The sequence below is a fragment of the Heterocephalus glaber genome, unplaced genomic scaffold, assembly GCF_053883595.1.
Source record: "Heterocephalus glaber isolate CG9 unplaced genomic scaffold, H.glaber_assembly_v1.0 deba00001002, whole genome shotgun sequence".
Lineage (NCBI taxonomy): Eukaryota > Metazoa > Chordata > Mammalia > Rodentia > Bathyergidae > Heterocephalus > Heterocephalus glaber.
This window is the reverse complement of record NW_028258178.1, coordinates 188088-1276336: the sequence shown is the minus strand read 5'-3', so window position 1 is coordinate 1276336 and position 1088249 is coordinate 188088. Positions and strand designations below refer to the sequence as shown.

At 45.6% G+C, this 1088249-nt stretch overlaps 37 protein-coding genes, 2 long non-coding RNA genes, 1 other non-coding gene and 5 pseudogenes across 142 annotated transcripts; 16 read left to right on the top strand and 29 right to left on the bottom strand.

Annotated features, from left to right (window-relative positions):
• Nucleotides 1-14847: 14847 nt before the first annotated feature.
• LOC147828599 (galectin-10-like) lies at nt 14848-28737 on the bottom strand. 2 transcript variants are annotated; one of them, XM_087209261.1, is made up of 4 exons: nt 28588-28737; nt 27464-27540; nt 26792-27002; nt 14848-15033 (listed from the first exon to the last, which is right to left on the bottom strand). In XM_087209261.1, the coding sequence occupies exons 1-4, from the start codon at nt 28600-28602 to the stop codon at nt 15031-15033; spliced, it is 306 nt and encodes a 101-aa protein (XP_087065387.1). In that variant the 5' UTR covers nt 28603-28737; the 3' UTR covers nt 14848-15030. The 2 variants fall into 2 exon arrangements, with proteins under 2 accessions (XP_087065387.1, XP_087065386.1); XM_087209260.1 differs by lacking the exon at nt 14848-15033 and adding an exon at nt 24263-24506 and having other exon boundaries at nt 28588-28706.
• Nucleotides 28738-35165: 6428 nt separating this feature from the next.
• On the top strand, nt 35166-55646 carry LOC147828598 (galectin-10-like). Of its 2 annotated transcripts, XM_087209264.1 has the most exons (5): nt 35166-35384; nt 36436-36512; nt 36974-37184; nt 54145-54358; nt 55570-55646. In XM_087209264.1, exons 1-5 carry the CDS (start codon nt 35370-35372, stop codon nt 55632-55634), a joined length of 582 nt encoding a protein of 193 aa, XP_087065390.1. In that variant the 5' UTR covers nt 35166-35369; the 3' UTR covers nt 55635-55646. The 2 variants fall into 2 exon arrangements, with proteins under 2 accessions (XP_087065390.1, XP_087065391.1); XM_087209265.1 differs by lacking the exons at nt 54145-54358; nt 55570-55646 and adding an exon at nt 39474-39717 and having other exon boundaries at nt 35194-35384.
• Nucleotides 55647-56097: 451 nt separating this feature from the next.
• On the top strand, nt 56098-58946 carry LOC147828597 (galectin-10-like). Its single transcript, XM_087209214.1, has 2 exons — nt 56098-56332; nt 58705-58946. The coding sequence occupies exons 1-2, from the start codon at nt 56105-56107 to the stop codon at nt 58843-58845; spliced, it is 369 nt and encodes a 122-aa protein (XP_087065340.1). The 5' UTR covers nt 56098-56104; the 3' UTR covers nt 58846-58946.
• Nucleotides 58947-83114: 24168 nt separating this feature from the next.
• On the bottom strand, nt 83115-99100 carry Dyrk1b (dual specificity tyrosine phosphorylation regulated kinase 1B). Of its 6 annotated transcripts, none has more exons than XM_087209262.1 (12): nt 98929-99100; nt 96714-96877; nt 95594-95713; nt 95300-95488; nt 94787-94934; nt 93718-94004; nt 92917-93063; nt 92693-92833; nt 92367-92402; nt 92087-92282; nt 91600-91706; nt 90769-91505 (listed from the first exon to the last, which is right to left on the bottom strand). In XM_087209262.1, the coding sequence occupies exons 2-12, from the start codon at nt 96774-96776 to the stop codon at nt 91134-91136; spliced, it is 1806 nt and encodes a 601-aa protein (XP_087065388.1). In that variant the 5' UTR covers nt 96777-96877; nt 98929-99100; the 3' UTR covers nt 90769-91133. The 6 variants fall into 6 exon arrangements, with proteins under 6 accessions (XP_004874218.2, XP_087065388.1, XP_021107338.2 ...); XM_021251679.2 differs by lacking the exon at nt 98929-99100 and adding an exon at nt 98134-98912; XM_004874161.3 differs by lacking the exon at nt 98929-99100 and adding an exon at nt 98134-98912 and having other exon boundaries at nt 83115-91505; nt 92087-92402.
• Nucleotides 99101-99359: 259 nt separating this feature from the next.
• Nucleotides 99360-110052, bottom strand: Fbl (fibrillarin rRNA 2'-O-methyltransferase). 2 transcript variants are annotated; one of them, XR_015450536.1, is made up of 10 exons: nt 109924-110052; nt 104456-104632; nt 104268-104366; nt 104086-104180; nt 102968-103138; nt 101902-102034; nt 101125-101204; nt 100789-100901; nt 99597-99742; nt 99360-99465 (listed from the first exon to the last, which is right to left on the bottom strand). XR_015450536.1 is itself a non-coding variant. In XM_004874163.4 (9 exons), exons 1-9 carry the CDS (start codon nt 109931-109933, stop codon nt 99441-99443), a joined length of 969 nt encoding a protein of 322 aa, XP_004874220.1. In that variant the 5' UTR covers nt 109934-110052; the 3' UTR covers nt 99360-99440. The 2 variants fall into 2 exon arrangements, 1 of the variants encoding a protein (XP_004874220.1); XM_004874163.4 differs by lacking the exon at nt 101125-101204.
• A 5011-nt stretch (nt 110053-115063) lies between these two features.
• On the bottom strand, nt 115064-150898 carry Fcgbp (Fc gamma binding protein). Of its 2 annotated transcripts, XM_087209258.1 has the most exons (21): nt 150875-150898; nt 150464-150520; nt 147827-149074; nt 145776-146125; nt 143634-144204; nt 141295-141899; nt 138050-138617; nt 133650-134242; nt 131881-132469; nt 131566-131765; nt 129906-130047; nt 127331-127668; nt 125903-126476; nt 125002-125618; nt 123512-124055; nt 121868-122439; nt 120863-121436; nt 119625-119824; nt 118731-119114; nt 115351-115622; nt 115064-115229 (listed from the first exon to the last, which is right to left on the bottom strand). In XM_087209258.1, exons 2-21 carry the CDS (start codon nt 150516-150518, stop codon nt 115220-115222), a joined length of 9006 nt encoding a protein of 3001 aa, XP_087065384.1. In that variant the 5' UTR covers nt 150519-150520; nt 150875-150898; the 3' UTR covers nt 115064-115219. The 2 variants fall into 2 exon arrangements, with proteins under 2 accessions (XP_087065384.1, XP_087065385.1); XM_087209259.1 differs by lacking the exon at nt 147827-149074 and having other exon boundaries at nt 150875-150891.
• On the top strand, nt 150731-161383 carry LOC106008606 (serine/arginine-rich splicing factor 12 pseudogene; annotated as a pseudogene).
• A 1435-nt stretch (nt 161384-162818) lies between these two features.
• On the top strand, nt 162819-170652 carry Psmc4 (proteasome 26S subunit, ATPase 4). The gene is made up of 11 exons (XM_004874168.3): nt 162819-163008; nt 163886-163984; nt 164090-164276; nt 165811-165957; nt 166041-166150; nt 166239-166332; nt 169359-169526; nt 169612-169688; nt 169822-169990; nt 170177-170232; nt 170404-170652. The coding sequence occupies exons 1-11, from the start codon at nt 162973-162975 to the stop codon at nt 170515-170517; spliced, it is 1257 nt and encodes a 418-aa protein (XP_004874225.1). The 5' UTR covers nt 162819-162972; the 3' UTR covers nt 170518-170652.
• Nucleotides 170653-178638: 7986 nt separating this feature from the next.
• Nucleotides 178639-178779, bottom strand: LOC147828596 (U4 spliceosomal RNA). The gene has a single exon (XR_015450537.1). It is a non-coding gene; the product is annotated as a U4 spliceosomal RNA (small nuclear RNA).
• A 4522-nt stretch (nt 178780-183301) lies between these two features.
• Nucleotides 183302-198082, bottom strand: LOC147828595 (large ribosomal subunit protein eL21 pseudogene; annotated as a pseudogene). Its single transcript, XR_015450534.1, has one exon. The product of XR_015450534.1 is annotated as a large ribosomal subunit protein eL21 pseudogene (transcript).
• Nucleotides 183302-236981, bottom strand: LOC110343847 (zinc finger protein 780A-like). 7 transcript variants are annotated; one of them, XM_021251711.2, is made up of 5 exons: nt 236947-236981; nt 231784-231842; nt 229749-229875; nt 228100-228198; nt 183302-215096 (listed from the first exon to the last, which is right to left on the bottom strand). In XM_021251711.2, exons 2-5 carry the CDS (start codon nt 231790-231792, stop codon nt 212923-212925), a joined length of 2409 nt encoding a protein of 802 aa, XP_021107370.1. In that variant the 5' UTR covers nt 231793-231842; nt 236947-236981; the 3' UTR covers nt 183302-212922. The 7 variants fall into 7 exon arrangements, with proteins under 7 accessions (XP_021107370.1, XP_012924513.1, XP_004874223.1 ...); XM_013069059.3 differs by having other exon boundaries at nt 236858-236966; XM_004874166.4 differs by having other exon boundaries at nt 228100-228195; nt 236858-236966.
• On the top strand, nt 233535-236117 carry LOC101716752 (mitochondrial transcription rescue factor 1 pseudogene; annotated as a pseudogene).
• A 2356-nt stretch (nt 236982-239337) lies between the features above and the next one.
• On the bottom strand, nt 239338-276571 carry LOC101713617 (vomeronasal type-1 receptor 1-like). Its single transcript, XM_087209256.1, has 3 exons — nt 276449-276571; nt 241866-241999; nt 239338-241443 (listed from the first exon to the last, which is right to left on the bottom strand). The coding sequence occupies exon 3, from the start codon at nt 241387-241389 to the stop codon at nt 240745-240747; it is 645 nt and encodes a 214-aa protein (XP_087065382.1). The 5' UTR covers nt 241390-241443; nt 241866-241999; nt 276449-276571; the 3' UTR covers nt 239338-240744.
• Nucleotides 275764-293423, top strand: Map3k10 (mitogen-activated protein kinase kinase kinase 10). Its single transcript, XM_004874170.3, has 10 exons — nt 275764-277023; nt 281454-281634; nt 285007-285155; nt 285626-285801; nt 286592-286838; nt 288927-289043; nt 290787-290961; nt 291045-291157; nt 291498-292175; nt 292827-293423. The coding sequence occupies exons 1-10, from the start codon at nt 276342-276344 to the stop codon at nt 293147-293149; spliced, it is 2841 nt and encodes a 946-aa protein (XP_004874227.1). The 5' UTR covers nt 275764-276341; the 3' UTR covers nt 293150-293423.
• Nucleotides 293424-293585: 162 nt separating this feature from the next.
• On the bottom strand, nt 293586-296099 carry Ttc9b (tetratricopeptide repeat domain 9B). Its single transcript, XM_004874171.4, has 3 exons — nt 295458-296099; nt 294699-294881; nt 293586-293788 (listed from the first exon to the last, which is right to left on the bottom strand). Exons 1-3 carry the CDS (start codon nt 295876-295878, stop codon nt 293679-293681), a joined length of 714 nt encoding a protein of 237 aa, XP_004874228.1. The 5' UTR covers nt 295879-296099; the 3' UTR covers nt 293586-293678.
• Nucleotides 296100-298220: 2121 nt separating this feature from the next.
• Ccnp (cyclin P) lies at nt 298221-305763 on the bottom strand. Its single transcript, XM_013069043.3, has 7 exons — nt 302117-305763; nt 301840-302037; nt 300417-300506; nt 300181-300336; nt 299272-299430; nt 299047-299198; nt 298221-298469 (listed from the first exon to the last, which is right to left on the bottom strand). The coding sequence occupies exons 1-7, from the start codon at nt 302120-302122 to the stop codon at nt 298304-298306; spliced, it is 927 nt and encodes a 308-aa protein (XP_012924497.1). The 5' UTR covers nt 302123-305763; the 3' UTR covers nt 298221-298303.
• A 134-nt stretch (nt 305764-305897) lies between these two features.
• On the bottom strand, nt 305898-361541 carry Akt2 (AKT serine/threonine kinase 2). Of its 10 annotated transcripts, none has more exons than XM_087209242.1 (14): nt 361385-361541; nt 339624-339753; nt 330626-330754; nt 328800-328911; nt 318796-318949; nt 318235-318366; nt 315839-315904; nt 314330-314398; nt 313043-313165; nt 311456-311584; nt 311079-311293; nt 310382-310469; nt 310167-310269; nt 305898-308622 (listed from the first exon to the last, which is right to left on the bottom strand). In XM_087209242.1, exons 2-14 carry the CDS (start codon nt 339667-339669, stop codon nt 308543-308545), a joined length of 1446 nt encoding a protein of 481 aa, XP_087065368.1. In that variant the 5' UTR covers nt 339670-339753; nt 361385-361541; the 3' UTR covers nt 305898-308542. The 10 variants fall into 10 exon arrangements, with proteins under 10 accessions (XP_087065368.1, XP_087065369.1, XP_087065372.1 ...); XM_087209243.1 differs by lacking the exon at nt 361385-361541 and adding an exon at nt 360782-360895; XM_087209246.1 differs by lacking the exon at nt 361385-361541 and adding an exon at nt 355444-355616.
• Nucleotides 361542-361580: 39 nt separating this feature from the next.
• Nucleotides 361581-369955, bottom strand: LOC147828594 (cytokine receptor common subunit gamma pseudogene; annotated as a pseudogene). Its single transcript, XR_015450527.1, has 2 exons — nt 369943-369955; nt 361581-369433 (listed from the first exon to the last, which is right to left on the bottom strand). The product of XR_015450527.1 is annotated as a cytokine receptor common subunit gamma pseudogene (transcript).
• Nucleotides 369956-374277: 4322 nt separating this feature from the next.
• CUNH19orf47 (chromosome unknown C19orf47 homolog) lies at nt 374278-395382 on the bottom strand. 9 transcript variants are annotated; one of them, XM_087209252.1, is made up of 11 exons: nt 395226-395381; nt 392223-392339; nt 390009-390060; nt 386522-386609; nt 386300-386414; nt 385612-385693; nt 383436-383573; nt 382510-382662; nt 380630-380700; nt 379741-380095; nt 374278-379085 (listed from the first exon to the last, which is right to left on the bottom strand). In XM_087209252.1, the coding sequence occupies exons 2-11, from the start codon at nt 392265-392267 to the stop codon at nt 378988-378990; spliced, it is 1197 nt and encodes a 398-aa protein (XP_087065378.1). In that variant the 5' UTR covers nt 392268-392339; nt 395226-395381; the 3' UTR covers nt 374278-378987. The 9 variants fall into 9 exon arrangements, with proteins under 9 accessions (XP_087065378.1, XP_021107344.2, XP_012924515.1 ...); XM_021251685.2 differs by having other exon boundaries at nt 382510-382659; XM_013069061.3 differs by having other exon boundaries at nt 374278-380095; nt 395226-395382.
• Nucleotides 395383-395458: 76 nt separating this feature from the next.
• Pld3 (phospholipase D family member 3) lies at nt 395459-416287 on the top strand. 4 transcript variants are annotated; one of them, XM_004874186.3, is made up of 13 exons: nt 395463-395647; nt 407434-407535; nt 408355-408446; nt 408551-408625; nt 408706-408848; nt 409300-409483; nt 411102-411222; nt 411299-411426; nt 412620-412820; nt 414098-414237; nt 415079-415244; nt 415606-415705; nt 415799-416287. In XM_004874186.3, the coding sequence occupies exons 3-13, from the start codon at nt 408420-408422 to the stop codon at nt 415984-415986; spliced, it is 1473 nt and encodes a 490-aa protein (XP_004874243.1). In that variant the 5' UTR covers nt 395463-395647; nt 407434-407535; nt 408355-408419; the 3' UTR covers nt 415987-416287. The 4 variants fall into 4 exon arrangements, with proteins under 4 accessions (XP_004874241.1, XP_004874243.1, XP_004874242.1 ...); XM_004874184.4 differs by lacking the exon at nt 407434-407535 and having other exon boundaries at nt 395459-395647; XM_004874185.4 differs by lacking the exons at nt 395463-395647; nt 407434-407535 and adding an exon at nt 407654-407785.
• A 279-nt stretch (nt 416288-416566) lies between these two features.
• On the bottom strand, nt 416567-424508 carry Hipk4 (homeodomain interacting protein kinase 4). Of its 2 annotated transcripts, none has more exons than XM_004874183.4 (4): nt 423548-424508; nt 419718-420074; nt 417734-418594; nt 416567-417415 (listed from the first exon to the last, which is right to left on the bottom strand). In XM_004874183.4, exons 1-4 carry the CDS (start codon nt 424010-424012, stop codon nt 417236-417238), a joined length of 1863 nt encoding a protein of 620 aa, XP_004874240.1. In that variant the 5' UTR covers nt 424013-424508; the 3' UTR covers nt 416567-417235. The 2 variants fall into 2 exon arrangements, with proteins under 2 accessions (XP_004874240.1, XP_021107341.1); XM_021251682.2 differs by having other exon boundaries at nt 419871-420074.
• Nucleotides 424509-427421: 2913 nt separating this feature from the next.
• On the bottom strand, nt 427422-441916 carry Prx (periaxin). 8 transcript variants are annotated; one of them, XM_013069071.3, is made up of 7 exons: nt 441743-441916; nt 437791-437834; nt 437610-437711; nt 437367-437492; nt 435360-435516; nt 431934-432130; nt 427422-431300 (listed from the first exon to the last, which is right to left on the bottom strand). In XM_013069071.3, the coding sequence occupies exons 4-7, from the start codon at nt 437391-437393 to the stop codon at nt 427587-427589; spliced, it is 4095 nt and encodes a 1364-aa protein (XP_012924525.1). In that variant the 5' UTR covers nt 437394-437492; nt 437610-437711; nt 437791-437834; nt 441743-441916; the 3' UTR covers nt 427422-427586. The 8 variants fall into 8 exon arrangements, with proteins under 8 accessions (XP_012924525.1, XP_012924524.1, XP_087065363.1 ...); XM_013069070.3 differs by having other exon boundaries at nt 437610-437708; XM_087209237.1 differs by lacking the exon at nt 441743-441916 and adding an exon at nt 441100-441199 and having other exon boundaries at nt 437610-437708.
• A 6374-nt stretch (nt 441917-448290) lies between these two features.
• Nucleotides 448291-451723, bottom strand: Sertad1 (SERTA domain containing 1). The gene is made up of 2 exons (XM_004874203.3): nt 451564-451723; nt 448291-449365 (listed from the first exon to the last, which is right to left on the bottom strand). The coding sequence occupies exon 2, from the start codon at nt 449360-449362 to the stop codon at nt 448640-448642; it is 723 nt and encodes a 240-aa protein (XP_004874260.1). The 5' UTR covers nt 449363-449365; nt 451564-451723; the 3' UTR covers nt 448291-448639.
• Nucleotides 451724-459553: 7830 nt separating this feature from the next.
• Sertad3 (SERTA domain containing 3) lies at nt 459554-463625 on the bottom strand. 2 transcript variants are annotated; one of them, XM_013069044.3, is made up of 2 exons: nt 463439-463625; nt 459554-460786 (listed from the first exon to the last, which is right to left on the bottom strand). In XM_013069044.3, exon 2 carries the CDS (start codon nt 460778-460780, stop codon nt 460178-460180), a length of 603 nt encoding a protein of 200 aa, XP_012924498.1. In that variant the 5' UTR covers nt 460781-460786; nt 463439-463625; the 3' UTR covers nt 459554-460177. The 2 variants fall into 2 exon arrangements, with proteins under 2 accessions (XP_012924498.1, XP_004874261.1); XM_004874204.4 differs by lacking the exon at nt 463439-463625 and adding an exon at nt 463166-463297.
• A 2594-nt stretch (nt 463626-466219) lies between these two features.
• Blvrb (biliverdin reductase B) lies at nt 466220-487017 on the bottom strand. 3 transcript variants are annotated; one of them, XM_021251694.2, is made up of 7 exons: nt 486694-487017; nt 477517-477681; nt 477291-477380; nt 472910-473038; nt 472246-472356; nt 472088-472152; nt 466220-466474 (listed from the first exon to the last, which is right to left on the bottom strand). In XM_021251694.2, exons 1-7 carry the CDS (start codon nt 486770-486772, stop codon nt 466442-466444), a joined length of 672 nt encoding a protein of 223 aa, XP_021107353.1. In that variant the 5' UTR covers nt 486773-487017; the 3' UTR covers nt 466220-466441. The 3 variants fall into 3 exon arrangements, with proteins under 3 accessions (XP_021107353.1, XP_087065362.1, XP_004874262.1); XM_087209236.1 differs by lacking the exon at nt 472088-472152; XM_004874205.4 differs by lacking the exons at nt 472088-472152; nt 472246-472356.
• A 1107-nt stretch (nt 487018-488124) lies between these two features.
• Sptbn4 (spectrin beta, non-erythrocytic 4) lies at nt 488125-563168 on the top strand. Of its 6 annotated transcripts, XM_021251699.2 has the most exons (38): nt 488125-488279; nt 488644-488797; nt 490271-490303; nt 490646-490831; nt 505349-505500; nt 506054-506227; nt 507692-507783; nt 508376-508456; nt 510097-510212; nt 511937-512049; nt 512139-512326; nt 512400-512517; nt 512772-512930; nt 513665-513967; nt 515143-515293; nt 518565-519510; nt 520868-521005; nt 521992-522742; nt 524030-524232; nt 528154-528244; nt 531632-531778; nt 533978-534241; nt 545771-545995; nt 547084-547173; nt 549578-549856; nt 549949-550079; nt 550918-551122; nt 551514-551894; nt 553323-553567; nt 554762-554900; nt 554984-555068; nt 555363-555559; nt 556211-556830; nt 557988-558060; nt 558553-558845; nt 559999-560172; nt 560317-560359; nt 562110-563168. In XM_021251699.2, the coding sequence occupies exons 4-38, from the start codon at nt 490660-490662 to the stop codon at nt 562266-562268; spliced, it is 7698 nt and encodes a 2565-aa protein (XP_021107358.1). In that variant the 5' UTR covers nt 488125-488279; nt 488644-488797; nt 490271-490303; nt 490646-490659; the 3' UTR covers nt 562269-563168. The 6 variants fall into 6 exon arrangements, with proteins under 6 accessions (XP_021107358.1, XP_021107359.1, XP_004874263.1 ...); XM_021251700.2 differs by lacking the exon at nt 490271-490303 and having other exon boundaries at nt 488644-488791; XM_004874206.4 differs by lacking the exon at nt 490271-490303.
• Nucleotides 563169-563351: 183 nt separating this feature from the next.
• On the top strand, nt 563352-576290 carry Shkbp1 (SH3KBP1 binding protein 1). Its single transcript, XM_004874210.3, has 18 exons — nt 563352-563670; nt 563900-563953; nt 564074-564119; nt 564218-564291; nt 564577-564635; nt 564891-564971; nt 566256-566417; nt 566513-566603; nt 566694-566884; nt 567552-567667; nt 568460-568547; nt 568647-568763; nt 571273-571443; nt 573412-573567; nt 573834-573930; nt 575244-575422; nt 575656-575770; nt 575869-576290. The coding sequence occupies exons 1-18, from the start codon at nt 563585-563587 to the stop codon at nt 576098-576100; spliced, it is 2115 nt and encodes a 704-aa protein (XP_004874267.1). The 5' UTR covers nt 563352-563584; the 3' UTR covers nt 576101-576290.
• A 1410-nt stretch (nt 576291-577700) lies between these two features.
• Nucleotides 577701-606872, top strand: Ltbp4 (latent transforming growth factor beta binding protein 4). 17 transcript variants are annotated; one of them, XM_087209231.1, is made up of 33 exons: nt 579484-579644; nt 581924-581982; nt 582115-582253; nt 582992-583101; nt 587721-587912; nt 588039-588286; nt 588363-588465; nt 588823-588897; nt 588992-589114; nt 589619-589783; nt 590432-590581; nt 590704-590823; nt 591499-591630; nt 591707-591832; nt 592703-592828; nt 593307-593549; nt 593789-593914; nt 594000-594119; nt 594966-595094; nt 595315-595440; nt 595692-595814; nt 596062-596193; nt 598728-598778; nt 598942-599067; nt 599877-600023; nt 600881-601147; nt 601421-601492; nt 602100-602228; nt 602424-602570; nt 603394-603546; nt 604415-604795; nt 605370-605522; nt 606466-606872. In XM_087209231.1, the coding sequence occupies exons 1-33, from the start codon at nt 579499-579501 to the stop codon at nt 606618-606620; spliced, it is 4794 nt and encodes a 1597-aa protein (XP_087065357.1). In that variant the 5' UTR covers nt 579484-579498; the 3' UTR covers nt 606621-606872. The 17 variants fall into 17 exon arrangements, with proteins under 17 accessions (XP_004874272.2, XP_004874273.2, XP_087065357.1 ...); XM_021251704.2 differs by having other exon boundaries at nt 598728-598859; XM_021251706.2 differs by having other exon boundaries at nt 591689-591832.
• Nucleotides 606873-609543: 2671 nt separating this feature from the next.
• Nucleotides 609544-610731, bottom strand: LOC110347389 (uncharacterized). Its single transcript, XR_002391998.2, has 3 exons — nt 610523-610731; nt 610255-610331; nt 609544-609781 (listed from the first exon to the last, which is right to left on the bottom strand). It is a non-coding gene; the product is annotated as an uncharacterized LOC110347389 (long non-coding RNA).
• A 3333-nt stretch (nt 610732-614064) lies between these two features.
• LOC147828593 (uncharacterized) lies at nt 614065-618460 on the bottom strand. The gene is made up of 2 exons (XR_015450533.1): nt 618155-618460; nt 614065-614533 (listed from the first exon to the last, which is right to left on the bottom strand). It is a non-coding gene; the product is annotated as an uncharacterized LOC147828593 (long non-coding RNA).
• Nucleotides 618461-629752: 11292 nt separating this feature from the next.
• Numbl (NUMB like endocytic adaptor protein) lies at nt 629753-657548 on the bottom strand. Of its 12 annotated transcripts, none has more exons than XM_021251721.2 (11): nt 656687-656822; nt 653384-653555; nt 653218-653302; nt 650329-650468; nt 648542-648616; nt 648377-648451; nt 646563-646703; nt 637108-637297; nt 634706-635011; nt 632392-632514; nt 629753-631152 (listed from the first exon to the last, which is right to left on the bottom strand). In XM_021251721.2, the coding sequence occupies exons 4-11, from the start codon at nt 650452-650454 to the stop codon at nt 630515-630517; spliced, it is 1674 nt and encodes a 557-aa protein (XP_021107380.1). In that variant the 5' UTR covers nt 650455-650468; nt 653218-653302; nt 653384-653555; nt 656687-656822; the 3' UTR covers nt 629753-630514. The 12 variants fall into 12 exon arrangements, with proteins under 12 accessions (XP_021107380.1, XP_087065348.1, XP_021107379.1 ...); XM_087209222.1 differs by having other exon boundaries at nt 653471-653555; XM_021251720.2 differs by having other exon boundaries at nt 653384-656477; nt 656687-656803.
• A 176-nt stretch (nt 657549-657724) lies between these two features.
• On the bottom strand, nt 657725-678197 carry Coq8b (coenzyme Q8B). Of its 4 annotated transcripts, none has more exons than XM_087209223.1 (15): nt 678126-678197; nt 677157-677261; nt 676912-677031; nt 676713-676779; nt 675090-675167; nt 671573-671695; nt 671348-671433; nt 669941-670081; nt 669771-669852; nt 669088-669181; nt 664132-664273; nt 663919-664026; nt 661409-661474; nt 658913-658999; nt 657725-658480 (listed from the first exon to the last, which is right to left on the bottom strand). In XM_087209223.1, the coding sequence occupies exons 2-15, from the start codon at nt 677256-677258 to the stop codon at nt 658178-658180; spliced, it is 1599 nt and encodes a 532-aa protein (XP_087065349.1). In that variant the 5' UTR covers nt 677259-677261; nt 678126-678197; the 3' UTR covers nt 657725-658177. The 4 variants fall into 4 exon arrangements, with proteins under 4 accessions (XP_087065349.1, XP_012924505.1, XP_012924506.1 ...); XM_013069051.3 differs by lacking the exon at nt 678126-678197 and adding an exon at nt 677650-677714; XM_013069052.3 differs by lacking the exon at nt 678126-678197 and adding an exon at nt 677616-677656.
• Nucleotides 678198-679452: 1255 nt separating this feature from the next.
• Nucleotides 679453-697773, top strand: Itpkc (inositol-trisphosphate 3-kinase C). The gene is made up of 7 exons (XM_004874225.4): nt 679453-680732; nt 685609-685708; nt 687719-687932; nt 689416-689620; nt 691822-691923; nt 693021-693092; nt 696301-697773. Exons 1-7 carry the CDS (start codon nt 679593-679595, stop codon nt 696502-696504), a joined length of 2037 nt encoding a protein of 678 aa, XP_004874282.2. The 5' UTR covers nt 679453-679592; the 3' UTR covers nt 696505-697773.
• Actmap (actin maturation protease) lies at nt 690245-704959 on the bottom strand. Of its 4 annotated transcripts, XM_087209226.1 has the most exons (9): nt 704623-704959; nt 703855-704287; nt 702703-702836; nt 701808-701892; nt 701290-701414; nt 700780-700909; nt 700620-700690; nt 699407-699662; nt 690245-693398 (listed from the first exon to the last, which is right to left on the bottom strand). In XM_087209226.1, the coding sequence occupies exons 2-9, from the start codon at nt 704163-704165 to the stop codon at nt 693254-693256; spliced, it is 1257 nt and encodes a 418-aa protein (XP_087065352.1). In that variant the 5' UTR covers nt 704166-704287; nt 704623-704959; the 3' UTR covers nt 690245-693253. The 4 variants fall into 4 exon arrangements, with proteins under 4 accessions (XP_087065352.1, XP_021107386.1, XP_004874281.1 ...); XM_021251727.2 differs by lacking the exon at nt 690245-693398 and having other exon boundaries at nt 698025-699662; XM_004874224.4 differs by lacking the exons at nt 690245-693398; nt 702703-702836 and having other exon boundaries at nt 698025-699662; nt 701808-701876.
• A 107-nt stretch (nt 704960-705066) lies between these two features.
• On the top strand, nt 705067-725412 carry Snrpa (small nuclear ribonucleoprotein polypeptide A). Of its 4 annotated transcripts, none has more exons than XM_004874221.4 (7): nt 705067-705252; nt 705714-705793; nt 710223-710395; nt 712898-713077; nt 715126-715299; nt 715768-715856; nt 721647-722024. In XM_004874221.4, the coding sequence occupies exons 2-7, from the start codon at nt 705721-705723 to the stop codon at nt 721804-721806; spliced, it is 849 nt and encodes a 282-aa protein (XP_004874278.1). In that variant the 5' UTR covers nt 705067-705252; nt 705714-705720; the 3' UTR covers nt 721807-722024. The 4 variants fall into 4 exon arrangements, 2 of the variants coding, with proteins under 2 accessions (XP_004874278.1, XP_021107390.1); XM_021251731.2 differs by having other exon boundaries at nt 705068-705252; nt 705633-705793; XR_002391992.2 differs by lacking the exon at nt 705067-705252 and adding an exon at nt 725260-725412 and having other exon boundaries at nt 705507-705793; nt 721647-721878.
• Nucleotides 725268-730343, top strand: Mia (MIA SH3 domain containing). 4 transcript variants are annotated; one of them, XM_021251733.2, is made up of 5 exons: nt 725283-725412; nt 728784-728855; nt 728932-729065; nt 729816-729926; nt 730255-730343. In XM_021251733.2, exons 1-5 carry the CDS (start codon nt 725409-725411, stop codon nt 730276-730278), a joined length of 345 nt encoding a protein of 114 aa, XP_021107392.1. In that variant the 5' UTR covers nt 725283-725408; the 3' UTR covers nt 730279-730343. The 4 variants fall into 4 exon arrangements, with proteins under 4 accessions (XP_087065356.1, XP_021107392.1, XP_087065355.1 ...); XM_087209229.1 differs by lacking the exon at nt 725283-725412 and adding an exon at nt 727959-728037; XM_087209230.1 differs by lacking the exon at nt 728784-728855 and having other exon boundaries at nt 725268-725412.
• A 202-nt stretch (nt 730344-730545) lies between these two features.
• Rab4b (RAB4B, member RAS oncogene family) lies at nt 730546-742659 on the top strand. Of its 3 annotated transcripts, XM_087209228.1 has the most exons (9): nt 730546-731072; nt 731185-731583; nt 732812-732892; nt 733138-733252; nt 734198-734260; nt 734347-734501; nt 735713-735808; nt 735899-736029; nt 739454-739818. In XM_087209228.1, exons 2-8 carry the CDS (start codon nt 731568-731570, stop codon nt 736012-736014), a joined length of 642 nt encoding a protein of 213 aa, XP_087065354.1. In that variant the 5' UTR covers nt 730546-731072; nt 731185-731567; the 3' UTR covers nt 736015-736029; nt 739454-739818. The 3 variants fall into 3 exon arrangements, with proteins under 3 accessions (XP_087065354.1, XP_004874292.1, XP_004874291.1); XM_004874235.4 differs by lacking the exon at nt 739454-739818 and adding an exon at nt 742389-742659 and having other exon boundaries at nt 730546-731583; XM_004874234.4 differs by lacking the exon at nt 739454-739818 and adding an exon at nt 737485-738111 and having other exon boundaries at nt 730546-731583.
• Egln2 (egl-9 family hypoxia inducible factor 2) lies at nt 742610-806711 on the top strand. 5 transcript variants are annotated; one of them, XR_015450530.1, is made up of 6 exons: nt 742610-743449; nt 748266-748385; nt 748762-748898; nt 759495-759604; nt 761707-761818; nt 804156-806711. XR_015450530.1 is itself a non-coding variant. In XM_004874230.4 (5 exons), the coding sequence occupies exons 1-5, from the start codon at nt 742610-742612 to the stop codon at nt 749537-749539; spliced, it is 1221 nt and encodes a 406-aa protein (XP_004874287.1). In that variant the 3' UTR covers nt 749540-750100. The 5 variants fall into 5 exon arrangements, 2 of the variants coding, with proteins under 2 accessions (XP_004874287.1, XP_087065351.1); XR_015450531.1 differs by lacking the exon at nt 761707-761818; XR_015450529.1 differs by lacking the exon at nt 804156-806711 and having other exon boundaries at nt 761707-765550.
• Nucleotides 755219-771824, bottom strand: Cyp2f1 (cytochrome P450 family 2 subfamily F member 1). The gene is given in 14 exon segments (XM_013069058.3): nt 755219-756161; nt 757269-757378; nt 757380-757405; nt 757833-757997; nt 758556-758690; nt 759089-759238; nt 759240-759275; nt 759550-759691; nt 759693-759708; nt 763188-763337; nt 766788-766842; nt 766844-766951; nt 767034-767215; nt 771661-771824. Coding segments are annotated over 14 exon segments (1611 nt in total). The 5' UTR covers nt 771815-771824; the 3' UTR covers nt 755219-755979.
• A 48484-nt stretch (nt 806712-855195) lies between the features above and the next one.
• LOC101706775 (cytochrome P450 2A3) lies at nt 855196-861953 on the top strand. 4 transcript variants are annotated; one of them, XM_004874236.3, is made up of 9 exons: nt 855197-855414; nt 855680-855842; nt 856710-856859; nt 857097-857257; nt 858344-858520; nt 859429-859582; nt 860016-860203; nt 860894-861035; nt 861531-861953. In XM_004874236.3, the coding sequence occupies exons 1-9, from the start codon at nt 855235-855237 to the stop codon at nt 861710-861712; spliced, it is 1497 nt and encodes a 498-aa protein (XP_004874293.1). In that variant the 5' UTR covers nt 855197-855234; the 3' UTR covers nt 861713-861953. The 4 variants fall into 4 exon arrangements, with proteins under 4 accessions (XP_087065344.1, XP_004874293.1, XP_087065345.1 ...); XM_004874237.3 differs by having other exon boundaries at nt 855198-855414; nt 859450-859582; XM_087209218.1 differs by lacking the exon at nt 860894-861035 and having other exon boundaries at nt 855196-855414.
• Nucleotides 861954-877664: 15711 nt separating this feature from the next.
• On the bottom strand, nt 877665-884569 carry LOC101707867 (cytochrome P450 2A3). Its single transcript, XM_004874240.4, has 9 exons — nt 884152-884569; nt 883728-883890; nt 882746-882895; nt 882231-882391; nt 881008-881184; nt 879862-880003; nt 879261-879448; nt 878637-878778; nt 877665-878114 (listed from the first exon to the last, which is right to left on the bottom strand). The coding sequence occupies exons 1-9, from the start codon at nt 884329-884331 to the stop codon at nt 877933-877935; spliced, it is 1485 nt and encodes a 494-aa protein (XP_004874297.1). The 5' UTR covers nt 884332-884569; the 3' UTR covers nt 877665-877932.
• Nucleotides 884570-927318: 42749 nt separating this feature from the next.
• LOC101708686 (cytochrome P450 2A3) lies at nt 927319-934148 on the bottom strand. Its single transcript, XM_004874245.4, has 9 exons — nt 933907-934148; nt 933492-933654; nt 932463-932612; nt 932068-932228; nt 931086-931262; nt 929864-930005; nt 929237-929424; nt 928755-928896; nt 927319-928200 (listed from the first exon to the last, which is right to left on the bottom strand). The coding sequence occupies exons 1-9, from the start codon at nt 934084-934086 to the stop codon at nt 928019-928021; spliced, it is 1485 nt and encodes a 494-aa protein (XP_004874302.1). The 5' UTR covers nt 934087-934148; the 3' UTR covers nt 927319-928018.
• A 6843-nt stretch (nt 934149-940991) lies between these two features.
• LOC101709986 (tRNA pseudouridine(38/39) synthase pseudogene) lies at nt 940992-942774 on the bottom strand (annotated as a pseudogene).
• A 34-nt stretch (nt 942775-942808) lies between these two features.
• On the bottom strand, nt 942809-960139 carry LOC101710356 (cytochrome P450 2G1). The gene is made up of 11 exons (XM_004874248.3): nt 959985-960139; nt 958669-958717; nt 955265-958027; nt 954435-954597; nt 952890-953039; nt 951343-951503; nt 950919-951095; nt 946316-946457; nt 944910-945097; nt 944665-944806; nt 942809-943361 (listed from the first exon to the last, which is right to left on the bottom strand). The coding sequence occupies exons 3-11, from the start codon at nt 955442-955444 to the stop codon at nt 943180-943182; spliced, it is 1485 nt and encodes a 494-aa protein (XP_004874305.1). The 5' UTR covers nt 955445-958027; nt 958669-958717; nt 959985-960139; the 3' UTR covers nt 942809-943179.
• A 29501-nt stretch (nt 960140-989640) lies between these two features.
• On the bottom strand, nt 989641-1017805 carry LOC101713256 (cytochrome P450 2B4). Of its 2 annotated transcripts, none has more exons than XM_087209215.1 (9): nt 1017596-1017805; nt 1007372-1007534; nt 1007079-1007228; nt 1005426-1005586; nt 1004738-1004914; nt 1003988-1004129; nt 1002551-1002738; nt 1002214-1002355; nt 989641-990080 (listed from the first exon to the last, which is right to left on the bottom strand). In XM_087209215.1, exons 1-9 carry the CDS (start codon nt 1017764-1017766, stop codon nt 989890-989892), a joined length of 1485 nt encoding a protein of 494 aa, XP_087065341.1. In that variant the 5' UTR covers nt 1017767-1017805; the 3' UTR covers nt 989641-989889. The 2 variants fall into 2 exon arrangements, with proteins under 2 accessions (XP_087065341.1, XP_087065342.1); XM_087209216.1 differs by having other exon boundaries at nt 989895-990080; nt 1002214-1002291.
• Between the last annotated feature and the right edge of the window lie 70444 nt (nt 1017806-1088249).

Genomic DNA, 1088249 nt, shown 5'->3' with positions numbered 1-1088249 from the left:
AGAATGCAAACTAGTACAACTGCTATGGAGATCAGTGTGGAGATTCCTCAAAAAAACGAAAACTAGAAATTCCATTTGAGCCAGATCTTCCCATTCTAGCTGTCTTCATGAAAGAGATAAAGTATCTTATTGCAGTGATATATGCATACCCGTATTTATAGCAGTACAATTTATATTAGCTAAATCTTGGAAACAGCCTACCTATAGACAGTCCATCAGTAGATGAATGGATAAAGAAAATGTGGTATGTATATACAATTGAGTACTACTCTGCCATAAAGAAGGATAAACTTGAGGCATTTGTAGGTAAATGGACGCACTTCAAGACCACAATACTAAGTGAAATAAATCATACATACAAGTTTAAATATTGCATGGTTTCTCTTATATGAGAAACTCAAAGTATAAAGAGCAAAATAAGATAGATAATAGGAAGTAGGGAGATCTTTTTCAAATGGAAATGGGGAATAAGAGATGGAGGGAGTGTAGAGGGAAGGAAAGGGAAAGAGATTTTAAAGGCAGTTGAAGAAAAAAATGGAAATAAAGCTTCTACAAATGGGAAGGGGAAAAAGGGTTGGAGGAAAAGCTGGGTGTGGTGGCAGATACCTGTAATCCCAGCACTCAGGAGGCTGAGGCAGGAGGATTGCTGCAAGTTTGAGGCCAGGCTGAGTTACATAGTGAATTCAAGGCCAGCCTGAACTACATAGGAAGACCCTGTCTCAAATTAAATAAATAAATAAATAAATAAATAAATAAATAAAAAAAATATAGAGTTGGAGGGAGCAGAGATGGATAGGAGGGGAAAGGAAAAAAAACACAGTTAAGGTGTTATGCACAGTACAAACTCCCCATGATAAATGTAATCATTATGTACTATAAAGTCACATTAATAAAACATTTTTAACAAGATCCTATCATTTCTTTTAAGCTTTCTGGGGTTTTCTCTATGCTGTTTAATTTAAATATTTTCTTTGTGTTATTGTTACATATAACTTATTAGTCAGCTTTGCATTACTGCAATGACATGCCTGAGGTAATTAACTTCCAGAGGGAAAGGTTTATTTAGCTTATGGTTCTGGAGTTACCAGTATAAAATTTGACAGCCTCATTACCTTAGGTCCCTGATTGAAGTATACCATGGTGGTTGAGGGAATCTGATAAAAATTCCTTAAGCACAGACGAGAGAGGGAGGGAGGGAGAGAGAGAAAGAGAGAGAGAGAGAGAGAGAGAGAGAAGAGAGATTGATTGACTATGAAAAAATGAATGAGAATGAGGCTGAGGGACCACTATTGTCTTTAAGGACATGTCTTCAACCTATTAAATTTAGAAGACTAGGAAACAAAATCCGTAGGGGAAGATTTGAAGGGTGTCATGCATAATCAAATCAAGACAAGCTATTCCATGAGTTGCAGTTCCAGCTGAAAATGGAAATTGTTGGAAAGCGTTATTGTCGGGTTTTCTAGAAGCTGACGCTAGGACTTGGGAACAAGTACAAGTAATCTATTTGGGAAAGGAAGAAGACACCACAAGGTGAAGGGGAAGTGTCACAAGAAAGGGATGGAGCCAGGAATGGTGCTCTAGCATGACAGCTGCTAAAGTGCATGGTGCTGAAGATTAACCCAGGTGTAAACTCTACTAGACAGTCTAAAACACTTGCTCAGAATTCTCTCACCAGAGGAATGAGAGACTTGGACTATTCGTTTAAGGTCACTCCTGGACAGTGTTAGTTCTTTGCCATTTTCAGGGCATACATGGGCAATGTGGCTTTCTAAACTTCCAGAAAAATAAGACACAGGTAAAGATATAATATTTTTATATATATGAGAGATACATAATATTATATATATTATATATTATTTGTAAGGAAATTACCATCCACCTTAATATGAAGTAGATGAGGCCATTGTCTGGAGTTTGTGAAAATGAAAATAAAGAGAAACTCTCCAAACAGCTTATTCCTCTGGGAGAAAAGAACAGGTAAAAGATTTTCAGAATTACTGAGTGTGGTCCTTCTGTGGAATGTTGATAAAAACTTAGTCTTTCTTGAGTCTTAACTCTATTGCATAAGAAATCATACTAGGAAAATCTGAAACAACAGAAATTTAGGCTTAGAAAATTCAAAGTGCATTCTGCTCATCATAGAGATACTGAGTTATGACTCATAAAAAGCATTATTGTTTTATGCTTGCTCCTTACTTGGAGTCATAGGCCAGACCCCCAATTCTTCAGATCCATGGACAGCACCACAGAAGAAACTCTGCTTTTGGGGCTGCCACTCCTATATCTTTCCAGGAACTCAAGCTAAGTAACGAAGCCCCCTTCGTCAATTGCTTCAGGAGGGAAACACTCCTGGAGAGAAGGAAAGATATGTTTCCCTGGTTTTTAGAAAAGATATGAACCAGTGATTGTTCTATAGCTTCTGTTGCCCCCTCTTAAAAGAAGCACATTTGGTATACTTCATCCTATGTCTGTTTCAGTTTTGTGTTGTTGGTGTGTATGGGTCAGGTAAGCTGACCTTTTAGAGAACACACTGAGATGAGCTGCACATGAGAATTTAAAGTCAGTTCACCTCATGAGTGCTGTGTCTGACTCAGACAGTAATTCCCTGGACTTCAATCCTAAACCAATTACAATAATTTCAAGAGTTTAAAAAAACAGTTCTTTCATTGGTGCATTTTAGGTATACAATGCGTTTACATTTATCATTGGGTGCTTGCACCTGTACATGATGCATCTTAGTTCTTATTTTTTTCCCCATTACCTGTGTGCCCTTCACCCCCACCACCCTTCCCTATTTACATAGATTTCATTTCCATTTTTTTCTTTTCTCATAATTTTTCCTTTCCCTTCTTTCCTTTCCCCTTCCCCTCCCAACACCCTGACACCTTTGGACCTTTTCCTATTTCAAATTATCAATTATTCATTTTAATCATTTTAATCCTTATTTACACTTTCAGTTTCTCACACTAGAGAAATTATTCGGTATTTACACATGCGTGTCCTATTTATTTCACTTAAGAGTACGGTCTCAATATTCATCCATTTAGCTATAAATGTCTGTAGTTTCTCGTTCTTTATGGCTGAGTAGTACTCCATTTTATAAAAAACCCACATCTTCTTTATCCAGTTTCCAGTTGATGGGCACTTGGGTTGTTTCCAAGCTTTAGCTATTACAAACTGTGCCGCTATAAACATGGGTGCACATATATCACTGTGGTACGATTCTTTTAATTCTTTTAGGAAGATACCTAGTAGGGGAATAGCTGGGTCAAATGAGACCTCTAGCCCTAGTTCTTTGAGGTATCTCCATATGGATTTCCACAATGGTTGTACCAGTCTGCACTCCCACCAACAATGGAAAAGGGTTCCTTTCTCCCCACACCCCCGCCAGCATTTGTTATTGGTTGATTTCTTGATAGCAGCCATTCTTTGTGGGGTGAGGTGGAATCTCAGTGTTGTTTTCATCCACATCTCTTGAATGACCAGTGATTTTGAACATTTTTTCATATATTTATTTGCTGCTTTTGGTTCTTCGTCTGAGAAATGTCTGTTCATTTCAGATGCCCATTTTTGAATTGGGTCTTAGAATTTGAGGGATCTGATTTTTTTCAGTTCTTTATATATTCTAGATAGTAGTCCTTTGTCTGAAGTACAGCTGCTAATTTTTTTTTCCCACATTGTAGGTTGTCTCTTAGCTCTGTTGGTTTCTCTTGCAGTGCAGAATCTTTTTAATAGGATGAAATCCCACTTGTTGATTCTTTGTGCTAGTTCCCGTGCTACTGAGGTTTTGTTCATGAAGTCTTTTCCTGTGCCAGTGTCTTCAAGAATTCTACCTACCTTGTCTTCCAGCAAGTTTAGTGTTTCTGTCTTAATATTTAGATCTTTAATCCACTTTGATCTTAGTTTAGTGCATGGTGATAGGTATGGGTCTAGTTTTAATCTTTGGCAGGTTGAAATCCAGTTTTTAAAAAAATTTATGTATTTATTTACTTTTTGAAATCCAGTTTCTCCAACACCATTTATTAAATAGGCCATCTTTCCTCCAATGAGGGCGGTTGGCTCCTTTGTTAAAGAGGAGGTGGCTGAGCATGTCTGGAGTTGTTTCTGCATCTTCTAATCTATTCCACTGATCTTCAGGTCTGTTTCTTTGCCAGTACCACGCTGTTTTTATCACGGTAGCTTTGTAGTATAGTTTCAAGTTGGGGATTGTGATACCCACAGCCATGTCTCTGTTGCCTAGAATTGCTTTTGCTATTCTAGGTCTCTTCTGCTTCCAAATGAATTTTTGGATTGTTTTCTCTAGTTCTGTGAAGTATATTGTTGGAATTTCAATCGGCATTGCATTAAATCTATATAGTAGTTTTGGAAGTATAGCCATTTTCCCTATATTGGTTCTTCCTACCCAGAAACAAGGGATGTCTTTCCATTTTCTCATATCCTCCTTGATCTCATTTATCAGAGTGCTGTAGTTTTCAGTGTAGAGGTCTTTTGCTTCGTTTGTTAGGTTGTTTCCTAGATATTTCATTTTTTTGGATGCTATTGTAAAAGGGATTATTTCCCAAATTTCTCTCTCAGTGAGTCTCCTATTTGTGTATAAGAAGGCTATAGTTTTTTGAGTATTGACCTTATATCCAGCTACTCTACTGAATCTGTCAATTAGGTCTAGAAGTCTTTTGGCCATGGTTTTCAGGTCTTCTATGTAAAGTATCATATCATCAGCAAATAACGACAGTTTCACTTCTTCCTTTCCTATCTTTATTCCTTTTGTTTCCTTCTCTTGTCTAATTGCTATGGCTAATGTTTCCAGAACTATATTGAACAGAAGTGGTGATAGTGAGCATCCTTTTCTTGTTCCTGATTTTAGCATGAAAGTTTTCAGTTTTTGACCATTTAGTATAATGTTGGCTGTAGGTTTTTCATGAATAGCCTTAATCAGGTTGAGATCAAGACCTTCTATTCCAATTTTCTATAGCATTTTTATCGTGAATGGGTGCTGGATTTTGTCAAATGCTCTTTCTGATTCTATTGAGATGATCATATGGTTGTTGTCCTTGACTCTGTTAATACAGTGTATTACATTTATTGATTTATGAATGTTGAGCCATCCTTGCATCCCTGGGATAAATCCAACTTGGTCAGGGTGTATGATCTTCTTGCTGACCCTCTGTATTCTGTTTGCCAGTATCTTGTTGAGGATTTTTGCATCTATGTTCATTAGGGAGATTGGCCTGTAGTTCTCTTTTTGGATTGGGTCTTTCCCTGGTTTTGGAATCAAAGTAACACTTGCTTCCAGGAATGAATTTGGAAGCCTTGCTTCCCTTTCAATTTCCTTGATGAACTTAAAGAGTAATGGCAATAGTTCTTCTTTAAATGTCTTGTAGAATTAAGCATTGAAGCCATCAGGACCTGGGCTTTTCTTTGTTGGTAAATTTTTTATTACATTTTCAATTTCACTCATCGTAATTGGGGTGTTTAGAATTTCTATATCTTCTCCATTTAACTTTGGCAATTCATATGTATCTAGGAATCTGTCCATTTCTTCTGTGTTTTCCATTTTATTAGAGTACAGGTTCTCAAAGTAGGTATTGATGATCCTCTGGACTTCTGCTGGGTCAGTTGTGACTTCCCCTTTTTTGTTCTTAATTGTATGGATTTGAGCCTTTTCTTTCCTTTTTTTGATAAGGTTGGCTAAAGGTTTATCGATTTTATTTTTTCAAAAAAAACCTCTTTGATTCATTAATTTTTTGTATCATTCTCTTAGTTTCCATTGCATTGATTTCTGCTCTGATCTTTATAATTTCCTTTCTTGTATGAGCTTTAGGTTTGTTATGCTCATCTTTTTCTGTGAGCTTGAGGTTCTGTAATAGGTTATTTATCTCAGTTTTCTGTTTTCCTAATATGGGCATTCACTGCTATGAATTTCCCATGTAGAACTGCTTTTATTGTGTCCCATAGATTCCTGTATGTTGTACTGGCATTATCATTTATTGTAGAAACTGTCTAATTTCTTCTTTAATTTCCTCTGTGACCCATTGGCTGTTCAGGAGGGTGTTATTCAATTTCCATGTGTTTGTGGGAGTTTTGTGGTTTCTTATGTTATTGACCTCCAATTTTATTGCGCTATGGTCTGATAATATACAGGGGTAACTTCAATTCTTTTACATTAACTTAGACATGTCCTATGAGCTAGCATGTGATCTATTTTGAAGAATGACCTGTGTATAGCCGAAAAGAAAGTTTATCCTGATTTTGTGGGGTGGAACACTCTGTAAACATCTATTAAGTCCATTTGTTCAATACCTTGGTTCAGTTCTAAAATTTTGTTGTTAATTTTTTGTCTAGATGATCTGTCTCTTTGTGATAGTGGGGTATTGAGGTCCCCCACTACAATTGTATTAGTGCTTATTTGAGTTTTCATGTCCATTAATATTTGTTTTGTACAGTTGGGGGCATTTGTGTTTGGTGCATATATGTTTATGATTGTCATCTCTTTCTCTTGGACTGTTCCCTTCACAAGGATGTAGTGGCCATCTTTGTCTCTCTTAATTAGTTTTGGTTTGAAATCTACTTTGTCTGCAAATAAGATTGCCACCCCTGCTTTGTTCTGGGTTCCTGTCACATGGAGAACTGTTTTCCATCCTTTTGCTTTCAGTCTATGAATTTCCTTTTGAGTTAGGTGTGTTTCTTGTATACAGCATATTGCTGGGTTTTGCTTCTTAATCCATTTTGTCAGTCTATTTCTTTTGATTGGTGATTTGGGGCCATTAACATTGATAGTTATAATTGAGAGATACTGACTCATCCTTGTCATGATGTTTTACTGTTGTTGGCTCTTTTATTTCTTATTTTCCCCCCTTTCGCTTTAGTGTCTTACCTTGCGTGGTGCCTTGTCTCTGCTGGGCCTCATGGAGTCGTGACCTTCATTGTCTTTTTCTAGGATACTGCTTAAAATTGTTTGGAGTGCTGGTTTGGTGCTGATGAAGTTTCTCAGATGTTCTTTGTCATGAAAGTATCTAATTTCCCCATCGGTTTTGAAAGATAATTTTGCCAGATACAACTGTCTACGTTGGAAGTTATTTTCTTTTAGGGCTTGAAATGCTTCACTCCAGGCTCTCCTTGATTTGAGGGTTTGTACTGAGAAATCTTCTGTGATTCTGATGGGCTTTCATTTGTAGGAGATTTGTTTCTTTTCTCTAACTGCCTATAGAATTTTGTTCTTCTGTTGGGTTTCCGGAATCTTGACTATTATATGTCTAGGTGTAGATTATTTTTGGTCACCGCTAGCTGGAGTTCTATATGCCTCACTTATCTATATGTCCAATTCTCTACCTCTGTCTGGGAAGCTTTCTGCTATTACTTCTGTGAACAGTTTTTTTATGTCAATTGTATTTTCTCCTGTTTTTTGTGGACTCCTAAGTGTCTTATGTTATTCTTCTTTGCATCATCTAGCAGCTGTTGGATTGATTTCTCATGGTCCCTTACTATCTTCAAGAAATCTCCGTTTTCATGGTCCTTAACCGCAATCCTGTCGTCTATATCTCATATTCTGTCTTCAGATTCTCTTAGTTTGCTCTGCATGCTTTCAATGGAGTTTTTAATCTCCTGAATATCTGTTTGAATCTGTTTCATGGACTCCATTTCTTTCTTATGTTGGGCGATCATGTTTTCCGTTTCTTTCTTATGCTGGGCATTCATGGCTTCCAGCATGTTTCTGATCTCATCTATTTTCTTATCTGTTTCTGCTCTAGAGCTTCTAATCATGTCTTTCACTCTGCTCACTATGTCTGTATTTATCTGGGAGATTATTTCTGTTTTGAATTTTTCTAGAGCCTCATGCATCTGCTTTGTGACTTGCTGTGGTATCAGTTCAGGGTGTCCAAGTGGTTGCTTATCAGAGTTTTCCACCTCATTTCCCCCAGAATTTCCTTTTTGTGGCGTGGAAGCCTGCGTTTATGCCTTGCTTAAGTATCTTCTCGTTTTTTTTGGTACTGTCCTTGGTTTAATTCCTGGGTTGATATTTCAGAATTGCTTAATGTAGGTATATTTGTTGCTTGTGTTTAACACCTTTGTGGAATGATTGCTATTCAGAGGTGTATTCCAGATGTAGCTTGTATTTGGGTTTTGCGACTCTAATGACTCTGAGGCTATTTTATTTTCCTTATACCAGGAAGGAAAACTAATTAGATCATTCACAACATGTTAGCCCAAATGACATATTCAGCAATACCATAACATCAAGCGCAGCTTAGAAAATGACAATTTGTGGTAGTTATTAATCTAGCACATTTAACTATGTGAGTTAAATTAAAATCGAGGACCAACCCAACCTAAGTTTATAAGGAATAAACTCTTCAATATAGCATCTTTCCCATTTGGGGTGGGGAATTAAAAGGAGTTGGGGAGGGAGGGACAGGGAGAAAGAACAGGTAAGATTAGCAGTGAGGCCAGAAGGCACAGGAAGATCATACAAACTCTAAGAAGTTGTTAAAGGCAAGAGAAAAAGGCAGAATGAAAGAACAAAGATGTGAATAGAATCATCTAACAGCAACAGGGAGGCTAGATACCGAATTTACTTTCCTTTAAACCTAATGGTAAGAGAAGGAAAAAGAGAAGAACGGAACAATAAGGGAGAAATCCGAATTCAGTGCAGAAAGGAACAAAGGGGGAGATGGGGGAGTAATGTGGGACAGTGAGAGAATGAGTGAGAGAGAAAAAGAAAAGATAAAAGAAAGAAAAGAAAGAAGAGTAAAAATTTGAAGAGTAAAAACAATTAAGAATTAAAAATAAGAGAAAAAAGTTGCTTTTTTTTTTTTTTTTTTTTGCAAATAGCAATAAAAATTATGGGCCTCCTTCAGGGTATGTCTCTGCTTTCACAGTACGCAGTGTAGGAATCCGCGTGCATATATGAGTCAATGAGTCTCAGCAAGGCAGCAGCAGACCAAGTTCGGTGGTCTGATGTGCCTTTATTGTAGGGATTCTGTTTACTTTTCCGCTGAGCTTCAGTTTTCATCGAGGAGCCTGAGAAGCCCTCTTTCTGTTACTAACTTCTGCTCTATCTTGTGGCGCTGGGGACCAGGGTCTTTCTAATCTCCTGTGCCTGTGTAGCGTGGGACCATGTAGCAGAAAAGCCAGAAGGCCAGGGGCGTGGCGGGGCTGGGGTGCGGACTGGCCCTTGGAGGCGCTCCCGCGGATAATCGGACTTCACCGTGGCGTGGGCGGGGCCCGGGACGGCCGCGGAGCTTCAAGCTGCTTGTCTCACCTGGCTGGTCGCGCTTGGAGCTGCCATGTTTAAACATAAGGGTTTATCAATATTTTTCTGAAGGTTTTGTTTCTAACATGGAGAATAAGGATCCCTGTGCGTTTCAACCATTCATAGAAGCTGGTTCATGTTACCAAACAAATATAAATTATGATGACTAATTATTAAATATTTAAGGAACTACCCCCAAATTCAAGGATCAACCTTGCAAATACCCCCTGAGCTTCTACAGGGTTCTTCCTACCATTCAACCTTCTTGTCCCCATCCCCTACCACTCTCTTGCCTTTCCTCTTTGCTTTCTTTAGAATTTTATCAGTTTTTACCTTTGCTTGCTGTGCTTCTCTTTATTTACTTATTTATTTTTGTTTGGCTTTTTGAGACAGGGTCTCACTATGTATTCCAGGATGGTCTTGAACTCACTATGTAGCTCAGGCTGGCCTCAAACTCAGGATGATCCTCCTGCCTCAGCCTCCTGAGTGCTGAGATTACAGGCATGTGCCACCATGCCTGGCATTACTTGCTTTGCTTTTTATTGGATTTCTTCTTTTGTGTCTTTTGCTTAAATTTGTAAATTTATGATTCATCCATATGGTTGAATGTAGTTATAGTTCCTTTATTTTCACTGCTCTATACTATTGATTTTTATGTATATACCAACTCATACATACAAATTTTACTCTTTAAAAAAATATGATATTGGGGATTAAACACAAGGTCTGTGTTGAGCTACACCAACAGCACTTTTTTGTTTCAAGTTTTATTTTGTACAGGGTCAAGTCATTATGTTGCCCAAGCTGTACTCAAACTTGTGGTCCTCTTGGCTCAACTACTTTCCAGGGTCCTAGGCTTACAGATGTGTACCATCATACCCTGCTTGAATTTTATTCATAATGAACTCTCAGTTATTTTTAGCAAGGTTCTATTTAACAGGTTACTTTCTAAGAAAAATTATCTAAATCTTCTGGGGATGATATTTTGTTTGAAGGAAAATTACCAGAAAGACCACACTCACTGAAATGTCTTGTAGGAGTGATTTAGCAAAATGGCCAGAGATTTATCAGGATGGCAGGGATGAAGAACCATGAAGGACTGAAGTTTTTACAGCATATGTAACGATCGGGAGTGTCCTGAAGTTTTTCCTAAGGGTCAGGAAGGATGTTCCAGAATTAGTGCCCAGGCTCCTGCGGTGGGATTGGAGGCAGGGATGGGCACTATAGGGGAAGAGTTGGCAATAAAGGATCTCATCACCCGTGTCTTTGGGTAGAGAAGAAGGAAGCTATAAAAAATGTCATCAGTAAGAAGTGACTATGTGTGTACTGATCAAATGGTTTGCTTTGAATCCATCTTTTTAAAATAAAAATGTAGGGCTGGGGATTTAGCTCAGTGGTTCCAGCGCCTACCTTGAAAGCACAAGGTCCCAAGTTCAATCCCTGGTACCAAAAGAAAAAAAAAAAGTAAAATAAAAATGTATTTTGTGGGTGTGAAACAGACGGTGAGAATTTGAATTGGTCCCTCTTATTATAGTATTGAAATTAAGTCTACTTAATTTATAAAGTCATGTTCATGCCCTGATTTTATATACTTGTACCTATCAATAAACATTGTGATACTTTAAAAATAAAATGAAATAAAATGTAATAATTGTATACATTAATGTAGTACAGCATGGTATTTCAACACATGCAAACATTATATTGGATTAAATCAGGTGATTAGCATTTCCATCTCCTTACCCTTTCTTTCTGCTTGGAATCTTTGAGCTCCTCTCTTCTAGTTGTTGATAAAGTTCAAAGGGTTTTGTGAACTATAATCACCCGACTCTGCCGAAAACATTAGAATTCATTCCTTCTGTTATTTCATATCACTTATTTAGCCTCTCCTTTTCTTTGTAACTAAACATCTCTCCTTAGAAATTAATATTTTTCATGTCTTGTCAGGTAAATGAAGGCAGATAAGGGACTATAATAACTGCTGGGATTGGCTTACTAATTCCTTTTAAAGTAAACAAAGGCCTCTTTTTAGAACTTCTTTCTATACTATTTTTCATGGCCTGCCAATTGAAGAGGGCAGGTAAGTACCTATTATATCTGCTGAGATTGGCTTACTAAGAACCTTTTAAGTAAATAAATGGCTTTCCTTGGAATTTCCGAAATATTCTCACAAACCAGCATAAATTAGGAAGTCCAAGATATCCAGACTTGAGTTTCTTCAGAACCTATTAATGGCTCTTCAGCCAGACATGTAACTAAAGCAAAAACAGATTTTCAGTTGGAATTAAGAGGTCAGCCAGAATCATAGAGAACTGAAAGCAATGAAGAGCATATGGCAGCTCCCCAGTGGACCTCTGAGCCCTCCTGTGGTTGTCTCCCCATTTCCAGGGTGCATACTCAGCAACATCAAGATCTCATGTTAGTTCTCTGACCTGTAGAATTAGTGCTGTTATAGTAGGAAAGTCCAAACAAAAGCCATCAGAGCTGCTCTTATGCATGAAAGAGGTAAGGAGAGAGCAAGAGGACATTCCTGCTGTGTTTGTAGCGGTTAACGCAAACATCAAGGACTTGAAAGATGTAAGGATAGTGATCCCTACCATATCTCCAGTTCACTTACCTGGTTGGCATATGTAGGGAACAATTAGATCTTGGAGAATGACAGTGGCATCTTCTAAGTTTCCCCAGATGGTGATTCCAATTGCATATGTGTACCAGGTATGGGTTCGTGGCTTGAGAAAATTACACAGCGGGCACATGATACACAGCTATTCATTTGGAGTGCGTGCGTGTGTGTGTGTGTGTGTGTGTGTGTGTTTCTTGGTACTCATTAGCAAAGGCTACCAGAAGAACTTTTCTCTCCCTTGACAGGGCGAGAAATATATCTCCACTGTCCTGCCTCAAAGTATGCCATTTCTCCAACTCTATTTCAAGTTTAGTCCACATAGACCTTGGTCATTTTTCCTTTCCAGAAGACACCAAGCTGGTCTTTTACACTGATGATATTATGCTCTTTAGACCTGGTGAACGAGAGGTGGTCACCACTGTAGATGACCTGGTAAAGGTGTTCCTGTTTTCTACTGTGAGAAGTAAATCCTACCCAAAATTCAGGGACTTTTCAGCGCAGTGTAGTTTCCAGGGTTCCAGTAGTTACAGCACGTATACATTGCTTCTAAGGTGAGGGACAAGTTCTTATGTCTGGCCTCTGCTTCCACCAATGGGGGGTGGTGATGGGGGACAACAGAATGCTGGGTAAGCAACTTTGGATATTGGAGGTCATGATTTGTGTATAAAAATACAACTGGATTTATACAATGATTTTGTGTCCTAAAACGTTATTGAATTTATTCTATTAGGTTTTGTTTGGCAGCCTGGGCTACATAATGAGTTCAAAGCCAGCCTAAATTCTGTCTCAGAAAAATTAGGAAACCAAAGCAAGTAGGATCTATTGGGAGGATTTAGGTCACTAGGTTTGTGCCCTTGAATGGGATTGTGGGGATGCTGCCCTCTTGATCTCTTTCCCTCTCAAACTTCCTCCTTGGTGACCTGAAGTGAGCAGCTGTGTTCCGCCATGTCTCACCACTATGATTTGCTGCCACAGACCCAAGGCAAAATAGTCCTTATTCACAGAGTGAATCCTCTAAACTGTGAACCAAAAATAGACCTTTCCTATTATTTTTAGCTTGATTATCTCAGGCAATTTTCACAGCAATGGACAGCTGACTAACATATTGGGTAAATAGAGCAGAGGAACACACTGAAGGGAGGCACATGTTGCCTCTGATATCCAAAGGTGCTTACTTGATATTACATCTTTTCTTTGATGGGAAGAAGAGCCAGATATAAGAACTTATTTTTTGTTTTGAAGCAATAGCTCAACATGCCCCATCTACTGGGCTCCTAGAAATTTCACCAAGGTGAGAAGCCCCTGAATATTTGTGGGTTTTATTTATTACCCTCTGAAACATAAACACATTAGCAAGTCACTTAAAGTAGTGATCACCTTCTCCTCTCCAGGTTTAAGGAACATAATATCATCAGTGTAAAAGACCAGCTCAGTGTCTTGTGGAAGGGAATAACCGAGGTCTATGTGGACAAAACTTTAAAAAGGGTTGGGGAATAGACATACTCCAAGGTAGGATGGTGAAAGTATGTTTTCAGCCACATCAGCAGAAAGCAGAGTGCTTCTTGTGGCCTTTGTAACAAGTACCAAGGAAACACACACACACACACACACACACACACATCAAATCAGATCAATAGCTATATACGATGTACTAGGTGTATGAAATTGCTCAAGCTATGAAATCACATATAGTACAGCAGCCTAAAGTGGAAACACCATCTCCCGAAACAAGGACAGTCCACTCTCATTCTCCTAGATCTCATTGTCCTTTACTCAGGCCAGCCAGGTGAGTGAATTGGCAATTGGATGGAAATGTGAATCTTTCCTGTCCTTGATGTCTGCCTTAATCTCTGGAAACCCTCCAGGGGTGCACTAGACCTCTACATTTTTACAGGTGGAAGCAGCTCTCTTGACTTTCATCAGGACTCTAGCCTTCATTTTCCAGGTCAGAGAGGGAACTGTGATTCTGCTGGTGCTGAGCGTGCACACTGAAACCAGTAGAAAATCAGAGGAAGTGTTCGGGAGTTCACTGTGAAGTTGCCACATGCTCTTCAGTACTCTGAGGTCCCTGTGATACCAGCTAAATCTTGAAACCCAATAGAAAATCTGATTTTGTTCTATTGGCTCCTTGGTTGTAGAGGCACAAATAAATTTTGAAGAAACTGGGATCCTGGATATTTGGAATTCCTGGTTAATGCTTGTTTCTGAGAATATGTCAGATAGAAGTTCCAAGGAAAAAACCATTTGTTTACTTCAAAGTACTTAGTAAACCAATATCAGCATATATGATAAGTATTTATTGACCAGCCCTTGGTTAATTGACAGGGTGTTAAAAATAGAAAGAAAAACCTTAGAAAAGAACTTTAATTTACAAAAGGAGAGGGGATAATTAGATAATACCAAATTACACAGAAGAGCCAAGTTCTGTGCAATTCATCAGAGTAGCAGGATTACAGTTCTCAAGGGCCCATGATATAATTTATGAACAAGTAGAAGAGAGGATTTCAAAGGCTCCAAACATACAAAAGGACAGAATATACAAATGCTAATCACCTGATTTTATTAGAGTGTGCTGCATGAACATGCTGAAATCCTGCACTGTACTCCATTAATGTGTACAATCACCACATTTTGATAAAATCCATGGATGGAAGGCAACCATTTGATCAAAGCACGCATTGTCACTTCTCACTGATGACAGTTTCCATAGCCCCCTTCTCCTCTACCCAAAGACATGGGGTGATGAGAGCCTCCTTTGCCACCCCTGCCCAGCCAGTGCCCATTACTGCTTCCGGTCCAAGTGCAGGAGGCTGGGTCTTGGTGTCAGAAGATCCTCCCTGAGTCCCACCCTCTCCCTGGGGTGTTCCCTTGAGACAACTTCAAGACAACTGCATTCATCAGAGATAGGAGAGTTGTTAGTTTTTGGAAGCATTTTGTTGCCTTGTTTTCTTGTGTTGAGAGAGAGAAAGAGAGCGAGAATGTGTGTGTGTCTTTATTTGTTTAGGGTTGAATATCAATTATAGTAGAAAGACTTTTTTTTTGTAGTATAGTGATCTCTTTAGGTAGTGTCTGCTTTCCAGCGAAGTGATCTTGGCTTTGTTTGCTTCTTGGCTTATCTACCTCTTGGACCTGTCCAGGTTAACAGGATCAGACCTGGTCACTGTAATGCAAGAGAATTCCTACCAGTTATAATAATGCCCACAGAGCCCACCACGCATCAGTCACCTTAGAAGTTGTTTCAACAATTTCACCCTTTTATAAATACTCCCTACAGACTAGTATTCTGATAATAAACACTGGGATGTGGAGGGCAACCGGTAAGGAAAAAGGAAGAGGAAAAGGAAAGGGATAAGGCAGTAGGAAGACAGAACAAGAAAGAAATATTGATAGGTTTAATCAGACAGGAGATCAGACTGTGTTGAAATTATACCTCTACTTGGCACCATCATGCCAGGTGTTTGGCAGTATATCACTAGATTCCTTCAAAAGCATACCCTGCTCTCCTCTCACTTTCTACCCACGGTTGTAATCAATAAATATTGGGTGTGCTTGGGGGCCTTTGTCTTTGTTGCCCAGAGCAGCACTAATGACCCCCAAGATACAGATTTTCCTCTAAGTCTTGTTTCTTGTCTTTATTTTTATTAGTTTTGTGTTCTAGTGACTCACAGGAGACCAGGACCCACTGTAGGGGGTCTCTGGTAATGTCCCCTTTCCCCTTCCCTATACGGAAGATAAGGGGATAGTAAAGAGAGGAAGAGAAAAGTAAAAAGGGAAAAAATGGCCCAAAAATGATGAAAAGAGAAGAAAAAAGAGCATAAAGTCAAAGTGCCGTTTATATTGCAGCCTAGTTCAGTTGAAGGTCTGCAAGCTGCCTCTCCACCCCATGAATGGCTTAATGGGCTTCTTGTGAGCACAGAGGCTTCTTGAAGTGGGTGGGTCTCTGTTCCTGCCTTCCAGCTTCAAGCAGTGGGTTGGATGTGGCTAACTAGGTCTCTGTCTCTGTCCCAAGATCCAACTATCCCAGTGAATGTGGGGTGGGTAGAGTGCAGTGGCCCAGCATGTGGTTCTTGGTCACCTTGTATCAGAGCTCTGTTGTTCTCCACTCTTTTCCCTGCAGGACAAATTTGCAGTTGACTCTTTTTCTCTTCCACTAGATTTCTGCCTAGTGTATGAGATGCTTTCTGACCTGAATATCACTCTGTCTCCTTCCGCCAATAGTCATTTTACAGTCACCATCCCCAGATTGTCATTCTCTAACTTGTGAAATTATCAATACACCACAGTCTTTGTCAGGAGATATTGGGGGCTCTCCTGCGGGCACACGTTGTCAGGCATGGACACCATCCATGATGGCTGATAAGAAGAGCACACTTGGAGTATGGGGAGGAAATTGTTGGGGAATTCTTGCTGAGTAGGTCTAGCCTCTACTTTGCAAGAGTCCTGCTGTTCCCAGAAGCTACTCACTCGTGGAGCCCCTGGGCTGCAGTTTCCTCAGCTCTCAGATTTAGGTTCCTAACCAGTCCTGCCTGTCCTAGATGCTGCTCACTTGTGCAGTTCCCAGGCTGAAGTCTCTCAGTGCTCAGATTTTGGTCCCTAATCTGAGTAGCGCACTTCTTTTCAAATTCCCAAAGGACTGCCTATGTCCATCATACACTGTTTAAATTTCTCTGCAGCCCTGGTTTTTGCCTATCTCACTTTCTGTGCTCCTCTTCCTGGTAGGAGGGTAGAGTGTCTGGAGCCCATTCTATCACCCAGGCCGCAGCAGAAATGCCAGCTTCCTCCCTCAGAGAGCCCAATCTTCTCCCTGATGGCAGTTATGCTGCACCTGGGGTGTAAGTGGTGCCTCAATCCAAGAGCCACGCTACTTCCCTTTCTGAGCCCCGCTCATACTGGATTTCAGTCCAGTGAGTTTCTCCTTCTGTTCACCTTCCCGTAGTTCATTTTCTCTAAAGCCCCTGCCTCAGTGTATTTGCTTTCCTCTGGTGTACGATTCTGACTCTCCCTTCTTTACCAACTCCACTTAGGCAGCCATCTCCTGCCTCCAGTTATTTATTTATCTATCTATCTATCTATCTATCTATCTATCTATCTATTTATCTATTTATTTATTTATTTATAGTTAGGGTTTCCCAGAGTTGCCCAGGCTGCCTTGAACACTGGATCCTCCTGCATCGGTCTCCCAGAGTGCTGGGATTACAGACATCCACCACCTCAACCAGTGCCACCTCAGCTTAGTCACTTTCTCCTCACTGACACACAATACCTGATATGCACAGGTATTAAAGCAGGAGAGGTTTGTTGTGGCTCAGCTTCAGCAGTCTCAGTCCACACAATCCTTGGGTGGTTCCAAGGGAAAAACAGTATGCTTGAAGGACCTGGTGGAGGAAAGCTGCTCACATCATGGTGTTTGGGAAGCAGGGAGTGAAGGTAGGAGCTGGAGAGGGAGATGCACTCTTCCGGGTCACAGCTCCAGTGATCACCTCTAACAAGGCCCCAGCTCCTCACAGCAAGTCAGCTATGAACTCATCAGTGGACTGCTGAGAACAGCGCTCCCGTGACCAGTCATCTCCTCAATCCCCGAGGCTCTACCAGATTGCCCCATTTTCAATAAGTGCAAATGGGCCGAGCACAAAAATATTTTTCAAATTGGATCAAAAAATAAATAAGCCCAACTATGTGGTATGGTATATACTCGCAACACACCAAACTCATGGGAATTATAAATTTTTTTAAAAGATAGAAAGTGATACACAGGCAAAAGAAAATAAAAAGAAACCACTATCCTAGGCCTGCCATGACACACAGATGTAGGGCAGAAGATTGAGAATTAATTGGTGTCTTTGTTACTTTTCTCTTGTTGCTGAGAGGAAATACCCCACACCCAAAGTTCGAGATGAGAAGGTTTATTTTTCTTAAAGTTTGTAGAGGTTTCAGTCCATAATTGGCTGCCCCCAGGCAGGGTGGCATGGCAGAGGGACATTGCAGAGGAGAAAGAGTTCATGGCACCCACACAATAGCAAAAGCAACAAGGGAAATTAACAATGTTTTTCTGCCCCTTTTATCTTATTCAGACTACTCACACCCTTAATCCTAGTGCCATTGAGCCTAACTCAGCATCCTGAATCAGTTCCACTATCACACACTCTTTTTTTAAAAAATTGAAATCCTTTTATTGGTACATTTTAGGTATACAACACATTTACATTTCTCACTGGGAACTTGTACCTTTACGTGATGCATCTAGGTTCTTATTTTTTCCCCATTCCTAGCCCTCCCTTCACCCCTTCCACCCTTCCCTGTTTACAAAGACTTTGTTTCCATTTTTTCCATTTCTCATCATTTTTCCTTTCCCTTCTTCCCTTTCCCCTGCCCCTCCCACTATCCCTACCCTTTTGGACCTTTTCTTCCTATTTTGCATTATCGATTATTCATTCTAACCATTGGTACATTTTAGGTATACAATATAATGACATTCATCACTGGAAATTTGCACCTTTACATAATCTCTCTTGGTTCTTATTTTTTACTCTTGCCCAGCCCTCCCTTCAACCCCTCCATTCCTCCCTATTTACAAAGATTTTTTTTTCCATTTTTCCATTTTCTCGTATTAATTCCATTCCCTTCTTTCCTTTCCCTTACCCCTCCTACTTCCCCTTCCCTTTTGCCCCTTTTCTGCCTATTTCACATTAGCTATTATACATTTTAGTCTTTATTTACACTTTCAGTTCCTCACACTAGAGAAACTATTCGGTATTTATACATGTGTCAGTATCACACATTCTTTTTTTTTTGGTACTGGAGATCAAACTCAAGACCTTGTGCTTGCGAGGCAGGCGGCGCAACCACTGAGCTAAATCCCCAGCCCAGTATCACACACTCTTGATCAAGCCTCCTCTGCAAAAGCCTAGAGGACATGAGGCCTTGGAGGGACATCTAGAAACAAAACATAACAGTTGCATTATTTTGAAGCAATTTTTCTTTTCCTGGTCACTAATTGCAATCTTATCTTCTATATCTGAAATTCTGTCCTCACATTGGCTCATTCTGCTGTGTAGACTTTCAATGGAGTTTTTCATGTCCTGGAAATCTATTTGCATCTGTTTTATGGATTCCATTTGTTTCTTATGTTGGGATTCCATCATGTTCCTCAGCTCCTCTCTAGATTTATTAATCATGTCTTGCACTAGGGGCACAATTTCTCCTGTTATCTGAGAAATTATTTCTGATTTCATTTTTTTCCAGATCCCCTTTTGTTGACAGTTCAGTGGGTCCGGGTGGTTGAGTATCAGAGTGTTCCATCTCATTTCCCTTTGGAGTTGCTGTAGGTGATCTGGAAGTCTGGTTCTGAGACTTATTTACGTGTTTTCTCATTTCGACTGGGGCGGGGGGCTGTTAGCGCCCACACGGATTACCTCCTCTGAGCGGGGTGAGGTGGGCCAGGGGCCGGGAGCAGCAGTAGGGATGGTGACCCAAAAGCCCTTTCCTGTGGGCTGGGAGCAGCGGGAGGGATGGTGGCCTGGAAGCCCCTTCCTCTGGGCCAGGAGCAGCGGGACAGAAGGTGGTGCAAAAGCCCTTTCCTGTGGGCTGGGACCAGCGGGAGGGATGGTGACCGGGAAGCCCCTTCCTCTGGACCAGGAGCAGTGGGACGATGGCTCAGAAGCCCTTACCTCTGGGCCGGGAACAGCGGGACTCAGTACCTTGGTCTGGTGGTCTGGTGTTCTCTGCGTCTTTGTAGTGTGGAACCAGGAGGCTGCCTGTCTGCAGCGGGGTGATTCGGTGTCTTCCGCGCGCAACTCAGGACCTCGGTAGGGCGTGGGCAGACCGGCCTGTCTGCAGCGGGGTGATTAGGCGTCTTCCATGCTACTCAGGACCTCGGTAGGGCGTGCATCACAGTTGCATTATTAAAAAAAAAAAACAAAACTTCTAGGAATCCTTGATGCCTGCCCCCAAGAACCAGGGCTGGGATTAGCCTTGGACAGGTCCACATGCAACTGGAATGCAGCATCCTTGAAGTACTGGGTTTCCCCTAGCCTTAGAGCGTTGAGAGAAAATGCCATTAACAGCCTGAGGAGATGATTTTTGGAGGGTCCTGCGCTCACTCCATTCACTAGAATGTGCAGGTTGCAGAAAGAGGATTCATAATAAATGAGGGGTCAGGATGGACAGGCCTGAAGGGGTATGAGGATGGTGAAGAGTATTAATGGGCCTCTGGTCCATCGGTGAATTAGAAGCTGATGAAATTAGCACTCTTGAGGTGTTCTCCAGGGATGTCTGGTCTATGCTGGAGAGAGTATCCAAGGCAGTCACATCACAAGAATGGAAGGGAAGTCTGTATCGTGTTGAGACACCCCTGGCCTCCAGAGGAAAAGAAGCCAAAGTCACCTTTGTCCCAAAGCGGCTTGTCCCAGAGGGTCTTCTCTCCTGACCTGCCAATTCAGGCTGTGCTAATGAGAAGACTAGGTGGACCATGTGGCTGGCCACGACCAGCAGGTGGTGTTAGTGACCTGGTTTGCCTTGTAGATGGCTAGGGATCCTTGAAGGTGCTGGAAGGGGGGCTCTAGGGCAATTTACAGAGAGATTCCTGAGGTCTCCTCTCTCTATTCCATCAACTTAGGCCCTGTTGACTTGAGAAATAAAGAGGAAGACCAGCTCCACTGGCCAGCAGAGAGTAAGGGAATGGTTTCCTCATGGACCAAGGTGGCCCATATGTTCTGGGAGGAAACTCCTGTGGTGCCAGGACTGCCTGGACAGGTCTTGAACTCCTTTCCCCTGGACCTCCCAGGACCTAGAAACAAGGATTCCATGTTGTGGAAATGGTCAGAAAAAGTGATGGGTGGTACAGAAGGCCAATAGTTCCAGTTCTTGAAGTCCCCCCACAATGCTTGAGGATCCCAAATAATCCATGGCCCTTAGATGGAGCCTTGTGCAGATCCGCATCTATTAATCTAGGTCCGTGGACTCTCTAGGCCCAATAAACAGGATAAGGGGGCAGATAGACAACTCTAGATCACCAAAAGTTCTTAACAGCTGCCAAACTTTATCTCCTCCCAGTGGTTCCTTTTGGACACTGCCAGGTGTTTTGTGTTGGTCTTTTGTTTGTTTGTTTTGTTTTATTTACCATTTTGGCATCAAACTTTTAAAAAGTATCGTTAGTTTTATTGGTACATTTTAGGTATACAATATAGTGACATTCATCATTGGGAATTTGCACCTTTACATATTCTATCTTGGTACTTATTTTTTTTTTCCCATTCCCCTGCTCTCCCTTCAACCTCTCCATCCCCCCCTATTTACAAAGACTTTGTCTCCAGTTGTTTCATTTTCTCGTATTAATTCCATTCCTTTCTTTTTTTCCCCCCAACCCTTCCCCCTTTCTCTTCCCCTTTATGCCTTTTCTTACCATTTCACATTATCTATTTTACTTTTTAGTCCTTATTTACACGTTCAGTTTCTCACACCTGAGAAGCTATTTGGTATTTACACATATATGTCCTATTTATTTCACTTAAGAGTATCGCCTCAATGTGCATCCATTTAGCTATAAATGTCTCTAATTTCTTGTTCTTTATGACTGAGTAAGTACTCCATTTTATAGAAAAACCATATTTTCTTTATCCAGTCTCCAGTTGATGGGCATTTCGGCTGTTTCCAAGTTTTAGCTCTCACAAACTATGTTGCTATGAACATGGGTGTACATATATCGCCGTGGTGTGCTTCTTTTAATTCTTTGGGGAAGATACCCAGCAGGGAAATAACTGGGTCAAATGAGACTTCCAATCCTAGTTCTTTGAGGTATCTCCATACTGATTTCCCTAGTGGTTGCACCAGTCTACATTCCCACCAGCAGTGGAGCAGGGTTCCTATTTTCCCACAGCCCTAACAGCATTTGTCATTGGTTGATTTCATGATAGCAGCCATTCTTTCTGGGGTGAGGTGGAATCTCAGTGTTTTTTTCATTTGCATCTCTTGAATGACCAGTGATGGTGAACATTTTTTCATATGTTTATTTGCTATTTCTTTTTTTTCCCTTAAATTCTTTTGTTGGTACCTTTTAGGTATACAACACAATTACATTTCTTCTTGTGACTATCTAACTCATTCAGGACCCCCATTCTGCATTACTATACTGTTTGTTTCATTTTGTTTGTTTCTTTGTGTGGTACCGGGAATGGAACCCAGAGGCACTCAACCACTGAACTACATCCCCTGCCTCTTTTTTATTTTGAGACAGAGTTTTCTTAAGTTGCCCAGGTGGAACTTGAACTTTCAATCTTCCTAGCCTAGGCTTCTAAAATGCTGTAATTACAGGTGTGCACCACTAAACCCAGCTCTGGTTTTGTTTTCATTAAGTGAAAGAATGCAGACTCAGGAAGAGAAGTATCACATATTCTCCCTACTATGTGAAATCTAAAAATATTACACGAAAATACGAAGGAGACTCTTATTAGATAAGGGGAAGGGGATAAAGAAGATGGGGCGAGAGTGTAAGAGGGGTAATGGGGGAATGGATTGATCTAAACATATTATCCAATATTTCTCGTATTAGTAGACTCATAAAATATATTTTAAATCAATAAACATGAAATCTTTAGTCATCTCTTTTTAACTGAACACAATAGAAAATGTCCTTCAACATTAAAATGCATAAATATGCGAATCACTGTGAATAAATTATTGTACAATAATTGAAGAAAAATTTGGAAATTGTAGAAAAAAGTGAAAATGGCTATGGATGACAGCTTACCTATGAAATCTAATAAAACAGAGCTAAACTGTAAGTATACAGATTTGCATGAAAGTATGAATTTAAAATAATTAAACTATTATGTCATCTCTGCACAGTTCTGAAAAATTTTCACTTGAAACCTATTCAATTTAAACAGGAGACATGATCAGATACATTGAGATATACAGAAAATATGCAATATCATTAGGAGTAAATGTATAGAAGATCACTAATAGTTACTAAAAACCAAAATGAGAGTTATGATACATTCATTACAAAAAAACTAAAAAGTCATAAGGTTACTAGTTATCTCCACCTCATATAAAATTTCAAGTACATTTTAATGAGGTATACACCTGACGTTTTCATGGAGCTGAAATTATTTCTATAATTGACTTTGGAGGCAACAGGGACAAGGACAGGTCAATCTTGAGAACAAGATGGGAAACCACCTCCCAGGGCACACGATATATTCCAAAGCCATAGTGGTCCAGACAGTGAGGTATTGGTGAAGAAAAGATGGACCAAAGTGGAGCCACACATAGAGACAACAGGAGTGTGACCGGGACATTGCAAAGAATGAACAGTGGGTACAGAAGTCAGCGAATACTGCTGGCATCATTGATATCTAAAAGAAATAAAACCAAGGTTCTAGTTCTGTTAGCAACTTTTTGTGATCTCGAGCTGTCTGGTGCAGTTGTCTTATTTGCTGGGTCTGGAGAGTCCATGGACCTAGGTAATAGATGGGGATCCACACAAGGCTCCACCTACAGGTTATGGGTTCTTTGGGGTCCTCAAGGATTGTGGCAGGATTTCAACAACCATAACTATTGACCTCCCTTTGTACCAGACATCCTTGTTTCCAGGGCCTGGAAGGACCAGGAGAAAGGGGTCCAAGACCTGTCCAGGCCAGTGCTGGCACCACAGCAGTTTCTTCCCAGCATGTATTCGAATGTTTGGTCCATGGGGGAACCACTCCCTCCTACCGGCTGCCAACGGAGCTGGTCTTCCTTTTTATTTCTCAAGCCAAGAGAGGTTAAAGTTGATGGAATACAGAGAAGAAACCTCAGGGACCTCTCTGTAGATTGCCCAAGAACCTTCCTGGAGCCTTCTTTCCACCACCCTCAGGGAAACCCAGCCATCCATAAGGGAAAACAGGTCACCACCACCACCTGCTGGGTGTGGTGAACCACATGGGTCCACCTAGTCTTCTCCCAGCAGCACAGGCTATATTGGTCAAGATAAGAGGTCTTCTGGGACAAAGCCTCTTTCCCATTGGAGGCCAGGGGCGTGTCGACACTATCCAGACTTCCCCTCCATTCTTGTGACGTGCTTGCCTTGGATACAAAGTTCCAGGCAGCCTGGGCAACTCAGTATGAGGGGGACACTGGCAGCCCCTTTCCAGTTTGAAAACTAGGGTGGAACTTAGGTGAGGCACCGAAATCTGAGCACTGACAGATGTAAGCCTGGAAACTGTACAAATGAGCAGCATGTGGGACTGGCAGGGCTGGATAGGAACCCATATCTGGGAGCTGGGAAAACTGCAGGCCAGGGGCTGCATGAGTGAGCAGTATCTGGGAGCAGCAGGACCCTGGGGAAAGAAGAGGCCAGACGCACCCAGAAATAGTTACTCAACTATTGGAAAACAAGAGCCAGATCCTGCTACGTTTGTAAAGTTTTAATGACCAAATGCATCCAAGAGGATGTGGCATCGTTGTCAGTGGGCTCTGGGAAGGCCATGATCATCCAGAGAGAGAAACCTCCTTTCACAATGGGGAGTCTGCTCACTACCCTTGCTTTATATCCACTGATTTCAGGAAGACATCTCTCCACACCTGTATCATCTCCACAGAGCTCAGTGGCAATCGATAGGCAAAGCTGTAACAATATTTGCCATTTACTGAAACCTACAAAGGGAAAATGGGTGAGAAATGTGAAACGAAGCCATAAAAGGGTTCACTCCTGCCTACTTCTCCCCTCCTGTGTCTACTTACATTCAGAAAACTCCTAACCACACCTCAGAACTCAATGGCCATGCCTCTGTGGGCAGGCTACCTTTTTTGACTCTTTCAGACAGTTACTCTTTTCTGTTTCCTTTCTTTCTCCATGCAGAAGTTCTACCACTCCATGTCACTCAGACTCTATTTTTACCCTAGCAGATGCCAATGGCCTGTGATTATGTCGTGAGTCTCGAATCCTTGTGTCTTGCTCGGAACCAGCCAGATACACATTGACCGAACGCGTAAGTTTCTGTCCCACAGAGCCGGACTACTGTTACTGCTGATGCCCCAGTTTCTTTTTGAGTACTCAGATTTGGACCCGTGGGAGGAAAGAATGGATCCTGAATGTTCTCAAAGAGATAGATGAGCACAGATGATTCAAACACTATGCTGTTATCATGAACAGCTAATTAGCACACAAAAAGATTTCCCGCCTTAACCTTCATAAAACGCCAGTGATGTTTCCTCCTGCTATGAGGTCACAAAATTGTGCATTTTGGGGGAGTGGTGGTTTTTGGAGACAGTGTTTCACTACATAGTTCAGGCTGGCCTTATGTCACAATGTAGCCCAGGCTGGCCTGGAACTTGTGGCAATCCTCCTGCCTCAGCCTCTTGAGTGCTGGGACCACAGGTGGGGGCCACTATGCCCAGCAAATCTGTGCATAAATATTTTACTGCTGAGGCTATGCTCTATGGATTTTTTAGGTGTTAATTTGTCAAATTAAAGCACGCACATTTCTCTGAAATAGTCCTCCAAAAAATGAAGACGATTGTGATGATGACAATGATGAGCTAATAGAAATATGATTAGTAGAAGAGCACAGTACAAGCAATAACCTAAATGTCCATCCATCCAGGGGCACGTTGAACCAGCTTTGGTAATTTGTATGGAAGATTGAGCGGTCATTAAACAATGAGGAAATGGATGGAATAGTTTCCAAAAGACATATGCTTTTAAAAAATGTATTGGAATATTAATTGATATATAACAATGTTGCATATTTGGGGGAACCATGTGATATTTCAACACATGCATACAATTTGTCATGATTAGACCATTAAAACATGGGCGTCACACAGATATTTATCATTTCTAGGTGTTAGGAGCATTCAAACTTTGCTCTAGTAGCGATTTTCAGATAGGAAGTTCATCGGCACCAGCCATAGTTATCTTACTGTGCTAGAAATCATCGATAGTCATTCTGCTGATCCAACTGTACCCTGTGGCCACTACCCATCCTCTGTCCACCCTCCTCTTCCCTTGCATCATTCCTAGGCTCTGGTAACCACTATTTACCTCTGTATTTGTTCATAAGATATATTCTTTGCCTACAAATACCAACTTTAGACGAAGAATGTGAACTTTATGAGCTGCAAACTTGTACAAACAATTTTAAAAAGGAAGGAGGTCAAGGTATGGGGGAAGGTAGAAAGGAAGGAAGGGAAAGGGAATGAGAAAAGGCATTAAGATGTGCTACGTACATGGACCAACTTCCCACAAGCCATGTAAATACTATGTCCTCTACATATGTACTGAGGGGCGAAAATAAGAAAAAAATTTAAAACAAACTCTATTTCTCAACGTGAGTTGTGCAGAGAAATGGATACAAGCGTTTTCTCAGAAAGCAAAGATGACAGTATACACACACAAACACAGACACACAAAGCTGCTGGAAGTGTAGATTATCTCAGGACAGAGAACAAGGAAGCAAGTAACAGCTATTAGGATGAGAAGGACTGAGGTTTAGGAGTGAGAGGAAGACTAGATTTTTGAGATTACTATAATCTTATTCAAATACCTTTTTAAACAGTGTACCTGCCTAAAAATTTCAATAAGGAGAGACATAGAACTGACTTGCCTGCTGCACAACTGCAAGGTCCCAAGTTCAATCCCTGGTAGGAAAAGAAAGAAAGAAAGGAAGGAAGGAAGGAAGGAAGGAAGGAAGGAAGGAAGGAAGGAAGAAAGAGGAGTTTCTGCAGGTCAGGGTGAATTGACAGTGTGAGCTGACTTCATACCCTGGTCTGATTTGGAGGAGACCCAAGGATGCAGCACAAGCAGATCTTCTCTGGGGTGAAAATCTGGGGCAGGAGAAGTTACAGAAGATGGATTCAAAAGGACTCTCCAGCCAGGAAGAGTTGAGTCCTCTGAGAGACTATGAAGCCCGCCTGGGCGTTCACCCTGGGAGACTCACCTGGTACTCATTTTCCAGTGCCGAGATGACCACTTCAAATGGCGTGTCTTCTTCAAAGGGCACATTGAAGGATTTATCCTCAGGTCCCCAGCCTTCATTCTGTAGACTGTTCATTATCACACATTTTCCAAAGCACACTTGGAAGGAGAAGGCGATGTTAGACTTCGCACTAGTGCCAGTGTGGAAATCCACCTGCATGCGTGGCTCCATCCTGAAGAGCAAAGCACACAACATGTTCATTATGTCCCTTCTTTCTTGTGACATGCACACTTAGAGCACAAATCCCTTCCCACATTGTCCTCATGATCTCTCCTGGGTGATAGGGAAGCCTTCTTCCTGTAGGGCTTGGTGGTGAGGTGCTGTGTCTTTATCCTGACACTAAAACTGAGCAGCAGTTGAGCCTGGCCTATGGATTGTGGATCCCCTGAGAAGTCTGTGTCCCTTGACACAGAACCACAGCCCCAACATGAATGGTCTCCTACCCAGAAATCAAGATCTGACCATAGCCCAGGAAATACCCCTGGTACTGAGGACATCTCCAGACCTGCTCCTAGGATGTGGCTCCAGCATGCTGATTACACATGTCAGGATAACTCTGACATGATGGGATCCCCTGAGTTGTGATAGCCTCACACCTCACCCACCCGCCTGCACACATGGTGCAGAACTCACCGGAAAGCATTGTTAGCTTTGCCTTGGATGGTCACTGTAGAACCCACAGGCAAGGACACATTGTGTGAGTTTGGGATCTGTTGGGGGATTGAGAGTGGAAGAGAGGTGTCAGGCCAGGGATGTGTGATCCTCCAAGCGAGGTTGGAGGCCAACAGATTAGAGGCAACAGGTTAGGGGCCAAAGGTCAAACTCCAGGGTCCTCCTTCTTTTGACCCCAGCACAGTTGGGGCCCCGTCTCCTTGATGAGGCTGAAGAGTTGCAGAAGAGTCAGGCTATCTGGGTTCACATCTTGATTTTGTAGTGATGTTGTAGATCCATTTCTTGAATGTGATCAGTTTCTCCAATACAAGAAGGATTTTTCAGAAATTCCTGGTTTGTAGAGTATTCTCAGGACCAGAAGACTGGAAAAGACCTCAAACCTTAATCCTAATTACTGACATGGAGAACGGTTTTACAAGGCTTACTTATTGGAAGGGAAAGGCCCCTTCTAGAACACCACTGCACAATAACTTTGTGACATCTGAAGTTGTTACCATGAGACCCGGGATGTTGCTCTGTGACAGAGCTCATGCTTAATATCTGCAAGGCCCTGGGTTCCATCCCTAGCAGGACACACACACACACACACACACACACACACTCACACACACACACACACGCACAGAATCCATCTCTATTGCAACTGAGTAACACACACTCCTGAACTCCTGTTAAGTGTGCTATGCACCATTAATCTGTGACCTGTCCAGTAGTACCCCTGTACACACTCACAGCCACAGTCCTGAAGAACAACTGTATAGCCTTTCTTCTACACTCATTCTCATAGTCACACATCCTGGTTAGCTGACCTCCTCCCAAGGATGCTGCATCATCTAAGTGGAGCTCACAGCTATATCAGCTTGACAATCCAGTGCTGATACAGGATTACCTTGGCCCTGCAGGAGCATGCCATCTCTATAAGGATCTCTCCCATCACATCCCCAGGGTCTCTCTGTTCCACACAAGCACCTCTGCCAGCAAAACATGTGCCATGGAAAGGCTCACATGTGCATCTCATAAAGGCTCACATCTTCCCCTTCTTTCATTTGAATGGGACCACTGGTCCTGGTACCACTTTAACCTACCGGCAATTTCGACATTGTTGTCTTCCTCTGCGTGGCTGTGACAAGTGGGGTCTTCTGTGAAACTCTCCTGGAGTCGCAGTATATAAATGGTCCCCAGAAGCCCTGCCCACTGGCTTTGCTCCTCTTTGCAAGCCACTCCCAGGAAGGTTTCCCAACAAGGTCAGGGTGGTTGGACTTCAGATGCAATCTCTTTTGTATTCATTAATTGTATTGCTACAATTTAGGAAAAAAAAATGCTGACAATACTTATTGAGAATTGGTACATTGACGTGATACACCTTGGTTCTTATTTTTTCCCCCTTGCCCTGCTCTCTGTTCAATCCCACCACCCCTCCCTATGTACAAAGACTTTGTTTGCATTTTTTCCTTTTCCCATAGGGTAGGGAAAAGGAAAGAAGGTAAAGGAATAAATACCATTTCTTAAGCATGCCTCTATTGTTTGCCTGGGTTGCTGATGGAAGAGAAATTTTAGATTCTGAGGAGAAAGGAGTGGGCAAGGAATCGGACTACAGGGGTGATGCAGTGAGGGGGTGAGCAGGTCTCACACCAAGCCCCATGCCACTGGCAGAGCCTTTGACCCACCAGGCAGATTTCAGCCATAAAGTGTACATTGTTTTCTTTTTGGGACCGGGAATCAAATTGGGACCTTGCGCTGGTGAGGCAGGCAGTGGAACCACCGAGCTAAATTTCCTGCCCCAAGTGTTCATTTTTTCACTGGTCCAATGTTCCAGGCGAGGTGGTATGGGAGTTAAGGCCCTTGGCCCTACAAGGAAATTTTTGTGGTAGAATATAGAAATTGACCCTCAGCAGGATCCACAGTAAAAATAGAGAACGACTTTGTAGCATGTCAGACCCACACTAAGCCCCCTGGCTTTGCTAACCTCAGTGGTCCCAGATGGTTTGCTCACACTGCTCTCTCCCGTGGCCTGGCTCTGACACACACTCCACTTCCTATCCCACAGTCCGTGTGCACACACATCTCAGGCACCCTGCCCAGCTTCTGATTTCTGGAGAAAGGTGTGTTCTGTGACTCATAGTCCTTCATTTGAGTGCTCCTTGTTTCCAGGCCTATCTGAGGATTAGTGCCTGTACAGGTGTGAGGACCTCAGGTAGCAAAGGCAAAGTGAATAATAACTTATAACAATGATACTTGAGTAAGATTTTATTCAGCCACAGGAGGCTGCTTAATGAATTACAGCACTCTGATTAAGAACTCACTTCCTTGAAGTGAAGACTATAGAATGATGTTGAAATATAATGGCAAGTTTAAAATATTTTTCTTTATTACATTGAGCATTGGGAGGATGCATGCTTAGCACCTGTGAGATCCTGGGTCCAATCCCCAGCGTGCACACAACAATCAATAAATATACATTTAAAAGTTATTGTTTAGTAGCATTATTTTGCCTCTGAAATGACATAAAAAATAATATCAACATGTTTCTATTTGGCAAAGAAGTTGTAATTTTAAAATATCCTGAACTATAGGACGTTTACAAATAAGAATTTATCAATACATGTCTAAAGGTTTTCTTTGTGACATGGAGATAACCAGGTGATAGAGGCCAAGCTCTCTCCCTCCCTTCTTTCTTTACTTTCTATCACTGTGCTTGACTGTGAATTTAAAAACACATTTATAGAAAAATTGGCTGACCTTACCAGCAAATGTACACTCTTGTGACTAATTATTGAAGGAACTCTCGTGGAGCGGCTCCAAGTTCAAGGAGCGACCCTGCTCACACCCTTAACTCCTCCAGGTTCCTCCACCACCACTCAACCTTCTTGCCATCATGAGCTACCAGACCCCTGCTTCTCTGCTTTGCTTCCCTTACCTTTTAACACTCATTTGACTTTTGCTCGAGTGTGTCTCTTACTGGGGATCTGCTTTTGTATGATGGGTCTGCTCACATTTGTAAAGTTATGATTCACCCTGTGCAGTTGTAGTTCCATCATTTTCTCTACTCTGTATTATTGAGTTTTATGTGTACAGCACCTGATACGTACCAATTGAACTGTCTTATCATGGAAATGGGGATCAACCCGAAGGCCTTTGCACTCAGGTACACACACAGCCCTTTTTGATGTTTTACATTGTACAAGGCCAAGTCTCCACATTTCCAAAGCTGGGCTCAAATACATGACCCTCTTCCATCAGCCACTTCCTAGAGTGCTAGGACCACAGGTTTGTGCAGCTCCATGTCCAGCTGCAATTTTATTCTTGTTGAACCTCCTGTCATTTCTGTCTAGGTGCTTTCTGAACTCATTGCTTTCTGAATAAGCCCGTCGAAGTCTTCTGGTAGTAGATGTTTCTTTCAGGGAAAGTTGCCAGAAAGACCATGGAATCATTGCAATGTAAAGCAAAAGTCTCCCTTTTTGCCTGTTGAGTGGGGATGAGAGGGCACAACGGCTGAAGAGGCTTATTAGCTTGGCAAGATGAGTCCAGCCTGGGATTTCTTTCTTTTTAAAATTTTAATATATATATTTATTGGTACATTTTAGGTATAAAAATACATTTACATTTATCATTGGGTGTTTGTACCGGAGCATGATTCATCTTAGTTTTTATTTTTTCTCCAATTACATGTTCACCCTTCACCCCCCCACCCTTCCCTATCTACACAGAGTTTGATTCCATTTTTTTTTCCTCATAATTTTTTTCTTTCCCTTCTTCCCTTTCCCCTTTCCCTTCCACCATCCCCAAGTGCTTGGACTTTTTCTTATTTCAAATTATCAATTATTCATTTTAATCATTTTCATCCTTATTTACACTTTCAATGTCTCACACTAGAGAAAGTATTCAGTATTTACACATGTGTGTCCTATTTATTTCACTTAAGAGTATGGCCTCAATGTGCATCCATTTAGCTATAAATGTCTCTAGTTTCTCATTCTTTATGGCTGAGTAGTACTCCATTTTATAAAAAAAAAACATCTTCTTTATCCAGTTTCCAGTCAATGGACACTTGGGCTGTTTCCAAGCTTTAGCAATTACAAATTGTGCCGATATAAACATAGGTGCACATATATAGCTATGGTATGATTCTTTTAATTCTTTGGGGAAGATTCCCAGTGGGGGAATAGCTGGGTCAAATGGGACCTGAAGTCCTAGTTCTTTGAGGTATCGCCATACTGATTTCCACAGTGGTTGAACCAATCTACGTTCCCACCAACAATGGAGAAGTGTTCCTTTCTCTCCACACCCCCGCCAGGATTTGTTATTGGTTGATTTCTTGATAGCAGCCATTCTTTGTGGGGTGAGGTGGAATCTCAGGGTTGTTTTCATCTGCATCTCTCGAATGGCCAGTGATGTTGAACATTTTTTCCTATATTTACTTGCTGATGAGTGACTACATACCATGTACCAGGTGTGCGAATTTGCTCAAGCCATGAAATCATATATGGTACAGCAGCCTCAACTGGAAACACCATCTCCTGAAACAAGGATGGTCCACTCTCATTCTCCTAGATCTCATTGTCTTGTTACTCAGGCCAGCCAGGTGAGTGAATGGGCACTTGGATGGGAATCACTCCCCCTGAATCTTTCCCGTCCTTCATGTCTGCCCTAATCTCTGCAAACCCTCCAGGGGTGAACTAGTGCTTGCCCTTTACCATTTAAAAGGGTGGAAGCAGCTCTGCAGACCTAAATCAAGACTTTCCAGAGAAAATAGCCTTAATTTTCCACATCAGAAAGGCAATGTGTGAGTGTGCTGGTGCTGAGCATGCACATTGGAAACCAATAGAAAACCAGGGGAAGGATTCAGGAGTACACAGTGAAGCTGCCACATGCTCTTCAGTACTCTGAGCTCCCTGTGATCCTAGCTAAACCCTGATCCCAACAGAACATCTGTTTTTGTTCTATTTACACCTTCACTGTATCGCCACGAATAAATTTAGAAGAAACTGCAAGTCAGGATATTCTGTACTTCCTAGTTCATACTGGTATATGGGAATATTTCAGATAGAAGTTCCAAGGAAAGACATTTGTTTACTTAGAAATGACTCAGTAAGCCAATATCAGCAGAGAAAATAGGAGTTTTTGTACCTGCCCCAGTGTAATTCACAGGGCATGAAAAACATCTCAGAAAGAAGTTTTGAGGAAAGACCTTTGTTTAGTTTACAAAGGCTGGAGGGAGTGTTAGTGAAAAGGTATGACATTAGGAGGGACAAGTCCTGTTGCATCTCAGGAGCCTGGGATGATTGCACTTCACAAGGACCCATGATGTGCCATACGAACTACCTGAAGAGAGGTCCTCAAAGCCTTCTAACATAAAGAGAGGATAGGAGATGGAAATGCGAACCACCCGAGTTTATCAGAGCGTGCTATGTGTGTGTGTTGAAATCCCAGGCTGGACTCATCTTGCCAAACTAATAAGCCTCTTCAGCCATTGTGTCCTCTCATCCCCACTCAACACGCAAAAAGGGAAACCTTTGCTTTACATTTCAATGAATCCGTGGTCTTTCTGGCAATTTTCCCTGAAAGAAACATCTATTACCAGAAGACTTCAACAAGCTTATTCAGAAAGCATTGAGTTTAGAAAGCACCTAGACAGAAACGACAGGAGGTTCAACAAGAATAAAATTGGAGCTGGATGTGGAGCTGCACAAACATGTGGTCCTGGCACTCTGGGAAGTGGCTGATGGAAGAGGCTCATGTGTTTGAGCCCAGCTTTGACAATGCGGAGACTTGGCCCTGTACAAGGTAAAATATCAAAAAGGGCTGTGGGTGTTGCTCAGTGCAAAGGCCTTGGGGTCAATCCCCATTTCCATCACAAGAAAGTACAGTGGGTATGTATCTGTTGGTGTATACATAAAACTCAGTAATACAGAGCAGAGAAAATGATGAAAGTACAACTGCACAGGACACTATAGGTCAATCATAACTTTACAAATGTGAGCAGACCCATCATACAAAAGCAGATCCCCAGTAAGAGACACACTCGAGCAAAAGTCAAATGAGTGTTAAAAGGTAAGGGAAGCAAAGCAGAGAAGCAGGGGTCTGGTAGCTCATGATGGCAAGAAGGTTGAGTGGTGGTGGAGGAACCTGGAGGAGTTAAGGGTGTGAGCAGGGTCGCTCCTTGAACTTGGAGCCGCTCCACGAGAGTTCCTTCAATAATTAGTCACAAGAGTGTACATTTGCTGGTAAGGTCAGCCAATTTTTCTATAAATGTGTTTTTAAATTCACAGTCAAGCACAGTGATAGAAAGTAAAGAAAGAAGGGAGGGAGAGAGCTTGGCCTCTATCACCTGGTTATCTCCATGTCACAAAGAAAACCTTTAGAAATGTATTGATAAATTCTTATTTGTAAACGTCCTATAGTTCAGGATATTTTAAAATTACAACTTCTTTGCCAAATAGAAACATGTTGATATTATTTTTTATGTCATTTCAGAGGCAAAATAATGCTACTAAACAATAACTTTTAAATGTATATTTATTGATTGTTGTGTGCACGCTGGGGATTGGACCCAGGATCTCACAGGTGCTAAGCATGCATCCTCCCAATGCTCAATGTAATAAAGAAAAATATTTTAAACTTGCCATTATATTTCAACATCATTCTATAGTCTTCACTTCAAGGAAGTGAGTTCTTAATCAGAGTGCTGTAATTCATTAAGCAGCCTCCTGTGGCTGAATAAAATCTTACTCAAGTATCATTGTTATAAGTTATTATTCACTTTGCCTTTGCTACCTGAGGTCCTCACACCTGTACAGGCACTAATCCTCAGATAGGCCTGGAAACAAGGAGCACTCAAATGAAGGACTATGAGTCACAGAACACACCTTTCTCCAGAAATCAGAAGCTGGGCAGGGTGCCTGAGATGTGTGTGCACACGGACTGTGGGATAGGAAGTGGAGTGTGTGTCAGAGCCAGGCCACGGGAGAGAGCAGTGTGAGCAAACCATCTGGGACCACTGAGGTTAGCAAAGCCAGGGGGCTTAGTGTGGGTCTGACATGCTACAAAGTCGTTCTCTATTTTTACTGTGGATCCTGCTGAGGGTCAATTTCTATATTCTACCACAAAAATTTCCTTGTAGGGCCAAGGGCCTTAACTCCCATACCACCTCGCCTGGAACATTGGACCAGTGAAAAAATGAACACTTGGGGCAGGAAATTTAGCTCGGTGGTTCCACTGCCTGCCTCACCAGCGCAAGGTCCCAATTTGATTCCCGGTCCCAAAAAGAAAACAATGTACACTTTATGGCTGAAATCTGCCTGGTGGGTCAAAGGCTCTGCCAGTGGCATGGGGCTTGGTGTGAGACCTGCTCACCCCCTCACTGCATCACCCCTGTAGTCCGATTCCTTGCCCACTCCTTTCTCCTCAGAATCTAAAATTTCTCTTCCATCAGCAACCCAGGCAAACAATAGAGGCATGCTTAAGAAATGGTATTTATTCCTTTACCTTCTTTCCTTTTCCCTACCCTATGGGAAAAGGAAAAAATGCAAACAAAGTCTTTGTACATAGGGAGGGGTGGTGGGATTGAACAGAGAGCAGGGCAAGGGGGAAAAAATAAGAACCAAGGTGTATCACGTCAATGTACCAATTCTCAATAAGTATTGTCAGCATTTTTTTTCCTAAATTGTAGCAATACAATTAATGAATACAAAAGAGATTGCATCTGAAGTCCAACCACCCTGACCTTGTTGGGAAACCTTCCTGGGAGTGGCTTGCAAAGAGGAGCAAAGCCAGTGGGCAGGGCTTCTGGGGACCATTTATATACTGCGACTCCAGGAGAGTTTCACAGAAGACCCCACTTGTCACAGCCACGCAGAGGAAGACAACAATGTCGAAATTGCCGGTAGGTTAAAGTGGTACCAGGACCAGTGGTCCCATTCAAATGAAAGAAGGGGAAGATGTGAGCCTTTATGAGATGCACATGTGAGCCTTTCCATGGCACATGTTTTGCTGGCAGAGGTGCTTGTGTGGAACAGAGAGACCCTGGGGATGTGATGGGAGAGATCCTTATAGAGATGGCATGCTCCTGCAGGGCCAAGGTAATCCTGTATCAGCACTGGATTGTCAAGCTGATATAGCTGTGAGCTCCACTTAGATGATGCAGCATCCTTGGGAGGAGGTCAGCTAACCAGGATGTGTGACTATGAGAATGAGTGTAGAAGAAAGGCTATACAGTTGTTCTTCAGGACTGTGGCTGTGAGTGTGTACAGGGGTACTACTGGACAGGTCACAGATTAATGGTGCATAGCACACTTAACAGGAGTTCAGGAGTGTGTGTTACTCAGTTGCAATAGAGATGGATTCTGTGCGTGTGTGTGTGTGTGTGTGTGTGTGTGTGTGTGTGTGTGTGTGTGTGTGTGTCCTGCTAGGGATGGAACCCAGGGCCTTGCAGATATTAAGCATGAGCTCTGTCACAGAGCAACATCCCGGGTCTCATGGTAACAACTTCAGATGTCACAAAGTTATTGTGCAGTGGTGTTCTAGAAGGGGCCTTTCCCTTCCAATAAGTAAGCCTTGTAAAACCGTTCTCCATGTCAGTAATTAGGATTAAGGTTTGAGGTCTTTTCCAGTCTTCTGGTCCTGAGAATACTCTACAAACCAGGAATTTCTGAAAAATCCTTCTTGTATTGGAGAAACTGATCACATTCAAGAAATGGATCTACAACATCACTACAAAATCAAGATGTGAACCCAGATAGCCTGACTCTTCTGCAACTCTTCAGCCTCATCAAGGAGACGGGGCCCCAACTGTGCTGGGGTCAAAAGAAGGAGGACCCTGGAGTTTGACCTTTGGCCCCTAACCTGTTGCCTCTAATCTGTTGGCCTCCAACCTCGCTTGGAGGATCACACATCCCTGGCCTGACACCTCTCTTCCACTCTCAATCCCCCAACAGATCCCAAACTCACACAATGTGTCCTTGCCTGTGGGTTCTACAGTGACCATCCAAGGCAAAGCTAACAATGCTTTCCGGTGAGTTCTGCACCATGTGTGCAGGCGGGTGGGTGAGGTGTGAGGCTATCACAACTCAGGGGATCCCATCATGTCAGAGTTATCCTGACATGTGTAATCAGCATGCTGGAGCCACATCCTAGGAGCAGGTCTGGAGATGTCCTCAGTACCAGGGGTATTTCCTGGGCTATGGTCAGATCTTGATTTCTGGGTAGGAGACCATTCATGTTGGGGCTGTGGTTCTGTGTCAAGGGACACAGACTTCTCAGGGGATCCACAATCCATAGGCCAGGCTCAACTGCTGCTCAGTTTTAGTGTCAGGATAAAGACACAGCACCTCACCACCAAGCCCTACAGGAAGAAGGCTTCCCTATCACCCAGGAGAGATCATGAGGACAATGTGGGAAGGGATTTGTGCTCTAAGTGTGCATGTCACAAGAAAGAAGGGACATAATGAACATGTTGTGTGCTTTGCTCTTCAGGATGGAGCCACGCATGCAGGTGGATTTCCACACTGGCACTAGTGCGAAGTCTAACATCGCCTTCTCCTTCCAAGTGTGCTTTGGAAAATGTGTGATAATGAACAGTCTACAGAATGAAGGCTGGGGACCTGAGGATAAATCCTTCAATGTGCCCTTTGAAGAAGACACGCCATTTGAAGTGGTCATCTCGGCACTGGAAAATGAGTACCAGGTGAGTCTCCCAGGGTGAACGCCCAGGCGGGCTTCATAGTCTCTCAGAGGACTCAACTCTTCCTGGCTGGAGAGTCCTTTTGAATCCATCTTCTGTAACTTCTCCTGCCCCAGATTTTCACCCCAGAGAAGATCTGCTTGTGCTGCATCCTTGGGTCTCCTCCAAATCAGACCAGGGTATGAAGTCAGCTCACACTGTCAATTCACCCTGACCTGCAGAAACTCCTCTTTCTTCCTTCCTTCCTTCCTTCCTTCCTTCCTTCCTTCCTTCCTTCCTTCCTTTCTTTCTTTCTTTTCCTACCAGGGATTGAACTTGGGACCTTGCAGTTGTGCAGCAGGCAAGTCAGTTCTATGTCTCTCCTTATTGAAATTTTTAGGCAGGTACACTGTTTAAAAAGGTATTTGAATAAGATTATAGTAATCTCAAAAATCTAGTCTTCCTCTCACTCCTAAACCTCAGTCCTTCTCATCCTAATAGCTGTTACTTGCTTCCTTGTTCTCTGTCCTGAGATAATCTACACTTCCAGCAGCTTTGTGTGTCTGTGTTTGTGTGTGTATACTGTCATCTTTGCTTTCTGAGAAAACGCTTGTATCCATTTCTCTGCACAACTCACGTTGAGAAATAGAGTTTGTTTTAAATTTTTTTCTTATTTTCGCCCCTCAGTACATATGTAGAGGACATAGTATTTACATGGCTTGTGGGAAGTTGGTCCATGTACGTAGCACATCTTAATGCCTTTTCTCATTCCCTTTCCCTTCCTTCCTTTCTACCTTCCCCCATACCTTGACCTCCTTCCTTTTTAAAATTGTTTGTACAAGTTTGCAGCTCATAAAGTTCACATTCTTCGTCTAAAGTTGGTATTTGTAGGCAAAGAATATATCTTATGAACAAATACAGAGGTAAATAGTGGTTACCAGAGCCTAGGAATGATGCAAGGGAAGAGGAGGGTGGACAGAGGATGGGTAGTGGCCACAGGGTACAGTTGGATCAGCAGAATGACTATCGATGATTTCTAGCACAGTAAGATAACTATGGCTGGTGCCGATGAACTTCCTATCTGAAAATCGCTACTAGAGCAAAGTTTGAATGCTCCTAACACCTAGAAATGATAAATATCTGTGTGACGCCCATGTTTTAATGGTCTAATCATGACAAATTGTATGCATGTGTTGAAATATCACATGGTTCCCCCAAATATGCAACATTGTTATATATCAATTAATATTCCAATACATTTTTTAAAAGCATATGTCTTTTGGAAACTATTCCATCCATTTCCTCATTGTTTAATGACCGCTCAATCTTCCATACAAATTACCAAAGCTGGTTCAACGTGCCCCTGGATGGATGGACATTTAGGTTATTGCTTGTACTGTGCTCTTCTACTAATCATATTTCTATTAGCTCATCATTGTCATCATCACAATCGTCTTCATTTTTTGGAGGACTATTTCAGAGAAATGTGCGTGCTTTAATTTGACAAATTAACACCTAAAAAATCCATAGAGCATAGCCTCAGCAGTAAAATATTTATGCACAGATTTGCTGGGCATAGTGGCCCCCACCTGTGGTCCCAGCACTCAAGAGGCTGAGGCAGGAGGATTGCCACAAGTTCCAGGCCAGCCTGGGCTACATTGTGACATAAGGCCAGCCTGAACTATGTAGTGAAACACTGTCTCCAAAAACCACCACTCCCCCAAAATGCACAATTTTGTGACCTCATAGCAGGAGGAAACATCACTGGCGTTTTATGAAGGTTAAGGCGGGAAATCTTTTTGTGTGCTAATTAGCTGTTCATGATAACAGCATAGTGTTTGAATCATCTGTGCTCATCTATCTCTTTGAGAACATTCAGGATCCATTCTTTCCTCCCACGGGTCCAAATCTGAGTACTCAAAAAGAAACTGGGGCATCAGCAGTAACAGTAGTCCGGCTCTGTGGGACAGAAACTTACGCGTTCGGTCAATGTGTATCTGGCTGGTTCCGAGCAAGACACAAGGATTCGAGACTCACGACATAATCACAGGCCATTGGCATCTGCTAGGGTAAAAATAGAGTCTGAGTGACATGGAGTGGTAGAACTTCTGCATGGAGAAAGAAAGGAAACAGAAAAGAGTAACTGTCTGAAAGAGTCAAAAAAGGTAGCCTGCCCACAGAGGCATGGCCATTGAGTTCTGAGGTGTGGTTAGGAGTTTTCTGAATGTAAGTAGACACAGGAGGGGAGAAGTAGGCAGGAGTGAACCCTTTTATGGCTTCGTTTCACATTTCTCACCCATTTTCCCTTTGTAGGTTTCAGTAAATGGCAAATATTGTTACAGCTTTGCCTATCGATTGCCACTGAGCTCTGTGGAGATGATACAGGTGTGGAGAGATGTCTTCCTGAAATCAGTGGATATAAAGCAAGGGTAGTGAGCAGACTCCCCATTGTGAAAGGAGGTTTCTCTCTCTGGATGATCATGGCCTTCCCAGAGCCCACTGACAACGATGCCACATCCTCTTGGATGCATTTGGTCATTAAAACTTTACAAACGTAGCAGGATCTGGCTCTTGTTTTCCAATAGTTGAGTAACTATTTCTGGGTGCGTCTGGCCTCTTCTTTCCCCAGGGTCCTGCTGCTCCCAGATACTGCTCACTCATGCAGCCCCTGGCCTGCAGTTTTCCCAGCTCCCAGATATGGGTTCCTATCCAGCCCTGCCAGTCCCACATGCTGCTCATTTGTACAGTTTCCAGGCTTACATCTGTCAGTGCTCAGATTTCGGTGCCTCACCTAAGTTCCACCCTAGTTTTCAAACTGGAAAGGGGCTGCCAGTGTCCCCCTCATACTGAGTTGCCCAGGCTGCCTGGAACTTTGTATCCAAGGCAAGCACGTCACAAGAATGGAGGGGAAGTCTGGATAGTGTCGACACGCCCCTGGCCTCCAATGGGAAAGAGGCTTTGTCCCAGAAGACCTCTTATCTTGACCAATATAGCCTGTGCTGCTGGGAGAAGACTAGGTGGACCCATGTGGTTCACCACACCCAGCAGGTGGTGGTGGTGACCTGTTTTCCCTTATGGATGGCTGGGTTTCCCTGAGGGTGGTGGAAAGAAGGCTCCAGGAAGGTTCTTGGGCAATCTACAGAGAGGTCCCTGAGGTTTCTTCTCTGTATTCCATCAACTTTAACCTCTCTTGGCTTGAGAAATAAAAAGGAAGACCAGCTCCGTTGGCAGCCGGTAGGAGGGAGTGGTTCCCCCATGGACCAAACATTCGAATACATGCTGGGAAGAAACTGCTGTGGTGCCAGCACTGGCCTGGACAGGTCTTGGACCCCTTTCTCCTGGTCCTTCCAGGCCCTGGAAACAAGGATGTCTGGTACAAAGGGAGGTCAATAGTTATGGTTGTTGAAATCCTGCCACAATCCTTGAGGACCCCAAAGAACCCATAACCTGTAGGTGGAGCCTTGTGTGGATCCCCATCTATTACCTAGGTCCATGGACTCTCCGGACCCAGCAAATAAGACAACTGCACCAGACAGCTCGAGATCACAAAAAGTTGCTAACAGAACTAGAACCTTGGTTTTATTTCTTTTAGATATCAATGATGCCAGCAGTATTCGCTGACTTCTGTACCCACTGTTCATTCTTTGCAATGTCCCGGTCACACTCCTGTTGTCTCTATGTGTGGCTCCACTTTGGTCCATCTTTTCTTCACCAATACCTCACTGTCTGGACCACTATGGCTTTGGAATATATCGTGTGCCCTGGGAGGTGGTTTCCCATCTTGTTCTCAAGATTGACCTGTCCTTGTCCCTGTTGCCTCCAAAGTCAATTATAGAAATAATTTCAGCTCCATGAAAACGTCAGGTGTATACCTCATTAAAATGTACTTGAAATTTTATATGAGGTGGAGATAACTAGTAACCTTATGACTTTTTAGTTTTTTTGTAATGAATGTATCATAACTCTCATTTTGGTTTTTAGTAACTATTAGTGATCTTCTATACATTTACTCCTAATGATATTGCATATTTTCTGTATATCTCAATGTATCTGATCATGTCTCCTGTTTAAATTGAATAGGTTTCAAGTGAAAATTTTTCAGAACTGTGCAGAGATGACATAATAGTTTAATTATTTTAAATTCATACTTTCATGCAAATCTGTATACTTACAGTTTAGCTCTGTTTTATTAGATTTCATAGGTAAGCTGTCATCCATAGCCATTTTCACTTTTTTCTACAATTTCCAAATTTTTCTTCAATTATTGTACAATAATTTATTCACAGTGATTCGCATATTTATGCATTTTAATGTTGAAGGACATTTTCTATTGTGTTCAGTTAAAAAGAGATGACTAAAGATTTCATGTTTATTGATTTAAAATATATTTTATGAGTCTACTAATACGAGAAATATTGGATAATATGTTTAGATCAATCCATTCCCCCATTACCCCTCTTACACTCTCGCCCCATCTTCTTTATCCCCTTCCCCTTATCTAATAAGAGTCTCCTTCGTATTTTCGTGTAATATTTTTAGATTTCACATAGTAGGGAGAATATGTGATACTTCTCTTCCTGAGTCTGCATTCTTTCACTTAATGAAAACAAAACCAGAGCTGGGTTTAGTGGTGCACACCTGTAATTACAGCATTTTAGAAGCCTAGGCTAGGAAGATTGAAAGTTCAAGTTCCACCTGGGCAACTTAAGAAAACTCTGTCTCAAAATAAAAAAGAGGCAGGGGATGTAGTTCAGTGGTTGAGTGCCTCTGGGTTCCATTCCCGGTACCACACAAAGAAACAAACAAAATGAAACAAACAGTATAGTAATGCAGAATGGGGGTCCTGAATGAGTTAGATAGTCACAAGAAGAAATGTAATTGTGTTGTATACCTAAAAGGTACCAACAAAAGAATTTAAGGGAAAAAAAAGAAATAGCAAATAAACATATGAAAAAATGTTCACCATCACTGGTCATTCAAGAGATGCAAATGAAAAAAACACTGAGATTCCACCTCACCCCAGAAAGAATGGCTGCTATCATGAAATCAACCAATGACAAATGCTGTTAGGGCTGTGGGAAAATAGGAACCCTGCTCCACTGCTGGTGGGAATGTAGACTGGTGCAACCACTAGGGAAATCAGTATGGAGATACCTCAAAGAACTAGGATTGGAAGTCTCATTTGACCCAGTTATTTCCCTGCTGGGTATCTTCCCCAAAGAATTAAAAGAAGCACACCACGGCGATATATGTACACCCATGTTCATAGCAACATAGTTTGTGAGAGCTAAAACTTGGAAACAGCCGAAATGCCCATCAACTGGAGACTGGATAAAGAAAATATGGTTTTTCTATAAGATGGAGTACTACTCAGTCATAAAGAAGTTCCTAAGGTGCTCTTTGTCATGAAAGTATCTTATTTCTCCATCAATTTTGAAAGATAGTTTTGCAGGGTACATCAATCTGGGTTGGAGCCTGTTTTCCTTTAGGGCTTGAAATATGTCACTCCAAGCTCTTCTTGCCTTGAGAGTTCACGTTGAGAAATCTACTGTGATTCTGATGGGCTTTCCTTTGTATGTGATTTGTTTCTTTTCTCTAACTGCTTGTAGAACTTTGTTCTTCTGTTGAGTGTCTGGAATATTACCAATTATATGCCTATGTGTAGATTTTTTTTGATCAAGGCTATTTGGAGTCTTATATGACTCACTTATCTGTATGTCAAGTTCTTTTTCCCTGCTTACGAAGTTTTCTGCTATCGCTTCTGTGAACAATTTCTTTTATGTTGCCTGCATTCTCTCCTGTTTCTTCATTGACTCTGATCAGTCTTGTGTTATTCTTCTTTGCATCATCTAGCAGCTGCTGGATTGATTTTTCATGGTCCTTTACTATTTTAAAGAAATTTTTCTTTTCCTGGTCACTAATTGCAATCTTATCTTCTATATCTGAAATTCTGTCCTCACATTGGCTCATTCTGCTGTGTCAACTTTCAGTGGAGTTTTTAATCTCCTGGAAATCTGTTTAATAGATTCCATTTGTTTCCTATGTTGGGATTCCATCATGTTCATCAGCTCCTCTATTTTTTTTTAATCTGGGTCCTCTCTAGATTTATTAATCTCATCTTGCACTATGGGCACAATCTCTGCTGTTTTCTGAGAAATTATTTCTGATTTCATTTTTTCCAGATCCTCTTTCATTGCGAGTTCAGGGAGTCCAGGTGATTGAGTATCAGATTGTTCCATCTCATTACCCTTTGGGGGTGGTTTAGGTGATCTGGAAGTCTGGTTTTGAGACTTGTTTATGTTTCTTCTCATTTCATCGGGCACAGTGGGGGGATGTGTGCTGCTGGCGCCCATGAGGCTCTCCTCCTTGGCACTGGGGGTGGTGGTACATTGGCCGGGAAGGTTCACCTCCTCTCCCCTGGGGGCCCAAATTAGCAATCTTGAGGTGTTCTCCAGGGATGTCTGGTCTATGCTGGACAGAGTCTCCAAGCAAGCACATCACAAGAACGGAAGGGAAGTCTCTATTGTGTTGAGACACCCCTGGCCTCCAGAGGGAAAGAAACTAAAGTCATTTCCAGCACCTTGTCCAAGAAGGTCTTCTCTCCTGACCTGCCAGTATAGGCTGTGCTAATGAGAAGACTAAGTGGACCATGTGGCTAGCCATGACCAGCAAGTGGTGTTAGTGTCCTGGTTTGGGGTAGAGATCCTTGAAGGTGCTGAAAAGAGGGCTATAGGGCAATTTACAGAGAGATTCCTGAGGTCTCCTCTCTCTATTCCATCAACTTAGGCCCTGTTGGCTTGAGAAATAAAGAGGAAGACCAGCTCCACTGGCCAGCAGAGAGTGAGGGAATGGTTTCCTCACGGACCAAGGTGGCCCATATGTGCTGGGAGGAAACTCCTGTGGTGCCAGGACTGCCTGGACAGGTCTTGGACTCCATTCCCCTGGACTTTCCAGGCCCTAGAAATAAGGATTCCGTGTTGTAGAAATGGTCAGCAACAGTGATGGGTGGTACAGAAGAAGGCCAATAGTTCCAGTTCTTGAAGTCCCCCCACAATGCTTGAGGATCCCAAATAATCCATGGGCCTTAGGTGGAACTTTGTTCAGATTCTCATCTATTACCTAGGTCCTTGGACTCTCTAGGCCCAATAAACAGGATAAGGGGGCAGATAGACAACTCTAGAGCACCAAAGGTTCTCAACAGCTGCCTTTTGTCTCCTCCCAGTGGTTCCTTTTGCACATTGCAGGTGTTTTGTTTTGTTTACTATTTTGGGCTCAAACTTTTGATCTTCCTGTCTCTGAGACTCTTCTAACCCCTTTTGGACCAGTGGTTATCAATTTTCAAAGGTGGCCAGAAGGAGTTAGTTAAGAATTTGTGTTGACCCTGAACCTAAAGGGCCCAAAGAAACAATCTTAGTCGCAGTGAAAGAAGAGTCCATGGACACTCATTTTGATCACATTCCCTGTTGTTTCTTCAAGCCTAGGACAAAGCAGCAGGTCAAGGTTAGAGTAAGTGTTTGGGAAGCTCAGAGCCTCTACATACCTCTGCCTGTCCCCATTTGTGTTGGCAAGTCCTCGTGAGCCTGTTCTCAATCTTTCAATGGGAGAGAAATGGAGCCTCTCACTCACTGCACAGTGTCAAGCACAAAATTTTCTTGAGGAACAGGCTTCTCTGGATAAGTAGACTTTGTACCTTGGAGGAATCAAACACCAGGATAAGTATTTGATTCTGACGCTCAGGAGATCCCAGGAAAGTGTTGGTTCTGACAGATAGAAGGATAGTAATCATGAAAACCAGACCTACTAAGATGGTGCGACTCACCTGGAAGCCAACTCACCTGTAAATATATATTTCCGGCTGTTTGGGTTTATATTTGGCCATTGTTGGCAGTGACAAAGAGCACAAGTAATCTAAGTTACTGGAATTTGAAGTCCTTCCCCCCCACAGTCTCCCCTCCCAGAAGCTAAGCCTCACCCAATACCAAGGCATTGGACAGAGCCCTGAAGCCAGAAGCATGAGGCATATGAGGCTTCCCAGGTGTTGATGACCTTAGGCACACGAGCTAACATCCACAGGAGAACAGTGGATTCTGGGAATAAGAATGGTTCTATCCCCATTGCATGTGAAATGGGTCAGTTGTTATATGTGTATGAGATTCCTGCTCTCATGTGGAATCCTAGTAGAGCCCTGGAGATCTGTCTTCTTTGGAAAGAGCATGAGGCCGACAAAGGATTCTCCTGGAGGAAGGCCTTCACAGTGCCATGGGCTGGAAGATGTCAAGGGCTCTTGTCAGCTCTTGAAATCAGGAGATAAACTCAGTTTCTAGAATTGGCTTTACCTGTACTGACAATGATCTCCAAGGGTAAAACCACCAACGTGAAGGAACAACATAGATGTGCAGAAACCATTCTTAACATATGGAGAATTGGGTCTAAGGCTGGATGAGTCTGGTGTGGGCAAGAGGCTGCTGGGCATGGGCATCTGTGGGATGAGGCACTGCAGCTCTGAGGCCAGGTGTCTTGTCCCAAACTTCATACTCATACAGCTTTCTTCCCTGGAGTCACTTCCAAAGGCAGTCTCTAAGCCGGGTTTGCTGGAGCACACCAAAGTTGGTAAAGAGGAGAGAGTTTGAATCTTGCACCAGAGGAAAGCAGATACAAGGCAGGGACTATAGAGAAAGTGAACTATGGGAAGGTAAACTGAAGGAGAAACTCACTGGACCAAAATCCAGTACAAGGGAGACTCAGAAGGGAAGTCCCTTGCTCTTGGATTGGGGCACCACTTACACCCCAGGTCCACCATAACTGACATGTGAGGAGAAGATTGGGCTCTCTGAGAGATGAAGCTGGTGTTTCTGCCATTCCCTGGCTGATAGAATGGGCTTGCAGGCACTCTACCCTCCCAACAGAAAGAAGAGCACAGCAAGTGAGGTAGTCACACACCAGGGCTTGAAAGAAACCGGAAGCAGGGGAGCAGTGTATAAGGGGACACTGGCAGCCCTTTGGAAATTTGAAAAGAAGAGTGCTACTCAGATTAGGGTCCGAAATCTGAGCACTGAGAGACTTCAGCCTGGGAACTGCACGAGTGAGCAGCATCTGGGACAGGCAAGGCTTGTTAGGAACCTAAATCTGAGAGCTGAGGAAACTGCAGCCTAAGGGCTGAATGAGTGAGTACCATCTGGGAGCAGCAGGACCCTGGGGAAAGAAGAGGCCAGACCCAGTCAGAAATAGTTACTCAGCCATTCCTTCCCCACACTTGAAGAGTGTTGGGCTTATGGGGCATTGGGCTGGTGTCTATACCAACAGGCTCCCACAGGTGAGCCCCTGGTATCCCCTAGGAAGGGCTGCTGAAAGCAGAGTTCCTTGGCGATTCACTAAGTTTACAAGTCAAGAATGACACTCTGGGAAAAGTGACTAAAAAGACTGAGTGGAAGGACAGAGACCAACACTCAAAACAGAAAGCATCCGGAGACAGGCTAAGCAGAAAGAAAAAAAGAATCAACTGCAGACTTGTCCTGCAGGGAAAGGGATGGAGTGCAACAGAGCCCTGGCAAAAGGTGACAGAGAACCAGGTGCTGGGCCACTTACACTGCACTCTATCCACCCCACATTCACTGGGATAGTTGGATCTTGGGACAGAGACAGAGACCTAGTTAGCCACACCCAGGCCACTGCTTGAAGCTGGAAGGCAGGCACAGAGACCCATCCACTTCAAGAAGCCTCCGTGCTCACAAGCGGACAATTAAGCCATCCATGGGGTGGAGAGGCAGCTTGCAGACCTTCAACTGAACTAGGCTGCAGTATAAATGGGACTGTGAGGACGCTTTTTGTCCTTTTTTTTTTCTCCTTCATCATTTTTGGGCCGCTTTTCTTCCCTGTTTTCTCCTCCCTCTCCTTTTTTCTTCTCTCTTCCTCTCTTTATTATCCCTTATCTCCCCTCATTTCATCTGGCATACATATAGGGGGTGCCTGTATATGTTAAAAAGAGAATAGGAAATTAACCAGTGCTTTAACTTAATAGTACCTTTCGTGGGCCTGCCAGAGTAACTCTTCCCAAAATTGTGCATCCAGGAGCCAAACACAAACTACCAACATATTCAAAGGTTCTGACAATCTCAGCTTTCCTCAATCTCTAATTACACTTCTCTCCCTCATATCCTTCCTCCTGCTCCCACAAACCTTCTCTCAAACACCCTCAACACTAGTCCTTTTTTCCAGCTATAAAAGTAATTTCAACACAGTCTGATCTCCTGTCTGATTTGAACCCATCAGTATATCTTTTCTTTCCCTCTCTTCCTACTGACTTACCCCTTTCCTTTTCCTCTTCCTTTTTCCTCACCCCTCTCCCTCCACATCCCAGCCTCTCTTATCAGCAGAATAGTACAGTCTGTAGGGGTATTGATGAAAGGGTGAAATTGTTAAAACAACTTTTAAGGTCCGTAACTGATGCATGGTGGGATCTTTGGACATTATCATAACTGGTAGGAATTTTCTGGCAATGCAGTGACCAGGTCTGAGCATTAAACTGGGTAGATAAAAGAGGTAAATAAACCAAGCAGCAAACAAGGCCAATATCACATCAGTGGAAAGCAAACACTAAAGGGATCTCCATACTACAAACAGAGCCTTTCTACTATAATTGATACTCAACCCTAAACACACTCACATACACACAGGAACAGGAGACACAAGAAAACAAGACAAGAAAATGCTGCCAAAAATTTCTAACTCTCCTATCTGATGAATGTAGTTGTCTTGAAGTTCTCTCAAGGGAACACCCCAGGGAGAGGGTGGGACTCAGGGAGGATCTTCTGACACCAAGGCCCAGCCTCCTGCACTTGGCCGGGAAGCAGTAATGGGCACTGGCTGGGCAGGGGTGGCAAAGGAGGCTCTCATCACCCCATGTCTTTGGGTAGAGGAGAAGGGGGCTATGGAAACTGTTATCAGTGGGAAGTGACAATGTGTGTTTTGGTCAAAAGGTTTGCCTTGCATCCATAGTTTTTATCAAAATGTGGTGATTGTACACATTAATGGAATACAGCCTGGGGTTTCAACACATGCACACAGCATGTTCTGATAAAATCAGGTGATCCACGTTTGCACCTCCTATCCTTTATGTTTGGAGCCTTTGTGCTTCTCTCTTTCAATTGTTCATAAAGTACATCATGCGTCCCTGTAAACTATAATCATACCACTCTGCTGAGGTACACTAGAACTTCTGCTTAGTTTGTAACCTCTTATCCAACCGCCATCACCACCCCTTTTAACTAAACAAAAGTCTTTCCTTAGAACTCCTTTCTGAGATATTTTTCTGCCTTTTCAACTGAGGGCAGGTAAATTCCTACTATATCTGCTGATTATTGGGTTACTAAATTCTCTTTAAGTAAACAAATGTCTTCCCTTGGAACTTCTAGTTGAAATATTCTCAGACACCAACATAACCAGGAAGTCCAAAATACATTGTAGCGGAGGCAGAGAGAGGAGCAAGACCACCCTTGCAGGCTTTGTGTAACCAAACGAAGAGTTTATTCACTGGAGAGCTCTCTGGCTATTTCCAACAATGGAGCCAGAGGCAAGCAGTGGAAGAGTAAAGCTTTTTAAAGTAGAGGTAGTTGTTGTTGGGGGAGGGAGGGTTACCAGGCTTTGATCCGAGTTTCCCCTCCTTAAAGGGCGGGATGGTATGGCCATGGACTGCAGTGCAGACTTTCTTGGACTTCCTGGAACTCTGCCAAGGCGGGAACTCTGGAAGGCTCTTCTTGCCTCCGAGAATTTGTCGCAAGGGCTTTTCCCGCCATGGCTAAGTTTCCCGCTGGGCGTGACGATCCTAATTCGCAGTTTCTTCAAAATTTATATGTGGCTCTACAACCAACGTGTGAATAGAACAAAAACAGATTATCTGTTAGGATAAGGGCTTAGCTAGGATCACAAGGAGCTCAAAGTACTGAAGAGCATGTGGCAGCTTCACAATGAACTCCAGAACCCTTTCCCTGGTTTTCTACTGGTTTCAGTGTGCATGCTCAGCACCAGCAGAATCACACGGTCGCTCTCTGACCTGGAAACTGAAGGCTATTTTCTCAGGGAAGTCCTGATGAAAGTCAGTAGAGCTGCTTCTACTTGTAAAAATGGTAAAGAGCAAGCACTAGTGCACCCCTGGAGGGTTCGCAGAGATTAGGGCAGACATCAAGGACTGGAAAGATTCAGGGGGAGTGATTCCCATCCAGCTGCCCATTCACTCACCTGCCTGGCCTGAGTAAAGAACAATGAGATCTAGGAGAATGAGAGTGGACCATCCTTGTTTCAGGAGATGGTGTTTCCAGTTGAGGCTGCTGTACCATATGTAATTTCATGGATTTGAGCAAATTCACACATGGTACATGCTGTAGTCACTGATCTGAAGAGTGTGTGTGTGCGTGTGTGATCTGAAGGGTGTGTGTGTGTGCGTGTGTGTTTTCTTGGTACTTGTTAAAGACCACAAAAAGAGCCAGGAATTTGGCTCAGTGGTGCCTCGGCCTGCCTCGCAAGTGCAAGGTCCTGAGTTCAATCCCTTGTACCAAAAACAAAAACAAAACAAACAAACAAAAACAAAAGACCACAAGAAGCACTTTGCTTTCTGCTGACATTCCTGACAACACACTGTCACCATCCTACCTCAGAGTATGTCAATTCTCCAACCCCTTTTAAAGTTTTGTCCACATAGAGCTTGGTTATTATTCCCTTGCACAAGACACCAAGCTGGTCTTTTACACTGATACTATTAAGGTCCTTAAACCTGGAAAGGAGAAGGTGATCACTTCTGTAAATGACTCGGGAAGGTGTTTATGTTTCAGAGTGTGGAAAATAAATCTCACAAACATTCTAGGGCTTTTCACCTTGGTGAAATTCTAGGAGCCCATGTTCAGGGACATGTTCAGATATTGCTTCAAAGGTGAAAGACAAGTTCTTACATCTGGCTCCTATTCTTACCAAAGAAAAGATGTGAAGTCAAGGAAGCACTTTTGGATATTGGAGGCAACTTGTGCCTCTCCTGAGTGTGTCCCTCTGGTCTATTTAACATTATGTTAGTCAGCTTCCATTGCTGTAAAAATTCCTGAGATAAGCTAAAAATAGGAAAGGTATATTTTGGTTCATAGCTTTAGAGGATTCACCCTGTGAATAATGACTCTCTTGCTTTGGGTCTGTGGCAGCAAATCATGGTGGTGAACACATGGTGGAACACACCTGCTCACTTCAGGTCAGCAAGGAGGGAGGGAGAGAGAGACAGAGAGAGACAGAGACACAGAAGCAGAGACAGAGGGACATAGAGAGAGACAGAGAATCTAAGGCCCCTGAAACAGATTCTGATCTCCTGCTCAGTGCTATACTGCAAGGTGAGAAGAAAACCTTTTTTTTTCCTTTTAACTACTAGATTTTGGAATGGCTTTTGTTTTTCTAAATTAAGTTTATTGGCACATTTTAGGCATACATAATGATCACATTTATCATAGGAAATTTGTACCTGTACATGGTATATCTTGGTTCTTATTTTTTTCCATTCCCTTTCCTTCCCTTTAACTCCTCCACCTCTTACTATTTACAAAAGCTTTGTTTCCATTTTTTCCTTTCCCTCTGCCCCTCCAATTCCCCTACTCATTTGAACATTTTCTTCCTTTTTTATGATACATATTATACATTTTGGTCCTCATTTACACTTTCAGTTTCTCACACCAGAAAAACAATGCACTATTTACACAAGTGTGTCCGATTTATTTCACCTAAGAGTATGGTCTCAAGGTGCATCCATTTACCTATAAATGTCTCAAGTTTATCCTTCTTTATGGCTGAGTAGTACTCCATTGTATTTTTTTAAAACCCACATCTTTTTATCCATTCATCCACTGATGGGTATTTAGGCTGTTTCCAAGATGTTGTTATTACAAATTCTACAGCTATAAACATGGGTGTGCATATGTTGCTGTGATGTGATGTTTTTAATCCTTTCAGGAAGATACCAAGGGGAATAGCTGGGTCAAATGGAACCACTAATATTAGTTTTTTCAGGAATGCAAGAAGAAAAACTTAAAAACCGAATTAAAGAGAGAAAGAAATGGGGAGCCAGGATGGCCAATGCTGAGCAAGCCCCAAAAGACCCTGGCTAGCCAAAGCTGCTGATATTTATTGGTGATATCATAGTTAAGTTAGGGTCATAGGGCTACGTGTAGTTTCTAGGAATACATTGCTGACACAGGCAAGGCTTGTAAGAGAAGAGACAAAGCATTCTTAATTTTGAGAACGGAATTTGGGAGCGAGTCACTCTGACCTCAGCTGCCATATTACCTAATCACATAGGCTTTGGTCTGAGTCACTTCTCAAAAAAAGCCAGTTGTGGGATTAACTCTTTACAGCCTGCACTGCTCACAGCCTGCTTTGGGCATAATCAGTGGAGGGGTCCCGCATTATGTGCCCGAGAAGACAGAACAGCATCCTCACAATCCCATTCAAGGGCACAAACCCAATGACCTAAAATCTCCCAGTAGATCCTACTTCCTTTTTTTATTTTGTTTTGTTTGTTTAGTTTTTTGATGCAGTGTCTTACTATGTAGTTCAGTCCTTGAATTTACCATGTAACCCAGCATGCTCTCAAATTTACAGCAATCCTCTTGCCTCATCCTCCCATGTGCCAGGATTACACCCATGTACCACCATGCCTGGCAAGACCCTACATTTTATAGGTTCCACCAGCTCCCGGTAGTTCCAAACTGAGGACCAGGCCCTTAACATGTTGACTTTGTAGGACATACCCATTGTATAATGTAGCACAAAATATTCTTAAATTTAAAAAGTTCATTTTGTGTGTGGCCTAGAACAAGAGAAGGCTTACTTGCAAAGAAATGACTAAAGTTTCTTTGTAAACTATATTTTATAGCCTGGTATGGTGGCATATGACTGTAATTCCAGCACTCAAGAGGTTGAGGCAGGATTTCTATTCTAGGTCTCTTCTGGTTCAAAATGAATTTTTGGATTGTTTTCTCTAGTTTTGTGAAATATACTGTTGGGATTTCAATTGGGATTGTATTGAATCTATATAGTGGTTTTGGAAGTATGGCCATTTTCACTATGTTGGTTCTTCCTGTCCAGGAACAGGGGATGTCTTTCCATTTTTTAATATCCTCTTTGATCTCTTTTTTTAGAGGACTGTAGTTTTCCATGTAGAGGTCTTTTGCTTCCTTTGTTAGATTGATTCCTAGATATTTCATTTTTTTGGATGCTATTGTGAAAGGAATTGTTTCCCTAATTTCTCTCTCAGTGACTCTGTTATTTGTGTACAAGAAGGCTATTGAGGGGCCAGGTTTTAGCTCAGTGGTTCCGCCACCTGCTTTGCAAGCACAGGGTCCTGAGTTTGATCCCCAGTACCAAAAATAAAGAAGAAGAAGGCTATTGATTTTTGAGTGTTGACCTGTATCCAGCTACTCTACCAAATTTGTCAATTAACTCTAGAAGTCTTTTGGTAGAGTTTTTTGGGTCTTCTATGTAGAGTATCATATCATCAGCAAATGATGACAGTTTAACTTCTTCCTTTCCTATCTTTATTCCTTTTATTTCTTTCTATTGTTTAACTGCTGTGGCTAATGTTTCCAGAACTATATTGAACAGGAGTGGTGGAGGAAGGATTTCTGTGAGTTCAAGGTCATCCTGGGCTACATAGTGAATTCAAGGCCAGCCTGAACTACATACCAAGACCATGTCTCAAAAAAAACCCCAAAATATATGTATATTTTATTACTGTCTATTAATGCTGCAAAATATTGGGTTTCAATATATATAATGTATTTTAACTATATCCACCCCATCACCCTCCCTCACTCATTTCTCCCATCCCCTTATTCCCTTCTTTTTGTCTAGTAATAGTCTCCCTCTACTTTCTTATTATTTTCTTAGTTTCACATATTAGGAAGAAGGGGTGGTACTTGACCTCCTGAGTCTGGGTTATTTCACTTAACAAAAATAAAAATAGAGCTGGGCGTGGTACTGCAATCTTCTAATCCCAGCTTTTTTGGATTCCGAGTTAGGAGAATCACAAGTTCAAGTCCCACCTCAACAATTTAGCAAAACTTGTCTCAAAATGAAAAATATTTAAAGACACTAGGGGTGTAGCTCAGTGGTAGAATGCCTCTGGGTTTGATTTTCAATATTATAAAAACAAACAAACAAATGACTGTGTAATTTAGGGTGAGGTTTTGGGGGAAAGCCACAAAGTCACTAAAGGATTTATGATGGGGACAAAGACACACCAAGATTGAGAAGAGGATGAGGGTTTTGAGTCACGAGTTTTCAATCTCTGAGAGGTCAAAGGTCTGAAACCAGCTACATAGGGCCACATGGGGAGGTCAATCATGGAGCCCAGCAATGACTCTGCAATGACTCTGGAGACCAACACTCCCGCAAGCTATTCTGGTTGGTAATATCCTGTGTGTAACACACAGTACTGATGCTTGCAAAGCAACACTATCCTGACTGGAAGGTGACAATGCAGTGCAGGTCACCGAAGATGGGCAGGGTCTGTGAGATGTGTGTGCACGTGGACTGTCAGAGTGGAAGGGAAGAGTGTCTAAGAGCCAAGCTATGTGACAGAACAGTCTTAGTAAATCTCACCTGGTAGCACTGACATTAGGAAAGCCAAGCAGCTTAGTGTGGGGCTGAGATGCCACAAAGATGGTCTCTATTTCTTTCGCTGAGTCCTGCTGAGAATCAATGTCAATATTCTTCCAGAATAATTTCCTTTAGGGCCAAGAGCCTTAGCCCCCATTTCCCCTTGCCTTTGCCATTGGAGAAGTCAGAAAAACGTACACTTTCTGAACAAATTCTGCCTGGTGGGCAAAAGGCTCAGCCAGAGGCATGGAGGCTCAGTTTGAGACCTGCTCACCCCCTCACTGCATCACCCCTTTTGTGCAATTCTCTTCCCACTCCTTCCTCCTTGGAATCTAAAATTTTTGTTGCATCATCAACACAGGCCAGCAATCCAGGCATGGTTAAAACTGAGATTGTATCTGACAAGCAAACACTCATCCTGGTAGGAAACCTTCCTGAGAGTGGCTTGGAAACAGGAATGCAGCCAAAGGGCAGGACTTCCAGGACACTTTATAAACTGCAACCCCAAGAGAGTTGCACAGAAGATCTACCTTGGCACAGCCACCCAGAGGAAGACAACAATGGTGGAATTGCAGGTGAGTTAAAATGGCACTGGATGAAAGAAGGGGAAGCTCTTATGAGATGCACATATGAGCATTTCCATGGCACATGTTTTGCTGGCAGAGGTGCTTGTGCGGAACAGAGAGACACTGGGGATGTGATGGGAGAGATCCTTATAGGGATGGCATGCTCCTGCAGGACCATGCTAATCCTGTATCAGCACTGGATTGTCAAGCTGATATAGCTGTGAGCTCCATTTAGATGATGCAGCATCCTTGGGAGGAGGTCAGCTAACCAGGAAGTGTGATTATGAGAATGAGTGTAGAAGAAAGGCTATACAGTTGTTCTTCAGGACTGTGGCTGTGAGTGTGTACAGGGGTACTACTGGAGCAGTTACTAAGAAATAGTGCATAGCATAGTTAGCAGGAGTTGGGGAGTGTGTATTATTCAGTTGCAACTCAGCTGGACTCTGTGTGTGGGAGTGTGTGCATGTGTGTGTGTGTGTGTGTGTGTGTTTGCTAGGGATGGAACCCAGCACCTTGCACATGCTAAGTACAAGCTCTATCAGTGAGATACATCCCCAGGTCTCATTTTAACAGGTTCAGATGCCACAAAGTTATTGTGGGGTACTATTCCAGAAAGTGCCTTCCCCTTCCAATAGGTCAGCCCAGTACAGACCTTCTACATGTCAGTAATAAGGATTAAGATTTTATTAGGGCCGGGGATTTAGCTCAGTGGTTTCGTCGCCTGCTGCGCAAGAGCAAGGACCCAAGTTTGATCCCCGGTACCCCCCCACAAAAAAAAGATTTTATATTGCTCCAAGTCCTCTGGTGCTGATAACACTCTAAAGAGTAGGATTTTTTTTTTTTTTTTTTTTTTTGGTACCAGGGATCAAACTTGTGTCCTTGTGCTTGCAAGACAGGCAGCGAAACCACTGAGCTAAATCCCCAGCCCAAGAGCAGGAATTTTTAAATGAATCCTTGCATTAGAGAAACTGATCACACTAAAGTAATGGATTTTCAATGTCACTACAAAATTTGAACACAGATAGCCTGGCTCTTCTGCCACTCTTCTGCCTCATCAAGGAGACTGGGGCCTGACTGTGGTGGGGTGGAAAGAAAGAAGAGCCAGAGTTTGACCTTTGGCCTCTAACCTATTGCCTCTAATCTGTTGGTCTCCCATCTCTCTTGGCGGATCACACCTACCTGGCCTGACATCTCTCATCCACTCTCAATCCCCACAATAGATCCCGTACTCACGGATTGTGTCCTTGCCTGTGGGTTCTACAGTGACGATCAGAGGCAAAGCTAACAACGCTTTCCGGTGAGTTCTGCATAGTGCATGAGTGGGGGTGCGTTAGAGATGAGGCTGTTACAGCTCAGGGGCTCCCGTCATGTCAGGGTGATGCTGATGTGTGTAATCAGCATGCTGGAGCCACACCCTAGGAGCAGGTCTGGAGATGCCCTCAGTACTAGGGGTATTTGCTGGGCTATGGTCAGATCTTGGTTCTGGGGTAGGAGACCACGCAGGTTGGGGTTGTGGCTCTATTTCAAGGGACACAGATTTCTCAGGGGATGCAAATCAATAGTCCTGGATCCAGAGCTGCTGCTCAGTGTTAGTGTTAGGGTAAAGACACAACACCTCACCACCAAGCCCTAAGGGACACAGATTTCAGTATCACCCAGGAAAGCCTTCCTTCCTTCCATCATTAGGACAATGTGGAAGGGATTTGTGCTGTGAGTGTGCATGTCTCAAGAAGGAAGGGACGTGTTCAACAAGCTATGTTCTTTGCTCTTCAGAAAGAGCCACAAATGCAAGTGGATTTCCACACTGGCACTAATGAGCAGTCTAACATCGCCTTCTCCTTCCAAGTGTACTTTGGCAAATTTGTGATAATGAACACTCTTCAGAATGAAGGCTGGGGAACTCATGAGAAATCCTTGAGTATGCCCTTTGAAGAAGACACACAATTTGAGCTGCACATCTTGGTACTGCAGAAGCACTACCAGGTGAGTCTCCCAGGCGGCCTTCATAGTCTCTCAGAGGGCTCAGCTCTCCCTGGCCTGGCCTCAAGAGTCCTTGTGGGTCCATCTTCTGTAACTTCTCCTGCCCCAAGTTTTCATCCCAGAGCAGGTCTGCTTGTCTGCATCCTGGGGTCTCCTCCAAATCTGACCAGGGTACGAACTTGGCTCACACTGCCATTTCCCTCCAGCATGGGTGAAGTCCTCTGTCTTCACCCACAACTGTCATTTCTGTGTCTGCTCTTATTGAACTTTTCAGGAGGCTACACAGTACAAAAATACATATGAATAAGATCGTATTAATCCTTCAAAAATCAAGTCTTCTTGTCACTCTTAAACCTCAATCCTTCTCACCATAACAGCTGTTACTTGTTTCTTTACTCTCTGTCCTGAGATAATCTACAATTACAGCAGCATTGTGTGTCTCTGTTTGTGTGTGCATGCTTTCATTCATTGCTTTTTTTTTTGGTACCGGGGATCGAACTCAGGACCTTGCGCTTGCGCAGCAGGCGCCAGAACCACTGAGCTAAATCTCCGCCGCATTCATTGCTTTTTGAACAAACAATTGTATCTTTTTCTCTATACAATACACCTTGAGAAGTAGAATTTATTTTAAAAGTTTTTATTATTTTAGTTTATCAGTACATGTGTATAGGACATAATGCTTACATTGCCTGTGAGAAGTTGGTCCATGTACATAGCACATTTTAATTTCTTTTGTCATCTCCTTTCCCTTCCTCCATCCCCCTCCTCTATCCCATCTTCTTCCCTTTTTTTTTTCTTTTTGCGCAAGTTTGCAGTACATAATGTTTACATTCCTTGTCTGGAGTTCGTATTTGTTGTCAAAAATAAATCTTAGGAACAAATAGTTGAATAGTGGTTACCAGAGCCTAGGAATGATGCAAGGGAAGAGGAGGGTGGACAGAGGATGGGTAGTGGCCACAGGGTACAGTTAGATAAGCAGAATGACTTTGAATGTTTTCTAGCACAGTAAGATAATTACAGCTGGTGACAATGAATTTCCTGTCTCAAAATGGCTAGCAGTTTGAATATTCTCAACATTCAGAAATGATACATATCTAAAGTGATGAACATCAATACCCTGATCATTACAAATTCTATACACGTATTGAAATATCACATGGCACTCCCAAATATGTAACATTGTTACATATCAACTAAAAAACAAATATAATTTTTAAAAGAATATGGCTTTTTGAAATGATTCCATCCATTGCCCTGTTCTTTAATGATCACAGTCTTCCAAAAGAGTTACAACTGGTTCAATTTGCCCCTTGATGGATAGACATTTAGGCTGTTTTTACTATTTTACTCTTCTAATGAACATGTCTCTATATAACTCATCATTATCATCATCCCAATTCCTTTACTTTTTGGAGTACTATTTTAAAGAATGGAATAGATGGGTCAAAACCTATGTGTGTTTTAAATTTGACAAATTAACACCTAAAAAATCTACACTGAATAGCCTCAGCAGTAAAGGAAATGCACAATTTTGTGCATGGTGGCACGTGACTGTAGTTGCACTACTTGGGAGGCTGAGGCAAGGATTGCCATATGTTGAAGGCCAGCTTGGGCTACACACTGAGTTCAAGACCAGCCTGAACTATATAGTGACAACCCTATCTAAAAATTTAAAATATGCACAATTTTGTGACCTCATTTCAGTAAACAAAATGATTGACATATTATAAAGATTAAGGTGGGAAGACTTTTCATGTGCTGCTTTTTTTTGTTTTGTACCAGGGATCAAATCTGAGACCTTTCGGTTGCAAGGCAGGCAGCAGAACTACTGAGCTAAATCCTGGCCCTCATGTGCTTCTTAACTGTTCACGATAATATCATAGTGTTTGAATCATCTGTGCTCATCTATCTCTTTGAGAACATTCAGGTTCCATTCTTCACCTCCACGAGTCCAAAACTGAGTACTCAAAAAAGAAACTGGAGCATCAGCAGCAATGGTAGTCAGGCTCTGTGGGACAGAATCTTGTGCATTCAGTCAGTGTGTATTGGGCTCTGACTGTGTGGCTGGTTCGAAGCAAAATACAAGGATTTGAGACTCCTGACATAGTCCCTGGCATTGGGATCTGCTAGGGTGGAAGAGAGACTGAGTAACATCAAGCAGTAGAACCTCACTGGAGGAAGAAAGGAAACAAAATAGAATGAGCAACTGTCTGAAAGGGTTAAAAAAAAAGGTAGCCTGGAAATAGAATCATAACCATTGGGTTCTGAGGTGTCATTAGGAGTTGTCTGAGTGCAAATAGAGGTGGTAGGGGAGAAGTAGGAAGGACTGCATGCTTGGCAGCATACTGCGTTTCTCACACACTTTCCCTTTGTAGGTTTCAGTAAATGGCAAACAGTGTTGCATCTTTGTCCATCGAATCCCAGTGAATTCTGTGCAGATGATACAGGTGTGGAGAGATGTCTCCCTGACCTCAGTGAATATCCAGGAGGGACCATACACACACTCCCCATTGTGAACGGTTTCTCTGTACATCACCGTGGTATACCCAATGCCCACGAACAATGATTCCACATTACCCTTTGGATGCAATTGGTCATTAAAACTTTACAAAACTTAGCAGGATCTGGCTCTTCTTTTATAGGGAAAGAAAAGAAATGGTCGTCACCAAGAGGCTTATGAGAATGAAAATTATGGGGGGGCGGGAGCGGGTAAGAGAATCCAAGTGGATAAATCTGGGCTGGTGTGTAGTTCAGTGGTACAGATATGACAGAGCATGCTGGAGTCCATGAGTTCAATCCCTGGCACCACAAAAATAAGCAGCAATGAAAAGAGAAGATAAATCTTTCTGCAACAGAAGAAATCAGATCATTGAAAAGTCCTTATTATATGCCAGCCCTCTGAACCAAGACTGTACCCAGTTTCGATTGCTAAACTGAAATGTTATGCACTCTCTATTGCCACACAGGGGTAGTTGGTGGCTTGTGGGAGAAGAATTTCCCTTGTAAGTTAATTAATTGCCTAAGGTGCTTAATTGTAGTAATACAAAGCTGACTAATACAATTATATATCACAAAATAAAATGGAAAAATGGAATCAAATTGGGCCTACAGAAAAGCCCAAAAACTCAAGAGTGACAATGAGCACCCATCTTAGCTCTTCCTGCAATGTGGGGAAAACTGGAGCATGCAGTGAAGAGTCTTCCTTGCTTCTCACCTATCCACCAGGTCCACCACAAATCCAGTTAATCATAGTTTTAATTTGCTACATTTTCTTCCAAAATGTCTTCATAAATTAAAAGACAAATATAAATTTGTTTCCCCAATTTTATACTGAAGGCACACACACACACACACACACACACACACACACACACACGCTCATCTCCTAGGGACCATTATTTAAATGTTAAAGGTTTTAATAATGTATTCCATTACAATTTATAGGTGCACCATAATATATTTAACCAGTTCTTTAGTGACAAATACTTGGGTTTTCCTTGTCTTTCCTTTCACAAAAAATATTACAATGAATGTCTTTGTACATTTGAAAGGTATGCAAGAAAGTCCACAGGATGAATTCCAATAATCAAAGAGTGCATGTACTTGTATTTTTAATAGATGTACTCAAATTTTTTATATACACATTACTAATTTGCACTTTTATCCACAGAATGTATGTGTGTCCATTGACTCACTGACTACCCAGTATACTGTAGTCTCAAATTTCTGGGATGTTGCCAATATAACAGGAAAAATTATTTCAGTTCAACCTCGGATGAACACCCTTTGATGAGTCTAATACCCATGGTGAAAGTTACCCAAAACTGCCCTCAATTTTCATACCAACTGCAAGTTCAGAACTGCCTAACATTCTCCATAGGTTCAATAACTAATAAGAAGCACTCTCAGAACTCACTGCACGCTGGTAGATTGTTATAATTTATCACAAGAAAAGGGTTCATGGGCCAGGGATTTAGCTCAGTGGTTTCGCCACCTGCTGCGCAAGTGCAAGGACCCGAGTTCGATCCCTGGTACCAAAAAAAAAAAAAAAGAAAGAAAAGGGTTCCTATTGAGCTTGCCCATGGGAAGAAGTCTACAGGCCAGAGTTCAGGAGGGAGCCACACTGGAGCTTCCATTTGTCCTCACCCCGCATCAGGAAAGAGTTGCTTTTCAAGCATCAGTGTTGTATGATACACACAGAAGAATGTCAACCAGCACAGCTCATGGCATCCAGAGTCTTTATTGGGTTCCATGACTGACTGCCCCATGTGACTCTAGGTGGCTGATTCCAGTCGCCAGCTCTTCAGAGACTGAAAACTCATGACCAAAGCCCTCATCCTCACCTCATTCCTGGTGTGGCTTCATCCCCACCCTAAATCTTCTTGTGACTATCGAACTCACTCAGGACCCTCATTCTACATGACTACATTGTTTGTTTTGTTTTGTTTGTTTCTTTGTGTGGTACTGGGGATGAAACCAGGGGCACTCTCCCACTGAACTACATCCCCTATCTATTTTATATTTTGAGACAGAGCTTTTGTAAGTTGCCCAGGTGGAACTTGAACTTTCAATCATCCTAACCCAGGCTCCCAAAGTACTATAATTACAGGTGTTCACCACCAAACCCAGCTCTGGTTTTGCTTTTGTTAAGTGAAAGAAGCCAGACTCAGAAGTATCACATATTCTCCCTACCATGTGAAATCTAAAAATATTACCTGAAAATAGGAAGGAGATTATTACTAGATAGCAGGAAGGGAATGAGAAAGATGGGGAGAGGGTGCAAGGGGGGTTAGGGGGAATGGATTGATCAAAATATATTATCCAATATTTCTTGTATTTATAGGCTATCATAAAATACGTTTTAAATCAATAACATTGAAAAGTTTGGTCATCTGTTTTCAATTGAACACAATAGAAAATGTCCTTCAACATTAAAATTCATAAATGAGCAAACCACTAAAAAGATAAATTATTGTATGATAATTGAAAGAAAAGTTGAAAATTGTAGAAAAAAGTGAAAATTGCTATTGATGACAACCTACCTATAAAATCTAATAAAACAGACAGCCAAACTATAAGTATACAAATTTCCATAAATCTATGAATATAAAATAATTAGACTAATATGTTATCTCTCTACAGTTCTAAGAAATTTTGATTTAAAATTTATTTAAACAGGAAACAGATGATGAGATACATTAGTTTAAATACAAAACCATGCATTATCATTAGGAATAAATGTATAAAACATCACTAATAGTTATTAAAAACCAAAATGAAAGGAGAGTTATGATACATTCATTACAAATAACTAAAAAGTCATAAGGTTACTAGTTATCTCCACTTCATATAAAATTTCAAGTACATTTTAATGATGTATACACTGAAGTTTTCATGGAGCTTAAATTACTTCTATAATTGACTTTGGAGGTAACAGGGACAAGGACAGATCAATCTTGAGAACAAGATGGGAAACCACCTCCCAGGGCACACGATATATTCCAAAGCCATAGTGGTCCAGACAGTGAGGTATTGGTGAAGAAAACATGGACCAACGTGGAGCCACACATACAGACAACAGGTGTGTGACCATGACACTGCAAAGGATGAACAGTGTGTACAGAAGTCAGGAAATGCTGCTGCCATCATTGATACCTAAATGGAATAAAGTCAAAGTTTGAATTACACAATAAACAAATAAACTCCTGAAAGTTCACAAACATATAGATATAAAACAATGTTTTAAAAAAAGAAACAAATGGCAATTTCTTGATACGCTTGAGGGAAGATGGAGATTATACAAATTCTTCACAAATTCTTCCAAACAGGAAATAGAGGGGAGGGAAACATTGTTGAGTCTTGACAGGATATTCCACTGCTTCTACACTTGTTATTTGAGACTCTAACTTCTTTTGAGTATCTGGTGAGGAATTTCAGTAGTTCTTCTCTTCTTACTTTAACCAACCAGAAACTTCGAGTTCCTGCACACTGAGTCATTCTGTTTGTGATGACAGTAGTTTGGAATTTCACTGCTCACATCACCAAATTCTCCTCCGTAACTTTGTAAAGTATTGAGGTTTGTTGTTTTTTTTTCCTATTTGCTGATCAGTTCCTTAAAGACTAGAATCTCAGCTCTTTCGTGGATAGTTTTTATCCGATCCTCCAATAACCATTTATTGCCAACACTACTTTTCAAGTCTGATCTATGAATGTTAAGAGTAGGTTTTGCACTCAGACAGGTCTAGTGTCTGTCCCTGCCACTTGCTTGGTTCTGTCACTACCTTGAACAATGAGAACTGCCACAAAATGGACACATGTGTGACAAAACAGAGTTGATTCAAAGGGTCACTACAGCTGCCAGAGCAAGACCTCAAGCCTGGTTCGTTAGCCCACAGAGCCCCCTTCCCCATAACAGGGAGTCAGTCTTTATTTGTCTGTCTGTCTGTTTGTTTGTTTGAGGCAAGGTCTTCTTTTGCTCTCCAAGCTGGCCTTGAGTTTACTATGTAGCTCAGCATAGCCTTGAATTCACAGTGATCCTCCTGCCTCAGCCTCCCAAGTGCTGGGATTACAGGCATGCACCACCACACCTGGCTTGGAGTCAGCCTTTAGAAGAGACTTCAGGGACGGAAACTGCATGAGGACGAAGTTTTGGACGAGACACCTGTCCACAGAGCTTCAGTGCCTCTTCCCAAAGATGCCCATGCCCAGCAGCCTCTTGGCCACACCAGACTCATCCAGCCTTAGAGCCAGTTCTCCAGATGTTAAGAATGGCTTCTGCACATCTATATTGTTCCTGCATGTGTTTGGTTTTTCCATTGGAGACGACCTGTCAGTACAGGTAAAGCCAATCCTACACTCTGATTTTATCTTCTGGATTTCAAGAGCTGACAAGAGCCCTTGACATCTTCAAGCCCATATTAAGCACTGACAAGACCTTTCTCCAGGAGAACCCTTTGCAGGCCTCATGCTCTCCCCAAAGAAGAGAGTTCCCAGGGCTCCTCTAGGATTCCACATGAGAGCAGGAATCCTCCCCCAAGAGCAACTGAGCCTTCTCTTCTGCCATGGGGATGGAACCATTCTTATTCCCAGCATCCACCATTCTCATGTGGATATTAGCTCATGTGCCTAAGATCATCAGCACCTAGGCAGCCTCACATGTGTCATGCTGCTGGCTTGTAGGCACTGCCTAATGACCTTCTTACTGGTTGAGGCTTAGCTCCAGGGTGGGGGTGGGGCTTCAAATTCCATCAATTTAAATTATTTGTGCTCTTTGTCACTGCCAATAATGGCCAAATAAAAGACCAAACATCCTAACTATATATTTACAGGTGAGTTGGCTTCCAGGTGAGTTGTACCATTTTAGTAGATCTGGTTTTCGTGACTATTGTCCTGCTATCTGTCAGAACCAACACCTTCCTAGGATCTCCTAAGCATCAGTATCAAACACCTTATCTTGGTGTTTGGTTCATCACGAAATACAAAGTCTACTTCCCCAAAAGAGCCTGTACCCCATGACAATTCCATACTTGACACAATGTAGTGAGAGGCTGCATTTCCCTCCCATTGAAAGTTTGAGAAAAGGTTGGCAAGGACTTGCCAATACAAAATGGGGACAGGCAGAAGTATTTACAGTCCCTCAGCTTCCCAACCACTTATTCCAACCTTAATCTCTCCTTTTTCCAAGGCTTACAGAATCAGCATGCAAAGCAATCAAAATGGGTGCCCATGGACTCTTCTTTCATTGTTGCTGAGATTGTTTCTCTGTGCTCTTTAGGGTAGGGCCAACCTAAATTCTTAACCACCTCCTCCTGGCCAGCTGTGGAAATTTATAAGCACTGATCCAAAATAAGTTAGAACCTCAGAGAAAGGAGGATCAAAAGTTTGAGCCAGGACTAGTAAAGGAGAGGAGAGGAGAGGAGGGGAGGGGAGAGGAGGGGAGGGGAGGGGAGGGGAGGGGAGGGGAGGGAAGACGCAAGACCTGCAGTGTGCAAAAGGAACCATTGGGAGGTGACAAAGGGCAGCTGTTAGGAACTTTTGGTGATCTCCAGTTGTCTGCTGAAGTTGTTCTGTTCACTGGGCCTAGAGAGTCTAAGGACCTAGGTAATAGATGGGAAGCTGGAGAAGGCTCCATCTAAGGGCTACGGGTTATTTAGGATTCTCAAAGATTCTGGAGGGACTTCAAGAACTATAACTATTTGCCTTTTTCTGTACCACCCATCACTGTTTCTAACCACTTCCACAATGTGACATCCCTGTTTCTAAGGCCTGGAAGGTTCAGGAGAAAGGAGTCCAAGACCTACCTGTCCAGGACAGTTCTGGTACCACAGGAGTTTCCTCTCAGCAGATATGGGCCTGTTTGGTCCAAGGGGGAACCATTCCCTCACTCCTGGCTGGCCTTCCTCTTCATTTCTCAAGTCAAGAGAGGCTAAGTTGATGGAATACAGAGAGGAGAGCTCAAGAACTTCTGTGTAAATTGCCCAAGAACCTTCCTGGAACCTTCCTTCCAGCACCTTCAAGGTTCTCTAGCTATCTACAAGTGAAACCAGGCCACTAGCACCACAAGCTGCTTGTGGCCAGCCACATGGGTCCACTTGGTCCCTCATTCGCACAGCCTATACTGGTCAAGATGGAGATCTTCTGGGACTAAGCTCCTTTCCCTCTGAGGGCAAGGGCATCTCAACACTATACTGTCTTCCCCTCTATTCTTGTGATGTGACTGTCTTGGATACTCTTCCCAGCATAGACCAGAAATACCTGGAGGAAGCCTCAAGATTGCTAACTTCATTGGCTCCTAATTCATCCATGGACAGAGACCAAATAATACTTTTTTTTTTGGTACTGGGGATCAAACTCGGAACCTTGTGTTTGTGAGGCAGGCGGTGGACCCACTGAGCTAAATCCCTGGCCCCCAATTAATACTCTTAACCATCCTCATACCCCTTCGGGCCTGTCCATTCTGACCCCTCATTCATTGTGAACCCTGTTTCTGCAGCCTGCATAGTCTGTGCAGTGGAGAGAGCCCAGGACCCTCCAGAAATCATCTCAGGCTGTTAATGGCATTTTTCCTCAACCCTCTAAGGCTAGGGGAAACCCAGTACTTCAAGGATGCTGCATTCCAGTTGCATGTGCACCTGTCCAAGGCTGATGCCAGCCCTGGTTCTTGGGGGGAAAACATGAAGGATTCCTACAGGTATTTTTTAAATAGGGCAAGTAATTCTCAATCTTCTCCCCTACCTCTGTGTGTCCCAGCAGCCCTGTGGTCATGTTCTCTTTTTGGTTTCCTTTGCCTGTGTATCACCTTCTATCCTTTAAAAAAAATTATAATTCACGTAAGTTTGCTATGTCTCTTGGTGTATACTATAGCACCTAGTTGGGCTCATTTATTTTTGATCCAATATGAAAGATATTTATGTGCTTGGCCCATTTGCACTTACTGAAAGTGTGGCATTATGGTTTAGGTCTGGCGTGTTCCTCCAGGGCCTCAGGGATTGAGGAGATGACTGGTCACAGGAGCTCTGCTCTCAGGAGTCCACTGATGAGTTCATAGCTGACTTGCTGTGAGGAGCTGGGGCCTTGTTAGAGGTGATCACTGGAGCTGTGACCCGGAAGAGTGCATCTCCCTCTCCAGCTCCTCCCTTCACTCTCTGCTTCCCAAACACCATGATGTGAGCAGCTTTCCTCCACCAGGTCCTTCAAGCATACTGTTTTTCCCTTGGAACCAGCCAAGGATTGCATGGACTGAGACCTCTGCAATGGAGGCAGGAGAAAACCGTCCTGCTTTAATACCTGTGAGTGTCAGTGAGGAGAAAGTGACTAAGCTGCGGTGGCACTGGGTGCGGTGGTGGATGTCTGGAATCCCAGCACTCTGGGAGACTGATGCAGGAGGATCCAAAGTTCCAGCCAGCTTGGGCAACTCAGTCAAATCCTATCTCAAAAATAAATAAATAAACAAACAAACAAACAAATAAGGCAGGGGAAATGACTGGCAAGGTGGAGGTAGCAAAGACGGAAGACTGAATCATGCACCAGAGGAAAGCAGGTACACTGAGGCAAGGGCTATAGAGAGAGTCAAGTATGGGAAGGTAAACAGAAGGAGAAACTCACTGGACCAAAATCCAGTAGGAGGAGGGGTCAGAAGGGGAAGTCGCACTCCTCTTGGACTGGGGAGCCACTTACTCCCCAGGTGCAGCATAACTGCCATCTGGGGAGAAGGCTGGGCTCTCTGAGGGAGGAAGCGGGATTTCAGCTGGGGCCTGGGTGGTAGAATGGGCTCCAGACACTCTACCCTCCCAGCTATAAGAGGAGCACAGCACGTGAGATATTCACAATTAGGGCTTCAGAGAAGCTGTTAGCAGGGGAGTGGTGTATAAAGGGACACTGGCAGTCCCTTAGGAATTGGAGAACAAGTGCGCTACTCAGGTTAGGGACCAAAATCTGAGCATTGAGAGACTTCAGCCTGGGAACTGCACAAGTGAGCAGCATCTGGGACAGGCAGGTTAGGAACCTAAACCTGAGTGCTGGGAAATCTGCAGCTCAGGGGTTACATGAGTGAGTAGCTTCTGGGCACAGCAGCACTCTGGGGACTGAACAGGCCAGACCCAGCCAGACATAGTTACTCAACCATCCCTTCCCCACACTCCAAGTGTGTTGTGCTTATGAGACCCCCTGGATGGTGTCTATGCCTGCTGATGGGTGCCCACAGGGGAGCCCCTAATATTGCCTGACAAAGACTGTGCAGTACTGATAATTTTACAAGTAAGAGAATGACACTGTGGGATGGTGACTGTAAAAAGACTGTGGGTGGAAGAACAGAGATCCACACTCAGGTCAGAAAGCATCTGACATGGTAGGAGGAAATATAGTGGAAGAAAAAAAGATTCAACTGCAGACTTGTCCTGCAGGGAAAAGAGTGGAGAACAACAGAGCCCTGGCAGAAGGTGACAGAGAACCAGATACTGGGCCACTGCACTCTGCCCACCCCAAGTTCACTGAAATAGTTGGATCTTGAGACAGAAACAGAGGCATAGTTGGCCACACCCAAGCCACTGCTTGAAGCTGGAAGGCAGGCACAGAGACCCATCCACTTCAAGAAGCCTCCGTGCTCACAAGCAGACAATTAAGCCATCCATGGGGTGGAGAGGCAGCTTGCAGACCTTCAACTGAACTCAGCTGCAGTATAAATGGGACTGTGAGGACGCTTTGACTTTGTGGGTTTTTTCTTACCTTATCATCATTTTCTTCCCTTTTTTCTCCATCTTTTTTCTTCTACATTCTTTTTACTCTCCCCTTATCTTCCCTCATTTCATCTAGCACATAGATATAGGAGCTGCCTGTATTGTGCAAAAGAGAATAAGAAATTAACCAGTGCTTTAACTTAATAGTACCTTTCGTGGGCCTGCCAGAGTAACTCTTCCCAAAATTGTGCATCCAGGAGCCAAACACAAACTACCAACATATTCAAAGGTTCTGACAATCTCAGCTTTCCTCAATCTCTAATTACACTTCTCTCCCTCATATCCTTCCTCCTGCTCCCACAAACCTTCTCTCAAACACCCTCAACACTAGTCCTTTTTTCCAGCTATAAAAGTAATTTCAACACAGTCTGATCTCCTGTCTGATTTGAACCCATCAGTATATCTTTTCTTTCCCTCTCTTCCTACTGACTTACCCCTTTCCTTTTCCTCTTCCTTTTTCCTCACCCCTCTCCCTCCACATCCCAGCCTCTCTTATCAGCAGAATAGTACAGTCTATAGAGGTAATGATGAAAGGGTGAAATTGTTAAAACAACTTTTAAGGTCCATGATTGATGCATGGTGGGATCTGTGGACATTATCATAACTGGTAGGAATTCTCTTGCAATACAGTGACCAGGTCTGAGCATTAAACTGGGCAGATCAAAGAGGTAAATAAACCAAGAAGCAAACAAAGCCAATATCACATCAGTGGAAAGCAAACACTAAAGGGATCTCCATACTACAAATAGAGCCTTTCTACTATAGTTGACACTCAACCCTAAACACACACGCGCGCGCGCGCGCACACACACACACACACACAGAAGAAACACAAGAAAACAAGGCAAGAAAATGCTTCCAAGAAATTCCCAACTCTCCCAAAGCAGATCTGAGAGGCATTGATGGGGAGGAACTCAATAACCAAATGGCTTACTTATATTAAATGATAAAAGAAGAAACAAAGAAACTTGGTGAGCTCAACGTTGATGAAACTAAACAAATAATGAACTTAACAAAAAAACTGATCAGTGAGTTTAAAGAAGATACAAATAAAAAAAACTAGCAGAGCTTATCAAAATGATTCAACACATGAATGCCAAATTTAGCAAAGACTTAATGTCCATGAAAAGGTACCAAACAGGAATCCTGGAGATAAACAAACTTCTATTGAAAGTATGGGCAGCAAAGTGACCAATGTGAGGAGAGTATGTTGGAAGGAGAAGATAGTGCATATGACCATATACTCAAAGATACCTTAAAAACAGCAAGAAAACATGGGAAACAATGGATCCAACAGCTACTAAATAACAAAAAGAATACTGTCCTAAGAGTACTGTAACTGAAGTTAGAGAAAAGTGAAAAGACAATACAAAGAGCACAAAAAACTTAGAAAACTTCCTAAATATGGGGAAAGAAGACCTCATACAATTAAGTGAGGGATACAGAAACTCAAATAGCCACGGCAAGAAAAAAATGTTTTATTTATACTCTTTTGAGAAATACACAATGTTCTGTGCATTAATTATTTTCCATATGAGAGAGATTGAGATGAAGTTTTTAAAAGATTTTGCTTTTCATTTTGTATCTTTCATTATTTAAAATCTTTTGCTATTTTGTCTTACTTTATTGGGGAGTAAAAGTTTTAAAACTTCTGGCTAGATCCGTTTTTGGACAGAACCATCTAACCCTCTTGGAACAAAGCTTCTGCCTTCTGGGAAAGTCATCAAAGTGACTCTTGAGTCACACAAATGTAAAGCAAGTTTATCCCTCAGTCCTTCAAAATCATGAAAGGAAAATATGCATAAAGGACAGAAACCTTCTGGGAGGAAAAGGATGGGCACCCAGACATGTTCACTGTGAGATGCAAAGGCTTTCGAATATTTCTGGTAAACTGGAGTGGCAAGATTACAGTCAGCTGTCATGGGAACGTTGAAGGATTTCCATAGGAAACCCATAAGGGTTAGAGGTGTGTGGTACAGTGGACTGAACGCAGTGCCTTTGGACTGAGCTACATTCCCAGCACTTTTTGTTGTTGTTTTTTTTGTTGTTTTGGTTTTTTTGGTTTTTTTGAGACAGGGTCTCATAAATCACTAAATTCCCCAGGTGGGGCTTGAATTTTTGATCCTCCTTCCTCAGCTTCCCTGAGTGCTGGGATTACAGGCATGTGCCACTACCACACCCAGGTATTTATTTTGGGTTCTGGAATCAGGTTATAAAATAGAGTAAGTGTTTTCAACTTTAAAGAGATTGTGAGGAGGAAAGCAAGTATACATAAATACCTTTTATTATATTAACATTATTTTTTGTTCTCTTTACCTGTTATGATTAATTCCCAGTTACTATCTGGAGTAACTTCCTTTGGCCAAGTCAGCTTTGTTCCAGTGTACTGTACTTCTTTTGTATTATTATTGGCAATTATATTACATTTGTATATAGATCCAGCCTATAGAGAGATATAGGCTCAACAATACTTATATAGCTCCAATAGTCCTAGGATAGTATTATACTATACTATCATGTAGTATAAAAATAGTATTGTATTACCAGATATATGTATATATATTATTTTATATCCTTCAATATTTAAAATCTTTTGCTATTTTAATTGTTTTACTTTATTTGGGGAGCACTTTTTCTAAGACAGGGTCTCACCAAATCACTAAGTTGCCCAGGCTGAGCTTGAATTTTTGATCCTCCTGCCTCAGCCTCCCAGAGTTGCGAGGATTATAAGCATGCACCACTACCACAACCAGATATAGATATATTAGTTGAGAAAAAAAGAGAGAAACTTGCATTTTACTGTCGTTTAGAAGTACCTAATTAACTTCAGCAATGATCTCATTCCCCTGGAGTCATTTGCTTTTGTCCAGAATTTCCCTTTGTATTTCTAGTAAGCTAGGCCTGGCAGCAACTTCTCTTGGTTTTTGTTTAGGTGGAAAAGTCTTTATGCTGCCTTTATTTTTGAAAGATAGCTTTGCTGGACATACAATTCTTGATTTTTTCCTTTGTATTTTGAATACGTTACTCCATTGCCGTAAAGCCTCCATTGTTTTCGTTGGGAAGTTAGTTGTTTGTCTTTTTTAAGAGGTGAGGTACTGGGCTGGGGATTTAGCTCAGTAGTTCCGCTGCCTGCCTCGAAAGTGCAAGGTCCTGAGTTTGATTCCTAGTACCAAAAAAAAAAAGAGAGAGACTGGAGAGAGAGGGGAGAGAGGGGAGAGAGGGGGGAGAGAGGAGAGAGAGAGAGAAGAGGTATTTTCTCTTTCTGCTTTCAAATTTTCCTCCTTTTCTTTTACTTTCAGGATTTAACTATGATGTATCTGTTTGTGATCACTTTCTCTTCATCCTATTTGGAGTTCATTAAGCTTCTTGAATAGGTATATTATAATTTTTCAATAAATTTGGGAATTTTTCAGCCATAATTTCTTAGAACAATCCTTCTGTATATTTCTCTCTCCTCTCCTGGTAACCCTGTTATGTGTACTTGTTTTACATAATGGCATCCCACATTTCTCTGGGGCTCTCTTCACTTTTCATCATTCTTTATTTCTCTCTGTTCTTTGGATTACATAATCTCTCTCTCCAAGTTTGCTAATTCTTTCTTCTGTCAGTTCAAATCTACTGTTAAGCTCCTCTAGTGAAGTTTTCATTCATTCAGTTGTACTTTTCTGCTCCAGATTTCCATTTCACTCTATTTTATGATGCCTCTTTGTTGAGATTTTTTATTTGATCATACTTTCCTCTTAACTTTTTAAAAAAATATGTTCCCTTTATTTTCACACATAAATATAAAGTGGCTACTTTGAAGACTGTCTTTTAAATGTGACACATGGTCACTCTCACAGGCAGTTTCTGTTGCCTGCTTTCTTGCCAGTATAGGGTTTTGTTCTGTTTGTAAGTAGGGATTGAATCCAGAGCCTTCACACTGAGCTATATTTCCAATCCTCTTTTTTTAATTTTTTATTTTGAGACAGGGTCTTCCTAAGTCAATAAATTGCCCAGGCTGGACTTGAACTTCCCATCCTCCTACCACAGCTTCCTAGTGCTGGGTTTACAGGTGTGTGCCACCGTACCTGGTGGAGTCGTACTTTCTAATTTCTTTCAGAACCCATACTACTCTTTTCCAACCAGTAATATCTAACATAGCATTCTGCAATTATAAAGAAGTTCTTTCACTACACTATCCAATGTATTATCCACTGTCCACATGTGGCTGTCGACCACTTGAAAGTAGCAGTGTAACTGAGCTGAACTTTAAATTTTATTTAATTTTGATTAATTTAAATAGCTGTATATGACTAATGGTTACCTTCGCAGACAATGCATTTCTAGGTCACATTCTGAGTACCCAGTTCCCTATGACTCCATACCCAAATATTCCTGAACCCCTGAACCTGCTTTCAGCAACTGTGCGGGTCTTTTTCCAGTCTATCTTTCAACTAACATTCAGGGAGGGTCATGCTGATGTGTGCACCCCAGGCCCAGAAGATGAGAAAGAGGTGATCTTGGGGAGATGAGTCGTGCTCCCACATGTAGACTTGGGTGTCCACATACATATGTGGATAACCCCTCAAGGATGCAGGACACAGGGGTGGAAAAGGATGGTTGTGAGCTACAGATTGGGAGTCTCTATTCGTACTTTTGGTTCGCCAATGTCAGAGATGGTTTTGACTACCAACGTTACATTTTTTATCTATGTATGTACACTGTATAATTTTTGACAAATTGCCAGGGATTTAGCTCAGTGCCACCACGCCTGCCTCAAAAGCACAAGGTCCTGAGTTCAACCCCCGGCACTGAAAAAAAGAAAAAAGAAAAGAAAAAAAATTTTTTGGACACATGACAGTATAGAAGTATAAATATATATATATATATTTCATTTTAAAAAATGATTCAAAAATTTTACTACTATTAGGATAAAATCAAAGATCTTTTCATGACATGTAGAACCTTGCTTCATCTATCTTCCACATGCCTCTCTGACCTGATCTCCTGCCATCCTTCCCCTTGCTCTTAGCTCCAGTCACATTGACCTTCTTGCTCCAGCAAGCAGGTCTAAGTTACACAGGAGTTTGTTGGAAGAGGTTTAATTGTCCCTACATGTAAAACTGTTTGTATTAGCAAAGCAAAGTAACACACGTGGTGAGGGTCGAGTGAGGACTGAATTGCACGGCCAGAGTGCCAGAAATGAAGTGGCAATTGCAGCTTCCTAGTGGTTAGGAAGAAAGGTATCTGCTTATATAATAAAGCTGGAGACTATTCTGAAGGCTGCCAAAAAAGGAACACTTGTGGTTGAAGGAACCATCAATCAGGTGCCCTGAACAGGTGCAGGCTGAGGCTACTCTCGGCAGAAAGCTGGGCTTAGAGCTCCAATTACCAGCCACAAGGAACCCAACTATGGAAGCTGATGCCAAAAGGGAGTGAGAGGAGGAGGCAGAGTCTTGAGTCAGTGGAAAGAGCAATTGCAGAGCATCTGAGGTGACCAAAGAATGATCCGAAAGGGAGCTGGAGATCACTAACAATAACACCTAACTCAGCAGTTCTCAACGTGGGGTGCCCTGGACCAGCAGTATCACCTTGACCACAAAGCTGAATGTAAATTATCAGGCTCTCCTTAGTGAGTATCAGAAACTCTGAGTGAAAGGGAGGACCCAGAAATCAATGTTTTAATAAGCCTTCCTGGCAACATCCAATGTCCAATAAAGTCTGACAACCATGGATCTAATTTTCATTGAGTGTGATTGCACAAGGAACTCTGTACCAAAGTCCTTGGTGTGACCCTGGCTACAAATGACAGAGAACTCAATTCAAACTGTCTTACCCCGAAAAAGATATGTATACGTTCATCTGACTGAAACGAGGAAGTCCACCTATAGGCACAGCTGGACCCAGAGACCAAGCATAATCAGTCTTTCTTTCCCCATCTCTCAGCTCTGCTTACCTTCCATCTTCCTTCTAAGGCAAGCTTCCTTTCACAAAGACCCCAGCAGCTCCAGCCTTAGATCTTAACATTTGGGAAAACACATCAGAAAGGAGTTCCCTGCCTATTATCCCAGCTGGGTCTCACTGGCCCAGTGTTGGCACTAGGCTCATTTCAGGAAAATTATATTGATCAGCAAAATGGAATATCTTCATTAGCCAGGCATAGGTTATGTTCTCAGCCCCAAAGAGGAAGAAGATGAGGCAGGCTAAATGCAAAGTACACAAACCAAGTGTGGGGAAGAGAATTGGGGTGCTGGAACCCAAAAAGGGAACGGGTGTTGGACAAGCCAATATAACCAATGTCCACTACACCATCCTCAAGGGACAGAACACTGTCCCTCAAGGGAAGGCAAAAATGTGTGCAAGTCATAAAACTCTCATTAGATGGGTCCAAGCAGAGATCACAGTCAAAGAGAAAACCCAGAGGTTAAGGTATTTTATTATTTCATTTATATAAAGAATTAGGCAAAGCCAGGCATACAGTGCACACCTGTAACCCAGAACTCAGCAAAGTGCAGGCAGGAGGATCACAAGTTTGAGCTCAGCTTGGGCAATTTAGTAACTCGATGAGACCCTGTCTCAAAAAAGCAAAACAAAACAAAAAACAAACAAAACTTACCTCAACACAACACACGCGCGCGTACACACACACACACACACACACACACACACACACACGGAATCAGGCCAAAAGTATCTATGGTGTTAGAAGTTAGCAGGTAGCGTAGTGATTACCTTTGGGGGAAAGGGGTGTATCCATTATTTATTGCTATACAACACACTTCAGCTAAATGACATAAAGCAATACTAATTTGTTACTAGTATTACTGTTGGAATTATCACTCCTGTTTCTAGGAGTTGAGTGGGCTCAGTCTGACAGTTTTCACTTGGTGTCTCCAGTGTGGTTATAGTCAGATGGTGGCCAGAGCTGCTGCTGCCCATGGAAAAAATATAGCATATACTTCTATTCTGGGAAAAGATCAAAGTTTAAAATTCAAAGTACAGTTTCTACTGCATTTGTATCCCTTTTACATTATTGTAAAGACGAAATATCATTTAAGTTGAAACATCTCAGTCATCTTGGTTATGGTCTCATAACATCTAAGTCAGAGAGTGTCCATAATATGCCACATGGGGGTAGGAGGTAGGTGGGAAGTTCTGGGGGCTATTAATGCTCGCTCTCCCTCTCTTTCTCTCTCTCTCACTGGGAATTGAACCTAGGGTCTTGTGCATGCTAGGTAAGCACTCTACCACTGAACTATATCCCCAGACCTTTTTATTTTTTATTTCAAGACAGGGTCTCACTAAGTTGCTAAGTCAGTCATCCTGTCTGCAATTCCAGGCATGCACCACCATATCAAGCTTAATGCTCCGTTTCTTAATCTGAGTGCTGCTTGCAACCAGTTGTGTAATCTCTGAACTATACCACCATGTCCTTTCTGGGGTCTCTTTACATACAGTTCCAGACTTCTTTTACCTTTCAACTCTTAGCTTTGCTGTTCTCTCCTTACAAAGCCGCAAATGACATCCTGCATTCTTTCCCTAGTGTCAGTTCTCTCAGCCTCACAGGGCCTGGTGACATCTCTATTATATTGCATGTCACCTTACCTTCAATTATCCTCCTTATTTGTGCATCCCCCACTCCAGGCCCCTTAGACTTTTGACCACATACCCCATTAGCAAAAAGCTTATAAGCACACATCCCCAGCATATGTATATGTGCGTTTACACATAAGTATATGTGTCATTTAAAACTTGTACCATACTGCCACGCATAATAAAAAACACATACTAAATTAGAAATGCTTAAAGGCAAGGTAAAAGTGGCTATAAATCAACTTTCTAATATTTTCCTACACCTTAAAGGTTTGGCTTGAAAACCCCTAGAGACACAGAAACCTCTTCATTACCATGAACACAAATTTCACATGGGCAAGCAATGACCTGTCTTGCTCACCTCAGTATCCCCAGCCACAAAACAGCACACAAAAATTTATCAACTGTACAGAAAACTTGTGATTTGTGCTCTTCACAGTATTATTATACTCCAGTAAGAAAGTTTACTTAAGAAAAAGAACAAAAAAAATGGAAATTTTTCACAGCTGTAGGACTTCAGAGAAAAAGTGACACATTGGAGAAGAAGCACGGAACTGAAGTCACCTTGGGCTGTCCCAGAAGAAGGTCAAGTGCAAGATGAAGGTTCCAGCCAGGAGCCCTGGAGAGAGGGAAGCAGGAAAGGAAGGGCTGGGTGTTAGGTCATTCTTGGTAATGCCTGGAGAAAGTTAATGTGAAGATTATCTGCTCATACTGCTCCTCCCAGCCAGAGATGGGTGGCCTTCCCTCCCCCTGAATCACAGTGAAGCTTAGTGACGTATGTGGCCAACCAGATACAGAGGAAGTGGTACTCTAGGACTTCTGAGGCTAGATCATGAGAAAAGATGGAGTTTGGACTGGGCTGTTTGGAGAGCTCGCTCTTGGAATATTCCATCAGGATTCAGCCACCACGCTGTGAGAAGCCCGGCCACATTGGGAGGCCATATGGGGGCACTCCAGCCCACAGCCCAAGGCCATGGGCAGCAGCAAGTGCTGACCAGGTGAGGGAGCCACCTTGAGGCCTTTTGGCTGACCACAGTCCTGACTGATCTCCAGCTCCAATGGTATCAGTGTTCCCTCAGCAAGAACCACCTAGATGAACCCAGTCATCCCACAGAGCCATGAAAGATCACTGTTGTTTAAGACACTACAATTTGGAGTGGTTTGTTGTGTAGAAGCAGGGAACCATGGGCTGCCTCCAATGGCTTCTGTAGGGTGAATACAGAAAATTTCTTTCAACCATAAATCTGTGACTGCAATCAATGTCAGAATTCCCTAAAAGTGACAGATGGATAGGGCAGGGTGACTGAATCCAGGAGGCATCAAAGTGTTGGCAAAACCAAGCATGATAACCTGTGGTCTCTTTTAGGGCTTCTCAGTAAAATGAGAACCTGAAATCAACCTCATGGGGATGTCATCATGATTCAGAATCACAGGGATTGACACATATTAAGAGCTCCTGAAAATGTTAGTCGTAACACAATTAGCATATAGGTCACCACCTAAGATGTATTTGCCTGCAGATAAAAGTATTCAAAAGGGCTTTAGTCAAAGGAAATTCATTATTTCACACAATGAGTACTTCATACTTCCCGGCTTGTCAAATTATTTAACTTAATCTATCTAAACCCTTAAAATTTTTAAATTATACTTCCATGAAAATTTTATCTAAATATATCAGAGTAGTGGAGCTGGAAGTGTTGCTCAGAGGTGCAAGGCCTGGATTTGAGCCCCAGCTTAATCAATCAATCAAATATATACAAATAGCAAGTATTCCCCAGGTACTGTTCTAGGAGCAAGAGACATAGAGAAGAAAGCAAAGTACCTTAGGTGGCTCAATGACATTATCCAAGACTAAGGTCCTTTTTCTTTTCTTCCCTGCCATTCTCAGCCACATCATCAGATGACATCTGTCCTTACCCTCACCTTCTTTCTTATAGTCCATACCCAGGGTCAGGAGAGGGAATGTATTCCATCCTTTTTTGTTTTAGTACTGGTATTGAGCCCAGAGTCTTTGCACTGAGCTACATTCCCACCCCTTTTTATTATGTTGAGACAGGATCACCAAATTGCCTAGGCTGAGACTGACCTTGCAATCGTCCTGCCTCAACCTCCCCAAGTTCTGGCATTACAAAAATGTGCCACTATGCCTGGCACTGGTCAATCTCTTTTAAATTAAACTTTATTGAGGTATAATTTACATGCAATGAAATATACCCATTTTAAAGTCCAGTATAATTAGATCCAAAAGGTCCTCTCACCACATACTATGTTACATTTGCCTGCTTTTTTTTAGTACATGATTGTAGTACATGTTTGTATTCCTTGTGGGAAATTTGCACATTACATAACACATCTTAATTGCTTTTGTTTTCACCCCCTTTCCCTTCCCTCCTTCCATCATCTCTTTATTCTCTTCCTTCCCTTTTTATTTTTTTTGGGGGGGGTACATTCCTTGTGTGGAGTTGGTACATGTACATAAAACATTTTAATTCCTTTTTTCATCCCCTTTCCCACCTTTCCCTCCATCTCTTTTTTTTTTTTGGTACCAGGGACTGAACTCGGGACCTTGCGCTTGCGAGGCAGGCAGCAGAACCACTGAGCTAAATCCCCGGCCCTCCCTCCATCTCTTGATCCTCTTACCATTTGAGAAATATCTCCATATTTTCTATTACCTATCTTTTATTTTGCTCTTTACATATACTTTGGCTTTCTAAGAAAAACCATGCAATATTTAACCTTGTGTATCTGATTTATTTCAAGTTTCATCATTTATTTTTGTATACTTAAGCTATGTTTCCTCTTGCTTGGTTTCAAACATTATTAGAATCATTCTATATGGAATCTTTTCCAATTGCTTTATTCACATTATGTTTGAGATTCATCTTTTTCTTATGCATCTGTAGTTCTTTCATTTTCTCTGCTGCATAATGTGGATATTCCACAATTTATTTAGCCCTTCCCCTTTTAACAGGCTTCAGGTTTGTTCCTAACTTCTTAAACCAGACAGTGGTGCTACTATGTGAACTCTTAAAATCTCAACGGGTCAAGTGCTTCTTCTTGACTGAGAGACTGGGAATAGAGATGTTGGGCATAAGTGACTCAAATCTTCAACTTGGTTGAATCATTTTAAAACATTATTCTATTTCCCCGAGGGTTGTACCAATGTGTAGGCCCATCAACAATGTAGATGTCCTGCTAATCACTATCACTGCCTACCTTAATTTTATTTATGTATTTATTTATACCAGAGATTGAACTTGGGTCCTTGTGCTTGTGAGGCAGGCGGCGGAACCACTGAGCTAAATCCCCGGCCCAACCTACCTTAATTTTAGCCAATTTGAGAGTGTAAAATAGAATTTCAGCCTAGCCTTTGTTCCTCTACATGTTCATTATTAAGGGCTAGTGTTTAGTCAGGTGCATGGGAACCAAAAGATAGAGGAAGAAAAAAAATTAAGAGAGTGATGGTATTGACTGTCATTGATAGGGCACAGTGGGCAGGGTGCAATGACAAAAGGAGGACTCTCTGGCGAGGGAACAGGTGGGAACATGCACTGGAGGGGCTGCTGAAGGCAAGAGAACACAGTGGATCCTTGCACAAGCCACCTGGAGGGAGAGGAAGCTAGTTTCTGTTTCCACTTCTGAATGTCTTATTCCTAATAAGCTGAAGTATCTTTTCATATCAAACTAATTATAAAGCTACTGAAGTAACAGCAATCTCAAAGGAAAAGACCAACAGACTATTTTTTAATGACTGTTTATTTAAAGCAATGTTCCTATGCAATTAAAAAAAAGAAAACAAGGGACATTTCTGACTGGGGAGGGGCTCTAACAAAATCCATGCTGTATTTAAAGTTGATATAAATGAACAATGAAAAAAAATCCCATTTCCATTCAGAAGTGTGTCACTGACAGAGGACAAATCTTGAGAGGGGGCTACAGGGTAGCTAGGGCAGGCAGAACAGCTCTACAAAGAGGGGGATGCGCACCATGGCAAGTCTACTACACCCAACAGAGTGACAGAAGTTGGAGACACTGCATTAAAAGCAGCGTGTGTCAAAACAAGACCTCAGAGATGGCGCCACGGGCCTGCTCTAGAGTTGTAAGATGTGCACGATCCACATCTTATCACTAATTCAGCTGACAATTATTTACTGACTCTTTGCTGGATTCTGGAGATAATTCGATGACCAGGAAAACTTTGTCCCCAACCTTATGATTTATCATCTAAAGGAGGAGACAGATGCAGTGATGCTGACACAGTTCAGACTGGGATAGGGGAAAGCAAGGAACTATGGAATCCCACATCAGGTGCCTAACCCACCCTGGGGAGGTCAACAGGGTTCCCTTAAGGAGGGGACTTTTTTTTTTTTTGGTACTGGGGATCGAACTCAGGACCTTGCACTTTGGAGCCCGGCGGCAGCACCACCGAGCTAAATCCCTGGCCCAGGAGGAAACATTTTAATTGAGACTGAATGATAACTAGAATTAGTTGTGGGAAGATGAGAGAAAAAAGTGGGCATGACACATGCTTGCTGGTGACAAGGAGTCTGAAGGGTCCTGGATCACCACGATCTAATAAAAATATCATATGAGCCATAAATGTGAGCTGCAAATTTAACTTTCAATTTTCTAGTAGCCACTTAAAAAAAAAGAAACAGTTGAAGTTAATTTTAATAATATATTTTATTTAACCCAAGATATCCAAAAATATTACCATATCAACATGTGACCAATATAAAAAATTTTTTGTACTGAGTCTTTCAAATCTGGTGGATATTTTACATTTAAAATACATCTCAGTTCACACTAGCCGCATTTCAAGTGCTCAAGAACCACAGGTGGCTAGTGGCTGCCGTTCTGATCAGCACAGCAAGACCCTTGCTACTCAACACACTGGCATCAATTGGGAGCTTATTAGAAATGCAGAATCTCAGGCCCCTTCCCAGAACCACTGAAGCAGAGCTTGCATTTTAACAAGGTCCCAGGGGATTTATATGCACATTAAAGATTGAAAAAAATGCGTCCAGTTTTGCTTAAAACACTTCTGTGCTTAAAATACTTTCTATTGCTCACATAGTAAATGCCCAGCTATTGAGCTTGGCATTTATTCATTCATCCATTCATTTATTTATTTATTCATTCATTCATGCAGCAGATGGCTCCTGAGCACCTACTCGGTGCAGGCCCTGTGCCCAGCGGTGCTGGGAACACAGCAGGGGCAGACAGACCCGCCCCAGAAGGCGCCCAGCAGGCAATTAGTAAACAAGTACCCAAGTCAGTGTTCTATTTTGACTGCAGCGGACACCACATGCTTAACGTGAAGTTACAGTGTGCAAGGAGTGTCGAGGGGGCCTGACCTGGCTTGAGTGGATAGGGATCCAGAAAATAACCCAAATAAGGGAAGAGGCCACAACCATGGCAAAAAGCCACAAGTAGATTAAATGTCCTACAGCGGAGGACAGTACTGCCAAGCAATCCCAGCCTGTCCACGGTCACTAAGAAGGCCCCAGAGCAGTGAGAAGAGCCTGGGGTATAAGGTTACAGGAAATGAGCCAGAGACAGAGCTGTAGTGACAATTTCACACATCCAGACTTGTCTGCATTTGGAAACTAGGAGAAAGGGAACAGAGAACCAGGATGGTGGTCAGCTGGCCATGAGGGGAGTGACAGGTCGAGGAATTATAGGTTACCTTCTACAAACATCCTTAAAAAAAACATAGCTGAATTTCCTTTAAGGCAGCAGGGGAGAAAGATGGGCAGGATATGGAAAAAACAAGAATGGCCATATGTTGTTGGTAACTTGTGCTGGATGACAGGTACCTGAGAGTTCATTAGATTATTTTTCTGTATGTTTGAAATTTTCCTAAAAACAAAATTAAAAGTGTCTTTCTTTACAAACAACTGGAGACATGGAAAAGGTTTTTAATTGCTGGAGAAGAAAGAATTTAAACCCCACCTAAAGGAAGAAATCACAAGATCAGAAGTATTAATTTCTCCTTTAGGAATAGAGTCAAGAGCCAGGTATGGTGGCACATGCCTGTAAGCCCAGCACTTAGGAGGCTGAGGCAAGAGGATCACCACAAGTGAGGCCAGCCTGGAATACACAGTGAGACCTTGTCTCAACAAACAAACAAACAACAACAAAAATGGAGTCCAGAATGAAAGTGGTTAATTGCACACATGATAGAACCAGGACTCCCGGGTTCAAATCTTGCCATGGACACTTCCTAACCATGATCCTGGAGCAAATAACTTAAATTCTGCCTCTCTGGAAAATTGGAGAAATAATAGTAGCTATCTCTTAGGGGCTGTGTCAAGGTTACAGAATTAGGGACGGGGATGGAGCTAAGTGGTAGTGTATACTTAGCACACCAGTACCAACAAAATCAGATGAGTGAATTAATGTATATAATGGACACAGCACAGGGCCCAAAACAAAGAGGGCATCTGGTAAATGTCAGCAGTTACTATTAAAGCATGTGCTCGCCAGACTTAAAACTGTAAGATAAAAAGCAGGGGCATTGATAATTCTTTGACATTGAACTCTCTGACCCCACAGCCACTAACACCAGATTAGGAGACAGGGACTTCCGTGATGCAACAGACTCTAGTAACCTTCCTTTCACATGCACAACTCTGCTGTTCCAAATGCTTGTGCGACACTATAGAGAGACTGTATACGTCATGTTCATGATAACTAAGAAAACTGATTACAGCAAACTCCCTCAAAAGGACACTTACAAGTGCTCTTAAAGGCTAATTCTGGGGCTAGGGATTTAGCTCAGTAGTTCCGCTGCCTGCCTCGCAAGCACAAGGACCCGAGTTCGATCCCCAGTACCAAAAAAAAAAAAAAAAAGCTAATTCTGGCTTATGGAGCACAGAGAAATATACTTCTGTTCTCTTCTGACTGCTGTAGAATTTTTAAAGTAATAAAGCAGTTCCTGAAAGTTTTTTCCTTTTAAACTAAACCACAATGCAACTTTTCTTATTAATTTTCTCCTCTACCAGGGGTTTACCTGGACTGAGAGAGGAGGGCTAGGAGGCCAGAGAGGAGGCCAGGCAGAGGACAGGGCTGGACAAGGCCAAGCAGTGGACAGAGAGCAGATGGCAGGGATGAGAGATGTCAGGAGTCCTGGGGGACACACCAAGAAGGTTGAATGGGCCAGGCTGGGTTGGAGATGGGGAGGGAGGCATTCAGGACGGCGGACACCTGTGCTCTCTTGGAGCCTGGAGTAGGGAGGACAGAAGGGCCACGTGAGACAGATGAGGAACTGACTGGATTTAGGACACGGTGCATGTTAGGGGTCCAAGAATGGGTCAGGGATGGGTTTCCATGAGGCCTCAGGACCTCCAAGACCTGGGCTCAGAGAAGAGGACAGGGCTAAGGTCAGAGAGTGGGTGACATCACACTGAGACAAGAAACACAGTATAAAAGAGAGTAGGATAGTGGTGATGGTGGTAAAATAACAGAGCTCCCACAAATAAGAAATCAGTGAAAATGCAGGAATTGCAGTGCAAAGAAGCAAAACCCAGGAGAAGTGTGTGGGGACAGCAGCACAAGCACATGAGGAGAAGGCAGAAGGGCCAGCACTGCCGAGTCCCACTAAGATGACCATGAAGAGGACCGCTACACAGCACACACCAAGCCAGGTTTCTCAGTCAGAGGAAGACGTTATAAGGATAGCAGGGGCGGGGTCAGATGAGAAAGAAGCCTCCAGTGCTGCACCAGTCTGATACCAGTATGAACTCATGCTTATTTCTTTTCATTATTATTATTTTTCATGGTACTGGGGATTGAACCCAGGGCTTCACATATGCTAGGCAAGTGCCCTACCACTGAGTGCTTTTTGTTCTGAAACAGGGCCTTGCTAAGTTGCTCAGGCTGTCCTCAAATGTGCAATCATCTGGTCTCCACCTCTCAAATAGCTGAGATTAAAGGCATGGGCCACCACACCTGGCTCATGCTTATTTTTACACACACACACACACACACAAATACAGAGATATATACACACATGGGTTTGTACTCATGCTCTGATTCCCCAGTTCTGCCAGCTGAAGATAAGAAACAGTGCCATTCCAGTAACAATGAGCATGCCTGTGCTTAGACCTTAGTTTCTAATACCATTCTCCAATAAAAGGAAAATCCAATATAAGCCAGGGATATCTATCTTGCTGTGCTAGAAGAAGGTGCTTAAGAAAAACAAAAAAGAACACAAGAACCAGGTGTGGTGGTGCACGCCTGTGATCCCCGTACTTGGGAGGCTGAGGCAGGAGGATGCTGTGAGTTCAAGGCCAACCTGGGCTACAGAGTGAGTTCAAGGCCAGCCTGAATTACACAGCAAGACTCTATCTCAAAAAACTAAACAAACAAAAAACATAAGAGCCAATCTGAAAGGGTCCTGATGACCAAAACTAAAACAACCTGGGGTGGGAGGGGGAGAGACTTACAATAACATTGGCTTATACCCAAAGAACATAATAAATATCCATGAGTCCATACTGATATCACTGTTTAAGTGAAACACATACAGAAAGGGAAAATATTCCATATAGAACTGAAAACAGTAAATGTAAACGCAAGAGGAAAATAGGAAGTTATTGTTAGAATACCACAGCAATAATTGCTACAGGAGATCCACTGATGAATGCTAAAATTAGTGAGTGAACCATTAAGGAGAAACAGGACATTTGCATAGCCTCAAAATCTCCTCCCCATATTAGTAACTACTGTGTGCAGTGGTTTGGATAAGGTTAGAAGGTGTCCCTCAAACGTCTGTGTGGAGGCTCGGTTCTCAGTGCAGTAATGTGAGAGGTGGTAAGCGGGCACTTAGTGGGGGTGATTAGGTCACTGGGAGCATCACCTCGGAAGGGACTAAGTAGTCCTGGAGGGATCCTCACTAGCTCCCATGTGAGTGGGTTACAGGCCCTGCCCACTCTCCAGCTTCCTGTCTCACCATGTGACTCCTGCCACGATGCCACTGCCATGAGGCCCTCACCAGAGGCCAAACAAATGGGGCCACCCAATCTTGGGATTTCAGCCTCCAAAACTGTGAACTAAATAAATCTCTTCTTTATACATGACCCAGCCTCAGATACAACAATTATAGCAATAGAAAACAGATTAATACACTGTAGTAGTTTTAACAAATGAAGACAAGTTCTTTTGATATTTTTCTCTCTAGGAACTGGAACTTAATACTCCTCCCTTTGAGTGTGGGCTGAATTTAGCAACTGACTTCCAATGAATAGAGGAAGGAAAAGGAAAAATAGTAATATTACAGTTGAGAAGCTTACAAAGCTTCACATTAGTGAAGGGATCAAAATTAATATCATCTCGGCGAGCATTCTTCCCAAAACCTTTAATTCCAATCTAACCTATAAAAAACATCAGACAAACCCAGTTGGAGGGAGTGTCTACAAAATACCTGACCAGTACTCCTCAAAACTGTCAAGGTAATGAAAAACAAGATAAGACTGAGACACTGTCACAGAGTGGAGGACACAAAGGAGACATGGTGAATAAATGCAACATGGTATCCTGGATTGGATCCTGGAACAGAAAGAGAACATTAGTGGAAAAACGAGAGAAATGTGAATCAAGTCTGGAGTTTAATAGAACACTAATCAGTGTTAGTTTCTCAACTTTGACAAACGTGTCATACCACAATTGTATAAGAGGCTGACAGTAGGGAAGCTGAGTGTAGGTAGATGGGAAGCCTTTGAAGCTTTTCTGCAAATCTAAAAAAAAATTTTTTTTTCTTTTAAAAAGGCTCAGAAAACATTTCTAGACTCTATTAACTTGGCTACCAGCAGTCACTGACTGCATTCCTAACTGCCCTTTATTTGACTCCTGACATCTCATCTCACATGTCCCCTCTTCCAGAAGTCTTTCCCGACACCTCAGACTGGCATCAGGTATCATCTCTGGGTTCCACAGCCCCCTGTGCTGCCCTATCCTGTCCCAAACCCTCTGCCCGGGCCTCCCCGTCCCTGTTGTGACTGCTGTCTGCTGCTGGACTGTGCACTCTGAGGGCAGAGGCTGACTCAATCATCTCTAAGTCCTGCTCAGTTGCAAACAACTCATCTCTGTGACCGCACTGCAAATACCTACAGGCAGGCAGAAGCTGGGCCTGGATCCCCTCAACCTGACCTTTGACCCTTCTCAGCCCAGAGCTCTCCTAGTGTCCTCTACAGCACTGACCCAATCCAGACACACCTGAGGCAACACAGATGGTCCATTCCACACATCTACCAAAACAGGTTCAGATCCCCTCACCCCGCTACACACACCCACTGTCAGAAACTCATTGTAACTATGAATATTTGGGGTGGCTGCCCAGTCTACCGTCCTTCACAGCATTCACACATCAGAGCAGGAACCTTCCAGCCATTCAGCTCCTGCATGGAAAGTTTGGAAGGAGGACCAAAGACCTATGGGGAACAAAACTGGACGGTCACACAGGCTCGGGGCAACAGTTCTCCCAGGGCCAGCAAGCAAAGCAGAGGCCACAGAGCCCAGGAGTGGAGGGGAAAGCCAAGGTCCTGATCCACGTTCTGTTATGTTCTCATGAGGCTCTTTTCCATTTCCTCCTGTCACTATTCCCAATCAATCCACTGTGGGCCCTGCATTCCAAATTTACCCAGGCTTCAACAACTCCATAACCCCCTGCCCAGCCTCCGTCTATGCACCGTCAGCTCTCACCAGGGTTGCAGCTCCCACCTCTTTCTGTGCCTCCCTGCTCTCATTCTCAAACTTCATTTCCATCCACTCTCTCTCCCTCAAGTGAGCTCATCCTGGGCTTTCACACCACCAACATGCCAACCACTTCCAAGCCCAGGCCTGACCGGAAGGCTAGGCTGGTACAAATAACCCTCACTTGCTCAGTGAGTTCCTCCATTAGTCTTCTCCATACAGTTACTAGCACTCCCTCCTTCTTCTGCTCAGGTTGCCCTTGACTACTCTTTCTCATCTCGCACCAACAGTCCCAGTCCTGTGAATTCTCCCTCAAATTATATCCAACATCTGACCGCATCTTCTGCTACCACCCTGGCTAAGCCCCCAGCATCGCTCAGCTGGACTATGGCAGTGGCCTCTCCACTGGAGTCCTACTAGCATCCACACTGCAACCAGAGGAAAGAACCTTAGATCACATCATTTCAGCCTAAATATTCTGATTGCTTCCCATCCCACTCAGCACCAGTGTCTAGTCCTTACCATGGCCTATCAGGCACCACGTAACCTTGCCCTGTCTCCTTCCCTCCCACATTGTTCATTCAGGCCTTTCTACCCCTCTAAAACACACCAAATATGCCCCAGGGCCTCTGAACATGCTGGGGTACCCCACCACCAACTAGAATGTCCTTTTCTCTCAAAATATTTGTACTTTGTACAAAATATTTGTACAAAAGGCTTCCTCCCTTTTGATCAGGTCTTCCACTAAGATTTTCCTCAAACACATCTCTAACCCCTCCACCCAAAATAACCCCACTTGTCACTCTCTATCACTCCAATCCCCAAATTTCGTAACTCTTTACACCAGTATTTATCTGTCACCTTGCCCACTACAATGTAGGCTTCATGAGGATAGGCCTTTTCAGTGTCTTGCTTGTTATTATAGCACTAGCACCTTAAACAGTGTTTGGCATGTAATAAGTACCCAATATCTGATGAATCAGAAAATAAATTAAGATGCGGGAGGGGGTGATATATATGGCAGAGCACTTGCCTAGCATGTGTAAGTTCCTTAGTTTCATCACCAACACCACACGCATGCACACACATGCACAAAAAGACAACATAGGATCAGTTAGGATGTTTAGGGTTCCAAGTAATAGGAAGCTCACACAGATATATGGAGTCCCTGCTGAGAAAGTCCAGGAGTAACTTGCTCGAGCTGAGGCCTGATCTGACACTCCATCAGTATCACCAAGGACCTGACGCCTTTTCATCTCTACTAGTCCTTCCAAGAAAATAGCCTACAGCAGTGAGTGCAAAATGCTAGTATTCACCTGGCTACCACTTCTGTAATAATTATGAAAACTCTAATGCTGATAATAGCTATTATATATTCTGGGTGTAGTATGGGCCAGGTACCTTGCTAGTACTTTATCAGCTCCATGCCTTCACTTTCTCATCTGTAGAATAGAAAAAATAACAGTGCTACTTAGAGTGGCTTTGAGAATTCAATGAGCTAATATAGAAAGTGGTAAGATCTCAAAAAATATTAACCTGTTTTTGTTAGCCACTGCTGCATAACAAATGACCCTAAAACACAGTACCATAAAATAGCAGCTAGTTATCTGCTTATGATTCTGCAGTCTGGGCAAGACTCAGCAGATGAGGGGCCTTCAGATGGCTTGTCTACTCCAGAGAATCAGGTGGCTGTTGGGTTAGGATACGAAAGATGGCATCACCCCCACACCTGGCACATCAGCTAAAGTAGAGGAATTTTTTGAAATACAGAATCCACTGTGTTCCCTTCTGGCATAATACTTAAAATTACTCTACAACTTCCTACTACACATGCAGCTAGGACCCAAACTCCTTACAGGAGTAACACAGTCTGACCTCTTGCTCCACCTCGGCCTCTAGGTTCTAAGTATCACACACTCTTCTCCCTTACTGGAGTAATGCCAACTCCTTGATGGCCTCAAAGCTCTTCCTTGGGTCCAGATTAGACTACCTATCAAGTGTTCACACAGCACCCTCTGCCTTTCTTTGTAATTTCACATTTGTGTAATTATTTGACCTTCTGAACCCTCACTGCTGAGACTGAGTTCTTTGGGGGCAAGAAAACTATTCTGGTCTCTGTTGTGTTCCCAACACCAAGCATAAAGCAGAGGCAGGATGAAGTATCTGTTAAACATCTTAGGCCCTCAGAAAAGTTTAAGGTGTACAGAAAGGGGATGGACAGAGTTCCCCATCATGCTGGAATCCAAATCTATGCTCTGAAATTGTTCATCTGATAAAACTAGTGAGCCCTCCTGTGCACCAAGCACTCCTAGGTATTGCAGATAAAGCACAAAGTAGACATAAAGCTGATGATCTCTGGCATAGGGGTAGGAGTAGAATAAACTAGTTAAATTGTATGGTATATTAACAGTGATATAATTAACAGAAGAAAAAAGTTCCAGAAGAAAAAGTCGATATGGATGTTAGTCCTATGATTTTAGAAAGATGCTCAGGAAAAATTTCCAGAAGAAAGTGACATCTGAGTGAAGGCCTAAAGCAGATGAAGGAAAGAATCTGACATTATCTGAAAGATGAGCATTCCAGGCAAATGGAACGGCAAGTGCAAAGGCACTGAGGCCAATGTGTCTGGAGCAGAGTAAGCAAGGATAGTTCACCTTGTCAGAGAGATAAGAAGAGCAGATTGTGCAAGGCCTTACAGACCATGGATAAGACTTTGGCTTTTCACTTGAATGAGATGGTGCTATGGAAGGGTACTGAGCACTGGAAGGATATGACCTGATGCAGGTGCTCATAGAGTCCCTCTAGCTTCCTATGAGGAACAGACTGTAGCAGGAGGGGTGGGAGCAAGAAGATCACTGAGGAGATTGCCATAGTAGTTCAGTGTGACCCAGATTACTGTGCAGATACTTCTAGATAAACAAAGAAGTATCTGATAGGCAGTCAGCCAGGAGCTCAGGGGTGAGATCCTGGGCTGGAAACAGAAATGCGAGGTTTATATTTCTGTGCCTATCCCAAATTCCTTACAAGACCTACATGATCTGGCCCCTGATGGTGTCTCTAGGCTCATTTTGCACTGTTAAGTCAAAAGTTCTTAAACACACACACACACACACACACACACACACACACACACCCTGAGCCTACTTTCCAGGGTAACTGTATGATCTTGGACAAGTTACTGAATCGCTTCGGCCCTCAGAATCCTCATTTACAAAAGAGAGATCACAATAGTACCTGCCTCCTAGTACTGTTCATTCAAAATATTTTTACTGAGGCAGAGGGAGTGTGACTCGGTGGTAAGCGCTTACCCTGCATGCACAAGGGCCTGGGTTTAATCCCTAGAACCACAAAACAAAAAAGAAAAAAAAACTTATGGAGAATCTAAGTGTCAGAGGGTGAGCACAGGAGCTATTCTTCCCCCCCTCTTCCTCCCCCTCCCACTCATCCTGTCAATTCACCCGCCTACTCCTGCACTCCCTAGCCTGGCCCTGCCCTAATTCACCCATAGCATCTCTTGCCTAGGAACCTGTTACAGCTGTCAGACCCTAGTTTCTTTTCAGTCAATCTACTTATTCTCATATCGCAGGAAACTGGGCAATGCCCTTTATCTTCCTGAAATCCTCTCATGGCTCCTCATTGCTTTCAGGACAAAGTCCAGCTCCCTAGACCAAGAAAATCTGCCACAACTGAATCTACTCAGAACTTTCAAAATGATCTCTAGAACCACCCAATCACCTCCAGCTCACAAAACACAGACCCTTTCCCATGCTGCTTTTGCGCATGCCGTTCTACCATACCATCCCCAATACATTTTTTTCGTTTTCCGATCTCAACTAAGATAGGTCCTACCTTTCCAGGAAGATCTCCCTACCCATGTTTTCTCTGGGTTCCCACGGCATCTCAAGTTCTCATTGGTCAACAGGTACAGATCCGTCGCCCACGTCCTAACCCGGACAGACTGGGCATTGGTACACCGCACAACGCAGCCACTTCAGGTTTCAGTGCCCACGAAGTTGCTCTGAAATTGCCCAAGTCTAACCTGTGCGCTCCGCCCTCTTAGCCCAAGTCCACCTTTCGTACACCCAGCAAAACTCGGCACCTAGGCAGCGCACAAAGCAAAACCACCCAATCATGGGCTCTCTACCTCTACCGACCCGCCTCCAACATCCGGCTTTCAGCTGCCCCCCACCGCTGATTTGCTTCCCGAGAACCCTCCCCCAAGCGTGTGAGCGAAGAGAATTCTGGTCTTTGTAGTTCTCCATGTATTTAAAAAAAAAAAAAAAAAAAAAAGGAAGTAAGGAGATTGCCATGTAGAACTCCATTTCCCAGGAACAGCCGCGCCCCAATGGGGAGATAACCTACCCTTTGAACCAGGCGATTCTTGATTGGCCCGTTGGGAGACAGAAATTTCCAAACTGCCATGGAAACAAGACCACTTACCTGGAACCCAGGGAGTATCTTTTTGCCTGAGCCTCTCAAAATGCTTTGCTCCGCAATTCCAAAGGATGGAACCAGACGTGTGGATTGTCTGTACCCACTGCCTGCCTGCTCCCAGATGGCACAAACAAGCCCTGCCAAGGGCACCCAACACCTACTGGATGCCTGCCTGGTAGGAGTTGCTCTTGTGCAGACTCCGGGAGCCCTGATTTATGAGGGCATAACATAGTGTTTCCCAGAGACAGGCCAGAAGGGGGAATTTACTCCTTCATGGTCTCAGTTTACCCTGAAAAAGGCAAATACGGTCCAGGACCCTATCCAGGATTCTTTAGCTCCAGGACTCCTGCAGCCCCATGCCTCTGTCAACAGCCGTAACTTCCCCAGAAGGGATGTATCAACACCAGAGCTCTTCTGGAACCCCCTTTCCCAAACCCTGCCCCACCATGCCTCTGAGGGTCGGGTGAGGGGACCAAGGCCCTGCAAACGCTCAGGCAGGCATGTGAGAAAGCTCTTTACTGGGGGGTACAGCGAGGAGGAGCAAGGCCATCTCCCCCTACCTGCCCCCACCCCCTCCTAGGGCCCTAGGGTAAGGGGAGTCTCCCCTCCACCGGACCACCACTGTCTTTGGTACAATAAATAGAAAACAAGGGGGGAGAGGGGGCCAAGGGTCCAGTCCTTAGTGGGGAGAGTGTGGCCAAACCCCTCTCCTTGACCCCCTGCCCTGGGCCCAATCAGTGCAGGCCTCACCCACCCCAGCTGGGTAGCAGCAATTCCAGTCAAGGGGAGAGATGAGGATGGGAGCCCAGGGCCCCCAGATGGGGAGGGGGTATGGCTTCAGGAGGGGACCCAGAGAGGGGGCAGGGTCATGAGCTGGCTGCTGTGCTCTGGGGTACACCACGGAGGCCCAAGCGAGCCCCCAGAGTGGCAGGGTCATCAGGGGGTGGGAGAGGTGGACGACCTCCTGTCATCCGAGTCCGGAGGGCTGAGGCAGCCGGGTGCTGGGGGGCAGGCGCTGGGTGAGGTGGGGAGCAGTCTGGAGGGCCGCCCACCAGGCTCACATCCATCAGCTCCGGGGGTGGTGATGAGGTTGGTGATGGGGGACGGCCAAGGCATCGGGATTGGGGGGGTAACTGGGCCCCAGTCCCCGGCAGTGATGAGGCAGAGGTAGGGGCTTGATGTGTCTTGTGAGGCACATCACCCCCTGCCCAGGGGCGCAGCAGCTGGGAGGGTGGGACCTAAAAAAGCAAAGGAGCAGTGGGTAAAGGAGACCCAGTCCTAAAACCCCAGGCTCCCCACCATACATCGTCAAAGCCCTCAAAGCCGTAGTACCTGGGGGCTGTTCATCTCACAGTCAGTGATGGGGGGCCCAGGGCCCCCGCAATATCGGTTGCTGTAGCGGTAGGTCCGGTTGTCACTGGAGGAGCCACTGGAGCCTCCTGAAAGTGTCAGGAAGAAGAAAAGTGGCCACAGATAAGAAGATGGGGTGGCTGGCGTTTAAAGTGGCTAAGTCTGGTTCACAGCCTGGCCCACATTTGTGCTCTGGAACCAAAGCACATTTGAAGGGCCCCGCCCAGTTTTGAAATACAAGTTGAGAGTTCAATTTTGGATGTCAGGTCAACTTTAGGGGTCTGAGCCCAGACAGAGTTTTAAGACATCATGTCAGGGCCACATGAGGCTCTCCTCCCACCTTATTTTGGAGTTCAGAATTAGGCTGTTTCAAATCTCCCATGTGAGGCCTAGGGACAAGATGCCCTAGGCTGAGCCAAACAGAGCTGCCCCCACCCTGCTGCACCCCATCTAGGCACTGGGCACCCACCAGAGCTGGAGATGGAGCTGGCGGTACTAGAGGAGGGACAGGTGTCGAGGGGTGTGGGTGAGGTGGAGGCACTGCTGCCTGCCGGGCCTGTGTTGGTGGCCTCGTCGGCAGTGCGGCGGAAGAAACCGTGCTGCAGAGCCCCCAAAGGGCTGATGCGGGCGGCAGGCTCATACTCCAGCATGCGCAGCACCAGGTCCTGGAAGCGGAGGTAGTCGGCGGGGCTGTGGCCCGGCTCCCCCGCCCGCCGGCCCCCGGGCCCGCCCGTCTGCACGCCCAGCACCTCCTGCAGCCGCCGTGTCCCAGGGCCCTGGTAATCCTGGCAGGGAGGGGGGGGAGGGGGGGCAAGAGAGTGGCCGTCAGTGGGCAGGAGGGGCAGGGAGACACACACAGGGAAACAGAGGCACAGGAAAGAAAGTGGAAAAAGAAGCTAAGAAGAGTTGTAGGGTGGGAAGGACAACTAGGGTGGGCAGGGAATAAAGGGACAGACAAAGGGAAGAGGAAGAAAGGGAAAGACACAGGGAGAGGTGGCAGGGCGAGAGGGAGCCCCAAGTGTGAAAGTGAGGGGTCACCCAAGGTGGGAGGAGTGGCATGGGGCAGGGGCCGCACCTTCCTGAGTTCCTTTGTCCGTCGTAGGGTCCAGCCACCCCCAGGCAGTCGCTCAAAGTACTTTCGAGCCTTGGGTGCCTGCTCCAGCATGGGGGCTGGTGGGATCCCCAGCACCTCCACGATGCGGCTCATCTGGTCCACCTGCGGGCAGGTGGTGGTCAGGGGCACCGGGCCAGCCAGGCTCCACCCCTCCACCTCCAGCACAGCCCTTCCTGGGGGCGCACCTCATTGGAGCCGCTGAACAGGGGCTCTCCCGTGTGCATCTCCACCAGGATGCAGCCCAGGGACCACATGTCAATGGCCAGGTCGTAGGGCGTGCCCAGGAGCACCTCAGGGGAGCGGTAGAAGCGGCTCTGGATATACTGGTAGATCTGGAATGAGGTCAAAAGTCAGGGGTCCCAGCCTCTCCTACTGGTCCCACTGGTACCCCAAAAGCTAAGAGGACCCATCTGAGGTCAAGACCCCTTCTCTCTAATGTGGAATTTCCACATTCTGACATCCTTAGCACTAACCCTCCTAAAGCTTCTGCCACTATCTTGTTCATCAGCCTGCGAAGTCTCTGCTAGGCTGGTCTAGCCCTAACTCCATCCCTAGCCCTGGCCTCCTATTGAACACCAGTCACAGGCTGGCAGTTCCCAAGGCTCTACACAAGTATCACTTTAATGTTCGCTCACAGGAAGCTGTGAAACTGAAGGCCTCTCCACCCCTAGCTTCAAGAGGACAGAAGAAACAACTTAGCAAAGGAGCACCCCAGGCTTGGACCCAAGCAACTTCACCTGCCCTCATCTGGAGCTTCAGAACAACCCTGCCCCATCAGGGTCACCTTTGCCCTCCCCAGTGGGCCTCTTCTCTACCTCCGTCATCCACTGGCCGGCCCTACTCTTCCCAATTGTACCACCAACATCCCATGTCAAGCGCTAACTCTCAGGCATCCGCCCTCATGGCCTGGCTGGCTCTGCCCTCACCTGGCCAAACCCACACCATGACTTTTTCCCACCCGCCCCCCACCCCAGTCTGATCCGCACCCTCTGGCCAAGCTGGCAGGAGCTGCCAAAGTCCACAATCTTGATGGCGCTGCGCTTAGGGTTGCAGAGCAGGATGTTCTCAGGCTTGAGGTCGCAGTGAATGATGCTGAGCTCAGGTGTGGCCAGAAAGAGCAGCGCTGTGCAGAGCTGCTGTGCCAGCTTCCGGGTCAGGTTCAGCGAGACGCCACGGAAGTGTGTATTGCGTAGGAGGTCATACAGGTTGTAGGACAGCAGCTCAAACACCAGGCACAGGTGGTTCCGGAACATGAAGTGCCGCTTCAGGTGCACTACAAGGCGAAAGACAGAAACATATGACAAAGAAACAGGTTCAGAGAAGGCCAGTAGTGGCCTGGAGTCACAAAGTTGTGAGTGCTTCTACCTCCTGCACACTGGCCAAAGTACGGCATGCCCCTGGGTACCTAATCACAGTGTTTCTACATGGTATCTATCTTGATTCACCCAAGAAGCTCTTTCAAGTCTGTCAAACCTTCTAATTAAACCAAAGAGAAGTTTCTGTTAGTTTCTAGATCTGTTAGCTAGTAGATGTTCAATACATTTCCACACTTCCTCGATCTTTTTTATCCTATGTTTAAAGACACTGATTTTCCAATTACAGTAAGGATGTAAACTTTCCTTTCAAAAAGAAAGAGGAATCAGTGTAAGAAAGGAGGAAGACTGGCACAGTTTTAAGAATCAAGGCTCAAGAGTCTACAACCTCATCAGTTATAGCTCTGCTGAGTACAAACTATCTCCTCACGCAAGCGACAACACTGGATGCCTGGGTTTCTTATCTCCACATGTAAGGATGTTATCTCCTCATAGGGGAAGTAATTCATATAAAGTGCCTGCAACAGAGCCTGGCTCTATAAGATCACCGTAAACTCTGACCAATGTAAACTCTGACCAATGTCAGGTGAATGGGCAAAAACCATGAAGGAATTGGGACAATCACTGAGGCAGGGAGGCACACAGAGAGCCCTGCCCTGAAGAAACGAGCTCCTCCAGGACTGAGGGTGACCATCCCTACCCCCAGGCCTTTGCACCAGGCACCCACCACCCCCAGCCTCACCTATGTAGTACTTCATCTCCGTGTCGTGCTGGTTCATCAGCTCTAGCAGCCGCAGCTCAATCTGGGCCTGGTTCAGGAATGCCTTTTTGTTCTTGATGATCTTGATGGCCACCAGCTCCTGGGTCTGATGATCATAGGCTTTCACCACCTGTTAAGGGTCAGGCATATCACCAGTGGAGGCAGGGGCAGTCCCTGCTCTTCTTCTTCTGGCAGGGAGACCCACCAATCACACTGTCACTAACACTATTAATGCACAGCTGTGTGCTCACCAACAGCCAGGCACTGGCATAAACATGGGATATGAAATAACACAATTCCCTTATGTGAAGAGTCATGTTACTTGTACTTTTACAGAAAAGGAAACTGAACCATAGTTCAGTGAAACTAAGTAATAAGGCTGGGAAGAGTGGTCAAGTACAGAACTTGAAGTCACTAAGCCCCTGGGTATATGGGCCAATGTTAGTGGGTGCCTGTACCCCTCAATCCCTGGACCAGATTGGTGGTTGTCCTCACCTGGCCAAAGGAGCCTTTGCCTATGAGAGAGTCAATTTCATAGCGCTCCAGCCAGCGCTCACCACTGCGCACAATGTAGTCATGGTTGTCATCATCATAACCGTGGTTCAGGACCTTCTTCTCCTTCTTGGTACTTGAGTCCTGGGGTGGTACCTGCTGGGCCCGCCGCTTCTTCTTCGCATAGTATACCTGCCCAGCCAGCCAACCAAGAGACAGGGACTGATGAGTGACCTGGGCCAGCAGCAAGACGCCCAGCACACAGCCCAGAACCCACCTCAGCCCAGCCCTGCCCACCTCATTGATGTGCTTGTAGGTCTTGATGAGGTCCACAGAGAGCTTGCGCAGCGGGGCTGAGGCTGCATCCCGGAAGGCCAGGGGCAGCCTCCCAGGCAGCAGTTGCACATCAGGCAATACCTGTGGGGCAGGGCAAGGGGCAAGAGGACAGGCCTTCACCTTTGGACCTCCAGAACTAAGTGGGCTGCCGGCATATCTAGACCACACACATTTATCTGGCCACTGACTGGCTCCCATATGAGAATATAAACTAGCCAAGGGCAAGAATGGAGGTCTTGTCCTTGTTTATTCCCAGTACCTTGGGCAGGGGTTGCCCCACAGTGACCACTCACTGGAGATCTCCCCTGCAAATGGACTGAATGATTTACCCTTGACTTTTCACCCAGACCCTGTATCGGGCTTTCCATAACCTTACCCATTTCTAACCTCCATATGGGAAACCTGGACTCTGTCCCTCAATCCTTCTACCTGAGACCATCTATTCTGGGAATTCTCCCTCTGAAATATCCCCAAGTCTATTTACCCTCACCCTTTGGGACATTCCCAACCCTCACCTCCAACTCTGAGCACCTCTGCCCAGTCCCCAAGGCACTTGGACTGGGATCTGGCACCCTGGACCTCCCACTGCATCTTACTCCAAGCTCTCCATTTCAGAGCCTTTCCACTTCTATCCTCTGAGCTCTTCATCCTATACCACCCTGGCCCTGTAGCCAAGACTTCAGACTCAACCTCCCTCCCCATCTTTCTGTCTGGATGTCCTTCTTGGTGAATACTTATTCAATGTTTGCTATGTGCTGGGCAACATTCTTAGCATTTTACATCTACTGTCTTTCATTAACCTGTTTAATCCTGACAATCACCCTCTGAAGGAGGTATCATCATTGGCCCCATTCACAGAACAGAAAACGAAAGTATGAAGAACTTAAGTAATTTAGCTATCACATCAGGATTTGAACCAAGGCTCTCCAAAGGGACTGCTTAAAACTTTTCTACTTCTATGGGGCTGGTGATGTCCCTTAGAGACTGTCGTATACAACCACAGTAGCTTTTGGCCCTGAGACTCTTCCATTTCCAGCCTCCTCCTACCCCTAGACAGGTGAGGAGCCAGCTGAATGCCTACCTGCATGTGCTCCTGGGGCACCGGGAAGCCAGAGAAGGGCCCATGGCCTGGTGGGACGGCCATGGTGGACTCAGAGGGCCGCAGGGGTGCGAGGCCTGGAGCGGGAGCCCGGCCGGGGGGCGCCTTCTCGCATCCTGTACCTCGGCTGCCACCGCCGCTGAGACCTGAGTAGGCAGGAGGTGTGAAAACAATATGCAACAAGGGATGTGTGGGACAGTGCCAGGCAGGGAAGATAGGCATGAGAAGTACAGAGGCAGGGTACAGAGGGAGACGACAAAGAGTGCAAAAGAGCAACAGGTAATAATGCAGAGGGGAGCACAGTGAAGGGACAGGCAGGTAGAGTGGCACAAGAGAGTCCCTCAACAAGTGATGACCAAATAAATGAATGCAGCAGCACAAACAACATGTAAAAGAGAGTGATTGGGAGTCAGTCAGACAGGGGTGGGAGGGATGGACATGGGCCATGACAGGAAAGGAAGACAGACACAAGTGATTGGGAAGAAGAAAAGAGAAGAAAGTAGTCTGGGCAGAATTCATTCTTTCTTCTTGTTTCTACTCCTGGCTCTTCCCAGGGGCCTTCACACAAGAGCCTATCCTCTTGTAGTCTTCTTGAACATCAGGATCTCCTCTGGCACCATAACGAACTCCCTCCACCCCAAGTCTACTCTTCCCAGTAGATTTTTCCCAGTTCACAGAGAACTCTGAGTTCACTCAAACCACATAAACTCTCTGGGATCCCCAGGTTACGGTAGAGTCCTCTGAGGCCCCTACAGCTGTATCAGGGTCCTCAAGACCTCCTGGCCACATCAAGGTTACCTGAGAATCTCTACATTAAGTCTTACTACTGTGGTTTTCTCAACCAGGGCACAGCTTTTCAAAGGACCCTCTCCATGTCACACCAAGTCCTCCTCCCTGGATCAGGTCTTCCCACACCAGGGACCATCCCTCCAGGTAGTCTCTATACTGTATTTCAGATTCTGTGCCATGTCAGGGATCTACCCCATATTCAAGGTCCTCTCCCAGCCAAAGGCCACTCCTCATAGAGGCAAAAGAGAGGTCTCTTTTCTTACAAGTTAGAGTGATCGTCCCTTTCTCCTCTACACTGGGTCCTTGTCCTCCCTTCTTCCAATATTCCTACTAGAGTCCTTTCTCCAGTTACCCCTCTATATACCGGGATCACTGCACAACTGCACCTATTCCTAGAAGGTCCCCCTAGCCTATCCCCAAATATCACATAGGGTTCTCTTCCCAGAGTGTCCGCTACAACAAAATTCTCTAAGTGCACCTCACCCGTGTCAGATCCCTTCAATCCCATGCCTTGCACTCCAGAACCCCACCTCCCTCGGAACTTGCCCCCAAAAGTACATCTTTCCAGGGGTCCTCCCACACTAGGAATGTCACTCCCAGCCCCACCCCCTACCCGGGTCAGGGCTGGTGCGGGGCCCACGAGGGGCTGGGGCGCGGTGGGGTCCCCAGTGATGTGGGCGAGCAGCCAGCATGGCGGTGGTGGTGGTGGTAAGGCAGCCGTCGGTTTCCTGCCCGGCCGGGGCGGCAAACCCCGCGGTGAGGACAAGGACAGGCAGCCGGGTGGGTGACAACAGCCGCGGGCGCCGCGCACCGCCGCCGCCAGGGGCGGGGAAAGGAGCGGACTAAGGTCAGCTCAGGGCACGCGGGGGAAGGGAAAGCAGGTGGACGGGGGAAGGGAGGGTTAACCCTCGCACAGCCGGCCCCGCCCTGCCCTGAGTGGCCACCCGCCCCCAGAGACCCGGGTGTCCCGCCCCCCCAACCTAGGAGGACTGCCCCGGCCGGTGAAGACCGGGCAGGCGGGGCCCAACTGAGAGTTTGGGAAGCCGCACCTCCCATGGCAACAACCGCTCCATTGGTCGTTGCTGCAAGGAACTCAGCCAATCACTACCCAGGGCAGCTGTTGCTAGGCGACGACGAAGCGGCCGGCGGAGCAAAGACCGAGCCCAAACAAAGGGCGGGAGTGGGGCCCAGCTACCCCCTCCCAACCTCCTTCTCTAGAGGGCTCCCTAAGGGCTCAGCCCCTTCCAGGAATCCGACTATGAATAGCCAGGCACAGCCCGCACCTGCCCGACACCCCCCTCTTCTCCCTCAGCCTCGTGCTAAGTCTCCGGGGACGCAGACAGGGCGGGTCCCGATCGCCCCTTCTCCCGGTGAACGAATGCCGCCCCGCCTATCGCCCAGTAATTACCTGAGGGCGCGGGTAAGGGGACTCAAAACTGCTCGGGGAGGCCGAGCTCAGACCTGCCCACGGGCGGAAGGTATCCGGCGGACGCGGCGTGCCAGGGCCCCGATTACCCAGTAATGCAACCAGAAAAATGGCGACCACAACAAACCGCCCCCCCTCCACCCGAGCTCCGCCCCTACCCTCCCATCCGCTCCCTTCACGTGACCAGAGTAACACTGCGCCTGCGCTCTCTGGATGCTTGCTGGCGCACACGCGAAGTGAGCTACCAATCGCGCCCAAATGCCGAAATCAGTTACCGCTGTGCAAGAGACAACTAGGAATGGAGCATGCGCTGCGTGCCCTGATAAAACTTTCAACCCCCACCAAGCAAAGATGACCAAGGGCGCCTGCGTCCTATTGCCTATGATGGTTACAGAACAATCAGTAAACAGAGCAAGGGATGAGTCTTTTAATAGAAAAATCACACGTGCAACAGTAGCAACACACATCTCTGGGAATCCTGACCGCATTGAGCTTCAGTTCTTCACCTTGGGAGGTGGCCTGTGAGTAAAAGACAGGAATGGGGAGGGAGGAGTGTCACAGTTGTCACCACTCTAGGAGTCCCCAGAACCACAGCACTCTGGATTGGGGCGGGAGGCTCTGTCTTGGTGGATTACTGGGCCCCTGCTCACCTGTACACACCCACGACCACAGCGTGGTCTCTCTCATATGGCTCTAGGGTCAGCTGTTCCTGGGGTTTCATGTTCTCCTGCTGCATCTTCTTCACTTCAGAAGCAAACACGGCCTCAGCTGAGGCTGTGGAGTCAATGCAGTTGGCCTACAGAAGAAAAAGGATTTGAGATCTGAAGCAAGCGCTGGGCTGTTTTCCTTTATGATGCTTTTTAAGCCAGAAGTATGTTCTCATCAGAAACTCAAGTGAAATCTAGGTTTTGGAAATGTGCCCAAAGACTTCATTACAGCTACTGTTGGTTTCTTCATGACAGCCCACCCTGTTTCCTCCAGGGTGTACTTTTATCTTGCTTTTTCCATTTTTACTTGGCTCAAGCTGACTCTGCACAGCCAGGTTCTCCCTCCCTATTCACCTTTTCAAATAGACTTTATCACCATTTAAAAAAAAAAAAAAGACTAAATTAGAAAAGTTTTTAATTCGAGGCCAGATGTCCTCTATTTATCAGTGTTTAAGTAGGGCTCAGTGGCGGCACACCTTAATCTCAGAACTTAGGGAGACTGAGGCAGGAAGACCTAAAATTTACCACCTAGGCAAGTTAGCAAGAAACTATCAAGGTGTAAGGAGCTTGTGTTCATTCCCCAGTACCAACAAACAAAATGAACAAAAACAAAAAACCCCACAACTTTACATTCAGCATTTTTTTTTCTGCTTGCTCTTAGTAGTAATGCAGCCAGGAACAGTAAAACAAACAGCAAAAAGCTACTATCACAGATGGTAGGTTTCACTGCCAAGGACCGAGTTTGATCCCCGGTATCAAAAAAAACAAACAAAAAACAAAACAAAAAAACCAGATGGTAAACCTAGTGAAAAGACCCATAGGAGTTCTCTGCATTTTAAATTATAACACATTTTGAAAATGCACCTAGTATTTATCCAGTATCTATTCTATGACAGGTTTTGTTCTTCACGTGTTGACTGATTTTTATATTAACTCTTAAAGATAATAGGACTAATATTTCTAATGTTACAAGCGAAGAAGCTGAGTCACAAAGGTTTAGTAACTTGCCCAAAGTCACACAGCTAGAATTCAAACTCAGATGGTCAGACTCAGCAATCATGCTCTTGACCACCCACACTCTCTTGCCTCCTTAAATCCAAAACATACCTCCCCAGGACACTCCCCAGGCCCCCACCTTAATGGAAATCACAAAGTGTCCTCCATTACGTAAGAAGGTGTGGGCATTCAAGGCCACAATCCGGGTTTGATCTGGCTGAGCCACGTCGGCAAAGATGACATCCACCATTGCTAAAGAGAGAGGGGAGCAGTTAAAAGCTGGATCCAAAGATCTTCCCAGACCCTCCCATGAGGCCTATGCTCCACCACCAGCAGGCTCCTGGGAGAGTCTCCCTGCTTCCACTCTCCCTACCCTCACTGCTCCCCCTCCCTCCATGGTGCCCCCCAAGATGGGTCCAAAGCCCACAGTCATAACATTCATTCACTCCTCTTGTAAACCATGGTTGCCACCTACTCTGTGGCCAGCCCTGGGCTGGGCGTGGGGGACATAGAGATGAGTCAGACCCGGACCCTGCCCTCGAGATGCTCCCGGGTCTGGGGGGGAGATAGACACGTCATCAAAAAGACAAGTAAAGGTGAGCAGTTAAAGGCAAGAGCGCGTGGAAGACTGTCAAATGAAAACAAGCTGCAGAGCAAGAGCGGGGGTGATGGCATGGAAAAAGCAAAGAAAAATGAGTGGAATGAAAAGTAATGTTTTTAAGGCAGTGTGATTTTCTTTTTTAAATGAAAAAGTAGTATAATGAAAACTGTAAAAATTGGGAAAAGCAGATAGCAAATGTTCTTACTAATTACCTCGGGGAAATTTATAAGGCTATTTTTCACTCTAGTTTTAAATTTAAAAAAAAAAAAACCAAAGTCATTAATATTCATAATAGGCCCCTCGGGGCCAGGCCATACTCAGTTTGTGCTAGAATGTCACCAAACAATAAGGGCCCCCTGAAAGAGGCGTTTTAAACAGAAGCCAAGGTAGTGTAAAAGGTACCATGTTTTGGAAGGAGGCAGGAAGTGCAGGGGACCTACGAAGCAGGGAGAAGAGCAAAGAAGTGGGCTTCCCAGACAGCTCCAGGCACCTGTAGCAGTTACCAAACACCACCTCACCTGGCTCCCCTCCCCGCTTTCCATTCCTGCAGACTCAAGAGGCCTGCACTTCCACACTAACGCCACTGATTCTTCCAGGAAACCTGGAGTGGCTTGTCCTACCTGCCCTGGGCCATCCCCCTAGACTCCTCACCGATGAGCATGCGGTATTTGTGCGGGTGTCGAGCATCCTCAATCACGGGAATAATGTTGGTCCTCTTCTTGGCCAAGTTGATAAGATCACGGCCAGAGCGGTGGGAGAACTCAACTGCGTAGACCAGACCATCCTAACATAGATCCGATGATAATGAACAATGAGACTGCTTCTCATGTATGGAGTGTATACTTCAGGCCCCTAGACTACACACAGCACCTCTTTAGACTCCCAAATCAAAAACATACCATTTAATGACTATTGTGATTGTGTCTACATTACAGATGAATAAACTGAGATATAAAGACATGAAGTCACTGACCAAGAGTTACTCTACAAGCAGCAAAACTACACAATCCAAATTTGCCTGATCTGAGGACCTGGGCTCCCAACAGAAGCACAGAGATGAAGTAACAAAGCTAAGTGTATTTGAAATGGGCAGGCATTCTCAGGAATTAACTTGTTTAATTTTCAGAAAACCCCATTCTGGTTAAACTGAGACTCAGGTAACTTGTTGAAAGCCACATCATTATAAAATGCTTACAAAATAGCCTGGAGTGTCTGACCACCAAATTAAACAGCCTATATATTCATGTAACAAGAAGTGGTAAAGTGAAACAGACAGGTACCAAGCACCCTCTACAGGAGAAACCTGTATAGCCACACAGAAATGCAGGCCCGGCCCAGAACTATGAAAACTACCAGTTCTTTCAAGTGAAACCAGAAGACCAGAATTTGGGAGTGTGACTTTTTTCTTTTTCTTGGACACAGGGTCTAACTTATGTTGCTCAGGCCTCGAATTTGCATCTTCTTGCCTCAGCCTCCTGGGTAAATGAAGTAATAGGCACATACCATTACACCCAGCTGGGGCTGTGAAATTTTTAAGAGGGGAACCAAACTGTCTACTCTCCCAGCTTTGGGTCCCACTAGTGTTGTTTTAACCACACCTCTTCCCTCAAGGCCTCAAGTTGTCCACTAACTCATAGGAACATGGTGTGGGGAAGGAGCCAGGCCCCCATTCCAGATTGCCAGAGAGGTGGCCCACCCCCCAACCCATCCAACTCACCAGGCCTACGATGTCGGAGACATGGGAGACTGTGGTGCCAGAGGCCGCTCCAAGGTACAGCACCTTGGCCCCAGGCTTGATGTGGATCTGGTCCACACCACCCAGGATCGCTGCAGCCAGTTTGGAGCGAAAGGGGTTCCAGGCTCGGTACTCAATTTTGTCATCTCCTTCCTAGGGCAGGAGAGATGGGGGCAGCGGTCAGTGCTAGGCTCTTCTGCAGGATCATCCTTAACCTTAGTCCCCTCAAAAGAAACACAGTGGCAGAATCATCATACAGGAACTGGACACGGGCACACACCAGTGACTACGACAGAGCTGCCCTTGTCCTCTCATAGATACTGCTGACTCAGAGACAAGAGGCAGCAAGAGACAGGAAATAGTAACATTAAGACCAGCACTCAGTCACCATCTCCTGTCCCCACACTTGCATGTGCTGCCCCTGTTCCAGGTACTAGGGACACCACAGTGAAGAAGAAAGATGCAGATCAGCCTTTGCAGACTAAGTGTGCACTAAAGTAACTAACAAATTGCAACCTGCCACAGTAGATGGGGACAGGTGCTGCAGAGACCAAGCCAGGAGAGTGGATGGAAAGCAGAGGGAGCAGGGCAAAGAACAGGTGAGAATGAAAGAGTGGCCAGGAAGCTGACTTCTGACTCAACCTGGAGGGGCAGAAGGAAAATAAACAGGAAGACCCCAAGCAGGCTGGTGGCTGAGCACAGAGGAAATGACACAATGATGGGCAGTAAAGGCTGCTTTTGACAGAAAGGATGACATGAGATGGCCCTGTCAGAAAGACCAGGTGACTCCTGACCAGAGACAGAAATGATGAGTAGGAACCAGCCCTGCGCCAAACCGGGAGAGGGGAGAACAAGACCAGTGTGGCTAGGGAGCACTTGGTCAGAAGGGGAGGAGAGGTCCATCAAGCCACAGTGAAAACTCAGGACCGTGAGGCAGTGCTGAGTCTCAGAAGACAGGAGGGTCGCACACGATCTGATTTATATACTAAGACGATCCCCCGGCTGTCACTTGTGGGTGCCATAGCAGGGGCAAGGAGACCAGACCACTGGTGACACGATCAGCTGGGGTCTGCTGGCTTGCACAGGGGACCAGGTCTCACCGAAATGGAGACTCTCTTCTCTCCATAAACAGACTCTCCAGGGACCAGATTCTTGGTGACAAGTGCATCTTCCTTTCCTCGACAAATGAAGACACCTGGTGAGGGAAGCAGAGCAGGCTGAGGATGCTGCAGTCCCACACCAGCCCTAACTTTGGAGCAGGTGCCTTGCTGTCCTCACTTACCCTCGTGCCGGTGAGGTTCCACCATCACATTCTTCCCTGACTGGTTTCCTCTTCTTCCTCCCCGGCCACGACCACGGTTGCCACCCTGGAAGCCCCCACCTACAAGAGATGGTGTGGTAGGAGGAGACCCCAACTCTTCCCTCACTGCACCCGGGAAGGCCCCCTCCATCTCCATCAACCTCATTTACCCCGTCCTCCTCCGCCACCACCTCCTCCTCCTCGGCCACCACGGCCTCTAAAGCCTCCACCGCCGCCGCGACCTCGGCCGCCACCAAAGCCTCCTCGGCCTCCACCACGGCCGCCACGACCTCCTCGGTCACCAAAGCCCCCTCGGCCGCCAAAGCCACCTCCACGGGGGCTGAAACCTGTGGCCGAAACAAAAACAGAAGTCAGAGCAATGACACTAAAACACTGAATAGCACTCACCCAGCAGTTGCACTCAGGTGAGAAACCAGAGAAGCACGTGACTGTGGGCACCAGAACACATGGCCAAGAATGTCCACAGCAGCTGAAAACACGTGTCCAGCAACAGAACGGACAAATAAAATGGAAAAGTCATAAGAACAACAAAGATGACCTTCAGTTATACACCACAGGTAGAGAAGTCTTGGAATGATAACGTTGGGCCGGGGATTTAGCTCAGTGGTGTCACCACCTGCTGCACGAGCACAAGGTCCCAAGTTCAATCCCCAGTACCAAAAAAAAAACCCCTGCAAAATGATAATGTTAAAGTGGAAAAAAGCAAGTTTCTACCAACCATATCCAAATGAAATCCTTTTTATGAAGTACAGCAACAACTAAAACTAAATAATGTTATGCTCTATTGATATATGTGGTGGCCCCACTGCCCAAAAAGAGGCAAGAGGAAGGTGAAACTCAGAATGCCGGTTACTGCTAGGGAAGGAGATGTTACGGGGTTAGCAAAAAGGCAGGATACGGAAATAGCTGCAGGTTACAACTGATATTCAACTGATTCATAGAACTCATTTGATGTCTAGTGAACCCTAGCCAAGCATGGCAGTGAACACCTATAATCCCAGCATCTGGGAGGCTGAGGTAGTAGGATCCCAAATTCCAGCCCAGCCTGGGCAACTTAATGAGACACTGTCTCAAAATTTAAAAGGGGGCTGAGGATGTAGCTCATTGTGAAGGCCCTAGGTTCAATCCCCAATTCTGTTCCCGCAAAAATTAGTGAGCCAGCCTTGTGTGTATGCATGCTCTGTGGCAACAGGGTCCTCTAGAGCCTGGAAACATCTTCCTGCCTTCTCACCTTCACCTTGCATCTGGAAGAAAAGTGCCAACCCCCGCAAAGAGCTCCCTGATGACTCATCTCTCCATTCCCAAGCCTGCAACATTCCTCCCTTTAATAGTACTGAAGACAAAAGTGTCATTTTCTTTCTCCTTTATTTTAGTTTTTCATTCTTTGAAATTGTAACATAACTGCTATTATTAACTTAATTTTTTTAATTGACAGTTTAATTTTTAAAACTCCCAGTCATGACCAAGAGTTGCTTACTTTTTATCAAGAGGGAAAAAAGGAGAAAAGACAAATTGTCCTTTTAAGGATGGGCAACAGTCTATAGGCAGTTTAAGGCTTGTCTATAAGGTAAAAAAGTTTAAAAAATAGACTCTGAGAGACTTTATTTTTGTCACTTCAGGACAGAGTAAATACTGTTCCCTGAGCACAAAACAATGTTAGAAGTAGACCAAATTCTTCCTGTACTAACAGATTCAATATTCAACTCTTCTATGGTGACTTCAAAAGCTCTGAAGTACTGTTCTAAAAAATTACATAAATTAGCCAGGAGTGGTGGCGCATGCCTGTAATCCCAGCTTCATGCCTGTAATCCCAGCACATGCCTGTAATCCCAGCACGTGGGAGGCTGAGGCAGGAGGATCACTGTGAGTCCAAGGACAGCCTAGGCTACATAGTGAGTTCAAGGCCAGCCTGGAACACATACTGAGACCCAGTTATTGAACCAGTTTCCACTTGATCTTAGCCAAAAGGCCGAGAAGCGATCATTGAACCAGTTTGAAAATCAGTGATTTAAAATTATCTCACTATGTAAATTATTCAATTATGCAACATAAACTTGCCAACATTTTTGTAAAGATACATCTTGTTCACACCCTATGCCATCTTCGTGAATTTAATGGTATTAAAGATGAAAATGTAATTTTTTCTCCTTTATTTTACTCTAGTCCTTTTCTTTCTTTAAAAATATAATTTAGTGGCCAGGGACATAGCTCGGCACCACCAGGGTCTGCCTGGCAAGCATGAGGCCCTGAGTTCAATTCTCAGTACTGAAAAAAAAAAGATAATTTAGTAGCGATTACTCTTTTTTTTTTTTTTTTTTTTTTTTTTGGTACCAGGGATCCAACTCGGGACCTTGCGCTTGCGAGGCAGCTGGCAGAACCACTGAGCTAAATCCGCAGCCCTAATTTAATTTCTTAAAAATTTCAAAACACTGTAAGCAAGAACTATTTACTACCTTTTATCTTCTACTCCCTCTACAGTCTACTTTCCACATAGCAAGCAGCTAACAGATGATGGGGATAAACTGGGGTTCAAACCTAGGGGCACACCACCACTGAGCTACATCCCTGGCCCTTTTTATTTTTTGAGACAGTCTCACTAAATTGCCCAGGTGGTACTCAAATTCCCAATCCCCTCTCAGTCTCTACTGGTGCCAGGATTATAGGTGTGAGCCACCACACCCAGCTTGGATGATCTTTTTAAAACAGCAGACCAGGGGGCCAGGGATTTAGCTCAGTGGTTCCCCGCCTGCCTCACAAGCTGCAAAGTCCTGAGTTCAATCTCCGGTACCAAAAAAAACAGATCAGGTCTCATCATCCCCTTGCCCAAATCCAAGTTTTCCACTGCATCCGAAATGAAATCAAAATGCCTTTCCCTGGGTTATAAAACTTTGTATCAGTGAGCCACACCTTGCTTAAACCCTAGAACCCAGAGATTCAGATTTAACTGTGCTGAGCATGGCAACTCTGGAGAGCTCCCCAGGGGATTCTAGAGCATAGCCCAAACTGAGAAAACCACCATGCCAAGGATCTGGCCCCCGACGACTTCCGGGATGGGCCCTGTGCTCTTCCCACCAAAGAAGGAACACAGGACAGCTTCTATAACCCTACCATTTGCTGTTCCCATCCATGCCTGGCTCCTGCACAAGAGTGGCACAGCTCCCCACTTCCCCTCTGCAGCCAGGTCTCTGACTCAGGAAGGCCTTTCTGGACACCCTATTTACCCTGCTTTACTTCTCTACATGGCAACCATCACACATGGCACTGTTAATATGGTCACAACAGAATCAAGTTCCGAATGCACAAGGATTTTAATTGTTTCTATCACCACCACATCCTTAGTGCCCTGCACAATATCCAACACAAAGTAAAAGCTCAATAAACATTAAATGAGTAACTGCCTGCTGGTGACTCTTAATTCCCCGGGTCCTGTTCAGAAGTCAGGTGATCAAGCGGTGACCAGGAGAGTCCTGGTCTCTCCCTTTATGTATTCCACACAAGGAGTTTGTTCATGACATGAAAGAGTAGAGAAGGTTCATAGGAGTCACCTTCCACCTCAGGGCTGTAAATACTAAATGACTTTATATACAAAAGTACTCCACATAATATACAGCTGGAACAGTTTGAATATTATTTAAACTCAGAAGAACAAGTCCCCTCAACCCCTACTTAGGGGAGAAGCCAATAGCTAGGCCTCTGACTCTCCAACCTGACAGATCAAAGACAGATCCACCTGGCAAGTGTGGGGCCCATGGGGTGCAGTAGGCTTAAATGTAAACTTTCAGTCCCAGATACTCAACAAATCTTAACCCATTTCAGAGCCTAGGGATCTTAGGAAAATGTACCAAGAAGACTCACTCTTCAAAAAAAAAAAAAAAAAAAATACACACATTTTTCTGGAAAGTTTGTGTGTGTCACAGACTCCCTGATTTATAATCTGTTCTTGTTCCACAACCTTCCCTATCTCCAAAATGTTGACTCCACCCTTCCAGCTACACATCCCAAACCTTTGGTTAGTCCTGGCTCCTTTCACACACACAACCTGCTGACTGTATTTTCAATATACATTCCCCCTGCTACCACCCTGATCCAACCAAGTCACATCATCTCCTAGGTTTCAGCAACAAATTCCTACTGATGTGTGCTTCCTTCCTTGCTCCCCTAAAGTTTACACACTGAAGCAAGAAGGATCCCCTTTAAAAGTGTCAACCACACTGCATCACACCCCTCCTCAATCTCACACAGGCTTCTTCTCACCAAGACTAAAATCTTTAGTGAAGAGCTGACTTCTAACGCTTTCTACAACTTCACATTTTAACATGCAGTGGAGAAAGGCTGGAAAAAGGCACATCCTCTATTCCTGGGGGAATCACAGTCCACAGGATGCCTGCAGGCATGTCAGGGTCTTAGAAGGATACACAGCTTAGTAGCCCCTACCCTTGTGCATGAGATTCCTCCAACACTGAAGAACCAGGACCTGCGGAGGGGAGTGTGGATTCATACTCCCCTGCAGATGACTCCTATCTCTCCACATACATGCACACCCACAAGAAGAAAACCTGCAGTAGGGAATCAGACTCTTGGCAACAGTGAAAAACTTCTCAAACAGTGGAGCAAGTTCTCACACAGAGGGAGGTAGGGGCTGGGAAGGCCTGATTTAGGAAGCTGTTAAACATCGGGTACAAGAACCCTAGCTTTGTTCCCCTTGAGAAAGATAAGAGTAACAGAGCCAGTACCATTATAAGTCAAACAGTGCTGTTTTCTTTTGAAAATATTATCTCATTTAATCCTTATCAGCTGCCATTTTATTGATCAGAAAATTGAGCCTCAGAGGTAAAGCCACTTTTTCAAGGTCACTCAGGAGGCTAAGAAGCTGAACCAGAAATGAAACACCGAACTGAACCCTTCTAATGTTAAAGCCAGGATTCGCATCATTCCACCATGAGGGGGTTGAGGTAGAGTCAACAGAATAACGGGAAATTTGAATGAAAGCCACTCAGGCCGTGTGATTACTCTCCCTCCATCCGCTAATGCCAGCCAGGCTCGTGATGTTTCTCTTACCACAGAATCGGGATTCCTAGGCCTCCACATCTCCATTCCATCTTCGAGGACCCACCCCCTCGGAAGTGCAGAGAGCGGGAAAGTGGGCCACGAAGGGCCGCACACTACAAAGCGGGGTTCCTCATCCAGCCTAGCTTCTCAGAACCAGCTCTCAGCCCCAAGATCAGGGATTCTCCGTCTCCGAGCCCAGGCAGATCCCCTAAACCCATGCTCAAGAGATCCAAGGCCCCAGATGCCTGGATCCAGACTCTGGGTCAGGAACTTCGAATGCCGCCCCTACCCAAATATCTAAAAACCGCCTGTTAGACCAGGACCCCCAATCCCAGGCTTAAGGCTCTGGACTCACGACCGTGACTCCGAATCCGGTCACAAACCTCTACACTTCCCCAGGTAAGGATCGATCCTCTGGCAGAGCTAGTACTCCCACCCTACGCAAGACCGGATCCCAGGCTCAGAGCCCCAGCACCCATGCCAAAGCCCCGCCCCTCCGACTCCGGCCTGGCACCCGGAATCCCCCTCGCCCCAGTTCCTGAGTTCAGACCCCAACCCCGGAATGCACCTGGCTTCATGGTTAGCGCTAAGTTGCGCTGCTCGTAGAGTCTGCAGCGTCCCTGACTCCACAAGTCCAGAGCTTTCGCACGTGGAAAGAAGCGCAGGCGCGCCAGTGACGTACGGCGCGTGACGCAACCACGTATCCCCGCCCCTTGGCTCTCCCGACGGCCGGGAGCTCCGCGAGCTGGCAGTGGGCGGGGATTCCCTAGACCCTGGAGGTTCAGCCCCTTCCACTCGCTGTCAGTGCGCCGAGCTTTGCCTGTGCGAAGGCTTCTACCGCAAACCTGCTTCCGGTTTCCTTCTAGTGGGTGCGAGCTGCAAATAAACTAGGGCTGCTACCCACCCTTCGTATTGGTTCTGCCCTTTGCCTCTCTTCCCCAGATGAGCTTTTGGCTGTCCATCCTTGTGGGTAGAGATGTGATGTTTTACACGTTGATTGTATTGGTGGGAGGAAAGCACTGGACTCGAACTTTCGATCCTCCTGCCTCAGCCTCCCAAAGTGCTGGGATTAACATACATATTAACACACATAATTAACATAGTGTGCCACTATGCCCAGCTAGGAGTAAACTTTATACAACTGACGGAGCAGAAGGAATCTGTCCACCTAAGGCTCCCTCTGCACCCAAAACACCTTCCTTCACCCATTTCCACCCTCAAAACAGGTGCACCTTTTCTTCAGAAAAGTTAATACCTTCACAAAACATGTACTATGCACTTTATAAGCACCAGGCACTGTTCTAGGCTCTGTGAATACAGCAGTAAACAAGACAAAAATCCCTACTTTCCTGGAGCTCATCTTTTAATTGAGGTATTGAATGTTAGAAGGCAGTAAGTGCTTTGGAGAAAGAGCAGGAAATGGACTCAGGGATTGGAGGGGAGAGGTGAATTTTTTATAGGGTGGTCAAGAAATGCATCAGGTGACTCTTAATCAAAGAGCTAAAAGAGGTGAGGAATGAGGCAAACACCGAAAGAATTCCAAGCAGGCAATATTGCAGGTGCAAAGGCCCTGAGGCAGAACAGATATGGAGGGTTGGAGAAACAGTGACCAGTGTGGTTGGGACAGAGTGAGCAGGGGAGAGAGTGACAGGACATGGGGGCTGGGAGGTAGGAAAAGCAGATTACACAAGGCCTTGTAGTCCTGGTGAAGACTGAATTTTACCATGGGTGAGATGGAACCGTGGAAGTGGCCTAAGCAGAGAAGGCCCATGATCTGACATGAAGTCCTTCCGGATGCACGTGGGACACAGACTGGGAGTAGGAGTGGGAACAGGAAGGCCAGGAAGTGGCCCACTGGAGTGGACCAGTGAGGAGGCAATGATGGACAAGATTAGAGCGAGCAGGGGTGTCGGGAGCAATGCTACATAATTTTGGGGAAAAATCATTTGATTAGGCCTAGTTCTCCTGCCTACAGGCCAGCTATGGCATTTTGAGACATAATTCCAGTTTGGCCCCGGTCACAACTGAAACCTCAATGATCCGGTGATGCTGTGATGCTCCAGGACAAGATTATACCAGCTGAAGACATCCTGGGAGGAACAAAAATCTTCATCTACTCAGTTCCTCATTGTTCTTGGATTGTTACATGTTGTTTACACGGATGTACTGAACTCTCTGTCCTGATGTACTGAATAAAAGGTGCGGCAAGCTCAGGGGCTTTTGTCTTTGCCGCCCAGAGCAGCATTGATCAGACCCAAAGGTCAGCTTCTTCTCAAAGTCTCATTTTTCTACCTTTCCTGTATAATTTAATTCACCTTGTGCTGCAGTGGCTCGCAGGAGACTAGGACTTACTGCAGAAGCTCTAGTAACATCCCCTTTCCTTGTTCCCTACACAGGGGCAGAGGGTGTGATGAAGAATGAGTAGATTCTGCATAAGCATGGAGAATTTTTCGCTTTGTAATATTAAAATATTAATATTCATCCATGTATTTCATCTGCAACTTAAAGCAGAAGTGCTACTATGAGAAATTACTGAAAACCTTCAGGCTACAAGTCTGTAGCCAAGATATGGAGTGTGTCCCTGTCACTGCTGTAACCCTCTGGCCTAGCACAGGCCTGGGGGAGCTCAGTAAATGGTTATTGGGTAAGTGGATGAACCAGTACTGTTTTGAGTTCTCTGTGAGGATATCCTAGCTGCACAATGCCATCAATTCACACAGGAACATTCCTGGATTGTGTTTAGACATTAGGATGAAGAATCTGTTTAAACTTTTAAAAGTATAGGATGAAGTGGTTGACTGTATTCTGGGTTTCTAGGAGCTGTGCAATAATTCAAATGAGTCTGATTCAGGATAAAATTACCTATTTCCTGTGGATTATACCATTGGCCTTCTTTTTTGTTTTTTTTTTCCTTTCAGTATTGGAGATTGAACCCAGGACACTACCGCTGAGCTACATCCCCATCCCTTTTTATTTTTTATTTCAAGACATGGTCTCGCTAAGTTGCCATCATTGGCCTTGAACATGTGATCCTCCTACCTCAGCCTCCTGAGTAGCTGAGATTACAGGCATGTGCCACCATACTGCACTAATTTTTTTCAGGGACAAAAATACTCAGAGTACAGTGTGAATTTGGGTTGCCGGCCCTATTTCTTGGAATCCTGGCAGCATCTTCTGGTTCTGAGGTATTTCATCTGCCAGCTTGCTCTGCAGACCTGAAATTGGCATTGTCAATGAGTACTCAGTGAGTGCCTGCTGTTCTTGTGCTGGAACACAATTAGGGTTGAAATAGACCCAGGCCTTGCCTCCTGCAGGTGCCAGTCCAGTGGAGGAGACAGACTGACCCACACCGTGGAGGTCCATAATGGTTGGGGCCAGGCTGAGGAAGGTGCAGGCAGACAGGGCAGGGCTGGGAAGCACTCGGGACTTTCCCTGACAGTGCACATCTCTTCAGTGCCCTCAGAAGCTTCCTTTTGACTTCCTGCCAACCACCATCTGCTCTCCCCTGAAGACACCGCCCTTCTGAGTAGACAGTTTACTCCTCTTCTGCCCCCTTGCCCACAGGATCTGCAAATGGGATAAGATCTTCCTTGCTCTCCGATCCCACTTCTAATACCTTCTTTCTGCCCCCTCCCTAAACCTCAAACTTTGAAGCTTACACAGTCACAAAGTAACAACCACTCCCATTTTTGTTGCCAGGTCTGTCAACTCTCAGCTCACTTCTGCTCTCTGTAATTTTAACTCTGGGGTCCCTGCTCCCCGCACTGCTTCTATCGTTATTCTCCGTGAATTCCAAATTCAAGTTGACTATCTTTTGACCATTCCTCTCCTCCAGTGGCCTTGACCTCCACCCAGCCTTTCCCTCCCATGGTCACACTTAGACCCAGTGCTGGAGACACAGGGGTGACTGTGATAATCCCAGAGGTCTCAGCCTGCTGGGAGAGAAAGACCCACATCCTGAGAGTGATAGCTCCAAAACTGCAGCCTCTACAGCATCTTGTGTTGCGGTTTATATCTAGATGACCCCCCTACAAAGCCTCATGCACTCACAGGCCGGGATTTGGGGAGGTGATTGGTTCATGGGGGATTAGTCCACTGATGAGTTTATAGCTAAATGTGGTGAATGTGATTTGGGAGGTGAAGCCTGGCTGACGGAGAAGGGCCACTGGGGACGAGACCTGGAAGAGCGTATCTCCCTCTCTTCCCTTGATAGCGCTCTGCTTCCACCGCTGTGTCATGAGCTGCCTCCTCTGCCATGCTACCCTGCCTTTGGCGCCAACAGACTGTGGATTGAAACCTCTACAAACTGTGAGCCAAAATAAACCTTTCCTCCTTAGAGTTGTGCATGTTGGGTATTGTGTCTCAGTGACCAGTAAGTAACAGACATCTCAGTTCCGTGCATCTCATTTTCTACCCTTCACCTTTTATGTCCCTACCTCAGTTTCTCTAAAACGAATGTTCCGATGAGCTGTCAGCCCCAACAATCCCCTAAGCTGACCACCCCTGCACCCATCCCTCACCCCTTCGTGACCACACTACCCTCACCCTCCAGCCAGACTCCCTACCCACCATTGTCACCACACCTTTGCTCACGTCTTCAAACTCTGACTCCACCTTTCTGCTTACTCTGTTCCAGCATCCTGGCAGCTGTTGTAGATGGTGAAAGACACATAACCACTCTGGCTGGTTTGTTAAAAAAAAACTCGAAAAAATTGTCTATACTTACTGTCTTCACTTTTCATTTTTCTCTTTAAATCAGATTTCCACCTGCATCACTCCACCAAAATGTCACTAATGACCTCCATGTTGCTAAAGCCAAATGGCACATTTTCTGTCCTCATCTTAATTATTATCATCAGCATCTGAAACTCTTTCCTGTTTAATTAATATGCTCTTTCATCTAGCTTTCAGCACCTCCTCTTATGGTCAGGATCTAAAATATCCCCCCAAAGCCTCATTGTGTTGAAGGGCTGATGGCCAGTGATGGGATTTGAGGAACTGAGTGGATTTGGGGGCCCTTGCCCTGCTTTCTGCTTCTGGATGCCAGGAGGTGGGCAGCTTTCTTTTGCCACGCCCTTCAGCCATGATGTTCCTGGCTTGGAGCCAGCCAACCATGGACTGGAGCCTCTGAAACCGTGAGCCAAGTAAATCCTTCCTCCTTTAAATTGTGTGTATCAGGTGTTTTGTCCTAGCAACAGAGATCTGACCCCCTATGGCAAACCTTTTAGGCCTTTCAGTGATAACAGCCCTCTGTGGCACACGTGCCATGGGGTCAGCACCACTGTCTATGTTCTCCTAGTGCCCTCTCTGTTCTATATTTTTATTTTTTTTACTGGATTAACACACTAAATCTTTATTCCAATTCTATGAGATAAACACTCATCATTAATTTCACTTTAAAGACAAGGAAACTAAATCAGAAATGTAGTAACTTGCTAGGATTATAAATGCTAAATCCATAATCAATAGCTTGCTCTCTGTCTCCATCTTCCATCTCTTCCCTTTATCCAAGCATTCGTCTTCTCATCCATCCATTCCTCTAATCCATTTCTGCACCTTCTTATTTCCCCAGGCCCCCTTTCCCCAATCCAACCACCTGTTTCTTCATGTTTCCTCCCTTACCCAATGAATATTCATCATGTGCCCAACACCTAGCTGTATGGGGAGGAAAATGGAGGATGAAAGGCATGAAACTAACACACTGGCATGCAGCTTGGCTTCAGATATTTATTCAATGCTGTCACATTCAGCCTCAGTGGCTCAGCAAAGGAGTAGAGCAGGGTAGGGGTACACAGTGCATCCTTCAACCATTGTAACCTCCAAGGTGTCAGGTCTTGAAGTCTTCACTCCTGGTGGATGACTGATCAGTTGTGGCTGCAAGAGACAGACAGCACCTCTTGAGGACTGAGCACCCACACACAATGCCCCGTTCCCGTGAGGATCCAGGTAGGTGCCCCTGCCCCAAGGAGCCTGGCTTCCACACCACATTCCTCACCATGGGGAGAAGTCTGGTGCTTTCCATTTCTCCATCACTGTTTCCCCCTGGGAATCATCCAAGTCATTAGTACGGTCTCCATCAAAGTTTCCACAGGCTCCACATAGCATGCCAGCATGGTCATCACCGACCATCACATCCAGATGCCCATCACTTCCCAGCCGCACTTGGACCCCTTCCTTCTGGTGGACTAGTATGGAACCATCAGAACCCCGTTTGACCGACACAGATGTTAGCACTTCAGCTGGGAGGCCCACTCGTAGACCATTCACCTGGTGGTAGGAAACAGGCAAAGAGGTGAGGCCCAGAGCTACAGAATAGCTGAGGTATTCCCAGCAAGGAGACTGTTATGGCTTGTATCTAGATGTCCTCCCAAAGCCTCATGTAGTCATAGGTAGGGGGTTTCAAAGGTGGCTGATGCTTGTGTTGATGGTATATGATGCTTCTGTTATGGATGTGATGCTGGGGTTAAGGGTGAGATGCTGGGATTAAGGGTGCCCCACCCTGGGTGCAGGTGGCACCACCCAAAAGCTAGGTAGCCTGGATGGAATATAAAGGAACAGAAAGAAGCTGCTTCGCTACTTTGCCGTTTTGCTCCCCTGTGCCTCCTCAGCTTTGCCATGGAATCTTTCTCCTCTTCCATTACCACCCTGCCTTGGAGTTAGCCAACTGCAGACTGAAACCTCTACAAACTTTAGGCTAAAAGAAACCTTTCCTCCTTTAACTTTGGGTGTCGAATATTTTGTCTCAGCGATGAGAAAAGTATCTAAGACAGAGACCCCCAAGCAGAATAATGAGTTCAAGGATCTGAAGCAAAGAAGCAGGTGCTGAAAGAGGTGAACACCTGGAGAGGTGCACTATGTGGGGGATGGATAGATAAGAAGACAGCTGGGCTGGGGATTTAGCTCAGTGATACTGTGCCCCTACCTCACAAGCACAAGGTCCTGAGTTCGATCCCTGGTACCAAAAAAAAAAAAAAAAGGAAGACAGCTGGAGATTTGGGTATCCACATAGTTTACTGTGGCAAGTATATTCCCATTGTGTGGCTACTCCCAAATAAACCTATTAATCTTTGGAGACTCTCTCTGTTATTTAGGTTAACAATAGATAGATGCATAGAGGAGGGAGGGAGAGAGAGAGAGAGACAGAGAGAGAGACAGAGAGAGAGGGTCAACATGCCAAGATCAGAGGAGAAAAGCCATTGTACTTGACAGATAAACAATCAAACCCCAGGCTCTTTTTTGGTCCTAGTTTTCAAAATAAAAGAACTCTTGAGTATGTCCTGTAAGTTACTGGCTCCCTAACAAAAATGACCTTATCCCTTAGTTTTGTGATGCTGTTTGCCTGAAGGTAAGTAATGATCTTAGCAAATATAATAATCATGTGAGAACATTTGTTTCTTTATTATAGACTACAGACTTAGTAAATATGTGTTTTCTTTAAATAACTGTTGTCTGTTTCAGTTGGTGAGTTAATCTTTCTAATGTTAGAGTCTCTCTGAAACTTCTTTGAAAGAGATGACCTCTTCTGTCCGAATACTTTCGTATCTGAGTCTTCCTCTGCCAGATGATTGGAGACACAGACAAATAGGAAAGATAGATACAGATTTTAGAAGACAGATGGGTAGCTGGCTGGAAGGAAGGAAGGGAGGGAGGGAAGAAGGGGGAAAAGGAAGGAAGAAAGGGAGGAAAAATAAAGAGAGGTGGAAAATAAATCCTGGAAGGAAGGGAAAGGGAAGGATGGATGCAGTGAAAGATAAGTGAAGACTCAGTGCATAGAAAGTCTTACCGGATGCAAGCTTTTCAAGTATAAGAACTGGCTTTGAGTCATCACTGTTACCTAGCACATAGTCTGGCACAGAAGGACCAGGGCTGAGTTTATTCATAAGGCCAAACTTTTCCTTTTATCCTCTTGCTGCCAGGCCCTGGTCCGGGTATTAGAAATAGGGGGAGTTGAGATGGTGACCTTGCTCATCCTTACATTCTAACGATGGAGAAAGGTGCCAAACCCCTTCTGGGAGATTCCTTCTGCAAATCTAAAATTTTGATACGTGCTAGGCAGAGGGTTCCTATGTGACCAGCTCCCAGTGAAAGCCCTGAGCACTGAGACGTGAATGAACTTCTGTGGTAGACAACATTTTATAGGGTTTTTGTTTTGGTTTGGTTGGTTTGGTTTTTTTCACTTGTTTGTTGTGATACTGAGGTTTGAACCTAAGGCCTTCACACTGAGCTATATCCCCAGCCCTTTTCTAGTTTTTGTAATTTGAGACAGACTCTTGCTAAGTTGCCCAGGCTGGGCTCAAATTTACAATCCTCCTTCTTTAGCCTCCCAAAGTACTGGGATTACAGGTGAGTGACACCACACATGGCTCATTTCACAGGTTTTGTCACAATTTACTATTGCTTGAGGAATTAAGCACATCCTATGTGATTCCACAAGAAGAGGATTCATGGCAGCTTGTGTCTGGATTCCTCTGGATTTTGCTTGACTCATCTTTCCCTAATGATGATTTTGCTTAGTATCTTTCATTGTAATAATTCTTAGTTTAAGTACAGCTGAGTCCTCCTTGTGAATCATGGAACATGGGAATGGTCTTGAGGAACCCTGACACATCAGGTGACCCCAGTCTGACCAATCACCACATTCCATCCCTAAGACCACAGTGATTGGTTCTAGCAGTGGGCATGTGATCCAAGCTAGCCCAGTGAGATAAGATCTTAGACCTTTGTTGGATCACTGTCTGCTAAGTAGATTAGCTGGTGGAGTGTAGGGCTGGGGGAGCTGGCAAGTTGTCTTTGGCTCTCTGAGAGAAAAGCTTGTCTAAGAATGAAGGTGATTTGGTGAAGAAGTCTAAAAGGTAGAGTACAAATTCCTGATAATTTTGCTAGTACAACTAGGTCCAGCCACTCCTGAGGCTGTATCTTTGGATTTTCTAATTCTGTGAGACAATTCATTTTTGCTTAAGGCAGTTTGAATTTTGTTTTCTGTCACTTGCAACCAATGGAGTCTTGATTAATACTAATATCAAAACTATTAAGTTACTTGAGTATGTTTTTGCTTCTCAACAACTTTTTAGCCATGATGGTGCACGCCTGTAATCTCAACATTCAGGAGGCTGAGGCAGGAGGATCTGGAGTTCAAAGCCAGCTATAGAGGGAGATCCAGTCTAAAACATAGACCCCCTTAAAAACAACAACAACAACTCAGCCAGAACAGAGTGGCTTAGTCTGAAATATTGAAATATTGAGACAAATACAAATCTGGGGCCAAACTGCAGAGATCTGGATAAAGGAAACAGCAAGGCAGCCAGGAATGTAGGACCCTGAAATATAAAGAACAAAAGCCCAAGGGGAGACATCTCCCACCATGTCCCAGCTTACCCACATGCCCTTGTTTGCAGTCACAGTCACTATCCCATCCTGGAAGAAGATGTGGACCGTGCTCACGGCCTTGACATTGTTCTGGCAGGGCTGGACATCCGCAACCACACGGTACCAGGGGATGTTCTCCTGTACTCCTGGGCAGCGAGACGAGAACTCATAGGTGCCAGCGGAGCCAACAGCATGGTGGGCACCATCGAAGGTGGTGAGGTTGGCACCCACAGAGAGGGAACAGAGCCCACTGGCAGCCCGGCAGACCCAGGATCCTTCCTGGAGATCACAGACTTGGCCTTCTGGGCAACTGGCAGCCTGGCACGTCAGGCCAATGCTTGAGGAACACGAACAGCACTCACTGCAGTCCGCACTTAGCTGGGTGGAGTTCACCTGTGTGCAGAAAGGGCCCAGGTTGGGGTGGCCTAAGGGACTGCAGCCGTGGCCATACCTCCAACCCTCTGTTTCATGCAATGTGTTTTTGTTTTGTTTTTTCTGGTACTGAGGACAGAACCCGGTGCTCTTTGCCATGAGCCGCATCCTCAGCTCTATTTAAATTTTTTATTTCAAGACAGAATCTTGCTAAGTTGCCCAGGCTGGGCTTGAACCCGTGATCTTTCTGCCTCAGCCTCCCAGAGTGCTGGGATTACAGGCATGCGCCACCTGCCAACACCTCGACTTCAACCCAGGGATCCTCATTTCTGAGCTCTTGTCTCTAGAACTGTGGGAAATACATTTCTCTCATTTTAAGGTACTGAGTCTGGGATGATTTGTTACAGCAGCCACAGGAAACTAACACAAAGAGGTTAACTCACTCCAAATCCCACAGCTGGGACATGGTGGTGCCTCCTTTATCCCCATCCTTGAGCCCTCATCCCTTCCACCTGAGCCGCCCATGCTCACCGGCAAGTATCTGCCGTTATGGGTGCATCCGCAGTCTTGGACAGGGACGCAAACACCCTCGGAAAGCAGGAACCGGTCATCACACTCACAGCCCTCAAAGCAGCGAGTTGTGCAGCCCGTGAAGCCGGAGAGAGCCACACAGGAGTCCTGGCAGGAGTGTGTGCAGATGGAGTAGTGGCTATGGGCTGGGCACTCCAGCGCTGCAGAGAGAGGGAGCAGGGTGGGGTCACACCTCTGCGGGACACTGAGCACCTAATGGGAACTACTCCACCCAGTGCTGAGGACAAAAGCTGCGAGACATCCCAAGCCCTGTCCTGCAGAGCTCACATCCAGCAGGACACACAGCGACAGCCCAAAATGACCGTGCTGCAGCTGGGGAAGAACAGACAGAGGTTCGGGCTGAGATGGGGAGGTTTGGGCAGGCGGCTGGAGGTGGGACAAAGAAAATCAGAGGGTACCGGGGATTTAGCTCAGTGGCACCATGCCTGCCTCGAAAGCACAAGGTCCTGAGTTCAATACCCGGTACTAGAAAAAAAAAAGAAAGAAAATCAGAGGGCTAAGCAGTTGGTGTGGCTGGTGTGGCTGCTCTAAGATAGGCACCAGGGTAGGGGAGAGAAAGATTAATTTGGATGACACACTGACTTCATTGAGGATTGCAGCAGGTATGAGGGACACTTAGGACACCCAGGGAAAAGTGTCCCCGAGGCCACTTGACTCTGAGACTAACATGCAGGAGACAGATCAAGGCTGCAGCTGGAGAGTGTCCACTGTGGCACTGGGGACAGATCTGAGTCCGTGGGGTGGGTGACAGGCCTGGGTGTGGGCCCTACCCTAAGGAGACTGAAGGAAACATGGCTCTGCTCTGGGACATGAGGGGCCATTGCCTTGCCCTGAAGAGTCTGAGGGAACATGTCCCTATTTGGGAGAGGTGAAGAAGAGGAAATCCTCAATTGGGGGTCTAACGGCCGTGGCCTTGTTGGGGAGAGGGTGGACATGATCAGCTACAGATGCAGGCTTCTGTGTGAGTCTCAATCTGCCCAACCCTTCTTGTCAGAAAGAGTTAAAAAGAGTCCTAGGAAGAAGAGAACATGAGGTGTGGGCCCTGAAGGAGTCTGGGAAGGGACTGGGAGAGGGCAGGAGGGAATGATGGGAGCACAGAGCACATGATGGGAGCAGCATCACAGGGAAGGACAGAGAAGGACGGAGTCAGGCATCCTCCAGAGCCCATGGACACTCACGGCAGAAGCTGTCTGTCCTCCAGGGCTTCACAGACCCACCAGCTGCCTGACAGGCGGCTGTGTAGGCTGCCAGGCTACGGCAGAGGAAGGCTTTGTCACCTTTTGCGGCACACTGGTCATACACACATTGGCGGAAGTATTCAGAGGGTTTCAACACATTGTGGCAGGTCGAGAAGGGGCCCTTCGGGTCCTGGAGCTGCCCACAGGCCTGGTTGCTCTCGTAGACGGCTGTCTCCTCTGCTAAACACACAGGGCATCCCTGGGGCCCACAGCCCTCGATACAGCCCTGGGAGGAGTCAGGCGCATGCCAGGCAGTTCCAAAGGCTTCCACACTGGGGGCCACATCACCATTGGGCAGGGTAAAGTCATCACTCCAATTGCCGTTAAAGTTTCCACAGAGGCCACAGATCCGCCCTTGGAAGGGGCTAGGGATGGATATGAGGACATGGGTGTCGCCATCAAAGAGAAGCCGCAGTCCCTTGGTTGTCTGCAGAACGATGTTTCGGCCTTCAGCAGTCACTTGCACACGGCCCACAGCCACAGGCAGAGTCACATCCTCACCGTCCACGGTGACCTGGATGGAAGGGCCAGAAGGTTTGGAAATCATGAGCCACAAGTAAGTCTGTCCCTTCCCCCACCCCACAGCATGAAACTGTGTCCTCAGATCCTCAGGACAGAGCTGTGTCTCCTTCAGTCTTGTTGGGGTGGGGCCCCGTTTCCTTCAAAATCCCCAGCATGGGGCCACGCCCTCTAGACTCCCAGGGTAGGGCCATTACCTCACACCCAGATCCTCCAGGCTGTGGCTGTGTAGACCTCTGGCCCATTAGGGTGAGGCTATGATCTTCAGAACCCCTGGGTGGACAAGGTTGTATCCCCCTCAGAACTCCCAGGTTTGGGCAATGTCCTCCTCAGACCGAGGGCAGGGGCCATGACTCCTTCAGAACCCTCTGCGTGGGCAGGGATGTGTTCCTCTCAAAAGCCCAGGGCAAGGTCACGTGCACCCACCTTCGGTCCTCCAGCCAGGCTCACAACCTGGTCAACCACAGTAACCAGCACCCTTTGAGGTTCTCCATCCTTGTTCTTCTCAAGCACGATGGAAAAGTCCTCTTCCCCAGGCTTTGGGTGGCAGACTTTGGCCAACACATAGGAGCATGAGCCATGCAGGTCATAGACACGTCCATCGAGAGTGATGTAGTGGATGCCCCCATTGGCCAGGCAGCGGCCACAGCCCGTGGGATGGCAGGCCTGAACGCCGTCCTCTGTCCGGCACTCTTCATGGGGGCCACAAGCCGCGCCCTCCTGGCAGGTGACCTGGCCACCTGGGCCACACTCACAGCGGCGCTCACACTCAGGGCCTGGGTAGAAGGCTGCACCCAGTAGGTAATAGCGGCCATCATGGAGGCAGCCACACTGGTCCACAGGCACACAAGTGCCACCACTGAGCACCAAGCCAGAATTACAGACACAGCCCTCTCGGCAAGTAGGCTCGCAGCCCTCGGGCTCGGAGAGGCTCGGGCAGCTGACAGGGCAGGAGTTACCGCAGAGCTCGTAGTGGCTGTTGACAGGGCACAGGAAGGCTGTGGGGAAGACAAAAGGGATGAGCCAGGCAGGTACAAGGGTGGGACACAGAGGGAGGCCCTGAGTAGGAAAGTCTGCCTGGGCTACCTTGCGTGTCTCTGGCAGGGTGTAGGAACCTGACCCGGAACACCGGATGGGGAGGTTCAGCATTGGATCTCAGGAATGTGTGTGTAGGGGGTTGAGCAACCAGGTCTGTGTTAGGGGTGTGTGTGTAGGGGGGTGCACAACCAGGTCTGGTGCACAACTAGGGTGTGTGTTATCCTGAGTGCTTCTGAAGATCGATGACTCTGCCTCATGAATGTAACCACATACTCCAGCCAGGATAGGCAGAACCTGAACCACTATGGGTATCTCTGAGTGTTACTGTCATGGGGGTGTTGGACCAGATATGGCGTGGAGTATCAATCTGCCTGAGAGTGCCTGGCTGTGGTATCTGATGTGACCTAGAGCATCCTCCAGTCTCCCTGACACAGTCCATTTCAGGGTGGGACTCTGACCATGTGGGTAATTGGCTGATGCTGATAGGAAGAGCTTGACCCAGGAGGTCTAATTAAAGAGAAATGCCCCATCCTATCTGACTATGAATCTGCTTTCATCTGCTTGGGGCTGTCTTTCTGATTCCATCTTGGTGACCAGTGTGTCTCAGGGTGTAATCTGACCAGATACCCCTGAAAGTAGATGGCCCATTCTGTGTGAGCAGGTACATCCCGATGTGTGGGAGAGTCCAGGAGCATCTGACGAGTGTAGCTCACTGACCGGGGGTTCCTTGCTGTTGACTTAGACAAGGTCAGCCACCAAGTCTACCTGACTCAGATATCTGAGTGTGTGACTCCCTCAGTGTGTACTGGACCAAGAGTTTGTGACCAGGTGTGTCTAATAGTCCCTCCCACTGCAGTACCTGGCCTGGTCCTTAGTGTGTGAATAACAAGGTGCTTTTCTGGCAGGAGATACAGGCTCAGGAGAAAGAGGATGGGCCCAAAGCTCTACAAAGGGAGGAATGCTCTTGTTTTAGAATCCTGGGAAAGGATGGTGCCCGCCCATCGTGAGGACCCTACACGAATCAGTACTCACGACAGAAGTCTAGCCGCCTCCACTCATCGAGTTGGGCCCCAGCAGCCTGGCAGGCTGCCACGTAGGCAGCCACTGCCGGACAGAGGCCTCCCAGATGGCCCTGGGCCTGGCAGGCATCCAGCAAACACCCCTTGAAGTAGTGTTCAGGTGAAACCAGGGTGTGGCAGGGTGCCAGTGGGCCGTCAGGGGCCGAAATCACGCCACAGGCATCAGGGCCGGCAAAGGACTCCTGCTCCTCCGGAGTGCAGGGGTCCGGACAAGGCCCCGGCACACACTCCTTGCAGTCCAGGGCGCCGCCCACCTGCCAGCCGCTGGGGTTCCCATCCACAGCAGTCAAGTCATCTGAGGGGTCCTTGTTGTAGTTACCACACAGGCCACAAAGGGCACCCGCATAAGCTGCTGGCACGTGCAGCTTCACGAAGCTGTTCCCGTCGAAAGACAGAGAGAGCCCGAAGTCGGTGGTCACCACCACATCACTGACGCTCAGGTATGCACGCAGGTTTGAGCCGAGGTTGAAAGGCAGCGCCACGAGCTCACCATCCACCTGTGGGCATGGGGAGGGCAATGGACAATAAGTGGTGTGGTTTGAATCCTGTCTCCATCACCTACTAGCTATGGGACCCTAAGCACATGACCTCTCCTCTTATAATACTGTAAGCATCTGTACACATAGTGTTTTTGGCCCTTAAACTACCCTTAAGCAGTTACTTTATGTCAACCCATTTTACAGAGGAATAAACCAAGGCTCAGGCAGTGGGTGGCTATTGTACCACGCATCGGACTCCTAAGACCAGCTTAATTATATCAACTTGATTGGCTTGGAAGCCACCTAGGGGATGGGTGGGGCACACTCTCGGTGCATCTGGGTAGGTCATGGAGCTATGACCTTGGGGTCTGTCTGGTCGCTGGTCCCCTCCTCTCTGGCACTGTTCCCCTGCACGGGTTCTAAACTAAGCATCTTTGCTCCCCCACACCCTTCCACCATGTCTCTGCCTTGAAGCCAGCTGACCATGGACTGAATTCCCTGAACCTGTGAGCCAAAATAAATCTCTCCTCCCTTAAATTATGGGTGTTGAATATTGAGTCTCAGCAACAGGACAGGTCCCTAATACGAGCCTATACTCTGAGAGCTTGTTTGGAGGTTCTAGCAGGGGGGCACAGCTACTCGCGTAGGCCTGACTGAGGAAATGGATTTCCTCTGTCAGGGGTGGTTGTTCTCTCCCACTGAGCGTGCAGCTCTGGGAGGGAAGCATATAGAGCGGTGAGGGAGAAAGGGACACCCGCCTAGCCAGCCAGATCAGCCAAACCAACCCTGGTGAGCAGTGAGGTGACAGGTGTCGCAGCCAGGTCGCCCTCACATCCACTATCTGAACCCCTCCACCATGCCTCTGCTAAGTTGTGGAAGGCCCTCTGGGGAATGGTTGACCCCTTGCTGTCTCAGGCAACCTCAGGACTGCGTGTGCATCCATCTGGCCCATTGCCCTCCTCACCTTTAGCCGCTGTGGCCAGAGGGCACTGAGGGTCAGGACATGGTTGTACACGTATAGAGTGACGGTGCGGGTGTAGCTGACTGCCTGGCTGCCCCGGTGTTCATTGGTGACGGTGACGGTGAAGTTCTCAGTGCCCTTGGGTGGTGTATCACAGGGTGCACTCAGCAGGTACTCACAAGTACCTTGGAAGTCGAATTGGCGCCCATCCAGGGTGATATAATGGGGGTCACCCCAGGCTTGGCACTCAGCTGTGCTAACTGGTTGGCAGCCATACTGGCCAGAAGGCAGCAAAGCACACTCTTCGCCTAGCCCACAGCTGGCAGGCGTGCAGACCAGCGAGCCACCTTGAGGCCCACAGCGGCACAGCTGAGAGCAGGTACCATCAGCCAAAAACTCGCTGCCAGCCTCATAGTAGGTGCCATTGGCCCAGCAGCCACAGCCTCCATTCAGGGGGACACAGAGCTCAGCACTCAACACGAAGCCCTCGTCACACTGGCAGCCCTCGATGCAGGGACCGTCACATACAGCTGGGGTCGTGGGGGCTGAGGGGGACGGGCAGCTGGCTGGGCAGCGTGGGCCACAGAGCTCATAGTGGCTGTTGTCAGGGCAGGGGATCTCTGTGGGTGAATGAAGAGACAGGAGGGAGAGAAAGAGAGATGAGGGTGGAGGTGGCATCTGGGGTCGGGGTGGGAGGGGACAGACAAACAGGGGCACTCGGGAAGAGATTAAGAGAAAGCAAGAGACACAGAGAGACAGAGAAACATACAGAGAGATCCAATCAAAGGGGCGATGGAGAGAGAGACTAAGACAGACAGAGAATCAAGAGGAGATGCAGAGATAGAGAACCAAGCAGAAAGGCCCAGAAGGACGAGCCAACCCGCCCCGCCCCTGCTCTGCTCACCACAGCCGGCCTGTGTCCTCCAGTCCTTGATGACGATCCCAGCGGCCTGGCAGGCAGCAGCGTAGGCAGCCAGCGCCTGGCAAAGCAGGTCCTGGGCCCCGCCACCCAAGCAGACATCCAGAACACAGCCCTTGAAGAAGCTTTCAGGTGGCACATGGGCATGGCAGGTGGCAAAGGGGCCCCCTGGGCCGGGCACCAGGGGTCCGCAGAAGCTGGGACCCTCATACTCTTGTTGTTGGTCCTCAGGGCATGTAGGGCAGGACCCCTGACATTCATCCCAGCAAAATGGGTCCCAACTTGGAACCCGCCAGCTGCCACCCCAGAGGGGTACTGAGGGAGCCAGTGTGCCGTTAGGGAAGACTTGGTCATTGCCGGGGTTTAGGTCCATGTTCCCACACAGCCCGCACACCGCACTATGGTAGCTACTGGGCAGCGTCACCTCCACCCGCCAATCCCAGTCATAGCTGACTTGAAGCCCGAAGTCAGCCACCAACACAGCCTTCCCTGGGCCGTGAGTCACCAAAATCTGCCCGTGGGCTACAGAGACAGGCAAGGCTGTCAGCATGCCGTTCACCTGGGGGAGAGGGAGGGAAACAGGCGTCACAGAGGTAGGGAGACCACAGCTCTGGCTCACTGCCTCCCTCGCTCCTCATCTCCCAGAGGCTGAGAGCTGCCAGGGTCTGCCTCCTAACTGACGGTTGTATAGTCATTTTACAAACATGGATGGCTGCTCTCAGCCAGGGCCTGGGGAATGAGACCGCACACTTGCTTTTTCTGGATCACTCTCTTGTCTCGATCTCCTTCCTCACTCTGCATGTGTCTCCCTCTCTCTTTGCCTGGGCCTGTCTCTCTTTCTGGAACTCAGTTCTCTGTATTTTCTCTCTGGTCGCTGTCTCTTCCTCCCTCCTCTCTTCTCATTCTCTGTGCACCTCTGTGCCTCACTCGCCGTCACTCACTGAGCGCCTTTCCTGTGCTGTGCCTCCCTCTGGCTCTGGAAGCAACTGTCAATTTTATTTCCTTCTCTCTCCCCATCTCCTTGACTCTCTCCATACCCTGGGCCTCTCACTTGTTCCCTTGCAAACACCGGGCCAGACTCCAGGCTGACCTGCTACCTGCATCACCTTGCTGTGGGGCAGGGTCTGCTACGATGCCTGTTTCACAAATGAGGACGCTGGGGCCCCTGAGTCGAATCGTTTGCCCCACATCACAGAGCTCCTAAGAAGGGCCTGGATTCAAATCCAGATCCGCACAAAAGCAAACACTGTTTCCTCCACTAGAGCCAAGGGCGGGCTTAGCCCCCACTAAGAGGTGGATAGTGTTGGTTTCCATCTCTACTTTACGGCAGTCCTGGGTGAAGAGAACTGCAGCTGTCAGGACCCCTCTTGCCCTGCTGGGGGGGGGGCTTGGGGTCCATCCTGTCCGACATACCCGGACTTTGCCGACCTCGTCCTTGTGGATGGAGATGTTGGTGCCAAGGGCAGACACGGTGACGCGGTTCACATAGGACACGGAGGGGTTGCCTCGGTTCTTGTTCTTGGTAGTAACAGTGAAGGGTGTCAGGCCCTCAGCACTGACCCCCGGGCAGCCCACCGCTGCCAGCACATAGTCGCAGGTGCCCTGGAAGTCAAACTCCCAGCCGTCGAAGGAATGGTAGTGGGGATCACCCCACAGCCAACACGTGACATCGTAGTTGGGCACGCACACGCCCTGGCCATTCTGCTCTTTGCATGTCTCCTGTGGCCGGCACGTCACACCGTGGCATGGATCTGGGGGGAGATGAAAGGGAACCTTGAGGGGTGCTCACAGTAAGGTTGGCCTCTACCCAGGTTCTGCCCCAGCCCGTACCAGGGGTACTGGCTATGAAAGTTACTAAGGTGAGACCAGAACTACCCAAGCCCCAGACCGCGCAGTTTACTGTGTCTAAGGCCAGGCCTGGGAGTCCCCCAAGTCTGACTCTCAGGCCCTGTGGTGGACAATGTCCACAGACGGGGTGTCTGAGACCCAAGTACCAGAGGTCCCTGCAGCCGAGACTCGGGACCTAGAGTCCTTTCTTCTGAAACCCAGACCCTGCGCTCTGCCATTTGAGACCCAAGTCCTGGGGTCCCTGGAGCCAAGACCCAGACTCCAGGGTTCCCTTGAGATCTCAACTCAGGTTGAGACCTGTGCCCCAGTCCTTGTGTCCGCTGGGGGTGCCCCTGCCTGAAACCCCAGCCTCAGATTCCCCCAGGCCTAAGACCCAGTCCCCTGGTCTCATGCCCAACCAGGTCCCACCTTTCATACCCTGGCCCTGGGATCCCCATCTAAGTCTCACAGCCTGGCGATCCTGCGGTGCCTAAGGATTTTTGCACCTACCCTTAGGGGTCTCCTCCCCTTCCCTTCCCTCTTTCTTCCTCCCTCTTTTCCTTCCTACTTTCTTCCCTGCTTTCCCTCCCTCCCTCTCTTCCTTCTTTTCTTCCTTTCTTCCTTTCTGTGGTACTGGGGATTGAACGCCGGGAGCACTGAGATATACCTCTAGCCCTTTGTATTTTTTATTTTGAAAAAGACTCACACTAAGTAGATAAATTGTCCATGCTGGGCCTCCTGTCTCAGCTTCCTGAGTAACTGGGATTACAGGTATGTGCCACCACTCCCAGCTAGGGGGTCTCATTTCTGAGGCCTTGTCCCAGAGGGCTCCTGTGTCCAAGACCCCACCTTTAGTCACTGTATCCATGACACTGTACCCTGTTTTCAGAATTCCCAGTGTCTAGGTAGCCGCCTTTAAACTTCCTTCTCTCTAACTCCCTGGCCAATAGCAACTCAGGGCCACTTGCTCCAAATCCACCCAGAGTTGAGCTTTGTCAGTAGAGAGCACTGGAGAGTCACCGCAGGAGGGAGGGCCTGCTGTGCTCTTGCAGCTTGTGCAGCAGTGGCCTGTGGGACACCTGCTTAGGGTCTCCAAGTTGGCTTCTCAGAATCACCCAGGTGTCCCAACTGGAGGCTTTCCACTGAGCTTTTCCAGCACCTAGTGGGGGTTTTCTTCCTGCCAGCTCCAGCCTGCACAACTCTGCTTCCCAGTGGGCTGTATGTAGCAGGACAGGGAGAGCTGAGTCAGCCCTGGGGTCCTTCCCATCTCTGCTTCCTGGTATTCCTCAGCGTTAACCATATCCTTTTGCTGTTAATCCCCCTTTAGTGGTAAATCATTCTTTTGTTTTGGCTGTAGTACTGGGGATTGATCCCAGGGCCTTGTACATGTTGAAAAAGTGCTCTACCACTGAGCTATATCCCCAGCCCAGAAATCATTCTCCCCATTAAACTTTCTCTACTCAAATGACTCCTGAATGAAGTCAGTCTCCTGAATGGACTCTGGACTCCCTGTTATTTGCCTCATGAGCCCTGAGGGTCTCAGCTCCTGCCCCTCAGTTCTGGAGGTTCTGTTCTTTAATTCTTGGAGGGGTCTCAGCCCTGGGATCCTCTGCCTGAGACCTTATGACTCTGCTTTCTGCCTCTGTCCCCCAGTGTCCCCTCCCTTCAGTGCTGGCATCAGAAGCCCTGAGCCTGATCTCACAAGCCAGTGGTCTGCAAACTATGGCACCACCAGTTGCCTATCTTTATAAATAAAGTTTTATTGGAGCCCCTTTCACCTACTTAGTCTACAGCTGCTTTCATGCACAAAGGCAGATTTGAGCGTTGTGATTGAGACCATGTAGGCTGCAAGCTGAATTATTTACCTTTCTGGAGAAATGCTCAGCCAGAAAAAAGGTTTCCTGTCCCTGCCTAATACAGAAAGCCTCTGGCATCTGCCTGGGAAACCTGGCTCTGGGGTCCCCACCACCTGATGCCCCATGAGGTCTTTGGCTCCCAGACTGGATGAGCTCTGCCCTTGGCTCAGAGAAACCCACCCCAGGCTCCGACACTTCCATCCTTAGCCCTCTGCACCTCCCACCACCAACCCACGTTGAAGTTGGCCTCCACGCTCCCTGTCCTCTGTCCCCAGCCACACCAGCCCAGCCCCACAGCCCGGCACCTTTGGTGATGCAGCTCAGGATGCCTCCTGAGAGCTCGCACACCTCCTCTGGGTTGCACCTGTGGTCCTGGCACACCATGCCTTTGCTCACATGGCACACACACTTCTGCTGGCAGTTGTCAATGAGTACCATCTCCTCTGGCTGTGGGGACAGAGGGCACAGCCATTAAGAACCCCTCAGTGGGAGCCGACTCTGGCATCTCTGAGTTCCAGGCACAGAGGGGTGTGGTGGACATAAAAGGGGCATCAGCAGGGTGGGCCCTTGGCTTTGGGCTGAAATCATTCATTTAATTGTTCATATCATTCATTTACTCTCATTCATTCCAAAATATCCACCAAACATCTGCTGTATAGGAGAACTGGTGAGAAGTAGTAATTACAATCAAGCTGCATGGGTTTGAACCCATTTCTGCTATTTCCAACTGCATAACTCTGGACAACATTACTTAGCCTCTTTACACCTCAGTTTCCTCTTCTGAGAGTTTCAGATAATGATGGCACCAACCTATGAAAGTGTAGCTCATTAACAGCGTGTGTGAAGCATAGATGAAAGGAAACGGGACCGACTTCAATAATCCAGACTGGAGGGGAAAGGGAGGCACAGATGAAATAGGATGAGAAAATGCTGATTATTTTTGGAGCGAAGTAATAAGTAGGTACATGGAGATTCATTCCACTGTTCTCTTGACTTCTGTACATTTGAGAATTTTCTTAATAAAAAGTCATATCTATGAGTATAGGTGTACACAGAAAGAATCATCCAGGCACGTATTTGCTGTTATTACTATTATTGTTCTTTGAGGAGAACAACAGAGAGAGTTCCTTACTTTGAAAAGCTCTTAGTCCTGAGCCAGGTATGGTGGCACATGCCTGTATCCCAGCACTCTTTGACGCTAAGGCAGGAGGATCACAAGTTCAATCCCAGCCTGACCTACTGAGCAATTTAGCAAGATCCTGTCTTAACATAAAAATAAAAACAAAACGGCTGGGGATATAGCTCAGTGTAAAGGCCCTGGGTTCAATCCCTAGTACTGAAAAAAAAGCAAGCATACTTTCAGTCCCTTGAGAGACAGACTTCAAACAAACACACTCAAGTTAAAGGACCAGGACTCTGGAAGAAGAGAAGAGGGAAGCAGGTATAACCGAGACAAATATCACCTTTGTGGTCAGGAAAGCCACCTTTCTGGGATACACAGCTAAACCTTTGCCAGGCACAGTGCTGTGCTTCTGTAATCTCAGCTACTTGGGAAGCTGAGGGCAGGAAGATTGCAAGTTTGAGGTCACCCTGGATAATTTAGCAAGACTCTGTCTCAAAAAACAAAAATGTTTTTAAGGGCTGGGCATGTCGCTCAGTGGTAGAGTCCTTGTCTAGCATGTCCAAAGCCTTGGGTTAAATCTCGTGGGGAGCCAGGGAAGGCTTAAAATTCAGGGCCCATGATCATATTTAGAAAGATCTTTCCCACTGCCATATGGAGGATGGACCACAGGAAGCAAAAGTAGGGGCTGAGAAAGGACATACTGGACCAAGGTGGGACCAGGGACAAGGTGGAGGGGCAGGTAGATGGGGAGATATTCAGCTGGACAATGCTCTGGGGCTGATGGCAGTGGAAGGGGTCCAGGATGCAGCCCCAGGTTCTGCCCCAGATGGCTGGGTTCCTACCTCATAGTAGGCACCATTGTGGTAGCAGCCGCATTCCTGGATGAGCACGCAAGCCTGCCCATTGTAGAGGAAGCCAGGGTCACACTCACAGCCCTCAGCACACCCATCTGGGCATTGCAGGGGGGCACTGAGAGCAGAGCAGCTCAGGGAGCAGACGTCGGCGCAGAGATCATAGTGGCTGTTGGGGAGGCACTCCATCGCTGCAGGAAAGGGGGATGCCGGTCAGAGCACGGGGGAGGGGGTACTGCTGGGTGCAAGGTCTCCTCCTGGGCCTCCACCTCCCTGCCTCCCTAGCCCTGTGTCCCCATCACTCACGGCAGAAAGATTCAGTCCTCCAGGGCTCCACGCGGCCTCCGGCTTCCTGGCAGATGCTCACGTAAGCGTGGATGTTGTCACAGAGGATGCTTATGTTCCCACCACCCAAGCAGAGATCAAAGACACAGTCTTTCAGGGAACCCTGGGGATTGATCAGCTCATGGCAGGCAGCCAGCGGCCCTGTAGGGCTGGTGAGGAACCCACAGAACTGCTCCTGCTGGTACTTCTCCTCCAGCTCAGCGCTGCACTTCTGTTTGCAGTCCTCCTCATCGGGGTTGCAGTCTGGCTTTGGCACACAGGGGGAGTTGGGCACTGGCTCCTCCCAGGAGTTGCCAAACTCATTGGGATTGGCTGCCAGTGAGCCGTCAGGCTTCTGGAAGTCATCTTTGGGGTCACCATTGTAGTCACCACACAGGCCACACATCTGCTTGTAGTAGTTGCCTGGAACAGTGACTCGCACATAGTACATGAGGTCATAGGTCACATGCAGGTCAAAGTCGGTCTTGATCACAGCATCTGAGCCATGCTGGAAGACACGGACCTGACCCCCAGCCAATTCCACAGGCAGCTTCTTGTCCACACCATTCACCTGGGAGGCAAGAGATGCTATGCTTCAGAGGGTAGACACTCTGAGAGGGGTGGGCCAGTCTCTCAAATGTCCCTGCCTGACACTAAAGGACTGTGTGACCCAGCCAACCATGGTGGCACATGCCTATAATCCCAGCACCCTGGGAGGCTGAGGCAGGAGGATCTCAAGTTTGAGCTCAGCTTGAGTGGCTTAGCAAGATCCTGTGTCAAAATTTAAAAAAAAAAATTTAAGGGCTAGGAAGGTAGCTCATTGCAAAGGCCTTGGATTCAATCCTCAATACCAAAGAAAGAAATTAATAGACAGTTTCAACCTTACAGGAAAGGTGAGGGCTCAGTGGGATGCAAAGAGAACAGCAGCTCCTGTGTGTCTGGAGCCTCCTGGATGTCAGGTGCTGTTCTAGGAGCTTGGGAGGTGTTGGGGACACATTCAACTGTGTGCCGCGAGCCCTGAACACTGAAGTCAGCTGTGTATCAGTCCTCACCACAATTGCTACAACAGCTACAATGGCTGCCCGCCTGCTTTTTAGCCGGATCTCTGGGGAGATCCTTCCAGTGTAAACTGAAACGCCAGTTTCCACGAGAAACCAAATTCTTTTTGATCAGAAAAGTACTGCAGAGTGCAGAGCCCAGCCCACCATCTCCCAGCACAGGATCCAAGGTTCAAATCCTTCCCTTGCAGTGTGTGTATGTATGTGTGTGTGGGAGTGGTAATGAGACACATCCTTCTTTAAAATAATTGCAGCGAGTCATGGTGCCTCCAGGCACCATTGCAAGGCTGAAGTGATGCTGTGGACACCAAGGGCTTAGCAGCCAACAGGGTCTGGGGACAGTGTGTAAATCCGTGACCGTTTTACTGTTGAGGCTATGGGAGCGATGAGGTCACCACTGGCTGTCCCTTGTCCCTCAGCCCTAAGTCTTCTGGATGTGTGGGAGACCTGAGAGCTAGATTTCGCAGGACCAGGTTGGGGTGGGGGGTGGGAGGGAGGGAGTGGACGGAGCGATGCTCAGAGGGACAGCCTGAGCCACACTGGAGTGGGTTCCAGGTCCCTGAGGCCTCCTCCCCCCTCAGCTGCTCCTCATGCCTCCGCAGGCTCCGAGGCTCTGTGCATCCCTCCTAGGCTCAGCGCTGCCCAATCCTCCTCACTCGGCAGATCGCCCTCCCCCCTGCCTCCCCCCCTCACCATGACTTTCCGCTTATTCTGCTCCAGCCGAAGGGTGTAGTTACCCACGATGACCGTGACCACCCTGGTGGCGCTGTAGCGTCCATTGCCCCAGGGCGCGTTCTCCTGCAGGACAGTGAACTGGGGCAGGCCGGGCCGTGTCCCACAGGTCTGAGCCAGCACGTACACACAGGTGCCCATGAAGTCGAAGCGCTGGCCGTCAAAGGTGGTGTAGTGGGGGTCTCCCGACGCTTGGCAGGTGGTAGCGCCCACGGGCACACAGCCCAGGATGCCATTGGATGGCCGGCAGGCCTCGTGTGGGCCGCAGCTGGAAGGCTGACAGGATACCAGGCCGCCCTCCTCGCAGTGGCAAAGGGAGTCACAGCCAGGCCCAGGGTAGAAGCTCTGGCCGGGAGGGTAGTAGGAGCCTTGGTGTACGCAGCCACAGGAAGCCAGCGGCACGCAGGACTCACCACTGAGGGCGAAGCCGTCGTCACACTCGCAGCCCTCGCGGCATTCTGAGTCACAGCCCCCGGACACCGGGAGGTCCCCGCAGGTTATCGGGCAGCCGTAGGAACAGGCCTCGTAGTGGCTGTGAGGAGGACAGCTCGGCGCTGCGGGGAGAGAGGCCGTTAACATCGGGAATTCTCACCCCAAGGTGACACAGTTGCTCCCCAACATTTACAAGTGCACACACACTCAGACACACAGCGAAGTGGCCGAGGTGCATAAGCCCCTCTGTTCAGCGAGGCCTGGGAAACTCCCTATGTTAGTTAATCTGACCCTGAGAATTAAGATTCTAGTCCCACCTAGGAAAGCACCTGGGACAGTGGTACAGGCCTGTAACCCCAGCCCTCTGGGAGGCTGAGGCAGGAGGATCACAAATTCAGACCAGCCTGGGCAATTTAGAGAAAACTTGTCTCAGAAAAATAAAACAAAAAAGGGCTGGGGATGCAGTTAGAGTGAAGGCCCCAGGTTCCATCCCAGGTATCATCAAAAACAAAAACAAAAATAGTGGAGATTTAGTTCCTTGGTCACAGCAGTTTCAAGTGCTCAAGAGCCACGGGTAATGGTGAGCACTCTGGACTCTGAATCAGGTGTCTGAATCCCACTGTCTGATGATGGTACAGATACTCTTCACTAAGGACCTATCTGCTCAACGATTGTTCAGATTTACAACCTACCATTCAGACTAATGACTGTTTTTTGTCTGTCTGTTTGTTTGTTTTTGAGACAGGGTCTCACTATACAGTTCAGGCTGGCCTTGAACTCACTGTGTAGCCCAGGCTGGCCTCAAACTCCCAGCGATCCTCCTGCCTCAGCCTCCCAAGTGCTGGGATTACAGATGTGCACCACCATGCCAAGCTAGTCATTTTTTTCGGTACATTTCTATACATCTTGTTGATAGAACCTCAACGTCTTTTTTGTACAGCACACCTTGTTTATACAGTATTGTGATTTTTGCTGATTGTACTGTATAGTACTGTAGTTGTATGCTCTTTTATACATTATAGTACTACATATAAGAGTTATGCAAATAAAGGCAAAGTCATCAAGTTGGAGTTTCCTTTGACCATTTCTTTGTTCTGAATCTTGTAATGTACATATGATATACAATTTCTCATTTAGCGACCAAATTCATTTAACAACCTAGTCAAGTCATGGCAATAGGACTCGGAGGAATGCCTGCAGCTTATTGTATTTTAGGTACATTCACAAAGCATGTCGTACAAATAAACACAGCACTCAGGAAAAGACAAATGTTTGAAGACATCAAAATATGTATTATTTCTATACCGGGGAAAAATAAGCTACCTGACATTTTTCAGATATTGAGGTTGCTTTTTTTTTGCCTCATCATCCAAAAAAATATATGGTTTGCCTGTGTTGATGCAGAGGGAGTGATTTGGACCTCAGCTTTATGAGACCTGTTGATCACATACGACACAGGCAGAACAGCTGAGCCAAAAGATCAGAAATGTTTATCAGTGCACCTCTTTTTATTGGGCTCCCTTCTAAGGACTATTTGCTTCCAGTCATTCCTCAGGTGGTAATAAAACTGATTCATTTGGAGTTAAATAAATTCCCAGATATAAACAAACTCTTTAGAAGTGATATTACCTTTGAAACTTTTTGATATGTAGAAATGTCTCATATCATATGGGTTTCTCAGGGGTTATATGTACACTCCCAAACCACAAGAAACAACTGAACAATCACCATTGTTATTCTTGGCTCTGTGATTGTTTTATGTGTTTAACTTTTATCTTACACTCCTGGCTAGTAAGTTCCTTTATTGCATACTTTATATGTCTTTCTATTCTCTAAGGTCATTACTGCAGAGGTGGACAGTTTCACTGTCAAGGATATTTGGCATTTCCTGTGATTTTTACCGAGTCAAACAGGTTCATGGTTCAGTGATGTCTTACTAGTAGTAGTTTAGTTTCACTGGTCCCTTGCAATGACCTGCAGATGCTCCTTCATTAATGAGCCAAAACTGCACATTCAAAGCACAGCTTCCAGCAACATCAACTGTGTGATCACTGTAACCTTGAACAATTCGTGGAAGCTGCTAAGATACCAGGAAAGGCCATGTGAAGAAATATAGGAATAGCTTTATTGATTTGCTAAAGATCATATCTGGATTGCATTTGTTTTGCAATCATTATACTGATGAGCACTTTCTATATCATTGTTATATCATAAGATATCCTAGATTTTTTTTTCAATACTGGGTATCGAATTCAGAACCTTGTGCTTGTCAAGCAGGAGCGGCACCACCGAGCTATATTCCCAGCCCCATGGATTTTCTAAATAATTTTTATCCCTGTCTTTTCTGACATGTGAGGGATTAACATTGCCTGAACCCAGATGATGTGACGATTTGTTGGTGGCTGCTGTGTTTTATTTTAAAGGTTATAGGAGAGCATGTGCTCTTAAGAAAATCAAAACAGGGCTAGGGATTTAGCTCAGTGGTTCCGGCGCCTGCCTTGCAAGCATAAGGTTCCGAGTTCGATCCCTGGTACCAAAAAAAAAAAAAAAGAAAATCAAAACAGTTTTATTGAACTATTTTGATAATGATATCTAAAACAGATATTTCTCGTTTAATGACCTATATGTTTAATGACTATTCAGACTTACAACCTGTCTTTCTTTTTTTGTACAGCTGTATACATCTTGTTGATAGAGGCCGTGTGTCTTTTTTTGGTACAGTTTACCTTGTCCATACAATACTGTGATTTTTGCTGATTGTACTGTATAATACTATAGTTTTATGTTCTGTTATGCATTACAGTACTGCATGGAAAAGTTATGCAAATAAAAGCAAAGCCATCAGGTTGGAGTTTCCTTTGACCATTTCTTTGTTCTGAATATTGTAATGTACGTACTATATACATTTCCTCATTTAGCCACCAATTCATTTAATGGCAACCAATTCATTTAAAGGCCTTGTCATGGGAATGGGACTCAGTCATTAAATAAGGAATGTCTATGTTAGTTTTGGCCCACAAAGCATTAGCAATGCAACGTCAGTCAGGCCTTTGAAAAGTGCATGTGTGCCACGCATAGGTCACACTATTGTAATCCCAGATTATTTGGGAGGCTGAGGCAGAAGGATCAAACTAAAAAATAAAGGGCCAGGGATTTAGCTCAGTGGTGCCTCTGACTGCCTTGCAAGCTCAAGGTCCTGAGTTCGATCCCCAGAACCAAAAAAAAAGCAACTAAAAAATAAAATGTCTTTGATAGCAAACAAAAATGTCTCCAGACCATTTCTACACCCTCATGGCGAACAAGGTTCTATCTCTCTTTCCGTGTGTGTGTGTGTGTGTGTGTGTGTGTGTGTGTGTATGTGTGTGCTGGGGATAGACCCAGGGTCTTGTGCACGGTAGGCAAGTGCTCTACCACTGAACCACATCCCCAGCCCTTTTTATTTTTCAGTGTGAGACAGCATCTCACTAAGTTGCAGCCTGGCCTCAAATTCTCCACCTTCCTGACTCAGCCTCCTGAATAGCTGGGATTGCAGAAAAGCAAGGTTCTCACACTGCCTCTACGGGGCCAAGCAGATGTTGTAAGTGGGCAAAGCAGGCCAAATGGGGACGGCGAAGTACTGGAGAGGGGATCACACTCCTTCTAAAAGCAGCACTGCTCATGGCAACCAATATGGGAATCAGACCTGGGCCACCAGGTGTACCCTGTCGTTACACAAATATTGACTGCAGGCGGTCTGTCTGTGACATCCTAGCTTTCATGATTCCAGGGATGTAACGAAAAGTTTCTAAACCTCTGTTTCTTCAACTGATAAATGGGTATAAGCACAGTCCCCACTTCATGCAGCCTTTGTAAGAACTAAACGATCAGTGATCCTATGTTAATGAAGAAACGTGAGTGTTCGCCCCCAAGTGGCCACTCTCGGTACTCACGGCAAAGCTCCTCACTCCTCCAGGGATGCACCGTGGCCCCCGCAGCCAGGCAGGCAGCAGTGTACGTGGCCAGTGAGTCACACAGCGGCCCAGACAGGCCGGGCAGCAGGCAGCGGTCGTAGACGCAGTTGCGCACCACACCCTGCGGGTCCAGCGTGGCGTGACAGTCCCGGAAGGGCCCGTTGGGGTCAGCAATGATCCCGCACTCCTCCTTGCTCTCCAGCTGCTCGGCCACCAGGGAGTCCAGCTTGGGACAGTCACCAGTGTCAGTTGCTCCACAGCCGGGCGTGGCCTCCTCCTGCCAGCTGTTCCCGAAGTCCAGGGCGTTGGCAGCTTGGCCTCCACCCCGCAGAGCCAGGTCATCCGCCGGGTCCCCGTTGAAGTTCCCGCACAGCCCACACAGGGCCTTGGCATAGCTGCCTGGCACCTTGGCGGTCACTAGGGCGTTCCAGTTGTAGGTGACAGTCAGGCCAAAATCTGTGCGCACAAAACCCTCGTTGCCCTGGCGGAACACCTGTACCTGCCCATCTGCGGCTTGGAAGGGCAGGTAATGAAGGATGCCATCCACCTAGGAGAGACGAGAGGGCCAGCTGGTCAGGACAGTCAGGGCTCCGGGGCTCCCCTCTCTCACTAGGCTCCAGCAACCTGGGCTTTGTTGTTTGTGTTTTGTTTTCTTTTGTTTCCTTTCACTACTTAGGATTAAGCCCAGGACCTTCACACTAGGCTACATCCCCAGGCCCCTTTTTTATTTTTTATTTTGAGACAGGATCTCACTAAGTCACTAAACTGCTCAGGCTGGGCTTGAATTGTGATTCTCCTGCCTCAGCCTCCCAGTGTGCTGGGATTTCAGACATCCCATGGCCTCTTTGATAGTTCTCAGACTCTTCCATGTGCAGTTGAGCCTCAGGCCTTTTATGTTTTGCCAAAACCACCATCCACCACTTTCCTCTGGCTAAGTCCATTTTATCCTTTCACCTTGGCTTAAACCCAAGCCCTCTCCTAGAAGGCCCTGTGTGATCTCGGCCCTGCTTATCTTTGTGCCTAATTACTGACCACATCACACACTCGGCTCCTTGCTATCTCCCTACATGCTTTCCCACCTCAGGACCTTGCTCTGGCAGCGACCTCTGTCTGGTGTAGCAGCCATCACTCTTTATCTGCCTACCTTATCTTTTAGGAGTCAGCTTTGGTTCAAATCCCTTACCGTGGTCTCAGAGGCCCTAGATCAGTGGTGGCAAACCTATGGCACACGTGCTGCAGCAGGCACACAGAGCCCTCCCTCTCTGTCAGCACATGAACAAGTCACCCCAGCAAGTGAGCATCAGATAACAGTTGTTTTTTCTAAACTAAAACCTCAGTATTCAAGTTTAATTGCAGTGTTGGCACTTTGGGATAAATGAGTGAGTTTTGGGTTATAGTCCAGGCACTCGGTCTCTAAAAGGTTTGCCGTCGTTGCCCTAGATGATCAGACTCCCATTATTCTCCAATTTAATTGTCCAGTACCCCTCCTCTCTGAAACTCCAGCCATGCCAGCATCTTGAATTTACCAGCAGCTCAGCCCAAATAAGGGGCCTTTGCACCTCCTGTACACCCTGCTTTCAATACTCCCACCCTATTCTACGTCACTATTCATTGCATTTCTGACTCCTCACCTGCCACCTGCTCTAGCCCATCTCCCAACTTCACTCTCTAAGCCTCCCCATCAGCCTTGTGCTGTTCTGTGCTCTTCCAGCTCAATCCAGCCTCAGTCTTTCCACCTCCTGTCCCCTCTGGCTAAGAGCCACTCCTCCTCCTCTGTTGGCCTCCTCCTCATCCTTTATGCTGGGATCAAAAGCCAGCTCGCTCCTGCCTTGCCCTACTTTGCTCTTCTTTCAATCCCTCCACTCCAGCCCACTGGCCTCCTTGGCATTCCTCAAACCCTTGAGCTTCTCCCTGCCTCCAGGACCTTTGCTCTTGCTACTCCTCCTTCCTTCGGTCTGCTTCTCTCCCTACTTGTTCCATCTCTTTCCTCAGGACGGGTAATAGATTACAATGGTTAAAACCAGGGACCCTGGAACCAGTCTGACTACAAATCCTTGCTCTGCAATCCTGGAACAGGTGATTTAACTTCTCTGTGCCTCAGTTTCTTCATCTAAGATGAACTACTTCACAGGGCTGTTGTGGAGATACAATGAATTCATATATGTTGAGAATTTAGTACACTGAAGTAACAACTCAGGTTGGTTATTATTATTCATGCCTCAAGTAAAATGTCATCTCAGAGAGGTGGGAACATAAATGCATATTAATAAATATGACTTCTGTTTATCTAGTACCTCTCTCACCAAACGCTGGGGCCTAAGGGGTGAGATTTCCCTCCCCCAGGGATGCTGTGGGGAAGAGGAGCTTAGGTAGGGTGGCTTTGGCATGGTGCCTGACACATGGAGAGTTCTTTCTCCCCATTTCTGGATCACCTGCCCAGAGCATGGGCCACTGCACCCTGCCAGGGCAGGAACCCCCAAAGTGCTCAATTACTATTAGTAGCTATTGTGCCCCTGCCCCAGCAACCCCAATTTTCCACTTCTCTCTTTTTGTTAAGAGAAAATCAGTGTTCCTGTACCTCCAATGTGTGGTGTTCCCTCTACCCAGAAACCAGGGGGCCGTGTCACCCCATCTATGAGGCCCAACCCCATCCAACTCTCAGAAGCTGGACATGCACCTCAATTATTCCCCAACATACTCATACCCACAGTTCCCTCGCCTCACATATGACGCGACATGTCTCCTGTCTGAAAATCCATCCTCCTCCTCTGGAAAATGCACAGATCTACAAGTCTGAAAGTTCATAGCAATAAAAACAGTAACAGCCAACACTGACTGAGCATTTGGTGGGTACTAGGGCCTCTTTGAAACACTGCATGGTCTTAACTCATCAAACCTCCACCATTAGCCTGTGAATGTAGTAGGAATCTGAACCCCCACTCTACCACTGAGCTACATCTCCAGCCCTTTCTTCTTTCTTTCTTTCTTTCTTTCTTTCTTTCTTTCTTTCTTTCTTTCTTTCTTTCTTTCTTTCTTTCCTACTGTGAGACAAGGTCTTGCTAAGTTGCATAGGCTGGGCTCAAACTTGTAATCCTCCTGCCTCGGCCTCCTGAGTCCCTGGGATTGCAGGGTCGCCACCTGGCCTGGCTCACAAGATCTTCGAACAGACCTCCATTCCCGACGCAGGGCCACTCATCTTGGACGGGGCGAGGGCAGTCGCTCACCAGCACTTTGCCCGGGTACTCCCGGCGCAGGGCCAGCTTCACACCGCGGGCCTCCACCCGCACGGCACGCGTGTAGCTCACGGTCTGGACGCCACGATGCTCATTCTCCACCAGCACGCGGAAGGTGGGCAGCTCTGCGTCCTGGCCACAGGAGCCCACCAGCAGGTAGGTGCAGGTGCCCATGAAGTCGAAGCGCCGGCCGTCGAAGCTGATGTAGTGCGGGTCCCCAGACGCCTGGCAGCTCGCGAAATTGTCGGGGTAGCAGCCCAGGAGGCCGTTCTCCACGCGGCAGCGCTCCCCCTGCGGGCAGCCCTGAGTGTTGCGGCAGGTCACCTTCTGGGTGGCGCCGTCGCAGGTGCAGCGCTGGCGGCACAGGTCGTCGCCCCACAGCTCCTGGCCGGGCGCCAGGGGGCGGCCCTCGTGGACGCAGCCGCAGGACGAGGCCGGCACGCAGGCGCCGCCGCTGGCCACGAAGCCGGACTGGCACACGCAGCCCTCGACGCACGGGTGGTCGGAGCAGTTGGACGGCACCGCCTCGGAGTTGCAGGTGGCCGGGCAGGGGGGCGCGCAGAGCTCGTAGCGGCTGTTGGCTGGGCAGGACATGGCTGCGGGGGGGGACGAGAGAGGGTCAGGGAGGGCAAGCCAGGACTCCCTGTGTCCTACCTAGAAAACCTGCTGCTCCCTTGTAAATGGGACCTCAGTTAGTGGCACTTCCACCCCGAGTCATCCCACAGGGTTGCGGTTGACCCTCCTCCAGCCCATTCCCATTCACAGGACAATCTGTCAGGAAAGGCTCTGAGCTCCATATTCGGAACTCACCCAGCATGTGCCCGGTCCAGCTGCCGGCCTGATTGGCCCCCACCACCTCTCTGCCCTTGTCTCCCTCACCCCTGCTCTGGCTCACTCAGCCGCAGCCACAGTGGACTCGTCCCTGGTTCTCAGACTCCTCCTTCCTCCGTGCGTTTGCACTAGCCATTTTCTCTGTCGGTACGACCCTTTCCTCAGAGTCACGGGCAAATGACTCTGATCTCTCTGTGCCTCAGTTTCCCCATCAATAAAGTGAGATGATATAGTGCAGACCTCACTGGGCTGTTGCGAGGATTACATGGATTAATGGATATAGAGCTGCTCCGTGAACATCATCGTCATATTTCGAGGTTTACCTGCTCCCCTTCCCCGGGATCTGGGTTCTACGGGGGTGGAGATCAAGTCTCCCCAATCCCTGCTGAATCAGCACCAAGGACAGGTCCTGGCGCACAGTGGAAATGAACGGATAGATGAATGAGCTCTCTGGTTCCTCTTTTAGGCCAGGAATTAGTGCCCTGGGGGTGGAGGGAGGCTTACTGAACACTGGGGACACCGCAGTGAGGCACTGGCCTAGACAAATTCAAAATAGCCTCAGTGTCTCCCTGAGATTGACTGCCCCTCTGAAGTAGGCCTCCTGCCTCCCCTCAGTCCTTCTGCCTCCTGAACATTTCTCTGGGAGCCTCACAAGGACAGGGCTGGATCTGTGCCAGCTCTACTGTGTCCTCAACATCACTGGCAGGGTACAGGGCCAGGTGAGGAGCCTAGAACGCCTGCTGAGTGAATGAGTGACTGACAAAGTAGATGGACATGTGGTGTCAGAGCTTGGGCTTTCTTCGGAGGGTGTTGGGGGACCGTGGGAGGGTGATAAGAAAAGAAAGAGACAGTCATGTTTCTATGTTGGAACTGTGCAGTCTGCCTTTCCTGCTAAGGAGATAGAAGTCACTTTTTCCTCTTTTTTTCTGGCAACCTCCAACCCCTACTCTGGGATTCCTTAGACACCCCCGCCCCTTTTAAGTACTGCAGACTGGACCCAGAGCCTTCACCCTGAGCTCCATCCCAGTCTTTTAAGACAATTGGGAGGGGGAGACAGAGTCTTGATAAGTCATTGAGTTGCCCAAGCTGGGCTTGAGCTTGCAGTCCTCCTGCCTCAGCCTCCTGGAGTACTGAAATTACATGGTGTGGTATAACATCTGAATGGACATCTCTTTTTCTAGGAAACCTCCCTGAAACCCCTTTTGGCTGCATCGGGAATCTTCTCTGCTGTGCTATACTCTCTTGAACTTTCTTCATCCCAAACCCAGCCCCTCTACCTATGTCTCCCTGCCCCATCACTGACTCTCTGTGCCTTGCACATCCCAGCCCCAACCACACCAAACTCACTGTTTAGTGATGTGTCTGCCCCACCCTCAGGCTCAATGTGGCAGAGCCCAGCACCAGGCTAACCCACAATAAGTGCTCAAGTATTTAGTATGGGCCATGGCTCCCTTGTCCCCTACAATGTGCTCCAGGCCCCCATCCCAGGAATTACTCACGGCATTTGGCTGGTGACCTCCAGTCCTCAACAGAGATGCCCAGCTCCACACAGGCCTGGGCATAGGCAGTGAGGCCACGACACAGGCTGAGCCGCTCCCCTCTGGTCACACACAGGTCATACACACAATCTTCCAGGAAAGGCCGGGGATTCAGAGATTCATGGCAGGCAGCGAAGGGACCTTTAGGCAGGGTCAGCATGCCACAGAGACGGCTGCCCTCGTAGTGCTGGGCCTGGCCTTTGGTGCAGGCAGGACAGCTGCTCTGGCAGCCATGACTGCACAAGTAGTCCCCATCATCCAGCCTCCAGCTACTGGCAAACTCATCGGGGCTGGCAGCCTGCTCCAGGTCAGGCATGAGGAAGTCGTCAGCAGGGTCACCATTATAGTTGCCACACAGCCCACACACCTGGTCTTGGAAGCTCTTGGGCAGGCTCACTGTCAGCTGGCAGTCCCAGTTGTAGGTGACCACCAGCCCGAAGGTCAGCTCCACCACAGCCTGTGTCCCTCTCTGGTACACACGCAGGCGGCCCTTGCTCAGGGAGGCTGGCAGGCGAGAGCGCTGGTTGTCGATCTGCAGAGTGGGTGGAGGTGGTCAGACCCCATGGGTTCTCACCTTGGGAGCCTCATTCCTCCCACTCCCCCTGCACCAGACACATCGGAGTTCCTTGTTATTGCCACCCTTCCAGCCCTGGGATCTTTCTGTTTGCTTGTTTGTTTGTTTGTTTGTTTGTTGTACTAGGGGTTGAATCCAGAGCCTTTTCACTGAGCCACATCCCCAGCGCTTTAAAAAAAATTTTTTTAAATTTTGAGACAGGTCTTGCTAAGTCTCTACGTTGCCCCCAGCTGGGCTTGAACTTGCAATCTTTCTGCCTCAGCCTTCTAGAGTGCCACAATTACATGCATGGGCCACCACCTCTGGATTAGCCTGGGAATCTTTGCCCTTGCACTTCCTGTTGTCCAATCTGTTCTTCCCTCAGCTGTGCACTAGCTCCCTCCCTCACCTCCTAAACAGTATTTGCTCAAGTGTCACCCACTCAGTGAGGCCATCCCTGCCCATCTCCCCCCACCCCATTTTTGAGACAGGGTCTCCCTATGTAGTTCAGGTTGGCCTTGAACTCACAGTGATCCTCCTGCCTCAGCCTCCTGAGTGCTGGGAATACAGGGTGTGCCACTACACCGGGTACCCATCCTATTTTAAATAGCAGCCCTTCCCTATTCTGCTGTGCATTCCTTTCTTCTGATAGCTTCAAAACCTGTCACATATAATTTGCAAACTTCTCACATCTATCATCTATCATCTATAACTCCACTAGAATGTCCCCATAGCATGTCAGCTCCACTAGGAATGGGGTTTTTGTCTGTTTTGGTCACTGTTTTATTTTGGCCTACGACAGTGTCTTGTAGAATAGCAGGTGCTCAATAAATGCAGGGTGTTGCCTGCGCTGGTGGCACTCACCTATAATCCTAGCAACCTGGAAACCTAAGGCAGGAGGGCGGCAAGTCTGAGCTCAGCCTGGGCAACTTAGAGACTTAATGAGACCCTGGTTGGTTTTTTTTTGGGGGGGGGGTTGTTTGTTAGTTTGTTTGGTACCGGGGATCGAACTCAGGTCCTTGCACTTTCGAGGTAGGCGATGGAATCACTGGGCTAAATCCCCTGCCCAATGAGACCCTGTTTTTAAAAATAAAAGGGCTAGGAGCATAGCTCTGTGCAAAGACCTTAGATTCAATCCCCAGTAATCCCCAGCAACTGAAGGGAGTGGGAGGAAGGGGGAAAGGGAACTGGGGGAGAGGAGGAGGGAAAGGAAAGAAGGAAGAGAGGAGATATTTCACATAGCGGGTGATTTGGTCAATTTAGAAATCCCTCACTGTTAGATAAATTTAGATAGCTTCCTTTTTATTTATTTTTTCCTTTTGCTATTACACAAGCTATGTTCTTATGGTTTTTTGTTGTTTTGTTTTGTTTTGGGGTCCCCCCAACCATCTCTCAATAGCCTTAACATTTCTGGACGCGGAATGGGAATGGTGGAGGAAAGGGCTTTAAGGTTCTAAGACGAATTACAAATCCCTCCGCCCACCCCGCCGCTGCTCTGCCCTCCCCGCTCCCGCTCCCCCTCCCGCTCCACTGCCAAGGCGGACACTCACCCGCGCAAAGCCAACTTCCCCGCGGGCCAGCGTCACCGAGTGGCTGTAGGCACGCACAGTCACCAGGCCCACGTAGGAGACGAGGCGGCTGCTCCGGCGCTCATTCTTGGCCTCCACGCTGAAGGCCGGCAGGGTCTCGTCCTTCCCGCACAGCTCGGCCATAGTGTAGGTGCAGGTGCCCATCATGTCATAGCGACGGCCGTCGAAGGTGGTGTAATGGGGGTCACCCTGGGCGCGGCAGACGGCCCTGGACTGCGTCACGCACCTGGTCTTGCCGCCCACCCCCTGGCAGTGCTCCCCGGCCTTGCACTGTACGCCTTGGCAGGAGGGCTCCGCGGTGGGCAGCGTGGCTGGGCAGGGAACAGAGCGTTAGAAATGCGCGGGGACGCAGGCCTGGGGCCCTCCCGCCCAGCCCAGCCAAGTGTGGGGGCTTCACTCACAACGGCTCACCTCGGAGATGGGGAAACAGCCTGGCTGTCACAAGGAGGGTGCTGTTCAGGACCCCCTGAAAACCCTAAGTTTTCTGATTCTCCAATTTACCACAGCTCAGCACAGAAAAACCAAAGGTAGTGAAGAAGCAGGACCAGTTATTAAAATGTTACTTTGAGCTTTTCTCTTCCTCTCCTTCCTTCCCTTCCCACCAGGGAGCACTGAGCTACATCTCTGTCCTTATTATTATATTTTTATTTTGAGACAAGGTCTCTCTAAATTACCCAGACTGGCCTGAAACTTACCATACACCTACCTCAGCCTCCTGAGTAGCTGGGATGACAGGTATGCACAGCCCCGCAACGCCCAGGTTTTGTTTTTTGTTTTTTGTTTTTTCCAGTAGCAGAGATTAAAACCAAGTCTCTACACTGAGCTATAGCCCCAGCCTCGTTTGTTTGTTTGTTCATTTGAATTTTGAAACAAAGTCTCCCTAAATTGCCCAGGGTGGGTTCAAACTTTCAATCCCCCTGCCTTCACCTCCCAGAGTGCTGGGATTTTTTTTTCTCTTTTTTTTTTAGAACAAAGTGGAAGACAGAGGCTGTTGAGCAAAATGGAAGCAACTGTGGACCAGGCTACCTGATCAGGAATCCTGGCCCAGGCAACTAGGAGGTGTCCTAGGCCTGGTCACCTGCCACACACCACATGAAGTAGTTTATACTTGTTAACTAGTTCCACCCCTACTATACCCCTGGGAAGGGAGTGCACTTATTGTTTCCCATTCTACAGATGTGGAAACCAAAGCCCAGAGAGCTGAAGTCACATGGCCAAGGTTACCAAAGCAGAGCTGGGATTTAAACCAGGCCACTGTGGCTGTGGCATCTGAGTTGTCACATACCACCTGCACTGGCTGGTGGCAGCTCCTCACTACTGAGTCTGAGGGCTCACCTAGGCTAGGTCCTGTTAACTACTTCAAAACTGAAGCACCTAAGGGCAGGGATTTAGCTCACTGGCACCACACCTGCCTTGCAAGCATAAGGTCCTGAGTTTGATCCCTGGTACTAGGGGGGAAAAAACCAAAACTGAAGCACCGAGGAGGAACCCTGGTTCACTGAGAGATAATCCCATCATGGTGGTCATCATTATTAGACTTTTAGAAATGAGTGTGGGCATTAAACTTCCTACATAGATGAGAAGTGGAGAGTAGCAGGTAGCAACAGGTATAGCTGTCTTAGTTGCTAAAATAACAAAGTATTTCCAAACTGGTTGTTAAGAAGCTGCTGACCTGACAGCTCCCCCTGCATCTTGGTACCCTGGCTGTCCCCTAGAGCCCCTTCCCAAACTCCCCACAAACCAGCCCACAAGGGCTGATCCCAGCATGGTGGGGACTTCCTACTGCAGAGCTCTGACTGGCATCTCATTTGACTGGTCCTACCTGCAGTCACTGGTTGCTAAACATTTAGACTATTGTCCCTGGTAGAAGGAGAAGGGCTGGAAAGACTTAAGGAAGGATGTCAGGGAGGATGAAAGTGAGGGGTGGACAGCCCTGCTGAGCAGGAAACCACAGAGAGACAGGTAGGAAGGAAAAGGGTCTCCAGGTGGACAGGGTGAGAGATCTCACTCACTCCGGCCGCAGGCAGATGCTGTCCCGTAGCCCACAGCCTTAGCCAGCCCGAAGGTGAGCAGCCCGAAGTTGGTAGCAGCCTCAGCCATGTGAATGGTGTCACCAGTGCCGAGATCCACTTCAGCATATGAGAACTCACTGCCTGGCACAGGTGTCCAGGTGATCTTGGCCCTCGGGGTGTACCCATCCATGGTCAGCCCACTGACAGCCTTTGTCTGGGCTACCATCAGGGCCACCCCCTCAGAGCCTGGCACACTCTTGATCACATAGGCAGGGCAGTAGGCTGCCACATCTGGGATCAGGACCAGGTAAGGGTCATAGGTCACTTCATTCTTTATGGCACCTGTGCCGAACAGCAGCACCTGGATGCCCACATCTGCATGTAGGTAGAGTGGCCGGGTTGGTCGAACCTCAAACTCAATTACATCACCCATCCGGAGCCCACGGGAGCCACTGGTACCCCCATGGTTGTAGGTCAGCTTCGTGGTCTGGCTGGCTACAACATAGGCCAGATCAAAGCGGGATTGGGAGGCCAGAGGGGGGACCACGTATTGGGTGCCCCAGGCAGATGTAGGTAGCAGCTGCTCCATCACGTGGTTGCAGGTTGTGTGCTTCTCAGCGCAGCTGTGGCCAGAGAGGACAGCCACAGGGTGGCTGGCTGTGACCTTTGACCCTGAGAGATCGGCTATGCTCTGTAGCTGGGCCACCTCATAGGGCTGCAGAGTCATACTTAGGACATTGCCAGCAGGGTAGAACTTGGCCTTGAATGTCACTGACCCCTTCAGGTTGATACTGACTGAGGCCCCTGCTGCACCAGCCACCACAGCAAACTCCTTGACGTTTTGGACTGAGATGCCAGGGGGTGTGAGCACAAAGTACTCAGTGCCCAGAGCCTGGACAGCCCGCAGCAGGGTCAGTTCAGCTGTGTTGGGCTTAGTATTTACTGCCTGCACAGTAATGGTATGGTCAGAGTGGACCACTACTGCTCTCTTGAAGGTATTGCTGCCAGTCATCTCAGCCTTGGCACTGATGTTGACCATGACCGACTCCCCGGGCCTCACTGTGACCTTCTTCAAAGTGCCATCTGCATGGCTGAGGATGGAGACCAAAGCAGGCTTCTCTGACAGACTGGAGATGAAGAGGTAGAGGTGGGGCGTGCTGTACCCAGGCTGGAAATTCTGCAGGAAAGCTGTGAGGAATTCCTGCCCCCCAGAGTTCCTGGGGTCCACTCGGGCCTCCTGGGTCAGCCCTTAAGAAAAGACAGTTGTGGGTCCACTTATCCAATCCTCCCCCTCAGAGAACCAACCCCTTCCCTGCATCTGGAAATATGGTGAAATAGCTACATTCCTCCTTCCTTGTTTCATTTCTTCTTATTCAACAGCATTCATCGACAAGCCTTTCTGGTTTTTGCTTTCCAAAAGCCTACTCACTGTGAAGAAGGCTCTCAAACTCAAAAGCTACCGGGGCCAAGTGAGTTATATAAATGTGAGAAATACTCAGTGGTGACTGTAGAGACGGCAACATGCATACACCACCTGAAGTGGATTGTTGCTTCTCTTTAGCTGGTTGGTATTAGGAAAGATCATGGACTTTAAAAAAAAGCTACATCTGAGGCAGTGTGATAGTACATGCCTGTTAGCCCAGCACTCACCCTGTCTCAAAATTTAAGAATTTTTAAAAGGGTGGAAGATGCAGCTCAATGCAAAGGCCCTGAGTTCAATCGCTAGTACCAAAAGTATTCAATTAAATTAAAATGCTATGTCTTCCCACCTGAATTTTTCTGTGAAATCTCCAACTCAAAATTGTTTTAAGCACCCTGGAGGCACGAACTGGGTGGATGTAACTGCCAGTGGATGATTTCTGTCTGAATAGGACTCAGGGCCTTGTGCAAAGGGGATAAAGGGAAGATGGCAATGGTGGGCGTATGGACAACATGTCTCCTAGGATTAGAGGGGAGCTGGGCTTCTATTCTCCCCAACTAGAGAGAGACAGGCAGGTGGGCAGGCAGACAAATAGCTCTCTGAAGTCTTCAGAAGCGTGTAGGATTAATAGATGACTACCTGAAAACTGAAGAACCCTTAAAGAATATTCCACTGTCCTATGGGGTCAGGGGATCAGGGACAACGCACATTTCTAAAGCTACCTAGATGGATGTTGACCTGGGACCACAGGGCTCTAATATCCCATCCATCCCCTGGTACTTGGGCTTTACCTAACACTCTAGTCTCATAAGCCTAGGTGAACTGGGGACAAAGCTCTAAGAATGACGTCAAGGAATTTCTCATCATCTCAGAACGAGCCTCAGAGCCTAAACCTTAGTTGAGTTGCAGAAAACCAAGAAAGTGGTAGTGCTTGTGCACTTGAAATCAAGGGTGAAAGGTTGTGGGTTTTGGGGTTTTTTTTTTAACCCGCTTCCCTCCAGGAGAGAGACAGAAACACAGAGACAGAGGCTGAGAGGGAATGGGTGAATTCCACTCTATTTTTTGCAGAATCTACAGTCCCCTCTCTCATCTCAGCTGGCCTGGGGGACACTGGGAGGTAGGTTTGTGGAAGGCACACAGACAGAGGGTGCTGTGCCTGACACGGAGAGTCTCCTAGATTGGAACAAGGCCACGGACGGGCGCTTGGTCTGACTTACCCCACAGGAGGGTTGTTCCGGCCCAGAGTGTCCACCAACTCCACAGGGAACCCATGCCTGCAGGAAAGAGAGAAATGGGGTCACAGGAGGCTGGTCTGTCAGTCCTGGTCTCAGGATGAGGGTCATGTGGACCACAGAGAGGCTGAAATGGGAAGCAAGTTAGCCAAATAGGGCAAGAAAGACCAGATCAAGGCCGTGTGTGTGTGTGTGTGTGTGTGTGTGTGTGTGTGTGTGTGTGTGTAGGGAAGATTGACTGTCCAGTGGGTCATGGGGTAAGGTGTTGAGGGCAGGATCAAGGGAATTGGATGTCCAGAGGGTCCCAGAGTGGGGTAGGATAAGGCAGTCTGGAGCCAGGAACTAAAGAAGGGAATTTGCTGTCCCACTCCCACAGGGGTCCCCAGCCCTTCTCACCTGCAGGTTCCTGGAGCTGTGGGGACAGCTTGAGGGCTGCACTATATAGTGGAGTTTCTTGGCCCTTCAGACCACACCCTGGGCCACCTGTCAGGCAGATTATGCCAACTTCCTGGAGGAGGCTGCTGCCCCCAGGCCAGGTGGGACAGGGAACCCCAAAGTCCAAGAAAGGGTGGAGGACATGTCTGAACCTCCCTTCTGAGAACAGCTGGTGGCTATGCCCCGGAAGCCTATGAGAAAACTCACTCCTGCAAGGGTGGTGTTCCTGAGGGAGACAGCTGGGCAGCAGCGTGCCAGGAGCCTGGGTCCCTGGGTGGGGGAATTGGGGAGGAGGTGGGAGGTAGCTTTAGTCATCTTTGCTGGGTTGCTGGCCAGATTCCTTCCTTTGACCCCTGCAAGGATCAACAGCAAGAGCCCATATCCGGGTCCTGGCTCCACCCAGTCCCCATGGGCTGACCTCTGGCCCCCAACTACCCATATCCTCTTTCTAGTCACCAGTGAGAGGTGGATGTTTGGGGCCCTGACCCAGGCCTGTAGTGTGGAATGTAATGTCTCCACCTCCCGACCAACAGGGCCTTCAGCTTCCTAATCTGGGAAGTGGGACCCCCCAGAGGCTGCCCCAAAACCTCTGTGGTCCCAGGCTGGGCTTATGGTGGGAACTGAGGCTGAAGCTGAGTGTGAAGAAGACCACAGGCCTGTTTCCTGGTTCCACAGAGCCATGTAGGTTTTACTTCACTTTCTGGAGAATTATTTGGTTTTGGATTTGGTTTTTATGGGTACCTTCCTGAAAAGACTGGCTGAATAGGTCTTGGTGATTCGGTGCCACTCCATCACCCCAGAATTGGCCTCAGATGAGACACAGGGCTTTCAGTGGCACATGAAGCAGAAGAACTAGCTGAGGGGCAAGGTGGGCTTTCTGGGAAGGGTCCTTGGGGACTACCTCGATCCATGGTCCACTGCACTCCTCCCTACCTTGGGATCATTGTTTGCTGAGGCGTCGCCACCAGAAGCAGCAGCTGCCAAGCCTGGGTGTCCTCTCAGTCAACACCCCAGCAGCTGCTGCTCCCAAGACTCCTCCTCTCTTATCACTGAGACCTGGACTTCAGGGCGGCCATGGTGGGTGGGGGCGTTTTGTTTCTCTCTGTGGCTCTGGCCACCCCAACACTCACCAGAGCAGGTTCCCAGAGGAAAAGATAAGGGCTTGGCATTAACTGAGACTTCAAGTCAGTGAGGAGTGAAGTAAACAAAAGGCTGGATGAAAGCCAGAAATAAGCAGGGGTGGGGGACCCATGGGGAGTGGGGACTGTGGGGGAGAGGGATGCCTGTGTCTTTGAGGGGTCTGAAGGTTGGGAGAGGGGACCTCTGGGTCCCCAGGGGAAAAAAGGACTGAGAGGAGAGGACATAGGGACTCCTGAGGAGGAAACGGTGATTACAAACCAAGATGTCAGAATCCTCTCTGCAGGTACGCCTCATGTGGTCTGAGACAGTTAGAGAAATAAGGGCTAGAGGGTGAAGAATTAGGGTGAGCTTTCAGTGGTGATTCTGGCCTTCAGTCTCCTCTCTAAGCCTTGAGGTCTCCCCTGCTTGAGAGAAGCCTTTGCTTTCAAAATCTGCCCTTGCTCTCCACAGAAATAGGATAGTGGGAGGAAATCTCGATTATCCTTTCTCACTCTGTATTTTAAAACCCCCTGAGACTTGGTCTTTCACTCCATTCAGTGCCCGAGGTGTGGGGGTGGGAGGGGAGAGAGGGAGGGAGAGAGAGAGAGAGAAACGTGAGAACAGGAGAACACACCCTGTGCCCTACCCTACAGAATATTTTCTCAGGGATCCCACTGGTGACCTGGAAAATAACCTCTGGGACATTTCCTTATGGTCACAGAAACCGCATTCATCTCACCACTGGCAGCTTCGCTTGAACTCAAACAAGTGTATTTGTGTTTCTGAGCCTTCCAGACTCGTCCAGAGTATGAGGGGGAGGATCTGATCCGAACTCATCACACTAGCCCAGACTCTAGGACCCTTTGGGCCCTCTGGACTTTACAGATACACGGCGCAGCTGCAGAGAATGTAGTGGCTCCAGCTAAATGCTAGTTTGGTGATGATTTCTAACTTCATTCCTCCATGCTCTGGATCCCATGATCTGACTTCTATATTCATAGAAATAGGTTGGGTTTTTTGGGACTAGGGATCAAACTCAGGACCTTGCGCTTGGGAGGCAGACACAATGCCACTGAGCTAAATCCCCGGCCCTCATAAAAATAGTTTTGCTAAACTTTCTAATAAGTAGTTATTTACCATGTAGTTCTAGCTCCTTCTCAGTAACATTTGACACTAACACTTACTTTTTGAAGTCGTCTGAAATCTTGGTTCTTGTGTTACTTTGGCCTGTTTCCTACAAGTAAGCCTTTAATACTGATAGTTCTCAAATTCTCTTTCTCTACTTTCTCTGATCCCCACTACCACCACCCCAGTACTAAGGTTGAATCCACTGCCTTCCAACTGAGCCATATCCCCAGGCCTCTCTTTCCTTTTTGTGAGATGGGGTCTCACTAAGTCCCTAAGTTGCCCAGGCTGGGCTTCAACTTGGAATCCTCCCACCCCAGCCTCCCACAGTGCTAGAATTACAGGTGTGCACCACCATGTCCAGCTTCTAATTACCTTTTGTTTCCTTGGTGATCTCTTCCATGTCCACCTATCCTGTGCCATAGAATATTTTAAAATTTTGTGCTGTCCAGTGGCGTAGACAACTGTACCATTGAGCTCACGTGGCTAGTGAGCATTTGAAATAGGAGCAATGTGCTGGAAGAACAGAACATTTAATTTAGTTAAATTTAAATGCCCTACCTGTATGTATTTTCCAGACAATATAAAATATAAGATTCTACAGCTCTTGGTAGCACAGGCCCCATTGGATCCTCTTCTCTAGCTGCCTGTCTATCTGCTCAACTACATACCCAATTATTTATCTTTTTTAATATCCCTAATCCATTTCTGTTGCCTTCTTTCAGGAAACCATTTGGATGTGACTCATGGGACTATTTTTAAAATATTTTATTGAAATAAAATACATATTATTGAATACACAAACCATAAATGTATACAGCTCATTACATTATATTAAAATGAACACACCCTGTAACCTTCACCCAGGTCAAGTCTTCAAAGAGAATATTCTAACATCCCAGAAAACCCTCTTCATGCTCCTTCTCAACCATTATTCATGCTCTACTTCCCACAGGTAGCCATTATTTTGGTTTCTAATACCAGATTATTTTGCTGGTTTTTGAACTCTGTGTAGATGGAACAATATGTCTGTATTGTTTGTCAACTGGCTTCTTTCTATCAATGGTATCCTTGTGTGTGTAACTATAGATCATTTTCATTGCTACTCAGTCGTATAAAAAAAACTACATACTTACCTATACATACTTATGCATCCTACTGTTGATGGACATTTAGATTATTTCCGTTCTGGGCTAAAACATTCTATTCTTTGGTGAACATGTGCACAATTTCTTTTTTTTTTCACAATCTCTTTTAAGATATTATGAAGTTCCTAATTGTAGATTTGCCAGGTTATTAGGCTCAGCTTTCGATGCTATCGCTCATGCTTCAAGGCTCATGTACCAATTTAAAGTCCTACAATCAATATATGACCATTTTAGCTGCTTCACAGCTGCACCAATACATTCTAGAAGTGCAGTGATTTAATTTGCATTTTCTTAATTATCAGTAAAGTTGAACACATTTCTATATTTTTGGACCATTTGAACATCCTTTTTATGATTTGTGATTTTAGCAATATAGTTATTCAACTCTCTTGCCCATTTTTTCTACCAAGTTGTGTGTCTTTCTCCTATTGATCTCTGTAAATTCTTTATACATATCTTCTGCTCCATTTTCTTTTTTTTTTCGTACCAGGGATCGAACTCGGGTCCTTGCGCTTGCGCAGCAGGCGGTGAAACCACTGAGCTACATCCCCGGGCCCTTTATACATATATTCTGAATACCACTGTTTGTTGGTTACATGTTTTACAAATATTTTCTCTCATTTTATGACTTTTCTTTTCACATTCTTAATGATGAAAAACTCCTTAATTTTAATGTAGTCCATTTTATGAGTCTGTATTGTTTTTGTGACTGGCTTCCTCTTATAATTATGTTGTTTTCTAAGTCAAGAACATTGTGTGTTTTTCTTTTTATTCAGATTTTATTGGATCTATTTTACCAGTATTTTGAAATCTTTTTCAGCATGTAGATTGTGTACATATTTTGTTAAACTTATACCCAAATATTTTATTTTTCCTTGATGCCATTATAATGGTATTTTGCTTTTAATTTTAGATTACATATTTTCATTGTTAATGTATAGAAATGCATTTTCTTGTGTATTGATCTTGTATTCTGCAAACTTGCTGAACTTATTAGGCCTAGGAAGTTTTAGTAGGTTCCATGAGATTTTTGTGCAGGTAATTATGTTGTCTAAAAGTAGGAACAGTTTTATTCCTTTCCAGTCAGTATATTTTTTATTTCTTGTTTTGGCCTTATTGAGCTTCCTAGAAGTTCTAGTACTCTGTTAAATAAGAGTGGTGAGAATAAACATCTTGCCTTATTCCCAAACCAGAAAACATTAGGTCTTTCACCGTTAAGTATGAGCTTGTTCCACTATGGTCAGAAACTATTTCCTAAATAATTTCTATTTGAATTTTGTTCTGATTTGATTATTACATAGCATATGATCTATCATGTAGTACTTGCCTTTCTGTAGCTGGATTATTTCACTTAACATAAAGACCTCCAGTTCCACTTACGTTGTTGTAAATGACAGGATTTCATTCTTTTTAGTGCTGGATCATACCACTGTGCATATATACCACATTTTATTTATCCATTCATCAGTTGATGAACACTTAGGTTGTTTCCATGAACATAGGATGTCTTTTCACTTTTATGTGTCCTTTTCAACTTTTTATCAATGTTTAATAATTTTTATACTGGATCTTTTGGCCCTTTGGTTAAATTTATTATTGGGTTGTTGTTGTTTGTTTGGTTTTTTTTTGGTAACTATTGAAAATGGACTTGGTCTCTTAATTTCTATTTCAGATAATTTGTTATTGATGTGTAGCAATGCTAGTGATTTTTGTATGTTGATTTTACATTCTGCAACTTTGATGTCATTTGTTAGTTTTAATAGTATTTTGGTGGAATCTTTGGGGGTTTTCCAAATATAAGTTCATGTCATCTACAGTGACAATTTGACTTCTCTTTTTTTTTTTTTTACTTCTTTTTCAATTTAGATGGATTTTCTTTCTTCCTCTTGCCTGATTTTGCTAGCTAGAATTTCCAGTACTATGTTGAATAAAAGTGGTGAAAGTGTGACATCTTGGTCCTGTTTCAGATCTTAGAGAGAAAGGCTTCTGCTTTCCCCCGCTGAATATGATGTCACCTGTTGGCTTATTATAAATTATTATGTTGGGGTACATTCCTTCTTTACTAATTTGTTCAGCATTCTTATCACAAAAAGATGTTGAATTTTTTCAAATGCCTTTTTGTCATCTATTGAGATGACCAGATGTTTTTTGTCCTTTATTCTGTTCATGTGGTGTATCATGTTTATTGATTTGCATATGTCAAACCATCCTTGCATTTTTGGGATGAATCCCACTTAATCATAGTGAATAATCTAACATGGCATTGGATTTGATTTGCTAGTATTTTTTAAATTTATTTAGTTTGCCAGCATTTTGTTGAGAATTTTTTGCATCTGCATTCATTACAGACATTGGCCTGAAATTTCCTTTCTCTCTCCTTCCTTTCCTCTGTCCCTTCCTTCTTTCCTCAATCCCTCCCTCCCTCTCTTTCTGTTGTTGTTACTGTGTTCTTATCTTGTTTTGGTATCAGGATAATGCTGGCCTTGTAGAATGTGTTAGGAAGAATTCCTTCCTCTTCGATTCTTTGAACTAATTTAAGAAGAACACATATTAGTTATACTTTAAGTGTCTGGGAGAACTCAGCAGTGAAGCCATCTGGTCCTGGCAGAATTTTATTATTGATTCAATCTTATTATTTGTTATTTGTCTGTACAAGTTTTATATTTCTTCATGATTCAATCTGGGTAGGATGTATATATCCAGGAGTTTGTCCATTTCTTCTAGGTCATCAAATTTGTTGTCATATAGTTATTCATAGTAATCTCTAAGGATCTTTTATGTTTCTGTGGTGTCAATCAGTTATAATGTTTCCCTTTTCATATCTGATTTCATTTATTTGAGTCTTTTCTCCTTTTCTTTTTCTTTTTTTTTTTTCAGTGCTGAAGATTGAACCTAGGGTCTTCATACTGAGTTACATCCCTAATCCTTTTTGGTTTTTTATTTTTTGAGACAAGGGCTCAGTATGTTACTATGTTGCTCAGTCTGACCTCAAACTTGCAATTTTCCTGCCTCAGTCCTCTTTTTTTAGTCTAGCTAAAGGTTTGTCAATTTTAACTATTTATGGTTCTTGAAGAAACCAAAGAGAAATGGGATTATGAGTCCACTTGTGCTACATGCTAAAATTTATACAACCATCTGCAGTTTATCAAGTATCAACCAAAACCCAAACAAATTAATACCAGCTTTACTTGTAATAGCCAAAGGCTGTCAATCAATAGAATGGAATACTACTCAACAATAAAAAGGAAACTGCTAATACAGAGTACAATGTGTACATCTCTATATAATTATGCTGAGTGAAAAAATACATGCTGTAGATTCTATATAACTATTTCTAAAATGAAGTTCCTAGATAGAAAAGAAAGAAGAGGTGAGAAAGGATATTAGGGGCCATAAAGCCACATTTGAGAGAATTAGATAGGTTGATTATCTTAATTGTGGTGATGGGTCCATGCATGTATGTATATGTATGTATGTATGTTCCAGTCCTTATCATTTCATCTATTTTTTTATTTCATCTATTTTTATAAAGGTATTATTTTAAATAGCTGAAAAAGTGAAATAGTTGATATATATATCAAACTATGTGCAGAATCTCTATGCTGAAAGGAATAAAACACTAAAGGAGGAAATCAAAGAAGGAAATTTTTATTTATGGTTATTATTTGTAAAAATTTCAAAAGGATACATTGATTTCTTATTGCCAGAAGGGCCACAGAGAACTTGGTGCTGATTTGACTGGGTTTGGCAGAAATAAAGACAAAGCTGTCAGATGTTGAGTCTAAAGCCTGGGTACTAGGAGGATGGGAGGTAGAGGGACAACTACAGATTTCATTTTATGTAATAGATTCTAAGCCTTGGGTAGAAATCTGGAATGCCTTTTGGGTACAAGATCTGAGACAGAATTGAGTTGTTCCTTCAGAGGAAAAAAGGGAAAGGTTTATTGCCTTTGTTTTCTCATTTTTATGGAAATAAAATACCAGCATCTTAAACAAAGAAGGCTGGAACTAGATCTGATTAATATTTATGGATTCCCCTCATAGAGCTGGCAATGAACATGAGGCACAAATCCTTTGTAACTTAATGGAAGAACCCCACCCCTATGTTGAGCCTCAATTTTCCCATTTTTAGAATAAAGAAAACAAACCTACCTCTGAGGATTGTTATGAAGATTCAGAGAACACAGTTTTTGGAACTTGCCTGGACAAAAAGTAGAAGCACAAATGCTGTCCTGTGTGATATCACACAATACACCCATTAGGTTGAAAGAAAAAAAAAGCTTTTCAAAAATAGACCATCTCAAGTGCATACACAACTGGTGGTAGTGTAAGTTAGTGGAGTTTGACAGTGTCTACTAAACCTAAACATGTATGTGCCCTATGACCAACAATTTCATTCAAATACATTCTTAAAAGAAATTAAGCTTCTGCACTGCAAGAGAAACCACCAACAGAGCTAAGAGACAACCTACACTGTGGGAAAAAATTTCTACCAGCTGTTCCTCAGACAAAGGTCTACTATCTAGAATATAAAAAGAACTAAAAAAAAAACCCAGACCCCCCCCCAAATTCAAAGACTCAATTCAAAAATAGGCATCTGAAATGAACAGATATTTCTCAGACAAACAAGTAAAAGGAGCAAATAAATATATGAAAAAATGTTCAACATCACTGGTCATTCAAGAGATGCAGATGAAAACAACACGGAGATTCCACCTCACCCCAGAAAGAATGGCTGCTAGCAAGAAATCAATAACAAATGCTGGCAGGGCTGTGGAGATAAAGGAATGCTTCTTCATTGTTGGTGGGAGTGCAGACTGGTGCAACCACTATGGGAATCAATATGGAAATACCTCAAAAAACTAGGATTAGAGGTCCCATTTGACCCAGCTATTCCTCTGCTGGGTATCTACCCAAAAGAATTAAGAGAATCATACCACACGGATATAGGTGCACCCATGTTTATAGCAGCACAGTTTAGAATAGCTAAAACTTGGAAACAGCCCAAGTGCCCATCAACTGGAGGCTGGATGAAGATGGCGGGGGGGGGGGGGGGTACCAGGGATCAAACTCAGGACCTTGCACTTGTGAGGCAGGCGGTGGAACCACTGAGCTAAATCCTAAGCCCCGAAGATGTGGTTTTTTTATAAAATGGAGTACTACTCAGCCATAAAGAGAAACTAGAGACATTTATAGCTAAATGGATGCACATTAAGGCCATGCTCTTAAATGAAATAAATAGGGCACACATGTGTAAATACTGAATAGTTTCTCTGGTGTGAGAAACTGAAAGGGTAAATAAGGATCCAAATGTATAATAGATAATGTGAATAGGAAGAAAAGGTGCAAAGGGAAAGGGGAAGTGGGAGGAGTAGGGGAAAGGAAAGAGGGGAATGGAATTAATGAGAAAATGACTCATTCTTTTTTGTGCGTGTGTGGTACCAGGGATCGAACTTAGGACCTTGCGCTTGTGAGGCAGGTGCTGTGCCAGAGCTAAATCCCTGGCCCAAGAAAATGAAAAAATGGAAGCAAAGTCTTTGTAAATAGGGAGGGGTGGAGGGGGTGAAGGGAGGGCAGGGGAATGGGGACAAAAATAAGAACCAAGATACATCATGTAAAGGTAGAAGTTTCCAATGATGAATATAACTGTTTTTTATACCTAAAATGCACCAGTAAACTTAATGGAAGAAAAAAAAAAGAAATCAATTTGTATATTTACCCAAAGAAATGTACTTGAAAATTCGTAGCACCAAGATAGTCCCAACTGGGAAATACCAGACTGAGATACACATAGTTACATAATGGAAAACATCCAGAAGTGAAAGACCTGTTTCTACACGCCACATGAATGAATCTCACAAACATAATCTTGGCTTTTTTGTATGTGGGTGTTTCATGTGTGGTGCTAAGGATTGAATCCAGGGACTTCACACTGAGCTACTTCCCCCGCCTTTATTATTAATATTATTATTATTTTATCTTGAGACCATCTTGCTAAGTTGCTAAATTTGCAATCAGCATCCCAGAGTGGTGGGACTGCAGGTGCGCACCACCACCTCCAGCTACAAACATGTTAAGAAAAAAAAAAAAAAACGCCAAGGGGCGGGGGTCGCACAGAGGGGCCGTCCGAGTTGCTGTTGCGGCGGCGACAGACTGAGCGGGACCCAAGGGTAGGTAAGGAGAGGCCACTTCTCGCAACACGAGGCTCCCCAACACCTCCCTGTCAGAAACGTCGCGGACGCCACCAGAAAATCTAAAGCAGCCCACAGTAGCTGGCAAGCACCCCCCAGTTTGAACAAACCTGTTAGCTAGAATCCGAGCATAAACCGAGCAGGCGAGACAAAAGGCACCTAAAGTTCAAGCATCAAGGAGTAAAGAGGGAGGGTGGACACAGATATAAAGACCTGGAAGAAGGGAAGTCTTTATCAAGCAAAAGACAAAGCCAACTTTGAAACTTTGGCTTTCCTATATTTACTTAGAGTTCCAGCGTCAAAGCCAAGTCTGATTTTGTTGGTTCTACATCTCCTATAAAACCCATCTTGCAAGTCTTAAAGAGTAAAGGTCAAGGTTCAAGATCAAGTGACATTGAGAACCAGGCCGAATGAAATCAAGCTGATCACAGGAGATCAAGAAGCCCCAGTCAAAGGAGAACTCCAAGTAGAAGTTCTTCATGAGAAGAAACAGGAGGTGTTCAGATAGACTTAAAAGAGTCTAGACACAGGCGATTCTCTTATAGCCAGTCTAAATCTCGTTCCAAATCACTACCAAGGCGGTTTACCTTAGCACGGCAGTCAAGAACTCCAGGAAGGAATTCTGGTTCTAGAGGATGGTCAAGGTCCAAATCCTTACCAAAAAGGTCCAAGTCAGTAGGAATATCACAGTCAAGTTCACCTCAAAAGCAGACTAGCTCAGGAACAAAATCAGGATCCCATGGAAGACATTCTGACTTCATAGCAAGATCCCCCTGTAAACCTCCCAAAGTGTATACCAATTCTGCAATTAAAGCACAAACAGCAAAACATTCTCATTTTTGGTCACATTCCAGATCTCGGAGTTATTGTCATAAAAACAGCTGGTGAACAACAGAAGAGCACTACATAGTCTTTAATATAAGTTATTATATCTCATTATATTAAATAAAAATGTCAAGGCTTACAAAAATTTGAGCTGATATTAGTTACTTTGGGCATGTGGAAGAAATAATACCTTTCTAGTTTTGTATTAATAAAGATTTGGTCTCAGTTTAAGGGCCCACACCACAAAAAAAAAAAAAAAAGCTGAACACACAGTACACACTGTTCAGGTATAAGGTGTGTGTCAAAAACACATAAAAGTTATCCCTGCTGTTAGTTGTCAGTGAAATGATAGCCTTAACAGGAAAGGAGGCAAAGGGAGAAAGGGGAATGTGGGATTTTGGAAGGGCTGCTAATACTTGGTTGCTTGACCTGGGTACTGGTTATACAAACGTGTTCAATTTGTGTAAATTATTTCAGCAATTCGTGTAAATTATTTTTGTCCTTCAATAAAAAGCTTACTTCAAAAGTTTACTTCGTGCCCCTGGTGTGAAGGGTGTAAGTGTATCTCCCTGAAGTTAGAAGCACAGGTTTTGGAGACAAAGCGATCTGAGTCCCAATCATGCTTGCCACTTTGACCTGTTGTGAATGTGGCACGTGGCTTCATGGTTGTTTCCTTCTCCCTAAAAGAGTACATAATACGTGCTAAGACTTGGACTGACTGTGCAGCTCAGTGGTAGAGCATATTCCTGGGATATCTGAGTTTCTGAGTTCCATCCCTAGCCCTGAAAGAAAAAGAAAAAAAGATTCAATGACATGATGCCTGTAAGGCTTAAGAGGCCCTCTTGTGTGACCCAACTCTTGGGAACCTGCTGCTTCATTTTCTTCAGCCCTGTTATACTTAATTCACCCTGGGCTCCTCATTCCCAGGATGGAGCCTGATTACAGTGTCACCTTTCAGTGGCACAGTCCTGGGAGGAGCTGCCCACATGAAGATCCCCTTAAAAATCCTCGTGTGGAACTCAGCCCAAGACTTCTCCAGCTCTGCCACTAAATGGTACATTTCCATCCTTTAGAAAATCCCTTAGACCTGGTGTGGTGGCCCAGGCCTGTAATTCTCAGCACTCTGTAAGGCAGAGGCAGAAGGACTGCAAGTTCAAACCCAGCCTGGGCAAATACGTTACTTAGCAAGATCCTATTTCAAAATTTTAAAAAATTTTAAAAGGCTGGGGATGTAGCTCCGTGCGAAGGCCTTGTCTCAATCCCCAGTACCAAGAAAGAAAAAGAAAACAAAGAGCAGTTGGCCTCCAGTCTCCCAGACATATCACACAAATTTTCCCTATAAAATTTTACTGTAACAGTAGCAACTCAGCCCCGCCACCTACTGGAGAGAAAGCCCCTGCAGGAGCAGCACAGGAGCGCTGCTGCGCACGCGCAGGTCTCTCAAGCAGCTCCCGCGCTCTCCGGGGACCCTGGGGGCGGAGCTTAGGCCAAAATCTTCCCTCCCCTTCATCCTATTCCTGCCCATCCAATCCGCTCTCCGTGGTGTTTTAAACTACATTTCCCAGGAACCTGTTGGACCAGGGGCTTCCGTTGGCGTCACCGGAAGTGGTGACTGTATCAGTCTGAGCTACACTGAGACCGGCTTGGTCACTATGGAGGAGATAGGCATCTTGGTGGAGAAGGCTCAGGTGCGGTGGGGACTTGGGCTTTTTACTCCGAGCTGGGCTTGGGGAGAGGGTGAAGCCAGGCCCAAGTGGGGGCCGAGTGATTTCGAGGATCCCAGCCCGGCTTGTGGTGATTTCGGAAGCCTCGGTAGAGGCCTGTTTGGGTGGCCAAGTGGTAGTAGAAGGGCGTTAAGACCCAGAAGGCGGAGCTGGGAAAGTGAGTGACGGTATAAACTGCCTGAGATTGATTGATTTGAATGTCATGCTGCGAGTGCTTAGAGACATCATTGGTCCGTTGGGATTGGATAGGATGGTGAGGGGTGTGTGCGATCCGGCTGTGTGGACCCGGGGCTAAGCGGCTAGGGGATTGATTGATCTTCGGCGTTTGGCTTGGGGCAGGGGAACAGTTACGGTAAGTATTATGTGTGACTTGTTTGAGTGATGTTGGGCCCATTGTGAGTTGGGAGTCTGTGAAGTGAGGGATCGTTTAGGGTAAACTGGGTAGTGAATGCTCGGACTCTGAAGGTGTAGCGACCTTAATAGCCTGTTTATAAGTGAGCCATGTGACATTAGGAATCTATTGAGCGAGTCTAGGGATGTTGAGTTTAGACTCTGGTAAGGAGTTGATGTAACGTTTAATCCTAGTCGATGGTTGGCTGTTGCTGGGGATATGTTATGAATAGCATTTAATACAAAAAATCGGTGTGGGAGAGAAGTTGACATAAAGGGCTTGTTTAGGGGCTCTGTGACATTAGAAGCCTGTTTAGGGAGTTCAGAAGGAACTGAATGATATCAGGAACCTGAAGAGGCTGGCTGAGTGATTGTGGTGATGTGGGGAGGGGGCTCTAAATGCTTCCATGAGGGGATTCTTTTCCAACTTGAGGTTTCCCCATTGATCTAGGATGAGATCCCAGCACTGTCTGTGTCCCGGCCCCAGACTGGCCTGTCCTTCCTGGGGCCAGAGCCTGAGGATCTGGAAGACCTGTACAGCCGCTACAAGGTACGTTCAAGCCCAACCAAGACCCCCACACAGGCCCACCATCTCATACTCTGCACCCCAGCTCAGCAAGGCCTGGAGCCATCCCTTCCCTCACTCTGCTCATAGAAGCTACAGCAAGAGCTGGAGTTCCTGGAGGTACAAGAGGAGTACATCAAGGATGAGCAAAAGAACCTGAAGAAGGAATTCCTCCACGCCCAGGAGGAGGTGAAGCGAATTCAGAGCATCCCACTGGTCATTGGGCAGTTTCTGGAGGCTGTGGATCAGAACACAGCCATCGTGGGCTCTACCACAGGTGAGTAGCTGGGTGGATGGGGACACTTCATTCATTCATCTGACCACTCAACACTGATTCCTGGCATTGCCAGGAACTAGGTCTGCCATGTCCTCTGAGGTTTTTTTTGCTTTGTTTTTCTGGTACTGGGGATTGAACCTATGGCCTTTGCACCAAGCTACATCCACAGCCTTTTATTTTTTTGAGATAAAGTCTTGCTAAGCTGCCCAGGTTGGGCTCAAACCTGCGATCCTCCTGCCTCATAATCCCAAAGTGCTGGGATTACAGGCATTTACCACCATGCCTAGCTCTTTAGCATATTTTGACTGATCCACAAGGGTTGGGGGGTTTTGCCTTGTGAATGTCTGTTTGTCTCTTATCACTGCATATGTGTGTTTGTGTGTACATGTAATCTTACATGTGTGATATACTCTGATGTTTTTTATTCTGTTCTAATCTGTTTTGATTTAAACAAAATTCTGGTGTTGCCTCTAAATTGATCCATGACCACTTCTGGGTTGGGACCTGCAGTTTGAACTACTGGGGTTACGTAGGAGTTTAGGCTCTGGTAAGGATTCAGTGGATGATAGCTGCTATTATTAACCTAGGTCCAGACCCTGCCCATCTGGTCATTGTTTCTTATCTGTCCTGGGCTCTGCTCTTCTGGACTAAGGCATGTTTGTGCAAAGGTTCTAGGCAAAGGTGTGTGACTGCTTGGAGTTAAATTGATGAGCTAGGAGGACATGAAGGGAAAGAAGTAGCCAGTATCCAGGGTGAGGCCTGTATTTGACCTGTAGGAATTGAGTGGGCAACGAGCTCTCACTGAAAATGCAGTGTGGTTGGAGGTGCAGGTCTGGAGGGAGATGGTGAGTGCAATCCAGAACATCACAGAGAATTGTTTCAGGGGCTGCTAGATAGTTGGGTCTGACAGTCAGGAGAAAGACTGCTGTGCATGATGAGCTTAAATGTAGGAGGGGGATTGGAGAGGTAAGACGGGAGGCTGGTGACTGGGAGGAGTCATGTAGAGACCTAGAAAGGAGCAGATGGGGTTGAATCAGGGTCCAGAGGGAGGAGAAGAGGAATGGTTGGAAAGAAAGTTGGGAGGCTGCATGGAAGGCTATAGTGACCAGTGGGCTGAGGGGGGAGTGGAGAAGGATCCAGGATGAGACTTGAGGCTCTAGCTGGGAACGGAGGTCAGCGGGTCTCCTTGAGACAGATCTAGGAGGGAGCAGTGCAGTTTGGGGGAAGACACCAACATCACAGTGGGACACAATAAGTGAGAGATATCCAGGGGACTTCCAGGGGAGGCATGCTTGACGTTCAGGGCTGGAGCTCAGGGGAAAGCTGGGGCTGTAGGCAGACAAGGAAGTTGGTGTGAGTGTCCAGGACTGACTGGGGGAGGCAAGACTAGGGGCCAAGAGGGGCCCGTCTGGGTCTGAGTGAGAGGTTTGGGGGCTTGGAGGGCAACTGTGAGATACAGGGAGTGGAGAAGGGGCAATCTCAAGGTTCTGACACTTCTCAGTTTCCCCTCTCCCTCCCTGTTTCCTTCCCAAAGGCTCCAACTATTATGTGCGCATTCTGAGTACCATAGATCGAGAACTGCTCAAGCCCAATGCCTCAGTAGCCCTACATAAGCACAGCAATGCCCTGGTGGATGTGCTTCCTCCCGAGGCCGACAGCAGCATCATGATGCTCACATCAGGTGAGGGGGGAAGCCGGGGACCTGCGGAACCTGAAGGGACCCCACGGGCCAGGCTTGGAGCCCCAGCTTTACTCTTCTACCAGACCAGAAGCCAGATGTGATGTACGCGGACATTGGGGGCATGGATATCCAGAAGCAGGAGGTGCGGGAGGCTGTGGAGCTCCCACTTACACACTTTGAGCTCTATAAGCAGGTGAGGTGGCACAGGTGGCAGGCCCACTGTGTCTGGGGTTGGTGACGGGACACCCTGGCTCATCATCCTTTCCGCACTTGGGCCTCAGATTGGCATTGATCCTCCTCGAGGGGTCCTCATGTACGGCCCACCTGGCTGCGGGAAGACCATGTTGGCAAAGGCTGTGGCACATCACACGACAGGTGAGGCTGTTGCTCCCTCCCCCATACACTGACCTTCTGGCCGCCTCACCTTGCTCCGTGCTTGCTCGCTCTCTCGGGGAAATGACAGCACAGTGACTGCAAACATGGGCTCTGGGGTCACAGCCCAGTTATGCCTCTTACTGGCTCTGCAATCCTGGACAGGTGGCTTTACCTTCTTATATCTCCATTTCCAAAGTAATTTCACAGGGTGATTGTGAGGAGTTCGTGGAATAATGCAGTGTTTTTCCTATGGTTGGTTTTTCCTCTGGTGGCCTGCTGTGAATTCACACTGGTGGCTGAGAGAAAGAGATGTTTGAAGGTAAAGTCTGGGAGGGGACAATCTCCAGGGAAGCAAGGAGGGCAATGGGATTGTCCAGGAAGATGTGGTTGATCCATCCTGTGTAGGCCACTCAGGAAGGGGATTCCAGGGGAAGCAAAGTGTCTTAGTTACTTTTCTCTCATTGCTGAGACAAACTATCCAAAGTTAAAGGGCCAAGTTTTATTTGGCTTTTGATTCGTAGAAGTTTCAGTCTGTAATCGGCTGGCTCCAAGGCAGGGTGGCAGAGGAGCAACAGTTCATGGGCTTGGAAGACAGCAAAAGCAACAAGAGTCCTTAACAGCATCTTTTTGCCCCTTTTATCTTATTCAGACTATGGGGATTAGGGTGGGTAGAACTCACACCCTTAATCCTAGCGCCCTCAGGCCTAGCCCCACCATGAATCAATCACACACTCTAGATTCAGCCACCTGTGACTACATGAGGCTTTGGGGGGACATCTAGACCCATAACACAGGGTATGAGGAGGCACATGGATGGGGAGAGGGCATTCAGGACAAGATAGTAAGACTGGAAGGTGGAAGGAACTGGAGGATCATGAGTAGGCTGACTGCAGATGCCGGGAGGGCAGGAACCTTGTGCTTTTGCCCTTTTCTGTTTCTGGTGCCCAGCCCTGGGACAGCTGTATTGGGGACTCAGAAAACATTCAGTGAATGCCTGGCTGAGGTAGGGACTGTGTTTTTCAAGGTACAAGAGGTGAGGCCGAAGAGATCATGAAAGGCTTGAATGTAATAGTCTCAAACTGTTCAATCATTTCAGTGGGTTGTAAGCCAGAAATTTGGAAAACTGAAATTAAAATAGATAATGGTAATGGTGAATAAAAGGGAGGATGCCAGACACCTGGAATATTCAGCCCTTTCAGGAAGTTGTGCATATGTACTTCAGTACTTGGACTGAGTTGGATATTTACTGATTATCTGCTGTGTGCTAAGGGTCCTAGTTACTAAGAATATGGCAGCAAACATATCTCTTCATTCCTGGAATTGACATCCTACTCGGGGGGAGACATATGTTGGAAGATGGTACAAGGGATATTTTAAGGGTCTTGGCAAGAGGATGACTGGCCATATAAGAGAGCAGAAATGAAGTCATAAAGCTTTATGTTGTGTTTCAAATCCAGGATATCAGCCAGTCACCTTTTTTTCTTCCTAATTTAGTTTTTTTTAACTTTTTTAAATAATTTCTGAAAACAATTTTAGAGAAAATTATTTCAGAGTTCCTGTGTACCCTTCACCCAGATTCCCTAATGTTACTGTCCTACATAATCATAGGTCAGTCATGAGACCTAGGAAATTAACATTGGTAAAGTAAATTGGAGATAAAACCCAGGGCCTTCATACTGAGCCCAGCCCTTTTATTTTTCATTTTGAGACAGATCTTACCACTAAGTGGCCTAGACTGGGTTCATACTTACCCTCCTCCTGCCTCAGCCTCTCAGAGTGCTGGGATTAACAGGCATGCACCACCACACCCAGCTTAGCCTTCTTCAGGTTTCACCAGTGACCTACTAGTGTCCTTGTTCTGTCTCCAGTTCCAGTCCAGACAAAACAAGCTTAGCTAAGTAGGAGCTGAGACTGAGAGACTCATGATTTTTTTCCGGGTGAATTAGGGGTGGTTCATCATTGGTGGACAGAGGGAAGCACAGAGAGTACAGAGGGTGGAGCGGCAGGAACAGTTGCCATGCAGGGCTAAGCTACCTGCCTATGGAGGAAGGTTAAGGTCCTAAGTGAGATAGGGACTCATCTTGTCAGGGTGGCAGTTGGGATTTTACTAAGTCAGTAGCTGAGACAAGTGCACATTCCAGGACAAGTGAGAGGAGTGGCAGAACCCAGAGGGGCCGAAAGATTGAGGGGACAAGGAGGGCAGAGGTAGGACTGAAGTGGTTGAGTGGAGAGGCTGACAGACATGCCCGTGTTAAAAGAGGCTCCAGAGATGGGCGTTCACACCTGCACAATAGCCAAGATGGTCGGGGTGCATTGAGGACAGGAACAGTCAGAAACCCTGACGTGAAGATACTGAATGAGGTCCCAGATGATGCAGGCACCAGGAAATGAGGACACTTTGGGCAAGTATGAAGACTGGGACAGGCTGCTGCTCCTGATCGGCCCACATGTATTGCCTGTGAGTCTCCCCGTTCTGTGGTGGAGCGCAAGGCCTGGGGCTGTTCTCCACACACCAGAGCCTCATCCATGTACTGAGAAACAAGTCCAAAGGGAGAGCCCAGCATAAAGCTATTTCAGCCCCATGGCTAGTTGCCAGTTAGAACAAAGGACAGGCCTGGGATCCCCGACTACTTCAAGGATATTGAAAAATGATTCATGTCTTCTTAGTGAATGGACAAAATATCTTTTACTGGGCTTGTATACATTCCAGAAACTTAGGTGTTCAGGTTTTACTTTTTTCTTCTTTAATATTTAATATCCTGATTATATATTAGGATATATATATATATATATATATATATATATGCAGGGTTCATGGTTTGGGCTGCTGGGTTGGCTGTGGGGCACACACAGATGGCTGATTCTGGCTGGATCTGGGACCGAACCCAGGCCTGAGAGAATGGCCCAGCTACTAAGAGTGGGTGTCAAGGGAAAAGGATGTCTCCAGCGATTCCCAGTTTCAGTTAAGGCAGAGGGGGTCCCCCAGGAGGCTTATCTCCATCTGACCCCTGTTTTCCCACTATCAGCTGCATTTATCCGGGTTGTGGGCTCAGAGTTTGTACAGAAGTACCTGGGCGAGGGCCCCCGCATGGTCCGAGATGTGTTCCGCCTGGCCAAGGAGAATGCACCTGCCATCATCTTCATAGACGAGATTGATGCCATTGCCACCAAGAGATTCGATGCCCAGACGGGAGGTGAGTGACGGCCAAACAGGCCTGGTCTTGGACAGGCTTTTCATTGTGCTATTTGCCATGGACTGACTGTGTTGCACACTCTCAGCTGACAGGGAGGTTCAGAGAATCCTTCTGGAGCTGCTAAATCAAATGGATGGATTTGACCAGAACGTCAACGTCAAGGTTTGTGGCTCAGGATGGGCAAGTGGAGTTGTACAGGAATCAGGGGAAGTTGGGGCTGGTTCATGAGGGGAGGATATCGTGACAGGAAAGTATAGGGAAAGCAGAGGTCTGAGCTGGCTGCTCCCAATGCCAGGTGATCATGGCCACGAACAGAGCAGATACGCTGGATCCAGCCCTGCTGCGACCGGGACGCCTGGACCGCAAAATCGAATTTCCTCTCCCTGACCGCCGCCAAAAGAGATTGATTTTCTCCACTATCACCAGCAAGATGAACCTCTCGGAGGAGGTTGACTTGGAAGACTGTATCCTGCTCTGCAAATAAGGGCAGGGGTCATGGCAGAGAATGGGGATTTCCCTTCCCCTCCACCTCTGCCACCACCATGACCCAGATTGGGGGGGGGGGGTAGTGACAGTGATGGCCCCAGGATGGCTCTGGCTCTAGGCATTCACCCCATCAGGGAATAGTGTCCTTAACTCATCTGCTGCAGATGTGGCCCGGCCAGATAAGATTTCAGGAGCTGACATCAACTCCATCTGTCAAGAGGTAAGCCACAGTTTCTTTCTGTTCCAAATAAGGATGTGTGAAGACCCTTCCCCTTCTCTGAGACCACTCAGCTGAAGTCCTGTTTCCCCCATTGCCTTCTTGGGATCATGAGCCCATCTCTTTCTTCCTTCACCATTGTTGAAGTAGATCTTAATTCTCATCCCTCAACAGAGTGGAATGTTGGCTGTCCGAGAGAACCGCTACATTGTCCTGGCCAAGGACTTTGAGAAAGCGTACAAGACTGTCATCAAGAAGGATGAGCAGGAGCATGAGTTTTATAAGTGACCCCCTCCATACACACCCCATACCCCACAGGGACTGAGGTTTCTCTTTACTTCCCCAGGTACCTGTCCCAAACCTAGTTCTCTTTTCACTTTACACAGGATTGGTTTACTTAATAAATGGACAAGATTGAATCCATTTCATTTCTTCTTAGATGTTTAACCACTTTGGAGAACCTGGGCCTTGAATAGGAGCAACTAGGTCCCTCCTGACCTGACAAATAAGTGGGTCAGGTACATGGCCTAGATTGCAGCTTGAAAGAGAAGCAAAGAAACAAAAATAAAATTTAAAAAATAAAAATAAATAAATAAAGGAAGCAAAGAATTCAAGCCAGATGAGTTCAGAACTGGGGAAAGGGGTGGAAAATGAACCTCAGACAGAAGTCTTTGACCACAAAATAAAGCCCTCTCCCGTTTCCTGCAGGTGCAATATTTGGGTTTTAGTGATCCTGCCTTCCTCACAGGAATATCGGACAGCCAGCCCCTCAGAGTCTCCCAGAGCAGGAGGAGGGGAGGAGGTTAAATACCTGGCTTCTGTGAATGTTTCTGGCTCTGCTCTGCATGGCCATGCTGGAACACAGACAGGTTCAGTCGCCTGATTAAGTTTCCCGAAATCTTCACAGACCTTCTAGTGCCCACCACTGTCTGTCTGCTCACGTGTTCTCTGTCCTTAGGCACATTGTGTCTCCATTGGGTGTACTGCTCTGCATCTAAAGAATGGTAACTTCTGGCTAAAAGAACATTTCCCAAGCAAATAAGGCTGTTCTTGAGTCACACGTGACTTCTAGCAAAATCCTTTTCTCTGGTTCCTTAATACTGGAGGCTTTCTCTTCATTGTGTCCTAGTGCCTACTGGGGCTCGATTTCTGCTTAAAGCCTTGCCCGCCTGTACCACCCATGAGCCTTCTGCCTCAATAACCATATGTGCAGTGAGGCTGGCTGTCCTGTATTCTATAATCATTGATTACCTAGTCCACTCAGCCACAGTTTAATGAGGCTTTCGACGCTCTGTGTGACCTGGCCCTAGCTCACCTCTCATTCTATCTCTGGGCTCATCTAAATCCTGCCAAGAGCTCCCAGCTTTGCAGGGCCCTGGAAGCACATGTTCTCTCTGGACCTTCACACATGCTGTTGCTTAGACTGCTCCAACTCCATCCATCTTTACTGGACCAATTCTACTCTCCTGACATCCTTACACCTCTCCCCGGGACAGCTTCCCAGTCGTCATGGTTTCCCCCACCCCACCATGAGGGAGTCCTTCCACTGGGCCCCCTAGCTCCTGTCCATGCCCTGCTTGGCAATGCTTATGTCCTCTTAGCCTTTCTTGTTCCCTCTCTAGAGTGAAATCTCTGGATTGGTCAGGGAATGTGGCCCAGTCATAGTTCAAGCACTGTCACCTCCACATGGTAGATATTCAGTGATGCTTTTTGAAAAAAAAATATATGTCAGTATATATTTGGAAGTAAGATGGGAAGAGGGCCTAAGAGATAACGGAGAATCCCAGGTCCTTGAAGGGAAAAGGGTGATCCCTCCATAGATAACCTGGAAGGCTGAACAACTCACCTTCTCCCCACCAAATCTCACTAAATGAGAGCAATGAGCTGTAAGAGTAAGGAGTAAACTGCAGGGACAAAGGAGAGAGGAGGGATGGTGGCAACACAGTTTTGGAAAGAAGTGGATGCTTGCTCAGCCGCTAAGCAGACCTGAGGAAACAGGAACCTGAGCTGAAAAGAAATGTGAGGAGAAATAAACAGGTTTCGCCTTCAGAGGGAGTGGGGAATCTGAGGTACCAGGTTCTGCAAGTGAGGGCTGTATACAGATCAGCCTTGGGGGCAGGCATTGCCACGACCTGAACAGAAGATACTTTTTGGAGTTGGCGTGGCCAGTTCCCATTTCCATCCTCCTGATGATACACCTTGTATTATATCCCTAATCTGCCAGAGTCCTCACAAGTAAAATGGGTACAGCCTCTTAAGTCTCAGGGACAGTGAAAGGTATCACTAAATCTCACACACAAAAATAGCATAGAGCTGTAGATAAGATAGAGGGAAAACTGAGGGTCCTTCCCACACTGTATGCTTCTCCTGAAGAAGCTTCCTGAGCCGTGTGACTAACTGTACCCCTAACAGGGTTATGATGTAGTTGTGCTTATTTTCCTGCTATTGAGTTATGTACTCAACACCTGTTCCCTGAAGTGCTGGGAGAGACTGATGTTCAAAAGTGAGTTAGTCTCTGTCCCTATTATCAAAGAGCTTGCAGAGGGAGGTGAATTAAGTAAATCATAGTTTTATATCTGTGTGTGTGTGTGTGTGTGTTTTAGGACAGTGTCTCTATGTTGCCCAGGCTGGTCTTGCACTCCTGGGCTCAAGTGTTCCTCCTACCTCAGCTTTCTGAATAGCTAGGACCACAGGTGTGTGCCACCATGCCTGGTTTTACATACATTTTTAGTGGCACAAAAGGCCTACTTTTTCTTGAAGAAGTTGCCATTTAACTGGGGTCTCTGAAAAATAAGAGATCTGGAAGATGATCAGGATAGAATGTTCTCTAGTGTTCAAACTCAAGTCATTTTTACATTTGCCTTGATTCATTCATCCAACTTAAAGTTTCTAAAGAATCTTTATAAGATGTGGAAGTCCTCTATCCATTCACATGTTTCACAGGCCCTTGCACCATTTCTTTTGGGTGAAATGGGACACTAGTCAGCAGTGGCCTTGTTTAATACATTTCTGGAAGTCCAGGGCCTTGGGAAGATCTCTTCATACTTCAGTAGTATGTCCTTTGGGTCCTCACTTCCCAGGGTCAGTACACATCTTAGATGAGATGACAGTGCACATAGTGCTAACTAGTTAAAAATGGCCCCATTGGGCCGGGGATTTAGCTCAGTGGTTTTGCCACCTGCTGCACAAGCGCAAGGACCCGAGTTCAATCTCCGGTACCAAAAAAAAAAAAAAAAATGGCCCCATTGATCAGCGTACCAAAGCACTAATGTGACATGTGACCACAAAGTTGCACAGATGCTGTTGTGATGGCCCAGATCACATCACAGCTATTGTAAAGATTCAAGCATTGCCTTCCATGTCAGTTTTGAAGGGAGGAGGAGGAATAACTTTCAACCAGATGCTGAATGCCCTGGTGATTTTATCATTTCCTTCATCACCCTCACAAATTATCCCTAAACACTATTTGGACATTTTGTCTTCGGGATCTCAAGGTGGATGTACTTTATTACAGGATAAGATACAAGCCCCACTCAGCACTGCACTCCTTGCTGAGGCAGGGACACATCAGGCAAGGGCAGTCTTGGAACCCAGAATCCTGCAAGGGAAAGCAAGGGGGCACAACTCCCAGGCCTAAGCTTGAGTCTGGGCTCCTCAGTGGCCCAGAACCTGCTTATATTTATTTTTATATACCCATATTGATAACTATGAGCTCATACATTACATCTAGTTTCATCTAATATCACAAAGTTCATTCTGGGTTTTTCTTTTTCAGTTTCTTTAATTCCCTGTTTTGAAGCCTGGACCCTTAAGGTGTTTATTTACTGGATCAATTTCCCTGTGACTAACAAACTCAAATCACTGTGGTTGCCCCTACCTGTGCATGTGCTGTCCTTACCCTACCTGGGTTTTGACACTCATCACTCTGCACACTCACACGAATATCCCCAACACCCAAGGCTGGGCAGCACTCATACCCAAACACCCTCTTCACCTGCCTGAACTCTAAAGTCCCGAGCAGGGCAGTCCTTTTCTGGACACTCCCCTTGCCTAGGTTAAGGTGACCCATCATGCTCTGGTCCACACCACCACTTGGAATGCCTCCCATTAAGGTCTGGACCCTATATCAAACCATCATCTGTGTGAAAGTCCTCCTTGCCCTGCCAATGCCTGAGTGGAAACTATGAGCCACTTTATGATTTTGAACTGAAGTTTTCAGAAAGGATAAAGTGTAAGTTTTCTAATGGACTAATTTGTATACTGTCTTGGACACATTTTTTCTTTCTTTCTTTCTTTCTTTTTTTTTTTTTTTTTGTACCTGGGACCGAACTCGGGACCTTGCACTTGTGAGGCAGGTGCCGGAACCACTGAGCTAAATCCCCGGCCCCTTGGACACATTTCTTATTTCCCTCACTACATCGTTTCATATCCAAATAATTATACACACACAGAGCTACTACCCAATTGAAGCCAGCAGCAAATCAATCCCGTAACCCTCACAGTGACACCAGGCCAGGTGCAAGGGGGCACCCACTCATTATAAAATACACATAGTGAAGCTAATCATGGTGGTACATACCTATAATTCTAGCACTCTAGGAGGCTGAGGCAGGAGATTCCCAAGTTTGAGCCCAGACTGGACAATTTAGCAAGACTTTGTTTCAAAAAGGGATGAAGCCAAGAGCAAAAATTCAATCACCAATACAAAAACAAACAAAAAATAGTCCCTCCTGTGTACCAGAAGCCACGACTGCCTAGGGAAGAAACGCACACAATTCCTCTTTATGGAGCTTGCACCTGGTCCCATACATTCTCAGCTTCAGGGTTGGTTTTTTTCTTTTGGAAGCAAAACATTTGTGGTACAGTTTAGATATACATAATGATAACACTCATTATAGGCAATTTGCACCTGTACATGATACATCCCGAATAAAAAAAAAAGAAGAAGAAAGAAAGAAAGGTTGTATGTATTATAACTGAACCTTGCGTTCTGGAAATTTAGCCGGGGCCGCCAACTCCTGCTCCTGCGCCTGCGCGGAGCCCAAGCTGCCCCGCTGTCAGCTACGGACTACATTTCCCAGAATCCACAAGGGTATCGCTCGCTTGGACGCTAAGAGCCCCTTCCGGTGCCTTGTTGCCAGTTCAAGCAACCTGGTGAGTTAGTCGCACCCTGGAAAGGAGTGGCGCTGGGTGAGGCGGAGCGGGACTTTTAGGGGTCGGAGTTGGATGGGGTTGTCTCCCAAAGTGAGGAATCCCGTGGCACCGAGATGGCGTTGTGACCCGAGCCTCAGGCCTGTGCGTGTGTGAGAGCCAAGAAGGGGGATTGTGTACCCAGTGTGAGTGTGCGAGCTCGAGTGACTGCTCTGTCGGAGCCAGGTTGGGCCTCCGTGACGGGGGCGGCTATTGTGAGGTCGAGATTGGTACTTGGTTCTTTGGTGTGTCACTGACCCGCTGCTCAAGGTTCCTGCCTCCATCAGGCTTTCTCCGTCACCTCCCCCTCACAGCGAGTCCCCAAGAGAGGAGTCACATATTGAGCCTTAGAATGAAGATTACCCGGAAGAAGGCACCTGGGTGTGGAGTGGGACTTTAGAGCCAGAAGTGTCCCTGAGAGTGACTACTGGGAAGGTCTGATGGGAAGTTCTCCCTTGGAGAAGCTGTGGAGCTGCTACATTTTTCAGACGAACAGCATCCCCATACCTCCAATCTAGGAATCTGCTGTAAATTCAGATTCCAGCCTCCTCACATCTAGTTTTGTGTGTGAGGTCAGGACTGATGTGGCCCTGGAGATTTTCTAGGTCCACCCGTGTTCTAAGAAAGGCCTCATGTCTCATGATGTCCTTCTTCCCCAGTCCTGTCATTCTCAAAAAAAAAAATTTTTAGTAAAATAAAAATAAAATATAAAAATTGTTGTGATCCATGCGAGTTTGTGGTTCTTCTTTGTTCATCAAATGCAAAACCATTTGTGTTTTTAGAACATGGGAACATTTGGTCTTCCTGAAATGCCTAGGGTTCTGTCCTTGACCTTTCTTCCCAGTAAATGATGGGCCATGCTGTGAATCCTTCCCCCTCTTTCTGGACCCCAAATACTCCCTTCTTACTTTTCAAATCATTTCCCTGCACTCATTTTTTTTTAATGATAGGGAAATTGATATCCTGGACTCTAATGTTAAAATTTTGTTTTATTGACATGAATGTTTAGGTACAATGACATTGTTGATCTCCAAAGACCCCAGTTTAAAAGTAAGGCAAGGTCAGAGATGGTTTGATTGCTCTTGAAGGAGTGGGAATGTGACTGGATGTCTGAGCATGGAAATCTGTGTCATCATGTGCAGGGATTTTCCCCAGGGAATGAATTGAGATTATTTATTGTTAAATTCTTACTTATTTATTTTTCTTTTGTGACACTGGGGATTGAACCTAGGGCCTCACACTGAACTATATCCCCAGGCCTTTTTATTTTTTATTTTGAGATAAGTTCTTACTAAGTCACTAAATTGCCTACCCTGGGCTCAAACTGGGAACCTTTGTGCCTCAGCCTTTTAGAGTACTGGGATTACAGCCATATCAACACACCTGGCTTGAAGTTTACACTTATAAAGATTTGGTTGTAAAAAAAAAACCCATATTCACAATGATGAGTAATATTTGAGGAAAGTATATTTTAGCACATGTGTGTGTGCACCTGCACGTTTTTATTTGTTCAGAGTAGAAATTGCATCAATTGATTTTGATCCTGATTCTGAAGACTAGAAATTGCATTGCCAATCAAAGGACACAGAGACCTCACTTTGGAGTTAGAAAAAATAATTCTACCTAGCCATAGGTTTCTTATGCCTCAGTGCATGTATGAAGAAGAAAGTGGCAAAGAGTGCTTCTAGCTTTAAAAACCTTCCAGGTATTCATAACTCAATTAAGCATTATTATTATGGCACAATTTACCTGATAAGATAGCCTTTCTGGATTACACATTCTTAGAGATTTTTAAGGTGGCATTCATAGGACATAGCAATACTTTCCCTTGTCCAGATGTTCTTTAAGGATCAATTATACAAACAACATTTTGTAGGACATATTTATAATAGTAGAAAACAAGGTCAGATTGTAATAGCTATGAATGTTCGTACAAATTTTTACATAGGGCAAGAGAACAAAATTGAACTTCATATTAATGAAGTTCTCTAGCCAGGTGTAGTGGTGCATGCCCATAATTACAGCACTTGTGAGGCTGAAGCAGGAGGATCACAGGTTTAAGGCCAGCCTGGGGTACATAGCACATTTGAGGCCAGCCTAAGGTACATAATGAGTCTCTGTCACAAAAAATGAATGCATACAGGCAGGCATGGTGGCATACACCTGTAATCACAGCACTGTGGAAGGCTAAGGCAAGAGGATTACAAGTTTGAGCCCACCCTGGGCAACTTAGTGACTTAATGAGAACCTGTCTCAAAGTAAAAAATGAAAAAGGAGCTGGGGATGTAGCTCAGTTGGAAAGTCCTGAGGTCAGTCCCCAGTAGCACAAATACATACATACATACATGCCTATATACAGTTCTCTAATACCTTATTAGATTTTTTTAGCTAGTATTATGTTGAATGATGATTTTTCTTCAGTAGCTTCAAGAACAAATGGAGATTTGTTGGTTATCTTTCTGATAATCTATTTTGCTAATATTATTGAATAAAAATAATTGCACCTTCCAGTCTCAGGTCTATCATTTTAAAATATTATTATAAAAGACTGTTATGACAGTCACATTTTACTGTGGAAAAAAGGAAACAGTAGAAGATGATTTTAGCTGGTGCTGTAGCTCAGTTGCAGAGTATTTGCCTAACATGTGCAAAGCGCATCCAATAAGTAAATAAATGGATGACATGCAATGCCCTTTATTTTAATAATACTACCTAACTTCTATTAAATAGTTTTATGTCATGAAGTGGTAGATAAGTTTTATCTCAGTCCTCATGACAACTCTGAGATTATGGGCAGAGCTTGTCTGTGGTTTACCGATTAACTGAAAAGTTAATAGCTGTCAGATCAAGATTCACACTGAAAGTCTGACAACAGAATCTGTTATTAGTGCCAACGTCATCCTTCCCATAGTTTTATATGTTCCTTTAATTTTACTGTTTGGGTCAGTAATTCATCATTATTTTTCTGCATTAATCAATAAGAGCCAATATAATCAATATTAATAATGCCTTAGTGTGTGTTGTAACTAATCTTGTTTAATTTGTTGCCTGCTCATATGTCTTTAGAGTTCCTAGCTAGCATTTCTTTAGCCACCACCATCAGGTTTTGGCCAAATTACATTTAACTCAGGTACACTTTATACCATCACAGTGCAAAAGGACTTTCTCTGAGGTTGGATGTATCATATATCTATATTCTCCAATATAACAGCTCTAAATTACATGTGTGTATTAAAAATCTGAAGTGTAGCTAGTGTGTCTGAGGAACTGAACTTTTAATGTAGCTGTAATTAATTTAATTAGCAATAATCATACCTCAGCTAAACCTCATTGGCTATGATACTGCCACTGCGCAAAGCTGTTTTGTTCTTTATGTGGCTGGTGGCTACTGTATTGGATGATGCAGCTTCATACTTTACAGTTATAAGGTAAGACAAGATTATTCAGCAGGAGTTGAAAGATACAGCTGAAAAGACAGTTTCAGAGCAAAATAAATTGTCAGAAACATATCCATCAGGAGTACCGTAAAGAAAGCTTGATTGTGGCTAGCGTCAGTGCACATAAAACATTATGCACTGCATATTAATGTACACAGGCATATATTTAAAAATAAATGTTGGAATGTAGAGCAGTGGTAGAGCATTTGCTTAGCATGCATGAGACCCAGGGTTCAATTCCCAGCACTGCAAAGGAAAGAAAGAAAGAAAGAAGGAAGGAAGGAAGAAAGAAAGAAAGAAAGAAAGAAAGAAAAGAAAGAAAGAAAAGAAAAAGTCAGAGTTGGTTTAGGTGTTAGGACCTAAAGGGAAAAAAGATACTCAATGAAAATGTCATCACTCTTTTTAGACTATTTTGAATTTTTTCTCCCAGTTCAAGAGAGGACTGTTTATAGAAGATCTTTCTCTTATAGAAATGAAATAAATACATATGGTTGTGTGTATATTTTTAGTGTTTTAAAATTTATGGACTATACTTAAAAAGATATTTCAGGTAGATCAAATATGCCATGTAGATCATCAATGTCAATATATGGGTATATACATTTCTGAACTTTTTTCTCTGTTTTGATTTCTGCCTATGTATCCTTACTTTGCATATATATGTGGATGTATATTTTATACAAATGTAAAAACTAATTTGTTTCCAACATGTTTTATATTTATACATTCCAGTTTTTAAACTGATTTTTCTATTTACAATGTATCCTGGCTATCTTCCACATCATTTAAATATTTTTTCTACAATTTAGTATGATATTTAATATCTACTTAATATTCTGTTACATATAGGATCTATAATTTACCTAACCAGTCATCTGGACTCAGAATTCTGCACTCTGCCATACCTGTGGACATCTTATTACACATTTACAATCATTTGCTTTAGACAGGTCCCAGAAGTAGGTTTGCATAGTTAAATTCTTTCACATACTTCTATATGCCCTGTTTTAAGGTTGTACAAATCTACAACATCTATAAAGTATTTTCCCCTTGATGTTGTTCATAGGGCAACATGTTTTTAAACCTTTTGATGTAATACTGATAGCGAGTTATTTAACAATATCTCCTTTAACTGTATTAAAATTTATTAGTTCAGTGGGTGATGTGTTATATTTAGTGAATTACTAGCTTGGATTTCACACAAAGAACAACACCTGGGCTTCAGGGGCAAAAGCTAGAGCTGAAAGAGAATTGGCTTTATATAAAATATACAGCTCTGGCTGGGCACAGTGGTACAATGCCTGTAATCCCAGCACTCTTAGATGCTGAGGCAAGAAGAGTGTAGGTTTGAGCCTAGCCTGAGCAATTTAGTGAGATCCTGTCTCAAAATAAAAAGTTAAAAAATGAGCTGGAGGTATAGTGTTCTGGAATCAGGGAAAGAAATGCACAGAGACACAGAATTTGGGTAAAATAACAAAGGTCTTTACTTGCTAGCAAGGCGGGACGCCAGAAACTGGTCTGGTCTGAGTCCTCCCCTGCGTTCTTTGTCCATCACCTTTTATACTTTTGTCAGTCATTATCTCATCCCTAGTGGTCTTTGTTAAGTAAATAAAGTTCCAATTCCTGGTTAATGGTTAGACACAGGTGGTTTCTGTCACTGATTACAACCGTAAACACATGACTGTTAAGGCACATATATCACAAGTTTGTTCAAGGATTCCCACTTCGTTTTTCAGAGCTAGGATGTTATCTATAGTGGAGCTACAGACCAAAGGAACTATATAACCTTCACTTTAAACAGCAGAAGTAACAGGCTAAGGCAAGCTTTTAAAGTGATACACTACCTATTTTGCTTCCACAACTACTTTAATAGCTAATCTACTAAATTTACTTTAAAACTTTTCCCTATCATTCCTCCCTTTGTCTACTTTGGGATAAATCTTCTATTCATAATATGTTAGTTCTAACTTATCTGTATTTCTTAATACTAGCATTTGATAGTGTTGAGCGGCAGCAATACACTACTGTGCAAATCTTGAGATCCATTGAAGAACACAAGGGCCAAAAATTAATACTAATATTATAACAAGAAGGGGACTCAGAGGAGGTCCTATCCAGGTTTTCCATCCTGCCCAAGTAAAATTAATCCCATAGGACAGCTCTCCTATACCAAATTCCTCACCAAGAGGCTTTTTTCGATCTTTCAGTTTGTCTAGTGATTCTTGTATTACACCAGATTCATTACGATAATAACAACATTCTTCACCAAGGAATAAACAACCCCCTCCTTTCTGGGCTGTTAGCAAATCAAGAGCATGCCTTACATCTGAGTCATTGAGCCAGACTTTTGTTTTTTCTTTACAATATGACTTTCACTTGAATATCCCCCACAGTCAAAAATTAGCCCAGGTCCCTCATAATGCTCCCTTGGGCAAACATCAAAGAATACAGTGAATGGATAGGCCTCTGATTCCCATTTTACCATTTTGAAAGTTACAAAATGTTCATTAAACTTTTCATCACTAGGCTTAAATACCTGCAGTTGGAAAACAAAGAAACTCACAGCAGTAGTAATCTGGCTTAGCACAAGAGTCCATGTTGCCTTTCCCAGTGAAGGACCCTTGTTAGCAACACAGACTCCATATTGCTGCTTGACCCACCTGTCTGCCCTTTAGATGAACTCAGAAGGAGGAAGCTTAGAAACCTCCTCCCCTTAGAGTCTCTTAGAAACAACAATTAATCAACTATTGTTTTACAAATGTTCTGACAGCAGGACATTCCGCTTCTGTACCTTTTGCTTGCTTTACTAGTTCTATCCCATAGGGAGGGCCTAGAAACTGTTGGCCTCAAAGGTGTATAAAACATGATTGTCAACCCCCAGTCGAGGCTCAAGTCCGATGTTCAGCTCAGGTCCCGGCCAGTAATAAACTCCTGTGTGTATTTAATATCGGTCTCTCGTTGGTTCTCTCTCACTGAATACAACACCCAGCACTCCCATTTTTCAGCTGTGTGTTGATTCATCAGCCTCCAGAGTGGTGAGAGCAGGGTTTGGTGTGTTGTCTCTTGGCTTTCAGTGTCTATTCTTGATTTGCTTCCCCTCTGCTTTGAGGAGACCTCACTCTCGAATCATGCCATGGAGCAAATGCATAGTGAGAGTCTGTATATATTTACCTTTTTACCCTTTGCCCATCGGAGTGCCTGTATGAGTGCCCAGAACTCAGCCCATTGTGCCGACCAGCCAAAAGCAAGGGGCCCTGGCTAGAATCACCTCATCCTTTGTGGTTACTGCATATCCAGCATGATGAACCCCATCTTCCATGAAGCTGCTCCCATCCGTGAACAGAACAAGGTCAGCATCAGACACGGGTGCCATTTGCAAGTCAGGGCGGCTGGAAAAGAGCTCATCAGTGACACTCAAGCAGTCATGATCAAGAGGGCCTGTCTCCATGGGCAAAAAGGTAGCAGGATTTAAAGTTTTTACAGGAATAAACCACAAGTGGGGTTTCTCACAGAGAAGGGCTTGATACTGAGAAATCCAATTATTTGAGAGCCAACGATGCTCCCTTTTGTTCAGCAGTTCTAGGACCACATGTAAAACCTGCACAGTCAGTTCCTGACCTAAAGTCAGCTTGTCTGCTTCTTGGATCAACAGAACTGAAGCTGCTAAGGCCCAGAGACAAGGAGGCCATCCTTTTGTTACTGGATCTAAATTCTTAGACAAATACTCCACCAGTGGATTCCATGGGCCTACTTCTTGGGTCAACACTCCAAGGGCCACATGGTTTTTGTCAGTCACATATAGAGTAAAAGGCCGCTTTACATCTGGTATGCCTAGGGCTGGGGCAGCTGCCTAAGTCAATTTTAATTTCTTTAAAGCTTCCTTCTGTTCTACAATCCAATGCAGATGACTCTCCTCTTGTCTCTTTAGGGCTTCATAAAGGAGTTTAGAGATTTCTGCAAAACCCAGAATCCAAATTTTACAGAAGCCTGCCTCCCCAACAAACTCACCTGTTTGTTTGGGGTTCAGGGATGGCACTAATAACCTTTCACTTCCGAGGCAATGCATGCCCTGTGTTATTTGAAATCCTAAATATTTAACATGCTTTAACAAGCATCATTGAATTGTTTATATGAAATCTTTCTATTTTTCTTTTTCATAGGCACTCATTCCCTCTTAGTCCTCTAAGTCCTCAACAGAAGCCTCCTGAGCCTCATCCTAACTGGCAGCATTTCCACAGTACTCTGATTTTCCAGACTCTGACCAGAGTCATAGCAGGGCTGCCTCTTTGGTTGGTCTCTCAAAACCTTTCCAAATTGATTCCTGAGGCTAATAAGCTTAAGCCACATGGCCAGGCAACATCACAGCAATGACACCCCCTACCCCTGCTAACAATTTCTGTCTTACTTTTCTCTCATTGCCAAGACAAAATACCCAAAACCCAAAGTTAAAAGGGGAAAGGTTTATTTGGCTTACAGTTTGTAGAGGTTCCCGTCCATAATTGACTGGCTCCAAGGCAAGGTGACAGAGGGGCAACAGTTCATGACAGCAGAAGACAGCAAATGCAACAAGAGACCTTCACAGCATCTTTATGCCCTTTTTTTTTTTTTTGGTACTGGGTTTTGAACTCGAGTTCTTGTGCTTGCACAGCAGGTGGTGAAACCACTGAGCTAAATCCCCGGCCCTCTTTATGCCCTTTTTATCCCATCAAGATTACCAGGATTAGGATGGTGCCAAACCAATCATTCACATGTACTGATTTATTAATCATACACCTTTAACCCCAGCATCACACATTCCAGATTCAGTCACCTCTGGAACATCCCATGCTGGTAGGGGAAAGGGTTTGTGTCACCAGGCTGAGGGATCTACACTGGAGTCAGGAAATGACACAGTGAAGATCACAGCTCTCCTGATGAGAACAGCAGCCATTTCCAGCAACAGTAAGGACCTGAGCTCCTCCAACAATGACAGAATGCCCAAATTAGAATCATAAAAACCACCTGCTGCAAGCATCTCCAAGAAAATCAACAGCCAAGGATCTTCCCCTTCAGTTCTTTTTATGCCATTGGCAAAAATCCTCAGGTGGATCTTCCATGCCCAGACCATGCTGATTCTGTTCAGCTGGGCATTCCAAGTTGACAATTAGTTAATACACCACACCATATGTAAAGAACTTAGAGCATAACTATGCTGACACATCAAATAGAGAATGTCAATAAAAATTATTCAAAAACGAACAAAATGGAAATTCTGAAGTTGAAAGTACAATAACTGAAATTTAAAGAGGATAAATGGCAGATTTGGAAACTTGAAAAGAGATGGATATTATTTATGCAATCTGACAAATGCAAAGAACAAAAGGCAGTAAATTAAAACAACTGAGAAGCTTGGAAGAAATCATCAAGCATACCAACATATAATAGGAGGGCCAGTAAGAGAGAGAGAGAGAGCAAGGAAGAAAAAATGTTTGAAAAAATAATGTAAGTAGGAGGTAGTTTTGTAGTAAAATACCTGTTTATCATGTGTGAGTATCTGGGTTCAATTCCCAGCAACAAAATCATAGTGATGATAATAATAATGGCCAAACCATTCCAAGGCTGATTACACACACACAAGTGCATGGACACACACACACACACATACTCACACACCCTTTTTCATATACTAAAATCTCAACTCCAATTAGAATAGGCTTTCTTATGAACATGAACTCAAATTGTGACAAAAGGAAGCACATCAGAGTCAAACTGTCCAGAACAAATAACAAAGAGAGTATCTTGCAAGCTGCAACAGAAAAATGACTTATAATAGATGCTCAACAAAAATATCAGCTTCTAGAACTGACCCCAGTGCCGAGGAAGAGGTGACCTTTCTGGGCTGCCTTACCACTGCCCCCAGCTCCCAGGAGCAGAGCCTCCCGGGTGCCAGCAGCACAGCCCCCCCACATTGAAATGAGAAGACATGTAAACAAGCCTCAAAACCAGACTTCTAGATCACCTAAAGCAACCCTAAAGGGAAATGAGATAAAACAATCTGATACTCAACCACTTGGACTCTCTGAACTGGCAACAAAAGGGGATCTGGAAAAAATGAAATCAGAAATAATTTATCAGATAACAGCAGAGATTGTGCCCATAGTGCAAGACATGATTAATAAATCTAGAGAGGACACAGATTAAAAAACAGAGGAGCTGAGGAACATGATGGAATCCCAACATAGGAAACAAATGGAGTCCATAAAACAGATGCAACAGATTTCTAGGAGATTAAAAACTGCATTGAAAGTCTACACAGCAGGGCTGAGGATGTAGCTCAGTGGCACACTATGACTGCCTGGCAAGCACAAGTTCCTGAGTTTGATCCCTGGTACCAAAAAAAGAGAAAGTTTATACAGCAGAATGAACCAATGTGAGGACAGTTTCAGATATAGAAGATAGGATTGTAATTAGTGACCAGGAAAAGAAAAATTTCTTTAAAATAGTAAGGGACCATGAGAAATCGATCCAGCAGCTGCTAGACGATGCAAAGAAGAATCAGAGTCAATGAAGAAACAGGAGAGTGCATTTCAGGCAACATAAAAAAACTGTTCACAGAACTGATGGCAGAAAACTTCCCAAGCAGGGGAAAGAAACTTGACATACAGATAAGTGAGGCATATAGGACTCCAAATACCCTTGACCAAAAAAAAAATCTACACATGGGCATATAATAGTTAAGATTCCAGAAACCCAACAGAAGAACAAAATTGTACAAGCAGTTAGAGAAAAGAAACAAATCACATACAAAGGAAAGCCCATCAGAATCACAGCAGACTTCTCAATGCAAACCCTCAAGGCAAGAAGACCATGGAATGACGTATTTCAACCCCTAAAGGAAAACAGCCTCCAACCCAGATTGATGTACCTTGCAAAACTATCTTTCAAAATTGATGGAGAAATAAGATACTTTCATGACAAAGAGCAACTTAGGAACTTCATGAATACCAAACCAGCACTCAAAAAAATTTTAGACAATATCCTAGGAAAAGACAATGAGGATCACAACTCCCGGAAGTCCAGCAGAATGAATCCACTGGGCACAACAAGAAATTAAATGCAAAGGGGGAGAATCCAACAAAAAGAAAAAGTTATGACAATGATAAGTCAATATATATCAGTTATAGCCATCAATGTTAATGGTCTCAATTCACAATCAAAAGACATAGACTGGCAGAATGGGTCAAGAAGCAAGATCTAACAATATGCTGCACACAAGAAACACACTTAATTCAAAAGAAACTCAGACTGAAAGTTAAAGAGTAGAAAACAATACTCCATGTGACAGGAACCCAAAAAAAAAGCAGGAGTAGCTATCCTCTTTGCAGATAAAGTGAATTTCAAACCAACACTGATTAACAGAGACAAAGAAGGACACTACATCCTTGTAAAGGGAACAATCCAAGAGAAAGAGATGACAATCACAAATATCTATGCATCAAACACTAGTGTGCCCAGCTTTATAAAACAAATATTAATGGACATGAAAAATCAAATAAGCACTAATACAATAGTAGTGGGGGACCTCAATACTCCACTGTCACAAATAGATAGATCAACTAGACAAAAAATAAGCAACAAAATACTAGAACTCAATCAAATTCTTGAACAAATGAACTCAACAGATGTTTACAGAGTGTTCTACCCCACAAAATCAGAATTCACATTCTTTTCTGCTGCACGAGTCATTGTCCAAAATAGACCACATGCTCGCTCATCAAACATGTTTAAGTAAGTGCAAAGGAAATGAAGTTATCCCCTGTATATTATCAGACCATAATGTGATGAAATTGGAGATCAAAAGCAAAAGGAACTGCAAGAATTTCATAAACACATGGAAATTGAACAACACACTTCTGAATAACCAGTGGGTTACAGAAGAAATTAAAGAAGAAATCAGACAGTTCCTACAATTAAATGGCAATGACAATACAACATCAGAATCTATGGGACACAATGAAAGCAATCTTATGAAGGAAATTCATAGCAGTGAAGACTCATATTAGGAAAACAGAGTGAGTCCAATTCAACAAACTGATGTTGAACCTCAACCTTTTAGAAAAAGAAGAGCAGGACAAATCCAAAGCTCATACAAGGGAGGAAATTATAAAGATCAGAGCAGAAATCAATGCAATGGAGACCAAGAGAACAATACAAAAAATCAAGCCAAGAATTGGTTCTTCAAAAGAATAAACAAGGGCCGGGGATATAGCTCAGTGGTTCTGCCGCCTGCCTTGCAAGCACAAGGGCCCGAATTTGATCCCCAGTACCAAAAAAAAAAAAAAAAGAATAAACAAAATTGACAAACCCTTAGCCAACCTTTTTTTTTTTTTTTTTTTTTTTTTTGTGGTACTGGGGATTGAACTCAGGACCTTGTGTTTACGAGGCAGGCGGTGGCACCATCGAGCTACATCCCTGGCCCTCCTTAGCCAACCTTATCAGAAAAAGGAAAGAAAAGGTCCAAAACCATGCAATTAGGAATGAAAAGGATGAAATTACAACGGATCTAGCAGAAATCCAGACGATTATCAATACCTACTTTGATAACCTATACACCAATATGATGGAAAACAGAAAAAATGGACAGATTCCTAGATACATATGAATTACCAAAGTTGAATGAAGAAGACTTAAAAATTCTAAACAACCCAGTATCAATCAATGAAATTGAAATCGTAATTAAAATCTTACCAACTAAGAAAAGCCTGGGTCCTGATGGCTTCACTGCCAAAATCTACAAGACATTTAGAGAGGAATTACTGCCACTACTGTTTTAACTCTTCAATGAAACTGAAAGGGAAGCAATACTCCCGAAATAATTCCTGGAATGATTCTATATAGAAGACCTCTATATAGAATCATTCCTCTATATAGAAGACCTCAAGAACTCCAGCAAAAGTCTTCTAGACTTAATAACCAAATTCAGTAAAGTAGCTGGATACAAGGTCAACATGCAAAAATCAATAGCTTTCCTCTACATGAACAACAGACTCACTGAGAAATAGGGCAAACAATTCCTTTCACAATAGCATCCAAAAACTGAAATACCTAGGAATCAATCTAACAAAAGAAATCAAAGGCCTCTTCTCTGAAAATTGTATCACTCTGAAAAGAGAGATTGAAGATAATATCAGAAAATGCAAAGACATCCCTTGCTCCTGAGTAGGAAAAGCCAACATAATGAAAATGGCTATACTTCCAATACTGCTATGTAGATTTAATGCAATGCCAATAGAAATCCCAGCAACATACTTCACAGAGCTCGAGAAAACGATCCAAAAGTTCGTTTGGAACAAGAAGCATAAGCAATTCTAGGCAACAGAGACATGGCAGGGGGTATCACAATCCCCAACTTGAAACTATACTACAAAGCTACTGTGATAAAAACAGCATGGTACTTGCAAAGAAACAGACCTGAGGACCAGTGGAACAGATTAGAAGATGCAGAAACAACTCCAGAGACATTCAGCCACCTTATCTTTGACAAAGGAGCCAAACACCCTCACTGGAGGAAAGATAGCCTCTTTAGTAAATAGTGCTGGAAAAATTGGGTTTCAACTTGCCAAAGATTAAAAGTAGACCTATATCTCTCACCATGCTCTAAACTAAAATAAAAATGGATTAAAGATCAAATATTAAAACAGAAATGCTGAACCAGCTGGAACAGAGGTTAGGTAGAACTCTTGAAGACATTGCTGTTGGAAAAGATTTTATGAACAAAACCTCAGTTGTCCACGAACTAGCACAAACAATTAACAAGTGGGATCTCTTCTTACTAAAAAGCTTCTGCACAGCAAGAGAAACCACCAGCAGTATGAAGAGACAACCTACAATGTGGGAAAAAATTTTCACCTGCTGTTCCTTAGACAAAGGTCTACTATCTAGAATATATAAAGAACTTAAAAAAATCAGACCTCCCAGATTTAAAGACCCAATCCAAAAATGGGCATCTGAAATGAACAGACATTTCTCAGACAAAGAAGTAGAAATAGCAAATAAACATATGAAAAAATGTTCAACATCACTGGTCATTTGAGAGATGCCAATGAAAACAACGCTGAGATTCCACCTCACCCCAGAGAGAATGGCTGCTATCATGAAATCAACCAATAACAAATGCTGGAGGGGCTGTGGGGAAAGAGGAACCCTGCTCCACTGCTGGTGGGAGTGTAGACTGGTGCAACCACTGTGGAAATTATTATGGAGACACCTCAAAGAACTAAGACTGGAAGTCCCATTTGACCTACCTATTCCCCTGCTGGGTATCTTTCCCAAAGAATTAAAAGAATCATACCACAGTGATATATGTGCACCCATGTTCATAGCAGCACAATTTGTAATAGCTAAAACTTGGAAGCAGCCCAAATGCCCATCAACTGGAGACTGGATAAAGAAAATGTGGGTTTTTTAAAAATATAAAATGAAGTACTACTCAGCCATAAAAAATGAGAAATTAGAGACATTTATAGCTAAATGGATGCACATTGAGGCAATACTCTTAAGTGAAATAAATAGGACACACAAGTGTAAATACCGAATAGTTTCTCTAGTGTGAGAAACTGAAAGTGTAAATAAGGACTAAAATGTATAATAGGTAATGTGAAATAGGAAGAAAAGGGGCAAAGGGGAAGGGGAAGTGCGAGTGGTAGGGGAAAGGAAAGAAGGGAATGGAATTAATATGAGAAAATTTAAAAATGGAAACAAAGTCTTTGTAAATAGGGAGGAATGGAGGGGTTGAAGGGAGGGCAGGGGAAAGGGGGAAAAAATAAGAATCAAGATAGATTATGTAAAGGTGCAAATTTCCAATGATGAATGTCATTATACTGTATACCTAAAATGTACCAATAAAATTTATTTTAAAAAAGGAAAAAAAAGAATATCAGCTTCTCATGAGAAAAAACTGAGACCAAAATGCAGTTGGTAACATTAAAAGCACTGAAGAAACAAACGGAGCCAACCAGGAATTATATACTCAGCACTCTGTCTCTCAAAATACAAGTGAAAAAAAGATACAAGTTAAAGACAAAATATTTGTTGCTATCAGACCTAATGCGGAATATTAAATCAGATTATTTTTTAAAATTTATTAAGATAATCTGGGCATGGTTCTATATGCCTATAATCCTGGATACTCAGGAGGCTGAGGCAGGAGTGTTCCAAGTTTGGGTCCAGCCTTGGAAACTCAACAAGATCCTGTTGCAAAATAGAATTTTAAAAGGGTTGGTGTATAGCTCAATGGTACTCCACTTGCCTAGCATGTGTGATACTGGGTTCAATCTCTAGTATCACAAAAGAAAACCTTCAAGCTAAAGGAAGGTAATGCCAGATGGTAACTTTATTCTATCATCAAGCATACCAACATGTAACAAGATGGACAGTAGATGAAAGAAAAGAAAAAATATTTTTAAAAACTGGGCTGGGGATTTAGCTCAGTGGTTTCGCTGCCTGCTGCACAAGCGCAAGGACCCGAGTTCGATCCCTGGTACCAAAAAAACCCCCAAAACAAACAAACAAAACTAATGCAAGCTGGGGTGTATACATCAAGGAGATAATGAGCACTGATTAAGGTTAGTACTTAGGCAATGTCTTACTTGTTACTTTCTTCTTGCTGGGACAAAATACCTGACATCCACAGGTTAAATGAGGAAAGTTTTATTTTATCTTCTAGTTTGTAGAAGTTTCAGTCCATAGTTGGATGATTCCAAGGCAGGGTGACATGGCAAAGGACATGGCAGAGGAGAAACAGTCCATGGCAGAGCAGGCAGCAACAGCAGCAATGAACCTTCCCTCCCTTTTTATTGCATTTGGGCTACAAGCCTATGGGTTGGTGCTACCCACATCCAGGGTGGGCTTCTGTCTTCAGTAAATCCATTCAGGCAAACCCAGAACTATACTAAATCAATTAATGGAGTAATCCAGCACACACACCCTTAACCCCAGTATCACACACCCATGATCCAGCCACTTCCCAAAGCTGCACCTAAGAGCACAGGAGACTTTGGGGGGACATCTAGACACAAGCCATAACTGGCAAGTAAAAACACAATATAAATATAGTTGTATTATTTTATTCTGACAGAAGACAGTGTGATAAAACAATGATTATAAAATTGTATTGATGAATTTGTAATAATAAAGGTAGAATTTTTGCCACTTTGTATTACAATAATAGCACAAAGGAGGGAGAGGAGAGCATCTATATGAGCCAAATTTTAATACACTATTAACAATTAGATTTTTGTTTTCATTTACATTTGCATCACAGGGAACTGAACCCAGGGCCTCACACATGCTAGGCAAGTGCTACACCACTGAGCTATGTCTCCAGAAACTTCCTTTTAAATTTTGAGGTAGGGTTTTGCTAAGATGCCCGGGCTGTCCCAGAACTTTCAACCCTCCTGCCTTGGCCTCTGGAGTAGCTGAAATTATAGGCACGTGCCACTATTCAACTAGATTTTTTTTTTTTGGTACCAGGGATTGAACTCAGGACCTTGCACTTGTAAGGCAGGTGGCGGCACCACTTAGCTAAATCCCCAGCCCTCAACTAGATTTTTTTAAGCTACAATAGATATTGTAATTCTTAGAGCAATGAGGAAGAACACTAAATTGTTTTTCAAGGTTAAAAAAAGAAAACTGGGGGCCAGGGATTTAGCTTAGTGGTTTTGCTGCCTGCTGTGCAAGCGCAAGGACCTGAGTTTAATCCCCAGGACCAAAAAAAAAAAAAAGTAAAAAAGAAACCTGGGATGTAGTTCAGTGGTAAAACAATTGCCAAGCTTGTACAAGGCCCTGGGTTTCATCTCCAGGGTCATACACACACACACACAAACACACACACACACACACATTAAAATGATATATTATATTATATTATATTAAATATATATTTTATATTATATTTATAATATTAAATAGAAATTTAACACAAAATAAGGCAATAAAACAGGGAGGAAAGAGGAAATTAAACAACATGAGACATAAAGAAAACAGAGAAAATATAGGCAAAGTGGAACCGTATCAACAGACAACAATAAGCTAAAAATTAAAGGATGGAAAAAAGAATAAAAAAACAAGTGACTAGACAGCAGGAGTGATTATACTAAATTAAATAAAATAGAATTTTTTTGAGGGGTTACCAAGGATCGAACTCAGGACCTTGCACTTGCGAGGCAGGCAACGGAACCACTGAGCTAAATCCCTGGCCCTAAAATAGAATTTTTAAAGTTACTATTATCAGGTGTGGTGGCATTTCATACTCTGAGAGGCTGAGACAGAAGGGTCACAAGCTGGAGCATAACCTTGGCAGTTTAACGACTTAGCAAGACCCTGTCTCAAAATAAAATATAAAAAATGCTGGGGATGTAGCTCACTGAGAAGGTCCTGGATTTAATCCCTAGAACTAAAATAAAAAAAAAAAGAGGTTACTAGTGACAAAGGGATATTTAATGATAAAAGGGTGAATGCCTCAGTAAAATACAATTATGTACAAATATGTCCCTAACAACAGAACACCATATATATAAGATGAAGTGAAAAACAAGGAAAATGGATAATTTAATAATAGAAGATGGAGATGTTAACACCCTATGCTCCATAACTGATATAATCAGGAAGGATGTAGAAGTTTTAAACACGATTAACTAATATTTATTCAACACATACCAATCTCTAAACAAACAATATATTAAATCAGTAAAGGCAAACATTTTAGAGCTTTCAATGATACAGCCTGTTGCAGCACACATGCCACAAGTTCATCAGCACTGTGCTAGACCATAAAACAACTAATAAATTTTTCTACATCCAAAGGAATATTTACTTGACAGAAATAAAAAGTATTATGACTGAAGAGAGAGAACACTGGTTAGTGAAGTCTAAAGCTCATACACTTTTAAAAAGCTGTTAAGTAGGGGGCTGGGGATTTAGCTCAGTGGTTTTGTCTCCTGCTGTGCAAGCACAAGGACCCAAGTTCCATCCCTGGTACCCCCCTCCTCCAAAAAAAAGCTGTTAAGCTGAGTGTGGTGGTGCATGTCTGTACAGAAATCCCAGCACTCTGGAGCTGAGGCAGGAGGATTGCCAGGAATCCCAGCACTCTGGAGCTGAGGCAGGAGGATTGCCAGGAGTTCAAGGCCAGCCTGGACTACGTAGTGAGTTAAAGGCTAGCCTGAACTACATAGCGAGACCCTGTCTCAAAAACAAAAAGCAAGTGGGCTGGGGATTTAGCTCAGTGGTTTCACCGCCTGCTGTGCAGGTGCGAGGACCCAAGTTCGATCCCCAGTACCAAAAAAAAAAAAAAACCACCAAGGACATAGCATCAAGCTATTCAATTGGGCTGGGGATTTAGCTTAGTGGTTCCACTGCCTGCCTCACAAGCGGAAGGACACGAGTTTGATCCCCGGTACCAAAAAAAAGCAAGCTGTCATGCTACAAACATCACAAAATGAAAAAATAAAATCAATGTTTTGGCCAGGGATTTAACTCAGGTTCCAGTGCCTGCGTTGCAAGCGCAAGGTCCTGAGTTCGATCCCCAGTACAAAAAAAAAAAGTTTTGATTATTAAACCAAGAACACTGCTAGAAAACTCCTTTTTTCTATTATCTAGCTTTCATTTTGCTTTTTATTTATATTTGAGTCTCATATAAGAGAAACCACGCAATATTTAAGCCTGTGTGTCTGATTTATTTCACTTAATATTATGGTCTCAAGGTGCATCTATTTTCATATTAATGACTCAAGTTTACCTGTCTTTATGGCGGAGTAGTACTCCATCGTGTATAAATACCACATTTTCTTTATCTAGCCATCTGTTGATGGACATATAGGCCACTTCCGAGATTTAGCTATGGTGTATTGTGCTGCTATGAACACAGGTATATAGGTAATCACTGTAATATGACTTCTTTAACTGTTTCAGGAAGACACCTAGAAGGGGAATGGCTGGGTCATTGGAATTTCTACACTTAGTTTTTTGAGGCATCTCCATATTGATTTCCATAGTGGTTGTACTAGTTTACATTCCCACCAACAATGTAGATGAGTTCCTTTTTCTTGGCAGCATTGGCAGTTTTTGTTATTATTTGATTTCTTGATAATAGCCATTCTTTCTGGTGTAAGATGGATTACTATTACTAGTAGTAGTGGTATTTTAATTTGGATTTCTCTAATGGCCAGTGATGTTAAACATTTTTTCAAATATTTTTTGTACTTCTGAGAAGTATCTATTCATTTCAGTGGCCTATTTTTTCATTGGGTATTTTGTTTTAGGGGGTCTAATTTTTTGTGTGTTTGTTTTGTTGTTGTTGTTTTGTTTTTGTACCTGGGATCGAACTCAGGACCTTGTGCTTGCAAGGCAGGCAGTGGCACCACTGAGCTAAATCCCCAGGCCTGCATTCTTTAGATATTCTACATATTAGTCCTCTGAGGAATAACTGGCAAATATTTTTCCATTCTGTAGGTTGTTCAGTCACTCTATTGGTTGTTTCCTTTACTATGCAGAAGATGTTAATTTGATATGATCCCATTTGTTGATGCTTCATATTATTTCTCATGCAACTGGGGGTCTGTTAGGAGGACCTTGCCTACATCTATTTTCAAGAGTTTTACTTATTTTGTCTTCCAGCAGATTATTTCTATTTTAGTACAGTGATGCCTCAATTCAAGAACTTAATTTGGGGCCAGGGATTTAGCTCAGTGGCACCATGCCTATCTCGCAAGTGCAAGGTCCTGAGTTCGATCCCCACTACCACAAAAACAAAGAACTTAATTTGTTTTATGATTTTAGGGAAGATTGTTGCATTTGTGTTTGTGTGGAGAAGATGGCCATGGTCGTATTTGTCACCAGATGTGAGTTTGCTAATGGAAGCAAACTTTTGCCAAATGCTTTTGTGAACTGCATTGTTTGCAAATAGAAGCATTCATAAACCAACGTATTACTGTATTTGGATCTTTGATCCATTTTTAGTTTAGTTTAGTACCTGGTGAGATATATGGGTCTAGATTCAATCTCCTGCATATGGATAGACAGTTTTCCCAGCACCATTCATTAAAGAGGCTATCTTTCCTCTAGCATAAGTTTTTGACTTCCTTGTCAAAGATCAAGTAACTAAATGTGCCTGGAGTTGTTTCTGCATCCTCTATTTTGTTGCATTTCCACATGTCTGTTTTGTTACCAATACCATGCTGCTTTTATCACTATAGCCTTGTAGTACAATTTGAAGTCTGAGATTGTGATTCCTCCAGCCTTGCTCTTGTTGCTCAGGATTACTTTGGCTATTCTAGGTCTCTTCTGGTTCCATATGAATTTTAGGATTGTTTTCTCTACTTATGTGAGGAATGCTATTGGTATTATTGGGATTTCATTAAATCTGTACATCTGTTTTGGAAGTATGGCCATTTTGACTGTATTGGTTCTGCCTATCCAGACACAAGGGATATCTTTCCATCTGATATTCACTTAGATTTCCTTTTCCAGAGTACTGTAGTTTTCATTGTAGAAGTCTTTAACTTCTTTGATTAGCTCAATTCCTAATAATTTAATTTTTCTTGATGCTATTGTGAAAGGTATTGTTTCCATAATTTCTTTCTGGGTGAGATTATTATTGGTATACAGGAATGGAATTGATTTTTGAGTGTTGACTTCATATCCTACTATACTACTGAATTTGGTTATTAATTCTGGGAGTCTTTTAGTAAATTTTTTTAGGTTTTCTATGTAGAGGATCATGTCATCTGCAAATAATGATAATTTGACTTCTTTCTTACACATAGTCCTTTTATTTCCTTCCCTTGCCTGATTGCTCTGATTAATGTTTCAAGAACTACAGTGGCACCTTGGTTTACAAACTTAATTTATTTTATGATTTTGGGGAAGATGGCTACATTTGTGTTTGTTTGGAGAAGATGGCCAGGGTCATGTTTGTCACCTAATGCAGAGTTTGAGAACAGAAGCAAAATTTTGCTCAACGCTTTTGTTTGTAAACCAAAATGTTTGCAAACAGAAGTGTTCGTGAACAAAATATTGTATATTGAACAGGAGTGGTGATAGTGGACATCCTTGTCTTGGTTGTGATTTTCAAGGGAAAGTGTTGTTTTTCCCCATTTAATATAGTATTAGCCATTGATTTGTTATAAATGGCTTTTATCAAGTTGAAATAAGGTCCTTCTAAATTTATTTTCTTGAGAGTTTTCTAAAAATCACGAATAGATGTTGGATTTGTCAAAGGCTTTTCTACATTGAGAATTGTGTGGTTTTTGTCCTTGCTTCTGTTTATGTAGTATATTTATTGATTTGCAAATGTTGAACCATCCCTGCATCTCTGGGATGAATCCTACTTGATCATGACGTATGATGTTTTGATGACTTGTTGCATTCTGTTTGCCGGTACCTTGTTGGAGATTTTTTGTATCTGTCTGTTTTCATTAAAGAGATTGGTCTGTCATTCTCCTTTTGGGTTGGGTCCTTACCTGGTTTTGGAATCAGGGTAATGACAGCTTCCAGGAATGACTTTGAGAGTGCTCCTTCCCTAATGATTTCCTAAAAGAGTTTGTAGAATTTGGCAGTGAATCCACCAGGACCTGGGCTTTTCTTGATTGGTATTTTCTTATTACATCTTCAATTTCATTACCTAATATTAGATTATTTGGGATTTTTATATCTTCTTGATTCAGCTTTAGTAGTTCCTATGTATCTAGGAATCTATTTCTTCTAAATTCTCTATTTTATTAGAGTACAGATTTTCAAAGTAGTAATTTCCAAAGTACTAATGATTTTCTGGATTTCAGCACAGTTCATTAAGATTTCACCTTTTGGGGCTGGGGATTTAGCTCAGTGGTTCCGGTGCCTGCCTCGAAAGCACAAGGTCCTGAGTTCGATCCCCAGTACCAAAAAAAAAAAAAGATTTCACCTTTTTCATTTCTAATTGCATGTATTTGGGTCTTTTTATTTCCAGTTTTGGTAAAATTGGCTAGGGGTTTGTCTATTTTGTTTATTCTTCAAAGAACCAGTTCTTCAAGTCATTGAAAAAAAAATATATATATATGCCTCCACTTCCTTAATTTCTGCTCTGATCCTTATAATTTCCTTCCTTGTACTAGCTTTGGAGTATTATTTTTTAAGGACCTTGAGGTGTATCATTAAGTTGCTTATTTGAGTTCACTCTGTTTTGTGATGTGGGCATCCACAGTTATAAAATTCCCTCTTAGAACTGTTTTTATTTTGTCTTATAAATTCTGGTATATTCTACTGGTATTATCATTTGATTCTATGAAATGTCTAATTTCTTCCTTGATTTCTTATGACACATTGATTTTTTTGAGTACTGTTTAGTTTCTATACATTTTTTTTTGCTTTTAAACTATTTAACTGAAATGCCATATACTGACTTCCATTTATTTTGATACATCTTGTCCCCAAGGTGATTTAGAGGATCTTCAAGCCAATATAAATGTTTCATAAATATTTGGCCATTTGAGTATACATCTGCACAGTACCTCACATCTTTCAGCAAGAAAAACACTAAAAAGTAAAGACCTGACACAATTAACTGAGTATAATGAGAATCTGCTCCAAATATTTGTTTCTCTGAGGTAAAGGCACCACACACCTGTTCAATTAAGAAAACCATCCTTACAACACAGGATGATTTTTTATTTTGAAGTAGGGATTAGGGCACTCCGCCGCTAATTAGATGCTGCGTGGCAGAGCTACATCCCCAGCTTATGCCATGAATTCATAGGGAATAGGTTCCAAGAAGTCAGGCTCCTTCCCATTGGTTTTCACAAAATGTGCTTCTCTGGGTGGGGCAGGCTGGTGCTTCAGTTGAACCCAGGTACCTTTCTCTTTGGCTTCTTTCTTTTTCTGATCATTTTCCTTGACCCGTTTCAGGAAGTTATCTCGACTCTTTGAGTGTTTAATATGCTCAATATGCACATTAATCCTCTTGGCAAGTATCTTGCCCTTAACTTGCTTGTTTACAATAATGCCAACAGTATGCTGGGTAACATTGTAGACTCTTCAGTTTTGCCATGGTAACATTTGTGTGGCATTCCTTTTTGAACAGTACACATTCCCTTGATGTCTACAATATCACCCTTTTTGTAGATTCGCATGCATGTGGCCAAAGGAACCCCATGTTTTCTAAAAGACCTAGAGAACATATACCGGGTTCCCCTCCTCTTTCCCTTTGTGTTCGTCATTTTGGCAAATTACTGAAAGATGGCGGTTCCGGCTGAAAGGAAGGAGGTGGGCCTGTGGGCTGCCCGCGGCACTGCCTGAAGGAAGCGCCAACTGGAATTGGCTTTTCTAAGCAAGGAAGTCGTCCCTGACAACCGAGAGACTCCCTAGGATACAGTACTATCCTCTGCTGCAAACGAGATAGAATCAGCCAATACAAGCTGACACTTGGAGTGTATCAGACAGCCCGGAAAGGGGCCTTCAAAGGCGTCAACAGGACGCCGACGTCCAGTTTCCATACATTTTAATAATTTCTGTGGTTAGCTCAGTGTCACCACGCCTGCCTCGGAACCACAAGGTCCTGAGTTTGATCCCCGGTACTGAAAATAATAAATTTTTGTGGTTGCTTTTGTCATTGATTTCTAGTTTCATTGCACTGTGATCTAATAATACACATTGTGTAATTCCAATTCTTTTGCATTTACTTAAGCTTGCTTTATGGGCTAGCATGTGGTTTATTTTGGAGAAAGTCCTGTGTTCTGCTGAGAAGAATGAGTATTCTGTGATTGTTGGGTGGAGCACTCTGTAGAGTGGGTTTAACTGATATTTCTTTGATTTTTTGTCTAGTTGATCTATTTGTGACAGGGACCCTGTCTCTAAAAAGAAAAAGAAAAAAACATCATCCCAGTACTATTCCCTTTCTAATTCGTGATGTCATAATTTTGTTATGCTTACTTTTTTTCTTAATCAGACTTACTGAAATATTTTTTAAATATACATGAAATCTTTTTTCCTGTTAATCTTCATTTTTGCTGTGTGTTGACTGCTTCCTTATATTGGTCTAAGGTATTGTTTATTTTAAAGCTTCTATACTTGAAGACTTAAAGTTTATCAATTGCTCATGTGCCAGGCACAGTATGGGCACTGGAGTTAAAATGCTGAATAAAAAGCAAGTTCTACTTGACACACTCTTGGCCTTTTACATACACTTAAGGGTACTACTAGTTTTGTACTGAATACAGCTTCAGCCACATCACCCAAGTTGAATAACATTGATACTTTAGTGGCATTCATTTCAGAGTCTGTTTCAATTCTTATTTTATATTTGACCCAAAGGTAAGCTACATGATCACAAATATTCAGAGAGGTGACAGTCTCTTTGCATAAATTACTTAACCACTACAAACTCAATCTTTACAATGAAGTTAAGGCAGCTACCATCTTACTCAAATGATCACAATTAACTTCACTAATAATGTGGTAGCTGGTACCTCAATGTTTTCTGGTATGTTACAATATGATAAAAACAACCTACAAATTACCCTTTTCCAATTATTTATTCTGAACTTAGTGGAATGTCTATACTGAATTTCCCTTTACAGAAAATTCAGTGATTAGGGGAAGGCAGAATCTGGAATGGATTCTCCTTACAAAACATAGATATAGCTGGGAGCTGTTGGGCACACCTATGATTCCAGCACTCTGGGAGGCTGAGGCAGGAGGTTTGCAATTTAAGAGCCCAGCCTGGGCAACTTAGTGACTTCATGAGATCCTGGCTTTAAAAAAAATTGCTGCCAGTGGAAACTGCATCACATTCCTGCTGGAACCGAAGAGCAGGAAAGGCTAAGTGACAACTGGCTGCCCACACACTGCTCCCCCTGGTTCCCAGATGAGCAACACAAAGGAAAGAAGGGCAAAAGGCACACAGCCTCTGCTCTGTCCATAGGCCACACAGCCAAACTGGTCACCATACATAGGTTGAGAAATCCTCTTTTTTGTTTTGCGTTTTGTTTTGTTGAGACAGGGTTTCACTATGCAGTGCAGGCTGGTCTTGAATGTACAGCAATTCTTTTATTAGCCTGCTGAGTGCTGGGATTACCAACATGCCCCACCAAGAAAATCCTCTTTTGCCAGTGCAATTTACCTCCTTGGCAGAAAGGAAACTTTGGGGAGTTTTTGTTTTGTTTTTTAGGTGTGTGGGGAGGGTTGCAAGACTGGGGATTTAACCCAGGGCTTTTGCACTGAGCTGCATCCCCAGGCTGTTTTTGTTTTGTTTTTTTTTGAGTCAGAGTCTTGCTCAATCACTAAGTTGCCCAGCCTGCGCTCAAATTTGTGATCCTCCTGCCTCAGCCTCTCAGGGTGCTTCGATTACAAACATATGTCACCATGCCTGGCTTTCTTTTTATTAAGACTTTTTTTGTTATACCTCTATGGTCTGAAGAAAATATAAATTTTTTTTCCTTTTCTTTCTCCCTTTTTTTGTACCAGGGATTGAACTCAGGTCGTTGCACTTGTGAGGCAGGCAGCAGAACCACTGAGCTAAACCCTTGGCCCTCTTTCTTCTTAATATTTAACTTTAACTATTCTTTTCTGTCTCCTACCCACCTCCTTTAAATCATTGATTGGACCTCTTCTCCTTTAAACTTTTTTCTTTTGGGCAGCATTGGGTATTGAAGCCAGGACCTTCACAATGAGCTACATTTCTAGCCTGCTTTTATTTTTTATTTTGAGACAAGGACTAAATGCTTGATGCTGGGCTTGAACTAGCAATGCTCCTGCCTTAGCCTCCCAGAGTACTGGCATTATAGGTGTGCAGCAATATAATTTTTTTTCCTTTTTTTTTTTTTCAGTACCGGGAATCAACTCAGGACTTTGTGCTTGCCAGGCAGGCACAGTGCCACTGAGCTACATCCCTAGCCCTCTTTTCTTCCTTTTTAAATCTCTAATTGAAACTTTTCTTCTCTCTCTTTTCTTCTAATTTTTCCCTTTTTAATTTCTAGGATTTTCTTGTACAGTATTTTTAATTTAAAAATTCTTATCTTTAATAATTTCTTAGTACCTTCTATGTTATTTTTGCCCCTCTCTTTTCTATTGTTATTGATGCTATGGAACAACTATTAGTTGTTTCTAGTTGGTTATTACTATGTCTCCATACTTGGGTCTGTTTATACATAGTGGTTGCCACTGCCACTTATTTCCTTCTGAGTATTGCTGGGGATAAATCCTAGCACCATATGCATGTTGGATGGATGTTTCTGTTGAGCAACATCCCCACACCAGTTGTGAAAAATTACATTGCAGTCCATCCACAACCTAGACTCACTCATAACTACAGAGGTTCTACCCTATATATGTACTTGCCTAACAATACCTGCCTGAAATTCCAGAGGGTCTCTCTTGAAAGACCTTTGCTCTGACTTAGGCTCTGACACAGCACACACACACTGACCCAAGACCTATTAATCATAGCCAAAGAAGCCATATAGAAACAAAACTAAGATATCCATTTAGAATTAAACCCAACACTACACACACTGATTTCCCTGGGTATATCATTAAGAGAAGGCTGCTCATTAAGGCACTCACATAAAAGTGAAAGTTTGATCACAAAAGATGTTTAAATCTCAACACAGAAACACAAGAAATATGAAAAAAATGAGACAACATGCAACCTTGGAAATAAATATCTCCCTAGAAACTAACTTTGAAGATGTCAAAGTAGATGAAATGCTAAGGAATTCAAATGATTAATTTTTTAAATGGTCAGTGAATCTAAAGATAATGTAGTCAAGCAACCGTGTGAATTAAGACAATGCAGAATATAAAAGTATAATAAAGACAGATTCTGAAAGAAAAGCTCAATAACTCAAAAATCTCAGTTAAAAGCCCTACCAGTGGATTAGATCACGTGGAAGAAAGAATATCAGAGCGTGATGACAAGGTGAAAAAACTATCAAAGTCAGTAATAAGAAACTATGAATAGGACAAATACAGTCTCTCATGTAACATTAAAAAAAGACCAAACTTGTGAATCATGGGTCTAGAAGGAGTTGACCTACAGGCTAATAATGGTATATAAAATCTTATTTATTGAAATGATAGCAGAAAATCCCCCCAAATCTTGAGAATATGCACATCCACATACTGGAGACATTTAGAATCTTAAATAAACATTACCAGAAAGTAATCTCTCCACAACATATTAGTTAAACTGCCAAAAGTACAGGACAAAAAATATCAAAAGCTCCAACAGAGAAGTGCACAGTCAAACCTATCAGAATAACGGATTTCTCAGCAGAAACTCTAAAGGCCAAAGGGGCAGGGAAAGATGTACTTGAAGTCCAAAATGAAAGTAACTTTCTACCTAGATTAGTACAGCCAGCAGAATCAAAGAAATATCACAAATTCGTTGGGGTTCTTTTGTCAGTTCAGAGAAAAATCGTAAGTTGGCAAAGTGCAGCTCTGCTAGTGGCTCCTGGCTTTGAGTGCCAATAGCCCTCAGCCCATAGGGTTATAGCTTTGGGCACTTATGCCACCAGTCAACACTGGTTAATGCCTGACACTGTTGGTCAGCAATGGTTGGTTGCTGGTCTCTGCCACTGCTGGCTAATGCCAGTTAATGCTGGAAATCATTAGTTAAATGCTGGTTTCGAGTTTGTCACTGATCTTTGTGGTGGGTGGTCTCTGGAGTTCTTCAGGGCTTACAGCCCCTAGTGTTTATATCTCTTTTTAAAGTGACTGTCCTGTCCATACTACTCAGGATAAGAATCCTGAGATTTACAGGACTATCAGAGTGAGGTTTTATTTGAACAGGACTTGTGCTGCATCACAGGAGGGTCACTGCACAAGAGTCCATTTAGACCAACCAGAGAAAATTAAGAAGAGTGCCATTTATCTGGCAGTAGCAGGGCTGTGATTGGCCCAAATCTGAGCCTGCTAATTGGTCCAGTCAAGTCTGATTGATGCAAATTAGTCTAAGTTTAAGTCTCCTGATTCAAACTTACTGAATGATCCAAATTCAATTCTGCTTAAAATTTAAGCACACTAGCCAAGTGTAGTGGTGCATGCCTGTCATCCCAGCACTCAGGAGGCTGAGGCAGGAGGATCACTAGGAATTTGAGACCAGCCTGGGCTACATAGCAAGACCCTCTTCTCAAAAAAACCAAACAAAGGGGCGGGGATTTAGCTCAGTAGTTCTGCCACGTGCCTCACAAGCACAAGGTCCCAAGTTCGATCCCTGGTACCAAAAAAAAAAAAAAAGAGGAAAAAATTTAAGCCCACTATGGTCAGGATAGTCATCTTCCAGAGCAGGTGCTAAGCATCCAGGATGGTTGCAGCTGTCATGGCAGCAGCTCAGCAGAACAGCCAGAGACACAGGCTGCTTGATTGACAGCTACCATATCTCCATGAAAAATGGGGAGATTCAGGGGCCAGGGATTTAGCCCAGTGGCACCATGCCTGCCTCACAACTGCTAGGTCCTGAGTTCAATCCCCAGTACCAAAAAATAAAAATAAAAATGGGGAGATCCAAGCCAGTAAATCTTCAGGAGGGCTGTGTTAACCATAGTTTACTAGGGCTTGGAGATGTTGGGGATGTTAATAATGGACCTAGATCCACTCTTGATCTCTGCCACTTTAAGAGTGGTTTCCTACTACTGCTTTAGAGAGGCGGCAGCAGCATCTGGGACAGTGTGACCAGGGGAAAGGCATGATTACTGACAGCTGAGCCATACAGTAACATGAAGAGAGGGAGGAAGAACAATGAGGCAAGTTGTATAAGTTTATCCTGAGAAGACTGATAGAGAGTGAAGGAAAGCAAGGGGAGGGGCATGGCAGTTGTCAATGCCAAACCATGCCCTATTCTGGCCATCACAAGAAAAAGAGGAAAGGCAGGTACTTGTCTGTCTCACAAAAAACTTCCAAGAAAGTCATAAACAAAAAGAATTCATGATCGCTAAACTAGCATTACAGAAGACACTCAAAGGACTCATACACCCAGATGAGGAAGTAAGATAAACACAACCACAAGAGCATGGGAAAGAACAGATCTCTTTTATGAGTAGATAAGCCAATGGGAAGGAGGAAAGAATCAAACAATTGTTTCAATAAACCACAAAACCTCTAAGATGAATAACAGAAAGAAATGAACATAGATTATTTTAATGAAATATTAGGAATTAGTATATGTCTTTCAGTAATAACCCTGAATGTAAATAGTCTGAATTCTCCAAATAATACTAGGTGATTGGATTAAATAACAAATCACAACTCTTTGTTGTCTTCAAGAAACTCAACTTACCAGCAAAGACATACACAGACTGAAAGTAAAAGGATGGAGACTGATATTCCAATTGAATGGAATGTGAAAGCAAGCAAGACTAGATATACTCATTGTCAACAAAATTGTTTCATGCCAAATTCAATCAAAAGGGATAAAAGAGGTCACTACAGATTGATAAAGGAAATAACCCATCAAGAAGATATAACAATTATAAATATGTATGCACCAAATATTGGAGCACCAAATTTTATAAAACAAACACTGCAGGACATAAGAGTCCTTAATATAATAATAGTGGGCAACTTAAATATCCTACTCATAGATAGATCAGCCAAACTTCCCCCAAAAAATCAACCAACAAGTATCAGTTACATTACACTATTAATCAAACAGACTTAACAGACATTTGCAGTTTTGCATCCAGCAGCTACAGAACACACATTCTTTTAATCAGCACAAGAAAGTTTCTCCAAAATTAGTCATGTTGTAGGCCATATACCAAGTCCTAACAAATACAAAAAATTTTAAAATAATTTCTTGCATGCTATCAGACCATATGGAATGAAACTAGCAATTAACTGCAAAAGAAAATACAGAAATTATATAAGTAAAGACTGAACAATATACTTTCCAATGAATAGTGGGGTCACTGAGGAAATCAGGTTGGATTAAAAAATTCCTAAAGTCAAACAAAAATGGAAACATAATGTACCAGAACCTATGAGACACAGACAAGAGGAAGTTTATAGCTTTGAATGCCTACATTAGAAAAACAAATCTCAAATAACCTAATGATACATTTTAAGGCATCAGAAAAACAAGAACTAAACCTCAAATCTGTAAAAGAAAGTTCAAAGCAGAAATAAATGAAGTAGAGAGTAGAACAATACAAAGGATCAATGAAACAAAGATAAACAGCCTCATGGAATATCTTGAAAAATTGTATGTCAATAATTTCAATAACAAATGAGTTTGAAGCACTAATAAAGTCTCCCAACAAAGAAAAGCCTAGACCAGATGGATTCACTGCTGAATATTACCACACTTTTAAAGGACACCAATGTTCCTTATACTATACCAGAAACAGAAAAAGGAACGTGTCCAAACTGATTGTACAAAGCCACTATTACCCAGCTACCAAAACCTAATAGCCATTTCCTAAAGAGGTCACAATACTAGTAATAAAGCTACCTACCATAAGCAATTTATAACCCTGAATACAGAAAACAAATTTTAAAAAGAAAGGAAGGAAAAGAAAATGAGAAAACATGGAAGCAAGATGCAGTCCATAACCCCTGACTCATCATCCAAGGCAAATCAAGGGGACATTGACATGGAAGAAATCAAAAGCCACACAGCTGAATTTTCTGAAGTGGTAGCAGTGGAAGTAACAAAACAGTAAGTCTCTTGACAAAAACAAAACAGAATAAAGAGATGATGACCATAATGAAGGAAATGATTAGTAAGTATAGAGTAGATACAGATTTTTTAAAAGAGGAGCTTAAAAAAGACATACAAAAAGCTTATAGCTGTGTACAAAGTTAGCTTTTGAATTACGTAGCCCTGTACCTTATAAATGTAAAATTTTGATTATATTTCATATGATTGCAGTAAAAAGTAAAGACATGCAAACCGTGAATGTCGAACATAGGAAAGAACTGGATTCCATAAAACCAACTCAAACAGAAATCCAGGAGATTAAAACTTCTACTGAAAGTATACACAACAGAGTCAACCAATGGGAAGATAGAATATCAGATCTAGAAAAGAAGGTTGTGATCAGTGATCATCAAATGAAAGACCTCTTTAAAATAGCAATGGACTACAAAAAAATCAACAGCTGCTAGATGATACAAAGAAAACTAATACAAGATTAATTGCAATCAATTAAGAATCAGAAAATAACACAAAGGGCATAAAAACCTGTTTAAATAAGTAATAGCAGAAAACTTTCCAAGCATAGAAAAAGAATTTTAGATACAGATAAGTGAAGTATATAGGACTCCAAATAGTCATGATCAGAAAAAAATTACATCAAGGCATATAATTGTCAAGATTCCAGAAATTCTACATAAGAACAGAATACTAAAAGCTGTTAGAGAAAAGAAACAAATCATCTATAAAAGAAAACCCATCAGAATCACAACAGACTTCTCAACATAAACCCTTAAGTCAGAGAGCATGTAGTGAAATATTTCAAGCCCCAAATGAAAACAACCTCAAATCCAGACTGACGTATCCCCACAAAATTATCTTTCAAAATTGATGGGAGAAATAAGATACTTCCATGATAAAGAACACCTGAAGAAATTCATGACCAGCAAACCAGCACTCCAAAAAAATTCTGAAGGATATTCTAGAAAAAGACAACAAAGACAATTCCAAGAATCCCAATAGAATGAATCCATTAGGAAAGGGAAGCAATTAAATAAAAGAAAAAGAAAGTGAACAACAGAAAAATAATATGGCAAGGATAAGGCAAAACATATCAGTTATAATCATCAATGTGAATGGTCTCAATTCACCAATCAAAAGAAACAGACTGCCAGAAGGATTCAAGAAACAAGGTCCAACAATATGCTGCATACAAGAAACATATTTAACTAAAAAATAAAATAATAGGGCCAGGAATTTAGCTCAGTGGTTCCACCACCTCCCTCGCAAGTTCAAGGTCTCAAGTTCAATCCCCAGTACCAAAAAAATAAATAATAGACTGAAAGTCAAAGAATGGAAAATAATACTCCATGGGACAAGAACTTGGAAAAAAGGAAGGGTAGCTATTCTATTTGTACACGAAATGGATTCCAAGCCAAGACTGATCAAAAGGAAAAGAAGATCACTATATACTACACTTGTTAAGGGAACAATCCAAGAGAAACAAATAACAATCATAAATATATATGCACCAAATACCAGTACAACCAACTATATAAGACAAACACTAATGGATATGAAAAATCAGATAAGCACTAATACAGTTGTAATGGGGGGACATCAGTACTCCACTGTCAAAAACACATGAACTAGACAGAAAATCAACAGAAACATCAAAGCTAAACCAAACCTGAACTAATGGACTTAGTAGATATCTACAGTGTTCCATCCAACAACAGTAGAATACACATTCTTCTCAGCAAAAGAAGACTCATGGGACTTTCTCCAAGACAGATCACATACTAGCTCACAGAGAACATGCTTAAATGCAGGGTAATCAAAATTATCCCACACATATTATCAGATCATAGTGCAATGAAGTTTGAAATCAATGGCAAAAGAAACCACAAAAACTACATGGACATATGGAAAGTAAATAACACCCTCCTGAACAACCAATGGGTCACAGATGAAATTAAAGAAGGAATTAGACAGTTTCTACAATTAAGCAATAATGCCAGTACAACATACCAGAACTTATGGGATGCAATGAAAGCAGTCCTATGAGGGAAATTTGTAACGGTGAATTCCACATCAGAAAAACAGAGCAAGCTCAAATAAATAACCTAATGTTGGACTTTAAGCTTCTAGAAAAAGAATAGCAAGTTAAATCCAAAGCACGTACAAGGAAAGAAATTGTAAAGATCAGAGCAGAAATTAATGCAATTAAGACTAAGAAACACTACAAAGACTCAATGAATTGAAGAGTTGGTTCTTTGAAAGATTAAATAAAATAAACCCTTAGCCAATCTTACCATAAAAAGGATAAAAAGACCCAAATCCACACAATTACAAAGGAAAAGGACAAAATCACAATGGATCCTGCAGAAATCCAGAAGATCAATACCTAGTTCGAGAACATGTATCCTAATAAGATAGAAAACTCAGAGGAAATGGACAGATTCCTAGATACATATTAACAAAGCTGAATCACGAAGATAAAAAATTCTAAACAATCCAATATCAGTCAATGAAACTGATTTTTAAAAAAACTACCAATGAAGAAAAGCCCTGATAGATCCAATGCTGAATTCTACAAGAAATTTAGGAGAAGAACTAATGCCACTACTCATCAAACTATTTAATGAAATTGAAAGGGAAGCAAACTCCCAAAGTCATTCCTGGAAGCAAGCATTACTATGATAGCAAAACCAGAGAAAGATCTAACCAAAAAAGAGAAACACAGGCCAATCGCCTTAATGAACATAGATGTAAGAATCTTCAATAAGATACTGGCAAACAGAATGCAGCAAAATATCAAAAAGATTATGCACCATGACCAGGTAGGATTCATCCCAGGGATACAAGGATGATTCAACATACACAAATCAATAAATGTAATACACCACATTAACAGAGCCAAGGACAAAAACCACACGATCATCTCAACAGATGCAGAAAAAGCATTTGACAAAGTCCAATTTGACAAAGTCCATTCATGATAATAAAAAAAAACAACCTAAAGAAAATTGGAATAGATCTTTCTCAATCTAATAAAAGCCATATATGACAAACCAACAGCCAGCATCATACTAAATGATCAAAAACTGAAAGCTTTCACTCTAAAATCAGAAACAAGACAAGGATGCCCAGTATCACCATTCCTGTTCAATACAGTTCTAGAACCATTAGCCAGAGCAATTAGACAAGAAAATGAAATGAAAGGAATAAAGATAGGAAAGGAAGAAATTAAATTATCATTATTTGCTGATGATATGATACTCTACATAGAAGACCCCCCAAAACTCCACCAAAAGACTCTTAGAATAACCAAATTCAGTAATGTAGCAGGATACAAAGTCAACACTCAAAAATCGATAGCATTCCTGTAACCAAATAACAAACTCACTAGGAGAAATTGGGAATATAACACCTTTCACAATATCATCAAGAAAAATGAAATACATAGGAATCAATTTAACAAAGGAAGTCAAAGACCTACACAGGGGTACTCTGGTTCACAAACTTAATTCTTTCTACAGTTCTGGTCACGAATTGGATGAGATCTGAATCAAATTCAATGGCTAGGATCAATGTTGACCTTATGGGGAAATCTGATTTAAAACTACAGTACTCTGGGAAAAGAGATCAAAGAGAATATCAGAAAATGGAAAGATACTGCCTGTTCTTGGACAGACAGAACTGATATAATGAAAATGGCCATACTTCCCAAACTGTTATACAGATTTAATGCATTCCCAATCAAAATACCAATAGCATACCTCACAGGACTAAAGAAAACAATCCTAAAATTCATATGGAATAAAAAGACACCTAGAATAGCAAAAGCAATTCTAGGCAACAAGGGCAAGGCAAGGGGCATCATAATCCTTGATTTGAAGTTATACTACAAAGCCACAGTAATAAAAACAGTATGGTACTGGCAAAAAGAAAAAAAGAGGAAATAAAGACCCAAGACTCAATGGAACAGAAGATACAGAAACAACACAGTTAGCTACCTTGTCTTTGACAGAGGGGCCAAACACCTCCACTGAAGAAAGACAGCCTCTTTAATAAATGGTGCTGAGAAAACTGACTTTCCACACAACAAAAATTGAAACTAGACCTATATCTCTCACCAAGCACTAAACAAAAATCAAAATGCATCAAGGATCTAAATATTAAAACAGAAAAACTTAATTTGCAGGAAGATAGAATAGGTAAAACTCTTGAAGACATAGGTGTAGTCAAAGACTTTATGAACAAAACCCCAATTACACAGTAAATATTACAAAGAACCAATAAATTGGGTCATATCACATTAAAAACCTTTTGCACAGAAAAAGACACCACCAACAACATGAAGAGATAACTCACAGAATGGGAAAACATTTTTTACCAGCTACTCCTTAAAGGACTAACATACAGACCCAATCCAGTCATGGGCATTGGAAATGAACAGACATTTCTCAGATGCAGTACAAACAGCAAATACATATATGAAAAATGCTTAACATCACTGGTCATTTGAGAAATGCAAGTTAAAACAACACTGAGATCCTATCTCACTCCAGAAAGAATGGCTATCATCAAGAAATCAAACAATAACAAATGCTGGCAAGGCTGTGGGGGAAAAGGCAGCCTTCTCCATTACTGGTGGGAATGTAAATTCATTCAACCACTATGGAAATCAGGATGGAGATTCTTCAAAAAACTAAAACTAGAGGTTCCATTTGACCCCTTCTAGATATACCACAGTGATATATGCATATTCATGTTTATAGCATCTTAATTTATAATAGCTAAATCCTGGAAACAGCCCATATGCCCATCAACAAATAAAGAAAATGTGGTATTTATCATGGAATACTACTCTGCCATAAAGGATAAACTTGAGTCATTTTTATGTAAATGGATGCACCTAAAGACCATAATCTTAAGTGAACTAAATCAGACACCCAAGTTTAAACATCACACTGTTTATCTGGTGTGAGAAACCCAAAGGGTAAATAAAGAACATAATGAAAGATAGATATTAGGAGGTAAGAAAAACATGTTCAAGTGGGGAGGAGAGGCCAGGGATTTAGCTCAGTGGCACTGAGGCTGCCTGACAAGCGCAAGGTCCTGAGTTCAATCCCTGATACCTAATAATAATAATAATAATAATAATAATAATAATAATAATAGGGAGGGGAGAGGGAAAAGGAAAAAAGGACAATGGAAGGAAAAAATGGAAACAAAGCTTTTGTAAGTAAGGAGGGGAAGGAGGATTGAAGGGAAGAGGAATAGGAATAGAAAAATTAAGATACATACAGTTACAAATTCCCTGATTAATGTGATCATTATGTATGACAAATATTGCTAATTTTAAAAATAAATTTTAAAAGAATTGGCAAATGGACCATATTAGCCAGCTTCTGCACAGTGAAGGAAACAATCAACAGAGTAACGGGACAGCCTACAGAATGGGAGAAAATCCTTGGCAAATGTTCTGATAGAATATCCAGAATATATAAAGAACTCAAAAAGATTAACACGAAAAGAACCTCAACAAATAAGCTGGACACTTCTCAAAAGTAGTACAAATGGCTAATACACATATTCTAAAATGCTCAACATCTTTAGCCATCACAGAGAGGAAAATAAAAACTATACTGAGGGCCAGGGATTTAGCTCAGTGGTTTCTCTGCCTGCTGCACAAGTGCAAGGACCTGAGTCTGATCCCCAGGACAAAAAAAAGAGACTATACTGAGATTCCATTTCCTCTAGTCAGAATGGCTATCACCTAGAAAACAAAATATACACAGTAGGGAGGACTGATATGGAATAGGGCAAGTCCACCCTGAACTATACAGTGAGACTCTGTCTCAAAAACCAAAATAAAACAAAAAACTGTATGGAAGTTCCTTAGAAGTAAAAATAGAACTATTTTATGATGCAGCTATATAACTCCTGGGTATATACCCAAAGGAATTAAAGTCAACATCCAAAAGAGATACCGCATATCCATATTTATCATAGCATCATTCCCTATAATCAAGGTCTACCATCAGCCTAAATGCCCATCAGTGGATTAAATGGATAAACACAACACACACACACACACACACACACACACACACACACACACAAATTCAACCATAAAGAATGAAATGTTATTTGCAGAAAAATGGATGGAACTAGAAATCATCATTTTAGGCAAAATAAGTCAAACTCAAAGGATGTTTTCACTCAAGGGGGACTATTAGGGAAAGGAAGAACAAGGGAGAGGGCAATAAAAAAGTGTAATATGGAGGTAGATACAATCAAAAGCATGTTATATGCATGTATCAAAGTCATAATGAAACCCAGTTTTGTACAATATGCATTTATAATAAACAGAAATTCATATATACCTATTCCCACAATTGTACTACCATTTTACAAACAGTTCAAAAAGAAAATAACCCTCCAGCTTAAATGTCACGCATGTAGTAGAATCGTAATGATAAAAGCTAATGTGCCTCAGGTAAAGCTTTTTAAACATTTCTTTCAATAATCTTTCTGTAGTTTGAGTATGCTGGATTGAGTAGTATTTGAAGGTTTTCCTAAATTTATGGAATTACCATATCTATTATAATTTCTGTCATGGGGATTAAGTTATAAACATGAGGGCTACACTGGCTATATTCCTCACATTTAAGGACTCTCTTATGTATCTATCCTTGTTTTTGTACTAAAGGGGCTTCTCACCCATATGAATACCCACACTGAGCAAATCCCAGGCCATGATGAAAGTTTTTCCCATGTTCTTTTATACACAGAATTCCTTGTCAATATGAATTCTCTGATGAGGAAATTTTTCATACAAAGGCTTCTCCACACTCTTTATATTCACAGGACTTCTGATGGTATGCATTTTCTGATGTCAACAAAGCAAACCATTGAAAGGTTTTCCCACATTCTTAATTCACAGGGTTCCAGACTTTCATGGATTCTGATAGACAATAAACACTTAAGTCTAAAGGCTTTCTCACATTCCTTATACATAGGGCTTCTCATCAGTATGCATTCTGTGATAGTCAGTAAGTCTGTGATGATATCTAAAAGCTTTCCCACATTCCTCACAAGTTTTTCACCAGTATCAATTTTCTGATGTTGAGGTTTGAACTACAATTAAACCCTTTCCCACATTCTCACTCCTATGGTTTCACACCAGCATGAATACTTTGATGCTGAACAAGGTTTGACAAGATTACAGGGTTTCCCACATTCTTCGCATTGTTTCTCACCTGTATAGGTGTTATTATGATGATTTAGTCTTTGTGGAAAGACTAAAAGTCTTCTTACACTCCTTACATTCAAAGAGCTTCTTTTGAACATGAATATTCTGATGTTGAGTAAGATCTGAACACTGTCAAGAGAATTTCCCTTTGCATTTATAGGGTTTCATATTAGTATAAATTCCCTGATGTTCAGTAAGTTAGTACTGATGCCTGAAGGAGTCTCACATTCCTTATATTCAAAGGGATTCTGATCAGTATGAATTTTCCAATGTCGAGAAAGTTGTAAGTGAAGTCTAAAAGTCTTCCCACATTCCTTGCATTTATAAGGTTTCTCACCAGTGTGAATTCTGTGATGTTCAACACATTGGTGATGATACTTAAAGCCCTGCCCACATTCCTTACATATAAAGGGCTTCTCACCAGAATGAATTTTCTGATGCTGACTAAGGTTTGAAGCACGATTAAAGCCTTTCCCGCACTCCCTGCATATATAGGGTTTTTCACCAGTATGAATTCTATGATGTTCAATAAGTCGGTGATGGTATCTAAATGCCTTCCCACATTCCTTACATACAAAGGATTTTTCACCAGTATGTGTCTTCTGATGTCGAGAAAGTTGTAGGTGAAGTCTAAAAGCCTTCCCACATTCTTTACATTCAAAGGGTTTCTCACCAGTGTGACTTCTGTGATGTTCAGTAAGTCGGTAATGATATCTAAATGCCTTCCCACATTCCTCACAAACAAAGGATTTCTCATCAGTATGAGTTTTCTGATGTCGAGAAAGTTGTAGGTGAAGTCTAAAAGCCTTCCCACATTCCTTACATACAAAAGGTTTCTCACCAGTGTGACTTCTGTGATGTTCAATAAGTCGGTAATGATATTTAAATTCCTTCCCACATTCCTTACATATAAAGGATTTCTCACCAGTATGTGTCTTCTGGTGTCGAGAAAGCTGTAGGTGAACTCTAAAAGCCTTCCCACATTCCTTGCATTCAAGAGGTTTCTCACCAGTATGACTTCTGTGATGTTCAATAAGACGGTAATGATATCTAAATGCCCTCCCACATTCCTTACATACAAAGGGTTTCTCACCAGTATGAGTCTTCTGATGCTGATTGAGGTTTGAACTACGATTAAAGCTTTTCCCACATTCCTTGCATTCATATGGTTTCATACCAGCATGAATATTCTGATGCTGAGAAAGATTTGAGCCACAACTGAATGTCTTCCCACATTCCTTACATTCAAATGGCTTCTTACCAGTATGAATGCTTTGATGTTGAACAAGCTGTGTCAGAAGAATAAAGACCTTCCCACATTCCTCACATTTATAAGTCTTCTCACCAGTATGAACTCTGTGATGTTCAACATATTGGTGATGATATTTAAAGCCCTCCCCACACTGCTTACATATAAAGGGCTTCTCACTGGAATGAATTTTCTGATGCTGGCTGAGGTTTGAACCACGATTAAAGCTTTTCCCACACTCCCGACATTTATAGGGTTTTTCACCAGTATGAATTCTGTGATGTTCAATAAGTAGGTAACGATATTTAAATTCCTTCCCACATTCCTTACATACAAAGGATTTCTCACCAGTATGAGTTTTCTGGTGTCGAAAAAGTTGTAGATGAAGTCTAAAAGCCTTCCCACATTCCTTACATTCAAAGGGTTTCTCACCAGTATGACTTCTGTGATGTTCAATAAGTCGGTAAGGAAATCTAAATGCCTTCCCACATTCCTTACATACGAAGGGTTTCTCGGCAGTATGAGTTTTCTGATGCTGACTGAGGTTTGAAGTATGATTAAAGCCTTTCCCACATTTCTTACATTCATATAGTTTCATACCAGTGTGAATATTCTGATGTTGAGCAAGATTTGAGCCACAACTGAAGGTCTTCCCACATTCCTTGCATTCAAAAGATTTCTCACCAGTGTGAAATTTCTGATGTTGAGTAAGTTGTATGCAAAGTCTAAAGGCCTTCCCACATTCCTTACATTCATAGGGTCTCTCTCCAGTATGAATACTCTGATGTTGAATAAGGTTTGAGTGATGACTAAAGGATTTCCCACATTTCTTACACAGTTTACCTGTACTGTGAGTAAGAATATACTTGGTATAAGTAGGCTTTTTTTTCTCATAGCTGAGTATCTTTTGATTGATATATCCTTCTTGATATCCATTTAGTCTCTCAAAATTGTGTTTTGAGTCACTTCTAAAACTGCAAGACTTAAGGCCAAGAGTGTTAATTTGCTTTATATCCTGTTTGGATAAATTTATTTCATAAATATAATTTTCTGGAGATATTTTCTCAGCTCCATAATCTGAATCCAAATCTGAAAGGGAAAAAAAGCAAACATATTTCATTTTCCTGTAACACATACACAAACAAAATCCATTACATAAATTACCTAACTACCTCTAAATGCTTTAAGGAATTGTAATAAGAACAAGGAGAGCACCAATAATGAAGAAAGTATATATAAGATGGTGATGTTCATACGAGTAAAACAGATTAACTTTGTGAAACTGAGATGTGAATTAAAATCATTTGGTAAGCTTGTAACAAATACTGAATTTCAAGGAACTCTGGCACACAGAATCAGAATTTTTAAGAGTAAATCCTGAGGCAGGTCTGTGCACGCCCTACCGAGGTCCTGAGTCACCCGGAAGACGCGAGTCGCCCCGCTGCAGACAGGCAGGTCTGCCCACACCCTACCGAGGTCCCCAGTCCCGCGGAACACGCCGAATCGGCCCGCTGCAGACGGGCAGGTCTGTACGCGCCCTGCCGAGGTCCTGAGTCCCACGGAAGACGCCGAATCACCCCGCTGCGGACAGGCAGGTCTGCCCACACCCTGCCGAGGTCCCCGGGCGCACGGAACACACGCCCAGTCAGCCCGCTGCAGACAGGCAGGTCTGTGCACCCCCTACAGAGGTCCTGAGTCACGCCGAAGATGCCCAGTCAGCCCGCTGCAGACAGGCAGGTCTGTGCACTCCCTGCCAAGGTCCTGAGTCATGCGGAGGACGCCGAGTCGCCCCACTGCAGACAGGCAGCCACCTGATTCTACATTACCAAGGCGAAGAGGTCACCAGACCACCAGACCAAGGTACTGAGTCCCACTGTTCCCGGCCCAGAGGTAGGGGCTTCTGAGCTGTTGTCCCACTGCTCCTGGTCCAGAGGAAGGGGCTTCCCAGTCACCATCCCTCCCACTGCTCCCAGCCCAGAGGAAAGGGCTTTTGGGCCACCTTCTGTCCCTCTGCTCCTGGCCCAGAGGAAGGGGCTTCCGGGCCACCATCCCTCCCATCGCTCCCGGCCCAGAGGGAGGGGCTTCTGAGCCACCATCCCACTGCTCCTGGTCCAGAGGAAGGGGTTTCCCGGCCACCATCCCTCCGGCTGCTCCCAGCCCACAGGAAAGGGCTTTTGGGTCACCATCCCTACTGCTGCTCCCAGCCCCTGTCCCACCTCACCCAGCTCAGAGGAGGTAATCCGTGCAGGCGCTAACAGACCCCCGCCCCACTCGAAATGAGAAAACACATAAATAAGTCTCAAAACCAGACTTCCAGATCACCTACAGCAACCCCAAAGGGAAATGAGATGGAACCCTCTGATACTCAACCACCTGGACCGACTGAACTGGCAACAAAAGGGGATCTGGAAAAAATGAAATCAGAAATAATTTCTCAGATAACAGGAGAAATTGTGCCCTTAGTGCAAGACATGATTTATAAATCTAGAGAGGAGCTGAGGAACATGATGGAATCCCAACATAGGAAACAAATGGAATCCATAAAACAGATGCAAATACATTTCCAGGACATGAAAAACTCCATTGAAAGTCTACACAGCAAATGAGTCAATGTGAGGACAGAATTTCAGATATAGAAGATAAGATTGCAATTAGTGACCAGGAAAAGAAAAATTGCTTCAAAATTATAAGGGAACATGAGAAATCAATCCAGCAGCTGCTAGATGATGCAAAAAAGAATAACATAAGACTGATTGGGCTCAATGAAGAAACAGGAGAGAGTGCAGATGACATAAAAAATCTCTTCACAGAAATAATGGCAGAAAACTTCCCAAGCAGGGGAAAAGAGCTTGACATACAGATAAGTGAGGCATATAGGACTCCAAATAGCCTTGATCAAAAAAAAAATCTACACATAGGCATATAATTGTTAAGATTCCAGAAACACAACAGAAGAACAAAGTTCTCCAAGCAGTCAGAGAAAAGAAACAAATCACACACAAAGGAAAGCCCATCAGAATTACAGCAGACTTCTCAACACAAACCATCAAGGCAAGAAGAGCTTGGAGTGACATATTCCAAGCCCCAAAAGAAAACAGCCTCCAACCCAGATTGATGTACCCTGCAAAACTATCTTCCAAAATTGATGGAGAAATAAGATACTTTCATGACAAAGAGCACCTTAGGAACTTCGTGAATACCAAACCAGTACTCCAAAGAATTTTACACAATAGCCTAGGAACAGACATGGAGGATCACAACCCCAGGAAGCAAAGCAGAATGAACCCATCTGGCATGACAAGAAACTAAATGTAAAAGGGGAGAACCCAACAAAAAGAAAAAGTCATGTAAATGACAAGTCAATACAGTTCAGTTATAACCATCAACGTTAATGGTCTCAATTCACCAGTCAAAAGAAATAGACTGGCAAAGGGGTCAAGAAGCAAATTCCAACAATATGCTGCATACAAGAAACACACTTCATTCAAAAGGAAACTCATAGACTGAAAGTTAAAGGGTGGAAAACAATACTGCCTGTGACAGGAACCCGAAAAAAAGCAGGAGTAGCTATCCTCTTGGCAGATCAAGTAGATTTCAAACCAACACTGATTAAGAGAGACGAAGAAGGACACTACATCCTTGTAAAGGGAACAATCCAAGAGGAAGAGATGACAATCATAAATATCTTTGCACCAAATACTAGTGCACCCAACTATAAAAATCAAATACTAACGGACATGAAAAGTCATATATGCACTAATACTATTGTAGTGGGGGACCTCAACACCCCACTGTCACAAATAGATAGATCAACTAGACTAAAAATAAGTAATGAAATACTAGAACTCAATCGAACTCTTGAACAAATGAATTTAACAGATGTTTACAGAGTCTTCCACCACACAAAATCAGAATACACATTCTTCTCAGCTGCACATGGGTCATTCTCAAAAATAGATCACATACTCACACACAGAACATGTTTAAGTAAGGGCAAAGGAATTGAAGTTATGCCCTGTATATTATCAGACCATAGTGCAATGAAATTGGAGATCCATAGCAAAAGAAACTCAAAAAATTTCATAAACACGTGGAAACTGAACAACACACTTCTGAATAATCAATGGGTCACAGAGGAAATTAAAGAAGAAATCAGACAGTTCCTTCAATTAAATGACAATGACAATACAACATATCGGAATCTATGGGACACAATGAAAGCAGTCTTACAAGGGAAATTCATAGCAGGGAATACACATATTAGGAAAACAGAACGAGCCCAATTAAATAACCTGATGCTGAACCTCAACCTTCTAGAAAAAGAAGAGCAAGACAACCCCAAAGCTCATACAAGGGAAGAAATTATAAAGATCAGAGGAGAAATCAATGCAATGGAGACTAAGAGAACGATACAAAAAATCAATGAAGCCAAGAGTTGGTTCTTTGAAAGAATCAACAAAATTGATAAACCTTTAGTCAACCTTGTCAGAAAAAGGAAAGAAAAGGCCCAAATCCATGCAATTAGGAATGAAAAGGGTGAAACTACAACAGACCCAGCAGAAATCCAGAGGATCATCAATACCTACTTCCAGAACCTATACGCCAATAAGATGGACAACACAGAAGAAATGGACAGATTCCTAGATACGTATGAATTACCAAAGTTGAATGAAGAAGACCTAAAAATTCTGAACAACCCAATATCAACCAACGAAATTGAAAACATAATTAAAAACTTATCACCTAAGAAAAGCCCAGGCCCTGATGGCTTCACTGCTGAATTCTACAAGACATTTACAGAGGAACTGCTGCCACTACTGTTTAAACTCTTCAATGAAATTGAAAGGGAAGCAATACTCCCAAATTCATTCCTGGAAGCAAGCATCACCTTGATCCCCAAAGCAGAGAAGGACCCAACTGAAAAAGAGAACTATAGGCCAGTCTCACTAATGAACATAGATGCAAAAATCCTTAATAAGATAATGGCAAACAGAATGCAGAAGATCATCAAGAAGATCATACACCCTGATCAAGTGGGATTCATCCCAGGGATGCAGGGATGGCTCAACATAAGCAAATTAATCAATGTAATACACTATATCAATAGAGCCAAGGACAAAAACCATATGATTATCTCCATAGACGCAGAACAAGCATTTGACAAAATCCAACATGCATTTATGATAAAAACCCTACAAAAAATTGGAATAGATGGTCTCTACCTCAAACTGATAGAAGTCATCTATGAAAAACCAACAGCCAATATCATACTAAATGGTCAAAAACTGAAATCCTTCACACTAAAATCAGGAACAAGACAAGGATGTCCACTATCACCACTCTTGTTCAATAGAGTTCTGGAAACATTAGCCATGGCAATTAGACAAGAGAAAGAAATAAAAGGAATAAAGATAGGAAATGAAGAAGTCAAATTGTCATTATTTGCACATGACATGATACTCTATAGAGAAGACCCCAAGAACTCCACCAAAAGTCTTCTAGACTTAATAACCAAATTCAGTCAAGTAGCTGGTTACAAGGTCAACACACAAAAATCAATAGCTTTCCTCTACACCAATGACAGACTCACTGAGAGAAATATAGGGCAAATAATTCCTTTCACAATAGCATCCAAAAAACTGAAATACCTAGGAATCATCCTAACGAAAGAAATCAAAGACCTCTTCTCTGAAAACTATGGCACTCTGAAAAGAGAGATTGAAGATGATATCAGAAAATGGACAGACATCCCCTGCTCCTGGGTAGGAAGGATTAATATAGTGAAAATGGCCATACTTCCAAAACTGCTATATAGATTTAATGCAATTCCAATTGAGATCCCAGCAGCATACTTCACAGACCTTGAGAAAATAATCCAAAAATTCATTTGGAGCAAGAAGAGACCCAGAATAGCAAAAGCAATTCTAGGTAACAGAGACATGGCAGGGGGTATCACAATCCCTAACCTGCAACTCTACTACAAAGCTACTGTGATAAAAACAGCATGGTACTAGCAAAGAAACAGGCTTGAGGACCAGTGGAACAGATTAGAAGATGCAGAAACAACTCAGACACACTCTGCCATCTCATCTTCGACAAAGGAGCCAAACACCCTCACTGGAGGAAAGATAGCCTCTTTAATAAATGGTGCTGGAAAAATTGGGCTTCAACTGGCCAAAGATTAAAACTGGACCTGTACCTCTCACCATGCACTAAACTAAAATCAAAATGGATTAAAGATCTAAATATTAAAATAGAAACTCTGAACCAGTTGGAACAGAGGTTAGGTAGAACCCTTGAAGACATCAGTGTAGGAAAAGATTTTATGAACAAAACCTCAGTTGCCTGTGAACTAGCACAAACAATCAACAAATGGGATCTCTTCTTATTAAAAAGCTTCTGCACAGCAAGAGAAACCACCAGCAGTGTGAAGAGACAACCCACAATGTGGGAAAAAATCTTCACCTGCTCTTCCTCAGACAAAGGTCTACTATCTCGAATCTATAAAGAACTTGAAAAGATCAGACCTCCCAAATTTAAAGACCCAATCCGAAAATGGGCATCTGAAATGAACAGACATTTCTCAGACAAAGAAGTAGAAATAGCAAATAAATACATGAAAAAATGTTCAACGTCACTTGTCATTCGAGAGATGCAAATGAAAACAACACTGAGATTCCACTTCACTCCAGAAAGAATGGCTGCTATCATGAAATCAACCAATAACAAATGCTGGCGGGGCTGTGGGGAAAGAGGAACCCTGCTCCACTGCTGGTGGGAGTGTAGACCGGTGCAACCACTGTGGAAATCAGTATGGAGATACCTCAAAGAACTAGGACTGGAAATCCCATTTGACCCCGCTATTCCACTGCTGGGGATCTTCCCCAAAGATTTAAAAGAATCATACCACAGTGATATATGTGCACCCATGTTCATAGCAGCGCAGTTTGTAATAGCTAAAACTTGGAAACAGCCCAAATGCCCATCAACTGGAGACTGGATAAAGAAAATGTGGTTTTTTTATAAAATGGAGTACTACTCAGCCATAAAAAATGAGAAATTAGAGACATTTATAGCTAAGTGGATGCACATCGAGGCAATACTCTTAAGTGAAATAAATAGGACACACATGTATAAATACCGAATAGTTTCTCTAGTGTGAGAAACGGAAAGTGTAAATAAGGACTAAATGTATAATAGGTCATGTGAAATAGGAAGAAAAGGGGCAAAGGGGAAGGAAGTGGGAGGGCTAAGGGAAAGGATAGAAGGGAATGGGATTAATATGAGAAAATGGAAAAACAGGAACAATATTTTTGTAAATACGGAGGGCTGGAGGGGTTGAAGTGAGGGCTGGGCAAGGGTGAAAAACAAGAACCAAGAGAGACTATGTAAAGGTGCAAATTTCCAATGATGAATGTCATTATATTGTATACCTAAAATGTACCAATTATTAGAATGAATAATTGATAATGTAAAATAGGAATAAAAGGTCCAAAGGGGTAGGGGTAGTGGGAGGCACAGGGGAAAGGAAAGAAGGGAAAGGAAAAAATGATGAGAAATGGAAAAAATGGAAATAAAGTCTTTGTAAATAGAGAAGGGTGGAGGGCGTGAAGGGAGGGCTAGGAATGGGGAAAAAATAAGAACCAAGATGCATTATATAAAGGTACAATTCCCAATGAGAAATGTAATTGTGTTGTATACCTACAATGTACCAATAAAAGAATTTAATACAAAAAAAAAAAAAAGAATAAATCCTGAGAAGCTATATGCTTGACATCACTAAAAGATGATTCTGACGCAGATTAAAGTTTAATGATTATACTAAAAACTTTTTGAATGGTTATCTTTACTAGCTCACACTGTTTCATTGTCCAGGAATCCTCGGAGCTGGGTCTTTGTAGAAAATATCCTACTCACCTTTTAAGTCTCAGTGTTTACAGAACAGTTGTATCCCCTGGACCCTATCTAAGCACATACTGTATCTATTCTTTATTTCTATTCCAGAGTCTCATTCCTTACCTTCATAAAGTTCTAAAAACTTAAGGCAAATAAAATAAATACTTAAAAGTACCAAAAGAAAACAATTACCTATATAGAGAAACAATGATTCAAGAGCTGAATGCTTCTCATCAGAGACTGTGAGGGCAGAGAAAGAAAATGGCACATTTTAAAGTGCTAAAAAAAATTTGAACTCAAAATTACATATCCTTTAAAAATACTGATCTGAAAAAAAAAAAAAAGAAAAAAAAATACTGATCTGAAATGAAGATGAAAAAAATTTTAGATAACTGAGAACAAAGAATTTGTTATCAACAGACCTATTCCTAAAATGCTTAATGAAGTTCTTCAGAGAAAGGGGAAATGATAACCAAAAAAAATCTGAAATGCCAGAAATAAAGAAAGAGCAAAAGAAATGGTAAATACCTGAGCTAAATATAATCGACCATCTTTTCTTCTTTTTTTTTTTGGTACCAGGGATCGAACTCAGGACCTTGCGCTTGCAAGGCAGATGGCGGAACCACTGAGCTAAATCCCAGCCCTACCATCTTTTCTTCTTGACTTCTGTAGAACATGTGTAAGTTGCAAGCAAAAACTATATGATGATGTGATGGGCTCCCCAATGTATGTAGATATAATACTACTAATGCAGCAATGTGAGACAACTGCCACATAAAGAGAACTGTATAGTAGTAGCTGATCATCACTGACTGAAAAAGGCAGGTTATAAAACAGCGTTTCAATGCAGGTTTTTTTGGTGGGGATTCTTTTGTTTTGTTTTGTTTTTTGTTATAGTGGAGATTAAAACAAGAGCCTTGTGCAAGCTGGGCAAGTGCTCTACCACTGAACTCCATCTCCACCCCTTTTTTATTTTGAGACAGGCTCTCCCTAAATTGCCCAGGCTGACCTTGTCCTTGCAATCCTCTTGCCTAAGCTTCCCAATTAGCTGGGATTACAGACATGCACCACTATGCTTGGTTTATAATCTTATTTGCTCAACAAAAACAAACAAACAAAAAAACTCTACCTTGTACATGTGTGTCCATTTGTGTGGGTGTAAGGGTATGGAAAAAAAGTGACAAAGTAGGATTACTAAGGGGAGTGACTGGGACAGTTAAATTTTTAATTTGTACAAGTCTCTGCTAATTTCCTATAAAGCATCTACATAATTGTCAATGATAATAAAGGGATATTAAAGATAACATGCCCATAATAAAATGTCCTCAAGGGCTGGGGATTTAGCTCAGTGGTTCCGGCGCCTGCCTCGCAAGCATAAGGTCCTGAGTTTGATCCCGGTACCAAAAAAAACCCAAAAAAACAAAATAAAATGGCTTCAAAATATGAAGTAAATAAACAACATTAGGAAATATAGATCCACGAACTAAGTGTGAAACATAAAATGAAATACTTTAGAAATGGAACCCCAGTTTAAGTAGAAAATTCATTTGTATTTTATATACACCTTACAAAGTTAGCAGGTGATTTTATGCAGTACTTTCACTGTACCTGTGGTTTTTTTTGTGATCCATCACTTAAGGTTAGGTGTGGAATTTCCTGCTTGTGGTGTCATAGCTATGACTCAAAAGTTTCTGACTTTGGAGCATTTCAAATTCAGATTTTCAAATAAGAGATGCTCAACCTGTAATATATTCTCTGATCATAATAAATTCATGCTAAAAGTCAGTATCATAGATTACACATTTGTTTGGAAATGGAAAACCATACACAGGTGAACAAAATTTTAATAATCTATACAAAGACAGGATATTAGGAGCTTCTTCACATAATACTCCTGTAAATTACATCCCTCGTGGAGTTTTCTGAGTCACAGCATGAGGGGGGAAGAAAGGTAAATCACACAAATTAAGAATGTTTGCCAGGCTTCTAGGCTTTAAGAAAATTGCTTGGACTTGGACTCTATTAAAAAAGAAGGGCCGGGGATTAGCTCAGTGGTGCCACCACCTGCCTCAAATGTGCAAGGTCCCGAGTTCAAACCCTGGTACCAAAAAAATAAAAATTAAAATTTAAAAAAAGAAGAAAAAGGCAGTCTTGCAGATTAAAAAGGACTAAAGAAACCTAACCACTTAATTTATGAACTTTGATTGGACACTTACCACCCCCCCCAAAAAAAATAACCAACTGTGAAAATTACCAGGCATGGTGGCACACACCTGTAATCCTAGCTATCTGAGAAGCTGAGGCAGAAGGATTGCAAGTTTGAAGTTAGCCTTAGCAACTCAGCAAGACCCTGCCTCAAAATTTTCAAATATATAAAAAAAGCGCTAGGGATATAGCCCAGGCCTCAGCATGTGTCAAGCCCTAGCTGCAATTCCTAGTATCAGAGAGAGAAAGAGAATATGAATATGAATAAATTTAAATAAAATTTTACTTTAGATGATACTCTTGAAATGGAAGTTTGCCTCAGTCAGTCAGCTCATGTCTGGTTGTCTCACTTGAGTGATGTTAGTGGCCATGAATGATGTTAGCAGTAATAAGGAAATGCATGCCAAAATATTTAGATATCTAGGTGTCACGACATCAGTGACTGATCATCACACTGTTCAGCATAAAAGGTCTAAAATATTTAGATATATACATAAATATAGCAAATATGGCAAAATATTAGCAAATCTAGATAATGGTTGTAAATGAAATTTAATAATTGTTCTTTATTCTTTAGATATCACTTTCAACATAAAAACCTGGGGAAATGAAAGGAAGTATGCCTGAGTCAAAGAAATAATTTTTAAAATTACAAAATATATTGGGAAAAAATAGGCAGTGATTGCTAATGGGCATGGTAATTCCTTTTGGGATGATGAAATGAATGTATACAAACCACTCAATTGTACACTGAAACTGGATGGATTTTATGGTATGTGAATGATCTCAAGTGTTACATTAAAAAAACACTACAAAATGTCATCAACATACACTCAAGGAACATTGTTCCCATAAGGCTTTACTTACGAACCAACAAAATAAAAAGTTAAAACAATCAAAGTAACTAGAGATGCTTGCTCTCATTCACACTGACTGTCACACACAATTAACATTAAGAGAGGATTTGTAAAAAGAGATTATAATATAGAATGGCTGTGTATTTTGAAGAATAGGGAGTGTAAAACTGAAAAGTGGGGAGAAAATGGGGAGAGCACATAGTCAAGAGTCACACTGGGCCGGGAATTTAGCTCAGTGGCACTGCACCTGCCTCACAAGCACAAGGTCCTGAGTTTGATCCCTGGTACCAAAAAAAAAAAAAAGTCACATAGTCGTGGTGGTACTGGCACTGTGATTCTTGGAATGTTTTGCACATTACATGGGATAAAACCAATAAGTAATTGTGGGATACTTTAATTGTGGTGTCCTCACTGTCACTGAGAACCAGGGACTTCAATCTGAGAAAAAGGCAGACACAGGTTGAATACAGAATAGATTAAGCAATCACCCGGTAATCCTGAAACTGAGTTGGAAAGATCACTGTGAAATCAGAAGTATTTTACCTTTTATAACAAACCTACATAAATGTCTTTCCTATCTCTGTCCACTGAAAATGTCTAAAAGCAATGACTTAATCAGGAGCAATAAGCATCTCTAGCACCCAGAAATACTATTTTCCATTAAATACCTGGAGAAATGTCTATTCCAATTTGGAGAAGAACATGTGTGAAATGGATTAGAAAAGATTGCCTTACAAAATAGCTAGGAATCCCTTTAGGACTACCAAGGTCATGTTATAAGAGTGCAGGAGCCACCCAGTGGCCCAGGATTAGATAATTGGAGCATCAGTAAAAATAACAAGAAGGGGAAACACTAACTGGGTGCTCTGGTGCATGCCTGTAATCCCAGCACTCTGGGAGGCTGAGGCAGGAGGATCACAAGTTGGAGCCTAGCATGGGCAACTTAGAGAAACCCTGTCTCAATATAAAGTAATCAAAAAGTGCTAAGGGGATAGCTTTGTGTGAGGTCCTGGGTTCAATCTCAGTACTGGAAAAAAAGAGAAAATAGAAGAGAAAACCAGAGAATAGAACAGAACAGAACAGAACAGCCAAATATTTTAATTCCATGTATTCATAACCATCCTAAAAAAAAAAAAGTCAACTTTGAATGAATGCTAGGAAACTGACTCATATTTTGAAAACAATAAGCAAAAGAAAAGAATCAAGTATTTATCTTGGCTTTTCTATATATCTTCATAATTGAATAACCAAGTAGCAAAGGGGGCCAAGTTTCTTTTCATAGCTACATTCTGGCTAATGAATAAAAAAATCCTAATGAGTTAGTGGCCATGAGAGGCAACAGTGGCTGCTAACATCATCTAAGTGAGACGACCAGACATGAGCCAACTGACTGAGGCAAACCACCACCACTTGAGAAAGTCTTCCAAAATAATAAACCCAAAGGCAGAGTCTGACCAAGCATCCAGACCCAAACTACTAATCTGCAGGAAAACAGAGAGAGAGGAACATGTATGTCACCTGTAACACAGGAATGCAATCAGCAAAACCCTGATGGTGAGATTAGAACAAATAATCCAATTTAACCAAGAAAAATTAATATTTTTTAAATTGAAGTGGAACCTAAAATTAAGATAATTAAAAGACATTTAGAACAGTAGACAAAATCAGATAACTTGGAGATGCTCACTTAAAACTCTAAAGAAATTTTCTAGCACAGAGGTAAAGGTGACTACAAAGAGGTGCGAGAGAGGCTTCCCAGTGTAGATGACTCCATCATGACCTGGTGGTTTAAAATGTGTACTTTAAAATAATTAATGATGTAATTGCTTGTTTTATGTAGTTTTCTGTACTTCTGTCAAACTTGCCCTAAAACTAACATATGAAAAATATGTTAAACATCCACCAGAATGTGAGTGCAATAACTCTTGAAAAACACTGCATATTCCTCACAATGACATTCCAAACCTTGTATGAACTGGTCCTGGCCTAACCTTCGGAACTCCTTTCATTGTTCCTTCACCTTCTGACTGCTCCCAATCACCTCCTCTTGGGGCTTTTGTGTTCCCACCAAGTCTGCTGCCCAGAATGCTCTCACCTGTATGCACAGCCTGAACTTCACTTCCTCTCTCAGTACAGGGTTCTCGATTCAAGACATGTTCCCTGACCCCAAAGCACTGCCACCCTTACTTCAGTACGCCTACATACTTGTCTCCATGACACAAGTTTTGGATATTACTTTTCTATTCGTTTGCTTATTTGTTTAATCTATGTCTTTTTTTTTTTTTTGGTACCAGGGATCGAACTCGGGACCTTGCACTTGCGAGGCAGGCACCGGAACCACTGAGCTAAATCCCCAGCCCTGTTTAATCTATGTCTTGCCAATTGCTGTTAAGTCCATGAGAGCATAGACTTTTATCAATCTTGCTCAATATCACTGTACTGATTTTTTTTTCTTTTTTTTTTTGTTGTTGCCAGAGATCAAACTCGGATCCTTCCGCTTGCGCAGCAGGCAGTGGAACCACTGAGCCAAATCCCCAGCCCAATATCACGGTACTGATGACAGTGCCAAGCACACCGCCTTGCTCAGAGTGGGCATGGGATAAATATTTGATGACTATATAGATATTTTTAGACAATGGTAGTATACATGGCAACCTAAATGCAAAAAGCAGAGCTGGCAAGCAGCTGGACTTAATATATATGTTAACAGTTAACATTGAGAATGAAAGAAGGCACTCACTCTACTAAAAGTAGAATATGAGAACAAAAATGTCGGGGGGGGGGGATTTAGCTCAGTGGTTTCGCTGCCTGCTGCACAAGCGCAAGGACCAGAGTTCGATCCCTGGTACCAAAAAAAAAAAAAAAATGGCTGGGGATTTAGCTCAGTGGCACCATGCCTGCCTCACAAACACAAGGTCCTGAGTTCAATCTCTGGTACCAAAAAAAAAAATAAAAAGAGGTGATTCATTAAAAAACAAAGTTCCTTTGATAGCTCCTGCTGTGAGCTTTACTTCCTTCTAGGTTTTAGGCACATTTTTTCAATAGGTCTTGAGTCTTTCTGAAGGAAGTTTGCCAAACCACATGAGCTGTCCAAGGCAATGCTGGCTTCTCCTGCCTGCCTTACTCCCACTCACCTGGATACTGCCTGCTTGTTTCCTTCCTCACACCTATCCAGGGCTCTTTCTCTTGCTCTAGTAAGGCAATCACTTCTGGCTTAGAAATGGTACTTCCTGCTGAAAAGAAAAGACATACAATATAGTTCTTTTCTTAAATATAAATTTATTTTTTAAAACTCTGAGCCTGGTTAAATTTATAATAGAAGTCAAAAGCCTTCAGAGACAGTGAAAGGACAGTGTAAAAGATCAGCTTAGATTAGAAAAATGACTTAGAGCTGAATGCAGTGGCACACACCTATAATCCCAGTTTTCTAGGAGACTGAGGCAGAAGAATTATAAATTCAACCCCAGTCTGGGCAATTTAGCAACCATCTTAGTTACTTTTTTGTCATCAACACAATACTCGATACCCACAACTTAAAGAAGGACAGGTTTATTTGGGCTCACAATTTTTAGAGGTTTCAGTCTACAGTTACCTGGCAGAAGGGCCCACCTGGGCAGAAGAAAACTGCTCATGTTATGTGGACCAGGAAGCAGAGAGTGAAAGGAGCCAGAAAGGGAGATAAACACTTCCAGGTCATGGCCCCAGGGACCCGCTTCTTCCAGCCAGACCCCATCTCCTAACAGCAAGTCAGCTGTATTGCCCCATAATCCAATCACCTTCTCCAAGCCGTGCCTATCAGTACGTAAGGCCTTTGAGAGACTTCCAGATCCAAACCACAACAGGCACTTAGCAAGATCCTATCTCAAGATAAAAAAGGGCTGGAGATGGAGCTTAATGTGAAGGACCTAGGTTCAATTATCAGTACTTTTAAAAAGAGAGAGAGAGAGAGACTCAGTTTCATTTATACTCATACAGGGTCTTGTCCTTTAAGAGGAAATGGAAATATTACTTAGGGGCTGAGATTGCCTAATTCAAGTCCTGCCCTGGCCCCCACAGCATGATAACCTTGGGCAAGTCACTTAAAACTCTGTCCTTCAGTTTTCCCATCTATAAAATAGTGATGATAATGATACCTATTTTATAGGGCTGATACTAAGATTAAATAAATATATTTAAAATACTCTCAATATTGTCTTATATATAGTACCACAAAGTTAAAAATTATGTTCATTACTGTTACTACTTTTGCCTCCTTAGGTTTTTCTCAGGATATTTAGTCAATGAAAAAGATATGCTTCGTGGCCTGAAACTTTCAACTACAAAGCATGCAAAGGGAATGTTTGTTAATGAAAACAGAATGTGTCCACTGTGAATAATAGAGGGTCTTATGATAGAAAAATTAAAGAAACTATTCCCCTTATAGGTATATCAGAAGGAACAGGGTAAAAGAGAATATCTATAGAAACTGTGAGATCAAACACAATATAAAACCTGGTTTCTTAGATGATAATCCAGCAATGAATGTCCAAGATTCAAACTCAGTCCTTCAATCATGAAAAACAGGGACAAATTACTGAGAGGACCAGCAAAAAGGAAGATTATTGCAGGTGGGCAAGAGGCAGGTGCTTCATGGAGGTGCCTGTTTTCAACCCAACAAATCTCAAACTATTCCATTGGGAAGAAGAAGGAATTCAGCTACCTCTTAAAGAGTCTAAAATTCACAACAAGGGAAGCTGATATTCCAGAGAACACATAATACACTGACTGGACCAGGTGACCTTACCTGCTGCAATGAGGTTGCGGTAGTTCTCCAACATCACATCTCTGTACAGGTCCCTCTGAGCAGGGTCCAGGCACTCCCACTCCTCCTGGCAGAAGTCAATGGCCACATCCCTGAAGGTCACTGACTCCTGAAACCACAAACACACGTGTTATAGTGAAATTGAAGGTGACTGTTTCAAGACAGAAGGAGAGGAGGTAAAGGACTAAACTGTAGGAAAGACACAAAATGGAAAGTTACAGGACACTTGCATGTTCTTGAAGAATCCTGATGCTACAGAATAACTCATGTAGCTTGTCTGGAACTGGATGGAACAATGTGAATTTCTCTACTAAATAATCACAGTGCCTGCTGCATACCTACTTCACAAATGTTTAGTAAATGTCTACATCACCTTTATTCTGTAAGTTATACCAACAATAAAAAAATATGACATATCATGTTTACAGCAGCACAGTTTGTAATACCTAAATCTTGGAAACAGCCCAAATGCCCATCAACTGATGGGTATAAAATGTGGGGTTTTTTTATACAATGGAGTACTACTCTGCCATAAAGAAGGATAAACTTGAGACATTTCTAGGTAAATGGAGGCCTGGAGACCATACTCTTAAGTGAAATAAATTGGACACATGTGTTGAAATATTGCATGGTTTCTCTGGTAAGAAAAACCAAAAGGGTAAATAAGGAACAAAATGTATAATAGATAATGGGAAATAGGAAGAAAATGTTCAAAGGGTAAGGGGAACTAAGCAGGGGAGAGGGGAGAAAGAAAAGGAAAAAGAAGAGAATAGAAGGAAAAAATAGAAACAAGGCTTTTGTAAATAAGGAGGGGAAGAGGGGTTGGAGGGGAGGAGAATGGGAAAAAGAAGAATTAAGATATATCATGTACAGGTACAAATTCCCTGTGATGAATGTTATCATTATGTATATCTAAAAGGTACTACTAAAATTAATTTGGGGGGTTCATTTTATTTTATTTATTTTTTTAATACAGCAAAACATTTATAGGTACATTTTAGGCACACAAAATGATAACACCCATCATAGGAAATTTGCATGTGTACATGGTACATCCCGCCTCTTTAATAAAATTAATTTTAAAAACATGATATATCCCCAACTTTTGTATAAAATATCTTTAAAAATTGAGAACGACTCTCAATCCTCAAGTTCATTATGATGTCAAATAATATCAAAAGGTTTTTTTCCTTGTTATTGCAGTGGTTTTTATAAACTGCCTAACATTCCACATAACTGTTATATTAGCTTTTTTGTTTTTATTTTCATATACCGGGGCCTGAACTCAAGGGCTTCACACTGAACTACATTCCAAGTCCCTTTTGATTTTGAGACAGTCTCACTAAGTTGCTAAATTGCCCAATCTGGGCTTGAATTTGTAATCTACCTGCCTCAGCCTCCCAGAGTACTGAGATTACAGGCATGCACTACCATGCCTGTCTTGACATATTAGATTTAACTACCATTTGTATTTATATGTTTAGGATAGTCAACATCTTTAAGGTATTTCTCCATTCTGGAATCTATAATCACCTCCCACTTACACCTTGGATGATGATCACTCTTGGTCCTCACTGAACATTTTCCTAAAAGCTTAATAAATAAAGCAGGTAACCTTATCACACACACAGACTGAGACTACTCGCTATTAAATCCTACCTCACAGACTGGAAGGCTCATATTTGGGGAGAAATTTCAAGGCTTTCCCAAGTGTGGTCAAACAAGACAACCATCTCAAACAACTTCTCAAACCCTAAAGCCCTGTTCTCCCGTGGGAGTGACTTTTCCTCTGCTCCAGTGTTTCCCTGACTGAGGGCCAAGCACAGAGTAGATGCTAAATGATGTGTTCAAAGAAAAGGCACAAAGAGGAAAAGCACTAAACTTCCAACTCCACTGTTAATGACACAAACTCGGCCACTGAAGCCTGGATCCTCAGGTAGCAAGCTTTGCGATAAATGATGAGTCCTCTACCTGAAAGTTATCAGATTTCTAGGGGAAGAGAAACAGACCAACTTACGTGGACCATGTTTTTAAAATTACAAAACTGGTTGATTAATCTTCTTTAGACTTCCTCTCCTGGAGAACAAAAGAGAAGGATTTATGTCTCAGTGCCCCCAAAACAATTTAAATCAATGTAACCATTTCATTCTCCACTTTTCTTACCTACCCCACCAACACATCTCTCTCCCACAGCTTCCACTTCCACATTCAAACACACACAAATTGGTAGCAGTCAGGAATCTGGCTAGATCCAACTCTCTCCTAACTCCCAGGGAACCTGCAGTACTGGCCATGAATGAAAAGCACAGGCAATTTTTACTGGAAGTTGCTACAAAATACCCCTATGGGAGGGATTCCAGCCAGTCTTCCACTCTGGGGATGCACAACCAGGTCCAGGCCTGGGCCCTAGATCTTATTCTGAACAGATCCTCCTGCTTCTGCACTGTAGAATGTTCAGCAACATTCCTGATCTCTACCCACCAGTTATAAACAGCGCACACACCTGTGTGAGAACCCCTGTTCTAAATCAATGGATCTTAACTCTCTTGGGTCATGGATACCTGTGATAATCTCATGAAATCATATACTTTCTCTCCCCACAAAACTCACATTTATCAATTTCAACAACACTTCAAATATAGAGATTTGTGGTCCCATAAATAGTCACGGGAACTCAGATTAAGAATTTCCGTCCTACATTCATAGAATAGACAAAAAAAAAAATCCTAAAATTCATACAGAGTTGCAAAAGAGCCCAAATAGCCACAGCAATCATCATCATCAACAACAACAAAAACAAAAACAAAGCTGAAAGCATCACCCTATCAGACGTAGGACCCAAAAATAAATCTATGCATCTACAGCCAACAGATGTGTGTGTGGTATTGGGGATTGAGTACAGAGCCTCATGCTTACTAACCAAGTGCTCTACCACTGAGCTACATCCCAGCTCAGCCAACTGATTTTTGACAAAAGTGCCAAGAATGTACAATTCAGAAAGGACAGCCTTTTCAATAAATAGTGGTAAGAAAACTGATTATCTCCATGTAGAATGAAATTAGACCCCCATCTCTTACCAGATACAAAAATCAACTCAAAATGGATTAAAGATTAAAATGTAAAACCTGAAACTAAAACTACTAGAAAAGGGGGAAAGGCTTCACAATATTGGATTGCACAATAATTTTTTACATATATAACTCCAAAAATACAAACAACAAAAGCAAAAGACATACGTGATTATATCAAACTAAAAATCTTCTGCACAGCAAAGGAAACAACACAGTGAAGAGTCAATTTACAAAATGAGAGAAAATCTTTGCAAACCATACATCTGACAAAGGATTACTATCCAAAACATCAATGTAGGAACTTTATAAGGAACTCAACTCAATAACAGGAAACTTCAATTTAAAAATAGGTAAAGACTTGAATAGACATCTTCCAAGAGGAGATATACATATGGCCAACAGGTATATGAAGAGACGCTTAACATCATCAATCATCAAAATCAGGCAGATACAAACGACAATAAGAAATCAACTCACACCTATTAGAATGGCTATTATCAGAAAGACAAAAGATAGCAAGTATTGATGAGGATGTGAGAAAAGACAACCTTTGCACATTACTGGTAGAAATGGTGGAAAACAGAATGTCAAAAATGTATCTGCAGGGCTGGGGATTTAGCTCAATGGTTTCGCCGCCTGCTGCGCAAGCGCAAGGGCCCGAGTTCGATCCCCGGTACCAAAAAAAAAAAAAAAAGTGTATCTGCATTCCCACCTTTATTCCAGGATTATCACCAAGATATGGAATCTCACCAGTGAATGGATGGTTAAAAAAAATATGGTACATATACACAAGGAATACTATTCATTCATAAAATGAGGAAATCCTATCATTTGCTACAACATGGATGAATCTAGCAGACATTATGTTAAGTGAAATAAGCCAAGCACAGAAAGAAAAATACCACATGATCGCACTCATATGTACAATCTAAAAAAGTCGATCTCATAGAAGCTGAGTAAAATGTTAAACAGGGGCTGAAGTGGTAGAGAAAGGGATTGGGGAGATGTTGGCCAAAGGATATAAAATTTCAGGTAGGAGGAATAAGTTTTAGAAATCTATTGTACAATATGGTGACTATAGTTAATGACACTACATTGTGTTCTTGAAAAATGTTAAGGGAGTGGATATTAAAAATAATTATGTGTGGGCCAGGGATTTAGCTCAGTGGTTTCGCCGCCTGCTGCGCAAGCACAAGGACCCGAGTTTGAGCCCCGGTACAAAAAAAACAAAACACAACTATGTGAGGAGGCAGAGCCCAGAGGTCTAGCAGGGGCCAAAGGAGCACAGAGTGATCGCCAGCATCACGCACAGGCGTCAAAGCATTGCTCTGTTTACAGTCTTAGGTTGGATGCACCATGGCTATGACCAGTGTCAGACTGTTCACCAGTATTTTTAAAAAGACAGAAGCCTGGATTGGACTCTGGGGTGTGCTTCAAGGGACTTCTTCACACAGGCTCTGTGCTTCCTGTAATCGATATTTATATTTTTCAAGTACCAAGTTAAAAGCATCAGATTATAAAACACTTTTCCATAATATCTTCTCTCTGAGATTCCCAGGGCTTTTAGTATCTCCAGAATATATTTTTCCATTTTTTATAAGACTCAAAAGTAATATAAGCTTTAAAAAGTCCTCTAAAAAGCTCAGCAAAAAGTAGGTGAAGAAGACCTTGACGAGGAGAGTGACTACAGTGAGAGAAGTGACCAGGAAGAGAAGCTTCAAGATGACCCCACAGTGGTCAAAGACTACAAGGACCTGGAGAAAGTGGTTCAGTCTTTTCGATTCGATGTTATCCTGAAGTCAGGCCTAGACATTAGGAGGAACCAAGTGGAAGATGCATTCTACACAGGTGATATCGGACTGAATGGGGAAAAATTATGGATGAAAAGCAGAACAGTAAAAGTAGGAGATACACTGGTCCTTGTCATTGGAGGACAGAGAAGCAGAAACAGAGGCAGTAATGCAGATTCTTCTGAAAAAGATGTTCGAAGAGAAGATGCAAGTGACAATTACTAAGTGGTGCTACGACGGTGGAAGAAGTTAAAGTTGCCAAAGAAGAGTACATCTAAATAAATGCATTACTTTTTACCTCTGAAGATGCTCTTTAATGGTGGGGGGAGGAGCCAACATAAAAAGACATTTTTATCAACATAAAATTCTCTTATCACTTGTAGAATCCACTGGAGGGGGAAAAAACTATGTGAGGTAATCCAGGAGCTAATTGGCTATAATTCCACAATTTATATATACTTCAAAACATCATGCTGTATAAAATAAATACATATAATTTTATCTGCAAATTTTAAAAACATAAAAAATGAAGAATTTCTGTCCCAGGTTAACTGAACATCCCATTCTTAATATACAAACAGCAATCACAATGAATTACTATCCCTAATGCTCCTCTTCTATAGAAAGTTGAGGGCCGGGGATTTAGCTCAGTGGTGCCAAGGCAAGTGCAAGATCCTGAGTTTGATCCCTGATACCGCAAAAAAAAAGAAAGTTGAGAGTAACCTAAACAGATCACACAAACTTATTAAACACAAGACTCCCAGCACCACTCTAAGGAGCTTTACAATATTAATTCATTCTAAAGTTTATTACAAAGCCAAAGGGGAGAACCAAGAATCCAACCAAGATAGTCTGGAACCACATCCCTGATTTAACCACAACACTGCCCTGCCTCTCACAGCCCACCCCCCAACCAAAAGCTGAAGATGCCCAGAATAGTGGCATTTGCCTGTAACTCCAGCACTCAGGAGGCTGAGGCAGGAGGATCATCACAAATTCAAGACCAGCCTGAACTACACTGCGAGCTCAAAAAACAAACAGACAAAAAAGAAGCCCAAAACACAACTGGAGCTGCCAAACCTCAGCAATATTGGGTGAGTATTACAAATTTCAACTAATGGACACCCTGGAAAATCCTGGCTCTTAATTCCAAATCTTGTGCTGTCACTTTCCCACTCCTGAAAGTCTTACAGGTGAACTGAAATCATTTAACCATCTCTCTTCTTCCTCAGCTTGGAAAAAAGAGGTCTGTAAAGACCAAAAGATATTTGGCATGTGCTTCTATCTAAATACTGGTCTCCTCCTTACCAAACCCAAGCCTGACTAAAGGTTTATTTTCATAGCATCCTACAAAAAGGATGCACAGGATGATGTGAAAGATCTGTCAAATGATTATGGGACTATGAAGTGGAAAGGCGACGGATAAAGAAGAGTTCACAATCATGGAGTATCAGTTTGCACATAGCCCTTCTTTACTGAAAATTTACTGAGATCTCCACATTCTAAAATCAAAACAGCATGGGGGGGGGGGTACCGGGGATCGAACTCGGGACTTTGCATTTGCGAGGCAGGCGGTGGAACCACTGAGCTAAATCCCCGGGCCTGCGAGCACTTCTTAAAGTATAAACTCACCCTTGATTTTTAGATGTGCAGCAATAATGCTCTCATTCTACTACAGGTCCTTCTTTTGGATAACCGCACGACGGGAGGAGGCAAGCATAAGGCCCCTTCTCGGCCTTTCTCGGAGCGCAGAGCAGACTAAGTCTGAAAGCATCTTCCATGGCCTCACCTTCCCTCCCTTCGCACAAAAGGGGACCGAAATAAAAGGAGTAGGGATCGGTCTGGGCACCCACAATGGCTGCTGGGGACAGGGCTGCACGAACGCTGTAGTTCACATGTAGCTGCCCTCCTGAGGGACTCTCAAAGGCACCTCCAACTCTCAAATTCCCATCCCGTGTCCGGTCTGTACCTTCTCGTGGAATGCTTCATTCTAAGCTCAGAATGTTACCCACACTGGAGCCGTTTCTCTGCTGCAGCCCGAGTGGCTGTGAGAGGAAACGAAAGAAGCAGAAGAAGCCGAGAGCCGGGCAGTGACACTCACAGCCATTACAAGAGCCCTCAGAGTCCACAGGCCTCTGCTCCGCACACAAGGCGCTCACGCACGCGCGCACCCCCCTCCTCATGATTATATAATCACCCTGGTCTGTTATCCGCACGCGGACGAACTCACCTGAAACTCCGGCTCTCTGGCAAAGGCCAGAGGTCCCTCCCTCCGACAAAGGCCAGAGGCCCCTCCCTCCGGCGACTTTTTCCTCTTACCTGAAGGCCTCGCCCTATACGTCATCGGTCCTCCACCCCCCCCAAAAACCGGAAGCACATTTGTTACCCCTGGCGCGGTGGCCACTGGGAAATAGAGTCCCACACTTGAAGAGCCACAGGAGCCAGGAGTCCCTCATCTCAGGTTTACCCCAGCATGTAATTTGGACCAAGCCCAGTGGTTTGTGAGAGTTCTAGCAGGGGCATGTAGGCTCGGTTGTTCTTGGGCGGTCTAGGTAATTTATTTTTCTCTATAGACTTCTAAAGAATACTCAGGGTAAAATCGTGTCAAGATGTAGCTGCTTTGACCTCTTTATCTCAAACCCCCAGAAGGATTCTCTGTGCTATATACATAGAATAAATTTGTAGAATGAACTAAAGAATTGATTGGTTTTACATTTGCTGAGAAAATATACTTTACAGGAGAGATTTCAGAGTCCACTATCCTTTTATTCTTCAAGAAGTTATTGCACCAAAATGAAATTACTCATGTCATACCAGGGGGGAAAAATGAAGCCAGGAGCTTCGTGAAGGTATAGCCAAAAACAGTGCCAACATTTTATTTGAAAAGTGAGGGGTGAAGGAATAAGGAGGAAACTAGCTCTGTAGAGCAAACGGCTAAACAAAGAGAGGAAAGGATAAAAACAAAAATAAAAGTGCACTCTGACGGAGAGTAGGCTACAGTGCGGAGTCAAGATAGTGGGCTCTTCCTGGGTCTGTGTCCTTATGACTCCTGGGAACTCGTGCAAAAAGTTCTGCACACAGAGCCGGGGATTTAGCTCAGAGGCACCGCGTCTGCCTCGCAAGCGCAAGGTCCCGAGTCCTATCCTGGGTACCAAAAAAAAAAAAAAAAAAGTTCTACATACAGGGCCCTGGAAATTATTTGGCGCCATCCTGAGATCTTGCAATTGACAGGTCCTGTTTATTTCCCCAACCAGCTTTGCCACACCCGGCCTCCTATATCATTACTACCTGTTTAACATTTTCTGCCACTCCCAACAGAATGTAAATGTCATAAGGACAGTTATATATTCCTATTTTATATATTACTATATCCAATATCACCTATAATAGTGGGGGCATATAGTAGTAAATCATTAAATATTCTTTTGTTTTGAAACGGGGTCTCGCTATGTAATTCAGACTGGCCTTTAACTCACTGTGTAGCCCAGGCTGGCCACAAACTTGTGGTGATCCTTCTCCCTCAGCTTCCTGGGTGCTGGGATCACAGGCATGCACCACTATACCTGGCTGAAATATTCTTTATAGAATGAATGAATGAACTACCTCCTCTCTTTACTAAGTGAAGTTTAGTTACTAGGTCTCAAGCCTATTTTCTTCACTCTCCAGTTTCCATTCTCTTAATTCATCCCTCCCTAAGGTCCTGTCACTAAACTGTGTTGTTGACAGTCAAAAGTATCTCTTGAAGCCCTCCATATGAGCACTATCCACACATACATGCGTGATCTATGGCCTGTGTGAGGAATATGCCTTAGAGACAATGAACTCCATGTGCTAAAAACACTATGCATCATTTTTACACCAAAACCACAGCTTAGCTCGTTTCTCAGTATCAAGAAATCCCACCATAACCCCTCAGATGCTCAAGGAAGGGGGACTTGTGAGTCACTATCCCCTCCAGAATTAAACAACTCTTTATGAAATAATTGCTGAGTTCAGTACGTATTTCCTACTAAAGAATTTATGAAGTTTATATCATCCTCTCCATGCTGATTTCTATCATCCTTATCACACTCATCCCACCCCGTTTATTTCAAATGTCTCCTAATTCATTTGTCCTTATGCTTGCTCAACCCAATAAACTATGCCTATTGTTTGTTAGGCAAATTGGATACTTTATTAAATGTCCCCTCTCTTAGTAAAATCCTTAAATTGCCTGAAATTACTGTTGAGATTTCCGGCAAAAATTCCTAACCTGATCTGTAACACCTGGCCAAGCTGTCACTGTACCTGAATTCTATAACCTCAGGTCCTGACCAGTTCTCTTACTGGTGGCAGACCAGGTACACAAGATTTCTTTCAATTCCTTTTTTTTTTTTTTTTTTTTTTTTGCACTGGGGATCAAACTTGGGTCCTTGCACTTTCAAGGCAGGTGGTGGAATCACTGAGCTAAATCCCCAGCCCCTCCTTTCAGTTCTTGATATGTTCCCATGTTACCAGGTTCTGGCGTCCTGGGGACTCCTTCTAGAGATTCTTTCTAGGTTCTCCTTGTCCTGAACAAATAATTGGGCAAAACAAGTAAGGGTAGCAAGGTAGCAAGGATTTACATTTATTAAAGGTGGGAAAAGAAACATGCTCTGCAGGGTGAGTGCAGGCCAATTAAAAGTAGGAAAAGAAGTGCACTCTGTAGTGTGAAAGCAGATCAGGTGAAAGACAGAGCACAGTAGCCAAGAGCCCAATGACACTATCTTTTGTATCCTGTACTTCTCGGGATGACATCAGATCTAAAATGATCTGTCCTCTTGAATGCTCACAAGAATTGAAGACATCATTCTCTGATTGGTCCCAGGTGTGGGGCTTTGGGAACTGTTTTGCTGTGCATTTCCTGGGCCGTCATTATTAATAGGTCACCCCCATTTTCCCTAATCTCCTGCCTCACCCTGTTCCTTCCTGTAGATCTTGTTGAAGCTTGCATTCCCATATGCCTAAAGTACCCACTATGGCTGGTTAACTTCTCCAAAATACTCAGGGAGCAATCTAAACTGCAGATACAGGGTGTTAAAAGAAAAGTACAAGTGCAATTTAAAGATCTTAATTGGCCTTTACTTGTGATTCTAGAGTTGGAAAATAGACTGAGTGCTCTGATGAACTGAGCAGACACATTAGACTCAGAAAAGGAAGCCAGATGTGGTGGCACACGCCTATCATCCCAGCACTCAGGAGGCGGAGGCAGGAGGATCACTCTAAGTTCAAGGCCTGCATGGGCTACATAGTGAGTTCAAGGCCAACATGAACTATGTAACTAGACCCTGTTTCAAGAAAATAATCAGAAAATGGCAGAGGAGAGCAGAAAGAGAACCAAGGGGGATTGATTGTTTCAAAGTTACTTTCCTTGTAAAGATTAGAGCAGAAGGGATTTCTTATCATACTGACTAAAATGGGCCTGTTTGGAAATTTGACTCTTATCTCTCACTCTCCTGATTTCTTAGACAGTCAGATAAACAATTTAGTTTTGGCTTGCTGATATGGAACTTTAGCATGACTCCATTTTGTTTTGATCTGTTGGGCCCAAGTGCAGGGGCTGAATCTGGAGCCAGTGACCTCCTAAACATTTTATTTAACAAAAGTCTTTAAACATACTGCCCTGAGCTCCTCATTGTGACAACCTGTGCAACTTCACAAGTTTGTATCATTGTTCCAATGATGTATAGATTTCCTACAGACTCTACTGTAGCAGGTACCTTCTCCCCTCAGCACTGTGTGTGGAATATGATTGGTTCAGAGAAGATACTTCACAGTGTGAGATGGACGGATGAGGGGATATTGGAGATGCTGCTCGAAGCTGGGGAAGTTCTCTGACTTCCTCAGCAGGAAGAACAGAAATGGAAGATAGAGATGTTGCTTTTTAAGAGCAAAAAGGGGCTGAAGGTTGGAAAACAAGATGTTAGAATCACACTGGTGTTCACAAGCCATGACTGTGGGTTGTCACAAAGAAAAATATAAGCTTCAAAAATGGAAGAGAGAATAAAATAAGACAAAAGTGCTCACAAATAGCAGGATAGATTTTGTGGCCCTGCTCTCTGGGGATATTTGAGGAGATTGTGTAGTGCTGTGAATATATCAGACTTGCTGTTTGTGCCTGTGAAGGAAAAGTATCATGGTTGCACCAGCCCATGTCATGAATCCCAAACAAATAATATCAATAGAGGAGAAAAAAAATAAACATACTGATTCTGTAATTGTATCAAAAAAAAGATGAGAGCAATATTTCAGATTTGAATTCACAGTATTATTTCTGCTATTTTTTTGGCCAGTCACTCTCAAGGGAACAATGATATTTACCAGCAAATGAAACACCCAACTCAGGATACAGGTAGAATTAATATGTTTTATGGATTTGGATTTGAGTTCTGACCATCTCACGTTTGTTAGGTTGATACTTAAGGCCTGGAGGCCACCTAGAAGACAGGTGGTACTGAGAGAATTTCCCCAGGCCACTCTGTGAAAATAAAAGACAAGTTTACATCCAACATCATCCAGGAAATACTGCAGCCCAAAGGCTGCCATTGTCTGAGGGATTTCTCCACAAAGAATCCACAATGTATTGGCCAATGCAAGATGGCTCATTATATGAGCGATTGGTCTCAGTCCATGTTTCCTGGTAAGGGAATAAATGTAAGGGAAAAGGAAGGAAGAATTCCCCGCCATCCCAATTCCAATCTGAGTAAGGATGGCTATCCCCATCACCACATCCACTGAAACCATTTCCTCAGGGACTAGGGTGTGGTGCTTGTGGTGCTTTTGTTCATATCCAAGAACCTGTAGAAAAACAGAAGAAACATGAATTTCTTTTGCTTTAGGTTTTGTTTGTTTGTTTGACACAGGGTCTCACTTTGTTGTTCAGGCTGGTCTTGAACTCACTAGGTAGCCTAGGCTGGCCTGAAACTCACAGCGATCCTCCTGCCTCAGCCTCTCAAGTGCTGGATTACAGACATGTGCCACCACACCCAGTACATAAATTTCTTGAAGTCAGATGAAATATAGTTTCACTGTTATTTCTGAAAATCCTATTCTACTGTCACACCTAAAAGTCTCACTATTAGAGTTTTTTTTCTCCTCATTACCTAGCATATCACCCATGGTAGTTTTAACTAAAATTACTTCATTATCCTATTTCTGTTGGAGAAAATTAATTTCCTCTAGGAGAAATATCAGAACTGGCCACGCATGGTGGTACACACCTGTAATTCCAGCACTCTGGGATCACAATTTGAGCCAGACTTGGCAACATAGTGATTACTGAGACCCTGTCTTTAAATAAAAAGGGACTAAAGATGTAGCTCAGTGTGAAGATCCTAGGCTGATGTCCAATATCCTAGAAAAAGAGAGAGAGAAAAGAAAAATAAATATGAGAGCCACGAAGAAATGGATCTTGTATATCTTGCTTTCAGTCCATATCTAGAGTCAAGAACAATATATTGCTAGTAGTCAGTTAATAAATATATTATCTGGGGGGCCGGGGATTTAGCTCAGTGGTGCCACCGCCTGCCTCAAAAGCACAAGGTCCCAAGTTCGATCCCCAGTACCAAAAAAGAAAAAAAATAAATAAAATTAAATTAAAAAATAAATATATTATCTGAAGAAAAGAATGAAAAATGGAGTCACTGTTTCCATATCAAAATTATTTCAAGATGTCCTTTACCTCAATAAATTTCTTTTCACGGAATGTAGATTCTCTATTTGATTGTTAAAAATATCTAGTGCATGCAGCTTGTTGTTGTGGTTGTTGTTGTTGTTGTTGTTTTGGTACCGGGGATCAAACTTGCGCTTGCACAGCAGGTGGCGAAACCACTGATCTAAATCCCTGGCCCAAGTGCATAAAGCTTAATGACTGTGTTATTCAAAACTGTATGTCCTTGCTTGATCTGGGGGTTTTGCTTTTGTATAAAATCTTGGCTTTCTGGGGAAAAAGATATTCAGTGTTTTGTGCTGTACTTGGATTCTATCAAACACTCTGTCAAACATTATCTTTTATAACCTAATACAACCTTTGAATCAGGGACTTAAACCAAAGCAAGCGATATGTTTTAATAACACAACACCAAGAAAGATATATTGGCCGGGGATTTAGCTCAGTGGTGCCACCACCTGCCTCGCAAGCACAAGGTCCTGAGTTTGATGCCCGGTACCAAAAAAAAAAAAAAGAAAGAAAGACAGATATATTCTAGGAATGCTCATGATTAACATGAGAATGAGAATTAGAAGCCATCTGATTTCTTCAGCAAATAAAAGATGAAGATGTCAGGCAGCACAATTATTCAGTATTTTTCTGACTTGATCAATAAAATGCCAGGAAAGAACTATCCCTCTTTGAGTGTAGAGGATTCTTCTAGATTGCATTCAAAAAGTATCAAAATATCATAGAAGTAAAAAGATAGTAATTTTCCCAAATATAACACAACTATGTAAAGTAGAATATGTTGCATATAAACACTTTGAAAAGTCTTAGGAATAAACCAGATCAGTTATGTGCTAGAAATATAAAAGTAAAACATTAAATACTAGAAAAGATATCTTGAATAGCTGGAATGGAACATCACATTCTCAGATGGGGAGATATAGTATGCGCTCAAGATTTGAAACTTCCTCAAATTCATTTGTAGGTTCAATTCAACATCAATCAAAACCATAAGAAAATTTGTTGGGAAACAGACAGCTTGTATCAAATTTTGCATATATTGAAAAAAAATCCACATCGTTTTCCCACTTTGTCAAAATTTTCAAGCATACAGAAACCAAGCCATTTTTTTATTTTCATAAAAATTTTCTTTATTCTCAGTGGCCAATGAGATATCCCAACCAACTTGTATTTTTTAAAACAATGATGATGGGCTGGGGATTTAGCTCAGCGGTGCCGACGCCTGCCTCACAACCACAAGGTCTTGCATTTAATCCTGAGTACAAAAAAAAGCCAATGATAATGAGTTGGATAAACCCAATTTCCCAAAAGAATACAACAATTAAAATAAGTGATACAGATAAAGAATAGTCAAATATAACCATGGTTCAGAAAAATTATACATAGGAAATTCAACAAATGAAAATATAACTTCAATATGAAGGACCAGAAAAACTGGTGAATGATTTGGGGAGTCTAAAGTTGGACTGCCAGAGCAAATTTACAGACACATTTCAGAGCAGAGAAGAAGATAGAGACACACACAGACAGACAGACAGACAGACAGAGAGACAGAACAGGAACCAGATAAAACAGAAACAGCAGTCACTACACAGTCAGCCAGGAGAGGTGCATGGCTAATAAGCCCTGTATGTGCTTGAGCAAAATGTATGGAGCAAAATGTATGTAATGCATGTACCCTGAGGTTCAGTTATTAACTCACTAAATCCTTGTCAGCATTGACCCTGTGCTGGCCACTGCCCTGATCTCTTGTATTTATTTTCTGAGATTTCATGGCCCTCTGCTCTGGAATTCAGTGTTCCAGTTCAGGTTCACATCAGGCTGGTATCTCATCTCAGAGTTCACCTCTCTGACCCACAGATGCTACTGCAAGGATGGGCTGAGCTGTGAGCATATCCACCAGTAAACATGCCTTCTCCTGTCATTAGGTCTGCTGTGCATTCCAAGGGGCATTACTTTGATTAGAAGATCAGACTCTATCTTGCTGTCATTAAAGGCAGTTGTTCCTAAAATCTCAGTCACTTAAATACACCCACAAAACAAGAATATATAGTCTCCATATCCCCTGGACTTTAATTTGCTCAATTATACCTCAGTGTTGTAGCAGCACTGTGTACCTAACACAGTGCTTTGATCTTATCTTACCCTTTGTACTGACTTGAAGGAGATCTAAGAGTCCTTTCTCCTTTTGAGTTTGAATAACAGCCTTAATGTGGTCTTTCTTGCTTTATGTCCTTTTTCCTAATGTAAAAGTGTTTTAATGCTTCTTGTTTGTATTAGGTAGCATGGGGATAAAATTTTAACTGGTTATTCTTGAATTGCTTTTACAATAAATCAATTTTATAATCTTTAAAAAAAAAAAGATCAGGGCCGGGGATTTAGCTCAGTGGTTCCGCCACTTGCCTTGCAAGTGCAAGGACCTGAGTTCAATCCCCGGTACAAAAAAAAAAATGATCAGACTCTACAATAACATGCCATTTCCTGGTGCACGGACTCCAATGAAATTTCAAACGAAGACTGGTGTGCTGGGGTAGTGCACACACAGTTCTTGGTATAAATGATTTACGAAGTTCAGTGTCACTCAGACAAGGTCCAGTGGAATAAAAAGACATTAATATTTACTTAAGATATTCTGTCCACCTAGTCTATAATTATCCCTATTAATATTCTCTTTTATCCCTATTTTTGAATTAACTTTGACCCATCCTGAAGGAAGCTCAGATTAAGAACAAATCAAAGAATAAAGATGAAAATTCGGATAAAACTAATGCAGGGAAAGAGCTGAGGAGAGCCCTGCAGGTGAGATGTTAAAAAAGGACTCTTCTGGGCTGGGGATTTAGCTCAGTGGTGCCCCCGCCTGCCCCGCAAGCACAATGACCCAAGTTTGATCCCCAGTACCAAAAAAAAAAAGAAGAAGAAGGGACTCTTCTATAAGCAGAGAACAACTCTTCACACCCAAGAAAAGCCCTTATGGTGACTCTTACATGTTCTTGTGAAAAAGCAAGTGGTTCAGACACTGTGTGGATCAGGCATGTCCAACCCATGAGCCGCCACCACATGTGGCCCTGGACAGCTGATAATGTGATCCCACAAGACCACAAATTGTTAACATTATTTTATGGTTTTTGGTGATGTTTTTTCATAACTCAATCGCGGTGCTCCAGCTGTGTAGGAAAGGGCATGGGGTACTGCTAACCCCACCTTCTGTGTCTGCCACACACAGCTTATGTTGCCCTCTCTTTTTTGTTATAATAAAAGTATTAAAAAAGAGAAAGTTTTACTATTTATACATTTTACACTGTATATTTGATATGAAGACCAAGACAATTCTTCCTCCCTCAGTGTGGCCCAGAAAGGACAAAAGGTTGGATCACCCGTGCCATAGATTTCCATCTCTGAATACTCACTCTTCTCTTTCCCAAACAATTTCTAAGTCTGAAATACATCTTCACTCACCTCTGTCCCTGGAACTTGTACCTGATGTTTACCAGGCTTATCATGGAAGAGAAAAGTGGACCCTCAGTGATAGGTTTTGTTTCCTTGACTTCATCTCTTTCTAGAGCGGTGATTATTACGTTATTTCTACCATCAAAGACAGCACCTGCCAGGAAAGTCTTGGGATATTTTTTCTCAGCACATTAATTATCCAAATTAATTGAGTGTTTACAGAGAATGTCCCAGGATGCTGCCAGAGGTAGATGAAGAAAGGTTTTTCTGCTCTCCCTACAGGATTGAGGTCTAATAATGATGAGGCCCAAAAACCTAAAGAGTTGAGGAGAAACAAACATAAGCTTCCCTGTATTCCAAACAGCTCGAGGGCTACATTTCCTAGAGAATTTTGGATCTCCAAAAACATGATAAATTCCACCTACTAACCACTTGGTAGAAAAAAGAGGTCTTCTAAAGACAAAGTGTGAGGAATATATAAATAAGGTAGCAGTGGTGCATATCTGTATTCCCAGGACTCTGGGGACCTGAGTAAGAGGATTGAAAATTCAGGTCTATCCTGGAAAACTGAGCAACTTAGTGAGACCCTGTCTCAAAATGAAAATAAAAGGGGGCAGGGCTGAGGATGCAACTCTGTGCAAAGGCCCTGGATTCAATCTCCAGCACCAAAAAAATAAAAAAAATTAAAGTGAGCTAGGCATGTTTCACACACCTGTAATCCCAGCACTGGTGGCTGAGGCAGGATGATTGCTGTGAGTTCAAGGCCAGCCTGGGCTACATACATAGTAAGTTCAAGCCTGAACTACATAGTGAAACCTTGTCTCAAAAAAAACAAAACAAAGGGCTGGGGATTTAGCTCAGTGGTTTTGCCACCTGCCTCACAAGCACAAGGTCCCAAGTTCGATCCCTGGTACCAAAAGAAAAAAAAAAAAGAAACCAGGGAGACCAAAAAGGCAGGCAGATAACATATTTAAAGCTACCCCCCAAAACAATTCAATCCAGAATTCTGTCTCCAGCAAAACTATCCTGTAAGAATGAAGGTTAAATTAAGATATTTCCACAAACACAAAAGCAAAGAGTGTTCACTACCAGGAGACTGCCTTGTAGGAAATGCTAAATAAAGGGAGTCCTTCAGGTTGAGATGAAAGGATACTAGATAGGAACTTCAAGCTTCGAGAAGAAATAAAGAACATGGTGAAGGTAAACACACAATCCAGTATTACTGCACCTTAGTCTTGTGACTCCGATTTTTTCCTGTGATTTGGAAGGCATATGCATAAAACAACTACAAATCCATGTTAATGAGATTTTAGTTTACAAAATGTAATTTATGAGAAAATATAAAGAGCAAAGGATAAAGATATGTAAGAACATAGTGTCTGTAAACTATTAAAAATAAGTTGGTGTCATTCAAATTCTCAAGCAACCAATGCATCAAAGAAGAAATCATAAAAAATTAGAAAACAGCTTAAGATGAATTAGAATAAAAATGCAACATACCAAAATTCATTGAATGCAGCAAAAAAATATTATTAGAGGGAAATTTACAGTTCTAAATGCCTATATTAGAAAGAAAAACTCTTGAATCAGCAGTCTAACTTTACATCCTTTTTTTTCCCCTCTGCAAACCAAACCAAACCAAACCAAACCAAACTCTACCCTAAGGAAGGAAATGGGAATGATTAAACCATAGGTAAAATAAAGAAAAAGAACACAACAGAGAAAATCAACAAAACTAAAATTGATTCTTGGAAAAGGTCAACAATGGATAAACCTATAGCTAGACTAAGAAAAAAGACAGAAAACTACAAGACCTGGTGACACAGGTTTGTAATCCCAGCACTTTGGGAGACTGAGGCCAGAGGATCAAAAGTTCTAGTTCAGCCTGGGCAACTTAGTAAGACTCTATCTCAAAAAATTAAAATTGAAAATGGCAGGCTAGGGGTGTAGTTCAGTGACACAGTGCCCACCTGGCAAGCTCGAGGTCCTGAGTTCAGTACCCAAAAAAAACATTGAAAATGGCATGGGGATGTAGTTCAGTGCAAAGGCTCTTATAGGGAACAGGGAAGGGAACATTACCAGAACTTCTGCTATGGGTCCTGGCCTTCTGTGAGCCACCACAGCACAAGGCAAAAGAATGAAGACAGGAAACTAGACTTAGAGTAAAGTTAAGTCTTGGGGCATGATTGGTGCTGCTGATGGCAGCAAAGACGAAGACCCCAAGTGCATGCAGTATTTATTGAATACAATTGTGGGAAGGAACAGAGAGCAGGGTATGCTTTAAAGACATCTAGTGAAATACTGCCAAATACCTGGCATGTTGGCACCAGTCAGGGCTGTAAGGGAGTAAGCACTGCTTATCTGGCTTGGATAGAGCAAACCAGTGCTGGAGCCAGGTGCAATTAGCAAGCAACCCAATCAGGTCAGTGAGAAGCCATAATTCAGGAGAAAGGATTTTAATTGGGGTCATGCTAACCTCAGCTGCATGTAACTCAGCAGAGCCCTGCCACTTCACAGACCAGGGCCTGGGTTTCTGTGGCAGCCATGGCGGGGCGGGGTGGGGCAGTGGGGGGCTTATACTCACCCAATACACCATCTGACATGCCCATTTGAGTCATGTAGGGCTTCAGTCTGACTCCTGATATAAAACAATATAGCCAAATTATGGAAAGCAAAAAGCAGGTGCCACTCATAGCCTGCTAGTTCTGGGCAGGGGTGTCTGCTACAGGCTCTAGATGCAAACTCCAGAGGAGAGAAGGAAGGAAGGAAGGAAGGAAGGAAGGAAGGAAGGAAGGAAGGAAGGAAGGAAGGAAGGCAGGCAGGCAGGCAGGCAGGCAGGCAGGCAAAGAAAGATCAAATTATGAAAATCAGAATGAGAGTGAGCACATTACTACTGATTTTACATAAATAAGAATTATAAGAGAATGTCATTAACATTTGTACACCAACAAATTGGATAACCTAGAGGAAACAGAAAAATTCCTGGAAACACATATTCCACCAAAACTGACACAAGAAGAAATAGAAAAATCAAAATAGTCTCATAACTATGTTAGTAGGGAGATTGAATCTAAAATTTTTTTGAGAGAAAGAGAGAAAGAAAGAAGAAAGAAAGAAAGAAAGAAAGAAAGAAAGAAAGAAAGAAAGAAAGAAAGAAAAAGAAACCCCCAACCAAGAAAAGCCCAGGACCAGATGGCTTCACCAGGGAATTCGACCAAACATTCAAAGAATTAACAACAACTCTCCTCAAAGTCTTCCAAAAATTGAAGAGGTGGAAGTACTCCTCACTCATTCTTTGAGGCCAGCATTACACAGAAGAATGTTTGGCTTATGGGTAGACAAAGTGTAAAATGTCCACTACCCATGCCTAGATAGACTTTTGTGATTCCTCAAATATTTGAGTGTTTTTTAGAAATGCATTCATATGTTCATAGTGTAATCAAAATTAAAGAATTTGAAGAAGCAAATTCATTCTAACATAGGGGTAGGTGGCACAGATAATTCATTCTTACATTCATTTCATTACTGTGCATCAGGCTCTATTCTAGTACTGGGGATTCGACAAGAGCAAAAAGGACAAAATCCCCTCCCCTTGTACTGGGTCAATGGGCAATAAGCAAAATAAACAGATAAATGATATTAGATGGTAATTAATGCAACAGAGAAAAGTAGGCCAAAGGAAGATGAGGAGCGTCAAGGTGAGGAGCAAGTTCAGAGGGGTGGTCAGGGACACCCTCACTGAGAAGGTGACAGTTGAGCAGAACCCACAGGGAATAGGAAGGACATCGGATCCCAGAGGAAGAGAGTTTCAGACAGAGTAGAAACAGTGTGGGTGTGGAGGACAAAGGGAGGTGAAGTCAAGAGTTAAAGGAGGGAGAGACCACACCAGGCCTGCCAGGATTGCCTCTGGCAATGCTCTCGGAAGGAGTGACAGCATTTCTCAGGTAATTTGGGTAAAAAGGTATAACCTCTCTCTGTGGAGAACCATCAGACAAACCAAAACTGGGGACAGACTATAAAATGCCTGATTGATACTTTTCAAAACTGTCCAAGTCATAAGAGACAAAAAAAGAAGAAACTGTTACAGTCTAGAGAAGACATCGTAAATAAATGCAATATGGGATCCTGGATACGATCCTGGAAGAGAAAAAATACCTGTCAGAAAAACTGTTAAAATTCAGTTGAGGATGGGGGTGGTGGCACATGTTTGTAATCCCAGCACTCAGGAGGCTGAAGCAGGAGGATTGCTATGAGTTTCAAGCCAGCCTGGGCAGTGAGTTCAAGGGCAGCCTGAACTACATAGTGAGACTCTGTCTCAAAGGATAAAAGAATTCAATTGAGGTTGGTAGTGGTTTTTGTTGCTGTTGAGGTGCTGGAGATTTAACCCAAGGCCTTCACACTGAGCTACATCTCGAGACCTTTTTTAAAAAAAAATTTTTTTTTTTGAGGCAGGGTCTCACTGAGTTGCTAAGTTGCTCAGGCTGGGATAGAACTTTCAGTCATCCTGCCTCAACCTCCCCAGAGTGCTGGTATTACAGGCATGCGCAACCATGCCATGCTTGGCACTTTATTAATAATAGGGAGACCTGGGATTTAGCTCAGTGGTGCCTCATCTGCCTCGAAAGCGCAAGGTCCCAAGTTCAATCCCTGGTACCCCCAAAAAACAAAAAAAAACCACAATAGGGTACCAGTGCTAATTCCTGGTTTTTTGTTTTTGTTTTTGTTTTTGTTTTTCTAATTCCTGGTTTTGATCACAATGCTATGGTACTAACATTAGGGGGAGGAGGATGAGGGACAATCGTGACCTCTGAGTCCTATTGGCACTTTTTCTGCAAGTGTAACATTATCCAGCATTGCAGCTTCCGTCTCACTCTGGGCTCACTTTCCCTGGGGAAGCCAGGCCACGCTCTGAGGACGCTATGGAGAAGACCACACTGCGCAGAACCGAGGCCTGCTGCCCACAGCCAGCACTGTCTTCCTGGTGTGTGAAAGCGCCACCCTGGAAGGGGATCCTCAGCCCCTTTCAACAAGCTCAAGATTGGAGCCCTGGCCCTCTCATAACTGGGACTGTATCCAACATCTTCGGTCCAGAACCATCTGGATAAGCTACTCTTGAATACCCGACCCACAAAAAGTGTATGAGATTATAATAAATGTTAACCACTTTGAGTCCCAAGATTTTCGGTTTTAAATCTGGAAAACTGCTGTTACAAAAAGTGGCCGCCAGATGGCGCCTAGGTTCCAAAGCTAGAAACACAGGTTGCCAATATAAATGGTTAAGTATCCTTAAATTCCTTTACAAAATTATTGCCCTCCCAATAAAAATATCATCATTTTGTTTCCAGAGCTAGACAATTTGATTATAAGGTTCATTTGGAAAGACAATAGGAAAATACAAGGGGAAATAAAGAAAAAAGCAGATGCCACTGCTGCTAATAAAGGGGGTAGTTCTACCACATTAAATTAAAAAGAATGTAAACAAGACTGGGGGTGTAGCTCCGTGGTAGAGCGCTTGTGTAGCACTCACAAGTCCCTTGGTTCAATCTTCAGAACTTCCAAAAAGCCTAATGCATATAAACAGTGTTTGTCATTGGTGCATGAATAAGCAGGCACGTCAAAGAAAGGATTAGAAAATTGAGCAGCAGAAACCATTGCTTATTTTAAAATTATAAAAACATGATCATACTGTAAGAGTTTTTTTGTTTAGGAATGGATTTTAGGGAAGATTTTTATTTAGTAGTGTTGGAACAACCATATAACCATGTGAGAAAAGAAAAGCTTGAATCCATTTCTGATGTGGTCCATCAGATTAAATCCTCACTGTGCCAAAGATTTTTTTTTTAAACTCACAAATAATAATACACTGTTGAATTTCCTTTTGGACTATAAGTTGATAAATTTTCCAAACTATTAACCAAGAGCCAGAAGCAACAAAAGAAACTTTTGAGCCAGGTGTGGTGGCACATGCCTGTAATCCCAACACTCAGGAGACTGAGGCAGGATGATCGCTCCAAGTTTAAGGCCAGCCTAGGCTACATAGTGAGTTCAAGGCCAGCCTGAACTACAGAGTGAGACACTGTCTCGACCACCCCCGCCCAAAGAAGCCTTTGTTAAGTAACCAAACAAAAATGAAAATCTTTTGCATTTTAAACAAAACAAAAACAAAAACAAAATAGTGCGAGGACATAAGGATCGAGGCCCAGTTGACCTTCCCTGTGGACAGTTTCCTCCTTTGGTAATGTGCCAGCGTGCTGCCTGCTACACTGCAAGGTCCAGAGACGAAGTCAACAACAGCTGAGCTCTAATTTAGAGAAATACTTACCTGGGTACACTTTGGAAATAATGAGAAACAGGTGAATTTTCCATTAATCTAATTGCTTGCTCCCTTGCCTAAGCTGAATAAAAGCGAGGTGAACCAAACACTCAGGGCTCTTGTCCACTAGAAGCAAGAGCCCCCGGCCCCTCTTTCAAAATTATCTCTGTGCCTTGTCTTTAATCTCCGTTTGCCCCCTCCAGTTCAGCATTCCTAGCAGGCTGGTTTCCTGCAAACCACCATACAAAAGCTAAAAACTACAATGGCAAAATGAGAAAAATATACAGCTTATGGCACAATTCCTAAAATATACACTACAAGGAGGTAAAACCTCCATAGCGACAAAGAAATGTGATACATCTGAGGTGGTAGATATGCCAATCCCCCAGTCTGACCTTCACACCCTGAACACAGGTACTGAAACCCTACACTGGGGCTGGGGAGGTAGCTCAGTGTTAGAGCACTTACCTGGCATGCAGGAGGCCCTGGGATCCACCCCCAGGGCTGGAAAATGAAAAAAATAGAAGGGAGAGAGAGAGAGCGCTAAATCCCTGGCCCCCAAATTCTATTCTTTTTAATATTATTTATTTATTTATTTATTTATTTAGGTACCAGGGATAGAACTCGGGTCTTTACGCTTGCAAGGCAGGCTGCGGAACCACTGAGCTAAATAATACCGGCCCGCAAATTCTATTCTTGACTTGGCTGTGGTTATAAGCAGTTCACCTTAAAATAACATAATTTGATTTGGGGCTGCATTTTAGGAATTCCTATTTTAAGATCTTCCTGTGTTTTTTTAAACAAAGAAATATAGTACTTAGCTTTTCAAAAAACAGATTTTTATTCCATTAATCAGTCTCTAATAAAAGAGAACCAAAGCTTTTGCTAGGGAAAAGTATCCACAAATGATGTACTGTAGGGGGCAAAAAATCACCACTTCCAAGAGCCCAAAGCAAACAAAATTATACAGATCTGGAAAGCTGGGTAGGTATATGGAGTTGTGTTTTCCTTTTCAGTGAGAAGGGCTGGTTGATGAAGTCTGACAGCCTTTGATAAGAAATTAACCAGACATCTCAGTAAGCATTATTTCTGTAAGGTTAAAATAAATTTCTGTATTTTTGCTTTCTGGCTTATGCTTGCTTTGAAGTCACTTGAAATTCAGCATTTCTTGAAATGTACATAGATCCTCTGCCAGAAGTTTTTCTTCTTCCTAACTTGTTAATAAACAGACTTAGGTCAAGAGGAAAATAATTCTCTATGTGGCACACACATGTTGGGAGTTTCTAATGTACCCTTGATATAGTTGGAATCTTTGTGTGCCCCACAGACCGATGTATTAAAGACTAGGTCTCCCACTTGGTGCTATCGGGTGGTAGTGAGGGCTTTAAGAGGAAGAGCCTAGTGGGAGATGCTAGGTGATTGGGGTGGCCTCCAAGGGGATTGTAGGACCCTAACTGGTCTGTTTCTCTCTTTTGGCTGCCTGGCTGACATGAGGTGAGCAGGTTGCTCCACCACACACTCCCTGTCATGATGGGCTGCCACATCACAGGGTCAAAGCAATGGGGGCCAACTGACCATGGACTGAACCTCCAAAGCCATAAGCCAAAAGGAACGTTTCCTACCGGGGATCCCTGCAGTGGGTTCCAATCTCCTGCTTGGTGTTACAGTGCAAGGTGAGAAGAAAGACATAGACACAGAGTTAAAGAGACAGATACACAGGGAACCAGGATGATCAGTGCTTGAGCAGTTAAAAGCTTGAACAAGCAAAGGCCCTGAGCACGCAGAGCCATCAATATTTATTGGTGACATCATAGTTAGATTGAGGTAAAGGGGCTACATGGAGTTGCTATGGATACATTGCTGATGCAGGCAAGGCTTGAATTAGGAACAGAACAGACAAAATATAGGTTATGGTTAATAATTAACCTTGTCTTTTTAGTAAAGAAGGTTTTAACTTTAGGAACAAAATTTGGGTAAGTCCCTCTACCTCAGGATGTAGGCTTCGGCCAAACTCACTTCTATAAACAAACCAATTGTGGGGTTAACTCTTTACAGCCTGCACAGCTTACAGCCTTCCTACACTACTATAGTCAACACAGCAGTCCCCTACAATTTCCTCCTGTTGAGTTGATTATCTCAGGTATTTGTTACAGCAAGGGAACAAAGACTAACACTCCCTAAAGGGAGCACTTAGTTATCCACTTGCAAGATAATAGTGGGATCAAATGTAGAGAATTTAGTTCACATGGCAGACAATGTTAGAGGCAAGGAGCATAATAAATTTAAGTTCAGATGGTATAGATTCAAATCCTAACTCCCTCATTTACTACTATAGTTGTGTGACCACTTGACCAAATAACTTACCCTCTCTGAGTCTATGACCATGCTCATAACACTCAGACAAGACAGATCCATAACATTTGCATTCCCCACTCCCCATCCCCACACTGGGAATTGAACCCAGGGCCTTCACACTGAGCCACATCCCCAGCCTTTTTTATTTTTTTTATTTTGAGACAGGATCTTGCTAAGTTACTAAGTTGCCCAGGCTGGACTTGAACTTGCACTCCTCCTGCCTCAGCCTCCTGGAGTGCTGAGATTACAGCCATGCACCACCACAACCAGCATATTTGCATTTTTCAACAAGTTCTTAGGTGTTCACATTACTGCTGGTGTGTTCTGCAGACCATACTTTGAGAACCACTGTTCTCATTATTATAGAAGTAGCAAGTGTGGGAAGAACTACCACTCTCAGTTGAAGGACAAAGGCTGTGAAGAGGGGGTGCTGGTTGGTGCCCATGTTTCATATGCAGCTGGTTTTGCAAGTTAGAAAACTACAAAGCAGATTCAGCTGCTCTCGCCACCTTCTTGAAGAAGGGTTGCTTGGGTAACACATGCCAACAGCAGGCAGACTGGAAGGAGAAAGGCTTCCTGCTCCCGTGACCAACCATCCTGGAAGGTTTCCAACACTCAGAACTCCCGAACCTACAAGTGGGAAAGCCCTGGGCAAACTGGGGCAACCTTCCTAGTTCCTCAGTCTCCTAGCAAATCTGCCTGCCAGAGTCTAAGAACCATGTGATATCGACCTAAGTGAAATGTGGCTTCCCCACCCCAGCACAATGTGCAGGACAGGAGGCTGCACTTGGAGCTTAGCGACAACAGCATCATAACCAATCTGACTCCTTCGGAGTTTCCTGGTTTTCTCCAGCCCATCCTGGGTGCTGCCATCAAGAGAAGCTTTAGATATAGGAAAGTAGGCGATTTTGATTCTTGCCAAAAATCTTTCAGTAGTCGCCTACCAGCCAACTGAGGTGAAATTTCAACTCATTTCTTTTTGTTTGTTTCTGCAGTCCTGGGATTACCCCTGGGGCCTTCACAATGAGCTACATTCACAGCCTTATTTTTATTTTTCTCAATTTCTAAAATTTTCAGGAATGCCTGTGTGTTAGTTACTTTTCTCTCATTGCTGAGATAAAATACCTGCCACCAAAGTTAAAAGGGAAGGAGTTTATTTGGCTTGCAGTTCATAGAGGTTTTAGTTCATAATCGGCTGGTTCCGAGGCTGGGATGGCAAATAAGCATCGCAGAGGAGAAACAACATGGCTCGCACAAGACAGCAAAGGGAAGGAGAGAAAATTAACAGTGTCTTCCTGCCCTTTTTACCTTATTCAGACTACTTAGAGCAAGAAGCACTCACACCCTTAATCCTAGTGCCCATGACCCTAACATTGCATCATGAATCAATTCGAACTTCACATATTCTAGATCCAGCCTATGACCACATGACTCTTTGGGGGGACATCTGGACCTACACCATAACAGCCTGTTTGCAGTAGGGAATGGTTACACTTATCATGGGGAGTCAGTAGACATACAGAACACATCTTAATTCTTTTTGCCTTCCCTTCTCCTCTTCCTCCCTTCTCCCTCCATCTTGCTAAGTTCCCCAGGTGAGACATGAACTTGGAATTCTCCTGCCTCAGCCTCACTCACAGAGGGATTACCAGCATTTACCACAGTGCCCAGGTGAAATTTCAACATGTTTTTCTTTTTTGTTGTTGTTGTTAATACATATTTTAAATACATAAGGAATATATTCATTGTAGAGAGTTAGAACATATATATATCACATTTCAGACCTTTTTATCTCCCCTTCCCCTCCTGCCATGTTAGCTCTTTACTGCAACACAAAAGGCTCTTCAAAGTTATCTCTGCTTACAGCCCAGACTCCTCTCCTGAGCTTTATGTTCCAGAAATATATAAATCTTTGGATTTCCTAAAGAAAATCGTATGCTCACATTTCTATGCTTTGAGTATACTAGTCCCTCATCTGGACAAAATGCACATAAGGCCTTTTCTTGGAGAAAATACACAGTCAGAGTATGTGCTTTCCTTTTAAGAAGGGAAGTAGTTTCCAACTGGTTAAATGTTAGCTGGGTTTGAAGGCCAGAGAAAATCTCAAAGCAAATGTATTTTTGAATTACACAGTATTTACTGTTCTAGAGTTGCTGACACCTAAGGAGAAAAAAAGAAAGAATACTTCCAGTGCTAATGAAACATGTGAGCTTTTCTTTCCTGTAAAGATATTCATAATTGAATTCTTCTTAAGGCTTTAAGCAGCTTTAACTGAATTCTATAAATGAAAAGTATACATTGTTTGGAAAACTAAAGGTGATTTATAAAATCAGATCAGATAATAAAAATGATTCTACAATACTTTACTAAGCTTTTTCTTAAATGTAAAGGCCATTAAAGCTGGTCATGAAGGCATGTGCCTACAATCCCAGCACTCTGGGAGGCTGAGGCAGGAGGATCACAAGTTTGAGCCCAGTGTCTTGAGACTCTGTCTCAAAATAAGAAATAAAAAAGGAATGGGGATGGGGCCGGGGATTTAGCTCAGTGGTTCCACTCCCTGCCTCAAAAGCGCAAGGTCCCAAGTTCGATTCCTGGTACCAAAAAAAAAAAAAAAAAAGGGATGGGGATGCAGCTCAGTGTGAAGGCTCTGAGTTCAATCCCCAGTACCACTAAATAAATAAATAGGCCATTAACCTTGTGTGATTATGTAATCAAGAGAATGATGTGGGTCTGTCTCTCTCTCAAGGCAGCTGGACATGATAGTATATGCCTGTAATCCCAGCACTTGCGAGGCTGAGGCAGAAGGATTGTCATGAGTTTGAGGTCAGCCTGGGATACATAGTGAGTTCAAGGCCAGCTGGGACTACATAGCGAGACCCTGTCTGGGAAAAAAAAAAAAAAAGAAGCAAAGCAAGACAGCCTCTGCTTTTGCAGTCAACTTCCCAGGCCTTGAGCTGCAGTCTTGCTAACCTCTTTCCTTCCCCAGTGCACGCAGTTACAAGCAGGGCCTTCCTCCGGGCCTCCTGGGGCTTTAATGCAGCAATGACTTGCGTGAGGTTTGTTCCCCAAGGATTCATGTGTTGGAAGCTTGGTCCTCAGTGCTGGAAAGAGGTGGTACCTTTAAGGGGAGGGGCTATGGAGAAGCCTCATCTTTGCGGGCATCAGCCTCAGAAGAGATGAAGTAGTTCTCAGGGGATCCCAGTTACTTTTCAACAGAGGGTTGTTTTTTTGGTTGGTTGGTTTTTGGTTTTGAGGTATTAAGGATTGAACCCAGGCCCTTGGCACTGAACTACTACCCTAGCCCATTTTTTAAGGGTTTTGTTTGGTTTGTTTTGTTTTGAGACAGGGTCTCACTAAGTTGCTAAGTTGCCCAGGCTGGATTTGAACTTGTGATTCTCCTGCCTCAGCTTCCCAGAGTGCTGAGATGACCAGGGTGCACCATCGTGCCCAGCCAAGAGGGTTGTTATAAAGGACTCTGTGAGTCCCACATTGGCTCCTGTCTCACATGTTCCACCAGTGTAGTGCCACCTACCATGAGCTCCTCACTAGAGCTGAGCCAGTGCTAGTGTCAGACCCTTGAATCTCCAGAACTTTGAGCTAAATAAACCTCTTTCCTTTATAAATCACTCAGCCTGGGGAACTTTATTATAGCAAGAGAAAACAGATTAAGACAGTTGTGATGGACAGCTCACCCTCTGAGGTCATGGCTCAGCAGCCTTACAGGAAGCTTAGAACTCTTGGGACCTAGCAGGAATGTGGTCCACGATGCCCGCGTGGCCAGCTTGAATTATTGTAAAAGGAGCTCACTGTCAGACCCTCCTTCCTTCTGCATTCCTTGGCAAGGACTGAGACTAAGGAAGAAGGAGCAGCCCCTGAGTGGCAAGATGGTCACTTTGCTACAAATGCACCTAAGCCTGTGTGCTAGTTAGCAAGGGCTGCTGTGTCAAAGCACCACAGACGGAGCGGCTTCAACAGCAGACATGTATTGCCTCATAGTCTGGGAGGCCTCAGAAGTCAAGGTGTGGCAGATTCCTTTGAGGGCTGTGAGGGAGGGATCTGCTCCAGGCCTCTCTCTTTGGCTTCCTGGTGACCCCTTTCTGCCTGTGTCTCTTCACATCCTCAGTGTCCAAACCCCTCTTATAAGGACATCCCATTAATGGGGTGGTGGTCTTTGTGGTGCACACCTGAAATCCCAGCACTTTGGGAGGCTGAAGCAGGAAGATCACAAGTTTGAGTCCAGATTGGGCAACTTATGACTTAATAAGACCCTGTCTCAAAATGAACACAATTTTTTTAAAAAGGTTTGGGATGTAGCTCAGTGTAAAAGCCCCAGGTTAAGTCCCCAGTACTACAAAAAAAAAATCATTGGATTAGGGCCTACACTAAATACTTCATTTTAACATAATACCTCTGTGTCTAAATTCTGAGGTACTGGGGGTTAGGGCTTCAACATACAAATTGGGCAGAGGGTGGGAGGGCACACAGTCCCACCCCAGTGGCCAGCTCGGCCATTCAGTTACCAGAGACATCAGTCACCCCCTACCATTGAGAGCTCTAGGTCTGCATCCCATGACCTCCCTGCTCTGGGCTCGGCTCTATGTGTGCAGTCCTGGATCCAGGCAGACACAGCTCTGGACGAACTCCCCGTCCCCTGGCAGAGGGAAAGGAGTCGCGGGCAGCTGGGATGCACGCACTTGGGTTTGCCTTTCACTGGCTGAGATGAGTCAGGGAGCCAGGTCTGCCATTAAGGGGGAAACTTTCAGAAAGGATAGCAACTCTGATGAACAATAATACAATCTGCCACACCTCGGAACCCCAATCCTGTTTCCACATATTACCATGATCCCTTCTCCAAACTTATTTTGAGTCTGGTGCCATTGAACGGTAGGACTTCCCCTGGCAGCCCCTGCGTGGATATCTAGACGCTCTTCTTTTATTCTTCACAGTCTGCGTCTTATGTAGTCCCTCCCCCTCCCTCACACCCATATCAGACCCCCCAGAACGTCCTAGAGACTAAATCTGTCACTTCTCTAAAACCCCATAGTAGCCACTCCCACTCAAGCCACCACCATCTCGAGCCTGCGCAGCCCCTGCAGAAGCATCCCATCCACCCAACAGCCGGGAGACAATACAGCACCCCCACCAAGGCGGGGTTGAAACCCCCAACCTTGCCTAGAAAGCTCTGCTTGCTGTCAGTCCAGCCACCGCTACTGCCCTCTTCACTCCTGACTGCAGCCACCAGGGCCTTCCTTAGCTTCTTAGTCGCTTCTCGGCTTCCCCCACACAGTACAGCTCTCTCCTTCCCACTCCTCTGCTTCGCCGGGTCTCACCTCCACACTGAGACCTTGCGATTGAGTTGGTTTGCAGCTCACGTGCTCCCACAGCGCCCTCTACTGCCACCTCTGAAACAGCCCAGGTGGGCCACGAGACTCCAAGCTGCACAAAGACAGGAGCTGTCTCCTTGACCTGCTGTCCCCGGTATCGTGACCCTGATCAGTAAATATTTGTTCAATGGAAAAATGAATCTGCTGTGTGAAGGCTGAGCAAACTTAATAAATTAATAATTTATTAACAGATGCAATGGTTTGTAATTAATAGATGATATCTATTCATAATTAAAGATGTGATAATTATTAATAATTATTAAATTAGCTTTCTAGATATCTTAGTCTTCTTGAGTTGCTATAAGAAAATATCTTAGGCTGGGTAATTTATAAACAATAGAAATGCATTGCTGGTGGTTCTGGAGGCTAAGAAATCCAACTTCAAGGTGCTAGTAGATCTGGTATCTGTTGAGGGCCTGTTCCTCATAGATGGTGCCTTCTATGTGTCCTCCCATGTGTAAGGCAACACTACTCTCTGGGGCCACTTATATATGTGCATGTATGTACTGGGGGTTAAACACAGCACTTCAGGGACTGGGGATTTAGCTCAGTGGTTCCGGTACTTGCCTCGCAAGTGCAAGGTTCCAAGTTCGATCCCTGGTACCAAAAAAAAAAACCAAACAAACACAGCTCTTCACACTGAACGACATCCTCAGCCCTTTTACTTTTTTTTTTGTACCAGGGATCGAACTCAGAACCTTGTGCTTGTGAGGCAGATGCAGTGCCACTGAGCCAAATCACCAGCAGCCCTTTTACATTTGAGACAAGATCTCACTAAGTTGCTAAACTGCCCAGACTGGGCTCAAATTGGGAGTCTCCGTGCTTCAGCCTCCCTGAGCATTGAGATTACAGGGGTGCACTGCCATGCTCAGTTTGGGACCCTTTTATAAGGGCATTAGTCCCATTCACCTGGGCAGGGGCCTCGTTGACACCAGAGTGATTAGGTCTCAACACAAGAATTTAGGGGAGGGACATAAACATTCAGGCCACAACACTGGCTCAATAAAGAGATGCAGAAGAGGTCTGGAAGGGGCAGGTCTGCAGACACGGTCCCGAGGTCGCCAGTCACGCGGAAAACACCAAATCAGCCTGTGCCCTGGCAGCAATCCACTGGACCCCCCCCCACCCGCTCCTTTGGCCTCTTCTTTGTACAGCCACCTGGTTCCACGCTACAAAGACGCAGAGGACACCAGACCACCAGACCACTGTACTGGAGCTAATCAAGTTCTCAGCATTTAAAGAATTCCTGCACAGAGGTAGGGGCTTCTGAGCCGCCATCCCACTGCTCCTGGTCCAGAGGAAGGGGCTTTTGGGCCACCATCCCTACCACCACTCCCGGCCCCTGGCCCACCTCTCCTAGCTCAGAGGAGGTGAGCCGCCCGGATGCCAACAGCACCCGTCCTGCCCCCCCCAGTCAAAATTAGGAAACATGTAAATAAGTCTCAAAACCAGACTTCCAAATCACCTACAGCAACCCCAAAGGGAAATGAGATGGAACACTCTGATACTCAACTACCTGGACCCACTGAACTGGAAACAAAAGGGGATCTGGAAAAAATGAAATCAGAAATAATTTCTCAGATAACAGGAGAAATTGTGCTCCTAGTGCAAGACATGATTAATAAATCTAGAGAGGAGCTCAGGAACATGATGGAATCCCAACATAGGAAACAAATGGAATCCATAAAACAGATGCAAATAGATTTCCAGGAGATGAAAAACTCCACTGAAAGTCTACATAGCAGAATGAGCCAATGTGAGGTCAGAATTTCAGATATAGAAGATAAGATTGCAATTAATGACCAGGAAAAGAAAAATTGCTTCAAAATTATAAGGGAACATGAGAAATCAATCCAGCAGCTGCTAGACGATGCAAAGAAGAATAACATAAGGCTGATTGGAGTCAATGAAGAAACAGGAGAGAGTGCAGATGACATAAAAAAAACTCTTTGCAGAAGTAATGGCAGAAAACTTCCCAAGCAGGGGAAAAGAACTTGACATACAGATAAGTGAGGCATAGAGGACTCCAAATAGCCTTGATCAAAAAGAAAATCTACACATAGGCATATAATTATTAAGACTCCAGAAACTCAACAGAAGAACAAAGTTCTACAAGCAGTTAGAGAAAAGAAACAAATCACATACAAAGGAAAGCCCATCAGAATCACAGCAGACTTCTCAACACAAACCATCAAGGCAAGAAGAGCTTGGAGTGACATATTCCAAGCCCTAAAAGAAAACAGTCTCCAACCCAGATTTATGTACCCTGCAAAACTATCTTTCAAAATTGATGGAGAAAAAAGATACTTTCATGACAAAGAGCACCTTAGGAACTTCGAGAATACCAAACCAGCACTCCAAAGAATTTTACACAATAGCCTAGGAACAGACATGGAGGATCACAACCCCAGGAAGCAAAGCAGAATGAACCCATCTGGCATGACAAGAAATTAAATGTAAAGGGGGAGAACCCAACAAAAAGAAAAAGTCATGGCAATGATAAGTCAATACGGTTCAGTTATAACCATCAACATTAATGGTCTCAATTCACCAATCAAAAGAAACAAACTGGCAGAATGGGTCAAGAAGCAAATTCCAACAATATGCTGCATACAAGAAACACACTTCATTCAAAAGGAAACTCATAGACTGAAAGTTAAAGGGTGGGAAACAATACTCCATGTGACAGGAACCCAAAAAAAAGCAGGAGTAGCTATCCTCTTGGCAGATCAAGTAGATTTCAAACCAACACTGATTAAGAGAGATGAAGAAGGACACTACATCCTTGTAAAGGGAACAATCCAAGAGGAAGAGATGACAATCATAAATATCTTTGCACCAAATACTAGTGCACCCAACTATAAAAATCAAATACTAACGGACATGAAAAGTCATATATGCACTAATACTATTGTAGTGGGGGACCTCAACACCCCACTGTCACAAATAGATAGATCAACTAGACTAAAAATAAGTAATGAAATACTAGAACTCAATCGAACTCTTGAACAAATGAATTTAACAGATGTTTACAGAGTCTTCCACCACACAAAATCAGAATACACATTCTTCTCAGCTGCACATGGGTCATTCTCAAAAATAGATCACATACTCACACACAGAACATGTTTAAGTAAGTGCAAAGGAATTGAAGTTATGCCCTGTATATTATCAGACCATAGTGCAATGAAATTGGAGATCCATAGCAAAAGAAACTCAAAAATTTCATAAACACGTGGAAATTGAACAACACACTTCTGAATAACCAATGGGTCACAGAGGAAATTAAAGAAGAAATCAGACAGTTCTTTCAATTAAATGACAATGACAATACAACATATCAGAATCTATGGGACACAATGAAAGCAGTCTTACAAGGGAAATTCATAGCAGTGAATATGCATATTAGGAAATCAGAAAGAGCCCAATTAAACAACCTGTTGCTGAACCTCAAGCTTCTAGAAAAAGGAGCAGAACAACCCCAAAGCTCATACAAGGGAGGAAATTATAAAGATCAGAGGAGAAATCAATGCAATGGAGACCAAGAGAATGATACAAAAAAATCAATGAAGCCAAGAGTTGGTTCTTTGAAAGAATCAACAAAATTGACAAATTAGCCTACCTTATCAGAAAAAGGAGCAGAACAACCCCAAAGCTCATACAAGGGAGGAAATTATAAAGATCAGAGGAGAAATCAATGCAATGGAGACTAAGAGAATGATACAAAAAATCAATGAAGCCAAGAGTTGGTTCTTTGAAAGAATCAACAAAATTGACAAATTAGCCTACCTTATCAGAAAAAGGAAAGAAAAGGCCCAAATCCATGCAATTAGGAATGAAAAGGGTGAAATTACAACAGACTCAGCAGAAATCCAGAGGATCATCAATACCTACTTCCAGAACCTATATGCCAATAAAATGGAAAACACAGAAGAAATGGACAGATTCCTAGATACACATGAATTACCAAAGTTGAATGAAGAAGACCTAAAAATTCTAAACAACCCAATATCAACCAACGAAATTGAAAACGTAATTAAAAACTTACCAACTAAGAAAAGCCAGGGCCCTGATGGCTTCACTGCTGAATTCTACAAGACATTTAGAGAGGAACTACAGTCACTACTGTTTAAACTCTTCAATGAAATTGAAAGGGAAATAATACTCCCAAATTCATTCCTGGAAGCAAGCATCACCTTGATCCCCAAAGCAGAGAAAGACTCAACCGAAAAGGAGAACTATAGGCCAATCTCACTAATGAACATAAATGCAAAAATCCTTAATAAGATACTGCCAAATAGAATGCAGAAGAACATCAAGAAGATCATACACCCTGATCAAGTGGGATTCACCCCAGGGATGCAGGGATGGCTCAACATAAGCAAATCAATCAATGTAATACACTATATCAATAGAGCCAAGGACAAAAACCATATGATTATCTCCATAGACGCAGAACAAGCATTTGACAAAATCCAACATGCATTTATGATAAAAACCCTACAAAAAATTGGAATAGATGGTCTCTACCTCAAACTGATAAAAGCCATTTATGAAAAACCAACAGCCAATATCATACTAAATGGTCAAAAACTGAAATCCTTCACACTAAAATCAGGAACAAGACAAGGATGTCCACTATCACCACTCTTGTTCAATATAGTTTTGGAAACATTAGCCACAGCAATTAGACAAGAGAAAGAAATAAAAGGAATAAAGATAGGAAATGAAGAAGTCAAATTGTCATTATTTTTTTAAAAAATTGTCATTATTTGCAGATGACATGATACTGTATATAGAAGACCCCAAGAACTCCACCAAAAGTCTTCTAGACTTAATAACCAAATTCAGTCAGGTAGCTGGTTACAAGGTCAACACACAAAAATCAATAGCTTTCCTCTAAAAGAATGACCGACTTGCTGAGAGAAAAATAGGGCAAATAATTCCTTTCACAATAGCATCCAAAAATCTGAAATACCTAGGAATCAACCTAACAAAAGAAAGCAAAGACCTCTTCTCTGAAAACTATAGCACTCTGAAAAGAGAGATTCAAGATGATATCAGAAAATGGACAGACATCCCCTGCTCCTGGGTAGGAAGGATTAATATAGTGAAAATGGCCATACTTCCAAAACTGCTATATAGATTCAATGCAATTCCAATTGAGATCCCAGCAGCATACTTCATGGACCTTGAGAAAACAATCCAAAAATTCATTTGGAACAAGAAGAGACCCAGAATAGCAAAAGCAATTCTAGGTAACAGAAACATGGCAGGGGGTATCACAATCCCCAACCTGAAACTATACTACAAAGCTACTGTGATTAAAACAGCATGGTACTGGCAAAGAAACAGACCTGAGGACCAGTGAAACAGATTAGAAGATGCAGAAACAATGCCAGACACACTCAGCCATCTTATCTTCAATAAAGGAGCCAAACACCCTCACTGGAGGAAAGATAGCCTCTTTAATAAATGGTGCTGGAAAAATTGGGTTTCAACTTGCCAAAGATTAAAACTAGACCTATATCTCTCACCATGCTCTAAACTAAAATCAAAATGGATTAAAGATCTAAATATTAAAATAGAAACTCTGAACCAGTTGGAACAGAGGTTAGGTAGAACTCTTGAAGACATTGGTGTAGGAAAAGATTTTATGAACAAAACCACAGTTGCCCTTGAACTAGCACAAACAATCAACAAGTGGGATCTCTTCTTATTAAAAAGCCTCTGCACAGCAAGAGAAACCACCAGCAGTGTGAAGAGACAACCCACAATGTGGGAAAAAATCTTCACCTGCTTTTCCTCAGACAAAGGTCTACTATCTTGAATCTATAAAGAACTTAAAAAGATCAGACCTCCCAAATTTAAAGACCCAATCTGAAAATGGGCATCTGAAATGAACAGGCATTTCTCAGACAAAGAACTAGAAATAGCAAATAAATACATGAAAGAATGTTCAACATCACTGGTCATTCGAGAGATGCAAATGAAAACAACACTGAGATTCCACCTCACACCAGAAAGAATGGCTGCTATCATGAAATCAACCAATAACAAATGCTGGTGGGGCTGTGGGGAAAGAAGAACCTTGCTCCACTCCTGGTGGGAGTGTAGACTGGTGCAAGCACTGTGGAAATCAGTATGGAGATACCTCAAAGAACTAGGACTGGAAGTCCCATTTGACTGCGCTATTCCACTGCTGGGGATCTTCCCCAAAGAATTAAAAGAATCATACCACAGTGATATATGTGCACCCATGTTCATAGCAGCACAGTTTGTGATAACTAAAACTTGGAAACAGCCCAAATGCCCATCAACTGGAGACTGGATCAAGAAAATGTGGTTTTTTAATAAAATGGAGTACTACTCAGCCATAAAAAATGAGAAATTAGAGACATTTATAGCTAAATGGAAAAACAGGAACAAAATCTTTGTAAATGGGGAGGAATGGAGGGGTTGAAGGGAGGGCTGGGCAAGGGTGAAAAATAAGATCCAAGAGAGACTATGTAAAGGTGCAAATTTCTAATGATGAATGTCATTATATTGTATACCTAAAATGTACCAATGATTAGAATGAATAATTGATAATGCAAAATAGGAAGAAAATGTCCAAGGGGGTAGGGGTAGTGGGAGGGGCAGGAGAAAAGAAAGAAGGGAAAGGAAAAATGGTGAGAAATGGAAAAAATGGAAAAGTCTTTGTAAACAGGGAAGGCTGGAGGAGGTGAAGGGAGGGCTAGGAATGGGGAAAAAATAAGAACCAAGATGCATCATGTAAAGGTACAAGTTCCCAATGAGAAATGTAATTGTGTTGTATACCTAAAATGTACCAATAAAAGAATTTTTTAAAAAAAAAAAAAGAAGAGGTCTGGAAGCCCAGACACCTGCACCACCCTTGGGTCACTGTTAGTCCCCAATCTACCTGACATCATTCCCTTCCTTCAATTCCCCCTGTGCTTCTAGATCTCATAAAATTCTGGGCCCCAGGCTGGGAGTGTAGTTCAGAGGCAGGACACTTGCCTAGCATGAGTGAGGCCCTGGTTTCCATCCCCAGCTCTGAGAGGGAAAAAAGTCTTGCTTCCCAATCCTACTGGGAGAAAGCAGTTTCATGCCTTCAAGTTTCTCCGCCCTCCCATCCTCCCCAGCTCCTGCTGTTTACAGCTCTCCCTGCCCTCCTCCTCCTTGGCACATCCCCGGCTCCTCAGTGCGATCCCATCCCAGGGTTCCCACACATCTCTTCCCAGGCATCTGCACTAGTCTGGCAACTCAGCAGATGAACACTGCCTGTCCTCAGACTTATTCCTGAGTGGAAGGACTTGAAACCCTCGGAAACGACACCCTGAAGAGGGAAGCATAGGGATGTGATGGGGACCACAAGCCAGGCCTGACTCACAGAGTCATCTACCAAGCCAGCCTGCACTTTGGGGGGATGTGGACAGCTTGGAAAGGTCTCCCTCCATCGTCCCTGTGTCAAATCCCATTTGCTCCCTCTGTGTCTGAAACTGTAGTGCTGGAGACTGTTTGTCTGCTTGCGCTGCGGTAATAAAGTACCACAGCCTGGCTGGCTCCAGTAACCACGATGGATTTTCTCACAGTTCTGAAGTCCAAGACCAAGGTGCTGCCAGGTTTGATCTCTCATGAGGGCTGTCTGTGGGACTTGCAGATGGCTGCCTTCTCGCTGTGTCCTCACATGCCCCCCCCCCACCCGGAGTCAAAGCCAGGTATTTGTGCAAGCCAAGCAAGTCCTCTATCACTGAGCTACACTCACAGCCCTAAGTTTCTTCTTTTATAAGAAACAAGTCAGAATGGATTAGGATGTGCCCTAGCAGTCTTATCGTAGGAACTCTTTAACGGCCGTCTCTAAACAGTCATGTTCTGAGGTGCTGAAGGTTAGGGCTTCACCCTATGAATGTGGAGGGGAAGGACATAGTTCAGCTTATAGTAGACATTCCCTTGTTTTAGGATATTACCCATGCCTTGGGGTTCTCTGCATGACAGGAATCATATTGGACAGATGAGTGAATGTGTTTGTTGTTCATGCAAGCTAGGAACAGGATACAGTTACTTTTTTTTTTTTTCTGGGGATCAAACTCTGGTCCTTACGCTTGTGCAGCAGGTGTTGGACCACTGAGCTAAATCCCTGGCCCATACAATTACGTTTTAAATGGCACAATTACTATATGTCAACTACCTTTCCAATTCAGTGACAGAGAAGGAAAGGGTGGGAGCCCGCACACCTTGGTCTTTTCTCTTGGCCAAGGTACTGTTGAAGGAAACACAGAACACCTTAAAGAGATCAGAAAGAGACAGAATGGGAGAATTCCAAATTGCAGGAATCAGACTCTCAAAACAGCCTCAGTCTTTGTGAAAGTAGAATGTGGGTGGAGGACCGGATGATGGAATTAGTAGAAAGCAGAATTTCCCTTCCAGCTTTGCTGGAACACTGCATAGTGCAGAGCCCTGAGCATTATGATGGGGAGATGGGTAGAAAATCAGATGTGCACAACTTGTTCAAGGAGCAGGCACTGCCCAGGATCTGCCAACAGGGGAGAATCCCAAAGGGAAAAGTCATCAGCCTCGGTTTTGCTTAGGATGAACCCTGTATCTGAGGATTCTGGGTGCCTGTCCATGCCATGTGACATACTGTTGTGGGACAATTGTGTTCAGTACATAACTATCAAGATGAAAATTCAGACACTGTCTTCATACATTACCTAGCAAGGACTAGTTGTAAATGCAGTGTGTGTGTGTGTGTGTGTGTGTGTGTGTGTGTGTGTGTGTGTGTGTGTGTGTCCTTGGGGGTTGAACCCAGGGTCTTCACATTGAGCTACATCCCCAAGCCTTGACCCTTTTTTTTTTTTTTAAGTTACCCAGGCTGGGCTCAAACTTATGATTCTACTGCGTTAGAATATACTTTCTTTAAAAACACACAGAACATTTATAAAACCAAACCAAAAACACCACATAATAGTCCAAAGAAGAAATCTTAACAAATTCCCAAGAACTGATATAGTTCAGAATATGTGCACTGAATAAAATTAGAAATCAACTGCAAGATAATCAAAGGAAAACTCATATCTAGATATTCAAAATGTATTTTTTAAATAACTTGAGGATTAGAGAAACTGAAATTACATAAATGAATGACAATAAAAGCACCATAGGCCAAAACCTGGGGTATATAGAATAACAAAATAAACACTAAAATGGAAAAAGGAACCAGGTAGGTTGACTCATGCTTGTAATCCCAGCACTCTGGGAGGCTGACGCAGGAGGATCACAAGTTCAACCCCAGCCTGGGCAACTTAGGGAGTAAATAAGACCCTAACTCAAAACAAAGAGGAGGTAGAGGGCTGGAGATGTAGCTCAGTGTGAAGGGCTCTGGGTTTAATCCCCAGTACTGAAAAAAAAAAAAACTGAAAAAAGGAATGAGTAACAAATGAAACAGAAATTAATTAAACACCCCTTCAAAAAATAAATGAAGGGCTGGGCATTTAGCTCAGTGGTTCCGCCACCTGCTTCACAAGCACAAAGTCCCGAATTCGATCCCCAGTACTAAAAAAAATGCACATAAAAAAATAAATGAAGAGGTTGTCAGTAAAGCAAAAAAAAGTTTTTTTTTTAAAGACGAATAAAAGTATAAATTCTTGCCAAGTTTAACTCAGAAAAATAAAACAAATATCAGAAAATAGACACGTGTTACTTAATGATGGGGATGGGCTCTGAGAATGGCATCATCACTCAGCGAGCTTGTGCTAATCTGACAGTGTGCACTGACCCACGCCAGTGTGGGGTGGCCTTCCACACTCCGAGGCTCGGTGGGGAGCTTGTTCCTCAACTGTGCCCCAGATAGGATGTCACTCTCCTGAACACAATTAAAACACAACAGTATTTGTATATCTCAGTAATGTAAGCACAGAAATGGTACAGTAAAATACAGTGTAAAAGGTTTCTGAACAGCGCAGCTGCATAAGGCATTTACCATGATGGCAGCCTTAGCTAGGATAGGCAGCTGCTCAGGGCATCTAGGAGCGTGAGGACCCCGCACAGCACCATACCCAGCTGGAGACTTTAAAACACAGTACACTCAGGCTACACTAAATTCAAAACAATATTTTTCTTTCTTCAATAATAAATTAACCTTAGCTTACCATAACTTTATACTTTCAAAATTCTTCAACTTTGTGACTCATAATAACACTTAGCTTAAGAAGTAAGCACATTTTACAGCTCTACAAAAATAGTCTTTGTCATTTGCTTTCTATTTCTCTTGTGTGTGTGCCTCCACATGCACACAGGAGCTGGAGACTGAAGCCTCCAAGGCCTTTGCGCTGACCTACCTCCTCAACCCTTTTTATTTAGTTTAATTTTGAGACAGTATCTCACTAAGTCACTAAGTTCCCCAGGTTGGGCTCAAACTTAAGATTCTCTTGCTTCATCTTTCCAGAGTGCTGGGATTATGGGTCTGTGCCATTATTTATCTTTGTTCCCCTTCAGTGTGCATTTTTTCTTTATTTTTTTAAAAATTTCTTTCTTGGCTGGGGATTTAGCTCAGTGGTTTCACGGCCTGCTACGCAACCGCAAGGACCAGAGTTCGATCCCTGGTACCAAAAAAAAAATTTCTTTCTTTTGGGGGGGTACTGGGGATCAAACTCAGGACCTTATGTTTGTGAAGCAGGCAGTGGCACCACTGAGCTAAATCCCTGGCCCAAACTTTTCTTTCTTTATATCCTATAGATATTTTAATTTTTTTACTTTTAAACTTTTGTATTAAAAGGCACACATTAACTTCAACCTACATAGGTCAGGATAATTGATATCTGTCTTCTGCCTCCACATCTTGCCCCACTGGAAGGTCTTCAGGACCCTAACAGGCATGGAACTGTCACCTTCTATGAGGACAATCCTGTCTTCTCAAGTCCCTCCTGAGGGACCTGCCTCAGGTTACCTTACAGCTAACTTTAAATTAAGTACACAGAAGTATACTCTAAAATAATGATTTTAAAAATAGTATAATATAGTAAATACATAAACCAAACCAGGCACAGTGGCACACATCTGTAACTCCAGCTACTCAGGAGACTGAGGTAGGAGGATGGCAAGTGTGAGGCCAGCCTGGGCAATGAGACACTGTCTCAAAATAAAAATAAATAAGGCTAGGGTGTGGCATGGTGGTAGAGCACCCCAGAGTTCAGTCTCCAGTACTGAAAAAAAAAAAAAGAAAGCATGAGCCAGTAATAGTCATTTATCATCATTACCAAGTATGATATACTGCACACAATTTTGTATGCTGTACTCGGATACAATCGGAAGACACGAATATGAGAGACACATTGGGCTGCGATGTCACTAGGGGACGGGAGTTTTCCAGTGGGACCATCATTGTTACGTGGTATGATGTAATTCAGAACGTGACTGTATAACTTCAGATAGAACTGACTTGTAAGAAATAATATGCATAGGGCCAGGGATTTAGCTCAGTGGTTCCACCACCTCCCCTGCAAGCACAAGGACCCAAGTTTGATCCCAAGTACCAAAAAAAAAAAAGAAAAATAATATGCATAAAGTTATGTCAGTAAGGGTAAAATAGGTATTTTTCTAAAAAATATAAATTACAAAAGTTTGTCCCAGGAGAAAGTAATAAAACCGAATAAGCCAGTATCCACAGATGTTAGAATTGTAGTCAGAAACTTATCAGAAAGGCAGTGGCATGGGTAATCTTAATTCTACCAAGTGGACAAAAACACATAACTCCAACATTTGTCAAAGATTCCAGATCGCAGGAAAAGGTACGTGATTCTCCAACCCACTGAGCAGGGCAGTACTGCCCTAATGCCCAAACTGGGCAAGCATAGCGTGAGAAAGAAAACCATTCCAATTCCAGTTTTTTTGTTTTTTGGGTTTTGTGGGTTTTTTGTACCGGGATTGAACTCAGGTGAGGTAGGGGCAGTGCCACTGAGCGAAAATCCCCGACCCAATTCCATCTTTTAAAACAAATGTAAAACACCACAAATTAAATATTATATCAAATCTGAGCCAGATGTGGTTGGTGCACACTCATAATCCCAGAACTCTGGGAGGCTGAGGCAGAAGGATTGCAAGTTTGAACCCAGCCTGGGCAACTCAGCAATGCAATAAGACCCTGTCTCGAAATAAAAAATAAAAAAGAGGTTGGGGATGTAGCTCAGTGTTAAGGCCCTGGGTTCAATACCCTATATGGAAAAAATAAAATAAAATCTGGTGCTGGTGAAAGTTTCACATTAACAAATTAAAAGCAGAAAACTAACCAGGCGTGGTGGTGCACACCTGTAATCCTAGCAAGTAGGAGGCTGAGGCAGGAGGATCACCATGAGTTCCAGGTCAGCCTGGGCTACATAGTGAGTTCAACATCAGCCTAAACTACATAGCAAGAGGGCTGGGGATTTAGCTCAGTGGTTCCGCCGCCTGCCCTGCAATCGTGAAGACCTGAGTTCGATCCCCAGTACCAAATAAATAAATAAATAAATAAACTACATAGCAAGACAATGTCTCAAAAAACAAAATAATAATAATAATAAAAGCAGAAAACTCATCAGGTCACATTAATAAATGCATAAAAAGGGCCAAGGATTTAGCTCAGTGGCACTGCACCTGCCTCACAAGTGCAAGGTCCTGAGTTCTAGCCCCGGTACCAAAAAATAAATAAATAAATAACATTTGACAAAATTCAACATGTTTTCAGCTCTTAGAAAATTAGTAATACAGCATAATAAATGAGATAAAGGACTTCTAAAAACCTACTGAAAATATCATACTTAATAGTGAAATCTTAGGATTATTCCTTTAAAAGTCTAGAGTAAGACAAGAACTGCCATTAATATCATTATCATTCAACACCGTATTGGAACTCCTAGCCAAAGGGGAAGAGCGGATCAGAGGTGAGATAAGGATTGGAAATGCTGAACAGTGATATTTTTTTTGCCAACATCTAACTAGAAAAGTGAGAAGTATCTGTGAAGCTATTCTAAACTGAGTAAGAATGAGTTCAACAAAGTAGTCAAATCCTAGATCAGCATTTTAAAAAGTCAACAGCATTAGAAAAAATTTTAAAATCTCAGTCATAAATAAGTAAAGCTGGGAGTGATGGTACAGTCCTGTAATTCCAGCACTCAGAAGGCTGAAGTAGGATTGCTACAAGTTCAAGTCCAGCCTGGGGTACATAGTTAGTTCCAAGCCAGTGGGGGTGGAGGTGGGGGATACGAAGGAAAGAAAAGAGGGAGGGAGGGAGGGAAGGAAGGAAGGGAGGGAGGAAGAAGTCTTAGTGAGAGACCTGAAAAAAGCATGTACAAAGTATCCTGGGAGGGCCGGGTGTAATGGTGCTCACCTGGTAACCCAGGTACTCCAGAGGTAGAGGCAGGAGAATAGCAGGTTTTAGTCCAGCCTAGGCAATTTTGTGAGACCTTGTCTCAGAATGAAAAATGAAAAGGGCTGGGGATATAGCTCAATGGTAAAGCTCCCAGGGTTTAATCTCTAGTACTGGAGGGAAAAAAAGTAGCAAAAGGAAATTATAGTCATGCCCAAGGATGAAAGACTTACTAGTGCTAAGATATAAGTTTTCCCAAAATTAATAACTTACTCATTACAATTACACTCAAAATCCAAAAGATTTTCATGGAACTGAGAAATTCCATTCCACTTCTCCCCATTCTCATTGTAGCATCCACCCAGGTTTAGAACCAAGCAAAGTCCCTTTCCTCACCCAAGTCCCCTGCTTGGGAACAACCTGTTCCACAGCCCACCTACTTAGTTGACATGAACCACTCCCTAAGGCTTTGTTAAACAGAGTAATGATGTCAAGCACAGTTGGCAATGTGCCATTGTCTCCAAGAAGTTAATCTTTTGAAGCAATGGGGGTAGGCAAGTTTTGTCAGAGCTGAAGGGGAAATCTTAGTAATAAAAGGAGATCTTCATAAGGGAAAAAACCTACAAACCCACAGAAGCGGCTCCCTTTAGATAAACGAGCTGGTTTGCTGGCTTAAGGACCACCATGCTTGCCTCCATGTAATACCACATGGCAAAGCTGCAAATGCAGATGAAGAAATTGCAACGAGACTTCTCCTATATCAAAATAGCAGATTAATCAAGATTATCCCCCCAAATCAAGAAGATTACACCTTGAGTCTCATTTTAAATTCTGATGAATATGGTCTTCATCAAAAGTTACTATCCCCACACCAGAATCTCCAAGAAGGCACAAAGCCCTTGCCTTTATTATTTATTTGCTGTACTAGGAGTTGAACTCAGGTCTCTCACATTGAGCTACACCCCAATCTCGTTTTTATTTTTAGACAGGGTCTCTTTAAATCGCCCAGGCTGGGCTGGAACTTGCAATCCTCCTGCTTCAGCCTCCTAGTGTCCTGGGATTACAGGTGTGCACCACCATGCCCAGCTAAACCCCTGCTTTTGCAGTGTTGCAAAGTATTGCTGACAGCATATGGCCGTAGAAATTTAATTTTGTTAGCAGTTCTATTAGGATGATTATTGTGTTTACAGTGCTCCTGCTATGAAGTTGGATACATTTTGAGCAATTGGTCCCTATTTTCCCCCATAGTGTTGTTATCCTACTGCACTTGGTTTACATCCCAGATATTTCAAGAATGTGTTTATCAGTTATAGGAGAAACACTTGTACTCAAAATGAAGTCAGGCCTCTCTTTTCCAACAAGCATCTCTTGATGCCCCTACCACCCTTTATCAGAGAGACCGGGGAATGACTTCCGTCTGAGAATAGTAGAACTTCCTGTGAAGCCTGTAGGGACTGTTCTCTGGAGTCTGGACAACAGACTCCATTGTAGTTCCTCTCTTCTTTTGTTTTATTTTGTTTTTTCGGTACCGGGGATCAAATTCAGTACCTTGCCGCTTGCAAGGCATGCGCGACACCACTGAGCTAAATCCCGGGCCCCAGTTCCTCTCTTCTTTCCTGACTCCCAGACCATTCAGAAGAGGCCAAGTGAAATCAAGGCCCAAAATTTTGCCATTCACAAGCTTACAGGTCTGGAACAAGTCTTTGAACCTCCACAAGACTCAATTTCTTCATTCTTTCAGTGAGAAGGAGGTGTTTTAATAATAGTGGTGCCTCCTGCCTGGAAAGCGTATGGTGTCTAGTTCGATCCCCAGTACCAAAAAAATAAAAAAAAATCGTGGTGATGGTGGTGAATTTTTAAAGCTCCCTTTGCCCTTTGCTTTGCTATCTATAGTTCTGTACCCTTGGCCAATGATATCGTGTGAGCAAACACCTGGCACAAATTGTATATTAAACCCCATCGAAATGGAAACTCATATTATGGGAGGAAGAAAGGTGGGTTTTCCAGAATGGAAGTTCTGATTGTGGAAGGGGGGGGGGGGGGGCGTGGCTGTGACATCCCCTAAGACAGTAAACACATCGGCTAGCCCTAGCTACACTGCACAGGCCAGGTCCCCCAGCTCGCTGGAGCCATCACCCTGAAGCCCGCGGTTTAGGGTTCTTCTCCCGCAGTGCCGGGTCCTGACGAAGGACTATATTTCCCGGCGTGCACCTCGGATCAGGGGTCCCCAGGGGACAGTCCGGCGCTGGGACCTTGTCTGGCTACATTCGAGGTTCCAGGCAGAAACCACCATTCACTCAGCTTCTATACTTCGCTTTGCTAAACGCGTCGATTCCCTCAGCCCTATCCTGGATTGCGGTCCCCGCGGGGCCAGAGGGAAGTGCTGGTCCCCTCCTCCAGACGCCTAGTCCACCGGGCGCTAAGGAGGGTCCGAGACGAGGTTTCTCTAATCGGAGGCCTCCTTCGACCCCGAGGGCTTCCCACTGCGGCCGAGGGGGCAGCTAGGCTAGCGGGCCGGATCGGGCCCGAGGCCACGCAGCCGGGGACTACAACTCCCAGGCGGCACCGCGGCAGCGGCGGCATTGGCGACGCGTCAGTCCAGCACTGCCGGCGGCCCCGGGAAGCGGCGCGGGCGGGGGTCAGGGGCTGGGGCCGACCGGGAGCCCAGTGCTGAGGATGGGGGCCGCCAAGGCGCCGCGTGCGTGAAGAGGTCGAGGGGCGCGCCACCCCGGCCTGGGGCGGCCGCCCCCGGGGTCCCGCCACCTCCGCCCCTCCCGGCGGTCGTGGCCCGGGGATGCGGAGCCGGGGGCCGCCGGTGGACCTGCGCGGGGTGAGAGGCGCGAGTAGGGGTGGCTACCTGCTGCCCTCGCCCTCGGCCCCCGCCGGCGGGCCCTGCGCGGCCAGACCCTCTTAGCGCCCTGACATTTGGGGTAGGGACAGGTGAACCTGCTGCCCCATTCCCGACCCGACCCTCCGGGACAGCCGACCCTGCCTTTTTAAGGTTTTGTGTTTTGGGGGTTTTTTTTTGCTCCAGCGGAGTCTCCCGCGGCCATGGCCCCCAGGAGCCGCCGAGGGCCCGCAGGGACCGCCCCCCATGCTGGCCGCCCGGGCCTGCCCTCTGGATCCCACGGGCAGCCTGCGTGAAGCGGCCTCCCGCAGCCCCCCGGCCCCTCCCCCATGGAGGAGGAGGAGGGGGCGGCGGCCAAGGAATGGGGCACGACCCCCGCGGGGCCCGTCTGGACCGCGGTGTTCGACTATGAGGCGGTCGGCGACGAGGAGCTGACCTTGCGGAGGGGCGACCGCGTCCAGGTGCTTTCCCAGGACTGTGCGGTGTCCGGCGATGAGGGCTGGTGGACCGGGCAGTTGCCCAGTGGCCGTGTGGGCGTCTTCCCCAGCAACTACGTGGCCCCCGCCGCGCCTGCCGCACCCGCTAGCCTCGGGCTGCCCCAGGAGATCCCCTTCCATGAGCTGCAGCTGGAAGAGATCATCGGTGTCGGGGGCTTTGGCAAGGTCTACCGGGCCCTGTGGCAAGGCGAGGAGGTAGCTGTCAAGGCCGCCCGGCTGGATCCTGAACGGGACCCAGCAGTGACCGCGGAGCAGGTGCGCCAGGAGGCCCGACTTTTTGGAGCCCTGCAACACCCCAACATCATTGCCCTGCGGGGCGCCTGCCTCGGCCCCCCTCACCTCTGCCTGGTGATGGAGTATGCCCGAGGAGGTGCCTTGAGCAGGGTGCTGGCAGGTCGCCGGGTACCCCCTCATGTGCTGGTCAACTGGGCTGTGCAGGTGGCCCGGGGCATGAACTACCTACACAATGATGCCCCAGTGCCCATCATTCATCGAGACCTCAAGTCCATCAACAGTAAGTGATGTCCTCTCCTCAAAACTTCCTTTCACAGAACCCTGCAAAGCCAAGTCTAGGTGGTGGGAACAGGGTCAGAGATACCAGATGGCGCTGTGCCTGGGGCAACAAGGGGCAGCTGTATACATTCAGGGCCAGGTGAGGCAGGCCTTGCCGCCATTAAGGGTGAAAAAGGAGGTTCAGAAAGGTAGAAAGACTGAACTGCCTCCCAAGCTATAGAGTCACAATAAATCCATAAATGTGTATCAATGGGCCGGGGATTTAGCTCAGTGGTTCCAGTGCCTGCCTCCCAAGCTCAAGGTCCTGAGTTCCATGCCCAGTACCAAATAAAAAGAAGTACACATAAATATGTATCAAGAACACTGTGAGAGTCCCAGCATTGACAGATACAGTGCCCACCCTCATGGTGCTAACCCTCCCATCATGAAACCAGAGTTCACCTAGAAGAGACAAAAAGGACCTAGTCTACCTGGAGTTAGGGTTTCTTGACCCTGGCCCTGTTGACATTTGTGGCTGGACATTGTTGGGGACTTTCCTGTGCCTTTTAGGTTGTGTAGCAGCATCTTTGTTCTGTGCCTACCCCCATCCCAAGCTAGGACAACCAAAAACATCTCCCAATGTGGCCATTTATCACCTGGAGGACAAAATTGTCTCTAGTTGAGAACCACTTCCTGGAGTCCTGCTAGGCCTCTGAGGCAAACTGGAAAAAGATGAGGAAAAAAAGAAAACACATATGGCTTCTATAAAAGCTTCCAGGCTGCTGGCCTGTCACTGGTTCTCCAAAGTTGGTTGGTTGGGACCAGGTAGAAGGGAAGGTCCCCCAGGATTCATATCTAGACCGAAGAGCGTCTTGGAGCATGAGCCAATGTTACTTGAACACCTATTATGTTAGTAACCCAACAGGGACTAAGACAACCATGGTTTCTACCCTGACAGTACCCAAAAACTAGACATTTCATTCATTCATTGCCCAGATGTTCTGGAGTGCTGTGTGCCAGACACTGTCCTGGAGACATAGCAAGGGGAAATCCTACCTTCATAGCTCTCCCAATCTTGCTCATCCCATCTCATTCTCTTCATTTTTTTTTATCTGTGTCTTCATTCTTTCACTTGCTATTTACAAGGCTGGATCACATGCTAAATGCAAGAGGGATCCACAGTAACTGAAGCCATCATGTTCTCTGCCCTCACGTGGTTCACACTCATGCCCAGAGTTGTGAGGGTTCTCCCTTGCCCTCAATCTGCACATCTCATCTGCTCCTGATTCCTGTCAGGCCTACAACTTCACTTTTGTTTGAACCCATCCAGCTGTTTTGTTGCCACAGCTTTACCAACTGCAACCACAAGCCCCTTGAGCAGAGAGACTGAGTCATCCTCACCTCCCAAGCCAGGCAGTCATACACTCAGCAGATAGCTACCAAGTGCCCGTAACATGTCCAGACCATGTCCAGGCAAGGGGACTAAACAAGACAGTTGCAGGTAGGTGGCCCCTGCTTTCATTGATGCCCACATTCCAGCTCCTCTTAGTGCTGGTGAATGGAGGTAGGACTGCCAGCATGCTCTTGGAGGCTAGGACTCCTATTTTTGTCTTTCCTCAACCCTGCTAATTCGCCACATGACCCATGCCCCGAGTTTTTCTGTCACCAGCACAACCTGGACAAAGGGTAGGTGGAGTTGTTTGTTTTGTACCAGGGATTGAACCCAGAGCCTTGACACTGAGCTACATCTCCAGCCCTTTTTATTTTTTACAGTGGTACCTTGATTCACGAACTTAATTCTTTCCATGATTCTGGTTACAAACTGAATTAGATGAGAATGGAATCAAATTTCCCCATAAGGTCAACATGGACCCGAACTATTGAATTTGATTTGGTTCTCATCCAAATCAGTTTGTGACCAAAACTGTGGAAAGAATTAAGTTTGTAAATCGAGGTGCCACTGTATTTTGAGACAAGGTCTCGCTAAGTTGCCCAGCCTGGGCTCAAACTTTTGATCCTCCTGCCTCAGCCTCCCAGTGTGCTGAGAGTACAGGTGTGCACCCAGCTTTCTCTGTCTCTTTTTTTTCTTTCTGGTCTTTTGGAAACAGGGTCTTACTGTGGAGCCCAGGTTGTTCTCAAATTTGCCATCCTCTTGCCTCAGCCTCTGGAGTGTTAGAATTTCAGGTTTCCACCCCTGGATTGGGTAGGACTCTTAAAGTCAGGGCTTCCTCCTGGTACAATGAGATTACTCCATGCCTAAGACAGACAACAAAGAAGCTTTATGGCACTGCTTTCCCATTCATCCTTTCCCAGTGAACTTCTATTCTGGTGCCTTGGTTCAATAATACTTTTTTTTTTTGAGACAGAGTCTTGCTATATAGTTCAGGTTGGCCTTGAACTCACTATGGAGCCCAGGCTGGCCTTGAATTCATGGTGATCCTCTGCCTCAGCCTCCCAAGTGCTGGGATTACAGGCATGCACCACCAGGCCTGGCATGGTTCAATAATTCTTAAGCATCTATTGTCCTCAGCTCTAGGATTACAGTAGTGAACAAAGCAAGATCCACTCCCCTATTATTGAATTTAGGTTCTAGGAAACAGGAATAGATAACAGGTAGGTAGGTAGATACATACATAGATAACAGAATTTCAGAGAGTACCAGGGGCTCACAAGGAAATAACATAGAGTAAGGGTACAGCAAATGGAGCTCTTTGGGTCAGGCGGTTAAGAAAAAAATTATTTGAGCAGAGACCCAAACCAAAAGGACCCCCAGCCTTACAAAGATCAGGGTAGGAACAAGACAGCAGGGCAGATATCCTGAGGTGGGAGTGAGTGTACCTCTGTGGAGAAACAGCAAGATCATGACAGCAGGAGTTGAAACAGGTGGGAGAAGCTAAGATCAGAAAGGTAGGCAGGGGCCAGACGACAAAGGACCTTGGGGGTCATGCTGAGGACCCTGGGTATTTTATTTGATGTAGTGGAAACCATTAGGTTTTAGGTAGTGGTGGACATGGTCAGATACAGATTTTTAAAGGAGAGTGTTGTAGGCCCAGCCTGGGAGATGCAGAAATGAAGTGTACGACCAGGGGTGTTCTCTTTGTCATATAGTTTCTCCATAAACAGGAGATATGGAGACCCAAGAAGGGAGGGTGTCTGGGAAGGTGAAGGTGTGTCAAACAGGTGTGGCAGTGAAGTTACCTCTTATTGTTGTTATGGCTGGGGAAGTAACCAGGGATATTAAAAGGTGAAGGTGGAGATATAAGGAACAATTTGTCAACCTCACATGCCAACAATAATCACATTTTATTATAACTATTACAGGACTTAGTGTCTCAGGCAATAAATCTGTACTATATAACCCTAAAGATAAATGCTGTCATCATCCCTGTTTAACAGAGGAGAGATAGTAGAAGAAGTAAAATAACATAGCAGCTAAGACACTGGGCTCTGACAACAGAAATAGTTCAGATCTTTGACCTGCCATTTCCTAGCCATGTGATCTCAGCCAAGTGACTTTTCTGAGCCTCTGTTTGCTAGCTAGTAAAAATAGGTCGCTTGTGAGTCTGTTCTTGTAAAAGACTTAGCTTCGTACAAATGCTAGCCATGGCTGTGATCATTGTTAGTAATAACCCAAGGCAGTAGGTGAGCTGGAGCCATTCAGTATGCTTGAGGAATGTATCAGTCAGATTTTTTCACAGTGATCCTGCGTAACAAACTGTCCTGAAAACTCAGTCTCTTAACATAACAATCATCTATCACTGCCAGTGCACTTGTAGGCCAGCTAGAGGTAAAGCAGTTTAGCTGGGCTCCACTGGAGAGGCGTTGCTCCAGTTCTCTCCATCTTCCTCTGACCAGCTGAGGCATGTTGTCACAGTGATGGCAGATACACCAGAGGCTCTTACAGGCTAGGCATGGAAGTGACACCCTGTCGTGTCCATCTCCTTCTTGGCCAAGGCAAATCATATGACAATCCCAGAGTCAAAACATGGGGAAACACATTCTGCCTTGGTAGTGGAAGGGCTGCAAAGTCACAGGGCAGAGTGGACACAGGAAGGGGTGGCATCAGGGCCCTGACTACAGGATACCACCAGGGTGAGAGACAAAAGGAAAACCACATTCTCCTTTCTGCCTATGGTTGGTAGTGCCCACTTCCAGGCTAGTTTGGAAGTCAAGGCCTAAAACAAAGAGAATCAAGGCCTTGGCCATTGGTTCATTCATCGAGTTCCCCAGAGTTCAAGTTGGAGTTGGGAGAGCAGAGGACTTGAGGGAGGCTTCCTCCCTACTCTGGGAGCCTGGGGCAGGGATTCAGCTAGCTGCATGGAGTTCCAGGCTGAAACAGCTACCACAGAGTGTGGCCACTAGAGGGGACAGAGCAGAGCAAAGGCCAGGATGCTCAGGTCTGCAGCCACACAGGTGTGGGTGACCCATCTTTCTCTCCCTCTCCACTCCCAGTCCTTATCCTGGAGGCCATCGAGAACCACAACCTTGCAGACACGGTGCTCAAGATCACAGACTTCGGGCTCGCCCGCGAGTGGCACAAGACCACCAAAATGAGCGCCGCTGGGACCTACGCCTGGATGGCCCCAGAGGTTATCCGTCTCTCCCTGTTCTCCAAAAGCAGTGATGTTTGGAGGTGCTGAGAGGCGGGGCCTGGGTGGCCTGAGGGAAGCAGGGAGGGAGGATGGGGGAGGGCAGATGGGAAGGATCACCCACTGAAGGCTGCTAGGTCAGGACCTGGCCAGAGGGGCCCCTGTTGGGCAGCACTGCCCAAGCTGCAAAGCAGTTAACTGCTCTGGTAGCTGGGGTGGGACTTGAACTAGAAGGAAAAGTTCAAAAGATGTAGAGATAGAACATGGGCTAGGGTGTGACTCCATGGTAGAGGACTAGCCTAGTGTGCACAAGGCCCAGGTGAAATAAATAGGAGGAGGAAAAGGATAAAGATAGGACAGGGATGTCAGCAGTAAAAGGCCCCTTAGACCACACCGTCTGTACATAGTGTCTGTTGGTCAAAGAGGAAATTAAAGCCTCTGGAGCCATCCATCCATCCATCCATTCATTTATCCACCTGCACTGCGTTCTAGGAGTACAACAGGAAAGAAAAATAGAGTTCCTTCCCTCAGGAAGAATTTGTTATTAAAATACACAAAAAACTAAAAGAAAAAAGCCAGTTTTAAGTTAAGAAAATTGTAACAATTTAAGAGACAGTAAGAAGTGTTAGATGTTGGACAGAGCTGGGAGGCAGAGAGCAGGCCCTGGAAGGGCTGAGGACTATCTGGGGGGCGGCTTCTCAGAGAAAGGACACTTTAGCTGAGTTCTGAATAATGAGCCAGCCACACCATTTGGGGCCCCAGAGGAGATGCAGAGGCGAGAACAAGTGTGGTATGTTCCAGAATCAGCCAGAAGCCCATGTGGCTGAGACAGAGCTGGCAGGAGCTGAGGTGGGACACGCCGTGTGGAGCTGCAGGGCCTACAGGAAAGGGAGCACCTTGGGGTTTCACTCTGAGTGCAGAAAAAGCCATTAGGGTTAGGGTTATGAATAGTTTATGAACATGATCTGATTTAGCATGGTAAAAGCTCCCTTGGCTATGTGGTGGAGAATGGATTTTAAAGGACAGGAGTGGCCACGGGTGGCCAGTCCAAAAGCCGTTTCCAGAGGCAGGGAGAGTTAATGGATAACCCAGCGCCTTTACTTGGTAGGAGCCAAACCCAGATCTCCCCTTGTGCTGTGACTTCTGTCCCAGCTGAGGCTCCAGGTTGTCTAAGGAACAAATTCATGAGCTTGGGTAAGAGGCCAACCAGACAGAATGTCTCAGCCTCCCCCTCGAGCAGATCAGCCCTTTGGAGCAGTTTTGGCTAGCTTTACATCAGGCATTCACTTATGTCACCAAATATCAATTTATGCTGCAAAGAAGAGAAACCCTAAAAGAAGACTGCAATTTTTTTTCTCATGGGATCAGGATATAGTGTCCCCAGCATCAAGAATTCAGGGTCTTGGGGCTGGGGATTTAGCTCAGTGGTTCCAGAGCCTTCCTCAAAAGCACAAGGACCCGAGTTTGATCCCCAGTACCAAAAAAAAAAGAATTCAGGCTCTAGGGCTGGGGATTTAACTCAGTGGCACCGCACCTGTCTTGAAAGCACAAGGTCCTGAGTTTGATCCCAGTACCAAGAAAAAAAGAATTCAGGCTTTTCCTGCCCCTACCCACACCAGGGGATTGAAACCAGGCCCTTGACACTGAGTTACATCCCTAACCTTTTTTGTTATTTGAGATGGTGTCTCACTAAATCGGTAAGTTGTCCAGCCTGGGCCTGAACTTGCTAATCTCCTGCCTCAGCCTCCCAGAGTGCTCACGTTATGGGGGTGCACCACCATGCCCACCCATGCTCACTGTATGTGGGGTTCCTCAATAGGATGTGCTTGATGTGGGGATTCTTTGTGAGATACTGCCCCCTACTTCTCAGCATAAGAAATACCCATTGCTCCCAGGCACCAGATGTCAGTGACACTACTCAGTCCATGTGACAATCATAACATGCCTACAGGTTTCCACGGACATGGGGCAATCATGCTACCTCCAGTTGAGAACCACTGTTAATGTTCCTCCACCTTGGAGGGCCTCGATTCCCAAGTTCACTTCATGATCCAAAATGGCTGCTCAAGCTCCAGGTTTTACACCCACATTCCAACCAGCAGGAAGGAGAAAAGAGGAAAAGGGCACCCCTTCTCTTCAAGGACACCTTGTGGGACTAGTTGCCCCCACGCACCCTCCTTCATCCCATTGGCCAGAAGTGCAGTTATATGGAAATACTTAGCTGTAAAGGAGGATGGGAAATAATTTCCAGCAAGATTCGCCCATCAGGAGTGCTGTCACTGGGGAGGAGGGGAAGGCTGTCAGCTGCATGAGGACAGCAGTTGTGTGTCTCTTCCTCCACTGCCTAGAACAGTACCTAGCACACATTGGTTACTTAATAAATTACATGAGTCCATGAATGGATATTGGGAGAGAATGGCGATGTAGCGCATGTTAGAAACTACACAAAATCGTAATCAGGATCCAGAAAGTTTGCTAGGGAAGATGCACGTGCAGGTGATGGTGGCACAGTGACACATACCTTGGGGTTGTGTATCCCCAAAGGGCACTCTGTGGGCAGCAGTCAGGCAGACCTGAGATCCAGTGGGGCTCTACCACTAGAGCTGTGTGGCCTCGGGCAATCAGCTTAACTTCTCTGAGCCTACACTACTCTTGGATAAAATGGGGGTCATACCAATGCCTTCTGCCTTGCAGGGCTGTTGTGAGGATTATCAAGAGTGCCTAGGACAGTGCCTGGCCTGGAGTAAGTGCCTTTAAGTGTCAAATAGTGTTAACTTGTTTTTAGAGGTAAGTACTGTGGGTTCTGTAGGAAAGTAGAGGAATGCCCTGTCACCAGCTTTGGAAGCTGTGGAATCCAGGAAGGCTTCTTGACAGAGGTCACAGCCTGAGTTGAGACTTAAAAGACAGTATTTTTTTTTCAGTACCAGGAATTGAACTCAGGGCCTTGCACTTGCCAGGCAGGTGTGGTGCCACTGAGCTACATCCCCAGTCCAAAGGTAGTATTCTTGATCCAGGAAACAGCATGTGCAAAGGCCAGAGGCAGGAAGAACAGGTCTTACCCAGCTATTCAGTGTGGCTGAAGATGAAGTTGGGGTTGGTTTAGGGCTGAGAGTGTTTAGAGGCCAGGCTGTAGGGGTCATCCAAGGTCATGGCTGAGAAGGGTGGATCTGCCCAGCAGGCTTGGGGGACCCATTGGAGGTTTTCAGGCAGGGGCTAAAGAAGATGGGGCAGAGCAAAGGGGAGACATCAGAGCCCACCCCCTGTCTGAGGCCAGGCCAGGCAGGTCAGTCACTTGCTTGGGCCCTAACAGCTAGGCTGGGTGAGGAGGCCCCAGTGGGACTGGTGGCAGAGCTGGGATGCAGGTGAGGATGAGGGAGGGGGCTGCAGCATCACCCCTTCCTCTCCCCCACCTGCAGCTTCGGGGTGCTGCTCTGGGAGCTGCTGACGGGTGAGGTCCCCTACCGTGAAATCGACGCCTTGGCCGTGGCATATGGTGTGGCTATGAACAAGCTGACACTGCCCATCCCCTCCACGTGCCCCGAGCCCTTTGCCCGCCTACTGGAGGGTGAGCCGGGGCCCTGTGGAAAGGGTAGGCTCAGCTTTGGGTGGCAGGGGCCCCGGGGCCCGTCCTCCCCCTTTACACCTGTCCATACCAGGGGGCCAAAGGGGTGAGGGAGAAGGCACTAGAACCCCATGGACCATGCACAGACTCCCTCACAGGTGCCCACAGTCTTGCACACCTGCTCTGGCCAGGCCCTAAGCACTCGAGGGCATCCTGTTAGGATTCACTGGTCTTAGGATTCCTGCCAGACCCTTGATTCCACCACCAACCCCACCATGGGGAGCAGGTCCCCAGATCTCAGCATTTCACTGTGTGAAATGTTGCCAAAAACTTCATTTTGAATTCCTTCCCTTTGGCTCCCTGGAAGATGTTTGTTCACAATCCCAGAACGCCTGCCTTCCTCCTCTAAGCATGCTGATTTCCCCAGAGCACAGCCCCAGACACCCCTTCCCCTGACTACCCTTCCACTCCAGAGTGCTGGGACCCTGACCCACATGGGCGGCCAGATTTCAGCAGCATCCTGAAGCGCCTTGAAGTCATCGAACAGTCAGCCCTGTTCCAGATGCCACTGGAGTCCTTCCACTCACTGCAGGAAGACTGGAAGCTGGAGATTCAACACATGTTCGATGACCTTCGGACCAAGGAGAAGGTGAAGGAGGGGTCAAGGTGGGAGGGTGGAGCAGGATCCCTGAGTTCTGATACCTTGGGCAGTTTTCCCTCCCTTCTCCTGAACCACAGCCTTTGGGTCCATGCAGGGTCTATTTGCATATTAAGAAAAGACAGCCAGGGTGGGGGATTTAGCTCAGTGGTTCCACTGCCTGCCTGCCTGCCTGCCTGCCTGCCTGCCTCCCTGCCTTGCAAGCCAAGCACAAGGTCCTGAGTTTGACACGCCCCCACCACCAAAAACAAAAAAGAAAAGAGAGCCAGCCAGGTGGGGTGGTGCGAGCCTATAATTCCAGGACTCTGAGGATCACTAGGAGTTCAAGGCCAGATTGGGCTATAAGTGAGTTCAAGGCCAGCCTGAACTGCATGCCAAAAGACCCAAAAAAAGGGCTCCTTTTGGTGGATTAATAAGAAAAAAGCCCCCTGTACTGAAGTACTTACGGGTAATACTGTGTGACGTCTGGGATTGGCTTTAAATATGACAGCAAAAAATGAGAAGCCAACCATTGGGGGTCCACACTTGTAATCCCAGTACTCAGGAAGCTGAGGTCTATTCTGGGAAACTGAGCAACTTAGGGAGATCTTGTCTCAAAGAAAAAGGAAGAGAAAGGGGTCCCATTTTTGGCCTAATGCAGGCCCCTGCCCTGGCACCCAGCTTGACTAGTAAAGTGTGAGTTGGAGTGTGAGCCCATAGCAAGATGTCCTTGTGTGCTTACCAAGGAGGCCCCGCAGTCCTGGGGCCCTTGCTAAGCCCACCCTGGCCTCCCCACCCCCAGGAGCTCCGAAGCCGGGAGGAGGAGCTTCTGCGAGCGGCGCAGGAACAGCGCTTCCAGGAGGAGCAGCTGCGGCGGCGGGAGCAGGAGCTGGCAGAGCGTGAGATGGACATCGTGGAACGCGAGCTGCACCTGCTCATGTGCCAGCTGAGCCAGGAGAAGCCCCGGGTCCGCAAACGCAAGGGCAACTTCAAGCGCAGCCGCCTGCTCAAGCTGCGGGAAGGCGGCAGCCACATCAGCCTGCCCTCGGGTACCACCTCTGCCTCCTGAGCACCCCCCAAGAGGCTACTGGGAGCACCCAACCCAGCCTTATCTTTATTTTCTTTTTAACGTGTGGGGTATGCGCACGCATGAGTGTCCATGCTGTTGGAGAGCGAAGCTCACTGAGCATGCTGGGCAAGCACTGTACCCCTGAGCCACACCTGCAGCCAGCCCCCTTTTAAATTATTTTATTGCTGAATATACAGAAAAAGACCCCCCAAACCCCACAACTGTATGGCTGAGTTACTCTGATCAGCCCCCCATGAGAGCAGAGTCCCTCATGGCGAGTCCAAGTGTTTTCCACATTCCCATCCAGGCACAGCCTCCTGCCACCTTTACCCCTGTTGACCCCTGGCTTCATTTTTAAGGCAGTCGTTTCTACTTTTTTTTTTTTTTTTTTTTTTGGTAGCAGGGATCAAACTCGGGTCCTTGCGCTTGCATAGCAGGCGGCGAAACCACTGAGCTAAATCCCCGGCCCATTTCTACTTTTATTTATAGATTTATCTCCCAGATGTTTTTTAAAAACATCCTTTAATCTTTTCTTTTCTTGCCAATAATTTGTCAAGGACCTGCATCAGTTGTCCTGTGGGATTTCCCAGTCAGGAAGTTGCTGCTTGCTCTCTTTCCCGTACTTTCTGACATGTCCTTCTGTCCCCTTAATTCCCTATGAAGTACTGTAAGGTTAGGCCAGGTGAAATTGCAGATATTCAGCCATTTTTACAGAAGTTTGACAGGGGTTACCTAAGTGGTGGACCTCAAGACTTCATCAGATTCAGGCTCAAGTTCAGGTTTGCTGTTTGTTTTTTGTAAAGACTGCTTTCCAGGTGATGTGTTCATCCATGAAAAGGCATCTGGAGTCTAGTTGATTCTCTTTGTGATGTTACAGCCCATAGAATCAGGCCTACAGCAGCACCAGCCAATGGAGACAGAGGCACCTGTATAACCTTAAACTTTGCGGGAGTCACATTAGGAAAGTAAAAACAAGCAGGTGACAGTAGCTGAAATATGTGTTATGTAGCCCAATGTGGCCATGCAATCTATACCAAAAACTTGTTAACAAAATATTTTACCTTCTCATTTTCATGCAAAATCTTTGAAATCCAGTATTTACAGCACATCTCAATCTGGGTGTAAACTGTTATCAAAAATATTTTATCTAGCCAAGCATGGTGGTACATGCCTATAATCCTAGCTGCTACTCAGGAAGCTAAGGCAAGAGGGTTGCAAGTTCACAGCCAGCATGCACAATTTAGTGAGACCCTGTCTCAAGAGGGTTGAGGATATAGCTCAGCATCAGCATTCCCTGGATTTGATCCATAGTTCCACAGGGGGGAGGGGGAGGAAGAGGGGGGAGAAAAGAAAAGAGGGCACTGGGGGTATAGCTCAGTGGTAGAGCATGCGAGAGGCCCTGGGGTTACAACACTGGAAAAAAATATTGTTTTAAGTGTTCATAAAATTGAGAATTGGAAAAAGTAGATTTGCCTACCCACGTTTTTCAAATATGCTTAAATGTCTCTAATAACCAAATGAAGTATCTGTTTAACTTAAGCTTACATTAATTATAATTACATAAGTAAAAGTTAAACTCCAATTCCTCAGTCTCACCAGCCACATGTCATTGTTCTACTGCCATATGCAGCTAATGGCCCCAGACAGACCTATACTCAGCAGTGACACATGATGCTTACACCCAGGGAGGACTCAGGAATTTTGGTGGGTTTTGTTTTTTGGGGTTTTTTTGAAACTGGGGGTTGAACTTAGGCCCTTTGCACTGAGCTACATACATAGCCCCTTTTTTCTATTTTTTATTTTGAGAGAGTTTTTCACTAAGTTGCTGAGTTGCCCAGGCTGGCTTGAATTTGTAATCTTCCTGCCTCAGACTCCCAGAGTGCTGGGATCACAGGCATGCAGATGTGTTTCTGCTGGCCGGTGTTGATGCTGCTAGTCTGGAGACCACACTTTGAGAACCACTGCATTAAGGAATGACGAATGTGCCATTCCCATACTGTCATTCTTCCTTTACTTCTACCATGGACCATGGAACCATTTGCTCAGAAAAGTCTCTTCCTTTTTCCAGGCTTTGAGCATAAGATCACGGTCCAGGCCTCTCCGACCCTAGACAAACGAAAAGGATCCGATGGTGCCAGCCCCCCTGCCAGCCCCAGCATCATCCCAAGGCTGAGGGCCATACGCCGTGAGTATCTCCAAGGTCTTTGTCAGTCAGCCAGTCAGCAAACATCTGAGAATATACTGGCCGAGGAATAAAACAGGCAAGGCCAGATAGGGAAACAGATAACAAAGTTAATAGGCAGGCTAACTTCCAGTAATGATCAGGGAAGGAACAAAAGGCTGGAGTAGTAGAGTCCATGTCTAGCATCCCTGAGGCTCCGGGTTCAGTCCCCAGCACTGGGGGGAAAAAAATGAGAGAGAAAGGGAGATGTTGGGGTGGGGAAAGGGGTGTAGCTTGGTGATAAAGCCCACACTTGTATGCAGGAGGCCCTGGACTCAATCCCCAACACCACAAAAAAAGAGAAAGAGAGATGTGTCAGGGTTCTTTGGAGAATGGAATCAATACAATATATAGAGATATATGTGAAGAGAATTATTATGAGGGCTTGGCTCATGTGATTACAGAGCCTGGGAAGTCCCACAATCTGCCATCTGCAAGCTAGAGGCCTGGGAAAGCTGCTGTACTTTAATCCAAGTCCCAAGGCCTGAGACCCAGCTGCTCTGATGTCCAAGGACAGAAGACAGATGGTCCCTGTCAAGCAGAGAGCAAGATCACCATCTTCCACCTCCTTGTTATGTCTAAGCCATCAAGGGATTGGGTGATGCCCACCCGTGGTGGTGAAGGTGATCATCGCCCTGGTCCACCTCCTCTTGATACTCCTCCTATTGAACCCAATGCCTTTGCACTGACCTGTATCCTCACCCTTTAAAAATTTTTTTTATTTTTATTTTTTGAGATACCTTATATAGTCCGGGGTGGCCTTGAACTCACTCTGTAGCCCAGGCTAACTTGCAGTGCTCCTCCTGCCTCAGCCTCCCAAGTGGTGGGATTTCACGCATGCACCATTATGCCCCAGCCCTTTTTTATTTTCTAAATTGTCCTGGCTGGGCCCAAATTTTCTATCCTCTGGCCTCACCATGTCCACCACGTCCAGCGGGGGCAATCCTTTACTTCCTTGCACAATGTAACACTTCCAGGAACTTCTTTTTTTTGGTACCGGGGATGGAATTCAGGTCCTTGCACTTTTGAGGCAGGCGGCGGAACCACTGAGCTAAATCCCCAGCCCCCCTGCCACTCCAGTTCTAATGGTTTTTATTTTAAACACCATCAGGAAGGGCCTATGGGGCTATGAGCCAGGCAGCGCTGTGATCAGATTTTCCTCTTCCCTCTGGCTGCTGTGAAGAAAACAAGGCAGGGCAGGCCAGGGAGACCAGGGGCCTCAGAAGGCAGAGATGGTTACAGTTGGGGCCACATGGTAGAGAGGCAGCTGCAGGAGTGTGCTTGTGTTTAAGGGCGCACAGCTGACTCCTGAGTCTGTCCCCCCACCATGTACCCCAGCGTCAGCCCCAGCTGTCACACTAGCAGGGGACACAGAGACAAATAACCATACATTGGTAGCCAGCACCAGTACATCCTGAGTGTGGTGGGAACAGAGAAGAGGACAAGTCTTTAGGGAACTGATAACTCGGGCTGGAAAGTTAGGGAACCACTGAAGACTTAGGTTGTGAGCTGGCTGAGGGAGTCATCCAGGAAGGGCGTATTGAGGGCAGGGAATGCCAAGTGCTGGAGCTGTGTCCTGATAGCAGGAGCTAGGGAGGGACAGGTCATGACTGAAATTGGAAAGACCCCCTTGACCCAAGGAGAGGGTGCCTCAGACTGGAGCTAATCCAGCCACTACCCAGTAACCAAGTGGCTTCTCTCACCCAGTGACTCCTGTGGACTGTGGTGGTGGCAGTAGCAGTGGCAGCAGCAGTGGTGGCAGTGGGACATGGGGCCGAAGTGGGCCCCCAAAGAAGGAAGAACTGGTTGGGGGCAAGAAGAAGGGCCGGACTTGGGGGCCCAGCTCCACTCTGCAGAAGGAGCGGGCTGGAGGAGAAGAGAGGTACTGGGGTGGTGCCCACCTGCCCCGTGCCTGCCCGCCCCCAGGGCAGCCACGGGGCTGACATCTCCCTTCGCTCCCTGCAGGCTCAAGGCCCTGGGGGAAGGAAGCAAACAGTGGTCCTCAAGTGCCCCCAACCTAGGCAAATCCCCCAAACACACCCCCATCGCCCCCGGCTTCGCCAGCCTCAATGAGATGGGTAAGAGGTTGTGGGTGCTTGTAGCCAGGAGGAGAGAGGAGAGGCTCTGGCCAAAGGGGAACATAACCCAGGGCAAAGGGGTGAGCCATTCCCGGGGCTGGGACAGGGACAGGATTTCACCTGGGCGGTGGGCAGGAGGCATTTCTGGAAAGGTGGATGGCTCGCCCCTGGGGTGGGGGTCATTCCCAGGACAAGAAGAAAGATTCAACAAAGATGCCAAGTGGCACTTGGGGATCTTGCTGTTGGAGGGGTCACTGGGTCAGTGCCTTGCCATCAAGTCCCTGAGGGCTGCGGGCCAGGGCCCAGACCTGCAGCCAGTGACACTCCTCTTCGGTTGCAGAGGAGTTCGCGGAGGTGGACGGAGGCAGCAGCGTGCCCCCTTCCCCGTACAGCACCGCGTCCTACCTCACGGTGCCGCTGCCCACCGAGCCCTCCCCGGGGGCGCAGGCGCTTTGGGAGCCAGCACCGGCCATGCCCTCCTCTCGGCTGGGCCACGGGCGGCGGCGCTGCGACCTTGCGCTGTTGGGCTGCGCCACGCTGCTGAGCGCCGTGGGCCTGGGCGCCGACGTGGCAGAGGCGCGGGCGGCCGACGGTGAGGAGCAGCGGCGCTGGCTGGACGGCCTCTTCTTTCCCCGCGCCGGCCGCTTCCCGCGGGGCCTCAGCCCACCTGGGCGCCTTCAGAGCCGCCGCGACGACGCGGGCCCTGGCCTGGGCCTGGCGCCCTCGGCCACCCTCGTGTCGCTCTCGTCGGTGTCTGACTGCAACTCCACTCGTTCGCTGCTGCGCTCTGACAGCGACGAGGCTGCGCCCTCCCCGCCTTCGCCATCCTCCGCGGCCTCCCCCAGCACCAACCCCCTGGTGGACCTGGAGCTCGAGAGTTTCAAGAAGGACCCCCGCCAGTCGCTCACGCCCACCCATGTCACAGCGACACGCGCTGTGAGCCGAGGACATCGGCGGACGCCATCAGACGGGGCGCTGGGGCAGCGGGGGCCGCCCGAGCCGGCGGGCCACGGCCCTGGTGAGTGAGCACCGCACATGCAGGGCAGAGCAGGGCAAGGCGACGAAACCTGCCCTTCTGCCCTGCCCCCGCTCAGCTTCCTGCCTAGCACCGGGAAGGGAGCAGCTGCGTCCCAACCCGAGGAGGAATTAGGGGTGGCAAACTAATACCTGCCAGCGCCTGGCGGGTGACTACAACTACAGCAACAGCTACAGCCAACTCTGCCCAGCCTTGCACTCTGTTCTCTTACAACCCCATAAGTGATTATGAGGGTAGGAATTGAGAACCCCCACCAGGCGCTGTGTGCTTGTTTTAGTTACTGTTTTACTTCAGCCTGTGCCAGGCATTGAGGTGCTGTTTGGTCCCCACTCAGAGACAGTGTCATGCCTGAACCCATCCCAGTGTAGCAGGGACAGGAGTTTGTCATAGAGGCACTAAAAGCCAACTCCAAAAGGCTAAGGGACAACCCAAGTCGCCCCCAGCTGAGTGAGCCACCGGGAGTGATGGGAACTAAGATCAAGGTCCAACTGCTGAGGGGCTGCAGGTGCCCTTGTCTTGCTGGAAAGTGGGCCAAGAGAACCCAGAAACTGCACTTTTCATGTAAATGTCCGTGGCTTTGAAATCCCACCCTTTGTCCCACCCTGCTCACCTTCTCTGCTCCTCTTTCCCCAGGCCCTCGAGACCCCCTGGACTTCCCTCGCCTGCCTGACCCCCAGGCCCTGTTCCCTACCCGCCGCCGGCCCCCTGACTTCCCTGGCCGCCCCACTACCCTGACCTTCGCCCCAAGACCCCGGCCGGCTGGCAGCCGCCCCCGCCTGGACCCCTGGAAACTGGTCTCCTTCGGCCGGACGTTCAGCATATCGCCTCCTAGCAGGCCAGACACTCCAGAGAGCCCAGGCCCCCCCAGTGTGCAGCCCACACTGCTGGACATGGACATGGAGGGGCAGAGCCAGGACAACACAGTGCCCCTGTGTGGGGCCCATGGCTCCCACTGAGGCCTGCCCACCACCACCCGCCTGGGCAGCCATGAATGTAGTGCCCCAGGCCCCACCCCGGCCTGCCATGCCCCAAGGCGCAGAGGCCCTGGGCAGAATGCTCACTATTTATTGGGGAAGGAGGGAGGGAGGGGATCTTAATTTATTCCTTTGTACCCCAGGGGTGGAGCCCTGTGCCCACCCTGCAGTGGGGGGAGGGTGGGCAGGGATACTCAGGGACAGGGCATCATGGGGGATTTGGCACAAAAGCATTAAAAGTAACCCCTGCCCCCTACCTCGCTTGGCTGTATCTTTCCCAAGTCAGCCCTGATGCTGGCTTGTCCCCCACGGGGAGACTCCTCTACCCCACAGGCCTCCCTGAGCTTCTAAGGGTCAAGGGATGAGACCCCATCTCATATCCCCTTGCTGGTCCCCACAAAAGCACCACACAAAGAGGTTATGGTCACCAGAGATGAAGGCTTTATCAGCAAACATGAGTGGAGGAAGTTCCATGGCGAGGCAGGAGGGTGGGAGCAGGTGGCCCCTTGCCTCAGCCCACCACATCCCGAGCCTGGGCCCCAGCCCCACTGTCTTCCCGATGGAGGCTGCAGCGGCTCATCTTCAGCTGGGTCAGCTGGATGTAGCGGAGGACATTGGTGTCTGCAGGGGAGGTGGGCAGGCCATCATCTGGGTGTCCTCAGGCTGCCTGTGACATCTGCAGCTACCCTGCGCCGTGCCAGCCCCAGTGGCTCCCCTCCCCATAGAGTGAATCGCCTCCCCTTCCCCAGATGCTCAGCTGCCACCAGCAGCCAAAGACATTTCACACCTTCATGGAGTGAACGTGCTGCGCCCTCTGCCAGGAGACCTCTGCGCAGACTCCTGCCGCGCTTCCACTCAGCCCCCAGTGACATCTGTGAGAAATCTGTTCTCACCAAACCTCTTCACAGAAGAGCTAATCTTGTCTCTGCTCCCACCTGCCCCATGTACCCGCTGTGACCCTTCTTTGCTCCTCCCCGGGACGTGATACAAAACCGAGTGCTAGGTCAGGCTGTGTGCCCGTGGACACACGAGTGCGCCTCATTATCTCCCAAAGAACATAGAACAACCCTTCAGCTCTGCCACCCAAATCTCAACACACACACACACACACATGCTCAGACGGCTTCCTGGTATCTGCCTTGGCTAGATGAGTGGGTGACTGAGAGGTGAATGAGTAGATGAGTGTGTGAAAGCTTAGTGAATGAATGGAGGAATGAGGGTAGGGGCTGGGTGTAATGGAGGCGAGGATGGGTGGATAGACCTGGAAGGGGCTGGACAGGGAGGATGAGTCAAGGACTAGATGAGAATTGTTGGGGTAGATGGAGGTGAGTGGACGTCTGCATGGTGACTGGAAGGGGTGAATGAATGGGGGGGTGATGTGTAAGGAATAGGTGGATGGGGCAAGACTATCCAGTGGGTGGCACAGCACTCCCTTAGGGCCGCTCTTGGAAGGAGGCCTCTACTCTGCCTGCTCCTCCCACCCTTGTTCCCTCCGCTCTAGCCCGTTCCGCTGTGCGGCCCCGCCCCTTACCTGTGGGCTCTCGGCTGCGGGCCTCCTGCAGGTAGCGCAGCGCGCGTGTGTAGTCACCCAGGTGGTAGAAAGCAATGCCGGCGCGGTAGGTGGCCTTGAAGTTGCCCTGCTGCTTCTCCAGCACCTTTAGACAGTACTCGCGCACGCGTTCGTAGTTCACCAGCTCCGACTGCAGTAGGCAAGCTACGGAGCGCAGGTACTCAGAGAGCCTGCCAGCACCCCTAAGACCCACGTGACCTCCAGGGGCCAGACCTCCGGATCGTTAGGGAACCTGGCACCTTCCCCACCACCGAAGCGATTACTCGGGCCACCAGGGGGCGCCAATGTGCTACCCCATCAGAATAGACTCAATCTGCGCCGCCGCTAGAGGGCGCAAAAGACACAGAGATGCTGTCTCAGCAAATAGACGGGAGGTTTCGGCAAGTAAGAATATTCAGGGCAATCACAGAGAATCATCCAGGGTAAGCCCTTCTCACTATAGGTTTGCTTGTGGCATGAGGTGGAAAGAATGACTCAAGAGCAGTGGGGTTCTGAAGGCCCATCCCAAAGTCCATTTCCTGCATCCCAGTGCCCTCCTTCCTGAGGCTCCTGGCCACCTGACTCAACCCTTTCCTTAATCAAGTTCCCTGACAGACACAACCCTGGCGCCTTCCGCCCCCAGTGTCCCCCCCGCGCCCCAGTCCCCAAGGGCTCTTGATTGCCCTTCACTCCCCACCTGTCTCACCCTCGTGCCCCTCTGCGCCCCCCGACGGCCCGTACCAGTGAGAGAGTCATAACATTCCACCTCCGTGCTCTCCACCAGGCGCCGCTGCTCCTCGCTGAGGTGGGCTGGCACCGGGCTGGTGGCAGGCCCGGGGGCGGGGGCGGGGGCGGGCAGGCCTCCAGGGCGGGCCCCCTGCGCCGCCTTCAGCTGCAGCAGTGCCCGGTGATACTTGCCGATGGCTTCCCGGAACTTCTTCTCTCGGTAGCAGCGCTGGCCCTCCGCCTTGAACGCCACGGCGGCCCGCAGGCTGCTGTCGAGCGCCGCAGCCAGGCCCCCCGACGGCTCTGGGGCAGGACCTGGCCGAGCCGAGCCATGGCGGGGGCCTGGGCCGGGCGGGGGGAGGGCGGGAGGCGGGCGCGGCGGAGGCTCCGGGGCAGCGCTGAGCATCAGCACCGGGGACAGCGCGCCGCGCTGCATTGTGGGAAACTCCTGCGGCCGCCGCTGCAGCTACTGCATCGCCCCCCGCGGGGCCGGTCCCCACCCTTTCTCCGCCCCCGCACCTCCGGCTGCCGATTCCGGCTGCCCCCTATGGGTCTAGAGAATCCCCTCCAGACTTTTCAAGCTCCCATTCCAATCAGCCCGGGCCCTAGCTCTCCAGCCGCCTCTCCCTTGTTCCCACTCCTCTTCCCCTCCCCACCCTCCTGCCTGCTCTCCCCCTCCACGTCCAAAGCTCCCGAAGATTTCTAGAAGAAAAGGATGAGCTTGAGGGAAAGAATTGGAAGATATCAACTTCGTAGAAAGGTGGTTTTCAGCCCACTGCCATTTGACATTTGGATAAGAATACAAGATATGGACTCAAGCTGCCCAGATTCAAACCTGTTCTTATAGTCTCACTAGATACCTGGGCAGTTCACTTACCCGACCTAGAACTCCACAGCCAGTAACATGGGTGACTTGGGAATATCGACTTGGGAATTCGTTCGTGTATTTATGCCACAAAACAACTTTGAACCAATACTTCCTCTGTGCCCAGCTCTCTTCTGGATGAGTCTGGGTCACAATAAAGACTGAGAGGCTTTTGGACTCTACCTTCGATGAGCCCTCCAATCCAGGGGGAAGACAGACCAGTGACCAAACAGTGACACCCCGAAGTGGGCTCGCCTGGGAAATACAGGCAGAGAGTTCTGGGTTAGGGACATGACAGGCTGTGAGGGCCTAATGGGGCCCTGTGCTAGGCTGAGGTGGGGAGTGATGGGTTCCAAGAGGAGGGTAACTCTACTACCAAGAGAGAAGTTTCTTGCCCTCACCAAGCTCACATCTTCAAGGGAAAGCCAATGGGGAAGCGCACAAGTCCCAAGGGACACTGCGGAGGAAGCAGCCCAATAATGAATGAATATTCAAAGAAAGAAACATGTGGGAGGCTTTGGAGACGAGAGGGAGATGAGGGTGAGTGAGGTGACTGCCCTTCGATCCTCCTCAGCTGCCTCCTTCACTGTGGGATCATGGCCAGATTCCTTGCTCCTGCTGCACTTTGACTTCCTTGCCTACCTCTGAGGGAGGTAGGAACTGAAGTATACTATATGAACCAAGCACTTAGCACAGGGCCTGGTGCTTTAATGGGTGATTTCATACCATCCATCAGACTCAGAGTTATTTGATCACAAAAGCCTGGCTCTGAGTCGGGATCTATATATAATCATTGAATAAGAAAGTAGTGAAGAGCTTTACTCCTTTCCCTACCCCCAAACCCAACCCTGACTTGAGTCTCGGCCACAAGCAGCAAGCCTGTGTCTCCAGACCCCATCCCCACCCCCACCTCCATGGCACATCCTCTCCTTGGAGGTTCCAAGTCAGGTCTGACTCAGCAGGCCAGAACCTGAACCCAGCACCTTCCATCCCAACAGCATCTGCATCTGAACCTTGTGCTTTGCCGGAAAGTGCTTTTGCAGAATGAGTCTCCCCCCCGCCCCTGGGTCTGACCTTGAAAACTCCTGGGTGGTTTGGAGGCTCAAATTCCTGAGTTTGAATTTTCTAGCAGTGCACTCACCTTTCTGTGCCTTGGGTGTGTTTGAATTATTTTTATTTCAAATTATTTTTAATGAAAAATACAGAAATCTATTGACTCATAACGAAAGTTTTTTACTAAATGACCTACTAAGTAGCAAGCTGAACAGGGGACAACTGTACCTCACAGTCCTGCTAGAGTGCCACACTAACCCTTCTGCAACAGCTGATAAATGTCACCCTTGTCCTAAGCCCTTCCCCATTTGTTAAATCACATCCTTACCACACCCCACGGCGAGGTCGGTGCTATGCTACACCTACTGACACGGGGGCACTTCAGGGACTAAGTAAATCCGACACCACTTATTAAACTCTTATTATCAGGGATCTCTCTTCACAGGGCCACACAGGTGACATGTTTGGCTTGTACAACCACTAAAAATATTGAATTAGTTGACAACATATAAACACTGAGATGTTACTGAAATTGAACATTTCCAGATTCACTTGAATAAAATGTGAAAAGTTGGCAACATCGAAGTAATATCCCCCATGCCTGAGGCGGACACTAGTTCTCCACAGTTCCCACCCCTTGCAGTTTCTTCCCAATGCTGAAGGAATCTCACTGCTAGTTTGAACAGCGCTGCGGAAGTCCGCCACTGCCCCCTCGAGGAGGAGTTCAGAATTTGCATCTTATCCTCCAGAAATCATTAAGGGACTTGGTAAGAACATCCAATCAGAAGGAAAGAGGCCTAAGAAGCGACCCATCAAAAGCGAGAGGTGAACGGAATCCAACCAACCAGGACAGAGAGCGCTCAGAATAAAAGAAACTCTTTTATTTCATTAGGGTAGGAGACGACACACAATGAGAACTTGTTTTCTGAGTGGCCCTCAGCGCTCACGGAGGCCCAGGCTGGGGGTGGCGGAGCAGGAGGGCGGCAGCGAGACTGGTGCCCTGGCGCTGGGGCCGCGCGTACTTGAGGAAGACTGCGGCGCGGCCTGGAGCGGGGCCCCGGAGGGCAGCACGGACCATGCACGGCTCCAGGGGGTCCAGCTCCGCGGGGCTGCGGCCAGGAGATGGAAAAAAGAAGGCAGGGAAGGGCCTGGAGGCTCAAGGCAGAGTAGACCCGTGGAATGGGGGGAGCTCGAGGACCTTCTGGAGGTCGTGCCTCGAGTGCACTGAGGGGGGCAGACACCCGATTCCCCCCCGGGGGGGGGGGGAGGCTGGGCTGGACCCTCGGGAAGGGAAGGCGTGGGACCGAGGACAGCAGACATCCACTCCATCCTGGAGTCCCGAACTGGGAGCAAAGATGATTCACCTGGCTATCCAGCGGTGCGGCTAACAGGGTTACTCTAGCAGCTAAAGGGACCCCCATCCGAAAAGAGTTATGGAACTGGGGAACTCATCCTCAAACCTGGAACACAGCCCTCGGAGCCTGGAATACCTCACCTTCCTTAAGAGTCCCCAAGTCCACACAGACATGGCCATCCTCTTACCCCTGTCTCCGGAAAGGCGAATGGGACCCTCTAGGCTAGGCAGACACCCCAAGAAATCAGGTCTAGGTGCCTCTCATCCTCCGAGATGGTCAAGTCGGCGACCAGGAAGGGCGGTTCCGTGAAGCAGCACACACCAGGCCGTACCTGTAAAGCGCCGGCTCCGGCCTGGAGTCCGCCCCGTCGAGCACACGGTGTGCCAGGCTCAGAGCCGCAGCTGCTCGACGACCAGGCTCCCATTCCGCAGCCTCAGCCTCCAGCAACGACAGCTCCAAGAAGTAGGTGGCCAGTAGCACCACCTGCCAGGACGGCAGGGTGAACCTCAGGCCACCCCCACCCCCCGCCCGCCTCCCGCGACCCCACCTCGCGCACCTGGGGGCGACTCCCGGCCAGCGCGGCCAGCAGGCCCAGGCAGAGCAACGGGCCGGGATGGTGCAGCCGGAAGTCCAGGCGGCTCAGGATGCGGCGCTCGGCTCGGAGCAGTTCCGCCCTCGAGAAGGAGCCGGCGCTCAGGAGGCAGAGGGAGGCGGGCTGCGGCGGGGGGGGCGGGGGGGGGGGGGGGGGGTAGCCTTAGACTCCCTACTCTAGAGAGCCTGGGGTTGACTCAGTGCAAATTCCTGGCCTCAGTTAACTATTACGTAAAGTGAGGGCTTTGACTTTTGTCTGGAAGTCGTGAGCAGCGTGGGCTCCACAGAAAGAATCCCTGGTGTGACCCACCGTTTATTCACTGTGTGACATGGGACGTTCATTAAATTCTCTGCCTCCATTTCGTCTTCATCCGCAAAACCGAGATAACATTACCCGCTTCTCAGGCAGCTCCAACAAGCGACTGAGTGTATGCACGTGCACGCTTCTACTGTGACTATTCCAGAATGAGCCCAAGCCCCAAAGGGGCAAATGTCATCCTCTCTCTGGGCCTGTCTCCCCCTCTGTTCCCTTCCGCCCTGCCCCACCCCTGTCCTGGGGATTTAACCCAGGGCTTTCGAACTGTGCTACATTTCCAGGCCTTTTTTATTTTTAATTTTGAAACAGGGTCTCGTTGAGTCGCTAAACTGCCTGAACTCGAGATCCTCCTGCCTCAGTCACCCAGAAAGGTGGGAGTACAGGCCTGCGCCACCAAGCCTGGCCTATTCCTCTGTTAAAGGGACACACTAGCACCCCCAGCTCAGATTTGTTGGGCTGCCAAGTAGGCGGTAAAGCACTTGGCACACAGTAGGAGTTTAATCCGAGACTGCAGCACGGGCTCCGGGCTCCGCCCTCCCGCCCTCACCCCGAAAGTACCTCGGGAAGCACACACTCTTCCATTTTGCACGCCAGGAACAGACAGGCCACGCCCAGCAGCTGCAGGCGGCGTAGGCGCACTCGGCCCGCGCGCAGGTAGGAATCGAGCAGGTGCACGGCCAGGTAAAGCGTGTCCCCCGCCAGGCCCAGGTACTCCTGGGGAGGGGTACGGGTGACCACCACCACCGGGATCCCAGGCGGCGACATAGGTGCTCCTCACTCTCCCCGGTACTTACGTGCACCTGGACCAGCCAGTCCACCACTAGGGCGCGCATCTCCGGAGTCACGGTGCGGGGCAGGGCCCTCCCGGGCAGCGCGCGGCACACCTGGGGGTGGGCAAGTACCGCCTCACTCTCCACACCTGTGCCTCGGTCCTCTCTTCAGCTCCAGCCCTGGGTGCAACAGCCTCCTCCCGACAGTTGGACGTCTCCCCAGTGCCACAGTCAAACTGGCCTCCAGCTGTGTTCTGCCTCCCTGTCGCCGGACCTCGGACTTTGTTCTGGATGCCTCCCTACCCACCTCTCCACTGTGTGGCCCCCTGGGCATCCCCTGGCTCTGGATTTCCAAATTCCACTCTTGTCACCAACCCTTGGCCCCTTCCCTTAGGAGCACCTGGTAGCAGTCTATGCAAAGAAAGGTCTAACCAAGGAACTCCCTAGTTTAAAAGTCTTCCATGGTCCCCAGTACCCTTAGCGGGAAATCCTAATTCCTCTCAGACGCTCTCAGGCCCTGTCCCTAATCCAATGTCACCACTTCCCTCTCACTTTACAGTCCACATTTCAGCCACACCAGTGCTAAGTTCATTCTTGCCCCAGAGCCTTTCTACTAAGCGTTCTCTCAACCTGAACCGATCCTTCCTTTGTTCTTCCACATGCTTTCTCATTCAGGTCTCTACTAAAATCTCCTTTTGATACTCTCCACTCCATCTCTCTGTGTCCCCTCATTTTATCTTCACTCTGTTACCCTGGGTCTCCCTCTGTTTGGTCTGTTTGCTCTTAGCGAGGGTACAGACTTCCGGGAGCACAAGTTAGTCTCAGGTCCCCAAAGAGACCCCAGCCCAGGAGAGGCACTGGCAGATGTGGGTCGTCAGCGTCTCTTGAGGCAGATGTCTGAGGACTACCATGGCCTAATTTTTGGCCTTTGTGACCTTCTGTAATAAAGGATATATCTGCTTGTCTCCCTAAAATGAAGACAGATACTTGTAGCAGCTCCAGGGCCTAAGACATGCTCAAGAGCCTGTTATATTGCTGTTTCTTAAAGGAATAAATATGAGGCACAAATACAAGGGACTGTGAAATACCAAAGGGAGAGCTCCAGACACCCTGGAATCCGTGGGAAATGGCATTTCACTGAGTAGGGGAAAATAGAAAAGCCCAGAAAGCTGGGCAGTGGCACAAGCCTGCAATCCCAGCACTCTGGAGGGCTGAGGCAGGAGGATTTCGAGTTTGAGCCCAGCCATGGCAACTCAGTGGCTTTGCAAGAGCTGGGGGTGTAGTTAGTGAATGGTCTGGGTTCAATCCCCAGTATGGTAGTAGCAGGAAGAAAGGTCTGGAAGATGCGGGTAGGGAAGGGAGCCAGCTGGCAATGGGAGAGGAAGGGCTTGCTGAGTGGCTGTTGGGCGAGCTGCTCCCCAGGGCTGGCACCAGGGTTGCCGCTCACCATGACCTCAGCGAAGATGTCCCCAGCATACTCTCGTTCTCCCTCCAACCCCAGCGCACTCAGAGCCTCCTCTAGCCCTGGCGGCGCGCAAGGCTGTGGGGGCCTCTCCCGGCGTCCAGGGGAGACACTCATGCCCGCCGCGACGCCGTCGGCGACTGAGGCGCTCGGAGACTTTGGGTTGAAGGAGGAAGAGGGACCCTGTAAGGGAGAGGGGCTGGGAGTCAGTGCCTGAAGAGAGACCCGAACCGGGCCGGGAGCGCCCTGGCCCGTCTCTCACCAGCATTCTCCAGCCCGGCGTCGTGCGCGAAGCCAGGACCCGACGCTTGCAGCAGGAGGGAGGGACGCACTCCGGGCGCTTTGAACGCGCCTGGGCGCATGCGCACTGAGCTCCCGCGCACCGCGCTGGCTTCGCCTGGGCAGGCGCAAATGCAAAGGTGAATGTTGCGCAAGCAGGCAGGTCGGCCCCCTCGCCTCCTCCCGGCCCCCTAAATCAGCCAAATTCTTGTCCTGGCGCCTAGAAGAGGCCTCTGTTTCACCTTTCTCAATCCTAACATAGGAGTTGTTTCAAAATTTAGCCAATAGGGTTGTCCTGAGGATTTTAGAAGACTGTGTTGTGTTCAGCATTTAATTGTATCAGAGCCTGACACAGTAAAATAAAAACCAAAAAGCTCAAGACGTCAGAGCTATAAATCATGTAACGAGTATTTAGGGCAGGCCCCTGTGCACTGGATCACTTACCTTGACCGAGCCCACAGTGACTGAGACAGTGACTGGGATAAATCACCAAGATCAGTCTGGACCAGCGCAGTGGCCTCGGGTTGTTCTCCCTGCTCCCAGCCCCAAGCCTGGTCCCCACGTGCAGGCGGAGGGGTCCAGTGCACACCTGAGTCAAGTCGCACCTTCCTCCCATCAGAACACCATCTGGGTTCCCATATCCTTTAAGGTGAAGGCCCTGGGCTGGTGCGGTGGATGCACATCTGTAATCCCAGCACTCTGGGAGGATGAGGTAGGAAGATCACTGGTTCAAGGCCAGCCCAGGCAACTTAGCAAGACCCTGTCTTAAATTTTTAAAAAGGGCTGGGAATATAGCTCAGTGCGAAGTTCTTGGTTCAGTTCCCGATTAAGGGGGGGTGGGGGGTGGTAATTGAAGGCCTAGGACGTCTTATGTGTCTCCGCCACACACACAAACCTGAGCTCCTCTACCCTGACCCCACCCTCTCCCCTCCATCACATGGCTTCCTAGCTCCTCCTTACCCACACCAGATACACTCCTACCCCCAAGACCTTTGCACTGGCTCTTCCTCTGCCTGCTACTGTATGCTCTTCCCGCAGATAGTTTCCTTCCCAACCCTCCTTTCAGGTATTTACTCAGATGTTACCCTCCCCACAGAAAGGCAATCTTTGTCCTAAGGATGTCCTGTTCTCATCTCTGCACTTACTCTGTCCTTAGCACTTAACGGCTTTGTAACCAAGCATGTATGACTGTCCCCCTCTTGACTTGAATGTGAGACCCATGAGGACAGAGCTTTTTGTCTTCTTCCTCCACTGCCTATAACAGAGGGTGGCATGGTAGATGTTCAATAAAGTTTGTTGAATGAATGACTGAATGGGGTAGACATAATTTAGAGACGTTGGTCCATGAGGGTCTTTGTGAGACAATGACACTTAAGATGAAACCTGAGAAAGTGCCAGGACTGCAGAGGGGATACTGTCCCAAGTGGAAGGAAATGAATGAGCAGAGGTCCAGAGGTAGGAAACACTTGGTATTTGCACTGAGAGGTCAGTGCAGCTGGAAAGGTGAGCAGAACGATGCTGGGCCAGTGGCTTCCTGTCAAGCTTACCTTGGCCCCAGATGCTTCTCTTACCTGGCTCCCATCTGTTCTCACCCTCACTCCACTGGAGAAACCCTGGTCTCTCTGGCCCCTACAGGGTAGAAACCTAACCTGCAAGGGATCAGCCATGGCCACTGCAGGGGCAGATGTCACCATGCACTGTCTGCCTCACAGGTTGACTGGGACAGGCGCGGGGCAGGGGGCAGTTGTCACTGGTGAAAATTCTGCCAAAAATAGCTTGAAGACACAGAGACACAGCAGGCAAGAAGTCCTGATGCAGGAACAACCTGCAAAGTAACTGTCCTGTGAGTTTCCTACCCGACAGCCAGATCCATTGTGAGCACCTGGGCTGAGCCCTTAGCCAAAAGGGTAGTTTTTAATATACAGATGTTACTTGTGTTAAGTAAAATGTGACTAAGGTCTGTAGAGGAGTATGGTGTAGGTGTTGGCTTTATGACCCTGGTAACTGGACCTCAGGTGTGGAAGACAGTATTGTTTCGGGATGGATAAATGTATATGAAGGCGGGGAGGAAAGGTGAAAGATATAAAACACTATGAAATGCAAATGTTGTCAATTAAGAAAATGTTATGAGGAACCTATGTGAAGGATTTTTTTTTCCCCCATACTGGGATGGAACCTAGGAACTTGTACATGCTAGGCAAGCACTTTGCCACTGAGCTACAGGCCCAGCCCCATTTTGTTATTTTTACACACAATTGTTGGGACTTGGGCCAGTAACTTAGCTCAGTGGTGGCGCCGCCTGCCTCGCAAGCGCAAAGTCCCAAGTTCGATCCCCAGTACCAAAACAAAAAACAAAACGCTGGGACTTACAGAAAGCTTCAAAGATAGTACAGTTCCCATCTATCCCACACTGTGCCCCCTACTAAGACCTGAGTGAGGCACATTTGTCAGAATTACAGAACCAATTCTGATCCACTGTCAAGTGAAGCCCAGGCCTACTCAGGCTTCTTGACCTTTGCCCTGCCTTTTCTGTCCCAGGATCCTATCCAGAGAACCACATTTAGTCCTCTCTCCTTGGTTTCTCTTGGCTCTGCCAGTGTCTGTCTTTCCTTTTTTTAATGACCTTGACGGTTTCAGGTCTTCTGTACAATGCTCCTCATCTGGGGTCTGCCTGGAGTCCCCTTTCCCTTGGCTAGACTGGGGCCAAGTATTCTGGGGAGGAAGACCACATAGGTCAAGTGCCACCCTAATGGCATCCAATCAGCAGTACATACTGTCAATGTGATTTACTGTTGATGTTGAACTTCACCCCCTGGCTGATGCATTTGTCAGGTCTCTCGAAAATGACTACTTCCACTTCTCCATTCTGTACTCTGGAGGAGCCCCCATCCTGCACACCCCACACCTGCTCTTCCCATTACCACTTTCCAGTACAAATTCATTTATTTCATACTTTGGGGAAAATCCTCCACTGCCATATTTTATTGCTTGTGTTTTTAGCCTTTGCCACTGGGAGCTCTTCTCCTTGGCTCCTGTGTCCCTCGGGCACAGCCCCACTGGTGGAGAGCTTTGTGGCTTCACACCCTGAGCACATGAGCCCCACCCCAGCCCTCCAGGGTCAAGCAGGTTGCCCTGTTGGGCACTACTAGATGCTCTAGGTCCACCGTAGTTATTTCCCACCCCAGCCTTAGAATCATCTTAGTGCCATTTCTGAAAGTTTCCTGCGAGTCTGCAGTTATTTCAAATTTTTAAATATGTGAATCACTATACTTTTTTGGAAAGCTATCTGACACATATTAAAATCCTGGGATGTAGGCCACAAATATGAAAGCACAAACGAAGATGGGTCCTTAAGGTTTATGACAGCACTGCTGGTAGCAGAAAACAGAAATAAAACCCTGAAACCCAAGTAAATGCCTAGGAAGGGGCAGCTGAGTCAGCACCGACCCCTCAGAGCTTTGGGGAACAGCTGGAAAGCTAGCAACAATCACCAGGAGCTCCTCAGAGTGCAGAGGTAAAGCTCAGGCAACCTCAGTGCTGTCAGTGGGGGCAGGCAGTACCTGGAAGGAAAGTGACGCAGAAAGGAGGGAGTAACCTTTTTAAGCCACCACAGAAGTGTGAACTTAAGGCCCTGGGGCCTGGGGTGATTTTCACTCTTTTTTATACATTTGCATTTCTACACACACACACACACACACACACACACACACACACACACACACCGTATGACATGTTTAAAATGGAAACCACAAAAGGCAGATCAATAAATTTTAATTGGTTGAATTTATTAAAACTCTTCACCTCAAACTAAGAAGCACCAGTACATCTAAGGATACATGTCCCACTAAGAGAAGCAGTGACCTGCCCATGCAGCTTGAGAGACTAAAAGCACGAGGTAGACAGGAATGTACCCACACCGGGAGATCTCAGTGAGCCACACTGTGATGGGAGAGCAAACTGTCCATATCCCTCTGGTCCCTTGGGCTGGGACCAGAGGGAAGAGCAAACAGCTTTTCTTTACAGGCCTCTGTGAATCCCTGCATACAGCACCCATTAGTAAATAAAGACAATAAGGTCCGTAAAAAGTTAGAAAAGCAGCCACCACCCGCAGCACAAGAGCCTTCACTGTGGATGTTGCAGATTCCATGAATTGGACTCAACTTTCCCTCGACTCTCACACTTAAAACTTCCAACCCTGGGCCTGTGAAGCCCTCACGCCCGGCAAGACCTGCAAAGGATTCAACTCTGCCAGGCTCTCTTCCTGATATGATCTCTGGGCCTGGGAGAGCATGAACCCACTGCGGCCAGATGGCTCGGCTCCGTGACCCAGGCAAGGAGATGGGGAGATGGAGAGATGGGGAGATGGGGAGATGGGGACATGGGGACATGAGGATGGCAGTCCCAACCTCCAGCTAAAGGGGCATGGTGGTCAGACCCACAGCTGGGAGCAGCCATAACCAAAGGCTCAAGTGCTCCTGGCTGATGGCAACCACAAATACCATCAACACACCACAGATTCGGGGACCTCAAGGCTCTGGTGTAGAGGGGGCTGCGGCAGTAAAGTCTCATTCTAGGGCTCAATGGCCACGTGAGAAGAGCCATGCCCTCTCGCTCAGCTCCAGGGCCTCACCACCACACACACCCTCATTAGGGGCCACCCAACCCGCCTGCCCCTCCACCTGGCTCCTCCAGCCTGAGCAGCATCTGTGACCCTGGAATGGTCTCTGGCCTAGGCCTGAGGAACCTTCCTGAACTCCCAGCAGTTTCCACCTCACAACCTCGCACTCTTCAGCCTGGGCCCAGACCCTGCCTGCCCACCTCCCCTGCTCCCTCCCCTTGGCTCAGCAGGGCCCTCAGAACAGAACAAGGGAGAGGCTGGACGGTGCTGGTGCCCCCGGTGGACTCCAGAACCATGGCAAGGCCAGGCAGGGGCTGGCGTAAGTGCAGGCTGGCCCTGTTCTCAAATGAGTGTCTTTATTGCTTGTACCGAACAAATACAGGGAATAAGGCCGGTGGGGAGTGGAAAGAGTTGTCAGATAAACCACATACACACACAGAAAGGAAAAAGGAGCCCCCAGACCCAAACCACCCCTACCCCCCACATGCCTTTCTGAGAACTGGGGAGGTGGGACAGGGAGATCAAAATCACAAAAACTAAATTCCAAACACCCCAAGACATTGAGGAGAGGGGGAGGGGGCAGGGCAGCAAGTGGGTCCAGGCGCCCACTCCCCCCCAACAGGATGAAGCACCCGGGCCAAGGTGGGGCCCGAGCCCACACACACCACACACACTCGAGGGCTTGGACACGCTGCCCTCACACACGTGCACACACAGCCATGTGTGTCTGCATCCCAGAAGCAGGGATGCCCACGACTCAGTCCACGGCACATACACATGTGCCCACAGCACAGATATAGACTCTCGCTCATGTTCACCTTAAGGCTTCGGAACGTGGGCCCTGGAGACCAGGAGGGAGTGAGGGGGCCTGAGACCCTGTTTTCAGAGGCTCCCCCATCCCAGTGCGTACCAGAGATGCCCACCCCACTCCCTCCTTGACTCGAGTCCACCGGGCCCAATACTGTCTCTGTGAGAGATGTGTAACAGTTGAGGCTGGTGGCCCTCTGCCCCAGACAGAAAGAAGGGGGGACCCTAGCCTCACCCTCCGAGGGGCTGGGACCAGGCTCGGGGTCCAGCGGGAGGTAAGGCCAGCTGGAAGCCCTGGTAAGGCACGGGGCTGGGCATGGGGCAGACAGGCTGCCCCCAAAGTTCTCCTGCCTCACCCACAGGTCAGGAGAGCAGCTGGGGGGTGAGGGGGAGGGCAAGCCCCCTTCCTGGTTCCCTACAACATAGGTCCAAGGAGTCCCAACCCCCTGGTCCCATAGCTTCCAAAGGCCCCCTGCCTGTCCCTGGACATTATTGCTTTTTTTGCCCCCAGTGGGGTGGCACTGGTGAACTGAGGCCCTTGAGCCAGGCGATAGGAAGCGGAAGGCCATGGACACTGTCTCCTGGGGCCGTCCGGAAGCAGCCTCCATCCAGAAGCAGCAGCGTAGGCAGCCGCCCATGGGTGCTCAGCCTGAAATCCAAGCCAGCCCCACAGCTCCACGTTTTGCCCCCACTGGGGCTGGTGTTGATTAAAAACCTGAATCTCTCCATCCTCCCAGTAGCCCATCCTGGGGCGGGAGGTGGACAGTCCTCCAACACTGGTCCGGACACAAAGGGGAGGCTGGTGGTGAAGGCTGTGAGAGCGCACTAGGGGAACAGGCAAGGACTGAAGGAGAGACTGGAAAATGGGAGGGGGTAAGGGATGGGAACACAAACCCAAAAAGGCAAAATAAAAAGTTTTTTTTAAAAAGCCACCCAGGCGGTGGACGGCGACCGTGGGTGTGTCCTGTGGTGATGGAAGGCTGCTCACTCACGGATGCTGGCCGAATAAGAGAACTGGGGGAAGTGCGTCCGCTGGTCCAGCTCCAGCGAGCCCAGGCTGTCATCTGTGGGGTCAGGTGGAGGTGGAATGGGGTGACTGGCCCGTAGAGGGCCAGGGCCACCCCACCAGACTCCCTAAAGAACCCCCCTTGGAAAGAGCTGCAATGGGACCATGGGACGAGCCCTCAGCCAGCAAGGACTTCCCATGAGAACGGGACAGGGAAGGCTCAGCAGCCTCTTTCCCGAAGGAGCCCCCCAACCACAGCCCGCCTCCCAGGCCAGCCTCAGGCAGGCTCGTTTGGGATGCTCTGCACGCCCACCCAGCCTCCGAGATGTCCCTTCTCTCTTCTCCTCCTCCCATCCCCATACCACCACCAGGGTCTAGCTTAGACTTCTCCAGCTGAGGGCCCTGCCCTGGCCTGCTCACTTCACTACTCCACCTTCCACACAGAGCCAAAGAACTTTCTCAGCCCTATCCCTTTGCACAAAACCCTTCCACAGCTTCCCATGGGAAAGATCCCACTCAGCCAGGCATGATGGCACATGCCTATAATCCTAACCCTCTAGGAAAATGTTCAAATGAGGAGGGGGGCCAAGAAAAAAAAGAGAATAGAAGGAAAAAAAGAAAGCTTTTGAAAATGAGGGAAGAGGGGTTGAAGGGAGGGGAGGGGAATGGGAAAAAAAAGCAAGATATATCATGTACAGGTACAAAGTCTCTATGATGAATGTTATCATTATGTATATCTAAAGTGTACCAATAAAAAAAATATATAAAGGAAAGAAGTAAGTTTTTAAAAAAATCCCAGCCCTCTGAAAGGTTGAGGAAGGAAGATAGCAAGTTCAGCCTGGACAATTTTATGACTCAATGAGACCCTGTCTCAAAAATAAAGGGCTGGGAGGGCCAGGGATTTAGCTCAGTGGTTCCGCTGCCTGCCTCGCAAGCATAAGGTCCTGAGTTCGATCCCCGGTACCAAAAAATAAAAATAAAGGGCTGGGGATTTAGCTCAGTGCAAAGAAAAAAAAGGTCCTCATTCCCCTTTGTGGCCCCCTGAGATCTTTTTTCCACTCTGACCCTACACCCTCTTTCCTGCTTCAGCCCCTCTGTCCTGACTGCAGCCTGTCCCCTGACTACAAAGATCTCCCTACACTGCACTCCCAGGAATTCATCCTGGCTGACATCCTGCTTCAGGCATTCCCTCTGCTCTTCCCCAGATTCCCGAGATCCTACACAAGCCCTGACCACTCTGGGCTGTTCCCCCAACCTGGACTGGGAGCTCCCCAAGGGCAGGGCCCAGGGCTGGTCTGGTCACTGCTGTTTCCAGCCCAGCTTGGGTGGGCTCACAGTAAGAACACAAGACAACTGGAGATTCAAAAAACCAATCTAGCCCCACAACTGGCATCTCCTGCCAGAGCTCTGTCCAGGGTCTGGAATGCGCTGTGGTGACCCTCCCCAGGCCCAACAGCAAATAGCCCTATAAGCAGGTCTTAGACAAACTTCCTAGATGCAGAGAGGATGCCTGGTAGGGTCCTCCTGGGGATCTGGGTCCACCGCAGACCCCACCGCTCCACCCCCAAGCCAGGCCCAGTGGCCTCGTGGCCCAACACTCACAGCGGTCCGGGGGTGTGATTGTGATGGACTGGGCAGTGAACTCATCATCAAAGTACCTCGTGTCAACCTCAGAAGTGACCTGAGGTTTGAAGGGCGGCAGCAGCTACAGAGGACAGGAGCACATGCTCAGGGACCCTGAGGACAGACCTCAAGCCAGGTCACCAGGGATCCACCAGGCCCCTGGAGCTCCTGCTGGGGCAGGGGAGGGGGCTCACCTTCTTTTGTACCACATCTTGCCAGTTGATGCTGAGGAAGAACCTGTGCTCCATGACCTCCTTGGCGTCACTGGGCCCCCCACCGAGCCTGGGCAGAGATAGCCATCAGCACCCACCACCCACAGCAGTCAGGATCTGGGCTTCTGGTGTGAAGGCTTGCGCCTGTGACATGCAGGCCCTGCACAGCCTTAAGGATTGTGTCCTGGCCACAAACCACCACTTCACAGCTGGGGGAGGAGGCTCAAGGGAGGGAGCTCACGGGCCCAGTGTCACAGCAGGGAGACAGTAATCAGGACCCATGTGTCATCGCTTCTTGGCCTTTTGGCTAAGATCAAGTGTAGGACCCATGTGGACTCGCAGCCTGCCCTCACCCTGAGTCCAGAAAGGGAGGTAACAGGGCAGGTTTGGAAAATGACTGATTCATATCCTGGCTCAGCTGCATATAGCTTAGGCCAGGCACAGTGATCCCCTGTACCTCAATGTCTCCATGAATCACCACAGTGTAGGCAGTGCCAAGGACTGGCCCGGAATGTGAAAGTATCCTCCAAGTGCCACCTGTAGGGACCACTGGGGGCCCACAAGGGACAACATGTACTTCGACCCCATGGGGAGTGTTCCTGTGGGTACTATGGCCTCCAGGCTGAGGGACAGTGGCAGCAAGGGCACTGAGCTGGATGGAGCAGACAGCAGCCCTCACCTCTGCTTGGGGTCCTTCTTCAGCAGCCCGGCCAGCAGGGACTTGGCCTCAGGGCCAAGTGTGCGAGGGAAACGGATTTCCTCCATGAGGATAAGCTCGAAGAGGCGCTCATGGTCCTGGTTGTAGAAGGGCAGGCGACCACACATCATCTCATACATGACCACGCCCAGTCCCCACCAGTCCACTGCACGGCCGTAGTCGTTGTCCTCCAGTACCTGAAGGGTGGGAGCAGTGAGTGGCCAGGCCCACGGGCAGGGGCAGCAGGGGGAGGTGTGAGGTCACAGCTGTGCCCTCTGAGGGCCCAAGAGAGGAAGGACGTGGGTCTGCGGGGCCCTCCGCCCTTGGCCTACATGTTCCTGTGCCCCAGCCCCAGGCACCTCAGGCGCCAGGTACTCCGGGGTCCCACAGAAGGTTTTCATGGTGGCCCCATCACTGATGCCCTCTTTGCACAGGCCAAAGTCAGTAATCTTGATGTGGCCATCTTTGTCCAGCATGAGGTTTTCCAGCTGCAGGAAAAGTCAGTATATGAGATACATGCCTCCCAGGGCTCCCTGTCACCCCAGCCCTTCCCTCTAAGGGGCTGTGGCCTGAGATGTTAGTTGTCATGCAAAGGGCTCCTGGGCATCAACTTCCCTGGGGCTAGAACAGCCACAGCGTGTGCAAGGGAATAGCACCGCCACCCTCTGGAGCTCAGAGGAAGGCCAGACCCAACACTACCCTGTCCTCTGGGCACCACCCAAGGGTGGATGGCAGAGCCAGGCCCTGCCCCAGCTGCTGTCCCCATTGTGGGCTACAATTTCTTAAAGTCTAGCACCACTAAGGGCACTATCCTTGTATCTCATTCTAAACGTTTTTCTTTTAATTATGAAACAGATACCAGGAAGAACAAAAAACATAAAACAAATGGACAATGTAGTATTCCCTTTGTGTAACTTCCACCAGGCCAAGAAATAACATCAGGAGATCCCTGAGACGTCTATGTGCTCCTTCCTAGTTATCAGACATCTCCCCACCTCAGAAGTAACTTAATTCCTTGCTTTTCTTTGCAGATTTTTTTCCTTTGTCATGCTGGGGATGGACCCAGGGCCTCCTGCATGCCAGGCAAATGCTCCACCACTGAGCCACATCCTCAGTCCTTTCTTTCTGTAAGTTTTTAACACTGACATGTGTATCTGTAAACACTGGATCCACCTCATCTGTTCTGGCTTTTCCCCGTAACACTATCCTATGAGGTCTGCCCATACTGCTGAGTAGCTGTGGTTTGTTCTCTTTTGGCTGCCTGGCATCCTCCATGGGAAAAACACACGTGTCTGGCCATGCTCTGGCAGGGACGTCTGGGCTTGTGTGAACAGTACTGCCCCAAGCAGTGTGCACACATGCCGAGGTAAGCACAGCTGTTCTGCTGTAGTGGACACTGCCTTGCTACCTTCTTTTTTTTTTTGGTACCGGGGGTTGAACTCAGGTCTTTGTGCTTGCAAGGCAGGCGGCAGAACCACTGAGCTAAATCCCCGGCCTGCCTTGCTACCTTCTAAAGGGTTTGTGCAGCCAGGTGTGGTGGCACACACCTGTAATCCCAACACTTAGGAGGCTGAGGCAGGAGGATCACCACGAGTTTGAGGCCAGCCTGAGTTACATAGTGAGTTTAGGGCCAGCCTGAACTACAAAGCAAAACCCTGTCATAGTATATGCCTTTATCCCAGCACTGGAGAAAGCTGGACACTGTGAGTCCCAGGCCAGCCTGGACTACATAGCTAGATCTTGTCTCAAAACACCCTAAAAATATTTTTAAAAAATATACAGCTTGTGCTAATAGACACTCCCACCAAAGCTGGGACTGCTCACAGGGGGTTTGGAAAAGTCCTTGCTGCGGAACCACAGGCTGACTCCTTGGTGTGAATCCCACAAGTGTGCCGCCTTGGACCCCACGTATGCTTGCACCCCCCTCACCCCAGCCACCTGCTCACCTTGATGTCTCGGTACACCACGTCCCGTGAGTGCAAGTACTCGAGAGCCGAGACAATCTCTGCACCATAAAACCGTGCCCGGTCCTCCGTGAAGACTCGTTCCCGGGACAGGTGGAAGAAGAGCTGCAGGGAGGGTGGGGAGGAGGTCACAGCCCTGCGCCCTTGGGCCCTGCGCCCCACCACCAGCTCTGTGACATGGCGCCATGGGAACTGAGTAAGGGACAGTGAGTTGAGAAGTGCTCATAGGAAGGAAGAAAAAAGGGCAGCGGATGAAGAGTGACAACAGCCAGTAAGTGCCAACAAGAGGCTCTGGGCGACAGGATGAAGGGACAGGTGAAGGAGGGAGTAACAGCAGGAAAGCAAGGAGAAACACAAGTCATGAGCAAGAGACAATAAACTGTGAGCAAGACCAAATCAAATGAAGCAAACAAATGAGCCAGTCCAGTAAGTCCATCTACATGCAGAGAAGACGGTGAGGGTCAAGTGGGTGACAAGGAGACAGGGGACATTTATCTATACAAGGAGGGGGAGGACCCAGGGACCAGAGGGCTGGCCGACTTTAACACTTGCGTGCTTTCTTCAGAGTCTCTAGGAACATCCTTCCGCCCAGTCACCTAAGTACCCCCACAGCCTCTCTCCACGCCTTTCTGGACCCGGTTTGGACCCTCCCTTCAACAACTTGTTCACTAGCTGTGTGATCCTGGCAAGCCTCTTAGCCTCCTGAGTCTCACTTCCTCCGCCTACGAAATAGAGATGATGCCACCTACTTCAGAGAGCAGGGCAGGGGGCTGGGACTTGTTATTCACTGTTAGGGCTGTGTCTAGATGTCCCCTCAAAACCTCATGTAGTCATAGGTGAGGCTTTTTCAGAGGTGGCTGGATCTACAGTGTGTGACACTGGGATTGATTCATGGTGCAATGCTAGGCTCAAGGGCACTAGGGTTACGGGTGTGAGTGGTACCTGCCCTAAATAGCCTGGATAAGATATAAGGGAAAGAGCTGTGGTTGTCCCTTGTTGCTCTGCTACCTTCTGCCCACTATGAACTGTTTCTCTTCTGCGATACTACCCTGCCTTGAAGCCAGACGATTATAGACTGAAACCTCTATAAACTGTGAGCTAAATAAACCTTTCCCCCTTTAACGTGGGATGTCGGGTATTTTGTCTCAGCAATGAGAGAAAAGTAACTAAGACATTCACTAAGCCTCCCTCCAGCCCTTCCATCGAAGGCAGCCCCCTAACCCCCACAAAGAGACACCAACTAAGTCAGGCCAGGTGGCTACTGCTCACCTCCCCGCCATTGGCATACTCCATCACGAAGCACAGGCGGTCATGGGTCTGGAAGGCATACTTCAGTGCCTGCAGAATGAGGGCAGGAGGGCACTGGGGTCAGACATAGGGAAGGAGAGGGCTCTGCCCGGATTCTCCACACAGACACCCCTACTCCCCACCCCAGCCAGGAGCCATGGGAGTGCAGCAGATGGGTTCAACTTCCAGGCACAGCTGGGGAGAAACCAGAACTATGACTTCTCTTTTTAACAGTAAAATATACTAAATGCTGTCTCCTGAGTGCATACACACACACACACACACACATGCTGTGGCTGGCTGTGGCAATCAATGGTTTAGAAACCGACTTCAAAGACAGGACAGACAAACTGTCAACCAACAAAGAGTAGTTTAGGGCTGGGGATTTAGCTCAGTGGTACTGCGCCTGCCTCGCAAGTGCAAGGTCCTGAGTTTGATCCCCAGTACAAAAAAAAACAAAGAGTAGTTTAGTTCCCAAACTGTGCTCTAGGGAGGAGTATTCTTCAGAGGCCCTCAGGAAACCCCTGTTACAGCTCTATAGTGCCTTGTACTACACCCTGAGGTGCACTGGTAGATCTCATCTGAACAAATGTTACAGCTTAATAGGATACCTGATCAGCAACTGAACTAAAGAAATGGCACATATAGCTGGGCCTGGTGGTGCACACCTGTAACCCCAGCAACTTGTTAGGCAGAGGCAAGAGGATCACAAGTTTGAGCCCAGGCTGGGCAGCTTAGCAAGTCTCAGAAAAAAAAAAATTAAAAGGACCAAGGATGTAGCTCAGTGCAAGGCTTTGGATTCAATCTCCAGTTAAAAAAAAAAAAAAGGCACATCAGCTACCCTCAATCTAGCCCATTGAGGTGATAGCCACCAGCCCTGATGGAGACAGCAGCCCAGCAGATACTCCAAAGAGGTAACCACCTGGCCTAAGTTGACAGGAGATACAAGAATAGCACATCATGGTACTTTAAAAATCAAAACAGGGCCAGAGATTTAACTCAGTGGTTTTGCCGCCTGCTGCACAAACACAAGGACCCAAGTTCAATCCTTAGTACCAAAAAAAAAAAAAAAAAAAATCAAAACAAAACAGGGCCAGGGATTTAGCTCAGTGGTTCCACACCTGCCTCACAAGTGCAAAGTCCTGAGTTCAATCCCCAGTACCAGAAAAAATTAATTAATTAAAATCAAAACAAAACAAAAATATCTTCCCACTTGGCCAAGGTGGGCTAAGCACCCCTCACTCACAGAGACAGCTCTCCTGGGGCTGTCCTGTCAGGTGATTTCTCGGGTCCCTTAAGGTGCCTACATGAACTCACCGTCTATGAAAACGATACCACCCCAGTGCTTGGTTCAGGCAATATGGGGAGGCAGTGGCAGCCTGCCTCATCCGCCTGACCTGTACCAAGGCTATGCTTTTTCCCCAAATTCTGCCCAAGTGTGCTGGCCTGAAGTGAAGGCCCCCACTGCCTGAGAAGGCAAGTGAGACTCACAGTGAGGAAGGGGTGCCTGGTGTTCTGGAGGACTCGACTCTCGGTGACTGTGTGGGCGACTTCATCCTGCAGACAGAGAGTGCGAGTAAGCAGCTGAGACAACACCATGTCTACCTACCTCACCACCAGTTTTAACAAGAAAGGGGAGCAAGAACTTGGGAAAATGCAATTCCATTATAAAAGCAAAAAGAATGACAAGAATATGATAGGGCCATTTGCAAGCTCTAACTAAATAATGAATCCAGACAACAGTAATCAGTGGCTTTCTTAAAAGCACAAGGTGAAAAGCCAATGCAGACTTTACGATGGAAGCATGAGGGCTGCGCCCCCTAAACCCAGGCCAACTATAACATCCTGCTATGATCTGGATCTTGAACATCCCCTAAAGCCTCATGTGTTGATGACTTGGTCTCTAGCCTGTGGTCCAATTGGTAGGTGCTGGAACTTTTAGGTGGTAGGGTCTGGTAGAAGCAAGGTAGGTCACTGGGAGTGTGTCTTCAAAGGGATACTGGGACAACTCCCCGTGCTTCCGACTGCCATGAGATGAACAGGTCTCTGCGAGCTCCCCACCATGATGTACTGTGTGTCTGCAAAGGTCTAAAGCAAAGGAGCTAAGCCTCATGGCTTGGAATCTCCAAAGCTATGAATCAAAATAAACCTTTTGTCCTTATGAGTTGCTTATCTCAGTTATTTTGTCACAATGATGCAAAGCTGGCTAGCATGCATTAGTACAGAGAAAACAAGCAGACATTATAAGACCCCTGAGACAGAGGATATAGGATTCGGCAGCTATAAAGTATTCTTGCCCAAAGAAGGAACTGGATCTAATCAAGGCCCTAGAGTAAACCAGTGCTTCTCAGGGTGTGGTCCTCACACAGGCTCCATCAGCAGGGCCTGGGAACTGGTAGAAATACAAATTTTGAGGCCCCACCCTAGCTCCACTGAGCAGAAACTGGGGGATGCGGTGGGGGACATCCCTGCCTCACAAGCCCTCTGGCTGACTTAAACACAAGGCCAACATCGGGTCCGACCAAGATCAGGCTCACCAGGAGAACTTCGAAACCAAAGCTAGCTGGACACTGGCTCTCCCTTGGGCACATCCATCTCCAGGGGACGTCTAAGTCATTTTTTATTATCACAACTGGTGAGTGCTGGTAAACCTCTTAGAATGCACAGGACAGCGCTGCCACCCCCCCCAATAAAGAATGATGTGGCCCAAAATATTAGTGGTACTGAGGCTCACAAGGCCTTAGACCAATTATATCAGGAACTAATAGTTTCTTTTGTTGGATATGATCACAATACTGTATATATTTTTAAATCTTCATCCATTAAGGCACATTTTTAATTAAGTATGGGTGAAATGATATGAATATATAAAATAGTCCTTTAAATACTCCACAATCAAAAAGGGAGGGGAGGACAGAGCTAATGAAATAAGACTGAATTGCTTTGACAGAATGATCGCTACATGGCAGTCCACTTTATTTTTCTTCTTAAAAATTTGTTTATATTTGAAATTTTCTACTGCAGAATCTTTAAATAAGGCAAAAAGATAGAATTCCACTTATGACCCAGCTTTCAACAGCCTCCCCAGGTCCTTTATCAAGGTAAGGAGCCTCCTTCAGGCCTTGACAGCACCTACTGTGTGAGGCCCATGCATTTTCCACAGCCAGAGGTGGAGTGTGGGATTCGGGCCAATTTCCCCCTGGGCTCGGGTTCTCCTTCTCTGACTGGGGACCGAGTCCCAGAGGACAGGGTAAATAAGGCTATAGCAGTGGAAGGCCGTGGTGACACTGTTCCAGCCCTACAAGAGATCCCAAGTAGTCTCCCACCAGATTGTGGTCCCTGTTAAATCAGGAGGGCAGGGGGGTAGCTCGGTGGTAAAGCACATGATTCACATGTACAAGGCTCTGGATTCCATCCCCAGCACCACACAAACAAGATAGGAGGTCACTGTTTTTGCAGTGAGCTGCACTAGGCCATAGCAGACCATACCAAACCAAAATGGAGTCACTCAAACTAAATGCCAAATAATCACAAGGAAACAAACAAGTAGCTAGACCCCAAAACAGAGCAGTTTTTCTCGAAAACAGGAAAGTCCAGTCTACCTGAGTCAGGGTGATAAGGAAGTCTCCTCTGCTTTAACTCCTGCAAAGGGTAACCTGAAGTAACCTGTTGTTAACCAATCAGCTTTTTTTCCCTTGTTGCCACCTTACAAAACCCACTGTCTGCCATTGTCCAGCAGAAGCTTTCATTCTGTTGTGTAGAATGGAGTCTGCCCCAATCCATGAATCACAAATAAAAGCCAATTAGATCTAAAACTAAATTTGTTGTCATTTTGTCTCCTGACAGCCCTGAGGAAGCAAGCGCATGGCAGTCCTCAGAGCACTCACCTTGGCAATGATGACTTCCTTCCGCAGGATCTTCATGGCATAGTAGCGGCCAGTGGCCTTTTCTCGCACTAGGATGACTTTGCCAAAGGTGCCCTTGCCGAGGAGTTTGAGATAATCAAAGTCATTCATGGTCTGTGGGGTGGAGACAGAGCAGGGTCAGTCAGTGCTGGCATTTGGCCCATGGGAGGAAGTTTTAACAAAGAAAGAAGAAAACCAAAGGACGCTGTTGCCCTGGCAGAGGCTCAAGTAGGAGGGAGCTCTGGGAAGCAACTGTCCTGAGCAGCCTGCAGACCCAGGCTCTCCCAGGCACAGGCCTTGGATGTGGGACCTTGGAGCTCTACATGTGAGGAGAGCTGGGTGTTCCCAATTTCTTAAGATGAAGCCACAGGAGTTCTACCCAGGGTGTCCCCTCAGCCCATGGCACAGAGTAGCCCCTGAGACAACCACCCCATCCCACAGGACACGGTGCAGTCTCCAGGATGAAGCCCTGCACACTTTGTATGGAACCAAGGGAGACAAGGCCAGCACAGCCCCAGCCTCTGCCAAACCCCCAGCACTTACCACTTTGGCCCGTGCCTTGCTGACTGCCACTTCCATCTCCTCAGCCGTGGAAGAGTCACTTGGGGAGCCACATTTGTAGTCCATGGGATCCTCACCAGGGACTCGCTGCTTGAGGCTGTTGGCGACCATCTGGATGGCCCGCATCCACTCCTCCCTGTGTGGAGACACACTTGAGTCCCTAGCCTCAGGACTGGGAGGGCTAAAGGTCACCTCCTCCAATGGGAGAGCAGATACCAAACCCCTTTGGGGGCTTTGGGGAGCACTGACTGAGCCAGGCAGAGCTAATGGGGCCTGACACTTTACAGGTAGGGGAAGTGGACCAAGAGAGGGATCATCCATCTCCCAGGAGTGGCCTGACAGGAGGGCCCCTTGAAGCCAGGCAGCTCTGAAATGATCAAAGAGGGGAGGTTGCTTTTGTTCACCATTGCCCCACCCTAGAATGAGGGAGGGCCAGGGCTCCTCTAACTCCTAAAGAACAAATAGCCAGTTCAAGTGTATAAGTCACTAATGTCTTATAAAGGAAAACCAAGAGTAAAAGAAAGTATCCAACAGCCAAAGCAGCTGAGATTCTCATAAGGCCAGAGCTGGCCAGCAGGACAGCCCCTGGAGGGGATGGATAGTCTGCCGGCCAGGCCCTGTGTACACCCAGGCAGAGCAGGGTTAAAACCTGCTGGGAAGGAATTTTTTAACACCTGCAAACTTTCTTTCTAGTTAAGTGCAAATGACCAGAGACAAAAAATACAGGGCCGGGGATAGAGCTCAGTGGTTCCGCTGCCCCCTGCCTTGCAAGCACAAGGTTCCGAGTTTGATCCCCAGTACCAAAAAATTAAAAAATTTAAAAATGCAGATTAAAGAAAAATATTAGGCTGAATGCCTATCCACATCCCCTCATTTCTGACTTATCAGTTAGTAGGTGGTTCAACCCAATGCACTTGAGTGCCTGTGTATTGTGTTTGTGTCTAAAAAAAACATGACTAGTGGGAAAAAGAAAATATGTTCACTAAGAATGAGACATTCAAAGAGCAAGTAAGCAGGCAACTTCCCAAATCTCAGTGATTGAAATAAGCCACAGTGAGTGCAGACAGTTCTGTCAGGAGCCAAGAGCAAGCCGAACCCTTCACATGCATCCTCCAGAACTGCCCTCACAGCAAGTGCTGCAGCTCTGGTGCTGCCCAGGCACCAAGGCCCCCTGCCCATGGTCCCCGGGGCACAAGTGGAGAGACTGGGCCTACAAGCCTGAGCTTCTGCCCAAGACCCCTTCCCTGGGTAGCAAGCAGGACCACTTTTATTCCCATCAGTCCTGCAGCACACATTTTTCCATGTTTTGACACTGGTGAACACAGTCACATCTTGGAGTCAGCAGTCTGTCATCATTTAATTGGGCACTGCTATCCCCTGGTATTATATAAAAGCATGTCTTCCAGATGGTGGCATCTTAGACGTAATGGAGCATGCCAGCCATGCTTCACGCAGGGTTCTTGTGGGATGGCGAGATCGCATGGGAAACATCTACACAGTGAGACTGCAGCTAAGAAAGAGGCAGGTCTGGGTGAGGACTGTCTAGAGATCTCACATGAAAAAAAGGAAGGTTCAGAATTGTGTGGAGTTCTGTACTATCGGAGTTAGAAAATAAAGACTTTCTGCTCACACATGCTCACATAAACACAAATATCCTGCCTGAGTAGTCAGGTCTCTGGAGCCCTGACCGTCTTCAGGGAGGGAAGGGGAACCCGGAGCCAGAGGACCAGAAGAGGCTTCTAAAAACCACAGAGCACGCACTCTTATTAACCACTCCCATACTGCCTCATTACAAAGGATGAAGCTGAGACACAGATTTAAAAAACAAACTCAAGAAAAAATACAGTAGTTGCCCAAGCCTCAGAGCCAGACTCACAAAAGGCCAATGGCCTCCCTGAGGGCAAGGCTGCTGCTGCTCAGCTCTGGGGTTTGCTGCACCAAGCAAGGACTAAGCTCAGCACCCCAGTAAAGCACAAGGGGTTCTGCCTTCTTCAGCTGGCCTCACTCACACATTTTTCTGTCCTGCTTTATAAGAGATAACATGAATATCACACCATGCTTCACAGGACAGATGCGATCAAGTGCTGACATACTGCCCCTCCCCACCATGCAGACTAGGTCGGCCCTGCAGGGCAGGGATTTGCATCTGCTTTGAATGTGGTGCACCCCCAGTACAGACGGGCACTCTGTAAGTATCTAGGTAATCACCAAGAGAGGCAGCCCTGGGGCACAGTGAGGCCAATGCTTGCTCAAGCAAGGCGGCTTGGCCTCTTTCCTCTCTGACCCGATGCCTCCAGCCAGTATTTCTCAACTGGCTTTAACCTGTACCTCCTTTGGAATAAGTTGCACCCTAAAACCCAATCCCTATATTAGTATTACTGTTTTCCAAAAAGGGGGGGGGGGGCTAGAAACACATCCCATGATATGCTTTATCAACCACAGCTGTCCTCTCTTAGAAAGTTTAAAATGTTAATTTCACTGGGCATAGTGGCACAATACCAGCACTTGGGAGGCTGAGGCAGGAGGATCACTGTGAGATTGAGGCCAGCCTGGGCTACATAGTAAGTTCAAGCCAATCGAAAACTACATAATCCTGCCTCAAAAAAACCAAAAATAAGTAAATAAATTCAATTAAATTAAATGTTTATTTTGGGGCCGGGATTTAGCTCAGTGGTTCTGCTGCCTGCCTTGCAAGTGTAAGGTCCAGAGTTTGATCCCCAGTACCCCCCAAAAATGTTGATTTTGAGTGTTAAGGTGGGGTAGATTGAAAAAGAAAATCACAGATCTCCTAAGAAAAATATGTATCTCTCACGTAGAGATTCTGAGGGACTGTCACCTGGGGTGGGGTCAGGAGCTGCCCCCCTGCCCCCTGCGTGCACAATGGGTGCTGGGCCAGACCCAGAAAGCTCTCACCTCATGGAAGATGTTTTGAGGACACAAGGAGGAAGGGGTCCCTTGGGCTCTCCTGCAGCCTGACCAGCCACATGTCCAGTTCCAAATGGACCAAGGTTGAATGGTTGCAGCACTCAGAATCCAGAGTAAAAGCAAAGGCCCCTGTCCAGGACATTCCTCAAGGGTTTGCAACACAGTGTCTGGGGCAGAGGGGAGATCCCACACAAAAGGGACCCCCAGTAGGAGACCGCCAGGGAAACCCACCCACTTCCTAGCCAAAAAGCAACTAGAGAAGTAACAGCAGTAAATGGCCAGCTCCACAGCCACTAGTTCATTTGATTCTCAAGAACATGGGGAGGAGATGCTGATGTGGATACTGAGGCACACAGAGGCAGAGTCATCCCTGGCAGTCACCCCACCAGACCAGGCAGAGCTGAGGCTCGTGCCTCAGACCACTCTGCCCCTCGCTGGCCCCATGCTACCTTTTCCTGTGCCAGTGGTCCAGAGGAGCTACAATTCCTAGACAAGGCTCAAGAGGATCAAGTGAGGATACTCTCAAGAAGGTTCAAGGAGCAAGGGACATCAGGCCATGGGGGCCAAGGCCAAAGTAGAAGGACATCACCCCTCAGAGCTGTGACATGGTGCACTTTCCGGACAGGACCTCCCCCAGAAAACACCACCACCACCACCACCACCACCACCACCACCACCGACGCCCACCATGCCTTTAATCCTCCCAACCCTCCAGGCAGCAGGTACTGTTAACGTCATTCTATAAACAGGAAGACTGAGACACAGGGAGGGTGACATTTGCCCACATACATAGCCAACAAGCAGAGGCCCAGGAATGTAAACCCAGATGTTCCTATGTCACCCAAGAGCCCTTCTTCTACTTGGGGTACTTTCCATGGCCTTCTCATCCCTCACTTGGGCTCTGGGGCCACAGGAGGGACATTTGGGCAAGGCCTAGCACACAGTACAGGCTGGGAGTCGGGAGTCAGGGCTGGGCCTTAGTTCCATTGCACACTGGCTTCCTGCCCCTGAGGGAGCCCAGCTTCCCCGGCCTCCCATATCATCCAGGGCTCAGTGTTGAGAGCAGACTCTGGAGCCAGTGGCCTGGGTAAAAACACAGCTCTGCCCTTTCCTAAAGCCGCACCAGGCAGGTCTGGCAGCACATGAGACACTGGATACAATGAACATAGAATGGCGCCTGGCACAAAGGAAGTCCCTCAAAGGGCTGTGAGGACACACACCGCCAGCCCACCAGTATCTGCTCAGTGCCTTCTACAAGTTAAGCCTTGGCCTGGACACTGAGGAGGCAGCGGAGAACAAATCTGAAAGGACAGTAGCTCCCCCTTAACCGTGGTTCTGCTTTCCACAGTCTCACCTGCAGTTAGTGGTGATACAAATATACTGAGTGGAAAATTCAAGAAACAACTTAGAAGTTTTAAGCTGGACATCACTCCTAGGGTTCTGATGAAATCTTGTGTAATCCTGCTCTGTCCTTGTATTATTAGTTGCTGATCTCTTACTGCACCTAATTTATAACTTTAACCTTATCACAGTATGTGCATGGTTAAAAACACAGTATACTCAGGGCTGAGTGCTATTTAGTTCCAAGCATCACTGGGGCTGGGAACACATGCCCTTTGGGTGAGGCAGGACTATGCAGCAAGGCAAGGACCAGAGGTAGGCAGGGAGGCTCTCTGAGGAGGGGCCACTCAACCCAGGCAGGACCTGAGAGATGTTACTAGAACATGGACCATCCTCAATGCCTGCAGCAGGCATCTGGCTGTGAAAATCAGTGAGACAGAATGATGGAGCCAGCTGCACAGACAGCTGGGGACGGAAAGGATCCAGGGAGAGAGAGCAACAAGGCAAAGCCCCAGGGGAAGAAGTCTGACGTGTCTGCAGATGGCACAGCAAGTGCCAGTATCATGGGGCCAGCCCAAGAGTGGAGAGGATGAGAGCAGAAAGAAGGACAGAGCCAGACTAGGACAGGAGGGAGTGTGCTCTGTGGGCTACCTAAGTTAGGGGTCCAGGTCTTGATCCTTAACACCACATGATGTGGCTAGAGGGTTACACAGGTGGCAACAGCACTGATTTCCGTGTCGAGGCAGTAGCTGCAGGCTGGGGCCACATCCTCCAGGTGAGGGATGCCAGTGACACAGGAGGTGAGAGAAACACACAGCAGCCTTGGGGGCCAACGGACTCCATGCTGCAGGCCCTGGAGGCTTCTGCTGCTCCCTCCCTCATCTTCACGGACAGCAGGGAGCTGAGTCCCAAGAAGGGACAGGGCAGGCAGCCACTCTGCTCCAGAGCCTGGGCTCACCCCTGTGCTGTCCACCGAGCAGGACCCAAAGTGCCTGATGAGAATGTTCAGTGAGGGGGATGACTGGGCTCTCCCCCACCTAACATGAGGAGTATGAACTGACTTGGTGGACTGTGGGGAGGGGCTCTCTCCCAACACATGGCCCCCCTGACCCAGAGGGGCGATTATGGCTAGAGGCATCTGGAGTCCCTCTCTGCTAACACACCTTCAGCCTGTGGGATAAAGTAAATCACTAGACCTATAACCCTTACATTGGGATCTGCCTCACAAATAATTGGTTTTAATGGTTCTTTTATTCATCCAACAAACATTCACTGACCACCTATTTGTTTCAGGCACAAAAAATAATAAATATAAAATACTACACTTGGTAGATAAGTGCATTAGGAAAAATGAAGCTGAGTAAGCGTAGACAGTCATGGTGGGCAGATGCTCTCAGATGCTCTGAGAAGGCTATGACAACTGAGCAAAGACCTTGAGAAATTAAGGAGACAGCCTTAGAAGCATCTGGGAAAGGGGGTCCTAGGCAAAGGGAACAGGAAACGCTAATGCCGAGGCAAGAGTATATTCAGCAAGTGTAAAGGGGCAGGACTTGAAAGACATGGCACATACCCTGCAGTTTACTCCAAGTGTGACCAAAAGTCACTTAGAGTTCTGAGCAAAGAAATTCCAACAAAAAAGATCACACTAATCTGATATGCTACTGAGCACTCCTGTCAAAGTTATAGATCTGAAAACTTTCTCCATAGAGGGCTGACAGCAAATTTTCAGGCTTTGTGGGCCACAGTTGCTGTCACAATATTACAGCAGCACAAAGCAGCTAGGGCCAACTCATAATAAATTGACGTGGAAGTTTTGCAACAGAAGTACCAAAGCAGAAGCAGGGTTGTATTTTGCCAACCATGCTGCAGACTGAACTCCTGGTTTATAGGAAAGATAAGCATGGGGCAACAGAGTAACAGTGCCAAAAGGCATTAAGATGACGTTCAGAATGTGAGACAGCCTGCACATCAACTAGCCTGGCTTGTCAAAAATATCCATGTCTGAGCAGAGACGGTAGAGGGGAGAAAAATAAAGGGCAGAATTAGATTAAAACAGGATGGGGCTGGCTGTGGTGGTGCATGCTTATAATTCCAGCTCTTGGGAGGCTGAGGCAGGAGGAATGCTGTGAGTTCAGCCTGGATACAGTGAGTTCAAGACCAACCTGAACTACATAATGAAAGCTTGTCTTAAAACAAACAAACAAAACAGGACAAAGAGTCGACCTGTACCTTGAATTAATCCTGATTTCAAAATCAACCCATTTTAAGGCCAGGCATGGTGGCATATGCCTCTAAACTCAGCATTTGGGAGACAGAGGTAAGAGGATCACAAATTCAAGGTCAGCCTGGGCACATTAATGACTTAGCAAGGCCCTGTATCAAAATAAAAAAGGCGCTAGGAATATAGCTCAATGAAAGGCTCTGGTTTCAATCACCATTATATAAAAAAACAAAATAGAAAACCAATTTGAATAAGGATCAAAATGTATAACTGATAATGTGAAATAGGAAGAAAGAGTCTAAAAGGATAGGGGAAATGGAAGATACAGAGGAAAGGAAAGAAGGGAAAAGAAAAATATGAGAAAAGGAAAAAATGGAAACAAAGCTTTTGTAAATAGGGACGGGTGGAGGGGTTGAAGGGAGGGCAGGGGAATGGGGAAAAACTAAGAACCAAGATATATCATGTAAAGGTACAAGATCCCAATGATGAATGTAACTGCATTATATACCTAAAATGTGCCAATAACTTAATGGAAAAAAAAATCAGCATACAAAAAAAAAAAAGAAAAGAAAACCATTTTGAATATAACTTGGGAAATCCAAGTATGGCATGGGTAGAGAGGAAATACATATTTGGATATGCATCCCTTACTCAAAATGCTTGAGACCAGGCATATTTCCAATCTCAGAGATTTTGGTTTTCAGGATATGTACATGGACTTTACCATATGATTGAGCATCTCTAATCCAAATATTTGAAACGCTTCAAAGTGACACTCAAAGTTTCATATTCTGGAGCACCTCAGATTTCAGATTAGAGACGCTCAACCTGTATCTCAGGGGTGACGCAAGAGAAAACCCTTATTCATAGCAGATGAGTAAAGTATGAACAAGTGGTCAAGATTCAGCACAAAAGAATAAAAATGAAAACAACAAAAGCCAGATGAGGCAAACATGGCAAAGGCTAAACTGCAGAATCGAGGTCCAGGGTACCTACAGGCTCCCATGTTACACCTTTCCTTCAACTTTTCTACATCTGAAACAAGCTGCCAGTTGGGTAGGGGCAGGAAGGGTTGCCGGGGAAGCAACCAGCAGCACAGCGAGGCGGGTGCTGAAGTGTCTAGGCAGTGTCCACCCCCACCGTGCCTCCCATCAGCCCTGCCACCCCGTCTCTCCCCAGGCTCAGGGCAGCCAGGAACCTCCAGTCCAGGTTGGGTGGGTGGGGCAGCAAGGACAGCATCAGCCAGCTGTGAGCAGAGTGGAGGGTCCTCCCCTTGCTGGATTCCTGGCTTCTACCTGCTCAGGTCTAGGGTCAGAAATCGGAGGTTTGCAGACCCTGGGGCTGACCCAGTGGTTTTCTCTCCAGAGGACAGCAAAAGGTGCTAAGAAAAGGAAAAAGGCAGGCGGACATTTCAGCCCCCAGTGTCTCAGTAATTGGAGCTTCCCCATATTGAACGGTACCAACTGTGCAAAAATGGAAAGTAGACCATCTCTCTCGCCTACTAAACCACTCTGGCGGCTCCCCACTGCTCCTTTTCCAGGCTTGTAAACCATGTGCCAGGTTTGCTAAATCAAGGGCTTCCTGTTTATCATTCCCCTGAATCTCTTACCAACACTGGGATAAACCCCAGTTTATTAAGTGCCTGCCAGGCCCTGCAGGGATCTCCATCTGGGGGCCAAAAACCCTGGCTGGGCTCTCCAGCCTCAAGCGCCTCCATTTCCCGTCTTCCAAGACTCCTGCCCCTGGACTCTCCGGTGACGCAGAACCCTCTGAGGTGCCTGGAACACACACTGTTTCCCCTCCAAACCTCCCTGTAGCTGCTTAGCCCTTTTTCTTGGGCCATGGCCAACTCCTAACCATCCTTCAAAACTCATTCCAACACCTAGGTCCTAGACACTTAGCAGTCTAGAGTTGCTTTCTCAGGTAGCCCATGTTTCGATCTCCAGTATTCAACTGACTCACACCTCAGCTGGCCCAAGATGGTAACTCTGTTCCCCTTGGCGGAGCAAGTGTACTTTTAACCTTGGGGAGATATGCAACGATAATTACAGTACAGACTGAGTATCTTGTGATATAGCGCTGTACAGGCTAGAAGCGCACTGTCCAACGGTAGCCACTAGCCACATGTATGGCTACTGAAACTGAATAAAATCAAAATTCCATCCTTCAGTCACCCTATTTCAAATGCTCAACAGGCACATGCAGCAATAGGCCCCTGAAGTAGACAATGCAGACCTAGAACATTCCTGATATGGCAGGAGCTGTCTTGGAGAGTCCTGTTTTAGGCTTCTCCAGGGGTTCAGCCGAACCCCTACCCTGCCAAAGAACTTGGGGAGTGTTTTTCAAACCAAGGTCCAAAAAAGATAAAGTGGGAGGAAAAACGTTTGCCACCCATTATAAAGGGTCAAGTTCAGATATAAGTAAGAAAAAGACGAACTACCCAATAAAAAAAGAGATGAACAATATAGACAGTTCAGGGGAAAAAGCCCCCAAGGCCCTTGAGGGTCAAACTCATCCAGAGAAAGACAAACCCCCTGCAATTCCCCTGCTCAGACTGGCAAAAATCCAAATGCTTGAAAACACTGGGCTGTGGGGCCAGTCACAGACAGGGCCTGACAGAAACATCCCTCAAATCTATAAATGCAGATTCCCGTGATCAGCACCCCTACAGCTAAGAGTTCCTCATCCAGACAGACCCACCTACACAGGAATCAAGGAGCTCCACTGTAGCACTGCCTGGAATGAGCCAAAGGCTGGGAACCTCCTCAGCCACCGACAAACTGCTAAGTAAACTGAGGGACACAAGTGTCCAGCTGTTAAAAAACCAAAACAAACATTGTGGTGACAGTGCAGCTCTCTACACATGGAGGCAGAAAGACTCCCCAAGATCCACTGTGAAGTGAGAGAGGCAGGTTCAGAACAGCATGGGTGTAACATGACCTTCAGGGTGCCAAGGACCCCATCTGCTCTTCGAGCACGCAAAACACAGTAGTTCACCGGGGAGGGAAGATGGACAGACGGGGAAGACATGGCAGTAAATGTCTGAGTCTTTTGTTTGTTCTGAGGAGCTGGGGGTGGGATCAAGGGCCTCACCTGCTAGGCAAGCCCTCTGCCACTAAGCCACACCCCTAGCTATGGTCTGATTTTTGAACCAGAAGAATTTCTGCCATTTCTTCCAATTATTAAATGATCTTTTTTAATACTCTTCTGAACCACTGCTTTGGAACCAAGAGATACTCATTAGGAACACAGCTTACTGACCCTCTGCAGATCACCAAGTAAAAGCTCTGCCTGTGACTCTGTTGTGCCCTCAAGTCTGCAAATACAGGGAGGCCTTTAGACCAAGAACCACAGCTCTTCTCAGCTCTAGCTGGAGAGACCCCACACTAGAAGAGCTGTGGACTATAGGGTACTGCGGGAATCTATCCATCTGCACCCCTCCCCCTCCCACCTGGCTTGGCCACTCTCAAAGGGCAGCCACATGGAGGCCCAGACTCACCTCTCATCTGGAGAGTCTACATGGAAGGTCCTCTCAATGACCGTGGTCCACTGCAGGCAGCGTATGACAAAGGTGTTAGGCCGTGGCCTCTCGGTCTTCATCAGCTGGCATTCTGCGGTGGGGGAAGAGACAGTTGGGGGAGGGGACAGGGCCAGCCCGCTGTCCACACTGCAAGTCCTAAGCCACTTCCAATGTCCCCAGCCCTATGCTAATGGTGCTCAGAGCCCTTGAGAGACCGAGAGGCCCCAACCTTGCCATCACAAGGCTCAAAATCCAGCATGCATGGAAGGCAACCAGACCACCAGACAATGACACCTCAGTCTTCAGGGCTGGGATGGTAAAAGCCAGAGGTGGCATCCAGCCCAGCCTGGGGCATCCCTGAGGAAGAGCCATCTCTGAACTGAGCCCTGAAGGCAAGGGAACTAAGTCAGTGAGGTGGGAGGGGCCCAACATATGCAGGAGATGGCCAGCCTTGCTCCAAGCAAGCAGGGAAGAACCAAGATGCAGAGGCCAGCCAGCAAGGCTTTGGAGGCCATGGGGAGGAAACTGAACTTTGTCCTTGGGGTAGCAGGAAGCCAAGGAAGGGACATGAAGAGCCCAAGACAAACCCCTCTGGCCGCCGTGGAGGGTGAGGGTGGAAGCCAGGAGCCAGGGAGGAGGCTGGGGCAGGAACCAGCTGGAGAGGACATGTTGAAGCAGAGCGGCGCATAGGCAGGGGCCAAGGGTGGGAGGAGAGGGGAGGAGAGGGGAGGAGAGGGGAGGAGAGGGGAGGAGAGGGGAGGAGAGGGGAGGAGAGGGGAGGAGAGGGGAGGAGAGGGGAGGAGAGGGGAGGAGAGGGGAGGAGAGGAGGAGAGGGGACTCTGGCCCTGGCCCAGGCCTCAGCCTTGGCCTCCAGCCTGAGGTCTAGGGCACAAGAGGACCGGTCCTGAGATGGAGATGGGGAGGGAAACTGGAAGGTCAATCTGGGACAGGGTGAGCATGAAGGACCCAGAGGACAAAATGTTCAAGAAGAAAGGAGAGAAAACATTCAAGAAGCTGCTGAAGAGAGACAGATAAAGTTCGAGACCCTGGGGTCTCACAGGTATGTCACGACCATCGGCACATGGAGGACCCAGGAGAAAACTTTCCACAGAACAGTGTAGGGACTACGGCTGGGATTCCAGAGACTCAGGATGGTGGCCTGGAGGGCTGAAGCTGGGGAGGAAGCTGTAGCAGGGACCCGGGGAGAAGAAGGTGGTGGCACTGAAGAAGGGCTGCCTATGAAGCATTCTTACCAGGTTTGATAACCAAGACATGGTGCCAATCAGGTCAGTTGGGAAGGAAGGAGGCAGGGGACAAGATGCCAAGGGCAGGATCGTGTTCTGCAAGGACCAGCCAAGGACTTTAGACTTGGGAAGCTGGTCCAGCTAAAAACAAATACCACTTAGAATACCACAGAGGGAACCAAGGACATGAGGTTAGCCCTGTGATCAGCTGAGCAGGAAGCCATGACCCTTCTAGGTTAGAAGGACAGAGGGAGGAGGCTGTCACCAGAGCAGGATGGAACCACAGGGCCAGGTGAAGCTGGAACCAGGACCAAGGCTGGCTGGGCAGAAACACCCTTGGCTTCTCACCTCTCATGCTCCATCTCCCACTGGGACAGCCCCACAGGGCCCAGCTGACAAAGAGGAACAGCATGGGAAGAGTGGGAAGTAGACAGGCGAGCAGACAGGCCCAGAAAGGAGCTCTAGGTCAAGAATGACTGAGTCACCCCAGGTTCCTCCAAGACCTCCCAGCTGTTCGTTTCTTGGGCTCTAGAACCCCGGCCTGCTGGCCCTGACACACACCTGCTACAGAAAAGTTGTTTAAGGGAGGTAAAGTCTGGTCAGGAGCCTCAGGTCTCTCCTTATACCCAATGAAGGAGCCATCACTCTTCAGCAGGAAGTACCGGGGCCTCCACGTCTTGATATATTCCCCTGAAATGAGGCAGGAGGGAGAGAAAGGTCAGGGCAATGTTGTCCCAGACAGCCCAGCAGGCAGCCCAGCACAACAGTGACTCCCAAGAGGCACCAAAGTGGGAGGAGAGTGGATTACAGTGTCTCCCGGGGACCTCTCAAGGTGGCCCTGCTGACACAGGCTTGGGCACTGTCCTAGCCCAAATGATCTGCGGGTCATGCCTGGTAGGAAGGTGCCTGCAACAATGCCCCAAGGCACCAGCCGGCTCAGTCTATGGCCAGAAGCAAGCTATCCTTGCCAGCATAGGACTGTCCTAGAGGAGGCACATGCCCTCTAGCCCTGTGAGGCCAAATCCCAAGCACTGATTATCATCAACACAGTGGTCCAGGTGGATCAAATGTCAAAGTACTGCTGTGCCAGGTGGGCTCTCTGAGCACTCCTCAACCCCTTCCATTTGCTCTGACCATAAATATCCCAGCACCCTGTATGGGACACGTACACACTCTACAAGGACGCACTCCGCAGAGGGCCGCTGTGTTAAAATGAGATGGTGAAACACATGTCCACACAAAAACTGACACACAAATGTCACAGCAGCATTTCTCATAACAGTCAGTGGAAACAACCCAATGTCCATCAGATAATGAATGGATAAACAAAACATGGTGGAACCACACAACAGAATATTATCTGGGCATAAGAAGGAAAGGAAGTACTGATAAATGTTACAGTGAGGATGAACCATACCTTAACGCTAAGTGCAAGAAGTCTCTTTCAAAGGACCACCAAGTACAGACACTCACTGACTTACAGTGATTTGACTTTCTATAATAGTGTGAAAGGGATATGCAGTCAAGAGAAAGTGTACTTCAAATTTTGAATTTTGATCTTTTCCAAGGCTAGCGGTATGCAGCAGGATGCTCTCATAATACCGGGCTCCCTGTCAGCCATGCTATCATGTGGGCACTGTTACTGTGTTGCTAAGCTATAATGTTCAGCAGGTTACATATACTACATGCATTTTCAAGTTAACAATATTTTTAATTTACGATGGGTTTGCCAGGATGTAACCCCATGTAAATCATGCCAGTTAATCTTTTTTTTTTTTTTTGGACACAGGGTCTCACTATGTAGTTCAGACCAGCCTTTAACTCACTATGTAGGCAAGGCTGACCAAGAACTCGAGGTGATCCTCCTGCCTCAGCCTCCCAAGTGTTGGGATTACAATGGTGACTCCCAGCCATGCAGTTAATCTTAACTGTCTATTTCACAGAATTAAGAGACTCCTGGAGAGGCAATTAGACCATGGTGACACTACACTCAGCAGTGGATTGAGCCACTGATGTTCATAGATGAATATGTCGACAAGGTGGAGCCCAGCTGAAGGTGGGTCATGGGGGGCAGGCCTTTGGAGGGGGGACCTCTCCATGGTACTCTTCCCCAGTGCTCGGCTTCCAGGCCAACGAGACACGAACAGCCTTACTTGTCCCATGCCCTTCTGCCATGATGGTCCTGCCCTGGTGCACACTGACCTCGGACTTCCAGAGAGCCCTATGAAGCCATGAGCCTCCTCCTGTAAGTTGCAGTGTCAGGTATTTTGTCCAGGGAACTGAAAAGCTGACCAATATGTAAGGCAAGCAGTGTATCTCTGTAGGAATCCACTTGGCATGCACAGTCTGGTGGAAGACTGGAGGACGACAGCCAACAGGAGGATGGCAGGGTTCTCTTTAGGATGGTAAACTGTCCTAAAATTGACAGCAGTGTTGGCTGCACAGCTCTGAATACATTGAGAGCTACTGCACTGTACACTTTACATGGCTGAATTGTAAAGCATGTGAATTGCATCTCAGTGATATGGCAACCTTGAAGCACTCAGAGAGAGCCCACCACACCACAGGCTCTCAGCAAATGCCCTTCATCACCAGCCCACAATGCAACCAGAGTATGCAGACCCCCTAATTCCCATGGCGCAGAGGTGGGCGGGAGGACAGGGTGGGCTCTGAGTTGTATTTGCTGTGTGGAACCCCCAGGTAAATCACTGTGCACGGTGGCCCATGCCTGTACTCTCTGCACTCTGGGAGGCTGAAGCAGGAGGATTGCCATGAGTTCAAGGCCAGGTGAACTACATAGCAAGACCCCGTCTAAAAAAAAAAAAAAAATCCACAAAATAATTACTAGAGGGCCGGGGATTCAGCTCAGTGGTGTCGCCGCCTGCTGCACAAAAGCAAGTACCTGAGTTCAATCCCCAGTATGAAAAAAAAAAAAAAAATTACTAGAGCTAATAAACCCAGAACAAAAAAATCAGTTGCAGGGCTGGGGATTTAGCTCAGTGGTTCTGTCACCTCCCTCGCAAGCGCAAGGACCCGAATTCGATCCCCAGCACCAAAAAAAAAAAAAAAATCAGTTGCCTTTTTTTTTTTTTTGATACTGGGGATTAAACTCAGGACCCTGTCCTTTTGAGGCAGGCATGGTGCCACTGAGCTAAATCCCCAGCACTCAGTTGCCTTTCTATATACACTAGCAACAAACAAACCAAAAAGGACATTAACAAAATAATTCCCCCTAAAATAGTAAAAATTTTTTAAAAAGGGGCAGGGATTTAGCTCAGTGGTTCCGCCGCCTGCCTCACAAGTGCAAGGACCCGAGTTCGATCCCCGGTACCAAAATAAATTAATTAATTAATTCAATTTACAGTAGCTTTCACAAAAATTAAATAGAAATAATTTAACCAAGGGGGTAAAAGACTTTCACACTGTAACACTTTGAGAAAATAGGTACAGTGCCACCTACCTGTGATCCCAGCAACTCAGCAGGCCGAGGCAGGAAGATCACAAGTTCAAGGCCAGTCTGGGCAATTTAGGCCCTGTTGGGGGGGGGGACCACCGCCCACTGCTCCAGGGCAGGGGACAAGCACGGCTGCCCTACCATGGGGAACAACTCTCTAGGATTTACAAACATATTAATAAAAAAATTATAGAGTATAAGGTTTAAACAAAGGAAAACATTATATTGGATACTCTTGGAAAGGGGGGAAAAGGAGCAGAGATAACTACCCTAAGCAAATCAGAGTAGGTGGTTCCAGAAAGAGGGAGAGCCTGAGGGCCTCTGTCCTCAGCCCTTTTGATTAGTGTGGCAGAAAGACCCTCCTCCCCTGAGTTTATTATATCCTGACTGGATACTTTAGGCCCTAGGGTCCCGCTCCAGGTACCATCGTCTACGAGCTTTGTTTTTTTTGTTGTTGTTGTTCTGTCAGAAGAATTTATGGGTTTAAGCAGATTTTACATACAAAGTTGAGTTAGCAATTTAAAGGGGAACAGTGAGAGACTCCAGCCTCAGCCTCCAAAGTGCTGAGATTACAGGCATGTGCCACCACATCCCAGCCAAGAGCTTTTATGTGGTCGCCTTTTGTCTCCTTTGTAAGGTAGGGAAAGATAGTTAGGCAAGCTTGGTTAGGGGCCTGTCTGGCTCATCAGCTTTTGTCTTGTTAATTGTTTCCTCAGTGAAGTTTTTACTCTGTTTTGGTCTGGAACAGCCAGAAAGCCTAATGAGTCTTCTCCCTGTTTATAGACTCCTTTTCCCTATACTATCAGAAAATAAAAACATCTGAGCATATAGCTCAATGGCAAGGTGCTTGCCTGGCATTGTGCATAAGGCCCTGGGTTCAAACTCCAACACTGGAAAAAAAATCAATGAAAGGAACTGAAAACCTAAATAAATGCAAAGATCCTGTGTTCATGAATTGGAAGATAGTATTGTCAGAATGGCAATACTGTCCAAAGAGATGTACAGATGCATGAAATTCCCATCAAAATTCCAATAGCCTTTTTACAGAAATGGGAAAGGCAATCCTCAAAAATCACATGGAATTACAAAGTTCCCTAAATTGGCAAAACAATATTCAAAAATAACACTGTTAAAAGACTCACACTTCCCAATTACAAAATTTGCTATGAAGCTATAGCAATCAAAACAGTCTGTTGTTTTTTTGGGTTTTTTTGGTACTAGGGATTGAACTCGGGTCCTTGCGCTTGCGCACCAGGCGGGCGGAACCACTGAGCTAAATCCCCCGGCCCAATCAAAACAGTCTGGTATGCCAGGAATTGGAAGTTCATGACTGTAATCCCAGCACTCTGGGAGGCTGAGGCAGGAGGGTCACAAGTTCAAGCCCAGTCTGGGCAATTTAGTGACTTAGTGAGATCCTGCCTCAAAGTTTAAAACACTTTAATAAGGACCAGGGATGCAGCTCAGTGTGAACAGCCTGGGTACACTGATACACCACTAATAAGTGTAGATAAGGATGTGGAGAAACTGAAACCCTGTGCATTTTTGGTGGGAATGTAAAAAGGTGCAGTCACCTTGAAAGAGTTTGGTGCTTCCTCAGTGAAATATAGAATAAACTGTAATAAATATGAGATATATGACTCACATATCTGCAGTCATGCATATTAGATTATAGATATGTTACACACACACACACACACACACACACACACACACACACACACACACACAGTTTGTTTTTTGAAACAGAGTCTCGCTATGTAGCCCAGGCTGGCTTCGAACTCACATCAATCCCCCTGCCCCAGCCTCCCAAACACTGTAATTACAGGCATGCACCACCACACCCAGCTTCTAAATATATATTATAAATACAGAATACACAACCCAGCAATTCTTGGGGGTGTGTGTGTGTGTGTGTGTGTGTGTGTGTGGTTTTCGAGACAGGGTCTCCCTGTGTAGTTCAGGCTGCCCTTGAACCCATGGCAATCCTCCTGATTCAGCTTTCCAAGTGCTGGGATTGCAGGAGTGCTCCACCACACCCAGCCAACAGCCCTAGATATTTACATGGAAGAACTGAAAGCAGGTATTCAAATACTGTACATTTTGTTTAGAGCTATATTACTCACAACAGCCAAAGGGTAAACCCCAAAGCACATCAAAGATGAATGGATAAATAAAATGTGATGCTATGCAATCAATTGTTTAGCTATAAAACAGAAGGAATTAGTGACACATGCTGTTACACAGAAGAATCTCACAACTATTATGTTAAATGAAATAAGCCAGACACAAAAGGCCACATGTTATATGATTCCATTCATATGAAGTGTCCAGAATAGGAAAATCCATAAATATGGAGAGCAAACTGGTGACTGCCAGATGCAGGGAGGAAGAGTACATGGAGACTAACTGCTTAATGGGTACAAAGTTTTCTTTTGGGGTGATGAAAACATTTTGGAATTAGACAGAAGTAGTGGTTACACAACATCGTGAATATACTACAGGCCACTGAGCTGTACAATTTTTTTTTTTTTTTTTGCTACCCGGGATCAAACTCAGGACCTTGCGCTTGCAAGGCAGTGGGCCGAAGCAGTGAGCTAAATCCCCAGCCCTGTACAATTTTCAATGGTTAATTTCACATTGTGTAAATTTCACTTCCATTTAAAAGACAAAAACAGAAAAACTTAGGAGCTGGGGATCTAGCTCAGTGGTTCTGACGACTGCCTTGCAAGCAAAAGATCCTGAGTTCGATCCCTGGTACCCAAAAAAACCCCCAAAAAACCAGAAAAACTCCTGTATGGAGTTACAAGTTAGGAGAGCAGTTACTGCTGGAGAGGGACATGGGCTTCAGGCAGCCACCTGGCTCTGTTCTTTCTTTGCGGAGGGGTACCAGGGATCGAACTCAGGACCTTGAGCTTTCGAGGCAGCACAGCACCACTGAGCTAAATCCCCAGCCCTTGGCTCTGTTTCTTTATGGGGACACCAGCACAGGGGTGGGTTAATGATGCACAGGGGTGGGTTAATGATCCAGGGATTTGTCTGTGGCGTTTTACACTTTGGTAACAAGAAAGGGAACCTAGAGAGAAAGGAAAGATAAGTCTCGTAGTCTTATCCCCACTCACGGTTGAGGAGACTGAGGCAAAGTCCCCTACCCAGAAGAGCCGATATGGCAGCCAAGCCCACACTCCTGGCCACCAGGTGTGCACCTCCACCGTGGCAGAAGAGGCCCCAGCAGAGCCCGGCAGAGGTGGACTCTCTACCACTGGCGTAGGTGTACAAAGACCCACACGGGGCACGAGGGACTCACTCAGTCGTACTCTGAGCACACGCCAGCTGAGCAGTCCGAGGGACTTAGGCTAACCTCAGCTCTGCCACCTGCTTGTGAAACTGTGGGCAATCACGCCGGATGCTGGTCTGTAAGACAGCAGCCACCCCACTGGCCATCTAGGAAAATCCAACACTGGCCCACCTGGGCCTGACAGAGTGGGCATTCAGCAAACCAGTGCAGCCATTACCCTAACCTGCAGAGGTGGGGTGGGATGGCACAGGTGCCAAGACAGCAGCAGGCAGCAGGCCCCACCCTACCTGGCCCACCTCTGCCAGCTGTGGCTCAGACCATGGGCACCAGGGAGGCCCAGGAGTACATGCACAAGCATAGGATGTGCAAACCAAGGCAGCTGTGTCCCAGCTGGGCTGTCCCGGCAAACAGGGACAAGCCTGTGGCCAGCTTATCTGGCCCTTGTAGCATAAACGAAGACAGTGAAGCCCAAGGAGGGGCTGAGACTCACCTCATGCCAACAGCTGAGTCTAGGCCAGATCGGAACTCTCCATCCCTCAACAGTTCTGCAGCTACCTCCAGGGCTCCTTGCACCTGAGCCCAGTGAGCCATGGGCCTTGGGAAACTCAAGCTGAGTAACAGGAGCCCAGGACACTGGTGTACCCTACCCATTCACAGCACAAACAATTCGTCACTCAACAATCATTTATTGAGCACCTACGATACATCAAGAACATGAGGGTAGCTGGGCATGGTGGCACATGCCTGTAACCCCAGCACTCAGGAGGCTAAGGCAGGAGGATCGCTGTGAACTGGAGGTTAGCCTGGGATACACAGTGAGTTCAAGAACAGCTTGAACTACACAGTGAGACCCAGACACACAAACGCACAAAAAAGGAATGTGAGAGGTTTTTTGGGGGGAGTGGGTGGTAATGGGGATAGCATCCAGGGCCTTACACATGCTAGGCAAGTGTTCTACCACTGAGCCATATCCTCAGCATCCCACCCCTTTTTGAGAAAGATTCCTGCTAAGCTGTACAAGCTGGCCTCAAATTTGTGATCCTCCTGCCTCAGTCTCCAAAGTAGCTGGGATTACAGGCATGTGCCACTGTGCTCACCTGCCAAGTACTTTTTGAGGTGCTAGGGACACCATAGTGAATGAACCAATGAAAATTCCTGACCTTGTGTTCCTGGCAATATCAGAGGCCTGGGCTGTTGTCCCATTTTACAGATGTGAAATCAAGATTCAGACAGGTGATACACCTTTGCCCACCATCACAATGATAGGGAGTGACAAAGCCAGGGTTTAGAACTTCGATGTCTTTCAAGGTTCAGAAAGCTCCTCTGAAAGCCCCAAACTCAAGGCTCAGGCTGGGGGGTGGGCCCAAGGTACCTTGAATACCACCTCCAGCTGGAGAAGGCAGCTGAAAGTGGGTCCCCTCTGCTTATTCTGACAGGGAGGCGTGACCCTGGGAGGGACATGCACACACAAAGACACACAATTTAGGATGGCTCCCCTGCTCCTGCCCACCCTCCACCATCACCAGACATGTATCTACCTGGTGCCACCTGCCCCTGCCAGAACACAAGTGGATGGGATGTCAGCTCCCTAGCACCTAGGATAGTGCCTGCCCACACAGGCTGCTCCGTGAGGGTCTACTGGATACTGCTGCCCCCAGGCCTGGCATCCCTCCTGCCCAGAGAGGAGGACCACCAAGGCCAGCCAGGGAAAATGCTCAGCATGTGCTTCTTAGCTGTCTCCCAGCTTCGCATGGTTCAACTGCCGTGAGGGGATAAGTGGCCTTGGGACTTGAAGCCTGGTCTCTTCCCTAGTCATGACTTCACTAGGCCTCAGCTTTCCATCAGTATAACTGAATCAGTCATATCCTAGTTCACAACATCCCAGGGCTTCCTACTGCTTGCAGTGAGAGCCAAGGTCCTCTCTGTTGCCCACAGGGCCCATTACAGCTGGATCGTGTCACTCCTCTGTCTCGCCCTTGCTCACTCCACTTCTGCCAGGCTGTTCCTAGAAAACATAGGCATGCTCCCACCCCAAAGCTTTTGTCCTCGCTGTTCCTCCCCAAGACACCCTTGCCCAGCTCCCCGTGTCTCTCTCAGGGCTCTGTTCGCTCACCTCCTCAGCCTGGCCTCCCCTGAGCAGCCCATCTCCCTCCAGCCCCTCACTCCTCATAGTTTCTACTTTTCCCAACAGCATTTATCACCACCTGAAGTCATATGTCTGCTTATTGTTTGTTCCCACCCCCTACTGGAATGTGAACTCCATGAGGGTGCCACTATGTCCCACAGCCTAGGGCAACATAGTCCATCACAGTGAATACTTGCTGAATGAATGTAGCATACTGGCTCCCCATGTTACCTCAGCATAATGGCTTGCCCCCTCTGAGCCTTGGTTCATTCCTTCATCTCTAAATGGGGCTATGAATGAGATTACAAATGCAGAGGCAGATCCCGGAGCCTGGCCGCTGGGCTCAGAGTGTCCAGCTAAGCCTGGAGACTCAGTCCAGACAGACTCACAGCTTCCTCCCAGACAACCCTGAAGGGCTCTGTGAAGTAGGCATCTGGTGGGGGCTGGGACACACTGGCTCTTTACCTGGTGCCTCTACGTCTCAGGGCACCAGATACAAGGAGAACTGCCCAGGTGTGGTGACACACAACAGTATTTCCAGCACATGGGAGGGAGGCTGAGGCAGGAGGAGTGCCTCAAGTTCAAGGCCAGCCTGAACCACAAAGCAAGACCCTGTCTAAAAAAAAAAGAATAAGAACTGAGTGAGAGAAGAGACCCAATGTGGTGGGCAAAAGCAGCCCCTTACCGCGCTTGTGGAGCCAGCCTTCTTTGATGACAGACACCTCATTCATGGTGGCAGTGTGACACACTGTCACCTACCTTGAGACAGCTCAGAACAGCCGGACATGCAGGAGGTGCTATAGACAGAGTATAGTCTGTAAGACAAGAGAGGAGCCTGTCAGAATAGGAGGGACCCCACCCTGGCCCCTTCCTTCAGGTAACCCAGCTCCACTCCACTAGCTCTAGCATCAGGCGGGTGTGGGTGTGTGTGGTGTGTGTGGTGTGTGTGGTGTGTGTGTGTGTGTGTCCTGGGGCAGACAAAGCTGGGTCCCCAGAGACCCCAATCTGGGGGAAGCAGAGCTGCCTAGCCTATAGGCGGCCAAGCCCTGCTCTCAGGCCCCTCCTTTCACCCTCCCTCTCAATCAAGGTAGCTGCAGGCCCACCCCTGAGTCACTCCCATGCCCCAGTGCTGAGGTAACCCTGGATGAATCAGACAGCCCTAGGCACTCAAGAGTGAGGGTGTGCTCAAAGCCACCAGCATCTGCCTGCCTACCCCCAATATGCATTCTCATTCTCTCATATTCTCTCTCTCTCCCTTTCCTCCCTCCTTTCTAAACCAAGGAGCCGCCAATCTGCTACCTTCAGCACCCCCAAACACATCCCACTCCTCCCCCGCTCCCAAATCCCCTCCTTGATGGGCCTGAAGTCACTCCTTCAGCTTCAGTTCCCTCCCTGCCTCCACCAGATGACTGAGGAAAGATAAGTGTCCCAGGCTTCAGGCTTCGGAATCCTGACAAGCAACCTACTGTGTATGTACTTGTCTGGGGCCTAGAAGCCAGTCCTGGGGGCTTGATCACGGCCCTGGTCCCTTCCCCAAGACCTCTGCTTCTGTCCTCAGGAACAAGCAGCCGACAGACCGACACACTGACAAACACCAAGGCGGCTGCTGCATCTCAGGTTCCCGGAGAAGGGAGAAGGGCGCAAGGCAGCTGCCAGCTAGGGCCCTACCTGGAGCCTGGGCCCTGGACTAGCGGAGTGGAGCCCCAGGCGCCTTTCGTCTTTCCCAGCCTGGGGTTATTTGCGGACAGCAGGTCAGGAGCTACGGTGGCCCCCAGAGAAATGGCAGCTGGCTCTAGGGACACCCTGGGCATCAGCTTTCTCTCGTGCCCCAGGGGAGCTGGTGGGCTGGACACACTACTGCCTGACATGTGACAGTGGCAGGCTGCCCAGGCCCTGAGCAGAAGGAAGGGAGGTAAATGGGAGGAAGCGGGAGAAAAGGCAAGATGGACAGCAACAGGGAAGTAAACAGAAGGGTAAGAAATCACATTTTGGACTCCAAGTTTTGCAAAGGCATGGAAAGACTAGGGGCCAGGAACAGCAATAAGGGGCCTCCCCTGCTAGCAGCCATGATACCGCCTACCCTAAACACACAAGACAGCTAGAGCCCTCAACCCTGAAATGCCTGTTAACGTGAGCCCCTAGTGTAACCACTTGGCTCTGGGCCACACCCCACACCCCTTCCCTCCCACCCTACAAAAGGCCGGGCCAGTAAAGTCTTGCTCTGCGTTTTCCCTGGGCTCCCCCTCAACTTTCTACCATTTGAGAGTTAAAGCGACCCTCAAATCTGACCATACCCTTCCCTGCTCGAAACCCGTCCATGGCTCCCCACTGTCCTTGGCAAAAAAGTCAAACTCCTCAGCTTAGCTGTCAAGGCCTTTTAGGACCCAGCCTCTTCTGCCCTTTGTTCCGGCTGCCTGCTGCTCACTCAGCCTGCACAACTCCCACCACCGCTCAGGCCTTGTCCCCGCAGCCTTCAGCTGGGCCTCCTAATGGCCTCTCCATACCCGGCCTTCTCCCTGGGCTCCCGCTCCTGACCCCCAACTCCACCTAAACCTGACCTTGTTCCTCTCTGTTCAAAAGCCTTCCATGGCTCCCAAGCGTGCGCAGACACAGAACAAAGTCCTTTCTATGCTGAGGAAGCCTTGTGTGTGCTGACCACGATGGTGCTCAAAACGCCTCTCCAGCCAGGGATTAGCTCAGTGGTTCTGCCGCATGCCTCGCAAGCACAAGGTCGCGAGTTCCATCCCCGATACCAAAATAAAAGTCAAAATGTTTTTAGGGCCAGGGATTTAGCTCAGTGATTCCACCACCTGCCTCGAAAGCACAAACACTCGAGTTCAATCCCTGGTACCAAAAAATAAATAAATAAAACGCCTCTCCAGTCCTGCCCCCCACCCTGCTCTCCACATTAGGCATCTGTCACTCAGGCCCTTCACCCTGACCTCCATCCTCTGTACCTTCCGTGCATTCTTCGCCCTCCTCCTGGAGGTCTCAGTGAACCAGTGCCTCCTCCAGGAAGCCCTCCAGTCTCAGGATCTCAGGCTGCACTGGGTGCTCTGTGCACCTCCCCGACAGCTCTCTCCACACCAATCAATGCATGGCCCTAACCCTGCTGAGCCCAGGGAATGACCAAGGTTCCCCAGACAGACAGCCTAGGACATTCTATCATGCCAACCATCTTCTCTGAGTGTCCTGAGCCGCAGACACTGTGCTGGGGGCTAGCGGCAGAGGCTCTGAAACTCACATTCTGGCGGGTAAGGCAGAATCACACACACACACAGGACTTCAGGTGGTTGAGAGGTGCTGCACGGTAAATAAAGTAAGGGGAAAGAGTGGTAGGAAATGCGGCGCTATGAGTTGCGGGACACACACACACACGCACACACACACACACACCACGGACATGAGCAGATACCCAGAGTAATCACCGGAGCGAGGGGTATAGAACCACAGGAAAAAGAATTTCAGGCTGGGAAACACAAACACAAAGGCCCTGAGAGGGAAGGAGCTGGGTTCTAATGAAGCCAGGGAAGAGCATGAAGGGTTTCCGGGCTGTGGCAGGGAGCTGGAGCCTGACACCACACTTTCCCCTGCTACAGGTTCAGTGGAGTCCAAAGCAAGGCAGTTGAAGTTGGGTGTGGTGGCACACACCTATAATCCCAGCACTAAGGAGGCTAATGCAGGAAGACTGCTCCAAATTTGAGGCCAGCCCAGGCTACATAGTGAGTTCAAGGCTAGCCTGAACTACATAAAAGCAGAAGGGCAGTCAAGGAAGGAACAGAACAGAGCCCCAGGATCCAACCTTAGGTCTCCCCTGCGCTCACTGGCCCAGCAGCATCGCCTCTTGAAGCCTTGCAGCACCAGGGTTATTGGCAGGACTTAAGTACCCACTGTGGGCACAGGGCTCAGCCCACTGCCTGGCGGCCAGTCAACAACCAAGCACATAGTTATCATTATTCGAAAGCTAAGGGAAGGCACTCAGGTGTGGCCGAGAGTAGTCAGGGTTCCAGAGTCCAAAAACCATGGCCAGCTGGGTGGCCTTGGGCAGGATGCCGGGCAGTCCCAACATCCCACCGGAGGGGCCATGACCTCGGACAGGTGAGGTCAGAGGCTCAGAGCAGGGAAGCCATTTACCTGGGTCTCCCAGCTGACAATGGTAGAGGCCCTGGCCCAGCTTGGCCTCCCAGAGCCACTTTTTATGGTCTCGTCTCAGCAAATGAAAAGTCGGCAGCAGCTCGGGCAAAAGCAGGGGGAGGAACTGGAAGATCCCCTGTCTGCCTGGATCCTGCCCCGTCCTCCCACTGAGGGTGGCGCCTCAGCCGAGGTGTCTGTGACGCAGCCCTGCAGTGATGAAATACCAGGCAGTGCAGCCAAGAGGATGGCCTGTCCATTGGGGAGCTGCAGGCTAAGGACACCAGGCGGGAAGACAGAGTCTGGCCTCGGGGTCCAGGGCCCCCACAGGCAGCACCTCTGGCAGCAGACAGAACCTGTCTGGCCCCATCCCCACTTGCTACTTCCTAGGGTGCCAGGCCTGAGTGGGCAAAGGGCCCGGGCTAGAGCTACAGCTACTGACCAGATGTGAGCCACTCAGGAGGCAAGGTGAAAAGAACAAGGACACTCAAAGGATTAAGGAACACAAGGGAAATGCAGATTAGAACCACCTGCTTAGCATAATACCTAGGATTTAAAAAAAAAATGGGTTGGCAAGACTGTGGAGCTATCAAAACTCCTATTCACAGGGCCATGGTGAGCTCAGTGGTTCCACCGCCTGCCTCAGAAGCACAAGGTCTGGAGTTTGATACACGGTAGCAAAAAAAAAAACAAAAAAAACTCCTATTCACTACTGGTAAGAGTGTTAGATAATTCAACCACTGTGGAAGACTGGCAGTAAGAATTAAAATTCATTATATGAAAAAAAAAATTCATTATATGCCTATCCCATGTCCCAGCAATCAATCCTACAGCGCCCAGAAGAAATTAACACATTTGTTTACCAAAAGCCACATACCAGAAGGTTCACAGAACAATACCCAGTGATTCCCAAACTGGTCACAGACCTGGAGCCCATCCATGAAAGAAAGGTAGAAGAAACTGGTAAATTCATACACAGAACAAAAAGTGAAAAGGCAATAAATAGGGCTGAACTGCTCATACACGCACAGGGAGGAAGCGGAAGAACATGAGACTGAGTGGAAGAAATCAGAAATGAAATGACACAGCAAGGATGAGTTCGCTCACAGAAGACCAAAACAGATGCTTTCCTTATGCATCAAACTATAAAAAAATCAAAGGAAACAAACAGCACAAAGGCAAGAGTGGTTATGTTTGGGAGTAATAGAGGGGCAGGATTTCTGGGAACAGACAATGTTCCACTATGGTCACACAGCTGTCTGCTGCCCTGCAGAAGATGTCTTTAAGGCATTTTTGGTATCTTATGAGAGGAGAAGCAGCTATGCAGAAGAACCCACGTTTGGGAGTTCAGATGACTTGGAGGATCCCAAATTGGGCCTTCCCCAGCCCAAAGCAGGGCTTCCCCCACTTGCCTCAGCTGGCGCCCCCTCCCAGGCATGGGATAAGGAGGAAGACAGCAGAGTCCAGGGGATCCGGGTTTCAGTCCTGGGCTCTGCTATTTCTTGGCCATGTCCACAGGCTAGTGACACCCTTGGGGCTCCTTCCTGTACACTGACCCACTGGAGAAGTGGCTCCCCCCAGGACAGAGCTGGGGGGAAGCTTCTGGCCCCACTGACACTCAGGGATCAGCTGGGGGTGAGAAGGGTCCTCAAGGAGGCTCCGCTGTACTGGTGAGGTTTGTTTTTAAATTTTTTTTTCAGTACCAGGAATCGACCTCAGGACCTTGCGTTTGCCAGGCAGGTGAGGCACCATTGAGCTAAATCCCTGGCCCTTTAGTTTTGTTTTGTTTTTTTTGTACCAGGGATCGAACTCGAGACCTTGCCCTTGTGAGGCAGGTGGTGGAACCACTGAGCGAAATCCCCGGCCTCCCTTTAGTTTTTTTGAAACAGAGTCTTGCTGTGTAGACCAGGCTGATCTTGAACTCATTGCAATCCTCCTGCCTGAGCCTTCCAAGTGTTGGAATTACAGGCATGTACCACCACATCCAGCTTATGGTGTATATTTGTTTTTTTGTTTTTTGGGTTTTTTTTGGTACCAAGGATCAAACTCGGGACCTTGCGCTTGCTTGCGAGGCAGGCGGCAGAACCACTGAGCTAAATCCCCAGCCCATGGTGAGGTACTTTTAAATAGCTGCTAAGGACCTGATTATCACTGACTAACCTATCCTTATGTCTCAAACAATCTATAGTACATTACTTTAAATTTTACTTGTGACATTTTAATTTCCATTTGTCTGGCCCATGGTATTTCTCATCGGTTTCCAAACTGACTCCCCCTCCCCCTAGAGCTGCGTCTCACAGCCTGGGTTCAAATCCCCAAGAGGTGATCTCCATGATGCTGCAGGGCCTGAAGTGGCAGCTCAAGAGCAGAGGGGAACAGGGCCGGGGATTTAGCCCAGTGGTTTCCCCGCCTGCTGCGCAAGTGCAAGGACCCAAGTTCGATCCCCGGTACCAAAAAAAAAAAAAAAAAAAAAAAGAGCAGAGGGGAACAGAGGAACCCTCAGATGACCATCTGCCCTCACTGGGCAGCCTAGGGAAGGAGCTAAGTGCATTCATCTGTATGACAAGAGTCACTGTGGTTCCTGCCACTTACAGTGTTGAGAGACTCAGCTGGAGCTTAGTGCTTGGTCCACACCCTCTTCCAGGTCAGGCTCTGTGACCACAAAATCAGACCCTCCCTCCTCCTCTAAATAAATGATCTTGTGCCGCATCACCCAGGACAAAAACCAAAGTCCTGAGAGGAGCCTATGAATCCCACCATCTATCTTCCCTTCGCTTCCCCAAAGGCACTCCGGCCCAGCGACCCTGCCTGTGCTGCTCCCACAGGGAGAGCAAGACCGGCTCTGTTCATGTGGCACTTTCTTTGAAAAAGCTTCCTTATCTCCCACCATACCCCGTTACCCCTTATTCTTCTCCATAAGACTTATCACCTCGGACATCATTGTATACTTCACTTGTTTATCGCTTATCTCAGCCCTGGGATGTCAGCATGGTGAAGGCAGAGACTCCTGCCTATTTTGAGCACTGCTAGACCCCCAAACCTCACAGAAGTGGGCATATCGTGGGCACTTAATAAAAATCTTGAGCCAGGGATTTAGCTCAGTGGTTCTGCCACCTGCCTCTGCCTCAAAAGCGCAAGGTCAAAATGAAAATCTTAGAAAGCGGGACGTGGTGGTGCACACCTGTAATCCCAGTACTTTGGGAGACTGAGACGAGATAGTCACAAGTTCACATGCAGCCTGGGCAACTTAGCAAGACTCTTGGGCTGGGGATTTAGCTCAGTGGTTCCGCTGCCTGCCTCGCAAGCGCAAGGTCCTGAATTTGATCCCTGGTACCAAAAAATAATAATAATAATGATAATAACTTAGCAAGACCCTATCTCAAACTTTTAAAAATGAAAAGAAAAAAATTTTTTTTCAGTTGGTTTTTGTAGGTCCGGGTCTCCCTATGTAGTTCAGACTGGCCTTGAACTCATTATGAAGCCCAGGCTGGTCTTGAACTCAGCAATCCCCCTGCCTCAGCCTCCCAAGTACTAGGATTACAGTCATGTGCCACCATGTCTGGTTTTTAAAAGACTGGGGATGTAGCTCAATGCTAAGCCCCTAGGTTCAATCCCCACTACCACCAAAAAAAAAAAAAAAAAATCTGTGAAATGAACGTGTGTGCAGTGAAAGCCTAGGCTCAGCAACAGCTCAAAATAAGTTCAATTCCTGTTCCTGCCTCTCACTGAGTCCTCACTCGCCTCCTCTCACTGACCTGGTTTCAATGCCAGACAGCACAGATGGGCTCAGGGAGGCAGCAGGAAGCAGACCTGCACTTTCTGGAGGTGGCACCAGGGGGCTGGGGCTCCTTCCTGGTACTGTTGAGCCTTGCTGAAGCAGCGGCAGAGAGCCTACAAGAGCCCGTCACCTCCTTTCTGACCTGGCCCTGCCACAGCTCCCCCAGGACAGTCTGCTCAGGAGGTAAATTCAAAGGCAGAAACCTGGCATTGACAAGTAGCATGCACTTATGGGAACTTGAGAGGAATTTGAAAGTAGAGGAAAGCCAACTCCCTCACTGGCCACTGGCCACTGACCGTCCTATAAACTGGTCCATGTTTTGTGTGGCCAATTTGGCAAAATTGATGAAACAGAAAATACACACGTGCCAGGGATTTAGCTCAGTAGTTTCCGCCGCCTGCTTTGCAAAGCTCAAGGACCCGAGTTCGATCCCTGGTACCAAAATGAAAATACACACATGCTTGGAGGAAATTTTCCTACAGAGAGCTGGGCCAGAGGACGGTTCTAAGGCAGGATCTCAACCTCGGCATTAGTGACGTCTGGGGCCTCGTCATTCCTGCTGTGTGGGGCTCTCCTCTGCCCCACAGGACGTTAAGCAGCATCTCTAGTCCCTATTCACTAAGCCAGTAACACAGTCTCCCCAAGTGTGGCCATCAAAAATGTCTTCAGACATTACCAATGTCACCTGAGACAGCAAACCCCCCCCCCCAGCGGACTATAATTGTTCTACAGGTACCACTACTAGAATAGGGAAAGTCTGAAAACAACCTAAATGCTCACAACAGGAGTCTGGTGCTACCAGTGATGGTTCATATGATGAACTACTAAGACAGCAAACAGCTGGGCAGCACTGCCGTGTGCCAAGCCCATTTAGTGCTTCACACCTACAAACCTGACCTGCACAGGAACACCATGAGGTAGGCATTCTCATCTCTTCAAAAATTGAGGCAAACAAGTGAAATGACTTGCCCCTACCCCCCGACCAGAAAGTACAGAGCAGGGATACAACCCTAAGTGGCCGGGCTTCACCATTGCACGGAGCCACACAGCCTTTAGAATTACAGAAACTGGATTCAGGTCCCTGCACCCCGATTTTCAGTGTCCTCAAGCCTCAGTGTCCTCTTCTGTACAATAGGGACAATGGCAATGCTTCCACCAGAAGCTCAGGAGGGGAGGTACCACAGCACCCAGCCTGAGAGGCTCCAGCCTCGGAGGCCATCCTGAGCACCTGGTGACAGAGGCCCACTGCCCAGCAGAACTTGCAGTGTGACCGCTTTGCTGAAACACAAACACACATACCACATCAACCGCATAGCTTCTACCATGTGCTCATTTTTTCACACACTGACATTACTGATTTGCTACTCAGCCCAAGCCTTGTGCATAAAATTCATCTACAGCATCCTTTTAGAAAAGTTAGTTATGGGATCAATAATGGACCTTATAGGGCACAGCGTCCTAGACTTCAGGGCACAAGGAGGTAGGCATTTAAATATCACATGCACAGAAGAACCAATCAGGGTGAAATATGCTAACAGAGGCCGAATCCCGAGTGCAGGAAGGCACTCAGGATGCAAGGTGCAAGGTGGCCTCAGGAGCCAAACACCAGACTTTCCACCTCAGCCCTGCTACTCGCTGTGGGACCCTGGGCGAGTCAACGGCCCTCTCCTCACCTCAGTTTCCTCATCCACACAGAGATTATAAGGGCACAGACCCCCAAGGCTGCTGGGGGACTGGACAGGTTAATCCACATCAGGTCCTTCCTGCAGAGCCTGACACAGCGGCAGCCTGGCTCTTAGCAGAGATCAGCACTTCCTCAGGAGAGTGGACACATGGGAACTTCACTTCCCACGCTGCACACTTCTCAACATGTGCATTTTTACCTATTCTGCCTCCTTGCTGAGAAGGTGGTGCTAACGAGGCTTCTTTCTCTTCATCACCACACCCCCCTCCACCTACCCCATCTGTTTCCTTGGAGCAGGTGGAACGGGGGCAGGATGAGGGTGTGGGCAGGCTGCAAAAGAAACTGGGACAAGAATAAGCATCAGAACAACTTTCTCTGTCTTCTCTGCTGCCCCCGGCACACACCTTCCCCCAAGTTGCCACCCAGGGCCTTACAGCACCTACAGAAATCATGTCAAACACACAAAGCATGTGGGGCACAGCCAGCAGGATCCTCCAAGCACAGCTCTGACCCTACTCAGGGCCTCAGGTACCCACAGAACACACCCAAGGCCGTTTGGGAGGCTGCCAGGGCCCTCCTGCCTCATCGTTCTTCTCATCCTTCTCACTCTGCAGCCTCATCAGTCAGGTGGCCCCAATATACACAATTCCCCCTTCTCCTGGTCCTTCCGAGGCTCTTTGCTCTCTTGCTTCAGGGCCTTTGCACATGCTATCACCCATCTGTATTTGCCCAATCTTCCTGACTGCCCTTCTCCCATACCAAGGGCAGACCCTTGTTGCTCAGCCTTCCCTGCCCCATTTGCTCATTCCACAAATATGTTACCGACTTTGTGTCAGCACTGCCCAAGCTGCCAAGGATGCAGCACTGACCAAATCAGAAACCCTGTTGTACAGGGTTGGGGAGACAAGTGGCAAAATAAATAAGCAACTTACACAGTATATCCAAGGTTGACAAATGTTAGGGAGAAAGCTGCATATGGAAGATTAGGTACATGCAAGGGGGGAAGGGGTTCCGATTTCATACAGGGTGGTCTCCAAAGTGCTCACCAAGGTGGTGACAACTGAACCAGCCTGGAAACAGACGAGATTCACAGGGAGACCTGGGGAAAGCGTTCCGGGCAGGCCAAGGGAGCAGAGCCTACGTGTATGCAAGGCTGCACCAGGAGAGGGGGAAGCCGGGAGTCAGTGAGCAAGGGTATGGCTCCCTCTGGGTGAGATGGGGAAGCATGGGGAGGGGTGGCTCAGGCAGGCAGGGGAGGACTCAAATCAACCATCTGCCCCAGGACCGTAGCACAGGTCCTCAATGAAGCACAGGCCACTTTACAGCCTTCTTATCCAGTTGTCATCAATGGAATAAGCCCGGTGCCCTGGCCTGACACCTACCACATACCTCAGTTGGGGACCACAGACCCACATGTAACAGATGAAGAAACAAAGGACAGTGAGGACTCTGAGCACCCACAGGGGACTGGACTCCCACCATGGCACCCCTGAGCCTTTCTGTTCCCTTTGCCTTTGCTCCCCAGGGACAGAGCCACAGCCCTTCTGACCTCACCTCCTCCCTCTGATCCTGGCCAGCGCTGTTACCATCCCGAGCCCTGCAGAGCTGAGCTGCCCCACCTCACATGCACACGCAACATGCACACAGCAGGACCCCTCCTGTGCACAGGCTGCTCTACATCATCACCATCTGCCTCCCTGAGGGGCCTCTGAGCTCTGAGACAGAGCCTGCTGGCCTGAGTCCCCACCTCATCCCAGGACACTGCAGGGCAAACACAAGGGCCTTAATCAAGGATCGAATGCAGTGTGATCAAAAAGTAGGACGGATGTTTAAAGGATCTTTATTACAGTAAAAGACACTGCCATTAGTCCCCCTAAGATTAATCCTCCTTACTTTGAACACACTTATCCCATCATTCTTGTCACTTTCTAAAGCAATTCTAGAAGTCCTCTTTCCTAAGTGTCTTTAGGTACATTGTTGTGGCTGCTTGGATGTCTCGAACCAATTCAAAACATTCACCTTCCATGGTCCCTTTGACTTAGGGGACGACCCAAAAGTCTCATAGTGCCAGACTGAGTGAATATGATAGATTAGGACATACCACTTTGACAGAAAGTGGCAGAAATGTTTTGAATCAATTCAGCACATGGAGGCAGCCAAGACAGCACAACTCAAGACAGTGATGAAAAAGGATTTCCAGAACTGCTTCAGAAAGTGGCAAGAATGCCAGGCGTGGTGGCACACACCTGCAATCGCAGGACTCAGGAGGCTGAGGCAGGAGGATCACTGCAGATTCAAGGCCAGCCTGGATTAAACAGTGGGTTCAAAGCCAGCCTGAACTACCGAGTGAGACCCTGTCTGAGAAAAAGGGTAAGGGGCAAGAATGATGGGAAAACTGTCTTCAAAGTGAAGGGGAGTATGGGGGGGCTTTAATGGCAATGTGTCTTTTACTATAATAAAAATCTTTATGTTTTAAAATTTAAACATTCACCATATTTCTCAATCACACCATGTACTCAGCAAGCGCTCAGGAAGTGCCAGCATCAAACTAAAGCGACAGCACCCAACATTCCTGAGAAGCAGGCGATACTTATAGACCAGAAGACCGGGCCCAAAGAAAGCCACACCAAGAGTGCGAGTGCGTGGAGGGTAGGCTATGCCTTGGCGGGTGGACATGTGTCACTGAGCATCACAACAGCAGCAAGAACAGTTGAGGAACAGCAATTTTACTTTTACTTAATTTTAATTCACTAAAACACAAATAGCCAAGTGTGGCCAGTAGTGCCAGAGTGAAGGTCCAGCTCTATAGACCCCTCACTGCTCCTTAAGTTTCCTAAGGCAAGAAGCAGTGGGTGTGATTCTCTTCAACCCCAGAGGGCAAAGGACTCTGGCCTGGCCACAAGAAGCTCCCTAGCTAAGCCCCTCTCTCCTGCACCCCAACCATGCTCGCACCACCAGAACTGAGCCAGAATTCACATCCAGTTCACCCCTCAAGTCAAGTCCAGTCCTGACTCCACCACTTCAAGGATGCACAGGGCACTCCTCCGAACTCCAGCTTCCTCAGCTGTAAAACAGGATTGAAGATCAAGGGACAAAGCATATGCTTGTGCTACCTCAAAAGATAATTTTTTGGACAACCCCTCAGTGTCATAGGGACCCGCTGATATGCTTTGTGCTCAGCTGGGGATAAGCCCAGTGCCTGGGGAAGGGCAGCAATTACACAAAGGCCAACTCTGAAGTCAAGGGCCATCCTGAGCCACCTTCAAGACCAGAGAAGTGGCTTATGTTAATATGGTCACTAGGTGCTTAGGAAAGAATCATCCAGGCAACTCCCAACAGGTTATTAACTTTCTGAAAATATCATCTAAATGAAACACAGCAAAAAAAGGTCTGCAGATGCTTTGCCTTGAGCCTCCGGACCTGTTTGAAAATCTGGGCCCTATGGGACTCAGACTCCAAAGCAAAGTGGGATCTGCTCCTTGCCCTCGCCCATCTCCCAGGCTACTACCTGCATAGAGCCAGCTCCAGGCCGCAGTGTCTCTCTACCCACCTTGCTATCCCTTCTCCTGCTAAAGCCCTGGCTCCCCATCACAGCTTGGGTCCTGGCCCTGCCACCCTCCTCTCTCCCACTCCCCCCTCCAGCCAAACTGGCTAGCTCCTTCGGCACCACAGCCGCCCATGTGCCCACCCTTCAGGCCTTGGGCAGGGGCCTGCACACTCCCTCCTCCAGAGCCTTCCTCACAGCCTGCTCAGGCTATCTTTCCTCAGCTGCCCTCCTTGCTAGGCCCAGTGCTGTTCTCTGGCATCCAGAACTACACATTCAATAAATACTTGGTGACTGAGTGGAATACATAAAGGACCAAAAACAACCCAGGGCTGGCTCCTGTGGCTATTTAGGAATCAGACCCCAAGGCAAGAGAGGAAGAGCCTTGGCCTCTGGGGAAAGGATGCTCAAGGCCAAGGCTGCTTGGCTATTATAGGTAGAGAGAAGCAGCCACAGCCTATCTGCAGATCAGGCCTCAAATGGAGGCATTTCCAGGATGACTGGGGCCTACTGTGTGCCAGCTCTGTCTAGAAGAGAAAGCCCCACAGGGAGTGTAGCATAGGGAGAATTCACTACAACACTCACGATGACCCCAGTAACAGCAGCCACAGTGTCTATCAGAAAAGTAAGACCAATCTTTCGCTGCCTGTGTGTGTGTGGTACTAGATACTGAACCAGAGCCTCACACATGGTAGGCAACTGCTCTATCACTGAGCTATACCCCCAGTCCTTTTTATTTTACTTTGAAATAGGGTCTCATTAAGTTGCCCAGTCTGATCTAGAACTTGCAATCCTCCTGCCTCAGCCTCTCCAGTAGCTAGAACTATAGACATGCGCCACCACATTCAGCATATGAATTTTGGAAGAGCTATCTTACAAAGGCAGCTTGATGGGCTGGGGATTTAGCTCAGTGGTTTCGCCTCCTGCTATGCAAGCGCAAGGACCAGAGTTTGATCCCTGGTACCAAAAAAAAAAAAAAAAAAAAAAAGTGCAAAGCCCTGAGTTCGATCCCCAGTACCAAAAAAAAAAAAAAACCACCTTTATTACAAAAGCAGTTTGACAGGGAAGGAAAAAAAAAAACTGAGATGTGCTTTGTACATGTACCAATTCCCCATAATGAATGTAATCATTATGTATGGCAAACATGTACTAATAAAAAGAAAATATTTGGGCCGGGGATTTAGCTCAGTGGTTCCGGCGCCTGCGTGCAAGCGCAAGGTCCTGAGTTCAATCCCCAGTACCAATAAATAAATAAATAAATAAATAAATAAATAAATAAAATATTTAGTCAGGTGTGGTGGTACAAGCCTGTAATCCCAGCAATCAGGAGGCTGAGGCAGGAGGATCACCATGCATTTGAGGTCAGCCTGGGCTTCATAGGGGGAGTTCAAGGCCAGCCTAGACTATATGGCATGACCCTGTCTCAAAAAATAAAAATAAAAATAAAAACAACAAAAAAGATTAATATCACCAGTCAGAAGACATGTAGACAACATGTACTTCCTGATATGATGTAATGAGAAAGATATTTCACCTATTTTTTCTTTAAAAAAAAACCAACCCTAGTAGGATATGCGGAAAAAACAGCAGACAAAACCAACTTGAGGGGTATTCCACAAAATAACAATTCAATAATATTCCAAACTCAGTGTCAAGAAATAAAGGAAACTGCTGGCCGGGGATTTAGCTCAGTGGTTCCTCCACCTGCCTCACAAGCCAAAGGTCCCGAGTTCAATCCCTGGTACAAAAAAAAAAAGAAATAAAGAGGTTTTTCTAGAGGTTTCCCTCCATGGCACTGGTTCCATATGGAGCATCCCAGGCCCCGTTAAAGACTCCCTTGGTGGTCCTGTAAAAAAAGAAATAAAGGAAACTGCCCCCAATCAGAGAGTCAAGTTAGACATGACAACCCAGTGCAATGGGGGATCCTAGATTAGATACTAAAACATACAAAGAATATTAATGAAAATAATCAGTGAAATCCAAATGAAGTCTTAATTCTAATTTTTTTTAAAAGGCAAGGGCTGGGGATTTAGCTCAGTGGTGCCGTGCCTGCCTGGCAAGTGCAAGGTCCTGAGTTCGATCCCCAGTACCACCAAAAAAAAAAAAAGAAAAAAAAAAATCCCGATGCAGCTGGGTTCAAGTTTCATGTCGGTCACTAATACTCTGACTTGAGGCAAATGTCATAGCCTCCCTGGGCCTCTGTTTTTTCGCTTATAAAATGAGGAGACTGCCCAGGCTCCCAGGCTCGAGGAGGACTAATGAGAGCAGATGCGTTCAGCTTTGGAGCAGTGCCCAGCAGAGAGGCTGCTTGGCTCACTGACCTCAAGAACAACACCGGCACGCCTATGATCCCAGCACTCTGGGGGGCTAAGGCAGGAGAACCCCAAATTGAAGCCCAGCCTAGACAACTTGGTGACTTACCAAAACCCTGTCTCAAAATTAAAAAGTAATCCAGGCGTGGTGGCACAAACCTGTGATCTCAGGATTCAGGAGGCTGAGGCAGGAGAATCACAAGCTTGAGGCCAGCCTGGGCTACACAGTGAGTTCAAAACCAGCCTGAACTACACAGCATGACCCTGGGTGTGGTGGCGCACGCCTGTGATCCCAGCATTTGGGAGGCTGAGGCAGGACTGCTGTGAGTTCAAGGCCAGCCTGAGCTACATAGTGAGTTAGGCCTGAACTGTTCAAAAAAACCAAGAGTAAACAAAAAAAGTAACAAAAATATTAAAAAATAAAAAAGGGCTGGAATGCAACTCAATGTAAAGGCTCTGGGTTCAATCTTCAGTACAAAAAAAAAGAAAAAAAAGACAGATGATAACAGTGGCATGCTATGTGCCTTTCTGTGCCTGTTCCCCATTTACAACACAGGGTGACAACACTGCCCACACTCCAGGCTGCATGCAGGTTTACAGTGCTAACACACACGGAGCACCTGAAACAGCTCAGCGCACAGCCCACCCAGCCAGGCACCGCAGCTAACCGGCCCCCTCTCCCAAGGCTCCAGCCTCAAACCCACTCTGCCAACTGACTGGAACAGGCTGGCATTCCCACAACACTCACTGCTCTGCTCTCAGGGGCCCAGCAAGCGCACCCTGACCACCTCCAGCAGCAGCAGTGGCAGCTCTAATGAATTGAGCACCTTCTCAGGATGAGGTCCTTCTGACACAGTCCCACCCGGTGGAACATTCTCATTTTCAGACTCCCCACTATCAGCCACCCCCCAGGCAATCCAATGGGGGAGGGGAGTCAATCCCCACCAGAGGATGAGGAGCCTGAAAGCAGGCTGGATGGAACAAGGAGCGGCAGCTGTCTGTTCAGAAGGGCCCACAAGGTGGCAAACCGAGTAAAGTTTGCATTTCTGGCCTCACCCTTAGGAACATCTGTGGAAGAGCTTCCTCAGCAGGGCGGCTGGACTGGAAGAACTTCCTTCAAGGACCTCTGACATGCAGTCTCCCCTTAGCTGGGCCTGGCTTGCTGTTCCTACTCAGTGTGCCCAGGGCAACCAGGCCCTGCTGTGGATGCCAAGTTGGCAGTGGGTCCTGCCCCAAGGGGACCAGACCGAGAACCCACCCTTCATCCCTCCCAAGCTCCCTCCCTCCCTCCTGGTCCTGCTCCCAGGCGTCTCCCCCAGCTGGGCCTCTCACTGCTTGGCTGGCTATCCAGAAGAGCCTGCCACGGAACCACCCCACCACACAGCCCAGAGGCCTGGTGGCTGAGGGCCTTCTGCTAAGAGCTCTGGGAAGCTGAAGAGAGGCCCAGAGAGGGGTGTCTCTGGGTCCTCCAGAGGTCTGAGATCTAATGCAGAAGACAGTCCCCACTGCCACATCCCAGGGGCTTTTGGAGACTCCAGGAGGTTTGCCCTGCTCTGAGGGGGCTCTGCTCCTTCCAGTATGGTACCCCAGTAGAAACCTTAAAAAAAAAAAACAAAAAAAAAACTTCCAGGACTCCTGCTTACTGTGCTAAGCCTTAGGGACAAAACTCATAGGTGTGGGCCGGGGATTTAGCTCAATGGTTTCGCCGCCTGCTGCACAAGTGCAAGGACCCAAGTTCGATCCCCGGTACAAAAAAAAAAGTCACCCTCACCTAGCACTACCATGAACCTTTGTGTACTGAGAAGACCCTGGTGCCCTACTACTCAGATTCATTACCTGGCTTCCACACTTCCAATTAGGGGAGTCCATGCAGGTTCAAGGGTCTCGCCACCATCAAGTGGGAATCACACCCAATCCTCCTGGGTCCGCAGGTCACCCAGGTCCTGTCACCGCTCCTTCATGGCACTCCAGGCCCTACCCATCTCATCTCCTTGGAGAGACCCTCCTTGATTATTCAGCTACCTTTTTTTCTCCTGGCCCGTCACCCTCCCTTCATAAATCCACAACCTGATAAGTGCCACAGAGCTGCTAGCCAGGCACCTGTCTTTGCTGGAGGTTAAGCCCACAAACTGGCCTTTCTAAACCTAAAGCTACGCCAAGCATACTGCAGGCCCACAAGCTGAGTGGAGAGCAGACTGCGGCAAAGAAGGTCTCTATCAGCGTGACTGGGGCTCCACACTGCTATCTGCCACCAGCTCAGCCAGCTCCACTGGGAAGGGATGGGCAGCAAAGTCAGCCCACAGAGCCCCCCACCACCTCCCTAAAGATAACAGCCATGGGCTCTGGGGAACAGAGTGTGAAAAGCACAGAAAAGCGGGGAGACCACTGGGCCTCTGCCAGCCATAAGGCAATGATTCTGCTTAAGGGGGAAGTGGGAGGCATGTGAAACTCCGTCCCCAGGCAGAAGCCTGAGAACTCAAGGCCACAGTGACTTTCTGACACCCAAAATCTGCCCAGGCTGCTCCTGCTGGAACTCCAAATGCCTCCTCTAGCAATCAACAAGGCTCTAAGGGACCAGGCTCTACCTCCCTCACCTGGCTCCCCTCACTTGCTCTGCCCAGCCACACAGGTCCCTGTACAGCCAGTCCCTGCACCTACCACCTCCAGCCTCCCTTCAGACCTTTGCACTGTGGGTCCACCAGCCAAAAGGCTGCTCCTTTCTCATCCTGCCCCCTCAGGATCACTTCAGGGGCCTTCTCTGCCATGGCATCTAAAGAAGCTCCCTGTCAACCCCTCACACCTGCTCTGCATTCACTGCCTAGTATCATTCAGAACCACTCCTTGCTTACCAGCATTTGCCTTTTTTTGAGTTGTTCTCCCCTCACCCCCATGAAGACAGGGACTTTGACAAGTGCACCCACATTCCCAGCACTTGATTCAATTAATGCATGTACATAGGAGGTGCTCAATGAATTGTGGCAGATGAATGAAATTCTTTTGCAGCTCCATAGTGCCTTCAGGATGAAACCCATACCTCCCACCTGGACCCAGCAGCCCCTACCCTCTGCTCACTTCCACCCTCTGCATCACCGAAGGGGCTCTGGAGGAGATTCAACAAAAGTACAAAGAGGAAAGGCAAGCACAGAACCTAACATCTAGAGAGGCTCCATAATGTCTACCTCGCCAGGCATGGTGACTCACATGTGTGATCCTGGCACTTGGGGAGGCTGAGGCAAGAGGATCGCCACAAATTCAAGGCCAGCCTAGACTCCGTAGTGAATGCAAAGCCAGCCTGGACTGCGTATCAACACCCTGTCTCAAAAAAAAAAAAAAAAACCAACAAAACAAAATAGGACTGGGGATTTGGCTCAGTGGCACCACACCTGCCTCACAAGCGCAAGGTCCTGAGTTCGATCCCCAGTACCACAAAAAATAAATACATAAATAAATAATGATGTCTACCTTGGAGGGGCCCAAAGAGCTACATGGGAGAGGGAGGGAGCCGAGAGCTACATTTGTCTGCTTTTACTTGATTGCACACCCCTTCTCCCATTTCCGCATCTGGAAAATGGAGGCACCATATATCAGCCTCACCTTCCTGACATCCTCTGACAAGATTCTGTAAAAGAAAGTCCTACCGGAAACAAGAATCACGATTGTAGGATATGCTGAGGGTGCACCCTGTCCACCCATCTCAAGCAGAGAAGAGGAAGTTGTTACTTCGGGCTTACAGTTCTGCCAGCAGTGTTCAGTGCTTTCCAAAGCAGCGCACTTAGCCTTCCCAACAACCTAGCAGGTGGGAATTATCATCACTCCCATGACTCGCTGATAAAAGGCAGTCGGGAGGGTTGAGGAGCCTGCTCAAGACCAGCAAGTAGCAGGGCTACTTAACCAGCATAGCCAGCAAGTACCAGGGCTGGATTTGAACTCCGTGCTGGAAATGGCTCTAGTGCATTAGAAACCAGGACATCAAATGTCTGGGTCCTAGCTGGGGCTTGGATCCCAGGACATCTGAGAGAACACAGGGTGGAGGATGATAAGCAAGGATGCCTTGATCCTGCAACATAACTGTAACTTCCACGGAGACTGCCATAGTGCCAGGTACCACTGGAGGAACTTGTGGATTAACTCACTGAATCTCCAGAACAGCCTGAAGTGGGTGCCATTCTCAGCCACAGTGCAGAGGTGAACACTGGGTCCTAAGGTCACACAGCCACAAGGTGAAAATGCCAGAACTCACGCTTGTGCCCATGTTTAAACGCAAGTTCCCAGTAGCCATGTCATCCCGTGTGTAGCTCTCTTGCTGTCTCATTCTTCTCCCAGCACACACATGACCAGGGCTAAAAGAAGTCCTAGCTCAATTCTGAGGAGACACCAAGTTTCCCCAGAAATGCTGGACAGGTAGGCAAAGCACTCACAGCAGCCCCAGGCTCAAGGATGAAGGGAAGGAGTCAAGGGGACAGAAACCCATTCCAGCCTGGGTCCTGGTGAGCCAAGAGTATATGTGGTATCAGGGCCTAATGGACCTAGATTCAAAGCCAGCCTGGCCTCTGAGGGTCTGCTAAGACCCAGGGGAAGTCAATTCCTCCTCCAAGCCTTAATATCTGACTGCAAAAAGACAAATACCAAAAAGATCCCCAAAACCAGGGCCGGACAGAGCATCCATTCAGAAACAAAAGCCACCTCCCCAGTCACCTGTTAACAAGGGGGCCACTCTGAGGCCAAAGTGGGCAAAGAGTTCACATCCTAGCTCTACCACTTCCAAACTTGGAGGAAATAATTTCACTTCACAGTGTCTTGGTTTCCTCATCTGTGAAAAGGGTATCATTCTCCTACCTCACTCATAGGACTCTATGAAGTAGGGAAAACCACAGGTGTGTTTTGAGGCTAAATGAAGTCAAATGTGCAAACAAACGTCCTGTCACATATCCAGCATGGGGTAAACGCTCAAGAAACACTGGCTATTTACTAACTCTGCAAATGATGCCTCTCTCTGCTTCAGTTTCCTCTTCTAAAAGGGAGATTATGACTATAGTGCCTGCCACTCTAGAATGTGTTCAGGAGGCTAACCTATGTGAAGCATCTTGAATGGTATGTGGCACAGAGAATGTACTCACTTAATGTCAGTCATCAGTTTCATGGCCATTGCTGCTGTTAACTCCATCAGGCAAACCCTCTAAATGGAGAGGACTGAAGGAATAAACCCCTAGTGGAGGAAAACCTTGGAGGCCCACTGCCTCAATGACTCAGGGGACCTTTCCCTCCAGGAACCATGACCCATGGAAGCCAGTCAGCTTGAAAACCACTCCCGCAGGCCAGGGATCACCATCTGCCCCCTGACCACATCACTGGCTCAGTCAGCTGGATCAATCAGGGACTTCAGGCAGCCCTCCTGAAAATCCAGACCCAGGGCAAGCCAAGGTTACAAGCTGGCCTAGGGAGCAGGGGCACCGACCACACACTTGGAGAGTTGGCCCCTTTGAGCACTTGCCAAATGACCACAATGAGAAACCAGATCTGCCAGGAATCTGACTGTTTCAAACTCTTCAAAACAGCCTTCCTCCGGGGCTGGGCCAGGCCTAGCCAGGGGCACCCTCCTCAAAGGCCCCTTGGCCTATACAGAGGGGAACAGCTGTGAAAACAGCTCTAGGCCTCACCTCCAGGCCAACTGTTATCACTCTGCTGGTAGGGAGCAGTAAACATGGCTGGCAGCTGTAACTAGGAGACACAAACAGCCTCTGGCCCTGATGAGCCTCGCGCTGTGGTCTGTGCGGGTGCCTGGACCCTTCATACCCACTGCCCACCAAGATCAGGGAAGGGCCTGAACTCTTGCTGCTTCTCTGGGAAGAGTGGACAAGGCTGAACAACAGTCCAATCAGAAGCCCTAATCACTCCAGGGCAAGCCTTTGTTGAGCCCCAAGAAATCTCCAAATGAGAAATGGGGTCTCAGAATCCTGATGAGTAAGATGCCCCTTGGCCCTGAGACAAGCTGCCCTTCCAAACATTCTTCCCTCCTAAGTCTTAGGCTGCAGGGCCAGGGCCACAGCTCCTCGGATGGAAGCCCAGTACTCCCCTCCCTCACAAGAGCCTAAGGCTCAGAAAATTTAAGTGACTCCCAAGACCTATCTTCTCCAACCCCGGAAGAAAAGAACTTGGCAAAGGATGTCCCACACACCTTAAATTAAATAATCTGAGAGGATTCTGGAGTCTCGAGCGGACGACTCGAGGGTTCAAAGCACACCAGTAAACATCAGTTCTCCCCAAAGTTATTAAAGTTCAATAAAGGGAGAGTTTCGCATAAACGCCCACTCTTACACATTAAATACAGGAAGCTGGAGCCCCTCCTCACTGCTCGGAGTCACAACCTTCCCGAAGTACGCCCCTAAATACCCACCTGAGCTTCTCTTGCCCCCTGAGCCCTGTCCCTCAAGAGATCATAAACATCACTGCCCTCCTTCCCTGACAGGGCGCTCCTCTACGTTTTCAGGATGGCTCCCCCCGTGTCTCGATGGTATAGCCCAGTCGGCCCCATCCCCGCCACATTTGGCACAGGCCCCTCTCCAGACGCCCCCAACCCTCTAAATACTAAATAACCCCTCTCTCAAAGCCCCAATATGGCACAGTCCTCTCCCCCTGAAACAGTGAGCCCCTCGATGGTTTAGTACTTGGACCCCAGGCACGATCTCCCCCACACCCATCCGGCGCTGGCCCCAGCCCCCTCAGGGGTTCGGTCCTCGCACGCCCGGGAAGCTCCCCACGCCACTCCAGAAGTACAGCCAGCCCGGGCCCCGGCCCCGGCCCCGGCCCCCCGGCCCCCCCGAATCTAGTGCCCCCGCCCCCGCGCGGCCACCCCCACTCAGTTCCGGAAGGGGGGGCTCAAGGACCGCGGTCCCCACCCGGCGGGCACCGGTGGTACGGCCCGGCGCGGCACCGCGGGGGGCCCGGGCGCGACCATCGCGGGGGGGGGGCTCCTAGGGACACGCGCTGGTGCACTCACCTGTCACCGTCTGCCGCTCAGACTCTCCGGCGGGGCTCTACCCCCGCCCATCGCCACGCTGCGCTTCTCCCGCTCCTTGTGTTTCCTGGCGGCGGCGGCGACGCCTTCTCGGAGCCAGGCCCAACGGCTCGCGCGGCGCGGCCCCCCCCGCCCCCTCCCCCCAGCCCCCGCTTACCGCCCCCTCCCACCCTCTGGCCGGAAATACCGCCTTCTCCCGCCACAAACAGGAAGTGACGCACAAAGAGCGAAGGAGCGGCTCGGAGGGCTCCAGAGCGCAAACACAAGAAAGGGAGGCGGTGGGCCTTCATGGCACCTGCGTACTAAATTAGGCAATTTGGGCCTGTGTAGGTAAAGGGCCTAATTTAGGAGCGAAATGAAAAAAAAAAAAAAAGGAGGTAAAGTTGCGCAGGCGCAGTATGACTCCGACGCCGCCTTTCCCTGGAGGCCAGCCACAGTGATTATTTCCCGGCAACCCCTAGTCCTTATTTACATACGCTTTGATCGTGAGGTCTGTATGCGATGTTGCGAGACTCTTAAAGGGCCCAGGAGCACGATTTGGAGAGGTTTGTATTTCACCGTGTCTGTAAGGGTTGAGCTCAGACTCTGAAGCCATACAACCCGATTTGAATTTCCTTGACTCCAAAATGTGTAACTTTTTAAAGGAGCAATTTGGGCCCACAAAAACCTTAAAATCACCCCACAAAGCTGGGCAGGGTGCCACACACCAGTAATGGCAGCCCTCTGGGAGACTGAGGCAGGAGAAGCAAGAGTTTGAGCCTATCCTGGGCAATTTAGTGACTTAGGGAGACGCTGTCTCAAAAAAAGAAGAATAAGATACAGCTTGGGCTAAAGGCCCTGGGTTCAATCCTCAGTACCAAAGGGCAGTGGGATAGAGTTTTACAGACCCTGGCCAGCCTATCAGCTAGTGAAGACAGCTGTGAAACATCTGGCTCCCACACCCTTTTTTCACATAGGTTGGGAGATGGATTATTACCTTCTAAACTTGGGTTTCAGTATGGCACAAAGTTTGGAAAATAGGCGTTGATGAATGAGGATAATGCCGGGCTGGGAGTTGAATCCTGGGTCTACCTTCATCTGGAAGAGGGATTCAAGCACATCCAGCTCAGGGCCAGGCCTTCGTTTCCCCAAAGGTAAGCCAGTCCTGGAACTAGCCATTAATTGATTTTCAACCAAGAATTCCCTTCTTTGTTCCAACTTTAGGGTCTTGCTCCATCAGTCAGTGTTGATAACTGACCAATGTCCTTTCACACACCTAACCGTTGAGTCTGTCACTGTCTGGTGACAAGTTTGTCTCTCCTGTGGACAGAGGGCCCCGGGAGAGAAGAAACCAGGACTGTCTCAATCATCACTGTGTACGCAGCACTAGGCTACAAAGGTCGCTCACAGAATGGACTCTTGTTTTAAGAATTAGCCATTCTGCCAGACAAGGTGCCCATCTGTAATCCCAGCACTACAGCAGCTGAGGCCAGAAGATTGCTGTGAAGCCAGCCTGAGCTACATAAGGAGTTCAAGGCCAGCCTGAACTAACTACATAGGGAGAGGTCCTCTCAAAAAAAAAAAAAAAAAACCCACAGGAAAACAAAAAAATTAGTCATTCTAGCTGAGTGTAGTGGCACACGCCTGTAATCATAGTACTCTGGGAGACTGAGGCAGGAGGGTCAAAATTTCAAGCCTTGCATAAGCAATTTAGTAATTTAGTTGAGAATCTATCTCTAAAAAAATTACAAAGGGCTGGGGATGTAGCTAGTGCAAAGGGGTTCAGTCGCCAGTTGGGGGGAAAAAGCAGAATTAACCCTTCGGAGATAGAAGAAATAAAAGATAGGTAGAAAGGAAATCATAACTAAAAATTGTATTTTGTAAGAAGACTGCAACTTCCAGGACTTAGCCGAAGTCCCCCAAGACAGCCCCATGCCAATTTTCCTTGGCTAAATTTACACCTCTTGCCTACCAGGCCCATCACTAGAAGGCCATAAATTGGCCCAATTAAGAAAGTTTTAAAAACAAATTGAGCAAATCCAGAAAAATGTACAAATCGCCTTTAAAAAGAGACATGTCCACTAACAGGCTGGTACCCTTATTGGGTGGGCATTTCTCCCCTAGCTTTTCACCCCAAGAAGAGTATAAATGGCTGGGGATTTAGCTCACTGGTTCCAGTCCCTGCCTCACAAGCGCAAGGTCCGGAGTTCCATCCCTGGTACCAAAAAAAAAAAAAAGTATAAAAAAGTATAAATGTACTCAGTTCCAGCTGTATGCATCTCATCCCCCTGAGCACCCCCACTCCCCTCTTTTTTTTTTTTTGGTACCAGGTATCAAACTCAAGACCCTGTGCTTGCAAGGCAAGCGTGGTGCTGCTGACCTAAATCCCCAGCCCACCCACTCCCCTCTTGAGTATGTGCTGTACTCTGTCTGTCTAATAAACTACCCCATCTCCTCAAATGTCCTGAAAATTCTTTCACTGTGACAGGAGTCAGTGAGCCAGCCACAGCGGGGTGGATTAACTTTGGGAATCGCACAGACCCAGCCCTGTGACACTTGTACTCTACACGCTACTGCTGCCTGTCCTTTCACTCGTTAGAGCCATTGAGTTACAGCCCATCCTGCTGCCTTTAGGTCCTCCCTAGGCTAACTGGGACCCCTGTTCCTCCTAGAGCACACCATGGATGAGCAAGCAGTCGGCCTGGCTATACACTAACTGCTTGGGGGCGCTGCTCATCAAGCCTAATGGCTTCCAAAAATGAAACAAAAGTATCAGATGCTATTTACCTTTATGTTTTGTTTTGGACTTTGGAGACAAGGTCTCAATATGCAATTCAAGCTGGCCTTGAACTCAATATGTACCCCAGCCTGGCCTGTGATCCTCCTGCCTCAGCCTCCTGGGTGCTGGGATTATAAACCTGTGCCACCATGCCTAGATTATTTACCCTTTTGTATGGTGCATTCTTGTATTTGTTTTCTTTTGAAAATTTTTTTAATTTTTTGGACTCTCGTATTCAATAGTCTTTCTTTGTCAATGCTGAAGCCCTCCTGAGCTGATTTTCTGACATGCTAACGGGTCCTGCCGTGCTGTTAGGAAAAGCTCTGGTTTCGGGGTGCCACCACTCACTGGCTTTGGAGATGGGTAGAGTCTAATCATGTTTTTCCTGTCTTTTTGTCAAAATGACTTCACTTCCCTCAGCATGCCTTTTCCTCATTGCAAAACAGTGTTAATAAAATTTATGTAGTAATTAACCAGGCACAGTGACACACAGCCTTGTAGCCCCAGCATGCTGAGGGACTGAGGCAGGAGGATTTGAAGTTCAGGCCAATCCTGGGCAATTCAGTGACTTACTGAGACCTTGTCTAAAAATAAGTGAATCAGGGCCAGGGATTTTGCTCAGTGGTTTCACCGCCTGCTGTGCAAGTGCAGGGACCTGAGTTCAATCCCCGGTACCAAAAACAAAGTGAATCAAAAATAACAATAAAAAAGTCGGGTGTGGTGATGCACACCTGATATCCCAGCCCTCCGGAGGCTGAGGCAGGAGGATGAGTTCGAGGCTGGCCTGGGCTACATAGTTCATGGTCAGCCTGAACTACATAGTGAGACCCTGTCTCAAGTAAACAAAAGAGCTGGTGATGTGATTCAGTGGGAAGGCCCAGGATTTAATCCCCAGTGACACAGGCACACACACAATTTATGTGGCAGTTGTTACAGGCAAGATCTGTGCTTAACACACTCCTACCAACATATCCTATTGCTGTCTGTAAATAAATTGAAGGTCAACTACAACAGCTGGACAATGGGGAGGGGCAAGATTTGAACCTAGGCAATTGGGTACAACAACCTGTGCTTTTAATGCACATCATGCTGGAAAATGGAAAGTATTGGCCTTACTTCTGATCCTCATGTTGCTTTGGCAAACCACTTAATTATTGTTGGGGGTCCGCAGTTTCTCAATTTCAACATCAAGAGTAATGGAGCAGAAAATTTTCTAAAATCAAAAATCATTCTCTTTCCTCTAATGTACTTTGTGAACTCCTGCTCACATGTACTTTTCTGGGGAGCTGGAGCAGTAACTTCTCTGAAATCTGCCCAAAGACCTCTTGATTTAGAACAAAAAGATGAAGCCTAGCATAGTAGTATATGCTTGCAATTCCAGCACTCTGAGGGGCTGAGACGGAAGGATTGCAAGTTCGAGCCCCACCTGGATAATTTAGTGACTTAGACCCTGGCTCAAAATAAAAAGGGGCTAGGGGTGGGGATTTAGCTCAGTGGTTCTGCCGCCTGCCTCGCAAGCGTAAGGTCCCGAGTTCAATCCCCAGTACCAAAAAAAATAATAATAAAAAAATAAAAAGGGGCTGGGCATGTGGCTCAGTGTGAAGGGCCTGTACCCAATACAGTGGGGGGGGAGGGAAAGGCAAAGGAACCTTTCCTAGGGAATGAAGAGGACATCTCCTCAAAGCCTCTTCAGAGGCTTTCCACAGAGAACAGAAATCAGGCCCCAGATTCCAAGTCAAACCTTCGCACAAAGGTCGGTTTCTCAGTAGTGCCTGGAAGCCTCATGGACCAGCCACAGGAATCTCCGAGCAGCCTCCTGCAGCAATGCTTCCACTCCATCCCTATAAGGCCTGGGTTCTAACTTTTGGTGGCAGTGGCCACTGGGGGAGAAACTTCTCTTCCACATGAGCAGTCTAGAGACACAGGCCTGGGCATGGTGGCACTACAATCCCAGTGCTTCTGGGAGGCTGTGGCAGGAGGACTGCAAGTGCAAGTCCCACCTGGGCAACTCAGTGACTCAGCGAGATGTCTAAAAAAATGTTTAAAAGGGTTGGGGATGTAGCTCAGTCCAAAGACCCTGGGTTCAACGCCCACTATCACAAAAAAAAAAAAAAAGAGAGAGAAAGAGACACAAGCAAGAGGAATGAAGATTCCCCCCTTTCTCATCCTCTCACAGAACAGTTCCAGGGTAGCAAGTCCATAGCATTGATCAAATTCTCAAAGAAGTCTGAAACGATTAAGAAAAAGGTTTTGGCTGGGCATGGTGGCACATGCCTGTAATCCCAGCACTCAGGAGGCTGAGGCAGGAGGATCACCACAAGTTCAAGGCCACCCTGGACTACATAGTAAAACCCTGTCTCAAAAACAAACAAAAAAAGAAAGATAAAGAAAGAGTTTTGTTTTTATTTAAAATATTTAAAAGGGCCCATACTATAACGAAATGTTGAAATAGGGCCTTGGGGGCCCAGGATTCAGCTCAGTGGCACTGCACCTGCCTCGAAAGCACAAGGACCCAAGTTCGATCCCCGATACCAAAAAAAAAAACGAAATAGGGCCAGGGATTTAGCTCAGTGGTGCCACGCTTGCCTCAAAAGCACAAGGTCCTGAATTCGATCCCTGGTACCAGAAAAAAAAATTCAAAATTAAAAAAAAAAAAGAATTGTTGAAATAGTATGATAGTATCTTCAATTCCCCAGCCAGAAGTCACTAAGCCTTCCCTAGATGCTACTGTGCTAGCAAGGTCCCTTTACAGCAATGTTCTGTGTTTGGCAGAAATAAGATAGGCCTTAGGGATTCTGTGAGTGTCAAACCCAATTTCCTTCATATAAAATACATTTCTCTTTCAAAAATTTTAATAGAAGACACCATGCACATTTGATTTCTAAATCCACCAGAGACTCCCAAAGTGCTAAAGTGGTTGTGTTAAGCTAGTGTACTTCTGTGTAGATCTTAAAATGGTGTTTTTTCTGGGCCAGGGATTTGGCTCAGTGGCACTGTGCCTGCCTCACAAGTGCAAGGTCCTGAGTTGGATCCCTGGTACTCCCCCAAAAAAGTTTTTTCTACTTTTTTTTGTTTGTGGTTTTTTGATTTTTTGTTTTGAGACAGGGTCTTATTACGTAGTTCATTCTGGCCTCGTTTGAGGCCCCTGACTGGCCTCAAACTCGCAGCAGTCTTCCTGCTTCAGCCTCTTGAGTGCTGGAATTACAGGTGAACACTACCATACCCAACTTTTTTTATTTTTAAATTTTTTTCTTGAGTGCTGGGATTATAGGCTTGCACCATCCCCTGGCTCTGCTCTTGATAAGACTGAGCAGTTTCCCAAATTCTCTATTCCCTCGTGTAAAAAAATACTTCAAGGCCGGGGATTTAGCTCAGTGGTTCCGGCACCTGCCTCAAAAGCGCAAGGTCCCAAGTTCGATCCCCGGCACGAAAAAAGAAAAAAAAATACTTCAAGTCTACGGCCATACCACCCTGAACGCACCTGATCGCATCTATATATATATATATAAATCAAAATATTTGCTTATTTGTTTCATTTTATACTACTAGTTTCTCTTCATTCATTGAAAAGAACATCTTGTGCTATTATCAGTTTCTTGTTTGTAAGAGTCTTTTTGTCTATGACTTGTACTCTGAGTAACGTTTTGGACATTCTTTTAAGATTATGGTACACTGTGTATTAACTATTGTTATTCTGTTTTGTTGTGAAATTGTTTTGTTTTTTCATAGAAGTAGAAGAGCACTTTTTATATTCTCTTTATTAATATCTGCAGTACTTGGATTACATTAAAAAGACTGAGCGCCTGCCTTGCCCAGCAACACAGCTGGCTTCCTGTCCTGCGTGGCGTCAGGCATTCTGTGGCCTCCAGGGCCCAGTGTAGCTCCCCCTGCCCAGCTTTCTAAATTATCTCCAGCCCCACATTCCAAACATGCTGACCTCTGCCTACCTTGGCCTGTGTACCCTTCTGGCTGGGCCCCTCATCCTCACCCCATCCCATCTTCGAATAATGGGCTCTTTCTCTTCCTCTTCCTCCTCCTCCTCTTCTTCTTTTTTAGAGACAAAGTCTTACTATGCAGTTCAGGCTGGCCTTGAACTCACTATCTAGCCCAGGCTGGACCTCAAACTCACGGCAATCCTCCTGCCTCAGCCTCCTGAGTGCTGGGATCACAGGCATGTACCACCATGCCCAGCCAAGACTTTGCTTTGGACACCACTGTCTTCTCAGCCTGCAGAACTATGCCTGGGTGCCTGGCACATAGTTGGGACTCGGGGATCAAAAAATATTTGCAAGCCAGGGATGATGGTTGCAGACTCTCAGCCAGTCCCTTAGACACACCACTTCAGGCTGAAAAGTTCCCATGGTATTCAGTGACCAGATCCTCTAGGTTCTTGAGGGTGGGAATTCGAGGCATCCAGCCAGCAATACACAAAGAAGAGGCTAATAATTCCATGGAGCCAACAGGGATAAGCATGGCTGTGGTTAGATTCTCCTTTGAAGTATTGCTTCCCCAGTGGACTGGGTAGCTCCATTCACTCCAATGGGGAGCACTTTCGAAGAGTGGGTTAAAGTGGCTCTGAACCTAGAATGTGTACAGTTTCTGCCCATCCACACTTGAAGGGAGAAGCTCTGTTTGTGATCCACTTGTTGTTCAGTCCAGGTGCTATCCCAGTCAGTCCGATACTGCACCAAAGACTGCAAACACCAGTTCAAGGAGTATCTGTTGCTCCAGCTCAGTTCTAGCTGGGATTCACTCAGTTTGTGAAGTGTTAGATTCTCCGGAGCCCAAGGGACCACCAGGTTCTGCAGTTTTAGCTTCTGTTCCATCTGCCTCCTGGGTTCTCCAGGGTCTAGCAGATGAACAACAAATGTTTCATAGAGACAGATCTCAATTTCTTGCAGCCAACAGCCAAAAATGATCTCTTTTGAGAACAGATAGTGACCACACTTGAGGACTTTATAATTGTCAGAGTTCTTGTACCCACATTGAAGAGTCAGGTTGGTAGGCTGGGGCTCAGAGCTGCTATTCCAAGTGCAGTTCATGTACTTGCCATTGAATACAAAGCACTGAACCTCTGGGAGGGGCAGGGTGGAAATGCTGAGAGACCCGGGGGTCTCAAGAGGTCAAAAAGGAATCAGCTGTGGTGTCATGGCGCTTGTTCTTTGTTCCCTGGGTGTAGTCTCTTTTTCTTTCTCTCTGGCTCTCTCCCTCTCCCTCCCTCTCTCCCTCTCCCCACCCCCTTCCCCCTTCCCCCTTTCCCTCTCCCTCTTTCTCTCTGACAAGGTTTCACTACATTGCTCAGGCTGGGCTCAAACTTGTGATCCCCCTGTCTCAGCCTCCCAGAGTACCAAGATTCCAGTAATGTGCCACCACACCCAGCAAAACTATTCCCTTCTTATGAGGGAGGCCGTGGCACCACTGAGCTAAATCCCCAGCAACTATTCCCTTCTTGATGTTGTAAAAAAACCCAGCTGGTATAAATATCTCAATATTTCTTTATGGAAGAGTATGTTTAAAGTATTTTACTATCTCTAAGCCACATAATTTTAACTTAGCATAAAACAGGGCTGTATTTCAAATCGACCCACACTAGAAAGTCCAGTGCTGTGGCTGAGGGTGGGCTTGGCCAGAGACATTTTTGGGAATGGATGGCATTCTGACTGTGACTGTTGGCCACAGACGCCCCTCTCTGGACCTGTTTACTTCTGCCATGTCAGTGAGCTGCCCCCAAAAGGAGAGGCCCAGGAGAGGGGCCTGGGGCTCCTCCTGCAGCCAGTCCTACCTGGTTCCTCCATGTTACACCTTGAAGCCCAAAACCTGACTCCCAATTCCCTGACAGAAGCCCAGTATCCTATAACCCTAAGTGTTATTAACTCCCTCTCATCCAACCTTCCAATCTGGGCCAATGCTCATTCCATCTCCTGTGGCTAATTTTGGATTTGGTGCCCCATGTAACTGCCCCTTCATTCAGTATCCCCTACTTGAGAACTGCCCCTTTGCCCTGTCCATGTTTCTCATATCCCCCAGTGTGGCGCTTCCTTTTTATAGGATTCTCTCTCTGTCCCTCTTTCCCTCCCTCGTACCACCTATCCTTTAATTGTTCCTGGAATCAATGAGAAATAAAGTTTCTGTTGATAATTTTTAAAAAGAGAGAGGGAGAGAGGGAAGAAAGGACCAGGGATGTAGCTCAGTGAGAAGGCCCTGGGTTCAATACCTGGGGCTGTAATTTGACAGCTACCCACTGGGTGATCTATTAACTATTCACACTATTGCCACAAGGTGGTGCTACATGAGCTGGCCATCCCTGCTGGAACCAGTCTTCCTAGAGCAGCAACTTGGGACACCTTAGTGCTGTTATTTTAACTTTCACTGTTTAAAAAGAAGTTCTTATATGACATCTAAACAGGAGATTTCAAGTTGGATTCTCAGCCAGAGGAAAAATAGCAATGATGAACATTATTGAGACAGTTGATGAAATTGCTACATGAATTGTGCATTAGAGAGCTGTTAAGAGTTTTTGTTTTGTTTCTCTGGCTCTGGGGACTGAACACAGGGCCTTCGACCTGAGCTGTATCCCCAGCCCTTCTTATTTTTAAATTTGAGGTAAGGTTTTACTAAGTCAATAATTGTCTAGGCTGGCCTCAAACTTGCAATCCTCCTGCCTCAGCCTCCCAGAGTGTTGGGACTTCAACTGTGTGCCCTCACCACCTGGCATCTATGTTAGATTTCTTGTTTTACTTTATTTGTTGTTGTTTGAGACAGGTCTTGCTATATAACCCAGCCTGCCCTAACTCACAAATATCCTCCTGCTTCAGCCTCCATACCCAGCTGTTTTTGTTTTGTTTTGAAAGGCTGGGGTTCAACCACCAAGCCGGGTGTTTGTTTGCTAGGCAAGTGCTCTACCACTCAGCCACATCCCTAGCCAAATTTCTTTTATTTTGAGGCAGGCTCTTGCTAAAGTGCCCAGGCTGGCCTCAAGCTCATGATCCTCTGCCTCAGCCTCCAGAGTGTTACAGCAAGTGCTATCACACCTGGCTGTGTAATTCAGAGGTGGTCTGAAACTCACCATGTAGCCCAGGCTGGTGTCAAACTCATGGTGATCCTCCTGCCTCAGCCTCCTGGGTGCTGGGATTACAGGTGTGCACTACCACACTCAGCTAATCAAAATTTTAAAAAGGAAATAATGTGGCTGCTGATTATGATATGATTGAATCAACTCATCAGTATCACTGGAGAAATCAGAATGCTCCTCAAACACACCAGTTATTCCGAGTATTCACTTTTAAATGCACACATGTTATAAACTCAGATTTATAAAAGGCAGGTACAGTCCCTTGAGCCCTGCAGTTTTACTCTCGGTACTTACCTTACGGATATGTTCACACATGAACAAAATAGTACGTGCACAAGAGGCACTGTTTATAATAGAAAAACACTGGGAAACCTACCCCGTAGTGTCCAGAGTAGGAGAATGGCTTAAATACATCATGGTGCGTCCATGTGAGGGAACACTATGAAGTTATTTTAAAAGGAAGCTCCTCCCGGGCATGGTGGGGCACACCTGTAATCCCAACACGAGGGAGGCTGAGGCAGGAGGATCGTAGCAAGTTTGAGGCAAGCCTGGGCTACATAGTGAGTTTGAGGCCAGCCTGAACTGCGTATCAAGACCCTGTCTCAACTAAATAAACAAACAAACAAATAAATAAATAAATAATAAAAGGAAGCTCTTGACTGGAGAATAGCCCAGCGGTAGAACATGTGCTTAGCATGTGCAAGGCTCTGGGTTTGATCACTAGCACCAAGGCAAAAACAAAAAAAGGGAAGTACTTTCCAATAAGAACACTGAGGGATGTTTAACATTATCAGGCACATAAATGCAAATCAAAACCACAATAATAGCTGGGTGCTATGGCACATGCCTGTAATCCCAGCAGTCTGGGAGGCTGTGGCAGGAGGATTACAAATGCAAGCCCAGTCTGGGCAATTTAGCAAGACCCTACTTCAAAATAAATAGGGCTCGGGGGGCCGGGGATCTAGCTCAGTGGTTTCGCCACCTGTTGCACAAGCACAAGAACCCAAGGACCCGAGTTCGATCCCCGGTACCAAAAATAAAAATAAATAGGGCTGGGGATGTAGCTTAGTGCAGTCTGTCTTCACTCCTCAGTGTTGGGGGTGGGTTGTCATAGGGTGGGGAGGTGGTAAAGCTCTGATATGGTGCATGTTAATGCTTGGATGGACTTTGAAAACATTGAGCTAAGTAACAGCCTGACAAGAAAGTTCACATAGATAAATAGATAAAGTACATGTGGCATTTATACACAATGGAGTACTATTCTGCCCTAAAAAGATAAACTTGAAGCATGTGTAGGTAAATAGATGCCCCTCAAGACCATAATGTTAGGTGAAATAAATCAAGACATACAAGTTCAAATATCACATGAGTTCTCTTACATGAGAAACCTGAAATAGAACTAAAGAGCAAAATAAAGGATAGAAAGTATGGAGATTTTTTTTTTCCAAATTTGAAAGGGAAGAAGAAATGGAGGGGGAGGAAGGAAAAAATATTTTTTAAAAGAATGAAGAAAAAATGGGAATAGAGGTTTTTTGAATGAGAGGGAGACAGGAGGGGAAGGGGACACAGAAGACTTAAGATGTGTTATGTATATGTACAAACTGCCCACAATAAATGTAATCATTATGTGCTGCAAACACGTACTAATAAAAATACAGAATAAAAATTTTTCTTTTTTTTTTTTTTTTTGGTATCAGGGATCAAACTTGGGTCCTTGCACTTGTGCAGCAGGCGGCGAAACCACTGAGCTAAATCCCCAGCGCCAGAATAAAAAATTTTCTAAAAAAAAGAGCACGCTACTGTGGCTCCCCTCAGGGTAGCTCACCCTGCTTTCTCCAAGGTGTTTGTTTATCTTGCTTTCTCTCTTTTACTCGGCCCAAGCTCACTCTGCAGAGCCGGTTTTTCCCACATTCTTCACTTTTACTTTCTTAAATAAACTTTGCCACTGCTTTTTGCTCATTTCGTTCAATACTTTGAGAAGAAAAAAAAGATCACATGTGATTCCATTTATATGAAATGTCCAGAAGAAGCAAATGTAGAGAGATGCAAAACACATTAATGATTGTCCAGGGCTGAGGGAAGGAGGCAAGGATGGAGGATGTGGGGAACAATGCCTTAGGGGTGCAGGATTTCTTTTTGGGTAAAAAAAAATGCTGTAAAATTGACCACAGTGACGATGCCCACTCTGAATAACTAAAAGCCACTGAATATGCACTGTATGTGGGGGAATCATCAGGTCTGTGAATTAGACTTCAACACAGTTGTTAAAAACTCTTAATTCCAGGGGCCAGAGATTTAGCTCAGTGGTTTCGCCATCTGCTGCGCAAGTACAAGGACGTGAGTTCGATCCCCGGTACCCCCCCCCCCCCCCCGCCGCCAAAAAAACTCTTGGTTCGATCCCTGGTACCAAAAAAACCAAAACAACAAAAACAAAAAACTCTTGATGAAAGAGCAAAGTGAACAACGATTATACTGCATTGTAAACCAACCGAGTGGGAAAATATAGTTATACTTGTAAATATAGCAAATATTTCTGGAAGGACTCATAAAATCCCAGGAACACTGATCTGATCTCCTTTGGAGAAGGGAACCTGGTGACTGACTCAGAACAGGAGAACTACTTTTTTTTCTTTGTTTTGTTTTTGAGACAAGGTCTCACTCTAGTTCAGGCTGGCCTTGAGCACACTATGTAGTCCAGGCTGGCCTCAAACTGGTGGCAATACTCCTGCCTCTGCCTCCTGAGTGCTGGAATTACAGGTATCCACCGCCATGCCCAGCAAGCATTATTTTGTAATTAAGAGACACAGGGCCAGGGATTTAGTTCAGTGGTGCCAATGCCTGCCTTGCAAGCACAAAGTCCTGAGTTCAATCCTCGGTACCCCACCCAAAAAAAGATACCTTCAAGAGCATGAAGAGTAACAATGAACACCCGTGGCTACCACCTGGCTTTCAAAGTCATTACTGGGGTGCCAGGCATTTAGCTCAGTGGTTCCGCCGCTGGCCTCGAAAGCACAAGGCCCTGAGTTCGATCTCCGGTACAAAAACAAAAAACAAAACAAAGTTTTACTGGAAATCTTCATGCGCCACTTTCCAGTCATGACACACCAGACCCCTTGAGGTAACCACTCGCCTGCATTTGGAGTTTACCATTCCCGTGCTTTTTACACATTTGCTATATTTTAAGGATCCCTCATTAATATGCATTATTTTGCGTATTTTAAAACTACACATATTCTTCTGCAGTTTTTTTTTCACTCAATGTTCTGGTTTATCATGTTGATAATGTGCAACTTTAGTTCATTTCTCCTGATGTACAATATTCCACAGCCAGTATACAGTATAATATACCCAATATCGATGTCCAATTTTCCAATGGTCACAATGCAACCTCTCATTCCACACGCCCTTCTCACCTTGAAACATGGACGTCCCACTCGCTGACAGGTGAAGTCTGTGACCTCTCCCTTGAGTGGGTCAGTGACAGTGGCAGTAGTGAACCAATGGGATCCCCAATGCTGTTAGAGGTTAGAGCCGGGCATGATGGTGCCCACCTCTATTCCCAGCACTCTGGAGGCTGAGGCAGGAGGATCGCTGCAAGTTCAAGGTCAGCCTGGGCTGTATAGTGAGTTCAAGGCCAGCCCGAACTGCTGTCTCCCACAGATGGGATCTTAGGGTTGTTTTCAGGTCTGTGCAGTTACACACAGCGCTTCTCTGAGCATGCTTGTGCACACTTGTGTGCGCATGCGCAAGAGTGTGTGTGTGTGTGTGTGGGTGTTGTGCATCCCAACGCGGGGAATGCTGGTATGGCGAGTATGCCAACTTCGACTTTTAGCAGTCACCACATTGTTTTCCAAAGTTGCTACAACTTATGTTCCGTTAGCAGTGTGTATATTCCACCAGCGACGGCACCAAAGCTCCCTGACCCTGGAGATATAAAGTATTTGCCAGTCTGAGTATAGAACGGTCCTACTATATACTTTCTTGAACCTTTGAATTTTGAACTGTTTGAATGAATTAATCCAATATAACCATGTAGACTAAATTAGAGCTTTTGTTTTAAAGATGCTTTATATATTGGAGTTCCATATTAAGATTTCGTTTTTTTATAAAGGAAGTGTTAGTCAAGTAACAAAATCCTCTTACCTCAATCTTAGTCTTTTCTTTTTTCCCCCATTGCTTGGAACCAGAACTCAGGGCCTCGAGAATGCAAAGTATGTGCTCTGAACTACACCCCCAACCCAAGACCTCCTACCTTGTTTCTCTCTCTCTGATTGGGGTGTGTGTGTGTGTTGATGGGGATTAAACCATGGCTATATCCCCAACCCCTCCTTTTTTTATTTTTCATTTTGAGACAGAATCTTGCTAAGTTGCTAACTTGCAACCCTCATGTCTCAGCCTCCCATGGTGGCATGTACCACCACACCTGGCCAAGATCTTGGTTTCTAATACTATTTTGCAAAAGGAACCAGGCTTCTTGAAGAAACAGCTGATTCTAGGACTGTGGAAATACACAAGATGAGCTGGAGATTCATGTAGTGTCAGAAGGGATGGATGTACTAAAAAACACACAGGGCATGATGGTGTAATCCTAGCACTCGGGAGGCTGAGGCAGGAGGATCACCATGAGTTCAAGGCCAGCCTGGACTACATAGTGAGGCCGTGTCTCAAAACAAAAAGATTTGACAACATAAATGTAATATGGTGTATCCTGGATGGGATCCCGGAACAGAAAGAGACATTAGATAAAATTAAGGCATTCTGAACAAACTGTGGACTTTAGTTAATACTAATGAGTCATATTGGTTCACTAATGGTAACAAGCATATACCAGGTGAGATGTTAATCATAGGGAAAATTGGGTGTGAGGTACATGGTAACTCTCTGTACTTCCTTTCTGTTGTTGCTGTTTTTTTTTTTTTTTGAACTTGCAGTGATCCTCCTGCCTCTGCCTCCCAAGTGCTGAGATTACAAGCATGCACCACCATGCCTGGCTTAAAAATAAAGAGGTTTTGATGGCGATTTTTCCCTGGACTGGACACTGAAACCAGAGCCTTGAATATGTCAGCCAAGAGCTCTACCACTGAGCTACATCCTCAGCCCCTTTTATTTTGAGATAAGGTCTCACTAAGTTTCCCAAGCTGCCCTCCAATTTACAATCCTCCTGCCTCAGCCTCCTGAGTAGCTGGGATTATAGGCATGCACCACAATGCCCACCAATTTTGTTGTTGGAGGTCTGTGGAGCTCCACTTTGGAGTTTGTAAAGCAGGCGATGGTCAGGATAGGAAAATGTGTGCTCCCTCTGGGACCCTGTGAGGACTTCATAGGTGAGTCTGGAGGGGGAACATTTACCCAATGGGCTCAGATCCCCAAAGGGAGGTTGGGGTTGCTTCGGCTCAGCTTCTGCCCCATCTCAGCACCATGGGCCTCAGGGCACTGGAGGGAGGAAGCTCAGGATTGGCCTGGCCCGACTGCCTGCCACAGGTACCACAGGTTCCCATCTTGTTTTAGCATCTACTGGTGTGAGCTACCGGAGGAGGTGACTCCACCCCAAGAGCACAGCCCACACAGAATGGCTCCACCAGGATGCCTCCGGTCAGCTCTGCTATGCACAGCACCAGCCCTGGGCTCTCTGTGGCTCCAGCACCTCATGCAGATGAGAATAAGAAGTTACCCTCAGGAACCAACAAGTCTGCTAGCTTAGCCAGGCATTTATTCAGTGCTTCCTGGTACCGAGGTGGTGGCCAAGGTTAGCTCTCAGCATCTCCTGGCCCGATTCCTCCACTGGTCTCCAAACAGGAATCCAACTGCTTCTTACTCCTTTTTGAAATGGACTAGTCACTGTTTAATGTCACCTAACAAATGCCAATGATCTTGGGGAGAGTCTAGTTCAGATCTGCTATTGTGCACTATCAGTATTTGCACTTAAAGGATGTCATTGGACAGGGCGTGGTGGCACAAGCCTCTAATCCCAGGACTCAAGAAGCTGAGGCAGGAGGATCACAAGTTCAAGTCCAGCCTGGGCAATTTAGCAAAGACCCTATCTCAAAAAATCCAGAAGCGGGCCGGGGATTTAGCTTAGTGGTTCTGCCGCCTGCCTCACAAGCGCAAGGACCCAAGTTTGATCCCCGGTACCAAAAAAAAAAAAAATCCAGAAGAAAGCCAGGCATGGTAGCACACACCTATAATCCCGGCACTAGGAAGGCTGAGGCAGGAAGATTGCCTCGAGTTCAAGGATAGCCTGAGCTACATAGTGAGTTCAAAGCCAACCTGAATTGTGTAGTGAGACCCTGTCTCAAGAAACAAAAACAAAAACAAAACAAAACCCAGAAGGAGGGAAGGAAGGACCATCAGTCATGAAGTTCTTTAAATTCACACTCAAATCAGTCCCACCTGTAAAGGTCATTCACTGCGGCACTACTTACAGTAGCAAGAGATCAGAGACAACCTGAATTTCCTTCAAAAAAGAGACTAGTTAGATACATGAGGCTGTTGATATCAGCTCACTTGTATGTGTGCACTGCTCCTTCTGCCACCTCACGCGCGTATGCATTACACACACATCTCTGGGAGCTTTATGCAGAAAGTGGCAGGATGGGCCATGACTCCAAGACCCCAGGCATCTTAAGGGTGAGAATGCCTCCTAGGAAAAGTCCATCAGGGGGGTCACCCATCAGTGGGGTGATGGTCACACACACATAGATAACTCCACAGAATCCAAAACCACTGTCCTAGGACCTGCCTCTCCCCGCCACCAAAGGGCCACAATTCAAATCTGCAAGGGAGGAGACACAGTGTAGGGGTTAAAGGATGAGAATCCTGGGGTCGCCACCCTGAGCTCAAGGCCGGTCCTGCCACACGCCAGCTGGGAAAGACCTTCAGCAGCTTATGCTCTTCTTGGAGCCTCTGTAAAGACAGAGCTTACCAGCCGCAGTAAGTGAGCTATGTATGTTTGTCTCATTGTAGTTCCTATACACAGCAAATCACCATGTGCTCTTTTTTTTTTTTTTTTTTTTTGGTACCGGGGATCAAACTTGGGTCCTTGTGCTTGTGCAGCAGGTGGCAAAACAACTCGAAACAACTGAGCTAAATCCCCGGCAATGTGCTCTTGAATACAGTAACTGTGACCCACCCAGTTAGCCCTTCTGGCTGTTAAAATCCAGCCGGGGATTTAGCTCAGTGGTTCCAGCACCTGCCGTGCAAGCGCAAGGTGCCAAGTTCCCTCTCCCAGCCCTGGACTACCCCTCCCACCACAGGCTCCCCAGCTTCTAGAACCAGCCACACCTATAGGAAGCCACTCCCAAACCTGTGGAGCCCCCTGGTGGGAAAGCCACCCACAGGCAGTGGCAGAAATAGGAATCCACCAGGTAGGGTAGTAACAGAACACTGCAGCTTGTTGGGGGAAGGGCCTCACTGAACTGTGATGGTGCCCATTACTGCCCTCAAAGTGGGGCCACACACGTGCAGGAGCCCAACCAACCTGGGGACAGGCTCATCATCCCCGGGAACCCCTGCCTGAACTGTGCTCGGTAAGGAACCAGACCTGTGGCTTACCCTGAAGGAGGGGAGGGAAACAGTTTGGAAATCACAAAAATATATTAAAACAGTTGTTGTCTTCTCTCTCCAAACTGGCCTCCCTTCCCACTCCAGCATTCACCACAGACTTTCAGAGAAAAAGATGCCCAAGGCAGGAAAATGGAGGTGCCCCAGCTGCAGCCCAAGACTTGGGGATCCCTCCAGCCTGGGAGTGGAGGGCAGCTAACAGTCTCTACAGGCTCGACGCCACCGCCGACGAGGGGGCTGCTGGGAGGCCGGAGGTGCAGGAGGGTCGGGCAGGACACAGCGGACAGTCAGGCCTTGCCACAGGGACAGAAAAAGAAGAGAAATGAACAGGGTGAAGAGAGGAAAGAGTGATGTTACAGCAGCAGGGGAGGGACAGAGGAGTGAGGGAAGCCAGGGTGTAGGGAGCCAGGAGCCCCCAGGAGACTACCCCTCTGTGGCTGGAGAACAGGAAGCTGAGGAGCTGGCAGCAGATGCTGCTAAGAGGGAGAAAGGGGGCTGGGGGAGAGGAGAAGGGCACTGGGCCCTTGGGATAGGGAGAAAGTGGGTTCTGCCAAGGCCACGGCCAAAGAGCAGAGAACAGAGGGCAGGAGAGAAGGGAAATTCCCAGAGCAGGCAAGACCAGGCCACAGCGACCACCCAGACCAGGAAAACTGGTGCATGCCCAGAGGGCTTGGGCCCAGCGCCAACACCCAGAGGAGACAAGCAGTGCCATCCAGAGCTGGCAGGGAGGTGAGCAGGCCCTCCAGGCAGACTCAGATGGAGCCAGGAGCAGGGGGGGGCCCGCACCCTGCCCTCATGTGAGCTAGAAGGTCCTGCGGCCCAGTCTTTTGAACACGCTCACGGTGCCCGCATGGTCCATCTGGGCACCGAGGCCCTCACTGGAGCTGCTCCCCCGGGGCCCCACCAGAGTCCTCTTAATGGTGACCTTGACCTCAGCCGAAGACTTACTCTTGGTGCTTGTGACCTGGCTGTCCTGGGCCTCGGGAACAAGGGCAGCCTTGCCCAGTCTTTGGATGATGCTGACTTTGGACAGGGACTCCGGCTTCCTCTCCAGCCCAGGGCGGGAAGAAAGGGCAAGACGCCGCAGAGTTGGGGCAGCAGCTGGTGTAGCCTTAGCTGAGCTTGTGGCCTTAGCTTTGACAGTCAGTGCTGGCTGGGGACTGGCCTTGGCTGTGCCCCGTCCTAGCTTCTTCAGAACACCAGCGTATTGCAGGACAGAGCTACTGCTCTCATTGTCACTGTCCCATGCCAGATCCTCATCCATCTCTGGGGTGGCCCCCAGACGGCTGAAAACTCCTGTGGGCTGTGAAGGGCAGAGACAGGACAGGGAGTCATTTAGTCGCTCAACACCCTGCCTCCTCTGTGCTGTGATGAGATCCTACACAGTGATAAGAGCCACAGTGAGGGCGTATCAGGCTGGGGGAATCCCGGCAAAGCCAAGTCACCTCACAGGGATGATGGACACCCTGCAATGTGGCCCAGAGGGGAGGCTTTGGAGCAAGCTGCTGAGGTCAGTTTAGGACAGAATGGGTGGGAGAAACCCAGCAGAAATCACAGACTGGGGCCAGGGCTGGAAATCAGGGAACGGTCAGGATGCAAGCCACTAGTATAAAGAAGGGAACCGAGAGGGCCGAGAATTTAGCTCAGTGGTTTCGCCACCTGTTGCTCATGGGCAAGCACAAGGACCCAAGTTCGATCTCTGGTACCAAAAAACAAAAAGGGAACCGAGGCCTGAAAGGTGGGGAGGCTGCGGGGGCAAAATGCAGAGGTGTCAGGAACAACACCGGGACAGACAAGCATTTGGGAGAACTGAGTCACCCCACTCTTCCCATCTCACCTTGCTCCCTGTAGTCGTGTCGGCCTTGGTCTCGGCGCCAAGGCGGTCAAACACGGATGTCCTGTGCAGACCTGGGAAGGAAGTGAGGCCATCAGGGAGCCCCGGCCAAGCAGCTCCTGGGGCCCAGCCTAGGCTGCGCACCCTGCAGACGCCAAGGGAGAGGACACCAGTCGGCGCTGCTACCGCAGGGACAGCCCGTGCCACGTCACACTCTGCATCTCCCTGCGTGCTGGTAACAACCTTCTCCCACAGCACCTAGCCAGTGTCACCTGTGGCACAGCTCAACTGACACCCAGAATTTCTTGAACCTCAGTACAAGCTCATGAAATGCGTGTGGGTAATGCTTACCCGCTGCTTTCACTTTTGGGGTCATGGGCCTCTGAGGGAATATGATGAATGGCAGTGAGTCCACTTTCTAAATCATAACCTCAGTTCTCCACCAACAGAATGTTCATGGTGTAGAAATACTATGGAAATAAATGGCCATTTAAAAAGAATGAACCCAGCACTCAGGAGGCTGAGGCAGGAGGATCGTGAATTTGAGGCCACCCTGGGCTACATAGTGAGTTCAAAGCCAGCCTGGAAGACACATGAAGATCTTGTCAAACAAACAAAAAAACCTACATGTGGTATTATAAGAAGATCTTTTTTTGTGGGGGGTACCAGGTCAAACTCGGGATCTTGCGCTTACAAGGCAGGCAGCGGAACCACGGAGCTACATCCCTGGCCCAAATCTTAATAAGAAAGCTAGAAGAAGGGCCAGGGATGTAGCTCAGTGCTCAGTGGTGCTTGCCTGAGTTCAATTCCTGGTACTGCAAAAAAAAAAAAAAAAGCGCTATACAACAAAAAGGACGTGGTTTTTTATACAATGAGTCACTACTCTGCCATAAAGAAGGATGAGCTTCAGAAATTTATAGGTAAATGGATGGACCCTGAGACCGTAAATGAAATAAATCGGATACACATGTTTAAATACGGCATTGTTTCTCTGGTGTGAGAAACTGAAAGTGGAGGTAAGGATTGAAATGTATAATGGATGTTGGGAAATGGGAAGAAAGTGTTCAAATGGGAAGGGGAACAAGGAAAGAGGGAGAGAGAAAGGAAGGAAGTGATAAGAAGTGAAAATGGAAAAAATGGAAACAAAGCTTTTGTACATAGGGGAGGGGTTGGGAGAATGGGATAAAATAGAATTTATTAATTAAAACAAAAACAAAAAAAGATATATCATATACAGGTACAAATTCCATAAGATGAATGTGAGCATTATGTATATCTCAAATGTACCAATAAAATTAATTTTTAAAAATTAATAAAAGAAAAAAAAAGCTATAAGATAATACCCATAGGATGACGTCACTTGTGTTTAAAAAAGAAAAATGCTGCACTGAAATGGTTGAAACAGCCATGGGACACAGGAATGAGGGGAAAGAGTATGTTTTTACTGCATATGTTTCGCACCATCTGCAAGTTTTTCCAGAACAAACACAATCTTTTAAGGCGATCCTGCTGTATGAAGCCCATCCCTACAGTAAAACTGTCACAGGCCCTGGGTTTATCCTAAAACTCAACCAGATTCCTCTGCCTTATAGCAGCGATACCCACTTGGGGGCACTCATGTGCTACAGGCAGGCTATCCCTGGCTCCTCACCCTCACCCCTGGGCAAGAGGTGCTGGGGAGCCCGGTTCCATGAGCCACAGGATGATAGGGCAGAGGTGATGTGCTGCCCTCCTCTACAGCCACTGTCACTGACCCCTGGGCCCAAGGCTCCCAAGTCTGCCATTAGATCTGCTCCTCAGCCACCACCTATAGGGCGTGCCCAACGCTGTGCAATGCAGCAAAGTGGAGATGCAGTCTGTCCAGCCCATGGCCTGTATGGTACCTTTGGCCGCCTGCTGCTGCTCGAGGATCTTGCGGGTCCGGGGGGTGGTGCCCTTGGGCATGTTGATGATGTATTTCCCCTCCATCTCAGCAGTGACCCGGCGCCGCTTGGTGGGAACCTCCAGGCTCTCCTCCTCCCTATGGGCCAAGGCTGCTGGGGAGGAAGGCACAGAATCAGTGCCCTCCGGAATGAGTGTTCTCCCAGGCAGGGCCAGACACCAGGCAAAAGACACAGCCCTAGAGCTATGTGGTCCCTTACCTGCCCAAATACCTCCATCACCACCTACTGGGCCACCAAGGCACTCAGAGGCCTGGCAGTGACTGGGCCACAGGTGCCAGAATCCCCAAGCTTTGTGGTTCATGCCAGACCTGGAAGCTGCTGGCTGGTAAGAAGGTTCCAGAGCACCATCCAGGTGCTGCTTTTACACCTGTGCTCCCTGGTGCTGTTTGTTTTGGTAATCAAGCTGTATATAGTACTTCCCATTTGGGCACTGTACATAAGTAAATTCCACTTCAATTTATAAAACAGGAATCCCTTCAAATGTGTCAAAGGGTAAAAACCTGTCTGGCTGCTACAGGAGGCCGCAGGTTCTTTACCACTGACCCCAGGCATCAGACACAGTGCCGGGCATCAGTTGGGGCACAGTGTACATCTGTGACAAAAGCCTGAGCCACTGAGCAGGATGTGTGAAGCACTTGTGCCTCAGCCTGCCTGACCAGTTTGCTGCTGTCCTTGCAGTTGGGGCATCACTGTCCCATTCTAGAGATGCAGAAGCAAGGCCCACAGATGTGACTCAAGTCCAAACACTTTGTGCACCTTGTGGCCTTCAAAGCACCTAGTGAGGACATGGGAGCATGACCCCCAAATACCTTCTGCCAACCCACGTTCACACCAGCTCCTCCCACCACCTGCCCAGGTCCTCTCACCAGAGCCCTTGGCACTCTTTGCTGCCATCTTGTTGGACACAGTAATTGAGATCTTGGAGGTACTGGTGTCTGGCCGCCTTGGTGGAGTGCCGGGTGGGGAATCTCGGTTCAGGCTGTTGGTGATCATTCGGGAGGCAGCTGCAAAAAGAAAGAGGAGAGGCCAGTTAGGCAGGCTCTGGACAGAAGGTCTGGTCCAGCAGTCCCAGGCCCAGGATGGAGAAGCCAAGCACTGGACTAAAGGAGGAAGGGGTGGCCAGCCTTGTAGATGCACTGTCCTCATGGTGCAGGGACATAGAGGGGTTTTCCTCTTTCGGGAACCAGCCCATCCCCTCTGACATTCTGAACCACACTATGCTTTCCTTTTCTACACAGTCCTTAGCACTGCTTGGCAGGAGACTGTATTTATTGGTTTACTGGTGGATTCCCCCACAGAATGCAAGCTCCATGAGGAAGCAGGGTTTGTTTACTGCTGAATCCTTAGTGCCTAAAACCATTACTGCCCCTTCACAGGCCCCCGACAAATGTTTACTGAAACAACGGGCACCATCATTGAAACCACCAGCATCCCCAGTAGGACCCACTGCAAACCAACCCTACAGACAAGGAAACCAAGCTGAGCAAAGTAGATCCAGCTCTAGTTGGACTGGCACAAGAGAGAAGTAGCCTCCCTCTGGGGATGGCAGGCATCTCTGGCAGCCAGGCTCCTGTGGAGAGGAGGGACGGCCCGGGGTGTGCAGGTGGGAGCTGTGAGCATGGTGACTGGAAGGCCAGTCTAGAGTGGGGGAGATGGGTCTTATCTCACAGTAGTTGCTGCTAACAGTGGAGTGTAGGCTTTCCAGGACTTGAGGAAGCCCTGAAGGGAAAGGGAAGGGAATAATCTTCATGCTGCCACTGCTGTCTATATTTGGATGCTAGCTGGTCTTAGTGTCCATCTGTGAAAGCCACTGTGTCCAATCCCCATTCTGTATAACTTGCAGGACTACTGTAGAAATGAGCCCTGATTTGTTCAGCTTTCCTGCATCCATGCCTTTGGGTCAACCCTGCCCACACACATTCTATAGGCCTAGCCACAACACTTGCTCTGGTCAGTTAGATAAGAGCAAATACTGCTGGGCATGGTGGCACACATCTGTAATCCTAGCACTCTGGGAGGCTATGACAGCAGAGTTTGGGGGTAGCAAGTTAAGCAGCAAAGGGTAACATGTGTATGTTAAATATTAGAATTTTTTTTTTTTGGTACTGGGGATTGAACTCAGGTCTTTGCACTTGCGAGGCAGATGGCAGAACCACTGAGCTAAATCCCCGGCCCTAGAACTTTATTTTTAAAAAATTTAAAATTTCACAAATTCATTTATTTATCAAAATTCATTTGAAGATGTAGTTCTATGCAAAGGCCCTGGGTTCAATCTCTAGTACCACACAAAGGAAGGAAGAAAAGGAGGAAAGAAGGGAGGGAAGAGAGAAAAAGAACAAGATTATTCAGGCTGGGACTGCAGCTCAGTGGTAGTGTGTACTTAGTGTATATGAGGTCCTGGTTCAATCTTGAGCACTATGAAAAATAAATAAATAAAGCAAAATAAAATTTATTTCCATATTGATCAGTTGATGAAACCACTGTAACTGGAGGCTTGCAGGAAGTGAACTCTTTACTTCTCTTAGGCCAGTGGTGGCGAACCTATGGCACACGTGATATTTGTTTTTCTTTTAAAACAAAAGATGCTGGACGGGATTTAGCTCAGTGGTGCCATGCCACCTCGAAAGCGCAAGGTCCTGAGTTCGATCCCAGGTACCAAAGAGAAAAAAAAAAACAACAAAAGATGTTAATGTACGGGTTGTCTTTTCTAAACTACAACCTCAGTATTCAGGTTTTAACTGCAGTGTTGGCACTTGGTGATAAATGAGTGGGGTCTGGGTTGTAGTTTGGGCACTCGTCTGTAAATGGTTTACTGTCACTGCCCTAGGAGCAGGGTTCTGTGTTTACTGGGTCAGACCACCATGAACGAGAGTGGTCTGAAAGAGGAGCACAGACTACCCAGTGTATTTTTCTCCCTACCAAGCAGAGCTCGAGGGCTCTGCTTGTACTTCTGCAAACGACAGGAGAGAAGGGATGACCAGGTATGTCCCCTTTAGTGACAGTGTAGGAAAGGGGAAAGAGGCCTGAAGAGACAGGACTCACCACTAGGGGCGCCACGACGTAGCTCAGCCAGGAGGGGGCTGGAGCTGCAGGGCACAGATTCAGTGGCAGCTTTGCACATGTCCTGTAAAACACAGGCACCTACGTTAGCACCACAAAGCCAGGGATGGAGAGCTGAGCCACACTCCAAGGACCAGAGTGCACCTGCTAGAGAAAAGATGTGAAAACATTTCGCACCTGACCAGGAGAAGGTGTCACACACACCCACACTGGGGAACATTCCACAAAATATTCAACCAGTATTCTTTAGAACTGTCAAGACTGGGCTGCGGGTGTGGCTCAGAGGTAGAGCACTTGCCTAGCCTGCCCCTAGCTCCTGGGGCAGAGGGGGTCCTAGAGAGAAATGCTAATTACCACGACAAAGATGAGAACCCGTAATAATCACAGGAACTACAAAGAGTCTTTACCAGGCCCTACTTTAGGAAGTATACACTGTGCTAGCTTAATATTCACACCTATCCAAGATGTTTGCCACCTGCTTTTCATAGGCAGAGAAATAAGGCTCAGAGAGGTTAAACAATGGACCCTCTGTCACACCGCAAGGACCAAACGAGCCTCAGGACTAAAGTCCACCTGCCTTTGCTGCCAGGCCTCCTGCTGGCTATGTGGCTACATCCCACCCCCAGCCCCATGCTAAAGCAGGGACACAGGGCATGGGCAGAGCACCCACCTGGCGGTGTACCACCTTGGCGTGCTTGAGGATGGCAATGATGTCACCCACCACGGTCACACCCAGTTCGTTCATGATTTCCTTGTTGAGATCCAGGAGCATGCTCTTCTGGATCCTGCAGGGGATGGGGAGCAGTGAGGCCCCAAGTGGGCCATGGTGGGCAGCGCTGCCAGCTCCCCACCTCCCCTGCCCAAGCTCAGCCAGGCCCAGGGGCCACCTCACCTGTTATCCACAAACATCACAGCGTAATTCACAGCAGGTCCTGGGGGAATGCCGGCTTCCTTAAAGAACTGGATCCACTCGGAAGTGGCTGGGGGTTAAACAGGGCTCGTTACTCACGTCAGTCTCCTTAGAGAATAGAGCAGCAAAACTGCAACAGCAGTGGCTCCCACGAATCCAATGCTCATTGCCCACCAGGCACCATGCTGAGTGCTGGGCACAGTGGATGGAATGAAGCCCTCCTGACCGGAGAATTAAGCCACATTGAGATTTCCTGATCTGCCAATGAGGAAACTGAGGCAGGGAGGGCTTAGCTGCAGGGCACAATGCTAACAAGGCACACAGTCCCCCAACCCTGAACCTCCTTAACCAGTTGCCAGTCTCCACTCTCCGCACAGCTCCGCCCCGCCCTGGAGCTCGGATGGGACTCCAAGCACCTGGCCAGTGACAGATGTTGTGAGGAAACTGAGGATCTGGGTTCTCTGCCCCAGTCCCCATCAGGAGGATCAGGATCATGATCACAGAGCGGCAGCACACCCCCTTCTACCACAGGAGCAGCCACTCGTCAGAGAGAGGCACTGGAGGTACTAGCCCGGGCTTTGGCGCTTGGGTTCAAATCCCAGCTCTGCCATTTCCTGTCTGAGGGGCTTTGGACAAGTTAAGGCTCAGTGCTTTGGTTTCCTCCTTTGAAAATGTGGGGTCACACTGTACATCTGACACCCAGCACAGGTCAGGTCCTGTCCCAGACAGTGGGGATGTCGTAGGGCACAAGATGAAGTCCCTGCCCTCACAGAGGTGATGGTTGAAAGTTAACAGCACCAATGCCCTTGGGTCCCCCTGCAGACTCAGTGAGAGGCCATCCTCCACCCATGTCAACTATTACTGCTGCTCTTACTACAGCATCACTCAACAGAACTAGGCAGGGGTGCAGCTCAGCGGTATGGCATATGCTAAGCACACAGGAGACTCTGGGTGTGACCCTCAGTACCACCACCACCAAAGCCACAGAGCCACAACAGACCCTCTGTGAGGCTTCACTGCTTCCATATTTCCTTCCTGGCCCTTTGGGTGCCACCCTCAAACTGACCAAGGTCTGTCAGGCCAGGTGTCAGATAGGAGCAGTGATTCCAAGTTGAACACTTTCTTTTCTTTTCCTTCCTTCTTTCTTTCTCTCTCTCTCTTTCTTCTTTCTTTCTTTCTTTTTTTTTTTTTTTTTTTGAGACAGGGTCTTGCTATGTACCCCAGGTTGGCCCTGAAGTCTCTATGTAGCCCAGGCTGGCCTCAAACTCATGGTGATCCTCCTGCCTCAGCCTCCTGAGTGCTGGGATTACAGGCATGCACCACCGCAGCCTGGTTCTTTTTCACATTTTCACATCTCTGAGGAGTGCCATGGCTTCACTGGCAACTTCTTTTAACCTTCTCATGGTACGTAACAGTCAGGACACCTAACAATCTATGCCATTTTAGAGTGGAAAAAATTTGGTGTTACTTTGCTAATTTTCCTTTTAAGAGAACTGAGACTCTGAGTTGAAAAACAGACACCCTCGGGATCTGACATTTTCCAGAAGGCACACAGGGTTCGGGCAAGGGCTCATGGGCCACACCTCTCCCACGAAGGCCCAGCCCAGCCAGCAGCCTGATCGCCTCCTCAGCCCTGGGAAAGGGGGGCCATTCCCCTCACTTACACAGATACTGCCCACCTGCTGAGCCACAGGGCCCTGTGTTCCGTTAGCCAAGAGCAAGCACCTCTAAGTACCAAGGAGCACCGCACAGCAAGTCTATTTCTAGGGTCTGCTCAGAACACGCAAATGTAGAGAGGCAGAAAGCTGCTAGAGGTCAGGAGGAAAGAGGGAGAAAATTCGGGGGTTGGACCTCTTCTTGGAGAGTGATAAAAATGTTCTGAAATGGATTGTGGTGATGGTTACATAACTGAATATAGAATGTAAAAACCATAGAATTGTACATTTTAAAAAATACATGTCAATGAGTTGTATCTCAATTAAAATGTGATTAAGGACAGAAAGAGCACCATATAGGTTCACGAAAAAGAAACAGAAAGTCATTGTCCAAGGACCTTGGAGAGGCTTTACAAGGTAAAGGCATGGGCCAGTTAAACTGTCATAAGCCACAGCCTGTTAAAATGTAGCCCCACAGGGCCAGGGATTTAGCTCAGTGCTTCTGCCACCTGCCTTGCAAGTGCAAGGTCCCAAGTTTGATCCCCAGTACCAAAAAAAAAATGTAGCCCCACTTCAGAAATGTTACATTGTGCAACAATGTGTCTTAGAATCAGCACACACCAAGAGGAAGCACATAGTAGTCTTCACTGATAACCCCAGCACTCTAGGAGGCTGAGGCAGGAGGATTGCCATGAGTTGAAGGCCAGCCTGAACTACACAGCAGGACCTTGTCTCAAAAACAAACAAACGGGGGGGGGGGGGGATTAAGCTCAGTGGTTTCCCTGCCTGCTGCGCAAGTGCAAGGACCTGAGTTCAATCCCCAGTACCAAAAAAAAAAAAAAAAAAAAAAAAGAAATAAAACATTTCCAACAAACTAGAACCCCCTGGCTTCCCTCTGTCCCCACTACTCCTCCCTTCCCAAGGGCAGTTACCACTTTCTAAAAGAATGGATTCGTTTTTCCTGCTTCTGTGTTGAATAGAAATAGAATCATAAAGGATATACTCAGATGTTTGCTTTTTAATTACTCATAACAATGCAAATATGTCTTACATACTCTTCTTCTTTTTTTTTTTTTTTTTTGGTACCGGGGATTGAACTCGGGTCCTTGTGCTTGTGCAGCAGGCGGCGAAACCACTGAGCTAAATCCTCGGCCCATCTTACATACTCTTATGTAAGTATAATAAATCTCAATATTTTTCAAAGCTGCCCACTAGTCTATGTACCTTGGCAATACCAAAATACACAGCATAGAGAGAATTGGTGATAAGGCTCATGACAATCACAACAGTTAGCCAGGCATGAGAGAAGCTGAGGCAGGAGGATCCCTGTGAGTTCAAGGCCAGCCTGGGCTACATAGTGAATTCAAGGCCAGCCTGAACTGCATAGGGAGATCCTGTCTCAAACAAAACAAATAAAAACAAAAACAAAACATAATCACAACAGTTAGCATTTGCTGAGAACTATGCCCAAGATCTGACATACAATAAACTCCTTCATCCCAGGAGGTAGTAATATTATCTCCATTTCACAGGTGAGTAAACCAAAGTTCTGAGAGGCCAGGTGGGAGATGTGCCAGACTTCACAACCCAAGTTCTTCAGGGCTATACTTCGCACTCAGCAGCCCCGGATCCAAAGAAGGGTAAGGCAGCTTGAGCAGGCCCTGCCCTGCCCCCAGCCTGGTCAGAGTACAGCTGCTCCTGCCAGTGCTGGCCACCCTCCCCCACCCCCTCCCCCCTGGGATGTCTCCTCTCTCTAAGGCCGCATGTCAGAGAGGGCAACAGGAAAGGGACCATGCAGGGAAGGCCAGACTCACCCATAGTCACTGAGACCATCGTCTCTCTGTCCTTGACCTTGCTCCCCAGAGCCTGGAAAAGAAAATGAAGGAAGAGGGCCCATGAGTGGCCACCACCAAGTGCTCGTGTCCCTTTCTGCTGTGGCCTCTCTGCCTACCAGAGGAGCATTCCTGGGCTAGGGGCTCACCACCCAGGAATAGCTGAGCAGCTGGCAGGTCGTCAGCCCAGAACAGGACTGCCACCACAGCTATCTCGCCTGCCTGGGATGAGGCCCAGGAGCAGGAAATGTTCAGTCCCAATCCCACACACCCTGAAAAGTCTAGCAGAACAGAAAAAAGACACCTCCTGCCCAAGACTTCCCCTATAAATAACCATTCATTCATTCATTCAGACAATATTTACTGAGAACCCACTACACGTGAGAACTTAGGGATCCTGAGGGAGCAAAAACATGGACCTAGTATGCAGTTGGGCACAGGGCAGGGGAAACAGAGGAAACACACAGAACAATTCACAATATAGTTAACAGTGGCAGAAGCCATCAGTGTTGTGGCACAAACACGAGGGACCTGGGTGGGGAGGGGCGCAATTTCCAATAGGGTGATTGGAGAACACCTAAAGTGACATGGAGAAGCCAGGCATGGTGAAGCTTCATAGGACTCTGTGAGGCTGAGGCAGGAGGATCACCAGTTGGAGCCCAGCATAGGCAACTTGGCAACTCCCTAAGACTCTGCCTCAAAATAAAAAAGGGCTGGTATGTAGCTCAGAGTAAAGGCCCTGAATTCAATTCCTGGAAGAAAAAAAAAATGGAAAGTGGCTTGTGGCATGTAGAGACCTGAAGAAGGGAATGCAGTGAGCAGAGGTTTAACAGAGGAAGGGTATCCCAAAAGGGGCAGCAAGTCCAGACCCCTGAGCCGGGAGCTCCCAGGCCTCGTGTGCTGGAAGGACCGTGCCTGCAGGAGGGACAGGGTGTGTGTCTGAGGAGTGGCTGCAGCACAGTGAGTGAGGAGAGGAGTGGGAGCAGGCGTAGCAGAGAAGTGCAGCACCTGATCAGAAGGGACTCCAGAGAAGAAAGGGAAAACCAGCTTTCACTTAGACTAGCAGATCTTAGAGACTGAAGACAAGTTAGTACCAATGGGGACTTTCTCTGGACATGAATAGCAATGTTGAAAAGGAACTAAAAGAAGCCAGGTGTGGGGGTGCACACCTGTAATTCCAGCGCTTGGGGGGTGGGGCTGAGGCAGGAGGATTGATACCAGTTTGAGGCCAGCTGGGCTACATAGGAGACCCTGTCTCAAAAATAAATTAAAAAATAAATCACAACAAAAGAACTAAAGGAAAGGAATCTCACACCCATCTCAATGGTATAACTGAGTATGCGGCACTGGCAAGTCACTTCACCAGTTGGACCTTGGTACCCCATCGATGAATCAGGATGGTACAGACATCACCTTGGCAGACTGCTGTGAGACCGAGGTGAGCTCCTGTGGATAAAGGCTCAGAGACAGCGCTTGGTGCCTACTAAGGAGACCCATCGCCCAGGCCTCCTGCCCAACACTCCCTCTCCACCAGGTTCTCTATCTGCCTCCCAGTGTTATTTTGTTTTGTTTCATTTTCTGAGACAGGCTCTACTGGTAGCTATGTTGCCCAGGCTGATCTCAAACTCCTAGGCTCAAGTGATCCTCCTGCCTGTCTCCCAAGTAGCTGGGACTCCAGATGCATACCACTGCACCTGGTCTGTCTCCCAGTTTTGACTCAGGATGCCTGGAATGCCTATTTCCTGTTGTCCTCTGGGCAAGCTCTCCTTCCTCTGCTTGGCTGTCACCTGCTTTGTGAACTTTCTCTAAGTCCCACTCTGAGCCTCTCTCCTCAACCCTGGGTATTTCTTTTGTCTTTGTCTGACTTCTGGTGATCTCTGAATGATAAGCGCCACCATACACATCACTTACCCTGCACTTGACACTCTAGGGTCCATTTTCCCTTCTGGATTTTACTGCTGGACAAACACAATATGGCAGGAATCTCTCAAAGAGCAGGGCATGGAGAGAGCTTTAAAAGGCAGACAGAACAACTTACACGCCAAGCACTAACTGCGCCAAGCCCAGAGCCAAGTGCCATGCTGACACCTGACAACAGCCTCATGAGGGATGACTATTATTAGCCCCATTTTAATCAATAAAAACCTGACCCAGTGAGTAACAGTCATTTGTCAAACGTCACATCTAGCAACTGACCTTACTAGGATTCAAAAACAAGTTCTCCTTGATTCCGATGCCCATGGAGTTGCTCCTATTGAGTGTTCATATCATGTCAGGAACTGAGTATACACACATCTCATCCTCACAGCCAGCCTGGGAAAAAAGTAAGTGAGGAAAAAAAAGTTAAAAAACAAATGAGGGTGGCAGGTCCAAGATCACACAGCAAGTGACAGCAGGGCCAGGACTTGAACTCAAGTCAGCCCAATAGCTATGGTTGATACTGATTGCAGGATTTCTATGATCCAGGCGCTGTGGTCTGCCACTGAAAGGTCTCACTTAATGCTTACCAGAATCCTTTAAGTGTTGGTATTCTCTCACTGCTGCAGAATTCTTACTGTACTCAATTTCTTCTACCATCTTTCTCTCTTTTTGAGACAGTTTCCTTAGGTAGTTCAAATTGGCTTTGAACTAGTAGTGATCCTCCTGCCAGCCAAGTGCAGGAATTACAGGTGTGGGCCACCACACCCAACTCCTTTCTCTACTATTTTATTTTGTTTTGTTTTGAGACAGGGTCTCAATATGTAGTCAGGCTGGCTTTGAACTACGTGGCCCAGGCTGGCCTCAAACTCCCAGTGATCCTCCTGCCTCAGCCTCCCAAGTGCTGAGATTACAGACCTGATGTCTACCATTTTAAAATTCCATCTCCTGCTGGGGATGTACCTCAATGGCACCATGCCTGCCTGGCAAGCACAAGGTCCTGAGTTTGATTCCTAGTACCAAAAAAATAAAATAAAAGTCCATCTCTAGAGGTAACGATTCTAAATAGTTGAAAATTTTTTTACTTTATTAAGCTTATTGGTACAAATTAAATATACATAATGATCACATTCATCATAGGGAATTTATACTTGTACATGATATATCTTGATTCTTTTTTATTTAAATAATCAAGATTAATAAAATAGCAATTTATTGAAAGTTTGGGCCCGGCCTAGGCAACCAAGCAATTTAGTGAGACCCTGTTTCAAAACTAAAAAATAAGGGTGGAGTGTGGTGGTACACATCTGTAGTCCAGCACTCAGGAGGCTGAGTCAGGACGGTCAATGCAAGTTCTAGGCCAATCTGGGCTACACAGTGAGTTCAAGGCCAGCTTGAACTGCATAGCAAGATCCTGTCTCAAAAAACCAAAGGGAAAAAAAAAAAGAAGTAACACCCTCTGGCTTCAAATACTCTTGTCCACACCACTGTTCTTGCCACTTTCTGAAGGTGTTGTGTAAAATTCCTCTTTCATATCTTTATGAGATGTGATAAAAAAAAAAAAAAAATACACTGGGCTGGGGATTTAGCTCAGTGGTTCCAGCGCCTGCCTCGCAAGCTCAAGGACCCAAGTTCGATCCCCGGTACCAAAAAAAAAAAAGAAAAAGAAAAAAATACACTGAATGCTGCTGCCAGGTACCATCCAGTGAAAAGCAGGCTTGTAAAAACACTGTGATGTGCTGGGCATGGTGGCACACACCTGTAAGCCCAGTACTCAGGAGGCTGAGGCAGGAGGATTGCCATTGAGTTTGAGGCCAGCCTGGGCTACATAGTAAGTTCAAGGCCAGCCTGAACTATATAGTGAAACCTTGTCTCAAAATTAAAACAAAAACACTGTGATTTGTCTTCATCCACCTTAATCACCAGATCTGGCACCATGCAACTTCTGGCTCTTCCCCAAAGTCAAAATGACTATGAAAGGTTAAACATTTTCTATCAATTCAGGACATCAAAGTGGCCACAACAGTACAATTAAGGACACTCATGAAAAAAGACTTTCAGAACTGCTTCAGAAAGTGGCAAGTGAGCCGGGGATTTAGCTCAGTGGTTTCGCCGCCTGCTCTGCAAGCGCAAGGATGAGAGTTCAATTCCCGGTACCAAAAAAGAAAGAAAGTGGCAAGAACCATGGGACAAATGTATTTGAATCAAGGAGGAGGGTATTAAGGAGGATTAATGGGAATATTCCTTTTACTAGAATAATTTTTTTTTTTTTTTTACTGAGACAGGGTCTCACTATGTAGCTCAGGCTGGCCTCCAACTCACAGCAATCCTCCTGCTTCAGCCTTCCAAGTGCTTGGCTTTCAGGCATGTGCCACCCACAGACGGCAATTTTGAAAAATTTCAACATACACTATATTTTTTATCATACCCCATATAGTTTATCCCTTTTCCAATTTCCTTTCATTTACTGTTTACAGTTTAATATATTCTTTTTGTTTCCACTGTATTCTGCTTAAGTTTTCCTTCTTCTCAAGGCAACCAATGTTAATTTTCCATTAGGACAGCAAAGCAAATTTTCCCACTCGAATAATCTGAGGAAAATGCACATTTTCAAAAAAAAGAAAAAATTATATTACAAGACTTGGCAAAACTCGACCAAACAGTAAGTGGCAGGATGTCGATTTCCCTGCTCGGGCTGTTTTTCCGATTGTTGTTCCCGAGCTTTCTCCCTTCTGTACTTCCTTGGAGTTGACGGCTACAATAATGACTCTCGGAGTTTTTAACATTTTAGTTCCAATCTGTTGAGCCCTTGCGCTGCTACAGGCTTTACGTGTATGCTGCATCAGAATCCTTTCATCGAACCTATTAGCCTTCACTGGAAATGGGGGGGGGGGGGGAACGGAGGTCCAGAAGGTGAAGGCACAGGCCACGGCCGTACGGTGCAGCTGACACCTGGACCCAAACCCACTGGCCTCCAAGCCCAACAATCTCACTCCCGGCTCAATCATCGTCAGTGCTAACAATAATGGTCCAGAAACGAGGTGAGCACTAGGTGAAGGTGCTGAGCTAGGGGCTGGGACGTGCACTTCTCATTCAACCCATAAAGCGCATACACAGTCGGAACCTGACCCCCATTCTACAGAGGAGAAAACTGAGGCTCAGAGAAAGAAATCGCTTGTCTAGACCCCCAGAGCGGAGCCCAGGCTGTAACTCCAGAGCCTCGGACACCATCCATCCCCACCGCAGCCAGCCCGGTTCCACCACCCCCAGCCCGAGCCTCACCTGGCCCACCGAGCCCGCGCCCATTCGCGCCGCCCACCACCCTCCAGACGGCGCCAACTGTCAGACACTCCTCCCTCGCCCCGGATCCCCGCCCCGGAAGTTCCGTCTCAACGCCGGAAGCCGGTGGAGCCCGCCCACGGCCGCTCTAGCCCACCCGGCAGCCCCCAGCGAAATTGCGACGGCGAGTCACGTGATAAAACGGGACGGGAGCGTCGTCCCCCTCCCCCCCCGCCTCACCAAAGGCGTTTCCTCCGCCCAGTGCGGGGCGAGAAGCGCAGCCAATGAGAAAGGCCCAGGCCTATCCCCCGCCTTCCCGCAGTCTAGCTGGAGTGCGCCTGCGCGCAGGTGTGGCAGGAAGGCGGGGCCAGAGCCTAGGCGTTGCGCTCAGGGCTGGTTCTGAAGGGGGAGACGCGGGAGTACAGGTACTGTGCGATCTGTGGGCGCCGCGTCTCGTCAGCCCTCCCTGTGTTGTTACCCTTTCGTCTCTAATGCGTCCGCCTCTTTTGTCGCCCTTGGTCCATTTTTGTCACTCATTCCTCCTCTTAAGTCATATACCGCTTGACCCGTCACCACCCCCCTTCTGTTGCCGACACCCTCATGTCTCCCTCGGCCCCTTAAAATCGCTTTGTTTCCCAGTAAACCCTCACTGCTACCATCTGTGCTGTCTCCCTTCTTTAAGTCGTCGCCGACTTATGTCGCCAGTACTCATCTTTGCTGCCATTTGTCCTTCGTGAAATCTTCACTGCTAAATCGTCCTCATAGCCCTCTTCGCACACCTATCGCCGCTTCTCCCCTTAGATCGTGCTCACACTCGCCGTTTGTCGTCATTGCCCCTTACGTCTCCGTCGCTGCCCTGTCACCATCGCTCCTCTCCTTAGACAGTCACCGTCCCTCCATGTCTCATGCCCACGTTTTCCCCATGAGAAGCCACGCAGTCTTGCAGCTGTTTTTCCTCCCACCAGGTCTCCGTCCTTTGCTGTGTCAGGTTTCACATACTCCCACTGATCAGGTACTAGAGCCCATGACCTGGGCTGTGTCAGCGCCCAGCTCCACCTCTAAACCTCTGGGTAACCTTGGCCACCTGAGCAAGCCTCTCCCAGCCAGCCCAGCTTCCTCATCTGTAAAATGCACTCAAGAACACCCACGTCTGGGATGAGTGTGAAGAAGCTGCTAATTTATTCTTGTCATGCGCTCAGCTTGACTTGACATTTGGGGCTAATATTGTTATTGAGCCTAGGACTCTCACCCTCCTCCAGTCTCCCCAGCCCCCACCTGCACTCATCATTCCCCTGGCATCACACTCCACATTGGCCCAACACTCTCACAGCAGTTACGCCACCCCACCATCTACACATTGCCAGCCCCTCTGCCACTAGCCGCACCTTAGTGACCCATTGGCTATTATGAAGCTTGCTCTGTAAACACTTAGTCCCTCTTTATCTTGTTGGATTGAGTCACACACACCCTCACCCCCTAAGTAAGAGCTACTGTGGGAGTCAAGGAGGGCTTGGAAGGGGAGGTCATAGGTCGTTTAGACTCAGATCTTCCTGAATTTCATTTGGTTTTTTTTGGGGGGGGGGCCACCGGGGATCGAACTCAGGTCCTTCTGCTTGTGAGGCAAGTGGTGGCACCACTGAGCTAAATCCCCGGGCCTCTTCCTGAATTTCTAGAATTGGGGGTACAGAGAGATGAGGCAGGGCCCCTACACTTCAGCCCCCACAAGTCCTGACTCCCTAGGTAGAGAGGTAAGTATCTTATTCACACAGCTTATTTTAGGCAGTGTGGTACAGTGGTTAGTGATGTGTGCCTGGAGGCTGGAACATTCGAGTTCCAGTCTTGGTTCTTAGTACTTAAAGAGCTGCAGGGCCTTGTGCATGTGGCTTAAGCTCCCTGTGCCTCACTTAGCACATCTCCAATATGGGAATGAAAACACAAATTATTCATTGAGCACATATTTCTTAAGCATGTACTATGTGCCCAGCATTGTACTAGGAACTGGGGACAAATCAATGAACAAAACAAAAATCCCTGGCCTCATAGGGTTTACATTCTAGTGGGGGTAAGAGACAATGAACAAACATTGTATGTAGGTAAGAAGATTATCTGATGTGTTAGAAGGGGGATCCATGGTCATGGTCGGTTGTGGTACTGGGCATTGAACACTGCCTTCATGCGCTAGCCAAGTATGCTCCCACCAAGCTGCACTCCTAGCCTGTAGTTTTAAGTAAGGGAGTCTAGGAAGGTTTTCTGAGAAGTGACAACTGAACAAAGACTTGCCGAAGAAGAAAGAGTGGCATGGCTATCTGGGGGAAGGGATTGTAGGCAGAGAAAACAAATGCAGAAGTTCAGCAGTTGGAGCATGCTTGGGATATTTAAAGAGGAGCAAGAAAATCGGTGAGGGTCAGGAGGAGACATGGAGCATTTTGTGGGGTCTTGTGAGCTGTGGAGAAGACTGGCCTTTCCTCTGAGTGAGGGAGCCACAGAGGATTTGGAGCAGAGGAGAGATGCAATCCAACGTGACATGAAGCCATCATGCCAACCTGTGGCAGCTCCAGAACTTCTACTGAGGATGGATTGGCAAGTGGCAGCCTTGTTGGAAAGAAAGCCAGAGCCCTCTTCACATTCCACACCTATATCCTTTACATTTACACAGTGCTGCAGAGAGCTCCAGCAGATTTGGAGAGATAGGGTGTTGCTGGGACTTTTGAGAGACCAAACCCAGCACTGGGGCAGCTGCTTTCAAAGAACTGTGGAGCTACCACTTTTAAACAGGGCAGGCAGCTGGCAAGGAGCATCTGTTCCTGGAACCCTGAGATACCCTGAGTTCAAATCCTGGCTCACCCTTTCCTGGCTGTGTCCCCTGGTACCAATAACTTAACCTCTCTGGGTTTGGGGGGTTTTTGTTTTGTTTTATATTGGCTTTTTGTGGTGCTAGGGATTGAACTAAGGGCTTTGCACATGCTAGACAAATGCTCTACTACTGAGCTTCATCCCTAGCCTGCATTAAATTTTGAAACGGGGTCTCTTAAGTTGTCCAGGCTGTCCTTAAATTCGAGATCCTCCCGCTTCAGCCTCCCAAATCACTGGATTACAGGCATGGACTGCTGTGCCCATCTGGTGTATTTTCTTATTTGCTATGAGATGGTTCAGCAGTATCCTGGAACAGAACTGAACTTGGGTTTCAGATTTCCATCCAAGCCACCAATGCCATGCAACCTGAACAGGTGATGCCCTTGAGCCCTGAGTCCTATCTGAAAAGCAAGAATAATGCTGCCAGCCCCAGACTCATCCTGTTGTTCTGTTTGAGCAAGGACATCACATTTTCACATTTTCAGTCATCATGCCACTGTCCCCCTCTCCTACTTTATTTTTCCCTAAGACATACACCATATATGTCACTCATTTATGGTCCCATCAGGACCATCTTTAGAGGGATGAGGGGCAGCAGTACTGGGGATTGAACCCAGGGCCTTCACACTGAACTGTGTATATCCCAAGCCCTTTTTTATTTTTTATTTTCAGTCACGGTCTCATTAAGTTGCCCAGACTGGGCTGGAATTTGCAGTCCTCTGCCTCGGCTTCCCAGAGTGCTTGGACTACAGGCATGCACCACTGTCCCCTGTGTTTTATGCTGTGTCCTCAGTTTCTAGACCAAGGCTTATCAGTGAGTAGCCAGTAAGTTTGGCTAAGTGGGTAGATGAATGAACTGGCCACTGAGCACCTGGTACTGGGGACACAGTGGTGACTGAAACAGACCAGCCCTGCCCTCCTGGGGCTCACAGCCCAGTGAGAAAGACAGACTCATCCCCAGGCAGTGACATCCCAGAGAGATTAGGGGCTGGGTTCAGAGTGGCACAGGCGGATGGGATGGGGGCAGTGGTGGGGGCGGGGGCAGGGGGGCGTGGTGATTGTGGGATGCCAGAGAAGGTGCCTAAACCAGCCTGGGGGTCCAGGGCTTCCTGGAGGAGGTGATGCAAAAGCTGAGAGGAATGAGCAGCATGGGAAGGAGGGAAAGGTGTGCTGCACAAGATCAGCTACTAGAGGTCTGGTGACAAATGTGTGACTTTGATTCAAGGAACTGAAAGATACTCACTGTGGCCAGATGTAAAGCACGATTAGAGGGTGAGCCGAAGAGTCATTGGCGGAGTTAGGAGGGTCTTGTGAGGCCTTGGGAGCACAGTGAGGAGCCGCAACATTGTTCTCAGGCCACTGGGGAGCCACAGAGGGTTTGAGCAGAAGAGGAACAAGTCAAATTCAGACTGGGCCAGGGGCTGGAAGGATTGAGTGAAAGCTGGGCATTGAGGGAGGTGGGGGGAGCCAGGTTGGAGCTGGGAGAGGGATGAGTGGAACAGATCCTCAGGAGGCCAGCTCGATGAGGTGTGGGGGGCAGGACAAGCCTGGGGCTGAAGGAATCAGGGAGGGCTTCCTGGAGAGGTGGCGGCCAGGCAGAGCCCTAAAGAATGGGTGGGAGAGCTGTCCCTGAAATGAGCTGGCTTAGGAGAGATGGTAAGGATAGTTTGGGACATGGTGGGTTGAGGGGTCCAGGGACAGCTCAGGGAGGTACCTAGAAAGCCACAGAAGCTCTGGAGCTGGGCTTCAGGGAAATGTGAGGTCTGGAGACAGGGCTTTGGGTCCAGAAGAGGAAACTGAAACTGCAATGGTGGGTGAGGGGCCACCTCACCTAGGACAGAGAGTGCACCTTGGCCAAGTATGGTGGTGCATGGCCACTATCCCAGGCACTTGGGAGGCTGAAGCAGGAGGATCATAAATTCAAGCCTAGTCTGGGCAACCTAGTAAGACCCTGTCTAAAAATTTTAAGTGGTAACACTCCCGTGTAATCCCAGCATGAGAGGCTGAGGCAGGAGGAGTGCTAAGAGTTTCAGGCCAGCCTGGGGTACATAGTGAATTGAAGGCCAGCCTGAACTGCATAGCAAGACCCTGTCTCAAAAAAACAAAACAAAAAATCTAAAGAGAGCTGGGGATATAACTGAGTACTCCCTGTGTTCAATCCCCAGTGCCACATACACACACACACACAGTCTGACTTTGTACTTTGGTCCTAAGGGCAGTGGGGAGCCACAGAAAGGTTTTGAGCAGGAGTGGGACCACTCAGAATTTTCAGTGCCAATTCAGAAGTACTTACCATTCATGGTACTGTTTTTCACTTAATTATTCTTCAGACTGATCAGCTTCACCCTAGGCATGCCACTTGCCTTAAGGGGGGCCTTTACAATAAAGGATCTATTGCTTAAGAAAAGAGCAGTTTAGGCCCCAAATTTAGCTCAGTGGTTCTGCTGCCTGCCTCGCAAGCCCAAGGACCCAAGTTCCATGCCCCCCATACAAAAAAAACAAAAGAGCAGTTTGCAAAACCAATGTTTTGTTGTTTTCTGTAGACTTGGCTTCAGAGTATTGCTTGTTCGTTCAAGAGGGTCTGCCCCATGAAGTGAAAATCAACTCCTTTAGACATGAAGACATTTCTGTTTTAAACTGTTTGTAAGTCCTGTTGATTTTGTTCTAAGATATTCCTTTTTTTTTTTTTTGGCAGTACCCGGGATCGAACTCAGGACCTTACGCTTGCGAGGCAGGCATGGTGCCACTGAGCTAAATCCCTGGTCCCTAGTCCTGTTGATTTTTTAAGTGTCTCCCGTGGTGTGCGTGCTTGGCCTGTCCCTCTGCCGTGACTCCCAGTCAGCTGAGCCACCTTGACCTGGACCCACACGCCCTCTTCAGCCCAAACTCCACTGTGAATCATCTGCACCTACCCCATCTGCTCTGGGCTTTCCACCCCCGCTGGTTATCTGTGGATAAAACAAGTGTCACTGGGTCCGGAGGGACATCTAAGAGCGTCTTTTCTCAAAGTTTTCAATTCTAACCCATGCATGGAGGCACACGCCTCTGCTCATAGCACTCCAGAGGCTGAGACAGGGAGGTCAGCAGTTCCAGCCTAGCCTGAGCATTTACCAAGTTACAGGAAAGCAAGACGTTGTCTCAAAAAAAACAAGGTGTGTGTGGCTCACACTTGTAGTCCCAGCACTCTGGGAGGCTGAGGCAGGAGAATCCCAAGTTCCAGCCCAACCTGGGCAACGAAGCAATTTAAAGAGACCCTATCTCAAAATAGAAAGCAAGGGTTGGGGATGTAGGTTAATGTAAAAGTTTCTGAGTTCAATCCCTAGTACCGCACACACACACAAGTTTCCCATTCTACTGCTCCATTTCTTTGGTTTCAGCAAACATTTACGGAGTGATTCCAGTGTGCTTGGGGTAGAGGAACAAGTTACATACAGACTTCAGCTATTTGAGGGGCGCATACTCATTTATGATACCATCTGTTATCTGCAACGTGTGGCTCTGGCTCTTGGGGTCACAGACACCGGTATCACCCACCAAGCAGCACATATCCAGGACTAGCTGAGCTGTCCTGGGTGGACACTCCCATCAGTCTCCCAGCAAACACGACATTTATCTCCCATTCCATCAGAGAAGGAGCCTTGTTAGGCAGGTCCCTAGAGCTGAGCCCCATGGGACTGGTCAGGGATCTTCAGCCCTCCAGAGGGCTGAGACCAACTGGGCTCAGAGAACCAAAGCCTCCCTCAGCAAGAAAAGTGACTGGTCAGGTTTGAACCCTCAACTCTCCAATCCAAAGAGCCACCGGTGGGGGAGGGATCAACTTCCCCACTGCCACCCTCAGGGCCTGTGACTCAGTGCCTGAGTTGTGAATCGAAAGCCCAGCAAGTTTTGCTTCCTCCTTTTCTGCGGGGTGCGGTGTCACACCACCCGGCATGCAGGGCCCAAACTTTGGGGCCTGGGGTATCCTGTGGGCAGGGGGGCCATGCTTCCTGCACCCCACATCCTCCCAGAAGCAGAGCAGTAGGACCAGCCTGGTTGGTGACACTGGAGCCCAGTTGGGGCCCTGGGGTGCTGGGGGCACAGGCACCCTGATGGTTGAAGAGGAATGCAGCACCACTGCTACGGCCCCACTTGAGCTCTGTGCTGCTCTGAAGCCCATCTGGGGGTTCGGGGACCAGATTCCTTCTCCAGCTCTGGGCACAACCCTCTGGGTCGGGGATCTGGGACACCGGGCCCCTCCAGTTGGGAATCTGAACCTTGCTATAATTTGATTCCTCGAACTTATTGCAGCTTTAAAAATTTAATAGCAGAGAAAGGCCTCCTATTTTGTCTGGGGGGGTGCCTTTGGAGGGGCTGCTGCTGTTAGGAGACTTGACAGGATTCACCAAGAGCCTCCTGCTGATCAGTGGCTATTCTATGTACTTTCTGGGTTTGTTTTAGGTGTTTTAATTTTTTAGTTTTTGTAGTGCTGGGGATGGAACCCAGTGCCTTGCGCCCTCGCTAGGTAAGTGCTCTGGTACTAAACTTGATCGGTAGAACATAATCCTACTGTCTTCTCAATCTCTAGCTCTGATTTTTGGTTTGGTTTTTTTCTTTTTTCACTTCCCAGACAAGTCTCACTGTGTAGCCCAGGCTGGCCTTGAACTATCTTCCTGCCTCAGCTTCCCAAGTGCTGGGATTACAGCCCAGTCCTTTCTATGTATCAGTTCCTTTAGTTCAGAGAAGTCATTTAGGTAGCTTGGTTTTTGTTTTTGTTTTTTTGAGACAGGGTCGTCCTATGTAGTTCAGGCTGGCCTTGAACTCACTATGTGGCCCAGGCTGGCCTTGAACTGGAACTCATAGGATCCTCTTGCCTCAGCCTCTCAGGTGCTGCAATCATGAGTGTGCACCACCATGCCTGGCTTAGATAGCTTTTAGACATCTCAATTTTTTACATGTTTAAAACTAAACTCCATAAGTGGGGTATGGTGGTGCATGTCTGCAGACCCAACATTATAGGAGGCTGAGGCTGGAAGATCTTGAGTTGGAGCCCATAACTTGGTAATGCCATGTCTCAAAATAAAAAGTAAAAAAGGACTGGGGATGTAGCTCAGTTTGAAGCCCCTGGGTTTAACCTGAAATACCTAAACTGCTGATCTTCCCCCCAAACTTGCTCCTCCCTCAGTCTCCCCAGACCAGCTAGTGCGCCTCATCTTTGCTTTTGCCCAGGCCCAAACGCTACAAGTCTTCCTGGACATCTTTCTTGTTCTCCAACCTCATCCAGTCTGGAAATCTCATCCACTCCACCTCCAGAATGAACCCAGAACCCATGCATTCTTCATCCTTCCTCCCTTGGCTGCCTTACCCTGCTCCCTGCACCCTTGTCTCCTCCCTGAGACTCACTAGTCTGTCCCCCCACCCTGGTCCCCCCATCCTGACCTCTTCCTAGGCTCCCCAGTCTGCTCCCCACACAGCCAGAGAAGCTGAGACCCTGTGTGTTGTTTTCAGTGCTGATACAAACTGGGCAGCTTGGGGACGGGGATTTAGCTCAGTGGTTCTGCCGCCTGCCTCACAAGCACAAGGTTCCAAGTTCGATCCACAGTAACCAAAAAAAAAAAAAAAAGTTTCAAACTGGGCAGTTTAAACCAGTAGAAATGAGTTCTGTCGCCGCCTTGGAGGTTGAAGTCTCCACCCAGGGTGTCTTCCTGAGAGCTGGGCTCTAGCCAGAGGTGTGAAGGCAATGCCATCCCTTGCCCTTCTGCTTCTGGCAGCTCCAGGCTGCCACCTCACTGGTCACACGGCCTTCTGTCTTCCCTGCTGCCTCTCCCGAGGACACTTGTCATTGGGGTTGAGCCCATACAGATAATGCAGGATGACCTCATCTCAAGATCCTAAATGTAATCACTTCTGATTTTTCCAAATAAGGTTACATACACAAGTTTCAGGAGTTTTGCCCATGTCAGACTTTTTTTTTTTGAGGCCACCATTAAACTCACCACAACACTCAAGATCACGTGCCCACTCTGTTGAGAACTCGCTGGAGCCCCTGACCTGCTCTGCAGGATCTGGCCTGGTCACCTCTGACTCAGCTCCTTGTCCCAATCCACCCCAATTCCATTACCCATGCTGGCCTTCTCCCACTTCCCATCCACACAAGGCAACTCCCGCCTCAGGGCCTTTGTACTGGCTGTACCCCTACCCACCAGGAGCCCGGGCCTGTGTAGCCTGCTCTCTCCCTTGAAGTTTTCCTCAGGTGTCCCCTTCTCAATAAAACCTCCTCTGATCTCCTTATTTAACATTGCAAACCATCCCACATCCCACATTCTCCATGGAGTGTGTTACCTTTTGTTGTTGTTGTTGTTGTTGTTGTTGTTGTTACCCGGCATCAAACTCGACCTTCTGCTTGTGAGTCAGGCAGTGGCACCACTGAGCTAAATCCCCAGCCCAAGTGTGTTACCTTTTATAGCCCCTCAGTATCTAGGGGATATTGGCCCCCAAGGACAGCACAACTCTCAGATGGTCGAGTCCCTTACATAAAATGGCGTTCTAGAGAGCCAGGTGCAATAGTATGCAATTGTAGTCCTAGCCTTTGTAAGGGTGAAATGGGAAGATTGCTTGAACCCAAGAATTCAAGACCACCCTGGGCAACACAGCAAGACCTCCTCTCAAAAACAACCAACCAACCAAGTGAAATTATATATTTTATATATATAGTGTCTTTTTTTTTTTTTTTTGCTTTTGCGGTACCAGGGATTGAACTCAGAACTTTGTGCTTGCCAGGCAGGCACGGTGCCACTGACCTAAATCCCGGGCATAAAATGGGGTTCTATTAGTATGTAACCTACATCTGTTCTCCCATATACTGTACTTCACATAATTTCTAAATGCTATGTAAATGGTTGTTATACTGTATCGTTTAGAGAATCATAACAGGAAAAAAGGTTGTACACGTTCAGTACAGACTGCAATTTTTTAAAATCTTTTCAGTGTGGTGTGGTGGCGCAAAGCTGTAATCCCCACACTCTGGAGGCTGAGGCAGGAGGATCACCAGGAGTTCCAGGCCAGCCCAGGCTACATAGTGAGTTCAAGGCCAGCCTGAACTACATACCGACACTCTGTCTCAAGAAACCAAAAATAAATGATATTTTCAAACTATAATTGGTTGAATTCACAGAAAGGGAGGGCAAGTATAATTTACCTATTGTTTATTCTGTGTCTTCCCTTGTGTCTGTCTTGTTCATAGTTGTACTCCCAGCACCTAAAACAACACCTGACACACAGTAGGTCCTCAGTAAATACAAGTGAAAGTAATGAACAGCCTTATGAAAAGTAGACACTTTTGTCACCATGCCCACTTTGCAGCTGGGAAAACTGAGGCAAAGAGGCTCTGTCACTTCTCCAAAGTCAAACAAAGGGTCACAGATGCTGAAGCTCAGATTTAAAGTCAGATATCTGGCTCCAGCACCCATCACAGTAAACTACTTTCAGCTTGTTGGCTTTTTGTTTGTTTTTGAGTGGTATTGGGAGTTGACCCCAGGGCTTTCAAACTGAGCTACCTCTCCAGCCCTTTTTATTTGTTAAAACAATGTCTCACCAATTTGCTACATTGTCCAGGGCTAGAGCTTTCCAATCCTCCTTCCTCCCAGAGCACTGCATGACCCAGCCCCACCACAGTGCCCACAATTTGAATAGCAAAAGGTCACTAACAATTTAAATAGTTGGGGGGGGGTTGCTATATTTTTGTGGGGAAGGGGTTGTTTTGTTTGGTTTGGTTGGGTACTGGGATCGAACTTGGGACCTTGTGCTTTCAAGGCAGGTGGTGGAACCACTGAGCTAAATCCCTGGCCCTATTTTTGTGCATTAATGGCCATCCCAGTTCTGCAGGCTCTACACTCCCTTTGTTGGGTTTTTATTCATCAGTTCCCCTAATTTTATATCACCTGCTGTTTCAACCCCCCCCCCCTTTTTGGTACTGGGGATCTAACTTGGGACCTTGTGCTTTGGAGGCAGGCGCCAGAACCACTGAGCTAAATCCCTGGCCCTGTTTTTTGTTTTTTGAGACAGGGTCTTGCTGTGCAGTCCAGGCTGGGCTTTAACTCACTATGCAGCCCTGAGTGGCCTCAAATTCCTGACGATCCTCTTGCCTCTGCCTTCCAAAAGTTGGGACTACAGGTGTGTGCCACCACACCTGGCTGGTGATGTGTGTTTATTATCCCACATCTGGGAGGCTAAGGCAGGAAGATCACAAGTTCAAGCCCAGCCTGGGCAATTTAGCAACTCAGTGAGACCTGTCTCAATTTTTTAAAAAGGGGGCTGGAAGATGCAGCTCACTAAGTGCCAAGGGCTTGGGTTTAATCTCCAATATAGCACAAAAACACAAAGCCAAAGGTTTCCTCCCATCCCCTCCCCCATCACATTCCTCTGGCCCCCTCCCTCTGAAAAGCCTTATCTTTGGTGTCTCCCAATCTCCTCAGCCTTAGATAAACTTGGGTGGTTGCCCTTTTTTACATAGTTATTTCTTAATCTGTGTTGAGATGGTTTCTATACGTCCCTGTAAGAAGCCTATATTTCAGTTTTTAAAAAGAAAATAAGAGGCCAGGGACTTAGCTCAGTGGTTCCAGAGCCTCCCTCAAAAGGGCAAGGTCCCGATCCCCATTACCAAAATAAAAAAGAAAAGAAAAACCAGGTGTGGTGGCTATGCCTATAACACACACACACACACACACACACACACCCGCACTTGGGAGGCTGAGGCAGGACGATCACTACGAGCTCAAGGCCATCCTGAATTACAAAGCAAGACCCTGTCTCAAATAGAAACAAAACAAAAAAATTTACAGTGACAGGGCCGGGGATTTAGCTCAGTGGTGCCTCCGCCTGCCACACAAGTGCAAGGTCCTGCGTTCCATCCCGGTACCAAAAAAAAAAAAAAAGCTTACAGTAACAAACAACCAGGACCCCCTTCCCCATCTCCACTACCTTGAAAGCAAACACTTCTGAATTCGGTAGCCTCTTTCAATAACGATCCTTTATGGAGGGATTCCTGTGGACTTCCTGTGTGTTTGGGGGTGAGGGTTAGGGGGAGAATATTGGAGGGTAGGGTAGGAAGTTTCTGATTTATTTCTCCAGCTGTGGCTGGAGATGGGATCCAGAAGGCTGGATCTCAAAACAAAGTTGTCTTAATCCCTATCAAAATATCAAATAATCCGGACAAACTCAACAGAAAACCTACCCTCTCCCCCATCCTTCTCTAACCATTCTATATCAAGGGCTGGGTCTTCTGATTTTGTTGCTTTGTCTCTCTATTGGTCAACTTTGATTCCCCCTTTTACTTTATAAACGTTTTAATTATTTTATTTATATATCTATATTCTTTGACTAGGTAATGCATGCCCATGGTACAAAAATTCTCAAGATTTGTAGACCAGAAAAGATGCGGGGTTCCTTTTTATCTGTGGCCTCGCTGGCCCTCATGGGCCCTGGGGTGAGTGTTACAAAGCCTATCCACCAGACATACTGTAAATTGCCCCCATCCCAGCCAGGCTGGTGGACGGTGTCTGGCGGACCCTGCCCCCCCTTCTCGCTGCGGTGAGCCGGGGCTGACGCGCACATGCGCAGACTCCCCGCTGCAATGGGCGGGGCTGGCGATGCCCCGCCTCCTCCCCTCCCACTCCTGTTCAGCCTGTCGGGGCAGAAGCTGGGGCCCCGCGGAGGTAGCAGCAGCCACCTGGCTTGTAAGGCTGAGGTCTTTCTTGGGGGAGGGTAGTTGAGGGGGAGAGGGGGTTGGGGGTGGTGAGGAGGGCCCCATAGTCCTGGGCTCTGCACCTGAGCTGCTGTGGTCTGGTGGCTACCCGATGTCGAGGGCATAGGAGCCACCTGGAAAGGGCTCCCTGAGTAGTCCCTGGGCTGAGAAAAACCGGGCACAAATATTCGAAGCTCCTCTGACTCCATCCAGGGCTGTCTGGGGGAATGTCTGGATTGGAGCTCAGGGGATGAATAAAGGAGGGTGCTCCTGGGGAGCAGCGTGGGCGCTCTAGGGGGGCAGGGTAGCCGCTAAAGGGAGGCAGGGTGATGGAGTGATGCGAAGAAAGCAGAGGCATTGGACCTCGAGGGATTTCGAAATCCCTGCTGACTAGCGAGCGACCAGCTTCCTCCTTTTGGGGTGGCAGGCACTGTGCCAAGTGCCCCCGTGATCTTGGGCAAGGAGACTCAGTGGACCCCATAAGTCCAAGGCCAGTCTGCCTTCTGTGATGTCCCTCAAAAGCCCAGAACACCCCACAAATGCCTGCTTTTGTTCCCCTAGTTCTGAGACCCTGATACACCCACCTTCCCACCTGGGCTCTTCGTCTCCTCCAGCTACCTGGCAAGATGAAGCCTAAACTGATGTACCAGGAGGTAGGTGGATGGGACAACAAGTGGGGTGGGTCTGGGTTCTGCGGAGGGTGGATGCCGCCGAACCACCCTGCTACTCCCCCATCTTCCCCGTCCCCATCTCCCAGTTGAAGGTGCCTGATGAGGAGCCGGCCAATGAGCTGCCCATGAATGAAATTGAGGCATGGAAGGCTGCAGAGAAGGTATGCACCCTCACTCCTTTAATCGTTTTGGGGAACGGTGGGGCTGCCCCCCTTGGCTGACCAACCCCTCCTCCCCACAGAAAGCCCGCTGGGTCCTGTTGGTCCTTATCCTGGCCGTGGTGGGCTTTGGTGCCCTGATGACTCAGCTGTTTCTATGGGAATACGGGGACTTGCATCTCTTTGGGCCCAACCAGCGCCCAGCCCCCTGCTATGATCCCTGCGAGTAAGTTGGGGGGAGCTGGGTGGTGGGGGAGGGTTGCCAGGCCAGGGACACTTAAACACTCACATGGAGCAGGGCCTACACTCAGCTGCACCCGGTGCAGTGATGAAGTGAGGAGGTTGCAAAGGCCCAAGTGTATGCCCGCCCCCCTTCCCCCTGCACAGTTTCTATGGCAGCCACAGCGTCATCTTCTCTGCAGGTCTGTGAACAAATAGGCATAGCATCTCCCATCCACATCTACGGATTGACACACAGACATCCACGCACATAATCTTCCTCCCACACTTCTAGACAGACAGTGGACACACACAAACACAGGATAATGAGGACAGGCATGCACACAGATATGCTCAGTTTTCCATCCACGTCCCTGGGCAGACAGGTGAGCACGCTCCCATCCCAGCTGGTCATCTCTAGGTCATCTATGTGGCTGACTCTGTCCCCACCCCCCCAGAGCAGTGCTGGTGGAGAGCATTCCTGAGGGCCTGGACTTTCCAAATGCCACCATGAGCAACCCCTCCACAAGCCAGGCCTGGCTGGGCCTGCTTGCCGGTGCTCACAGCAGCCTGGACATCGCCTCCTTCTACTGGACCCTCACCAACAATGACACTCACATGCAGGAGCCCTCTGCCCAGCAGGTACTTGGCAGCTTGGGCTCTGGCTGGCAACAGGGATGTCAGTGGGGGAGGGGGAAGTATAGTAGGGGGGATGAGGGGTTTCTTCTGCAACCCTGAGACAGGTGGGCATGTCTCATGTGGACAGTTAGACACAGGTGTTTGGAAGCAGCTGTCTTCACATGGCCTTCTGGACTGGGGGCATTTGTCATGATCATCTGGAGGCCTCAGAATGTCAGGGTACGGGTTTGGTTACAAGGGATTAGGCTAGCAGATGTCGCTTGCCCACAAGCTGCTCTGATCCTGTCACACAAAGAGGTAGAAGAGGAGTAAGTAGCAGTCCAGCCTCAAGTGCTCCCAGGATTGTGACCTTTGGCAAGTTGCTTCTCAGTTTCCCTACCTGTAAGAGGGGGACAGCATACACTGCCTGCCTAGCAGGGCTCTCGAGGACAGAATGGACTGGTTCACGCAAACTGACAGTGGTTGGTGTACAAGCAGCCCATTATAAGCATTTGCTGTTAATATATCCTGGCTATGGTTTACAGACAAATTTTAAAAACATAAAATTTCCAGGGCCGGGGATTTAGCTCAGTGGTTCTACTGCCTGCTTTGCAAGCGCAGGGACCCGAGTTTGATCCCCGGTACCAAAAAAAAAAAAAAACAAAACATAAAATTTCCATAGTTTTTTTTGTGTTTTGAGACAGGGTCTCGTGATGTAATTCAGGCTGGCCTTGCACTCACTATGTAACCCAGGCTGGCCTCAAACTTGTGGCTATCCTGCTGCCCCAGCATCAGAGTGCTGGGATTATAGGCCTGTGCCACTGCACATGGCTTCTCCATAGTTTAATAAGGAATGTTTCAGGCAGATAACTCCTACTATTGAAAAATATGGTGACTTTAAACCCAGCATGATGGCACACACCTGTAATCCCGGGACTTGGAAGGCTGAGGCAGGAGGATCACTCAGAGTTTGAGGCCAGCCTGGGCTACACAGTGAGTTCAAGGCCAGCCTGAACTACATAGTGAGACTGTCTCAAAAAAAAAAAATCCAAGCCAGGTGTGATGGTGCACTGAGGAGACTGAGGCAGGAAAATCACAAGTTCAAGGCCAGCCTGGGCAACTTTGCAAGATCCTGTCTCAGAATAAAAAATAAAGTAAAAAATAAAGGGGCTAGGGATATAGCTCAGTGGTAGAGCACTTGTCTAGCGGATGTAAGGTCCTGGGTTTCATCCCGTGTGTGTGTGTGTGTGTGTGTGCGCGCGCGTGCGCGCGCGTGTGTGTGTGTGCGCGTGCGCGTGTGTGTGTGTGTGTGTGTGTGTGTGTGTGTGTGTGTGTGTGTGTAGACCAGACTCCCACTAAAGTGGATCATAGCACAGGAGTAGAAGCCGATGGTCTGGTTCAAGTCTCCATTCACCACTGAGTTCTCCAGCTCAGTTTCCTCATCTGCATTATGGGAATTGTCATCAGCCCTTCCCTGTAGTGGTGAGAATTCAGTGAGTTCAGACACCAAGGGGACTGGTACACAGCAGGTGCCAGGGACCTGGTGGCTCCTATAGTTATCAAAGCCAAATCTTGAAAGAACCCCATTGGGGTGCCCCTAGCAGGCTGGCCCAGCCCCTCAGAATCTCTCTGTTGCCTGCAGGGCGAGGAGGTCCTCCACCAGCTGCAGACCCTGGCGCCTCGAGGTGTGAAGGTGCGCATCGCTGTGAGCAAGCCCAATGGGCCCCAGCCGCAGGCGGACCTGCAGGCCCTGCTGCAGAGCGGTGAGCTGGGGGCAGTGAGGGGAGTGCGCCCAGGGCTGCCCAAGCTGGCCCCTGACCACCACCCCATCGGCTGCAGGTGCCCAGGTCCGCATGGTGGACATGCAGAAGCTGACCCATGGCGTCCTGCACACCAAGTTCTGGGTGGTGGACCAGACCCATTTCTACCTGGGCAGTGCCAACATGGACTGGCGCTCCCTGACTCAGGTCTGCCTGCACCCTGACCCCCTTCCCTTCCAGGCCGCTTCATGGCCCACAGATTCCAGCTTCTCTCTCCAATCCCACCACTCTCTGGCCGTCTCTGCAGTCATTCTCTTCCCACTCCCTACCAAGCCATCCTAAACATCCCCCAGTCTAGCCCTCCATTGCTCTCCTCCTGCTCACGGAAGTCTGGGCATCCTCAGAGTAGTGCCAACTATGCATAAGGCATTCAAGGCCCCCACCACCAATGTGGGCTCCACTCTTCATTCCGTGAATGCCCGTCCTAAACCTAGTGCTGTCCTGGGTGACACTAGGAAAGTGGTGGTAATGGATAAACTTCATGGAAACCCAGTGCCCTGTGGAGCCTGGCCTGTTACCAGGCACTGACAGCCCAGAGGGGCTCAGGGATAGGATGGGGAAACTCTGTGAGCTTCGGAAGCCCAGAGGAGTCATCTGACCCACCCTGGGGTGTCAGGGCAGATTTCCCGAAGGAGATAACAACTGATCAGATACTAAAGGATTGGCAGGAGTGGGCACAAGAGAGGGAAGAGAACAGCTGAAGCTGAGGCACTGATGTGACTTTAAGAAATAGCAGGACATTAATTCACTAGTTTATTTCAACAAGTACTTCCCCAAACCCCTAGAATTACTGCTGATGCAGGGAGGCGCTGAGGATCCAGCTGTGATTGAGACATCCGTGGAGCCTATCCTTCCACCCAGTAGGGACACGGGTTTGTCAGCAGAGAGAATGAAGAGGGAAACCCAAGGGTACTGTGAGAGTTCAGGGGAATTCCTAGCACAGTCTGGGCAGTCCGGGGAGGCTGCCTGGAGGAGGAACATATTGGTCTAGATCTAAGAATAAGCAGGAGCCAGGCACAGTGGCCCACAACTGTAATCCCAGCTACTCAGGAACCTGAGGCAGGAAAATTCAAAAGTTCAAAGCCAGACTAGACAATTTTAATAAGACTCTGTTTTCAAATAAAATATTAAAAGGGCTGGGGAGGTAGCTCAGTGGTAGGGCATCACCTAGCGTGTGTGAGGCCCTGGGTTCATAAGTTGAAAGTTCTAGGACTCTAGCTCTTCAGAGTGGGGATGGAGGAAAGACTAAAGGACAGAGGGAAGTAGAACAAGGGATAAAAACTGACCTGGGGGTGTCCCTGTTGTCTGTGGGCACCAGACTCAGCCTGGCCCTCCTGCAGGTCAAGGAGCTGGGTGTGGTTATGTACAACTGCAGCTGCCTGGCTCAAGACCTCACCAAGATCTTTGAGGCTTATTGGTACCTGGGCCAGGCGGGCAGCTCCATCCCCTCAACCTGGCCCCGGCCTTATGACACCCGCTACAATCAAGAGACACCTATGGAGATCTGCCTCAATGGGACCCCCGCTCTGGCTTACCTGGCGGTGAGTGTGGGGGCAGTGGGCCTGCTATACCATAGATACACACAGCGCCCCCCAGCCCTGCCTGTTGAGTCAGGAGCCTAGGCTGTGTCTCACCCTCCCTAGACCTCATTTCCATCTGAAAATAGATATCCTAATATTTCCAGTAGCACAGTTCATGCATCCCAGACCCTTAGTGTTGTTCACAGGCATTTCTTTCCATTTAAATTAATTAAAATTAGCTGGGCGTGGTGGCACATACCTGTAATCCCAGCATTCAGGAGGCTGAGGCAGGAGGATCGCTGCAAGTTCCAGGCCAGCCTGGGCTATATAGCGAGACCTTGTCTCAAAAAAGCAAAAATATGGGGCCAGGATTTAGCTCAGTGGTTCCTGCACCTGCCTTGCAAGCACAATGTCCAGAGTTCGATCCTCGGTACCAAAAACCAAAACAAAACAAAAAAGCTAAAATAAAGAAAAATTTTTAAATAAATTAATTAAAATTAATATGGTGAACTATTCAGTTCCTTGGTTGTATCAGTTACATTTCAAGAGCTCAGTAGCCAGGCAGCAGCTCTTGTCTAGAGTGCTCAGGATCTACCGCAGAGCCAAGCCAATAATCCCAGCCCTGGGAGGCTGAAGCAGGAGGATAGCAAGTTTCAGCCTGCCTGGCAACTGAGCAATTTAGGGAGACACCACCTCAAAATAAAAAATAAAAAGTGGCTGAGGATGTAGTTCAGTGCACAGGCCCTCCATTGAGTCTCTAAAACTGCAAAATAACAAAATAAAATTCTGGGTGTGGTGGGGCACACCTATAATCTCAGCATTTGGGAGACTGAGGCAGGAAGATTACCACTTAGTTCAAGGTCAGCCTGAACTGCATAGCAAAATCCTGTCTCAAAAAAACCCTCAAATAAATAAATACATACAAACGGGCCTGGGCTCCACCACAGCATTCTTCTCTAGAATGCTTTTCACAGTGAGCCATAAAGCGTTTGCATTTCTAACAAGTTTCCAAGTCATATTCTTGCTGCTGGGTCAGTAACAACTCGGCATAAATTTTGGAATCAACCTGGGTCCAGTTCCTGGCTCCATTTATCAGCAGTGTGGCCTTAGGCAAATTGCTTATCTTCTGAACCTGTATCGTCCCCTGCAAAGTGGACATGGTGATTATCCTTCCCCATCACAGAGGCTAAGGATTCAGTGAAATCCACTGGGGCTGGCTCCTGGGGAGCTGTCAAACACAGGGTCCACTGACGATGCCTCTGGCAGGGGACTTGTCGTGACTGCTCCCTCCCCTCCAGAGTGCACCACCACCACTCTGTCCCAGTGGTCGCACCCCAGACCTGAAGGCTCTGCTCAATGTGGTGGACAACGCCCGGAGCTTCATCTACATCGCGGTCATGAACTACCTGCCCACCATGGAGTTCTCCCACCCACGCAGGTACTTCGGGGCACACACCAGGCTCAGGACAGGGGCCTCCTGCATGTAGAGGGGGCAACAGGGCTCTGAGAGCAGTCAGGGAAGCCAAAGCAAGGGTCAGACACAGGGGAAGCCTTGGAGACATGGGGCGGTGACAGGGTCTGGGTGTTTTGAGGTACGAGAAGCAGGCATTGGGGGAGATGGGAGAGGTTGGAAGTAATGAAGAAAAAGCTGAGAAAATTGGGGTTTGGGGCCAGGAATGGGGAGCTAGAGACCTAAAGTAGAGGGTGTAGGATGTGGGGTTTGGGAAGGTAGAGGTCACAGAATAGAAATGGGATGAAGGGTTTAGAGAAGGGGACTCGGAGTACAGGACTGGGAAAGCAGGGTTGGATTTGTGATCCGAGGTAAGAAGAGGGAGATTAGGTGAGCTGACTGAAGAAGGCAGTGTGGGGTCAGCAGGTGAACTGGGAAGACTGAGTGTGGTGGCACCTGCCTGTCATCCCAGCACACTGGGAGGCTGAAGTAGGAGGTTTGCAAGCTTGAGGCCAGCCTGGGCATCTTAGTTATTCCTGTCTCAAAATAAAAAATAAAGGCTAGGGATATGGCTCAGTGGGAAGGTTTCAACCCCAGTGCCACAGATAAAAGAGCATTGGGTTTTGCAGGGCAGGAAAGGGAACCAGGAACAGGAGATGAGGGGCCTAAAGGGGCAGAAGGAGGGACTGGGAGCCAACAGTGGGGTGCTTCTGAGGTTTGGGGGCTCTCAGAAGTTAACACAGGGGCCGAGCTTGGCTCCCCAAACCTGAGGACAAAGCCTGGGATACAGCCGCCCTCCTTCTGCACACCCACTCCGCCTCACCCCCAGGTTCTGGCCCTCCATCGATGACGGGCTGCGCCGGGCGGCCTATGAGCGGGGTGTCAAGGTGCGCCTGCTGATCAGCTGCTGGGGACACTCGGAGCCGTCCATGCGCTCCTTCCTGCTTTCCCTGGCTGCCCTGCGCGACAACCACACCCACATCGACATCCAGGTGGTAAGTGGTGCTGGGAACACAGCCCGGGTGGAGCTCATGTGTTAGCCAACAAGACCCACAGGGAGTCCTGCCATGATCGGGAAAAGTGGCCAGGACAGGGAGGCTCAGGCAGAGATTGGGGACCGATAGGAGGGCACAAAGGAATGACCTGTCCTAGCCTGAGGAGTCAAGGACAACTTTCTGGAAAAGGCAACATCCAAGATGAGAACTTCAGGGATGAATAGGAGCCATTCTAGGGAGCAAGTTTGCAATAGGGGCAACAAGCTCTTCCCTTCCGTCAGCGTTTACTGGGAACCCCTGCCCTGTGAACCAGCTACACCCCCAGCTGCATCTTGCACTTACCACCCTCTGTCTTTGGCAGAAACTCTTTGTGGTCCCTGCCGATGAGGCTCAGGCCCGGATCCCATACGCCCGTGTCAACCACAACAAGTACATGGTGACCGAACGTGCCACCTACATCGGTAAGTGTTCCAAGGGACAGAAGAAGGGAGGGTCCGGGCACCAGAGACTGGCCAACCCTGTGGGGCTGTCATTCTCCGTCCTCTCCTCCCCAGGGACCTCCAACTGGTCTGGCAACTACTTCACGGAGACAGCAGGCACCTCGCTGCTGGTGGCGCAGAATGGGCGTGGTGGGCTGCGCAGCCAGCTAGAGGCGGTTTTCCTGAGGGACTGGGACTCTCCATATAGCCACGACCTTGACGCCTCTGCTGACAGTGTGGGCAACGCCTGTCGGCTGCTCTGAGGCTCAATCCAGCGGACAGGCCTAGGCCTGTGAGGCCCCCATGGACCCGGAAAGGGTCCCGGTCCCTGTCCCTATGCCCCCGCTTCCGTCTGCCCCATTGTGGCTCTACAGGCTCTCCCCTTCGCTCCCACCTCTACCTCCACCCCACCGGCCTGATGCTATGGCCCCGGGACCTAGCAGAGCTGGGGGAGGGATCAGCCCCCAAAGAAGTGGGGTTGCATGCTGGGCCCAGACCCTTGGCCCACCCCCCTTTCCAGGGCAAAGAGGGCCCAAAATTATAATAAGTAAATAATTGTCTGTATAGCCTGTGCCTGACTGAGTGGTATGAGAGGGGGTGTAGGGTAGGTAACAGCTGGCATGGGCCTCTGGTGGGGATAGCTTAGTGTGCTGAGCCCTCATCATGTGACCAGTGTGGTTTGGTGTGTGCTAAGCATGCAGTGTGCAACCACATGGGCTGGCCCAGACTGAGCACGTGTGTAGCCAGCATGGGGTAGCATGTGCCACACACTAAGCATGCTCCAGGTGACCAGCATGAACTGGACCATGGCCATATCCCAAGGGTGGACCAGCATGTCTGAACCTTGGAGTGTGCACCTAACATGCATTTATGCCTGCCAGGTGGATGTACACTTAGCATGTCCCAGGCAAGGGCAAGTGCATGTCAGGTCTGTAACATTTAGGAAGGTCTGGTGATCAGTAAGACCTCAGCATTTGGCAAATTCAAATGACCTGGGGGTGGATTTGCAAGGTACCAAGCACTTAGCACATTTAGGAGATGGGTTAGTGTGCCAAGCACAGCCTTTCCCAGTGCCACATAGCCCAACCCCTAGCCTGAGCCAGTGGCCAGCTGGATACAGCATGGCAGAGCCAGGCCCTGGGTACCAGTCTGATGCCAACCCCTGGGTCAATCCAGGCCTCAATCAGTGAAGACAGGCAAGAGGCAGGACTGCTGAACAGTTCTTTATTGAAACAGGAGGAGGTAGCAGGACCAGGGTGAGCTCAGGCCAGCAGGGGACAGCCCTTTTCCTGCTGACCCTGCCAAGGGGGCCATGGGTCAGACTTCAGGGGCCTCCGGTTTCCTGGGGCGGGGGGGGGGGGGATGCACTGGAGGCAGGGGACATTCTGGATAACTGTCTTTCTATAAGAATAATTTGTAGATTTGGGGGATGGCTCTAAGGAACAGTTCAGGATGAGGGGATGCCACACCAAGCAGTGCAGCCCTCAGTCATGGGTAGGGGTGTGGTCACCATCAGTGATGTCCACCGACATGCTGCAGAAAGCTGGTGCCCCGGGGTGGAGCATGTGGTTGGAGGTGGCGGGGTGGGACCCCCTGAGCCCGCAGGCCCCTGATGCCTTCCAGGGTCCAGTCGGCCTCACTTAGCCATTCTCCAGGTCGGTAATTGGGGTTGAAGAGCTCAGGGCCTGACCTCTGTGGGGAGAAGAGGGACATCAACAAGAAAGTTCATGCTGGTCTTCTGTTTATGCCTTCCTGAAACCAGAGTGTGTATGGGACCTCCCCCAGGGCTCAGATGAAGGCAGGTTAAAATGGCTAGTGCCGTCCTGAGAGTTTGCATGTGCCGGGCCTGATCACCTCATGAGGGCCGATTAGTGTTCACTGAACCCTGTCGTGTTTGGACCCTGTGGCAGCTGCAGACATGCAGATGTGTGGGAGGCAAGGCCTGGTTATCTGTGCCCCCACGCTGGAGCGAGCTCTAGAGGAGGCCCTGACCTACCCCCGCCCACCCACCTGGTTTATCTCCTCATCCATGACTGTGTCCTTGATACTGGGCCCATCGCCCTCCTGCAGTGGGATGGCAGGTGGCTCAGCAGAGGCCCCTTGGCACTCTCCTTCCTCCCAGACGCTGCCCCAGCAGGGCCCGTCATCCTCTGGTGAAGCCTGGCTCAGCCAGATGAGGTTGCTGAAGTTGGAGTCAGACTTGGAGCCCGAGGGCAGCTTGCGGGTCTTGTGGCAGCCTACCAGGCAGCTACCATAGAAGGCCAGGATGGGCTCTGGGCCTGAGTTGGGGACCTGGCAGCCAGCAGTGGCTGCCTTGAGTGGGGTCAACATGTCGGAGATGGCGTCAGCCTGGGCCTCACCCCACAGCCCACACCCAGCCTCCTGCAGGCTCAGATCCCCCAGCTGGTCGATGGCCCTTTGCATGCCAGGTGTCTTTTCATCCCGAAAGAAGGGCCTGCCATTTTCCACAGCACCCCTGCCCACGGTGGCCTCTTCCTTCTCTGCCAAACGGTTGTAGGGTAGCCTGTCTTCAGCAGAGGCTGCAGCAGATAGGGGTGGCTTTCCCTCCACCTGCAATGACTGGCGGCAGCTCCGCAATGACAGCTGGTAGTAGCAGGTGCCCTCATGGGTGCTGCGCAGCTGCTGCATGGTCACAAAGGGGTGGCGCAGGGCTGCGCTGGGGCTGATGCGCTCATGCGACTCCCACGTCAGCATACGCTTGATCAGCTCCACCATGCTCTTCAGATCACCAAGCTCAGCCAGTGCCTCATGGTCTGGGAAGCTCAGCCGCCCTGCAGCCCTGCCGCAGTTCACTGTCTCAATCTGATCCAAGGACTTGAGCATGTACTTTCGGCGCTCCAGTGGGTGCACCTAGAGGAACATGGGTGGCAGCACCAGGTGGAGATATGTCCAGGCCCTGAGCCCCACATTCTCCTGCACTGGGACCCACATCTGAGCCCCCACTTGCAGCTCTGCTTGTGATCTGACTTGGAGCTGTCTTGCTGCTAGCAGGCCGCACCTGATCCCTCACACTAGACCTCTCGTCTAGTCCAGAGCTTTCCTGCTGCTGCAGGAAAGGTGCCCAGCTGTGCTGTTTGGTCCTATTACCTGACCCAAAGCCCTCACTGACCCAAGCCCCACGTCTCACCCCAGGCCTCTACTTGTGGGTCCAGCCCCTTCCAGAGGCTAGCAGGGGGGCTGCCCTAAAACCTTCAGTCTTCCGTGGAGTCAAATCCAGATCCTTCTTTTTTTTTTGGATCAAGGATCAAACTCAGGACCTTGTGCTTGCAAGGCAGGCAGCAGAACCACTGAGCTAAATCCCCGGCAGATCCTTCTTGCTGTTGTAGCCTCCATGCCTGATCCCAGCCCTCCTGGTCCCCCAAGGTCAGACCCAGGCCCTTCTTACCACACAAGTTTGATGACTCTAGCCATGGAGCTGTCAGAGAATCGCCGTAAACTTTCAGTCCCCCCTTTGGTGTCACCCAGACCCTTCCTGCTGTGAAAGTTTCCACACATGGCCCCAAACTTCCAGTCCCTACTGCTGTCTAACCCAGGTTCTCTTCCTGCACAGGGTTGATGACTGTAATCACAGAGGGAGCAGGTGGGCTGCCTTAAACTTCTAGTCACACCGAGGGTCTCACTCACATCCTCGTTTCTGTCGTGACTCTCACATCCAGCCCCCCACCCATGTCCTCTGCGGTCTGACTCAGATCTCCACTGTTGCACAAGTTGCTATGGCCAGATCTGAAGCCAACAGAGAAGCTGCCCTAATCTCGCTGGCATGCTTGCGCTATAACCCAGGTCCGTCCTGCTACAGCATCCCTTGACCTCTGACCCCCAGAGCTGATCCTCAGATTTCCAGTCACACCTTCGATCTCACCCGGAATTTTCTTGCAGTGACAACCCTCCCAGCTGAGCCCAAGCTTCTGGTCCTCCCTAAGGTCTAACATAGCAGCCCCCACACTGACTGCCCTCATCCTGCCCACCCCCCTACCTTGGTCTCGGCCAGGTAGTCAGCCAAGGACTTGAGCTGCCAGGGGTTGGCGGCGTCAGGGTGGGGGTTGCGCTTGAAGAAGCGATGGGCCTTGCGGGCAGCGTGCAGCAGGTGGGGCTTGGGCAGGCCCTGGGTCTCACAGATGTAGCGCACCTGGTCGTACTCGTTGTTGCCCGGGTAGAGGGGCCAGCCCAGGTGCAGCTCAGCCATGATGCATCCCAGGGACCACACGTCCACCTTCTCACAGAAGGGCAGCCCCAGCAGAATCTCAGGGGCCCGGTAGAAGCGGGATTGGATGTACGGCTCCTTCACGTAGCGCACCTCACTAAAAATGCTGGCTGACCCAAAGTCAATCACCTGAGGAGAGCAGGGGATAGGGACAAGGCCAGATAGGCAGTGGCGGGGCGGCCACAGCCAACCTGGGCCTCCTGGCACCTCTCACCTGCTGTGCTTCTGTATCTGTCATTTGCCTCTGCCTTTGGGCTGTCATCTCCTGTTCTCCCATGTGTGTCCCTATCTGTGTCTTCCAGCCGTTGTCCCTGGGTGGTGTCTGGCTCCCTCTGTCTCTGATTCTCTCCACTAGGTCTTGTGCCTCTGAGGGTTGAGACCTTTCTTTCTGTCTCTGAGACACTTGCTTAACAGCAAATCAGGTTTGGCTCCAGCCTCTTTTTTCCCTTTTCTCAGGACCTTCACACTAAGCTAAATCTCCTGCCCCCTTTTTGTTATTTTGAAACAGTCTTCCCAAACTACTCGGGCTGAGCTCAAACTTGCCATCCTCCTGCCTCAGCCTCCCAAAGTGCTGGGATTACAGGTGTAACAACCACATCCTGCTGGACTCTACCATCCAACAGACCCTGAATCTGCTCACTCTGTCTCCCACCCCACTTCCCCCCACACACTCACCCTCCCCTCATCACACGGGCCTCCTCATGCTTCCCCACACACACACACCTTCCCTGATCAGGGCTGTTCCCTCTGCCTGGAATGCTCTCCCTCCAGCTTTCATAAGCCTCCCTCCATCTCCTCCTTTAGGTCTTCACTCAGATGTCACCCCAGTGAGGCCTCCCTGGCTGTCCTGTCAAAAACAGCAGCCCCACCTTTTCTATCCCCCTTTCTAGCTCTGATTTTCACTATTGCTCATAACACTATTTTACACACTATATATTTTACTTTTTATCATTTTTCTGCCCAACTAAGGCTGCCAGTTCCAGTATGGCAGGGATTTTGTCTGATCTGTTCAATGGTGTGTCTTTGCTGGTCTAGAACAATGCCTGTAGCTGGGCATGGTGGTGCATGCCTGTAATCCCAGAACTTGGGAAGCTGAGGTAGGAGGATTGCTGCAAGTTCGAGGCCAGCCTGGACTACACCATGAGTTCAAAGCCAGTCTGAACTATATACTGAGACCCTGTCATGAAACAAAAACAGTGCCTGGAATGCAGGGGGCTCGGGAAGGATGGGGTGATAGAGGTAGGGAGGGAGGGATGGGCGGATGGATGAGTGGATGGATAGATGAAGAGATGGATGGATGGGTGGGCTTATATTCCTGTCATTCTTCCACTCTCTCACTTGTCTCTCTTTGCAACTGCCTCTTCCTAGCTTGAGTCTCATGCCTGATGCCTTTTGTCCTTTCATCTCTATGTCACCCTCTTTTGTCTTCATCACCAGGCACTGTCTGTGCCCTGTATGGCCCTAACTTTGTGACAGGCACTGGGCAATCACCTTGAACCAGTGTGAATTTCTCTCCATGCCTCTAAGGGGAGCTCTCTGCATTTTCATGCTGAACCTCCAAGACTTACCTTTTTTTCTAGGTTTCTTGTTGTTGTTGTTGTTGTTGTTGTTGTTTTAGTTTTTTGAGACAGGGTCTCTCTGTGTAGTCCAGGCTGGTCTTAAGTTCACTATGTAGTCCAGGCTGACCTCAAACTTGTGACTGTCCTCCTGCCTCAGCCTCCTGAGTGCTAGGATTACAGGCATGTGCCACCATGCCTGGCCAGACTTACTTTTTCTTGGCAAAGGTCTTGGTTTCCCCCTCTGAGTTTCTTTCTTTTTCATTCAACCTTTGTTTGTTTGTTGGTTGATTGGTTGGTAATGGGGATTTAACCTAGGGCCTTTGCACTGAGTTATATCTCCAAGCATTTTAAAATTTTTTGGGTCTCACTAAGTTGCTAAGTTGCCCAGACTGGGCTCCAACTTGCCTCAGCCTCTGCAAGTGCTGGCACTGGGGCACGCACCACCATGTCCAGCTCCTCACCTTCTGTTCGCAGAAGGCAGTATCATGCTATGGTTATTAATCTCGATTCTGAGCCCAGCCTGCTGGGGCCAGGACCCTGAGAGGTTGAGTGACTCTGGGCTTTGCGCCAATGCCTGTTCATCCACAAGCAGGATTGGTGTGCCAACACTGGCTAGCTGCTGGGTGTCCCCTGCTGGGTGTATGGAAGTCCCTCCTTCCCTGGGTCTCTGTCCTTCCGTCTCCGGGCAGAATGACCTGTCCTTTCCTGTCTGCGTCTCCCATACATTCACTGAGCACTGCCTCCAGCTTTGGTCTAGGAGGTGCCCAGGCCCAGGCCTGCTTTCAGGGCCCTCTGGGCTCAGAGCCATCACCAGAGAGTGACAAAGCCATAAACAGACAGAAGGGCCAGGCCTAGGATGGCAGAGGGTCAGGGTGGTGGGGTGGGGAGCAGAGGTGCCCCGGTGTGCTCAGCACAGGACAAGGCCAGGCACAGAGAGGCCTCTGGTGAATGTTGATGGACGAGGTAACAGTGACAAGTAATACTGCAGCCACACTTGCAGCTCTTCAGACCAATAGGCTTTTGAGCCCCTCGAGTCCTCCCCGCCTCTCGCCTACTTAGTGTCAGACTATCAGTGGATCCTGTGGTCTCTAGCTCCAAAAATCTACCCAGAGCCCACCCACAGCTCCTCCCATGCCCACACCATCCCTCTCTGTGTCCCCCTGTCCTGCCCACCCCCTGTAGCCTGCTTCCCTCACACAGGAAGTAGCCTGTGTACACCTGAGTCCGACCTTGTTCCTCTCCTCAGCATCTGTGGGTTCATCTCCCACAAAATAAAACCCAAGTCCCTGCTGTGTCTCTCAAGGTCCTGCAAAACGCCACCCATCACCTCCTTTTTTTTCTTTTCTTTTTTTTTTTTGTTGCCACAGGGTCTCACTATGCAGTTTAGGCTGAACTGAACTCACTGTGTAGCCCAGGCTGGCCTCAAACTCATGGCGATCCTCCAGCCTCAGCGTCCTGAGTGCTGGGATTACAGGTGTGCGCCACCACCTCCTTGATCTCATTTCCTCCCTCTGCACCTCATTCATTTGGCTTCAGCCTTACAGGCCCCTCCGTGATCCTCATGTACACATGCTGGGCACACCCTACCTCAGGGCCTTTGCACTGGCCATTCCTTCTCCCTGGATGCTTTTCCTCTGTATGTCTATTCAGCTCCCTCCCTCCTCAGGACTCCCTTCTAATGTCACCTTCTCAATGAGGCCTCCCAGGCCACCAGGTCTAAAGTTTCCCTCATCACCACTCCTACTCTGATCCACAGCCCACAGCCTTCTCCTCCTGGTTTATCTCCTCTCCTTCCCATTCCTGTGTCACCTCTCCCTCCTTTGTGACTCTGTCTCCCTTATAGAACACCAGCCCCACAAGGACAGGGCTGGACCAAAGAGCTGAGCTGAGAATGGAAGTGGATAGGGAGACCTCTGGGCCTGGAGGGAGACAGGGGAGACCTCAGGTCTGGAATGGGAGATGGGGAGCCGCAGCATGGGGAGGGGAGGGAGACCCCAGGGCCAGGAGGTGGGATAAGCACTGGGGGCGGGGCAGTGCCCTCACCTTGACCCTGAAGGGGCAGCGGGTTTGGTCCACCAGCATGATGTTCTCCGGCTTGAGGTCGGCATGGATGATCGCCAGCTCCTTGAGCCGTGCCAGGGCCCTGAGCACTTGCAGGGTGACTGTCCGGATGTGCCGGGCAGGGAGGGGTGCGAAATTGTTCTCCTTCTGGAACTCGAAGAGGTTTTGCTCCAGCAGCTCGAAGACCAGGTAGAACTTAAAGTCATCATGGAAGAACTCGAGGAAGCGGATGACATGGGCTTCCTCGGGGTCCAGACCCCGCATGCAGCGCAGCAGCTTCAGCTCGTTCTTGATGATGCGACTGCGGTACACATCATTCTTCAGGATCTTGATGGCCACCATCTCACCGGTGCTTCGCCGCCAGCCTTTGGCCACCTCCCCAAAGGTGCCCTTGCCCAGCACCTCGATGATATCGTAACAGTCCGTCTCCGTTTGGATGGTGGCCATGGTTCCCCTGCCACCAGATGCTGTCCTGCTGCAGCCCCCCAACCCACAGGCTCTGTCGCCGAGGCCTCCCACTCTGTGGCTGGCCCCGAGGGACCCCCAGCAGGGGAAAGAAAAGCACACCACACTCTTGCCTCTCCCTACGAGGTTGGCTCCCACGTCCCTGGCACCTCTCAGCCTCCTTGGCCACACGATGAGTCTGCCAGGGACTGTACCCCGCCCCCAAAGCCCTTCTGGCTTGGGACAAGGGGCTGCAGGCCACCCCGAATGGGTTCCAGTGGCACTGAGTGGCTCTGGTTCTGTTGTTGGAGACCAGAGCCCCAGCTGGAATGGGGGGTGGGGTGCCAAGCGGGGCCCCTCCCCCACCCAGTGGTGGAACCCTGGAGAGGCAGACAGGGGAAGGGAGGGCTGAGAGGGACTCTGATGGTGGACCTTGGATGTGCAGTATGGGAATGGGGACAGACCTACAGAAGGAAGTGAGGAAAGGCAGACTTTTCACTTTAAGGGAAAGTGCCTGTGTGTGTGTGCGTGTGTGCGTGTGTGTGTGTGTGTGTGTGTGTGTGTGTGTGTGTGTAGAAAACACCCACCCCAGCCTGTGGTTGCCATGGGGTAGATGTGGTAGGCAGATGACCCAGGTAGTAAAAGGTCCTGAATGCAAACTAAAGAGTTTGGCTTTTGTGCTATGGGAACTGGGGAGCCAAAGCAGGTGTTAACAGCAAGGGAGATCAAGGGCAGATCTGAGTATCAGAAAGTGTGAAGAGGGGTAACTTGGAGGGGGAAAGAGTGGAGGCTGCAGAAAGAAAGTCAAGGCAGGGCCCAAGTGACAGAGATTGGGAAAGGGTGAAGGAGGTGGCTGGATGGGACACTTGAAAGGCCAGGAGAACTGGCCATGGGGCTGACCAGGTTTCAGGGAAAGGAAGAACATATATAAGACAAGGCCCAGGGCTGTCTTATTCTGGTAAGAAAATGTTGAGGTAAGATTAAGGAATTAACATCAAAACATTTGAACATGTATGGAGTAGGAATTTTATGGAAGAGAAAATCAAGGTACAAAGAAGTTTTTTAAATGCCTAAGAAGATCGGGCCAGGGATTTACTCAGTGGTTCTACCACCTGCCCCGAAAGCACAAGGACCCAAGTTCGATCCTTGATATCAAAAAAAAAAAAAAAAATGGATAAATACTTAAGATCAGCCAAGGTGGTTAGGGTTAGGGTTAGGGTTAGGGTTGGGATCATCCTAGGACTCAGGAGGCTGAAGCAGGAGGATGGCCACAAGTTCAAGGCCAGCCTAGGCTACATAGCGAGTTCAAGGCTAGTCTGAACTACATAGTGAGACCCTGTCTCAAAAAATATATATAAATTTTAAAAATAAAATAAAATGCCTAAGTTTCCTGAATGCATATACATGTCTGTAATCCAGGTACTCAGGAGGATAGTAAGTGTGAAGCCAGTCTGGGCAACTTAGTAAAATCCTGTCTCAAACATAAAAAATAAAAAAGTCTGGGACAGACCAGAGATTTAGCTCAATATTACAGCACTCTGCCTAGCATGCACGAAGCCTAGAATCACACCAAAAAAAGAGCCTGGAGATGTGGCTCAGTGGTAGAGCACTTGGCTAGCATGTGAGCAGTGCTGGGTTCCATCTCCAGCACTGCCAAAAAAGAAAAGAAAAAGAAAGCCTGAGGTCACCCAGCTTGGTACCCGGGCTAGGCTCTGACCTTGCTGCCCGGTTCCAGAACCCCCTTGGAACCTCCACCCACACCTCCCAGTGCCCTAAAGATGTCCAGGGAGGCAGCAGAGGCCACTGGCTCACCAGGGCCCACAGGGGACAGTCTGGGAGTGGCTGGCACAGTGGAGGCCTGGAAGTCATGAAGGGAAGGTAAAGGCCCAGCAAGGGTGTGGGGTGTCCATGGGCCTGGGAGGGCCCCTGGGAGCCCATGGAGCGGGGAAGAAGAGTCAGTGTCAGAAAGACCAGAGTTTCCCTGAGAAGTAAGGACAAGGGTGACAGAGAAAACCTCAAGGCCAAGCCACAGAGGCTCCTGCCCCTGTAGGGGAAGCGGCACACACTGTGAGTGTAGATGACTCTTGCCTGTGTGGTGGGAACGGAGAGTGTTGGGGAGGCCGTGACCTGAGTAGGGGAGCTGGTAGGAGTAAGGGGGACCTATGCTCTCGTCCCCTGAGATAGCGGGGCAGGCATGGGAGCGTGGATGGGCCCAAGTCCAGTAGGACATTGCAGGAAGACGGAACTGGACAGGGTATCTTTAAAAACTTTTTTTTTTTGGTACCGGGGATACGCAGTAGGCAGCGAAACCACTGAGCTAAATCCCCAGTGTTGTTTTTTTGTTTTTTGTTTTTTTTTTAAACAAATAGCCCCAGAGACGGGATCAGAGCAGAGGGAGGAGGGGAACTGAGGCTCCAGCTCCACAACCCCTCCCCACCCACTCCTTTCTCCCTTGTATATTTATAGACATGCCAGGGAGGGGGGGCAAGGGGAGCTCCCTCAACACGGTGTGGGCCATCCAGGCTCCTTGTCCCCTCAGGACCCAGGTTCTTCTGTCCTTTGGGAAGGCTCTTTCCAAAAAGGTCCTTGAACAGGGTATCTTGTTGTTTTGTTTGTTTGGTTGCTTGGTTTTTTGAGATAGGGTCTCACTATGTAACCCAAACTGACCTTGAATTCATGGTGATCCTCCTGCCTCAGCCTCCCAAGTGCTGGGATTACAGGTGTGCACCACCACTTGTAGAAGACAGTAACTTCTTGTGTCGCAGAGACATGGGGGAATGCAGAGGTCTTGGTGGCAGGAGCTTAGGGATGGAGAGGGGGATGGATAACCTGTGGTCCCTAGGAACTGTCCCAACACTGACAGGTGTTGAGGACCCTGGGACGGAGTCCTAAGAGGAGGCCAAGCGTTTCTGACCTATGACTCCCAAGAAGGAACCAGGAAGCCCTTCCTGGGTGGGACTGGGATAGATGGGGCTGTGGAACCAGCCAGACAGGAAAGGAAAGGCAGGAGTACACAGGAGCCCTGGCAGAGGCCGGAGCTGGGGGAGCAATCATCCTGTGGAGAGTGGATCCCCGGGAGAGCAGAGCTCCCAGAAGAGGGGTCCACTGCTGTGCTGTGCTGGGGACCGCCCCCCAGTCCTCCTCAAAGACCTCTGGGAATTTGAAGGGCTAGGACAGAGCCCTCCCACCAAAGTCTACCCTGCCCAAAGGCCACCCACCCTGCCCTCTTCTCAGACCAGGAACCTGTTTCTCCTTCACATCAGTGCCTCCTGCACCCTCAAGCTCAGGCTCAGGTGACATCCTAGAACCTGTTCTTCAAGGACACCTTACTCTCCACCCCCCCAAACACATACACACATGCACACGCGCACACTCACTCATATACTTGAGGACAGAAAACAGAACACACGGCTCCCTCTGGATTATTTATTCACATGGGTTGGCACGGTACAGACACTCCTGCAGAGGAGAAAGGCAGGCCTCTTGGCCCTGCCCTGATCAGCTTTCCACCTCCCAGCCCTCTGAGGGTTAGTGCTCCTAATCTCAGCAGGAGAGGAGTCTCCACCTGCCCAGGGCTTCAGACGGCAGCTGCCTGGGCCCCGTCCATCCTGGTAGGGCCTGGAGCCCCCGTCTCTGAAAACCCCACACTGGGCAGCCGAACTCCGAAGCCACCCTCTTCTTGGTCCCCAGTCCGGGCCTTAGGGCTTAGGGCCACCCTGGGGAAGCGGAACTTGGGTGATTTCTCACCAACAGGAGATTTGGGGGATACCTCAGCCCCCTGCCCCCGAGAGGCCTTAGAAGGGGCTGCCAGGCTCACACGGGGCAAGCGGACCCTGACTCGCCCCCGGCGTTCCGAGGCCCCTTCCCCAGTGCCCTCTTCCTCTTCCCCCTCCCCCTTGGGGCTGGGGGAGCCTTCTCCAGGGACAGACTCGTTTTGGCCGAAGCCCACTCGGGGCAGCCTGAGCTTTGGGCTCTTGGCCTTCTCGCCCTCCTCACCCCCCTCCTTGGCCCGCACCAAGCCAAACCTAGGTAGCCGCACCTTCATCTTGTGTGCAGCCTCCCCATCACCCTCTGCCACCTGGTACTCGGCGTGGCTGCCCACAGCGGGTGGCGAGAGCTCCACATCAGGCAGTGAGAGGCGGAAGGTGCGCTCGGCCCCAAGGGACTGATCCTCTGCCCTCTCTGCCCCAGCCCCTGCCCCCAGGGTGGGTAACTTCAGCCTCAGCCCACCCTCACCTGCAGCCGCCTCACCTGCTTGCACCTCGTGGCTCAGCCCCACATCCAGCTCAAGCTGGGGCACGGTCACCATGGGCATCTTGAAGATGCCTTCACCCACCAGCAGCTCACCACCTGCTGCCTGGCTTCCAGGCCGAGACAGGCTTACCTGAGGCACCTGGACCCTGCAGCTACTGGTGCCCTCTGTAGAAGGCGCTGTGCCCTCAGCCTGCTGCCCCGGGGTGCCCATCCCCCCAAAGCTGGTCAGCTCCACCTGAGGCAGAGAGATCCCCAGTGGGGGCATCTTCAGCACCCCATCACGGCCCTCAGTGGCTTGCCTGGCTGAGAGCTGCACCCCGCTGGCGGCCACCACACCCTCTGTGCTCCCTTCCTCCTGGGCCGCCATTGTGACTAACTCCACCTCCGGGAGCTTCAGCTGCCCAGCTATGGACTCCAGCTTTTCTCCAGGGCTGACACGCCCACTCTGAACTTCTGCTTCCTTCCCTCGGGCCAGCCCAAAAGAGGGCATCTTCAGCTTGGGCATCCTCACTTTCCTGTCCCAGCCCCAGCCCTTGCCCTCCAACTCAGCTGCCCCCAGTGCTAGTTCTACCTCAGTGTCCCGGCCTCGGACCCCAAACTTTGGCAGAGCAAACTTGGGTGCCTTGAGCTTAACTTCAGGCCCCATCACCTCCGCTTTGCCTGAGGGCACAGCGGCATCCAGGCTGAGTTTTGGAATAGACAGATCAAGGGCGGGCAGCAGGCCTGCTTCCCCTTCCCCTTTGGCCTCAGTTTCTATCCCTACCAGAGCCTTGGGGAGTGAGATGGCAAACTTGGACACCTTCAGCTTAGTGGCTCGCCCAGCCCCCTCGGCCTCGGCCTTAGCCACCTTTGGCCCTGAGAGTCCAAACTTCGGCAGGGAGAATTTGGAGGAAGGCTTGACTTTCATCTCGGCCATCTCTAGCTGCCCTTCCTCACCTTCCACTGTAGGCAGCTGTGAAGTAACAATCTCAACCGAAGGCACATGGAAGGCCACTTCCCCAACACCTGCTGCCACCCTGGGACCCTCTGGCTGCTCCACCTTGCCTGCTTCTGCTGCTCGGACCTGTCCCTCCAGGCTGAGGGCTCCCGGCAGATCCAGCTCCACAGAGGGAAGAGTGAGAGAGGGGGCGCCCACACGAACCTCACCGCTGGCCCCTGGCTGCAGACAAGGAAGTGTCACTAACTTCCCTGAGACTTCACCACCTGCCTCTCCTGGCATGCCTGGAGACCCGACCCTGCCTAACTTGGGCATGGTTATCTTGGGCATCTTGAAGCCAAATTCTGTCCCCTCTGCCTGCTCTGCCCCAGCAGCTTTTAGCTGCACCTCTGGAGTTGCCAGCAGCTTCACCTCGGGTGCCTTGGGAAGATGCACATCTGGGACCTTTGGCACTTGTATTTCTGGCAGCCGAATCTCTGACACTCTTGGTAGCTGCACCTCTGGGAGGTGCACATCAGGCATAGCCATCTCAGGAACTTTAGGGAGTTTTATCTCCGGGAGCTTCATTTCAGGGAGTCTCACATTGGGGACTTTCATCTCTGACACCTTTGGAAGCTGCACCTCTGGCAGCCGAACCTCAGGCACAGCCATCTCTGGGACTTTGGGGAATTTCATCTCCGAGACTTTGGGCAGCTGCACTTCAGGCAGTAGAACCTCGGGCACAGCCATCTCCGACATCTTTGGGAGCTTCATCTCTGGGACTTTGGGCAGCTGCACCTCTGGCAGGTGCATGTCAGGCACTGCCATCTCAGGCACCTTTGGGAGCTTCATTTCGGGCAGTTTCATCTCAGGGAGCTTCATCTCTGGGACTTTTGGGAGCTGCACCTCTGGCAGGTGCATGTCAGGCACTGCCATCTCGGGCACCTTTGGGAGCTTCATTTCGGGCAGTTTCATCTCGGGGAGCTTCATCTCCGGGACTTTCGGGAGCTGCACCTCTGGCAGGTGCACTTCCGGCACAGCCATCTCAGGCACCTTTGGAAGCTTCATCTCTGACACTTTGGGGAGCTGCACCTCTGGAAGCTGCACATCTGGAAGGGCTGCCTCGGGCACTTTTGGGAGTTTGACCTCAGGGGCCTTCGGGAGCTTCACTTCAGGCCCTTTGGGCACCTTAACCTCAGGCCCCACTGCTCCAATGCCAAAGGAGGGCATCTTGATGGTGGGCAGCTTCAGCCTGCTCTCGGGAACAGCTTCAGGGGCAGAGGGCCGGGGCTCCAGGAGAGAAAGCCCAAAGGTGGGCATTCGAAGTCTGGGACCCTTTGCCCTGGCCTCGGGGCTGTCCTTGGTCACCTTGGCAGCAGCAACTTCCTTCCCTCGAGCCCCATATCGGGGAAAGCTGAGGTGGGGCATCTTCAGGGCCACCTCGGGCACCTCTCCTGGGACCTCTACCTCCTTGCCTGGCAAGGCCAGGTCCACCCCCACGGTGGGTGCTGCCACATCCAGGGTGGGCACCATCACCATGGCAGCACCTTCCCGGGTCTCCAGGCAAGGCAGTGTGGGCAGAGTGGGTAGTGAGGGCAAGGTGGGCAGCTCCACTTGGGGGACCTGGATCCCTATGGGTGGGGGCTCCACAGCAGGAGCTGCTGGGGCTCCTAACCCAAGGGTGGACAGATGGAGGTCAAAGCCACTGGGCCTCTCCACAGAGGGGGCCACCTTGGGGGCTGAGACCTGAGGGACACCCACCTCGGCACCTGGCAGCCGGGGCCCAACCAGCTCCACCTGAGGGGTTGTAAACTGAGCTCCCACCACCACCTCAGCCTCTGCTTTGGCCTTTCTGGGGGGAGGCGCGGCAGCAGCCAGCCTTGCTGCCTGGGCCTCTTCGGCCACTTCTCGCACACGCAACCGAGGCAGCTGGAGGCGCCGGTGGACAGGGGCAGCTGGGCCAGGACCCTTGACTGCCTCGGCTTTGAGGCCCCGATGCAGGCGGGAGAATTTGGGAAAGGAGAACTCGACGTCAATGGGGGCCAGGTCTGCAGGGGCCCCCAGGGCCCCAGGCACCACCACCATCTTCTTCTTCTTCACAGGGGACAGACTCTGGATATTCTGGGGAGAGAGGAGAGAGGCAGGAGGCGGTGGGATAGTGGGAGGCCAGGAGTGGCCAGAGAGAGCCCTGCATGGCATCGTACCAGGCTGGGGATATGCTGAGTAAAGTACCTTGACTGAAAGTACACCATCCCCACTTCCTGCCTGTCATCTTACTCCGGGAAGGGAAGGACACTCATTTAGAATCCCATGGGAATCAACAAGAGTGTAGGAACTGGGACCCTAAATGTCTAGGATCTCATCTAGGAATTCCCCCAACACTCTTATTGTAGAGATGAGACGAGACCCAAGGAGAGAAAGAAGGTTGTCCAGGGTCACACAGCAGTAACTGAGCAGCACTCAGGATGGGATCTGGCCTGCCTGGTTCCAAGTACCCCTAGTGACTCTGGATCCAATGGTGGGGCTGCCTCTCCAAGATGGGTGAGGGCCACAGTCTGGGATAGGTGGGTCCGCCTCCCCAGGAGAGGAGTTTAGGGGTGAAGAACAGGGGACACAGGGTGGGACTAGCATCGGGTTAGTGACAAGACAGAGGGCGAGGCTGGCCCGTGTGGTGGGTAGTGGGGCTCATGGTGCAGAGACGGGATCGCTGGGGCAGTCCGGGGCCGGGGCCAGGGCCGGGCTCAGCACGCGTACCAGCTTGGCCACCTTGGCCCGAGGGCCCTTCATCTCGTAGCCAGCCACAGTCCCGGGCCGCAGCGCCAGGTCCCCAGTGGGCACCGTGCGCTTCAGGCAGAAGGAGACCTTGTAAGGCTCGGCACATTGCAGCAGACGTAGTGCGTCCTCATACTTGAAGTTCTCAAAGAACACGCGTGCACTCAGCAGCTGGTCCCCTGCAGGAGATGCCAAGGTGGGCGGGGCGTGGGCATCTCCCGGCCCCGCCCACTTCCTTGGTGTGTGGGGGGTGCAGAGATCCCGCCCACCCCAGAGCAAAGGCCTGAGACAGGAAGTTCAAACTAATCAAGAACAAAGACCCCCCACACACACACACACACAAGGGCTGCGTATTTAGCTCAGTGGTTCTGCTGCCTGCCTCCCAAGCAGAAGGTCCCGAGTTTGATCCCCGGTACCAAAAAAAGAACAAAGCCCCTCCACGCATGAAGCCATGGAACCAATCCCTGCCACTCAGGCCACGCCAGTCGCCTTTCCACTGCCCTATCCCATCCCCACAGTGCAGATACTGACTTCATTTCCTTCACTGAGAGAACAGAAGCAGAAGTTAACTTCCACACACTCCCGCCCCATCTTTGTATCTCCCTGGTGGCGCTTCGCTCCAAGGTCCTAGGTATAAACTGTCCCCACACCGAGCTCAGTCAGTCCCTCACCACCTTCCCCAGGACACCCTCCAGCAACTCTCCCCTCTTCCGCATCACTAGCTACCCCTCTCTCCTGCATTACCCCAATGGCAGACAAACATGCTATTCTCTCTCTGGAAAGGTTATCCAGACCCCATCTCCTGCCCCATTTTATCTGTTCCCCTTGCAGGCAAAATGCACTGGCATAATTTCCACATCTCCAGTTACACTTTCCACCCCACCTCCGGGACGACACACACACACCTGAACTGCTCCTCTTAAGGTGCCAGCCAGTGACCCCCGGAGTAGCTAAGTTCAATAGCCAAGTCCCAGATTTCACCTGCTTGGACCACTCAGCATTTGCCCAACCTCACTCTCCTCCTTCACCACTTGCTACCCTTGGCTTCCAGTATGTGCCACACACCCCCTGGAACTTTTATTTTGTACTGGGAGTTGAATCCAGGGCATTCTCACTGAAATATATCTCCAGCCCTTTATTGGGGAGAGGGTGTTGTTTTGTTTTTTTTGAGAAAGGGTTTCGATATGCAGTTCAGGCTGGCCTTTGAACTCACTATATTGCTCAGGCTACCCTCAAACTCTAGGTGATCCTCCTGCCTCAGCCTCCCATGTGCTGGGATCACAGGCATGAACCACCAAACCCAGCTGCCAATACTTTTTATTTTCTATTTAGAGACAAGCCATCACTAAGTTTCTAAAATTGTCCAGGTTGGGCTTGAACTTTCCATTCCCCTGCCTCAGCCTCCCAGAGTGCTGGGATTACAGATGTGCACCACCACACTCAGCTTCTGAACTCTTACTGACACACAGATGCAGGGCTCAGGTCTTGGACTTGTCTCTGTATATACACAACATTCGCCATTTTGGAATTCTCAGGAAGCTCAACCAGACTGAGTAACTGAAGGGTCACAAATCTACTGACAACCACGCAGTGTTTCTTGGGCCCAGAACCCTCCCCTCCACTCTAGATTCATTAGGTATTCCTCAGTGAGGATTCCTGGGAGCCCTCTCAGGTATTACAACCTAGGAGTGCTCAAGTCCCATGTAGAAAACGGCATAACATTTGCACTTAACCGTGCATATCTTCCCGTATACTTTAAATCATCTCTAGGTTACTTATAATAGTTAATACTGCCTGAAGATCATGTAAATAGTTGTTACACTCTGTTGTTCAGGGACAAGAAGACAAATCTGGACATGTTCAGTATGAACGTAATTTTCTCCAAATATTTTCAGTCTTTGGTTGATGCTCAGATACAGAACCCAGATACACAGGGTGGACAGTGTATCAGCTGCCCCTCCGCATTCTCACCTGCACATCCAGCAGACAACTCTCACTCGAGAGAGCGCTGTTGCACACCTGAACTTCTTTCTCCAAATGAGCACCAGCTTCCGAGTGCCCCCCTTATAGGACTAGCAACTCCACCCTCGGGTCTTGAGCCCCTGGATGCATCCATGACCATACTTCTGTCTCTGTCATGGCCCACATCCAGTCCTGAAGGTTCCTCCATCAAAGTCTGCCCAGAATCTGAATCCTTTTCACCAACAACACTGAGTAGCCCCTTTGCTGGTCTCCCTGCTCCCAAGCCTGCCCCCTACAGTCTACCTTTAATGCAACAGTTCACCATGACCAATTCTTACTCTTCACAGAATAAAAAAGTCAAAAAGTCCTCACTATGGCCTATGAAGCCCTCCAAAAATCACTCCTCTTCCTACCTCTCTGACCTCATTACTCTCTTTTGTTCCTTTGTTTGTTTTTTGAGACAGTCTTGCTATGTAGTTCAGGCTGGCTTTGAACTCCCAGCAATCCTCCTGCCTCAGCCTCCCTGAGTGCTGGGATTACAGGCATACACTATGACGCTGGGCTTGACCTCTTGCTCTTCCTCACTCGATGTACTGCATACCCACTGTTTTTCATGGGGTGTCTACACTGGCTGTCCCTGCTGCCTAGAATGCTCTTCATACACCTTGTTCCCTTACCTCCTTCAGCCTTTCTACTCTTCCTACCCCACCCTATGTAAAAATGCAGCCTTAGCACATATGCCTATATAATTTACTAAATATTGTACTTATTTCTAATTTACTAGATTTTATACTTATTTTGCTTAAATATATCTCTCGCCACTAGACTGTAACCTCCCCCTACATGCAGGGACTGCTGTCTAGTTTGTTCACTGGTATAATCCAAGTCCTTCAATGTCTGAGAGGGAAGGTGCTTAATAGTAGGGGGCCGGGGATTTAGCGCCTGCCTCGCAAGCTCAAGGTCCTGAGTTTGATCCCCGGTACCAAAAAAAAAAAAAGTAGTTGCATGAATAAATCACATTAGGTTCATTCATGTTTCCTAAATCATCCCTTACTTACCAAACTCTCCTCCCCAACCCTCCAAACTGTTAACTCACCTCTTTTCTCCTGTCCCAACACACAAACATTAGCACTTACACAATTTACCTTGTGCTACTCCACTGTGCGCTGTTTTCAAATACTGACTCATTTAATCTACATAATGACCACATGAGATCAGTACTAGTTATTCTCATTGTCAGGATGAAGAAACTGAGGCACAGAAAGATCACAAACAGAAACTACTAATCCGAATCCAACAATGAAAACTCCAGAGCAAGTTCTGAAAAATCACAAAGCCAATAAAGCACCCGCCCCAGCCTTTAACCTCGCCTCCTGACTGTCGGACACGCCCCCATTCCTGACCCCACCCCTCAGGTCGGCTCCGCCCTCACCCGGCCCCACCCACCTTCCTGCAGGCTGAGGCTCCTGGCTGCTGGTGAGTCTTCGCGGAGCTCGCGCACGAAGATTCCCTCTTTGCCGCCACCCGCTACGTTGATCCCGCTGACCCCGGTGTGCGCCTCCGTCTCCACGATGATTTCCACCAACTCTGCTCTCCGCAGCTCCTGCGGAGGGTGGCGACGGGTCGCCATGGGGCTCCAGGACTGGATCTCGCCCAGAATCCGCCATCGCGCTTAAAAGTGTCTCTTACACAGGCCCTCGGGACACATGGTCCTCTGCGAGACCCAAGCAGGACGTCTGGGCCACTCATCCGGCCTCTCCCTTTTAAGCACGCGAGCGCGCGGGCGCCTCGCTCTCTAGGACCCGGGTTGGTTGTGGTTAAACAGCTCGGTGCGCTTGTGCTCCTCTCCCCAAGGCTGCAGTCGCGAGGGGCGGGGAGAGGCGGGACTGGGGTGGAGGCGGTGCCAGGGAATCTGGGGGCGGGACCATGTCCTGAGGCCCGGATGCTTGGGGAGGGCGGGTCTGGGAATTTGGAGCGGGACCCTAGACCACAGGCCGGAGGGGGTTGGAGTTCCAATAATCAAAAGGCAAGATCGAGTTATGGGGAGAATCCCCCTGCTGGGGATTGGATCCAGAGCCTTTGTACTTGAGCTCCATCCAGAGCCCTTTTTAAATTTTTGGGGGGTTTTGAGACAGGGTCTCTATGTAGCTCAGGCTGGCCTTGAACTCACTGTGTAGCCCAGGCTGGCTTTGAACTCAAAGCGATCCTCCTGCCTCAGCCTCCTGAGTGCTGGGATTATAGGCATGCACCACAACACCCAGTTTAAAATTTTTAAATTTTTGTTTTTAAAAGTTTTTTGAGACAGGGTTTCACCAGTCACTAAATTACCTAGGCTAGCTTTAACTTTTGATTCTACTGCCTCAGCCTCCCAGAGTCCTGGAATTACAAACATGTGCCACCACACCCAGCTTGGAGGGGGGTTAAAAATAGCAAAACAAGGGGTAATGTTGAGGATGGAACTCCTAGGAAAAGACTGGATCCTTAAGCCACAAGGGATGGAGGAATGGGGAGTGGGACTTGGCCCCTGCCCCCTTGAATGTGTGTGAGTGTGCTCTATTGTGGACTCTTATAACCCCAAGACCTGCATAACACCCACGGGAGAGGGAATCGGGTGGGGGTGCGTGGGTAATGAATGTGCACCAGCAGAAGTGGCATTCCTGGTATGTACTGTAAATGGTGCAGACTGGCCCCAGCCCAACAGTGCACTGTGGGATTCACATCGAGGCTTCCCAGAAGAGGAAGTGAGAAACCTGAGATCTGTCTAGGAATTCAAAGTGCTGTGTGTCTCTTGGGGGAGCACTTTGCCCTTTCTGGGCCCATTTCTCCACTGTAAAGTTAGGTATCCTGGGCATACTGGAAGGAGTCTGTGATTGTGGGCTGTGACCTGAAGAAGAGGACACTCTGTAGCCCAGGCTGGCCGTGAACTTGGTGATCCTCCTGTCTCAGCTTCCCAAGTGCTGGGATTACAAACATATACCACCAAGGGCCGGGGATTTAGCTCAATGGTTCTGCCACCTGCTTCGAAAGTGCAAGGACCCGAGCTTGATCCCCGGCACCAAAAAAAAGAAAAGAAAAGAAAAAAACCAAACATATATCACCAAGCCCGGTGTGGTGGCTCACGCCTGTAATCCCAGCACTCCGGAGGCAGAGACAGGAGGATTGCTCAGAGTTTGAGGCCAGCCTGAGCTACATAATGAGTTCTGGGCCAGCCTGAACTACAAAGTGAGACCCTGTCTCAAAAAAACAAACATATACCACTGTAGTAACTCCTACTCATGATCCAATGAATAGGCTGCTTTGAGTCTCTGTCCCATGCACTGTACTAAGCATTATACATATGTTAATTTTAATTTTTTCCCCTCAATATTTCTATTTCACAGATGGGGAAACAGAGGCACAGAGAAGCCAGGAAGAGTCTCCTTGCTGCTGTTGTCAGGGCCCAAGAGTACTTACCTCAGCACTCTGGCTCCTGGCCTCCATGGCTTTGCTCGGAGTCTCCTGAGCCCCAGGCTCCTGCTTCTGCTCTCCCTTCTACTGCAGGACCAGCTTCAGCTCTGCATGGAGCACCCGTCGCTGAGCCTGTGGGGTCAAGGATAGAGGCCTGAGACCAGGAGGGGCTGAGAAGTGGAGTCCAGGCTCCCCAGGGAGGTCAGGGTGGGCTTCAGGGAGAGAAAAGTGCCCCTGCTGCCCTCTCACCACTGCCTGGGCACAGGTACTCCCTCCAACCAGGAGCCCAGCCCCAGGTGCCACACAGCTGTCTGGAGGGCTCGTGCCCTTTCACTGAGGTCTTGCTGCCTGCTAGGGAGAGACAGGGCATGAGGCTCCAGGCTGGCCAGGGGTGGGCAGGGAGGGACCTGTGGCACCAGACAGCACTCACCTGAGGGTCACCTCCAGCTCGTTGGGCCTCCTGGGTCTGGGCCTCTGAGAGAAATAATGTGCACAGTATTAACCAGCTGACACCTACTAATGGCCTCCCAAGTGCCCGGCCCTCCTTGGGCTCTGCCAATTCCCTGGCCCTCTAGTGCAGGTAGGGAAAATGAGGTCCACAAGACAACTCAGGTGACACAGCTAGACCACCAGTGGTAAAGCCCAAACTGACTCCTAGGCCTGTCTGAAAGCAGAGCCCTGTGCCAACACTCTTGGTAAACTGAGGGTTCAAATTCTCTCGGAAGTAATGACAGCTGCTCCCACATCCTGCCTGCCTCCCCTCACTTCTTTCTCTACAGGGGGGGAAATCCCAGTGAGGTTCTGGGATTGCATGAGTTAACAAGTATAAAGTGGCAGGCAGTGGCAGGTGCTATAGTAGTACTTGCTGCTGTTATTACTAAGAACATCCTGTGGTCCTGACTTTGGGCCAAGTGCCCCACCAGTGTCATTCACTGGAACCTCAGAATACCCCTGTGAGGTCAGGCCTATTACGGAGCCCATTACAGAGGGGACACCTGAAACTGGGGGAAGGACAGTCACATCCCTGGAGTGACATAGCAGAGCCAGGATTTGAACTTGTCTCAAAGATCCAACGCTTTACTGGGTGCGGTGGCACACCCCTGTAATCCCAGCACTCTGGGAGGCTCAGCCAAGAGGATTGCAAGTTGAAGCCCAGCAACTTAGAGAGAGACCCTGTCTCAAAATTTAAAAAGGCTGGGGATGTAGCTCAGTTCAAAGGCCCTGGGTTCTATCCCCAGTACTACCCCCCAAAAAAGAAGTTCCAACTTGGAGCTGGGGATTTAGTTCAGTGGTTCTGCCACCTGCCTCAAAACCGCAAGGACCTGAGTTTGATCCCCGGTACCCCAGTACCAAAAAAAAAAAGTTTCAACTCCTTATATGGCTAGTAATAATAATAACAACCAATATTAATAACTGATGATAGCAGGGGCTGGGGATGTGCACACCCGTAAAGCACAAGGGAGGCTGAGGGAGGAGGATCACTGTGAGTTCAAGGCCAGCCTGAACTGCATAGCAAGAACCTGTCTCAAAACAAAATAAAATAAAAATGCAAAAAGAAAAAAAATAACTGATGATTATTGAATGTTTATTATCTGCTAATTCTTGTGCTAAGACTGTCACCTTCCACTTCACCACTAAAGACCTTGTCCCCTCAGAGAGGCCAAGAGAATTTGGTCCAGGTCACAAGCACAGGGAGAAGGACTCAGAGTCAGTCTGCAGGTGTCTCCTGCCGGACTCTGCTGGTAGCATGGAGATGGAGCCGGTGCCCACCCTGACTGTGGCCTTGTCCTCACGGCCCCACCTGGCATGCCAACCCGCCAACCTGTGGTGTACAGGGAAAGGTCAGGCCTCACGCGGCACATTCCCGCACACAATGGCCTGTCTGCTGGGCCCGGTCACATTCCACCCCTGCCCACCCACCCACCCGCAGCCACACAATGGCCCTTCATAGCCCGCCACTGGCCAGTGCAGAGGACACGGGGACCCCTCGACATCAGCTGCAAATGCTCCACTGGTGGGTCCCCCACGGTGTCCAAGAGGGCTCCCCTCTGGATCTCCTAGGGGATCTGGTTTCTGCGTCCATAACAAGACTCCTTAGGCTCCAGTGCCTCCAAGCAGGGTACAGACCTCTCCCAGCCTGGCTGCCCTGTTTGGGATGTTTCGTCTGAGCCAGGTCTTATGTTGCCACTCAGAGGCCTCAGAATCATCCTGGACATTGTGGCTGTCCAGAGATGGAAACTGAGGCTCAGAGAGGGGAAGTGACCCGTCCAGAGTCACAGGACCAGAAACAAGCAGAACAAACCCCACCCTGCCCCACCCCAGCACCCTTGACCTCCACTCTGTACCTAAATTCAGTTGGTGGTGCTGAGCCCAGGAGCCCCAAGGCACAGAACAGCTGGCACAGCAGCTGGTTGGGGCCGAGGGTGTTGTAAATGCAACTTCAGAGACACCTGGTTGATGCCAAGCCCTGCTGACTAGGATTCACAGGGCCCCATTTTGCTGATAAGTGAAGGAGTTAAGACAGATGTCACGGGAGAGCCCAGCTGTGGGAAGCTCACCAGGACTGTGGCACTACACAGCATCAGCAGGACAGCCTGGGCCTGGCTGGGCATGGCAGATATCGGGGAGGGTCTCTTGGGCCCCAAATCCCCACTCCAAGCTCAGGCAGCGAGTGTCACAGCCAGAGGCTGACAGGAAGCCCAGGGTGGGCAGGAGCAAGAGAGTCCTCCTTCCTTCTCCCTGCCTGGGACAGCTGCCCAGGCCAGGTTATATTTAGCCCAATGGTGCCCTTCCTCAGCTACAGACCCAGCTCCTCCTTGGGTGTGGGAGCTTCGGAAGGAAACCTACCCTCCAGGCACTCTCTGTTCCCAGCCCTGCCCAGCGAATGAGGAAGGAGGGGGCCGCATTGACATAAACCAGAGGAGACCTAATAGTGAGGAGACTTCCCCTGGTGAGTAAGGACCAGGCAGAACCCTACAGGTGCCAGCAGCTCTGCTCTTCTTTTTCTTTTTCTTTTTCTTTTCTGTATTAGGGACTGAACCCAGGGCCTTTGCACTAAGCTACACCTCCAGCCCTTTTAAAAATTTTTATTTTGAACCAGGCATGGTGGCATGCACCTGTAATCCCAGCACTCAGGAGGCTGAAGCAGGAGGATCATCTCAAGTTCCAGGCCAGCCTGGGCTACATAGTGAGTTCAAGTCCAGCCTGAATTACCTAGCGAGACCTTGTCTCAAAAATAAATACATAAATATTTTATTTTGAGCCAAGATGGGCTCAAATCTGTGATTCTCCTTCCTCAACCTCCCAAAGTACTGGGAATACAGGCATGTGACATCACACCCAGGTATCAGCTCATTTCTTGAGTGGTTACTGAGGCTCTGTCTGAGTACAAGTCTGAGCTTCCAGAATTCTCAGGCTCCCTATTTCTTGAGCACTTACTATATGTGCAGATCCTTCCCTGTCTCAGCTCATTAAATCCTCCCTGAGGCGGGTACCACCTAGATGTCCATTTTAGACAGGACTTGTGCCCTTCAGAGTGGCTGGAAGGGAGGGGTTGTCACCTGGGCCCTGGCCCTCAGCTAAGCTGAGACTGCTAGGAATCGGCTGAAGGCTTTGTCCTTCTGGCCTCTTCCTCGGTGGCCGCCTCCAACTTCACTTGGGAATCCTGCCCAGTCAGTCCCAGCTTCCTCAGCCACCTGGGGACCAGTGCCCTCAGTAATGGGAGTGGGGGGATTTGAACCTCATCTGAGGGCATCTGAAGGTGCAGCCTCTGGCTTCTCCAGCACTTCCTGAGTGTGTGCACTGGGCCACATCCTTCCCCTCTGGGCTCTCAGTTTCTTCATCTGTGAAATGGAGCCAATAAAACTGGCTTTGAAGATTTGTGAGACAATAGCAGGTACTTAGAATATTCTCAGTATAGAATAAATGTTCAGTTAATATACATATCTCACATAGTCTCATACCCAGTCTTTGTTCCCCAGTGTACTCCACTTTTCTTCCAACCAAGGGGGATCTTTGGGTAAGTGACAAAATTGAGCATCAGTACCACTTTCCTAGCTCCCTATTCCAGAGACAGAAAGCCTGTCCCAGCTCCTCCTAAGCACTAACTCAGTTACACTCACACCAGCCCTGTGAGGTGGTCTCTGTCAGCCCATTTTAGGGATAAGAAAGTAGAGGCACAAAGGTTGAATTATATTTCCCCAGGCTGCACAGTCAGAAAGAGGGGACACTGGGATTTGAACCCACAGCCTAGCTCCAAAACCTATGCCCCTCACTCACACACCACCCTGCCTCCAGAGCCCCAGGGACCCTCCCAGACCTGGGTCTCATTCCCAAGGCTTCTCAGCCTGGCCTGGGAGGGGACTGGCCAGCTGATCTCTTACCACACTGGGCCTCCAGACGCCACAGGAGCTCCTGGTCTGTCTGCTCAGCCTCAGCTCTAGGCTGGGGGGAAAAGGAATGAGGAGCGGAGGGAAGGGGAGACCCCTGCCATTGGCTGCCTCCGTGTGATGTCACCAGAGGTGGGTGGTGGGGAAACAAACATCCCCTTCTCCCAGCTATGGCCCTCTGAAAGGGGGTGGGGACCGGGGAACACAGCCTGTCCCTGGCCCGAGCCAAGACCTCCCCGGAGTCCTGCTGCAGGGAGTTACACGTGGCCATTCGACTTGGGGACTCAGCACCCCGCCCCCACCATTTCCTGCTCCTGCACTCAGGCCTGGCCTGCATGGTTTCTGGGGTCCTTGGGACAGACACCTTCCACACACATCCTTTAACTCAAGTCCCACCCTCTCTCTGGGCCTCAGTGTCTTCATCTCTAAAATGAAGATAGTAATTAAAATAGGCAAAAGCCAGGTGCAGTACAAGCCTGTAGTCCCAGCACTCAGGAGGCTGAGGCAGGATTGCCTCAAGTTTGAGACCAGCCTGGGCTACATAGTGAGTTCAAGGCCATCCTGGGCTACATAGCGAGACATTGTCTCAAAAAAAAAAGCTGAAAACAACACTGGCACATACTTCTATTCTGTATTGTTGTTGCTCACACAAATCATTAGAGGTCTGGCCAGTCTTCTCTTCAGGCTCTTGAACCCTTTTTAGTAAGATTTGGCATAATGGGGACTTGCATCTCTGTTTAGTGAAGTCACTGCTTGAGGGACACCTGCCATGTGCTGAAAGCCATACTGAGGACGAAGACCTCTTCTCTGCATCGAGGGGGGCTGATGCGGTCCAGTCTGCAGCCATGCAATCAGGAGGTTGTGCAGCTGGGCCCTGATGCTGGTTCTGATGGACCCCAAAGACCCTGCCACACTCCTCTGACCCTCCATTTCAGACAGCAAACTCAGAGAGGGTGAGTGGTTCACCGGAAGTCATACAGCAGGTTAATGGCAGCAGCTCAGATTTAAACCCAGGTCTGCCCAACTCCCAAACCAAGGACACCAGGCCTCTCTCTGATTCACAGGTCCGGGGCTCAACCCCAAGCCTGCCCCGACTCACCAGACCCCGAGGGGTGGCACAGGAAGCACAGATACACCCACATGTCCCTTGCACCCACCGGCTGCTTCCTTGGATGCCCGAGGCTCTCTGAGCCGGGACCAAGGCTGAGGCTGGGTGAGGCCCAGGGGGATCACCCCCGAAGTGCGTGTCAGCAGCTTCTGCCCCATTGTCCCTCCAGGCACCCACACCAGGCCTGTGGTGGGCACCCAGCCCCTCAAACAGGCCAGCCTGCCCCTCAGTGGGCCTGTGCCCATCCTGCACTGGGGGGCTGGGGCCTATTCTACAGGGCTCAGGGTCCAGGAGCAGGATGGTAGCAGCCCAACATGCTGGGTGCCTCCCCCTTCCTCTCTGAAATGCCCCCTGCCCACTCCCAGCCACCGGGGAAGGCAGGAATGTGCTGAGCTCGGGAAATGCCTCTCAGGGCTGGCAGCCACCAAGGGTGGGGTGTGGCCAGAGCCCAGCGGCACCCTCCACCTGAGAGGGCTGGGAGGGACGGTGGTTGGGCAGGAGATGGGCCTGAGACCCTCACCTCATAGAGGCTCTCTCCTTCATGGATCCTCTCAAACATGTTCCTTTACTCATTCACCAAACATTCACAATCCGATGCTGGGCCTCTGTTGGGCACTGGGGACATCAACAGCCCTCCATCCACCCAGTGGGCACCCAGGAAGGGTTCTGAGGGAGCTGACATCAGAAGTCAGACTGGAAGGCTGAGGAGAAGGGAGCTGGGGAAAAGGGGAGGGGAGGTGACCCAGAAGGGACAAAGCCAGGCAGTGAGGTTGTGATGAGGAACCCCAGGCAGAGAGGCCACCTTTTCCAGGGTGGCGCTTGAGCTGAGTGGGAAGGACCTATAGGAGGTGACACAGAGGCTCGGGCGGTACCTGATGAGAATGTTTCAAGCGGAGGGCAGGGAAAAAAGTGGTTAACTGAGAAAGTGGTTAACTGAGACATGTGGGGGAGCCAAGAAGAGGCCCAGGGTCAGCAGAACAGTGATGAGGGACGGAGGCTTTGTTCTGAGGGCCCTGGGCAGCTATGGGAGGGTCAATGCAGAGCACCATGCACCAGGCTAGAGGGGAAGAAAACCTGCTCTCTCTGCTCAAGGCCAAACAGAAAAGGGAGGGTGGGACTCACTGTCCTTCTCACGTCACAGGCAGCGAGGTCCTTGCTGGTTCCATCTGTAACAAGGCATTTAGTGGTATAGGGTTTTTTTGTTTTAGGGGTTTTGGCCATAATATGAGACTAGCCAGGCATGGTGCCACATGCCTGTAATCCCAACACTGGGGCAGCTGAGGCAGGAGGATCACCTGGGCTGTATACTGAGACCCTGTCACAAAAAAATAAAAACAAAAATGATGCTGAAGGGGGCCAGGGATTTAGCTCAGTGGTTCTGCTGCCTGCCTCACAAGTGCAAGGACCTGAGTTCAATTCCCAGTACTAAGCAAAAAAAATAAATAAAAATGATGCTAAAGGGCCGGGATGTAGCTCAGGGGCACCAAGCCTACCTGGCAAGCACAAGGTCCTGAGTTCAATTCCTGGTACCAAAAAAAAAAAAAGAAAGAAAAAAAAAATGATGTAAAAGTCCAGCATGGTGGTGCTTGTCTGTAATTCCAGATACTCAGGAAGGTAAGACAGGACTATTGCTTGAGCCCAGGAGTTCCATGCCAGCCTGGATGACATAAAGAGACTGTGTCTCCAAAAAAAAAATGCTAGGGCTGGGGATTTAGCTCAGTGGTTCCGCTGCCTGCCATGCAAGCGCAAGGACCCGAGTTCGATCCCTGGTACCAAAAAAAAAAAAAAAAAAAATGCTAGCTGTAGCTGTGTTTTCTTGTGGATGCCCTTAATCAGTTGAAGAAAGCTCTCTTTCCTGGTTTGCTCTCTGACTCGGGTTTTTTGGCTTGTTTGTTTATCAAGATTGAAATGTCTCAGTTTCTCTCTGTCCTCATCTCTGTCCCATCCTGTTCCTCTCTCTGCCTTGTTTTCTCTCACCCGAGGGGGTGTGGCCACAGGAAGCTGAGTTTAGAAGGTGGCACAGTGTCCTGGTTCCGGACAAGGCCACCTCAGTAAACACAGGACATCCTGCGGGGCTGGGGAAGGAGGCGGAAGCATCCCCCATTGCCTGCCCTCTCCAGACCCGGCCTGAGCCAACAGCAGCTTCTCCGGCTCTGCCCACTACTGGGCCCCAGGCAGTGCAGTCCAGGGAAACTGAGGTCTCCCTGGCCTGCAGCCTTGTGCTCATTCCTGTGACCTGACCCCAGGGCTGGCCATACTGTCCTCTGTCCCCTGCTTCGAGCCCAGCCTCCCCTTCCACCTTGGCTCATGGGGCTCTGTGGTTGGTGCCACCCTTGCTCCCCTGGTGTCTGTCCAGTGCAGGGTCCTCCAGGAGTCCTGTGGGGGAAGGAGGGGTCCCCCTGACAGCTGGCGCAGGTGGCAACCTACTGTCCCCTCCCTCCTTTCCTCACTTGCCCCTGTCCAGGGGCCTCCACAGTGTCCCTTCCCTACTCTTCCCTTCCCAGCTCCCCACCCCTGGGCTTCTGTACTTACTCTCCCCCATGCCCACCTGGCAGCAGAAGGGGTCCCTTTACCTTGAAGCTCTCTAGCATCTTGGCTCCAAAGACCCCATTCAGGGTCTTGTGTGCCCTGGCCCCCAGTGACTCCTCCAATCCCATTACCTTACAGCTTTTCTCTTCATTCCAGCCAAACTCAATAGTTTAAAGACTCCCAAAAACACTGTAGGGCCCTTGCACATGCTGTCCCCTCCCCCTACAAGAGCCCTGCAAATTGAACACTGCTACTGTTCCAGTTTACAGATTAGGACTCCAAAGCCCAGAGAAGTTAAGGACCTTGTCTGAAGGCACACAGCCCTAGAGTGGTAAAGCTAGGGTATAAACCTAGGCAGTCTGGCTTTCAAGCACAACCTCTTCTTGTTTAAGCATAACAGCTCACTGCTTCAACAGCATCTCAGAGGATTTTTCTTTCTCTCTCTGCTTGCTTGTTTCCTTTCTTTCTTCCTTTCTTTCTTTCTTTCTTTCTTTCTTTCTCAGAGGATTTTTCCTTTCTTTCTTTCTTTCCTTTCTTTCCTTCCTTCCCTCCTTCCTTCCTTCCTTCTTTCTTTCATACTGTTGATCAAACTCAGGATCTTGCACTTGCCAGGCAGGTGCAGTGTCATTGAGCCACATCCCCAACTGAATCACTATGTTTCTCCAACATATTTTTCCTTAGGCCTGCTTGTCCCCAGTTAGGTCCCGTTATAGAGGTTGTGCACTTCACACCGTCTCCATAGTTAAGAGGTATGTCCCAGGTGCCATCCATTTAGATGACACTTTCCCATTAGCTGGAGGTCAAGCACCTTGCGGAAAGGGCGTGTCTTTCGCACCAAAGTACCACATGGGCTACATAGGCCCTGGCTTACATCAGCTTGTGCCAGAGGACCTACTGGTCTCCCCAAGTCCAACCCCCATGGTTGTGCAGACTCTGGTGTGGGCTCCACCCCAGGAGACCATGCCTCCTCAGCCAGCAGATTCCAGGGCCCACACCATTCCAAGCTGAACTGCCAGCCTGGCTCAGCTGCTCCCTAAGTCCACAAAGCCTTTATGTCTTCCAGCTGTGACACCCCTGGCCCAGCTCCCCTCCCCCAGCATTCACGGGAACCCCACCACCAACACGCTTTTCCCTGACTGCTGGGAGAGCTGTGACCTGTTGCCCTTGGCGGGCTTTACCTCCCCGCCTATTTACTTATTTCTTTATGTGGTCCCGGTGGAGTGAAAGCAGGGGTTTTGTACTGCGCTACCTCCCCAGACCTTTTGGTTTTTTATTTTCAGATAGTTGCTTTCTAAATCACTATATTGTCCAGCCTGTGCTCAAACTTGCAATCCGCCTGCCTCAGCCTCCCAGAGTACTGGGATTACAGGCATGTGCCAGCCTCAAAGCCGGACTCCCTCTCTCCTTTTCTTCCTTTCCTCATTCAGCAAAAACTTGAGTACCTTTTTGAGCCTGGGCCTAGGTGAAAGGTTAAATCTGACCATGTCTCACTCATAGTAGATATCTGCATCTGCAGGTTCCACGTTGGCTCCTGGAGACATCAGAATCGTCCCCAAGCACTGGGTAACATGACCGCTGACCCTGGCCCACAGGACAGATGCCAGGCGGGGGCACCAGAGCCCTAGACCGGGCACCAGGGGGCGCTGCTGAGCTCCGCCCAGGCTCCGGAGGTCTCTGTCTCGGGCTCAGGCGCCCCGGTCCCTCAGTCTACGGATGGGACTAGTCGCCAGGGGTTGGCATCTGGCGCCTGGAAGGCTCTCAGCCTGGGCACCAGCTCCCCGCAGCCTTTTCCACCCGCCGTCCCGGCGCCCTCAGCACTTCCAGAAATGGGCACCACTTCCTCCGCGGCTCCAGGAAGCTCGCTCTGCCCACCCCTTCCCGGCCCCGGGCGCCGCGCCGGGCTCCCCGCCCCCCAACCCCAGCCGGCCACTGCTCCCGGGCTTCCTGCCCCGGGGAGGCTGCTCTGCCTCGGCCCGTCCGGCCCTCCGCCCCTCCCTTCCCCCACCGGCCACCTCCGCTGAGACACCCCCCCCCCACGCCGGGCACCCCGGGCTCTGCCCTGCCCCCACGGCCGCCAGGAAGGACGCAGCCGGGTCCCGTGCCAGGCCTGTGAGTGTCGCGCCCCGCCCAGCAGGCCAGGAATGCGGCTGGACGGCGGGGGCGGACGCAGACTCCGGCTCCGGCCAGGCCTATGCACAGGGCCCCAGGCAGGTGGCCCCGGCTTGCCTGGGCCTGGGTTTCTTCTAGAAGGAAACCCAGCTGCCTGCCCCTGACGGCCCTCTTAGCTCCAGCTACCAAACCAGGTGGCTTTATTTTGGAGATGGTCTCTAAGCTGCCTTATTCTTTGCTCCAGGACGCGTGTGAAGCCGAGAGTGGATTTTATTTTTAAAAACTGGCGGGTGTCTCCCTCTCTTTGATCATTGACCATCTTTCCAGAGTGCTTACTCTATGCTCCCTGGAGAAATTCTGTCCATCTCTGTTTTCATTTCTGGGCCATTCTGGAAGCTCCTTCTCCCTCTCCACAGGACACCCAGGCAAGGACTGGATTCATTTTTAAAAAGAGACCTGGGGAGTCGAGTCACATGCACACAGGCACTGTAAGGAAACCTGGCCGTGTGCTCTGGGGAGTGTAGGGCTAGTTGCCAGATGAACTATCTGCTTCTCAGGCCAATGAGGCAGTACATGGTCCATGATCTGAAACCCTCTCCTCCTGTAAGTCTGTTTTCTCACCTGTAAAGTGAGGATCTTCATCATCATCCCCATCTTTGTGGGGCTGTTACAGGATTAACTGGTTAAAACACAGCAAGCACTTAGAAGAGTGCCTGCTACACAGTCCAGGCTAAGTATTGGATGTTATATTTCACCCTGGCATTGGCCAAAGACAAACAAGCACACAGACCTGAAATTTTTCCAGAGTTGGTTTTAATTTCAAAAAACAGGTTGAGGTCTCTTCCCAAATCAGGAAAGGAATAGCCCCCACTGTGATGCCAGAGGATTCAGTCCAGCATGGGGCCTGGCCCAATCACATCCTAGCCATCAGGCCCTGTCATTCCATCACTAGGGGCCAATCCCAGATTCCTCCATGGCCCCTTCACAAGAGGATGGATGTGAAGTTGCCCAGAACTGGATTCTGTCTTTCCAAAGTGGCCAAGCCCCTGTCTCTGTGCTGGGGCAGCCGGCTGTCCTTTCCAAGGAGGGCTGGTCCAAACACCAGGCTCAGTTCAGATGCCAGACAACCATCCCAACCCTTGGGGTCAGCGCCCTTGCTCTGGAGGCCGCTCTAGCGCCTGTGTGCCCACCAGCACGTCCATGAGGTAGTCCAGCTCAGCCTCATCCAGCTCAGGAGCTCCCTCTTTGCCTGGCCCATCCTCAGGGCCAGGCTTGAGGCCCTCAGAGGCTGGCACCCAAAGTTCACTGTCATACATGGAGGTGTCAATGTCCTCAAACAGGCCCTCCAGCCCATCGTCCAGCAGACAGCCAGTGGCTGGGCCCAGCAGGTCCAAGGCACCCAGACTGGGTGGGGCTCCCCCAATTGGGCGGCCTGGTGGGCTCTCATCCGCCAGGGGTTGGGGGGCCTGGCTCAGACCCTCAATCTGGCTGAGGTCCTCGAGGAGACTGGCCATGGAGGCTGAGAGGATGGTGTCGGAGCTGGCCAACAGGTTATCAGCCACACTGGGGACTAAGGGTGGGCTGGGCACAGGTGGCAGGGTCACCGTGGGTGCCATGGACGCCTGGATGCGCCGAAGTGTGTTCACCACCAGCACCAGATGCCGCAGGTCTGGCTCACTCTGCCTCAGGCTGTGGTGGAGCTTGAGCACAGAGAGGTCAAAGAGGGAGCTGGAGGCCACATTTGGGGGTGCCTGTGTCACTGCTGGGTGGCCAGGATCCAGCCACCAGGCATCCACTTCTAGGGCTTCCTTCTCCTCCTCCTCCTCTTCCTCCTCCTCCCGCTTGCGCTTGAGACCCTTGCTTAGCATTGTCTGCAGAAAGGGAGAAGCCATACATTTATGGAAAGAAAATATTAAATTCCCACCCAGGCCTTGACAACTGCTGTCAGTATGATTTGGGGCAAGTCATTTAACCTCTCAGAGCCTAAATTTTCTAAGATAGGAAGGACGACATCTTCTTTATAAGTTGTTTTAAGTATTAAATGAAATAAAAAAGCACTTACAACAGTGCCTGGTACATGGCAATTACTCTTATTAATAAGAGTACTTTTTTTTTTTAGCTTTTTGAAACAGGGTCTCACTATGTAGTTCAAGGTGGCCTCAAACCCACGAAGATCTTTCTGCCTCAGCCCCCCAAATGCTGGGATTACAGATATGTACTACCACACTAGGCTATAAGTACTCTTAATAATATTATTGCTTGATGTGGTGATGCATGCCTGTAAAACCAGCAGTTGGGAGGCTGAGGCAGGAGGATTGTTCAAGGCCAGCCCGGGCTATATAGTGAGATCCCGTCTCAAAAAACTAAAAAATATTATTTCTTCAGTGAACCATCCAAAATGGCCAGTATTCAACCTTTTTCCTTTTAATTTACAAAAGCAGCTGTTCCATACAGATGTTTATTGAGGGTCCACTATACAGCAACAATGAACACAGGAAATGTGTCCAGGGATGGAAAGATACCAAAAGGTCCTGGAGATGGAGAGGGAAGGCTCCTCTAAGGAGGTGACACTGGATCTGTGAAACCTGGTGTGTGAGGTGTCAGCCATGAAGAACCAGGGGAAAAGCACTCCAGGAAGATGGAACAAAAACAATGACAAAGAAAGACCTAGAGCTGGCATGGTGACGCACACACTTGGGAGGCTGAGACAGGAGGATCATCTCAAGTTTGAGGCCAGCCTGAACTACAAAGTGAGACCTTGCTTCAAAAAAAAAAAAAAACATATAAGAGGGCCAGGGATTTAGCTCAGTGGTTCCTGCGCCTGCCCCGCAAGCACAAGGACTGGAGTTCGATCCCCAGTACCTAAAAAATAAAAATTAAAAAATAAATAAAACATATAAGAAAAGAAAAGAAAAAGAAAGACCTAGAAGGCTGGGGATTTAGCTCAATGGTTCTGCCACCTGCCTCGCAAGCCAAGGGCCCGAGTTCGATCCCCGGTACAAAAAAAAAAAAAAGACCTAGGGAGTGGAGAAGCCTGAACTGAAAAGGCCCAGTGTGGCTTGCGCAGAGTGTCACGCTAGGAGTCCCAGTGGGGGTGGGGCGCGGGCAGAAGGCTGCAGAGGCAGGGAGGTTGGGTTTTCAAGCGGCAGGGACAAACTGAGGGGTTTGAACAGAGAGGGGAGTGGTGATGTGAGCTTCTTAGGTTTGTAGTGGATTCCCCTCGGCTGCTTAGAGGATGGCTGGTGGCAGGGCTGGGGGCCACAGTGGAGCGGGAGTGCAGGCTGAGACCCAGTGGGAGGCTGCTGTCCTGCGACGCGCGACACTGATGGCCAGAGCAGAAGCTGGCAGTGGAAATGGAAGGAAGTTGATTCAGAACTTAGGCGGGAGACGGAGTGGTCAAGGTTTGCGGGGAAATCCTGATGGGCACTGGGGCCAGTCCCTGAGAGAAGTTTGAGGATCTACACTCTTCCCGCGGAGGAGAGGACCTAGAGCTTTGGAGCCCTGGTTCAATCTACTTTGGGGGGCCGGGAAGACCGCAGGGCCAGTTCCCGGGACGTTGCCTAGCAAGTCAGACCGTAAAAGCGATCCACTGCCCGCATCCAGAAGACCCGGGATCCGGAACCGCAGGAATTCAGCCCCCCGCCCCGGTCCTGGCGCCCCCTAGCGGCACCCCAGCCGGCTTTCCCCCGAGGATCACAGTCCCTCTGACCCCGGGATCCTTTACATAGCCCCACGTCCGGCCTAGGTTTCCTGCCTCCCGCCCGGAGCGGCTCAAGCCTAGACCCCATCAGGCCGCTCTGCTCTCCAGCCTCCTCTCGCTTCCGGAAGGCAGCGGCGGTGGCGGGGGCGGGTGAGTCACGCAGTCGGAGCCAAGGAGCAGGGGCCTCCGCCCCCTTCTCGGGCTGCAGCGTGATTCACCCGGCCCGGCCCGGGCGAGCGGCACGCAAAGGCCTGGAGCGTCTCGATACCGGGCAGCCCAGGCGATCCTCCAGCCTGACCCGAGGATCGAACACGGCAAGAACCCGACTGCCGGTACCCCTTTTCCCCCAAGGCCCCTTCATTTACATACCCAGCTCACTCGCTGCCAATCAGAACAAAGAAGTAGCCACCCACAGCCAATCAGGAAGCGGCAGGGGCAGCATCGCTCTGTAGCTCTCCCTCAACAACCGGCGCTTGGGTCGGGAAACGCAGCTCTGACTCCGGCGCACGACTCCAGACTGCTGACTACCCTTAGCCACGCCCACTCGCGTGGCTGCCCCGCCCTCCACTCTAGGGATTGGCCTTGGGCGGGGATGGGCGGAGCCTGGACGGGCTGATTTAAAGGGAGGGGAGGATGGCTTCCGGGCGCATGTCCTGGCAACTGCAGTAGTGAAGTGGGGAAGACTAGTGGCTGTTTGCCGTGTGGGACGGTGGTGGGTACGAGCTTTTTGGGTTTTCAAAGTACAGTCCCTGGATACCTGCCAAACACAGCAGTGGAGCTTCTTACATACTTAGCCTCAGCAGAGATTTACGCTCTAGGCCAGATAAACGTGGATTCAGATCCTCTCTTACCACTCACTCGATGTGACCTTGGAAAAACTCTGGAGCTAAACAGTGCTTGGGGCGCACGCCTGTAATGCCAGCATTTGAGAGGCAGAGGCAGGAGGATTGCCCCGAGTTTGAAGCCAGCCCAGGCTACTAGTGAGCTCAAGGTTAGCCTGAACTACAGAGCAAGACATTGTCTCAAAAACAAACAAACAACGCCGGAGCTTTCTCAGCCACACAAATTCTGTCCAGAGGGACTCTTCTCGCCTGCCACTGGAGGGTTAGGAAATTTAAGAGTAAGAGTGCATGCGTATACCAGGCAGCAAATGCTGGACAGTTGGACTCAGTTGTGGTTAAAGATGGGGGGTGAGGTGCGGGTGGGAAGTCACCGGGTCACATCTTGGGCTCCATTCCCTAAACAGCTGTGTGACCTTGGGGAAGTATTTTAATCCTTTAAAAGGAGGTGTGGCGGCACAAGCCTATAAGCCGGGCTACTCTCAAGGGTGGGGCAGGAGAATCGAAAGTTCAAAGCTAGCCTGGGCAAATTAGTGAGACTTGTCTCAAAATTTAACAAGGGTTCCAGGCCTGATGGTGCAGGCCTGTAATTCCAGCACTTGGGAGGCTGAGGGAAGAGGATTGCTGTGGGTTCAAGGCCAGCCTAGGCTACATACTGTGTTCAAGGCCAGCCTGAACTACATAGCAAGACCTTGTCTCAAAAAAAAAAAAAGAAAGAAAAGAAAAAGAAAGCAAGAAACAGAAAAGAAAAAAGATTAAATGAAACAATTTGTGCAAAATATTCAGGGTATGCCATGCGTGGTGGCGCATGTCTGTAATCCCAGCACTCCACAGGCTGAGGCAGGAGGATTGCTGAGAGTTTGAGGCCAGCCTGGGCTACATAGTGAGTTCAGGGACAGCCTGAACTACTAATTGAGACCAGTGTCTCAAACAAACAAACAAACAAACAAAAATTCAGGGTAATGTGCAATATATGCCTTTGTAACACCAGTCATGAGTGCTTAATTCAAAATGGGAAGATACCCTGGATGGTGCTAGAGGTAGATAAAACAGGAGTTTAATATGTTCTGATAAACTAGCAATGGAATTTACCTTCTTCAAGTAGATTTCTAACCCCAGAGCTATGGAAAGAACTGTTAGTTGCAAGTGAAGTTTCCGGCCAGAGCTCTCAAAAGTGCTCACTGTTGTGGTTGATTCAAGTAGAGACTATCAATGGATGCTCCAACCTTTGGGTGAGAAGTTAGTGGGGAGTGGGTCTTGACAGGCTCTAAGCATCACTGCAAAGGTTACTTGCTAACTGCAAAGCAGAAAATAAATATCTTTTTATGATGTGACATCACCAATGGTGGGACATCCTGCTATAATCTATTAGGGCATACACAACTTTCCCTGTAGTCTCCCTGTTCAGTTGCATAAACTGAATCTCATCAGGCTTCTAGAATCTAGACTCATCTGCCATCTTACAGAAAATAGGAACAATTTTTGTTTGTTTCTTTGGTTTTTTTGGTACCGGGGATCAAACTCAGGACCTTACACTCTAAATCCCCACCCTGTCTGTTGGGAGTTTTTTTGGGTTTTTGGTTTTTTTTTGGTACGAGGGATCGAACTCGGGACCCTGCACTTGCTCGGCAGGCGCTGGAACCACTGAGTTAAATCCCTGGCCCTTGTTTGTTTTTTTGAGACAGGGTTTCATTATTGCAGTTCAGGCTGGTCTTGAGCTCACTATATAGTCCACCCTGACCTGGAACAGGCAATGATCCTCCTGCCTCAGCCTCCTGAGTGCTGGGACTACAGGCATGCACCACCATCGAAGAGAAGAACAAATTAACACAGACAAACCCAAAATGTGGGACATCCTATAACACAACAGCACTATTCTGCCAGAAATTTGATGACAAGACAACACAAAAAGAGATGGGGAGGGGTTGATGTTTTTCTAGAATAAAAATTACTATATAATTTCTTCATTGCAACCAAGTTATCATGTGAACCTTCATGGGATCCTGATTTTTGAGGAAAGGAAAGCAACTATAAAAGATATATATATATATATATATTGGTACCAGGGATCCAACTCAGGTCCTTGTGCTTGCAAGGTAGGTGACAGAACCACTGAGCTAAATCCCCGGCCCTATAAAAGATATTTTTGCTGAGTGCAGTGGCACACACCTGTAGTTCTAGCTACTCAAGAGGCCAAAGTGGGAAGATCGAATGAGGTCAGGACTTTGAAGCCAGCAAAAGATACTCTTGTGTCAATTGATATTCTAGGAGAAATTTGAATATGCACTGGACTCAGATGGTGTGGAATTCTTTTTTTTTTGTTACTGGGGATTGAACTCGGGACCTCTCCCTTTCGAGGCAGGTGGCGGAATCACTGAGCTAAGTATCACTGAGCTAAATCCCCAGCCCATGGTATGGAATTCTTAATTCTGTGATATGTGAAATAGTGTTGTGGGGGTTTTTTGTTTGTTTGTTTGTTTGTTTTTTGGTACTGGGGATTGAACTTGGGTCCTTGTGCTTTTGAGGCAATCGGGAGAACCACTGAGCTAAATCCCCAGCCTCTTGTTTGTTTTTAGACAGGGTCTCATAATGTAGTCCAGACTGTCCTTGAATTCAATATGTAGCCCAAGCTGGCCTCAAACTCATGTCACTCCTCCTGCCTCAGCCTCCCAAGTGCTGGAATTACAGGTGTGTGACACCACACCTGGCTTAGTGTTGTGGTTGATACTTATTTATTTATTGTGCTGGGGATCCAACCCAAGACCTTCATACTGACCTACATCCTAGTTCTTAAATTTTTTGAGACAGGGTCTCACTAAGTCATTAAATTGCCCAGGCTGGGATTGACTTGTGATCCTCCTGTCTCAGCCTCCCAGAGTGTGGGGATTGCAAGTGTGTGCTACCACACTGAGGTTTTTCTTATGAGATGTCTTGATTAAGGTTGTAGCTCTAGTGGTGGAGCACTTGCCTAGCATGGATAGGATCCTGGGTTCAGTCTCCAGCAGGACTGGAAAGAAGGGCGGGGGTAGAGAGAGAAGGAGAGAGAAAATGAATATGAATTTCAAAGCTGAAGCAGGAGGATTGAAAGTTCGAGCCCAGTTGCTCAGCTTTAAAAATTAATAATGGGGGCTGGGGATTTAGCTCAGTGGTTCCGCCACCTGTCTCGAAAGCGCAAGGACCCGAGTTTGATCCCCGGTACCAAAGAAAAGTTAAACAGAAAAAATTAATAATGGGCCGAATATGTAGGTCAAGGAGAAGGCCCTGGACTCAGTCCTCAGAATGGAAGGGAGTGCTAATTTGAACCAGTCTCACTAGGCAAATGCACATAATCTCAGCTTCTCCAAGTGACTCCTACAAGTCACTTGATTAACATGCACTCACTGAACATTCATTATGGTTGGGTGCTGTGTAGACAACAGGGGTGCCGCACTGGATAGACCTCACATGGTCTCTCCTCTCATGTACATGGGGAAGGTGTGGAGAGAAAAGAAATTTGAGAGCTAATGTATCCATTGATCTGCAGACATTCACACAGAGCCCCTTCTGTGTCCCAGATATTCTTTTGGGGAACTTGTTCAGAGGTTCTAGCAGGGGAGTGCAGCTATTCCTATACCCTGGACCGAGGAAAGGGTCCTTCTCTATCCAGGGTGGTTGTTCTCTTCCACAGAGGGAGCTCAGGAGGGACAAACACCGAGGGATGAGGGAGGAAGGGGATACCTGCCTAGCCAGCCAGATCAGCCAAATCAACTGTGACGATCAATGGGGTGATAGATGTCGCAGTTAGATCACCCTCACATTCCAGATACTATTTTGGGGCACTGAAGATATATGGTAGTGAGATTATAGATCAAAATCCTTTGCTAGGTGTAGTAATGTAGGCCTGCAATCCTAGCACTAGGGAGGCTGAGGCAGGAGGATCACCAAGAGTTCAAGGCCAGCATGAGCTACACAACAAGACCCTGTCTTAAAAAAAAACAAACCTCTCCTGGTAGAAAATTGACAATAAAATTAAGAAAATTACAAAGTATTTTAGGAGCTCAGCAAAGAAAAAGAATAAAGGAAAGTGGGAGGGGACTAATAAAAAGATGTGCAACTGTGGGGAGGGAAGGGATTCTCTGAAGAGGTGACGTCTGAGCAGAGGCCTGATGAATGGAGTGAGGTAGCAAAAGGAGCAAGAATGTGAAAAGAGGCAGTCCAAGGGCCCTGAGGTGCCGTTGTCTTTGTCAAGGCCAGGTAGACTGAACTGGGAGCTGCTGGAGAGGAGACCAGAGAAGTATGCAGGCCTTCTAGATCATTCTGTGGACTTTCTCCCTCCAAAGTGAGAGGAGAAGCTCCTGGAAGATGAATAAATAAGAATGTCAATTTCTGCTTGTGTTCAGTGACTTGAAGAAAACAAAGATGGGATGATAGGCCTGGAGAGAGTACTTGTAGACAGGGTGGTCTCAGGGAGTCTCTGTGAGGCGGTGACACTGGAGCTGGGGGACCAGAAAGCGGAGAAGGAAAAAAACGGGGGGGAGAAGGAGCCAGGAATTCAAAGGCTGGGGGGAGGGCGAAAGAGAGAGGCTGAGCCTTGGGAAATGAAACCAGAAGCGAAGTCACCAGGCCGGGCCAGAGCGGGAGCCTCCGCCAGCCGGGGAGGGAGGGAGGAAGGGCGGCCAGGGGAGCGTTCCCTCGTCCCGCCCCGCCCCGCCCCGCCCCGCCCGGCCCCTGGGGAGGGAGGAGGCGCCAGGCCGGCTCCAGGCGGCCGCCGCCGCTGTCTCCCGCCGAGTGTGGCCGGCGGCCCAGGGTGGCGGGCGGCCGCCGGGGCGGGCAGGTGGGCAGGTGGGCGGGGCCAGCCTCGCGCCTCGCCCAGACAGCGGCCCATCCCCCACGGGCGGCGCGGGAGGGCGGGCTGGGGACTGGGGACCGTGGACTCTGCCCCGAGGGCCTCGGTTCCCTCTGCGGGACCGGGCTTTCCACTTCTTTAACAGGTGCGACGTTAGGGAAGGAGCTGGAAAGTGGGGGTGCCCTTCTAGGAGCTGGCTTCACGGGGGTACTAACCAGCTCCCCATTCCCCTTCTCTTGGCTATTTTAGGGAAGTCAGAGAGTTCTAAGAAAACGGTGAGTCAGGTCACATCCCTCCTCTGCAGAACACCCTCCCTCCCCCAGTGTGGCTTCCGGCTCACTGAGGGCAAAGCTAAAGTTGTCCGGAGGGACCCCCTCTAGACCCTGCAGGATGTGCCCCTCGCCTCTCCAGGCCTCATCTCCTGGTATCCTCCCCCAAACTTGCTATCTCTGCTCCAGCCAACCTGGGCTCCTCAGGGCCTTTGCACTGGCCGTTTGCGCTACCTGGGCTATTCCCAAGAGATCCACAGGGCTTGGCCCTTATGTCCTCCACGTCTTTCCCTAATGTCACCTCTGTGAAGCCTTCTCTAGCCGTCTCTTCTAAATAGCAAAACTCACTCCCATCACTTCCCAGCTTTGTCTCCAATCAATCATTTATCACCACCTGACTGTACATTTCAACTTCTTTTTTGTGGTAATTTTATTTTATTTATTTATTTTATTTATTGGTACGGGGATCGAACTCGGGTCCTTGTGCTTGTGCAGCAGGTGGCGAAACCACTGAGCTAAATCCCTGGCCCTTTTTGTGGTAATTTTAGTTTTGCCCCATGATCATACTTCATGAGAACGAGGTTTGTTTTTTGGAGACAGGGTCTCACTATGTAGTTCAAGCTGGCCTTGAACTCACCATGTAGCCCAGACCAGCTTTGAACTCATGGCGATCCTCCTGCCTCAGCCTCCTGAGTGCTGGGGTGACAGGTGTGCACCATCACGCCTGGTTTAAGAACAAGGCTTATTTGCTCACCTACTAGCACAGTGCTAGACCCACAGTGGGCACAAAGTTGTGTGAACCCTGTAGACACCCTTGGTATGCTCCATGGCCCCTCTTAGGCACCATGCACACCTAGCTCCCTGAGGCAGGTACAACTCCATCTAGGTCCCAGAGGCTGAGAGATGATGGCACTTGAGAAACAAACGGCAGGGAATGGAGCAGCAGGGCACAGCAGCGAGGGTGTGCATTGAAGGTGAGTTCAGAGATGGGGGACAGGGGTGGCCATTGTAAGGTCTGGAGTACATTTTTTCTAGCAAATAATTTTTGAGCACCTGCCTGTGCCCAGCATCACCCTAGGCACTGGGGGGTGGGGACAGCGGGGCAAAGCACACCACCCCTCTGCTCCATAAACGGGTAATAAGTAACCTGGGATTGAATGGGTGCTGCTAAGAAAATCAAACAGGATGTAATGGAGTTGTGGAGCCTCTGGGCACCATGAGCTAGGAAGGGAGGGACATGGATGGGGATTGAAGCTATGAGGGAAGCAGCCTCTGGGCAGACTTCACAGCAAATGCAAAGGCCCCAGAGAGGAAAGGACTTGAGTCCTAGGAGACCAGCAGGACTACAGTTGCATGGAGCAGAGTGGGAGCCAGAGCTGGGGAAGTTGTCAGGACCAAGGGTAAGTCAGGCCTTGGTGCAGTTTGAGTTTGGTTTTTTTCTGGTACTGGGGATTGAACTCTGGTCTTTGGGCTTGGGAGGCAGGTGGTGGAATCACTGAGCTAAATCCCCGGCCTGGAGTTTGTTTTTTGAGGCAGGGTGTCGCTATGCAGTTCAGGCTGGCCTTGAATTCACTATGGGGCCCAGGCTGGCCTCAAACTCATGGCAACCCTCCTGCCTCACGCTTCCCAAGTGCTGAGGTTACAGGTGTGTGGCACCACACCTGGTTTTGCAGTTGGAATTTTGAGTGGGATAAGAAATTGCTGGAGGGGCCAGTGTATGTTCTTACATGTGGCCTGCCCTCGCCCCATTGGATATACTTTCCTTTGCCCAAACTGCCTCTGTAGAGCCTGTTTCTTTTCCTACCGCTAATAAAACTTTGCCACCCTTAAAAAAAAAAAGAGGAAGATGTGATCCAACTGACATCCATCTTGGAATGCAAGTCTCTTTGTGCTTTTTCCCCAGGGCCTTTGTACAGAGCTACATCTCCATCCCCAGCCCTTTTTTGAGACAGTATCTCACTGGGCTTCAGACTCCCAGAGTGCTGGGATCACAGGCCTGCCCCACCATACTGGGGTTGAGAAAGGACTCTTCTTTTTCTGGCGTTTCTGAAACTTTTCTTGCTATGTGGTTCAGGCTGGCCTTAAACTCACTGTGTAGGTCCAGGGATGTAGCTCAGAGGTGCAGCGCCAGCCTGGAAAATGTGAGGCCCTGAGTTTGATTCTCGGTACCAAATAAAAAACAAAAACAAAAAAGGACTCACTGTAGTTGAGGCTGGAGGCAATCCTCCTGGCTCAGCCATCCAAGTGCTGGGATTACAGGTGTGTGCCACCACATCCGGCAGATAGGACTCCTCAATAACTGTCATGTACAGTGTTTAGTGTTTATATCTACCCCACCTTCAGCAGGGAAAGGGTACAGATGTCTAGGAAACTTACCAGGTCCCTCTCATTGCCCCAGTGAACATCAGCCACTTAGTGCAACAACACTCCTTCCAAAATACTTTTATTTAAAAAAAATTTACAAACAAAAGCCACCAAAAACCCTGCCTTTCTTTTAAATAATGCGGCATGGAGCAGTTTGGTTTCCACCCTATTGCACATGGTCCGGCCTGGTTATGAATCAGGAGGCTGCTGGGACTGAGGTCCTGCTGAGGAAGTGGGGTTCACCCTGTGGGGAGGAGACCAGCCCCTATCATTCCCTCAAGAGACAGGAGCCTGGGTTTCCAGAGCAACCTGGAAGCACACCCCTGTCAACCTCTGACAGGCCCAGCTTCAATCTTCCCTGAGGCCTCAGTGGTCACAAGGGGAGTGGGAACTGGAAGGAAAAGGCAGAAGAAACATGTGAGAACTCAGACTCCCAGAAAAGGAGCCCCTTTAAGGCATTTGGAACAGATAAATTATATCAGGAAGATCCACCTTCACAGAAGGCTGGGGTAACCAGACACACACATGCAAGACAGTTTGTGGAACCCTGAAATGGGAGGAAAGGAGGCCAGTCACTAGAGGCCCCACCAACACACACACACTCTCTCTCTCACACACACTCTTGAAAGCTTCATCTAGGATCTAGCCCATCACGGCTGATGTGAGGAAGGGCCCCTCCATCAGTTTCAGGACCCCAGAATGATTTCCATGATGTGATCGAGTTCATTCCACTCCCAGGACCCTGGGGCACAGAAAAGGCTATGTGGAGGCTCTGGGGGGCCCAGTGCAGGTTCCTTTTCCACAGCAGAAGTGTCAATGTCCAGAAAGAAGTCATCCAGGCTGGAGTCCCCCAGGTACCGGGAACTCAGAGCTTCTAAGAAGACTGGATCAGGCTGGGGCAGCACTTCATTCTGGAGACCTGGGGGAGCCACTGGATTCTGAGGTGGCTCTGTCTCATCCATGGAGGTCTCCAGCTCCCTGAGGATGGAGCCAATGGTGGCAGAAAGGGAGAAATCCTCCTCGCCCAAGAAGAGGGGTTCAGGAGGCAGGACAGGTGCTGGAGCCAGGTGTATGGAGGCCTGGAGTTGCTGCAGGGTGTTGTGGATAAGGACGTGTCGGCGGAGGCTAGGTGCTCGGGGACCCAGGCTGCGCTGCTGGACTTTGTCTAGGGAGATTCGGAGCAGGGCTTGCTGGCAGTTCCGAAGGCCTGCTGGACTCCAGTCCCACTTCCCATCTTCCTCCTCCTCCTCTTCCAAATCAGAGTGTTTCCTCTTCAACCCTCCCACCATGATGCCCTAGGAAGACAAGGGGGAAAGAAAGTGGGACATAGGGTCATTCACATCCCATTTTCTTTTTTTTGGTACCAGGGATCGAACTCGGGTCCTTGCACTAGCGAAGCAGGCGCTGGAACCACTGAGCTAAATCCCCAGCCCCACATCCCATTTTCCTAGACAAGGTTGTATAGCTGTGGGTGATCTTTAACTACAAGAACCTCTGTATATTCATCTATATAAAATGCAGATAGTCTGAATCCTACAGGCTGAGGAGGTGAGTAAATGTGTAATTAAGAAAACAAGATGCAGGGCTGGAGACTTAGTTCAATGATTCCCACACCTGCCTTGAAATCTTGAAAATCTCAAGATCTGAGTTCAATCCCCGGTACCCAAAAAAAAAAAAAAAAGGGAAAACAAGAGGCAGCCAGGTGTGGTGGTGCACACCTGTAGTCTCAGCACTCTGGGAGGCTGAGGTAGGAGGATCACAAGTTCAAACCCAGCCTGGGCAACTCAGTAACTTAGCAAGAGCCTGTCTCTAAATAAAAATAAAAAGAGGGCTGAGGATGTAGGTCAATGCCAAGGCCTTGGATTCAATCCTTAGTACCACAAAAAATAGAAGAAAAAAAAAAGATGTAAAATGTGAAGTTCTACGTTTGATCTTCAGCACTGAAAAAACAACAAAAGCAAGATGTGGAGTACATAGCTCGGCTTTTAAAGCCCTCTTTTTTGCCTTTTGTGGGCTCAAATAGTGAATTTACATCCATGAGACTCCACTTCATTTGCAAAGTAAAGATCTTAAGTCCCTCCTAGTCTTAAAACTGCTCTTCCATAAAACTCATTTCTTCAACCACATCACCCAAGAGACAGATCTGGAGTATAGAGACCTGGGCCAGAAGCAGGGATCCTGGGTTTGAATTCAGCTTTGGGCACTGCTCAGCTGTGTGGTCTTGACCAGTGACATGACATCACCTATCTGGGCCTGTTTCCTCATCTGTAAAATGGGGACTGTAAAAATACTTCGCACAGCATCGCCAAGGAGATGCCGCGTTTAACATCCACAGGGCACAGCACACAGCAAGTGCTTAATGAACAAGTTAATTGCCTTTTATTCATTCATTCAGTAGTTTTATTTATTGAGTGCCTAACATATTGGTGCCACTGGCGCCCTGTTAAGAGCGTTGAGTCGCTTCTTTACGAGGACCTTCTTTTCTTTCTTTTACAGAAAGGGTATTTCTGTCCATGCTCTCTTCTTTAACTGGGATAGCTCCCAAAAGCATGAAAGGGGCCTTCCTCATTCCTTCCATCCAAGCCTTCAGCTTCCCTCAAAGGGTGCCCCACAGGAAAACTTGCTAGAACTCAACTAACGCCAAGCCCCGCCTGACCCAACCATTTGTCAGAGTCTCACAGGCCCCGCCCTTCTCTGGGCCTCTGCATTTAGCACCCGGGAACGCCCTAATTTGGCCCTGGGGCTTCTGGGAAATGTGGACCTACAGCCGCAAACTACATGCACCTGCTTCGTGCAAGCACTACAATTCCCAGAGGGGCCCGCTCTCTAAACGCACAGAACTCCCCCGCCCTCTCTTAGAGCATGCGCACAGGGGGCCTAGATGGTGGGGGCAGGGAACACGGACGTTCAGCAGCCGGGCCCCTGCCGAGCCCCGCCCTCTGTTGCCTCCCGGGCCGCGGGTCTGAGCTCCACACCCGGAACACCCCTCCCCCACCTTACTCCAGCCCTAAATCTGCTTTCTCCCGGTTCCGTAAGAGCCCTGAAAATCTGAGATTCTTCCCCAAGTTGCCCTCGGGTCCACAGACCTAAGACCTAACATATCACTCAAGCCCGAACAACGTTCTCTCATCTTTCCCCGATGGGGAGACAAGGTATCTTTAATTAGGACCCTCCAAACTATTTTTCTTACTTTTAAATGCCATGGACTTCACTTCCAAACTCCCTGTCTGCCTCCAAGACCCGAACACTGAACTCTCCCCGCAGCCCCTCTCTACCGCGGCGTCTTGGAGTCAAAGATTCCTCGACTCTGCTTCTCTTGGTGTCTCCAAATGTACGGAATCCGCAACACTATGGAGCCCCGAATTCAGGCCGTCGGGAAGACTCAAATTGTTTTAATCTTCAGATTCCCTGCCCCAAAAGTTCCTTCGCGGGTTTCTCTCGCTTCTCCAAACGCCCCATTCTCAGCTTCAAGTTCCCTCCACTGGACTATCCCGCCTCTTCTAGCGTCCAAACCTCAGAATCTGCCTCCGGTCCTCAGAGTCCAAACCATCTACCGTCACCCTTAATCTGCGCCTCCACTCCCTCCCAGACCCTGCCTCCGCCAATCTCGGGGCACGCCTCCACCTCTCCCCTACCCAAGGTAAATCCCAAGACAGGTAGGTGGCCACTCCTACCTCAGCGGCCAGGTTGCAGCGACCACCTCCGGGAACGCCTGCAGAGTCGCGACCCACCGGGGCTGGGAAGGAACCTAACTCACCTCCCCAGGGCCTCTCGGTCTGGCCTCCAGCCACCCAGCTCCGCCCCGGAGCCGAGCTGCGGGCCGCGATTGGCTGGAGTCCTGGCCACTGCGGGGCGCCTATTGGCTGGGTGGAGCCATGGCCGGACGCCGGGCGCCTCGCGACCCGCCCTCTCCGCCCAACGCCCGGGACCATTTAAAGGATTCGGACCTGTTGGGGGCCGGGTTACGTCTGCAGGGTGGAGAGTGACGGCCGGTCTGTACCTCTTCCTTCGACTCAGTTACAATCCTCGTTCAGATTTCTTCAGGACTGCTTACTCCGTCCTCTTTATACCAGGCTTGGACCTCGCCGCGAAGCAAGACCCTCAGGCTTGCCCCTTTTCCCCCAACCACTCGGGGGTGAGCGGCTCTGAGGGTGACGCAGCTATAAAGGCTAGCCAATTGTTTGGCGCGGCCTGTGTTGCCTGGGCGACCGCAGCCCCGCCCCGCCCCCTTAAGGCTGGTCCCCTTGTTAATACTGAGGGTTAGTCAAGAGTTTGAAGTGACCCTTTTTGGGTCCCCCGACACCCCATTCTCCCACTCTTAGGGGGGATGGCCTTTGTCCAGACTCCTTACTTTTGCCCCAAAACCTTTAAAGATCTGGCCCGTCGTGCTCTCCTTGCTGTCTAATGGGTATTCACTTTTTCTAATTTTTTTTTTTTTGAGACAGAGTCAAGTTCAGGCTGGCCTTTAACTCGCTATTGAGCCTAGGCTGATCTCAAACTCTCGGTGATGCCCCTGCCTCAGCCTCCCCAGCGCTGGGATTACAGCCGTGCAGCACCATGCCCGGCTGTTTTTATTTTTTCTAAAATGACTCCACGTAGCCGGGTGTGGTGGTGCATATCTGTAATCCCATCACTCAGGAGGCTGGAGTACAAAGTGGATTTAAAGCTGGCTTGAACTATAAAGTGAGCCTGTCTCAGACAAAAACAAACACTCCAAAGCCCTACCCCCTCCCAAGGAACACCAAGATACTGTTTTCTTCAGTGTCTTATCCTCCGTGTCTAAAACATGGCCAGGTCCACAGCAAGTACTCAGAATTGAGAATGAACTGCCTCTGGGTCTTAAACTTATTTCCTCATCCTGAAAATGTTCCCTTAATTCCTAGGCTGCTCTACACAGGACTCTGTCTCCAAGGCCTTCCTTTTTCCGGAAACCCTTCCTGGGTTAGGATGCATTCTGGCCTCCTGTGGCTCTGGTGCCTCTCTTATACCCTCCAGGAGCAGTCACTTCTGGATTGTGGCCCCCTGAGGACAGGTTGTCTTACTCCACTATTGCTTGTTCTCAGAACACCTAGCACAGGGCTGGATGCTGAGCATATACTCAATGAAAGTTGGTGAAATGCTCAATGTGGCAGAGAAATAAAGAAGGCAGAGATAAAACACTGCTGGTGTTATGAAAGGCCACACCAGCAATGCCCAGCCTCAGCCCCATAAAATGTTCCCTAAGGGGAGGGGTGATGGCTTCTCCATCTACTGCTAGAAAGAGGAAGTTCCTGTTTTTGTTTTTTGTGTGTGTGCTGGGATGGTACCAAGGGCCTCAAACATGTTAGGCAAGTAAGTGTTCTACCACTGAGCAACACCCCAGCCAAGGATGGAGGAGGCTTAATGGAGTTTCTCTCTGGGTTTCTTCTAGATGCTTCTGTCCCCTTTCCCAAACTGTCCAGAGGGGTCCTCCCACCCCTTGGTGCTCCTCAAGGCCCCTGCCTTGATCTGGAACTCCCAGCTTTCACTTGTCTCCCTCTGATCGACCTTTACACAGTAGTCGAGGGAAGCTTTATAAAACACAAACCTGAGCTGGGTGAGGTGGCACAGAGTCTGGAATCCAAGCACCTGAGAGGCCAAGGGAGGAGGACTGAGTTCCAGATCAGCCTGGACTAGGGAGGCTTTGGAGATTTTTGTTTGTTGTAGTGAGACCCTGTCTCAAAACAACAACAATAAAATGCTGGGCATGGTTGCACACATGTGTAATCCCAACACTCTGGGAGGCTGAGGCAGGAGGATAGCAAATTTGAGCCCAGTCTGGGAAACTTAACAAGATCCCGTTTTAAAATAAAAAAGGGATTGGGGAAATAGCTCAGTGTGAAGGCTCTGGGTTCAAATCCCCAGTACCACCAAAAAGAAAGGAAAAAAAACATACACATAAAAACAAGCTATGTGCTTTCCAGCTTCCTGGCTTTTGTCCATGTTGTTTCTTCTGCCTAGAACACTATCCTGCCTTAGAACCTTCTCTTGGCTCATTCTTAATAAGCGAAGCTTCAGATTGAACATACACCCTTCTTCCACAAAGCTTTAGACCCCTCAGGCTGGGTCAGGTACCCTCTGTGTGCTACCACAGCCCTACCTGCTCTCCATATCAGAGCTCTGGCCATTCTGAGTTGTCACTCTCAGGGGTACCTCTCGGACTCTACTAAAGGCTCAGTTGCCAGCTAATGGACCTTTGGGGAAGCATTGGGATCATGAAGGGCTCTAACTTCAACAAGTACATTAATCCACGGGTGAGATCATGATTTGATAACCTTATGGGAGGTGATGGAAGTGGGAGGTGAGGCCCAGTTGAATGGATCATGGGGGTCTGACACTGGAAACTAAATCTGATCTGTGTCGTTCCCCCCGCCCCCTGCTTCCTAGCTGCCATGAAGTGGGGAGCTTTCCTCTGCCAGGTTTCTGCTTTGCCACCAAACTAGAGGCAATGAAGCCAGGTGACTATAGACTGAACCCTCTGAAACTGTGAACCAGAATAAACTTTCACTCCTCTAAATTGTTTTTCTCAGGTATTTTGTTCACAGGAGTGAGAAGGTGACTGACACACTTGGCCACCACTGGGCTCAAAGCACAGGGCTGGGCACAGAAGAGGATTCACTAAACTATTATTGAACAAATGAGTACCCAGAAAATCGTATGCAGACACTGAACTCCTCAAAGGCAGAGATGAAGAGTCACATGGTCAGGTGGTGTGTAAAAAAACTGAAGCTGGTAGCTCATGATTTATTGCTCCCTTCATTGTGCCTCCTTTTTCAGAATGCCATCCTCCCGGCCAGGGTGAGGGGCCTAGTCATACTGGTGGGAGGGGTAGGTGTTGTGCCCATTGTACTCATCGGTGGTCAGGCAGCGCAGCATGAAGTGGCCCAGGTCATGTTTGGAGATGACCCTTGAGGGCCCTTGTCCATCCAGGGTCACTGTGTAGGCCCCAGTGAGCGGCTGCTCCCCTGTGAGGTAAAGAGAAAGGGGACCGGTGAAACAGTATCCTTTCCCATCCCCCAACACATGGTCTCAGGGTACTTACCCAGGGGGCATAACAGCCAGGAAGGGGATGCCCACAGACCAGGGCTTGCTACACCCTTCATTAGTCTCCTCAGTATTGGGGACTGAGCCCAAGGCCTTTGCACTGCTACATCCCCAGCCCTTTCAACATTTAATTCATTTATTTTTGTGGTACTGATGATTGAACTGAGGGCCTTCACACTAAGCTATACCCTCAGCCCCTTTTTTAGTTTTATTTATTTATTTTAGCAGGGTCTCGCTATGTAGTTCAAACTAGTCTTAAACTCACTGTGTAGTTCAGGCTGGCCTTGAACTCCCTACGATCTTCCTGCCTCAGTCTCAGGGCTGGGATTATAGGCGTGAACCACCACACCTAGCCCTTTTGTATTTTTTATTTTGAGAAGGGCTTTGCTAATTCACCCAGGCTGGGTGTGCATTTGAAATCCTATTTCCTCAACCTTCCAGGCCTGTATTGTTATGGTACTTATCTAAAATGTACTCCCCTCCCTCGGGGCTAGGTGTGGCAGCAAAAATGTGTGATCCCAACTTTCTGGGAGGCTGAGTCAGGAGGATTGCAAATTCAAACCCAGGCAACCTGGGGATTTATGGAAACCCTATCTCAAAATAAAAAAATAAAAATGGGCTGGTGATGTAGCTTAGTGCAAAGGCTCTGAGTTCAATCCCCAGTATGGGCAAAAATAAGTAAGTTAAGTGGCCCCCAAAAGCTTATTGTGTTGAAGCCTCAGTTGCCATCAAATGGGCTTTTTGAAGGGTTTGGATCATGAGGCTGCTAATTTAATGGAAGAATCCACTGATGGGGTGGTAACTGGATGATCTTATCGAGAGGGGTGATGTAAACAGGAGATGGAGACAGTTGAAGGGAGATTGTGAGCAGTGAGTTTGGGATTTTATCTGATGCCTGGCCTCTTCCTCTCTCTGGACTCTCACTCTGCTTCCAGCAGCTTTGCTGCACCACACTCTTCTGCCCTGATAAAGTTTCTGTCTTGCCGCTGGCTTAGAAGCAATGAAGCCAAGTGACCATGGACTGCAGCCTCTGAAGCTATGAGCCCAAACAAAGCTTCCTCTTCTAAATTGTTTTTCTCAGGTATCTGACAGGATCACCTACAATGGGTCATTGCTCAGCACCCAGTAAGAGACAAAACACAAGAATCCCTTCCCTCAGGAGGCAGACACTCAGTAAGAAAAGGCAACTTCTGAGAAAGGAAAACAGAAAATATGTCAGAGGTGCAAAAGAAAGCAGAGGTTAGCCTGGGACCCACGATTAACCTATTTGACCAATAGGCAAACTGAGCTCACTGGTCACCTCCTGGGATTACAAAGGGTCATGGTCCAGGGGCAAAAGCTCGATTTATTATGGGTCCTTCCTTCTGGAACTTCTGGGAGGACTGAAGGGGAGGTCCCAAGTGTGGGTCCACATTTTCCAGGCAGTGGAAAGAGAGACATTCTTTTGATCCTGTGAAAAATGAGTTGGTATATCCTGTGGGTGTCTGTCTGTCTGTCTCTCTGTCCTTTCTTTTTGTTCATTCATTCTTTGCAGCTCTGGGCATGGAACCCAGGGCCTTATGCATGCTAGATAAACATTTTACCACTGAGCTACATCCCAGCCCTGACTAGGTCTTAGGAGGGACAGTGAACTGGCACAAGTTGGCTATTGAGAGGGCCATTGGTGGGTGCACTGCGACCATTAAAAATAGCTGAATGCAGTTTGTAATAACTAAAGTTTGGAAACAGCCCAAGTGTCCATCAGCTGGAAACTTGATAAAGAAAATGTGGTTTGTAAAGATAAAATGGAGTACTACTCAGCCATAAAGAATGACAAACTAGAGACATTTATAGCTAAATGGAGGCATATTGAGGCCACACTCTTTTTTTTTTTTTTTTTTTTTGGTACCGGGGATTGAACTCGGGTTCTTGCACTTTCACAGCAGGGAGTGAAACCACCGAGCCACTGAGCTAAATTCCCAGCCCTAGGCCGTACTCTTAAGTGAAATAAATAGGACACACATGTATAAATCCTGAATAGTTTCTCTGAAAGTGTAAATAAGGATTAAAATGATTAAAATAAATAATTAATTATTTGAAATTGGAAGAAAAGGTCCAAAGGGGTAGGGGAAGTGGGAGGGGAAGGGGAAAGGAAAGAAGGGAAAGGAAAAATTATAACAAAGGGAAAAAATGGAAACAAAGTCTTTGTAAATAGGGAAGGATGGAGGGGGTGAAGGGCACACAGGTAATGGGGAAAAAATAAGAACCAAGGTCCGGGGATTTAGCTCGGTGGTTTCTCTGCCTGCTGCACAAGCGCAAGGACCGGAGTTTGATCCCCGGTACCAAAAAAAAAAAATAATAATAAGAACCAAGATACGTCATGTACAGGTACAGGTACTCAATGATAAATGAAAATGTACTGTATACCTAAAATGTACCAATGAAAGAATTTAAGGAAAAAAGAAAGTGACCGACTAACTAAACTTGGGTGTCAAATGCAGTATCACTTGTGGGACTCTCTGGAATCACATGCAGTAAGGAACACATATTCAGCTGGGCCTCGTGGTATGCATACACCTGTAATCCCAGAACTCTGGGAGGCTGAGGCAGGAAGATCAAAAGTTTGAGCCCAGGTTGAGCAACTTAGCAAGACCCTGTCTCAAAAAAATCAACCAACCAACCAACAGCAACCAAAAACACTGGGGATGTAACTCAGTGTGAAGGTTCTGGGCTCAGTCCCCAGTAGGGGAGGGGAGAAGGCTAGGAACACACCCTTAGTCACATTCTGCTTTAAGAGATAACAAATACAGATAAGTTAAAAAAAAAAAAAGACACTAGAGCTAGGAACTGAGGGGTGCACCTGTAGTCCCAGCTACATTGGAGGCTGAGGCAGGAGGATCACTTGAGTCCAGGAGTTTGAGACCAGCCTGGGCAACATAGTAAGATCTCATTTCAAAGGACAGAAAAAGAAACTTGCCAGGCTGGGGATTTAGCTGAGTGGTTCCACTGCCTCCCTTGAAAGCACAAAGTTCCAAGTTTGATCCCCCGTACCAAAAAAGAAAGAGAGAAACTTGCCTTGGTTAATGTTATGAGAAACATTTAAAAAAAGACAAGAAGATTGTTTCAGATTAAAAGTGATATGCCAATTAAATGCAATGCATGATCCCCGACTGGATCACGATTTAGGGTGAAGGGATATTTTCTGACAACTGGAAAAATCTGAATCTGGAGAGGATACTGAATGACAAGGAAGAGAAAGACAATGCCAGTTTCCTTAGGTGTGACAGTGGCTCCTTTACAAGCATCTTTCTTCTTCAGAGATGGCTGTTGGGGAACTCAGGAGAGAATTGTGTCAACTGCAACTTACTCCTACGCAGCTCAGAAAAATATATATGCATATATGTTATATATGTATTTCAGAAATATGCACTATATATAAATATATCTATCTATCTATAAATATATCTATCTAAAGAAAGAAAAGAGAGAAAGTAAAAGAACAGGGCAAAATGCTAACCAGTGAACCTAGGCAAAGGGTTTGTTAGTATTCATCTACCTTTACTGTCTTGTTTGAAAGTTTTCCCATATACCAAACCAAAACCAAACTCGAAACCACAAAAACACAAAACAAACCCTTTAGAAAAATCTTTTAAAATACTATTCTGTGTTAAACTAATTTTCGGGTATGAAGCTGGTGGGGGGTGGGGGGGGGAGTGAAAAAAAATGGGCCAGGGATGTAGCGGAAGGTCCTGAGAGTTCAATCCTGGGTACAAAAGAAAAAGAAGAAGCAAGCTGAGGGGAAAAAAGAAAAAAGCAGAGCATGGTGGTGCACACCCATAATCCCAGCACTTGGAAGGCTGAGGCAGAAGGGTCACTGAGTTCAAGCCCAGCCTGATCTACATAGTGAGATCCTGTCTCAATTAAAAAAAGAAAGAAAAAAAAAAAAGAATCAGGAGAGTGACCCATTTAGAGATGAGGAAACTGCCTCTCCTGAGGTAAGGCCCTGGGCCAACCTCCTCAGGGTACTCAGGCTCAAATTTTCACCAGCAGCTTCTCTACCATGCACTTTCACTGCTGATTCAAAACAGGATTCAAACCAGGAGTGGTGTAATCCCAGCTCTAGGGAGGCTAATGCAAAGGGATTGCTATAGGTTTGGGGCCAGCCTGGGCTACTAGTGAGTTCAAGGCCAGTCTGAACTACATAGTGAGACCTTGTATCAAACAAAACAAGAACCCCCATAGGATTTTTTGGTCCAAATAGGGACCTAATACATCTCCCATGATTGAACCTAAATATGTATTTCTCTTCCTGTCTTTCTTTCTCAGGCTGGCCTTGAACTATGTAGTCCAGGCTGACCTTGAACTCACTGTGACCCTCCTGCCTCAGCCTCCTACATGCTGGGATTATAGGTGTGTGGCACCTCACCTGGCTAATTGGTGTTTTGGTTTTTTTGGTATCAGGGATCCGACCTTGCGCCTGAAGCTGGCAACCACTGAGCTAAATCCATGGCCCTTATCACTATCAATATTAATGTCTGACTTCTCCTCCACTAGACTTGACTTTAGGTTTTTTTTTTTTTTTGGTACTGGGGATGGAACCCGGGACCATGTGACCGTGTACTTTTGAGGCAGGCAGCAGAACCACTGGGTAAAGCCCGGCATCATCTCCTCCCCTAGAAGTGGAAATCTCCCAGGAGCAGTCCCTAGTGCTCACAGTGGCAGCCAGGCACATGACTCATATGCAGGAGACATTTGTTGAATGAATGAATCCATTCCTGTGTCTCACTCTGCATCCCTCTCAGTGTGGACCCCAGGCCAGGAGAAAAAAGAGGGTGCAGGTGTAGCTCCCTGGTTCCTTTTCTTCCACCACCACAGAGTGTGGTTCCCCATGTTCGTTCATCTGACAACTGCCGGCCACCCATGAGTGCCAGCCCTGGACCAAGCACTGGGGACACAGCTGTGCTAAGAACAAGACCAAAGCCCTGCCTTGACCCACCGGTGACCTAGCACCACAGATAGACAAAACTCTCGCCTCCAAAAGCTGATGTTCTTGGGCTGGGGATTTAACTCAGTGGTTCCACCACCTGCCTCACAAGCACAAGCTCCCAAATTCCATCCCTGGTACCAAAAAAAAAAAAAAAAAAAAAAAAAAAAAAGCTGACCTTCTTATAAGAAGACAAGGAGTAAGAACTTCTGAAAAAAATTTTTTTTTTTTTTTGGTGAGAGGATCTTTCTAAGTCACCTTAGCTAGGCTTGAACTTGTGATTCTCCTGTGTCAGCCCTCCACAGGCATGAGCCAGTATAGCCCACTTGAATTGTGTTTGTGTGTGGTGCTAGGATCCTAGAGCCTAGATCCTAGATCCTCATGGTGGCTTCTGATCAACAAAATATTATGAGTGTCTCAAAAAAAACACTTTTTTTTTTGGTACCAGGGATTGAACTCTGGTCCTTGTGCTTGCGCAGCAGGCAGCAAAACCACTGAGCTAAATCCCTTGCCCATTTTTTGTTGTTTTGATAGGGTCTCGCTATGCAGTTGAGGCTGGCCTTGAACTTACTAGGTAGTCCAGGTTGGCCTCGAACTTGCAGTGGTCCTCTTGCCTTAGCTTTCCGAGTGCTAGGACTATAGGCATGCACCAAAAATAAATTTTTTGAGACAGGCACAAAAGACAATGGCTCTCTCCCGGACTTATGCCCAGAAGCCCAGCTAGCCTACTTTGAGGAAGCCCCGCCACAAGGGGAAGCCATGTGCAGGTGTCCAGCCAATGGTCTGCATCCACCACGAGGCAGCCTTCTCCTGGACTCCATCCAGCTCCAGCCATCACACCTGCATGAAGAGCCCCTCCTCCACTGTAAGAGCCACCTGGTCCCCTCCCAGGACTCAGAGACAATCATAATAAACAGTAGTTGCTTCACAAGTCTACATTTCCAGCAGTTTGTTAAGCAGAGATATGAGCAGTGTGTTATAAAGCCAGGCTTGGTGGTACATGCCTGCAATCCCAGCATTTTGGGAGGCTGAGGCAGAAGGGTCTCAAATTGGAGCCCAGACTGGGTTACATAGTGAGATCTTGTCTTAGAATAAAAATTTTTAAAATATGGGGTGGGTAGGCTGGGGATGTGACTTAGTGCAAAGGCCCTGAATTCAGTTGCCAGTACCGTTAAGAAAAAAAAAGAGGGAGATCAAATAAAGCAGAGAAGGGTAGGAAATGTGTTTTTCAGGGTTTTGGGTTTTTTTTGAGGGGGCATTTGAATATGAACTGGAGACCCTTGATGTGCAGTGTTTGGAGTTTTAGGGTGGCCAGGGAAGGCCCCATAGATCTCTGCAGGGGGCAGGTGGGAACAGGCTGGTGACAGTGCTCCTGGCTCCCTGCCCCACTCACCTATGTGTGGTGGCATCACAGCCACGTACTTCAGGCCTGACTCCTGCAGCACCTTGTGCATCCGGATGTGGTCATCGGTCACGTCCTGCAGTCGTGGGGGCACCTTGGCTGGGCCCCATAGCAGGAAAGCTGAAAGGGGGACACAGGGCAGGGTCAATCTGGGTTGTCTTGTTTTGGTGCCAGGATGACACTCCGCCATGGCTCAGCACACCTTCAGGAAAGGGTCACCTCGGCCACACTGCTCAAATGCCCCCTCTCTCTCTTTCTCTCTGCAGTACTGGTGACTGAACCCAAGGCCTTCACACTGAGCTACATCCCCAGACCTTTTAATTTTTTGGAGACAAGCTTTCACTAAATTGCTCAGCAGGGGACTCAGATTTGCAATCTGCCCGCCTCAGCCTCCCAGAGTGCTGGGATTACAGCTGGCACCATTGCCATTGCACCTGGACTGTTATCAGACTTCTCATCCAGTCCAGTACTATCCACTATGGCCTCTTGCTCCTCCCTGGTCTCCTTGCCCCATCCATCTTGGCCAGACGGAGACTGTGACAGCTGAGTCAGGACCCAGCTGCAGGTCCAAATCTCGCTCAGGGTGAAAGCCACGTCCTCAGCATGGACAACCTCTTGGGTCTTGGGCCCCATGAGGCCAATTCTGCCAGCTCGAAGACATCCACTCAGCACCCTCCCTGCAGCTGCTCTGCACCAGCCCCACACCACCTCTGCAGCTGCAGGTCCCTCTGTCCCAGTGCAGCTCCCTCTCGTGGCTCCCTTCTTTTTCTGGCAGTTTGGTTTTTTTGTTTTTTGGGCATCGGGGATCAAACTCAGGACCTTGCGCTTGAGGCAGGTGCAGAACCACTGAACTAAATCCCTGACCCTTTTTCTGGCAGGGCAGTTTGATCAAGGGCTTCCCAGCAGTACAGCTTTCCCTGACCACCTTATTTAAAACTGCCACCCTCCTCCCGCAGCCTATACGATCATTGTTCCCCCTTGTTCCCCCGGCTTGTCTTTTCCCCCAGCACCTTCCCTACTCTCACACCGAAGTTTCCCCAGGTCCTAATCTATTACCTCCCTGCTCTAGGACCAGGTCAGCTCCACCTGTCTGATTCTCACCTCCATCTCCAGCCTTAGAAGAGTCTGGGACACTACAGGTGCTCACTATGTTTTTTTAAATGGTGGTACTAGGGATTAGACCTTGGTGCTTTGCCTTGAGCTATATCCCCAGCCCTTTTCTAATTTTTCCTTTTTCTGAGACAGGATCTCACTATGTAGTCCAGGCTGTCCTGGAACTTGCAGCGATCCTCCTGCCTCAGCCTCTTGAATGCTGGGATTACAGGCATGCGCCACCATACCCAGTACTCTTCTAATTAAAACAATTTTTTAAAAAAATCTTGATATGGCATTTTGCTAAATCTCTGAGTTTCCCAGGCTGGGCTCAAATTTTTCATCCTCCTATCTCAGCCTCCCAGAATTCTGGGATTTCAGGCATGTGCTACCACATTTGGTTTTTTCAAATTTTGAGACAGGTTCTCACTAAGTCACTAAATTGTCCAGGTGGGACTTGACTTTGTAATCTTCCTGTCCCAGCCTCTGAAGTGCTGGGATTAAAGGTGCACTGCCAGGCCCGACTAATTTTTTTTTTTGGTACCAGGGATTGAACTCCGGACCTTGTACTTTCGGGGCAGGCAGTGGAACCACTGAGCTAAATCCCTGGCCCCTGACTAAATATTATTTGGAGTTGTTTTTTACTTAGCACCTAGGATCAAACTCAGGACTTTGCGCTTGTCAGGCAGGTGTGGTGCCACTGAGCTAAATCCTCAGCCCTGACTAATTTTTTTTGAAGGCATCAGTAAGCCTTAGCCAAACTACATTCCCAGCTCACAACGATAGCACATTTACTGTGCTCCAACCGTGCTAAATGTTTAGGCACAGTTTGATGAGATAAGTGAGAGTGTGGGCCCTGTCTTGCCTCCAACTCTGGGCCAATCATTGGCCAACTGCCTGTTTCCTTGCGGGATGATATAAAATGGGGTTGGTGCTGGCTGGAGGTGTGGTAGAGAATGTGCTAGTATGCCTAATGTGCTAGTGTGCCTTGATTTCAGCACCTCCCAAAAAAAGTCACTATAACTGTCTCACTGATTTCCTGGGCAGCAGGGGCCCAACTTCTCTTCCTCATTTGGCCGAACAGCTGCCTCCGGCCTCCAGGTGGCAATTGCAAATCCAGTCTGTCACTTACCCTGGGTTTCTTTCTAACCCTTTGAGGCACCTCCTTCAAAAAACAATCCTAGGAGCCCGGGATTTAGCTCAGTGGTTCCAGCGCCTGCCTCAAAAGCTCAAGGTCCTGAGTTCAATCCTTGGTACCAAAAAAACCCAAAAAACAATCCTAGTCAGACATGGTGGCTCATGCCTGAATCTCAGCCCACTGGAAGGCAGAAGCAGAAGGATCACAAATTTGAGCCTAGCCTGGGTAACTTAGTGACTTATTGAGACCATCTCAAAATAGAAAATATGGATGTAGCTGTGGATGTAGGTCAGTGCAAAGGCCCTGGTTTCAGTCCACAGTATAGAAAATACAAAAAACAAAAAATATCTCCACCTTAATGGATAAACTCCAGGCTTCTCAGAGAACAAATATCTTTCTGATCTTTTACCTTGAAATTTGTGTACAGTAGGAATATCTGACACTAATAATTAGAGGCTAAAAGTGTCCTCTTTTTTTTTTTTATTGTGTTCTAGAAGAGAAAGTCCCTTTTTTAGGAATGACTGAAGGGGCCTGAGGTCTGTAACTCCACATCAAATAGTTTAGGAGGAGAAAAACAAAACCAAAAAATATTCATATATGTGGGCAGAGATAAACCAATTATAATACATATTAGCAGTTTTGGAATCAAGGTGGCAAGAATATAGGTGTTCATCCTACTACTCTTTCAATTTTCCTGCTTTGGATATTTTTCTAACAAGAAATTGGAAGCCAGAGGCAGACTGATTGCTGGAGTCCATTAGTATCAGATCAGCCTGGGCAACATAGCAGGAATTCGTCTCCAAAAAAAGAAAAACTAACAGCAGACCATTCTAAAATTTCAGGTTTGGGATTATTTTTCCATTTCACAGGTTGAGGGGGAAAAAAAGCACCAAATGATTTTCCTTCCTGCCCTCCAGCTAGCTCTGGCTTCCAGGTCTTTGCTGCTATGGTCTCTGCTCCCCAGAGAACCTTTATTCCTGCCCTACAGACTCCTCATGCCATTGCCTGTCCCAAGGGGGCAACCAGTGGGCGAACACAGCAGGGAGGAGCATGAGCCATGCAGACAGCCTGCTGCACTTGGCTCAGCAGTGTGGGCCCAGGAGAGAAGCCAGCTGGGCCCCCTGCTCCCTGAGCTATCCTGGGGGAAAAGAGTTATGCCAGGTGTGGTGGCACACATCTGTAACCCTAGCACTTGGGAGGCTGAGGCAGGAGGATCATTGTAAGCTCAAGGCCAGCCTGGGCTACATAGTGAGTTCAAGGCCAGCCTGAATGAACTACACAGTTAGACCGTCTCAAAAAAAACAACAACAAAAAACCCCAAACAGGAAACAAACAATCCCCCAAGTAAAAACAATAAAAAAGAATAAAAAATAAGAAGGCCAGGAATTTAGCTCGGTGGTGCCGTGCCTGCCTTGCAAGCGCAAGGTCCTGAGTTCAATCCCTGGTACCCAAAACAAAAGTAAAAATAGCTAGTACTTTCTAAACTACTATTTGTGGCCTGAGTATAAGTATTCAGAGGAGTTTTGTGAGGATTAACTGGCTCTTATTCAGGAAAACAGACAGGACCTAGCATCCAGTAAGTGCTCAATAAATGCTGTTCTCATGAATTGCTCTCTGTAGCCTTCTTTCTGGATCACTCAGTACTGCTGTTTTGTTTGCTTGTTTTGCAGTGCTGGGATGGAACCCAGAACCTTGCATGGGCTAGGCAAGTGCTCTGCCCCTGAGCTACAGCCCAGCCTGGCAGGACAACGATATGTTCCATGTCCATCTCTCCATAATTGGAGCTCCGGGTGGGTTGAGAGCTGGTGTGTAGCCACAGCGCCACCATTTTCTCTGTGAGGTTCCTCCTGGGCTTCTCTCTTCCTGGCCCTGATGCCCTTGCCTGTGCCTGCTCCATCCCACCCTGCTTAGCTTAGATGTCATTTTGATCACCGTCTGTGAGCCCTGTGACTGCACAGCCCACAGCCGTACTGGTCACCACTATGTCTTCAGCATCAGCCAGTAAGATTAAGGCACGTGACTGGTGTTCAATAAATGCATGGTGACTTGGAATGGCCCAAAGTCACCTTTCAGAGGTTCCTGGGCTACCTGTCCAGCACCCACCTCCCAGCTCAGCCCCATCTCCATGACCCCACCACCCACCCGAGGTGCAGGCCACGACCTTGTCCACTCCATGAGCCTTCATGGCTGTCACAATGTTCCGGGCGCCCTCGGACATCGCTGTAGTGGGACCTTAGAGGGGACAGAGAGTGGCTGTCACTGGTGGGAGGAGGTGGCGGCAGGGGTGGCAGGGGTGGGGCGGGGGGTGGACGTGGCGCTGGGGGCTGAGGTGTAGGGAGGGGCCGTGGGCAGAGGGGGGGCTCAGTACTGAGGTCATTGCCAGTGCCCAGAAGCACAATGACAGCGTCCTGCCCAGCCACAGTCTTGTCCACGTCGGCTGCCTGCCGTACGTCCCCCACTATCACGTGAGCTGGCTGGGGCCCCTCTGATGGCAGCCTGGAGGGGTCCCGTACCAGCACCGTCACTTCATAACCTGTGGGCAAAGAGAAGAGAGTAGGGTGAGCGGGTGTGCAGGTTGGCACTCTTAGGCCTCAGAGAACACCATGAATCCCCAAATCCATCCTCTAGGTCTCCTGTTCCAGGTCTGTCATCTTCAAACATTTTTGCTGGCAAATCGAGTTGTTAAAATAAGGCAACACATTCATACTCATCCACAACCTGAACTGGGCATGGTGGCGCAAGCCTGTAATTCCAGTACTTGGGAGGCTGAGGTAGGAGGATTGCAGTGAGTTCAAGGCCAGCCTGAACTACATAGTGAGACTCTGTCTTAACCCCCCCCCCCAACCTCCATGGAGGCCTCCTGGGGCTCCCCGTGCACCAGACAGCTCCAGCTTGTAGCAATAAAAGGATTTTAGTGCCTTGTCATTGCTCTGATTCCCATTTGTGGTTCAGAAGACTCAGGGACACAGCTGCCCAGAATTGGCCGCAGCTAGATCAGTTCCACCTTCTGCTGATAATGCTCCTTCTAGAAGCCCAGCCCTTCCTTAGTGGTCATCAAAGTATATGCCCCACCAAAACAATTTTGGATAACTGTTTCCTGACCCCAGCACACACTGTAAAGTTCTCTCCTGGCATGGAGGTGCACGCCTGTAATCCGAGAACTCCTGGCATCCTCCTGCCTCTGCCTCCCAGTGCTGGGATCACAGGCGTGCACCACCACACCCGGCTGATTTTTTTTTTTTTCTGAGACAGCTTGACATTGTGTAGTTCAGGCTGGCCTTGAACTCCCAATTCATCAACCTCAGCCTCGGGAGTGCTGGGATTATAGGCATGTGCCACCACGCCCAGCTGGTTTGTTTTTCAGTACTGGGGATTAAACTGAGGGAGCTCAGAGCCATATTCCAAGACCTTTTTTCGTTTTGAGACAGGGTCTCTCTAAATTGCTAAATTGCCTAGGTGGGGCTAGAACTTTTGATCTTCCTGCCTCAGCCTCTCAGAGCGCCGGGATTATAAGTGTGTGCTTCTCTTCTTCTTATAGTTTCTCTTCCTCTTTTTATAAGAGCACTAACTATGCTGGCTGTGGCAGCACACACCTGTAGTCTCTAAAGGTCTTTCTGAAAAATGATTGAGAGCTCCTTGGGGAAACTGCTGAGGGTGGTGCTGGGGCAGTGAAAGGAGACAGGGCTGAATGCTGCTGAGTGCCCAGTAAGGCAGTGCTTACTGAGGGCTGGGGTCAAAGTGATGCAGAAGCCACCAGAAGGGACTCCCACTGTGCAAATCAAGCAGAGTATTTTTTCTCTATTTTCTTTTTTAAGAAAATAGAGGCTGGGCCACAATCCTCCTGCTTTAGCCTCAAGTGTAGCAGGCATTAGAAAAAAAAAAAGGCAGAAACACAGGTGAGAAGCCAGGTATGGTGGTGGAAGCCTGTAGTCCCAGCACTCAGGAGGCTAAGGCAGGAGGATTACCATAATTTCTAGACAGCCTGGGCTACATGATGAGTTCAGGGCTAGCCTGGACTGCACAGCAAGACTCTGTCTCAAAAAACAAAAACAAAAACAAACCCCAACAACAAAAAAACCCTGGGACTGGAGATTTAGCTCAGTGGCACCATGCCTGCTTGCAAGCGCAAGGTCCTGAGTTCAATCCCCGGTACTGCAAAAAAAAAAAAGAAAAGAAAAAGAAAACCAAACTACTACCATCACCAAAAAACTACCGTATATGCTGGGTCTGGTGGCACACACCTATAGTCCCAGCCCTTCAAAAGATTAAACAGACCACAGTACATGACCCAGCAATTCCACTCTTAGATATAGGACCCAGAGAAACAAAAACATATTTTTATACAACCACTTGCACATGCACGTTTACAGTAGTGATATTCATATTAATATTCATCAGCTGCTTAATAGATAAATAAAATATGGTTTATCCAAACAGCACAGTTTCATTCGGCAAGAAAATAACATACTGATGGATGGTACAATACACGTGAACCTGCTGGGTGTGGCAGCACACACTTGAATCCCAGAACTCGGAAGGCTAAGGCAGGAAGATTGCTTTGAGTTCAAGGCCAGCCTGGGCTACATAGTAAGTTCAAGGCCAGCCTATATTACATAGCGAGACCCTATCTCAAAAAAAAAACAACATACATGAACTGGAGAATGTTTTGTTTTTTTTTTTTTGGCCAAGTGAAAGCAGCTAATCACAGAGAACCAACACTATATGATTCCATTAACAGATAATGTCCAGAATAGACAAATCCATACAATCAGGAAGTAGATAAGAGGTTACCTAAGGCTGGGGGAGGATTTGGGTGAAAAATGGGAGGGTGCATTCTAGAGGTTCCTCAAATTGATAGTTTAAATGGAGGAAATGTATAGTGTGTGAATTATAGCTTTAAAAAAGCAAATAAACATATGAAAAAATGTTCAGCATCACTGGACATTCGAGAGATGCAGATGAAAACAAAGCTGAGATTCCACCTCACTCCAGAAAGCATGGCTGCTATCAAGAAATCAACCAATGACAAATGCTGGTGGGGCTGTGGGGAAAGAGGAACCCTGCTCCACTGCTGGTGGGAGTGCAGACTGGTGCGACCACTGTGGAAATCAGTATGGAGATACCTCAAAGAACTAGGACTAGAGGTCCCATTTGACCCAGCTATTTCCTTACTGGGTATCTTCACAAAAGAATTAAAAGAATCATACCACAGTGATATATGTGCATCCATGTTCATAGCAGCACAGTTTGTAACAGCTAAAACTTGGAAACAGTCCAATCGCCCATCAGTTGGAAACTGGATAAAGAAAATGTGGGATTTTTGGGGTTTGTTTTTTTTACTAAAATGGAGTACTGGGCTGGGGATTTAGCTCAGTGGTGCCGGTGCCTGCCTCAAAAGCACAAGGTCCTGAGTTCCATCCCTGGGATGAAAAAAACAAAACTGTTATACAGCGGGGGATGGTGGCACACACTTGTAATCCCAGCACTCCAGAGACTGAGGCAGGAGGATTGCCTCAAGTTTGAGGCCACCCTGGGCTACATAGGGAGACCCTGTCTCAAACGAAACCAAACAAAAAAAGCTGTTATAAAAAATGCAGAAGTGGCCAGGCATGGTAGTGCCCATCTGCAATCTCAGACTCTGGGGAAGCTGAGGCGGAAAAATCACACATTCTAGTACAACCTGAGAAATTTAGCAACTTAGCCAGATCCTGTCTTATAATAAAAATTTTTTTTTTTTTGGTACCGGGGATCAAACTTGGGTCCTTGCGCTTGCACAGCAGGCGGCGAAACCACCGAGCTAAATCCCCAGCCCAAAATAAAAAATTTTTAAAGGGCTAGGGTTTAGTTTAGTGGGAAGACCATGGATTCAAACCCCAGTACTGCACACACACACACACACACACACACACACACACACACACACACACACGAGGTAAAGGTGAAACTAAGATAAATTAACCAAAAGGTAGGGTAGTGCCTGGCACAGAAATAAGCTCTACTTTGTTTGGTATTATTATGCCCTTTAATCATCTCACAATTTCCCATGCACCTCGAACAGCCTAAGGCTCCTTTCTGGTCCCTTCCCTGGGTCTTCCCTAGGTTCCTGGGCCCTGCCTGCCCCTCCAGTCCACATTCTCTATGGCAGCCAGAGCTTTCCAGTTAGACACTAAGTGGCTCCCTGCTCAGAGCCCCGCAGTGGAGCCCTCACCCCTCAGATAGCCTTCAGCGTCCCACCACCAGCTCCGGCTCCTCCTCCTCAGTGAGCCACATCTTCCTTGCCCTCTGCACTTCAGTTCCTCCAACACACCGAGCTGTTTCCTGCTGCCTGGCCTTTGCATGTGTTGTTCCTCTGACTGAAGCACTCATCATCCCCACCCAGTCACTTGTTCTTCCTCTGCCATGGTCTCCTACTGCTGACTTGCAGTAAACCAAGAGTCCCGAGAGCCCAGTATCTATGTCCTATTCACTGTCATCTCCCTCACCTTTCACAGACACCAAACCTCAGGCTTTCTTGTCCCGTGGACCTGGGTTCAGACTCTGGTCTTGCCACTTGCCAGCTGAGGAACCTCCTGAGACCTCTCCTTTGATTGCTTCAGCTTCCTCACCTCTGAAATAAGGATTGTAACACCTAGTGTCCCCATCCTCTGTGACTCCCTTTTATGAAGGCGTGACACCAAACCTGTGTTGCTCCTCACATGGGAGTTTACAGGGCACCTAGGTGGGCGTTGCCTAATTGCCACTGTATTGGTTAAAATGGATCCCAGTAAGTTGTGCATTCTTGGGCCGGGGATTTAGCTTAGTGGTTTCGCTGGCTGCTGCACAAGCGCAAGGACCCACAAGCGCAAGGACCCCAGTTCGATCCCTGGTACCAAAAAAAAAAAAAAGTTGTGCATTCTTTCCTTTCTTTCTCTCTCAATATGCCCCCTCCCCCAAGCTAGAGGCTCCATCTCTGAGAAGCTGGCTCTCACTTCAGCCACCAGTGTCTTGGGCTTCTCAGCCTCCAGAACCATGTGAAATAGGAGTCACCTACTGTCAGGTATTTGTCACAACAGACCAGATGGACTAAAATACCTGTTCTCAGGACAGTGAGCGCTCTGGCAGAGCACATCACAAGGGTCTTTGTTAGTGCTCCTATATCAGTGACGAGGGACAGCACTCATAAGGGTCCCCCACGCATCAAGCGCTGAGCACTTGAGTCTATGAATGGGCTGTTTTTCAAAAAATATTTTTAGAACTGGGCATGGTGGTGCACACTTGTAATCCCAGCACTCGGGAGGCTGAGGCAGGAGGATTGCTGCTAGCTCTAGGCCAGCCTGAACTGCATAGTGAGACTCCTGTTTAAAAACAAAACAAAACAACAAAAAAATTTTGAGCTCCCTAGTTCCACCCCTCCCCAAATTAACATAATTGACATTTAATTTTGTTTTGTTTTTGTTTTTTTTTCTGGTACAGAGATCAAACTTAGGACCTTGTGCTTAACAGGCAGGCAGGTGCCACTGAGCTAAATCCCCAGCCCTTGTTTTACTTTTTTTTTTTTGGTACTGGGAATCGAACTTGGGACCTTGTGCTTGTGAGACAGGCGCCAGAACCACTGAGCTAAATCCCAGGCTTTTGTTTTGCTTTTTGAGACAGGGTCTCACTGTGTAGTTGAAGTTGGGCTTGTACTCACTAAATAGCTCAGGCTGGCCTTGAACACCTGCTTCAGCCTCCTGAGTGCTAGGACAACAGGTATGCTACACCACACCCAATTTACAAAACTCAAATATTTCATCTTTGCTTTTGCTTCATTTTCCTCGATACTCTGTGCTGCTCTTCTTTTGTTTGTGGTTGTTTTTAAATTTTTTTTTGGTACTGGGGATCGAACTTGGGACCTTGTTCTTTTGAGGCAGGCATCGGAACCACTGAGCTAAATCCCCGGCCCTGCTCTTCTTTTGCTTGTTTATTTGGTACAGGGGATTGAATTCACGACCTTGCGCTTGCCAGGCAGGCCGAGTGCCACGGAGCTACAACCCCAGCCCTGTTTGTTTGGTTTTTTGAGACAGAATGTCAGTAAGTAATCTAGCCTGGCCTTGAATTCAATTATGTAACCCAGGAAGGTCTTGAACTCACAGTCTTCCTCCCTTAGTCTCTCCAGTGCTGAGATTATGGAATTATAGGTGTGAGTTACACCTGGCTCCCCCCCCCCCGCCCCCCGCCTCTCTCTGTATATGGCAGTAGTGGTGAAGCTGTGGCATGCGTGTCGCAACGGGCACACAGAGTTTTCTCTCTAACGGCATGCAAGCCAAGTCTCCCCAGCAGCCCAGCATCAGATAACAGTTGTTTTTCTAAACTACAACTTCAGTATTCAGGTTTAATTGCAGCATTGGCACTTTGCAATAAGTAAGTGGGATTTGGGTTGCAGTTTGGGCACTCAGTCTCTAAAATGTTCGCTATCACTGATACATAGCATGCATAATCACATACATTTTTATATTTACTTATACATACATGTAGAAATACACATAATTCCCTTCAACCATTCAAGAGTAAGTTGCAGAGTTTTTTTAAATTTTTATTTATTTATTTATTTATTTTGGTACCTGGGATCAAACTCAGGTCCTTGTGCTTATGCAGCAGGCAGCAAAACGACTGAGCCAAATCCCCTTCCCTGCAGAGTTTTTTTTTATATCAACCCTCAGTTGATAAAAGATTTTGCTGCCTAACCCTGTGTACGAAATACATATAAAATATAAAAATTTCCTAAAACCTATATTTAATATATGATGCATTTTGATAGTATTGTGACCAATTAAATATATTTCAGGACTCACTACGACCCAATTTGAGAAGCACAACAACTCTACAAGGTAACTATTGCTGAGAATGTAGCTCAGTGGTGCAGCATCTGCCTGGCAAGCATGAGCCCCTGAGCTCAATTCCTGGTACCAAAAAAACAAAACAAAACAAGGTAACAATTATTATCTTGCCAACTTTAAGGGTGCAGAAACTGAGGCAATTTTAGGTAATTGGGCTAGGGCCACAGCTAGTAGGTGGAGAAAATAAAATTTTTACCTAAATTGTATCTGATTCAGTCTGATCCTTAATATAATGTGAGGCTATAATCTGAATTCAGTCAGCCAGGGAGCACCAACCATGCACTGGCTATGGTTCTAAGCACTTCACTGATAGTATCTCATTTAATTTAATCATCATAAGCACCCCAGGGCAAGCACAATGAGATTCATTCCCTATTTATTTAGTTAGCTAGCTAGTGGTACAAGGGATTGAACCCAGGACATTTGCACAGAGCTCCATCCCAACTCTTTTTTTATTTTTATTTTGAGACAGGGTCTTGCTAAGTCACTAAGTTGGCCAGGCTGGGCTGGAACTCTTGATGCTTCACCTTGGTCTCCCGCCCTGATTCATCCTCACAGTATAAGGTTCTAGATGACAAGTCATTTGGTCACATAGGTGGTGAGTGGTAGATTTTTTTTTTTTTGGTACTGGGGATCGAACTTGGGACCTTGTGCTTGTGAGGCAGGTGGCAGCACCACTGAGCTACATCCCCGGCCCAGGTGGTGAGTGGTAGAGGTGGCCACTTGAATGTGGGGCAGGGTGCACCAGAACCAGTGCTGTTCAGGATTTTATTTTATTAAAAAAAATTTTTTTTGTGGTACTAGGGATTGGACTTAGGGACCGCTGAACTACATCCTCACCTAACCCTTGCATTTTTTGTTGTTGTTGTTACCTGGAATCGAACTTGGGACCTTGTGCTTATTGAGGCAGGCACAGTGCCACTTAGCTAAATCCCCGGCCCACCCTTGCATTTTTAAAACTTTGAGACAGTCTCATTAAATTGCCTTGAAATTCTGATCAGTAGCTGGGATTACAGGTGTGCCACAGGGCAGGGCTTCTGCCAGGCCCTGTAAAACCAAACTGAGTTCGGGCCAGGGATTTAGCCTGCCTTGCAAACACAAGGTCCCAAGTTCGACTGCCAGTACAAAAACAAAACCCCCCCAAAACTGAGGTCAATAAAACCCCATTCACCCAAGTCCTTCCTGTTTGTGATCATGGCAGCAGATACATTCAGAGCAGGGGGACAGCAGGGTCTCCCCTAGGCTCCAGCTCCCAAGTTCCCTGGTTGCAGTCCCAGTTATGACCAGCAGGGTGAGACAGCATATACCAGTGCCCAGGGCATTAAGAAAGTGGTCAGAGTCCAGATACTCAGAGTGACTCAGCACATCTCAACTTTACACTCTTCCTTCCCCACTGCTCCCCTAGAAATGCCTATCAGCACACTTGTCTTGCTTGGAGGCCAGGGGTGCTTTCCTCACCATAAATCAAGACTTTCCTGAGGATCCCGGGGAAGAGGACACTAGGAAGAGTCCCTCCAAGGGAGGATGGGCTGAGGCAACAGAGTCCTGGAAGGCCGTGGTGGCCTCCACCCTTTTTGGGGAACATAGATAGCCAATATCTGAGAGTCACCAGGGCTAATGGGTGGGGTCCTATATCTGGATGTCCCCAGCCCAGCTGGGAGGTGGTAAAGTGTGGACTTAGGGGGCAGGGTGTGCCATGTCCTCTCTGGCAAACCTCAAAATTTTCAGCTTTAATTGAATTTTCCAGAGCTATTGCTCCTAAGACTTCACTTAATGTCTCTGTGACCTCTGTTCTGTACAAACAGCAACCTACCCTCAGCCTTTCCAGTTTCCAGCTCAGTGTCCAAGCCAAGAATCTCTGGACATTTTTGGTGTTTCTAAGAGCGTGAACTGGGTTCCAATCCCAGCACTGCCTCTTACCAGTTGGGTGATACTTGGCAAGCCACTCTCTGGACCTCAGCTTGCTTTCTTTTTCTCTTTCTTTCTTTCTTTCTTTCTTTCTTTCTTTCTTTCTTTCTTTCTTTCTTTCTTTCTTTCTTTCTTTCTTTCTTTCTCTCTCTCTTTCTCTCTCTCTCTCCTCTCTCTCTCTCTTCCTCTCTCTCTCTCCGTCCCTCCCTCCCTCCCTCTCTCTCTCTTTCTTTTTTGAGACAGGGTCTCACTACTTGCTATGTAGTTCAGGCTGGTCTTAAGCTCACTATGTTGCCCAGGCTGGTCTCCAACTCCTGGCAATACTCCTGCCTTGGCCTCCTGAGTATTGGGACATTACAGACATGCGCCACCATGCTTGGCTTAGGGCCTCTGTTTTCTCTTCTGTCAAGTGGGGTAGAAGAGGGCTGGCAGGATTTAACACATGTCGCGAGAAGGCACTGTGGGGCAGCAAGCTGATGCTGGCTTAATGGATCCACAAACACGACAATGACAAACACTACTATGTCAAGAACATTTCATAAGAGTCCTGTTTACACCTGTGTCGCTGGAGTCCCCCCAGGCTCCCATGGCCAATTTCAGTGCCTTGCACTCACATAAAAATCTTGTAGCTTCCCTCACTTGTACTCCCATGGTCACCGGCGTGGCTCCCTGAATCTTCACACACCTGAACTGGGCCTTCGGCCCAGCCTCAGCCCCTTGAAACCCCTTTCTAATGCTCTGCCCCTGTGCCCCACCGTATCCCCACCAGCCCCAGCTCATGCCTGCTTGCACCGCCTGTGCCAGGGTGGTGAGTCCGGTCCTGCCAGTAGCGCCAAAGATCGCGATCTTCTTGACAGCCATGCTGCGGGGTCCTGGGTTTGCGAGGCCCGAGACACACGACTCGCGGGAACCCAATGGCTGCTAGGCAGTGCTACCCGCTTTCTCTAGACGGAGGGATGGGGCGGAGCGGCTCAGAAGGTCCCGCCTGCGCCCCACCCCCTGTGAGGGCCAACGAAACTCGGTCTCCGCAGAAAAGAACGAGAGTGGTGGGTCGGGCTGGCGTCGGCTTGCAATCCTTAACTCCCAGCACTACCCTCTCCGAACCCCGTTTAGACTTGGAGCCACTCCCTGATCTAGGACGGGCGCGAGTGGGCAGGGCCAGGCGAACTTGTCACTCATCGCCCCGCCCACCGCGCTGTTCTAGCTCGCGCCAGCTACTTCAGCGCTTCTGGGCCGACCCGATACTCGCAATACCGCCCAGGTGTTCCTTCAACAGCAAGGAGATTGTGAAGGAGAACGGGGTGGGTGTGTGGGTGTGACACCATGTAAACTGCGTGTCTAGGTACCTGTGTGAACCTCGTGACCCTAAGTACCCACGAGGGAGCGCATGATTGCGATGACACCTATGCTCTCCTTTGTGTTACAGTGTGACTGTGTGTGAACCCCTGTGGGGTCCGCGCCGATGCTGGTCTTTTGTGACCTTGTGGTGGCACCGTGGGTGACAATGTGTGTCAGCCCATGTGATATGGCGTGAGTGTGGAACAGAAGCTATAATGGAGTGTGTGACCACTAGACTGATAGTGTGTGAGACCACATGTGTCCTGGAGGGTGTGTGACACTGGTCTCACTTGAGTGTGTGGTTGTGGGTGTTACTGTGATGCTCTTTGTGACTTGCTGTGACTGTGTGATGTAGGAGTGTGTAGCAGTGCAGGATGTGTCACCTCTTGTGACTAGGTGACTGGTGTGACAAGTGTGAGTGTGTAAAATGTTTGACACTGGTTGTGAAGCTGTGTATGATGTGTGAGGATGTGACACTTTGTGACTCTGGGAGTGTGCGACAGTGTGTGAGATGCGTGGTTGTGTGTGACACCACCTTGGTGGTGGAGTCCCCATTTGAGCGTGTCATCGTGTGTGACACTGTGGGACCCTGTTCCGGTGCGGGGCACAGTGTCTGTAATTGCGTGTGACAGTCCGAAGGTTGACCCTGTGCGACCCCATGTGAGGGAGTGACACTGAGTGGCCGTGGATAGTGCGTTCGTGACGTTGCAAGTGGTTCCGCGTGCGGGGGGAGTGTGCGAGCCCGTGGGAGGGTGTGACGGTGCCTCAACCGCGTGGCCGGGCGTGTGACGCGCGGGGACCCGCCCTCGGGCGTTGGGGGCGGGAGGGGGTCCCGGGGACGCGCCGAGCGCAGCGGCGGGCGCGAGTGGGGGAGGCGCGGCGGCGGCGACAGCGGCGCATGCGGATCTGGTCGAGCGGCGGCCGGCGGGGCCGAGCGAATCCCGGCTGGGCCGCGCCGCGGACGCCGTCAGGGAGGGCTGTCCGGCGAGGCGAGCAGCGGGGACGGCAGCACCAGCGGCCGCGGGCCCAGGTGAGCGGCGGGGCTGCCGGTGGCCCCTCCCCCAGATCTCCCCACCTGCCCGAGCATCCTCCCCCGCTCCCGGCACGGCCTGAGCCCTCGCTCTCCCGGGCCGGGTGGAGGCAGGGGGTCGCGGCGGAAAGAGCCCCAACTCCCAGGCTCGTCCAGCTCTGCTCCTTACGAGGGTCCCCCGCAGGCCTTGTCCTTCCCGGGCCCTCTCCTTGGCCCGGTGACTGCACCGCGGGGAGAAGCGCGGCGTGGGAAGGTTTAACGCGCCTGCTCCCACCCACAGCCCAGAGCAGGGCCAGCCTTTGCCAGGCCGCAGGACACCCCTGCCCACCTCTTTCACCTTTGCCTCTCTCCCTTCTCCATTCAGTTTCCGAGTAAGGCCTGCTGCTCCCTCCCCGGCCTGACAGAGCTCGCCAAGTGCTAAGCGCCTGCCTCCCCATCCCCAAGTACTCCTCATTGAGGAAACAGTTGTGACACCTTCAACAGGGAAGGAACTGAGCCACAGGGAGGCCACGGTACAGGTACCAGTTTAAAGATACAGCAAGAATAAGCAGGAGTGGAACTCATATCTGTCTGACTCCAGAACAGGCACTTGGATTTAGGAAGCCATATGACCAGAGGATGAAGGCAACAGTGGGTGGGGGTACAGCCCAGTGACAGGGCACGGAGGTCCTGGGTTTGATCCCAAGCCTCCCAGGAGGAAAAAACCCATAATAGCAAGAAACATGTATCGAGGTCTTGCTCTGTGCCCCATACCATGTTCCCTGTATTTTAATTCTTCTTCAAATATGCCTAGGATTTTTGCAGATGAACAAACTGAGGCCCAGAGAGGGGAAGTGACATGGCCAAGGTCACACAGATGTGGGGCAGCCACTACCCACTTTCAGCTTTCCATGGAACAACAGAATCACAGTGGAGTTTGGTGCATCCACCAAAAGGAATACTCTCTACGACACAGACTACATCCCAGGCCAGCCTGTCTTCCTAAAGCATCCTTCTAGGTCTTTGGAGAAGGGAGTCACTTAATTAATTAATTCTTTTTCTAGTCTTAGAACCAGGACTGGGGTCAGGAGCCTGGAGATGTACCTGATGTCAGCTCCACTTGGATTTCATGGCTGCAACCTAGCAGCGTCCAAGAGCGTAACTCAGGAGTCAGACAAGATGTCAGTCAGCTGTAGTGATGCTGCATAACAAACCACCCCAAACTCATTGTCTCACAACAAGAAGGATTTATTTAGCCATTGAGTCTGAGTTCAGTGATTTAGGCTGGACCTGGCTGGACAATTTTTCTGGTCTCTGCTGGGGGCACTCCCGTGTTGAGGTCCCAGTGGGGGACTGCACTTGACCTTGGCTGCAGACTGGGGCCTTAGACCTGGTCTAGCTCAGGTATGTTTTCCCATGACCACCATAGAGCACGTGCAGAAACATGTGCAATCTCTTTAGTCCAAAGCCCAGAACTGGCACCCATCACTTCCACCCAATTGTCCTGGGCAAATCAAGTCACACAGTCAAGTCTGGTCACACATAGACCTTTTCCTCTCTAGCAATTAGAGGACACTGAAGAATATATAGCAAAGGGTGTGGCCATATGGGTGAAGAATTGGGGTTAATACCATCATTTTATCACAGTGCCCACATTTAAATCCTAGCTATTTGTTAGTTCTAAAACTCAGGCAAGTGAATAATCCCTCTGTGCCTCAGTTTCCTCCTCTGTAAAATGGGCCTAATAATAACAGATTGCTGGGGAATTAAATTTGCAAGAATTAAATAAGAGAATGCATATAAAGCACTAAACAAAGAACAAGTGGTCAATAAATGTTCACTACTGTTATTATTACTGCCTATTGAATTCTATTGATATAATGTTATTGTTTTAATGATAATAACAGCGACAATCTGTTGAGCCCCTCCCCTATACCAGGTGCTAAGTCAGGGGCTTTACCACAGTTGTGTAAAGTGGTTAGAGTGAACAATTAAAAATATTTTTTTGACAGGTACTGAAGATTAAATTGAGGACCTCATACATGGTAGGCAAGTGTTCTGTCACTGAGTTACACCTCCAGCCCTTCTAAAATTTTGAGACTAGGGTGCTTGCTTCAGCAGCACGTATACTAAAATTTTGAGATGGGGTCTCACTAAGTTGCCCAGGCTGGACTCAAACTTGGGATCTTCCTGTCTCAGTCTCCTAAGTAGCTAGGATTGCAGGTGTGCACAACCACATCCTGTTATTATCATAATTATGTCCACTTGAAAGACGGAAAAGCTGAGGGTGAGAGAGGGCACAGGACTTACAGCCAGTCGCTGTTAGAAGTGAGTCCTTGGAGCTCAGGCCCGGTTTCCGGCCCTAACTTGCCTCTCCCCATCCCCAGGCCTCACCTGCCCAATGGCGCAGGTTCCGGGTGAAGTGGACAATATGGAGGGCCTGCCTGCCCCCAACAACAACAACCCTACAGCGCGCTGGGAGAGTCCTGACCCGGCCTGGGAGCGGGAGCTGCCAGGTGCCTCTATCGCAGCTGCTTCGCTCTTTGAGTGCTCCCGGATCAAGGCCTTGGCAGGTACCTGGGCAGGCAGAGGGGGTGGGAGGGCTGGGGGCAGCTGGGGTGGCCTTGGTGCCTTCACCTTCGTGGGTGGGAGGGTGAAGAGACTTCCGGGCACTTAGCACTTAAAACTGTAGAGCGGTTCTGCAGTATTCCATGAATATGGAAGTGTTCTGTAGCTATGATGGCCAACATAGTAACCACTAGTATATGTGGCTATTGAGTGCCTGAAATGTGGCCTGTGACACTCGAGGGACTGAGGGACTCTATTATATTTTATTTCATTTATTTATTTATTTTGAGACAGGGTCTCAATATGTATTTCAGGCTGCCCTTGAATTCACTGTGTAGCCCAGACTGGCCTCCATCTTGCTGCAGTCCTCCTGCCTCAGCCTCCTGAGTGGTGGGATTACAGGCATGCACCACCAAACCTGGCAAATTTTATTTCATTTTAGTGAATTTAAATAGCCACATGGAGCTCATGGCTGCTCTGTGGGGTAGCACAGCTTTAGAACAATCCCAGAAACACCGGACTGTATCACCATATTTTCTTAGGGTCCTAAAATGCAGAACAGCTGGATTGCAGGACTTTGGAGTGTTATAAATGTCAGAGACTCTTCAAACCTTTAGAAATGGAGACTCTTGGAAATTACAGAACTTTTTTTTTTTTTGGTACCGGGGGTGGCGCTTGTGGGGCAGGCATTGGAACCACTGAGCTAAATCCCCGGTCCCCGGAAATTACAGAACTTTATAGTCAGTGACCTTAGAAATTTCAATCATTGCCCCGAGGATCTTTTTTCCCACCCTGGTACAGGCAATGGAACTCAGGATCTTTTCCTTCGCCAAGTAGGCTCAGGGCCACTGAGCTACATCCCTGGCGAGGATCTTAAATCCTTAGAAACCTGAACTTTAGTATATGTGCTGCCGAAGCAAGCACAGAAACCTGAACTCTAATAATGCACATAGACCCTTAGGACTTTATAATTTAAACCTTTTTTAGATAGGGAACGTGGAGGTAGAGTGATCAAATCTTCAAGGCTTTACCTCTGAAAGCAGTCTCAGGCCAACCAAGATGGTTGGTCACCGTAATTCGATTGTTTAGAAACAATGTCAGCAAGACCAGAGAGCTTTGTAATTATAGAATCTTAGACTATAGACATTTAGGGACAGGGATTTACCTCAGTGGTTTCGCCGCCTACTGTGCAAGTGCAAGGACCCGAGTTTGATCCCCAGTACCAAAAAAAAAAGAAAGAAAAAGAAAAGAATATAGACCTTTAAAATCACAGACCTTTAAACCTTAGAGTTATATTGGGCCGGGGATTTAGCTCAGTGGTTCCAGTGCCTGCCTCGCAAGCGCAAGGTCCCGAGTTCGATCCCTGGTACCAAAAAAAAAAAAGGAAGAGTCATAAAAACCTTAGAGTTATATATTCATAGGACTTTGGAAACTCAGAACCCTAAACTATTAGAAATATATAACTTCATAATCCTGAGCTTTTAAAACGTTAAACCCTTAACCTCATATAATTAAAAAATTTTTGCACAGCAAGAGAAACCACCAACAGAGTGAAGAGACAACCCACAGAGTGGGAAAAATTTTTTTACCAGCTATTCAGATAAAGATCTATTATCTAGAGTATATAAAGAACTAAAAAAAATCAAACCCCCCAAATTTAAAGAGCCAATGCAAAAATGAGTATCTGAAATGAATAGACACTTCTCAGATGAAGAATTAGAAATGGCAATAAATAGATGAAAAAATGTTCAACATCACTGGTCATTCAAGAGATGCAAATTAAAACAATGCTGAGATTCCATCTCACTCCAGAAAGAGTGGCCGCTATCAAATCAACCAGGGCCAGAGATTTAGCTCAGTGGCTCAACGCCTGCCACACAAGTGCAAGGTCCTGAGTTTGACCCCTGGTACTGCAAAAAAAAAAGAAAGAAATTAACCAATAACAGATGCTGGAGGGGCTATGGGAAAAAAGGAACCCTTCTCTGCTGTTGGTGGAAGTGTAGACTGGTGCAACCAGTGTGGAGAGTCCTCAAAGAACTAAAACTAGAGGTTCCTTTTGACCCAGGTATTCCCCTTCTTGGTATCTCCCCAAAAGAATTAAAAACAGGGCCAGGGAATTAGCTCAGTGGCACCACCACTTGCCTCAAAAGTGCAAGGTCCTGAGTTCAATCCCTGGTACCAAAACAACAACAACAACAACATCATACCACAGCAATATATGCGTGCCCATGGCAGCACAGTTTGTAATAGCTAAATCTTCGAAACAGCTCAAATGCACATCAACTCATGAGTGAATAAAAAAGATGTGTTTTTTTCTACAGTGGAGTACTACTCTGCCATAAAGAAGAATGAGCTTCAGTCATTTACAGCTAAATGGATGGACCTTGAGACCATACTCTTAAGTGCAATAAATTGGACACACATGTTTAAATATCATATTGTTTCTCTGGTGTGAGAAACTGAATGTGAAAATAAGGACTGAGAGGTATAATGGATGTTGGAAAATGGGAAGAAAGTGTTCAAATGGGAAGGGGAACAAGGGAGGAGGGAGAAAGGAAGGAAAGGACAAGAAAAGTGTGAAAATAGAAGGAAAAAAATGAGGGCCATGGATTTAGCTCAGTGGTTCAGCCACCTGCCTCACAAGCACAAGGTCCCGAGTTAGATCCCTGGTACCAAAAAAAAAAAGAAGGAAAAAAATGGAAACAAAGCTTTTGTACATAGGGAGGGGAGGGGGCTTGAGGGGGGAATGGGATAAAATAAAATAAAACTTACAAAAAGTTTTTTTTAAAAAAGGAAAAATCCTATTAAACCCTTAGCAACATTGACCCTTGGGTCTTAACTTCTGGGAAACATGGACCACTGTAGTTATAAAATATTGATGGTTGTAATCACAAAATCTCAAAACACTAAAGCTCAAATCAGTTCCCTCATAATCTGAGAATGTTGGTAACTCAACACTTTACAATCGTTGGATCTTACTTATTTAATTTATTTTTGGCTTTTTGAGACAGGGTCTCACTATGTAGTTCAGGTTGGCCCTGATTTCACTATGTTGCTCAGGCTGGCCTCAAACTTGCAGCAGTCCTCCTGCTTCAGCCTCTCCAGTGCTGGGATAACAGGTGTGCGCCACCATGCCTGACTGAGCCTGGGATCTTTGGTACCATCATTCCTCAGTCTCTCAGGACTTGGATACAGGACCTCTGAGGATCCCAAATCTGCCACATAAAATGGCATGGTATTGTCATAGAGCCTACACATACCTGTTTAACACATTCATGACAGGGTCATAATTCATGTATCTCAGGGCCGGGCAGCTTGTACAAACAGTGGTAACTGTGTAACTGTTCCATGCACAACTGTACCACTGATACCACCAGTGCTACATCCTGCCTGATGGGATAGTCTCACATGTACCAATGGTGGTTCTCACTATGTAACTCACAGTGGCCTAGAACTCCAGGCAATCCTCCTGCCTCAGCCTTCTGAGTGCTGGGATTACAGGTGTGTTCTCTTTCTTTATATATATATTTTTTCTCTCTTATTAAGTCTCTCTCCAGTTCCTTCTTCCCCTCAGACAACCATTTGCAGAGTTTTGATGTGAATTCTTTCCTTTGCATGTGGGTGATTTTACAGAATGTGCATTGCTAATTATATATTTAACTCTATTATTATAATAATGTACGTGGATACAAAATGGCAGATAAATCATGAGTGTCTACCAATTTTCCAAATGAGCACTCTCATTTTACCAACGCTCATACCAAGAAGCAGACAGGACAGCCCCAGAGAAACCCTATCACTCCAAGCCAGAGATAAAATGCTCTCCTAAATTCTCACAGTACAGATTGGTCTGCTAGTCCTTGAATTTTATATAAGTGGAATCATGCATTATGCATTCTTTAGTGTCTGACTTCAGTCACTCAACATTATGCTTGTGAGAGTTACCCTTGTCTCCCATGTACTGCTAGTTTGTTCCTTCTTAGTGCTGCATAGTATCCCATAGTAGGATATACCATGGTTTGTTTATTCACTCACCTGTTGATGTGCACTTGTGTTGCTTCTAGTTTGAGGGTGTTACAAATGGTGCTGCTGTCCACTTTCTAGTACATGTTTGTGGTGGGCAGAAGCACTTGTCTCTAGTAGCTCATCCTTATCCAGAAATGAAAGTGTTGGACCATAAAATATTTATGTAACTTTAGTAGAAACTGCAAGTTTATATTTTACACTCCCAACTACATGTGGTGTGTGAGAGATTCAGGTACTATGTGTCTGCCCTTGGTTGGTCAGTTTTTTCGATTTTAGCCATTCTGGCAGGTGTACATTCCGTTGTGGTTTTCCTTGGCACCCTCCTTATGACTAGTACAAAGTCCTGAGGTGGGGTTGTTTGCATATTTTCCTGGTCATTTGGATATCCTCTTATGAAGTGCTCACTCAAGTCTTCCACCCATTTTTGTATTATTTTCTTTTTCTGCTGGCTTTGCAAGAATGCTACTCCTTGTCAGATATGATATTTTCTCCAACTTGGTGACCTGTCTTCACTTTTTTTTTTTTTTAATTTTCACTTTTTTAATGGGGACTTTTGATGAACAGAATTTCTTTTCTTTCTTTTTTGAGACAGGGTCTCTCTATGTAGTTCAGGCTGGCCTTGACCTCACTGTGTAGCCCAGGCTGGCCTGGAACTTGTGGCAATCTTCCTACCTCAGCCTTGTGATTAAAAGAGCTGGGTATGTAGTTCAGTGCAAAGGCCCTGGATTCAATCCCCAGTAACACACATTAAAAAATTATTAAACTACCTTAAAAGCTACAAATCCTGTTCATCAAGTTGGACATGATGATACACACCTGTAATCCCAGCACTCAGAAGGCTGAGGCAGGAGGATTGCCATGAGTTCTGGACCAGCCTGGGCTACATAGTGAGTTCAAGGCCAACCCAAACAGCACAGTGAGATCCTGTCTTAAAAAAACCAAAAAAAAATTTTTTTGAGAGGATCTCACTAAGTGCTAAATTACCCCTGATAGCCTCAAACTTTCAACCCTCATACCTCAGCCTCCCAGAGTGCTGGGACTACAGCTGTGTACCACCACACTCAGCTTTGTCTCATAACTATTTAATAATTATTTCTGGACTGGGGGTGTAGTTCCTTGACAGAGTGCTCACCTAGAATATATGAGGCCTTGGTTCCATTTTCAGTACAAAAAGGAAAAGAAAAAAATTCCTATATGACTAACACTACTTGTATCTTTTTTTTTTTGAAATGCGGAGGTCTCATTGTGTTGCCCAGGCTGGTCTTGAACTCCTGGGCCCAAGCAATCCTCCTACCTCAGATTCTTGAGTAGTTGGGACTACAGCTTTGTGCCACCACACCAGAGTACTTATAGCTTACTTAAGAAATCTTTGCCTACTCCAAAGTCATAAAGATATTCCTTTATGCTTTTTAAAAAGTCTTATTGTAGTCACATTTAGATTAAAAACTAAATGATATTTATTAATTATTGGGTACAGTGTCTTTCCTCTCATTCAGATATCTGGTTGATTCAGCCCCATTTATTTTAAGGACTGACCTTCCTCCCCTGAAGTGCAGTGTCACTTTATCATGAACCTGGGAACCATACATTGGTGGTTTGTATGTGTAGGCATTGTTAAGGGATGCAAGTTTTAGCAAGTTCTAGAATGCATTCTTTGCATTGTTTTCTCCTTCAGCCCTGAGCCTTAAGACTCATCCATGGGCCAGGCGTGGTGACACACACCTATAATCCCAGCACTCTGGAGGCTGAGGCAGGATATCGCCTCAGGTTTGAGACCACCCTGGGCTACATAGTGAGTTCAAAGCTAGCCTGAACTGCAGAGTGAGACACTGTCTCAAAACAAAAAGGCTTGGGCTGGGGATTTAGTTTAGTGGCACTGCACTACCCTCGAAAACTCAAGGTCCTGAGTTGGATCCCCAGAACCAAACCAAACCAAACCAAACCAAACAACAACAAAAAACAAAAAAGCTCATCCATGTGACTGTAAGTAAATCTAATCTGTTGCTTCTAACTGCTGCATGAGATCTGTCTTGATGTGTGTTCTGTTGCTGTAACAGAACATCTGAGACTGGGTAGTTTATAAAGAATAGAGCGGTAATGGCAAACTTTTGAGAGACTGAGTGCCAGACTGTACCCCAAACCCACTTATTTATCAAAAAATGCCAGGCCCGGGATTTAGCTCAGTGGTTTTGCCACCTGCTGCGCAAGCTCAAGGACCTGAGTTCCATCCCCTGTACGAGAAAAAAAAAAATGCCAACACTCCAGTTAAACCTGAATACTGAGGTTTTCATTTAAGAAAAAGTAACTAAATTAACATCTGGCATAAATGAAAACTGTAATATCATGCATGCCATAGGTTCAACACCACTGAAATAGAGTTAGCTGGGTGTCTCACATGTCCATATTCCCAGTTTCTTGTGAGGCTGAGTCAGGAGGACCACAAGTTTGAGGTTGACCTGGGCAACATAAAAAGACCTTGCCTCAAATTAAAATTTAAAAAGAGCCGAGGATATAGCTCAGTGGTTCCACTGCCTGCCTCAAAAGCACAAGGTCCTGAGTTTGATCCCCTGTACCAAAAAGAAAAAAAAAACAAATAAAATTTAAAAAGAAGAAATATTAAACTAATTAGAAACTAAGATTCACTTTTGGTGGATTCATTATACTGGCACATTGGTGGCAGTTACTCCTTACTAGGCAATTAAGACAGTATTCATGATGTAATTTTTATTTTTTATTTTTTATTTTTTTATTTTTTTGGTACTGGGGATTGAACTCGGGACCTTGTGCTTGTGAGGCAGGCACTGGAATCACTGAGCTAAATCCCCAGCCCCAATTTTTATTTTTAATTGATATATTTAAGATTTGTATCTTACATATAAATATGTAAAACATTTATATAATATTGTGTTAATATGATATATAATTACATCCTGCAGTTTAAAAAATAGGGCTAGGGCTGTAACTCTGTGGTAGAGCACTTGCATACCCTGAATGCCTCTGGGTTTGATCGTCTTGCTGCAAAGAAAAGGCTACTCAGGAGTCGGGGATTTAGCTCAATGGTGCCACCTCCTGCCTCACAAGCTCAAGGTCCCAAGTTCGATCCCCGGTACCACAAAAAAAAAAAAAAAAAAAAAAAAGGCTACTTAGCTCATGGTTCTGGAGGCTGGGAAGTTCAAGAGTGGCTGGCACCGGGTTCCAGTGAGGGTGCCTTATTCGCCCTCATGGCAGGCCGGTTGGCAGGCGGGAAGAGACAGTGCACTGCGCAGCCTCACTGTCCAATGTCCTCCACTAGGTAATGACTCCAGTCTCAAGGGTGCCAGGCCTCACTTCCAGGTAGGAACTCTGGGTCTCATGCACACTGGACAAGACTCCTCCACTCAGCCCCAGTCCCCTCTTTTTTTTTTTTTTTTGGTACTGGGGATTCATTGCTTCTCAGCCTTTTGGCTAAGATCAAGTGTGGTACTGGGGATTGTACTCAGGACTTTGTGCTTGCGAGGCAGGCAGCAGAACCCAGTGCCTTCTTAAAGCTCCCACCACCTCTCCACGCTGAGGCTTGGGACTAGATTTCAACATGGTTTCAGAGGGGACAAGCCATATTCAAATCATAGCATGGTCACTGTCTCATGTACTCACAGTATTTGATTCAACAACCAGGCTGTCTCCAGCCTTGAACCTCCTTTCCACAACAGTCTCCACTAAACTCCTTGTTCATGCATCCTTGTGAACCAGTGTGAGAAAAGTCTTGGGAATGGAAACCCAAGGAACCAAATCATTGGGTCATGGGGCTGTGCCCTGACCTCACTTGGCTTAGGAGGGTTAGACAGCTTTCGGGGTGGCCGTCCCAATCTCTGCCCTGACAGGCAGGCACGGTGAGGCTTACAATAGCCCTACATTTCTACCAATACAGTATTACTATTCTTCACTTCCCAACTATTCCCAGGCTAATAGCCAAACATATGATTTACATATTAAATCTCCATCTTTTTCCTCTTAGCCAGTGATGGATGAAAGAGTAGCTATTAGCTGGATGTGATATGCTTGTAATTCTGCATTCTGAGATTTGGAGCAGAAGGATTACAAATTCAAGCCCACCCTGAGCAGTTTAGTGACTCAGTGAGACCCAAATTTAAAATTAAAAAAAAATTTTAAATTAAAATTAAAATTTTTTAACATTTAAAAATTTTTTAAATTTAAAAACGGCTGGGAAAAAATAAACAAAAAGGACTGGGAATATAGCTCAGTACAAAGACCCTGAGTTCAATCTCCAGTACCAGAGACACAGAGACAGAGACAGAAATAGAGACAGGAGGAATGAGGATCCCCACTTTCTCACCCTTGAAGATCATCCTCAAGGGAGCAAGTCCACAGCACTGTTCAGATTCTCCAAAAATGTCTGGAGTCATAAATGTCTTATTCCAAGGAGGTCTGTTTCTCTTGTGATTGGCAATCACCACAGTGGTGGTGAATATGCAAATGGTAAAAGAACTCAGTTTGATGCAAGGGGCAATTGGGAAAACTATCATTTGTTCTTGAGTCTGGACAACAGAAAGGCAACTGTGTGAGGCAGGGTCCTGGCAGGAAGCAGGCGGACCCCTCAAAGGGGTAGAATCAGGAAAGTTTAGCGAGGGGCCTGATTACTGAGGGAACCTTGAAAGGCCAGGGAGACCCAGGCACTGGGGTGGGGAAGGCAGAGGGGAGAGGGAAGAGAGGGGTCTGCAGCAGGAGCTGGGGATGGGAGCTGGGGATGTTGGAGAGGAGGCTGGCCCTGGTAGAGCTGGTCAGACAGGGAGGCCACAGGAAGGAATCGATCCCTTGCCCCCACCCCCTCCTCCAATGTTCTGCTGCCAAACCCAACCACGAGTCTGAGGGTCTCCGGGGCTGTGGAGCCTATTTGTAGTGTACACACCACAACCCTAACCCCGACCCCAAGCCTAGGCCTGACCCACCCTCCCAGGCCTGGAATAGGTGCAGAAGGGTGGAGGGTGCCATACCCAGGGGCAAATTGAAGCCTCCTACACACAGCCAAATACACTCACAGAGCAGTAAGCACTCAGTGTCACCTTAGGCCTGAGTGACACTATGAGGCATATCTGCTTAGCCCCTCAATTGTATTTTATGAAAATGTACATCAATTGCCAACATTTAAAAATAGAGATTTTGTGCTAAAAAAATTAAGATTTTTTTGGTTTTTCATGAACAATTGCATGATATGGCAGCACTGGGCCTCCATTCTTGCAAGGCTGTGCTCGGGAGCTGTGGGGACTGCTGTCCCTTATTTATTTATTTATTTATTTATTTATTTATTTATTTATTTATTCATTCATTTAGTGGTGCTGGGGATTGAACCCAGAGCCTTCACTTTTAGCTCATTCCTAGCCCTTTCAAAAATTACTCTTTAAAAAAAAAAACAAATTACTCTTTATCTTGAGATGGGATCTTGCTAAGTTGCCCAGGCTGGCTCAAACTTGCAGTCATCCTGCCTCAGCCTCCAACATTGCTGGGATTCCAGGTGTGCACCACCATGACCAGCTATGGTGCCCTTTTTTAGGCTTCTGTGGCCATCTCTGTTCTTGAGCCCTGCTGTATGCTAATGAGATTGTGATCACCAATATCACAAACTCCCAAATCTCTGGACATCACCTTTTGTGAAGTCGTCCTCCAGTGGTCCATGATAGGTTTCTAGTGATTTTCTTTGGCTACCATTGAAATAAAATTACAAAACAGAAGATATTTTCATGGATGTTGGGTGTGATGTTGCACTTATAATCCTAGCTACTGGGGTGACTGAGGCACAAAGACTGCAGGTTCCAGGCCAGCCTGGGCAATGTAGACTCTTTCAAAATAAAAATTTTAAAGGGCTGGGATATAGCTCAGTGATAGTGCTTGCCTAGCACAGGCAGACACTGGGTTCCATCCACAGCACCATAGAAACATAAATAAATGTCATGGATCTAGCTCTCTCTAGTATGCATTCTAAAGAAACCACAGAGGAAAAACCAAAACAAAACCAAACCAAAGGGGTGGGCCCGGGATTTAGCTTAGTGGTTCCGGCACCTGCCTCTCAAGGGCAGGGTCCCGAGTTTGATCCCCAGTACCAAAAAACAAAAAAGAACCCACAGAGGGCTGGGCATGGTGGTGCATGCCTGTAATCCCACCACTCTCCAGGCGAAGAGGATTGCCACAAGTTTGAGGCCAGCCTAGGCTAGATAGTGAGTTCAAGACAAGCCTGGACTACATAGCAAAATCCTGTCATAAAAGATCCCCGCCCCCCGCAAAAAAAAAAACCCATAGAGGAAACCCAGATCTAGTCTAACTTCCCCGTTTTCTTCTCTAGTACTGCTGATTGAACACAGGGTCTTCACACTGAGCTACATCTCCGGCTGCCACCCCCCCACACCCCCCTTTTATGACAGGGTCAACCTAAGTTGTTAAGTTGCCCAGGCTGGGCTTGAACTTGTGATCCTCCTGCCTCAGCCTCCGAGAGTGCTGGGGTACAGGGATGAACCACTACACTGAGCTGAACCCCTCTTTTTATAAATGAGAAGACAGAGAGAGCCAGAGAAGGGAGATGATGTTGAGAAGCCACACAGTGAGCCATCAGGAGGGGCAAGCTGAATCCACTTGTCTCATTCTGGTGCTGCTGCGGGACGCACTGCTGCCCGCTTTGACTCCTCTGTCAGCCCCAGTCTGCTCCTTGGCGTGAGCACTGGCTGTTGGAATGCAGAGGTCTGAGTACCTAATCATGCATCTCTCCTGTCATCCTTCCTCATGTATGACTCATGATCATGGGTCCACACCGGCCCCATCCTGTCTAAACAGGACAGAGCCCACATGTAAACAAACAGGGCATTTCGTTTGGATTCACTGTCAATACCTGCACATTTGCATTCAAATTAGAGGTAAATATTCAAGATGCAACTCAGATAAATACAAAACTCACCCATGTATGTTTTCAACTCCCTGTGTAAAATGAAATACTTCTTGGTGTTACAAAAAGATGTGTTTTATGGGGCTAGGATGTAGCTCAGCGGCACAGCACCTGCCTGGAAATTCGAGGCCCTGAGTTCCATTCCCAGCACCAAAAAAATGCCTTTTATGCAAAAAGGTAATTATTCAGAGATTTCAAATGGTTGAAAAGGGGAATAGGTGGGAATTGCACATCTTTATTCTTGTTCCGATAATTTAAAAATGTACTAGGGCCAGGGATTTAGCTCAGTGGTTCCACCACCTGCCTGGCAAACGCAAGGTCCCAAGTTCAATCCCTGGTACCAAAAAACAAACAAACAAACAAAAATGTTCTGAGGCACAGTGGCACCCACCTATAATCCCAGCACTCTGGGTGCCTGAGGCAGGAGGATCTCAAGTTTAAGCCCAGCCTGGGCAATCTAGCAAGACCCTGTCTCAAAATAAAAAATAAAAAAGGGGCTGGGGCTGTAGCTCAGGATAAAAGCCCTGAGTTCAATCTCCAGTATTCCCCCAAAATAACATTTTAAAATGTCACTACTGTTATTTACTAATGCAATTCCGATAGTAACTATATCTGCTAAGGTGCAGTAGCAAATAGATCCAGCATGGTGCTGGAAAGGAAATAGCTCAGAGATGAGCTCCCCGCTGGTCAGGGAGACTGCCATGAAAGTCAGGATAGGTTCCTGGATTCTCCCATCCTGTGCTCTGTGGGCTCTGGTGTTCTAGTCTGTAAGAGTCAGGGGAAGGAAGAGAAAGGCCAGGTAGCAGTTTCCTCTTTTAAATTTTTTTTTTTTTGGAGTGGGCTGTTGGTGATAGAACCCAGGGTCTGAAGAAAGAACGAAAGAAAGAAAGAAAGAAAAAAAGAAAGAAGAGGAAGAGGAAGAAAAGATAGGATTTTGGTGATTTGCCTGGGCTGGCCTGGAACTTGTAATCCCCCTGCTGCAGTTTCCCAAGGAGCTAAGATTACAAGCATGTACCACCAGCCCTGGCTCCTTTTTATCCTTCTGGTTTTTTTTTTTTTTTTATACCAGGGATTGAACTCAGGACCTTGTGCTTGCAAGGCAGATGGTGGAACCACTGAGCTAAATCCCCGCCACCGCCCCCCCCCCCCCGCTCCTTTTTGAAAACAGTTTTTTTTTTTGTTTTTTGGGTTTTTTTGGTACCGGGGATCGAACTCAGAACCTTGCGCTTGCAAGGCAGGCGGCGGCTAAATCCCCAACCCAAAAACAATTTTTAATTATGAACTAATCATGAATTCATAGGAAGTTGCAAAGATAGTACAGATGATAAAAAGACAAGCTAATTTTAAAATGGGGAAAGGCTTGGAATAGACATTTCTCCAAAGAAGTACAAATGGCCAATAATAACCTGAAAGGATGCTCAGCACCACTAGCCATTAGAGAAGTGCAAATACAAACCATAATGAAATGCCACTTCATACCCACAAAATGGTTGTAGTAAAGAAGGAGGGAAATACTAAGTATTGGCAAAGATACAGAATTGGAGCCCTGGTACATTGCTTGTGGGAGGTAAAATGGTGCAGTTAAGTCTGAAAAATAGTTTGGTAGTTCCTTAAGAAGTTAAACCTAAAAAAAAAAAAAAAAAAAAAAAAAGTTAAACCTAGAGTTGCCATATGACCTGGGAACTCTACTTTGAGGTAGACATGTGGTTTCCCTTCCTATGATCAATTGCTATCTAAAAATAATGCAAGGTTGTGAGTTTGATCCCCGGTACCAAAAATAAATGAATGAATGAATAAATAAATAATAATAATAATACATTAAAAATTCCATAATTAAACAATTTGTAAGTTTTAAATTACTGTTATTATAGTACATTGTTATAATTGTTCTATTTTATTAGTAGCTTTTGATAATTTCCTCTATGCCAAATTTATGAATTAGACTCTGTAATAGGTCTACAGAGAAAAATTATAATATACAAAGAGTTTGGTACCTTTGGTGGTTTAGGCATCAGCAGGCTTGTAGAACTTACCCAAGATCACTGAAAACTTATGTGTACACACAAACTTGTACAAAAGTGCCCTTAACAGTATTATTCATGATAGCTAAAAAATGGAAAGAACCCAATCATCCATCAGTTGCTGAGATCAAGTGTTATACATTCATACCATGGAATATTATTTAGCTGAAAAAGGAATACAGTATTGATCCTTGTGACAACATGGACGACCCTTTAAAACATTATGCTGTGTGAAATAACCTAGACACATAAAAGGCCATATATAAGGACTGGGGATTTAGCTCAGTGGCGCTGCCATTTCTGCTTGGCAAGCGCAAGGTTTGGAGTTTGATCCCCAGTGTGTGAGAGATATTTTATATGTGTGTGTGTGTGTGTGTGTGTATATATATATATCCCCCCGGTACTGGGGATGGAACTCTGGACCTTGCACTTATGAGGCAGGCGCAGTACCACTAAGCTAAATCCCGAGCCCTGTATGGTTCCATTTCTATGAAATCTCCACCATGGGCAAATCTATAGATACAGAAAGTAGATTCATGGTTGCTGGGGAGAAATGACTGCTAATGGGTATGAGTTTCTTTTTTGGACAATGAAAATATTCTGATGGTTGCACAGCTCTGTGAATAGACTAAAAAACACTGAATTTTGGGCTGGGGATTTAGCTCAGCGACACCACGCCTGCCTGGCAAGGGCAAGGTCCTGAGTTCCATCTCTGGTACCAAAAAAAAAAAAAAACAACCAACACTGAAATTTGGGCTGGGGATTTAGCTCAGTGGCACTGCGCCTGCCTCACAAGCGCAAGGTCCTGAATTGGCTCCCTGGTATCAAAAAGAAAAAAAAACACACTGAATTTTACACTTTATAAGAGAGTTTTTTTTTTTTTTTTTTTTTTTTTTTGGAGATGGGATCTCGCTCTGTAGTCCAGGCTGGGCTTGAACTCACTGTCTTCCTCAGCCTCCTGAGAGCTGGAAGTGCAGGTGTAGGCTTCCACACCCTGGGCCATCTTACTTTGAATCCTCACTAAACGTCCAGTATGTCCTCAGCTTCTATCCTGCAGCCTCTGCCCTGGGCCAGCCACACCCCTCTCCCCTGGGTCTCTTCCCCCATTTCCTCCCTGGGCTGCTGGCTGCTGTTCCTGTCCTCTCTGATCTACTCTCCACACAGAAGCCAATGACGTTCCTGAAATCCAACTCCCACCCTGGTCTTCCCTCTCCGTGAACCCTCATGGCGCTCCGCGTTCCCTAGTGTGACGCCAGTGTCCCCACTAAACTAAGCTCTGTGAACACAGTGCAGGGACAGACCGGGCACTCTATTTGCAACTAGGGTGGCAAACAGGGAGACTCTTGTGGAAGTATATTTGGGAAAAACTGAAGGACGGGGCGAGGACACAAGGCCGGCGCAGAGGGCAGGGGAGGGCCTCACAGTGGGAGGCGCTGCTGCCCAAGCCTTGGGCCTGACCAGGGTTTGGCTAGGCGGTGGAGGCTAGGGAGGAGCCAGAAGGGCGCCAGGAGCTCCTGGGCGCTGGGCTCATCGGGGCTGTCCTTCAGATGAGCGGGAGGCTGTGCAGAAGAAAACCTTCACCAAGTGGGTGAACTCGCACCTCGCCCGCGTGGGCTGCCACATCGCGGACCTCTATTCGGACCTCCGGGACGGCTTCGTGCTCACGCGGCTCTTGGAAGTGCTGTCGGGGGAGCAGCTGGTGAGCAGGCTGAAGGGCTGGGACCAGGGGCGGCCCTGGGGTCTCAGGCGTCGCTGGAAGCGCTGGATTCTACCACGGGACGGGGTGGAGTTCAGTTGGAGGGGTGGGGCTAATGGACCAGGGAGGCGCTTTATTGGAAAAAGGGGCCCTGGTTTTGGGGAGCAAAGGGCATGACTGTAAAACGGGTAGAAAGCTTGGCGTGGTGGGAAGGATTACGCCTGTAATTTGAGCAGTCTGGGAGGCTGAGGCAGGAGGATCCAAACTTTGAGCCGACTGGGCAATTTAGGGCCTTAGCCAGACCCTGTCTCAAAAATAAGAAAAAGCTCGGGATGTAGCTCAGCGCAGAGGCCCTAAATTCAATCTCCATAAACAAAAGAAAAGGGGCAGAACTTTTTCGAGGAATCAGTGGTGTGGGTGTGGCTCTCAAATTGGAGGCGGGGCGTCAGAGGAAGGGCGTGGCCTGGTCTGGCACGGGGCGTGGCTTGCGAGGGGAGGGGCCGAGGGCGCCTTGCTCTTGGCCAGGCTGCCTGGCCCAACGCCCTTGCTGCCCTAGCCGAGGCCCACGCGCGGCCGCATGCGGATCCACTCGCTGGAGAACGTGGACAAGGCGCTGCAGTTCCTGAAGGAGCAGCGCGTCCACCTGGAAAATGTGGGCTCGCACGACATCGTGGATGGGAATCACCGGCTGACGCTGGGGTTGGTGTGGACCATCATCCTGCGCTTTCAGGTAATCCCCAGCCCGCCCTCCACAGTGGGGCCTCAGGAGGGCGTCCCTCTCCCATTCACTCATTCCTTCCATCCTTCCTTCCAAAAACATTCAGGAGGTGGTGAAAATAATGCTTTAAAAATTGTCGTTATCACCCTATCACGAAGATCAGCACTTCTGCATTGTTTACTGTTTCAGGCACTCTAAGCACTTGCTATTTAATACCCACAGCAACCCACACGTTAGGTATTACTTATTACCCCATTTTGTTTTTGTTTTGTTTTGTTTTGTTTTTGGTACTTGGGATCGAACTCGGGTCCTTGTGCTTGCGCAGTAGGCTGCGAAACCACTGAGCTAAATCCCCCGCCCAAATTTTTTTTTTTTTTTTTTTTTTTTTGGTACCGGGGATCCAACTCGGGACCCTTGCACTTGTGAGGCAGACGCCGAAACCACTGAGCTAAATCCCCGGCCCTTATTACCCCGTTTTTACCAGTGAGGAAACCGATAGGTGAGATGACACACTCAGAGTCACACGTAATAGGTATTGCCGCTCAAATTCAGCTCCAGGCAGAATTGCTTCTGTACAGAAACATGAATTTTCCTCTTTTGAGAGCCTGCATCATGATAAGGGAGTCAGAAAATAAATATATAGATAAAGAAGACATGTATGGGAAAAGGAACAGGTCTAGTTTGAAGAATTTTTAAAAACTTTTTTCCTGCCATCAAATTAAAAAAAGAACTTTTTGTTTTCTTTTTAAAATATTTTCCCTTTTTTGAGAAAAGGAATTTTTTAAATCTTTGCAGGAAAGGATAGATTACTATAAAGCATTAGAAGGGAGATATATATCAGGTTTGTGATGTTGAGGCTTTACATGGGGTGCTCAGAAAAGAACTGTCTGGGAAGCTGGTAGCTGAATGACAAAAGGTAAAGGGGGGCCAGGCATGATGGTGCAGCAGGATCGCCCCGAGTTCGAGGCCAGCCTGAGCTATGTAGTGAGTTCAAGGCCACCCTGAACTGCATAGTGAGACCCTGTCTCAAAAAACCACCACCACCAGCAACAAAAGATGAAGTGAAGGGAGAAGGCGTTCCAGGCAGAGGGTACAGCAGATGCTAAGGCCAAGTTGGGAATAGCTTGGCAGGTTGGAAGTGCAGAAGGAAGAGCTGTGTGGCAGGGAATAGGAGGCAGAGCAGAGGTGTGGAGGACCTGGGGTCAGAGGCATTCCCGGCACCCAGGTGACTTGTGCCAAGTGTTTTGGATTTTGTTCAGTCTGCGATAGGGAGAGACTGGAGAGTTTTATCAAGGGGTGATGCATAATCAGAAGGATCCCTCAGGATTGAAGGTGGTCAGCAAAATAGGGAGCCGAGAGCCCCCGTGCCATCTTGAAGCTGCCCCTTCTCCTCTCCCCTCCCTGGTGCCACAATGGTCAGTGTCCCCCAGCCTCAAGCCCTACCGGTGTTGGTAGCCATGTTTTGTGCCTTTGCAGATTCAGGTCATCAGAATTGAGACTGAGGACAACAGGGAGACACGCTCAGCCAAAGACGCTCTGCTCCTGTGGTGCCAGATGAAGACAGCTGGGTGAGCACCGCCTCCTCATGGGCAGGTGGGCCCCCAGCCCTCGGGTTTCCTTCTGGGACAAGAGCTTAAGGAGGAGCCCATGGCCTGACTCAAAATTTATTTCTGAAGCTGATGAACAGGCAAATAAGATGTGTCCTGAAACTTCAGGGCCCTCTGGAGAACAGTCCCTGTGGGGCAGGAGTGGGGGTAGGGAAGGGGGCCAGGGACAGGGTGGAGGGGACTTGGTCTGACTCATCTTTCTGGGTGGGCTGTGCATCTGTTTCTCCATGCGTCTGTCTTTACCTCTGTGTCTGCTTTTCCTTATACCTATCTTTCTCCTGGCTCCGCTCTCCACTTCTTTCCCTCTCTCTTCTTCTTCTCTTCTTTCTTCCCTCCTGTCTCTTTCTCTCTCCCCTCCTTTCTCTCCTCATCTCCTTCCTTCCCTTCTTCCCTTTGCCTTTTCTCTTCTCTCCTGTCTTCATCTTCCATCCATCCTTATCTGTCATTCCTATCTCTTTCCGTCCATCCATCCATCCTGCTACATCCTCCCTCCATCCCTCTCTTCCCTCTTGACTCTTCTATCTGCCCCTCCATTCCCCCTCCCCACTGCCAGTTACCCTGAGGTAAACATCCAGAATTTCACCACCAGCTGGCGGGATGGCCTGGCCTTCAATGCCCTCATTCACCGGCACAGGTACCAGTTGGCCCGGGCAGCAGAGCCCTGCCCTGCCCACCCCCTGCCCTGCATCCCCTCAGCTGCACACCTGTACAGGTGCTATGCACAGACGACACACACAGAGGACCCTTCTCTTCATCTCTACACACAAATGCATGCTTATTTCCCTCCACAGAGGTGCCCTTCGCATTTTCACACAGGTATGCTCACCCGGAGAGACTCCTGTCCAGGCCACATACCCTGTGCACCCACAGTCACATGTATGCCCACAGGTGCAGCTACATGCAGCCTGCATCTGCTGCTTAGATGTGTTGATGCCCCAGGCTGAGAAGCCCATGCCCCAGGGGTCTCCATGCTGGTAGATTTTCAGCACCTCCTATCCAAAAGGCCTACCTCAAGGGATGTCCCTGGAGCCCCTTCCTGCCTTGCACAATCACATGTTCATACCTCAGGACCCGGTGTCCAACTGCTGAGGGTGGGACACCCAGAAAAATGACACCCTCATCGTAATTACTCACATGACAGATTGGAACAACTGAGGCCCACAGGCTGACAGGGACAGGATCAGTTGTCGCAAGGCTGGGGATTTGGCTCAGTGGTTCTGCTGCCTGCTCTGCAAGCACAAGGACCTGAGTTCGATCCCTGGTACAAAAAAAAAAAAAAAAAAAGTAAAGGGAAAAAAGTTATAGCAGAAGCAAAGAGCCAGCTTTTCCTGGAGTGGGCTGTATACATGTGTATGCACACAGCGAGACCTACACCTACACCCTGCCCAGCGCATGGAAACCCACAAGCTATCACAGGGTCATGCGAACACTAGCTGACAGTTCCCATGTGCTTTCTATATACCAGGCATTGTTCTAGTGCTTTCCACAGAGTCATTTCATATTTAGTGACCCTACCAGGCACTTGCTATTATTATCCCAATTTCACTGAGATACAGAGAAATAAAATAGCTCACCCAGAATGATCCAGCCAGGATGTGACCAAGCTGGCCTCAAGCCCTAATGGGCTTTAGACCTCACAATTTTTTTTTTTTTTTGATAGTACCAGGAATGGAACCCAGGGCTTTTTCACTGAACTACATCCCTGGACCTTTAAAAAGTTTTAAAAAATATTTTGAAGCAGGGTTTTGTAAGTCACTAAGTTGCCAGGGAATGGGCTCAAAGTAGGGATCCTCCTGCTTCAGCCTCCCAGAGTGCTGGGGTTACAGGTGTGCGTCACCACACCCAGCTTGGACATCACATTTCTAACCACTACATAATACTGTACATGAACTCACTCGAGTAGACACATGTGTCAAAAGTCCATATTCTCACACAACAGACACGAGGGCTATACATGTATTGTTGGATCCCTTTACAGAGAAAGGCACAGGCAGGCACCATGTGGGCTCGGCTCTCCACATGCTCTCGTGCACAAGGCCTAGTGATAAATGCACACTCATGCATTCCCAGAAGCCTACATGCCTCAGTCCCTCTCACTCACACGGCAACATGTGTGCTGCCCAGCCCCACAGCAGCTGCACAGCTTTGCCCTCGGCTGGGTTATGCCCTTTCCTACTCCTGCCCGGGTGGAGCTCAGACGGGGATGTCTTTTTGCCCATTTGGCCCCTGGGAATGGAGCCCGTCTGTGCCTGCCTGCTCTGTGCCCCTGCCCAGGCCCGATCTCGTGGACTTCAGCAAACTCACCAAGTCCAACGCCAACTACAACCTGCAGAGAGCCTTCCGCACAGCAGAGCAGCATCTGGGGCTGGCTCGTCTGTTGGACCCTGAAGGTGAGCCCTGCATGACCCCAGCCTGGACTCCCAGTCCCGTGGCCGTCTCAGACTCAGTTCCATCCTACCCAGCACCATCAAGTCCCATGGCCATTCCAAATTCCAGCACCCTCCCCAAACCCTTCCTCTTCCTCATCTTCTACCTGGCTCCCTTTCCCTGAGCATCTGCTGTGTGCCAAACACAAGGCTGGGAATGTTAGCTCAGCTGTTCCCATTCATCCTCACAATAACCTGGCTGGGTAGAATTTAGCAGTCTTTTTGTCTTTGTTGTTTTTTGTTTTTTGAGACAGGATCTCGTTATGTAGCTCAGCCTGACCTTGAACTCACTATGCAGCCCAGGCTGGCCTGGAAATCACAGCAATCCTCCTGTCTCAGCCTCTGGAGTGCTGGGATTACAGTCATGCATCACTATGTTTGGCTGCAGCCTTGTTTTAAAGAGATGGAAATGAAGGCTCAGGGAAGTGAAGTCAACTTGCCCAGCATCCCACTAAACTCAACTCTGGAACTCATGGTCTCAGTGAGCCCTCTGCCTGGCCTCAGAGCTGTATCCTGTGTCAGTTCCTGGCACATAGCACATGTTAGTGGATGTCAGTTTCATGAAACAGTGAAGAATAAGGGCCAAGAATAGCGTTGTGGCTGGACATGGTGGCATATGCCTGTGTAACCCCAGCACTCTGAGAGGCTGAGGCCAGAGGATTCCAAGTTCAAGCCAGGTATGGGCAACTTAGCAACTTAGCCAGACCCAGTATCAAAATAAGAAATCAAAAGAGCTGGGGATGTAGCTTGGTGGAAAGCATCTGAGTTCAATTTCTAGTATTGCCAAAAAAAAAAAGACTAATGTTGTACATTCAATGAGTAATTTAAATGATATCAGAATTCATTGATTTGTTGAGGGCCTTTTTTCTGCCAGTCTGTTCTAATCAGTGTTCCCTGGAAGTAGGAAATATGGTTATCCTTACTGTAACAATGGGGAAACTGGAGTTCAGAGAAATTATATTCATTTTCTAAGAATATAGAGTAACTAAGTGGTTGAACTGAGATTCAAGCACATGCTACCTTCAAAGCCCCAGTCCTTGGCTTCAAATCTTAGACACCATTTGTACAGTTAGTGGATATTTACTGAGCTCCTACTCTGTGTATTAGGAATAGCAAGGACCACATTTTTGGTTTTTGGTGTTTTTTTTCCTCTGGTACTTGGGATTGAACTCAGGACCTCGTGCTTGAGAGGTAGGTGTGGCACCACTGAGGTAAATTCCCGGCCCCTGGACCATGTTTTTAGTTGGTCATGCGGCTCTCAGTTTCTAGATAATAACTTAATCACTTCACTAAATATATAATCATAACTTGTGATATCTTCTGAGGAGGAAATAATATAATGTTAGGAGATAGAATAACATGAGGAAACCATCTAGGCAGGGTGAACAAGGAGGCTTACTTGGGGAAATTTGATGTGAGTGCTGAATGGGAGTTAGGCACACAAAAGAAGGAATAGTGTTCCAAACAGTGAAAACAGCACATGCAAAGGCCCTGAGGGGAAAAGAAGAATGGTGTGTTTGAGAAATTATAGATTTTCTATAGTTTATACATGTCAGGCACTATTTAATCCCATAAGGTAGATCCTCAGTGCACAGGTAAGATACTGAAGAATATAGTGGTTGTCTTACCCAAGATCACACAGTCAGTAAAGGTCATGCTCATGTTCCCCCACTTCCCTTTCCCCCCAGATGTAAACATGGAGGCCCCAGATGAGAAATCCATCATCACCTATGTGGTCTCTTTCTACCACTATTTCTCCAAGATGAAGGCTTTGGCTGTGGAGGGGAAGCGGATTGGGAAGGTATGAAGAGCCAAGAAACAGGGTTAAATGGGAACCTGGGGGCCAGCTGAGGGTACATTGGGGCTGACCCCACCTTCCTCGCTGGTCAGGTGCTGGACCAGGTGTTGGAGGTGGGAAAGATCATAGAGCGCTATGAGGAGCTGGCAGCTGAGCTGCTGGCCTGGATCCACCGCACCATTGCCCTCATCAGCAACCAGAAGTTTGCCAACTCCCTGAGTGGGGTTCAGCAGCAGCTTCAGGCTTTCACGGCCTACTGCACCCTGGAGAAGCCCGTCAAGTGAGACCCTTCTGGGGAGGAGAGTGGTAGGTGGAGACCCAGGGACAGTGCTCCTGAGCTTGTGTCCCTTCAGGTTTCAGGAGAAGGGGAACCTGGAGGTGCTGCTCTTCAGCATCCAGAGCAAACTACGTGCCTGCAACCGTCGCCTCTTTGTGCCTCGGGAGGGCTGTGGCATCTGGGACATAGACAAGGTCAGTTTGGGACATAGAGGAGAAGCAAGGTTTCTTTCTGGAGTTGTATTGGTTGTGCACTTCTGAAGGGAGCCTTTCATGTTGTAGACTTTATGGGTTGGGTATTCATTCTGGCCATTCCCCAGCAGTAATATTACAACATTTTTGCTAATTTTCCTAAGGGTTCTGTGTATACTGGGAGTGATCTCAGAGAAGCCAGGGCCATAAAACAATGGGAAGTTGTTGGAGTCTGACTGTTTGCTCAATTTCCCCAGGCATGGGGCCAGCTGGAGAAGGCAGAGCATGAGCGAGAGGCTGCCCTGCGGGCTGAGCTGATCCGGCAGGAGAAGCTGGAACTACTGGCCCAGAGGTTTGACCACAAGGTGGCTATGAGGGAGAGCTGGCTGAACGAGAACCAACGCCTGGTCTCCCAGGTATGGGAGTAGGGCTTGGCTCTGGGAGAAAGGGAAGGAGGGCCGGGCTGATGGCCCTGGGACTAGAAATGGAGATTTGATCTCCTAAGCAGCAAGTTGTATGAGTCTCCTAGGTGACAAGTGAAGGTGGGAAGGGAGTCCTCAGTAATTGGTCTACTAAGTGATTGGTGGGTGAGGGGAATGGGCCTGATCTCCAGGATACCAAGGAAGTGAGGCTGTTCTCTGAGCTACTAGAGAGGACAGAATCAGTGTCTTCAGAATAGGAGGAGTCTTTATTTTCTTATACGACAAGGGTGGTTGTATTTGGTGTCCAGGGTAACTCCTGAGGATAGAATCAGTTTCCCAAGTAACAATATGGTAAACCTTATTCCCAGTCTCCAAGACAATGGAAAGACGGGGCTGTTTTTTGGTAACAAATATAGGGTTAGAGATGTAATGGGAGGGTGAGACTGATCTCCAGAGTAACAGAGAAAGTGGGTTGGTCTCCAGGGTAACAGGGGAGAGAGGACTGGTCTCCAGGGTAACCAGAGAAGGTGAGACTGATTTCTAGGGTGAGTGGGGAGGGTGGGACTGGTCTCCAGGGTAACAGGGGAAGGTGAGACTGATTTCCAGGGTAACTGGGGAGGTAGGACTGGTCTCCAGGGTAACTAGGATGTGGACCTAGTCTCCAAGGTGACAGGTAGCAAGTGCACTGCTGAGGCAACATGGTGAGTGTCTATGCCCACACTACACAGGACAACTTTGGGTATGAGCTGCCAGCAGTGGAGGCAGCCATGAAGAAGCATGAAGCGATTGAAGCAGACATTGCAGCCTATGAGGAACGGGTACAGGGTGTGGCGGAACTGGCACAGGCTTTGGCAGTTGAAGGCTACTATGATGCTCGTCGGGTGGCTGCCCAGTGTGACAGTGTGCTGCGCCAGTGGGCCTTGCTGACTGGGCTGGTCGGTGCCCGGCGAACCCGGCTTGAGCAGAACCTGGCCCTGCAGAAAGTCTTCCAGGAGATGGTCTACATGGTGGACTGGATGGAGGAGATGCAGGTGGGGACCAGAGCAGGGGTGGGGCCCCAGGAGGACTGGGAGGGCCATAGACCCTGAACAAGAACAAAAAGGTGGAGGTTGAGGAAGAAGGGGAGAGACAGAAAGAGGTAAGGAGGAATCCAGGAAGACCAAGAGAGTGAGCGAGCAAGAGAGTATGAGAGAAAGGTGCAGGGATAGACAAGAGAGGCAGAAAAAGAAAGACAATCTGGGCATGGGGGTGCACACCTGTAATCCAGCTACTCAGGAGGCCAAGGCAAGAGGTTCACGAGTTTAACCCCAGCCTAGGCAACCTAGTGAGACTCTACCTCAGAGTAAAAATGAATTTAAAAGGATGGGATGTAGCTAGGTAGTAGAGAGTTTATCTAGAAAGTACAAGACCCTGGCCTCAATCCCCTGGGGTGGGGAAAAGGAGAGAGAGAGAGAGAGAGAGAGAGAGAGAGAGAGAGAGAGAGAGAGAGAGAGAGAGAGAGAGAGAGAGAGAGAGAGAGATACAGACACACGCAGAGACAGAGAGGGGCAAAGAGACAGGGAGAGAGGGAGAGAGAGACAGAGACAGACAGACAGAGAGATAGAAAGATAGGGAGAGAAGGAGAGACACACAGAAAGAAATGGAGAGAGACAGAGAGAGGGAGAGAGGGAGAGGGAGAGAGAGAGAGAGAGAGAGACTGATTAAGCCAGAGAAAGAGAGAGACAGTTTGAGGAAGAAGAGAAATCAGAGATAGCCAGAGAGGCAGACAGGAAGTTGACAATGGAAATCTCTGTGCCTACACATGAGCAGATGAAGTCTATCTGAGAAAGAGAGAGCCCTACCAGAGATAGATGTATACAGAGAGGGAGACAGGAAAGATAAAAGCAAAGAGGACAGGGATGCAGACAGGTAGGAGTAGAGATACAGATTTGCAGGGGTAGAGAGAGATGCAGGGAGATAGAAATGTAGGCAGAGAGAGGGAGATACCATGCCAGAGGTAGACCCCAGAAATGTGGAGAGGGTGAGAGATGGACAGATTCAGGGATGGAGAGAGAGGCTGACTCACATGGGGAGACCAAGACCAAGACAAAGCAGAATTCCGAGCAATGGTGTCACCTGGCAGAGCGTTAATGGTATGTGTGTGGGGGGCCTGGGGCAGTACCGAGGTGTGTTCAGTGCTGTCCACTCCCCACCTCACTCCCTGCAGGCTCAGCTGCTGTCCAGGGAGTGTGGGCAGCACCTGGTGGAGGCAGACGACTTGTTGCAGAAGCACAGGCTGCTGGAGGGGGACATTGCGGCCCAGAGTGAGCGTGTGAAAGCTCTCAACACTGCAGCCCTGCATTTCTCCCAACTGCAGGGTGAGTCTGAGGATGGGAATGGGGTAGGGTCTCTCAGGGCTGGTGCTAATACAGGCAAGAATGACTCCTGAGACAGAAGGAAAGAGTGACCTCCCTGTCCTTGGAGGTATCTAAGCGGAGGCTCAGATTACAGTCCACTGAGGAAATCATGGGGAGAATTAGTGACCACTCAACTTCTTTCTGCTTTGAGATGCTACAGTAATTAGTAATTAGATTCTACAGTTCAATCTCAGTAGCTATCATTTCAAAAACTATATAAGGGGCTAGAGATGTAGTGCAGTGGTAGAATGTTTGTCTAGCATGTGCAAGGTCTTGGGTTTGATCCCCAGCACCGAGCAAAGAAAACCCACAAAACTATGTAAGGTAACGGGTAGTCAGGGGTTCTTTAAGGGCAAGTGATAGAAACTTAATTCAATTGGCTTAGATAATGAGGGCTATTGGCTTGGTTTATGTAATTAAAATGTCCAGGGAAGACAGTTTGACTTCAGGCATGGCTGGACCCAGGAATGGTTCTGTGATGCTTTTTATTTTTATTTTTTTCTGGTACTAAGAATTGAACCCACAACTTTTGCATTGCACTGAGTTACATCCCCAGCCCTTTTTAAAATTTTTTATTTGTTTCTAGGTGCTTGAGGCAGGGTCTCTCTTTGTCACTAAGTTGCCCAGGCTGGACTTCAATTTGTGATCCACCTGCCTCCATTTCCCAGAGTGCTGGGGTTATAGGATCAGTGTACTTCTAAGACTCCATCTGTCACTGTCACTACTGTCTGTGTGGGTATCATTGTTGGACATTCCCTCCCAGCAGCCTAACAGACTCAAGAGGAAACAAGGCCCTCTCCTCCCAATTGTTCTGACAAAAGTTGCAAGGAACACTTTCATTGGCCCACTGCAGTTTCCGTCTCCATTGCTCAGCCAATCATTGTGGCCTCAGACCATGCAGTGATCTCATTGGCCACACCAATGGCACGTCCATCCGGTGGCTAAGAGTGAGGTCAGCCCCCTCCAAAGACAAGGACTAAGAAAGAGGAGTGGGAACCCCCTACTTTTTGCACACTCCATGGGGAACCCAGGGGCATCTCAGTAAGAGTTTTGAGGAGCTTGTTGGTAGGATTTGGGCTTATGTAGGTGCTCTGTAGGATGATTCCATGTAATGTAGTGTGTTTTGGTGTGAATGGAATGCTCTCAGGATGTGGAGAGAATTAGATTAATTAGATTATTGAGCATCTTGATTTTAAGCTTTTTCTTTTTTGAGTGGGGGAGGGTGCTGGGGATGGAACCCAGGGCCTTGCATGTGCTAAGCAAGTGCTCTGCCACAGAGTTACCTGCCCAGCCAATCTGAATCATTTTCACCTAGATAGGGGGAGGAGCAGAGGGATGCTGTCACAGTTAAGTGGCAGCAGTTATTTGCCTCAGCTGTGCAAAGGGGACACACGGTCACCTTAATGGTGTGCACTGCCACCTTTATTTATTTATTTATTTTTAAATTTATTTTGGTACCGGGGATCAAACTCGGGTCCTTGCGCTTGCGCAGCAGGTGGCAGAACCACTGAGCTAAGTCCCCAGCCCCAACTGCCACCTTTATTTTGTTGATGCCCACACATGATTGTGCAGTAGGCTTGCTGTTGTCCTGTGGTCACAGAGTGGCCTTGATGATGTTCTGCTGGATTTCTGGTGCTCATCAGCTGGCTGTGAATTCTGACAGCAGTCAGGGCAGCTTTTGTCCTTCTTACTGCTGAGGACACTGAGGCCCAGGCCACAGAACTTGTAGGGTGATGAGGAAGTTTCCCACCCTTGTGGGGTCACAGTTTCCCTTCCAGCTCCCAGTGGAGTGTCAACCTTGGCTCAGCCCCCTCTCACCTGCATCGCACCCACAAGGTAACCACTGGGACCCCTCCTTCACATCAGGGCATGTTTGTCCCTGGAGGCTCCCTGTCTTCTCCTCCTGAGACCCCAGCTCCTGGGGACAAACAGTAGTGCCAAGAATGCAGCAAAGTGGTCAGTGTGGGGTGCACATTACCATGGAGATGAGATGCAGTGCTGCCTGGGAAGTAGTCTGTTATATGATTCCTGAGCAGCTTCTTCTTAGCTGATCTTAGGCATGCTGCTTCCCTTCTCTGAGCCTCAGTCTACTTCTCTGTAAAATGGGGCTAATGAGGATATTAGCACCATAGGGTGGTTGTGAGGATTAAGTGACATCACCAGGGACTAAGGGCTGGTTACATAGAAGATTTTTGTTGTAACATTGATTCAGCTGGACACCTTGGCATTGGAGTCAATATCAGTGAATGCCTAGAACTACAGAAATCCTGCATTCCACCTAGGGTACTGTTGCTCATCCCCCACCCCACCCCGGAGAAATCCATTTACCTTATGCCTCAGCATTCACACACACACACACACACACACACACACACACACACAGACACAAAAGTTTTGTTTTGTTTTTTGAGACAGGGTCTTGATATGTAGCTCAGTCTGCGCTTGAACTCACTACGTAGTCCACACTGGCCTCAAACTCATAGCAGTTCTCTTGCCTTATACTCCCAAATACTGGGATTACAGGTGTTCCCCACCACAAGCATCCACAAAGTTTTATAAAACAATACAGTACTTCTCCTTACCTTGTGAGTTGTATTCTGATTTTGTTAATTCGTTCTGTTCCAGTACAGAAAAGCTGATTGTAACCCACTAATTTCACAATTCTTTAGTCACAAACCACAAATTGAGGAAGGTGAATTATTTCAGGGACAAAGAAAGTTCAGGTCACCACTGGGGTTACTAAGGCAACAGAGGAAGAGAGGCAACCCAGAAACAGGGCTTGTGAGCAGGAAAGTTTCATTTGGCCCAGTTTTTGCAGAAATGAAATTTACAGTCTAACATGCGGATTTGAGATGCTCAGAATCCGTTCATCATTCAGCCTTTTGTCACCCTATTCGCTAGGCTTCAGCTCCGGGCTCCACCCTGTGCTGGGCAGTGATGGGGATGCGGTGTGACAAAGAAGCCCCTGGCCCTGCCTGCAGGGAGCTTCCAGTCCCTGGAGGAGACCAAAAAGGCAGAGACATTCCGGAGTAGTCAGGCTGCGATGGGGCAAGCAGAGAAGCCATGGTCCAAAGCAGGTGCTTGCTCCAGCCTTGGGGTGTCAGGGAAGTCTCCCTGGAGGAGGGGACTGTGACATGGCACCTGATGAAGTCAATCCAAGGACAGTGTAGGTAGCCCGCACCACCTTCTCTTGGGCCCGTCACTGACACGGGATCTTACCCTTCTGGCCCAGGCTACCAGCCCTGCGACCCGCAGGTCATCTGCAACCGCGTGAACCACGTGCACGGCTGCCTGGCAGAGCTGCAGGAGCAGGCGGCGCAGCGGCGCGCGGAGCTGGAGGCCTCACGCAGGCTGTGGGCCCTGCTGCAGGAGCTGGAGGAGGCGGAGAGCTGGGCACGCGACAAGGAGCGCCTCCTGGAGGCCGCGGGAGGCAGCGGCGCGGCGGGTGCGGGAGGGGCCGGAGCGGCGGGCGGCGCTCACGACCTGTCCAGCACCGCTCGCCTGCTTGCGCAGCACAAGATCCTGCAGGGAGAGCTAGGCGGGCGGCGGGCGTTGCTGCAGCAGGCCCTGAGGCGCGGCGAGGAGCTGACTGCGGCCGGCGGCTCCGTGGGTGCCGGCGCCGAGACCGTGCAGCAGGCGGGCCTGGCGGAGCGCGCGACGTGTGCACGGCGCCGCTGGCAGCGGCTGGAAGAGGCGGCGGCGCGGCGCGAGCGGCGTCTGCAGGAGGCGCGGGCGCTGCACCAGTTCGGCGCCGACCTCGATGGGCTCCTGGACTGGCTCCGCGACGCTTACCGCTTGGCAGCCGCCGGCGACTTCGGCCACGACGAAGCGTCCAGCCGGCGCCTGGCGCGCCAGCACCGCGCGCTCACCGGGGAGGTGGAGGCGCACCGGGGACCCGTGGGCAACCTGCGGCGCCAGCTAGCGGCACTGGGGGGCGCCAGCGGCGCCGGGCCGCTCGTGGTGGCGCTGCAGGTGCGCGTGGTGGAGGCTGAACAGTTGTTCGCCGAGGTGACGGAGGTGGCCACGCTGAGGCGTCAGTGGCTGCGGGACGCGCTCGCCGTGTACCGCATGTTTGGCGAGGTGCACGCTTGCGAGCTGTGGATCGGCGAGAAGGAGCAATGGCTGCTCGCCATGCGCGTGCCCGATTCGCTGGACGACGTCGAGGTGGTGCAGCACCGGTGAGCACAGGCTTGTGACACTGCGGGTCCCCTTCCTTACCGCACTCAGCCTTGCATTTGTTGGTTCAGCAGTTCCTGTGTTGGCTCAGCTGGGATATGGCTGATTTAAACTCGGCTTTACCCTTAGCCAGCTTTGTGATAGTTCTGCGGCTTGCCCAACCTCTGAAGCTGAGCTTGCCCATCTCTAAAATGGGGTTGATAACAGTCTCTAAGCCACACGCTATGGCAAACAAAAAATGAGTTAATATATGCAGAACTCTTGGCAAATTCCTGAGAGCACAGGAGGCATTCCAAACGCATTTGCTATTATGAGATTTCTATTCATCCCGCAGGAAATCACCCACCTGAGTTCTTCCACAGACACCCCAGCCTGGCCCAGCCCCTGCACGGATGTCACTTCCCACCCTTGTCACTTTTGCATCCCTCACCTGTTTGACCCCCTCCCCCATGTCACACACTGGTTTGTCTGTTGGCTGACTTGATCGTGAGTGTTACATTCTCAGGAGAACAATGCCTGCCCACCCTCTGCATCTCTCCTCTGAGCTAGTTACTTGTCCATGGATTTGCTGAGCACCTGCTCCATTCTAGGCTTTGTGCTGGGCACAGTTGGAAAAACAGCCCTGCTCCTCATTCTCACTGCACCCACAGTTACCTCTTTGGGGTTTTTTTGTTATTGTTTGTTTGGTTGGTTTTGGTACTGGGTATCGAACTTGGGACCTTGGACTTGCCAGGCAGGCAGGGGAACCACTGAGCGAAATCCCCGGCTACCTCTATTTTAAACAAGGGAAGGCCATGCCCAGCTTTAAAAAGATCTCCAGGCTGTCATGGTGTGGGGGTGTTGGAGGGGTGAGGGTGGTGGCTGGGAACTCAGGCTGCTGGGCGGGAGACTCAGGGGGGACAAGTATGGACTAGAGTGGGAGCCAAGTGGACAGGCCATGGGGGCTGATGGGTTGGGGCACTTGGCCAGAACCAGGCCCAGGGCTCAGGCCTGGGGACAGTGGGGCTGTCCTGAGCTGGGGACCCAGGGCACACCAGGCTTGTGTGAAGATGGGGACCCAGGACCTTAGTCACAGTGAGTGTGGGAGCCCCATGGAGGAGCTTGGAGACAGGTTCAGGAGAGAAGATGCAGAGGCCATGGGTTCAGGGGTGAGGACGGAGGCTGTGGGGATGGGTGAAATGGCCCAGGGAAGGTGTAAGAGAAATCCCAGAGGTCCTGGGACAGAGCACGGAGGAATCTAACATTTCAGCTGCCAGCTGCAGAGGAGGAACCAGCAAAGGAGCCTGAGAAGTGAGGCTGGAGAGTAGAGCCAGGTCCTCAGTGCCCAGGCCTCTGAGCACCTCCTTCCTCCTTTCACAGATTTGAGAGCCTGGACCAGGAGATGAACAGTCTGATGGGCCGTGTGCTGGATGTGAACCAGACAGTGCAGGAGCTGGTTGAAGGAGGTCATCCCAGCTCAGATGAGGTGCGATCCTGCCAGGACCACCTCAACAGCAGGTAGGTGGGACCTGGGGGTGGAAGTCCTTCCTGGTATCTCACACTAGTTCTTCATGTCATTCCCTTCTGCCTTCACTCCACCATGGACATCAGAGATGTGCGATCAAACCCCTGAGATGTTAATGGCTACTTGAGAAATCAGCAAAGACTTGGCAAAAATGGCAGTAGCCAGAGTTAGGGGTGATGTGTGAATGATGGAAAGCAGTGTGTTTCAGTGGGCTGTTGACTGATTTTCCAGAAAGGGTTCACTGAGTAATCCACTATCTCCCAGGAGTTTTTCCAAGCACTTAGTATACCTAATTAATCTCCCAATATCTCAACTTTGGTAGTAAAGCTTCCAGAATTTAGAGCTCTTTAAGAACAGTAGTAAATTCCTGGGCATGGTGGCACATGCCTGTAATCCTAGCACTCTGGGAGACTACAGCAGGAGGACCGCAAGTTTGAGCACAGCCTGAGCAACTTAGGGAGACCCTGTCTCAAAACAAAACATTTAAAAAGGGCTGGTGGAAGAGTCCCACTAGCTTAGACAAGGTGTGCCAGGAGTCCAAAGTCCCTTGACTGGGTTCAATCCCCAATACCAAAAAAATAAAAAAGTGGCACTCCTTTGTACTTTGGCAGATCTTTCTGATATTGATTTAAGAGAAGACAGCTGGACTCTAAGATCTGGTTTGTTCATTCTCTGGCATGTGGCCTCTGGTAAACTCCACTGAACGCCAGGACAGAATGAGAGGGAAATGGCAAATAGCACACTAGCATGATGAAGGTAGCTTGACCTCACTTGTGTTATGAGAGCGCTCCTCTAAGCAAATGTGCCCCCAAGCTTCAATTTTACAGAGGCAGAAATGGGCTAAATGAAATAAAATGACTTTCCAAGGTCTTACAGACACTGGGTGGCCAGGGACTGGATTCCACCCTGATTGGGCAAGTCCCTCATGCTCAAGAGAAGTCCTTATCCTTCTCAAGTCGCCTTCTTCCCTCCTGAACAGATGGAACCGCATTGTGGAGCTGGTAGAACAGCGCAAAGAGGAGATGAGTGCGGTGCTGCTGGTGGAAAACCATGTGCTGGAGGTGGCGGAGGTGCGCGCCCAGGTGCGCGAGAAGCGGCGAGCGGTGGAGAGCGCTCCACGAGCCGGTGGCGCCCTGCAGTGGCGCCTCAGCGGCCTAGAGGCTGCTTTGCAAGCGCTCGAGCCGCGCCAGGCGGCTCTGCTGGAGGAGGCAGAGCTCCTGGCTGCGCGCTTTCCTACTCAAGCGACGCGGCTGCAGCAGGGCGCCCAGGAGCTGGGCGCTGAGTGGGGCGCGCTGGCCAGCTCGGCTCAGGCCTGTGGCGAGGCAGTGGCGGCGGCTGGGCGCCTCCAGCGTTTCCTGCACGACCTGGACGCTTTCTTGGACTGGCTCGTGCGTGCCCAGGAGGCGGCAGGAGGCATCGAGGGGCCCCTGCCTGGCAGCCTGGAAGAGGCGGACGCACTGCTGGCGCGCCACGCTGCCCTCAAGGAGGAGGTGGACCAGCGCGAGGAGGATTATACGCGCATTGTGGCAGCCAGCGAGGCGCTTCTGGCAGCTGACGGCGCCGAGCTTGGCCCAGGCCTGGCACTGGACGAGTGGCTGCCACATCTCGAACTTGGCTGGCACAAACTGCTCGGCTTGTGGGAGGCGCGTAGGGAGGCTCTGGTCCAGGCGCACGTCTACCAGCTCTTTCTGCGCGACCTACGCCAGGCGCTGGCTGTGCTGCGCAACCAGGTGCCCAGTGGAGGGGCTGGGGGTGGCGGTTTAAGGCCTGGGGGGATTGGAGGGAGCAGGGAAACACGTGACCACGGGTTTGCAGCTTATCTAAGGCGGGTGAGAGTGTGTGTCTGGGGGGCATTTTTCCAGACAAGTAGGATCATCTAATGTATGTGGAACTTAGAATTGGAGAATTATGCTGGGTTGGGTGGGGTCCTCCTGGAGGTGACAGCTGTGGACAACCCCAAATGAGTAGTGTTCAGATCTTTACTGGAGTGGCTCCCTGGGTTGTGGATTAGCTGGAAGAAAATAAGAGTGTGAGGTTGATTGGTGAGGCTTAAGTGGGGGTCAAGAGATTCCTAGGGTAGATAATAAAGCATTAGGATTAGGGAGGTAGATAACAGGCCGGGGGCCAGTTACTGATTATAATTGCATGTTGTGCGTGTCTAAGTTAACACTTTATCTTTCCCATTGGAGAGGATGACTGTGGAGTCCCTGGAGAGGGTGACTGTGTTGCACTTTGAGGACCCAAGTGCAGTGGTTATCTGGGGACTGCTGGTCCAGTTTGGGGTGGCTCTGGCAGAGGAGCCAAGTTTGAGGATTTGGATGATAGAACTCCCAGTTTCCAGATTGTCCAAGAGCAAGCGCCAAGGTTTGGGGTTATCATCAGAGGTGACCGCCTGTGCTGGTTACTTAGAGGAAGGCTGACCCAGTTTGGGGGTGCTGAGCGAGGGGTAATCGAGCTCTCTGATCATGAGGTTACTAAATAAGGAGCTGAAGTAGCCTTGAGACCCATTTTACCAGTGAGAAAACTAACCCCAGAGAGGGAGAGAAATTCCTTGAGGTCATACAGCATCCAATTCAGTTTTCAAATAACCAGATTGTCCTGAGTGTCCCTTCTATGCCAAGCACTATCTTGGTGTTGGGCACATCTCAGAAAAAAAAAATCACAAAATCTTACCCTCATATGGCTGGATCCAAGTGCACGTGTGTGTGTGTGTGTGTGTGTGTGTGTGTGTGTGTGTGTGACAGTAAACAAGCAAACATATGTCAGATGTATGCTATGAGAAAGAGCAAAGCAGGGTAAAAGAAGTGAGAAACCCGGAGAAAGGGAAGGAGCCAGCCACGGGACTACCTGAGAGGACAGACTGCCATGCAGAGGTACCAGTACGAGCAAAAGCCCTGAGTCAGGACCCAGGGTGTTCCACGGTAGCCTGGGGAGAAGGGCGGTGGCAGCCTGGTGGGCAGCCTCTTCCGAGTCCCGGCATCCAGTGGCGCTGACATGTGCGTCCTTCCCTTTCCCAGGAGGTGGCGCTGTCTGGTGCGGAGCTCCCACGCACCGTGCAATCGGTGGAAGAAGCAATCAAACGGCACCGGGATTTTCTCACCACAATGGAGCTGAACCAGCAAAAGATGCAGGTGGCAGTGCAGGCTGCGGAAGGCCTGCTGAGGCAGGGCAACGCCTACGGGGAGCAGGCCCAGGAGGCCGTGGCCCAGCTGCTGGAGAAGTAGGTCTCCCAGACCAGTGGGCACAGGAGGGGGGCCTCAGCAATCGGGAGGGTGGGAGAGGTCGGGGACCCCCTCCTTCCATCAGTTTTCTCTGCTCCTCTGATTTTTACTTAATTCCATGTTGTTTTAGATTTGACTTAAATGGCTATTTTGTGACCATACCAGGAGGTTGTAAACTCAAACGATACAGAGGGATGGAGTTGACAGGTTTCTCCTGCAAGCCTGCCCTCAGCAGGAGAGAGCTGGACCTGTGGTTCCATGTGATCATGTTGACCTAGGTGTCCCTGCATCTGCCCAGCTGTGCTGGGCCCTCTCAGGAACCCTGAGAGCTCTCCAGATCTCACAGCTAGAGGCTAGGCACAGGGTGGGTTCTGGCTTTCCAGATGGGGTGGGACAGCCCCTGCCATGGTGGTTGTCAGATATTTTGACTAAGCTCCTGCCTGACCTATGCCACCCAGTTCTATAGGAAGTGCATCTGTGTGTCTGACCTTCATGCTTTTCTTGCATCTTATTCTCTGCTCTGGTCACCCTGTCTCCACTGCCCTGTTTGTCCTTGCACTAATCAAGCAAAGCCATTTACTAAGCATCCACTGTGTGCCATCCCTGAACAACACAGTACCACTAGCTGGGCACAGCAGCACACGCCTGTAATCCTAGCATGCTGGGAGGCTGAAGCAGAAGGATCACAAGTTCAAGCCCAGCCCAGGCAATTCAGCAACTTGGTGGGAACCTGTCTGAAAATAAAAAATTTTAAAAGGGGGCTGGAGGGGCTGGGAATTTAGCTCAGTGGTTTTGTGGCCTGCTGTGCAAGCACAAGGACCCAAGTTCGATCCCCAGTACCTATAAAAATAAAAATAAGTAAAAATAAAAAGGGGGCTGGGGATGTAGCTCAGTGTGAAGGCCTAGGGTTCAATTTCCAGGATCACAAAATAATCAAACAAACAAACACCAGCTCCATCATTGTTCTAAAATTCCAGTCCTCATGGAGGGACCTTTCTCTAGCTTCCTTCAGATCCAGCTCATTCTGACTCTCATTATCACTGTGTTTTGCCACTTGGTTAACCCAGCTTTCTCCTCTCTCCCCAGCTTTCCTGCTTCTCTGCAGGATGATTCCGACTGGAAGGGGCCCAGCATCCCCCTGTCTTCCTGTCCCCCAGTGGCAAGCATATCCATCACTTCACTGCCCACACCCTTGAGACCTCCACGTGGCCCTTACTTTCCTCGGGCATTCTTGTCCCCAGATACATCTGGGCCTGGGCTGGAGACATCTAAAGGAAACCACACTGGGGATCGAAGCCCTGAGGATTCCCAGGGATGGGCTAGTCCAGGCCTGGACCCTTCCTTCCTCTGGCCCACATTTCCCCAGCACCTGCATCCGCCAGACTCTGCAGAGGGGCCCAAGGGACTATCATTTAATGACTCATTCATCCCTTTCCAGTCATTCATTAATTGCTCCTTTCATCTTACTGTTATTCCCTTGGTCTGCAGTCCATTGAAGGACATTGAGCAGAGCTGTTTCGGGTCCTGTACGGGGCAGTGCTGGACACACAACAGTGACTGGGACAGAGCATGACTCCTGCCTCACAGAGGTCTCCTGTTACCTGACAGATGACCCAGAGGGGTTGGGGCCAGGGTGAGAGAGGGACAGGCAGAGGGGTCTGTCTGGGATGGGTAAGTGCAAGGGGCTGTGGGGACCCAGAGTGGGTGTCTGCCCCAGTTTTGGGCTGGATGAGATGGGGACATGGCAGAGACTGAGATAGATCCAAACCGTGTATTTCTCCCAGGTCCCAGTCATTTCCTTGTTCTGGGACAAATTTCCCTCCCAGTGTGAAGGATGGGAAGGGGGACAGAACCATGCAGAGCTGGGGGCTGGGACCCCGGAGTGAGTCAGGGGAAGGTACTGCCAGCTTCCACTCCCAACCTCTGAGATTCAGGGCAAGCCACAGTCTCTGTGTCTCATCTTGTCCAAAATGTGGCCCAGCCCAAGGTGCAAGGGGCTGTTAGCTGCATTTTGCTGGTGAGGCTCAGAGAGGGGAGTGGAATGGATCAGGATCCCAGCTAAGATGTGGCACAGCTGGGACAGGAACCCTCTTGCTCCCTCTGCCTCGCAGAGAGGAGGGTTATTCCTCATCCTGAGGACTGATGCTTCACAGTCTGTCTGCTGAAGGCTCGGTGCTCTGAATTCGGAGGCATTTCCTACTTCCTAGGCCTGGCCTCCATTTACTCCTCTCTGGCCCTTCCTGCTGCATCTTTGTTTGCCTCTGGGTCTCTCTGGAAGTGTCTCCCACACTGTCTCTTTGCCCCCATGTCTATGTCTGTCTCTGCTTCCATTTCCTGGTAACCTGCTCTGTTTTCCTCTCCCTCTATCTTCATGGCTGTTTTTCCTTCTGCCTCTCTCTTGCTCTTTCTCAGACACTTTAATTCTCTTTCTCTCATCTCTCTTTCTCTGCCTCTGGGTCTCTCTTGCTTTCATTCATTCATTCAACAAAAAGAAATTGAGCACTAACTATGTTCTGGGCCCTTTTCTAGGGCTGAGAGATAGATACAACAGTGAACAAAACAAGCACAAATCTCTGCCCTCAGGAAAGTGACGTCCAGTGCAGAAGACAGACAAGACAAATAAGGAATGTAGTGGATATTGTAGAAGCGTGTTGGATACTGTAGAGTGCCAAGGAGGAAACTGAAGAAGGAAAGAAAGTCAGAAAGTGTTGCAAAGGGGAGGGGAGAATGTCACCTTATAAAGAAGGTGACATTTAACCAGATGTTGGGTAAAAACCATCCCAGGCAGAGGATAGCCAGTGCCAAGGCCCCAAGGTGGGAGCTGATTGTCTTAGGTACACCAAGAAAGCCAGTTGGGTCATGGCAGAGTGAGGGGGAAGAGTGGGAGGTGAAGAAGCATTTGGGAAAGGCTGGGGTGGTGCGTGCACATGTGTGCATGTATGTACTCATGAGCGGGTGTGTGTATGTATGAGTGTGTAGGGCCTGAAGATCAGGAAGGACTTTGAGAAAGACCCTGGGGAGAACAGTCTCATTCTTGACTCTTGCTGCCTCTATGTTGTCCCTTTCTCTGGAGGTGACAGGACAAGCATGCCCCTGAGCTGATGTGGGGTGACTCCTACCCTGGGCCTTTGGGCACTGGGCCCAGCACTACAGGCAGGAGGCCAGACTGCCTGGGGTTGGGGTGATGGGCCGGGTACATCCCATCAGTCCACTGAGGCTGGGGCCTGAGCCCCCTGTCTAAGTACCACCCATCTTCCCTGTTTCTCCAGTGCTGTCTCTCCCTATTCCTTGGTCTCTGCCCTCCCTCCAACTCAGGTGCCTCCCTCTGTCTATCAGGCTGTGTCTTTACTGGTGGTGCCTTTTTGCCTGTCTGTCCCTCTGAGCTCTCCCAGCGTCGAATCCTTCTGTCCAGTCCCCCCCACCTCCTCTCTTTTCTGTCTAAAGCTCTCTGTTCCTCTTTCTGTCTCTCTCTCTGGCACTCCTGCTCAATTTCTTGTCTCTTGTCTCTCCCCAGTACTCTCCTTCTCTGAGTCTTTTTCTCTTTGTCTCTCTGGCTCTCACTCTCTGTGGAGGTCTCTATCTTTTTTGTCTGTGGACCTGTGTGTGTCTGCTTTATCTCTCTCCTTGGTCTTTTTGGGGTTTTTTTCCTCTGCACATATGTCTGTCTGTCTGTCTTTGTCTAGGTGTCTGTATCTCTTTCCAGGTATCTCTGCATGTCTTTCTCTTTTTCTGTGTCTCTCTCTGCCTCTCTCAAGCCCCATCCCTGATTCTGTCCCACTGTTTCTTCACCTCTCCCCACCTTCCCACCTTGGTCTCTCCTCCTCCTTTCCCCACCCCCACCAACCCGATGCCCTCATAGCCCTGCCACCAGGGCCTCCCCACTCCTGGGCCTCTCCCCAGCCTTCTCTCCCCATCCCCAGGAGCCAAGAAAACCAGCTTTGGGCCCACCAGTGGATGCAGAAACTATATGACCAGCTTGGGCTGCAGCACTTTCTCCGAGACTGCCATGAGGTAGGAACTCCAGCTGCGCTGGGGACAGTAATATACCCTTTGGTAGAGAGGGAAAAGCTCCCCTGTAGGGGGGGACCGCCCCGTCTAAGTGGGTCGCGAGGCAATGCTCACTGCACCGCTAGGAGGCGCAGAGCCGGTTCTCAGTGCGCATGCTCTCCAGGTCCCTGTCTGCCCACGCGGGCTCGGGGGAAGGAGGGCGGGGCTCCGGGTGCCCCGGCAACGGCGCGCGTCCGCGCCTACAGGTCCCGCGAGGACGAGCGCTGATCTCACTTTTCGCTCTAGAGAGCTGGGAGACGTGCTCTGCTCGATAAGAAGGGAAACAGGATGAGGAGTTGGGGGGCTTAGGGTGGACCAGTGTCCAGGGCACGCCTCCGGTCACAAATAGTCCCGAACATAGCTTTTGCCCCTTTAAAGGTGTCCAGGAATAAAGTCCCTTCTTAAGGATGGTCTATACCAGACGCAGGGAACATTCCAAATCAGAGACCGTCCAGGCTCCCTTTCTCATTAGAGACGTCCAGGAGACTCCTACCTCCCCCCTCCGTCCCGGGTGTTCCATCGAAACTGTTCTGGACTCCAGGCACCTTAGGGATGACCCAGTAAGCGCCTTCCTGTCCTCTAATCAGAGGTCAAGCCCCAAGCACCTCCATTTGTGTGACCCTGGCTCATCCCCTGCACTCATCATGACTCCCTACCTGTTTCCTTCAACCAAAGATGATTGGGAAACCAGGTCCCTCCCCATCTCCCACCCCAGCTGTACACAGTCTGACCCCTCTCCAGTTGGCCACGCAGTTTCTCCTCATATGTGAAACAGACAAGGACCTCCATACCCTTCGCTCACTGGAGATTGTTCTAGACTGAAGTATTGTAAGAGAGGTTCCAGGTCTCCCATGCCCCCTCATGGCAGTCAGGAACCCAAGCCCCTTCTCGTTCAGGAGGCCCCTTGCGCTCCCTTTCCCCATAGTCCCCACCCTCGCAAAGCTGAGGTTGCACAGAGTTTGGGCTCCCCTCTCGTCCTTGGATTTGGTCCAGGAGCCCATTCTCCCTGTGAGATTGTTCTGGACCAAGGAGCAAAGATCTGAGATGGCGCGGAACTGCTCCCACCCAAAGCCCAGGAAGGTGGTGATTCCTCCTCCACCAGCTAGGGCCCCACAACGAGGCGGGCGCGGAGGCAGGCAGGGGGCGCGCGCGGGCGGGCGCGCTGCCGCGGCGCGGGGGCGAGGGAGGGGGCGCGCGCCCGCCGGAGCTTCAGCTGCTGCCGCCGCTGCTGCCGCCGTCGCAGTGGAGGGGCGAGTGCTTGCCCGCAAGCCGCAGGGACGCCCCACCAACGCCGCCGCAGCTCCAGGTCTCCGGGGCGCCCAGGGGAGGGGGCTGGCGCGCGCCCCGCCAGAAGGGCGGGGGAGGGGGCTGGGGCGCGTGCTCGCCGGCGGGGCCGCGGGAGGGAGGGGCGGGGGCGGTGCGGGGGCGGGCCGGGCGGGAGCCGGGACCCCCGCCCTGGGGGAGGGGCGAGGAGGCCGGGAGCTGTCCGCGGTGCTGGCGCGGGCAGGACCAGGGGCCCAGCCCCAGGGGAGGGAGGCGGAAGAGGGGGGGCTTCCACGACGACTCCTAGGGTAGTCCGGGTGGTACTTGCCGTGGCAGTAAAGGGGGTCGCAACCTCTTTAAAGAGCTCATCTCTGGGTAATGAGGGTATCAGGTTTGCCATGCGGTTGGGGGATTCTCAACCCTTTAGGGGCTTACATCTTCGGTTCTTTTGGGGTCTGTCAGCCTTGGGTGATGGGGTGAATCACTTTTAGGTAGGGGTCCCTGCTTTGAGAGATGAAGGTCTTGGATTTGTTCTAGATCTGAGGACTGACTGGGGGAGGGTCTTGCTTCTTAGGAGTCTGGCTTTGGCCTCATGAGAGGGGGCAATCACTTTAGGGGGGCTCTACTTTGAGGACGAGGCTACCATCTTCTTTAGGGGCTTTTCCTTCACTGTGGACTCTGGTTATCAATGGTCTCTCCCCCGCATGTTGGAACCTGTGAATTGAGTTGGGGGATTCAGCCCTTGGCTTGGCTGTAGTGTATGTGTCCATGAGAGCTGAGGCCTTTCTGAACCCCTGAGGAACAGATGCTCAGGGACCTGGGGTCGGGTTTGGCCAGCTTGGGATTTGTCCTTGGCTATGACTGCATTTGCCTCCCAGGACCGCTGAGCTGGAGTCTGTGATGGTTGTTTTTTTTTTCCAAGAGGGAGGAGGAGGATCTTGTGACTGGAGCGGGGAGGGGCAGGGGGAGGAGCGAACTATCCTAGGTGCTAGGTTTGGTCATGAATGGAAAGGTTCTGGCTTGGGGGACAAGTCTTGCTTTTCTTGGGGTGGAGGGTGTCAGAAAGCAGCCTGTGATAGGCCCTGTGGGGCTAGTGAGAAGCGCCTGCCCTTGGTGTTTGTATTTTTGTTGGTGGGAGAGGGGCTAGAGTTGGCTTTAGTTTTGGAGGGTTGACTTCGGAGGTTTGATGTGCTCTGCAATGGGGAGTGTAAGGCTAGATTTTAGGGCAGGCTGGTTCAGAGACCCACAAGGCAGCCTCGTTGCTCACATCTAGGGGATTGGGTTTGGTTGGGGGCTTGAGCTGGTCATGGTTTGGGGAACCAGTCTTCGAATCCCAGGGCTGGCACTGGGAAGCCCTGTGCGCTCACTAGAGGTACTGGATTTCAGTTTTAGGGCATGAGTCTACTTCTGGCTTGTAGGGAGCTAGACTTGGCTGCAGTTGGGAGGTTGTTCTAGGAGTTGATCTGGCCATGTGGTGGGGACTGAGACAAATATGCATTTCAGTCCCTCAAGAATGGGCTGAAGAGGGCCGGGGATTTAGCTCAGTGGTTCCGCTGAGTGCCTCGAAAGCGCAAGGTCCTAAGTTTGATCCCTGGTACCAAAAAAAAAAAAAAAAGAATGGGCTGAAGATCTGGAATTAGCCAAAGATCTGGAATTGGCCCTCATTAGGGAGGCCAAGACTGCACTGAAGGGTGTGAGTTTTGCTGTGGGTATGCCTGGGACTGAATTGAAATTTAGCTATTTAGGTTGGAGAGGTTGTTTGGGGGGTTGACAGAGCCTCCAGTGGGAGGAGAATGATTGGGCCAGGAGTCCTACCTTGGGGGCTTGTGGAGAGTTAAGGAGGAGGACTGCCTACAGGACAGGAGAGCCAAAGGGTTTGTTATTTGAGGACCTTTCCATTCATCTTCTGCCCAAGAGAGAGACTGAGTCCCCCCACTCCCCACCCACCATAAAGGTCTTTCCATCCCTTCCTTCCCCCACCCCATAGCCCTAGCAGCCCAGGATCTGAACCTGGGACTTCTTGGAGGGCATGGGGGCTGTTTGAGGATGGGGGGAACCGGCTGAACCCTGCCACCCTGCCCTGCACAGCTGGATGGCTGGATCCATGAGAAGATGCTGATGGCTAGAGATGGCACTCGGGAAGACAGCCACAAGCTGCACAAGAGATGGCTCCGGCACCAGGCGTTCATGGCTGAGCTGGCTCAGAATAAGGAGTGGCTGGAGAAGATCGAGAGGGTGAGGAGGTGGACAGCCCCTCTTTCCATGCCAGGGCTGGAGGCCTCACTTCCCACACCTCCCACTGCCATCCTGCTGGCCTCGCACCCTTGAACCAGTTCAAATCAGTTCTGTTTCTGATGCTAATGGTGTGATGTGAAGTGGTTCACATTACCTGTTCAAGACTTAGTTTGTCCATCTGTAAAATGGCCAGAATCTCTTCTAAATGGTGCCCATTTCCTCCTGTTTGTTAACATTTTGCTTCTTTCTTTTCTTTTCTTTCTCTTTTCTTTTTTCTTTTTCTTTTCCAGATACTGGGAGTTAAACCCAGTAAGCACTGAGCTACATTCCTAGCCCTTTTTATTTTTGAGATAAGATCTTGCTGAGTTGCCCAGGGTGGCTCAAACTTGTGATCTTTCTTCCTTGGTCATCCAAGTAGCTGAGATTATGGAATATGCCATTGTGCTTGGGCAGTATTTCACCTTTTCCTATAACCTCCACCAGGCTTCCTTCCATACCATTTGGGGTTTTTTGTTTGGTTGGTTTGTTTTTGTTTTTGAGACAGGGTCTTGCTATGTAGTTCAGGCTGGCCTTGAACTCACTATGCAGCCTATACTGGCTTTGAACTCGTGGTAATCCTCCTGCCTCAGCCTCCTGAGTGCTGGGATCACAGGTGTGCGCCACCACCATGGCCACCATTTGGTACATATAAGATAAAAGGCCAGAAAGATGGGTTAGGACAGCCCTGGGAAGCCCATGGTTAAAATGAGCTTTGAATTTCTTCAACCTTGGATTCTAATGGCTGTAACCAGCTGTGGGATCTTTGAGAATTGCGTTACATTTTTGAGTTTGCTCTTTGGAGTAAAATTAAGGACATAATGCAGCTTCTTCCTTTGGCTTTTATCCACTAAAGTATGTAACACAAAGCCTACAAGGTACCTACAAGATGTAATTACTATGGAATTGTTAGTTTTATGGCACTGGAGATTGAACCCAGGACCTTGTACATGCTGGGCAAGTGCTCTGCCACAGAACTATAATTCCAGGCTTTTAAAATTTTATTTTATGGGGCCAGGGATTTAGCTCAGTGGTTTTGCCACCTGCTGTGCAAGCACAAGGACCTGAGTTCGATCCCCAGTACCCAAAAAACACATTTATTTTATGAGCCAGGGATTTAGCTCAGTGGCTCCACTGCCTGCCTTGAAAGTGCAAGGTCCCGAGTTTGGTCCCCAGTACCAAAAAAAAAATTATTTTAGTTTAGTTTAGTTTATGACAGGATCTCACTGAGTTGCCCAGCCTGGCCTTGAACTTGTGACCCTATTGTCTCTGCTTCCTGAGTAGCTGGGATTACTCACATGTGTCACTGCACCTGGCTGTTGTTTTTAATACGCAATATATGTAGTTCTGGGTCACCAAGAATCTTGATCTCAGGTTCAGAGGGCACCAGACAGGCTTTTAAATTGTTTTTTTTCTGTTTGTTTTTGTTTTTATTTTTGTTAGACAGGGTCTTACTATGTAGTTCAGGCTGGCCTTGAACCCACTATGTAGCCCAGGATGGCCTTGAACTTGTGGTGATCCTCCTGCCTCAGGCTCCTGAGTGCTGGGACTACAGGTGTGCACCACCACGTCTGGTCCTGCTTTAAGCTTTAGATCCCAGAACATCTGCTTGCTCTGGTTGAACCCTTAGACCTAGAGGCCTGACTCTCCCCATGTTTCTAACTTAGCTAGAGACACCCACGTTGGCCTTATACCCTTAAAGGGTCATTGGTACTTTATACATGAGGGCACATAGCGAAGCTAGTCTTCTTGACTTTGAGTTTAATGAAAGTTCATTGTCTCCCTGCCTCTCTCAATCTCCCTGTCTTTCTCCCATTTCTGTTTCTCTCTTGTCTTTCTCATGGTCCTCTCCCTATGGTCCTGCCTGTATGTGCATGTCCTGTATCCATCGCTCAATGTCCTTCTATCTCTCCCCTTCCCCTTCCCATGTCTCTGTGTCTCTCTTTCTTCCTTCCCATACCATCTATCTCTTTTTCTTATCTCTCTTCCTGGGTTCCTTCCATCTCTGGGCCTATCTCTACATCCACACTTCTGTCTCCAACTCCCTACCTCTGTCTCTCTCCCTTTATCTCTTCCTGTGTCTTGTTGCCCCCTACATTTCCCTGTTGCTCCCACCACCTGCCCCTTCTTCCCTGTCTCCCACCATCTACCTGCCTGGCACAGGAGGGCCAGCAACTGATGCAGGAGAAGCCAGAGCTGGCGGCCTCTGTGCGGAAGAAGCTGGGTGAGATCCGGCAGTGCTGGGCGGAGCTGGAGAGCACGACCCAGGCAAAGGCGCGGCAGCTCTTTGAGGCCAGCAAGGCTGACCAGCTGGTGCAGAGCTTTGCTGAGCTGGACAAGAAGCTCCTTCACATGGAAAGCCAGCTGCAAGATGTGGACCCTGGCGGGGACCTGGCCACTGTCAACAGCCAGCTCAAGAAGCTGCAGGTATGGCCTGGCTGCCCCAGGGGGGGATCCCTGCACGACCATGGGCCAGATCGGGGTCAACTCCCACTGGAGGGATTCCAAACTGAGGCGATTTGATGCAGGGCTTTATTTCAAGGGTATGGAAGGGGCTGGAAGAGCAGAAAAGGGTACTGAAGTAATCTAGCTTGGAGTAACCATTGGAAGCAGCCACCACCTCTAGGACATGGGGCATGAGAGGAAAGAGTAGAGATTTATGGCCAAGAAGCAGTTGCTAAATAACCAGCATGGTGAAGGTTTCTCAGGACCCTGGCATCTATTTCCTACATGGAGAAACAAAGGTCCAGAGGTGGGGAAGTGGCTTTGCAGAGTTACAGTGACATTCATCGAGCTCTTCCTCTACTGACCTGGGCTGAGTGCTCACTGAGCCCTCCCAGCCATGCTAAAAGATTGGTACTATTCTTAGCCCCATTTAGCCAGTGGGGAAACTGAGGCACAGAAAGAGAAGCACCTAACACAAACACACAACCAGTATCTCCCTTACAAAATGGATCTCCTAGAGCACAGGCACAGGTCTGCATTATCCCCACTTCTGGCTTGGCAGCTGCTCAGTGCTCAGGACACCATGTTCAGATGTGTAGGGACAGTTTGAAGTGTGAATGTTACCTCCTGAGGTGTAATGACCCCTGCTTTTTCATGGCAGGAACAATGCCTAGCTGTGCCCAGTGGGAAACTGAGGCTCAGAGAGGTAAGGTTCCTGACCCAGAGGAGAAAGTGGCGGAGTCTGGATTTGAATCCAGTCCCTAGACTCTTCACTGCTCCTTCTGGATGCATTGCCCACATAGTTTGCTTATAAAATGCCTGGCGTAGTGTGTAGGAAAGAAAGCAGATTAACAATAACAGCAAATGATACTGATTAGCATTTATTCATTCATCTATGCATCAAATACTTCTCAGGCACCTAAAATGGTGTTGAGATACAGCAGTAGGCAAATGGGTGAAAACTCACCACCTTCACGGGGCTCCCATGCTGGCTGATGAGATGGGCAAAGGAGCAAAGAGAAAGACAGAGCTGAATGTGGTATGACATGTCTTTATCTCCTCAACACTTATGAATTATTAGATCTTCAAAGAGCTTTTGTTGTGTGGATCAGACCTACTGATATTTGCCATATGAGAAGTGAAAACTAACAGTATTAAATCCGCCACCTCTATACCCAAACCACCTCTCTCTCTTTTTTTTTTTTTTGGTACCAGGGATCAAACTTGGGACCTTGCACTTGCGAGGCAGGCGCCGGAACCACTGAGCTAAATCCCCGGCCCTCTCTCTCTTTTTTTGACACAGGGTCTCACTATGTAGTTCAGGCTGGCCTTAAACTCACTATGTACCCCAGGCTGGCCTCCAACTCTCGACAAGCCTCCTGCCTCAGCCTCCTGAGTGCTGGGATTACAGGCATCCACCACCATGCCCGGCCCAAATCACCTCTCTTATGAGCAAGAACTATATATTTTTTAAATACAGTGAGAAGATCAGCAGTTTTGAATTTGCAGCTCTGTTTCCAGTCTGGAATAGGAGAGAGTTGTCTGCTCACATCTGTCTTATATCCAGTGTGTTGGGGTCCGGTGGGTGGTCTAGTCTCTATAAAACCTATGCATACACTCGGGAGACAGAGTGATAAAGGCAAATAGCACCTTAGTAGTAAAATAAAAATAGTTGTAACCTAAGAGATGCCTTGAAAAGATCCCAGGGACCCCAAGGGGTCCCCAGGTCATACTTTGAGAACTGCTAATGTATGCTGTGTGTCAGGCCCCGTGAACCCCTTCTCCCACCATCCCTGTGGGGGATGCTGTCCTGGCTTACCCAAGGTCACACAGCTTCAAGTAGCCGTCCCGTCCACCGTTCTCCCTTGATAAATCTTAGACTATAATGGGGAACTGTGAACCTTCCTGCTGGGCCCTGAGAAGTTAATCACACCAAGGTCCAGACCCTGCAGGGTGGACAGAGTGGGCACACGGGTGACTGAGCCCTGTCTGCTCTAAGGGATCCCCTGGAATATCAGCAGAGGTGAGAGTGGTCAGTGGCCCAGAAGGTCGGGCAGAGGAGGGAGCAATCAGTAAAAGCAGCCAGGGACTGGGGGACAAGATTGTGGGTGGTAGAAGCACATGGACTTGGGTGTTGTGCACAGAAAGGACCCACTTAGAACAGTTCCCAGTACCTGATAAGCTCTAAAAGACTGGGCATCTGCTGGATGTGGCAGCGCATGCCTACAATCCCAGCACTTGGGAGGCTGAGGCAGGAAGATCACTGCAAGTTCAAGGCCAGTCTGGGCTACAAAGTGAGTTCAAGGCCAGCCTGAACTCCATAGCAGGACCCTGTCTCAAAACAACAACTGGGGATCTGGGACTGTTAAGGTCCCCACTGGAAACAAGTCAGCTCAGCTGGGGAGGACTTGCAGAAAGTGTCAACAAAGTCACAAACCAGACATGGGGAAGCCACAGGGAGTGCAGAGCTCTGGACACCTGGGGCTCACAGTGGGAGCCTATCCCTCCCAGAGCTGGGCAGGCACTCCAACCCTCACAAGCAGCCCAGCCAGCCTGAGGCACCTCTGAAGGAAGAGCCTCGCTCTGGTCTCCCTGTCCTTTCTCCTGCTGGGCCTCCTGAGTCCCAGAAGTGCCAGCTTCATGGGCGTTTGATCACACACAGGGCCCTGCACTTGGTTTAATGCCTTGTTGCACTGTCTAAAAATCCTTAATACTATTTATACAAAGGACACTGCATTCTCAATTTGCACTGAGCCCTGCAACATGTCCAGACCCCAACTCACCTGGGAGCCAGAGTGGGGAGCCAGTGGATGTGGCCTGAACAGGGAGCACCTCCAACTTCTAGGGCACAGAGCATGGGGTGAAGCTTGGATATGGGTCAGGAGAGTCAAACATCACCTGCCATCTTTACTAGGATTCCTACTTACTTTGCCGTGATGACTGATTCTTCCCCAGGAGCATCCGGCAGTGGCTAAAGACAGAGACTCAGGACTCAGGCAGGCCTGGATTGGAATCATAGCTCTGCTACTCCGTATCTGTGTGAGGCTGGGCAAGTGGTCTTACCTCTCGCTCTGGGCCTTGGGTACCTCCTCCATGCACTAGCAAAGACCCTAGCACTGAGCCCTTGTGGGCAGCAAGATGGTGGAGAGTGCGCAGCACCACAGTCAAGGCAGGATCTGGAGCTAGGCTGCCTGGGGTCAAGCCTGACTGTGAGTTGGCAGCTGGGTGGCCTGGGGCTGTTATCTGTGCCTCGTTTTTTTCTGATGAACCTACTTACAGTAGTGACCTCCTAGGGACACACTGAAGACAAAGATGCAAAATACATAGTTTCACAACTACTGCCCCAGAATATCTAAGATTTGGTATTTGTTTAGAAGTTGGGGTTTTTTGTTGTTTTTTTAAAGAAGTTTTCAGTGTTATATGGCAAGGGTATAACATAGCCATATTGTGTCCAGAAGTTAATGTGGCTAGTTATCTCCCCATCTTTGCTTTGGTTATTTATGGGATACACGATTATTTCACTGTTTTTTTGTTTGTTTTTGTTTTTGATACTGGGGATCGAACTCAGGACCTTGTGCTTGCAAGGCAGGCAGCAGAACCACTGAGCTAAATCCCTGGCCCTATTTCATTGTTTATGTTCATATCACATTTGGGGCATTTCCCCTTCTTCATGTTGTTTTGTAAAAATGTATTTTGAAGGGCCGGGGATTTAGCTCAGCGGCACAGCACCTGCCTGGCAAGTGTGAGGTCCTGAGTTCGATCCCTGATACCAAAAAAAAAAATGTATTTTGAGGGCAGCGTATGGAGTATGAATCTAGTGTTAAGCGCAGGAACTGTCTGTGGCTGCCCCCATCTTGCCATTTGAGGCCCTCATCCTTATCCTGACTGATGCCATCTTGCCCACAATGAAAGACCTTGTTTTCTCCCTCCTGGCCACACTTGCTATCACCTGACTCTAGCTTTTCCCCAGTCTGGTGGGTGGAAAGTGACATCTCACTGTGCCCTGTGCATTTGCTTTTTTTGGTGACTGGTGAGTATGGGTCTCCTTGTTCTTCTTTTTGGCCATTTAGATTTCAGAGAGAGGATTTGGGGCTTCTGGCTTCTGCCAGAGTGAAGATGCTACTTTTTTCTCCCTGGGCATGGTGGGGGCCACAAGTCCCAACCAAGCCTAACAGCCTTTGAGATGGGGTCCCCATTGTGCAAAGGAGAAGCTGAGGCCCAAGGGGACAAAGGACTGGCCTGCAGTCACAGCAATGGGTGCCAGAAGCAGCCTGGCACAGGACTCCCCATCACAGGAAACTGGGAGGGAACAAGGTGGATCCAAGCAGAAATGAGGCTCCTCCGGGGGTGAGGGCTTGCTACAGATGCTGTGCCTGGTGCCTGAGCCTCTTTCTCCAGCAGAGGGAGCCTGAGGCAGAGAGTGACCCTATCGGCCACTGCCCACAAGGGGAGCCCAACTGGGCAGCTGGGAGGGGAGAGGCCCACAAGGCCCTGCGGTCCCCCGGGGCTGCCTGAAAGTCTGGGCACTGGGTGTCTGCAGGGGGGCTCTGGTTGCTCCCCCACCCATCTTTGTCCTTCTGCCCCCTCTCCTTGCTCTTTCTTGTCTCTTCATTTGAATTCTCCATTGCTGCCACTCTCTCTTGATCTCCCCTCTTCCTTCTGTTTTATGTTCATGATTTTTCTAAACAGTGCCTATTCCTTCAGAATTGGGTTTTTAACTCTGGTTTTTTTTTTTTTTTTTTTTGGTACTAGGGATCGAACTCAGGTCCTTGCGCTTGCAAGGCAGGCAGCATAACCACTGAGCTAAATCTCTGGCCCTCCCCTCTTCCTTCTGTTGGTCTTGCATCCTCCCTTTTGTCCCCCTCCTGAGCCACTGCAGCAGGGACCCCACCTCCCAGTTCCACATGACCCAGAGTCCTCCTCGGGGCCTCTTGCCCAACTGTCCTACTGGTCCAGCAGCCAGATGGTGGAGTCCCAAGCTCCCACTTCCCAGCCCTCATCAGCTGGGCCAGCTGGTGTGGCCCAGCCGCAGGCTCCTGCTTGGAGGGTGGGACTGGTCTGCTATCTGAGGGGGCCAAGCAGGAAAATGCACTAGAGGTGTTGCAGCTGCTGGGCTGCATCCTTGGGGCTCTTTCTCTGCTTCATGGAGACTATCTCCCCCTTTCCCTTCTCTGTCCCACATTTCTGTGTTCCACTCAGCATGGGTGGAGCAGGAGCCCAGATTCTGGAGCTATGCAATCCAAGGTTTGAATCCCCAATTCCATCACTGTGGACCTGGGCACTGAGTGTCAGGGTGTATGTGGGGGGGTGCTGGCTGCCCCCCCACACCCATCTTTGTCCTTCTCCCCCACCTTTCTGAGCCAGACTGTCCAATCATAGAGAGGCAGCGTGGTGGAGAGCTTGGGTTCAGATTCTGGCTCTGGCAGTTTTTAATCCAGGCCAGTGACAGCTCCTCTCTGAGCCTTGGTTTCCACACCTGGAAACTGGAAGGCAACAAGGTGGGTCCGAGTAGGAAAGGTTGATCTAGGAATCAGGGCTTGCTTCATGTGCCTGTGGTGTGGCTAGCACCTGGGGCTGTTTTGCAGGCAGTCTTTTCTCTTGTTTCTTTAAAACTCTTTGCTGAATGTGGTGGCGCACATCTGTGATCTCAGCACTCGGAAGGCTGATCCAGGAGGATCACCACAAGTTTGAGGCCAGCCTGGGATACACAGTGAGTTCAAGGCCAGTCTGAACTACATAGCAAGACCCATTCTCAACAAACAAACAAAAAAACTTTAATGTCCTTAAAATTTATTACCATAAAGTGCACACTTTTAATATGTACAATTCAGGGATCTAGCATATTCACCACTAACACTACAGCATTCTCACCATCCAACAAAGAAGCCCCATATCCATGGGCAGCAACGCCCCATTTTCCTCATGCTCATCTACTCTGTCTCTCAGGATTTGCCTGTTCTAGACAGTTCATAGAAATGGAATCACACACTATGTGGTCCTTCTTTCACTTCATGTTTGCAAGGGTCATTCATGTAGTAGGATGTATCAGTACTTCGTGGCTCCTCTGGTTTTATTTTATTTCATTGTATTTTGTATTTGTGCTGGGGATTGATCCCAGGGCCTTATGCATGCTAGGCAAACTCTGTCACTGAGCTACATCCCTAGCCTGCCTCACTGATTTTAATGTTTAAAGGTAGGGTCCCCCCCCCATACTGGGAAGTGAACCCAAGGAGCACATCAGTAGCCCTTTTTATTGATTTATTGATTTATTGATTTACTGGTACCAGGGATCGAACTCGGGTCCTTGCACTTGCACAGCAGGCAGTGGAACCACTGAGCTAAATCCCTGCTCCCCTTTTTATTTTTTGAGATAGGGTGTCACTAAATTGCCCAGACTGGCTTCAAACTTGCGATTCTCCTCCCTGCACCTCCTGAGTAGTTGGGATTACAGGTGTGGAGTACCATGTCTAGCTAATTAAACAATTTTTTTTTTGCTAATTTTAAAATTTTTAATCTTTTTTTTTTTTTTTTGTGCCGGGGATCGAACTAGGGACCTTGTGCTTGCAAGGCAGGCGCCGGAACCACTGAGCTAAATACCCAGCCCCCAAAATTTTTAACCTTTAATAGTGCCCATCTAAGGGGTCGGGAATTTAGCTCAGTGGTTCCACCACCTGCCTCGCGAGCGCAAGGTTCCGAGTTCATTCCCTGGTACCAAAAAAAAAAAAAAGTGCCTATCTAAGAGAATAAGAATAGCATGGTGACTAACAAACAAAGCCAAAACACTACGTGCCAGGTACCTGCTAGGTGCTGGGGTCCAACTCAGAATGAAACAGACATCCTGCTTTCCCCAACCTCTGTGGTGTTGCAAGGATCGCGTGCCTTAACCTCACCAGGTGCTTTGAGCAGAGCGGATGTGGAGTGGATGTCAGGATGAGTTAAGCATTTAAGCATTGTCGCTGTGTGAGAAGTTCACACAGAAGAGCATGATGGGAAAAGCAAAGCCTCCTCCTCCTCCCTCTATGTAGTCCTGCTCCCCAGGGCTGTAACTACTCTCAACACTTTCTCTCTGACCTGGAAGTATTCTGTGCACATTCCCGCATGTATGCAGCATGCAAACCATCCTGAAACTTGCCATTTTTACTTCACAAACATCCTGGATGTTTTTCCTGGTCACAAAATATGGATATATTCTGTTCTTTTTTTATTTTATTTCTTTTGGGGGGGGGCTACTGGGAATCAAACTCATGACCTTACACTCGCCAGGCAGATGCAGTGCCACTGAGCTACATCCCTGGGCCAGATATATTCTATTCTTTTAAATTGTTGCATAGTATTCCACAGGGTGGTTTGATTTGATAATCAGTGTTTCTCTTTCTCCTCCTTGGTTTTTTTTTTTCAGACAGGATTTCTGTCTGTGACGCAGATTAGTGACCTCAAATTCAAAATCTTCTTGCCTCAGCCTCCAGAGAACTGGGATTCCAGGCATGTGCCACCATTGCTGGCTTATTAAAATTTTTATATGGCTGAAGATGTAGCCCGGCCTACTATGTACAAGGGCCTGGTGGGATTACATCCCCAGTGCGACATAAAAAAATTGCTTTGATCGATATTGCCCAGGATTTTCCTAAGAAGACAGTGACGGGCCGGGGATTTAGCTCAGTGGTTCTGACACCTGCCTCGAAAGTGTAAGGTTCCAAGTTCAATCCCTGGTACCAAAAAAAAAAAAAGGAAAAAGAAAGAAAGAAAGAAAAAGAAGACAGTGACTATGCCTGCCAAGTGAGAGTTGTTGGCTCTCCCCGTATCCACCATCCTGATGCACTTAGATTGTAAGGTACAAGCTTTTTCATCTCTGGGAATCTGAAAGATGAAAGATGCTGGCTTGTAATTTTTCTTTTTCTAGCATAGGGTTTGAACCTAGGTCTTCACATTGAGCTACATTCCCAACCCATTCTTAAAAAAATATATATATATATATATACTTTTGGTACCAGGGATTGAACTCAGGTCCTTGCGCTTGCGCAGCAGGGAGTGAAACCACTGAGCTAAATCTCCAGCCCTCTTAAAAATATTTTAAAAAATTTTTCCTTGGCCTAGCTTAGGTGACCTGACCATCTCTGATCTTGTCCGTGGCCAGGGGATTCTAGTGTTCTGATTGGCCAGGCTTGGAATTCTGTTTTTTTAGTTCCTCAGGACCTGAGAGTGGGATTTGAGGTGCTTGGAGGAGGGAGTGTATATTGGACCAGCAAAACCAACACTACAAAAACTTACACTACAGAACTGTGAAACGAAAGTGTTGACTTAGTTCTTGAATGTGAGTTTCGGTTTGCAGTCATTTGCTGTAATCTGTTACTACTTAATTTATTATTTTGTTTTCTTCTGTAGCATTCCTTCATCTGTTTAAAATGACACAAGTAATACATAAATATATTCTTTTGGTAAATATCTTATAACCTATAAGGTTCAGTAAAGCAGTTTCCCTTCAACCCACCTCCCAATCCCATACCCCAAAAGGAACAATAATTATTTGATGTGCATCCTTCTAGGTTTCTCCTGTGCCTTTACAAGTATGCCCATGTGGGCTTGTAATGGTTTTCTTTTATTTATTTTTCATGTTTAAATTTTTGAACAAATAAATTTTCATGGTTTGGACATCAAAAACTATATTTTAAAAATCCTTTGTGAAAATTCTCCCCATCCCTATTCTGTATTCACTATGTTCTCTTCCCCCAATAGGTACCATTTGTTATTAATTTCTTGTTTACTCTAGAGAATTTTTATGCATGTGCAGTTCACTACAAATATATATCATATGGAAAGTCTCAATTGCTTTTTCCTCTGCGCAGAAACTTTTGGCTAGTATTCCATACACATGCAGACTTGTTTAACCATTTCACTTTTGATGGGCATTGAGGTTGTTTCCAGTTCTTCCCATTAAACATTAAACTTCTGCTGTGGTGAAATCCTTGGACAAACATCAGTGTGTGTATGTGCCAGGATTTCTTTAGATACATTCCTAGAACCCAAGGTGCAAGTGTAAGTCAAGTAGATGCACGTTTTACATTTTGATAGGAACTGCCAAATCGCCTTCCAAAAAGGTTGTACCACTTTACAGTGTCTCCCTCAGAGGCCCAGCGTGCCCATCTCCCTGCATTTTGCCAACACTAGATATTATCCATCTTTTACACGCTTGCCAATCTGGTAGATAGAAAAGGATATCATATAAGAATTTGCACTTTCCTGCTCATTAGAGAGATTGGACATCTTTTTGTGTGCTTTTATTTCTTCTTCTTCTTCTTCTTCTTTTTTTTGCAGTACTAGGAATTGAACTCAGCACCTTGTGCTTGTGAGGCAGGCATGGTGCCACTGAGCTAAATCTCCAGCCCTGTGCTTATTTCTTCTGTGTGTTGCTTGTTCACATCTGGTGCCAATCCTTCCCTGACCCCAGTCATGCTGGGGATTGAGCCTAGGGTCCTCATGCCAAGCTACATCCCTAGCTTTTTAAAATGTCATTTATTTATTTGGTTTTTGAGACAAGGTCTCACCTATGTAGTTCAGGCTGGCCTTGAACTCAATCTATGTAGTACAGACTGGGCTGGAACTCATGACAATCCTCCTGCCTCAGCCTCCTGAGTGCTGGAATTACAGATGTGCACCATCATGCCTGGCTTTCCAGACTTTTTTAAAATTTTGAGACAGGGCCAGGGATTTAGCTCAGTGGTTCTGCTGCCTGCCTTGCAAGCGCAAGGTCCTGAGTTTGATCCCCAGCACCACAAAAAAAAAAAAAAAAAAAAAAAAAAAAAAAAATTTTTGAGACAAAGTCTCACTATGTTACCAAGTTGTCCAGGCTTAGTTCAAACTTGAGATCCTCCAGCCTTAGCCTCCCTGAATGCTGGGGTTACAGGCATGCACCATCACACCTAGCCAGCTTGTTTCTCTTTGGGACATTCTTACTTTTCTTTTTTGGTACCGGGGATCGAACTCAGGACCTTGCGCTTGCAAGGCAGGCGGCAGAACCACTGAGCTAAATCCCTGGCTTGGGATATTCTCTTTCTTTGCTGTAATCATGCATTGAACACTTTACAGTGAAGGCCTGTTGTGTGTCAGGCACTGTTCCAGCACACAGGATACAGCAGTGATCATGATGCAGCCCCTGCCCTCCTGGGGCTCCCACTCTAGAAACCAGAAGGGAATTAGAAGTAAACGACATTTACTCAGTGGTGGCAAATGCTGCAGTGAGGTGGGAAGCTGGATAGAGACCAATTCTCTGACTGTTAAACTAGTTCCTAATACCTATCACACACTTTTTCAGCTTGGCATTTGCCTTCTAGCTACGTTCAACTACAGCTATACATTTGGTCGGTGCAGAAGTATTTTTATGTGCCAACTGTATAAATCTTTCCCTTTATGGTTTTTATGCTTGAAAAGGTTTTTTCCATCCCAAGGTTATCAAAGCGTTTGTTCAGATTTTCCTCTTGTGTCTTATGAATTTACTTATTTCACTTCGGTCTTTAACCCATCTGCAACTGTTTTCAGTATAAAAGCAAGGAAGGGATCCAGCTAAATTGGTTAGTCAGCTGGCCCATGATCATTCATTAAATAATCCATTTTCCCCTTGAGGATTTAAAATGGCATCTATGAAATATATTAATTCTCTTTTGTATTTAGGACTGCTTTTGTGCTTTTTGTGTATCTTTAGCAGCTGCATCAACCATCCAAATCACTATAGCTATTTATTTATTTATTTATTTTGCAGTACTGGGAATTGAACCCAGTGCCTTCACACTGAGCTGTATCCCCAGCCTGCCTTTCTTTCATTATTTATTTATTTACAATTTTGAGACAGGGTCTTGCTAAGTCAATAAGCTGACCAGGCGGTGCTCACACTTTTGATCCTCCTGCCACAGCCTCCTAGAGTGTTGAGATTACTAGTGGATGCCACCATGCCCCGGCTGTGTTTTTGTGTTTTGGTTTTTTTCGTCCCGGGGATCGAACTCAGGATCTTGCGCTTTCAACGCTTTCAACGAAGGCACATCGCCACTGAGATAAATCCCCAGCCCACTCCCCAGCTATGTATTTTTGATATTTGGCAAAGTTGGCTCTTTGGACAAATTAACTTCTCTGGGCCTCAGTTTCCTCGGTAAAACAGGGATGATATAAAAAAATAGGGATGATATCAACCTAGAGGGGCTGATGTGAGAATTAATGATTAAGGGTCCGTTTTAGTGCTGAGGGTTGGGTAATACTACCTTAGTATTTGGGCTGAAATCTGATTGAAAGGAAGCGCGCACCTGGCAGAGGAAACAGCAAAGGCAAAGCCCCGAGGCAGGGACTAGCTAGTATGTTGCAGGGTCCCCCGGAGGGAGGGCGGCGCTTCTAGAGGGGACTGAGCCTGGGGAGAGCGGAACTGTGGCCCGAGGCGAGTGGTTTGGTTGTCATCCTGAGGGCCCTGGAGAGCTACAGGACGATCTGGAGGGAAGGTGGTGCCCGCTGACTCTGCCTCTGTTCCCACAGTCGATGGAGTCCCAGGTGGAGGAGTGGTACCGCGAGGTGGGAGAGTTGCAGGCGCAGACAGCCGCGCTGCCGCTGGAGCCGGCGAGCAAGGAGCTGGTGGGCGAGCGGCAGAACGCGGTGGGCGAGCGCTTGGTGCGCTTGCTGGAGCCGCTGCAGCAGCGCCGCCGCCTGCTGCTGGCCTCCAAAGAGCTGCATCAGGTGGCGCACGACCTGGACGACGAGCTGGTGAGGGGCGCGGGGACCTGGGGCGGGACCCGGGTACGAGGGGCGGGGCTCAAGAATGGGGCGGGGAAGTGGGGCCGGGCCGGGGCGGAGTCGATCAGTCCGCTTACTCTTTCACCCTTTCATATTCATTTACTCCTCTTTTCTTTCTTTCTATTTCTTTGTAGCGGGGATCGAACTCAGGACCTTGCGCTTGTGAGGCAGGCGCAGTGCCACTGAGCTAAATCCCCAGCCCTATTTTCTTTCTTTTTTTAAGATTGAGATATTGGGGATTAAGCCCAGAGTCTTCGCACATGATCTCCTTAAACCCCAGAATTGTCCAACCTGGGCTGAAACTTGCAGTCCTCCTGTCTCAGCTTCCCAGAGTGCTGGGATTACAAGCGTGGGCTCATTGACACCACCCTCATTTATTCACTCTCAACCACTCATTGATTCATTCATTGAGTCACACATTTTAAATTCACGAATTTATCCTTTATTCTTTTCCCAGTCGTTTATTGCTCACTTATTCACTCATTTTCTCATCTATTCATTTCCCCATTGAATCAGTCATTTCCTGATTTGCTCATTCTGTCATCCACTCACTGATTTGCTTTCTCAATCATTCTGGGCCCCACCCTGGATGATGCTGGGAGCCACAGGCAACTAAAGCAGACCCTGTTGCTTCTCACAGAGGGCTCAGCATGAAAGGGGAAATGGACCTGTCCCCAGCCAGTGACAACCCTGGGTGGCTAGGCCCATCGAGGTGCACCTGAGAGGCCTTAGCAGTGCAGCAAAGGCAGCTGGTGGGCATTCAGTCAGGAAGGGAGGGCTTCCTGGAGGAAGAGGATGTCTGAGCTGAGACCCAAAGGGTACAAATGGGAGAGAATGGGAAGGGAACTCCAGGAACCATGACCTTGTATGTGCAGGGGCCAGAGGTAAGCCTGCCCTAAAATTGAGAGGGAGACAGACTGTCCATAGAGAAGCCTGGAGATGGGTGTGTCTGGCCTCTTAGGAAAGCCACTGGATGCTCTGGGAAGGGTCTGAGGTCACCAGGACGCAGTGGTCCTCAAGTCCATCCTCCTCCTGACCTGCTCCCTGGTTTCTCCCAGGCATGGGTTCAGGAGCGGCTACCACTGGCCATGCAGACGGAACGGGGCAATGGTTTGCAGGCTGTTCAGCAGCACATCAAGAAGAACCAGGTGAGCTGAGCCAGGCTTGGGAGCCAGAGTGGGTGCATTTGGATACAAGTGCTAGAAAACAGCTAACATGGTTAAAGCCACATAATGGATCCATAGGCTCTTGTAACTGAAAAGACTGTGGACAGCAGGGAGATACATTCACATGCTTTAGATATTGCTAGGCTGTGTGTGTGTGTGTGTGTGTGTGTGTGTGTGTGTGTGTGTTTCATTCTCCAACAGATTCAGGTTTACATCCTACCAGCAAAGAGAATGTCTCCCTCTCAAAAATTTCTCCAGTAGTCACAGGGATACCTCTTAGTGACCCGACTTGAGTCACAGTCTCAGTCCTAAACTAATCATAATGGCCAGGGATTTGAATGGTTCTTAGACTGGCCCGGGCTGAGGGCCCACCCCTGGGACCTGCTCGTCAAGTCAGTGGAAACATAGGCGGCTGGGGTGAGACAGAGGCAGGGCTCCCTGGAGGACAGTCAGGGTCCTGAGACTATAAGTAAGGTGAATGCTAAAGGTCAACCAAAACAACAACAGCAAACAATCTGTCAAAGCACCCATAGGGCCTGTAATGCCATCTACTTGGGAGGCTGAAGCAGGAGGACCACAAGTTTGAGGCCAGTCTGGACAATTTAACTGATAAACAAATACACAAACCAAAAACAAACAAAACACTTTAAGGGAGAGAAAGATAATCAGTGAGTAGGTGCTCACCTCTAAACCCCAGCAAGGTGGGGGAAGGGACATTTGAGCCCCTAAAATCTCTGGATCTCTGTTCTCTCTGGGCCTCAGTTACCACATCCAAATAAGCAGAGAGTTGGTCTAGAGCAATGGTTCTCAGACTCTGTAGCAGAGGAACCCTTTGGTTAAAAGAGTTTTTTGGGTTTTTTTGTTAAATTCTTTTATTGGTACATGGTAGGTATCCAACACAATTACATTTCTCATTGGGAATTGTACCTTTCCATAATGCATCTTGGTTGGTTAAAAGAGTTCTTTCACCAAAGCCCAAAGTAAGACACATGAAAGAGGAATAATAAAATAATATATTGATGAAAGACTCAGCTTGTACTTAAATATTGTTCTAGGGGTTATGTTGATTATATATCCCATCAATAACCCTATTAGGTAGTTATGGCCATCCTCCCACTTGTTTTTTTTTTTTTTTTTTTGTACTAGGGATCGAACTCGGGATCTTGCACTTGCTCAGCAGGAGGTAGAACCACTGAGCTAAATCCCCAGCCCCTATCCCTCCACTTTTAAGGGGTGCTGGAGATTGAACACGAGGCATTGGGCATGGTTCAAACTTCCAATCCTCCTGCCTCTGCCCCAGCCTCCCGAGTAGCTGGGATTACAAGCAGGTGCCAACATGCCTGGCTGAGCCAGGCCTAGTTCTAACTGCTCCAAGATTTGTCATGTGGCAACAGGGTAGGTATTTGCAATCCACCGCTAGCCACCCGATCTTAGCAAGTTCCTCAACCTCTCTGTGCCTCAGTGTCCTGGTCTGTAAAATGAGAATGATATTGTCTCTCTCTATGGGTTGGACTGAGGGACAGCTTTGTCCACATTATGTAAAGCCCTTCCTTAGCAAGGCAGCTGGCAGGGAGCAGCCACTCAGGAAGCGTTCCTGGGTATAATTTCCATTTACAGGTTGAGGAAACTGAGGCACAGGAGAAGTTATATGAGGTCCTCAGTTAAGTAAAGCTCTGGTTGAGGGAGCCTTCTGGGAGGTGAGTGTTCCTGCATCTTGATCTGAGAAGTCCAGGGCATGTGTGTGTAAAAATGTGATTTGCACACTTTACTGTACAGTCATCCCTTAGGATCCCTGGTTCCTAGCCTCCCGCCCCAGCAGATGGACGCCAAAAACTGCAGATAATCAGTGTCTCATAAAACAGGGTAGTATGCAACCTACACACATTTTCCTATATCCTTCAAACCTTCTCTGGGGGACTCACAATACTTCATCCAACTGTAGACAATTGGTACTCTGTGTTGTCTAGGGAATATGACAAGTAAATGTCTAGGGAATATGATCAGGAGGGACACATTGTCTTCCCAGCAAGTTCTGTCTGGAATTGAAGGCACCCAAGCAGAACCCACAACCGTGGGGGAGCTTAGTACCTCAGTTGCTAAGGAGCCCTACGTCATTAGGCCTGCATTCGAGCCATTGGCTCCTATCTGGTAACTCCACATTGGAGTCAGCCTCCTGGGTTCAAATCCTGCCACCCTTTGCTAAGTCTTTGTACTTGGGCGCGGTCCCTCTGTCAGTGCCTATTTTCCCACAGGGACATGGGGGAGGAGAGTAACGGGAAATACTTGCCTAGTACCTGATGCGTGGTGAGCCATCTGAGGGTATCTGTTCTGAGCTCCACGGGCGGGGTCTCTGAACGCCCCTCCCCTCCGGGCCCTCCCTCCCCAGGGCCTGCGGCGGGAGATCCAGGCGCACGGGCCGCGCCTGGAGGAGGTGCTGGAGCGCGCGGGCGCGCTGGCCTCGCTTCGCAGCCCCGAGGCGGAGGCCGTGCGCCGCGGCCAGGAGCAGCTGCAGAGCGCCTGGGTCGGACTGCGGGAGGCGGCCGAGCAGCGGCAGCAGTCGCTGGACGCCGCCTTCCAGGTGGAGCAGTACTACTTCGACGTGGCTGAGGTGGAGGCGTGGCTGGGCGAGCAGGAGCTGCTCATGATGAGTGAGGACAAGGGCAAGGTGCGCCCGGGATGGGGGGCGAGGGGGGCCTGGGGGTGCCGGAGTCAGGGGCTGGCCGCTGCCACCTCATCGCGGGCGCCCTATGCCCCTAGGATGAACAGAGCACCCTGCAGCTGCTCAAGAAGCACCTGCAGCTGGAGCAGGGCGTGGAGAACTACGAGGAAAGCATTGGGCAGCTGTCGCGCCAGTGCCGGGCGCTGCTGGAGATGGGGCACCTGGACAGGTGGGCAGGCGGGGTGGGGCCAGCTTGTAGGGTATGGTCCAGAATCTGGAGCTTTGCTCTTGGAACTGGGTCACTGTTCGGGAATGAGCCCTGAGGTGGGAGGGATCCTCAGTGCTGCGTGCTGGAGCCCTTGGATTTTGGCCATCGGACCTGACCAGAATGAAGATGCCTAGAACTTGGGCTTTGGGTGTTGTGAGGGACCCCGTAGGGTGCAAAGGGAGAGGTGGTGTCTAGGACTGCTAGAGAGCATAATGCCCAGGACAGGCAAAGATCCTCTTCCTACCCAGCGTCTTCGAGATGTTTGAGAGGGCAGAAAAGTGCTGAGGTCCAGTATTGGAGCAGGACCTGCGTCCTCCCTGTATGACTGGCTGGTGTCATCCTAACCCAGCCTCTGGGAGGCCTGGCTCAGGGTTGGGATCTGAGAGGGCACACAAAGCAAGACCCAAGGGCGAGTGGGGCTAGAGGTGGGACAGATGGACTGGGCTCTGAAGGCGGGAGCCCTCTGTCCCCACTCAGATCACTAGGTAGGAAGAGCGAGGGAGGAAAACTAGAAACTGGGTGGAAAACAAAAACAGCAGAAGAGACCAGTTAAGCCATGGGCAGAGCTTACCACGCTACAGAGGCAGAGCTTTCCCGTGGGTGCTGAGATCCAAGGACCAAGCTGACTGATCCCAAGACTTGCAAGAGACAGTCCTTCCAGAGGGAGTCTGAGGGGAAATGGCCCCACCTAAAGATTCAGGGCATGCAGGGCCCTGCCTTGGGATGGGGTAGGGTTGGGAACCCCAGCAGAACCCCAGAAGTCTCAGGGGGCTCTCCCTGCCCCTCCTGTCCCCATCAGCGAGCAGATCAGCCGGCGGCAGTCACAGGTGGACCGTCTATACGTGGCACTCAAGGAGCTGGGTGAGGAACGAAGGGTGGGCCTGGAGCAGCAATACTGGCTGTACCAGCTCAGCCGCCAGGTGGATGAGTTGGAGCACTGGATTGCCGAGAAGGAGGTGGTGGCTGGCTCCCCTGAGCTGGGCCAGGACTTTGAGCACGTCTCGGTGAGCACTGTTAGAATAACAGTGATACCAGTGGCCACTGTGTAGGTTATGGTTCCCTGGGCCTCAGTTTCCCCATCTATAGAATAGGGATAATGATAACCCATTTCCTGGCTCTATTATGAGGCAAATAAATTAATATAACCTAAAACAGTTAGAACCATGGGTATTATTCACAGTACCTAGCACAGCATTAGTTATAAATACTGTATCCTACTTTATCATTTTCTATTATTGCTAGAATAAATGTTCATTGTTAGATCCTGTATTATTTTTTAGTATATGATGCTTATTATTGCTATAACTTATACTTGCCACCAGGTAGCAGGTTGGAGGGGGCTGGGGTAGGCACCACCTTTGCCCACTTTTTTGTGCCCCCACATCCTGGTAACAGGTGTTGCAAGAGAAATTCTCAGAGTTTGCCAGCGAGACAGGCACAGCAGGGCGCGAGCGGCTGGCAGCTGTGAACCAGATGGTGGATGAGCTGATCGAGTGTGGCCATACGGCAGCAGCCACCATGGCCGAGTGGAAGGATGGGCTGAACGAGGCATGGGCCGAGCTGCTGGAGCTCATGGGCACACGGGCCCAGCTGTTGGCTGCTTCTCGGGAGCTGCATAAGTTCTTCAGTGATGCCCGGGAGCTTCAAGGACAGATTGAGGAGAAGCGGAGGAGGCTGCCCCGCCTGACTGCTCCACCTGAGCCAAGACCCAGTGCCAGCTCCATGCAGCGCACTCTGAGAGCCTTTGAGCATGATCTGCAGCTCCTCGTGTCTCAGGTGGGGTGCCAGCAGCCACAGGGCTGGATGGGAGGGCCTGGGCCTGCAGAGCAGTCAGAAATCAGGTTGTGGAGCAGGTTGAAATTAGGCAGTGGGTCAGACAGAAGCACCCTGTACAGGAAGAAACTGGGTAATGGGGCAGATAGAAAATGGATTAAGGGCCGGGGATTTAGCTCAGTGGTACTGCCGCTGCCTGCCTTGGAAGCGCAAGGACCAGAGTTCAATCCCTGGTACCAAAAAAAAAAAAAAAAGAAAAGGAAAAGAAAATGGATTGATTGCATGGTGCATGGAAACCAGTAGTGACAGACAACAGTGGTGCGGTAGGCCTGATAGCATTTACGTGAGGTTTCCAACAGAGATTGGGCAGTGGTTCCAAATGGATATAAGACTCCACATGGTAAATCTAGGTAGAGGATCTAAATGGAAATGCAGAAGGGCCAAGAGAAATTTGGTTGTGAGGTAGACAGAAATTAGACAGCAGGGCTCTGACAGAAACTGTAGAAATTGGATGGGGATAGATTGACTGGAAAGGCAACAGAACTAACAGAAAGTAGGCAGAGGGTCTGCCAGGAATTGGGAGGTAGAGCTGAGGAATCAGATGGAAATGAGGCTGTGAGCCTAATAGAATTCAGGCAGCAGGACTGAGGGGAAACTGGGTTGCAGGAGCGATGGGAAGTAGAAACTGGACAATCATTTTTATAAATCACATAGGCAGATGTTAGGAATCAGACTGAGAGACTGATAGCAAGTAAGTGGTAGATCTGATAGAAATGGGAAGAGGCTCACTCTGAAAGAAATAAGGTGACTGAGCCAAAAGAATAAGCAACACTTGAACAGCAGAACCTGTAGAAATGAGGTAGAAGCTGAGCATGGTGGTGCATGCCTGTAATCTCAGCACTTGGGGGGGCGGGGGAGGCTGAGGCAGGCAGATCTAGTGGTAGATCTAAAAGAAGTCAGAATCCAAGCAAGTCAAAGAAGAATTAGGCAGCCAGGTATGATGGCACATGCCTTTAATTCCAGCTACTTGAGAGGCTGAGGCAGGAGAATCACAATCTCGAGGCCAGTCTGGGCAACATAACAAGATCCTGTCTGTAAAGAAAATAAAAAGGCTGGGGATATAGCTCAGTGGTAGAGCACCTCCCTAGCATGAACAACGTCCTAGGTTCAATTCTCAATACTGAAAATAAAAATTTTTTAAAAGAAGATTCAGAGAGTAGGCATGAGAGAAATGTGGTAGTGCATCTACAAGAAGGCAGAAAGCAGGTCGTCCAAAAGAAAGCAGGCAATGAATATGGGGGAAGCTGGGTGGTGGGATCACGGGGCTTGGGCCCCTTGCATCTTGAGGCTCTGCACTCAGTGAGCAGATGGGGGAAAGGGGTGGAGCTTGGGCCTGGTGGAGGGCAGTGCCTGATCTGGAATGCTCCTCAGGTGCGGCAGCTGCAGGAGGGGGCGGCCCAGCTGCGGACTGTGTATGCGGGTGAGCATGCCGAGGCCATTGCCAGCCGAGAGCAGGAGGTGCTGCAGGGCTGGAAGGAGCTGCTGGCAGCCTGTGAGGATGCCCGCCTGCATGTCAGCTCGACGGCTGATGCCCTGCGCTTCCACAGCCAGGCCCGAGATCTGCTCTCCTGGATGGATGGCATTGCAGGCCAGATCGGAGCAGCGGACAAGCCCAGGTGCCTCCCATCCCACTTCAGACTTGCTAGCAGCCTCTGGCAGGCTCTCCTAGCTGCCTCTGGCTCACCAGCTGTCCCCTTCCTGTAGGAAACCACAATAGCCATCCCTTTGCAGCAGCTCTCTATGTGTGGCACTGTTTTAGATGCTTCCCATGTGTTAAGACCCCTTTCAGGCCTGGCACTGGGGGCTCAGAACATGGGGTTACCTCCTGCTGATGTCCTTTCCCAGGTGCTTACGACCCCCCATGGAATTTGTTTTGGTCATATGGTTTAGTCCAGCACTGTCCAATAGTTATATAATTTAAACCACAAATGTGAGCTACATATATAATTTAAAATTTTCTTGTAACCACATTAAAAAGAAGCAAGTGAAAATGAATTTTAGCAACATCTTTTATTTAATCCAACATAACCAAGATATTATGATTTCAATATGTAGTTGATATTGAAATTATTGCTGGGTATGGTGGCACTTCCCTGTAATCCCAGCACTCAGGAGGCTGAGGCAGAAGGATCACTGAATGTTTGAGGCCAGCCTCAGCTACATAGTGAATTCAAAACCGGACTTTAAAAAAAAAAAAAAGGGGCTGGGGATTTAGCCCAGTGGTACCACCTCTGCCTCTCAAGCGCAAGGCCCTGAGTTTGATCCCTGGTACCAAAAAAATAAATAAACTGCTACTTAAAAAAAAAAAAGACCACACTGAACATACTAAGACCCTGTCTCAAAAAACAAAACCAAAAAATTGAAGTTATGAAGATATTTTACATTCTTATGTACACTAAATTCTCATAATCTGGCACTTGACACTTAACATATTTCAATTCAAGCCAACCACATTTCAAGTGCTCAGTGGCTGCACGTGTCTGATAGCTACACAATGGACAGCACAGACTTTCGAGGTTAGAATCACCAGTTAGTGGACACTGCAGATGTATAGCTATAGATAGCCAGAAAATTGGGCCTCGAAATCCTAGGAGGATTCTAACTTAGAACAAAAGTGTGGTACCTGGGTACATTGGAATCAATGAATTAGTAAAGACCTTTGTACCTTTAGAACCTGGCCATAGGAGGCAGATGTCCTGAGATGCTGTGGAACGTCAGCCTCCAGGATCTGGGCTCATGGGAGCCACATGTATGGGGAGGGCTGAGGGTGGCTGCCTGTGGCTCAGATCCCCGCCTGCCACCCCCTGCAGGGATGTGTCATCAGTGGAGGTGCTCATGAACTATCACCAGGGCCTGAAGACCGAGCTGGAGGCGAGGGTGCCTGAGCTGACTGCCTGCCAGGAGCTGGGACGCTCTCTGCTGCTCAACAAGGGCGCCATGGCTGACGAGGTGGGGAGGGGGTCCCCCCTTCCCCCTAGGCCCTCTGGGTGGGAGCTATCCCTGATACCCCTCCCACCTACTACCACACCCAGATCCAGGCACAGCTGGACAAGTTGGCAACCAGGAAAGAGGAGGTGTCAGACAAGTGGGACCGCCACTGGGAATGGCTGCAGCAGAGTGAGTGTGGGCTCGGACTCATGGCTCAGGGACCTAGGGACATGCTCCAGTCAGGAGGAAGACATGAGCGTGCTTTGCACACCACCCACGGGGCCTCAGAAGCATGAGGGCCTGGGAGGGTGGACAAGTGGGCTGCTTTGCTATTGAATCCATATGAGAGGTGAGAAACTGTTACCTTCAGGGCCCAGAGTGGCCAGGGCTGGGATAGGGTAAACCAGAGGGGTGTGGAAGGCCCGAGAAGACAGGCAGGGCTCCCAGGTGTTCCCAGCACCCTGACCCTGTGTGCCTCCCCAGTGCTGGAGGTGCACCAGTTCGCCCAGGAGGCCGTGGTGGCTGACGCCTGGCTGACAGCCCAGGAGCCACTCCTGCAGAGCCGGGAGCTGGGCAGCAGTGTGGATGAGGTGGAGCAGCTTATCCGGCGACACGAGGCCTTCCGCAAAGCAGCTGCAGCCTGGGAAGAGAGGTTCAGCTCCCTGCGGCGCCTGACCACGGTCAGCATCCCAGGTTCCCCCACTCCACCCTCTGTATGGGGCAGGCTCGCCTGGACATGGTGCCCACGTGGACCTGTTCTAGGCTTGCAGTGGGGCTGGGATAGATCTGTCACCAGTGATGGTCCAGAGAGGTCGGGAATGTGCTGGGGAAGAACTAGCCGAGGGCTGGGGGCTGCAAGGGGGAGACGCAGAAGGCTGTGGGAGCCCAGAAAGGCTCATCCTGGCCTAAGGGAGTCCCAGGTAAGACTTGAAGAATGAGATGAAGAGACCATTGTGATAAAAAAGCTTGCAGTCCTGAGTGGGAGAACATTAGGAAGGAAGGAGGGGACGTCCCCAGAGAAAGCGGTGCTTTAGCCCATTTTTACAAAAGCAGTAGATGTTAGGAATCCAACTCTTGGCACGAAGTGCAGTAGGGCAGGGGCCTGAACAACCAGGCCACTTCAAAAAACTTCAAGGAGGCCTGGGGATTTAGCCCAGTGGTTCCATCGCCTGCCTCGCAAGCGCAAGGACCGGAGTTCGATCCCCGGTACCAAAAAAAAACAAAAAAAAAAAACTAACCGGTAAGCTGAGCAGGGAAGCAGAAAACCCAGAGCCCCTGAACGCTCCCTAACCCACCCGCCCTCCAGTCTGACCCGGTTCCTCGGTCCCCAGATTGAAAAACTCAAGGCGGAACAGAGCAAGCAGCCACCCACCCCCCTGCTGGGGCGCAAGTTCTTCGGGGACCCCACGGAACTGGCGGCCAAGGCGGCCCCCCTGCTGCGGCCAGGGGGCTACGAGAGGGGCCTGGAGCCCCTGGCCCGCCGGGCCTCGGACACGCTGTCTGCCGAGGTGCGGACTCGGGTGGGGTACGTGCGCCAGGAGCTCAAGCCCGAGCGCCTGCAACCGCGCATTGACCGGCTGCCCGAGGTCCCGGGTAGGGTAGAGCAGGTGGCCCTGCCGGCTGCACCGGAGGACAAGGCAGAGACCCCCGGGACCCCTGCAGTGGCAGAGCAGGTCAGGCCCCGGCCAGAGCGCCAGGAGTCAGGTGATCGCGCGGAGGAGCTGCCCCGGAGGCGGCGGCCAGAGCGCCAGGAGTCAGCGGATCAACCCGAGGAGGCTGCTCGGAGGCGGCGGCCCGAGCGCCAGGAGCCTGCGGAGCAAGAGGCGGTACACAGCCTCACGCTGGGCCGCTACGAGCAAATGGAGCGGCGGCGCGAGCGGCGGGAGCGGCGGTTGGAGCGGCAGGAGTCCAGCGAGCAGGAGCTGCCGGTCAGAGGAGACCTGACAAAGGGGTGAGGCCGGGTGGGAGCAGGGAGGGAGGGAAAGGGGAAGCGAGTGCGGTGGTACCCACTTTACAGAAGTGTAAACTGCAGCCCCGGGTAGATGTGCCAGTGTTCCACAAGGGCAGCTCTTCTTGTTGACCGAAAAGGCAGGGCGCTTTTAAGCGCTAGTTCTCAGCCACTGAGAGTGGACTCCTGCATTGAATCCCCTGGCTGGGGTGGGAGCTGGGATTTTATCTACTTTGTAATACATTTTCTCCCTTGGGCTCCTTGTGGAAACTACCTCCTTGATTGGGTATAAGACCCTTTGTTACAGTCTCAACAGCGGGACGCAGTAGGGGCTGTTGTTATCTCCAGTGTAGGAATCGGGCAGTGGGGACAGAAAGAGCACCAGTTACTAAGCTTGGATAAACCGGGACCAGAGCCCAGGCATTATGAATGCAGAGTTAACCAGAGCGGGGTGTGCAGATCAGCCCAACTGGCTGTGTCCTCAGAAAGGACAGAAAACATTGGCTCTCGACCCTGTTGAAGTTTCCTATTTCATGAACATTTGCTGCATGTCCACTCTGCCTGCCATGTGGTGAGGAGGGCAGTGACCAAATGAATCCTTGTCCTGCCTTCATGATGGTCACAGTTGGGGGTGGGGAGCAGTGGACAGTGAAGAACCAGAATGATTAGGGCCAGGATGGGGGAAGTCCAGGGACTGGGAAACCCGGGGGAGTGGGTGTTTGAGAAAGGTAATGGTGTGTTCAGAGGCTTGAAGGCACCAGTTTGCCTTTTGCTTTCTGCTGCTGCAGACTCAAATGGGAGAGAGGAGCAGGGTGCGTTGGTGCACACCTGTAACCCCAGCAATTTGGCAGGCTGAGGCAGGAGGATTGCACGTTTGTGCCCAGTGGGCAATTTAGTGACTTAGTGTGAGATCTTATCTCAAAATAAAAAATATAAAAGGGCTGGGGATACAGCTCATTGGGAAGGCACTGGGTTCATTCTCAGCACGGAAAAAAATAAGTGCGTGGGGAGAGGGTTTGTTCTCCATTCGACAGCAACGAAGTGGACAGAGGCCTCACATTTCACGCTTAGAGGTGGAGGAGACTCCTCCATCCAGACAGGCAGGGCCCTGGGAGAAGGCATTCCTGTTCCATTGGATCTTTCTGTCCCCCCTCCCCCAGGAAGGCCACCCTGGCTGACATTGTGGAGCAGCTGCAAGAGAAAGAGGCAGGCCCAGGGCTCCCTGCTGGGGTGGTAAGTTGAGCCACACGATGGGTGGGGGTACGGAGACCCCCCTCAGAGCAGGAGTCAGGATCTCAGAAAACAACCAGTGCTAGCCCTGTCTGGGACCTGAAAATTTCTCCGTTAGAAAGATGGGGCCACCGACCTAAGAGACCCCCTTCACACACACGTATATAGGTTCTTACTCTCCCTGGATGTGTCCCGGGCTCCTTATTTCTCTAGCCCGGTGGGGTCGCAGATTCCACAAAGAGCCAAATACACACAGAAGGCAGCCCCAGATTGATCCTAAGGGAATTCCTTGCACCTCACCTCCATAGATCTTCCCCCTTGGAGAGGGATTCGAAAACCGAGTCCTGATAGATTCTCTCCCGAAGGCCCCGAGCCCCTCCCATCCTCGCCTCCAGGACATGGCCCTGCAGACCAGTGGGACCCTAGACCCAAGGGGTCCCCAGACGGTCCCCAATCCTCCCATGGACAGCACCCCTCTTCCCCTCCCTCACACAGCCGTCGCTGCCTCAGCCTCGAGAGCTTCCCCCTGGCCGTCTGCCCAACGGGCTTGAGCCGCCCGAGCGGACACCAAGGCCGGATCGGCCGCGGGCGCGGGACCGGCCCAAACCGAGACGGCGGCCACGGCCGAGGGAAGGTGGTGAGAGCGGGGGAAGCCGCCGCTCGCGCTCCGCCCCCGCCCAGGGAGGCTCCGCCCCCGCGCCGCCGCCCCCGCCCACTCACACTCTGCAGCACGAGGGCTTCCTGATGCGCAAGCGCGAGCTCGACGCTAACCGCAAGTCGTCCAACCGGTGCGCGAGTGGGCGGGGCTTTGGAAGGCGGGGACCAAACTCAGGGTGTCCAATGAGTGAATAGGTTGGCTAGGGAGGGGGTGGGGCTCAACTTCAGGACTTCCAACTTGCAGGAGGAGGTGAGGGTCAGGGGAAGGAGAGGCGTGGCCTCATGTTTGTGTGCTCACTGGCCTAGTGGATGGAACTTGGCTAGAAGCAGAAATAAGATGTGGAAATGAATTAAGTTGGGACCCAGTCTCATAGTGACCAACCCAGAGTTGATGGTAGCTAAGGAGCAAGCTAGGGTTGGAGTGGAGTCTAGGGGGTTCCAATGGCATGTGGAGCCTTGAGATGTCCTCCAACCAATGAGGGGGCTATCCTTGAAGTTTCAAATTGGGGAAAGGTTGGGAATAGGGGCAGAGCCCAAATTCTGAGAAATGAGTGAAATGGGGGGGGTGTCTTTAAAAAGTTTCCAAATTCGGATCTAACTGGGGTGTGTGTGTGTGTGTGTGTGTGTTTTCTTGGAGTCCAACTCCTGGTTGACCAGGACATTTTAGTCAAATCGGTAACAAGTGGGGCCAAGTGGGGTAGATTTGCCCAGGGAGAGGAATGAGGCCTAGATGCAAGACAGTGGGCAGGATTGCTGCAGGCTTTGTTGATGGAGTGTGGTGTCTTTCTTCCTTGTCTCTGGTCAAGGTGGGAATGAATAGGGTACCTGGTGTACCGTACTTTGCTCCTGTGGGACTTCCTCTTGGATTTGGGGTTTGGCTAGATGGGGAGACAGGAATTCCTCATTCTAAACAGATCTTCCTTGAAGGAACTCAGTGAAAGGTAGAGGAATGCAGGGGTGACGAAATGGAAAGGGTCGAGTGGAACAAAGGCTTATGGGGGAGACAATTGAAGTCTTGTCTTCAGGAATTCAGTATTGGAGAGGATAAGGAAGGGAAAGCCCAGCAGGGGCTAGGCTGGGCTAAGACTTGGGACTGGGAGCCTTAGATGTTCCTCTCAGTTCAGAAACATCCAGAAGGAAGAGCTCCCTGGCATATGGCCTAATGAGCTAGGGCAGAGACCCACAGGAGGTCAGGAGCAGCACAGTCAGTGCATGGATGTATTGACAAAGAGTACCCAGGCAGTGTGCTGCAGCTCTACCTTGAGCCCCATCTCCTCACCCCAGGTCATGGGTGAGCCTGTACTGCGTGCTCAGCAAAGGGGAACTGGGCTTCTACAAAGATGCCAAAGGACCAGCATCCGGAGGCACCCATGGTGGGGAGCCACTGCTCAGCTTGCACAAGGCCACCAGTGAGGTGGCTAGTGACTACAAGAAGAAGAAGCATGTCTTCAAGCTCCAGTGAGCCCCCGTTGGGCAGGAGGGAGGGATCCAAGGCCCAGCTTCCTTGTTCCACTTCCTGGCTTCCTTGGAGAACATCTAGCAGGGGTGAGGGTGGGGGCTGGTCCCCTTGGGATCCCTCAAATCCTGTGTCCCCTTCTGCAGGACCCAGGATGGCAGTGAGTTTTTGCTCCAGGCTAAAGATGAGGTGAGATTTGGTCCTTTCATCCTCCTGTGGACCTCAAAATGACCTGGCTGGGTGGCTGGCTCCTTGTCCCAGAGTGAACTGGGCTGTGAAAGGCAGCACACAGGCTAGTGTTGTCAGGACTGTAGTGGAAAGCCAGTGGTCACAAGAGCCCAGAGGAGGTTCCTAAGCCAGGGATGGTGGGAGGGGTTCTGAGAAGGCTGCCTGGAGGCCCTGATGACAAAGTCTGGCCTCCTTGCCTTGGCTACTCAGGTGAGATTAGGAAGATAGGAAGAGACAATCTATTTTAAAAAGGGGCAGGCAGGCAGGCAGGGGCTGGGGATTTAGCTCAGTGGTTCCGCCACCTGCCCTGCAAGTGCAAGGACCCAAGTTCAATCCCTGGTACCAAAAAAAAAAAGGGGGCAGGCAAAAATAAATAAATAAAAATTAAATAAAAATAAAAATATTGCTGGGGGGCCGAGGATTTAGCTGAGTGGTTTTGCTGCCTGCTGTGCAAGTGCAAGGACCCGAGTTTGATCCCTGGTACCCAAAAAAAGAAATATTGCTGGGGATTTAGCTCAGTGGTTCTGGCGCCTGCCGGGCAAGCGCAAGGTCCTGAGTTTGATCCCCAGTACCAAAAAAAAGAAAAAATTGAAATTAAAATTAAAAAGGGGCAGGCGATCCAGATACAGTAGAGTGAACTGCAAGTCCAGACACCCAGAGAACAGAATTGCAAAGGGCTCACTGCTGGAGGACAGAGTTCCAGAAGTGAGGTGCAAATTCCCAGGGGTTGGATTTCTCAGTGATAGGTTTGGAAGAGAGTTGGGTCTTGTCCCAGGGGGACAAGGGTGCCACAGTGGGATTTTGACCCCAAAAGGTTTAAATGTTGTGTAACAAAAATTTCTAAAAAAAATTTCTTTGGCTACAGGTACAGGGGAGGTTGGAAAGGGGTGTGGAGAGAATGGAGGGGGGAGCCAGGAGGCAGCCAGGGCAGGGACCCAAGAGGGAGAGAATGGGGCTTCAATCGGCAGACCTGTGGGGAGAAGAGGGAGAATGGGGATCTGAATGGGCCTCAGGACAGGGCTGTGAGACTTGGGAGAAGACACGGAGGTAGTTTGAACAGAAATTAAGAGTAATAACTAACACTTGTATCTCAATTAGTCCTTGCAAGAGGCTATGAAGTAGGCCTTATTCTCTTCCTTCCTTCTTACACTTATGTATAATATGGAAGCCAGGAGTCGTGGCCCATGCCTGTAATTCCAGCACTCTGGGAGCTGAGACTGAAGGATTGCAAGTTCGAACCCAATTGGGCCGTTTAGTAACTTATCGAGACTTTGTCTCAAAATAAAAAACTAAGAAGGGTTGGGGATGTAGCTCAGTGTGAATGCCCTGAATTTAATCTCTGGTACCCCCCCCCATTTTTTTAAATATAGTTTTTGTGAGATACAAATTGATACACGTAGAGCACAGGACCTGGTAAATGTCAGTGCTCAGCAAGTGTCCACCCATGTATTTTTCCTTGTTATTTATCTGCCTGTCTGGGGCGGGGGGGGGTGTTATATAATCCATTGTATAGGTTTGAGTGAATCCACAAAAAGTGCTTAGAAGAGAGACGGGCACATGATAAGTGCTATGTGACTGCACCTTCATTATCATTGTCACCTCACCAGAGGAGGAAACTGAAGTTCAGAGAGGGCAGTCTGACTCCAGATTCATCTATTACTGCAGTTCCTTTCTTCCAAACACAGACTCCTTGCCTTGTTTCGTTCTCCAGGAGGAGATGAACAGTTGGCTGGAAGCAGTGGCTGCCTCGGTAGCGGAACATGCAGAGATCGCCCGCTGGGGACAGACACTACCCACCACTTCCTCCACAGACGAAGGCAACCCCAAGCGTGAGGGAGGGGAACGCAGGGCCAGCGGGCGCAGGAAGTGACTCCCCTAACCCCAGGGTCTGGCTGGCGAGTCTCCCGGCCCCTCCTCTCTGCACTGTGGGCACAAAGACACTTTCTCTTCTTCGAGGGCCAGAGCCCCTAGTTCCATCACTGCGGACTCACCACAACAGGCACTGGAAAGGAGGGGACTTCTTCTGCACCCCAATAAGTGGTGGGGAGATTGTTGCCCCTATAGCCATAACTCGGTCCCTTCCCGCTCGCCATCCCCATCCCAGGTGCTGGGGCTCTATTATTTTTATGCAATAATTGAGCTTGGTGGGGGCGGGCAGGGGGCCAGTTGAGCCAAGCCCCCTACCCCATCCGCAGATCCTGTCCCAAGAAGCTGGGGTGGTGGGGGGCGATAATTCCTCGCCTCCTTCCACCCTAAGGATGGGCATGGGGGCGCTGGTGAGGTCCCCTGGCCCATCCAGGGTGCTAGGGGGTGGGGAGGGGACACTCCCCGCCTTTACCTCACTTCCAATGCTGCCTTGATCTCTGTCTGGGAGGGGGGGGTGAGGGGCCCTAGCCTCTGCACTCTGCCACCTCGGAGCCATGTGGTTATTAATTCCTGATTTAGTTTATTTTTGCAAAACGTCGACTTCCCCCTCCCCCGCCCCGCATCCGCGAAGGCTTTTAATGGGAGGGGCGTCAAAGCTCAGAACTGTTTTCCTCTCTCCTCCCCCTTCCAAATGTAAATGCCACTTCCCGCGGGGAGGGGGGAGGGGAAGCTCCCCTCTGCACCCCTGCATGCTTCTGGCTGGAGCACCTCCCTGGGGAGTGGAGGAACCGGGTCGTGGAGCCCCCATAGCCGCCTGGAGAAGCCGCTGGGGGCCGGGGGTTTGGGGCGGTGTGGCAGGCGCACACTGTATGTACCTGTAATAAACCCTTTGGCTTTGACGGTCTACGCTGATTTGTTAGCGTTTCTTGGGCTGCACCTGCCGGACGGGCTGGGGGGATCGGTAGCTTCGGAGAACATCTAGATGTACCATTGGGCGTGCACTAATTTCGAGGACTATAAACATGCACCTCGAGGAGTCACCTGAGAGCCCTACCTAAAATGGGAACTCTAGATGGACGGGGAAGTAATTAAACTTTCCCAAAGGAGCCGCTCAGTCGGCGCGATCCAGACCCGGATCGCGGGCCCTTTAAGGAGGTGGAGAATTTAACTGACGTCCCCTTTAAGGAGGCGGAGAATTTAGCTGATGAACAACTGCTCTGTCCAATCCTCGGCGGCTTCTGGAGACGGGTCCAATGGGAGCGGGTCTGAGTGCACACCCGGAAGTAGGCTCTGGCTGGCCGGCCGGCTCGCCTGGGGGCCATGGCTGTGGCCGCAATTGTAACCGAGGGGATCCCAGGTCGGGGTCCTCCCGGGGAAGTGGTTCATCTGAACGTAGGAGGCAAAAGGTGAGAGATTCCTGAGGTCCTACGCTGAGGGGAGGAGAGCGGAGTGGGAGTACCCGCCTCTCCTGGGGAAATCCCTGTCCATCAAGGGTTGTTCCGCCCCCTGCTGGAGGTGTGGAGCCTGGAAAAACCGGCGGAGGTGGGGACCAAACACCGTGAATCTTGAGGGAGGGGGCAGCGTTTCTCACGCTCTATCCATCACTTCTTGCATTCTCTTACCGTCCCCACCCAGATTCAGTACCTCTCGCCAGACTCTCACCTGGATCCCAGACTCTTTCTTCTCCAGGTGATCAGGAAAGCGAGTGGGCAGGGCGGGTGGAAGCAGAGCGCATGGGAAAGCCTAATTTCCACCATTTACACACCTCCCCGGCAAGGCCCGTGACACCTGCTGTTTCCCCTTTCCTAGTCTGCTGAGCGGACGCATCTCAACTCTGAAAGATGAGACCGGAGCAGTGAGTAGGGCAAAAACTTAATGGGGTGGCCGTTAGGAGGAGGGACAACCCCCTCCCCTCAGTCCCTCTCTTTGTCCTCTGCCTGCCCTTTCCTGCAGATCTTCATCGACAGGGACCCCACCATCTTTGCCCCCATCCTCAACTTCCTGCGCACCAAAGAGTTAGACCCCAGGTTGGTATGGATAAAGTTGAAGTCCCTCATCATCTTCCCTCTCTGACAGTATCCACTTAAAATTCATTCCACTAGAATTATTCAGAATCTTGATCAGGTTAAATTATTTGTCCTTAGAACTCCCTCCCCCACATTTTAACCGCTCATACCATTCCTTCTTAAAATCTTATCCTATCAAAATTAGCTACCCCTCAAATTCTCTGTGCAGTTCCAAAACTTCCTCCTTAGAATTAACCGCCCTCTCCCAGGTCCCAGACCTGGCCCCTAATCAGTTCTTCTACTCAGGGGTGTCCACGGTTCCAGCCTCCTCCACGAAGCCCAGTTCTATGGACTCACTCCACTGGGTAAGTGTGTGTGTGTGGGGGGTGCAGTTAATATTCTCCTGACCGGGTAGAAAACCAGCCCTCTACTGAACTTTCCAAGTGCTTCCTCTCCAGTTAGCCCCATTGCTGAAAGAGGGTTGGGTTAGGGCTAAGAATGCTGGATTTGGCCCTGGCTCTGAGGGGAGTGGTGATGTTTTGTGGAGAAGGAGATAGAATTCTGGAAAAGGGTCAGTCTTAGCATCTCTCAGATCCCAGTTCTGAGTCCTTCCATTGCAGTTCGTCGCCTGCAGCTTCGGGAGGAGCTGGATCGATCTTCTTGTGGAAACGTCCTCTTCAATGGTTATCTGCCCCCACCAGGTGGGCACTCCCAATGAATGGAGGGGAGAAAGGGGTGTGCTAAAAACTACCTTTTCTATAAGGCTGCATGCAGCTCTTGGGTACCTGTGCTATTAGCCCTGAAGCACAATGGGACATGTAGTTCTGTGCCTGAGCTTAGGCTAATACTTGGAAGACAGCATTTTCCATAAGGCAGTGGGCCAGCTAGTTCTCCTTGGAGCTCAGAGCCCCATGGGAGTTATAGTGTAGATTTGATTTTCTTCTGAGGAGGATTCAGAAGAAATAGGGTTCTTTGTGTAGGGGGGAATAATATCAGTGGGAAGTTATTTACTATAATTCCCATGAGATCTTGGATCAGACTACTATGAGAAGTAGACTCACGTTACTGGGAACTGTAATCTACTGGGCTTTGCTGATTGGTAGAAGGAACATAGTAATCTGGTGTGTGACTTTATTTCCCTAACCCCCATCATTATCTACTGCTAGCATGAAATTTGCCAAATATAAAGGGCTGTACTATTATTTTTCTTAGTTTAAGCCCACCTTCAAATTTCTCTGCTGGGTATGGCAATGCACACAGCTAGGAGGCTGAGCCAGAGGATCACAAGTTCAAACCTAGCCTGGGGAATAAGACCCACCTCAAAATAAAAAATAAAAGAAGGGCTGCTGATGCAGCTCATGCAAAGGCCCTGGGTTCAATCCCCAGTACTGGGGGGGGGGACCATTTTAAATAGAAGCTTATATGGGGCCAGGGATTTAGCTCAGTGGTTCTGTCGCCTGCCTTGCAAACCCAAGGACCAGAGTTCAATCCCCAGTACCAAAAAAAAAAAAAAAAATAGAAGCTTATACCATTACCTCTATATCATAAGTACAAATAAAACATGAAAATAAAACCCAAATATTACAGTGTTATTATTGGACCCTGGCTAGAGGCTATAAGCTTCCTATTTCTAGGAGAGATTAGCAAATATTAACAAGGCATTAATATCACAGCAGCACTAAACTCTGTAATGGACTCAGGGGATCTGAAAAGGGAGTAACTTGCTGTGTGATGCAGTGTCACTGAATACAGTGTCCCAACCCCACCAAAATTCTTCTTTTTTTTGGTACTGGAGATCGAACTCAGGTCCTTGTGCTTGCAGGGCAGGCGGTGAAACCACTGAGCTAAATCCCCAGCCCCCCACCTAAAATCTTTATCAAGAGATTGCTGCGCACATGGGAAATTTGTAGCTGTCATAGTTGAAGTGCTCACAGCCTGACAGCCATGATTACAGTTGCTGCTACTCTGCCTTCTCCCAATTCCAGTATTCCCAGTGAAGCAGCGAAACCGGCACAGCCTGGTGGGATCCCAGCAGGTAGGGGGGCGCCTGGCCACTGTCCGGCGAAGCAACACGATGCCCCCCAACCTGGGCAATGCAGGGCTTCTGGGCCGAATGCTGGCTGAGAAAGCCCCTCCCTCACCCTCAGGTAAATGTCTGGCTTCTGGGCGGTCAGGGCAGCCAGTGGGCCTTGAGTGGGGCCCCTGTGACCCTTACTCCAATCTCTGCTCTCCACCCCACAAGGGCAATTGGAAGAGGCGGGCATGGTGCGCCTAGTGTGTGGACACAACAACTGGATTGCTGTGGCCTATACCCAGTTTCTTGTCTGCTATAGGTGCTTGGGGAGTGGGAGGTGGGAGGCTCTGAGCCCTGTGCATGGAAAGGGCTTGAGGAGAAGGTTGATGATGTCTCCTCCATCCTACAGGCTGAAGGAGGCCTCCGGCTGGCAGCTGGTGTTTTCCAGCCCCCGCCTGGACTGGCCCATTGAGCGCCTGGCTCTCACAGCCCGGGTGCCTGGTGGGGCTTTGGGCGAGCATGACAAGATGGTGGCTGCAGCCACTGGCAGTGAGATCCTGCTGTGGACTCTGCAGCCAGAAGGCAGTGGCTCTGAGATAGGTATGGCCCTGGTTTTTTTCAGAACCTCCTGCCTTTAGAATTCTGTGCCTGTTAAAATAACCCACCCCAGAGCTGGGTGTAGTGACATACACCTGTAGTCCCAACACACAAGAGGCTGAGGCAGGAGGATGCAGAGTTTGAGGCCAGCCTGGTCTACATAGTGAGTTCCCCAGTGGCCTAGACTACATAACAAGACCCTGTCTCACCAAAAAACAAAGAAACCCAACCTACGTATAAACTTCCCAAGCCCATAAGAATTCTCTGCCCCATTAGCTTCCTTGACTCCATTAGGATACTCCATGTCTGTTGAAATTCCTTTGCCTGTTAGGAAAATCTACCCATGGCCAGTTTTCTCCCCACTGAGAATTCCCTGCCCCACTAGGTCTCTCCTAGTGTGCGCCATGCCAGGGCCTGTTAGAATCTGTGTTCCTCACCAGAGTCCTCTGTCACCAGAGGGTTTTTCCATGTTGGAAATCTCACCCATTTTAGATTCTGCACTCTTCAGAATTCCATTCCTGTCTGAAAATACCTATAATTCCTGCTGGAATCCTCTGTCATGTGAGGATTTTGTGGCCCAGCTAGCTCCTCTGGCCCTTAGAGTTCCCTCCCACTGCCGCTGTGCTCATGCTAAAGCGGGGTCTTGACCAAGCCTCCCTCTTCCCACCAGGAGTCTTCCACCTGGGTGTGCCTGTGGAGGCCTTGTTCTTTGTGGGGAACCAGCTCATTGCCACGAGCCACACCGGGCGCATCGGCGTGTGGAACGCCGTCACCAAGCACTGGCAGGTAGGAGCTCCGGCAGCCTTGCCGTCCTCTTCCCAGTGTGCACATTGTACAGAGCGGAGGGGCCTCCTCCAGTGCCACCACACCTGGGGAGAGCCATCGAACCCAGCATGACCTTCCTGGAGGAAGGGCCATGAGCTGGCAGGGGGACGGTTGGGTCTCGAAGCGAGGGAGAGGGTTCCCTGGGCCCTGAGTGTGTGTGGGGTGTGTGTGGGGAATTAGATGATGTAGCAGGCAGAAACACAGAGAGATGTGCAGACATCTGTTACTCCCAGGGCCGGGGATTTAGCTCAGTGGTTCCGCCGCCTGCCTTGCAAGCACAAAGTCCTGAGTTCGAGCCCCAGTACCAAAAAAACCTACAAAAATGACATCTGTTACTCCCAGCTACCCCAGGCCATATCCAAAATGTTAAAAAAACCCAAAACCCTAACGTATTGTTTTCCTCCTATAAAAATGTGTTTGGGAGAGAGGCAGACAGGCATAAAAAGAAACAGAAGGTGAAAGGAGGGAAAAATAGACAAATAGAAACACAAAGTTGGAAAGAAGTGACTGAACAGCTGGTAGGTGAAGGAATGCAGGGACACTGAAGGAAATTAAAGTCAGAAATAGAGAGTGGAGGAAATGCCAAGAGATGCTCAGAGACTGCAGGAGGCACAAGAGGGAGGCACAGGGAGACAGGACTGAGAGCAGGTGCCGCCGGGAGAGGTGTGGCCTGGGTGGGGCCCGCTTGCTGGGTGGAGCAACGGGGCTGCAAAGGCTTGGGGGTCTCGGCCACTGCCTTCCTGCGCTGCCCAGGTCCAGGAGGTGCAGCCCATCACCAGCTATGACGCAGCTGGCTCCTTCCTCCTCCTGGGATGCAGCAATGGGTCCATCTACTATGTGGGTGAGCAACAGCTGATGTGGGGGCAGCTTGGACAGAACCACCCCACTGCATGGGAGGGGGCAGGCCGGGCACCTGGAACAAACCATTTCTCCCACCTAGACGTGCAGAAGTTCCCTCTTCGGATGAAGGACAATGACCTCCTGGTCAGTGAGCTCTACCGGGACCCGGCAGAGGATGGCGTCACTGCCCTCAGTGTCTACCTCACCCCGAAGACCAGTAAGTCTGACACAGCTCCTGCCCTTGTCATCACCAGCCACTCCAGCCCCAGTCTGTAGCTGTGCCCTTGCATGTGTGGCATGTTGCAGGATGACCAAGAGGAAGGTCAGAGTCAACTCTTATTTAGTCATTCAACAAATATTGAGCACTGTTCTTGGTGCTAGGGCGAGACTGGCCACTCCAGGGGCAAAATGTGCCAATGGTTAATCTTTGTGTTTCTCATCTCTGCAATCAAGGCATGATTACATGTGTGTGAAACCAAGAAGACATATGGTTTCTTTGTTGTTTCTGAGATAGGCTCTCACTATGTAGTTCAGGCTGGATTTGAAGTCACTTTTTAGCCCAGATTGGCCTCGAACTCGAGGTAATCCTCCTGCCTCAGCCTCCCGAGTACTAGATTACAGGCCTGCACCACAATGCCTGACAAGACACATGTTCTATAATGGACAAATCTGAGTTTTTATTTAGGGTCCTTTGAAGGTTTTTGTGTTGTTGTTCTTGTTTTCTTTTCCTTTTTTTTTTTTTGGTACTGGGGATTGAACTCAGGACCTTGTGCTTGTGAGGCAGGCAGCAGCACCACTGAACTAAATCCCCGGCCTCTTTTTTTATTTTCTTGATGGTAAATGTAGAACTTTTGATTTTGATATACAATTCATGTACCATAAAATTAACCTTTTTTTGTTGCTTTTTGAGTTGCTGGGAAGGAACCAGAGCCTTAAAAATGCTAGGCAAGTGCTCTACCACTCACCAGCCAAATTTAGCACTTTAAAGTGCATAATTCAAGGTGGGGCATGGTGGTGCACACTTATAATCCCAGCACTCAGGAGGTTGAAACAGGAGGATTGCCGTAAGTTCGAGGCCAGTCTGGGCTACATAATAAGTTCAAGGGCAGCCTGAACTGCATAGGAGACCCTGTCTCAAAAAAAAAGTTCAGGCCAGGGATTTAGCTCAGTGGTTCCAGCGCCTGCCTCGAATGCACAAGGTCCCTAGTTTGATCCCTGGTACCAAAAAAAAAAAAAAAAGAGTTCAGAATTCAACCCAGGCATGGTGGCACACATTTATAATCCCACCACTCAGGAGGCTGAGTCAGGAGGATTGCTGTGAGTTTGAGGCCAACCTGGACTATGTAGTGAGACCCTGTCTCAAAAACAAGGAAACAAGGGGCTAGAGATTTAACTCAGTGGTTCTGCTGCCTGCCTCAGAAGCACAAGGACCGGAGTTCGACCCCTGGTACCAAAAAACAAAAACAAGAACAGCAACAACATTCTGTAGGTTTTTTTATTCCATTGGTTATTTCTTTTGCTATGCACAGCTTTTTTTTTTTTTGGTACCGGGGATCAAACTCGGGACCTTGTGCTTGCGAGGCAAGGTGGAACCAGTGAGTTAAATCCCTGGCCCTAACAACAGCAACAACAAATACCTGGTATATATGGCTCAATATCCTCTTCTTCTCCATCCTGCCCTGAGTTTACTTCCTGTCTGTATTACTATGTATAACCCTAATCCATTGCCTGTGACTGCTACAAAATATATTGAAAGTTGCTGCACATGGTGGCACATGCTTGTAATCCTAGCATTCTGGGAGGTTGAGGCAGGAGGACTGAAGGTTTGAATCCAGCCTGGTCAATTTAGCAAGACCCTGTTTTAAAAATTAAAAGAAACTGGGCCGGGGATTTAGCTTAGTGGTTCTACTGCCTGCCTTGTAACCGCAAGGTCCAGAGTTCGATCCCTGGTATAAAAAATAAAAAAATAAAAGAAGCTGGTGGTGAACGCTGGTGGAGGATCACTGTGAGTTGGAGGCGAGCCTGGGCTACATAATGAGGTCAAGGCCAGTCTGAACTACACAGTGAGACCCTGTCTCAAGAAGAAAAAAAAAATTAAAAGGGTTGGGGATGTAGTGCAGTGTGAAGGGCCTGGGTTCAGTCCCTAGTCCCATTAAATAAATAGATAAGTAAGTAAATGAATAAATAAATAAAGAGACTGAGATGTAACTCAGCGGAAAAGCTCTGGATTCAATCCCCAGTACAAAAGAAAAATTAAAACCACATTTACCTCCCCACGTTCTTTAAAATGGCCCATTACATTTCCAAGAGTTGTAAAGTGGAAAGTTGGCTGGGGTTGGGAATCCCTAAGACACATGGGTTGCATTCTTCTTTCTCGCTCTCTGTTTATGTGTCTCTTTCCGTGTTTTCCTGACTCTGCAATCCCATCTGTCTACTCTCTGTCTCTGTCCTGTGCCATTCGGTTTCTCCACTCTCTGGGTCTCTTTTTCTCCCTCCCTCCCCTCTCTAATCGTTTGGTGTCTCTGTCTTCCTCATGTCTCTGGCTCTGGCTCTGCTCGGTGCCCTTTTCTTGTGGCCCCTGGTTTCCACTTCTCCTCACTGCTTGTCCTCATCCTCTCCCCCAGCTTTCTGGCCCTGGCTCTGCTCTGCATTTGTCTCTTTCTCTCCTCCTTGGATTCTGTGTCTCGGTCACACAGGCCCTCTCTTCATCCTTGGCCCCTCACCAGGTGACAGTGGGAACTGGATCGAGATCGCCTACGGCACCAGCTCTGGGGGTGTGCGGGTCATCGTGCAGCACCCCGAGACAGTGGGCTCAGGGCCCCAGCTCTTCCAGACCTTCACTGTGCACCGCAGCCCCGTCACCAAGATCATGCTGTCGGAGAAGCACCTCATCTCAGGTGGGTCTCCCTGTGGAACAGGGCTCGGGTAGGGGTGTGGGGCCAGGAGGGGAGGATTTCCACCAGGGAGGGACACTGTGTAGGGAGAGAACTGACCTGAGAGGGGTCACTGCAGAATTTAAAAAGACTGTAAGGGGACCAAGTGGGGAGAGTGAATTCATACGGGGTCAAGGAAAAAACCCATGGAGTGAACAAGCATTTATTGAGCACCTACTGTGTGCCAGACACAGGGGATAGAGTGATGCACATGAGAAGCCAAGTCCTTGCCCTCGCAGAGCTAACATTTTAATGCAGACAACAGATAAATAGAAATGCAGGGCTCGAGTGTATGTCAGTGGCAATATTTGTTTAGCATGTGTGAGGCCTCGGTATTCATCTGCAGTACTATAGAAATAAAAAGAATAAAGTCAGGTGTGGTGGCACATACCTGTATCCCCAGCTACTCCGGAGGCTGAGGCAGGAGGATCATAAGATTGAGGCCAGCCTGGGCAACTTAGTAAGATCCTGTCCTAAAGAAATTAATAAATAAGTAAACTGCCACCAAGTGATGATAAGGGCCATGAATAAAAATGAAGTAGTGTGTGACTAGCGAGTGTCAGCCTAACTAAAGCAATCAGAGGGACGTTTTCCAAGGAATACTGACACCTATTTGGAAACAGCAGAGTGTTGCTATAGTAAACTATGGGCCTATTCAATAAGTTCCAGCGACAAGGGGAAGTTTTGAAAGACAAATGGGGAGAATTACGTCAGATATGTTGAAACCACTCTTCTTGGCCACAATGGTTAATAACAAGAGAGCACTGCTGCAAGGCAAAACAGGCAGTTGTGTGAGGTTGTGCTGGCCTCTGTGCAAGTGTGGATCTGGGTGTGTCCTTTGTGGGAGCTCCTGTCGGGCAGTCATGGTCAGACTCTTCCTGCAGGCTTGGGGCAGTGGTGCATGCCTATAATCCCAGCACCCTGGGAGGCTGAGGCAGGAGAGCCTATCTCGTTTTTGTTTGTTTTGTGTGTGTGTGCTTTTACTTTCTTCTTTTTTGTTCTTTCTTTCTTTCTTTTTTTTAATTTTGAGACAGGGTTTCGCTGTGTACTTCAGGCTGACCTTGAACTCACAGTGATCCTCCTCCCTCAGCCTCCCGAGTGCTGGAATTACAGGCATGCACCATCACACACAGCTGACCCTTTCTCAAAAACAAAAAAGGGCTGGGGATGTAGCTCAGTGTGAAGACTCGAGTCAATCCTCAGTACCATCCCCCCCCACACACAAAGCTATTATCCTTCATAACCTCTTGGCTTTACTTTTTTGTTGCTTTATGGCTAGGGTTAGCATAAGCAGTGACATTTTGATTCTGACAGCTTTCACATTTCTCTTGTAAGAATGACTGGGTCACTGGAGAAGGATGGTTCAGGAAGGACCTGAGGAAGGACCTTGGAGCAGAAAGGAAGACAGGAGCAGTGCAGATTGGCAGGGACCAGCATTCCAGGCAGAGGGAACAGGCATTGCAAAGGCTCAGAGGGAAGAGGACATCTGGTGTATCTGAGGAGGAAGGGAAAGCCCCACACCTGCAGCAGGGCGAGTGATGGGCAGGCAGGAGAGGCGAGGACCAACGGTGACAGGGCAGAAGCTGGGGGTGGGGTCTGGCCGGGCCCTAGTGTTCCCAGGTCCCTCTGGCTGTGTGTAGACACAGACCATGCATGCGGACAGGAGCAGTAAGGCGCCTGCTGCAGCGGTCCAGGCAGGAGATGAGAGAGGGCGTCAGGGCCAGGCGGGGACAGCGTAACGCGGGCTCAGCTCTGAGGTCACTTCAGACAGAGCGTTCCTGACCATTTGGAATCCTGAGGGACAAAGAATTCTCTGCGAGGGAAGAATGGGGGAAACTGGAGCCTGAAGCTCTGCAAGGGGTTGTCTGGGGCTTGGGAAGATCTGGCAGCATCACTGCCACAGCAGGCCTGACCTCCCCCTCTGCTCCTCAGTCTGTGCCGACAACAACCATGTGCGGACGTGGTCTGTGACTCGCTTCCGGGGCATGATTTCCACCCAGCCGGGCTCCACCCCGCTTGCCTCCTTCAAGATCCTGGCGCTGGAGTCGGCGGATGGCCATGGCGGCTGCAGTGCTGGCAATGACATTGGTGCTCGTCACCCCTGGTCCCCTCCCCCCTGACCCCATGGGCCCAGCGACCCCTCACACACTGCCACCTCCGCTGACTCCCTGCTGCCTGCCCCTGGCCCAGCGCCCACCTCCACAGACAAGCACCGATCCTCAGTGGGCCCCATCCAATCCCACTGACCCTGCGGCTCCAACTTCAGCAGCCTGAAGTCGGGACCTCCATGTGGGAGGGCTTCAGCACTGGGGAAGGGACCCCAGCCAGCCCTGACCCTGCCCCTCCCCGGCCAGGCCCCTATGGTGAGCGAGATGATCAACAGGTGTTCGTTCAGAAGGTGGTGCCGAGTGCCAGCCAGCTCTTTGTGCGCCTGTCATCCACGGGCCAGCGGTGAGGACTGTCCCACCTAACCAAGAGGGTGGTCAGAGAGGAGGCGAGGTTCCAGCTGGGTCACTGAGGCCAGAAGGGGGTCCCAGACAAGAGGCTCTGAAGGAGCAGAGGCTGGGAGGGTAAACAGGCCTGGTGAGTTTGAGGGCTACAGAGATCAAAAGTATGACAGGTGTTCGAGGAGTGACACTGGAGAAACCTCAGACCTTACTTGCTGGACACCAGGCAGAGAGCCCAGCGCAGTTGGGACAGGATGGGCAGGTGCAGGGGGAAGTCAGCGGTGGGGTGGAGAGCTGCAGGCAGAGTGTCAGGCCTGGATGAGCACAGGAAGCTGTGGGAGCCCAGAGCACTGCTTGTTCCAGTCTGGGTAGAGGCCTGACAGGGTTTTCCTCCCTCTCTCCCTCCCTTCCTATTTTCTTGTGCTAGTGGGGATTATACCCAGGGTCTTTCTAATCTGAGACGGGGTCTTGCTAAGTCACTAAGTTTCCCAGGATGGGGTCAAACTTGCTATCCTCCTGCCTCAGCCTCCAGAGTGCTGGGGTGACAGGCGTGCCACAGCTGGGAAGATTGTCTTAAACAGGGGGTTCTGAGTGGACACCTGGAAGCTAAGTAGGAATGAGCAGAAGGAAGGGAGGCTGTGGAATATAAAAAGACTAGGAAGGGCCACACAGGGTCACAGGCCAGGAGTGCGTGGCCTGCCATGGAGAAGACTGGAGGAGGGCTGTCCGTCATGAGGAGAGGCCGAGGGTTTGCCTGAGTGGACCCAGAAGGCAGGGCTACAGTGAGGGTGAGCAGGAGTCAGGTTGGAGGCTGGGAGCCCGAGGAGGAGGCAGCTGTGGGAGAGATGCCAGGCAGATGATAGGAGGTGGAGGAAGCCCCTGGCTAAGACCTGAAGAAAGGAACAGGGCAAGTGGGGCACCCAGAGGTCCACCAGGCAGCATGGTAGGGGTTGGACTGGGTTGGTCTGGGGGCTGCTGGTGATGAAGAGAAAAGTAGGATTGGGGAGCTCATTGGAGGGGCAAGAGCTGAAGCTGATCCTGCTGTGGTGGCATAAACCTGGAATCACAGAAGTCTGAGAGGAGAAGGCAGGCAGATGGGAAGTTGGAGCCCTGCCTGGGAAACTTAGTGACACAGCAAGTCCCTGTCTCAAAGGACTGGGAATGTAGCTCGAGGTAAAGGCCCTGGGTTCGATCTCCAGTACCACAGGCTGAAGCTGCAGTGGTGAGCATTGTGACCCAGGAACCGAGTGAGGACATGAGGGGCCAGGCGGGGCCCTGGCACAGGCAGGACGACTCCCTCATACCCTCACTCCACAGAGTGTGCTCCGTGCGCTCGGTGGATGGCTCGCCCACGACCGCCTTCACAGTGCTGGAGTGTGAGGGCTCCCGGCGGCTGGGCTCAAGGTCCCGGCGCTACCTGCTCACTGGCCAGGCCAATGGTAGCCTGGCCATGTGGGACCTGACCACTGCGATGGACGGCCTCGGCCAGGCCCCAGGTACTCCCTGCCCCAGGCCCACCCTCTCACAGAAGCCGAATCCTCACTCACTGTGGCCTGATCTCTCTCCCAAGCCCATGCTTTCTGACCCCTTTTCCTGGCCGTCCAGCCCCTCCTTGCCCTACCTTCTCACTCTGTGTCGTAGCCTTTTCCAACCCTGGGTGTTGCACTGCGGCCCTGTCCCTTGCCTGGTCATCACTGTCCTGCCCTGACTCTGCTTTCTCACCCCACAGCAGGTGGCCTGACAGAGGAGGAGCTAATGGGACAGCTGGAGCAGTGTGAGCTGGCCCCCCTGGCTTCCTCGCGCAGTGCCGTCCCCAGCCCCTCCGCCCGTGCCTCCCTCACCAGGTAGCCACAGCCCCACTCCCAGTCTGTGCATTGGAGGGAGGTGGCCTTGGGGGAATGATGGCCCCACTGCCCAGCACTGATCCTCCCCACCCATTCAGTCTCCACTCAGCCTCCAGCAGCACTTCCCTGTCTGGCCACCGTGGGAGCCCCAGCCCCCCACAGGTGGAGGCCCGGCGCCGTGGGGGTGGCAGCTTTGTGGAGCGCTGCCAGGAGCTGGTACGGAGCACGCCCGAGCCCCAGAGGCCACCAACTCCAGCCCCTCGGCCCTCCACAGGTCTTGGGGCTCCCCTCATGCCTCCCAAGAAGAAGCTCAGCGAAACTTCCTTTTGAACACCGCTGCCATGGTGCCTTTGGATACTCCAGTCCGGGGGGTTGCAGGTGCCTCCTTGCTTCCTGTTGAAGCCCTGGGTTCAGGGCCAGGGCCTCCTTAGAGTGGTCATTGTTACTAGGTCATTGTTACATCTTCCCCTTTTTCTAGAAGCCAAAGTCACCCTCCCCAATAAAACTCTCACTGCCATCACTTTGCTTGCATTCTTATTGAGTTTGGGGATCCCCAGGGAAGGGATGGGTGAGATACAGGGCTCAGCCAGCTTCCTGGCTATAGATTCAGGAACATCTGCCTTTCCTGGATTAAAGAAGGGAATATATTGACTCACACCGTGGCTTCAAGTATGGCCAGATCCAGGATTCAAATACTCAGAATGTCTTCCCACCTCTTTCTTTCTTCTCAAATGCATCATCTTCAGTCAGGTTTTCCCTACTGTGGCATCATGACTCCTAAAAGCTCCTTAGCAATGCCTCTGCCTCTCTCTATAGCAAACATTACAGGACTGATTTTCATTGGCTTGAAGTCAGCAGGTGACCACTCCTGAACCAATCACTGTGGTTAGTGTGATGAGGGAGTCCATTGTCCCAGCCTGGATTGGGAGCCCTCAGAGCTAGGAGGTGAGGTGAGCCCCATGTGGCAGAGTGGAAGAAGAGTTCCTGAATGTCTGGTATCTAGAGAATGGGAGATAATCTGGACTGTCAGCTCTTTCAGAACACTGGAGGCTTTGTTTGCATGTCAAGAAATTCATAATGGCATGGGGTTCAGGATTATCAGAGAATCTAGAACACACATGGGGGACCTAAAAGATGACTGACTCTAAAACTTAGGTGTTCGGAATGCCTGTACATCTCAAGCTCTACTCTTTTTTATAGGCCAGGACTTTTAGAATACTGGGGGATGTTTGAATGTTAGGAATTCTAGAGAGTGTATGTGTGGAGTTTAGAATGTCAGGAAATCTAGAATATGAGAATGTTTTGTAGTGGTCACAGATCCAAAATACTGAGGTCTTTTTTCTTTTTTTGGTACTGGGAATCGAACTTGGGACCTTGTGGTTGCAAGGCAGGCACCAGAACCACTGAGCTAAATCCCCAGCCCCTGTGGTCTTTTTTTCTATACCAAGGAACTCTTGTGTTTCTGGAATGCTCATGATTCTAGAAGTAACAAATATGGAATATTGCTAAACCTAGAACACTGAAGAGTTAATTTTTTAAAATAATGCTAGGGATATCTGGGTGTGGTGGTGCACACCTGTGATCCCAGCACTTGGGAGGCTGAGGCAGGAGGATCACTGTGAGTTCAAGGCCAGCATGGGCTACATAGTTCAAGACCAGCCTTAACTACATAGTGAGACCCAATTTTTAAAAACAATACTAGGAATAAAATAAGTGTGTGGAGAGGAGAATCACAGGGAGAAGCTCCTGGAGTGCCAGGGGTCTAGAACTGATGGGTTTTTAAGTGTTGAGATCAGATCAGGATCCAGGGATGACATAGACACAATCCAGGAAAATAGAGATTGGAAGCTGAGGACTCCACATTCTGGGGGGATGGGAAGCCAATGCTATCCCCGGAAGTTGCTGTGGTGAGCCAGAGGCTGTTGCCTAGCAACGAGTATTGAAGATGCCCTGGATGGCAGGCAGAAGGAAGAAATTTCGGCAGCGCCCCCAGCAAATGCTCCAGCCACAGGGTAGGAGATGGGGAGAGGGGAAATGGATGAGGGACACGCTGTCCTGCAGGGCCAAATGAACAAGGGACCTAGGGGCCGCACAAGGGCAGGGACATGGAGCACATTTGGTGGGAAGATCTGGGCCCTCCACAGTCCTACTGTGTCAGCCCACAGATACCCATGAATGAGGCACAAGTGCCATGGTTACTGCTCCGGGGTTCTGTGTCCCCGGACGTTGGGCAGGCCCAGATTTCTAGGTGTCAGTGTGGGACCGAGGCGTGCGTTACTGTAGATGGCAGTAATGGTGTGAGTGTGGCTGTGTGAGTCATCTGTGTGTCTCACCCCAAGGGAGGAGTGAAGGAATTCCTCCCATCCATGCTGCACACCTTCTACTGGAAGGAGGAGTAGAGGATGGAGGGGGGCATCAGAGTGGGGCAAAGTCGGATCACTTGCTGTTCTCAGTCGAAGCAAGGTCCTGAGGTCAGGGCCTCTGGGCCCAGTACCCGGTGTGGCAGAGCCCCGTATACCCGGGGGCGGAGCTAACACTACAGAAATAGAAACCTTAAGAATCAAACTGCTGAGAGATGAGGCCTGGAGTTTAGAAACGGCAGGCATGGAAAGGGTGGGGCTTGGGACCTGAAGTGTAGGACAATTCCAACTCTCTCTGGGAAAAGGTGTGGCCTGAAGCTGGGAGAAAAAGAGGCAACTGGGGACGGGATCTGCAGCTCTGGGAGCCTGTGCCTTTGGGAGAAGAGAGGCGGAGTTTGTGGATCCGCGAGAAGAGGGTGGGACGTTGGTTTACAATAAAGGGAAGGGGCTGGACTTGAAACCCTGTGAGTTTGGACTTCTGAGCAGGACTTGGAGCCTGGAACCCAATAAAGGGGGTGGGAGTGAGGCCAAAGCCCCCTGTAGCTTGGGGCTCTTTTTATTTATTTTTTAACTTGGGGCTCTTAAAAGAGGAGGCCCTTAGTTAAGAAAGGTCTGCAGTTCTGGGAGTGGGAGGGATTCAAGCAGGGAGAGCGGTCTGGTACCTTCTGGGGACGGCAGTAGAGAGGGATGAGGGAGTGGCGGAGCTAAAGCCCTCTTCAGGCGGTGTTCGTGGGTCGGGGCGGAGTCTGGGTTCCCGGAGGGGCGGAGCTTCGGAAGAAAGAGCTGTCGCAGATGGCGAGCCTGGAGCCATGAAGGACAGGGCCTTGGGAAGGACCAAATCCTTGGGGAAGGTGTAGGGGACCCTTGACCTTCAAAGAGACGCGCCCAGTGCAGAACTAGCACTCCAGTCCCGAAATTTGTAGTACCTAGTTTGAGCAGCGGGCACCGTGGGGGATCCCAGAATTCTTCCCGAGCTGTGAGCGAGGGGAGCAGGAGTCTAATTTACGGGACCTGCCCTGCCCTCCGCATCCCTCCTAACTGTAAGAATCTCCTCACTTGAGGCCTGTGCTCCAAGAGAGGGTACACGGGGTCACTACCCGACTTCTGATTTCTTCCCGACGCCTAGACTTCCAGGGCCCCCGCCCCCGCCCAGCACCTGTCCGTTTAGCCCTGCCCCGCCACCTCCCAATTGGCCGCGTGGGGGGCGCTGGCAGAGCAGGGCTCTGATTGGCAGGAAGTTCTTGCAGGCCGGCGGCACACTCGGCAGAGAAAGTGAGTTGGCCTCAGGCGGGGGCGGGGGCGGGGCCGCGCAGAGCGAGACCCGCTGGACAGATGGCCCTCGCGGAGCCGGACTCGGCACTCGACACGATGCGGCGGCCCGGCCCCGGCGCCTGCCGCCCCCTCCTGCTAGGACTGCTGCTGCCGCTCCTCGTAGCCGCCGCCACCGCCGCGGACCCCAGCCCCAGCCCCAGCCAGGCCTTTGAGGTCTCAGTGGTCCCGGGCCGCCCGGCCGGGTAAGCCCCGCTGTAGCCCTTTCTGGCTTGCACCCTCTCCGTCCAGCCAGTCTGGTCTGAGAGGACCAGGACCCTCAGGTGTAGGGGACTAGGAACCCAGTGCTTTGGCGGGAGGATAAAGGGCCGGGGCCCTGGGCCCAGTTAGGGGCTACACCTATTTTGTAGGTGTTAGAATCCCCGGAGGGCTGAGATTTTGAGGGGAGGGAGCCCCTTCCCGGGATGCACAGGGCTCCTGCGGATCCGGGGTTTACTGGGGAAAGGTCTCTATTTGCTATGTGGGGTGAAGATTTCAGTTCTCCTAGAATAAGAGATGGGTGGGGCCCTCGAGCTAGGATGGAGCTCCCAGAGTTTCTTGGGTGCTCGAGAAGAAAAGGTATTGGGAAGTTCTGGAGGGACTCTGGGGGGAGTCAAGAGGTCTTGGACTTCTAGGGTTTGGGGATTAATTACGTTCTGGACTGGATTAATCAAAAAGGACCTGAGGGTTTTTCAAATAAATCCAGAAGACGTGGGCTCTAAAGTTGACGGCGGAGAGACTTGGGAGTAATTGGGAGGGGTGGGGGCGGCGGTCATCAGGTTTTATGGGAGTTGGGGATGCTCTAGTTTCCTAGCATTAGAGGACTCTAGGACTGAATGAGCTACCAGTGATTGCGCTGCGACATCCAGCATATCCTATAGGTTGGGGGGTTAGAGTCGCCTTTTCCGTCTCCGGGCGGGGAGACCGAAGGGAAATCTGGCCGGCACCCGCCCCCGCCCAGCCGTCCAGCGCTACTTTACAAAGGTCCGGGGCCAGGCTCCCGCCTAGGGTCTCTGCGAATGCGTTTAGTAACCCGAGCCGCGCCGGGGGCGGGGCCTGGAAGGGGTTAACCCGGAGAAAAGGCGGGAGGGATGAAGGCAGAGTTGGGGGTCTCGGAGGCTCTTCTCGGGTAGCCTCGTCCCCCACTGGACGCCCCTGGTCTGGAAGGGGTCCCCGCTCTGGATGTCCCTTGGTCAGCATCCTCCGCCAGTCCTCTGTCGCGGCCTGAGCGCGCACCCTCGTCCCTCGCCCCCTCTCAGCCTGGGGCTAATGGACTTGTCTGGGGGGCCCCTTGGTTTCCATGCACTTTTGCTGGAGCTGGAGGCTCTGCCACTGAGACCCTTTGGGACTGCAGTCGTCTCAAGGAACGACCCCTTCCCCCTGGTCAGGCAGTAAAGCGAGACCCAAAGATCAGGAGACGCTGGCTCCAGGTCACTCAGCGTGGAAGGACAGGAACGGGTTAGAACTGGAGCCTCGGGATTCCTAGTCTTGGATTGTGTCTCCTGTATCCTGTTCCACCTCAGCACCCTGCTACCCAGTCAAAGGAGATGAGGCGGTCCCCAGCAGCAGAGGCCTGTGGACGTGGCGCCACCTCCTGGCCAGGCCTAGAATGGGGCGGGACATCCTACACTGGAGGGACGTGCGGGAGGGCTGACAGTTTGTGCTTGGAAATGTACATGTTCTTAGATTTTTTTAAAAAAATATTGTTTTAAAGGAGTTTTAAACGCCGGGCGTAATGGCGCAAGCCTGTAATCTCAGCATTCTGGGAGGCTGAGGCAGGAGGATCATAAGTTCGAGCCTAGCCTGGGCAATTTAGTGACTTACTGAGATGCTGTCTCAAAATAAATATATTTTTTTTCAAAATGAATACTTTTAAAGTGCTGGAGATGTAGCTCAATGCAAAGGCCCTGGGTTCAATCCCCAGTACCATACACCGAAAAAAGACTTTAAATTATCTTTTCCAGAGCCGGGTGTGGTGGCGCCTGCCTGTGATCCCAGCACTGGGGAGGATGAAACAGAAAGAGCACCCTGAGTTTGAGGCCAGCCTGGGCTCCATAGTGAGTCAAAGTCAGCTTGAACTACAGTTATGATACAGCGAGACCCTGTATCAAAAAATTTGGGGGGGCCCAGGGATTTAGCTCAGTGGTTGTGCTGCCTGCCTGGAAAGCTCAAGGACCCGAGTTCGATTCCTGGTACAAAAAAAAAAATTTTTTTACCCCCCATAAAACCTTACCACCAAACCTACTTCATAAGATATATAAAAGTAAGTTTGCTTTGGCCTTCTCACTCCTGGAGATTGTAAGACTATTTTCCTTTTCCATTGTATAGATGGGGAGACTGAGGCATGCAGAGATGTGCCTCAAGTTAGTCACATATGTCTTTTGAAAGATATAAGCCTTGTGTTGGTTTTCCCTTGCCCACTGCCCTCCTTTTGGGAGTTGTGGGGGCGCTAGGGCCTGAGTGACTTCTACTCCCCTGTTTATAGCCTTGCTTCATGTCGATGCTGCCTAGGCCAGACTCCTAGGAGGAGCCGCTGCATCCGAGGTGGGTTTTTGCAGGCAGGGTATGGGAGGGAGGAGTAGGAGCAGAGGGGCTGGGGTTCCTTTACCTGGAGAGTTGGTGAAGGAAAAGACTCAGTCCCCTCCTTCCCTACTTAGTCCCTGGCTGTCTCCAAAGCCTTCTGCAGGGTCCGAAGCTGCCCATCTGAAAAGTGCACAGGCCCACAGCGTTGCGTGGTCCGGCTACCAGTGCCCAGCCCCAGCCCTGGCCCCAGCCTGGGGAAGAGGCAGGTGTCCCTCAACTGGCAGCCCCTGACGTGAGTGTGGGATCCATCCCCTACTACCAGATCTTCCCTCGGGAACACCTAGCTTTGCCACTGTTTCCTCCCTTTTGTCCTCTCTTCCTCTCCTCGCTCTTCCTCTCCCTCTCTTTCTGTCTCTCTCTCTCATTGTTCTAGAGATTGAACCAAGGCCCTTCACATGGAACTACATCCCTAACCTTTTTTAAAATTTGACTTTTAAGATAAGGTCTTGCTAAACTGCCCAGGCTGGGCTGGAACTTGCAATTTTCCTGACTCAGCCTCCCAGAGTGCTGGAATTATAAGAGTGCTTTACCATAGCTGGGCTTGTTCTCTCTCTCTCTCTCTCTGTCTCTACTTGTTGGTCTTTTACTATCAGCCTGTATCTATATTTCTTTTCCCTGTGGGTTTCACTCTCTATCTCCAGTTCCTGTTTTCTGTATCTGTTCTTTTCCTTACATCCACTCATCTCTCTGTCTCTCATAGTTACACACCCCATCCCTGTCTCTGTGTCTAAGTCTCCCCTCCTGTTCCTGTCTCCCTTTCTCTTCTCTTTCCCCCATGGTCTTTGTTTTTCTCTCCAAGTTTAGGGAACTCTTCAGGCCTGTTCTCCGTAAACAGATTAGGTTAGGGCTGTGTCGGACAGAGCTGCTACTAGAAGACTGTCTCCTGGCCTGAGAGGCCTTTGTGTGTTTGGGAGGAGGGATGTCAACCTAACTGCAGTGACAGTCTCGCTTCTCCATCCTACCCATCCAGGCTGCAGGAGGCCCAAGCTCTACTGAGGCGTCGACGGCCCCGAGGGCCAGGGGGCCTAGCAGTGCTTAAAAGGAGGCCCCTACAGCGAGCCCCCGCCAGGCAGGCCCGGGGTAAGAATATCCGCCCTTCCTCCGCTGGAAGGGGGGTGTGTTCCGGGGCCAGATAAAACCGTCTGGTTCCCACGGTCCAAGCGCCGCCTACCCGCCCCCCATTGTAGTTCAGCCCACCCCCCCCCCCAGGACGCGGCCACCACTAGGGACCCCAGCGTCCGGCCGTGCGAGGTGAGCCCGGGACAGAACTAGACACAGGCCAGAGGCGCTGACCCATCGGGGTGGGGCCGGGAAGCCAGGCGTCTGGGCTCCCGCGGCCGAAGAGGGGGGCGCTGGGCCAGAAGAGAGCCAGGCCGAACCAGCCCAGACAACAAAAGCGATTGTGCGGGTTGGTGCCTGCCTGGGCTCCGCCGAGTGCCCAACATTGCGGGACAGCTGAGGGCCAAAGGCTTCTCCTACCCTTTCCCGGACCCTCCCTCTCCCCTGTTCCCCTCCATCACCAGATCCGACCCAGGCTAGAACACCTTCTAGTCTCAATCACCCTCAAAAGTCCCCTTTCTGCTGTGGCCTTCAGCCCAGATATGTCCCCTCCTCCCTAAAGTCTTCCAGATGTGGGCCCTGGGCCAGATGTGAGGGGACCCCCCCATCCCTTTATCCATTCTGACGTCTTCCACCAGGTGTGGAGGGTCCTAGCCAAATGTGGCTGCACCTCCGAGTGTAGCCCTCACAGCCTCTTCTCCAGGATCCAGACCCCCTAATTCCTCCATGTGCCAGCCATATGCACCCCCACTTCCGCTCTCCCTCCGAGGTGCCACCTGGCTGCCCAGATGTGCTGTGATAGCTCTACCTGTCTAGATGAAACTCCTTTTCTCTATGCCTCGGGTGGAGGAGCAGCCTTTAGCGATCTCCTCACATGCGGGCCCCCCACTACTCTTTCTGAATCCTCTGGAAGGATTCAGCTGTCTGGGGAGGGAGCCCGCCCCCACCTGTTCCCGTCCTCATCGCTCCCCAGACGGCCCCATCCACTTGTTGGAGCGCGGGTGGGGGCCGAGGGGGCCCCCTCCTCCCTGCAAGTCTAGCGCCCAGCCTTCGCGCCTCTGGCTAAGCGCCCAACCCCACGCGCCCCCGTGCGGCCGCAGGGGAGGGAGTGGTGGGGAGGGGGGGCCTGAGCGGGGGCGCGGCCACCCTCCCCCGCGGGCGGGCGGCGGCCGGGCCCCTCGGGCGGGCTGGGGCGGAGGCGCGGCTGAGCGCAGCGCTGCAGCCATGGCGGGCGGCGCGCGGCTGCTCTGGGTGTCGCTATTGGTGCTGCTGGCGCAGCTCGGGCCTCAGCCCGGGCTGGGCCGGCCCCGAGAGCGTCTCCGCGTGCGCTTCACCCCAGCCGTGTGTGGCCTGCGCTGCGTCCATGGGCCCACCGGTTCCCGCTGTACCCCGACCTGCGTGCCCCGCAACGCCACCAGCGTGGACAGCGGCGCACCCGGCGGGGCGGCCCCGAGGGGACCTGGCTTCCGCGCCTGTGAGTGCCGGGTGGTGCTCCCCAGGGAGGGCTTCCCGGAGGGAGGAGGCTCCCGGGGGATGGAGGAGACAATCCTCCTGGGAGGAACCCAGATTCTGGGTGCGGTAGTGTTGGGGGATCCCTGCGGAATTTAAGGAAGGGGGCATCAAACTCTAGGTTTGGGGAGTGGATCCTGGGGGTCCGGATTTTGCAAGCAAGGAGAGTTCTCAGGGACCTGTGGTGTTCCACGTGAGGGGATTGGGGCCGGCTTTCATGCCTTTGAGTCAAACTAAAGATCTGGAATTGAGGGGTCCGGGAGTTTTGGGAAAGGGGGCTAAATTCTGAGCTCTGGGTAATGGGTCCTCAGGGCGGCTTGGGGGAGTCTTTGGGTGAGGGAATAGGAGAGCCTGACTTGGGATAGCCTTTGAGGAGAAGACTTGGGATGAGGAGAGGGAAGAGGGAAGGGCCCAGAGAAGGAGACCGAGGGGGAGAATATCTGTCTCTACAAGACCTGAGTTACAGGGGTCCCACGTGCACAGAAACGCAGATAGGAGGCCTGGCGTAGGGCTACCCCTGGGAGCGGGAGGGATCAGAGGCGTGGGTTCATCAGGTTCCTCTAGAGGTGGGGAGCCCTCGGGGGTTCAGGTGAAGGGGGAGGACCCACCACCTGTCCTCCCGGAGTGTAGGGGTGGGCAGGCTCTCCTTGCCCCTCACCCCCTCAGACTCTCTGAAGCGGGGAGTGGGGGCCCCTGGCGCAGGGAACTCGCCCAGTCTGGCCCCCAGCCAGCCCAACCCCGGCCGACGTGAGCTCATCTCCCGCCTGAACCCCCGCCCACTGCCACTCCTTCTCTCCTCCCCTTCCTCCCGCCTTCCTTTACTCCCTCCCGACCCAGCCCTAATATGCACCCGTGCCAGGCGCCGTGCCCAAGCGGGTGCCAAGCCCCTGGAGGCACAAGGAGGGGCATGTGAAGGAAGGCTGACCTCGGCAGGACCCCGATGTCCTCAGTTCCCCATTCCTCCAGGGTTCCATAGAGTTGGCCTGGCCCATGTAGTCGCACCCACTTGGCTGTGGGCACCCTCAGGGAGTTGGGCTAGGGTCCTTGCACACAGGCCAAGAGAAAGCAGAGAGATGCCTTCAGAGGCTGGGAAATGCCCCTGCATCTGGCTGGCTTCCTACCACCCCCATCAGAGACACTTCCCGTGTTGGAATTTTGCTTCATATTTCTTAAACCTCTCCTAGGCCCTGCTACTCAAGGACCCCCATTAAATGACCTGGAGTCCTGGTCTGACTCTCTTTAAATAGGGGAGTTTCTGTCCCAGACCCTGTCCTCCCTCCCACCCCTGTAACACTCCAGACACCAGCTCCTTTGGTGAAGTTCCCCCACCCTGCATTTGAGGTAAACCCCGAAACTGTGCCCCTCACCAGGAAACTAGCATTGTCCCTCGGTTACCTCTCCCTTCTTCCAGGAGAAATTCTAGATTACCAGCCCTGTGCAGTGGTAACTTTCCTCCCCAAAGGAACTCTCTTGCCACAAGACTCCCATTTTCTTTTATTTCCAATTGAGTTTCCCCACTAGTCCCATCAGAGACTCCTGAGTCCTGTCTCCAAGTCTTGCTCTTCCAGCTCACCCTCTGCCCAGGAACTGTAGGTCTTATCTATTTTTAGAGAACCCCAGATTTGGTCTTGATTAGTAGATTCTCCCTCCAGGAGGGTTCCACACGGTGTGCTGGCCACAGGAAGGAAGGGGTTTTCAGGGTATCTTAGAGTCCAATCAGTTGAGGCTCTTATGTCCTGGGGACTTCCAGGAATTCCACTCGTCCACCTACGGAAATGGGTCATCCCCCAGAAGGGACTAGTGTCCTGTTTTCTAGGTAACTGTTCCCCAAAAGGACTTGAAAGGCTCCTTTGGTTGAAAGAGAACCTGTTTCATCTGAGCTGGCTCTCCCTCCATCCCACAAACCTTGAGTCTTTGAATTCTGGAGTGATGCTCTCCAGCTAGTCTCTTCCCAAGGACTTCTGTCCCCTGACCCTTCTAAACTGAGGTGACTCCCCTGTGCTTTCAGTTGTGGTTCAGAATCCCACACACCTCCCTGGACCGCCGCTCTGCCTGCCCCCTCTTTCTCCTCCGCACAGCTGTTTCCAGCTGTTTTCGGCAGCCCCGGGGGAGAAAGGGAGGGGGTGCCCTCGAAAGACACGTCCGGCCTCCTTTGGCTCTGCGGTCCCAGGGCTCCCTAAGGATCCGGAATGCTGAGCCACCGCCCAGCCCCCGCTGCACCCCTCTCTTTGTTTACCCCGCCGCACAGCTGGCAGTGCCCCGCCCAGAGGTGGCCAGGGGCCCAGCGAGGGCGCGCAGAGGGGAGAGGAGGCGCGTTCCCGCTTGTTGTCCCGCCCCGGTGCTACCGGAGGCGGGAAGGCCGAGCTAGAACTCTGGAGCCCGAGTCTGAGGGGAAGTGGGCGGTGGGAGATGGGCGGGGCTAAGACACCCGCCAGCCCGGAGATGCGGTGGGAGGGGCACGAGTGAGCTGGGACAAATCAGAGCTAGGAAAGGGGGTGGGCGGGGCCAAAGGCTGCAGGTTAGGCTCCCGGATTAGAGAGGTGTAGAATCCTGCAGGTAGAAGGATTCTACTGGACTAGAAAGGGGAGCATGGCCAGGGGGCGGAGCTCGAACGTGGAGGATTGGTTGGGGAGGGAGCGCGAGCGGGCAGAGAATGAGAAGGAGTGAGTTGGAAAGGGGGGGTTGCTCCAGTTTGAATTGATGGAAGGGACCGCCGTCGGAGGGGCTGAAACAGCAAAGGACCCAGCCAAGATGACGGAATGGATAGAACTAAACGCTAAGAGGAACTGTAGTGTCCGGGCTCAGCCACTGATACTCAACAAAACAGTGGAAACTGCTGGAGTCCCGCAGAGTAGGTGACACGAAAGTGAAAGAGGAACCGGAGGGCTTAGCGAGCCAATCTAGTGGGCCGGGCCATATCGGAGGGTTGAACTACTGGCCTGGCTCAAGCAGTTGGCCAGAATTGGGGCGGGGCCACAGGCAGCCAGGAGGAAGAGGTTTACAGTGCGTGATACATTTGAGAGTCTGATTCTAAGGCTGGGGACTGCACTATCCTGGGTGCATTGTTGGCTGCAGAAATAGCTGCCTGGCACGTGCTCACCATGAGTATCCTCATTCTCCCCCCGTCCCAGTCCTTTGCCCTTTGATCTGTCACAACGGAGGTGTATGCGTGAAGCCTGACCGCTGTCTCTGTCCCCCGGACTTCGCTGGCAAGTTCTGCCAATTGCACTCCTCGGGCGCCCGGCCCCCGGCCCCGGCCATGCCGGGTCTCACCCGCTCCGTGTACACTATGCCACTGGCCAACCACCGCGACGACGAACACGGTGAGGAGAGCGTGGGCCGGGTCTCCTCCGACCCCTCTCCAGCGTCTCATTGCCCCTCCTTCCGTTCCTAGTCCCCGCCGCTAAGAAGCCTTGTAGACGCACTGTGTCCGCCCTGCCTCCCACCAGGCGTGGCGTCTATGGTGAGCGTGCATGTGGAGCACCCGCAGGAGGCGTCGGTGGTGGTGCACCAGGTGGAGCGCGTGTCCGGTCCTTGGGAGGAGGCGGACACCGAGGCGGTGGCCAGGGCGGAGGCGGCGGCGCGCGCGGAGGCTGCGGCGCCCTACACGGTGCTAGCACAGAGCGCGCCGCGAGAGGACGGCTACTCCGACGCTTCGGGCTTCGGTTACTGCTTTCGGGAGCTGCGCGGAGGCGAAGTGAGAATAGGCCGGTGGGGAGGGACCCGGAGTGCGCCGCCGCGCGGCAGCGCGCTCACCCAACACCTGCCCACAGTGTGCGTCGCCTTTACCCGGGCTCCGGACTCAGGATGTCTGCTGCCGAGGGGCCGGCATGGCCTGGGGCGTTCACGACTGTCAGCCGTGCTCGGAGCACCTGGGTAAGCCCCAGGCTGTCCCCGAGGTCCTGGGAGCTGGGGAGGGGTGAGAGCCTCGCCTCTCCTCCCATTCACAAATTCTAGCCAGCAGCTCGTGGAGATCACTCAGTCTATATCTACCCTTTCCATCCTGGATCCACCATTTTCTGACTTTGGCCACTCGAGTTTAAACCTGCCTCTGTGCTTTGGTCCCACCAATGCACTTCTCCGGTTACCTTCCCGACGCCTACTTTGGCTGTGCTCAAACCACACTCGATACCTTTTGGTTTCTCCCTCCCATCTTTGTCCCCGCCCCCTTCGTTCTCGCTCGTTCGCTCACTCCCCCACCCATCCCTAGCCCACTCTCTCCTCTATCCACAGGGACCTCCGACAGAGTGGGTGCCCCAGATGGACCTTGTCCGGCCGGCTTTGAGAGGGTTAATGGGTCCTGCGAAGGTGAGTAGAAGAGGGAGGGAGGGATTTCGCTCTAGGGGCGGGGCTGGCCAGGATCGGGTGCCCGACTCCATCTTGACTTCTTCCACCCTGGCAGATGTGGATGAGTGTGCAACAGGTGGGCGCTGCCAGCACGGGGAGTGTGCCAACACGCGTGGTGGGTACACATGCGTGTGCCCAGACGGCTTCCTGCTCGACTCATCCCGCAGCAGCTGCATCTGTGAGGCGCTAGGATTGGCTGAGGCTGGCTCCCAAGCCTACCCTGACCTCAGGGCACATCCCAGACATTGCTAGGCCTTTAATTCCCTCAGACCATTCCCCCCTCTCCCAAGTGCCTCTCAGTCTTAGGCCCCTCAGAACTTCTAAGACTCCTCACACCTGCAGATGATTCCCTGCACCTTTTCCAGAACCCCAAGAACTCCTCAAATATTTTGGATCGAAGATTCCTTCAGATTCTCAGGCTTCCTTGAGCTCCTCTCAGATCCCAAACTACTCCTCCCTCTCAATCACTAGACCTTCTTTAGACCCTGAGATTCTTCTGAGTCTCTCATTCAACCCTCAAAACCTTCTCAGACGCCCCCTAGAGCCCTCAGCTCTCCTTCACACCTCTTCAGATGCCCCTCATAGCCACCAAATCCTCCCTGGGACCATTCCACTACTTCCTAGATCCTGGTTCTGCTGAACTCCCCACCCTGGCCCTAAAGAATTTCTTCCCTCCTCCCAGCTCAACATGTGATCTCAGAAGCGAAGGGGCCCTGCTTTCGCGTGCTGCGTGATGGTGGCTGCTCACTGCCCATTCTTCGAAACATCACCAAGCAGATCTGCTGCTGTAGCCGCGTGGGCAAGGCCTGGGGCCGAGGGTGCCAGCTCTGCCCACCTTTTGGCTCAGGTGAGTGTCTCCATCCCTACTAGGCCTCACTCCCTGAGGGTCCATCTAATGCCACGCCTCCTGACTGAAGGATCTTGGAGTTCGAACCAGGCCACACCCCCAACCCCTGAGACTTGCTAGCCTCAAACTGGACTCAGCCCAGGACTTCTCCCACACACTTAGCCCCACTGTATTTAGGCTGTGTCTGCCAAGCATCACCTCCAGCCCCTGAAGTTTGCAACCATGTGCCAGCGTTTTGGCCAAGGCTACTGCTCCTGGGACACTGTCTTCAGTTTAGGTTCCCCCTTTAGGCCCCTCCTCAGATTCACCCCTTCCTAAGACACCTCTCTACCATTCTAGCTTCTGCCTAAAACAGCCCCACCAAGGACTGTTTCCTGACCTCCAGCTCAGTCCCTGGAGACTCCAAACCAAACCCTGCCCTTGACTCCAGTCCATCATCCCAAAAGGAGAAAAACTCCAGTGGCCCCATCTTTGGCCTCTGAGATGCCCTGTTCAGGGACACCTCCACCCCATGTCAGCACCCAAGCCAAACCCTTAAGCCACCTCTGCCCCAGCCCCGTTCCCAGCCAAGGTGGCTTCTAGACTCCTCCCTCTCATTCCCACCTCTTCTCTGGCCCTCTCTCTGCCCACCTCCTGTCCCTTTCCCAGAGGGTTTTCGGGAGATCTGTCCAGCTGGCCCTGGTTACCACTACTCAGCCTCTGATCTACGCTACAACACTAGGCCTCTGGGCCAGGAGCCACCTCGAGTGTCCCTCAGCCAGCCACGTGTTCTACCAGCCACCTCCCGGTCACCCACAGGTGAGGTGGCACCTGGAGGAGGTGACATTTTCAAGGGGCCACCCCAGCCCATAGGTAAAGGAGGAGAGGAGTGGGGACACCCTAATTCAGGTCTTAATTCCCAGATACCCCTTCCTTACTAGGTTTTCTACCTACCCATCGCCCAGAGCCCCAGCCTGACCCCAGGCCTGAACCCCGGCCTCACCCTGAGCTTCCCCTGCCCAGCATCCCTGCATGGACTGGTCCAGAAATTCCTGAATCAGGTGTGGTAGAGAGAATTGAGGGTGTTGGTAGGGTGGTACACAGGAGCTTTTGGGGTTGGAGATGTATGGCAAACATTCTAGGAAAGAACAAATAGGCAAAAGGAATGGGTAGGAAGAGGTAAGAAAGTTGAAGAGTTAGGTAATAGATTAGGTGTTGGAGTCAGAATTAGGCTCAAGGGCGAGGATGTAGCTCAGTGGTACAGCACCTGCCTGGCAAACTTGAGGTCCTGAGTTCAATCCCCAGTAGAGAATTAGGTTCAAATTCTGTTAACTGAGTAGCCTAGACTTTTTGAGACTCAGTTTCTCATCCTGTAAAATGGGGATCATTGTGAGGTTTCAGTGACATGTCTCTTAAGTATTGAGCACGAAGTTAAAGTGCTCAGTTAATGTTAGATAAATTATTGCAGAGGGCAGTAAGAATATATCTCAGGCAAGGGGTTGTAGAACAAAATATTTTAAGATAGAGAACTTGGAGTGGTACTGTGAGTTGATTTCAAGCAGAGGATCTGATGAGAATGTCCCATGGTAAAAGATAAAAGTGGAATCCCCTCTAAGATTGTTTTTGGGGAGGGACATTGATGAAGTGTTTTAGGTAGAGGACTTGAGGAGATTGGATTGAGATGGAAGGGACAAAAGAATTCAGAGTTGGGGGAACTTGGCTGACTGGACCCCTAGGTCCCTCCTCTGGCGTGTGTCAGCGCAACCCCCAGGTCTGTGGTCCAGGACGCTGCATACCCTGGCCCAATGGCTACACCTGTGCGTGTGACTCCGGCTTCCGGCTCAGCCCTCAGGGCACTCACTGCATTGGTGAGCTGCGCGGAGGCGGGACGGGAAGGGGAGCTCTCCCGGGTCAACTGGTGACCAGCCCCTTCGGTGTTCTTAGACGTGGATGAATGTCGCCGCGTGCCCCCGCTTTGCGCTCCCGGGCACTGTGAGAACACGCCGGGCAGCTTCCGCTGCGTGTGCGGCCCGGGCTTCCGAGCCGGCCCGCAGGCTGCAGAGTGCCTGGGTGAGAAACCCGCCCTGCCTGGCTCCAGCACCAGCCCTACCCGGGTCTTGCCCCTGCTCTCACTCCTGGGCCCTCCTCCGCTCCCTACGCAGCTCCAGGGCTACTGCTCCCGAGTCCCGCCCCGGCCCTGGCTCGGGTTCCAACACTTCGGCCCACCATGTCCTGCTCCCAAACTGGCCTGGTCTACCGCTCGGGGTCGGACTCTCCGCCTTCTCTCCAGCCACGCCCTGGCACCGCCCCATCGGCCACGCCCCTTTCCTATCCCAGACTCGCTTCCGCCTCAGGCTCCGCCTCTGTCCTACCAGCACTACAGCCAATCTCTTGACCACGACCTGATTCCACCCCTGTCAAACAGAGCCCCATCCCTAAACTGCCCCGTCTTTCTCTAGCCCAGCTCCTGTCTTCCCTGTTTTCGCTCCGTCCCCGAAGCTGCCCTTACCACTTTTGCCGTGCCTAGGGCCTAGGGCTTGGGCTCCCCAGTTTACCTCTTTTTCCAGTTTCCCTCTGCCTCTGTAAGGGCAGGGGACCCAAGCCTCATCCAGCCCTTCTGGCAAAATCCCCGCCTGTGATTTAAAAGCCTGCCCGCTCCAGGCCCCGCCTACTATCCCTGGTCCCCTCCCCCAGCCAATCGCTAACCCAACCTTGGCCCCGCCCCTCCCTTCCCACCCGCTCGCCCCTCCCTTCTCCCCCCATCCCCGGGTCGCGCGCGCGCGTGCGTGCGTGCGTGTGTGTTTTGGTACGGGAATCGAACTCCGGTCCTTGCGCTTGGGAGGCAGGCGCCAGAACCACTGAGCTAAATCCCCAGCCCAAACCCCCGGGTCTTTCTGGGAACTCTTGGCTCCAGTCCCAGACGCCTGGTTCTGCCCACAGACGTGGACGAGTGCCACCGTGTGCCGCCGCCGTGTGACCGCGGGCGCTGTGAGAACACGCCAGGCAGCTTCCTGTGCGTGTGCCCTGCTGGGTACCAGGCTGCACCGCATGGAGCCAGCTGCCAGGGTGAGGGACTGGAAGGGCTAGAGAGGAAAGGAGTGCAGGGCAGGGGGAAGGATAGAGGGGCTACGACCATGAGATGACAAGGAGGGATGGAGAGACAGCAATGGGGCAAAAGGAGGCTGACTTATGGGAGACTGAGTCCAGGTTCTGAGAACCGGATGGGTGGCCACTTGGCTACAGTGATCTGGGGAAGGAGAGGTCAAGTGGTGCTAAACAAAGGCTGAATTATGGAGGATACGGAAGCAGAGTGAAGAGAGCTGGAGGCACCAGAGACTGGCTAAGAGGACAGTTATGGAGGAAAAAGAAGACTGACTCCTGGGGCCTAGAGAGGAAGAGTGCTCTGAGCCAGGAAGGCTCCTTAAGGAGGGTAGATGATTAATGGGGGTGGAGAAGAAGGATGGAGGGGTCTAAGTGATGGAGACCAGAGTGGAGTGGGGTGGGGGCAAAGAGGAGCAGTGACCCTGGGCCCCTTCCCATGCAGATGTGGACGAGTGCACCCAAAGCCCTGGGCTCTGTGGCCGAGGGGTCTGTGAGAACCTGCCAGGCTCTTTCCGCTGTGTTTGCCCGGTTGGCTTCCGGGGCTTGGCGTGTGAAGAGGATGTGGATGAGTGTGCCCAGGAGCCACCACCCTGTGGGCCTGGCCGCTGCGACAACACAGCTGGCTCCTTTCACTGTGCCTGTCCTGCTGGCTTCCGCTCCCGGGGACCGGGGGCCCCCTGCCAAGGTGAGGATGCTGGGTCCAACCCTGCTGCACCAGCACTTACTGTGGGGACTGGAGAGAAAGAGAGATGTTCCTACCTCCTCCCTTTTTCAATAATATTGAAACCCTGGGAGGGGACAACTGAGGCAAGGAAGGCAACATGGAGGAGGGCAGCCTGGCAGGGCCCTGGCTCCAGACTGGAATGTGGAGGCAGGTGGGAATGGAGGCCCCTTCCTCAGCCTGACTGGTCCTGTCTGACCCAGACGTGGACGAGTGTGCCCGAAGCCCCTTGCCCTGTGCCTATGGCCGGTGTGAGAACACAGAAGGCAGCTTCCAGTGTGTCTGCCCCACAGGCTTCGAACCCAACGCTGCTGGCTCGGAGTGCGAGGGTGAGGCCGGGGAGGGAGGGAGGAGTGTGGATGGGTGAGGGGATGGGGGCTGTTCTTTCAAGGACACCTCGTCCCTGCTCCTCAGATGTGGATGAGTGTGAGAACCACCTGGCGTGTCCTGGGCAGGAGTGTGTGAACTCACCTGGCTCCTTCCAGTGCAGGGCCTGCCCTGCTGGCCACCACCTGCACCGTGGCAGATGCACTGGTGAGACCAGGCCCTGGCTATCACCTGGAACCTGAATCAGGACCCCTGAACCAGATCGTGACCCTTGACCTGGCCCACAATCCTGACCTGGACTTCCTTCCCCTTACAGGACCACAATTCCCATAGTCTGACTGTGACTCCTGAACCAGACTGCAATCGCTGACCTAGTCAATGTGACTCCAGACTTCTGTGACGCAGAAACACTCAGCTTGACTGTGACATTTGATCCTAGCCATGATCCTTGGTGATAACCCCTCACCACCAGCCTGATAGCAGCTGTAAATTTTCCGGCTCTGTCTCCTGACTCTGAATGTGACCTGTGACCCTAACCATAACCCTTCCTACAACTCCGACCCTTGATTCTGTCTCTTTCACTCCCTCTGGTCCTTTCAGAATCTCTTCGCTGGAACCTAACTGGATCATGATCTCTGACTCTGACCCCTGACTTAAGGCAGGATTATGGACTCTAACTCTAACCTCTGACCTGAATTGGTTTCTGATTCTGACTCCCACTCGTTATTCAGCAGAATCCCATCCATTGATCCTGGTTTATAATACTTGACTCCTTACGCTAGTTAATTTCTGGCCCCTGTGCCAATTCAGTCTCTTGGCCTGACCCCAGGATCCCAGAATAGGGAATTCCCAGACACCCAGGCCCACAAGATTCCCAATCCAGGTCCCCAGACCACAGAACCTCCTTCTGTCCTACCCATATCTGTCACAGAGCCCTCACCCTGTCTTCCACTCAATACACTTTGCATTACCTCTCCCAGACCCCCCTGCTCTAAGGCGATATATCCAGGGTGTCCCTAGACTGGATCCCTTCTGAAACCCCTGTTCCCACAGATGTGGACGAGTGCAGTTCGAGCGCCCCCTGCGGTCTCCACGGCCACTGCACTAACACTGAAGGCTCCTTCCGCTGCAGCTGTGCGCCAGGCTACCGGGCACAGGCGGGTCGGCCCGGGCCCTGTGCAGGTGGGCAGGGCGGGGCGTCCCGGGAAAGCCTGGGAGTAGGTCCTGTTCCAGGGCAAAACGAGCTGGGGGAGGTGGGTGCTGGACTAAGGGGTTGAGGGAAGAATTTAGGCACTGGTTACCGGGGTTGTGGCTGGGGGCGGGGTTACAGCTTTGTGGGCGGGGCTTAGTGGGGGCGAGCCAGGTAGCCCCGCAGCCCTGCCTTATCTCAAGCATACTCTAGACATAAACGAGTGTCTGGAGGGCGACTTCTGCTTCCCCCACGGCGAGTGCCTCAACACCGACGGCTCCTTTGCCTGTACTTGTGCCCCCGGATACCGGCCTGGACCCCGCGGAGCATCTTGCCTCGGTCAGTTCTCAGCCTGGGCCTGGACGCGGAAAGGGTGGGCTTATAGCAGGAAAAGGCGGGACGAGGAGGAGAGGACGGAAGGAGGAGTTTGAGTTTTTGGCTGAGGTCGCCGAGCATTCTGGGGGCGGGGCTTTCGGGAGTGTATGGGTGGGGCCCGGGGAGGGGCGTGGCTGGGAAAGAGTAGGGGGCGGGGCCCGGAACGTTAAGCGGAGGGGGAGGTGGGCCCGGGTTTCGGATGCCCTGTCCCACAGACGTGGACGAGTGCAGCGAGGAGGACCTTTGCCAGGGCGGCATCTGTACAAACACCGACGGCTCCTTCGAGTGCCTCTGTCCTCCGGGGCACCGCGCCGGAGCAGACCTCGCCTCCTGCCTCGGTGAGAGCCCCCTCCCGCCCCCATCCCTCCCCCACTCCCCTCTGTGGCCTCCCACCCCTGCTTTTCACCCGCGGCTTCTGTCCTCCTCCTTCCTGCTCCCCCGCCCACTCTCCTCTCCTCCTCCTGCTCTTCCTCTTGACTCTGCTTCCCCGCTCGCCCTTCTCACCCTGCCATCCCCTTCTTTACCCCCTCTTGCCTCCTTGGCCTCTCCTACACCCCTGTCTGACTACTCTGCCTCTCCCACCAGACGTTGACGAATGTCGGGAGCGGGGCCCGGCCCTGTGCGGGTCCCAGCGCTGTGAGAACTCCCCAGGCTCCTACCGTTGTGTCCGGGACTGTGACCCCGGCTATCACGCCGGCCCAGAGGGCACCTGTGACGGTGAGACAAGCCTGCCCACAAGGGTTGCTGGATCCTTGGGGTTCAATGAGGGGCGTCCTGACTCATAGACAGGAGGGGAAGGGACAGGGTCTCCAGGCAAACGATTATCCACCCATCTTCTGAAAGCTACACCCCAGAAAGACATCTCTTCCTTCCAATTAGGCTATGAATGAAAATTCCCTCTTTAGGCCCCTTCTCTTTCTAACACCCCGCTCTCCACCACTCATGCTACTTCCAGCTGCCCTTCAAGGAGGCTCAACCCTGACCACCCTGGGCACCATCTTTTCCCAATGTGAAATTCCCCAAACCAGATGTGATAGTGCTCTGGGAGGCTGAGGCAGGAGGATGGGAAAGTTTAAGCCCAGTCTTGGCAACTTAATGACTTAGCAAGAGCCTGTTTCAAAAATAAAAAGTACAAAGTAGAGCTGGGCATAGTGGCACATGCCTGTAATCCCAGCAGTTGGGAGGCTGAGGCAGGAGGATTGCTCTGAGTTCCTGGCCAGCCTGTACTACACAGCAAGTCCCTGTCTGAAAATAAATAAATAAATAAATAAATAAATAAATAAATAAAAGTAAAAAATGGGGTGAAGATGTAGTTCAATATGAATGCCCCAGGTACAATCCCCACTACCAAAAACAAAACAAAAATCAAGTCCCTGAAATTTCTCCAAGGGTTGGCTCTGGCCCACTTAAGCTCCACCCCACCCAGCCACCCTTTGGACCCCCAGACTGCCTAGCCTGTTGGAACACAGAAGCTGACCTCTCCGTATCTCTGCTTCTTTCTCCAGACCTGCCCCTTGCCTATTTTCATCTTCGGGGACCTCCCTCTGCTACCCAGTTCCCCTCTGCCCCCAGATTCTCCCACTCCCTTTCAGACACCAGCAGAGGACTAATCAAGGCAGGAGACAGGACTAATTTAATCTGTTTTGGGGCGAGGAAGAGTGGTGTGTGGGTCAGCATTTTTTGAAATACATGAAATAAAATGATCTGGGCTGCCCTCGGCTCTCAGGTTGCAAAAGCTCTGACTTTTGGAAGTCATGTTTCATGAGATCTCATTCATTAACTCCACAAGAATTCATTAAGCACCTACTGTGTGCTAGGCTTGAGGCCACAACAGGAAATGAACAAAAACTCCTGCCTTCATGGCGCTAACATTTGGTGGTCGTAGGGGGAGGCACACAATATATAAATAAATTCAGCATTTATTTTGGTTTTCTGAAACAGTTCAGGCTGGCCTCAAACTCACAGCCATCCTTCTCCCTCAGCCCCCTGAGTGCTGGGAGTACAGGCGAGGATTCATTTAACAAATAATTTGAGGGCATCTACTGTGTTCTGGGTACTATTCTATGCCCTGAGGATATACATAGTGAGGAACAAGACAGACACAAATCCCTGCCCTGTGGAGTCTACATTCTAGGAGAGTTGTCATACTAATAAATATGTAGATAACAATATGTCAGATTTAAGGAGGAAAACAAAGCAGAATAAATGGGCAGAGATGGAAAGGCAGTGGGGGGGCCCCTGTGGAGGAAGGAGCACTAGGTGGGTTTGATCTGGACACTTTTTTTTCTGTACTGGGGAATTGAAATCAGGGTCTTCACACTAAGCTACATCTCCAACCCTTTTTAAAAATTTTTATTTTATTAGTACAGTTTAGGTATACAACATGCTGACGTTCATTATTGGGAATTTATACCTTTACATAATATATCTTGGTTCTTATTTTTTCTCCAGCCCTTTTTATTTTGAGATAGGGTCTCACTAAATTGGGTTTGGATTTGTGAACTGCCTGCCTCAGCCTCTCAGAATGCTGGGATTACAGGTGTGGACCACCAGTTGAGTAAAATGAGGGAGGGAGCTATGCAGAAAGCTGATGAGACAGTGTCCCTGGCAGAGAGAGGGCAAGTACAAAGACCCTCAGGTTGGACCACGTTTGGGCTATTTGAGAAGTGGCAAAAAAGATTTAGGAGTTATCTGGGTGTGGGGACTGACCTATAATCCCAGTACTCTGGGAGGGTGAGGCAGGAAGAGAGAAAATTGAGGCCAGCCTGGGCAATTTAATAACTTAGTAAGACCCTGTCTCAAAATAAAAAGTAATAATAATTATAAAAATAGGGCTTAGGGCTGGGGATTTAGCTCAGTGGTTCCGTCGCCTGCCTCACAGGCACAAGGTCCTGAGTTCAATCCCCGGTACCAAAAAAAAAAAAATAGGGCTTGGGGGACCTGGGATTTAGCTCAGTGGCACTGCGCCTGCCTCACAAGCACAAGGTCCTGAGCTCAATCCCCACCCCCCCAAAAAATAGGGCTGGGGATGTAGCTTAGTGCAAAGGCTTTGGGTACAACCCCCATTGCCCCTCCTCTGAAAAGAAAGAGTTATCAGCACTCGTGGTCTTTAGAAGTTCAGACTCCTAGAATAACGGATTGGTAGAGACTTCTCTGTCTTAGGGGCTGGAAGTGGCATTAGGAACCTGTTATCCAAGCCTGTGGCGCAACTCCCTCCCCCTTCCCTCCCTCTCCTCCTCCCTCTCTTACAGATGTGGATGAGTGCCAAGAATACAGTGCAGCAATTTGCGGAGCACAACGTTGTGAGAACACCCCTGGCTCCTACCGCTGCACACCAGCCTGTGACCCTGGCTATCAGCCCACACCAGGGGGCGGGTGCCAGGGTGGGTGCCCGTTGGGCAGTGGGTGAGATGGCAGGGCAGGGGTGGAAGGTCTACAAATGGCCTGACTATGTGTGGGTTGCAGATGTGGACGAGTGCCGGAACCGGTCCTTCTGCGGTGCCCATGCAATGTGCCAGAACCTGCCTGGCTCCTTCCAGTGCCTCTGTGACCAGGGCTACGAGGGGGCACAGGATGGGCGTCACTGCGTGGGTACGGGGCTCTGGGGAGGGGGCGGGATGGGAGGGTGGGGGAGAGGCTGGTCAGGCCCAGTGGTCTCCATCACCTGGAGAAATCAGGGTTGTCGAGTTTAGATCCTGGATCAGCTCCATTTTGGTCAAAAGTGTTCTAGCAGATGGGGCTGGGATTTAGCTCAGTGGTTCCGGCGCCTGCCTCGCAAGTGGAAGGTCCTGAGTTCGATCCCCGGTACCCCCCCCCCCAAAAAAAGTGTTCTAGTAGCAAGGGGCAAAAGCCTTACTCATTCAAGTTTTATTTTTGTGTGTGAGCCTTAATGTTTTTTTCCAATATGTTATGAGAAAAAACTCTAAACACAACAAATTGAAAGAATTGTAGAATGAACACCTGCATACCTATGATCTAAATTCTAATATTGCCTGATGTGGTGGTGCACACCTTTAATCCCAGCACTTGGGAGGCTGAGGCAAGAGTTCAAGGCCAGCCTGGGCTACATAGCAAGACCCTGTCTCAAAAAGCCAAAGGGGAAAAACCCCCCAAAATATATGAGCTAGCTGGGCATGATGGCATAGGTCTATAATCCCAGCACACTAGGAGGATGAGGCAGGAGGATATCAAGTTCAAGCCAAGTCTGGGTGATTTAACCAGATCCAGTCTCAATAAATAAATAAATAAAAAGGGCTGGGGCTGTAGCTCAGTGGACAGGCCCTGGGTTCAATCCTCAGTACCAGCACCAAAAAAAAAAAATACTTATGTTTGAAAGCTCAGACTTTGAATCATAGACCTTTGTAACCATTGACCCTCCCTTTCCTCTGATCTGCTCACAGATGTTAATGAGTGTGAAACACTACAGGGTGTGTGTGGAGCTGCTCTGTGTGAGAATGTCGAAGGCTCCTTCCTGTGTGTCTGCCCCACAAGCCCTGAGGAATTTGACCCCATGACTGGACGCTGTGTACCTCCACGGACTTCTGCTGGTGAGCCTAATGTGTCTATTTAACTGATGGCTGCTGGCCCTACAGGAAAATGATGTGGCCTGATCATTCTTCATGAGGACAGCTACCATCAGTTATATGCTATTTTAAACAACAACAAAAAACTTGAGACCACATGAGTTTACATAGGTACTAGGACTCTTTCAGGAGCACTAGATCCTGACCCTGACTCTTGTCAGATTCCTTTATTCAACAAATGTTCACAGAGCATCTGCTGTGTTCTGGCCTGCAGAGGAGCTGAAAGAGGTTCATGATTTAAGGGAGCAAAGGAAGAGGTGGCGGAAGATGAGGCCAGAGGAGACATACTGCCCCATATCAGTCTAAGGGTTTTCAGCAGTAAAGGTGTCTAATCAGATTTTGAAGCCCCCCTCTGGCTGCCATGTGACAATGCTTGACAGGTGACCCTGGAGGATGGAACTCTGGCAGAAGAGGACAGGCCTGGACTAGGGCAGTGGCCACGGAAGGGGAAGGAGAGTGGGTGGGAGAAACACCCCAGAGGCCAGGTGGACCCTCTGTGGGGCTGCAGGTGGGACCCTGTCCTTGGCAAGGCCTGAGCCAGTGAATGACGTGCTGGCTGTGAAGACCCAGGGATGCATGTAGGAGGCCAAGGAAATCCCCCTATAGCCACTATGCCAGTGAGACACCCTGGAAGTGTGAGGTGAGGAGGCAAAAGATGCAACAACACTGGAGGTGAGAGTGGCAGAAAGAGATAATGACAGAGGAGTGACAGGTGTGAACTCTGGTCCTGCCACTGATGGCTCCTGGCCTCAGTTTCCCCACCTATGGGATGGGGGGCTGGGGCTCAACCCACACTGGGCTAAAGCTCTGTGTTTTCCTAGGTGCTTTCCCAGCCTCACAGCCCCAGGCACCTGCCAGCCCTAGCCTGTCGGCCAGGCCGCCCCTGCCACCTGCTCCCCGAAGACCCAGCCCACCCAGGCAGGGCCCTGTGAGCAGTGGGCGTCGGGAGTGCTACTTTGACACAGCGGCCCCAGATGCATGTGACAACATCCTGGCGAGGAACGTGACATGGCAGGAATGCTGCTGCACTGTGGGTGAGGGCTGGGGCAGTGGCTGTCGCATCCAGCAGTGCCCAAGCACTGAGACAGGTGGGCATGGACTGGTGGGTGGACACAGGTCTGGGGGCTTGGGTAGAACTCAAGGGGCATGTTCTGGGAAGAGGACACACTTGGACATGGGGCCGAGGTACTGGCACTACCAGAGCCAGAGTGAGCTACTAGCTTAGGTGGGCATGGGTGGGCATGGCACTAAGAGGTGGGTGCTAACAGGCACAGGTCTGAGGACTTGGGCAGGAGGCAAGGGGTAAGCACTGCAGGGTCTGGAATTAGGGTGTCTGGGCTCAGCCTTGTCTCTTTGTGCAGCTGAGTACCAGTCATTGTGCCCCCATGGCCGGGGCTACCTGGCGCCCAGCGGAGACCCAAACCTCCGGAGAGGTGAGGCCAGACTTCAACCCTCAGCCCCATGCCCAGTTATGCCTGTTTCTTCCTGTTTTCTTTCTCTCTCCCTTTCCTTCCTTCCTTCCTTCCTTCCTTCCTTCCTTCCTTCCTTCTTTCCTTCCTTTTTCTACTAGTGGGGATTGAACCTAGGGCTTTTGAACTGAGCTGTATCTCCATTCCTTTTTTTTTTGGTATGGGGGATCGAACGTGCGACCTTGCACTTATGAGGCAGGCAGTGGAACCACTGAGCTAAATCCCCAGCCCCCCATTCCTTTTTATTTTATTGTATTTTCTTTTATTTTGGGACATGGTCTAAGTTGATAAGTTGCCCAGGCTGGGCTGGACATTTCCATCCTCCTGACTCAGCCTCCCAGAGCGCTTGGATTACCGGCAGAAATGCCAAGTTCTTGTTTTCTTTACTCTGTCACTCACTGTTTCTCTCTGTGGGTCTCCACCCCGCCTTGTCCTGTCTCCACGTCTGGCTCTCTGCTACCATCTCTGCCTCTGCCTCAGTCTGTCTTCCCTGGTCATGCTCTGCTGTGACACACTTCCCCAGGGCCTGACACACACCCTGCCAGCCTCTATCTCTCCACCCCTCCCGCAGACGTGGACGAATGCCAGCTCTTCCGAGACCAGGTGTGCAAGAGCGGTGTGTGTGTGAACACCGCCCCAGGCTATTCGTGTTACTGCAGCAACGGCTACTACTACTATGCACAGCGGCTGGAGTGCATCGGTATGAGGGCCCGCCCCCACCCTCCTAACCCTGGCCCTGCCAGCCCCACACTGGAATGTGGCCCTCGCAGCGGGAAGCCCTTCCTGGCGTCTAGACTCCATCCATCACACTGTCACTGCGCCGGGGAGAAACTTGGGTAAGGGTGGGGAGGGTGGAGAGGGCTGCCTCAAAACCACCCCCTCCACGCTTCTCTAGATAACGACGAATGCGCTGACGAGGAGCCAGCCTGTGAGGGTGGCCGCTGCGTCAACACGGTGGGCTCCTATCACTGCACGTGCGAGCCCCCACTCGTGCTGGACGGCTCACGGCGCCGCTGTGTCTCCAACGAGAGCCAGAGCCTCGGTAGCCCCGCCCCTACCGCCCAGGCCCTTACCCCATCGGCTCAACCACTCGTCCCGCCCGCGGGCCACGCCTTCGTGAAAAGGCCACGCCCCTGGGGCACCTCACCTGGCTGGGTCAAGCTCCCAATGGCCCCACCCGCTGGCTGCTTGGAGATTGAGTCTTTGAGAGGCAGCTGGCCTGGTGGTTAAAGGTGAAGCTTTTAGTAAAGGCGAAGGGTTCCGAGCAGTTTGCCAAGTTACTGGCTTTTGCGCGCACATGCACGTTGCATATCGCCTCTTGGATCCCAGCTTCCCTTTTGTACACTGGATGAAGTGTCCCTACCTTACAGGGTAGAATATTATGTTTAAGGACAGAACGAAGCCTAGTCTTCCAAAGGGCTAAATGATTGCTACCTGCTAGTGTTTCTCTATGTGATCTGCCTCTACTTCTCTGTCCTTTGGTTTCGTTTTTGTTTTGGGGGCTTTTTTTGGTACTGGGGATCGAACTCGGGACCTTGCACTTTCAAGGCAGGCAGCGGCACCACTGAGCTAAATCCTCAGGCCTGTCCTTTGGTCTTCACATGAATCTCTGACAGTCTCTGCGTCTGTTTTTACTTCCAGATTCTGTCTCTTTCCATCTCTCTCTGGATCTTTGTTTTTCTTGAAGTCATTACCTCCTTCGATGTGTTTGCTTCTGTTTCTTTGGGTCCTTCTTTCACCCTTTTTGTCTCTCTCGAACTTCCTCCCCCTGTAGGCCTCTTAATAGGCAGGTGGCAGGGGACAGGAACCCAGCCTGTGGGAGGTCGGTGCCAGCTGACCCTGGTACATGCTGTCGCCTCCTGTAGATGACAATCTAGGAGTGTGCTGGCAGGAGGTGGGGCCTGACCTTGTTTGCAGTCGCCCTCGACTGGACCGTCAGGCAACTTACACAGAGTGCTGCTGCCTCTATGGTGAAGCCTGGGGCATGGACTGTGCCCTCTGCCCAGCGCAGGACTCAGGTACCACCACTGAGCTGGGCTGCACCCGGGAGCCCTGCCTCAAAGGCTCCAACCCCCCCATGTTATCTTAACCCCCATGTCACAGCTTGTTCCAAAATCTTGGTGCCTCAGTCACATTTCAAAGACTTTCAAGTCTGGGTGACAAAAATTCCAAAGCCCAGCTCAGCATACCCCATATTTCAGTCCCATAAGCTCCTGTGGTTCAGTCTCTTGTACCCTCAACCCCTGGTCTCTAAAACCCCTAATACAGCCTGTGAGATGCCCTCTCCCAAATCTCAAATACTAGTTGCCTAGACTCTACTGCCCCGGCCTACAGCCTGCCTGTTCATCGCCCCACAGACGTCCGGATCCCATGGCCTTGGACACCCATCCACGTCCAGGTGCCCAGGACCCCAAGACACAGCCCAGAGAGCTCTGAGTCTCCTAACACCCTCCCCCTTGGGAACTCAGTCCCAAAGACCTGAGTCCCAGGTCCTCAGATCTCTGGGTCCCAGTGGCTCAGGCCCAGGTCATGCATCCTGGCCCCTCGGCCTCCAGTAGTAGTCCCTGATCATCCAGTCCTAGTCTGTAAAACACCCATGGCTCATTTCTTCAGGTCCCTAGTCCTCGCTCCTATGGGTCCCCCAATTCCAGTACCTAGGACTCTGATCCCAGCTTCTCAGTGCCCAACCCTTAGTCCTGGCTTCAGGACCCCTGATCCTGCCCCTCCATCCAGCCTCTCCTTTCAAACATCTCACACACCCCCAGCCTCAGCCCAGGGGCCTCTCCATCCTCTGCTCTGGGCTTGTCCTCCTGGGATCTGGGGTTAGGTGAGAGGCGGTGCACAGTCACAAAAGGGCTGATTGTGTGGCTTGGCTCCTGTTCACAGATGACTTTGAGGCCCTGTGCAATGTGCTGCGCCCCCCTGCGTACGGCCCCCCGCGACCAGGTGGCTTTGGACTCCCCTATGAGTATGGCCCAGACATAGGCCTGCCCTACCAGGGCATCCCCTATGGGCCTGAGCTGTATGCACCACCTGTGCTGCCCTACGACCCCTACCCACTACCCCCTGGGCCCTTCGCCCGCCGGGAGGCCCCTTACGGGTCACCACCCTTCGACCTGCCTGACTTTGAGGACGATGATGGCCCCTATGGAGAGTCCGAGGCTCCTGCCCCACCCAGCCGGGGCACCGGCTGGCCCTATCGGTCCCGAGACACCCGAGGCTCCTTCCCAGAGCCTGAGGAGTCCTCTGAAGGTGGAGGCTATGCGGGTGAGCACCTTGCATTGAGATGATGGGTGAGGCGTGGAGACAGTGATGAGAGAGGAGGGAGGGAGACACAGAAAGAGAAGGCAGAAGGACAGGGCCACGGAGAGCAGTGCAGTGAGATCAGAGAAACACCTGTAGTGAAATGAGAGGAGAAAAGCTAGGAGAGCTGGGCAAGGTAACCCTGGCCCCACAGTGCCCCTGCAGTCCCAGAGCGGGAAGGACAGTTTATCTATGTATGTGTGTATGTATGCATGCATGTATGCGTGTATGCATGTATGTATGCATGTATGTATGTATTTAGGTACTGGGGCTTGAACCCAGGGACTACTTAGCTATACCACCAGCCTTTTTAAAATTTTGAGGCAGGGTCTCGCTAAATTGCCTAAACTGGCTTCAAATTAGCAATCCTCCTGTCTCAGCCTCCCGAGTGCTGGGATTATAGATGTTTGCCACCAGGCCCGGCTAAGAGAATCAGTTTAGAATGAGACCTGCAGAGCCAGGGTCACAGGTACTGTAGAAGGGATGAAGGGACTGGAAGATGGAGATCAGGAGTCACCGTGTTCCTGCGTTCACGTAGGTTCCCTGGCCGAGCCCTATGAGGGGCTGGAAGCAGAGGAGTGTGGGATCCTGGATGGCTGCGCCCATGGCCGCTGCGTGCGCGTCCCCGAAGGTTTCACCTGCGACTGCTTCGATGGCTACCGCCTGGACATAACCCGCATGGCCTGCACCGGTGAGGGGCAGGAGGGGTCAGGGCTGAGCAGAGAGGTTGGAAGCTCTGGCCACTGTCAGAGGGGCCTGGGCAAGGCCCAAGTCCAGGGCACAGGCCTTTCTGGGGCTGGGGGTGTGGTCATTCTTGCTGAATGGTGGGGCTCGATGAAGAAGAGAGGATCAGGATGTGTGGAAGGCAGGGCTTGACCACAGATCTGGGGCTGGGATTGCTAAGGACTCCTCATGCTGCTTTGAGCAGTTTACATGACCTCTTCGGCAAGCCCGTCTTCCCATCTATAACATGGGAAAATGAATCTTGTCTGCCTAGTTTAGGCAGGGGGAAGCCTGAGGAAAGCCGAGTGATTACATCAGGAACTCCGTATGAGTTGGATAGACCTCTGACTCAGTCCAGTAACTTCCTGTGACTCTGGTTGGGTCACTGTCCCTTGCTTAGCTTTCCTCATCTGAAAAATGGGCATAGTCAAAGAACCTATTCAGAATTATGAACATCATTAACGCTGATTTACAATAACAGTGAAGCCTGTGTGTAAACCAAGGCTCAAAAATGAGAACTGTGGGGCCGGGGATTTAGCTCCGTGGTTTCACTGCCTGCTGCGCAAGTGCAAGGACCCGAGTTCGATCCCCAGTACCAAAAAAAAAAAAAATGAGAACTGAGTTCCCCGAAAGCAGCAGGGGACGGGGACTGGGCTCTCAGGCTTGGACGGCAGGCCTGGGAACCCACATGGAGTCTGGGCTCGCAGTGTGACATCGGGAAAGGGTTTTCGAAGGCTGGGTGGGCCTCGGTTTGCACAGACCTAACCTAAAACAGGATCCCAGTAGCTACCTTATAGGGTTATTAGTATTATAAAGTTAAAGTATTTCTCGGGCCCAAGTGCCCCAGGGTTCTGGAAGGCGGGCTTCTGGGTCCCCACCCTTGAGCAGCACCCATTCTACCACCTCCCTAGACATCAACGAGTGTGATGAAGCAGAGGCGGCCTCCCCACTCTGCGTCAATGCGCACTGTGTCAACACGGATGGTTCCTTCCGCTGTGTCTGCCGTCCAGGATTTGGACCCACACACCAGCCGCACCACTGCGCGCCTGCGCGGCCCCGGGCCTGAGCCCCCGCACCTGCCCGCAGCCATTCACTCCTGCGCACTAGGCCCTGGCGCGCACACCTGCAGCCGGTCTGTGCGCTTGCGCACAGGGACGCGGCTGGCTGGGACTGAGTGGACAAATGTTGGACAGCACTGTTCACTGCTCCCGCCACCCCAACCCTTCCCACCGGCACCCTGGACCTAGCCTAGCCCTTGGTTCCCTTCACATTTCCTTGCCCTTTTATAAAATTTTCCATTAAAAACACCTATTTTCTATCTTTTGGTTCTGCCTGCTTTTTCTCAAACTCTGACTCCAGAGTTTGCTCTTGGAGTCATTGAATTACACACACATGCACACACGCATACACCACTCTAGACTGTAGGCCAGACTCAATTTCCACAACTGTCACTTAGTCTGTCTCTTATCTTCTACCTGACTCCTCCTGTCTTTTTTTCTCTTTGTTGCTCTATCTCTGCCTAATTTTCTCTGCCCAGCTCCCTTTCTGTCATATCCTCTTTTTTTTTTTTTTTTTTTTTTTTGGTACCGGGGATCGAACTTGGGTCCTTAGCTTGCAAGGCAGGCGGTGGAACCACTGAGCTAAATCCCCAGCCCAGTGAATTATTCCCTTCTAGACTCACACATTCTTTTTTTTTTTTCTTTTTTTTTTGGTACCAGGGATCAAACTCAGGCGGCGAAACCACTGAGCTAAATCCCTGGCTGTCATATCCTCTTTGTCCTTTTTGGGGAGAGGTGCTGGGCCTTTGCACTGAACTACATCCCAGCCCGTTTTTTTGTTTGTTTTTTGGGGGTTTGGGGGGGCTTTTTGGTACTGGGGATCCAACTCAGGACCTTGTGCTTGCGAGGCAGGCAGTGGCACCACTGAGCTAAATCCCTGGCCCTTGAGACAGGATCTCGCTAAAGTCACTCTGTTTGCCAGGCTGGTCTTGCACTTGTGACCCTCCTGCCTCGGCCTCCCACAGTGCTAGGATTACAGTCTTATGCCACCACACCAGGTCTGTGTCTTATTTTCTCTCCTGTTTCATTGTTCTCAAATCTTCAGTGTGATCTTGACCTTAAGGATTTCAGCACCTACTCTTGACCCTTTTTGTAAATCCTTGTAGTCAGCAGGGTTTGGCTAGGGAAAACATTGAATACAGGACACATAGTTTATAAGATTGTCTTATGATAATTACCCAAAAAGTCAAATGCAAGAGATTGACCACACACTAGAAGTCCAAAGGATTCAGCTGAGAGCTTAGAGTCCAAGGCGATGTCCTCCATGAGTGCAGCCAGAGGCCTAGAGCCCACTGCATATCTCATGCTTGTCCGTATTGAGGCTCTGCCCCAGGTAGGCCCAAAGGCCAGTGGTGGAAGCCAGAAAGCCTACACAGGTGAGATGAAGGATCTGTACCACCAAGCTGAGGCACCCACATTGGAGGCAGGAAGTGATGTTCACGGTGAAGATCAGAGCTCTCCTGACAAAAATAGCAGCCATTCCCAGCAACAGGGAGGCCCTGAGCTCCTCCTCTGAGGAGAACAGCCAAGTTCGCATCAGGGAAACCATCCGAAGCAAGCTTCTAGAAAATCAGCAGGCCAAGATCTTCCCCTCCAGCTCTCTTTTTATGCCATTGGTAACAATCCTCGGGTGGATCCTGCACACCCAGACCATGCTGATTCAGTTCAACTGGGCATTACAAGTTGACCGTTAGTCAATCCACCACAATCCTCCTGGACTCTGCCATCCTGTTTGGAGCCTCTGGGTCACTGTCAGGGAGACAAGGGAGCCTCAGATCCTGCCAGGGGAACTCTCCGTTCTCGGTTTTCATCCACTCCTCACAGATGGCTCCTAAGCCAGCCCGGGAGAAATAGGATCCAGGGAGGGGTCGAGAGTCCCTGGAGGGTGGGCCTAGCCCCAGTGCTGCAGCTGGGAGCCGGCTGTGACCTGAGCGGGAGCCACAGTCCTGGCCAATGCCCTGTGCAGGGATGAGCTCTGTGTGATGGTGATGTGACCAGCACTGTTGCTCTGTATCCCCTGCCTACTTCTGTCTGTGTGGGGGAGCAGAATCCCCCTGCCTAAGGAACAAGCACAGTGTGGCCTGGCAGACTCAGGGTGGGTGGGGTGCAGGTTTGGGAATTAAGGGGCCCACTGGCCCTGGGCTGGGCTTTGTTTCCACCTGAGGTCTCTCCCGAGGGTTTCAAACCCAAATTCTTCAGGGGTCCAGACAAGTGATGTGGGAGGGTCACCAAAGCAGGATAAAAGAAGGCATAAAGTGACATTCTACCTTGGGGGACCAGGAAGGGAACTCTCCCATGCTTAATAGTAGTAAAGGATCTTTTATAACCACTCAGTGTGGCACTTCCGGCCTGTGAGCTACCACTTTTAACCCTCCAGGTCCAGCTTCAGTTGCATGTACAGGATGGGATCTCTGCCCGGACCTGATCCCTGCCCGTCCCGAGCTCCCAGTGGGGCCACTGAGAGCCTGTGTGCCCCATGTGCTCACTGAATGGGTTGTTGATGGCCATTACATGAGTCATCTATGGCGAGTGCTTAGAATGTCACCTGGCACACAGCAAGCACACAGTCACTGTCACAACCCTGGGCCTCCAGAATATCCTGAGCCCTGTGGCCAGGCAGATGGCAAGGGCAGATGGCTGAGTCTTGCTCTTTACCCATTCCTCCTCAAAGGGTGCAAGAAGAGGCCAGACTCCGTCCCCTTCCATGGAAAAAGGAGAAGCACTGAGCATGGGGTCCTTGTGGAGAGTGATTTCAGGGCTCCACAAAGTGGGGGTGGGGGTGGGGGGGTGGTTGCACAACTCTACTGAAAAATCTTTGAATTATACACTTCAAATGAGTGAGCTGTGTGGTATGTGAACCACAACTCCAGAAACTTGGAAAAACAAAACCAAGTTAAAAAAATACTGTACAAATAGGGTCAGGAAGTTATGCACCACCTGACAAGGAAGCCAACCCAAACACTAACCTTTCATTCATTTATTCAATAAATGTTTTTCATAATACATGCTTTTGAGTGTTGGGAAAATAAACTTTAACCCAGCATTATGGGGAGGGAGCTAGGGAGGTCCCCTGGAGATGTCTGGGCTGAGAGCTGAAGGATGTCAGGAAATGAGCTGGATAAAGTGGAGGAGGCAGTGTTCCAGGTGAGGGAACAGCATCTGCAAAGGCCTAGAGGTAAGAAAGGCAAATATAGGCCGGGGATTTAGTTCAGTGGTTCTGGCGCCTGCCATGCAAGGGCAAGGTCCTGAGTTTGATCCCTGGTACCAAAAAAAAAAAAAGAAAAGAAAAAAGAAAAAGAAAGGCAAATATCTTTAAGATGTTTTCCTTGTGGTGAGCCAGCCCTGTGTTAGACAATGCTGGGGACATTTTAGGTGCCTAAGAAATCCCTGCCCTCATGGAGCTCCATGGGGGAATGCAGGCACACTGCCACATGTGACACCTGTACTGTGAAGAGGGGGGCACAGGCAGAGGGAAGATTAAGGTGCTGGGAGGAGGGACTTGGGCCTGTCTGAGAGCACAGAAGCCTTCCCAGAGAAAGAGAGAGCTTCAGACTGTTTGGAGAGACTGTGGAAAGCTCTGGACATTCATAGAAAAAAACACAAAAACTCAAAAAGCATTGCAGGTAGTTTCCAAATACTCACATTCTCACCCTGCTGCATGCCTGTAATTCCAGCACTCTGGTAGGCTGAAGCAGGAGGATCACAAGTTGAAGACCAGCCTGGACAATTTAGCAAGATCCCATTAAAAAAAAAAAAAAAGTGAGGGGGGTGTTTTGGAGATGTAGCTCCGTGCAGAAGGCCCTGGGTTCAATCCCCAATACCACTCCACACCCCACCCCCCGCCATCTCAATCCCTCCGTGGGCATCCCATCCCCTACCCACAATCACTTTGCCGTATAAATGTCCTTACCAATGTGAACGACAGCTGGAAAACTCTGAGGTGGAATTTCAGAATACTGGGGTTGGGGACTGGAGTGGGAGCCACACATATCCTTCTCACCTCCCGCTGGGCCTAAAGATGAGGCCAAAGACCTAATTTTCCTTTTGCCTATGTCCCGCGTATTAATCCCCAGCCCTGGCCCTGGGGCTTTTAGCACTGGGTGGGATGGAAGCATTCTCCTCTGGCATGTCCACAGGGAGCTGGTCCAGCCGGTCACTGCGCTCGCAGGACAAGCGCCACAGCGCCCTCTGATGGTCACCACGCGCTGACGCATCCCAAGCCGGCCGCGTCCTCTAGTGACCGATGTTCAAACATCCATCAGTCACAGGATGGGGTCCTTGTCATCTTCGTGGTCACTGTCATCAACATCTTCAATGGCTAATATATAAGTAGCGCTTCCTATGCGCCAATATCTATTCTGCCTTATACATATTACTTCATTTAACCTTCACTGCCCTGTAATGGTGTTATTACCATCCCCATTTTCCTCATTTAAAGCACAGAAAGAAATTTATGCAGTCACACAACTCTACTAAGAGTACTAAGTAGAGCCTGAATAGAACTTTATAGACAGTCTGATTCTGGACTCATTTTCTGAACCATCCAGAAATAGTCGTGAATGCCAAGCTGGGTGGCCTATGCCTGTACCACCAGCTGCTCTGGAGGTTGAGGCAGATACACTTGAGCCCCAGGATGCAACAATGGCCATGGGCTGGGGATGCAACTCAGTGGTGCCACACTTGCCTGGCAAGTGTAAGGTCCTGAGTTCGATCCCCAGTACGGGCAGGGGGTGGCCTGGGCAACACAGTGAGATTGCATCTGTAAATAAAATAATAAAATAAAAGCCAGGTGTGATACTCCCAGCACTCTGAGATCACAAATTTGAGCCTAGCCGGGGCAATCTAGTGACTTAGCAAAATCCTGTCACTAAAAAAAAAAAAAAATTTTTTTTAAAGACAGAGGATGGAGCTCAATATGAAGGCACTGGGTTCAATCCCTAGTAACATACCACACACACACACACACACACACACACACAAATCCTGTAGAACTGAGGCCAAAGATGCAAGAATCTGGGTCTCTAGATGTCCACATTGCCAGCCTGGCTGACTTACCCCTGGAGTATTATGTGAGAGAGAAATTAACTGCTTTATGCAAGTCACCATTTTTCCAAGTCTCGGATACCCTAAACAAGAGCTCCAGAATCACCTGGAGGGCTCAGGCAGCCAGGTTGGGACTGAGAATTTGTAGTTCAAGTAAGTTTCTGGGGCTTCTGCTGATTGGAGGATGACAGACAGGCTTTTTGCTTTTTTCCTGTTGGTTTGTTTGGTGGCACTAGGGGTAGAACCCAGGCCTCAGGCAGGCTAGGTAACTGCCATCCCCAGCCCCCTGAGGACCCCTCTGCCCATGGCTCCCAGCCTTCGTTTCCACTTCCCCTGTGGAAGAACCACTTTCTCTGTCCTCGTGGTTCACAGGCACTGAGCCTGCTGGCTGACTCCTGACCTGGCCAGCTTGGCATCCCTGCCCTGCTCTGTGCAGCTGGGTTGGGGATGGGCTCAAGCTGGAAGCCAGGCTAAGGAGAGTCAGCCTGGGGCCGGGCTATGCAGTGCAGCCTGTGGCCTTACTGTGCTGGAAGGGCACAGGCTGGAAACCCCAGGCTTCCTCCAGGGAAAAGCTGTCCAGAAAACAAAGCAGCATGGGGAAGCACGGCTGCGAGAGATCAGAGGACCTGAAATTCCTCAGAGGTACCTCAGAGTCCAGTCACCCCTAGAACTTTGGACATTTTTATTATTTTAAGACAGGGTCTTGCTGTGTAGTCTAGGCTGGTCTTGAAGTCACTGTGTGGCCCAGGCTGGCCTCTAACTCATGGCAATCCTCCTGTCTCAGCTTCCCAAGTGCTAGGACTACAGATGTGCAGCACCACAGCCAGCCAAGAGACTTTCAGAAAATAAAAAATTTTAAAAATCTTTTAAAAGGTCTGAGCACTTACCTAGCATGTACAAGGAAGGCCCTGGATTAAATTCTTAGTACTGGGAAATACACACTAAAATGTTTAGGGTTATAGGACCATGGTGTACATAGCTTCAAATGTTCAGGAAAAAAATCAGAGAAAAAATATACACACATAAAAGAGAAGGGGACAGCAAATGATAAAGTAAATGAAGTAAAAAAAAGTTTTAACAACTGGACAGGGTCTCCCTATGTAGTTCAGGCTGTCCTTGAACTCACTGCATGCCCAGGCTTGCCTTAAACACTTGGCAGTCCTCCGACCTCAGCCTCCTGAGTGCTGGGATTGATTACTGGTGTGTGCCACCACACCTGGCAGCTTTTTTTTTTGTACTGGGGATCGAACTCGGGACCTTGCACTTTTGGAGCAGGTGGTGGAACCACTGAGCTAAATCCCTGGTCTGGCTTGATATTATTTTTATCTTATTTATTTATCTATTATTGATTTTTTTCCCAGTACCAGGAATATCTGTAATTTCTTCTTCTTCTTTTTTTTTTGTACTGAGGATTGAACTCAGAACCCTGCACTTGTGAGGCAGGCACTTGTGAGGTGCGATGACACTGAGCTAAATCCCCAGCCCCTAATTATTGTGTTTTTGAGACAGAGTCTCCCTATGTAGTCCAGGTTGGTCTTTAACTCACTATGGAGCCCAGGCTGGCTTGAACTCACAGAGATCCTCCTGCCTCAGCCTCCCAAGTGCTGTGATAACAAGGGTGTGCCAGAATGCAGGGCTTGAAGGTTTTTTTGGTACTGGGGATCAAACTTGGTACATTGTGCTTGCAATTGACATTATTTTTTAAAGAAAAAATAAAAAAATTTTTTTAAATGAGAGGCCTTGAGCCAGGTGTGGTGGCACATACCTATAATCCCAGTTCTCTGAGAACCTGAGGCAAGAGGATTGCAAGTTCTAGCCTAGCAAGGGAAACTTTGTGGCTTCTAGGCCTGTCTCAAAATAAAAAATGAAAGTGCAAGGTCCCGAGTTCAATCCCTGGTACCAAAAAATAAAAAATGAAAAGGGCTTGCCACCTGCCTCGAAAACGCAAGGTCCTGAGTTCGATCCCCAGTTCAAAAAAAAGAAAAGAAAAGAAAAGAAAAGGGCTAAGGGATGTAGCTCAATGTAATTTTTTTTTTTTCTAGAAAGCCCTTCTATAATTACTCCATTTTCCATTGCTATAACAAAAATTGAAGCTGGGAGTATATGGTAGAGCACTGGCCTAGCCTGAATCAGGCCCTGGGTTTCATTCCCAGCACCATAATAAAACAAAACAAAAATAAAAATACCTGCAAGTGTGGTGGTGCACGCCCGTGATCCCAGCACCCTGGGAGGCTGAAGCAGAAGGACCACAAGTTCAAGTCCAGCCAGGGCAATTTAGTGAGACTCGTCTCAAAATAAAAAATAAAAAAGGGCTGGGAATGTAGCTCAGTGCGAAGATCCAGGATTCAATAATCCCCAGTAAATACTGCAAAAATAAATAAAAAAATTAATATACCACCCTGAAGCTGGTTAATGTATAGAGAACAGAGGTTTATTTAGGTCACAGAGCATGGCACAGACACCAACTTGATAGGGGAGGAAAGCAAGGGTGGGCGTTTGCCGGAGAGGGCAGGCAGAGAGCCAGAGAAAAGGGAGGGCCTGCCTCGCTTTCTTGAACAATCCTCCCGTGAGAACTCGCTCCGTCTTTTCCAAGGGTGACGTCACCTCCCGCTAGGCCCCGCCCCCCAAAGTCACAGCTCCTCTCACGTTGACACGTGGGAGTGGGGGGGTGGAGGGGTGGGCAGTGGACCAAACTTCCAACACGCGAACCTCTGGGGGGCTCAAACCGCATCCAAACCGTGGCAGGTCTAATGTCCTGTAGAGCAACACCAATACAAGTAGAACTGGGGAGATCAAAGAGAAAGCTCTCTTGGTACCTGAGTCCTAGGCCAGAGGTGCAACTCTGGGGTCCCAATATTTTAGGCTCCACCACACGCCCCTAAAACAAGCAAAAAAATAATGGTGCAAATCAGGAAAGGAACTTTAATCAGTACAACTCTATCAAAAAGACGAGGACCTGTGTCCTCAGCCCTGTCTTCAGGGACACCGAGAATAGCATAGCGTTGTATTTAAATAGGGAAGGGCCAGAAGCAGGGCAAGGGGTTTGGGGAGGAGGAAGCACATGCATTCAGTCTTGGTCAAACAGAGGTCCTGATGGTCACTATCTCAGGATGGCCAGGGGCCTAGTTGGCAATTAAGAAATCTGCTGTAGGGCCGGAGATTTAGCTCAGTGGTTCCACCACCTGCGTCGCAAGCACAAGGACCTGAGCTTGATCCCCAGTACCCCCCCAAAAAAGAAAAAAAGAAATCTGCTGTAAGCTAGGCATGGTGGTGCACACCTGTGATCCCAGCACTTGGGAGGCTGAGGCAGGAGGATCACCATGAGCTCAAGGCCAGCCTGGGCTACATAGTGAGTTCAAGCTCAGCCTGAATTGCATGATGAAATCCTGCCTCAATAATTAAATAAATACATATACTGTAAACCAGGCATGGTCCAGGTACACTGTAGTCCAGCACTTTGGGAGGCCAACACAGGAGAATTGCAAGTTTGAGCCCAGCCTGGGCAGCTTAGCAACTTAGTGAGACCTTGTTTCAAAATAAAAACTGGCTGGGCACATAGCTCAGTGTGAAGGGCCCAGGTTAAATCCCCAGGAGTGGGGTGGGTGGGTGGTTGCTGGAGCTTGGAGGCTGAGGGGCAGTTGCCTCCTGGCACAAGATACCTATTCATGAGACCTGTTTTTACTGGACTCCAAGGTGACTGCAGGAGAGAGTGACTCAGAGCAGAAGAGATGGATGCAAAATGGAGGCAGAGATGCCAAGTTTTTATCCTGCTGAGTTACCCAGTGGGCACTTGCAGCCCCAAGTGACGCACCAGTGCTTTTAGTGAAGCCAGCCACGAAGTCCCTGTCATTCTCTGGGGTCCAGGTAGCGTTGACAGATGCTGAAGCCACTGATCTGACTTTGGGCCTGACTTTCAAAGTGTGCATGTAAAATTTCAGACTGTTACTAAACTAATGGAAATGGTGCATAGGTTCCAAGGCAGTAGAGGGAAAAGAAGGGTTAGGAAAACATATGACAAAAGCAAATGAGAAACACAGCCAATTAGAAGCTTAAATGAGAGAGGAAACAAACGGAGAAAAAAATTGGGGATGATAAATCACAAAGGAAAATGGTAGGAGTAAATAAAATACATCACTGATCACGCACACGGAAAACCAGTTCAAGTTTAAAGGTTTCTCAGCACCTCTACTGCTTCCACCCTCGCCCCCTCCTCCCCAGCTCATTTGCTGCAGCCAGCTCTGGTCAGGGCCCTCCCCTGCTGGAACCTTCCCATGGCTCCAACTCGAGCGGAGATAAAGCCAAAGTCTCCATGAGCCTCTGCGCCATCTGCTTCTTGTTCCCTCTCTGACCTCATCTCCTGCACACATAGCCCCCACCATGCCACATGGATCTGAAATGCCAGACAATTCCCCACCGCAGGGCCTTTGCACTGACTGTCCTGTCTGCCAGAGAGAAGTTTCTCCTTCGCTGGCTCCCTCACCACTGATTGGATAAACTGGGCACAGCTCTTGACGGGTTCCCATGCCTGCGAGAACAACCATAACTACCATAAGCAGGATGATTTTTTTTCAGTGTTGAGTGAAAAAAGCCAGACACTAAAGAGAACATATTTTCCGATTCCATGTCTATAGAATTTAAAACAGACACAAGCAATCTATGCTGTCAGAAGGTCAGAATGATGGTGATGGGGAGGGAGAGGACACGAGTGAAAGGAGCCAGGAGGGCGGGCTGGCAGCTGGGGGCTGGGGACACAGGTGTTTTGGGTTGGTGAGACTTTATCCAGAGGAGGCTTGCATTTGTACCTTTCCACACCAGCACCCAGGTCAATAAACAGTTGCAGGCAAGGCCCCGTGGTACACACCTGTAATCCCAGCACTTGGGAGGCTGAGGCAGGAGGACCACTGTGAATGTGAGGCTATCCTGGGCTACACAGTGAGTTCAAGGCCAGCCTTAACTACAGAGCAAGACCCTGTCTTAAAACAAAACAAAATAAACAAGCAAACAATAAACAGTTGTAAAAGCAAGGAGCAGCCCCTCGGACCTGGGTGGGACAGGGTTGGGGACTGGCTTCCAGGAGGGCCGGGAAGGTCACGGGCCTGAGACACCCCCTCCCGCACTGCCTTCTTATCAGGGCCCTGTCCAGGGGCGCTTTCCTCTCCTCTCCCCTCCCCTCCCTCCCCTCCTCTGTCTCCTCAGCTTCCTCCCAATTGCTTTCTCCTCAAGAAGAAAAAAATCCTCACAATTATTTATGTAAAGTTTTATTTTATCAGACTGTAACCAAAGGATCCAAGTTCAAACTTTGACTTTTTCAACAAAAAAGTTAGTTGAATAGGGCCGGGGATTTAGCTCAGTGGTTCTGACGCCTGCCGAGCAAGGTCCCGAGTTCGATCCCCAGTACCAAAAAAAAAAAGTTAGTTGAATAAATACTAATGCTTTTGGGGGGTACTAAAATCTTAATTTTAAAATTATTTTTTACTAGCATGAATTTGTACAGATGAGGGTCAAGAAAAGAAAATACAATTTGGCATTTCTTTTCTGGCCATTAATATTCTTCATTTCATTTTCTGGTAATTACTGTAAAAAATTTTTTTTGAGACAGAATCTCACTTTATAGTTCAAGCTGGCCTTGAACTTACTATGCAGCCCAGGCTGGCCTCAAACTGCAGGTGATGCTCCTGCCTCAGCCTCCACAGTGCTAGGATTACAGGCTTCAGCCACCACGCCAGGCTTCTGTAAATAATTATTTTTCCTGTACTGAGGACTGAGTCCAGAGCCTTCTCACGGGGCTACATTCCCAGCTTTTTTTTTTTTTTTTTTTTTTGGATACCGGGGATCGAACTCGGATCCTTCTGCTTGCAAGGCAGGCGGCGGAACCACTGAGCTAAATCCCCGGCCTCTCCCAGCTTTTTTAATTTTTATTTTTTATTTTGAGACACGGCTGTGTTGTTAAGTGGCCCAGGCTGTGCTCAAACCCAACAAGTCTCCTGCTTCAGCTTCCTAGGGTGCTGAGATTATGGGCCTGGGCCACCACACCAGATTATTTTACGTATAAGGAAGGGAGGGACTTGGCAGTCTCGGGGGTTCTCCTTCGGGATAAGGAAGGTGCGGTCAGGTTTAGAAAGCTCCAGGGTGACTGAGTAGGAATGGGGACAAAGGGACACCAGAGGGGCAGGAGGAGCCCAGGGAGGAGACCCAGGCAGGGCAGGGGACCAGGCAGCAGAGAGGGGCAGGGCTGTGGGTAGGGCAGGGGATGTGGGACAGGCCTGGGAACTGCGGCTGGGGAGGGGCAAGTGTGAGTGGTGTAAGGTAGGAAACAAGGGACTTCCGGTCAGGTGGGCTGTGGGCGGAGCAAGGGCGGAGACAGGGTTGGCTGCGTGGGCCTGGAGCCTGGACCACCACAGGTCTGTAAATATAGGAAACTCAGGTCTGATCAGCGGCTGCCGAAACTGAGAGCTTCGTGAGTGCCTTTCCTAAATCTCAGGGTCCTCACAGCACTCACCTTGCAGATGGAGAAACTGAGGCTCAGGGAACAGGAAGGCCCCAGCCAGAGAGCCCACATGGAGCCCATGTCTGCCCTGGCCCAACCTTGGGTTCTTGCTGCTGGGCTTCAAATCTTGAATCTCCTCAGGCCTGAAACAACCGCCCCTGATGGCTTCTCCCACTGGAAAAATAAATGCAGATATAAAAATCAAGTACAGTGGACTTCAAATCCCAAGGGAATCTTTGAGGCAATAGGAGCAGCTGAATCCAGACTGTGTTTTGATGACAGGACTGCATTTGTTGGAAGTCCCGGCACCACATGCGCACGCACTCACCCGTGCAAATAATAATAATAATAATAATAATAATAATAATATATAATGAATCCACTTCGGTTTGAAGAAAGCAATTGTAGCAGTTTGTTGCTGAGACAGTTGGGGAAATGTGAATATGACTGGCTCTTAGATACTAACAAACTTCAGTCAATTTGTTAGATATAGCAATGGCCTTGTGGTTACCTAAGGAAAAATTTATTTAGATAATTATTGAAATATTTTTAAATGAAATAAAATTGATCGTGTGTGTGTGTGTTTGTGTGTGTGACTGGGGATTGAACCCAGGACCTTCTTACTGAGCTGTATCACCAGGCCTTATTTAATTATTTAGAGACAGGGTCTGGCTAAGTCGCTAAGTTGCCCAGGCTGGGCTGGAACTCATCATCCTCCTGCCTCAGTCTCCCAGAGTGCTGGAATTATGTGTAAATTTATCCTCTTTTTGTGTCCTTTTGAAAATTTCCAAATAGATGGCCTTGGGCTGGAACTCAGTGATGGAGTCCTTCCCCAGCACACTTGAGACCCTCGATTCAGTCCTCGCCACAGCAAACATTGGGTGTTCATTAAGCACAGTTTGGAAGCTATAGAAAACTTTTTAAAAAGATAAAGGCTCTCTCCCACCATGGACCACTAATGTTGTTAACATCTTAGTGTATTTCCATGCCTTTCCTATTCTATGTGGGCTTTTTACATGTGCGTGTGTGTGTGTGTGTGTGTGTATGTTTGTTTTACATAACTGTGAGTGAATTGTTTATGCAATCCCGTTTTTCCCTCTTCTTAAAATGTAAGCTGCTCCCCTGTTAAAATGTCTCTGTGTAAACACAATCTCTCATGTTTGCACTCTGTTTACTCAACAGGGCAGCGTTGCCAGACATTGAAGCTGTTCCCAATTTCCTTCCATTATAAATAATGCGCCCATGCACATCCTTGTGTGTCCCAGAGGCGGGATTCCTGGGCCAAAGGGTGCGGATGCTTTGGCAGCACTTGATCAAAATCTCAGCAGAGTTGCTGCCTGACCCTTAGCTAAAGTGACCTCATATGGTTAAAGTGAGATTACACTGCTATTTGTTATTGCTATGTTTGATTCATGACTCAGGTTTGAGAGAGGATGTCTTATTTTTTTTCCTTTTGGATGTTCTCGGTTGCATGAAACTGAAAACCATTCACACTAGCTCATGCCCAAAGAGATTGTATCTGTCAGCAAGTACAGCTGATGCAGTAATTCCTCCTCATTTGATGGGGACAAGTTTTAACACAACCCCCCTTGGATCCTTGAAACTGCATAGTGACAAAACCTATATACAACCTCTATACTGAGACAGCTGATCTGAGAACTAGGATGGTTACTAAGTGACCGATGGACAGACAGTATATACTACATGGATACTTTGGATAAAGAGATAATTCACATCCAGGTTTGATAGACCATGAAGATTATGTCAGATTTCATCATGACTCAGAATGCCATGTAATTTAAAACTTATGAACTATCTTCTAATGTAATTTTTTGGGCAGTGCTGGTGATTAAACCCAGGGCCTTTGCACTGAGCTGTATCTCTAGCCCTTTTAATTTTTTTATTTTGAGACAGGGCCTTGCTACATTATTAAGTTGTCCAGATTGGGCTTGAACTTTCCATTCTCCTACCTCACCCTCAGAGTGCTGAGATTGCAGGTGTGTGTCACCGTGTCCAGTTTATAGTTTTTTATTTAATACTTTTTAAACAATGGTCAACCACAGGTAATTGGAGCCAAGGAATGTGAAAGGGGGGAATCCTGTTTTCAGCTTGGACCAGCTCTCTTGGCTATGTTGATTGTCAAAATACTAAATTATTCCTGTATCGACTGGTAAATCATGCTGCCTGAAGTCCTCCAAATGTCCTCCATCATGGCCATTCCAGCTGCCCTGGTCCCTGTTCCAGGACTTCTCAAACTTCTCCACAATGCAGCAAGTGAAGAGTAAATAAATGTTGGGTGTAGTGTTGAACCATTCTGATAGTTGAGTGGCCAAAGTACTGGTTGTTAAATATTTTGATGATTTGTCTAGTAACAGAAAAGCTGACTCAAATGGCTCAATCTGACAGGCAGTTTGTAACTGGAAAATCCACACTTGGGCTGGCTTCAACCAAGGTTGACACAATAACTCAGCAATGTCACCCAAAACCCCATTTGTTTTCATTACTTTACTTCATCTTTTCCAGTAGGAGCTCCCAAAATGGCTGCCACCAGCCTCCTGCCACAGGGAGCCTCCTCCATCCCACAGGCAAAGGAGGACACCTTTGGCTCAGATTTCCCACTAAAGTAATGAGGCTCACCCTGATTGGACCAGCTGAGATCACATGGCCATGCTAGACCAAATCACTGTGGCCAGGGATGGAGGTGGGGAGAAAGGAAAGAATGTCCCATTGGCTGAGCCTGGCAACATGTTCCTCACTAGTAAGGTGGGTGATTAACAGAAGGCTGCTGAAGCCACACCTAAGGTTTGTTTGGTTTTTTTTGATACCGGGGATCGAACTGGGAACCTTGCGCTTGTGAGGCAAGTGCCGGCACCACTGAGGCCACACCTAAGTTTAAATTCCCTTAGCCAGTCAGGTTTGGTGCTGCATGCCTGTAATCTCATCAATCAGAAGGCTGAGATAGGAGGATGGCCACAAGTTGGAGGCTAGCCTGGACTACAGAGTGAGTTCAAGGCCAGCCTGAACTACACAGTGTCTCAAAAAACAAAATACACACAAAAAATTCCCTTAGCTAATTCTTAGCTGTCTTCCCTACCCTGTGTCCTGTCAATAAAACAGATTCTGATACTGGCCACCTAGAGTTGCTGTGTGGATTAAATGAGTTAATTAATGCAGAGCTCCTATCATGGTGTTTATGCATAGAAAGGACTTCAGTGCAAGCTGCTGTTACTGTCCTTACATAGTCTGTGTCTGTCCTCAAAGTTGCTTTACCTACAAGTTCCTTTTTTGCATCCCACCCTCTTTCTAGTTACTATTGCTGGGTAACAAATCACTCCTAAACGAAACAGCATATTATTCTCTCTCAACTGGGCTGTGGTCAGATTTTAGGAATGGGCCCAGATGGGCAGTTCTGACTTGGAATTTTATATGATTGCAGTCAGCTGGTGGCTGAGGCTGGGCCAGGGAAGCAGCTGGAATCTGAGTAGGTCGGTCTCTCTCTTTTTCTCTCTTCCCTCCTCTCCCTCTCCCCCTCTCTCCTTTCTTCCCTCCCTGCCTCCACGTTGACTGCAGATTTCTCCATGTGGTCTCTAAGTGTGGGCTGGTGTGGGCTCCCTCACCGCACAGGATCCTCAGGGCAGCTGGATTCCTCACCTGGCGGTTCAGACCTCATCTCTTCTGATCTGCCCTTGGGAGTTGGCACTTTGCTCTGCCCCATGTGATTGGTGACAGGAAGGTCACAGCCCCGCCCAGATACAGGGGCAGGAAGTATAAGCCCCACTTCTCCATAGGAAAGGTTCTAGAAGAATATGTGGTGTGGGAGGCACTGTGGCAGCCATTTTTGGAAATTACTTACAATCTAGCCCCTGCTTGATTGATTCAGATCTCATCAATGGTACACAGTGAACCATGATGCAGTTTCATGGGAGGGAAGGCAGAGCCACTGTCAAGAGCTCTCCACTCTCATTTCCCCAAACAGGCTGACATTCCCTTCTCTTCTTCATCCTTGTTGGTGTCAGCCCTGGGTTCTACACGTAAGCTCTTTGGGTAGGCAGTGGGTTCCAATAGCAGCAACCTTGAACTTAGACTCTAGGATCACTGCCGTTTTTGTTCTTAATTACGTTGGGCCTTAGTAGCAATTATGGAAGAAAGTCCTGAAAAAAATCCAGTTTGACGCCCAATGACGGAAGCGTGAAGGACAGAGATGGTGGGGGAGGTTCAAGTCACCAAGACAGACAGAAAAGCTGCCTTTGACACGTGCAGGTAGTAAACGCAGCCCCAACAAAATAATATTTTTTCAGTAGTGGGCATTGAGCCCGGGCCTTTGCACTGAGCTATATCCCTAGCCCTTTTGATTTATTTATTTTTGAGATAGGGTCTTACTAAGTCAGTAGAGTACGAAGGCTGGACGTGAACTTCAAACTTTCTTTTCTTTTTCTTGGAGATAGGGCCTTAATCTGTAATTCAGGCTGGCCTTGAATTCACTATGTAGCCCAGGCTGGGCTCTAACACACAATGATCCTCCTGCCTCAGCCTCCCAAGTGCTAGGATTACAGGCATGCATTACCACACCCAGCTAGGTTTCAATTTTCAATCCTCCTGTCTCAGCCTCCCAGAGTGCTGGAATTACAGGTGTGTAATACCACAACTGGCTACAAAACAATTTTGATGTTATTGAAGTCTTTAAGAGATTATTCAGGTGGGGGATTTAGCTCAGCGGTGCTGATGCCTGCCTCAAAAGTGCAGGATCCAGAGTCCAATCCCTGGTACCAAAAAAAAAAAAGTCTATTCAGAATAAAACTTTATTTACTCCTAAAAGAGGGGAGGGGGCACAAACTGGGCATGGTGGTACATTCCTGTAATTCCAGCACTTGGGAGACTGAGGCAGGAAAGAGGATTGCCACAAGTTTGAGGTCAGCCTGGGTTACATAGTTCAAGGCTAGCCTTAACACAAAGCAAGACCCTGTCACAAACAAACAAACAAACAAACAAACAAACACCTAACATATAATCATATGTAAGGCAATCCTGATTTCAGAGGTGTGTAAAATGGTTTTATACATACAGAAGAATTTAACAAGGTCTCCATGATAGCACTGCTCATAATAGCAAATCATGTTGAGACTCTAACCATCATGGACTCATTACACAGGTTATGGGGCAGGCATAAAATGTTGTAGATGTAGAGTTTTTCAGATTGTTCTAGAATCCTGTGGATCCTCAAAAGTGACTAAATGAGCTGGACATGGTGGTGTGCACTTGTAATCCCAGCACTTGGGAGGCTGAGACAGGAGAACTGCTACAAGTTCAAGGTCAACGTAGGCTACACAGTGAGTTCAAGGCCAGCTGAACTGTATAGTGAGATCCTGTCTCAAAAAACACAAAACACGTGCCGGGGATGTAGCTCAGTGGCTCTGGCGCCTGTCTGGCAAGCAGAATGTCCTGAGTTCAATCCCAAGTACCGGGAAACAAAACAAAACAAAACAAATCAGGGCTGAGAATTTAGCTCAATGGCATTGTGCCTGCTTGGCAAGTGCAAGGTCCTGAGTTCCATTCCCAGTACCAGAAATAAAACAAACAAACAGAAATACAAAACAAAAAGGGACTAAGTGAAAAAATATCCCCCCCACACACGCAAAATGAGATAATAGGTAATGAGCTGGAGACTTGTACGAAGAAATCTACACCCAAACTCCAAGCTGGTACCTTCTGGCCCAACCGCTCTGAGAATGAAATGTGTGCCCCGCCCACCCACTCCCACGCCAGCCTGACCCACACTCCATGTGCTCCTGCCTTCTGTGGCGAAGCTGGAGCCCCACTGAACAGATGGGTCCAGAAAGGGGCGTTGTCGTCATCTGCTTCGAGCCCCACCTGTCTTCCGTGAACAGCCCTGGCGGATCCTGTTCTGGCCCCGGCTGGCCTCTTCACAGAACCAAACCGAACATGCCAGCATCTTCAGGACAAGTCTGGTTTTGAAGGACTGGCAAGCTCTGACAGGTAGCCCGATACTCATCTTCAGTTTTCTCTGTTGAAATATTTCATTCCTGTATTCCGTTTCCTCTCCTGAAATACTTTATGTGATCTCTGTCCTCCCTCTTCCGGTTCTTTGAGATCAGGTCTTGCTGTGTAGTTCAGGGTGTCCTTGGCCTTGAGCTTGCTGTGTAGCTCCTGGTAGCCTGGAACTCATGATCCTCCTCCTGCAGCTCTTGAGCTCTGGCATTGCAGGAGGGCACCACCACACCTGCCTCTGTTCCTATTTTCCGTGTGTGTGTGTATGTGTGTTGGGGATTGAACCTAGTTCCTTTTCACTGAGCTACCTCCCCACCCTTTTTAAATTTTTAAAACAATTTTTTGAGATAGGGTCTCACAGAGTTGCCAAATTGCCCAAGTTGGCCCCAAACTTATGATCCTGCTGCCTCAGTCTCCCAGAATGCTGGCTTCTGTGGGACACTCAGTGTGTCCCTCCTGAAGTGTGAACCTCTCCTCTCATACCTGTCCTGCTCGCCATCATAGTCATTCCTGACTTCATCATCAATCCCATCACCGCCCAGAACCCTAAGCCAGGAAGGTGTGCAACAAGAAGGACACCTTCCTCTCCTCATTTTTGAGTCCCACCCATGAGTAAGACATGCTACACTCAAGCCAGGCATGGTGGCACATACCTGTAATTCCAGCACTTGGGAGGCTGAGGCAGAAGGATCACCCTGAGTTCGAGGCCAGCCTGGGCTACATAGCGAGACCCTGTCTCAAAAAACAAGACAAAAACAAACAAACAAAAACACATGCTAACTTCTACAATAGATCCTTCCCCATGTGAACCTTTTAGTTGTAAAATTTCTAAGCATGCAAAAGAATTGCAAAAAACCTCCCCAAAACAAAAAACTCTACAAGTTATATCTACATAGCATTGGTATAGATTCACCACTTTTTAACAATTAGCCATGTCAGGGCTGGGGATTTAACTCAGGGGTTTGGCTGCCTGCTGCGCAAGTGCAAGGACCCTAGTTTGATCCCTGGTACCAAAAAAGACAAAAAACAATTAGCCATGTCTTTCGCTTTCCCTATATCCATCTACTCTTATCAATAAAGCATAGATATCTATAAGCTACATAGACATCTACCTGGGCTTTTGGACATAAGCTACTATATTGCTATCTATAAGCAGTTCTCAAAGGGATCTCTCTTTGTCTCTTTCTCGCTAGGTATGTGTACAGATAGCTAGAGAGAAACAGAGATGCATTTTGACAATTGTGTGCAGTTATTTTGTGACATTTCACCCCAAATATTGCAACAGACTTTCCCCAAGAACAAGGGCATTCTCCTATATATCCACAATTCCATTATCATATCCAGATACCTTAGTTAGCGAGTGCTTCTTTAGGGCCCTCAATTGTGCCACTGACATCCTTGACTTGGTACATCGGCACCTCCTAACCACTGCCCAGCTCATGCTCCTCCTCTGCTCTGAGTCATTATCTTCTCCCACCCCCTGCAGCACCTTCACAGGATCCCTGCTGGCCACCCTAAAATCCATTCTCCTCGAAGCAGCTGGAGCAAATCTCATCATCTTAGTTACCTTCCTCGTCACTAAGACACAATACCTGACACCCAGAACTTAACGAAGAAGAGGTTTCTCTGCCTCATGTTCTAGCCCATGGTCGGCTGGCTCCAAGGCAGAACAGCATGGCACAGGGGCCTGGTGGAGGAATGGCTGCTCACCTCACGGCAGACAGGAAGTGGAGAGTGTCAAAGGAGGAGCCAGGAAGGAAAGTAGCCCCTTCTGGGTCATATCCACAGTGTTCTGCTTCCTCTGATCACACTCTCCCTCAACTGTAGCACTGGAATAATCCATTCCCCTTACAGAAGCCCCAGTGTCTGATTGCACCAAGCTTTGGGTGGACATCCAGATACAAACCATAACACTCACCAACGAATCAGTTCATGTCTCCTCACTGAAAACCCTGCAATGGCTCCACATCATTTGTAGACAAGAAGACAAACCCCTACCATGGCTTCCAAAGCCGAATGGATGTGGCCCACCATACTCTTCCACCTCACCTCTGACTGCCTTCCTTGCCCCGGAAGCCCAGGGTCCCACCTCAGGGCCTTTGCATTGGTGCCTTCCCCTGCCAGAACACCATTCCCCAGACGTGGCCATGACCCCTCACTTCAATCAAGTCTGACTAAATGCTGTCTTCTCAGGGAGGCACTCCCTAGCCATCCTGCCTAAACCTTGACCCATCACTCCACCTCCTTCCTCTACATCAGTGGTTTTCACAACAATTAGCCCAGATGGGTGTGGTGGCGCACGCCTGTAAACACCCCCCCCCACACACACACTCAGGAGGCTGAGGCAGGAGAATTGCCATGAGTTTAAGGCCAGCCTGGGCTACATAGTGAGTTCAAGGCCAGCCTGAACTACAAAGCAAGACAAAAAACAAAATAAAACAAACAAATGCACGGCCCAAGCAACCACCATATCACACATCTGTTTATCCTCTCATTAGAACATCAGCTCCTGGGCCAGGGATTTAGCTCAGTGGTTCTGCCACCTACCTCATAAGCAGAAGGACTGGAGTTCGATCCCTGGTACCAAAACAAAACAAAACAAAACAACCAGCTCCAGCTGAGATCAGTGGAGCAGAGATTTTTTCTTTCTTCTTACTCCACTGTGCCACTGAGGTATTGTTGGGTCCTGGAGCACTGCTGGGCAGATGGCAGGTGCTGTAGAAATACTTCTTGAATGAATGGATACCTTACTTTCCCCTAGTGTTGCCCCAATGGGAACCTGAGTTCCCTGCAGGCAGGGTTTGTGTGAGTCTTTGTAGGATCCACACTCAACAACTGATAAAAAGAAGTATTTGAAAATGCTTCTAAAATGAAAAGAATGGTCATGTAACAGAAAATAGATCAGCACTTGCCTGAGGCTGAGGATGGACATCTTTACAGCGTGACATTAATGTTCTAAAACTGAATTGTGACGAGGGCTGCTCAACTGTGAAATCTCCCCAAATTGTTAAGTCATTTAAAATGGATTTATGATAAGTAGATTATACCTTAATAAAGCTGTTAAACAAAACAAAATAAAATGTGTGTAAGGGAGTAATACTCCGGGGATGCTGTCTACTTAGGTCAGGCAGGGCCTCTGAGCCCCACTCGGTGACTGGCCCCAGGCGACATGGGGCCAGAGTGGTGACCACGACGGCACTGGGCCCTGGATTGAGGGCTTCCCTTGGGGAGGCGGGAAAGCCGAAGCCATTGCAGACAGTGTGAGGCTAGAGGGGCCAGGGATGGGCCGGAGAGCGCAGGTAGGGGTTTGGGGATGGAGTGGGTGGGGTAGGAGCAAGGCAGAGGGACCCGGAGGCGCAGACAGGCCCCCAAGAGCCCAGGAACCCAAAGGAGGAGCCTGATCCAATCGAGGAGGACTTCCTAGAGAAGGAAACCGCTGGGCCACGGCCTGAAAGATAATTTTCTTCACGGCTGCGACACCCGATTTTCTGTCTGCCTTCACACCTTGGGGCCAGGCTAAAAGCGGAGCCTGAGTTCTTTGGGCGCCGCCAGGCAGGACCGCCAGGGGGCGCTGCAGCCCGGGCTACAGTTCAACTTCAAGACCTCAGCGCGCCGCTTCGCGGGAGAAACGGGGTCCCCGGGACGTGTCTCGGAGCTCAAGTGGCTGTGGCGGGTCCGAGCTGAGGGCGGGGCTTTCTAAAGATGGGGAACGAGGTGCGGAGCGGGGTCTTCCCCCGGAGTAACCTCAACCCCGGGCGCAGTTGTCGTCAGTGGGAACAGGGGCCATGCAGAAAAGGTGCATGTCAGAAAAGGTGGCCTGTCTCTGTCCTGGACTGCTGCGAGCCCTCAGTGACCCCTAGCCAGCTCTCAGCTCTTTCCGCCCTGCTGAGTCCCAGCCTCTGGCAAAGGTGAGCACCTGAGCCTCGTTTCTTTGGTGCCGGGCCAGCGCTGGGACATTGAGGAGACCGGGACAGCCCAGAACCCTCCACACTCCTGCCCCAGCCCGTGGGGCAGGCCGACCTGCTGCCAGGGAGTGACAGCTGCGAACCAGCCAGGGCCTGTATGGGGTCCGGGTGGATTCGGAGGCACAGGCTCCACGGTCGGAGGGGGCGCTCCTGACCCAGCCTGAAGGGTCAAAGAGCCTGAGACTTAAAAGGCCGGGATGGGGCACAGAGGGACTTTGAAGACTTTGGAACTGACCCTCGAGGGGTGAGCAGCATTCTCAGCAAGGTCCAGGGCTGGCAAAGGGGGCCCCCAGTCCTGGTTCCTGAGCAGGCTGGCAGGCTGTGATGGCAACTCCTGGGGACACTGGCAGAGTTTAAGTCCCCCTCCTCCACCAGCCGTCCTGACCTTGGGCTAATGACTCTACTTGCCTAGCTATCAAATGATTACAAAATATTGAGTTGCACAAAATCATCTGCCTCATTTGAAAGAGCTATAAATAATTAAACATAATTTATGTCAATTTGTAGTACTGGGGATTGAACTAAGGAGCACTGAGCTGCATCCTCAGCCCTTTAAAACAATTTTATTTTGAGACAGGGTCTCTTGTCTCCAGCATGGGCACAAATTTTCCATCCTCCTTCCTTAGGCTGCCCAGTAGCTGGGACTATAGGCATGTACCACTATTCTCTATGTTATGCATTTTTTTTTTTTTGGTACCAGGGATTGAACTCAGGTCCTTGCGCTTGCACAGCAGGCGGCAGAACCACTGAGCTAAATCCCCAGCCCTGTTATGCATTTTTAAAACCACATTTTACAGATTATATCGATACCCAAGGAACAACAGACTTCACAATAACACGCTGCTATGTCAGGTGAGGCTTCAGCCTCAGTTATGGGAAAATGTAACTGATAAGAATTCACCAGTAGGCCGGGGATTTAGCTCAGCAGTTTCGCCGCCTGCTGAACAAGCGCAAGGACATCCCCTATACCGAAGAATTCACCAGCAAAGCCGGGCATGGTGGTGCACGCCTGTAATCCCAGCACTCCGGAGGCTAAGGCAGGAGGGTTGCTGTGAGTTCGAGGACAGCTCTGGGCTACAAAGCGAGACCTTGCCTCAAAAAAAAAATTTGCCAGCATGGTCTCAGATACACTGTTGCCGACTGAATTGTTTTGTTTTTGAGATGGAGTCTCACTTGGTTGTCCGGGTTGTCCTCAAAACTCCTGGGCTAGATAGATCCTCCTGCCTCAGCGTTCTGAGTAGCTGGGACGACAGGTATGTGCCAAAGCAACTGGTCTAGAATGTGGATAACTGTACCAATTGGCAGTAGTTTAGAATTTTCTTTTGGTATCGGGGATCGAACTCAGGTCCTTGCGCTTGCACAGTAGGCGGTGAAACCACTGAGCTAAATCCCCGGCCCGGTTTAGAATGTTTTTTATTCCTTGGTTCAGTATCTGTAATCAAAATGGGATAATGTTGGGCTCCCTTTAGTACCCATGCGGCTCCTGCTGTGATAGCGGGACCTGTTCCTGAGCTATGACTCAGAGGTGACTACTTATGGGGACCCTTTTCCTCCTCCTGTTTTAGAAGATGACTCAGAAGGAAAGGCTCTGAGGCCACATCGTCCCCCTAAACACACACCCTTGTGCTTTCCTGAGGGGCACCATTATAGTCTTCCTTTATTGGCTGTCCTTGTATAATACAAATCTGCACAAGTTTAGATACAAAAAAAAAATCTGGAAATAAAAGATAGAAAAGTACCCGCCAGGTACCCCTTCCCCTCTTCCGGGACCACCTCCCAGCGGGCACTGATGTGAGGTAACTGAGCATCTTTTCCCTTCCCCCTCCCCCATCTCCTAGGCCTCCAACTTGGCCCCTGCCCCCATGAGACCTCGGCCCCCAGAAGACCCAGGCCCCGAAGAGGGGGCGGGTGGCAGGGAGAGTAGAGCATTGGCAGTGAATGCGTGTGGGCAGGGAGGAGCCCTTAGCTTGTGCTGTGTATGTGAGGAGGAGACCCTGGACTTGGCTGGGCACTCACGTGGGGCCCAGGAGAGCCCCTAAGTGGGTGTCCCCTCTCCATCCTGCCCAACACCAGAAGGTGGAAGGTCGACAGAAACTGGGAAAGGGAGCATGGACGGAGGGCATTCCATGGAGCCTCAGCCATGGAACGGCCCCTGGGGGTGGAGGCAGGGTGTCACCAGCCTGAGTCCAGCCGTGAAATGGCTCCCTAGCCAGGCTGGGCCCATCCCCAAATGCCATCCCACCACACCTGGGCATCACAACCCTGCTTCTGTAGTGGTTATGGGGCTGGTGAAGAGAAGGGCTTAGGGGGATGTTGAAGGAGCCGGATGAGGGGAGAGGTTGTGCCTCCACTCCAAGGTGTGTCGAACCTGGGGATGACAGGGTGGGCCGAGCAGCTCGGGCTACAGTTCAATCTCGAAAGTCTTCTGCAAGTCGTCAGAGAAGGGGTTGGAGGGCTTCTCCACAGTGGGTTTGCCTTCTAATGCTGCCCACTGGGCCTCAAAGGGGTCCAACTCAGGGGCGGGGGCAGGCGTGGGCACTGGCTCTGGGGGCCAGGGGGCCCCATTGGGGCGAGGATGGGCCTGGCCCCCAGGGGCACTGGGCATGGCAGGAGGTGGGAAGGCCCCAGCTTTCCCCAGCAGAGTGGAGGGCTGGGGCTGGAGCTGGGCAGCGGAGCAGAAGGCGTTGGCCACCATCTGCGAGGGAGTGATGCCCACCACGGGCACCCGGGGCATTGGGGGGTAGCCCAGGCCCGGGTAGGCGGGCACAAATGGGGGCTGCATGTGTGAGGGTGGCAGGAACATGGCCACCTGGGCAGGTGCTGTGTCAAAGGGCCCCATGGGGGCAGGGAAGGGCTGCAGGGTAGGTGGCATGGTGGGCACTGAGGCTGCTTGCTGCTGTTGTTGCTGCTGCTGCTGCTGGGCCTTGGCCACCTGGGACACCTCCTCCAGCCACCGCTCAGCCTCCGAGGGTGTCCGCTTGTGCCCAGGCTGGAAGGCAGCTGCAGGGGGTACAGAGGGTTCACCCCAAGCAGAAGTCCCTGGAGAGAGGAAAGGGGCAGGTGAGAAGCGAAGGGTGCAGCAGAAGAGCCCTGGGCAGGGAATCAGGATGGCCTGGGAATGAGAGGATGAACAGTGCATACTCCCTCAGCCCTCACGTGCCCCACCGACTGGGGCACGGGACATGACCATCCTGGACCACACCATGGGTCTGCAGCACCGAGAGCATACAGTTCTGACTCTGTGGCATTACGATGGGAAGGTCTAAGTAGGACTGACACCCAGCCCCACTCCCTCTCTCACTGCTCAGGGCCACATCCAATATTAAATATTTTGATGCCAGGTGTGGTGGCATGCACCTGCAGTCCCAGCACTCTGAGGCTGAGGTAGAAGGATCACAAGTTCCAGTCCAGCTGGGGCAATTTAGCAACTCAGTAAGATTTTGCCTCAAAATAAAACATTTAAGGGGTTGGGGATTTAGCTCAGTGGTTCCAGTGCCTGCCTCACAAATGCAAGGTCCCAAGTTCGATCCCTGGTACCAAAACAAACAAACAAACATTTAAAAGGGCCACCAGGAATGTAGCTCAGTACAAAGACCCTGGGTCCAGTCCTCAGTATTGAAAAAGAGTGGGGGGGGGTAAATATTTTGAGTATTTGTTTCTAGTATTTTCACAGTATCTTATTTTAGGAGGCTGATTCTAAGACTGCATGCATGTTTCTTAGAGTATACTGTTCTAAGATTCTGCAGGTCTATGTTTTACATTGTTTTGAGATTCTGTGGTGTTCTTGTGGTTCTAGGATAAACCCGTGGCTCTAAGATGGTCCATGGTCCTAAAACAGTATCTTGGAGCTGGGGGTGCAGCTCAGTGGTAGAGGCTTGTGTAGCCTGGATTTTGATCCCCAGCACTGAAAGAAAAAAAAAAGAAAGAAAAAAGGAAGAGGAAGAGGACAAGAGAGGAGAGGAGAGGAAAGGAAAGACAGAAGAAAGTAAGGAAAGGGAGTGAAGAGGGAGGGAGGGGAAAAGGAAAGGAGAGGAAGAGAAAGGTACCCTGGTTCTCTGAGGTGATCCTGTGGTTCGGAGAGACCCTGTGTATCTAAGTTAATCCCAGGGCTCTAAGCTGAACCCATGGCTCTAAGATGATCCTGAAGCTGGAAGATGATCAGTGCTTCCAACCTAGAACCACCTAGGATTCCTAGGGTGTCCAAGGTAGCTAGGTCTGAGGAAGGAGAACGCAGGAGGGACACTGCAGGGTGTCTGGCCCAGTAGCAGGGCGGGTTACCTGTTGTGGCAGGTGGTGGCCCTGATGCTGGTGCTCCGGCACTGGCAAAGGATGAGCTGATCTGCGTGCACAGGGCATTGATGCCATCACTGTCACTGGCACCAGGAGGCTCCATCTCTGGCACTGGGGAATCAGGGAAAGGCAGAGGTTGGCAAACAGACCTGGCCAGCCCTGCTCACTGTGCGAACAGGGGCTCTCTCTGAGACTTGGTTCCTTTCCTTTCCCATGCATGAGGGTCAGCAGGTCACTGGGTGGTCATGGCCACTAAAATATGGCATCTTGCTGGGTGTGGTGGTGCACACCTGTAATCCCAGCCTTTGGGAAGCTGAGGCAAGAGGATCACTATGAGTTCAAGGCCAGCCTGGACTACATAGTGAGACCTTGTCTCAAAAGAAAAAATAAATTAAAATAATATGGCATCTGAGAGGCACGACAGCCAAATCAATAAGTGACACACATGGCTGACAATGACAGGGACTCAAACCAATGACCTCAAGATCTATGAGGGGCCATAGGCTAGAAGAGATGCTTAAAATGTACTGTCTTAGCAAATAAGCAAAGGACTATCGGGTGTGGTGTGTGAGAATTATCTTCAACAATTCAGGAACTGTCTCCAAGAGGGCACAGGATGCTCCCATGGGGATCAGAAGGAAGTGGCTGTAGGAATCTGGGTGTGACAGGAAGGGCCCAGGTTGGGAGGATGTGATTTCTAGGTCACTGTCTACAATGACCGTGTATTTGTCCAAACAGGCAGGTGGGGTGTGAGGGTGTGGCCCGTGGAACAGAAGTTCAAGTGTGTGGTGTCCCCAGGTGTGCTTCCCAAGTGTGAGTGCCTCTGCCCATGTGAAGGAGGACTGTGTGAATGTGCACGGATCTCTAAGTGTGGCCTCCAGGACTGTGCGAATCCAGGTGTGTGTTTGTGAGTATGTGTAAATCTAGGTGTGTGACTTCTGAGCATATGAGATTTCTGTGTGTCTGTGGCTCTCAGTTGGTTCCCAAGTATGTGTGACAGGTGTGTCAGAGTGTAACATCAGTGTGAGTCTGAAATTTCCATGTGGCAAGTCCCATCCAAGCTGCAGGAGTGTGAGGCTTCCAAATACAGCCTGAGGAGTGGCTACCTCTCAGGGAGCATGTGCGATGCCCTGAGTGTGTGCAGCAAATGTGACAATGTGTGACAGCCAGGGAATGCTGTAGGATGGGGAGTGAGTGCATCATTCTCAACACACATTGACATCTGCTCAGCTGTTACCTTTGGAGCAGCCCAGACTGCTGGATACAAATCAACACCCTCCCACACCAGTCCCCAAAGCCATAAGGGGTAGGTGTCCCAGATTTGGCATATGTTGCGGGAGGGTGGGCCAGACTGCATGGCTTCCTGGACTGCTGAGGGCAGGCAGCCCTCTCACCGGCAAAGATATTGTGACACTTCTCTCCTCCCCCTGGCTCATGGCAGACACTGCCTTTTAGATCATGACTTATGCCATCTGTCTCCTCTTCTTGGCCCATAGCAGACATTAATAATCAAACACAAGGCTTAGTCTCCTCACTGAGCTCTTTGCTCACCTTACCCCTTATCTGGCCAGATCACATGGCTCCACTGACCAAATTCTAGGAGTTTCCCTTCTGTGCAAGAGCATAACATCTCCCTGCTCTCTCTTCTCCTGTGCTCATGGCAAACTTTGCTAATTATTCAGTGGTGTGCCACCTCTTTTTCTTGCTCATGACAGACACTGCTAGGAGACTGTGATGTACAACAGCCCTCTACTCTCCCCGTTCTAGGTAGACACTGCTAATCCATCACAATCCTCCTTTTCTCTAACCCTAAGGAATACCTTTCTCCTTTACCTGGAAAGATCTCATGATCCTACTGGTAAAAGGCTTGGAAGAAGGATTAGACTATGGTACTTTAGTCTATTCCTGAGCAAAAACAGGGCATCTGTGTTTCTTTTCCTCTTTCTCTTGCCTGTAGTAGATTTAGTCGCCTACAGCAGATCTTGCTAATCATTCATGATGTGCACCATCTTGCTACATTCCTTTTACCAAAGCAGACGTTGCTAACTGGTCATGATTCATGCTACCTTTCTGCTATTCCTCTGCCAAGAGCAGACATGGTTAATCAATCATGATTTGTGCTACCTTTCTTCTATTCCTTGCCCATAACAGACATTGTTCACTGATCACAATACGTTCCACTTGTCTATCTTTTGCCCCTGGCAGAGAGTGCTAATCAATCACAGTATGTACCATCTTTCCTCTATGTCTTGCCCTCTTAAAACTGATTCTGATATCCATGCTGAATGAATCCAAAGCTCACCTGTGCCCTTCACCTGGAAGTCAGTGCGGCGCTGCAGCGTAGAAGGCAGCTCATTCAGCCGTAGGCTCAGCTGCCGTTTGAAAGGTGAGTTCTTCTGGCTGAGCGCTGGGAACCCTCGAAAGGAGCCTTGGCGAACCAGCTGCTCCAGAGGGGCATGGCGCCGGGGGATGGCAGCAGCAGTAGTGCCTGCAGCTACTGGGATGCCTGCCTCGCCCTTTTCACCAGGGGATGTGGTAGCTGGTGTTGGGGACACATGCCCAGGTTGGGCAGGGCCGGGAGCCACAGTGGGAGCAGCTGCTGCCTCTGCTGGAGACATGAGGAGACAGCTGGTTAGAAATCTCACCTTGGCACTTGAGACCTCTCTCATCTGGCATTTTTTTTTCTCCCTGGGTACTGGAGATGGAACCCAGGATCTTCACATTGAACTACATCTCCAGACCTTTTTAAAGATAGCTGCTATGTTGCTACGGTGCCCAGGCTGAGCTCGAACTTGCAATCCTCCTGCCTCAGCCTCCCAGAGTGCTGGGGTTACAGGTGTGCTCCACCATGCCTGGCCCCCTTGGTCATTCCCCAAGGCTGCCTTCCTTACCTAATGTCCTTTCCTCAAGCAAGCTGGTCAGAGGCCTGGCACATCTCTCACCCCCAAACAAGCCAAGCTCACCTTCCCCAGGAGAACCAGCCTGACCCTCTGGGCCTCCGGCTTTCTGCCCCAGATCTGTCTTCCTGCACTGCTCTCACTGTTTCCCCCTCAGAGACTCTATAATTCGCCAACACCTATTCGGTGCGTGAACACAATATCAGGCATTGTTCCAGGAGCTCTGTAAGCATTAACTCATCTGTCCAAACACACCCACGAGACCGAGACCATCTGCAGCTTACAGCTTCGGAAACTGAGGGCCAGGAAAGGCCTGAGCTGCAGCCCAAGTCACACTGCAAGGCAGGGCAGACTGACTGGAGTCTATGCTTCAAACAGCAGCTCCCATTTGTTCCCCTCTGCGGCCGCACCTCTCCACAGCACCCTCTCTGTCACTCTGTCCTGCCTCCCTATTCCTGGCCCTTCTTCCCACGTCAGGTTTCCCCTCCCCTCTTCCAGCTGCAGTGAGTCACGCAGCCCTGGTCTGGCCCACGTTGTCCTCCGGACGCTTTCCAGATTGTTCTGGCCCCTCAGCCCAGGCTCCTTCTACCCTGGGATTGTTCTCTGTCTTGGGAAAAACCTGGTCTCCCCACTTGCCACAAGAGGCAGGCTCTTCAGCCCCGCCCCCGCCTGGCTGTCCACACACACACTGCTCCCCTAACCAGGGCTGCAGCCACACAGGGCTGTCACTGAAGGCTGCTTCTCCTACCTTCTGGGATGAAGCAATGAGGAGCCCCCTGGGCCGGCCTGGCACCATGGAAACAGCCCTGGAGAGGTTGGAACTAGGAAACCACCTCTGCCCCTTCTTACTGCCTGACCTCAGGAAGTTCCTGCCCCTCTCTGGGCTCCAGCTGGTCTAGAAACCTGGGATAAACAACCCCAGGCTACCTCCCAGGGCTTCTGGAAATGGTCGCTGAAGGTAGTGAATGCTCAGTGTTCTAGAATCCAAAAAAAGCTTGATAAACAATTTTGTGGACAGAGCACTCTTCCAGAGCCCCGTGTCAAAGCACAGTGGCTGCAGGCTGTGAGTGAGTGGCAGAACACTGACATGGTCACACATCAGACCTTAACTCTGGTGGTGCTAACAGCTAGGTGCTTTCCAGGATGTGAAGTCCCTAGGAATAAATGTGTGTATGTGGTACTGGGGACTGAACCTTGGGCCTCTGAATCAAGATACATCCACAGTCCTTTTTATTTTTTTATTTTGGGATAGGGCCTCACTAAATTGCTAAATTGACCAGGCTGGCCCTGAATTTGTGATCCTCCTGCCTCAGATTACCAGAGTGCTGGCTGGGATTATACAGGAGTGTGCCACTCTGCCTGGCTCTGATAATGTTCTTCATAAATCCTAATGTGCTATATAAATGGAAAAGAAATATTTTTAGCTGGGCTCACGGTACATGCCTGTAATCCCAGCTACTCAGGAGGTTGAGGCAGGAGGCTCACAAGTGAAGCCCAGACTGGGCAACTTAGCAACACCTTGCCTCAAGATAAACAAACAAACAAATAAATGTTTAAGGGCTCTGAGGATGTTGGTCACTGTGAGTGCCCTGGGTTCATTCCCCAGAATGGGGCTGGGGTGGGCTGGGGTGGGGTGGATTGTGAACTCTTGAGTTTTGTCTGCTTGGTGGTGGCCTGCTGTCCGAAGCCTGGCCTTTTTTGTTACAGCGGCACCCTGTGCGCACTTGGAGGTGGCGCCCTGCAGTCCCTGTCCTTGAAGCTCTGTGTACCAGGCCTAAGCCCCTCACTGCGCGCAGGCAGCACCCACCTTTCTTCTTGTCTGCGGCCTCGCGCTCCGCAGGCCGTCCGCCCCCCGACAGGCGGAAGGAGCCCTCGCGGGCGAAGCTGGTGCGGCTGGCGTCAAAGGCGGCAGTGACTCCGCACTCCTTCTCCCGGCGCTGCTTCCGCTCCAGACAGGCGGCGAAGGCACAGCCCACAGCATGGCTCAGCCTCTCCCCCTGTGAGCGAGGGGAGGTCAGACACGCCAGGCCTGCAGACTGACGAGCTACAGACCACAAACCCAGCTCCTAGGCTGGGGGGTGGCTCAGTGGTCAGCGCAGGCCTAGCAGGTTCGACACCTGGGTTCCCTTCAGCACCCAAGGAGGAAGGGAGGGATGGAGGGATGGAGGACATGGTGGCGCTGTAATCCCAGCACTCTAGGAGGCTGAGGCAGGACCCCTGGAACTCAGGAGCTCCAGACAGCCTTAGCAACAGCGAAGATACACAAAACAAGCATGACTGCGGGCGGAAGCATGGTCACGCTTCCGAGGCATTCTAGAAGAGTCAAAGCTAAGGTATAGTGGGAAAGTCAGCTTCTTGCGGGCAAGACATGTGCAGGTGTTCCGTGGCAATGTTCTCCAGACCGCCAGATAGAGGCTGGGCTCCCACAGGTACATGCAGTTGTCTGAACTCAGCAAAGGGGCACGGTGTTGCTGGGGACAGAATGCTCCTGTGCCCTTCCAGATTCAGATGCTGAAGCCCTAACTCCCAAAGCCATGGTATCTCGAGGTGGGGCCTATGGGATTAGGAATGAGTTAGGGCTCTTGCATTGGGATTACTGTCTTTAGAAAAAAGACAATGTAAGAGCCAGTGATTTAGCTCAGTGGTGCCAAGCCTGCCTCACAAGCCCAGGGTCCTGAGTTCCATCCTCCGTACAAAAAAAAAGATGTTAAATTAGAAGAAAGAAGTCATAGACAAATATGTACAGTTATGTTTTTCTGGGGGTTTAGTTTAGTGGCACCACGCCTGACTTTCAAGTGCAAGGTCCTGAGTTCAATCTCTAGTACCAGGGGAAAAAAAAAAAAAGACAATGTAGGGTCGGGGAGGTGGCTCAGCAGCACAGCACCTGCTTGGCAAGCCCGAGGCCCTGAGTTTGATTCCCAGTACCAAAGAAAAGAAAAAAGAAAAAAAGAGAATGTAGCCAGCCTCATGGTGTTCATAGTGTCATCCCAGCACTCTGGGAGGCTGAGGCAGCAGGATCCTAAGTTCAAATCCAGCCTGGGCAGTTTAGTAATTTAGTGAGACCTTATCTCAAAATAAAACAAAAAAGGATAGGGTATAGCTTAGTATGAAGGTCTTGGGTTCAATCTCCAACACTGCCAAAAAAACAAAAAAGACACAGAGACAAGACCCCCGTCATCCCACCATGTGAAAATCCATTCAGGAAGGGTCCGTGGGGTCCATCTGCAAGCCCGGAAGCCAGCCTACAAGGAGAACGGTCCATGCTGGCATGCTGGGCTCCAGCTTCCAGCCTGAAGACTGAGAACTAAATACTTGTTTAAGCCACCCAGTCTACATATCTGGTTATAACAACCTGAAAGAAGACAAGCGTGTATTTTACTCAAAAGAAAAAGACTGGAAGCAAATATGAATTCTACTTCACGGAATGCGTGCGGAAGTGTTTAGTGGAAAATTATGTTGTCTGCAACTTGAAATGCACTCCCAACATATGGTGGCAGCTCTGTGTCAACAAGCACTGAAAAGATTAATGGGGGTGTGTGGAGGTAGGCGACTGCACAAGTCTATCAACTTCACTGCATGCTTGAAAAAAAATTTAGTGGCTCGGTGTGGTGGCACATGCCTGAAATCCCAGCACTCAGGAGGCTGAGGCAGGAGGATTGCTGTGGGTTCCAGGCCAGCCTGAGTTCCAGAGTAAGGTCAAGGCCAGCCTGAACTACATAGCAAGACCTTGTCTCAAAAAAAAAAAAAAAAAAAAAAATTAGTAATAGGCTGGGTGTACTGATTCGGGTGCATGCCTGTAATCCCAGCACTCTGGGAGGCTGAGACAAGAGGATCGTCACCCTGGACTACATAGTGAATTCAAGGCCAGCCTGAAGACATAGCGAGACTCTGTGTCAACAAACAAACAAAGCCAAGGATGTAGCTCAGTGGTGCTGCGCCTGCCTGGCAAGCACGAGGTCCTGAGTTCAATCCTTAGTACCAGAAAAATAAGTAAAATAAAATAAGGTTGGGAATGTAGCTCAATGAGAAGGCCTGGGTTTAATCCTCAGTACCACATTTTTAAAAAGTACTAATAAAATGTTGGGGGAAATACCAGTTTTTGATTTTTGTTTTTTTGAGACAGTGTCTCACTATGTAGCCCAGGCTGGCCTCAAATGCCCAGTGACGCTCCTGCCTCAGCCTCCTGAGTGTTGGGATTACATGCGTGCACCACCATGCCCAGCTTCTGGCCACTGGTTTTTTTGGGGGTTTTTTTGTATAACTTTATTATCATTCACTAAACACACATATACAAAAATTAAAATTATTCAAAGAAAAGCAATGCAAGGGAAAAAACCATAATAATATTCAAATATAATAGAACTCAACCAAAGCAAAACTGAAAAGTGCTTAAACATTTTTCCATATAATTAAAAAAAAATCTCAAACATTAACAAGACATCAAAGGACATGATCTGTTTTAGAAAGATTTTCAAAACTGATGTTGAACAAACAGTGGTCTGAAAAAAAAATTCTAATTAGCTAGTAGACTCCACATAGGCCAAATTTTTTTTAATTTAAATTTCAATACAGTCATGTGACACGTGATGGAAATATAATCTGAGAAATATGTTATTAAGCAATTTCATCCATGTGTATCGCAAAGTACCACACAGAGTGCCAATTTCTAAGTGCAAACTGAAAAGATACACGTCAATCATCTGTGATGGCCCCTTGATATTATTCAAATATGCAGTTAAACACGAGATACATGAGGCTACCACTGGCATAGCAGCACAATGTTTTACAGTAAACTCTTTTATATAAGTAGGATTATGCTCTAAAGGATGAAAAGCTTTATGATAAGTACATAAAACAGTAACAGTCATTTATCACACTATCGAGTATTGGGTACTGTACATAGCTATATGCGCTTCTTCTGGAAACACACTGGCCACAGTTCTTGAGTGCTTATTTCTTTTTGTTGTTGTTGGTACCGGGGACTGAACTCCAGACCTTGCGCTTGTGAGGCAGGTGGCGGAACCACTGAGCTATATCCCCAGCCCTTGAGTGCTTATTTCTGAGGCTCCAAGGTTAGGTAGCTGGGATTGATGCTGACTCCCATCCCACTTCCTAGCTGTGACTTTTCAAGAAATCACTTCCCCTCTCAATATCTGAGTCTCCTTCCCTGCAAAATGAGGGTCCTAACCAACTACTTCATAGGCTTGTTCCAAGAATCAGGTGCTACCTGCCAAGTGTGTAGCAAGGAATCGGGAAATACCAAACATATCGGCATAACTGTCCAGCCCTGGGCTGAAATGTACCCTCTCACAAATCCTCCCAGCACTGCCAGGAGGTGGACGTTCTTTTTTTTTTTGTACCGGGGATCGAATTTGGGTCCTTGCACTTGCGAGGGAGGCGGCAGAACCACTGAGCTAAATCCCCAGCCCAAGAGGTGGATGGTCTTATGAACCCATTTTACAGATGAAGAAACTGAGGCTCGGACAGGACATCAATACCCTCAATCTAACATGTGGAGTGGCAGAGTTAGGATTCACATGAGAAGTATCTGACTTCTGTTTCTTGACAAAGATGATCAGATACCTCTCAAAGTTAAACTTGAATACAAAAATTCACAAACATTAGTAAACTGATAATAGGAAGTAGGAAGATAGCTTCTTCTCAAAGGGGAAGGGGATCAAGGGATGGAGAGGGGCCAGGGATTTAGCTCAGTGGTTCCGCCGCCTCCCTCGCAAGCGCAAGGACCCAAGTTCGATCCCTGGTACCAAAAAAAAAAAGAAAAAAGAAAAGAGATGGAGACAGAAGGGATGGAAAAAAAAGGAACTGGTGATTCCCGGTACAAAAAAAAAGGAATTGGGATGTGTTATGTACATGTAACAACTCCACACAAGGAATGTGAACTACATGTATATACTAATAAACTGAAAAAAAACCCAACAACTAATAAACTGAAGTGTGCACCACATTAAAAGGGTTACATACTTGTGGAATTTATAAAGCTGGTTCAACATATGAAACAGATAAGTGTGGAAGCATAAGCCACCATTTCTAGCTGCTCCAATTACTCTTTGTTTTTTGTTTTTGAGACAGAGTCTTGCTATGTAGTCCAGGCTGGCCTGGAACTCATGGCAATCCTCCTGCCTCAGCCTCCCCAGTGCTGGGATTACAGGCGTGGGCCACCATGCCCAGCATTGGTCTAATTACTCTTACTAGAATTTGACAATAAACAGAAGCAATGAAGTGGGAGCTGTGCATGATGGGTGCCATGTACCTATAGTCTTAGCTCCTCGGGAGGCTGAGACAGGAAGGTTGTAGGTTCAAAGCCAGACTGGGCAACTTAGCAAAACACCATCCCAAAATAAAAAAGTAAAAAGGGCTGGGGGTGTAGCTCAGCATCCCCTTTATCTGGTTTATAATCTACACACACATAAGTAGAGCAAAGTCTGGGGCACAGCTCAGTGGCAGAACATTTACTTAGCATGTGCAAAGCCCTGGGTTCCATGCCCGGCACATCAAACAAACAAACAAAAAGTATTTCAACAAGAAAAAGAAATAAAAGGCATCAAACTGGAAAGGAAGAACTAAAATTCCCTATTTGCAAATGGCATATTTTATATAAAAAATCCACAAACAACTGGTGCTAATAAAAAAATTTAGCCATGTTGCAGGATATAAGTACAGCACACAGTAATCAACTGTATTTTTATTATATTAGCAATCAACAATCCAAAAATGAAATTAAACAATTTCATTTACAATACCATTTAAAAGGATTAAGTGGCCCAGCATCGTGGTATGTGCCTGTATTCCCACCATTCTGGGAGGCTGAGACAGGAGTATCACCAGTTCAAGCCCTGGGCAACCTAGCAGCAACTTAGTGAGAGCCCATCTCAAAAATAAAAAATAAAAGATCTGGAAATGAAGCTCAGTGCAAAGCCCCTGGGTTCAATCCTTGGTACCACCAAAAAATTACACATACAAAAACACACAATGAGCCGGGTATGGTGGCACATGCCTGTAATCCCAGCACTCAGGAGGCTGAGGCAGGAAGATTGCCTTGAGTTTGAGGCCAGCCTGGGCTACATAGTGAGTTCGAGTCTAGCCTGAATTACAGAGTGAGACCCTATCTCAAAAACAAAACAAAACAAAACAGAACACCCACACACAATGGAATTCGGAAGGATCCAGAAGAGTCAGAAACAATTTTGAAAAAAACAGGTAGAAGAATGATACCTCCTAATTTCCAAACTTACTGCACAGCTTTATCAGTCACAAGAGTGCAGTACTGGCATAAGGATAGATATATAGACTAATGAAAAAGAACTGAGAACCTAGAAATGAACCCATACAGGTTTGGTCAATATATTTTCAACAAGGGTCAAGACCATTCAGTGGGAGAAAAAGAGTGGTCTCTTCCGCAAATGAGGCCAGGAAACTGGACATCCACATGCAAAAGAATGAACCTGGATGCCTATGTGACACCATATACCCAAATTAACTTAAGGGCTGGGGTGTGGCTCAGAGGTAGAGTGCTTGCCTAAGGCATAAGGTCCTTAACTCGGGCTGGGGATTTAGCTCAGTGGTTCCGGTGCCTGCCTTGCAAGCACAAGGTCCCAAGTTTGATCCCTGGTACCAAACAAACAAACAAACAAACAAAAAAGGTCCTTAACTCAATGCCCAGCACTGCAAGGCAAAAATGAACTCAAAGTGGATCAGAAACCTAAATGTAAGAAAAGAACAGATAAAATGGGCTTGGGCACTATTAAAAACATTTGTGCATCAAAGATCACTTGAGAAAGTAAAAAGAAAATCACAGAATGGGAGAAAATATTTGTAAATCATATATCTGATGAGTCTAGTATCTGGAACATACAAAGAATTCTTATAACAAAAAGAAAACAATCCAGGGCCTGGGATGTGCTCAGTGGTTCCGCAACTGCCTGGCAAGCACAAAGTCCTCAGTTTGCTTCCCGGTACTAGAAAAAGAAAGAAAGAGAAAAAGAAAGGAGAGAAAGAGAGGAGAGAAGGAAGGAAGGAAGAAAGAAAGAAAGAATGAACAATCCAACTAAAAAGACACTTAAGAGCTGGGTATGGGGGTGCAACCTGTCGCCCCTGTGCTCCAGAGGCTGAGGCAGGAGGATCACCATGGGTTTGGGGCCAGCCTGGGTTACATAGTGAGTTTAAGGCAAGCTTGAACTACATAGCAAGACCTTGTCTCCAAAAACAAAACCATCTCCTCCTCCTAAAAAAGAAAGAAAGAAAAGGGGTGGGGATGTAGTTCAACATGAAAGGCCTGGGTATATCTACAGAACTGTGGAAAAAAAAAGAAAAAAAAGAAAGAAAGAACTCAGGCATTATGATTCTAATGTACCAACTCCCCACAAGGAATGTAATTTTTACATACTGCAAACATGTACTAATAAAAAAAAAACCCTGAAAAAATAATACCAAGAGTAGGTAAATTTTTAGAGAGAGAAAGCAGGTTAGAGGTTTCTAGGAGTTGGGGGTGGGTGGGAGTGGGGACAGGGAGGGGCAGCTTAATGGGTACAGGTCCTCCCTTGAGGGTTCTGGGAATGTTCTGGAACTAGACAGAGGTGGTGACTAAACATCACTGTGAACATACTGAAGGCTGCCGTATTGTACAACTGCGAGTGACTAATTTTATGGAAATTTTACCTAAAAAACAATAAAACTTGAGGAATCCTGGGAATTTTGCAGCTAATGCTTAAAAGCAAAGCTCTGCAGCGAGAATTTGCTCACCATCACATTCCCCCTGCCCTTCTCTACCTTTGATTCTCATCTGCAAAGAGATGAGTTTCTTATCCTCTAAATGGCTCCTGTGGGCTGAACACTTAGTACCAGACTCTGTGTAGAGTTTTGGGTGTGACCCTAACAAACCCTTCCATAATGAACCTGTGAGCAGTCACTGCTATTATCCCGAGGGAGATGACCCAAACACAGCCAGGCAGCTGGCCACCAAACCCACACCACCAACTGTGTGGCAGTGTTTTCCAAAAAGGAGCCACAATGGATTTCTGGTGCCACATGTTCTTCTAGAACCTTCTACTCCCCCGTCAAAGCTGGAGTCCGTGTGCCCTCCCCCTCACCTTGGAAGACCTCCGAGACGGGACACACAGCAGCCCACTAGCCATGCTGGGTGCTGTCCAAGATGAAGCCCCAGGGTTAATAGAACTTCCTCCTGGCGGGGTCACTCTCTCTCTCCCTCTCTTCCCTTGCCCCTCCTAAGCCTCCCTCTGGAGCTCTGAGCCTGACATCTCCATGCCCTAAAGGCCCTGTGCAGAGGTCCTGAGACCACAGGAGGAGAGAAGCCCAGCCAGTCTCCAGCTGCTACAGCCCCAGGCACTGCTTTCAACAGCTGGAGACACTGTGGAGCCAGAACCATCCTGCCGGCCTTCCCCAAATTCCTGATCTATGAAACTATGAGAGATAAGAAATGAGTGCGATTTTAAGCCATGAAATTTTGAAGCATTTGTTACACAGCAGTGGAGGACTGATATGATCACTACACACCCTGCTGTGCTCAGAAACAGCAGCTACTTGGAGCTCTGGCTTTCTGCTATCTCCACACCTGCCCCAGCAGGCACCACTCAGTACTAACTGATCCACACTGCACTCTCAAGTTGTTTCCCACCTTTGGTCTCAGCTCTGCCATGATGCGTGAGTGGGGAGGCTGGGGGTACTGACCAGTGTTGGGGCTCAGAGCTATTTGGATTGGAGCTCTCCCAACACGACAGGAAAGAAGACGGGGGATACTTGGGTGGAAACTGTTAGTGTGTGTGATAGAAGGGCTTGTGTTACCTGTCCAGGATCAGTTCCCCTGCTTCTGTAACAGCATCCCAGTTTCCCTGTGGGGTCCTCCTGCCAACAGTCATCCCGAGTGCTTCAACCCCTGGCCAAGGGGAGGACTGTACCAGGCTAACTCCATGCCTTCTTGTTAGCACCTGACCCAGAACATGGTAGCCCCTCTGCTGCAGCATCCCGAAGAAACTGGCCCCCCGAGTCGGGTCCAAAGGCTACCCTATTCCTGCCTTTCTGATACTCCATGCTTCTGACTACCCATCCATTTTGTGAAATTCCTCATATTCTTCCATTAATATTATTCTGGGTTTAAATCAGCAAGATTAGTTTCTATTGCTTGCAACCAAAGAACACTGGGCAATGTAGGAAATAGAGACTGTGGCTTCCTATCAGAGTTGTTTGGAGTCTGAGTTGAAGGCAAAATAAAGATTATATTTTCCACCTTCTTTTACAGTTAAGGATGTCCAAGTGACTAAGTACTGTGCAATTCCCAAAAAGGAGAAAGTGTGCTGCTCCTCATGCTTCCTTCCTTCGTGCTGACTGGAATGAAGACATGGAAGCTGGAGCACACGCATCCATCTGGAATCTGAAGTGGAAGCCACATTCTGAGAGGACAATAAGGTGACAGGAACCATGGCCCCTGATGAGCACAGAGCTGTCACACCAATGCTGTACTGCCTGCTTTTGGGTTTTCTTTACATGAAACAAACATCTATTTCTATTTCACCGAAATCACTATTATCTAGGGTTTTTTATCATAAGCCTCAGTGTCCTAATTGTGTGAATTCTTCTGAAAATAATCCACTCATTGCTTTCATCAGATTTTTCAGAGGGGAATCTGATCTTCCCCCTAAAACACTAAAAACTATGGGCAAAATGTATTGAGGCTGAACAGACAGTGGATGTGCTTGGGGTATTATTTGAGAATGACCCAAGGGAGCCCACTGGGGGCAAGAAACTTTCTATAACTTTTGTTTTGTTTTGCTTTTTGAGGCAGGGTCTCCCTTTGTAGTTCACTCTGGTCCTGAACTCACTATGTAGCCCAGGCTGGCCTCGAACTAGCGGCAATCTTTCTGCCTCAGTCTCTTGAGTGCTGGGATTACAGGTGTGCGCCACCACGCCCAGCTCTATAACTTGATCTTGGGGGCTTACATATAAGCAAAATTCACAGAGCTGTGCATTGACAATCTGTGTGCTGAAATACATGCACAAAGAACTAGTGGGACAAGGATGAGGATAACAGCTTTCTCCTGAGAGCCTGGTATGCACTGGGCACTGTTCAAGCACTTTGTATCGCCCCACTCAAGTCTCCCAAGAATCCTCTAAATTAGAAACTGAGTACATCTCCTCCTGGGCATGGAGGGGTGAGCCACTTGTCCCACACAGCCTGCTGAAACCCCAGAGTATGGGAGGGAGGAGGGGACCAGTTCCGGCGATACTCACAGAGTCCTTGAGGGCCAGGAAACAGTGGCAGATCCAGCGGCGCGTGGTGCCATCCCGACATATGTAGGAGAAAGCTTTGTCCAGGTTGCGGTCAGGTGCACAGAAGGAGACCTTCTCGATGGTCTGATCCACCAGCAGATCCTAGGAGGTCCAGCGAGGCCAGGAGAGTGGTGTGAACCACTCATGCATTCATTCATTTATTTCTTCCTTCTTTCCTTTACTTATTTACAGTACTGGGGACTGAACCCAGGGAGTGCTGAGCGATGGTCCCAAGACTTTTCAATTAATTTATTTATTTATGTAGTTTTATTTTATTTTATTTTTTTGGTACTGGGGATTGAACTTGGGTCCTTGCGCTTGCACAGCAGGCAGCAAAACCACTGAGCTAAATCCCCGGCCCCTTTATTTTATATTTTTGAGACAGGGTCTCGCTATGCAGGTCAGGTTGGTCCCAAACTGACTATGTATCCTAGGGTGGCCTGGAACTCACGGCAATCTTCCTGCCTTGGCCTCTCAAGTGCTGGAATTACCGGCGTGCAATACCATGTCTGGCTCACTTTTTATTTATTTTGTATGGGCAGGTTGGTGTTTTGAGACAGGGTCTCAATATGTAGTCCAGGCTGGCTTTGAACTCACTATTGTAGACCAAGCTGGCCTCAAACTCACGGCGATCCTCCTGCTTCAGCCTCCAGCATGTTGGGATTACAGGTGTGCACCACTATGCCCTGTCATTTTTATTTTGAGACAAGGTCTCACTAAGTTGCCTAGGGAGGCTTTGAACTTGAGAGTCTTCTGCCTCTTCCTCGCCAGTAGCTGCATGACAAGCAGGCACTAACACACCTGGCTTGTGAACTGTCTTTCACATATTCATTCAACACTCCTTAGCATCTACTCTAAATCTTGTCCTGAAAGGGTTAAGGACCCAATAGTCACTGAGACAGTTGTGGGGAAGCCTGTAGGAGGTTCTAGTTCAGATCCATCCCAAGACAGGGCCAGGGGCCAGGGATGTAGGTCAGTGGCACAGCACCTGCCTGGCAAGAGCGAGGTCCTGAGTTCAATCCCCAGTACCAAAACAAAACAGGGACAGCTAGAGGCGCTCAGGGTGCAATAACCAAAGAACAGACAGAAAAGCTGGGGCCTAGATGGGGAGGTAGAGGTGTTTGCAGGAGCGAAGAAGGGGTGCTTGACCCAACTTGGGGGGAGTCAGGCAGAGCTTGCTGGAGGAGATATTAGCTATGCAGGGAACAGTGCTCAGGCTAAGGGCCCTGCCTGTGTGGAGGCCATAAAGCTGTTCTGCCATTAACCCAATTCTCAACATGTCAACTTCTCGGGCAATCTCTGGCTTGGGGCAGGGAGTCAATGGAGAGCAAGCAGACACTCAGATCCTGACCCCATGGACCCCCTGGCTGGGCAGACTGAAAATAAACACATATCAGCTACCTTTCATTGGTCTGAGTACTTACACTGTGCCAGGCAGCATTTTAATCAGTTTGTAGCACTTCATCATTTAACAGCAGGGTCTATCATGAGCCCCACTTTTTAGATGAGGCACCTGGGCCCTGAGGGATTACCAGCTGGTGAGTGGGCAAGCTGGGACCAGTGCTGAGGTGGCCACTCCAGTCTCACCCACTCTACACCTGCTCACAAATAACCACAGCCCTCATCCCTGAATTAGGCCCGTGAAGGGAGCCAAGTCATTGCAGAAACACACGGTGTTGTCTAGAAGGCCCCTGAGGGAGGGACATCCCAGGGCTGGGGCCTGGGAGGGCATCCTTAGCCCATTGGGGCCCACGCCACCCCCACAGGCCGCCTACCTTGGTCTTGTCATCCACCACTCGGAGCCCATCAGCAGACACCCACAGGATGGACTTCACAGACTTCCGGCCCATCTGGAATGGGAGTAGGGAAAGAGCGGCCTGGTTAGGGCTGACTCTGCCTGGCTGACCTTCCCCTCTCCCTGGTTCCAGCCCCTCGCTTACTGCCTTCAGCTTCTTCACGGCATCTTCACACACGTGCATCCCCCGGGACTCCTCCACCTCCACGTGACCCAGGTACTTGGGTGGGGGAAGGGAGGACAGGAAGTAAGCTTCGTGATCAATAATTACCAGTATTCCCTGCTCATGTGCCATGCACTAGGGCATGCTCTCAGCACATCAGCAAGTGTCACATCATAAGCATTAGTTCCTCTACGGTACACCTCTGCTCTACAAGGTGGGTACCACATTCCCAGCTCATATATACAGATGAGAAAATTGAAGTACAAGCCAGGTGTGGTGGTGCACACCTGTAATCCCAGTAGTCTGGGAGGCTGAGGCAGGAGGATTGCAAGTTCAAGCCCAGCCTGGGCTTAGGAAGACCCTGACTCAAAGTACAAAAGGGCTGGGGATGCAGCTCAGTGTGAAGGCTCTGGGTTCAATCCTTAGTACTGAAAACAAAACAAAACCAAAACAAAGGAAGAAAGAAAGAGAAAACTGAAGCCCAGTGTAGTGATTCTTGTCCTGCTATATTTTGGAGCCTTTACCCTTCACTGCTGTGTTGCTGACGGTCAGTATTTGTCTCTGTGCCTGAGATGGCCCAGGGCCATGCCAGGCTGTTCTGTCCACCTGGACAGCAGGCAGAAAGATCTGGGTCCTGTGCCCCTATCCTGCAATTGCAATACCGGACAGGACGTGGGGTTCACACCTGGAGCTCCCTTGCTTGCAGATGGGATGACCACTGCCTAGCTCCCTAGCGGGACTAAGCTTGGTTTCCCACAGCTGCTATTTTTTTTTTTTAATTTAGGTTTTTTTGAGACATAGTCTCACTATGTACCACAGGCTGGCCTAGAACTCACAGCGATCCTCCTGCCGCAGCCTTCCGAGTGCAGGGATTGTAAGTGTGCATTACCAGGTCTGGCCACAGCTGCTATTTAATAGTACATATAGTATTTACCAGCTGCCTTCCCTTTTACCACTGGTGACACTTTCTGGGCCTCCTAAATGAACCTCTCACACTCAGGGTCTGCCTCAGGGGAAGAGAAAAGCAGACAGGAAGGAACTGAGGGGGCTCCCCATGGAAGGGGCGCCAGAGCCCCTGCCCTGAATCTGGTGTCTTCCCAATAAAAGCACGGCGTATGTTGTGAGGGGCTGTGGCGCTCTAAACCACAAAGCCCTTAAAGAAGAGGGCTCTTTGGGCTGGGGATTTAGCTCAGTTGGTTCCACCACCTGCCTCGAAAGCGCAAGGACTTGAGTTCGATCCCCGGTAACAGCAACAAAAAAAGATGAAGGCTCTTCAAATGCTACACATTTTTTCTGACATTCCAGTGGCTGCTACTCCCCTGGAAATTGTGAGCTCCATAAAATGGGGTGACGATATGACCCAAGTAATATTTTTCTGGTTTAGGAGAATGTGTCCTGATGTTCAACGACAACTTCAAAGGACCCAGGGTCCTGATCCACAACTGTTTCTTTTTTTGTTTTTCCCTAAGTACTGGGGATTAAAGCCAGGACCTTCACATTGAATTACCCCTCCTGCCTTTAAAAATTTTTTTTGAGACAGCGTCTTACTAAATTGCCCAGTTTGGGCCTGAATTTATAATCTTCCTGCCTCAAACTCCCAGAGTGCAGGATTACAGGTGTGAGCCACCCCACCTGCCTCTGCAGCTCTCTGAGAAGTAGTCTCTAGTCTGTAGCATGGGTCGGGCAGATTCAGGCCTGCCTACAGGATGCACAGCCTAGCCCCTGCCCGCCCTCGGCATGGCCCCCCCCCCCCCGCTCCACCCACTCACCCTGACCGGGAAGCTGCACGTGCCCTTGCGCACAGCGTCCTCGTCTGCCTGCCACTGGTGTGGACGCGATGCCTCGGGCACATAGGCTGGTTTCCTCCGCCGCAGGCTCTGCCGTAACTTGTTCATGGTGCCCGCCCCGTCTAGTGACACAGGGCAGCAGTGTCGGTCAAGGTCAGGACTGGAGGTCAGAAGTTTTGGAGCTCAAGGAGTATAGGGCTGGATAGCATGGGAATGAGGTTCTAGGAGGAGGGGTCGCTGGTCGAGGACGGGGCATTCAGGGCACATGGGGAAAGCACAGGATTGCAGGGTTGTGCAGCAGGGATTCAGGAACACGGGGTAAGGAGCCCGGAGGTGAGGAGATCATGGGTCGAAGGCTTTAGGGGCTTAGCAGCTGGGGCTGTGACCAACAAGAAGCAAGAACATCCAAAGGCTGGGAAGTCAAGATGCTGGTGGATTCACGATTAGAGGCCACAAGGGTCAGGGCCCCAAGGGTATGAGGGCCAGGGGAAGGGGTGCTCAGAGGGCCCAGGACTGGGAGCTGCATGGGTCTCAGGGTGTAGGAGCTGGGTGTGGGAAGGGTGGGATTAGGGGCCTCGGAGAGTCCAGGGGTCAAGTCAGGAGCCTGCTCTGTGTGTGGGGGAGAGGGGGTGTCTTGTCTTAGTAGCTCGGAGACACAGCCCCTCTCTGTGCCTGCGGCAGTTGGACTGTGTGTGTGCGCGCGCGCGTGAGCGCGATGAGAGTGGAAGTGGCCAGCCCTAAGGAGAGTGTTCAGTGGCTTATAAGCTGTCCTGAAAGTTCCAGAAGGAGGGTGAGGGGACACCCAGGGCTGGAGGCACTGATGGCAGATGGAGACTCTGTACAGAAGCAAGTGAATGATGGTGGATTACGGAATGGTGCTGGTCAGAGTGTCTGTATCTGAGCACATATCTATTACCTGTGAGTGCATTTTGGAAGGTTATATGGAAGGATCCCTGGCTGAGAATGATTGTTGTTTGTTTGATTTTTGTTTTTTTGAGACAGGGTCTTGGTGTGTATTTCAGGCTGGGCTTGAACTCACAGCGATCCTCTTGCCTCAGCCTCCCGAGTGCTGGGATTACAGGCCCAGCCACCACGCCCAGCCTGAGAATGATTGTTTACGAAAGTATGTGGCTGTGGATGCTGTCAGTGAGGCCTGGCACTCAGAAGTTGGTTGTTATCTGTGTGTATGTCCCTGAAGCGTGTTACTGGAGAGCACTGACAGCTCAGAGTGGCTGTGTGTCAGGGACGGGGTGTCGGGGCAGGAGTGGTCTGTGAGGACTTGTGTTTCGGTGCCAGTTGCCTGTGGAGTGTCTGTGTTTGTGTGTGAAGCTGCTGTCTCTGACAGGGTATGCCCTGACTGAGGTCTGTGAAGCTGCCTTGAGGGTGAGCCTAAAGTTCCTTTTTTTCTTCTGCAGTACTGGGGATTGAACCCAAGTCTGCACACTGCACTACATTCCCAAGCCCTCTGCCTTTCTCTCTTTTTTTAAGACAGGGTCTTGCTAAGTCATTCAGCTGCCCAGGCCGAGCTCAACCTTACTACCCTCCTGCCTCAGCCTTCCAGAGTGCTGGGATTACAGGTGTGCAACAGCATGCCTGGCTCATTTACTGTTCTTGATGGCTATTGGCTCCGAGAGGATGACAGCCACAAGACCCTGCCTGTGTCCAAGAGGGCAGCTGTTGTTGGTGAGATTGTAAGGACTCATCTGTGTCAGAGCTTGTGCCTGTCACCTTAGACAGTGTGGCTGTGTGAGTGTTGTTTCGAGGGTGTGTCTATATGCAGTGGTGCACGAGAACACAAGGCTGTAGTTTTTGAGACTATGTTCCTGAGTATTATTTGTGAGGGTATAACTTATCTGAGTGGGTCAAGAATTTTTTGTGACTGTGCAAAAGCATAGCATTTTTTTTTTTTTTTTTGGTACCGGGGATTGAACTCGGGTCCTTGTGCTTGCGCAGCAGGTGGCAAAACCACTGAGCTAAATCCCCAGCCCAAGCATAGCATTTTTGGAGAGCCCAAGCCCATGGTTACCATTTGTAAGACTGTACATAAAAGTACAGCTATTGTCAATAAAAGTACGGATCTGTGTGTATTGTCTGGGAGACTGCCTGTGTGCATCTGTTCAGTGTGTGTGTAAGAGTGTGTATCTGGCCTGTGGTTGGCTGTGTGAGTCTGTGTGTTGCCTGGAAATATGTGTCCAGATGCATCCTATTGGTGTGAATGAACAACTACAGTGGACCCCCAAGTTAATGGCCTGACATATGAACAACTTGGGTTATTACTGGAGTTTTAGCTTTAACTTACAAAGTCTTGAGTTACAACCTGAATGCCTGCCACTTGTGCTTCCAGATGGTCTCATATACAGATTTAACCCTTAAAGAGTTCTGGAAGGAACATTACAACATCCTTTCCTATATGGGGTTAATTGAGAAATCATGGGCCAGTGTCTCTCTAAGAACACTGAGATTTGCCTATATACAGGAGAGAGACTTTGAAGGCTGTGTAAGGAACCTGAGCCTTCAATTGACCAACTTGAGTTACAACCAGCACTAGGGAACAAATTGAGTTAGAAAGTCAAGGGTCCACTGTACTTACCACATCTTTATGTGTGGCTGTCACATTAACAAGAGTGTGTGAATGTGAAAGACCATTGCCTGTGTATCTGACTGTACATCTGTAGCTGAGTGTGTGTGAGGATGTTGGTGTGTGTGTGTGGATGAAGAGACTTTGATGGTCACCGAGTGCGCATGGAAGGTATTTGAGGGCGTCTGCTCATGAGTGCAGTTAAGCCTGTGTGATGTGGGAACAGTTCTTCTGATCATGCTAGGCCACCCATACACCTCCAGCCCCTACCCCTTCCCAAGCTGGTCACTCACCTGACTCCGTCCTGAAGGTTTCAGGGGGCCCCGGGGCCCCACAGGGGGCTGGGGGCAAACACTGTTCAGGCCTCCTGGGTCCGCCCTGCCCAAAGGAGGGAGAAGAAGGTGAGAAGTTTGGGGTGGAGTTCAGTCCCATACCTTGCCCCCCTACACCCACACCCACCTTGGACTTCAGCCAACCCCCTCCATTTCAGACTGCCTGGTGAGAGCCCTGGTTGTCATAGCAGCTGTTACCAGGGAGACCAGCTACCTTGTTCTGAGGGTCCAGGAAGAGTAGATGTGTTTAGGGGGTAGGCATTGTTGGAGATGTGCTGGCCTCAGGAGGCCCTCAATACCTAAGGGGATGGATGGCGTGAGGGGAGTGGCTCTGCCCTCTGGATACATGCCCAGGACTACACACAAACATAGTCACACATATGTAGCCAATGCATGTCTACAGTTGTCCTTAACACTGGGTTATAGCTATGCACACTTAGTTACACAGACACATGACAGCTCCAGGCTTCAGGTCACACAGAGACACAGAAATAGTCAGGGCCACAGACAGCTTGGCCACATGTTCATGTTCTCAGACACACATAGCTCTACCACAGACTTTCGTCCACATACATATGGACTCCCCAGCCTGCCTAGGCCCCTCCACAAATACCTGGTCAGCCAGGGACTGATACTTGGTTACTCCTATTTTCTCAGCCACATACAAAGTGCTGGGCTCAGGCACACCCACAAGGACTCACAGGTACAACCGCACCCAGTGACAGTTGTGTTTCCTCGGGTGCCACCCAAGAAACCCATGTTACAGCCCCTCCACCCCCAAAAGAATCACACCCCATCTGGGTTCACCCATTTGGCCACCTGTAAGCACCCACTCTCACACTGACATAGTCACAGCTACATACACTTGTCACACACATTTCCAGTGCTGCACACTGACATCTGGATGCACATAAACGGACTGATGAAGATTTGGTCTTTCAGAGCCCACACAGCCACACACAGCCACTGCCACACATCGACAGTCAACATCAGCTGTATCAGTCTCACCAACACACCTTGTATGGTCGCACACTGTCACACAGTCACACATGTCCAGTGTTAGCTGCTCACATCTGGTGACCATATCTGTTACAGAGTGCTCTGTGATGGTCACACTTGTATGACGCTGTACACAACCACACGCAGACATACTGACGGCCTTGGCCCACGCAAGACACAAGACGGGCATACATATGCAAGGCACAGCATACACCCACCCAGAGACAACCCCAAGCATGGCCACCCTCAGACCCAGCCGAGTACATCCCCAAAATGGTCGTACATGTATGCACAGGCACACAGCATCAGTGTCCACGTTACCCAGCCATCTCAGTGTCCCATACACAGCTGTACCATGTCACACCATCACAAAAACATAACTCTTTCTTCCTTCAAACACACAAGTCACATTGGCAAGTATGTGTGGCCCTATGTGTAAAGTCATAGCCCACCTATATACATAATATCTCACACACAGAGACATACGTACAGTTCCCGTTTCCCACATTACAAGTACATAGTCAGGTGTATGGACAGAAATTCAGTGACCTAGACATAGCATTTATTGCCATTTGACACAGAAGTCATGGTCTCTGACAGAGCCAGGTGCAGTCGGGGTCCAGCCAGCTCATCAATTCACAGACTCAAACACACATGGTCTAGCATGCACACATACACAGACTAGTACACAGACATACACAGCCACCCAGGATCACAGGTACATGGGTCACACATGCACAGGAAAATACCCACAGTCACACACACACATGTACATAAACACATCCATAGCTTGAGTCAAAATAGCCAAGCGCAGACACCGAGTCAAATCCATAATCCCCCTCAAAAAACACAAATTCACGGCCCAAGTCACACATACAAGGGTGTACATATACAGTCACTCACAATTACACACACAGCTAGACATCATTTATACAGTCCCAGTCACGCGCAGCTGAAAATATACAACCACTGCCACACACACTGCCATCATACAATTCCAGTCACACAGGCACAATGTGACTTCAGATACGGTGGCAGTCACATACCCAGAGCTACACAGTACTGTGTCACACACATATATACAAAATCAACTCAGACACAACCACAACATTCTCACAGTCACTAGGAGTGTCACACATGGACATGGAGCCATAGACACAACTCCACTTATCGTCACAACTCCACCCACACCTTCAGTCAGTCACATACATGCCTGTCCCCAGACTCAGCACACACACTGTCATATACCAAGGCACACAAACACGGGGTCACAAAAGACATAACCATAGACAAAATCCCACAGTCACAACCATGCACCCACCCAAATACAGACAGACTAAAATGTGGAGGGTCTGCACACACAGTGAGCAGTCATCTTTCACACATACATAATCACATGAATACTGGGCTCACACACAGACACCACCACCTACCACCACAGCACACAAACATACAACACAGGATCCCTCAGTTACCAGCTGCAGTGCATGCACACATACAGCCACAGTCACACAAACATGGGGTCACACTCCTAGCCACCTCCCTGTCTGTTGCTTCCACCCTTCCCTCTAGGTACCACACACAAAGCCGCCTGTCACCACCACAGATGCTGCAGACAGACAGGGTTGCACCGGGTCCCTGGGGATCTGCCCCCAGCCCAGCCTGAATCCTGGAGCCTGGGGGGCCGGGTCGGGTAGGGAAAGCTGTGCATTGTCTATGGGCAGGGCCTCTCTTGGATAGCTGGGCAGACCTAGGGACAAAAGGGGTGGCTTGGAGGACCTGTGCCCTGGGAGGAGGGCTCCTAAAATTTTCCTCATTTTATTCAGGCTGGGACAGGGTGGGGTCCCAGGCAGAGGGAGAAGGGGATGTGCCTGGGACACCGCCCAGGGACTGGAAGGAGGCTGTACCCATGACGCCTCTGAGGCCTAGGGGCAGGCAGTGCTTGGAGTCCCTCCAGGCCTAGGCTTGGTGGGGAAGCTGAGCTGTTCAGAGGGACCCCATTCTCAAGACCCTACCTCGGGCGTTGTTGTGCTGAGATTTCCCTGTCTCCCAGTAGGGAGGGAGAGGGACTGTGTCTGGAACTGCCTCCTGGAGGCCTTGGCTTCATATTGGGGCTGTGTCCCGCACCCGGTCCCCGAAACCTTGCCTGGGAGTTGTACCTAGAATCTCTGTACCCCTGTTTTTGATGGGCGAGGGGGTGTCTTGTGCCGAGGATCCGTTTCCTGAGGTTTGGCAAGAGATGGCCTATGCCTGAGACCCTGTCTCCCCGGCTTTGGCTCACTGGGGACCTGTTCTTGGACCCCCACCCTGGACCACCCTCTCCAGCATTGGCAGCCTCTCTCCATCCGGGAGCCGCGGCTGCCTCCCACCCTCCGCCACATCAGCAGCGGCGCCGCCCCCCGACCCGAGCCCCCTCTCCTGCCCTTCTCACGCTGGCCGCCGCGCTGCGGGACATCCAGGGCCCGGGTGCCCCCGCCTCCCGCGGCCCCTGCTGGGCCCGGCTTCCCGGGTGCTGCTGCTCCTGTGGCGGAGGCTGCGGCGGCGGCAGCTGGGTCTGACGCGGGCCCGAGGCCGGGGGATGGTGCGGGATACACGCGCGCGAGCCAGCTCCGCTCGCGGGAGGATTCCGTTCCGGGGGCGGGGGAGCGTCCCACCCGCCTCGGCGCCCCGCCCCAGCCCCACCCATTGGCCCTCCGCCTGCTGTATATGCAAAAGAACCCGCCCTTTCCAACCCACAGGCCATGCCCACACAACACACAACCCCGCCTTCTCCGGTGCAGCCACCGCCCCGCCACGCCCACTGGCTGGGCCTCGAGCGTGCTGTAAGCTTCGCTGATTCCTCCCTTAGGTCCGTTGTGGAGCGGGATCCTTTGCCTTCTGTGACCCCGACCTCAGATCCCCTTCAGTTCTGAAAGAACTGCTTTAGGAGGCTCCTTGTTGTCCCTCGTCCCCAAATCTCTGCTAACCCCACGGTTCTCCCAGCCCGGCGGGGGCGGGCAGAAGCGGTGACAAGGCACTTTTTGCAAAGAGGGGGCGGGGGCGCGAACAGACCTAGCGTCCAGGAACGCGATCCATTTAGCTTGCGGGTCGGGGGCCCCGGGATGGGACTGAGGCGCTTTTCTGGCCGCCGCTGTGTCCGCCTCCTACCCTCACCCAGTCCCGTGGGTTTGGCAGAGCAGCTGGCAGGGGCATCGGGGTCCATTAGCGAAGGCGAGGTTTCTGGGAACATGGGAAAGACGTTTAAAGCCGGGAGGCCGAGTGTGTGGTGGGGGGCGCTTCTCAGCTGCCACAGCCCTTTGAGCAGGTGGTCAGCACGTGGGGCTGGGGGAGGAGGATCCCGGCAACAGATGGCCCAGGCAAGGCTGGGGATTTCTGAGGAAGGGGCGCACGCCAGGTGGTAGAGGGTTTGACCATCTGCACCTGGCCGCCTGTGAGCTCCTCCCCCTCAGCGCAGAGAAAAGAGGTGGGGGAAGGGGAGGGTCGCTTTTATTCGGAGGGAAGGTTCAATCCCCACTCCTCGGATACACAAGAGTCTGGACCGGAGAGAAGGCAGCTGGTGGAGAAGGGGAGGCAAAGGTGAGGCTATCGCCACTGACCATCTCTCCCCTTCACCAGCTCCCGGGAGGCCTGAGGCAGAGGTGAGTCAAAGGCTCCCTCAGATGTCAGAAATCAGTTAAGCAGTTCCCTGGCCTACAGTTCCCAGATGCCCACTTTGGATGGGAGGAGCTGTGAATTGGGAGTACCCTAGGCCCAGGTTCCTAAGATCCTGGGCCAAGGAGGGGAGCTAGGCAAGACAGGAAGCCTCGGGGCCTCCCCAGGCCAGGCGTGGGATAGGAGGGAGGTGCCACAGCAAGGATGGCCTGCTGTGGAGCTGGAATCCCTGGATGGAGGCTGCTATGGGGTCCGAATGGAGGTTCTCTGGTCAGGAGGCTTCTGGCAATGGCTGTGCTTGGCGACTGGCCCAGTATCGATGGTAGGTGTCCTGGAAGAGGTCCCGACAGGCAATGTGGGCGTGGAGTCGGGCACAGGCCAGGAAGGCCCCTGCCAGCTTGCGGTGCAGGGCATAGGTCTCCTCAGGTGGTGGGCGCAGCCGGTGCTGCAGCAGCACTGGGATGAGGCCCTGTATCCGGCGGGCAGTGTCCCCCACCCCGAAGTCGTAGGGGCCAGGGTCAGCGAAGGGCTCCCCCAGGATCATCACCGCTTCCACATGGGCATCGGAGAATGCCTAGGGGTGGGGACAGGAGATGCACCTAGATGTAGGGTCCTCCACTTACCCCAGAAGAGACAAGCAATCCTCAGCCCCCCAAGAGTATAAGAGCTCTGGCAGACAGCAGATCCCTCTTACCACTGCCCCCATGAGCCCTGGCTTCCTCTCAGAGCCTCCTAGACACGCAGCCCTCCTCTCCCTGATCCCAGTACCGATTAACAACACCCCCTCTAGAGCAGGTAAGTCGTGCCTGTTCTCTCAAGTTCCCAGAATAGTCAGCCAGTCATATCCCCCACTCCTCCCCAGACCCCCAGTATACAGCTGCCCACTCTCGGGGTACAGATGTGGCCTCCATTCTCCCCAGCAGAGACAAGTCCCATCCATTCCATCTCCAACCCTTCGGTAGAGACTGGCAGCTCCCCATCCCCTACTCTCCCAGTGTCACCCAACCTTGGTTTCAAAGCCTGTGAGGAATTTAAGGTCCTGGGATTTCTGTAGGACACGGTCTTTGTCTCCATCAGCTGCAGCCTTCACCACCTGGAGAGATGGGTGTGGGTGAGGCAGGGGACAACAGCCGATCAGGAATCGAGGATTCTAGAGGACAGGGACCTCCTGGACCAACCTGGGTCCACCTGTTTTCCTCTACCTGGGTACTTCCTCTTGCCTAGGAGCTTCTCCCTTCACCTCTGGGTATGTCTCCCTCAAGACTGTCCCAGAGCCTTAGGGTAGAGGTGGTCAGGGGCTCTGTCCACTTGGCTGGGAATCCAGAGGTGCATGGAAGCCACCACAGTGATGTGCACAGAGAAAAATAAGCGTCAAGGCTGCTTATGGGTCCAGGCGCAGCTGGACAAGGATGTGACCATGACCTGGAACTGTGTGCCCTTGGTGAAACTTACTTTAGTAAATCAGGGGGCAGAGCTAAGGACTCCAGCTATGTGCTCAAAGAGGGAGGCTGGGAGTTCCCTGGCCAGCTTCCCTGGGCTCCCTCACAGATCTGCTGCTGGCTGGCAGCAGAAAGACACAGCCTGGACCAGGCACGCTGCTTTGCTCCAGAGCCTCTGCTTTCTCATTTGTGAAATGGGGCTGTTGTGAAGACAAGGAAGGTGACACCTATGGAGTGCTCAGCACATACTATGAGTCGCTCTTCTGACTAAGGGCTGGATGTGCGGGTTCGCACTTCACAAAAGAGGAAATGGGCTAAGTGGGGACTGAACTTGAATTCAGTCCTCTCTTTGGGGGAGGAAGAATACAGGATTACTCAGGCAGTCCTGTTCTCTCAGCTCTTCCATCCATGCCTGTCTGGCCATCTGTCAGGCCTTGGTCCTTAGGGGCTCATGTGACAGGGCTTTTTTAAACTGGAAAAGGCTAAGCAGGATGTTCCAGCTACTCAGAGGTTTGTGTCCCAGGTAGCCTGCAGGGAGGGCCCCATGGAGCCTGTGTGTGAGGTTGGAGGGTACCAGCTCCTCCTCCCTGTCCCGTCTCAGGGGTGGCCTGATGAGTTCTTGGGCCATGGGGATACAGTACAAGCTGCAAAGCTAGCCTCTGAGCCTCAGAGTGATCTGGCTGCCCAGTCTGAACATGGATTTCCTTTTGGTTTTGTAGGGCCCTGCCACTGGCAGCACTGACATCATCTGGAGCCTGTGGGAGATGTGGCATTTTAGGCCTAACTCCAGGCAAGAACCTGCATTTAACAGCATTGCCAGGGCTTCCCGTCCACATTAAAGTTTAAAAGCACTGTTCTAACGGGACCATCCCTTGTTGCCACTTGACCTTTGCACATGTTTATCTGGAATACCCTTCTAGCCTCCTCCTGATTGGTCCTCCTCATCTCTCAGGTCTCAACCCATGTCTCCCCCTCCAGGAAGTCTTTCCTGACTCCCCAGGCTAGTCAGGCCTCTGGGCTCTCACAGCCCCCGCCCTTCCCCCATCCCAGCCGTGAACCCCCAGGTCCTCACTGTCTGTCCTGACACTGGACTGTACACTCACTCTATGAAAGTGGGGATTTAGCTTGAGTCTAAGTCATTATTTATCTCCTATATCATCCAAAATAAGACTGGGCACAGAGATGGTTTCACCAAATGTTTGAACTGATGGCTATATGATTAGAAGACCCAGGCTGAACCCCTAAGAGCCGGGGATTTAGCTCAGTGGTTCCACCATCTGCCTTGAAACTGCAAGGTCCCGAGTTTGATCCCCAGTACCAAAAAAAAGAAAGAAAAGAAGACCCAGGCTGAGTTGGATATGGTGGCACATACGTACGATCCCAGCCTGAGCTCTTAAGAGATTGAAGCCCTAAGTTCAAGCCTTGCCTGAGCAACTTTGTGAGACTCTCCTCAAAAATAAAAAGGGCTGGGGATGTAGCTCAGTGTGAAGGCCCTGAGTTCAATCTTCAATACCACAAAATGAACAAACACCAACAAAAAAGACCCAGGGTGAGTGTCCAATCTGAACAAATCAATGAGATAGTGTTCTCTGTGGTCTCTGAGACAAACTGACCCCAACAGGTGTGAGACAGGCAAAGAAGGAAGCACTTCCTAGGCCAGGCTTCCTGTGGTGCACAGGCTGCACACCAAGGCCCTGGACAGGGTGGCTCTCAGATGTCTCAGGTGGCCCTGGACAGGTCTGGACCCAGACTACCTGAGTGTGACTTCTAGGTCTGCTAGGATCTTGGTCAACCTGTCTAAGCCTCAGTTATTTCATATGTAAAATGGGGCTAGAAGTGGTCCTGACCCCACAGAGGTGCTACATGGTTTCCATCACTTATTACACCCAACAACCTTAAAACAGTGCCTGACGTATTAAGTGCTTGGTATTTATAAAAGCTGTTAATATTAAGATTATTTATTATCTCTTAATTCCAGATGCTGTGTTTCTCCTTCTTACCCCTTTGCCTCAGTATCTAGCTTGAGCCTCCCATTCAGAGGTGCCAGGGTCAGGAGGACTCACCTCAATGTAGTGGTCTGTGAACTCTGTCCCAAATTCCTGGCTTGCACCAAAGTCCAACAGGGTCACCTGAGAAGGAAGAATGGTGAGAGCAACCCCAGGAGACCTTGATACCCCACTGTCTACTGGGGTAACCAAGACCCATCTCTCCTTTTCATAGCGCTGCTGGATCCTGACAGAGGCCTCGCCCAGGTGCCTTCTGCGGCTCTGTCTCCAGTCTCCATGCTACATCTCTAGCCTTTTCTCATTTTTCTTTTTGAGACACTGCCTTGGTAAGTCACTACATTACCCAGGCTGGCCTCAAACTTTCAATCCTCCTGCCTCAGCCACCTGAGTAATTAGAATTAGTGTGCACACCCATTCCTATTTGCTTTTGTAAGAAATTTTAGGGCCGTCCCCCTCAAATTGAGAGAACAAGCCAGGCATGGTGGCACACACCTGTAATCCCAGCACTCTGGAAGCTAAGGCAGGAGGAGTACAAGTTTAAGCCAAGCCTGGGCAACTTAGACTCTTGATGCAAAAAATAAAAAATACAACAAAAGGGCTGGGGATGTAGTTCAGTGCAAAGGCCCTGGGTACAATCTCTAATACCAAATAAATAAATAAAATCTAGAGAATAAGATACATGAAAAAGTAAGTGAAATACCCTCAAATCCTACTATCCCACTTAAAACAAAAAATATTCCTAATGCAGATGGGGTCTCCCATAGAACCCATTCTGACCCCCCACACTCCCAAGGGCCTTTCCAAGGTTACCACTTTCCTGAAACTATTATTAAATCATGTCTTAAAATTCCCATGCATGCATTTTTACATTCTCTACACATGTGTGCACCCATAGAGAATATAGTGATAGTTCACATATGGTAAAACTTTTAAAGGTATTTACTACAGTTATCCTGCAACTTGTGCTTTTGGTCTAGCAAGGTCTTACAGTTTATCTCATTGGTCTGTGTACCTCTGGCTCATTCATTCTTAACTGCTGCATAAGAACTTCAAAGAATGTTTCTTTTTTTTTTTCTTCCTGGTACCAGGAGTCAAATTCAGGACCTTGCATTTGCCAGGCAGGCACGGTGCCACTGAGCTATATCCCAGCCATGTGAGAGTTTCTTTAGGGCAGTGGAGTCTGAATGACCAACCATACCCCACAGTAAGAACAAGTTTATTCGTGGTATCTGGCCAAATGCACACATAAATATGTCATATAAAAGTGATCCCAAATAAAACAGACCTCTCTCATCTGTGAGACACTGGTAAGTATTTTCTATTCTATTTCATTAAATCAAAAAATGCTGGGCCGGGAATTTAGCTCAGTGGTTCCGGTGCCTGCCTTGCAAGCGCAAGGTCCCAAGTTCGATCCCCGGTACCAAAAAAAAAAAAAATGCTCTTGAAGTCCTATAAATGGATATCAGAAAACCTCCTGGAGTTTGAAAAACAGCTCCCCGGGGATAAAACTAAGAGGGGACACAGGCTGATGTGCATGTGGGTGAGGGCGGAAGGGATGGAGGCTGGAGACTCAAGAGAAGCCACAGGATGCTCAACAAAAGCCTGAGGCTTGGTTCTGAGTGTGCTGGGAAGCTGGGAAAGGGGAATCTTGGCCAGATTTGTTTGTTTGTATGTATGTATGTATGTATGTATTTATTTATTTTTTGGTACCAGGGATCGAACTCGGGACCTTGTGCTTGCGCAGCAGGCGGCAAAACCACTGAGCTAAATCCCTGGCCCATATTTATTTTTTGAGACAGGGTCTCACCATATAGTTCAGGCTGGCTCTGAACTCACTATATAGGCCAGGCTGGCCTGGAACTCTTGGCGATCCTCCTGCCTTAGCCTCCCGAGTACTAGGATTACAGGTGTGTGCCACCACACCTGGCTGCCAGATTTGTATCTGACAAAGATCCCTCTGGGACAGAATGGGGATGGACCACTTTGGAGAGCTACTTGGCAACCTCTGGTGATGGCAAAGATGGATCCATACAGAGGAAAAATCTAAACTCTCACATCCATGCCTTTGTACACTTGTGCCTTCTGCTTGGAACACTGGCCCTGCTCTCTGCATGGCTGCCGTTTCCTTCTTTCTAGTCTCAGAAGTTAATGACACTTCCTTCAAGAAGGCTTCCTTGATCCCTACCCAACCTAGGCTGGGTCAGGCGCATGCCCTGGCCCCAGCCCCATCCTCCCATTCCCAGCCCTGACCACTGTGGCCTCTGTTTCCCCATCTTGGTACTAACTACTCTAGGTCATCACTGAAGAAATGATAAAGGAAATGACATGTCACTTCTGACCAAAGCAGTTAGGCAGAGGGTCACCCCCTCAGTCTCTCTCCTTGCACTGGAAATAGAGCACACCAAGGCCTAGGAGAAGGCAAAGTGCAAAAGGGAAAGACCTGGAGTCCCTGAGCCATTGCAAGGAGAAGCATGGATAATAAACTACAATTGTGCTGAGCTACGGAAATATTAGGGAATATTCATTCCAGCGCCAAAATGCCCTGACTCACATCGAAAGTAACCAACCTGGTGGCTGGAGGCATCGTACAGGAAGTTGGCCCAGTTGGGATCTGTCTGCATGAATCGGAACTCAAACAGCTCCCGAAGACACAGCCTCAGGAGCTGGAAGCAAATCTGTGGTGGAGAGAAGTTATCAGTGATGTGCCCCTGCAGAGCCTCCCCTGGCCTGCAGAGGGAGCATGGGCCAGGCCCTCCCTACTGTCCCATGAAGGAACCTACCTGGTTCCGGGTGTCCTGGCTCAGACCCTGGCATTGGTCCAGAGGAACTCCACCAGCTAGCTCCATGCCCAGCACTCGTGTGGTGCACAGCTCTTTAATCACAGCTGGCACCCGGAAGAAGGGGTCATCTGCTAACAGCTGCCTGGGGCAGAAGGAAGGGGAGGGAATGAGACTTTATGCTTTAGGCCCCTGGAGGCAGGTCCCCAAGAATTCTTTTTTTGGGGGGTGGGTGGTACCAGGGATTGAACGGGACCTTGCGCTTGCGAGGCAGGTGATGGAACCACTGAGCTAAATCCCCGGCCCTTTCAGAGAATTCTTTCAGGACATCTTCTTGTTTTCCCTTCTCTCACATGGCCTTTCTCTCACCTGTCTGCCCTGGGTGATGGCTAATAACTGGCCAGACTGGGCTGGGGATTTAGCTCAGTGGTTTCGCCGCCTGCTGTGCAAGCGCAAGGACCCAAGTTCAATCCTCGGTACCAAAAAAAAATAACTGGCCAGACTAACATTTAACAAGTATCCCTGTACGGCCTACTCTACGCTTGCCTTTAACTGGGTGTTGTCTGGGACTCACCACTGCCCTGCTGAAAGACATTCAACTTCTGGTTGCCCCTGGATGAGCTCAATGTATTTAACTTATGCATCATTAAAAAAAAATCAGTTTATTCACTTATCCCCCAAATAGTCGCTGATATAAGAATCTTAATAGTGTATACATAGATCATTCCGTGGTCTCAAGAGGAGTCCCCCATAATTTGCAGTTGCATTTTCTAAGGTTTCAGTTACTAGCAGTCAACTGTAGTCAAAACCATTAAATGGGCTGGGCATGGTGGTGCACACCTGTAACATCAGCACTGCTGGGAGGCTGAAGCAGGATCGAAAGTTTGAGGCCAGCTTGGGGAGCTTAGTGAGACCATCTCAAAATAAAAATAAAAAGGGGCAGGGATGTAGCTCAATGTGAAGGGCCTGGGTTCAGTCCCCCGTACTATAAAAAAAAAGAAATGGATGTACATAAATAAACAATTCCTAATTTCTCAATTGCATGCCATTCTGAATAGTGATAAAATCCCACTCCATTCTGGTTGGGATGTGAACTGTCCCTTTGTCCAGGGTTCAGTGCATTGTGTATGCTATTTATCTGTTAGTCAGTAGCCACTTAGTTATCAGATTGACTTTCCTGGTATTGCAGTGCTTATGTTCAGATCACTCATATTTTACTTAATAATGGCCCAAAGCAAGTGTGGTGCTGATGCTGCTATTTCAGATGGGCCAAAGAGAAGCACAGCAGCTGGGTCCCAGCACTCTGGGAAGCTGAGGCAGGAGGATCACAAATTTGAGCTCACCCCTGGCAATTCAACAATAGAGTGAGACCCTGTCTCCAAATAAAAAAAGCTGGGGATGTAACTGTGAATGCCCTGGATTCAATCCTCAATACCACAAAATAAAGTAAAGAGATACATCCAAGGGGTGATCAACATACATAGTAAATGTTTGTGTTTTTAAATTTTATTACAGTAGGTCAGGCGTGGTGGTACATCCCTATAATCTCAGCACTCGGGAGGCTGACGCAGGAGGCTTGCCATGAGTTTGAGCCTAACCTGGACTACATAGTGAATTTAAGGCCAGCCTGGACTACATAATGAGTCCTTGTCTCAAAAAAAGAAATTATTACAGTAAAGGACACATTGCCATTAATCCACCTCAAAATACTCTTCCTCAATTCAAACTCTACTCTCTTATCCCATCATTCTTGTCACTTTCTGAAGCAGTTCTGGAAGTACTCTTTTCTGAGTATCTTTATAAGGTATGATAAAAAATGCAATGAATGCTGATGGCAAATGCCATCCAATGGAAAGGTAGGCTCATAAAAATATTACCACGTGAGCCGGGCGTGGTGGCGCATGCCTGTAATCCCAACACTCGGGAGGCTGAGGCAGGAGGATCACCATGAGTTCGAGGCCAGCCTGGGCTATACAGTGAATTCAGAGCCAGCCTGAACTACAAAGGGAGACCCTGCCTCAAAAAACAAACAAACAAAAAATATATTTATATATTACCACGTGTCCTCATCCACCTTATTTGCTACATACTTGGTACCCTGTGACTTCTGGTTCATCCTCTGTCAAAATGACCACAAAAGGTAAACATTTTGAATTGATTTAAAAAGAGTGTTTGAGATGGGGCCAAGGATTTACCTCAGTGGCACCGAGTCTGCCTCGAAAGGTCCCAAGTTTGATCCCCAGACCGAGAAAAAAAAGTGTTTGAGAGCCTGGAATATAGCTCAGTGGTGCTGTGCCTGCCTGGCAAGCACAAGGTCCTTTGTTCTATCTCTGATACAGGGAGGAGGAAAAAAAAGTGTTCGACATGAGGGGGATTAATGGCGCTATGTACTTTACTGTAATAAATTTTTAAAATTTAAGGGGCTGGGGATTTAGCTCAGTGGTTTCACTGCCTGCTGTGCAAGTGCAAGGACCCGAGTTCGATCCCTGGTACTCAAAAATAAAAAAATTAAATTAAATTTTAAAAATTTAAACATTCACGGGCTGTGGATTTAGCTCAGTGGTTCCACTGCCTGCCTCACAAACACAAGGTCCCAAATTCAATCCCCAGCACCAAAAAAAAAAAAATAAATAAAAAATAAATAAATAAATAAAATTTAAACATTCACCATGTTTTTGATCATTGATATTTTCTTTTTTATGTAAGAAGGTAAAAGCTCTCAAAAGGAAAGAAAAAAATCATAGGTTGAGGTTTCTAAAATCTATGGGGTTTTGGTGTTTGTTTGAGGCAGGGTCTCGCCGTGTAGTTCAGGCTGACCTTGAACTCACTAAGTATCCCAGGCTGGCCTCAAACTCTCAGTGATCCTCCTGCCTCAGCCTCCTGAGTGCTGGGATTACAGGCATGTGCCACCACACCTGGCTCTAAGATCTGTGGTAAGAACAAATCTGTGAAACTGGGAAGGAAAAATAAATTCATGTTAGTTTTTCTGTCATATCTCAAACTGCAAAAGTTATGATTACAATGTTTAATTGCTTTAGTGCTTAGCGAAGGTAGAAAATCAGGCCTCAGGATGGACATCACTGTTAAGAGTGCTTGGTTAGCATGTGCAAGGCCCTGGGTTTGATTCTCAGCATTGCCAAAAATGGGAAAAGGCATTAAATCTATGGGTGGAAGCCTTTAACAGCAAAAGTGAGTGTTCTGCTGGCAATGTTGCTCCAGAAATCATGTGCTTAATGTATAAGTTAAACTTTATCATAGGTATGCACAGGACAAACCTGGTCTATATAGGGTTCAGTACACTCCACGGACTCAGGCATCCACTGGGGGTTTTGGAACATGTCCCCATGGATACAAGGGGGATGCTCTATTCTGAACACTGGTAAATAAAAGGAGAGTCCTTCTTTGTCTTTTCTTATGCTGGGGACAGATCAGTGCCTGAGCCAGCCCTGGCCTGGACCATCAGAGCCCATGCTGTAACAGACAGACCAATTATAGATTGAGGTAAGTGTGTCAGAGTAAGATTTGGGCCAGGTGTGGTGGCGCATGCCTATAATCCCAGCACTCAGGAGGCTGAGGCAGGAGGATCACCCTGGGCAACATAGTGAGTTCAAGGCCAGCCTGAACTACATAGTGAGACCCTGTCTGAAAAAGAAAAAGATAAATATACATAGAGGATAGGATTTAGGAGGCAAAGAATACAAGTGAGGCTTTTCATTGAGGACCTGTGAGATGCTGGAGAGGAGGGACCAGGAAGAAAAGCAGCAGGGACCAGGGGAACGAGGTGGGTTCTTAACTCTTATGGGCCCTAGAGGATATTGTGGGGGAGCTGGTACGCCCCAGACCAAGATGAGGGTGCGCTGGCCCCTCATCCAGCTTTGTAACCTCTTCCTCAAGGTCCTGGTTAGGGCTGGTATTTCTGTCCTTGGTTGTAAGATCTCTGATGTATGAAGAACTACTTTTTTTGGTACTGGGGATTGAACTCGGGTCCTTCTGCTTGCAGGGCAGGCAGCGGAACCACTGAGCTAAATCCCCGGCCCCTTGTATGAACCACTTCTCAAGAGCATTTTGTGTGCCAAGATCTCATCATCACGGTTTCCATTTATCCTCACTCCCCCGTAAGGAGACTCTCCTGAGGCCACTGGTAAAGGCTGACCCAAGCGGGGACCCCCAAGCTGTGGGTCTGGGACACATGTCCCAAAGCACAGTGTTCCATTGACCCAACTCTCACTCTATGTACCAAGCCTGATGCATTACAGACCTTCAACAAACGTGAGTCACACTGTGGAGGATGCTGCTGAGGTGTCAAATTTTTGTATATCACCATACTTCCAAGATACAACCACACTGTTCGGTGTAGCTATAGTTCATTCATTTTCATTGCTGTATAATATTCTGATGAGTATACCATAATTTATTTATCCACCCTGCTAGATAAATGTGATAGATGTGGATTATTTCTACCTTGGGGCTCTTAAAAACAATGCTGCTCTAAGCATTCTGGAAAAGGCTGGTCATGTATACTGGCACAAGTGTCCCCACAGAATTTAAAAAGTGGGTTGTGAAGTGTGTGAATATAAGGGCGAATTTGGTGATGCCAAGCTGTTCTCCAGAATGCTTCTGTCACTCTCCTCTTGCCCACAGTAGGTAACGCATTCTCTGCATCCTCACCCTCTAATCCCCAGTGCTGCCAGACTGCTCAATCTGCCAAACCAGTGGGTGTATCTGTGCCTCATGGTGTAATTAAGTGCTGTGTCAGACCACAGTGGATACCTGTCCCATCTGACAGGAGAAAACTGACACCCAGAGAGCAGTGAGCTGTCCATGCCCGCAGAGGACCAGAGGACAAGTGAAGTAACAGGCATCCATCAGCCCTGCCCCCGGGTTCTGGCTGCCAGAGCTGGGGGGAGGCAGGGAGGCCAGAGGGAAGGGTTCCCCAGGCCCACAGGGAAGCCAGCTCACCTGAAGCTCTGGGCACAGGCTGCCTCTCGACGGTAGTCACATTCCCAAGCCAGCTCCTGCTGCAAGGCTTGCAGGCTCTGCTCAGCAAACAGGCCTGGGGGTATGGTGTCAGTGGGGGAAGGCCCCAGCCTGATGCCCTGATCCCCACCAGACCCCTTGAGTTCCCATTCAAGTGTCTTCTTTCCAGTTGTGCCCCCTCTGTCTCTCTTGCTGTCCCTCGCATCTCTGCTCCAGGCCTTTTAATGGCATCAAAGTCTGCACTATCCCTCTGTTCTCTCATAGCTGCGGTCCTGCTGCCATCTCTGCCAGGTCATCTCTTTGCTGTGCATGCACTCCAGCTCCTCCACAGACACACAATGCTACCTTCTTGCTGTCCTGTGCTCAAGCTGCCTCACTTCTTCTTTCTAGCCTGACTCCTGCCTTCCTCCCTCAACACTATCCGCACAAACACGGTGCCCCACCGACCCCTTTCTGGCTCCAAGACCTTTCTGCACTGAAAGCCCCCTACGTGTGCTCACTCTCTGCATGTCTGTGTCTTGACCCCAGCCTGGGCTTCTGTCTCTGTCACACACACTCATGCTCTGGGCTTTCCCTGCTCAGCGAACCCCTTTCTGTCTGGCACACGCTCACAGACTCAACCAGCTCTGTGCCCTCCCTTGGTTGGGACCGACCAGGTGCCTCACCTTCCGGTAGGGCTGTGCTCATCTTGAGCACTGCCAGCAGATTCTGCACATCGCTGTGGATGCTCTGGGCAACACCTGGGTACTGTGGGCAGGGGAGATGGGGGAGTGGAAGTCACTCCTCTGGGAGAGTGCGATGCCCACCCCCAACCCTGCTTGGCTTCCATTCTCACTTGGATCTTCACAGCCACCTCAGTCCCATTCCTCAGCACACCCTGGTGCACCTGCCCAATTGAGGCAGCGGCGAAGGGCATCTCCTCCAGGGAGGCCAGCTTGTCCTTCCAGTCCTTGCCCAGCTCCTCTTCAAGAACTTTCTGTGGGGAGTGGTCATGACAATGTCACCATCATGGTTATAGACAGCTGAGTTCATTCCCAGGGCTGAGCATTTTTTGACAAGTTAATAACCATGGGCTAAGTTCTTGACTGTAACTTCACTTTACAGATACAGAAACTGAGCCTCAGAGATAAGTTTCTTGCCCTGGTGATCTGCCAGGTACTGGAGACTGGAAGGCCCAGCCTGGCTTGTCTCTCTCGAGTCTGTACTCCCTAAGCTATGTGGGCAGTTGTGGGAACTGCTACTGTTTATAGTTAAGATTGACAACAACCTTTATTATACTCTTGTATTGTATTATTAACTCAAAATTAACATGCTCAAGGGCCGGGGATTTAGCTCAGTGGCACTGGACCGGCCTTGCAAGTGCAAGGTCCTGAGTTCGATCCCTGGTACCAAACCAAACCAAACAACAAATTAACATGATCCAGAATTGCTTCCTGTGGGCTAGTCCTGTTTCAAGTGGCTCAGAGAGGCAGTGACCACATGGGGTCACAAGGCAGTGAGCAGAACTGGCATTGGGAGGCAGGTAGCAGCCAGGTTCTGCAGTCCACACCTTCACTCACTTATCAGAAGAACAGCTTGTGTCTTGGGCACTTACTCAAGGCCAGGTGCTGTGCCAGCCTATTTCTAGATATGATCTCCTCTAATTGAAAAAAAAAACAAAACAGTAATAATCACCTCTAAAACTTCCATGTCATTCATGGTATGACAGAGGCAGTTCTAAGTACTCCATGTAATATCAACTAAGCAGTCTAGGGCCGAGGATTTAGCTCAGTGGTCCCACTGCCTGCCTGGAAAGCGCAAGGTCCCGAGTTTGATCCCCAGTACCAACAATAAACAAACAAAAATCTAAGCAGTCTAGTGTGTGAACTAGATACTAATTTATATAACCCTATGATACAGGTGTGGCTGCCACTGTCTCCATTTCCCAGATGAGGTAACAAAGGCACAGAGAGGTTATGGCTGTGACTAGCAGAGATAGGGCTCAAACTCTTAACTACTATGCTTTGCTGTCTCAACAGAGCCGAGTCTGTGCCTAGGACAGAATAAAGCACTGTGCACCCTCCTTTCATTTAATCATGGTGACGGTATGTATGAGGTGTGTACTTTGGTGATCCCCATTTTACAGATGGAGAAACTGAAGCTCAGAGTCAGATGGGGGAGTGCAGCAGTGAAGAGAGGGTCAGGGAGGTGTGGAGGAGACAGAAGAGTCTCCATGTCTGTCCCCTGCCAGGTGCGTACTCACCAGCATCTGCCAGCGGGGCATGAAGTCGGCACTTTGGCGGACCCGCTCAAAGATGCGCTGCAGCTGGGGGCTGATGAGCCTGTTGTCTTGGGAGACAGTGGGAGGGGGCCCAGTGAGGGAGGAGTTGAGGGAGGACTCCCTGAGAGTTAGCACCCGACGATGTCAAGTCTTGTGGGGATGGGACTGGGTGGAGATCAGGGTGAGGAGTTGAGGGTCATGCTGTACCCTGGATGCTGAGCATTTGGCCAACCTTGAGGGCGGCCCCCCGAACAGTGCACAGGGTCTGCACAATCCTCTCAGCGTTGGCCTCAGATAGGAAAGGGCTGGCGTCCAGCTGGGAGCTGCTCTCTGGGAAGGAGACAATAACCACTGATGTTACTACCACAAAAATAACCCTACCACCACTGCAGCTGCCAGAATGGCTAAAATGAAAAAGGTAAAGATGGGCAGCAATCTGAACTCAGACCTGTGCTGGCACAAGCCCATAGGAAAACAGTGGGAATTTTCTAGTGAGGCACACACCAACAGTGCCAATCCCCCTCCCAGGTATACACTCAAGAGACGTGTAGAAAGTGGCTGCCAACAGATAGTGCGAGAATGTCCACAGCAGCATTACTGATGGCAGTCCCAAACTGGAAACAAGCAAATAACAATCCAAACAATGACTAAAAAGTTGTGAAACAGCTTAGTGTGGTGGTGCATGCCTATAATCCCAGCACTCAGGAGGCTGAGGCAGGAGGATCACCCTGAGTTTGAGGCCAGCCTGGGCCACTACGCAGCAAGGGGAAAAAAATTGTGGAACAGTTACAGGGTAATTTCTGCAGTACTGAATAAGTAGTATACTATTACATGTAATAACAAATATATCTCACAAACATAATGTTGCATAAAAGAAGTCAAGTACACAAGAATACACTGTCCAGTCAATATATAATTTTTTTTTTGAGACAGGCTCTCACTATGTAGTTTAGGCTGGCTTTGAACTTGTAGCAATCCTCCTGCCTCAGCCTCCCAAATTAATTATATTTATATAAAAACAAAAACAGGCAAACTAATCATGAATGTCAGAAGCCAAAGACAGAGGTCATCCTTAGTGAAGGAAATGGCCAGGAGGGGGCAAGAGAGGAGCTTCTGGAGATTCTGGGGAGTAAATCTCCACACATGGTCCAAGAACCCCAGGGTCCCTGAGACCTTTCAGGATGGTCTGTGAGATCAACGTATTTTCATCATAATATGAAGATATTATTTGCCCCCTCTTCACTGTCACGTTCCCAAAAATATTCAGTGAGTTTTCCAGAGGTTCCAAGACATATGAGGACATCATCAATCTGACAGTGGGTGGAATGTGTATGTGTGCATTTACTCTTATGTTTCACAATGTTAAGTTATAGAAATGACAGAGATGTTAATTACAGTAATCTGATTATCACACATTATATACATGTATGGAAATGTCACATGGGGGCTGTAGCTGTAGCTCTGTGGTCAAGTGCATGCTTAGCATGCACAAGGCTCTAGGTTAAATCCCCAGAACCAAAAAAAGGAAGGGAGAAAAGGAGAAAGAAAGAAAGAAAGAAAGAGAGAAAGAGAGAAAGAGAGAAAGGTAGGTAGGTTACACCGTAACCCATAAATATGTACAATTAGTATGTGTCAAAAATAAAAACAGTTGGGCACGATGGCATATACCTGCAACTGCAGCACTCTGAGAGGCCAAAGTAGGAAGATCGCTATGAGTTTGAGGCCAGCCTGGGCTACATAGCAAGATGTTGTCTCAAATAACTAAGTAAGTAAATAAATAAATAAAGTAAATTAAAAAAATTTTTTTTTTAATTTAAAAATGACCCCCCCCCAAAAAAAAAGGGCCGGGATTTAGCTCAGTGGTTCCAGCTCCTGCCTCGCAAGAGCAAGGTCCCAAGTTCGATCCCCGGTAGCAAAAAAATTTTTTAAAAAGCAAAAAAAACCCCTAAATTTAAAAATGACTGGGGATGTAGCTGAGTGCAAAGACCCTGGGTTCAATTCTCAGTGTCAGAAAAAAAGGGAAAAAACAAAAACAAAAAACACAGAGAATTTACTGAATGCTCACCCAGTGCTGGCAGAATTCTAAGTGCCTTTCCTTTTTTTTGTTGTTTTCTTCTTTGTTGGTACCAGGGATCAAACTTGGGTCCTTCCGCTTGTGAGACAGGCGGTGGAACCACTGAGCTAAATCCCCGGCCCCTAAGTGCCTTTGTGGATTCTCTGACCAAATCCCAACTAACACCCAAGTAAGAACCACTCACACCTTATGTTCAAGGTGAGGAAATGAGGGCTGAGGTCAGGGCCTGGTTGAGGGTGGCATCACACGGAGTGGCAGGACAGAGTTTAGACTCAGGTTGGCCTTGACCAATAGGTTACTCCTCCATCAATCCTCAACTCTTCGTTGAGAATCAAATAGAAAACTGCATGTGTAATATCATGAATACTCTTCATCTTGATTTAGCATTGTAACATCCTGCCTCATCTGGTTATCCCTGCAGGGGCGCGTGTGACACCTGGACATTAAATATTATGTTTTGCTGCCCAGTGTGGTGGTGCATGCCTGTAATCCCAGCACTTGGGAGGCTGAGGCAGGAGGATAACCATGAGTTTGAGGCCAGCCTGGTCTACATAGTGAGCTCAAGGCCAGCCTGAACTACATAGTGAGACCTTGTCTTAAAAAAAATAAATAGTTCCACTGCCTGCCTCGAAAGCAGAAGGTCTTGAGTTCGATCCCTGGTACATAAAAATAAATAAATAAATATTATGTTTTGCTGACATTACATATAGTTGCACTTTACTTCTACTAAGAATGAGGATGTTGGGCCGGGGATTTAGCTCAGTGGTTTCACCGCCTGCTGCTCAAGCGCAAGGACCGGAGTTTGATCCCCGGTACCAAAAAAAAGAGAATGAGGATGTTCTCCTATATAATCACATGTAAGAGAATTAACATTAATTGCCTAATATCTACTTTCCTATCCAGGCTATATTCAGATTTTCCCAATTGTTCCCCCAAAATATCTTTTTTTTTTTTTTCCAAGACAGAATCTCGCTACACAGTTCAGGCTGGACTTGAACTCATTCTGTAGCCCAAGCGGGCCTTAAATTCACTGTGATCCTCCTCCCTCAGCCTCCCAGAGTGCTGAAATTATAGATGTGCATCACCACACCTGGCTCCAAAATGTCTTTCATAGTTATTTTTTTCAAACTCACATCCAATCATAGTTCACACATGCCATCTGTCAATCAATGTCTTTTTAGTCTCACTGTAATTTTTTTTTTTTTTTTTTGGTACTGGGGATCGAACTTGGGTCCTTGCGCTTGCGTAGCAGGTGGCGAAACCACTGAGCTAAATCCCCGGCCACTGTAATCTTGACTATCTACCCTCACTTTTGTTTCAAGACACTGACCTGTTATGGAATCTCACCTATAAATTCCAAAGGTGTGATTCCATCTTTGGCATATACACATCCTATCAGCACTATTTTCCTCCCTCGCTCAGAGTCAGCAACTCCCAGTGGCTTATATTTTTCTCAGATAATAGTTTCTATTACACAGCCCTGACAGCTGCTTAGCCCTGGTTCTATGCACTTCACAACCCTAAAAGATAGGTACATTCTCATTACCCCAATCTTCCAACAAAGAAACCAGGGCTCAGAGAGGTGATGCCACTTACCCCAGGTCACACAACAAGGCCAGGATCTGAACCTAGAAGATGAGGTTCACTCACCTGACTGCAGATGTCCTCCTGGCAGGGACTTCTTGGCTACCTCAGCCAGTGCTCCCAGCCCCAAGCCCACAGCCAGTCCTGAGGAGTGAGAGAGGATGCTGAGTGCCGCTCGCCTGGAGCCTTCCCCTCAGACCTTCTCTCTTCTCATTCTCTCTTTCTGGTACTGGGGTGCTCTGTCACTGAGCTACATGCCAGTCCTTTCAGTTTTGAGAAAGGGTCTTTCAATAAGGTGCCCAAACTTGCAATCTTCTGCCTCGGACTACTGAGTAGCTGGGACTGTAGGCATGGGGCTCCATGCCTGTCTTCTTAGTCTATACATCTATCTCCTAACTCGACTCACCGTTTCTGTCTCCAATTCAGGATCTTTCTCTTTTCCAGCTTAGGTTTCTCTTCAACTCGAGGCTTTTACTTTATCCCTCTTTCCATAGTTCTGTCTCTCTCCCAGCAGTTCAGAGTCCTCTAAGGAGCTTTTGTAAATGCCAGGCCTCACTCCTGAGATTCTGACTGAACTGGTCTAAGATGAGGCCTGGGAATTTGTATTTTATTAAACATTCCAGCTGATTCTAGTGTATAACCAAAGGTAAGGAAGCCCTGAAGCTGGATATGGTAATCCCAGTACTCTGGGAGGCTGAGGCAGGAGGACTGCAAGTTTGAGCCCAGCTTGGGCAACTTAACTAAGACCTCTTCTCAAAATAAGAAATAAAATAAAGGGCTGGGGATGCACCTCAGTGTGAAAGCCCTGGGTCCATCACTAGTACAAAGGCCCTCAAATCCTTGCCCTTCTGGGGACTCCTATTTTGTTGTCCACAGTAACTTTGCTCTATGTTTATCTCTCTTTTTTGAATTATTTTATGCCGGTTTCAACAATCCTGCTACATGACCTGCAGTCAAGTCACCTTACTTCTCTTAGCTTCCATTTCCTCACCTCTAAAATGGAAAAAAAGTTAACTATTTTTGGGGGGGAGGGTACCAGGGATTGAACTCAGGATCTTGGGCTTGCAAGGCAGGTGCGGCACCACTGAGCTAAATCCCTGGCCCAAAAAGTTACCAATTTAGTACAGAGCCCGGGGGCGGGGGGTGGGGTGGGGGTGGGGGTGTAGAAGTAGGATATTTGTACAGGTACAAATTCCCAGTGATGAGTGTTATCATTATGTGTCTAAAATGTACCAATAAATGTTTTGCTTAAAAAAACAACATTTAGGACCGGGGATTTAGCTCAGTGGTTCCGGTGTCTGCTTCGCAAGCACAAGGTCCCAAGTTTGATCCCCGGTACCAAAAAAAAAAACAACAAAAACCCCACAACATTTAGTACAGAGAGGTCATTGTGTAGGGGTCCTTGCACAAACAGTTTCTCAACAAATGTTATCATCTTACATTCCTCTGTGTCTCTCTTGGCTTTGCAGGGCTTGGCTTTTGTCCTCTTTTCCTTGCCTCTCCTCTCTCTCATCTTTTTTTTTTTTGGTACTAGGAATCGAACTCCAGTCCTTGTGCTTGCGCAGCAGGCGGCGAAACCAATGAGCTAAATCCCCGGCCCTCCCTCTCATCTTTTTCTTGCTTCATCCTGTAAATGTTGCCTCTCTGTCTGATCTAGGAAACACCCTGACCCCTCAGGGTCACACCTACCCCCAAAGCTGGCCAGGCGGCTGATCCGGGAGGCAGGTACCCTGCGTTCTCGGGCGCGGTCACTCAGCTGGGAAACAAGAAGCTCTGAGGGTGGGAGGGCGCAGACAGCGCTGGGAAGCCAACCAACCTGCTGCCACCCCTTCCCTGAGATTTGGAGGCCAGTAGCCTTCATAGGGTATTGCTGGGGGCGAGGTGATACCTGGGGCCGGGGTGTTTTCCTGAGACGGGCCTCGCGTGCCCTCCGAATGTCCTCCTCACTCAGGCCTCTCCCAGGCCCATCCTGATGAAACTTTTGGGCCCAAAACCCCCCACAGGGGCCCTGCAAGAGATGTGGAGGGTGGTAAAAACTGAAGGTTGGAGCGTCTGCCTGGCCCTTTTGGACCACTCCAGGGCCGTTATTCTCTGAAGCCTTCCCAAGCCTTTTCTCTTTGGGGACCTCCTTACCCACCAGTGGGGCCTAGGCCCCAGGACCCCACAAGGCAGACCAATATTCCAGCCCAGCTGTCCACAGGTTCCCCGCAGTAGCCCCCCTAGCTCCAGCCACATTGCCTAAGGGAGAAAAGGAGGAATTGTTAGAAGTTGTAGGACTGGCTCCCTGCTGTGCCCTGCTTCGGCCCTTTCTCAGATTCCTATCTAGTAAAGACATTCTCCCCTGTTAATAGATCTCCACAGTTCCTCCTGGTTACTCCCCTGGTTGCTAGGAACAAGTAGTTCTACCTGTCCGCCTCCCAAACCCACTTTCCCAGCCCCTCGCCGTTGCTAGGGTCCTCCCCCGTTGCCAGACATCCACAGATCCTCCAAGGCTACCTCTCTACTTCTCCGAGCTAGACCCCCCGTTGCTAGGCACTATCTTAACCCTGTGTGGCGAGGGACCCACAGTTTACCTCGTGCCTCCCCACCTACCCACTACACTCCTTCCCCGTTGCTAAGCACCTACCGCTCTCGGACTCCCGGTCCCGGGCGCGTGGGGGGCCCCGCGCTTCCGGGAACAGCTGCACGCCCCCCCCCCGTCAGTTAGCCAATGGTGGAGCAGCGGCTCGCTGACGGGCCGGAGCGCGCCCTGCTATGCGCGGTGGGCGGGGCCCAGGACCGAGCGCCTTGTCGGGGTGGGATTGCTGGGGCACTGCGGGAGCGCGCACGTACCCCTCATCCCTTACAACTCTTCTCTGAGCCTCGCGCACGCGGCAGACCTTTCGGTTCCCTGAACTGTCTTTCTTGCGAACATCACTGTTCCTTCACAAACTCCACACCTTTCTGCATGAACATTTTGCCAGGCACCCTTTTTCTTTCTACTCTTGGTATGGTAGGCTCAACATCTCCTTTGAACACATTCTTCTGAGCAAACGTTTCCCTTGCAGTTAGAACTCCTTCACTTCGCACAAACACCCACACCCTGGCACCCAACCTCCTTACTTGCGCATATAAATGCCCTGCCTTGCTTGCCAACTGTCTCCTGCTCACACCAACTCTCCCGTGTACATAAACCTCTCACTTGCACACTGAGCCTCTGTTCCCTCACACAGCCTGCTCCCTCTGCTCCCCGCCCACCTGCAGGATGGTTCCAGTGGGGCCCCTCTGTTTCCTGCAGGCCTGACATTTCCCAGAACACACTCAGCCAAGCTTCCCAGTACTGAGTCAGGAACATTGGCATCCCAGGAAATCAGCTTCCAGCCATCTGTGTGCGTATGTGTTGGGGCGACTCACCCTTCTCACCGTCTGAACAGAAACAGCTGGCTGGGACATCTCTCTCTCCCACCACTGACAAAGGGAGAAATGCAGATATATCCCCCACACCCACCTGCTCCTCCTGTCTAGCCCCATTTTGTCGGGAATGAGGCCTCCCTGTCTCTATGGTCTTGCTGTGTGATCTCAGAAGAGCCCTACTCCCTCTCGGGACCTCAGCTTCCTAACCTGTAAAATGTTATCAGCTGAGCCCCTGTCTCTGACTTCTCGCTGGCCTGAGATGACTCATTCTAGAGCCTTGGGCCTGTGCCCAATGTCCTTTCTCTGGGTGACTCAATTTCAGAACTGAATCCACCCTATACCCCCCTCCAAAGGTGAGGGTCTGACTCAGGAGCTGAGGGCAGTTCATCTCTGGGGCAAACTACAAAAAACACAGGTGACAAGGAACTCTACCGGGCTGTGGCTGACAATGCCAAGACTGGCACTACATGTTTCCAATCCATGAGGTCATATCAGATAGTACCAGGACTACAAAGGCTAGATGCTGGCAGACCTCTGAGCTTCAGTGGTCCCATTTGTAAATTTCGAACTATAGAAGCTGTGAAATCGTTATCATGGCCTCTTACAGAACAAGTCCTCTATCCATGAAATTTCCTACGGAATAAGTATTCGATGGGGCGTAAGTCATTTGCTCAGGGTAACACAGCTGAGAAGTGGCAGAGCCGGCTCTCCAACTCATGCCCGTAGGATCTCCAAGTCTTTGAGTATTTCCACCCCCTGTACGTAGAGAGGGTGCACGGCTGGACGGATCACCAGGGGCTGCGGGGAGGCTGAACAGGTCACTCGAGGGCGTAGGGAGGTTGGGTTAATCACAGAAGCAGGGTATAGGGAGGGTTGTTCTCCGTGTGCCATCAGGACCAGCGCCACAGACAAATCCTAGTCTCGCCTCGGACGCAGACACGACTCCCTCTGACGTAGACTGGAAGAGCCACCCTGGCCCGACTATACGTCACGTCCGGTGGGCGGGGCTCCGTGCTTTCCCTGGGAGGCGGAGTATCGGTTAACCCTTACCAGGCCAGGCGGGCTGGAGCTCCGCGGGCCGGAACCCGCGCGTCGGGGCTCCCCAGCCACACCCCTCGTATAATTTAAAGGGGAAGGAGCGGCCGGCCGGCCGAAGCCCGAACCGAGGGAGCGGGCATGAGGCGCTGTCCGTGCAGGGGGAGCCTGAGCGAGGCAGAGGCTGGGACTCTGCCCGAAGCGGCCCGCATGGGGCTGGAGGCGCTGCGAGGGGGGCGACGACGGCAGCCAGGACTGCAGCGACCTGGGCCTGGCGCTGGGGGCCCGGCGGAGCGGCCGGAGGGGGGCGGGCCCCGGTCCTGGACCGAGGGGTCCCCCCTCGGGCCTGAGCCAGGGGCTGAAAGTCCACGGAGAGAACCCTGGAGAGATGGACTGGCTGAGCCCGAAGCAGCTGGCCTAGCGGCAGAGACCGAGCGTCTCGGCCAAAATACAGAGCCAGAGGGATCCGGCTCCCAGACACATCCAGAAAAGAGCAACCGCAAGTCAGAGCTGGAGACGGCCTGTGCCTGGAAGGAGACCGGGACAGATGGCTTTTGGGCTGATACACACGGACCTGATCTCCAGTCTCAGGCAGAGAGGGCCAGCATCTGGACACAGCCAGGGGTTGATGAGCCCTGGACGGTGCTAGAAATAGCTGGGTGGCAGACCCAGCCAGAGAAGGTGAAGCCTTGGGCTGATAACCTCTGGACCCATCAGAGTAGGTCCAGCCTCCAGTCTTACCCAGAGGGAACCTGTCCCTCCACAGAACCAACTGCTGATGGCTCTTGGGAAGAAATGTATACTGATGGCTACGGGATGCCACAGGATCCTGAAGGTTCCTGGACAGAGCCTCACACTGATGGCTCCCAGATACAACAGAATACTGAAACAGCCTGGAAGCAGCCTAGCAGTGATGGTTTCCCAGTACAACAAGAAACTCATGATAGCTCCTGGACACAGCCTGGGATTGATGGTCCCCAGACAGGACCTAGAACAGACTGCCATTTGGGGGAGTCCAATCAAGATGGTCCATTGGAGGAAACTGAGCCTGGGGAGTTGGTGACTCACCTGCACTCTGGCTTGGAGTGCAGTTCCCTGTGCCCTGTGCCCCGCCTTATCATCACCCCTGAGACCCCTGAGCCTGAGGCCCAGCCTGTGGAACTGGCCTCTAGGATTGAGGGGGGCAGTGGAGGATTCTCCTCTGCCTCTTCTTTCGATGAGTCTGAGGATGACTTAGTGGCCGGAGGTGGAGGTACCAGCGATCCTGAGGACAGGTCTGGGGTGAGTGGGACCCATTCTGCCCCAGAGTCACATTCCCCGGACTGGTCATCCCCACCTTTGCTTGGGAAGTTCTTTATCAGTTTATGCTTTCATCTCCAGGAAACTTTTCTATCCGCTGACCTCCCCACATTGGAGGGCAAGGTTACTAACTAACCCACTCCAGGCACCCACCCCCCTTTCTCCTTCCCCTACTAACTCTAGCTCTGGGGTCTTCAGTGGAAGACCACTGACTGATATGCCCAGGATCCCCTGAAGTTGCAGCACACACAGTCTCTCTGTGTGTGCACATAATTTTGCAGTGAGGGTCTATGACTTCTGTTGAGTCCTCTGAGGAATCTGTGACTCCCAAACCTGGAAGAACAAGGAATAGGCAGATAGAGTGTACTTTCTTCCCCAGATACCAGTCTGGATTCTGTGGCTGTCTTACAGAGTCATGAACTGGCCCCAGCTCTTAGCCCATTTGTATGTTTTTCTAGGAAGCGCAGAGACTCCCACGTTTATCAGATTGTCAAAAGGCTGTGGCAACCTCAGATCCGTAGGGATACTTAGTCCAGCCAGGGACTCGCTTGCTGTCCCTGTTGTCCCTCTGAAGACTCCTGTTTACATGCTCCACCCTCACCCCTAGGTTGGGTGTGGTTCTCCCCTGGTGAATCAGAAGGGCTGGCAGGGCAGGTTCAGGGAGAGAGGATCAGAGCCGACGCAGGTGTGCACTGGAGCCTCACGTGGGGCTGGGTGTGCAATCCATAGTTCATCCACTTGCCTTCTGAGCCCTCCCTTGGCACTGGGGCTCCTGGCTGGAGTCTGCCCCGAGCCCACCTCACCCCACATGCCTCCCTTAGAGACTGCGTGTTCCCACTTGTGGCCACAGCTGTGAGAAGCAGACTTGCCTGGATGTGCTAGTGCGCAGGCAAAGGAACTGACCCTCTGGGACTTTCTGCCATTGCTCTTCTCTCTGCCTGTACTCTCAACTGCTTGGCATCTCAGCACAGCTGAGCTGCAAGTGGGTGACTACTACTACTACTAATAATAATAACAACAACAAGAAGGAAGACATTTGGCACTCTCCAACTCCTGTTTTCCTCATCCTTCCACAAGTTGCCAGTGTGGCCCAGCTCTGACCAGACACTCCCTGCTCTGCTCCCTAGGGACTTTTTTTTTTTTGGTACTGGGGATTGAACTCAGAACCTTGCACTTGCAAGGCAGGTGGTAGAACTACTGAGCTAAATCCCAGGCCCATCCCCAGGGACTTCTGATAGTGGTCAGGAGCTCAGTGCTGCCTTCAGAGCAGAGCCTCTGTCTGGAGGTTTCTTCCCAGGCTGCTAATCCCTCTCCTTTCCTGACTCCTGCAGTCACTGAGTACACCCTGTCCCACCAGTGCCCCACTGCCTTCCTGCCTCCACACATTGCTCAAGCTGTCCCCACTGCCCACGTGCCCTGCTTCCTTCTCATGTAATTTTGAAATCCTGTCTGATCTTAGGCTTGGCTTTCCTTTCCCTCTCTCCTTCCCTTCCTTTTCACCATTCAGGCCAGTGGGGAAACACAGTTCTCCAACAGTGGCAGCTCAGAGTGGTCAGGACTGGGACAGTGGAAGCCAGATCTGGGTTATCAAGACTTCCTGGAGGAGGGGACCTGAAAACATCTAAGAAAGCCCAGATTGGCTCGGTGTGGGGCATGCCTGTAATTCCAGTGATATAGGGCGTATAGGGATGATATATGGACCTCTAAATAATATAAAGGAAATACTATGACTGTTGATCTGCCAGATGTCCAATATGCCAAGTTCGTGTTCTCTAAAATTGAAGCATGAATTTTAGGAACAATGGAGGGTTTTTTTTTTTTGGTACCGGACATTGAACATGGGACCTTGCATTTACGAGGCAGGCGCTGGAACCTTTGAGCTAAATCCCTGGCCCTAGAAACAACAGAGGTTATGAGTAGGAAGAGTAGAATGAGAGGATAGCTTCTGTCTAAGAGAAACAGCAGGGGGCCTGGAAAGTGGGTTGCCCTGGGACCCCACTTCTCAAGGGAGTTTTATGGAGCAAAACCATGAGATGGGAGGTGGGATAAGGTGGGACAAAACTATAGTCACTAAGATTACAAGTATAGTCACTTAGGTAATATTGATCCAATGGAAAATCACAAGATGTCTATAAGGTGGGATAAAACTATGGTCAACCAAGCGTATTACAAGTGTGGTCACTTAGGCAATGTAGATTAAATGGGGATAAAATGGGGAAGCACGTCGCTTAGCCAGTGTACATGAAAATAACAAGGATTTCCTGGGGAGGAATGGGCTAAGGAGGTTTTGATCCCAACCCCCCCACCAAGGTGATTGATGCCTATTTAGAATATCTGTCACTGTTGTTCATCCCTAGGGGAAGGGTATAGTCATTTCTCCATGTTTCGAAGCTTTAAAGAATGCACCTCCAGCCACTGTTATAATATGTTCTTATCTTCTGTGTTGACTCTCAGGGCCCATCCCTGTCTGACTGCCTATAATATCGTAACTAATTTAGCTGTCTATAATCCCAGCACTCTGGGAGGTTGAGGCGGGAGAATCACAAGTTTGAGCCCAACCTGAGCAATTTAGTAATACCCTGTCTCAAAATAAAAAATAAAAAGAACAAAAGATTAAGAAGCATTTGGCCTGGGGATTTAGCTCAGTGGTTCTGCTGCCTGCCTTGCAAGCGCAAGGTCCTGAGTTCGATCCCCAGTGCCCGTCCCCCAAAAGATGCATTTGGTACATGTACAAACTCCCCAGGATGAATGTATTCAAATATGTACTAATAAAACAATTAAAATATAAAATTAAAAGAGTTCGGTTGTAGCTCAGTATGAAGGCCTGGGTTCAATCCCCAGCACTTAACAAAAACAGATTAACCCTTGGACCTAATATAAACAGGAGAAAGGCCTTGGGGTGTAGCTCAGTGGTAGAGCACTTCCCTAGCATGTACCAGTGGCATGGGTTCAATCCTCAGTACTATGAGAAAGAGAAGAAGAGAGAATGAGAGATTGACTATCTAATCTGTTTATGATAATAAAGGACAATTTCAACTAACTCTATTTCCAGGCACCCTTTTTGGAGCACTATTTGTGCACTAGGGACACAGTCCTGACAATGACACGGCACCTTCTTCGCTCGTACAGCAGCAGAGCAGTGGGTACAGCTTAGAGGCAGTGGAGTCAGACCAGAGCACTGTGTGCTTCGTGATGTTAGGCAAGTGGCCTTGCTTCTCTGAGCGCTTTTTTCCTCAGTGACACAGACAACAATCTTTTTGAGGTTGTGTTTTTCAGATTAAATAGGGTATGATACATTGAGTCTTTGTCACTGTGCCTGGAATGTTCCAGGTGCTTAGTAAACAGGAACCTTGATTAATCACCTCTTCCCCAAGGGAGGGAATAGCCCTTCCGGTATCCCTGGGCCCAACACCCTGACTCCCTGCTTAACCCTCTGCCATCAGTTAGATGTGTGCTAGGTACCTGAGCTTAGTGTCAGAGAACACACTCTTGACAGTGTGTGTGTGTGTGGGGGGGGAGGTGAGCCACACATGACTTCCTTTTCTAGCCATGATCCACGCTCCCAATACCTCCTAAGTGCTGCTATGTGCCCCGGTAGAGGACACATCTGTTTGTTAGTGTGTGTGTGTGTGTGTGTGTGTGTGTGTGTGTGTGTGTGTGTTGGACCCTGTCTTGCTCTTGGACCCACAACTAAGCCCTGGTGTTTTTTTTTTTGGTACTGAGGATCGAACTCAGGTCCTTGAGCTTGTGAGGCAGGCGGTAGAACTTTTTTTTTTTTGATACCTGGGATTGAACTCAGGACCTTGCACTTTTGAGGCAGCAGTGGAACCACTGAGTTAAACCCCTGGCCCTTAAGTCCTGTTTTCTATTTGCTGCTGTTTTCCTGGGGATGGAACCCGGGATCATGTGCATACTATGCTCGTGTTCTCCCACTGAGTCATACCCCCAGCCCTTCTCTGGTTTTCTATTGCTCTCTCACCCTCCCCACCTCTCTCTTGCTCTTGCTCTGTTTCTTCTGCTTTGATCCACCCTTCTCTGTCATTCCTTTGTGTGACTCTGTCGTTTTTTCTTTCTCTTTTAGTCACACTGTGCCTGTCTCCGTGTCTGTGTTAGTCAGGGAAAATAGGATCTGCTGTCGTAACAAACAGTTCCCAGATCTGAATGACTTAGAACAACAAAGGGTTATTTTTGTTTATATTCCACGTTCAAGAGGGCAGTGTCGTCTCTGGAAGGGGGGAGAGCGGGAGTGACTTGGTGAACAGCTGTCATGACTAATACAGTCTTTATCTCTGTCCTTGTCTCTGTCATCACTTTGTCATCTGTCTCTGTTTCTGTCTCTCTCTGCCTCCATCCACCCACTCCTGCCTCTGGATCTGACCTGATTTAGGGGCAGAGTTGGGCCTTCCATATTTGCGCAGTGTACCTGTTTGGGGGTAGCAGGCAGATCTGCAGTTTTTACTGCAACATAACCTAGCTCATCCTTAACTTGTAGGGCAAAGACAGGGAGAAACATAGATACCAAGAAAGTCGTGACAGAGAGAGATCTTCCCAACTTTGCTGAGGCCTTTGGACACCTCTGATTGCTGAACTAAGTGGGGATCACTTACCCCAATAAGCTTACTGGTGATTGATCCCAGGGGCTTCTCCACTGAGCTACATCCCTAGCCATTTATTTAATTTTTAATTTTGAGACAGGGTCTTGTTTGAATTTGTGATCCTCCTGCCTCAGCCTCCCTAGGGGTGGGATTACAGGCATGTGCCACCACTCCCGGCTCTTTGGTTTCCTCTCATGGCAGCACTGTCAGCTCCTTTCCTTCCTGGCCTTGGCCCTGACCTCACTCTCCTCTGCCCCACACAGAGAAAACCATGGAAGAAGCTGAAGACGGTTCTTAAGTATTCGCCCTTTGTGGTCTCATTCCGTAAACACTACCCTTGGGTCCAGCTTTCCGGACATGCTGGTGAGAACCATGGTGGTGGGGGGGCAAGGCTGGGGAGAGGCGCCGGGCTAGGGAAAGGGCTGCTCTCTGGGGTTTAGAATCTCTGTCTATAAAATGGGCTCCGTGGCAGTTCCCACCTTGTGGGACTCTTTTTTTTTTTGGTACTGAGGATCGAACTCAGGTCCTTGCGCTTGCGCAGCAGGCGGCGAAACCACTGAGCTAAATCCCCGGCCCCTTCTGGGACTCTTATGAAGAACACTTGGGCTTGGGCCTGGGCATTTGTATGTCAGGGTGGAAGGTGTTTCCTAGTGCTGTATTCTGGTGGGTGGCAGAACCTCAACTCTGGAACAGATGGGCCTGGGTTCAAATTCTACTTCTATTCAGTATTCACAGGTGACTCTGGGCAGGTTATTTTCCTTTTCAGGGCCTCAGTTTCCCCTTTAGTTAACAAAAATCTTACTTGCCTTGTAGGGTTAATTGAAGAGTTAAAACCAAAATATAGGGCTGGGGATTTAGTTCAGTGGTTCTGCTGCAGGCCTTGCAAGCACAAGGACCCAAGTTCGATCCCTGGTACCCCCCCCCAAAAACAAAAAAAACCACCCCAAAATATAGCCAGATGCCGTAGCCCACACCTGTAATCTCAGCTGGGAGGGTAAGTCAAGAGAATCACAAGTTCAAGGCCAGCCTGGGAAATTTATAATTTTATTTATTTATTTGGTTTTTTAAGACATTTGGTTTTTTGCTATGTAGTTCAGGCTGCCCTTAAACTCACTGTGTAGCCCAGGATGTCCTCGAAGTCAGCAATTCTCTTGCCTCAGCCATCCTAGTGCTGGGATCACAGGTGTGCATCACCATACCTAGCTAGCCTGGGAAATTTAGCAGAACCCTGTCTCAGAATAAAAATTTGGCCAGGTGTGGTGACCCACATCTGTAATCTCAGAACTCAGGAGGCTGACAGAGGCAGGAGGATTCCCCTGAATTCAAGTCCAACCTGAACCACATAGGGAGACCTTGTCTCCAAAAAAAAAAAAGAAAAAAATTAAAAAAATAAATGAAAATAAAAAATTTAAAAAGGGCTATGGTTCTAGCTCAGTGGTGCAATGCTTGACTAGCATACATGATTACCTGAGTTCAATCCCCAGTACCACAAAAAACAATGTATATACAGGGTGGGGACGTATCTTAGTTGGTAGAGCACTTGCCTAGCCTGTGGGAGGCCCTGGGTTTAATTTCTAGCACCACATAAAAAAGAAAAAAAGTTATGGAGATTGACACACAGCCCCTCTTGTAGGTGCAAACTGTCATTCCCTGACCTCTTTCTGTGTCCAGAGGGTAATAACCCTTCAGCAAACAGCAGCTGTAGTAGTTTTCCTCCACAACCCAGCAAATGCCTCCAGGCACATAGCACTTAGCACACAGCACTTTTTGTGAAGGGCTAGAGGGTAAATATCTTAAGTAGAACAGGAGATATTGTTGTGGCCATCTTTGAGGAATATAATTTGAAAATATAGTGTGCCACAATGAAAATTTGGAATTCCAGTCTATACTCACTGTCTGCATGGTCCAGGAAATGACAGATTTATAAAGTAACTTAAATGGGCCCTGTTTGTTAGCTGGAACTCCAGGCAGAAGCAAATGCAGATCAGCTCTGGAAAGTCATGCTCTCAACCCAAATCTCACAAAATTCCTACAATTTTGAGCTTATAACCTCAAATTGTAAGACAAACAAGAACACACTGTGGGGCTGGGGATTTAGTGCAGTGGCACCCTGCCTGCCTCGAAACCGCAAGGTCCTGAGTTTGATCCCCAGTACCAAAAAAAAAAAAAGAACACTCTGTGCTGTGAATAGAGAACTGAAACAGGCCCTTCCTTTTCCCTGCCAGGCCAAAATTTTGAGAGTTGAGGGGAAGGAGAGAGAGCATTGCAGGAGGGTCAGGCTAGGTGATGGTGGATATGATGTATAGAGGGAAACGGGTGGGGGATTCTTTCCGATCCAGTTTCTGACCCTTTTGCTGGTCCTGTTGTCCATAGGGAACTTCCAGGCAGGGGCGAATGGTCGGATTCTGAAATGTTTCTGTCAGTGTGAGCAGCGCAGCCTGGAACAGCTGATGGGAGACCCTCTGCGGCCTTTCGTGCCAACCTACTATGGCATGGTGCAGCAGGACGGCCAGGCCTTCAACCAGATGGAAGATCTCCTGGCTGACTTTGAGGCCCCCTCCATCATGGACTGCAAGATGGGCATCAGGTAGGGTCAGGGCAGCCCTAGAGCAGGGTGGAGGGCAAGTGGTGGGCATTTGTGTTTTTTTTTGGTGACAGGGTCTCATTTTTTTTTTTTTTTGGCAACAGGGTCTCATTGTGTAAGGCTGGCCTTGAGCTATGTAGGTCAGGCTGGTCTTGAACTCACAATCCTCCTGCCTCAGTCTCCCAAGTGGTGGGATTACAAGTGTACCCCACTACACCTTGACTTAGAAGTACTTTTTTCTTTCAGTACCTAGGATTGAAACCAGGGCCTTTTTTGGGGGGGGGGGTACCAGGAATTGAAATCAGGACCTCACTATTGCCACTGAGCTACATTCCCGGCCCTTGAGCTACATCCCCTTTGTACTGAGTTACACCCCCGGAACTCCAGCCCTTTTAAGATTTTATTTATTTATTTACTTATTTTGAGACAGGATCTTGCTCAGTTGCTGAGTAGAGCAGGCTGGACTCTTGCCTTAACCTCCCAGAGTGCTGGGATGACAGGTATCTGGCCTAGAAGAACTTTTAATTTAGTCCAACTTGTGAGCTTTTCTTCTTATGGTTAGTGAACTGGTATTTGAGAATTTGTTTGTTTTTTGAGACAGGGTCTCTCTGTGTAGCCCAGGTTGGCCTCAAACTTGTAGCAATCCTCCTTCCTCAGCCTTCCCAGTGCTGGGGTTACAGGCTTGCACCACCACCCCTGGTTTAGGGACATCTATTGACATGGCACCATTTATTGCAAAGTCTTCTCTTTTCCTACTGAATTGCAGTATCCCCTTTGTCACAAACTGGAGGAATGTGCACGTGTGTGTCAGTTTGTGGACTCTGTTCTATTCTATTTATTTGTCCATTCTTGTGCTACACTATATCTCTAAAATAGCAGGAACAGGGCTGGGGATTTAGCTCAGTGGTTCTGCCGCCTGCCTCCCAAGTGCAAGGTCTCGAGATCGATCCCCAGTACCAAAAAAAAAAATATCAGAAACAGCCAGATGTGATGGTACACTACTGTAATCCCAGCATTTGGGAGGCTGAGGTAGCAAGATCACCATGAATTCAAGGCCACCGTGGGCTGCATAGTGAGTTCAAGGCCAGCCTCAATGCATAGTGAGACCCTTTCTCAAAAACTAAACAAAGGGCTGGGGATTTAGCTCAGTGGTTCCGGTGCCTGCCTTGCAAGCTCAAGGTCCAGAGTTCAATCCTAGCACTTGGGAGGCTGAGGCAGGAGAATCACTGGGAGTTTGAGGCCAGCCTAGGCTATATTGTGAGTTCAAGTCCTGTCCGAACTACATAGCGAGCCGAGACCCTGTCTCAAAAATCTAAATGAGGGGCCGGGGATTTAGCTCAGTGGCACCATGACTGCCTGGCAAGTCCAAGGTTCCTAGTACTGGGGAAAAAAAAATCTAAATGAGTAAATAAAATATCAGGGAGTAGCAGTCCTCCAGCTCTGTGCTTTTAATTCCCTCATATGGTCATATCTTCGGTGTACTCAGGACCTACCTGGAGGAGGAGCTGGTGAAGGCACGTGAACGGCCCCGGCCCCGGAAGGACATGTACGAGAAGATGGTGGCTGTGGACCCCGGGGCCCCTACCCCCGAGGAGCATGCCCAGGGTGCAGTTACCAAGCCCCGCTACATGCAATGGAGGGAAACCATGAGCTCAACCTCCACTCTGGGCTTCCGGATCGAGGGCATCAAGGTGAGGGCCAGCAGCTGTCTTATTCTGAGAGGGCCTGGAGCTGGATCTGAGGCCAGGCTGCTCAGGGACCATGAGTGTCAGGGGAAGCTGGGAACAAGCAGACGTGCAGGGAGAGTGGGAGATGCAGAGGATGGAAAGGCTAGGGCTACAGAGGTCCCACTTAGCTCTCGTGCCCACATCCATCAGAGACCAAGTGGTGTTCACCTGCCAGCCTGAGAACGTCCTCTCCATCTCCATGGCCATGTCCGGGTCCAGCCCCTCTTCTGCCCCTGCCTCTCTGGGGCCTGCACTCAGCCCCTCTGTCATCATCTAGCACCATAACCACAGGGATCGTTTCCCCTCTGCAATGGAGAAGGCTTCTGTTTTCTTCTTGCATTCCTTTTTTTAAAAATTAAATATATGTTTGAATCACTATTCACAGTATTCAGAAGTCAAAATAATTTATGAAAGGATATTTGTGGAGAATTTCTTCTAGCTCTGCTGCCGCCCTTCTCATTCTGTCCTTCCATCCTCCTGCCTGCTAATGGGGAACTGCTTTGTCAGGTTCTTGTTTCTTCCTAAAAATACAAGCAAATGCAATAGTATACGTATACTCTCAATTTCCCTCCATCCACACACTGATGGGCAGTTTGCTTTTTTTTTTTTGGTACTGGGAATCGAACTCAGGACCTTGCGCTTGTGAGGCAGGTGTGGTGTCACTGAGCTAAATCCCTGGCCCTAGCAGTTCATAGCTTTTTCCTATAACAGTAGTATCCTGGAGAGTTTTCCATATCCTTCCATAGTCTCCCTTCTCTCCCTCCTTCCCGTCTGCTTACACCTGTGTAACTGTCTCTCTTTGTGGATGTGCCATGGTCTCCTACAGATGGATACTTAAGCTGTTTCCATTTTTTGGTCATTTCAGTGCCCCAGTGAATTATCTCACACATAAGATATTTTGCAAGTGTGTAGATTTGGCTGTAGGCTAGATTTCCAGAAGTAGGACTACTGGGTGAAAGATTAGGTGCACTGGTAATTTTGCTAGAGATTACCAAGTTCCTTGTATTGGTATCACACCACTGTGCATCCCTCATGGCCTCACTTCCTCCGTCTTGCCTTAGAAAGATTCCAAGTTGTACATTTGACTACACCATCCCACCCTCCTATTCAAAACTGTTCCATGCTTCTCTTGTACTCAAAAGTTCCATGGCCTAGAGAGCCCTCCAGGCCTGCTCCTCAGCTCTCACTCCTCTCTTCCTCTTTGTACACCATCAGGTATCAATGAAGCACTTTCATTTCTTTTTTTTGTTTTTGTTTGTTTGTTTGATTTTGTTTTTTGAAGCAGGATTTTGCTTTGTAGTTCAGGATGGCCTGGAACTCCTGGCAATCCTTTTCCCTTAGCCTCCCAAGTGCAGGGATTACAGGTGTGCACCACCACACCCATCTTAAACACTTTCATTTCTTTGAAAAGTTCAAGCTTTTCCAGCCCCAGGACCCCTGCACACACTGTTCCCTCTGCCAGGAATGCTCTTCTCTCTAGTTCTGGTTGACTCTCTATCATTTTTCTGGCTCCTTTCATATCTTGCTTCCTCAGAGAAGCCCTCCCTGATTTTCATCCTACTGTATCAGAGCTCCTTCTATTCTTCCTCTTAGTTCACTGTACATCTTCATCATTCTTGTCTTCCTTTGTTTTCATGTTGTTCACTGCCTGCCCTCTTACCTCCGTGTTAGCTCTGCACACCTAGCATCTGGCATAGTATGGCTGAGTGTGCCCCAGAGTGGCTTCTCTGTGTCCCTCTCAAATGTGAAAAATAACACTTGCCTCATTTACTACCCACATGCCGTGCTCAGCACTGTGGTCTGCATCCTCTAATCCTATTCCAGCTTTGGGAAGTAGACAACAATACAATTTCCATTTTCCAGATGAGGAATCAGAGGCCGAGGCAGATAAAGTGACTTGTTTAAGAGCAGCCAGCTGGAAAGTAACAGAATCCCAACCGAAAGTCAGATCTGTGCCCCTAAAATCCCACTTTGCTGGTCTGGCCCCATCAAGATGTCCAAGGTTAGATGCGGAAATACAGGCTGGAGTGTGACTTGTGGCCAAGCAGGGCTGGGTCCCCCTGAACATCAGGCAAGTGTGGCGGCAGGCAGGTGGTCCTGGCAGGTGACCGAGGTTGCTGGGAAGGAAGAGGTGTGACAGCGCCCCTTCTCTCCTTGCCCTACAGAAAGCTGATGGGACCTGCAACACCAACTTCAAGAAGACACAGGCACTGGAGCAGGTGACAAAGGTGCTGGAGGACTTCATGGATGGGGACCACAGAATCCTGGTGAGTGGAAACCCATGTCCCAAATGTAGCTGTTAAAGACAACTACCATTTATTGTTGCTTCTAAGTCAGTGGACATTTGCTTCAGGCTGGGCTTGCTGGTCCTGGCCGGCCTTGCTCACGCAGTCTGCAGTCAGTTGCTCGCCTACAGCTGGCTGGTCCATGAGGCCTGGCTCATGTGTTTGCCCTTGGCTCAGAACTTGGCCACCTGTCTCTCCTGATCTATCAGCTACCCTAACTGCTTCCCACCATGAAGCAGGGAGCTAAGAGAGCAGGAAAAGTGCAAGGCCTCAATGCCTGGGTTCAGAATAGCCATGTGTTCCAGGTGCGGTGGCACACGCCTGTAATCCTGGCATTTGGGAGACTGAGGCAGGAGGATAGCTACAAGTTCCAGACCAGCCTAGAATATACAAGGAGACCTTGTTTCAAAAAACAACAGGGGCCAGGGATTTAGCTCAGCTGTGCCTCACCTGCCTGGCAAGGTCCTGAGTTCTATCCCTGGTACCCGAAAAAACAAAACCAAAAAACAACAGCTGGGTGTGGTGGTGGATACCTATAATCCTAACACTTGGGAGGCTGAGGCAGGAGGATCACTGTGTGTTTGAGGCCAGCCTGGGCTACATAGTGAGTTCAAGATCAGCCTGAATTACACAGTGAAACCTTGACTTAAAAAAAAAAAAAATAAAATAAAACAACAGTGGCCACGTCCTATTGTCCAAAGATCACAGCATAGAACCAAACTCAACTCAAAAGGAAGAGGAGAGGGCAGGGGATTTAGCTCAGTGGTTCTGGTGCCTGTCTGGAAAGCACAAGGACCCAAGTTCAATCCGCCGTACCAAAAAAAAAAAGGGGAAACAGCTCCGCCTCTCAGTGGGAGCCACTGCTAGGACTGTGGGTATTCATGTTGTCTGCCCTACTCTTGTCTGCCCCACCTTGATGACTCCAGCCCCTCACTCCTCCTGCCCTCCATTTCCCCATTGCTCGCCTCATCCCATCTGGCTGGAGTCGGCCCACTCCTTTGGGGCACAGGAGAGGTGCGATCTCAAGGTGGCTTGTAAGGTTTCTGTGCTAACCGAGGCACCCCTCTTCTCACACTCAGAGAAAGTACGTGACGCGCCTGGAAGATCTTCGAGACACTCTGGAGAACTCGCCCTTCTTCGAGACCCACGAGGTACGAGGAGGCCTGGTCACCATGAGTGTATGCAGGGGACCTGGGGTCCAGGCAGCACAGGGGGAAACTGTTCAAACTCACAGATCCGAGGTATAAAAGGCAGGCCCATGTTTTGGGCCCAGCACGGGATTTCAGGGAGGTAGGCCGGTCAGGAGCATGGACTAAAGCCAGGTGGCGTGGGGATGAGGGCGGGCTCTGTTGTGACCCTGGGCACATGACTTACACTCTTGGGGCTCAGTTTCCTCCTCTCTGACATGGGCAGGAAAACAGTACCTTCTTCTCAGGGCTGCTGAGATGTGAGAGTCACTGTAGAGAAACATTTTGGGCATATAAGGGGATGTTTTTCTGTTTTGTGGTGTTGGAGATTGAATTTAGGGGCTTGCAAATGGTAGGCAAGTGCTTTACTACCGAGCTATACCCTCAGCCCTGTACAAAGGCATTTAACTCCCCATTTTAAAATTATTTTATGGGCCGGGGATTTAGCTCAGTGGTTATGCTGCCTGTCTCGCAAGTGCAAGGACCCAAGTTCGATCCCCAGTACCAAAAAAAAAATTATTTTATGATAATAATTATTTATAGTTATGGTTATATGCCTCCTTTGATAGCTCTTGCCTCCCCAATCTCCTTGCTCCCAGCCCTTTTTTTTTTTTTTTTTTTTGGCATGGGGATCGAACTCAGGTCCTTGCGCTTTCGAGGCAGGTGCCGGAACCACTGAGCTAAATCCCCGGCCCCTAGCCTTCGAACTTGGGACTTTGTGCTTTTGAGGCAGGTGGTGGCACCACTGAGCTAAATCCCTGGCCCAAGGGAATTTTTTTTTTTTCCGTACTGGAATCGAATTTGAGACCTTTTGGTTTCAAGGCAGATGTCAGAACCACTGAGCTAAATCCCCAGCCCTGCAGCCTTTTTTTTGAGACAGGGTCTCCCTTTGTAGTTCAGGCTGGCCTTGAACTCATGGAGATCCTCCTGCCTCAACCTCTCAATTGGTGGGATTACAGGTGTGGACCACCAGGCCAGTTCTCCCAGCCTGTCTTTCTTGGATAACAGACCCTATGAGGCTTGAAGAGGTGGGATTGTTCCTGGGCATCCTCTACTCTTCATCCCGGTCTGTCTATCGCTCCAACCCTCCAATACTTTTTGTTTTTTGTTCTTGTTCTTTTGAAACAGGGTGTTGCTAGGTAGTTCAGGCTGGCCTTAAATTTGTGATCCTCCTGCCTCAGCCACTGGAGTGCTGAGATTATAGGCTGGTGCCACTATGACTTGTTCCCCTTCCCTTCTTCTTTTTGATGTCAGTGGCTCTTCTAAGAGAGCACTTAGCTGGGAGTCAGGGCAACCCAGGCTCAAATCCCAGCTGTGCCTTTCCCTAGGGGACAGCCATTCTAAGGGGCCCCAGTGTCCCTACCTGTAGGATGGGTAACAGTCGCACCGCTATGTAAGTGTTGTGTAGGTTAAGTGGGCTATTATAATAGGGCTTATCCGCAGTGAACCATCAGTGCATGCTAGCTGTCATCATCATGGTTGTTTTTCATGGGATATCACCCTTGTTCTTGTCACTGCCTTCAGGCTTCATGTGGAAGTCATAAAGGAGGAGGCCTGAGGAGCCCCATCTCTTCTGTCTTATATTATGCCTGGTGACCTAACATTGCGGTTGCCACTATTTAAAATGTGAGACTCCACACCAAATCAGGATTTCTAGTTTCCCCTGCCAACTTGGGAGACATGGCAACCCGGGGCTGTTTGCCAGATGCCAACAGCATCCAGAGCTGCAGTGTCTGCCCCTGACAAGCACCTGTGCGTCCACCCAGGGATTGGGGTTTTGGGTGCAGTGGTGGTGTTTGAAACCTGCTTTAGAAAATGGGAGGGGCTTGCAAACCTGTCCTTACACAAAGGAAGGGCAACAACTATTCTAAAAACAGTCAAACAGAACAAGCCCCATCTTACTGAGGGCTCCTGTATGCCAGGCACTGGGAGGCACATTATGAGTGCATGGATCATGGGGATGCTGCTGCTTGCCCCAAGGAGTAGGAGCTGCTGCCAACCTTCCCATTCTACAGACAGCAAACTGAGGCCCAGAAAAAGGAAGCTACTTGCCCCACTTTATCAGTATCAGTCCACTAGGCCTGAGATGCTTCTCCCTTTCTGGGGAGAGCATTACCTAACTCCTTAGTTCCTACCAGACTCTCTGACCCACGTAGGATCCTAAAGGTATTTGAATATGCATCCTGGCTTAAAAAAATGGTAACAGGGGCTGAGGGTGTTGCTCAGGGTTGGAGCATGCGCTATTACAAGAGGTCCCAGGTTCATTTCCTGGCGCCAAAACAAAAGAATAATAGTTAACATTTGTTGTATATTTTTATTTATTTATTTGGTACTGGGGATCAAACTCGGGACCTTGTGCTTGAGAGGCAGGTGGTGGAACCACTGAGCTAAATCCCCAGGCCTGTTGTGTATTATTTATTTATTTATATATTTTAAATTTATTTTTAATTTTTTTTTGGTACCGGGGATCGAACTCAGAACCTTGCACTTTTGAGGCAGGCACCGGACCCACTGAGCTAAAGCCCTGGCCCATGTTGTGTATTTTTAATGTGCCAGAAACTTGAAATGTTTTATGTGGGTGTTTTTTGTTCACTTTTTTTTTTTTTTGTGCTGGGGATCAAACTCAGGACCTTGGGCCTGTGAGGCAGGCACTGGAACCACTGAGCTAAATCCCCGGGCCGATGTGGGTGTTTTTTGAGACAGGGTCTCATTATGTAGTTCAGGCTGGCCTTGAACTTAATATGCAGCTCAAGCTCACCTCAGACTCTTGGATCTTCCTGCCTCAGCCTCCTATGTGTTGGGATTACAGGTGTGAGCCACCATGCCTGGCTAAGTGGGTTAATTTTTTATCTATCTTTCTTCACAGCAGTTCTGGGGTAAATGCTACTATTGCTCTCTTACTTTGTATATGAATGCAAAGCCACAAAGAGGTCAAAACACCTGCCCAAAGGGCCAGGGATTTAGCTCAGTGGTGCCTCTGCCTGCCTTGCAAGCATAAGGTCCTGAGTTCAATCCCTGGTACCAAAAAATCAAAACAAAACAAAACAAAATACCTGCCTAAAGCTGCACAGCCCGGTAGTGGCAGAGGCAGAGGCCTGCCCTGGTCCCTGTCAGGGGACATACCTTAGTCAGTGCCTGTACCTTCTGCTAACTACCCATCTCTCCCCTGCAGGTGGTTGGCAGTTCCCTGCTCTTTGTGCACGACCACACTGGCCTGGCCAAGGTCTGGATGATCGACTTCGGCAAGACAGTGGCCCTGCCTGACCACCAGACACTCAGCCACAGGTTGCCCTGGGCTGAGGGCAACCATGAGGATGGCTACCTCTGGGGCCTGGACAACTTGATCTGCCTTCTTCAGGGGCTGGCACAGAGTTGACCCACTCAGCCACTGCCAGGCTGTTACAGGATGCTGCCAGTCTGGCTGGAGCAGCCCTGAGATCTCATGGGGGGCCAGAGGTGGGTGATGGAAGAGGCTGCACTGGCACAGTGCACATGGCCAGTGTGGAAGGTCCAAAGGGGCTTGGTACACCAGGCAGCTTCTGGTTCCTTCATGATCCAGGGAACAACCAGGTGGGGTTACAGTGAGCCAATGGAACCAGGACAGGTCCCCTGACCAGCCAGGAAGGCTTTTGAAGCGCTGCCAGAGGCTGCAGGCAAACTCCGCGGCCCTGAAAACACAAGTCAAGGTCACCATACCGGCCTGACTCTGCCCACGGCCACATGAATGACCCGAACTGCCGTCAGTCCCCCTTGGCTCCCAGCTGGTTCCAAGCTCAGAGCCTGGGCAGTCAGTCTCAGTGCTCCAGGTACTGGGCTTCAATTGTGAGTACATCCAGGAGCCATCTGTCCACCTGGGAGTGACAGCGTAATCACGGCTGGAGGCCAAGTGCTGAGTGGAGGGTGCATCACATGAGATGCCTGAAGCTGCCCAGGGCCCATGTCCCAAGGTGGGGCACAGCTCATGGCCTCCTTCCTGCCCTGCCAGGCCACAGCCTGGGGGGATCCTCCCTTAGAAGACTGCTGACCTGGTGCAGACCCAAACTGCATCCACATCCAGCCTGGGTGTCAGCACTGTGACCAGTACAACCTCATCCTTTGGTGCACCAGATCCAACCTCAGGACTTCCTCCTTCTGTCCCTGAGCCCTGGGCCTTTCTGTCCCCTTCCTGCTAGTGGATTGCTGCAGCAGAAGTTTCCCAAGCAGGGAAACTGATTTCTTTGGAAATCAGAGCTGCCTTGCTGGGGATACCTCAACCCATTTCAGAGAAGTGTCCTCCTCCATGGAAAAGTGCCAGGTTGCACGTAACTGCTGGCTGTGACCTTGGGCTTGCCACCTGGTTTAAACCAGACTCCAGTACCCTGGGCCATGGTATAAGGATGCTCAGTCCAGTGCTCTAGCACCCAGAACTTTGGCTTCCTGTCCCACAAGGGTGGGCGTGGGGAGGACAGGCATCTACCTCTTCCCTAAGCTGAAGCTCTAACTTTGTCTTCCGGGGCTGAGGGATGTCCTCCTTTTCTACTGACCATCTTTATACTTATTTATAAATATGTGAGGTAGTTGTTAGATAGGGTGCTGGGGGAGCATGAGGCAAATGGCTTCACTGTGCCTTCTGCCCACAAAACCCTGAATAAAGAGAACACTCAAAGCTGGTGTTGTTTCCTTTGTATCTGGGTGTGTAGGCTTAGCCATACTCTGGGCCTTAGTGCTGGTCTAATGGGACAATGATCACTCTGGGACAGAAGCAGGTTCAGAGCCAGCTGTTTCATTCTACATCCATTAAGCTGCTATTCTTGTGCCTGGGTCTCTGCTGGACAACTTGGGGCAGTGGTGAATGAGGTGGTTCCCAGCCCTGCCCTCATGGGCACCTGGGACAGCTCCAAAGCATCAAGGCTGAGATGGGGGTCACATCTCTTTATTGGTCAGAATCACTACACTAGTGTCCTCACACAAAACCCTTTACTGGGCACTGAGGATACTGCAATGACGAAGACAGATGGATTCCCTTTCAAAGTGGAGGTGACTGATACTTGTGTGAGAATCACATTCACCCTGTAACCACCTTTATCTGTATAAACAGATGGGAAGAACAGTTTGTGGTCAGCTCTGCAAGGAGCTTCAGTGGTCCACAAGGTAGTCTGGCGGGTGGGCAGAGGCTACTTGTTCTGAATCCCAACGCTGCCACTTGCCAGCCATCTGACTTCAGGCCAGTGACCTTCTCCACGTCTCCATCTAGTCATTTGTCAAATGGGGGAGGGGTGCTAGGATTTGACCCTATTCCCCCAAAGTGCACCTGCTGGAAACCTAAATCCTCCAATTCATACATTGATGGTATCTGGAAGTGCAGCCTTTGAGAGGTCTTTGGGATTAGATGAGGTCACCAGGGTGGAGCTCCACTGTAGCCACAGTGGCTTTGTAAGAGGAAGAGACCCGAGCTAGCTCTCTTACTGACACAAGGCGGCCATCCCTATGCTCTCTGATGTCTCAGACTCCAGAACTCTGTGAAGAGGTCTCAGGGATTCTGTGCAACAGATGTTCTAAAATGGGAAATCTAGTACTTCCTGTACGGGGAGGGAGATGTTGAATTTCTGCTGGAAAAGGGGTTGCATATGTAACTGCTCGTGGATGGGCTTTAAGACCCCTGACAATTTATAGTGATGTGCTATCTCAAAACCAAAAATAGAAAGGGTTAGTAGCAGCTGGGGCTGGGGGGGTCTCTTCCCTGAGGAAGTGATCCCTGAGTCAACATGAAGTTGAGGAGTGATGGGCTGGGGCAGAGCCTGGGCCTCTAGGGAGCTAAGAGACCAGCATGGTAGGCAGGCAGGCAGGCAGAGGGTGAGGAAGAGCTTGGGGCCAAGGAGAGGGAAGCTGAGGAAGAGGGCTTAGTCCCTGTCCTGGGAGCAGAATAGCATGTTGAGCGGGGGGCCTCTTGCACGTGTCTAGTGAGGTGACAGTGGCTTAGAAGATGTACACCCTAGCGAGAAAGAGGTGGGTAGGACATGGGGTCTGCTTGCCACCAGTGTCTCCTGAAAGAGGGGTCAGTCAGTACCAATCCTGGAAGAGATGGCTTGGGTAGATGTTTAGACTGGAAATGGGAAGGGTCGGGGACCCTCAGAGATCCAGCCCAAACATGGGGAAAAGCTGGGACACTCTTCAAATGGTGACAAAGCCAAGTTTAGGGCAGGTACCCCAGCCCCAGCTAGTGGCTCGACTCCTGTGGTCTGAGGAGCAGAGCCTGGCCACAGAGGCCTGCCCGCACCCCCCCAGAGGGCACCACGTACTCCCGCCCATCAGCAGCCCTAGAGGGTGAGAAGTCTGTCAGCTGTAGGTTGCTCTCCTGGACTTGGTCGTAGTCCCACAGCTGGTAGTGCCAACTCTTTCCCTGCTTGCAGAGAAGGAAGATGGTTCCTGAGGTGTTTTCCTTGGGCAAGGGTGGTGGCTGGCAGGGCATGCTGGGCATGGGGTGGAAGAGGCCGGGCAGCTCTGGATCCTCAGCATAGCCAAGGCTCGGCACAACCTGCACCCCCAGCAGGACACCTGGGCGAGAGGGAGAGGGAAGCGGATATGAGTGGCAAGTACCTGAGCCACCAACAGGTGCTGGAGTGCCCTGAATTCGGCCCCTGCAGCCCTCCAGGGCAGGTGCTGTCTCAATTACCACCTTACAGATGAGTTTAGTGGGGGTCAGGTGGCACATAGCTGGGCTGAGAGGGGACCAGGGCCCTTGGCTCCCTGGAATTTTAAGTCCTGCAGTCCAGAGCACAGGTGGGTGGAGACGTGGCATTAGATGGTGCAAACACCATGATCTCCAGCTGTCCAGGAAAGAGATGCTCAGGGAGGAGCCCTCGAGGCCACACAGCCGTGAAAAGGCTGAGGGTATCTCTACTGTGGTCTCCTGATGGGTACCAATCTGACCTTCTTTCAGGCAGGTGGAGTGACAATGACAATGGTGGTGATATTTACTGAGATGTGTAATGTCCCAACCAATGTTCTGGGAATTTTACAAGCTTCGCCTATAAGACTGCCTTAGGAGCTGGGCATGGCGGAGCACACCTGTAATCCCAGCACTTGGGAGGCTGAGGCAGGAGGATCGCTACCAGTTCAAGGCCAGCCTGAACCACATACTGAGACTGTCTCAAAAAGCAAACAAACGAAAAAGACTGCCTCATGAAGTGGGTACTAATTGTCACCCTTGATTTCCAGATGGGAAACAGAGGCCCAGAGATGAAACCTGTCCAGAGTCACAGGGTTTCTAAGTGAATGGGCTGGCGCTGGAAACAACTGTGTGGCTCCTGAGTCTGCTCTGAGCTCCTGCTTGTGGAAACCCCAACTGGTGGACACCTGAGGCACCTGTGACCTGCCAGGTCTCATGCTAAGTACCCTGTGGCAAAGAGGTGGCCTAGCCTTGGTCAGCACAGGGCTAAGAATATGAAGAGGGCTGATGGGGGCTGAGGAGACCCGGGGAAAGGCATACAGGTCCAAGGGTGGGAAGCCTACCTGCGCTGACTGCCCAATGGGCCTTGTGCCCCCTCCTCTTACATGGCTCATGGTTGAAGTCTTCATCATAGCTGGTGTTACTCTTAAGGGCGGAAACTGTGCCAGAACTGAGACCCACTCTTCCCCTGCCTGCCCCGCTCCCTCCCTGGCCCCAGGATACGGGATGAGCAGGGGATGCCCAGTGAGGAGGTGCTGTAGGACAAGGTCTCTGTTGGGGCCGCCTAGGCCATTTCGGAGCAGCTCAGCCTGACAGCCCAGTGTCTCCTGGGCCAGCCTGCCCATGTCGGCCACTGCGGGTGAGAGCACACACAGAAAGAGGGCTGGCTGGCTGCCCAGCACCATGCCAGGGGCTGAGCAGGAGCCACAGGAGCCATGTTTCCAACCCTCACCAAGACCAGCCCCAAGCTTAGGTACAATGCAGCAAGTGAAGGACAGAGAGGGTTAGCTGCTTGTCCATGGCCACAGGTGGGTGACAGAGCTGGGTCTGGAACCCAGGGAGCCTGGCTCCAGGCTCTACCAGGTGACCACTCTGGCCTACTAGGCAGTGGCTCGGCACGGATTTAGAGAATGAGATGCCTTGACATGCCTGTAGCAGCACCCCACCTGGCTCCTCCAGCCCCATCCCAGGGAGGGGCCAATGGAACACTGAGGCCCTTCTCCACCAACTCACCAGAAAACATCTCTCCTTGGGCTGTGTAGCCTCTGTCCATGGCCACTTGCACGAGTGTCTCTAGGGGGACGCCACTGGGTGGAGACAGGAGAGCGCCTGCCATCCACAAGGCTACCAGTCCACACCTGGGAGAGACAAGCCCAGCCCCTTATGGGGCTTCTCTACCCTAGAAGCTGGAGTAGGGGACCAAGTTCCCTCCCTTCTCCTAGGCCAGATGGGGAGACCTGACTCCCCTTCTCGGGAGAAGGCCCAGGCCCAAGTTCAGGGCTGGAGGGTGGGGACAGAGGGCACTTGGGCTTCTGGGGAGTTAAGAGACAGAGCAGGTTCATCTGTTCAAATCCTGGAGTTCACTCACTAGCTCACTTGGGGGCCCCAGCACCCCATGTGGAAAGCACCCCCGCTCCACGCGCTCCCACACCCCCAGGCTGCTAGATAAGCGCACCCCTCCCACCCTACCAGCTCAGGTTAGGAAGGAAGCCCAGCCAGGCAGAGTAAGGGCAGCTGAATCGGGCACGTACTGAGGGCCCTCTTGGATGAGCGATGGCAGGTCAGCACAGGAGAGGATCCACTGCAAGTCACTGCGGAACCTGGAGCAGGGCCGGGCTTGGGTCACAGGGGAACAATGCTACAGTCTCCCAGGTCCAGCTGGGAGCAGGTGTCAGGGACTGGGAAGTGAGCACAGGCCTGGTTGTCCTTAGGCAGGAGGCCTGCTTCTGGCTCAGCGGCTAACTTCCTTGTCTCCTTGTAAGGCATGCCCCCTTCCAGAGGCTTAGCTTCCTCATCAGGCAGGGGGAGGATCATCCTGCTGCCTGCCTGACCCAGCTCCTTCTCTCAACTGAAGGCCCAAGAGCAAATGTGAAAACTCTGCAATCAGGAGTCAGATTGAGTTGAGGAAATTTCTCAAGGGGGACCTTATACCCAAATTCAGTGGTGATTTTCCCCCTTCAAGTCTGTTAAACAAGACACGGTGGTGCATGCCTGTAATTCCAGCACTCAGGAGGCTGAGGTAGAACGACAGCAGCAAATTCAAAGCCAGCCTGGGCTACATACTGAAGGCCAGCCTGAACTACATACTGAAGGCCAGCCTGAACTACATGGTAAGACCCTGTCTCAAAAAACTAAAGAAAAAAAAAAGTCTGTTAACACAAAAATCAAGACAAAAATCCCTCAATTCAGCCTTCAATAAAACTAGGTAACAACATATTCAAGACCTAAAAGATCACCTTGATAATGAATCTAGTCATGCCTGACTAGCCCCACACTGGGGGGGCCACCCAGTTTTGGTGGCCCCAATCCCCCAGTGCTTAGGGTCACTGCTTATTATTCCTATTCCAGGGCCAGTGAGAGGGCAAGGCAGGGGATGAGGGCAGAGCTCCTGACCCCCAGTTTTTTTTTTTGGAGTCAGGGTCTCACTTTGTAGTGCAGTCTCACTATGTAGTCCAAGCTGGCCTTGAATTTGCTGTGATCCTTCTGCGTCAGTCTCCTGAGTGCTGGGATTACAGGCACTTGCCACCACACCCAGCTCTGATCCCGTTTTTGGGAGCCTCCTGATGGAAGGGGATGATACCACAGCAGGGTAGTTAGAGTCACTGAGAGCTCTGCCACAGTTCAAACATGGCCCTCCCTCTTTTTTGCACTATGGCTAAGTGACTTCACCTCTGTGAACCTCAGTTTTCTCATCTGAAAAATGAGACAGTAGTAACACCAACCTTTTGAAGTTGTTGAGAACAATAAATTCTGATAAGTCCTGAACAACTCGTAGAATAGTATGTGACATGCACTAGTCAGATGGTAACAGGTGTTAATTGCATTCAATTTGTCTTACTATGCTTGGGGCACTTAGGACCAATTATAAACATGGCTGGAGGGCTTGGGAATTTCTTCTACAGTCTGGGAAGTTCCTTTATTGTCTTCTCTAAAACCCCCACAGTCCCAGCACATATCTAAGCCCCTCCTCTTGCCTTCTCTCCTTCCCAGTCTCTGGGAAGTCTTTTGCCTTCCTTCCTGGGCCCCTGGACTTGCCTCCTATCTTCTGATACCTCCCTGAGCAAAACCTTTCCCTGGGTCCCCACTGCCCCAGGACAGTTCAACTCTTCACATGTTTGAGCTGGTCCTGCCCACCTTTCAGCCCCATCTTTGGCATTTCCCTTGTCCTGCTAACTAAATGTTTGCAGTTCTTTAAAAGGAACATGTCCTCATTTTGCTCTGGGCCTTTGCCCAAGTGTCTGCTCTCATAACAAGCCCCTTGTGTGACTGGCTCAGCACCACTCAGAACTCAAACCCTCTGTAGCCTTCTCTCCCCTCCATTCAGAGCTAGCTCTGTCACCTCAGCCTGACCACTCCTGGGTGTCACTGTCTGGGTGGGTGGAGGGTCTGCCTCACCTCCTGCACCAGGCACTCCTGAGAGCGGCGTTTTTCATTGCTGGCGGTGCATCACCACGATAGGGGACTGAAGTCATTACCTGTTTGACCTCATAAAATGGGAAACCTGAGAAGAAATGGCTGAAGTGACCTGGGGACAGGTGGTTTGGTGAGACCCTGGGTGGGGAGGTGGGGAGACCTTACCTGTCCTTGTGCAGCTTCAGGAGCCTCTTCACATCTTCTCGACCCTTGGGGTTTGGGCTTGCCTTCTCCAAGGCCTCCTTCAGGAGCTGGTGCTTCTCCAGGCCATAGACAAGAGGGGGAGCAGCAACAGTGGCAGGGGGTGGAGGCAGTGGGGGTGGTGGGGGGATAGGGGTCTGGAGGCTACAGGGAGCTAGTGGAAAAGATAAGTCCAAGGGGTCTGGGAGTAGAGGAGGTGGAATGAGGGGCCGGGGTGCAGAGGTTCTTGGTGGAGGGACTGAGGATTCTACGGGAGGAGAGCACAAAGAAGTCATTTTGGGGCCTTCAGAAGGGGTTGAGGGGTTAAGAATACGAGAAGGCAGGAGTTCCCCAAAGGTTTTGTCTCAAGGATACAGATTTTAGAACCGATTTCCACAACTGGGGAGCTGAGCAGTGGCTGTGAAAGAACCAGAGTTAAAATTTGAAGCCATAGGACCAGGAACTGGGTCTAACTCATAAGAAATCTTAGCGTTAACATGGTGGTTAATCCCAGAATCAGAATTTGTGGTAATGGGGAGGGGCTGCGGTGGCGGTCGGGACGTTCAGGAAAGGAAATTTTGTAGGACTTGTCTTATTCTCTGGGACTGGATTTGTAAACTCCCTGGGTCAATTTCAAATCTGTAGTGAGGTCCCTAGACGGTGAGACTTAGAAGCCTGGAGCTAGAGATGGAATGAATTTAGACTCTGCCCCCGCTCACAGCCCACGCCCGAGTAATGAACCCTGGAGCTGACCTTTGAGCCAGAGGTCAAGAGGTCAAAAAGGACACCAGGAAGGGAAAATGGCCTAGTTGTGGATAAAATCGTAGAATCGGCAGCAGGAAAAGTCTGTGAGTTGGTGACGGCTCCGAGATTTGAGGCCAAGATGATCCGAGATACAGCGGGGAAAGGAAACACAGTTTAGGTGAAACGCACGTCTCTTCGGCGCAAAACAGCGGCCCCCACACACCGCCTTCCCATCACGCGGCGGAACTCGCAACGCATGCCCACCCCTTTGTCGATCACGTGACCGAAGACGCGAGACTGCGGGGAAGAGGTGGGTCTTCCTAACGACTGCTTCCGGAAAAGACAACAACGCTAGTTGCGTTGGGATTGGTAGGAAGCTCGTGACCTTCGCTGATTGGTCCGTAGGCGGGGGCGACGTGATCAATGGGGCGGGTTCTTACCGCTGAGGCGGGAATCCAAGTGTCGTTTTGATTGGTAAGCTTTCGGCCCAGGACTAAACTTACTCTGACTGGTCGACCTACCTAATATCCGTGCGGGGATTGGGTTGCAGGAAGATAAAGGTGGGGCCGGGAAAAGAAGCATCTTGGTCTGGTTTGAAGAACTTCGCTGGGCGTACTCGCTGGGCTTGCGGCCCTCTTGGTAAGTTATCTCAGGTTTAGGCGGCTGTTGGTGACGGGAAGGTGGGCAGAGCATCATACATGGAGTCGGGGCTTCCCGTGGCACGTATGGTGAGATTTTATTGCTGTGCAAGGTTGGGGTGCCCTAAATTTGCTTTCTTAAGTGGCTCTCACATCCGGGTTTTTTTCTCACTCTCGCCCTCTCTTTGGGCGGGAGGGCCAATGAGCTCGCCATTGGGGACGTCCCGCCTACTGGGCCGCGTAGGGCATTCTGGGACTTGTAGTAAGCTGTGGATTTCTCTTAGCACGCGGGAGGGAGACCGGGGAACCTACGCACGCTTTGTTGCCCAAACTGCACCTCCCGCCCCAAACTCTGGTGTTAACCAGACCTTCTCTTGGAAGGAAAATCCTTGAGTTAAGCCGGTCCAGGGTTGGAACAGGAGATTTGGAGAAACTCGGCTGAAGTCTTTTTCCACTTTTAAGCCCTACCATGGCCGTTCCCGAGACCCGCCCCAACCACACTATTTATATCAACAACCTCAATGAGAAGATCAAGAAAGATGGTGAGTTTGGGGGATAGTCTGGATTCTTGATTGCCCTGCATGAAGCCCCTTTCTACCTCCAATATATATCCTCTTTTTCTCAGCCCTGTCCAGCCAAACTGCTAGTTAATTCCTTGGCCTTTGTACATACGGTTTCCTATGTGTTCAGCACGCCCTTAGTTCATTTTACACCCCTTCTTTAATCTGGTTTCTGTTGATACAGTAATCCTTCAGGGTTTTAGTTCACAGAACCTCTTCTCTAGGAACCGTTCCTAGATCTCTCCCCATCAAGCCCAGTCATTCTGTCAGGCCAGAAACTCGAACCTGACTTCGTCATTGCAGTGTAGTCAATGGTCAGCCCATAATGGAAATGTACACTAGTAGCAATTAGGTGGTTAACACACTACCTGGGGCAGATTTATGCACCTTGTTTTGGTACCGGGGATCAAACTCAGGATCTTGTGCTTTCAAGGTAGGCGGTAGCACCACTGAGCTAAATCCCCGGCCTGATGATTTATGCACTTTCATAAATCTTGATTATATTTAATTCTCACAAACCTGCAGGGGGATGCTATTGTTTTTCCCATTTCTGAGACTAGGAAATTTGAGGCTCAGGTGATGTAATTTGCTCAAGGTCACAGAGCCGGTCACAGAGCCGGTCACAGAGTGATCGAGATCACAGATACGAAATTCGGGTTAAGAACTCAATTAATTCTTTGGACCATGCCTGTAAGCTCAGCTACTTGGAAGGCTGTGACATGAGTATCCCAAGTTCCATATTAGCCTGGGCAATTTAGCAAGACTTTGTCTCAAAAATAGAAAGGGCTGGGGCTGCAGATTTAGCTCAGTGATTCCACTGTGTGCCTCGCAAGCACAAGGTCCCAAGTTTGATCCTGGGTACCAAAAAATAAATAGATAAAAAGGGCTGGGAGTGTAGCTCTGTGCGACTCTGGTCTAGTCCCTAATACTGCAAAAAAGATAGCCCCCCCCCTCAATTCTTGGGATGGATGTCGCTATACACACCCAAAATTCAATTTTTGAAATCAGAAAGACTTCCATTTTCTTGAGTAGTTTATCACCTTTACTGAACCTAATTTTCTGTATCTGAAAACTGGGCAAAGTCATAATCCCACACACACATCTTTTTTTTTTTTTTCTCAAGATAGGGTCCTGCATATATCATACACAGGCACAAATTCCCAATGATGAACATGATCATAATGTATACCTAAAATGTACCAATAAAATTAATTAAAAAAGAAAAAAAAAGATAGGGTTCTGCTGTGTAGTTCATGCTGCACTTGAATTCATTATGTTGAATTCATTATTTGAGGCCAAGCTGGCCTCAAACGCAAGGTGATCCTCCTGCCTTAGTCTCCTGAGTTTAGGATTACAGGTGTGTGTGTGTGGGGGGGTTCAGATTAGCTAAACCTCCATGTGGTGCTTTTTATGGGACCCAGCAATTAGTGAGGGCTGAATGAAAGTTAGTTCTTTTTACCACCTCAGGAAAACTGTCAGGAGAACCAAAGGAGCTTGTTGGGATTAAGTTTGAGGTTTCTAGTTAAGTTGCTGTTGAAGAAAACAAGAGCAGGAATGTAAATTGTGCATGTGGTTTTAAAGTGTGGTGTCTAGCCAGAGTTGGATAGTGCCATGGACACACACTGATGACAGAGCCCTGGTCCTGCACTGCCAGACAGAGTAGAGCAGCCCAGAGTAGTCAGGGATGTGGTGGGGGAAGCACAGGCCGAGTAGCCACACTGCAGCTGGGAGTCTAGAAAGACAGATTGATTGGATTTGATAGAAAAGAGACATTTCGGAAAACCCTTCTGAGCAGAAGAAGCATTAATTCCATATTTATGTTCTGAAGTAGAAGAGGTTTTTTTGAGACAGGGTCTCACATTGTAGCCCAGGATGGCCTTGAACTCCTGGTGATCCAAGTGCTGGGATTTTTGGTGTGCGCCACCACACCTGACTGTATTTTTCTTATATTTTTTTTGAAGTTCTGGGGATTGAACCCAGGGCCTTGCTAGCACTCGCCCACTGAGCTACGTCTCCAGTCCTTTTTATTTTTTGAGATAGGCTTTTGCTCAATTGCCCAGGTTGATCTCAAACTTGTGATCCTCCTGCCTTGGCCCTCCCAGTTGCTGGGATTATAGGCATGTACCATTTCGCCTGGGAAGAAATTGTTCTTATTTGGGCTAGCATGTACAAATGTCCAGGGGTAGAAGAGCATGGGGTGTTTTGGGAACTCTTAAGTGGTTTGGTGGGCCCAAGGCCTTGAGGCCTATAAATGGTGAAGCTTCCAATGAGCAGAACACTGGTGGCTCATGGGGCCTCATGGGCCTGGGAGGGCATGGAACTTTGTTCTGAGGGTGTTGGGAAGCCATGCTGCTCCCCTGTCCTGACTGTGTCCCTTTTGGAATGTCTTTGAGTGGGCAGGAGGGGAGGCTGCAAAGTGAGGGGGAAGGTCCAAAACCCAAGGGAATGACTGAGATCTGGACTGGATTTGATGGAGAGGGACATGGAGGAAAAAACGAGATATGTTCACACCAGAATTGCTGGCTAATTGCTTCAAAACACCTTGACCCTCATCCCCCTAGTCAACACATACATACATTTTCTTTCTTTTCTTTTTTTTTTTTTTTTTTTCGGTACTAGGGATCAAACTCAGGCCCTTGCACTTTCGAGGCAGGCAGTGGAACCACTGAGCTAAATCCCCAGCCCACATTTTCTTTTTTTGAGAGCTTGTTTGGAGGTTCTAGCAGGGAAGTGCAGCTACTTGCATACCTTGATCAAGGAAATGGTCCTCCTCCATCTTCCTCTTCAGCCCAGCACACAGCTTCGGGAGGGTGAAAGGGGACACCCACCTAGCCAACCAACTTAACTGAATCATCCCTGGTGATCAATGGGGGGTGACAGATGTTGTGGCCAGATTACCTTCACATCCATTTTCTTTCCTTTTTTTGGTACGGGGATTGAACTCCCGTCCTTGCGCCTGCAGGGCAGGTGGTGGAACCACTGAGCTAAATCCCCAGCCCTCCGTTTTTTTTTTTTTTTCTTTCCTTTTTGTAGTACTGTCTCATTCATCAAGCACCTGCATCTCAGCCACCTTCTGTTTTTGTTTTTTGAGACGGTTTTGCTATGTAGTCTTCTTTGTATAAACTGTTGGTACCCTTTTCAGGCCTTGATTGTTAGAGGGATCCTTCGTTTAGCTTGAATCCCACTTAGTGTCAAATGAGGCTGTTTACTGATAGTTTATAGTGGTCCAGGGTTCAGAAAGACTTAGGTTGTAGAGCTGGTTCTGACGTGTCCTTCCCAGCACCCTCAGAATGCTCCTCTGTAGATCAGACAAATTCTCTGAGAGCCCATTTCTGTCTTAGTGTAAAAATGGGACCACAAGTGATGCCACCACTGGATTGTTGTGAGGATTTAGTGAGGTTTTTTTCATAAAGCACTTCCATGTTTTTATTCTTCAATGTTTGGAGGGTTGCATGTGTGCTGGAATCTGCACTAGGCATGGGGAGACTGCGGTGAACAAATCAGGTGGACTTACAGCTCCTAAGGATAGATGGTATGTAAGCATATGACGTTGGAAGATGAAGTGTAATGAAGAAAAGGCAGTAGGGTGAGGACATGGGGGGACATACAGACATGATGGTCAGAGAAACTCTTGGCATGACAGCATATCTGCTGAGACCTGAGTGACTAGAAGGAGGCAGCCAGGTTAACATCAGGAGGAGGATAGTCCAGGTCCTAGAGGCAGAATTGGTGTGTTGGGCTTGAGAAAGGAGTACAGTCCCATTGTGGCTGGGGATGGAGGTGGAGTGTAGGCAAAGACAAGGTTGGGAAAATCTGCTAGGACCACATTAATCAACCCTGTGTCAATATGCAGTGAAAGAAGTGTTAAGTCGTGTACCATCAGTAATCCCAGGTCCTCAGGAGACTGAGACAGGAGGATTACAAGTTGGCAGCCAGCCTGGGCTACCTAGTGAGACCCCCATCTCAAAAACAACAAAAGTACTTGTGTGTATTAAGCACTTACTATGCGGCAGGTGCTATTCTGAGCCCTTTGTGTATAGGTACTTATGTTCCTCCTATATCGGTTTTGTGGGCAGGTACTGTGACTGTCTGTGTCTTGTAGAAGAGTACACTTGACCATTTGAGTAGTTCCTGCCTGTTCCCATTGTTGTAGAATCTTGAGAGATTACTGACTTGTGTCATTCTGGGTACTGTTGCTTGGCTGGTGCGTCCCCCACCTCCCCACCCCGGGGGTGGGGGGGTTGAACTTAGGACCTTGCACTCCAGTGCAGGCATGGTGTCACATTGAGCTAAATTCTGGGATTGATGGCCTCTTATCTGGAGTTTACTTCCTCTGAAAACAGGACCTTAAGTCCCTGATGTGGTGCCAAAGCTTCTGAACACCATTGGTCTTTTCTTTCCTCAACTGCAGAGCTGAAGAAGTCCCTGTATGCCATCTTCTCCCAGTTTGGCCAGATCTTGGATATCCTGGTATCACGGAGCCTGAAGATGAGGGGCCAGGCCTTTGTCATCTTTAAGGAGGTCAGCAGCGCCACCAACGCCCTGCGCTCCATGCAAGGTTTCCCCTTCTACGACAAGCCCATGGTGAGCATTGTGGGTGTGGAGATTGTGGATGTGTGCACCTTTGTGTGTGCGTGTGCTACAGGAGAATGGATGGGCCTGAACCTCTTGTCAGCTGTAGTCTAATATACTAAAGATGGTATTTTATCTTGCTCTTCCTTGGTATTTACTTTTTCTTGAATGAGGGGTGTGGAGACACCCAGTGACTAAATGATCCCCAAGCCCTTCCCTTCCAGACCCATAGTCCTATGGGGAAGGACAGGCAGAGAGGTTGGGACCAGGATGGGGAGGTACAGGCCTGGGGTGTCTGGACTGGGACAAGGGAAGGCACAGAGAGCTGAGCGAGTTTAGGGGAGACACCTCACCCAGTTTGTAGGTTTAAGCAGGGCTTTCTGCATGAAATGAAACTTGAAAGAGCAGAAGACTCAGCTGGGGGAGGAGAGAGACAGAGTGTTTAGGCAGAGGGACTGTGCCTTGAGGCCCAGAGGTAACAAAGCCTATAACTGAGGAAGGAAATCTATCAAAGTTGTATAGGGAGAGGTGCTGGGGAGAGTATGGCCTCAAGCGTGACAAGTATTGGGCTAAGGAGCTGGAGTTGTCCTGAAAGTAGACTTAATCGAGAGTGGTGGGAGCCGAGGGAGGGCTTAAGGAGATGCCTCTGGCTGTTGAGCAGAGTGGATTGGAGGAGGGGGCTTAGGGTCGGATTGCCAGGGTGAGGCTGGATCATTGAGATGGGAGGATTTGGGTCTGGACCAGGCAGGGCCATAGGGTTTGAGAAGAGGATGTATTGTGGATGTTCCCAGAGGCCAGGTGGCTGCCCAGGAGCCTGCATGCTGTGGGAGGTGAGGAGTAGCTAGTGTCTTTGCTCTGAACTACAGTGCCTGGTGGAATGCTGACAGGGATCTTTCTTTGGGCCTTTTCCCTCATTGCCCCAACGAGTTTTTAGTTTCACCTGATTGGAATATGTCTTCTGCATCAACTCCCTGGGGTGGATCACATGGGAGGCAGGGGCCTCCAGGAATAGCCAGATACCTGTCACCTCCCTCCAGAGAAGACAGTATTGTCTTCTACCTGTTGTCACCTCTGGGTACAGCAGTCTGGCATTGCCACATCTTCCAGATGCCTTTTTCAAGCATCTAGGAATTGACTTTTGAGGTTTAAAAACCATAAATTTTAGATAGGTGTGGTGGCACACGCCTATAATTCCAGGACTTAGGGAGCTGAGGCAGGGAGGATCACCACAAGTTTGAGACTAGCCTAAACTACATAGTGAGACCTTGTCTCAAAAAAAAAAAAAAAATCTTTTTGTATCCCCCTATCCCCCAGTAACTGCTTAGAGCACATCAAACACTTAGGTATGTGTAAATTTTGTCAGAGTCCTGTCCACCCTACCTTCAAAATATCTACTAGCTGCCTGCATCTCATTCCTCCCTGCTGCTGGCCTGGTCCTAGCCACCACCTTCCGCCATCAGGGTGATGGCAGTGCCCTGTTCTCTCCCACTTGGATTCCTGTTCCATTCTCCACACTGTACCACAGTTCACCTTTTGAGACACAAGGGAGAGCCAGCCCATCACTCTTCTGCTCACAGCACTCCACACTGCTCTCAGGTTCCTAGGAAAGACAGAGTCCTCACCAAGGTCCCCTGTTTCTGTAACCTTGTCTCCTCCCTCCCACTCATCCCCTTAGCCTCATTGCTGTTTCTGGAACACCCTATGTAGGCCTTAGCTCTGTGCATGGCTGTTCCCTTTGCTATAGACTCTACCCCAGGTGCCCTCACAGCTCACTCCACCCTTCCCTTTGTGCTTCTGCACAAACGTTGCCTCATGAGCCCTTTCCTGGCCACCTGAAAAATTCACTTCTCGACACTTCACATCCCCTTCTCATTTCATGCTTTATTCATTACCATACCTCCCACACAGAGTAAGTGCCATTTGGCAGGGCTTTTGTCTGTTCTGGCTGCTACTGTGCTCCCAGAGCCCAGAATGGGGCCAGGTAGCAGTGGGTCCTCCACAGAGGGCCGAGTGAATGAGATTGCATAGAACTTCTCTGCATAATGCTGTGCTAGCTTTGCCTCCTTAGGGTTCTGCCTTTGGCCCGATGCTCAGGCAGTCTTGTCTTCTCTGGAAAGTACCAAAATTCATTCTGAGCACTTTAAATTCATTTAATCCTCACAATAATCTTTTGAAATGGGAAATTTCATAATCCCCACTTGATACATGAGGAAGTTAAAACCAAGTGATTGATTCTTTCTTTCTTTCTTTTTCTTTCTTTCTCTCTCCCTCTTTCTTTCTTTCTTTCTTCCTTTCTTCCTTCCTTCCTTCCTTCCTTTCTTCCTTTCTTTCCTTTCTTCCTTTCTTTCCTTTCTTTCCTTTCTTTCTTTTCTTTCCTTTCTTTCTTTTGTATTGGAACTAAGCCCAGGGCATCATGCATGGTAAGCCAACACTTTTCCTGGTAAGGTCTGATTTTTGGACCCATGCAGTTTGGCTCTGAATTCCATCCTGTAATCCTTGTGCTCTCTTTGATAGCGCATCCAGTATGCCAAGACCGACTCAGATATTATTGCCAAGATGAAGGGTACTTTTGTGGAGCGGGACCGCAAGCGGGAGAAGAGGAAGCCCAAGAGCCAAGAGACGCCATCTGCCAAGAAGGCTGTGCAGGGTGGGGCGGCTGCCCCTGTGGTGGGAGCTGTCCAGGGCCCTGTCCCGGTAAGCCAGGGCACAGACACTTCCCTTTCACCAGCAGGCCTCCCTCAGTGTGACCCCGTGGAGGCAGGGTGGGGAGAATTCTTCACTGGGGATTCAGGATCCCTTCCTTCCATTGTTCCCTCACAGATATGTCTCTCTTGTGGGATGAGGGGCTGAACGGCTGGGTGGTCATGTCTCCACTCAAAATGCCCGTTCTCCCCCAGCTTAGTGTTTCTGAAAGTCTGTCTTTTCTTTATGTCTGTCACCTGGCTTCTTTCCTCAACCTTCTGTGTAGGAAATCTTAAGAGAATCTAACCATTAGGATTAATAAATGACTTTATTTTGGAAAAGTCAGATTCAAAATTAATGTGAAAAACAGTTGTTTCTACATATTAGAAACATGCAAATAGAGCTCATATTGAAAAAGAAGCACTAAGGAGTAAATCCAAAAAGTGTGCAGTAAGAGCAAGGTGGTGAGTTCCATCCCCAATACCAAAAAAAGTGCAAAACTGTGCAGCACTCATAATAGATACTGCTGGAGCAATCGAGACCACAGCAGTGAGTGAAACGAGAAAGTTCCAGCAGTCAGGGTGATGTGCTAATGCTATGAGAGTAAGAAGATGGTACAGCGGGGTAGAACAGAGACTGTAGAAACAGCCACAGATGTCCATTACTTGATGTATGATCAAGGTACCACAGTACTAGGACTGATTTTTCTCCTAGGTTAATGATGGCCATTGGATCTGTAAGGATAAAAATTAGTTCTACCTCAAAAATAGAAGTAACTTGAGCTGATTCATAGAGTCGAGTGTGACACTAAAGGTTCTAGAAGAAAACAGGGAGTGCTAAGTACAAAAGATGAGTGAGTTGGACCCACTCTCAAGAGTTTAATGGCTCCCAGACTGGGTCTCACTTTGTTGGAGCTGGTGATAGTGTCTGCATTTCTGTTGGGCTTCCTCATTGTTAGCCCTCTTCTCTCCTCTGTCCATCTTTTCTTCCACATTTAACCCATGTGATTGGGATTCTGGCTGTGGGCATTCTGTGTGCCATCATACTGTCTATATACTTTTTTTGTCAACAACCATTTCTTTCTGCACCTCCTCCTACCATCTCTTCCCATCTTTGACTTCCACTTTTTTACACCCCAGCAGGGCTGAGGATCAAACCTAGAGACTTGCGCATGCTAGGCAAGCACTCTGCCCCTCAGCTGTATCAGTAACCCTTCACTGTCTTTGTTCTCCCTAGATCTCTGGGTCTCTTTCTTTAGTTTTTGATTGATTGATTTGGAGAGAATCAGTCTCTCCATGTAGTCCAGCCTGGTCTTGAACTTACTGTGTAGCCGAACTCGGCTTCAAGCTAGCGGTGATCTTCTTGCCTCAGCCTCACGAGTGCTGGGATTACAAGTGTGCATTACATTGCCCGGTTTAGCTTTTGACTTTTTAAGCAAAAGTAGAATATGTGTCTTAGTTTATATTTCTATGCCTTTAACTTAGCTTTCATTTTTTTTTCCAGGCTTTGTCTACTCATATACCTAAAACAAAGTTGGATCACACTCTAATTTTTTTTTTTTTTTTGGTACCGGGGATCGAACTTGGGTCCTTGCACTTGTGCAGCAGGCAACGAAACCACTGAACTAAATCCCCGGCTCACTCTAATTTTTAATATTTTAAATTTTGTTTTTTTACTTTCTGTTTTGGGAGGTGGTACTGGGGCTTGAACCAGGCCTTTTATTTTTTGAAAGAAGGTCTTGCTAATTTGTCTGGGCTAGGCTTGAAGTTATACTCCTCCCTCAGCCTCCAAGTGGTGGGGTTACAGGTGTGTACAGTCTTGGATTTCATGACCCCCTTGAACCTAGGTCTGTTTTTCTCTACCCGGCACTCTTTTTTTTTTTTGGTACTGGAGATTGAACTCGGGACCTTGCACTTGTGAGGCAGGCGGCGGAACCACTGAGCTAAATCCCCAGCCCCTTGGGTTTTCTTTAATGGCCTTTGCTCCTTTGCCTCCTGTGGAGATCAGAACCTTGCCTCCTGCTACCTGCTGTGTGTCAGTCTCGTCCCCTCTCTCCATAGGGCATGCCACCAATGACTCAGGCACCCCGCATCATGCACCACATGCCGGGCCAGCCGCCTTACATGCCGCCTCCTGGCATGATCCCGCCTCCAGGCCTTGCACCAGGCCAGATGCCCCCTGGGGCGATGCCCCCGCAGCAGCTTATGCCAGGGCAGATGCCGCCTGCCCAGCCTGTAAGTATCTAGTCCCCTCATGGTCTCGTAAATGGAGTGTGAGATTAGAAAGGGACTAATGTGGCCTCTTCTAGATTGGGTGATCTGGGTATCGCCCTGAGAAGGTGATACTGCAACAGAGTGTCTTTACAGGTGAGCAGATAGCTGTGAAGTTGAGCCCTGGGCCAGAGAGGAGGTCTGGAAGGTTGGGGTGAGATGGGAGCATTAGCCAGCATCTGGATTCATTCCTTACTGAGCACATTCTTGTATACTAGGCCCTGCTTTGCACTCGAATACAGCAGTGGCCAGAAGAGACATATGTCTATCTCTTGTGGCCTATAGTCTGAGGGTGGGGGAGTGCAGGTAGCCTGGCAACATGTGGAGCTGATGGAAATGCTAGAAGTCCAAGGACGGGGAGGGAAGTTGAGCAGGGGACAGCAGCTAGATCTGCTAGGTTCCTGCTAATGGGCTTCCCTCCTTTTCTGGCAGCTGTCAGAGAATCCACCGAATCACATCCTGTTCCTCACCAACCTGCCGGAGGAGACCAATGAGCTCATGTTGTCTATGCTTTTCAACCAGTGAGTAGGGGCTGTGGCTGGGATGGGGCCAGGGAGTGGTGGCCAGAGTATGTCACCTTAGGAATGGGCCTTAAAATTCTGCTGGTGGAGCTCTGAGCCAGCTCAGGCTTGGCAGAAGGGACAGTAACTATAGGTGTGAAAGGAAGGAGGAGGAGGAAGTTGTGGCTATGCCCATGCCGGTGGGGGATGTGGTGAGGTGGAAAGGGTTATTGCGGCTAGGGGATGCTGGCCTTCATGAGCCTTTGTTGGGTGAGTGGGGTCCAGGCTTTGAGCCTCATTTTTTCAGTCTCTAAAATGGAGAAATGTGAGCCAGGTATGATGGCACATCACTGTAATCCAGCACTCAGGAGGCTGGGGCAGGATAATTCCAGTAAGTTCAAGGCCAGCCTGAATTACATAGTGAGACTATCTCAAAAAACAAACAGAAAAAAAAAATGGAGAAATGGAACATAGAGACTATTTAAAACAGTAGTGAGATATTGAGCTCTGGGTAACCTGGCAAAAAACAGCATGTTCAAAGTGTTATGTGTGGGAGGTGATGATACAGGAATTCTTGTGCCCTGCTGATGGGACTTGGGTAGGTGGGGCCATGTGTAGAGGGTCTGTGGATTGGAGGGTATGGGTCTGGGTAGGTTCATGTAGTAATTGTACTTCTTGTCATGATATTTTCCTGCTGTTGGCTCTTTTATTTTTTATTTTTCTCCCTTTCCCTTTAATTTCTTGCCTTTCCTGATCGCTGCGCTCTGTTGGGCCTCATGGAGTTGTGACCCTCATTGTCTTTTTCTAGGATATTGTTTAGAATTGTTTGGAGTGCTGGTTTGGTATTCATGAAGTTTCTCGGTGTTCTTTTGTTGTGGAAGTATCTGATTTCCCCATCGATTTTTGAAAAATAATTTTGCAGGATACAACACTCTAGGTTGGAGGTTATTTTCTTGTAGGGCTTGAAATACTTTACTCCAAGCTCTCCTTGTCTCGAGGGTTTGTGTTAAAAAGTCTGCTGTGATTCTGATGGGGTTTCCTTTGTATGGGATTTGTTTCTTTAACTGCTTGTAGGATTTTGTTCTTCTATTGGATTTCTCAGATCTTGGCTATTAAATGTTGAGGTGCAGATTTTTTTTGATCATGCCTAATTGGAGTCCCACATGCCTCACTTATATGTATGTCAAATTCTTTTCTTCTACTTGGGAAGTTTTTTGCCATTACTTCTGTGAACAATTTTTTTATGTCATTTGTACTGTCTCCTGCTTTTTCATGGACTCCTATCAGTCTTTTGTTATTCTTCTTTGCATCGTCTAGCAGCCGCTGGATCGCTTTCTCATGGCTCTTACTATTTTTAAGAAATCTCTCTTTTCATGGTCACTAACCACACTCCTGTCTTTTAGATCTGATACTTATTTTCAAATTGGCTCATTCGGCTTTGAATACTTTCAGTGGAGTTTTTAATCTCCTGGATATCTGTTTGAATCTGTTTCATGGATTCCATTTCTTTCCTATGTTGGGTATTCATGGTGTCCATTTCTTTCCTATGCTGGGCATTCATGGCTTCCATCAGGGTCCTGAACTCATTTTTTTTAATCTGTTTTTGTTCTAGAGTCTCTAATTATGTCTAATCATCTCTGCTCACCATCACTGTAGTTATTTGGGAAATTATTTGTTTTGAATTTTTCTAGAGCCTTGTTCATCTGTTTTGTTATTTCCATGCTATCAGTTCGGGGTGTCCAGGTGGTTGATTATCAGATCTTTCTACTTCGTTGTCCCCAGAATTTGCCTGTGGTGAGCTGGAAGTCTGGGTTTGCACCTTGTTTAGGTGTCTTCTCATTTCTATTTTTGTTGGTGGTGTGCTGTTTTTGGTTTTTAATTCCTGGGCTGATACTTCAATATTACTTATTGTGAGTATCCTTATTGCTTGTATTTAGAACTCTTATGGAATGATTGCTTCTTAGAGGTGTCTTCCAGGTATAGCTGGTCTTTAGGCTTTGAGTCTCTAATGACTCTTAGGCAATCTATTTTTTTTACTATACCAGGGAGGACACTGATTAGATCAATCACAACACTTTAGCTCAAGTGATACAATCAGCATCAACAATAGCATCAAACACAGGTTAGAATATGACAGTTTGTGGTAGCTATTAATCTGTCACCTTTAACTACATGAGCTAGATCAAAATCTAGGACCAGCCCAAAATATGTAGTAAATAAACCCTTCAGTATAGCAAATTTACCCTTTGGGATGAGGTCTTAGAAGGAGTTGGGGAAGGGATAGAGAGATAGAAGGAGAGGAAAAGGTTAGAAGTGAGGCTAGAAGCCATAGGCAGATCACACAAATTTTGGGAAACTGTTGAAGACAAGAGGAAAAGACAGCAAAGGAACAAAGACAAGAACAGAACAAACTAACAGCAATAGGGAAGCTAGAGAGTGTATTCACCTTTCTTTAAGAATAATGACAATCAAGAGAAGGAAAGACAGGAAAAACAGTCCAAAATAGGACAGAAACAAAGAGGGAGAGAAATGCAGAAGAAGAAGGGAGAGAGAAATATTTTTTTAAAAAAGGGCCTCCTTCAGGGTATGTCTCTGCTATTGCGGTAGACAACGTGGCCAGCAGTGTGGAGATCTAAGTCAATTAGTCTTAGCAAGCCAGCTGTAGTCCACTGAGATTCAGGCTGATTTCTGGCTGCAAGGGCTAAGTTGAGGTCCCTGAACTCCTGGAGGATTGAACTCTGCAAGGTTCTACTGCAGGTTCCAGCTGCCCTTCCCCCAAAGTGGGTCTGGGTTCCTATGGGAGGTGCTGATCCCACCAACTTAACAACCATGGTGGTCGAGTGTGCCTTTATTGCAGAGATTTTCTTTTTTGTTGTTGTTGTTTTTTGTTTGTTTGTTTCTCCATCCATTCTGTCAGTCTGTGTCTCTTTGATTTTTTTTTTTTTTTTTTTTTTTTTTGGTACTGGTGATCGAACTCAGGGCCTTGTGCTTGCAAGGCAGGCGGTGGAACCACTGAGCTAAATCCCCAGCCCTCATGATATTATTTTATTTTATTGTTTTAGAGATTTTCTTTTTAATATCATGTTTGGAAGTCTGAATTTTGTTTTTTTTTTGGGTACTGGGGATTGAACTCGGGTCCTTGTGCTTGTACAGCAGGCAGCGAAACCACTGAGCTAAATCCCCAGCCCTGCAGATCTCTTTCTTCACTTTCCCAGTGGGCTTCAATTTTCTTTTTTTTTTTTTCTTTTTTTTTGTTTAGTGTATGGCATAATTTTATTGGTACATTGTAGGTATACAACACAATTACATTTCTCATTGGGAATTGTACCTTTACATAATGCATCTTGGTTCTTATTTTTTCCCCATTCCTAGCCCTCCCTTCACCTCCTCCACCCTTCCCTATTTACAAAGACTTTATTTCCATTTCTCATCATTTTTCCTTTCCCTTCTTTCCTTTCCCCTGCCCCCCCCACTACCCCTACCCCTTTGGACCTTTTCTTCCTATTTTGGATTATCAATTATTCATTCTAATCATTGGTACATTTTAGGTATACAATATAATGACTTTCATCATTGGAAATTTGCACCTTTACATAGTCTCTCTTGGTTCTTAGTTTTCACCCTTGCCCAGCCCTCCCTTCAACCCCTCCATTCCTCCCTATTTACAAAGATTTTGTTCGTATTTTTCCATTTTCTCATATTAATCCCACTTCCTTCTATCCTTTCCCCTAGCCCTCCCACTTCCTTCCCTTCCTTTGCCCCTTTTCTTCCTATTTCACATTGCCTATTATACATTTAGTCCTTATTTACACTTTCAGTTTCTCACACCAGAGAAACTATTTGGTGTTTATACATGTGTGTCCTATTTATTTCACTTAAGAGTATTGCCTCAGTGTGCATCCACTTAGCTATAAATGTCTCTAATTTCTCATTTTTTATGGCTGAGTAGTACTCCATTTTATAAAAAAACCACATTTTCTTTATCCAGTCTCCAGTTGATGGGCATTTGGGCTGTTTCCAAGTTTTAGCTAGTCACAAACTGTGCTGCTATGAACATGGGTCCACATATATCACTGTGGTATGATTCTTTTAATTCTTTGGGGAAGATCTCCAGCAGTGGAATAGCGGGGTCAAATGGGACTTCCAGTCCTAGTTCTTTGAGGTATCTCCATACTGATTTCCACAGTGCTTGGACCAGTCTACACTCCCACCAACAGTGGAGCAGGGTTCCTCTTTCCCCACAGCCCCGCCAGCATTTGTTATTGGTTGATTTCATGATAGCAGCCATTTTTTCTGGAGTGAAGTGGAATCTCAGCATTGTTTTCATTTGCATCTCTCGAATGACCAGTGATGTTGAACATTTTTTCATGTATTTCTTTGCTATTTCTACTTCTTCGTCTGAGAAACGTCTGTTCATTTCAGATGCCCATTTTTGGATTGGGTCTTTAAATTTGGGAGGTCTGATCTTTTTAAGTTCTTTATAGATTTGAGATAGTAGACCTTTGTCTGAGGAAGAGCAGGTGAAGATATTTTCCCACATTGTGGGTTGTCTCTTCACACTGCTGGTGGTTTCTCTTGCTGTGCAGAAGCCTTTTAATAAGAAGAGATCCCACTTGTTGATTGTTTGTGCTAGTTCATGGGCAACAGGTTTTGTTCATAAAATCTTTTCCTACACTGATGTCTTCAAGGGTTCTACCTAAGCTCTGTTCCAACTGGTTCAGAGTTTCTATTTTAATATTTAGATCTTTAATCCATTTTGATTTTAGTTTAGTGCATGGTGCGAGATATAGGTCTAGTTTTAATCTTTGCCAAATTGAGGGTTTCAATTTTCATTGAGGAGCCCCAGAGAGGCTCTCTCTCTGTTGTTCACTTCCATTCTGTCTTCTAGAGCTCATAACCATGGCCTTTACAGCCCTGGGACACTTCTGCAGTGTGATTTCAAATAATGGGTGGACTGGGCGGTCTGGGGGTGGTGCTCAGTAGTTGTACTTCTGATCATATGTACTATAGAAATTCCTATTTATTAATTATTTATTTACTTACTTACTGAGACAGGGTCTCACTGTGTAGTTCAGGCTGACATTGAACCTACTATAGCCTAGGCTGGCCCCGAGCTAGAAATGATCCTCCTGCCTCAGCCTCTGTAGTGCTGAGAATAAAGGTGTATGCCACCATGCCCGGCTGGATGGTTCTTTATATTGCTGAGAGGAAATGTTTTGAGACCGAATAAAGTAGAAAAACAACTTACTCGTGTAACAATATCCATAAAACAATACGTATTTTATGAAGATAAGGGTGGAAAATGGTGCCCAGTAAACATGAGGATTGCATAATGGAGAAGGCGGTAAGGAATGAGAAGAAGCAAATTAAGGAAAGTACATGTCACGAAAGTGGGCACAGTGAGCCAGGTATGGTCGCACACGCTGTAATCCCAGCACTCTGGAGGCTGAAGTGGGAGGATCAGGAGTTCAAGCCCAATCAGGACTACATAGTGAGACCCTGTCCCGAAAATCTTATACAGTAGCAACAACAATAAAAGTGAATACAGGGATTGCTTCCGAATGCAGAGGTGGGCTGTGATGGAAGGATAGGAGTTTGGTCTTGATCTAGGTTGTGGTTGCAGGGGTGGGTAAGATTTTTATATTACAGTTTATCACTAGATATATTTTGGGTGGGTGGTCCCTTGTTGGGAGGGCCTACCTATGCATTGTCAGGAGGGCAGCATCATCCCTGTCCTCTCCCCACTGGGAGCCAAAATTCTAGGGACAGTTGCTGCATTGGGTCTCTGAACTCTGTTGTTCTTTCTCTCAGATTCCCTGGCTTCAAGGAGGTCCGCCTGGTGCCTGGTCGGCATGATATCGCCTTCGTGGAGTTTGACAACGAGGTGCAGGCAGGAGCAGCTCGTGATGCCCTGCAGGGCTTTAAGATCACTCAGAACAACGCCATGAAGATCTCCTTTGCCAAGAAGTAGCGCCTTGTCCCCAGGTCTACCCCTGCCTTTGTTCTGGGGCCTCCCCTCCCCTCTTTGGCTCAGTCCCTTAAGGTAAGTCCCCCTTTGGGGGCCTTCTTGGAGCCGTGTGTGAATGCGTGGTCGCCACACAGCATTGTACCCAGAGTCTGTCCCCAGACATTGCACCTGGCGCTGTTAGGCTGGAATTAAAGTGTTTTTTGAGGTGTGTTTTTTCACAATCATTTGTCTGTTTTATTTCTTTGCTTTCATGGTTCCCTTCCCTCTATATCAGCACATCCTGGGATTTTGGACCTCTTGGCACTTTGAAATTTGCAGCCTTGGGAAAATATATGTGTAGTAGTACTGTTCAAACTCAAGCCACATTTACTGCTTTGGTAATTTTCTATTTTGTCTCTAATTGCCATTCAGGGCAGGAAATAGAAACCTAGGGCTACCGTGTAGAGTTAGGCAGGTTGTGTACTGTATATGGATGCCCCCTAAGGGAAACCTCATTCTGTCTGGATATTGTTTCCTACTAAGGTTCCAAGCCCACTCTTGTTCCTGTTTTACTCTTCGTTAAAGAGGAATGTCAGTGTTAGAAGTGATGAAGATATACAGCACCCAGTGGAGCCTTTTTCCCTGTATAGTGTGAAAGAGAGAAGAAAGGGATTGCCATCTTCACTAAATAATGCAGTGTTATTACAGATAGTTGAGTGGAAACATCTCACCTATATACTGGGCACTGCAGGCATAGTGACTGTGATGTGTGGCTCCTGTGGTCAGCCAATCCTGGTTTCCACTTTGGAAACTCCATTCCCCCACAGGCAGTTGACATTCCTTCTTTGAGCTTCATTTTCTTCCTGGATAAAGAGGAATGTCTCAGTGGCGAGGCAGGAAGATCAGCATGAGTTCATGGCCAACCTGTGCTACAAAGTGAGACCCTGTCTCAAAAAACGGAGAAAAAAAAATGTCTCTGTTAATGGCATGATAAGATTTGCACTCACTGTGTCCCCGTCCCCCCCCCATACACACTATCAAGGGCTTGGAAAGCACTTAAATTTCAGCATATATTTGCTGAGTCCCTGTTAGGTGCTAAATACTGTTCTACAGATAGAGTATGTAATGATGAATAAAATACACAAGCTAATTTCAAATGCTGTGTTCTAAGGAGAACAAAATTGCTGTGAAGTGGTGGGGCTTCATGGGTGATGAAGAGCTCAGCTCTGAAAGTATCAGTCAGGACTCACTAGAGTAACAGATATATTTACAAGGTAGGCTTACAGTAGCTGCCTGCAATCAGGTGTGGAACAGTGTAGAAGGGCTGTCTGTGCCGGAGAGCAGAATGATCTAGTTGCGGAGGTGGTAGACCTTTAGCTCACTGCAGAGTCCCTTTGGAAGCTGAAGGGTCTGAACTGGAAGCCTGGAGACAGAAGTCCCAAGGTGATGGTGATGATGAGCTCCTCCAAAGAAACTGAAGGGAGACTTCCTTCTTTCCCCTTTTCATTCCATTCAGGGTGTAAGCCTGTTGGTGCCAATCTCACCCAGGGGTGGCTCTTCTGTCTTTAGTAAGCCCCTTTGGCCACACCCAGAACTATGCTGATCTAGTCAGTTGGGCGTTTATTACTCAAGTTGATGTAACAGTTGACTATCAAAAGGTGCATTTGAGGGGAGCTCCTTTCTACTGTCGGGGGTGCTGGATTTGTAGCACGGCTCTGGCTTGGTCTTTGCCCTTGACACTCCTTCCTGATCCTAAGCCTGTGTGTGTCCACCCTCTGCCCATCAAAAAAGTTCTGACCTTGGGCCAGGGATTTAGCTCTGTGTCACCACACCTGCCTCACAAGGGCAAGGTCCTGAGTTCGATCCTGGAACCAAAAAAAGAAAAAAAAAAAGTTCTGACCTGCCAGCCCAGAGGTCAAGGTTCCTGGGAGGGAGGGTGCTGTGGAAAACAGTCCTGTCATGTGAGTCTCCATTTGAAGCAAGTTTGCAGGTGAGATGTGAATTCAAAATATCCACTAGTCCTTTGTGTTGACCTTGGCAAGTGACTGAACTCTGAGCCTCAGTTTTCTTTTTTGTCCTTTTGAGACAGGGTCTCATTAGTTCAAGCTGACCTCAGACTCTATGTAGCCCAGACTGGCTTTGAACTCACAGTGATCCCCCTGCCTCAACCTTTCAAGTGTCACCATGCCCAGTTGAGCCTGAGTTTTCTGAGGCAGCATTACAGAGTGGTCAGGAAAGTATAGAGCTGAGGTGACTCATGCTGAGCCCCAAAAGACCTGCAGCAGCCTGCCTTTTGAACATCTGGTGGAAGTGCAAAATCCTGGGGTGGGAGTGAGCTCAGTATTTGAGAACTAGGAAGAAGGGAAGACTCTAGGGGATATCATTCACTTCATGTATAATAAAATTTTGTTTTGTGGTAGCCCTGCTTGTGTGGCTGCAGTACGGAGGGAGAGGGACACAGTGGGCTCTGGAAGTTGTTGCCACCCTGTGTACCATACTTGACATTTGTTTATGGCAGGCAGCCTCTAAGATGGCTTCTAAAGTCACCCTCTCGTATTCAGTCTTAGAAAATCTTTTTTTGAGCATGATCTGGACCTAGTGACCAGATAACTATAATCAGATGACTACAGCAGCCTCTTCTGCAGGTGATATGTTCAGGACCCCTAGTGCATGCCTGAAGCCACAGATAGTACCATGCCTTATAAATGCCTTTTCCATCTTAACTAAGGATTTGTCACACGTTAAGACTGGAACTTCTGCAGTTTGAGGTGTGGCAGCAAAACCAGCACAAATTCCTTTACAATTTCACAGATACAGGATTCATTCTTGATCTTAGCAACCTCAGCCTGTAATTGTTTTCTTTCCTTAGTAAGCTGAAAACTTTCACCTTTTCACTTAAAGAACAAATTTTATAACTTTCTTCAGCATATATGAACTGGCAGCATCACTACCCTTATGTTCTGGGATCATTTAAATAAAGGTGACCTGAACACACTGTTGAGGTGTACCCACAGTCAGTCTGGTGAGATAGCTACTTAATAACGTTCAGGTGCTATATACAGTGTGTGTACACTGGACAAAGGGCTAATTTATTTAGGGCAGACGAGTGGGATGGGGCAAGATTTCATCACACTATGCTGAATAGCATGTAATTTAGAACAAGTCGTTTATTTCAGGAATTTTTCATTTAATATTTTCAGACCATGGGTAACGAATCACAAAGTGAAACCATGGATGGGAGGTACTGTACAGCAAAAATGACATGTCTCCAATGACAGTATTACAAAGACTGGCTTATTTCTTGCTTTGGTGGAGCCAGCTCCCTGTTGCTGTTTATGAAGATACATGGGGCAAGAAGCTGAGAGAAGCCTCCAGCCCACAGGCAGTGAGGTCAGAGGCCCAGGGTCCTGTTTGCCAAGCAACTGAGTCCTTCAGCAGGTGCCTGAGTATTTGAAAGCACATCCTTTCCCTCTGCAGCCTTCAGATGAGACTGCAACCCTGGATGACAAGTTGATCGGAGCCAGGTAGGAGACCCTGAGCCAAAGGCACTCAGCTGGATCCAGGTTTCCACACAAATGCTGATAATTTGGTTTTAAGCTCCTACATTTTGGAATAATTTTATAGAGATGGGTAAGTATGTCGGGCTTCGGGAAATGAACTCATTTCTTTAACATGACTTCTTCAACAGTAGGGGCGCCACAGTCCCCACAGATAATTATTGAGTGTGTTTTCTTTTTCTTTTCTTGGTTTTTTGAGACATGTAGTTCAGGCTGGTCTTGAACTCACTATGTAGCCCAGGTTGGCCTCAAACTCATAGTGATCCTTCTGTCTCAGTCTCGAGAGTGCTGGGATTACAGGTGTGCGCAACCATGCCCAGCCTCTTTTCTAATACTTAACACACTATCTCATATATGTGATTTTTTTTTTTTTTTGTACCAGGCATCAAACTCAGGACCTTATGCTTGCGAGGCAGGCAAGGTGCCACTGAGCTAAATCCCTGGCCTGTATGTGATATTTTTTTTTTTTTTTTTTTTTACTGATTATCTTCCCCACCAGAGGCCTTCAATTTTTTTTGTTTTGTTTTGTTTTTTGAGATAAGAGTCTCACTGTGTAATTCAGGGTATCCTTGAACTTACTGTGTAGGTCAGGCTGGCCTCGAACTGACAATCCTCTTTCTTCAGCCTCTCCAGTACTGGGATTACAGGCGTGTGCCACCACACCCAGTCAGAGGCCTTCAATTTTTATTCCTTGGTGAATCTCCCATGCCTAGATCAGTGACTAGCATAGTATGTATAAAATAATTTTTTAAAAATGTTTAAAGTGGGAAGTTCAAACTTCTATGAAAAAAGACAGCAGCACACTGACCCCTATATTGCCTTCTTCCAACTTCACTTTTCACCTTGTGGCCAGTTTTTCAAGCATTCACTCATTTTATTTCTCCAACTTTTCAAATTATTTTGAAGCAAATAGCAGACATCTGGTATAGAGCTAAGCTCTAGTTTTCTTTCTTTCCAGTTCTATTTTTCTAAACTATAGAAACCACAACACCATAATTATGTCTAAATAGGATTGAAAATGTTTTTTGGGGGGGCACTAGGGATTAAACCCAGGATTTTGTGTATGCTAGGCAAGCCCTCTACACTGAGTTACATCCCCAGTCCATTCTACTTTTTTTTTTTTTTTGGTACCTGGGATTGAACTCAGGTCCTTCTGCTTGGGAGGCAGGCGGCAGAACCATTGAGCTAAATCCCCGGACCCCTTTTTTTTTAACTTTTGAAATAGGATCTCATCAAGTTGCTAGGGCTGGGCTCCTTCCTCAGCCTCCTGAGTTGCTGGGATTACAGGCAGACTACCACTTTGCTTGGCCAAGAAAATTTCTTTTTTCCAGTACTGGGCGTTGAACTCAGGGCCTTTGCACTGAGTTACAAACTCAGCCCTTTAATATTTTATTTTGAGACAGCTTCTTATGTCTCTTTTAAGTTGCCCAGGCTGGGATTGATTTGCTATCTTCCTGCCTCAGCCTCCCAGTATGCTGGGATTATCAGCAGGTACTACCACACTCAGCTCAAAATTGTTTTATTTTGTTTTGTTTTTTAAGACAGGGTCTTGCTATGTATCCAGTCTGGGCTCCAACGCACAGCAGTTTTCCTGCCTCAGCCCCCCAAGTGCTGGGATTACAGGCATGTGCCACCATGCCTGGCTCAGAATAGTTTTTAAACACCACTAGATACCTGATCAGTGTTGAGCTTTTCAAAATTGGTATACATAAATCTGTATACTGTCAGAAGCTAAATAAAGTCCACATAGTGACTGGTTGATACCTCTCTTAGGTCTTGATATAATTTTTTAAAGTTTTATTTATTTTTTCCTTAAATTCTTTTATTGGTACATTTAAGGTATACAATACGTTTACATTTATCATTGGGTGCTTGTACCTGTACATTATGTATTTTGGTTCTTATTTTTTCCCCATTACCTGTGCGCCCTTCACCCCCCCTCCACCCTTCCCTATTTACATAGACTTTGTTTCCATTTTTTTCTTTTCTCATAATGTTTCCTTTCTCTTCTTTCCTTTTTCCTTCCCCTCCTACCACCCTACCCCTTTGTACCTTTTCTTCCTATTTCAAATTATCAGTTATTCGTTTTAATCATTTTAATCCTTATTTACACTTTCAGTTTCTCACACTAGAGAAACTTCTGTATTTACATGTGTGTCCTATTTATTTCACTTAAGAGTCTGGCCTCAGTGTGCATCCATTTAGGTATAAATGTCTCTAATTTCTGGTTCTTTATGGCTGAGTAGTACTCCATTTTATAAAAAAACCCACATCTTTTTTATCCATTTTCCAGTTGTTGGGCACTTGGGCTGTTTCCAAGCTTTAGCTATTGCAAACTGTGCCCCTATAAACATGGGTGCACATATATCGCTGTGGTATGATTCTTTTAATTCTTTTGGGAAGTTACCTAGCAGGGGAATAGCTGGGTCAAATGGGACCTCTAGCCCTAAAGTTTTATTTATTTTTAAAGGCAGGATCTCACTGTAATTCAGGCTGGCATTGAATTTTTTTTCTTTTTTGGGGGGATGGAGTGTGGCAGGGTCTAGCTATATACTTCAAGTTGACCCTGAACTCATTGTATACCCCAGGCTGACCTCCAACTGATGGAGATCTTCCTACCTCAGCTTCCTGAGTGCCGGGGTTACAAGTATGCACCATTGGACCTGGCCCTTCAATTTATTTAATAGCTGCTTCTAAGGTGATGAAGAGTATCCATGTGAATTAATAGAATAAAGATCTTAGTGAATGCACTGTAACTATGTGCCTTCATTATTGCCCTCATTTTGCACATGAGGAAGGTGAAGCTATGAGAGGAGGGAGGCATAGTTTACTGCACGTCATCCCTCAGGAAGTGGCCCGGGGCGGGGTGGTGGTGGTGGTGAATAGTGAGCTGGGACATTCCCTATCCTAAGGCCTAACATGTAATATTCACCAGTACCTGAGAGCTGGGGCAGTTTTGGTAATCAAAAGGCTGCCTTGTTCTGTCCCTCAGCACAGGAAATTCCAGGGTGGTTTTCCATACCAGCTCCTCTGGTTCTGTCCCAGGAGGGGAGAATGGAGTCCTCTGAATACCTAAGCTGACTCCAGAGAAGATGGAATCACATATCTCAAACTGTCTGTCCTGGGCTCTGATTGTTGAGTGGGTAGCTGTCCCTTGGAGCGGCTTGGGTTGCCCTGGGTCTATCTGTGTATTTTCTTGGACAGATGGACCTCACCCTGTCCTTGAAATGGTTCTGGCTGGATAGCAGCCTCTAGATGGTGTGGGCGAAATTTGGGACTGGTGTAGGGTGGAGACAAGAGAACACAGGTTTCCTTGTGCCTCTGGAGAGAGGGAGCAGGAGGAAATGAGACCCCATTCCACACTTGGTCATTCTTGCTCACAGTCCATGATGGTGTGGTCCCCAGTGCTCCTTGGTGCCATTGTTTTGTTGTCTGCTCTCCCAGGCCCTAGTGGGGCATGCTGCCTCATGCCCAAGCTGGCTGACCGGAAGCTGTGTGCTGATGCGGAATGCAGTCGTAAGAGGGGAGCTGGGGGCTGGGGTTTGCTGGTTGGTGTGTGGGGTGCTGTCCTTCCCTTTTATTACTTCTGCAGACCCCATTTCAATGGCTGTGGCCCTTCAAGACTATGTGGCTCCGGACTGCCGTTTCCTGACCATACATAGGGGCCAAATTGTGTATGTCTTCTCCAAGCTGAAGGGCCGAGGGAGGTTCTTCTGGGGAGGCAGTGTGAGTCATGGGAGAGGGAAAAAGGGAAAGATATGGGGCACTGGTGAGAGTAAACTTGTTTTGGCCCTGAATGGGAATTGGAGGGGGGTAAACTGAAATAGTGATATTTGGAGGAGGGACTATTTTGTGACCTAATTTTTATTTTGTTTAGTAAAGGGCAACTTGGTACCAAGTTCTTTTTTAGACATTGAGAATAAGAGAGCAAATGATCCCTTTTATTCTAATGGAGGTAGACAAGCAATAATAGCCATCAAAAATAATAGCAAGTAAATTGGGTATAATGGTTCATGCCTGGAATTCCAGCACTCTTAAGAGACTGAGGCCTGAGAGGCTGGAGGCAGGAGGATCAAAAGTTTGAACCTAACCTTGACAATTTAGCAAGACCCTGACTCAAAATTTTTAAAGAGGGCCGGGGATGTAGCTCACTGGAAACACCTTGGGTTCAGACTCCGGTAACAACTCAAACATGAGCAAATATATGCTTCCCTGAGCTTTAATATAGAGTAGCTAGGTTATTTTATTTTATTTCTTGGCAGGGCTGGGATTGAACTCAGGGTCTCATGCATACCAGGCAAATGTGGGTAATTAATGGAGTGCTTAAGGAGGGTCTCTGAGCAGGTGATAAGCTGAGATTTGAATGACAAGGATGGAGCTAGGCATGGAGATCCAGGAGAGGAGACAGTTCGGGGACCTTGAGAAAGAATGATCTTGCCATCTTCCCAGACCTGGCTTTTAACTCCTCTTCCCCAGGTTCAGGGAGATTACTACGCAGACCTGCCGGCTCACCTAGGCTATTTCCCCAGTAGCATTGTTCGAGAAGGCCAGACTCTGAAACCTGGCAAAATTGATGTGAAGACAGATGTAAGTGTCCTGGAGGGTGGCTGGGTTCTGGAGGGAAGGAAGATACATGGCTTGTGATGACAGGCAAAGAGGCCCCTATTCTTGGCTCTCCACTGGCCTTCGGGTCTGTGCTGAGACAATTCTTAGGCCTCAGTTTTGTCACCCTTAAAATGGAGAGAGATTTCCAAAACCAGTCTAGTTGGGAGGTGCAAAGGCTAGAGGGTGCTTGGCTACTCTACATAGTTCTTGCGTGGTCAAACTTGGCCTCTGAAGCTACAGTGAAAACCACTAGATCCATTGTGGTGTGACCACCGTTTTCTCTTCACCGTTTTCCTTTTCTATTTTTCAGAAATGGGATTTCTGCTGTCAGTGAGCTCAGCCTTCCACTCTTCTGCTGTTTCCCTCCAGGCCTTATGCAAATACACTGAGTGCAAACTGCTGGTCTCTGTGTTTTTGGGGGTGGGGCGGATGTACAAAGGAAATGTTTCTCAGGTTTCTAAAGCTAGCCAATCAACCCCCTCAATGTGTTAACGTCATTGGTTGCTAGGCAGAATTTCACTTTGACCGCTTTTTGCGCTAGGTTGGTTACCCTTGGTTAGGCTCCAAAACTTTGATCTGTGATACAAGCATGGGAGAATATGTTTTAGCCTAAACAGCCCAGCTGGGTAATTGCGGTGACCTCTATAGACAGTTAGAGTATTAACTATTGGGAATTAGCCAGTAGGTCCATAAGGAGAACATAAATCCCAGCGCAGTTTTGGTATTTTGTTTGCTTTTTGTGTTTTTGAGAAAGGGTCTCGTTATGTAGCTCAGGGTGCCCTGAACTCACTGTACAGCCCAGGCTGGCATCAAACCCATGTTAATACTCCTGCCTCAGCCTCCTGAGGGCTGGGATTGCAGGCATGCCTCACCACATTCGGCTTTTTTCTTTCTTTTCTTTTTATTTTTTTTGAGACATGGTCTCGCTATGTAGTTCGGGCTGGCCTTGAACTCACTATAGCTCAGACTGGCCTCGAACTTGCGGAAGTCCTCCTGCCTCATCTTCCCAAATGCTGGGATTACAGGCGTGCACGACCAGCGTTGAGGTTTTCTTGAAGAATATCTGCAGAAGGATGTGGGAAGCAACCTGCGCATATCCTCCCGATTTTCCTCCATCCTCCCTTCAGGGTCAGAAATCGCATCCACTAGCTCAAGATCCGCCTCTCTCCCAATTCTATCAATCCTGCCTTGCCCTTTGCATTCTTTTCCCCTCCCCTAAGTCTGCTTCTACCCAATCCAGAGTCTCGACCGTGGCCCGGACTCCTGATCAGATCCGTTCCTCCGCTGGACCAAGCATCTCTGCACCACCCCTTCCCACTTGCTTCACCAATCCCTGTTACTGTCCCCGCCCCTTTTGACCCCGCCCCTCTCACGCCACCAATCCGTGCCCTTCGTCCCACCCCCTGCCGGCAGAGTTTACCAATCCTGCCCTTCAGAAAGCGTGGCTTGGTGTCCCGCAGCTCTAGCGGGTCGCGCTGGAGCTGGGGGTGGAGGCGGAAGTGGTGGCTCCGGGTCTGGGACTAGGAAGGAGCCGGGGCTGCAGCCCGAGTGGAGCGGCTGCCAGCCGAGGAGCAGGCGCGGCCGCGGCGCCATATTTCGGCCCTCTGCGGTCGCAACCGAGTCATGGCCGAGACCTACGGTGAGAGCGGTGGGCCGACGCTGGGGTCTGGGGGTCTGGGCCCAGAGGATGGGGACTCTAGGGAATGGGGGCGGGGTCTTATATCAGGGGGCGGGGCCTAAGTGGATGCTGGGAGGGGTTTCGTGAGTCTAGGGCTGAGCTTCATTGATTTGGGTGGAGCCTGAGGGTCTGGTGTGTGGGTGAAACAGATGTGGGCGGAATCGGAGGGAGTGGGTCTTGCTGGTTCAGGGCGGGCCTTGAGTGAAGAGGTGGGGCCTCATGTGTTGGGGCGGAGTCTGAGAGAATGGGGCTGGGGTGGCTCTGAATGGAGGGGTCGTTCTTGGTCCGCTAACGGTTGTGCTTGGTCCGCAAACCGCGAAGGGTGCTCTGGCCCCTTGGGCTGATTTGGCTGGAGCGGTCTGGAATAGGGTTGGGGTGGGTTGTCCTTGGATGTGGATTGGGACTTGCTGTCGAGGAATGGGGCATAAGCTTGAGAACAGGGATCAGGGATCTGGCAGAGTGTGGGAAGAAGACGTTGGGAATTGGAAAATCAATATGGATGTTCAGTACCAGGTGGGTGGGGGTCAGGGAGTCAGAGGGAGCTGCATTCATTCAACAAATACAGAAAAGCAGAGGGATCAAGTGCAAAGATCCAGAGGGGGGAACCTGTTTGTCATTTTCAAGGAACAGACTGAAGGCTAGGGACCACAGCCCAGTGGATAGTGAGAGGGTGGTAGGAGAAGTGAAGATGGACAGAGGCTAGAAAGAGGCTTTAGCAGTATACTAGCTAAGATCTTAGACTCTGGAAGCCTTTGGTCTGGATTTGAATCTGAGCTCTGCCTAGCTGTGTGACCCTGGGCAAGTTAGCCTCTCTGGCCTTGGGTTTCCTTATCTGGACAATGGGGACATTTTTACTATACCTGCCCTCTAGAGTTTTCCTGAAGATTTAAGTGAACTGTTGATATAAGTAAAGATATGTAGAACTGTGCCAAAGGCACGTGGTAGATATCTAAGAATAATCTTGGGCTTAAGGTGTAGCTCAGTGGCAGAGCACTTTGTCTGCTGTGGCATGCACAAAGCCCTAGGTCCAATCCCCAGCATTGCAGAAAAGAAAAAAAAGGTAATCTGTTACAGTTGTTATCTAAGGTATTGTTTCTACCTGTGTCTGTCTCCCTGTAACTTTTCTTGGTTTCCCTTTCTCTATATCTCTCCTTATGGGCATCCTTGATTTTGGGCCACATCTCTTCAGATTTTCTCTTCAAATTCCTGGTGATTGGCAGTGCAGGAACTGGCAAATCATGTCTCCTTCATCAGTTCATTGAGAATAAGTGTAAGTTTCTGCTACTGGTCCTGGGAACACCAAGTTGTGGACATGGGTGTGTGGTGGGGCAGGCAGGCAGCTAGTGAGGTGAGTCCAGCGAGGTGGCACGGTTCTTGCATTGGCATATGCTCTGTCTAGGTTTTCAGTCACCCCAGCAGTGAGCATGGGTTGGTAGAGACAGAGGAGGCCATGGAGCGTGGAGGTCCTCTGAGCCTCTGCATGGTCTCCTGTCTCCTTTTTCTTCTCACCCTTAGTCAAACAGGATTCCAACCACACAATTGGTGTGGAGTTTGGATCCCGAGTGGTCAACGTGGGCGGGAAGACTGTGAAGCTGCAGATTTGGGACACTGCTGGCCAGGAGCGGTTTCGGTAGGTGGGCTGGGCTCCCAAGGAGGAAGGAGAGAGAGAGACGTGTGTAGTTCCTCAGAGTGAAGACACTGAGAAGATAGAGGAAACAGAGGGAGGGAGGGAGATAAAGACTTGGTTGGGAGGTACATACAGCTAAGGAGAGAGGGAAAGAGAAAGACAGAGACAAGATAAGAGAAAGGGAGGCTTGGGACTGCAGTTATAGTTGAGTGGTACAGTGCTTGCCTAGCATGCACAGGGCCCTTAGTCCAATCCCTAGCACCTCAAAATAGGTTGGAGGGGGATCCTAAAACTGAATGAGGAGAAATTTGAAAAAGATACACATACTCAGAAAGGGAAAGAAAAAAAGAAGCTAGATGTGGTGGTGCTTGCCTGTAACTCCAGCACTCTGGGAGGCTGAGGCAGGAGCATTACAAGTTTGAGCCCAACCTGGGCAACTTAACAGCTTAGTGAGACCTTGTCTTGAATTTTAAAAATTTAAGAGAGGGGGGAGGCTGGAATTGGCATGGCAGTGCATGCCGGTAATTTCAGCCCTCAGGAGGCTGAGGCAGTAGGATCGCTGCCAGTTCGAGGGCAGGCTTGGCTACATAGTGAGTTCAAGGTCAGCCTGAACTACATAGTGAGACCCTGTCTCAAAAAAAAAAAAAAAAAAAAATATACACACCTGAGAGATAGAGAGAAAGAAATAAACCAATACAGAAATACAAAAAGGCAGGGACACAGAGAAACTCACAGACAGACAACTAAGGGAGGGAAGTAGAAATTGAGAGAAATAAAGAGGGACCACGGCAGAGAGAAATTTTGTGTCCCCCAGACTAAGCACAGGTTTTGGGGCATGGGCCAGCAGTGAAAGAGGGGCCTCCGAACCACCAGTCTCTCTCCGCAGAGGGGGGCAGTCTTGGGGCACACCCCAGCCTTGGGGGTGACTGGGTCCCCCTGGCCCCACAGGTCGGTGACACGGAGTTACTACCGAGGGGCAGCTGGAGCCCTGCTGGTGTACGACATCACCAGGTGGGTACATGGCATTGGCGGCGTGGTGGGGGCAGGGCCTGGGGCCCCTTCTCTTGGGCCACCTTCCTCGTGTGCCTCCTCCACAGCCGGGAGACGTACAACTCGCTGGCCGCCTGGCTGACGGACGCCCGTACGCTGGCCAGCCCCAACATCGTGGTCATCCTCTGTGGCAACAAGAAGGACCTGGACCCTGAACGTGAGGTCACTTTCCTGGAGGCCTCTCGCTTTGCCCAGGAGAACGGTGAGGGCCGTGCTGTGGGCCGGGTGGGGGTGGAGGGGTGGAGGGGTGGAGGGGTAGAGTGGTACGTGGTGCCCTGAACGTGGGGGTTCAGAAGACCCCCTCAAATCTGAGTGTTGAGCTGTGTGACTACACTGGTCCTCAGTTTCCTCTGCTGGAAAGTGGAGAAATGCCACAGCGTTTCTGCCTCACGGTGTGCTGGTTAGGCAGGCCATGGAAAGCCTTCAGCAGCCCCTGCCACAGAGAGGGTACGGGGTAAATGTTGGCTGGTAGGAAGTGTCTGCCACCATAGGGAGGCCGTGCTGGGTATCAGGTTAAGGTAGAGGTAGAAAACTCAGATGGCCTAGGGACTGGCACATTTTGGCAATAAGGGAGCTGGCCAGGGTGGATCTCAGGGGAACAAGCACTGGCATCAGGGGAATGGAGAGGACTGATGGGCCCTGTCAAAGGTTTGCAAACCAGCCATAGTGGTGGACGCTTGTAATCCCAGCACCCTGGGAAGCTGAGACAGGAGGATTGCAAGTGTGGGTACATCCTGGGCAACTCAATGACTTAGCCAGACCTTGTATCAAAATAAAAAATAATGAAAGGGCTGGGGCTGTACTCAGTGCAAAGGCCTTGGATTCCATTTCCAGTAACACACACATGCGCGCACACACACAGGCACACACACAGGCACACACACACACACACGAAAGCAAAGTTTGCAAGCATAAACTCATTTGAAAACAGTGTGCTTGCTGCGAGACCATCCACATCTGGTGGTTTGGATAGAGGGCTTGAATCCTGGCTCTAGTTTACCCACCAGGAGGCCTTATCTTGTAAGATGGGGGCTGTGCTAGACAGCGCCGGGCACCCAGTGATGAAGACAGCCTTGTGTTGCTCACAGTGCAGAGGGTGAGACTGAAGGTGCAGGTTCACTGACAGACAGTAACAGCCCAGAGAGGTCATGGTCACCTGGGGGAGGCAGTGGAGGCTGTGGGAGCCCAATGGAGATCCCTGACCCAGGCCAGGAGGTCCTGGAGGACATTCAGGGAGGGGTCCTGTGCACTGAGCCCAGAAGGATGAGCCAGGGGTTATGTGGGGAGGGGGACAAAATTCTCTGCAGAGCCACAGCCTGTGCAGAGGCCCCACACGAGGCCAAGGTGGCTGGAGCATTTGCAGAACCAAGTGGGAGTGGAGGACAGGGACCAACAGAGCCCCTGCCTCTCCAGAACTCATGTTTCTAGAGACAAGTGCGCTCACAGGTGAGAATGTGGAGGAGGCTTTCCTGAAGTGCGCTCGCACCATCCTCAACAAGATTGACTCAGGTGAGGCCCCACTGAGCTGCCCAATGCAGGTGGAAGGGAGGGCTCCAGGGTCTCCATGGAACTCGTCTTAAGCTCTCCCCCTGCCTGCAGGCGAGCTGGATCCGGAGAGAATGGGCTCAGGCATTCAGTATGGTGACGCCTCCCTCCGCCAGCTGCGGCAGCCTCGGAGTGCCCAGGCCGTGGCCCCTCAGCCCTGCGGCTGCTGAGACCTACAGAGCCAGGTGGGACGCTGGGGTGTTGGGGAGGCAGGGCTCGTGTTCTGGGAAGAGGGACATGGAGTGGACACAGACATGGAAAATAGGATGACCAGAAAGAGTGAAAGCAAAAGATACAAAGGAGCCATCTTCTTAGACACAGGGAGCTCACCTGCCTTTTCTGCCCCAGACCTCTCTGCCAGGCCTCGGCCCTGCACCCAATCCTCCCATCCCTAGTTGAGCACCTACTGTGTATAAGGCCCCATTCAAGGCTCTGGGGAGACAGCAGTGAGTAAAACAGATGAAAAACCCTGCCTTCCTGGAGGCACCGTTCTCTTAGGAGGAAACAGACAATAAACAAGATATGTAAATAAATCAGGCATGGTGGTGCACACCTGTAATTCCAGCACTCTGGGAGGCTGAGGCAAGAGCGTTGAAAGCTCAAGCCTAGCCTGGACAATTTAATGATGTAGTGAGACCCTGTCTCAAAATAAAAAAAAGGGAAGTGGGGCACTGAGAATGTATGTAGCTCAGTGTGGAGGCTTTGGGTTTAATCCCCAGTCTTAAAAAAAAAAGACGCAAGTAAATTATATAGTAGTTAGGATAAGAGCTTTGGAGAAAAATTAAAATTGAGTCAGGCAGGGAAGGGTGGTGTGGGTGGAGGAGTACACTTAAACAGAATGATGAGGGAGGTCTCACTGAGAAGGTGACATCTGAGCTAGGACCTGAAGGAGGGAGAGGAAGAATCGTTGGGCATCTGGGGCAGGAGCAGTCTAGGCAGAGAGAATAGCAAGTGCGAAGGCCTTGGGTGAGAGAGGTCAGGCTGGGGCAGGCACCACCTGGCATGTGTGAGGAAGACCAAGGAGGTCACTGTGGCTGCAGTGGAGGGCATGTGCATTGGGGGTTTGGCGGGACATAGTGTCTGTGGCTTTGGGGAGGACTATGGTGTAGGCTTTGGCCAGGATGGGAGCCATAGAAAGCTTCTGAGCAGAGGAGGGAGAGGATTTGATTCAAGGATTCACAAGGACCCCCTGGCTGCATACAGGGAAGAGATGGAGGAGTGGTGTTTGCTGGGACACTGGTTAAGGAGTTGCTGCCAAGTCAAGGCCGGAGAGGATGGTGGTCAGCCTGGGGTGGGCCGGAGGGGTTGAGCAGTGGATAGATTGTTTCCTGTCTGGGCTCTGTCTCCAGTCTTGTCCCATCTTGATGCAGCCAAAGGGTCTAAAACAAAAATCTGCTCCTGTCTCTCTCCTCTCTCTCCCCTGGGAGCCAACCGAAGCTGCTCAGCCTGATGTTAGACTCTCAGCAGGGAATGGCTCCTGCAGCCACCTCAGCCTCACCTCGAACCTCTCCCCACCCCTTAGGCAGCTCCTGCCACACTGAAGTTCTGTCTGTTTCTCTGTGGTGTTTGCTCACGCTATGCCTTCTGCCTAGAACACCGTTCCTTCTCTCTTTGCCCTGGTAACCCCCTTCCTCCTCCAGGAAGCCTTGTTTGTTCTTCCATGGTTCATCGAAACACCTTTCCAGGCCTACAAGACCGTGCGGGATTTGGTCCCCTCCCCACCTCTGTGGGGGAGTGTGTGTCGCCAATTCTCCCCTTGGTACCTCCCGCCCAGCCCCCTCCCAGCCATCTACAGCTCCAGGGAGGCTGTGGGGAAAAGTGGTTAGACTTTGGATCTATTTTGAAGCATGATTTCCTGATGGAATTTGAAGGGAGGCGGGGTCAAGGATAAGTTCTCTGGACAGTGCTATCTTGCCAGGCATTTGCATGTTCTGTGCCTGGGCCTTAGTTTCCTCATCTGTAAAATGGGGCCAAAAGTTGTATAGTACCTGCCTCTTATGGGTGTTGAGAATGTTAAATAAATCAATTCATGTAAAGTTCTTAGATTGGGCCCAACACTTAGTAAAGACTCAATAAGCAGGGGTGTTTATTATATTCCTTCATATCCATCTTAAAGACTCTGGGCTGTGCAGACATGGAAGATGTGTACTCTTAGCATAGAGTCTCAGTGGGTCAAATGTAGTAAGACAGTGCTTTTATGAACTGTTGACTGTACTTTTATATGTTGATCTAATACAGTCATACTCATGTATAAAACTCAAACATGTTTTTCTAGTCTCAGTAGTCTTTCTTTTTTTAAATAATTGAGATTAATACATTCACAACGGGACCATAATTTGTTTGTCTCGCTGTCAGGTAGCTCTTATTTGTTGTTGTTGATTTTTTTTTTTGGTACTGAGTACTGAACTCGGGTCCTTGCGCTTGAGAGGCAGGCGGCGAAACCACTGAGCTAAATCCCCAGCCCCTGGGCAGCTCTTATTTGAATGTGTTATAGTCCCACCATCTTGTACCACTGGTGGTGCATGCATGACTGTCCCATAGGGTGACATGGGATGGTCCCATTGGGTGGTACAGTCATACATGTACCACCAGTGGTTTATGCCAGTGGGAACATGTTAAATTCACAGAACATAAATTTAGTCATGTCAAAGCTCAGTGGCATTTAGTGCACTCACAAGGTTGTACAACTACCTCCCCTGTCTAGATCCAGAATATTTTCATTACCTTAAAAAAAAACTGCACCAAGGTCCTTAGTTTGATCCCCGGTACTGCAAAAGAAAGAAAAAAAACTGCATAACCAGTAAGCAGTCATTCTCCATTTCCCCAGCCCCTGGCAACTACTACTCTGCTTTCGGTCTCTGTTGACCAATTTTTTCTTGTTTTTAGTTAATTGAGACAGGGTCTTCTTATGTAGTCCAGACCAGCCTGAGCTTGCTTTGTAGCCCAGGGTGACCTGGGCTTTGCTTTGTAGCCCATGATCCTCCTGCCTCAGCCTCCAGAGTGTCCGGATTGCAGGCATGTGCCACTGTGCCCAGCTGACCAATATTCTTATTACATATGATGCAGTCTGACATTTTCTATTTTATTCTATTGGAATAAAAAATTATCTAAGGCCCACGAAATCATTCCCCCTTCCCATGCAATGTTGCACAGTAGAATCATCTGGAGAGCTTTAAAAGGTACTGCTACCCAAACTTACTCCAGAGATTTTGAAGTAATTTTAAGATTTTCACAAGCTTCTAGATAATGCTATATGCAATCAAAGCAAAAAGCACTAATCTATTGTGTCTCTCCAGCTTGGAAAACACTAGAAGGAGGCCTAAAGCCAGAGTGATCAGGGACATAGGACACAGAGATAAAAAAGTAGGGATATGATATTTAGACAATGAAATTGTCCTTTTACAGACTGCTCTCTGAGGTAAGCAAGCAGGGATGTACCGGGGGTGGGCGGGGGCAGACAGACAGGGACAGAGACAGAGAGAGATGCCCGGGCAATGTAGAAACTTGTAGAAGAGTTTTGGAAGGTCAGGGAGATGCCCAGAAATGAGACATAGACACCAGCTAGACAGATCCAGGACCCCTCCAGGTCACTATACCCTTCTCTTTCAGCTCATCTGATCTCCAGGACCAGCCCTGGCCTTCTGGCTGGGGCCCAGACCCAGGCCCCAGGAGGCTGTGCCCCAACCTGCCCCAGCCCCAGAGAAGTGTCCCGCCACCTGTCCTCCTTCCCTGGCCAGGTGGGGCCTGGCTTTGGGGCAAGACTGAGTCACAGGGAAGGGGGAACCCATACCTGCAGCTGCTCCTTCTGTCTTGGCTAACCTCCGTCCCCCCAGTCATACCCCAAGAGTTCTCAAAGCCTGAGACCAGGACCATTTGGCCCCACCTTGCCCTGCTGTTTCGAGTACGTGTTATTTATTACCTGGAGGCCTGTCCCATCCTAACTCCTCCCCCATAAAGCATTGTTTACACCTGTGTTTTGGCCTTTGTCATTTTGGGATGCTGGGGAGAAGTCCCTGATGGAAGAATCATGGGTCCTGGTGTGGGGACACCTTGAGGATACACCATAGTTCAGGTGTCTAATTTGTGGAGGTAGTTTGTCATTGTGTGGACACTGTGACCTAGGTGCTTGAGACTTACATGCGTGACACTTATGTCCCTGTGTTTGTGTCATGTGTATGAGTCTTTCCAGTACCTGTGCGTGGGACTGTGTCTGTTGGAACGTGTGAAACTGTTGCGTGTGAGTTCTCTGTCCTTGGTGATTGTGTTGGTGAGGCTGTTGTGTGTACACCAAGGCCGAGGAAGGGGAATCTGGGCCTGTGAGTGAGTGCTAGGCCTGTGCCTGCTTTGACCTACACATGTCTGAACTCAAGAGACTCGGGGAGTGGCTCACTGCTGTGGTGTGTTCCTGTGCACTTGCGTCCCCGATGCCTGTGTGTGTTTTGGTGTAAATTTGCCTCCTTTTATTCAGAGTGTATGACCGTGTGCCCTCTGTGAGCCCTTCAGGGCTGTGGACCTTTGGCAAGCCCTGAATTTTGTACATACTTGAGAAGGGTGTGGACTGCCTTGTGCGCAGGTGAATTGCTGGTGCCTTCATGTGGCTTGCCAAGAACAGGTGCAGCCCCTAGGGCACCATCCTAGCTGCTCTCCCATCAAGTCAGCCAAGTCAGCAGTATCCAGACCCCAAAAGATGCTTGAGCCCAGCCTCACCCTGCTTTCCCTGGTCATAGGTGGAGGGGGTGGGACATTCAAAATGACCTTACAGACCTCAGAGGCAGGAAGGGTGGCCCAATGTTCCGAGAGACTGGACTGTTCACTCAGATGTCTTCTCTGCATAGCTGTCCTAGGTTGCTTTATTCTGACTCCTGTGCTTGTCCTGAGGGGGAGGCTGGGCAGGTCATGCAGATATGACATATTTGCACATCTGTTCCAGTGGCCCCTTCTCTTCAGAACATACCACACTCTTCCTCTCCATTATAAAATGTGGTCATGTAAATCACTGAAGTGCCATTTCACACGCATTTTCCGACTGGCCTGGCCGTTTCTCAATATCCCTGTTTTGGATTGTGAGGATTTCCCTATGTAAATAAATAATTTGCATGTCATTCCGCAACCCAGAGGCTAGTCGTTCAGCAGCCTTATCCTAAGGGTGGGTCTTTCCATGTAAATAATCTCATTTGCATGCCCCTCCTACGGCCGCTGGTTTAACCCTTAGACACGCCTCTTCCCTGATCCATTTAACTACCTTCATCCGGCCGGGCAAAAGAGGCGGGGTGAGGAATGCAAATAAGCCTCGCGCTGGCGATGGGCCCACTTTTCCTTTCTTGGGAGGGGTGTTCTGAAAATTTTCGCCCCGCCCTATGCCGTTCGCGCCTGCGCAGGCTTCGTCTCGGTCCGGCGGACGCGGTCACGTGCCCACCGGGCGAGGCGGGGGCGGGGCGTCGCGGGTGGTGGGGGCGGGGTATGGCGTGCTGTGCGGCGCAAGGCGGCTGGCATAAACGGCGGCGCCGAGGCCGGAGAAAAAGCTCGGTGAGGTGGTCGCAGGAACGGAAGGGGACAGGGAGGCGAAGGATCCGAGTCGGGACGCTAGCCTGCTCCGAATGTGATGTGGGGCTGCGTGGGGGCACGCGGTGGCGGACTGTGGCGACCCGGGGGACAGGGTGGGGGAGGAAGCGCGCTGCGGGCTCGCCGGGTGCAGGCCACGGGGGGGGGCGGGGCGGCGGGCAGCGCGCGCCCGGGGGAGGGGCTTAGGTCCGGGACATCCCTAGGCCCGGCCTCTCGCCCGCTGTGCTGGAGGGGGCCTTGGGTCCGCGCGGCAGGGGCTTGGGAGTGGGGCGCCTTCTCACTGGTCCTGTTGGCCCGTGCGCCAGCCCCTAGCCTTTCCCTCGGTAACCGTGGACCCTCCTCTCGGGCCCCCTTCCGCCTGTCCATCTGACTCCGGACCTCCCTTCCGTCTGGGTGTGTGTCCGCCCCCGGGAGGCTTCCTCCGCTTGGCCGCGGGTCTACCCTACCACCCTGTTGGTTCTGACCGCCTCAGGCCTTCCCTCCCCGTTTCCCTCTGGTCTGTTTTTCTGTCTCTGGGGGCCACATTCTCTTTGTCTGTGGACTCCCGAGTTTCCTCTGCCTCCTGATCCCTCCCAGCTCAGACTTTTTTCGTATCCCCCATTCCCTTTTTGTAGATCCCCACTTTTCTGTGTCTCGCTCGAGCCCCCAGGCACATCTCTTACTCTTCACACCCCTACACCATTTGTTTTCTACCCCAGCCCCCCTTCGTCTTCTCTGTGGTTACTTTTCTCCCCTCCCCCCAAACTACTGTTCTTTGTTTTTGGGCATCTACCTCGTTTCTTTCTTCTGGCTCTTACCCTTCACTGCCCTTTGCTTGTCAGCCGTACCCCTTTAAATTCTCAGCGTCGTCTCCCTCACTTGGCCTCAGGTTGTTCGGGGTCACTGAGGCCTAGTGTATCCTGGTCATCTTTTATCTGTCTGTTCCCTAGCTTGCCTGTTTCTAGCTGTTCTCACATCCCTTTTTCTCTTCCTTTCCCTCCAGCAACCCTAAGCATCTAGAGACAACAGTGAATTTGGGCACCAGCAAGCATCCCTAGGGCACAAGAGGAGTTCCTACTGCCTCACCCTGCCCTGCACCAGGCCAAGCAATCCCCAGCTGTATCAAGTGGAGGAGGAGGAGGAGGAGGAGGAGGAGGAGGAGCTGGGTGTCACCATGGGCCCAGGCCGTGCCCTCCATGCCCGGGGGATGAAGACATTGCTGCCATGGACAGCCCGTGCCAGCCGCAGTCCCTGAATCAGTCTCTCCCTCAGTTGCCGGTGTCTTTGTCTGAGTCCTTGGAGCCCAGCCAGCCCAGGATGGGGGTGGAGAGTTACCTGCCCAGTCCCCTGCTCCCCTCCTGCCACCGTCCAGGAGTGCCTGGTGAAGCCTCGGCAGGGAGTGGGACCCTCAGAGCCACAGCCACCTCCACCACTGCCAGTCCCCTGCGGGAGGGCTTTGGTGGGCAGGATGGTGGCGAGCTGTGGGCACTGCAGAGTGAGGGTGCTGCAGCACTGGTCACCAAGGAGTGCCAGCGACTGGCAGCCCAGGGTGCCCAGCCTGAGGCCCCAAAACGGAAGTGGGCAGAGGATGGTGGGGATGCCCCTTCACCTGCCAAACGGTCTTGGGCCAGGCGAGAGAACCAGGAGGCAGAGGGGGAGGGTGGCATGGGCAGGGGCAGCAGCAGTAGCCGTAGTGGCGAAGTGGGTGCTAGGCTGAGGGCAGAAGCCCTGCCTTCTGCACCTGAGCGCCTGGCCCTGGACTATATTGTGCCTTGCATGCGGTACTACGGCATCTGTGTCAAGGACAATTTCTTAGGAGCAGCACTGGGTGGCCGTGTGCTGGCTGAGGTGGAGGCCCTGAGGTGGGGTGGGCGCCTGCGTGATGGGCAGCTAGTGAGCCAACGTGCTATCCCGCCACGTAGCATTCGTGGGGACCAGATTGCCTGGGTAGAAGGTCACGAGCCAGGCTGCTGGAGCATTGGTGCCCTCATGGCCCATGTGGACACTGTAATCCGCCATTGTGCTGGGCGGCTGGGCAATTACGTCATCAACGGGCGCACCAAGGTAAGGCTTGGTGGGGGCCTTCTATGGAGGGGAGGTCAGTAGCACTTTATTTTATTTTATTTTATTTTATTTTTTTTTTGAGACAAGATCTTGTTTTATAGTTAAGGCTGCCCTTGAACTCACTATGTAGTCCAGGCTGCTCTTGAATTCATAGTGATCCTCCTGCCTCAGCCTCCTGAGTGTTGGGATTACAGACAGCACCACAAAGCCTGGCCGTAGCACATTTTGTTTGTTGAGTATCTAGTGCTCTGATAAGAGTTGCATTGGCTTCTGTGTCCACAAAAGGGTTTAGGCAGCTGTAGCTGAGGGGTTCATGTATCTGTGGGGGTTCTGGGGAGGGAGTCTATCTTCTCTGTGGGCCTTGATTTATGCACCTGTAAATCAGAAGTTTATCCTGGAACCACTGTGGCTCTTCACCTTTCAGGAGTCCTTTTGGAGAGCCTGGTGAGAGCTACTGACCCAGCCCCACACTTGTGCATGGGTCATGGTAGGATTCTTGGCTCCAGGTATTTGTTTAGGAACCCCAGATTGAGCAGTCAGTGTAGACAGGCAAATGTTTTGGTCTTTGTCCATCTCTGTTCTTGCCTTCCCTGTTTCCCTATCCTCCCATCTGTCTATGTTCACAGGCGTGTGAACAGGATAGGTAATATCCTGTTTCTAAGGTTGGAAACTTGAAGGTGGAGGGAAAGGGTGGTAGTGGTGAGGTGATCCCAAAGCTCAGGAGGTAGGTGCTCCCTGCCTGCCATCTTGAGCATCTGTCCTGGACTACATTTTTTCCTGGTGGGCCTGTTATAGCATCTGCATTGAAGATGGTGGCAACGGTTTTTTTGTTTTTTTTTGGTACTGGGGATCGAACTTGGGTCCTTACACTTGCGCAGCAGGCGGCGAAACCAATGAGCTAAATCCCCGGCCTGGCAACGGTTGTTTACCTGCTGGCCCAGCTAGAGTTTTTGTTCTCATCTTTCCCACCCCTCCTGGTCCTAGTCCTTGTCTTCCATTTTTCTGTCCTATTTGTCACCTCATTCCCTCTTATGTTCTTGTTTGTCTCTTCCTTTGTGTCTCTTCCTTTTGTGTGTCTCTTAATACCCTCACCCCAGCCATAGGGTTGTAATTCTTCATTTCTGTTTGGAGTCTGGGCCTTTTTGAGATTTTGCAAAAAGCTGTAGACCCTCTTGTAAACAAAGGGTTCATTTTGTTGGTGTTCACGGGCAATTGTCAGGGCCTCACAGACCCCCAGCTGTCCCAAGAACTAGGGCTGGGAGCCCTGTATAGGTCCACAGAAACTTTCCAGCCTGCTGACATGATCATTCTCTTCATGGGAATGGTTGAGTTCATGGAATCATTTGGACAAGGCTTGTGGGAATGCCTGCTGCTCAGTACATGATGCCTAGCTGATGGCACTGGCTGGGTTCTGTCCTGTGAGCTGAAGGCTGTGCTCCTGGTGTCCCCTCCTCCTCAGGTGCCGTCTCAAGTTTTGCATCCATGCAGCTTTTCCTCTCAGACTGAAGCTGGCCTGGGGACCAAGGCTTCCCCAGTGCCCAAGCCTATTTCCTCCCCATCCCAGCTGTAATTTGGCCTACTTCCCTCTCCCTCCTGTTACTTCATAGCTGGTGAGCCAGAGCTGGCCCCTCCCTGGCTTGGCTCCTCTGCAGACAAGATCAGTGTGGCCTCTGGCTCAATTGTTCAACTCTGGTGTTGGTCCTCCATGAGGAGGGAAATTAGGGAACTCCAGAAGAGCCGAGTGGCCTAAGGTGATACAGCACTGAGCCTGTTTGCTTATCCACAGAATAGGAAAACTAGGTTTAAGTCCCCAACTAGTTTGTGGTAGCTTTGGGAGGGAAGGTTGAAACAGATGGCTTCCCCTTTGGGGCTTCTGGTTCCTATCTAGGTGTTGTTATGGATAAGACCCAGTCTAAAATTGAGGAGGGGGGAGTTGTTGGGTTTTTAAAGCCCTCGGTTGCCGCTACTTACCTGGGGAAGTAAGAACAGGCCAGGCTGGATGGGGAAGGGAGGAAAAGAGCCAGTCCAGTCACTGGAGTTCCTCTCTAGCAACTCCAGGCTCCAGTGTCTCAAGAGCAGTGTTCTGGGCTTCTCCCTGGATTCTGGAGTGTGGCTGGTGCTGGTGCTGAGGGTGGGTAGAGGCAGTGGCAGTGGAGAGCGCCACCAGTGTGGTGACTACCAGCAGTGACCTTGCTGCTCAGTCATTCCTGAATGGTGTTCTTCTGTTGTACCTTCCCTCCTTTCCCTGGTTCCTCTGCTCAGTTGACCTGGAGCTGAGTGTTCACTCCTGGTGGTGTCAAGGGCTACCAGAGGGGACACCAAAGAGGGTCCAGCTCACTTGATTTACCCCTTTATGGGCAGCTTGGATGAGTCTCTGGCTTCTGAGGGATGTGTGTGTATGTGTGCATGTGTATGGGTGATAGGGCTCTTGGCATGTTGTCATCAGTAACCTCTATAGTGTTCTGCCTCTTGATTCCACCTGCCTGTTTGCTGAGGTGGGAGGGCTAGAGAGCAAGTTCCCTTGCCCCTCTGCCTGTTGTTCCTATGGCTGAGGCTTTCCCTCCTGGGATGGGGTTCAGAGGCGTGCTCTCAGTCAGCAGATATGCACTGGGCACCTGGGAGACAGGCCTGGGCCCAGGGGCTTTGATGAGCCTGTTTTTGAGACCAGTGGTGGGTAAACAGGTGCCTCACGTTGAGAGCAATGGAGTAGACAACTAGAGGTCTTAAAGTGACTCTTGACCTGAGTCCTCATAATGAGAACAGGGGAAAGAGTGTCCCAGGTAGGTTCGTAGACTGTGAGGTGAGAATGAGGTCTGTTGAGCCTTAGAGCAGAGTGATGAGGGGCAGAGTGAGGTTGTGGCCTTGTATGTGATGACTGGGAAATTGTATTTTCTTGGGGTACTTTGAAAACCTGGAGAAAAGGGCCTGTGGCTGCTTTGTGGGGATGGATTGTGGGGGGAAGAGGGTGTACACTACCCTTCACATGTCCATCCATGTGCAGAGCCAGTGTGATCTGTGATTGGAGTCCCTGCTGGGGAGGCTTTTTCCTTCTCTAATCGGTGACTCATTGATTGCAGGCCACTAGGGCCATGGCCACATTCTTTCTCTGAGTGCCATCCCATCTTCAGGGAGTGATGAGAACAAAGTTTTCCCCTTCTGAACCTCAGGGTGTAGGGGCGGCGGTTTTCCTTGTGGGCCTTCTCACATTGTATCCTGATGCTGCTGGAGAGGTCAGCCCTCCACTGCTGGGTGGTCTTGGTTAGTGCCAGTCTCCTGGCCTCTTTCCTGGGTCAGCTTCTGGAGTGGATCAGGTACACATGCTTGATGCAAAAGCAGTTTAACATCCATATAAGGGTGAACCCTGGTAATAATGCAATGAGAGGGAACCTGGGAGGAGGATGAAGGATTGAATCAGTCTGTCCTGCCTTGGAATGCTTGGCAAGACTCCTGTTTTGGGAGCATACGCTGATCTGTTTGATCATGAATGTTTATGATGGGCCTGTCCTGCTGGGCCAGGCCTGTGGGTGTAGCTGAGCATTGCTGGGAAGCCCTGGGTAGCAGGATCAAGACAGGTGGTCCTCGACGGGGGAGAAGCTGAACGGTCCTCGTGCTGGCTAATTGTCCTATTTGCCTAGTACCTCATCGATCCCTCCCAGTGGGTTTGGGCACAGAGTGGGACAGGGACTTCTCTTTCTTTTAATGGTTTCAACTTGTGTTGTCATGTGGCAGTTTCTCTGCTGGGTGTCATCCCAGACATTTTCTATCTTGTTCAGTTTCCACAACAACCTGTGAAGTAGTGTTAGTTGCTTCCTATGGGTGAAGAGCCTGAGGCAGCGAAATTTAGTCACTTCCCCAATGTCACATCTCATGTGGCAGCACTAAGGGCTAGGTCTCAGCTCCTTTTCCATAGAATTGGATCTGCAAAAGTGACTGAGTCCTTTCTTTTACACCACAGCCACCTTTCTGTTACCTGGTGGTGACAAACATCTCAAGGCCCTCAGGCAGCATGGTCAGGGATGGGCTGGGGAGTGGCAGTGTCAGAGTAAACAAGAACTCTGAAGCCAAGACCTGGACCTGGAGTGAGTCCTACCTGTTAGACCTGTAGTGGTCTGGAACTTCCAAAGTTATATTCTCAGAGGGCTTAATGCTACTGCTGCAAACCTGTTTGTTAGTCCCATTCTTCAGTTGCAGTAGTTGAGGCCCATTCAGGTGATGTGACTGTCCAGAGTTACCAGCAAGCTTGGAATTGGAATTAGATCACTTTCTGTTAGACTTTAGGTTTGGTTCCTGTTCATGTGTATGGGACAGATCACTTATTTAGCTAGATTCTTTGTAGTCAAGGGTAGAAGTTCTCAACGTAGCAGTGCCCAACAGTAGAATTTATCTGGAGAACCTATAAACAACCCAGGTACTAGGTTAGTCCAAGCCCAGTCCATGAGAACATTTGTTGTGAGGTGGGCCTAGGCCTCAGTGTCCACAGCCAAGGGGGAGAACCCTGGCCTAGGGCAGTGAGGCCATGGATTACACACCAGAAAATGCTTAAATTGGTGTCTGGTCCACTGAAATGTCTGAGGTAGAATTTGGAGCTCATCCAGAGGTGGCTTGTCCTGGGTGTTGTAGAAAGTGGGTTGGCCCTGAAACTGAGGTTTCTAATGGACCTGGGCTTGGAGTTTTGGCTGAAATATAAGAATGTCTGTTGGGGTTTTGAGCCCCAGGACGCTCAAGAAATCAAAGGGAAGACGACAGAAAGGGGTGAGCAAGGGGTAATAACTGCTTCCTGGCCTCAGTAAACCTTACCTTCCTCCATCTCTGCCAGGCCATGGTGGCGTGTTACCCAGGCAGCGGACTGGGGTACGTGAGGCATGTTGACAATCCCCACGGCGATGGGCGCTGCATCACCTGTATCTATTACCTGAATCAGAACTGGGATGTTAAGGTAGAGTGTGGAGGTAGGGCGGTGTGCATCCACTCCATTCTTCTTGGCTCACATTCTACCCTATTCCTGTTCTCAGCCCTTGGGGGGTGGTTTTGACAGTCTGGGTCCTTCCTGTTAAATGGCACCTTCTCTGTAGCTGGCTGTGTGGTGAGAACTCTCTGGGAGTGGCCTTGGCTGCTTATGAACACACTCCCCCTTTTCCTGTCTTTAGTAGCTTCCTGCCCATCTCCATGGTAATGCATACTCTGGGCTGTCATTCAAGAGCTGGATGGTGGGAGGGAGTGATGTGTGCTGCACCCCCTGGTGGACACCTAGGCACAATGCAAGGTGCTGCTCCAGGCTGAGCAGCCAGCTCTGTCTTCTGGCCTGTCTCCAGGTGCATGGTGGCCTGCTGCAGATCTTCCCTGAGGGCCGGCCTGTGGTAGCCAACATCGAGCCACTCTTTGACCGGTTGCTTATTTTCTGGTCTGACCGAAGGAACCCTCATGAAGTGAAGCCAGCCTATGGCACCAGGTATGACCCATACTTCTGGGGATGTGCTCAGGTGCTCCCCCTGTGCCTCTAGAGTGATGAAATGCTGACGGCCTAGGTGGGCACAGAACAAGGTGGCTCAAAAGGGTGGGTGGACTGAGTCATTATTGAGATGGTGACGGGAATTGGAGAAAACTCATCCCAGCTGCCCTGGTTCCCAGGTACGCCATCACTGTCTGGTATTTTGATGCCAAGGAGCGGGCAGCAGCCAAAGACAAATATCAGCTAGGTATCTGCTTCTTCCTGCCTTGTATCCCTCCCTACTTCCTGTATTCCAACAGGCATTAAGCCACCTATCCACCTCATTGTAACACCCCCCTCCCTTATCTAACCCTGGGCCTTGTGCCTGCTAGGCAAGCACTATACCGCTGAGCTACATCCTCAAGCCCCTTAGCAGTTTCTTAGTCCTACCACTCACTCATCCTCATTTCTTCCTAGCCAGCTTCCTTTCCTTGTACCCCCCACCAAGAGCCCCATTTCTTCCCGATCCTCTCCCCATTTTCCCAGGTTTCCTTTGGCCTCTTTGTCCCTTCCCTGATGACACATTCTCCTGCCTCTCGCCCTCAGCATCTGGACAGAAAGGTGTCCAGGTACCTGTATCACAGCCAACAACGCCCACCTAGTGGCCAGCCCCAGAGCTGCATGGACCGACTGCTCACTCGACTTCAGGAGAGCCCGGGGCCCTCTCAGCAGCCTGCCAGTCTGGGTGCCTGCTCCTTTCCTGCCTCTGCTGCTGTTTCTGGCTTGCCTCTGTCCCACCTGGTGTGGACGGCTCTGGGCTTTGATGGGGACCAAGGAGGAGAGACCTCTGCTGCCCCATGAGTGGGGCTGGGTTGTGACATGGGCAGTAGCCAGTGTTGGGGACCACCTTTACTGAAGCTGAGAGCTTGTGTTCTGTCCTGTCTGGTCCTTACCCCACTGGGTATGGAGATCTGGGAGGCAGGATTTGGAGTTGAGGTGAGTCATGGCCTCTTGCTGGCAAAGGTTTGGGGTTGGAGAGGAGTAGCCCCAAGGCCCCACCAACCCAACTCCTCCAGCCTGGAATGTGAAGTGACTCCCTAACCCCTTTGGCTATGGCACCTTTCAGACAGGGCCCCTGCTGCTTGGGCAGAGTGAGGTCCTGGGAGGATCGTGGGTGTGAAAGTCCTGTCAGCCAAGAAATAAAAGTTTACCTCAAAGCTGCACACAGCTGACTGCCTGTCTATAATGAGACCTCCTCCGTCTGCTGTATGGGGCCTTTAAGGGGTTAAGGAGATCTTGGCCTGTGAAACTTGCCTTGGCTGAACTCAGTGGGCCACCAGGCAGAGCTGGAAGGCTGGAGGGACGTTGCATAGGCCAGGGCACGGGGCAGTGAGGTTATTGGTGGGGCTCCTCACAGGGAACAGGTAGAACTTTTGCAGGTTGACTGTAAAGAAGATGAGATCTCCAAGGAGGCCAGGCCTGCCTCTGGGCACATCTGCTCTTTGGGGGATGTGGGTACATGGTGAGCCCCTAGATGTTCCCCAGGGCCAGTCCAGGTTGGCCCCCTCCCTGTGGGCCTGGAAGTCACAGGAAGTTGGTGGGGTTGAAGGAAACCGGATCTTTGAATTGAAGGGGAGGGGTCTCAGTGCAAAGATGAAACCTGGGGAATCCTGAAGATTGTACAGCTCAGTACAAGGCCCATTGTATTTGTTTTGAGATAGGGTCTTGGTATGTTGCCCAGACTGGCCTTCATGGGCACTGGAGCAGAATGAGAAGCCCGTAATGCAGGTGGTTCTTGAGTCACCTAAGAAGAGGTCTTGTGTTGTCATCACTGGCATCTTTTGGAAGTAGCTTGCTGGGTCCTCCTGGTTCTGCAGGTAGAGAGCTGCTTCCAGTTCTGGTTATCTCCTGGTGGGCAGCAGGGATTGTATGGAAGGTATTGGGGACCTGCACAAGGAAGCAGTTGATGAAATTGTGGATCTCTTTGGACTACCACGCCTGCTGGTGCTGCCAGATTTGCTCAGACATGAAGACTTGGAGGTCTTTGAGATTTTCAGTGATGCAGCCCCAGAACGCAGTCCAGGAGGGAGGGGGAAGTGGGAAACATTTGGGGAAGCAATTTTAATAGGGTCTTGAGCAAAGTTGCCAAGCCTTGGTTTCCCAATGGGGAGACTGGGTCATGACTTTGTGGGTTTTAGAATCCTTTTTGAAGATTTTTTTTTGAGACAGTTTTGCTATGTGGATCAGGCTAACCTTGAACTCACTGTATAGACCAGGCAGGCTGACTTGAAACTCACATGGAACCTTCTGCCTCAGCTTCCTGAGTGCTGGAATTACAGGCAGGTGCCACCATGTGTGGCCCATTCAAGAATCTTTTTTTTTTTTTTCCCCCCTCCACCATTCAAGAATCTTAAGACCCATTCTAACGGTCCATTGTGGGCAGGGTTGTATGCTCAGATTTATCATACAAAGGTTGTGCACATTTAGGAGAGGTTGGAGCCAATTCTCACCCCATTTGGAATGGATGATGTGGAAATTGTCACTTAAGGGCTTCACAGCCGTGTGTGGTGGTGCACACGTGTGAGGCAGGAGGATAGGATTGCTGCAAGTTTGAGACCAGCCTTAACTACATAGCAAGACCCTGTCTCCCCCCCCCCCAAAAAAAAAATCAGAGTCTTAGGAACTCCAGGTACCCATTGCTGTACTGGTTCCGAAGACTGTGGAATAGATTACATTGTATATAGTACCAGGAAGTTTGAGGACAACCTCAACTCCATAGTGAGACCCATCCAGAAAGCACCCAGTCACTGGCTGCACACTTTTTAGGGTCTTGAACTCTAGGGAACTCCAGGAGTCTCCTTCCTCTCAGTCCTTCACTTTGTTTCTTTCCCAGACTCCTTAGTTACCCGCCTTGGTCTTACCCAACACATTGAGCCCACCTTTGCTGGTCCTACTCTCTCACCTGTGTCTGCTCTTTAAAACTTTGACTCTAGGCTGTTCTTTCCTTCTGTCTTTGCCATAAACCTCAGTTGGGCCCCTCCACTTTAGCTCTGCCTCACCGTTTGCCCTTGGTGGCTTTGAATTCTCTGTTAGGCCTTACCCCATATTCCCGGCTCCACTCTATCTGTCCAAACTGGCAGGTCTGAGTCCTTGCTTCCATCTCATAGGCCTCACCAACTCCATGTAAGGAAATGTTCCCAAACTGCTGAGCCCCAGCGGCCAGAGAAGGTATCTGTGTGTAGTACTAATGCATCCTGTAGCTTTGAACATTGCTGCAGCATGTGGTCCCAGCCACACTGAATGTGGTGCCAGCAGTGGGAGAGCTGTGAGGAGCTGGTGTGCAGAAGGACCTGGTCCAAGCTCCAGATCCCCTCCTCCACAGCCTTCATCCTCCTTTTCCCTGGGACCTGTGAGTCCAGGCCCCTGGCCTCAGCTGTCTTCATTCAGTGAACTAGGAGTTTTAACCTGCAACCCTACTTGGACGTGCCCGAAATTCTGTTTCCCCATCTACTTCCGGGGCTGCCTCCAAGAGTGCAGGGTTCAGGCTCCCAGACATCAGCGGCAGCGAGTTCCCCTGCCCTGGGAGCCTTGGGCAAGGGAGTGAGCTGCTTCTGAGTGCCTTAGCCCAGCCCAGGACACAAGCAGGAGCACTAGAAGCTGCAGCAGCCACGCTCAAATCATTGTGCCTGAGAGCCTCCATGCTGGTGTCCCTTACCATGATTTGATTTCTGTGGGATTTTGGGTTGGAGCAGGGGTGAAAACCTAGTGTGGGAAGGGTGAGTGCCTGTGAGCTGCCCATCCCTGAACAAGTCCCTACCTGACCCCCCAGGCCTGTCGCTTCTGGGCCCTGGCTCCCCTGGCTTTGCATGTCCATGTGCACGCGAGTGCCTGACATTTTCACGCCAGCTCACTTGGCCAGGTGCGCCCTCCTGAGCCCGGAGTACCTTGGGGCCCATCTTAGTCTGAGTGTGTAATCCCTTCATCACCTCTGGCCTGTGCCCCTGAATGACCTATCTTGTACCTCTGATTCCCGAATATGCTTAGAAAGGTACTTTGGCCTAGCACTCACATGCCCAGAGCCCTCGCTACTTCTGTTGCTCTTGGTACCCTGTATGGTACACCTGTCTCCTTGATGGTTGCACGCATGTCTCCTGGCCCGGGCCCATCAGCGTAGAACTTCAGTGCCTCTCCTGTGCTGGATGCATTCTCATACCCCAAGCCAGCTGTACCTCTGCTTATGCTCTGCCCAGAACTGCCATCTCTGATCTCAAGGCTGTGGCTCCCAGGTGCCCCCACTCGTCCTGTGAACCTGCTGCTGGACTCTGGCCTCCAGACCCCCAAGTTTCTCAGTAGGCACCCCTACCTGAGGCCAGGTCACGATGGACAGACATCCCTCATTTTCGCCTTGCCATTAAGGGCACAGGGTGGAGGGGATGCAGGCATGCATGGGCGGGGCTGAGTCAGTACTAAGACTGCTTCTGAATGTGGTCCATCTGGTGCTCTTCCCTGCACTGGTCAGGGGCCCTGCAGAGTGGGAGTGTCTTAGCATTTCTGTCAATCTGTGTTTTATCTCAGGTCCTCACTCTCTGTTCCCCTGCTCATTTTTCTCTCCCTACTTTTCCCTTTCTCTGTGTGTTTTTCTGTCTCTGCCTCTGTCATGTCCTCACTGTCTGCAGAATATCTGAGTATCTCTCTAGTCTGTCTTGACCTCACTCTCTGTGTGTCCTATCTTCTTCTGCAGGCTCTTCTGACCTGTTAGCCTGTCTGCCTGCCTTTTCTCCTTTTTCCTTTTTCCCATTCCCCTTTTCCTTTCCCTTTCTTTTTTCTTGGGATTGAACCCAGCACCTTTGCACTGAGCTGCATCCCCAGCCCCCCCCCCCCCCCCCCTTGAGACAAGATCTTGCTAAATTGTCTAGGCTGGGCTGAAACTCATGATCCAAATGCCTCAACCTCCCAGTGTGCTGGGATTGCAGTGTGGGCCCCCTTCCCTGGCTCCTGTCAGCCTTTCTGTAGGAGCCAGTTGACTGGTAAGGGTTGAGGCTTGGACCTCTCTGAAGTGCTGCCTCTGCTGAGGGCTGGGGTGCCTCTGGTGCAGTAAGTTGTGCCCTCTCTGACCCCATCCCAACCCTGTGGGTCAGCCTCTGTGAGGAGTCTTCTGTCTTTGGGTCTCTGGCTTTCTCTTCAATTCCTGGCTCGCTCTTCTTTCCTCTTGATTTGGGCTGCCCTCTGGAACGCCAGCTCCTCAGGAGTCGAGATTTTGCTGAGCATGGTGATGCAAACCTGTAATTCTAGCATTCTGGCAGGCTGAGGCTGGAGGATAGCGTAAGTTTGAGCTCAGTTCTGACAACTTTACAACTTTGTGACACCCTGTCTCAAAATAAAAGGGCTGGTGATGTATCTCAGGTCCTCGGTTCAAACCGCAGCATAAATAAAAGTTGTTTTGTTCATATCTGTACCCCAGCACCTAAAACAGTGCTAGCACATAATAAGTGCTCAGTAAACACTTGCATTTGCGTGGTTGGATGACTCTCCCTGTTTTTGTCTCAAATTTAATTTTTCTGTTCTATTTCCCCAGTCCACCTATCTTGCTTTTCCTTTTTCTCTCGTCTCTCACTCGCCTCATTCCCAGCCCTTTTAATTTTGAGGGTCTCCCTAAGTTGCCCAGGCTAGCTATGGACTTGTGATTCTCCTGCCTGCCTCAGCCTCCTGAGTAGCTGGGTTTACAGGCGTGGGCCACTGTACCTGGCTTCGGTCCCTCTCTTAATTTGTTTCTGTATTAGAATCTCCTTGTCTTCTCTCTCCCTTGGCATCTGCCTCTCCCTGTTCTCAGTGACTCTCTGTCCTCCTGTCACACTTTCTCTTTGTATTATCCCCAGTCTTTGTTTTTCAAGGTCTTTCTCTGTTGTTCCTCACTCTCTTCTTGTCTCTTAGAGCTGTTTCTCTTTGCCATCTCCCCATCTGAGTACCTGGTTGGCCCCTGGGGCAGACTGGTCCACCTGTGGGGATTAAGGAGCTGTGTGCTTCACCCGGCCAGTCCGGTGTCTTTAACACCACGTCCCAGCTCCTGATGCCCCTCCAGCAAGAAAATCTCCTGTCAGTAGGATGTCAGGGTGTTATGTTGAGTCCCGAGACTGCTGTCCTTACCCACAAAGGAAGGAATTGCAGTCCAAAGGAATGGTCCAGCAAGAGGAGTGGGGTGGGGACAGTTTACCTTGTGCCTCACTGCCCCATTCACTGCCCTTCCTCTCCTATAATTTTTCTCCTCTTCCTACCACTTTCCTCCCCTCTCCCAATCACATTCTGTCTCTCTCTCCCCCTTTCACTGCTGGTGTCTCGCTCTCTGTATCCGTTCGTGTTGTTCTGACAGTATCTTCCTCTGTCTCTGACTTGAGAGATTGAAGGGTGGTGGTCCCAAGCCCAGTGCCTGGGGCCGGACTGCTGAGATCCAGGCTCTGCCCATCTCTGCTGTGTGATCGTGGACAAGTCATCTCACCTGTCTGAGGCTCAGTTTATTCATCTGTAAACATGTGATAAAAATAACTGCTTTGCCTCACAAGGAGGGGAGAATTAAATGAATAGGAAGCACCATGTACGCCTAATCTTTTCTCAGGCCCTCACAATCTTGCTTACATCTCTCACGGACGCCCGTTTGGTCTCTCCGGGCTGCCGTCTTTTCGCCTCCATTCTCCAGGAAACCAAGAAACCCTGTCTGGTACTGTGGCCGCCCTGAAGGTGATGGTACCATTAGTCACAGGTGTCTCTCCTCTCTGCAGCCAGGCTTCTCTCTCCCCACCCGAGACTGTCCTCCTTCATTAATTCATCAGCCCAGACAGGTTTGGATCGTACAAACATAATTTGCTAGAAAATGATACAAAGAGAAAAAAGGGCATCAAAGATCAAGTTCTGTTGGAATAAGACACCCTTCCCATTCCCGTTTTCCTCCGCGTGCAGGTGGGATTCAGAGAGGAGGGATGAAGGACGGGCACGGGGCAGGCCCAGGTGCAGGGAAGAGACTGACAGCGAGGCGGATGAGGCCCCAACGACCCGACCCGGCGCGCCGGCCGGCCTGGCCGCTCACAGGCCAATCCTGAAGGGCCGGGCGTCAGCGCACGCTCAAGCACATCTCAGAGGGCCGTGGCAAACTGCCCAGACCGCTGCTGAGCGGGGTCAGGTCGATGTCCTCGGGCGCCACCAGCGGCTGCAGTGTGAAGTTCTGCAGGATGGCGGTGAAGAAGAGGAAGAGCTCCTTTCGCGCCAGGGGCTCGCCCAGGCACAGTCGGTGCCCTGGGGGTGGGGAGTGGGGAGGAGCGGTGAGATAAGAGGGGAAAAGGCTGCACCCAGATCCTCAAGGGAAAACCCGATATGAAGACAATGGTGGGGGAACCCTCAGACCCATCCAAAGGTCTGGAAAAGAAAGATGCTTTAAATAATGGTAAAGCACAACTAGCTGGCCAATAGAGGTGCAATGCCTGGTTCACATCCTGGCTCTGCCAAGGCTACTTCTGTGCTCTTAGGATTTTTTGAGTATTTGAAATGGAGATGATGGTAGTATCTCATGAAGTTGTGAATAGTAAATACAGGTAAAACAGTGAGAATGTGGTCGGGTGTGGTGGCCCACGTCTGTAATCCTAGCACTCGGGAGGCTGAGGCAGGAGGATTGCCATAAGTTTGAGGCCAAAAAAAACCCCCCAAAAGCAAAGCAGCGATTCTTTTTTTAAAAGCAGTGATTCTTATGTAGTTCTATGTTCTGTGCAGTCTCTAAGCTCCTCATTAAATCCTGCTTTTAATTAATCCTAACAACTCCAAAAGGTGAGCGTAGTTTATAAAGAAATCGAGGCTCAGAGAAGCGAAATAACGTATCCAATATCACACAGCTGCCCAGCTCTTTTCCACCACCTTTGTAACTCTTCTCAGCGGCAGCCTGTGGCATAGAGTAGGCAATATGTGAATTTACCACTTATTAACCCCTTCCACTTCCCCCTGCTACTCAGTAAACGAGGATTGTTTTCCAGCAGAGCAGAGCCAAGAAAAGCTGGTACTACGTCAACTCCGCCACCCAGTGGAGAGGCTGACAATGAACACTCGAGTTAAATAGTCAATCTGCCGCCCCACCTCCTCCCTCCATAAGGTTTTTTTTTCTTTTTCTTTTTTTGGTACCAGGTATTGAACTCAGGACCTTGTGCTTGCAAGGCAGGCAGCAGAACCACTAAGCTAAATCCCTGGCCCTCCGCAAGGGTTTTAATCATGATTTACTCAGGAGCAGGGTTGGGAGAGGAAGTGAATGAATGAATGAATGGATGAATGGATGTCTCTGCATCCAAAGCTGAGGTGAGAAGTTTGGATAGTGGAATTTAGACTAGTGTTAAAAAAAACCCTGACTCCTGCCCTCACCAGCTGAGAAGGGCATGAAGGCAGGGCTCTTCTTGAAGGACTGATTGGTATCCAGAAAATGCTGGGGGTTGAACTCTTGGGGCTTTGGGAACTGGCTGGGGTCATAGTGCATTGAGCAGGGTGATGACATCCGTGCCCTGTGTGAGCGACAAGGGGTGATGTTAGGGTGATGAGCGGCTAGCTGGGAGGTTTCCGAAGTAGGGTTTCCACTCTACAGGCCTGAGGTCCTGGGGATAGGCAAGAGGGATGGGGCGGAACGTAGCACTCGACCTGGGGTTCCCGCTGAGAGGATCAAGTCCCAGACCCCAGGGATTCTGGAGAGGGGTCTAGGAAGGGGAGTTGTGATAGGGAAGGGGTATGGAGTTTAGGACAGGATCCAGTCCACTGTGGTACGGTATTGGGTCCTGAGGTTCTGGATCTAAGAATCTCAGATATGTGTCCATTGCTAGGGCGCGGGATGTCAGTTGCTAAGGCCTGGGGAGTCGATTGCTAGGCCCTAGGGTACCCCTTGCCAGTTGCATGAGTGTGAGTTGCCTGATGTCGTTTGCCAGGTGTCTAGCACACCTTGGGTAGCAGGAAGCCGCGGAAGGCCATCTCCCGAGTGACGCGGTGCAGTAAGTTCATGGGGATAACATCTGCGAAGCACTGCACCTCATGGATCACCGCATCAGTGTAAGGCATGGCCGCGCGGTCTTCCAGCGACGGCAGCCGGGGTGGAGGGGGGAGGTGCTGAGCGGGAGGGGAGAGGAGGGGACAGGCGGAGAGAGCGTGGGTGGAGGAGACGTCTAGTCCCACCCTGCCTGCAGCCTCAGCCTCCCACGCAGGGTGCGTCTAAGGCTTAGCCTGAGCTCCTGAAGGCGGGTGTGTGGACTGCAAAGCAAGGGTTGTGCGGGCGGGGCTTCAGGGCACCTGGAACCCAGACCCTGATGGGATTCGGGAGGGGCTTCTGGGTAGTGGACGGGGAGGCTGGTGAATCCAATAGGTGCGCTGTGAGGCAGGGCTGGAGTCAGAACGAGCAAGGCGGTGGGGTCGCAGACGCGCAGTGTGGGCGGGTCAGGATGTGCAGCAGGGGTTGGGGTCGTGGGCGGGAAGGGTGAGTGGGGCTCGGGACGCAGGCGGCATGGGCAGTTTCAAGGCTGTGTGGGCCGGATGGAGCGCTACTGTGTGTACCCTACGGGTGGGATCGGCCTCCTAGTGGGTTTGGCTGGGAGACCTAGGCCTTGCCCGGGGCTCCTTCGGGCCGGTGGGTGGGTCAGGCTGGTTTCGGGGCTGGTGAGCCGCAGGCACACCTTGCACTTTGGGGTACTTCATGAGTATGAGGAAGGCGTGGCGCAGCGTGGTGCCCACTGTCTCGGTGCCGCCAAAGAGCAGGTTGTGTGTGGTCATCAGCAAGGTATCCATGTGGAAGTGGCTTAACAGGTCCTGCTTCTTCTGGAGGGGTTGAGGGGTGGAGATATGAGGCGGGGCCAGGCGATTCCATCCCCACCGTGACCACGGGCCCTGAGACCATGAGAACCCCCCCCCCCCCGCTGTGTCCGGGGGGCCAGTCGGCCCCTCCTCTCATTAGCTTCCTTACCTTGGGGAGCGTGGAAGGGCGGGGTAGGAAAAATCTCCGAGGCAGGGCACGATTAACAGGCTTTAACAACTTCTTAAGGAGTTGTTAATTGCTGGTGGCTCTGGGCAAGGGCCCAGCAAACCCAGCCGCCATAGCTTCTCCTCCCGGATTAAGTCCCCAGCCCCCCTCTATCTAGGGTCCCCCTGGGTTTGAGGCCCGGGCAGTAGGAAGGCTTCGGGTCAGACCAGAAGTGAGATTTCCAGGCAGAGGTTAGCTGTGCCATGTTGGTGAGGAAGTAGTCGACGAAGTCCCAGGGAGAATTGGGGTCTAGGGAGGGCTGGTGTTCGCAGACGCTGAGAGCGATGAGCTCTTTCATCCGCCCAAAGTTCTGGAATATGCGTCGGTGTGGCCCCGGGCATCCAGTCCAGGAGGCTCGGGAAGATGTTGTGCAGCTGGGGACGGGGCAGAGTTGGAGGAGGTTGGAGGAGCAGGCCGGGTGTGAGGTCAGGAGCAGGGAGGGGCAAGGCAAGTGGATCAGGTAGCCTGGGAGCGGGTCTGAAGGAGGGAGGGAGGGGGCGGGGCTGGGTGCCCCAGGACTCACTGCGGAGGGGGACGGGCATGGCTGTGAAACTGGGTGGGGGCGGTCTGAAGCCCAGTTTCTTCCCCACCAGATGCTTCCTGTTGGCCACTGGACCCCGTTCACCCCACTGAATTCAGTCTACTGACCTCGCCCCAGAGCATGCTCATGATTTGGAAGTTGTCGTTCATTAGCTGGATAATGGTAAGCAGCCTCTCATCATCATAGTGGAAGCGGCTGCCGAAGACCACCAAACATATAATGTTGGACACCGAGTGGCTCAGCATAAACGGGATTGAAGGGATTGCCTGAGGGTGAGGGGCAGAATGGGTCAGCTCAGTATGCAACCCACCAGACTACAGGCAGCCACAGCCCTAATATAGTGTCCGGTCCAACCACGACAACCTGTCCTGCAGCACAGACTCTCGCACATGGCCACCCAGCATGCTGCATCCTATCCCCAAGAGTGTTTGGCAGTGACAGGGACAGCACAGAGCCCACACACCCTGTAGTACATCGGTAAACACACCACCCAACACCAGAACAGGCTGGTCCTGGTGACAAAACACACCACACACACCATAGCAAGTGTCGATCATCAAGCAGAACACATAACAACATGGCAACAAAATGCTCAGTAAATACAACCACAATACTTGCCAATACACAATTATAGGCACAGGGACCTCACAGCCCGCTGAGAAATATTCCAGTACGTGGTAACAATGTATGGACACACAATAACCAGCATGGAGCAACATCCTCCTGCAACACAACACACAAGTGTACAGCAGACTGTAGAGCACGGTATGTGACAACACACACAACCAGGCAAAGGGTTGACACACTACATAGCAACATTGGCAGCACAGCAGGCAGCACCATGCAATATCACATGTAGTGTCTGACAACACCCCAACCTTAGGAAGAGCCCACAGAGCCGGGTGTGGTGATCTAATTTCAGCACTTGGGAGACTGAGGCAGAGGGATCATAAATTCAGGACCAGCCTGGGTTCAAGGACAGCCTGGAGTACATAGAACTTGTCTCCAAAATAAAAACTAAAAAAAAAAAAAAGGAAAGCTCCCACAGAAATAGCTAACATCTAGTAATTCAATAGACAGAGCACAGAAAACAAATATTAAAGCAACACAGCAGCCAAGACAGATAGCACAGCCCTTTGCTTCTCGGCCTTTTGGCTAAGATCAAGTGCAGATAGTACAGCCCAGAAAACCAGGTCTGATGTTGGACTCAGTTTGAATCCTGGTTCAGACTCCTAATATTTTTTTTGGTACCAGGGATCAAACTTGGGTCCTTGCGCTTGCACAGCAGGTGGGAAAACCACTGAGCTAAATCCCTGGCCCCAGACTCCTCAACCTTGAAGTGACCTGGCCAACTGACTTGTCTTCTCCGAGCCTCAGTTTTCTCATCTTTAAAATGCATTGGTGCCAGTCCTCTCCTCATGAGGCTGTTATAAGAAGACAGTGGAAAGGCCTTAGCTGAGGCCTAACCTATTAGGAGACTCACAAACCATGGCGCTGCGTTAGGGTGAATAATGGCCCCACGAAGATGTCTGTGTCTCTATTATTAGAACCTGTGCATGGAACCTTTTACCTTACATAGAAAAAGGGACTTTGCAAATGCAATTAAGGATTCTAAGATGAGAAGATTACTATGGATTATTGGTGGGCCCAATGTGATCACCAGAGTCCTTGTAAAATTAAGAAGAGGTAATGTGATGATGGGGGGGTGGGGGGTGGGGAGAGCTGGAAGTGTGGAAGCTACCATCTTTCTGGCTTTGAACATAGAGGAAGGGCCCAGGAACCATTAGCCTCCCAAGCTAGAAAAAGCGAGAACAGAGATCTTCCCTCAAATCCTCCCACAGGAATGCAGTCCTGCTGACCCATTTTTGTTTTTTAAAGCTAGAAACATTTACTCAATTCAAATACCCAAATGAAACCCAGTTTAATACACAGGGAATTACAAAGATGACCAAAACATGGGTAGATATTAAAGTTAACTACATTTACTAGCTGTCTTGATATACTCCATTCCTTTTTAATCAGTACATAAGGCTCAAGTTCTGAGGCTTCAGGTTTTATTTAAAATCATCTAAGCCTCGAGTTAACCAAAGATTTCTCTAAGCTTGAAGTGGTAATCTGCTCTTCATGACAGAGTGTTCTGTAGTTTCTTCCACTTTACACCTCTCCATTGGGTTAATGGTTGTTTTCTTTGTCTTTTCCCTGTGATTTTTTATGCTGGAAAAATGGAACCCCGTCACTTGAACACTCCACATTGGCGTCTGCAGGTGGCTTTTGACTTAGAGGTTCTTCAATGTACTGCTCCAGAACTGCCTTTTCTTCATTTGTGACCTGACTCTTCTCTTGTTCACCCATTTTTTATTCTGGACCTACTGAACTGTAAGAGAATAAATCTTTTTTTTTTTTTTTTTTTTTTTTGGTACCAGGAATCAAACTCAGGACCTTGCACTTGCCAGACAGGTGTGGCACTACTGAGCTAAATCCCTGGCTAAATCTGTTGTTTTGAGCCAATATATTTGTGGCAAGTTTTTAAAAAAAAATTTTTTTTGAGACAGGTCTCACTATTCAATTTAGGCTAGTCTTGAACTCACTATGTAACCCAGGCTGGTCTCAAACTTGCAGCAATCCTTCTGCCTCAGCCTCCCAAGTGCTAGGTTTATAGGCATGCACCACCACTTGGCTTTATGGAAATTTTTTTATAACAGGAATAAGAAATTAGTATAGGCAGCTATTATGATTTCACTCGTATCACTTAATTTCTTCAATATCACCTGCCACATTATTATTATATTATTATGATTATTTGCCCAAAGCCAACAAGATATGGAGATCAGAGAAGAGGACTGTTTAGCATTCTGTGCCTCAGTTTCCTCTCCTGTAATGGGACTGATAATAGGACCTGCTTCCTAGATTTGGGTGATTTTTCAAAGAGATAATACATGCAAAATTCTTGGAACAGTGCTGGCATGTGGTAGACACCCCATAACTGTGGGCTATTCATTTTATTTGGGGAGGATGGTGCTAAGGATGGAATCCAGGGTCTTGTACATGTGAGGCAAGCATTCACCATTACACTTTCAGCTCCATGTTGCTTATTTTTCTTATGGTTTTTTTTCCCCCTGGGTCAGAGGTTTTGCCCCGGGCTTTTATCCTGGCTCTGCCATTTCCTGGGCACATGGCTTAACCTTTCTGGGCTTCAGCTTCCTCATCTGGAAAAATACTGACTTTTTAGGATTGCTGTAGGGTGAAACTAGCTCAAGGCTCTAGAGTTCAGCAGAATGGATGGTATCTAGTAAGCACACAATACACTGTGACATTAATGTGTTGAATGTGGACTTGGGTGTCAGACTTGGATTTAAAGCCTGGCTCCTCTACTTACTAGCGTTGTTACTTTAAAGCCAGTCCCCTAACTTCTGTGCTCCATTTCCTCATCTGCACTTGGCTTGTCCCGAGGCTTACAGACCTAATGTGTGAAAACATGCTCAGGACCAGGCTCCATATGTGGTCAGTTCTTATAATCATCCACCACCATTACAAAAGCAAGGCTCATAAGACACCATAGAAACTGGAAACAACCTCACCAATCCTGGAGATGTGGAGCCATGAACCGACCCACCTCTAGGGGGCGCCATCCGCATTGCGTCTAAGTGACTTTGGTGTCCACGCCCCTGCTATGTTACTTCCTAGCACCGCCCGCCAAGTAGGACAAATGTGATTTAGGGATGCAGACTGCATTCAGGGACCCGACCTTCAGTTTTCCGCAGCTCCTCCAGCAGGAACCTGCCTTCCTCCAGGATCTGCTCCTCAATGCTCCTGTTTCCTATCCCGAAGTTCCGGAGAATCTGGACCGAGAACCTTCTCAGGACCTTCCATTGTTCTTCATTGGAGAAAGCGATGCCTGGGGAGAAGAGGGGCAGCAGACTCAACTGATAGCTTGTTCCTGAGACCATTGCCACCTAAGTCCCCTTTCTTGATGTTTGCTGGAAGAGAAATGCCTTTTGGAATCTTCCCTATCCCCACAAGGCTTACCTTGTCCTCCAGGCTGGGTCAGGTGCCTCCTTTGTGCTTCTGTAGGACTCTGGGTTTTCTTTCCCACAGTCCTCATCACTGTCTCAGTTTCTCCCTTAAAGATCTGGTCCCTTTTTTTCTTTTTTGGTACTGGGGATCGAACTCGGTACCTTGCGCTTGTGAGGCAGGCACAGGAATCACTGAGCTAAGTCCCCAGCCCTGGATCTGGTCACTTTGGACTGTCATTGTCTGGTGATGAGGCTATGTCCTTCGCTGAGTTGGAGAGACAGCATGGGGCCTGTACTGGTCACCATGCTCCTTGGCATTGGCTGGTGGACATCTTGTCACAAAGAGTCCCAGTAATGGCTTACTGATCACTGAATGTACAAATAAATGAGATAAGCAAGACAAACACCAGGACAGGTGGAATCCATCCCAGAACCAGCCTGGACTGTAGCAACCCTTTGCACAATTCTTTTTTTTTTTTTTTTTGCAGTACTGGGGATTGAACCCAGGGCCTTTGTACTGAGCCACATTCTCAGCTCATTTAAATTAAATTAAATTGATTAATTTGCATTTTTTTTTTTTTTGAGATAGGGTCTCACACTCTATAGTTCAGGCTGGCTTTGAACTCACTATGTAGCCCAGGCTGGCCTCTGACTTGCAGTGATCCTTCTGCCTTAGCTTTCTGACTGCTGAGATTATAGCCACCATGTTTGGCTCATTCCCAGCTTATTTTAAAAAATTAAAAAACAATTTTAAAACAGAGCCTGCTAGGGCCAGGGATTTAGCTCAGTGGTTCCGCCACCTGGCTTGCAAGTGCAAGGTCCTGAGTTTGATCCCTGGTACCAAAAAAAAAAACACACCAAAAAACAACAAACCACTCCAAAAACAGAGCCTGCTAAATTGCCTAGGCTGGGCTCAAACGTGTGATCCTCCTGCTTCAGTTTCCTAGAGTGCTGAGATTACAATGTGAACCACTATGCCCTGGTCTTTTGACTACTCATCTTCATCTTTCAGGTCTTAGCTTGGAGGTCTTCTCTTCCAGAATGACTTTCCTGACTCCTCCCTCCTAGGCTGGTCAGATACTTCTGTTCAACGCCCACAGCTCCCAGGCTCCCCCTCCCCCCAACCAATAACTATTCTGGGATGTCACATTCTGGTGATGGTCTGCATTTCCCATTGGACCGGGAGCTACACTAGGAAAAGGTCTTGGATGTTTTCTGTCTCTGATTTCTCTGGATGTAGCTCAGTTCTACTGTGGAGAACTAGATGTTGAAGAAGAAGGAGAAGGGGAGAGAGGGAAAACACTGTAGTATGTTGCCTTGCAATATATGCATCATCTCACTGACTATTTTATAATAACCTTCTCCTGATAGCAGACTGAGGTTTAGAGAGGGGAGACCACTTGCCCAAGGGTACACAATACATGGCACAACTCTGCAGTCATCCTCTCTGTTGTGTATAAACTAATGAAATAGTGGCTATTTTTAGTAACAAATGTGTACAAAAGTAGCAATGTGACTTTCTCAAGCACTCTATTGATGGGGAAAAGTTCTAAAGTAAGTTTAGTAGATTAGCTATTGAAGTAGTTGTGAAAGCAAAATAGGTAATGTATCCCTTTAAAAGCTTGCCTTAGCCCATTGATTTTGTTGTTTAAAGTGAAGGTTATATAGCTCCTTGGATCTGTAGCTCCACTGTAGATAACATCCTAACTCTGAAGAACAAAGTGGGAATCCGTGAACAAACTTGTGATGTATGTCCCTTAACTGTCATGTGTTTAGGACTGTAATCAGTGACAGAAACCACCTGTGTCTAACTATTAAATAGGAATTGGAACTTTATTTACTTAACAAAGACCACTAATGATGAGATAATGACTGACAAAGGTATAAAAGGTGATGAACAAAGAACGCGGTGGATGGGGGGAGGGAAGGACAACTCTGACCAGACCAGTTTCTGGCGTCCTGGCTTGCTAGCAAGCAAAGGCTTTGTTTTTTTACCCAACTTCTGTGTCTCTGTGCGTTTCTTTCCGCGATTCTAGAACACTATGTCTTCTTGCTTCTGATGTACCTGGACATAAAGTGGTAAAGGAAGAAGGTATGAAGAGTGAAAGTGTACTTAATACACAACAAATGGTCTTTCATCAGACCTCTCTGGTTCTAAATCTGGGGGCAGCTGGGATCCATGTAGTGAAGGGGACTGGGGAACCTTAGGCACTCTTCAAGGAGAATGTAGTCTAGGATTTCCTTTCAATTGGAATAGTCTTTTTTGAGTCATTTTTGGATCTTATCACATACTTTCCTTTGAATAAGAGATTTATATTTAAGAAGAGTTTGAAAACCATGAATCTAAGTGATTTCCAACCATAGAGAGGACAGGATACTGACATAGGAGAGATTTGGAGAGAATGGTGTTGATTGCTGGATGGGTGGAGATGGAGGTGGATTGGGTTGGGATGAAGACGATAATGAGGTATGAAGGATGTGAGATTCATGGTAAATTGAGTTTGAGGCTGGTGGTGGGCATAGAGTTGGGTGGATTGAGAAGAATTGGTACATTGGAGGTGAGCTGGAGCTTGGGGTTGGGTAGATAGGTGATGAGGTTTATATTGGTGATGGGAGAGGGATTAATTAAAAATGGGGACTCAGGGCCGGGTATTTAGCTCAGTGGTTTCACCGCCTGCTGTGCAAGCGCAAGGACCTGAGTTCGATCCTCGATCCCTGGTACCAAAAAAAAAAAAATGAGGACTGGAAACTTCAGTAGATGAGTGGAATACAAGATGGGCCTGAGGCTGGGAAGATGCATTTCAGTGGAGTTCAGTTTGACTAAAGGGATAAGGATGTAAGATAACAGAATTTAAAATGGAGATTGGGAGAGTGTTCATAATGGGAATGGAGGTGGAGTGAAATGTGAGTATTGTTGTGGGTAGAAATGGAGTTAAGATTGCATAGGGAACATGGGTTAGGGTTCATGAGGATTGGGATTAAGTTGGACAGGAGGACCGGGACCAGATAACTTGGCCACTTGATTGAGCTGGAAATTGAGCAATGTGGTTGGGATAGAGGTAAGGATTGGGATGACAATCAGTTTGGAATTGTATGGATGTGGGGATTGGTATGGAGGTACAGTTCAAGATAGTGGGATTTGTAGGTGGGGAAGGTGGGACAGACTTCATCCTAGATTAGGACTGCCTGACTCTATCCCATTTAGTGTTATCAGTGAGATCAGTGGCCCTGAGGTTCACCAGGATTGGGATGACAACTTCCCACCCTCAGTTCCTTCCTAAATGTGGAAAATATTGGGGGTGGATGGAGGATATGGGTAGGTGCAGGCTTACCCTCACCCTTAGTAAAGTTGAAAAACACAGGGCATTCACCACGGCCACTGAATTCCTTCTCGCTGGTCCACAAGTGCCTCCTTCACAGCTTGATACCCACTGAGGACCACCACCCTCCTGAGCCCCAGGTACACTGTGTACACCAAGCCATACTCCTTGCTCAGCTAGGGGTGAAAGAAAGAAATTACAGGGGCCTCTGGGGCCATGTGAGCCTCCCCCCCATTCACCCAGGATGAGGCCTTGCACCTTAGTGAGTGAAGTCAGCAAGTCTTGGGAGCGAAGCTGAAGCAGGTTTCCCAGGAGTGGGAGGGGTCTCGGCCCTGGAGGCAGCTGGCCCTTCCCCCTTGAGCAGAGGGTCAGGAACAGACAGACCAGAGCCAGGAGCAGGAGTAAGATGGCTGTGCTCATACTGTCCATGCTGAAGGCAACTGCAGATGTTGGACAGAATGGGACAGGGTAAAGCTGGGAGACTGGGATTCCTTCTCATCTCCTGGAATTCTCATTCCCCAGGTCCTGGAAATGAGAGCAGGGCAGGTAGAAAGTAGAAAGGAGGAAGAAGCATAGAGTGGGTGAGTCCACGGGATAAAGAAGGAGGAAGGAGAAAGAAAGGGGAGGAGGAAGAGAATGGAGATGCAGAGCTGAGAAATGATACCGAGAACAAAAGAGAGAGTCTGAGGGATAGAGATAATGAGGAATACAGAAAAAAAATGGAGTGTGATTTTTTTTTTTTTTAAGCCAGAATCTTGCTATGTAGTTCAGGCTGTCCTTGAACACACTGTATTCCAGGTTGGCCTTGATCTCAAGGCAATCTTCCTGCCTCAGCCTCCCGCATGCTGGCATTATAGGTGTCTGCCATGCCCGCAGAGTGTGATCTATCTTTCTATCTATCTATCTATCTATCTATCTATCTATCTATCTATCTATCATCTAGCTCCCATCTACCATGTATCTATTCATCATCTATCTGTCAAGATACTAACTCTCACAGAGTGATAGAAACAAGATAGATCAAGACATAGAGATAGAGCTAAAGAGAGAGAAGATCACAGGAAGAGCAGTTGACATGGACCAGAGAAAGAAAGAGGTGGAATTAGAGAGAGACAAAGCTAGAGAAAGACAAGAGAGATAGAGATAAAGAGACAGAGACACACTGTGAGGTAGAAAAGGGTGTGTGTCTCTCTTGAACAACCAATGGGTCACAGAAGTAATTGAAGAAATTAAACAGTTTCTACAAGTAAATGAAAATGCCAGTACAACATACAGGAATCTATGGGACACAATGAAAGCAGTTCTACGCAGGAAATTCATAGCAGTGAATGCCCATATTAGGAAAACAGAGAAAACTCAGATAAATAACCTAATGCAGAACCTCAAGTTCCTAGAAAAAGAAGAGCATAACAAATCCAAAGCTCATACAAGAGAGGAAATTATAAAGATCAGGGCAGAAATCAATGCAATGGAGACTAAGAGAACAATAAAAAAAATCAATGAATCAAAGAGTTGGTTTTTTGAAAGAATAAATAAAATCAATAAACCTTTAGCCAACCTTATCAATAAAAGGAAAGAAAAGGCACAAATACATGCAATTAAGAATGAAAAAGGTGAAGTCACAACAGATTCAACAGAAATCCAGAGGATCATCAATACCTACTTCGAGAACCTCTACTCCAATAAAATGGAAAACACAGAAGAAATGGGCAGATTCCTAGATACATATGAATTGCCAAAGTTAAATGAAGAAGATATAGAAATTCTAAACACCCTAATTACAATGAGTGAAATGGAAAATGTAATAAAATATTTACCAACAAAGAAAAGCCCAGGTCCGGATTGCTTCACTGCTGAATTTTACAAGACATTTAAAGAAGAACTAATGCCATTACTCTTTAAACTCATCAAGGAAATTGAAAGGGAAGCAATACTTCCAAATTCATTCCTGGAAGCAAGTGTCACTTTGATTCCAAAACCAGGGAAAGACCCAACCCAAAAAGAGAACTACAGCCAATCTCCCTAATGAACATAGATGCCAAAATCCTCAACAAGATACTGGCAAACAGAATACAGAGGGTCATCAAGAAGATCATACACCCTGACCAAGTCAGATTTATCCCAGGGATGCAAGGATGGTTCAACATTCGTAAATCAATAAATGTAATACACCATATTAACAGAGTCAAGGACAAAAACCATATGATCATCTCAATAGATACAGAAAAAGCATTTGACAAAATCCAGCACCCATTCATGATAAAAACTCTACAGAAAATTGGAATAGAAGGTCTTTATCTTAACCTGATTAAGGCTATCCATGAAAAACCAACAGCCAACATCATACTAAATGGTCAAAACCTGAAAACTTTCATGCTAAAATCAGAAACAAGACAAGGATGCCCACTATCACCACTCCTGTTCAATATAGTTCTGGAAACATTAGCCACAGCAATTAGAAAAGAGAAAGAAATAAAAGGAATAAAAATGGGAAAAGAAGAAATTAAACTGTCATTATTTGCTGACGATATGATACTCTACATAGAAGACCCAAAAAACTGTGCCAGAAGACTTCTAGACTTAATTGACAGATTCAGTAGAGTAGCTGGATACAAGGTCAACACTCAAAAAATAATAGCCTTCTTGTACACAAATAACAGACTCACTGAGAGAGAAATTAGGGAAACAATTTATTTTATAATAGCATCCAAAAAAATGAAATATCTAGGAATCAGTCTAACAAAGGAAGCAAATGACCTCTACACTGAAAACTACAGCACTCTGAAAAAAGCGATTGAAGAGTATACAAGAAAATGGAAAGACATCCCTTGTTCCTGGGTAGGAAGAACCAATACAGTGAAAATGGCCATACTTCCAAAACTGCTATATAGATTCAATGCAATGCCAATTGAAATTCCAACAATATACTTCACAGAACTAGAGAAAACAATCCAAAAATTCATTTGGAACCGTAAGAGACCTAGAATAGCTAAAGCAATTCTAGGCAACAGAGACATGGCTGGGGGTATCCCAATCCCCAACTTGAAACTATACTACAAAGCTACTGTGATAAAATCAGCATGGTACTGGCAAAGGAACAGACCTGAGGATCAGTGGAATAGATCAGAAGATGCAGAAACAACTCCAGACATACTCAGCCACCTCATCTTTGACAAAGGAGCCAACCACCATCATTGGAGGAAAGATAGCCTATTTAATAAATGTCGTTGGAAAAACTGGATTTCAACCTGCCAAAGATTAAAACTAGACCCATACCTATCACCATGCACTAAACTAAGATTGAAGTGGATTAAAGATATAAATATTAAGACAGAAACACTAAACTTGCTGGAAGATAAGTTAGGTAGAACTCTTGAAGACATTGGCATAGGAAAAGACTTCATGAAGAAAACCTCAGCAGCACGGGAACAAAGCAGAAAGAATCAGCAACTGGGATCTCTTATTAAAAAGCTTCTGCGCTGCAAAAGAAACCACCAACAGAGCTAACAGACAACCTACAATATGGGAAAAAATTTTTAGCAGCTGTACCTCAGACAAAGGACTACTATCTAGAATATATAAAGAATTGAAAAAAATCAGACCCCCCAAATTCAAAGACCCAATTCAAAAATGGGCATCTGAAATGAACAGACATTTCTCAGAGAAAGAAGTAAAAGCAGCAAACAAATATATGAAAAAATGTTCAACATCACTCGTCATTCGAAAGATGCAGATGAAAACAACCCTGAGATTCCACCTCACCCCAGAAAGAGTGGCTGCTATCAAGAAATCAACAAATAACAAATGCTGGTGGGGTTGTGGGGAGAAAGGAACCCTTCTCCATTGTTGGTGGAAGTGCAGACTGGTGCAACCAATGTGGAAGTCAGTATGGAGATACCTCAAAGAACTAGGGCTGGAGGTCTCATTTGACCCAGCTATTCCCCTGCTGGGTATCTTCCCCAAAGAATTAAAAGAATCATACCACAGTGGTATATGTGCGCTCATGTTCATAGGGGCAGAGCTTGTAATAGGTAAAGCTTGGAAGCAGCCCAAGTGCCCATCAACTGGAAACTCGATAAAGAAAATGTATTTATTTTTTTTTATAAAATGGAGTACTACTCAGCCATAAAGAATGAAAAACTTGAGTCATTTATAGCTAAATGGATGCATATTGAGGCCATACTCTTAAGTGAAATAAATAGGACACACATGTGTAAATATCAAATAGTTTCACTAGTGTGAGAAACTGATAGTGTAAACAAGGGTTAAAATGATTAAAATGAATAATTGGTAATTTGAAATAGGAAAAAAGGTCCAAAGACGAAGGAGTGAAGGGAGGGGAAGGGGAAAGGAAAAGAGGGAAAGGAAAAACTATGAGAAAAGAAAAAAAAAAAGGAAATGAATTCTATGTAAATAGGGAAGGGCGGAGGGGGTGAAGGGAGCACAGGTAATGGGGAAAAATATAAGAACCAAGATACATCACGCACAGGTACAAACACCCAATGATAAATGTAAACGAATTGTATACCTAAAATGTACCAATAAAATTAATTTAAAAATTATAAAAAACCCTACAAAAATGGTTAAATTCCTAGAAATGTAAAAACTATGAAAAATAAATTATAAACAAATAATTCTCTAAAAAAAAAAGAAAAGGGTGTGTGTGAGGGGGAGTATGCAAGCTGGAGAGAGGAAGAGACAGATCAACACAAGACAGAGGGAGCAGAGAGCCAGCAACAGAGACAGAAACAGATGCACAGAGACAGAGAGGCATGCAGATTTCCAAAAAATTCCCAAATAGTTTTAGAGACAGAGAGATGGAGTCAGCACATTCTCTGGGGAGCTACCCCACCCCCAAGGCTCCTGCCCACCACCCTTTACCTACTTTGGGGCAGCTGAAATATGTCCTGGAGCTCTGAGTGTGTTTGGGGGATGGCAGCTGCTCTTAAAAATTGTCTCTTTCCACACCCCTCCTCTGTCACTCCACCCCCTTCCTTTGTTCTTCCAGTGAATGCAGCCTTCTCCCACCTTTCTACCATTCCTTTTGTGCAAACCCTCTGCTCACAGCCAGCTGGGATGGGGCCAGATAGTGGGGTCACACCTCAGGAAGCCTTTTTGGTTGGCCCAAAGCCCTCCAGCCTGCAGGCTGATCTCAGCCTCAGCTATCCCCACTGTGGTCAGTGGTCAAAGGCTTTTCCTCTGGGCCTGGCTGGTGTGTGTGTGTGTGTGTGTGTGTGTGTGTGTGTGTGTGGTGATGAGGAATGGACTTACTCCCTTTGATGTTCTGGGCACTTGTTTCTATTTCTCTGGGTTAAAGCTGTTTCTGCCTCTGACTGGTCATGAGACCTTGAGCAAACCTTTTCCCTCCTTGCAATTTTCTCATTTCTGGAGGCCTATTTTTTCATAGCTTAGTTCTCTATCTCTTATAGTTTGTCTCTGAAATTCTGTATGTAGCTCTCTACACTGCTGTCTCTTTAGCTGAACCTTTTTGTCTCTCTCTGTCTCTGTTTCTCTCATTCCCTCTCCCTCCCCCCCATGTCTCTGGGTCTTTGTCTCTCACCCTGGTAGATCCTTCTCCACCAGTGTCTCTTCCCATTTCTCTTTGTCACTGTCTCGTTCCCCTCTCTTATGCTTCCATGAATCAGACTGCAGTGATCGGTATTAAAGCCATGATGAAGGACCATTAGGGAAAGAGCAAGGCCATTGGAAGCCACAGGGAAAAAGGACCTTAGATTTGAATTCACTCTTTTCTTCCAGTGCAAACTCATTTATTGTTTTTCATCCTGCCCTCTTCTATGTCTGTTCTTGGCTCCAGTCTTTGAAGCTGATCCCAGTTTCCCAACTCCGGTCAAAGTCAGATTGTTGAAACCAGAGCTGGTTTCATTTAGGGCTCCATTCCCCAGGGCTAGGGTAAGGGTGAGAGCTCTTTGAGGGGAAGGGACTAGGACCAAGTGGAGGCCAACTCCTGCAGGTCCTTGGTGCCTATGGAGTTTGCTTTCCCTTGGGTGGAGGAGGAATTGCTTGGGGAACCTGACACCCTAGGTCCCGGGCACAGGTGACATGGAGGTGGGGCCCCTGTGTTATTTCAGTCCTGGAAAGGCTGGTTGGGGCAGGTCCTGGAAGAAGGGTGAAGGCTTACTTACAGGATTATGTGTCTCCAGTTTCCCATGGCATCGACCTGTTTCTGGAAGAGGGTGTATACTCGATCCACACTAAACCTGTCAACAGCTCTTCTCTGATCCTTTAATTGGGTTGAGAGGTGCCTAAGGGGACTGCTTCATTAGCAAACTGGGTTCATGAGAAGGGAAGTTTTCAGGGGCTTTGAGTTCTTCTTGTGGTCTAAATAGCTCCTTTGCTACAGAAAACTTGGGGCCATGGAGGGGTGTATTACAGTTTCTTACCTCATTGATCTTTTGGACCTTTTTTTTTTTTTGGTACCAGGGATGGAGCTCAGGACCTTGTGCTTGTGAGGCAGGCATAGGCACCACTGAGCTAAATCCCCAGCCCCTGATAATTCTTTACGTGGGAGGTTGTGCCATGCACAGTAGCATGTGTAACAGCATTCTTGGTTTTTATCCACTAGATGCCCAGAAGCCTTTCTCTATCCCTCTATTTGTGACAACCAAAAATGGCTCCATCCATTACTGAATGTCCCCTGGAGGAGGGAGAATTAACCCTGGATGTAACAGTGGCATAATCCCTCTTGCCAAATCTGAGCAATATCAGAGATTTATGACCCTTAGGCAATCTCAGTCTTGGTACACCAGGAAGAACAACTGTTTAGCACGATTATGTTACCTTGGCTAAAGTAGTACAATCAGCAATAGCAATAACATCAAACACAGCATAGAAAATGATAAACTGTGGTAACTATTAATTTGCCACCTTTGACCATATGAGTTAGATTTGTGATTATAAAACAAAATCTAAAACAAACCAGAAAATTGTATGCAATAAAAAAAGCCTTTGGGGTGGGGATTTTAGCTCAGTGGTGCTGCTGCCTGCCTCACAAGTGCAAGGTACCAAGTTCAATCCCCAGTACCAAAAAAAAAAGCCCTTAATATGGTGATTTTACCCTTAGGGGGGAAGACTGAAGAGGGATTGAGGGGAAAATAGAGAAATAGAAGAAGAGGAAGAGATTAGGAGAGATTTGTCCCTTTGGAGGACAAAAGGAAGACCATACAAACTTTGAGAAAGTGGAGAAGAAGACAGGAGGGAAAGAGAAAGGAAGAAATAAAAAACAACAAGCAACAACAACAAACTAGAAACTGTGTTCAGACAATCAAGAAAAAACAAAATAAAACAAGAACAAAAACCAGAAAAGAGAAAAAAAGAAAGGAAAAAAAAGTCCAATTCAAGGAGTGTCTCTGTTGTTACTGGTAGACAATGTGGGCAGACAGGGTCCAGATCCAAATGGATTAATCCCAGCAAGCCAGCTTTATGGTGGAGTAGTGGATAATTCCAGTCAGCCTGTACCTTTAGTTCCTCTGAAGTTTAGGCTAGTTTCTGGCTATGAGGCTGGAACTGGATTTGCTGAGCCTGCAACAGTCTGTGTGCCTCCTGGCAGCTTGAACTCAGCTCCGTGCTGCCTTGAACTCTGCTCCCTGACTTCCTGCTGACTTGAACTCAGCACTCTCACCGAGATACCAGGTGCCACTAGATAGAGTCAGCCTGTAGCTGTTTTGAGTTCTCAGCTCAGTTGGCTCCTCTACAAGATGGCTACTAGCCAATTGCCCTCTCCTGGGTGACATCTGGGCCCAAATAACTCACCAGCCACTGTAGTCCACTGTATTCATGGCTCCATTCCACTGGTGTGTTCTCTGTGGAGGCTTCTGGGGTCACCAGTAATCACTGTGAATCAGCAGGTTAAACCCCCCATTCCCACACCATGAGTATGGGCTCTGGGAGAAAACGTTTCTTGCTACCTCTCTCCTCTTTGTTGAAGTCTCTCTCTTTACTCTCCCTGTGGACTTCAATTCTCAGAGCCTTCCTGGGTCATGGGGACCCACTTCCCTCCTTCTCCTCCTTCTCACACTCCTATATTCCTGTGCCAGGACACCAAATCTCAGAGAGATTTTTTTCTCTGCTGCTCATCTCTCCACCATTTTCCTGGAAGTCCCCCAGAGATTTACAAAGAATATGCCTCAGTGAGTTTGTCTAGAGTCTACTGTGAAGTCTAATCCTGCCTATTTTGTAGTCAGTATTCTAAAACATTAGAACTTTGACAGTTACAAAACATATAAACTTAAAACAAGACAATAAGAGAGAAGCAAATCCAGTCTGTACAGTAAACTTGAACTAAGAACTATAGTGGCCAAGTTAATTAAAGAAAGCCAATATTTTTGTGAAGCAAGCTTAGTTCTGCCAGAAAGTTACATGAAGCAAATATTTAAGAATTTCCTCATTTTTTTCCCCATGAGACAGGATCTCCCTATGTACAATAGCTTGCCTTGCATTCATGATATAGCCCAGGCTGACCTCAAACTCTTGGTAGTACTCCTGCCTCAGCTTCCTGAGCCCTGGGATTACAGACATGTGCCACCACACCCAGCAAGAGTCCCCTCCTCTTTTATTTTTATTTTTATTTTTAAAATTATTATTATTATTTTTTGGTACCAGGGATCAAACTTGGGTCCCTGAGCTTGTGCAGCAGGCGGTGAAACCACTGAGCTAAATACCCAGCCCTCCCCTCCTCTTGTAAACCTCTTGAGTTACCATTTGGAGGAAGCACACAATTTACTAATGCCAAGACCAAGGATTACAGTTTAATAACACCTTTAGAGTTTTTTTTTTAGGGACACATACAGAACTGTAAAATTTTTTGAATACAGTGTGCAAAAATTAATTTCTGTTTTGCCAAGTAGAAACATACATTTTTGAGCAAGACTGTCTCTCATCGACCAGAAGGAATATGGCTTTGGTCAGCTATATGACTGTAAGTAATATACAAAGCAACAATTTAGCAAAACAATTTAGTTACATTTATAGCATATTACGACCACAGTTGTGATTGCATTAGGGTCACGATTGCCCCATTAGGGTCATTACTTTTTTGTTTGTTTTTTGAGACAGGGTCTTGCTGTATAGTTCAGGCTGGCCTTGAACTCATTATGTAGCCCAGGCTGGTCTCAAACTCTTGGTGATCTTCCTGCCTCAGCTTCCTGAGTGTTGGGACCACAGCTGTGTACCACCACTCCCAGGGACATTTTTAAAAGTAAGAAAAATCACATAATAGTAGTTTATGTAACCAGAATTGTAAAATAAAATTTTAGACAAATATCTAAGCAAATCTCCCTAAAATTTAATTTTCTTAAACATTTAATTCTAACAAGACAATAGAAAACACAAGAAATTATTTTGAAAAATTTAAAACCTACTTTTAAAAAAAGTTTTGTTGTGCTGGTTGTGGTGGTGCATGCCTATAATCTCAGTACTTGGGAAGCTGAGGCAGGAGGATCATCCTGAGGCAGGAGGAACTCTGTGCTGAGTTCGAAGCCAGCCTGAGCTACATAGTGAGTTCAAGGCCAACCCAAACTACATAGCAAAACCGTGTCTCAAAAAAACCAAACCAAAACAAAAAACAAAAGTTTTGTTGTAAATTTTACTAAGAACAGATCAATATCTTAAGCCTTGTTTTAAACAAAGGTACTAACATTATCCCTGTGCATTACATTTTTAAATCTTTAAAAAATTTTTTAGAAGAGCCAGGGATGTAGCTCAGTAGCACGACTCCTGCCTCGCAAGTGCAAGGTGCTGAATTTGATCCCCGGCACACCCCCCCCAATTTAGAATAAACTCTCTCTAACTAGAAATGTTTCACTCAAACATTTACTGTTAACATATATGATCAATTTATAACAAAAAACATAACTTTTACATTATTATAAAATTATGCCACTCCAGACATTACCTGTAGTTTTAAAACTCATGTTATTAACTCATATTTGTGTCCCAAACTGTCATAGACCGATGTAAGCACTGTACATCAAGAAAAGAAAATATAATATACTTGAGGTGGGAAAAGCCTAAAACCTTTATCTCTGAACCAAAGAAAGTGATTTAAAAAAACCTCATTTAAGTGCTTAAGTAAAGACTAGACAATAAAAACAATAGCAGTGTTTTTTTGCTTTGAGGTATTTTTTTTTCCACCATTAAGTTTATTGGTACATTTCAGGTATAAAATACATTTACATACATCATTGGGATCTTGTACCATTACATGAGTATCTTGTTTCTTATTTTTTTTCCCCTTCCCCTGCCCTCCCCTCACCCCCTCCACCCTTCCCCACTTGCAAAGATCCCATTTCCATTTTTTCCCTTTCTCATATTTTTCCCACCCTTTCCCCTCCCCCCACCTCCCCTGCCCCCCTAGATCTTTACTTCCTATTACACAATATCAATTACACATTTTTAAAATTAAAATATCAAGACCTAGAAGACATTACCATAGATTTTACAGAATTTAAAAGGATATAGAAAGCATATTTCAAAAATATTTTTTGAAATAAATTTGACAACATTCTAAGAAGCACCTTGGAAGACAAATTAATGAAACTAACTCTGGAGGAAATATAAAATTTGAATAGCACCTATTAAAGAAAGTATATTCCTAGCTTGAAAACGTACCTATACAACAACAGCAGGCTCATATACATTTTAACTGATAAATTATATCAAACATTTAAAGTAGAAAAAAAAGGAACACTTCTCCCCTCATTTTAGGAACTCAACATTGTGCTAATCCTAAAACTTGATAAAGATAATAGAAGAAAAAAGTATGAACATAGGTAGAAATTAGTTTAACAAAACAAACTATTAGAAGTCAGATCTGGCAGTATGTAGAAAGTGGTTTTATTATAGGGATGGCAGTGTTGGTTCAGCTTTGGAAGATCCACCCCAAAAGTCATCATTTTAACAGAAGAAAGGAAAAAGCCATATGATCCTGTCACTAGCTGGAGAAAAAGTATTGGACTAAATTCTACAGCTGTTCATGGTAAAAGCTATCAGGAGACTAGAAGTAGAACAGAACCTTCTCAACAGAATAAAGTCATGTATTCCATACTTCCAGCGAGAATGCCTTATATGAATGGAGAAGATACAATGCTTTCTCCTTAAGGTGGGGAACAAGGGCAGATATGCTTACTCTTTATCTGTCTATTAAACTTTGAAACCTAGGCCCAACCAAAATAGTCTGGCAATAAAATGACACAATTAGGATAGGATTGGCAAGGTAGAAGCAAAATCTTTATATATAGATGAAACGATCATCTACAGAGAAAATACTAAGAAATCTCTAGGCGCCCCTAGAACTTGTATTTGAATTTAGCAGGATTAGAAAACACAAGGTATATATAAAAATTCAGGTCTGTGTATACTTGCTATAAATGAAGAATTGGATATTGAAATTTAAAAGTTATGTAGGAGTACAAAGGACAAGGAAAAGTTAAAAATAAAAACAAAAACAGTGTTGGAAGGTGTTTAGTACGTAACTTTAAGACTTCTTCTAAAGCTACAGTAATCAAGGAAGTGTTGGTGTAAGGAAAGAACATAGATCATTGGAATAAAACAGAGAATCTAGAAATAGAACCACACCTATATGGTCCACTGAGTTTTCAAAGATTATTTAACATTAGCATTTTATAGAATATAAAATCAGTTCACGAGCCGAGGAAAAGATAGTGTTTTCAGCAAACAGCACTAGAACACCTGATATCCGGGTATAAAAAATGAACTTCAACCCTTTATTTCCATGCATGAAAATAACTTGAAGCGATCTATAAACCTAAATATGAAAGCCTAAAAGTATAAAGCTTTAAGAAGAAATTATAAGGGAAAATGTTTACAAATTTAGGGTAGGAAAGAACTACCTAGGATACAAAAAACATGATGTATAAAAGAAAAAAAATTGATAAATGAGATTCCATCAAAATTTAGAACTTTAAATGACATCGTTAAGAAAATGAAAAGTAGTCCTTAAACAGACCATATTTACAATGCATATAACCTATGACCACAATATATAAAGAACTCTTACAGCTCATTAATAGACAACTCAATTAAAAAGCAGACATAAGAAGATGATAAATAGCCAGTAGAGCACAAGGAAAGGTGTGCAAGTGTAGAATCAGAAAAATACTAATCAGTAGAATAACAAGATTGAATTATACACTCATTAGGGAGACGAAGTTAAAAGTTTTAAAAGCCTTGTCATGACTTTTTCTTTTTGTTGGATTCTTCCACTTTGCTTTTTTTTTTTTGTTAAAGTCTTTTATTGGTACATTTTAGGTATACAGCACAATTACATTTCTCATTGGGAATTGTACCTTTACATAATGCATCTTGGTTCTTATTTTTTCCCCATTCCTAGCCCTCCCTTCACCCCCTCCACCTTTCCCTATTTACAAAGACTTTATTTCCATTTCTCATCATTTTTCCTTTCCCCTGCCCCTCCCACTACCCCTACCCTTTTGGACCTTTTCTTCCTATTTTGCATTATCGATTATTCATTCTAATCATTGGTACATTTTTGGTATACAATATAATGACTTTCATCATTGGAAATTTGCACCTTTACATAATCTCTCTTGGTTCTTATTTTTACCCTTGCCCAGCCCTCCCTTCAAACGCCTCCATTCCTCCCTATTTACAAAGATTTTGTTCCTATTTTTCCATTTTCTCGTATTAATCCCATTCCCTTCTATCCTTTCCCCTACCCCTCCCACTTCCTTCCCCTTTGCCCCTTTTCTTCCTATTTCACATTACCTATTATACATTTTAGTCCTTATTTACACTTTCAGTTTCTCACACCAGAGAAACTATTTGGTGTTTATACATGTGTGTCCTATTTATTTCAGTTAAGAGTATCGCCTCAATGTGCATCCACTTAGCTATAAATGTCTCTAATTTCTCATTTTTTATGGCTGAGTAGTACTCCATTTTATAAAAAAACCACATTTTCTTGATCCAGTCTCCAGTTGATGGGTATTTGGGCTGTTTCCAAGTTTTACCTATCACAAACTGTGCTGCTATGAACATGGGTGCACATGTATCACTGTGGTCTGATTCTTTGAATTCTTTGGGGAAGATCCCCAGCAGTGGAATAGCGGGGTCAAATGGGACTTCCAGTCCTAGTTCTTTGAGGTATCTCCATACTGATTTCCACAGTGGTTGCACCAGTCTACACTCCCACCAGCAGTGGAGCAGGGTTCCTCTTTCCCCACAGCCCTGCCAGCATTTGTTATTGGTTGATTTCATGATAGCAGCCATTCTTTCTGGTGTGAGGTGGAATCTCAGCATTGTTTTCATTTGCATCTCTCGAATGACCAGTGATGTTGAACATTTTTTCATGTATTTATTTGCTATTTCTACTTCTTTGTCTGAGAAATGTCTGTTCATTTCAGATGCTCATTTTTGGACTAGGTCTTTAAATTTGGGAGATCTGATCTTTGTAAGTTCTTTATATATTCTAGATATTAGACCTTTGAGGAACAGCAGGTGAAAATTTTTTCCCACACTGTGGGTTGTCTCTTCACACTGTTGATGGTTTCTCTTGCTGTTCAGAAGCTTTTTAATAAGAAGAGATCCCACTTGTTGATTGTTTGTGCTAATTCATGGCCAATTGAGGTTTTGTTCATAAAATCTTTTCCTACACCAATGTCTTCAAGAGTCCTATCTAACCTCTGTTCCAACTGGTTCAGAGTTTCTATTTTAATAATTAGATCTTTAATCCATTTCAATTTTAGTTTAGTGCATGGCGAGAGGTATAGGTCTAGTTTTAATCTTTGACAAGTTGAAACCCAATTTTTCCAGCACCATTTATTAAAGAAGCTATCTTTCCACCAGTGAGGGTGTTTGGCTCCTTTATCAAAGATGAGATGACTGAGTGTGTCTGGCATTGTTTCTGCATCTTCTAATCTGTTCCATTGGTCCTCAGGTCTGTTTCTTTGCCAGTACCATGCTGTTTTTATCACAGTAGCTTTGTAGTGGAGTTGCAGGTTGGGGATTGTGATACCCCCTGCCTGGTCTGTGTTACCTGGAATTGCTTTTGCTATTCTGGGTCTCTTCTTGCTCCAAATGAATTTTTGGATTGTTTTCTCGAGGTCCATGAAGTATGCTGCTGGGATCTCAATTGAAATTGCATTGAATCTATATAGCACTTTTGGAAGTATGGCCATTTTCACTATTTAATCCTTCCTATCCAGAAGCAGGGGATGTCTGTCCATTTTTTGATATCATCTTCAATCTCTCTTTTCAGTGTGCTATAGTTTTCAGAGAAGAGGTCTTTGATTTCTTTTGTTAGGTTGATTCCTAGATATTTCAGTTTTTTGGATGCTATTGTGAAAGGAATTATTTGCCCTATTTCTCTTTCAGTGAGTCTGTCATTGGTGTAGAGGAAAGCTATTGATTTTTGTGTGTTGACCTTGTAACCAGCTACTTGACTGAATTTGGTTATTAAGTCTAGAAGACTTTTGGTGGAGTTCTTGGAGTCTTCTATATACAGTATCATGCCATCTGCAAATAAAGATAATTTGACTTCTTCATTTCCTATCTTTATCCCTTTTATTTCTTTCTCTTGTCTAATTGCCATGGCTAATGTTTCCAGAACTATATTGAACAAGAGTGGTGATAGTGGACATCCTTGTCTTGTTCCTGACTTTAGTGTGAAGGATTTCAGTTTTTGACCATTTAGTATGATATTGGTTGTTGGTTTTTCATAGATGGCTTTTATCAGTTTGAAATAAAGACCATCTATTCCAAGTTTTTGTAGGGTTTTTATCATAAATGCATGTTGTATTTTGTCAATTGCTTTTTCTGCATCTATGGAGATAATCATATGTTTTTTGTCCTTGGCTCTATTGATATAGTGTATTATGTAGGGAACAGGGGAAGGGGATGTTACCAGAACCTCTGCAGTAAGTCCTAGTCTCCTGCGAGCCATGGCAGCACATGGTGAATTACAGGAAAGGTAGAAAAATGAGACTGAGAAAAAGCTGAGCTTTGGGTCTGATCAGTGCTGCTCTGGGCAGCAAAGACAAGAAGCCCTAGCCCCTAGCTTGCAGCACCTTTTATTTAGTACATCAGGAGAAACAAATGTAACAAATGAAGATGTAGATTTCAGTACTTCACATTGGGATAAACAAGGTGTAACAAAAAACTGGGGGGGGGGGCAGAAATCTCAGAACAATGCAGATGAAGATTTGGTTCCTCCCAGGAACTACACAGATGAAGATTTGGTTCCTCCCAGGGTATCTCCCACAGGTGTGGTCTTGTCCTGGAGCATTACAGCATCATGGGATCATTGAGATCTCAGTTGTGACCTGAGGCCAAAATGGAATTATGTCTTGGAATGTTTTAGCTGGCCTGTAGGCAGGAGAAGTAGGCCTACTCAAATGATTTTTCCCTAGAATTATGTAGCATTGCTCCCAACAGTATTACATTGATTGATTTGCGTCTGTTGAACCATCCCTGCATCCCTGGGATGAATCCCACTTGATCAGGGTGTATGATCTTCTTGATGATCTTCTGCATTCTATTTGCCAAATCTTATTAAGGATTTTTGCATCTATGTTCATTAGTGAGATTGGCCTATAGTTCTCCTTTTCAGTTGGGTCTTTCTCTGCTTTGGGGAATCAAGGTGATGCTTGCTTCCAGGAATGAATTTGGGAGTATTGCTTCCCTTTCCATTTCATTGAAGAGTTTAAACAGCAGTGGCAGTAGTTCCTCTCTAAATGTCTTGTAGAATTCAGCAGTGAAGCCATCAGGGCCTGGGCTTTTCTTAGTTGATAAGTTTTTAATTATGTTTTCAATTTCATTGGTTGATATTGGGTTGTTCAGAATTTTTAGGTCTTCTTCGTTCAACTTTGGTAATTCATATGTATCTAGGAATCTGTCCATTTCTCCTGTGTTGTCCATCTTATTGGCGTATAGGTTCTGGAAGTAGGTACTGATGATCCTCTGCATTTCTGCCGAGTCTGTTGTAATTTCACCCTTTTCATTCCTAATTGCATGGATTTGGGCCTTTTCTTTCCTTTTTCTGATAAGATTGGCTAAGAGTTTGTCAATTTTGTTGATTCCTTTGAAGAATCAACTCTTGGCTACAGTGATTTTTTTGTATCTTTCTCTTAGTCTCCATTGCATTGATTTTTCCTCTGATCTTTACAATTTCCTCCCTTGTATGAGCTTTGGGGCTGTTCTGCTCTTCTTTTTCTAGAAGCTTGAGGTTCAGCATCAGGTTGTTTAATTGGGCTCATTCTGTTTTCCTAATATGTGTATTCCCTGCTATGAATTTCCCTCGTAAGACTGCTTTCATTGTGTCCCATAGATTCCGATATGTTGTATTGTCATTGTCATTTAATTGAAGGAACTGTCTGATTTCTTCTTTAATTTCCTCTGTGACCCATTGGTTATTCAGAAGTGTGTTGTTCAATTTCCACGTGTTTATGAAATTTTTCAAATTTCTTTTGCTATGGATCTCCAATTTCATCCAACTATGGTCTGATAATATACAGGGGATAACTTCAATTCCTTTGCACTTACTTAAACATGTTCTATGTGTGAGTATGTGGTCTGGTTTGGAGAATGACCCATGTGCAGCTGAGAAGAATGTGTATTCTGATTTTGTGGGGTGGAAGACTCTGTAGACATCTGTTAAGTTCATTTGTTCAAGAGTTCGATTGAGTTCTAGTATTTCATTACTTATTTTTTGTCTAGTTGATCTATCTATTTGTGACAGTGGGGTGTTGAGGTTCCCCACTACAATTGTATTAGTGCATATATGACTTTTTGTGTCCATTAGTATTTGTTTTATATAGTTGGGTGCACTAGTGTTTGGTGCATTTATGATTGTCATCTCTTCTTGTTGGATTGTTCCCTTTACAAGGATGTAGTGTTCTTCTTTGTCTCTCTTAATCAGTGTTGCTTTGAAATCTACTTGATCTGCAAAGAGGATAGCTACTCCTGATTTTTTTTGGGTTTCCATCCCATGGAGTATTGTTTTCCACCCTTTAACTTTCAGTCTATGAGTTTCCTTTTGAATTAAGTATATTTCTTGTATGCAGCATATTGTTGGAATTTGCTTCTTGACTGATTCTGCCAGTCTGTTTCTTTTGATTGGTGAATTGAGACCATTAATATTGATGGTTATAACTGAAATGTATTGACTTGTCTTTGCCATGACTCTTTTTGTTGGGTTCTCCCCCTTTCTTGTCGTGCCAGATGGGTTCATTCTGCTTTGCTTCCTGGGGTTGTGATCCTCAATGTCTGTTCCTAGGATATTGTGTAAAATTCTTGGGAGTGCTGGTTTGGTATTCACGAAGTTCCTAAGGTGGTCTTTGTCATGAAAGTATCTTATTTCTCCATCAATTTAGAAAGATAGTTTTTCAGGGTACATCAATCTGGGTTGGAGGCTGTTTTCCTTTAGGGCTTGGAATACATCACTCCAAGCTCTTCTTGCCTTGATGGTTTGTGTTGAGAAGTCTGCTGTGATTCTGATGGGCTTTCCTTTGTATGTGATTTGTTTCTTTTATCTAACTGCTTGTAGAACTTTGTTCTTCTGTTGGGTTCCTGGAATCTTAACTATTATATGCCTATGTGCAGATTTTTTTTTTGATCAAGGCTATTTGGAGTCCTATATGCCTCACTTATCTGTATGTGAAGTTCTTTTCCCCTGCTTGGGAAGTTTTCTTCCATTACTTCTATGAGCAATTTTTAAAATTTCATCTGCACTCTGCTGTTTCTTCATTGACTCCAATCAGTCTTATGTTATTCTTCTTTGCATCATCTAGCAGCTGCTGGATTGATTTCTCGTAGTCCCTTACAATTTTTCTTTTCCTGGTCACTAATTGCAATCTTATCTTCTATATCTGAAATTCTGTCCTCACATTGGCTCATTCTGCTGCATAGATTTTCAATGGAGTTTTTGATCTCCTGAAAATCTGTTTGCATCTGTTTTATGGATTTCATTTGTTTCCTATGTTGGGATTCCATCATATTCCTTGGCTCCTCTCTAGCTTTATTAATCATGTCTTGCACTATGAGCACAATCTCTGCTGTTATCTGAGAAATTATTTCTGATTTCAACTTTTCCAGATCCTCTTTTATTGACCATTCAGGGAGTCCAGGTGGTTGGGTATCAGAGTGTTCCATCTCCTTTCCCTTTGTGGTTGTTTTAGGTGATCTGGAAGTCTGGTTTTGAGACTTGCTTACATGTCTTCTCATTTTGATGGGGGGGTGCTGTTGGTGCCCACACCTCTCACTTCCTCTGCACTGAGAGTGGTGGTATGGTGGCCTGGAAGCCCCTCCCTGTGCCCTGGGTGTTGTGGTATGGTGACCCTGAAGCCCCTTCCTCCATACTCGGAGTTGTAGAATGGTGGTCCAGAAACCCCTTCCTCTGTGCTGGGAGTGGTGGTACAGCAGCCCTGAAGTCCCTTCCTTTGTAGTCTCCAGCAGGTTTTTAAAGCTCAAGGGATTCCCATTTATTATTTTACCAAATTTTTTAGATGACCTATGAGACCTGGATCATAAGAATTAACACATGATTTTGACCAATGAAAGACTCTCAAGTTATTGTACACAGACAATAGGCACTGCATTTGCAAAACCAGTCTTGACATAATTTGTTTGGTTGGCAACCTGGGTGGAAGTATGTCCTCAACCTTAGTGACAGTTATTTTTATCTCTAAGCCAACCATAGTTGTAAAAATATTTTAACTTATATAAATTGTTTTTTATGTAAATTTAAAAAAAAGCAAAAAGAAATTGTTGAGCTCAAACAAAACACCTGAAGGCATCACAACTGGTCATCGGCACAAATTGAGCAGGGAGATGGACAAGCACATATAAGGCAATTGTTTAGATTTTTTTTTTGTACCAGGGATCAAACTTGGGAACTTGGGATGCGAGGCAGGTAAATCCCTGAGCTAAATCCCTGGCATAAGGTAATTGTTCATAAACCAGAGTGCACTCAGATGTATTTGGCTATGGCTTTTTTAATGAATTAGGCATAACTATCATTTTAGTTTATGATCTAACCCATATCTGGAGCTACTGTCACTCTTTTCTCTTTCTGTGTCTGTTTTTTTTAAAGAAGAAGAATTAAAGAAGTGGGGTCTTTTTGGGTTGTGGTTTTTCTCTATTGGAGCCCCAAGGTCTGAATTTTTTCTACTGGAGCAAGGAAAGTTAGTTGGTCCTCAGGCAGCTAATTGAGGAGGGTGAGTAAAACATTGAGACATTCACTCAGGATGAGGTTTAAGAGTAAAGAACAATTGGATATAAGCCACTTTATTCTTTTTTTTGTAAAACAGGTCAATTTGGCAGATGGAATTATAATTTATACTCTCTTCACTTGGCCACCTCTTTTGGTTTCCTAGAGGGTACCTTCCCAGTATAGTACAGTACAGCAAAAGATAGGGGCTTTTTAAAGCTGTGGGGATGTAATTCTGTCCAAAGTTGAAGAAGACATTCCATGAACATGGAGTGAACATGGTGGGCTTGTTGATGGTCCAATCCCTATCTAGAGGGACAGAAAGACTGAGTGTGAGGGTCTCTCTACATTATTTTTGGGTGTCTCCTAGTGTAAAGTCTCTCTCAGTTTTAAGACTAAGAGTGAGGAAGAAAGTCTAGGCCCCAACCTGCCCTGCTGTTGGTTTTTTTCTACCTAGACATCTTTCTTTTGCCTTGTAAAGCAAAGATAGGACATCTCTCATCTCACCAGGAATCTTGATTGGGGCCTTGATCCTTCTTTTTGGCCCCCTACCACCTGTAGGATTTATCTGCTTTACCCCTGCATAACCTTGAAGCCAGCTTTCCCAACTTGTCTCTCTCTCCCCCTGAGAATTGAATCAGGGCACTGGTGGCCCTCTCGATATCTTTGGTAATGATGTTTGTTCTGTGTCTCAAATTTAGAGAGCTTTTTTATTTTTTATTTTTTGAAAGAAAACATGTATTGAATCAAAATCAATACTTTCTTTTTAATATCTGCAAGCCAACACTGAATTCACTTTATTCAAGAATGAACACAATGTACAAAAAAAGTATGCTTATATTATAAAAATATGTCAATTTTATCTCCTGGGTGCTGATCAGAAGTCATTTTAAACAAAATCAAGGCAAACTTGTTCTCTATAATGAAACCTCTCCAATTTCCTAACAGAAGTGAAAGCGAATGTAGAGCCCACTGATGCTGCTGACCCACTCACAGGTGGGCACTGCCACCCCGGCTCTCAGGCACCACTTCCTGCCTGCACAGGAAGGCACCTCTTCCACTGAATGCATCACTGCTAACACAGTCTTCCTGCGGCTTCTCTCCCTTAACAGTTGTTAGCATCTATTTCAGCAAAGTAGTAACATGATAAAGAATTCTGAGCACAAAAATCCTACTCATTTAAGCAGCTTCAATTTAAAAATGAGATCCACTGCTATGGGCAACAAACGACCTCCAAGATTTTACAATTCCATTTATGAAGGTGGGAAAGCTGCTGCCCTCCACTGTCAAATATCTTTAAAGCCTCCATAGGAAAAATGTATGACCAAGGTTAGCATCTCCATCACGCCACTCACTGGCACCTTCACAGCACCTGGCCTGGGCCTGTGCAGTGCGGGCCCTACTCGTTCCCATGGAGTACGGTTTGCCTGCTCTAGTGATGGGGAACCATGAATACCGAAGTCATCACGAGCTGAGGCAAAGGGACAGTGGCCCCTGTATACTGTTCCAGGAGTTATGTGACAATACAAAACACTGCTCTCCAAAAGTCAGACTGCACCCATGCTGAAAATGCCAAGAAAACCCCGTCCATGCACAGCCGTGTCCTGGAGGAGGAGTGACAAGATCACTCAGGCGAATCCTGGAACACAGCATCCACAGTGAAGTGAAGACAACAGATGGATTAAAGTGTAAATTACTCAACTGCCTCTCTGTGCTTGGCATGGACACATCTGAAGGGCCCAAACTGCAAAATACAAGGGTCTCATCCTGGTTCCCCACTCTGCTGGGTAAAGCAGCTTCAGAAATGCTTTGTTTCACATAAACCAAAATTACCTGGGACTAAGCTTTTCCCTGGGAATTAGAGAGCCTTTTTAGAAGGGCTTTTCTTTTGCAAAGGGGCTAGGTTGTGAAAGCCAGATTTTAAGAGTGGCTGTGGGTTTTTTTTTGTACCAGGGATCAAACTCAGGACCTTGCACTTGTGAGGCAGGTGACAGCACCACTGAGAAAAATTCCTGGCCCAGGTTTTTTTTTTTTTTTTGACAGGGGGTGGGCAGGCAGCAAAGCTTGGCCATGCCCTTGGGAGTGATGGGTGGCATAGCTGGTGTGATGTGTTCACACTTTGAGGGGAAGGTGATGAAGTATGTGGCATGTTTGGAAGGGGTGGTGTGAACATTGCTGCCTAGGCTGAATTTCTGGGAGGGTGGGGTGAGTGAGTGTTCCTCCTGAGTTCCCTGGAGGGGTAGGGCAAGTGAGTGCTGCCATAGAATTTTCAGGAGCATGGGGTGGAGGAACGCTACCAGCCAGTTCCTAGCAGGGATGGGACATTGGGCATAACCTTGGCAGAATTACCAGGAGGGGTCCATCCAGAACCTAGTTTTAATGGCCCAGTTATATTTAAGTGAACAATGGCAAAAGGGATAAGTTACACTGGAAAATCCCAGCCTGTGGAGGAGATCTATCACCTCTCTGGATAGATAAGAAATGGTGATGTCCCAGAAGAAATCTTGACCTCAGGCCCTAGGGCAAAGAGATCTCTGACATATTGTGTTATCTACTTAATCACCCAGGTAATTTCTCTCAGCAGCAGGATAAGCTAGGTTTAAAAACCCACTCTGAAAAATCTTTCTGTCCTGGTAACTGTAATATGTCTAAGAAATTAACAGATTAAAAATAAACTCACATTTGTGACTTTCTCCCTCACACACACACATGAACGTTGAGGATCAGAGCTGGGAAGTGGGGAGAACAAGATGGTTGGAGCCTTCTCTAAGAGTGGGAGAGTGAGAAAAAGAAAAGCATTGGGCTCCTTCTTGGTTTGAGTCCATAGGCTATCAAGTCCATGGACAGTATCAACCATCACCGTTGCCCACTTGTGTCTGCTCAGTTTAAGACATGATCCTAGCCACCCATGAAAAGAGAAACATGGCCTCAGGTAGGCTGAGCTTATGGCCTTTGGTTTGAAAAGAAAGATTAAAGAGCAGTTTAGAAATTTCGCCTTAAGTTGAATGTGTTTTAGTCCATTAAAGTGTGGTATTTTTAAAAATAGCTTCCTTCGGTGTCACCTAGAGATGGGCTTTTCCCACTGTGTGTGAGGTTTAGTTTTCTGTACCTGCTAGACAGGGAAAACTGTACTTAGAACACTGGGCTGGGATGTGGCTCTTATGTGTGTCATTCTGGATGAGTGAAATTCTGATGTCACATCTGACCCAGAGATGGACAGCTATGTACTCCTCATTCAAGATGATTTTCTTATCTTTAGCATTTTTGTAGACAAATGCTTACCATTTTTTTTCCTATGGGCTCAATGTGAAGGTTGTAGTTGTTGGAAAGAAGAGAGAGGCTACAACCTTTTTAGGGTCTCTCTCTTCTCTGATTTTTGACAGAAGCATGCCTCTAAAAAATGGAAAGTAGAAAGTGACAGGAAAAGATTAGAATAAAAGTTTAACACAGGAGTTGATGGTTGCATTGTCATGGTGAGTTAATGAGATGGTTGCCTATGAGTCATCACTCTCAGCCTGAAAAGGCAACAGCAGGAAGTCTCAAGAGCTAAGACTGTCACCTCACCAGTGGAGGATCAAACTGGAAAGGAAACTGAGGCAATACAGGCTAGACATACCCCTCTATGGGTTTGAAGGGGGGATCAAGCCAGACTGTCCTAGTGAAATCTGTCCTCCAGTACTAAAGATTGGCAGCCAGCGCTATTCACCCATAATTGGCTGAAGGAATTCCATGTTTATAAGAGGCAGTTTTATCCCCTATAAATTAGATTTTATAAATTCATAGTTAAACTTTAAAATTCCACAAGGGGGCACCATAACATTACTTTTTGGCACTACTTCCAAGCCATTGGCGTGGCCAACATGAGTTCAGTGGAAACAGTAAGGTCTTATATACTTTTTGAAAGTTGGGTTTCCTACAGCTCATCATTTAAGGGGTCAGCCTAGAGGCTGGTCCCAGCTAATCTATGACAAAGACTCCAGGGCTGGACACTGACTGTATTCAGATGACTTTTACAGTTTTCTTGGGCCAGGGAACCAAATGTGGCAGAGTGAGATGTATGCACTGCTTGTTGGAACATACAACCACCAGGATTGTAAACTCTCAGCTTCAGTAAGAAATTGAAGAGGCAGAATTTGAAAATAAAAGAAGGGGGCTTATTTGGAAAAAGATGGAAAAGAAAGCAGATAGGCAGCTACCCTGGGAGAGAATGGGGCATCAAAAGTGAATACCTGTGGATTTCTGTCTTTAGCTCTTTTATTTAGGATCATTGATTTCTCTCATCTCCCATGTGGGCACCATGACACTATCTGATTGGATCTCTGGCTGTCTTTGTTTTTTTTTGGCTGTATTTGATCCTAACCTGGGCACCTCTATCTACATTCTTTCTGGCTGTTTGATCTTCTCTTTGTAATGTGTGTATGGCCTTATAGAAAGGTAACTTAGAGTTAATGATTAAGTAAAGGGGTCGTGTGTGTTTTCTATAATAAATAAGAGTCTTTAGGTGGCTGCTCCTTATCTCCTTTGCATTTTATCAGAAGTGGATGAAGGGGGCTGGTTATCTTGACCTTTCATGTTCCTGGCTACATCTCTCTGTTTTGCCTGTTGACTCTCCCTGCTAAATTTTTATGTTACTTGTGCTACCTGGTACCTTTCTGGGTCTGCTTTCTCTGTGCCTCTTTACTTTTGTATTTCTAATTGCTGGAGTCTGACTGCAGAGGCAAAAACTGCCCTTAGTAAGATTTTCTATTAATTTCTTTAATAAAGTTAATGGGATTCTATTTTATTCTTTTTTCTGCCTATGACCCCCTGTCCCTATAGTATCATTGTGGCCAGGCATGCTTCATACCTTGTGGGAACAAATTTCAACTGTAACAGATACCAACAATGTTGGTATTGTGCTGGTCATGGTCTATGAATCTCAGCTTAAATTTGGAAGCAGATGCAGATTTCCTTCCTACCTGATTTAAACTTTTTTTCTTCTCAACCAGGTAATGCATTCACATGATCTAATATTCAAAAAGTACATAGTGATTTAAAGTGAAAAATCTCCCATCCATTAAGTCTACCCAGAGGACAATAATTTTACCAATTGATAGTATTACATCTGTCAGGATAGTTTGGATTTTGTCTAACATATCAAATTCAATTGTTTAAATCCAAAGCATGTTGCTGATGACTGCTTTTAATGATCACTTAGTCTCCATCTTGGCCTGTACTGTGATCATCTTGGCAGGAGCAAGAGTAACTCTGGAAAATCTCATGTCAGCAATTAAATTCTCTGGCCCAAAGGATGCAAAAATTATTTCTTATGATACACTTACCAGAAATAGTCTCATGGGCTTACTAAATAATAGCAAAGAATCAGTTTTCTGTATTTCTAGAAGAAGAGGGGAACCAGATATCACAGAGCAGTACTGAGATCAGGAAGTAAAGGGTTAAAATACAACAGCCTGATTAAACTGACCATCAAGGGAAATTAGATTGCAGGAGACAAAGAACCAAAAAAAGAATCTGCTGATGACAAGAAGCCTACCCAGCAGGAGCAACCTGAATTTTTTTTTTTTTTTTGGTGCCGGGGATCGAACTTGGGACCTTGCGCTTGAGAGGCAGGCGCCAGAACCACTGAGCTAAATCCTGACCCAGCAACCTGAATTTTTGCATGTCCTCTTCTATTTTGCTTTTTCATGTGCAAAAACTGTATGTAAGCTTCTAGATTCAAGTGCTTCCTTGGTATCCTTGCCCACCTCATCTGGTGAAGGCTTCTTGTTGCCCTAATAAACCACACCTGGTCCCTTTCCCCACTGCTTGCTGTGTTCTGTTTCATCAATCTTCATCACTCTCAGGACAAGAACCCAGAGGGAGGGGGCTGGTTACAGTACTACTGACTGTGCATTGCTAGTATGCATCTTCCATATCAATGGTTTGATCAATGGAAGGTTGAGAGGAGAGCAATATTGGTTCATTTATTCTGTAGCTTCCTTTTTGGTGGGCTGAGTGGTAGTAGTGGTTGTGTTCCTCTACCAATAACCATGACTCCTCCTGGGAGGCTCTCTTTCACCCCCTTACACTCAGTGTCAGTGTCAGAGCTGCTCCCTCTCCCTGCACCTTCAGGCCAAGGGATGGAAATGGCTCCTCCTTGTTTTGATTTGACAGCTTGTATACTGTAGGAGATGTTACTGGACATGAAGTTACTGGGTTGAAGGATAAGTCCTTACTTAATTTAGACAAATGGGGTGAAATTAGTCTTCTAAAGTTGAACTGATTTACAGCTACAGCTCCCCTATGCATAGTTGAGCATGCAGATTGCTGTTTGGAACTAAATCCAAAGTCTTACATTCTTGGATGTTCAGGGTAAGGGTTACAGAAATGGGGAGGTAGGGAGGGATGGAGGGAAAGAGTGAGAGAGAGCACTTTATGGTGAATATGTCTCTGTGGATTTTGAGTAACTGATTGGCAAATTAGTTTTGTGACTGTATTTGTTTCTCAACCTAGAATAGCCCATCATAATATTTATATGACTTTTAATACTCAGATTTGATTTTAAGAGACCATAAAGTTATGCCCAATGATCTTAGAGGTGAAGTTTTGATTCCAAGACCATGGTTCTAACATTACTTAAATTTCTGATGCTGAAGCACCTCTGAGTAAAAAGTTTTCAGCCTCTTCTTGAGTGAAAGTGCACGTGAATAGTTACTGCCCAACCCAAGCATTAGTTTGTTGACTTACGACCTTGTTATGAAATAAGGTTCAGCCTTAGCATTTCCAAGCACCTCCTTCTCACCCCTTCATGGTAGAAGAGAGCCAACACGGGACATCCAAGCTGAAAAATGTTTGAAACTTGGGATTTGTGGTTTGTTATGAAATATGCCATGGCATGGACTAGTGTTTGGATTTCTTCCCACTTGGCTTTAGTTGGCTGTCTGTAGTTAGGGAAAGAGCAAGGAGGAGGAACAAGTGCAGAAGTTAAAAGTACATCTTTAGAGTTAAAGTGACCTGGATACTATATCTGTGCAGGTACTTGTACATGTTAGGTGAATCTTAATGATTTAAAGTATAAATTTATTCATATATAAAATATAAATAATCATAAAACCTTCAATACAGTCTTGGGATTTCCTAACATACTCCATGAAAAGATTCAAGGCCTTTTTGTCCATGTTCATTCCAAATTTCCTCTTTAAAGACCTTCCAAAAATACACATTTCCAATACTTCCCATCTTAGAGGCCATAAAATTTCCTTGTGGACATGGAGATGCTAGGTTTTGGAAGAGGTTGCAACAGGAAGACTGGAGCAATAGTTCTAGGGACCTTGCTATGGTGATGAGGAAAGCCTCAATTTTGGTGCTTTTTCATACCCTGTAGTCTAATCCACTGTTCTCAAATTCTTCGACTTCTTGGATATAACTTGAAATTTAGATTTGAAATTTGCTCAAGGAATTAATCTTCTTTTCTCAACTATACAGACAAAAAACAGCTATGTGAGGTGATAATATGTTAATTAGTTTCATTATTGTCTTAGTTACTTTCTCATTTCTGGGACAAAATACCCAACATCCACAAGTTAAAGGAGGAAATGTTTATTTTAGCTCACGATTTGTAGAGGTTTCAATCCATAGTCAGCTGTTACTAAGGCAGGTCAGCATGGTAGAGGAGCATGGCAGAGAAGAAACAGTCCATGGCATGGCAGGCAGAAAGCTGCAAGAGAAGTGAGCCTCCTTTTCCCTTTTTATTCCATTAAGGTTACAAACCTATTGGTTGGTGTCACTCACACTCAGATTGGGTCTTCTGTCTTTAGTAAATTCATTCAGCCACACCCAGAATTATGTTAAACCAATTAATGGACTAATCCAGTTATCACATCACTAATCCAGTACCACACACCCATGATCCTGTTACTTCCTATCACCATCCATGATCCAGCCCTATCTGTGGGCTCATGAAGCCTTGGAGGGGATATTTAGATATAAGCCATACCTGACACATGACTCACAAATGACTCATGTGCATCCCTTTATGCAAAATGCATTTATTCCATCTCTAAGAGTTGCCAAAGTCCTAACAGTTTCAGCATTGCTGAAAAGGTCCAAGTCCAAATTCTCCTCTGATATTTAAGGCAAACTCTTAGATTTGAGGGGGTTAAACACTTCTAACATACAATAGTACAAGATAAATATTTTCATTCCAAAAGGTACAAATAGGGGGATTAAAGGAATGGGACCAAAGCTAGACCAAAATCTAGCAAAGAAAATATCAAGTCCCACAGTTCCAGGTCCAGCATCTGGGTCAGTCTGTGGCAAGATGTGAACTCCAAAGGTCTTGGGTGGCTCCACCTCTACAGCACTGCCAGTAGTTGTTGTCCTTATGGCTTCTCTCTTGGGGTGGGTTTGCTCACTCTTGCAAGTTTCCTCAGACAATCCACATTCCTGTCTTCTCCAGTCTTCTGGGGTCTTTGCCATACTTTCAGCTTCACACAGTGTCTTCAGTGGCACACTGCCTGGCCTCTCAGGCCTTCTTCTGAAATCTGTGTGGAACCTTTCTTGAATTCACAGCTATTGCATTCTGCATAAATTTAAAATCAGTACCATGCCCCACCTACCTCACAAATGCAAGGTCCTGAGTTTAATCCCGGGTACCAAAAATAAAATAAAATAAAATAAAATAAAACAAAATAAAATAAAATAAAATCAGTACCATGGGTCTGCCACCAGCTGAAGCAGTAGCCAATCATCCTTCTCTCTTAGCAACACCCAATAGGATGTTTCACTGTAATATGATGACTTTAACTCTTTCTGGGAAAACTAAAGAACCTCCCCAAAGAAAGAAATACAAATGGCCAATAAACAAGTGGAAAAAATGTTCAGCTTTATTGGCCATTAGAGAAATGTAGATAGAAAAAAACACCGTGATTCCATCTTACTCCAGTAATAATAATGCTATTATTAAGGACTCAAGAAACAAATGGTGAAGATGTAGGAGAAAAGGAACCCCACAAATAAAATCAAGAAGTTTGAATCAGTGGTGAGGTGTCTGCTAAATTCCTATCTTTGTACCTCTTTTCCCCAGGTACCTTCCTCCTCAAAGTTTCCACCTCCCACAGATTTTTCCAGATGAGGGGCCCCATGAGATTCATTTCAGAAAGCTCTGGAGAGGCTCACTGGAGTTCCATTGTCCTGCATCCATTCTGTTCTTTGTCATGTCCTACCTGGATGATTTTGTGTGGAGATTTCTTAACTATTCTTTGAGTCTGTTGACTCATTTTTAACATGGGTCATCATAAATTCACCTCATCTGTTGTTTATAGTGTTAAACAAGTTCAGGGATAAAGTGTTCTAAAGCTAGTGCAGTGTGTTCTTTTTTTTTTTTTTCTTAAATTCTTTTATTGGTACATTTTAGGTATACAATATGTTTATATTTATCATTGGGTGTTTGTACCTGTACATGATGTATCTTGGTTCTTATTTTTTCCCCATTCCCTGTGTGCCCTTCACCCCCTCCACCCTTCCCTATTTACATAGATTTTGTTTCCATTTTTTCTTTTTTAAAAAATTTTATTTTATTGGTACATTTTAGGCATACAATATAATGACATTCATTATTGGAAATTTGCACCTTTACATAATCTCTCTTGGTTCTTATTTTTTCCCCCTTCCCCTGACCTCCCTTCAACCCCTCCATCCCTCCTATTTACAAAGACTTTGTTTCGATTTATCATGTTAATCCATTCCCTTCTTTCCTTTCCCCTACCCCACCCACTTCTGCTTCCCCTTTTCCCCTTTTCTTCCTATTTCTTCCCATTTTTTTCTTTTCTCATAATTTTTCCTTTCCCTTTTTTCCTTTCCCCTTCCCCTCCCACTTCCCCTACCCCTTTAGACTTTTCTTCCTATTTCAAATTATCAATTATTCATTTTAATCATTTTAATCCTTATTTACACTTTCGATTTCTCACACTAGAGAAACTATTAGGTATTTACACATGTGTGTCCTATTTATTTCACTTAAGAGGATGGCCTCAATATGCATCCATTTAGCTATAAATGTATCTAGTTTCTCGTTCTTTATGGCTGAGTAGTACTCCATTTTATAATGGATTGCTACTCACTGGTACCTCAGAATGTGACATTTTTGGTCATTGTAGACCTAGTTAAGATAAGTTCATTATGGATCAGGATTGACCTCTAATCCAATATGTCTGATGCCTTTACAAGAAAGTTGGCATGTTAGGCAGACACACAGAAAATGGGCACGTGACAATTAAGGTAGACTTGAGTTAGGAAGTAGGTAAGGTCGCCAACGACTCCTAGCACACCACCAGAAGCTTGGAAGAGGCCAGGAAGGATGCACTATTATGGCTGTGACAGAACCTTGATTTGAAGGTCTCAATTCCATAACTGTGAGGTAGTACATTTCTGTTGTTAAGCCATGTAGCACTTTGCTTTATTCAGGCCAAGAAACTCATACAAAGAGCTTAAAGTTCATTATAGATTCTAGGTAGTAGACCTTTGTCTGAGGAACAGCAGCTGAAGATTTTTTCCCACATTGTGGGTTGTCTCTTCACACTGCTGGTGCTTTCTCTTGCTGTGCAGAAGCTTTTTAATAAGAAGAGATCCCACTTGTTGATTGTTTTTGCTAGTTCGCAGGCAACTGAAGTTTTGTTCATAAAATCTTTTCCTACACCGATGTCTTCAAGAGTTCTTCCTAACCTCTCTTCCAGCTGGTTTAGTGTTTCTGTTTTAATATTTAGATTGTTAATCCACTTTGATCTTAGTTTAGTGCACGGTGAAAGATAGGGGGTCTAGTTTTATTCTTTGGCAGGTTGAAATCCAGTTTTTCCAACACCATTTATTAAATAGGCTATCTTTCCTCCAATGAGAGTGTTTGACTCCTTTGTCAAAGATGAGGTGGCTGTGTATGTCTGGAGTTGTTTCAGCATCTTCTAATCTATTCCACTGATCCTTGGGTCTGTTTCTTTGCCAGTACCATGTTGTTTTTATCACAGTAGCTTTTTAGCATAGTTTCAAGTTGTGGATTGTGATACCCTCAGCCATGTCTCTGTTGCCTAGAATTGCTCTTGCTATTCTAGGTCTGTTATGGTTCCAAATGAATTTCTTGATTGTTTTCTATAGTTCTGTAAAGTATATTTTTGGACTTTCAATTGGGATTGGATTGAATCTGTATAGCAGTTTTGGAAGTATGGCCATTTTCACTATATTGGTTCTTCCTACCCAGGAACAAGGGATGTCTTTCTATTTTCTTATATCCTCCTCGATCTCCTTTTTCAGAGTGCTGTACTTTTCAGTGTAGAGGTCTTTTGCTTCCTTTGTTAGTTTGATGCCTAGCTATTTCATTATTTGGGATGCTATTGGAAAAGGGATTGTTTCCCTAATTTCTCTCTCAGTGAGTCTGTTATTTGTGTGCAGGAAGGCTGTTGTTTTTTGAGTGTTGACCTTGTATCCAGCTACTCTATGGAATCTGTCAATTCAGTTTAGAAGTCTTCTGGCAGAGTTTTTTGGGTCTTCTATGTAAAGTATCATATCATCAGCAAATGACAGTTTCACTTCTTCCTTTCCTATCTTTATTCCTTTTATTTCTTTCTCTTTTCTAATTGCTGTGGCTAATGTTTCCAGAAATACATTGAACAGGAGTGGTGATAGTAGGCATCCTTGTCTTGTTCCTGATTTTAGCGTGAAAGTTTTCAGTTTTTGACCATTTAGTATGATGTTGGCTGTTGGTTTTTCATAGATAGCCTTAATCAGGTTAAGATAAAGACCTTCTAGGGGCTGGGGATTTAGCTCAGTGATTTAGCCACCTGCTGCACAAGGGCAAGGACCCAAGTTCGATCCCCGGTACCAAAAAAAAAAAAAAAATGATAAAGACCTTCTATTCCAATTTTCTCTAGGGTTTTTATCATGAATGGGTGCTGGATTTTTTTGAATGCTTTTTCTGCATCTATTGAGGTGATCATATGGTTTTTGTCTTTGACTATGTTAATATGGTGCACTACTTTTATAGATTTATGAATGTTGAACCATCCTTGCATCCCTGGGGTAAATCTGACTTGGTCAGGGTGTATGATCTTCTTGCTGACCCTCTGTATTCTGTTTACCAGTATCTTCTTGAGGATTTTTGCATCTATGTTCATGAGGGAGATTGGCCTGTAGTTCTCTTTTTGGGTTGGGTCTTTCCCTGGTTTTGGAATCAAAGTGACACTTGCTTCCAGGAATGAATTTGGAAGCCTCGCTTCCCTTTCAATTTCCTTGGTGAGTTTAAAGAGTAATGGTGACAGTTCTTCTTTAAATATCTTGTACAATTCAGCAGTGAAGTCATCAGGACTTGGGGCTTTTCTTTGTTGGTAAGTTTTTTATTACATTTTCAAATTCACTCATTGTAATTGGGGTGTTTAAAATTTCTATATCTTCTTCAATTAACTTTGGCAATTTGTATGTATCTAGGAATCTGTCCCTTTCTTCTGTGTTTTCCATCTTATTAGAGTTCTCAAAGTAAGTACTGATGATCCTCGGGTTTCTGTTGGATCTGTTGTGACTTCACCTTTTTCATTCTTAATCACATGGATTTGAGTTTTTCTTTCCTTTTTCTGATAAGGATGGCTAAAGGTTTATTGATTTTATTTATTCTTTTGGAAAACCAACTCTGATTCATTGATGTTTTGTTATCATTCTCTTATTCTCCATTGCATTGATTTCTGCTCTGATCTTTATAATTTCCTCTCTTGTATTAGCTTTGGGTTTGTTATGCTCTTCTTTTTCTAGGAGCTTGAGGTTCTGCATTAGGTTATTTATTTGAGTTCTCTCTGTTTTCCTAATATGGGCATTCATTGCTATTAATTTTGTGCATAGAACTGCTTTCATTGTGTCCCATAGATTCCTGTATGCTGTACTGGCACTATCATTTACTTGTAGAAACCGTCTAATTTCTACTTTCATTTCCTCTGTGACCTATTGGTTGTTCAGGAGGGTGTTATTCAGTTTCCATGGGGATTTTGTGGTTTCTCATATTATTGATCTCCAATTTTATTGCACTATGGTCTGATAATATACAGGGGGTAACTTCAATTCTTTTACATTTACTTAGACATGTCCTATGAGCTAGTAAGTGGTCTATTTTGGAGAATGACCCATGTGCAGCCAAAAACAATGTGTATTCTGATTGTGTGGGGTGGAACATTCTCTAAACATCTATTAAGTCTATTTGTTGAATATCTTGAATCAGTTTTAGAATTTCTTTGTTAATTTTTTGTCTAGATGATCTGTCTGTTTGTGATGGTGGGCTATCGAGGCCCCCATTACAATTGTATTAGTGCTTATTTGGTTTTTCATGTCCATTAATATTTGTTTTGTATAGTTGGGGGCATTCGTATTTGGAACATATATATTTAGGAGTGTCATCTCTTCCTGTTGGATTGTTCCCTTCACAAGGATGTAGTGACCATCTTTGTCTCTCTTAATTAGTTTTGGTTTGAAATCTACTTTGTCTGCAAATAAGATTGCTACTCCTGCTTTTTTCTGGGTTCCTGTGGTGTGGAGAACTGTTTTCCGTCCTTTTACTTTCAGTCTATGAATTTCTTTTTGAGTTAGGTCTGTTTCTTGTATATAGCATATTGCTGGATTTTGCTTCTTAATCCACTGTGTCTGTCTATTTCTTTTGATTGGTGAATTGAGGCCATTAACAATGATAGTTATAATTGATGGATATTGACTCATCCTTGTCATGATGTTTTACTGTTGTTGGCTCTTTTATTTCTTTTTTTTTTTCTCTCTTTCCCTTTAGTTTCTTACCTTGCCTGGTGGCTTCCCTCTGTTGGGCCTCATGGAGTTGTGACCTTCATTGTTTTATTCTGGGATATTGTTTAGAATTGTCTGGAGTGCTGGTTTGGTGTTCATGAAATTTCTCAGGTGTTCTTTGTCATGGAAGTATCTAATTTCTCCATTGATTTTGAAAGATAATTTTGCAGGATACAAAAATCTAGGTTGGAAGTTATTTTCTTTCAGGGCTTGGAATACTTCACTCCAGGCTCTTCTTGACTTGAAGGTTTGTGTTTAGTAGTCTGCTGTGATTCTGATGGGCTTTTCTTCGTAGATGATTTTTTTCTTTTCTCTAACTGCTTGTAGGATTTTGTTTTTCTGCTGGGTTTCTGGGATCTTGTCTATTATATATGTAGGTGTAGATTTTTTTTGATCATGGCTAGTTGGAGTTCTATATGCCTCACTTATCTGTATGTCCAATTCTCCACCTCTGATTGGGAAGTTTTCTATTATTACTTCTGTGAACAGTTTTATTATATCAATTGTACCTTCTCCAGTTTTTTCTTGGACCCCTATCAGTCTTATGTTATTATTCTTTGCATCATCTAGCAGCCACTGGATTGATTTCTCGTGGTCTCTTACTATTTTTAAGAAATGTCTGTTTTCATGGTCATTAACCACAATCCTGTCTTCTATATCTGGTAGTCTATCTTCACATTCCCTTAATCTGCTGTGCATACTTTCAATGGAGTTTTTAATCTCCTGGATATCTGTTTGAATCTGTTTCATGGATTCCATATCTTCCTTATGTTGGGTGATTATGGTTTCCATTTCTTTCTTATGCTGGGCATTTATGGCTTCTAGCATGTTTCTGAGCACATCTATTTTTTTTATTTGTTTCTGTTCTAGAGCCTCTGATCATGTCTTTCACTCTGCTTACCATCTCTGTAGCTATCAGGGAAATTATTTCTGTTTTGAATTTTTCTAGGGCCTCATTCATCTGTTTTGTTACTTTTTATCCTATCAGTTCAGGGTGTCCATGTGGTTGATTATCAGACTTTTCCACCTGTTTCCCCCCAGAATTTGCCTTTGGTGGGGTGGAAGTCTGAGTTTGTGCCTTGGTTAAATGTCTTCTCATTTTTGTTTTTGGTACTGTCCTTGGTTCAATTCCTTGGTTGATACTTCAAAATTGCTTATTGTAAGTATCTTTGTTGCTTGTATTTAGAACCCTTATGGAATGATTGCTTCTCAGAGGTGTCTTCCAGATATAGCTAGTCTTTAGGTTTTGAGTCTCTAATGACTCTGAGGCTGTCTCATTTCCATTATACCAGGAAGGACAACTCCTTAGATCAATCACAACACCTTAGCCCAAATGATACAATCAGCAACACCATAGTATCAAGCACAGCTTAGAAAATGACAATTTGTGGTAGTTATTAGTCTATCATCTTTAACTGTGTGAATTAATCAATATCAAAGACCAGCCCAACATATGTTTGTAGTGAATAAACTCTTGAATATAGCAACTTTACCCTTCAGGATGGGGAGTTAGAAGGTGTTGGGGAGGGAGTGATAGGTAGAAGGATAAGAAAAGGTTAGCAGTGAGGGCAGAGGACACAGGAAGATCATGCCAACTCTGTGAAACTGTTGAAGAGAAAAGGAAAAGACAGAATGAAAGAAGAAAGACAAGAATTGAAGAACCTAATAGCAACAGGGAGGCTAGAAACTGTATTTACTTTCCTTTAAAACTAATGACAATTGAGAGAAGGAAAAAGAGAAGAAAAGAAAAAAAAAGAACAAATCTGAATTAGGTCCAGAACAGGAAGAAAAAGGAAGATGAAGAACAATGTGGGACACTGAGTGAGAGAGAGAGAGAGAGAGAGAGAGAGAGAGAGAGAAAGAGAGAGAAAAGAGAAAAAGAAAAAAGAGAAACATAAAAATTTGAAGAGTAGAAAAAAATAGAAATTAAAAATAAGAGCAAAAAAAAATAAGAGCAAAAAATTTTGAAAATAACAAATAAAATTAAAAATGAAGGGCCTCCTTCAGGGTATCTGTCTGCTGTCACAATCGATAACGTGGGCAGCAGTGTGCAGATATAAGTCAATGAGTCTCAGCAAGCCAGTTGCAGACCCATGAGATTCAGAAAGATTTCTGGCTGCAAGTCCCAAGTTGAGCTCCTTGTCCTCCTGCAGGGTTGAACTCTGCAAGATTCTACTGCAGGTTCCAGCTGCCCTTCCCCTGAAGATAGTCCAGGTTCTGATGGGAGGTGACGATTCCTCCAACTTACCAAGTACAGTGGTCTGGTGTGCCTTTATTGCAGAGGTTCTCTTCACTTTTCCAGTGGGCTTCAGTTTTCATGAAGGAGCCTGAGAGAGGCCCTCTTCCTGTTGTTCACTTCTGCTTTATCTTCTGGAGCTCAGGACAATGGCCTTTATGACCCCCTGAGCCTCTGTAGTGTGGAATCAGGTAGTGGCACAGCCAGGAGGGCAGAGGCTGGGGTGGGGGTGGGGTAGGGGGAGTTGTGGGTGTGGGGGTGTGGAGGGGGGTTGGGCCAGGCTAAGCTGGTCGCTTTGGGGTGTGGCTCTGGGGATGGAGCGAGGCTCCACTTGCTGAGATCCTCACCTTCTGTCTAGCTGGTCATTGAGGGGTCAGGCAGAACTTATAATTTAATTCATTCATTTTGCTTTCTCTTTCTTTCTTTCTTTCTTTCTTTCTTTCTTTCTTTCTTTATTTCTTTCTTTCTTTCTTTCTCTCTCTTTCTCTCTTTCTTTCTTTGCCTGTCGGTACATCACAGCTGATTTTATGGGGTTTTTTTTTGTTGTTGTTTTTTTGGTACCGGGGATCGAACTTGGGTCCTTGCGCTTGCACAGCAGGCGGCGAAACCACTGAGCTAAATCCCCGGCCCAGCTGATTTTAATATGGAGCAAATAGTCTATTTTTTTTAGCCTTTTATTCGGTACTGGGGATCAAACTCAGGACCTTGCGCTTGTGAGGCAGTCTCCAGAACCACTGAGCTAAATCTATGGCCCACTATGGAGCAAACAGTCTGTAGCAGGCACTGTGCTGTAACCTAGTATTTGGTCTTTGTGCTGTGATCTTAATCATTACATTTTGTTGTAACTGTTTTAAACCCTTTTATTTTATTTTCCAATATTTATGTAGAAAACAATGAGCCTAATGGAATTTCTTTTCAGTGTAACCTGCCAAACAAGCTGTTGATATGCAAATAGGAGGGGCCAGGAGAGAGTTTTACTTTCTTTTGCAGAGTCCTGTTTCCCTCTCTCACCTATGTGTCTGGCCTCTTTCAATGCAAGGTGTAGTAGTGAAAGGGAACAGGAAGCCTTTGCAAGAAATGAGGAAGCTGTGTCATGTGGCTTATTGGAATTTCTTTGTGCTCACGAAGCAGAAGTGTGAGCCCATGGTACAGAAAAAGTGGGTTTCACTTTTGGCAGTGCTGACACTGAAAGTGCCGTAATACATTCCTCAAGGGTTTTGTCATCACCCTCCAGTACCTCTTCATCAGAGCTCTCATGGCAAGAGGCAGCAAGCTCCTCAGGTGGAGTGGAAGGCTCAGTAGGAGCCGGCAGTTCCAGACTGGGCAAGGACTTTCTCAAAGCCTTACAGTCCTGAATGATTTTTTGTAATTTTAGAATAATTTTAGCCAAATCTTTAGGGGTGGACTCCACAGAGGCTCAATCATCAAAGCACTCACAGATTAGAGTCCATAAGGAAAAGGTATATATAAAGACTTTTTCCGGACCCTCAGTTGTATACCAGGGGCATAATTGTTTCCCCACCCATTGGCATATCTCTGGATTTACTGTTCCAGACTCGGAAAACCAAAGACATAACTCTTGAACAAAATTCAAAAACTTTGCTAATTGGAAGGTCTTTACATTTAGATCCTTTAGGTTTCAAATGTGCTGTATTTCTGTATACAAATGTGGCTCGTGGGATCCTGATTGCCCTGTTTTATACCTGGTGAATTTCCAATCTGCCTCATCCCTAAACTTATGCGTGCATACCCAGAGGCATCCCCTCACCTGAATATGCAACTTGTCTCATACTCTGGTCTGTTCAGGTGCCAACTGCCATGGCCTGCACAGCTGGAGAGTTCATGGAGGGAGAATGGTGGGGGATGAAAAAAAGACAAAGGGATACAAAAAGCTGAGGCCAGGTGGAACCTTCCTCCTGTTGAGAGAAAAGGACTGGCTGGCAACCGTAGTGCATTTATTTGTAGTGGTAGAGATAAGGGAAGTGCAGGGGGAGGTGAAGGGCTGGTCTATAACCAGAACAGGGAGAGCAATGAAGGTCTGCAGAACATCATTCTTTGATGGTTTTATGGGGAACAGATGGGAAGGAAGGCATGTCTACAGTGCAGCACTCCCAGCAGTGGGGATTTGCGTGTGTCATTGCAGGAGACGGACAGTGTCAATACTCCTACCCTCTAGGAGCATACGACCATGGAGAAGTCCTCCCCATGATGTGTCTGTGGAGGGACTCTACTTTATTCTCAACAATGAAAGCCTCCCCTCAGATGACAACAGAAGAAAACTACTCACGAGGCAGAAAAACTTGTTCTCGGTCAGTGCCTACCTGAGATGAAAAGCCTAGCATCAATTGAGGGCCCTTTGAATAGATTCTCTCAAGGGTATCTATGACTGCAGATCACAACTACATCCCTCTTCAGCAGGAAGTAATTAGAGTGGTGTGTGCCCTTTACCCCCTCTCAGCAGTTGAGGGTTACCTCTCCATAGGGGGGGTTTGGTTAAGTTAATCATAGTATAAACAGTCAGGGCTTAGTCTTTGAAAAGAGCCAATACAGATATATTAGGAATGTGGGTGGAGGTATTGTCAATATTGACATATACTTCAGCCCAGGGATAAACAGCAGTGACTGATATTCAAACTGCTGTTATTATAAAACAAAAAGGGGGAGATATGGGAGAAGAAATGGGAAGAATGAGGCCTAATTGATGTCCTCAGTGAGCACTGAGAAGAAAGGGCATGGAAGCACGCTAGCATGCTGCAGGGAAAAGTAAAAATACCCGAGGTTAAGTTGTTTATCTGGAGAAGTACTGTGGAAGGTGGGAGACAGATGAATTATGTGGAACACTAATTGCTTATGTCCATGTCTGAGTGAATAAAGACAAGTGCACCAGTCATTTGGGGCTCTATGTTAAAGGGAGACATAAGCCTCCTGGCCCCCAGTTTTAACTTGTTTCTGTGTCTCTTTATTTTTCATCTTTGTCATCCATTGGTTAGGTTTGAGCTTGTAGGCTGGTTCCTACAAACAACCATGAATATGGTAGAAAATCTCAATCATCCTAAAGGTTTTATTTAGAAAAGCATCACAAGATTCTTGTTCAGTCTCTTAGCGAAGCTCTGCAGATTCATTGGATCATTTCTATTATTATCATTATTGGCATAATGAATGCTTCCATTTTACATATGGCTGCAGTGAGGATATAACAGAAAGGGTGCCTGATGGCATATAAATGAAAGGCCCCTAAGCACAGGCCTTTAACACCTGTCTCTCCTACTCTGCATTCTCAAATTCCCCCTTTGTGAGCTTTCTTTTTTAATCCCATGTAAAGGGAGGAATTGGGAATGGAAAGTCATACTTGGGTGTATGAAGTCTGCTTTAGGAGCAACTCCTGGTTTGTTGAGGACTACGACAAGCAGGCAAATGAAACTTTAGCATGCAAGATTCTGGTGAACTCCAATGTTAGGATCAGAAGTGAACCCTGGGATGCTAGGTAGGATGTGCCATTAGACACTGGGGGTTTGAGATTGACCTCAACTCATCTGGGCAGAGACCAGGTGAACCATGGGGAAGCTTGGGTGTTTTGAAGAGTGGCCCTACTGCCCTTCCTTCCTAAAACTCTTCTCAATAATGACAGTTACATGTTGCTGGGCTTGTTCTACTCCAGGAGCTTAAGTCTATGTGCATATGGCCTTTCAAATCTTTGTAGTGATGAGACTGGTTCATCATCAATCATGTTGGGGTCACCAATGTAATGAGGGAGCTGGAATTTGATCTCGTCCTATCTCTTCATTCCCTGCTCCATCCTACTCTGGGTGCCACATGAGGATCAAGCTTACAAGTGAGTGTTTTCTGAGAATGGCACCATCACTGGGCATAGAATTAGTCTGGCATGTTCTGAGATCAGTTTCTGGTAGAGCCAGGGAGGGAGTGGCATCAGATTGCAATTGAGATTTCCTCCATGTATGCACCAGTATTTGAAAAGAGTTAGCACTGAACTTGATGCCCAGAGAATATTAGTGCAGTATCTTCTGGTGCCAAGAGGGCTCTGAGGCTGTGCCCTGGTAGTTATTGAGTTTATCCTTAGAAGAACATAAATGTGGCAGCATGTAGAGTGTGAAGCTGGCCCTATCATGTTCTGCTATGGCATTAGGTAGGATATGATATCAGTCAGTGGGGCTTAAGGTTGCCCTCAGCACATCTGAGCAGGACCCAGGTGGGCCGTGAAGATGCTTTGGTGGTTGGAACATCTGTGAAGTCAAAGGGCAGAGTGGAGGAAAGAAACATGTTGATTTTGGAGGGTGAAGAAGTGGCAGAAGGATTAACATAGGCTTCAAAGTTGTTAGTCTTTAAGTCAATATGATTTTGCAGACTTCCTAACCCTGTAAGGCAGAGATCACTGATTTTATTATCCTACAGGGCCTCTGAAGCTCAGAAAAATGGCATTTATTGACTCAAGTGTCACATAAATCAATGAAAGTGAACTTGGATTCATGACTAGGCATGAGTACTTCCAGAATTTTTTTTATTATAATGTTCTCTGATGAGTAATCATGAACTGACATTTTGAAGTTCAAGCTACAAGGTGCTGGGAAAATTGTTTTAACTCATAGTATTATTTTTAAAAATTCAGCCACATTAAAACATTAGAGAATTGTCCTATGATACCTCATGCATTTGTCCTCCAATTAAAAAAATTTCAAACCTTGCCTTTTCTTCTTTAATCTGTCCATTTGTCTCTTAGGCTCATAGAATTATCTTGAAATTAATCCCAAAATTCATTATTTAGCTGTAAATTTACCCACTAATGTATAAAAGAGAACTCTTTAAAAACTTACATAAAACCCATGTCAAACCAACAGTGATATGTTCTTCATTGTTTTGCAAGAAACAACTGTTTAGCAAGAGGCTTTTTTTTTTGGTACTGGGGAATCGAACTCGGGTCCTTGCACTTGAGCAGCAGGCAGCGAAACCACTGAGCTAAATCCCCAGCCCTAGCAAGAGTTTTTAATGAGAATTCAAATATTGTATATATGGGTCCACAAAATAAAAATAAAATGATCCTTTTTCTTGGATGTTAAAGAGCCCCAAATCTAAAACAAGCAAAAGAAAAGAGTAAAGGGCAGAAGTGAATACAGGGAAATATTAGTGAGCATAATAAGAAAACCAGCAAGGTCTGAGAAATATGGGCACACAGTCCAATAGAACATAGTACTCCCATTTATAGGCACAGGAAAGGGCTTCCTGAATAGGACTCCAACTGCACCAGAAATAATAATAAGTATCAACAAATGAGACTTTGCTGCCAAATTACAGTTTCTGCACAGCAAGGGAACATTGAATAGAGTGTTGTATACACTTTCTGTTCCTCTTGACTTCATCCGTGACTACACTCTCTGACTACCAGCAGGGAGCACTAGCAGAGTAATGCACCTGGCAGGGTGCCAACAGCAGTGACTTAGCTGGGGTGAGTACTGGACCTTGCTCTAGAGCTCCTTTCTCCTTTCCCAAGCAAACACACACCTGATAAGGCCTGGAGCAACAGCAGTGTGGACTTTCTCCTTTTCTGGACATGGACTTTGTCACAGGTTAGACCAAATATTAGGTCCAAACTAAGGCTCTATACATTTTATTCATACTGTACAAAATGTTTTGTCTGGCCACAATGGAATGAAACTACAAATCAATAACAGTAGTGAGATCACAAAATTTCCAAGTGTGTGGAAATTTAAAAAGACAATTTTTCCATTGTTTATTAGTACATTTTAGGTATACCAATACAGTTACATTCATCATTGGGATCTTGTGCCTTTATATGATGTATCTTGCTTCCTATTTTTTCCCCATTCCCCTGCCCTCCCTTCACCCCCTCCAACCTTCCCTATTTACAAAGACTTTGTTGCCATTTTTTTTCTTTTCTCATATTTTTCTTTTCCCTTCTTTCCTTTCCCCTACCCTTCCCACTTACCCTATTCCTTTAGACCTTTTCTTCCTAGTTCACATTATCAATTATGCATTTTTATCCCTATTTACACTTTTAATTTTTCACATCAGAGAAACTATTCGGTATTTACACATGTGTGTCCTATTTATTTCACTCAAGAGTATGGCCTCAATGTGCATCCATTTAGCTATAAATGTCTCTAGTTTCTCATTCTTTATGGCTGAGTAGTACTCCATTTTAGAAAAAACCACATCTTCTTTATCCAGTTTCCAGTTGATGGGCAATTAGGCTGGTTCCAAGCTTTACCTATTACAAACTGTGCTGCTATAAACATGGGTACACATATATCGCTGTGGTATTATTCTTTTAATTTTTTTGGGAAGATACCCAGCAGAAGAATAGCTGGGTCAAATGGGACTTCTAATCCTAGTAAAAAGACAATAGTTTAAGTGAGGCATATTGATCCATTCCTATAATCTAAGCACTCTGGCAGGCTGAGGCAGGAGGATTGTAAGTTCAAGCCCAGCCTGGGAAACTTAACGAATTAGGGAGACCCTGTCTTTAAACAACAACAACAACAACAGCAACAACAACAATAACAAAAAACTGAAAATAGACATAGTTTAAGCAATTTCCTTTAAGGGCAAATAAAAATGAAATTTGTGATATAACTCATGGAGTTTTAATATATGTATACACTGTGAAATTTATAAATAATTCCACTGAAAGCCACATTTGTCAAACAACTGTGAATGGAAGAAGAAAGCACAATAGAAATTATAAGATTTGAAACAAAGTTAAAGCATAAAATTCTTCTGGAATGTAGCAAAAGAATTCATTTAGACAGGGAGAACTCCTAAGAAATAACTAGGAGAAAAAGGAGACATATCAAGGAAATATATATTTTAAAATTAATAACATGTATTTCCTTAGTGTATATTTGTGATACATAATAATAACATACAACTTGGTGAAATGGTACATTTACATATCCCTTTTTGATCATTTTTGAAGGACCCTAGTTAACAAGACAGACTCCATATTGCTGCTTGACCCACCTGCCTGCCCTTTAGATGAACTCAGAAGGAGGAAGCTTAGAAACCTCCTCCCCTTAGAGAGTCTCTTAGAAGCAACAATTAATCAACTATTGTTTTACAAATGTTCTAAAGACAGGGCGTTCTGCTTCTGTACCTTTTGCTTGCTTTGCTGGTTCTATCCCATAGGAGGGCCTAGAAACAGCTGGCCTCAAAGGTGTATAAAACATGTTAATCTCCCCCAGTCGGGACTCATTGAGTCCAATGCTCAGCTTGGGTCCCGGCCGGTAATAAACTCTTGTGTGGATTTAACATCGGTCTCTGGTTGGTTCTTTCTCGCTGGGTGCAACATACTTGGAGGCCCCAACAAAATAGCCAGCTGCTCTGGAGCTTATTATCTTGGAGCCTTTGTTTCTTTTTAGAAGAGACCAGGATCAGACATCAGCGGTGTTTGGCCCCTCTGGACACCTGTCTGCGGAAAGGAGAGGTCACCCTGATGGTATTCCGGGGCTAGGCCACTCTGACGGTATTCCGGGGCTCCGGGTAGGCCGGTCCCAGTCGGGCCCTATTGCCGATCAATCGACCTACAGGAGTTTATTGGGGAAGCCTCTAGAGGTAAGAATCGAATGATTCTTAGTGCACTGTGGGTAGGTGGGAGGGAGCCAGATAGGGCACAGGTTCCTCCCACCTAGAGCCTCTTCAAGACTGCGAGCAGGCTCAACTGGGGTGGAGTCCTCAGAAGAGCGACTCCCTGGGTGGGGTCCGAATCCATTCGACCCCAGAGGTTTATGTGGCCAAAGTCTGTTTTTGTCTGTTTATTGTTGTCTGTCTGTCTGCTTGCTTTCTGTGCCTTTTGCGTTTTCACAGGCTGAAATCATGGGTTCCTCACAGTCCACGGAAGGAACTCCACTTGACTGTGTTTTGAATAACTTCAAAAAAATTTATTCCACAGACAGAGAAGATGAATATGGCATGAAATTTTCTAAAGACAAATTGCGAGCTCTGTGCCAATCAGAATGGCCAGGTTTCGGGGTTGGTTGGCCCCGGTGGGAACTTATTCCGTGCCTATTGCTCGAAAAGTTTGGAATGTGGTCATGGGAGTCGGGGCCCCAAGGCATCTGGATCAATTCCCATATATCGACATTTGGATCGATATGTTGGAAGATCTCCCTAAATATTTTAAACAATGTACAGGTCCCGATCGACCTTTGACAACCCTAAATTGGAGGAGAAGGGGAAATCGAAACCTACCGGAAAAGGGCCCCTCTCTGATGGTTCTATCAACCAGCAAAGGTGTTTTTCAGCCTGACCCTGAGGACGATTTGCGCTGACCTCCCCCTTACCATGCGGGTAGAGTCGGCGCCCAGGGGAGGGGACCTGAATCTCTCGCTGTAGGCCCTCCAGTTCCCGACTCCTCCTTGGACCAGATCTGCTCCCCTCCCCATACTCGATTGGGACAGGACTACGGTCCATCAGCCCTGTCTTCCTCCTCCCTTTTTCCTTTGAAACAGATAGAGCCCTGGGGAGGATTGATTTATGTCCCTTTTACAACTAGTGATCTTTATAATTGGAAACATCAAAATCCCCCCTTCTCTGAAAAACCTCAGGCATTAATCTCTCTTCTTGAGTCCGTTTTTCATACCCACCAGCCAACTTGGGATGATTGCCAGCAGCTTTTACAGATCCTGTTCACCACTGAGAAGCGGGACCGAATTTATCAACAGTCAAAGAGGCCCTGGGGCCAAACCCCGGCGTCATTCCCAGAACTCCGGGGTATTTGGCCAGGGCTGAAACAGTGGTTCCATCACGCCACCCCGAATGGGACCCCAATGACGATGACAGTAGGAGGAGGCTGGGAACCTACTGCCAGCACTTATTAGGGGGACTCTGGGCAGTGGCCAGAAAACCTACTAACTTGAGTAAGGTAAGTGAGGTTTGTCAGGGAAAAACGGAGTCTCTGGCTGCATTTTTGGAGAGACTCTTGGAAGCCTATAGAGTTTTTACTCCTATTGACCCAGAGGCTCCCGAAAGTGCAACAGCTTTAAATCTGGCCTTTGTTTCCCAGTCAGCCCCAGACATTAGAAAAAAATTACAAAAATTGAAGGAATTTGAGGGAAAAAATAGAACTGAGCTCCTAAACATAGCCCAGAAAGTTTATGATAACTGTGATGCCCCTGAGAAAGTCCTAGCCAAAAAACTGGGGAAAGTCACTATTGCTACACTCCAGGCACAGGAGATAGTTCCTCCAAACAGAAGGAGGGGGAAGTCCCTTAAAGACTCACACCATCCCCAATTGGGGAAGAACCAATGTGCTAGATGCAAGAGGATTGAACATTGGAAAAACGAGTGTCCCTATGGGAAAAAAGGAGCCCCCTCCAAAAAGGACAAACCAGAGGTTTTGGTGATACAAAAAAAAGAGGACTAGGGGGGTCAGGGCTCTTATCAGTTAAGCCCCTGGGAGCCCAGGGTAAAAGCCAAAGTAGGGGGCAAAATTATAAATTTTCTGGTCAATATAGAAGCAGCACATTTGGTTTTGACCCAACCACTAGGGACAATAACCAAAAGAAAAACTTTTGTTCAGGGAACCACTGGGACTGCTACTACAGGTTTCCTTTGGACTACAAAAAGGACAGTGGCCCTTGGGCACCACAGGGTGACACATTCGTTCCTTGTAATCCCAGATTGCCCCTACCCATTGCTTGGAAGGGACTTACTCAAAAAGTTAGGAGCTACAATATCCTTTGAGGGCCAGCATGCTAGTCTTTCAATTGGTAATAAACCTGCCAAAATTCTTGTTACTTGCCCCCTATTGAAAAAATATTTGTTGCTCCCCGATATTATGGATTCAAATATGGATACCTATGGATTCAAAAACCCCAGACTCTCAATTTCTTCAGGAATTGACCATCTTGTGTCCTAGAATATTGACAGAGACTAACCCCCGAGGACTGACAGCCCATCAACCCCCAGTAGTGGTCACTCTACATGCCACTGCAACTCCAATTACAGTAAAACAATATCCAATCAGACAAAAGGCCAAATTAACATCGGCCAGATTCACATCGAGAGGCTTCTGGCTGCTGGAATTCTCGTGCCATGTAAGTCCCCCTGGAATACCCCTCTCCTTCTAGTCCAGAAACCAGGCACAGATGACTTCCGACTGGTCCAGGACTTGAGAGAAGTCAATAAAAAAGTAAAAACCATTCGCCCCACAGTCCCAAATCCTTACACATTGCTGAGCTTAATTCCCCTGGAGAGACAGGTCTACACCATTCTGGATCTCAAGGACGCCTTCTTCAGTATCCCACTGGCTAAGGTAAGCCAGCCCTTATTTGCCTTTGAATGAGTAGACCCAGATGGTGGCTACTCTGGTCAATTAACTTGGACAAGATTACCAGAAGGTTTTAAAAATTCCCCAACTCTCTTTGATAAAGCCCTGAACAGAGACTTGTCCCCGTTTCAGGCCACCCACCCAGAGGTGACTCTACTACAGTATATAGATGACCTGTTGATTACAACAAAGGACACAGACATGTGTCAAAAAGCTACTCGAGATCTTTTAAAGTTGTTGGAACAACTAGGTTTCTGGGTTTCAGCCAAAAAGGCCCAATTATGTGTAGCTAAAGCCACATATTTAGGCTACCAGCTCACCAAAGGAAACAGGACACTTTCTCCTCAGAAGATACAAACTGTCCTACAAATCCCCCTCCCTACCACTAAGAGACAAATTCAAAAATTTTTAGGGATGGTGGGATATTGCAGGCTGTAGATTCTGGGTTTTGGTGAGATTGCCAAACCGCTTTACTCAGCCACTGTGGAGGGGGAAAACCACTCCTCTAGTGGGGACAAAAAAACCCCTGCCTTTTTGGCTTTAAAGAAAGCCTTAGCATCAGCACCAGCCTTGGCCCTACCAGATGTCACCAAGCCCTTTCAGTTGTTTGTGCCTGAATGAGGAGACATAGCCAAAGGAGTGCTAGCTCAGACATTAGGGCCTTGGAACAGACCTGTGGCCTACTTGTCTAAAAGACTTGATCCTGTGGCAAGTAAATGGCCTATCTGTTTGAGGGCAGTTGCAGTCACTGCCCTCCTGGTCAAAGAGGCAGATAAACTCAGCCTGGGACAGGACTTGGTCATCACTGCACCCCATGCGGTGGAAATGTTGCTGAGAGGAACCCCAGAACGATGGCTCTCCAATGCTCACCTGACTCAGTATCAGGCCCTGGTGCTGGATGCACTGCGCATCAGATTCACCCGAGAGACTGCCCTTAATCCAGCCACCTTACTCCTGGACTCCAACCCGCACATGCCCCTCCATGACTGTCTAGACACTCTGACAGCCTCTACCACCAATCTCCCTGACCTGACTGACATTCCCCTGCAACACCCGGATGTGACCTTCTTCACTGATGGAAACAGGGGATAACTTCAGTTCTTTTACATTTACTTAGACATGTCCTATGAGCTAGCATGTGGTCTATTCTGGAGAATGACCTGTGTGCAGCTGAAAAGAATGTGCATACTTTTTTTGTGGGGTGGAACACTAGGTAAACATCTATTAAGTCTATTTGTGCAATAACTTGGTTTAGTTCTAGAATTTCATTGTTAATTTTTTGTCTAGATGATCTATTTGTGATAGTAGGGTATTGAGGTCCCCCACTACAATTGTGTTAGTGCTTCTTTGGTTTTTCATGTCCATTAATATTTGTTTTGTATAGTTGGGGGCATTCATATTTGGTGCATATATATTTAGGATTGTCATCTCTTCCTCTTGGATTGTTCCCTTCACAAGGATGTAGTGACCATCTTTGTCTCTCTTAATTAGTTTTGGTTTGAAATCTACTTTGTCTGCAAATAAGATTGCTACTCCTGCTTTTTTCTGGGTTCCTGTTGCATGGAGAACTGTTTTCCATCCTTTTACTTTCAGTCTATGAGTTTCTTTTTGAGTTAGGTGTTTCTTGTACACAGCATATTGTTAGATTTTGCCTCTTAATCCATTCTGCCAGTCTATTTCTTTTGATTGGTGAATTGAGGCCATTAACATTGATAGATATAATTGATAGATATTGATTCATTCTTGTCATGATGTTTTACTTTTGCTGGCTCATTTATTTATTTTCCCCCTTTCCCTTTAGTTTCTAACCTTGCCTGATGGTTTCCCTCTGTTGCACCTCATGGAGTTGTGACCTTCATTGTTTTTTTCTAGGATATTGTTTAGAATTGCTTGTAGTGCTGGCTTGCTGTTCATGATATTTCTCAGGTGTTCTTTGTTGTGGAAGTATCTAATTTCCCCATTAATTTTGAAAGATAATTTTGCAGGATACAACAGTCTAGGTTAGAAGTTATTTTCTTTTAGCACTTGAAATACTTCACTCCAGGCTCTCCTTGAGTTGAGGGTTTGTGTCGAGAAGTCTGCTGTGTTCTCAATGCAAACCCTCAAGGCAAGAAGAGCCTGGAGTGATGTATTTCAAGCCCTAAAGGAAAACAGCCTCCAACCCAGATTGATGTACCCTGCAAAACTATCTCTCAAAATTGATGGAGAAATAAGATACTTTCATGATAAAGAGCACCTCAGGAACTTCATGAATACCAAACTGGCACTCCAAAAAATTTTAGACAATGCCCTAGGAAAAGACAATGAGGATCACAAGCCCAGGAAACCCAGCAGAATGAATCCACTGGTCATGACAAATTAAACACAAAGAGGGAGAATCTAACAAAAAGAAAAATTCATGACAAGGCTTTTAAAACTTTTAACTTCATCTCCCTAATGAGTGTATAATTCAATCTTATTATTGTACTGATTAGTATTTTTCTGATTCTAGAGTGGCACACCATTCCTTGTGCTATACTGGCTACTTATCATCTTCTTATGTCTACATTTTAATTGGGTTGTCTATTAATGAGCTCTAAGAATTCTTTATATATTCTGCTCATAGGCTATATGCATTGTAAATATGGTCTGTTTAAGGACTACTTTTCATTTTAATGATGTCATTTAAAGTTCTAAATTTTGATGGAATCTCATCAATTTTTTTTTCTTTTATGCATCATGTTTTTTGTATCTTAGGTAGTTCTTGCCTACCCTGAATTCATAAATATTTTCCCTTATAATTTCTTCTTAAAGTTGTACACTTTTAGGCTTTCTTATTTAGGTTCATAGAACCCTTCAAGTTATTTTCATGTATGGAAAAAAAGGGTCGAGGTTAATTTTTTATATACGGATACCAGGTGTTCTAGTGCCATTTGCTGAAGACACTATCTCTTCCTCGGCTCTTGAATTGAGTTAATATTCTATAAAATGCTAATGTTAAATAATCTTTCAAAACTCAGTGGACCATATATGTGTGGTTCTATTTCTAGATTCTCTGTTTTATTCCAATGATCTATATGTCTTTCCTTACACCAACACTGCCTTGATTACTGTAGCTTTAGAAGAAGTCTTAAAATTGGGTGCTAAATGTCTTCCAACACTGTTTTTGTTTTTGTTTCTGGCTTTTCTGGGTCATTTGTACTCCTACATGACTTTTAAATTTCAATATCCAGTTCTCCATTTATAGAAAGTATACACAGACCTTGATTTTTATATATACCTTGTGTTTTTTAATCCTACTAAATTCGAATACAAGTTCTAGGGGCTTCTAGAGATTTCTTAGTATTTTCTCTGTAGATGATCATTTCATCTACATATAAATATTTTGCTTCTGCTGTGCCAATCCTATCCTAGTTGTGTCATTTTATTGCCAGACTATTTTGGTTGGGCCTAGGTTTCAAAGTTTAATGGACAGATAAAGAGTAAGCATATCTGCCCTTGTTCCCCACCTTAAAGAGAAAGCATTGTATCTTCTCCATTCATACAAGGCGTTCTCGGTAGAAGTATGGAGTACATGTCTTTAATTTGTTGAGAAGTTTCTGTTCTACTTCTAGTCTCCTGATAGCTTTTACCATGAACAGCTGTAGAATTTAGCCCAATACTTTTTCTCCAACTAGTGACAGGATCATATGGCTTTCTCCTTTCCTCTGTTAAAATGATTACTTTTGGGGGGTGGATCTTCCAATGCTGAACCAGCACTGCCATCCCTATAACAAAACCACTTTCTACATCCTGCCAGATTTGACTTCTAAGAGTTTGTTTTGTTAAACAAATTTCTATCTATGTTCATACTTTTTTCTTCTATTACCTTTATCCAATTTTAGGATTAGCACAATGTTGAGTTCCTAAAATGAGGGGAGAAGTGTTCCTTCTTTTTTATACTGTAATTGTTTGATTTAATTTATCAGTTAAAATGTTTATGAGCCTGCTGTTGTCATATAAGTAGGTTTTCAAGCTAGGAATATACTTTCTTTAATAGGTGCTATTCAAATTTTATATTTCCTCCAGAGTTAGCTTCATTAATTTGTCTTCCAAGGTACTTCTTAGAAGTTGTCAAATTTATTTCAGAAAAGATTTTTGTAATATGTTTTCTATATCCTTTTAAATTCTGTAAAATCTGTGACAATGTCTCCTAGATCTTAATATTGTAATTTAAAAAATGTATAACTGATATTGTGTAACAGGCAGAAAAGGTCTAAAAGAGCAGGGGAATTGGGAGGGGTAGGGGAAGGGAAAAAAGGGAAAGGAAAACATATGAGAAGAGGAAAAAAATGGAAACAAGGTCTTTGTAAATAGGGAAGGGTGCAGGGGGTGAAGGGAGGGCAAGGGAAGGGGAAAAAAAATAAGAACCGAGACACTCATGTAATGGTACAAGATCCCAATGATGAATGTAACTGTATTGTATACCTAAAATGTACCAATAAAGTTAATGGGGGAAAAAAAGGTACATCATGTGCAGGTACAAGCACCCAATGATAAATGTAAACATATTGTATACGTAAGTACCTTTGTTGCTTGTAATTAGAACCCTTATGGAATGATTGCTTCTCAGAGGTGTCTTCCAGATATAGCTGGTCTTTAGGTTTTGAGTCTCTAATGACTCTGAGGCAATCTCCTTTTCATTATACCAGGAAGGACCACTGACTAGATCAATCACAACACCTTAGCCCAAGTGATACAATCAGCAACACCATAGCATCAAGTACATCTTAGAAAGTGACATTTTATGGTAGTTATTAATCTTTCATCTTTAACTGTGTGAATTAAACCAAGATCAAGGACCAACCCAACATATGTTTATAGTGAATAAATTCTTCAATATAACAACTTTACCCTTTGGGATGGGGAGTTAGAAGGAGTTGGGAGGGAGGGATAGATAGGTAGAAGGATTGGGGAAGGTTAGCAGTGAGGCCAGAGGACATGGGCCAGAGAAGGAAAAAGAGAATGATAGAAAAATAAAGAAGAAATCCAAATAAGGGCCAGAACAGGAACAAAAAGAGAGATGAACAATGTGGGATAGCAAGAGAGTGAGTGTAAGACAGAGAGAAAGGAAAGTGAAAAGAAAGAAGAAGAAAAAATTATGGAAAAACAAAAATTTGTAAAGAGTAGAAAAAAAATTAAAGATAAGAGGAGAAAAAAAACCAAACCAATAATACTAATTTTGGAAATAAAAAATAAAAATGAAAATGAAGGGCCTCCTTCAGGGTATGTCTCTGCTGTCACAATAGACAACGTGGGCAGCAGTGTGCAGATATAACTCAATGAATCTCAGCAAGCCAGTCACAGACCCATGAGATTCAGGCAGATTTTTGCCTGCAAGTCCCAAGTTGAGCTCCCTGTCCTCCTGTAAGGTTGAACTCTGCAGGATTGTACTGCAGGTCCCAGCTCTCCTTCCCCTGAAGATAGTCCCAGTTCCGATGGGAAGTGATGATCCCTCTAACTTACCCAGTATGGTGGTCTGGTGGTCTGGTGGTCCAGTCTTCCCTGTGTCTTTGTAGTGTGGAGCCAAGAGGCAGTACAGCCAAGAGGCCGGGGGTGGGGGGGAGTCCTGCAGGCACCTGCATGGCTAAGTGGATCACTGCTGGGGGCATGGGCTGGATGGGGCATGTTCCCTGTGACCCGGGAGCCCTCTGCGTCATCCGCGGATGTGCCTGGCTGGCATGGGCTGGATCTCAATAGAGCTTTTAATCTCCTGGATATTTCTTTGAATCTGTTTCATGGATTCCATTTCTTTCCTATGTTGGGCATTCATGGTTTCCATTTCTTTCCTATGCTGAGCATTCATGACTTCCTTCATGGTCCTGAACTCATCTATTTTTTTAATCTGTTTCTGTTCTAGAGCCTCTAATCATGTCTTTCACTCTGCTCACCATCTTTGTAGTTATCTGGGAGACTGTTTCTGCTTTGAATTTTTCTAGAGCCTCATTCATCTGTTTTGTTACTTCCTGTGCTATCAGTACAGGGTGTCCAAGTGGTTGATGATTATCAGATTTTTCCACCTCATTCCCTCAGAATTTGCCTTTGGTAAACCAGAAGACTGGTTTTGTGCCTTGGTTAAATTTCTTCTCATTTCTATTTTTGTTGTTGATACAGTCCTTTGTTTAATTTCTGTGTTGATAATTTGATACTGCTTATTGTAAGTATCTTTGTTGCTTGTATTTAGAACTCTTACAGAATGACTGCTTCTCAGAGGTGTCTTCCAGATAGAGCTCGTCTTTAGGTTTTGAGTCTCTAATGACTCCGGGGCAATCTCATTTTCATTATATCAGGAAGTATAACTGATTACAACAATGACAACACCTTAGCCCATGAGATACAATCAGCAACAATAGTATCAAGCACAGGTTAAAAAATGACAATTTGTGGTAGTTATTAATCTATCACCTTTAACTGGGTGAATTAAATCAAAATTGAGGACTAGTCCCAAATATGTTTATAGTGAATAAACTCTTGAATATACCAACTTTACCCTTCAGGATGGGGACTTAGAAGGAGTAAGACCCTCTTTCTGTTGCTCCCTTATGCTCTATCTTCTGGAGCTCAAGACAATGGCCTTTATGACACCCTGTGCCTCTGTGGTGTGGATCCAGGTATAGGTGCAGCCAAGAGGCCAGAGGTGGGGGCAGTCATGCTGGGGTGGTGCTGCAGGTACCCATGCAGCTCCATTCCTTGCTGGTGCACTCATGGCTGGGAGGCCCAGATGGGGATGGGACAGCACTGGTGGCTTCAGGCGGCTCCCCTCCTCACCAGTCCACTTGTGGCTGGGAGGCCCAGATCTAAAAAAATTTATTAGAAAGAGTTGACAAAGCAAAGAGGAAATCAAAAATCTAATAAAACCAGAGAAACCAGCCCCCTCATCCACCTCTGATAAAATTCAAGTATTGTTATTTAATATGTAAAACACACAAAGCTACAGATATACACATTTGTATGTTCTCACTTTAACATTACTGTATTATTGCATCAAATTCACACATGTCCCCTTTACTTAATCATTAACTCTGATTTATCTTTCTATAAGCCCCCATACACACTTATCCACCACAAAGGAACAGGAAAAAATCAAATGGCCAGCAAGAATGTAGATAGAGGTGCCCAAGATTAGGATCAAAGACACCCAGAGGGCCAATCAGATGGTGATAACTTCCAGGTGCCCACACGGTTGGTGGGAGAAATCACCAGTTCTAAATAAAAAGGAGCTGATGACAAAATCCTATGAGTATTCACTTCTGATGCTCTCTACTCTTCCAGAGTAGCCTTCTATCTTCTCTTTTTTTAACCTTTTCCAAATAAACCATCTTTCTTTATTTTAAACTCTGCCTCTTTAATTCATTACTGAAGCTGAGAGTTTAAGATCCTAGTAGTTGCGTGTCCCAGATGAGGTGTTGTGTGTACATCCCACCCTGCCACAATACTTTAAGACAAAATTGATTAGGAGAAAGCAATGGACTAGATTACTAATACAGTAAGGGATTGAATACTAATATAGTAAGTTCCTGATTTATGAACCAGTTCCATTCCGGATGAATGTTAGTAAGTCAGATTTGTTTGTAAGCCTGACAAAGTGAAGCTTGTCACCTTTGACACAAACATACAAAGTAAAGCATAAAAACCACTCACACAAAAATACTGTACACAATCATACTGTACAGTAAATGCACAGCAGCACAACTGTGACAATGTCCAGCAGACATGAGATACTTCTGTGATTTATTCACATCTATGGAAGTTTGTAATGTGAGGTCAATTCATATTTGCAAAAGTTCACAACTCTATTGTGCATAATTTGGGAACTTACTGTGGAGAGATAAATTCTTCAAGAAGATATAATTATCATAAATATTAAATTTATAAGGACTAAAAGGTATAATAGATAATGTGAAATAGGAAGAAAAGGGGCAAAGGGGAAGGGAAAGTGGGAGGAGTAGGGGAAAGGAAAGAAGGGAATGGAATTAATATGAGAAAATGAAAAAAAGGAAACAAAGTCTTTGTAAATAGGGAGGGATGGAGGGGTTGAAGGGAGGGCAGGGGAAGGGGAAAAAATAAAAACCAAGAGATTATGTAAAGGTGCATATTTCCAATGATGAATGTCATTATATTGTACACCTAAAATGTACCAATAAAAGGATATACAAAAAGAAAAGAGAAAATAAAAGAAATAAAATAAATATTAAATTTTTGGGCACCTAACTGTAAAACCAACACCAAATCATAAGAGTAGATGTAGGAGCCAAAATAATAGTAGTGGATGATCCCAATATCACACTCTCACAAAGAGATAAATCTTCCAGGCCAAAAAATCAACAAAAAAAATGAGTTAAATTACACTATACATCAAGTGACCATAGTAAATATCTACAGAATATCCCATCCAACAGGCACATGATACACATTATTTTCATCAGCATATAAAACTTTATCTAGCATTGATCATATTTCAGCCCATAAAACAAATGATAACATACACTAAAATTGAAATAATTTCTTGCATTTTATCAGATAATAAGGGCATAAAACTAGACATCAACACCAAGAGAAATTGCAGAAATTATATGAACACTTGGAGATTGACTATACCCTGCTGAATGAACAGCATAACTTTGAAAAAAACAGGGGGAAATAAAATGAAAATAGAAACACAACTTACCAGAAAGTAGAGCACAGCAAAAGATGTTATAGATGGAATTTACAGCTCTAAGTGCTTATGTTAGAAATACAGAGAAATCTGAAATAAGTAAATAAATGATTCATCTCAAGGCCTTAAGAAAACGGACACAAACAAAATGCAATATTGGTAGAAGAAAATAAATAATAAAGATCAGATAAGAAATAAAAAAAAATAACCAAAAAAAGATCAGATAAGAAATAAGGAAAATACAAACCAAACAATATGAAGTTTCAGTGCAATAAGCAGTGGCTTCTCTGAAAATATTCACAACATTGATAAACCCTTAACCTAGCTAAACAAAAGATAGAGAAAAACTAAACCATTAAATTTAAAGGTAAAGTAGAGAGTATTATAAAAGACACCACTGATATCCAGAAGTTCATTAGGGAATAATATGAAAAATTATATACAATAAATTGGAAAAATCTAGAATAAATAGACATACTTCTAGGCAACATGACTTACTCAAATTTAATCAAGAAGGTAATAAGAAAACCATAATAGATTAGTAACAAGCAATTAGATTAAAACAGTAATAAAAATTCTCCAAGCAAAGAAAAGCCTAGGATCACACAGATTCACAGTTGAATTTTATCAGACCTCTGTAGAACTAATGCCAATGCTTCTCCAACTATTCACAAAATAGAAAGGGAAGTAACTCCTGTAAATTCATTCCATGAAGCCAGTATTACACTGCTACCATAGCAAATAACAACACACCAACCACCAAAACACCTATAATCCAATAGCCTTGATGAATATAGATGCTGAAAATTCTAAAAATATAATTATAAATTAAATTCATTATTATAATACAAAGATTAAACACCATCATCAAGTTGGTTTCATTTCAGGGATACAAAGTTGGGTCAAGATTTCCAAATTAGAGCAAGAGCCCAGCCCCAATACCATCGGTAAGTATGTGCAGATACCATTAGTAAATGCATGAAGATCCCAGTGAGAAGCCAGTGTAGACCAGAGCAGCACAGCTGCAGGTAGGTCCAGCCATGGCTCTGCCCCAACCCAGGGCACTTGGGCCCACATGCCCCAGCCAAAGACCCACCTGGAAAACAGCTGCACAGGCACATGAGCAACAGCCAGAGGCCAACCCTGATACCATCAGTAAGTGTACATAGACACTAGCCAGAAGCCCACCCAAACACCAGTGACTAGGGTGCATAGCCCCCAGCCAAATGCCCTTCCAGGCAACAGCTATGTAGAAGGGCAGTCCCTAGACAGAGGCACACCTAGATACCAACACAAGTGCACACAGGTCCAAGCCAGAACCCTTCCCAGACAACAGGACAGCCAAGGAATCCAGTAGGCCACCACTCTGAACCCAGGAATTTGTGCAGTACTGAGCAGCAGAGAAAAGATCGCTTGGTGGCTTGCTGAGAATTGAAGACCATTGGGTGAACAAAAGTTTGCCTCAACAAAGGCTCAGCAGCCTGCATCTATTGAAATGAGAAGACACATAAACAAGCCTCAAAACCAGTCTTCCAGATCACCTAAGGCAACCACAAAGGGCAACGAGATGGAACAATCTAATACTCAACAACCTGGACTCCTTGAACTGGCAATGAAAGAAGATCTAGAAAAAATGAAATCAGAAATAATTTCTCAAATAACAACAGAGATTGTGTCCATAGTACAAGACCTGATTAATAAATCTAGTGCAGACACACATAAAAAAATAGAGGAGCTGAGAAACATGATGGAATCCCAATATAGGAAACAAACGGAATCCATAAAACAGATGCAGATATCCAGGGCATTCAAAATTCCTTGAGAGCTTACGCACCAGAATGAGCCAATGTGAGGACAGAATTTCAGATATAGAAGACAGGATTGCAATTAGTGACTAGGAAAAGAAAAATTTCTTAAAAATAGTAAGGGACCACAAGAAATCAATTCAGCAGCTGCTAGATAAGGGAAAGAAGAATAACATAAGACTGATTGGAGTCAATGAAGAAACAGGAAAGAGTGCAAAACACATAAAAACAACTGTTCACAGAAGTAATGGCAGAAAACTTCCCAAACAGGGAGAAAGAATTGACATACAGATAAGTGAGGCACATAGGACTCCAAGCAGCCATGATCAAGAAAACCTACACCTAGGCATATAATAGTTAAGATTCCAGAAACCCAACAGAAGGACAAAATTCTACAAGCAGTTAGAGAAAAGAAACAAATCACATACAAAGGAAAGCCTATTAGAATCATAGCAGACTTCACAACACAAACCTTCAAGGCAAGAAGAGCTTGGAGTGACATATTTCAAGCTCTAAAGGAAAACAACCTCCAACCCAGATTGATGTACCCTGCAAAACTATCTTTCAAAATTGATGGAGAAATAAGATACTTTAATGACAAAGAGCACCTTAGGAACTTCATGAATACCAAACTAGCACTCCAAAAGTTTTTAAACAATAACCTAGGAAAAGACAATGAAGATCACAACCCCAGGAAACCCAGAAGATGAATCCATCAAGCATGACAAGAACTTAAATGCAAAGAGGGAGAATCAAGCAAAAAAAAAAATCATGACAAGGATAAGTCAAAACATATCAGTTTAAAACCATCAATGTTAATGGTCTCAATTCAATCAAAAGAAATAGAATGGCAGAATGGGTCAAGAAGCAAGATCCAACAATATGTTGCATACAAGGAAAACACTTAATTCAAAGAGAAACTCATAAACTGAAAGTTAAAGGATGGAAAACAATACTCTATGTAATAGGAACCCAAAAAATACCATGAGGGAAATGCAAATCAAAACTCTACTGAGAGTCTATCTTACTTGAGTCAGAATGGCTTTTGTTATGGTTTACATCTAGATGTCCACATTTATTCAGAGGTGAGGCTTATGGATAGTGATTGGAATATGGAGACTACAACTGACTTCTTTTTAGGAGGACAGGCCCTGGTCAGAAGAGATATGTCATTGGGACATGACCTGGAAGAGAATATTTGCCTCTCCAGCTCTTTCCTTCCCTCCGTGCTTCCTGGCTGCCATGACATAAGCAGTTTTCCTCTGCCCAGTTCCCTCCACTATGCTTTCCTGCATTGGAGCCAGCCAACCATAGACTTAAAAACAAGAGCCAAAAATTCAACTCTCCTTTAAGTCATGGGTGTTGGGTATTTTGTCCTATCAACGGGGAAAGTGATTAAGACAGCTATCATCGGCCGGGAATTTAGCTCAGTGGTTCCGGCGCCTGCCTCGCAAGTGCAAGGTCCCAAGTTTGATCCCCGGTACCAAAAAAAGACAGTTATCATCAAGAATACAAAAGATAACATATGCTGCTGAGGATGCAAGGGAAAATACTTATACAATGTTAGTAAAAATACAAATTAGTAAAGGGTCTATGAAAATCAGTATGGAGGTTTCGACAAAAACAAAACATGGAACTGCCATAAGATCCAGCTATATAACTGCTTGGTATTTACCTGAAGGACAAAGTCAACATACTATAGAGACACCTGCATACTCATGATTATCATTGCACTGTTCACAATTATGCAGTCATGAAATCAACCTGGATGCCTGTCAGCAGATGCATGGATAAAGAAAACATGATATAAGGGGTTGAAGGGAGGGCAGGGGAATGGGGAAAAAATAAGAACCAAGATATGTCATGTAAAGGTACAAGTTCCCAATGATGAATGTCATTGTATTGTATATCTAAAACATACCAATAAAACTAATGAAAAAAGAAAACATGATATATTTTCATAGTGAAACATTATTATGCCATATAAAAGGATGAAGTCGTATCATTTGCAGCAAAATGGATGGACTTGGAGAGCATCATGTTAAGCAAAATAAGCCACACTCTGAAAACAAGTGTCGCATGTTTTCACCTATATGTGGAATACTGAAAAAAATGAAAATAGGATGGAAGTAGCTAACGAGAGGAAGGTTACCTAAGGAAGGAGAATGAATGAAAAGGGGAGAAAATAAAGGATATGACCAAATTATGCTATATTTATGTATGAAAATGTCACAGTGGGTCACATTATTATACAATTAATATTGCTAATAAAAAGAAGATAAATGACAAACAAATAAATCAATGCTCAACATCATAGCCAGTAGAGAAATTCTTCTTAACCCCAATGAGATATCTCATACACCTGTTAGAATGAAAAAAATAAAAATAAAAAATACTAAGAATATTAGTGGTCATAAAAACTAGTGCAACCAGAGCATTCATATCTTTCTGGAAGATATGAAAATCAAGATAGTTTTCCTAGAAAATATCTTGGCAGTTTCTTGCAGACTTAAATGCACACTTAACAAGATGACTAACCAATCCAACCCTTAGGTATTTATACTTAAGGAAATAAAACTAATGCTCACACAAAAAAACCTGTACACTAATGCTTATAGCATCTTTGTACATAATCTCCAGAAACTATAAATAACCCACATGTTCTTCAAAGTTAAAAGGATAAGAAAGTTATGGCACATTTACATGAAGTAGCCACTTAGCAATAAAAAGAACAAGCAAAAATAAATAAATAGAACATGCTATTGATATGCACATAAACTTGGATAAATTGTAAAGGCATCATGGTAGATGAAAGACTCCAGAACCAAAAAGTTGCATACATTGTGATTCCATTTACATGGCATCTGGAAAACAAATATTGAAAGCAGAGAACATATTGTTAGATACCAGAAGCTCAGAGTGGGAAATGACCTCAAAAGAATGGGAAGCACAAGACAATTAAATGAAGTATTCCAAATTTTAGGATGTTTTCTTTGCTGGTAGGAATCTAGATATTTATAAAATATTATAAAACTATAATCCAAATAAAATGATCTTTCTCCATTGTCATATACAAATGATATGATAATGTAAATGTACATCTATAACACTACTGAACCATACAATTAAAAATGGTTAAAATGGTAAACTGTATGTTGTGTTTTTAACACAGTTGAAACACAAATTATTTTAAAATTAGGTTTTCAAGAATAGAATAACTAAGGTGAATTGTAACAGCATGGGCTAAATCTACATGTAAATTTATGTGAAATGTCTAGCTAAAAATGACCTAAAATGCCTTGTTAGTTTCATGTGGCTCTGAATAGCTATGTGACATTTCACAATTCTACTGTCCATAAAAGTATGCCCTTGGAGTCTCATGAACATAGGACAAACAAATATTGGATGTTGGAAGAACTTCCCTCACAGGTCAAATTCCATAAAGTTCATGCAAACAAATGCCAGGCTTTTATGCAATGCTTTGCTGTGTATTGAAAAAAGTCCTTTTTGAAGGCTCAAAAATGATGCTGAATAAAATTTATAGAGAAATGCCAAACAAATTTAAATTGAGGTCAGGACAATATCTAAAATAATCAGTATGTACTCTTCAAAATTACAAGGTCAAGAAAGACAAAAACCAAGAAACTGATCCAGATTAAAGGAAAGCAAAGACTGCAACTAAATCTAATGCATTATGATGGATTGAATCCTGAAATGTAGAAAAAGGGCAACTATAAAAGACATTACTAAGACAAATGATAAACCTGTTATGCACTGTAAATTTGAAAGCAGTATTGAATTAATGAATTAATTAATTCATTGATTTTGATCATTGTACTATGGTTATGTAAGAGAATGTTTATGCTTTTACTAAATTTTACTAAATACATGCTATAGTATTTAAACAGCAAAAAATCTCTAATTTATTCTATAAAATTATAGTAGGGATCTCAATATCCCACTACACTACACAAATAGACAAATCAAATAAACAAAAAAAAAACAAAATCAGAGTTGAACCAAACATTTAAACAAATGGTTTTAATAAATATATACAGAGTGTTCCACCCAACAACAACAAAATACACATTCTTCTTGGCAGCACATGGTACATTCTCCAAAACAGACCACATATTAGCTAACAAAGCATGACTAAATAAATGCAAAAGAATTGAAATTTTAACATGCAGATTATCACATCATAGTACAAGGAACTAGAAATCAATAGCAAAAGAAACCACAAGAAGTATACAATCATATAGAAGTTCAACAACAGACTCTCAAATAATCAATGGGTCACAGAGGAAATTGAGCAAGAAATAAGACAGTCCCTATAAGTAAATGATAATGCCAGTGTAACACACCAGAACTTACGGGACACATTGAAAACAACCCTACAAGGGAAGTTTATAGCAGTAAATGCCCACATCAGAAAAATAGAATCAGCCCAAATAAATAACCTAATAATGCATCTCAAAGTCTTAGAAAACCCAGTACAATCCAAACCCAGAGCTTGTACAAGGAAGGAAATTATAAAGATCACAGCAGAAAATAATGAAATGGATGCTAAAAAAATACAAAGAATCAGTGAATCAAAGAGTTAGTTCCTTGAAAGAATAAATGAAACAGACAAACCCTTACCCAATCTTACACAAAAAAGGAAAGGAAAGACACAAATTAAGGCAACTAGAAATGAAAAAGGTAAAATCACAAAGGACACTGCCAGAATCCAGAACATTATTAACAGCTACCTAACAAACATACTGTATATGTAAAAGAAATTGGAAATCTCAGAACAAATGGAGACATTTATAGTTATATATGAATTGCCAAAACTGAAACAAGAAGTTAAAAATCTTTAACAGTCCAATAACAGAAAATGAAACTGAAGCAGTTAAAAAAAAGCACCAAGTAAGAAAAGCCCAATATCAGGCATAATGGCACACACCTATAATCCCAGCACTTGGGAAGCTGAGGCAGAAGGATAGCCATGAGTTTGAGGCTAGCCTGGTCTACATAATGAGTGAAAGACCACCTTGAACTACAAAGCAAGACCCTGTCTCAAAAAAGAAAAAGAAAGAGAAGCCCAGGATCTCATGGATTCCCAGTGAAATTCTACACAAACTTCAGGAAAGATCTACCAACAGGCTTCAAAAGTTTTAAGGAAATTGAAGAGGAATGAGTATTTCCAAAATCATTCTCAGAAGCTAACATTATCCTGATCCCAAAACAAGACAAGGATCCAACCAAAAAGAGAACTATACACTAATTTCTCTATTAACATAGATGCAAAAATTTTTAACAAGATAAGGAAAGCACAATGAAAAAATCACAAAAAAAGATCATACACTATAATCAAGTAGGCTTCATCCTGGGGATGCAAGGATGGTTCAACTTACACGAATCATAAATGTAATTTATCACATAAACAGAAGCAAGGACAAAAGATACGATTATCTCAAGAGATGAAGAAAAAGTCTTTGACAAAATCCAACATCCACTCATGATTTTTAAAAAACTCTGAACAGAGAAACTATTCTGTATTTACACATGCATGTCCTATTTATTTCACTTAAGAGTATCCCCTCAATTTGCATCCATTTAGCTATAAATGTCTCTAGTTTATCATTATGATGGCTGAGTAGTACTCCATTTTATATATATAAAAAAACACATCTTCTTTATCCAGTCTCCAGTTGATGGGCAATTGGGCTGTTTCCAAGTGTTTGCTATTACAAACTGTGCTATTATAAACATGGGTGCACATATGTCAGTGTGGTATGATGGTTTTAATTCTTTTGGGAAGATACCCAGCAGGGGAATACCTGGGTCAGATGGGACCTCTAATTCTAGTTTTTTGAGGTATCTCCATACTGACTTCCACAGTGGTTGCACCAGTCTACACTCCCACCAACAGTGCAGAAGAGTTCCTTTCTCCCCACAAACCTGCCAGCATTTGTTAGTGGTATAAATAAGGATCCAAATGTATGATTGATAATGTGAAATAGGAAAAAAAAGGTCCAAAAGGTAAGGAAAAGGAAAGAAGGGAAGGGAATAAATATGAGAAAAGGGAAAAAACAGAAACAAAGTCTTTGTAAATAGGAAGGGGTGGAGGGATTGAAGGGAGGGCAAGGGGATGGGAAAAAAAATAAGAACCAAGATATATCATGTAAAGGTACAAATTCCCAATGATGAATGTCATCATATTGTATACCTAAAATGTACCAATAAACTTAATGAATAAAAAACCTCTGAAGAAAACAGGTATAGAAAGTCTTTATCTCACTATGATAAAAGCCATTTATGACTAATCTATTGTCAACATTACATTAAATGGAGAAAAAAATGAAAACTTTCACTCTAAAATCAGGAAACAAACAAAGATGTCCATTATCACCTCTCCTGTTCAACACAATCCTTGAAATATTATCCAAAGAAATCAGGCAAGAGAAAAAATTAAAAGGATATGTATAGGAAGAAAGGAAGCCAACATTCATTATTTGCAGATGACATGATTCTTTACTTAAAAGAATAACAAATCTCCATCAAAAGACACCTAAAATTGATAACCAATTCAGCTCTGTAGCAGGATACAAAATAAACATGCATAAATCAATAACATTCTTATACACTAATAGTAGAAAAAATTAGGAAAACAATACCATTCATGATAGCATAACAAATTAAGTACTTGGGTATTAACCTAATGAAGTGAAAGACTTCTACAATGAAAATTACATCACCCTCAAAAAGGAAACTGAGAAGGATATCAGAAAATGGAAAGATATTCCCTGGTTCCAGGTAGGCAGAACCAACATAATCAAAATGGCTATAATTCCAAAACTGATACAGATTTAATGTAATCCCAATCAAAATATCAATGTCATTTCTCAAAAATCTAGAGAAAATAGTCCTAAAATTTATATGATATCGGAAGAGACCCAGAACAGCAAAAATAATCCCAGGAAACAAAAGCAAAGCAGTGGCACCACAATCCCACAAGTTATACTACAAAGCTATAGCAATTAAAATAGCATAGTCCTGGCACAAAAAACAGGCACATGGATCAGTGGAACACAGAACAAGTAACAGAAACAACTCCAGGCACATTCAGCTTTTTGATATTTGACGAAGGAGACAAAAACATACACTAGAGGAAAGATCACCTCTTTGATAAATGGTGCTGGAAAATTGGATATTCGCATGCAAAAGGAGTTTCGATCCATACATATCTCACATGCTCTCTACATATCTCACTATGTACTAAACTAACATCAAAATGAATCAAAGATCTAAATGTTGAAACAGAAACACTTAGTCTTCTGAAAAACAAATATGTACAACTTTTCAAGACATAGACTTAGGCAAGGACTTTCTTAACAGAACCCCAAAAGCACAAAAAAATAATGCTGAGAATCAACAAATGGGATCATATCATATTTTAAAACTTCTGCACAGCAAAGGAAACCAACAAAAGAGTGAAGAGATAACCTACAGAATGTGAAAAATTATTTGCCAGCTATTCCTCAGATGGAGGACTAACATCAGGAATATATGAAGAACTCAAAAAAAATGTAGACTCCCCAAACAAAAGACCTAATCAAAAGTGGACAATTGAAATGAATAGACAAGTCTAAGCAGAACAAATGGCCAATAAATACATGAAAAATGCTCATCATCATCACTGGCTTTTGGAGAAATGCAAGTTAAATCTATACTGAGATACCATCTTACCCCAGAAACAACGGCTATCATCAAAAAATCTAATACCAAGTGCTAGTGAGGATGTGAGAAAAAGGAGCTCTTTTACATTGTTGGTGGGATGTAAACTAGTACAAGCACTATGAAAATCAGTGCAGAGAGCCTCAAAAGCTAAAAATAGAAATTCCATTTGGCCCAACTATCCCCCTTCTAGGTATCTTCCCCTCAAAAGTTAAAATCATCATATTATAAGGATATATGTATTCCCATGTGTGTAACAGCACAATTTATAATAGCTAGATATTGGAAATAGTGCATATATCCATCAACATATGAATGGATAAGGAAAATATGGTACACACTGGAGCACTACACTTCCATAAAGAAAAATAAAATTGAAGCATTCATAGATAAATGGGTACCACTGGAGAACGTAATGTTAAAAGAAATGTCAGATGCACAAGTTTAAATATAGCATGGTTTCTCTTATATGACAAATATTATATAATATATATATTCAAATAAAAAGCAATATAGAAGAGAAGTAAATAAGAGGAAGGAAGGAGTTCAAATACCTCCCTAAATTCCTATTCTGTTGTTTGAAAAATATTTTAATATATATGTTAATTTGTTTTATTTATATTACTAGTTCATCTTAGTTCATTGGAAAGAAAGTTTTGTGTTATCTGTTTCTTCTTTGTAGGAATCTTTTTGGTCTATGTCTTGTACTCTAAGGAACTATTTTGAAGATAATGATAAACCATGTATTAACTATGGTTATTTCATTATTTATGAAATTTTGCTTCATTTTTCATAAAGTAAAAAAGATTTGGTACTTCAATCCATTCTGATTTTAGTTTAGTATAGTGCAAGAAATTTAGGTCTACATTCAACCTTCTGCATGTGGATAGCCAGTTTTCCCAGCACCAATTATTAAAGAGGCTATCATTCCTTCAGTGTGTGCGTGTGTGTGTGTGTGTGCGCGTGTGTGTTTGTGTGTGTGCTTTTCCCCTTGTCAGAGATGAAATAATTGAATATGCTAGGAATTGTTTTGGCATTCTCTATTCTGATCCATTCATCCTCATGTCTGTTTTTGTGCCAGTACAATGTAGTTTTTTATGACTAGGGCTTTGAAATATCACTTCAAGTCCAGTATTGTCATGCCTCCCATTTTGCTGTTACCCAGAATTGCTTTGGTTATTCTGGGTCTCTTCTGGGTCCATATGAATTTTAGGATTTTTTCTCCAGTTCTGTGAATGAGATTGTGTTAAATCTGCATATCAATTCAGAAATATGGCCATTTCTAGTATATTGCTTCATTTGTCCTGAAATAAGAGTTATCTTTCCAATTTCTGAGGTCCTCTTCAATTTCCTTTGTACAGTACAGGGTACTGCAGTTTTCTCAATGGATTCATTATTGATGTACAAGAGATTTTGTGCATTGATTTTATGTCCTGTTATATTGCTGAATTTTGATATGAATTCTAGGAACTTTGATCATTTTTGGGTCTTCTATGTAGAGAATCATGGCATTGCCAAATAATAATCATTTGACTTCTTCCTTTTCTATTAAATCTTTTTCTTCCCTAGTTGCTGTTGCTAATGTTTTGAGTACTATGTTGAACAGGCATAGTGATAGTGGATATGCTTGTCTTGTTCCTGATTTCAGAGAAAACTTTCAGGTTTTCCCCCATTTAATGATGTCGGCATTAGTTTGGCTTCTATGAGATAAGGTCCTTCTATACCTGTTTGCTTCAGGATTTTTATCATGAAAGATGTTGGATTTTGTGAAAGGCCTTTTCTCTGTCTATTGAGATCATGTGATTTTTCTCATTGCTTCTGCTTATGTGATATATTACATTTATTGATTTATATACAATGAACCATCCTTGCACCCCTGAGATAAATCCTACTTGATCATGATCTTTTTGATGATTTGTTATATTGTTTGCCAGTATCTTGTTGAGGATTATTGCATCTATGTTTATTAATGAGATTGATCCTTATTTCCCTTTAATGGCTGGGTCCTTGCCTGGTTTTGGAATCATCGTAATGATAGGTTCTAGGAATGGCTTTGTCAGTAATCCTTTTCAATTTCATAAAAGAGCTGGAAGAATATTGATGTTAGATCTTCTCTGAGGTTTTTGTGAAGTCAGCAGTGAATCTATTTGAATGTGGCATTTTCTTAGCTGGTAGGGTTTTTTTTTTCTGTTTGGTTTGGTTTGGTTTTTTTGTACCAGGGCTCGAACTCAGGACTTTGTGCTTGCAAGGCAGGCAGCAGCACCACTGAGCTAAATCCTCAGCCCCAGTTGGTAGGTTTTTAATTTCTGCTGCAATTTCATTGCCACTTATTGTATGATTCAGGGTTTTTGTATCTTCTTGGTTCAGTTTTGGCAATTCATATTTGTCAGGGAATTTATCCATTTCTTTTTCTCCTATTTATTGGTGTACAGGTTTGTGACATAGTACTTAACAATCTTCATGATTTTGACAGTGTTCATTGTGATTTCACCTTTTTCATTTCTAATTGCATAGATTTGCTTCTTGCTTTGGTTAGACTGGCTAAGTGGCTATTTTGCTTTCTCTTTTGAAGAACCAACTCTTCAATTAATTGCATTTTTGTATCTTTTTGTTTTCAATTTCATTGATTTCTGCCCTGATATTACAATGTCCTTCTTTGTATTACCTTTGGGTTCGGATTGTTCTTGTTTTTCTAAGACCTTCAGGTACATAATTAGGTTATTGATTTTGGGTCACTGTTTTTCTGATGTAGACATTCACCATTATAAACTTCCCTTTTAGGACTGCTTTTACTGTGTCCCATATGTTTTGGTATGATGTAATGGATTATTTCATTCTAGAAACTGTCTTATTTCTTCCTTGATTTCTTCTGTAACATTTTATTTGGAGAATATTTAATTGCCACATATTTGCATAATTTCTGTGGTTTCTTTTGCCATTTCTGGTTTTCGTACACTATGATCTGATAACATGCATTGGATAATTTCAGCTTTTTGAATTTGCTTGAACATATTTTATGGGGTAGTGCATGGTATATTTTGGGAAAAGTTCCATGTGGTGCTGAGAATGTGTATTCTATTTTTGTTGAGTGGAACACTCTGAAAGATGTCTATTAAGTACATTTGTTCAAAAGTATTGTTCAATTCTAATATTTCCTTGTTTTCTTGTCTAGTTGATCTATCTGTGACAGAGGAGTATTAAAGTTCCCCACTATAGCTGGGGATTTAGCTCAGTGGTTCTGGCACCTGCCTCACAAGCACAAGATTCCGAGTTTGATCCCTGGTACCAAAAAAAAATGGTAGGAAGTTCCCCACTATAATTGTGTTTTTTTTTTGCCTTTTATGGCCAGCATGAAGTTGAGTATATCATGTTCAGTGTGTATAAATTCATAATTGCTATCTCTTCCTGTTGAATTTTTCCCTTAACCAATAGGCTGTGATCTTCCTCGCTTCTTTTGATCAGTTTTGGCTGGAAGACAACTTTTTCTGAAAATAGAATAGTTACACATGCCTTTTAGGGAGGGTTTCTGGTGCATAAAACATAGTTTTCCATTTGTTGATTTTTTTAGTCTTTGACATTCTGTTTGAGTTAAATGTGTTTTTTGTCTACAGGATACCATTGGATTTTCTTTCTTGACTTATGACAGTCTGTGTAATTCATTTGAGGAATTGAAAAGATTCACATAGAGAGTTAAAACTGATAGGCATAAAATTATTCCTGTCATTGCCTTATTTTTCAGTTGCTGATTCATTACCTTTACTTTCTACTTAATTGTAAACCCTACCTGGAGTGTTTATTCCAGTAGATTTTTTTTATTATTAGATTTTTTTCTAAGATATTATCATGAATTTTGGGGAGTTCTGGTTTTGTGTTTATGAATTTTATTTAGGTGCTTTTTATCATGGAAATATGTTATTTTTACATTAATTTTGAAACGTATTTTGCAGGATATATCATCCTGGTTTAGAAATTATTTTCTCTTAGAGCTTGAAACACTTCACTCCAAGCTCTCCTAGCCATTGTTTTGCTTTTCCTTTTTTTTCCCTTTTTTTTTGGTACTGGGGATTGAACTCGGGACCTTGAGCTTGCAAGGCAGGCGCCAGAACCACTGAGCTAAATCCCCAGCCCTGGTGATGCTGTTTTTTGGTTTGTGTTGTTGTTGTTTTGGTACTGGGGGATCGAACTCGAGACCTTGCGCTTGCAAGGCAGGCGGTGCAACAACTGAGCTAAATCCCTGGCCCTTCCTAGTCATTGTTTTGTGTTAGGAACACTGTTGTAATTCTAATGGGTTTGTATTTATGTGATTTGTGGCTTTTCTATAACTGCTTTTAATATTCTATTCTTTCGTTGGAGTTCCAGGGTTTTGACTATGATGCGTCTTTGAAAGGTTCTTTTCTGATCAAAACTATTTGGGGTGCTATATGGCTCACTTACCCTTTTGTTAAATTCTTTTCCTATGTTGTAAAAATTTTCTGCTAGTATTTTGGAAACGGGGTTTTATATGCCACTTGTGCTGTCTTCTAATTTTTTACTAATTCCGATTAATCTCAGATTAGACTTCCTTGCATCATCTGTGAGCTGTTGGATAAATTTTCCTCTTCCCTTAGTGTTTTTATGATATCTCTAATTTACTGATCACTGACAAAAGCTCTGTATTCTAGTTCTCATACTGTGTCCTCACATTGGTCTCTCCTGCAGCTCATGCTTTTCATAGAATTTCCAATCCTGAATTTCTATTTGGAACCATTCTATGGCCTCTAATTCTTTTCTATGCCAATCATGCATGTTTTGCATCATTTTGTTTAGCTTTGTTAGCTTTTTAGCAGGGTGCTCTTTGTACTCAGTAATTGTCTTTTTTACTTGGCCCCTTTTTTGTTTAGTCATATCTTCTGTGAGCCTTTCAAGTGCCTTATTGATCTATTTTGTCGGCTCCTCTGCTATCTTTTCAAATAGTTCGACTGTGTGGATTTTGGTTTCCTCCCCTCTGATGCCCCATGAATCATCTTTGGGGGACTTTGGAGTTTGGGGAGGTATTTTGTTGCCTTGTCTTCTCATGTTTCTTGCTTGTTTGTGTTGAGGCTCATGGATTAATTATAGTGGCAAGCTTTGTTGCTAATATGGAACCACTTCAGTCAATGTCTGCTTTTCAGCACTGCTCCCTGGGTATGGCTAATTATTGGCCTTTGCCTCTGTCCCAGGATCCAATCATCTCAGTTTAGTTGGAAGAGAAATTTGCGACATATCTGGCCTAATTCCAGTTTTCTAGGCTTGGCCACAGTATTGTTAATAATCACAAAGCAATCCAGATATTGGCATCCGCAGAAAACCAATTAACAGCAACAACTAACTACCAATTAACAGCAACAACAACTAACCTTGACTATAGTAATAAAATCATCAACAATAATAACTGTATATTGACAAAACTTAAAAAACAACACTATACCTACCACACTTAACCATGGGAAAAAATCTATAATTATTGTATGAACACTAAAAAATACCCAAAGTGACTTGTTATTTGACCTACATTAAATATCAACTAAATGGAATAACTTTATATTCATTAACAATAGACAGAATTCAACAGTAATGGCATAAAGTTATCTAGCTAGCTAGAGATTCATAAAGCTTGCTAGTTATTCTAGGAAAGATGAAAGACGGGGGGAACCTGAGAATAAGAAATGTAAAATTTGAATTATAAATAAATGGAATATGGGACCAAGGATTTGGCTCAGTGGTTCCGCCACCTGCCTTGCAAGCTGAAGGTCCTGAGTTTGATCCCTGGCACCAAAATATAAATGAATGAATGAATGAATAAATAAATAAATAATAAATAAATAAGATATAATGAGGAGCAAAAGTAAGATAGGTGGCCCGCTAGTTGCACAGGCACTTGGGCTCCCTCCAGAGGTAGACCATTCCATTGGTGACTGTGTGCAGATCCCAGGGAGCAGCTGTGTGCCCCAGACCAGCATATCTGCAGGAGGATCCCAGCCAGGTCTCTGTCCTGACCCCAAAGGCTCAGGTAAACACACCCAAGCCAAAGGCCCACCCACAAAGGGGCTGCATGGGCACACGGGCTTCAGGCACAGGCTCGCCATACCATCGGCCACAGCCAGGGACCCACCTGGAGAAGAGCTGTACAGGCACACAAGCAATACCCAGAGGCTTACCCCAATACCATTGATAAGTATGAGGAAATCTTAGCCAAAGCCTGTGCAGACAACAGAAACTGGGGTGCACAGCCCCCAATCAAAGGCCCTCCCAGACAATAGCTACATAGGGGCCCTAATGAGAGGCATGCCTAGATACCAACCCAAGTCTGCTCAGGCCCCAGCCAGAAGCCCACCCAGACAACAGGTCAGCTCAGGGATCTACAAGGCTACCACTCTGAACCCAGGAATTGGTGTACTGGTGAGTAGCAGAGTAAAGGCTGCTCAGTGGCTTGCTGAGAATTCAAGACCACTGAGTGAGCAAAAAGTCACCTCAACAAAGACACAGCAGGCTGCATCAGTTGAGATAAGAAAACACTTAAATAAGTCCCAAAATCAAACTTTCACATCACCTAAGGGAACCCCAAAGGGCAATTAGATGGAAAAATCTGATACTCAACAACCTGAACTCCCTGAACTGACAATGAAAGGGGACCTGGAAAAAATGAAATCAGAAATATTTTCTCAGATAACAGCAGAGATTGTGCCCATAGTACAAGACATGATTAATAAATCTAGAGAGGACACAGATACAAAAATAGAGGAGCTGAGGAACGTGATGGAATCACAACATAGGAAAAAAATGGAATCCATAAAAGAGATGCAAACAGATTTTCAGGAGATTAAAAACTCCATTGAAAGTTTATGAGGCAGAATGAACCAACATGAGGACATAATTTCAGATACAGAAGATAAGATTGCAATTAGTGACCAGGAAATCAAAAATTTCTTTAAAATACTAAGGGACCATGAGAAATCAATCCAGCAGCTGGTAGATGATGCAAAGAAGAATAACAACAGAGTGATTGGAGTCAAGGAAGAAACAGGAGAAAGTGCAGATGACATAAAACTGTTCACAGAAGTAATGGCAGAAAACTTCCCAAATAGAGGAAAAGAACTTGAAATAGAGATAAGTCAGGTATATAGGACTCCAACTAGCTGTGATCAAAAAAAGATGTACATATAGGCGTATAATAGTTAAGATTCCAGAAACCCAATAGAGAAACAAAATTCTACAACCAGTTAGAGAAAACAAACAAATCACATACAATGGAAAACCCATCAGAATCACAGCATACTTCTCAACACAAACACACAATGCAAGGAGAACTGGAGTGATGTATTTCAAGCCCTAAAGGAAAAAAACCTCCAACCCAGATTGATGTACCCTGCAAAACTATCTTTCAAAATTGATGAAGAAATAAGATACTTTCATAACAAAGAGCACCTTGGGAACATGAATACCAAACCAGCATTCCAAAAAAATTTTTTAAATCTCCTAGGAAAAGACAATGAGGATCACAAGCCCAGGAAGACCTGCAGAATGAATCCATCAGGAATGACCAGAAATTGAACCCAGGGGCTGGGGATTTAGCTCACTGGTTCCAGCACTTGCCTTGCAAGCACAAGGTCCCAAGTTCATTCTCTGGTACAAAAAAAAAAAAAAAAAAAGAAACAACCCAATGGGGGAGAATCTAACAACAAAAAGTCATGACAAGGATAAGTCATTACATATCAATTATAAGCATCAATGTTAATGGGCTCAATTCACCAATCAAAAGAAATAGACTGGCAGAATGGGTCAAGAAGCAAGATCCAACAATATGGTGCATACAAGAAACACACTTAATTAGGACTGGCAATTTAGCTCAGTGGTTCCACCACCTGCCTCGCAAGCTAAGGACCCAAGTTTGATCCCCGGTACCAAAAAAAGAAAAAGAAACACACTTAATTCAAAAGGAAACTCATAGACTGAAAGTTAAAGGGTGGAAAACAATACTCCATGCAACAGGAACCTGAAAAAAAGCAGGAGTATCTATTCTCTTTGCAAATCAAGTGGATTTCAAATCAACACTGATTAAGAGAGACAAAAAAGGACACTACATCCTTGTAAAGGGAATAAACCAAGGGGAAGAGATGACAATCATTAATATATATGCACCAAACACTAGTGTGCCCAACTATATAAAACAAGTACTAACAGACATAAAAAATCATATAAGCACTAATACAACAGTAGTGGGGGACCTTAATACCCCACTCTCAAAAAAGATAAATCAGGGCCAGGGATTTAGCTCAGTGGTTCCGCTGCCTGCCTCACAAGCACAAGGACCTGAGTTTGATCCCCAGTACCACAAAAAACCCAAACAAACAGATAAATCAAATAGACAAAAAATAAACAATGAAATACTAGAACTCAAACTCTTGAACAAATGAACTTAACAGATGTTTACAGAGTGTTCCACACCACAAAATCAGAATATACATTATTTTCAGCTGCACATGGGTTGTTCTCTAAAATAGACCACATACTCACAGAACATGTTTAAGTATGTGCAAAGAAATTGAAATTATCACCTGTATATTATCAGACCACAGTGTGATGAAATCAGAGATCAATAGCAAAAGAAGCTACAAGATTTCATAAACACTTGGAAACTGCACAACACACTTCTGAATAACCAATAGGACACAGAGGTAATTAAAGAAATCAGTCAGTTCCTACAACTAAATCACAATGTCAATACAACATATAGGAATCTATGGGACACAATGAAAGCAGTCTTATGAGGGAAGTCATAGCAGTGAACACTCATGTTAGGAAAACAGAGCAAGCTCAATTATACAACCTGATGCTGAACCTCAGGCTTCTAGAAAAAGAAGAGGAGGACAAACCCAAAAGCCATAGAAGGGAGGAAATTATAAAGATCAGAGCAGAAATCAGTGCAATGGAGACTAAGAGAACGATACAAAAAATCAATGAAACTGAGAGTTGGTTCTTTGAAAAAATAAACAAAATTGACAAATGCTTAGCCAACCTTATCAAACAATGAAAGAAAAGGCCCAAATCTATGCAATTAGGAATGAAAAGGGTGAAATTACAACAGACCCAACAGAAATCCAGAGGATCATCAATACCTACTTTGAGAACCTATATACCAGTAAGATGGAAAATACAGAAGAAATGAACACATTCCTAGATATATGTGAATTACCAAAGCCAAATGAGGATGACCTAAAAATTCTAAATGACCCAGTATCAATCAATGAAATTGAAAAAGTAATTAAAACCTTACCAACTAAGAAAAGCCCAGCTGCTGATGGCTTCACTGCTGAATTCTACAAAAACTTTAGAGAAGAGCTAATGCCACTACTGTTTAAACTCTTCAATGAAATTGAAAGGCAAGCAATACTCCCAAATTCATTCCTGGAAGCAAGCATCACCTTGATCCCCAAAGCAGAGAAAGACCCAATGGAAAAAGAGCTAGGGGTCAATCTCACTAACAAACATAGATGCAAAAATCCTCAACCAGATACTAGCGAACAGAATGCAGAAGATCATGAAGAAGATCATAGACCCTGACCAAGTAGGATTTATCTCAGGGATGCAAGGATGGTTCAACATTTGCAAATCAGTCAATGTAATATACTATATCAGTAGAGCCAGGGACAAAAACTGTATGATCATCTCAATAGATGCACAAAAAGCATTTGACAAAATCCAACATGCATTTATGATAAAAACCCTACAAAAAAGTTAAATAGACAGTTTCTACCTCAATCTGATAAAAGCCATCTATGAAAACCCAAGAGCCAATATCATACTAAATGATCAAAAAATGAAATCCTTCACACTAAAATCAGGAACAAGACAAGGATGCCCACTATGACCACTCCTGTTCAATATAGTTTTGGAAACATTAGCCACAGCAATTAGACAAGAGAAAGAAATAAAAGGAATAAAGATAGGAAATGAAGGAGTCAAACTGTCATTATTTGCAAATGACATGATATTCTATACAGAAGACACCAAGAATGCCATGAAAAGTCTTCTAGAATTAATAACCAAATTCAGTAGAGGAGCTGGAAACAAGGTCAACATACACAAATCAATAGCTTTCCTCTACATGAACAACAGACTCAATGAGACAGAAACAGGGCAAACAATTCCTTTCACAATAGCATCCAATACACTGAAATACCTAGGAATCAACCTAACAAAAGAAATCAAAAACCTCTTTTCAGAAAATTATAGCACTCTGAAAAGAGAGATTGAAGATGATATCAGAAAATGGACAGACATCCCCTGCTCCTGGGTAGGAAGGATCAACATAGTGAAAACGGTCATACTTCCAAAACTGATATAGATTCAATGCAATTCCAATTGAAATCCTAGGAGCATACTTCATGGACCTTGAGAAAAGAATCCAAAAATTCATTTGGAATAAGAAGAGACCCAGAATAGCAAAAGCAATTCTAGGTAACAGAGACATGGCAGGGGGTATCCAAACCCCAACTTGAAACTATACTACAAAGCTACTGTGATAAAAACAGCATGATACTGGCAAAGAAACAGACCTGAGGACCAATGGAACAGATTAGATGATGCCAAAACAACTCCAGACACAATCAGCCATCTCATCTTCAATAAAGTAGCCAAACACCCTCACTTGAGGAAAGATAGCCTATTTAATAAATGATTCTGGAGAAACTGGATTTCAACTTGCCAAAGATTAAAACTAGACCTATATCTCTCACCATGTACTAAGCTAAAAGGAAAATGGATTAAAGGTCTAAATATTAAAACAGAAATGCTGAACTGGCTGGAACAGAAGTTAGGTAGAACTTCTTGAAGGCATTGGTGTAGGAAATGACTTTATGAACAAATCCTCAGTTGCTGGTGGACTAGCACAAACAATCAACAAGTAGGATCTCTTCTTATTAAAAAGCTTCTGCACAACAAGAGAAACCACCAACAGTGTGAAGAGATAACCCACAACGTGGGAAAAAATTTTCACCAGCTGTTCCTCAAAGGTCTAATATCAAGAATATATAAAGAACTTACAAAGATCAGATCTCCCAAATTTAAAGACATAGTCCGGAAATGAGCATCTGAAATGAACAGACATTTCTCAGACAAAGACGTAGAAATAGCAAACAAACACATGAAAAAATGTTCAACATCACTGGTCATTCAAGAGATGCAAATGAAAACAATGCTGAGGTTCCACCTTACACCAGAAAGAATGGCTGCTATCATAAAATCAACCAATAACAAATGCTGGTGGGGCTGTGGGGAAAGAGGAACCCTGCTCCACTGGCGGTGGGAGCGTAGACTGGTGCAACCACTGTGGAAATCAGTATGGAGATATCTCAAGGAACTACGACTGGAAGTCCCATTTGACCCAGTTATTCCCCTGCTGGGTATCTTCCCCAAAGAATTAAAAGAATCATACCACAGTGATATATGTGCACCCATGTTCATAGCAGCACAGATAGTAATAGCTAAAACTTGGAAGCAGCCCAATTGTCCATCAACTGGAGACTGGATAAAGAAACTCTGTTTTTTTTTTTATAAAATGGAGTACTATGCAGCCATAAATAGTCTTCAGTGAAATAAATAGGACACACATGTGTAAATACCGAAGAGTTTCTCTAGTATGAGAAACTGAGTGAGTAAATAAGGACTAAAAGGTACAATAAATAATGTGAACTAGGAAGAAAAGAGGCAAAGGGGAAGGGGAAGTGGGAGGGGTAGGGGAAAGGAAAGAAGGGAATGGAATTAATATGAGAAAATGAAAAAATGGAAACAAAGTCTTTGTAAATAGGGAGGGATGGAGGGGTTGAGGGAGGGGAGGGGAAGAGGGAAAAATAAAAACCAAGAGAGATTATGTAAAGGTGCAAATTTCCAATGATGAATATCATTATATTGTATACCTAAAATGTACCAATAAAATAAAATTAAAAAAAAAAGAATGTGTGATGTTGGAGTTAAGGGCATGTGATTACTAAACCACTACATGTAAGTGATAGTTTGGCACAACCCTAATCCTGGTAGTCTGAATAAGATAAAAGGGGCAGAAAGATGCTGGTAACTTTTGTTACCTTTGCTGCCTTGTGTTCACCATGTTTTTTCTGCTCTGCCTTGCCTGTTTGTCATCTCTGCCTTGGGGTCGTCTGATTATGGACTGAAACTTTTATGAACTGTAAGCCACATAAACCCCTTTCCTTCTAACTTTGGGTGTCAGGTATTTTGTCTCAGCAATGAGAGAGAGAATTAACTAACACAACTAACGATCGGATAAAGAAGATGTGTTTTTTTATACATAAAATGGAGTACTACTCAGCCATAAAGAAAGTCCAACTAGAGATATTTATAGCTAATTGGATGCACCTTGAGGCCATACTCTGAAGTAAAAAAATAAGACACACATGTGTTAATACCTATACTCTAATAAAATGGAAAACACAGAAGAAATGGACAGATTCCTAGACACATATGAATTGCCAAATTTAAATGAAGAAGATGTAGAAATTCTAAACATCCCAATGACAGTGAGTGAAATTGAAAATGTAATAAAAAATTTACCAACAAAGAAAAGCCCAGGTCCTGATGTCTTCTCTGCTGAATTCTACAAGACATTTGAAGAAGAACTATCCCCATTACTCTTTAAACTCATCAAGGAAATTGAAAGGGAAGCAAAGCTTCCAAATTCTTTCCTGGAAGCAAGTGTTACTTTGATTCCAAAACCAGGGAAAGACCCAACCCAAAAAGAGAACTACAAACCAATCTCCCTCATGGACATAGGTGCAAAAATCCTCAACAAGATACTGGCAAACAGAATACAGAGTGTCATCAAGAAGATCATACACCCTGACCAAGTTGGATTTTTCCCAGGGATGGAAGGATGGTTCAACATCCATAAATCAATAAATGTAATACACTATATTAACACAGTCAAGGAGAAAAACAATATGATCATCTCAATAGATGCAGAAAAGTCTTTTGACAAAATCCAGCACCCATTCATGATAAAAATGCTACAGAAAATTGGAATAGAAGGTCTTGATCTCAACCTGATTAAGTCTATCTATGAAAAACCAACAGCCAACATCATGCTAAATGGTCAAAATCTGAAGAATTTCATGCTAAAATCAGGAACAAGACAAGGATCCCCACTATCACCACTCCTGTTCAATGTATTTTTGGAAACATTAGCCATAGCAATTAGACAAGAGAAAGAACTAAAAGGAATAGAGATAGGAAAGGAAGAAGTGAAACTGTCATTATTTGCTGATGATATGATGCTTTACATAGAAGACCCCAAAAAACTCGGTCAAAAGCCTTCTAGGTCTAATTGACAGATTCAGTAGAGTAGCTGGATAGAAGGTCAACACTCAAAACACAATAGCCTACTTAAACGCAAATAGCAGACCCATTGAGAGAAAAAATTGGAAAATAATTCCTTTTACAATAGCATCTAAAACAATGAAATATCTAGGAATCAACCTAACAAAGGAATCAAAAGACCTCTACACTGAAATCTACAGTACTCTGAAGAAGGAGATCAAAGAGGATATAAGAAAATGGAAAGATATCCCTTATTCCTGGGTAGGAAGAATCAATACAGTGAAAATGGCCATACTTCCAAAACTACTATATAGATTCAGTGGAATGCTGTTTGAAATTCCAACAATATACTTCACAGAACTAGAGAAAACAATCCAAAAATTCATTTGGAAACAGAAGAAACCTACAATAGCAAAAGCAATTCTAGGCAACAGAGACATGGCTGGGGGTATCACAATCCCCAACTTGAAACTATACTACAAAGCTACCCGGATAAAAACAGCATGGTACTGGCAAAGAAACAGACCCAAAGATCAGTAGAATAGATCAGAAGATGCAGAAACAACTCCAGACGTACTCAGCCATCTCATCTTTGACAAAGGAGCCAATCGCCCTCATTGGAGAAAAGACAGCCTGCTCAATAAATGATGATGGAAAAACTGGATTTCAACCTGCCAAAGATTAAAATTAGACCTATACCTATCACCATGCACTAAACTAAGATTGAATTGGATTAAAGAGCTAAATATCAAGACAGAAACAGTAAATTTGCTGGAAGATAATTTAGGTAGAACTCTTAATGACATTGGCATGTGAAAAGACTTTATGAACAAATCTTCAGTAGCATGGGAGCTAGCAAAAAGAATCAACAACTGGGATCTCATAATATTAAAGAGCTTCTGCACTGGAAGAGAAACTACCAACAGAGCTAAGAGACAACCTACAATGTGGGAAGAAATTTTTAGCAGCTGTACCTCAGACAAAGGTCTACTAAGAATATATAAAGAATTGAAAAAAATCAGACCCCGCAAATTCAAAGACCCAATTCAAAAGTGGGCATCTGAAATGAACAGACATTTCTCAGACAAAAAAGTAAAAGCAGCAAATAAATATAAGAAAAAATGTTCAACATCACTGGTCATTCAAGAGATGCAGATGAAAACAACACTGAGATTCCACCTCACCCCACAAAGAATGGCTGCTATCAAGAAATCAACCAATAGGGCAGGTCTGCAGACATGGTCCTGAGGTCACCAGTCGTGCTGAAAACACTGATCAGCCCGTGCCCTGGCAGCAATCCACTGCCCCACCCCCCCACTCCTTTGGTCTCTTCTCTGTACAGCCACCTGGTTCCACACTACAAAAATGCAGAGGACACCAGACCACCAGACCACTGTACTGGAGCTAATCAAGTTCTCAGCATTTAATGAATTCCTGCCAAGAGGTAGGGGCTTCTGAGCTGCTGCCCCACTGCTCCTGGTCCAGAGGATGGGGCTGCCTGCCAACCATCCCTCTCACCACTCCCAGCCCAGAGGAAAGGGCTTTTGGGTGGCCATCTGTCCCACTGCTCCCAGCCCAGAGGGAGGGGCTTCTGAGCTGTGGTCCCACTGTTCCTGGTCCAGGGGAAGGGGCTTCCAGGCCGTCAATCATTCCACTGCTCCCAGCCCAGAGGAAGGGGCTTTCGGGCCACCATTTCTACTGCTGCTCCTGGGCCCTGGCCCACCTCTTCCAGTTCAGAGGAAGTGAGCCATGCGGATGCCAACAGCACCCCACCTGACCCCCCAGTTGAAATGAGAAAACACGTAAATAAGTCTCAAAACCAGACTTCCAGGTCACCTACAGCAACCCCAAAGGGAAATGAGATGGAACACTCTGATACTCAACCACCTGGACCCACTGAACTGGCAACAAAAGAGGATCTGGAAAAAATAAAATCAGAAATAATTTCTCAGATAACAGGAGAAATTGTGCTACTAGTGAAAGACATGATTAATAAATCTAGAGAGGAGCTGAGGAACATGATGGAATCCCAACATAAGAAACAAATGGAATCCATAAAACAGATGCAAATAGATTTCCAGGAGATGAAAAACTCCATTGAAAGTCTACACAGCAGAATGAGCCAGTGTGAGGACAGAATTACAGATATAGAAGATAAGGTTACAATTAATGATCAGGAAAAGAAAAATTGCTTCAAAATTATAAGGGAACATGAGAAATCAATCCAGCAGCTGCTAGATGATGCAAAGAAGAATAACATAAGACTGATTGGGCTCAATGAAGAACAGGAGAGAGTGCAGAAGACATAAAAAACTCTTTGTACAAGTAATGGCAGAAAACTTCCCAAGCAGGAGAAAAGAGCTTGACATACAGATAAGTGAGGCATATATGACTCCAAATAGCCTTGATCAAAAAAAATCTACACATAGGCATATAACTGTTAAGATTCCAGAAACTCAACGGAAGAACAAAGTTCTACAAGCAGTTAGAGAAAAGAAACAAATCACATACAAAGGAAAGCCCATCAGAATCACAGCAGACTTCTCAAAACAAACCATCAAGGCAAGAAGAGCTTGGAGTGACATATTCCAAACCCTAAAAGAAAACAGCCTCCAACCCAGATTGATGTACCCTGAAAAACTATCTTTCAAAATGGATGGAGAAATAAGATACTTTCATGACAAAGAGCACCTTAGGAACTTCGTGAATACCAAACCAGCACTCCAAAGAATTTTACACAATAGCCTAGGAACAGACATTGAGGATCACAACCCCAGGAAGCAAAGCAGAATGAACCCATCTGGCATGACAAGAAATTAAATGTAAAGGGGGAGAACCCAACAAAAAGAAAAAGTCATGGCAATGACAAGTCAATACATTTCAGTTATAACCATCAATGTTAATGGTCTCAATTCACCAATCAAAAGAAATAGCCTGGGAGAATGGGTCAAGAAGCAAAATCCAACAATATGCTGCATACAAGAAACAACTTAATTCAAAAGGAAACTCATAGACTGAAAGTTAAAGGGTGGAAAACAATACTCCATGCAACAGCAAACCAAAAAAACAGGAGTAAATATCCTCTTTGCAGATCAAGTAGATTTCAAACCAACACTGATTAAGAGAGACAAAGAAGGACACTACATCCTTGTAAAGGGAACAATCCAACAGGAAGAGATGACAATTGTAAATATCTATGTACCAAACACTAGTGCACCCAACTATATAAAACAAATACTAAGGACATGAAAAGTCATATATGCACTAATACAATTGTAGTGGGGGACCTCAACACCCCACTGTCACAAACAGATAGATCAACTAGACTAAAAATAAGTATGAAATTCTAGAACCCAATAGAACTCTTGAACAAAAGAACTTAACAGATGTTTACAGAGTCTTCCACCCCACAAAATCAGAATACACATTCTTCTCAGCTGCACATGGGTCATTCTCCAAACCAGACCACATACTCACACATAGAACATGTTTAAGTAAGTGCAAAGGAATTGAAGTTATCCCCTGTATATTATCAGACCATAGTTGGATGAAATTGGAGATCCATAGCAAAAGAAACTTGAAAAATTTCATAAACATGTGGAAATTGAACAACACACTTCTGAATAACCAATGAGTCATAGAGGAAATTAAAGAAGAAATCAGACAGTTCCTTCAATTAAATGACAATTACAATACAACATATCAGAATCTATGGGACACAATGAAAGCAGTCTTACAAGGGAAAAACAAAGCAGTGAATACGCATATTATGAAAACAGAACAAGCCCAATTAAACAACCTGATGCTGAACCTCAAGCTTCTAGAAAAAGAAGAGCAGGACAACCCCAAAGTTCATACAAGGGAGGAAATTATAAAGATCAGAGGAGAAATCAATGCAATGGAGACTAAGAGAATGATACAAAAAATCACTGAAGCCAAGAGTTGGTTCTTCGAAAGTATCAACAAAATTGACAAACCCTTAGCCAAACTTATCAGAAAAAGGAAAGAAAAGGCCCAAATCCATGCAATTAGGAATGAAAAGGGTGAAATTACAACAGATTCAGCAGAAATCCAGAGGATCATCAATACCTACTTCCAGAACCTATACACCAATAAGATGGACAACACAGAAGAAATGGACAGATTCCTAGATACATATGAATTACCAAAGTTGAATGAAGAAGACCTAAAAATTCTAAACAACCCAATATCAACCAATGAAATTGAAAACGTAATTAAAAACTTACCAACTAAGAAAAGCCCGGGCCCTGATGGCCTCACTGCTGAATTCTACAAGACATTTAGAGAGGAACTGCTGCTGCTACTGTTTAAACTCTTCAATGAAATTGAAAGTGAGGCAATACTCCCAAATTCATTCCTGGAAACAAGCATCCATCACCTTGATCCCCAAAGCAGAGAAAGACCCAACCAAAAAGGAGAACTATAGGCCAATCTCACTAATGAACATAGATGCAAAAATTCTTAATAAGATACTGGCAAATAGAATGCAGAAGATCATCAAGAAGATCATACACCCTGATCAAGTGGGATTCATCCCAGGGATGCAGGGATGGTTCAACAGACGCAAATCAATCAATGTAATACTCTATATCAATAGAGCCAAGGACAAAAAACATATGATTATCTCCATAGACACAGAAAAAGCATTTGACAAAATCCAACATGCATTCATGATAAAAACCCTACAAAAAATTGTAATAGGTGGTCTCTACCTCCAACTGATTAAAGCCATCCATGAAAAACCAACAGCCAATACCATACTAAATGGTCAAAACCTGAAATCCTTCGCACTAAAATCAGGAACAAGGCAAGGATGTCCACTATCACCACTCTTGTTCTATATAGTTTTAGAAACATTAGCCATGGCAATTAGACAAGAGAAAGAAATAAAAGGAATAAAGATAGTAAGCGAAGAAGTCAAATTGTCATTATTTGCAGATGACATGATACTGTATATAGAAGACACCAATAACTCCACCAAAAGTCTTCTAGACTTAACAACCAAATTCAGTCAAGCAGCTGGTTACAATGTCAACACACAAAAATCAATAGCTTTCCTCTACACGAATGACAGACTCAGTGAGAGAGAAATAGGGAAAACAATTCCTTTCACAATAGCATCCAAAAAACTGAAATACCTAGGAATCAACCTAACAAAAGAAATCAAAGACCTCTTCTCTGAAAACTATGGCACTCTGAAAAGAGAGATTGAAGATGATTTCAAAAAATGGACAGACATTCCCTGCTCCTGGGTAGGAAGGATTAATATAGTTAAAGTGGCCATACTTCCAAAACTTCTATATAGATTCAATGCAATCCCAATTGAGATCCCAGCTGCATACTTCATGGACCTCGAGAAAACAATCCAAAACTTCATTTGGAACAAGAAGAGACCCAGAATAGCAAAAGCAATTCTAGGTAACAGAGACATGGCAAGGGGTATCTCAATCCCCAACCTGCAACTATACTACAAAGCTACTGTAATAAAAACAGCATGGTACTGACAAAGAAACAGACCTGAGGCCAGTGGAACAGATTAGAAGATGCAGAAACAATGCCAGGCACACTCAGCCATCTCATCTTTGATAAAGGAGCCAAACACCCTCACTGGAGGAAAGATAGCCTCTTTAATAAATGGTGCTGGAAAAATTGGGTTTCAACTTGCCAAAGATTAAAACTAGACCTATATCTCTCATCCACTAAACTAAAATTGAAATGGATTAAAGATCTAAATATTGAAATAGAAACTCTGAACCAGCTGGAACAGTGATTAGGTAGAACTCTTGAAGACATCGGTGTAGGAAAAGATTTTATGAACAAAACCTCAATTGGTCATGAACTAGCACAAACAATCAACAAGTGGGATCTCTTCTTATTAAAAAGCTTCTGCACAGCAAGAGAAACCACCAGCAGTGTGAAGAGACAACCCACAATGTGGGAAAAAATCTTCACCTGCTTTTCCTCAGACAAAGGTCTACTATCTCGAATCTATAAAGAGCTTAAAACGATCAGACCTCCCAAATTTAAAGACCCAATCCAAAAATGGGCATGTGAAATGAGCAGACATTTCTCAGACAAAGAAGTAGAAACAGCAAATAAATACATGAAAAAGTGTTCAACATCACTGGTCATTCGAGAGATGCAAATGAAAACAATGCTGAGATTCCACCTCACACCAGAAAGAATGGCTGCTATCATGAAATCAACCAATAACAAATGCTGGCAGGGCTGTGGGGAAAGAGGAACCCTGCTCCACTGCTGGTGGGAGTGTAGACTGGTGCAACCACTGTGGAAATCAGTATGGAGATACCTCAAAGAACTAGGACTGGAAGTCCCATTTGACCCCACTATTCCACTGCTGGGGATCTTCCCCAAAGAATTAAAAGAATCATACCACAATGATATATGTGGACCCATGTTCATAGCAGCCCAGTTTGTGATAGGTAAAACTTGGAAACAGCCCAAATGCCCATTAACTGGAGACTGGATCAAGAAAATGTGGTTTTTTAATTAAATGGAGTACTAGTCAGCCATAAAAAATGAGAAATTAGAGACATTTATAGCTAAACGGATGCACATTGAGGTGATACACTTAAGTGAAATAAATAGGACACACATGTATAAATACTGAGTAGTTTCTCTGGTGTCAGAAACTGAAAGTGTAAATAAGGACTGAAATGTATAATAGGTAATGTGAAATAGGAAGAAAAGGGGCAAAGGGGAAAGAGATGGGAGGGGTAGGGGAAAGGAAAGAAGGGTATGGAATTAATATGAGGAAATGGAAAAATAGGAACAAAATCTTTTTAAATAGGGAGGAATGGAGGGGTTGAAGAGTGGGCTGGGCAAGAGTGAAAAATCGGAACCAAGAGAGATTATGTAAAGGTGCAAATTTCCAATGATGAATGTCATTATATTGTATACCTAAAAGGTACCAATGATTAGAATGAATAATCGATAATGCAAAATAGGACGAAAATGTCCAAATGGGTAGGGACAGTGGAAGAGGCAGGGGAAAGGAAAGAAGGGAAAGGAAAAATGATGAGAAATGGAAAAAATGGAAATAAAGTCTTTGTAAATAGGGAAGGGTAGAGGGGGTGAAGGGAGGGCTAGGAATGGGGGAGGGGGAAATGAAATCAACCAATAACAAATGCTGGTGGGGGTGCAGAGAAAAAGGAACCCTTCTCCATTGCTGGTGGGAGTGCAGACTGATGCAACCACTGTGGAAATCTGTATGGAGATACCTCAAAGAACTAGGACTAGAGGTCTCATTTGACCCAGCAATTTCCCTACTGGGTATCTTCCCCAAAGAATTAAAAGAATCATACCACAGTGATATACGTGCACCTGTGTTTATGGCGGCACAGTTTGCAATAGCTAAAGTTTGGAATCAGTCCAAGTGCCCATCACCTGGAAAATGGATAAAGAAGATGTAGTTTTTCTATAAAATGGAGTACTTCTCAGCCATAAAGAACAAGAAACTTGAGCCATTTATAGCTAAATGGATGCATATTGAGGGCATACTCTTAAGTGAAATAAATAGGGCACACATGTGTAAATACCAAATAGTTTCTCTAGTGTGAGAAACTGAAAGTGTAAACAAGAATGACAATGATTAAAATGAATAATTGATAATTCGAAATAGGAAAAAGTCCAAAGGCGTAGGGGTGGTGGGAGGGGAAGGGGAAAGGGAAGAAGGGAAAGGAAAAATTACGAGAAAGAAACAAAAAATGGAAACAAAGTTTATGCAAATCGGGAAGGGTGGAGGGGGTAAAGGGCACACACAGGTAATGGGGGAAAAATAAGAACTACGATACATCATGTTCAGGTACAAACACCCAATGATAAATGTAAACATATCGTGTACCTAAAATGTACCAATAAAGATATAGATAAAAAAATACTAAGTTGTTTCTCTGGTGTGAGAAACTGAAAGTGTAAATGAGGACCAAAGTATACTAGATATTGTGAAATAGGAAGAAAATGTTCAAAGGGCAAAGGAACTGGGCGGGTTGGGGGAAGGAAAGAAGGGAGAGAAAAAATGCAAAAAGAAGGAAAAATTGAAAATAAATGTTCTGTAAATAGGAAGGATTGGAGGGGTTGAATGGAGAGCTGAGGAATGAGAAAAAATAAGAACCAAGATATATCATGTACAAGCACAAATTCTTAATAATGAATATGATCATAATGTATACCTAAAATTTACCAATAAACTTAATTTTTTAAAGTAAATTTTTATAATCTTTTAGATTTTTATGATGTTCATAGTGATTTCAGCTTTTATATTTCTGATTGCATTGATATATCTTTTCTTCTTTTTGTAAATGTAGCTAAGGTCTTATCCTTTCAAAGAACCAACTCTTTTATTCATTGATCCTTTGTATTGTTTTCTAGTCTCAATTTCACTAATTTCTCCTCTGATTTTTATAATTTCCTTATACAAGTTTTGGGTTTTTATTTTTAATTAAATTTAAATATATATAGTGATGACATTCATCATATGAAATTTGTACCTGTACATGATATATCTTAATTCTTTTTTCCCCGTACTCCTCCCCTCCTTCAACCCTTCTTCCTCTCCTTATTTACAAAGCTTTGTTTTCATTTTATCTTTCTTTTCTCATTTTTCCCTTTTCCCTTTCTCCACGCCCCCCCCCCCCCGTGCCCCTTCCCATTTGAATGTTTTCTTCCTATTTCACATTATCTGTGATACATTTTGTAATTAGGTTACTTCGATTTTTTTTTTTAGGATCTGGATTTCAATATTAGGTTATTTATTTGGAATTTTTCTATTTTTCTAATGTGGGTATTTGCAGCTATAAACTTCCCTCTTAGAACTGCTTTTATTGTGTCCCATTAGATTTTGGTATTTGATGTTGCCCTTGTCACTAGATTCTAGGCACTTCTTAATTTTTTTCCTTGATTTCTTTTGTGAACTATTAATTATTCAATAACATTATTTAATTTCAATGTGTCTACATAGTTTCTGTGATTTCTTTTGACATTGATTTCTAGTTTCAATCTGCTATGATCTGATAGTATGGAAGAGATTTTCACTTATTTTATATTTATTTAAAATTGTTTCATGACCTAAAATGTTGTCTAAACTAGGTGTGGTGGTGCACACCTGTAATTCCAGCATTTGAGAGGCTGAAGCAGGAGAATCATCATGAGTTCAAGGCCAGTTTACATAGTGAGTTCAAGGCCAGACAGAACTACATAATGAGATCTTGTCTCAAACAAAACAAAACAAGATGTGGTCTATTTTGGAGAAAGTTCCATGTCCTGCTGAGGAAAATTTGTACTGTGATGTTGTTTAATGAAACATTCTGTTAAGTCCATTGATCCAAGGTATGTTCAGGGTTGATATTTCTTTGTTATTGTTTTTGTTGGATTATCTTTTTGTGAGATTCCAATATTGATGTCTCCAACTATGATTGTGTGGTGGTTAATCTGACATTGCACATCCAGTAATATTTGTGCATCAGCGTTTGGTGTATATATATTTATCTCTTCCTATTGAATTGTTCCCTTTTCCAGTATGTAGTAACCTCTTTGTCTCTTCTAATCAGTTTTGGCATGAAATCCACTTTGCCTGAAAATAAGATAACTACTCCTATTTGCTTTGGGTTCCATTTGCATGAAATATCATTTTCCACCCTTTAATTTTCAGTCTGTTTTTTGTTTTTGGATGAGGTGTATTTCTTGTAGGCAACATTAGTTTGATTTTGTATTTTATTTTATCTGTGGCTCTGAAAAATCACATATTTAATGAACACATGTATTAACTCATACATGCTTTGGTGAAGTAGATAAAATTAAGTCTTATCACTGGGCCCATAAGACTAAAAACACTGTTATCACTTTGAATTCAAACAACAAAAAATTTCAATCCTAATCTTATTTAACCTGGTTTTTAATCTTCCAGAAAGAGAAACTGAGGTCCAATAATTGAAGAAATACTCCTGGGAGAATAGTTACTTCTTGCTAGAAGTTTGTCCCAAAACATTGTGGACACAGCCATGTGATCTCAGACAATGACCCTTTACTTTATGTTCCAGGGAAATCAACAAGACAAAAAAAACATGTGATTGGGCCAGGGATTTAGCTCAGTGGTTCAGGCACCTGCCTCGCAAGTGCAAGGACTCGAGTTTGATCCCCGGCACCAAAAAATCCCAAAACTTGTGATTTCTGTGTACCATAGTACTGCTCCCATTTTGAACATCCCCAACCCTTCCTTGGACAGCTCATGAAAATTTGCCTGAACATCCAGGGCCTTCCTGGTGCTATATTCACTGAGAAACAAATTCAGTTGGTGAGAAGCAAATTCCCTAAATGTCTCCCTCCTTCCTAATAAAGAAAATAGAGGGACAAAAATGTCCCAGGCCTGAGGCCATCCCAGATATAGGCTGGCTATGGGCATTACATGAATTGATCTCTGTCAAGCCTGTGCTAAACCTGCTCCCCATCTCATCCTCCCAAAGTCAAAAAACATCTTTCCTCTCTTCACTTTGTTCTCTGCAGTTTGTTCCTGCTGCACAGGTCCCTCTGCCAAGTGTTACCTTGCATTATTTCTTTATCAGTTATTTGCAAACTTCCACTAAAATGTGACTTTCATCTTCCATCCCATTTGCAGCCACACCTAGGCAGTGGGAGGTTCTACATTCCATGGCACCCATTTTGGCCTCACTTTGGGCCTCCCACAAGTATTCGGGGCAGGAAAAAACAGCACAGAGCCAAAGCAAAGCAGGCTCCAGGTGCTGACTTCAAGAGCCTCTTAGGTTTTCCATACACTTCTCTTTCCAGGACTCTTTATGCACAGCTCTGGGTCCTTCTCACCCCATGACCCTCACATCCATAACCCCGGAATCTTTCCCCCTGGGTCCCTTAAACTTATGTCCTTCCTTACTAAGGGACTCCAAAATCCACAGCCATATCCCCTGTCTCATCCAAATGAAGTCCAGATCCTTGAATTCTATTGTCCACCCTCAAATTCACATCTGCGAGGTCCTGGTCAATCTGGGATTCCAAATCCAGAACTCAGGTGCTCTGTCATGCAAATGTTCAAACCTTTTCAAATATAGAGTTTATCTCCTGCTCCCACCAATCCACAGTCCTAGGGCACTCCCTCCTGCTGTGCCACAAACCACCTGGAGGCCAATATTGTATATCAGCCCAGAGGCCTCCCGTACTTTGGCTACCATGTTGCAATCTAGGGAGGGTACAAGTGCGGGGCCTATACTTAGGAGGTGAAATAAGATAATTGCATAATCAGGACCAAAGGCTACCCTTCTCTCTCAGGTAGTATAAAGGCAGTCTCAGCCTTTGATATCTGACTATCACCCTCACAGCCACAATGCTGGCCTCAGGACTACCTCTTGTGGCTTTGCTGGTTTTCCTGAGTATAGTGATCTTGATGTCTGTCTGGCAGCACAGAAGGCTCCATGGGAAGCTGCCTCCTGGACCAACACCACTGCCCTTCATTGGGAATTACCTGCAGCTGAACACAGAGCAGATGTACAACTCCATCATGAAGGTGTTATGGGGGAGGGTAGAATGAGGTGGGTGAGGAGGTACCCATGAGCTGGTGATTTATGGCTAACGATTGACTAGGAGAGCTGATGTCTTAAGATAAGAGAGTTTTCAAGGATCAGCCACCACGTACTAGATAGGGAAAAGATTGGGATGTTCATCTCCTTGCCTGTCAGGACCTGGAAGAAATGTATCCCAGTGCCTGACTTCTGGGCACTGGGCCAGTTCAGGAACTGGCCTCTCTAGCCACTCTCACCCTCCTTCATCAGATCAAAGAGCAGTATGGCCCAGTGTTCACCATCCACCTAGGGCCTCGCCGGGTTGTGGTGCTGTGTGGATATGACGCAGTCAAGGAAGCTCTGATAGATCAAGCTGAGGAATTCAGTGGGCGAGGCAAGCAGGCCACCTTTGACTGGATCTTCAAAGGCTATGGTGAGGAGGGCACCTCATGAGGAAGTGTGTCCAGGAAGATTTGGTGACCTCTTCCCCCAGCTCTTCCCCTGACTCACCTATCTAAGGTTGTGCAGAGGGCTTTGCCTGATCTTTTCTCTATAACTTCTTCATTGTTGCCTCACCTTATACCAGTTTCTAAGCTCTCTTAGAGTTCCTGTGCCTAATTTTTCCATGCCTCACTGCCCCGTCTCCCTTTTCTCCCTCACTAAATGTTGGGACCTATCTATCTCTTAGAACCTCTTGCGATTTGTCTGTTGGAATACAGCTCATTTAAATTTGTCTGACCTTTGTGTTAACCTCAGCTTCTGTTCTTCCCCATGATTCTTTCTATCTTCTTCTCCCTCCATTTTTTCTTTCTCTTTCAGAATCTCAAAATATCTGCTTCAAAGTCTCCTTGCCTGCATTTCTGGGTTTAAAAAAATCTTTTGAGACCCTCTGTTTCTCTCTCCCTGCTTTGCTCTATTCTTCAGCTCAGTTTAGGATCATTTATCATTTTTATTTCTAGTTTGGTGTATCCAAAATTTCACTTCTCTTCCCTCTGTCCTCTGTCATTCCCTCTAATTACCTCTTTCCTTCTCTTCCTCTTATGGAGAGTCTCTGTACCTCTGCTTCTCCTTTATCTGTCTGCATCTCTGCTTCTCTCTTCTCTTCTATCCTCTCTTCCCACTTGGAGTCTTTCTCTTTCTGGAAATTTCTTTGTTCTGGCTCAGTTTGTATCTCTCCTGCTCTTTCACACAGCCTGTGGCTCTGTTGCCTCCCTTCTTCTCAGGAGCCTCCACAAGGAAGGTCTGTGGTCTCTCCCTGCCCCTTTCTTACCTCTCCCCTTTCCTGTACTCACATCCTCAGGTGTGGCCTTCAGCTCATGGGAACGCGCCAGGCATCTCCGGCGCTTCTCCATCTCCACATTAAGGGACTTTGGCATGGGAAAGCGTGGCATTGAGGAGCGTATCCAAGAGGAGATTGGTTTCCTTATTGAATCCTTCAGGGAAACACAGGGTAAGCAAGGAAACTCAGGATTTTGTGGGAAGTAGGAGAATCCAAGGCCAAGAACTACATGTACATTATGGCATTGGAAGAAGAGTAAGAGATTACACCATTGTTTCCAGTTCTCTGTCTCATGCTGTAGTTTATCTAATCACCAGAGTAGCCTACTCAAATTCTGAGAAGGCATCAGAGAACCCACTGGACTATCCCCCAATTCCTGCCTCTCCTGGTCTCTGCCCCACCTCACAGGTGCCTTCATAGATCCCACCTTCTACCTGAGCAGAGCAGTCTCCAACATCATTAGCTCCATTGTCTTTGGGGACCGCTTTGACTATGAAGACAAAGAGTTCCTGTCACTTTTGCGCATGATGTTGGGAAGCTTCCAGTTCACAGCTACCTCCACCGGACAGGTAACCTGTTCCAGCCTGGCCCTACTACATCTCTACCACAACCTGCAGACCACACCTTTACATGGTGCCCCAATCTCTCATTCTCTTCTAAGGTCAACTCAAACCCAGCCCCCAGTAGCATACACTTCATAGTTACATCAGGACCAAGAGCAGGTGCTCAGTACACCTGAATATCTAACTAGATACCCCTGAGAGTCTGCACCCAAGATGCATGCCCTTCAATCAGTTTTTTTTTTAATCTGGGCAGATGTTTCCATGATAACTTACCTTAATCTCAAACTGCTTTCCCTACCCAGTCATCTGAATTTGTTAACACACGGACAAGTGGCCATCTCAGCCCACCTTCTAACTAAACACTTGGTGCTACAAAATCCAATCCACCAAATGCTACAGCCATTTGACCACTACACAGTTGTCTCAAACCAGTAGGCTGGAATGCCTTGACAAACACCCCTACTAAGCCCATTTAAATACACGAACACTTGCCCAGATACCATAACCAACCCTCTAAACACATACATATCTGTATATATTGTCTCCAAACATGGAAGTGTCTTCCAGTGCTGTCATCTCAACAATCCTCATGGGTTACCACTATTAGTTCATTCCTTAATACCTAAACACCTCAGTAAGTATAACCCCCATTTTGATATCTATACAAAATGGCTGGACATGTGTATGGCAGTTGCAAATCTAAATCCTACAAGTTTTTGGACACCTACTTCCAACATAGCCCTCTAGAACCTATCCACCCAGATAGGTTCACCAGGACACCCTACCTGAGTACCCCAACATCAAAATGTTTTCCTACCCAATCTCACTTGAAAATCCTAACATTTAGATCAGTGTTGTTGTCATCCTCTTCTGAACATCTGAAGACAAGTCAAGTTCCCCAATCCATCTCACTTAAATTCCTGGACAACAGCTTTCACATATAACCCACATGAAAACTTAAATATATTTTCCCTTAGGCCTCAATGAAATTCCTAAACACTTGGAAGGTGCTTGAAGCCAGTGCCTTCTTTGCCCTGAGACAGGTTCCACTCCCAGCTGTCATTCTGTTCTGTCCTCTCTCTCCATACCCAGCTCTATGAGATGTTCTATTCAGTAATGAAGTACCTGCCAGGACCACAACAACAGGCTTTTAAGGAGCTGCAGGGGCTGGAGAACTTCATAGTCAAGAAGGTGGAGCAAAATCAGCGCACACTGGATCCCAGTTCTCCACGAAACTTCATTGACTCCTTTCTCATCCGTATCCAGAAGGTACACCCAGCAGCCAGGGTGAGGGAGTCCAAAGCCAGGAATTAGGCTGGGATGAGGGACAGAGATCATTCATATTAGCTGGATCATAATGATCCTCACCATGCCCATCACAGTTACCATCACTGTTCTCTCTGTGAGGCTCTATGCACAGGCAGGATATGTGCATGCAAACCACAATGGCAACCACCTCTACAACATTGCCACATTCCAGGTACAATTATAAGTGCTTCATAGAACTCACCCCAATAGCTTGTGTATATCTCATTATGACCTCAATTTTACAAATAGGGAAACTGAAGCCCAGAGTATAAGTGACTTTCCTGAAGTCACACAGCAAGGAAGAAATGGAATATAGCTCAAATCCTCTTTGGTCCTAAGTATGGTACTTTCTGCCACCATGCTTTCTAACCTTTCCTAGCCTATTCATTAGATACACCTGTGTGAAAAAGTGCCCTGCCTTAACAGTCTTTCTGTGGAGTATACTCACCCTAATCTGTCTGTCAGCCTCCCATGTATGAGAAATAAGGTGTGACTTTAAGTCATCTGGTGATGTTTCCTCTACAAGAAGCTTCGAATTGGTGAATGAGTAGGATTCTGTCACTTAATATTCTCTCTCTCTCTCTCTCTCTCCTCCCCGTCTTTCTCACAGTTTCTATCACCGTCTTTGTAAATATTCCTACTACTTTAATAATGACAAGGAAAGTGAAAACAGATAGTTAGCCAAGCAAAGATCATGAAGAAAGCATTTAGAACAGAGGCAGCAAGTTGAGCAAATGCATGAAATGTGGCAAGAGCATACAGATCTAGGGTCTCTCGTCCCACCTTAGATCCAGACCTAAGACAGGTAGGTTCAAAGAAATAACCCCAGAAGTTCTCTAGGTGGGTGTTAAATGGACTCACCCTAATAGGTTTTCTGTTTATGCGAGAAGAACTCCAATGCAGAGTTCCACATGAAGAATCTGGTTATGACCACGCTAAGCCTCTTCTTTGCGGGCACAGAGACCGTTAGCACAACCCTTCGCTATGGCTTCCTGCTGCTCATGAAGCACCCAGATGTGGAGGGTAAGGATGTGGGGGTGAAGCTCCTTGGACACTTCCGCAATGTCCATACCTCTCCCAGGTCTCTGGACCATCAGACACACCCTGTAGAGGAAGGAGGACATTCAGCTAAGAGGCACCAGCCAATTTTCACTAGCCATTAAAATATTCATAGAAACTGAATTTATTGCTAAAGTGCTTGTCTAAACTGCAGGAGGAATATCACCTACTCCACCAGGCCATTCCCTGAGTCTCCTCCCTTATAGCTCCCTTATGGTTCTGGAATAAGCAAGTTAAGAGGATTCTGCTCCAGAAATGTGTATGCCCAGTGTCCGTTTTGATGGTTCACATACATGTCATAAATAGTTCCATGTCTTACATCCAGTTTTACAAATTTGAACTAGCTTCCTGCTCTGAGGCTCCTAGATAATTAAACACATGCTCCCTTCTCCCGCAGCCAAGATCCATGAAGAGATTGACAGAGTGATCGGCAGGAACCGGCACCCCATGTTTGAGGACAAGGCCAAGATGCCCTACACAGATGCGGTGATCCACGAGATCCAAAGATTTGGAGACATGATCCCCATGAATTTGGCTCACAGTGTCACCAAGGACACCAAGTTTCGGAACTTTCTGCTCCCCAAGGTACTGCCTTGCCCAGCCTAGAGGGAGCTTCAACCCACACCTGGGACCCTGATACCTATCCCCATTATAAGATCGACAGCCCCTATCTCATGACTTCAGTCAAAGACTTCCTTAACCATAGTGTTTCTTCAGCTCTTGCCTTCAGAGAGTCCTGATTCCCATGTCTCTCCCATATTTTCTGCTGCATGGAAGCCAGTCCTTTGTCCCCAAAACTACTTGTCTCAAGGGACATGAAACCTATTTCCAATGGAACTTGTTACTTAGGGACAGGAGTCTCATGTCCTCCAAATATCCTGCCCAGGGGGATATAAATCCAAAGTTTCTCAAGCACACTGTCTCAGAGAATGAAAACCTTCAAGTCATGAGAGACATGATCCCCGTATATCTAACTTTATACCCCAAAGATAAAGACCCTCAAATTTGAGCACCTCACTCCTTCAACATTTTGCTCCAAAGGACACTGTCCTGTCACTCACACATCCATTCTCAATAAACATGTACCCCTATGACCCACAAACTTCCCATTGCTGATTTATATTCCCCCAAGCTCCTCTCTCAGAGAACCACAACTCCTATGCCTCCCATATATCTTCACCTGGGGCACTGTAATTTTCCCCTCTAATACTTCTGTGCTTTAAAAACACTCAACTACTAACCCATTTATCAATTGCCCTTTCTACTCCCTGCCAGGGCACTGAAGTGTTCCCTGTCCTGGGCTCTGTGCTGAGAGACCCCAAGTTCTTCTCCAACCCCCAAGATTTCCACCCCCAGCACTTCCTGGATGAGAAGGGGCAGTTTAAGAAGAATGATGCTTTTGTGCCTTTTTCCCTTGGTAAGAGTCCAAAGTTTGCTGCCAAGTAACTTCCAGATCAACAGAGGCAGTGCATCCCAACTCCCCTCTCTGGGGTGCATTCTAGTATCCTCCAGCTAGGAAATTCCTTTTGAAATCTACTTTCCAGCCAAGTAAATGAAAACTCAGGAAATCCTAAACACCAAATATCTGTAGTCAAAGGAAGGTATGATCAGCCCTTTCCAGACATAGAGAAAATCAAGGATGAGAGTAAGGCAGAGATTTTTCCAAGGGCCCACAACCAGTTCTTCAGACTCTTAGAAACGAGTTAATACCAAAACAACAATCTTGAGAGGAGGACCTAAACTTCCCATTTCTACTGCTTGCATGCAGTTCATACACTTCAGGTGCAAGGAAAACTGCAGCTCACAGAGCTTCAAGGATTCTCAGACCAAAATATTATCGCCCTCCTCCCTTGAAGAATATATTTGGGTATTAAGGGGTTCCTTCATCTATGACTTTCTTTCTCCTCATCAGGAAAGCGGTACTGTTTGGGAGAAGGCCTGGCTAGAATGGAGCTCTTTCTCTTCCTCACTTCCATCTTGCAGAACTTCCGCTTCAAGTCCCCACAGGCGCGCCAGGACATTGATGTGTCCCCTAAACTTGTGGGCTTTGCCACGATCCCACAGAACTACACCATGAGCTTTCTGCCCCGATGAGCAAGGGCTTTGCCAGGGGAAGGACAGGGAGGGGCGAGGGAAATGGTGTTCTGGGGTTGGGGTAATGGACGAGATCGTCTGTTAAGTAAGATTAAGGCTCATGGAAAGGCTGAAAATGTGAGGGGAAAGGGACAGGAGGGATAAAAGTGGGAAAAGAAACAACAGACTGCTCACTTTACTAAAGATGTGATATTGCTAAAGATGTATAAAAAATAAAGATGCGTATGTACCAATTCCTCAAGATGAATGTAATTATTATGTATTGAAAACATATTAATAAAGAAGAAGGAAAGAAAACTATGAGAGGAAAGCTACAGCAGCTATGAAACAGTATTCTGTCAGCTCTGCCCTAAAAGCATCTGTGATCTCCTCACTTAATGCTCAGAAACCCATGCAAGGGGAACAGTATTACAAGTGACAAAGCCATGGAAATCAGTGTGGAGATACCTCAAGGAACTAGGACTGGAAGTCCCATTTGACCCCGCTATTCCCCTGCTGGGGATCTTCCCCAAAGAATGAAAAGAATCATACCACGGTGATACATGTGCACCCATGTGCATAGCACCACAGTTTGTGATAGCTAAAACTTGGAAACAGCCCAAATGCCCATCAGCTGGAGACTGGATAAAGAAAATGTGGTTTTTTAATAAAATGGAGTACTACTCAGACATAAAAATGAGAAATTAGAGACATTTATAGCTAAATGGATGCACATTGAGGCCATACTCTTAAGTGAAATAAATAGAACACACGTGTATAAATACCAAATAGTTTCTCTGGTGTGAGAAACTGAAAGGGTAAATAAGGACTAAAAGGTATAATAGGTAATGTGAAATAGGAAGAAAAGGGGCAAAGGGGAAGGGGAAGTATTAGGGGTAGGGGAAAGGAAAGAAAGGAATGGAATTATTATGAGAACATCGAAACAAAGTCTTTGAAAATAAGGAGGGATGGAGGGGATGAGGGAGGGCAGGGGAAGGGGAAAAACTAAGAAACAAGAGAGATTATGTAAAGGGGCAAATTTCCAATGATGAATGTCATTATATTGTATACCTAAAAGGTACCAATGATTGAAATAAATATTTGATAATGCGAAATAGGAAGAAAAGGTCCAAAGGGGTAGGGGAAGTGGGAGGGGTAGGGGAAAGGAAAGAAGGGAAAGGGAAAATGATGAGAAATGAAAAAAATGGAAACAAAGTCTATGTAAATAGGGAAGGGTGGAGAGGGTGAAGGGCGGGCAGGAGATGAAGAAAAAATAAGAACCAAGATGCATCATGTAAAGGTACAAGTTCCCAATGATAAATGTAAATGCATTGTATACCTAAAATGTACCAGTAAAAGAATTTAAGGAAAAAAAAAACAAGTGACAAAGCTGAGACTTAAGAAAGTTTAAATCTCTGTCAAACTTCCCACAGAACATAGGTGGCCAGCAAGTACTTGAGCCCAGACTGTGCACATAGTCTTTGGAGAAAATTCTTGAAGTGTATCCTTTTCTCAAGTAAAACCACAAAACTCTATATTTTTATAAAATCTGAACAAACTTGCCCAGGGTTTTGTTTTCCGAGCCCTGACAGGCAACTGGCCTGGCCTCCCCTCACACTTGTCCACACTCTCATCTGCTCGTGCACACCATGGACTCGAGGTTATCACTGTCTGTGGCCCCACCAGGTTAGGCCACTGTTTCTGACTCAGATGCAGACTGGGGAACAGGTGTCAGTTTCTTTTTTTTTCCCATTAAGTTTATTGGTACATTTTTGGTGTAAAATACAGTTACATTCATCATTGGGACCTTGTACCTTTACATGAGTCTCTCGGTTCTTGGTTTTTTTCCCCTTCCCCTGCCCTCCCTTCACCCCCTCTACCCTTCCCTATTTGCAAAGACCTTGTTTCCATTTTTTTCCTCTTCTCATATTTTTTCCTTTCCCCTTTTCCCCTTCCCCTGCCCCTTCCAATTCCCCTGGTCTTTTAGACCTTTTCTCCCTGTTACACAATATCACTTATACATATTTTAAATTACAATATTAAGATCTAGGAGGCATTACCACAGATTTTACAGAATTTAAAAGGATATAGGAAGCATATTTCAAAAATCTGTTTTGAAATAAATTTGACAACTTCTAAGAAGTACCTTGGAAGACAAACTAATGAAACTAACTCTAGAGGAAATATAAAATTTGAATAGCACCTATTAAAGAAAGTATATTCCTAGCTTGAAAATCTACCTATATGACAGCAGCAGGCTCATAAACATTTTAACTGATAAATTATATCAAACAATTAAAGCAGAAAAAAGAAGGAACACTTCTCCCTTCATTTTAGGAACTCAACATTGTGCTAATCCTAAAACTGGATAAAGATAATAGAAGAAAAAAGTATGAACATAGACAGAAATTTGTTTAACAAAACAAACTCTTAGAAGTCAGATCTGGCAGGATGTAGAAAGTGGTTTTGTTATAGGGATGGCAGTGTTGGTTCAGCTTTGGAAGATCCACCCCAAAAGTCATCATTTAAACAGAGGAAAGGAAAAAGCCATATGATCCTGTCACTAGTTGGAGAAAAAGTATTGGACTAAATTCTACAGCTGTTCACGGTAAAAGCTATCAGGAGACTAGAAGTAGAACAGAACCTTCTCAACAGATTAAAGACATGTACTCCATACTTCCAGCGAGAATGCCTTATATAAATGGAGAAGATACAATGCTTTCTCCTTAAGGTGGGGAACAAGGGCAGATATGCTTACTCTTTATCTGTCTATTAAACTTTGAAACCTAGGCCCAACCAAAATAGTCTGGCAATAAAATGACACAACTAGGATAGGATTGGCACAGCAGAAGCAAAATCTTTATATGTAGATGAAATGATCATCTACAGAGAAAATACTAAGAAATCTCTAGGAGCCCCTAGAACTTGTACTTGAATTTAGCAGGATTAGAAAACACAAAGTATATATAAAAATTCAGGTCTGTGTATACTTGCTATAAATGAAGAATTGGATATTGAAATGTAAAAGTTATGTAGGAATACAAAGGACCTAGAAAAGTTAAAAACAAAAACAAATACAAAAACAAAAACAGTATTGGAAGACATTTAGTACCTAATTTTAAGACTTCTTCTAAAGCTACAATAATCAAGGCAGTGTTGCTGTAAGGAAAGACATATAGATCATTTGAATAAAACAGGGAATCTAGAAATAGAACCACAGATATATGGTCCACTGAATTTTGAAAGATTATTTAACATTAGCATTTTATGGAATATAAACTCAATTCAAGAGCCGAGGAAAAGATAGTGTTTGCAGCAAATGGCACTGGAACACCTGGTATCCGTATATAAAAAATTAACCATTGGAAATTTGCACCTTTACATAGTCTCTCTTGGTTCTTATTTTTCACCCTTGCCCAGCCCTCCCTTCAGGCCCTCCAGTCCTCCCTATTTACAAAGATTTTGTTCCTATTTTTCCATTTTCTCATATTAATCCCATTCCCTTCTATCCTTTCCCCTAGCCCTCCCACTTCCTTCCCCTTTGCCCCTTTTCTTCCTATTTCACATGACCTATTATACATTCAGTCCTTATTTACACTTCCAGTTTCTCACACCAGAGAAACTATTCAGTATTTATACATGTGTCTTCTATTTATTTCACTTAAGAGTATCGCCTCAATGTGCATCCACTTAGCTATAAATGTCTCTAATTTCTCATTTTTTTATGGCTGAGTAGTACTCCATTTTATAAAAAAAACCCACATTTTCTTTATCCAGTCTCCAGTTGATAGGCATTGGGGCTGTTTCCAAGTTTTAGCTATTACAAACTGCGCTGCTATGCACATGGGTGCACATATATCACTGTGGTATGATTCTTTTAATCATTATATTGTATACCTAAAATGTACCAAGGATTAGAACGAATAATCGATAATGTAAAATAGGGAGAAAAGGTCCAAAGGGGTAGGGGTAGTGGGAGGGGCAGGGGAAAGGAAAGAAGGGAAAGGAAAAATGATGAGAAATGGAAAAAATGGAAATAAAGTCTTTGTAAATAGGGAAGGGTGGAGGGTGTGAAGGGAGGGCTAGGAATGGGGAAAAAATAAGAACCAAGATGCATTATGTAAAGGTACAATTCCCAATGAGAAATGTAATCGTGTTGTATACCTACAATGTACCAATAAAATAATTTAATACAAAAAAATTAACCTCCACCCTTTTTTTCCATACATGAAAATAACTTGAAGGGATCTATGAACCTAAATAAGAAAGTCTAAATGTATAAAACTTTAAGAAGAAATTATAAGGGAAAATATCTATGAATTCAAGGTAGGCAAGAACTACCTAGGATACAAAAAACATGATGCATAAAAGAAAAAAATTGATAAATGAAATTCCATCAAAATTTAGAACTTTAAATGACATCACCAAAATGAAAAGTAGTCCTTAAACAGACCGTATTTCCAATACATATAACCTATGACCAGAATATATAAAGAATTCTTAGAGCTCATTAATAGACAACCCAATTAAAATGTAGATGTAAGAAGATGATAAATAGCCAGTATAGCACAAGGAATGGTGTGCAACTCTAGAATCAGAAAAATACTAATCAGTACAATAATAAGATTGAATTATACACTCATTAGGGGGATGAAGTTAAAAGTTTTAAAAGCCTTGTCATGAATTTTTCTTTTTGTTAGATTCTCCCCCTTTGCGTTTAATTTGTCACACCCAATGGATTCATTCTGCTGGGTTTCCTGGGGTTGTGATCCTCATTGTCTTTTCCTAGGGTATTGTCTAAAAATTTTTGGAGTGCCGGTTTGGTATTCATGAAGTTCCTGAGGTGCTCTTTGTTATGAAAGCATCTTATTTCTCCATCAATTTTGAAAGATAGTTTTGCAGGGCACATCAATCTGAGTTGGAGGCTGTTTTCCTTTAGGGCTTGAAATACATCACTCCAAGCTCTTCTTGCCTTGAGGGTTTGTGTTGAGAAGCCTGCTGTGATTCTGATGGGTTTTCCTTTGTATGTGATTTGTTTCTTTTCTCTCACTGCTTGTAGAATTTTGTTCTTCTGTAGGATTTCTGGAATCCTAACTATTATATGCCTATGTGTAGATTTTTTTTTGATTAAGGCTAGCTGGAGTCCTATATGCCTCACTTATCTGTATGTCAAGTTCTTTTCCCCTCCTTGGGAAGTTTTCTGCCATCACTTCTGTGAACAGTTTTTTTATGTCATCTTCACTCTTTCCTCTTTCTTCATTGACTCCAATCAGTCTTATGTTATTCTTCTTTTCATCGTCTAGCAGCTGCTGGATTGATTTCTCGTGTTCCCTTACAATTTTAAAGCAATTTTTCTTTTCCTCCTCACTAATTGCAATCTTATCTTCTATACGTGAAATTCTATCCTCACATTGGTTCATTCTGCTGTGCAGACTTTCAATGGAGTTGTTAATCTCTTGGAAATGTGTTTATATCTGTTCTATAGATTCCATTTGTTTCATATGTTGGGATTCCATCATGTTCCTCAGATCCTCTATTTTTTATCTGTGTCTTCTCTAGATTTGTTAATTATGTCTTGCACCATGAGCAAAATCTTTGCTGTTATCTGAATAATTATTTCTGATTTCATTTTTCCCAGATCCTCTTTTGTTGCCAGTTCAGAGAGTCCAGGTGGATGAGTATCAGATTGTTCCATCTCATTTCCCTTTGGGGTTGCTGCAGGTGATCCAGAAGTCTGTTTTTGAGACTTGTTTATGTGTCTTCTCATTTCCATGGGAGGGGGTGCTTCTGCCACCCATGCAACTCACCTTCTCTGCCCTAGGAGCCTGGGATGGAGGCGGGGAGCTTCCTTCCGGATGCTGGGAGCGGCTCACCTTCTCTCAGGAGTCAGCTTCTTAATGATATGTGTGAGGGAGACAAACATTTTTTGAAAAGCCATAACTTTGGCTCACACATGAGTATGGGTATGTTTATACACAAATGTGCATGCACATGTATGATTGTATTTTCTTCTCAGGGAAAACATAAATATGAATTCAGCCATTGGTTTCTGATGGTAGGGCTCTCATTGTTGATTCTGGAATCTGCTGAACATCCCCATTAATATTTTCAGAACCACTAGGCCATGCTCAAATATTTAATGTAAATCTCCCTTGTAGGGGCATCATTGAGCATAAAATCTGGATCTCTGTTTTTGTCGGCCTAAGACCTCTGTTTCTTAGACTAAATACTATACACACACATGCTCACTCATGCAATATATATATATATATATACATACACATATATATATGTATATATATTTATATATATAAACACACCAAATATTTTGCACTTTAACAACTGATGATTGAGGTTAAGAAATGTAAATCTGGTCCCCTGAGCAAAGCAAATTTTATAATAGTATGTTTTTAATATTTCTCAATTTCCATTATTGTGCCTTACAATGTGAGATCCCCTACTGGACTGCTTCCTGAACATCAAAGTGGGGATATGGATGAACCCATAGATTCACACCTGTATTATCACCAACATTCTGGTTAACGACCCAACATCAGAGTCAAATCACCTTGATCTACTTGCATGTCTCCTTATGAGGCTTCTTGAAAGCCTTGTAATGGAATCTTAGAATTATGGAGTACACAACTGTGGATCCTAAAAACACTTAGTCTAAACTTCAGAATTTCAGACTGTCAGAAACTATAATTTACAATCTTTAGATCACTGATGGTTGGAACTCTTGGTGCTCACAATATTTATCAGAGTTTGTCATTGGGAATTGCATTCCAAGCCCTCTGTGGTGGGAAACTTCAATCCTCCTAATTGAATATTCCTTTTGAGAAAGAGGCAAGGGAAGAAGGGGGGCTGAGGATAGATGAATTCTACTAATGACACACACCTCTGGATTTGTAAGGTAGAGTGGCTAGCAGATTGGTCAGGGAAGGAGAAAGAGAAGAGGAAGAGTAAGTATCAACTCCCATACTCTCCAAACTTACACTTGGAGAAAGAAAGCAAGGGTTCATCAAAGCATTATCAAGGGTGATGAGAACTCACATTCTGGCCATTAACACCCAGTTCACATTGTCCAAATAAGACACTCTCAGCCCTGGTGCTTCAGAAGGCACAAACCTACCATGCTAGGGCTGGTATGGAAACAACCCTGGATTCCAGTCCAGGCTTTGCTAAATTCTTGGATCTTAGTCTTTCTCTGTCCTCAGTTTCTCATGTGCCTCCTTCCTTGCATGAGTGACTTTCTCTCTTTCAACTTGTTCTCTTATGATTTTTTCTTATTCTTTTTCCTCTAGTTTAAACTCCACTCTCTATTATTTAACATTCTCCTAGGTAGTCATCTCTGTTATTGTTATCTAATACCAGTAATTTCTCTTTACTCCTTAATAGGGCCTCCGACATCAATTTTTTTTTGGTACCAGGGATCGAACTCAGGACCTTGTGCTTGCGAAGCAGGTGGCAGAACCACTGAGCTAAATCCCCAGCCCTACCTCTATGTTTTTATTCATAATCTATTTCTTTTGCTCCTTTTCCTCAGTACTTTCACACCAATATCACTTACCCTTATAAATCAATAGGTAGTCGACTATATCTTACTACAGCTGAATACTGCTTTATTGTGAAGAAGGATAAATTGCTCTATTGGGAGGATATTTATATAATTTTCTGAATTGTCATATTTTTGTTATATAACTATAAATCTTGTAATTATGATTAAAGTTGACAAAGTATTATATTACAGTTTGTCATTTTCCAGTTTGTGTTTGATACTATAGTTATTACTGATTGTACAAAGTTAACCAAGGTAACATAGCTGTTGTGATCAGTTGATTCTCCTTGTATGCCAACATCTAGATTGCCTCGGGGCAATAAACAATACTACATCCCAATACCAAAGAACTGTTCCTTCCACTCTCTGTCTCCCCAAACCTGGGGGCTTTACCAGAGACAGTGCTTGTAGAGACAGTTCCACCTCCCTGGAAGACAGAGTGGGCTTCCAGACTGCTTCTTTTTTCCCCCTGCATTTTGATCCCTGTCTCCATCTTCTCTGTAGCTTCTAATTCTCCTGTCAGTTCCTTCCCAGTTCCCAGAGATCTACTTCTTTTTTTCTTTTTGCCAAGTTGCTATTTTCTGGGTGTTTGGATTCTGAGTACTAGAAAGGCTGTATTTTGCTTCTGATGACTACATCACCATTTTGGTTCTCCCTTTCCCTATGAGATTTATTCTATCACTTGATCTTGTGGTTACAATCACCCTCTTCTATGTTTAGGAATTTCTTAAGTACTTTCTGTAATGCTGGCTTAGTGGTCATAAATTTTTTTAGTTTATCTTTATCTTGGAACGTCTCTTTCTTCAAGGTTGAAGGATAACCTTGTAGGATATAAGAGTCTAATTTGTCAGTAATGTTCTTTCAGGGTTTGAAATATGTCATTTCAAGATCTCCTGTCCCTTACAGATTCTATTGAGAAATCTGATGTTATTCTGATAGGATTGCCATTATAAGTAATTTTTAAAATTTCTAACAGTTTTTAATATTCTTCTGAAGTTTTGGCAATTTGACTATATCCAATGGGTGGAATTTTCAGGTATTGTCTATTTGGGGTTTTAAATTACTCCAGTACTTGAATATTCATCTCATTCCCCAGATTTGCAACATATTCTGCTATCAATGCAAGTAATAGGTTTTCTCTCCCTTTAACTTGCACTTCCAAATGTTCCTCAAATGTTATTATACCTAAATTTGCTCTGTTAGAGTTATCTGGGAGCTCTAGGATAATCTTTTCATTGTTTCTTGTTTTTCTTTCATTATTACTGAACAAATACATTCACTTTGTATTCAAGTCCTACTATCCTTCCTTCCACTTCATCTTGCCTACTGCTGAGACTTTCAAATGAGAATTTTATTTGACTATTTTCTTTTTTAATTCATTAATTTTATTGGTACATTTTAGGTATACAATATGTTGACATTCTTTAATGGGAATTTGCACCTTTACATAATCTATCTTGGTTCTTACTTTTTCCCCATTCCCCTGCCTTCCCTTCAACATCTCCACCTCTCACTATTTAAAAGGACTATGTTTCCATTTTTTTCCTTTTCTCATATTTATTCCTTTCCCTTCTCTCCTTTCCCCTCCCCCTCCCATCCTCCCACTTCTCCTTCCCTTTGGACTTTTTCTTCCTATTTCACATTATCTATTATACATTTGATTCTTATTTACACTTTCAGTTTCTCACACTAGAGAAAATATTTGGTATTTACACATGTGTGTCCTATTTATTTCACTTAAGAGTGTGGCCTCAATGTGCATCCATTTAGCTATAAATGTCTCTAATTTCTCATTCTTTATGGCTAAGTAGTACTCCATTTTATTTTTAAAAACACATTTTCTTTATCCAGTCTCCAGTTAATGAGCAATTGGGCTGTTTCAAAGTTTCAGCTATTACAAACTGTGCTGCTATGAACATGGGTGCACATATTTTGCTATGGGATGATTCTTTTAATTCTTTTGGGAAGATACCCAGCAGGGAAATAGCTGGGTCAAATGGGACCTCCAATCTTAGTTTTTTGAGGTATCTCCATACTGATTCCCATGGTGGTTGCACCAGTCTACACTTCCACCAACAGTGGAGAAGCTTTCCTTTTTCCTAACAGCCCCATGAGCATTTGTCATTGGTTCATTTCATGATAACAGCCATTCTTTCTGAGTGAGGTGAAATCTCAGCATTGTTTTCATTTGCATCTCTGTAATGACCAGTGATGTTGAACATTTTTTCATATGTTTATTTGCTATTTCTACTTCTTTGTGTGAGAAATGTCTGTTCATTTCAGAGGTCCATTTTGGATTGGATTGGGTCATTAAATTTGGGTGGTCTGGTTTTTGTAAGTTCTTTATATATTCTAGATAGTAGACCTTTGTCTGAGGAACAGCTGGCAAAAAATTATTTCCCACATTGTGGGTTGTCTCTTCACACTGTTTGTGGTTTCTCTTACTGTGTAGAAGCTCTTTAATAAGAAGAGATCCCAGTTGTTAATTCTTTGTGCTAGTTCACATGCAACTGAGGTTTTGTTCATGAATACTTTTCCTATGCCAATGTTTTCAAGAGTTCTACCTAACCTCTCTTCCAGCAGGTTTAGTGTTTCTGTTTTAATATTTAGATCTTTGATCCATTTCAATTTTAGCTGAGTGCATGGTGAGAGATATGGGTCTACTTTTAATCTTTGACAAGTTGAAACCCAAATTTTCCAGCACCGTTTATTAAAGAGACCTTATTTCCTCCAGTGAGAGTGTTTGGCTCCTTTTCAAAGATAAGGTGGCTGAGTATCGAGTTGTTTCTGCATCTTCTAATCTGTTCCACTGATCCTCAGGTCTGTTTCTTGGCCAGTGCCATGCTGTTTTCATCACAGTAGCTTTGTAGTACAGTTTCAAGTTAGGGGTTGTGATACCCCCTACCTTGTCTTTGTTCCTTAGAATTTCTTTTGCTCTTCTAGGTCTCTTCTTGTTCCAAAAGAATTTTTTTATTATTTTCTCAAGTTCTGTGAAGTATGCTGTTGGAATTCCAATTGGGATTGCATTGAATCTATATAGCAGTTTTGGAAGTATGGCCATTTTCACTATATTGGTTCTTGCTACCCAAAATCAAGGGATGTCTTTCCATTTTCTGACATCCTCTTTGATCTCTTTTTTCAGAGTGCAGTTGACTTACTATTTTCTTTCATGATTTCTGTTATGTTCTTCTTCAGAACCTCTGTATCTTTACTGAAGTCCTTCATACCTTGTATTTTTAAAAATTCATTAAGCTTTTGATCATTGTACTAATTGATTCATTCAGCTGCTTATTTGTATCTTTTATGATTTTATAGATCATTTTAATCTTCAATTTCTAAAATTCTGTGTCTAAACTTTCATACATTTCACTATCAGTGGGATCAATTTTTAGGAAGCTGTGAGTTTTTGTGGGATTTTGTTGCCTTTTTTCTTCATGATTCTTCTGTTTTTGTATTGAAATCTGCAGACCTGTGGGATGAATATCTCTCCCTCAATTTTGTGAAGGACTTTTTAAAGAGTGGATTCCTCTTTCTAATATTCTCTGGGCTTTGAGTGTGTCTCAGTGTGACAACAGCCACTCAAACTGTTCAATGTACTAAGTTCAATCCCTATCACTTCTTTGTGGGGATACTATAATTAGCAGTACTATCAATGTCTAAATAACCAACCACATATCAAGCATACGACTTGCTTTAAAAGTTCTCAGCTATTTAATTAATCAAGGGAAAGGGGATAGTAACAATACACAGGCATGGAAAAAATGAAAACTAAAAAAAGATTTTAATGATACTATTTATATACAAGAATTGAAGGGGAGGGAGGAGAGGTTTTATGAAGTGTGAGAGGTGTTAAAAGAGAATCAAAAGGAAGGAAATAAGAAAATGTTATTGGAGAGTGAGAAAAGATATAGGGAGATTGAATCAAATCAATTAACTACGAACACAAAATTAGAAAATCTTATTAAACAACCTTTGGTGTGGAGGAATATAGCAAAACCAGGTAAAACACCATAGAAGCAAAAGCAGTTATTATTTATACACACTTGTGCGCGCACACACACACACACACACACACACCTGAAATTTTTTTTTTTTGGTACTGGGGATCGAACTCACCTGAAATTTTAATAAACACAGTTTCAATATTCCTTTTAGTTTGGGGTATTTTTACTGGAGACATTAATTTCGCCAGAATTCTATTGTTGGGCACCGCCTGTTTTAAAAAAGTGATGAGGGGAGGGGAGGAAAAAATGGTGCTGCAGTGAGTTCCAGCAACTCAGCTTCTCCAGGACAAAGTATCTGGAGTTTGAAAAATGGTAGCTTGGAAAGGAATCAAAGTGAGAGGAGATCAACCAGGAATCAGAAGGGAACTAACAAAAGAGGAGGAAAAAAGGATTAAAAGATACAGAAAAAATAGAACACATCACCGAGAAGAGAGGTGACCCTCTGTGAACCATGCAGCTGATAGTGTCTGCCCAGCTACCATTCTGGAGACAAAGGGAAACTAAAAACTTTTCACTCACAGAGAACCACATTAGGACTGAGAGAATCAGTGGCACTTGGAACCTGCAAGGAAAATGTGGAACAGTGCTTCCAGAGTGGTCTTCCACAGTCAACAGTTGGTGAGTGACCAGCATCCAGTGCCATAATTGCAGAATGAGAACTGGTGAGGACACCATTGTAGGGAAAGGCTCAGTGTTTAAGCCTAGGTCCCAGACCAGACCCTTGGCTCCAAGCCATACTTTACACCGCCATGTTCCCAGAGTGGATGAGAGAAGGCCTGTCACAAGGGACAGATGGTGATTGAAGAGCAGGCTGAAGGGAGTCCTGCTGAGGGCCTGGAGCTGGTGAACGTGGACCTGGCTTCTGCAAGTTACAGTTTTGTGCAAGTTACACATGATTGGAAAGTCAACACTGGTGCCCTGTTCCCACTATAGGTGGATGTTCACATCCAACACAGTTCTGGAGGCAGATTGCCACCTTAGACTCCCAGCGTGAACATCTTAATTAATGCATCTTAATTTGAGCTCTGCTCCTCAGTGTTAGGCTGTGCAGAAGAGCCACATGTCCAAAGCAATTTTTTTTCTCTCTCAGTACCAGGAATTGAACTCAGGACCTTGCACTTGCCAGGCAGTTGCAGTGCTGCTGAGCTACATGCCTGACCTTTCTTTTTTTGTCTTTTTTTTTTTTCCTGGTGTTGAACTCAAAAAAGAGTTGACAAAGTACCTCAAAATAATCAACTGGCTGATGCAGCTACAGAAAAAGCTGCTTGAGGTGCCCTCCATTCAGGTCCTCCTGATCTGGGAAGGGTCCCTTAATCATAATTGATCCAAATTTACACACTATTAATAACCCTTGGCATAATTAATTTTTTTCTAAGAATATCACTAAAGCCTCTCTATAGTCTCTAATAAGACTCCTATTAAGTAAGAGTAAAGGTCCTATAACGAGAGCCAGCAATCATAGATATCAAGATGGCTATTTTCAGATATGAAATGATTAGATATAGTTAACTGCAAATATAGGAGAACTTAGTAGAAAGACCCCCTTATGTTGAGAACAAAGAAATCACTCCTATTCTTTTTTTTTTGAGAGAGGGTCTTGCCATGTGGTTCAGGCTGGCCTTGAACTCACTGTGTATCCCAGGCTGACCTTAAACTTGCAGTGGTCCTCCTGCCTCAGCCTCCTGAGTATTGGGATTACAGGTGTGCCCCACCATGCCTGGCAACCACTTCTATTTTCCTTGACCTAACTCTGCTCAACACTTGGGATAAACACTCCCTGAACAATGTATACACACTCTAACTTTACAGGTGCAAGACTGGGTTTCAACAGACTGGTTTAATCTCCCTATAATTAGAGGGGAATCCCCTGATAGCACTCGTTCCTGTGGAATCAATTTGTTGGCCTGGATACCCGATGGGTGGATAGGGAGATGCACACTGAGATTTGCATAGTTACAAGATAGGAGTGTCAAAAATATTGACAAACCTGCAAACTTACCCAACCTACATAGATGGTCTAGCAGTGTGTTTCACTGGTATGATCATTTGGGTTCTATCTTTGTCCCTTCCCTAGGATTAGAAGATGTCATGCAACATATCAAGGCCTTGGCTTACTAAACTCAACAGGCCTTAAACAACACCTTGAGTGGTCCCTCTCTCCTAAATAAAGAAGTAAAATTAATAAGACAAACTGGTCTTCAAAATCAGATGGTATTAGACATTCTAACAGCAGCACAAGGGTGTACTTGTGCAATTCTAAAAGCTAAATGTCATGTGTACATTCCTGATTCTTCTGTGAGTACCTCAATGGATATTAAATGACAGGTTAACACCATGTCAGATTCTAAAATTTCCTGGACTTTATCCTTATCCTCTTTGTGAGAGGCTATTACTGACTCTTCCTGGTGGAAACATTTGTTGGTTGTACTAGTGATAGTGTTGTTGATCTTATTATTTGGCCCATTAATACTTAACGGTTTCTTTGGTCTTGTCTCCTCCAGACTTAAGGCTATATGCTTAGCCAAGATGAGAAGGCCTGATGTCTATTGAGGGACTTTAGATAGCTCCTCTAGAGAGTTTCTCTGATTGCCAATCACAACTACAATCCCCTTCATCCAGAAGTAGCCAGAATAATTATCACCTCTTGCCCTCTCACAACAGTAAGGTATATCTCTTCAGAGGGGGGAATATTATAGTCAGCTAAGTTAGGTAGAAATATTATAGGCAGTCAGACAGGATAGGCCCTTGAAGGAGTCAGTGCAGAAGATGAGAACACATTACAACTGTGGCTAGAGGCACATCTGTTGAAGGCCAAGCCTCAAAATAAGATGGAATGACCAGGCCTACATGCCTGCCCTAAAGGATAAGCAATAAATTGAAGATTATACTATAATTGGTATCACATGGTCCAATAAAGTCTAGATAAACATTAGTCACCCAGGTGGGTGACCAAGACTTCCTGACCCATCCCTTCCTGAAATGATTTTTGTTCTTTTCATATATACTTGCGACTTGACCCACTTCCCCATTGGATCAATATTACTTAAGTGGCTATATTTGTAATCTTATTGGTTGATCAGTTTTGACACACCTTGTACCCGCCCCGTGATTTTGTATCCACCTCATGATTTTGCTCTATAAAACTTCCTCTGCAAGGTGTCCCCCAGAGCCTTGAACTGTGATTGTCTCACATTTTCTGATCCTTAAAGTAGTATATTTCCTAACAATAGGACCCTTCTGGAGATGGCTCCTGGTTGTAGCACTCTTAGAAATGCTAAAAGACAATGAGAGATGTAATAGATTTCTTTCCTATAGCTAGCTTGTTATATAAAGAATTGGCCATTCCTAGACCAAATCCTCATATTGGATTAAAAGCTTGTAAGCGTCATGGGTTTCTCCTTCAGATAGAACTGCGTGTTTGCTGTTGTTATCACAATTGCCTGCACTTTTCAGCTTGCCTTACATTTAGGATTTTGGGTTCCCCTCTTCCCACCAGGATTCCAGGTTTGAAGTTGTGAACTGCATTGTAGTTTTCTCTGAGTTGCCTGTTCACTTCTCTATGTTGTTTTGTTTTTCTGTCACCTCTTTCTTGGTTCTTGGAGCTCTTCTTCTCTTTCTTTCCTTGGATATTGTCTTTGCTTTGTTTCCCTGGCTCTTCTTACTTGCAGAGCTGTGGAAAGGGTACTTCTTTTCTGCCATTTTAGCTTCAAGGATCATTATTCTCTCAAAGAGTTCACTTCTAAGGGGATTTAAACTGACTCACATAAGAGCAGACAGGAAATTCTGAAACTCTTATCTGGGTCTTACAGCTTATCTCAGAACAAGACAGCCCTGCATTTAGAAATCCCTGGCAGCGTAGGTATTCAGGCCTTTCCTGAGGAGAATAGGCAATCATGTGCACTTCTGTGCAGGAACACATAATACTCATAGCTATGTGTTGGTCCAAATTTCTTCTGGCCTTATGTGAAAGTGTTTTTCTGTCTCACACACACATCAGTGAGAGGTCTGATTCCTGTATCCCAGACTGACTCTGAGTCAGTCAGCTTACCTGGTGGGGAACACAGAATATGATGCTCTGATATGCAAGCAGTGTATGAATGAGCAAGAGTGTGGATAAATGCATGGTGAAACCAGGCTAACTGCCTGCTGGGGCTATGAAAAACCCCCTGAATGGAGCTTTTTAGGCATGATTTTCTAGAATCTTTCTCAAGGGGTCTGTGCATAGATATGTTTTTGAGAATTTGTTGAGCACCTATGTTCTTTGGGGCCTCAGCTAATGACTTAAAATTTCTATAAATTTCTTAAAATTTCAGCTTTTGGCATGAACACTGTTCCTCCTTGGATGGGTTTGTGGACAATAAGTGAGGACATCATGGGATGCTTTTACCACAGAGCTGACACAGACTACCGCTCAGTGAATCATAGCTGTTATTATTTCATCATCATTATCATTTTGCACAGTGTATGGTTTCCATTTCTCTCACCCCAGTTTGAAGACTCTACCTTTTGCAAAGTGAGAAGTTTTTTCTGTTTCTTCTTCTTGTCTTATCCATCTTGACCCTTCATTTCCATGGATTATTGGCCAGTTTCCTTGGCCACATCCCTACCACTAGGCCACCCATGGTCCCTCCCTTTTCCCCTTGCCCCACCAACTTGCCCAGCCATGGCTCATTCCTGGATCAGCGGGGCAGGAAGCTTATGGTGTAATTTGGCAGGATTCTGGTAAAGCCCAAGGGTTGCGGGGGCACATAGATATCCTGGGCTGCCTGTGGGGACTTGAACCAGAAGTTCTGCATGATGATGGTGAGGAAGAGAAAGAGCTCCATTCTAGCCAGGCCTTCCCCAAAACAGTTCCGCTTTCCTGAAGAGGAGAGGAGGGAGGGATGCAGATGGAATGAACATTCACTTATACTTCACTCCCTACCAACACTCTGCTGTGTTCTCTCAGGGAGAAGGGGCTTCAAATATTTTGGTGTGAGTGGCCTTAGGGAAGGCTTTAATTCTTTCTAAGCCCATTTCTCTTGTACACTAGGTGGAGTGATCCATGCCAGGTTGTACCAATTGCAAGTTTAGATGCCCCTTCTCTTCAAACAGACTCTCGATATGGCTGCAGTAATATAATCTCCTGTATACAAGCCTGAAGAATGGGTTGTGTGTCCTTAGAAAAAATCTTTGAAAGTGGCTTGATAAATCTGTCCCCTTGCTTGGATACAGATATTTGGTGTTTAGGAGTTTTAGAGCTAGTATTTGGCTGGCTGGGAGGTAGATTCCAAGAGAACTTCCCAGCTGGAAAAATATATTAGCCTGCACCTTGTAGAGGGGACCAGGGAAAAGCTGCTCTTTTTGGTCTTAGTGGTGGCCTGGCAGCAAACAGTTTTCTTACCAAGAGAAAAGGGTACAAAAGCATCACTCTTTTTAAACTGCCCCTTGTCATCCAGAAAGTGCTGAGGGTTGAAATCTTCTGGGTTGGAGAAGAATTTGTAATCTGTCAGCACAGTACCCAGCATAGGGAACACTTCAGTGTCCTGTGAGGGAGAAGGAAGAGTATTGATAAGGAGGGCCGAGTTATGAGGGTGCTCATAGAGGTGTTAGAGGGGAGAATTAGAGTGACCTAGGTGAAGTTTTGGGGTAAATAGGGTTGGTGTCTCCTGAGAAAGGAAGTTGTGCGTTCGTCTTCCCTGAGACAAAATGTTTAAATGAAACAGGGATCTTGTTTCTGATAATTGAAAGATACATAGTTCATGTCTCTCAAGACAGGAGGTTGGGAGCAGTTGGAGATTCCCATATGCTTATATAGGGATTTTGGGGCACATGGAAGTTAAGTCCCTGAGACATCAAGACCGGAGGAGACACAGAAATTAGGAAATTATTTGTGGAAAAGCTAAAGGAGAATAGTATTTAAGGAGTTCATTGATTGAAGAATTGGGACATGGAAAATCTAAAGGAGATGGGGTATTGGGATTCCAGACAGTGATTAGATATTCCTCTAGGGTGGGCAGGGCAGCACCTTGGGAAGAAAGAAGTTCCGCAATGTGGTGTTCTTGGTGATCCTTCGAGCCACACCCATGGGAACAAAGTTTGCAAATCTTTGGATCTCGTGTATCACTGCCTCTGTGTAGGGCATCTTCATCCGGTCCTCAAACTGGGGTTGTCGGTTCCTTCCAATCACTTGGTCAATCTCCTCATGGATCTTGGCTGGGGGAGAAGTGAAATGTATTTTTGTGTCCATGGGCCTCAGAGCAGGGACAACAGTCCAAATGTATGAAACTATATGCATAACAAGTATTTATGTATGTATGTAGGACTTTCACAATAGATGGCCATCACACTATCTGACCAACTCTTATTACTGTGTTCATGCAAGAATTGTAGAGGGAGCAGAAGAGAAAAATATTCAGGGTGGCCCTGGGCAGAGGGAATTTGGCACAAAGTGGTCTCAGCAGAGGAGAATTTACAAATCAATATTTTAATAGCTAGTGAGACTCTGTTTCTGCTCATCTCTGCACAGCAGGGTGTGTAGAAGGCCTGGAAGAGGTGAAGTCATTGCTGCAAGCTCAGATGAGTTTGGAGGGTCTGTGTTCCCCACTTCCCTGCTCCCTCAGCCTTACCCTCCACATCTGGGTGCTTCAGCAGCAGCAAGAGGCCAAAGCGCAGAGTTGAGCTGATAGTCTCTGTGCCCGCAAAGAATAGACTCAGTGTGGTCATCACCAAGTTCTTCATGTTGAACTCTGTGTTGGGATTCTTCTTCTCCTGTAGCAAGAGAGATCATTAGTCTGAGCCCATTTACTACCCCTTGGGGACATTCTGGGGTTTTCCCCTGGACCCATCCATCTTAGGTCCAGACCTAAGGTGGGAAGAAGGACTCTAGATCTGCCAGGCTCTCTAGAGTTTCCAGACCTTTATCCAGGCTGCCAGATCTGCCCAAAATGATTTTCTCGTGTTCTTTTCCTGGCTATCTATATTTTAATAATGAGCTTTTTCAATGGTAGGAACATTTACGAATTAAAGGAGTGATACTGAGGAGGGTCAGAAATGTCAAAATGGGGTATACCAAGTGATTTAAGGACATATTTTCTGAGAACAAGGTGCAAAATTTTGAGTGACAGTATTCCATTCTTTCCCAAAACATCTTGACTCTTCATATGGAAAATTTCCCTCCATTGATCCTTTGAAGTTCAGACTCCATAGTTCAGACCCTTTGAAATTTTTTTCCTTTCTTCAAAGACTGAAGATCAATAACCAGATGGCTGTAGAGCCCTTCCAATGTCACATAGCAAAGCCAGGTCACTTGTCCACACAGATGTATCTGATAATCAGGGTAGCAAAGGTTAGAGCATGGTGGATGAAAACATCAGCTTTAGAGTCAGAGCTAGAGTCCACCACTTTTTGCTGTGTGGTCTCAGGAAAGCCACTTACCCTCTTGGCTGTAGTTTACGCACATGTAAAATGGTGCAATAAAATAGCACTGTTCAAGAATTGCTATGGGAGCTAATAGGTGAATATCACAGAACACTTGAAAAATATTGCCTGGCACATGGTAGTACTGAAGAGGTGGTTGCTATTATGGCTTCCCTGCACATGTCCTGCATTGAATTAGGGTTTAGTAGATTAGACAGCAATGTTTAATTATGATTGGGATTAAGAGGATTATTATGATGGGGACCAATTTGAATATAGTTCAGTTCTTTCTTCCTCTTTACCCTGATTTACCTCTTCCTGGCTTTGATCCTTCCCACTCTGACTGCTGCATGTACCTGTTGCATTCGAATGAGAAAGGAATCAATGAAGTCCCTTGGGGCATTGGGATCAAGTGTGCGCTGGTTCTTCTCCACCTTCTTGGCCATATAGTTCTCTAAATTCTGCATGTCCTTATAGATCTCTTGCTGTGGTCCTGGTAAGTACTTCATCACTGAAAAAAACATCTCATAGAGCTGGAAATGGGAAAAGAGCATAAAACAGAAACAGTTGTCAGTGGGCAGGAGCCAATAGGAATGAGGACTGTCTCAGGGCAAGGAAAACCTTGGGCACAGACATCTGTCCAATATTTAGATATTTAGGTGGGGCCCAATGTGAACACATATGTAATTTTTTTACATGTAGGTTAAGTGTGATAATCATTGTTCCAGAATTTAAGTGAGATGCTTTCAGACACACATGTTCAGACATTCCAGTAATTTGGGAACAGAGAAATCCAGGTTTTGAGCAGTTCAGGTGGGGCTATAATTGTGGATCACCTGTTTAGGTGTTCAGGCATTAAGGTTGGCTAAGTTGTGGTCAGTTGTTTAGTTGGATTTTTTCGTATTTAAAATGGGAGCTGATTTATTGGTATTCAGGTATAAAGTGGAGCTGTAGTTCAGGTGTTCAAAAAGGGAATACCTGTTCTGATGTTTAGATATTCCAAAGGACTGCATAGAGACATCTCTATGAGGTGTGAATTGTGCTGGGTTGGAATATTAGTGATTGGAGGAATAACATGCCCAAATATTTATATGTTTAATTATCTTGGTTCTGGTACCTGTGCAGTACTTCACGTACTTAAGTGGGATGAGTATCAGACACTTGTCTAGTTATACCAGTGGGCTGGTTTGGTACAGGTGTATAGAACTTAAATTATTTTGGAAACCTAAAATTTGCAGCATCAAGTTGCAGAAATGGCCGAGATGGTCACTTACTCAGGTGTTAAAACATTTAGAAAGACTAAATAGGGAGCATGGGTTCAAGATTAAAGGTAACTTGGGATGGGACCACCTGCCCAGCCTACAGGTTGTTTTGAGGCCATTTGTTGAGATATCTAGGAATCCTTGGAGATTGGGTATTGGGCCCCTGTCCTAGTACACTGCAACTGGTCAGTTGTCCAACAATGGGGGATGGCTTGGAGAGGACTTTGTAGGAGGGTGGAAGGTTGGGACATCTGTTGCCCTCTGGGTGCTGTTGTCAAGTTGATTTGGGGGTGGAAGGCAAACCTGGAATATGTTACCTGCCCTTGAGGTGAGGCTACAAATTTCTTGATTCCTGTCATCATCTGTAGCAATGAAAGGAACTCTTTGTCCTCATAGTCAAAGCGGTCTCCAAAGACAATGGAATTCATGACATTGGAGACTGATTTGCTCAGGTAGAAGGTGGGATCAATGAAGGCACCTGCAGAGTGGCATGGAGTTAGGGAGAGACAGGAACTGGGAGCAAGCCGACTGGATGGTGTGATGTCAGGCTGACAATTTGAGGAGAGTGCTGCAGTGTTGAGCCAAATTGTTTTTTTTTGTTTTTTTTTTTTGGTACTGGGGATCGAACTTGGGTCCTTGTGCTTGCGAGGCAAATGGTGGAACCACTGAGCTAAATCCCCGGCCCTTGAGCCAAATTGTTATCACTGGACCCCAGATCTGGGAAACCAGGAGCCTTTCCCCACGTATGTCCCCATTTCACTTCACATGGCACAGGTCCTTCTTATCAGGTGTTTTTCTTCTCCTTCCCAAGCACCCTAGGGCCCCCAATTACCATGTGTGGCCTGAATGGTCTGGACAAAGTATCCTGCTTCTTCCTTGATTCGCTCCTCAATGCCACGCTTGCCCACACCAAAGTCCCTCAGTGTGGCAATGGAGAAACGCCGAAGTTGCTTGGACCGCTCCCCGTTACTGAATGTCACGCCTGAGGAGGTGAGCGGAAAGCTAGGACAAGTTCAGAGAAAGGTTGGGAAGGCCTCAGACCACCAATGAAGGGGATTCCAATAGGACAGGAATTCGATGGATACAGATCAAGAGTAAGAGAGTATTAGAGCTACAAACTCAGAGCCAGGGTCAGATATATATGAAAAGAGAAAGATAACTGATTTGGAAAAAGACAATCAAAAGAAGGAAGACACAGAGAGGTAAGACAGTTGTAGAGAAACAACAGTACAGAGACACTTTCATGGAAGGAGGAAGGAAAGGGTGAAGGGAAAGATGGACCGAGGGAGAGGTAGGGAGATTATTTTTACAGCTGTAGGTTGACACAAAATTGTGAAAAGTTATGAACTGAGCTGGAGAGAAAAATAGCAAAAGAGAAATGGAAATCTTCTGAAAGGAGAAATTGTTGTCCCAAAGGCAATGCAACTTTGAAGCAGGCATTGAATGAGATTCTGCCAGAGGAAGAAGAAAGGGAGGGAGAGGAAGACAGATATAATCATGGGGAAGCATAAAAGCTGAAGATGAGAAACAAAGACATCAGGTAAAGTTAGAGGAGCAGGATTCCACTACAAGAATTAGAAGAGGTTCTAAGAGATGGATAGATCCAGAGAAAGAAACAACATGTAATGAGATAGAATGGTGAGACAGGGGCAGAAAGACAAGGTGAGACAGCAGGACAGAGAAGGTCTAGAACAAGTTGGAGACTGACATAGGGAGAGATAATGTGTAGAGGCAGGCGAGTCAGCAAAGAAACCTGGGAAACTAAGGCCACAAAGTCTACCCAGTCACTTTTTCTCTCTTGGTGTTTCCCTCACCATAGCCATTGAAGAAGCTGTTGAAGGTGGCCTGCTCGCCTCTCCCATTAAACTCCTCAGCTTGATCCACCAGAGCTTCTTTTATTATGTCATATCCACACAGCACCACCACCCGGCGAAGCCCCATGTAGATGGTGAACACGGGGCCATAGTGCTTGCTGATCTGATGGGAGTGGGTAGGAATGATTAGATGAGTTATTCCCTGAATAGGCCAGAAGTCATGTCCTACAATGCATTTCTCTTAGGCTCTGACATTTAAGGTACTGAACATGCAAGGTACAGTTTTTTCCTGGCTAGTACGTAGTTGCTGAACCTTCAGAATCCCCCCATCCTAAGACTGGTTTATCCTGACAAGTACCCTTTCACAGTCTGAGCACAGACTCCCATGTCACCACATTCCACCCATCCCCTTGCCTGCAGACACCTTCAGGAGGCAGCTGTACATCTTCTCTGTATCCAGCTGCAGGTAGTTCCCAATGAAGGGCAGTGGGGTGGGTCCAGGAGGCAGCTTCCCCCAGAGCTTCCTCTGTCTCCAGGCAGACATCAAGGCCCTTATACTCAAGCAGGCCAGCAGAGTCACCAGAAGCATCCCTAGAGCCAGCATGGTTGCAGTGAGGTTGACAGATGGTGACAGCTGAGATGTTTTTCATTTATACTCCCTGAGATGGAAGTGTGGCCTTTGTTCCTGTTTATATAATTGTTTCATTTCACCTCTCAACCACACCCCCAACATGGACCCAGCTTAGTTTGTGTCACCTGCAGGTAGGTGGGGGTGGGACATCTGAGCAGATTCACAGGTAGTGTCTTAACACTCAATTTCTAGCCCTGGAAGAGGAAGAATCTGAGAACTGATGGGGTTAAGAAATTTATACAAGAGTTGAAAACAGTGGAATATTTGCACAGTTGTGCAGCTGAACTTTGGTGTTGGAATCCCAGGTTGAGAAGGGATTTCACAAGCATCTATGACAGAGCAAAAGCATTGGATTTCACTGGATTAGACATGAATGTTGCTGTAGATTTAGGGTTGTTAGTGAGGAGTGATAATTTGCTCAAGGGATTCCAGAAGGGGGATTCCAGGGTTAGTTATTTAGGGTCTTAAATGAGAAGGACCAGAGCTATAGATGTGGAGTTCCTAGAAGTATATGACAATCCCAGCCAGGTCCTGGAGTCAGCACCTGAACCTAGATGCTGACTTGCTTGTCTCTGGCCGCATATACTGCTTGTGACCACCCAGAGTCTTTGTGGAATCTTCAAAGTGTGGCCAGGATGGACCCCATAAGAGGTAGAATATTCACTGCCCTTAGGTGACTGTGGTAAAGGTAGATGACCAGAGGGACATTTCAGTGGAACAGTTTGCGTAAGTTCAGAATATCACTCAGGGTCACAGTTTGCAAAGGGACTTGTGAAATACTACTAATAATCACACATATTGTGGAAAGTCCCAACTTTCCCAAGAGTACTAAGTTATAGAAAGCTCCATTAGATTTTGACCCAGATTCTTAGGAATGCTCACTAGCTTTGTTGGATCATTTCTATTATTGTTGTTATTTTTGTTATTAATGTTTCCCATTTTACCTATGGATGTACTTAGGACAGAACACTGAGACTGAGCATGGAGCACATGCATCAGAAGACTTTAAGCCAAAGTGCTTAAACTCCTCCTGTCTGTTCTCTGCATTTGCAGTTTCCCTATTCTGGGCTTTGTTTCCCCACACAAGGAATGGCAGCATTTGGGAAGGGAATATCACATTTGAGAGCATTAATTCTCCTTTAGTGGTGTTTTATAGATTGTCCAGGGGTCCTATGAAAAGCCACAGAGAACTCTAGAATGAGAGATATGGGTAAACTCCAGGGTAGGGGCCAAAATTGACCTAGGATGCTCAGAATGGGAACAGAGAAGGGATGAGTGGCCCTACCATCCTTCTGTCCTTAAAATTTTCCTTTAATAGTAGTAACAGTTACCCTTAGTGAGTTTCCTATATTCCAGGAAGATTATGTGAATGTGCACATGATCTTTTAAATCTTTATATTGAAGGGGCTTGTAAATCATTAACCTCACTGAAATTGCTGAGGTAGCAAGTGATGGAGTTGGGATTTGAACTCTTTCCCCTTCTCTTTTCATTTCCTGTACCAGCTCACACTAGCTCAGATTGAGACCAACATTAGCTGTTTGTGAGTGCTGAGACTGACATGAATAGTAGGCACAGAGAATAACCTGACAGTTCTGCTAATCAGTACCTGGTAAACCCAGAGAAGAAGTAGAAACAGGCTGGGATTTAGATTACTTTGAAGTAGGCACTGGAATAGGCAAGCAGTTACTGTGAATTTATGCCCAAAATATCTTATTAGATCCACCCCTGGTGCCAAGTATTCTCTGAGTGTGGAACAAACCGGTCATTAAGGTTGCCTTCAAGAGGGCTTGGGCCAGGGATTTAGCTCAGTGGTTCTGTCATCTGCCTTGCAAGGGCAAGGTCCTGAGTTCGATCCCTGGTACAAAAAAAAAAAAAAAAGAGGGCCTAAGTGTGGTTCAGTGTAGGCTATTAGGTTGACCACAGCAGATTTTGACATGAACATTACATAGAATGTGAGCAGGAAATGTAGGGGCTTGAGATTGTCCTCAGGTAGACCTTGGCAAGGGCATCACAAAGAGATTGGCCAGGCTTTGATAGTTGGGCCTCCTACAGTTTCTACCTGCCTCAGGGCATCTAAATTTGGGCAAGTGGATTGGGCCAGTTTAGCACTTCTTGTACTGGCATTTTGATGAAAGTATTCTAGGCTGCTGGATTCTGAAATATGTGAGGAGAAACAAAGGCCAGAGCACAAAGTTGAGAAAGGAGTTATTTTTGTTGATTTGGGACACAGAAGAGGTGAACAGGAGGATTAGCACATGATCAGCAGGTATAAAGTCATGTAATGCCAATTACCATCTTGCATCAGGGCTAATCCCAGGCATGGAGTCCCTCTTTATTATTGAAAAAGAAAGAGATGGAAGTGTGAACAATTTGCTTCTCAGTGAAGGTGGAACCAGGGAGTGGAGTACTTCCAGGAATGGTGCACCTCTGCTGGAGAATGAAAAAAAAAAAAGACATAAACATTGTAGATAATAGGGGCTTAGATCCAGCAGCAGAGGGCAAAAATACATAAAGCAAAGTGACAGAAATGAAAGGAGAAATAGAAATTTCAACAAAACAAAACAATGACAATTGAAAACATCAATATTCCACTTTAAATAATGAGTAAGACAGCTAGATCTAAGATGAAGATGGAAATAGAGGCCTTGAACTGCACTATAAGTAAAGTAGACCTAATAGATGTCTATAGAAGAGTCTGGTCCGTTAGAGCAGAACATGCTTTCTTCTCAAGTGCACATGGACATTCTGTAGGATAGTAGTACAGTCCCTATAATAATCCCCAAGACATGCCTCAGTAAATTTAAAAGGAACAAATAGTTAAAATACATTTTCTGACAACATGGAATAAAATTAGAAATCAATAATGGAAGAAAATTTGGTAAATTCACAAACATGTGGAAATTAAACTGTTAAATAACCAGTGGGTTAAAGAAGAAATCAAAAGGGAAATGAAGACACCAGACAACATTTATGCAACGTAACTGGAACAATGCTACAGAGAAATTTTAAGCTGTAAATATCTATATTAAGAAAGAAGTGAGCTAGGCCTGGTGGCGCACACTTGTAATCCCAGCACTTGGGAGGCTGGGGTAGGAGGATCGCCACTAGTTCAAGGCCAGCTTAAACTAATAGACTCTGTCTCAAAAAAAAAAAGTGAGATGTCAGATTAATAACCTAATGTCCTACCTAAGAAACTGAACAAAGAAGAGCAAAATAAATCTGGGGAAAGATGAGGCAATTGTATCATAAAAATTAAACTGGAAATTAATGAAACAACAACTTAAAGCCAATAGAGAACAACAATGGCACCAAAAATGTTCATCATCAACATCAGAAACAGGTAGATTGAATGGTTTTAAATTTCCTCCTGCTGCTAAAGGAAAGAACAACTGTGTTTTCTTTTCAGCTCTCCTACCTGTGTGAGAATAAAAGGATGATGGAGTATTGGCTCTCATGCATCAAAAAAGGGAGGCAGTTGCAAGGCCTTCATCACAGAAGAGCTCTGCTGGTGAGAGGCTAGCTGTGGCCTAGACCATGGTCATTCCCTCCAGGCACACAAATTTAGCTCAGTAAGTTGTGTGTGCACAACAAAGTCTGGCCCACACAAGGCAGGAGCTCTGCCTGTGAGAGGGCTAGCTGCTACTGTTCTAGCAGTAGTGAAAGCCCTACTTACCCACCTGCATGGTTCAAATGATGCAGGGGTGCTGTGAGTGACAGCTAGAAGTGACCTGGACAATGATCACCACCCCAGGCACACTGTCCATGGTCTCAAGCTGAGTGTGCACCACCCATCCAGTATAGACCCAGTGGAACCACAGCACTATCAGTCATACCTGCAGCCAGGACGCATCCCAACCCTGGGCACAGGCGGAAAGCATATGGGATAAGGGAGCACATGCTGGGGAGGAAGACTGATTAAACAAAACTCTTTCACTACAAAACTTTTGACATTTTTATTTTTTCCCTTTCCTCTCTACTTCTCATCCATTCTATTGTTTATTATTTTTACTTTTTTATATAGTCAACTTTCTTTATTTTTTTATCTTTTTGTATCTATAGGGTTTTCTGTCTACTATCTCCTTTCCTCTTCTTTATTGTGATCAATTTTCATTAACTTTTTAGTTTTTTGTACAATGTTTTTGATCACTTTTCTTCTTAGCTCACTAATGTTATATTGTGGTAAAATTTAACAGTAAAACCATCTGGTCATGGGCTTTCCATTGTTGGGAAAGCTTATTTTTTTTACTGTTTCAGTTTTATTGTTTTTTTTTCAGTTTAGGTTTTTGTGTACTCTTGGTTCAATTTTGGTATGTCTTATATATTTAAAAATTTATCCAGTTCTTCCATATTTTCCAATTTATTGGAATGTAAGTACTCATTCTGAAAAAGACTTTTATTAATATATGTTTGCAATATATAGTAAACACATTCATCTTGGGGAGTTGGTACATGTACATATTACATCTTGATCATTGTATTCACCATTCCACACCTCAGCCACCACTTTCTCTCTGTCTTATCCCCACAGTGTCTTTATCTCTGTTTTTTAAACATTTCTGTTTAATTTTTGTATTTAAATACTCAATTGTTTCTTCTTCTTCTTCTTCTTCTTCTTCTTCTTCTTCTTCTTCTTCTTCTTCTTCTTCTTCTTCTTCTTCTTCTGTACTGGGGATTGATCTCGGGACCTTGCGCTTGAGAGGCAGGCAGCGGCACCACTGAGCTAAATCCCTAGCCCTTTTTCTATTTACATACATACTTTGACTTTTAGATCTCTTATATATACAGCAAGTCCATAGCTTATGAACATTTGAGTTGCAAACTTTTGCAGGTGTACTGTATAAGATTCACATGTGTACTGTATAAGACTCACTTTGTTGATTATGAATGAATCCAAATCATGAACATTCTCCTGGAATGGAACTCATTCATAAGTTGGGGACTTACTGTACCACATTTTAAAATTCTTTCACTTGGTCATACAGCCTATTTCATGATTTAACTATTGTGGCTTGTGCTGCTGTAAACATGGGTATGCAAGTATTGCTGCAATACAATGACTTTAACACTTTGGGAAGATACCCACAAGAGGCAGAGCTAGTTCAAACTGAGTTGCTAATTTTATTTTCTGAGGAATCTTCATACAGATTTCCATAGTGGTTGCATTACTTTAAACTCCCACCAACAATGTAGAGGGTATTTTTTTACCCACAACCTCACCAGCTCTTGCTGTTTATTGAGCCCTTGAAAATAGACATTGTTGAGGCACTGGAAAGATGGCGTATTAGAGTTAGCAGTACCTGTGAACACTTAGAGTTTGCTGTCCAAGATCTGCAGGAACTGGAACTGACTCTGTACACTAATTAGGTTGAAGGAAGTAAAAATACCAAAGCATAACCAAACCCAAGACACACCACAGGAACATGGTATCTGACTATAGCCACCTCCAAAGTAGTGACAGAGTTTTGCTACACTAACTGGTCTTCAACACTCAGCACAAAAACAATAGAGTTATGAGAAATCAAGGAAAAAAGGTGTCTCCAAAATTCATTCACTCCCCCAAGAGCTGATCTCACAGGCACTGAAGCTTCTAGATGACTCAAAAAAACCCACAACCCCTCAGAGTTATAGGAATAAAGAAAAAATAGAAGACCACTCAAAAGGTATAAAATAATTATTCACAGAAATCATAGTAACAGGTTTGCCAAATCTTGGGGAAGAATTTGTATTTAAGCAGAGACATATAGAATCTCAAATAGCCATGATCAGAAAACTGTCTATCCACAACTCATCACAACCAAAACCACAGAAATTTAACACACAGAGAATAATAAAAATCTTGTAATAGTCTACCATAAAGGATAAATTTGAGTCATTTGTAGGAAAAAGAATGCATCTTGAAACTATAAGCCTATGTAAAATAAATCAGACATAAATGCTGAAATATCACATAACCTCTTTTATGTGAAAAATCTAATGCATAAGTGATTGACCAAAAAACAAAACAAAACAAAACAAAAAAACCAAACCTAAAACAAAACACAGACAAGGGAATCAGGGAGATAGATATTTTGCAAATGGAAAAGGGGTATAGAGATAGGAAGAGAGGGAGGAAAAGAAAAAAAAAAACAAGATATGTTAAGTTCATGTACTTACTCCCTAAAATAAATGTAAACATTATGCAATGCAAAGATGTACTGAAAAAACAGCAAGTAACCATAAAGACAAACCTATCAGAATAAGAGCAGATTTTTCAGCACCAGCAATACAATTTAGGAGGTATTAGAGAGAAATTTTAAGGCCCTAAAAGGAAACGATTGTCGACTCACACTTCTACATCCTGCAAAATCAGCCTTTAAAATTGATGGAAAAGTAATGACTTTCTACTGAAAAAAAAGTTCCAAATAAATACGTGACTTCCAAAACAGCATTGCAGAAAATACTCAAAAGAATACTGGATAGAAACATGGAGGCCACCAGCAGAAAGAACCCAAAGGGAAATATACATCTATCTAGGAGAGCAGTTAATTGTATGCTTGAGAAATAAATTATACTGAGAAGAAAAATTTGCAATATAAAGCTTGCTTAATAACTTACTGGGACTCATATACTTGGTGATTATGTCAGGCACTGTGTATTAGATTAAATGGATTAAACTATCATAAGTGTAAGCACAAGGTGCCCCAAAACTGGGGATACTTGCATTAATGTTAAGGGTGTTTTATTATTAAAGAATATCCTTAAAGTTAAAAAAAAGAAAAAATAAAGGAACCAGTACAAGAAAAATAATGCAACTGACAGGATTCAGCAAGTATGTTGCAATGATAACACTCAATGTTAATGTTCTTAACTCAACAATCAAAAGACATAGACTAGGAGGTAGATCAAAAAACAAAAGCATAACAATATATAACCTGCCAGAGACACAACTTACCCACAGAAAAATACATAGATGGAAAGTGAAAGGCTGGGAATTGTTATCCATGCAACCAGAGCCCAAGAACAAGCATAATAGATATCTTATTGTCAGATACTACAGATTTCAAGTCAAAACTGATCAGAAGATACAAAAATGGTCACTACATGCTGGAAAGGGAAAAATTCAACAACAGGAGATAACAATTGTAAATATATATGCACTGATTGTTGGTGCACTCAGCCTCAAAAAACTAAAACCACTGGATGTAAAAGGACAGATAGAAACAAACACATACATTGTGGGAGACTTCAATACTCCAATATCACAAATAGATCCACCAAGCAAAATGCTAAAGAAATACCAGAGTTAACCACACCACTGAAATAATGAAATTACCAGATATCTACAGATTGTTTCATCCAACAAGAAAAGATATATATTTTTCTCAGTGTCACTTGGAACTTTATCCAAAGTATGCCATATCTTAGGCCATAAACCATACTTTGAATGAATTTCCTTGTGATTTACTCTCTTTTTGGTAAATTTTTCACCACTCATGCTTCAGCAGACAACATCAACTTCCAAAGCAGAACTTCCAAACTGGAAAATGACACCAGGTTGAACCTCTGAGAGGTGAGTTGAGATGAATTGCCCCTGCTGATCTGAGAAGCAGCCTGAGAGCAAAAATTGTTTCTTTCCCATGGAAAAGGGCACAAAACTTTGCTTTCTTAAACTGCCCCTTCTTATCCAGGGAGTGCTGGGCTTGGAAATATTGGGGGTTGGAGAAGAACTTGGGCCATCTCAGCACAGATACCAGTATAAGAAACACTTCAGTGCCCTGTCAGTGGGAAGGATCAGCTATCTGTTAAGGTTAGTGAGAGGATTAGTGTGTTCAAAGTACATCAGCATTATGTGGAGGAAGTAGAGTGCGCTGGGCTTAGAGACAATTTCTCTACATGGTGGATATAGAAGAAGTTTTGGGAGTTATGAAGTTTATGATCCTGAGACAAAAAACTGGGGGAACATGAGAGCCGTCTTCCCTTAGACAAAATTCTGATGGAGATGGGGGTTCATATTTTCTGAGAAAATAAATGTTCATGTAACCTAGGCTCCGTCTCCTGGTGCGGCAGTTTGAAAGATAGGCATCTCATGTCCAAAGGCAAACAGCACTGAGTCTGAGGGAGACACAAAAATCAGGCTGAATGGAAAGGCTAAAGGCATATGGTGGTTGAGAAATTCTTTGGTTGAGGAAGTGAGAACAGGAGCTGGAAACTTCCAATGAAGATGGGGTTTTGTCTTCCCAGGGAGGCTTTTTTTGGGTTCCTAGGGACATGTCAGGGCTGCACCTAGGGGAGGAGAAAGCCTCAAAACTGGGTATCCTTGGTGGCCCTGTAAGCCATGCCCATGGGGAGCAATTCTGCATACCTTTGGATCTCATGGATCACTGCCTGTGTGTAGAATGTCTTAGTCCTGACTACCAAATGAGGCTTCCAATTCTTGCCAATCGTTTGGGTAATCTCTTCATAGATCTTGGCTAGAGAAGAGAGAACGTGAGTAAGGTTAGAGGCCTTTGCCCAGGCAGCTGGGTCTGCCCAAAATACTCTTCAGGCATTCTTTTCCTGGCTATCTCTCCATTAATTATCAGTTCAGTTGTAACTTTTTTTCCATTAAGTTTATTGGTACATTTTAGGTATATAATACAGTTACATTCATCATTGGGATCTTGTACCTTTACATGAGTATCTTGGTTCTTATTTTTTTCCCCTTCCCCTGCCCTCCCTTTACCCCCTCCATCCTTCCCTATTTGCAAAGACTTTGTTTCCTTTTTTCCCTTTTCTCATATATTTTCTTTTCTCTTCTTTCCTTTCCCCTACCCCTCCCAATTCCCCTGCTCCTTTAGACCTTTTCTTCCTATTACACAACATCAATTATACATTTTTAAAATTACAATATCAAGATCTAGAAGACATTACCACAGATTTTACAGAATTTAAAATAGAAAGCATATTTCAAAAATCTGTTTTGAAATAAATTTGACAACTTCTAAGAAGTACCTTGGAAGACAAATTAATGAAACTAACTCTGGAGGAAATATAAAATTTGAATAGCACCCATTAAAAAAAGTATATTCCTAGCTTAAAAACCTACATATATGACAACAGCAGGCTCATATACATTTTAACTGGTAAATTATATCAAACAATTAAAGCAGAAAAAAGAAGGAACACTTCTCCCCTCATTTTAGGAACTCAACATTGTGCTAACCCTAAAACTGGATAAAGATAATAGAAGAGAAAAGTATGAACATAGATAGAAATTTGTTTAACAAACAAACTATTAGAAGTCAGATCTGGCAGGATGTAGAAAGTGGTTTTGTAATAGGGATGGCAGTGTTGGTTCAGCATTGGAAGATCCACCCACAAAAGTCATCATTTAAACAGAGGAAAGGAAAAAGCCATATGATCCTGTCACTAGTTGGATAAAAAGTATTGGACTAAATTCTACAGCTGTTCATGGTAAAAGCTATCAGGAGCCTATAAGTAGAACAGAAACTTCTCAACAGATTAAAGACATGTACTCCACACTTCCAGTGAGAATGCCTTATATGAATGGAGAAGATACAATGCTTTCACCTTAAGGTGGGGAACAAGGGCAGATATGCTTACTCTTTATCTGTCCAATGAACTTTGAAACCTAGGCCCAACCAAAATAGTCTGGCAATAAAATGACACAATTAAGATAGGATTGGCAAAGTAGAAGCAAAATCTTTATATGTAGATGAATTGATCATCTACAGAGAAAATACTAAGAGAACTCTGGAGCCCCTAGAACTTGTATTTGAATTTAGTAGGATTAGAAAACACAAGGTATGTATAAAAATTCAGGTCTGTGTATACTTGCTATAAATAAAGAATTGGATATTGAAATTTAAAAGTTATGCTATTTGCTATTTGTTATGCTATCATAAATGGTATAGTTTTTCTAATTTTTTCATTATTAGCATATAGGAATGTTATTGTGCATTTATTATGCATAAATGTTTATTTTGTATTCTGCTACAGGGCTGAATTGGTTATCAAGTTTAGGTGTCTTTTGGTAGAGATTTGTCATTCTTGTAAGTAAAGAATCGTGTCATCTGCAAATAATGATATTTTGGCTTTCCTCCTTCCTATACATATCCTTTTAATATTTTCTCTTTTTGGATTTCTTTGGATAATATTTCAAGGATTATGTTGTACAGGACCAGTGATAATGGACATCTTTGTCTGGCTCCTGATTTTAGAGTGAAAGCTTTCATTTATTTCTCCATTTATTTCATTTATTTCATTTATTTCTCCATTTAATGTAATGTTGGCAATACATTAATCATAAATGACTTTAAAAATTTTTTTTATTGGTACATTTTAGGTATACAACACAATTACATTTCTCATTGGGAACTTGTACCTTTACATGATGGATCTTGGTTCTTATTTTTTCCCCATTCCTAGCCCTCCCTTCACGCCCTCTACCCTTCCCTATTTACAAAGACTTTATTTCCATTTTTTCCATGTCTCATCATTTTTCCTTTCCCCTTTTTTCCCCTTTTTCCTTTCCCCTGCCCTTCCCATTACTCCTACCCCTTTGGACCTTTTCTTCCAATTTTCCATTATCAATTATTCATTCTAATCATTGGTACATTTTAGGTATATAATATAAACTGGATAAAGAAAATGTGACTTTTTAATAAAATGGATTACTATTCAGCCATAAAAAATGAGAAATTAGAGACATTTATAGCTAAATGGATGCACATTGAGGTGATACTCTTAAGTGAAATAAATAGGACACACATGTATAAATACCGAATAGTTTCTCTGGTGTGAGAAACTGAAAGTGTAAATAAGGTCTAAAATGTATAATAGGTAATGTGAAATAGGAAGAAAAGGGGCAAAGGGGAAGGAAGTGGGAGGGGTAGGGGAAAGGAAAGAGGGGAATGGAATTAATATGAGAAAATGGAAAAATAGGAACAAAATCTTTGTAAATAGGGAGAACTGGAGGGGTTGAAGGGAGGGCTGGGCAAGGGTGAAAAATAAGAATCAAGAGAGATTATGTAAAGGTGCAAATTTCCAACAATAAATGGCTTTTATCATAGTGAGATAAAGACTATCTATACCTGTTTTCTTCAGAGTTTTTTTTATTCATTAAATTTATTGGTACATTTTAGGTATACAATATGATGACATTCATCATTGGGAATTTGTACCTTTGCATGATATATCTTGGTTCTTATTTTTTCCCCATCCCCTTCCTCTCCCTTCAACCCATCAACCCCTCCCTATTTATAAAGACTTTGTTTCTGTTTTTTTCTTTTTCTCATATTTATTCCTTTCCCTTCTTTCCTTTCCCTTACCCTTTCCACATCCCCTTCCCCTTTGGACCTCTTTTCCCTATTTCACATTATCAATCATACATTTTGATCCTTATTTACACCACTAACAAATGCTGGCAGGTTTGTGGGGAGAAAGGAACTCTTCTGCACTGTTGATGGGAGTGTAGACTGGTGCAATCACTGTGGAAATCGGTATGGAGCTACCTCAAAAAACTAGGATTAGAGGTCCCATTTGGCCCAGCTATCCCCCTGCTGGATATCTTCCCAAAAGAATTAAAAGAATCATACCGCAGTGACATATGTACACCCATGTTTATAGTGGCACAGTTTGTACTAGCTAAAACTTGCAAACAAACCAATTGCCCATCAAGTGGAGAGTGGATAAAGAAGATGTGTTTTATTCTAAAGTGGAGTACTACTCAGCCATAAATAATGATAAACTAGAGACATTTATAGCTAAATGGATGCAAATTGAGGTGATACCCTAAAGTGACATAAATAAAACACACATGTGTAAATACGGAATAGTTTCTCTGGTCAGAGCTTTTAAAATCATGAATGGATGTTGAATTTTGTCAAAGGCTTTTTCTGCCTCTCTTGAGATGATCATGTCTTTTGTCCTTGCTTCTGTTTATGTGATGAATTACATTTATGATTTGTGTAAGTTGAACTATTGTTGCATCCCCAGGATGAAGCCTATGTGGTCATAGTGTGTGATCTTTTTTGTGATTTGTTGCATTCTGCTTTAATTATCTTGTTAAAAATTTGTGCATCTATGTTAGAGAAATTAGTGTATAGTACTCTTTTTGGTTGGATCCTTGTCTTGTTTTGGGATCAGGATAATGTTAGCTTCTGAGAATGATTTTGGAAACACTCATTCCTCTTCAATTTCATTAAAACTTTTGAGGCCTATTTTTAGATCTTTCCTGAAGTTCTTGTAGAATTCCACTGGGAATCCATGAAATCCTGGGCCTTTCTTTCATTTTCTTTTTTGAGACAGGGTCTCCCTTTGTAGTTCAGGCTGGTCTTGAACTCACTATGTACACCAGGCTAGCCTCAAACTTATAGCTAATCTTCTGCCTCAGCTTCCCAAGTGCTGGGATTACAGGGATGTGCCACCATGCCTGACACTGGGCTTTTCTTACTTGCTGTTTTTTAACTGCTTCAGTTTCATTTCCTGTTATTGGATTATTAAAGATTTTTAACTCTTTTTGTTTCAGTTTTGGCAATTCATATATAACAAGAAATTTCTCCATATCTTCTGAGTTCTCTAATTCTTTTGCATATACAGTATGTTTGTGAAGTAGTCGCTAATAATTGTCTGGATTCTGGCACTGTCCTTTGTGATTTCACCTTTTTCATTTCTAGTTGCCTTAATTTGTGTCTTTTCTTCCCCTTTTTTTGGTAAGATTGGGTAAGGGTTTGTCTGTTTCATTTATTCTTTCAAGGAACTAACTCTTTGATTCACTGATTCTCTGTATTTTTTTAGCGTCCATTTCATTATTTTCTGCTGTGATCTTTATAATTTCCTTCCTTGTACAAGCTCTGGGTTTGGATTGTATTGGGTTTTCTAAGACTTTGAGATGCATCATTAGGTTATTTATTTGGGCTGATTCTATTTTTCTGATGTGGGCATTCACTGCTATAAACTTCCCTTCTAGGGTTATTTTCAATGTGTCCCATAAGTTCTGGTGTGTTACACTGGCATTATCATTTATCTATAGGGACTGTCTTATTTCTTCTTTGATTTCCTCTGTGACTCATTGATTATTCAAGAGTCTGTTGTTTGACTTCTATATGATTGCATAGTTTTGTGATTTCTTTTGCTATTGATTTCTAGTTCCATTGTACTATGATGTGATAATCTGCGGGTTAAAATTTCAATTCTTTTGCATTTACTTAGGCATGATTTATTAGCTAATATGTGGTCTGTTTTGGAGAATGTACCATGTGCTGCCAAGAAAAATGTGTATTTTATTGTTGTTGGGTGGAACACTGTATGTATTTATTAAAACCATTTGTTTAAATGTTTGGTTCAACTCTGATTTTGTTTTTTTGTTTAGTTGATGTGTCTATTTGTGTACCTGGATATTGATATTCCTATTATAATTTTATAGAATAAATTAGAGTTTTTTGCTTTTTAATTACTATAGCATGTATTTAACTAAAAACAAGAACATTCTTACATAACCATAGTACAATGATCAAAATCAATGAATTATCATCAATTCAATACTACTTTCAAATTTACAGTGCATAACAGGTTTATCATTTGTCTTAATAATGTATTTTATAGTTGCCCTTCTTCTACATTTCAGGATTCAATTCATCATAATACATTAGATTTAGTTGCAGTCTTTGCTTTCCTTTAATCTGGAACATTTTCTTAGCTTTTGTCTTTCTTGACCTTGTAATTTTGAAGAGTACATACTGGTTATTTTAGATATTGTCCTGACCATAATTTAAATTTGTCTGGCATTTCTTTATAAATTTTATCCAGCATCATTTTTGAACCTTCGAAAAGGACTTTTATCAATACACAGCAAAGCATTGCAAAGAAGCCTGGTCTTTGCATGAACTCTTTGGAATTTGACCTGTGAGGAAAGTTCTTCTAATATCCAATATTTGTTTGTCCTATGTTTATGAGGATCCAGGACATGCCTTTATGGACAGTAGAATTATGAAATGTTACATAGCTATTCAGAGCGACATGAAACTAACAAGGCACGTTAGGTCGTTTTTAGCTAGACATTTCACATAAATTTACATATAGATTTAGCCCATGCTGTTACAACTCACCTTAGTTATTCTATTCTTGAAAAACTATTTTTAAAATAATTTGTGTTTCAACTGTGTTAAAAACACAATATACAATTTACCATTTTAACCATTTTTATTTGCATGGTTCAGTAGTATTATAGATGTACATTTACATTATCATATCATTTGTATATGACAATGGAGCAAGATCATTTTATTTGGCTTATGGTTTTATAAATATCTAGATTCCTACCAGCAAAGAAAATATCCTAAAATTTGGAACATTTCATTTAATTGTCATGTACTTCTCTTTCTTTTGAGGTCCTTCTGGACTCTGAGCTTCTGGTATCTAACAATATGTTCTCTGCTTTCAATATCTGTTTCCAGATGTCATATAAATGGGATCACAAAGTATGCAACTGTTTGGTTCTGGATTCTTTCATCTACCATGATGCCTTTACAATTTATCCAAGTTTGTGTGCATATCAATAGCTTGCTCAATTTATTTATTTTTGCTTCTTTTTATTGCTAAGTGGCTGCTTTATGTAAATGTGCCATAACTTTCTTATCCTTTTAACTTTGAAGAACATGTGGGTTATTTGTAGTTTCTAGGGATTATGTACAAAGATACTATAAGCATTAGTGTACAGGTTTTTGTGTGTGAGCATTAGTTTTAGTTCCTTAAGTATAAATACCTAAAAGTAGGATTGGTTAGTTATCTTGTTAAGTGTACATTTAAGTTTGCCAGAAACTGCCAAGATATTTTCTAGGATAACTATCTTAATTTTCATGTCTTCCAGAAAGATATGAATGCTCCAGTTACACTAGTTTTTATAACCACTAATATTCTTAGTATTTTTTATTTTTATTTTTTTCATTCTAACAAATGTGTGGGATATCTCATTGGGGTTAAGAAGAATTTCTCTACTGGCTATGATTTTGAGCATTGATTTATTTGTTGTTTATCATTTGTATATCTCCTTTTTATAGCAATATTAATTATATAATAATTTTCATACATGCATATAGCATAATTTGGTCATATCCTTTATTTCCTTCCCTTTCCTTTCCTTCTCCTCCCTCAGGTAACCTTCTTCTTATTAACTACTTCCATCCTAGTTTCATTTTTTTCTGTATTCCACATATAGGTGAAAACATGCAACACTTGTTTTCAGAGTGTGACTTATTTTGCTTAACATGATGCTGTCCAAGTCCATCCATTTTCCTGCAAATGATATGACTTCATCCTTTTTTATGGCACAATAATGTTTCACTATGAAAATATATCATGTTTTCTTTTTTTCATTAGTTTTTTTATTTTTTAAAAATTCTTTTATTGGTACATTTTAGGTATACAATATGTTTACATTTATCATTGGGTGCTTGTACCTGTCCATGATGTATCCTGGTTCTTATTTTTTCCCCATTACCTGTGTGCCCTTCACCCCCTCCACCCCTCCTTTTTTTATCTTTTCTCATAATTTTTCCTTTCCCTTCTTTCTTTTTCACTAGTTTTATTGGTACATTTTAGGTATACAATACAATGACATTCATCATTGGGAACTTGTACCTAAACATAATATATCTTGGTTCTTTTTTTCCCCATTCCCGTGCCCTCACTTCAACACCTTATATCAAATTTTCTTTATTCCATGCATCTGCTGGCAGGCACCTAGGTTGACTCCATGACTAGACAATTATAAATAGTCCAATGATAATCATGAGTATGTAGGCGTCTCTATAGTATGTTGACTTTGATTCCTTCAAGTACATACTAAGCGCTTATATAATTGGATCTTATGGCAGTTCCTTGTTTTGTTTTTTGTTGAAACCCCCATAATGATTTTCATAGTTCCCCTACTAATTTGCATTTTTACTAACAGTGTATAAGTATTTTCCCCTGCATCTTACAGCATATATTATCTTTTGTATTCTTGATAATAGGTGTCTTAGCCACTTTCTCCATTGATAGGACAAAATACCCAACACCCATGACTTAAAGGAGAGTTGTAATCTGGATCCTGTTTTTAAGTCTATGGTTGGCTGGCTCCAATGCAGGAAATCATGGTGGAGGGACCTGGGCAGAGGAAAACTGATCACGGCATGGCATCCAGGAAGCAGGGAGAGAAGGAAAGAGCTGGAGAGGCAAATATTCTCTTCCAGGTCATGTCTCAGTGACATATCGCTTCAGACCAGACCCTGTCCTCCTAAAAAGAAGTCAATTGTAGCCTCCATAGTTTAATCACTATCCATAAGCCTCACCTCTGAGCAAATGTGGAGATCTACATGTAAACCATAACAAAAGCCATTCTGACTGAAGTGAGATAGAATCTCAGTAGAGTTTTGATTTGCGTTTCCCTTATGGCTGAAAATGTAGAACAGATTTTCATATAATTATTGGTCATTTGTGCTACTTTGAAGTGTCTGTCCAATTAACTTATTCACTTATTGCCCATTTATTGATTAGATTTATTTCTGGATCTTGTATTCTACTCCATTTTATGCCAATGCCAACCTGTTTTTGTTACAATTGCTCCATAATATATTTTAAAACTGAGTAACACTGTGTTATTTTGGTGTTAAATTGTTTAGTTCCTTATATATTCTGGATATTAATTTTCTGTCAGAAGAACAGTTGACAAAGATTTTACTCCATTCTTCAGGTTTCCTCTTCATTCTGTTAATTGTTTCCTTTGCTCTTCAGAAGTTTTGTGGTTTAATGTAATCTGTCTATTTTACTTTTATTTTCTGAGCTATTATATTCCTATTTATTACCATTTCCTATGTCTATAGCTTAAAGTGTTTCCCCTCTGAGCTTTCACACTGAGTTACACCCCAAGCCTAGTCTAAGTTTGCAGTACATAGTGTTTACATTCCCTGTGTTGGTTTGGTACATGTATGTAACACACCTTAGCTCTCATTTATCCTCTTTTCCTCTCCTCCCTCCTTTTCCATCCCTCTATCTGTTGATCCCCTTCCTATTTGAAAAAGATCTATCTCGCTAATTTTATTATTCAACTTTTGGTTTTTTTCATATAAGACAAACCATGCAATATTGAAGCTTCTTTGTCTGATTTATTTCACTTAATGCTATGGTCTCAAGGTGCATGTATGTTCCAACAAGTTTATCTTTCTTCATGGCAAAGTAGTACTCTCTTATGTGTAAATACCATATTTTCTTTATCCATTCATCTGTTGCTGGACATATAGACCACTTCCAAAATTTAGCTATTATTAAGTGTACTGCTATAAATATAGGTATATATGTATCACTTCTTTTCTGTTTTGAGAGACTAGGTTGGAAGTTATTTCCTTTTAGGGCTTAAATACTTCACTCCAGGCTCTCTTTGAGTTCAGAGTTTGTGTTGAGAAGTCTGCTGTGATTCTGATGGGCTTTCCTTTGTATGTGATTTGTTTCTTTTCTCTAACTGCCTGCAGGATTTTTTTTCTCTGTTGGGTTTCTGGGATCTTGACTATTATATATCTCTATGTAGATTTTTTTTTTGATCATGGCTAGTTGGAGTTCTACATGCCTCACTTATCTGTATGTCCAATTCTCTACCTCTGGGAAGTTTTTCACAATTACTTCTGTGAACAGTTTTTTATGTCCATTGTACTTTCTCCTGCTTTTTCATGGACTCCTATCAGTCTTATGCTATTCTTCTTTGCATCATCTAGCAGCTGCTGGATTGATTTCTCATGGTCCCTTACTATTTTTAAGAAATTTCTGTTTTCATGGTCCTTAATCACAATCCTGTCTTCTATATCTGATATTCTGTCTTCAGAGTTCATTAATCTGCTGTGGATACTTTCAATAGAGTTTTTAATCTCCTGAATATCTGTTTGAATCTGTTTCATGTACTCCATTTCTTTCTTATGTTGGTCGATCATGGTTTCCATTTCTTTCTTATTCTGGGTATTCATGGCTTCCAGCATGTTTCTGAGCGCATCCATTTTTTTATCTGTTTCTATTCTAGAACCTCTAATCATGTCTTTCACTCTGCTCACCATCACTGTAGCTATCTGGGAGATTATTTCTGCTGTGTATTTTTCTAGAGCCTCATTCTTCTGTTTTGTTACTTCCTGTGCTAACAGTTCAGGGTGTCCAGGTGGTTGATTATTGGACTTTTCCACCCTTTTCCCCCAGGCTTTACCCTTGGTGGGGTGGAAGTCTGAGTTTGTGCCTTGCTTAAATATCTTCTCATTTTTGTTTTTGGTACTGTCCTTGGTTTAACTCCCAGGTTGATACTTTGAAATTGCTCATTGTATCTTTGTTGCTTGTAATTAGAACCCTTATGGAATGATTGCTTCTCAGAGGTGTCTTTCAGGTATAGCTGGTCTTTAAGTTTTGAGTCTCTAATGACTCTGAGGCTCTCTCATTTTCATTACACCAGGAAGGACCATTAGCATCATATTCCATAATTTTTCCTTTAATAAATATACACTTTGTAACATTTCTGCAAATTTCAGCAATGTCTCTATTGTTGGTTTCACTTCAATTTCTTCCTCTTCCTCTGTAGTTGATTTAACAATTTTCCAGTTCCTTATTTGTCAACACTTCTTGATGGGCTTCCGTATGTCCTTCTACTTCATCAAGCATGTGGACAAATCCTTCTTGGCGAAGCCCGACCAACCTCCAATGCTGCTTGACAAAGTTCCAGCTGGGGGAAAAGGAGGGTGGAACACATCGTACCCTCATGTTTTATTTTTTCTTGCCCTAATGTTTACAATTGTTACTCTGGTCACAGGAATCATTGTATTTGTGACTAACAACATATTCTCCATGATGCAAATTGGCAATGTTGTATTGAAATCTGATCTGGCTCAAAAGTCCCAAATTCCTGTTTCTCTCAGTTCTATTGTCACACCCACTTCTAAAGAAACCCCTCCTAAAACTCCCTCTGTTTTCCTGACACTGTAACTCCTTTCCTCTATTGATGACTTTCTTTTTACTAAAGGGATCTTATAAAGAGATTGAAAGGACAGATTTTAGATGTAAGACACAGTGGAAAATGGGAAATAGAAAGAAAGTTAAGACAGATAAATACACTAAGGAGGCAAGTTACTCAGCTTTTCTCAAAGTACTGTAAACATTTCCTGCTCATGGACCATGAACCCAAATAACATTTAAGCAAGATGAATAGAGGTATAGAAAAAATAGAGAGCTAATAGCAAACTATATTAACCATTGTGCAGTTTCTCAAGGGCCAGCTGACGACCACAAGTTTGACATTTAATTAACTAAATCTTGCTTGTATCCCCGCTGATATAGAGATTTTGATTAAGTTACTTTCTGTTCTGCTTAGGTGTGGGTAAATAAGGGGACAATTGTAATTTTTAAATGTATTCATGATGTTCAATGAAATGAATCAGCTTAGGAAAAATATACTTTGTTTAGTAAAAAATAACCTTTATTTCTATAGAAATTGCTAAGGCAACCTAAAATGTAAACATGTTCTGCCCAATGCCTCCTGGCCATTGCTTAAAGATATAAAAATAAATCAGACCCTGAGACTTCTCAGAGGGAACCTGCACATTGCTTGCGAAGGTTCTTTTCTCATTCGCCAGCCTGAGACCTCTCCCCTTCCTACCCTGCATCGACTGCAGCTGGTCTGCGGCACCTTCTCAAATGAATTTTGGTTCATTATGAATTACCCAGCCTCTGGTATTCTGTTATAGCAGAAAGCAGACTAAGACACAATGGACTTCAGTGTCTAAAGGGGAAACAAAGACACTGTGATGACAGAGAGAGAGGAGAGAGAGAGAGAGAGAGAGAGAGAGAGAGAGAGAGAGAGAGAGAGAGAGAGAGAGAATGTGTTGGAGAATTCCTGTACTATGCAGATAGTGAGAGACCTGGTGGGAACCACCCAGCACTAATCGGAGCAATTGGAGACCAAGAGAACCCAATCCCCCTCTAATGCTGGGTCTCACCAGTCTCCCATCTCTTGGCCCTGCTCTCTCCAGAGCATTCCCACCTGTGGATGTCACAGAACAGAATGAGGTGGACACTGGAGAGGTGGACACTGAACTTCTACAAGCCTTAGAAAGACTGGCAAAAACTGGCTGGGAGGTGCACACATACACCAGCAACAGTGCAGCTAGCACATGCAGACTCTCTAACAAATGTGGAAGTCTCTACCAGCTCCACTACTCAAATGCAAACACACTTTCACATGTGAAAGTAAATCAATGCACACATGATCCCACACATGCAAGAATGTACATGGGAGCACACCTGGACTGATACATGGAAATACAGAACAGCACATTCACACTGACATAAAATAGCCCCTCCTACATAAAAAATATACAAGTGTATACAACCTCAAGCTGAGCTGGACAGACTAAACTAAAGACATTAACAATATTGACAACATATTCACTGAGCACACAGTCACATACTCTTGTGCACCATGGCATCTCTTTCATAGCATCACTGCCAACATCTAAGGAGGGGCTAATGGGCTGGGAGTGAGCAGGTTATCAGGGCTGTCCAAACAGGAAGTATGGGTGCCTGGTAACTCTCTTCTAAGATAACGCTTCTGGACAAAGATGAGAAAGGAGGTGGGGCATGGATGCAGTTGCATAACTGGGAGATGATAAAGGCTGAGGATAAAAGGTTCAGCTCCAGGCTGCAGAGGGGTTGACGGCAGTGAGACCAGGACCATGGAGCTCAGTGTCCTCTTGCTCCTCACTCTCCCCAAGGCCCTCTTGGTTCTCCTGTTCAGGGGCCACCCAAAGGCCCATGGCTACCTCCCACCAGGCCCCTGTCCTCTGCCCTTCCTGGGGAACCTTCTGCAGATGAACAGAAAAGGCCTGCTCAAATCTATCCTGCAGGGGAGACACAAATGGACAGGGCCCAGGGTGGGCTGCAAGAGCAAAGGCTCCTTTCTGGCTCAGGGTGGGTGGGGAAGATCAGTGTGTAAAGGATGTGATCCTGGCTTCTGGCAGACGGTGGTCAGATTATCACAGGTGTCCGCCTCTGATGGAACTGTGTGGGACACTCTCCATGAGGGGGATGAAAGGGCATGCAGAACTGTCTGGGTGTGAGCAGCAGGTGTAGATGTCACTCTCCTCTGATCCATCCTGGTTGTCTGGCTGGAAGGGAGGAAAAAGAGGGCATGGTCACCAGTCAAAAAGGTTTTCTCTCTGTTAGCAAAGGGAACAAAGATTGAACTGAGCCAATTCAAGGAAAAACAGGAGGAAAGAGGAGAAAACTAATGCAGTAAGGACTGTTAATCAGGGAGGGGAGAGGAAGGCAAAGTAAACACGATCCAGATGTGTATGTGCACTAGTTCCTCATGATGAGCACATTTGTTTTGTATCAGAAGTATACTAATAAGGCCAAGTGTGGTGCTGCACACCTGTAATCCCAGCACTTGGAAAGCTGAGGCAGGAGGATCCCCTTGCATTTGAGGCCAGGCTGAACTAAATAATGAGTCCATGTCTCCAAAATAAAATACTAATAAAACTTCAGGAAAATCTTGATTTCTTCATTGCTAGAATTCACTGATAGAATAAAAAATTCTAAGAGTAAAGGCTAATAAAAATTCTAATAGTAAATTCTAATAAAAATTTAATGAGTAACAAATTCATTGATATAATAGAATCAGGTTCCTTCATTGTATGGTAAATATTAAGCATGAAATTTTTTATTATAGTTGAGCAATTTCAGATCACAAGAGAGGCACACAATGCAAAGAAAAAAAGAGGAGGTTTTTATCAATCATGAACAGAATCTCTCAATTACTTCTTTCTGTGCCACAGCTTTGCACGCGTGATTTCAGGTTTCAGGATCTACTTTTGTTGTGTCCTTATTTGCAGTAGGGGGATGGAACTCTTGGCCTCTGCCCTGAGCTACATCCCCAACCCCTGTGCATTTGGAGATAGGCTCCTGGTCCATTGCCTAGGCTGGCCTTCAATTTGCAGTTCACCTGTCTCAGCCCTGAGACTGGCCAGGATTTCAGGGCTCCGCTAGCAGACCAGACTAATCATCTACCTAACTATTAATGATTCATCAGCATTGACTGTAGTGGGAGAGCTGGAGCACTGACAGCAACACACAGCTTCTTGTTCTCTTCTCCCTGCTGCGCAGATCACACTCCAGAACTCTGGGCTTCTGAGACCTTTGCTATCAACAGTTTATTTTCCTGATCAATAATCTATTTATTGATAATATTGTCTTTTTAGTTTTAGTTTTTGGTGTCAGGAATGGTGCTGGGGACAGAATCCTGGGTGGTAGTGAACACAAGAGAAGAAATAGGAGTTTTTTAATTCATTAAGTTTATTGGTACATTTTAGATATGTATTTTGAGTACATTCATCTTTGGGAATTTGTACCTGTACAAGATATATCTTAAGATCATTTGAAGGCCCAGAAAAGGTTGATGTAAGAGGTAGAACTTAAACAGGCCCTTAAATACTGGGAGAGTGAGGACAAGTGTGGAGAAGAAACCATTCTTGATGGGGATTGGGTAAAGGTGAGGAAATAGGCCCAGGTGAATGGGAGAGCATGGCGTGCACAGCAGAGAGGAGGCAGGGCCTGCACTGTGGTACCAACATGAGGAATTGGCTGAAGTGGAGGGGAGCAGTAAGCATTAAAGTTGTCCACCTGAGTAGGCAAAATAGTCTCTTGGCAACTTATCCTGTTTTTGATTGCTGTGAGAAAATACCTGAGGCTGGGACTTTATAAAGTACAGAGGTTTATTTAGATTTAGGAGCTGACAGTTCAAGAACAGCAGTGGTAGCTGTTCAGCCTCTGGTGACAGCTTCCTTAGCTGTGTCACCTCATAGAAGAAGAGGAGAAAGGGAACCTGCAACATGCAAAAGGGTGCAAGGATGTGAGGTGACACTTTTTTGTAGTAATCTAGTTTCTCAAGAACTAGCTTTTTCTGAAAGAGCAACATTAACCCATTCCAAGGATGCTGCCCACATGATCTAATTACCTTCCACTGGGCCCCACCTTTCAAAGGCTCCACCTCCTCTCAACATGGCCACAGAGGGGACCAAGCCCCCAACAAATAAACCTGTGGGGGACTCACTCAAACCATATCCAAACCACACACACGAAACAGACAAGACAGAGAGGTAACTGGTCCAGATAGAAGACTGAATGCAAAGCTTTTGCAGTCTCCTGAGACAACCAGCATGGATCTCTCAGGTACATCATGTGTTAAGCCTGGAGCTTGGCTCACATATAGGTTCTGCTGGCCACTGCAGCTTGGTGAGGTCCAGCTCAACTCCAAGCCGCTTGACTCACCAGTCTGGGGTGTGCAGACCCGTGTCTCAGAATACTCTCTGGAGGCTTTAGTTTGTGGCTCCGAAAGCCTAGGCCTTCTCTCCCTGGCAGTTATGGTGTCTGGAAGGTGGCTGTGTGAACTTTTGTCCAAATGTGGGTGTTACCAAGATTAAAGATGCAGAACCAGTCAAAAGTCAAGAGTCTGGAAACTCGCTATAGAGTCATCAATGTGAGTCTGCATTAGAAGACTGAAGAAACTGGAGAATGATTTCCAAAGGCAATGGTGACTGGAGCTCTCCTGAAACAGGGACCCTTCTTTCTTCTTTCCCTTTTTAGTTTGTCCAGGCTACAACCCTATTGGTTGATGTTACTACATCTGGGGTGGGTCTTCCCCACTCAGTTTGCTGGCCTACGTGTCAGTCATCCACATACTCCTCCAGAACCCTGCTTTACTAATCAGCTAGGCACTTCCTACTCAATTCAATTGACCAACATACCACAATTCACGGTCATAAGTAGGATGACATTCAGTTGGTCAAGGGAAGACAAACTACAGTGTGTAAAAACTCTTCACATTTGGATTGTACAATCGACTTTCTACAGTTTCATAAAAATGCTTAAAAATTTCTAGTGAAGCCTGAGGTTGACGATAAAATGAAACGAGAATTTTTTGACGTTTAGGGTTGGTTCTGGGTATTTTTCATGTTGGAAGAATATAAATAATTTTGGACTGAGGGTAGTTTTTGACTCTTGTGAATTAAATAAGACCTTGAATTCTTTAAAAAATAAAATTTCCAATCAAATTAACAATTTTATGTATTAAAATGCTGTTGTATTGGGATTATTTCAGCATCATTAAAAAACTGAACTTTGGACATAAAACATTTGTTGGTAAAGTGGTGTCTTATGTAGTCTTTTTTTGATGAGGACATGGAGATTTCATAACTTTGAAACTTTATTTTTTGAGCTAGACATGGTAGTGCACGCTGGTTATCTCAGCTCTCCACAGGCTGAGTCAGGAGGATTGTTGCAAATTTGAGGCCAGCGTGGGCTACATAGTGAGTTCAGGGAAAGCCTGATCCACATAGAGACCCCGTCTCAAAAAGACCAAAAGCAAAAGCAAGAACAAAATCAAAACCAAAGAGCAAACAACAAAATTCCCAAAAACAAATAAACCAAAACTTTATTTTTTGGTGTTTCTTCCCTTTCTTTTGCTTTTCCTTTCACTTCTCTGTTTCATCTATTTCTTCACATCTCTGTTCAGAAAATTTGAGTTTGTAGTGCAGGCTGGCCTTGAACTCACTATGTAGCTCAGGCTGGTCTCAAATTCACAGTGGTTCTCCTCCCTCAGTCTCACAAGTACTGGATTACAGGTGTGTACCACCATGCCCAGCATTGCCCACTTTTCTTTTCAGCAAACGTTTCAGTTTTCTTGCAGGAGAAGATTGTGGTAAAGTGAGATCCTTTATGGATTGTCCCTTGGTTACTGTTCAGACCACCTACATCATTGTTGAGGTTTCTTAGATGTCCAGGTAAGAATTATTTCCCCTGAGAAGTCATTCTTCATTCTTGACAAGGTCAGGTCCCCATCATATGCCCTTTTATTTTTTTGAAACAAAGTCTTGCTATGTAGCCCAGGCAATATCCAGGCCCTAGCAATGTCCAGGCCTCTGGCAATGCCCTGGCAATCTCCAGGCCCCTGTGACCTTGGAGCTCTAGGCTTCAGGAACTGTAAAAGAAAAATGTATGTTCTTTGTAAATTACCCACCTTCAGGCACTTTTTTAATTGCAGTAAGAAATGAACTAAGATAGGTGGTGTAGCTCAGCACCAGAAAATACTAATTCACAGGTACCCTGATGGGGAGTAGGGAAGCTGGGCTCTAGCAGGTATAGGTCTGGAGGTCTCTTTGTCTCCACAATCCTTCTAGATGAAAGCCACTTAGTAATCTGAGGATCACTCAGATTTCTGAGAGTTTGATTTAAAGTGTGGTCCATCTCCTCTGTAAATAGTCACACATGTCATTTGCATAAAATAGTGAAGCTACACATGCCCCCTAGGGCTCTTCCTTGGGTCCTCCAAGGAGCTTCTAGGTATCCACAATCTGCCATTTGATTGATTTCACAATGGTCTGGAGGACAAAACCATGTTTGTGTGTCATGATGCAAAGCTCTGGGGTGGGTGACACCACTACTTTTGTATTCCCCGATAAGCTTCCAAATCCTTTTGCAGTTAGAGGTTTATAGTTTGCTCCTCTATAGGATGGTGACAATAAGAATATGTGACTCTTAAGGTTGCTGTGAGGATTAAATTACACATTGCATGGAAGTGCTACTTTGATCCACTCATTCATTTGTTCACCAATTCAGTAATAATTTACTGGACACTTTCTATGTGCTGGGGAGTATTCTAGGCATTGATGATATGGCACCTTGGACAAGGCATATATGGTGACTATTCTTACAGACTTTATACTGTGAGAGATAAATAAACAAGAAATAAACATGAACAGTGATGTTAGATAGATAAAAGCTATTGTTAAAGCAGCATGACATTTTAGAAAGTACAGGGAGCCATTTTAGACTGAAGGATCAGGGAAAAACTTTGTCTTGTTTTGCTTCTGAGCAGAGACCCTTAAAGATGCAGGTGGCTGGCACCAGGGAGAACAGCTTTTGTTGAAAGAACCTGAACAGGAAAAAGCCTGGGAACAGTGTGGAGGCTGGATCAGTGTGAGCCAAGGGGGAGGTGGGGGGAGAAAATAGAGAAGTGATGAGGCCACGTCATGTAGGACTTTGTGGACCATGGGGGAGACTTTGATCTCATTCTCAATGACATGGGAGCATTGGAGGGCTTGGAGAGGTTAGGGAAATTGAGCAATTTACATTTTGATAGGATTCCTATGACTTGAAGAGTGGTGAAACCATTTTAAAGAGTATAAGAATGAAAGGAGGGAAACCAGTGAGAAGGCTTTGCAGAGATCAATGCAAGACATTTTAAAAGTAGATGTCACCATTTTTATGAATTTTTAGCCAAGTTGTATCGAAATGGGACAACATCCCACCAAATACACAGCCCAGTGAACCACACACTTATGTTGTTGACATGTTGCAGATAAAGTGACAATAAGGACAGTTCCCAGAAACCCCTTTCGTCCCCTTCTAGTCACTACCCTTCTGCTATTCTGACACCATAGTTTGGTTTTTAATTTTTAAAATTTATATTAGTACATATTTGCAGTACACAGTGATTACATTCATTGTGGGGAGCTGGTACATGTACATAACAAATCTTAATTCTTTATACATCCCTTTCCCCTCTCCTCCCGCTCCTTCCCTCTATTGGTCCTCTTCCCATCGGCTAGTTTCATCTCTATTAGAACTTTATGTGAAAGAAGCAAATGTAAACCAAACTTGCTTTTGTGTCAAGTTGCTTCCACTCAACAGTATGTCTGTGAATTTCATTGAGATTATTAGTTAGGGCTCTAGTGGACTCCTTTTCATTGTTGCATAATGTGCCATTATGTGAAACTTTCACTATTTATTCCACATGTTGATAATCATTTTACTAAGAAGGTTTATATAAATATTCTGGTTGGTTTTTTGTTGTTGTTAAATTCTTTTATTGGTACATTGTAGGTATACGATGGGAATTGTAACTTTACATAATGCATCTTGGTTCTTATTTTTTCCCCATTCCTAGCCCTCCCTTCACCCCCTCTACCCTTCCCTATTTACAAAGACTTTATTTCCATTTTTTCCATTTCTCATCATTTTTCCTTTCCCTTCTTTCCTTTCCCCTGCCCCTCCCACTAGCCCTACCCCTTTGGACATTTTCTTCCTATTTTGCATTATCGATTATTCATTCTAATCATTGGTACATTTTAGGTATACAATATAATGACATTCATCATTGGAAATTTGCACGTTTACATAATCTCTCTTGGTTCTTATTTTTCACCCTTGCCCAGCCCTCCCTTCAACCCCTCCATTCCTCCCTATTTACAAAGATTTTGGTCCTATTTTTCCATTTTCTCATATTAATTCCATTCCCTTCTATCCTTTCCCCAATCCTTCCCACATCCTTCCCCTTTGCCCCTTTTCTTCCTATTTCACATTACCTATTATACATTTTAGTCCTTATTTACTTTCAGTTTCTCACACCAGAGAAACTATTTGGTATTTATACATGTGTGTCCTATTTATTTCACTTAAGAGTATGGCCTCAATGTGCATCTGTTTAGCTATAAATGTCTCTAATTTCTCATTTTTTATGGCTGACTAGTACTCCATTTAATTAAAAAACCACATTTTCTTGATCCAGTCTCCAGTTGATGGGCATTTGGGCCATTTCCAAGTTTTAGCTATCACAAACTGTGCTGCTATGAACATGGGTGCACATATATCACTGTGGTATGATTCTTTTAATTCTTTGGGGAAGATCCCCAGCAGTGGAATAGCGCAGTCAAATGGGACTTCCAGTCCTAGTTCTTTGAGATATCTCCATACTGATTTCCACAGTGGTTGCACCAGTCTACACTCCCACCAGCAGGGGAGCAGGGTTGCTCTTTCCCCATAGCCCCGCCAGCATTTGTTATTGGTTGATTTCTTGATAGCAGCCATTCTTTCTGGAGTGAGGTGGAATCTCAGCATTGTTTTCATTTGCATCTCTCGAATGACCAGTGATGTTGAACATTTTTTCATGTATTTATTTGCTATTTCAGCTTCGTTTTCTGAGAAATGTCTGTTCATTTCAGATGCCCATTTTTGGATTGGGTCTTTAAATTTTGGAGGTCTGATCTTTTTAAGTTCTTTAGAGATTCGAGATAGTAGACCTTTGTCTGAGGAAAAGCGGGTGAAGACTTTTTTCACACACTGTGGGTTGTCTCTTCACACTGCTGGTGGTTTCTCTTGCTGTGCAGAAGCTTTTTAATAAGAAGACATCCCACTTGTTGATTGTTTGTGCTAATTCACAGGCAACTGAGTTTTTGTTCATAAAATCTTTTCCTACACTGATGTCTTCAAGGTTTCTACCTAACCTCTGTTCCAAGTGGTTCAGAGTTTCTATTTTAATATTTAGATCTTTAATCCATTTTGATTTTAGTTTAGTGCATGGTGAGAGATACAGGTCTAGTTTTAATCTTTGGCAAGTTGAAGCCCAATTTTTCCAGCACCATTTATTAAAGAGGTTATCTTTCCTCCAGTGAGGGTGTTTGGCTCCTTTGTCGAAGATGAGATGGCTGAGTGTGTCTGGCATTGTTTCTGCATCTTCTAATCTGTTCCACTGGCCCTCAAGTCTGTTTCTCTGCCAGTACCATGCTGTTTTTATCACAGTAGCTTTGTAGTGGAGTTGCAGGTTGGGGATTGTGATACCCCCTGCCATCTCTCTGTTACCTAGAATTGCTTTTGCTATTCTGGGTCTCTTCTTGTTCCAAATAAAGTTTTGGATTGTTTTCTCGAGGTCCATGAAGTATGCTGCTGGGATCTCAATTGGAATTGCATTAAATCTATATAGCAGTTTTGGAAGTATGGCCATTTTCACTATATTAATCCTTACTACCCAGGAGCAGGGGATGTCTGTCCATTTTCTGATATCATCTTCAATCTCTCTTTTCAGAGTGCCATAGTTTTCAGAGAAGAGGTCTTTGATTTCTTTAGTTAGGATGATTCCTAGGTATTTCAGTTTTTTGGATGCTATTGTGAAAGGAATTATTTGCCCTATTTCTCTCTCAGTGAGTCTGTCATTGGTGTAGAGGAAAGCTATTGATTTTTGTGTGTTGACCTTGTAACCAGCTACTTGACTGAATTTGGTTATTAAGTCTAGAAGACTTTTGGTGGAGTTCTTAGGGTCTTCTCTATAGAGTATCATGTCATCTGCAAATAATGACAATTTGACTTCTTCATTACCTATCTTTATTCCTTTTATTTCTTTCTCTTGTCTAATTGCCATGGCTATTGTTTCCAGAACTCTATTGAACAAGAGTGGTGATAGTGGACATCCTTGTCTTGTTCCTGATTTTCGTGTGAAGGATTTCAGTTTTTGACCATTTAGTATGATACTGGCTGTTGGTTTTTCATAGATGGCTTCTATCAGTTTGAGGTAGAGGCCATCTATTCCAATTTTTTGTAGGCTTTTTATCATAAATGCATGTTGTATTTTGTCAAATGATTTTTCTACGTCTATGGAGATATTCATATGGTTTTTGTCCTTGGCTCTATTGATATAGTGTATTACATTGATTGATTTGCATATGTTCAACCATCCCTGCATCCCTGGGATGAATCCCACTTGATCAGGGTGTATGATCTTCTTGATGATCTTCTGCATTCTGTTTGCCAGTATTTTATTAAGGATTTTTGCATCTATGTTCATTAGTGAGATTGGCCTATAGTTCTCCTTTTCGGTTGGGTCTTTCTCTGCTTTGGGGATCAAGGTGATGCTTGCTTCCAGGAATGAATTTGGGAGTATTGCTTCCCTTTCAATTTCATTGAAGAGTTTAAACAGTAGTGGCAGCAGTTCCTCTCTAAATGTCTTGTAGAATTCAGCAGTGAAGCCATCAGGGCCCAGGCTTTTCTTAGTTGATAATTTTGAATTACATTTTCAATTTCATTAGTTGATATTGGGTTGTTCAGAATTTTTAGGTCTTCTTCATTCGACTTTGGTAATTCATATGTATCTAGTAATCTGTCCATTTCTTCTGTGTTGTCCATCTTATTGGCGTATAGGTTCTGGAAGTAGGTATTGATGATCCTCTGGATTTCTGCTGGGTCTGTTGTAATTTCACCCTTTTCATTCTTCATTGCATGGATTTGGGCCTTTTCTTTCCTTTTTCTGACAAGGTTGGCTAAAGGTTTGTCAATTTTGTTGATTCTTTCAAAGAACCAACTCTTGGCTTCATTGATTTTTTGTATCATTCTCTTAGTCTCCATTGCATTGATTTCTCCTCTGATCTTTATAATTTCCTCCCTTGTATGAGCTCTGGGGTTGTCCTGCTCTTCTTTTTCTAGAAGCTTGAGGTTCAGCATCAGGTTGTTTAATTGGGCTCATTCTGTTTTCCTAATATGCGTATTCACTGCTATGAATTTCCCTCATAAGACTGCTTTCATTGTGTCCCATAGATTCTGATATGTTGTACTGTCATTGTCATTTAATTGAAGGAACTGTCTGATTTCTTCTTTACTTTCCTCTGAGACCCATTGGTTATTCAGAAGTGTGTTGTTCAATTTCCACATGTTTATGAAATTTTTCGAGTTTCTTTTGCTATGGATCTCCAATTTCATCCAACTATGGTCTGATAATATACAGGGGATAACTTCAATTCCTTTGCACTTACTTAAACATGTTCTATGTGTGAGTATGTGGTCTGGTTTGGAGAATGACCCATGTGCAGCTTTGAAGAATGTATATTCTGATTTTGTGGGGTGGAAGACTCTGTAAACATCTGTTAAGTTTATTTGTTCAAGAGTTCTATTGGGTTCTAGAATTTCATTACTTATTTTTTGTCTAGTTGATCTATCTATTTGTGACAGTGGGGTGTTGAGGTCCCCCACTACAATTGTGTTAGTGCATATATGACTTTTCATGTCCTTAGTATTTGTTTTATATAGTTGAGTGCACTAGTGTTTGGTGCATAGATATTTATGACTGTCATCTCTTCCTGTTGGATTGTTCCCTTTACGAAGATGTAGTGTCCTTCTTTGTCTCTCTTAATCAGTGTTGGTTTGAAATCTACTTGATCTGCAAAGAGGATAGCTACTTCTGCTTTTTTTCGGGTTCCCATCACATGGAGTATTGTTTTCCACCCTTTAACTTTCAGTCTATGAGTTTCCTTTTGAAGTAAGTGTGTTTCTTGTATGTAGCACATTGTTGGATTTTGCTTCTTGACCGATTCTGCCAATCTGTTTCTTTCGATTGGTGAATTGAGACCATTAACGTTGATGGCTATAACTGAAATGCATTGACTTGTCATTGCCATGACTTTTTCTTTTTGTTGGGTTCTCCCCCTTTACATTTAATTTCTTGTTGTGACAGACAGGTTCATTCTGCTTTGCTTCCTGGGGTTGTGTTCCTCAATGTCTGTTCCTAGGATATTGTGTAAAATTCTTTGGAGTGCTGGTTTGGTATTCACGAAGTTCCTAAGGTGGTCTTTGCCATGAAAGTATCTTATTTCTCCATCAATTTGGAAAGATAGCTTTGCAGGGTACATCAATCTGGGTTGGAGGCTGTTTTCTTTTAGGGCTTGGAATATGTCACCCCAAGCTCTTCTTGCCTTGATGGTTTGTGTTGAGAAGTCTGCTGTGATTCTGATGGGCTTTCCTTTGTATATGATTTGTTTCTTTTCTCTAACTGCTTGTAGAACTTTGTTCTTCTGTTGAGTTTCTGGAATCTTAACAATTATATGCCTATGTGTAGATCTTTTTTGATCAAGGGTATTTGGAATCCTATATGCCTCACTTATCTGTATGTCAAGCTCTTTTCCCCTGCTTGGGAAATTTTCTGCCATTATTTCTGTGAAGAGATTTTTTATGTCATCTGCACTCTCTCCTGTTTCTTCATTGAGCCCAATCAGTCTTATGTTGTTCTTCTTTGCATTGTCTAGCAGCTGCTGGATTGATTTCTCATGTTCTGTTATAATTTTGAAGCAATTTTTCTTTTCCTGGTCATTAATTGAAGTCTTATCTTCTATATCTGAAATTCTGTTCTCACATTGGCTCATTCTGTTCTGTAGACTTTCAATGGAGTTTTTCATCTCTTGGAAATCTATTTACATCTGTCTTATGGATTCCATTTGTTTCATATGTTGGGATTCCATCATGTTCCTATCTCCTCTCTAGATTTATTAATCATTTCTTGCACTAGTAGCACAATTTCTCCTGTTATCTGAGAAATTATTTCTGATTTCATTTTTTCCAGATCCTCTTTTGTTGCCAGTTCAGTGGGTCCAGGTGGTAGAGTATCAGAGTGTTCCATCTCATTTCCCTTTTGGGTTGCTGTAGGTGATCTGGAAGTCTGGTTTTGAGACTTATTTAAGTCTTTTCTCATTATGACTGGGGGGGGTGTGCTCTTGGCACCTGCACGGATTACCTCCTCTGAGCTGGGTGAGGTGGGACAGGGGCCAGGAGCAGTGGTAGGGATGGTGGCCCAAAAGCCCTTTCCTCTGGGCTGGGAGTAGCAGGAGGGATGTTGGCTGGGAAGCCCCTTCCTCTGAACCAGAAGCAGTGGGATGGTGGCTCAGAAGCCCCTACCTCTGGCCCGGGAGTGGTGGGAGGGATGGGGGTCCAGAAGCCCCTTCCTCTGGGCCAGGAGCAGTGGGACTCAGTACCATGGTCTCGTGGTCCGGTGTCCTCTGAGTCTTTGTAGTGTGGAACCAGGTGGCTGTACAGAGGAGCGGGGAGGGGGTCAGTTTATTGATACTGGGGCAACTGATTCGGCATGTTCCGCATGACTAGGGACCTTGGTAGGGCGTGTGCAGTCCTGCCTGTCTGCAGCAGACTGACTTGGCATGTTCCGTGAGACTTGGGATCTCGGTAGGGGGTGTGCAGACCTGCCTGTCTGCAGCAGGTTGGAATGATTGCTTTTCAGAGGTGTCTTCCAGATATAGCTTGTGTTTGGGTTTTGAGACTCTAATGACTCTGAAGTTAGTATATTTTCCTTATACCAGGAAGGGAAACTTATTAAATCAATCACATCATGTTAGCCCAAATGACATAGTGAGCAATACCATGGCATCAAACACAGCTTAGAAAATGACAATTTGTGGTAATTATTAATCTATCACTTTTAACTATGTGAGTCAAATTAAAACTGAGGACCAACTCAACATAAGTTTATAATGAATAAACTCTTCAATATAGCATCTTTCCCCTTTGGGGTGGGGAGTTAAAAGGAGTTGGGGAGGGAGGGAGAGGTAAAAAGAACAGGTAAAATTAGCAGTGGGGACAGAAGACACAGAAAGATGACACAAACTCCAAGAAGTTGTTAAAGGCAAGAGAAAAAGACAGAATGAAAGAACGAAGATGTGAATAGAATCACCTAACAGCAACAGAGAGGCTAGATACTGAATTTACTTTCCTTTAAACTTAATGATAATTAAGAGAAGGAAAAAGAGAAGAAAAAAACAATAAGGGAGAAATCCGAATTCAGTGCAGAAAGGAACAAATGGGGAGATGAGGAGCAATGTGGGACAGTGACAGAATGTGTGTGTGTGAGAGAAAAAAAGATAAAAGAAACAAAAGAAAGAAAAATAAAACTTTGAAGAGTAGAAAAAAAGTAGAAATTAAGAATTCAAAATAAGAGAAAAAAATTTTTTTTTCTTTTTTGCAAATAGCAATAGAAATTATCGCCTCCTTCAGGGTATGTCTCTGCTGTCCCAGTAGGCAATGTAGGAATCTGTGTGCATATACGAGTCAATGATTCTCAGCAAGGCAGCAGCAGACCAAGTACAGTGGTGTGATGTGTCTTTATTGTAGAGATTCTCTTTACTTTTCTGCTGAGCTTCAGTTTTCATCAAGGAGCCTGAGAAGCCCTCTTTCTGTTACTAACTTCTGCTCTATCTTGTGGCGCTCAGGACCATGGTCTTTATAATCTCCTGTGCCTCTGTAGTGTGGGACCAGTTAGCTGAAAAGCCAGAAGGTAGGAGGCACACGAAGTGGGGGCTGGACGTTGGAAGCACCCATGCGGCTAAGCGGACCTCACCTTGCCGTGGGCATGGCCCGGGACAGCCGCGGAGCTTCAAGCTGCTTGTCTCACCTGGCCGGTCACAGCTTAGAACCCTTTAACTTTCATTCTATGAGTTTCTTTTTGAATTAAGTGTGTTTCTTGTATCCAGCATATTGTTGGATCTTGCTTCTTGACCCATTCTGCCAGTCTATTTCTTTTGATTGGTGAGTTGAGACCATTAACATTGATGGATATAACTAATACGTATTGTGTTATCATTGTCATGACTTTTTCTTTTTGTTGGATTCGCTCCCTTAGCTTTTAATTTCTTGTCGTGCCTGGTGGATTCATTCTATTGGGCTTCCTGTGGTTGTGATCCTCCTTATCTTTTCCTAGGATTTTGTCTAAAATTTTTTGGAGTCCTGGTTTGGTATTCATGAAGTTCCTAAGGTGCTCTTTGTCATGAAAGTATCTTATTTCTCCATCAATTTTGAAAGATAGTTTTTCAGGGTACATCAATCTGGGTTGGAGGCTGTTTTTCTTTAGGCCTTGAAATATGTCACTCCAAGCTCTTCTTGCCTTGAGGGTTTGCACTGAGAAGTTTAGTGAGATTCTGATGGGCTTTCCTTTGTATGTGATTTGTTTCTTTTCTCTAACTGCTTGTAGAACTTTGCTTTTCTGTTCAGTTTCTGGAATCTTAACAATTATATGCCTATGTGTAGATTTTTTTTGATCAAGACTAGTTGGAGTTCTATATGCCTCACTTATCTGTATGTCAAGTTCTTTTCCCCTGCTTGGAAAGTTTTCTGCCATCACTTCTGTGAACAGTTTTTTATGTCATCTGCACTCTCTCCTGTTTCTTCATTGACTCCAATCAGTCTCATGTTATTCTTCTTTCCATCATCTAGCAGCTGCTGGTTTTTTTTCTCATGGTCCCTTACAATTGTAAAAAAATTTTCTTTTTCTGGTCACTAATTTCAGTCCTATCTTCTATATCTCCAATTCTGTCTTCACATTGGCTCATTCTGCTGCATAGACTTTCAGTGGAGTTTTTAATCTCCTGGAAATCTGTTTGAATCTGTTTTATGGATACCATTTGTTTCCTATGTTGAGATTCCATCATGTTCCTCAGCTCCTCTGTTTTTTTTTTCTGTGTCCTCTCTAGATTTATTAATCATGTCTTGCACTATGGGGTCAATCTCTCCTGTTATGTGAGAAATTATTTCTGATTTCATTTTTTGCAGATCCTCTTTCATTGCTAGTTCAGGGAGTCCAGGTGGTTGTGTATCAGAGTGTTTCATCTCATTTCCCTTTGGGGTTGCTGAAGGTGATCTGGAAGTCTGGTTCTGTGGCTTGTTTATGTGTCTTCTCATTTCAATGGAGGGATGGTGGCGCCTGCTTGGCTCACCTCCTCTGTGCTGGGAGCTGTGGCATGCCTACTTAGAAGCCTCCTCTGCACTAGGATCTGTAGTACATGTACCCGGAAGCCTCCTCTGTTCTGAGAGCTGTGGCATGCCTACCTGAAAGTCTCTTCTGCACTGGAATTTGTGGCGCACCTACCCAGAAGCCTTCTCTGTTCTGAGAGCTGTGGCTCATTGACCCAGAAGTGACCTCTGCACTGGGAGCTGTGGCGCATCTACCCAGAAGCCTCTTCTGTTCTGCGAGCTGTGGCACATTGACCTGGAAGCCTCCTCTGCACTCAGAGTTGTGGCACACCTACCCAGAAGCCTTCTCTGTTGTGGGATCTGTGGCACATTGACCTGTAAGCCTCCTCTGGGCTGGGAGCTGTGGCAACCTGCCCGGAAGCCTCCTCTACACTGGAAGTTGTAGCATGCCTACCCAGAAGCCTTCTCTGTTCTGGGAGCTGTGGCACATTGATCTGGAAATCTCCTCTGCAATGGGAGCTGTAGCCGATATTTCTACTTCTTTGAGAAATGTCTGTTCATTTCAGATGCCCATTTTTGGATTGGGTCTTTAAATTTGGGAGGTCTGATTTGTTTAAGTTCTTTATATTTTCTAAGCTTAATTCCACTGTAGTTTCCCTGGGAATATAGCAAGCAGGATTTACAAAAAACAGAGCAGTGGAGAGGGGGAAGAACAAAGAGTTCTGGCAGGACTTTCTGAGTCCATTATGCTCCTTTGGTGATAGTTTACAGAAGTTGTCATGGCTACTCAGGTACATTCTACAATGAGCATAGTTACCTAGTTAATTCATAGTTGCCTAACAACACAGTTAACTCATAGTTGCCCAATTTCATATGGAGGGGTAGTCTTCTCTTTCAATTGTTTGAATGCACCACATCTTTCATAAATGTACCACATTTTGTTTATTTGTATTCTTTTGATGGGGACATGGTTTCATCTAGTCTTTGGCAATTGCAAATTGTGCCGCAATAAACACTGATGTAAAATTGTTTAAGTAGCTGCTTTCTAAATACACATGCACACAAACACACACAGAGGTATGTAATTGCTTGTTGTCAAATTGTAATTAATGGGTCATATTGTAATTCCATGATTATGTTCTTGAGCAATAACCAGGATGTTTAACATTTATATCATTCATATACAAGGGCTCCATATCCTCACCCACATCTATTATTTTTGTCTCCTTGATTATAACCAGTATATTCAAAAGAGTATCTCACCATGTTTTTTGGTTTTTGTTTTGGTACCAGGGATTGAACTCATGACCTTGTGGTTGTGAAGCAGGAGCGGTGCCACTGAGCTAAGTCCCTGGCCCTCATCATGGTTTTGATTTTCCATCTTCTAATGACTAATGGTGTTCAGTATTTTTTCAGGTGTGTATGAGCAATATGTTTATCTTCTTTGTAGAAAAGCCAGATCAAGTTTTCTGTCCACTTTTGAATTGGTTGTTTGTCTCTTTATTCTTGTATTATAAATGTTCTTTATACATTTTGGATATGAAACACATGCCAAATGTGTGATTTGCTAATATTTACTCCCATTCTGGATGTTTTCTTTTCATTTATTTTGACAATGACCGACCAAAACCTTTTAAGGTACGGTTTATTTTTGTTGTTATTGTTCATGTTTTTTATGTCATTTCAAAGAATCTCTTGCCAAAACCAAGATCATAAAAAACAATTCCTGCTGCATATGGAGGCCCATGGATGCAATCCCAGTTACTCAGGAGATTGAAGCAGGAGATTGAAGCAGAAAAATGGCAAGGTGGACACCAGTCTGTACCACTTGGTGAGACCCTGTTTCAAGAAAAAAAGAGCTGGGGTGTAGCAACATGGTAGAGAACTTGCCTGGGATAAACAAAGTCTTGAGATCAACCTCTAGTACTGCAAAAAAAAATTCCTATATTTTAAAAAGAATTTTATGGTTTCAGCTCATATTTAGGTTATTGATACATTTTGAGTCCTTTGTGTATATAGTGTGGGTGGGGTTCAACTTCATTTTTTTTTACATGGGGAAATCCAACTGTCTCAACAACATCTGTGGGAGAAAATACTCATACCTGTTTTAATAAACTTGGCCTTGTTATTAAAATTAAATACCTGTAGTAGTACATATTCGTTTCTCTGTATCCTATCCTATTGGTCTCCAAGTCTATTGTTATGCTAAAATAAAAGTGATTTGATTATTGTTGATGTTTGGAAAGCTTTGAAGTGAGAATATGTGAGTTCTCCAAAACTTTTTCTTTTTCAAGATTATTTTCAGTATACTAGTGGTCCCATGTAAATTTATGATTTTAAAGATGGATTTCTCCACTTTTTAAAAAAGAAGGTTGTTGAGATTTTGGTAGGTTAGAAATTAAATATGTAGATCAATATTAATGTTCATTAATATGGAACATGAACAATTCATATATATCCATGTGTATGGGTTGCTTTGCCATCTACTTCAGATGTTTTGAATTTCTTTCATCTCATATTTGTAGTTTTCAGTCCTTTACTTCTTCATTTACATTTATTCCTAATTATATTATTCTTTTAACATCATTGTAAGTGGAATCTTTCCCCATTCATTTTTGGATGACACATGGTTTATGTATAGAACTACAACAGATTTTGTCTGTGGCTTTTGCAAGCTGCAATTTTGCTGAACTTCTTCATTATTGCTAATAGTTTTCATGTTGATACTTTGAATATTTTCACTTCTATTTTAAATTGGATGACTTTCTTTTTCCCAAACTATGAGAAGTAACAGTGGGAAAATATGTATTTTTAGCTTCCTGATCTTAAGGATGAAGCTTTCAGTCTTTTGCCACTAGAAGGTGTGTGTAATGTTACTATGTTGTTAAAACATGTTTTGTTTTTTTTTTAGCTTGAGGAAGTTCCTGTCTATGACTAGTTTTCTGAGTGTTTGTGATCATAAAAGAGTGCTGAATTTCGTGAAATGCTTTTGCTGAATCAATTGAGATACCATGTGTGTTTTTCTTCTTTCTATATTTGGTGTATCATACTGAGTTTTGTTGTTGTTGTTTCAGTACTGGAGATCAAGCCCAAGGGTCTAACCACTGAGATACATTTCAAAACTTATTTTTTATTTTGAAAGCAGAGTCTTGCTGAGTTTCCTTGGTAGAACTAAAAATTGTAATCCTCCTGCTTCTTCCTCTCAAAGTACTGGGATTATGGCATGCACCAGTGTGCCCCACACTGATTTTCTCATGTTGAATCACCTTGCATCATGGGGATATATTTCACATACTCACGGTGTTTACCTTTTCAATATGCTGTTGAATTTGATAAACTAAAATTGTGCTGAGGATTTTGCATGTATACTTTTCAAGAATATTGATTTCCAATTTATTTTGTTATAAAGTCTGTATCTGCTTTGAGCATATGGGTAGTGCTAAACTCAGGCAAGGAGTTAGAACGTGTTCTCCATTTTTGAAAGGGTTTGAGAGAATTGGAAGTAATTCTTTTTAATATTTGTTATAATTAAATATTAGAATCAAATTCAGGATCTTTATTTTCTTGGCTGATTTTTAGAATTTTAAGCACTGCTTTGATTTTTTTACTTATTATAGCTCTGTTCAGATTTCTCTTTCTTCTTGAGTCTGTACAGTTATTTGTGTTTCTAGAAATTTAAGCATTTTATCTGTTACTTAATTTCTTGGTATACAATTGTTCCTAATATTCACTAATATTCTTTTCATCTCAGTGAGGTTGATAGTTTTAAAATTTATGTCTTCTCCATTTTTATCACTGTAACAAACTGTCAGTTTTGTTAATGTTTTGAAATAATCAGTGTCTTTTTTTGTTTTTTGAGACAGGGTCTCACTATGTAGTTCAGGGTGGCCTTGAACTCACTGTGTAGCCCAGGCTGGCCTTAAATTCACAGCTTCAGCATCCAAGTACTGGGATTATAGGCATGCACCAACATACCTAGCAAATGATCAAGTTTTGAATTCAGTAATTTTCACTATTGGTTTTCTATGCTCTATATTATTTATCTCTCCTCTTTATTATTTCCTTCTGCTTGCTTTAGTTTTAGTTTTCTCTTCTTTTCATGTTCCTTGTACTGTAAAGTTAAATCATTGATTTGATGGAGAGCAAAACATTGCATTATACCACATAAATATATACGATATTTTGTCATTTAAAAATAAATTAATTTGGTTTAAAAATAGTTATTATTGTGTCTTTCATTTTTTTAATCATTTTTAATGTAGGTGTTTTTTACTTTTAGTTTCTTTCTGTCCACTCAGATGCATTTGCTGCATTCCATATATTTATATATTATATTTTTGTTTTCATTTTTTTATTATTTTGCATAGTATATATATTCTTCCATCCACTGTTTATTAAGTAAGTGTTGTTTAATTGTCATTGTTTAGTCATTTCACAATATACATACATGGTAAAGTGCACCATATATATGCAATTTTATTTGCCAATTAAAAGGTATTTTAAGTATGAGTTTTAAAATTCCCACATATTTGTGAATTTAGCAATTTTTCCCTGTGGCAAATTTACTTTAGTAGTGTTTTTTGATTACTTGGTTTGTTATTCACAGAATGAAGAATCATTTACTAAATGCTGATGGAACACTTGTAGTTGAAAATTCACAAACCCAAATATAGATAAAAACCTCAACCCTTACTAAATTATACATTTCAGTAGAGTGAAGAATTTATGATTGTAATGTTACATGATTTAAAAATAGACTGCATCTAAAGATACTATTTCTGTGACTTGCAGTCTATTGCTCATAGAATGAGTAATTCTGCTAGTCTACAGTTCTGAGAATACCCAACTGTCATTTACATGTACATTACATCTACAGCTTAGGAACTCAAGGATCATGAAGAAAGAGAGACAACCTGAACCCCAAAGCTATCTTCATCCTAAGTCTCTGGTTCTTAGGTCTCCTCATTCCAAATCTCTGATCTCAGTCATCTGGGGACCATAGAGAATTCCCTACTGTAGAGATAACTGTGAGGACAATGAGAATATATATGGGTCCCTCCTCTCCAAGATGTTCCGTGTACACCAGCCATGAGGCACATGATGAAAACCATAGAGGCACCAGCCATGATCAGAGGTCGAGAGTAAAATATACACAAAAATGTGTAAAGATGAAAAGAAGCAAGAAAAGAGAGGTAGAGATAGGGAAGAGACAGAAGGGACAGAGGGAAGTAAGTAAAGGGGAAATGAGAGAAAAAGATGAAAATCAAGAGCCAAGGGAGAAGAAAAAGTGGCCTCTTATTACACTCTCTCCAGTGTCTCTCATTATCTAGTCTTTTGTTCCCATTCCCTGTCTCCATCTCTGCTTCTCTGTCCTTGTGTAAATCACTCACTGTCTAGAAATTTCAGCCTCCATCTCTCAATTTCTCTGGCTCTCCCCTTAGGTCTTTCTAGCACTCGCTAGTCTTCATTACTCTGCACTATTTTTTCTCTTTCTCTTCTCCCTCATCTCACTGGCTGCCTGTAAGATCATTTTCCTTTCACAACTCTATAGGGATAGGCCTGGCTTTGTTGAGGAAGAGAGGGGCTGGGAGGTTCCTAAGAACTCTTGGTCCCTTTACCTTTCCAGACAGTAAAGCATGGCAAGTTTATACCAGAAAATGTAAAAGAAAAAGGGGCCTCAGTGAAACTCACATCTGTCTCCTGTAACTTAGAAATTAATATGATTACATTCACTAATGTCACCACCTCCTCACTATGTCATAATAATTATTAGTGAGAGACCCATCGTGGTAGATTAGAGTTACCAAGGCACTCCAGTTGATTGGAGAACACTCACCAGGATTCAAAAGTACTCAGGAATAAGGCAATCACAAGGAAAATGTGGTATCTACACATAATGGAATACCTCTCAGCTACTAAAAATGACAAATTGGAGATGTCTGTTGGAAAATGGATGCATCTAGAAAATATAATGTTGAGTGAAATAAGTCAGACATACAGGCTTAAATACCATATGCTATCTTTCATTTGAGTAAGGCAAAGTACAAAGAGCAAAATAAAGGAGAGATAGAAGGAAACAAGCAGAAAGATCTCCTGCAAATGGGAAGGGATTCAGGAGACTGAGGGCAAGGGGAAAAGAGGAGGGGCAGGGGAGGTAAGAAATATTAAGATATGCCATGTATATGAACCAAATAACCACAATGAATGGAAACATTACATGTCATAAACATGAGGTAAAAAGAATAATAATAGGGCTCATCTTTTCATCTCATTCCCAGCATAGCTAGAGATTTGGCCCTTAAAGACTTTTAGAGCCCAGAGTGTCTAGACAAGGGTGTTGGTGACTAAATTGTGGTTTCTCTCAGCACCCCTGGAAAGCCTTAATGATATACTGCCTTTATTTTCCACATTAAGTTTGAGAATTATGTGAATTGATACTTGTTCTCCTCTTCTCCCTCCTTACAGTAGGGCAAAGGCCTACTAGCTACTGTACCTCACGCAAGAGGCATATCTCATTGGTAAAACCCTCTAGCTCCAGTCCCTCCTTCTACTCTTGACTCTTTCTGAGAAGGAATATTGAGCTTGAAGAACTGAAGTTTCCCACCACAAAGAGGCTTGGAATGCAATTCCCAAAGGTGTATGCAGGGAGACCTCTGATAAAAATTCTAAGCACCACGAATTCCAAGTATCAGTGATCCAAAGATTTTGAGTCCAAGGTTTAGGAATCTGAGATTCCAAGATTTTGAATTTTAGACTCAGTAGTCGTAGGATCTGATAATTTTGTTACTCCACAACTCTTAGATTTCTTGAGTAGAGGTTGATGAAGCCCCTTAAGGAGATGTGCACATGGATGAATGTAGTTTGACTGCGATGCTGGGTTGTTAACCCACATGGTAATAATGTGTGTCAATGGGTTCATCCTTATCTTCATTTTAGTGAGCAAGAGGAAGCCCCTTCATAGAGCTTATGTTGTAAGACATAGATAAAATAAATTCAGAAATATAACAATCATAGCTTATTATGAATCCTGTAGGATTCTGAGAGCAGGAGACACCTTCCCTTTCTTTTATCTATATCACATTCCTTATAATGGGGTGAGTTCCCTATGTGTGTTTGGATGGGTAAGCTCGCGTGTGCACACAGAATTGTAGAAAGACAGAGATCCAAGGCTGATGGATACAGCTGTTCAGACTATGCACTACCGAAGCACATCACACCATAAGGGATTTATAGTAACTCATTAGAGACCAGGCAAGAGATTTTCAGACTGTCGTCTGGGTTTTACAGCTGGTCCTAGATCCATCGGAGATCCCAACCCTTAGGACACCATGACATGATCTGTGTTCATGCATATCCTGAAAAGAACATGCAGTCATACACTTGTGTCCAATTATGTCCATGAATACATTCATGGCTATGCAATGTCTGACCCAATGTTTTCCTGGCCTTCTCTGGAACTGTTTTTCTCCCTCAGACACATAATTGAGAGGCCCGATTCCAGCTCCCCAGACTGACTCTAGGTGTCCACAAGTGGGTGAGAGTGGGGGTAAGTGTGTGGTGAAGCCAAGTCATCTGGCTGCCAGGGCTCTAGAAAGAAAGGAAGAAAGAACCCAAACAAACCCTGGACCAGGCTCTTCAGGTTGTGTGATCATACACTTAGCTCTTATTTTTTTGTTGAAGGGGAGATTTTTTTTTCTTGCAGTACTGCAGCTTGAACCCAAGACCTTTCCACCAAGCTACATCCTCAGCCCCTCTCCCCTTCTAAAAATAATAGATCTTGCTAGTGACTAAGTTGCCCAGGTTGGGTTCAAACTTGCTCCTGCCTCAGCCTTCCAGATTTCTGGGATTACAGATGTGCATCACCACACTAGGTTAAAGGTTGACTTATAAAAATCTGCCCCAAGTACAATGGGCACAGACCTGTGTTCAAGTATTTACTGGGCACTTATGTTCTGCAAGACAATGGCCACTTAAACTGTCTAAAACTCAGCTCCGTCACCTGTAAAACAGGCATGAACACTTCCCCTTTGCATGAGTTTGTGAGCACTGAGATCGTGTTCTGCTTTCAGCAGAGCTGACAGAGAATACTTAATAAATAATAGCTGTTATTATTGTTATTATTACAGCACAATGTAAGGCTTCCCTTTGCTCCTCTCAGCTTTGAAGGATCTATCTTTAGCAAGGTGAGGCATCTGTTGTTTCTTCGCTCTTGCCTGTGCCCCAGGCCCCTTTATTTCCCTTAGTCCCATCCTACCCACTAGCCACACCCACTAGGCCCTCCCCGCCCTCCCTTCCCGTCCCCGCCCACTCTCTCTGCCTTGGCCCAGTCCTGATTTAGCGGAGCTGGAAGCTCATGGTGTAGTTTGGTGGGATGGTGGCAAAGCCCACAAGTTTGGGAGACACATCGATATCTTGGGGCGCCTGTGGGGACTTGAAGCGGAAGTTCTGCAAGATGGTGGTGAGGAAAAGGAAGAGCTCCATTCTAGCCAGGCCTTCTCCAAAACAGTACCGCTTTCCTGAAGAAGAGAGGACGAAAGAGCGCTGGTGAAACCAGGTCTCAGTGAAGCCTCCCCTCAATACTGAGGCCCAGCTACATGGTCCCAGGAAGGAGGGGCTGCAATACTGTGGCCTGAGAGGCCTTCCCAGAAGCCTGCAGTTCTCTCAGAGCGTCATTTCTCTTGTGAGGTAGGGTGATTGACGTCAGGCTCTAGCAACAGGAAGTTTAGATGCCCCTTTCCTCCAAATATACTCTTAAGTATGGCTGCTGTGCTCCCATCTCTTTTCTAAGAGTCTGAAGAATTGGTTGTGTATCCTTGGAAAAATCTAACTCACCCTGCTCCTTCATTTTCTCCATCTCTAAATGAGGTTTGATCATCCCTTGCCTTTTTCCTGGGTGCAAATACACGGCACTTCTTAGAAACTGGGGTTGCAGGTGATTGCCTGGACAGTAGATTCCAAGAGGAACTTCCCAGCTAGAGTAAGACACAGGCTGCACCTTACATAGGGACCCCGAAATAAGCTGTCCTCAATGGTATGAGCAGTACGTGAGCAGCAAATAATGGACTCTTACCAATGGAAAAGGGCACAAAAGCGTCACTCTTCTTAAACTGACCCTTCTCGTCCAGGAAGTGTTGAGGGTGGAAATCTTGGGGGTTGGAGAAGAACTGGGGGTCTTTCAGCACAGAGCCCAGCATAGGGAACACTTCAGTGCCCTGGCAGGGAAGAGGAGGTTTGAGAGATAAGGCGATTTGAGGGGTGAATGTGTTGAAAGGTGTTAGAGCGCCCCATTCTGGAGAAAAGGGGAAACACAGGGTTGGCACCTGAGGTGAGCTCTGGGGGATGTCTAAATCCCCGAGACAGGAGTTGAATCCTCTGAAGCATGAGGTGTGGGGGAGACACGGGATACAGTGGTCTCTGGATGCAGAGGATAAGGAAATATAGTGCTTGAGGAATTCTTTGGTTGAGGGATTCGGACATGGGCTGGGAAGGTTCTAATGAGGATAGGGTGCTAGAGTCCCAGGGAATGGATCACTGGTCACTGTAGGCTGGCACCTTAGGGAGGAGGAAGTCTCGAAACTTGGTGTCCTTGGTGACCCTGCGAGCCAGGCCCATGGGGATCATGTCTCCGAATCTTTGGATCTCATGGATCACTGCCTCTGTGTAGGGCATCTTGGCCCGGTCTTCGAACTTGGGCTGACGATTCTTGCCAATCACTCTGTCAATTTCCTCATGGATCTTGGCTGGAGGAGAAGGGTGAATGTGCTTTGGTAACCAGGGGGTCTTGGTGCAGATGATACATAAAACTGGATGCATGACAAGTACCTATACACACAAGGATGTAGACCCTCAAAACAGATGTTGCCATACATATTGCTGGAGCAGGGTCCTGTTAATCTGATCATGCCAAGATCATAGATGAGTCATAAGGAAGGGGATGGCCTGAAACATGGGGAAGCTAGCAGTGGGCTTAGCACAGAATAGATTTACTAATCAGTTCACACACTGCCATTATTTTATCAACTAGTGAGACTCAGCTTCTTCCTATCAGCTGAATAATGCCTTGTCTCTGCACAGGAGGCTGTGAGTGTCCAGGGACCTGGAAGGAGTGGGGTCATTGTAGCAGGTTTAGAGGAGTTTGGAGGATCTGTAGTCCCCACTTCCCTGCTCCTTCAGTCTTACCCTCCACATCTGGGTGCTTCATGAGCAGCAGGAAACCATAGCGCAGGGTTGTGCTAACTGTCTCTGTGCCGGCAAAGAAGAGGTTCAATGTGGTCATTACCAGGTTCTTCATGTAGAACTCTGTGTTAGGGTTCTTATTCTCCTGCAGGGAAAGAGGGCTTCAGGTCAAGCCTATTCCCAATGCTTTTGGGCCCCTTGGGGGATTTCCTTTGACCCACTTCTCTTAGATACAGAGCTAAGGTGGCACTAGGGACCCTTGATCTACCAAGCTCTCTCCAGTTTCCAGGCCTTTAACCAGGCTGCTGGTCTCTGCCTGAAATGATCTTCCATGATCTTCATGTGGGTGACTCTCTGCCGTTTAATGATCAGCTTAGTTGTCACTTTTTTTTTGTTTGTTTGTTTTTGGCTGTACCAGGGATCAAACTCAGGGGATTGCACTTGCTAGGCAGATGTGGTACCACTGAGCTACATCCCCGGCCCAGTTGTCACTTTTTAAATGGTAGGAATATTTAGAAAATGAGGGTTAGGGAACTGCTGTGAGAAAGATGGACAGAGATGTCAAGGTAGAGTGAGTCAGTGAGAATATGAGACAGTTTTACTGAGACAGATACAGAATTTTAAGTGACAGCAACCTTTCCTACACTAAATATCTTGAAGCTTCTTGTGAAGCTTCTCTCTTCTTTTGATCCTTTGAATTTTATACTACATAAAACTTCATCTCCTATCTGCACAAATGGAAGACTGAGGGGAGACAAGGGTGAAGACCTTCCATTGTTACACCTGTAAAGACAGACCACCTGTCTAAACTGGTGTGTCTGATGACTAGAATCAGAGACCAGGTCTCAGCTAGAGCTCACTGATTCCTTCCTTCCTTGTGACCTCAGGAAAGCCACTTATACTCCTTGGTCTACAGTTTCCTCATTTATAAAATTTGAATCATAGTAACAGAACCTTGTTGAAGATTTGTTTTGGTTGGAAAATGCCACAAGCACTTACAATAATGCCTGGCTCATAGCAGTGCTGTATAGGTGGTTGCTGTTATAATTTGCATGCACAAGATCTACCTGTACATAAGGCCCAGGAGATGGAAAAATGGTATTTCCCTGTGACTGGGATGGTGAGGATTATTATGATGAAGGCTCTTTTGAATGGGTCCCTGCTCTCCCTCCTTGATTCCCATCTACCAGGCTTTGGACCTCCCCACCCTGGCTGTTGGGTGTACCTCCTGCATGCGGATAAGAAAGGAGTCGATGAAGTCCCTTGGGGAGTTGGGGTCCAGTGTGCGTTGGTTCTGCTTCACCTTCTTGGTTATGAAGTCTTCAAGCCCCTGAAGCTCTTTAAAGGCCTGTTGCTGTGGTCCAGGCAGGTGCTTCATTACTGAAGAGAACATCTCATAGAGCTGGAGGTTGTGAGGGAGAAAGCAAAGATGGCTGTCAGTGGGCAGGAACCAGTGGGAATAAAAACTGGAAGGGCAAGGAAAACATGGGAATCAAGGCCCTTGTCCAGGTAGTTAGTATTTAGGTGAGATTGGATGGCACCGTAAAGGTAAATTTTCATAGGGGTTAAGTATGAAGACTATTGTCCAAGGGTTTAGGTGAGATGGATTGGCATACATGTATTGGATTCAGGTATTCAGGTAAAGATGCACTGGAAGTTATCTCGTTGCTGAGATTTTCTGATGGGACTCTTGTGATGGGTCACCTGTTTAATGTGTTTAGGCATTCAGGAAAGTGCAACTGTAAAGCTCAAGCTGTTAGTATATTTATGGGATTTGGATTGGGGATTTCTAAAATGTGTTCAGGGATGAAAGTAGTGCTGGTGTTCAGGTGTGAAAGTGAGAGGAATAACTGTTCACCTATTTAGGATTCACATGGGCTGCATAGAGGGATCTTTTCGTATATGTGAATGAGTTGTGTTAAATGATGCTTTTTTTTTGGTGTTTGGAGAACATTCTGCCCTGGATATTTATATGTGGAGTCTTGGTTTTAGTACCTGTTCACGTGTGTAGGCATTTAAGTGTCTATCTTGCCCACAGGTTCTCTTTTGAAGCATCTTGAGATATCCGGGTGCCTCGGGTTCTGGTGTAACTGCTGTAGTGTTGCTCAGTGAGAGACCATTGGAGGGGACTTGGGGGACACACCCGTGGCTCTGTGAGGATGTAGTTGGCAGGTTGTGGCAGGGGTGTGCTAGGGCCATCAGGTTACCTGTCCGGTGGAGGTAGCTGTGAACTGGAAGCTCCCCAGCATCATACGCAACAGAGACAGGAACTCTTTGTCCTGGTACTCAAAGCGGTCCCCAAAGACAATGGAGCTAATGACATTGGAGACTGTTCTGCTCAGGTAGAAGGTGGGATCAATGAATGCGCCTGCAGGGGTGGGAGGGAGGGAGTGGGGACAGTCAGAGGGCGGGCTGGTGCCTGTCTGATAATTAGAGGCAGATACAGCACTGCAGCGATGAGCCAAACTCCTGGCGCCAGGCCCCAGAGCAGGGAGCTCTGACCCTCTTCCCCTACCTGGTCCCCAGCCCAGAATGCGCAGACCCTGCCCTTCCAGAAGTTTCCCTTTCCCTCCAGCGCCGCACTCCCGCGTCGCCGGCTCACCGCTCGTGTCCCGGAAAGCTTGGATGAGGAAGCCCGCCTCCTCCTGGATGCGCTCCTCGATGCCGCGCTTGCCCATGCCGAAGTCCCGCAGCGTGGTGATGGAGAAGCGCCGGAGTTGCTTGGCGCGCTCTCCGTTGCTGAACGCAACACCTGGGGAGGTGAGCGCCGCCAGGGGAAAGGGAATTGTCAGAAAGGAGGGTGGGAGGGAGACACAGACCACCACCCCGAGGGGCTCTGGGAAAAGTGTGGGTTTGTGCAGAGATGGAGGGAGTGGAAGAAAGATGGATACAGAGCCAGAGAGCTACACCGCTAGGGACGCACACAGATTCGAGGTGAGAAACCTATAGAAAGAGACAGAGACCACAGAAGACAAGTAGAAGGGCGTATGTGAGTGGCAAGACCGGGCCAGGAGAAGCAGAGACTTCAAACAAAAGGAAGGAAAGAATGAGAGGGGAGGGGCTGATGACAGAAAAAGGGAAAGTGAGATCGTCCAGACCTGGGAGTGGAAATAAAAACTGTGAAGGATTTCAAACTGAACTGGAAAAGAAAGAAAAACAGGGAGAGAGAAACAGAGGGCCTGGAAAGAAGAGAGATTGTTGCCAGGAGATAGAGGAAAGGGGATTTGCAAGCAGACATTTTGGGAGATTCTGACACAGAGAACAAGAAAGAGAGAGAGAAGGAAAGGCAATCATAGGAAAGCACAGGAGCCTAAGACAGAAAGAAAGATCAAATAAAGTTAGAGGAGAAGGAAACCAACAGGATCTCTAAGAGATGGATAGATCAGGGAAGGAAGAGACTTCTATTTGAGAACAGCGTGTGTGTGTGTGTGTGGGGGCAAGGCAGGAAGAAATTAGGCACAGAAACTCTAAGGCCAGAGACAGACACGTTAGAGGTGACAATGAACAGGCATGTGGAGAGAAGACAAGACTCTCCATGGCCTTGAACGGGCAGGGGAGTTAGTGGGAAAGGGTGGGGGAACTGAGACTACCATCTTCCTGGACACATCTGCCCACGTGGTGGCCGCCTTACCGTAGCCTTTGAAGATCCAGTCAAAGGTGGCCTGCTCTCCTCGCCCACTGAATTCCTCAGCTTGATCCACTAGAGCCTCCTTTACTGCATCCTGTCCACACAGCACCACAACCCGGCGAGGCCCCAGGTGGATGGTGAACACAGGGCCATAGCGCTTGCTGATCTGATGGGAGTGGGGAGAAGTAATTACTTCAGGGCCACTATCTGGACTGACCCAGTACCCAGAAGTCAAGTACTGGGCTATATTTCTTCCAGTCAAGGGACTGAACATCCTGCTTAAGACCTGGTTGCTGAACCTTTGAAACTACCTTATCCTAAGACTCGGGTTCACCCTCACCAGTCCTCTGCCACAAATCCCTAGCTAAATCGGCCCCCGCCCACAACCCATTTCACCCATCCCCATGCCTGGTGACACCTTCATGAGGGAGTTGTACATCTGCTCTGTGTTTAGCTGCAGGAAGTTTCCAATGAAGGGCAGTGGGGTGGGTCCAGGAGGCAGCTTTCCCCAGAGCTTCCTCTGCCGCCAGATGGACATCAAAATCATTACAGTTAGGCAGGTCAGCAAAGCCACCACAAGCAACCCTGAGGTCAGCATGGTGACAGTGAGGGTAACAGACAAATGGTGATGGCTGAGATGGTTTGCCTTTATACTCCCTGGGAGTGATGCTTGGCCTTTGGTCCTGATTATATAATTGTCACATTTCACCTCCTAATAACCCTTCATCCCAAGCACTCCACCCAATTTGGCTCAGAGCCTGGAAATAAGGAGGAAGGAACATCTGAGCACAGTAACAGGGAGTAGCTGCTATACTGCATTTGTGGCACCTGTGCAGGAAGTACCCCAAGAGGTAGGGCCAGTAGATAAACTCTGGAATTGAAAATTTTGGAATATTTACACATGGGGGCTTCTGAGCTTTGAATGAGGGGTCTTAGAGTGAGAAAGCCCCCACAGCATGGGTTTTAGAGTCTCAAAGGAGATGAATCCTAACGTCTTAGTTTCATTGACATAAAACATGATGTGTGGCTGTGGATTTGGGAGTCTTTTAATGAGGAAGGACATCGGTTTTAAAGGTCCCAGGAGAGGAAATTCCAAGGGTATGGATTTAAGAGTCCTTCTGTAAGAAGGAACCAGAACTGTGGATGCAATAGAGTTCTCAGAAAAATAAGTATATGAACGATCAAGTCCATCAGGATCCTGGAGTGAGTGCCTGAGTCCAGGTATGTTGACCTGCTTGACTTTGGCCTGGTGCTGTCCCTTGATCCGCAGAGTCCTCATGGGAGCCTCAAATTGAGGCCAGGATGGACACCATAGAACTTACAATCTCCACTGCTTATGTGTGTCTGGGAAGAGGGTGGAAGATCTGAGTCGCATTTCAGTGACACTTTGCACAGAATTAGAGAAAAACAACTCATGGTCGCAGTTGGCACAGGGACTGACCAGGCCTTAGCAAAGAATAATAACAACCACCAAAGTAGTGGAAAATCCCAATTGTTCTGAGAGTTCTACTCAAAAAGAGCCCACTGGGCTACCCAGGTCCTTAGGGAAGCTAACTGGGTTCACCAAATCATTTCTATGATTGTTATTGTTATCATGAATATTTCCTATTCATAGATGTGTGCATTAAAGGCATAACAGAGAGGGCAGAAAACACATATATGAGAGGCCCTTAAAGGAAGGGGCTTAAACTCTTGTCTCTCCTACTGTGTTTCCCCTTTCTGGACTTTGGTTTCCTCACCTAAGCAAAGGGAACATTTTGGGAACTGAAAGTCAAATTTGAAAGTGTGCTTAATCTCCTTTACAGGTGATTCTTGGTTTGTCCAGGCCTGTAGTTAGCAGGCAGAGGTAATTCTAGCAGAAGAGACTTAAGCAAACACCACTGTGGAGAGAAATGAAGTGGACCTTGTGACATAGAAGATCAGGTAGAAAAGGGACGAGGGGCTCTATTGTCTTTTTTTCACTGCAATTTTCTCTCAAAATAAGAATGATTATCTTTTGGTGAGCTTGTTGAATTCTAGGAAGATTATTAAATCTACGTGTACATGATTTTTTGAATTTTGTAATGATAGTACTGCCTTATAAAAAGTGAGGGAGCTAGGATTTAAATTCTCCCCTTCTCCTTTCTCTTGGCCTAGCTCACCCAGGGGTCTAAATGAGGACAAAACTTAAGAGGAGGTTGATGCTGAGATTGGCATCAGCAGTGGATTACACTGCAAGGTGCCGATACCAGTATCGGGTAGACCTAGGGACGGGGGCGTCAGACTGGCATTGAGATTGCCTCTAGGTATGTACTATACTGGGAATGGAGAAGAAGATGGCACCAAATTTGACACCAAGAGAATATTAGTAGAACCACCTATGGTGCCAAAATGATTCTGAGAGCAGCCCCAGGTGGCCATTGAAGTTACCTTCAAGAAAATCTAAGCTGGCACTTTACTGGCTCTGAAGTTGGTCCCAGAAGGTTCTGACATTAACATTAGGTAAGTGCTGTTATTAGGCCTTTGTGGACTTGAGATGGACCTCAGATAGACCCTAGAAAGGGCCTTATGTGGGTACTGGGCAATGGATGAGCTTTGATGGTTACACTTCCCAGTGTTGCATCCTGCTTCAGGGCCTCTAACTTTGGACAAGTGGAGGTAGGGGAGGTTGGCACTCCCAGGACTTATCTTGCTCCACCTGTTCCAGTCTGTTGGATTTTGAGACCTGTGGGTAGGGAACAAAGCAGAGACACAAGTTGTTTGTTGGTATTGGTGTTGGTTTTGGAGGAGAAAGAAGTAGAGAGGAGGATTAGCACAGGCTTGGCAGGTATTAATCCCCTAATCTTGATTACCAGCCTGCACCTGGGTTGGCCCTAGGCCCTGGCCTTTATTTTCTTGAGTAGGAGAGAGGGAGAAATTTGAAGAACTTGTTACTCAGGGAAGTTGGCACCAAAAGGGCCTTGAGTGTTTAGATAGGTTCCCATGGGCTTTTGGGGGTAGAGGTAGAATGGGAGAAGTACTTGGGGCTGCAGAGGTCAAGTGTGTTTGTCCTTGGTGGTTTTCCTGAAACATGGGGTAAGGGATCAATGTCTGAAAGGGAGGGCCACGGGCTAGTGGCAGTGTCTTGGGACATGGTTGGAGAGTGATCTAGTGGTGAACCCAAGAAATTTCCTTCCCCCTGTTTCACCTCTGTTTCCTTTTCTGGATGGGTGGTTAGACCAAGGTTAAGGCATGAATCGGAGACCTAGCCTTATGGCTTTTTTTTTGTAATCTTGAAGAGGTGACTAATTTGAGCCCTATGAGGTTCAGGACATCTCTTTCTTAGTTTACTGTGGTGAGGTGTATATAAATTAATTCATGCTTAGTACAAATCAGAAAATGCACAGTAAATGTTAGCTACTTTATTCATTTATTGTTATTAGATCTTATTAATTTGGAAGATAGAAGAAATGGATGGGAGTTCCTCTAGGCCAGTGATGGTCAACGTTTTTGAGATGAGTGCCCAAACTGCAACCAAAACCCACTTATTTATTGCAAAGTGCCAACACTGCAATTAAACCTGAATACTGAGGTTTTAGTTTAGAAAAAACAACTTGTACATTAGCATCTTTTGTCTTCAAAGAAGAGCAACATATGTGCCATAGGTTTGCTACCACTGTTCTAGGCCCCATCTTGGCTTTTACCTTTTCTGGCTTCCCAAAGCTTCTTTTTGGGGAAAAGGTTAATGGAGAGAGTTTTTTTGGGAAACTCCCTCCCCATCCCTTCTTTAACACAGCCAAGAATGAACCCCCCCCCCCCCATAATCTGTGAATAGGAATGGACCTCCTAGGGTAGCCTCTTGGAAGGTTGGTGCTGCATTAGGCATATCTAAAGATGAAGGAACTCGTGTTAGACATTCAGATAGTTCTGGATGGGCCTGGAGCCCGCACAGGACTTTGCTTTGCTCGTGTCTGTCTCCCCTTGTCTGTGACTCTCTACTTGTCTTTTCTTTTTCCTTCCTGAAAGTCAGCCTTCCTCACAAGTTTTTTTGTATGTTTCTAGATGTCTGTGTGTTGGTATCATTTTGTTTAGTGGGTTCTCACAGATGCCACTGTCATGCTTCCCCTTACTTATTTGTCTTTCTGTGTGTGCATGCTCGGGCTTTCTACGTATATATGTGCTTCATTGTGTCCATGTTTATAGAGTAATTTATGTATGCACTAGTATTGGTGGGGTGTGTGTTTGTGCTTAAGTGAATACTCAGTTTATGTTCACACATGTACATCTGTGTGTCTAAGAGGGTGTGTATGTGTCCATGTCAATGTGCCTAAATGCCCGCCAGTCTTTGCATCTATGTCTATAGTTTAAATACACACATGTTTTTGATAGGCCATTTAGAGGAAGTCTACAGTGTGTATTTGTGTCCAGCCCAGTGCATGACTGTGTAGTCACATTTGTGTGTGTGCACAAGTGGATGGGTAGTTATAACCATATGGATTTTTTTTGTGTATTTTGGTGTTAATATGCATGCATGGAGGCCACGTTGTGTTACAGCTGGACATCTGATACTTGGCTATGGTTGTGTTTGAATTGAAATATAACCCTAGCCCAGTTCCATTTCTTTTCTTGAAAACAAACAATTCTTTTATTTTTACAAAGTATTTACTTTCCTTGGTTTTTAAGAGTCTTAGCAGGTGAAAAGGCTCCATGGAACAGGTGTGTCCTTGAGTGTTCCCAAAGTTGATAACTTTCCACTGGATAAATTTAAATATCCTCTCAGAAAATTGTCTTTCTCACGATATCACCTCCAATCTCCTAAGCCATTCAATGCATTTAACAGAGTCATCCAACTGAACAATGCTAATCTTGTGCCAGCTGACCAGAGAACACCGGACCTTGCCTTGATGAGAGCTCGTTCATAGGAGGAAGACAGACCCATCATCAAACAGTGACAGCTCAGAATGAACAGTGCTGTGCAGGAGAGGAATGGGCAGAAGGCCAGGGCCAGGAAGAGTAAGAGGAGGTGTCTGTAGGAACCCAGAAATGACCCTGTCAAATGTACTTGAAATACACGATCTTGTCCTAAATGAGAGGACATTCTCTCTCTCTCTCTCTCTCTCTCTCTCTCTCTCTCAGTTGAGATGAAAAAGCAAAAATAACCATTTTAAAGTGAACAGTTTGGTAGCAAAATCTTAAGACAGCCTTCTTGTTTTAAATTAAGTACTAGTATGGATAATAATGTTATCAGTTTTTTAAAGTTATTATCTTTTTGTGTGAAGATTTGATGAGCATAATCTTAATGAAGGTCACTGCAGGAAGCCTGTGAGGTTGGTTTTATGGCCGCTGACCTGTGAATGAGTTAAATAAAGCTCCCACAGTTGGAAGTTACTTGTTTTGGTTTTCACAGGTAATGAGGTTAGCAACTGAACATGCCTTTGTACCACTTTGGACTGCCCAGAGCCTCCTGTTTTGCTGTAGGAAACATTGGAAAACTGCCAAACTTCTGTGGTTCTTGAAAAACTTTCCCATAAAGCTGAAATAAAATATTCTGGATTTTCAAAAAAGTCTTTTAATAGGAGAGAGATTGACTTTCTATCATTTGTGCATTCCTGGGAGGGTTACCCAAAGAATAGGTCAAATGGTGTTGCACCCAGGCCACTGGCATTGAGGTGGTGGATGGACCTGGAGAGCCAGTTGTTGTCAGGGTGGAAAGTTTCCGTTTCAGATTTCAGAGTGAGGACCAGGATCAGGGTGTAGTTTGGGGAGTGTCAGCTGAAATGGTGTGAAGGAGAAGGCCAAAGAAAAGAAGAAAGTCAAGGTTCTTACTGTCTGGTTGTTTGGGAAGTTTGTGCTGATGGATACAGGAATGCCTCCCTACCAGGGAAATAGTAGGATGCAGAATAGGGAGAGGAAAATGAGCTTTGAGAGATGATAGGGGTGAGGGAGACAGACTTAAAGGAGGAAGGATTTTTAAAGTTATAGTTTTAATTGACAAAAAGTCTACATACTGTGGTATATAACATAATGTTTCAATATGGGTACGTATTGTGAAATGGAAAAATCAAGCTAATTAATGTAATGTATTACCTTATATTCTTATTTTTATGGTGACAGCACTCAAAATCCCTCAGAAATTTCCAAAACTACAATATGAAGATTCTTCAAAAACCAAAAATAGAAATTCCATTCAACCCAGCTATTCTTTTTCTAGGCACCCTTCTGAAAGAGTTCAAGATATCATCTTACAGTGATCCGTGCATACCTATGTTTATAGCAGCACACTTCATATTAGTGAAAACTTCAGGCCTATATGTTCATCAACAGGTGAATGGATAAAGAAAATGTAATATTTATACCCAATGGCTATTCTCCCATAAAACAGGATAAACTTGAGTCATTTGTAGGAAAATGAAGGCATCGTTAAGTGAAATAAATCAGACACGCAAGCTTAAAACATGGTTTCTCTTATATGAGAAATCCAAAATATAAATGAAAAGAAAAATAAAATATAGAGAATAGGAAGTAGTGAGACAGATCTTAAGTGGGAGGGGGATCAGGAGATGGTGGGAGAGGGGGTGGAGAGGGAAAGGAAATGAAAAAGAATTAAGAGATGGTAATAGGGAGGGGTGGAGGGGATGAGGGAGGGCAGGGGAAGGGGGAAAAACAAGAACCAAGAGTGATTATGTAAAGGTGCAAATTTCCAATGGTGAATGTCATTATATTGTATACCTAAAAGGTATCAATAAAATAAAATAAAAAGATGTGTCATGTATATACACCAGTGAATGTAATCATTGTATACTACCAACATGTACTAATAAAAAATAAAAATTGAAAAACTAAAATATATTATTTATAACAATATAGTTAAATTGCTATACAATAGATCCTCTCAACATCCCTTTTATTTAACTCATATTTGAATCCTTTGACCAACGTCTTTCCCAATTCCCCACTCCCCAGCCCCTGTAACCACCATTCTATCCCCTATTCCTATGAGTTCAGCTTTTTAAGATTCTACATATCAGGGAGATCATATGAGACTTATCTTTCAAATGAGAAAGAATATTTTTGTGAAATTAAATATGAGTGGTTTTCATCAGTTGAGCAAGTCAATGAAATTTGAAAATTGAATAAATGCAGCTATGAACAATTTTTTTTGACACTTGTGGGATCAGGCTTTAATGAATTTAAACACAAGGCACATGTTTCCAGATGTACATAAATTACAATTGCTTTTTACTTTTTTTATCTCTTAATCCTTTGGATGGGAATGAGAAAATGTTTGGTCTCTCTCATTTTGTTTTGTTTGTTTGGGTTTTTTTTTTTTTTTGGTTTTTATGAGACAGGGTTTCACTATACAGTTCAGACTGGCCTTGAACTCATTATATAGCCCAGGCTGTACCCGAACTCACATCAGTCCTCCTGCCTCAACCTCCTGAGTGCTGAGATTGTAGGCATGCACCACCACTCCCAGCTTGGGTCTCTTATTTAAGGAAGAACTTCCTTAATTGGGCCTTTTTAAAAAAAGAGCTGATAGTCAGAATTTCTAGAACTTTTTGCAGTAAAATTTTTTTTGTATTTATTTTCTACCTACCTACACTAGTAAGTTGTTGTCTCCTAGATCCTAGTAAGTTTGCTATGATTAAATGATGCTTTTAATTTCTGCATCTACACAGACCTTTCTTTTTTGGTTTCTTCAAAATAGTATTCTCTTCTTCTAGTGCACCATGAAAATCCCTTTTAGCTTTTGTTTCTTCCTTATGGAATAAATGTGGGTGCTCGATGCGTCCTCTACGAATAAAATGCTGGATCTGGGATTCCAATCCTTGGCATTTAGGCCGATCCATGAGGGGCCTATATTTGTGCATTTTCAATCCTTCTACAAAGGCACTGGTCTGCTTTATGACAGAGAGCTTAATGTTTCTCCATTCTATTGTTCCATCCATGTTTGGTCCTGTTTTACAGGGTAACAAAACAGAGTCCATTCCTTGCAGCATATTATACAACATGTGACTTTTGATAGCATGATTAGCCCATAGTTGTTGTAGATAAGTAACACTGAACTCTTGAACCTCCTAATCATAGATCCACTTGATATTTTCAAACTTACAGTCATACAAGACTGAGGAAATTCTACAACCATACTATATTGAGGCTTCTGGGGATTTTTCTCTGTATTCAGCAACTCATCAATAACTTCTGGCTTCTCCATTCCTTGGCCAATCAGAAACAGGATAGCCATCATACATTGGACTTGATGATAAAGGAATGCCTGCTCAATTACTTCAAATTGACATAACTGGAAAGGTTCTTGCTATCTATCCTCACCCAGGCTCTGTCCCACTATCTTTACTTGAGCAGACAGAATAGTCCTTTGAAAATTAATCACTCCATTCGCTACATCCATTTTACACAAGTTCCTAAAATCATGAGTGCCAACATACTTCTGAGCTGCATAATTCATCCTTACAATATCTAAATCAGCACAAGGGAAAAAATAGCAGTAAGTGTGTTCAAGACAGCTGAACCTAGCACTGAAGCTAGATTCTACAGGGGCCCAGGCCAGTACACGGATGTCTGGAGGGAGTACCCAATTGAGAATGTGGGTATAACAGATCTCTTTGGCATCATCACTGACTTCATCTTTTAAATTAATATCTTTTGAATCTTTGCCCCTTGGAAACTGAGACCACAGGTCAAGAGAAATCACCTGTCCAAAGGCACTAACTCCTTTGTCCGTTCGCCCACACCGGTGATAGTTGGATATGTGTCTGCTTTCTATCAGTCTAGTCTTGGTCAGAGCCTCAAACAGTTTCTCTTCAATGGTATTGTCTGTGTTTTCCTGACTAGCAAAGCCCTGGTATCCCCAGGCCAGATAGGCTATTCTTAGAGCTACATGTCTTTGGCTGTGGGCACTGAAATCAAATGCATGCTAAGCTTTTCCAGGTCCTGAAGAATTTTCTTTAATGTTTGGGTCTTTGATATTGTTGGATTGTTCTTTTTTAAGTCCTTGTACTTCCTGCTCCAGTTTTTGTACTCTTTTTAGAAGTTTCTCAATCTGATTTCTGTCAGTGTCTGTTTCAGCCATGGTATGACAGCCCCAGGAATCAATGAATCATACAGTTCTTTGGAACGCTGGCTTCACCACCTTCTGTGAAGCAGGAAGTTGTTGTTCTATGAACAATTTTCAAAATGGAGTTGGAAGCGCACAGAATTTTGAGTTGTGTTAAGAGTGACAAGGAAAGCAAGTTTATTGGGAGAGAGGAGAGTGAAGAGAGATGTACTTTACATCTCAGTAAGTGTCTCACACAGTATCCAATAAACTTGTTACATTCAACAGCCTTAATTTCTATCATGACTTTATTTGGGGTGGAAAGGGTTAGGATGAAAACAAATAGCAAAGGATTTTATTTTGAAGTTTATTTTGGTCAATACCAGGACAAAGACAAAGGAACAACTAAAGACAGAATCTACAGTAAGAGTTTGTTACAGACAGAAGCCAGAACAGGGGTGATCAAGTTAATTATAAACATGCAGAATTTTATCTAAATCATGGTCAGCACATTGCCTTTGTACTGGGTATAGAGGACATGGACTTGGCCCTCACTAAGCTACAGGCCCATAGTAAGAGTGCTTTCTATTATGGTTGTGAGAATGGGGGGAGGCAAGGAGGTGGGTGAGAACAGCTTAGCTTTCTAATGGGTCTTTCTTTGACAATAATGAGGAGTACTCAGCGGGCCTTTAAGCAGAGCTTATAAATTGGAGGGATGTTGCCAAAGCCTGAGATCCGAGGAGTGATGTCAATGTCAGCAGGTGGCACCAGAGAATGTAATGAGAAGTTCTGAAGGATGGAGGTGAAGTAGAGGAAGAGTTCCATGCGGGCCATGCTTTCCCCCAGACAGACACGCTTTCCTGAGGACACAGAAAGGATTGGAAGGGAGGGTCACACCTACAAGATGATGAAGATGTGGGGACTTACTGGCATGCCCACCCCTCTGAGCCTTAGCTACTTGATCACTATCTCAGGTCATGACTGTATCTACCTTATAGGGTCATTATCAAGACTCAGTCAGTTCCTACAGTTAGTGCCCATCTAGGGTCTGCAATTAGAGGGTCTCAACACGTGGCAGCTATTTCTTTGATGGTTCAGATTCCACTGAATCCAAGGTAAAAATGGTTCTGAAGGATCTATGAATTTCAAAGCTGTGTTCATTTCAATTCCTCAAAGGTTTTTCAAATGCCAGACATCAATGAGAGAAAAAAGTGAAAGCTCATGTTTAAATAGTGCTTATTGTTTGTTAAAAACCTTTTCAAAGGTCTAAAGAGGTTAGTCTTGTACAGGTACAAGGACCCAATGATATATGTAAATGTATTGTTTACCTAAAATGTACTACTAAAAGAATTTAAGGAAAAAAGAAAGATTAATCTCCATTTCACAGATGAGAGCTGGAATAATTCACTCTGATTCCAGGTTCCACATGGCTTTCACTTAAAATCCCATTACTCTAAGACAGTGATGGCAAACCTCCTAGAGACAAGTGCCTAAACTGCAACCCAAAACCCACTTGTTCATCTCAAAGTTCCAACACTGCAATTAAACCTGAATTCTGAGGTTTTAGTTTAGGAAAAAACAACTCATACATTAACATCTTTTGTCTTAAAAGAAAAAGCAAATAACATATGTACTATAGGTTTGCCACCACTGCTCTAAGACCGTGCATCCTGAAACTACTGGGATAAATGTGCCTTGCTACTTGCAGGGCATTCCCAAACTAGAAATGCTTTGCATATTTTTAAATGTTTGTAAAAGAATTTTTAAATGATATTTTTTGATATGTGAAATTAAATAAAATTTAAATTTCAGTGTTGATAAATAAATTTTGGTGGCTCATATACAAGATAATTTATTTAATTGTTGTCAGTGCAATGGTAGAGATGAGTAGTTCAGATGAGGATCACATGGCTACCAAAGCCTAAAATATTTTGTATCTTTTTCTAACCAAAAAAGGTTGCTGATCCTTTGTTTTATGCTGTTATTGCTCTAACAGTTTTTTAAATCATTAGAGTCAATGAAACTAATACCTCCTTATACTGGGATTCTAGGATTTTGCGATTCTACGACATTACCTTCAACTTCTCCTTTCTCATTTGGACTTCAAAAGATAGTTGTAGCACTTATCTGGGAGGTGGGGTAACTTAGAGCATGGACACCTACCAGAAGAAAAGGGTACAAAGGCTTCATTCTTCTTGAAGCATCCTTGCTCATCCAGGAAATGTTGGGGATAGAAGGCATCTGGGTAGCAGAAGTATTTTGGGTCACGGAGGACTGAACCAAGCAAGGGATACACATCTGTGCCCTGGAATGATGATGGAAGTAATTAGGAGAAATCAGTGATGCACAAAAAGGGTGGAAAACCAAGAGAGAAAGGTGAAGGAGTGGCCACAAGTATGCAAACCTACCTTGGGGAGGAAATACCCCCGGAACTGAGTGTCCCGGATGACGATATGGGGGACACCCATGGGCACAATGTCGGTCAGTCTCTGTATCTCGTGGATGACGGCATCCGTGTAGGGCATCTTAGACCGGTCATCCACACTTGGGATCCGGTGTGGTCCAATCACCTGGTTAATCTCTTCATAGATCTTAGCTAGATCAGAAAACATAGCAGAAAAGATGGAGAGATTATCCCTATCTCCAGTAGAAGAGATCTCTGAGGATGAAGGCTGTGTGTGTTTTTATTGCTTCTTTATAAACTGGTAAGTCTGTGGTGTTTAATAAATTCTTAGCAGACAATGGGAGGCACACAACCTTGAGCCTTGAATGTCAGACAGGACATCTGGTCTTTACTTAAAAACACCAAAAAGCCATGCAAGGCTTGTTTGAACTTCACTAGGAAAGAGAATAGACAATTTTGAGATTTTCTTCAAGGGAGAAATTAGCTCCTCATTGGAATTACTCAAACAGACCAGACTGAAATTTACTAAAGATGGATTCTATTTGCTTTTGGTGTTGCATTTAACCAAACAACCATCAAAGATAACCACCTCCTACCTTCTAAAACCTGTGAATGTCATGTATGTAGGATAACAAATGGACTTTAAAGCAGATAACATTAAGAATTTTATGAAGAGGGCCGGGGATTTAGCTCAGTGGTGCCACTGCCTGCCTCACAAGCTCAAGGTCCTGAGTTCGATCCTTGGTACCAAAAAAAATTTATGAAGATATTACCCTGAATTACCTATATTGACCCTAATAAAGTCATTTGTGTCTATATAAAACAGAAGCAGGATTAGAGTTAGGAGATGTGACAAGAAAGCAAATAGAAACGCTTTAAGCAGAGAAAAGATGCTATACTACTGGTTTTGAAGATGCAAAAAAGAGTCATGTGGCCAGGCATGGTGCTGCACATCTGAAATCCTAGCACTGGCGAGGCTGAGGCAGGAGGATTGATGAGAATTCATAGCTAGCCTGAACTGCATGGCAAGACCCTGTCTCAGCAAACAAACAAACAGTCATGCACTCTGAAATACAAGGAATGCAACCCCCCAAAACTGGAAAAGGCCAGGAATTAGATCCAACCTTAGTTTCAGCCTAATGCAAGCCTTCTGAACTTCTGACTCCAGTATAGTAAGATAATAAACGTGTTGTTTAAAATACTAAGTTTCAGCAGTCATAGGAAACATATACAGTCACCAGGTTAGATTAAATTAGTGGCCTCTCATGTCAGACATTTTAAGATTACATATCCTAAAGTTCTGAAGGGTGAAAAGTCAGAGCTTTGTGATTCTAAATTTTCAAGATGATGTCTTCTCGCCTGTTATGAGTAGGAGGTACCAGATTAGTAAATAGTTCATGGTGAACTGACCTTCCACTTCAGGATACTTCATTAGCAGCAGGAATCCATAACGTAGTGTAGAGCTCACTGTTTCTGTGCCAGCAAAGAAGAGGTTGAGAGTGGTGAGGACCAAGTTCTTGAGGTTGAATTCTGTGTGGGGATTATTTTTTTCCTGAAAGTGAGGAATGTAGTAAACAGAATTATCCTCTTGTGTCTCTATTTTCTTATGTTGTCTCTGAATGAAGGGTAGGCATTTGTGAAAATACAATTGATGAGTAAACAAAGTCTAGGAGAGGAAACAACCAGAGCAAAATTCATGAGGCAGGAGTGTTCTTTGTGTATTAGAGAAGCAGCAAGGCAGAGGCCAGTGTAGTTGGAATGGATGAACAATGAGTAGAATGAGAAGAGAAGAAAATGAAATCACATGTAAGATGTTAAATTTGGGTGCAATTTTAAATCACCAAGTGCTAAATTTCTCTAATAAAAAACATAAATTTCTAAAGCTCCAAAATTCTGAGAATCAATGGTACAGATATATTAAACATATAAATTTCCACATTTCTAAGGCCTTAAACTTTTAATATTAAAGTTTAAATTGGAGTTTAAAGACTAAGTTAAGCCCCCGCCTCCATCCCAGGCTCCTAGGGCAGAGAAGCTCAGCCTGTCCCAGCACCCGGGAGCTCCCCGCCTCCATCCTGGGCTCCTAGGGTGGGGAAGCTCAGCCGGTCCCAGAACCCAGAAGGAAGCTCCCCCGCTGCCATCCCAAGCTCCTAGGGCAGAGAAGGTGAGCCATGTGGGTGCCAGAAGCACTCCTTCCCATGGAAATGAGAAGACACGTAAACAAGTCTCAAAAACAGACTTCTGGATCACCTACGGCAACCCCAAAGGGAAACGGGATGGAACAATCTGATACTCAACCACCTGGACTCTCTGAACTGGCAATAAAGGAGGATCTGGGAAAAATGAAATCAGAAATAATTACTCAGATAACAGCAAAGATTTTGCTCATGGTGCAAGGCTTGATTAATAAATCTAGAGAGGATGCAGATAAAAAAATAGAGGATCTGAGGAACATGATGGAATCCCAACATAGGAAACAAATGGAATCCATAAAACAGATACAAACAGATTTCCAAGAGATTAACAACTCCATCGAAAGTCTGCACAGCAGAATGAACCAATGTGAGGATAGAATTTCACATATAGAAGATAAGATTGCAATTAGTGACCAGGAAAAGAAAAATTGCTTTAAAATTGTAAGGGAACATGAGAAATCAATCCAGCAGCTGCTAGACGATGCAAAGAGGAATAACATAAGACTGATTGGAGTCAAAGAAGAAAGAGGAGAGAGTGCAGATGACATAAAAAAACTCTTCACAGAAGTGATGGCAGAAAACTTCCCAAGGATGGGAAAAGAACTTGACATACAGATAAGTGAGGCATATAGGACTCCAGCTAGCCTTAATTAAAAAAAAATCTACACATAGGCATATAATAGTTAGGACTCCAGAAATCCAACAGAAGAACAAAATTCTACAAGCAGTGAGAGAAAAGAAACAAATCACATACAAAGGAAAGCCCGTCAGAATCACAGCAGACTTCTCAATGCAAACCCTCAAGGCAAGAAGAGCTTGGAGTGATGTATTTCAAGCCCTAAAGGAAAACAGCCTCCAACCCAGATTGATGTACCCTGCAAAACTATCTTTCAAAATTGATGGAGAAATAAGATACTTTCATGACAAAGAACATGTCAGGAACTTCAAGAATACCTAACCAGCACTCCAAAAAATTTTAGACAATACCCTAGGAGAAGACAATGAGGATCACAACCCCAGGAAACCCAGCAGAATGAATCCATTGGGCGTGACAAATTAAACGCAAAGGGGGAGAATCCAACAAAAAGAAAAAGTCATGACAAGGCTTTTAAAACTTTTAACTTCATCTCCCTAATGAGTGTATAATTCAATCTTATTATGGTACTGATTAGTATTTTTCTGATTCTAGAGTTGCACACCTTTCCTTGCACTACACTGGCTATTTATCATCTTATGTCTACATTTTAATTGGGTTGTCTATTAATGAGCTCTAAGAATTCTTTATATATTCTGGTCATAGGTTATATGTATTGGAAATATGGTCTGTTTAAGGACTACTGTTCATTTTAATGATGTCATTTAAAGTTCTAAATTTTGATGGAATCCCATTTATCAATTTTTTTCTTTTATGCATCATGTTTTTTGTATCCTAGGTAGTTCTTGCCTACCCTGAATTCATAAATATTTTCCCTTATAATTTCTTCTTAAAGTTTTATACTTAGGCTTTCATGTTTAGGTTCATAGATCCCTTCAAGTTATTTTCATGTATGGAAATAAAGGGTTGAGGTTCATTTTTTATATATGGATACCAGGTGTTCTAGTGCTGTTTGCTGCAAACACTATCTCTTCCTCGGCTCTTGAATTGAGTTTATATTCTATAAAATGCTAATGTTAAATAATCTTTGAAAACTCAGTGGACCATATATATGTGGTTCTATTTCTAGATTCTCTGTTTTATTCCAATGATCTATACATCTTTCCTTACACCAACACTTCCTTGATTACTGTAGCTTTAGAAGAAGTCTTAAAATTAGGTATTAAACGTCTTCCAACACTGTTTTTGTTTTTGTTTTTAACTTTTCTAGGTCCTTTGTATTCCTACATAACTTTTAAATTTCAATATCCAATACTTCATTTTTAGCAAGTATACACAGACCTGAATTCTAGGGGCTCCTAGAGATTTCTTAGTATTTTCTCTGTAGATGATCATTTCATCTACATATAAATATTTTGCTTCTGCTGTGCCAATCCTATCCTAGTTGTGTCATTTTATTGCCATACTATTTTGGTGGGGCCTAGGTTTCAAAGTTTAATGGACAGATGAAGAGTAAGCATATCTGCCCTTGTTCCCCACCTTAGGGAGAAAGCATTGCATCTTCTCCATTTATATAAGGCATTCTTGCTGGAAGTATGGAGTACATGTCTTTAATCTGTTGAGAAGTTTCTGTTCTACTTCTAGGATCCTGATAGCTTTTACCATGAACAGTTGTAGAATTTAGTCCAATACTTTTTCTCCAACTAGTGACAGGATCATATGGTTTTTTCCTTTCCTCTGTTTAAATGATGACTTTTGGGGGTGGATCTTTCAATGCTGAACCAACACTGTCATCCCTATAACAAAACCACTTTCTACATATGGCCAGATCTGACTTCCAATAGTTTGTTTTGTTAAACAAATTTCTACCTATGTTCATACATTTTTCTTCTATTATCTTTATCCAATTTTAGGATTAGCACAATGTTGAGTTCCTAAAATGAGGGGAGAAGTGTTCCTTCTTTTTTCTGCTTTAATTGTTTGATATAATTTATCAGTTAAAATGTTTATGAGCCTGCTGTTGTCATGTAGGTAGGTTTTCAAGCTAGGAATATACTTTCTTTAATAGGTGCTACTCAAATTTTATATTTCCTCCAGAGTTAGTTTCATTAATTTGTCTTCCAAGGTACTTCTTAGAAGTTGTCAAATTTATTTCAAAAATGATTTTTGTAATATGCTTTTTATATCCTTTTAAATTCTGTAAAATCTGTGGTAATGTCTCCTAGATCTTAACATGGTAATTAAAAAAAATGTACAACTGATATTGTGTAACAGGAAGAAAAGGTCTAAAAGACCAGGGGAATTGGCAGGGGTAGGGAAAGTGAAAAAAGGGAAAGAAAAAAATATGAAAAGAGGAAAAAAAAGGGAAACAAGGTCTTTGCAAATAGGGAATGGTGGAGGGGGTGAAGGGAGGGCAAGGGAAGGGGCAAAAAATAAGAACCAAGATACTCATGTAAAGGTACAAGATCCTAATGATGAATGTAACTGTACTGTATACCTAAAATGTACCAATAAACTTAATGGGAAAAAATAAAGACTAAGTTAAATTTCTTAAAGGACTTGTTGTACCTTTCTGGAAATGTAAGTCTCTGGCATAAATAATTAGGAAGCTGTAACATTTTAAGTTTTTATGTTGCTAAAATTTCTAGATTCAAAGTCTATGTGAAAGAAAATGTGAGATACATACACACACACACACACACACACACACACACACACAATGGAGTATTATTGAGCCATGGTAAAGAAGGAAGTCCTGTCACTTGGAGCAAAATGGATGGATATTTCATGCTAAATGAAATAAACCAGACACAGAAGGACAAATACTGCAATGCACTTTTATATGGAGAAGCTAAAAAGTCTGCCTGAAAGTAGAGGAGTGATTACTAGAGAATGGGAAAGTTGAGTAGAAAGACCAACATTGGACTTGTCCTGGGCATACTGTATGCATGAATAAAAACACAATATTAATTATCACCCATGAATATGTAAAATTGATATATGTTAATAAAAATAAATGTTTGATCTCACTGATTTTCAAAAGTTTATTTTGTGTGTAAGAGTTTATAGCATTATACCTTCTATATCTCATCTATAGATAAAAGTAAGCCATGTGAAATAATATTTGCTCTTTTACCCCAAACATTTGTAAATAGATTGAAATCTGCAGACACTAGGGATTGAAGAGTTGAGAGAAAAGGATTGGCAGTAGGGGATCAGGTACCTGGTGCATCTTGATGAGGAAGCAGTCAATGAAGTCCCGAGGGTTTTGGGGATCAAGAGATTCTTCATTAATCTTGACCCTGGATGCAATGAAGTCCTTTAGCTTCTCAATCAAATAATAGATGCGATTGTGCCTTCCTGGGAAATATTGCATGATTCCCGAGTACATGTCATATAGCTGTGGGGAATAGGTAAAGGAAATTTATCAGTTACTGGCACCAGGAACAAAGTGAGCTGTCTGGAATCAGAGACCTGGGCTCTAAATCCAGTGTTGGTTCCCAGAACTGGATATGGACCTTTGATTCTTGGAATCTCAGACACATTGATAGTTGTCTCCCAGGGCTGTTGAGAAGATCAAGGGATTTATAGGCAAGTGCTTAGTTGATGGAGATCAAGGTATGGGTAGAGAAGACACCAGTGGTCACCTGTGCCCAGGGGATGCTCATCTCAATGAAACTCTCATTGATCAACTGCAGCAGATTCAGGAACTGCTTGTCCTCATAGTCGAAGCGGCTTCCAAAGACAACAGAACTAATGACGTTGGAGACAGTGCGGCTCAGGAAGAAGGTAGGTTCAATTGGGGCACCTGTGTGATGGAAATTGTCTAAACTGAAGGCCATAGTTAGCAATACAGGTTGCGGAATCCCTCAGTAGTGAGTTTGACTCCTAGATCTACTGTGTAATAGCCTATGTAAGTTACTTCATTTTTGTGTTTAAGTCTAGATTTCCCAATCTGCAAAATGGTTAAGAAATCCCAGGGTCGGGGATTTAGCTCAGTGGTGCTGTGGCTGCCTAGCAATTGCAAAGTCATGAATTCGATCCCTGGTACCACACACACACACAAAAAGTCCCAACTTATTAGTTCATGAAAATTCAATATTATCCATGTAAATTTCTTAGCACAGTGCCTAACATGTAATAAACACTCAAGAAATACTGGTAGAAGTTAATCATTATTTCTATTATTATTACTTAAATGTGTTTGTGATAGAGTCACAGATTTGAGAGAAAATATGATAGTAAGGAACATATTTCCAAAAAAAAAAAAAAAAAAGAGAAGGATACCTAGATGCTATCTAGCTCTACCAATAATTCCATTTAGGCTATTGAGAAAATCCTTCCCTAGGCCTGAGCTATACCATCTGTCAGATGGGATGATGGTCAGGAAACTGGATTTCGGAACAATTTCTCCAGAACAATGCACATACTGACAAGTATATAATTTTACAAATAATTCTGGGTGTATGTAGCCCATCCATAGAGTCCATAAGAGGAACCTCTGATTTAGATAAATGTATCTTTATTTCTATATTTTTGTTATTTGTTTCTGTTTTTCCTTGATCCTGAGTCTTTTCTCTTTAAACCCCATTAGTTCCATACTTTACTTTTAGGGGGAAACTGGTCTCCTGTAAGCATATAATAAAATGGGCAAAGTTTCAGAGTTGCAAGATGAAAAATTTTTAAAGAATTGCTCCACAATAAGATAAATACACTTAACACTATTTAACTGTTCATTTAAAAATGGTGAAGATGGTACATTCCATGTTATTTTAGTTTTTGGTTTTTTTTGGTACTGGGGATTGAACTTGGGTCCTTCCGCTTGCAAGGCAGGCAGTGGAACCACTGAGCTAAATCCCCAGCTCCATGTTATTTTATATAGCACAATAAGAATATATAAACACAATGAAATTTGATCCTGTCTCCAGAAGAAGGCACAAACTCATACACAATCAAAACCCATGTGAAATTTCACAAGTTCACAGACTCCACTGATTAAAATTTCTAATCAAGTGGTCTGTAAGATCCTTCCATATTCATTTTCAACATAGATTGCTGGAAATCTCAGTGAATCCTTACCATTTTTCATCCTTTTCCTCTCAGAGCTTTCTTCCATGAAGGCACATCATCTCATGACTTAGCTCTCTATAACCACTCACTCACCTACTCTCCCTCCCCCATGTGGCCCTCATACCCTTGGTCTTCCAAAATTCCTTCATTAGGTAGCTGGCCTCCTCCTGGATCCGCTCCTCAATGCTCCGCTTTCCCATCCCAAAGTCCCGAAGGATACTCAGGGAAAAACGTCGAAGAATCCTCCATCGCTCTCCATTGGCCAGAGCTACACCTGCCAGGATTTCATTGTCAGGCTCCTGCCTGCCCTCCCCTTTCTGATGTCAACTCTGTGCTATGCAAGGACAGAGTATAAAAATTATTTTACTCTAAAGAAAGCACCTCTCAAACATGCAGAATGGGGACAATAAGATTCTCTCCCTTCAGGACCCTCAAAAGCTGTCCAGACGGAAGTGGTAGAATCAGGCTAAGAATGACCTGGGGAGACTGAGGAGAGTTTTTTATAGTACAGAAAGCTGAATGAATAATTTCATGAATGCATAATATGGATAGAATGCCATAAGAGGTCCCTCGGATGGGAATATTAATTCTATTTTCTGTATACAATTTGGATTTTCTAGACATGCAAACGTGTAGGCAGAAGCTCACACTTGTACATCAATACATCCACACAAAAAGAGTTATCATGTAGTAAGACACATTTAGAAATGACTTGGGGAGGTGATTGGTGGCTTGGTGAAGAATTTGGAAACTCAATGAAATAACTTTAGAAAGTTGGTGAATGGAAGGAAGAGTTTATGACTGGATGATGGAAGAGTCTGTGAATGGATGGATGGATGAAAGACTTAATAAATGAGTCAATTTAATGGATGGATGGTTTCAAATAGATGGATAATATAAGGATGGATGGGTAGATGGAAAGTTTAACAGATGTACAAATGATGGAGGGATTAATAAATGAATTGGTAGAATGATGGATAGCTGGATAAATGAAAATTAATTGACACATACATACATATTTAGATGGAAATACATTTGAAAGCAAAGAATGATGAATGTTTTTGATGGATTCATGGAGCAATGGGTTGAAGAAAGATATAGGAATAGAGAGATGGATAGATGAAAGGATGAAAAAAATGAGATAAGCCTTCTTCATTTTGAAGGATGTGGGGAGTTAGCAGTAGAGGTTAGCAGTAGTGGTAACACTAAAAGAGAATCTTCCTAAATTGAGACAGAGACCTATGTGTTGGATATATGTAGATAAGAAGTGTGGAGGCTTCAGTAGGTACACAAAGACTATCACATTAATAAATTAAAAGGGGCCGGGGATTTAGCTCAGTGGTTTTGCTGCCTGCTGCACAAGCATAAGGACCCGAGTTCAGTCCCAGGTACCAAAAAAAAAAAAAATAAATAAATAAAATAAAAAAAATAAAAGGAAGAACAGAAAAAAAGACAGCAAGCCTCAGATATCTTGAATTCAAAACAAAGTGGTTCTACCACTGTGTAACATCATCTAAACTTTCTACTGCTGGTCTTCTCATTTGTGAAATTAGTATAAGATTAATAACTTTTCAAGTAAATGCAATGATTCTTATAGAGTATCTTTCAAAGAACTTGGAACATACTGGAGTGCTTTCTGGTCATTTCTGTTGTTGTTGTTGTTACTTACCATAACCTTGGAAGTTTCGCTCTATTGAAGCTATTTCTCCACGTCCACTGAAATCATCTGCTTGGTCTACCAGCGCTTCCTTCACTGCCTCATGTCCACATAAAACAACTACTGGCCGGGGACCCATGTACACTGTGAACACTGAGCCATATTTCTCATGGAGCTGGGGGTGAAGGAAAACACCAGAGGAGGGAGTACATTGGAGCATGACATATAAATCAGTCAAGGACTTGAGAATGGGGAGGTTTCAGGGGTACAAATGTGATAAAAATATATAAAGGTAAATGCTCTGATTGGAAGAACTATTGGGGAAAAGACATGAAACTCTTGACTTCTGTGATCCTGAACAAGAACTACCCCTATACTTTAAAGTCTTAGTTTCCTCACCTATAAAATGATGGACCTGGATAAGATGAAATCCAAGATCCACACTCCTCTCTCTAACTAAACTGCTTAATTTCTAGAATCTTAAGATTTCACGATAGTGTCTCAAAGTTCTAAGACAATTTATGTACAAGTCCTTGTGCTTAAAGATATAAGCCCAGCCTGCTGCACAAGCTCAAGGACCCAAGTTCAATCCCCAGTACCAAAAACAAAACAAAATAAAACAAAACAAACAAACAAACAAAAGATATAAGCCCAAACTCCTGGGATGGTGACAGTTTTATTCCAATGGTCTAAGAGTTTATGTTTCCAAGATTTTAAGAACTGGGGTTTTGAAATTCTAAGATTACAAACTGTTTCCATGTCTGTGCTTTAGAATGTTCTATGTGCATCTAGCTATAGGATTAGTTGCTTCTGGGCCTAAGAGAAGAGGTAGACAGACTCACCTTCATTAAAGACTGAAAAGTCCCTTCAGTTCGCACTTGAAGCAGGTTTCCTAGGAAAGGGATTGGTGTAGGACCTGGGGGCAGCTTTCCCCCCTTGTTTGTTCTTTTCCAGGCAATGAGGATGAGCAGACAAGACAAGTAGAGTGCCAGAAAGATGGTGAAGGCCCCTCCCAGCTCCATGGTTACAAGTAGAGGGATTGTGTCCTGAGGTCTAGATCCTGCCTAAATAGTTCTGGAAGACCAGCTGACACTGAAATCTGAATACCCTGGGATTCCAGTTTTCCAAGTGTGGATGTCATTAAGAAAGAGAATGCTTTATCTGGCAGTGGTTATGTAATCTATAATCTCCATGTAAGTATTAAATTCACCCAGGGAAAATCTAAACGAGCCATTGCCCTTTCTTCAGATTTTAAATTTCCTAGTTCTCCTTCAGTTCAGGTCCTGGTTCTACATTTTTTGTGAGGCATGGGAGGCAGCTGAATATCTTGTTTGGTTATTGAATTTAGGATTCAAACAATTTAGGTTCAAATTTCAACTCCACTTTTCTTCTTTGGACAAGTCATCTAATCTATGGACCTCCTTTTCTCACCTTTGAAGCAGAGTAACCATGCTGTTTTAGAAAGTCTTGATCAACTGCAGAGAAGACGCCTTTGTTTATCCTCTAGTTAGAGATGAACCTACTTAGTTCTTTAATAAAGGTGAAATTTTAGAATAGCAAGAGAAATAATAAAGTGAAAAGGTTTGTACAACAATTTGCATTCTACTCAGGATAATATTAAGTAACACTAATCAAAGATTACTTGTGTTGGCTTATCAAAACTTAGCTTGTGTACATGTGTGTATGTATGCATGTGTATGTCTAAGATGTAGAGAACACCACTGAGCCTTGGGCTCTAGATGAAAACATCACTTCTAGGAACAGTGCTTAGTGAATGTTCTCCTTAATAATCTAAGTAAGTGATTCTCAACACTTTTTATACCAAATAGCTTCAAATTTTATTTACTCTCCTGATAGAAAATCCTGGGTATTATATCCTACCTGTGTATATTAATAAACAAAACCCAATGATCTTCCCACATGTCTGGATTATTAGACTTGAAAATTGAACTCCTTAGGTTACCTGCAGATTTTGATAATCAGTGCCATGTGTCCAGGAAGAGTGGTGGGAATTCTGGGAAGACTAAATAGTTCATGCACCATCTTCTGTGCCTTAGATTGTGGTCTGCATGTTTTTCATAGAGTAGAGACTCAGCAATATGCTACCTCCTTTCACCTTCTACGTTTGCCTCTCCCTCTTATTCTGATCCTCCCTACTTCACAAAAGCCACATATACACATACATACATACACACACACTGATTCTGATCCTCCCTACTTCACACTGAACACACACATGCTCTTAAAGTAGTCTGGCCTATGGTGCAGTATGTGTGTGGTAGTAGGTGTGACTCTGGTTTTCCCATTCAGACAAGAAGGAAGAGAGAAAATATCCTTAACATACCTCCTTTCACCATCTCACCTCTAAGATAGGAAGTCAGGAGTGGAGGCACTTGAACTAAAAAGTGGAAGCAAACTAAAGAGGAATAGAGGAATAATCAGACAGCCAAAAACAGAAACAGAGAAAAGATGAGGTAGTTCATACCAGGTATCTGTGATGGAGATAGAGAACAAGACTGAGAGAAACAAAGGGAAAAGAGAGATGCAGAGAAACAGAACTACACTTAGATAAAAATAGAGCTAGAGATGGGGGGACATTTTCAATGAGTAGAAGAAATATTAATGTAGACAAAGACAAAAGAAAATTCAAATAAAAAGCCAAGGCAATAGGATTAGAAAGAAAAACACAGAAAAATGTTTCAGTAAAATTAAGATACAGACAGGCAGCGACATGGCTGAGAAGATAAGAGCAATCTTTCTCTCTCCCCCTTTCTCCATCTCTATATATCTATATATCTATATATATCTTTGTCTTTCTCAATAAAAAAGCAACAACACAGAGGGGAGAAATACAAACAGATTAAAGGCTAGAGATACAGGTGCAAAACAGAGACAAACCTAGTGAAATAGAAAATGATTTGGGCTCCACAGAATGTGTGCATGAAATGGAACCTGGCATTTTATGCCTACTTGTATGTTCCCCTTTCTGAGACTAAGAAATGCTGTGATACTGGCAGGATAGTCTTTATTTGTTAAGTATTGTCTTTGTGCCAGGCACTGAGCCATATGCTTGACAAGCTGATATGTTCTAACCCAACCAACAATCTTATGAAATATGTTATGTGATCAGGGGTTATTCAAGTCACCTTAAAGCACATGCTCGTACAACCTGGGACTGCTGGAGATACTTAAGGATTCCATGAGACTTCCTGAACAGGTGTGCATAGTTGGGGAACACCTTGCCTACTGGGAGAAAAGACATTCAGATGTTTTGAGTGCTTGGAAGGATAGCCCTTATTACTACTGGTTTGATACTTCATTTGAGAAAAGGTTATATTTCAAAGGCACCAAGATGCCTCTTGATATCTACTTTCCCCTTCTTACATAATCATAGAATTCTATCCAGCCATGTGGTTATCCAGAATAAAGACTGTGTTTCTAGGTTCCTTTATAGGTGAATGGAGCCATGTGTCCAAGTTCTCACCAATGATATTAAAGCAGGACTGGTACATGCAACTTCCACATTATGCTTCTAAAGGAAAGGGCCAAGATTTCTTCCTGGACATTTCCCCTTTCCTGCTGGCTGGAGGTAACAGAGGCAACACCTTAGAAAGAAGAAGTAAAAGTATGAAAGGAGCCTGGGACTTTTATACCATTGAACTACCTAGTCAGCCTTGAATTGCTTATATAGACTCATTAAGTGAAAAAAAAGCAAACTTCCATCTCACTTGAGCCCCATTAAAATGTTACTTTGGATTTTGGTTACAGCAGTTAAGCTATACCTAGAAAATTCTGTAAAAGTAGATGATAGATGATAGATAGATAGATAGATAGATAGATGATAGATAACTAGGCTTCTGTAGATAAAGAATGCTTGAAAAATCACTGAATCAAATATTTGTCCAGCTTCAGACATTTGCCTACTTTTTGTCACTGTCAGAGTACCACTTTAAATTGACTCTCCTTTTTTCAGAACTTAAATTAATTTTTGAAAATTCAAATTAAGATGAAAGCCTCATATCTCTCTCTTTACAGGGAAATTATCCATTTTGTAACATAACCAGAAAGTACATATGTATTAGTTTCCATATTAATAATGAGTTTCTGCATAATAAAACTCTCCAAAGCATACTAGTTTAAGATGAAAACAATAATATGTTATTTCCCACAGTGTCTGTGTGTTGATGTAATTTAATCCCATAATCTTCTCTAATCACTGGAAAGTATTCTTATTACTCATACCTACCCCAATTTATTTTGTGCATTTCCTTTCACTCTCAAACTGAAGCTTACTGCTGTAAAAAGATAGAGACAAACAAAATTAAAAAAATCAGAAATTTAAAAAGACCTAGAATTATAACATATTAGAGCCTGAAGCCATCTTAGATAAATTTTTAGTTCAGCGTTTCTCAAAAACATATGAAATTCATAATTTGAACCAATCCCAGAATGGTGTATAATAAGTTCCTAACGTATGAACGTTCAATTTGCAGACTTTCACAGATGCTAACAACCTCAGCTTACAAACATTCCCAGATGCAAATAAATCATGGGAAGTAGCTCATGTGTCTGCTGGACATTGTTACAGTTGTGATGATGTACACTTATTGTACTGTGCAATAGTGTACAGTAGTACAGTACAGTCAGAGATTTACAGTGTTTTTGTGTGTTTGCTTTTTTTTAATGCTTTATATCATATATTTGTGCCAAAGATGTATAAGACTCACTGTTAGACAAACAAATGAATCTGACTTATAAACATTCTCCAGGGAAGGAAGTCATTTATAAATTGAGGGCTTACTGTATAAATTATCAGTTGTAAAGTACCGTATTGCAAAATTACTTGGAAGGAAGATGCATGTATGAATATGAATATTGCCAGTAATGATAAGAAAAATATTTAGCAACAGACAGGCATGCTGACTGGAGTGTGATAGGAGCCTGGAGGTCTGCTAGTTGCTGAATTGTGTGGATATTGGTGCAATTTGGTCCTGGAGAAGTGCTCAAGTTACTTATTTATAAACCTCTTTCAAAGGATGGCTCTAACAACTCAAAGGAAGATTGCACTTGTGTGCATGTGCTGTGTTCTAGCCCTAGACAAGGTCCTCTAGAAATTCCCTTCCTCCCTGGGCAGGGACATTAGCAGAGCTTGACATAGAATTTGTAGGTGAGGGGCAGTAGTGTCAGAATTTGTGGAAGAGCTGATTATTAAATGTTCAGAAGTTTTATTAGCTAGTTGTGGAATCAAGTGTTCATTAAATTATGTAAACTTAAGGTAGAATGCATGATGTTTATAAAAGAAGGTAATAAATAACCAAGCCTCTCACTTCCCAATTACTTTATCATTATCTATGCCTTTGAGTTTATTTATGTCTTGCATCTGTACGACACAAATACTGTATGATGATGTGAATCAGCACATCTCTTTGCAACTCCATGTTTAATGATGTGATGTTGGTTGGTTGCTAGAAATTGACCATGGTGATTAGATTTACACCAGAAAAATTAGCAAACTCTAAAAATTGGTTCTTTTCTCCGCAACATCCAGCTCTTTAACCTTACCAGCACACTGCTGAGAGTCTATTTCTAAAACTGGAGACCTGGATTTGGTGTTGATGTCACAAGGTGGTCCAAAGAAGCATGAGAGAAGTTCTTCAGGTGTTTGCTGATATCAGGAGGATTTCCACACAGGCTGAGACTCCCCTGCATGTCTTCACCTTCCTGTGGGGGAAGGTGATGGACAGAATGGCTGAGCTGGGCCTCTGGGTCTAGTGTTTATGTCCCACATAATGGCATGTAGGGAGCATTCTGTGGCTTTAGAGGCGATCACATATAAAAACGAGAGAAAAGTGAGCCCTTCTCTTTGGACTTCTTTTCATTTGTACTCTGGTGATGATAGCAATGGGACTTTTTATATTTCATTGTAAGTTATTGATTGACACATAATAATTCTACTTCTGTATGTAGTATGATGTGATGTTCTAATTCATATATACATTATGTTAATGATCAAACCAGGGTAATGAGCATATCCATTACCTTAATTTTTTTCCCATTAAGTTTATTGGTACATTTTAGGTATAAAATACAGTTACATTCATCATTGGGATCTTGTACCATTACATGAATATCTTGGTTCTTATTATTTTCCCCTTCCCCTGCCCTCCCTTCACCCTCTGCACCTTTCCCTATTTGCAAAGACTTTGTGTCCATTTTTTCCTTTTCTCATATTTTTTCTTTTCCCATTTTTCCTTTCCCCTACCCCTCCCACTTCCCCTACTCCTTTAGACCTTCTCTTCCTATTATACAATATCAATTATACATTTTAAAAATTATAATATCAAGATCTAGGAGACATTACCACAGATTTTGCAGAGTTTAAAAGGATATAGAAAGCATATTACAAAAATGTTTTTTGAAATAAATTTGACAACTTCTAAGAAGTACCTTGGAGGACAAATTAATGAAACTGACTCTGGAGGAAATATAAAATTTGAATAGCACCTATTAAAGAAAGTATATTCCCAGCTTGAAAACCTACTGATATGATGACAACAACAGGCTCATATACATTTTAAGCAATAAATTATATCATACATTTAAAGCAGAAAAAAGAAGGAACACTTCTCTCATTTTAGGAAATCAACACTGTGCTAATCCTAAAACTGGATAAAGATAATAGAAGAAAAAAGTATGAACATAGATAGAAATTTGTTTAACAAAACAAATCATTAGAAGTCAGATCTGGCAGTATGTAGAAAGTAGTTTTATTATAGGGATGACAGTGTTGGTTCAGCATTGGAAGATCCACCCCCAAAAGTCATCATTTAAACAGAGGAAAGGAAAAAGCCATAAGATCCTGTCACTAGTTGGAGAAAAAGTATTGGACTAAATTTTACAGCTGTTCATGGTAAAAGCTATCAGGAGACTAGAAGTAGAGCAGAACCTTCTCAACAGATTAAAGACATGTACTCCATACTTTCATCGAGAATGCCTTATGTGAATGGGGAAGATACAATGCTTTCTCCCTAAGGTGGGGAACAAGGGCAGATATACCTACTCTTCATCTGTCCATTAAACTTTGAAACCTAGGCCCAACCAAAATAGTGTGGCAATAAAACGACAAAATTAGGATAGGATTGGCAAGGTAAAAGGGAAGTCTTTATATGTAGATGAAATGATTATCTACAGAGAAAATACTAAGAAATCTCTAGGAGCCCTTAGAACTTGTATTTGAATTTAATAGGATTAGAAAACACAAGGTATATATAAAAATTCAGGTCTATGTATACTTGCTATAAGTGAAGAATTGGATATTGAAATTTGTTTTTTTTTGTTAAATTCTTTTATTGGTACATTTTAGGTATACAACACAATTACATTTCTCATTGAGAATTGTACCTTTACATAATGCATCTTGGTTCTTATTTTTTCCCCAGTCCTAGTCCTCCCTTCACCCCCTCCACCCTTCTCTATTTACAAAGACTTTATTTCCATTTCTCATCATTTTTCCTTTCCCTTCTTTCCTTTCCCCTGCCCCTCCCACCACCCCTACCCCTTTGGACCTTTTCTTCCTATTTTGCATTATCAATTATTCATTCTAATCATTGGTACATTTTAGATACACAATATAATGACATTCATCATTGGAAATTTGCACCTTTACATGTTCTCTTTTGGTTCTTATTTTTCACCCTTGCCCAGCTGTCCCTTCAACCCCTCCAGTCCTCCCTATTTACAAAGATTTTGGTCCTATTTTTCCATTTTCTCATATTAATCACATTCCCTTCTATCCTTTCCCCTAGCCCTCCCACTTCCTTCCCCTTTGCCCCTTTTCTTCCTATTCCACATTACCTATTATACATTTAGTCCTTACTTACACTTTCAGTTTCTCACACCAGAGAAACTATTCGGTATTTATACATGTGTGTCCTATTTATTTCACTTAAGAGTATTGCCTCAATGTGCATCCACTTAGCTATAAATGTCTCTAATTTCTCATTTTTTTATGGCCGAGTAGTACTCCATTCTATAAAAAACCACGCATTTTCTTTTTCCAGTCTCCAGTTGATGGGGATTTGGGCCATTTCCAAGTTTTAGCTATCACAAACTGTGCTGCTATGAACATGGGTGCACATATATCACTGTGGTATGATTCTTTTCATTCTTTGGGGAAGATACCCAGCAGGGGAATAGCAGGGTCAAATGGGATTTCCAGTCCTAGTTCTTTGAGATATCTCCATACTGATTTCCACAGTGGTTGCACCAGTCTACACTCCCACCAGCAGGGGAGCAGGGTTGCTCTTTCCCCATAGCCCCGCCAGCATTTGTTATTGGTTGATTTCTTGATAGCAGCCATTCTTTCTGGAGTGAGGTGGAATCTCAGCATTGTTTTCATTTGCATCTCTCGAATGACCAGTGATGTTGAACATTTTTTCATGTATTTATTTGCTATTTCAGCTTCGTTTTCTGAGAAATGTCTGTTCATTTCAGATGCCCATTTTCGGATTGGGTCTTTAAATTTTGGAGGTCTGATCTTTTTAAGTTCTTTATAGATTCGAGATAGTAGACCTTTGTCTGAGGAAAAGCAGGTGAAGACTTTTTTCCCACACTGTGGGTTGTCTCTTCACACTGCTGGTGGTTTCTCTTGCTGTGCAGAAGCTTTTTAATAAGAAGACATCCCCCTTGTTGATTGTTTGTGCTAGTTCACAGGCAACTGAGTTTTTGTTCATAAAATCTTTTCCTACACCGATGTCTTCAAGGTTTCTACCTAACCTCTGTTCCAAGTGGCTCAGAGTTTCTATTTTAATATTTAGATCTTTAATCCATTTTGATTTTGGTTTAGTGCATGGTGAGAGATACAGGTCTAGTTTTAATCTTTGGCAAGTTGAAGCCCAATTTTTCCAGCACCATTTATTAAAGAGGTTATCTTTCCTCCAGTGAGGGTGTTTGGCTCCTTTGTCGAAGATGAGATGGCTGAGTGTGTCTGGCATTGTTTCTGCATCTTCTAATCTGTTCCACTGGCCCTCAAGTCTGTTTCTCTGCCAGTACCATGCTGTTTTTATCACAGTACCTTTGTAGTGGAGTTGCCGGTTGGGGATTGTGATACCCCCTGCCATCTCTCTGTTACCTAGAATTGCTTTTGCTATTCTGGGTCTCTTCTTGTTCCAAATGAATTTTTGGATTGTTTTCTCGAGGTCCATGAAGTATGCTGCTGGGATCTCAATTGGAATTGCATTAAATCTATATAGCAGTTTTGGAAATATGGCCATTTTCACTATATTAATCCTTCCTACCCAGGAGCAGGGGATGTCTGTCCATTTTCTGATATCATCTTCAATCTCTCTTTTCAGAGTGCCATAGTTTTCAGAGAAGAGGTCTTTGATTTCTTTTGTTAGGATGATTCCTAGGTATTTCAGTTTTTTGGATGCTATTGTGAAAGGAATTATTTGCCCTATTCCTCTCTCAGTGAGTCTGTCATTGGTGTAGAGGAAAGCTATTGATTTTTGTGTGTTGACCTTGTAACCAGCTACTTGACTGAATTTGGTTATTAAGTCTAGAAGACTTTTGGTGGAGTTCTTGGGGTCTTCTATATAGAGTATCATGTCATCTGCAAATAATGACAATTTGATTTCTTCATTACCTATCTTTATTCCTTTTATTTCTTTCTCTTGTCTAATTGCCATGGCTAATGTTTCCAGAACTCTATTGAACAAGAGTGGTGATAGTGGACATCCTTGTCTTGTTCCTGATTTTCGTGTGAAGGATTTCAGTTTTTGACCATTTAGTGTGATATTGGCTGTTGGTTTTTCATAGATGGCTTCTATCAGTTTGAAGTAGAGACCATCTATTCCAATTTTTTGTAGGGTTTTTATCATAAATGCATGTTGGATTTTGTCAAATGCTTTTTCTGCATCTATGGAGAGAATCATATGGTTTTTGTTCTTGGCTCTATTGATATAGTGTATTACATGGATTGATTTTCGTATATTGAACCATCCCTGCATCCCTGGGATGAATCCCACTTGATCAGGGTATATGATCTTCTAGATGATCTTCTGCATTCTGTTTGCCAGTATCTTATTAAGGATTTTTGCATCTATGTTCATTAGTGAGATTGGCCTATAGTTCCCTTTTTCAGTTGGGTCTTTCTCTGCTTTGGGGATCAAGGTGATGCTTGCTTCCAGGAATGAATTTGGGAGTATTGCTTCCCTTTCAATTTCATTGAAGAGTTTAAACAGTAGTGGCAGCAGTTCCTCTCTAAATGTCCTGTAGAATTCAGCAGTGAAGCCATCAGAGCCCGGGCTTTTCTTAGTTGATAATTTTGAATTACATTTTCAATTTCATTGGTTGATATTGGGTTGTTCAGAATTTTTAGGTCTTCTTCATTCAACTTTGGTAAATCATATGTATCTAGGAATCTGTCCATTTCTTCTGTGTTGTCCATCTTATTGGCATATAGGTTCTGGAAGTAGGTATTGATGATCCTCTGGATTTCTGCTGGGTCTGTTGTAATTTCACCCTTTTCATTCCTAATTGCATGGATTTGGGCCTTTTCTTTCCTTTTTCTGACAAGGTTGGCTAAGGGTTTGTCAATTTTGTTGATTCTTTCAAAGAACCAACTCTTGGCTTCATTGATTTTTTGTATCATTCTCTTAGTCTCCATTGCATTGATTTCTCCTCTGATCTTTATAATTTCCTCCCTTGTATGAGCTCTGGGGTTGTCCTGCTCTTCTTTTTCTAGAAGCTTGAGGTTCAGCATCAGGTTGTTTAATTGGGCTCATTCTGTTTTCCAAATATGCGTATTCCCTGCTATGAATTTCCCTCGTAAGACTGCTTTCATTGTGTCCCATAGATTCTGATATGTTGTACTGTCATTGTCATTTAATTGAAGGAACTGTCTGATTTCTTCTTTAATTTCCTCTGAGACCCATTGGTTATTCAGAAGTGTGTTGTTCAATTTCCACATGTTTATGAAATTTTTCGAGTTTCTTTTGCTATGGATCTCCAATTTCATCGCACTATGGCCTGATAATATACAGGGGATAGCTTCAATTCCTTTGCACTTAATTAAACATGTTCTATGTGTGAGCATGTGGTGTATTTTGGAGAATGAGCCATATGCAGCTGAGAAGAATGTATATTCTGATTCTGTGGGGTGGAAGACTCTGTAAATATCTGTTAAGTTCATGTGTTCAAGAGTTCGATTGAGTTCTAGTATTTCATTACTTATTTTTGATCTATCTATTTGTGACAGTGGGGTGTTAAGGTCCCCCACTACAGTTGTATTAGTGCATATATGGCTTTTCATGTCCGTTAGCATTTGTTTTATATAGTTGGGTACGCTAGTGTTTGGTGCATAGATATTTATGATTGTCATCTCTTCCTCTTGGATTCTTCCCTTTACAAGGATGTAGTGTCCTTCTTCATCTCTCTTAATTAGTGTTGGTTTGAAATCTACTTGATCTGCCAAGAGGATAGCCACTCCTGCTTTTTTTCAGGTTCCTGTCACATGCAGTATTGTTTTCCACCCTTTAACTTTCAGTCTATGAGTTTCCTTTTGAATTAAGTGTGTTTCTTTTATGCAGCATATTGTTGGATTTGGCTTCTTGACCCATTCTGCCAGTCTATTTCTTTTGATTGGTGAATTGAGACCATTAACGTTGATGGTTATAACTGAAACGTATTGACTTGTCATTGCCATGACTTTTTCTTTTTTTTGGGTTCTCCCCCTTTACATTTAATTTCTTGTCATGCCAGATGGGTTCATTCTGCTTTGCTTCCTGGGGTTGTGATCCTCAATGTCTGTTCCTAGGCTATTGTGTAAAATTCTTTGGAGTGCTGGTTTGGTATTCACGAAGTTCCTAAGGTGCTCTTTGTCATGAAAGTATCTTATTTCTCTATCCATTTTGAAAGATAGTTTTTCAGGGTACATCAATCTGGGTTGGAGGCTGTTTTCTTTTAGGGTTTGGAATATGTCCTTCCAAGCTCTTCTTGCCTTGATGGTTTGTGTTGAGAAGTCTGCTGTGATTCTGATGGGCTTTCCTTTGTGTGTGATTTGTTTCTTTTCTCTGACTGCTTGGAGAACTTTGTTCTTCTGTTGTGTTTCTGGAATCTTAACAATTATATGCCTATGTGTAGATGTTTTTTGATCAAGGCTATTTGGAGTCCTATATGCCTCACTTATCTGTATGTCAAGCTCTTTTCCCCTGCTTGGGAAGTGTTCTGCCATTATTTCTGTGAAGAGATTTTTTATGTCATCTGCACTCTCTCCTGTTCTTCATTGAGCCCAATCAGTCTTATGTTATTCTTCTTTGCATCATCTAGCAGCTGCTGGATTGATTTCTCATGTTCCCTTATAATTTTGGAGCAATTTTTCTTTTCCTGGTCACTAATTGCAATCTTATCTTCTATATCTGAAATTCTGTCCTCACACTGGCTCATTCTGCTGTGTAGACTTTCAATGGAGTTTTTCATGTCCTGGAAATCTATTTGCATCTGTTTTGTGGAATCCATTTGTTTCTTCTGTTGGGATTCCATCATGTTCCTGAGCTCCTCTCTAGATTTATTAATCATGTCTTGCACTAGGGCACAATTTCTCCTGTTATCTGAGAAATTATTTCTGATTTCATTTTTTCCAGATCCCCTTTTGTTGCCAGTTCAGTGGGTCCAGGTGGTTGAGTGTCAGAGGGTTCCATCTCATTTCCCTTTTGGGTTGCTGTAGGTGATCTGGAAGTCTGGTTTTGAGACTTATTTATGTGTTTTCTCATTTCGACTGGGGCGGGGGGCTGTTACCACCTGCAGGGATTACCTCCTCTGAGCTGGGTGAGGTGGGACAGGGGCCGGGAGCAGCAGTAGGGATGGTGACTCAAAAGCTCTTTCCTGTGGGCTGGGAGCAGCCGGAGGGATGGTGACCGGGAAACCCCTTCCTCTGGACCAGGAGCAGCAGGATGGTGGCTCAGAAGCCCCTCCCTCTGGGCCGGGAGCGGTGGGAGGGATGGTGGCCCGGAAGCCCCTTCCTCTGGGCCAGGAGCAGTGGGATGACGGCTCAGAAGCCCCTACCTCTGGGCCGGGAACAGTGGGATTCAGTACCTTGGTCTGGTGGTCTGGTGTCCTCTGCACCTTGGTAATGTGGAATCAGGTGGCTACCTGTCTGCAGTGGGGTGATTTGGTGTCTTCCGCATGGCTCAGGACCTCGGTAGGGCATGCACAGACCTGCCTTTCTGCACTGGGCTGATTCGGAATCTTCCGTGTGACTCAGGACCAAATGTGGATTTTTAAATAAAATGGAGTACTACTCAGCCATAAAAATGAGAAATTAGAGACATTTATTGCTAAATGAATGCACATTGAGGTGATACTCTTAAGTGAAATAAATAGGACACACATATGTAAATACCAAATAGTTTCTCTAGTATGAGAAACTGAAAATGTAAAGAAGAACTAAAAGTTATAATAGGTAACATGAAATAGGAAGAAAAGGGGCAAAGGGGAGGGCTAAGTGGGAGGGGTAGTGGAAGTAAAGAAGGAAATGGAATTAATATGAGAAAATGAAAAAATGGAAACAAATTCTTTGTAAGTGTAGAGGGATGGAGGGGTTGAAGGGCGCATAGGGAAATGGGGAAAAATAAGAATCAAGATATATTATATAAAGGTCCAAATTTCCAATGATGAATGTCATTATATTTTATACCTAAAATGTACCAATAAAATTAATTTTAACAAGTTTGCTTTCATTGTTTCCCAAATTTTCTGGTATGATGTACTGGTATTTATTTCTAAAATCCTTATATTATATTTTATATTTCCTAGTTCTTTGAGGTATTTCCATTCGGATTTCCACAGTGGTTGCACCAGTCTACACTCCTAACATCAGTGGAGAAGTTCCTTTTTCCCCGCAACCCTGCCAGCATTTGTTATTGGTTGATTTCAAATAGCAGCCATTCTTTCTGGGATGAGGTGGAATTTCAGTGTTGTTTTCAATTGTACCTCTCAAAAGCAATCTTAAGAAGTTTATTGTAAGGGGCTTCCAGGCCACCATCTGTCTCACCTCTACTGGCCCAGAGGAAGGGGCTCCTGAGCAACCATCCCACCACTCCCAGCTTTGAGGAAGGGGGTTCCAGGCCGCTGTCCATCCTGCTGCTCCTGTCTCAGAGGAAGGGGCTTCTGGGCCATGATCTATCCTGCTGTTCCTGGCCAAGGGAGAAAGGGGCTACTGAGCTGCTGTCCCACCACTCCCAGATTGGAGGAGGTGAGCCCCATGGGTGCCAACAAGACCCCCCTGGGTCGAAATGAGAATACATATAAATGAGTTTCAAAACCAGACTTCCAGATCACCTACAGCAACCCCAAAGGGAAATGAGATGGAACCCTCTGACACTCAACCACCTGGATCCTCTGAACTGGCAAAAAAAAGGATCTGGAAAAATGGAATCAAAAATAATTTCTCAGACAACAGCAGAGATTGTGCTCTTAGTGCAAGACATGATTCATAAATCTAGAGAGGAGCTGAAGAACATGATGGAATCCCAACATCGAAACAAATGGAATCCATAAAACATGCAAATAGATTACCAGGAGATTAAAAGCTCCATTGAAAATCTACACAGCAGAATGAGCCAATGTGAGGACAGAATTTCAGATATAGAAGATAAGATTGCAATTAGTGACCAGGAAAAGAAAAACTACTTCAAAATTGTAAGGGACCAAGAGAAATCAATCCAGCAGCTGCTAGTCGATGCAAAGAAGAATAATATAAGACTGATTGGAGTCAAAGAAAAAAGAGGAGAGAGTGCAGATGACATAAAAAATTTGGTCACAGAAGTAATGGCAGAAAACTTCCCAAGCAAGGGAAAAGAGCTTGACGTACAGATAAGTGAGGCATATAGTACTCCAAATAGCCTTGATCAAAAAAAGTTTACACATAGGCATAGAATTATTAAGATTCCAGAAATGCAACAAAAGAACAAATTTCTACAAGCAGTTAGAGAAAAGAAACAAACCACATACAAAGGAAAGCCCATCAGAATCACAGCAGACTTCTCAACACAAACCATCAAGGCAAGAATTGCTTGGAGTGAAGTATTCCAAGCCCTAAGGGAAAACAACCTCCAACCCAGATTGTTGTACCCTGCAAAACTATCTTTCAAAATTGATGGAGAAATAAGATACTTTCATGACAAAGAGCACTTTAGGAACTTCATGAATACCAAACCAGCACTCCAAAAAATTTTAGACAATATCCTAGGAACAGACAACGAGGATCACATTCCCAGGGGGGAAAGCAGAATGAACCCATCAGGTGCAACAAGAAATTAAATGTAAAGGGGGAGAACAAAACGAAAGGAAAATGTCATGACAATGATAAGTCAATATATTTCAGTTATAACCATCAATGGTAATGGCTTCAATTCACCAATCAAAAGAAATAGACTGGCAGAATGGGTCAAGAAGCAAAATCCAAAAATATGCTGCATACAAGAAACACACAAACAATCAAACAGGAAAAGATGACAATCATAAATATCTATTGACCAAACACTAGTGCACCCAACTATATAAAACAAATACTAACAGACATGAAAAATCATATAGGCACTGATACAATTGTAGTGGGTCCCCCAATACCCCAATACCCCACTGCCACAAATAGATAGATCAACTAGACAAAAATTAAGTAATGAAATACTAGAACTCAATCAAACTCTTGAACAAATGAACTTCACAGATGTTTACAGAGTGTTGCACCCCACAAAATTAGAATACACATTTTTCTCAGTTGCACATGTGTCACTGTCTAAAATAGACCACATTCTCACTCATAGAACATGTTTAAGTAAGTGCAAAGGAATTGAAGTTATCCCCTGTATATTATCAGACCACAGGGCAATGAAATTGGACATCCATAGCAAAAGAAAGTGGAAAAATTTCATAAACATGTGGAAATTGAACAACACACTTCTGAATAACCAATGGGTCACAGAGGAAATTAAAGATGGTATCATACAGTTCCTTCAACTAAATGACAGTGACAATACAACATCTTGGAATATATGGGACACAATGAAAGCTGTCTTATGTGGGAAATTCATTGCATTGAATACGCATATTAGGAAAACAGAACTAGCCCAATTATACAAACTGATGCTGAATCTGAAGCTTCTAGAAAATGAAGAGCAGGACAAATGTAAAGCTCATAAAAAGAAGGAAATTAGAAAGATCAGAGGAGAAATCAGTGCAATGGAGACTAAGAGAATGATACAAAAAAATCAATGAAGCCAAGAGTTGGTTTTTCGAAAGAATCAACAAAATTGACAAACCCTTAGACAGTCTTATCAGAAAAAGGAAAGAAAAGGCCCAAATCCATGCAATTAGGAATGTAAAGGATGAAATTAAAACAGACCCAGCAGAAATCTAGAGGATCATCAATACCTACTTCCAGAACCCATACGCCAATAAGATGGAAAGAAGAAATGGACAGATCTTAGATGCTTATGAATTACCAAAGTTGAATGAAGAAGACCTAAAAATTCTAAACAACCTTATATCAACCAATGTAATTGAAAGTGTAATAAAAAACTTATCAACTAAGAAAAGCCCGGGTCCTTATGGCTTCACTGCTGAATTCTACAAAACATTTAAAGAGGAACTACTACCAGTATTGTTTAAACTTTTCAATGAAATTGAAAGGGAAGCAGTACTCCCAAATTCATTCCTGGAAGCAAGCATCACCTTGATCCCCAAAGCAGAGAAAGACCCAACCAAAAAAGAGAACTAAGGCCAATCTGACTAAAGAACATAGATGCAAAAATCCTTAATAAGATACTGGCAAATAGAATGCAGATCATCAAGATGTTCATACACCCTGATCAAGTGGGAGTCATCCCATGGATGCAGGGATGGTTCAACATACACAAATCAGTCAATGTAATACACTACATCAATAAAGCCAAGGACAAAAACGGTATGACTAACTCCACAGATGCACAAAAAGCATTTGACACAATCCAACTTGCATTTATGATAAAAACCCTACCAAAAATTGAAATAGATGGTCTCTACCTCAAACTAATAAAAGCCATGTATGAGAAACCAATAGCCAGGATCATACTAAATGATCAAAAACTGGAATCGTTCACACTAAAAATAAGGAACAAGACAAGGATGTTCACTATCAACACTCTTGTTCAAGATAGTTTTGGAAACATAAGCCATGACAATTAGACAAGAGAAAGATATAAAAGGAATAAAGATAGGAATTGAAGGAGTCAAATTGTCATTATTTGCAAACGACATGATACTGTTTATATATGACCCCAAGAACTCCACCAAAAGTTTTCTAGACCTAATAAACAAATTCAATAAAGTAGCTGGAGACAAGGTCAACCCACAAATATCAGTAGTTTTCCTCTACTTGAATAACAGACTCACTGAGAGAGAAATAGAGCAAATAATTCCTTTCACAATAGCATCAAAAATACTGAAATACCTAAGAATCAACCTAACAAAAGAAATAAAAAACCTCTTCTCTGAAAACTACAGCACTCTGAAAAGAGAGATTGAAGATGATGTCAAAAATAGAAAGACATCTCCTGCTCCTGGGTAGGAAGAATCAACATAGTTAAAATGGCCATACTTCCAAAACTGCTATATAGATTCAATGCAATTCCAATTGAGATCCCAGCAGCATACTTCACTGACCTGGAGAAAACAATCCAAAAATTCATTTGGAACAAGAAGAGACCCAAAATAGCAAAAACAATTCTAGGTAACAGAGACATGGCAGGGGGTATCACAATCCCCAACTTGCAACTATACTACAAAACCACTGTAATAAAACAGTATGGTCCTGGCAAAGAAACAGACCTGAGGACTACTGGAACAGATTAGAAGATGCAGAAACAATGCCAGACACACTCAGCCATCTCATCTTTGATAAAGGACCCAAACACCCTCACTAGAGGAAAGATAGCCTCTTTTGTTTTGTTGTTCTTTTATTGGTGCATTTTAGGAATACAATTTGTTTACATTTATCATTGGCTGTTTGTACCTGTACATGATATATCTTGATTCTTATTTTTTTCCCCATTACCTGTGCGCCGTTCACCACCTCCGCCCTTTCCTATTTACTTAGATTTCATTTCCATTTTTTTCTCATAGTTTTTCCTTTCCCTGTTTTCCTTTCCCCTTCCCCTCCCTTCACTCCTTCGTCTTTAGACCTTTTTTCCTATTTCAAATTATCAATTATTCATTTTAATCATTTTAACCCTCGTTTACACTATCAGTTTCTCATACTAGAGAAACTATTCAGTATTTACACATGTGTGTCCTATTTATTTCACTTAAAAGTATGACCTCGATATGCATCCATTTAGCTATAAATGACTCTAGTTTTTCATTCTTTATGGCTGAGTAGTACTCCATTTTATACAAAAACCACATTTTCTTTATCCAGTTTCCAGTTAATGGGCATGTAGATAGCCTCTTTAATAAATGGTGCTGGAAAAATTGGGTTTCAACTTGCCAAAGATTAAAACTACTCCTATATCTCTCACCATGCACTAAACTCAAATCAAAATGGATTAAAGATCTAAATATTAAAGTAGAAATGCTGAACTGGCTGGAACAAAAGTTAGGTATAACTCTTGAAGACAATGGTGAAGGAAAGAAAACCTCAGTTCCTCATGAACTAGCACACACAATCAACAAGTGGGATCTCTTCTTATTAAAAAGCTTCTGCACAGCAAGAGAATCCATCAGCAGTGTGAAGAGACAACCCACAATGTGCAAAATAATCTTCACCTCTTTTTCCTCAGACAAAGGTCTACTATTTCGAATCTATAAAGAAATTAAAAAGATCAGAACTCCCAAATTTATACACCCAATCTGAAAATGTTCATCTGAAATGAACAGACATTTCTCAAAGAGGTAGTAATAGCAAATAAATACATGAAAAAATGTTCAACATCACTGCTCATTTGAGAGATGCAAATGAAAACAACACTGAGATTCCACCTCACTCCAGAAAGAATGGCTGCTATCATGAAATCAACCAGTAACAAATGCTGGTGGGGCTGTGGGGAAAGAGGAACCCTGCTCCACTGCTGGTGGGAGTGTAGACTGGTGCAACCACTGTGGAAATAATTATTCAGATACCTCAAAAAACTAGGATGGGAAATCCCATTTGACCCAGCTATTCCCCTGCTGGGTATCTTCCCCAAAGAATTAAAAGAATCATACCACAGTGATATATGTGCACCCATGTTCATAGCAGCACAGTGTGTAATAGCTAAAACTTGGAAACAGCCCAAATGCCCATCAATTGGAGACTGGATAAAGAAAATGTGGGTTTTTAATAAAATGGAGTACGACTCAGCCATAAAAAATGAGAAATTGGGGACATTTATAGCTAAATGGATGCACATTGAGGTGATACTCTTAAGTGAAATAAACAGGACACACATGTATAAATACTGAGTAGTTTCTCTAGTGCAAGAAACTGAAAGTGTAAATAAGGACTAAAAGGTATAATAGATAATGTGAAATAGGAAGAAAAGGGGCAAAGGGGAAGGAGAAATGGGAGGGGCAAGGGAAAGAAAAGAAGAGAATGGAATTAATATGAGAAAATGGAAAAATGGACACAAAGTCTTTGTAAATAGGGAGGGATGGAGTGGTTGAAGGGTGGGCAAGGGAAGCATGAAAAATAAGAACCAAGAGAGTTTATGTAAAGGTGCAAATTTCTAATGATGAATGTCATTATATTGTATACCTAAAATGTACCAATGATTAGAATGAATAATTGATAATATGAAATAGGAAGAAAAGGTCTAAAGGGGTAGGAGTAGTGGGAGGGGTGTGGGAAAGGAAAGAAGGGAAAGAAAAATTATGAGAAATGGAAAAAATGGACACAAAATCTTTGTAAATATGGAAGGTTGGAGGGGGTGGAGGGAGGGCTAAGAATGGGGAAGAAATAAGAACTAAGATGCATCACGTAAAGGTACAAGTTCCCAATGAGAAATGTAAATGTGTTGTATACCTAAAATGTACCAATAAAAGAATTTTTTAAAAAGAAGTTTATTGCATGAATGTCCACATCACAAAAACATAAATTACTTAATGATATATCTCAAGGTCCTAGAAAAACTAGAGCAATCCAAATTCCAAACAGGTACAATGAAGAACATTACAAATGTCAGAACAGAAATCAATGAATTGGAGACCAAACAACAATGCAAAAATCAATGAACCAAGAAGTTTGTTCTTTAAATGAATAAAGAAAACCAACAAGTCCTAGCCAATTTAAATAAAGGAAAAGAGGAAGGCAATGAAATTAGAATCAATGCAATTAGAAATGGAAAATGTGAAATCACTATGGACACTGCTGAAAATTTAAAAAAGATTATTAAAATCTCCCTTGCAAACCTGTACACCAATAAATTAAATATTCAGAATAAATGGATGTATTCCTAGATACATATGAATTGTCAAAACTGAATAAAGATTTAAAAACCCTAAATAATCTAATAACAGGCAATGAAATTGAAACAGTAATAAGAAACATACCATTTAAGAATATCCCAGGTTTGGATGGATTCATTGCTAATCTACAAAAACTTCAGAGAATATCTAACAACAGTACTTTAACAACAGGTCTTTAATGAAATTGGAATGAAAAGCATACTACCAAAATCATTCTTGAGAACTCCCATTACCCTGATTTCAAAATCAGAGAAAGACACAACAGATATCTATCTAACTATCTATCTATCTATCTATCTATCTATCTATCTATCTATATATATATAGAGAGAGACAGAGACAGAGAAAAAACTTATTAAACAGTATCTTTAACGAATGTAGATGGAACAATCCTCAACAAGATAATGGCAACCAGAATGCTAAAATATTATCAAAAAGTTCATACATCATGATTAAGTAGCCTTCCTTCCAGGAATGCAAAGATGATTTGACATACATAAATCAATAAATTTTATTACACCACATAAAAAAGAGTAAGGACATAAGTTATGTGATCATCTCAGTAGACCTGGAAAAATCATTTGCTAAGCCCAACATCCACTTATGATAAAAGCCCTGACAAAAATATGTATAGAAGACCATACCTCAATCTGATAAAAATCCATTTAAGACAAACCTTCTGCTGACATCATCTTAAATGGGGAAAAATTGAAAGTTTTCCCTTTGCTCAGTAGGTATCGGTCTTGTCTGCAGGAGATACTCTCATACCTCTATTTGCTTTATATCCATTATTTTCCGCATACTTTTTCACTTAGAGTGTTGTATTGACATTTATATTTGTTTTTAATAAAAAGTTCTGTTTTTTTATTAATTTGTGTTTATTTTATTTGTGAAAAATAACCTATAAATTTTGTACAACAATCTATAAAAGCCTATTATGAGTACATTAGATATAATTTATGTATTTCTCAGAACTCAGTCATAGTCATACAAAATGAACACTTTTGGATACTGAGACTGAATAGGAAGGAAGTGCCAAGAGATCTGCAAAATAAAAAACTGAAAAGGAGAGAAATGTTAGCATATCAGAGAAGAAAAGTCTGTGTTATGAAATGGAAAGACAAAAAAAGATGTCTCCTTGTTGTCAACAATTCATAATACAGAAATGATAGAAATTGAAAGAAGAAAAAACTAAAAATTTTCCAAAAGTGTTTAATGATTATAATAACACTATGAGTGGTGTTGACAGAGTTCACCAATGTCTAACAAGGTATTGAGTATTCAAAAAGGAAGAAAAAATATTATTATAAAATATTTATGCACCTCTGGACTAAAAAATGTGGAATTCATTTGTTATTTATTCAGAACAAGGGAGTTCAAAAAGTCATTACAGTTTAGATTGGGTGAAATAGTCCAAATAGTTGAAAAATATGGGATAGCAAAATGCCAACCACAATGTTTATCATTGACATTGTCACCATTATGTTTAGTGGGTAGATGTTTTATTGAAATTATACCATCCACAGGAAAAAAAGAAAAGTCCAACACAATAGTATAAGTTATGTTATTAAAAAAGACAATGAGGCAAAAAGGATTCAGAAAGAGAATAGATAATATTGTACAGATTGTAATGTTGCATTGTGTACTAAATGTTTAAAACAGAAACACTTAACTTGCTGGGAGATAAAATAGGTAAAACTCTTGAGGTCATAGTTTCATAGAATATAGTGCCAAAGACCAACAAATGGGATGACATCAAGTTTAAAAGCTTCGGCAAAAAATAAAAATAAAATTAAAACCAATAGAGTAAAAAGACAACCTACAGAATGGGAAAAATTGTCAGCTGTTCCTCAGATCATGAATATCTAGAATATATCAAAAGCTAAAAAAAATAGACTCCCCTAAGTAAAAGTCCCAGTAAAAAAAAATGCTATTGAAATGAATGGACACTTTGCAGAAGTGCAAATGGCCAATAAATAAAAAGGAAATGTTTAATATCACTGACCATTAGAGATATGCAAATTAAAACAACACTGAGATTCCTTTTGACTCCAGAAAGAATTGGCATTTTCAATATATCAAATAATAACAAATGCTGGTGAGGCTGCAGGAGGAAAGGAACACTTTTTTATTATTGGTGGGAATTTAAATTGTACAGGCACTATGAAAATCAGTATTTAGATTTCCAAAAATACTGAAACTATAAATTCCATTTCACCAACCTATTTTCCTTCTAGGTATTTTGCTGAAAATGTTAGACACTGCTATATTTTGTGTTTTGATGTCTTCCCAAAGTTTCATGAGGTCATAAGTGGGACTTTTTCAAAGGTGGCTGGATCTAGAGTATGTGACACTGAAATTGATTCATGGTTCAATGTTAAGATCAAGGGCACTAGGATTTAGTGTGTAAGTGCTACTCACCCTAAATAGATTAGATACGATATGAGATAGAAAGAGTTGTGGTCATCCTTTGCTTGCTTTGATAACTTCTGCCTGCCATGAATTATTTCTCTTCTGCAATGCTTGTCTGCCATGCCTTCTTGCCTTAGAGCCAGCTGACATGGACTGAAACCTCTACAAACTATGAGCCAAACAAATCTTTCCTCTTTAACTTTGAGTGTCGGGTATTTTGTCTCAGCAACAAGAAAAGTAACTACAACAGACATCATATTACATTGGTACATGGATATCTATGTCTATAGCTGAAGAATTCAGCTAAATCTTGGAAGCTGCCTATATGTTCATGAAAAGATGAATGGACAAAGAAAATGCGGTGTGTGTACACAATAGAGTACTACTCTACAATAAGGAAGATAAACTTGAGCATTTGTAGGAAAACGAACGCATCTTGAAACCATATTATTGCAGATAGGTAAGTTAGTTAGAAATTATTATAAGGCAGTTAGACAAACCTGGGCCATCAGCATAGAAAAACAATTGAGGTACATTCACTGGTTAACAGCAGAAAAAGAGAAAAGGTATTACACTTACCTACTTCCCCTAGAGATAAATAGCAGTGATTGATATTCTAAATATACACCAATATCCCTAGTCCATTTCCTTGTAGAAATTTCTTGTATGTGAATTGTTTTCTCATTTGATCGCCATTTTATCAATATTGCCTGGGTGACTGTACCTGTAATCTTATTGGTTGATCATAGTTTTCTTCCCTCTCATGCCTACCTTGAAATTTGAGTCTTATTGTTTTGTCCCACTATGTACCTGCCTCACCTCATGGCTTTGCCCTATAAAACACCTTTGAAAAGTGGACTGAGCAGATAACTCACTTTCTGGTCTCCCTTCTGTCTCTCTTACACAAGGTTTTTTCTCTCAATAAATTTTTCCTACCCTTAACCCCCACTGTTCATAGAATTAATTCTTCAATTTTAGAGAACACGAACTCACATTTTGGATATCTAGCAGGTTGGGAGTTATAATATTTCCCTTGTTTGGATTATTTTTGCATATTTGGATACCATTTTTGCATTATTAGGTGTCCTATGTCTACAAGCCAGACAAACCAGCTTAAATATCACATGGTTTCTCTTATATGAAAAACTCAAATTATAAATAAAGGAGAAAATAAAAATAGATAAGAGGAAGTAGGGAAATGGATCTTTCTCAAATAGGAAGCTGATCAAGAGATGGAGAGACGAGTGGGGAGGGAAGGATCAGATATAAAAAAGGAATTAACATGTTATGTTCATGTACCAAGATGCAAAAGGAATGTAAATATTATGTACCCCAAATATGTACTAACAAAAATTCTTAAAATAAAAAATACATTCAGTCCATCTGTAGGAGTTGCTGAAATCTCAGTAGTCCCTGCATTGTTTTAGAGCCAAAAGGCAAGATCTCTGAGATTCAAAGCAAACTCATCCATGAGCCCTTGTAAAAAATAAGAAATAAGTTATATGTTTTCAAGGTACAATGTCAAGGAGTAAACATTCACATTCCAAAAAGAAGGAATAGGACAATAAGAAATAATTGGGCCAAAGCAAGACCAAAACCTAGCATAAAAATCATTAAGATCCATATTCCACATTCCACAGCTGGGGAACATGATGTGAACTGCAAAGATCTTGGGCCCCTATGGGCTTGGTGGTTGGCAGCCCATGTGGCCTCTCCCGTATTTGGACTCCACTTGCTGCCTGAAGATTTCCTTGGCAGAACTTCTAAATTATTGGCAGCTCCACTTTTCTGGGGTCTACAATTCAGGATTTGTCTCACTCACACAGCTACATGCATGACCCTGTCATGGTCCACTGGGAAAGAATCTGACCATTTCATTTATTTTGTCTTGGCTTCTAGAGCCTTCCTTTGAAATCTGGCTAGAAGGCTCCATGACCCAGTAACTCTTGCCTTCTGCATGCATGTGAAATCACACCATGGTCTGCGGCAAGCCTGAGTAGTACCAAGGGCCCCTTGGCTTCAGTGAACTCTAGGTGTCTGGATGGCTGAACTTGAAGGTATGCTTCTCTATCTGGTCCTGAGTGAGCAGAGAGCCCAAGTCTCTCTAATTTCAAAGCAAAGTATTTCAAAGAAGTTTACTCTTTTCAATCCTTGAGCCTTGACGGATAAGATTAGGTCAGTTCCTAAGGTACCTTCAAGCCATATTTCCTATTGTCCCAGTGTAAAGTACATAGTTTCTTTTAATGATGCTAATCTCTTCAGGGGCCACACTCTCCTTGGCCACAACATTAAACATGCTTATTTTCTATCCATACTTTAAGCTTTTCAAATATTTCTGCTCTGCTTTTCTGCTCTTGATTCTCAATGTAAATCTGACGGAAAGAAACCAACATTACCTATGTGGTAGCCTGAATGTTAGGTGGCCTTGAAATTTCCTCTGCCAGATTAATTAGTCCACCACCTTTATATTTTGTCTCATATAATCTTAGGACATGGACAGGAGTGTAGACAAGTTCTTTTCCAAAATATAACATTGAATGACCTAGAGTCCAATTCCTTATAGAGTCCTGATTCCCATCTGAAACTTCATGGGTGCACTTTTTACCACCTACATTCCTGTCAGCATTCTGGCTTTCTAAAGTTCCACCTAAATCACTCATCAAGGACTGCTGACAGTATTCTAGGTCTTCTCTAGCTCATATCTCCAAACCTTTCAAAACTTTTCCCACAAATTAGTCCCAAAGTCTTCTAAACCATGTGGTTGTTTATAGTCACAGTGATGACTCCATTTCTTGGTACCAATTTTCTGTTAGCCAGTTTACCATCACTGGTAAACATATATGTGTGTGTGTGTGTGTGTGTGTGTGTGTGTGTGTGTGTTAAAGAAGAAAATATTTATTTTGGTACACAGCTTCAGAAATTCTAATCTATGGGCAGGTGTCTCCATACCCAAAGCCTAGCACCCAGTGACCAATTTTCCATTCGGGCTTTATTTTTCCCCAGTACTGAGGATTAACCCCAATGCTTTCCAACTGAACTACATTTGGAGCCCGTTTTTATTTTCTTAGACAGGGTATTGCTAAGTCACCAAGTTGCCTGGGCTGGAGTGGAACTTGGAATATTCCTGACTCAGCCTCCCAAGGGCCTGGATTACACACATGAACCACCACATCCAGTTCTTTTTTCATTTAACCACCACATTGAGTGGTTCTCCACTGCAGCACATTCAGCTCTAGCATACTCTTCTCAAGGGCTGTGTGGTATTTGGTCATCTCCATACTGATGGGTCTTCAGATTATCTCCATCTATTCACTCTGCTCCAGTGTACATAGTTCTGAACTAGGCTTTGGCTGCTATGGGAATATTTCTGAAGAACCCCCTGAAGTCCACAACTGGCCCACATTCACTCACATAAGAGGCTACTGCCTGATTTTTATGGGCTATTACTGAAAGACAGAAATGTGTGTGCCCAAGGGTGGTTTAAATATAGAGTTATCTACAAGCTCTTACCAGCTTTGGAGTGGGTTTGCAACATGGCTGATTTGAGGAAAGGAGGTTGTGTGGTTTCTGTTTTGTTTTGTTCTGCAGAATTGAAGGTTAAGCCCAGGAATTCATGCATGTTTACAAGAGGTCTACCCCTGAGGTACATTCTGGCTTTGTTTTTTCAAGATAGGATCACTCAAAGTTGCCCAGGCTGGGTTTGAATTTCTGATCTTTCTTCCTTAGCATCTCAAGAGTGCTGGAATTACAGGAGTGTGCCACCACACCTGGCATTTGTTCGATGCTGTTTCATTTTGTTTTGTGACAGAGTCTCACTAAATTGCCCAGGTTGTTTTCAAGATTTTTATCTTCTTGCCTCAGCCTCCCAAGTATCTGGGATTACAGGCATGCACCACCATAACTCCGAGGTCTTGGAAAGCCACAGCAATTCAAATGTGGTCACACTGGGAAAATGCTAACAGCTGGTAAGAAGGTCTGATCTCTGGAACCTCCATCTCTGGGGACCATCTGGGTTCTAGTTTTTATTTTTGCAATCAGGGCATGGCTCTCATTGTAACAAATTTTATTACAGTGCCCCTAAGTTGGCCTGGCTTTCCATAGCCGTAGGAAGTGAATTTAGTCATTCAGCTCTCCCTGGAGCCCCCAAAATAAGAATTAGAGCCTATTTCTTTTAAGGCCATAACCAAGGCAGCCACTTTCTCTTGGTCTCTGCTTTCTTCCCTTGGGCTCCTGCTGGTATCAATTATAAAATATTGGGGAGACAATTCTCATTAAAGTATCAAGTGAGCTACATGGAGCAAAAACCATCTTTCATAGCTTTTTCCTAATTCTGAAACTGACTGAGTAGCCAACTTGTCTTTAAAAATAATCTGTCTTTCAAATCAGAAGCCAGGAATGACTGTTTTATCAGTGCCTCTTATGAACAATGTAAGAAGGCAGAGGGCTTCTCATCTTTTTCTTGATGAAGAGTTGACAATTTAAAATAACTGAAGGGCTTATTTCTTACACTTCTTAGACCTTCAAAAATACATGTCTGAAGATGTCTCCGATCCCAATCTGTCATACAGTCAGTAAACTAGTAGGGATCTTGTGTAGGGACTGCTTGGGCTCCAACAGGAACCAGGTAATTCCCTGACTGCCTGTCTTCTGCCATTCTAAATTAACAATAGGATATTCATCTTCAAATATAATAGCAGCTAGAAATGCTGTTTGTCTCTCATTACAAGTCAATATTTGATTTAAGAGTAACATTACATCTATCTACCATAGTTCATATGTCTGAGTAAGTCCACTAAAGACCTCATGCACATATCAGGGTTACCTGAAAACTTTTCCAGATCTTGTTTGATCTGCTTTAGGTCACTGAGAGAAAAGGACACATGGACAAGGGCAAGGCCAAATACTCCATTCATCTCCTATAAGGGATACTGTCCTTGAGAGGCTTGAACAAAATCAGAAAAGGATGGATATAGCCCAGTAGAGGGCTATAATTAAGGTTGGCTTGGAAGCTTTGCCCTTCGAGTCTGGAAGCTAAGTGAGGACAACCTTGAGACAAGAAATAGTGGATGTGGCTTTGATTAAGATTGCCTTTTAAACCTCATCCTTAGGATTGAAAGAACAAGGGAGAAGAACCACAGACTCAGTAATAATAGATGCATCAAACTGTGTATTAAGGGGCAGAGGTATCTGGTTTTCCTGTGGCTTACATTTACACTCTGAACACATGTAAGGAGTCTCTCTTAATGCAAAGGAAGTCTGAACATAAGGTAATTCTGACCATCCTCTCACTCTCTTACAGTACAATTCTAGCTATGAAATAGTATTGCAGATAGATATGTTAATTAGATATCTGGTGTGAAGTTAGACAGAACCAGTCCTCCAGGAGCCAACACAGCAAGGAATCAACATTGGAGGACAATCAAGACACATTCACTGAAGGCCAAAATTGTAAAAGGAGAGAAACTACAAACCCTTGTGCTTGATATTCTAAATAGGTTTTGATCTCCTGGGTGGGGGATCAAGGTCTTAACCCAGCCTCTCCAGGAAATATTCCTGACCCCCATTATTATGAAAAATCCTTGTAAGCTTGCTACATGACTTGCTCCCCCATTTGACCCCAATTTAATCAATATTACCTGGGTGACTGTACTTGTGATCTTATTGGTTGGTCATGGTTTTGTCCCACCTCATATCCATTTTGTAAACTTCCATTGGGTCTTATAGTTTTGTCCCACTTTGTACCCGCCTCACCACATGGCTTTGCTGTATGAAACATCTTTGAAAGGTGGAGTAGGTAGGCAACCCACTTTCCGGTCCCCCTTCTGTCTCTCCTAGGCAGAAGCTTTCTTTCTCCCAATACATTTTTCCTACCCTTAACCTCTTTTGTTCTTAGAATTCATTCTTTGATTTTAGAGAACATGAACTCACATTTTGGGTATCTAGTAGGTTTGGCAGTTACATCTCTTCCCCCTATATCATTCCAGAGGTCTTCCACCAAGATTACTGGTCGGAGGTAAGAGTTTGCTTTTGTTCCATAATTTCTAACTTTGCTTTTTTTTGCTTCACAGATTGTAACTTTTGTTTCATGGGGTCAGGACATTTGTTTCACAGATTGTGGTTTTTGTTTCATATAAATTCTGGCCTTTGTTTTGGCTTTTGTTTCAAAAGTGTCTTAATTTTAAGTTGTGTATTTTAAATGTTTGCAAATTTCTTGTTTTTCTTATGCATTGTATTTTGTTAAAGTTACACTTTATTCTTGTTTTGTATGTGTTACATTTGGATTTAGTTGCATAAAAATGTTGTAAAATGGGTCTCTTAGGAAATCTTCTTAAATAAAGACAGTTCAGGCTTTTATCTGTCCCTTATAGAATGTCAAACAGTGGTTACTCTGCCAGCTAGTAATTGCCTTTAGGCCAGCTGCCACGCTAAAAGTTGAGGACAGGTTCCTCCAGTTGTCCTCTGTTGAATCCCCACTCCCATTGACACCAATGGTGGGTGGAATATTGAACAGATAGGCAATTGGGTTCCTTTGAAAGACAGATCTCTGATTGGTTGGAACTAGCAGAAACTGAGGTGACAACTGAAGGATCACGACCAGGGGTACCCTCTGGTGGATACTCAAAGGTCCCTCAAAAGAAACTAGCTCCTGACAACATGTCCACTTAATTAGCAGAAAATCTCCATTCTTGTCCCTATCTGGACTCCTCAGTGAGGTGAAAGGGGAACTCTATCAGTGACAATCAGATATCCTCTGACTCAGAGTGATCTAAAATAACAAGGACAAGCCATAGTAGAAAGTGCCCACGCCACCCTCAAACATCAATTGCTTAAACAATCAAAAGAAAATCAGCCGCCTCCACAAGCCCATTTAGATTTATTTGTTTTTGAACTTTATTTTTAAAATCCTGTAGCAGGCTTCACACAGCCGCCTGCTATGCTCCATTGGCATACAGATGCCATGACTAAGACTCAGAAAGTACAAATCCTTTGGAAAGATGTCCAAACAGGTAAGTGGAGTGGCTCCACTGCCTTAATAACTTGGGGGAAAGGTTTTTCCTGTGTCCTGACAGATAATGATGAAACCTTTGGCTGCCCTCCTGGAATGTGAGACTGTGGGTCATGCTGGTGGAACCACCAACATCTCAGAAAATGGGTGATAGTACCCTAGCTGAGAGTGATGAGCCAGCTGCACCTGAGTGACCCACTTCATCAGGGATGACCAACAAATCCACAGCAGGGTCCAGGACTGAGATGATGCCCCCAGAGGAAGAATAAATATAGATTTATAAAAAAGGGGAGGACAACTTAAAACTGTTCTTTTTACATTTACAGGTATAAAAGCACTTGCATTCCTTCTGATTCTAACTAATCTCAAAAGATCTCTGTTAATTGACTACAAAAGTTTTTGACCAGTTTTATATATAATTATAAACCTAAAATCATAAAAAGAATATTATAAATCAATTTGGCCAAACATATTTGAGTGCACTCTAGTTTTATAAATTGTCTTATATGTTTGTCTGTTGCCTGTTTGTCCATTTGTACAGTTGAGCTCAAATTATTTTTTGTTTCCTTTTCACCTTTTGAATTTTTTTCTTAAAAGATATTCACCTATTATTAAATTGCTTTACAGATTAATGTTATTAATTTAAAGGTATGCCCTGCTTCCCTGAAGTTGCTAACTGATCAAAGTGCCATCAAGATTTATTTTACAAAAGTAATGTGTATTGTCACCTACTTGGAATAAACAAATTGCAATAAGCAGTTATAAAAATAAAAGGATATATATATATATATATTTTTTATTTGTTTGTCAAAGTAAATGGAGACTGTGGGTACTCCCTTTGGTGAATAAAGAAGTGGCTGCCCAGAAAATAATTATTTTTGTCTTAATTCACTAAAGGGACCCCTCATAGTAATTTTCATAATCTTATGGGAGACACACCACAACAAATATTGTCTCAATATGTAATTATAAAATGTTTACATTTGTTAAGCTCTAAATATGTTATTATAAAATGTTTACATTGGTTGAGATTTAAATATTTTATTGTAATATGTCTACATCGATCATCTTCAAAAGATTACTTTCTGTGGCATAAACAAAAGAGTCTTATTAGAAAGATGCTTTTGGTACCAAACTACATTGACAAACATAAGACTTTATATAATTGTGATATTTATTACTGCTCCTTCTCTGGTGTACAAAATGTATTCATGCCCTCTAACTGTATGGGTCTTCCAACATATTGTTTATGGTAATAACCTTTTGATTCAGATATTTGCCTTTCTCTTATGCTCCAACCACGTATGATAATAGGCACACTTGTAGGCTGATACATTTTCCTTAGATGACATCCTATAAAAAGATAGTTACTTAGGGATTCAACCACACAAACAATCATGTTTGGTAATAATAATAGTCTTTTAACTATATTTTTATTCCAAAATGCTTAATGTCCAGGTAAAATTATAATAGTTGAGTTCACAACTCCTCTTACAATGCTAATGTTATTGATTTTCTCTTCTGGGTGTTCATCAACCAAAGTTTAGAGACCAGAACTGAAAAGGTATTTGGGCTAAAAAGACAATATTTGGGCCCTGGCCCTCCAAGGTCAACAACAACAAAAAGATCCAGTACAGAAGGTAAAATTCTCCAAGATCCTGCATCTTTGGTGAGTCACCCAAGCTCCTGAGCAGGGAGGTTGCTGAACACCAAAAGAGTAAAGATCCAACAAAAGTGTGCCAAAGTAATGTCACCTGGATGAAAGAATCTCCCATGCTTTCACAGAAAGCAACATGGTCAAGGAAGGCTGTGACATATCCTGTTGGCTGACACTGACAGAGGCACTAAGAGAATTTATGCATGGTTCCAAGACAGTCCCTGAAGAGACTCAATTGACCTTGTTAGATAGCAAGATGTTAATTTTATTTTTTTAAAATTTTATTTTATTGGTACAATTTAGGTATACAATATAATGAGACCCATCATTGGAAATTTGCACCTTTATATAATCTCTCTTGGTTCTTATTTTTTCCCCTTGCCCTGCTTTCCATTCAACCCCTCTATTGCTCCCTATTTACAAAGACTTTGTTTCCATTTTTTCATTTTTTCATATTAATTCCATTCCCTTCTTTCCTTTCCCCTACCCCTCCCATTTCCCCTTCCCCTTTGCCACTTTTCTTCCTATTTCACATTATTATACTATTTAGTCCTTATTTACACTTTCAGTTTCTCACACCAGAGAAACTATTCATTATTTACACATGTGTGTCCTCTTTATTTCACTTAAGAATATCGCCTCAATATGCATCCATTTAGCTATACATATCTCTAATTTCTCATTTTTTATGGCTGAGTAGTACTCCATTTAATTAAAAGCCCACATTTTCTTTATCCAGTCTCCAGTTGATGGACATTTGGGCTGTTTCCAAGTTTTAGTTATTACAAATCGTGCTGCTATGAACATGGGTGCACATATATCACTGTGGTATGATTCTTTTAATTCTTTGGGAAGATAGAAAGCAGGGAAAGAGCTGGGTTGATGCTAATTTTATTTACTAGAGGTCTCACCATAACTTGATCTTAAACACACAGTAGAAAAGAATAACTAAAGATAATATTTATTTGAGTTCAACAAGAGTTTTAAGGTTTTTAGACAAAATTGTTTTAAAAATTATTATTATTAGAGTTTTAATCCTTTTACAGCCAATTTAAGAGAAATTATGCTTATTACAAACAGCTAAGCCAATCAAACACACTGCAGATCCTTAAATATATAGGGATAAGCCATTGTTGGGTGTGCTCACTTTTCCTAAAAATACCCTTACATGAAACAAAAAGAATGGGAGATATGTTGGGAGCAATTCTACATCAATTTGGAGAAAAATCATTTCATTAGGCCTAGTTTTTCTGCCTACAGGCCAGCTATGTGATTTTGAGACAAAATTCCATTTTGGCCTTCAGTCACAGCTAAGACCTCAATGGTATGGTGATGCTGTGATGCTCCAGGACAAGATTACACCAGTTGAAGACATCCTGGGAGGAACAATATCTTCATCTATTCAGTTCCTCATTGTTCTTGAATTTCCACTGCTCGCAAGTCATTTGTTACACTTTGTTTATCCTGATGTACTGAACTCTCTGTAAATCATTTGTTACATTTGTTTTTTCTGATGTACTGAATAAAAGTTGTGGTAAGCTCAGAGGCTTTCTTTTTTGCCACCCAGAGCAGCACTGATCAGGTCCAAAGCTCAGCTTCTTCTCAAAGTCTCATTTTTTTCCTACCTTTTGTGTATAATAAATCAATTCACCTTGTGCTGTCATGGCATGAAAGAGAATAGGACTTACTGCAGAGGTTCTAGTAACATTCCCCTTCCCTGTTCCCTACAGAATGTTATTAATTGCACTAACTCTCCACATCCAATTTCCCAAAACTCTCCTTTTCCCACCACTGGAAGAAAATCCAAACTCCCAAATGTATGAGAAGTTCTCCTCCAGTGTCTTCTCTCTCCATACATTCTATAGAGATTCCAGAAGCTGATGGAAGAGAGTAGATTGGGCAAATGGTAGCTGGAAGAACAGAATTCTCAAACTTAATCTGGAGACTCCAACTCAAGTTGGAACCTCAAACTGCCATGCTATCTATGAGCTCTGCTTCCCTATTGGCCACCACCTGTCTCCCATCCCTTCTTCTCCCTATATCACTTCTTGGAATGACTTGAGAAAACCCTTGGAGTCTTTTTGAAAAATATTTGGCAGGAATAGTAAAGGACAAGTTCCAGGTGCAAGGCTGCCCCTGGAGGTAAGGCAGCTCTAGCTGGTCAGGATGAAGAAAAAGTTGAAATTAAACAGCACCATGGTCCTTGTTCTACCTGCCATTCACACTTTATCACTTGAAAGGCAGGCTTCTGTGTTTGTTGCTTTCTTTCTGTGGTTGGCAGAGGTGGTGAGCCAGGAATCTATCTTAGCAGAAATCCTAGTAAGTCTCCACATGATACAGGGAGCCAAAAGTTTACAGGGTTTGCAGGATCCCAGTGTTGAGGTTCTCAGTGTGAGTCTGAAAGCCAGCCTCCCCTTCATGACTGGCTGGCTAGAGATGTCTTCATGGGCAAAACCCTTGAATGTACAACATTTCTTCTTAGGGAGTGTGGTAGGGCCAATGTGCAGGACATGTGGAGGCCAGTACCATAGTAGCTGATTTAGCCAATCTTCCATCTATTCATTCATCCCTCAGCAAAGTTTTCAATACCTGTCACATGCCACACCCTGCTCCAGGTGCTAAAAGTCAAACAGTTAAGAAGACAACAGATTGACCCTTCATGGAGCTGGCATAGAGGTGTCAGAGATGCTTCCTCAAAAATTCTCTCTGAAAAGTTTCTGGGGACCTGACAACTGATAGGTCACACACAAAATGGCAGAGATAACTTCCTCACCAGTGGTGATCAGGCTTTGCATGTTTATTTGCTACTCAGGAAATTTAAAGCCAAAAATGATGGGATCCATGGTGCCAATGTAGACTCACACATTTCAAGGGATAGGGGTTGAAGTTGTCCTTTTACAGAGAAAAGCAGTGAGAAGCAGCTAAGGAGGAGAATGAGGGAGGCCAAAGGCAGCATATGATTGTGGTCTTCAGCACCATACAACCTCCAAATGTCATGTAATGTTTAAAGTACAATGTCATGTATAGTTTTAAAAACCCAAGCAAAACATATTTTGTATAAGTCCATTTATATGAAGCACTCAGAAGAAAAGTCCATAGAGACAGAAATTAGATTTGTATATTTTGGGGCTGGGATAAGGGAAACAGGGTGTATCTGCTTCCTAAATACAGGGTTCTTTGGGAAAGAAACAAATATGTCTGCAACTACATAGTGATATAGGCACAACCATGTAAATGAACTAGGTAGCACTGAACAGTACAGGTTACAATGATCCACTTTACGTTATGTGAATTTCATCTTCATTCAATGGTGCACAGTAAACAGTTTGAGATTCACAGCCACAGTATGAATCTCCTCCTCCACTCACTGGTGCTGTGAGTCTCAGGTAGCTAATGCCATTGCCTGGCCTTGGTTTTCATCTATAAAATGGGCATGACCCTGTACCCATGACCTGGGGCTATGGATAGGGACACACCTATATAAAAGCCTTTAGCACAGAACATGGAGCACAGAGAGTTGACAAATGCAGACTGTGCTTCTTTTGGGTAAGGGAGAAGTCACTCAGCATGAGATGTAGCCTGGCAGGCAGAACTCCAGAAGGTCCTTGAGTCAATTTCCCCTTTGAACCCCCAGCTTCTATATATACACCAAAGAAGGGGCTTGATTATTGTTGATCCAGCTCTAAGTTCTGCAACTTTATTCATAACAGAAAGCAATACAGCACAGAGCTTTGGAAGAACCACAGCAGCATGGAAGGAAGACTACAGAAATAACTTTTGCATGGAGTAGCAACAAGGTAGGGGGAAGGATGCTGTTTCACAACATGTTTCTCAGAGGCAGGAAGTGAGGGGCCATTCTCTACAGAGCTAGGGCACTTGATGATCCTGCAATCCTTTATTTTATTCCTCCTCCCTCATTCCACTGTGCGGGGCAGAAAGCAAACCTGGTATGTTGGGGGTATTCTGCTCAAACCCATTTTCTGGGGTGTGAGGTCAATGTCCTCAGGAGCCACTGGGCTGGAAATGGAGAAGTTCTGAAGGATGGTGGTGAAGAAGAGGAACAGTTCAGCGCGGGCTATGCCTTCTCCAAGGCAAATACGCTTCCCTGTGGACAAAGAAGTTCAGAGGTGTGGGCCAGGGTGATATTCTTTGCCCTGTACATCCCTAAGCCCAGACACCTGTGGCCATTGCACAGAAATGACCTTTAGTCTGCAATTTGCGGTGGACTTGGAGGAGGTTCCCGATCCTTCTGACACTGGGTAGAAATCTTTAGATGCATATTCCACATTTGCTTCTCTAGGAGATACAGTAGTTTGTAATTCTGTTAGATTTCCAAAGGGTTCAGGGGCCCCATAGGAGATAAGGACCCATTTGTGTGTATGTGTAAGTACAAAATTCTGTGCGTATTTATGACTTAACAATTTCGGTGTTGTTCATTTCTGTTATGAGGAGAATATTATCAATCTCCTGGGGCTATTGTGAAGGTTAAGTTACTATTCATAAGAACTCATACTAATACCCAGCTCATATTAAATAATCTATACTGTAGTAAATGTTTTGTGTTTTTTCTGGGTGGTAGGTGTTTCTGGCACTATATACCGCCCCCCCCCATATCTGTCACTGTGTGTCTCTGTGTAGCAGTCTGTCTCATTCTATCTCTGTCTTTCTGTCTATCTGTCTCTCTTGCTCACTCTCTCTCTCTCTCTCTCTCTCTCTCTCTCTCTTCCCTTTTCCCACCTTCCACCCACCTTCCATCCCTCCCCTTTCTCTACCTCAAGTTCTCTGTTTTTTAATATATCCAGAATTTAGAAGATATGAGCTTAGAAGTACTCAGGGAGGGCCCTAAACTGGTTTTTCTACTGGATAATTTCTATAAACAGATTTCTCCAAAACAACCTGCTGCCTTGTCCAGAACCCTCTCCATCCCTGGGACTATATACTTGGGTGCTCTTTGATATCTCCTTGGCTCTTACACACCTATGGACATGTTTATCTTTTTTTCTTGCCATAGTAGGCTGCATTTTTCTTTGCCTGTATGTATCAGGCCCTGTTTCTTTGTCTTTCATTTCCCTCTTCTCTTTTCTACTTTCTGTCCTCTAAACTCCCTGTCTATTTGGATCTGATTCACTCTCATTCGTTCTGTCTGTCTGTCTCTCTCTCTCTGTCTGTCTCTCTCTCACTCTCTCTCTCTTGCTCTTCTTCTCAGTTTTCACTATTGCTAATGTATATGTCCCTGTCCTTACTTACAAGTGCAAATAAGGCAAAAGCATAGGTTAACCAACAAGCTCTTTCTGTATGGCAATTCTTTTTCTTGTGTATAACTACTGAGTGCCTATGTTGCTGGGTAGAGCTCTCAATCTTTACTGGTTCAGGTTATTATCCAGTCATAAATGATTTCTCTGCTAAAATAAACTCTACTACATTGACTGTCCCTAAAGTTGCTTTTAACAATGCACAATAGAAATTAGGAAGGAAAGTTACTCAGATTGTCCTCTCTGCTCGCAACCCCTCTAAGCATTTTAGTTCTGCTTGGGTTCAGCTTTTTCAGCCAGGCCCAGATTTATACAGTCCTAATTGAAGAGAAGAGAAGAAAAGCACACCAAGCACATAAATATATGCTAAATGAACCAATGAATAAACTAACATAAATGCTAACTGAATGAATTACATTAGCAGAGGAGTACAAATTCTCCCTGTTCTATGGAAATGGCCAGAGAGAACAGGGTACTGCTAGGAACGTAGATAAGAAAGCGGTCAAATAGGTTGCCAATATCTACATAGTTATTTCCTTTATCTCTGCATTTCCTGGCAAAAGCCAATGGAGGAAGAAAAGAGATGCAGAAGGAGGACATCATGTGCGCCTACTCTATATCCATTATCCAATATCCTGCCATCAGTGTACAGCAAGGACTTCATCCCTGCCCAAAGAATCAACCTGATTTCTAGAAAATCGGTTGAGATGGTTGGTCTAAGATTATTGACCTTTCATCCCCCTTGAAACCACAGAGACTGGTTTGGGGATGGGCAACACACACAATGTTGTTCAAAGAGACCATAAATTCCAAGGCTGGTGAAGGAGGTGGCTACCCAGAAGTACAATGTGAATATGGGCAGTCCCAGAGTACTGCTGGCATTTTGCCATGTGGCATTGTTAAGGAAGTGTGGAGGGTTTGAGATACCCAAAAGCATGAGAAAATGGTATCCTTTCTTGGTGAGATGGCTTGAATTGTGGGCTCAAACCTCCTCTGAAGACTACTTATTTCGAGGTTTTTATAATATGAGTCAATAAATCCCCCTCGTTGTCTAAAGTACAATAAAAGCATTTTTCTGCCATTTGTGAAAAAATCCTAATTAATACAATCAATCTTCTTTTCTCCATGCTGGATGGAATGCTGCAAATTTTCTGACTTGGAAATAAAATCTAACTGAAGTCAGTGTCTGAGACTATCATAGATGTCAGATTATGATGTAGAAAATGAACTTTTAAAACATTTTGAAAGACATCGATACAATTAGATATTAGTTACCAGTGGCACACATTCTATTCTGATTGATTTTCTGTAAAATCCTATAGAATATTTTTAGTTTGAGTGGTTCATTACTTTAAATATGTTGCTTTAGCAAATTACCAGAAACATTATATAAAGTATTAAGAACTATTCAGGTAGTATTTCAAAGGGTTTTACACCACATTAAAAGCAAGAAACAGTAGATTTGACTAAGAAATTTAAAACATGCATTTCAAATAACACTATGAATTCTTGGAATCCAAGAGACAACTCCATACATGACCAGAAACAGAAATTATTTGTTTCCATAACTAAGATTTTAAGTTAAAAGGTAGAGAAGAGAATGTCTAGCTCTGAAGATAAAGAGTATAAGCATGAATATTAAGAGGAGAAAAAAACCAAGTAAGCTTTTACAAATACATATAAAACTTTACCATGAAGATGTAGAACTAAAAAAGATTGTATTCAAAATTTGGAGGAACAATAACTGCAAGAATTTTGGATTTTGCATAATTCAGATATTAATTCTACATCTGATCATGGTCAAACTGCTATGTTTGGCACACATGAGGGACATAAATTGTAATTCATCTGCAACAAAGTCATATTTTTTTTACTATATTTAGTCATATAACATATTTGATTCATAGTTTTCTTCCAATAAGAGAGTCTTTGAAATTGAAAATATATGTTTTAAATGTACAGGAAGTTAAATTACAAGAACTAAAAACCTGATAGCTGTTTCTTGGCTATATGTACCAGGAAATATATATGTTTATAGCTGTATGCACACCCTCTTTCTTTATCATTGTCCTATCGAGAGATATTAAAGTAAAAGTGTCTTCAACCAGCAATATTTGACCACATAACTGGAAGGAAGTAAAGGTAAATGCAAGAAGAGATTAAGAAATAAACTGGTTTGAAGCTCTGTTGTGCCTTGTGTATTTTTTGATGCCTAGTGCAGATTTATGTATTTTTTATTTTTTATTTTTTTAGTTCTTTTATTGGTACATTTTAGGTACACAATTCGTTTACATTTATCATTGGGTGTTTGTACCTGTACATGATATATCTTGCTTCAGATTTAGATGTACCTGGAAAGATTTCCATTTAAATAATGTTGGACATGTGGTGGCCCAGATGGCAGCACAAATAAATATGAATTGTTTCCTCAGCTAAAAAACAAAACAAAACAATCCAGAGTGCAGAATGAGGACCTGGGCAAATGAATGTATCAAGACCTTCCCCAGCTCCTCAGTGCTCCATAGTAAATCCAAAGCCCTCCTCCAGCATTTCAGGCCATGCCAAACTGAGCTCCTCACCGTGTGTCCTTTCCTAAGCTACATACCAGAGCTTTTTACTTTCTGAAATGCACCATGAAGACTGCACCTTCAGTCTCCTGGCCTTTGGGGTTACCTCTGCCTAGAATGCTCTTCCCAGTGGCTGATCAATACTCACAAATGAGGCAACCCACTTTCTAGTCCCCCTTCTGTCTCTCTTAGGCAGAAGCTTTCTTTCTCCCAATAAATTTTTCCTACTCTTAACATCCATTGTTCCTAGAATTAATTCTTTGATTTTAGAGAACATGAACTTGTGTTTCAGATATCTAGTAGGATTAGGAGTTACATCTCTTCCCCCATGTCATTTTGGAGGTCTTCCACTGAGATTACTAGTCAGAGAATTCATCAGTGAAGACACTGGGACCTCGGCTTTTCTTTGTTGCATGATAAATGTGGTGTAGTAGAATTTAGAAACACTGAAGCTCTGCACATCTTTCAAACAGATCCAAGGCCTGGACCTCAACAACATTTGACCTATGTTTAAAGAAAATCATTTGAGCCCTGGCCACCTGGAGCCCCACTCCATCCACCCTGTGCCAATCCCACCAGTGACTAGCTAAGCCACATGGGCACCTGCAGTCCACCCTCCCCTTTGGCCTCCTGGCTGTGCCTCCACCTGGTTCTACATTCCAAAGGCATGGGAGGCATAAAAGCCATTGTCCTGAGGTCCAGAAGATAGAGCAGAAGTTAAAAACAGAGGGCCTCTCTCAGACTCCTTGATGAAAACTGAAGCCCACTGGAAAAGTGAAGAGAATCTCTGCAATAAAGGCACATCAGACCACCATGCTTGTTAAGTTGGAGGGATCATCATTTCCCATTGGAACTTGGTCTATATTCAGGGGAAAGACAGCTGGAACCTGCAGTAGAACCTTGCAGAGTTCAACCTTGCGTGAGGACAGGGAGCTCAACTTGTGACTTGCAGCCAGAAATCTGACTGAATCTCATGGGTCTGTGCCTGGCTTGCTGAGATTCATTGACTTATACTAGCACACTGCTGCCCATGTTGTCTATTGTGACAGCAGAGACATACCCGGAAGGAGGCCCTTCATTTTTATTTTTTTTTGTTAGTTTCAAAATTATTATTATATTTTTGCTCTTATTTTTAATTTTTTTTCTTTTTCTACTCTTCAAATTATAGTTTTTCTCTTTATGCTTTTGTTTCTCTTTTCTTTCTATCTCTCTCTCTCACTCACTCTCTTGCTGTCCCACATTGTTCATCTCCCATGTTGTTTCTGTTCTGGCCCTAATTCAGATGTCTTCTTTATTTTTCTTTTCCTCTCTTTTTCCTTCTCTCACCTGTATCCTCTGGCCTCACTGCTGACCTTCACCTATCCTTCTACCTATCGCTACCTCCCTCAACTCCTTCTAACTCCCCATCCAGAAGGGTAAATTGCTATATTCAAGAGTTTATTCACTATAAACATATGTTGGGCTGGTCCTTGATTTTTATTTCATTCACACTGTTAAAGGTGACAGATTAATAACTACCACAAATTCTCATTTTCTAGGATTTACTTGATGCTATGGTGTTGCTGATTGTATCACTTGGGCTAATGTGCTGTGATTGATCTAATCAGTTATCCTCCCTGATATAATGAAAATGAGATAGCCTCAGAATCACTAGAGACTTAAAATCTAAAAACCATGTATATCTGGAAGACACCTCTGAGAAGCAATCATTCCACAAGGGCTCTAAACACAAGCAACAAAGATACTTACAATAAGCAATTTCAAAGAATCAACCCAGAAACTAAACCAAGGACAGTACAAAAAACAAAAATGAGAAGACATAATCAAGCCACAAACTCAGACTTCCACCCCACCAAAGGCAAATTCTGGGGGAAAGGAGGTGGAAAAGTCTGATAATCAACCACCTGGACACCCTGAACTGATAGCACAGGAAATAATAAAACAGATGAGTGAGGCCCTAGAAAAATTCAGAGCAGAAATAATTTCCCAGATAACTACAGAGATGGTGAGCAGAGTGAAAGCCATGATTAGAGGCTCTAGAACAGAAACAGATAAAAAGATAGATGAGCTCAGAACAATGCTGGAAGCCATGAATGCCCAGCAGAAGGAAGAAATAGAAACCACAATTGCCCAACATAATAAAGAAATGGAAATCCATGAACAGATTTAAACAGATATCCAGGAGATTAAAAACTCCATTAAGTGTTCACAGCAGGTTAAAGGAATGTGCAGATAGAATATGAGATATAGAAGACAAGATTTCAGTTAATGACCATTAAAACAGAGATTTCTTCAAAATAGTAATGGACCACAAAAATCAGTCCTGAAGCTGTGAGAGGATGCAAAGAAGAATAACATAAGACGGATAGGAGTCCATGGAATAGCAGAAGAAAATACACTTGACATAAAAAACTGTTCATAGAAGTAATAGTAGAAAACTTCCCAGAAAGAGGTAGAGAGATGCACATACGAACAAGGGAGGCACATAGAATACCAACTAGCCACAATCAAAAAAAATCTGCACGAGACATATGATAGTTAACATTCCAGAAACCCAAAAGAAGAACAAAATCCTACAAGCAGTTAGAGCAAACAACCAAATCACATACAAAGTAAAGCCCATCAGAATCACAACAGACTTCTCAAAAAACCCCCTCAAATCAAGGAGAGCCTGGAGTGAAGTATTTCAAGCCCTAAAAGAAAATAACTTCCAACCTAGACTGCAAAATTATCTTTCAAAATCGATGGGGAAATTAGATATTTCCATGACAAAGAACACCTGAGAAATTTCATGAACACCAAAAGAGCAGTGCAAAGAATTCTAACCATTATCCTAGTAAAAGACAATGAAGCTCACAACTCCATGAGTCCCAACACAGGGAAGCCATCAGGGAAGGCAAGAAACTAAAGGAAAAGGGGGAAAAATAAAAAAACAAAAGACCCAACAACAGTAAAACATCATGACAAGGATGAGTCAATATCTGTCAATTATAACCATTAATGTTAATGACCTCAATTCACCAATCAAAAGAAATAGACTGGCAGAATAGATTAAGAAGCAAAATCCAACAATATGCTGCATACAAGAAACACACCTACCTCAAAAAAAAATTCATAGACTGAAAGTAAAAGTTCTCCATGTCACAGGAACCCAGAAAAAAGCAGGGGTAGCAATCTTATTTGCAGACAAAGTAGATTTCAAACCAAAACTAATTCAAAGAGAAAAAGAAGGTCACTGCATCTTTGTGAAGGGGCCAATCCAAGAGGAAGAGATGACAATCCTAAATATATATGCACCAAATACGAATGCTCCCAGCTATACAAAACAAATATTAATGGACCTGAAAAACCAAATAAGCACTAATACAACTGTCGTGGGTGAACTCAATACCCCACTATCACAAATAGATCGTCTAGACAAAAAATCAACAACAAAACTCTAGAACTGAACCAAGCTATTTAACAAATGGACTTAATAGATGTTTACAGAGTATTCCACCCCACAAAATCAGAATATACATTCTTTTTGGCTGCACACGGGGTATTCTCCAAAATAGAACACATGCTAGCTCATAGGACATATCTAAGTAAATGTGAAAGAATTGAAGTTACCCCCTGTATATTATCAGACCATAGTGCAATAAAATTGGAGATCAATAACATAAGAAACTGCAAAACCCCCACAAACACAGGGAAACCATATAACACCCTTCTGAACAACAAATGGATCACAGAGAAAATTAAAGAAGAAATGAGACAGTATCTACAAGTAAATGGTAATGCCAGTACAGCATACAGGAATCTATGGGACATAACAAAAGCAGTTCTATGAGGGAAATTCATAGCAGTGAATGACCATATTAGGAAAACAGAGAGAGAGAGAGAGCTCAAATAAACAACCTAATGCTGAACCTGAAGCTTCTAGCAAAAGTGCATAACCAACCCAAAGCTCATGCAAGAGAGGAAATCATAAAGATCAGAGCAGAAATCAATGCAATGGAGAGTAAGAGAATGACACAAAAAAAATCAATGAATCAAAGAGTTGGTTTCTTGAAAGAATAAATAAAACTGATAAATCTTGAGGCAAGCTTGTGAGAAAAAGGAGAGAAAAGGCTCAAATCCATGCAATTAAAAAAAATGTGAAGTCACAACAGATCAAGCACAAACCCAGAGGATCTTCCATACCTACTTTGAGAACCTGAAATCTAGTAAAATGGAAAACAGAAGAAATGGACAGATTCTGAGATACATATGAATTCCCAAAATTATAGAAGATATAGAAATTCCAAACACCCCAATTACAATGAGTGAAATTGAAAATGTAATAAAAAATTAACCAACAAGGAAAAGCCCGGGTCCTGATGGCTTCACTGCTGAATTCAATAAAACGTTTAAAGAATAACTAGGCTGGGATTTAGTTCAGTGCCACTGTGCCTGATTCTCGAGTACAAGGTCCTGAGTTCGATCCCAAGACACACACACACACACACACACACACACACAGAAGAAGAAATATCACCCTTAGTCTTTAAACTCATCAAGGAAATTGAAAGGGAATCAATACTTCCAAATTCATTCCTGGAAGGAAGTGTTACTTTGATTCCAAAACCAGGGAAAGACCCAACCCAATAAGAGAACTACAGGACAATATCCCTAAAGAACATAGATGCAAAAATCCTCAACAATATACAGGCAAAGAGAATACAGAGGGTTATCAAGAAGTTCACACTCCATGACCAAGTCAGATTTATCCTAGCAATGCAGGATTCTTCAAAATACACAAATCAATAAATGTAATACACGAAATTAACAGAGCCAAGGACAAAAAACATATTATCATCTCAATAGATGTGGAAAAAGCATTTGACAAAATCTAACACCCATTCATGATAAAAACCCTACAGAAAATTGGAATACAAAGTCTTTATCTCAACCTGATTAAGGCTATCTGTGAAAAACCAACAGCCAACATCATACTAAATGGTCAAAAACTGAAAACTTTCACACTAAATTCAGGAACAAGACAAGGATATCCACTATCACCACCTTTGTTTAATGTATTTCTGGAAACATTAGCCAGTGCAATTAGAAAAGAGAAAGAAATACAAGGAATAAAAATACAGAAGGAAGAAGTTAAACTGTCATTATTTGCTGACGATATGATACATTACATAGAAGACCCAAAAAACTCTGGCAAAAGACTTCTAAACTTAATTGACAGAATCAGTAGAGTAGCTGGATACAAGATCAACATTCAAACAACAATAGCCTTCTTAAAAACAAATAACAGACTCACTGAGAGAGAAATTAGTGAAACAATTCCTTCTACAATAGCATCCAAAAAAATATGTAGGGATCAACCTATCAAAGAAAGCAAAAGACCTCTACACTGAAAACTACAGTGCTCTGAAAAAAAGAAATGGAAGAGGATATAAGAAAATGGAAAGACATCCCTTGTTCCTGGGTAGGAAGAACCAATATAGTGAAAATGGCCATACTTCCAAAACTGCTATATAGATTTAATGCAATGCCAATTGAAATTCCAACAATACATTTCACTGAACTAGAGAAAACAATCCAAAAGTTCATTTGGAAGCAGAAGAGACTTAGAATGGCAAAAGCAATTCTAGGCAACAGAGACATGGCATGAGGTATCATAATCCCCAACTTGAAACTATACTACAAAGTTACTATGATAAAAACAGCATGGTAATGGAAAAAAACCCCAAGGATCAGTGGAATAGATTAGAAGATCCAGACATACTGAGCCCCCTCATCTTTGACAAAGGAGGCAACCACTCTCATTGGAGGAAAAATAGCCTATTTAATGGTGTTGGAAAAACTGGATTTCAACCTGCCAAAGATTAAAACTAGACACATACTTATCAACATACACTAAACTAATAATCGAAGTGGATTGAAGATCTAAATATTAAGACAGAAACATGAAACTTGCTGGAAGATAAGTTAGGTAGAACTCTCGAAGACATTGACAAAGGAAAAGACTTTATGAGCAAAACCTCAGTAGTACAGGAACTAGCATAAAGAATCAACAACTGGGATCTCATCTTAATAAAAAGCTTTTGCACTGCAAGAGAAACCACCAACAGAGCTAAGAGACAACCTAAAATGTGGGAAAAAATTTTTAGCAGCTGTACCTCTGACAAAGGACTACTATCTAGAGTATATAAAGAACTGAAAAAGATCAGACACCCCAAATTCAAAGACCCAATTTTAAAATGGGCATCTGAAATGAACAGACATTTCTCACTCAAAGAAGTAAAAACAGCATAGAAACATGAAAAAATGCTCAACATGACTGGTCATTAGAGAGATCCAGATTCAAAGAACACTGAGATTCCACCTCACCCAAGAAAGAATGGCTGCTATCAAGAAATCAACCAATAACAAATGATGGCAGGGGTGTGGGGAGAAAGGAACCCTTTTCCACTGTTGATGGGAGTGCAGACTGGTGAAACCACTGTGGAAATCAGTATGGAGATACCACAAAGAACTAGGGCTAGAGGTCCCATTTGACCCAGTTCTTCCGCTGCTAGGTATCTTCTCAAAAGAATTAAAAGAATCATAACATAGTGATATATGTGCATCAATGTTTATAGCGACTCAGTTTGTAATAGCTAAAGCTTGGAAACAGCCCAAGTGCCCATCAAATGGAACCTGGATAAAGAAGATTTTTTTAAATATAAAATGGAGTACTACTCAACCACGAAGAATGAGAAACTAGAGACATTTATAGCCAAATGGGTGTATATTGAGGCCATACTCTTAAGTGAATTAAATAGGACACACATGTGTAAATACCAAATAGTTTCTCTAGTGTGAGAAACTGAAAGTGTAAATAAGGATTAAAATGTTTAAAATGAATAATTCATAATTTGAAATAGAAGAAAAGTTCCAAAGGTGTAGGAGAAGTGGGACTGAAAGGCGAAAGGAAAGAAGGGAAAGGTTAAATTATGAGAAAAGGAAAAAAATGGAACCAAAGTCTGTAAATAGGAAGGGTGGAGGCAGTGAAGGGAGCACAGGGAATGGGGAAAAAATAAGAACCAAGATACATCATGTAAAGGTACAAGCACCCAATGATAAATGTGAATGTATTGCATACCTAAAATGTACCAATAAAAGAATTTCAGCAAAAAAATACTCACAAATGAGATTTCAGCCTAGAATCCAGTTTCTTAGATAAATATTTCTTCATCAACCCACCAAAATTAGTATTTCCTATTTTGTTGTTCCCAAAGTCACCTATAGATTGCTTATTATGACAAAAAAATAGTACTTTTCCTTGTAAGAATTTATTTTGTTCCATGCAATCCTAAGTATAAGGTGGGCATTAAGTCATTTAATTACATCATCATTTGTGACTATTTGGTGAATATATGTCTCCCCTACTGCACTTTACATTTCTTGGAACAGACACTATGTCATCTGCTTCATGCATTCTCTTTAGTCTCAAGTGGAGTACTGTCTTCAGAGCAGTGCTAACAGATGAGGTTTACTTGCTAGTATTGTTGTTTTGTTTAATTTTCCTTTTTGACATTAATACATGTTTGCAGTACATGCTGTTTACTATCATCTTGAGGATTGGGTTTTTGAGTATAATAAAGCTTTGTTCATTTTTTTCCATCCCTTTACCCTTCCTGCACTCCTTCATCTCTCCTCCTTTCCCATTTTAATTCTTGTTGGTAGTATTAATCATATCTCATTTTTATGACCATAATGTTTACAGTTATTGAAGTTATTAGGTTTCTGTACATGGGATATTTTCATTTTATGTATGTCCCATTCCCCTCACCATCTGCCTTTGCCCTTAGTCTCCTGGATATTTTCCCATTTGCAAGAGATCCATTCTCTTTTCTTCTATCCATCTTTTATTGTGCACTTTGTATTTTGCCTTACATGAGAAAGACACACATGCGTTGCTTTGTTTTGATTTGGTTTTTTGAAATAATGAGTTTGCTCTGATTTAGAATTGTTTCTCAGCACTAAGGATTAAATTCAGGGATTCAAACATGCTAGGCAACCACTATGCTATGTCACCAGCCATTTTTCATTTTGTTTTGAGACAGGGTCTTGCTAAGTTTCCCAGGCTGGTCTTGGATTTGTAATCCTCCTGCCTCAGCCTCTTAAGTAGCTGAGATTACAGGTGTATACCAGCATGTGCAGAGGGTTTAGAAATTGTGTAGTTGCCAAGGCTTTGCTTGCAAAGATGTCCCTTTAGGACATAATGTCACACTTGTGTCTCCTCAAGGGTTGTAGTGAAGATGGCCTAGGGTAGTTGGATTAAAGCAAGTGGAATATACAAAAGAGCTCAGTAAACAAGTGATTGCCATCCTTTCTCTCAAGGAGAGAATGGGAACCACCTTCAAGTGTCTGGGAGATGGGTAATGAGTGAACTTACCTATGGAGAAGGGCATAAAAGCTTCACTCCTCTTCAGTGCCCCCATGGCATCCAGAAAGTGATCAGGGTTGAAGGTGTCTGGGTTTTCAAAGTGATGTGGGTCATGGAGAGCAGTGCTCAGGATTGGGTATATTTCAGTGTTCTGAAGAAAGGTTACAGGATCAAAAGTTATTGCTATTCCCTGGCCTCCACATGCCAAAACATAAATAAATAGATATACAGAAGAAAAGAAAGTTGAAATAAGCTTTCCCTGTTGAGAAACCAACAGGAGGTTGAGATGGGAGCTTAGAAAACCAAAGAGGCTCACACAAAGATATGCTAGCCCAGCTAGGCTCACCTTGGGGATGATGAACCCTCGGAAGTGAGTGTCTTTGGTGACCACGTGGGGTACACCAATGGGTGCGAGGTCTGAAAATCTCTGAATCTCACACATGACTGCCTCGGTGTATGGCATCTTGGTTCGGTGATCCAAGGCTGGCTGGTGGTGTGTGCCAATCACCTGTTCAATTTCCTTGTGGACCCTCTCTGTAAAGAAAAGGGGATGATGAACCCCACATCATAAAGGCTCTTCAGCAATGCCCTTGTTTTCTTTCAACCAATGAGCCAGAAAAACTACAGAAAGGGTTTATACCATTCATACCTTCGATACAGTCAGGTGTGGCTGAGGGAAAGGTGGAAAAATCAACACTCATGCTGACACTTTAAAATCTAATGAATGCTATAAATTATCTCCTCATATCCACTGCTACACACACACACACACACACACACACACACACACACACACACACACCCCACAAGTTTGCCGGAATTTTACATCTTGAAGTCCAAAACTCCTCCTCTAAAATGAAAAAGAAATGAACTAATATTTATTATGCACGTAAATGGGTCACTGTTATGTCTTATAAAATGCAACAATAGAATACATCAATAAATTAATCCAGGAAAAACTCCATGATAAAATGAGTTCATCAATCAACCAATCAATGGCTAAATCAACAAATGAAAAAATAGTTGAATGAATGAGATGAACAAACTACTGAATGGATGTATGTATTCAATGTATCTATCATACGTGGATCAATAAACCTATTAATAAATGATTCAAAAACAAATCAATTAACTCTGGTACTTGATAATCATCTGAATGCTAGATTTATAGAGGAATGTATGAATGAATAAAGTAGTGAAGGTATGAATAAATAACTAAATATATGGAAGGATTGAATGATGAATAAATCAGGCATGAATAAATGAATTAATAACTGAATAAATGAAGGAGGGATGGGTGAATGAAACATAAATCAGAAGACTGCTAAAAGGGGAAAAATACCTAGTTCATCTATAGGTGGATGGATAGATGCATAATTAAATGAGTCAATGAATCAATGACAACTAGTTCATTTGACTATCAGCATTCAAAGGATCAGCTCATGAATCAATTAACCCAAATAAATGAATAAAACTATACATTCTTTGATGAATCATAGATAAAAGGACTAGTAAGTATGCAGGTGAATTAATAAACAGATGGATGGGCAGCTGGATGGTTCAATTTTTAAGTGTGATGGCAGAAAGCAGTGGAAACACAAGTCAACAGATTTTTCATTCACCTGTACATTCCCAGGACTGCTTAGGTGAGAGCTAGTCCAAAGCCAGTAGAGTTCCTGGCATAAGTGGCCAGTGTTATCTTTTGTCCATGAGGTCACCACACCCGACCACTGCAGCCCAAAAGGGGTCACAAGACCTTCCTAACTGGCTGTCCCCGACACACCTGTGACGTGGGGATGTTTGAGCAGAAACAGGAAGCCATAGCGGAGAGTTGTGCTGGTGGTCTCCGTGCCAGCAAAGAAGAGTGAAAGCGAGGTCAGGATTAGGTTCTGGAGATGGAACTCAGTGTGTGGGTCAGACTTGTCCTAGGTCCAGAGCACAGAGAGAGGAGAGGGTCAGGGAAGACCACAGCCTTGCTGCAGAAGGGTCACCTGTCCCTCTAAGCACCCTCTTTCTGTTTCTGGGACTCAGGTATCTGGCTGCTTTGCACATCTCTGTCCTTGGGGTTTCTCTCTCTCTGTCTCTCTCTCTCTCTCTCTCTCTCTCTCCCTTCCCTCTCTCTCGCTCTCTCTTTCTCTCGGTTTTCCCACCCTCTGCTTTTCTTTATTCCACGTGGCTCTGTTTCCACCTCTTTTCATCTCTTTGTCTTGTTTCTCACTTTTGGTCTCCCCATTCTCTCTCTGCCACTTTGGATCTTTACTCTTATTACTCTTTAGTCTTTTGCCCTGATTTTCTTCCTCCACCAGCCCTTACTACTTCCTGGTTTCCCTCCCTATTTCAGTTTCTCCTTCCTACTTTCTCTTTCCTTCCACTTCATCTTCCTTTACCTTCTGCTTCTCCTCTCTTCCATTCCATATTCCCTCCTCCCAATCCTCTGTTCTTCCTTCCCCTATTCTCCTTTCATATGTCATTCCTTCTCTTCTGCTCACCTCTCCCTCCTCCCCTCCTATCCCTTCCCCCTCCCAGATCTCACTTTCTCCATGCGGAGCAGGTAGGCATCAATGAAGTCTCTGGGGGCACTGGGGTCCAGGGTTTCATGGTGTTTCTCCACACTGTGGCCAATGAAGGTGATGATTTCCTGCAAATTCTTGTAAATTTCCCTGTGTGTGCCAGGAAAGTGTTTCAGGATGCTGGAGTAGAGCTCAAACACCTACAAGAAAGAAGGAGCAGAGAGGCCCACCTCGGGCTCAGTTAGCAGATCAGAGGGCTGGGAAGCTGTCCTGAGTCCCAGACCTGCATGGGAAATCACTACTCCTCCTTCTCTCTATCCACTGAGTCTACCTCTCTCTTTCTCTTTCATACAGACTACACAGACACTCCCCTCCCCCCCCAGACACACACTGACAAAACATTTGTCTCCCAGAATCCATTTCTATCCTTTATTTTCTTTTCCTCTTCCTCCCTTTTCTCTTGCCAAGATGTCATTTTCTCTCTCTCCAACTTTATTTCTGCACTCCCTTCACTCCCCTTTCTTTTTCTCAGATTCTTGTTCCCTGTTCACTGTCTGTCCCTGATTTCAGTTCTCAGTGTCCTTGTCACTCTGTGCTGTCTCCACCCTTCTTCCAGCCCTCAGTGCATTTCTGGGCCCCCCTGAGCAGGCCATCATTCCTGGTTGTGCTAGCTGCTCCCTTCACCCCCACTCTCATTCTCAGTTCCCTGACCTGGCTGGAAAAGGAGCTCATGTGTTCAAAGGTCTGATAGATCAGGTCCAGCAGCCTCAGGAACTGATGGTCTTTGTAGTCAAAGCGTTTTCCAAAGACAGTGGAGCAGATGATGTTGGCAGTGGCAGACTGGAAGAGGAACAACGGGTCCACAAGGCCTCCTGGGGGGAAAATCAGCAGTTCACAGGACACACACTCAAGAGCCTGGGGAGCACTTGGATGCTGCCCTTTGTCTGTGACTGCCATGGCTCAGTGGTAAAGGATAAGAATAGCAATAAACACTAACACTCAGTGGCTGGTACTATGTGCCAGGCTGTATTCTATGCACTTCATGAGTTATTTTAACTTAATTTCCTCTACAACATTGTAAGGAAGATATTGTTCTATTATTACCCCCACTTTATTGATGGATGAATGATTAATGATTGAATGATTTGACTGAGGTAACACAGCTACTCATTACTGGGGTCAGGATTCAGACCAAGCATCTCGGAGACAGAGCCAGGGAATTTGGTCCATTCCCTGCATCTCACCCCAGCCCCCAACTCCCACTCTGTAAGGGCATAAAGTTAAGCCCCAGGGCTGAGGAGGTATGGCAGTGTCCAATCCAATTTAAAAGCCCTGATTACTTCATCACTTCGTTCCTACCTGTCACTCATTCTTCATCTCTCTGGTTTCTCCAGGGCTTGGGTGAGAAGGAGGGAGCCTCTGAGCCCTAGAACATTGGATAGATCTCTCCCTGTGTCTCTCTCTGTCTCTCTCTGTCTCTGTCTCTGTCTCTGTCTCTCTCTCTCTCTCTCTCTGGGTCTCACCTGTCTGTCTCCTGTTATTCTTTTGCAGACCTTTGCCTGAGACTTGTCCATCTGTCTCTCTAATTTTCTGTCTCACTTTCTCTCTGCCTTTATTTTCTCTGCCGCTCTGAGTTTCTTCACTCTCTTGTTTCTTCTACTTCCTTTTGTACATCTATGTCTGTCGCTTCCTCTTTCCATGTCTCTGTCTCCATGTCTCACTGTCTCCCACTGTCTTTCTTCTCAGACTGTCTGTCGCTATAGATTCTCCCCTGTTTCAGATTCCCCAGACACGATGGAGACCTGACATGAGTGAAAGGATGGAGACCAAGGAGGTGGTAACAAAGGCCACTGTATCCTCTACATCTCTGTGGCATACGATCCACAAGGAATTAAAAATTCTCCCCAAGAGCAGAGTGCCCATCAACCTCCTCTTTGCTCACTGCCTGCTCATCAACACTTCGCTGAGGGAAGGCAAACACAGTTCACTGTTTTCACAATGTCTGTTTTTCCTCCTTTTCCCTTTGATTTCTTTTATGAGGATTGTCTTTGCTTTTGATTCATACAATTAACCCACAAATTGATTTCTCTAGACTCAAATAAATAGCATGCAGTCACTCAGCCTCTTTCTCTGAGTTATTCTTGGACACTGTAAACCTCAAAGTTCCTTCCCTGGCTATCTGTGTTGCTTTACTGCTTGTCTCTCTTCATTTCTATTCCATCTCTTTCTGTCCCTTTCCCTCTGTCTGAATTTCTACCCTTGCCTTCCCATGTGTACCTTTCTGTGTTTCTGTTCCTGCACACCGTGCCCCTCACTGTGTATGTTTGTGTTTATTTCCTACCCTCCCCATACATCAAGACTCACCCCGGGATTTCCGCAGCTCCTCCACCAGACACTGAGCCTCCTCCTGAATCCGCTCCTCCAAGCTCCTCTTTCCCATCCCAAAGTCCCTCATGGTGGCCAAAGTGAATCTCCGAAGGACCTTCCAGCGTTCCCCATTGGCAAAGCTCAAACCTAGTGGTAGCAGGGGAGGCAAGGGATATAGGGATATTCAAGGAGGTGGGATCCTTCCCCACATTTTTCCTCCTTTTTTACACTCAACTTCTCTATGTCCCATCCTCCATCCTGCCCCATTCCAGTGCCTTTGAGATCCTCACCGTATCCCTGGAAGACAGCATCCATGGAAGCAATTGGTCCCCGGCCAGAGAAAGCCTCAGCTTGGTCCACCAGGGCCTCCTGTATGGTATCTGCACCACACAGCATGACCACGGGCCTTGGTCCCAGGTACACAGTGAAGACATCTCCATATTTCTCTCGGAGCTGACAAGCATACCCATGCCAGGGTCATTATTAGTCAGTATTCACACCAGTTGTTAAACCATTAAAATACTTAAATACACACTGGTAATTAGATGCCACCCCAAGAATCGTTGGCTGCTTCTTGGCTGCCTTGCTTCCTTTCCAGGGCCCTAACAACTAACGGGTGCACCTGTGACTCAGCCAGGCTCTGCTCCTAATGGTTGGGGCCCTAAGCAGTACAGCTGGTTGAATATTGCTAATCTCATCTTAACCTGTACCCTTGAGTCCAGGCAGATCTCCCTTGTATCTCAAATAAAAGAATTTTTTTCCCCTAAATTCCACCTGCATTCTGATCCTAAATAATTTCCTGTAAGAACAACTCTATTGTACCCTCTTGGTAAAGGAGAAGAGAAAGCAATGGCCCTCTAGACCTTATCATGATATTTGAAAAATCTGATCAGTACAGCCTCTTGAGAAATGGCTAGACAGGAAAGTCACCAATTGGCATCTGTGAGGAGTGGATCTCAGGGCTCCCTTGCATACCCAAATCCTCAGTAGTATTTCTACATAACCTATGTGTGTACTTTAAACCATCTCTATGTTACTTTTATCTAATACAATGGGAATGCTATTTAAGAAGTTGTCGTACTGTATTGTTTAGGGATTAATGGTAAGAAAATAATCTATACATGTTCAATACAAGCATAATTTTTTTCCCTCTATTTTTCAGTCCAAAATTGAAGTAGAACCCACAGATATACAAGGCCAGCTGTAGTTACTGAAGCAAAACAAAGGCATACTCAGTAACTCCACCACCAAATATTTGCTCTGCAAAAATGTGTACTTGTTCACCAAAAAAAATCAACCAGAATATTCATATCAATTCTTAGTAAAATGATCAACATGTGGAATAAATACAGAAAGTTTCACACAATGTCTCATTATGCAACAATGAAAAGTAGCCCACTAGAGCCCTAATCAATAATCTAAATGAAATTCGCAGACATAACTTTGAGTGGAAGCAACTTGACACAAAATCAAGTTTGGTTTACATTTGTCTCTTTCCCATAAAGTTCAAATAGAGGTGAAAGTAGCCCATGGGAAGAGGACTAATAGAGGGAAGGAGCGGGAGGAGAGGGGAAAGGGATGGAAAAAGAATTAAGATTTGTTATATACATGTACCAGCTCCCTACAATGAATGTAATCATTGTGTACTGCAACTATGTACTAATATAAATGTTAAAAATTTAAAAAGCAAACTATAGTGTCAAAATAGCAGAAGGGTAGTGACTAGAAGGGGATGGAATGGGTTTCTGGGGACCATTTGTATTGTCATTTCATCTGCAACATGTCAAGGACATGAGTGTGTTCACTGAGCTGTGTATTTGGTGGGATGTTGTCCCCCTTCAAAACAACTTGACTAAAACTCATAAAAATGGTGACATCTACTATTAAAATATCTTGCATTGATTTCTGCAAACCCTTCTCACTGGTTTTGCTCCTTCCATTCCTTTTTTTTTTTTTTTTGCTACTGGATATCGTAGCTCTTTCCATTCTTATACCTTTAAAATGATTTCACCACTCTTAAAGTCATAGTAATCCAATCAAAATGTAAATTACTCAATTTTCCTAAACTCTCCAAGTCCTCCAATGCTCCCATGTCATTGAGAATGAGATCAAAATCTGCCCCGTGGTCCACAAAATCCTACATGACATGGCCCCATCACTTCTCTGCCCTCTCCCCCCACCGCTTCATCTTGGCTCACACTGATCCAGCCTCCACACTATTTTCAGGCTTCCTCCTGTTCAGGTTCTTTCAACAAAAGCTGTTCTCCCTGGTGCCAAGGACCTGCATCTTTAAGGGTCTCTACTCAGAAGCAAAGCAAGACAAAGTCTTCCCTGATCCCTCAGTCTAAAATGGCTCCCTGTACTTTCTAAAATGTCATGCTGCTTTAACAATAGCTTTTATCTATCTAACATCACTGTTCATGTTTATTTCTTGTTTATTTATCTCTCACAGTAGAAAGTCTGTAAGAATAGTCACCATATATGCCTTGTCCAAGGTGCCATATCATCAATGCCTAGAATACTCCCCAGCACATAGAAAGTGTCCAGTAAATTATTACTGAATTGGTGAACAAATGAATGAGTGGATCAAAGTAGCACTTCCATGCAATGTGTAATTTAATCCTCACAGCAACCTTAAGAGTCACATATTCTTATTGTCACCATCCTACAGAGGAGCAAACTATAAACCTCTAACTGCAAAAGGATGTGGAAGCTTATTGGGGAATACAAAAGTAGTGGTGTCACCCACCCCAGAGCTTTGCATAATGACACAAACATGGTTTTGTCCCCCAGCCCATTGTGCAATCAATCCAATGGCAGATTATGGATACCTAGAAGCTCCTTGGTGGTCCCAAGGAAGAGCCCTAGGGGGCATGTGTAGCTTCAGTATTTTATGCAAATGACGTGTGTGACTATTTAGAGAGGAGGTGGCCCACACTTTAAATCAAACTCTCAGAAATCTGACTGATCCGCAGATTGTAAATTGCTTTCATCTAGAAGGACTGTGGAGAGAAAAAGTCCTCCAGACCTATACCTGCTACAGCCCAGCTTTGCCAACCCTCAACAGGGTACCTGTGAATTAGTATCTTCTGGTGCTGAGCTCCACCACCTATCTTAGTTCACTTCTTGCTGCCATAAAAATGACTGAAAGTGGGTAATTTGCAAAAACATAGAATTTTTTTTGTAGCTCTTGAAGCCTGGAGGTCCAAGGTCCCAGGGCCCCAAACATTGCTAGGAGTTCAAGCCCACCCTGGGCTACATAGTGAAAACTTGCTTCAAAAAAAAGAGCACATGATGGGGACCTGACCTTGTCAAGGATCAAGAAGGACTTCTCAGGGGAAATGATTTTCGCCGGGATGTCTAAGAAACCTCAACAATGAGGTAGGTGGTCTGAACACTAAGCAAGGGGCAATCCATAAAGGATCTCACTTTACCACAAACTTCTCCTGCAAGAAAACGGAAAGCCTTGCTGCAAAGAAAAGTGGGCAATGCTGGGCATGGTGGTACATTCCTGTAATCCAATACTTGTGAGGCTGAGGCAGGAGAACCACTGTGAATTTGAGACCAGCCTGGGCTACATAGTGAATTCAAGCCCAGCCTGCACTACAAAGACAAATTTTCTGAACAGTGATGTGAAGGAATAGATGAAAAGAGAAGTGAATGGAAAAGCATAATAACAAAAGAATGGGAAGAAACACCAAAAAATAAAGTTGTGGTTTTTGGTTTGTTTGTTTTGGGGAATTTTGTTGTTTGCACTTTGATTTGGATTTTGTTTTTGCTTTTGCTTTTCGACTTTTTGAGACAGGGTCTATATATGTGGATCATGCTGGCCTTGAACTCACTATGCAACCCACGCTGCCCTCAAATTCACAGCAATCCTCCTGACTTGGCCTTTGGAGAGCTGAGATTATCAGAGTGCACTACCATGTTCAGGTCAAAAGTAATGTTTCAAATTTAAGAAATCTGCAGGTCATCATCAAAAAAGACTATATAAGTCACCACTTTACCCACAAGTATTTTATGTCCAAAGTTGAGTTTTTCAATGATGCTAAAATAATCCCAAAAGAACAGCGTTTTAATACATAAAATTGTTAATTTGACTAGAAATTTTATTTTTTCAAAGAATTCATTCTTTACTCACAAGAGTGAAAAAACTACCATCAGTTCAAACTTAATTATATTCTTCCAACATGAAAAATACCCAGAACCATCACTAAACCTCAAAAAATTCTCATTTCATTTATCATCAACCTCAGGCTTTGCTAGAAATTTTAAAGCATTTTTATGAAATTGTAGAAAGTTGATTGTACAATCCAAATGTGAAGAGTTGTTACACACTGTAGTTTGTCTTCCCTTGACCAATTGAATTTCATTGTGGTATTTTGGTCAATTGAATTGAGTAGGAAGTGCCTAGCTGATTAGGAAAGCAGGGTTCTGGGTGAGTATGTGGATGACTGACATGTAGGCCAGCAAACTGAGTGGGGAAGACCCACCCCAGATGTGGTAACATCATCAACATAGGCTCTTAGCCAGGACAAACTAAAAAGGCAGAGAAGAAAGAAGGGTCCCTATTTCAGGAGAGCTCCAGTTTTTGCCATTGCGTTTGGAAAGCAGTCCCCAGTTTCTTCAGTCTTCTACTGCAGACTCACACTGGCAACTCTACAGCGAGCTTCCAGACCCTTGATTTTTGACTGGTGCTGCATCCTTAACCTTGGTAACACACAAATTTGGACAAAAGTTCACACAGCCACCTTCCAGACACCACAACTGCCTAGGAGAGCAGGCCTAGGCTTTCTGAGCCACAAAGGAAAGCCTCCCAAGAGTATTCTGAGACACAGGTCTGCACACCACAGAATGGTGAGTCAAGGAGCTTGGAGTTGAGCTGGACCTCACCAAGCTGCAGTGGCCTGAAGAACCTATATGTGGCCAAGCTCCAGGCTTCACACATGATGTGTCTGAGAGATCCATGCTGGTTGTGTCAGGAGATCGCCAAACTTAGCATTCAGTCTTCTATTTGGACCAGTTACCTCTCTTTCATTTCATGTGTGTGGTTTGGATATGGTTTGAGTGAGTCCCCCACAGGTTTATTTGTTGGGGGTCTGGTCCCCTATGTGGCCATGTTGAGAGAAGTTGGAACCTTTGAAAAGTGGGGCCTAGGGGAAGGTAATTAGATCATGTGGGCAGCACCCTTAGAAAGGGTCAATGCTGGCCTTTCAGAAAAAGCTAGTTCTTGAGAAACCAGATTGTAACAAAAATGTGCCACCTCACATTCTTGCAGCATTTTGCATGTTGCAGGTTCACTTTATCCTGTTCTGTTATGAGGTGACACAGCTAAGGAAACTGTCAACAGAGGCTGATCAGCTAGTATTGCTGGTCTTGAACTGTCAGCCTCTAAATCTATGAGCTAAATAAACCTCTGTATTTTATAAAGTCCTAGCCTCAGTTATTTTCTCACAGCAATTGAAAACAGGGTAAGTTGCCCAGAAACTATTTTGCCTACCCAGGTGGATCACTTTATTGCTTACTGCTCCCCTCCACTTCAGCCAATTCTTCATGTTGGTACCACAGTGCAGGCCCTGCCTCCTCTCTGGTATTCATGCCCTCCTCTCCCAGTCACCTTGGTGTATTTTCTCACTTTTACCCACGCCCCATCAAGAACAGTTTCTTCTCCACACTGGTCCTCACTTAAAGTCTTTAAGGTTCTGTTTAAGTCCTACCTCTTATATCAACCTTTTCTGGGCCTTCAAACAATCTTAAGATGTATCTTGTACAGGTACAAATTACCCATGATGAATACTCTCATAATGCATATGATAAATATACCACTAAATTTAATGAAATTTTAAAAACTCCTATTTCTTCTCTTGTGTTTACTACCACCCAGGATTCTGTCCCCAGTACCATTCCTGACACCAAAAAATAAAAAGACAATATTATCAATAAATAGATTATTGATCAGGAAAATAAACTGTTGATACCAAAGGGTGCAGAAGCCCAGAGTTCTGGAGTGTGGTCTCCACAGCAGGGACAAGAGAACAAGGAGCGGGGTTTTGCTGTCAGTGCTCCAGCTCTCCCACTGCAGTCGATGCTGATGAATTATTAATAGTTAACTAAATGTCCCAGAGCCCAGGAGGAGGCTCCCCACTGCCATTCCATTGCTCTTAGGGCAAAGGAGGTGAGCCAATCTCAGCACCCAGGAGGAGGTCCCTGCTGCCATTCCACCTCTCCTAGGGCAGAGGAGGTCAGCCAATCACAGTGCCCAGGAGGAGGCTCCCCACCACCATTCCACTACTCCTAAGGCACAGGAGGTGAGCCGTGTGGATGCCAGTGGTACCCGCTGCACCATGGAAATGAGAAAGCACATAAGCAAGCCTCAAAAACAGACTTCCAGATCACCTACAGAAACCCCAAAGGGAAACGAGATGAAACAGTCTGATATTCAACCACAGGGACTCCCTGAACTGGCAACAAAAGAGAATCTGGAAAAAAGGAAATCAGAAATAATGTCTCAGACAATAGCAAAGATTGTGCCCATAGTCCAAGACATGATTAATAAATCTAGAGAGAACACAGATAGAAAATAGAGGATCTGAGGAACATGATGGAATCCCAACATTGGAAACAAATGGAATTCATAAAAAAGATGCAAACAGACTTCCATGAGATTAAAAACTCCATTGAAAGTCTATGCAGAAGAATGAACTGATGTGAGGACAGAGTTTCTGATATAGAAGATAAGATTGCAATTAGTGACCAGGGAAAGAAAAATTTCTTTAAAATTTTAAGGGACCATGAGAAAGCAATCAAGCAGCTGCTAGATGATGCAAAGAAGAATAACATAAGATGGATTGGAGTCAATGAAGAAACAGGAGAGTGTGCAGATGACATAAAAAAAAGTTCACAGAAGTGATGGCAGAAAACTTCCCAAGCAGAGGAAAAGAATTTGACATACAGATAAGTGAGGCATATAGGACTCCAAATAGCCTTGATCAAAAAAACTACACATAGGCATATAATAGCTAGGATTCCAGAAACCCAACAGAAGAACAAAATTCTACAAGCAGTGAGAGAAAAGAAATAAATCACATTCAAAGGAAAGCCCATCAGAATCACAGTAGACTTCTCAATGCAAACCCTCAAGGCAAGAAGAGCTTGGAGTGATGTATTTCATGCCTGAAAGAAAAACAACCACCAAACCAAATTGATGTACCATGGAAAACTATCTTTCAAAATTGATGGAGAAATAAGATACTTTCATAATAAAGAGAACCTTAGGAACTTCATGAATACCAAATCAACACTTCAAAAAGTTTTAGACAATCTCCTAGGAAAAGAAAATGAGGATCACAACACCAGGAAGCCCAGCAGAATGAAACCTTTGGGCATGACAAATTAAACACAAAGGGGGAGAATCCAACAAAAAGAAAAAGTCATAACAAGGCTTTTAAAACTTTCAACTTCTTATCCCTAATGAGTGTATAATTCAATCTTCTTATTGTACTGATGTGTATTTTTCTGATTCTAGTGTTGCACACCTTTCCTCTTGCTGTAGTGGCTATTTATCATCTTCTTGTATCTACTTTTTAATTGGGTTGTCTATTAATGAACTGTAAGAGTTCTTTATATATTTTGGTCATAGGCTATATGCATTGTAAATATGGTTTGTTTAAGGACTACTTTTCATTTAACGATGTCATTTCAAGTTCTAAATTTTGATGGAATCTCATGCATCAATTTTTTTCTTTTATACATCATGTTTTTGTATCCTAGGATGTTCTTGCCTACCCTAAATTTATAAACATTTTCCCTTATAATTTCTTCTTAAAGTTTTAGGCTTTCATATTCAGGTTCATAGATCATTTCAAGTTATTTTTATGTATGAAATAAATGGTTGAGGTTAATTTTTTATATACATATACCAGGTGTTCTAGTGACATTTGCTGAAAACACTATTTTTTCCTTGGCTTGGCCCTTGAAATGAGTATATGTTCTATAAAATGTTAATGTTAAATAATCTTTCAAAACTCAGTGGACCATATATGTGTGGTTCTAGATTCTAGATTCTAGATTCCCTGTTGTATTCCAATGATCTATATGTTTTTCCTTACACCAACACTGCCTTTATTTCTGTACCTTTAGAGGTAGTCTTAAAATTAGGTGCTAAGCGTCTTGCAACACTGTATTTTTTTCCTTTTCCTTTTCTAGTTCCCTTGCACTCCTACATAACTTTTAAATTTCAATATCCAATTCTTCATTTATAGCAAGTATTCATGGACCTGAATTTTTATATATATACCTTGTGTTTTCTAATCCTGCTAAATTCAAATACAAGTTCTAGGGGCTCCTAGAGATTTCTTAGTATTTTCTCTGTAGATGATAATTTCATCTACATATAAATATTTTGTGTCTACCTTTTCAATCCTATCCTAATTGAGTCATTTTATTTCCAGACTATTTTGGTTTAGGCCTATGTTTCAAAGTTTAATGGACAGATAAAGAGTAAGCATATCTGCCCTTGTTCCCCACCCTGGGGAGAAAGCATTGTATCTTCTCCATTCATATAAGGCATTTTTGGTGGAAGTATAGAGTACATGTCTTTGATCTGTTGGGAAAGTTCTGTTCTACTTCTAGTCTCCTGATAGCTTTTACCATGAACAGCTGTAGAATTTAGTCCAATACTTTTTCTCCAACTAGTGACAGGATCATATGGCCTTTTCCTTTCCTCTGTTAAAATGATGACTTTTGGGGGTAGATCTTCCAATGCTGAATCAACACTGCCATCCCTATAACAAAACCACTTTCTACATCCTGCCAGATCTGACTTCTAATAGTGTGTTTTGTTAAACAAATTTCTATCTATGTTCATACTTTTTTCTTCTATTGTCATTATTCAGTTTTAGTATTAGCACAATGTTGAGTTCCTAAAATGAGGGGCGAAGTGTTCCTTCTTTTTTCTGCTTTAAATGCTTGATATAATTTATCAGTTAAAATGTATATGAGCCTGTTGTCATATAGGTAGGAATATACTAGCTAGGAATATACTTTCTTTAATAGGTGCTATTCAAATTTCATATTTCCTCCAATGTTAGCTTCATTAATTTGTCTTCCAAGGTACTTCTTAGAAGTTGTCAAAATTATTTCAAAACATATTTTTGTAATATGCTCTGTATATCCTTTAAGTTCTGTAAAATCTGTGGTAATGTCTCCTTGATCTTGATAGTGTAATGTTAAATGTGTATAATTGATATTGTGTAATAGGAAGTAAAGATCTAAAGGAGTAAGGGAATTGGGAGGGGTAGGGGAAAGGAAAGAAGGGAAAATCAAAAGCATGGGAAAAGGAAAGAAAAATAATTAAGTAAATGATTAGTCTGGTCTGGTAGCAGAGCCCTGCAATCCTGGCCACTCTCAGGGCTGAGACAGGTGAACTGCAAATTGAAGGCCAGCCTAGGGAATGGACCAAGAGCCTATCTCCAAATGCACAGGGGTTGGGGATGTAGCTCAGGGCAGAGGACAAGGGTTCCATCCCCCTACTGCAAATAAGGACACAATAAAAGTAGATCCTGAAACCTGAAACCATGCATGGAAAGCAGTGGCACAGAACCAAGTAATTGTGAGATTCTGTTCATGATTGATGAAAACCTTTTTTTCTTTTGCATTGTGTACCTCTATTGTGGTCTGAAATTGCTCAATTATAATAAAAATTCATACTGAATATTTACCATGCAATGAAGGAGCCTGATTCTATTATATCAATGAATTTGTTTTCCATTAAATTTGTATTTGAATTTACTATTAGAATTTTTATTACCATTTACCATTAGAATTTTTTATTCTATCAGTGAATTCTAGCAATGAAGAAATCAAGATTTTCCTGAAGTTTTATTAGTATTTTATTTTGGAGACATGGCCTCATTATTTAGTTCAGCTTGGCCTCAAACTAAAGGGGGTCTCCTGTCTCAACTTTCCAAGTGCTGAGATTACAGGTGTACAGCACCACACTCGGCCTTATTAGTATACTTTCGATACATAATAAATGTGTCCATCATGGGGAACTGGTGCACATACACATCAATGGTGATCCTGTTTACTTCCCCTTCCTCTCCCCTCCCTAATAAGCACTCCTTACTGCCTTCGTTTTCTCCCCTTTCCTCCTGTCTGTCCTCCACTTGTCTCATGCCAATCTCTCTTCCTTCTGCTGACAGAGGCAAAACCTTTTTGACTAGTGATCCTGACCTTTTTTTCTCTCTTCCAGGCATACATCCAGGATGGGGCAGAGGAGAGTAAAATCTATACCTGGGGCTCACACCCTGACAGTTCTGTATGCCTTTTCACCCCCCCCCCAAGACAGTGCCCCACACAGTTACATCAGAGGTAGTCACCTGTGACAATCTGACCACTGTCCACCAGAAGCCAGCATCACATCATTTACACACTGGTCTTCCCCATCCACCCTCAGACAGAAAGGAAACTTTGCTCTTCCAGCCCACCCTGGGCCCTGTCCATTTGTGTCTCACCTGCAGGATGGATTTCACCAGGCCTTTTCTATTCATCTGCAGAAGGTTCCCCAGGTAGGGCAGAGGATGTGGGCCTGGTGGGAGGTGGCCATGGGCCTTTGGGTGGCCCCTGAACAGTAGAACCAGAAGACCCATGAGGAGAGCAAGAAGCAAGAGGACACTGAGTTCCATGGTCCTGCCTTTCACCCCTCTGTATCCTGGAGTTGAACCTTTTATCCTCACCCTGTGTCCTCTCCCAGTTGTGCAACTACAACCATGCCCCACCTCCTCTCTTATCTTTATCCAGGAGTGTGATCCTAGAAAACACTTACCAGCCACCTGTAGTTCCTGTTTGGCAGCCCAGTAACCTGATCACTCCCAGCCCTTTAGGCTCTCCTTAGATAATGGCAAGGATACTGTAAAAGAGATGCCAGGGTGTACAAGAGTGTGTGTCTGTGTGCTCAGTGCATGTGTTGTCAATGTTGTGCATCTCTTTAGTTTAGTCTGTCCAGGTCAGCTTGAGGCTGTGTATACTTGTATATTTTTTATGTATGAGGAGCTATTTTATGTTAGTGTGAATGCATTGTTCTATGTTTCCATGTAACATTCTAGGAGTGCTCCTTTGTACATTCTTGCATGTGTGGGAGCAACTGTGTTTTGATCTGCTTTCATGCAGGAAGGTATGTTTGCATTTGAGTAGTGGAGGTGGTAGGGACTTCTGCATCTGCTGGTGAGTCTGCCTGTGCTGACTGCACTTGTGCTGATGTATGTGTGCACCTCCCAGCCAGTCTTTGTAAGGTGTGCAGAAGTCCAATGTCCACCTTTCCAGTGTCCCCTTCACTCTTTTCTGTGACAGCCATAGGTGGGAATGATCTGGTGAGAGGAGAGCCAAGAGATGAGGGACTGCTGAGACCCAGTAGTAGAGGGGAGTGAGTCTTCTTGGTCTCCAATTGCTCTGATTAGTGCTAGGTGTTTCCCACCAGGCCTCTCACCATCTGCACAGTGCAGGAATTCTACAGCACAAACTCTCTCTCTCTCTCTCTCTCTCTCTCTCTCTCTCTCTCTCTCGTCTCAGTGTCGCTGTTTCCCTTTTAGACACTGAAGTCCATTGGGTCTTAGTGTGTTTTCTGCTCTAACAGAATACTAGAGGCTTGGTAATTCATAATGAACCAAAATTCATTTGAGAAGAATTTGTCCACATGCTTGAGGAAGTAGAAGGACATATCAAAGGCCATCAATAAGTGTTAACAAACAAGGAATCGGAAAATTCTTAAATCAACTACAGAGGAAGAGGAAGATAAAGAAGAAACTGAAGTGAAATCAGCAGTGGGGACACTACTGAAATTTGCAGAAGTGGTGCAAAGTGCACAGGTATGAAAGGACAAAATTATGGAATATGCTGCCAGTGGAACGCAGCATGAAAGCCACCCAGGCAGCAACCAAAGAATGACAACATCCACAGCTGTACTTTGTTGAGTTAAAAAGATGGAGACAACTTTTGATTACAATGTTCTTTCAAATGATCTTTCCAAAGAAAAGAACTGTCAGCTATCAAGCATCTTCAACCACTAACATTGTTTGCTCCTAATGTATAACCATTAACATCCTCATGGCTCAACAATCCAGGATGACCCAAAGAAGACAAACCTCTTTCTGGTGTATTGTCAGGTCAATAGGAGCTCAAGGTTGCAAAACAATTTCTTTTTTTTTTCATGGTACTGGGGATTGAACTTGGGATCTTGAGGGTGCAAAGCAGGAGGTGGAACCACTGAGCTAAATCCCCAGCCCAACAACAATTTCTATATCATTTAACTCACCTCCTCTGATCACTTAGGCATTGAATCATCCCACATTATCACAAGGAAAAGAAGGTAAGGGAAGCACAGTACAATCAGATATTTTGAGAGACCACATTCATATAAATTATTATAATATAATGATATACCTTCTATTTCAAGTAATTTTTATTGATCTCTTTGTGTGTCTAACTTATAAGTTAAACTTTATTGCACAGTGATATATATATATATATATGTGAAAAATATGGTATATACAGGGTTCAGTACTCTCCAAAGTTTCAGGATTCCACTGAGTTTCTTGGAATGTACCCCCCCATAGACAAGGAAGAAATACTGTAGATATATTGGGTATAGTGGTACCTTGGTTCAAAAATGCTTTTGTTTGCAAACAATTTAGTTCACAAACAGAAGTGTTTGGCATTTTTTTTTATGTTTGGAAACTGCATCAGGAGATAAACACAATTACGACTAATTTTTTTCCACAGAAAAAGAAGCATGGCCAACTTTTCCAAAATCGTAGAACAAATTAAGTTCATGAATCAAGGTACCAACATAGTTGCACTCTCTTAAGACTGTACTAAGGCAAATAGAGTCAATATGAGCTTTGGAGAGGACATTTACACTTCGAGAAATGGGGTCCAATTTTATTGAGGTCCCCTGAGCTCCAGGCTGGCTCTACACTCACTATGAGCCCTCACCAACAGAGCTCCCGGGAGGAGAAGTCCAGATTTGGCACATAAGAGAATGACAGTTCCCATGTCCATCTGTATTGTTCTCGCCTGCATTTCAAGCTTTTTATTTACTTTTTCTTTTCTACTAGGGATTGAATCCAGGGCCTTCCCAATGAGCTACAACATCAGCATATTTTTATCTCTTCTTTTTTGCATGGTCTTTTTAGGTCACAAAGTTGCCTAGACTGGGCTTGAAGTAGAAATCCTCCTGCCACAGCTTCCCAAAGTGCTGGGAATACCAGTGTGTCCCACCATACCAGCTTTTGACCTCTCCCTTACTTTTTGAACTCTCTCTTTTTAACAACACCTCCCTATCTTTAAAAGCAATGAAGTGAGGTATGTTAGGATATGGGACAGCCTCATTGTTTCCATGTTAAGCAAACTCTTGCTGAACCCAGGACTCTGACCCAGAAAGGTGAGTCATACTCCATTGATCCAAGAGGAGGGGACAGAGAAGCACAATCTTTTGGAGGTGAAACCTGCACTTTTATGACCTTCGAATGGTGATATAACAGACATTCCTGATCTCAGGACCTGGCTCCTGCTCTTCTGGGTCTTCTGACACTGAGAATGGGTCTTCATTTCAGCCTGAGATTTCCTGGTGGACAGGCATGAAGTACTTTACACAGAGTCCTCGCACTTTGAAGGAGATGTTATTATCCTCCCCTTTTCTAGATGTAGAGAGTGAAGCCTGCAGAAGTTGAGAGTCTCACTCAAGGTCACACAGTGGGTAGAGATATATTTGTCTGACTGATAAACATTGGGCACATGTGGCCATGAAACCCTTGTGGTATAACCAATTGGATTTTTTTTGGTTTTGTTTTGCGCTCTGTGTTTTGTGTTTTGTTTCTTTTGTTCCATTTTGTTTTGATACAGGGTTTCACTATGTAATCCAGGCTGGCCTCTAAGTCATGACACTCCTCTCACCTTAGTCTACCAAGTGCTGGGATTATAGATATACACACCATGCCCACCTCAATCAAATTTTTAAATTTAATTTAATTTTATCTTTAAAAGTTGATACTGAATACAGCTATTGGAAAAATTTTATGTAGGGTTTGGAAACAATTTAGGTGTGTTCATTATCTTTTTCAGTGACAAAGTACATAAAAATCTAGGTGCAAATCAAAGATTTCTGAAGAAACTTTAGGGTCCCTATGGTAAATGGGCGATAATTGCAAAAATACACAGCAAATTTCAAATACATGATATTTAAAAGGAAAGATAAAGAGAAAAGGTAAAAAATGTGGAAGAAATAAAAAGAATGGAAGGAAAAAATGGAAACAGGGCTTTATTAGATAGGGAAGAGGTTTGAAGGGTGAGGAACAGAATGTGAAGAAAAGAAGCAGCACAATATGTCCGGTAGAGGTAAAATTCTGTATTATAAATGTTATCATTGTGTATATCTAAAATGTACCCCTAAAATAAGAAGCAAAATTTTTAACCATAATCCCTCTGGAAAAAAAACCCCAAAAGATATTTTAAGAGGCCAAGGCAGAAGCACAAACAGGAAGAAATCAAAGACAAAATTGAAAGATAAATGAGGGAGTATAATTTAGACAGAGGCAGAGAAATAGTACCTAGAGTCCTTGAACGGGAGCCACTCACTCAAAGACATAGGGAGAAGGAGGCCTGTGAGGGCTCAAGTTGCCACCCGACTCCATGCATTTGAGAGACCCATGAGAATCATCCCCACTCAGAAAACCCACCCCATCTTGTCCTGCTGCTAATAACTGATTTTGCCTATATTGGCCTCAATTCTTACCAGGGAGCACAGGGCTCCATGTTCTGGCTGGCCCGAGTTTAAACTTCTCGTGGGGACAATGTCTAGCCCACACCCTCTCCACAACTGTCTCTTGTAGCTGTCTCTTACCCAGTCACTGTGGTAGGATGACACCAGAAACCCTGAAGTAATGTCATTCTGAAGTCACTCAGTCTTAAACAATTAATCCCTTGCCAATATGGCTCTTGACTCAGTCCTCTCAAGTATGGCAATGGTGCCAAGGAGGGCTACACTAGATTTATTCCCTAACTCTAGCCTGCTGCATGGAGGGAGTCACTTTGGGGGTACAACTCCATCCTGTTTGTGCAGTGTATGACAGCCATGAGCATTTCTTAGGACTAGTGCTGCTGGGCCACTCGGTTGTTTCTCCTGTATCTGTTGAACCTGCATACTCACCTTCCCTCTTTTTGGGCACTGACCTTGTGTATGATAAAGTCAGCTGATAGGTAGGTCAGCACCTTTGCTTTCCCATATAAAGGGAAAACAAAATATAGAGCAAGCTTGGAGCTGGCAGGCACCAGGAGATAAGGCACCAAATCCATGGGTTACAAACTTTCACAATCTTAAAACTAGCTGAGTGCTCCTATGGCAGAGGAGGTGAGCCAATCCCAGTGGGGAGGAGGAGGCTCCCCACGGCCATTCCACTGCTCCTAAGTCAGAGCAGGTGAGCCGCACGGACACCAGCAGTACCCCGTGTCCCGTGGAAAGGAGAAGACACATAAACAAGTATCAAAAACAGACTTCCAGATCACCTACAGCAAGCCCAAAGGGAAACAAAATGGAACAATCTGATACTTAACCACATAGACTCCCTGAACTGGCAACAAAAGAGGATCTGGAAAAAATGGAATAAGAAATACTTTCTCAGACAACAGCAAAGATTGTGCCCATAGAGCAAGACATGATTAATAAATCTAGAGAGGGCACAGATAAAAAAAAATAGAGGATCTGAGGAACATGATGCAATCCCATCATAGGAAACAACTGGAAACCATAAAACAGATACAAACAGATTTCCATGAAATTAAAAACTCCATTGAAAATCTATGCAGAAGAATGATCTGATTTGAGGACAGAATTTGAGATATAGAACATAAGATTGCAATTAGTGACCAGGAAAAGAAAAGTTGCTTTAAAATTGTAAGGGATCACGAGAAAGTAATCCAGCAGCTGCTAGATGATGGAAAGAAGAATAACATAAGACAGATTGGAGTCAATGAAGAAACAGGAGACAGCGCAGATAACATAAAAAGCTGTTCACAAAAATGATGGCAGAAAACTTCCCAGGGAGGGGAAAAGAACTTGACATACAGATATGTGAGGCATATAGGACTCCAAATAGCCTTGATCAAAAAAAAATCTACACATAGGCATATAATAGTTTGGATTCCAGAAATCCAACAGAAGAACAAAATTCTACAAGCAGTGAGAGAAAAGAAACAAATCACATACAAAGGAAAGTCCATCAGAATCACAGCAGACTTCTCAATGCAAACCCTCAAGGCAAGAAAAGCTTGGAGTGATGTATTTCAAGCCCTAAAGGAAAACAGCCTCCAACCCAGATTGATGTACCCTGCAAAACTATCTTTCAAAATTGATGGAGAAATACAATACCTTCATAATAAAGAGAACCTTAGGAACTTCATGAATACCAAACCAACACTCAAAAAAATTTTAGACAATATTCTAGGAAAAGAAAATGAGGATCACAACCCCAGGAAGCCCAGCAGAATGAATCCATTGGGCATGACAAATTAAATGCAAAGGGGGAGAATCCAACAAAAAGAAAAAGTCATAACAAGGCTTTTAAAACTTTCAACTTCTTATCCCTAATGAGTGTATAATTCAATCTTCTTATTGTACTGATGTGTATTTTTCTGATTCTAGTGTTGCACACCTTTTCTCTTGCTGTACTGGCTAATTATCATCTTCTTGTGTCTATTTTTTAATTGGGTTGTCTATTAATGAGTTGTAAGAGTTCTTTATATATTCTGGTCATAGGTTATATGCATTGTAAATATGGTTTGCTTAAGGACTACTTTTCATTTAACGATGTCATTTAAAGTTCTAAATTTTGATGGAATCTCATTTATCAATTTTTTTCTTTTATACATCATGTTTTTTATCCTAGGAAGTTCTTGCCTACCCTAAATTCATAAACATTTTCCCTTATAATTCTTCTTAAAGTTTTATAGTTTTAGGCTTTCATATTCAGGTTCATAGATCGTTTCAAGTTATTTTTGTGTATGGAAATAAATGGTTGAGGTTAATTTTTTTATATACGTATACCAGGTGTTCTAGTGAGATTTGCTGAAAACACTATCTTTTCCTCTGCTCTTGAATTGAGTTTATATTCTATAAAATGCTAATGTTAAATAATCTTTCAAAACACAGTGGACCATATTTGTGTGGTTCTATTTCTATATTCTCTGTTTTATTCCAATGGTCTATGTGTCTTTCCTTACACCAACATTGCCTTGATTACTGTAGCTTTAGAGGTAGTATTGAAATTAAGTACTAAGCATCTTCCAACACTGTTTTATTTTCCTTTTTCCTTTTCCTTTTCTAGGTCCTTTGTACTCCTACATAACTTTTAAATTTCAATATCCAATTCTTCATTTATAGCAAGTATACACAGACCTGAATTTTTATATATACCTTGTGTTTTCTAATCCTGCTAAATTCAAATACAAGTTCTAGGGGCTCCTAGAGATTTCTTAGTATTTTCTCTGTAGATGATCAGCTCATCTACATATAGAGATCTTGTGTCTACCTTGCCAATCCTATCCTAATTTTGTCATTTTATTGCCAGACTATTTTGGTTTAGGCCTATGTTTCAAAATTTAATGGACAGATGAAGAGTAAGCATATCTGCCCTTGTTCCCCACCTTGTCAAGAAAGCATTGTATCTTCTCCATTCATATAAGGCATTTTTGGTGGAAGTATGGAGTACATGTCTTTGATCTGTTGAGAAAGTTCTGTTCTACTTCTAGTCTCCTGATAGCTTTGACCATGAACAGCTGTAAAATTTAATCCAATACTTTTTCTCCCCCTAGTTACAGAATCATATGGCTTTTTCCTTTCCTCTGTTAAAATGATGACTTTTGGGGGGTGGATCTTCCAAAGCTGAACCAACACTGCCATCCCTATAATAAAACCACTTTCTACATACTGCCAGATCTGACTTCTAATAGTTGGTTTCATTAAACAAATTTCTGTCTGTGTTCATACTTTTGTTTTCTATTATCTTTATCCAGTTTTAGTATTAGCACAATGTTGATTTCCTAAAATGTGGGGAGAGGTGTTTCTTCTTTTTTCTGCTTTAAATGTTTGATATAATTTATCATTTAAAATGTATGTGAGCATGTTGTTGTCATATAGGTAGGTTTTCAAGCTAGGAACATACTTTCTTTAATAGGTGCTATTCAAATTTTATATTTCCTCCAGAATTATTTTCATTAATTTGTCTTCCAAGGTACTTCTTAGAAGTTGTCAAGTTTAATTCAAAACTGATTTTTTTTGTACCAGGGTTCGAACTCTTTTCCTTGTGCTTCCACTGCAGGCAGCAAAATCACTGAGCTAAATATCCAGCCCTCAAAACAGATTACTGCAATATTCTTTCTGTATTCTTTTAAATTCTGTAAAACCTGTGGTAATGTCTCAGATCTTGATATTATAATTTCAGAAAGGTATAATTGATATTCTGTAGTGGGAAGTAATAGTCTAAAGGAGCATGGGAATTGGGAGGGGTAGGAGAAAGGAAAGAAGTGAAAAGAAAAATATGAGAAAAGGAAAACAATGGAAACTAAGTCTGTACACATAGGGAAGGGTGGAGGGGGTGAAGGGAGGGAAGGGGAAGGGGAAAAAATAAGAAGCAAGATACTCATGTAATGGTACAAGATCCCAATGATGTATGTAAATATATTTTATACCTAAAATGTGCCAATAAATTTAATGGGGAAAAAAGAGCAAAAAACTAGCTAAGAGTATGTATGCCTTCTTGAGTGGAGGGTCTGGTTAAATCTCTTCTTTCATTCATTTTTAAGTTGAATTGTTTGTTTCAATTACTACTGACTTTGAAGAATCCTTTATATAGTCCAAATTCAAGTACTTTTTCAGTTATATAAACTTCATTTGTTTTGTCCAGGCCCCTAGCTTGTCTTTTTATTTTTTAATAGTGCATTTTAAGAAGCAATAGTTTTTTAAAAATTTGATGAACTTTAACTTATCATTACTTCTATTGCTTAGGATTTTAGTATCAAACCTTAACCTCTTTTCCCAACCTAACACCACAGAATTCATCCTATGTCTTCATCTAGGAACTTTATAGTTTGAGGTTTCATCACAGCCTTTTGAGGGACATTTTTTGCCCAAAGTGGCAGATATGGATCAGTTTCTTCTTCTGCATATGGTCTCTGAATTTGTTACCTGCAGATGTTCTCTGGCTTTCTCCTTCATCTCTTCTTCTGAAACAGCCACAGAGATAGAAAAGGTGAGAGGAGCAGCAGAAGGGATTTAAAAAAATACAGTTGCTGAGGCTCAGAGGAAGGGTAAAGTGCATGTGGAGGAAACAATGAGATGTGATGGGAGTTTGTCAGGACACAGCCACACAAAGGCTGTCTCTCTTGGACTCCTGTGTTTCTTTGAGTGGGACACTTCTCTGTACGTCTTTTTATAATGTTTTTTGCTCTCTGAGTGCTTTTCCCCCCTCCTTTTTGTGACACTATATCTATCTATCTATCTATCTATCTATCTATCTATCTATCTGTCATCTATCTATCTATATACCTATCTATCTGATGATGTCCACTAAGCTCAAGTTTCTCTCTGTCATCACTGAGTCACCCACATGCATGAGAGGGAGTCAAAGGCAGTGCTTTGTCTGAGTCTGAAAATTAAAGCCATCAGGCTCAGCCTCTCCATGTATTTCTTTGACTCAAAGAAGGGCAACAAAGTGCATCTGTTCAATCCTGACCTTGGAGTGGCGGCATCACAGATACTCCTGATCCTAGGACTTTGCACCTGCTGTGCTGGATCACTTGGAATGCAGCTTGGTGCCTTGTTGCAGCCCGAAAAATCCCTGATGGGAAGGCATGAAGTGCTGTGCATAGAATAATTCATAAAGTCTTGGGTTTTGAGTGAGGTATTGTTGCACTGCCTATTTTATAGATGTAGAGAGTCAAGAACAGAAAGGTTGAAATCTTACTGGAGTCACACAGTGAGTTAGAGATATGTTGTGCAACATAATAATTCTTTTCCACAAGTGGTCATTAAACATTTGAAATGTGGAATGATCAACCAAATTTAAATTTGATTTAGCTTAAATTTTTAAAGTTGATACCCAATTTCCAGCTACTGGAAAACTTCTCAGTAATTTTAGGAGAAATGAAGTGTGTGAATTATCTTTTTCAATTAAAATATTTGGTCCAAAGATTTAGCTCAGTGTTTCTGCTGCCTGCCTCACAAGTGCAAGGTCCGAGGTTCATCCTTGGTACAAAAAAAATTGTAAAGTTCATGAAATCATATACCAAATCAAAGCTTTCAAAAGAAAAGTTAGGGCTTCAATTAAAACATGCTCTAAGTGCAAAAATACCCACTAGATATCAAAGATATGTCATAAAAATATATATGAAGAGAGGTTGTATTATTCACTTTCCTATCTCTGGGACGTAATGCCTGACACTTACAACTTCAAGGAGAAGAGGTTTATTCAGCTGATAGTTTTCAGTGGCTTTAGTCCAAAGTTGGCTGGCTTCAAGGCACAAACACATTGTGGAAGGGCATGGTAGAGGAAAGCTGTTCAGCTCATGAGAGCTAGGAAGCTGAGAGAGAAAGGAGGAGCCAAGGACAAGAATGCACTTTTCCAGGTCATACCTCAAGTGACCCAGGTTTTAGCAAAACCTTCTTTTAAGTCCATGACTCCCTCAGAAGAAAACATAAATCATGTTTTTAATAAGGAACAGGTTACCAGCCCAGGAGTTTGTTTGTTGTTTGTCTCTACAGTTGTCTCTGATTATATCATTTCTCCCTGAGACATTTTGTTCTCCTTAATATTTTAAAATTTTTCTTCCTTTATTTTTTAATTGTATTAATGCATGTTTGCCATATATAATGATTATGTTCATTGTGGGGAAGTGGAATATGTAAATAACACCTCTGAATTATTTTTTACTTCCCTTTCCCCTCCTCTAATTCCCTCCCACTCCTCTTGCTTCCCTTTATCTTCCTTAATCTTAAAGAGAAATAGACAGATACTCCCCCCTCTATCTATCTATCTCACTGTTATTAGCTAATCAAAATTCACCTGTTTTTTATTATTCAAGTGATTCAGGGCTCCTCAGGGGTTTTTGCTACCACTTGTGTCATCTTCCTCGATGAATTAGGCTCTTGCTGACCATTTGGCTTCCCTTAGAAGATATGGAGATGTTCCCCTCCTTAATGACCTCCTCTTTGCAAAATACAGAGTGACTAAGCTGACTGTTGATCTATGAGAGGTTGAGTTACTCAGGGCCATTTCAGAGGAGTCCTGTCATGCCTTACATCCTGGAACACCCACAACTAAAAGGAGGATCACAGTTTTCAGAGGATTTCCATGATCATTCATTGCCATTCTCCATGGCAGAAACAGTATGGTGGAATGTCAAGGAGGAGGACAGCTGCTCACACATAGCAGCCAGGAAGCAGAAAAGTAAAGGAAGAGGAGCCGGGATAACAATATACCTTTCTAGGCTGCATCTCCAGGGAGCTACCTCCATTCAGGCCCCACCTTCTAACACCACATTCAGCTACTGAACTCATCAATGGATAAATTCACTGATGAGTGTAGTATTCCCATGATCCAATCACTTTCCAACCACATGAGTCTTTTCAGGAACATTTTAGATCTAAACTATCACATTCCACCCCTTTCTCCCAAAATGCTCATGTCTATCACATTATAGAAAACGCATTTAGTCACCAAAGTCTTAACACTTCCAACATTGATGAAAAGTCCAAGTCCACACTCTTCTCAGTGACTCAAGGCAAACTCTTAGCTGTGAGCCTCTATAAAAATAAAAAAGAAAGTTAATTGCTTTCAAATGGCACAGGGTAAAATTTCTCATTAAATAAAGGGAGAAATAGGAGGATAGAAAATCATACCAAAGAAAGACTGAAACCCAACATGGCAAATATTATATCCTATGTTTCCATGTCCAGCACCCAGGGCTGGTGATGGTGAGTGTGAGCTCCAAAGGGCTTGGGCAGCCCTGCTCCTGTGCCTTCCCAATTGCAGCCCACATGGCCTTTCTCTTAGGCTGGCTCCAGGTACTGCCTGGGCTTTCCTCAGGAAATGTCCCATATCACTGACATCTCCAACTTCCTGGGGTCTGACTGCACTTTCATCTTCACTCTCATAGCTCCATGCTCTTGCAGGGACATGCTGCCTGATCTTCCAGAGGAATCTGAATGAAAGCCTCTGTGACCTCATAACTTGTATTCTGCAAGCTTGAAAATCCACCATCATGTTCGTGATGCCAATGTCTGGGGCTCCTGGACTGTGGCTGCCATGGACTGTGAGTGCCTGGATGAGTAAACTGTGGAAAACACTTTTTTCACAGCCCTCGATGGGCGAGAATCCCCAGGGTAATCTTCTCAAAGCTTCTTTCAAAGTTTACTCTTTCATGAGCCTGTAAATGGCAGAATCTGGCCAATTCCTGAAATGTAATGGACCAAATGATCTGATGGAGAAAGTTTCAAGACAGCCCAACATTCAGGTTGAAGTATGGGTATTATAGGCTGGGTTTACACAGATCTCCTTTAAGAATCAGGAGAAAGAAGCAAGCTAATACATCTGAAATGATTGCAGGCTTCTCAGAAAAGAAACTCCTGTAAAATTGGGGCTAAAATACAATTGATTATCTTATACTGCCCTCAAAAGTCCTAATGAGTAGTAGAGCTGCATTTGATGTTAGAGGAAATTCACTTTACTTTAAATTCCTCAAAACTCAGTAACTTGGGATGAGAATGTAGCTCAGAGGCACTCTGCCTGCCAGACAAGCATAAGTTGTGAATTTAATTCCTGGTACCAAAAAAAAAAAATTCTTAGGAACTCAGACTACATAACAACACCCTTTCTCAAAGAAACAAAGATAAATAAATAAGTAAATAAACATGTAAATGAATGGGGGGCTGCATTCCATGTTGTCTGAGAAATATTCATTCCTGGACAAAGTCCTAGTTTAATGTCTACCCTTAGTTTTCATCAATATGGCTGATCACCTTACTCTATCTCAGGTCTGTCCACAAGCTACCTGCCTTACTCCTCAGGTAACTAAATAAACTATTTCCTACAGCATCAAATATAAACAGCAGAAATGTCCAAAGTTCTTTTTATAAGTTTAAGGTCTAAATGTAATGCATACTATATAGAAGAGTGTTACCAGGTTTTGAGGTGTTGTAGTCTCCTTCTGGAGGTGGTCTCTAGGTTCTTTCAGTCCTGAGCAAAGAATTGGTCAAACAAGCACAAACAATAGCAAAATTTTATGAAAAGTAGGAAAAGAAACAGGCTGTGCAGAGCAAGTTAGGGCCAAGTAAATGTAAGAAAAGAAGTACACCCCACAGGGTGAGGGCAGGCCACCGTGCAAGAGAGAACACAGTTCAAAACTCAGTGTGGACTGTCCTTTTCTTTTCACCCATGCCTCAAGGTGATGTCAGGCCTAGGCATGACATCTATTGAAACCCTGCTTGAATTCTCAAGAGAAGTCCACATGCAGGACCTCAGGCACCATTCTGTGCATATGTCCTGGGATGAATTATCAGGTCACACCTATTTCCCTAGCCAGCATTTCCATACCCTACTCTCCTGGCTCAAATGCATTTATCAGCCATTTTTCAAGTATTCAGCCATTAGTTTTATAAACTGCACATTCAGACAACACTCAGAAACACAGAATATTTAGTCTTCAAATGTATATACATATTTAGTTCCAAATATATCAGGTATCAAATATACTAAAATAATCTTTTAAGTAAGAGTTGTTCATTTTACCAGCTGTATCATTTTTTTAAACTTCACAGCAAATCAACATCTAAATCTTTTTTAAATCCTCGACTCTGTGAAGACTCATTTTCCTAGGTAATCAAAATTCAGACAATAGATTTCAGAAGAAATTATCTTGACAAAACACAACCTTTTATTTGTTAGGCCAGCTGCTGAAATTTTTTGCTGAGCAGATCAATATTTTTAAGAAAATGCTTTAATCCTGTGATCTTTTGTTTAAATAATATTTGTTCTTTTCATAAACCTGTTTGAACATTCTAAATGCCTTTCTTACCATAAAAAACCATTTCTCATGCAAAAAGCATTTTTCCTTTCTTGTCAGAAATATCTCTATGTCTATACCTTTCATTTACACTCCTCAATTACTTTTCATTTTTTTGGCACTTTCTCCCCTTTGTAGTTAAGGCTGGTCCTGAACTCACTATGTAGCCCAGACTAGTCTCAAACTCAAGGTGATCCTCATGCCTCAGCCTTCCAAGTGTTGGAATTACAGGTGTGTGCCATCACGCCCTACTACATCTCTATTTCTTACTTGTTGGGTATTTACATCTTATTTTTTCCTCATCTTGAAATGTATATGATATTCAAAATTTTTTGAATTTGGGCAGATTGCAAGTGTGAAGATCTGTACTGTCTTTCTAATACTTCCCTTCCTGTCTGTTTCTTGTTATAAAGGACCCTTCCCTACCTATACAAGGTGAGATTGTGATTTGAGGCAAATGGTCTCCTCTATCTCCTCATAGCAAGTTTTGGATAAATCCTTTAAAAAAACAAAAAGCAAAATAGATGTTCTCTGTTTTGGTCAGCAGCAATCAAACAAAACTAATCATATGAACCTAAGTCACTGATAAGAAATTCAAAGATGAGGGCAACTCCATTGAATTTCTCAGAAAACCAGCTGGGATCTTCAGAAAATTGGTCAAACCTCTCTTTACATCCACTTGGATCTGACACAGAGAAAGGTACATGCATACAGATGGTGGTTCCTCTTCCATCTGCCACTTCCTAGAAGGAACAAAGCCAGCGTGGTGTTGGTAGGAAACTTGTCACCAGATTCTGGGGTTCTACAGATTCTTTCTAAGTCCCTCTTTCAGTGTACTGAACAAAGAATTGGACAAGATGTGAAAAAAATGGTAGTGAAGTTTTACATTTATGAAAAGTAGGAATAGAAGTGTGCTCTGCAGAGTGAATGCAGGCCACTGAGAAAGTTAAAAGTGGCTATGAAGTTAATGGCAGAGGTTTGTTGGATCCCTCATTCTTCAAGTGGATGTCAGATCTAGGCTGTCTTATCAAAAACTTGCTTGAGTGTCCACCAGAAGAAGGTACTTTCTGATTGGCCTAAGGTAGGGGAGGGCTTGGGAACTGTGTTCTGCACAAGTGTCCTACTTCTCCCTGATTGACAGATCATGCCCACTTGCTAGACAGTTGGCCACACCCTCCATTCCTGCCTCATTAGGCCAGAAGGGGCCATAGGATGGGAACAGAGGGATATGACTGTGATCTCCCATGTAGTGCTAGAATTTTGGGCATCTTCGCAAAACCAGCTAGTTTTCAGAGGACTGCTTGCCCACCAACTAGAAGAGGAAGAGATGTGATGGTCAGTAATAAGCCCCTCAATTCTATGGAGCTCTCAGTGCACTGAATAGACCCCAGGGCTTTTCTGGCTCCCTACCTGAAGGGGACAGTTTAAGGCTGTCTGATTTTTCTTTGGTGTGAGGGAAGGCTGCAAAAACCTGTTAGACTTTCTTTAAATCCTCATGGTTCCAGGCATTTTGGCACACTCCTGTAATCTCAGCAATCTGGAAAGCTGAGGGAGAAGAATAACTAGGTTGAGCTTAGCCTTGGTAATTTAGTAACTTAGGAAGACTCTGTCTCAAAACATAAAAGAAGTGCTACATACATACATACATACATACATACATAACTATATTTATAGCAGCATACTTCATAATAGCTAAATTTTGGAAGTGGTCTATATGTCCAGCAACCGATGAATGGATAAAGATAATATTGTATTTACACATAATAGAGGACTACTCTGTCACAATGAAAGATAAACTTGTAGGAACACGGATGCACCTTGAGACCATAATGTTAAGCAAAATAAATCAGACACAGAAGCTTCAATATTACATGGTTTCTCTTATATGAAAAATGCAAAACATAAGCAAAGAGCAAAACAAAAGTTGAATAATAAAAGTAGGGAGATAGGTCTTTCTCAAATGGGAAGGGGATCAAGAGATGGAGGGATGGAAAAGGAGGGAGGGGAGGAAAAGAGGACAAATGAGAGCTAAGGTGTGTTATGTACATATACCAAACCAACACAGAGAATGTAAACACTATGTACTGCAAACATGTACTAATAAATTTGTTTTTTAATTTAGACTGGGTTTGGGGACTAGCTCAATGTGAAAGCTCTGGCTTCAGTTCTGAGTGCTGGAAAATAATCCTTATTTTGGTATATGATTATGAAAATTGGTACATAAGGCACTTCAGCCCCATTTGATTTCCATCTTACAGAACAAATCTAGCTGCAACAATTATATAGGATGTGCAGAGTCCAGCATAGCCCCTGCCATCTCTGAACTGTCGCTTGAGCAGTGCCTCTGGACCATATGCTGCAGGCCCTATGGTATGTCAATCTACATTACAGAGACACCTGGTGGCCATAAAGGCCATGGTTATGAGGTCCAGAAGATAGAGCAGAATTGAACAACAGAGAGAGGGCCTCTCTGAGTCTCCTCAATGAAAATTAAAGTCCACTAGGAAAGTGAAGAAAATCTCTGCAAAAAGGCATACTGGACCACAATGGTTGGTAAGTTGGTGGGATCAGCACCTCCCATAGGAACCCAGATTCGCTTTGAGGAAAGGGCAGCTGGAACCTGCAGTAGAAACTTGCAGAATTCAATCCTGTAGGAGGTCAGGGGCCTCAACTTGGATCTTGGAGTCAGAAATCAGCCTGAATCTCAGTAGACTACAGCTGGCTTGCTGAGACTAATCAACTTAGACCTGCACACTGCTGCCTACATTTTTCTACCATGACAGCAGACATAGCCTGAAGGAGGCCTTTTCTTTTTTTTTTTTTGGTACCCGGGATTGTACTTGGGTCCTTGCACTTGCAGGGCAGGTGGTGGAACCACTGAGCTAAATCCCTAACCCAGGAGGCCTTTTCTTTAAAGTTATACATTTCTTTTTTCCTCTCTCTCACTTTTTGTTCTACATTTGTCTCCCACTTCGTTCATGTTCCTGTACTATTTCTGATTGCTTTTTTCTCTTTCCTTCTCTCAATTGTCATTATTCTTATAGGAAGGTGAATACAGTTTCTAGCTTCCCACTGCTGTTAGTTTCTTCTGTTCTTTGTTCCTTTGCTCTGTCTCTTCCCCTTGTCTTCAGCAGTTTCCAAAAATTTGCAAGATCTTCCTGGGTCCTCTAGCCTTAATTCTAACATTTTCCTCTCCTAAATCTCTATCCCTCCCTCGCGAACTCCATCTAAGTCCTCATTCCAAAGGTTAAATTTGCTATATTGAAAGGTTTATTTACTACATATTTAGGACTAGTCCTCAATTTTGATCTAGCTCATGTGGTTAAAGGTGACAGATTAATAGCTACCACAAATTGGCATTTTCTAAGCTGTGTTTGATGCTATTATTGTTTCTGATTGTATCACTTGGGGTAAGGTGTCTTGATTGATCTAATCAGTTGTCCTCCCTGGTATATTGAAAAGAAGATTGCCTATCATTAGAGACTCAAAGCCTAAAAGCCAGCTATACCTGGAAGATGCCTCTGAGAAGCAATCATTCCATAAGTGTTATGAATACAAGAAATAGAGATACTTACAATAAGCAATATTGATGTTTCAGCCCAGGAATTAAACCAAAAACAGCACCATCAAGAAGAGTAGAACTGAGAAGACAGCTAACCAGGTACAAACCCAAACTTCCAGCTCACCACAGACAAGTTCTGGGGACAACAAAGTGGAAAAATCAGATAATCAACCACCTGTAAAACCCGATTGATAGTGCAGGAAGTAACAAAACAGATGAACAAGGCTCTAGAAAAAATTAAAAACAAAAATAATTTCCCAGATACCTACAGAGATGGTGAGCAGAATAAGAGACATGATTAGAGACCCTAGAAGAGAAACACATAATAAAAGTAGATGAGCTCAGGAGCATGGTGGAAGAAATGAATGCCTAGCAAAGGAAAGAAACAGAAAACATGAACACCCAACATGGGAAAGAAATGTAAACTATGAAACATATTCAAACAGATATCTAGAAGATAAAGAGCTCATTTAAAATATTCACACTAGAATGAGCCATTGTGAAGATCATGTATGCAAGACAATATTGTGTTTAATAATCATAAAAAGAGAGATTTCTTAAAAATAGTAAGGGATCATGAGAAGCAATCCAACAGCTGCTAGATGATGCAAAAAAATATAACATAAGACTGATTGGAGTCCATGAAAAAGCAGGGGAAAACTCAAATGACATAGAAACACTTTTCACAGAAGTAATGGCAGAAAACTTCCCAAGCACAGAAAGAGAATTGACATACAGATAAGTGAAGTATATAGGACTCCAACTAGCCAGATCAAAACAAATCTACACCTAGATATGTAATAGTCAAGATCCCAGAAAACCAACAGAAGAACAAAATCGTATAAGCAGTTAGAGAGAAGAAACAAATTACATACAAAGGAAAGCCCACCAGAATCACAGCAGACTATTCAACATAAACCCTCAGTAAAGGAGAGCCTAGAATGAGGTATTTCAAGTTCTAAAAGAAAATAACCTCCAGAAGCAATGGCAGAACTAGCAACCATTCCCTATCTACAGGACATCAGTCCACAGGAGGTGGAATTGCTGCAGTTACTAATGGCAGATGCTATGGACACCCTTGAAGGAAGAAGAAGCAATAAAGAATGTGTGTGGAATACAATCCAAAAGGTTGGACTAATTGAAAATTTTCTATACCAATTAGAGGACAGTTTCTTTAAAACTAAAAAACTCAGAACTGCTCAAAGGCAAAAAACAAAACTGAAGCAGCTTCAAAATCTGCAGCAAAACTAGTCACTGCAGAGCAGTACCTATCACGTAGATGTCCCAGAGAAAGAGCAAAGGGTGACCACCACCCCAACTGTGACTGCTGGATAGCAAAGCCTGCCACCTAAGGAATGAGGTGATACTCCCCTTGGTTCATCTTAAGCAAAGACATTCTACACTTCAATCTCAACTGGCAGTGATAAAAGCTCTCAGCAATTTTGACTTGACTCTTGTTTAAATTTGTCTTGTTTAGTTAAATAACTTATAAAATAACCATTGCTGGCTCTTTTACCTGCTTTGTTCTTTCAATATTGACCAAAAGATACCAACTACACCCAAGTCTGCTTCTAGTATATGTTTATATTCATGTGTATTCAATAAAAATTATTCACATGTTGGGCCAGGGATTTAGCTTAGTGGTGCCATGCCTGCCTGGCAAGCACAAAGTTCTGAATTCAATCCCCAGTACAGGAGAATAATTCATATGTCACATATGGATATGAGCAGAAGATATAAATGGAAATTTAGAATTATATAACTGATAATACACTACACTTTCTCAGTTCTTATAGAGATAGGAAGTATGGCTGATATTATCATTAGGTTATCTAATTAAAATCTCTTTTCTTTCTTCTGGTCTTTTATATTGAATTTTCCCTGCACCTTTAATAACACAATGCAAATTTACATATTTGAAGAATTAGTGAACCAATAGCCATCTCTCAAGACCCCAACTGATGCCAACCTGAGGTTTTGAGAATAGGGAGCATGATGGGGTGTCAACTTGATTGGCTTCGGATCCAACTAAGGAAGTGACTGAGCACATATCTAGGTGTGTCTGGGTGGATCACAGAGGCATAGTTTTGGAATCTATGGCTGATCTCTCCACTCTTTCTCTCCTTCCCTGCTCTTATTCTTCACCTCCATGAATTGAGCAGCTTTGTTCTGCCATGCCCTTCCACCATGCTGTTCCTGCCTTGGAGCCAACTTATCATGAACTAAATCCTCTTAAAGTGTGAATCAAATAAAACCTTTCCTCTTTTAAGTTTGTAAGTGCCAGGCATTGTGTCTAGCAATGGGAAAGTTATCTAATACAAGGAAAATAGGAGGAACCCAGGTAAAGGACAAAATAAACAGGAAAACATAATAGTAGAACCACAGAGTACATTGTAATAACATGAGAAAAACAATAGCAAAATATTGGGTGCTGAGTTTTATTTATACAATGAGATTGTAAAGAGATCAATTAATAGCTAAGTCTAATGTTTATTAAATTTATGTTGTCATTGTAATGTAAAATATAAATATATCTATAAATGTATATATTTACAAGTACTATATGATATGTAAATATCTAATAAAATAAATATATAAATATATTTACAGATAACATATAATTGAAATAAAATAGTCATGACTTTAAAAAAAAAAAGAAAAAAACCCCCCTCCAACCTAGAGTGTTGTATCCTGCAAAATTTTCTTTCAAAATAATGGGGAAATTAGAAACTTCCATGACAAAGAACACCTGAGAAACTTCATGAATACCAAACCAGCACTTCAAACAGTTATAAACAATACCATAGAAAAAGCCAATGAGAGTGACAACTGTATGAGGCAAAACACAGCAAAGCCATCAGCCAAGGCAAGAAATTTTAGAGAAGGGGGGAAAATAACAGAGACAAAACAGGAAAATATAAGATAAGTCAGTATGTATTAATTATAACCATCAAGGTTAATGGCCTCAACTCACCAATCAAAAGAGATAGACTGGCAGAATTGATTTAAGAAGAAAAATCCAATAATATACTATACACACAGACACACTTAATTCAAAAAGAAATTTGTAGACTGAAAGTAAAGGGATGGAAAACAATTCTCCATGTGACAGGAACCTGGAAAAAAGCAGAGGTAGCTATTTTACTTGCAGACAAAGTAGATTTCAAATCAAAACTAATTAAGAGAGACAAAGAAGGTCACTACATCTTTCTAAAGGGAACAATCCAATAGGAAGAGATGACATTCATAAATATATATGCACCAAATACTAGTGCACCAAACTACATCAAATAAACATTAATGGACATTATAAACCAAATAAGCATTAACACAACTGTAGTGAGGGCCTGAAAACCCCATTGTCACAGATAAAAAGATCATCTAGACACAAAATCAACAACAAAATACTGGAAGTGAACCAAAGTTTTGAACAACTGAACTTCATAGATGTCTACAGAGTGATCCACTCCATAAAATCAGAATACACATTCTTTTCAGCTGAACATGGGGTCATTCTCAAAAATAGACCATATGCTAACTCATAGTACATGTTTAAGTAAATGCAAAGGAACTAAAGTTATCCCTAGTATATTATCAGACCGTAGTGTAATTAAACTGGAGATCAATAGCATAACAAACCACAAGAAATTGACAAACGTGGAAATTGAATAACACTCTCCTGAACAAACCAATGGGTCAGAGGGAATTAAAGAAAAAATTAGACAGTTATTAAAATTAAATGATAATGCCAGTAAGGCATACAGGAACTTATGGGACAAAATCAAAGCAGTTCTATGAGTGAAATTCATAGCAGTGAATGCCCATAGCAGGAAAGCAGGAAAACAGAGTGAGCTCAAATAAAAAAAACTAATACTGAACCTCAGGCTTTTAAAAAAAGAAGAGCGAGGCAAACCCAAAGCTCATACAAGTGAGGAAATTATAAAGATCAGAGCAGAAATCAAGGCAATGGAGACAAAGAGAATGATACAAACAAATCAATGAATCAAAGAGTTGCTTCTTCAAAAGAAGAAAAACAATCAACAAACCCTAAGACAACCACATCAAAAAAGGAAAGAAAAGGCTCAAATCCATGCAATTAGGAACAAAATGGGTGAAGTCACAACAGATCCACCAGAAATCAAGAGGCTCTTCAATACCTACTTTGAGAATGTGTACTCCAATGAAATGGGAAACAGAAGAAATGGACATATTCCTAGACACATGTGAATTACCAAACTTGAATGAAGAAGATATAAAAATTCTAAACACCCAAATTTTAATCAGTGAAATTAAAAATGTAATTAAAAATTTATCAACAAAGAAAATTCTGGGTACTGCTGACTTCACTGCTGAATTCTACAAGCCATTAAGAAAAAAACTGTTGACACTACTGCTTAATCTCTTCAATGAAATGGAAAGAGAATAATACTCCCACATTCATTCCTGAAGCAAGCATCACCTTAATACCAAAAGCAGAATAAGATCCATCTGAAAAAGAAAACTATAGGCCAATCTCCCTAATGAACATAGATGCAAAAATCCTCAACAAGATAGTGGCAAACAGAATACAGTGGGTCATCAAGAAGATCATACACCCTGACCAAGTCTGATTTATCCCAGGGATCCAAGGATGGTTCATCATTCATAAATCAATAAATGTAATACACTATATATATATATTTGAAAGTAAAACAGACCTTAGTCTGGCCAGATGGCACCCCCAAAGCAAAGTAGCTTAGAGGGGCGACTAGCCCAGAGTCCGAGGCTCTTTTTATAGAGGGTTGCAGGGGAAGTTAACAGGCAAAATTTACAGAAGAGGAACAAAGGTTAGTGGTCAGCTGATGTTTGTAGATTGTTCTATAGATAGCAGTGTCTGGAACATCAGTTTCGAACAAAGAGTTGAGTAATTTACTTTGGGACCTTATGGCTGATACAGATCTTATCTAGTGTCCCAGAACTAACAAGCATCTTTATCTATTTACTCACATTCAATCACAGTTGGGGCTAGGGGAGTTTTATGATTACAGAGTTATGCAGTCCCACATTCCCCACTGATTATACAACTTAAGTAATCTTACGTATAAACGTAGGCATCCATCGTATACAACAGCATGACAATAGTAAGCATGTACACACAACGGTAACAATGAGAAAAAGTTGTTTTAACCATTGTAGGTTGGGCAACCATTTAGTTAGCCATTGGAACAAGTCCCAGCCATCTTCATTATGTACCCTTTGAGCCAGGTCTTCTAATTGTTTTACCTTTTCTTTGATTTTTGGACTATTGTCAGTAAGATTGTAACAACACATATTTCTTATTTACTCACAACCTTGGTGGTGGAAGAGCAGCAAATAGTCTATCGCTGCCCTATTATCTAAGATTGCCTATCTCTGTTCTTTTAACTCTTGGTTAATTAATGCCAAGGCTAATGAGGTAGCATTTAACCCTTTGACCACCTTGCATGCTAATTTCCATACTGCCTTCTCAGCATGGACTCCTATAGAAGGCAAGGCAACAAAAGATGCTATCATAGTTATTACTTCAGCATCTGTCAACAGACCTGCATCATCATCACATCCTGGCGCAGTATAGGGTGACCAATGTTTAGTTCTGTTTGGCACAATCAAATCAGTTCTATCTGGTAGAACCACAGCTAGACGACTTAAGCAGCAATGGGTCTTGGTTAAATTGGCTGGGATATAATTGAAAGTTATTCCTTTACAGGTATAAAACCATCCTATTAGCAGAGAGATATGGCAATTGTTATACACAATTTTTTTTGTTTTATGTAGCAGGGCATTCCTTCCAACCATTTTATCCTCAGACATTTGGTTGTACAATTTTCATACATAGCACATTGGGTATTATTTGACATAATTACCCTGGGTGTATATAATTTGACAGCATTCTTAGGTTTATGACATGAGGCATGTCCCTAATACATGATGGAAATTTACATCAACATTTAGACAGAATTCAGACAAATTAAGCGAGTTTGCCAATTGAATCCATACATTTTTTGTGTGATCTAGTCCTCTTAGGGGCAATACTGCCAGTGTCCCAGAGAATATTATCATGAAGGCAAAACATCTCCAACCCACTCCAATCTTAGCTTTTGGTCACCTGGTTGGCTGATAACCCTCCATTTGTCCTTTTTGAAGTCCACAGGGGGCCCTGCTTTCAGATGGTTGCAATGTATCCAGGCAGAATGTCCAGCCACCTTCACCGCCAAGGGAGTTGACAGGACAACAGGAACTGGTCCCTTCCAACAAGGTTCCAGGGTCTTGGAATCAAACCTGTGAATAAAAACCAAATCTCCTGGCTTATAGGGTAAAGGTTGTAAAGGTTTTTCACTTGGACTAGTCATTTTCTTTCGTAATGTCTCATGTAGCTCTGACTGAAGCTGATGAACTGCTTTTAAGGATTTAAGGAGTCGAAGGTGGGAAAACTTTTCCTTTAATTCTACATCTACTAAAAGAATGATTGGGGGGAGATCGCTCATAAACAATCTGGAAGGGGGACAGATTGAGAAGAGGCTTGGGAGTGCACCTCGTTTGGAGGAGGGCAAAAGGGAGAAGCTCTACCCAACCTAGTTCAGTCTCCAAGCATAATTTAGTCAGAATCTCCTTTAAAGTTTGATTTGTTCTTTCTACCTGTCCTGAACTTTGAGGCCTATAGGCACAGTGTAGATTCCACTTTATTCCAAGGATATTACTAATTAATTTAGATATCTTGGCCATGAAGGCTTGGACCATTGTTGGACCCCAGAGCTATGGGCAAACCAAAACGGGGAACTATTTCTGTCAGGAGCTTTTTAACTGTTACTTCAGCTGTCTCCCTCTTAGTGGGGTATGCTTCTACCCATCCTGAAAAGTTATCCACAAAAACTAGCAGGTATTTGTACCCATACATGCCAGGCTTCATTCATTTCAGTAAAGTCCAATTCCCAATGTTCTCCTGGAGTTAATCCTCTGTGTCGGACCCTGGGGGGGGCCCGGTTACCCCATTTGCATTTACCTTGAGGCAGGTGGGGCATTGTCTCACCATGTCTTGGGCCTTTTGGGCCCACTCCTAGCTGACAAAATGGGGTCGCAGGGCAGCCATCATCCTTTTCTCACCGAGGTGGGCGGACTCTTGTAGTTTGCACAACAACATGTCTGCTACAGAGACGGGGAGCACCACCTTTCCATCCCTAGTCATCCACCACCCATGTTTTCCTCGAGTCCAGTGCTTCCCGTTCATTTTTGCCACCTCTTTATCTGTGTATTCAGGTTTTTCTGGGAGTACTGGCGTGGGTAGCAAAACCATTTGCTTCCCCACTGATTTTTGGGCAGCTTGCTTTGCTGGTCTATCAGCAGCATTATTACCAGTTATGTCAGGGCTAGACCCCTTTTGGTGCCCACGCCAATGGATGATGGCAACCTCTCGGGCCATCCAGATGGCTTGTAGTAATGCCAATATCTCAGTCTTGCTTTTAATTTCCTTTCCTTCGAAGGTCAACAGCCCTCTATTTTGATAAATCTCCCCGTGTACATGGGCGGTGGCAAAAGCATAATGGCTATCAGTGAATATATTTATCCTTTTTCCTTTTCCCAATTCCAGAGCCTTAGTCAAAGCAATCAGCTCAGCCCTCTGTGCTGATGTCCCTTGAGGTAGCCCCTGCTCCCATTCCACCTGTTGGTCCTGGTTGACCACTGCCACTCCAGCATACCATACACCATCACGAACGAAACTGCACCCATCAGTATAGAATGTTATCTCTGCTCGAGGGAGGGCCTGGTCTGTCAAGTCTGGAGGTCCTCCCCTCAAGTTTTCAAGAGTCTTGAGGCAATCATGGATGGGCATTTGTTCATCAGATTCTGGGAGTAGAGTAGCCCCGGGAGTAGAGTAGCTGGATTGAGGCTAGTGGTGGTGGCAAACTTAATGTGTGGTTGTTCTAATAGGAGTCCTTGATATTGTAACAGTCTGGCATTAGACAGCCACTTGCTAGGTGAGATATTCAACAAGGGCTCAATGGCGTGGGGAGTGATCAAAGTCAAATCCTGTCCAAAGGTCAATTTGTCAGCCTCTTGGGTTAAAGCATCTGCCACTGCTACTGCTCTCAGACAAGTAGGCCACCCTTGGGCCACTGGGTCGAGCTTCTTTGAGAGGTATGCCACAGGCTGCTTCCATGGCCCCAAAAGCTGAGTAATCACTCCCTTAGCTACCCCATTTTTCTCTGCTACATACAGGGTGAAGGGCTTGTTTAAGTCTGGCAATGCCAGGGCTGGTGCTGATGTAAGTGCAGTCTTAAGCAATTGAAATGTCTGCTGGCAAGCCTCAGTCCATTCGAGGGGTGTATTTCCTCCAGCAGTGGCTTCATGCAGGGGTTTGGCAATCTCAGCAAAGCCAGAAATCCAAATTCTGCAATAGCCAACTGCCCCCAGGAATTCTCACACCTGTTTCTTTGAGCTCAGCTCTGGAATCTGGAGAATTGCGGATACCCTCGATTCTGCCAGCCTCCTCTTTCCCTTTTCAAGAATATAGCCCAAGTAGGTTACCTTGGTCTGGCAGAGCTGAGCTTTCTTCCAAGACACCCAATATCCCAGTTCCTGGAGGGCTTTCAGGAGGCCCTCGGTGGCTACAATGCATTCTTTATCAGTTGAAGTCACCATCAGGAGGTCATCAACATACTGAAGAATAGTCGCCTGGGAAAACACTTTTCTTACCTCATGTAAATCTTTGCTGAGAACTTCCCCGAACAGAGTGGGGGAGTTTTTGAATCCCTGCAGCAGCTGGGTCCATGTCAGCTGTCTGGTAGTCCTGGTGTCTGGGTCCGTCCATTCGAAGGCAAAGAGGGGCTGGCTCACAGGTGCTAGAGACAGGCTGAAAAACCCATCTTTAAGGTCTAATACTGAGTACTACACATGAGCAGGAGGGATGAGACTCAACAGAGTATAGGGGTTTGGTACCGTTGGGTGGACAGTCTCCACCCAGCTGTTTACCTCCCTCAAATCCTATACTGGTCTGAAGTCTGAGGTGCCAGTCTTTTTCATGGAAAGCAGGCGTGTATTCCAGGCTGACTGGCAAGGGATCAAGATGCTGGCTTCCTGGAGTTGGTGGATGTGTTTGGAGATCCCCACCTTGGCCTCATCAATCTTTTTTATCTACTAGAAGAACCCCATCTCTTTCTTTCTTAGTCTCTTTCTCTGTCTTTCTTTTCAACTTCTCACAATCCCTTTTATAATGGCCCTTCTCTTTGCAATGTTCGCATTGATCCTTCTCTAACAAGGGCCATATTTTACTTTTATCCTCTTTTTTATTTTCTCTGCATTTCTTTCAGATAAAACCTCCATCTGCTAAGGCTGCAATATTTGCTTTTTCTATCTTTTTAGCCATTCTGTCATCAAAAGGATCCCTGTTATTAAACACCTTCATTGTCACACTCATCAATTTTTCCCCTATTTTCTCCCTCAAATCCCTCCATCCGCTGCAATTTCTTCCTAATATCTGGGGCTGACTGAGTGACAAAAGCCAAATTAATTGCCTGTCGGTTTGCAGGGGCATCTGGGTCAGTTGGAGTATACATACAGTATGCTTCCAACTGACACTCCAAAAAGGCAGAAGGGGATTCCTCAGGTCCTTGGAGGACCTCACTTACCTTGCTCAAATTGGTAGGCTTTTGAGCAGCTCCCCTCAAGCCGGCTAGGAGATGCTGATGGTAGTTGTGGAGAGCTTCTCTCCCGCCCAAGGAATTAGCTTGCCACGGGGGACAGGTGGACGGAAGTTGTGCCTCAACACGGGCCCATTGTTGCTCATCAAGTGGGCCCTCTGTTCCTCCCAACACTGACTTTATGGCTTGCCCTCGGATCCTCTCTCTCTCCTTGGAGGTGAAAAGGGCTTGAAGGAGTTGTTGACAATCATCCCAGATAGGGTCATGGGTATGAAAAACAGATTCTAGGAGGGAGATCAAAGCCTGGGGCTTTTCTGAAAAAGGGGGATTTTGATGTTTCCAATTGTACAAGTCACTGGTAGAAAAAGGGATATAGACATAATGACCCTGTTCTATTTCCCTAAGAGGTAGAAGAGGAACTGAACTAGTCCCTTCAGTGGGAGCCCTGCTGGGACCATAAGTGGCCCCTGTTTGCTTGTGGGAGGGGGAGGTCACAGAATACGGAGATTTTTTTCTCTTCAGGAAGAAGAGGGTAGAAAGGGTTTCGAGATCTGGTGCCGGCTTTATCAGAGGAGGAGGATGGCTCCACATAGGGTGGAGGTCTTATAAAGGGATCTAAAGGATCAGGATCTTGTGAGAGCACTGGTCTGGGAGCCTGAGCTTTGGACCCTTGGGGTTCCCTTGGAGCCATAACCAGAATGTGAGTGTTTGTTCACAAGGAACAACACTGCAACCAAGCCAGAGGCTCTTGACAAGCCTGAACCCAGATATTTATATATGGGAACTGATCAGGATGACTAGGGTGACCAGTGACCTTTTTCCATACAGCCCGACAGAGGCTTGGGTCAAAAGAGCTCTCAGCTGTCCATCCAACTCCGAAAGCTGGCCATTCCAATTGACACAGGGAACAAAGTTTTCTGCAAGATAATTTAACCCCATATTCATCCTCCTGTTTTGGGAAAAAGCCAATTTAAAATTAGTGAGAAAACAATCCAATGGGGTATTCTTGGAGCAGGATCCTCCCGTCTCTGCCCTGATGGTTTGGAAAGAAATACAAAATTAAACACACAATGGACAGGACACTAACGTATGAATGACAAGACTAACAGGTGCCACAACAGAAATGAAACTAAATCTTCCCTTGTTCCTCATCAGGAACCTTGGGGTCAGGGGAGGCTTACTGGCCCATCAGCCACCTCACTCCTGACTTAACAAACAGTTGCAACTGGCCAAAAACTTACCTCCGGAGGTTTTCTGAGGTCTGTGCCTGAGAGTCTCCTGCTGGATCCCACCACAGAGTCTTGGCTGAGCCGGGGTTCCTGCCCAGGGATCTTGCTGGGGCCTCCAAAATGTAAGACTGAAGGCCTTACCAAATGCTCTGAGGAGCTGACTGCAGTGAAGCACACCCAGGGATCCCAGTGGTGCCCCCAAAATGTAAGACCGAGGGCCTTACCAAATGCTCTGAGGAGCTGACTGCAGTGAAGAACACCCAGGAAGGAACACACCGGACAAGTTGGAAAGTAAAACAGACCTTAGTCTGGCCAGATGGCACCCCCAAAGCAAAGTAGCTTAGAGAGGCTGTAATACACTATATTAACAGAATTGAGAACAAAAACCATATGGTCATCTCAGTAGATGCAGAAAAGGCATTTGATGAAATCCAACACACATTCATTATAAAAACACAACAGAAAATTGGAATAGAAGATCTTTATTTCAACCTGATTATGGCAATTTATGAAAAAAAGTGCCAACATCTTACTAAATGGTCAACAACTGAAAACTTTAATGCTGAAATCAGGAACAAGGCAAGGATGCCCACTATCACCACTCCTATTAAACATACTTCTGGAAACATTAGCCACAGCAATTAGAAAAGAGAAAGAAATAAAAGGAATAAAGATAGGAAAGGAAGAAGTTAAACTGTATTATTTGCTGATGATATGATACTTTACGTAGAAGACCCAAAAAACTCTCCCAAAAGACTTCTAGATCTAATTGACAGATTTAGTAGAGTAGATGGATATAAGGTCAACACTGAAAAACCAATACCCTTCTTATACACAAATAGCAGACTCGCTGAGAGAGAAATTTGGGAAAAAATTCCTTTTACAATATCATCCAAAAAAAAATATGTAGGAATCAACCTAATGAAGGAAGCAAAAGACCTCTACACTGAAAACTACAGCACTCTGAAAAAGGAGGTCAAGGAGGATGTAAGAAAATTGAAAGACATCCCCTGTTCCGGGGTAGGAAGAACCAATATAGTGAAAATGGCCATATTACCAAAACTACTATATAGATTTAATTCAATGTCAATTGAAATTCCAAATATATACTTCATGGAACTAGAGAAATCAATCCAAAAATTCATTTCTATCCAGAAGAGACCCAGAATAGCAAAAGCAATTCTAGGCTACAGAGACATGGCTGGGGGCATTGCAATCCCCAATTTGAAACTATACTATGTTGGGAGCAATGCTACATAATTCTAGGAAAAAATCATTTGGTTAGCCTAGTTCTCTTGCCTACAGCCCAGCTACAGAATAACTCCAGTTTGGCCTCCACTCACAACTGAGACTTCAGTGATCCAGTGATGCTGTGATTCTCCAGGACAAGAAACATCCTGGGAGAACAAACATCTGCTCAGTTCCTCATTGTTCTTGGACTGTTAAAGTCTTGTTTACCCAAGATGTACTGAACTCTCTGCAAGTCTTTTTTTACACCTTGTTTATCCCAATGTGAACTACTGAACTCTCTGCAAGTCATTTGTTACATTTGTTTCTCCCAATGTACTGAACTCTCTGCAAGTCATTTGTTAAGTTTGTTTCTCCCAATGTACTGAATAAAAGGTGCAGTAAGCTGGGGGCTTTTGTCTTTGCCGCCCAGAGCAGCACTGATCAGACCCAAAGCTCAGCTTCTTCTCAGTCTCATTTTTCTACCTTTCCTGTAATTTGCCATGTGCTGCCTTGGCTCGTAGGAGACCAGGACTCACTGCAGAGGTTCTGGTAACACCCCCTTCCCCTGTTCCCTACAATACTACAAAGTTACTGTGATAAAAACAGCATGATACTGGGAAAGAAACAGACTGGAGGATCAGTGGAATAGATTAGAAGATACAGAAATAACTTCCGAGATACTTAGCCACCTCATCTTTGAAAAAGGAGCCAACCACCATCATTGGAGGAAAGATAGCCTATTTAATAAATGGTGTTGGAAAAATTGCATTTCAACCAGCCAAAGATTAAAAGTATACCCATAAATATCACCATGCACTAAACTACAATCAAAGTGGATTAAAGATCTAAATATTAAGACAGAAACACTAAACTTGCTGGAAGATGAGTTAGGTACAGCTCTTGAAGACATGGGCACAGGAAAAGCCTTTATGAACAAAACTGCAATAGCACGGGAACTAGCACAAAGAATCAATAACTGGTATCTCATCTTATTAAAAAGCTGCTTCACTGCAAGGGAAACCACCAACAGGCCTAAGAGACAAGCTACAATTTGAGGAAAATATTTTAGCAGCTGTACCTCAGACAAAGGTCTACTATCAAGATTATATAAAGGAATGAAAAAAATCAGACCCCCAAATTCAAAGACCCAATTCAAAAATGAGCATCTGAAATGAACAGACATTTCTCAGACAAAGAAGTAAAAGCAGCAAAGAAATATATGGAAAACTGTTCAACATCACTTGTCATTCAAGAGATGCAGATGAAAACAACATTGAGATTCCACCTCACCCCAGAAAGAATGGCTGCTATCAAAAAATCAACCAATAATAAATGCTGCCAGGAGTGTGGGGAGAAAGGAACACTTCTCCATTGTTGGTGGGAGTGCAGACTGGTGCAACCACTGTGGAAATCAGTATGGAGATACCTCAAAGAACTCGGGCTAGAGGTCCCATTTGCCCCAGCTATTCTCCTGCTAGGTATCTTCCCCCCAGAAATAAAATAATCTGGCTGGGGATTTAGCTCAGTGATTCTGCCACTTGCCTCACAAGTGCAAGGTTCTGAGTTCAATCCCCATTACCAAAAACAAAAATAAAAAAATAATTAAAAGAATCATACCACAGCGATATACATGGAACCATGTTTATAGTGGCACAGTTTATAATAGCTAAAGCTTGGAAACACCTCAAGTGCCCATCAACTGGAAACTGGATAAAGAAGGTGTGGGTTTTTTTTTTTTTTATAAAATGGAGTACTACCCAGCCATAAAGAATGAGAATCTAGAGACATTTATAGCTAAATGGATGTATATTGAAACCATACTCAAGTGAAAGAAATAGGACATGCATGTATAAATACCAAATAGTTTCTTTAGTGTGGGAAACTGAAAGTGTAAATAAGGATAAAAATGAATAATTGATAATTTGAAATCAGAAAAGGTCGAAATGGGTAGGGGTAGTGGGAGGTGAAGGGGACAGGAAAGAAGGGAAAGGAAAATTTATGAGAAAAGAAAAAAATGGGAATGAAATCTATGTAAATAGGGAAGGTTGAAAGGGATGAAGGGCACACAGGTAATGGAGAAAAAATAAAAACCACGATCATATACAGGTACAAGCACCCAATGATAAATATAAAGGTATTGTATACCTAAAATGTACCAATAAAATAATTTTTAAAATATCTTTTAGGAAGATGGAAAAAAATGGCCATACATTCAAAACTGCTATATAAATTCAATGCAATCCCAATTGAAATTCCAACTATACATTTGAAAGAACTGGAGAAAACAATCCATGAATACATTTGGAGCAAGAAGTGACCTATAATAGCATAACCAATTCTAGGCCACAAAGTCATGACAGGGGGAATCACAATCCCCAGCATGAAACTATACTTCAAAGCCACTGTCATAAAAGAGCATGATAATGACAAAGAAAAAGATCCAAGGATCAGTGGAATAGACTAGAAGATGCAGACACAAACCTAGACACTCAGCCACCTCATCTATGACAAAGGAGCCAACCACCATCACTTGAGGAAAGATAGCCTCTTAATAAATGGTGTGGGGAAAACTGGATTTCAACCTGTCACAGATTAAAACTAGACCCTTATCTTTCACCATGCAGTAAACTAAAATTGAAGTGCATCAAAGATTTGAATATAAAAATAGAAACAATAAACTTGCTGAAAGGTTAGGTAGAACTGTTGAGCACATTGGCATAGGAAAAGTCTTTATAAACAAAACCTCAATAGCATGGGAACTAGCACAGAGAATCTACAACTGGGATCTAATCCTATTAAAATCTTCTTCACTGTTAGAGAAATCACCAACAGAGCTGAGAGAAAACCTACAATGTTCAAAAAATTTTTATCAGCTCTCCTCAGACAAAGGACTACTCTGTAGAATATATAAAGAAATTACAACAATCAGAGCTCCCAAATTTAAAGACCAACTTCAAAAATGGCCATCTGAAAGGAACAGACATTTCTCAGATGAAGAACCAAGGCAGCATAAAGCATATGAACAAATGTTCAAAATCATTGGTCATTTGAGAGATGCAGTTGAAAACAACACTGAGAGTCCACCTCACTCCAGAAAGAATTCCTGCAGGCAAAAATCAACCTATAAATGCTGGAGGGGTTGTGTGGAGAAAGGAACCCTTCTGATTGTTGGTGGAGTGCAGACTGGTGCAACCACTGTGGTGATCAATGTGGAGATACCTCAAAAAACAAGGATTATTAAGGATTTTTGCATCTATGTTCATTAGTGAGATTGGCCTATAGTTCTCCTTTTCGGCTGAGTCTTTCTCTGCTTTGGGGATGAAGGTGATGCTTGCTTCCAGGAATGAATTTGGGAGTATTGCTTCCGTTTCAATTTCATTGAAGAGTTTAGACAGTAGTGGCAGCAGTTCCTCTCTAAATGTCTTGTAGAATTCAGCAGTGAAACCATCAGGGCCCGGGCTTTTCTAAGTTGATAAGTTTTTAATTACATTTTCAATTTCATTGGTTGATATTGGGCTATTTAGAAGTTTTAGGTCTTCTTTGTTCAACTTTGGTAATTCATATGTATCTAGGAATTTGTCCATTTCTTCTGTGTTTTCCATCTTATTGGCGTATAGGTTCTGGAAGTAGGTATTGATGATCCTCTGGATTTCTGCTGGGTCTGTTGTAATTTCACCCTTTTCATTCCTAATTGCATGGATTTGGGCCTTTTCTTTCCTTTTTCTGATAAGGTTGGCTAAGGGTTTGTCAATTTTGTTGATTCTTTCAAAGAACCAACTCTTGGCTTCATTGATTTTTTGTATAGATCTCTTAGTCTCCAATGCATTGATTTCTCCTCTGATCTTTATAATTTCCTCCCTTGTATAAGCTTTGGGGTTGTCCTGCTCTTCTTTTTCTAGAAGCTTGAGGTTCAGCATCAGGTTGTTTAATTGGGCTCATTCTGTTTTCCTAATATGCGTATTCACTACTATGAATTTCCCTCATAAGACTGCTTTCATTGTGTCCCATAGATTCTGATATGTTGTACTGTCATTGTCATTTAAATGAAGGAACAGTCTGATTTCTTCTTTAATTTCCTCTGTGACCCACTGGTTATTCAGAAGTGTGTTGTTCAATTTCCACTTGTTCATGAAATTTTTTGAGTTTCTTGTGCTATGGATCTCCAATTTCATCGCACTATAGTCTGAAAATATAGAGGGGATAACTTCAATTCCTTTGCACTTACTTAAACATGTTCTATGTGTGAGTATGTGGTGTATTTTGGAGAATGACCCATGTGCAGCTGAGAAGAATGTGTATTCTGATTTTGTGGGGTGGAAGACTCTGTAGACATCTGTTAAGTTCATTTCTTCAAGAGTTCAATTGAGTTCTAGTATTTCATTACTTATTTTTTGTCTAGTTGATCTATCTGTTGTGACAGTGGGGTTTTGAGGTCCCCCACTACAATTGTATTAGTGCATATAAGACTTTTCATGTCCGTTAGTATTTGTTTTATATAATTGGGTGCACTAGTGTTTGGTGCATAGATATTTATGATTGTCATCTCTTCCTGTTGGATTGTTCCCTTTACAAGGATGTAGTGTCCTTCTTCATCTCTCTTAATCAATGTTGGTTTGAAATCTACTTGATCTGCAAAGAGGATAGCTACTCTTGCTTTTTTTGGGGGTTCCCATTGCATGGAGTATTGTTTTCCACTCTTTAACTTTCAGTCTATGAATTTCCTTTTGAATTAAGTGTGTTTCTTTTATGCAGCATATTGTTGGATTTTGGTTCTTGATGTATTCTGCCAGTCTGTTTCTTTTCTTTTTTTAAAAAAAATTCTTTTATTGGTACATTGTATGTATACAACACAATTACATTTCTTATTGGGAATTGTTCTGGAAACATTAGCCACAGCAATTAGACAAGAGAAAGAAAGAAAAGGAATAAAGATAGGAAATGAAGAAGTCAAATTGTCATTATTTGCAGATGACATGTTACTCTATAGAGAAGACCCCAATAGTCAGCATGCCAAATCACCAGTTACTAGTCCCACAGAGCACACAGAAGCTAGAGAGAAACACAAGAGACTCAGAAATTTGGACACTCTGCCCAACACAAAGATCTGTCACTAATCCAGGCTTTTAGGGAAAAAAACCAACATCACTCCAAGGCAATGACTGCAACTAGCTAACAAGTAACAAAGACAATAACTGAACCCCCAAATCCTCACTAGTTACAATACCTATCAAATTACTTCCTGGCATCTCAGGAACCAACCCAACAAAGAAGTCAAGGTGAGAAGAAAGAAGGGTTAATTTATCCAATACCCCTCCAACCATCAAGCAGCTTGAAGCAGCAACAAACTAGAACAACTTCTAGTATAATTAGTAAAGTTCCCACAGATACCTTGGTATCCCATCTGAATTTAACCTGGGGGAGGGTTAGGGAGAAGAAATTAAATTGGAATACCAACCAGAGGGCCTACATTTCAGATGGGGACTCATGACTGCACAGTGTCCAGCATTGTGAGTGCTCAGTTATTTTCAGGGTCTGGACAAATCCCATAGCAGCTGGGCTCCAGCAGCCCCACAATTGGGCACCAGAAAGCTGTTACTGACTAGCATGGGTCATTGCTTTAGTGATAATGGGAATTAAAACCCAGGAAACAGTATGAACTTACAGACAAAAGTTTTCCATGGAAAGGACTCTGGCCTGAATAGTAGCTTCAGGGGGTGCAGTCTGATAAAGAGGATCAGACTGCCACACCTACAAATGAATAGAGACCTAAGATAAAAGGTCCAAAGGGGAAGGACAAAGGGAAGTGGGAGGGGTAGTGGAAAGAAAAGAAGGGAAAGGAATAAGTGTGAGAAAAGGAAAAAAATGGGAATAATGTCTTTGTAAATAGCAAGGGGTGGAGGGGTTGAATGGAGGGCAGGGAAATGGGGAAAATATAAGAACCAAAAATATTATGTAAAGGTACAAACTTCAAATAATGAATGTCCGGATATTGTATACCTAAAATGTACCAATAAAATTAATTTTAAAATAAAAATAAAAACAGTGGATACCAGTTTTGTGAAATGCTGCAAGGTGGGCTCTGGTTGATTATGATCTCAGACTTAGTTTCCTAGCACTGGAGGAATTTTCATGGCTTAGGGAGCAGTCCCATCCTTATAAAATGATCACCTCTGTTTGCGGTGGTTTTCAGTCATTTGATGGTCTGTTTTTCCTGAGATGTGTGTCAAAACTGCCTCAGAGTAATAGATGGAGACTTCTAGGCACCACTCCAAAGAGGAAAAGTTTGGAACTAGACATTGTAAAAACTGACAATGAGATCTCCTTGTGAATCCTGAGAAGTACTTTACTCTCTCTTCATGTCTTCTTATTTGAAGAGGGATGAGATTATAGGGTATGTAAATCTTGGGCTCATAAATCTTGTTCTGCCAAATTCTCTAAGTGAATAACATACAAATATCCAAAGTTTAAGGTATTAAAGGATACAAAAATAAAGGTCAAGCTGGTTTTGTGTTTAGATACCTACTAGGCATTGGTAGGCCCAAACAAAGAGTCAGCAAGTCCTTGTGGGTTTCCTTTTTAACTTTTAGTAGTACAAATTCACAGTATGTAATGATTACATTCACTGTAGGGGTTGGTACATGATCATAAGACATTTCAGTTTCCTTCTTTTCGCCCATCCCTGTACCCCCATTTTATTTTCCCAGCATCATATTCATTTATTTATTTTTTAAGACCTTATAAAGTGAATTATCATATATTTATATTTACCAATTGAAAATAAAACTAGTAGGCCCAAGAACATATAAAACAGGTATGACAATTGTACTGTCAAATACATGAATCAGCTACTTTAGCAAAAACTTCTTTTAAGTCCTTGATTGTCCCAGAGGAAAATATAAGTTGTGCTTTTAATGAGTAACAGGTTAAGGGTTCAAGAATTTGTTCCTGATCAGTCCCTATGGTAGCTTCTGTCTACATCAAAAGTGCTTGATTTCATATCTGAAAGTGGGCTTGTATAATTATTGTTGTTGCTGTTGTTGTTTGTTGGGGACTATGCTCTATAACTCAGGTTTCACAGTCTGCAGGCTGTGTTATCCTGCCTGGGGCCCAGGGAAGTATGTGAAAGGCCACATGTCCTCTGGCTATGGCGGAATGTGGCTAACCTGGCACTCCTGAGGCAAGACAGCATCTGCTGAGCACAGTTGTCAATATACAGCCATTTGGCCATACAGAAAATCTGGTTCCTCATTAACTTAATCCTTATCCACCCATTGTCTATAGTTGCTGTTCCATGAAATGAGTGCTACCATTCTCTCTGTGCTTCCTACTGCTAGTAAACATGGGTGAACCATGAGGTTTTATTCAAGTCTGTTTGCTAGAAGCAGGTCTTCTGCAGGTCCCCACTTTATATCTTGAAAGTTTTCTCTCTTTCATTCCTCATTGTTCCCCCCAAAGGGTTACTGAGGCTCTGATAAGCCTTCCATACTTATTATTATTTTGGTACTAGGAATTCAATCCAGGGCCATCACACTCAGCTATAACTCTAACTCTTTCTCTAATTTTTTTTTCTGGTTTTGAGACAAGTTCTAACTAAGCAGTTGAGTTGCTCAGGCTGGGCTAAAACTTGCAATCCTGCTGCCTCAGCTTCTAAGAGTGGTAGGATTACAGGTGAGTGCCACAAAGCCCAGCTTGTTTTCCAGATTTTTAACACCTTTACTAAGAAATAAATAATATGTATATTCTGTTGAATTGCAACTAATATTATTATAGATGTTATTTGGTATAAAACGACACAACTGATCATCTCACCTGTTCTTTGTACATTTTTTCTTCTTTTCTGCCTTTTTTGGATTAAATTTCTGTCATTATTCCATTTTGTCACTTGGCTTATGAAGTGACCTTGTTTAGGTATCACTGTGATTGCTCTAGGATACATAGTATATCTTTAATTTATCACATCATTGATATGGCTGAAGTGGATTGTGACTTGTGCTTTAGGAGTACCTACTGGAGTAAGGGTATAAGTTGCCTGAGGAAGATAAGATTGTGTGCTGGTAAAGGGTAGATAGTCCAGTCCAGTTTTATTTTCTGAATCTCTCTCCAGATGGTAGCTACCTACCCTGGAGTTCAATGAACCTTGGGGGATGATCTGGGCATGCCCTAGGGGGCAGAGGAATCAAGCAGAGAGTTATTGGATGCCGTATTTGTTTCTCTTGTTTCAGATTAGGAGCTCCATATCTGAACCTTCTAATCCTTTGGAATGTATTCTTTCTCTACACCAGAGAGTGGTGTGCCTACATCCTAAAGCCAAGTACACAGAGGAAACTATTATGATGCTATCTCACAATTACAATTATACTGTAAGAGAGAAAAAATGGTTAAATCATTTTAGGTTGAGATTTTCTTTACATTAAGAAATAATTCTTGCTGGTGTTCAAATGTAAATGTGGGCCATAGAAAAATGAGAGGCAGTTCACCCTTAAGATATTCAGTACCTCTAAGCCTGAGGCTACTCCTTGCCCTTTAGAACCTGAGAACAAAGTTTCTAAGACAATTTTAAGCCTTGAACACCAGGTGCTGAGGGTGGAGATTTTAAGCCAGCCTCCATGAGGCTATATCCATCCTTAGCTAAGTTGTTCAGGTCCCTCACAGACAATATCCCTTCCAGGACATAAATGGCAAATATGGGACTACCTGTCATCATGTGTCTTTTTCTCTCGGTGATCTAAAACAGATCAAATGAGGCCAAAGACAGTTTTCAGATGATCCTGATATGTACATTGAGGTGTTTGGAGTACTTACTCAGACCTATGGGCTAGATTAGAAAGATGTAACATTGCTCTTAAATAAAATATTGATTTTCATTGAGACAAGTACTATTACAAGCTGCTTCTACTTGTAGAGAAAAATATTATCTTAATTTTGGCACCTCAAAAGACAGTCAACCAGGGAAACAACTGGTTCTTACTGGAAGACAAGCAGTTCCTATACAAGACACCCCCGGCATGCCAATCAGATAGGAGATTAAATAGAAGACATTTTCAGGCCTGTATACTTAAAGGTCTAAGAAGCATGAGAACTAAGTCCTCAGTTAATTTAAATTGTCAACTGTTTATCAGGGAAAAAGATGAAGACATCCCTAGATCCTGATTTGATAAAAGGAAATACTGTAGTTTTTCCCAAGTCACAGTCTTGCAATATGTAGATAGTGTAGTGTTAGGTCTCCCCTCAGAAGAGCTTTCTGGCCAAGACACCTGTGCTCTGTTGAATTTTCTAAATTTCTAGATCTAAGGCACAACTTTGCAGCCTTGAGGTGAAATATTTAGGCCTTACTATATCTAAGGTAACCCACAGACTGGGGGAAGAAAGAATTAAATGAATTCTTTCCTTTTCATGGCCCAAGACTCTAAAACAGCTAAGGACATTCCTAGAAATTACAGGCTTTTGTGGCATTCAGATAGCAGGATATAGTGAGATTGTGTGACCCCTCTATTAGCTTATAGAAAAAACCAAGAGACAGACACCTGGGAAGTTTATTCCCTGACTGCGTTCAAGAAGCTCAAATAAGCAAGTTCTCAGTGCCTGCCACAGAACACCATTTCAGTTTGTATGTTAATAAAAAGGTGAGACATGGCTTTGGGAGTGTTTCTACAAGATTAGGGACCTGCTCAACAGCCTGTAGGGTATTTAAATCATAAATTAGATATTACAGATTCTGAATAATTCATTAAAAGGGTAAGCCCTAAACAATGTAGTTAGAACACTTTCATTCTCTTTCAAGAGGCAAGAAGCAGCCATTCAGGTTCTTTGAATATTGGTTTGATTTTCTGCTTGGCAGTTCAGTTGGAGTCAATCATAGCTTTTGTCTCTGAAGACATGTTTTGCCAAGGATTACAGATCCACTTTGGAAAAGCTCCTCTTCTCAAATGTCCTTCTACACCTAGATGTTTAAGATTTAGTTCTTGTGCCATACTTAAAGGCACACTTCTGTCCCTGCTCCACTGCCCTGCCCCTGAGAAATAATGCAGTTTGATTCAAGGCACTTTCCTCTTCTGTGGCTGCTGGATTTCAAGACAAAACTACCAGAATGGTGAGTTTCTCCTCCCTGGAATCCTTCCAGAGTAAAGCTGACCTTCATTTATCTCTGGGCCATATGGAAAACTGGTCTAGGTTTAATTCTAAAACTATCATAAAATAAATGTAAAAGTTTTAGTTCAGATTTATCTGTCTTTCAGTCCTCAGACAAAATTAGAAAATGGTAAGAACAGGTAACCTGGCTCTGGCCACTTCCTTGCACCTCTAGTCTGCCACCACTCACACTAAAAGAGATAAAGTCTAATGGATGCCTTAGATTGAGCACAGGATAAGAGGGATAGATAGGAATGCCTCCTTTTCCTTTGTGTTTGTTTCAAAATGGATAAAACTGTCATAGGCAGACATCTGAAACACAACAGGTTGGAGACTTGACAGGTGTTCCTCCCTTACTGTTTGAAATTCATACTTTGCTCCAAAAAGTGTCACCTAATCTCTTATACATGCAAACCTGGTCTGAGCAGAGCTTCAGTGGAGATAAAGGAAAGAAGGAAAAGGAAAAATTATGAGAAAAGAAAAAATATAGAAATGATGTCTATGTAAATAGGGAGGGTGGAGGGGTGAAGGGCACACAGATAATGGGGGAAAAATAAGAATCAAGATACATCATGTACAGGTACAAATACTCAATGATAAATGTAAACATATTTTATACCTAAAATGTACCAATAAAAGAACTTAAGAATTAAAAAAATGAAATAAAATAAAATAAAATTAACTCTAATGGCTCTGTCCCTTTACAGGAAATAATTACATGTGACTATCAAACAACTATGCTTATCAAAGCAACAATGAGAAACCTATATATCTGGGTATTCCAGTAAGATAAACCATCAGCTTAGGGCTTATCTTAAAATGGTCTTTGCTTTCACAGGTGTAGAAGATTTTTATTCCTTTTGATTCTTATTACAAGAGATCTCTGTTAATTCATCTACAAAGTTCTGACTAGCCTTTTTATAGTTATAAACCTAAAAATTATAAAAGTTATTATAATTCAACTTTGCCAAATACATCAGAGTGCACTCCTGTTTATAAACAAGTTGTCTTATGTGTGTGTATGTCTGTCTGTCTGTTTGCTAAAACACATACAGCTCTTTTTTTTGAGCTTTTTTTCTTTTGGCATTTTGGATTTTTTAAGATCTTTGCCTGCAACTCAGGTTGGCTTATAGATAAATGTAACTAAAGACATGCTTCCCCCAGGTTGCCAGGTAATCCAAATAATGTCAACTGGTTTTACAAATACAGTATATATTGTTGTCTATGTATAATAACTTGGAAATCTTTCATTGGTCAAAAATAATGTGTTAATTATTATCCTGTGGATCTCTTAGGTCATCTAAAATTTGTTAAGATAATTAAAGACTGTTGGGCTTAGGACAACTACTAGACAGGACTCCCCTTGGTAAATAAAGGAGCAGTGGACTGGAAAAATTTATTTCAGTCTCTGTTCACAAAGGGGACCCCAATAATTTCCATAGTCTTGTGGAAAATATATTGCTAAACATATTATCATTGTGATATGTATACATTGGTCATGGTCAAATGGCTAAGTTTTCTGTGGGAAAACAATAAGTTTTTTTTTTGTACCGGGGATCGAACTCGGGTCCTTGCACTTTTGAGGGAAATGGTGGAACCACTGAGCTAAATCCCCGGCCCAGCAATAAGGTTTTATTTAAAATGTTCTTAGCACAAAACAAAATTGAGGGACAAAGTGTTTCTTGTAACTGAATCTCATTGTTATTTTGTGGTATATACATTCATGCCTTCCAGATGTACAAGTCTTCTAAGATATTGTTTGTGGTAGTGATCTTTTTTGACTCAGGTATCTGCCTATCTCTTGCATTCCAGCTACTTGTGATAAGAGGTACATGTTAAGCCACCATGATAAAACCAGTCAAATAACAGTTTTCCTAAAAGCTTATGTGATGTATGTTCTATGTGTCATCACACTTAGCAATGTTCTGTCACCAAACAATTGAAACAATATCACACTAAAATTAGAGGCTAGACATTATGAACTCCTAAAGTACACTTACAGGCCAACATGTATGTTCCCTTTAAATGGCATCTTACTAAAGGATAACAAATAAGAATTTTCTTTATGGCATGTAATGTCTTATGATCAGATGGAGGTGCTTGACTGAAAACTATTCCATACTAAGATGGACATGTGTTACAAAGAAAATGTCATCATGATTGTCATGCTAAAATACTATGTGTAGCTCTTGATCTTAAGTTTCTCTATAATATATAACTGTTGTCTGTTAACATTCTGCAGTGATTTAACTACTAAAATGACCATGGTTGGTAAGAAATAACAGCCCTCTGTGCTTTATACTTCAAAATTGCTTGATGTCTTAACTACTATAATAGTTCAGCTCACTGCTCCTACTGAAATACTTATGTCTCTGATCTTCTCTCCTATGTGTTCAACAACTAAATTTTGGAGACCAAACCTAGAAAAGCAACTGGGCTATGAGGACAGCCCATATTTTGGCCCTGGCCCCTTGAGGTCAACAAAGATCCAGAACACAAAGGAACCTTTCCTACAGGATACTATATCTTTGGTAAGTCACTCAAACTCCTGAGCAGGAAGATTGCTGGGCACCAGAGGACAAATATACCATGTGCCAAAGGAGGGTCACAAAGAGGTTAAAATCTCCCATGCTTTCTCTGAAAGCAACATGGTCAAGCCAGGCTGTGACCCCTCCTGACAGGTAATACTAAGGAGCTGAAAGGCTCTATGCATGGTTTCAAAGTAATGTCTGAGGAGACTTAACTGACCTTGATAGATAGCAAGAGGTTCATACTGATTGACACAGGTCTCACTTTAACTTGGTCTTAAACACCCAGCAGAGAAGAATAACCAAAAGAAGTATAAAATAATGGCATAGTAATAAAGCTAGATATAAAAAGGGGCTCCAGTCACTGACCCCTTCTGGCAGTTTCCAACTCTACCAGTAGCTGATTATGGTTATGGATCATTATGAAAAACTATGGTAGAATCTATAAACTCAGCTAGAGTTTTAAATTTTTTAGTGAGATTTATTCTTCAAATTGTCTCATCTTTTTACAGCTAAAACTAGAGAGATTTATGACAAAGCATAAGATGTATACATAACCTTTATCAATGAAAGAATCTAAGAGCCAGCAAGTTACCATCACTATTTTATTTTCTAAGTATGACTTTCTCTGCAACCTGCCTTTTTATTCTAGTGTGCTCATGCTTAGATTATACATGCCCTAATTTCCTAAAAGTTTTGTTTATTTTTGCCTAGAGGCTGCCAGACTCCAAGCAGTCATGCAAATGGAACCAATGAAAAATGTGCTAGAATTCTTTTACCAGGATCCACCAGATTGACCTTGTAAAAGCTCATAACTGCTAAACTATACAATATGACTTCTGTGTTGTATTCTAAAGTCCCCTGAACATTTTTATCCTCTTTGTAGGAGGCTCTTACTAGTTCCTCCCAATGGAAAACTTTGTTGGCTATATTCACCATAGCAGTCCTGCTAACCTTAGTATTTGGTCCATGTATTCTTAACTGCTTCTTTGGTTTTGTCTCCTCCAGACTCAAAACTATACAGCTATGAAGATGAAAAGGTCTGTTGCCTATTGAAGGCCTTTAGATAGACCCTCTGTCAATTAACTCTGTTGATCACAACTATGGCCCTCTTCAGCTGGAACTAGCCAGAATGGTCTTCCCTTTGCCCTCTCACAGCAGTTAGGGGTACTTCTAAGGAGGGGGGAATTTGCAGATAGGTAAGTTAATTAGATATCTTTAAGGTAGTTAGACAGGACCAGCCCACAAGGAGTCAACATAGAGCACAGTGAAGACACATTCACTGAAGGCCAGCACTGTAAAAGGACAGAAACTACCACACCCATGTAGGATGAATATCAGGGATTGATATTCTAAACAGGTATCAATCAACTGGGTGGGGGACCAAGGTTTTAACCCAGCCTCTCCAGGAAATATCCCTTACCCACCCTTACTAAAAATCCTTGAACACTTGCTATGTGACTTGGTCTCCCAATTTGACCCACATTTAATCAATATTACTTGGGTGGCTGTACTTGTAATCATATTGGTTGGTTGTGGTTTTGTCCCACCTCCTGCCCACTTTGTAAATTTCCATTGGGTCTTATAGTTTTGTCCCACTTTTTACCCCCATCAACACATGGATTTGCTGTATAAAACATCTTTGAAGTGTGGGGTGGGAAGGCAACTCACTTTCTGGTACCCTTTCTATCTCTCTTAGGCAGAAGCTTTCTTCCTCCCAATAAATATTTCCTACTATCAAAAAAATTCAGTCATCTTGGTCCCCTCAGATACACCTCTTCTTCTTGGTTCAGGGATTGCACTGGGCTCCACCCAGTTCTTTCCTGCTCTGCAGCATGGAAACCCTCCTAGGGCCATCTGCTGATGCCACTGCACAGTAGCTCTCTCATTTCTCATCTCTCAGGGATCATTGCTCTTTATTGCCTGATGTCCAGTTTCCTACAGACCATGTTTATGTATATATTCTTCATTTTATGGTTGTTCTTTGGAAAAATGGGTCTACTTGCTGTGACTTCACCTAAACCAAGAGATGCCATGTATGTGTGATTGTGTGGTGGGGAAAGTGTGTGCTTGTGTATGAGTCTGCAAGTTCCTGTCCTGTGTGTGTGTGCATGTGGCCTACAGATATTTTATGTTTCTCCTTCGCCTCTTCTCTTTGAGGACATCCATAGAAATAAATGATAAAAAAGCATTCAAAGAGGATAAGAAAGATAACAATTAGTGAGAAACATGGCAGGGGTGGAACAGGTGAAGAAAGGCAATGAGATGTGATCTGGTGACAATGAGACACAGCCAGGAGAGGATATCTGTCTTAGTCCCCAGCCCTCTCCTGTCTCTTTATGGGCTGTGTTTTTCAGTACCAATGATTTCTCTGGATCTTGTGGCTCTAACACTTTCTCTCTCTCTCTCTCTCTCTCTCTCTCTCTCTCTCTCTCTCTCTCTCTCTCTTGCTCTTCCTTCTTCCATTTCCATCTTTTCATTCTTTGCTGGAGATTCTGAGCTCCAGGATCAGAGTTGGGTCCAGTTCCCAGAGATGTGCCAGTCTCAGGTCTGCCAGTTCTGTCTCCATCATCACTGTGAGTCTGCACCTTCCTTCCCCCAGCAGGGGTGAGGCCATAATCACCCCATATGGGAATGAATGTGTCCATATCTTCCAGCCTCTCTCTTTCTTTCTCTTTTCTTTAAAGTGTGAAAGCATTGCTAGGAGTGGAGCTCAGAGGCACAGTTCTCCCTACTAAGTGCAAAGCCATAGGTTCAATCCCCATACATATAAATCAAGAAACAGTGGGAAATCAGCATCTTGCCTACAAAGCCACACAAATCACTTGCCACCACCAAAGATCCTGACCTAGCAGATGGGGATGGCTGAGTCACCTCACATGCATAAGGGTGAGGTAAATGCAAACCATTATCTGAATCTGAAAATCAAAGCCACCAGGCCCCACCTCTCCCTTTATTCCTCTGACTCAAAAAAGGGCCAACAAAGTGCACCTGTTCAATCTTGACCTTGGCGTGGTGCCATCACAGACTTTTTTGACCCCAGGACCTTTCTCCTGCTGTGCTGAATCACCTGGCATTCAGCTTGGGTCCTGGTTCCAGACCTAATGGGAAGGAGTGAAGTGCTTTGCACAGAATAATTCATTTTGAGGGAAAAAAGCACAGAAATGGTGAGAACTTCCCCAAGGCAACATGGCGGGCAAGAGGTAGAATCAGGGGTCAAACCCAGTGTGGTTACAGAGTGTCTGTTTACATCACTTCACTATGTTTCCTGTCTCACAGAGATGTGGAGACACAGATTTACTAGTTTGAATGTATGAATATACACCAGAATACACAGTATTTGATCTTCTTGATATTAGTTTGCATCATGGGTGGCTAGTGGATCCTCAGATTAATGGCCTCATAAAACCTCTTGGTAATTGGATCTGCAATCAACTCATGGAGATCATCTCTTTTAAGCAGTCACATGACTCAGCTGATTAGTGAAGACTTTGTAGCTGAGCAGTCTGTAAACCCTACAGCCACTCAACTGGCACACCATGGATTATGTGAGCTAACTTCAACAATTCAAGAAGGAGAACTGTGTGTTCTTTCAGAATAATCATTTTAGCACCATGACCAAATAGAGTTCAACTGTATTTGTTGGTTACAGGCCAAGGGTTTCTTACTGAAGAAAAAATTGCTTGGGAATCCTAGGCAATGGATGTGGTGATGGAAACTTCTGTGATGCAGAATTTCATCTGCAGCCTCATTCAGATCCTGCAACTGTAAAAAAGAGCAAAAGGATTGTTACTGGGTGCTTTGAAGACCAGCAGTCCTTTTCAGGTTCTTATTGTCCCATTCAATGAATTGGATGGAACAATCAGTGCATATGAAAGAGGAACTTTATTTAGAGTAAAAATAAGAGAAGGAAAAGAAGAACAACTGATGTGCTCAAGGAGAAAAGGGTACTTTGAAGAAAAAAGAGAAGACACATCTTGCAAGGAGAAAAGATCATGGAGAGAGCAAGAGGGCAGTGGCACAGTCAATGCCTCCATCTTTTTATACCTTCTTTGACCATTGACCCAGGTGGCCCCACTTGATCTTGTGCTCGAAGATTGGCATCAAGTGTGAGGCTCAGCTAGTTCTGGATGAGAAGATCAGTACCAGGTCCAGGGTCGGGACTGTTCTCATGTCAGACTCAGGAGCTGCTGCTCTGCACCCATGGTAACAAATCTCTTCATGTGCCAGGTCAGGTCATGCCCAACTGTCCAGCCACATTGCCATATCCATGCCATGCCCTGCCATGCCTCAGAATTAGTAGATCATGAATCTCTTATATCATCATCTCTACAAGGAGATTAGCACAATCGGGATCACTTGGGAAGAATTCTTGAAGCAATCAGTGATTTGGAGCTGGCAGAGACAAGAGAGGCAGGATAGATGAGTTTCTCAGCTGCATCAAAACAAGAACAAGAGTCAGCACATGGCCCCAGCAGGGCAATACAGGCAGGAGCCTCTCCATAGGGGGAGCAGCCTCACCTTCTAGAATTGGTGAATGGAAACAAAAGGAACCTGAGAAAAAGATAAAGAAAAGGAAAAGGCAGCTATGTTATTTTGTGACAAATATTGGATTCTCTTGGAGCCATCTACAGTATGTGTCTTGAGAAAACAACAAGGGGAAGGTAAAAAACTGATAAATAACCTCTTTGTTTGATTTCCATAATATTTTTCATGAGAAAGATTTGGTGCTTTGGTACAATCAGACTTTTGCAAGTCACAACATTCTTCATGGTCTGGAGGGTATTTTTTTACTTTCTATTTTCTGTGTAGAGTTTATTAATATTTAACTGATACACTAATATTTACATGGTTAAAGCCTGGGGCACTCAGGATATCAAGGTGGTCTGGAAATCACCACTGTGAATTTGGAAACGTGAAGCACCACTTGGTGTCCCAGCACAGGGACATTCTCTGAGGTGAATGGAGCCATGTGCCCAGTTCTCACCAATGATATTAAAGCAGAAGTGGTACATGCAACTTCCACATTATGCTTCTAAAGGAAAGGGCCAAGATTTCTTCCTGGACATTTCCCCTTTCCTGCTGGCTGGAGGTAACAGAGGCAACACCTTAGAAAGAAGAAGTAAAAGTATGAAAGGAGCCTGAGACTTTTATACCATTGAACTACCTAGTCAGCCTTGAATTGCTTATATAGACTCATTAAGTGAAAAAAAAGCAAACTTCCATCTCACTTGAGCCCCATTAAAATGTTACTTTGGATTTTGGTTACAGCAGTTAACCTATACCTAGAAAATTCTGTAAAAAGTAGATGATAGATAGATGATAGATAGATAGATAGATAGATAGATGATAGATAACTAGGTTTCTGTAGATAAAGAATGCTTGAAAAATCACTGAATCAAATATTTGTCCAGCTTCAGACATTTGCCTACTTTTTGTCACTGTCAGAGTACCACTTTAAATTGACTCTCCTTTTTCAGAACTTAAATTAATTTTTGAAAATTCAAATTAAGATGAAAGCCTCATATCTCTCTCTTTACAGGGAAATTATCCATTTTGTAACATAACCAGAAAGTACATATGTATTAGTTTCCATATTAATAATGAGTTTCTGCATAATAAAACTGTCCAAAGCATAGTAGTTTAAGATGAAAACAATAATATGTTATTTCCCACAGTGTCTGTGTGTTGATGTAATTTAATCCCATAATCTTCTCTAATCACTGGAAAGTATTCTTATTACTCATACTTAATTTATTTTGTGCATTTCCTTTCACTCTCAAACTGAAGCTTACTGCTGTAAAAAGATAGAGACAAATAAAATTAACAAATCAGAAATTTAAAAAGACCTAGAGTTATAACATATTAGAGCCTGAAGCCATCTTAGATAAATTTTTAGTTCAGCGTTTCTCAAAAACATATGAAATTCATAATTTGAACCAATCCCAGAATGATGTACAATAAGTTCCTAACATATGAACATTCAATTTGTAGAATTTTACAGATGCTAACAACCTCGGCTTACAAACATTCCCAGATGTGAACAAATCATGGGAAGTAGCTCATGTGTCTGCTGGACATTGTTACAGTTGTGATGATGTGCACTTATTGTACTGTGCAATAGTCAGAGATTTACAGTGTTTTTGTGTTTGGTTTTTTTATGCTTTACATCATATATTTGTGCCAAAGATGTATAAGGCTCACTGTTAGACAAACGAATCTAACTTATAAACATTCTCCTGGACAGAAGTCATTTATAAATTGAAGGCTTACTGTATAAATTATCAGTTGTAAAGAACTGTATTGCAAGATTACTTGGAAGGAAGATGCATGTATGAATTTGAATATTGCCAGTGATGATAAGAAAAATATTTAGCAACAGACAGGCATGCTGACTGGAGTGTGATAGGAGCCTGGAGGTCTGCTAGTTGCTGAATTGTGTGGATATTGGTGCAATTTGGTCCTGGAGAAGTGCTCAAGTTACTTATTTATAAACCTCTTTCAAAGGATGGCTCTAACAACTCAAAGGAAGATTGCACTTGTGTGCATGTGCTGTGTTCTAGCCCTAGACAAGGTCCTCTAGAAATTCCCTTCCTCCCTGGGCAGGGACATTAGCAGAGCTTGACATAGAATTTGTAGGTGAGGGGCAGTAGTGTCATAGAATTTGTGGAAGAGCTGATTATTAAATGTTCAGAAGTTTTATTAGCTAGTTGTGGAATCAAGTGTTCATTAAATTATGTAAACTTAAGGTAGAATGCATGATGTTTATAAAAGAAGGTAATAAATAATCAAGCCTCTCACTTCCCAATTAGTTTACCATTATCTATGCCTTTGAGTTTATTTATGTCTTGCATCTGTACAACACAAATACTGTATGATGATGTGAATCAGCACATCTCTTTGCAACTCCACATTTAATGACATGATGTTGGCTGGTTGATAGAAATTGACCATGGTGATTAGATTTACACCAGAAAAATTAGCAAACTCTAAAAATTGGTTCTTTTCTCCACAACATCTAGCTCTTTAACCTTACCAGCACACTACTGAGAGTCTATTTCTAAAACTGGAGACCTGGATTTGGTGTTGATGTCACAAGGTGGTCCAAAGAAGCATGAGAGAAGTTCTTCAGGTGTTTGCTGATATCAGGAGGATTTCCACACAGGCTGAGACTCCCCTGCATGTCTTCACCTTCCTGTGGGGGAAGGTGATGGACAGAATGGCTGAGCTGGGCCTCTGGGTCTAGTGTTTATGTCCCACATAATGGCATGTAGGGAGCATTCTGTGGCTTTAGAGGCGATCACATATAAAAACAAGAGAAAAGTTAGCCCTTCTCTTTGGACTTCTTTTCATTTGTACTCTGGTGATGATAGCAATGGGACTTTTTATATTTCATTGTAAGTTATTGATTGACACATAATAATTCTACTTCTGTATGTAGTATGATGTGATGTTCTAATTCATATATACATTATGTTAATGATCAAACCAGGGTAATGAGCATATCCATTACCTTAATTTTTTTCCCATTAAGTTTATTGGTACATTTTAGGTATAAAATACAGTTACATTCATCATTGGGATCTTGTACCATTACATGAATATCTTGGTTCTTATTATTTTCCCCTTCCCCTGCCCTCCCTTCACCCCCTGCACCTTTCCCTATTTGCAAAGACTTTGTGTCCATTTTTTCCTTTTCTCATATTTTTTCTTTTCCCATTTTTCCTTTCCCCTACCCCTCCCACTTCCCCTACTCCTTTAGACCTTCTCTTCCTATTATACAATATCAATTATACATTTTAAAAATTATAATATCAAGATCTAGGAGACATTACCACAGATTTTGCAGAGTTTAAAAGGATATAGAAAGCATATTACAAAAATGTTTTTTGAAATAAATTTGACAACTTCTAAGAAGTACCTTGGAGGACAAATTAATGAAACTGACTCTGGAGGAAATATAAAATTTGAATAGCACCTATTAAAGAAAGTATATTCCCAGCTTGAAAACCTACTGATATGATGACAACAACAGGCTCATATACATTTTAAGCAATAAATTATATCATACATTTAAAGCAGAAAAAAGAAGGAACACTTCTCTCATTTTAGGAAATCAACACTGTGCTAATCCTAAAACTGGATAAAGATAATAGAAGAAAAAAGTATGAACATAGATAGAAATTTGTTTAACAAAACAAATCATTAGAAGTCAGATCTGGCAGTATGTAGAAAGTAGTTTTATTATAGGGATGACAGTGTTGGTTCAGCATTGGAAGATCCACCCCCCAAAAGTCACCATTTTAACAGAGGAAAGGAAAAAGCCATAAGATCCTGTCACTAGTTGGAGAAAAAGTATCGGACTAAATTTTACAGCTGTTCATGGTAAAAGCTATCAGGAGACTAGAAGTAGAGCAGAACCTTCTCAACAGATTAAAGACATGTACTCCATACTTTCATCGAGAATGCCTTATATGAATGGGGAAGATACAATGCTTTCTCCCTAAGGTGGGTCACAAGGGCAGATATACCTACTCTTCATCTGTCCATTAAACTTTGAAACCTAGGCCCAACCAAAATAGTCTGGCAATAAAACGACAAAATTAGGATAGGATTGGCAAGGTAAAAGGGAAATCTTTATATGTAGATGAAATGATTATCTACAGAGAAAATACTAAGAAATCTCTAGGAGCCCTTAGAACTTGTATTTGAATTTAATAGGATTAGAAAACACAAGGTATATATAAAAGTTCAGGTCTATGTATACTTGCTATAAGTGAAGAATTGGATACTAAAATTTGTTTTTTTTTGTTAAATTGTTTTATTGGTACATTTTAGGTATACAACACAATTACATTTCTCATTGAGAATTGTACCTTTACATAATGCATCTTGGTTCTTATTTTTTCCCCATTCCTAGTCCTCCCTTCACCCCCTCCACCCTTCCCTATTGACAAAGACTTTATTTTCATTTTTTCCATTTCTCATCATTTTTTCCTTTCCCTTCTTTCCCTTCCCCTGCCCCTCCCACTACCCCTACCCCTTTGGACTTTTTCTTCCTATTTCGCATTGTCGATTATTCATTCTAATCATTGGTACATTTTAGATACACAATATAATGATATTCATCATTGGAAATTTGCACCTCTACATGATTTCTCTTGGTTCTTATTTTTCACCCTCGGCCAGCCCTCCCTTTAACCCCTCCAGTCCTCCCTATTTACAAAGATTTTGTTCCTATTTTTCCATTTTCTCATATTAATCCCATTTTCCTTCTATCCTTTCCCCTAGCCCTCCCACTTCCTTCCCCTTTGCCCCTTTTCTTCCTATTTCACATTACCTATTATACATTTTAGTCCTTATTTACACTTTCAGTTTCTCACACCAGAGGAACTATTTGGTATTTATACATGTGTGTCCTATTTCACTTAAGTGTATCACCTCAGTGTGCATCCACTTAGCTATAAATGTCTCTAATTTCTCATTTTTTTATGGCTGAGTAGTACTCCATTCTATAAAAAAAACCCCACATTTTCTTGATCCAGTCTCCAGTTGATGGGCATTTGGGCCATTTCCAAGTTTTAGCTATCACAAACTGTGCTGCTATGAACATGGGTAGACATATATCACTGTGGTATGATTCTTTTAATTCTTTGGGGAAAATCCCCAGCACTGGAATAGCAGGATTAAATGGGATTTCCAGTCCTAGTTCTTTGAGGTATCTCCATACTTATTTCCACAGTGCTTGCACCACTCTACACTCCCACCAGCAGGGGAGCATGGTTCCTCTTTCCCCACAGCCCCGACAGCATTTGTTATTTGTTGGTTTTTTGATAGTAGCCATTCTTTCTGGAGTGAGATGAAATCTCAGCGTTGTTTTCATTTACATCTCTCGAATAACCAGTGCTGTTGAACACTTTTCATGTATTTATTTGCTATTTCAGCTTCGTTTTCTGAGAAATGTCTGTTCATTTCAGATGCCCATTTTCAGATTGTTTCTTTAAATTTGGGAGGTCTGATCTTTTTAAGTTCTTTATAGATTTGAGATAGTAGACCTTTGTCTGAGGAAAAGCAGGTGCAGATTTTTTCCCACATTGTGGGTTGTCTCTTCACACTGCTGGTGGTTTCTCTTGCTGTGCAGAAGCTTTTTAATAAGAAGAGATCCCACTTGTTGATTGTTTGTGGTAACTCACGGGCAATCGAGATTTTGTTCATAAAAACTTTTCCTTCACCGATGTCTTCAAGAGTTCTACCTAACCTCTGTTCCAAGTGGTTCAGAGTTTCTATTTTAATATTTAGATCTTTAATCCATTTTGATTTTTGTTTAGTGCGTGGCAAGAGATATATGTCTAGTTTTAATCTTTGGCAAGTTGAAAGCCAATTTTTCCAGCACCATTTATTAAAGAGGCTATCTTTCCTCCAGTGAGGGTGTTTGGCTCCTTTATTGAAGATGAGATGGCTGAGTGTGTCTGGCATTGTTTCTGCATCTTCTAATCTGTTCCACTGGTCCTCAAGTCTGTTTCTTTGCTAGTTGCATGCTGTTTTCATCACAGTTGCTTTGTAGTGGAGTTGCAGGTTGGGGATTGTGATACCCCCTGCCATGTCTCTGTTACCTAGAATTACTTTTGCTATTCTGGGTCTCTTCTTGTTCTAAATGAATTTTTGGACGGTTTTCTCAGGGTCCATGAAGTATGCTGTGGTGGGATCTCAATTGGAATTGCATTGAATCTATATAGCACTTTTGGATATATGGCCATTTACACTATATTAATCCTTCCTACCCAGGAGCAGGGGATGTCTGTTCATTTTCTGATATCATCTTCAATCTCTCTTTTCAGAGTGCCATAGTTTTCAGAGAGGAGGTCTTTGATTTCTTTCGTTAGGTTCATTCCTACGTATTTCAGTGTTTTGGATGCTATTGTGAAAGGAATTGTTTGCCCTATTTCTCTCTCAGTGCATCTGTCATTCATGTAGAGGAAAGCTATTGATTTTTGTGTGTTGACCTTGTAACCAGCTACTTGACTTTGGTTATTAAGTCTAGAAGACTTTTGGTGGAGTTCTTGGGGTCTTCTATATACAGTATCATGTCATTTGCAAATGACAATTTGACTTCTTCATTTCCTATCTTTGTTCCTTTTATTTCTTTCTCTTGTCTAATTGCCATTGCTAATGTTTCCAGAACCATATTGAACAGGAGTGGTGATAGTGGACATCCTTGTCTTGTTTCTGATTGTAGTGTGAAGGGTTTCAGTTTTTGACCATTTAGTATGATATTGGCTGTTGGTTTTTCATAGATGGCTTGTATCAGTTTGAGGTAGAGACCATCTATTCCAATTTTTTGTAAGGTTTTTATCATGAATGCCTGTTGGAATTTGTCAAATGTGTTTTCTGTGTCTATGGAGACAATCATATGGTTTTTGTCCTTGGCTCTATTGATATAGTGTATTACATTGATTGATTTTCATATGTTCAACCATCCCTGCATCCCTGGGATGAATCCCACTTGATCAGGGTGTATGATCTTCTTGATGATCTTCTGCATTCCATTTGCCAGTATCTTGTTAAGGATTTTTGCATCTATGTTCATTAGTGAGATTGGTCTATAGTTCCCCTTTTTGACTGGATCTTTCTCTGCTTTGGGGATCAAGGTGATGCTTGCTTCCAGGAATGAATTTGGGAGTATTGCTTTCTTTTCAATTTCATTGAAGAGTTTAAACAATAGTGGCAGCAGTTCCTCTCTACATGTCTTGTAGGATTCAGCAGTGAAGCCATCATGGTCTGGGCTTTTCTTAGTTGATAAGTTTTTAATTACATTTTCAATTTCATTAGTTGATATTGGGTTGTTCAGAATTTTTAGGTCTTCTTTTTTCAACTTTGATAATTCATATGTATCTAGAAATCTGTCCATTTCTTCTGTGTTGTCCATCTTATTGGCGTATAGGTTTTGGAAGTAGGTATTGATGATCATCTGGATTTCTGCTGGGTCTATTGTAATTTCACCCTTTTCATTCTTCATTGCATGGATTTGGGCCTTTTCTTTCCTTTTTCTGATAAGGTTGGCTAAGGGTTTGTCAATTTTGTTGATTCTTTGGAAGAACCAACTCTTGGCTTCATTGATTTTTTTGTATCGTTCTCTTAGTCTCCATTGCATTGATTTCTCCTTTGATCTTTATAATTTCCTCCCTTGTATGAGCTCTGGGGTTGTCCTGCTCTTCTTTTTCTAGAAGCTTGAGGTGCAGCATCATGTTGTTTATTTGGGCTTGTTCTGTTTTCCTAATATGTGTATTCACTGCTACGAATTTCCCACATAAGACTGCTTTCATTGTGTCCCATAGATTCCGATATGTTGTATCGCCATTGTCATTTAATTGAAGGAACTGATTTCTTCTTTAATTTCCTCTGTGACCCACTGGTTATTCAGAAGTGTGCTGTTCAATTTCCATGTGTTTATGAAATTTTTTGAGTTTCTTTTGCTATGGATCTCCAATTTCATTGCACTATGGTCTGATAATATACAGGGGATAACTTCAATTCCTTTGCACTTATTTAAACATGTTCTATGTGTATGTGATCTATTTTGGAGAATCACACATGTGCAGTTGAGGAGAATGTGTATTCTGATTTTTGTGGGGTGGCAGATTCCGTAAACATCTCTTAAGTTCATTTATTCAAGAGTTTGATTGAGTTCAATATTTCATTACTTATTTTTTCTCAGTTGATATATCTATTTATGACAGTGGGATGTTCAGGTGTGCTACTACAAGTGTATTAGTGCATATATGACTTTTCATGTCCATTAGTATTTGTTTCATATAGCTTGGGGCACTAGTGTTTGGTGCATAGATATTTATGATTGTCATCTCTTCCTCTTGAATTCTTCCCTTTACAAGGATGTAGTGTCCTTCTTCATCTCTCTTAATCCGTGTTGGTTTGAAATCTACTTGATCTGCAAAGAGGATAGCTACTCCTGTTTTTTTGGTTTGCTGTTGCATGGAGTATTGTTTTCCACCCTTTAACTTTCAGTCTATGAGTTTCCTTTTGAATGAAGTGTGATTCTTGTATGCAGCATATTGTTGGATTTTGCTTCTTGACCCATTCTCCCAGTCTATTTCTTTTGATTGGTGAATTGAGACCATTAACATTAATGGTTATAACTGAAACGTACTGACTTGTCATTGCCATGACTCTTATTTTTATTGGGTTCTCCCCCTTTACATTGAATTTCTTGTCATGCCAGATGGGTTCATTCTGCTTTCCTTCCTGGTTTTGTGATCCTCAAAGTCTGTTCATAGTATGTTGTGTAAAATTTTTTGGAGTGCTGTTTTTTTTATTCACAAAGTTCCTAATGTGCCCTTTGTCATGAAAGTATTTTATTTCTCCATCAATTTTGAAAGATAGTTTTTCAGGGTGCATCAGTCTGGGTTGGAGGCTGTTTTCCTTTAGGGCTTGGAATATGTCCCTCCAAGCTCTTCTTGCCTTGATGGTTTGTGTTGAGAAGTCTGGTGTTATTCTGATGGGCTTTCCTTTGTATGTGATTTGTTTCTTTTCTCTAACTGCTTGTAGAACTTTGTTTTTCTGTTGAGTTTCTGGAATCTTAACAATTATATGCCTATGTGTAGTTTTTTTTGATCCAGGCTATTTGGAGTCCTATATGCCTCACTTATCTGTATGTGAAGTTCTTTTCCCCTGCTTGGGAAATTTTTTGCCATTACTTCTGTGAAGAGTTTTTTTTATGTCATCTGCACTCTCTCCTGTTTCTTCATTGACTCCAATCAGTCTTATGTTATTCTTCTTTGCATCATCTAGCAGCTGCTGGATTGATTTCTAGCGTTTTCTTATAATTTTGAAGCAATTTTTCTTTTCCTGGTCATTAATTGCAATCTTATCTTCTATATTTGAAATTCTGTCCTCACATTGGCTCATTTTGCTGTGTTGACTTTCAGTGGCGTTTTTCATGTCCTGGAAATCCATTTGCATCTGTTTTATGGATTCCATTTGTTTCTTATATTGGGATTCCATCATGTTCTTGAGCTCCTCTCTAGATTTATTAATCGTGTCTTGCACTAGGTTCACAATTTCTCCTGTTATCTGAGAAATTATTTCTGATTTTATTTTTTCCAGATCCTCTTTTGTTGCCAGTTCAGGGAGTCCAGGTAGATTGTTTGACAGTAACAGTTTATAGAACATAAACTGAATTCAAGGGCAGAGGAAAAGACAGTGTTTTCAGCAAATGGCACTAGAACACCTGGTATACATACATAAAAAATTAACCTCAAACCTTTTTTTCCATACATAAAATAAGATGAAAGGATCTATGGACCTAAATATGAAAGACTAAACCTATAAAGTTTTAAGAAGAAATTATAAGGGAAAATACTTATGACTTTATAGTAGGCAAAAACTACCTAGGATGCAAAAACCATGATGTATAAAAGAAAAAATTGATAAATGAGATTCCATCAAAATTTAGAACTTTAAATGACATCGTTAAAATGAACATATCAAATTATATTTACAATGCATATAACCTATGATCAGAATATATAAAGAGCTCTAACAGCCCATTAATAGATGACCCAATTAAAAAGTAGACACAAGAAGATAAATAGCCAGTATAGCACAAGGAAATGTGTGCAACTCTAGAATCAGAAAAATAGTAATCAGTACAATAAAAATATTGAATTATACACTCATTAGGAAGATAAAGTTAAAAGTTTTAAAAGGTTTGTCATGACATTTTCTTTTTGTTGGATTCTCCCCCTTTGCATTTAGTTTGTTACGTGCAATGGATTCATTCTGCTGGGCTTCCTGGCGTTGTGATCCTCATTGTCTTTTCCTAGGATATGGTGTAAAATTTTTTGGAGTGCTGGTTTGGTATTCATGAAATTCCTAAGGTGTTCTTTATCATGAAAGTATCTTATTTCTCCATCGATTTTTGAAAGACAGTTTTGCAGGGTACATCAATCTGGGTAGGAGTCTGTTTTCCTTTAGAGCTTGAAATACATCACTCCAGGCTCTTCTTACCTTGAGGGTTTGCATTGAGAAGTCTGCTGTGATTCTGGTGGGCTTTCCTCTGTATGTGATTTGTTTCTTTTCTCTCACTGCTTGTAGAATTTTGTTCTTCTGTTGAGTTTCTGGAATCCAAACTATTATATAGCTATGTGTAGATTTTTTAAACCAAGGTTAGTTGGAGTCCTATATGCCTTGTTTATCTGTATGTCAAATTCTTTTTCCCTGCTTGGGAAGTTTTCTGCCATCACTTCTGTTTACATTTTTTTAATGTCATCTGCACTCTCTCCTGTTTCTTCATTGATTCCAGTCTTATGTTGTTCTTCTTTCCATCATGTAGCAGCTGCTAGATTGATTTCTCTAAATCCCCTACAATTTTAAAGCAATTTTTCTTTTCCTCCTCACTAATTGCAATCTTATCTTCTATATCTGAAATTCTGTCCTCACATTGCTTCATTGTGCTGCATAGACTTTCAATGGAGTTTTTAATGTCCTGGAAATCTGTTTGAATCTGTTTTATGGATTCCATTTGTTTCCTATATTGGGATCCCATCATGTTCCTCAGCTCCTCTATTTTTTTTTTATCTGTGTCCTCTCTAGATTTATCAATGATGTCTTTCACTATGGGCACAATCTCTGCTGTCATCTGAGAAATTATTTCTGATTTTATTTTTTCCAGATCCTCTTTTGTTGCCAGTTCAGGGAGTCCAAGTAGTTGAGTATCAGATTGTTCCATCTTGTTTCCCTTTGAGGTTGCTGTAGGTCATCTGGAAATCTGTTTTTGAGGCTTATTTACATGTCTTTTCATTTCCACAGGAAAGGGGTGCTGCCGGCACCTGAATGGCTCACCTCCTCTGCCCTGGGAGTGGTGGAATGGTGGCTGGGGAGCCTCTTTCTGGGTGCTGGGATTGGCCTACCTCCTCTGCCCTGGGAGTGGTGGATTGGTGGCCTGGGAGTCTCCTCCTGGGTGCTGGGATTGGCTCACCTCCTCTGTCCTGGGAGTGGTGGAATGGCAGCTGGGGAGCCTCCTCCTGGGTGCTGGGATTGGCTCACCTCCTCTTTCCCTCCATTACCTTAAACTTTTATCATTTCTTACATTCAAAATCCTGTCTCCTACCTCTTTGGAAATATGCAGTGCATTATTATTAATTATAGTCACCCCCCTGTGCTATAGAACACTATAATTTATTCCTTCTATCTAACTTTAGCAGTATATCCATTGATCAATCTCTTCTCATCCTCCTTTCCCTCCTTTTTACATTTTTTTCTGAAAAAATTTTAATGTCCTCATTGTTAATCAACTTTTTCAGGTATAATTTACATACAATAAAATGTGCCCCTTTCAAATACAGACTTTAGTGAGTTTTGAGAAAATATACACAGTCAAGTAAACAGCATTATAATTGAGATTATTTTTATTTCCCCAATGCCTACTCTCATTTTTTGTTTTTAGTTCTTTTATTGATACATTTTAGGTATACAATTCATTTACATTTATCATTGGGTGTTTGTACCTGTACATGGTATATCCTGGTTCTTAATTTTCCCCATTACCTGTGCACCCTTCACCCCCTCCGCCCTTCCCTATTTACATAGATTTAATTTCCATTTTTCTTTCTTTTCTCGTAGTTTTGCCTTTCCCTCTTTTCCTTTCATCTTCCCCTCCCTTCACTCATTTGTCTTTGGACCTTTTGTCCTAGTTCAAATTATCAATTATTCATTTAAATCATTTTAACCCTTGTTTACACTATCAGTTTATCACACTAGAGAAATTATTCAGCATTTACACATGTGTGTCCTATTTATTTCACTTAAGAGTATGTCCTCAATATGCATCCATTTAGCTACAAATGACTCCAGTTTTCCATTCTTTAAGGCTGAGTAGTACTCCATTTTATAAAAAAACTACATTTTCATTATCCAGTTTCCAGTTGATGGGCACTTGGGCTGTTTCCAAGCTTTAGCTATTACAAACTGTGCCACTGTGAACATGGGTGCACATATATCAATGTGGCATGATTCTTTTAATTTTTTGGGGGAAGATACCAGGAAGGGGAATAGCTAGGTCAAATGGGACCTCTAGTCCTAGTTCTTTGAGGTATCTCCATATTGACTTCCACAATGGTTGCACCAGTCTGCACTCTCACTAACAATGGAGAAGGGTTCCTTTCTCCCCACAATCCTGCCAGCATTTGTTATTTGCTGATTTCTTGCTAGCAGCCATTCTTTCTGGGGTAAGGTGGAATCTCAGTGTTGTTTGAATCTGGATCTCTCTAATGACAAGTCATGTTGAACATTTTTTCATATATTTGTGTGCTGCTTTTACTTCTTTGATAAATGTCCGTTCATTTCAGATGCCCACTTTTGAATTGGGTCTTTGAATTTGGGGGGTCTGATTTTTTTCAATTCTTTATATATTCTAGATAGTAGTCCTTTGTCTGAGGTACAGCTGTTAAAATTTTTTTCCTATATTGTAGGTTGTCTGTTAGCTTTGTTGGTGGTTTCTTTTGCAGTACAGAAGCTTTTTAATAAGATGAGATCCTAGTTGTTGATTCTTTCTGCTACTTCCCGTGCTGCTGAGGTTTTGTTCATGAAGTCTTTTCCTATGCCAATGTCTTCAAGAGTTCTACCTAACTTATCTTCCAGCAAGTTTAGTGTTTCTGTCATAATATTTATATCTTTAATCCACTTCAAAATTAGTTTAGTGCATGGTGATAAGTATGCATCTGGTTTTAATCTTTGGCAGGTTGGAATCCAGTTTTTCCAACACCATTTATTAAAGAGGCTATCTTTCCTCCAATGATGGTGGTTGGCTCCTTTGTCAAAGATGAGGTGGCTGAGCATGTCTGGAGTTGTTTCTGCAACTTCTAATCTATTTCACTGATCCTCAGGACTCTTGCTTTGCCAGTACCATGCTGATTTTATCACAGTGGCTTTGTAATATAGATTCAAGTTGGGGATTGTGATACCCCAAGCCATGTCTCTGTTGCTTAGAATTGTTTTAGCTATTCTAGGTCTCTTATGGTTCCAAATGAATTTTTGGATTGTTTCCTCTAGTTCTCCGAAGTATACTGTTGGAATTTCAATTGGTATTGCACTGAATCTATGTAGTATGGCCATTTTCACTATATTGGTTCTTCCTACACAGGAGCAAAGGACGTCTTTTCATTTTCTTGTAACCTCTTCGATCTCTTTTTACAGAGTGCTGCAGTTTTCAGTGTAGAGGTCTTTTGCTTCCTTTCTTAGACTGATTCCTAGATATTTCATTTTATTGGATGCTATTGTAAAAGGAAATGTTTCCCTAATTTCTCTCTCAGTGAGTCTGTTATTTGTGTACAAGACGGCTATTGATTTTTGAATGTTGACTTTGTATCCAGCTACTCTACTCAATCTGTCAATTAAGTTTAGAAGTCTTCTGGCAGAGTTTTTTGGGTCTTCTATGTAAAGTATCATATCATCAGCAAATAATGACAGTTTCACTTCTTCTTATCCTATCTTTATTCCCTTTATTTCTTTCTCTTTTCTAATTGCTGTGACTAATGTTTCCAGAACTATATTGAACAGGAGTGGTGATAGTGTGCATCCTTGTCTTGTTCCTGATTTTAGCCTGAAGGTTTTCAGTTTTTGACCATTTAGTATGATGTTGGCTGTTGGTTTTTCATAGATAGCCTTAATCAGGTTAAGATAAAGACCTTCTTTTCCAAGTTTCTGTAGGATTTTTATCATGAATGGGTGCTGGATTTTGTCAAATGCTTTTTCTGCATCTATTGAGATGATCATATGGTTTTTTCCTTGACTCTGTTAATATGATGTATTACATTTATTGATTTATGAAGGTTGAACCATCCTTGCATCCCTGGGATAAATCTGACTTGGTCAGGCTGTACGATATTTTTGATGACACTCTGTAGTCTGTTTTCCAGTATCTTGTTGAGGATTTTTGCATCCATGTTCATTAGGGAGATTGGCCTGTAGTTCTCTTTCTGGGTTGGGTCTTTCCCTGGTTTTGGTATCAAAGTAGCACTTGCTTCCAGGAATGAATTTGGAGGTATTGCTTCCCTTTCAATTACCTTGATGATAGGTCTCCCACCACCTGAGCAGCTATTATGTATAGTAGCTGCCCTCTTCCTATGGTGCCTTGCCCCCTCCCCTGTGTGACATCATGCCAAGATGGTTGCTCCCACCAAAGAATAAACCCTTCTTCCCAGCATGCCCCTGTTCCAACCTTGAGAGTAACCTAATACTCGCTCACCTCCTACCACCTAGTGACATCACCGGCTCCTCCATTCCCTAGTCACTACCTCACTCAATCCCACCTCAGCCCCTACAAGCCCCACCCCAGTCTCTATAAAAGACTCTCCCTGCCCCAGCCATATTGCTTTTGTCTCTCCTTTGTTCAGAGACAGCCTGGCAGATCTATTCCCCTAATAAAGGCTTGTTGTGGCCTGGTCTGGTCTTGGTCTTCGGCCCTTTTACCTGACACTTGATAACTTTAAAGCGTAACAGCAATAGTCCTTCTTTAAATGTCTTGTAAAATTCAGCAATGAAACTATCTGGGCCTGGGATTTTCTTTTTTGGTAAATGTTTTATTATGTTTTCAATTTCACCTCTTGTAATTGGGGTGTTTAGAATTTCTATATCTTCTTCATTTAACTTTGGCAATTCATATGTATCTAGGAATCTGCCCATTTCTTCTGTGTTTTCCATTTTATTGGAGTAGAGGCTCTCACAGTAGGTATTGATGATCCTCTGGATTTCTGTTGGATATGTTGTGACTTCAATTTTTTCATTCTTAATTTCATGGATTTGTACCTTTTCTTTCCCTTTTTTGATAAGGTTGGCTAAAGGTTTATCAATTTTATTTATTCTTTCAAAAAACCAACTCTTTGATTCATTGAATTTTTGTAATGTTCTTAGTCTCCACTGCATTGATTCCTGCCCTGATCTTTATAATTTCCTCTCTTGTACTAGCTTTGGATTCATTATGCTCTTCTTTTCATAGGAGCTTGAGGTTCTGCATTAGGTTATTTATCTGAGTTTTCTCTGTTTTCCTAATATGGGCATTCACTGCTATGAATTTCCCACATAGAACTGCTTTCATTGTGTCCCATAGATTCCTGTATGTTGTACTGGCATTATCATTTACTTGTAGAAACTGTTTAAATTCTTCTTTAATTACTTCTGTGACCCATTGGTTGTTCAAGAGGGTGTTATTCAGTTTCCATGTGTTTGTTGGGGTTTTGTGGTTTCTTATGTTATTGATGTCCAATTTTATTGCACTATGGTCTCATAATATACAGGGGGTAACTTCAGTTCTTTTACATTTACTTAGACATGTCCTATGAGCTAGCATGTGTTCTATTCTGGAGAATGACCCATGTGCAACCAAAAAGAATGTGTATTCTGATTTTGTGGGGTGTAATGCTCTGTAAACATCTATTAAATCCATTTGTTCAATAGCTTGGTTCAGTTCTAGAATTTTCTTGTGAACTTTTTGTCTAGATGGTCTATCTATTTGGGATAGTGGGGTACGGAGTTCCCCCACTACAACTGTGTTAGTGCTTATTTGGTTTTTCATGTCTATTAATATTTGTTTTGTATATTTGGGAGCATTCATATTTGCTTCATATATATTTAGGATTGTCATCTCTTCCTCTTGGATTGTTCTCTTCACAAGGATGTCGTGACCATCTTTGTCTCTCTTAATTAGTTTTGGTTTGAAAGCTACTTTTTCTGCAAATAAGATTGCTACCCCTGATTTCTTCTGGGTTCCCGTGGCTTAGAGAACTGTTTTCCATCATTTTACTTTAAGTCTATAAGTTTCTTGTTTAGTTAGGTGTGTTTCTTGTATACAGCATATTGTTGTATTTTCCCTTTTAGTCCATTCTGCCAGTCTATTCCTTTTGCTTGGTGAATTGAGGCCATTAACATTGAGGGTTATAATTGATAGATAGTGATTTATTCTTGTCATGATGTTTTACTTTTCTTGGCTCTTTTATTTCTTATTTTTCCCCCTTTCCCTTTAGTGTCTTACCATGCCTGGTGGCTTCCCTCTTTTGGGCCTTATAAAGTTGTGGCCTTCATTGCTTTTTTCTAGGATATTGTCTAGAATTGCTTGTAGTGCTGGCTTGGTGTTCACGAAATTTCTCAGGTGTTCTTTGTCATGGAAGTATCTAATTTCCCCATCGAGTTTGAAAGGTAATTTTGCATTATACAACAGTCTAGGTTGGAAGTCATTTTCTTGAAATAACTTCACTCCAGGTTCTCCTTGATTTGAGGGGTTGTGTTGAGAAGTCTGCTGTGATTCTGATGGGCTTTCCTTTGTAGATGATTTGTTTCTTTTCTCTAACTGCTTGTAGGATTTGGTTTTTCTGTTGGGTTTCTGGAATCTTGACTATTACATATCTAGATGTAGATTTTTTTATCATGGCTAGTTGGATTTCTATATGCTTCACTTATCTGTACGTCCAATTTTCTACCTCTGTCTGAGAAGTTTTCCACTATTACTTCTGTGAACAGTTTTTTAATGTCAATTGTGCTTTCTCCTGTTTTTTCATGGACTCCTATCAGTCTTATGTTATTCTTCTTTGCATTGTCTAGCAGTTGTTGGATTGATTTCTCGTGGTCCCTTACTATTTTTAAGAAACCCCTATTTTCATGGACCCTAACCATGATCCTGTCTTCTATATCTGATATTCTATCTTCAGATTCCCTTAATCTGCTGTGAATACTTTCAATGGAGTTTTTGATCTCCTGAATATCTGTTTGAATCTGTTTCATGGATTCCATTTCTTTCTCATGTTGGGTGATCATGGTTTCCATTTCTTTCTTATGCTGGGTATTCATGGCTTCCAGCATGTTTCTGAGCTCATCTATTTTTTTTTATCTGTTTCTGTTCTAGATCCTCTAATCATGTCTTTCACTCTGCTCACCATCTCTGTAGATATCTGGGAGATTATTACTGTTTTGTATTTTTCTAGAGCCTCTTTCACCTGTTTTGTTACTTCCTTTGCTATCAGTTTAGGGTATACATGTGGTTGGTTATGGAACTTTTCCATCTCATTTCCCCCAGGATTTTTACCCTTGGTAGGGTAGAAGTCTGAGTTTATGCCTTGCTTAAATGTCTTCTCATTTTTGTTGTTGGTACTGTCCTTAGTTTAACTCCTGGGTTGATAGTTTGAAATTGCTTATTGTAGGTATCTTTGTTACTTGTAATTAGAACCCTTATGGAATGATTGCTTCTCAGAGGTGTCTTCCAGATATAGCTGGTCTTTAAGTTTTGAGTCTCTAATGACTCTAAGGCTATCTGATTTTCCTTATACTAAGAAGTTTCATTGACTAGATCAATAACAACACCTTAGCCCAAGTGATATAATCAGTAACACCATTGCATCAAGTACATCTTCAAAAATGACATTTTGTGGTAGTTATTAATCTATCACCTTTAGCTGTGTGAATTAAATCAAGATCAAGGACCAATGCAACATATAGTGAATAAACTCTTCAATATAACAACTTTACCCTTTGGGATGGGGAATTAGAAGGGGTTGGGGAGGGAGGGGCAGATGGGAAGAAGAATAGGGGAAGTTTAGCAGTGTGGTCAGAGGACACAGGTGAGAAGGAAAAAGAGAATAATAGGAAAATAAAGAAGAACTCTGAATGAGGTCCAAAATAGGGACAAAAAGGGAAGATGAAGAATGTGGGAGAGCAAGAGAGTGGGTGTAAGAGAGAGAGAGAAAGGAAAGGGAAAAGAAAAAAGGAGAGAAAAACAAATATTTGCAAAGAGTAAGAAAAATATTAAAGATAAGAGGGGCAAAAGCAAAGAAAGGAGAAAAAAACAAACTAATAGTACTAATTTTGGGAATAAAAAATAACAATGAAGATGAAGGGCCTCTTTCAGGGTATGTCTCTATTGTCACAATAGACAATGTGGCAAGCAGTGTGCAGATATAAGTCAATGAGTCTCAGCAAGCTAGTCAAAGACCTGTGAGAGTCAGGCAGATTTCTGGCTCCAAGTCTCAAGTTGAGCTCCCTGTCCTCCTGTAGGTTTGAACTCTGCAGAGTTATATTGCAGGTTCCAGCTGCCCTTCCCCTAAAGATAGTCCCTGTCCTGATGGGAGGTGAAGATGACTCCAACTTACCCAGTACAGTGGTCTGGTGGTCCGGTGTCCTCTGCATCTTTGTAGTGTGGAATCAGGTGGCTGTACAGAGAAGAGGCCAGAGGAGCGGGGGTGGGGTGGGGGGTGGGTCCAGTGGATTACTGCCCAGGCGCGGGCTCATTTCACGTGTTCCACATGACTCACGACCTTGGTAAGGTGTCTGCAAACCTGCCTGTCTATAGCGTGCTTGGAAAAAAATTTTAAAAGGGAGAGGAAGGGGGTAAAAACAATTGAGATGTGTTATGTATACATGCCAATTGCTCATAATGAACGTAATCATCACATATTATAAACATATACTAGTAAAAAAGTTAAAATCAAAAAGTTTTAGAAAAAACTAAGTATATTCACAAATACTAGTCACCAAATGCCTTTGGTCCTCCTTCCAGATAGACATAAATTGTGCTTCCCCACTGGTTTTGAGATGAATTGAGGTGAATTTATGCCATGTACTTTGGACAAAGAAATGTGAGTGGAAGTAACATGTATCATATCCTGGAAGGAGCTTCAAGAGCCAATACTGAATATCATACATTTTCTTTCATTGTTATCGGACCATGGAATAGTGTGGAAATGGAGTATCCATCTGCTTAGGGTCCTGAGTGACAACACTGGACATAGCTCCCAGATGACTCACATCAGACATATATAATATATTTCTTGTTTCTGGGGTGAGGTGGAATCTCAGCATTGTTTTCATTTGCTTCTCTCAAATGACCAGTGATGTTAAACATTTTTTCATATGTTTATTTGCTATTTTCATATGTTTATTTGTACTCTGAGAAATGTCTGTTCATTTCAGATGCCCATTTTTGGATTGGGTCTTTAAATTTGGGAGGTCTGATTTTTCTTAAGTTCTTTGTAGATTCTAGATAGTAGACCTTTGTCTCAGAAACAGCTGGTGAAATTTTTTTCGCACATTGTGGGTTGTCACTTCACACCGTTGTTGGTTTCTTTTGCTGTGCAGAAGCTTTTTAATAAGAAGAGATACCACTTGTTGGTTGTGCTGGTTCATGGGCAACTGAGATTTTGCTCAGAAAATATTTTCCTACACCAATATCTTCAAGAGTACTACCGAACCCCTGTTCCAGCTGGTTCAGGGTTTCCATTTTAATATTTAGATCTTTAATAGATTTTGATTTAATTTAGTGCATGGTGAGAGATATAGATCTAGTTTTAATCTTTGGCAAGTTGAAACCCAAATTTTCCAGCACCATTTATTAAAGAGGCTATCTTTCCTCCAGTGAGGGTGTTTGGCTCCTTTGTCCAAGTTGAGGTGGCTGAGTATGTCTGGAGTTGTTTCTGCATCTTCTAACCTGTTCCACTGGTCCTCAAGTCTGTTTCTTTGCCAGTACCATGCTGTTTTTATCACAGTAGCTGTGTAGAATAGTTTCAAGTTGGGGACTGTGATACCCCCTGCCATGTCTCTGTTGCCTAGAATTGCTTTTGCTAGTCTAGGTCTCTTATTGTTCCAAATGAATTTTTGGATTATTTTATCAAGGTCCATGAAGTATGCTGCTGGAATTTAAATTGAGATTGTGTTGAATCTATATAGCAGTTTTGAAAGTATGGCTATTTTCACTATGGTGAACTTTCCTACCCGGGAGCAAGAGATGTCTTTCCATTTTCTGATATCATCTTCAATCTCTCTTTTCAGAGTGCCATAGTTTTCAGAGAAGAGGTCTTTGATTTCTTTCGTTAGGGTGATTCCTAGGTATTTCAGTTTTTGGATGGTATTGTGAAGGGAATTTTTTGCCCTATTTCTCTCTTGATGAGTCTGTTGTTCATGTACAGGAAATCTATTGATTTTTGTGTGGTAACCTTGTATCAAGCTACTATACTGAATTTGGTTATTAGGTCTAGAAGACTTTTGGTGGCATTCTTGGGGTCTTCTATATAGAGTATCATGTCATCTGCAAATAATGACAATTTCAGCTTTTCATTTCCTGTCTTTATTCCTTTTATTTCTTTCTCTCATCTAATTGCCATGGCTTATGTTTCCAAAACTATATTGAACAGGAGTGTTGATAGTGGACATCCTTGGCTTATTCCTGATTTTAGTGTGAAGGATTTCAGTTTTTGATGATTTAGTATGATATTAGCTGTTGGATTTTCATAGATAGCTTGTATCAGAGTGAGGTAGAGACTCTCAATTCCAATTTTTTGTAGGGTTTTTTATAATAAACACATCTTGTATTTTATCAAATGCATTTTCTGCATCTATTGAGGTGATCATATGGTTTTTTCCGTGACTCTATTGATATTATGTATCACATTTATTGATTTATATATTTTGAACCATCCCTGCATCCCTGGGAAGAATCCCACTTGGGCAGGGTGTATGATCTTCTTGATGATCTTCTGGATTCTATTTGCCAGAATCTTATTAAGGATTTTTGCATTTATGTTTATTAGTGAGATTGTCCTATAGTTCCCCTTTTTGGTTGGGTCTTTCTCTGCTTTGGGGATTCCAGGAATGAATTCAGGAATATTGCTTCCCATTCAATTTCACTGAAGAGTTTAAACAGTAGTGGCAGTAGTTCCTCTCTTAATGTCTTGTAGAATTCAGCAGTGAAGCCATCAGGACCTGGACATTTTTTAGTTGGTAATTTTTTCAATACGTTTTCAATTTCATTGATTGATATTGGGTTGTTTAGAATCTTTAGGTCTTCTTCATTCAACTTTAGTAATTGATATGTGTCTAGGAATCTGTCCATTTCTTTTACATTTTCAGTCTTATTGGAGTATACATTTTCTAAGTAGGTATTGATGATCCTCTGGATTTCTGCTTGGTACATTGTAATTTCACCTTTTTCATTCCTAGTTGCATGGATTTGGGCCTTTTGTTTTCTTTTTTTAATAAGCTTGGCTAAGGGATAGTCAATTTTGCTTATTCTTTTGAATAAACAATTCGTGGCTTTTCATTGATTTTTTTGAATCCTTTTCTTAGTCTCAATTGCATTGATTTCTGCTTTGATCTTTATAATTTTCCCCTTGTATAAGCTTTGGGTTTTCCTTGATCTTCTTTTTCTAAAAGTTTGAGGTTCAGTGTCAGGTTGTTTATTTGTGCTTGTTCTGTTTTCCTAATATGAGCATTCACTGCTACATATTTGTCTCACAAGACTGCTTTCATTGTGTCCCATTGATTCTAATATGTTGTATTGACATTTTCATTTAATTATTGAAACTGTCTGATTTCTTCTTTAATATCCTCTGTGACCTACTGGTTGTTCAGGACAGTGTTATTCAATTTCCATGTGTTTGTTGAGTTCTAGCAGTTCTTTAAGCTTTTGATCCCCAATTTTATTGCACTATGGTCTGATAATATACAGGGGACAACTTCAATTCCTTTTTACTTACTTAAACATGTTCTATGAGTATGTGGTCTATTTTGGGGAATGACCCCTGTGCAGCTGAAAAGAATGTGTATTCTGATGTTGTGTGGTGGGACACTCTGTAAACTTCTGTTAAGTCCATTAGTTCAAGAATTTGATTGAGTTCTAGTATTTTGTTGTTTATTTTTTGTCTAATGTATCTATCTATCTGTGATGGTGGGTTATTGAGATCCCCCCGTACAATTAATTGTGTTAGTGCTTATTTGGTTTATATGTCCATTAATTTTTGTGGTGTATAGTTGGGGGCATTAGTATTTGGTGCATATATATTTATGATTGCCATCTCTTCCTCTTGGATTGTTCCCTTTACAAGGATTTAGTGTCCTTCTTTGTCTTTCTTAATCAGTGTTGATTTGAAATTCACTTGATCTGCAAAGAGGATAGCTACTCCTGGATTCTTTTTGGGCTCCTGTCCCATGGAGCATTGTTTCCCACCCTTTAAATTTCAGTCTATGAGTTTCTTTTTGAATTGTGTGTTTGAGTTAAATGTGTTTCTTGTATGCAGCACATTTTTGGATCTTGCTTCTTGACCCATTCTGCTGGTCTTTTTCTTTTGACTGGGGAATTGAGACCATTAACACTGATTATTATAACTCATATGTATTGACTTATTGTCATGACTTTTCTTTTGGTTGGATTCTCCCCCTTTGCTTTAATTTGTTGTTGTGCCTAATGGATTCATTCTGCTGGGCTTACTGGGGTTGTGATGCTTGTTTTCTTTTCCTAGGATATTTTCTAAGATTTTTTGGAGTGCTGGTTAAGTATTCATGAAGTTCCTAAGGTGCTCTTTGTCATGAAAGTATCTTATTTCTCCATCATTTTTGAAAGATAGTTTTGCAGGGTACATCAGTCTGGGTTGGAGGCTGTTTCCCTTTAGGGGTTGCAATATGTCACTCCAAGCTCTTCTTGCCTTGAGGGTTTGAGTTGAGAAGTCTGCTGTGATTCTGATGGGCTTTCCTTTGTATGTGCTTTGTTTCTTTTCTCTAACTGCTTGTAGAATTTTGTTTTTCTGTTGGGTTTCTGGAATCTTAACTATTGTATGCCTATGTGTAGATTTTCTTTTGATCAAGGGTATTTGGAGTCCTATATGCCTCACTTATCTGCAGGTCAAGTTCTTTTCCCCTGCTTGGGAAGTTTTCAGTCATCACTTCTGTGAACAAATTTTTTATGTCATCTGCACTCTCTCCTGTTTCTTCATTGACTCTCATTAGTCTGATGTTATTCTTCTTTGCATTATGTAGCAGCTGCTGGATTGATTTCTCATGGTCCCTTAGTATTTTTAAGACATTTTTCTCTTCCTGGTTACTGATTGCAATCCTATCTTCTACATCTGAAATCCTATCCTCGCATTGGCTCATTCTTCTGCGTAAACTTTGAATGGAGTTTTTAATCTCCTGGAAATCTATTTGCATCTGTTTTATGGATTCCATTTGTTTCCTATGTTGGGATTCCATCATGTTCCTCAGCTCCTCTATTTTTAAAAATGTTTTTCCACTCTAGATTTATTAATCATGTCTTACACTATGGGCACAATCTCTGCCATCATCTGAGAAATTATTTCTGATTTCATTTTTCCCAGATCCTCTTTTGTTGCCAGTTCAGGGAGTCCAGGTTGTTGAGTATCAGAGTTTTCCATCCCGTTTCCCTTTGGGGTTACTTTAGGTGATTTGGACATCTGGTTTTCAGACTTGTTTTTATGTCTTCTCATTTCAACGGGGTGTCTGGGGTGTGCTGCTGGCACCCATATGTCTTGCCTCCTTGGTGCTGGGGCTGGTGGTATGGTGGCCCAGTAGGCTCCTCCTCATTGCTGAGTGTGGCTCTGTTCCTCAGCACTGGGGGTTTTGGTATGGTAGCCCAGAAGTCTCTTCTTCAGGATTGGGGGTGGCTCTGCTCTTCAGTGCTCATGCTGCCTCAGCCTGCACCTACATTGCAACCAGAGCTGTTGCCGCTGCCACAGTCCATTACATTTTCCCCTCAGCTGTCTTAACCACCACAACAGAACTCCAAAAGTTAATTTATTATTACTAATTTTAAAATGAGAGAAGTCTGATGATGGTTCTTTATAAGAACAATGCAACTTGCAGGATAATTTGATTTTTTTAGCATGCAAGCAAAAATAACAGATATTTCAAATTTTTTACTAATTATCACTAAGAAGAATGCTGGA

Excerpts from the sequence above, each read along its gene's own strand:
- LOC101706775 (XM_004874236.3), top strand. The coding sequence starts at position 855,235 with ATGCTGGCCTCAGGACTACCTCTTGTGGCTTTGCTGGTTTTCCTGAGT. Across the intron at positions 855,843-856,709 it reads CTGGATCTTCAAAGGCTATG|GTGTGGCCTTCAGCTCATGG; the intron begins GTGAGGAGGGCA and ends TCACATCCTCAG. Across the intron at positions 858,521-859,428 it reads TTCTCATCCGTATCCAGAAG|GTTTTCTGTTTATGCGAGAA; the intron begins GTACACCCAGCA and ends TCACCCTAATAG.
- Itpkc (XM_004874225.4), top strand. The coding sequence starts at position 679,593 with ATGAGGCGCTGTCCGTGCAGGGGGAGCCTGAGCGAGGCAGAGGCTGGG. Across the intron at positions 689,621-691,821 it reads TCCGGATCGAGGGCATCAAG|AAAGCTGATGGGACCTGCAA; the intron begins GTGAGGGCCAGC and ends CTTGCCCTACAG. Across the intron at positions 691,924-693,020 it reads ATGGGGACCACAGAATCCTG|AGAAAGTACGTGACGCGCCT; the intron begins GTGAGTGGAAAC and ends TCTCACACTCAG.
- Rab4b (XM_004874235.4), top strand. Across the intron at positions 732,893-733,137 it reads TCAGTTCATTGAGAATAAGT|TCAAACAGGATTCCAACCAC; the intron begins GTAAGTTTCTGC and ends TCTCACCCTTAG. Across the intron at positions 735,809-735,898 it reads CCTCAACAAGATTGACTCAG|GCGAGCTGGATCCGGAGAGA; the intron begins GTGAGGCCCCAC and ends CCCTGCCTGCAG.
- Ttc9b (XM_004874171.4), bottom strand. The coding sequence starts at position 295,878 with ATGCAGCGCGGCGCGCTGTCCCCGGTGCTGATGCTCAGCGCTGCCCCG. Across the intron at positions 294,882-295,457 it reads ATGTTATGACTCTCTCACTG|CTTGCCTACTGCAGTCGGAG; the intron begins GTACGGGCCGTC and ends TGCGCTCCGTAG. Across the intron at positions 293,789-294,698 it reads CCGCAGCCGAGAGCCCACAG|ACACCAATGTCCTCCGCTAC; the intron begins GTAAGGGGCGGG and ends CCTCCCCTGCAG.
- Fcgbp (XM_087209258.1), bottom strand. The coding sequence starts at position 150,518 with ATGGGTTCCCTGTGGAGTTGGTGGACACTCTGGGCCGGAACAACCCTC. Across the intron at positions 146,126-147,826 it reads AGCATCTGCCTGCGGCCGGA|CCACGCTGCCCACCGCGGAG; the intron begins GTGAGTGAGATC and ends TTCCCTGCCCAG. Across the intron at positions 125,619-125,902 it reads GAGGACACAGGCCGGCTGTG|AGATCCCCTGCCCTGACAAC; the intron begins GTGAGCAGAGCA and ends ATTCACCCACAG.
- Dyrk1b (XM_004874161.3), bottom strand. The coding sequence starts at position 98,212 with ATGCTGGCTGCTCGCCCACATCACTGGGGACCCCACCGCGCCCCAGCC. Across the intron at positions 94,935-95,299 it reads GCAAAGGCTCCTTTGGCCAG|GTGGTGAAAGCCTATGATCA; the intron begins GTGAGGACAACC and ends GACCCTTAACAG. Across the intron at positions 92,834-92,916 it reads TGTTCAGCGGCTCCAATGAG|GTGGACCAGATGAGCCGCAT; the intron begins GTGCGCCCCCAG and ends ACCTGCCCGCAG.
- Sertad1 (XM_004874203.3), bottom strand. The coding sequence starts at position 449,362 with ATGCTAAGCAAGGGTCTCAAGCGCAAGCGGGAGGAGGAGGAAGAGGAG.
- Ltbp4 (XM_021251703.2), top strand. The coding sequence starts at position 579,499 with ATGCGGCGGCCCGGCCCCGGCGCCTGCCGCCCCCTCCTGCTAGGACTG. Across the intron at positions 589,115-589,618 it reads ATCCCGCAGCAGCTGCATCT|CTCAACATGTGATCTCAGAA; the intron begins GTGAGGCGCTAG and ends CCCTCCTCCCAG. Across the intron at positions 596,194-598,727 it reads CCCAGAGGGCACCTGTGACG|ATGTGGATGAGTGCCAAGAA; the intron begins GTGAGACAAGCC and ends CCTCTCTTACAG.
- Shkbp1 (XM_004874210.3), top strand. The coding sequence starts at position 563,585 with ATGGCTGTGGCCGCAATTGTAACCGAGGGGATCCCAGGTCGGGGTCCT. Across the intron at positions 563,671-563,899 it reads CTGAACGTAGGAGGCAAAAG|ATTCAGTACCTCTCGCCAGA; the intron begins GTGAGAGATTCC and ends GTCCCCACCCAG. Across the intron at positions 575,423-575,655 it reads CGGCCTCGGCCAGGCCCCAG|CAGGTGGCCTGACAGAGGAG; the intron begins GTACTCCCTGCC and ends CTCACCCCACAG.
- Akt2 (XM_087209242.1), bottom strand. The coding sequence starts at position 339,669 with ATGAATGAGGTGTCTGTCATCAAAGAAGGCTGGCTCCACAAGCGCG. Across the intron at positions 311,294-311,455 it reads CGGAGTACCTGGCGCCTGAG|GTACTGGAGGACAACGACTA; the intron begins GTGCCTGGGGCT and ends CCCACCCTTCAG. Across the intron at positions 310,270-310,381 it reads AAGATGTGGTACAAAAGAAG|CTGCTGCCGCCCTTCAAACC; the intron begins GTGAGCCCCCTC and ends TGTCCTCTGTAG.
- Numbl (XM_021251718.2), bottom strand. The coding sequence starts at position 656,998 with ATGGCCTGTGGGTTGGAAAGGGCGGGTTCTTTTGCATATACAGCAGGC. Across the intron at positions 650,469-653,217 it reads AACCTTCAGGACGGAGTCAG|ACGGGGCGGGCACCATGAAC; the intron begins GTGAGTGACCAG and ends CTGTGTCACTAG. Across the intron at positions 648,452-648,541 it reads CCGTGAAGAAGCTGAAGGCA|ATGGGCCGGAAGTCTGTGAA; the intron begins GTAAGCGAGGGG and ends CTCCCATTCCAG.
- Sertad3 (XM_013069044.3), bottom strand. The coding sequence starts at position 460,780 with ATGGTGGGAGGGTTGAAGAGGAAACACTCTGATTTGGAAGAGGAGGAG.
- Prx (XM_013069071.3), bottom strand. The coding sequence starts at position 437,393 with ATGGAGGCCAGGAGCCAGAGTGCTGAG. Across the intron at positions 435,517-437,366 it reads CCAGGAGCCAGAGTGCTGAG|GAGCTGCGGAGAGCAGAGTT; the intron begins GTAAGTACTCTT and ends CACCCTCCGCAG. Across the intron at positions 431,301-431,933 it reads GGGCCAAGGTGGCCAAGCTG|AATATCCAGAGTCTGTCCCC; the intron begins GTACGCGTGCTG and ends CTCTCTCCCCAG.
- Blvrb (XM_087209236.1), bottom strand. The coding sequence starts at position 486,772 with ATGGCTGTCAAGAAGATCGCGATCTTTGGCGCTACTGGCAGGACCGGA. Across the intron at positions 472,357-472,909 it reads TGTGATGCCACCACACATAG|GTGTGATGGCTGGAGCTGGA; the intron begins GTGAGTGGGGCA and ends CTCTTCATGCAG. Across the intron at positions 466,475-472,245 it reads TGTGGCGGGGCTTCCTCAAA|GGGAGCAGCCGCTCACTGGG; the intron begins GTAGGCTAGCTG and ends TTTACCTCACAG.
- LOC101713617 (XM_087209256.1), bottom strand. The coding sequence starts at position 241,389 with ATGGTTTCAGTGGATGTGGTGATGGGGATAGCCATCCTTACTCAGATT.
- Actmap (XM_087209226.1), bottom strand. The coding sequence starts at position 704,165 with ATGACTTCTTTGTGCTCTCCTCCCGTAGAATCCTCAGTCCCTCCACCA. Across the intron at positions 702,837-703,854 it reads CTGAAGCTGCACAAGGACAG|GAGGCTCCCAAAAACGGGAT; the intron begins GTAAGGTCTCCC and ends CCCTTCCATCAG. Across the intron at positions 701,415-701,807 it reads CTCATCCAAGAGGGCCCTCA|GTGTGGACTGGTAGCCTTGT; the intron begins GTACGTGCCCGA and ends TGTCTCTCCCAG.
- LOC101708686 (XM_004874245.4), bottom strand. The coding sequence starts at position 934,086 with ATGCTGACCTCAGGGTTGCTTGTGGTGGCTTTGCTGACCTGCCTAACT. Across the intron at positions 933,655-933,906 it reads TGTACAACTCCCTCATGAAG|ATCAGCAAGCGCTATGGCCC; the intron begins GTGTCACCAGGC and ends CACTCCCATCAG. Across the intron at positions 932,229-932,462 it reads AGCTTTCCGGGACACGAGCG|GCGCATTCATTGATCCCACC; the intron begins GTGAGCCGGCGA and ends CCACCCCTGCAG.
- CUNH19orf47 (XM_013069061.3), bottom strand. The coding sequence starts at position 392,267 with ATGGGCATCGGAATCAAGGAGAACTTGTTTTTGAATCCTAGTAAG. Across the intron at positions 390,061-392,222 it reads TGTTTTTGAATCCTAGTAAG|GCTCTGGGGAGCAAGGTCAA; the intron begins GTCAGTTGCTAG and ends TTTCTTTTCCAG. Across the intron at positions 385,694-386,299 it reads CCAAGGTGGTACACCGCCAG|GACATGTGCAAAGCTGCCAC; the intron begins GTGGGTGCTCTG and ends TGTGTTTTACAG.
- Ccnp (XM_013069043.3), bottom strand. Across the intron at positions 300,337-300,416 it reads ACTGGCTGGTCCAGGTGCAC|GAGTACCTGGGCCTGGCGGG; the intron begins GTAAGTACCGGG and ends ACCCCTCCCCAG. Across the intron at positions 299,431-300,180 it reads AAGAGTGTGTGCTTCCCGAG|CCCGCCTCCCTCTGCCTCCT; the intron begins GTACTTTCGGGG and ends CCCCCGCCGCAG.
- Psmc4 (XM_004874168.3), top strand. The coding sequence starts at position 162,973 with ATGGAGGAGATAGGCATCTTGGTGGAGAAGGCTCAG. Across the intron at positions 166,333-169,358 it reads TGTGGCACATCACACGACAG|CTGCATTTATCCGGGTTGTG; the intron begins GTGAGGCTGTTG and ends TCCCACTATCAG. Across the intron at positions 169,527-169,611 it reads ATTCGATGCCCAGACGGGAG|CTGACAGGGAGGTTCAGAGA; the intron begins GTGAGTGACGGC and ends GCACACTCTCAG.
- LOC110343847 (XM_021251711.2), bottom strand. Across the intron at positions 228,199-229,748 it reads CCGCAACCTCATTGCAGCAG|CAGGAAGTACCATTTCTAAG; the intron begins GTAAGGTCACCT and ends TTTTCTTTTCAG. Across the intron at positions 215,097-228,099 it reads AACAAGCAGGCAGTATCCAG|ATTTGGATTCAGATTATGGA; the intron begins GTGAGTGGGAGT and ends TTTCCCTTTCAG.
- LOC101713256 (XM_087209215.1), bottom strand. The coding sequence starts at position 1,017,766 with ATGGAACTCAGTGTCCTCTTGCTTCTTGCTCTCCTCATGGGTCTTCTG. Across the intron at positions 1,002,739-1,003,987 it reads CAAACATCCCCACGTCACAG|AGAGGGTCCACAAGGAAATT; the intron begins GTGTGTCGGGGA and ends TTTTCTTTACAG. Across the intron at positions 990,081-1,002,213 it reads TTTTATGCCCTTCTCCATAG|GGAAGCGTATTTGCCTTGGA; the intron begins GTAAGTTCACTC and ends CTTTGTCCACAG.
- Sptbn4 (XM_021251700.2), top strand. The coding sequence starts at position 490,660 with ATGGCGCAGGTTCCGGGTGAAGTGGACAATATGGAGGGCCTGCCTGCC. Across the intron at positions 513,968-515,142 it reads ACTGGATGGAGGAGATGCAG|GCTCAGCTGCTGTCCAGGGA; the intron begins GTGGGGACCAGA and ends CACTCCCTGCAG. Across the intron at positions 545,996-547,083 it reads ACGACCTGGACGACGAGCTG|GCATGGGTTCAGGAGCGGCT; the intron begins GTGAGGGGCGCG and ends GGTTTCTCCCAG.
- Hipk4 (XM_004874183.4), bottom strand. The coding sequence starts at position 424,012 with ATGGCCACCATCCAAACGGAGACGGACTGTTACGATATCATCGAGGTG. Across the intron at positions 418,595-419,717 it reads ACTACCTGGCCGAGACCAAG|GTGCACCCACTGGAGCGCCG; the intron begins GTAGGGGGGTGG and ends ATGTTCCTCTAG. Across the intron at positions 417,416-417,733 it reads TGGATGAGGAGATAAACCAG|AGGTCAGGCCCTGAGCTCTT; the intron begins GTGGGTGGGCGG and ends TTCTCCCCACAG.
- Map3k10 (XM_004874170.3), top strand. The coding sequence starts at position 276,342 with ATGGAGGAGGAGGAGGGGGCGGCGGCCAAGGAATGGGGCACGACCCCC. Across the intron at positions 286,839-288,926 it reads CCACATCAGCCTGCCCTCGG|GCTTTGAGCATAAGATCACG; the intron begins GTACCACCTCTG and ends TCCTTTTTCCAG. Across the intron at positions 290,962-291,044 it reads CGGGCTGGAGGAGAAGAGAG|GCTCAAGGCCCTGGGGGAAG; the intron begins GTACTGGGGTGG and ends CGCTCCCTGCAG.
- LOC101710356 (XM_004874248.3), bottom strand. The coding sequence starts at position 955,444 with ATGGAGCTGGGAGGGGCCTTCACCATCTTTCTGGCACTCTACTTGTCT. Across the intron at positions 945,098-946,315 it reads GAAGTATCCTGAAGTGGAAG|CTAAGATCTATGAAGAGATT; the intron begins GTCAGTTCACCA and ends TTTCTGATCTAG. Across the intron at positions 943,362-944,664 it reads CTTTGTACCCTTTTCTTCTG|GAAAGCGTGTCTGTCTGGGG; the intron begins GTAGGTGTCCAT and ends CTGTGTCCTCAG.
- Snrpa (XM_004874221.4), top strand. The coding sequence starts at position 705,721 with ATGGCCGTTCCCGAGACCCGCCCCAACCACACTATTTATATCAACAAC. Across the intron at positions 713,078-715,125 it reads CTGTCCAGGGCCCTGTCCCG|GGCATGCCACCAATGACTCA; the intron begins GTAAGCCAGGGC and ends CTCTCTCCATAG. Across the intron at positions 715,857-721,646 it reads TTGTCTATGCTTTTCAACCA|ATTCCCTGGCTTCAAGGAGG; the intron begins GTGAGTAGGGGC and ends TCTTTCTCTCAG.
- Fbl (XM_004874163.4), bottom strand. Across the intron at positions 104,181-104,267 it reads GGAACCTCACCGGCACGAGG|GTGTCTTCATTTGTCGAGGA; the intron begins GTAAGTGAGGAC and ends TTCCCTCACCAG. Across the intron at positions 99,466-99,596 it reads GTGGTCGTGGGTGTGTACAG|GCCACCTCCCAAGGTGAAGA; the intron begins GTGAGCAGGGGC and ends TTTTACTCACAG.
- Egln2 (XM_087209225.1), top strand. The coding sequence starts at position 742,610 with ATGGACAGCCCGTGCCAGCCGCAGTCCCTGAATCAGTCTCTCCCTCAG. Across the intron at positions 743,450-748,265 it reads TCATCAACGGGCGCACCAAG|GCCATGGTGGCGTGTTACCC; the intron begins GTAAGGCTTGGT and ends CATCTCTGCCAG. Across the intron at positions 748,386-748,761 it reads ATCAGAACTGGGATGTTAAG|GTGCATGGTGGCCTGCTGCA; the intron begins GTAGAGTGTGGA and ends GCCTGTCTCCAG.
- Coq8b (XM_087209223.1), bottom strand. The coding sequence starts at position 677,258 with ATGTGGCTGGAGCTAGGGGGGCTACTGCGGGGAACCTGTGGACAGCTG. Across the intron at positions 670,082-671,347 it reads TGCCCCGCTGGCAGATGCTG|AAAGTTCTTGAAGAGGAGCT; the intron begins GTGAGTACGCAC and ends CACTCCCCACAG. Across the intron at positions 661,475-663,918 it reads ACGATGCCTCCAGCCACCAG|GTGACCCTGTTGGACTTTGG; the intron begins GTTGGTTACTTT and ends CTTCCTTCTCAG.
- Mia (XM_013069057.3), top strand. The coding sequence starts at position 728,684 with ATGAGACCCCATTCCACACTTGGTCATTCTTGCTCACAGTCCATGATG. Across the intron at positions 728,856-728,931 it reads TGCTGATGCGGAATGCAGTC|ACCCCATTTCAATGGCTGTG; the intron begins GTAAGAGGGGAG and ends TTACTTCTGCAG. Across the intron at positions 729,927-730,254 it reads AAATTGATGTGAAGACAGAT|AAATGGGATTTCTGCTGTCA; the intron begins GTAAGTGTCCTG and ends TCTATTTTTCAG.
- LOC101707867 (XM_004874240.4), bottom strand. The coding sequence starts at position 884,331 with ATGCTGGCTCTAGGGATGCTTCTGGTGACTCTGCTGGCCTGCTTGAGT. Across the intron at positions 881,185-882,230 it reads TAGCCTCACCTCAAGGGCAG|CTCTATGAGATGTTTTTTTC; the intron begins GTAACATATTCC and ends TCCCATTTCCAG. Across the intron at positions 879,449-879,861 it reads GAAGCACCCAGATGTGGAGG|CCAAGATCCATGAGGAGATT; the intron begins GTAAGGCTGAGG and ends CTTCTCCCCCAG.
- Pld3 (XM_004874184.4), top strand. The coding sequence starts at position 408,420 with ATGAAGCCTAAACTGATGTACCAGGAG. Across the intron at positions 411,223-411,298 it reads GCAGGCCCTGCTGCAGAGCG|GTGCCCAGGTCCGCATGGTG; the intron begins GTGAGCTGGGGG and ends CATCGGCTGCAG. Across the intron at positions 414,238-415,078 it reads GAGTTCTCCCACCCACGCAG|GTTCTGGCCCTCCATCGATG; the intron begins GTACTTCGGGGC and ends CCTCACCCCCAG.
- LOC147828598 (XM_087209264.1), top strand. Across the intron at positions 36,513-36,973 it reads AAAGCTAACAATGCTTTCCG|GATGGAGCCACGCATGCAGG; the intron begins GTGAGTTCTGCA and ends TTTGCTCTTCAG. Across the intron at positions 54,359-55,569 it reads CAACAATGGTGGAATTGCAG|ATCCCGTACTCACGGATTGT; the intron begins GTGAGTTAAAAT and ends TCCCCACAATAG.
- LOC147828599 (XM_087209260.1), bottom strand. Across the intron at positions 27,003-27,463 it reads AAAGCTAACAATGCTTTCCG|GATGGAGCCACGCATGCAGG; the intron begins GTGAGTTCTGCA and ends TTTGCTCTTCAG. Across the intron at positions 24,507-26,791 it reads CACTGGAAAATGAGTACCAG|GTTTCAGTAAATGGCAAATA; the intron begins GTGAGTCTCCCA and ends TTCCCTTTGTAG.
- LOC147828597 (XM_087209214.1), top strand. The coding sequence starts at position 56,105 with ATGTTCTTTGCTCTTCAGAAAGAGCCACAAATGCAAGTGGATTTCCAC. Across the intron at positions 56,333-58,704 it reads TACTGCAGAAGCACTACCAG|GTTTCAGTAAATGGCAAACA; the intron begins GTGAGTCTCCCA and ends TTCCCTTTGTAG.